Source organism: Podarcis raffonei, chromosome 6, assembly GCF_027172205.1.
Source record: "Podarcis raffonei isolate rPodRaf1 chromosome 6, rPodRaf1.pri, whole genome shotgun sequence".
Lineage (NCBI taxonomy): Eukaryota > Metazoa > Chordata > Lepidosauria > Squamata > Lacertidae > Podarcis > Podarcis raffonei.
In genome coordinates, this window is record NC_070607.1 from 25,181,277 (window position 1) to 26,334,709 (window position 1,153,433).

Genomic DNA, 1,153,433 nt, shown 5'->3' on the forward strand with positions numbered 1-1,153,433 from the left:
TATGCTGACATGGCTTGGACAGCTGAGTTGTTTATGCCATTTAACTAAGGAAGGAAGACAGGATTTTTCTGGACTTCCTTCCCTAGGCGCTTCTACCTATGAAGTTGTTCTGAACAGATTTCAAATCCTATGCCCTTGTTTCCATTCCTATACAGTTTGGATGTGGAAACATGCTTAGGCTAGGCAACTGGAGGCGTATCTAGGTCCTTTGCACCCTTGGCAAAGAGCCGTATCGGCGTACCCCCTCTGAAAAAAAGTCATGTTACCACAATAACTACATGAGAAATTATTACATTTTGCGCAACCAGAGTACAGTGGTACCTCAGGTTAAGTACTTACCATATTTTTTGCTCTATAAGATGCACCAGACCACAAGACGCACCTAGTTTTTGGAGGAGGAAAACAAGAAAAAAAATATTCTGAATCTCAGAAGCCAGAACAGCAAGAGGGATTGCTGCGCAGTGAAAGCAGCAATCCCTCTTGCTGTTCTGGCTTCTGTGATAGCTGCGCAGCCTGCATTCACTCCATAAGACGCACACACATTTCCCCTTACCTTTTAGGAGGGAAAAAGTGTGTCTTATAGAGCAAAAAATACAGTAATTCGTTCCGGAGGTCCATACTTAACCTGAAACTGTTCTTAACCTGAAGTACCACTTTAGCTAATGGGGCCTCCTGCTGCTGCCGCGCTGCCAAAGCACCATTTCTGTTCTTATCCTGAAGCAAAGTTCTTAACCCGAGGTAATATTTCTGGGTTAGCAGAGTCTGTAACCTGAAGCGTATGTAACCCGAAGCGTATTGTGATGGGATGGTGAGCTGCTTGTGCGTAAAATCCTAGTCCCTCAGAGTTTGGCTAAGTCCACAAACCTCTGTCTGTGACGGAGCTCCTTAAGCATGGCTCCATCAGTCGCTCGTTGAATCGGACAGTGGGCGTTTACGGAACTTCTTCCAGCATAAAAGCTCCTTAACGGAAACGCGTCTTCTGGACTCTCGGCGTGACAGTTTCCGGCGAGGAGTGGGTGTCCCTATAGGAGGTCCTGAAACCTCCCCACTGTTCTCGCTTGAAGTGTCTCTGAGCCCTCCCTCCGACTCACTTTCCCTTGTAACTCCACTTCTCCCCCTGCTGGTTCCCTCCCCAGCTGAATGGTCTCTCTCACCCTCCGTGAGCCCTTTCACCTCCTGCGTCTCAGATGGCAGTTCCCTGACATCCACCTCCCCTCCAGGGCCCCCTTCACCCCCTTCCCTCCCCTCCTCTGCGGGAGGCGAGGGAGCAAAACCCCTGAAGGAACCTCCCTCATCTTCCGAAGTTTCGAACACTTCCCTCCACCTGTTGCTGTTTCCGGTTTCCAAGTACTCCTCCTCATCGGAGTCTGTTCCTTCCTCCAACTCCGATTCCCTGAATCCTTCCAGTTCCTCCTCATCGTCGGTGGTGCCAAAGTACTCCCTCCGGAACCTCGCTACTGGCTGAGGTTTCCTGGGGAACCTTTGGTGGAACGTTTCGACCAAGATCTCGTCACGGACCTCCTCTGCCGTCACCCAGGTGTTTTCCGACTCCGGTTCCCCTTCCCACGCGACCAAATACTCCACCTGATTACCCTTCCACCTGGAGTCGATGATTTCCGCCACATGGTTGCTGCTTTCCCTTTCTTCTATGGCTGGCCCCCATGTGGATACCCCTTCACCTTCCCCCCTATATGGTGACAGTAATGACCTGTGGAATACTGGGTGCAGTTTCATGTGGTTCGGTAACCGGAGTCTGAAAGCCACTGGGTTGACCTGTTGGATGTCCTCAAATGGTCCCAATCTTTTGGGTCTCAATTTCTTGCAACCCCCCTTGAACGGCAACCCTTGGGTTGATAGCCAGACCTGACTCCCCACCCTAATGGTTTCACCTTCCCTTCTGCTCTTGTCTGCCTGCCTCTTATATTCTTCTTTGGCCCTTTCTAAGTTGAGTTGGAGTTGACGATGGATCGCTTCCATTTCTTCTACAAAATGTTCAGCGGCCGGGACACTCCATCTCTCCCCTCCTCCCCCTGGAAATGCCCTGGGGTGGCACCCATAATTAGCCAAAAAGGGGCTCATCCCGGTGGACACATTCTCTGCATTATTGTAAGCAAATTCCGCTAGCGCCAACTTTTCGACCCAATCGTTCTCTCTGTCATTGACATAACACCTCAGGTATTGTTGGAGGATACCGTTTGCCCTCTCCGCCTGCCCATTGGTCTCAGGGTGCCTGGCAGTCGAAAAGTTGACCTCTACGTGCAACAAGCTCATAAGTTTCCTCCAGAATCTGGACGTGAACTGTTTCCCTCTGTCGGAGACCACCCTCAAGGGGGCGCCATGCAGCCTAAAAATATGTTCTACAAACAATTTCGCTGTCTCTTCCGCCGTGACTGCATGTGAGCAAGCTACAAAGTGACCCATCTTAGTTAACAGGTCTACTACGACTAGTATGGCGGTTTTCCCCTGGGATTTGGGCAGATCAGTCATAAAATCTATCGATACCGCCTCCCACGGTTGTTCTGGTGTGGGTAACGGTTCTAATAACCCCGCTGGCGCCCACCTTTCTCCTTTGGCTCTCTGGCATTGGTCACACCTTCTCACATACTCCCGTACATCCTCCCTCACCCTGGGCCACCAAAACTCCCTGGTCACCAACCACATGGTCTTGTGTTGCCCAAAATGCCCCGCTGTGGGATTGTCGTGCAGCTGTTTGAGTACTCTCCCCCTCAATTCCCCTTCGGGTATATATAGTGCCCCTTTGTAATACAATGCCCCGTTTCTTTCTTCAAAACCTCCGGGGTCCTCTCCCTCTCTCCTTAAACCTCTGAGCTTATCCTGGGCGTATTCATCATTTACCGTTCCCTCTACCAGTTCTCTTTGCCCCACCCAGGCCGCCCCACACACCCAGTGGTCCTCTGGGATAATATGTCTCTCTTCAGGCGCTCCCTCCCCCTCCAAATATTCAGGTTTGCGTGAGAGAGCGTCCGCTCTGATGTTTTCTGGACCTGGCACATAGCAGATTTCAAAATGGAATTTGGAGAACTCCTGGGCCCACCTCACTTGTCGTTGGTTGAGCACTCGTGCCGTTCTCCAATACTCCAAATTCTTGTGGTCCGTACACACTTGCACCTTATGCTGTGCGCCAATTAGTAAATGTCTCCATCTCCGGAACGCTTCGTGAATGGCGAGTAGTTCTCGGTCATATACGGTGTAGTTCCTCTCGGATTTGTTCAGCTTACGCGAAAAGAAGGCACACGGTCTCCATTCCGACTTATTGCTCCCCGGCTGAAGCAGCACCGCCCCCACCGCCCGGTCTGAGGCATCAGTTTCCACTCTCATGGGTTTTTGTAAATCCACATGCAGGAGCTGTTCTTCCGAAGCGAATGCCCTTTTCAATTCCTCAAATGCTTGCTCCGCCTCCGCCGTCCAAACGAATTTCTTCTTGCTGCTTAGACAGTCCGTGATGGGAGCCGTTAAGTGGGCAAAGTTCTTGATGAATTTACGGTAAAAGTTCCCAAACCCTAAGAACCTTTGCACATCCTTTTTCGTTTTCGGTGTCTTCCATTCCAGCACCACCTGGACCTTGCCTGGATCCATGGCTAATCCCTTGTCTGATAAGCGGTACCCCAGGAATTCCACCTCCTTGGTGTGAAACTGACACTTCTCCAATTTCACCCACAGCTGGTTTGCTTGCAGCTGGCTCAGCACTTCCCTGACATCCTTTACATGCTGCTCCTCATTCTCTGAATATATCAGCACGTCATCGAGGAAGGCCACGCAATTCTTGTAGAGCAAAGGTCCCAGGACATGGTTCATGAGCGATTGAAAACAGGCGGAGCCTGATTGCAATCCGAATGGCATAACTAAATATTCAAAAGCCCCCAAAGGGGTGAACATGGTGGTTTTCCATTCATCCCCTTTCCTTATTCGTATCAGGTTGTATGCCCCTCTCAGGTCCAGTTTCGTGAATATCTTTCCCTTCCTCACCCTGGTCAAAATGTCATCAATCCTGGGCATGGGGAAAGTCACTGGTTCTGACACGGCATTTAGCCGCCGGTAGTCCACTACAAGCCTGGGTTTATCCGTGTTTTTTTTGTCCACAAAAAACACTGGGCTCCCCCCCACCGCTCTGGACTCTCTGATGAAGCCCCTCTTCAGGTTTTTATCAATAAACTCCCTTAACTCCTGCATTTCCCTGTCTGACATGGCGTACAGCTTGCCCACGGGGAGCTGGGCCCCAGGGACCAGGTTAATCTGGCAGTCAAAGTCTCTATGCGGTGGTAGTTTATCTGCTTCCCTTTCGCTGAAGACCTTGCTCAGGTCAGCGTATTGTTTGGGCACCTTCCCTTTGTCCGCCACTTCCGTCCCTGCTAGAAAGGCTTTTGCCCCTTCTGGCACCTTTCCTTCTCTGCAGTGTTCCAGGCAATGTGCTGATCCAAAGGAGACCACTCTCTGATGCCAGCCCACTAGCGGGTCATGCAACGCTAGCCAGCTCATTCCCAAAATGACGGGAGCCCCTCCCAGGGTGGCCACATTGAACGCTATCCTTTCGGTGTGCCTGGCCACCCTCATAACCATTGGGACGGTCTGTAGGCTAACTTCTCCTCCCACCAGCTCCCTCCCATCGATCGTGGTCACCTGCAGGGGATTGCTTAAAGGGAGTATCTGTATCTGGTGTTCAGCTGCAAACTCCTTACTCATGAAATTACAGGAGCTGCCTGAGTCCAACAGCGCCTTTGTCTTTAGTGGGTATCCGTTTGCCAGCTCTAGCAACACCTCTATTACTAGGGCTGGTCTTGGAGGTTCCGGAGTGGGCACTTTTACTGCTCCTTGGCCTGGCTGCAGTGCCCTGACGGTGGCAGTCAGGCGTTGGCTTTTACTGGCTCCTGGACCCCCTCCTCCTTCCCCCCAACAGCTCCCGCCATCCCTTGCCATTCCTTTCTTTGCGGGCAGACTCTGGCAAAGTGACCTGGCTGCTGGCAGAGATAACATTTCTTGGCGCTCTTTCCCTCCTTCTTCCTCCCTTCACTGGGATTTGAAACTGCGCGCGCGCGCGCTGTTCCAACTTCCATCGGCTCTCCTGGCGGGAAACTTGGCTCTGGAATCTCTGGAATGCGGAAATCCCTCCAACGCTCTCCTTTCCCCTCCCGCTTCTCCAAGGCTCTTGCCTCCTGGCGCGCTCCAATGGTCAGCGCTGATTTGGTCAGCTGGTCCATAGACTCCGCCCTGGGCGCCTGGGAAAGTTCGTCTTTCACCTCCGAAGAAAGCCCCTCTTCAAAGAGCATTTGAATGGGTTCCGCCGATAGGTCCCACCCCAATTTATGTATCAACATTGTAAACTCAGTCCAGTACTCACGAACCGATCGGCTACCCTGTTTGCAAGCCATCAATTGTCTGCGCACCAGTCCCTGTTCAATCTCGCTGGAAAACATCAAATCCATGGCGCGAAAAAACTTCCTCGTGTCCTTCAGCATTTCACTATTCCCTGCCATCAGGGGTCTAACCCAGTCTCTCGCCCCCCCCCCTTCGAGATGGCCAATCACAAACGCCACTCGCGATGCCTCGTCGGGAAAGTCGTTAAACTGCAGTTCGAGAGCATACTGCATCTCTGTCCTAAAGGCTTGGTAGTTCCTGGGGTCCCCCCCAAACTTCTGCACCAATCCTGGCATCTTTCTTGCTAGTGTAGCGCCTTTTGCCTTTTCTGCATCCTGCGCCCTCCTTTCCTCTAGCCTCGCCGTTTGCAGTGCTAGCTGGACTTCCAACACCCTGTACCTTTCTTCCAGGCTTGGACCCTCTCCAGCTCCTCCTGCTCCCCCGGCTCCGGCTGGGTTGCTCATGATGCCTCTCTGCACAAGCTGCTTTCAGGGACTGTCCGATTGCTGTGATGGGATGGTGAGCTGCTTGTGCGTAAAATCCTAGTCCCTCAGAGTTTGGCTAAGTCCACAAACCTCTGTCTGTGACGGAGCTCCTTAAGCATGGCTCCATCAGTCGCTCGTTGAATCGGACAGTGGGCGTTTACGGAACTTCTTCCAGCATAAAAGCTCCTTAACGGAAACGCGTCTTCTGGACTCTCGGCGTGACAGTTTCCGGCGAGGAGTGGGTGTCCCTACAGGAGGTCCTGAAATCTCCCCGCTGCTCCCGCTTGAAGTGTCTCTGAGCCCTCCCTCCGACTCACTTTCCCTTGGAACTCCTCCTCCTCTCCCCCTGCTGGTTCCTTCCCCAGCTGAATGGTCTCTCTCACCCTCCGTGAGCCCTTTCACCTCCTGCGTGTCAGATGGCAGTTCCCTGATACGTATGTAACCCAAGGTACCACTGTAACTTGAAATGTCCGGCGTGATGCAAAGGCAAAGAGGAAAGGCGAAAAGAAATTGCCTGCCTTTGTGCCATGGTGCGAGAAGGACGGGAAGCTTCTCTGGTGTTTGATCTTGCCGTGATAGCATCGTTGCATCAGTACATTTTGCTCTGCGCATTGAATCAATGCCTGGATGCGCTTGTGCGCATTGGTAACCAAAACAAGGACCTGAACTGCATCTGTCTTCATATTTAATGTACACCTCTTCCTCAACAAGAGCTGGGCTCCCAGATTAGGCTGGATTGGGGAAGAACAAAACATCCCAAAAGGCAGGGTTGTTCTATCTCCTGTCACAACTGCAGAGGAAGCAATTCTTTCTATAATGGCAGAATTTTCTGGCAGATCATAATAGAAAAGCCAAATTAGGGCCAGCTTGTCCTTCATGCTGTAAATGGGCAGCGAAAGAGAGAGAAATGTTCACAGTACATAATATACTCCATAGTTTCCAGACCTCTGAGCCATGCAGAGCTGCCCACCCCTTCCATACCCTCCAACAAACCACTGATCGAAAACTTGTTTTTGAGTCCCGGACTCTTGCAGGAGCCGGGTGATTTGCACAAGAGCATGAGACCAAGAAACAAGCATCTTTTGGTCTGGCACAAACCAGCTGGCTCACACCAGAACAGGGCATTCTGGGATCTAACCAGAAGCCAGGATGGCTTCTGTAACTCCAGGACATCATGCTGAAATCGGGACAGTTGAGGGGTCTGCCCTTCCCTATAGAGGGTGGCCAGAGGTGGGAGGCCAGCGTGGTGTGTGATCTAGAAAGGAAGTCCTACAAGAGCTGGGAATTTTTAGCTTGGAGAATACAAGATTAAGGGAAAGCGTGCCAGCTGTTTTCAAACATCTGAAGGGCTACTATGCAGAAGACAAAGCAGACTTGTTCTCTTTTGTCCCATGGAGAGGGATTACAGCTGATGGGTAGATACTACAGATGGGGTGGAAGATCTTGGAGAAACATCAGGAGAAGCTACCTAATACTAAGAATGTGTGACAGGGGCATTGACTGCTTTGGAGCCACATCCACACCACACATTAAAGCACATTTTTAAAACTTTAACAGTCATGGGTTCCCTGCAAAGAATCTTGGGAGCAGTAGTTTATCCCTCACAAAGCTATGATTCCCAGCACCCTGTTCTCAGGAATCTTGGGTGTGGGGATTTCAATGTGCTTTAAATGTCTGGGTGTATGTGGTTGTGACTGAGATGGTGGGATCTCCTTCACTGAAGGTGTTTTAGCAGAGACTAGACAACCATAGGTCACAGATGCTGAAGTTCCAACGTCCCACATGCGGTTGGGCTAGACACTCTCCAAACCACCTCCCCAGCTAATTCTAAATTCTTTGGTGTACTTCCTTACTCTCCTTGTTTTGGCACTCTCCAAATGGCATGCTGCATATCGATTTCCTGGCTGTCTTATGGTCTACTTATACAGCAAATGCAGAATATCTTCTTTTCTTTTTTCTTTTTAAAGCACGCACACAGGCAAATGGTACTTCAACCTTCTCCAAAAAATATATTTTTTAATTAAGAGACTATCATCATGACATTTTAGAACCGTAAAAGCTGCATTTAGGGGGCAACATGAGGTTTGCCTTTAGATATGTATCTCTACAGGAAATCTTCTTAACTCATTTTCTCCTTCACCCTCCATGTGTTTCTCCACTGGAGTTAAAAACACACTGTACAACCCATTTCCTCTGTAACTGCGTTTTCCTTTGCTTCTGTGGTTTTAGTTCTTGGCTAGTGAATTGACAAGATGTTCACTCAGTTTTCATATACGTGCACTTCATTACAACTTTAAACTTCTAGAGAACAAAGTACCTAGCAATGCTGTCCTCCCTCTCTCATTCTTTGAAACTTCCGCTTCATAGGTATCCAATATAACCAAAGTGATATCGTCCAGCAAATGTTTAAATGAGCAGAACCTACCATCTAAACATTTTGAGGTGACGCCTTGACCCTGTATACCTGAAGAAGCGCCTCAACCTCTGATGTCGAAGCCCAGACACTGAGGTCCAGCTCTGAGGGCCTTCTGGTCATTTCCTCACTATGAGATGTGAAGCTACAAGGAACCAGGCAGAGGGCCTTTTCAGTAGTGGTGCCTGCCCTGTGTGAATGCCCTCTCATCAGATGTCAAGGAGATGAATAACACTATAACCTTTAGAAGACATCTGAAGACAGCCCTTTAATGTTTGAATATTTTATTATGTTTTTAGATGTGTTGGAAGCTGCCCAGAGTGGCTGCAGCAACCTTGTCAGGTGGGCGGCATATAAATAATTAAATTATTATTATTATTATTATTCATAGAAAACACAGGAAATAACTAATAACTTCATGGTCTTCCTGTACAGTGAACTGCACTGCTTTACTGTATAGACATTTGCTTCTTCCTTTTTCTCTGCAGTTATGTGGCATAGCATTTTTTTTTAATTCCCTCATACCAAACCCCTGGCTTAGAAACAGCCCACCCATTGGATAACTGAGCCATTTGTCATGTATGTTAATCAACTATAACAAAAGTATCAACATGTTACTGTAAGTATTTGGGCAGAGGCATTCCAAGTAGAAATTACCAACCTATATATTATTTGTCTGTTTCAGGGATGGGGAATCTGTGGCGCTCTGGAAATTGTCAGACTCCAGTCCCCGTGACAGATGGTCAGGGACAATGGGACTTGTACTGCAACAACCTCTGAAGGCCACAGGTTCTCCATCCTAGGCCTAGCAAATGAAACTAGCCAGTATTGGGTCTGAAAAGCCAGTAATTTCAAGCTTCTGCCATTAATGTTTAAATAATACATTGACAAGCCTATTTATCCACAAGTCTTCCATTCTGAGAGTGACCTAAAAATAAATGTGACAAGTCTAGTGTGCAGCCCTACTTAGACAGATGCTGAAGTGACTGACATGTCCGTGAGTTATTTATTTAAAACCCACAAAACTACATGGCCTTCCATTTTTATCTAACTTCTGCTCGTCAGCATTGGCTTTTCCCCTCCTTTGATGGCACAATTCCTTAGCAACAGTCTGAAATATGGATAGCTAATGAGAGAATTGTTTCCTTGCTGAGCTCCATTCATGTATTCCCCTCACATCTAATTCTCTCTTTTCTCAAAACTAGTTTGAACACTCTGATGAGAAGCAGAGGAGGCAGGAAAGGAAGGCAGCACTCCCCAAATTTCTAAACCTGAACTTAGCACTTCATAAACCTGAGGTACCAGACGGGCTGCCCTCCAGACATGGTTGAAATACGACTCCCATCAGTCCTAGCTATCATGGCCAAAGGCCAGGGATGATGGGAACTGCAGTCCACCAATATCTGTAGGACATCTTACTACCCATAAATTCTGGGCCATCTTGTCTCCAGCTGTACCGGAATAGTACTTCTAAGTGTAGCTCAATTTGCAAACATTTTGAATAATTCTTTTTATGTAAATGACAGAGAATCAAAATCCCATCTTCTCTTCTCTTCCTCCTTCTTCCCTTCTTTGACTTTTTCCTCTCTCTTCTTTTTCTTGCTGTATATAAAAAAAAACTTTAATAAAGATAAGTATGCAAAAAATAAAATAAATGTAGCTCAATTTAACAAAACAACAACCAAAAACCCTTACACATTAATACAGGGGTGGGAGACATCTTACAGTCTGCAGATGAGATTCTGGGTTGCCCTATCCCCTGGTGGGCCATTCTGATAGGTGGGCAAGGCTGCCCAACTGTCAATCACCTGATGTCAGCATGATGTCAGGTGACCCACTCTTTCCTCTGAATTCAAACCACACTGCAAAGGGCAATCCAAGTGGATTGGTGCTGACCTCAGGTCCTGCTTTCAGCTGAGGAAGCTGTGCGATAGAGTTCTCCACTGGGATCAGCCTATCAGGTGGTTGGTGCTGACTTTAAGCTCTGATTTTCACAGAGTTCAGCCGCACTGCAGAGTTCCCAATAGCACAGTTGATTCCAGTGGGATCCCAGTAATTTAACAGCTGTAATTTCCTGGCATTTTGGAGCTCAAGTAAACATGGAAAGCCCTTAATGTGATGTGTTAAACCAGAAGGTTGTTTGTTAATTGTATCTGATTACTTTTTGAGAAGCCTGCAACCCTCTCATCAGGCAGACTTGAAACTGAAAGTTACAAAGGGAGAAATAGCTCATCAATAAGAAATCACACACCATTTAGAAGAGGAAGAAGTCACATCCCGCTAATCCTATATCTATTGAGAGCATAACTGTCAACCGTCCCTTATTTGGCAGGAAACTCCCTTATCCCAGCACCATTTCCCGCTGCTGTCCCAGATTGATGATGTCTCTTAAATTTTCCGGGTTTCAAAGGAAGCAGCTCCTCTCCCTCCCTCCCTGCCGTCCAGGGAGGAGGGAGGCTCCAACAGTGTTGCTTGGCTACGTTGGTCACCCAATAAGGAGTAAGAACGACTGAGGGGGGTGGAGCTTGCATGCCTTGTGCCGATCAAATCAGCCGCATTGCCTGGGGACTCGCCTTTGCTCAGCGCTTCCCAGCAGAGAGGTGACGGTGGTTTTCCTTGCTGCATCCCCTTTGCCGGGTTGCTGCGCTGTGGGAACCACCGCTTGAGGCTTCGTTTGGCTGCTGGTTGACTAAAATCCCTTATTTTGGCTGCTGATCCCTTATTTTCGAGACTGCTGGTCCCTTATTTTCAAATCTGTAAGTTGACAGCTATGATTGAGTGTCAAATTTATTGGGTGAAGTAAGTTTAGAAACAAGGGTTGCCAACTATTTTCCTAACTAGGCTGCTGTGTTCACTGGGGGGTCATGCTGGTTGCCATGTCCTACAAACACCCTGGATAATTTCTGTACATTGTGCAGTTGTTAAAGGCTCAGGAACAGGCCCACCTTGGGGTTTTCAGGTCAATTGGCAAGTCTAGTTGTCAGGGCTGCCCTAGGTCCCAGCTCACAAAGGACCAACGCTGCTTCGTTGTTAAGTATAGAAGTCTTTATTGAAGTTCAGTTTCACTTCCAGAGCCGCAGCGCGCAGCCCCACGTCTAAAGTGTCAGACCACTGATGCTCCGTCTGAGTCTCCTCCCCCCTGACACCAATTTAAGATCCTAGCCTTGCTCCACCTTCTCCGCTGCTCCTTCCTCCTCTGGGTCCGCCTGCCCGCCGGGGTTCCGCCCTTTCTAGCCTCTTCTCCCGCTGATTCCCCTGAGCCTTCTCCCTCCCTCCGGCGGGCTTTAGGAGCTGGTTCCCCATCCGGGTCTCCTGCTGTTCCGCGCGCCTGCACATTTGAACTTGGCGCGCGCGCCCAGCCAGCAGCTTTCCTCCTGACCGTCTCACTGCTGCTGCCACTGCTTCCCCCTTCGGGGGGGCTAGCTGCAACTGACCTCCCTTCCGTTCCCCCACTCTCCGATGGAGGCGTGGTCAGCCCTGACTCCCTCTCTGGAGGAGACGCTGGCCCTGACACATGTGACTCCTCCCCCCCACTATGCTCTGGTGGGGAAACTGGTCCCGATCCTCCACTGCTGCTTTGGGGTTCCCCTCTGGCTCCTTGTTTCTGGTGCGTCCCCCCTGGGACCCCCCTTGCCCTGACCATCGGCGCCCCCTTCTGGGAATCTTCTGATTCGCTGGAGAAGCTCATGGAATCTCTCGGGCCACTGTCATACTCCCCTACGCTGCCCTCAGATTCTTCCCCTTCGCTCTCCCAATCCTCTCTCCCCAGTGCTCCTGCTCCTGATTCCCTGACACTAGTATTTAAAGGCTTCAACAGGAAATTCATCAGTCTCCCTTTCCCCCCTAAAGGCTCTCCTATGCCTTCAGAAACTTACCATCAGAAATCATGACACTGTGTGCCTCAGAGATTTTTTCCGCTTCCCTCTATGCCTCTCAAATTATTTCTACTCATCTCCTGTGATTTCTTCTCCTTGCCACCTTTCACACCTAACGTCTGATCTCTTGACTTAACTGAACTGTACAAGGTTGACACCAAGTCTCCAAGCATCTTGCCCAGCAATAACAAACTTTTGTTGTTTCAGAGGCTAAGATTGGCCAGAAGCCATTGCCTAGCAACAGCAACATAAACCAATGTTAGTCAATGGACTTGCTTATTCTGCTGTGGCTAGGCAATGGTTTCTGCCCAATCTTTTCATAAAAATGACAAATATGTCATAAAATTCATGGGTAAAGAGCACATGCTAGACTTTCCCCGTAACCTAAAACAACCTGTTTCCCAAAAAAGTAACACCAAAAAAAAATTTGTTGAAAAACTACTCCAGCATCCATAGAAGAAAAACATACAATGTCAACATGCCATCAAACATTTATTCAAAACAAGCCATTTCTTTTTCTTTCTAGCCCAAATTAAGCAAATCTTACTGCCATTCTCAATCTGTAAGTCCTAGAAGATACTACCCCCTGGTTTCTCATCATAAAGGCAGAATGTGATTTTAAAATGGCTGTGGTGTGTGTGTGTGTGTGTGTGTGTGTGTGTGTGTGTATCTATCATCTATCTATATGATACACACACCACTTTCCCCCCATTCCTTTTAAGTCCCCCATACCAGCTCAGGGTTGGCACCTGAGTGCCTGGTTTAAAGCCATTTCAGTTGAGTCTTTGAGAGATGTACGATTCCTCTGTCCAGACATTTGCAATTAAGGCAAAGTTGCCGCTGCAAACTGTTGACTCATTATATGATGAAGCTGGGCAAATAAGAAAGGTGTAGAGGGTGCATACATTTAATAATCAGGAGATATTGACTTTTGCTGAAGGTCAGGATCACAGTTTATTAACCCAATAGGTAAATATTGACTGAAACTTTAGACAGCTCTTGCCCACCCTGCTTATCCCCCCCTTCTTTTAGCCTAGAGGACTCGGGACTTGCTAAATAATTCTGTCTGCTACTTAGTAAGTTGTAGGATTCATTGTTTTACTTGCAGAGAGTTCGTATTGCTCTCTTGGGGAGTGGAGAAAGTTGCAATGTATTTTAAGAAGGTACTTAAAATCATGCTAATTATTTTCGATCAGTTCTGCTCTTCTCAAGCAGATTCCTTTTGCTGAACTGGGTTTTCATATATCCTTTTCTAGTGACCATCGTCCACATTGCTTTCTAATTTTCCCTGTTCTCCTTTGGATGTTTGGTGGAGCCCATTCATTTCTACCACCTTTACTCTAATGTCCATAGAGAGAGGTTGTTTACCCTTTTAAAATACTTGGTTAGTTTCCCCATCCCTTTTGCCATCAAATTCTTTGCAAATCTCATTCCTTGTACATAGTTTACAAATAAAAGTTACAGCACATTTCCACAGCAGTGCTAAATCACTCCTCCTGACCTGATAAAAAATACAACTTTTCACCCAGTAGACCTGACATGACCTGTAAGTGTGCAATATGACAAAACTCTAAATAATATGCAACTAGTATAGATTGTGAGAATTGCAGAGTTTTGTTTTATTTTTATTTTCTCTACAGGGTACAAGGCTGTAAGGCTATGTTTCTCTGTCTGCAGGCTGGGTACCAGAAGGGGGCCTCAGCATCTCCCAAGCATAAGTTCTTGGACCAGAAACAGCTCCATACATATGTCATACATGTGCAGAAGTGGAATCTGGTAAAGGAGTGAATCTGTCACTCCTTAGAATCCATCACCATTGAAAGGGAGGAAAGGAAAGGGAACCAAACAGAGTGACCGTTAGAGTCTGAGGGAAAGAAGAGAAAGAACTGAAAGGAGGGAGGCGAAAGGAATGGATGGCCTGAGGTGAAAGAAAAGCCTATGTCCAGCTTCTCTTTGAAGACCTCCATCAAGACGGAGCCCACCATCTTTCCTCTTGGTAATTGGGCTCTGTTGTTCAACTGCTCTTACTGGCAAGAAGTCTATGTACACACTATACCTTTAATGCATATTCAAAGCACATTTCGCCCCTCAAAGAATTCTGGGCACTGTAGTATGTTAACGCTTGCTGGGAATTGTAACTGTGAGGAGTGAATTTCAGGGGGCCATAATTCTTTGAGGGAAAGAATGCACTTTGAATGGATGTAGCAGCATAGAACATGTCTTTGCCACCTGCTGTGTGACAGACATTCGGATATTGGAAAAGTGTGACCATGCTCCTCCTCAGATGTCTCTTCTCCAGGCTAGGTATGGCAAGTTCCTTCAACTGTTCCTCAAAGAAGATTGCTTTTTTTACATACCCCTGACCATTTTCATTGCTCTCCTCTGAACACATTCCAGTTTTTCTATAACCTTCTCAATGTGTGGTACCTGGAACTGGAAACACTTGAGATGAGGTCTGACTAGTCTTCAGTCAGTGGCCCTGCAATAGACTTGGAAACTAAGATTCTATTAAGGCATCAAATTAACATTAGCCTTTTTTGCAGCCACATCACGCCCAGGGGTGCCAACTTGACTAAAATATTGTGGAGGCCAAAGCCCCCACGGCCTCTAGGAGTTAGTTCCTGCAGTTTATGACTGGCTGCAATCCTGAGATGGTTTTTCCGTGATATACTACTGCCATGCCAGGTATCTGTCCACCTCCTCCATTTTATACATGTACATTGGGATTTCCTCCATAAGGCATCCCTTTATGCCAGTCCTCTTTCTATGATTTTTTTGGGGCCCAAGAAGGATTTGGTGGTCTGAAAGAGAGATGATAATCTCATGCTTGTATATTTTCGACAAGTAAATAGGTGTGCATTAACAAATGGCTGTCCCCAACCCCAACAAGGAATCCTTATTTGCTTCCAAACAAATACCCACCCAATTCTACAGGTCTGGGATGATCACGGGGAATGTACAATCCTAATATTCATCTGCATTTGCATTGGTGATGCGGTGGCGTCAGGGCTGAGCTATCTGAGGCGAGCCAGGAACTGGGAAGCAAGAGTAAACCAAAAACAATGGATCGACCAGGAGAAAGGCCCAAGTCAGGACTGACAAATATCCAAGGATACAGAGCTCAGGAAGATCTTGAGCAAGGCTCAACTGGAAAAATAATCCCTTTTGTACTCCTTCCCACCAAGAAGGAGCCAATGCAGGGGCGGAGGAAGGGGTGTGTGGTGGGGGCAGACCGCCTCAGGTGTCTTTGCTGAGGGGGGTGACATCTGGCAGTCGCAGGCGGGCGGTGCGCCAAATGTCCGCCATTTGTGGCTCGCTCTGCCCCCGTGGGCGGCTCGCTCCACCCCTGGCTGCAGGGCCGCACACCATTCTGTGCACCCAAGCAGCTATCCCACACCTGGGAGGGCACGCTTCGCACCCCACCCCCCTCGGGAGCGCGCCCACCCTGGGAGCATGGGCAATGCTCCGCCGCTGAGCCAGTGGTCAGCCCGGGTGGACAGAATCAGTCAGAAGAAGCTGCCAATTGCAGTTCAGTCGTTCATCATGCATGGCAGCTGCAAACAGATCTAGCAGCGGAAACCTGCTTATATGCATTAGTTTCTCTTCCTGGCTCACACAACAACCCTCACATCTATTTCACATTCTTGTAGGACATTTCCTAATGGTTTTTTAAATTAATGGGGCAAATATATTCCCCAAATGCTTTCTTGGGGTGTTGCATTATATCTCTTGAGCTCTCACACACAAACATTCACACACACGTACAAACTGCAGCCAATATCATTTAATTTGAATTTAGATTCTGCCCTAAACAAAGAGTTATGTGGCCTGCATTTTTTAACTTTTTTTTACTGCCATATCATGATTTACTAACTCCATTTTGGGGGTTAAAGGGAGCATGACCTTGCTCCGTATTAATATTTAAAGATTACCTTGTGCATGAAATCAGATGCTGACACAAGTCTCACAGGACTGGTGAGCTTTCTAATCTTTTGAAAGAAGCGGTGCCACATTGCAAATATGTCTTGCAAAATATTCAAGCTACAGGATATAACAAAATGTTAAGCCAGCAGGAAGCATGTCGTGAAAATTTCAATCTGTACAAGCAGTTTGGCAATAATCTATTTTTAAGTGAATTGCAATACCATGAAGGACATTGCTTAACATCGTAGCAAAGGCCAACAGCTTAATCTGAGAGACTGCAGCAAGGAGAATAATTCTCCTAGTCAGTCATAAATGCATTTAGTGCCCTTTTCAATGTAATAAACAGAATCGACTCTTTTGAAAAGGGGAAAAGGGGGCGGGGTGGAAATCATCCCAAATTTTACATACAGTTTGTGCAACAATTTTGCACTTTGGGGCTGGGGGGAATCAACCTTGAAATGTTTTGAAATTACAGCTAGTCACCCTGAAGCAATAACTGGTGACAATGTTTATATAGATTACAAACACACACATATACCCACATACAATTTTTGTGTGTATAAGAACTAGCGAGAATAAGGAAGGGAAATCTCCATCTCCTTTCAACTTTTCTCAGTAGTCAAAATGTCCTCTTCAAAGTTCCCCTTTGTCATGCACATCTCAAGGAACTATTGTAAAATCAAGGGATAGGCAGCCTGTGCTTTCTTTCCAGACCTTGTTGGAATCCAACTCACCTCAGCACCTGCCAGTATGACCAATGACTAGGGCTGATGGTCATTGTTATTGGTGTCTGTCTCAAGATACAATGGAGTGTGCCTCTGGGGATAAAGTCAAATCACTGCACCAGCAGCACCAAAGTGACCTCTCTGGGGCACAAGCCTGGGCAATGTGTATAGACATCCTAGGCTGTCCAGACAATTACCTTCCCCCCTCTCAGCCTCACTGATGTGGTCCAAAGGAAAGCAGAGCAATACGTTTGGCACCAGCTTGGCTGCAGGAGTTGACGGAAGGAGGCATACAAGACGCCATCCAACCATTTTAGGGATGCCAGGTTTGTGTAGGGTTTACACCTTAGCCTTTTCTTCTCCCAGAGATATCCCACAAGACAGCAGGAGTTTAGGATCCAAGTTTTCTAACCTTCCCAGGTTGACAAGCCCCATTTGCCCCTCTCTTCCCTCTACAGCATGTGCAGAAGCCACCTTCTTGGCTGTTGGACCCACAATTGGCTTTGTCCTCTCATACCACTGGAACCTGTCTTTGCATGCAGGGGGAGTTCCTACCTCACTGAGGGTTTGAGACTCATCAGCTAGTGTCACCTGGTTAGCTGGCCAGTCGAAGTGGTTTCCCTGGGTTTGACCGCTGAGTGCAGGGTGAGGACTAAAGGTGGACAAACTACCTCAGAAGGAGCACGACTTGTCCCTCACCAGTGTTACTACCGCTCCCCTAATAACCCACACTTTCCAATGGTCATTGTAGTCCTACAACATTTGGAGGGTCACAAGTTGCCCTCCTTGACAGGGTGTGGAATGAGATATGACCAGAGAGCAAATGTTAGCATCCTGGAAAAAAATCAGCTGTAACCAATGAAAGCAACAAAACTGGTGGTGGTGGTGGTGAAGACAATGACGACAACGATATATGTGTGTGTGCGAGAGAAGGAGAGAAATGTGTGTGTGTGTGTGTGTGTAGGCTCTACACTTTTTCATACATTCTAGGCCTTTTTGTAGTGTAAACGGCCTCGGTCCAGTATACCTGAAGGAGCATCTCCACCTCCATCGTTTTGCCCGGCCACTGAGGTCCAGCGCCAAGGGCCTTCTAGTGGTTCCCTCGCTGTGAGAAGCCAAGTTACAGGGAACCAGGCAGAGGGCCTTCTCGGTAGTGGCGTCCGCCCTGTGGAACGCCCTCCCACCAGATGTCAAAGAGAAAAATAACTAACAAACTTTTAGAAGACATCTAAAGGCAGCCCTGTTTAGGGAAGCTTTTAATGTTTAATAGGTTATTGTATTTTAGTGTTTTGTTGGAAGCCGCCCAGAGTGGCTGGGGAAACCCAGCCAGATGGGCAGGGTATAAATAATATATTATTATTATTATTATTATTATTATTATTATTATTATTATTATTATTAACCATACCTTGGATGCTCAGATATTATTGGACTACAACCCCCATCATCCCTAGCTAGCAGGACCAGTGGTCAGGAATGATGGAAGTTGCAGTCCAGTAACACCTGGGGGACCTGAGGCTGAGAAAGTACTGGTGTAGACCAACAAATATTCTTCCCACATTAATCAAAATATGTCAGTGCATTTCTACAGCTTCTCTCCAAAGCACATGTTGGTTTGCTGAGAACTCTCAAGGTCAATTTGATCCCTTTTAATCTCATCCTAGAAAAACCAGCTGATACAGAATATCGCTGGTGCCCAAGTGTTGATGGGCACCATGATTTTATTTTACTTCATTTATTTGACAACATTTATATACAACTTGATTGTGAGAAAACCTCCCAGCGGTTCACAAAATTATAAAATAAAACATTAAAATTCTCAATTAGCAGCAGGTGTTTAAAAACATTCAGAGATTAATATCAACAATAAGCTAAATACAGAAAATCACACACACACACACACACACACACACACACACACACACACACCATGCAGCTTCTACATGTCTGGAAACAAAACAAACAAAACAAAAATGTATTGTAACAGGCACTAAAAAGAACACAGTGAAGATAGGTGCTTGGTTTCAATAGGAAGGGATTATATTACAGTGGTACCTCAGGTTACATACGCTTCAGGTTACAGACTCCGCTAACCCAGAAATAGTACCTCGGGTTAAGAACTTTGCTTCAGGATGAGAACAGAAATCGTGCTCCGGCGGCGCGGCAGCAGCAGGAGGCCCCATTAGCTAAAGTGGTGCTTCAGGTTAAGAACAGTTTCAGGTTAAGAACGGACCTCTGGAACGAATTAAGTACTTAACCCGAGGTACCACTGTATACCAATTTTTTAACAACTGTATTTGGTTACCGGTTTGTTTCTGTCCTTAGTTCAAGGGGTTATCCTAAATGATGTTTGGCGTTATCCTAAATGGCTCTTAATTATCTCAAAGAGTACCTTCTCTCACATTCCCCCCCTTGCTTTGCCCACTGAAAACTGAAGTTGCCCCTATTTTTTATGCTGATTGTTTGTTTTAATTTTAAAAGTGGCTGGTGAAACAGATTAAAGAACCATTCAAATATCTTTAAAAGACCAATGCTCCAGATACTTTGGAGCGCATCTCTCGTCACCCTTGCCCATTGGCTAGGGCTGATGAGAGCTGTCATTCAAAACAACTGGTTGTGGAAGGCTGGAGTAGACGATGCTGAGCCAGGGGTCTGACCTGGTATAAGGAAGCACACCCTATGCTCCTAACCACACGGCTGCAAACTGCATAGGAACCTAGAAAGCACCCTTATAGCAGATCACAGTATGCATCCATCTAGGCCAGAAACGCAACAGCCCTCCAGCATCTCAGGCAGAGGTTTTTTTTCTATGGCTGCTATCAAATACTTTTAAGTGGAGATGTCAGAATGGAAGTTGGGACCTTCTGCATTCAATGCATGGGCAGTGCACTCTGGGACTTCCCTGCCTCTTGGTCCAGCGGTTCTTGCAACCAATCCTGCATGTATTTTATACCACATTGGCTCTTAGGATGAGGCCGCCAGTGCGGCATGAGTCTCAGATAACACAGAGCTATTTAGTGAAAGGAACTCACGTAGCCGAAACATTTTGCAATATCATACAATATTCATATTTTGGAGAGTTCTGATAATATAAATGGAATTGAACTACGTGATAAGGTTTCTGGTCTGCTGGATTCACTTCCTGATGTCTTTTCTCCTATTCATATTTCTAAACTTTTTTGGGGGGGGGGAGAAATCCCATTAAATTCTCTTTAAATACCCTTATTGCTGGTTTGATGCTCTCAACCAAGAGTGATCACAATTTGTTAAGATAAATATATACTAGATCATGAATGATTCATGAATCAGGCTTGGAAAATAAAGGATAACATCTTTTTATATATATGAAAGGAAAGTGAGCCTCTTTTCCATAGTGAAATTATTTCGCTGGGGAGGAGAATGAATGCTATTTCGGATGCTTAGGACACCTGATGTACCGTTCTAGATGAATTCAGATCATTTAGGAAAATGCTACAAGGTACTTTAGCTTATGACTCTCATCTGTTAACGCACGGCTGTTTAAAGTAATAAAAAGCTAATTACAGAGTGGAAGGATTTTGGTAACTAAATTAACGTAGATTTATCCCTCTAAACAAAAGCCCTTGCTTGAATATTACTATTGGATTGTGTTTCCTTGCTGATGTAAATGTGTATGGGTGACACCACTAGATGGCAGCCTTGGGTACAATCTTCCAACTAGCGACCCCCCCCCAACTTAGTGTGTAGCAAATGCTCATATTTTGCAAATATAAGTTTATTTGGGGCATGCTTGTTTCTGAATAAATATTGGGGACCGTGTGTACTGTCAGCTCTGCATTTTTAGCTTTACTTGGGGACAATTTTTTGTTCTGACAGTGCTTTTCATGAAAACAAATTGGGAAACAGATATGGAGCTAGACTGAAATTCCCTTCAAGAATCTTCAAGATGTGTGGGCCATTCTGTTCTTTGATTATGATAGAGGTGCGAAAATATACTTTTGAAATCCTCCAAGGCAACTCACTAAATATATGATAGGAATCAGCAACTGGTAGCCTCAGGGTCAAAACTGTACATCTGCAGACACACATCTTCCCTCATTCATTCATTTATAAAAATGTTTCTATACTGCCATCTCATGTAAAATATCAAGGCCTCTCATGTAAAATATTATTTAAAATGACTGGCTAGTCAAGAACATTTTAACAGCAACACAATCTTGCCTGCATAAAAAAGTTTTCAGGACACACCTGGAAGTCAATAGTGAGGACCATCTCTCTGCGGGAAGTGGTTTCCACAGCATGGGAATGGTGACATTGTATATATTAGGGATGAGGGAATAAATCTGATTGAGGTCATATTGATTAGTGAACCTAAAGTAATTTGCACTTTCTGAAATGATGTGGGAGCTGAATCAACAGGCTTCCTTCAAAATTCACACGTCTCTGAATTTTTCAGTGTGGTTCTCCTGCAAAGAATTGTAGACAAAATTGTATATAACGAGATGAAGTAGGCAAATAAATAAATAAAGGCATGTACTGGCAGAAATAACACACAAAAATTGCATTGCAAAAATGTGTGTGTTGGGCAAAAATATAGACAAACGTGCCTTTTAAAAAGAAAATCTCATTAAAATGCTTATGAATTTTCATGAGGACGTTTTAAAAAAACAAAATCAAAATTGCAAATATTTGGTTTGGGTCTTACCCTCCAGAGCAGGAGAAAACAAGCTTGCTCCATCTTCCATGTGGCTGCCCTTTAGATATTTGAAAATGGCTACCGTATCTCCTCTCAGTCTCCTTTTTTCCAGGCTAAACATACCCAACTCCCTCAATGTTCTCTTTGTGTGAGATTCATTGAAGGTGTTAAGACTTACCTTCCATGCTGGCCTAATGGCAGGTTGGAATGGGTCGTTCTTCCTTCAGGGCAATCAATTTTAGTACAGAACTACATTTCCTTGGACCCAGTTAAAACAGTTAGCCCACTGTACTTTGGTTCTCAGAGCTTTGCTTGTGTAAACAGGGTATACCGAGTCCAGTGTGGACAGTAGCTGAGGTTGACTTGCATATAAAGCTCAAAATCGCTTGGGACCCAAATATCTCAAAGGGGACTTTCCCCAGTATCAACCATCTTGAACCCAATGAATGGCAAATGAGGCCTTGTTGAAAGTGCTGCCAGTGGGGCTGCTCTCTGACTGGTCTTTTGTTTAGTGGCTGTTCCCCATTTGTTGAATGACCCCCATGGTGATATGCCCATTTCCCTGCTTACCAATGTTACCCAGGCATGTGGTGTCTGAAAGCGACTGTTCCTGACAACCCCAAAACCACTGGTTGAGTGAATGCTTTAAAGCTGTTTTTTTAGTACCTGCTTTTAGAATGCTTTTCAAAAGATTTTAGTATTGCTGTGTTGGCTAGCCCTGGGTTCCTTCGGGAAGAAGGGTTGGGATATAAGTTGAATAAATTATAATAAAGATAATAAAGATAATACAAAGTAATACATGAATTCCGTGGTACTTCCTCACGCAAATCAGTGGCACTTAATGAAAGGACTGGAGCCTCAGCTCTCAGTGCAATGTTGGACAAAGGACAACATCCCTCTGAAAGGTAACTTCTGGGAAAACCAAACATGATAACCAATGTCACAATATTAAGTATATCATAAAATATACAGAAGCTGTTGATCTTGCTGTTTGATCCATCAAGACAGGCAATTTGAACATAATCTGCAAATTAAATTCAAAGCAAGCTCCATGCTTCTGAACTTTAGGCATATATATATATATATAAATTCACAGAGCCAGAAAATAAATAAATCTTGATCTCATGGTTAAACTGTGAGAACCATGGGAAAAAAGCATTTTCAAATGAGATCTACTAGGGTGTCTCCTAGGACTGAGGTTTTAAACCAAAGTTGCATCAATTACTGGCTGTTTGTTAGGGCAGCTCCTTGCTGAGTAAAGGTCTCTGGGCTTTCATCGAAACCTCCCTCCCTTCCTGTTTGTTCTTTAGACAGAGCGAGGCAAACACCTCCTCCCAGCACCAAAAGAATGCAAATGCATCGTATATTTTATTTTTCTTTCTTCAGAAATTCATACAAATATTTAAAAGGTAGCAGATGATACTTTCATAGAGATGCACGTCCTCAGAGTTAGGGAAATACTTCCTTTGATGCTTTGCAAATGAATCTTTTTTTTAAAAAAAAAAAGAAACCTAGAAAAAGCAAGGTTAGGAGAAAGCCTCAAGAAGTAGAAAATTCCACAATAATTTTACAAGGAAAACGAAACTCGTTAACACATGGCGTGCTATTTTCTTCAGAAGTGAAGGCCCCATGGGACTATGGTCCTTACTACTTAATCACTACAGTAATTAGACATGATGTGGGTGAGTATTTAATTGAACAGTGGGCCATTTCAGATGTTAAAGCACTTTGGCATAACATTTCATTTCCTTTTCCTCATGTTCAGGGGATGATTAAATGCATACTAACTTTGGTAGGGAAAAGGGAGAACTTGGCCTGTTAAGCTATTAATTGGTATTAAAAACTCTATTTGTTTGCACTGATTGTGGAAGAGAGTAACAGAATTGTTTAGTAAACAAATTAATAGAATATCTTATGCAAATCAGGTTATGTGTAAATGCACCAAGAACCCCAAGAAATCTCATTAATATATAAAGCATGGTGTCTTAACATACTGTGCCAAAAAAAATTATTCTGTGTCCCCCCCCCCCACCATTCTGATCCCTTAATGAGAAGACATTGCATTCAGGGAACAGAGAATTTCCCCGAATTTCTCATAGGTAGAGTGTGGGGCTGAGGGAATCCACCAGTTCTATATGGTCTGCGAAGAACCTCAGCAATTTTCAAGCGGTCCATGGATAGGAGGGAGGTTTGGGAACAACTGATTCAGGATATATTATTTGTGAGTGTGTTGAAACAGTGATGCAATCAATGGGTCTTGTGAATTTTCGTACACCCTGTTGGAAAAAGAAACTTTAGAGCAGCATCTTTTATGCACATAATCTCAGAAAATGTTGCCTTTCATATGAGACAGGAAGGAATGCCAAGAAGTTTTGAGCTAGAAAACGGAATCTTCTTTTTTGATTGTCTTTTCCCCAAGGTTCATTTTCTCGAACAATACAACGTTAGCATCCCACAAGTGGCTTAGAAAAGACCCCAGAGAATTAAATATGCTAGTATCGTTTGGCCACCCGGAATCAAATATCATGGACGGTATGAAATGACTTATCATAAGCTCGGAGCACACAATGGGGATCTTTGTGTTATTATTTGTTTAAGCCCCTGCTGCCCTTTTGCACTTTTGATGGTAATCTGTGTTTTTCAAAACATCAATTCAAAATGACATTTTTTGAATGTTGCTGTTGTGAATAGCTTTTGATGAATAGAGGGTTCCTTTGAAAGGTTACATGTGGGCAGCAAAGCGAGGGCACAGCTGAACTGGATCTTCCCTCCCCCACTTTTTTTTTGACCTTATAAAGGTGACTATGACACCTTTTTCTGTATATTGTTTATACTGAAGGCAATGACTTACCAAATAAAAATTCCGCATAATGGTAAAAACAAAAATGTTCCATTTCTAGCCATGAATCCAGTTCTCCTTTCTTGCATTGAAACAACACTTTGAATCATAGAATTGTAGAGTTGGAAGCAATCCTGAGGGTCATCTACAAGAACCCTGTGAAATGCAGGAATCTCAATTTCATTAAAAATAGGGCACATCCACACTGTGCAGTCAACACACATTTAATTACATGGCTTCCCAAAAGGAATCCTGGGAATTTAAGGGTTCTGGGAATTGTTACTCTGTGAAGAATAAACTACTGTTCCCAGGATTCTTTGAGGGAAGTCATGTGCTTTAAACACGCTTCAGATATGCTTTAAATCTGCTGTGGATGTGACCTTAGAGTCCCTGGCCCATTTCAGAGGCTCAAAAATAATTTTTAAAAGTAAAGGTATGCATGTTGGTTTAGAAGAAGAAGAAGAAGAAGAAGAAGAAGAAGAAGAAGAAGAAGAAGAAGAAGAAGAAACACAGTTGTTTTGCAATCCTGGAACCAGCCCAAATGTCTCAAAAGTGTGACTAGTTCTCCAGAATACTTCCTCAAGCAAGGTGTCACATGTGGAGGACAAAAAAGAAGAAAAGAAAAGAAAAGCAAAAAAGTATTTTAAAATAGCTTGAGGTTCTACAGGGGTGGACTTTGGTAATATGGTGCCTGAGCAAGGACAGAATCTGCCCCCTCCCCTAAATATATATCTTTTAATTTCACAATACACTCCCCATTTGCGCGGGGGTTAGGTTCTGAACCACCGCGTGCATACACCAAAATCTTGTAAAATGAGGTGTCGCCTGTATCAGCTCAGTTAATAGGCAGGGAAGAACTTTTCCCACCTGTCAGCTGAGAGAGAGCCACGTTGTCCCTCCATGTGGGAGAGCCAGATGGACGGCTTGGCTCTCACACAGCTGATGGGAAGGGAAGTGCTCATCAACAAAGAGACGGAAGTTTTGAAGGCGCGTTTCATATATTTATTTCATATTTTATTATCCTACCTTTTCTTCCAGCTGTGAAAAAATAATCTCTGTAGAAATTGGAGTTTGCTCCTTAATCTTAGGGGTAACATTAGCAGCGGTCCAATCAGGCTGCAGTTGGTTCTCTTATCACACAGCTTTATTACCTCAACCTCTGGAGAGCCTAATTACTTAAGTATTTCTTGAATAAATTTAAGAAGCGGTCACAGTCCATTTATTGAAGAAAATCTATTACCTCTGGTATAAAAATGTTTTGCCAGCAGTTTGGATAGTAATAATAGTTGTCTGAGGGTGCTCCTATTACAAAATGGTCAGGTAACTGCCTACTGCCCCCAACCCCCAAAATGGATTCACTCTTTGGAAAACCTGTGTGGTTGCAAAACAAACAAGCAAACCAGTTTCCATTTGGTGATTGCTGGCTACAAAGGGTAAGGATGGATAGATAAGTCATAAAGATAAGTCATAGAGCAGCCTTCTCCTGTGAGCCTGGCTTTGCGGTTTGGATAACATATGTACAGTGTTCTTTAAACAGAGCTTTTTTTTTGTTTTCCAAGTGGCATGTATGCATTCTGTAGATATTCATCCAGTTTCGTCTTTGAATTTTTTGAAATAAAAAAGTAAGACCTGGTGAAAAAGGCAGGGTAAAAAATGATGTGCTGCTGAGGATTCATTTATTCTGATCTCACAATGCTCTGTTTCTAAATTACTATTTCTATCCGATGATTAAAAATCACGGCATTTTCTCATTTGAAATGTGTGGCCTTCTCTTTCTCTCTCCCTCCCCCCCCATCTAATTCCACCTACACTGACTCACCCACGCGAAAGTAAAGCAGTGCTGGCACTGGGCATGTACACAGAAAGCAAGAAATAAGTGCATGACAGCTATCCTCAACTTGCATTGGGACTTTTAAAACCACATTGCAGGAATATAGGCATCCGTTTCCATTCCAACCAGTGTTCGGCACTGTTTCTATTCCACTGCAACTCAGCTACCTTATCTGGCTCACTGTCCACAGTAGTGAAATTTTACTTATTATTGTTGTTATTATTTTGCATTTGTATTTCTCGAGACACAACAGAGCACACCTTCAGGGGCGAAGTCAAACTGCTGCATTAGCAGCAACAAAGTGACCTCCTCAGAGTGCAAGCCTGGGCAGCATGTAGGAAGGTTCTGGGCTCCCCAGACTACAAGCCCACCCCACTCAGCCCCACTGATGTGGTCCAAAGGAAAGCAGAGCAACACGTTTGGCATCAGCTTGGCTGCAGGAGTTGCCAGAAGGAGGTGCATAAGATGTCCCCAACCATCTTAGGGACTTCAGATCTAGCCTTTTCTTGTCATTAAGATATCCTGCCAGGAAGCGGAACTTTGGGATCAGAGTTTCCCTTCTCCTAGATGGGCTATCTCCCCAAGATGACAAGCCTCATCTGCCCCTCATTTCCCTCTACAACACATGCAGAAACCACCCTCTTGACCATTGGATCCATTATTGGTCTATTTCACTCAATCCTCTGGAGCCTGCCTTCACATGCAGGGGAAGTCCCTAGCCCACTGAAGGTTTGAGACCCATTGGTTACCTTCACCTGGTTTAGCCGGCCAGCCGAAGCCATTCCCAGGGTATGGCTGCTGTTGTATGTTGAGAGCTTCTAGGAGCCACAGGTGAGAGCTGAGTGTCGGGAGAGGATTAAAAGTGGACAAACGACACCGTAAGGTGTATGAACTGTCCACCACCAGAGGTACTACCTTTCTCTTAAAACCACATACGTTATTTCACACCATTTCAATGCAAATAAAACACAATGCAAATTGGAAGGGGGAAATATGGCAACATCATATTTCATAATATTTCAGTTTGCAAACTGAAAACAACAGCCACAGCTGTTGATTTCCACTGGGGACATGGGAAAATTATGCAAACATTTTCTCCTTTCGTTTCCACTGGAGTCCTCCAACAACCCTACTCAAGTTACATATTTGTGACATATGCAAGAATTTCAACATGTTTCCAGTTTCATGGATGGTTTTCTTTTGCCACAGAGTTTATCCTTTTTAAAAGGCATATATTACTGAGCACGCTGTACCGTGCTTTTCTAAAGTGCGATAAAATCTCACGAGATATGACCAGCAAAACGTAACTCCGTACTTTATGCCTGTTGTAACTGACTGAAGGACACTCTGCCACACAAACACATGCAAAATGAGGTTCATGTATACATTTGCCAAAGTGTAATTTGGATATATCAGGTCCATTTGATGAAAAGGCTGCAATAGGTGCTCTTCCTGAAAACCTCCATAAAATAGGGGCAACAGCAAAAAGAGTTTTTCAAGATAAGCAGCTCCTTCCACCCACAGAGGACTTTTGATCCAGCTTTCCAGGTGGAAGGGGAGAAGAGGCAATCTTTGCTGTCTTTCCCCTCCCTTGAAGCCCACCACAAACTGTTCCAGAGGACACCCAACCCTCCAGAGCAGATGTCTGAGAAGAAGCAAGGAAATGTAGATGGAGTGAAACTGTTGGTGGGAGCAAAGTCTGGATCCAAGCCATAGTATTATCTATTAGTTCCTATAATGACCCCCAAGGCAGCATACAATGGAGATCATCCCATTTTATCTTCACCCCAACCCTGTTAGGTTGTTAACAGTGAATGGCCCACTAGACTGCCTTCCCAGCTCAAGAATTTCCTGGAGGAAACTGTTGGGATACTGCCAGGGAGATAAAGTCCATCTGAGCCCCCAAGCTCGGTGCCGGACGATCCATCAACCTCCCGTAGTCAGGCAATATCAGCAATTCAGCGACACTAAGCCTCAGGCTAAGTGCACACTCTGACAGCAGAATTCACACAGCAAGAAGTTGCACAAGCATGAGAGCAGGACATGCATATTTACAGTTTTATTCAGCGTTGGTCAGAACAAAGAAGGCATGACCGTCTGCTCCGACTGCTCAGGCAAAACAGCCGAAAACGAAACGAACTTACAACATAAACATCCTGTGAGACAGGAACTTACGCAGGCTGTTATACAAACATCCTGCTCCCTTTTAAGGTGGAACGGAAATATCCTAACAGAAACCTACAATCTTGATACATTTCAACCCAGCTTCTGGCTTGGTTTTAGAAATGGTTGTTCTATTGCACAGCCTATAGCAGTGATATAGCATTTGATAGCTGGCATACACATTGTCAAATACTAAAACAGCTGGCAATGGTAGTACCTGATTTTACTGATAAATGACACATATTTAATATTTGACAGTTGTCAGCTTATGAGATTTCATACTTGACGCCTGCCAAAATCAAAACTATCAAGAGATGTTAATAAGGCATTCACGCTCACATTTTGAAGAGAAAGTTGCACACTCAGAATCTGAACTTGAATTCCAATGGAGAAATGCTGCATTTTCCATTTTAATGGAGCAACTAGACATGTTAATGGATATTTGCAACAACAAAAAATTGTTTCAGCTCTAATCTTAGTAGATAATGGAGTGGCTTTATGCTTGTGGTATTTGACAGGTTCGCTCACTGTTTCTCAAGAAGAAGAAGGCTAGCAGCATGATGGATCAAAAGCGTTTTTCACCATAAATGGTCCCCCAACCTCATCAAATCTCTTTGAATTGCTGGGGAGTGACAGAGGTGATCTTTTCTATATCCATTACCCACTCAGTATAATACAGCAGGATATGTCATTTGTGTTTCCAGTGCTATCAATAATAAGAGTCTCTTTAGATTCTATATTTGCTTGTTGGCATTTCCTTAGATGCCCATGTTCAAGGAAAGCTACAACTGAAATAGATGTCACGTAATGCTATTAGCATACTATTCTCATGCTGAGCTTTTCTCAGGACTCCTGATTTTGAACCAATGTGGTTGTATTTTGTGGGCAATGCGTCTCAGCATCAGTTGACAAAAAACCTAATTTCCTGATGAAGAATTACATCTGCAGATAAACCCATCAAGATCACAGGCATCAGTGTACTAGAATAAATCATCTATCGTGTTTGGCAGTGTATTTTTTTGCAATGCTGGTTGTGTAATTCAGTGAAGTCCCCTTATGTCACAGGAGGACAACCTCTTAACTGCCTCTGGTCAAGCCTTTGATCCAAAGGGTTCTGGCCACTTGCTGGTTTTAAAAAGAGGCAAACAGAAGAATGCAAGGAAGGAAGTACCTGCAACTTATCATATCACATCTGTAGGAAACTGGTTAGCATACGGGTGCGCTTATATCATGGAGCAACGTTTATAGCATGGAGTAGGAAAACCACATGCATTTAAAGCAGTTCACCTACAAAAGCCATGTGAAGAAACTTAAGATAATAGAAGAAAGTGTAAAGGTTCTGGGCAGGCCAACCCAACCCCATCTCCCTTATGTTGGGATAAGGGGTGGGTGTTCTTCCACCAATGCGGCCACCAATGAAAACCTCTGAAATGAAGCTACCGTATTTTTCGCACCATAGGACGCACTTTTCCCCCTCCAAAAATGAAGGGGAAATGTGTGTGCGTCCTATGGTGCGAATGCAGGCTTTCGCTGAAGCCTGGAGAGTGAGAGGGGTCGGTGCGCACAGACCCCCCACGCTCTCCAGGCTTCGCACACCTCTCTGCAAGCAGCGGGAGCCCAGCGCTGGGCTCCCGCTGCTTGCGGAGAGTTGCCTGCATGCTCAGGCCTGCGCGCGCTGAGCTCAGCGCGCCCAGGCTTCGCGGACCTCTCCGCAAACAGCGGGAGCGGTCCCGCTGCTTGCGGAGAGTTGCCAGCATGCCGAAGCCTGCGCGCGCTGAGCTCAGCGCGCCCAGGCTTCGCGGATCTCTCCGCAAGCAGCGGGAGCGCTCCCGCTGCTTGCGGAGACTTGCCTGCATGCCGAAGCCTGCGCGCGCTGAGCTCAGCGCGCCCAGGCTTCGCGGACCTCTCCGCAAACAGCGGGAGCGGTCCCGCTGCTTGCGGAGAGTTGCCAGCATGCCGAAGCCTGCGCGCGCTGAGCTCAGCGCGCCCAGGCTTCGCGGATCTCTCCGCAAGCAGCGGGAGCGCTCCCGCTGCTTGCGGAGACTTGCTTGCATGCCGAAGCCTGCGCGCGCTGAGATCAGCGCGCCCAGGCTTCGCGGACCTCTCCGCAAGCAGTGGGAGCGCTCCCACGGCTTGCAGAGAGCTGCCTGTTTGGGGGCTGGGGTCGGGGGAAGCTTCCCCCGCCCCAGCCCCGCGCCTGGGGGGGAAATAATTTTTCCCCTTTATTTCCCCCCCAAAAAACTGGGTGCGCCCTATGGTCCGGTGCGCCCTATGGTGCGAAAAATACGGTATCTTCATGAAATACAGTGCATAGTTAGGAACTGTACGTTCCACACTTTTTTATGAATTGGGGCTGAAGAGGGCTAAAAACTGACTGCAAAAAGCTCAATGAGGTATTGAAATGGTTTTTGGGAGCTGCAGAATGGACCAAAATCTGCAAAATTTGTACCTAGAGAGTGTGGGTGATGCTCCACCCTTATAACGTTTTGAAGTTTTAATGTACTTTTAATGTACTTCTGCTGGACGCCTCCCAGAGTGGCTGGGGAAGCCTAGACAGATGGGCAGGGTAAAAATAATAAATTATGATTATGATTCTTGAATTCAATATGAGGCAAGCTCAAGATGAACTGCCGAAAGGAGGGGAGAACATTCTTCACCATCTTCAGCGCTGCCATTTTGTTTTCCTAGAATGCCTGCAATGGTGGCTCATTCTAGGGCATTCAAGAAGAGCGGTAACAGTTGCCACAAAAATGGTGACAGATGGTAGGGTTGGTGGCCTTATTTTTTGGTGGTCACTATTCCTCCGCTCGCTGAGAATGTTCTGGAACAAGGTCTGTGACCTTCTGGGGAAATAAAATGGCAGCCACCACTACAGACAGTGACAATATTTTTTTAAAAAAACCAAACAATAACATAACAACACCAATCCGAGCAACAAAAGCAAATGTGATTAAATAATGGACACTGAGACGAAAGTGTCCCCCCCCCACCAGCAACCCTATAAAAGGCCAGAAAGGGGAAGGAATGGGAAGAGCTATTCAGATGTAAAAAGCTGAAGTTCAGGTACCACACACTCTTATTTTGTGGGTACTACTACTAACCTCCCTACTTACTAGGAAGGAGAGGGCTGGGTGAGGCAGTGGGGAGGTTAACATGGTGGAAATGAAAGAATCAAAGAATTGTGGAGATACAAGGGATCCCGACGGTCATCTGGTCCAACCTCCTGCAATGAAGGAATCTCAGCTAAAGCATCCATGACAGATGGTCATCCAACCTCTGCTTGAAAACCTCCAAGGAAGGAGAGCCCACAGCCTCCCGAGCGAGACTGTTCCACTGGCAAACAGCTCTTAATGTCAGAAAGTTCTTTCTGATGTTTAGTCAGAATCTCCTTTCTTGTAACTTGAAGCCTAGGGTTAATTCCTACCCCCGCCCCCCGTGCAGGAGAAAACAAGCTTGTTCCCTCTTCCATGTGACAGTCCTTGACATATTCGAAGGTGGCTATCTGATCTTCTCTCAGTTCCAATGAACTAGCAGGAACACCAGCTTGGCTCCACAAGTGCATTTGCATCACACTAACCTCCCCACCACCTTGCCCTTCTGCTGCCCGTAAACTCTAGTGACTCAGCTGCCAGGAGGTCAGGCGGGCACCACCACCTCACCACGCCCCTGGTTTAGCCCTTATGCCGGTGCAGACCCACCTCTGCTGCTGCTCCCTCCATCACCAAGTATTTCTCCCCCTCAGTAATCACAGGCCCCTCTCCCACATTACCTCAGACACAACTCAGTATCGATACCTGTAGTGCTTTCACAAATACACCCACAGGCACTGTCACTGCACCTCAAATTGACTCAGGCCGCCTCATTCGACTGAACTCTCTGTCACGGTGCAAATGTGACTTCGTCGGAGCCCATGCTATGGATGTGAAAAAGCCATTTCTTTTTAGTGCCCATTATTTGCTAGCTTCTAATCATTGCCCTGTTGACAGGCGCTAGCTGTGCTTCTTCATAATCTGAACATAAATAGCCTGGCAGACAAGCTATTGGGATAATTTATGCAATTCTTGACTGGGTTCTGGAGTTATGTCGGCTAAGTTGGTGTGTGAGGGCTTTGCTTTTTTCCGCTTCCATCTTCACCCCTTTACCACGGCGCATTTACCATTAACATTAGTCACCTGCCTGCCCCACTGCCCCCTCCTTGCCAAAAAGGAATGGAATCTTTGGTTCCATTTTGAAATTTCATAGCAGCAAAAAAACCCCCAAACAAACCACCAACCACTTTCCATTTCCAAAGCACTTACAAGTCATAAAGGTACTGTGTGCAGTTAAAGTCAAATAATAATAATATCCCTTCTGTACAACCAATGGCTGCCTTCAGCATTATTGTTTCTCCCCCTCCCCTTTCCCCCCTTTCCAGATCCATAACTGTCTTTAAAATCACTGTTCCCTCCAGCACCAGAGAGGCTGTAAAGATTTCAGGGACAGCCTTTACTGTCTATCACTGCTTCCTATTTTGTTGTCACTGGCAATTTCAGTTCATTTCATTCCAACGTTTGTGTCGTTCCTGCTTCCACCCTCAGTTTTCGGAGGTGTGGAGAACTTCTAAGCTAGGCTTCCTTCATATCAGGCCTCCCCTGCAAAATAAATGAAGGGAGGGTAAAACAGGACAGGAGTGAGCTTACTGGCTTTCTTCAAGCCTGTCCAAGACATTTTGTTATCTGAGGCAGTGCAGGAAATTGTTTTCTCACATGCCAAGGGTAGGGAACCTCAGGCCTTTGGGTTCAAAAGTGCCCCTCTAGGCCTCTTTATAATGCCAATATTTTATTTTTTACATAGGCCTCCTAAGTGCTGTTTTTCTAGAAAAAGAGGTGCTGGAACTCACTATGAATGTCTCCCTTGTTCTTTCATAACGGCAATGGTGCCCACATTGAGTTCTGGTGAGTTCTGACTGAAAAAAAGCCCTGGTTCACCGCCTCTCCATTTTATCCTCACAACCAGGGTTGGTTTGTTTTTCAGGAGGAACTCACAGGATCTCAGTTCCAGCATGTCTCAGGTGGGCATCATTGCATGGTGGTGAAGGCCCTGATGCAGTTGCCGCTGTGGCACCCAAGTGTGCGCATGCCATGCTGTCATGACGTCATGAAGTGACAGTATGCGGTGCGCACCAACATTGGGCATCCACAGTGTGGGGTCCAAATTGGCGCCCCGCTCTGCCCAATCGTATTATGTGGAGAGGACTAGTCCTTCCACTAGGCAGGCGATAGGTACCGCCTCCTTCAGGCAGTAGCTTTTGGGATACAATTAAAAGTAACGAACTATCATTTCTCCACCCCCACCCCCAAAAAACGTTAACCTGAATTTTCTTCCCCAAGCAACAAAATGTCTCTGGAAGAGAATACTAACTTGACTGATGTGAGAGACGAGTGGATATGCTGGTGTATTTATATGCCTTTCTATGACAAGTCAGAGACAAGCAAATCAGTCTCTTAAGCTTAAGCCAAGAAATAGTATTCTCTATGAAATTGAATATCAATATACGTATCAAGGCTATGAGATTAGACCACTGAAGAAGCCTGGAAAACTACCTTGGGAGTGTGCTACCTGCAGGCCCCAGTAAAAGGGCCCCATCGGGGGCAAACAGCGGTCTCTTGATTACTTGGACTGCCAGGGGGAAACAGGTGCAAAACGCCAGTACCCTGTCTACAACTTCATTAACATCAATCTACAACTTCACTAGCATCTCTCCGTTTTGTGGACAACACTGAACTTACCTTTTGTTGGTATCTTCATGAACTTACCTAAAAAGATAAAGAAAACAAAAGACTTGAAAAATCCATTGAAATCAGACATTATACTGTAAGTTCATCTTAGGTTGGGTAGTTCGCAAGTCTCTGTGGCTTTGCAGAAGGTTTTGTATTTTTCTCAGAAGATTGATAAAGAATGTATAATCATTTTGGTAATTATTGTGTGTATAAAAAGGTAAAGGTGCCCCTGCCCGTACGGGCCAGTCTTGACAGACTCTAGGGTTGTGTGCCCATCTCACTCAAGAGGCCGGGGGCCAGCGCTGTCCGCAGACACTTCCGGGTCACGTGGCCAGTGTGACATTGCTGCTCTGGCGAGCCAGAGCCGCACACGGAAACGCCGTTTACCTTCCCGCTAGTAAGCGGTCCCTATTTATCTACTTGCACCCGGGAGTGCTTTCAAACTGCTAGGTTGGCAGGCGCTGGGACCGAACAATGGGAGCGCACCCCGCTGCGGGGATTTGAACCGCCGACCTTTCGATCGGCAAGCCCTAGGCGCTGAGGCTTTTACCCACAGCGCCACCCACGTCCCTTATTGTGTGTATATTAGTCGCCAATGTGTTGCATGAGTCGCACTACTGGCCCATGTATATGGCAGCCAGCCCTCACATGGTTGCTTACATTATCTGCCATGTGGCCTTCTGCACTGTGAGTGGGCCATAATGGTGGCAGTACTTTGGAGAGCTACTGCTAACCCTGACCAGGGTCCTGTCCTAGCAGGGCAGAGTCATTTGTTTTGTTTGTGTTGAAAGCTGTTGATTGGCCTGTCCCTCATTTGCCATGTCCTCAAAGGTCAAGCAAAGCGAAAGCATTTTCGCCCCTTCTCAGAGACACCCCCAAAAGATGATAACAGCAGCAGCCAGAATCTTGTGCGTGCAGAAGTGGAAAGAAGAGAAAACACTAACAGAAGACAAATGGATTTTATAGCTAATGGACTATGTGGAGCAGGAGAAACTAACAGCAAAAATAAGAGATCAACATAACAGACTAACTATGGAAGAATGGCAGCCCTTTTTGGGATATCTGAAAAAATATCATAATCCGATGAAATCACGAGCAGGATTTGAAATAGGAGAAGCAGTAGAAAATTGATAATATACGAAATAGAAGTATATGTATTAGGTGAAATGTTTATAACAATGCAGTGCGTTAATGGGATGGAATTAAGAACAGCATGGAGGGAAAGATGGGAAGTCAAAGTTTAAAGAGAAATGTACAACCAATGTGGAATCTGGAATTTATATGTAAAGATTTAAAAATTAATAAAATTTTGACCAAAAATAAATAAATCATTTTTTGCCCCTCCTAAAGGCAAAAGGCACTCCTGCCATTTTAAGAATGCTGGTGCTTAAGCAATGGCTGGCAGTGAGACAAAGTTCAGTCGCTTTCCGATGGTTTTCTTACTTTTCCCCATAAGGATTTGAACTTTAAATAGGAATCGCTAACACAACCAATCTTGTGTTTTACACCTCCGTTCCTGCACCAGTTAAATCAGTGTGCAGCAGCAGCAACAGCTCGTATCCTGCTGGGACTCCAACCCAGTCCTTAACTTCTGTTTCCGTGGCTGTAAAGCACATCTTTCTCCTGGCTGTAAGTACGCTGGATCAAACAGGCTTCTTCCTTCTCTCTCCCCTGATGCCCTCCTGCCTGATTTCTCTACATTCCTAGGAAAGGTGCCATAACACTTTAAAATTCTTAACTTGCAATTCTCTGGCTCAAAGCAATATAATGGCCCTGGAGTGGACTTTCTAAATCTCTCCTTTCTCTCTGAGGCCTTGTGGATCCGGTTGTCTCACCTGAGCACTGGCCTGGTTTCTTGCAAATTAGAAGCTGGCGTTGGGGGATGGAGTGGGTTGGAGGTTTTGCTCATACTCTACAAGGTTTCTTGTCTTCTGGCACTTTATCCTTACTTGTGTTCATTATAGCATTTTTTCTCCTCACAGCTCCGTAAAAAGGGTCTCAGGAGGCCCTTGTCAATGTCGGCTTGCAGGTAATGTTTTCTTGCTTAATTTTTGACTCTCCCAACACTAGGCCTTGTAAACAGCACGGCCAAAATCCGACTCAAATTTAAGCACGTGTAAGTTCCATTAGTGTGTAAAATAAATGCACAAAAAAGAACAAACATTACTTATTCAAGGATTATATGCTTGGAATGTACTCACTTGTTTTAGTAGGAGTGACCTGCCCCTGACATCACATTTGGGGCTAGCCCCATCCTCCAATGTACACGTGTTGAGGATGGATGATGGAGTAGGGCTTGCTTGTGCACATAATTGTGGGGGTGGGGCCAATAGCACAGTCCCACTCCTGTGGCTACATGTGAGTGACTTGCGCACATGTAACACATAAAAGCAGCTGTTCTAGAGTGTTGATACTGATGTATCCTGTTTAACAGAAGGCCATAACTCAGTGGTAGAGAATCTCTTTTAGATGCAGAAGGTCACAAGTTCAATGTGAGGTTTCGCTGTCTGAATCCCTTGGCTGCCACTGGCAGTCAGGGTGGACAACTGTGGTAAATGAACCAATGATCTGACTCAACAGAAGGTAGATTCAGATGCTCCTCAATGCTTCTTGTCAGAATCTCCAAATTTTCCAAGGTATTGTTGAAGGTGTGGCATGACTAAAGCATTATTACAAGTCACACTCCTCCTATTATCACAAAATACTTTCATTGTGCTGAAGCAACAGCAGCAGCAAACCCACAAGGCTTAGAGCAGAACAAAAGGTAGGAGAGTGTCCAGAAAGAGGAATGCTGTCATGCCAACAATGATTCACTTAAAAATCATTGTTTTTAACCTTTTCTTTTTCAAATTTGTACTCTACCATTTGTACACAAATTTGCACTCTACCATTCTGCCACTCAATGTGATTTGCAACAACACAAATCTTCTTAAACACACATATCTTTACTGTCAAAATAGTTAACAAAGATAAAATAGCATATAAATAGAAGTAGATCAGCCTGACAAAGCCCCCACAAAACCCCTCAGGGTATATCTAAACATCATAAGCATGTAGATTTTCTGAGGTAACAGTTGCCACTTTCCACAGTATGAGTGCCATCCCACGAAAGGCCCTTCTCTTATGACTTTCCACCTTTTTTCTACAGTCCAAAGTACTTGTTGCAAGGTCTCATCTGAACACATGGTGTAAAAAATACAGAACTGAATGCGATCCCAAAGGGACCAGGGCAAAAACGGAACTCACATATAAAATGTATATAAAACACTTTTTCTTTACCAATCTAGCTGAGTCCCTAGACTTTTTCTTGACTCTAGGGTAAGAATGCCAAAATCATTATGCCAAACAACAGTATTCTGAAGTGTTTATGAAGCTAACATGCAATTGTATTTCAATAATTACATGTTAGAATAATTATATATAAAAGAGCCATGGCCCTGTAACTCGAGATACACTTATTTGATGTGGCCTCTGTGCTGAACAAACTGCCCATCTCTGCTTTTGTGCCATACTAATTGTTATGTTCCAGATTAGATTCAGACATCTCTTTATTTCAAACTAGCAGTAGTGCTCTACTTTACTTCATTTTCCTCGTTAATTTAAAACAGATGCCGGGGGTGGGTGCAGCCTCTGAGCCCTGGCACAAATTGTGCCCATTGTAAACTACTCTGACTGTGCTTCTCCATCAAGCTCTAATAAAAGAAGAGTATATTAACATTTCAATCTTGTCATATAGGTAACGTTTTGGAAATTTCCTTTCGAAACAGGGGCTGGTGCATTTTCAACCCTCGTACAGGCCTTGACCCGTTTGCCAATAAAGTCAAAGGAATGGCTTTGGTTTTGCTTTAATATGTAATAGATCAGATCACTGGGGAGTCTGCAGAATGTGACAGATGCAAGATTTGAATTAAAAGGGGGCAAAATACTAATACAAAATGGATTGCCTTAATATCAGATGCTTGCAGGCACTTAGCTCATTTCCATGCTGTCACAGCTTCTGAAAATTCTGTAGCATCCCCCAGGTGACCTGAACTCAGATAAGGGCATCTACACAAGAGTAGGAAATGTCTGTGTATTGAATTGCGAAGTACAGACAGTCCTCATAATCTTGAATTAATGGAGTGGACCCTGATCATGTAAATGAATAGCACTACGCATATCAGACCATATGGCTGTAGATATCTTGGTCCAGTGCTTTGCTGGCTAATGATTCTAAGAAAGTCATTCTGCTGCATGAATAAGTTTGGGGTTGGGGTGGAGAAAATAACTTGGCTCTCTGGATTATGCAAGGACCACAGATGAAACATAGTTGATTTGTGTTAGTGGGAGAGTTTAAATTGTTTGTCAACTTTCTTTCTTTTTTAGAAAAATGCATTCAATTCATCAAAATATTTAAAACATAGGATTTTCATGTTGTATACCTGATCTTCATGAAAATCAGCAAGACCCCCTTGGGCTTAAATGCCTTGTGGTGGATATAGAGAGGAACGCCAGGCCGCATGCCAATAGCCACTTGCCTGGGAGATACAGCGTATCTCAGACAATCCCAGCCTGTCTATGCTTAATTTGTTTTTATTTGGAGAACAAAATGTTCTGTTTTTAACAAAGAAAGAAAGAAAGAAAGAAGAAAAGAAAAGAAAAGAAAAGAGGTGCCATTACTCACAATAAAAGTACTGTGGGTGACGGTTCAAAATGGCGCCATAGACAGCAAAGAAGAGAGGGGAAAGTACTCCAGGCCATCACAAAAAAAGCTCTGGTGGGAATAAATAAAGTGTTTAGGCTCTCCTTACTTGCAAAGCATCATAGGAATAGTTACCTTTTACTCACATTGAATTAAAACAAATATTGGAGGCCTGCGCATCTGCTATCCATTTAGCAATCCACAAAACTTTGCAAAATACCCTTTAATGACAGGCCGTAATGCGGTCTTATAAATATTGAAAAAGGGCAGCTTGAATTCTTCATGGCAGACACACTGAAGATACGCAAATCCAATACTTCCACAGATTCAAATATGCTTGCATCTTGTCCGAAATGTTCCTGCTAATTTGTCTTGGTTCGACTCCCCTCCCCTCCCAACTTTTGCCACAAATTGCTTCTGTCAGGAACCCTAGCGGATACGTTGCTGTTAAAATGTTCTCCTGAAACATCAAACACCCGCTGAGAAAATTATCTCAAAAGGTTAACACAGTAAGGCTTAAACATAAAATGCCAGTGCCACTCTCACATTCCCCCACCTTAAAAAATAAATAAATTACCCACAGACTGGTAGAGATGGCTATCAGAGTTTTAACTGTAGGCCATTCCCAAACATCAGGAATGCTTTGCTCAATGCATACAGCCTGATGTCTACACTGGCAGTGCCGTAAGAGCTTGTACAAACCCAGCGAAATATTCAGGCTTGTCTCTCTTTCCAAATCGTCCTCCTTGAACTCTCCAAGAGAACCGAGCAATTTAAATCATTGGACAACTGCAAGGGTGGGAAATGGAGGGCAGGAAGAATTAATAACATGCTAAATCTCAGCCTGAGAATAGCCACCAGGGTCTGATGTCAGCCGTTTCTGTTTTGGAGTATGCAATGATATTTGGCAAGGAATGATGATTTACAAAGAAAATGGGGAGGCCCATCTGCTCTCCTGCGATGCGACGTAACAGCAGAGGCTGAGATGGCCTCTGATGCATTGGGTCACTGGCTGCTTGATATTACTGCTGCTAGGACGACTATTTAACATTTATTGCTCCTTCGCATTGGGGGGTAATATTTCAGTTAGGCCATATAAAATATAATTTTAAATCATTATTATGTCTCTATCCCTGATGGCAGGGCACAGGTGGAAACCATTAAGTGATAAACTATGACCGGTCACTGTTGTATGTTGATGGCAATACAGCAGAGCACTGCTTCCAAAGAAACACTCTCAAGGAACGGCTCGTTTCTTCTGATTCACTGGCGCGTTGAGATAGCACCAGCCCTTGCAGTGAGGCAGCTCAGTTGCGCTGTGAAGGGCAGGACTACAGACTGTCTTGTTACATATGAGAGGAAGGAGCAGTGGTGTGCAGTCAGTGGGCTAAGGGGACTAGCCTAGTCACCTAAATGTTCTCAGTAAATTAAAGGTAAAGGGACCCCTGACCATTAGGTCCAGTTGTGACCGACTTTGGGGTTGCAGCGCTCATCTAGCTTTATTGGCCGAGGGAGCCGGAGTACAGCTTCCGGGTCATGTGGCCAGCATGACTAAGCCGCTTCTGGAGAACCAGAGCAGCACACGGAAACGCCGTTTACCTTCCCGCCAGAGTGGTACCTATTTATCTACTTGCAATATGACGTGCTTTCGAACTGCTAGGTTGGCAGGAGCAGGGACCGAGCAACGGGAGCTCACCTGTCGCGGGGATTCGAACCACCAACCTTCCGATCGGCAAGCCCAAGGCTTAGTGGTTTATACCACATCGCCACCTGGGTCCTCCTTTCCAAAACCCAGGATTCTTCTGCTAGCCCCTACCTGCCCCAAATCGCCCTTGCAAGCTGGTGCTTCTGGCCCTAACTACTCCCCTATGAAAAATTTCACCGCACACCACTGGGAAGGGGTAAAACCCTGCTGTGCTAGCGGGAGTCTTTTTGCTAGCTTCCACTTAGTTGAATCCAGCCCTAAATATTCACATACTACCTTTCCTACAATCTACCAAGAGAAGGTTGTTTATTCTCGTTCAAGCTTTACCTTAATCTTAACTTCTTGTTCCCCTTGTGTATCTATTCCAAATACAGTGGTACCTAGGGTTACATACGCTTCAGGTTACATATGCTTCAGGTTACAGACTCCGCTAACCCAGAAATATTACCTTGGGTTAAGAACTTTGCTTCAGGATGGGAACAGAAATTGTGCTCCGGCGGAGCAGCAGCAGCAGGGGGCCCCATTAGCTAACATTAGCTTCAGGTTAAGAACAGACATCCAGAATTGAAAGCTTTCGCAGATGATTTGGTCCTAACTTTACAGGAGCCGGAATCTAGTATGAAAAGAGCTTTGGAATTGATTAAAGAATTTGGTCATGTGGCGGGATTTAGATTAAACAGGGTAAAAACTAAAGTATTAGAGAAGAATTTAACTCCAATGGAAAAGGATAGGTTTCAGAATGAAACAGGTTTAACGGTGGTTAAGAAAGTGAAATACCTAGGGATTAATATGACGGCGAAAAATTTGAACTTATTTAAAGAGAACTATGAGAAATGTTGGTCAGAAGTTAAAAAAGACTTAGAAATTTGGTCTAACTTGAAGCTTTCCTTGTTGGGTCGAATCGCAGCTATAAAAATGAATGTATTGCCAAAAATGTTATTTTTGTTTCAATCCTTGCAAATTCTGGACAAGATGGACTGTTTCAAGAAGTGGCAGAGAGACATCTCTAGATTTGTCTGGCAGGGCAAGAAACCTAGAATAAAGTTTAAAATTTTAACTGATGTAAAAGAAAGAGGTGGATTTGCCCTGCCAGACCTTAAACTGTATTATGAATCAGCAGCATTCTGCTGGTTGAAAGACTGGCTGCTTCTTGAGAACACAGACATTTTGGATTTGGAAGGTTTTAACAATGTTTTTGGGTGGCATGCATATCTGTGGTACGACAAGGTTAAAGCTCATAAGGCATTTAAAAACCATATTGTCAGGAAATCTCTGTTTAACGTCTGGATAAGATATAAAGATTTGCTAGAAAGTAAAACCCCAAGGTGGTTGTCACCTATGGAAGCTAAGGCTCAGAAAAAGCTCAATATGGAGGCCAAATGGCCAAAATATTGGGAAATTCTGGAACAAGAAGGGGACAGATTGAAACTGCAGAGTTTTGAAAAATTAAAAGACAAAGTGCGAGATTGGCTTCATTATTATCAAATAAGAGAGGCCTATAATTTGGACAAAAAAATTGGCTTCCAGGTGGAGAAATCAAAATTGGAAACAGAACTATTAGAACCAAAAACTAAGATTTTGTCAAAAATGTATAACTTGCTGTTGAAATGGAACACGCAGGATGAAACGGTTAAATCAGCAATGATTAAATGGGCGCAGGACTTAGGTCATAACATTATGTTTGCTGACTGGGAGCAGTTGTGGACCACCGGTATGAAGTTTACGGCATGTATTGCCTTAAAGGAGAATATTATGAAAATGATTTATAGGTGGTACATGACCCCAGTCAAGCTTGCAAAAATTTATCACCTGCCTGACAACAAGTGTTGGAAATGTAAAGAAGCTGAGGGAACATTCTTTCACCTTTGGTGGACATGCCCAAGGGTCAAGGCTTACTGGGAGATGATATATAATGAACTCAAGAAGGTATTTAAAAGTACCTTTCCTAAGAAACCAGAGGCCTTTCTTTTGGGCATAGTTGGCCAATGGGTGCCAAAGAAAGATAGAACATTTTTTATGTATGCAACAACAGCAGCAAGAATACTTCTCGCCAAGTACTGGAAGACACAAGATTTACCCACCGTGGAGGAATGGCAGACGCAAGTGATCGACTACATGGAGATGGCTGAAATGACTGGCAGAATCCGCGATCAGGGAGAAGATTTGATTGAACAGGACTGGAAAAAGTTTAAGGACTATCTACAGAAATATTGTAAAATCTTGGAGTGTTAATATGTTGTGGGAAGTGAAGGTAACAGGGTTTGTGTGACTTGGTTAAGAATATTAAAAAGGATAGGGGGTTATGAACAGAACATTATTATGTCATAGTATATAAGAGGAGATATGGGTTAAAAAAAAAGGACATAATAATTAGAAGAATGTAAGATTAAGTATGGTTTAAATAAGGTTTTGAATTTGCTGAATTGGATTGGAATAAAGAGGAACACAAAAAAGGGGGATGTGAGGAGGTCAAGACAGAGGGGTATGGAACTTTGGAAATTAAAGAAAAAGGGTTTTTCATTTTTCTTTTCTTTTTTCTATTTCTTTTTTATTTTTTGCTATACATTTTTGTTTTTATACTGTTTTTGTTTTTATATGAATCTTATTTATGGAAAAGATACATTTTGAAATGATGAATCTTTTGTTCTGTAAAACCTTAATAAAAATTTATTTAAAAAAAAAAAAGAACAGACATCCAGAATGAATTAAGTTCTAAACCGAGGTACCACTGTATTATGAATTGCAAAGGGCATGATCCTGCCAACGTTAAGTGCATCTGAGTCGTTGGCTTTGTGGAATTAAGCACTTCAGCAAGTTTTTTAGATCCTGATCAGCGAGTGGGGCTTAATTTCCCCCCACTAAACTCAGTGGCACTCCAAAGTGCTTTACTTTGCCTGGGTCATGTCTAACAGCAACAAAGAATATTAATTACAATAATTGCTATCTATCCAGAGCTTACAGTGCTTAGCTGCTGTACATGGAAATATTTTTATTATTATTAATTCAATTTCTATCTTGCCCTTCCTCCAAGCACCTTGGGATGGCATCAGCGGTGCCAGCTCCAGGGAGCGTGCCCTTTTGGCCCTCCCCATATATTTTGGGGGTCAGGGCCAGGCTCCCCAATATTCCAGAATTACAGACACGAAGCGTGCAGCTGACCATGGTGTGGTTTCAGTGGCCGGCTTCTCCTCATCCTCCTGCTGGCACATCTGGGTGACATACATGATTTCTCCCTCCCTCCCACAACAACCTTCTCACAACAACCCTAGGAAGCAGGAAGTTAGACTGAGGAAGAGAATGACTGGCCCAAGTCACAAAGTGAAGTTCATGTCCAAATGGGGACTTGAATCTGGATCTCCTCAATCAGTTTCCCCAACTTAAAGCAGTAGTCCCAGCTTCTGATGTGATCCCGGAATGTCCTACTTTTCCTTAGGATGTGCCCCAAACCATTTCCAGACCCTCCTGTTTTCCAGGGACAGTCCCAGATTTACAAAAGCTGACCAGGTTTCTGATTTGACCCTGGAATGTCCCACTTTTCCTTAGGACATCCCTATTTTCTTCGGAGGAATGTTGGAGGGGATGGAGTTACGAGACCCCTGAACCAAGGAGAGAAGTAACTAGACAACCTTTAGAAGACATCTGAAAACAGCTGTCTATAGGGAATTTTTAAAATGCTTTATTATGTTCTTATATTTGTTGGAAGCCGCCCAGAGTGGGTGGGAGAACCCAGTAAGATGGGGTGTAGTAATAATAATAATAATAATAATAATAATAATAATAATAATAATAATTTATACCCCACCCATCTGGCAGGGTTTCCCCCGGCAGAATATTAAAAACATGATAAAAATATCATACATTAAAAACTTCCCTAAGCAGGGTTGCCTTCAGATGTCTTCTAAAAGCCAGATACAGTGGTACCTTCGGTTAAGAACTTAATTCGTTCTGGAGGTCCGTTCTTAACCTGAAACTGTTCTTAACCTGAGGTACCACTTTAGCTAATGGGGCCTCCCGCTGCTGCCGTGCGATTTCTATTCTCATCCTGAAGCAAAGTTCTTAACCTGAGGTACTATTTCTGGGTTAGTGGAGTCTGTAACCTGAAGTGTCTGTAACTTGCAGCGTCTGTAACCCAAGGTACCACTGTAGTTGTTTATTTCTTTGACACCTGATGGGAGGGCATTCCACAGGGTGGGCGCCACTACCGAGAAGGCCCTCTGCCTGGTTATTATTATATAATTATAATAACTGAATAGGACATACATCAGAGAAATGTTGGAGGGTATGCTATCACCTGAGGGAAGTAAGGGATCACAAAGGAAGTCTGTGACATATATATATATCCCAAGATTTTTGAATTATTTAGTGCATGATGTTGGTGATTTTTTGTTAGGAAAACCAGGCGCTGTATAAGCTGTCTCCAACAAGGTGAAGAATCCAGGTCCCTTGAATGGCAATGAAGAAAAAGAGAGACAAGGTGGAAACACTTTGGGACTGAATTGTGACACTCATCTGTTCTTTAATCTTTCATAAGGCATTGACTCTTCTATAACCTTTCTTGAAACAGCACACCAAGTCACGGTACTATACACCTCTGCTGTCACTTCCTGAGACACATATTGCAATGTTTATCTTTTTATCCATATGCCCTATGAGTTTCCGTGTGAGTCCTTTCATAGATGGCTGTTCTTCACAGCTGGCTTTATTCTCTTTGACACTGTGTTGCACTGACGCAGCACTGTGATAGCTGCAAAATATGTTTCAGATGACACGTTTGACTTTGGTGACATGACAAGGAAAATAATTTAAAGCTTCCTCTGTTTGAACGGAATGCTTAACAGGTCACCACTAGCTTACCAGGTGGCATTGGGGCCCTTTATATGTCCAGCTGTCCTTTGTCAACAACCAATTGTCACTGTTTTTTTGTGTTGAATGTATGCTATATGGTAATTTATGGACCGAATAGGTATCTAAAGCCATTTGCACATGCAGAATGTAGGCACCTTATATCTAGAAATGAGCAAACCAGTGATATTTTAGGGAGCAGGCTAGCAGGCGGGGCCCATGACTTACACCACAGGAGCCTACACAACACAAAACACTGTTGCTGTATGTAGGTTTTTACTTTATTTGTTTTTCATCTTATATTTTGGAAATGTACAGCCAGTTTTTTTCCTTTATATTTTTTTGGCGGCCCCTAAGAGAGTGGGGCCCTAAGCTATAGCTTGTTTAGCTTATACGTAAATCTGGCACTGAATTGCACCCAAAGCTACTACCACCCCCGCCTGTCCCCAGGATGGTATCACCCACTTTGGAAAACATGGATATAGCCCACCGGTATATTCAGGAATAGGGGGCTGCCTTTTAAAAACATCTCTAAATTGCCAACTAGGCTCTTTTCCGATCCAAACAGTTGCACTTGTCTGACACTTGAAGTCTCAATTGTGAAGAGAGAGAGAGAGAGAGAGAGAGAGAGAGAGAGAGTCCCCCAGAAGTAAGCATTTACGCGGTGGGATTCTCTCACAGCAATGCTAGATGACTAGTTTTAAAGGTCAGGGTGATTAAAGCATATTAAATAATTCATTACCCTGAAACACACTCAGAAAATGAAGAGACTGTTCACGTGCTGGAATAAGAGTCTGAAACAGTTTTGGGGAGCAATCGTGCATTTGCAGATGGTGCCTGGCCTCACATCCAACAGAGGCCAGAGCAGTTTTTTTTAAAAAAAAAATATATATAAAATCTCAGAGCCAGGAAAGGCATTGATTTCAGGTACCAAGCTCCTCAGTCCTGAAGTGCCTCCTCTTCTCGGCCGAGCTTTCCACCTTATGACAGCTGCAGAGAGAGAGAGGCGCCCAAATGAGAGATGTGCTGAGTGAGAGGTGATTTGAAAGGAGGCCAGGTGCAAAGAGGCATCCAGCATAGCAGCTCGTACAACTCACAGCCAAAAGGAGCAGCTGCATCCCCAAGGAGCAGCAGAACTCTGTGGCTGAGAGTTGTGCTTGAAATAGCCCTGGTAATAGCCCCTGCAGGAGGAACAAGCCAATTTTTTTTGTATAAAGCTGTAGTGATGCACTTCCAGTCCAGGTGGCCAAAATGTCTGGAGATGCTTAGGTAAAGCTTGGCCCTCGCGTAGCTTCTATCAGTGCCTAATGAGCAACAACAGTTCTGGTAAGAGTGGCTGCTATCAGTGGACATACAGTCCATGGTTTAGTGGTGAAAGCACCACGAAACCATGGGCAGTATGTTCATGCAGTGTCTCGGATCACCTCAGCATTGGCCACAAAACTGCATTTGTTCCGAAGGGTTTGTGTCCCAGGCGGAACGTGTGTTTCTCAGCGGCTTATGTGACCAGGCTGTTAATATCTCCAAAATGAATATCTATCTACTCAACACCCACAAGCAGAAACAGGATTATATTTTTATTTTCAAATTGCCACATAGATTATGGTGAGAAGTCTCCAAAGATTATCTGCTGAATGCCAGCTTTTAATGAATCACATTTGTCTTTCTTGATTAAGTCCATTATTACCCCCTTTAGTCTTTCACCAACCTATTAGCTGGATTTTTCACTTCACAGTTTGGAAGAAGAATTAGCCAATGAGGCAGGCACTTATCATCAGTCGGTTTATGTAATGCAGTTTACAGTTTATGAATTCAAGAAATTGTAGTTTCATATAAGAAAATTAATAACAATGTAATATCTAAATTGTAGCAGTACTGTTCAGTCCAGGCAAAGCAGCCTGCATGGAGTTTATAAAGTTTTCTTTGTTTTATCATAATTTAGGAGCAACATCCCCTAGAGAAGAGCATCTATTTTGAAACTTTCGGGAATTTTTGTCAATGAATCTTCAAGCGCCAGTTGGAGGTTTATTATTATTATTATTATTATTATTATTATTATTATGCAATTTAATAAATATATAAGCAGTAACTATACTATAGTCCAATGAAAATATGTAGAAATAATGTTGCCATAAGCTTAAGAAGTGTGGGTAATGTTGATGGTTTAACAAAGGATAAAAGGAGAATTCCCTAGGTGCCTTAATCTAGATGGGGGACAAGCATTCTCCCATAAGAGAGCCCCAGCAGGGATTTAAAATAACAAAATATGTGAAGTAAAGTATGGGAATGTAGGCTGTTAGACCTTTAAAATATGCCCCTTTAAGTCACTTCCAAAGCTTTCTTCCCTTTTAGCATAGAAAAGTCCACACCATTTGGTAAATTAAAAATGGTTTTTACTTACAAGCTCTTCATAGGTCAGATTCATGTGTTTTTTCCAAACAGCAGTCAGAAAACACAGGCAACAAAGCTTGGTTCCAAAATTTGGTAAAGAAACCAAAGACATCATTGTACACAGGTTGTACATTGATAATAAAGGTATTATTATAGAAACACAAAGATGGCTTGCAAGCCTTGCACGACACCTGAGCCTGGAGCAACCAGGTCCAGACCTCCATTACACATTGAATTCACATGGCAGACTAAGAGTTTCCAAAGTATTTCTATAGAAAGACAAATGTGGCTTTGCATAAGCCACACAGCCATCTGGGCCAGCAGCCCAGGCATCCTTCCTGGTTGGTTACATGTTAGAAAAGGAAAAGAAAGCAGGAAAGGGGGGGGGGAGAAACTTGACTTCCACCTTCCAAGGTGAGGGGGGTGACCTAACTAAGTCTAGGAAAGCAGCTTACTCTGTGGTCTTAACCATTTCATGCATTAACTAGAGCTAGGCATTCTGGTTCTATTTGTTGCACCCTTGTACAAGGCTGTCCTAATTAATGTCCTCTATGTTTATAACTGAAGGGACGCAGATGGCGCTGTGGGTTAAACCACAGAGCCTAGGACTTGCCGATCAGAAGGTTGGCGGTTCGAATCCCTGTGATGGGGTGAGCTCCCGTTGCTCAGTCCCAGCTCCTGCCAACCTAGCAGTTCGAAAGCACGTCAAGTGCAAGTAGATAAATAGGTACCGCTCCAGCGGTAAACAGGTAAACAGCGTTTCCGTGCACTGCTCTGGTTCTCCAGAAGCGGCTTAGTCATGCTGCCCACATGACATGGAAGCTGTACGCTGGCTCCCTCGGCCAATAAAGCAAGATGAGCGCCGCAACCCCAGAGTCGGTCACGACTGGACCTAATGGTCAGGGGTCCCTTTACCTTTACCTATGTTTATAACTGGGGACAACACTAAACTACCAAGTCCCATCAGTGTAAGGATTTCTACTTGCACAATGGGATTTCCCCTCTCCTCCCCCTGTGCTCACTCCATACTCACCCACCTGCTCCAGAAGGTTGAGGGCACCCCAGAACAGATTTGGGAGATGCATGGCAAGATGAGAGGGGGAGAGCATTCCATTGCACATGTAGAAATCCTTGTCACAGAATGTTACATTGGATATAACCTTGAATCTTAAGAAACACCAAGGCCGGATTTAAAGAAATCAGCAAACACATCCAGTTGATTGACACACAACTAATTCACACTTTGTGTGTGAGGCAACTGTATCTTGATTAAATGTGTGAATTTAACCAGATTTGCTAAATAAAATAAGACTCAAGAGTCAAATTACACATTCAGAAATATCACGTACTATATTTCAGAATGTAGCTGAAACTCCCAATGGGAAAGTAATATCTCCGGGAGCAGGGTTCAAACTTGGGTTGTTTTTTTTTGTATAATATGTTGGCTTTTTTTTACATGCAGCTCAATTTGTTTGGGTTTGTTTCTTAAAAGGAGGCACTCATGCATGTGTATTGCTCCATCTATATTTCGAAGCCGTACAGTCTTTGTATGACTAAATGTCTTTGACCACTAGTATCTCAAACACTAGATGCTTGCAGATGAACCCCACCACACAAACACACATTTTCTAATTGTATGTGTGAGGAAAAGGGTCATGACCACTAGCCCTGCCCTATTGGCCATGCTCCCATGGTGTGGGAGAAGCCATGATACTTTTTAAAGTGTGGTGAATGTATAGCACAGATGGAGCCTGTGTTAGCCAGAGATTGTTGTATACATGAAAATCACGGGGCTTCCCCATAGTGAGGAAGAGTCCTGCATTTACACAACAATCTCTCGCTAACACAGGCCCATTCCACAATACAGTGGTAACTCGGGTTACATACGCTTCAGGTTACAGACTCCGCTAACCCAGAAATAGTACCTCGGGTTAAGAACTTTGCTTCAGGATGAGAACAGAAATTGTGCTCCGGTGGTGCGGCGGCAGCAGGAGGCCCCATTAGCTATAATAATAATAATAATAATAATAATAATAATTTATTATTTATACCCCGCCCATCTGGCTGGGCCTCCCCAGCCACTCTGGGCGGCTTCCATAAAAACCAAAAATACAGTAAAATATCACACGTTAAAAACTTCCCTGAACAGGGCTGCCTTAAGATGTCTTCTGAATGTCAGGTAGTTGTTTATCTCTTTGACATCTGCTGGAAGGGCGTTCCACAGGGCGGGCGCCACTACCGAGAAGGCCCTCTGCCTGGTTCCCTGTAGCTTTGCTTCTCGCAATGAGGGAACCGCCAGAAGGCCCTCGGCACTGGACCTCAGCGTCCGGGCAGAATGATGGGGGTGGAGACGCTCCTTCAGGTATACTGGACCGAGGCCGTTTAGGGCTTTAAAGGTCAGCACCAACACTTTGAATTGTGCTCGGAAACGTACTGGGAGCCAATGTAGGTCTTTCAAGACCGGTGTTATATGGTCTCGGCGGCCGCCCCCAGTCACCAGTCTAGCTGCCGCATTCTGGATTAGTTGTAGTTTCCGAGTCACCTTCAAAGGTAGCCCCACGTAGAGCGCATTGCAGTAGTCCAAGCGGGAGATAACCAGAGCATGCACCACTCTGGCGAGACAGTCCGCAGGCAGATAGGGTCTCAGCCTACGTACCAGATGGAGCTGGTAAACAGCTGCCCTGGACACAGATTTGACCTGTGCCTCCATGGACAGCTGTGAGTCCAAAATGATTCCCAGGCTGCGCACCTGGTCCTTCAGGGGCACAGTTACCCCATTCAGGACCAGGGAATCCTCCACACCTAAAGTGGTGCTTCAGGTTAAGAACAGTTTCAGGTTAAGAATGGACCTCCGGAACGAATTAAGTACTTAACCTGAGGTACCACTGTATACATTCAAAGCACTTTAAACAGTGTCATGGTTTCTCCCAAAGCATTCTGGGAAGTGTAATTTATCATGAGCCCTGAGGGTTGTAAGAAAACCCCTATTTGCCTCACTGAGCTACACTTTCCAAAGTTCACTGGGATGAAGGATTGACTGTTAAACCACTCTGAGAAGTGTAGTTCTGTGAGGGGAATAAGGTTCTCCTAACAACTCACCACTCTTGACAAACTACAGTCCCCATAATTCTTTGTGGGAATCCACGATTGCTTAAATTGGTATGATACTGCTTTAAATGTATAACGCAGATGGGAGCATAGAACGCATGGCCGCTAGGGTGCATGGCTGGGGTGTGGTCCCACTTCCCCACACATGCACATTTGATGTCATGTTGCCAGTGCCCTACTTACTTAAGTAATGGAACTACCTTTAAAAGAAAGATAAATTGTTGACCTGAATTAAAAGTGTGTGTGGGAAAACTATCTTAGGTTATACCAAATCTTTTACTTACTGGATTCCAAATAAGAGCACATGTACACAGTCACCTCAGAGCATATAAGCCATTTAATGATTACAGCTTCACTCAAAAATCCCTGGGTATTTTAACGTTATGGGAGTGATGAGAAGCACCAACACTACAGTGGTCACTGCCTCTGTGCTTTCCCCTCAAGCTGGTTAGGGTCTGCGTAAAGGTTTGACCCATGTGGTTTGTCTGACAGTATGTTTAGTACGTTCCACAAGCGATGTCCTTCCCAAGAGGTTGGTCATCTCTTGCATAGCAGGTTAAAAACACTGCCAGAGGAATCACAGGGAGAAAAGCTTTTACTCAGAGACAAACTGGTATGGCAACATCTAAAAATCTATAGGAAGGAATGTAGGAAGCTGCCATAACTCATATCAGACTGCTTGGTTCATATCATGTAGCACTGTGCCCTCCCCTCCAAAAAATTATCCTGCATTTCCCCCTACCATTCTACATCAATTTATGAGAAACTAAACTGCATTTGGATCGTTAAAGGGGCTAGAGATGTTTGGTGAAATTCTCATGGATGGGATGGAGAAACATAAAGAACCAAAACTGATTTGTCCACCCCTAATTGAAAAGAAACCTGTCCATTTCTGTTTGTCTTTGTTTCATATTTTTACTGTCTTAAGTTCGTTCTCCACTTTTCCACAGCTGATTGTTAGTATGGGTTTCTCCTCATAGAAGCACTTTTGTGTGCAATTTTGCTTAATGCAAAACATTTTTGCAAAGCGATTTCCCCCAATGTTCTGAAATTTTGTATGTTATTTTCACTAAAATATGCATTTTATGGTTACTTGGTATGTGCATTTCTGAATACGTTGCTTGGCTGGAGAAGTGCACTGCAAAATTCAAAGAAGTTTAAGTTTTGAAGGGCGGCTGTGTTTCAGTTCATGTATTGTTTCAGAAACTGCAGATTAGGTAGGTTTGCCTTATGTGAACTGAGAATAACTCTCTGGAGTTTCAGATGGGACTTTTCCCTAGCACTGTAGATGTTGAGGGTTCAACCTGATGCCATTTGTGTGGGAATGTTCAGGGGTGCAGGAGAGGATATATTGACTAATTATATCCTTATCCAACTTGTGCTAACAAGTTCCCAAAATATCAGCAGAGTTTATAGACATTCCCCTTTAAGTTCGCAACGGTAACGTTTGCACAGGTTCGCTAGAACCTCTATAATAATTACTCTGGTAATTTCCCCTTTTGTTCCCTCTTAAAATACAAGACACAACACAGTCTTCATAAAAGTATAAAAGAGTTTACTCACGTTCTGTTCACAATATGATCCCAGAAGGCACACAGGCTTAAAAAGGTAAAATACATTTAGAATCTATCTTGTAGCAAGATAGTCCTTATCTCCTCTCTTGGCTGGGAGCCAAGAGAGCATCCTTAGATGTTTCCTCATCGAAGGAAGATGGCAGAGAGAGAGAGATGGCTGCCTGCCCTGTGCTTTTGTCATTTACCTGCACAGGTGAGGCCACACCCACCTCTGGTCACATGCAGAGGAAGTCCGTCCCCAGGAAGTTTACCTGCTTGCTAGACAGACATCCCTCCCCATGTTCTAACATGTACACTCTAGGAATGTTGTCATTGACTGCTCCTGTGTTTACATCCCACATACCCCTTCTCAGGCAATACAACATATACAAAACATAAACAACTTTATTCAACCACCCAGAGTCCCAGCTTGACACGTAGATTCTGGAAACTCTCTCTTGGTAGGGGTTTCGTCAGGATGTCAGCAGTCATCTCTTGGGTGCTGCAGTAGGATAGCTCCACAAGTCCATCCTGGATCATCTGGCGTATGTAGTGGTATTTAACCCCAATGTGTTTTGTTCTGGCCAGGAACTTCTCACTCTGCGTCAGCTTCAGGCAACTTTGATTGTCCTCCAGCAAGCTGACAGGCCCTTTCCTCACCAACCCAAAGTCCTTTATGAGTTGATCAAGCCAGGCGATCTCTCTGCAGGCTTCTGTTGCTGCAACGTATTCTGATTCTGTGGAAGATAATGCTACACAGCTCTGTTTATAACTGCCCCATGCGACAGGTCCATCCCCAAACATGAAAACATGACCACTTGTTGATTTATAGTCAGCATTATCCCCAGCCCAATCCGCATCAGTATACCCAACCAACTTAGGGTCTCTGACGGCTGGTAACCTTAATTTACAATTCATGGTACCCTTCAAATATCGCACCACCCTCTTTACACCTGCCCAATCATGCTCAGTGGGAGAATTCACTTTTCTGCTAAGAATCCCCACGGCATTAGCTAAGTCAGGTCTACATGTGGTAACTAAATACAAAAGTTTACCAATCGCCGACCTGTAGTCATTGTTGTCTGGCAACTGCTTCGAATCCTGCTGATTCTTCAGGAAGTCAGTAGCCATCGGTGTAGCAACTGGATGTGCGTCTTGCATCTGCATGTGCTCAATTAGCTCATGGATCTTCTGTCTTTGGCTGAGAAGAAATGATCCGTCCTCTTCTCTTTCCACCTGGATCCCGAGGTAGTACTGGACATCTCCTAGCTCCTTGACCTCCACCTCTTTGCTAAGGTGCTTTACTATCTGTGTATAGTCTTTCTCACTTGCTGTGGCAATAATCAGGTCATCAACAAAAGCTAAGATATATGAGAATTGTCCATTATTTGACTTACTGTACAAGCACTTGTCAGCGTCGCCTTGCTTGTACCCAAGTTGCGTCAGCATTTTATGCAACTTCTGGTTCCAGGCTCTGGCAGCCTGTTTAAGTCCATAAAGTCCTTTCTGGAGTTTGCACACTAAATGTGCCCCATGTGGTTTTACAAAACCTTTGGGCTGTTTCATGTAAATTTCTTCAGAAATCTGCCCATGTAGAAAAGCGGTAGCAATGTCAATGTGTTTCACCCTCATTTTCTTGGAGGCTGCAATGCTTAAAAGCATTCTTACGCTGCTGTACCTCACCGTTGGTGCAAAAACTTCATCATAATCTTCACCAAAACGCTGTGAAAATCCCTGTGCTACAAGTCTAGCTTTGTAGCGCTGCACTTCTCCTTCTGACCCCTTCTTAACCTTGAAAACCCATTTACTGCCAATGGCCTTCTTACCGGGAGGCAGCTCAGTGAGTGTCCAGGTCTTGTTCTGATGCAGTGCATCCATCTCCTCCTGCGCGGCCTTCCTCCAGAGACTGGCTTCTACAGCTGGCATGTCCTGTATCTCTTCCCAAGTGGAAGGTTCCTGTGGAAACGCCGACCCTGCAAAGTAGGATAACCGTGATGGTGGGACACCTTTGTTGGTTCTGGATGAGATCCTGACCTCTGGTTGTGTGACCGCATCAGCTTCCTCATCCTCCTCCAACGCAGGCATGTCCCCATCTGAGTCCTCATCTTCGTCTCTGGTGCCGCCAGGGTTCTGGTCCTCTGCGTCTTCTGGTGCGTCGCCTGTAGGGGGCGCTGTAACACTCGAAGGCAGATTATTACTTTGTGGGGTATCAAAAGGGAAATATACAAACTCTTGAGTCCTTTCTGACTCATCTGAAGAATCCACAACAGTGTTCTTAGTGTCTACTTTTCCATATTCATCAAAATAAACCGCATGGTATGCATTTGTCTTACCAGTTTGTAAGTCCATAATTCTGTATCCTTTGCCTCCAGAGGCATATCCCACCAGGATACCTGCTTTTGCCCTGGAGTCAAGCTTGTGTCTGTGTTCCTTGGGCACGTGGAAGTAGCACGGACTTCCAAACACACGTATGTGCGACAGATTGGGAGCTTTCCCATGCGAAAGTTCAAATGGTGTGCGCTCTGCACCTTTAGTTGGCAGTCTATTCTGCAAATAGACCGATGTGTATACTCCTTCGGCCCACAGCTTCTGTGGCAAACATGCATCCTTTAGCATGCACCTTGTCATGTCCATAATGGATCTAAACTTTCTCTCAGCTATGGCATTCTGCTGTGGTGTGTAAGGAATTGTGGTTGCGTGTGCAATTCCTTCCTTGGCCAGGAGAGCCTGCATTTCATTTGAGCAGTACTCACCTCCATTGTCGCTCATTAACACAGCTGGAGCTCTTTGGAATTTGTTCTTGACCATGGCAATGTATTCCTGGAGCTTGTCCACTGTCTCACTCTTCTCTTTGAGGAAATATACAACACAAAATCTTGAAAAGTCATCCAGAAATATTAAAATATATCTATTCTTTCCCAGTGAGGGAACATTCATGGGTCCACATATGTCAGTGTGCACTATGTCAAGCACTTTGTTGCTTCTTTGTTCTGCACAACGTGGAAATGAAGGTTTTACAGCCTTCTCAGTAATACAGCTTATGAGCTTTGTTGCTCTGCTTTACCTGCAAACCTCTTACAAGATCTCTTTTCTGTAGATCCAGAATGACATTGGTGTCTCTGTGTCCAAGCCTTCTGTGCCATAGGTCCAGATCTGCCTCATCCTTCTGGCTAGAATGTGCCACTTTTGCAGACTGGTTCTCTGAAAGATCAAGCTCATATACACCATTTATTAGCTTTGCTTGAGCAAACACTTTGCCATTTCTAGTCACTTTACATTCTCCATTTCCAAATGTGATCTGGAAACCTTTCTTGTCCAAAGTGGACACACTGATTAAATTGCAGCTCAGCTCTGGAACATACAAAACTCTAGAGATTGTGTTCTCAATGCATTCATTGTTTATATTGCATTTCAGACTCATGGAACCTGCACCTTTTGCTTTAACAATGTTCCCATCTGCAATTTCAATTTCAGATCCTTCTTCATCATTTATTTCATTAAAATAGTCCTTTTTATGACAAAAATGGGAGGATGCACCTGAATCCAAAATCCATTTATTACGTTTATTTACACGATTCTGGACAGCTAAATTCCTTTCTTGCAGTAGCCATGTGCATTCACATTTCCCCTTCTTTTCCCCTTTTGGCTGAAAGGGGTGGGGTTTCTTTGCTTTAGGAGCCCTGCAGTTCTTTGCAATGTGTCCTTCTTTGTTACAATTGAAACAAATCACTTTCTTAGGCATCTCTTTGGACTTTGTAAATTGCCTAGATGCATAACTACTGTCCTTGCTTCTAGCATTTCTCACTGGAGATTCAGCTCTATCTCTGCATTCTTCTTTTAAATAACCAATCAAGTCTTTAAAAGTCAGACCTTGTCTATGTTCCATCAAACTTACAAATGCGCTAAAGCGTGGTCCAAGTGATGATAACAAAAATGCTATCTTTGTATCTTCATCAAAAGCTTTGGGAGTCAAATCAATTCTTTGAATAATCTCAGTAAACTTGTTGATGTGCTCTGTGAATTCCTCTTTTGAATTCATCCTCAATCTGGTTAATTTACACACCAAGTTTCTGAAGCAGTTTATGCTAGATTCTTCATACACTCGCTCAATATCTCTTAAGATTTGAGATGCATCATCTGTACTATTTATTAATGATAGCTGCTCATCACGAAGTCCACTCAAAATTATGTGTCTAGCTTCGCTGTTCATGCGTTTCCAAGCACTTATCTTGGCTAAATCCTCCTCAGACGATCCCGTAGGCTGAGGCTCTAAAGCTTCCAAAATGTGCTTATAATCTAAACATGCTATCAAGCGCTGCTTCCAGTGTATGAAATTGTATTCATTCAGCACAGGCATTCCTAGCTTTGCATCACTATCAAAAGCTGCTCTAGCCATCTTAAAATCCAAAATTTGAAAATTCTTCAAAATTTCAAAATTTCTCAAAATTTTAAAATGTTAAAATCAAAATCTCAAAAATCTAAAATATAAAAACAATTCTTCACTGCCTTGGGTCACTGTGAACTCTGAGGGAAGGGGGGGGTTGCTTAATCCCCACTGCACAATGGAACAAAGGACCATGTGCTTACCAGGAAGTTAACTCAGAAAAATACTACTCAACTTAAAATCACAATCCAACGCAATCCTTCAAAAATACGCAAAAATATGCAATACTGGGCCCCCATAACCCTTTGTGGGAATGTTCAGGGGTGCAGGAGAGGATATATTGACTAATTATATCCTTATCCAACTTGTGCTAACAAGTTCCCAAAATATCAGCAGAGTTTATAGACATTCCCCTTTAAGTTCGCAACGGTAACGTTTGCACAGGTTCGCTAGAACCTCTATAATAATTACTCTGGTAATTTCCCCTTTTGTTCCCTCTTAAAATACAAGACACAACACAGTCTTCATAAAAGTATAAAAGAGTTTACTCACGTTCTGTTCACAATATGATCCCAGAAGGCACACAGGCTTAAAAAGGTAAAATACATTTAGAATCTATCTTGTAGCAAGATAGTCCTTATCTCCTCTCTTGGCTGGGAGCCAAGAGAGCATCCTTAGATGTTTCCTCATCGAAGGAAGATGGCAGAGAGAGAGAGATGGCTGCCTGCCCTGTGCTTTTGTCATTTACCTGCACAGGTGAGGCCACACCCACCTCTGGTCACATGCAGAGGAAGTCCGTCCCCAGGAAGTTTACCTGCTTGCTAGACAGACATCCCTCCCCATGTTCTAACATGTACACTCTAGGAATGTTGTCATTGACTGCTCCTGTGTTTACATCCCACAATTTGCACACAGAGCATGTCCTCTACCACTGATCTGCAGCCTTTCCCCAAGAAAGGGCCTGTGTAAAAAAATGTTTTGGAAAGGTAAAACTTCTTCGCAGTGCTCCAGTTCTGACAGTTCATTCATTGGGAGCCATGAAAGTTAAATGGGCTTCAAATTGGGTTTTATTTTCTAGTGGAGACATGCTATGATTCTTAGATACGGTGTGCCGCTTTCAGAATTTCTCTCAAAAACAGAGTTTTCTCATTTGGCCTAGCTTTAAAGCTTGGGGGCGAATGGCTACTTTGCTGTATTGCTTTCTGTCATATTGCAGGGTGCGTGTGCTTTAAGCATGTTTTAGAGAGGACCAACCATCCCTCCCACACTATATATACAACACAAGGATATCAGAGCAGCTACTGCTGTGAATAAAAGTCTAAGTTAGTGGCAATCATTGTTGCAGCTCAGGAGAGCCCCTCTAGCACAGGAGGGCATCATAGAGAGCCTGGAGTTAATCAAGAAATGATAGCAAGACATGTTTCCATCATGTATCATGTGACTTGATCCTGTGGCACCATGGCACCATGCATTCATACATGCTAAAAGTGTGATGTACATGAAGTGTTCCCTACTTCATCAGTCACCATATCAAGTCCTCTGCACATCTGGGCTTGAGAAGAAGGATCTCTTTCACCCTACACTTTTAAAGAATTGGTGACTAAGCTGCTTTCAGTTTTGGGTGCAATACACGATGCGCAACCTCCGTACAGACCCTAGAAAACTCAGACGGTCCTCAAAATTTCCAGACTGATTCTGAGAATGCTATTCAGTATACAGAGTAGTTTGAGTAGTTCATCATCCCATGTGGGATAAATTGTATAGGCATTTTATTGAGATGATTTGTTTTAAACTCAGCTTCTTCTCTTTCTTTCTCTTTTTTAAAATCTGGTGGAAATTCTGTGACCTATAATCCTGCAAATGGTCATTTTGACACTCATAAAGAATTGCTGGTTATTTCAGGTTAATTCATCTCTTAAAAGCAGAAAAGCTTTGAAAATGATGTGGCTTCCCTGTTATTATAGCCACTGTATACGCACACCCCCTTCCCCTTTTAGTTTCAGCCGGAGACGTGCGCTTTGTGTGACCTCTGCAGCTTCTACTAGATACTCAAAAAGCATGACCAAGGTTAAGGGCAGGCAACAGTTATTAAAATACATTGTCAAGTACCATTGAAAACTCTAGCATAGATGCATCCTTGACCTTAACTACCATCTACCTTCATGCCTTCCCATGCTAGTATTAGCATTCCTTTCTGATTCTGTAAGCCCAGAACAGCTACCTTGTGATCATCACCCTCCGTTGTTGATAAGACAACGAGGAATGCAGATGTATGTGGCTCGTGGTGCCATTTTTGTTGTCCATGGCAATTGCTGCAGAAAGACAGAAACTCAAGCGGGAAAGATTTATCAGTCCAATTGCACTGTGGGGAAAATTGTAGGGTGGGGACTCCCTCAGATGTCATCTCTGATTCCCTGTAATTTCCCACTGGTGTCCACATCAGCCTTCCCTCATGTGATAAAAACTACAACAGAAATAATGAGAAAAGGAATCTGCAAGACTGTGATTGAATTAATGATATGGGCTACATCTTTGAGATTACATTTATTTGTTTACTTGGTTTATATACAGTTAAAACACAATGTCATAAAGTAACAACCTGCTGCCTAAAAGTTTCCGTGAGAGAGAGAAAACACACACCCTAGATGACTAAAAACACACACCCCAAAACACCATTGTTTTTCAAAATAGTAAAATCAAATATATTTTAAAAGCCCAGGAGAATTTGTTTAAAGAACAACTGAACCAATACAGTGGTACCTCTGGATGCGAACGGGATCCATTCCAGAGCCCCGTTCACATCCTGAAGTGAACGCAATGCACGCCTGCGAGTGCGCAGGTCGAGATTCGCCACATCTGCGCATGCGTGTGACGTCATTTTGAGTGTCTGTGTGTACACGAACAGCGAAACCCGGAAGTAACATACTCTGTTACTTCCAGGTCGCTGCGGAGCATAACCTGAAAACGCTCAACCTGAAGCACATTTAACCCGAGGTATGACTGTAATGACTTTAGAGAAGACAGCAGCTAGTAGCCATGATCCCTATGTTCTACCTTCCATGCCAGAGATAGTATGGAAGTCGCAGGTGGGCAGAGTGCTGTTGTGCATCTCCCACAAGCATCTGGGAGGCCACTATGACAACAGGATGCTGGACTAAATGGGCCATTGGCCTGATCCAGCAGGGTCTTATGTTAAGGTGCCAGGCGAGTCTCTCTGGGGAAGGCAACCATCTTTGAGAAGGCCCTCTTCCACATCACTTCACATGCAGGAGGCATCCAGAGCAGGACCTCTGAGGAAGAGCTGTCTAAATTCTTGTAAAACAACACTTTCCTCTCAGTGTCCGTATGTGTCAGGGACTGGGCAGAGGAATGGTGGAGACTGCCTCCCCAGCCTGGCTCTTCCAGAGAAGAAGACAATTCAGAATTACAACAAGGGTTTAAGGGAAGTCACAGCTCAGAGGAAGTTGAGGGGGGAAGTTGGGAAATAATGGGAGAGGAGGAGGAGGCAGAGCTGGAGCAGCTGGCTGACATGTCATCACTAGAAAGCATTCCAGACCCACCATCTCCCAGAACCCGGCAAGCCTTAAAAGTAGGGGAGCAAAGAGCTCGGAGACAGGAGTGTGTGCTGTTGACGAATGAGGTAGTGGGACGAAAGCAGGGTTGAGGTTTACTCGGGGCAATGCCGTTATTGCAAGAGGCTGCATTCTCAAACCTCTCTCTGTAAATATTGACTAAAAAGCAGGTGGTAAGAACTTTTCCTTTTCTTATCCGTTCCTGGCAACCTGCCGTGGGGGTTGGTTCCTCTGCTGCCTGACAGTATGTAGTCCAGAAAGAGAAGAGGTTCAAACCCTGTCATGTCCTGCCTGAAGAGACTCCTGCCTCATACCCCTGCAAGCCTCTTCCAGTCACTGAGCTAGATGGACTCAGTCTTAGACAGCAGCTTCCAATGTTGATGATGAGACCTCTTCCTTTGCCCCTGAGAGTGATCTCAGGGTGGTTTCTGAGACTGGGAAGGGCATCACCTTCTGCACAGATGAGGCTGTGTGAGACATGATGCTGTTGTTGGTGTGCAGTCAGAAGCACTCTGTATCCATGTCAAACCCGGTGTTATGAACCCCTTGGGCAGATCCATGCAGAGTTCAATTTCCTATAGAGTTGAGAAGATGTTTGTTGAGTGCAATGGTAGGTCTTTACTGGCCCACCAGTCAGTAGTAGAAGTATTCCTCGTCCAATAAAGTCTACTGTCAAATTGTATTCAGTGGGAGCTGGCAAAAGCCATGCTGACTAAGGCTTGAGGACATGGACAAGGTGCTTTTGATGGCCTGTCCCACTATTTGCCCCCTTGACCAGGGGTCAGCAAACTTTTTCAGCAGGGGGCCGGTCCACTGTCCCTCAGACCTTGTGGGGGGCCGGAAAAAAAATATATGAATGAATTCCTATGCCCCACAAATAACCCAGAGATGCATTTTAAATAAAAGCACACATTCTACTCATGTAAAAACACGCTGAGTCCCGGACTGTCCGCGGGCCAGTTTTAGAAGGCAATTGGGCCAGATCCAGCCCCTGGGCCTTAGTTTGTCTACTCATGGTCTTGACCATTGCCTATTCTGGCTTCTTTGTGTAAGTTTGGAGGAGGCCTAGGAGTTGGTGAACACACCCTTGTATGAGGGGACAGTTCAAATAAGGTGACTGTTTATGTCAAACTATGGAAATATGGGATTCAGATGGGAGGGGATGGAGGGGGGGGTTTCCGTCCTCTTTGAGGCCTGCATAAAAAGCCTAGACTACAAAATAGGGTGAAAATGATTCAGAATGACTCTGACTTCTCTGAGGCTAGTAGGTCCCAACCTCTACGTCTCTTGCACCCCTCCCAGCATGAACCAGACCCCATTCTGCCCTCTCTGCCTGGATGGGGATGAGGGACTCAATATTTATATCAGCAGTAGAATCACAAGCTCAAAGGCCTCCAAGTCTCCTCCTGCTAGAAGAGGTCCTCAAGGAGTGCAAGGATGTTTAGAGATCAGGCCCATCTGCATCTAGGAGTGCATTTTCCTGGATTAACTGCTAATCAAACCAAGAGAAAGGACTGACTGCCAATCTCTTGCAAGAGAGCTGAGAGATATTCTAGCTGTTACAACAGGGGCTTGACTGCTCTGAGTATACTGGTGTGTTGAGTTTAGTGTTTTAACAGAAAGTGGCACATTTGTGAAGATGTAAATGACATTTAATGCACTGAAGTAACTATTTGATTTGTAGTTTCCAGCATTCCCAGCTACGCAGCGGAAAGCCTCTAGGAACTTTGCACTTTCTGATTTTCTCTCCCTCTCCCTCCAACGTCCCAAGCAATTATCCCTCTTCAGTGCCAGTTAATTTGTGAATAGAATATCAATAATTTATACGAGTATTAACGACGCTGATCATACCGGGGCAGAAAAGAAACATGATGCTTGACTTCTCTCTCCAATCCATAAAAAAGAGGCAATTAATTTTGGGTTTCTCCTCTCAAATCTGAAGAAAACATATTACATCTCGAAGTATATTTAGTAAGTGTTCTCCTCTTTAAAGTGGAATAATTCATCACTGTCTCTAAAATGAGGTTTATTCGAATGGAAATAACATGGTTTTTAAATAAAATATTTCATTGCCAGCTCCTGGTCTCCATATCATTACCTGCATTTTTTTTTTTAAAGAGAGAGAAAAAAAGTGCCCCTCACTTCTTCTTTCGAGAGTATCTTTAAAAATACATTTCTTCTGATGTTGATCCTTCTAACTCTGGCCCTTCCTGCCATCTCGTTTCCGAATCACTCCACCATGTAATTGTATATTACTGAGATAAGTTGTGACTTGTTCTGACTTTAGTATATTTCTATTTCTATTTAATTAAATGGGGTTTAGCACAGTGCTGAGAGGGGAGCCCAACTGCAAGGAGCAATGCTGGATGGCGGGTTTATTCTCTTTATCTTCCTCCACTTGAACCGTCCTCCCATAGCATCGCAGCCATATAAATAACCTACGTGGTACTCGAATCAGGTTTGCTCTGGGCTTGAGATTGGAAAGTCTTTAGGTCAGGAAGGCAGAAGTATAATATGAATCAAGGTGACAGGAATGGCTTTTGAATAATTTTGTTAATCAGGCACCTTCAGCAGCTCCAGTCTCGTAACTTGTTTACCAGACAAGCCTCGACTAAATCTATGCATTTTTTTTAATTGCTAGGCGAGCTTTATTGAACCGAGCCTTAATTAGGGCAGCTGTGATTGTCTTGCATAATTAACTGGGCTTCATTTATAATTATTTTCTGATAGTTGAAATTGTTTCCCGCATGTAGTGACACACAGTACTAATGGCATGGCTGCAACCCCTTTGATTTCTGTTTATTAAGTAAAGATGTGGATTGGACAGATGTAAAGGAGGACATTGCTCTTGCTGAAAGGAGCCGCTTGCCACATGGGTCCTAGAAAAGCCAAGGTAAAGGTAAAGGACCCCTGGATGGTTAAGTCCAGTCTAAGGCGACTATGGGGTTGTGGCGCTCATTTTGCTTTCAGACAGAGGGAGCTGGCATTTGTCCACAGACAGCTTTCCAGGTCATGTGGCCAGCATGACTAAACTGCTTCTGCCACAACAGAACACTGTGATGGAAACCAGAGTGCACGGAAACGCCATTTTCCTTCCCGCCACAGCAGTACCTATTTATCTACTTGCACTGGCGTGCTTTCAAACTGCTAGGTTGGCAGGGGCTAGGACAGACCAACGGGAGCTCACCCCGTCATGGGGATTCGAACTGCCAACCTTCTGATTGGCAAGCCCAAGAGGCTCAGTGGTTTAGACCACAGCGCCAACTGCGTCCCTATAGAAAAATGGTGTTTTCATGTGCTCTGGCTTATGTCATAGTGTTCGGTTGCGCCAGAAGCGGTTTAGTCATGCTAGCCACATGACCCAGGAAGCTGTCTGTGGACAAACACCAGCTCTCTTGGCCTGAAAGCGAGATTAGTGCCACAACCCCATAGTCGCCTTTGACTGGACAGGGGTCCTTTACCTTTCCCTAGAAAAGCCAAACGTGCCAATGGAACGTGGGTAATAAATATCATAAATGACTTTTTTTTTTTCAAAAACAGAAGAAGAAAAACTGTGTTTTCTGACATTTCTCTTCTGTACAACTGCTAAGGGTGCAGGAATCCTGTCACCTTTTGCCTCTGTCCTCTCAAAGTAATAATTTCCAGCCTTCGTTTTCATTAGGATAAAGGTGGATCTTTTAAGAAATGGTTTTGTTTTGTGGGTTACCTGTGCAAAGGGGTATCCTGAGTGGAATGAGGTTGCAGGGGTGTGACTCTGGTCCTGCTCGTGACAACTTGTGACTTCTCCTAACACCACCACTCTCCATCCATATGTTAGCACAGGTGGCTGAGGCAGGGAATTCTCTACATGTAACAGTGGTGTAGCATGGGAGAGGGCCCAGAGGGGTGGCGCAAAATTCTGAGAGGGACGCAAGCAGGCACAACACTTGAGCACTCTGCCCTTGAGCTGGCCAAGCCAGGAGGCGGCGGAGCTGCCGAGCCAAGAAACATGTGCAGCCATCACTAGCAGCAGTGCTGGCAGTCACTGCCTCATGGGCTCTGTGTGTGCCCCCGCACTGGCACACGCCTCAACCCCAGCTGCCTTGTTCACTGGGTGGATGCAACACTTTCCCTGCCCCGGGCACCAGCAACCCATGCTATGCCACTGGCATGTAGATCTCTCTGCAGATAGGCTTGCCTGGATTGTGGAACCCTGAACTTGCAGGGTGCCAGGACCTGCCTCATATGCCCATGCTGAAGCATTGTTGTTGTCTAGTTGTTTAGCATGTGGCCCTCAGAGCGTTGCCCAGAAGGGAATGTGGCCCTTGAGTGGAAAAAGTCCCCCACCCCTGCCTTAGAATGCTGAGTTAACAGCCCCCTGTAGCTGTGCATTACTGGATGTCAAGGACTAGCTAGGTGAGGAGGAGCGGTGGAAACCGCCTGACCAAGAAGAAGAAGAAGAGTTTGGATTTGATATCCCGCTTTGTTGTTGTTTAGTCGTGTCCGACTCTTCATGACCCCATGGACCAGAGCACGCCAGGCACTCCTGTCTTCCACTGCCTCCCGCAGTTTGGTCAAACTCATGCTGGTAGCTTCAAGAACACTGTCCAACCATCTCGTCCTCTGTTGTCCCCTTCTCCTTGTGCCCTCCATCTTTCCCAGCATCAGGGTCTTTTCCAGGGAGTCTTCTCTTCTCATGAGGTGGCCAAAGTATTGGAGCCTCAGCTTCAGGATCTGTCCTTCCAGTGAGCACTCAGGGCTGATTTCCTTAAGAATGGATAGGTTCGATCTTCTTGCAGTCCATGGGAGTCTCCTCCAGCACCATAATTCAAAAGCATCAATTCTTTGGCGATCAGCCTTCTTTATGGTCCAGCTCTCACTTGGTTCACGGTCCACATACTGCTTAAGCCTGCCTTGTAGAATTTTAAGCATAACCTTGCTAGCGTGTGAAATGAGTGCAATTGTGCGGTAGTTGGAGCATTCTTTGGGATTGGGATGTAGACTGATCTCCTCCAATCCTCTGGCCACTGCTGAGTTTTCCAAACTCACTGGCATATTGAGTGTAGCACCTTAACAGCATCATCTTTTAAAATTTAAAATATTTCAGCTGGAATACCATCACTTCCACTGGCCTTGCTATTTGCTGTGCTTTCTAAGGCCCATTTGACTTCACTCTCCAGGATGTCTGGCTCAAGGTCAGCAACCACACTACCTGGGGTGTACAAGACATCCATACCTTTCTGGTATAATTCCTCTGTGTATTCTTGCCACCTCTTCTTGATGTCTTCTGCTTCTGTTAGGTCCTTACCACTTTTGTCCTTTATTATGGTAATCTTTGTACGAAATGTACCTTTCATATCTCCAATTTTCTTGAACAGATCTCTGGTTTTTCCCATTCTATTGTTTTCCTCTATTTCTTTGCATTGCTCGTTTAAGAAGGCCTCCTTGTTTGGACTGATGCAATAGAGGGAAGTGGGAGCTATGGATTGTCACCAGGGTGTGTCTTCCTCCTCTTAATATATCATTTCTTAAGCACCTAAATAACAAGAATCTGCATTTGCTATATATTTTGGAAAGTTGCTTATCTGTTTGCTATGCATCTGGGCTTCCTATTTCAGCCTTGCATATTTGGTTGGTACCCATGCCAGTGCGTCCCACCAGTGCAGGGATATACTCTTGCTCAATGGAATTCTCCCTCCCCCTTCTCTCAGTGTGCACCTCATGCTCACCTGCAATCTGCTGTGGAGGGTGGTGGGGGTGATCCCTGGACATATTTAGGGGGCACACAGGGGAAGGAGAGGGTGGAAGTTTCTTTGCGCAAGCGTAAATGCATCTGCTGATGGGAAAAGTTGTATGGCACTACATTGAATACAACCCATAGTTCCAAAAACATATAGCTTTGGGGGGGCAGGATGAAGGAAGAATTACGTATAATGCTGTTTTCATGAAATGTATCCTGCAAGAGTTCTGTCTCTTGGGGGGAAATTGCATTGTGCCGTTTTAGCAATTACTGCAAGTGTTTCTTAACTACAACCCCTGGGGCTTATGATTTTGCTTTTGTCAGCTATTCCTTTTTTGGTGGTGGTGGTGGCAGTGTGTGTGTGTTTCTCTCTCTGTGTGTGTGTGTGTGTGTGTGTGTGAAACTTGCTCATTTTTACCTGATTATTCAGAATCATTTGTGCAGCCTGGGATCCCACAAATACAAAGCAAAATATATTTTTAGGAAAAGATTAACTCAGCAACAGTGAGATCTGAAAAAAAAATGCTGTATTCAGAAAGTAACCCTTTCCCCACAGCTATAATGTCGTTCTGAAACGAAATGTTCACTTTTGTCTTGATTTGAGATTACCAAAAGATTTAATTTATTTTAATCATTATTTAAGTGACTTGAATTTTCCTTAAATGCTAGTCAATAAGAAGATTAAAACATAAATGGCAGTAAATGTGCTCTAAATATCAGGCTTGCTGAAATATTTCCAAGGCCCTGGATCCTCTTAACCATAATCTCCTTTTGAAAACAGGAAAAAAATGTCATCCATATGAGCATCTCATGAATTTAAGCTCTGATTAGGCAAGGAATTATGTACAGTAGCTTTAGAAATCTGATAATTAAAAAGGAAACACAAGATCCTTTTAGTTGTGACATTTAAAAGCCTAATAATGCTAAAGAAAGGTTTTCAGCATTTCAGGACCCCACTTTGGGAACTGCACTAGGCAGTTTATTTGAATTATAGGTGCTTTAAACACCAGTTTAATAATTCTGTTACTTGAAAGCAATAACTGGGTTGACATTACTTGGATTTCAAGCCTTGCTCACCTTTCCTAGTGAAAGGGAAAACAAAGACGATTAACAACAAATAACTAGTGTTTTTTGACCACTTTCCAAAGCTGGAGATTGGAGTTGGTTGATTTAATTTGTACGGTACCCTGTGACACAGCCATGCCCATTTTACAGATGAAAAGAGAAGGTGTGTAGACGAGGTCAATAATTCAGAGTGCTATCCTAGTTTCCCAGACATTCATGGAGAGTGGATTTGAAGGGCCTTTCTATACAAAGCAGAGAAACCTTCCCCTCCTTCCTGCTTCCACTGATAAGCCACAGCAGTTGTTGCCTCCTCCTCCTTCGTTGTATCTCACCTTTTACATATGACACATTTACTATTTACTACTACTACTACTACAGCTCACCCTCCATTCCATAGCATCAGAGGTTGGTAGTCAACAGTCTAATAAAACACATTATAAATACAGCAAGAGCAGTGAACAAAAGCACAACATCAAATACCGAAAGGCAGTAGCAGCAGCTTACTGTGCTTTCTCTCAAAACATGTTTAAGAAATGTATTTTGTGATCTGCTTAAACTGTTGAGAACTATGCCACAAGACTGAGAGCACAAAAAAACGATGGGATGCTAATATCTGGTCTACACCCAGATCAAATTCCTCAAACAGTCCTTGAGCCCAAGTCATCTTTCTGCCAAGAGCAGCTAGCATACATGGTAGCACAGCAATAAGCAAGTTGCTGGGTTTTCTGTGCAAATTGCAGAATGGTTTCTACTCTAGACAAGAGGTAGGGAACCTGTAGCAACATGTTTGGGGGGGAGAACAAATCTGATAATTTCTGGTAATTTCATTGTTCAGTTCTCCACATTTCCGCATCAGTTTGCATTTTTTGTCAAAAAGTAGTCCTCGTGAAAATTCACCAACCTTTTAGCGTGAATTTATCCTAACATTCAGTTTTTGTATGCAATTTTGCCTAACATGCATGTTTTGCTATATAACATAATGTATGTATTTGTATGCTGGTTTGGCTAATATATGCATTTAATGACACCCTCATCTATATGTTTTTGTACACATTACGTGGCTGGAGGACTGCATTGCATAATTCAGAGAAATGTGATTGTCAAAGGACAGCAATTCTTCACTCCATGCATTGTCTTGGAAAGTGTGAATTAGGTGGCTTTGTTAAGTATACTTGGTTTAATTCACACTGAAATGAAAATGCATGTGCATTATCGAAGGTTTAATATCTAGACTAGGCTAGATTAGACACATAAACACTCACAGCCATACACAGCCTTCTTAGATCACAACATCAGCTCACATTGGCTTGTGACCATGCCAGATTTTCTTTTTGGCTTTGCTGATGTAATGCTGCAATGCACAGAAAGAGACAGCAGGTGGTGACTATCATATGTCCTAGCTAGGGTCAGAGGATAAATTCAACCCAGTTCACAATTAAAGACAAACTTTCCTAGTTTGTGCTTTCTGAAACAACACGAGAGCTGAAACACAAGCATCCATTCAAAATTCTCACTTCTCCCAATTTTGCAATGCAGTTCTCCAGCCACGCGATGTGTGCAAAAAAATGCATATACTATGGCATGGGTAGGCAAACTAAGGCCCAGGGGCCGGATCTGGCCCAATTGCCTTCTAAATCTGGCCTGCGGATGATCCGGGAATTAGCGTGTTTTTACATGAGTAGAATGTGTGCTTTTATTTAAAATGCATCTTTGGGTTATTTGTGGGGCATAGGAATTCGTTCATTCCCCCCCCCCCAATATATAGTCTGGCCCCCCACAAGGGAGGGACAGTGGACCGGCCCCCTGCTGAAAATGTTTGCTGATCCCTGTACTATGGGGTATGTGTGCATATAAATGTGCATATTGGTGGAAATAACACAAAGGCCTCAGGATGACAGAGTTAGTTCTTTCAGGACACCAAGGCCTGTGAATCCAGATCATGTGTACATGTGAGATTTATCCCTCTGTCACTAGACATTTACTGAGATTCCACAAAGTTCTGTGTGGTCCAAGAACACTGCTTATGCAAGGATTCAAATCTGCATTTGGATCCAAAGGATGTGGGGATTACAGTCCCTTTCCCCTACTCCCACAACTGACACACTTATTTCCATACCCAGTTTCCACAACTGTATCAGCTAGTTTCTCCTGCCCCCATGCACAGCACATGTGATTCTGGCAGTGATAACCGTGACAGAAACAGAACAATGGTGCAAAGGTTTGATCAGCAGGAGCATTGGGGACAATCAAACTCTCCAAATCTTCATGAACACGTTTGGGGAGATAGACTGCAGACAAATCCAATGCCCTAATAAAAATAGCTATTTAAACTTCATGCTGCTGGGGCCAGGTGCTGGCAAACTTCCCTTCTAATTTAAGATTTGGATTCAGGCATCTGGAGAGCATCCCGCTGACATACACACAGAGCAACCAACCTGGCATGTCATTTCCTTTTACATTTATTTGGATCAGTGGATTCCAAACTTTTTTCCTTGGGGGAACCCTTTCCTCATCAACTTGTCTGACTTGGTCTGCCCAGCTAGTCAGCTTTGGAATGTGCTGCAAAGCATTCTGGGATACTTTCTAGGGTCCATATGGAGCATTAGCCAGGCCCATTGGGGTTTGCTGTTGCCCTTCATCAGAGATGGCTGATCTGTAGCTCTATGGAAATTGCTGGGCTACATACAGCTCCTATCATCCAGACCCTGACCATTAGCCATGCCAGCTGGGCCTGATGGGGGTTGGGGTCCAACAACAACAACCAAAGGCCCAAAGGTTAACAACTCCTGCCCTATATGTGGTGTAGTGGTTAAGAGCGGTGGACTCGTAATCTGGTGAACTGGGTTTGATTCCCCGCTCCTCCACATGCAGCTGCTGGGTGACCTTGGGCTAGTCACACTTCTCTGAAGTCTCTCAGACTCACTCACCTCACAGAGTGTTTGATGTGAGGGAGGAAGGGAAAGGAGATTGTTAGCCGCTTTGAGACTCCTTCGGGTAGTGATAAAGCGGGATATCAAATCCAAACTCCTCCTCCTCCTCCTCCTCCTCCTCCTCCTCCTCCTCTTCTTCTTCTATATGTGTTCCTTAGACTGCATCAAATACTCCCCTCTAGCTACACACAGCAGTTGACAACCAGCAGTGGTGCACAAGCTGTCTTTCAGGTAAGCTTGTCTGTCATTATCGATCTTCTTATCAAGGAACCCCTCATAAGCTCCCAAGGAAGCCCAAGGTTCCCTGGAGTATGAATTGAAAACTACTGATTTAGATTGCAGGTAATCCAGGACGCCCAACCTGGTTTAACATCAATATCTCTTTTCACCTCCCCTTTTCTGCTCCAACATGATTCATCTCTAGTCGTAAGCGACAAGTAATTGCTTAGTACAAGTGAATCCTCATAAATATTGATTGTGAAATGTCCTGTAATGTGCAATGAAACTAGTGAGAAACATTAAAAGAAACATGTTTACCAAAGAATCTTTAAAGGCAGGAAGGTGTGTGTGTGAGGGGGAAACTAATTCCAGAAGGAAGTCACACGTGTCAACTCTTTTCTCCAGTTGGCTAAGTAACAGCAAGGCTGTTTCCTAACTAAACAGTCTCATTAACATAAGCATAACTACAGGGTAAATTTTCAAGCTCATTCCACGGAATTCATGGAAGGGGAGGGAATATTCTTTTAATATGCACAAGTCATGCAGACAATGATATGAAGCTAATTCGTTTCATCATATTATCACCGTATCACATTAGCTTAAAAGAAATAATAATGCAACATGGAAAATGTTTGCATATTAGTGGAAACTCTCATTGTACCCTATTAGCACCATATCATATTAGTATTGCATTAGGCGATTATGCTTCAGTGCTAAAATGATGAAATCCCCACTGCGAAAACTGATATTGAATTCTTGTAATGTTTTAGAACCATTTTTAGCTCCACACATAAATAATTCATGGTAGAAGATCTAATGAATTGATGAGAGAGAGAGAGAGAGAGAGAGAGAGAGAGAGAGAGAGAGAGAGAGGAACCATCCCTTGACATTATGAGAATATTTATGAATGTAAAGTCATGAAAAATGATTTTAAAAAAAAAATGGAGACCAAAATATCTGGCTTATTGCCATAGCCTGCTTACATACCCTGAGCAGAAAACTGAGGGAGGCACCCATGTTTCCGTGTGAACCTGCCGAATTGATTGAAAGAAATGACTGTCTATGGGCTGGCAGAGTCTTGACATCTTGCCTGGAGCAAGCATAGAATCATAGAGCCGGGTGTCAAAGGTCATCTAAGCTGACAGCCACCATCACCTCTGCCAACAAGAATTTCCAGGACTGCAAACAATTGCCCCAGAAACACTAATATATGAAATGAAGCCATTTTCACAATTTCTCTAGGCAACCAGGAGCTGGAATACATAACCAGGAGAATCGCATGGTGTGGCTTTCAGACCACAAGTGAAAAGATCACAGTCTTTTTAAAGAGAGAGAAAAAAATCCTGCATGTTGAAAACTAGCTCACCAAGAACAAAGGTTTCACCCCTGGTGCAATAGTTAACATTGCTTTAAACATGGGGACAGTGGGCAGGGGGATTGAGCAGTTTAGAAGTACCCCTTTATACCCAGGTGAAGATGGTTGAAGCTATCTTAGCCCATGAGCAGATCAAGAGATAAGACTTGATAGAGATAGGTTTGAGTCTGGGGTGGTAGTTTCATCCCAGTATTTCTGGAGCTGTGTTGTCATTCTTTCCAGGGCAGGGGGCTATTTCCAGTATAGTTGCAGGTGTATGAGCAAAAAACCATCAAAATGTTGGTGTAGCATTAAAAATACACAAATGCCAGAGCTGATAATGTCTGCAGGTAATATCTGTTGACCAGCATTAGCTGTTGGGCGTTGTTTGTTAGGAGAGCCCTGTTCCTCTCTCAGAGGTACAATTCACAAAATTTCCTGAGAAGAGGGGATTGATTCCCAAATCACTCCAGACTTTTTTTTCTTTATTTGCTCTGGGTAAGGAATAGGGGTGTCCTAACAGCTGGCTTATGGAGAAAGCTAGAGAGTTCCAGAAAAAAAAATCTACTTCTGCTTCATTGACTATGCAAAAGCCTTTGTGTCGACCACAGCAAACTATGGCAAGTTCTTAAAGAAATGGGAGTGCCTGATCACCTCATCTGTTCTCTGAGAAATCTCTATGTGGGACAAGAAGCTACAGTTAGAACTGGATATGGTTCAAAATGGGGAAAGGAGTACGGCAAGGCTGTATATTGTCCCCCTGCTTATTTAATTTATATGCAGAATTCATCATGCGAAAGGCTGGGCTGGATGAATCCCTAGCCGGAATTAAGATTGCCGGAAGAAATATCAACAACTGCAGATATGCAGATGACACATCATTGATGTCAGAAAGTGAGGAGGAATTAAAGAACCTTTTAATGAGGGTGAAAGAGGAGAGCGCAAAATATGGTCTGAAGCTCAACATCAAAAAAATGAAGATCATGGCCACTGGTCCCATCACCTCCTGGCAAAGCGAAGGGGAAGAAATGGAGGCTGTGAGAGATTTTACTTTCTTGAGGTCCATGATCACTGCAGATGGTGACAGCAGCCACGAAATTAAAAGATACCTGCTTCTTGGGAGAAAAGCAATGACAAACCTAGACAGCATCTTAAAAAGCAGAGACATCACTTTGCCAACAAAGGTCCGTATAGTTAAAGCCATGGTTTTCCCAGTAGTGATGTATGGAAGTGAGAGCTAGACCATAAAGAAGGCTGATTGCTGCAGAATTGATGCTTTTGAATTATGGTGCTGGAGGAGACTCTTGAGAGTCCCATGGACTGCAAGAAGATCAAACCTATCCATTCTTAAGGAAATCAGCCCTGAGTGCTCACTGGAAGGACAGATCGTGAAGCTGAGGCTCCAATACTTTGGCCACCTCATGAGAAGAGAAGACTCCCTGGAAAAGACCCTGATGCTGGGAAAGATTGGGGGCACAAGGAGAAGGGGACAGCAGAGGACGAGATGGTTGGACAGTGTTCTTGAAGCTATGAACAAGAGTTTGAGCAAACTGCAGGAGGCAGTGGAAGACATGAGTGCCTGGCGTGCTCTGGTCCATGGGGTCACGAAGAGTCGGACATGACTAAATGACTAAACAACAACAAGAACAACTTTTTGCATCCTTAACTAGGGTTGCCATATTTCAAAAAGTGAAAATACAGATAATTGTTGAGCTTTTTTTGTAGGCTGCTTGTTGTAAAACAACAACAACAACCCTGAAAGTGGTTTATATAAACTTGCTAAGAGAAAAATATACCCTTGAGGAAAGTGAGGCACTGAGGCAGGGATGTCGCTGGGTGAGTAAGCCTGCTTCTGCCTAACCGTGTCCCAGAGCATTTTGCATCACTGCCTTGCACATACCTCGCAACATTGCTCCGATGGAAATAGTGACATCCTATTCCATAATAATAATTTTACTATTTATACCCTGCCCATTTGAGCGGGTTGCCCCAGTCACTCTGGGAGGCTTCCTACATATATAAAAACATAATAAAACACAAAACATTTTTAAAAACTTCCCTGCCTTCAGATGGCTCAGGGTTCAAATGACTCCATACTCTCTAACATTCCTCCAATGAAAATAGGGATATCCTACCATACCCTCCAACATTTCTCTGATGAAAATAGGGTTGACTGATGAAGATAGGGTTGTCCTAAACAGGACATTATGGGATTAAATCAGAAACTGGGACAGCTTCTGTAAATCTGGGACTGTCACCGGAAAATAGGGACACTTGGTTGGGTGGGGAGAAAACATCCATCTCTGGACTATGTATATTTTAGCTGCTGTCTCCAGGTCAAGGGAAAACTCCATGTTCAGGTAAGCTGAGTTGTTATTCAAAGCAATCTGCTGATTTCCTAATGCCTCTGATGGCAAAATATCTCTCACATTATTTTAAAAAGAACTTAAGCATGCCTTCCAATCTGTGGATCACACCCATGTACCAGAAGAAGAATTGGGCCAAGCTCTTTCAGAGAACTAAACAGCCTTTGGATACAATGGCAATAGGCTTCTGCATCTTTCTACAAAATGTAGGTGGGTGAACTACTTTGTGATCAGATTCACTGAGTTCAGCTCTTCTTCATTACAAGCATGAATGCACCCACCAAGTTTACACTGAAGAGCAAGAAAGCTTATGGAAAACATTTGCCCTTATATTCTTTACACAGCATGCTGGAATTTTTGTAGCAAATCTCTATAAAGGCTAATGGCTACCTGACTGTGCACAACTGTGAATATTCAAGGTAAAAACAAAAATGCTCTTGGAGTGATAGGGGTTCTTTTCACCCGCGTCCCTAGTGATATGACCACTGCATGCTAATTCGATTATGAGCACATATATATTTTCATGGAATTGATGTGATGTTTTCTATTCAGAATTCAATGGGCAAAGATAAGGAAGTACTTCCTAGTTCAAAGGCCTTGGGCTTGATTCAGAGTTGGCCTGTGATTATGGCAAATATATACAGCCATATTTAGGACTGGAGCCATAAGAAGCTGATCCTAGCACCCCAAAATCATGATGTGGTGCCTAGGAATTTGAAATATTTTCCCTGCCATATGATAAAGTTGCCAGGTTCAGGACATCTCTCTCTCTTGAGACTCTCCTAGACCACATCTGCATGATTCATTCAGGGACTATCACACCACCTTAAACAGCCATGGCTTCTCCCAGGAACCTTGGCAAATACAATTTGTGGTTGAGTTGGCTATGGAGATTGCCTGCATCATTTTGCAAGCAATGCAGTGGTGGCGGCAGCACTCCAAGGGCAGGCAGGCAGGAAGTACTCCATCACTGGCTGTATAGTGGACAAGAAGTAGCAGGAAGTAAAACTAGGACTGCCATACACCTGGATTTTCCTGGACATTATTGGGATTTCAAAGGTGGATTTGACGTCCAGGGGAAATTTCTGAAAGGTGGTGCTTTGTCCCGGATCTTAGGCAAGTCAATCAAAAATCATGTTTTTTTACTTTTTGAAATATGGCAACCCTAAGTTAAACAGCAGTCAAGCAAGCAGCTGGCAGACCACAAAGGTGACATTCTCATTGGTGTCAGATGAAAGGTGCAACCTGTCACCTCCTGAGCTCACCCTGGCTCATCATTGGGCTGACTCTGGACAGGAAGTGGGCTGGTCCACTTTTCCGAAAGATACGCTCACATACATTGCACAGCTTGCCACTGTATATTTAAATTACCACCACTACAAATAAGTTTAAGTAACATGATCACTGCAGATGGTAACAGCAGTCGTGAAATTAAAAGATGCCTGCTTCTTGGGAGAAAAGCAATGACAAACCTAGACAGCATCTTAAAAAGCAGAGACATCACTTTACCAACAAAGGTCCGTATAGTTAAAGCCATGGTTTTCCCAGTAGTGATGTATGGAAGTGAGAGCTGGACCATAAAGAAGGCTGATTGCTGCAGAATTGATGCTTTTGAATTATGGTGCTGGAGGAGACTCTTGAGAGTCCCATGGACTGCATGAAGATCAAACATCTCCATTCTTAAGGAAATCACTGGAAGGACAGATCCTGAAGCTGAGGCTCCAATACTTTGGCCACCTTATGAGAAGAGAAGACTCCCTGGAAAAGACCCTGATGTTGGGAAAGATGGAGGGCACAAGGAGAAGGGGGCGACAGAGGACGAGATGGTTGGATAGTGTTCTTGAACCTACCAGCATGAGTTTGACCATGCTGCAGGAGGCAGGAGTGCCTGGTGTGCTCTGGTCCATGGGGTCACGAAGAGTCGGACACGACTAAACGACTAAACGACTAAACAACAACCTGGCTAATGCTCAGGGATAGTCTTCTGTATTTGGGAAGAGATATAACAGAGAAAATGGCCTATGGAAAAAAGGGAAGGCAATATTTCACCCCCTCTAATCACATTTTTTTTGGACCCTATTTTTAATTTTTTGTTCCCCTCGCCCTGTGCTCTTTGTATGGGAGATATTACCACAGCTGCTGCAACAGATGCTATTCTGGCCCTGCACAGCTTTCATGTTTCATCTCCAAAACCTTGAAATTTTTACAATATTCATTTTGCAGTTGAATCTGAAAGTAAAATGCAACCGCAATTGCCAAGGAAAAAGAAAGCACAGCTTTCTCCAAGGAATCAGAAGGGCATAATCCCCTCAAGCTGAGAAAAGCGCCTCGTATTCTAACAAATGCTGGCTGCATGGATGATGTGCCTGGATTCCCCCCACTGAAAATATGGAACAGAAAAGCTCAAATATTTGACTTCGCTCTGCATCCTTCTTGCTAATGGGGAGGCATGTGATGAGTGCCATCCACCCCCAAAACTATATTCTTGGCTTGCTTGAGGAGTTGTCAGCTGTCCAGTGCCATCAATCTAAGTAAGGTTAATTATGGTGATCTTCAGGACATTGCCAGTGGTGGGAGATTTTGTATTCCTAAAACCCACAGTTGGAGATGTCTTTCAGATGTTGTTGGATTCTAGTTCCCATCAGCCACAGCCAGCATGTTCAATGGTCAGGGATAATGGGAATTGCAGTCCAGCAGCATTTGGACTCCCCAAGTTAGGGAAGGCTGCAAAAGACTTTTTTTAATAATAATAATAAAAAGGCCTGGGCATATCCACACTACAGACTTAACCTGGTTCAGTGGTCATTTCCTATGGAATTCTTGGAACTGTTGTTCTGTGAGGAGCTTAGACTATCTAATGAGCCTCAGGGATAGCTCAGCTGATAAGAGCATGAGATTATTAATCTCAGGGTCTTGGGCTTGACCTCCCTGTTGGGCAAAAGATTCCTGCATTGCAAGTGGTTGGACTAGATGACCCTCGTGGTCCCTTCCAACTCTACAATTCAAAGCTTCAAAAGGGTTCTTAATGTCTCAGCCTATTGCTAGTCCCAGGAACTTTTTGTTTTGTTTTGTTTCTTTGCCTTAGGAGAGAACCTGTGAAAATTAAAGAGGTATAACTCTTTTTAGGATTTTGCAGTGAAGATAGACCCTTTGAAACAGTACTCAATTTGCCCGAGGTGCCAACATTCATTCTTTGTGTCTTGTGTGGCTTATGGTCAAATTCGTTCTGCATTACTTTAGGCTGAATTCCAGAATATCTGAAGTCCCCTAGAGGCACGATCAGTGCTGCTTCAATAGGCAGGTATGTTCTGATGTGATGCTGCAGAAGGATGCCAAAATAAAATCAATGCTGTATCAGGTCCTATCATAAGCCTAGACGTTAGGAATAGTGAGTCGGTTATATCCTCACTGCAAATACATGGATTCCTTTTTATCTGACATTGGGTTGCAAAGCTCTCGCTTTCTGAGCTGCTGTCAGGTTGATCAAATGTGAACAAAAGCCACGTTTGAATTTTTCTACCACCTCTTCTACATATTCCTCCATGTGTAAGTGAGATGCATGGGAATGGGGCAATACCTCCTTGCCTTCTTGTCTGTCCGGAAGCTAGCATAGATTTAGTTATTATCCATCCACATAGTGCCAGGGTGGGGAACCTGATGTCTAGGGGGCAAATGGAGCCCCTTCTCTGTCTCATTCCATCTCATTTCAATTTTAATTTGCATGCCACCCTTCTTATGTTACTATACACAAGGCAGTTTACAAGCTGAAGAAACAAGATAGGCAGCAAAGACCACACACCTAATAATCTGATCAAATACAAAAAAGTCACAATAACTGAAGCAATATTCAACAATCCATCAGAAAAGAATAGGAAACAGTAAAATTAAATATCAGCAAATAATAATTACACAGTTTACACTTATCAATTACGATAAAGAATTATGAAACTCTAACCAATAGTCTGGTCCTTATGACTTGCCCCAGGCCACCCACCCACTTGCCAGGCCACATCCTCACCATCTTTACCTTGCGTATTTTTGCCTGACTGGAACGTGTGCTTGAATTCTGACAAATAACTCTTTCTTCCCTGGGTGGAGTACAGAGAGAAGCAGGTGGAGCAACTGGAAAGATGGGCAAAGGTAAATTTTAGTTCCGTTGCTCCGCCCACTTTTGCCTCTAGCCCCGCCCACCACCTCCATGTGTCCCCCATAAGGTTGCTCCCAAGGAAATGTGGTCCTTGTGCTCTGATTCCTCAGCTGTGATGTAGTGGCAATGGGAGGGGGAATTTACAAAAGGCCAAATGGAGAAATAACACCTCTGAATACCTTTTCTCCTGGTTGGCATGAGCTGGCAGGGGTGAGAAAGTGGTGGTTTCTTCATTGTGGAATTTTCCCCTTCCACCACCTGAGGATCACTCAGCTGCTCTTACCTGGATTACTAATCCAACCTGATTTCACAGAATCCCAGAACTGCAGAGTTAGTCGTAAGGGACCCAGGCGCTCATCTAGTCCAACCATTGCAGGAATCACCACTAAAGCATCCATGACAGATGGCCGTCCAACAGCTGCTTGAAAACCTCCAGGGATGGAGAGCCCACCACCTACAAATGCATTGCCTATTTACTGTGGAAGAACTTTGAAAAGCAGTCTTGCCAAACTAAACTTTGTCAACTGGCCAAAGGGTGTCCAGAAAGCTTTTAAAGGCAATAACAATGCGATGCAATGATGAAACACACCACAAAAAAAACTGAATTATGTTCCCTGGCACGGTAGCAACAATGTGGATGTATGCATTCAGAAGTGCTGTTCTTTATTCATTCATTTTGACAGGAGTGCCTGAAAGAAAGATAATTGTTCAGAGTTTGGATGAATGTGTCCTCCGCAAAGACAATGAATTTTCTACTCATGAGCTATTTCTACAGCCTTCTGCCATTAACCCATCTTCACTGAAATGGAAGGGAAGAGTGCCATTTCTGAGCAGAAATTCCAAAATGTGCTGATTGGCGAACTTCCCTGTCGCCTTCTAACTAGATGGCACAGCAGGCCTTTGGCAAATTCCTTCTGCCAAAGAGTCAGTGACAAATGAAGCTCCTGGTATGTGTTATGGAGACACAGTAGGCAGCGAGTCTCATTTGGACAAACTTCAGCTTTAGGAAACTTTTTCCAAAGTGGAAAACTTTGGCCAAGGCTGCTTGGCTACTATGGAAGCTGGAGGAGAGGAAATGATCATTTTCTTCAATATAATAATAATAATAATAATAATAATAATAATAATAATAATAATAATTGCATCAGTGGTGTGGGACTAGGTTTTTTTAAAAAAGTTTTTAAACATTATTTTTGTGTTCTTTAAAAAAATGCTTCACTTTGCCATCTCTGTATGAGCCTGCAGATGACCTGTTTATTCAATACGCATCCTGATGTGATTGCAAATAGCTTATGCAGCGGTTAGACAATGTCTGCTCTTCATTGACTGTTCATTCTGATTTGCATATGGGGTGGTTATACGACAGCGAGCATTTGTTTGTAGGATGCTTACATGGTTCCCTGTTAAATGTGGGTGGTGCTGTGGTGTAAACCACTGAGCCTCTTGGGCTTGCTGATCGGAAGGTCGGCGGTTCGAATCCCCGTGACGGAGTGAGCTCCTGTTGTTCTGTCCCAGCTCCTGCCAACCTAGCAAATTGAAAGCACGCCTGTGCAAGTAGATAAATAGGTACCGCTGCAGCGGGAAGGTAAATGGCGTTCCTGTGTGCTCTGACTTCCATCACGGTGTTCTGTTGTGCCAGAAGCAGTTAAGTCATGCTGGCTACATGACCCGGAAAGCTGTCTGTGGACAAATGCCAGCTCCTTTGGCCTGAAAGCGAGATGAGCACCGCAACCCCATAGTTGCGACGCTATGGGATTGCGGTGCTCATCTTGCTTTCAGGCCAAGGACTCCTTTGCCTTTTTAAAAATTGTTTGTTCATCCCACACTTTGCAATGCATTCCCCCGTCACTTTCCAACGACAAAATGGCAGATTTGTTGTGCTAGGGCATGGGTAGGCAAACTAAGGCCTGGGGGCCAGATCTGGCCCAATCACCTTCTAAATACGGCCTGCGGATGGTCCGGGAATCAGTGTGTTTTTATATGAGTGAAATGTGTCCTTTTATTTAAAATGCATCTCTGGGTTATTTGTGGGGCAAATATAGTCCGGTCCCCCACAAGGTCTGAGGGACAGTGGACCGGCCCCCTGCTGAAAAAGTTTGCTGACCCCTGTGCTAGGGTGACAGCCCTCATTGCACAGATCCAAAGTTCCAGGACGCACTTGAATCCCTCTCACAAAATGATAGCAGTCTAGAGGCACCCTGTGAGTGGAGACACTGAAAACACAACAGAACTCAGTGGTACCCTATCCCTACTCCACTAGCGCATGAGGGCTGACATCATGGAGGGACATCAGTGAGTACTTGCCAAGGCTGACACTCCAGGAGGGGGTCTACCACCAACCACCAGAGACCCCAGGCTGTGATGCTCCTCTCTTTGCTGTTGCTGCCTTTTCACCAACTCCCTCCAAGCAGCGATGGAGAAAAGGGAAGGTGTAGCAACCCCCCCCTCTCCTTATATGTTCCTTCTGGCTGTGCGGGTTGGGTCCAAAGTGGAAAGAGGCAGACATATGGGCAGCAAATAACAGCAGCAAGGAGGAGGTGGATAAACACCCAAGGTCTTCCCCAAATTCTGGGGCTGGCCTCAGGGGCCGATCGACTGTGAAACTAATGAATCTTATATTTCAGGGCACTTATTCTCGGAGGGGCCCCAGAAAAAAACTTTAGTCCACATTGTGTGTGGTTTTTTTAAAAAAATGGTCCAGTAGACCCAAATTGAGTTGCATGACTCAAATTGATTGATTTTTGTTGTATATATTTCATCAATCCCAAAATGTGAGAGTCAGTAGCACAGATGTTGTAGAGATGGAGTGTTGTGGTGAGATGGCTGTTCTGCTGGGGCTGTTCTGCCCCTTCTTAACAGAGGTTAAGACCCTGGAAGAATAACAATGAATTCACAAAAGCGCTTAAGTGGATACCAGAAACGAAAACTCACAGAAAAATTGTGTTGATCTGTCGTGTAACAACCCCATGGAAGAAGGCAACAGTGGTTATCCAGACCTTGTTTCCCCCAGACAGTACAAGCTTCAGGGCCCCCAAAATGTAGGTCTATCACTGGCTGGCCATGCACACACCGGGAGGCCCTTCTCACTTCCCTACACCCATCCCTTCCAGAAGGAACTCACCTTCCTAATACCCCGGCTTGCAAGTAACTTGAGCCCAAAGGCTTGCATGAGTGAGGCTCCACATTCCTATCCCCAGATGGGAATCCATATACTCAGTTACTGGGCGTGTGTTCTTATATTGAAACTGTATCTGCTCATAGCCATCTGGTTGGCCACTGTGGGAACAGGATACAGCCTCTGCCAGCCCATTGAGTTCCTGTTCTACACTTTCCCTTTGCTGGACTCTGGCTCAAATGCGACTCTGGCCCAGCCCTCTCTGCCTCACCCCTTCCCTTCTTCCAGAGTTATAAAGAACTCTGAAGACTTGCTCCCAGCAAACTATCTCCCAGCCATTTGCCCCCAGACAGCCCTGCTGACCAAGGACCTGATCCCAGGGGGCAGTGGGGTGGTGGTGCCAGGCACTCCCTCACGCTGTGCTATTATTTCAGAGTCTCCGTATTTGTTCTGCTCCCCTATCCCCAGCTTCCTTTTCTAAACACGAAGGCAAGAGCGGCAGAAGTCGCAGACTTTTTTCTAAGCTGGGCTAGCTCAGAAATCTATAATTCATTACCATAGTTAAAAACAGACCGAGGAAATAACTGGAACAGTTTTAAGGAAACATAACTGTCAATATGGCAGGACCCCAGTCATATAGATTCTGCCATAATTGCCGCTGCAGACATGGCATTAGATGAGTATCATTTTGTCAATTAACCTTTTTTCCGTTTCATAGTTTATTATACCCCCGAAGAATCCATTTGTAATGACCTTACTTTACATGATGCCCACCACTTTAAACAATTTACTACCTGCTCCTTTTACCCTTTGCACATATTCAGTTACACTTTCTCTGTGTAATGCATAACCTTATGGCTTGCAGTGAAAGCAACTCTTTTTTAAAATTTATGGAGTGTTTCCTTTAACTAAATACTATGTTGGTGGTAAACTCTTTGTAACACTTTTTATCGGGCTAGCTAAGCATGCAAATATATCTTAGGAGTTCCTCTTAGTTTATCATCCTTTAAAGCGTTGGTTCCATTATTGAAAATGCTTTCTTTTCTGCCTAATTAGTAATAGAAAACATGCTTCTTTCTTGATATTTATCTCCTAGAAAGGATGATAAAATATTAACCCAATTAAAACTTATTGTGATAATCCAGCTGAGAACACAACTGCAAATCTCTTACCAATTGACCTTTCAATTTGAAATACATTTAAAACTGAAGGCTTGGTATAACCAAAATGTAAGTTCCATTGATCTTAGTGGGAGAGCTTTTAAGCATCTGTGTAACTCTTCTATTGAAACAAATAGGAGCTAAAAGCTCCTTTCCTTGACTGAATAACATTTTGGCTCTTTATTCTAAAATATTTTTTTAAAAGCTGTTGTTCATCTGCAATCGACAAAAAAAAACAACAAAAAACCAGAAAAGAATATTTTTGTGGCCTTGCCGCCTTTGAAGCAGCCAACAATTTATGCAAACAACTTACCCTCAAAGTTCTGACAATGTGGAGGGCAAGGACTTGTACGGGGAATAGTTAACAAATAGAAAGAAAGGATATATTTTAATTTCAAGGTTCACTGGAAAAATAACATGGGAGGGAATCAATGTTTGCCAAACAGAAGGACAAACTCAGATGGGAAATAAAAAATGTATTTACAAGATTCAAAGACAGTCTGATAAGTGATGGCAAGCTGAAAAGAAAATGTTAAAGCAAAGTGTTTTTTTCAGGTTTGCATCCAGATTTCGCTGGAAAACTATTATTATTCAAGGATGATGCAACAATACCCCAGCCCCTTAGAATTCGGTTTCTAGCCCTACAAGGGCCTATTGGGAAATCCTCGCACCCTTTAAGGTATGAATAAAAATGCAACAGATCTAAAGTTTCTGCACACCAATGCATCTGCTTCTGTTCTGCTTAATCCCTTCTCCAACTTTCTTTTGTCTCCTTCCTCCCTTCCATTCTCATATTCTGGTTCATCTTGCAGTACAATTAAGGAAGCATACAAAAATAAACATTGACTCGCGCAAACAATTCACATGACCTCCGGGCACCCAATTTGCCTGTCTTAAACCCCTGAAATACTTTGGCTCTTTTGCGCGGGGTCAGCTCACCATCTGCAAACACCACCAGGCACACCAGACATTTCAGAAATGACTTTTATGATTAAGTGCACAAGGCTGTGTGTTGCAGCAGCAGCTGCTCCCTGCCAGGTCTTTGAGCCTCACACCCTAAGTGCCTGCAGGCAAGCCCAACCACTGATTGATTGCCCCATGTGGTACCTGAAGTGGGGACAGGGTAGCAAATTAGAGAGCTTGCCGGGAAGAAAAAAGATTTCTTTTCTCCCTCCCTGTGCCTTGTGCCCCAGCCTCCCTGCCTGTCTGGTGTTCTCAGGAAGCTGGCATTTGGTGGGGTGCAAAATATATAAAAACTGTACTGTACATATTGCTTTAAATGGAAATCTGGCTTATCTTTTAGCAATGCTGTTGAAGTTTCTGGCGTTGTTGTTCTGCAGTTCAGACATCTGCCAGGTGGGGGCAGGAGTGGAGCTGGACAACGTAGTCTCGCCAACACAGGCTATGTAGCAAAGCATCGGTCCTCATTCGATACTGGTGATTCCAGAGGGTGGTATTTTTTTTTTTTTGTCTTGCTTTTTCTCTCTCTCTTAAAGCAAGTTAGACAAGCAGAATCAACTGATTTATTTCTCTTTCCCCTTCCTCCCACCTCCCCTCTCCCCATTCCCCATTTGTTCGCTAAGTTGTTAACCACAAACAGAGAGAAAAGATGAAAAATCCAGCAGCTTTGATAATAAGATGAAAATGTCTCTCAATGCCAAGGCTTTCACGCGACCACATCGATAACAGCTTAAAGCTTCCCTCTTTGGACAGAGAAAATCACAGCCATTGAGGGAGCCTAACCAATGAATCCTTGGGGAGAGATTTTCTCTTTATGACATTCTCCTTCCTGATCAGCTGCTCCTGGTAAGTAGAGCCTGTGGAGAAAGCGAAAGCCTCACCTATCTGTAATAACTAGCAAACAGAAGCCAAGCTGACATTCTGCACTATGACAGCAACTGCTAACTTTGGACAGCTTTCACATTTAGTCCTTTGGCTGAATGCGGGTTTTCTAAAAGTCTGTTTACCTAATTGCACATTTTTTCCTCAGTCCAGATTCGGATGGAAGTTAGATGGAGAAGAGGGAGGGGGTGGCGCTGTGGGTTAAACCACAGAGTCTAGGGCTTGCCAATCAGAAGGTCAGTGGTTCAAATCCCCGTGACGGGGTGAGCTCCCGTTGCTCGGTCCCTGCTCCTGCCAAACTTGCAGTTCGAAAGCACGTCAAAGTGCAAGTAGATCAATAGGTACTGCTCCGGTGGGAAGGTAAACGGCATTTCCGTGCGCTGCTCTGGTTCGCCAGAAGCGGCTTAGTCATGCCGGCCACATGACCCAGAAGCTGTACGCTGGCTCACTCGGCCAATAAAGCGAGATGAGCGCCGCAACCCCAGAGTCAGTCACGACTGGACCTAATGGTCAGGGGTCCATTTACCTTTAGATGGAGAAGAAAGATGATGATACTTTCAGGTTCTCATGCATCTTACCACACAAGCCCAGCCCCTCCAAGTGTCCCTATTTTCCAGGGATGGTCCTGGATTTACAAAAGCCATCCCAGTTTCTGATTTGATCCCAGAATGTTCCGCTTTTACTTAGGACGCCCCTATTTTCATTAAAAAAATCTTAGAGGATATAGAGTTATGTGACCTGTAACCTGATGCATCTGTAACCTGAAGCGTCTGTAACCCGAGGTACCACTATATTATTATTATTATTATTATTATTATTATTATTATTATTGAATAAGACATCCCTATTTTCATTGGGAAAAGTGCTGGAGGGTGTGCAAGCCTTCTCCTTCCTTATGAGAGCAGTTCCCCCCGACTTGGAGCTTTATAGACATTTTGGACTACAACTCCCATCAACTCCCAGTCAACCTAGCCAGTGACTAGAGATTACAGAAATTGTACTCCAAAGCATGTGGAGGGTACCAGGTTGAGGACGACTGTACTAGGGAGTAATTGGAAGCTGAAATGCTGACTACCTGATAGAGATGGCTAAATATGTCAAGTTCAATCCCCCACCCCCGCAAGTTCTCACTTTTCCAATTTTAAATTCAATTATCTACATTTTCACATCACATTCATCTGCATTTTAGTGTGAATTGTGCCTCAGACCATCTTGGCTGCGAGTTCTGGAGGACCTGCTTACCATTTTGCAGGCCTTTACTCCCTTGGCCTGACTGAGTCCAGCTACAAAAGCTGTGGCTGCTGAACGGAAGCTTGGGCTGGGCTTTTGTTTAGGGCAGTGATTGTTGCTGTTATTGACATAAATTTGTTGCATGTTGATTTGGATCTTCTTATGATTTATGTGGAAACTGTTTAATTTGGTTGTTTACTTTTTGAAGCTTTATTTATTGTTTATGAGTACTTTTGTTATGTTTGTAATTTATGTTTTTATAATTTAACCCCCTTGAGCATGGTTTTAACTGCAGAGAGGTGGCATACAGATAAAATGATGAGATGAAATAGCCAAAATTGCTTGCAAAAATGTGTATAAGAAATACATTTTTCCTAATATGAATTGTTGTAGATTATATTCACTAATACGCATTTACTTCGTTGGTGAACTGAACTGCAAAATTCAGCAAAGTGTGGATTTCAAGTGATAGTGGTGTTTCAGTTCTTGTATTGTTGCAGAAAGTATGAATTAGGTAAGTTTGCCTTTAAATGTGAACTAAACTGAACATACATCCATACTGACAGGGACTTTCTTGAGGGTTTCAGAGACTGATTCAAACCCCTCATGAAAATGGGTGGCCTAATGGACTTAAGAAGCCATAATAGTAATTTATTATTTATACCCTGCCTATCTGGCTAGATTTCCCCAGCCACTCTGGACGGCTCCCAACAGAATTAAAAGCACAATAAAACATCAAACATTAAAAACTTCCCTAAATAGGACTGCCTTCAGTTGTCTTCTAAAAGTCTGGTAGTTGTTTTTCTCTTTGACATCTGATGGGAGTGCCTTCCACAGGGTGGGCACCACTACCGAGAAGGCCCTCTGGCTGGTTCCCTGTAACCTCACTTCTCGCAGTGAGAGAACCGCCAGAAGGCCCTCAGAGCTGGACCTCAGTGTGCAGGGAGAACGATGGGGGTGGCGATGCTCCTTCAGGTATACTGGGCTGAGGCCGTTTAGGGCTTTAAAGGTCAGCACCAACACTTTGAATTCTGCTCGGAAACGTACTGGGAGCCAATGTAGGTCTTTCAGGAGCGGTGTTATATGATCTCGGTGGCCACTCCCATAAACATATTGTGTTGGATATTTCATACCAAATCTCCCAGGGTCCCTTGTTAAATATATAAAAGTTTAATGGTTTGAATGCTTTGTATTTAAAACACTATGCAGAGAGATTTGCATTAGACAAAGGAGAGGGTTCACTTGGACAAATACGGCAAGGAGAGGCTGAAAATTTCCATTTCAGTGTGAAGCCTGGAAACCCGAGCAGTGTATCATCCATAGGAAGAGGAAACCTGAAATCTCAGCACCGAGACCCAACTTAGCATGGTTTGTCAATGATTGAGAGCAGCAGTGATAAGGTGTGAAGCTCCACAATGATGAACAAGCTTAGGATCTCTCTCTGGGACCAGAGAGAGGAAAGTTTATTGAACTGTATTAAGGACTAAAAAGAAGACAGAACCACATTACAAGATCATTAAATAGCAATGTGTTATTTCATAACTTGCCATGTTTAACTGTAACTATTCAAGGCTGTTTTAGTAAAGCTTTGAAACTCATTCTTTGTGGTGGACGGCAAATTCTTTCCCACTTTACACACGGTCCAGATCAGGCATTTCATTGTAGCAACATTCCTGATAGCTGGCAGTGACAAAGGTAGCCCTGGAAGTGAAATACTGAATCTCTGAATTTCCCTGCATTGGATTTTACCACTTCCTGGCTATAGAATGTGGATTGTTTTTAGCTCAAACTATGACTTAAACATATGATTACTACATTTAGCCAAAAGACCCAACTCTCCAAAGCTAGCAATTGCCGCTCACTGTGATAAAAGTTGCCACCCATAGCAATGTTCTCATGTGGCTGTGAGCAAGTCAATTACGGGAGGGAGGTAGCTAATCACTGGCCCTGTAGATGTTGCTGGGCAACAACCTCCAACTCCCATCATCCCTGACCAATGGCATGCTGGCTGGGGCACATGGGAAAGTTGAAAACTAATAATATCAGAAGGGCCATCAGTTTACTACCCTTGCTTTAAAGGTGGTGCCCTGATGGTGCCCTGCACTGGCAGTGTTTGTTGGCACAATGGCAACACCAATAATAGGTTAACAAGGTGGGACTGGGTAGGAGTGTTTTGGGTAGTTGCCACTACAGGCTGCAGAGATCTCCCCTTTCTCCCACCAACTTGACACTGGTTTTTACTTATTGAGGTGAGCAGTCACAACTGAACTGATCTGGCTTTCCCTTCCACTGGCCATTATAGGCTGCATCAGTGCAGCATGGGAAACATGAAGCACAAATTACACGCATGCCTAAGGAAGCAGGAAAAATGTACACCCTTTGTGCTACATGGGGTTCCATTTTGTTTTCCGGGACCCAAGCCACGATTTAAATCCAGCTTTGCACAATTAAATCTTGATGTCGTACTTGCATACGACTGCATGAGACAAAACTTTGTTTACAGTTCAAGTGGTTTGTTTACAGTTCAAGTGGTTTCACGATTGCACGAGACAGTTTCAGGTTGGTGTGATCCTGCCAGTGGTTCAAGTGAGTGTGGTTTCAACATATAATTTCTGCAGAATTATGCCAAGGGAGCTGCTTCCTCAGCTCTCTGAACAATTTCTGAATGCTTCAGCCTCATCAAGGCCAATTGAAAGAAAGATGAATGAGAACATAGGGAGCTATTGATGCGCACCAATAAGGCATCTGGGATTCAAACTGGAATCTGAGAGACGTAAACCAATATGTCATCAGCTGGATCTGCGTTATAATTTTTATCAAGGTTACGTAGTCACTCTATCTACCGATGACATGTCCAGTGCCAACGAAACTTCAAAGATGGATCTCCTCTTATGTTAGAAATAAAGCACAAAAGCAATCTGTGGTCTAATTCGTATAATTCTTTGATCGTGGTGACATGGACCACCAAGCACTGCATGAAGGTTTTACCGCACAGTCTCTTTGTAAGGCAAACCATAAATAACTCAAAACTGGTTCCACGATTCAGCCTTATAAGACAGAAATGGAGGGAGATGGAGGTAGGGAGAGGCACTGATCTCAGTCTCCAACCAACTGAAGAAGTAGAGTTGGCAGAGCTGTACTCACACTCAAAGGCCACAATGCAGTAAGGAAGCAGACCTTGTAAGCCTCAGATGAAATACAGAACGAAGGGATCAGCCTTTGATGGGGAGAGATAAAGTCAATAACTCCACTCAGATCCACACAGCAGCACTCACCTTTGACATTTCGGCTCGCTCTACGTGAGTGACGTGCCATTGATATCAACAGGAGTCCCTGGCACATATTGGGAAGGAAAGAATATCAGAGGCAAGTACTACTGAGAAAGATTTCCCCTAGCTCTGTAAAGGAAAAAGACTTCAGTATCAGGCTTGTGTTGGATTGCTGCATTGTAAACAGTAAAGAGGATTGTGATTGGTGTGTGTGTGTGTGTGTGTGTGTGTGTTGTTGTTGCTTTTTTTAAAAAAAACCTTTTCACAGTAACCCTCTTAAAAATTAATGACTGAACTTTCATAGATTCTTTACAAGTGTGAGACACCTTAGAAAGAAAATGTAGAGCTGCCATCCTATTGCCCTGATGGTTTTTTTTTACCTCTTCGGGAAGCATTTGCCCCAGAATTGCTGCCAGTGTAATAATCCAAATGTGGGGGCAACATCCACTTGCATTCCTCACCAACTTTACAAGTTTTGGAGCTTATTCTTAAAGTTCCTGGAGCAGCATTGTTGGCACTGCCTCATGGCTCCATAACACACCACTCAGCTGACTTTGCATACAGGAAATGGCATGAGATTGGGTGATCATTGCTCTCTCAAGTATTTGAACAATTTGCATTTTAAGTGTTGGGAGCAATCAATTTTTTTAAGCAGCAGAAATGCAGTTTTTGCTCTACTTTAAAAAAAAAACCCTGGTATTTAAATATATTGGTCCAGATTCTACTAGCCCATTCCTCTAGCAGAAGCCATCTCCATGTGTTGCCTTTTAAGCTAGATCTACTATTTCCTGTGCTCATACATTGGCAAATCATTAGGAATGCTTCAATATCTTATTTCAGAGTGACTTAAGTTGCGTTTTCATTGAGGTTGCTTTGTACGTAAGAGAATTTGTACACCATTATCTTGAAACCAAAGCACGTTGTGTTTCTAATTGTTTAGCTTCAGAGCATTCAGAAAAAATTTGTCTCTTCATGTGTGCTTGCTCCAGAGAGACCTAGGAGCCAATCCTCAATGGCTGACTTATCTCCTTGGCTCCAATCAGCACAAAGGGCCAGAAGCCTTCTTAGTGGCCAAAAAGATCCTCTTTCATGCTGATTGGTTGGCTCTAGAATGCTAGAGGCAGGACTCCTGCTGCAGAAATAGTATGGGGTGTTCAACCTCTCATGACCGCAGACCGCTATACCTCTGAGCCTGACAAGATGTATGACAGTGTGAAGTACTTTTTAGCCAAATAGTTTGCAGTTAGTTTGCACTGATTTGCTCTTATGGGATTTTTGCTTGAATAAATAGTAGGTTTGTGGCCCAGTTCAAATGTTACTGTAGAGGTGCTAGCTGCCACTTGAATAGGCTCCCCATTTGATGAAGGGATAACCTCAAACTCAGTGATAGAAGACAAAGTAGATATATTTGAAATATTGATTATATACAGCTTCTGAAAAATGGTAATGGGGAATTCCTGGATGTAGTATGCATGATTCTCCTCATCTGAAAAGTTTGATTAATGCACACCTAATCTTTCTTTCCTGCTAATAGACTGTAAAGTGTTCCCTGGGAAAGAAATGAATTATCAGACCAGTAGTACAAGTGGTTTTAAAGAAGTCCATTTATAATGCTGCATCTTCAGCAAGTAATTCTTGACCTAGAAAACTGTTTCACTAAAAATGACTAATTTTGCCAATTTGATATTTTTGCTTTGGATGTGATTTTACACTAGCAGGCTAATCTATTCTACAGTGTGCTTACCAATGGGAGAACAGAAGAGTCAAATGAACAACAGCATCAACCTTCCCTCCCTTTCTTTTTTCTTTGCTTTTTTGCAAACTAATGCCTAGATTATATTTTTCCTGTTTGTTTTTTTAAAAAATCAAGTGGAATCAAGCCATTTCAGGTTGGGAACTCCAAAACCTCTAAAGGTTTGGGCTTGAAATTGCACATTGCACTAGAGAAGCAAAATTTGGTCCTTTTTAATTGCAGCTTTTGCCTCCATGCTTATGTTCCAGAGGGTAAGAAACAATTTCCATTGTGCAGTAGAAGTTTATGTGTTTTTATCTGGTGGTAAGTATCACTGTATTCAGTGTCAGCTACTCCTCAGATAAATATGCAAAATATTACAGCCCTGTTAGGGAGGGTGGGCTTCAACTTAAAAAGGTAAAGGGTCCCCTGACCATCTGGTCCAGTCGTGGCCGACTCTGGGTTTGCGGCGCTCATCTCGCTTTAGTGGCCGAGGGAGCCGGTGTACAGCTTCCAGGTCATGTGGCCAGCATGACTAAGCCGCTTCTGGCGAACCAGAACAGGGCACGGAAACGGCGTTTACCTTCCCGCTGGAGCGGTACCTATTTATCTACTTGCACTTTGACATGCTTTCGAACTGCTAGGTGGGCAGGAGCAGGGGCCGAGCAACAGGAGCTCACCCCGTCGCGGGGATTCGAACTGCTGACCTTCTGATCGGCAGGTCCTGGGCTCTTTGGTTTAACCCACAGCGCCACCCGCATCCCAGGGGCTTCAACTTAGGGTTGCCATATTTCAAAAAGTGACAATCCAGGCTCAAAAGTTGTTGAGCTTTTCAGTGATTTCCACCCGGACACTGTTTACAAGGGCCGAATACTGGACGTATGGCAGCGCTACTTTAGCTGAATTATGTGAACCAAAATACAATCGCACTTCTCCAACTAAAACATATGTACAAAAATGCATATATTACAGAGGAATATGCACAAAAGCCCAAATATTAGTGAGAATAACATAGAAAATGCATCAGAGAAGGGAAATTCCTGGCAAAAAAATGTGTATTATAAAATTGTGTTTATTAGGACTTAAATGCTGACTAATTTCCATGATGCTTTTGAATTATGGTGCTGGAGGAGACTCTTGAGAGTCCCATGGACTGCAAGAAGATCAAACCTCTCCATTCTTAAGGAAATCAGCCCTGAGTGCTCACTGGAAGGACAGATCCTGAAGCTGAGGCTCCAAGACTTTGGTCACCTCATGAGAAGAGAAGACTCCCTGGAAAAGACCCTGATGTTGGGAAAGATGGAGGGCACGAGGAGAAGGGGACGACAGAGGACGAGATGGTTGGACAGTGTTCTCTAAGCTACCAGCATGAGTTTGACCAAACTGTGGGAGGCAGTGGAAGACAGGAGTGCCTTGCGTGCTCTGGTCCATGGGGTCACGAAGAGTCAGACATGACTAAATGACTAAACAACAACAACAATTTCCATGAGGATATTGCTAAAATTAAAATTGCAAATTGAAGCAGAAATGTGGAGAACGGAAATTGACAGATTTGTCCATTCCTGGTAATGGGACAACCCAAGATCCCATAAAAGCTCTTCTGGGTAAGGCTGAGTTGCTGATCTGAGCCTTGAAGAGACCTGCTCTTGTTCTCTGCAGAGTATCTTTTCTGGCACAGGAGCTGGATCTGTGCAACTAATTAACAAGATTAGATGGTACCCTGTGCGGATTTCTTTGACTAATCAATCAGAGTTCAAAAGATGAAAATGTGTCTCTGGACTCTGTTAAAGTGCATTGATTTTAAGTTTGTGTGAGGTGTGTCAATCCCTTTTTCATGAATGTTTTTTTTTTTTTTGTGGCGGGGCAATAGTCTTATGAAAATGCACCAGTTAAATTAGAGATATTTCCCCTTCCTCAGGAGCATGCAGGATCTGAAAGGGCAAAATCCTTCCCCTACATTTATGCCATCTCCTCAGGCAAAATTGAGGGCCCTGTGTACTAATGCTGCTTGATGTTTAAATAGCACTTTTGAGTCTTCAAAGTGTTCCACATGTTCTCTTGGCAATCTGCTGTGGAAGGTAAGCTGATATTATTGTCCCATATGTAAGATAAGAGCATAAGAAAAACCCTGTTGCAACAGAGCAAAGGTTCTATATAGTCCTGCCTTCTCTTTCCCACAGAACCCACCAGATTCTTCTGGAAAGACTACAAGCCGGTCTTGAAGTCAATAGAGCTCTCCTCCTGTTATTCAGAGAAAAAGGTTCCGTAGAGGAATTATGGCTTATTGCTATTGAGAGACTCCATTAATTTCTCTAGTTTCAGCTACGTGCCATCACACCTTGTAGCAGTGACTTCTGTAAACAAATACTGTGTGCTTTCTTTTCCTTATCCAGACTCTTCTGCCATCCAATTTTGTTCATGATAGCTTGCATACTTAAAAGACTCATAAGCTGGTTCATCAAAGGCATGGGTGATTCTGAAATCCAGCCGAACTCAAATCTGCAATGAATCTTGAGCTGGTGACCTAAGATAGGTGAACTGTCAGTCTGGGCACCACAAGCGACCTGTCATTTATATAGGTTTGGGGGCAAGTGGGGCTGCCTGCTCTCCTGAGACACTGGGATATTTACACAGGTGCAACATAGATCTCAGCGATGAAGCATGCCAACCCCACTCACACCTGCCTTGATGGCAGTGAACTTGCTGAAGTGACCTTACCTATATGGTTCAGTCTAGGGCTGCCATATTTCAAAAGTGAAAATCCGGACACAAACGTTGTTGGATTCCAGATGTATTGTAGCCATAGCTTTCAACTTTTCCCTTTTCTTGTGAGTAATCCTATTCAGAATAAGGGAATTTCCCTTGAAAAAAGGGAAATGTTGACAGCTATGATGGTAGCCCTAGTTCAGTCACAAACCTGCAAATCTTCTGTTGCAACATCTGTGAGTGCTCTCTCAGTTCCAATTTGTATCAGTAATAATAATAATTTATTTATTTATTTATTTTTGCCGCCCATTGGGCTGGGTTACCCAACCCACCCTGGGCGACTTCCAACAAGTCAAAACAAAATATGACATAAAACATTATAGAAATACCCTATACAGAGCTGCCTTCTTGTATAGTTAACGTATCTCCTTGACATCTCATGGGAGGGTATTCCACAGAGTGGAGCACCACTACTGAGAAGGCCCTCTGCCTGGTTTCCTGTAACCTCACTTCTTGTAGTGAGGGAACTGCCAGAAGGCCCTCGGAGATGGACCTCAGTGCCAGGGTGAACGATGGGGGTGGAGACACTCCTTCAGGTATACTGGGATGAGGGCATTTAGGGCTTTAAAGGTCAGCAATGACACTTTGTAGATCCTTTAAGGCTGGTGTCACCAGTCTGGCAGCTGTGTTCGGGATTAGTTTCTGAGTCAGTTTCAAAGGTAGCCCTACGTGCTAATGAGAATTATTATTAATGTCTATTTGTCATGCAAGAGGGCAGATTTTCAGTTCTCTCTCCACCAGCTCCCCTTACTACCAAAACCTGCCCCCCTCAACATGGCAATTAGGCTTTAAAGCAACTTCTATTGGCAATTGTCTCTTCTGACTATTTACAGAATTAAGAAGGATATTGACAAGCTGGAATGTGTGCAGAGGATGGCGACCAAGATGATCAACGGTCTGGAAACCAAGCCTTATGAGGAACGGTTGAGGGAGCTGGCTATGCTTAGCCTGGATAAGAGGAGATTGAGAGGAGATATGATAGCCATCTTCAAATATCTGAAGGGTTGTCACATGGAAGATGGAGCAAGCTTGTTTTCTCCTGCTCCAGAGGGTACGACCCGAACCAATGGATTCAAGTTACAAGAAGGAAAGAAGATTCCAACCAAACATCAGGAACTAACTCCCTCAGAAGGGGATGGACTCTCCTTCATTGGAGGTTTTTAAGTGAAGGTTGGATGGCTATCTGCCATGGATGCTTTAGTTGAAATTCCTGCATTGTTTGGGGTTAGACTAGATGACTCTGCAGGTCCCTTCCAGCTTTACAGTTCTATGATTCTATGTGGGGGAGATGGAGGCCTAACATCACAATTTCACTTCCCCCACCAGATGCACTAAATAGGCAACGACTGATTGTGGGAACACGGCTTTTCAGAGTCAATGAAAGAGAGTATGAGAAATATTGATGGGCTCTCAGTAAGGTTATGAAGGCTGCCATTTCCTTCTCAGTATAAATGTGCCAGCTGTTGAGAATCTTTTTCACTTGGACCAGAGAACGGCATGTGCCCAATGGGGAACTCAAGGCCATCTCTTTATACTGTGCTTTCTACTAACAAGTTTCGCGCAGCGTGTTTCCATCTGCCTGCATATGCTAGGAATGCTTGTTGTTGTCGTCGTTTTTAGGTTTCTTCATAGCTTTCAAGCTTTGCAGTTTCCCTAAAATTTCCCATATGGCTGATCATCACTGTCTTACAAACTCGAGCTGACAATTGGTATATCTACAGTATTTAGCAAGCACTAGCATGGCTTATTGCTGCAGATTGGAATGCTTACAAATAAGTGACCTTTGGCAGGGTTGTTAAACGTTGCCTTCTATCGTCCATAACTCAGTTGTAATGCACATGCCTGGCATGCAAAAAGTCCCAGCTTCAAGCCCTGGCATCTCCAGGCAGTGTCAAGAAAGATTCCGATGTAAAATCCTGGAGAGACAATGCCAGTCAATACAAACTAATCCTCAGCTAGGAGGGATGGTGTTCTCACTTCGTGTAAGGAAGCTTCCCCCAAACTCTGGGGAGTGTAGCCTGTTAAGGGAGCTGAGAATTGTTAGGAGATGTGATTCCCCTCACAAAGCTATGATTTTCAGAGTGGTTTAACAACCAATCCCTGCAGCTCTGTAAGGGGAATAGAGATCTCCCCTCAGCACCCTTAAAAATAACACCGTTCCCTTCTTGGTGGAGAAGCACTTTAAACTTATGGGGTGCAATTTTAAGCGTGCTAGCCTAGAAGTCAGTCTCTTCTACTATGTGGAAGCCAGCACCAGAATTGACAGCAAACAACAAAATGGCATCTCATGGACTCATGCATTCAAACACACACACTGTGGTCTAAACCACTGAGCCTCTTGGGCTTGCTGGTCAGAAGGTCAGTGGTTCGAATCCCCACAATGGAATGAGCTCCTGTTGCTCTGCCCCAGCTTCTGGCAACCTAGCAGTTCAAAAGCACACTAGTGCAAGTAGATAAATAGGTACTGCTGTGGCAGGAAGGTAAAAGGCGTTTCCGTGCACTCTGTTTTCCGTCACAGTGTCCCATTGCTCCAGAAGCGGTTTAGTCATGCTGGCCACATGACCCAGAAAGCTGTCTGTGGACAAAAGCCGGCTCACGCGGCCTGAAAGTGAAATGAGCACCGCAACCCCATAGTCGCCTTTGACTGGACTTAACCGTCCAGGGGGCCTTTACCTTTTTTTTTTTTACCTTTGCAGGCATCAGTGCCACCACTATCTTAAAACCTGCAAGTGTCCCTATTTTCCGGGGACAGTGCCAGATTTGCAGAAGCAGTCCTGGATTCTGATTTGATCCAGGAATGTCCCACTTTTCCTTAGGACGTCCCTATTTTCATCAGAGAAATGTTGGAGGGTATGGAGTTATGTGACCCCTGAGCAAGGAGACAAATAACTATACAAACACAGAGGTTTTTTTTTAAAAAAAATTAAATGTTTTATTAAGTTTTTATATATATTGGAAGCCATACAGAGTGGCTGGGGCAACCCAATCAGATGGGAGGAGGAATAATAATAATAATAATAATAATAATAATAATAATAATAATGGAATAGGGTGTCCCTAATTTCATTGGAGAAATGTTGGAAGGTATGCACCTGTATGCTGTCTGCCATTAACACCCCCACAATACCCTGGCACAGTGTCACTCCAGGGCACTGGGCAAAGGTTGAAACAATGACTTTCTACCTGTCCACAGCTGCTACTTGGCAGTAGGAGTGTGGATAAGGAGGGCCCTGTTCAAGTGATGATATGCCCTCCCAGCACATTGAGCCATTCGCAGTCACAAAACCACACTGGGCATTGCCACTGGTTTTGGCCGCATTGAAAGAGGCAGTTTTTGCCACCACTGTCAAATTGTCCTCACATGTAACACTCTTACCCCCACCCCCCGGAGTGGATGGATGGCTGCTATTCATTTTTATATAAGAGACAGTAGAGACTTTAGTTTGAGGCTTAGCATCTGAGGTAACTGTAGCTGTGGATTTATCTCACTACATGGTGAATCGCTCTATTTATGAGGTGGTAAAGCAATTGTTTGGAACAGCTTCTCTTTTTTCATTGTTCACCAATCAAAACAGTTGAATTAGGAAATTGAACGTGTCTCAGCAAAGAGAAATCAGCTAATACATGGAAATGCGGGCCTCTGCATGCATTTTCCTGCAATGCGCACATGTCAAAAAGAAGCACGTGTGGGGTTGTTTTTAATGATGGAAGTTTGTTCGGATGAAAGAACTTTTTTAATTTTGTTTTTTCTCAACCGATAAACTGAGAGTGCAATCTTTTACATGTCCACCCAGAAGCAAGTGCCACTGATGTGAATGGGACATACTCCCAAGTAAGTGGGCATGAGATTGCAACCTCACTTACTGCACAAATCAGAGGTTGCCAATGTGGCACCCACTTGTGCCAGTGTGCCCACCATTATGATGCCCATGAAAAGTATCAGGAAATCTCCCCTCAAAAATCCACAATGCATGTTTGCTCTTCCTGCTCATTGCAGCCTCTCCTACCTTGAAGCAATTATGCCATACCTCTACGGCAGCCATTTTGTGTGTTAAGCCACACACCTGGAACTGGCACCCACAGGCACTTTTCTCAAAATTCCTCATGTTCCCATTGGCCCAAGAAGTTTGGCAATCCTAACTTAGGAGACCTCACTGGAGTGCAGCTTAACTTGCTTTCTACCCCTTTGTCCAATTTTGGGGGGAAATGTTTTCCATCTCTCCCAACAAAGGAGCTGTTTACAGCTTATACACCAAAACTGTCTCTACCTCTCTCTCTAAACAACACCCAAAATTTGTCTTGCCAAAATGATAGGCTGTAGCACTTTGTACATTTGGAATTGATTGCGGTTCATTGAGGGACAGCCAGGAATCTTGACTTTCGTCTCATCTTGTAAAGGAGTCAAATGGTTTTTGATTGCCTGGCCATATCTCCTAAACCCCTTTTTAGTTCTTGCTGCCAATGAAGCTGGAGAGATCTCTAACAAAAAAAAAAGCACCAAACAAAGGGTTCTGTGCGCAGAGCTTGAGTGCCATTGCACATGTCTTGATTTTGCTGCCTAGACATATATTTAGCCTGTGTAGGGAGCAGTAAATCAGTGGGGTGGTGCGTGGTCACCTGACTTCCCAATGCAGAGTGTTGCTGCTGGTTGCGAAGTGGGTGAGGCGCAAGTGGTTCTGTGGAGATGCAGTGGCAAAGCCAATATCCCCCAGAATTCCCCCTCCCCCCCACACATTTCCTTTCCTCTTTTCAGTAACCAGGAGCAACACTCAGTGTTGGGAAGCCAGGTGAGCAATGCCACCACACCTATGCCTCCCTGCTATTGGTAGGGTGAAAATGCCATCATTTAACAGTTTCAAATTTACAGTGGTACCTCGGTTTTCGAACGCAACCTGTTCTGGAAGACTATTCAAATTCTGAAACGTTTGAAAACCAAAGCAGTTGCTTCCAGAAGCATTTACTTATGGAAAACTCAATACCGAAGCCACATAGCATATTCGACTTCTGAAAAGCATTCAAAAACCGAAGCACTTACTTCTGGGTTTTTGGCGTTTGAAAACCAAAACGTTCGACTTCTGAGATGTTCGAAAACTGAGGTACCACTGTATTTTTATTAAAATAAGCTCGGATTTCATTGTACTAGGTCATATAACTAAAACCCCAGGTTCGGTAGATTTTATTACAATTTTTCATAGTGGAGATTTTTTCTGGTCCTTGCCAAGGCCAATGGCTAGTCAAGTTGTTCCTTGGTTGTCTCCCTTTATCCCGGGGTGAGGAGCCTGGTGATTCCCAATTTGCAAGCCCAAACAAATTCAAGTATATGCAAAGCTGAAATGGACTGTGAATCATTTGACGATGAGCTTGACTGGCAAGTAAACAGGCCCCTGTAAGAGACAGAAGTCCACCTGAACATGGCAGCAAGATATTACGTTCACAAAGCTCCAAGACTTGTTTTCGATCCAGCTTTTTATTTAGTGGAGAATGAGAGCATCTCTGTGGCCTTTCTGGACAATCTTTTAACTAGCTGACAGCTGCTTGGAAGCCCTGATGAAATACCTCTGCTTTGACTCTCCTGTGGCACCGCACACTTTGATCAGGAAACTGACAAGGAATGTTTTGCCTCAGGCTTTCTCACTAGCATCCCTCATGTTCTGCTGTAAAGCTATTATTGTTTGTAATACCTGTTAAATATGGTGATAGTGAAGCACTTGGCAGTGGCCGCTTCAGGAAACAAACAGTAACTGGAGATCAGAAGCTCGTCCAGTCTCTTTCTCTCCTTTCCTTCTCTCTCTCTCTCTCTCTCTCTCTCTCTCTCTCTCTCTCACACACACACACACACGACACACAAACACACACACCATGCCCCCTCAAAAATCTGCACCCTGGGCCACGGCCCTTCTGGCATACCCAACGCTACACCCCTGTTCTGATGGAGGTTTGAAAGGATACAAAAAGGGAGAGAGCCTTCTCCCCACTGATGGGGGGCTCTCCCCAGTAAGGTCCACCAGGCATCATCATCCACATCCTTTTGGCACCAGGTAAAAACATATCTCTTCTCTTAGGCTTTTGATGGATGAGGATGTTTTTGCTGTTTGCTGATGGGGTCTTTTTGCTGCTGGATTTGTTTTATAGCTTTTATTGGATCGTTTTTATAAGCCAAAGTCAGATTGATATACAGTGGTATCTCGGGTTACATACGCTTCAGGTCACACACTCCGCTAACCCAGAAATAGTGCTTCAGTTTAAGAACTTTGCTTCAGGATGAGAACAGAAATCGGGCTCTGGCGGTATGGCTGCAGCAGGAGGCCCCATTAGCTAAAGTGGTGCTTCAGGTTAAGAACGGACCTCCGGAATGAATTAAGTTCTTAACCTGAGATACCACTGTACATCTAACATCAAATAAGTGGAAATGATCGTAGCCTCCAATAGCCATAATCCTCCATAAATGTGTCTAAGTTGGTGACCCGTCGCTACATCCTGTGGCAGGAAATCCTGTTGTTCCCTTCTAAGAACCTGGTGCTCACCTACCATCACAGCATACAATAATGACGATGCCACGGCCCACCTAGGAAGCAATTCCTGTCCGCATCACTCTTTCACTTGACCTTAGGCCTGAAGTGCATCATATCCCCTTCAGTTCAACGGGTAGCACTGACTCAGTGCTGACCAAAGTCAAGGTTGCTGATGAGGTCAGAGAAGCGAAAGCACGGAAGGGTGAATCGGCTCATTACAGCGCTCCATTCCGCCTGACCTATCCTGGCAAAGGCACAGCTATTCGATAAAGGCATGCGCCGAGGGCCGTGGTATATGAATGCCAGTCCTTACGTTTAGATTTCAAGTTTCTGAGCAGGTCAGTTTCAACCAAATTGCCTTTGTAAATATAAAAGTGCCCTGAGTGTAGCAAACTCCAAGACGTTCCGGCCTTGCTATCAAAGGGGCAGAGCCGCCTCGTCAGTGGCTTTCCGTGTTACAGAGGAAATCATCTGTGAGATGTATTGAAGCTTTGCCGAGTCGCTTCCCTGACGATGACCTGACTGTGGTGGTTATTCTCGGGAAGGCCCTACTTGAAGGCTTTATTGTGCTGTAGTATTTCAGCCCAGGAAACAGAGCAAATATTGGCATGAAATACCGTTTGCTGTTGCTGCCGGTACTTCGGAACACACCAGCCAAGAGCATAAAGTCATAAAATAAAGATGTATGCTTTAATTTCCAACCGGTATCTTGGTAGTCTATAAAACTGAAATACTGTACCATTATTAGCCCTTTCTTTACATCATTATTGTATCGAGCATTCCCTGCATGCTAGATTTTTCAAAATGGGCAGGGGAGTGAAAATGGCAACAACTCTATTCCTATTAGAAAGGTCAGAGTAAGAGAGATGTTCAGGCAGCCACACCAGCTATGTAGGCAACAGACCATTTTTTAAAAAATACAAATAATTCACTTGGTTTTGCAATTCTTTGGGGAATCGGTTAAACCAGGATGGGGAACCAGTGGTCATCCATATGTGTTGCTAAATTGGTCAGCCCTGACCACTGACCATGGTACCTAGGGCTGATAGGGATTGGAATCCAACAACATCTAGAAGGTCACAGTTTCCCCATCCCTGATTTAAATGCACACAGAGAGAGTTATTAGTTATCCACTGAGTTTCATGAGACTGTGTCGTACTATGTGTACAATATGAATGCATAGTTTTCTTTTGGGGTTCTTGGCCAATCAAGCCTTGGACCTGAAACTGAGTGTCACTTGCAAATTTGGGACCAGCCAATAGGGAAGTGTCAATAAGCATGTGATTAATTAATAAAGAGAAATGTGGATGGAAAAAGATAACAATCCGATAAAGCTGAGGTGTTCCTTAAAAGTTGCCACATCTGGGTACCTATCAGTGTGTGTTTTCATCAGACGATAAGGACATGCGCACATTTGAAGAGAGAATGGGTGAAAGACATCTCAGTGGGGGCACACTTGCAATTTCCTAAAAGTGACAAATCCAGCTTCCTCTGCCCTTTATTCTGGAGGCAGGTTTGATTCATAGATATCTAGTATATCACAATGTATCACAAATATACATAATGGCCATAAGTCATCAGAAAATAATTGAAATAAGAGAACTTAAGCATGCTTACCTTTCCAATGGATTGTGGTAAATGCCTCTCTATCTATCTATCTCTATCTATCTAATCTATCTATCGCTATCTATCTATCATCTAGCTATCTAGCTATCATCATCTATCTATCTAGTGCTTTTTTCAATAAAAATGTTTAGGGGTACTCTCATTTTCCTACTCATATTGAAATACTGTCCCTCAATGAGGCCAAACTTAGATTCACAAAATGCTTAGGGGGATGCGTACCCCTGTGTACCCCCAGAAAAAAGCAGTCTGTCTGTCTGTCTGTCTCTCTTCTATCATCTATCTATCTATCATCTATCTATCATCTATCTATCATCTATCTATCTATCTATCTATCATCTATCTATCATCTATCTATCATCTATCTATCTATCTATCTATCTATCTATCATCTATCTATCATCAACTATCTAATCTACCATCTATCTAAATATCTATCTATTCATGCTATAAATAATTGATCACAGCCAACTTGTCAAAGGAAGCAATGGTGTGGAATTCAGTTGGAATGGGGTGAACAAAAATGGGTGATGGAACCCTTGTGTGTCTGCATGGTAGGGAATATGACCCTCTAGTTCATTTGAGTAAGACTATATTTTGGTCTGAAACAAGGAAGAAAAAAAGTAGATGCAAGGGTACATCAGCATAATGAAAACAGATAGTAAAGGTGTGCATGCACACATATGCACAGCCCCACTTGAGCCTTATTCTAATGGGTAATTTATCATCTAAATGCATTCATTCAGGGAAGGGGGAATTACACTCAGTTATCAGCAAAATAAATGGAGTCGGCTGAGATTACTTATTCATGCAATTGTGTTCCAGACTATGGGAATGAAGCAGATGAGAGATCTTCAAGGAATACTCACCATGTTCTTGATGCTCATGTTTATCATATTTCTTAGGGGTAGTAGTCTTAGCAAACCAAAGAAAATCATATAAATACTGACCAGGCAAACAGTGCTGTGTTTGTATCTGCCACTGCAAGCTAATTATATGGTGAGGAATTAATAAGATGGAAAGTGGTCGTGTTTACTCTCTGGCAATGTTATCAAGTGCACATCCTTAAGCTAGAAAGGTCAGTGCATTCAGCTAATGAAATGCCGAGTATTAGAGCAAGGCGTATTTCTCTACCTCTCTGGGTAAAGACACCTGGGCCTGAACTCGCTCACTTACTAAACAGAGGGACTGAAATTGCTAGAGAGAAAGCTGGATGTGGGTACTGCAATCTGTGCTGGCATCTGTCTGTCTCAGGAGACAACGGAGGAGTGAGCCTTTGGGGATGAGGTCGAGCTGTTGGAAGGTTGCAGTGCCTGTTGTGGCTGTAGAGATCGATGCGGGACAGACATGTTTTGTTGCAGCTGAGGCAGATGACGGCATCCAGTTGTGCTGCTGCAGATGCACCATGGTGTTTCTTATCTCTGAGCTCCTCCCAGCCGTCATTTCTCCTCTGGCTATGGATACAAGACCTGACTGTCTCCAGGCACTGCGGTCATCTGCAATGGATTCTCAGACAGTGGGGTTAATGTTGCCAGTCTTCATCTCATGTTTGCAGAGATCTTTGGAACACAGAGTTGGCTTGACAATGGGCCTGGTGCCTGGTCACCACAGAGCACATCCTTGGGGATCCTGCCATCTTCCATTCTGTGGACATGGCCAAGCCAGCGTAGACGTCGCTGAGACAGGAGTGTGAGCCTGCTAGGAATGTGGGCTTGGAAGAGCACATCTCTGTTTGAAATTCTGTCCTGCCATATGATATCCAAAATCCTTCTGGTTCAGTGGCTGTGGAAGGTGTTGAGGCATCACTCCTGATGGTTGTAAGTTGCCCACAACTAAATTCCATAAAGCAGCGTGCTCAACTCGCAAGCCTGGTATACCTCATCTTGAAATTGGATGTTAGCATCGCATTCTCCCATACTTTTTTGGAGAGGCGAGTCATTGCCGTAGCTGCCTTGCCAATACAGTGGTACCTCGGGTTAAGTACTTAATTTGTTCCGGAGGTCCATTCTTAACCTGAAACTGTTCTTAACCTGAAGCACCACTTTAGCTAACGGGGCCCCCTACTGCTGCCGCACTGCCAGAGCACGATTTCTGTTCTCATCCTGAAGCAAAGTTCTTAACCTGAGGTACTATTTCTGGGTTAGCAGAGTCTGTAACCCGAGGTACCACTGTGCATTTGTCCAGCTCAGCATCGCTGGAGAGATTGCTGTTTATGGTGGAACCCAGGTAGACAAAATTGTCTACCACCTCAAGTGTGTGGTCACCAATGTTGTCTTCGTAAGACGAAAAGGAACAAAAACAGCAAATAGTGATAATATCCACTGGTTTGTTTACCCATTCTGGACAAGGCAATTTCTGCTCTCATTTCTGTTTTCTCCAGAATTCTCCAACATCCTCAATTCAGGCATTAGATTCCTATCTACCATGTCATGTGGAGCTCATCTTACATAGAGATCTGAGAACTGGACTTTGTAGCTTTCACATGGCAATCCTGAGCAGGTCTGCTAAGAAGTATGGAATTCAATGCGACTTACTCTTAGAAAATTGGGAAGAACTTTGCAACCTATCTCTCATTCATTTTCCATAACAGATCACCATATTTGAGGGTGAGAAGGAAATTGTATCCATGTCAGAATGGTTTGTGGTCCTTCTTGAACTTTTTGCATGAGTTTCTTTGTTCCCCTTTGTCTTCCATTAACTGGTGGCTGACTTGTTTCAGTCATCTGGAGCGATTTGGTCTACTGGCATTGTTACATTGTGTTGCTCTACTATATTTTCTTAGAAACAGGACCGATTGACTCCGCTGAATACATTGGTGTCAATTAGGGTGGAAAAAGCTGATCATTTTTGTTCTCAGGGTTTGCCATTTTTTCCAAACTTAAATTCAGTTCTCCAGATTTCTGCTGCAATTTGTGTCTGTGTGTGTTTTAAAAAATACTCACGAAAATTCAACAGCATTTTGCGGAGAATTTCTCTTCATGAACACATTTTTATAGGCAGTTGTGACTAACGTACACATTTTTGCAAACAATTTCTCCCAATATAATGCATTTTGTATGTTATTTTCACTAATATGTTCACATTGATGCACACGTTTACCTAGTATATTCTTTTCTGAGAAATCTGTATGTTTGGAGAACTGCATCACAAAATTCAGATAAATGCAAATTTTTAAGGATGACTGCATTTTGGTTCTCACATTGCTTAGGCAAGTATGAATCGGAAAAAATTGCCATTAAATGTGAATTGAATCAGATTTCTCCCCCATCTCTAGCATCAATTGAAACCACTCTCAACTGAAGGCTGGCAACTGGGATTTCATCTTGAAGCTGCTTAAATTCAAGTAGGCTATTTTATTTGGTTGTAAGTCAGATCTGTATATAAGGGAATTAATAAAACCAACATTCTCCTTCCACAGATACCTCCTTGCACAAGCTGCTGTGAGCGTCTCATAATCAGGCTTTGTACAATGTTGCTTTGTACCTTGTTATTGATTAAATAAATAGATCAGGGATCATCCAAGCACACAACTTTAAATGAATCCAAACATCTGCCCTTGAAAATATTTGAATGTTAGACTTTTGTTTGGAAGATTGTCATGAGCAGTAACAAATGCAAAGCAGGGCTTTCAAAATGACTTTTGTTAGAGGCATATTCTTGAACTATTCATCTGTGCTAAATGCATTTTGCTCGAATTGTATGTCATGTTGCCAGAAAAGAGTTGTTTCCATGCCAACTCATTTGCAGCATGGGAAAGAGGAGCGGGGGGTGGGGGGGAGAGGGAGAGGAAAGTGGGGTGGACGGAATCAAAGCCACTAACATCTGGAAGATGTCAGTACTGATAGAAGCCACTTGCCATGAAAGGCAAAAGACTGCAGGAGGCTTTGCCAAATAAATGTTATGTAGAGGGTAGCACACTGTAAACTCACTGCTCAACAGTGAATCATTATTCCATTTTTGGCAATATGTTGGATCTAACCCTTGCGCCAAAGATAGGTTTGCTATTAAAGGAATATAAATACCATCCATAATTCTCATGTGCATGTTCTCTCTCTCCCTCTCTGACAAAGATCTAAGTGGCATATTTTTACACTATTATTCTTACCATAGCCACCCCATGTAAAGCAAAGTGAACTAGTGAAAGAACTGCTCTCTGCTTCCCAGACTATTTCTTTCCATTCTCAGTACTGCTGGGTCTCCCTTTTATAAAGACCCAATTTATCAGTAAGATTTGTGAGTGCTGAGTGTCTGAAACTATGGATTTGGTCTTTGTGTCCACTCCATTCTCTCCTGCACCCACCCGCAGAAATTCTTTCCTCCTCCTCCTCCTCCTCCTCCTTCTCCCTTTTCCTTTCCTTGTTTTGCCCTCAGATAGAAATGAGATTGTTTGGTTATTACTTAAGCATTATGAAATGCCCATGGCCAGAGCGGTGGTACTTGAAAACTTCACATACCTAGACATATTTAATTTTGAGACTGTCTGGGAGCTGCTGTTAGGCCAACAGCAAGCGGAAGAAGCAGCAATTTTTGCTTCATGGTGCTGGGACATTTCTAATTTTCTTAACTACGGGCTTACAGCTTCATTTAATTTATATTTGTAGAGGCACAGTTATTGCTAACTGAAATGTTCTGCAGTAGAAGCGGTGGATGCAATACTCCTGTCGTCAGTGGAGGAAAAAAATCCCATTGGTTTTAATGGATTATGCCGTTTCTGTGGTTCTTTTTCTCTCTTATTATACACTAGTAGCAAATACTCAATTTATTTGGAGGCTTGGTTCAGGTTCCAAAGCACCTTGCATTACAGGCCCATGTTTCCTCATGTTTTAAACCCTTCCCAAACAGCCACCTCATGGCCTCAATAAACCAGAAGGGTTCAACCATTTTCCAGGGAAGCGGGGTTTCCCTAGAGCCCTCTCAGGGGTTCCTCGGTAAGGACAGGCAAGTTTCGTGAAAGGGAATTTGATTACTTTCCTAATGGGTAGCAGAAGATCAGGCGAGGCAGAATAAGGCCTTTCAATCACACCTGGCTTTAGTGCTGCATAACACACCTGGATAAAGCTTCACCCATCAGCTGCAGAAACAAGACAAATACAGTGGTACCTCGCGTTAAGAACTTAATTCGTTCTGGAGGTCCGTTCTTAACCTGAAACTGTTCTTAACCTGAGGTATCACTTTAGCTAATGGGGCCTCCCGCTGCCACGCGATTTCTGTTCTCATCCTGAAGCAAAGTTCTTAACCCGAGGTACTATTTCTGGGTTAGCAGAGTCTGTAACCTGAAGTGTCTGTAACCCGAGGTACCACTGTACAGGAGTCCTAAAGATGAAAAAAACCACACAACAACATTAGCACACCATGTGAGCCTACCTACAAAACATTGTCCAGTGTTAAGGGAGCATAGCACAGTTCGTTTGCAGATCAGAGAGAGTTAGCTGTTTTATTAAGGAACCAGAAAAGAAAAACATTCACAGACTCCTGAAATATACTCCACTATAGCAAGCATGTTGATCATACTGTCTTGTACCTCCCACACCACTCCGTTCCCTCGGTGTCAGGCCCCTTGGTGAGCCCCAAGGGACCCTCTCTGTTTCTGCCTGGTTCTCTGCTCTGTTATGTGCTTTAAACACTGTTTTCGGGGACTGGGAAGAGCTGGCAGGCTGTCAGCAGAAACAGGCTGTCTCAGGACTCTATGGTGAAGCTGCTGACTCCTGTTTGTTTGCCCCTTTTCCTCATTCTCCAAGCTCTGAGTCTCTCATACCTCCCAGCTCTTCCCCTCCTCCGGGGTGTGTCCGGTTTCCCACCACCAGGAGCCCGGATCCAAGTCCTCTTCCTCTGCACTTTCCCAGCATGGTGTAGTGGTTAAGAGTGCTAGACTCGTAATCTGGTGAACTGGGTTCGCTTCCCCACTCCTCCACATGCAGCCCCACTCACCTCACAGAGTGTTTGTTGTGGAGGAGGAAGGGAAAGGACATTGTTAGCCGCTTTTAGACTCCTTAGGGTAGTGATAAAGTGGGAAGAATTGATGCTTTGGAATTATGGTGCTGGAGGAGACTCTTGAGAGTCCCATGGACTGCAAGAAGATCAAACCTATCCATTCTGAAGGAAATCAGCCCTGAGTGCTCACTGGAAGGACAGATCCTGAAGCTGAGGCTCCAGTACTTTGGCCACCTCATGAGAAGAGAAGACTCCCTGGAAAAGACCCTGATGTTGGGAAAGATGGAGGGCACAAGGAGAAGGGGACAACAGAGGACGAGATGGTTGGACAGTGTTCTTGAAGCTACCAGCATGAGTTTGACCAAACTGCGGGAGGCAGTGGAAGACAGGAGTGCCTGGCGTGCTCTGGTCCATGGGGTCATGAAGAGTCGGACATGACTAAACAACAACAAAGCGGGATATCAAATCCAAACTCTTCTTCTTCTTCTTCTTCTTGGTCAGGCGGTTTCCACCGCTCCTCCTCACCTAGCTAGTCCTTGACATCCAGTAATGCACAGCTACAGGGGGCTGTTAACTCAGCATTCTAAGGCAGGGGTGGGGGACTTTTTCCACTCAAGGGCCACATTCCCTTCTGGGCAATGCTCTGAGGGCCACATGCCAGGGGTGAGGGGTGGAGGCAGAGACAGAAGGGTGTGAAGAGTGAATTGTAAATGTCACCTTTGGACAATAGGCTAGTTCACACACACACACACACACACACACACACACACACACACCATCTCTATCATCAAGGACACATTCCAGCCAGGCAAAAACCCCAAACCCTAGGATCTGAAGGAAGGCTAATGAGGGGTGTGTGCTGGGGAGAGTTTCAAGGGCCTGTTTGAACGGCCACATTTGGCCCTCACACCTGAGGTCCCCCACCCCTGTCCTTGTGTGCGTTTGGGGCAGCGGCAATAGGGAAGGCAGTTTATCACTTCTTCTCCTTTACATGACTATGTCTCTTTACATCTGCAGGTGTAGTTGTTGTCTTGCCTTGGTCATAGATTAGATGGGAGCCAGCAAATGTCTTTACAGTAGTTTTTTTTTTAGTTATTTTAGCTCCTTCTTCCTTCCTTCCTTCCTTCCTTCCTTCCTTCCTTCCTTCCTTCTTTTACCATCATTCTGAGGGGGGATAGGTAATGTAAGAGCTATTGTTCTCACATCCTACACGTTTAATATTTTCAATCTGTTGGTGCACCACTTTGGGAGATTCTTGTTAAAAAGCTGGGGACCCCCCACCCCACACACATAGGGATTATCAGAGGCCAGTGGATTTCAAATTTCCCACTTTCAGGGAACCCTCGCTATGCCTTCTTGTTTCTTGCTGAAGATTCTGGATACAAAGCATGCTCTGCCATTTTTGTTTATTTATTTTATTAAATTCTATACTGTACCACCCTTCATCTGAGGACCACAGGGCCATTTACAGTATTAAAAAAACACAGTGATACATAACATAACGACAGACAAAACAATACCCCTCCACACATACACACATTTTAAAAGGCCATAGATTGCTTAAGGGGTGCAACTCTATCAAAGAAACACACACACACACACACACACAGGCACAGAGTTATTCAGGACTGTTAAAATTAGTATATTAAGTTTTCAATACCTTTGATTTCAAGGGGGAAAGAAAACATCTCAATCATGTAAGCGGAGTGTTGCCGAGTTGTGCCTTGAAATATTTTTAAGTGTTACAATAAAAAACCATTTCCAAGTCAACATTTGAAACCATTTGAATGTAATTTTAAACCACACTGTGGTTGTAATTTTATATACACTTACCTGGGAACACGCTTCAATGGAAACAACGAGACACACTTGTATAGGAGTATGCTGTAACTGCACTTCATTGATTTTTGCCTTTCTCCTAATCAAATATTTCAGTTCAATTAATTTTGGCTATTTGGTGGGGCAGGGGAGCAATTTCAGATGATTCAACCAAGTTTTCCTCACTGTATTTTTTCCTGACTCTTTTCCACATCTGTCCTAGAGAAGTGGGGAACTTCTAAGCCCTCCAGATGATGTTGGATTTGCGAATCCCACCCTCTCTGGCCATTGGCTGAGGCTGATGGGAGTTTGGAGTCATCAACATCTGGGGGGCCCAAAGGTTCCCACCGCTAATCTATCCTTTCCTCCATTTCCCCAGACCCCTTTGGTGGTGGTTGTTGTTGTTATTATTATTATGCCAGTTATTTTCATTGATTTTCCATAATTTTAAACAAATTGTCACCAAATTTATACAAATTAATAAAAAATTTAAAAGATGACTTCCCACCCACCCCAGATGCTGCCTCTATTTTCCTCCCTCCTTTGCTGTTACCAGTACAATAACTTTTCCAGATATCATTTCAAAATGCAGTCCTCCCGCAAATTTGAAGATTTGTCCTAAGACAAAACATCTCAAGAAAGTGAAGGCAATGGAATTAAAGGTTTGTTTACAACGGTATTAGCTTATTTTATTTATATTTTACTATAATACTGTCCTCGATCAGAGACATGTTGCATTTGATAAGCCTAACCAAAAGAAAACAGCTATTGGTGGGATGGAAGAGAAACTACACATCTAGGTAAACTATTCAAACTGATATGTTTATGCTATACTTAAATACCAAACTTTTCTCAGTAAAATAAAATCAGTGTTTTGCATCTAAGGTGTTGCCAAAGTGAGTCAATAGATAAAGTGATGGTAAGGGGGGGCGGGAGAAACCCCACAAGTAATCTGTCCTTAAACAAACGGAATATTTATTGATGCCAAATCATGTTCCTATTGTCAGAGAGGCTTGATCACAATGCCAAATAGTATTGTTCGGCAGGGATACAAAAAGCACCAGCTTTGCTTCTGTTATGTAAAATAGGCATTATATAATTATGATGCCTCGTCTTCTTACAAAGTCTCTAAATCAACAGTAAATGCTCTGCACTCTCTAGCTGTAAATAGGAACATATTGGCTTTGATTTCTCCAGAACGTTACATAATTGCTTTGATCTTTATCGTGAATTACTCTTCAGCTGAGTTTCATGGCCTGTGTTGTCAGTTTAAAATTTAGGGGTTGGGGAAGAGGTATTATAGACCAAAATGAGAAGAGACAAGGGTTTTGTTTTGTGCCGGAACAGCTGCTCTGAATACCAAGGCGTCCGTGAAAGAGATTAGGGCTCTTCACTTGAGACAAGAGATGGCTGAGTGGAAGACATGGTAGAGGTATATAAAATCATTAATGGCTTGCAAGATGTGCTTAGGAAACACCTGTTTACCCTTTCGCAGTACTCAAAAACACACACACACATAGGAGCACCTGATGATTTCCCCTAGCAACAGGTACTTTTAAAAAAGCAGCATGTACACAGTGCAAACTTTATCTGTAAATGCTCCCTGCCAGAGGTTATAATAATGGTCAGTCACAGAATTAAAATCGCTACAGTCTTTATGCGGCAATTCTGTTTGCCATGGTTATCCCGCATTTCTCTCTCCTTCTTCTCACCATTTGCTCCATAAAGGCCCTCTGAAGCAGCAAGAGAGGTGCTGGGGGCCAGGGCATCTAGAAAAATGTGTGTGTGTTTGTGTGTGTGTGTGTGAGTGAGTGTGAGTGAGTGAGTGAGGCTGGTGAAAATAATCTCCCTCTCCATTTGTTGAAGTCTCCGCTATATCAAAAGCAAAATTCAAAACACCCTTCCATTCAAAAAAGGACCTCTTTGAATCCAAGCCTGGGGTTACCAATTGGCACCCATGCACCCATTTCCCCTTCCTCAGCCCAAAATTAGGCTTGAAATAAGATTATGTTGAAGACAGCAAACTGTGGTCCATCTGCACTATACATTTAAAGCAGTATCATACCACTTGTAACAGCCATGGCGTCCCCAAAGAATCTTGGAAACTCGAGTTTGTTAAAGGTGCCGAGAGATGTTAAAAGGTAAAGGTAAAGGGACTCCTGACAGTTAAGTCGAGTCACGAATGACTCTGGGGTCGCGGCGCTCATCTCGCTTTACTGGCTGAGAGAGCAGGTGTTTGTCCGTGGACAGCTTCCGGGTCACGAGGCCAGCATGACTAAACCGCTTCTGGTGAACCAGAGCAGCACACGGAAATGCCGTTTACCATCCCGCTGGAGCGGTACCTATTTATCTACTTGCACTTTTGAACTGCTAGGTTGGCAGGAGCAGGGACCAAGCAAGGGGAGCTCACCCTGTCGCAGGGATTCAAACTGCTGACCTTCTGGTCGGCAAGCCCTAGGCTCTGTGGTTTGGACCTAGGAGACTCCAATTCCCCTCACAGAGCTACAGTTCTGAGTGGTTTAACAGCCAATCCCTCTTCTCTGGGAATGCAGAAGGAGCCAAGCAATTATTAACTGGGAAAGGGTTCCACAACTGCAGAGCCACCAGCAAGGAGGCCCTGCTATGTGTGTGCACCAACATGGTTTATTTCACTGGCAGACTCACAAGCAGAACTTCTGGTATAGATCTTAAATTACAAGCAGGGTCATATGGGTACAGGTAGTCCTTTAGGTAACTTCCTTCTCACTCCACTGAAGTCTTAATTCAGCACTGTTGCTGCGCCTTAGAGGAGATCATTTCTTTGCATTGTTTTTATGCATGCCTGTTTTGTCATAGCTTGGTCCCTGTGACATTATCTTATGGCTGAAGGCATATGGGTAGTCTGTGCTTTGATGAGAGTTTATGGTGTTGATGTGACCAAGGTAGGAAAAAGGAAACACAGGAATCGTGACCATTTTACACCGTAAAAATGTTTAATTTTGTGGTATGATCAGCGATGGACATGAGATTCATTTTAGATTTCAGCCTTAAAAAGACCCTACATGCACACTCCTTTGCAAAATTTAGCTGGGTCATCATGAACCATATATGAGGCCATTAACGCTAAGAAGAAATCTACTGTCAAGATATTGCAATAAAGGACTAAATTGAAAGTAGAATAGGAGAGTCTTATTGCTACACTGTGCCAATTATATTACCACATTGTTTCTTTGCTACAAGACTGATAAGAATCTACAAGCGCCCAGAGCCCAGGGGACTTGAACATGTCTGGTGAAAATTGGAAATCAATAGGACTCTATAATCGCAAGCAAACTGCATCATTTTCACTGGGGTGAAAGATGACAGGCATTATCACATTGCCAGAGACATCGTTACACAAAAGTGAAAGCCTTCTTTACTCCTCTGGAGTAATCCATCAGGATGGTGCAGAAGAAGCACTTGGCTTTCTTCTTAAAAGAGGCATTTAAACAGATGGTCCTTCTGGAGAACAAAAATAGGAAACAAACGTATTATTAGCCTTTTGATATATTTTTTCTTTAAGAAGATGGATGAGTTGCGCATTTAAGAAAATGATTATTCTTTGGAACATGGCTCTTGCTGACTGAGCAAATACTGGCTAGCACCTTCGCCTGATCATCTCTCTTGAAGCAAAGTCTGGGTGGAGAGATCATTTGACTCACAATGTCCAGATGTGGGTTGGGTGTAACTTAAACAAGGGCAGTCAGATCTGATTGTTAGATTTGCTTTCAGTTATACAGTGGTTTTCATTCTAGGTTTTGGGAAGCCCTGGATTCCTTAGAAGCTCCTCAGAGGTTTCTCCATTAGATCAGGAATGGCAGAGAAACTTCAGCTGAGAGGGGACCCCTTTGAAGTCTAGTTTCAAAGGTGCTTAGAGCACCCATCAGCTGATCAGCACTAAGAGGAGCCAGCATGGTGTAGTGGTTAAGAGAGGTGGACTTGTAATCTGATTTTATTAAGGAACCAAAAAAAGAAAACATACACAGACTCCTGAAATATACTCCACTATAGCAAGCTTGTTGCTCAGACTGTCTTGTACCTCCCACTCCACTCCATTCACTCGGTGTCAGGCACTCTGGTGAGCCCCAACCCAAGGGACCCTCTCTGCCTCTGCCTGGCTCTGTTATGTGCATCAAACACTATTTTTGGGGACTGGGAAGAGCTGGCAGGCTGCCAGCAGAAACAGGCTGTCTGGGGGCTCTGTGGTGAAGCTGCTGACTCCTGCTTATTTGCCCCTTTTCCTCATTCTCCAAGCTCTGAGTCTCTAGTACCTCCCAGCTCTTCCCCTCCTCTGGGGTGTGTCCGGTTTCCCGCCACTAGGAGCCCAGATGCAAGTCCCCTTCCTCTGCGCTTTCCCAGCATGGTGTAGTGGTTAAGAGCGATAGACTCGTAATCTGGTGAACCGGGTTCACTTCCCCGCTCCTCCACATGCAGCTGCTGGGTGACCTTGAGCTAGTCACACTTCTCTGAAGTCTCTCAGTCTCACTCACCTCACAGAGTGTTTATTGTGGGGGAGGAAGGGAAAGGAGATTGTTAGCCGCTTTGAGACTCCTTAGGGTAGTGATAAAGCAGGATATCGAATCCAAACTACTATTCTTCTTCTTCTTCTTCTTCTTTGAAGGTGATTTGTCAGCTGATTTGGCACAGACAGTGTACTTTCACAGGAGCCTTGCTCTCAGCACTTGGTGGGTGCTGAGGGGTAGCCTCTTTGGTGCTGCCAAATGACATCATGATGACATCTAGCGACTTGTCAAAGTTGGCCCTTGAAGTGGTGAGGGGGGTAAGGAGCCAAGCCAGAACCAGTTCCCCACCCCTACTCCCTTCACAGAAAAACAATTCCCAGAGTTCCCTGTGAAGAAGAGGGATTGATCACTCTGGAAATTGTAGCTCTGGGAGAAGAACAGAGGTCTCCTAAGAACTCTCATCACCCTTAACAAACTACAGTTGCAAGGAGGCTTGCGGGGGGGGGGAGGGGAGGGAAGCCATAACTGTTTAAATCTGCTGTTGTTAATTGATTTTGTATACGACCCTTCATCCACAGATCTCAGGGTGGTTCGCAATATAAAATTACAATTTCAAAAACACAAAACATACAAAAAAACCAAGAACAACAAACCAATAACCCCCCTCCCACAGCACATTTAAAAGGGCATTGGGTGTCAATCAGAACAAAGGTCTACTTGAGGAGGAACTTTTTTGCGTAGCGCTTGAAGGTATATAATGAAGGTGCCAGCTGAACCTCCCTGGGAAGAGAGTTCCACAAATGTGAACCCACTGCAGAAAAGGCCTGTTTTTGTGCTGCCACCCTCCAGACCCCTTGAAGAGGATGCACACAAAGAAGGGACTCAGAAGGGGATCTCAGAGACTGGGGAGGTTCATATGGAGAGAGGCGATCCTTGAGATATTGGGGTCCTCAGCAGTTTAAAGCTTTGAGGGTCAAAACCAGCACTTTTAATTGGGCCCGGAAACTAATTGGCAGCCAATGGTATCATAAAGTGATATCATAGTGCTTTTAAAATATGATGTGACTGTGGTCTGAATACTCTTTGGCGAAATCAACAGCGCACCGTCCTTCACATTTTACACATTATCAAAATAATGAGGGTACAGTATAGAAAGCAGAAGGACCTGTTTGTAAGCTGATGGTTGTGCTATTCAATTGAGTTTCAGGGGATTATTTCAGCATTATTCTAGGTGACATTACGAAGATTAACAGAACATGCAGTTTTATTATTATTATGTCACTCTTCCTACAAAGCAATGAAAAGAAACATTAAAAACAAGTATTAACACACACACCCCATCAACGTTAATAATAACAACAACAACAACAACAACAACAACAACAATAATAATAATTTATTTGTACCCCACCCATCTGGCTGGGTTTCCCCAGCAACTCCTGGTGGCTTCCAGCAAAGATTAAAAATACATTAAAATGTCACACATTAAAAACTTCCCTAAACGTTTATTAAATTGCAGATGGAGACAAAGGAGTGGTGGTCCACCCTTTCTTCATACATCTTTCTCTCTGTGCCAGAGAGAACTATTTATTCATGCAACCCTTGCCTTCAGGGTTTCTATGTCATGAAGAGCCAGGAAAAATATAATCAATAACTAGCTACCCAAAATGCCTTGCTATATCGAGAAGACTGGGTATCTTCATTTCTTACCAACTCATCCCAACATTTTATTTTATTTTTTGCTGCATCAAGGAAACCTGAAAGCAGGCTTTAGCCCTGCCGTTAGAACAGTGTCTCGCTCATTGATTAGAGACTTGCTAATGTCAGCATGCTTTTTTTATAACCCTGTAGCAATTCTGCAGTATTTACACAATGAGGAGGATTAGGGTATGGGGAAACTGCTGGTAGCTGTCTCAGAAAATCAGACATCACATGAGCAAAATGTGCAAAGGGTTCTCCTGCATACATATCAGCAAAATGTAGGTGGCTCGTATTAATGGGGAAATGTTCGGCTAAATATTTTGGGGAGGAGGGTGTGCTGGTTCTGCTCTGGTCCACAGAAATCCCACCTCATGAAGGAAGAGATGATGCGACTCCCTGCATGCAAAATCTTAGCACCCCCCCCCCCCAGTACTCACTTCTCATTACAACTTACCTGAATAATGAAAAGAACAAAGAGTCTTGTGGTGTCTTGAAGTCTAATGCATTAGTTACTGCTGTAGCTCTATGGTAGAACATCTGCGTTGCACACATAATGTCCCAGTTTCAAACTCTGGCATTTCTAGTTAGGGAATGTTTTCCAATCTGGAATCTTGGAGAGCTGCTGACAGTCAGTGTAGACACTATTGAGCTAGATGAACCAATGGTCTCACTCAATATGAGGTAGCTTCCTATGTTGATATATTCCTATTTACTGTGGTGTAAGCTTCTGTGTAAGCTTCCGTACATCACCTTGCCAACAAAGGTCCGTATAGTTAAAGCTATGGTTTTCCCAATAGTGATGTACGGAAGTGAGAGCTGGACCATAAAGAAGGCTGATCGCCGAAGAATTGATGCTTTTGAATTATGGTGCTGGAGGAGACTCTTGAGAGTCCCATGGACTGCAAGAAGATCAAACCTATCCATTCTTAAGGAAATCAGTCCTGAGTGCTCACTGGAAGGACAGATCCTGAAGCTGAGGCTCCAATACTTTGGCCACCTCATGAGAAGAGAAAACTCCCTGGGAAAGACCCTGATGTTGGGAAAGATGGAGGGCACAAGGAGAAGGGGAAGACAGAGGATGAGATGGTTGGATAGTGTTCTCGAAGCTACCAGCATGAGTTTGACTAAACTGCAGGAAGCAGTGGAAGACAGGAGTGCCTGGCGTGCTCTGGTCCATGGGGTCACAAAGAGTCGGACATGACTAAACGGCTAAACAACAACAACAACAAGCTTCTGTGGATTAGTGCCCCACTTCACTGGATGTACGATGTGGATTCTAGCCCACAAAAGCTTATGCCATATTTATTCTGTTCCTCTTTACTGTGGCTCTTGGTTATTTTTGCTGCCATAAACAACCTTGGCTCTCTCTATGAAAACTGAACAATGAAATGCCCAGTTTAGAGGTGTTTGTTCTGTAATTGTTGTTGTTGTTGTTGTTGTTGTTGTTGTTGTTGTTGTTGTTATATTTTAAATCACTTTAATCTGACATCACTACCTGCACCAGTGAGAAGGAACTTCTGACTTGTGGGCCAAATTAGGTGTGCCAAAATTCCGAATTTAGCCTGTGAAATCTACCTTATGATAAAAGGTGGGATATCATTTTTTAAAAAATCCTCCGAGTCAGTATGCCACTCTAAATTTCTGGATTGGAACTGCTGCACATTTAAGGACCAAGTTGTTAGGGTGCATGGAGAAGAGATCCACATACATATATGAAAAAGGTAGCAGTAAAAAATAATGAAGAATGATGCAACTTGAGATCTGATCCAAATTCTGTCCTCTCTCTTTCTCTCTCTTTCTTGCAGATTTGCCTTAAGTGCAAGTCAAACAAGAGTTTTAACACCTTCATCACCTATAGAGAATCAGGATAATAGGAATGTAATGATGGTGAGGGCAAATTTTGATGGGGGTGGTGGTGCAAAACAGAATGCTACCCTTTCTGATATCCAACCATCTGGAGGATTGAAAAACATAAAAATGGATGCATCAGGGGTGGGTTAGAGAGTGCTGAGCATTCTGATCTGGAAAGATGATTGACACATTCCTTTTACTGATGTTACTCCCATATCGAATCATAATATTATACGTTTGTCAAGTGATATAAACGGCACCAGAACCTAGTTGCAATGCCTGTCCCTCTGCCTTTGATATCCCGCTGGTGATGTTAAGCATTAGCAATATAGCAGCAGGAATTGTAGTATTAGTCATTCTATAAGCAAAGCTTACTAGGATGTTATTCATCCTATCAGTTCTTGTCATATTTGAGATTTAGAAATGAATGTGTTTCATTTTCATTGCAAGTACTCTACCATTTAACAGCCCTTTTACTTCCTGCAGAATATTAGGGCAGCATCTTGCCAAATAAGAATCTTCTGAGTGTGCCATGCTTTTCCTAATTTCTTTATCGTGGAGCAAAGTAATAAATGACCTCCAATTTGTGGGATCTATTAAAATAAATAAAACCTAGAGGTATCTCCCCCAGTCAATTGCCACCCAGATTATAAAATTCTATTCTTAAGGGAGGTTAAGTGTTTATCCAGCAGTGCACACATATCCCAGCTCCCTTATTAATTTGGCACTCAGCTTAGCAACAGCACAAAATCTTTCCATATAGCTGCAGTGCCCACAAAGTGTTTGAGAGAGAAAATTGTGCCATACTAATCTTGTTAGGCTTTCTGATGCCATTGACAAAGAAGTATTGACAATACCTTTCCCCCCCCCAGTAGTTTCAGTCATATTTATAAGGGAGACTATGAACTACCACATAGCCTTTGCCCTAACGCTGATGGCAACCAACTCTGTTTTCCATTCCACCAGGTGCAAGCCTCCTGAAACTGAATCAAGGAAAAACTAAGGTAATGATGATCAGCCACAGGTCACGTTTATGAAATTCATGTGTGTGCATGCTCTCCTTGGGTCAGATAAAAGCATACCCTGTACCAAGAGGAAGACCCGATTGCTTCATTCATTTGGTAATCAAATCTGACCAGGAAGACCCTTGTTTACTTTGAAAGTGACCTAAAGGGGTAGCTTCAAAGAGGAAACAGATCACGGGGAAGGGGAAGAAAAAGGAAAACTGCTTTTAGTGATCAAAAGATTAATTACTTTGGAGTGGATGGTTAGTACAAACTAAATGAGAAGCCACTAAAGCAGCTGAACGGAAACCCAAAGAGATGTTTGCTTTGAACTAAAAGTGGAGTAGATATTTTAAAAATGGATGCTATTCTACTGAGTCAATCTGAGAGTGGTCTCTTTCAGAATTGGATGGTAGGATTAATGGCCTTTTTAGCTGGTAGCCATCTAAGTATCCCCAAGGAAACAGATGTTCAAAAATTATGGAGCACTGAGGTCTGCCTTTATACTCTGTTGGAGAAACTAGGAACACTTGCCCAGTGATGTAAATATTTCTTGAAGAAGGCTTGTGAAAATGTAGTCTATAGTTTAATACACTAACAGGCAATCCCAGAGATGCTTTCTTGGTAGTTAATCCTACTGAGTTTAGTGGGGCTCGCTCCCAGGTAAGTGGGTACTGTCACACTTACATTCCCATAAGCCAGTGGGACACACTTCCATCCTCCATTGAGACAAGCAAGAGGCATTATTAGAGATCAAGGACTTATTCCTGTCAGGCAAAAATACTCAAGGAGGGTGGAAAATGGGGGTGGTGAGGCTGTGGTGCTGAGGGAGAGAGGGTATGGAGAGATGTGCCACCTGGGGAGAGTCCCAATGGTCAGAAAGGGAGGAATACATTTGGACCTCAGGCCTGAGGTTGCCTGCTTCTGTCACGCCACATCTCCAGATACAAGTGAATGGGGACATGCAATAGATCCATAATGGCTGGCTGTGCAGAATGGCATGGCCAGCCCTACCATTTGATAGAGTGAGGCAGGTGCTTTGAGCAATTGATTTCTTCTTATTATTATTTTTGTAATGAAAGAACCCCAAATTTTTACTTTTCAATATATTATTGTATTTTTATTCCCGATGAGAGGGTGGGGTGTTCTGTCCCAAGTGACAAAATAAATGGTTGGCATTGAGGACTATATACGCTTTGACCAGCTTAGAGGTAGCCAGATGTCTTGGATTGAGCTAGCAGAATGAAGGCAAATATAGTGGTTGCCTGGAACATTTTTGTCATATTTGGGTCTCTGACAGATCAATTCTATGTGTGCTTACATAGATGTAAAACCCCACTGTGCTCAATGAGGCTCTCTCTCCCTCTCATCTTGCAGCCTTGATACAGGAGACCAGGGTCAATGCAATTCTCCTTAAGGCAGAAGAGTTAAATTAGATTATTATTGCATTTCTCTCTGAGCTTCGACTTTGTAATAAAATGCTAAGATTTTATTTTAAAACAAAGTTTTGTAAAATAGTGACTTAGTAGGAGGTATCAAGCAAATCCACCGAGGTAGATTAGAGGCGAACAGATAAGAAAGCATTTACTGGGTTATTTGGAGAATATAGCCAATTTTGTAGGAAATGAAAACTAACAGGTTCTCATTTAAACATTAGGGATAAAAGTGCTATTATGAAAAATAATAATCTAAAATGTTTTAGAGACCACCAGGGAACCTTTTGCTATTCTCTCATTTAAGAAAGTAAGAAGAATTTTGCTGGATCGCACTAATGTCCCACCGACTCCAGCATTCTTTTCTTATAGTGGCCAACCAGGTGTCTATGGGGAGCTCAGAAGGAGGAAATGAGTGCAACAGCACTGTCCCCATTTGTGATTCCAAGCAATTGGTAGGCAGATTCATTCAGCTTCCAGGAGTGTACATGTTGTACACAGATGCACCTGAGTGTAGGTCATCCTGCCGTGAGCGTCGCTCCAGCTCACCTTTTGTCAAGGTTCTGTCAAGGCCCTGCGAAAGCTATTCCTCCCCCAGTTGCAGCAAGAGCAGAGAAAACAAGGTACAGTGGTACCTCGGGTTACAGACGCTTCAGGTTACAGACTCCGCTAACCCAGAAATAGTACCTCGTGTTAAGAACTTTGCTTCAGGATGAGAACAGAAATCGCATGGCGGCAGTGGGAGGCCCTATTAGCTAAAGTGGTACCTCAGGTTAAGAACAGTTTCAGGTTAAGAACGGACCTCCAGAACGAATTAAGTTCTTAACCTGAGGTACCACTCTAGAGCCCTTTTCAAATGAGATTTATTCAATCCCAATAACGAGAGGCAAAAGAACGCAACCAGCCTCAACAATGGCCTTGTTCCAAACTGGGCTCCTCCTCCCTCCTCCATAACAGCAGCATCTTCCCTTATGGTGGCCACTCATGGTCAAATGTCTTTGAGCCGTTTGTTCCTGTACTCCACGTTCTGGGAGAAGAGGGATCAGAAATACTTTCCAGTGACGTGTCATCTGGCTGCCCTGCCGCAGTCCCCCCCCCCTCTTCTCACACTTCCCAACTTTTCTGTTCTTCTCTCTCTGAGCTGTGACTTCCCTCAACCCTCTGCTGTAAACCAAAGCTGTCTCCCTCTTCTGCTGCAGCGTCAGAAGAAGGGTGGGGAGGTGATCTTGTCCTCTTGAGTCTGATCCCTGACACCTTTGTTTGGTTGGAAAATGACTCTGCTTTCTTAGGTGGCTCTTTCTGGCCAGATAGTCAAAGGAACTTTTTCCGGCTGGGAAGGCTGGAGGCCTTTCCATTCTAAGAAGAGATATTTTAGATGAGCGAATGCAATACCTTCTCTCCCCTTAGGAATGGAGCTCCAGGAACAGGGTGAGACAAAGCAATGAAGACGCCAGGAGGCAGGAACTGTACACAGCGTGCACTGATGGAGATTTACTGTTTCTCTGGAGCCAGCCACCTAAAGGGACAGGCGATTGTCATCACTAGGGCAGCCGCAGGGGCTTTGGTTGCTAATTATAAGCCAAGCTGGGATAGCTCAGTTGGTAGAACATGAGACTCTTAATCTCAGGATTGTGGGTTCAAGTCCCATGTTGGGCAAAAAATTCCTGGATTGCAAGGGAGGGTTGGACTAGATGACGCCCGCGACCCCTACAATTCTATGACTCTGGCTCAGATATTGTTTTTTGCTGCTTCTCCACACTTGAGCAAGCTTTGGGATTTGCGGGGGCAGGGGGGGTTGGAAGAGGATCTCTTTGTTTCAAACATCCAACATGCTTATCATGATAAATCTTTGACAGCCTCCATTAAAAAGCCTCCATGCACTGGCAGAGGAAGGGGGTGCGGGGGGGGTGTGGTCCACCCCAGGTGTCATCCCTGAGGGGGGATGACATTGCTGCGCCACACCCCCCCACGCTCGCTGCGCGGTTAGGGATGCTCGCCGAGCGGGCGGCTAGTCCCACCCCCGCGCCACTCTGGGTGCTGGTGCAGGAAGCTCCGCCTCTGCCTCCATGATTGACATAAAGGCCAGCCAATTGAACCTGAGCACAGCTGGGAAGGGAGAGGAGTGATGGCTGCATCATTGTCACCAGGGACAGCGAATCAACGCTCTGCACAGCCAGCATCTATTGGACTTCGATTCGGCTGCTCTTGACTTCGATTCATTTAAAAAGAGATAAATGTGAATTTATGCCAGGCACACTTCTCAGGATATGCACATCTGTACACAGCCTAAAAAGGAATTCGTCTACCACGGTCTTCTAAAGCTGTCCTGGCCTCTAAGGGATAAAGACAGCTTGTCTGTAGTGTGGTTTTGATGCTAAATCCAAAACTGTTTCTCTCCTTGTGTCTAAATTTAGTAATGAGGATATAATGGAGCAGTTTCCAAGCTTCTGTCTTCTTTATGCTGTAGGAAACTGCAGCTTAAAATTGTGTCAAATACTCAATATTAATTTGTCTAATCAAATAGATTTTCCGCTTCAAGGAATGTGGATCAGAGCCAACGTTGCTCTGAACATATGATAGCTCTAGACATCTATATTTCATTCCAGTTAGTTTGAGATATGTCTAAATCCTCACCATTTCTGAAGCTCAGTATTATTTCCTTTATGCTCTGTTGATGTATTTACCGATGAGCCAATGCCCCAGAGTTGCGTATGTTTACTCAGAGGTAAATACCACTGAGTTCAATGGGGCTTATTCCCCAGTAAGTGCACATGGGGGAATTGAAGCTATACAGGGGAATCTATACCTGGAAATCTGGCAGCCTGCTTTCCTTCATTACTCAGAGGACAAGGAAGCTGCTAGCAATCCAATGCAGAGGGATTTATTTATTTTATTTAAAAATTAATCTTACCATTAATACTTCCGTCTAATGTTCAACCAAACTCCACCTTCCTGTAATGTAGGCTCATTAGATGTAGTCCTAATGGACCAAAAAGCTGAGAGCAGTTAAGGAATTAGACAGGGCAGGAACACTTACTTCTGGGGATTTCAGCTTAAAAAAATATATGGAAGTAAATCTAAAAAAGTAACCACCACTGATTTCGCTGGAGTTGGCTCCCTTAAGAGTTCAGCTGGATCCACTCCTGTAGAATTTGCCAGACAGCTTGTAATTTTGTTTTAAATGTAGGGGAGAAAGAACAATGTGATAGTTATATTATTTTCTAATAAAATGTTTGTATCACTATTACTATTATTATAATGTTGTGGTGGTGGTAGTGATGAGCACTACTCTTGTTGGAGAGGTGGATCATAAATAAACTGACTCTCTTAGGCTCAAGAAGAAAAACCCAGAGTAGCAGATCTTTTTCCTTCTTGTTTAGCATGGTGCTGATAAAACCAAGGTCGCAGGTTCAGTCCCCATATGGGACAGCTATATATTCCTGCTTTGCAGGTGGTTAGACTAGATTATCCGCAGGGTCCCTTCCAACTCTACAATTCTGCCTTCCTTCCTTCCTTCCTTCCTTCCGCTATGACGTATTTATTATGTGCCAAGAACTCCATCACAGTTTACTCCACACATCTGTAGGAGAGCAGAGTCTCACCTGCATATACTACGAGGTAGAGACTTCACATATTAATTCACAAAACCCCATGCAACATTAGCTTAGAAAGGAAGAAGGGAGAATTTAGGACACTGGTTCTTTGTGTCACAGCTTCCAAAAGAGAAGAAATAATAAAACAAAATCAAAAGTCCCAGCACAATCTATAGGCTGTGCTGCTGGCTTTACCAAATTCCCTAAGGGCAGTGGCATATCATGGGAGGAACACAGGGGTGGTTGCCCCAGATGCAAATTTTGTTAGGGGTGCAAAATTTCAGCACCTGGTGCTGTCTCAGTACAACTTTGCGCTTCTGTCACTAGGCTCTGTTGAAAATAGCTTCTCCATGCGAACCAGGAAGTGACCTCTCCAGACAACAGAATGACTCTTCTTTTCTTAACTTTGCTGCTGTGATCTCCTGAGTGACACGGATGCCTTAGGCAGTTGAATGTGCATGTGTACATTTCCCTCCCATGTGGTCCGGGGAATTGGCAACCCACTGTACGTCACTGCTTAAGGGTACCTCTCTTCCCTCAGAAAGGAATAGTGCAGAGAGTGGCAACTCTTGAACTTGCTGGTGACGGAGAAGGGGAACCGACTTGCAGCCAGACTTCCGGGTTATCTGTTGTTGGGGAGGAGGGCTGAATTTGCGTAGCCTTGCGCCATCCTGCATGCCAAGATCATACAGTGGTGATTCGGCCATTGTGTGTGGGGTAGCAAAGTCACTTAAAGAGCTGGGAGTCCAGAGAGAAAAGTCTTCATTACTGAGCACTGCTCTGGGCATGGATGGCTGCAAGAATGGACCACATGTTGTGTTTAAAACTTCAGAGCTGTTGCAGGTTACACATGATGTATTCTAGAAATTTATTTAAAACAGCAACAGCAGCAACAACAACAAAAATAAACCTCATTTTAAGAATAGAGGCTTTTAGATATACTACTCCAAATTGTGATCACAGGCCTGCTTCAGAGAAATGTGGGGTGGTGTTTACCTCTTGAAAAGCAAGCTTCCCTCTCACCATCCATTTCTCTCTGCTCCAAGAAAACAGCCCCATGCTTCTTAACCTAATGACTTTCCGATATTCTCTCCCAATACCATGGGATAAAAACTGCCCCTCCCTTATTTTATCTGCTTCCTCTCCAGCCAAGAGTCATTACAGCTCTATATTTAAAGTGACGCTCTTTTTTTTTTTTTCCAGGAAAGGGGATAATTATGTAAAAGCAAAAAGTGATGCTTTTCTGTTAAAATATCAGCAGAAGGCTGCTTTGCACATCCAAATAGGCTATGACCTGGAGAGTTATGAAAACTGTATGTCCTACTCTGAAATTAAGTGCCCTCTTTCTGAAGGCATCCTCTATTCAAAAGGCTGCCTGGCCCAAGTTGGGTTCAAGGATAAAGAACCAGAGGGAGGGGAGGGGCCTTGGTCAGGTGAGCTGTGTACCCACACAGAAAACTTGTTCAGGTGCTAACTGCTGAAGCTGCCCATCAGCACCACCTGGACCAGCAGTCTGAGCAGGTACAGAGCCCACCTGGTCATAGTCTTCCCTTCTACGGTAAGATGTATGGTATTTCTGTACAAACTATAGTAATTATTTGAGCCTGTTGTTGGCATCCATCTGTCTCGAGAGACAATGGAGTGTGCTTCTGGGGGTGAAGACAAATCGCTGTGTTAGTGGCACCGAGTGACCTCCCTGGGGCACAAGCCTGGATGGTGCGTATGGAGGTCCTGGGCTGCCCAGACAACAAGACCCTCTTCTCAGCCTCGCTGATGTAGTCCAAAGGAAAATGAGTAATGTGTTTGGCACCAGCTTGGCTGCAGGAGTTGCTAGAAGGAGGCTGATAAGTCACCATCCAACCATCTTAGGGACTCCACTCTGGATTTCTGGAGAGTTTGCTCCTTAGTATTTTCTTCTCCTGATTACGTGTCAGAGGTACTTCTCCTAACACACCATACATCCCTATTTGCACCAACACATATGAATTAACATATGAATATTTTATGCAAATTTCTGTCCAAGTTTTGACAACGCATGTCCTCTTTGGTACAAGTGCCCTAGAACTGAAACTGCAATCCTATGCCGCTTTACCTGGGAGTAAGTCCCACTGAACTCAATGAGACTTATTTTCCATGTGATAGGTTTGTACTGCCATTCACTCACAAGCTTGTCTCTCCTCCTCCCAAGTTCAGGCAATCTATACAAGACAAAAACTTGCTCATTTATTAGTAACTGGTCTTTGACCATTTCTTTAATGCAAGCCTCCTACTTTCCTTGGCAAGCTGATTTGCATAATGTGTTATTACGTCTAAATGCAAAACTAAATGTCTCCATGTGGTCTTTAAATGACAAGTGCTTGTCAGCTTCATGCAATATTCAAAAGTAATGGATCCAAATCACAACAGCTCGAACAAAGAAGTTTAAAAAAACTTGTTGTGTATCCTTCCTTGACAAATTTACACTTTGGTATGGAATTGTCAATTAGAGTTTTCATGTGTTAAACATTTCAGTTCAACTGTGAACGAATTTAGTGTAGCTTTTATTCTGCCGTGCTTTGAGAAATTACTATTCACACAACAGGTTTTCGTCCCCCCTCTTCCTCTCAAACAATTGCTGCTCGGGGAATAATCTTCAGATGACCTTGGCGAGATATACTCAAGAACTTCAGCATTAATTATTCTGGGAAACACAAATGCCTCGTGACAATGGTTCCAAGTGCTGTGGGGGGGAAAAAACCTGTTACCAAGTTTCCATTTTAAATAGTGATTGACTTGAAATCTCCAACATTGGCATGCTGTCTTGGGTTATTCCTTGGAAAGTTCAGGACAGCTTTCACGGAAATCTTGTTTTTGGGTGTTCACATACGATCATGAAATGAATATGTTTGTGTGTTGAGCCTCAGAATACGCAAGCTGAGAATTCTCTTAGGCTCCATCTGATGTTTTTGGTTACACTGCAAATTGTAAATTGTGCCACTGTTAAGGCAGAGGATTTCTGGCTGAGCTTTGGACATTTCCATTTTCCGGTCTTGTGAAGGAATTAGGATGAGGCCCAGTGGCCTTGTCCCCTGCCTCTATGCAGTCAAATATCCTGTTTTTAGTACAGAGCTTTTCTGCATATACCCAGACATTTACGGGCTCTTGTGTATGTGATCCACACCCCTCATTTTTCCAGGTGTATGTGCGACACTGTGCAAAACGGGATGCCTAAGTTGCGGTGGTCGGGGGCAGAGATAGAGGTGCAACTCTAAGCCCTTCTCAACTACCCACTGTAGCCTCATCAACAAAGGTCAAACCACTCTAAGTAACCAAGCATTGATCTAAAGTATTCCTTGGGTTGTACAAAGGCCTGTGAATGTGAATGTACCAGGACCTGTGAATGTACCAGGACCTCCGTCACACTTGAACACACAACTGAGGATCAGAGAATTGCAGAGTTGGAAGTGACCCCAAGGATCATTCAGTCCAACCCCTTGCAATGCAGGAATATGCAAGCAGCCCATATGGTGGTGTCATCAGCACCATGCTGTCGCCAACTGAGCTAATTGCCACAGCTTCAATGCTGAACTAGATGCAACAAGGCTCTGTCTAGCAGGGCTGCTGCTATGTTATTGAGACACACCTTTGTGCATACACAGAAAAGCTTTTACCATTCTTAACATTTGTCTTCCCAACCAATTTCCTTGGCAGATTCAGCTGATAGGCGATAGTGGTAAGTTTCATAGTTGAGCAACAATTTGAACCTTTTTGGGCACAGAATTCATTGGTCCTCATTGACTCATAAAGATGTCTGAGCATTCCTTGTCCTCATTTTCTTTTACAGTGGTACCTCGGGTTAAGTACTTAATTCGTTCCGGAGGTCTGTTCTTAACCTGAAGCACCACTTTAGCTAATGGGGCCTCCTGCTGCCACCACGCCGCTGGAGCATGATTTCTGTTCTCATCCTGAAGCAAAGTTCTTAACCCAAGGTACTATTTCTGGGTTAGCGGAGTCTGTAACCTGAAGCGTATGTAATCTGAAGCGTATGTAACCCGAGGTAACACTGTACTTTCTTTTTTTAAAAGCATCCAATTCCAAATCAGTCTGAGAGCAGGTAAGATGCTCTCTGAACATCTTCTTCGTTGGTGATCACTCGTAGCCAGGTAAGATTGTCTTCCATAAACATGGTTTGAAAAGTGAGTCAGTAAGTGATTGTGGAGGCCAGTTCTGGATCCACAGTGGGGACATAGGTTTCTGGGTGGACGTTGATCACGGTGAGGGTTTGCCAAGCGTGCCTTCCTCTTAGCACATTTCTCCCTTGCGTCCTGAGTTTGAGCATCTTCAAAGCCCATGACACCTTTGGTAAAGGCTGTTCTCCAATTGGAGCACTCGCAGGCCAGTGTTTCCTAGTTATCGGCGTTTATACTACATTTTTAAAGATTTGGCCTAAGAGAGTCTTTGAACCTCTTTTGTTGACCACCAGCATTACACTTTCCATTTTTAAGTTCGGAATAGAGTAGTTGCTTTGGAAGACAATAATCAGGCATTTGCACAACGTGACCAGTCCAACAAAGTTGATGTTGAAGAATCATTGTTGAAGAACATACAGGGTTTCAAAGACAGTGTGAAGCCTCTGCACAGAAATGCCTCCCCACACAAGGACTTCCCCTTCCCCTATGGTGGTGGCACCAGCAAACATAGCCCCACTCTCCCCCTTCACGTGATTTTTTGGGTGGGAGGGGGGCAGAAAATGACTTGTGAAGGCTTCTGTTTCTGAACAAGAGGGGCAGTACAATTCATGTAGCTGTGGCTAACTCTAAAATTATCTTTGGTGAAATGATATTAGAGGCTGAAGACTTTATCTATCATAATGGCAAGCAAATTTTGTGCTCCAAGTGGCTGTTAAATAGCCTCATAGGCTGCCGTGTATTGAAATAAGGTACATTCCAGTTGCTTCTGTTTTTGTATATTCCTGAGTATTGGTGTTTTCTCTGTCTCTCTCTCTCTCTATTTCTTGCTGTTGCTATTTGTTAAGAAGACTTATAGTCTAGATATGCGTACAGTGATTTATACATGCAGCTCTCCATGTATCAAAATGAGAACAAACCCCCCGTTGGGTGAAAACAGTAGAAATGAAGAAAAGCTTCCCGGTGCAGCTTTTAGTAATCTGCCCTCGTCGAAAGAATAGATTTAATTATCTAACGAGATGGCAATCATTTCTGATCTTAGTGCAAAAGAAAAGCGTCTGGCAATGTGCTTTTTTTAAAAAAAATATTTGAACGAAAACAAAAACAACCCACTGCTATTAATTTTTGCTTTTATTCTCCTGCAGACAAAAAAAAATTTTTTTTTAAAGGAAATATGAGAGTCCCTTATGGGTCTGGAGGCAACCGTATTCGAGAGACTAATCACGCCTGTGGAAGTCTCAATGAAGGATTCTGCGTCCAGGGAATGCACATTGCATTTTTTCGGCTGCTGAGAAAGTCCAGTTGCGTTATAAGGCAGTTGGACCCTCCAGCCAACTTCAAGGGGGGCAATTAGGACACATTTTTGAGTGAGTCGCACACTGTGATCAAGCTGATAGGAGGGACTCAGCATCAGCCCTCGCCTTGAAAGGGGGACTGATTACCATTTGTGCTCTGCATTTTAGTAATCAGAAATCATTATACAAAAATACCAGGACACATCTCTTATAGCTGAGCTAAATTGGCAGCATAAAAAAAAAATCAACTTGTAAAAAATAATAATAATACTGCACGGCAAGTATTTAGCACGCCCACAGCCTGATCCTAAACATAGTGATATCTGCCATGGAAATGGTGCAATGCTCCTGAAACACCAACACGCTGTTTTAAACATTGCCCTGGCAACAGAGGTGGGTCACCTCAGATCTGGATGTGGACCTCCAGGCCTTTCTATATGGCCCCTGGGAGCCTTCTCAAGACTCACCCCTTTTCCTAGGCCATATCCCTCACCCACACCCTCTGTGAGCGCCTTTGCCCGGTTGGAATGTGTCACTGAGCAATGAAATTATGCCTATTTCTTGCCCAGTTGAAGGATGAAAGCATGTTTGCATTTTGTGTATAGAACCGCCAGACTTCTGTGTGGTTGAAATGTAGCCTAGGCTAGAAAAAGAATTATATGAAAATGATGTACCCGTGGTATTTGACTCCTACAAAGTTGGCAAAAATGTATAGGACAAGTACAAATATCCACTGGAAATGTGAAGAAAAAGAAGGTACCTTTTGCGTGTTAAGATCCCCAGGAGCTTCCCAATAAATAAAGACACAATTGACAGGGAATTTAGTTTTAGGTTATTGGCATAATTTTGGCACAACTTTATTGATTACAGATAGTGAGTGGTTTGTTTAGGCATTGGTTCCTGACTAGCTGCACCTGACCTCAGCAGGGCAGCCCTGACGACTGGGCCCCATCATATCACCTTGAACCAATGTCTAACTGCCAAACCTTACAAAGTTGTGATGATTTGCTATGCGGCAGGCGAAACCCAAGTGGCACCAGCCAATCCGCCAAATAGGAAAATTCCTACCCCAACAGCAGACGACCCACAACAGCATATCAAGGGCATAGCAAGACCCTAAATATAGGGAGGGTGGGCAGGTGATCCGGTGCACAAAGTGAAAGAGAAAGCTCTACACAACGTGCAGTGGTATATAAAGATCCCTTGGTTAATACACAAAATTCCCCATTTGCCAGATGTGCCCAGCAACCGAGAGACCACCAATTGGGTTGTTGTGGCTATCCAGTCGCTCCCACCCACACAAACAGTGAGGTCAGCCCTGATGATCTCACCCTCTGTGAGGAGGATTTGGTTTATCATATGTGGTAGACCTGTAAGGTGGAAAAAGCTTTCTGGGAGATGATATACAATGAAATGAGAAAAAAATGTTTAAAATAACTTTTGTTTTAAAAAAACCCAGAAGCTTTTTTATTAGGAATTGCAGGTACCGACATCCCGAAGGACCAGAAAAGACTTTATGTATGGAACAACAGCTGCCCAGATGCTACTAGCCAAGAGATGGAAAGAAGACAAAGTCCCTATCAGAGAAGAATGGCAAACCAAGTTGATGGACTATGCCGAAACGGCAAAGCTGACTGGAAAACTCAGGAATCAAGAGGACAAAAACTTTACAAAAGAATGGGGGAAAAATTATAAGTTATTTAAGAGACCACTGTAAGCAGATGAAAATATTGGCAGGATTTTGATTTCACTTTTAGTGTAACAATTACCATGGAAAATATGGATTGATATAATACATAGAGTTTGGAAGAAAACACAGTTTTAATTGTTTAAAATGGGATTCCAGGGAGGGGGTGGGGGGAGCCCCAAGATTCGGAGGAATCTCTGTATATGGATATGAATTTGAATTTTTAAAATAATTTTGTACTGCAAAATGATTTCAAAAAGAAAAGAAAAGAAATGCAGCCTAGGCTACATTTAAAGCCCATACGAATTTAAACACACCTGCCTTTGCCTAGAGAATCCTGGGAAGTGTAATCTGTTAAAGGGGTTGAGAGTTGTTTGGAAACTGCTATTCCCCTCAGAGACATCACCTTGCCAACAAAGGTCTGTATAGTCAAAGCTATGGTTTTCCCAGTAGTGATGTATGGAAGTGAGGGCTGGACCATAAAAGAAGCCTGATCGCTGAAGAATTGATGCTTTTGAATTATGGTGCTGGAGGAGACTCTTGAGAGTCCCATGGACTGCAAGAAGATCAAACCTCTCCATTCTGAAGGAAATCAGCCCTGAGTGCTCACTGGAAGGACAGATCCTGAAGCTGAGGCTCCAGTACTTTGGCCACCTCATGAGAAGAGAAGACTCCCTGGAAAAGACCCTGATGTTGGGAAAGATGGAGGGCACAAGGAGAAGGGGACGACAGAGGACGAGATGGTTGGATAGTGTTCTCGAAGCTACCAGCATGAGTTTGACCAAACTGCGGGAGGCAGTGGAAGACAGGAGTGCCTGGCGTGCTCTGGTCCATGGGGTCACGAAGAGTCGGACACAACTAAACGGCTAAACAACACAACAACAAATTCCCTTCAGAGGGCTACAATTCCAAATCAATCCATCTTTCTGAGGGGAATGATGGCCTCCTGATGACTCTCATCACCCTTGGCAAACTACAGCTCCCAGAATTCTTTGGGAGAAGTGATGACTGCTTAAAAGGGTATCATACTACTTTAAAAATATGGCATGAATGTGGCCATAGTTCTAACTGCAGACAGAGGTGTGTATAGTTGTATATATGTCTGTGTCTGTATTACTTACGCAGTGTAACCTTTTTCCTACTAGGGTTTGAGTCAACCATAAAATATTATATTCAAAATATACACCGTCTAGTCCATGACACTTTATTTTTTGTTAATATCAATTCATTTCTAAGAAAACAAGACAACTTTATTTCACTTTTTTTTAAAGCTCTTCCAGAAACAAGTTAACAGGTGTGAAACTCCATGTTAGAGTTACTGAATTACCATTGATCAGAATATAGAAAAACATCTTCTGGAGGACTCATATGGTTCTCCCCGCACCCACCCCTCTTCCTATAAAGTACTAAAGTGACGCTTTTTGACATATTTCGACACCTGGCTCTTCAGATGATTTGCATCAATTATGTTATGGTTATAATGTTGGTTAAGTCCTCCTGTTTGCCATTGAAATTGGAATGCCTCCTTTATACAAACATACACACAGCGAAAGCTCATGTGCTCCACTTACCTTTGTAGGCAGTCCAATCGCCATTTTCCTCTGAAGCAATGTCAGTGAAGTCAATGGAACAACAGCAGTGGATGTCAGACAGCATCCAGAGGACCATGAGGGGAAGAAAAAGCAATTCCTTCTGCAGAACCATCTGCAAATTAGAAACCAGCAGCCTCCTCAGTTTGAAAAAATACGAGGTGCTCCTTTGAGGAGCCACTTCAAACACTGAAACCATTTGAGTGGAGTGGGTTTTCCTGTTTGACCCACTGCTTAAAGGGATTGGTATTCTGTTTGGGTTGACTGGTGTGGAAGGATCTTCTTTGGGGTCAGAATTGGAGGGTGGAAGCTAAGCCCTAACACCGCCCCAAGATTACCCATGGTCAAGTAGCTCTCAGCCCCCATTCTCCAGTTTTGCCTCTGCAACTTGTTCATGTGGGGCCAGGAACAAGCACCTTCGATATTGGAGTGGTTTTTTTTTTGTTGTTGTTGTTGTTTTGCTGAAGATAGAAGTGACTTTTGGCCTCAACTCTCATATTTTGCCCCAGGACAGCTTTTCCCCACCCTCATAGTGTTGGCAGAAGCACTTGAATAATGCAGTTGAGTCCAGAGAGAAATTATTGGTAAATGTTTACTGAACAAAAGGAAGAAAATAGTGTACAGCTTTAGCAGAAGGAAGTAGAAAGGCATGCCAGTGTATCAGTCAAAAACACCAGTTCCATATCACAACAGGCAGTGTACATTAGAAAACAAGACAGAAACACTAGCCTTATAACCAGGAAAACTAACATAATAATGTGTGTGTGTATGTTACCCAACTTGGCAAATTTATATTTCAAAAATATACTAGATTATTAATGTCTGTGACAATGCTCAGATTAAGAACAGAATGTAAGCTGTGGTTCTAAATATGTTTGCCAAACTATAACTCCCATAATCTCTGGCCATGCTGTCTGGGGCTGGTGGGAGTTCAGCAACATCTGGGGGCACCCCTGCCTTAGAGCATGATATACATTCTTGGTGGGAGAGTGTACCCCAAACTTCTTGCTGGTACACACTGAGGAAAAAATCAGCACTGAGTGGGCTGACTAACCTTTCATTACTCTATTCTCAGTGGCGAACGCCTCATGGGATGCTGAGGGTTTCTCTGAAAACCATGTGAAAATCCCCATTAGATTTCTTTTTGACGTTGCTCTCCTATGAAAAATATTTTACCGAGGGGTCTTTGATAAAGAAAATTACAGGGTTTGCTGTTTGTGTTGTGTAGGAACTCCAAAACGTGTGTGTCTGCATATAGATATACAGACACATATGTGCATATGCTGTACTGAACAAGTGCAATTTGAAATAAATGAATTGGGCTTTATTTTTTAATAAGGTAAGACATGCAATTATGTGATACCTAATTTCTGTGCATAATTAACATGATTGTATGTGCAGATCAAGTAATTATGCATGCAAATAATCGCAATTAACTGTTTTATGGGTAATTATTCAATTATTCAATTTCCACACACAATCACAGTAATTGAGTGCACAAATTAAGAATGCAATTGTGTGTACCAAGTTCAGTGCACACTTGTGTGCTTAATAATCAAGCTCTCATAGGGGATTCCCCCCCCCCGAATTTGCCTACTTGACATGGGAATTCTAAGGATACGTCCTATTATAGTTTGCTACCGGTAATCTCTCGTCTATAGTTTATGTTGTAAGACTGCAGTAAGTGGTTATAATTTTTCTTCCCAGATTTCTTTTGGTTTTGCTAATGTTTCCCCTGAATACTGTGAATGCAAATGATCCCTCAGCTGAGGGAAGCCTGATTTACACATTCAAGTAATCTCCAAAGTTGTCCAAAGGGAGAATGACATGCTGAAGTTCCTCCTGTTATCTCAGGTGCATTCTTGTTAGGTTTGCCTCCTTGCACGCACACGAGCTTTCTCTAAATATCTGGATTGCGTCAAAAGCATTGATTTAAAGCTGATGGCAGCCACACGAAATCATGGTCAATTACATCACATGACAGCTGCATGCCAAGTTCCCGACCCTCCCCCCCAGGTAGAAATAATGACACATGACACAATTATTAAGGTTAATGGGCTAAAAAAAGGCCACAACCTTATTGGTTACAGGTGATGAACAGTATTGGCTTAGGCATTGGTCCTAACCGACTATATCTGACTCCAGCCCGTCCGCTTGAAGTCCAGGAAGGGTTAACCACCAGTAGGGGGAGTCCTGCTGATGCACATCAACTAGGAGCTCCCCTGGGGTCACCAATAGAGGGCGTGCCTTAGGCCCTAACCTCCCTAGGCTTCGGAAAAGGGCCACGCCCCCCGGAATCCTTTAACGGACTACCCTTCAAAATGCGGGGCAGGTGATCACGCTACCTCCCCTTTTTCCATCTACAGTGGTACCTCGGGTTAAGTACTTAATTCGTTCCAGAGGTCCGTTTTTAACCTGAAACTGTTCTTAACCTGAAACACCACTTTAGCTAATGGGGCCTCCTGCTGCTGCCGCACTGCCAGAGCACGATTTCTGTTCTCATCCTGAAGCAAAGTTCTTAACCTGAAGCACTATTTCTGGGTTAGCGGAGTCTGTAACCTGAAGCGTATGTAACCTGAAGCGTATGTAACCTGAGGTACCACTGTACAGAACCATTCCAATGCCTAACCGCCAATACCCAGCAAGTTGTTCCGATTTGCTACGAGGTAGGCGAAAACCAAGTGGCTGGTGCCAGTTGCCAAGTGGAAAAATTCCTACCAGGCCCCTCAATGGCGACCAACCAAGGTCCATAGCAAGGTCAGAGAAAGCAAACCTTAGAGGGCGGAAGGGTGGGAAAATGGGGGTAGCTGGCAGGGGCACAAAGAGGGAGATCCCTGGCTGCGTCCTGCCTTTAAGGGGCAGGCCACACCCCCAGGGCAACCCGATTGGCTGGCCAGGGGGTGGTGTAGCCGGGAATCTCCCAATCAGGCAGGGGGTGGCCTCCCACCCCCTGGGCACGTGGAGGGGCCCTGAAGCCCACAACCCCATCTCCTCCCTAGGGCGGAAGTGGCTGTATCCTTTCATTGTGACCTGTTTGTGGGAAAAGGAATCACCACAGGCCAAGGCCTGAGTGTTGTATATAAAATGGTCTATTGGATGGCTTTCAGACAAGCCTTGGTTCCTTTTTCCTAATGCTGCCTTAACCTGATAATGCCTGTTTCACCTGATCACACAATGTAAAATGCAATTCTGTTGGAATCTAGTAGAAGCTTCGCACTCATTTCTGTGTTAAGTGCTTTCAGGAAAAAAAATATTTTTGCAACCTCGTTAACCTGAAAAACATTGGAGTTTTGCATTGTAATTTCCCCGCCATCGTCACGTGACAAAATTTGGGGTGCTGTTCTGGCGAACTGTTCTTTCCTGCCATTTCCATGGGTGAACAGAGGCACAAATGCACATAAAGGGTGAAGATATGTCCAACGACATCCACTGTTGCGTCACCCTGGTATGAATGCAATTTAGCACAACATGGCTGTGTATCCATCAAAAAGACACAGTAACAAAACAGGGAAGGCAGTGTGAAAGGAATGTTAGAAACCAGAACAGAAGTGCTAGAATTCTAACCAGGAAAACTAACACAATAACCTCCATGCCTGAATTCACCCAATGTCTTGTTATATCATAGGTGGGGAGCTTTTTTTAAGCCCAGCCACCGTATTCCCTAGTAGGCAAACTCAAAAGCGCCACATTCCAGTGATCAGTGGGGCAAGATACAAAACTCAGAGATTTCTACACACACAAACACCCCTCTCTCTTCATCCTCCATCCAGGGAGGGATTCAAACAGTTCGAGGACACATTGCAGTCAGGCAAAAGCACTTGAGGAGGCCACAGTCAAAGCGAAACACATTTAGGAGCCAATGGGATTTGAAATCGGCCATTTCCTGTATATACGCCGACATTTTTCTCTCTCCCTTGGAAACAAGCCAATCTTTAAGTCCCTCATCTAGGCCCCACTAGTTTTTATTCACAGTATATACACCCACGTCCACCCAAACTGGAATTAAAACCTCTAGAAAAGGATAATTTTGAAATATCCATAAATGAGCATAATTGGAACGACTTTCCACCCAGTAATATGGGCATGGAATTTGAAGCGGAGGGACAAATCACCAATTAGCAACAATAAAAACGTTGGATGCTGTTGTGTGTCCTTCCCACCCCCACTTTTGCTGATTTCACAAAGCTTGTAGCTGCCTTGTAGATAGGGTTCCCATTTTATTGTTCTGTGAGGTTTATGCTTTACCCCTCCCCTGTGTGATTTCAATATTTCTTTACCCTTATTTTTGTGTTTCTAAAGAAAATCCTGATTTCCTTTCACTTCTCCTCGTCTCTCCAGGGCACGTCTGCTTAACAGCTTATCATGCATGCAAAGAAAATCCGGATGCATTGACAAAACCCACATTTCCCTCAGGTTAAAGATGCCCTCTGCTATAATAAAAAAAGGATCAACCTGGTGATCATATCTGACCTAGTGCCCCACCTCTTTCTTATTGCGACAGATTCAGTCAGACAAGTTGTTCCTCAAGACAGACAAGACATGACCTTGTGGAGACTCGGGAGAATTCAGGACAAGCTGGAATTCTAAGTAATTTATCTGCTGTTAACAATATTACTTCAAATGTCCTAGAAATCTCTTCCTAGAAGAAAGGACTTTCCACAAATAGTAGTGATATTAATCTCAGAGACACACAAAAAATCAAAGATGGTGGGGAAATCAGAAATGATGACAAAGTAGAGAGACCTGAACTCATCTTTGAAGGGGAACACGTGCAACACAAGCCTATGCAGGTTTACTCTGAAGCAAATTTTGCTGTGCTCAATGAGACTTACTTCCAGGTAAGTGTGCATCGGATTGCAGTCTTGATCTTCTTTGTCCATATATGAGAATGTGTTCGTGTGGCTAGTAAAAGGCTGAGGTCTTTCATTCCCAGATAAACTTTACAGTAATACTAGTATGGTTTGTCTACAGAGTTGAAGATAATAATGTTTATTGTCTTCCTTTACCAAGTGGAGAGGGAGAGTTTAACAGGGATATGGGAGGTGCATGCAGACTGCAGGTTTTCTATAATGGTCTTGCACATTTGCCACATAGCGAGGGAATGCAAACAGTGTTCCATTGCGCACTTTGGGGCTCTCCAAGCCCACAGATACTGTCTGTGGTGGGCTAGGTGCTCCTGATTTGTTTGCAGACAACTAATGCAGAGCTTAGACAATATCATGTCTTTACTGATCACTCCTTCTGATCTGTAAAATTCTGACAGTCTGGAGGTGACATAGAAGGCCATGGTATTTTGTCAAGTTGGTTGGATGTTTTAGAAGTCTGTTTAAAAATCTGTTTACTCGGGCCTTTTCTGATGTTTATCCTGGTTGGTTGCTGATTCTGTTCTTTTTAACTGAGGAAGATTCCTTTTTTGTGTTTAAATAATGTATCTATTGTTTTTATGTTGTTTTAAAAAACTTTTTATTATACTTCCAAACGGCTTAGAGATTTCTCTGTCTGCGTTTCGAATCCCCATCATGGGGTGAGCTCCCGTTGCTCTGTCCCTGCTCCTGCCAACCTAGCAGTTCGAAAGCACACCAAAAAGTGCAAGTAGATAAATAGGTACCGCTCTGGCAGGAAGATAAACGGCATTTCCATGCGCTGCTTTGGTTTCGCCAAAAGGGGCTTAGTCATGCTGGCCACATGACCCAGAAAAACTTTCTGCGGACAAACGTCAGTTCCCTCGGCGAGTAAAGCGAGATGAGCGCCGCGGGCCCAGAGTCGTTCACGACTGGACTTAACTGTCAGGGGTCCTTTACCTTTTTTTTTTTTTAAAAAAAAGGCCAAAGTGATATTTGCATTATCCCAAGGACCTTGCCAGCTGAATTTCAACAAGAAGGCTGTAGATAAAAGGAGTAAGTTGGAGAGTCAAGAACAAGAAACGATTCCTTAAACAGATACAGTTACAGCTGGGGATAGGGTCTAAGAGGATAAGCCATAGCTTTCACAGGAAAAAGCCTGTTTTGAGGACAGAGAGATATGACATTGGGCAGATGTCCTGAGAGAGCATTCTAGGCATAAAGGAGTGGGAAAGGATAATAGGTGCTGTCTTTTAAGGGAGTTTGGTGGCTGAAGGTGGTAGAGTTTGGAAGCAGAAAGTCATATCCACAATAATCTGGTATCTGAAGAAGTGTGCATGCACACGAAAGCTCATACCAATAACAAACTTAGTTGGTCTCTAAGGTGCTACTGGAAGGAATTTTTAAAATTTTATATCCACAATAAATTAGAGCAGAAGTTCTGGTGAGTCCATGGGAAGCTTTGGAGATGCTGTGTGAATAATGTGTGAACCTCCTTCACACCTTATTCACCCACTGGTGCATCAGCTGGGCCCAGATGAGGAGCATGCATAAGTTCTTGTTCTCTTCTTCCATAAAGGTTTTTCCAGGCCTTGTGCTACCAGGCACCACCCTTTGTCTGTGGGCTGTCGCCAGAAGTTCCTATGCAATGTGTGAGGCAGGTGTGGAGAATCTTTGGCTCGCCAAATGTTACTAAAATACATAGCCCATCAGCTCCCGCAAGCATGGCCAATGACCAAGGATGATGGGAGTTGGGTTTCAGCAACATCTTGGGGTGGGCAAAGGTTACCCACACCTGATATGAGGGATCTAACAGTGGTAGTTTAATGTCTATAATTTGTACAGCTAAATAATTTGCTAGTTATGTTCCTTTGACTCTATAGAAAAGGCCTAATAGGAAAATGAAGACAGGAGTCCCTTCTACTTATTTGAGACATGAGAAAACTGAAACGTTACTAATTGCACATTTCAAGCCTTTTTTTATGTCGTTCCTTTGATTGGAACATTATACCATGAGTTATAATAGGGCAGGAGCACTTGGCGTGTTTTGTATCCGCTTTTTCTTTCTCTTTGCAGGAATTCATTGAGCACGCTGTTTTGAAGGAAAGGCCTTTTTGTGTGTATTTTTAACAGCCAGTTGATGATGACTTGCTTTCCGTCACATGAAAGGCTTTGCTCGTAGATTTGATAATGAGAAGCAAGGATTTCTCTTTTAGTGATCAGGGGGTGGGCGTGGTGCAGCCCTGTATATGCCCACTCCGAAACAAGTCTTGCTGAATTCAGTGGGACTTTGTTGTTGTTTAGCCGTTTAGTCGTGTCCGACTCTTCGTGACCCCATGGACCAGAGCACGCCAGGCACTTCTGTCTTCCACTGCCTCCTATGCAATATTTTTCTTTACAGCATTGGACTTTCCTTTCGCTTCCAGGCATATCCGCAACTGAGCGACCTTTCAGCTTTGGCCCAGCTGCTTCATCAGCTCTGAATCTACTTGTACTTGTCCTCCACTCTTCCTCAGTAGCATGTTGGATGCCTTCTGGCCTGAGGTGCTCATCTTCCAGCGTCATAACTTTTATATGCCTGTTGTCTTTGTCCATGGAGTTTTCTTGGCAGGGATGTGGCTTGCCAGTTCCTCCTCCAGGTGGATCACATTTGGTCAAAACTCTCCACTATGACCTGTCCATCTTGGGTGCCCTGCTCGGCATAGTTCATGGCTTCTCTGAGTTATTCAAGCCCCTTTGCCACGGCAAGGCAGTGACCCATGAAAGGGTCAGTGGGACTTACTCCCTGGTAAGTCCCTGGTGGTGACAAAGCTTTTTCTGCCCAAGGGCCACATTCCCTCATGAGAAATCTTCCAATAGCCACATGCCAGTGGGAAAGAAGGAGTGGGTAGAACCATGGGTTCTTGTGTCTGCACAGTGGCTGAAATGTAGTATTTGGGCTTGCGGTTTACCCACTGCAGGGTTAGATGATTGTAGCCTTCCTTTGTTAACTGCACAGACCAAAGGGCACATTTGGCAGAATTACAAATAAAATGCAAACATAATTTCATGTTCAAATGCCAAGTTGGAAACAATAATGTTATATAGAAGAGGGAGAATTTCCAAATAACAATATGTAGCATTTTAATAAGTTGTTGTTGTTGGCATCTGTGTGTCTCGAGAGACAATGGAGTGTGCCTCCGGGGGTGAAGTCAGACTGCTGCATTAGCAACACCGAAGTGACCTCCCTGGAGTGCAAGCCTGGGCAGTGTGTATGGAGGTCCTGGGCTGCCCAGATGACAAGACCCCATCCCAACCCTTAGCCGCACTGATGTGGTCCAAAGGAAAGCGAGCGATATGTTTGGCACCAGCCTGGCTGCAGGAGTTACAAGGCACCATCCAACCACCTTAGGGACTCCACTCCGGGGATGTGTAGGGTTTACACAAGAGAGCCAGTATGGTGTAGTGGTTAAGAGCGGTAGACTCGTAATCTGGTGAACCGGGTTCCCTTCCCCACTCCTCCACATGCAGCTGCTGAGTGACCTTGGGCTAGTCACATTTCTCTGAAGTCCCTCACAGAGTGTTTGTTGTGGGGGAGGAAGGGAAAGGAGATTGTTAGCCGCTTTGAGACTCCTTTGGGTAGTGATAAAGCGGGATATCAAATCCAAACTCTTCTCTTCTTCTACTCCTTAGCCTTTTCTTCTCCTGAAGGTATTCCACAAGGCACTGGAGGTTTCGGATCTGAGTTTTCCTTCTCCTAAATGGGCTACCTTCCTGAGTTGATGAGCCCTCATTTCCTTCTACGGCAGGTGCAGAAGCTTCCTTCTTGACTGTTGGACCCACGGTTGGTCTCGCCCACTCAATCCATCAAAACCTGTTTTCTCATTCAGGGGAAATCCCTAACTCACTGAGGGTTCAAGACCCATCGGCCACCTTCACCTGGTTTAGCTGGCCAGTCAAAGTTGTTGCCAGAGTATGGCCACTGTCACATGATTTGCAACAGGGCAAAGATATGATTTGAACCAGGGACTTCTAAGTTTTCAAATGGTCATTAGTCACATTGCTGTAGCTCTCCTAAAGAGCCATAGTTTATGTAAAGGAGGCACAGTCAGAACACACTTTCCCAACTTCGGCTCTAACTCTCTTCTGTGTTATTTTCTGTCACTGGTTAAAAGTTGAACAGAGCCAAATACTAGCTCTCGGTCATCCGTGTAAAAGCATATTAAAGGCATATCTCAGATAAAATAACAGAGTCACTGTAGCGCCTTTTCAGATCTCTTGGTTTTTTTCCAGTCTAAAGTACATTAGCAATGAATAACATTCTGCTAGGGATGTCTGGCAAGCAATATAATTAGATTATTGGCATGTCACAGTATGAACCAGGAGCACGTCAATCTGTTTGATAGTATAGTAGATACTTTAGGAAAGTTCCCCATTTGGCTCAGGAAACTTGTTATTTTCTTCAGATGATGCAGCTGTAGTGAATGAAAAAAGAAAGGCATTTCAATCTTCTTTTGGCTCAGAGCACTTTATACAGGTGCAAATTGTGCTTGCTCTCTCTCTCTCTCTCTCTGCCTAATGTTTACAGTGAGTGACTGTTAGCTACCTGTATAAATGTATCTGGCAATGGGAGTGGAGAAATGATCACAGCTCCTTCTGCCCCCTCCACCCCATTCTCTCTCTCTCTCTCTCTCTCTCTCTCTCTCACACACACACACACACACACAGTACCTTGAAGCGTGCAAATGAAAGGCAGCATTTTGCAGAGGCAGAGGAATGTGGCTGAAAGACCAAGAGAAAGTTTGGATGCACAGAGGCTGAGTCCTAAGTGAAATGAAGCTGTAAGCAGGGGACAACCTTTGGTGAGGCATCAAGGTCAATGTGTGTGGGCTTTTTGTGTAGTAGCTCTACACCAATGGGATGACCTCCTCTCTGCAGTGTGCCTTGCCTAGTGAAAGGGGAGAAATTTGATTTAATATTAATTAATATATTGCTAAATCATAATCATATTTTTTAAAGATAAGACACAAGACATTCTGTAAACACACCCACTCCTTCACACAAAAATACATTAGATAGAATAAACTAAACCACAATGAAAATTAGAAGCCTAAGGTCTTTATAATGTCCTTCATTTAGGCCTGGGGACAGAAATACAATTCCAATATCTAGGGGTGGAAGGTGGGGGAGAAACATTTTCTTAACATTTTTATTGTAGCCACCTTCTTTTGAAAGTCAAATAAGTAAAAGAAAGTTGGTTGGGAAAGATGGAGGGCACCAGGAGAAGGGGACGACAGAGGACAAGATGGTTGGACAGTGTTCTCAAAGCTACCAGCATGAGTTTGACCAAACTGCGGGAGGCAGTGGGAGACAGGAGTGCCTGGCGTGCTCTGGTCCATGGGATCACGAAGAGTCGGACACGACTAAACGACTAAACAACAAGGATATTTTAAAAAATAAGTAATGCAATCAATGGTCACTTCCTAGATCTCTATTTGCTTTATATCAATGCGAACTAGACCATGCTTTATGTATTTCTGGGCTATAAACATTGCATAAAAAAGTAAAGGGACCCCTGACCATTTGGTCCAGTCGTGACCGACTCTGGGGTTATGGCTTTCATCTCGCTTTATTAGCCGAGGGAGCCGGCGTACAGCTTCTGGGTCATGTGGCTAGCATGACTAAGCTGCTTCTGGCAAACCAGAGCAGCGCACGGAAATGCCTTTTACCTTCCCACCAGAGTGGTACCTATTTATCTACTTGCACTTTGACATGCTTTCGAACTGCTAGGTTGGCAGGAGCAGGGACAGAGCAACGGGAGCTCACCCCGTCGCGGGGATTCGAACCGCCGACCTTCTGATCGGCAAGTCCTAGGCTCTGTGGTTTAATCCACAGCACCACCCTTCCCATTATTGCATAGTTCAGGATTAATCAATTGAATAATTATTTCATCCAAGGAATGGAGAAGAAAGTTAACTTCTCCCAATTTCAGTCTGGATGCTATATAAGTAACATGAACCAGATCTACATATGTGTGCTTTTGGGTGGGAAGGAGCTGTTAATTCTCAGCTATGCACACACTTCTAGAATACAACTTCCTTGTGTGATGGAGACATATAAAAAGCTCTGCAGAGGCTTGGTCCAGAGTACTTAAGCTAATGCCTGATCCCACTTGGATCTCTTCAAAGCAATATGGCCTTCAAATACCTCAAACCACTGATGCTTATGAAGTGGCTTCAAGGCACAGAGACTTTCCATAGTTTCACACCGCAATGGTATTCCCTGCTAGAGAAGCCAGATTTCCTCTCTAATGTTCTTCTGGAGACTGGCAAAAAAGGTATTTGTTTGGAAAGAGCATTTTTGAATGAGCAAGATGCTGTTTTAATGCTTGGATTATTCAGTTTTGTTCCCTGTTTTCATTGGAGCGGCTATTATTTGAGGCTTTAGAATGTGACGAATTCCTCCTACCAGCAGGCAGACAGCGCTGATAGACCTTGATCAAGAAAACAACATCATAAATGGGATTTCCAGAATGACCCAGTTGCTAGATTCTGTGGCAATGCTTGTGGGTACCATTCCTATAATAGAGGGAGCAGGGGAATAACTTATATTGTTGCTCCTTCACTCAGAGTTGACAGGGTTAAAAGCTGTATGGATGTTTGGAAAGCATGAAGCCAATGCGATGCGACCTCCATTGTTCAGCATCCTCTGGCCCGAAAGCAGCTAAGTTTTCCATGTGCTTAGTATTCATAGGCAGCATTTTCACACCCCAGTGGACACTTGTACTGTGATTTCAGAGCAGTCATGGCACTTGGAAGCTGCTTTGCAGACAAAAAGAAAGGGAGTACAGACTTCTTGCACAGTCAGGATTCCAGCTACAAATCTATTCAGATCTAGCTTCCTGTGACATGCTGGTACTTGACAATGGCACAGCTCACCTACCTTCCAGGTGAAGCAGTTACTATGGCAGAGTATGCATTTCCCCCCCTGAATAATAGGGAAAGACATCCAGAGACTGCATCATGGAACTATCATGCCATGTCGCATTTGACCATGACAGCCCATCGGTCTCTACAGAAGGCTTGAATAGGGTTCAGTTGGGACTTGATTGCCTGGTTTCGGTCAGCAGTGCATTTAGGCAACAGATATCCAATCTCAGGGAGCCAAACCAAGAGAGCAGGAAGTGGTCAACCTATTCAGGACCTGGGAGAGCTCCTGAATCGTTTGGACAGCAGCCTGAGCAAAACTGAGTATTTAAATAGCAAAACAAATCTGGTGGGTGCTCAGACTGGTTTCAGGATTCAATGTTTTTTAAAGCAGGCCCTGGTTTGAACCTTAGATACCTCCCCTCCACAACCTGGTATGCTTGTCTGCTCAGAAATTACAGGAGGTGAAAAAGATTGGGCAGGTAGGGAAGCTGTGGCTTCTGGTTCTTTGCTTAAGGTGCTTGAATCCATGCCCTCAATGATAAAATCCTGTAGCAAGTCTTCTTCCTATGAGTGGGCTTCAAAGTGTTCTCTTTTTCAGCTGGTCCTTGGGAAAGTTTGGGGCCTGCAGGATCCCTGAACTAAATTGTTGATGACTCACAGTTATACTGGGACGCGGGTGACACTGTGGGTTAAACCGCAGAGCCTAGGACTTGCCGATCAGAAGATCAGCGGTTCAAATCCTCACGACGGGGTGAGCTCCCGTTGCTCAGTCCCTGCTCCTGCCAACCTAGCAGTTCGAAAGCACGTCAAAGTGCAAGTAAATAAATAGGTACCGCTCTGGCGGGAAGGTAAATGGTGTTTCTGTGCGCTGCTCTGGTTCTCCAGAAGTGGCTTAGTCATGCTAGCCACATGACCCAGAAGCTGTACGCTAGCTCCCTCGGCCAATAAAGCAAGATGAGCGCCGCAATCCCAGAGTTGTTCACGACTGGACCTAATGGTCAGGGGTCCCTTTACCTTTGCCTTACACAGTTATACTAGTACTCTCTGGCTTAGAATATCAGCTTTTCCCAATCTGATATTCTCTGGCTGTTTCGGACTACAATACCCATCATCCCTAACCATTGACCATGCCATCTGTGGCTGATTGTTGTAGTCCAAAATATATGAAAGGCACCAGGTTAGGGAAAAGCTGTTGTAAGGCCAGGGTGGCTAACCTGTGATCCTCCAGATGTCGTTGGAGGATAACTCTTTCCACCTGCATGTTCAATGGTCAGGGATGATGGGAGTTGTAGTCCAGCAACATCAGGCTAGCCACCCCTGATCAAAGGTGTCTGGAGACTGGGATGTGATAGACAATGGAAAGGATCCCTCCCCCTTGTAAAAATGTAAGCATGTCATCACACAGCTCCCACTGGAGGATTTGTAGTGCGAATCACCACAATCCTGGATTTGCATGAAGTCAGGGTGGGAAACAGGAGGCAAAGGTTACACGATGTGCAGGTGGAAGAAGATGCAGGAAGTCACCATGTAGATGGTGCACAAAATGCGAGAGAGGAGGCATGAAAATGGGTACAAAGCCTGGCTGCAGAATAGAAGAGATAGGTGGCTTCAGAAATGGGTTGGGAAGGTGAAAAGCAAGCTTGGGGTGGGGGACACTCTAGGAGGTCAATGTGGGGAGATTGTGGTGGGGTTGGAGTCAGCAGTGGTATAGCCCCAAGTTGGAAATATGTGGGGAAAGCTAATGCCTCTGTTGGTTCACCCTGAAGTACAAAGCATCAGCTATATTGCCAGTGTACATTTGTGCAAACAGGCAGAGATCTAATAAGTTCAAACGTATTTTGTTTAGCTGCTGATACGGATACGCTCACCATTGTGACAGGTAGCCTTAGACTTCATTTCGCGCCTTATATGTATCGTTATTTGTATCCTATGGGGTAAATCAGACGTGTTACCAGTCTCCGTGAGATCGATGGAAATTTCTGATGTGTCTGCCGCCACACTCGAGCGCAAAGCACTGGAGGGCATCTCACATGCCGAGAAAGGTCAGAGCAAGACTACATCAGTCTCTGAACCTAAAATATTCTGAACTCTTCGCTACCCATTAAGAAGAATGAAGAAAAGCTGTGATTTGATGTACACCATCCAAAAGAACTGCTTGAGGCAGGAAAAAAAGTTACTGCTACTCATTGGGCGGAAACTAGGTCTCTTTAAAAGATAGGAGTGTGAAACTGCTTTTAAAGGAAGATCCTCTCTCTCAGTAATTCCTTGTCAGGGCTTTGCAGGGATCTCTCCTGAAAGTAATCAGCTGGAAGAGCCACAGGCAAGAAGACAGTCTAGGTCAGGCAGACATCAAGGGTGCAGAATGGTCAATCGAGAGGCATAGGTAAGTTATACAGCCAAGTCTGGCAGATGGTCTGGATCCTGAAGCTGAGAGTCCATGAGAAGAAAAAGTAAAGCAAGGCACAGGAGCCTCAAAAGCAGCTACTCCCTCTTATACGCTGAGGTCCTGCTCGTGGGCTTTCCCCTGGTTGCCCACTGTGAGAACAAGATGATGGGCTAGAGAGGCCTCTGGCTTGGCCCAGCAGATCTTCCCATGTGTTGTTAAGTTGCTTGGACTGAAGAACCAAGCAATGGCGCTACTAGGTTGGCCACCCAGGCCCTGATTGGCTCCCCAGGTCACCTAGTACACAAGCTGTGGTACCCATCTCATGTCTGGGCATTATCTGGGCGGCATTTAGAAGAGTAAATAATAGTTCCATCTGCTCTAGAGCTGCTCTGGTGGTGCAGAAGGTCACCATTCTTTGGTCTCTGTTGCCAGATCATCTGATGTGAGTCTACTGGCACCTTAAATTCCCAAACAGCATCAAAAGAACTACATTAAGTCTCCTGTAACTCCAAAGCAAACATCCAGAGAGAAGGCTGTGTGTGTCAGAATACTTTGTTCTGGACTCAACTCCCTCTAACTGGAGGCTGTTCCCTCTGTATGTAATCATATTGTTCAATCTTTGCAATGGGCATGATGGGTGTAAAAATCATTAATTTCCCATCACTCCCGGTGCAACAGAATTAACTGCCTTCAAAGTACACTTGTGACTGGGCCAGGGCCAGCAATCTGAAGTGATTCAGAATCCAGGAACCACGGAAAAGCCAGGAGGCAGGAATGAAGGACAAACTAGGAAGCAGGAGCAAGGAGCAAACCAGAAGTCACAAAGGATATTGGGCCACACCAGAGCTCAGGCAGACCATGTAGTTCAAACAAAGCTCAATTGGAGCAGGAAGTACTTTATGCTACTTCCTGCTCAGAAGTATCCAGTGGCGAGGGTCTAAGAAGACTGTGGAGTTCATGGGGCAGATGCCTACAGATCCAGCAGCTTCTGACAGACTACTCTCATATTTGCTTCCTTCTAATCAAGAGCCACACCCAGGAACTTATGCCAAAAAAATAAGTGTGAGTAGCTACTCTAAGAACAGGTGATTTTTCTGCATATGCACCCTAAAGGGGGAACCCTTTCGGAAGTAAAGGATTTGTCCATTTTTAGATTGTAAGAAGAATCCTGTGCCTTAGTTATCAGATGTTTGGGAAGCTAGATCAAAGCTTTGCCACCTGTCTCTGTTGATTGTATAACCCAGTCTTACCCAAAGTGGTGCCCTCTAGATGTTATTCCAGCAGAATAACTTTCTGACAGTAAGAGTTGCTTGACAGTGGAACGGTCTCCGTCAGAAGGTGGTGGACTTTCCTTCCTTGGAGGTTTTTAAACAGAGGTTGGATGGCCATTTGTCATGGATGCTTTAGTTGAAATTCCTGCATTGCAGAAGGTTGCACTAGATGACCCTTGGGGTCCCTTCCACCTCTACCATTCTATGATTCTATCATTCCTGTCATTCTTGCCAGCTGGGGCTGATGGGAGTTGTAGTCCAAGGCATCTGGAAGGGGTACCAGGTTGAACAAGGCTAGTATAAACTGACCATGCCTGCTCTACAGATAGCTTTGGTGAGGCGTACCTCGTCCCCTTCTGCTCTCTGCTTGTGACAGCTTGTGGTCTCGAGTATCAATCTGTAGTGGACCGAAGTGCAAAAGATCCTGCCTTGCCTCCAGTCAAGGGATCGGAACGGATGACCTTCTCATTCTTCCCAGTCCTATAATTCTAGATTAAGTAATTAAGCATAAGGCTCGACATGGATAATTAATACAAAATGTTCATCAGCCTAGTGGCTCTGGGAAGTAATAATTTACATCTGTAAATTAATCAGTTAATTAATTGGTTAAAAGCAAGAGGGATAATTGATTAAAAATCTTTAATCAGCTGGCAGCCATACTTACAAGGTGAGCTGCAAAGCTAACACCCCGGTATTCCGCACACATACTCGGAACCAAGTTCTATTGATTTCAGTGGAATTATGCTCCCAGCGAGCATGCTTAAGATCAAATTTTGAATTTATAATCTCTGGTGAAATGAGTTCATGACTTATAGAAGCATTACATTGTTTCACTATTGCTATTCAGCTCATCGTTTAGGGAAGCGCATTGGAGAGTCGGCCCACACTATCCTTATCTCTGTGACATAATCTCTAACTAAATACTTGCATTGGTTTGCCATCCCAGTAAACTGTTTCCAATACATTAATGCCATTATCTTGTTAACTCTGACAAATCCTAACCTTGTTATAAATGTGTCATTAGATGAAGAATTATTATAGAATCAGCAAACATAATGAAAGGAAAGCAAGGAGTGCAGATGTGTGTGGGGTGGGGTGGGGAGAATTGCTCCTGAAATTGTTGCAGTGTTTGTAGTTTTGTAATTCATTGATACATTACCATGGCCTCCGAATGTGGGTTTGAAGGATCTGAGCGTTGTGAATCGTGCCAGAATCCATATGTGAAATTGATCTGCAGGCATGGTGAGTATCTGCAGCGATAAAAGAACAAATCCAAAATATGAACCTGGCTTTCTCCTAATTCAGGCATAGGCAAACTCGGCCCTCCAGATGTTTTGAGACTACAACTCCCATCATCCCTAGCTAACAGGACCAGTGGTCAGGGATGATGGGAATTGTAGTCTCAAACCATCTGGAGGGCCAAGTTCGCCTATGCTGTCCTAATTGATATCCCTTCATCCCTTGCTTTCCAAACCATAAGCGGGCTAGCGAGAGCAACAGTGTTTTGCAAACTGGATCATAAATGTCTCATACTACGCACATTTCTTCAACAAAAATTTTGCCATCTGCATGCTTATTTCTTGGGCCTGATTTACCCATTTGCCAGAATGAGGTAGTAGACTGTGCCACATTAGTTTGAAGGGATATACATCACCTTTGGAACGCCGTCTCTCATTTTTGCAGCGAAATGTAGCTCAGTTGGTTAGAGCGTGGTGCCGATAATGCCAAGGTTGCAGATTTGATCCCCATAAGGGACAGTCGCATATTCCTGCATCGCACGGGGTTGGACTAGATGATCCTCAGGGGTCCCTTCCAATTCTATAATTCTACAAAAGCTCCCTGGAAGTTTGAAACACACAAACCCAACACAGGAGAAAGGTGCTGGCTCAGACAGTACTCTTGCTTCTACTTGGGTGGAAGTGTGGGCTTTTGTTTTTGTTTTGTTTTCCTTTTAATTAAATAGGGAAGCGTTTAAAACTGTAGCAAACAAAGTGATGCCCTCATGCAGCCAGAAGTAATATGGTTCATTTTACCCAGTGCTTAAAAAAAATAAATGTTTAGGGATACTCTCATTTTCCTGCTCCTATTGAGATACTGCCCCTCAATGAGGCTAAACTTAGATTCGCAAAATGTTATGGGGTATGCGTACCCCTGCATCCTGCCAGAAAAAAGCACTGATCTTACCACCTCAGGGCTCTATCACACTATATTTTTAAAGCGGATTCTTTCCCTCAAAGAATTCTGGGCACTGCAGTTTACCCCTCACAGAGCCCAGAATTCTTTGAGGAAAAGAACGTTCTGTAAATGTGCTCTAAAGGTATGTAAGTGTATACACAGCCTCACTGCTAAATGTGGGAAGGGGAAAGCAAAGCAGGGCCAGCTGGCCCTCCCACCATTGCACCCCTGCTTGCCCCACTCGTCCTTCAGTGGGATTCTAGATTTTGCCAGGACAGGGGGCTCAGGAAACCCATTCCAAGGATTATATGCAACAAGAGGTCTAGGAAGGTTGTCAGTTGTTCTCACGATTATAATTTGCATTTGTTGTGTTGCAGCCCCAGGTTCTAAAATTAATAATTCTAGAAAAACAGTGGTTTTCTTGGCTTTGATGTGTTGCTAACTATGACACAGTCTAACATACTGAAGTGTGCTTTCCTAGAACCACTTGTCTCAGCGGGGCATTCCACAGGTATTTATGTTCCTTTAAGGGGACCAATGAACTTACTCCAACAGTTTATCATACAAGCTACGCTTCCCAAGAGCAGATCTGCTATACCAAAATATATGAACGTCTCCAGATGTATTCGGCTTATTGCCGATTCATTGGTGCACTATTGCTCCATCTGTCTACTTAAAAGGTTTTTATGAAGAGGAATGAATTAACTGTCCCTACAGGGAAAACTCATTGGGCACTGTGAGCGCAATGCTGATGCCAGAGGAAGACCAGAAGGGGAACACCTTCAGTCAAAGGACAAAGTGAAGGGGGCATATCTAAATTGATGCTGAGGTGAATGTAAGGTCCGTGAAGCGATACAGACACAGAGTGGCTTTGCTGCTCTTAATGTTGAGGATGAGATGGCTAACAGAAGACTAAACTGATTGAGATGGCTGAGGAAATAACTGGAGGTTATTAGACTGGAGAGGCTATCAGGCACAAAACTGCTTGGACCTTTGCTTTCTAGGCACAAGACAACCGCAAGTCTGGATGTACCCTTGTTTCATTGCAAATACGTGGTGTCTTCTTCTTCTTCTTCTTCTTCTTCTTCTTCTTCTTCTTCTTCTTCTTCTTCTTCTTCTTCTTCTACCCTAAGCAGAAAGGGGGCATTCATGTTTGATTCCTCTTGGTTTTGTGACTCCCTTTTTACAGGGGTCATTGTCAGGGACTGGGCAGGGGAGGAATGGTGGAGACCGGCTCCCCATCCTGAGCCTTCCATGCAGGAGGAAGAGGAAGACAGTATAGATTTACAACAGGGCTTTGAGGGAGGTCACAGCTCAGAGGCAGATGAGGGAGAAAGCTGGGAAATCATGGGACAGCCAGAACAACACCCAGCTGATGCGTTGTCATTAGAAAGCATTCCAGACCCTCCATCTCCCAGAACCCGGTGAGCCTTAAAAGTAGGAGAGCAAAGAGCTCAAAGACAAAGGGCACTTAGTGGCACCCATAGAAGAGATGATGACGACGAAGTGGGAGAGACGGGGCATGGGGTGGAGATTCACTTGGGACAACACCATTATCAAAGAGGCTGGGTTCTATAGCCTGTCTCTGTAAAGATTGAAATAAAAAAGGACTGTAGGAAACTTTCCCTTGTCTTTATACTTTCCTGGGCAACCAGCCAGGAGCCGTTGACAACATCCTGACAGTCATGGAGAGCAACCTAGGATATAGGATTTTATCCTCATGGTGGACCAAGCATATATACCAAACTCTCCTCTGCTAGCTGCCAGGAACCATTGCAAGAGTGTAGGGACTGTCTAAAATCCCGGAAGGCTCTCATTGGCTCTCCTCCTAAGTTCTGAACATGCCCCTTCCCTTGGAAGATTTGTAAGTCACCCCTGAGAGGCTGCATGACCCCAATCAAGCATGACTGGTTTGCTGGATCAGACCAAATATCCATTTAGACTAGGGGTGAAGCCCCTATGATGCTCCAGATATTCCTGGACTACAAATTCCATCACTCCTGACCATTGGCTATACTGATGGTGCTGATTGGAAGTGGGAGTCCAGTGGTATCTGGAGGGCCAGAGGTTCCCCAACCCTGACCTAGGCTGGCACCTTGTTGGCATCCAGGTGCTTCAGATCATTAAGTCCAACAACTCAACCATATTTGTCCCTAGCACCTGGTAATTCAAGGCATAAGTTTTGCAGGTGTAGTTTAGGGATCCGAACAGTTTAGAAGTGCAGCAGCGGAAAAACAGAATTATGCTGGTCATTTCAGAGTCCCCGTCCTAACCTCCTTAAAATGATGTATGTGAGGTATTTTGGGCACGTGAGGAAAGTGTGCCTCGGAAATAATTAAAGAAGACGGGACCGTTGAAATATTTTATTAAAAGTCCTTGGAATGTTAGAGCAGTGCATTCATTCCTCTGCCCAATTCCATTGCTATTGTGGAATTCATTCTATTAGCTGGAATATATTGTTCAATCTAGTGGAGCTCGGCTGGTACAAATGCATTTGGGATGGCAGCCAATGTTTCCCAGCCTAAACATGTTGCTTATCTACTAGGCAATCGTTTGGCTCTGTTGATTACAAACCTTTTTAAATCTCAATCTTCTCCTGCAAGGGGAAAACAGAAGCAAAGGCTGCCTTTTCTAGGCTGACAATGCTGTCATTTCCTCCATGAGGAATGTTGAATAGTAAGAACTTTGAGATTCCCTCCCCCCCCCCCAGCTTTGAAAGTTTGTACATCACTGAAGGGATTTCACCTTCAAAGATCCTCATTCCAGAGGGAATCCCCTTTTGAGGATTTTCACTCTGCAGAGGAAACAGTCTCATTGCCTTTGATTATTTCCTTCTTCAGACACAGTCACATTGCTTGGGTATCCTCTTTGAAGTTGAGTTTCTTCTCTCTCTCTCTCTTTTTACACCTTAAAGGATTTCCCCTTTGAATACGTTCACATTGCTGAGAGGTGATCGTTCCTTCACTGACATTGATCGTCTTTGATGATTTGCAGAACGTGGAAGAGATTCTAAAAACCAGCATTGTGATAATAATTGCACTGTGGTTAAATGGGAGTGCTGTGGGCTTAGCCACTATTCATACTGAGAAGGATAACAGTGACACTTTAAAATATAGCCCTCTTTGTCCGAATTTGGTTATAACTCATTAGCATGGCACGTCCTTTTCACATATGGGACACCATCTCCAGAAATTACAATTAGGAGCTGCCTGAGAACAGGCCAGATAATATTAGCTATTACATTTTTATTCCGCTCTTATGCCAAGAAAGCAAGGTGTCATACAAGTCATCATCCCATTTTAACTTTGCAGCAGGCAGAGGCAGAATGTTCCAAAACAGAGGCTGTGTTCACAGATCTCAGCAAACCAGGGTTTCTGGGTTATTGTGGTCAGAATCTGTAAGTCAACAGTGAATTGTGTTTAAGGCCAGCTAGTGTTTGTGGCTTGCTGAGAAAGAAGCCACGATCTCAGATTCAGATGGAGTAGGGAGCCAAAACTTCTGGGTTTGTTATCACAGTTACACCAGGGAAGTATGAGCTGCTTGTTCACAGTAAGTCACGATAAGCCCAAAAAATCTGGCTTATTGTTGCATGCAGATGCATCCGCTGTGACTTTCCCAAGGTTAAGGCATTTGAACCAAGGTGTTTCTTCTTTCCATGACACAACACTGGCTCTAATGATGGGTGAACACACGTTGATCTGATGTGGAATGCCTGCAGCTTATATGAATTATTTTCCAAAAACACTTTTAAACATCACTTTATTCTACATGCGGAGAGTCATCCTCATTTGCATGTAGCACTAAGCCAAAACATGGCTTTGAACATTGTACCAGCTCCCAGGGCGGAGACTGTACCTGCTTTGATCCTCTCTGGTCCTTTTAGTTTGGTGCTGTGCACCAGCTAAGTTGGAGTTTGGCTTTGCATGTCATCCAAATGTTGGGTTGTGGTTAAATTCTCTCCTCTTTAACGATGATTGGTAGAAGAAACTATGGTTACAGATCTAGGTTGAAGAGGTGAGAGCTTAACCACAGTCCCATGTTCAGATAACATTTGAAGGCAAACCATGGCTTAGTTACTGCATTGCCCTAAACTCAAAGGAGCAGCGACAAATCTCTTCTCTAGGAGCCAAAACATGTGTGTGCTCATCACCACCATCATCACTCCACCTTTTTCCCTGACAGGGATCCAAGGCAACTTACAGATAAAATAAGAACAGCTAAAGGCAAGACAGCTAAAGAACAGCTAAAGAACAAACATTAAAAAAATAAAATAGACATTAATTGAAATAAAAGTGTGTGTGTGTGTGTGTGTGTGTGTGTGAGAGAGAGAGAGAGAGAGAGAGAGAGAGAGAGAGATCTGTTAAAAACATACAGATAATTCCAATAAAAACAGCATGACACTTTCATTAAAAACAACCAGTTTCCAAAAGCCTGTTGCTGTAAGAAAGGCTTCACCTATTGGCGGAAGGACAATAAAGAGAGAGCCAGTCTATTTAGGGAGGGAGTTCCAAAGTTGTCTGGGAGCAGCCACCAAGAAGGCCCTCTCCCGCATCCCTACCAAGTGTGCCGGTGAGGAGGGTTGGACCGAGAGAAGGGCATCTCCCATTCCAACAAGGCTGACTCTCTTTGTGGATGGCATTGTATTATTAGATACATTGCTGATATGGTGTAAAGCTAGGGGTGGGGGGCATGGCCAGTCAGGTGTGTGTGTGAGAGTGAGAGAGAGAGAGGTTAGCCATTCCTGTAGCTGTTATAGCCCGCAAACATTTTATATAGGGAAATCACAGGCTCATAGACAGAACTTCCTTTCCTTGGTCACTAAAATGGAAGATGCATCTCTACAAAGACAAAGGGTTTGTATTTGTGGTATCCCCTCTACTGAGGTTCAATAGGGGAAGTACAATCAGGCAGCTTCATAGTATCCTTGTAATTTGGATTGGAGGTGATCCTCCATTCAGCCTACATGGTCCAGTCAACTCATACTGTATGCCATGGCAGTTTTCTATCCTGGCGATGTAACACAGAAGGCTGACCAAAGGGAACAGTTGGGTCTTATTGATAGCATTTTTGGAACTCTGCTGGCTTGCTAGCCACTTCAGATGGTAGGAAGGCTGGAGACTGGGAATTCTCCAAAATAGTTGTTTTTCTCTGAAAGCTTCTGCCATTTCCCCAGGGGCGCTGCAAACGGAGCCAGCATTTGTACATGGGCTTTGAGATCTCCAGATGAAATGGATTCCTCAATTGTTTGGCTTCGGAACAGTCACAAAGCATCCCACCACTGGCTCCTTCTTTAAGGGGGGGGTTGTGCTCAGTGGCATTCTGTCCAGCCATCTGCTTCTCTGAGAACACCTCTGAGAATTTTGGTCGTGAACAAAAGTAACACAGACATATAGGCTGTCACCGAGAGCTTTTTATGTGTGAGACAAAGAAAAACCAATCTAGGGGACTGAGAAATGAGAATTTGAATTTAAGCATCTGTACTGGGAAGGGAAGGCAGAAAACAATGTCCTGGGGCTCCTTTCACACTGCAGAGGATTGGATTGTTTCCCAGTTCTATTTTTTTAAAATAATAATATTTGAAACCAGTGGGAAGGAAATAGCCCTTGATGGCAAGGGAATGGATGTCTTCACCCACCCTCCAGAAGCCTGAGAAGGTGGAAGGTGAACAGTTAAATGTTACATGCTTTGACCTGTAGATAGACAAGGGCAGGCGGCCTATTGTCCCAGAGAATGGCTTGTTTTTATTTCAGGGAAATAAACCATAACCTGCTTAGAAAGAAAATGCCAGAGGATAGCCTATAGGACTTGTTTTGACATTTCAGATCCCTTGCACTAACAAGAGAGCTTCTGATCTGAACGTTGAAAGAAGAAGACCTTTATGGAGGCTTTCACCTGTAACGTCTCCTTTAAGCAGCAGCACAGCTGGGTCCAGTAAGGCAAGTCAAAACCAAAGCTGACTTTTGGAAATGGTTAATTTACAGCATGGGTAGGCAAACTAAGGCCCAGGGGTTGGATCCGGCCCAATCACCTTCTAAATCCGGCCCGTGGATGGTCTGGGAATCAGCGTGTTTTTACATGAGTAGAATGTGTCCTTTTATTTAAAATGCATCTCTGGGTTATTTGCGGGGCCTGCCTGGTGTTTTTACATGAGTAGAATGCATGCTTTTATTTAAACTGCATCTCTGGGTTATTTGTGGGGCACAGGAATTCATTATTTTATTTTTCAAAATATAGTCTGGCCCCCACAAGGTCTGAGGGACAATGGACAGGACCCCTGCTGAAAAAGTTTGCTGACCCCTGATTTACTGGGCCACCAAATCAAATAAATAAAAAAGACCTGTTTAATGGAGCAAACCATCTAGCTTGTCAATTGTGCAAATTGACTACTGGGACAAAACTGATAAAACCCCTACTTGTGTGGAGATGATGAGTACTGAGCAATGAGGTTTAAAGGAGAGATTGATGAACACACACTTCCAGAAATTCTTACTCCATATGTTTTCTCGGTTGTAGCTTAATGGTTGTTCAGACTTAGCAATGTGATGTGCATTAACTCCTTAAATGCAGGCCAATAATCATCATTGATCTTCACATCCAACTCCTTTATTCAGAGACTGCATGTTTCATATGGGTCTTGAACCATTAAGTGAAGGAATGTAGAATTTACCATGGTTTGAAAGGCACATCTTAATTTCTATAAATTATTTACTAAAGTAGGACATATGTGCATACTTTACAAATGGCATGAGAGAAAATACTTGCTTGTGGTTGTGGATATTCCTGGAGGAGGTGGGTCATGGTTTCCTTAAGAGTTCCCTTTTCTTTACCATATCCAATACTTAGCTTCTACCCATTCCATTTTCCACTGCGGATATGACATGAATTTATTCTCCGGTAAGCTCAGTATCTTGCAGCAGACTTATCTGTGCGCAACCCTTTCCTGTACTCACAACATGTCGGCTTTGCGTACAAGATCTTTAGGTATATAGCGGAGCTGAAAAGGTCCCCCTCTCCTGGTATGCAAGCTCTGGGAGCTTGTGGGGAGATAAGCTAGAGGCAAAGAAATTCAGTAGGTTTCACACGGAACACGCAGCATCCCATCAGTATTTCATCCCTGTCTCTGGTATTGAGCAAAGAGAACAGACTGAGTTTACTTTTTATCTGCACCTTTGAATTGGACTGTCTTCTCTTTCCATACCACATCCAGAATGACAGAAGCAGAAAATTGTACCAGAGAACTGGCAAAGTCTGAAGATATGTAGTATTTTTATATCACTTACGACATGTGGTTGTCTATAGAGGGCTGAAGAGTCCTTTCCTCTTGGATGAAGAAAAAGGAAAGTGTGAGTGTTTCAGAAAATCAAATATTTCTAGTAGGTGACATCCATTTTGTAGCTGTTAACATGAAAGATCCCATTAGACCTCATCTAATTTGAACATGTTTAAACCAGCACATTTAACTCAACTTTGCTAATGACTCTGTCTTTAATGTGTTTCCCTGAACCTGAACAAATTACGTGATACATTTAAAATGCAAATATGCCCACTTAAGAATTAGGGCTATGATCCACAAATCACTAACTTTCTAAAAGCCCAGTTCTAACCACATTTATACAAAAGTCCCACTGTGTTTACTCCAGGGTAAGTTTGCAAGTGATTGTAGCCTAATCATCTTTATTGTGGTCAGTGAGAGCCAGTGTGGTGTAGTGATGTAGTGGTGAAGAGCGGTAGTCTCGTAATCTGGGGAACTGGGTTCGCGTCTCCACTCCTCCACATGCAGCTGCTGGGTGACCTTGGGCCAGTCACACTTCTTTGAAGTCTCTCAGCCCCACTCACCTCACAGAGTGTTTGTTGTGGTGGAGGAAGGGAAAGGGGAATGTTAGCCGCTTTGAGACTCCTGAAGGGGAGTGAAAGGCGGGATATCAAATCCAAACTCTTCTTCTTCTTCTTCTTCAGTGGGGCTACTCCAGAGTAAGTGATATGAAATTCCAAACTGTGGCAGGCTGATCTTATGCATGCATGTTTAGATTAATTTTATTATGCTCAATGGAGCTTACTAACAAATGTGTGTGCAGGATCACACTATTATGGTATACTGTGAAAAAGCAAGCAAAACTTTCAAAATCTTTGTGGACCCTACAGATACTCATACTTTCAGTTATCCCACTTCTTTACAATGTTCTAGATATTTACTCTGTTTCTTACATACCTTGATGTTGGCTGAGATACAGACTACATTGTGTAAAATCTGTTATTGTTTCAGATAATATGTTATGAAATACTATAGAGTTTCTGCTTGTGCTTAGGATAGCTTTTAATGCATAAATGGACTATGATCCACAATCCAGTTAAACCACAGTATTTTGTAAGGCACATTATATGTGTAGACTGGGCTAAACATGACAAGTTGCAATTATATCATGCATAATGGCACAACTACTTTCACTGTCATCAGGAGGACATCATATGATCATATACACCTACGACATAAAAACAAATTACATTCCATCTTTATCACCACACAACCTGTTGCATGGAGGCAAAGTGCTGTCCTCGCATTATGGAGGGTGGTGCCCTCCACATGGTGGACACTCGTCATCTCTATTGTCCATACTGGTTGAGACTGGTGGGAACTGCTGAGACTGGTGGGAACTGCAATCCAATGACTTCTGTAGAGCACCTCACAGGCAACTCCTGTATTATGGGGTGATTATATCTTCTGAAGCTTTCTTCTCCAAAGACCGCCTCACTTTACGATTTACACTTGGTTATGGACAGTGCTTTGTTTCCAAAACAAAAGATACTCTGGGCGATTACCCTGAGCGCAAATTTTCTTCACGGCCAGGTGGTCCTTGAGGTATGCTGGACCTGATTTGTTAAGGCCTTGTAAATGAATACAATAACCTTGAAACTTAGAGCTTACAACTTCTGAAGGAGATGCACTTATCCCTTCCACTGTTAGTACACATCAAGGAACTATGGTTGTGATTTGCTGATAGGAGCGATGTGTGACTGTACAGACTCAAAGCTGATTCAAGTGGGAGAGGAGGCTGTTAAGGAATGAGTTAATTTTCCATAAGTTAGTGCAAAAGATTCCCCCCCCCCCCCCAGGATGCAGTTGCAGAGCACTCCTGACTGTCTTATCCCTGTTGTTGTGCTGACTGGCCTGTATCATAAGCTCCAATCACAGCATTCTGGTTGTGGAGAGTAGTGGGAACATGTGGAGGAGGATTGTTGGAGAACTGGGAAGACTGAAGTTGTAGGACTTTGGCAACTATGGACTTGCTGGGAACTTTAAGCAAGGACTCTGATAGCTGAAAACCCTCTCTGGGCTCAGAGACAGAAGCATTCTTGCAGCAACTGTATATAGAATGTGTATGGTGTGTTTCATGTTTACTGAGTAAAACTCTGCTACACTTTGTCTGCTGTGGGAAGTTTAATCGCTTTGCTGAACTCCTGACTGCGCAGTCACCCAGCAGGTTATTGGGAACAAACATCCAACAGAGACATTGTGCATATATTCTTGTATCCTTGGAAATTTGCAGGTGTTCACATTTCGCAGAGCCCAGAGATTCTGAATATTTCTTTGCTCATTTCTTATTTAGTCATCTAACAGAGAACTGAAGACTCCAAAGGCTAGAGGAAAGCTGTTTTGAAACGAGTGAACAGTGAAACAAGTTTTTTGAACTGTGTTCTGTTTCCAAGGATATGTTTTGAGGGGCTGTCCTTATTTTGGAACCTCTGTTGGAATGCTACCAGACTTTGTTGGCCTTGTTGACATGCTTGAGTTTCTGATGAGATTAAGGCTGCATTTGGATTTTGAGTTTATTGTGTTAGTTTTACTTGTTATAATGCAAGTGTTTCTGTCCCAATTTCTAATGTTTCTTTTACACTGTATTACCTGCTGTGTTATGGAACTGTGGATTTTTGATCAATATTATTTCCATGCTGCCCTAGATTTCATTCACACCAGTAGACATGGTGTGACACAAAAAACAAACAGCCTTGGATGTGTTGCTGTTCCCCAACCCATTCCGGGCATGCATATTTCTGTTCCCTTGTGATTCACTATGCAGTATGCCCAATTTCTTTGTTGCGGGAGCAAAACTCATGTAATGTTATGGGTTTCCAGGGCTGCAAATGGACTCCCCCCGCCCGCTCCCTGTAAACAATATGGGAATTAGCACTAAACTTCCACTCAGGTTCTAGCTGTGGATTTTATGTTGTGCGGGAGATCAAATAAAATGTGGAAATGTCAGAAAGCTGAATATAGTGCACTCTGAACACAGGCATAGTAACCATGTGACCCCCCAAGTTATTTGTGCCGGCCGTGGGGGTAGCAAGAAGGGTTTAAAAATATGTAACCAGAGGATGAGACACACACATATGTCAAGTACACTGAAGGCCTGCCTGCTTGAATATTATTATTGGGAGTAAGAGAAAGGTAATTAGTTAATTAATTATATTTGTATGGGCTGTGGATTTACTTTTTTTGCCTTTCTGGTCCACCCTGTTTTGTTAATATACAAAGGAATATATATTTATAATAAAAAGGCTGAAGCTAAGGAAGAACGACCCCTGTTCTTATTTGTCAAAGCAAGGCGCTGCCACGGAGCCAGTCTGTTTGAGGGACGTTCTTGTCCCTGGGAAATTTGAGGCTTGCAGCATCACTACTGCTTTCCATGTTTTATCACTCAAGTAGGAACTCTTTGATATCTGGCACATGCAGTCTTGGAGTTGCATTCCTGTGTTATGGGGACTAACAGATGTGCAACGTAAATGGACCCTGTGAGCCCTTATGGTTGCAAAGATATTTATGCAGCAAGGCTGAAAGGAAAAATACTCAACATCATCTACTCAGTGCTCTGAATTTCTCCTTGCCCTTTCTACACCAATCTCATCTGGATACCTGTTCAGAAATATAGGCTGCCTATATTAATTTATACGTTTAAATCAGGACCAAAGGAGTATTTTTTTATTGTTCATGTCAGCTGATGATGTTCCTGGCTTTTGTTTTACTGCTATATTTGCAAAAACAAAATTTAAGTGAAAATGGGGACGTCGTGTGCACAGTCTCAACCTGTAACTTCGGTGGTAATCTTGCCACCCATTCCTTTTTAATAATAATAATAATTATTATTATTATTATTATTATTATTATTATTATTATTATTATTATTTCCCATTCCTAACTTGTCTTTCTGGAAGTAAACCTCACTAATGTCAATTCTGTATCTATTCACACACTGAGGCAAAATCAACAGAAAAGTTAGGGAAAAATTAGTTCTTGAAGTAGGCAAAAGGGGGGGGGGAAAGGCCCAGTGTATTTCCCTCAGGTCAAAGTCAGACAATTTATGGAGTCTGTCCCCGTGCAAATAATCATTTTTAACAAAGAAATGCATATCAATATGCACAGAGATGAAACTCCAGGGTGCAGGGATCCTAAATAATTTCCTTCGGAAATTGTGCCTCAAAAAACCCCCCCAGGTTTCCCTCCCCCCTTTTAACTCGTGCTTCAAAGCCCAACATAGGGAAAGAAAGACAAATCCCGCTCTTTTTCTTTTTGTGTGTGTGCGCGCGTCCCATTTCTCTCGCCATCTCCCCCCACCCCACTCCGTTTGCCTTCTGAGGGCAAGAAATATGCATCTACAAAAGCCCTCAGCCGCGCGGACTGCGCATGCCCGAGGCCTCTCGCGCATGCCCACTGAGAACAAAGGAGTTCCGCGGGTCTGATGGGGAGAGCGGAGCCTGCTGGATAGAGCGCTCGGCAACCTTCGGCGGTTTCCGTTGGGGCCCGGCCGCCATTTTCTCGCTCCCCTCGCTCTCTCGCTGCTCGCTACCTGCGCGGCTCCCTGCCCTGGTCGCCAGCGCTTTGTCCTGTTCGGCGATGGACGGGTGAGTGAGGGAAGGAGTGAGGGACGGACGCCGCCACTGCCGCCGCCACCGGGAGAAAGAGAGGGAGGAGAGAGTTGCCGCCGCCGCCGCCGCCTCTCCCGCCTCCCTTCTCCCCCTTTTCCGAGGGGGGCAGGCAGCGCATCCCTTATGTGTCAGGGGCGCTTCCCGAGCTCCTTCCTTCCCGCCTGCCGGGCTCGGGGCGTGAGGAAAGCCTCGGGGTCCCGGGAGGAGGGGAGAAGAGGGGCGTGTGTGGGTGTTTTCCTCTCCCCGGGGGGAGGCGCCTGGCCAGGCGGCTGTCACTGCCCCGGGTGAGGGGCGGTGGTTGGGGGGCCGGTCTTGCTTTTTGACAGAGGCCTGGGCCTCTGGAATGAGGCAACCCCGCTGGGATGCTGGGCTAGACAAGGCCCCTGTGGGGAGAGGCCCCCCTTCTTTCCCCTGTCACCTCCCCGCGACCCGTGGCATCCCCGCGTTCACACGTTACTGGCCCCTTTCCCCGTGGGGAACGCCCTTTTCTTCCCTTCCCTTGTCTCCTCCCTTGTCCCGTCCCTCCCGAGCTCACCCCTCCCCATTGTTTCATTTGGGTTAGGGTGACAGAGGAGCAGCAGCAGCGATGCCCCCCATTTGGGGCAAAGGAAGCAGGAGGAAGGAGGCTCTTTTGTTTCCATTGGGGCCTTGTGTGTGTACATGCCACCTCTTTTCTCCCAACCTCCCAAGGTGGGGGAAAAAGATGCCTTTGTGTTAGCTGGAGACAAGGCAGACCAAGCCGAAGGAAAGGAAGGCAGGGATTGCAGGCGTCAGCCATATGGAAACAAGGCAAAGGGCCTCCCTCCATTGGTGGTGAGGAGCTTGGGTGGGCAGCTTGCGGACGTATCACAGGCAAGGCCCTCTTTTTATTGGAAGCTGGGAAGTCCCGCTTTCAGGGCCCTGCTCAGTGACAGCGTAAATAGAGGGCTGATTTTTTTTTTTTACTGCCTTCGCCAGACTTGAATCTGCTTTTGAAATGAAGCTGGCCAGCTCTTGTGTACATGATAAAATGGTTGCACTGGCTTTTGTTATATATATAAAAGAAATAAGATAACGACATGATGGTTGGCGATCGTAACAGGAGCATGACGAGCCCTGCTAAGACTTGGGAAAGTTAGTCAACTTCCGTGGCCCAGGCTTGCATGTAACTCAAAACCAAGCCAGTGGATGGACAGCGGGGGAGATTATTATACACACAAGTTGTATACTCTTGAGCAGCTATTTGCTACATCCACATTCAGTGCCAGGTTCTAGTTCTAGGCTTTATGAAGTTTCTTGCCTTGCCTTGCTAAAATCCATTTGCTGAATTGCTTGTGCAACTCTTTGTTGACATTAAGGACATAAGAAGAGTCCTGTTAGATTAGGCCAAAGGCCTATCTAGTCCAGCATCCTTTTCTCACATTGGCCAACCAGATGCCTGCAACATGAGGGCAGTACTCCTATTTCACTCTTGTTCCCCAGCAACTATTATTCAGAGGTGTGCTGCCTCAAATTCTGGCGGTAGCATATACAGTCATACCTTGGGTTGAAGTAGCTTCGGGATGAATATTTTCGGGTTGCGCTCTGTGGCAACCCGGAAGTAACGGAGCGCGTTATTCCCGGGTTTCGCCACTTGCGCAGGTGCTCAAAATGACCATGCGCATGCGTGGAAGCAGCGAATCGCGACCTGCAGACGCGGGTTGCGTTCGCTTTAGGATGCGAACGCGGCTCCTGAACAGATCCCGTTCGCATCCAGAGGTACCACTGTAGTCATTATGTAGCCATGATAGCCTTTCCCCCCCATTAACTTTTCTAATACCTTTCCGAAGTAATCATCACATTTCATAGTAGCATAGTGTTAACTATGTACTGTGTAAAGAAGTACAGTGGTACCTTGGTTCTCGAACGACTTAGTTGTCGAATAAATCGGCTCCCAAACACTGCAAACCCAGAAGTAAGTAACCCGGTTTGCGGACGTTTTTCGGAAGCCGAATGTCTGGTGCAGCTTCCAGTTGAGTGCAGGAAGCTCCTGCAGCTAATCAGAAGCCACACCTTGGTTTTCGAACGGTTTCGGGAGTCGAATGGACTCCTGGGACGAATTAAGTTCGAGAACCAAGGTACCACTGTTTATCCTGATTTCCCCACCATTCAGCTTCAGTGACTCCAGACTCTAGTTTTGAGACATGGAAAATAACTTCCTCTACATCTAGTTTTATAAGCCTGGTCTGTTGGGCTTGATTAGATCTGCCTAGGTCGGATTTGCTCTCTTGTATGTGGTTTTACAGTTGTAAAGAAAACATGAACAAAAGTTATTCTTTATCTTCTTTGGCTCCCATTATCACCAATCCAAGTTTGGTTGTATGTGTGGCACCAAGGTAGTTCTTGCCGCCTTGTTACTTCAGTATGTCATGAGTAAGTCTAAATTATTACAAGTAAGCATTTTAATGCCAATATATTTAAAATATATTGAATGTTTGGTTTCAAAGAGAATTCCTTTCTTATTAAAAAAGAGAAATAAAAGTGAATTCCCCCTTTTTAAAATTTCTTTTCTTTTTCAGCATTGTCACTGATGTTGCAGTTGGTGTGAAGGTAGGTTATGAATTTAATAAATAATCCCAAATTTGGTATGAAATGTTAATTTGTAATGTTGACTATTTGTCCCAGTCACTTTCGGTCAGAGGTGCCAGAAGCTATTTCTGCTTCTAGTACACTGTATGTGGATTGAATCCTCAGCCCCACCCACAAAAGAGGGACCAATCTGCAAATAACTTGAGTATGTTAATTTATATTTATAGATACAAATTTAGAAATAATTACTGTAACTTAAATAGAAATTGAATATATTTTGCCATAGTGGGGAAAACTTTAACCATGTCAGGTGACTTTGTAACCCTATGTGAATTTGATTGTTTGGTAAGTATAAGGCCGTGATGGGAAACTTCTTCTTTCTATAAAGGGTCATTGACCCACCCAAAAAAATCATTTTGGGAGCCATACACAAATACAATGACTGACTGATAGAATGTCAACAGATAGAGCTTTTCCCATAATTGTATTCCATCCCAGAAAGGGCTTAACCAGTTGGATTTCTGCCTGCCATGCAGCTTTTAAGAGCACAAGAACACAGCTCTCCTCCAATAACAATCCTAAAGTATCCAAAGAATACACGTTTCATGAGTCCGAAACTGGCTATATTTTTGCAGGTCTTTTGTTCAATTTATCTCAGTCTGGCAGCATTCTGTCCAAGGCCAGGCAGGATATTTCAAATGTGGGTATCAAAAGAGATTTAAGATTTACAGCAACATAGGTTCAATTTCCTGTGCTTGGATAATTCAATATGTGCAGAGCAAACTGTAAGGGTCGGTGGGGGACATAACTGAAAGTGGATGAACTGCCTCTTTCCATGCCCGGCCACACCTGTGGTCTTTTTTTTCCTTTTCCTTTTTCTGCTAGTTGTGTAATTTGTCCCATGTTCCAGGTGTGTGTCTGGGGAATGGAGGAGATGTGGATCCACAGCCTCTTCTGGAATGCTTTCTTTCTGCACTTTCCAGTGTTCATGCTCTGTCAGAACAGAACTGGCTGCGTACCTTTCCTTTCCCTTACCTTATACTGGAGGCCTAGGAAATCACATCTCCCTCTCCAAGGGCAGACCTTTCTGCCCTCATAGTGAAAAATCTGATGACTCCCTGGGCCCTTTTGTGGCTGCATTGCAGGATTGGTATAACCCATGCTCTCACAATAACAGTCCACTGCCCTCTCCTTCAGTATATGTGTGTATATACTGGTGATGATATATCCTTTGCAGGGTAATTGTTGTAGGGACTGTGTGACTTAAGTGGAACTAGAATTGGAGAGTTTTAAATATATTTAATGCAGAGTTCATAAAATAGGACTGAAAGGATCTAGATTCTAGCTATATTATGAACATTGCAAAGGTCTAGGATTCTAATCACTGACCCAAAGGTAGCCATAATGTTCTCAGTTTCTAGACTGCAGACTGGAAGTACAGTCATACCTCACGTTATGTCTGCTTCATGTTACGTTCTTTCATGTTGTGACCCGGAAGTACCGGAAAGGGTTACTTCCGGGTTTCGTGGCTCACGCATGTGCAGAAGCGCAAAATGACGTCACCCGCATGCGCAGAAGTGGCGAATTGCAACCCGCATGTGCGCAGATGCGCCGCTGCAGGTTGCACTCTTTTCATGTTGCGAACAGGCCTCTGGAACGGATACCGTTCGCAACCAGAGGTACCACTATATGTTGTAGATTGTGCATTCATGTCTCCTTTCTTTTGTGGCTTGCTTTTACTGTGGTATTACATTACATGTGTGATTCTGATATTGCCAAATTGTGGTTTAACATTACATGCATGAGCAGACACTTCCAAGTCACCCTCCTGCTTCCCTTCATGTGTCATGATTTCTTTACTTAATCCTGGGTTCTGTATTCTCCACAAACTGCAGTTTACCATTTAATCCAAACCCAAGCTATGGTTTGAGCAACCAAGGACCAAACCATGGTAATTGGTATTGTGTGCCTTCTTCTACATGGAGTATTAAATGATGTGAGCTAACCTTATGTATGAAATAGTAATTATGTAGCATTAGTGTTAAACCGGGTGGCTCTTGTATGCAAGCTTTGAAGTGGGTTTGCAAACCCTGCTTATGAAGGATTCTGGTTAATGTTAATTATGTATTTGCACCAATGTAACTGTAATGTTACGTCATAGCAAAAGCAGGCCATGAAATGGAAAGGGGAATTAACATGGAAGATGGGAACATGTAATCTCAAAGAATTCTCACAGGGATAAAAAACATGCTTGCACTGGACCTGCAGTAAGAATCTTCAAAACTGTCTGATCGGAGAACAGATTATACTAGGAGAACAGGTAGTAATAACCTTGAATTTTGAGGTATTTGAGATCCTGGTTTATTTTGGGTAGTCTTGATTAAAAACACTACTGCTCTGAAACACGGAACCTGTAAAATTGTAAATTCAGATTAACATGGGGTAAAGGCTAGGTGCTTTGTACTTTACACTCATATACCGTACTACATCAGTGCTTGAAAAACAGTGGTGGTAAGAGAAAGAATTAAGCAACAATGTACCTCTGAGCATACATTCAGTCTAGGAATTTGTTTTCAGTATCAGAATTGCTTTTGAAATCCTTTCACATGCAAATCACTCTTATTTTCCCTAGCTTCCTTTGTTCTTAAATATTTGATAGCCAGACACCCTTTAGATCCACTGTAAATTATTCATCTACCAGTGGATCCTGAGACGTCTGCTACCCCATACCTGACTTAGATAAAGCTTGCTATGGTACAGTGCTGTGCTTATAAAATCAATATGCCTTTCTTTTGGGAGCATGTGAACATATTTGGACCAGTAACTGGAGTAGAATCTCTCATAGCTAAGCATATATACTTTGAAAATGGAATTGAATTCTGGGAGCACCCATCTTATATTCTTCAACACAACTGCCTCTAAGAAGAATATAAACTGTCATTCTTCCAGATGGCATTTTGCCTTTTGCAGAGTTGAACTGACAGTTTTGAGGAGATAGTTTAATTTGTCAAAAGCATCATTGGTGATGTCAGCACAGTTCTGGTCAAAGGACTGTCTGGCTTGCTGCCTTCCTTCTTCAGCAGAAAAAGCATGTCATTAACTGCGCCTCTTAACTGGAAATGACTTAAAATAAAGTAATACATATTAACTAATAACTTATAAGAATACAATGGTAGTGGGAAGCAAAACATTTCCTGGCATGCTTTGTAGTTGACCAGCTGACTGACATCAGAAAACCAATTAATTGAATGGAGCTCTGTTGTTAAATGGCTTTTCATAAAGTGAAAATTGGGCAGTGCAGGTTAAAAATCTGTCTGGCTTTATGGATTCATTGGGCGCACACATCTTTCTGAAATGATCACAGTTTTCTTCCTCAAGGCAAGTCATAGAGTTTAATTTGTATGAACTCTTCTAACTAGAGCTATAGACAAAATTTTATAGGCCCTAAATGAGTTGTGCGAATATTCTAGAACATTTCCATAAGCATGAGTCTAGGATGTACTTTTTGTGTACCTAACAACCTAATCTTGCTGTTCCTCCTTGGAACATGTTTAAAACGGCTAGAGCTGGATATGAGTCTGGGCAACGAAGTCTTAGAGGAGGGACTGTATGGGCTGGGGGGAAAGCTGGCCTTTGTTAGACTGATTTTGGTTTAGGGGTTTCCATCTGGCAACTTATTGGCTATGGTGATGATTCCATTTTTTGCCTGCAAAAAGCACAAGAAATTGCTGGTTTACAGTTCTTCTTTACAAAATGTATATTGCCTATTCCAGTTATCAGTATAGGAATTGCTGTTTGAATAGTAGTTGATTATAGGTTTTGCTGATTTATGTGGTCCTTGCTATAATGGGACAGGTATATTTGTACAAATATACAGTGCTTCACCATATATTCTATTGCAGTTATTTCTGTTAGTGAAACTAGGCTATTAGTTTTGTAAATCCATATTTGACTTGTAGACTGAATCACTTTTTGTTTGAAACCACCTACGCAGATTTGTTTGGAAATATTTGGAACACACAACCCACTTGATTAAAAAAAAAAATATTTTTGAGGCATGGGAGATAATGACAAGAACTTTATTCCAAGGAAGATCAAAATCTGTACTGTGAAAGTGTATGAAAATATGTTTCAGGTCCAGGTTTCCATTCAAAAAAACAACTTATCTAAATTCTTGGAACTCTATAATCATAGTATCTTTTTTGTTAGGCAATGCAATGTTGTATGTAGCCTACAGAAAGCATTAGGAGGGCAGCTTAAATGAATAAGAATTGATTTACTTACAATTGTCTGTAACAAGATACAACCTATTTTATAAATGATTTTTTTCATATCTATATGATCACTGCCTGTGAGCATTATAGAGCAGGTTAACAAAAAACCATCACTTTTCCTTCCTAGTTAATGGCTCCGGAGGCAAAGTAATATACAAAAATTACTTTAACCTTCAAAGTTATTTGACTACTCTCATGCCTTTCATAAGAACTTAAGAACCTTGCTGGATCTGACCAAGGGCCCATCAAGTCCAACCTTCTGTTCTCAAAGCTGCCAATCAGAGACCAATGGGAAGCAGAAAATAAACAGGAGAACACTCTGCCCACTTACGTCCCCTCCTCCATAAATTAATTTGCCTAATCTTTTAAAGCTGTCCAAATTGACGGCCATCATAATGTCTTATGGTAGTGAATTCCATAGTTTAATTATGTGCTGTGTGAAAAATTACTTCCTTTTGTGTGTCCTGAATCTTCCAACATTTAGCATAATTGGATGACCCTGAGTTCTAGTATTTATGTGAGATGGACAAAAACGTCTCTTTATCCACTTTTTCCACACCATGCACTTTTCCACACTATGTCCTCTGTTTGCTTCCTTTTTTTCTAAAACTAAAAAAACTGCTGTAACTTTTTCTCATAGAGTAGTTGCTCCATCCCTGGAGCCATGATAGTCTGTTGCTGTTAAAAAAGTAAGAACAAAGACTCTTGTGGGACCTTAAGCCATAATAAACTTGTTAGTCTTTAAAGTCCAATGATACTCTTTTGTTTTTTTAAAATAATTTTTGTTACCTTTTTCTGCACCTTTTCCTGTTTTCCTTTTTGAGGTGTGGCAAACAAAACTGGACACAGTATTCCCAGCATGATTGCACCACAGATTTTTTTTAACGCCTTCTGTATTTCTGCAATGTTCTTTAATCGTGTAGAAATGCCCTAGCTAACATGTTACTATTCTTATTCTTATTCCAAAGTTAATGGCTTAATGAGGTGATAAGGTTTTGAATACTTGGGAATTCAAAGTTTTTCTTCTTCTTGCTATTCAAAAACCTAAATGCCTGTGTTATGCTTTCCTAGTAATTAAAGAGATTAAAGGGTGAGTCATCACTTGACCTACTATGATAGGCTCAGAGAATTGGAGAGAATTTATGGCCCTGTTTCAGCTATGTGGACAGATGGCATAAAAAAAAAATCTCTCTACTGTGGCAAATCTAGAACAGATATTTTCTCTGTAGGCCTAGGAGACAAGAATGTCCTGCTAAAATACTACATATTTGTGGGTGCAAGGATAAGATTAATATTTGTAGAATTAGATCTTTGACTGTACCCAGCGTATTGTTGGCACTAGTTAACTACCTAACCAACTTTATTAATATATTATGGTGCTTAAGGAAGGGAATACAATTTAAATTTCCTCTCTTTTGGGGATAAATTTCAAGATATGGAGGCGTTTAGAGGCATACAGCCTAAATTCAGCCTGTCTGTTCAATTCCATGCCTCTCCTGACTCATTTATGCTGATCAAAGAGAGGGTTGACCAGCTGGATTCAGGGAGTGATTAATATCTCTTTGTGAGAAGAAATAGTTGCAGTCATTTTGAAGGAGGTGGGTTTGAGGCCATTTCCAAAGGAACACTTTCTAGACACCAAATATAGTCATGATTGTTGTTCAAATAAAACATTCCCTGTACTGGAAAGGTTGTCTATGGCTAGAGGGTGGTGACTGTAAAATTCAGGCATAGTTTTAATGATGATGAAATAGATTGACTTCAGTATAGCTTCTGGCTTGTCATCAGAACTAAAACTGCATTGGTTGTTATTTTATATGAACTTTATTAGGAGAAGGAAAAGTGAAGTGTGATCCTGCTAATATGTCTGGATCTCTCAGCAGTTCTTGATACCATCAAACATAGTATACCGCTGGAGGGGCTACCTAGTTTTGGAACTGGAGGGGCCATGATTCAATAGTTTGCTTCCTGCTTAGAGAGACAGTTCCAGAAGGTGGTGCTGGGGGGTATTGCTCTGACCCATTGCTTCAGTATTCTGGAGTCCATTAGCACTTCCTTTTGTGCCTTATGCTCTATATAATTTTGGGTAAGGGATTATCACCAGGCTCTTTCTTCATTTTATCAATGCATGTGAGATGACACGGGCATACTGAAGAGAGTAGTGGTTTGCATGAAATTTAACAACCTAAACTCCGTTCAGACAAGATCGAGGTGCTGTTGGTAGGTGGCTGGTATGACCGCTAATGCGGTGTTCAATCTCATTTGGGATTGTGCTCCCCCATGTGGTGCCCTCCAGATGGTTTGGACTAAAACTCCTGTCATTCCTAACTATGAACCATGCTGGCTAGGGCTTTATGGAAATGGGTGGTGAACCTGTGATCTGAGGATCAATCTTGGCTTTCATATTTGGCCTGTGGACCCCCCCCCCCCAATTATTGTGTGGTGATTAACCTCCCTTTCAAGAGATCAAGCAGGTAGTGGCTGCTGAGCTCTAGGGCATTCCTGAGTGATCCTGATCTTCTAGATGTACTTTACTCTGACCTCTGCTTCATTTTTGAGACAGTTTGGTGGATGATTAATGCCAGGGGAAAGCATCCTTGTTGATTTTCCATAACCTCAGAGTCACATTAGATACCATTATCAATTACATACTTTTGGATTGCTTGTCCTGGAGGAGTTTCCCGCTCAGTTCTGAGTTATACCAGAATCTATCCACCAAGAAGGAACTGAAAGTGATGGTGGGATACTGTAGCTCAGTATCATGGCATTTACTCTATGGTGTCTTTCATGGTTTTGTTTTGTGCTTTGCACTGTTCAACACATTCATGAAACTACTGGTAGAATTCATTTTGATTGATACCAAGCTCTCTCTCATTTCTTTTCATTAAATCCAGATGTAGGCATAGGTGTCCTGAATAGGTGCATAGCATGCTCATTAGTAAACTGACAAGACAAGAGAGAAGTGTCATTAGCTGATAATGGCATATCTTTCCATGGGAGCAATATTGAACCTGTTCTGAATTGGGTTGGCTTCTTGAAGGATCAGCTTCACACTTTGATGTTATTTTACATTCAGCGTTGCTGCTGGATGCATAGGTGACATCCATAATGTGCAGTGCCTTCAACCAACTTCAGTTGTATTTGGTGTACTTAGGCTTCCTTTTGAAAACAATTTGGAAATTCAGCTGATGCGAAATGTGAAAGTGGGGCTGACTACTGAGAACATACGCCAGTCACAAAAACATCACTAGCTATCACTTTACTTTGGGGCTCATTTCTAAGTGATAGTATCCACTTGGGAGGCTTTGTGAATAAGTTAATTTAAATTATTATTGAAATGAGCAAGAAGAAAAGTTGACTTAAATCATTGATTTGAATTAAGATTTTCATTGATATCTTCTTCATATATTTCCTAAACAGGGCTCCAAGAAAATAAATATCCAGGCAATTTTGTTGATTCATAATTTCCTGCAATGAGAACATAATCTGTGACTGCTTGTAACATATTTATATTAATTGCCCTTTGAAGTGAATTAGTTTTCTTTTTACATAGAAACAGACTTTAATTCGATGTTCTTGTCTGAAAGTAGTGCTAAATAATGGTTTAGAGCTACATTCCGACTTTAGCCTTAGTTTTAATTATGGTTCATTGGTCCAAGATCAGTTTGTAAACCACCTTTTGAAATTTACTTGTTTGGACAAACTATAGTTAAAGTTAACAATAGTTTGTGTTGGTTTTGATATATTGGCAAATCCTGGTTGGTAGAAAATGGAAGTAAATGCTTCTAGTCACCATTTGCAGCTATGCCAGAGATGGGGAAGTCGAACTGTAGGAGTCTAAGGCTTGTTTATGTAGCCCCAATCATAGTTTAATGTTGTGGCTGAACACAGCCATTATATTTGAAAAGGATTATATATGCATTTTTAAGATAAGTATATAATTTACATTTTTGTATTAAGTTTATATTTCATTTTCATCCTGCTTATTAAAAAATCAATTAATTGAAATTTAAAGCAAAAATCAGATTTAAATAAAATATCAATAAAAAAGTCTACTGTGATTGCAACATGAGGAAGCAGCAAAAGTATATACTTTGCCACATTTCATATGCATTGCAAGAAATTGATCTTAGTTTACAAATTTAAGGGTAACTTGACCCTTTATGAAATATATCTTTGGGATATTTCTTGTTATCTTTCCAGTGTGTCTGAAAAGTTCATTTTGAAACTGGAAAAGACCAAAAAGCAGATGGGACCTAAATAGCTATATTAGAAATCATAGCAAAATAATAATAATAATCAGGTTCCTTTACAAATATCATTTTGATTGTATATAGATATTATTTTTTTCATGACTGTTGCAAGCTAAGGATGCTAACTGAAGCTGATGCACTCTTAGTTTTTAAAAACATTTTAATCTTTCCATAGGCTGTTGAGTAACTCTTGCTATCTTTACAAGTTATGTGCAGTTTGCAGTGAAGAAATTGTCTGGATTGGTTGAACAATTGTATGTTAATAATTTTAGTTTCTTTTGACTGGCCACCTGAAAAGAGTGGTGGAGGAAATCTGATAAGTCTTCGTTCACACATCACCTTAAACCATAGTTTCAAACAAACTGTGATTTAATGTGAAGAAGCTCTATGCTGTTGCATGATGCTCAAAAGTTCCTGAGGTTCTCATTTCCCATGCCTGAACCTGAATTTGTGCTTTGTTTCCCTCACCAAAAAAACCACAAGCAGTGAGAAGTTGGTTACTGCTTCTGGTTTGTTTAGGGGAAAACAAACTAGGAGTCTTAATTTGGATGACAAGCCAGGCTCTGGTTTGTTTTTGTCTATGTCATGGCAAGAGGAGAGGAGGAGTACTCAGGAATATTTGAGTTGTTTGCACTAGTGTGCTTCTCGTTCACATTAAGCAATAGTTTGTTTTAAACTTTTGTTTGATGTGAATCAGGCCTCTAGGTTTCCTAGATACTCATTTTTTTTAAAAAAAAGATATTTCAAACTTACATGCTTAATATTAGTGTTTGCATTTTTAAATGGCAAAGTGCTTACTGTTTCTTTCTTTTTAGAGAGGATCTGACGAGCTTCTTTCAGGCAGTGTACTCAATAGTCCGAACTCTAACATGAGCAGCATAGTAGTTACTGGTAAGTGATGCTTTTTGAAAGGAGACTTTTTTCATTGTAGCATCAAAATGTATCCATGTTGCAGAAGAAGTATGGACATCTGGACAAACAATGTTTATTATGCCTTCTTAGGATCTGAGCACTGAAGTTTTTAAATATCAAATGCCTAATACAATACTTGTAAAAAAAAAATAAAATTCTAATGCATGGGATTCGGAGTTGCCCAGAGCAGAACTACACCAGCTGGACTTTCACGTGGGCAGAATGGTATGGGGGGGGGTGAAGCAATCTTCACCAGTTCCTTCTGTGGCTCCCTATACCTTTCCCCCTAAAAATTTGTTCTGGAGGGTTGGGGAACCCTCTGTAATACTGTGGGGAGGAGGCATAAAGGACTGCAGGGGAAAGGGAGAATCACTGGACATTACCTCCCCCATCTTCCACCAAGGAGCCTCCATTGGATCTTGGTCCCTTCTTTAAATGATAGGAGCTCTTATTCAGGTCTGAGTCCAAGCCTGCATAACTTTAAAAAAGGGGATTCTCACAGTTTATTTTTGGAGAGGGACCTTCCGTCAGGCAAGGAAAGACTCATGCAGGCATTTGCACTTTCTGCCTGTCTGCACTGTGTCATCCAGCCAGGATCTGTTTTTATATCCTGTGTTTCATTTATGTCAGGAGTGCCCAAACATTTTTCAAAAATGGCCAGATTTGATGAAGTGAACACACGTGAGGGCCGACCAAAGTTGTTGAGCTTTTATAAAGGATTTTACCCCAGGAGCTGGATTAAATCGCCCGGCAGGCTGGATTAGGCCCCCGAAACGGATTTTGGACATGCCTGATTTATGTTGAAACCTCTCACCCATCCGTATTTTTTTCAGACAGGTTTGTTTGCTTTAGGAAGTCAGAGCAACACATGTCCTTTGTACCAGGTCTCCTATTCCTCTTTGCAGGTTACCTCTCCATCCCTAGGTGAAACACCATTTCAAATAACGAAGTGTTATAAAGTTTGCTCTGGTAAAAGAATGGCTATATCCTATTAGTTTGGGTGGCTTTTTGAACTACTGATAGTACTACTAATGTCCATAACTATTATACCTGGATGTAGCAGGAGAGGAGGGGGAAAATACAAGCCCCCTCCAGCAATCAGGCCAGGATCAACTGTCATATGTCTCCTTCCCTCCAAGGACTCTGTTTTGTAGTCATTATATAGCTATTAGTAACTGACACTTGAATCTGCATATTTTCACTGACACTCCTCATCCTGCCTTCCCTTAGTGCAGGGAAGGGACTCCCGCTCACATCAGTTGCAGGCAGCATGGACAGTAGTCAGGAGTAATGAAAGTTGTAGTCCAGCAACAGTTGGAGGGCCACAAGTTCCCCACACCTGCTTTAGTTTCATATGTTTCAGCTTGTAAGATCTGTTCTAATCATTGTAAAATGCTTAAGAATGTATTAAGTCAGGGGTAGGCAACCTGTGGGACAGGTGCGGCCCAATCGTCATCTAAATGCGGCCCGTGGACGGTCCGGGAATCAGCATGTTTTTACATGAGTAGAATGTGTCCTTTTATTTAAAATGCATCTCTGGGTTATTTTTGGGGCTCGCCTGGTGTTTTTACATGAGTAGAATGTGTGCTTTTATTTAAAATGCATCTCCGGGTTATTTGTGGGGCATAGGAATTCGTTCATTTCCCCCAAAAAATATAGTCCGTCCCACCACGTGGTCTGAGGGACAGTGGACTGGCCCACGGCTGAAAAAGGTTGCTGACCCCTGTATTAAGTGCATAATAGAACTTATTGTGAATAGTTACCCTTGAATACTGGTGTCAACTTTGCAGATAGGTCTGAAGGGGGTACCTGCCAGAGTGGCTGGGATGGGTATGTATGTATGTATGTATGTATGTATGTATGTATATATGTACGTATAAATAAATAATTATTATTATTATTTCTTCATGAGCCTTTGTCTCCCAATACTATGAGGGAAAGAGAAATTCCCATGCTCAAGCCTTCATGATACAGTTGTACAATGTCATAGAAATTGAGTGTTGAATTATTTCTCTTCTGTCACCTTAACTAGCCAGTAGATACTGTAGATTCCGGCGTATTAGGCAACTGAGCGTATAAGACGACCCCCCCCCCCCAAATTGGCAGTCTTATACGCTTCGCTGGGCAGTAACAGTGGGTGGTGGGCTCTGTGCCGGGAGGAAGCCGCCCACTGCTGTTGCTGCGGCAGCTTTGGCAGGTTCCAAAGCAGCGGTGGGCTCAGACGAAGCCATACCTGGTGTATAAGACGACCCTCGACTTTTTAACCTCTTTTCCGGGGTTAAAAAGTCGTCTTATATGCAGGAATCTATGGTAATTAATGTGTTCTTTTTATGCTGGAGTTTTAACTGTCCATCAGATTTGGGTTTGTCAGATTTTATTGTATTTTATTTATTTATTTATTTAGCCACTCTGGGAGGTATGGCTGAAGAGTGGGTAATAGATGTTTTGAAATCGTATATAAATATATTAAAATAGAATTACCGTATTTTTCGCACCATAGGACGCACTTTTCCCCTCCTAAAAAGCAAGGGAAAATGTGTGTGCGTCCTATGGAGCGAATGCAGGCTTTCGCTGAAGCCTGGAGAGCGAGAGGGGTCGGTGCGCACCTACCCCTCTCGCTCTCCAGGCTTCAGGAAGCTATCCGCTATCCGTGGGAGACCCAGCTCTCCCACGGCTAGCGGAGTGCTGCATTAATCCCGAAGCTTGGGGTGTGCGGAGCTCAGCGCGCCCCAAGCTTCTGGGTGCCGGCAAGGTCTCCGCTAGCCGTGTCTAGGCTGCGGATAGTAGCCTGCTTCCCGGAGTGTCGGGCGCCCTGAAAGCAGAGCGCCCAGCGCTGCGGGAACACATCCGCAGCCTGCTTCCCGGAGCGTCGGGCGCCCTGAAAGCAGAGCGCCCGGCGCTTCGGGAACACATCCGCAACCTAGGCAGCCCTGCGGGAGGTCCCACAGGGCTGTCTAGGCTGCGGATAGCAGCCTGCTTCCTGGAGCGTCGGGCGCCCTGAAAGCAGAGCGCCCGGCGCTTCGGGAACACATCCACAGCGTGGGGAGCCTTGCAGGAGTTCCCTGCAGGGCTCCCCACGCTGCGGATAGCAGCCTGCCGCCCGGCGCGAGGGGCGCCCTGAAGCAGAGCACCCCTCGCGCCGGGCAGACATCCGCAGCGTGCGGAGCCCTGCAGGAGAATTTTTCCCCCCTTTATTCCCCCCCCCCCAAAAAAAACTAGGTGCGTCCTATGGGACGGAGCGTCCTATGGTGCGAAAAATACGGTAGAGTGGGAGAGCCATGTAGCTATATCCCTGCATCAGTGGAGACTTGTGCAGTAGCCTGGAGGCAATTTTTAATTGCTAGGTAAGTTGCTAATTATAAACTTGAGTTATGTAAATGTTAATTATGGAGCACTGTAAACACATTTCTTGTTTATAAGATTCTAAGCAGGGATCAAAATTAATGATGTAGCAATATATTTAAAATTACCTTTACCTTAAGTATTGAAATTAGTTCCAAGTTGAAATGGAAGGGCAAGGGAAATAATTTTGGTAATATTTTCATGAACCCCTCGACGAGCTGTTCCTTGGGTGACTTTTTTGGGATGAAGTGAGGGGTAAAAGGGTATAAAAACGTGTTTGTTGTGAGAGGGAAGTATTTCTTCAGTCTATCAAGATAGGAAGCAAACTTTTTGCTGAAAATGTAGATTGCCTTGGGAGCTGGGAAGTTCTTTGCCCCTCTTCATGGACATCCAAACTGAAGTCAAAATACTGCTTCATTTGCTCTCAGTAACATATCCTATCACCTTTGGCTTTATCACATTCAGCACTTGATTCCTATTTTTTGGTGAAGAAGAGTTATTTTTTCCCCAAATGATGTAGCAGCAGTGTAATATCTCTACAACATAATAATAATAAAAGGCAGAAGGTCTGGAGAATATTTTGCATCTTTCAAAGGTTATTGACATTAAAATCTGTTAGTATTTAGTGCAGCACTAATTGGAAAGAAGAGTCCTGTGTTAATGCCCAAAAGAGTAGCTCACTCACTTGATACATATATATATAGAGAGAGAGAGAGCGCGCGCGCGCACACATTTCCTTACATGTCAGATGTTACTCTGGAGGAGACCTTCCCCCAGCCCCAAAAGGGGCCTAAAATGAACCCCCACCCCTTTGCATTCATGCTTGATATTTTGGTCACATATGCCAGGCTACTATTTTCTTGGACTTGTGGCGTGATTTTAGGAAGTTTCTTGTAACAAAAATAAAAATAAATGCTAGTTCTTAAACCTCCTGTTGGCACATAGCCATCTTAAAAATTATACCAGGCTTTGTTTACAGTGATTTAAAGATTTTACCACTAGGTAAGCATTTAGTTTCTGCTCTTAAATCAGGAATATCCACCATGATGCACTCTAATGCTGTTGGTATACAGCAATGTTATTTAAAACACAGTTAACCCAGTTAGTTTTGGCAATGGTCAGATATGATGGGAGTTGTAGTCTAGCAACATTTGGAGGTACCATGTTGGCTATCACCGGCTTAAACGGTCATATATGAAGTATAATGAAAGTATGGGGTTTAATGTGGTTGACTTGCTTCTAGTATATTTGTGATCTTGAAAGTTGCTGTTCCTGTTTGGATGAGAAACAATATTGACACTTCCAATATTGGACTTTGTTACATGTGATATGAGTTTAAATATTTGCACATTCAGATTCCTTAAATGGAAAGAAAAGTTTCCTGCATTTCTCTAAAGATCCTCAGCATCATGAATAAGTTAAGATCCTAGACTTACTTAGAACAGACTCTCTATATGGTCCTACTTTTGATTTTCTAATAAGGCAGAGATTTGTTTAACCTTTTGTAAAAGTGAGAGTGAAAATGTTATCAAGAAATTCCACACTAATACAGAAGTCTTTCTGCTGTGCACCGTGAGGCCTACTGCAGTCTTGTAACCCCTGAAGCAACACTGGATTCACCCTTTGCCATGAGAGGTCTGGTGTCTGATAAGGTAACAGTTGCTCTGCAGGTTTTCCCAGTGCCCTTTGCTGATGATGCCAGGGATCACCACATGCTAAATGGAGCCACTCATTTTATTAGCAAGCTAAAATTCTCTCCTAAGCAGCTCACCACAGGAACTCTGGTAACTTTCAAGCAATAAACGATTGATGAAGGAAGGTTGCTTCATCAGTGGAGGCGGGTGTTAAAACATGCACCAGAGCCAAGAAAATGAACAGCAAGGACTCTAATGGCGGTGGCCTGCAATGTGAGATTCTTGCCTGAAAGCACCATAGACCACACCAGCTGCGCGTATAACCCTGTTGCTCTGTTGGAAGGGATGAAAAGAGGATAACAGGAGCAAATTTCCATACTTCCACACCTCATTGGAGAATAGAAGGAGATCTTGAGCAGGAAATAGGAAGCATTGTAGCAAAGACAAAAGTAGAAAGAGTATCAGAGTAGAAGATGACAACCGGAGTTGCGAAGAAACCGCAAGAAAGACCGCCTATTAGGAGCAGGAGAATCAGAAGACAGTTTGAACAATAGAGCTAAGAAATAACTTTCAGTATTAATTCAACAAGAACAGCTCTGAACATCTTGTTGGATAGCTACAGAAAGATATTCTTGGTTAGAAGGAAGACTCTTCAGTGCTTCAAGAACAAAGGTGACCGTCATAGCCTGCAGAAAAGGGAAGAGAAGTGTTGTGGTGGTGGTTGAAGACTCCCTACTGAGAGGTACAGAGTGGCTTGTGAATGTACCAGACCTGTTAACTTGTGACATAAGCTGCCTTCCCATTGTGTGAATTCAGGAAGTGATGGACAGGTTTGCCAGACTTACCAAAACTGCTGATTATTCCTTCTTGCACACCAAGTGAGATCAAACAGTACTGCCTAGAACAACTATGACTATCATATGTATGTATGAAGCTCTGCAGATGAAAGTGAAGGATTTTGGAGCTTAAGTAGTGGTCATGCCATTTCTACTTATAAAATGTGGAGGGCTATGAAGAGAGAGAATAATACTTCCAAGTTATTAGAGTTGATGGGAGAAGTTCTGTTTCTGGGACTGGTGCAGGCTTCCTTAAGAAGGACTTCTGGAAGGAGATGGGCTGCAAATTACTAGGACTGGAAAAAAGTGTCTGGCAAAAGAAAAAATATGAACCTGATCAAGAGCTTTGAACTAAATTCTGTAGCAGTTGGAAATAGGTAAGTTCAAAAGGTAAGCACTGAAGATAGGGATCTGTGTGCTGTAGGAGAACAGGGAATTGTGTGGCTGACTAGCAAACTCTAAAATCTCAGGAGAGAGATAGGAGCAGAATTTTCAAGGCTTTCAGTGACTACACTAATATGCAGCATATTGAAAATAAATGAGTTTGAACTCCAAATACAGGAAGATAAATACAATTTACTGGGTATAACAGACTTGGTGGGAAAACTCCTGTGATTTGAATGTAATAATTGAAGGTTACAAATTGTTCAAAAAAGAATAGGTGCAACAGAAAGAGACTAGCATTATATGTCAAAGATGCTCATATCTGCACAGAATTCATGAGAGTGAACATGGTAGCCTTGTGGATATACCATCTGGGTCAAAAGAAATGGAGGAAAAAAATAAAATTGTGGTTGGAGTTTTCCATGGACAGTCAAACAAATGTGGTGATGTAAATTATCATTTCCTGAAACAATTTACAGGTGTTTCATGGAAGCAGATTTAGTAGTATAAGAGGGTATTTCAACTGATGTCTTCTGACTGATACCATGGAAGATACTAGAACAGAGAAGAAGGGAATCAGTTTGAAAGTGCTTAGTAGAACCCAGCATTTGTCAAGAATAAATCTTGTTAGACTAATCTTATCACTCTTTAAAATCAGGTTAATGGATGGTGGGAATGCTGTGGGTGTAATCTATCTTGATTTCAGCAAAGTGTCTGACAGAGTACCCCTTGATAATTTTGTTAAATGTGGCTTAAATGTGGGCTAGGTACTAGTATTGTCGGAAGGATTCACAGCTGGTTTGAAAACCATAGTTAGTGCTCATCAGTGGCTCCTCATCAAACTGGAGGGAGGTTTTGAGGGGGTTTCTTCTGTAGGGCTTTGTCCTACCCACTTTCAACATTTTTCATCAGTCAATGACTTAGATGAAGGGGTAGAAATAATTCTTACAATATTTGTGGATGACACAGTTGCTAATTAGATAAAAAGTATGATTGTGTATATTATTTATAAAATTGAATAAAAATGTACAAGGAATTAAAATGTGATATAGGACAATCATTACTGTTTTTCCATCAAGAATGCAGCTTTCTAATCTTTTAAGAAGAAGCTAAACATAGCTTAAAATGTGTGTCATTGCAAAAGCCAATTCTAACTAAATAGGTCAGAAAACTGTATAGATTTCAAGTTACATTCTTCAATTCTTCTTTAGCAAGTGAATACTCTTCAATTATCACTCCAATTTGCAAGGTGGTTTCTTTATCTTTATAGTCCAGTTATTGAATGACCTTACCACTTACTACATTGATGAGTATAGAGTTCAACTGAAGTAAAAGTTTACCAATGCTGATACATGGCTGTTTTTAACATACTAAATTAGCATTTCATAAATATAATTTTGGGAATCATTGAGTAGTAGCTTTATGATAAATAATTTTTTATTTCTTTTACAAATCATTGTAACCCTGAAGTACAGAGTTTGGCTTTCCATATCTCCCTGGTATTTGAATTGTTAGAGGAAAATCAAGTAAACTGAGTTGTACATAGTATACTGTCCAGTAAGGTCAGCCTCTTGCAATATACAGAAGCCACCCATGACAGCAAAGTTTTCAGAAAGGCTGTGCTGAACTAGATTACTTTATGAGTGAAAGGAAGCAGGACTGTGGAAGAATTAAATCATGCCCATATCTGCTTCCATCAATGTGCAACAACTTTGGTTATTTATGACTATATGCATTTCAAATGTTGCATTGGCAGGCAAAACAAACAAACAAAAACTCAAAAAACATTTTTTGAGTGAACAGGACCTTTTGCAGGCACAGTATCTCTTTTTAAGTTGGGCTTCTGTTCCTCCTGCATGTGCTCTTGTACAAGCTGTAGCAGTTTATGGATCAGCAACTTGGTCTTGTGTGTCTGTCTTTCTCCTTGGGTTTCAGCTCTTATCTGAATTGCAGTTTCTCAGTATTTAGCTTTGCCAAGTTGAAGCCTATATTTCTCAGTTAGTTCAGGTTTGCTCATTGTTAGTTGTGCCTGCATTCTTCCTAATCTTTGGTAGATTTCAACTAGTAGGATGTCCTGTTTACTCACTGTTGATGAGAATTTAGTAATCTTGCTGCGACCAACAGGGTAGCAATGGAGGAATTTCCAGTTAAACACTCCAGCGCAATTAACCTCCTTATATGTGATTATTGAGTTTTCCCTGCCTTGGGTAACTCTCCTGAGCGACCACTCCCTCCACCCCAACTATGGACTTTTGGAACTAAAACAAATACGGCTCAATAAAGTTTTCTACGTCTGCTTTGGTCTTTAAAGCAGTGTATAGGAATTAGATATGCCCAAATAGCAAAAAGAAAACAATAAAACTGGTTGAACTTTTCTTCTTAAAATATAGGTTGACTGAGTGCATGCTTATACCAAAACAGCAAGCATAAAATTCTAGCAAGCTCATGAGCAGAGGTGGAAAAGAAAGCTGATAAATGCTCATTCGTCCTTACAGTTTGTATGCACCTCCTGAGTGTTTTTTTTATTTCATAAAATTTATTTACTGCTTGACAAAAAAACCCCTCAAAGCAGTTTACAAAAAGAGTAAAACAATAAAATAGTAAAACAATTAAAAGTTTCAAAAAATTAGATCCAGCAATAAACTAAAAATACATCAGTAGGGTGTTTTCAGCAGCTTTCATTTAACAGAATGAAAGCCTCTGGCCTATCTATCTAATTTATTTATTTATTTATTTATTTAATATGTATACTGCCCTTCATCCATAGATCTCAAGGTGGTTCACAAAAACTAAGATAGGAGGCAAAATGTGCATGTGCTATTCTAACCCATTTGTTTTGTGTCAAACGTTATACCCATATTGCTAGGAGGTAAGTATGAGAGGATACTGAAAGAGGATAGTGTCTTACGTTTCCGAGCACAATTCAAAGTGTTGGTGCTGACCTTTAAAGCCCTAAACAGCCTCGGTCCAGTATACCTGAAGGAGCATCTCCACCTCCATTGTTCTGCCCGGACACTGAGGTCAAGTGCTGAGGGCCTTCTGGCGGTTCCCTCACTGCGAAAAGTGAGGTTACAGGGAACTAGGCAGAGGCCATTCTCGGTAGTGGCACCCGCCCTGTGGAACGCCCTCCCACCAGATGTCAAAGAGAAAAACAACTACCAGACTTTTAGAAGACAGCCCTGTTTAGGGAAGCTTTTAATGTTTGAAGGACTATTGTATTTTAATATTCTGTTGGAAGCTGCCCAGAGTGGCTGGGGAAACCCAGCCATATGGGCGGGGTATAAATTTATTATTATTATTATTATTATTATTATTATTATTATTATTATTACTATTACTATTACTATTATTATTATTATTACACCCCTGGTGTGTAGTCCAGTGTTATCCACGTACAATTATCATTTTCTAAGAAAATGCAGTTGAAGTAGGGTCTGTAATGTTTATTATAGCACCTGTGCTGGAGAAGGGGGAGGCACGAAGTGGGTCATTGATAGTTTTCCATCCATGGGGAATATATGGTAGAGTTCTGAGTGTGTAGACTGGTGGAATCACAAAACCAGCATGAAGGGGGAGTGTTAACCACCCATCCACTAATGCTGCTTGCTTAAGTTACCAGCTTTGCTGCCGCCTTGTCTGTAGAAAAACCTGAAACCACCACATGTAGTTTTAGCCTCTCTTTTTTTATATAGTGCCCTAAAAGGCTGCAGTCACAGTGGAAGTGAGGAACAGGTTTAAGGATTTAGATTTGCTGGACAGAGTGTCTGAAGAACTATGGGTGGAGGCTCTCAACATTATACAGGAGGCAGCAACTAAAATCATCCCAATGAAAAAGAAATGCAAGAAAGCAAAGTGGCTGTCCAACGAGGCCTTACAAATAGCGGGGGAGAGAAGGCAAGCAAAATGCGAGGGAGATAGTGAAAGATACAGGAAATTGAATGCAGATTTCCAAAGAATAGCAAGGAGAGACAAGAAGGCCTTCTTAAACAAGCAATGCAAAGAAATAGAGGAAAACAATAGAATGGGAAGAACCAGAGATCTGTTCAAGAAAATAAGAAATATGAAAGGAACATTTCGTACAAAGATTACCATAATAAAGGACAAAAGTGGTGAGGACCTAACAGAAGCAGAAGACATCAAGAAGAGGTGGCAAGAATACACAGAGGAATTATACCAGAAAGATATGGATGACTCGTACACCCCACGTAGTGTGGTTGCTGACCTTGAGCCAGACATCCTGGAGAGTGAAGTCAAATGGGCCTTAGAAAGCACAGCAAATAGCAAGGCCAGTGGAAGTGATGGTATTCCAGCTGAACTATTTAAAATTTTAAAAGATGATGCTATTAAGGTGCTACACTCAATATGCCAGCAAGTTTGGAAAACTCAGCAGTGGCCAGAGGATTGGAGAAGATCAGTCTACATCCCAATCCCAAAGAAGGGCAGTGCCAAAGAATGCTCCAACTACCGCACAATTGCACTCATTTCACACGGTAGCAAGGTTATGCTTAAAATTCTACAAGGAAGGCTCAAGCAGTATGTGGACCGAGAACTCCCAGAAGTGCAAGCTGGATTTAGAAGAGGCAGAGGAACCAGAGACCAAATTGCAAACATGCGCTGGATTATGGAGAAAGCTAGAGAGTTCCAGAAAGACATCTACTTCTGCTTCATTGACTATGCAAAAGCCTTTGACTGTGTCGACCACAGCAAACTTAAAGAAATGGGAGTGCCTGATCACCTCATCTGTCTCCTGAGAAATCTCTATGTGGGACAAGAAGCTACAGTTAGAACTGGATATGGAACAACTGATTGGTTCAAAATTGGGAAAGGAGTACGACAAGGCTGTATATTGTCTCCCTGTTTAACTTATATGCAGAATTCATCATGCGAAAGGCTGGGCTGGATGAATCCGAAGCCAGAATTAAGATTGCCGGAAGAAATATCAACAACCTCAGATATGCAGATGACACAACCTTGATGGCAGAAAGTGAGGAGGAATTAAAGATCCTCCTCACAAAAAAGGCTGCAGTGGAAGTTACTGCTATTTTAGTGATTGGTTCTGTTTACAACTCTCTCTTTTTCTATTTTATTAACTGGCAATCATTCTATGTTTACAGTTAAACTAGTTACATGGAAGCAAATTCAGTGCCCAATGCAAGTCCTGCTTAGATTGGCTCTGCTTAGGCGCTCCCAAGTGTTCTTCCAATTGTTTCTTTGCAACAGGGCTTGCATCTGGCCCTGTTTAAATTCAACATGGTATGCAAAGCCTGCTGCTTTCAAGCGGACTCAGAATCCCCCGACACCTTATGACGTAAGGCGATTGACAGAGCCACCCACCTGTTAGTAGACAAGTGGCCACTTTTTGATCTGGCGTGCCTGTTAAAAAGTGGTTCCCCACCCTTGCTCTTAGGAGAAAGAAAAGGCTAATTGTATAAGCAGCAACCTTTTTGAGTGGCATTCACAATATGAATATGCTCCTCTTTGCATTTGTGTTGGGCTAACTTGGGGTAGGAAGAGGTGAGAGAGAAACTGCAGTTTAGTGTAGATCACTAGGACTGCAGTCCTATGCACACTTGCCTTATGAATAAAAAAATTATATGATTGTGCTGTAACTATTGTCACAAGTACATTCCTTCAAAGGAAGTATTTTTTGCAATTCATCATTTCTATGTATGTGTTGGAAATGCGATCAAATGCTTATCTAATGCAGTCACTGGTAGGTAGAGTTGGAGATATACTGCCTGTGATCCAGAAGGTAGCACATAGCTATCATGGCTAGTAGCTACTAACAGCCTTATCTTCCATGAATTTATCTAATCCCCCTTTGAGTGCTTCAGGTAATTAATTGTAATGAGTGATCAAATTTAAAACCTGATAATAGCCATGCTGCTAGATTTTGTAGGACAGTATTATTGCATTCTTCGCTTCGATTTTAATACATTATTTCTATAAATGTAGGAAATAAGAGAACATTTACATTGTTAACTATTCTCTACATTATGATAACCATTCTGTTTCACCGGTGCATTCTTCGTTGTTTCTAATCTAATTGCCTTTTTCTCAATTGCCAGTTCTACCCCCCTCCACAAGTAATTGATTTCACCTTCTAGTAGCTATTAATATCTGCTTTTTTCTCTGTGCTAATTGTGATCACATCCCTTGCTCACAACATAAATCAACCATCTCATGTTGAGTAGCACATTACGATAGCAGCCTGAATTTTGAATAGTATTTTTAGTATCATTTAAGGATTCTTAAACTTTTGGCATACTGTTCTATCTAACAGAAAACAAAAGATGGAATTATGCATTATGTCTGTTTGGAAAGAAATAGGGTCTTCACAGTGGTTGTCCATGTGGTTTGACTACTTAGGATGAATTAACACATTTTTTCTGAAACATCTGAGAGCTAAAGCACTTTGTTTTCAAACCTCAATTAAAATTGAACTTAGATATCACACTCAAAGCCCAGGCAAGTTTCCTGGTTTAATGAGAATTGTCTGCCCTCATAACTCCTTTTTGTGTGGTTCCTGACTGGAAAAAGGCCAAGCCACACCAGTAACATATAAAGACCCCATGAGCTACTTTCAAGGATAGGTAATTATCTGTGATTGCACTGGGGTGATGCAGATCCCACCATAACTGTGATGGAGCAGGACTACTTACCCCACGGAGCAGTGAAGGTTAATTCAAAGAAAACCAAGACTAGAGCAGTCAGCCATGCAGAAATACAGTGAGGAGGCTCCTTTCTTGCTGAATTATTGCCTTTTGGGCTCACCAGTGCTTTTATTTATTTTTTAAGGTGTACTACCAGTTATCCCATGTCACATTAGCATTTTCTAGCACATAGTTTAGGATAACCTGAAATGGTTATCAGTTATTGTACAGTTATCATTGCTTCTCAGTGCTTCAGGCAATTCATTATGTAATGGTTGCAGGAAAAATCCATGGTAAGTTGATTCGCCAAATATTGCAGGGCTTTGTGAGGAAGCACATTAGCAGCTGCATTTTACTTCAGTTAATCTTTTTAAAATGTTGGTTGAAAGAAAAAAAAATACTCATTTCACATACTGATTTGGAAACTGTATGCATGCACAAATTGTATTTTTCTTGATGAGTTTATAATAAATAGGGTAGCTTTCAGATCTGAAATGAATTATAAAAAAATGTCTTTCAGCCAATGGTAACGACAACAAGAAATTCAAAGGTGAAGATAAAATGGATGGGGCTCCTTCTCGTGTTCTTCATATCAGGAAATTACCAGGGGAAGTGACAGAAACAGAAGTTATTGCTTTAGGCTTACCTTTTGGTAAGGTAACCAACATTCTCATGCTGAAAGGAAAGAACCAGGTACTTTCTAATTTTGTCTTACTATTTTAGTATAGAAAACATCTACCCACCAATCAGTCTAAATACTCTGTCTGCCTTAAGTTTAGGCCATATCCCAGCAACGGAGCCTACTCTACTAGCCAGGCTTGGAGAAATATTTCAAGTTAATAAGTGCAGAATTCAGTGTTCATGGACACACACACACACACGCCATCTACAAGAGTGAGATAAAAGGTCAGATTTTAAGCATCAGTACCCATTGGTTGGACATTTGCTTTTATTCACTTGATCCTATCTTCTGCTGTTGTGTTGCAGTACATAGGTTTGGGTCCTAAGCACAATTCAGTTAAAGGTAACTACATCTAGCTCATGCTGATTTCAGTGGGAGAGAATTATGCACATTCTAATCTCCCCTTGAAATTGATTATGGTGGTAGATTTCAAATTGGTGGACTCAAATGTGTCTCCTCCCCCTGCCCCCAAGTTTCATTTTTCAAGCTGTGCACAGGCCCATACTGGCCTACCAAGAAAGGGCTTGTTTTTGTATGACCATGCCCCTCACTACCAGTTTCACCTTTCCCAAGCCTTCTCTTGTTAGAGTGGGGGACTACCAATACAGTGGTCTTCTGGCACTGGGAGCTACTTTTCCCATGTTTTGTGGCATCAATAGATGTTTCTGCAGTTATAGTAATGAACAGGCCTTAAGTTTAAGTTCTCTGCTACTGTCACCACCTTATGAGCATCAATTCAGAGAGGGACAACAGCAGTGGCCTGTGCTGTGGCTCAATCATATCCCTATTTGATTGAGCCCAATCCATATTGAGCTCAATGAAACTCATCATGAAGAGCCTAACTGATGCTACACTCCCCGATGTGAGAGCTGCCTGTTTGCTGAGAATTCTGAAGACTCTGAGTTCTGATGGAGATATAAGCTAACACTCTTAAGAAGTCTTTTTTTCTGTTTCATATCCCTGTAACTCATTCATTTTCTCTGCTCCTGCCAACTTTAAAGGAAGGCAATCATTAAGGGGCAGATAAGTAAATACCAGTTCTTCCTTGCCCTGCCTCCATTTTCTTGTACCTAAATAGTAGGAGGGAGAGCAGCACTTCAAATTCTCAGCAATCAGAGCCAAGCTGCCCTTTTGCTTAGCATATCAGGTTCTTAAATATGGCTTGATGGTTGCTTTTCTTCCTAATACTGGTTAATGCAGTGTCTCTTCAGTTATCATCCTATACTTCTGTTTTTTGTTTTTTTAGAAAAGTGTGTCTTTCACTGTGTTTTGTGAAAACAATTATGTTTTGGTGTCTGAAAACTAATCTTATCTAAAAATATTTCATTTGAAGAAACCTAATTTTTTCAGACTATAAATTCTGATAGCACTTTACCAAATCTGATATAAAAAGATTATAGTTCTGCTATGATAATAAAGACTTAAGAAGATGAAAACCTTTGAGGAGCTTCTCCTGCCTCCTTAACACAGCCTAATTCTAAACATTCAGAAATAAGTCTCACTTAGGCTGTAATCCAACCCTGCAAGATTCTGCCTATGGAGTGGCACCAGTGTCGCAATGCCAGTGTGGAGCTCCCTGTTCTGCCTGCCAAACATGTGGGTGGAAGTGCAGGAAGTGGGAGGGACTGAACCAGCTCAAGACTGCTATACCCAAGCTGGCCCCACTGCCATCCCTTGACACCATCAACCTTGATCTAGCCTTGAGTGCTGGTGTGGTGGCTTTCCTATCCACTCCCACCTTCCACCCTGGCCAGCGTGACCAAGGGGCTGTGGATGTGGCGGTGGCTGTCATGCCTTGCAACTGGGCTTTGGATTGTCATGTTACACTCATAGAGTTTACTCCTTCTAGAAGGGACTGCTATTTGTTCAAAGGGCTAAACTTGGAGAATGAGGATGAGACAACTATCCATCTTGTTTTGCTACTTAATCGAAAAGTACATACGTGAGTTTGCAGGAAACAATAGACTCTGGAACTATGAGATGTGATGTATCTTGTTGAGCAAGATTATTGAGGGTGTTCTTGAGCAAGCCTGAGGAATGCTTTCTGCTGGATAGTGTTTTTACATAGTTAGAGGATGCAATGAAAGCACACTTAACTCTTTAACCAGCCTGAAGACTCATTTTAGGCAAATAGAATAGTCCTTCATATTCTTTCCCCAAATTATACCCAATATTAGTACATGATCCAAAGGAATCACCATAATAGCTTCTGCAAAGGCCACTAAAATCTCTCTCTCAAAATTTGTGCAGATTAGCTAAGGAAGGCGATTCTTTTCCCTTCCCGACTCACCAAATGTTTGAACTGATGGCCAGATTTAAACCTCCCCATCCAGCCCAGCACTGTATCTTCTTTTCTTTTTTTGCAGTCAAAATCAGCATGGTCTTGGGATGCCCAAAAACTGTTTTGGGGGGCCTGGATCAGGTCCCCAGACCAGGAGTCAGCCCCTCCCTGCTATAAGCCATTTCTGACAGGCACATTATAAACTCCTGACTTCTTGGTCAGGAGTTCCAACAGCCAAGTCAGGAGATCATGCAGGCCTTTTAATAACCTGTGGTAAAGGGATATTAATCCAGATCCATTCTCCTACAGTATTGGATGCTGTCTGTTGAAAATATCCTTTGCCCAATTCCCTCCAGTAAACAGACACAGTTTACTGGACGTTTTTATATGAAGGATTTTAAATAGTCATCTACCAATTTGAAACCTGTGGAAAAAAAAATACTTTCTATTGGGTCGGGGGAAGGTAATTGGCCGCCATGTCTTTCAACATATTGCTGGATCCTGCATATTTCTCGCAGAAATTGGGATAGTGGAGCAGTGTTCCCTTTCATTTAGGATCAGGTTCGGCAAACTTCAAATAGCCACAGTGATCTGCTGATGGTTGTGACAAGTCACTTGCTTTTTAAGGTTATGGAGCTTGGAGCGCTGCTGCTTGTTCAGACCACTTCAGCCAGGCAGGTACTGGTCCTCCTGTCATCTGTGTTTTGGAGAGGAGAACCCACATAAAAGTGCTTTTATTTCTGAAAATTGCTCTTGGGATTCCCCTCTGCCATTTTTTTTTTAACTGTTTGCCATGTTTTGGTTGTCAACAACCCATGGATAAGAGCAAGTCGACAACCTTAACTGTCAGATTGTAAATATCTCCAAGTTTGCTTCAAGTGGGTATGTCTGAAAAAATTGTACATGCTCATTTCCATAAACAGACATCAGAGCGGTGGCTGCTTTTGCCCTCGAGGGAACCTGTAGCATTTTGTGGACAGTTGGGGCACATTCTGACCTAGTCCTTGCTTAGTAAGATCTATAGATCTGTAATGTGTAATGGATTCTGAATGATTTTGGTAAGTGTTTTAAATGTCTCATCATGAAAGAGCCTGGCAAATTCAGAAATAGAATATAGTTATGTATGCTGCAAATACTACAAAACAATTTTTAATATTTTTATAGGCTTTTTTGGAATTGGCAACAGAAGAAGCTGCGATCACTATGGTCAATTATTACTCTGCTGTGACACCTCACCTTCGTAATCAGCCCATTTATATCCAGTATTCAAACCATAAAGAGTTAAAGACCGACAATACACTGAATCAGGTAACTTGTCCATTCTCAAGATTATAGTTGTTAATGTTGTATTGATTCCCTGTGTGTGAACACCCCATCATCAGTCCCCCCACCATTCTGATTAACGTAGGAGATTTGCATTTGGTATTATTTTATGGTAAAGGCAAATAGTGCAAATGCCTAATAGTGTTAAACAGTTAAATTCCCTAAATATTTTTCCCCCAAGTCATCTTAGACATTAATTTTGGCTCAAGAGCTAGAGTTCACCTATAAAAGGAACTTGTTTCCTTCTTATGTGGATAATGTGCAGTCTTATTTCCAGTATGTTTAAATAATCCATTTAAATTTCATAGCACTGGTAACCTCACCTTATTTGATCTACTTTTCCTATAATGCAGTCACTGCAAAATATATTCATATTCACTCCAGGAAATAACTGAGAATATAGTCATTTGATCTTAAAGACGTTAAAACCTATTCTTTCAGATCAAGACTGTATTCTTACTGGAGCAGGGAAACTACTGCTCCTACAGGTGCTAACTTTAAAGATCTTTTTAAGCATTTGATGTTCCCATTTCCTATGAAAGATGTTAAAGCTGCACTGACCCATGCTATGTCAAATGGTAATATCTTCATGTTCGTTTCTTGTGGTTTTTCCCTTGATCATACTAACAGTGCTATAACAAGCAACACTTTTTAGGACTCTTTCTGTTCTAGTCTTCTCTTCGTTAAGCCTTGCCTAGAGACTGGGCATGTCTCATTTGAAATACAATTGTCCAATCAACTTTTTAGCCAGTTTCCCATAGGTGTTAAAAACTTGCTTGTTACCTGTGGTGGTAATCCTTAGAAAGTGTGTGTTTTCTGGTAAGACCTGTTGGCAATAAGCCTTCATGAGCTGTTAGAGTTACAAAATAATTTTACGTAACAGGGGCAGGGCAAACTGTCTTCTTGATGGTTGCTGAATTCTGTTCTGATAACATCCGGTTGAATGACACTTTTAAGTGTGGCAGCCAGAGAATGTGCTGCAATTTGAAGAGCTTACTTATTCCATAATAGGAGGCCAACACAATTTTTAGAAGTGCTGCATCCTGCCCTGTACTCGTTGGACATTGCCTTTATGGGCTAGCACTGTGAACTAGTACAGATGTCATTGTTTATCCGAAAGTGTTACTGTGTCATCAGCTCTCCTTTCCTTGTACAGTGGACCCTCCAGATACGAAGTAAATTCGTTCTGGGGGTCCATCCGCAACCCGAAAAATCTGTAGGCAGAGGCGCCGCTTCTGCATACGCGCGCGGCACGATTGAGCGCTTCTGTGCACGCACGAAGAAACCCGGAAGTTACGTATCCAGAGCGGTACATAACTAGAGGGTCCACTGTACTTTAACAAACTGCACTTTTTGGTATATTTTGGTTCCCTCCTCACATCGGATTCCCATTCATAGCCCTGTAGTCACCATTGTAGTAGCTGATATAACCCAATCATATTGAACTAAAGAAATGTTTGCATATTAGTAGACAGAAGAAGGAACTCATATTATTGTTACTGTATCAAACTTGACTCTCAATCATATAAGATGTAAAGAGTGTCCGTGTAGATTGTAATGGGTTTTTAAACATTGAGAAAGAGTGAATGGCAATGCTAAGTGAGAGTTCCGGAAGATTCCGTTCAGTCCAAAGCACATTTACTGGGAAGTAAGACTTACCTATTGATATCCAGCTATCTTGCTTTTAATGAAATGTGGCATAATGCCAAGCACAGCTTTTTCAGTACAATTTTATAATATTGCCGGAGGGGGGGCGGGGATCTCCTATTGACTTCTTAAACATAAATCCATTTTGCTACCACAAAGGTTTTGTGTAAGTATTAGGAAAACAATATTCATAAAATAAAGTTTTTAAGACATAAACAAAAAGGTTATGTCCCATTGATTTCAGTGGTAACAAGACACCATTTTATTTACATTCTGCCCACTAGATCATAAAACATGTATATTTTATTGTTGGTGTTCTTATTGTTAAACCACTTTGGGGTGTTTTATGGGAAGTAAAATATGAAATAAGAGTGCCATTCCTTTCTGGCATATTTTATTTAAAATTATTTATGCTGGTGTGTGTAAATATGCACGTGTGTTGTTTTAGCTGTGACAAATAATAATAATGAGAATATTTATATACATTTTTGTAGCATCTCTATAATGATACATTCAGGTAAAATGGATCTATGCTTTATTTAAGAAAAAAACCAGTATTGACAAAAGTATGGACAATTTTTTAAATGGTGACCGCATTCTGATTATCATATTTCAGCTTAAGAAGAAAAAAACTGAGATACGAACAAGCCTTTTGGCATTTGCATGCAGCCCCTTCATGCGAGTGAGCAAACCAGGAAATCTTTCATTAACTGTAGTTTCCCTTTTTGGCCAAACCATTAAACTTTGGTTAACAGTAGCAGAACAACTAGACAATGAAGGTAAGAGTGGATGGAGTGTTGGGATAGGTCCTGGTAAACCAGGAGTCAAATCCCCACTCAGTCATATGAAATCCACTGGGTGACCTTAGACAACTGACACACACACTCTCTCTCTCAACCTAGCCTACTTCACAGGGTTATAAAATGGAGAGAGAAGAGAAGCACATGTGCCACATTGGGTTTCTTATTGGAAAAGTGGGATATAATCGTAATAATAAATTTTAGAATAAATGGTTTGAAGTTGGACTTCAATCCTGGTTTTGCTGATGTTAACCATAGTTTCCTGATTTGTCTGAAAAGGGAAACTTTAGTTAATGTGAGATATCCTGGTTTGTCTGCTCCTGCTGTGAAGGGCTGTATGCATGGACAGAAGTTTCATTCAGATCTTAACTTACTAATTTTGCCATTAACTACTTTTAGATTCATTATTTAAGAAAGTACTTTACACACCTTTCTGATTTTGTGTGTGCGCATGCTCCCTGTTTGAGTGAGTAAGCACTTAGAACCAGCATAGTTACCAGATGCAGAATGGATAGTTCTCTGGATTTTCTGGGCTGTATTCAAGATTCTCTATTCATTAGCTCTAGGGCTCTTTGAAGTTTTAGGGCTGCACTACAATAGAATCCAATGCAACAGTTGCACTAGCGGAAACTTGAGCAGTCTATTTCCCCAAAATTTACTAGCAGTATGCTTATGCATTCTCTTAAACAGCTACGTTCCAATGACGCAAAACATTTTGCTACAGGAACAAGTACACTGCTAAGTGACTAACTTAGTGCTACATTGGATACAACTCTTGGATAAACATTTGTCAGACCTTGCTTCAAAAAACTATAAAAAAACCCCTAAAGTCAACATCTGAGTGACCCCCAAATCAAGATCAACCACTCAAGGCCCCATTACCTTGAGACACTGACTTTCCCACAGCTGCATAGGACTAAGATTCCAACAGATGTATTTAGAGGGGAGATACCTGGAACTCCACATGGAACACAGGTGCATTTATGGATGCAGTCAGGTTGAGCATGCTGTGCATTACCATCTGCTTTCCCCCTTATATTCAATGTCAGGAGATTTTTAAAAATCACCTGTTCTTGACTGCTTCTCAGTCCGATCACCACAGGAGGTGACAATTGAGCTCCTAGTTCAGGGGTTAGCAAAGTTTTTGTGGCTTGGGCTGGTTCACGGTCCCGCAGACACCGCGGTGGGCCGGAGTGTGCATGCACGCATGCGCAAACGCTATTTCTGGCACTCCTTCTGGCGCGGAGGAGGCGTGCGCAGCTTCCCATTAGCTGCAGGAGCTTCCTGCAGCCAATGGGAAGCCAGCCAGCATCGTGGAAGACAGTCTCCGCTCTGCTCCGCACCGGTTTAGCACGGCACATGGGAGCCAATTGAGCGGGTGGTGGGCGTCCCCGAGCGGGCAGCGGGGGTCCATGGGCTGGTTAAATGACCACCATTGGCTGCTTGTGGCCCAAGGGCCTTAGGTTGCCAATCCCTGTCCTAGTTGATAAATATCTCCAGATTACATATCTGGTACCATGTTCACTCTGGCAGCTAAGAAGCTCCGTTCTAGATACGTTAATGCTTCCTAATTTTAAAACCTCATGCTGTAAATCTTTATGTTTTACCTTTTATAGGTCATGTTATGTGATTTCAGCATTGTTCTTAGCCTCTGCTGTACATTGTAAAGGTCTTTGGATATATACAATAAATTGATTGACTTTAAAAGTGTAAGTTCACTCCACTGTGTCAGTGGGAGTTCTGTCACTGTGCTGAGTATAAAGTTGATATGCAGAAACGGTAAAACTTGCATAAATGTGAAATGAATTTATATGTACATTTATTGGGTTGGTAGATAACAGTGTACTTTTCACTGAGACCTTAGATACAGTGTTCAGGCTGCCTTCAGTTGGCAAACTGCCAAGAAACAGCTAGCCAAGTACAGTTCTAAAGAGGTGATTGTGTGTGTCCCGTGAGCTTTTTGTCAGTTGATGTGTAAGACCATTGCTCTTATGTCAGATATTGGAATCAGAAAGGTCTTAGTGGACTTTCCAAACTCATTGGTTTAAAAATCAGTGAGCTGTTGAATTATCAGAGAGTAGCTTTTGCTTGGTTAAATGGTTTTGGTTGAAGAGAATTAACGTGCAGACACACCACTTTAAGATTGTGTTCAGAGTTTGGAGAAGCAGCAGCTGGAGCAGGGCTGAGAGGCAAATGGTCCTGGTGACATCAGGGAGAAAGAATTCAGGACACCAGGGCTGAAACCACAGAAGGCTGAAGCTGAAGAAGTGACTAGAGGGAAGACTTAAGGTTAAATCCTCTGCAAAGCCCAGTACTATGTACCTAGTGCATAGTACTTTGAAATAACGGTAACATTTGAAAGTAAATATCAAACAAAATGTTTCACACCTAACTTGCAAAAATCATATAATCTGATAATATAAACAGATTGTTATAAATATTGACTTTCAGTGTTAAAACTTCTGGGCTGTTCATCACATAGCCTAAACCTAGTTATTCTGGGCTAACAGGTGAATCTTTAAAACTAAAGGGGAGTTAAAAGAAATAAAAACGTATACCTTCAATATATAAGCTGCAAATGGCAAGGATCCTGTACAAGATCTTTACCTTGTGCAGATAAAGGCAGGATCGTACACTTAGAGATAATATATAAAAAGTAACAAGGCATCACAGTGGATTACACCTGCATGACTCAGTACATGGATTATGCTGTCCATCCAGTCATCATTAGGCTGACTGGACACATATTTGATGCATATGTAGATTTTCATTGCCATCCAGGGTCATTTATTGTTGCATAGAACTAGGTTTGCATGACTAGAGCTGAACTGGGAATAGAACTTTTAATCACCTTTAATAAGCATTGTCAAAATACTTCGGGATGCCTCATGGGAGGTGATTCATAAAAGAAGAAAACAATAGTACCTAATATTTATTTATTGTGGGTAAAACCTCAGCGCCTAGGACTTGCCGATCGTCAGGTCGGCGGTTCGAATCCCCGCGGCGGGGTGCGCTCCCGCTGCTCGGTCCCAGCGCCTGCCAACCTAGCAGTTCGAAAGCACCCCCAGGTGCAAGTAGATAAATAGGGACCGCTTACTAGCGGGAAGGTAAACGGCGTTTCCGTGTGCTGCGCTGGCTCGCCAGATGCAGCTTGTCATGCTGGCCACGTGACCCGGAAGTGTCTTTGGAAAGCACTGACCCCCGGCCTCTTAAGCGAGATGGGCGCGCAACCCCAGAGTCGGACATGACTGGCCCGTACGGGCAGGGGTACCTTTACCTTTTACATACATACATACATACATACATACATACATACAAACAAACTAATTGCACACTGATTAACTACAATAGTCTCTTAAGTGGTTTCTGAGGATCCAATACAAAAAGGAAAAAATCCATTAAAATTATAAAATCGGTTAAAATGCCTTCTGAAATAATAATATAATAGACTTCAGTAGGCACCACAGAGGTGGTCCAGGAGGAAACCGTGGTAATAATAATATTAAATAGTATTATTTATAATAATATTTATTATTATATTATATTATATTATATTATATTATATTATATTATTCTTATAATAATAATAATATTAAATATTATTATTTCATCCATTACGGCAAACAAGGCTGATTCAGTCCTACAACTGCACCGGATCCCAGATGGAAACAAATCCAACTATTCATGTCCCTCAGGAATTCCTGTAAGTGCTTGGCCTCCAGCCTCTCCACTGCCTTACCTGAGAAAGGGATATTTGCAACCAGGTAATAGTTGTAAACCATAGGATCCAAGGTGGGATTTTTCAGGAGTGGGTGTGCCACTGCCTGTTTATGGGCGGCAGGTGCCACTCCATCACATAAAAATGTAATTCACCATGCCCTGCTCCCATTCGGTCAGCCCCTCTTGACTGGATTTCACTAACCAGGGTGATAGAATTTGTAATCCATCAACATTTTTGAACTCAAAGCTGAAGAACACTTGGTTAAGCTGACCTTTATTTTTGACTGACTCCAGTTAAGTTTTATAGTACAAAGAATTGTCAAGTTAACCTAAAACGCTAACTGCAAAAGGGGGGAGGGATCCTTTTTGTTAAAACCAAGAGATACATTATCCAGAAGTGTTCTCCTGTGAGAAAATAGATTATTCAGAATACAGAAGCTTGGATTCCTTTGCACTCTTATGTTCTCAGGCAGTCTTCTTATTTACTTCTTCCTGTTCAACAGCAAGCAGTAGTACTTTCTTTGCTGGAGGTTTCCTTCCAATCTTTGGAACTGGTTGGACTGAAGAGGAAAGGTGGGGAATAATGGGTCTCGGGCCCATCAATGAAAAAGAAAGTAAAAACATGGCTAAGCTTACATTCCTGTGCATCTAGAATATACCCCAATCTTCTAGAGCTTGCTTGTGGCCAACTTCTGCACCTTATTTCAACAAAATGTACAGTATTTTGTTGCTGAAATACCTATTCCATCTCTGGCTTCTCTTCAGCTGATGAGAGTACTGTTGTTTCTGATGCTTAGAAGTGATAGGTAAGTCCTGCAATAGCACAGATTTCTCCCCTTCCATCTTGATTTCATTTCAGAAAAATATACATCTGCTATGCATTAACAAATTTAGTCTAAGTTATTACACTCTGATACACTATCAACATCCAGTTTAATGTAGATAAAGAGTGTCAAGATGTGGTGCATGAAAGTATTCATACTATCATATGGAGAGCAAAAATAAAAGCTAAAATATTTTTAGAAATTCCATTCTGTCATTGAATTCTTTAAAAGGTACATTGAAGCAACTACGGAATATACTAATCTTTAAATCTAATTCACATATTCTCATTTTGAATGCTTTCCCTTCTCTTTTATTGTAGCGAGCTCAAGCTGTTCTACAAGCAGTGACTGCAGTACAGACAACAAATACTCCCATAAGTGGAACCACAGTTAGCGAGAGTGCAGTAACGCCAGCTCAGAGTCCTGTCCTTAGAATAATTATTGATAACATGTATTATCCTGTAACTCTTGATGTTCTCCACCAAGTAAGTCTTTCTTTTTACGGGGATTTTTTGAGCAGAGAACCAAGCAAATGTGTCAGTAAACATGGTCATTGAGTAAACAAAACAACTTCAGTTTGTGTAATGGAACTTACCTTCCCTCTCCTCCTTCTGTGTCCCTGCATTTCCCCCCAAACCTGCTCTGGGGAATTCTTCCAACCTTCTGCAGCATATTTGAAAGAGGGGGAGAGGGAAGGGGAGGTTCTACTGCACAATTCAACCCACAGAAAGTGGCCAGGAAATACACTGTCAGGATACACTGTAGAGTGTTTGTTTTGCCCCCCAGATGTGGAAGGGGGTGTAAACTTTTTGTAAGAATTCAGCAGAACTGTATGGTCCAAGATTCATGAATGTTTTCAGAAATGCACATTTCCATGAGTTTCATATTCCTGAGACTTCCTGAATTTGCCACACCGTTGCAATGAAACTGCTACAGAACAGCATTGCAAAATACAATGTGTTGGGTTGGGTGTATTTCTGAGTGCAGATATTGTATGTTGACAATTGACTGCTCTTAGTGAATTGTGTACCTACATGTGCCTTCTGGTGCAATTAGAGCTGAATCAGGGCTGCAGACTGGCCTTGTGACATCTTCATGTAGCCAGAAAACAATGGGCCGAATGTCTTTGACATTTATCATGGTAACTGCACAAAGGGCTCAGTCTGATGGTACTTGATCCTGAAGCTTGACTACAGTTAGGCAGGGGTGGAGCTGATCAGTTCCTTAGGTGGGAAACAAGTTGGAGCATCATGTAAGAGCAGGCTACAAATAGAATGTGTTCATTATGTGATCCCTGATTGGTTGGTATTATGTCATAAAGGAGAGAGAAGTCCTGTTAAACTTTTTTTGTAAGTGGAAAATGGGAGACCTCAAAAATGTTTGAAGGTGAAAATTCCATTCAGCTCCACTTGTAAATGCCTGACATTCACCTATTTGCTAGAATGAGCACAGTGGAAAAAATAGGACTTTTGGGTGCTGGCTGACTGCCCATTGAAGAGCTCTGACATGAGCTCTTCATGTGTCTCCTGGCAGTGTTTATTTTTGTTGCTATACTTGGATATGTCATTCTTTTGGCAGGTGTATACACATAGGTACAGGTGGAGGGATTGGGAAAGCTGTGGCTGGATGGAAATAAAATGCCAACAAACAAACCCCAGTTCTGAAACTACTGCATTAAAAGCTCTAATGTACAATTTGCTTGGTGGCACCGGCAAAGTTAACAAGAATGACGGGTTGGTTTGACTGGTTTGCTTGCCTCCTATGATATCAACTTCAAGCTGTGTCATCACAGTGCTGTATTTTATTGTTCAAGTTTTGCATTTGGGTCTTTACGCTGGCTGTTGCTTAAGGTTATTGTGGTTTTAACGTTACCCACCCAAAAAAGAGAATAAAAGTGTATGATGCCTAGATTGTTTCATTCATTTATCACAAATTGAATGAATGAGTAAATGTACCTAACTAATTACCCAAGGGAATGCAACCCTCAGTAGGAAAATAAATAAATAAATCTTACCCTGCTCTAAATTCATGTGTGTATATACCTGCCAAGTGAGCATAATGCTTCCTGCATCTGATGAAGTATCCTCTAGTCCAAAAAGTATTCATTTTTTTAATGTGCCCCAAGACTCTTTGCTGCAACAGACCATTGCAGCTGCCCCTCTGAAACTAACCAGATACATTGATGTGAACATCTTAGTGGTTTGTGTGGGTGTGTTTTGTTTTGTGACTTGTAAAGTTGAGTACCTGTGTACTTTTGATTGTTTTTCACAGATATTCTCTAAATTTGGTGCAGTTTTGAAAATAATTACATTCACAAAAAATAATCAATTTCAAGCACTGTTACAGTATGGTGATCCAGTAAATGCCCAACAAGCAAAGCTAGTAAGTATATTTAATTCTGTTTAGCCTTTATTAATTACGTATAGTTGGCAGTACTTGTTTTGCCAAAATGTATTTGTGTGGACAAAATAAGTAACTTTTGAGATTATAAATGAACATCAGGATCTTACTGCCTGTAAGTAAACATTCTGTTCCTAAATCAACAGTACATCACTGTTTCACCCAAAAATAACCTGGGACCAAAATGAATATGTTATGCTTTTCAAATTATTAAGTTTCTCTTAACTGTTTTCTTAAGGCTTTGAGAAATAAACTAATGGAAAGTATTGACAGAGGTCCTTTTTAAGAAAATGCTGTGGCAGGGAACTTCATATCTAATATTTCTACCTAATGCTTAACTGCTTGGAGTTGGTATATTGATTTAGGTTGAGCACCTGAATTTTGTTTATGTGCTACATTTAGAAAATAATCTAAATTGGGCTGGAGATCCTACAGCCTGCTTTCTAATCTTAGCCAGCATTTATAAACATTAAACAATCTAAACATTCCTTGAATTGATAAGTAAAGCTACGAAGCAGAAATGTGAAGAGATAATTTACAATGCAATCATTTGTGTGTCTATTCTAAAGCAAGTCCCACTGAATTCTATTGGATTTGCTCCCAAGAAAATATGTATAGGATTACAGACCTTAGACATCTAAATATACTGTTAAGATGCTTTTTAAAGCGGTTCATGATGTGCCTCTGGGTGATAAAATATCCAACATTCTGAAGGGTCAGTTTAAAAACCTACTATTGCAGAAGAGAAGCTAAATGAAATTTTCAGTTTTTTACCATAAAGGTTAATGGTAAAATTACTTTGCAGATGGTGCTCTTTATAGGGAATCGGAATGTGGCCTTCAAAGAAATTGAAGGCTCAATAAGGAAGTTTAAAGAGCAATTTGAGAAAATCAAGCACCTAGATGAAGTAGCATTTCCTAAGGAGTCTGATGAAAATAGCCTTGTCAACATCACTGTTGGCTATGAAGTGCCTATGATGTTCAGACTTGCTATTCAGGTTGAAAAAGTGAATTCTGGCATAAAATGATTCTCTTTATTTCACATTGGCTCACGTTGGGTTATTTCTCTATCAGACTGTTGTTATTGTAGCTGAAGCATCTGAAGTTGCCATTGCCTTAAAATTTCTGCTTTTGCAAAACACACCGAGTTATAAATAAGCTCTTCTATGCATACCATCATGGTGGATAAACATTGGCTTTTAAGATCAAGCGTGCAAGTAATTTGTATATACATATAAGATCAGATGTCTCCATCAAAAATAACCAGCAATACATTAAAATCTGGATTTAACAGAAACATGTGTTAGTTTACTCCTACTTTTAATCTGCTCAATTAATTGGAAACTCTTCCTTAATCAAAAAGTTTTAAAGTGATCAGTTTGATTAATCGGCTATATGTTGCAGCACAGCTTATTGCCAATTAATTCTGAAAGAAAGGCCTTGATTAGTTCTCTTCACAAGAATATTGTCAAACTGACAAGTGTTGCAACATTGTTGTGTGTTACTTTGTTTTCAGATAAACACATTCCTCGATCTAGTCACTCTGTTCTCGGTTTCAATGTGCCTGGAGGACAGTGCCATTTCATTTTTTTAGTACACCTGCTGTCCATATACTTTGACATTGCTTGGTGTTTCTTGACTGAGGTGGTGATAAGATACTGTTGAAGACGGGAGAGAGATGAGAGAGAAATTTGAGAAGAGGTGTGAGACAGGGAAAAGCGTTATCACCACAGCTATTCATAGTGTCAGAGCTTGTGTTCCATAGGTTGGATTGGTTTCCTTGAGGTCTCAAAACAGATGGCAAATGTTTGCATCATCTAAGAGATGCTAATTATGTGCGTGCATGCTGTGAGATGCTTTTATGGATGCTCATTTAGAGCCACTTGTGAGCTCAAGTTTTTCTTGTTTCCTCATTTTTGAAGTTGGAAAGGAACTTCTATATTTATTTTTACAATTTAATAGGGAACATGACAACATAACATATATTTTATGCTTTTGTGCCTGTATGGTATCTGTTCGAGCTTATTTTGGGGGCATGTTTTTTCATACTTATAATATACATTATATTGAAGCCTTGCAGGAGTTAGATATGAAAAGATGATCAGTTTCTGTCCTTAAAACTACTGTCATCCAGCTGTGCCATTGGGTGTTTCACTCACCTGGAAGGCTTGCATTGATACCCCATTTCATTTCATCTGAGGGAAGGAATAGGTCTATCTGTAGTAGCTATGTTCACCTCTGTTTCAGTGGAAAGTATGATCACTGAAGTTTAGATTTGAGGAAGGAAATACCTGTTTTGAACTTTGTAACTGACACCAGTTGCTGGAAGCTGCAGGAGGGGAGAGTGTTCTTGTGCTCGGGGCCTGCTTACATGTTTTCCATAGGCATCAGGTTGGCCGCTGTGAGCCCAAACCTGATCCCGGGCCATGCACATCAGAGCCCAAACCAAGCCCGGGGCACCCAGGCCAGAACCCAGGCCTAGGCTGCCTGTGCCAGAGCCCGAACCCAAGCCCAGGCCAGCTGCATCCAGGCTGCCCGCACCCAAGTCCAAACCCAGGCCACCCTTGCCAGAACGCAAGCCCAAACCGCCCGCATCAGAACCCAAACCTAAGTCCAGGCTTCCCACGCCAGAGACTGAACCTGAGCCCGGGCCACCTGAGTCCCTGTGCATTCACCGTCCATGTATAAGACAACCCTCAAATTTTTACTAATTATTTTTAGCAAAAACCATTGTCTTATACACAGAAAAATACGGTAATTCTAGTTCCAGTGGTTTTAGTAAAATTTCTAGAATAGCTAGGCTAACCAGTCTGTAATTTCCTGGCTCTCTTTTTACCTTACATCCCCGCTTTTTGTAAAATAAAAAATAATACAAAGTTAAACCAGCTGTATCAGCATTATCTAGCTGATAATGTCCAACTACTATTGAATATAATATTTGATAGTTTCCAGTTCCATATATGCGGTGGTGCATTTTAAACATTTTCATATTAATTTCAGTGGATGTATGGGTATATATGTTTAAACCTCAACTGTAACATCTGTCATGTGAACTTCATTAATATTTTCCTATTTTTCTAGGCGTTAGATGGTCAGAATATTTATAATGCCTGTTGTACCTTACGGATTGATTTTTCCAAATTGGTCAACTTGAATGTAAAGTATAATAATGATAAAAGTAGGGATTATACTCGCCCTGACCTTCCCTCTGGTGATGGCCAACCAGCTTTGGATCCTGCTATTGCTGCTGCCTTTGCAAAGGAGACCTCTCTTCTAGGTATGATTTTGTTTCTTTCTCCATTCTCATTATTTACAATGTCTTCTAAGATAGTATCTGCAGATTGTATTAACTTTTTATCCATGCAATCATTAATGAGAATACTGAATAAAGTAGACCCTGAGCTCTGAAGAATAGGTCTGTTGATTATTACTTTCAATAAACTTTTCTTCCCTTTCAACAAATTCTGTTCACATTAGCTGATTCCTCACTCCTTTTTAACCTGCATCCCTCCCAGTCTTTTAGTTTGAGTACCTGCTACTGAAGCTAACAGGGCTTCTTTTATTCCATTTCTTTACTACGTATGTTTTATATTCATTGGGTACCCCCCAGAACCTATAAAATGAATCTTAATACATGTGCTATTTCATGTAAGGCCTTTTCTAGTATTATTGGATGGGGATTGCTTGGCCCCACATAGTTGAGAGCAAGAGCACCTGGCTTTTCCTCAATCTCAGATGCATTAACTCCTATATCGCTACGGTTCCTCTTTTATGAAAACTGAAGCAATGTGGTCTTCTCATCACAGAACTGATGAAACCTTACTGCTTCAGACATGACTTTAAACCTTCTCTGTGTATAGCATTTGCTCTACCGTTAAGTTATGGCCACTCTCATGTCATTTACTGCCAGGTTTACAGTCTCTATATATGTATTACAGTGAAGCTCAGTGGCATATCAAGGCATTTTTAATAAGTTTGAAAATGTAATTCTTATGTTTACTTCTTTCCATATGTTCTTGCTGCAGAGTTGAGAATTATTTCTCATTTTCCTTTTGCTTACCTCTCTGTGGTGTAAGCAGTGGGGTGGGGGCAACCTTGTTGCTGAAATCATATTACTCTTTCCCTTCATTGGGGCAACACATTGTATTGTCGAAAGACAATTAAATTTACTTTTTGCTTTGTGCTGATGAATATTGCTTCAAGGGGAAATGCACTGAACTGTGAGTATGGCTATAGGTGATTATGCATGCAATTTGATTCTGTTTATTTTGTTTATCAGCCAGGCCCCATTAAATATAGAAGCAAGAATGTTCTCTTGAGAAATACTTAGGTGCACATGAGCTAGTGATTTTCCTGACCGTGTGAAGTTTAGATACAATCCCTCATTTTAAGAAACCCCCAACAATTTTGGGACTCTGGTGTCCATGTCTGCTATCTCCTGATGTAACATAATATTCAGAACTAGTGCAGTGCTATTCATACTTCCTCTTAACTTTCATTCTTTAATGCATCTGAGGTATATACAATCTGGTCCTATTTCTGGGTCTTTCTGAGTGTCCAGGATTAAAAGGTTGAAGTTTAATGAATATCATTGGCCCAGATGTATACGTATGATGTGTTTCCTCATACAATTTTTTCTTCTACAAAAGGATAAATGCTTATTAAAAAGGATGGCCAATTTACAAATAGAAAAACTCACTTTCAATCTATTAGGAGAAGTGCTTGATTTCTATTGATGATATAAAATTTGTACTCTATTAAAGAAAATTGGATGAGGAGAAATGCCAGAAGTTCACTATGTCTATTTGTGTATCTTAAGAGCAATAACATGATGGTGGTGACTTAATTTAACCCAGGGGATGGGTTGGGAATTAAAAGTTCGCAAATTTAAAACTGAAGATTCATTTGAGTCATTTCTGTCTGCATTTGGATACTTTCACCAGAATTCACTCCTGTATTTTCTGTGAATAAGCCAATTGCTGTCAGGCTTCTCTGTGAGTCCTTATGCTACAAGTAATACCTAGTTGTAAGAAAGAATTAGCGTTGAATTGGCTTTAGTAAATTTATTCAACATGGTTAAAAACAATGGATATCAGCATGTAGCAAATCAATACATAAAACAACAACAGCATCCACAAAAAACCCAACTTTATCAGCAAACCAAAGAGGCACAATTTAAAAAATAATAATAAATTGCTTACTAACATAAAGCCTTGGTACACCTGGATCATATTTCATTAGATACATGGGAGAAAAGGGAAGCCATAACCTGGTGCCTGTGAGAAAAGGAAAGTGTTGGCGCTAGACCAGTGTGGCTGGAAAGATGCTGTCATGATAGTAGTTGCAAAATGTGTGTGCTTCCTCTGATGCTGTGGAGGTAGCATGCCTCTGAATACCAGTTGTTAGGAACACCAGTAGACAGTGTGTTGTTGCACTTCCATTCTGCTTGTGAACTTCACATAAGGATCTAGTTGGCCACTGGGAGCAGTAGGGTTCTTCTTAAGTTTTTATGTTTGAATTTTAAAGAATGAATTCATAACGCGAGAAATGTGGTTCAGAAAGTTTTGCCTACGTATAGCTTCCTTAAGGAAATACTATGTGTAAAAGGAGTGGAGGCTGTGCCTATATCTTGTGTAATGTTTATATGTGTTTGCTCTTCTCCGGCAAACATTTAGTAGAAATGGGAGGAAAAACAAAAACATTTTAAGCAATAAAATTAGGAGTATGGCAGAGAGTTGAAAAAGAGTAACTTTTAGAGGGTAGATAATTTTCAATAAAACTATAAGACTTTTTTTAGCACCCTTTCATACAATCATAGTGGCTGAAAAGGGATTTTTTTTTAAATGACTTTAAAATGAAAAGGGTAATAGTGCTAAAGGCTGAGATCATTATCACCTTTGAGTGAGTTTTTTGGGGGGAAATGCTTTGTATTCACTCACTACAGAACAGCAGAGTGCTTAAAGAGGAAGATTAAGAGTAATTTAAAGCAGTCTTCCAAAAAAAGCACCACCCTTTAAATTACCCCCTTTAAACATCCTCACAAGTCACAGTAGCTTCCAGGATCTCCCAGCCACAATGAAGGTGGTAATATTCTTCCAAACTACACCTTGAGCTAGGAGAGCTCTTGGTAAGGGAGAACTGGGTGAATCATTGGGTGAAGCTGACTGTACTCCGCTTTCTTGTGAGTTGATGGAGCAGAGGAATGACAACAGCTGCAACTGGGTTTTTTTAAGCTAGAAATGGTCTGTTCTCGGAACAAGCACACATTCTTTATATGGAAGCTTTAATGTTCCAGGTTTTGTTTTGGTTTTTTTTTTTGCAAAAAGCTTGTTTTGTTAATTTTTAAAACATCCTTAGGCGAGGTGAGTGCTGTAGATGGCATTGTACACCTAGTAGCTCTTTAGCAGCTACAGCGCCGCTACAGGGTGTTCTCCCATTAATCCCCAAAGGTTTCAGCTTATACTACATGCACATTTTTCAATTAATCTCTGCAGCATTGAATAATTATTTATTTAGACTGTATTGAACAACCAGCTCTTATAAGACCTTAGGTACACGTGACTTCTACATCCGGCACAGGTGGCTTGTGAATAAAGGATTCTGGGAAAGGTGTGTCAAGGTGTTACTTGTTGCTCCTATCTACAGCATTTTCTTTTAGAAGTTGTGGTTTCTGTGTTAAGAGGAGTGACTGTCTAGACTTCAGATTTGGTGCTTTGTGGCTCTGGGCCTTTTCTCTAACTGTATATCGTTGCAAGAAGTTGTGATGATTTCAGTGGTAGGAGGAATGATGTTCCTCACAGGATTTAGACTCAAGATTTAGACCCATCAGAAGTCAAGGAGATAAAGAACTACACAGCTTTTAGAAGACATTTGCTGAAGGCAGCCCTATATTGGGTAGTTTTTAATGTTTGATGTTTTATTTTGTTTTTCTATGCGCTGGAAGCTGTCCAGAGTGGCTGGGGAAACCCAGCCGGGTGCGCAGGGTATCAATAATAAATTTATTATTATTACTATTATTTGATGGTTTTTGGCTATAAGCCTCCCTCACCATCTGTAGATATTTGCAAAATATCAAAGGAGCAGGTCAGATGTATTTCTCTTGTCTTTGTTTTCTTATAGTTAAAGACATGTTGGAGGCACGCCTTATTGAGTAGCTGAACTTGAAAGTGCTTGACCCATTTATTTAGTGTGACTTGTTTTCATGTGCCATTGAAGCTGCCATAGATTTCTGATGGGTAAATTAAGCACAAACACCTTCAGTGAGCTATTTCTTACAGGATAGTGTTTGTGTTAACTGAAATGGTAAGCTAAGGACTGATAGGGAGGAAATGCAAGGTTCTGTGTCGCGTGCTAGTGAAGTAGTAACGAGGTTTTCGCTCTCAGGATTCTTTGGAACATTGGTTTGTCATCAAGAAGCGGAATTCCACATAGGTCAACCTACAAATGGATAGATCTGGACAAAGGCGCAAAACCAACACAACACTTCTAAATTAGATTATATTGGAACGACTTGTGTGTGTTTCGTAAAATATGCTTTATTTTAAAATTAGGGCTTCCTGTTGCAGCTGTTCCAGGAGCGCTGAGTCCATTGGGGATTCCAAATGCTGCTGCTGCTGCTGCCGCGGCAGCTGCCGGCCGTGTGGGTATGCCTGGAGTTTCAGCTGGTGGCAACACAGTCCTCCTGGTTAGCAATTTAAATGAAGAGGTCAGTGAACCTACTTGTTCACCCTTCTTTTTTTCCCTTTACCATGCTTCATTTTGTAAACTGCTTAAGTGCTTCTTTATCTTGAGCTTGCTTTTACTTTTTTTATTTATTAAGATCTGTGGCTCCCCTCCCCATGCTACTCAAGGTTGTTTTACAACTAGATTCCAATAAATTGTTTCTGTTATAGTTAAATACTTCTGTTTTCCTAGGTAGCCAGCATCTTTTAAAATACCCTTTGCTATTCGGCTACCTATTTTTCCTAAGAAAAATATGGTAAATATTGCATGTTCTGGATGCCTTTTAGTTTATTTTTCCAAGTACCTATGTGTTCCATTTTGTAAATTGGTTCTTAAGAAAACTGCTGTTCTGTTTTGCCTGAGCTAATTATTTGCTTGTTCATTTCATGCTTACATGTCATTGCATTTTTGTAGTATTAATTTGTGAACAGCTCTAACACATTTTTCTTTGAAGGTTCTCCCAAAGATCTTGCTGCAGCACTCTTCAATCTCTCTTAGTAATTTTATCTTTCCTTCACAGTTTTTATTCATCTTTTCTCCTAAAAACAACAACAACACTTTACTTCAATACTTCTTTAACTCTGAAATCGAAGAGGTTTTCTTTAGTTTTGCATTTTATCATCTTGTACCTTTACTTTGACTTGCTGTGAAAGCTGGTATGAAATGTGGGATAGTTTGTATCCGTTTGTCTCCTTTGAATATGTGTTTCATTTTTTTTATTGGCCTCTTTTTAAATATGAGCCATTATGCTTTTCTCATTTTTGTCATTTACACTCTTGCACATTAAAATGCTTGGATCAGAGTGCCATTTTGAAAAACTCCTGCCTGCATTTCATAACCAGCCATGCTTATGCAGTTAAAGTTTAGAGTTGGGCTTGTTTTTGTTTTAAGTTTCTATTGCATGGATTTTTCTTTTCTTTTCACATTCAGATGAGACGTAATTTACTGTTTGATATGGATGTACTTTACCCATATTTTGTCTTGGGTGACTACATTTTACTCAGTTTTCTTGTACAATACATAAACCAACCATTTTCTGACCAAATTCCTGCATTTCCTATGTACTGACCTATATTTTATTTTTTTTTGTTCCCCACTTCCTTATTTTTCTTCTGCATTGCTGTTTCCCTTCCCCATTTCATCCTTCTCCCTTTGTTCTCACCTACCCTTTCCCTGTCTCTTCCCAAATTCCCACGCCCTTCCCTGTCTTCTCCTCTGCCTACCTTGTCTACACCCCCTGTCTCCATTCCCCTATGTTCATGCTTCTGTGCTTGAACAAAATGTTCCTCGGACCAACTTGCCCCAATTAACCGCCTTGAACCATGATCCATGACCACCTCACCATTCTGCGGGAACCACCCTTCGTTATGGATGATCTGTTCATCTCCGCTCTTCCTCGACTCTTCTCTCTTCTTGTCTTATGCTGCTTGCTCTTCTCTCCTTCTAAAGATGGTTACGCCCCAAAGTCTGTTTACCCTCTTCGGTATGTTATCGTTAGCACTATACTTTTATTATTGATTTAATTATTTGTTTCACCTTAATTCTTATTTGTAGCTAGCACTTTGGCTTTAAAGTTGAATAGTAAATCTTTTGCTATTTTTCTTTTGCTGTTTTTAAAGCTCTCCATAGATGCAATTTTTTCTTTTAATGCATGCTTTTTTATTTTGCATGATCTTTAATTTAATATCATTCACATAGCTTTGAGGGTTTATCAAAAAAATGTCTTCTTTTTCAAAATTCACCTATTCAAAATCTTGTTCTTCTTTATTCATTTGTGTGAATGTTGGGAGAAGTGAGAGACATGTTCCGAATGTTTCATTGATATGTCAAAATGTGCTATTCAGCTATCCTTAAAAACGTTGTTTCTTTTGGATTTACTTCTCTGGTTCTAAAAAGGTGTTTATGGGGATGTGCAGCGTGTGAAGATTTTATACAATAAGAAAGACAGTGCTCTTATACAGATGGCTGATGGAAACCAATCACAGCTCGGTGAGATTAGTGGGTTTTTCTCTCTCTTATTTGCCACTTAAACGTTAGTTTTCAGTGTCCTTCAAGCCATGTTTAAATTTCAGCGTTTGCTTCTAATCTTTCTAAAATCTGAGATTGTGTAGGAAGAATGTTTTTTCCCTCAGATCACAACTTCTTACACTGCTTTGGAAATCTGATCCTGAAGTTCCCCTTGCTTTTGAGTGGCTTGCTAGGCCAGAGAGTTCCTTGTTATTAACACAAGCTTCTTTTGTGAATACCATGTTTGGGATTCAAAGAGCCCTGTGTACACATAAAATGCTTGCTTGCTTGCTTGCACATGTGGAAGGTTGAAGCTTTCTCCCTTCCTTGTATATCTCCCTAGTCACATCAAATATAACTGCATCTTAAGGCATAGCTTTTGGGAAGGGGGGGGCGGGTGTGAGAGTCTTGAAAAACCTGGTGCATGTGGAGCTCAATGTGTATGGCCTTTTGGATACTTGCGCATAAACTTAACATATGTCTGAAGAAAATAAAGCCCTATTGAAATCATAATTTGTATTAATTCAATGACCATAATAATGACTTACTAGAGTCTGGCAATGTATGAAAAAGTAATTTATTTATTGCTTTGCTGGGCACATTTGCAATATAAGCACAGCTTTTAGATTAGCTGTCAGTTAGATTTAGACTGAAAGATTTCCAGATAGCAATAATAGCTAAATTTGTCAATTTATCGAAAGAAAATTGCCATCAAATGCTCCACCCCAAACACTGAACAGATTAGAAATTACAACACTGAATTCAATAGAAGAAACGCTGAAATGAATAATTGGTTTTGTTTTCCAGCCATGAGCCATCTGAACGGACAGAAAATGTATGGAAAGATTATTCGCGTGACTCTTTCCAAACACCAGACAGTTCAGCTACCTCGAGAAGGGCTTGATGACCAAGGACTGACTAAAGACTTTGGCAATTCACCTCTTCATCGCTTCAAGAAGCCTGGGTCAAAAAACTTTCAGAATATTTTCCCTCCATCTGCAACTCTTCATTTATCCAATATCCCGTAAGTGTGGGGAACACGGCTGAAAGATTCATACAAGATCCAAACGTTAGCTTCTAATCGTCTCTCTCTTCTCCCCTTTGTCCCCCTTTTTGTTTAGACCATCAGTATCTGAAGATGACCTACGCATGCTGTTTGCCAATACTGGGGGAACTGTGAAAGCATTTAAATTTTTTCAGTAAGCATGTTTTCTTTGAAACTTCATTTAAAACGAGAGAACAGCTGCCTTTGGTAAGAACAAGGTTTATGTTACAATTTTCTAGTGCTGTTTTGGTATCTAATTTTATTGCTTTGTTCCAGAAGAGATCACAAGATGGCTCTCCTTCAGATGTCAACAGTAGAAGAAGCTATCCAGGCTTTGATTGATCTGCATAATTACAATCTTGGAGAAAATCATCATCTGAGAGTTTCTTTTTCCAAATCAACCATTTGAAGTGCGAGATCAAAATAATAAGGTTGTATCACGTTGTTTAGTGTTGTCATCTATGACTGTTCGGGAAAGCGGGGACCAGAGATGGACATCTGTTTTTCATGCTGTTACCATTCCTTGATTGTTTATGTATAAATGAAAACAAAAAAAGGATTTACAAGGAAGAAGCAGTGGTATTATCTGCTGGTTTTGCATATGTTTATGAAAGGATTTTGTTTAAAAAGGGATTCTGAGGAAATCCCATAGTTTTTCAACTTAGTTAACATACGTGCCTTAAAAAAGGAAAACCTAGAGTTGCTAGAATTGCATTTACTAGTTTAAAAAATTGGTTGTCTGGGGCACATTGTTACATGGGAATTAATGGGTGCAATCCAGTAAACATTAGGTTTGCCTACATCCCATTGAAATCTATTGATTTTTAAAGCATTGATTTCAGAGGGACATCGCTGCACCTAACTTTTGCAGGATTATGCCAAATGTGTATTAGGCAGGAGTGTGTAAAAAGGGTTAAGCTTTGTTTCTCCTGCTTGGAATTTATTGGCTTTCATGAATCTTTTTTTTTTAATGAAATATGTTGCGTTACTTTAAGAGAGATGCAGCACATTTGACTTGTGCTTCTCTCTTGTCTGTTTCTTTTTTAATTAAGTAAAATGGCCTTGTGTATTCCAGATTTAGTTTGGTCAAGGATATAGGCATAAGTCAGAGTTAACAAGATGCAGAGAAATAATTTCTTTTAAAGACAGGATGATTATTTTGTTTGGGGTTTGTTAGTTAGTTTGTTTTACCCCTCGGGCTTTGAGCCTCTGTGGGGAAAGCATTGTTAAGTCTTAACCTTTTTTGTACACACACTCTGGGGGCGTATCATATAAATGTTGGCACTAAGTAATGTCTTGTTTGTGGCTGAATATTTTTTGTAGATGTTTTTTGAAGTTGACATGACTTATGTGCATTTAAATATATATTGCCATTTTTAGTTAGTAATTACAATTTGAAATATGGTTGTGGATTTCTGAGCATGTGCAGACCGGTCTAGCTAGTTCAGGAGTTGGTGCATGTATTTCAAGGATGAAGAAAGTGTATTGCAAACTTTTGCAGGAAGATTAATAATTTTTGTGGCAGTTTTCTTTATAAAACAAAAACAAAACTGACAACCAGGTGGGACCAAAGTTTATGTGCCTTTAGTCTTAATTTACCTTGCATTGTAATATTCAGTTTTAATAAATCTCTTCAAAATATTTTGTATCTAGAAATGGATCTGACTTTACTATAAACATGACTCAGAATCTACAGGAAAAATTAATTAATTTGAAAGCAGTTCCTCTGTCAGTCCGAACTGTTGTCTTGATTCTGTTCAAATGACCAATACTTTTTGCAATTGATGTACTTAGTTCCAAGAGTCATAGATTCTGTTATCTATGTAGAAAAAGGTCATGTATATTTTCTATTAGTTGAGTTTTTACATCTTTAGAAATGTAATATTTCAGTATAGTTTGAAAGCGGCACAATTAAAAATTAATTTTCTAACAAAGTTGGGAGGTTTGATGGTTGTTTAATTTCTTCTTATGTGTACGCTGCTTGCCTCTGTAGCATGCTCAATAAACACTTCTGTAGCTCTGTATTCACCTCTTCTGTCTTTCTCTGCTGCCTTTTCTCTCTTTTCTTCTTTGTTTTCCACTTCCACTGTGCTTCTGAATTCATGTTTATTCTCTGCCAGGGTGGGAAAAGCATAATAATCTGATTTTTATAATTGTCTGGATTTATACAATATGAAAATCAAATGCTACGGAAAATGTAGCATCTCTTAAAGTGTATATATTTCACCAATTTAAGATTGTAAATGCTTTGTTGAAGCACATATGAAAATCGATATTAAACATTTCCCACCCTGTTATATAACCTACAGCTTTAAAGACATAATTTTTATTGTAGCTTGTAAGTTCTATCTTTTCTGTTTTTTAAATAGATTTATGCACTAATTGACCTTTCAGGTTTGCCATGCTTTTGCTGCAGTTTCATCTTCCATTTTCTGTGTCTGCTAAACAAATTTCCACTAATCATAAGATAACCTTCATGGGCTCAAAGCAAAATAGCCAACTTGCTCATACAGAAATTTAGCAATGGCTGTGTTCAAGATACAAAGAAGGGGTGGGAGGGGGATGGAAGGAAATGGTTGCGGGGACACGTCATCAACACCATGCTCTAAACCGTGCTGAAAAGATTAGTCTGACTTTTTCAGGAAAAAAAACTGGCATCAAATACAGACTTAACTTCTTATATGTTCAAACTATAAATGCCACTACACATTTCTTCCATTTACTGTAACTTCAGCTGAACAGTTTAGTAATTCCAGTTTGAACTTCATGTTCTTTAGGATAACATCACCCGTGTTTAAAACACACACATCAATGATGGTTGCTGATTGATTTCAGTAGGGTCTACCTTGGACTAGTCTGCTGATTTTCAGCCATCATCTGTATATTGGTCACAATATGTTGATAATTTGGACCTTGTTATCTTAATTCCATGTACTTTGTTAATGGGTCATGTTTCATTATAGTGAAAACAACACAGCGCAGACTCATTACATTTAATTGCTGCTTACTTGCGTGACAACATTAACACGTTGTAGGTTCTGGTCCTGCTTGATCTCAGAGTACACAGATTAGGAGACAGGTAGGCCAAGTATTCTACCAATAGTGAAGAGAACCCTCCCTTGCAGTAACAAAAAGTGTGTGTGTAACCTCAATCCTCACATCTAAATACATGTGTGTTAAGTTGTGTGCTTGTGTTGTTTTAGACATTTTATTCCTCCTGATCTTTGGAAAATCTCTAGGCAGCTTACAATACAAAAACGGACATTATAGTGCAAGAAGCAGAGTACAAAAGATGTTCACTACCATGCAATGCAGCTTCCACACACTATTATGCCAGAGATGAGTATAGCTGCTTTAGGAAAAAAGCTAAAAGTCGCACTAGATAGGAATGAATCTTTGCACCCACATAAAGGGCATCTTAACTTTACAGCATATGATTTGCTGGTGAACCCATTACATTTACTCTGCAATATTTTTGTCATACAAGTCACTCAGAAGTGTGAAACTTGAAACATACCTTGCCAGATCTGGAGAGATGGACTTGAGGATTGAAAAGAAGAGGATTTTGGCTTCCTTCAACATGTCTTTTTTATTCCTGATTCTTCAGGAACAAAATGTCTTATGTTAGAATTTTTTTCCATTAAGTTCAACATTAAGCTTTCTTGATATTTAAGAACAAGGTTGGCTAGAACAGTACATTTTTTGTTTTCCAGGAAAGCTGGGATTTTGAGAATTTTTGCAAACCCACAATGACTTGTAGAAAAATATCTCAGTGGCTACAATTTACTAATCCTTGCTTTAAAGCAGGAGTTATAAGCTGACAGTGTTTTTTAAAATTTTTAGTTGTTGACATTGAGTGACTCATCTCTTCATTTTGTTCATTATGGGTCTGTTAAAAGTTCACAAAATTAATAAGCAATTGGTACGATGCCTTTGTCAGGTGACATGCAAATGATGTGAATGTCATTTGCAAAGCCAGGTGAGCTTTTTAAAAATGTAAATAACTTCAGATACCATGGGTTTAGTTGATGAAGAGCAAATGTACCGTTGAATGATTTATTAGAATCATTTTTCCTGATTAGTAATTGCATCAAATTTTTCATTTTGGAGTTGCACATTATTCGGAGGGTGTTTTTCTGTGCAACAGCAACATATTTCTGAACATCTATCAAATTTCTAATAAGCACTTGAACATTATTAGTCATATCTGGCATTTACTAGAATTCGTTATTGGATCTCTTTTTGTATAGAATTGGAAGCCTGGATTCAGGTTCATGCATACAAATCCATACAATGAGTTCTTCCACATTGAATTAAGCATTGGGCAGTGTTTAGAGTTTGGATCATTCACTTGACATTGATGTCAGGGAGAAACTCCATCTCTGCTAACATTGGGTTCCATATATGTCAATCTGTCTTTGGAACCCTACCAATGTATCTGTGCCAAAACAGACATTACAGAGAACATTTATTCTTGCTGAGTCACCTCTACCTACAAGATCTAGATTAACTTTTCCTTTATCCTGATGTCATTATGATGTGTATGTCTCTGACATCATATATATGACACCTTCCTCCAAAACTCCTAAAGACAACCACCAACAGCTTCATATAGATGTTAAATGGCATTGCTGGAAGAATAGTTCCCTGTGGAACCCATTAGAAGAAATCCCAGGCGGCAGATGAGCCCTCACTCATTTCTCCTTTCTGAACATGGGCCTGAACAATGGAGCCATTATAATATGCTGCCTTTGATACCAGTCCAACTGAGCTAGTGCAGGAAGATAACCATGGTCAATGGTATCAAAAACTGCTGAGAGATTGAACAGAAGTAGCAGGGTTGCACTACTCTTGTCTCACATGATAACAGTCATCCATCAGGGCAACCATCAGATTGTCATAATCAGCCTCTTCCAGGAATATCTGTAGCTGCTCCACAACCACCTTCTCCACCACCTTTGCCAAGAAAGGGGCATTCAAGACTGGGTCCAGTTATTAGAGCAAATTACACTCCACTGGGCCAAGTGTGGGATTTTTAAGGGTAGACTAATTCCTCTTTTTGGGACGCGGGTGGCGCTGTGGGTAAAACCTCAGTGCCTAGGACTTGCCGATCGTCAGGTTGGCGGTTCAAATCCCCGCGGCGGAGTGCGCTCCCGTTGCTCGATCCCAGCGCCTGCCAACCTAGCAGTTCGAAAGCACCCCCGGGTGCAAGTAGATAAATAGGGACCACTTACTAGCGGGAAGGTAAACGGCGTTCCGTGTGCTGCGCTGGCTCGCCAGATCCAGCTTGTCACGCTGGCCACGTGACCTGGAAGTGTCTGCGGACAGTGCTGGCTCCCGGCCTATAGAGTGAGATGAGCACACAACCCTAGAGTCTGGCAAGACTGGCCCGTACGGGCAGGGGTACCTTTACCTTTTAATTCCTCTTTTAGGGATATAGGTGGCGCTATGGGTTAAACCACTGAGCCTAGGGCTTGCCAATCAGAAGGTCGGCTGTTTGAATCCCTGCGATGGGGTGAGCTCCCGTTGCTTGGTCCCTGCTCCTGCCAACCTAGCAGTTCAAAAGCACGTCAAAGTGCAAGTAGATAAATAGGTACCGCTCCGGCAGGAAGGTAAACGGCGTTTCTGTGCTTCTCTGGTTTGCCAGAAGCTGCTTCGTCATGCTGGCCACATGACCCGGAAGCTGTACGCCGGCTCCCTCGGCCAATAAAGCGAAATGACCGCCGCAACCCCAGAGTCGGTCACGACTCTGGTCCTGGGTCCCTTTACCTTTACCTAGTTCCTCTTTAAGGGCCGCATGCAACCCTATATCACACAAAGATAGGTTTACCGCACCTGTGGACCCATTTTGTCACCCCGCTCTTGGCTAGCTTTAAAAAGGCAGGATGGACAAGGCTCTGATGGGCAGGTGGTCGTTTCTGCATCATGGTTTGTGTAGAAATAGATATTGTCAAGATATCAGATTGCAGAGGAGCTTAAAGTAGATGCAAGGGGAAGCTTAGTTCTGCCATTTTTGGTGATTCCACTCTGTTCGTAGTGAGTTCTGCCCTCTGGTACGCTTTTGAAATACAAGGTTTAAGGCAGGGATAGGGCACCCTAGGTTCAAGAGCAAAACGCAGTCCTCCAGGCCCCTCTGTCCGACTCTCAGGACTTTGCCCAGCTGCATTGTATCCTTGAGTTCTGATAATGCTTTCTTGCATGCTGGGAGAAAGATAGGGTTGGAGGCGAGCAGGAAGAAGGCCTACTGCACAAAGATCACTCTCCACTTTACCTCTATTCCGACACATTAACGGCATGTGGTCCTTGGAAGGTTGGCTCAAAGGGCTGAAGAAGATTCCCCATCTCTAGTTTAAGGGGAAAGATTGAGGCACTCATTGTTCATAACTTACCCAACCAAAATCCTAAACTTGATGTACATCCCAGTAAAAAGCTCGTTGAAGAATCTCCCTCTGGCAGGGGAATTGTTAAAGGTAAGCAACTGTTTACTTGCTGTATATAGCTTTTTCAATGAAATGTCAGATCATCTTCTAGATCCTTCCAAAATTTTACAGTCAATTGGAAGTTTTTCAATTATTAGAAGCAATAGGCAAAAGGAATAAGCACCCAGAATGAAGAAATATTTTAGTACGTGGCCTAGATCTGGTTCATCTCTTGCGCCTTGGGTAAAACACTCGGGTGTCACCTTACTGCTTTAATGAAATCTTGCAGCTCTCATATAGTGAGAAAATAATAAGGTAAGCAAGTTTATTCCCCTCACTGGAAATTAGATATTTCAGGCATGAGACTTAGTAGTAGATATTCAGCCTCAGGGAAATGTCTGGTATAAAAGTATAGATTTTTAACATTAAGTGGGGAACAAGGAATAGATACCCAAGATACTTTTATAGTAAGCAAACAAGACTAAACAGCTGTCTGCTTTTAATCTGGATGCCTTGAATCCATTTGTGCTGTATTATGCAGCCAACTATTGTCTGTACAATTATGCTAAGTTGTATCATGCACATTGTGTGTGTGTGTGTGTGTGTGTGTGTGTGTGTGTGTTTAAGATGCATACTTTGCACACTGGTGTTTCTTGTTTTTAAGAGCGAAAACAGTGTCGATAATGGACTGTCCGCTTTGGGGAGTTAAAATGTTGCACTTGGATCTGAAGACAACTGCAGAAAGATTCCTTCTATTTTCCAATTTTCTGGTTTGAGTTCCACTGCTTGTATAGTCAAAAGGCACCACAAATGCACAAGAGGGATGTATTAGCAGGGGTGGGGGAGCCCCAAGCTTTGTAATAACAACAACAAAAACTTTTCTGGGGGGAACCCTAAAGGAGGAGATCTCCTGAGCTATGTCCTTTTTCACAAGCATTTGTTCTATATCCATAACGCTTAATAGGTAAAGGTAAAGGGACCCCTGACCATTAGGTCCAGTCGTGGCCGACTCTGGGGTTGCGCCGCTCATCCCGCTTTATTGGTTGAGGGAGCCGGCGTACAGCTTCCGGGTCGTGGCCAGCATGACTAAGCCGCTTCTGGCGAACCAGAGCAACACACGGAAACACCGTTTACCTTCCCGCCAGAGCGGTACTTATTTATCTACTTGCACTTTGATGTGCTTTCGAACTGCTAGGTGGGCAGGAGCAGGGACCGAGCAACGGGAGCTCACCCCGTCGCGGGGATTCAAACCGCCGACCTTCTGATCGGCAAGCCCTAGGCTCTGTGGTTTAACCCACAGCGCCACCCGCATCCCTTTATAACACTTTGTAACGAGGTGGTGAGACTGCTAAATGTTTCACCTGCTAAAATATCAAATACAGATTTCTTATTTTTACTTAGAAAAACGTGTTAACTATAAGTAAACCTATTACGAACTTGGATCCTAGTGTCATGTTATTTACAGGGTATTTCTTGATGGTACCAAATCCTGAGTCACGAGCAGATTGTGTTGTCACCTCAATTCACATTGTGAGCATCTCTGTGTATGTGTGCATACTGTAAGCTGTTTTGCAATACTGTGAATCATGCATTTCTTGACTCTGGAGAATTGGCTCATATATTTTATCCTGACAAGAGAATAGTCTCTTCCAGCTACCTAGGGCTCTATATGCTTACCAGGAAGTGCGTTCCACTGAACTTAGTAGAACTTAGCTCATTCTTCTGCCCTTTCCACTTTCCATAGAATTGGAAGGGACTACAAGGATCATCTAGTTCAACCCCCTGCAATGCAGGAATCTTTTGTCCAATGTGGGGCTCAAACCCATGATGCTGAGATTAAGAGTCACACCCTATTGACTGAGCTACTCCGGTTATGCTATCCAAGCACATAGAATAATAAAATTGTAGAGTTGGAAGGGATCCCAAGGGTCATGTAGTCCAACCCTCTGCAGTCCCGGAATCATCTTCAAGCTTCTTTTTTATATTTAAAAAAACACCACCAGAAACAAAAAACATGCTTTTTGCCCCAGGATAGCATAGCAAAACAGTACAAGTTATTTTTTCTTTGAGTACAAAATTCCTATTAGAGCTACAAATGTGAATATCCTGAAAGCATCAGTGTTGTTTTTGTAGTTAATAATTTGCTGGGATTGCCAGGAGCCGTTTGGAGGGACTAATAATCTCTAAATGCACTGTGACTACCAAATTGCAGCCCAAAGAGAAGTTGTGGTCTTTTAGCAGCACTGGAAGTAAATACAGCCACTTCCACTAGGTCTATTCATTCAAGCTGCCTGCTTTTCTTTCCTCCTTCCTTCCTTCCTTCCTTCCTTCCTTCCTTCCTTCCTTTCTTTCTTTCACTATTTGGGACAAGGGGGAAATAAGACAAGGGATGAGCCAAATCATGCCCCCCCACATTTTCCTGTGGAAGGTGATTGGTGCTCTGCAGGTTGCTATGGCCTGGCAAACCCTAGCTGCATTCCAGTACTTCTTTTGCATACGCCTCATAAACTGCAGCACCTAAAAGCAACTGTGTAGCCTGGAGAGGAGGGAAATAATGCACCTTCAAAGGCAGCTAATTAACACTCCTGGAGGAAAACACACTTATCGCAGCGTTCAAAAGCAGCGAGCACGTATGAATAGTGAACTTATTAACCTGTGGAGAGGGCACAGTGGCCAGAACAGAATACAATTAGTGTCCCTGTAGCTATAAACACGATTCAACCAGCATGACTAGAAAACACCAGGGCGATTGCATAAATGCAGAAGGGGAAGCTATAATCCAGGAATCTCTTAAAAGGAGAAATATGCTCTGAAGTCAGTAACGGGCACACCTACCCGTTTTAGCGATGTTTGGGGCGGACGACTCTCATTTTGCAAATTTTATCGTATTTGTTAGTTGCCTGACACAGGGCGGTCTTTAGGTGACATGCAATTGAGGTTTAAAACTTCACATTTCATCAAATGCCTGGGTGTCAATATTGGCACCAGACAGTCCTCACATTCCACAGACAAGGGGACCACAACAAAACAAACCCTCTCCCTAGTTGTCATTCTCCGAGCCTCCCTTGGCGTGGCCATATGGTTTCAGATGGAGCTCATAAGGCCTGGCTATGTTCTTGTTGGGAGAGATGGTTAGACTACTTAGAATCATAAAATTGTAGAGTTGGAAGGGACCACAAGGGTCATCTTTTGCCCAATGAGAGGCTTGAACCCCCAAACCTGAGATTAAGAGCCTCATGCTCTACCGACTAATGCCTATCAGCACTTTGGCCACTGACAGAGGAAAGCCCAGATGAACCCTCAAGCTCCAAGTCTGGTCCTTCAGGGAGAGTCTGACCCTGTCTGGAACAGCCAACTCCACTCCTATGAACATGGAAGATAGGGCTAAATCTTGCCTAGAAATCACCCCCTGTCTCAAGGTCCGATCCCCTGTTTTAAAGAAAAAGCATGAGATTCAGGCCTTTCTAGACCAAGGATGAACATGTGGCTCTCCAGATGTTGGACTTCAAATACCTTCCGCTCCAGCCAGTATGCAGTGGCCAAGGATTTGGGGAGTCCAGCAACATCTGAAAGAGCAGCAGATTCCCCATCCCTGTTGTAGACTGTACCATGTGTCCCCAGATGTTGTTAGGCTACAACTCCATCATATGCCCACTGGTCCTGCTAACTAGGAATGATGGCAGTTGTACTCTTAACAACAGGCTTCCTCAAACTCAGCCCTCCAGATGTTTTTGGCCTACAACTCCCATGATCCCTAGCTAGCAGGACCAGTGGTCAGGGATGATGGGAATTGTAGTCTCAAAACATCTGGAGGGCTGAGTTTGAGGAAGCCTGCTTAACAACATATGGGGGGCTCAAGGTCATGAAACACTGCTCTAGAACGTTGGGCTGTTAATAAAGAGAGGCCCTAGCCCAGATTTCGCTTCCAAGTGCTGGCTTTTTTCTATGCAAGAAAAGAACATTCAAAAGACCACCATTTGTGTTCTGTAGCATCAGAAGCCCCCAGGCCACGTTGGGGGTTTTTTCCTGATTAGTTGTCTACAATGACTCCTACTGAATCCAACCAATGGTCTGTCTGATCTAATGTGGTTGGTGCTGACTAGTTTTGGCTTTTCATATCTTAGGGTTTCCCAACTCTGTTCTATTTTATCCTTTAGCTGGAGATGCTGAGATTTTGATTAGGAGGCCTTCTACAAAAAGCATGTGGGTTAGCACTGAGCTGTGCACTCCTGTTTTCTTGAATGTTTGTATGTTTCAAGCCTGAGCGCTGGCATGAACAGCTGACTATGGTGCTAAGCTGCTCTAAATCCCGATCTTGACAGCTGGTTCCAGTGTTAAAACTCAGAAAGCTCTGAACCGGACACATCTATCACTTTTTTGTTTTTGTTTTAAGCAACTTGTTCCATTTGCAGTATCATCACATGTGAAGCCACTCCAAAAAACCCCAACAAAACTATAAACAAGGACATGTAGGCTCGTGCTTCCTGTTCCTCTATATATTCTATTTCATGAAAAATAAAACATTTGCATCACGCTTTGGACAAATTACCCCAACAGTGTTTGCTTGCCAAAAAGGAGATCCGTGAAAATTCAAATTTGGGTGTAATAAAGATGGGCAGGAGACTGGATGTACAGTCGTACCTCCGTTTACGTAACCCTCTGGTTACATAAACCGGGGTGTGCATGTGGCAAGCCTGGAAGAATTTTACTGGGCTTCTGCCCCGTGTGCATGCGCAGAAGTCGTCTGCACATGCGCAGAAGCAGTGCACAGGTTGTGGAAACCTCAGGATCTGACCGGACCTCCGGAACGGATCCTGTCCGCAACTGGCGGTACCACTATATTTGCACAAAACGTTGCATATTCTGCCTTGGTTCTCAGTTAAAGAGTTAAAACTGTATTTGGGCAGTACATATTCAGGTTCTTCACAAAACACAATCCAGAAAACTAGATGTTCTAGTATAGCTTTCTTCCTGTTTTTGGTATGCTTCAATCTTATGAGTCCCTTTCCATCCTTCTGAATTGATGCTGCCACAGAATAGTTACCTCAAGTTCAACCAATTTGTCCCTGGCTATTTGGAGGAGCACAATATGAGTAGATTCCCCACCCCTCCACCCCCATTTTAGCAAGCAGATTTACACAGTCAGAAGCAACACTTAAGATGCAGTAGGTACTTGCCGCTGACATCAGAAAATGTCAAGTTCATCAGGCATGTTAAAGAGAAGAAAGACTATTTTAAGCCTTAAAAAATTAAATCGGATCCTACTTATTTCATAGCAGCAGTACACAGATTTGATTTTTGCTGTTGATTTGCAAAGAACAAGCAAGTAGCGTTTTCACCAAGCAAGCAAAATGTAGGGTCTATTCCATGGATGGAGGAGAAAGAGGAGGGAGAGGATCCTAGTGAGGGGTGTAGCCAGGACTGGGGCACACTGGGGCAAGCTGGGGGTGGGGAAGGAGAGGTTGGATGGGGGTCAGGAACCAGAGCAGCAGGACCCATCACCAGAGCCAGAGGGCCCCCTGTTTCCATGAACATGGTGGCCTCTGAGGCATAAGGAGCAGCAGGAGGGACGCTCTAGGAATCAGAGGCAGGCAAGGCCCACAGCCCAGCTCTCTAGCTGGCCAGGTGAGACTCACTAGCTCTGGAAGGAGGGAAGAAGGTTTGGAACAGGTGATTTTCACATGCCTCATCAAGCCCAGATGCTGCAATCAGCATGGAAATTCCAAAAGGAAGCAGAGCTGAGGTGCTGTGTCTTCTCAGCTGCCCATACTTTTAGGCCTTGGCTTGGATGCTCCATGATTTCTGTGGGACTGTGCTTTGGTTTGGACACTGGACACCAGGATTGACCCTCGCCTGGGGTCTCAACATACTGATTTGCTGTCAGGTAGGCCAAGGGTTCAGGAGAACTTGCTTGTTTCCTTCACTATGTTGCCACCCAGTAAACATTTGAATGGAACCAGTTCACAATATGCCAGTTAAGTGTACTGAGCATTAGAAATTGCTTGTTTTGTTTTTAAAGCAGCTAATGTAATTCTAATGGGAGTGATGAAACTTGAAAGGAACAATGGGCAAGGGTTTGAATAAACATGTGGTTGATGGTGTTAATTGTCATAATATTGGTCATCTCTGATTCACCAGGCAATGATCTACAAAAGGTATTTTTAATGATGTGGTTGTAGTGGAACATTCTGAATAAGAATAGCTCTGTTCCACACCGGTTGAAGATAACTTCAGCTTGGACTGTGGAGAAGAACAATTAGATCTAGGTCAGGAGTCAGCAAACTTTTTCAGCAGGGGGCCGGTCCACTGTCCCTCAGACCTTGCTGAGGGCCGGACTATTTTTTTTTTTTTTGGGGGGGGGGAGGTGAACAAATTTCTATACTCCACAAATAACCCAGAGATGTGCTTTAAATAAAAGCACACATTCTACTCGAGCAGAAACACCAGGCAGACCCCACAAATAACCCAGAGACGCATTTTAAATAAAAGCACACATTCTACTCATGTAGAAACACGCTGATTCTCGGACCTTCCACGAGCCAGATTTAGAAGGTGATTGGGCCAGATCTGGCCCCAGGGCCTTAGTATGCCTACCCATGATCTAGGTCAAAGAGCTAGTTCCCACCCACCAAAATACTGCATAGACCCAAAAGTGAGAGAGCCTCAGGCTCAGGAGACCAAATGCAACCCTCCAGGAATCTCTGCCTGACCCTTAAGACTTTCTCCAGGCTTCAACCCTTCACTGCCCCCACTTTATGACCTCCTTGGATGTTTCTGCCTGACTGGAAAATGTCCTTAAACTGATCATGCCTTTTGCTTGCCTGGGTGAAAGATAGGGAGGGGTGTGTGACTGTGTGTAGAAACCAGCCTACAGTATACAGTCGTACCTCAGCTCCCAAACACCTTGGGAGTCAAACATTGTGGCTACCCAACGATCAGAAACCAGAACTGAGTGTTCCGGTTTTCAAACGTTCTTTTGGAAGTCGAATGTTCGGCGGGCCTTCCATGGCTTCCGATTGGCTGCACTTTGGTTTTTGAACATTTTGGAAGTCGAACGGACTTCCCGAACGGATTCTGTTCGATTTCTGAAGTACGACTGTAAAGGTAAATTATACATTGGTTGCTCCACTCAGTGTAGCTGAAGGAGCGTCTCCACCCCCATCGCTCAGCCCAGACACTAAGGTCCAGCTCCGAGGGCCTTTTGGCAGTTCCCTCACTGCGAGAAGTGAGGTTACAGGGAACCAGGCAGAAAACCTTCTTGGTAGTGGCGCCCGCTTTGTGGAACCCCCTCCCATCAGATGTCAAGGAAATAAACAACTATCTGACTTTTAGAAGACATCTGAAAGCGGCCCTGTTTAGGGAAGTTTTTAATGTTTGATATTTTATCGTGTTTTTAATATTCTGGTGGGAGACGCCCAGAATGGGTGGGGAAACACAGCCAGATGGGTGGGGTATAAATAATTATAATTAGTAGTAGTAATAGTATTTCTCAGGCTCTGCCTGCCACTGCCACGTGGCCCCTGGGAGGTTTCTCCGAAGGCAATGTGGCCCTTGGGATGAGAAGGGTTCCCCTCACCCTGCTCTAGACGTTCAGCAAGAGTGAAGCACTAAGAGCCAGGCCAAACCCACAGCAAAGTTAGCAACTGAGTTTTCTCCCTATAGATAAGGGTTTGTTTTCCCACTAGGTTGGAGCAGGAAGTATCTCTGTGCATTTGGAAGGGAGCAACCTCCCTCCCTCCCAGCTCTGTCCTCATGTTTTGTCATATCCGTATTTCTGCCTTTGGTGCTGATGCGCTCTTCATTCCCACTTCTGTTTGTTCCCACCGCTGCTGTCATCCTGCGCTATTTCAGCCATACACTATTCCAGGCTTTTTAATCTATCTTCTGTAGTTCATTTTCCTTTCATTAATAAAACAATGACCTCTGCAAATAAAAATCAAATCAGTGTGAAAGTCTCATTTGATCAGGGTTACTGTTAATGGTTACTTAGAAAATGAGTTCTTATTTCAAGTGCCTGATTAATGGATCTAAGAATTAATCAATTACAGATTCCTGATTACTTTTGCCAGAGAGTTAATAGGCCATTGATTACCTTGGGTTGGGTGTCTGAGTGCACACGGATCAGAACAGTACATGGACTCCTTGCTTCCCATGTCCCACCCTCCCCGACAACCACCACAGGAATAAAAGTGGTGCCTCTCAGCTTATGGGAATCTTCCAGTGTGCTCTAAAGTCTTTGCTGCCTTGCCGTCTCAATCAACCAATAATAATGACAACAACAATAATAATTTTATTATTTGTACCCTGCCCATCTGACTGGGTTGTCCCAGCCACTCTGGGTATCTTCCAGCATATATAAAGACATAATAAAACACTAAACATTGAAAAATTCCTTATACAGGGCTGCCTTCAGAGGTCTTCTAAAGGTTGTGTAGTTACTTGGCATTTGATGGGAAGGGCATTCCACAGACTGGGCGCCACTACCGAGAAGGCCCTCTGCCTGGTTCCCTGTAACCTCACTTCTTGAAGTGAGGGAACCGCCAGAAAGGCCCTCGGTGCTAGAGTTCAGTGTCTAGGCTGAACAATGGGGGTGGAGACAGGGCTGAGGCTGTGTAGGGTTGATTGACCAAGTCCTGTTCCATTCTTTGCAGAAATGACCCAAGCCATTTTGCCGCCTGAGGCAAAGGACAAGATCTTGTATTTCCCGCTCTGTGCACAAAATTTGACTAGACCCCAGGTTGACTCTTCCTTCAGCACTGGTGATGGAACAAAGTCTTCCACTGCGCCCCAGGGCAGCAAGCTAGCTTAGGGGCTGCAGGGCAAAAGGCACACATTTCTAGCCACTTCCCACCCCTCAGAATTTGCCACCTGATACAGCTGCTTCACATTGCCTCATGCAAGCGCTGGCCCTGTTTCTTTGACTTGTTTTTAGCATTTATGTGAAATACTTAAGGATGCAGCCATTAAACCATCAAAGCATAGCCCTATTTAATTGGCGGGAAAGTCCATTAATTAGGTGCTCAATTGCTTACTTTGGAGGTTATTTTGGGTGTGTGAGAAATGTATGTTTCAACTCTTGACCGCCCTTCATCTGAGAAGACGGTATGTGACTATATAAAAAAATCTTGCCAAAAAATTAAAAAATCACAATATTTAAACTTCATAAAACATACATTATATGGCAATCCTCTTTGGAACTCTCAAGTGTTATGTGCAATATTCACCTAATGCTCCTAATATTATGTGAAATATTCACCTAATGCTCCTATTCACCTAATATTCACCTAGTCCGTCTATGCAAAGATTTTTGCTTGCACAATGGAACTACCCCATCATCTCCACACACATTGAGGCTAGCCAGCGACCTGGGATTATGGGAGTTGTAGTTCAGCAATGTCTGGAGAGAACCACAGGTTAGCTACCTCTGAAACGTATATGCCTAATTATCTCTCCAAGAAGAGAATACCAGCCTGTTTAATGTCCTTGGAGCACGTGGCTGTACTACTCTATTTCCTTCAGCGGCAGAGTAGTTTTCTAGAGCTGAGAAAACTGCAAGATTGGGAGATACGCACTTTGTTTGGTGCCAGCAACCTCATAATCATTTAATATGGTTGCCAGCCACAGTATTTACAGACTGCAGCTGTTTGGAACGATTGAGCTAATCAAGGAGCATTAAAATGTGGTTGGTTTCTCCCCTTTCCCCCCTCCCACCACCCTCTTCAGCCTACCAGCTTGTATATGATGACAACAAAATAGTTGTAGCATCCCTTTGAAGCTGACATTTCAGCTACGCAGTCATTTCCATGTAGGAAACTGCCCGTATCCTATATGCATGCCATCACATCTGATCAACATACAAGTATAACGTTCATTGGTTGTACAGGTGATGGGGAAGTCTTGGTTTTATTTAGATTTTGGGTGTGTTTCTTTTAACTTTGACTTTAATGGGCAATTTCAATATATAGTTTGTAGTCTTCATAAAGACACCTAGAGGTTTTATTTACAACTGAGCGGTATAGGAATTCTGTTAAATAAGTCCTGATTGGCAGTGATGAAGTAGACTTTGGCTACGAAATGTATGTGCTGTATATTCATCACATGATAATGTGTACATTAGATGCATTTCCTTTGTGGAAATGTTATCCATACAGAAATTTCATCCCTGATCAAAGTAGCTGCAAAAACGTATTTTTCCGTTTGCAATATATGTCCTTTGTGAAAGTGAATGTGGTATATAGATGCTTTAAGGGAGATTTTGAAGTTATTCTATTGCACATGGGAAGTTATTCTATTCCACATGGTGTTTGGGAAAAGCAAAAACTAGAGCAGAGAGGGAGAAGATTCTGTGTCACCAAGAAAATGACTAGAGTTACAAGCCAAACACTAGTTTGGGGTAAGACCCATTCAATACAATAGGGACTTTTCAGCAGACAAGGTGAGGATTGTGCTGTTATTTATCAGTTAAGTGAGGTCAGCCATTAGGCTGTTGGAATGTCAGCAGATGCACACCCTCTGCAGATGAAATTTCAACAGGGGCAGAGGAAGGAGTGTGTGGTGGAGCAGGCCGCCCTGGGTGTCACCACTGGGGGGGGTTGACAAAATGCCAGGCGGCATTCACTGCAGGGCCTGCAGCATGCCCAAGCCACGTATCTCTCCTGAGAGTGACGCAGTGGCTTGGGCACCCACAGGCTCCGCACTGCCCCAAATGGTCTGCCCGCAGCCTCCCCCTCAGCTGTAGGGTGGAGGAGTGGGAGGAGGCAGGCATACTCCTCAGAGGCCCTGTGGAGTGCCCTGCCTCGGCTCGCCCTGCCCCCGCGGGTGGGTGGCCCCACCCCTGGGTGCAGAGCACTTGCGCCACCCCAGGCGCCCAATCGGCTTGCTCCGCCGCTGAATTTCAAGAATGAAGCCTAACAACGATTGCTTAATGTGTTTCTTTCTACATGGTTTTTTTCCCATCTCTCTGTCCTTCCCTCTCTCTCTCTTCCCCCAAATAATTGTTCCCTTGAAATGTTTACCCAGTGCCATTGCCACAAATCTGCTTGAGTACACACCAGTCTTGGTCCCTATCCCTTTCTCAAGCCCCCTGATCTGTGGTAAATGTCTGAGAACCTCCAGAAGGAAGATGCACCTCTGTGTCTGGTGCATGTGGCCACTCGATGAACTCTGTACAGTGATACCTCGCAAGACGAAATTAATTCGTTCTGCGAGTTTTTTCGTCTTGCGAATTTTTCGTCTTGCGAAGCATGGATTCCCTGGGTATTAACGGTTTTAAGAAAAAGGAAACAAACTTGCAAGACGTTTTCGTCTTGCGAAGCAAGCCCATAGGGAAATTCGTCTTGCGAAGCAACTCAAAAAACGAAAAACTCTTTCGTCTTGCGAGTTTTTCGTTTTACGAGGCATTCGTCTTGCGAGGTACCACTGTACGTTCTCAGAGTCTTCGAACAGCAACGTAATCGGCAGAATCACAGAGAGTATCTCTTCACCGACTGCATGTTGGGAATGGATTAAGTGTTTCAGCACAGTTATTATATACCTCAATGTACAAAAGTAAGTTCTCAAGAAAAGGGCTTCTAGTTTGTTTGCTGGCTGTTAAATTATATATCTATATATGCATCTAGGTCCATTTCAGCATTTGACACCTTCACCTGTAATTTGGCTCCACCAGCAGAGGCTGAAGATAAAACCTCTTATGAGAAGCTACCATATATAGCAACTGTCTAAACCAGGGATGGGTGCCCTATGGCTTGCCAACTCCAACTCCCCTCAGCCCCAGCCAGGAGGAACAATGGTCAGGGGATGATGGGAGTTGTAGTTCAACACCTGGAGGACCACAGTTTCTCCATCCCTGGCTAAACCTTTTGCACTTGCCATCGCACACACATTGCAGCCTTGGGTTCATTTGCATCTGAGTGCTAATATTTTCATGTAGCAAGATGTGCTTCCACTTAACTTACTCTTGAAGATTTTAGATGGCTTCTTGTCCTCTCCTGGTTGTTTTATCAGGGAGTTGATAATTGAAACTCTCGGAGAAGAAGAGAGCAATTTCTGCTCAAGGCAAGCAATTGGAGGGAGCGGGGCGAAGCCTATAGTTATTTGGTTACAATTTTAAACAAGTGCTTCATATAATATCTGAGGTATACTTCTGTTCAGGTCCAGCAGGCTTCACTAAATCAACTTCCCGCTCCGTTCAGTTAATGTTTTCCTCCACCCCCTGTGTCTGAGGAGACTACAAGGCGGGAGGTTTGGAGAATAAAAACACAGAAGGTAAGATTAAAGAACCTGTCGAAAATTACCAGAGCCTATTTTAATAACCCGCTCTGATTGCTGTGCACAAGAAGTTGGGAGGCAGGAGGTTTAATCTCAATGCAGGTGCCTTTGCAATTATAATCGGAATTGAGCAGAAATACTGGTCAATACAGCCTGCGCTCCTGAGGGTAGGGAGAGGACAGTAAGTGGAATTAAGTCTTGGGACTTTAGGGAAGGAAACATAAAAAATAAACCTAAGTGGTTATGATTCAGAGATGATAATTACAAAGAATATGTGAGATTCTGGTTGTGTATGCACACACGTACACATATGCACACACAAGCATAGTCGGCAATAAATTAATAAAGACTAGATTATCCAGGGCAGCTGCAGAGCAGAAATGTTGGTTTCTCATTAATGTTTAGTGAGTTTTGATTGAAGAGAAAAGAAAAGCTTCCAGCTTTACCTTTAGGAACGAAATGTGTTCTCCTTTTCCTCCAATTTAGGGTTAAATTGGTGTGGTGTGTAAGGCGGGGGGAGGAAGTTCCATTAATTTTAGGCAGGCTAAGGGTTGTGGAAACATATAGGGTGTTAATTGAAAATACCAGCCTCCAGGCTGCCTTCTCCTTAATCTCTCAGGCTAAAACCTTGCTCTGTTTTCTACTCTCCCTCCCTCCCTTTCCTTCGGCCATTTTGTCGCATAATGCCCGTCGAGCGTGTGTGTTGTTGCGGTTTTTAATTAAGTGTGGGCTGGAGAATGGCTGAGGCAGTGCTGTATAGAATTTAGCTTGAGGAATCTTTTGAAGGCCTCCCCGCATCTACCTGTGCCTTTTCTGCACCTTTGTCAGGATAAAATGTGGATAGTTTGGGTTCAGCAGTGCAAGCCTACGAAAAACCTTCAGCTCCATAAAGTGAGATTCCAAGGGAATCCCCAAAGACATATAAATAAACCTCAGATAGCATGTAAATTTTCTGGAGAGGGGGGGAGGAATGCCACATAGTTCCCCGTTTTTTTTAATTCCACCAACTTCAGACTTGCCACCCCCTTCCCATTGTGATTTACTGTTTCTTAAGTCACAGGAGAGAAATGAGAGATTCTGTAGCTGAAGACAAGCTTTTAAAGCATTGCGCCTTGAGCCGACAGTATGTTGACATTAATAAAATACTTAGGTATCTAAGGAGAGTGCCTAGGTTTGAATATTCCATCTCTGAGCTCTTGCAGTGGAACAATTTGGTTCGAAATATTACTTTCCCTGGCTTGCTGCAGACCAAGTGTGTAATCATGGTTAATCCAAGCTACATCTTGTTGCCTTAACCCTGATTAAGACTCACAAGCAGGCTGCATACAAGCTATATATTTAAAGGACATCAGTTCCCAAAGAATCCTGGGAATTGCCATGGAGCTACAGTTGCCAGCACCCTTAACAATCTACAATTCCCACAATTCTTTGCGGGGAGTAACAGTGAAAGGCTTCCTTGAGGAACAAGTAAGCAGATTAGGCAGGGTGGCCAGTTTCAAGGAGGCTTGTGTCTGTCTAACTTTGCTAGTACAGTGGTACCTCAGGTTAAGAACTTAATTCGTTCTGGAGGTCCGTTCTTAACCTGAAACTGTTCTTAACCTGAGGTACCACTTTAGCTAATGGGGCCTCCCACTGCCGCCACACTGCCACTGTGCAATTTCTGTTCTCATCCTGAAGCAAAGTTCTTAACCTGAGGTAATATTTCTGGGTTAGCGGAGTCTGTAACCTGAAGCGTCTGTAACCCGAGGTACCACTGTATTAAAGTTACAGATGCATTACTATTCTCTCTGCCCTTTTAGTGCATGTTTTACCCCACAGGTGGGGAACCTGTTTCGGTCAGGGACTACAGTAGTTCTTGGTTATCCTTCGGAGGGTCATCTTCAAAGATCTGAAGGGCTGTCACATGGAAGATGGAGCGAGCGTGTTTACTCCTGCTCTGGAGGGTGGGACATGAACCGATGGCTTTGAGTTGCAAGAAAGGAGACTCTGACTTAACACCTGGGGAAACTTTCTGACAGTAAGAGCTGTTCAGCAGTGGAGCAGACTCCCACGAGAGGTGGTGGACTCTCATTCCTTGGAGGTTTTTAAACAGAGGCCATCTGTCATGGATGCTTTAGCTGAGATTCCTGCACTCAACAGAGGGTTGGATTAGATGACTCTTGGGACAGGGGGTCCCTTCCAACTCTATCATTCTATATGCCTGTGGTGGGTGTGTCCAAGATAAAAGTGGGTGTGGCCACACACACCACATAAACCCCCCATGCACCCCTACATCTGCACTTCCCATACACTCCCACATTGCTCCCACATTTGTACACCACACACACAAACATTCCCCTACACAGAGCCACCCACTCTCTTCCTCCCAACATTTAGACTCAGAGAAGATGTCACAGGCTGGATTGAAAGTCCCCGTTCCTACCCTGGTTTACATGAAATGAGTCCACCTGTTGGAGTCCACCTGCACCTCTTAAATCCTCTTCATCTGGAGACTCCTTTTTTCCCCTTAGATTTGGATGGGTCATGTCTGTGATTTTTAGATGTTCTTACCTGCCCCACTACACTGAAAGCTGTTGATTGGCTTATTTACTTGACTCTTCTGGGCTATTTCTCTAGGAACCTGTGATACAACTTGTGAGCTAAAGTTTCCTGTCAACTATTTCCATCCTTCATGGGGCACCTGTGCCTTTAAGAGCTGGGCAGCTTTTTAATAGATGGAGCATTCCCTCACTGCATTTCTTTGCGGAGCATATGTTCACCTGTTCCATTTCGGCCTGTTGTACAGGAGCTAACAGCAAACCTTTCTACCTGGACATCTGTAGGAGGGTTTCCACGACTGTTGTTTCATCAGAGAAAACAAGAACAACACATATTTGGATAAAAACCCAAAATATGTCAAATCCTTAAAAATAACTACTACAATCCTAAAACTTCTTATTTTGGGTGTAAATCTTATTGAACAATTGGAACTGTTTGAATACGTTGAGGGAAAAGTTTTGATTTAATGAAATACAGAGAGGTTTTCTGAGTCAGGGCTTGACTCCTCAGTATCTGCTATGCCCCTCCCTCATTCTGTTTTCTGACTCACTTCAATTAGAAATGTCACAGAAGTTCTTTTTATCTGTTTAATTAAATGTGCATCCTGCCCTTCCTCCCAAGGGAGCCCAGGGTGACAAACAAGAAGTGATAAAACAATTTTTAAAACCTCAAACTATTCCAATACAGATGCAGACTGATCATTCCCAAGCTGTGTAGGGCTTTGTACACCAAAAACCTATTTGCAAATTGACAGCCATTGCAATTCTTCAGACTGTGGAGTCATTAGGGGTTGGGGTTTGGTAGTAGGCCCATTTCATAGGTGCAAAGGCTGAAAGTGTGGCTGTGCAGGTCTGGGCAGTACACAGTATATAGACTGAGTGTGCACCCTAAAACAGGTGTGGAGGGGTATTTTTCAGCCCAGGGGTCCCATTCCTTTCTAGTCAAATTTCTGGGAGCCAAAGGTGGGCAGAGTCAGAGGTGAAAGTTGGGTGGCGCAATGTGAATCTTCCCTTTGAACAGTAGGCTAGCACACACACACACACACACAGAGAGAGAGAGAGAGAGAGAGAGAGAGAGAGAGAGAGAGACCCTTCCCTGACCTCCATTCAGACATAAAAGATACATTATCAGAACTCAATGACATCTTCCAGCCAGGCAAAAATACTCAGAGACAGTGCAGAGCGGGTTTGGGTCAGGAAGGTGTGCAGCCTAGGGAAGAGTATTGAGGGGCAGATAAAGAGGCCTGCAGGACTGAATTTCGACCTGAGGTACACCTGGCCACCCCCTTAAATAGGCTAGGTGTGGGCTGGTTGCAAGGCCAAGCCCCTGCCTCCAACTGGCTGAGCAGGCATTGCCCGCCCTTACCTGAGGGCCCGATGCACCTGGAGGTACCTGCCATCACCTCTCCCCACCGTGCCAGAAGATAGTGGCCTTCCTGGACCCACTGCAGTCGTGCCACCTGGCAACAGCTGCCCACATGGAATCCCAGTGGAGTGGATAATCCCTGCTCCTTTCCTGTCCCAGAACGTTGCCTCTCCAAGTCCTCCATCCCATGTGAGGGATCTTTGGTAGGCAAGCTGACGGCTTTGCCTGCAGGAAGAAAGTATAATTCCAGTGAAATGGAATGTATACTGCTCTGTCTTTTGCATGGACCTTAAATGTTGACCAGCTAGATTTGACTGGTCAGAATTTTATGCAGCCACCCTAGAATTTAGATATTGGTGGAAGCAACCTTCTCTCTTCCCTTGTAGTTTTTGCAGAATAATAGCAGCATTTGGTTTTTGTGATATGATAGAGCGTGCAATTTAAAAAACAAAAAAGGCTGCTTTTTGTATTTTTATACCACCAAGAGCTGAAAAACCCATTTACATTACAATGAACATTTAGTACGTTTGCGTTATTTCCCCCGATCCAGGATATAGCATTTGAGATCGGCAAAGCAATATACCAGTATTAGGCAGAGGCCTCTTCTGATGTAATGGCGGGTGCTGCCATTACATAAGATGGCTTTTAGAGATTGATGAGTAGATATTTCTGGAGGGCGGGGAATGCATTGGAATTCATTATCCGTGCACATTTCTGCAGGCAGTTCCAGATAGCACAAGCTTTTGCCTAGGAAAGTTAGACAAGTATAATGAAAGTTGAACACATAGGTACTTAAGAGGTTGTTTCCTAAAGTCATCCTGAGTGGGATAGAACTGATGCTAAAATTACCTTGGAACAAACCCCATTTCCTGTTGCCAAAGCAATCTTTAAAAGGCGGGGATATTTTTGCAAACAGTTTTCCAAATGTGTGCTAATGTGTCTTTTGGATGGGTAATTTATCACAACTGTAGTGCTTTTATATCCTTTACACTGCAGTGCTGTACAAATGCCCATTACGTACCCAGGTGTGCATATTATACTATGCCTAAAGTTTGAATAAACTCATTAAGTTTTCCTAAGGTACAGGAGATGATCATTAAAAATCTTGCTTCAGACAGCTGACAACTTAATATTTTTTACAGCATTCATAAAGTTATCTGTTCAGTCACAGTGGGACCAATCCTGATCATGGGAATTGCGGGTACAAAACAGCTACAGACTGTGGTCCAAAATGTATGCAAAATAAGACGCTTAGAAGGCTATTAATATTCAGACATGAGTAGTGTAATTATCCAGCCTTATTCACATCTAGACTGTACCTCTTTAGCTTAAAATTAGCATCAATCGTTTGGAATTCTTAAACATGCTATTAAGGAATTAACATATTATTAGGGAAATAAAGTTATGTTGTTCCAAGTTTACTCTTGGCATAAAGATGCAAAGACACACAGTGTTCCTAACAAAAAGGAAGTGAATGCAGAGTTTGGTGAATGTATGGCTTGTGTACATGCCTGGCCTAATAAAAAAAAACAGGATTATTCCAGACGAAGTGATATGCCAGGAATAAACCAGGGATGGGAAACCTGTAGTCTATTAGTAGCAGTAGTGGTGGCAGCAGCAGCACTCGTTCTTTATCTCCTTGACATCTGATGGGCAGGCGTTCCACAGGGAGGGCGCCACTGCCACAAAGGCCTGTCTCCCTGTAATTTCACTTCTTGCCATGAAGGAACTGCCAGAAGGCCCTCAGAGCTGGACCTCAATGTCTGGGCTGGAGGTGGAGACACTCCTCCAGGTATACATGGCCGAGGCCATTTAGGGCTTTAAAGGTTAGTACCAGCACTCTGAATTTTGCTTGGAAATGGCCCAGGAGCCAGTGTAGGTCTTTCAGAACCAGTGCTATTCTAGGCCCTTGTTGAGACTCCACCCACATCAGTCGCACCCAGTATGGTTAATGGGAATAACATTATATCAGGGATGCTGGGAATTATAGTCCAATGGTAGCCAGAGGTCCTCAGGTTCCCCATCCCTGCTCAAAACCCTGACAGAGGACTGCAGAGGACATATGCAAGGGAAGAGATCACCTTTCTCCTCTACAGAGTTTATCTCTATAGAGTTTAGTCCAGGGTAGCCAACATGGCATCTCCCAGATGTTTGGGACAACAACTCCCATCAGTCCCACGCAGAATGGCCAATGGTCAAGGGTGCTGGGTGCCCCAAACCTGTGGAGGGCACCGCATTGGCAACCCTGGGTTTGTCCATAACCAGCCTATTTATAACCCAACTTTTCATAGCAGGATTAAAGTGGTTACCCCTCCTCAGTGCACTTTTCTCAAAGCTAAGCATGCTCAGTCATCCACCCACCCACCCTGCTACATTGACACCAGTAATTTGATGTGGTCATCTTGCACCTTAATTTTAAGGTGGTGCTGGGGAAGAAAGCAACAAGTGCTATGCTTGTTTGTTTATCTGCTACACTTCTCTGGTCAGTACGTGCTGGTCAGTAAATCACACACTTCAAAGTTGGAGCTGACTCTTTATTATCAAAAACACAATCTCTGCAGACTTGGCTGAGTGTCAGGCCTAATGAGCAGAGCAGCTCATTCCCTGTGGGTCATACTCCATGAAATCAGTCCCCACAGCTGTCTATGTCCCCTCCCCTCCAGGGCTTTCCCCAAGCAATCGGAGACTGTGTCTGCATGTAGCCAATCTTTCCTCTGCCCTTTTCATGCCTCTTCTGGTTCTGGGAGACAAGGGAGGAGGGCAGCTAGTTGCAGCAGGAGGGGGAGATTCCTGTGGCTCTTCATCAGCCTGACTCCTCTGACTCACCACCCTCTTGAATTCTTTCTGCCACAGACTCTCCCAGCTCACTAAGCCCTATTACCCAATATTATTACCCTAAATTCCATATATGTACTTCACCAAAAATCAGGGGACTGATTCACACACACCCAATTGCAGGCATATCTCTCATGCATGTACAATCAATCAGGGAGCCAGGATGGTGTGAAGAAGCTCCCCAATAAATAAACTAGATTCTAAATGGAAATGGTTGAGCATATCTTCATCTCTACTGGAAGTAAACACCATTTGCAAACCCGTTCCACTTTTAGAAAATAACAGAACCGCCTGTCTTGCTTTTAAGAAATTAATAATAAAAAGGCACAGCCCTAAGTGTGCCCAGCAACAATATTGTTTTGTGGTGGAGTGTGCTGCATTTCTAATAGAAAGATAATTCTTTTTTAAAAAAAATCCCTTCAAAATTAGACTTCAGAGCAACATCCTAAACATGCCCATTGTGAGAGCACGTCTGATGATGTCCCTGCACTGACTGGCTTATCTCCTACCTGCAGAGCTCTGTGCATTGAGAGGCAGCAATAAATATTTCTTTTACACCATACTCTGCTGAAATGTAATCCATTTGGAAGGGACAGGTGGGTATTCCACACACACACACACACACCCTGCAATGGTTCTTCCACTGCAATCTTTTTGGAGAACGGGGCAATCGAAACTATAGGCACCATTCTGCTCTAATATTCTAGTAAATGGAAGTTGAATCCTTCAGTTTCCGTAAGCAATGAGCACCTCCCACAACGCTCCAAAGTCTGCAAGGAGCTAGTACAGATTCTAGTATACTGCTCTTGCACCATTACCTGTACCATACAAAAAGGTAAAGCTAAAGGAACCCTGGATGGTTAAGTCCAGTCAAAGATGACTATGGGGTTGCGGCGCACATCTCGCTTTCAGGCCGAGGGAGCCAGCATTTGTCCACGGACAGCTTTCTGAGTCCTGTGGTCAGCATGACTAAACCGCTTCTGGTGCAATGGAACACTTTGATGGAAACCAGAGTGCACAGAAACGATGTCTACCTTCCCGTCGCAGTGGTACCTATTTATCTACTTGCATTAGAGTGCTTTCGAACTGCTAGGTTGGCAGGAGCTGGGACAGAGCAATGGGAGCTCACTCTGTTGCTGGGATTCGAACCGCCAATCTTCTAATCGGCAAACCCAAGAGGCTCAGTGGTTTAGACCATAGCGCCACCTGTACAACAGTGTATGCTAAATCAGATTTTCTTGCTGAAGGCCACAAAGACTTTCCCAGAGATCTTCCTTATCCACCAAATCTCAACATTTCTGATATACTATGGATGTCCATGCACAATTTACCCAGAAGTCTGTGGCCGCTGCACAATTTTGCAGAAAAGGATATTGTGACTATGTCAGGCCACAGGAAGCCACAATTCATTCACCTTGACTCAGGCAAGTTCCAGTGAACCAGCTTCTAGTGAGCCAGTGATGGCGTCATCTTAGAATATTTTGGAAGCTCAAGGCCACCACATTATTACAGGCTGTAGTCTAATGAAGGTCCATCTGCATCTCTCCATTCTGGCATTCAAATTCAGCAGGTTCCTTTCCCCACTGCCCACGTCAGAGGAAGAGGTTCTGTGCTTTGCCCTCTCTTAGTGGTCTGCCATCTAAATGCGGAATTGGTTTCATTACCTGGTCTGACTACTGAAGAGGGTGACTCAGGCAGGGATGATATTCTGTGCTTCCTGCAATTTTTCTTCCATGCATATAGCCGGGTTGTTAAAAGGCTATTTTTAGCAGGCACTGGAGTACAGTGAAGTTCCTTTTTGAATAAAGACAGAGTACGAAGCGGAAGGTGAGGAGCACAATGGATCTTGCCCCGGAGGGTATAGTACTTTAATCACATTTATATCTTCATCTGAAGAAAGTGCCTGAGAATTATTTGCCTCCTGCAAGCAGATGTGATGTAGTGAAAGGGTTCGAAATCCAAAAACACAGAAAACATGAAGATACCAATATTCTGTGTTACATAACAGTGTGTGTGTGTGTGTAACATATAAAACAGAAGTATTAAGCTAAAATGATAAAAACCATACTGTCATAGATCTAGGATGTCAGACTCTGTTAGTGAATGGTAGAAACAAATACATGGTAGCATTTAGATAATACTTGGGATATGAATAATAGAATTGGTAGGTACCCCAAGGGTCATCTAGTCTAACCCCTTGCAGTGCAGCAATCTCAACTAAAGCATCCATGACAGATAGCCATCCAACCTTTGCTTAAAAACCTCCAAGGAAAGAGAGTCCATAATCTCCCAAGGGAGGCCGTTCCACTGTCAAAACAGCTCATGCCATCATAAAGTTCTTCCTGATGTTCAGACGCAATCTCCTTTCTTGCAACTTGAAGCCACTGGTTTGAGTTCTACCTTCCAGAACAGAAGAAAACATGCTGGCTCCATCTTCCATGTGACAACCCTTGGAATATTTGAAGATGGCTATCACATCTCCTCTCAGTCTTCTCTTTTCCATGCTTAACATACCCAGCTGCTTCAGCCATTCCTCATAAGGCTGGGTTTCCAGACCCTTAATCATCTTGGTTGCCCTCCTCTGCACAAATACAAGCTACAGAAATGGGTCAGACAAGAAATTCCTGGATTGGCTTATGCAAAGCAGTCTGGCTAAGCTAAGTGCAGAGCCATAGTGAAACAATAGGGAGCCAGGTGCTGGGCCATTTATGACCACTAGAAAGATCCCTTCCGCCTGCCCCAGGAGTGGACAAAGAAAGGAGATTTGGGAGGTTGCCAAGGTGACACGGAGTCACAGAAAAATCTGTCCTTTTTGAAATCTAAAGGTGTTCTGAGAACAAGATAGAGGAAGGAAGCAGAACCATTTTGACACTGGCTGGAGGTGGCTGCACCAAGAGACTGGTAGCCATGACTGACCGACCGCTGCTTCGAACCCAAGGTTGCTGAAACTATGAGAGTGGCAATGAGAGACATTCTTGGAGTTTAACTGGTGACTGGGAGTGGCCGCTGAGACCATATAACACCCATCCTGAAAGACCTGCATTGGCTCCCAGTGCGTTTCCGAGCACAATTCAAAGTGTTGGTGCTGAAGGAGCATCTCCATCCCCATCGTTCAGCCCGGACACTGAGGTCCAGCGCTGAGGGCCTTCTGGCGGTTTCCTCACTGTGAGAAGTGAGGTTGCAGGGAACCAGGCAGAGGGCCTTCTTAGTAGTGGCATCCACCTTGTGGAACGCCTTCCCATCAGATGTCAAGGAAATAAACAACTATCGGACTTTTAGAAGACATCTGAAGGCAGCCCTCTTTAGGGAAGTTTTTAATGTTTAATGTTTTATTGTGTTTTTAATATTCTGTTGGGAGCTGCCCAGAGTGGCTGGGGAAAAACCCAGCCAGATGGGTGTGGTATAAACAAATTAATAATAATAATAATAATAATAATAATAATAATAATAATAATAATACTGTTCCGCACTTCCTCCAATGAAGACTCCAGGTGTAAATATGCATAAAAGAAACCATATTTCTTAAATACGCTAGCCTCTGCTGTCCCTCAATTTTCCTAATTTAAACACAATTTCTGGAACCCTGTGGAATCTTGCTGCCACTTGGCAGAGTTTGGGGGTGACATGCAACCTTACTATATTTTCCCCCTCTGGATGATAGCAAAGCCAAGTTGACACACGCACACACACACATCCATAGCTGATGCATCAAGCTGCATTTGGAATGCTTCCTCCGTTCCCTTTTCTTCTAATCTAGTGCCCTTTCTTCCTTATCCAAAATAAGCCTCTGAAAGTTCAGGTTATATTCAACTTCCCTGTTGCTTTGGCAGGTGAACGGAAAGCTGAGCGGACTGATCACACACTTCCCATCTGTCAGCTTTGTCGCTGCTGGTAGGTGCTTAAAGGAAGCAGCACTCATTTTCTCAGGTGCTACGTTTAGACAATTCGCACAATAAGCAGAAGTCTGTTTACAAAAAAGGAAGGTGGTATGTTACGAAGTGTGTGTTTACAAGAATCCGTCTCTGGGCTTGCTGAAGGTGGTGGCGTGGCTGTCCTGGAATGTCCATCTTTTCTTTAGGATGTACCTATTTTCACGGGAGAAATGTTGGAGGGTATGGAGTTATGTGACCCCCCCCAAACAATCTGAAGGCAGCTCTGTATATGCAAGCTTTTTTAATGTTTAATGTTTTATTAAGTTTTTATATACCATACTTTTTCGTCTATAAGACACCCCTATGTATAAGACACCCCCTATTTGGGGGGACTCAAATTTAAGAAAATGGGGGGAGATGGCACAGGGTAGTTAAGCTTTTTTTAGGGGGGGATTGCTGTAGCGTCAGCCAATCATCACCACCCATTGACGCAGCAACCAATCAAACACCCACCCTATTCATTAACCATGTATAAGACGACCCCCACTTTTTAGCATGATTTTTTATGAGAAAAACATAGTCTTATACACGGAAAAGTACGGTATGTTGGAAGGTGCCCAGAGTGGCTGGGATAGTCCAGTCAGGTGGATGGGGTATAAATAGTAAAATAATTAATGTAGGGTTGCCATACACCCGGAATTTCCCAGACATATACAGAATACTGTAGTCGGCGACTGTGTCTGGGTGGAAATTGGCAAAATGTCCAGGGAAATCCAGATGTATGGCAGCCCATGTAAGCAGTGTAACTTTGGACAAGTTCTGTCTGGATTTTTCACTGTTTGAAATTCCTAATTTATGACATAGGATGTCCCTATTCTCATCGGAGAAATGTTGGAGGGTATGAGATGCTCTAACACTGAGCTACAGCCCTACCTTTAAGGGAGTATGTCCAAGTATACTGAATGCCAGAAGTCACAATCCCATTTCGGTTACTGTTCATTGAACAAATCATTTTCGAGTGGGGCTGGGAATGCTCCGCAGTCCACTTGAACAAATAAAGTCATTTATGCCCAAACTCCCCCCCACCCATTAAGGCAGTGAAATACAGCAAAGAGTTTACTGCTGTTGGCCCTCTTGAACTTGCTAAGAGGGTGGTCTCAAGCACTTTTGTCTAAAGGTGTCTAAAAGTCGCTTAGTGGCCGCCTGGAACTTTTGACAGAGGCCTCTGAGAAACCATTTCAGCAGCTTATGGTGGCTTAAGAGCTTAATTCATCACTGTAGGCTGTCTCAGCACTTTGCTGGTAGGGGGCAATTTTTTATTTATTTGCTGACCATTGTTGCTTTTCTCCCCACTTACAATGAGCTTGTTGCTGTTGGAGTCAGCTTTTATATTAACTGACGGAAAGCAGCCAAATGCACGTCCGCCTGAAAAAGTTCAGGGAGGGCTTGGGAGGATGAACTGAGATGATCCTAGTTTAAGAGAGATGGAGGTGGGTGGCGCTTCTGTGGTTGCACAAATGTTAGCATTTGTCCTTGTCATTTATCGCTTGCTTAGCCTAGTGTCGTCAGTGAAACAGGCGAGGAGAAAGCATGCAAGAGGTAGGTCCCAACAGGGAACTATGTACCCTGTCCCTAAGGTAAAGGTAAAGGGACCCCTGACCATTAGGTCCAGTCATGGACGACTCTGGGGTTGCAGCGCTCATCTCGCTTTATTGGCCGAGGGAGCTGGCGTACAGCTTCCGGGTCATGTGGCCAGCATGACTAAGCCACTTCTGGCGAACCAGAGCAGTGCACGGAAACACTGTTTACCTTCCCGCTGGAGCAGTACCTATTTATCTACTTGCACTTTGACATGCTTTCGAACTGCTAGGTTGGCAGGAGCAGGAACCGAGCAACGGGAGCTCACCCTATCGCGGGATTTGAACTGCCGACCTTCTGATCGGCAAGTCCTAGGCTCTGTGGTTTAACCCACAGAGCCACCCGCGTCCCTACCCTGTCCCTACAAGGAGCTTAAATCTACACTTACACTAGAAGAACGAGAAGACTACAAAGAGGTAGAATGGAAAGGAAGAGAGGTAAAGGTAACAATGAGTAAAAAAAAAGCCAATGCATTCAGAGGTGTAGGAAGGTCAGGTGGTATCCGGTGTGGAAAATTTATTGTCACCCCACCCCCCACATTGATTTTTTTTTAAATTTTGCCTGCAAAAATAGTTTTATGTTATTTCATATTTTCTTACAAAGGAATGTGGATTATGGGCCTCTGATAACAAGGAGGCTACTGTGGACAGATACTTAAATCTACAGGATGGGTTGTGTTTTGGCTGCACTGAATTGAAATTTCAGCCTTCACGACATATGAAAACGGCCAAGTAAACAGTTATTTTCGTGGAGGAGGGTCAAGATATTAACTGATATGCATGAAATTTCAGATATAGCTATATAATCCCTAGTGTAGTAAGATAAGACCTTTGGAGCAGGCATTTTTTTAAAAAAAGTTTTTTATGAACTGCCCTAGTAGGGCAGCAATTGTTCCTTTTTGACACACACCCCTCCATGATGGAACCCGGGGCAACCCGCCCCCCCGGCCCCTGAATGCATTTATATTGTAGGGCAGGGTCAGGAACCCCTTTTCACACTGACAGCTGCATTCCCTTCCAAACCCTCCAAGTGCCCCTATTTTCCAGGGACACTCCCGGATGTACAGAAGCCATCCCAATTTCTGATTTGATCTCTGAATGTCCTGCTTTTCCTTAGGACATCTCTATTTTCATCAGAGAAATGTTGGAGGGTATGGAGTTAGGTGACCCCTGAGCCAAGGAGATAAGTAACTAGACAACCATGTAGAAGACATCTGAAGGCAGCCCTGTATAGGGAAGTTTTTTTTAATGTTGAATGTTTTATTACGTTTTTATATATATTGGAAGCTACCCAGAGTGTCTGGGGCAACCCGGTCAGATGGGTGGGGTGTAAATAATAAAATGGTGATTATTATGATTATTATTTTTATTGAATGGGGCATCCCTATTTTCATCAGAGAAATGTTGGATGGTATGCCCTTCTGGTCAACTCTCAGAAGGGCATCCTGCTTTTGCTTTTGCTAATCTTTTGTTTCGTTTTTTGATGTCCTCGACTTCGGTTTAATGAGGGTATGCATATGAAGGTGATGGAAGACTGGTGAAAGACCCTGTGTGAGAGGCAGGGAAGGGAAGATCTGCCAAGGTGGGAGAAGAGAGGGAAGCCCCCATGTGAGGGCCTGGGGGGCGGGGTCCACTCCCTTCTGCGTGAGACAAGGGTAAGATAATGGTGGATAGGTCCAACATATATAAATTTTGCCTCTGTACATTAAGCTCATTTCTAGACACATGCTCACACCGCTCTCTGTCATCCATCCTGTAAGGGTGTATGTAGATATGAGGAGAGGATATATTTATTAGATATTATCCTTCCTTCTGACGTTTGTGAGTTCAGCAGAGTGCATCCCTTTGCAACTCCCACCCTCAGTACGTTCCCTGAAGGCAAGGGGGGTGTTGTCTGAATACACTTGAGTGTATATGTCTGCGTGTTGCTTATAGCCAAGCTCTCCCATAATCTGTCAAGGGAGAGTTTTGCTATTTGAAACAGCCATTGTGGTTTATCCGTGGAGAGCCATCTCTCTTCTTTGAGTGTGAACATTAATGGAAGGAAGCTGGGAGTGGGGGGTGGGGGAGAGTAAGAAGTTTACATGGCACTTACTGCCGAAATGAATTTTGTGAGCTGAGACTTAATCAAAGGAGGGAGGCGAACTGAAAAATTGCATCTTCGCTACATTAGCTAATACAAAACAAGAGTTTCGGGGCAGTAAAAACAGGGCTCTGTCTTATTACCACACAGCACCATGATGTCAACCCTAGAAAGGGTTCTACTGAACATTCCATCACCTGGAGAATGCAGAGGTGTGCCTTTGGTTGATGAAGAGCTCACAGATTCTTCAATATCTTCGTTATGTCCATTTCCTCCTTCACAATCTCTCACATCCTCCCTCCATTCTTACTGTTACACACTCATTCCTACTAACATGCAGTACTCATGTACTTGTGCCATTCACACAGGACCCTCACCCATGTGTTAACAGTGACTGAACATTTGGATGGGGTGGGGCCTAGTCCTCTGATGAAGCCCTTCCCACACACAGTACACTTGAGGCGCAGTGGTACATTCCGAAGTGCAGGTACTCTTTGTGACAGTCCCCACAGCCACACCCTCACACAACAATTCTGATTTATTTATTTTTTTACCAATGCAGACAAGGTGGCTTCAATATTAAGCCAGCTCTCCCCTGCCCCACACGCCCAGTCCTATTTAGCTTAACCGCCTGATCGAGAGCTTGATAATTTGTGACATTTTGGCTGTTCCTGAGAAAGGGGCTTTGCACTCCAGCCTCTTGCGAAATAAAAGAGGTTCTTTAACCCCTTTCATGCATGCAATTCCCCTCTTCCTGGCTGATCTGGCGAGTTCCTCTCTGGGGGAAAAAATTGGCATGCCAGGTCCTGGGACACTCTTTCGCCATCTCCCATTGCCTTTGGCTTTTGGGCAGGGGTCCCTGAGGTGCCGCTTAGGCTTAGCATGCACACTTGTGAACCATGGAAAGGGGCTGTGGTGTGTGCATGCCAGGTTCACATAACAAAGGAGAAGAATTTCTTCCAATTCTTTGCTGTATTACCACAGTTTGCAGCTGTAAGCGGGCCTAGGACATGAGGTATACGTGTGTACTCCTTCCTTGTTACATAAACCCACTCTTTTGATTTAGTTAATCTGGGTAATTGTTTTTGCAAATCTTCTAATTTTGTTATATTTAATAACTCTAACAATTTCACCACTCTGTTTGGCTGTCGAGTCTCTTTTATGGGTGTGCTGGCAATATTCATTTACAGGCTGTGCAATGTTCTGTCTGCTGATTTGTTTCATTTCAGCTTGCTGTTAAATGCACAAAACAGCCTAGCCATGCCATTCCCCCCACTCCAGACAACCCAACTCAGTCCCTTAGTCATAAGCCATCATAGATGAGTAGGCACCTTTATTTCCACAGGCCATAATCTATTGGATAGATGCTTACTGTATATACTGGCTAGTGGAGCATTAATGTATTCCAGTGTAAGTGTGTGTGTTTAGCACACTGCACTGACTTGAACTGCAAGCAACTGAAAGGCCCATTAAAATTAATTTAAAATCAATGTAACCACTTGTCAAGCTTAAATATTTCCACCTTTCATTTTTCCCCTCTTAGGCACCTAGTAAATAATTCTCGGCTGTGAAATAAGTAAGTAAAATGGTCTACTTTGCGACTCCCTCATGACCTGTATTTTCCCCTAACCTGGCCTTTGTGCTCTCCTGAACACTCTGCTTAAAAACCTTGTTCTTGCATTCTTTTTTTAACCTAGTGCAAATTATTTGAAAGGTTTTTCTTGTCCTCCAAAGCATTTGAAGCTTTCAGCATAAATTTGATGGAAGTCATCAATTCCTCTCCCTTTTGCTGGCAAAACAGAGAAGTCAGAGGCAGATTGGTCCATCATGTATCTGATCTGATTTGGGATTTGGGGTAGTGTTCAAAATTAACTCTCAGAAAACTGGTCTTTTGATCTCCACGTCGGCTTTTGTCAATTTGCAAATGGCTAAATATTAGCTTCACAATTAGAGGACCACAGTGGAGTCAGATCCTACACCATGGGGCATAGCTGTCAACTTTCCCCCTTTTTTAAGGGAAATCCTATTTGGAATAAGGGAATTTCCCTTTAAAAAGGGAAAACGTTGACAGCTATGCCACGGGGGCACCCCTGTTATGGGCCATGGCTCTGCAGTACAACATCTGCTTTGTACACAGAAGTCCCTGGTTTAATTCCCAGCATCTCTGGGTAGGACTGGGATACCCTGTGGTCTGAAATCCTGGAGGGCCACTCAGACAATCCTGAGCGAGATGGAACCAATAAGCCGACATAGAATCATAGAATTGTAGAGTTGGAAGGAGCCCTGAGGGCCATCTTGTTCCAACCCCCACAATTCAGGAGTCTCAGATAAAGCATCCATGACAGATGACCACCCAACCTCTGCTTAAAAGCCTCCAGTGAAGGAGAGTCCATCACCTCCCAAGGGAGACTGCTCCACTCAGAAGTACATAGCTTCCTATGTTCCTAGGAATAGCCTTCCCAGGGAGTCCAGCACTGATCTGTTTGATACTTGACCACCGATTTAAAACCTACCCATTTGCCCAGGCCAAACATAAATATCTATATTAGTTGTTGCTATTGTAAGAGTTCATTTGGTTGCACAATATGTTTCTAGGATTGCTTACAGGTTATTTTTAGGCGGCGGGGTGTTTGTTTGTTTTTTGCTAGTTTTTCTGTTAGTTTTTTTGGTGGGGGTTGTGTTATATTTGCATTTCCATTTTAATTGTTGTAGCTCACACTGATATTGTAATATGAAGGGTGGGACAAATATATGCTAAATAATAAATACGGTGATTTAAAACATGGGGAATTCTTAAATCAACCATTCAATCTAACATACTTTAGAACGGCAAAATGGTGTTTTAAAGGGAACAGGCCCAAGTCGTGATATTTGATCATCACTATAGAACCTTAATCAATTTTTATTATGATACCATACAAACCTTATTATCTACAAACCTTGTAGTTAGAGCCCAAACTTTGGATTAATGAGGGATGCTTCTTTTATTGCTGTTATTTAAATCAGTAATGCATTTTTAAACATTCATTATATGTAATGTTAATAACTAATAACAGAAATGAAGGAGAATAATTATAACTAAAAATACAACAAAAAATAAATCCATAAAATAATTACCATTGCTCTGGCTGGTATATACAGTCAGGAAGAGGTTTCTTATAACATTAATTATTGCAATCTAGTGACTGTACAGAATTACAGAATATCTGGGCTCCCTTTTCCAATCTCGAATTCAGGAACAACATAGAAGAAGTAAGAGCTGAGCAGGAGGAGGGGGGGCATATTTTGTGTATTAGCTGAACAGTAAGTCATATTTCTAAGTCACAGCAAACGTCATTTTTGACAATAAAATTTAGGGCAATATTTTGTAGTCTAAGCACTCCTGTGCTACTTCTGGTATAATTTGCCTCACCATCTTCAACTTGCAGTACTTTATGTAATGTCCAAAAAGTTATCCCTCCCACAAAAAAACCCCCTCAAAAAAAACTTGAGACAGAACATACAGCAGTTCAAACTTGAAGATGAGGATCTGAACTTTCTTGAGTGCAATAATTACTTTCCCAATGTATCCCACATCCTGTAATGCATTTTGAAAAACAAATGTTTGACGACCCAGACATTAAAAATTTACAGCATTTTCGAGGTTCCTCAAAGAGTCATTAACTTTTTAACTTGTGTTTGGACACAGTTCCTTTTCTTTCATTTCTTATCTCCAAGTGACCTCCTATAGGTTAACTGTCTCCATGTGTAATTTTTGCACGAGACAATCCTCCCCAAGCTTACTGTCATCTTTACATAGCAAGCTGAACGATCAATTGGTTATACACTATATATCTGACAGTGGTGTTTGTTTGAGAACTTATACTATAATCCAGGGCAGGCACCATTTTTTTCTGATGAGGGTTACATTCTCTCCATGGCAGTGTGCCACTGGTGGGTGGCATCGGAGTCAGTCATGGGCAGAGACAGAGACTGAAAAGTGTTTTGAGTTAACTAATCCAGAGTGAAGTCTGCCTTGCTTCTGTTTCAAAACAAATTCAATACCTTGCTATGCAAATACAGTTATCACAATACATAAAGCACAACAAGCTAAATAATAATAACTGTAAACATTATATTGGACTGCTGATCTATAAGCAAAAAACATTTGTGTACTATATTTTTCAGTAACGATACAGTAGATATCTTATTCACTATTATTTCGCCTTGGATGCCAAATATTGCATTACCATGCATTTATTTATATTATATTGTGGTAGAGGAAATTGCTTTGCAAAAATGTGTATGCCAAGCAAAACTGCACACACCAAAAGTGAACATTAGAATAAATTTGCACTAAAATACTGATGAATTTTCAGGAGATCACCCAAAAGTGTGTGTGTGGGGGGAGAGAAATCACAAAACTGGTGTGAAAGTATGGTGAACCAAACTTCAGAATGGAAAAAGGAGAAACCGAGAGAAACCAAAATGGACAGATTTGCCTTTCCCTACTCAGAGGTAAGCCCCACTGGGTTTGTCCTGGTTACTTTCAAATACAGATATAGAGGATTTCCCCCACCATCACTATAATAGACTAATTCAGCTCCTGTTCTGGAAAGTGAACAATGGTAATTCCCCACCCACTCCTGGCTTTAGTGTGTTACACACACACAGCAGAAGCCTACCAATTTGTTCTCAGAAAACCACCTTTTCCTCAAGCCATACAACCAGGGTAAAAAGAAAGAAAGAAAAATCAGTGTGCTTTTTATCAAATACAATACTGCCCCTTTAGATTGTTCAGAAACTGCATACAAAGAAGAAACCTATTAAAAAGCCTGGAGTCATAAGAAGGAAGTGTGCAGGAAGAAAGGCATTCTGATGGGATGAAAGAATGGTGCCTTTTCAGGAGGTGTTGGGAGCTGCAGGAAATGAGGTTGAGGCTGCAGGTTCCCCACCTGTGCTATGACAGCGGACCTGAAATACATTGGCATTTGGTTCAGGACATAAGAGGGGCGGAGAGCGCTCCTTTATTCTTAAGGGGTTTGGGAAGTCAAGCTACTATGACAGCCATTAGCTTAGATGGGTTCAAAATTCATGAAGGGTAGGTCTATTAAGAGAAGTTAGCCAAGAGAGCAAAATGCCCGCTCCTAAATTTACATCATTTATGAACGAGTTAAGAAGCACAGGTCCCATGACTGACCTTGGGGGACTTACCTTCCTACATCTCTCAATTCAGAGAACTGTCCATCCAGCCCTACTCTCTGCTTCCTACTACTTAATCTATTCCTGGTCCACGATAGGTCCTCTCCTGTTATTCCCTGCCTGCTAAGCTTACTCAGGAATCTTTGGTGAGGGACCTTGTTGAAAGCTTTCTGAAAGTCCAAGTTCACGAGGGACCCACCCCATACCCTGGCTTAATGTGGATTGTGAACATCTTGTGCCTTATTTAACCACCACCTATCCATGTGGTGTCCTTCAACTACCGTTGTCCCATACTTTCTTCTCCCTAAAACTGGCAATTTGCTATACTTTGAAAACTGGAGTAGGAGAGATAGGTTTTTCAGGTGGGGTTAGGCATTCCTTACTGTCTGCTTGCAGAGCTTTTATTTTTGCAAGAGTTTGTGTTCCTTTTTGTTCTCTTCAGGTGGACAAGACTTCCATTTTTTTGAATGACGCATTCTTGCCTCTAATAGTTTCTTTGACCTGCTGAATAACCACACTGCTATCCTCTTGGCCCTCATAGTAGCGTTCACACTCTGCTTGAACTTCTAATACTGTGTTTTTTAAAAACTCCCAAGCATTTCAGAGTGACTTTGACTCTCTTGACTTTTCCTTTCAACTTCCTTTTTACCAATCTCCTCATTTTGGGGAACTTTCCTCTTTTTTAAAAAAATAAAATCAAATGGTCCTGTGTTAGATTTTCTTGATAATTGGCCATTTATGTGTATATCGAATTTAACGGCACTGTGGTAACTGTTCCCAGTTGGCTCGACAACACTTACATCTCGCACCACATCCTGGGCGCTATTCAAGAAGCCATGCCAATCCCCATGACAAAGTCAGAAATCTGTAGTTTGGCACTACTTCATTCGGACCAACCAAAATGTCACAAAATAGCAAGCTTTCAAGTTATGGGCAACATAGAAACATAGAGTTGGAAGCGACAACAAGGATAATCTAGTCCTGGGTTTCCCAAACTTGGGCCTCCAGCTGTTTTTGAACTACAACTCCCATCATCCCTAGCTAACAGGGCCAGTGGACAGGGATGATGGGAACTGTAGTCCAAAATAGCTGGAGGCCCAAGTTTGGGAAACCCCGATCTTGTCCAACCCCCTGCAATGAAGGAATATTTCACCCAATGTGGGACTTGAACCCACAGCTCTGAGATTAAGAGTCTTGTGCTCTCCTGACAGAGCTACATGCTCAGGACAACATACAAAGAAAGGTCCCACTTAATTTTTTCACTCATCTGTTTATCATGAAAGCACAACCTTGGTGGGTAACCCCCCCTCCATTCAAAGGAGGATGGCATTTTAATAAACTATATTTTAAAAAGGCACTACTTAAAACTAAAATGACAGGTGTGGTATTTATTGGGTGCTTCTATTATTTTCACAATTGTCTCTATTTTTAAAATACTACACACATAGTGCAAAGAGTTTAGCAGTTGCCTGGGAAAAATAATAATTGAAGTCTGTCTGCCATCCGTTTAGAATTAGCTCCTCCGGTTTGTTCGGTTCATGGATAAATGGAGCTAGCAAATCTTATCCATTCAGGTCATGGAGATGAGGAAATAGCCTGACTGATGTGAGGAAACGGGGGCTTATATTCTGATGGGCTTTAAACTGAAATAGCACAATTTGAAGTCAATTAAGGCACACAGCTTCTCTGCTGTATAATAGAAAGGAAGTCATTTTAATAAAATTAACGCTGGAAAAAGAGAGGAGAGGATTATGGCAAGGGCTCTGCAGTGGAGTTCAACAATGACAGGAAGCTGTACTGCTAAGGGGAGCAAGACTGCCGAAAGGATAGACATCAGGCACGTTCCCAGCTTGACTTCTGGGACACATATATGGTACAGATTAAAAGTAGGCCGGAATCAGCTTGACTGTCATTGTTGCTCCACAAAGGAACCCTGGCTTTATCGTTGAATACGCCTCCTCAATCTGTCATTAAGTCAAGATGCTTCTCTCTGTGGAGTAGTGTGAAAGCCCAGTTCTTCTTCTAAGAGTGTGGAATGTAAGCAGGACTCATCTACACCAGCATCCTGTTCTCACAGTAGCCAACTAGTATAGTTATTTAATTCACTGAAGTTGTAAGTGCTTGCATGCATTACTATGTGTTTTAATTTTTACTGGTTGGTGACTGAATGCTAGGGAGTTCTCTAGTAGTTCTCATGTGATTGGCTAATGTTGGCTCACATAGGAGGTATCTCATGAAGGAGAGACTCCATTTTATGTGAAGCAAGATGACTGTGTTTTAGAATCCACTGTGAACACTGCTAATTTCAATAGAGTATTGGAGTCCTTCCTCTCTACTTGAAAGAAAGAGAGCAAGACTGCAAGACTGCAGAAAAAGGTAAAAGTGGAAATCTCTCCTAGGAGCTGCAAGGCATGGCCTAATTGAGATACAGAAAGCTCTGGAAAAAGAGGAAAATACAGTTGATTGGAAGTTAGAAGAAGAGACTGTAAACCCATGCTTGGAGAAACATGTGACTGCAAATATCATGTTTTGATTCATCTATAAGTTTCTGCAAGTAAAGTTTTTGAATTTTAAAATGTGGACATTGGTTTAATTTCCAAAGAAGGGTGTCAGTCATGTATATGATTTGAGCTTCTTGGTTGCGATTTTGCTACCCTTACCTCAACAACTAGATGCTGGCAGGAAGCCCACAAGCCGAACCTGAATGCAACAGCACTCTCCGTACCTGAACTTCACAGCAACTGGTGTTCAGAAGCACACTGCCTCTTGACAATGGAGATCAAATGGGTTTGCATTAACCAGAGAAGACCTTCAGGTCAGAGGCTACGGCTTTCAAGCAAATGTGAGCCCTGACACCTCTCAGTTAAACACTAATGGGAGTGTATGAGTGAAGGCGAGATTGTGATCAGAATGAGGCAGTGAAAACAAGTTCTTTCCTGACATTGGTACATGTAGGTCTTGGCCCCCACCCTGCAAGCTATTTGGCTTCCAAGTTTTGCAAAACATCTTGCTCTCTGGCAATTAGTTGCTTGCAGCCTGGAGCCTCAAGATTCACATTTTAAGCCTGAAAATTAAATAGACCTATAGTCCAGTCCATTCTGTCAGTGACAATTTTGAGAGCTGAAAAACAGAACATGATTAAAGAATAGTCGTCCTCACCGAGATAATATTTAGTTGCATATCCTGATCTATGGATCTGTGAATTAGGACATCAAATATACAACACTGGTAGAAAAAAAACTTCTGATCTGACCTACATGATGAAAAGCTTTGGTTAGTAAAGTAGCACTCAATCCATTACAAGAAAGGGGTTGCTCAACATAAAGGAGATGGTTAATTAAGGTTTCATTTTTTAAAATATTACATATTGATTTACAGATGTTCAAGCAGCAGGCATAAAGCTCTGTTGTGGGAATAGCAGCCATTGAAATATATATATAGGGAGAAAATTCTCTACGTAGAATTTAGTATTTACTTTTAATTAAAAATGTATGAAAGAAGGGTTAAAAATATTATGAAGTCTTTCAAATGGGAAGTTGGTTCCACCCTCTGAGGCCCCTTCAAATGGAAACGGATACATTTTCGAGAAGCTTTATATTGCCTTTTGGTTTATTGAAGTGTCAAAGGGTTTATGAGCTCTTCAGCTCAAGTTCTGATTGTTTTACCCAACTGCTGTCACTTCTTATCACTATTGAAGGCAGGGATCGAAGGGATCTCATCCCAGGAGAGAGATAGAAGCTCCCAAAAATGCAGAGTGGCTCCGTGTATGCCACAAGCTTTGCTCACTCCAGGCCTAAAAGTGGATGCCAGTGGTTGGGAAACAAGGTTAAAACTTCTCAAGTCACATGTGTAACAATGGTCTGTTTTCTTGGTTACGTGTGGTTACAGAAGTCGGGTGTCTCTGCCAGGTGGCAGCAAGAGTCCATGGGGTTCCATGCACTCAACCAGGGTCAGTGTTCCTTTGGGGAAATGAGGCATGGTAGAGACTGTAGGAGCTTTCAGAAATGTGGATGGCCATCTGTCATGGATGCAGTGGTTGAGATTCCTGCATTGAAGGGGGACTGGCCTGGATGACCCTTGGGGTCCCTTCCAACTCTACAGTTCTTTGATTCTATGATCCCGGTGATCAGGATGATTGTTTTTGGTCGTGAGCTCTCGTGGGAGCCAGCTGACTCACGTGAGAGCAACAAAAAATGGGTGTCTTTTGGTCTGCCGCTATGGCGTGAGCCAGCTAACTTGCACCAGAGTGCCAGACAATAAAATAAAATAAAATAGGGACACTCCAGGATCTAATCAGAAGCTGGGATGTCTTCTGTAATTCAGAGATGTCTCACTCAAATTGGGACGGTTGAGGGGTATGTTACGAGAGATGTAAGGGATTGAACCTGGGATGTTCTGCAGGCAATTATGGTGCCAAATGATGGAACCATGGGTGGCTCTGACCACTTGTCCAAGCTTGCCAACAGGGGTACGGGGAGATGAAGATCTAGCCTGCTAGGCAAAATTCCCCCCCGCCCCTGACCTAGAGTGATTGCTGCTCTCATGCCAAAAAAAATTAACCTCCCCCATTTAAAGTTCTGTAGTGCTTTAAATTCAATTTGTCTGTAGCCTTTTTACTGCATTTTAAATAATAATGTATATATTTTAAAAAGTTACGTGGCTGAACTACATAATACTGTCTAAAGGAGACAGTATTTCAGTTTGCAAATATATATTTGAGATTATAAAAACATGCACCCCGGCAGCCATTTTGCTGTTTTAAATTGTATAATTTAATTTGCCATGTAGCCTGTGTTTGTTTACCAGAGGATTTCTCCCACCCCCACCCCAGAAAACACACCACTACGTACCCTACAAATTCTCACAGTCCATTTTGCTTTGCTGATTTCCCCAAGTATATACAATTTGCAGCACATACAATTCGCAATTGACTGTTTAAGGTTGATCTGATCCATTTCGGAACGTTCTGCAGGATATGCAGAATCACTTTATGCAAGGTGGGGGGAATGCGGCCTTTCTCACCGTCGTATCAGTTTATTAGGTTTTCAGAAACGTATTCGCTTTGCTATCAACAACAGTAAGTAGGAGAGAGGGAAGGGAAATGACAGAAAATCCATTTGACAGAGTAAATGGGCTCTCTCTACATGCATGTATATGAGCGAGAGTGTATATAGGGAAAGTAACCTTAGGAGTGCAAATAGAAGAGGTACCTTTTAGCATTAGAATGGCAAATCATAAAGATGATGTGCGCCGGAGACTTTATTATTTCATATCCAAAGCAAATAGAAAATTGACTTAAGCTTGAGAATCCGGTGACTTTGGATCTGAATGCAAAATTTAGTTGTAGCTACACGGTAAGTAAAAAATAATTCAAAGGGCAAGGCACTCATGTGACCCAGGCGAAGAGGATGCTTTGTAGAGAGAGAGAAAGGCAGAGGATGAAGTCAATATTTAAATCTTGAACGCCTGCGGTTATAAAGGGAAATTGTTTCAGCTTGGAAGTACTGCAAGCCCCATAAAGACGAGGCATTCAGAACAGTTGATTCAAAAAGATCATAATACAGTGGTACCTTGGTTTAAGAACAGCTTAGTTTATGAACAACTTGGATTAAAAATGCTGCAAACCCGGAAGTAGGTGTTTTGGTTTGTGAACTTTGCCTTGGAAGCAGAAGATGTTCCGCTTCCTGTTGAGTATGTTCTGTTTGTAAACTGAGTCCCCCCGCTGCTATCGGAAAGCATGCCTTGGTTTAAGAACGCTTTGGTTTAGGAACGGACTTCCGGAACGGATTAAGTTCGTAAACCAAGGTACCACTCTATACAAAAATGTATATTACGGCCATAGTATTATGGGCTTACTAGTGAAGGTCGATCATTTCCAAGGCTGTCGACTATCACTTTGTTGGCTTTGCCATGAACAGGGAAGGAAGGAAAGGGTGGTCTTATGCGTTTTCCTTCCAGCAGGCTAATACATCAAATATGCAGCCAACAAGACCACCTCTCTTTCAGACCAGTACAGTGGTACCTTGGTTCTCAAACTTAATCCGTTCCGGAAGTCTGTTTCAAAACCAAAGTGTTCCAAAACCAAGGTGTGCTTTCCCATAGAAAGTAATGCAAAACGGATGAATCCATTCCAGACTTTAAAAAACAACCCCTAAAACAGCAATTTAACAGGAATTTTACTATCTAACAAGACCATTGATCCATAAAATGAAAGCAATAATCAATGTACTGTACAGTGGTACCTCGGGTTAAGTACTTAATTCGTTCCGGAGGTCCGTTCTTAACCTGAAACTGTTCTTAACCTGAAGCACCACTTTAGCTAATGGGGCCTCCTGCTGCTGCCGCGCCGCTGGAGCACGATATCTGTTTGCATCCTGAAGCGAAGTTCTTAACCTTAGGTAATATTTCTGGGTTAGCGGAGTCTGTAACCTGAATCGTATGTAACCCGAGGTACCACTGTACTATAAAATAAATAAGACAGTATTGTAGATGATTTAAAAAAAAAAAAATTCTTACCTGCACTGATGGTAGTCATTGTTTGAATTGGGGGCTTTTATCCATTTCTGCAGACACACAATCAATCAATCAGTAGCTGAACTGGGTTCCACACAGTCACAAAAACAAATTAACCAAAAATGCCTCAAAAACAAAAAGGCAAAATAAATAGCAAAAATAAAACAATACCTGGCAGCCACATCAGATGTTCAGCTTCCAAAAAATGTTTGAAAATCGGAACACTTCCGGGTTTTCGGCATTTGGGAACAAGGCGTTTGAATACCAAGGTACCACTGTAAATGTTCCTGACCTAAATACATTTTAGAGAGATCAGAAATGTACCAGCTGACCCACTGTTACCTATTGTTGAGAGGAGGCTTCCTTGGCTGGTGTGCTATGGCTGGTTTCTCTCTTTTGAGTTGGGTAATGATGCGCAGGCGGAGAACCCTCCAATTACCTGCTCATGCCTCACAGCTGACTTGAGTCCTGACATTAGAGTACTAGCCAACCCTTAAGGCAGCGGTTCTCAACCTGTGGGTCTCCAGATGTTGTTGGACTACAACTCCCATCATCCCTAGCTAGTAAGGCCAGAGCTCAGGGACGATGGGACTTGCAGTCCAACAACATCTGGAGACCCACAGGTTGAGAACCGCTGCCTTAAGGGATTTATCGGGAAATGAGCAACCCATTTTCATTGGGTTGCTTCTAGCTTAAACCATGTCTGGGAGGTTTTCACTGGGCACAGCGGCAACTTGTGGCAGCCTTTGGGAAATAAAAATGGTGGGGTAAACTGTCCCAGAGGTATGTTGACTCACTCTGTTTTGGGACATGGTAGCGGAATTCCAAGAGGTAGGCCCTCACTAATTTCACTCCATTCCCCCCATCTAGGAACACAGGAAACTTCCTTATACTGAGTCCCACCATTGGTCCAACCAGCTGAGTACTGTCAACACTAATTGGCAGAGACCCTCCTTCCCAACCGTACTTGGAGACGCTGAGGGGTCGAACCTTGGAACTTTAGCATGCAATGTGTGTGCTCTATCTCTGAACTGTGGCCCATTCCCCAGCTTCTTTGGCTGGAAGCTCAGCTATACAGAATTGCGTCTGCAATAATTTGTGTGCCATGAACTGCTGTCGTGCTGCCACAGGGACCTGTTTTCTAGCTTCACTATGGAAATGGTCCGGACTATTCACTCTTAATTGGGATGTATTTTAAGTGGAATAAAACAGAATAAGAAAACAGTAATGACGGGAGAGGCAATCAATGTTCGGGTCAGTGGGAAGCGGGTGATGCCCACTGCTTCTGATGTGGACTCGTTGCACCAGCCTTCAGAAGAATGTATTTGTCTGTGTAAACACAAAGCAGCCCCCCCAAAAAATATTGGTACGTGGGGAAGTTTCTTTGGCTATGAAAACGTTAGATTCTCGCCGACCGAGCCTTGGCCGATAATGAAGTGTTCTGGGATGAACCTGCATCCCATACTGACATTTTTGGAATGCTAAGTTTTGCATTTTGATGGTAATGCATTCTGAAAAGAGGGCAACACGGCTCATTTAATAATGTATACATCATTTACAGTTTGGAGAGTTAGCCAGCTTCGGGGTGATGAGACCTTTCTCAGCCAAATGGTTATCAATGTGGAGTTGTAACATTTTTAAACGGGGTAAAAAAAACCCCTACACACACCCACACCCACAACCCAACTGAATGATACACTCAAAATGATCCATGAAGAGGAAAGAGTATGTATTGCAGCATGGGAGAATATTTGTGCATTATTTAACAGCAATAATGTTTGAATTCATACATTATGCAAATATCTTTATAATCAGGGAGAATGAAAGAACTTGGACCGCTCTGGCCTCTTTAGATCTGTCATTAGTGACTTATTTGTGCATAACATTTAGTCTGACAAAACTGCCGCAGCCTGTCAGTTGAGAAGAAAGGTTATCATCAGAACTTAATGGTCCCGCTAGAAAGAAAAGGTGACAAATCACAGGCTGTTACCTTGAGGCTGTCTTCTGCAAACATATTGGCAACAAGTGTTAAGGAGAGCTGGTGGTTCTGAGGCCCAATCCAGTTTTGAAACGTTGAGGTTTCCTTTTGGGGGCTTCCGATACTTGCATGTACCAGCTGCAGAAAATGTGTCTGAAAACGGGAGCTTGCCATAATAGGCTCCTATTAAAGTATCAGCAAACCTGTTCTGCAGCAGTCAAAGCAATCAGTCACTCTCCCAGTAAAACCACGAACATTCACCTCTTGTCTCCTTCCAGAAATAACCCATTCTTTCCCATCTAAAAACATACCCATTCAGATCTTCAGTGTATTTTTTCTTAGTGTGCTATACAGTGGTACCTCGGGTTAAGAACTTAATTCGTTCCGGAGGTCCGTTCTTAACCTGAAACTGTTCTTAACCTGAAGCACCACTTTAGCTAATGGGGCCTCCTGCTTCTGCTGCGCTGTCGGAGCACGATTTCTGTTCTCATCCTGAAGCAAAGTTCTTAACCCGAGGTACTATTTCTGGGTTAGCGGAGTCTGTAACCTGAAGCGTATGTAACCTGAAGCGTATGTAACACGAGGTACCACTGTATAGTGTTGTGATTATTTGGCAGGGGGGCAACAGGCTGTATGTCTGAATCCTTTCTAATTCCTGAATCATAAAGTAGTAGAGTTGAAAGGGACCACGAGGGTTATCTAGTCCAACCCCCTGCAAAGTAGGAATCTTTTGCCCAGTGTGGGGCTTGAACCAACGACCCTGAGATTAAGAGTCTCATGCTCTACCGACTGAGCTATTCCAACAGGGATTCAGTTGCTAGAATAGCCAGCCCAGGTTCCTGGTGAGGTAATAGCCTAAGTATGGGTTGTTAAGGGAGCAAAGGAATGGGCTCTGTGCCAGAGGACAATTGGGTGGGGACTCCACTAGCTGGTAATTAGAAAGACAAAAGCCCAAGCTGAGGTGTTTGTGGACTAGCATCTAGAAGCAGGAGGAAGCAGACTGCAATTATTTTCCTCCCAGAAAAGTTTTTCTCTTTACTTTCCGCTGATTTGGCTGTGTCATTTTGTCTTCCCACATCTATAAGGTAAAGGTAAAGGGACCCCTGACCATTAGGTCCAGTCGTGGCTGACTCTGGGGTTGCGGCGCTCATCTTACTTTATTGGCTGAGGCAGCCGCCGTACAGTTTCCGGGTCATATGGCCAGCATGACCAAGCCACTTCTGGCGAACCAGAGCAGCGCACGGAAACGCCGTTTACCTTCCCGCTGGAGTGATACCCATTTATCTACTTGCACTTTGATGTGCTTTCGAACTGCTAGGTTGGCAGGAGCTGGGACCAAGCAACAGGAGCTCACCCCGTTGCAGGGATTCAAACCGCCAACCTTCTGATCGGCAAGCCCTAGGCTCTGTGGTTTAACCCACAGCGCCACCCCCATGTCCCAGTAAATCCCACTGTGTCCAATAGTGCTTATTTCCTAGTAAGTGTGTTTAGGACAGGGGTCAGCACCACTGTCCCTCAGACCTTGTGGGGGGCCCGACTATATTTTGAAGGGGAAAAAATGAATGAATTCCTATGCCCCACAAATAACCCAGAGATGCAGTTTAAATAAAAGCATGCATTCTGCTCATGTAAAACACCAGACAGGCCCCACAAATAACGCAGAGATGCATTTTAAATAAAAGGACACATTCGACTCATGTAAAAATACGCTGATTCCCGGACCGTCCGCAGGCCGGATTTAGAAGGCGATTGGCCCAGATCCGGGCCCCGGGCCTTAGTTTGCCTACCCATGGTTTAGGATGTGGGCTTATTCACTTTATAAGGCTATCCACGGAAAGAGAACTCACTAGGTGAATATTTTTTTACCCTTTTTAAAGTCTGCAACTCTTATAAATACTTACCCAGGAGTGAGCCCCATTGAACTCAGTGGGACTTACTGGTACTTCTGAGTAAACATGCTAATAATAAGTTTGCCAAAATGAAAGCAAAGAAGTCATTCAAGTAGTATTAAATGAGTCATTAATTATTGTAATAGGGGAATTTTGTTTGAATTATGCTAATGTTCGATAATTTCTGCTCTTAATTTTAGTAGATGTAAATAATGTTTATTTGATACTATGTTGATGCTTAATTCCTCGAGACGGGCAAGATATTCATTCTGCATTCCATTAAAGGAGGTTGGATAAGGCAGATACATTCATTAATAACCACAAATGCTGATTCACCAGATGGGCAAACTATTCACGTAACTAATGAATCATCGTTGCATTAAATACTACAAATTGAACTATATAAAAATATATATTGTGTTGATATTCCATCAAGAGGATCTGCCAACCTTTTCTGACCTCAGGGCACATTTCAAATTTCGGGAGAGCGCTCGGAGCGCCACTCACAACATATTTGCTGGGGAGGGTTGTGTGTATATTGCATAACACAAAATGGCTGCCATGGAGAGCATGGCAAAACAAAAAACTAGAAAGACAGTCAGTCCCAACGACATTATATTTATCAGGGGAAGTCAGCCACATCCTGCTAGCTCTAATTGTCCTTCCTCTTCCTTTCCAGTGAATCTTTTTAAACAACGTTCGGAAGTTTAAATTGGTAAATCTGCTCACCCACAAACAGGACTTATTTCTGAATACATGTCTATTCAGTAGGGACCCCCATGGCAACCTAAGGGCCTGTTTATACTATCAAGTAGCAATTGATTTTCTGGGCTGCACTACTTAAATTCAGCAGTATGTATGTATGTATGTATGTATGTATGTATATATCCCTGCACACAGAAAACAAGCATGTCAAGGGAGAAATGCTCAGCCTTGCTTTCTTCTTGATACACACCATTTCTAAATGCAGGCAGATTTCCCCCTTTTCTTTCTAGTGGGGTTTTGTGCTTTGGAGGGGGGATATTCTACTTTGCCCACAGCCCAGTGCCATTTTGTTACTACTAGTGCAAATCTCTGAAAAGTCACAGGCCTCGTTTCCTGTTAGCCATCTCTCTTCTGAATTCTTACCATGTCAGTCGTTGCTCTAGAGCGGTGATGGCCAAACTTAGCCCTCCAGCTGTTTTGGGACTACAATTCCCATGATCTCTGACCACTGGTCCTGTTAACTAGGGATGATGGGAACTGTAGTCCCAAAACAGCTGGAGGGTCAAGTTTGGCCATCACTGCTCTAGAGGAATGTCAGACCTTTGTTGAGCTACAATGCCCATCTTCCCTGGCCATTGGTCATGCTGGCAAGGGTCAGTGAGCATTGGAGCCTCACAACACATGGGGTCCCAGGAACCTACATCTGCTTTGGATGTCATCATAATGATACACAACTTTTACAGAGAGAGAGAGAGAGAGAGAGAGAGAGAGAGAGAGAGAGAGAGAGAGAGACGCAGACCTTATTGAACACTTTGTATGAAATGACATCTCTGTGGCATCTTATAAACATGCAGTGATGTTTCTTCTGGGAGTCCGTAACTAATTTGGAGCCTGATGAAATAGATATTTCAAACATTTTTAATGTGCTTCAGCTTCGACTGAAGTGTGTTTGGGATTATTTCATCAGATTTCCTGTTGTATAACTGGTTTAGTGGTATGGCGGCTCTGAACTCACTGCCAGTTCCTTTGGGATTTAATAAGCAAGACTCTTTTTCTTTAACAGAGCTTTGTGTGTTGTGTAAACACTGTTGTCTCCAACACAGCAATGCAGAGTTGCAATCCTTCCAAGTGCCCCTATATTCCAGGGATAGTCCCTGGTTTACAGAAGCCATCCTGGTTTATGATTTGATCCCAGAATGCCCTGCTTTTCCTCAGGACATCCCTATTTTTCTCAGAGAAATGTTGGAGGGTGTGGAATTATTTGACTCCTGAGCCGAGGAGATAAGTAACTACAGTCATACGTCATGTTATGTCCGCTTCATGTTACGTTCTTTCAGGTTACGTCCTGCGGCGACCGGAAAGGGTTACTTCCAGGTTTCGTAGACATGCAATATGATGTCACGTGCATGCACAGAAGTGGTGAATCGCAATCAGATGCGCTGCTGTGGGTTGCATTCTTTTCATGTTGCAAACGGGCTTCCAGAATGGATCCTGTTCGCAACCAGATGTACCACTGTATATAATCTTTGGAAGACATCTGAAGGCAGCCCTGCATAGGGAAGTTTTTTTTTTAATTTATATATATATATATATATATATATATATATATATATATATATATATGTTGGAAGCTTCCCAGAATAGCTGGGGCATCCCAGCCAGATTGGTGGGGTTTAATTAATAAATTTCTTTTTATTATTATTACTACTACTACTACTACTATTGAATAGGAGGTCCCTATTTTCACCAGAGAAATGTTAAAGGGTATGGAGTTGCTAGCTGTTAATAGATTCTTTAAAAGATATTCTTTAAAAATGCCTTTTAAAAAGAAAATAGCTCTGAATATAGTTGCCATAATAAATGCACATATTTGATGATATTCTTTTCTTATCTGATAAGCAAGAAAAGGTCAGCCTGACGTTAAATTGGCTACTGAGCGAAGGATCAGAGTGTAAATGGAATCTTGAAAGTTGGTAAGCAGGAGTGTGATAGTGTAAATAATGTATTAATTATTGACAGCCGTGGGACAGGAAATCCCTCTCCTGTCCCAACAGCTTTGTTTTTTCTTTGACTGACAGCGTTTAAGGTGTGTTAATTAAAGGGGCCTCCCCCACTCTGAATGGGTATGTTCCTGCAAAGATTTAAGGGTGTTTAAGCCCACTGATGTGGTCCCAAAAGAACGCAGAACAATATGTTTGGCTGCAGGAGTTGGCAGAAGGAGGAATACAAGGCACCATCCAACCATCTTAGGAACTCCATTCCAAATTTGTGTAGGGTTTGCTCCTTAGCCTTTTCTTCTCCCAAAGATATGCCACAAGGCAGCAGAGGTTTAGGATCACTTTTCCTTCTGCTAGATGGGCTACCTTCCCAGGTTGACAAGCCCCATCTGCCCCTCACTTCCCCCTACAGCATGTACAGGAAATTGCCTCCTTGACCATTGGATCCACTATTGTTCTCGTCCTAGAGCAGGCATAGGCAAAATCTGGCCCTCCAGATGTTTGGGACTACAATTCCCATCATCTCTGACCACTGCTCCTGTTAGCTAGGGATGATGGGAATTGTAGTCCCAAACAACTGGAGGGCCAGAGTTTGCCTATGCCTGTCCTAGAGACTGTCTTTGCTTGCAGGGAAAATCCCTAACTCACAGAGGGTTTGAGACCCACTGGCTACTCTCACTTGGTTTAGCCAGCCAGTCGAAGCCATTCCCAGGGTGTGGCTGCTATCGCATGCTGACAGCTTCTAGGAGCCACAGGTGAGAGTTGAGTTCAGGATGGGGACCAAAGGTGGACAAACTACCCCAGAAGGAGCATGATGTGTACCCCCTCCCCTAACACCCAATGCACCTATATGGGACCACAGTGAGACTGACTTAGCTTGGGTCAGGGTGGAGAACCATGGCATTAGGTGACCCATTTTCCCTTTGTGATAGGTGCTGACTTCAGACCCAGTGGGGATGCACTTTAGATCTCTCAGTGGGAAACAACCCAGGGCCATTGTGTTAGAATTCCTGCTCCATGATTGCAGTCATGGGATTGTTGTCTTTCACATGACGGTGTATGTTTTGCCTCCACAGAGTCGGAAGTGTCGGAGACAGGATGTTTGTGTTACTGTGTTCTGTGAAGTGGGACTATTGTCCTTTGTTCTTCCTCTTTGCTGTCTGATGCTAGAGAGAGAGGGAGCCATGTTGCAGTGCTCCGTGTGTGTTTATATGTAAATAATGTTGATTAGCCGAAATGCTGCGTTGCTGAGTTCTGTTAGGCAAGCTGCGAAGGCGCTGCGATCCCTAAGAGTGACCGTGCCTGTTGGCATTGATCGCTGTGATGTTTGGGCAGAAGAAAGCTTTTGAAACTCCTGAACGAAAGACCAGAAGGGAGAGAACATGCCAGTCAGGCATGTGTCTCTGCCAGGGTCCTACTCGAGTGTAGGATGAGCTCCTGACACATTGATCCCATGTGTCTACTTGCCCCATGCCTGATGTTTCTTGGGTCGGTATGGTTTTGGAGAAACAGCCTTGTGGGCCAAGTTGATAACTAGGCTAAGCCTAATTGTGCCCATAAGCCAGACACTCCCCATCCTTGCTATATATTCTCAAGGAAGGACTGGCCTGGGCCACTGTGTCTCATCAGCAGAGAATTCTGCACCTTGAAAAAGGAATGCCTTATCTCTTCGCCTTTCATAAATTGAACCTAATCCAAATTAATGTACATGCAAGATTTAGGCTCATTGCTGCTATTGCTTAATGAGATGCATGTGAAGGATCTTATTAACCTGGACACCCAATTCTCTCATGCTCTGTGATGTAGAATATCTTCATACAGACTAAACGGTGCTGCTTTTAATGGGGCTAATAACAATGCATATAGCTGCTACATCATGAAAGTAAACACCCATTGAACTCAGTGCCTCAAGGATAGGTATTTGTCAATGCACCCAGAACTGGGAAATTAATTGCCAGTGTTTTTCTTCCATTATGAAACAAAACAAAAATGGATTTTTGTTTTTTTCATTTTAAAGTGTGAATAACTGACTGGAGCAGAGAGGAATCTGTCAGAGGTGGGTGGCAAGGGGTTGGGGGCCAGTACACAGGAACCAGAGCAGAGGCCTAGGGAGAAGCAGGAGGGGTGCTCTAGGAGGCTGAGGCAGGCAAGGCCCCATAGCCCAGCTCCCTAGCTGGCCAGGAGGGGCTCACTAGCTCTGGGAGGAGGGGTGTGATTCCTCAGCTGGAGCAGACTGAGAACAGGTGAGGGTCACTTGCCTCATCAAGCCCTGGTGCTGCAATCAGCAGGCAAAACAGCAAAGGGAAGCAAAGCTAAAGGGCTGTGTTTGCTCAACTGCCCACATCGACAGACTTTGATTTGGCTGTTCCTGGACTGTGCTTCAGGTTTGACTCTGCACTGTATCCTGACTGCTGGATTTCAGAGCTGGCTACTTGGATTGACCCTGGACTGCATTTCCTCACCTTTGGACTTCGCTTGTGTGGATTGGACCCACCCCCTACCGAATTTGAATTTTGGACTTGACTTGCTGCAAGGTAGGCCAGGGGTTCAGGACAGATGTGTTTATTTTGCATTGCTTGAAAACCTATCTTTCATTGGGTTTTCTGCCATTTTTAAAGCTACTTTTAGCTACTTTATGGTATATTTGTAAATTGCCTTGAAATGCATGCAAAAGGTGACTCTTTAATAACGATGATAACAATAATTAATATACCTGTGTTTGGTGCCCACTGATATTCATTTATTTCTGTTTTGTTATGTGGCGTGCGCCTCTTTTTGGTTGAATGAAACCATCCTATTGCAAACAAATTAACCCTTATGTGATATATGCTTGGAAGGCCTTCACCTCCTGATATTGCTGTATTATCCCTCTCATCACCCTGACCACTGTCCATGCTGTCTGGGGCTCTTAGGGGCTGAAGTCCCAATTATGGCTAGAGGGCACCAGACTGATGAAGACTTTACTTGCATTGTAGTGATGATTCAGGATGGGGGTAGGATCAGAACCTAGGGAGCATTGGATCATTCATCGTGGTTGATTTTTGGTGTACTATTTACTAGATGCTCAGTTTTGGATTTGGCTAATCCAGTCCAAAACCTGTTATTTGCAATTGCCAATGCTTTTAGTGGAAGGTTTGACTTCTGGTCACTAGAAATCCACTGCTATTTGCAGAACCTGTGCATCAAAAACATTTTTTTTTTTTTACCAAATGCCATTGTGGCTGGATATATTAATTTCTCTGCCTTTACTTCCTAATATAACTTTGTCAGAACGAGGCTTCCTGCACTCTTAAGCCAGTCGCCATGGCAACTGCATTGTTCACCTGCGATCGGCAGGCACAAGCTGTTGGAACCTGAGAGCTAGCCAGGATGAGTCACGCTTCTCCCCCATTGATGGTGGAACAGGTGTGCTTCCTATGCATCTTCAGAATGTGCGGGAGCCTATAGCATAAGGGGAATGCCCTTTGCTTACGTGAAGTATGGCAATAGCATGTTGATGGTGCCTTGGCTTCTCTACAAATGCATGATTCTCAAAATATAAGGGGAACTGAAGGCACTGAGGAAGTTGCAAGCGAGAGAGGTGGAATTGTGTTTGTGTGGAGAAGGTGGATGGAGAGTAGTTGTTTTCCCTCTGTTATAACACTAGAACCTTGGGTCATGCAATGAAGCTGAATTTTGGGAGACAAGAGGGCAGGCAAAAAGAAGCATTTCTTTGCACAGCCCATGGTACAGCAGATGTACTGCTGGCCACCAACATAGGTGGTTTTGAGAGAGAATTGGGAAAATTCATGGGGGGGAAAGCTACCAGTCAAGATGGTTGTTGCCCTGCCTCTACTGTTTAAGGCCTTTAAGGATTGAAACACCTGTTGCTGAGGATCACAAGTGGGAAAGTGCTGTTTTGCTCATGTCCTCCTTCTGTGTGTCTGTTATGTACTAAGCTTGGATCCTAGAACAATAGGCAAGTAGGATCCTAGAATGCAACAACTGATTGGCTTGCAGGAAAAGACCCATCAGGCTCCAGGGGGAATTTAATCAGCCTATTAGGCTGGTAGGATTGTAGAATGCAACAACTGATTGGCCTGCAGGAAAAGACCAATCAGGCTCCAGGAGGGAAGCCGAATCAGCCAATCAGATGGGACTCATTGTGTAAATAATGTATATAAAAGCCTGAGTCTGGGGGGCAATTCAATCATTGTTTTGCAAGTTGCAATAAAGAGCATGAAATCAGTACAGGACTCCGAGTATATTTCAGTGTCCCAAACAGGCATCTGGTTAGTCACTATGAGAACAGGATACTGGACTGGACGTGCTTTTGCCCTCATCCAGCTGGGTTCTTTGTATGTTCTTATGTAAACTGTCTCTTGATCGCTTTCCATGAATCCCTGCTTTTGTGATCGGCTCAGCACAGACTTTTTGCATTTGCTTAACAGAATAGCTGCTGGAGAAAGGATGGGTTAACCTCGGGCTCGGAGGTCAAATGTGGAAGCCCATTCAGGAATGCCATTATGTGCCCTCGACCAGGGACACAACTTGCCTTGCAAAATTACCAGATCTCTGGTGCTTTTCATGTCCAAGTTCTGAAATCTATTGACTGGATTACAGCCGTTGCTTTGAGCTGGGCCACATTCTCACAATTCATTGAAAGCGGTAGTTTGTTCTGGCTGCTGAGAGTAGTTAGGAGACCCCTCTTCCTCTCACAGGGCTACAATTTCCAGAGTTCCCTGTGAAAAGGGATTGATTGATAAATTACCCACCCCTAAAATAAACCCAATTCTGTGTGTGCGAATAACCTCCCTGCTACAACATTTAATTACAATTTTAATGGCGAGCTGGACACAACACTAAACCCCCGGGCCACCCAAATGGAATTCAGACCTTTGTGTATCCCTTGGCTTGTAATGAAATACAACTCGCCAATAAGAAACAAATGCTCACGTTTGGCAAAAATGTGAAATTTATTTCCCGGAGCCGTTATTGAGATTATTACACAGGGACATGCCCCTACGCTGCTAAAAGCAGAAGAGTGACAGCTATCTACCTGCACTGGATATTTCTAGGTGCAAAAACTGCTTTTAACTGAATGCAAACTTCAAAGTGGAATGTTTCTGCTAGCACTAAAATGATAATTAGTGCTAGCAAAATATGAATGGGTCCCCCACACCTATATTATGCTGGTTAGCTTCCTTGCCGTTATGTTGCTGCCTTTGCTCTTACAAACTCCCCCCTCCCTGTGCTTAGCTTGACATTGTGAATTCTTGACTACAGGTCAAGCAAAGAGGAGAGACAGAATGATCTATGATGGAAAGATGTTCAAAACTGATTGCTACAGGTTGCTCTGAAAATGTAGCACGCTGTCCTTGACATGAAATACTTTCCCCCTCCTTGCTTTTATTATAGTTCTCATTTCAGTGTCACTGTTTACACTTCTGATGCAAGCCTTCACCTCCACGTTCATTCAGGGAGTGGAGAGGCAAAGCCCTTTTCTTTTGTATTATTTTAATAAAGGAAAAGCGGGAGCTGGGTGACTCATCCGAAAAGCTGCCGTCGAGTGAGCTCCCTGGCTGTGTAGATAACTTTGGCTGAAAAGGAAAGCTGGAATATTAGTGGTTAAAAGAGTGGGAAGAGAACCCCAATATCTAGCCTCTCCCTCTCCCTGCCTACCACTCTTTGTGTCAAGGTGGTCTATGGAAGTTGTCCCATTAACGTCAATGTCAGCGCTTTCGATTCCAAGGACATTTATTTGCAAGCCAGTTCTACTGAAGTCAAGAACATGAGTGGGGTGTGAATGTGCCCATAAACAAGCTAATGGTGTGAAGTGTTGCAAAACCTCCCACCAGAATTTTGCAGCCAGAAAAGACTAGCCCGTATTATGATGGAGATTGGTCGTAGCTCCATGATACCTTTCTATGCCCAGTTTCAATCCCTGGCATTTCCCTTAGCTGGGCTGAGGCTAGTGTTAGTTTCTGTTTGCCACTGAGCAGCTGCTTAGAGTCACAAGGCTCTGTTTACATTCCAGAGTCAGTCCAGGCTGTTGGAAGTCTCACAGGAATGGGAGACGGATGTGACATCACTCGTTTCCTGCTCCTTTGTTGTTTGGTTGCTCTCTGCTCTCATAGAGAGAGGATGTATTTTCCTTAGCTGTCTGCGTAGCTTAGTAATAAAGCATAGCATGTAGCCATAAATCTCATCACTTCTATGTGCTATTTTGGATTCTCTGCTGAATGGGATGTGCCTGAGGCCTTATCAGAGGCTCAGGTCAATCACATTGGAGGGTGATTCCGGAAGATAAGCTTTATCAGCTTGGCCGAGTGGAGATCCCGACAGCTAGTGCCTCAGGCAGTGGAAGCCCACGAGGCAGCAGCACCACAGGTGCAGGTGAATTAGGCTGAGATCTCACCCCAAATTGGCACTCATGCTGGCACCGCTTCTCCAGCAGCAGCAGAGATGGCAGGGCAAGTGGCAGACAGGGGTGAAAACTTGAATAAAATATTGAGGGGGCTCAGGTGAGCCCCACCCCCACATCACAAGACATGGTGCATGCAGACCATTTGAATGCCATCAACTTTGGGGGGTCCTGCCCTCTCAAATATTTTATTGGGGGGAGTGAAGGGACCTTGGCCCCTAGGAGTTGTCTGGCACTTTCTGTTTCACCTCAAATTGCAAACAGGGACAAGCTGCCTCTGTCTCTAGGTAGGGCTGGGAATGTCCCCTGCCTGAAACCCAGTGTAAACAATACTGAGTCAGATGGACCCCTAAGTATAAAACAACTTCCTGTGCTGTTTTAAGGTTTCTCCTGTCCCATAAGGTCCTTTAATCCCCACACCCAGCGCTGTATTTTTAACAGCACACATGTATGGTGGTCAACAAAAGAGGTTTGAAGACAGTCTCAAGGCAAATCTAAAAAAATGTAGTATAAACACCGACAATTGGGAAACACTGGCCTGCGAGCGCTCCAATTGGAGAACAGCCTTTACTGAAGGTGTCATGGGCTTTGAAGACATTCAAACTCAGGACGCAAGGGAGAAACGTGCTAAGAGGAAGGCACACTTGGCAAATCCACACCATGAACAACTCCCACCAATGTCCCCACTGTGGAAGGACGTGTGGATCCAGAATTGGCCTCCACAGTCACTTATGGACTCATTGTTAAAACCGTGTTTATGGAAGACAATCTTACTCGGCTTTGAGTGATCTCCAAAGAAGAAAGAAGATGTATGTGCCTTTATTTTCCTCAATCCAGAGCTCCTGCAGAGTCCCTGCACAAGTATGCTGCACCAGTCACTTTCCTGAGAGCCAGTGTGCTGTAGCGGTTAGAGTGCTGGGATCAGGGAGATCCAGGGAGAACCAGGTTCAAATTCCTCCCTCCCCCAAAGATGGCTTTGCATATCTTCTGGAAAACCTGGGGTTCCTCTGAGCCTGCTGATACCTCCCACTTGTGTGTGTGGACATCGCAGTTGGGCTGCCAAGGGATCCACACTCGGAGAATGAATGTGCCACTGGTATATATAGGATGAGCAGCTGCAGCAGAAAGTTCAATGTCAACTTCCACCCCACATATGCATCTATCTAGCTTTCTAGGACTGTGGCCAATGGGGCTTCTGCCAGCGTGGTTTCCAGCAGTAAAGGAGATTATTGCAATCCATTCAATTCATTTTTTATTTTTTTTGCAAGGTGAGGGGAATCTAGGGAGTATCTTCAGTTAGCGAACTATTTCATATTGCCATGTAGCTGGCAATGCAGATCTTCGCCGTTTCCCTATTAAAACGAACCGGAGCTCCGGCAAAGTGAAATTCCAGCTTGTTGATCCTGTCAAACCTGCTTTGCTTTGCAGGAAAGATGAGCCCTGATAAGAGCAGGTGAACTTGTTCATCCGAAAGTCAGCTTTAAAATTAAAACCGGGTGAGTGGCGGCAACATATTCTTCCTGACCCCATGCCAGGCAAAAGAGAAGGGAAGGAAGGAAATCTCCGCTGCCTTCAATGGCTGTAATGAAAGCTGAATTGTTCCCCCACTCTTTGAATGCCCTAAAATAATTTCTTGGTTAATTTTATGCCTCTTATTTTGACTGTGAAAGCAAGCCATCCCTCCCACCCCTCCGTCATACCATTAATAGGGTCAGTCTGTGTGCTGCTGGTGGTTACTATGCCTTCAGTTGTGTGGAATCCTAACAACCATTATAATTTGTTTCTAAACAGATCAAGAGCTATTTACCAGCTCAATGTTTTGTGCACAGCTGGGTGCCTGGCAAATGTCCAATACCCATTAACATTTAAAAAATTAGTCCCATAATGCATCTTTTCTATGGCTTGAGGAGTATACACACTGACACATGTTGGGAACCAATTAGACTTGCACCACCATTATGCTGGCTGCATTCAATGTCTCTGTAAATGAGGGCTAATTTAGTTGCCAGAATGGTCTATCTTGAAGGCACACAAATGACCTTCGGCTTCCAGGGGGCTAAGAGAACACACAAGGGGGGGCAAGAATGCTCATTTCCTCCCCCCAATTCCTCTTTGGAAGCAGAAGCGTGGGTGCACTTGGTGGGCTGATCACTGCACATTAGCCAGAAGCCCATCAAATGTTGGAAATGTCTGCTGTGGTCATAAAGAGGGGCTGTCAGTGAGTAGATCAGTCAGCCCTGCCTTCCTAGTGGATTGCCCAACTTTTCTTTCCCTTGGCCCCCTGATTCCTTTCTCTGGTCTGCAATGTTGCCACCAGTCTGTTTCGATGGACAATGGGGTACGCCTCTGGGTATGAAATCAAACTGCTGGAGAACCACAGCACCTGCTGTGGCTGCAGAAACTGGTAACTGGCAATTAGCAGCATCAAAGAAAACTCTCTAGGGCACAGACCTAGACAGTGCATGGAGGTCCTGGGCGGCCCAGATGACAAGACCGCCTGTCGGCCTTGCTGATGAGGTCCAAAGTAAAGCAGAGCCAGTGCCAGATTTACGTATAAGCTAAACAAGCTATAGCTTAGGGCCCCACTGTCTTGGGGGCCCCCAAAAAAATTAAAGGAAAAACAACCTCAATGTACATTTCCAAAATATAAGATAAAAAAACAAATAAAATAAAACCTACATACCTATTAGGTCCATAAATTACCATATAGCATATATTCAACACAAAAAACAGCGGCAATTTATTGTTGACAAAGGACAGCTGGACATATAAAGGGCCCCATTACCTTCAGTAGCTGAGGGCCTCATCAAACCTAAATCCGGCCCTGAGCAGAGCAATACATTTGGTACCAGCTTGGCAGCAGGAATTGCCGGAAGGAGGTGTGCAAAGCGCCATCCAAACGTCATAGAGACTCCACTCCAGATTTTAGTATGGTTTACTCCTGAGCCTTTAATTCTCCAGACGATGTCCCGCAAGGCAGCAGGTACAGATTTTATCTTGGGGTTTACTCCTAAAGCTTTTCTCACGAATGAGTTTAGTCTCAAGGGAGCGGAGGTTTAGGATCAGTGTTTTTCTCCTCCTAGATGGGCTACCTTCCCAGACAGAGGGGCCACATCTGCCCCTCTGTCTGCATACATGCCATACATTGTAAGCACATGGCTTCATCTTGAGGTAAAATTAAAAAGCAAAATAAACCCTGCAAGTCTTTGTGGGCTTCTTCTGAAGTCAATAGTTTGTTTAGAGAATAATATTTTGAAGAATAAGAAGAGGTAATTTAAGCATGTTAACAGAGAAATGTATCCCTTCTGCTTAATTGGTTAGTCTCCTACTAAGAAATAGCTCCTCAGAGGTCAGTTATTCTTCAGGGATCTCTTGAACAAAAAGAAAAAAAAAATTGTCTTGATTTTCTCATGAATGTGGAACTTGTGACACAGTGTGTACTGAGAAAATGAAAACAAAAAACCCCTCAAAGATAATCATTCTTTTTTAAAATCACTCCTGATATGTACTGTGATGAGTTCCCTCTAATTGCAACTTTATTTATTTATTTAGAAACCCTGCTACAATCCAATATCATCAGCCTCACAAAGGATCTCTAAGCCCTACAATATTTGGGATTTGAAAATGCAAACAAGAAAAATCTCATGAAAGAAAAGCAAACCGTGGTATTTCTCAGGTGCCCAGAACCCTGAAAGAAACACTATTTGATCTGGTGGGGAAAGACATTGAGTGTTTGAGTTCAAACAAAACTACCACACACTAAATATGTGGGAAACGCCATGAAAATGTCACTTGTGAGTGAATACTACATGAACAGATGCCTGTGTTCTTGGTACATCCCATGCAGTTTGGTGGGAGGAGATATTTTGGGTGGCTGAGGAAAATTGTGCATCTTTTGCTAGGTTATTTGTGTGTGTGTTTTAAATAAAAGGAATTGTGGCAGGAGGGACCGTAAACACTAGTCAGACTTGGAGGCTTGGTGCAGAAGATCAGGATCCCTGTCAGCTGTCTGTGGTGCAGCAAGCCTAAGAGTGTTGCTCTCATTTTTTTGTATTTTGATTGTTACTCACCCTGGGATCTAATGATAGACAGGAGGGTGTTGTTGGAGAATATTGTCATTGTTAAGTGATATACAACATTAGTCGTACTCAAAGTTGAACTATTGAAACCCATAGGCTTCAAATTGTGTTTTATGTTACACACCAAAATCAGACTTTTTGCAGTAATGAAAGCGACGGGAAAGTGTTCTGGGGAGTGTGGAATAACAATTGTTTGCGGGAACTTCATATAACCTCCCCACAAACAAATAAGGATGAATGATTGATAGCAGCTCCTCTGGAAGCAACTTGTAAGCTGAGGGTTTTTCCTCTTTTCCCCCCATCTGAGGGAAAGCTGTAGTAACTTTAAAATGCTATGCCCTCTTTTGCTACGCCCTGAGGAGGCCTGAGAGACTTCTCCCCTTCCTGGCTGTGGGGCAGTAGCAATGGGGTGCCCTCTTGCACAGAAGACAGTTCTGTGAAATCTTACATGAAATTTCAGGTGGGGAGAGCTAAACATACACCTGCGCCTGAGACTCCTCCGCTGTGAAACTCTCTGGCAAGTTGGGTATTTTCATGGATCTACATGGTTCTGCTCCTGGTCTTCCACATAACCTGTGGAAACAGGGCCAAATTGTAATGTAAAGGAGGATGGATGGGATGCTTGAGTAAGAGAAGGAAATATGAATGTAGTCCATGTAAGAAAAGGTGGTAGTCATGCAGTGCTCTGCAGCCTTGCCTCTTCATTTAAATAATCTGGATAATAAAAAAATGTGAGCTATGAGCAAGTCCTGTTCTGGGACTGAACACTGTGGGTTACCGGCCAGGCAAGTAGGCAATAGAGATGGTGTGTGTGTTTGAACGAAGGCCTATATTTTCCAGAAAGCAACATTTGCTCCAACACCAGATTCTGTATGAAAAACTGCAGATAATTATTTGGGACAAGGAAGCAAGTGTACATATATCTTGGAAGCCAAGGGGAATGGTGGTTAGCCAAGGGATTCAGACTCCTGTTGGGCAATGTTGGCTGCTGGAGTTGGGAACCTGGAAGCCACACATTTGAAATGTCATCAGTGGTTTAAGAATATCACATTATGTCCACAAGCAGATTGCATATTCTTCAGCAATATCGTTTTTTTGGCTTTCAAACAATGCCTGGTTTTCAGACATCCAAAAACGCTTGATTGCATGGCTTACTTTCAGAAATGGCACGTTGAGGAGAATGAGTTAATCAAACGGCACAAGGGGAAACTTGAAATTCTCATCATGCAAACATTCAGGCGGCTTGGTGAGAGAAGGCAGTGATGCTGAAGTACAATGGCCGTACGCCAACGATTCTTATGTGGAGCAGTGGGCTGAATGCTTGAAGCAGCACGCAAGGCTCGTGTGGAGAGCCAGTGTGGTGTAGTGGTTAAGAGTGGTAGACCTGTAATCTGGTGAACCGGGTTCGCTTCCCCGCTCCTCCACATGCAGCTGCTGGGCAACCTTGGGCTAGTCACACTTCTCTGAAGTCTCTCAGTCTCACTCACCTCACAGAGTGTTTGTTGTGGGTGAGGAAGGGAAAGGAGAATGTTAGCCGCTTTGAGACTCCTTAGGGTAGTGATAAAATGGGATATCAAATCCAAACTCTCTTTCTCACTCTCTCTTTGCCCCACAACAAGAGACTCAGCACTTTCTGTTCTAACTGGGCTGGACATTTGTTAGGCCCTGAATCAAGGTGTTGGCTGTGGGGCCCCCACCTTAATGTGCAGGGCCTGTCTAGGCATTGGAAACATTGCTTAAGTGTTAGTAGTAGTACTAATAATTATAATTTATTATTTATATGCCACCCATCTGACTGGGTTGCCCCAGCCACTCTGTGTGACTTCCCCAAAATTAGCCACATTAAACACAGTAAAATATCAACCATTAAAAACTTCTCTATACAGTGGTACCTCGGGTTAAGTACTTAATTCGTTCCGGAGGTCCGTTCTTAACCTGAAACTGTACTTAACCTGAAGCACCACTTTAGCTAATGGGGCCTCCTGCTGCCGCCATGCCGCTGGAGCACGATTTCTGTTCTCATCCTGAAGCAAAGTTCTTAACCTGAAGCACTATTTCTGGGTTAGTGGAGTGTGTAACCTGAAGCGTATGTAACCTGAAGCGTATGTAACCCAAGGTACCACTGTACAGGGTTGCCTTCAGATGTCTTCTAAAAGTCAGGCAGTTGTTCCTTTGACATCTGGTGGGAGGGCGTTCCACCGGGCAGGTGCCACTACTGAGAAGGCCCTCTGCCTGGTTCCCTGTAACCTCACTTCTCAGAGTGAGGGAACCGCCAGAAGGCCCTCGGAGCTGGACCTCAGTGTCCCGACTGAACAATGAGGGTGGAGATGCTCCTTCAGGTCTATAGTGTATTTTTAATGGATATGAAACACACACATTATTGAAATCATCTCAACAATGAAAATGGCATGGAGAGATAAATACTATGGTTATATTTATCATCCCAGTATTGAATAGATAGGTCCCATGCTTCATGAAGCTTTTCTACTAATTGGCAGCCCCTTGTCAATAAGTATCCAATAATCTTTTTGAACTGCTGAACTGGGGCCCTCGCATATATGACCTTCTAATGAAAGAAAGCAAAATGATAGCAGTGGCCATTTATACCAGAGGTAATTGCTATCATTTTCTTCTTCTATGAGAAAGTCATATGTGTTAGGGCCTCAGTCCAGCTCAAATTAGTTATGACTAATGGCACAATACTGTGCATGTTTACACAGAAGCAAATTCCATTATTTACAGTGATGCTGCCTCCCAGATAAGTATCCCCAGGGTTGTAGCCTAGATAGCAGTTAGATTTAAGTCTGCTGTGATTAATCATAGAATTGTAGAGTGGGGAGGGACCCCAAGGGTCATCTAGTCCAACCCCTGCAATGCAGGAATCTCAACCACAGCATCCAATGACAAGTGGCCATCCAACCTCTGCTTATAAACCTCCAAGGAAGGAGAGTCCACAACCTCTCGTGGGAGTCTGTTCCACTGCCTAGTTTCACTGGGACTTTGTCATGATGTCTAGCCATAGATGGAGTAGGGTTTTGAGTTTAACTCGCTTTCCAGGCAGCAGGCGTAGCCACCCTAGCAGAACAAAGCAAGCCAATTTTAATTTTCACCACTAGATCTCCTAATAGAAATGTTCCTGGATCCATGATTTCATGATTCCACTTGAATACATGCACTCCAGTTCACCATGTGTAAAATAGCACTTACTTTTTTTTTTTAAGGTTGTTCATTTGAAATGCAACAGCCAACATCACATCAATAGTTATATACGAAAGCTTGGGAGTCCCAGACTGCCTTACTGATTTTGAGGCTATCAAGATTGTTTGAGTTGGTCCCAGTGAAGTAGAATGGTGACATTTGGTGTATCTCTATAGTCAAAAAAGCACTTGTGTCTAGTATTCTAGGCAGTTTATGAATAGCAACAAGACCTTTGCCTTCTTGAATGACTATTCAGTGTTTTTAAATCATAAGAAACTCTCATGGGGTCTAGGCTGACTGCTGCTTTGATGTGGGGAGTTGGGCAGAGTTGTATAGATAAAACATTTGATAGTGCTGTAATAGGGTATAACTTGTGAACCTTTAATTGGGATTCAAAGTGTCGGGATCAAGCCAAAAGTCAGAGCCTCCAGCTTAGCTCTTAGTCCAGAGGAATTTGGCCACCCTCCAGGTGCCCGGCTTGATTCCTTATGACCTCCCCTGCCAGCGACTCCCGGCAAGATCAAAGGAGGTCTCCAATCGGCGATTCTCCTCAACGTGAAGGAGAACACACCACTCATCCTCCCCCACCTCCATTCCCAGGGGGGGGGGAAAGAGACAGACAGAAATATATTTACATGCCTTTATTTCTGTCTTTCAGCAGTACAGAGAAAACATGTCTGCACACTCTGCTTCCCACTGCAGAGAGAGAATAAACTCCTCCCATGTACTTCCAGTACAGGGTCATGTGCTGCTCTGAGGTAACATCCGGCTCTCAGAGCACTTTACAAACAGTCCCTGGTTCCCACGGGACAATCCAATAACATTCACATCCTGTTTACCATTCCAGCCACCTGGTGCTTGCTTCTGCATTGCTCCTTTTTCGTAACATCCTCCCCCAAAAGAATCAATGCGTGTTGCAGCAAGCAAAGCATGATCCAGAGAAGAAAACAAACAGTTGTTATACACATAACACTCCCCTGTTGTTTCAGTTCCACCCTTGGAACTCCCCGCCACTGGTTTCCCCAGTGTACCTCTCTGGTTGTCTGGTTTCCAAGGAATGAGTGCATCTGCATTACCTTGGCTAGCAACTCTCTGTTGTGTCTTTGTCTCTGACTTAGACACAGCTCCAACCTGTCCTCGGTTGTTTACAACAGCAACACATGCAACAGCTAAGTTAGCAAACTCCTTTGAGTACCTCTTGGGTGGTTGACCCTTTGTAACTCTCTCAGACCTACGTATGAGGTGCTGATCCTCTCTGCTCACTGGTCCAGTCTCAGGACTCTTTGGAGAACTAGTTCCAATGGTAAACAGTGGTTCATCCTTCAGTGGGAAAAGTGTGTACTATCACTCTCTCCTGTTCAGGAGCACTCTCTAGAAATTTTGTGAGAATCACCTGACCAGATTCAGACAAAATTACTCTGTAGAGACCCTTTTCATACCCCACAAAAATGCCTCTGGCATTCTTTACTCCACCTGGAGCTTCTGTTCTCACATGAGACCCAAAAACCTTGAAATGGGCAACAGAAGGTTTTCTGTGAAACAGTTTCTCAAAAGGAGAACTTCCCAACTCTTTTGAAACCTTTCTCACTTTCGTATAACAGTACGACATTAGAGACTCAGCCCAGTACTCATGTGGCAGATGTGAACTTAGCAATTGCGCTTCCATCCCCTTTTGCAATTCTCTGTTCACCCGTACACAGACACCCCTGTTCCACGCTTCCGCTGAAACAGCAATCTTGTGTCTGATCCCCTTCTTCTGCAGGAACCTTTGGAAATCCTGTAAAAGAAAAATCTGCTTCTCATCTGTGAATAGACAATCAATGTTAGCATCATGCATACTCTTAACTTTGTCACAAAACTCCTGAAACCTCTCCAAGGCTTCCTTTGGCTTTCTCAACACATAAACCCAGACATAGTTAGAGAAATGATCCACACACACAAGATAATATCTTGCATTGCCTCTAGATGGTTCTAGAGGACCAATCACATCAGCATACACCCGCTGAAATGCCCTGTTGACCCCGGTCTTCTTCTTGCTCACACCTGCAAGAGAAACTAGGTTAGACACAGATGAATTACATTCCATGTAATCACTTTGTGCAAAAGTCAACAAATATAGTCCATCCTTCTCCTTGGCCGAAAGAAATAACTCTCCATCTTTGTAGATCTTGCAGCTCTCAGCATCGTAGGACAGTTTCAGTCCTTTCTTTGCAATCTGCGAAACACTCAGCAGATTGAACTTCAACTCAGGAACCAAGTAAACATTGTTTATTGTCAAGTCCAGACTCTTAAGATAGACAGTCCCCACGCCGGCCGCTTCTAGCTCCTGACCGTTGGCCTGTGTCACAGCGAAGCTTTGCTTCTTAAACGTTGAAAAGAGTCCTTTGTGTGGGGACATATGGACGGTCGCTGCGGTGTCGATAATAAACGCGTTCCCAACGTCTGGCGTGGTTCCTTTCGCCATCATAGCTTTTGCAGGTTTCACCGAAGTCTTGGTGTAACCTTTGCCTGACGCCTCAGGCTTTGCTGAGCGGCCCTTCGCTCCTTTTGGCTGACGTGGCTTCTTACAGTTCCGCTGAAGATGCCCAGCCTGTCCACAATTGTAGCATCGGACAGCGTTCAAAGCTAGAGCTTTTTCTCCAGTAGCTTCATCTGCGGGGGAATTAGAACTCCGTTCCTCCCTCCCCCGGTCCTTTACTTCCAGTGCAGCAAGTCTGTCCTGTTCATTCAGAACTACGGCACACACCCTCTCCGCGGTCAAATCCTGAGCCGGGAGGGAACCAAGCTGACTGGCAACGGTTTTGTAAGTCCGATTTAAGCTGTTGATCATCATGAAGCAAAACACTTCCTCCTGCAGACGGAAATTGCGTTCCACCATCTGCTGGCGCAGATATTTCATCTCCGTCAGGTGCGCTTGAACATCTCCATCAGGCGCAAGCCTCAGGTTGGTCAGCTTCTCAAAATACAGCAACGCTGAAGAACCAGCATCCCTCTGATGTGTTCTTCTCAGCATATCCCAAATTTCCCGTGCATATTCCAAACCCTGAATATGCACCAATTGGTCATCTGACACACACAGAATTATAGCCGTCCTGGCTTTCAGATTCTGTGACTCCCAACCTCGGGTTGGTGCTGCTGGGATGGGGTTCTCAATCACGTCAAAGACCCTCTGATTCTGCAGCAGGGCCTTCATCTTTATAGACCAAGATGAATAATTGTCATTAGTGAGGGGAGGGGGATAGGGCAAACCTCCCGCCTTCTTGGAATCCATGCTGAATCCAAGGGTCAGTTTTGCAGTCAATCTCAAGCCAGCTTTCACTTTTCAAGCCAGTAAACTCCAAAAGTTCTCTGTTTACTGCTTCACTGGCAGGCAAGCCTTTGGGCTGTTTTTTCAAAACCCTTGCACAGCTGCGCAGATACACTTTCGATTTCCCAGGCTCTTTTTAGGCCACTCAGTAACTGGCAGACGTTGCCTAGCAACCTGCTCAGGACGGAACTCCTTATCTAAACCACAGGAATTCCTGGTATGCAAGCTTGCTCTTTCAGAGCTGTTGTTTTTTCAAACGCAGCTTGTGAACCAGAAAATAAATCTTTCTGCGTTCATTCTTCTCTAGCCCGAAATGCAGCATACCTTTTTTGGGGCTCCGTTGCCTTGAAACACACTCTTCTCGGTGTCCAGCTGTCTGTTTCAGCTTCTGGCTGCAGGCAGACGCTTTTCTTTATCTCCTTAGGTGCAGAGGATGGCAACGATTCATCGACCTCTCACCTCTCATGCAGATTCTCATAGATCAGATAACCATCGGTTTGCTACCAGTTGTCGGGATCAAGCCAAAAGTCAGAGCCTCCAGCTTAGCTCTTAGTCCAGAGGAATTTGGCCACCCTCCAGGTGCCCGGCTTGATTCCTTATGACCTCCCCTGCCAGCGACTCCCGGCAAGATCAAAGGAGGTCTCCAATCGGCGATTCTCCTCAACGTGAAGGAGAACACACCACTCATCCTCCCCCACCTCCATTCCCAGGGGGGGGGGGGAAAGAGACAGACAGAAATATATTTACATGCCTTTATTTCTGTCTTTCAGCAGTACAGAGAAAACATGTCTGCACACTCTGCTTCCCACTGCAGAGAGAGAATAAACTCCTCCCATGTACTTCCAGTACAGGGTCATGTGCTGCTCTGAGGTAACATCCGGCTCTCAGAGCACTTTACAAACAGTCCCTGGTTCCCACGGGACAATCCAATAACATTCACATCCTGTTTACCATTCCAGCCACCTGGTGCTTGCTTCTGCATTGCTCCTTTTTCGTAACACAAAGTTCAGTACCAATAAATCACGCTGATTTTAATGGGAAAGTTAAGCATGCACTCTCTCTCCTGTAGTAGAAACTGACAAAACTTAAAGATGTTTCCATTTAGCTGGATTGCTGTCTCTGTAAACCTCAACTTTCAGAATCTCAGAGCATGAGTTTCCTTCCATGAAATGCGACGGTGGTGGAAGACAATATTTATTTTAAAAATGCATTCCACTTCAAAATAATCATCACAGAACTTTTAGGAACAGAATAATCAGTGTTGTAGTTGTTTGCTGTAGACTGTTTCCGCCTCCCCCTGGAAAACCAAAGAAGTGTATTACTTTTTAAAGTGCATTTTTTTAGTGTTTATTTTTGGCTTGGACTTCCATTCACACTACCGTAGTACCTCTGGTTGCGAATGGGATCTGTTCTGGAGCCCCGTTCGCAACATGAGCAGAACGCAACGTGAGCGGGTCACGATTCGCTGCTTCTGCGCATGCGCGTGATGTCATTTTGAGCGTCTGCGCATGCGCGAGCGGTGAAACCCGGAAGTAACCCTTTCCGGTACTTCTGGGTCGCTGCGGGACGCAACCTGAAAAGATTTAACCTGAAGCAAACGTAACGAGAGGTATGACTGTACTTGTAGCCTTGGAATTTGGATAGATTTTCCTTAACTGTTGCAACTCAAAAGATAATCCTATATGCCCTGTAGTTCTGAGCCAACTGGGAACATACTAAGTTCAGTGAACCTCAGATGCAAAAGGGAAAAGGTTTAGGAGGACAAAGCAATTGAAATCCGCCTGGGTAACCTTATCATGAGGCAGCTTGCCTCTCTGCCTATGTGTCCCATTCAAAGAGCAGGCACAATAGCAAGAACTCATATGGAATTTGTAAAGTTCACTGCATTTCTGATTCTGGTCAACTGTTGCTTGCTTGCAGCCAATTGCGCTATGCCACTGTGATTAAATTAGCACTTGAAAGGCTCTTTCTTAAATTCCCGGCTGATCAGAGGGTTGGGACCCGCAGTTCCTGTAATCTTTTAAGAGGCCTGTGCTAGCAACTGCAGAGTGAACCAAGATCTCTTATGTCATGTTCAACGTATGGGGATTCTTTGTAGTTCCTTGGTATCATCATTGTGTGAGGTGCTTGATGGACAGCGTGTTAACTACATGAAAGCTGACCCGTGCATAATGCACAGTAAAGAACCAGAGTTCAGCACTGTCATTGTGGGGGTTTTATTTTTTATTTTTTAAAAAAAACCAAGTTCAGAGACACCACATCTGCCATTTTCACACAGGGCAAGGCTGCCCCAGAACTTTGCTCACAAATTGTTCAGCAGATGTGCCTTGCTGAATGTTAGAGGTGAATAACAACAGAGGGGTGGCTGGGCGGGGAAGGTGAACCTTTTCCACTGACAGTAAGGAAACAAGAAACGGTAGAAGGTTGACCAGACTTTTAAAACAGCACAGTGACGCAGGTCAAGAGAGTCTGGTTGCCAATGCATTCCTTGCATCTAGCCTTTTCATAAGTATTGAAGCATGGAAGAAACCTCCAGTGAATTTCCCCTCAATACAGTGGTACCTCAGGTTACAGACGCTTCAGGTTACTTACTATGCTAACCCAGAAATAGTACCTCGGGTTAAGAACTTTGCTTCAGGATGAGACCAGAAATCGTGTGGCGGCAGCAGGAGGCCCCATTAGCTAAAGTGGTACCTCAGGTTAAGAACAGTTTCAGGTTAAGAACGGACCTCTAGAATGAATTAAGTTCTTAACCCGAGGTAAAAAGATAAAAGGTAAAGGGACCCCTGACCATTAGGTCCAGTTGCGGATGACTCTGGGGTTGCGGCGCTCATCTCGCTTTATTGGCCGAGGAAGCCGGTGTACAGCTTCCGGCTCATGTGGCCAGCATGACTACGCCGCTTCTGGCGAACCAGAGCAGCGCACGGAAACGCCATTTACCTTCCCACCGGAGCGGTACCTATTTATCTACTTGCACTTTGACGGGCTTTCGAATTGCTACGTTGGCAGGAGCAGGGACCGAGCAACTGGAGCTCACCCCGTCGCGGGGATTTGAACTGCCGACCTTCTGATAGGTATAGTTTTCTTTCTTTCTTCCTTCCTTCCTTCCTTCCTTCCTTCCTTCCTTCCTTCCTTCCTTTCTTTCTTTCTTTGACATTTCTATTTGATCTCATTGGAACCTCTGATTAGTCTTACAATTCCATTTCAGATGAAACTGATTCCAAAGAGTGTGTGAGTGATCTCGGTGGAGTTGCGGATCTGTTGAAATGTTCTTCGGAAGTTAATACCATTGTGCTCAACACGTGTTATCTGCCTGTCATGTTACAGTCCTGTAGCCACATATCTAGGAATTAGCCCCATTGAACTTAATGGGGCTGACTTCTGAATTGACATGTAAAGGATTGCACTGTGGGTTTAGGATTGTAACCAAAGGCAGGCTCGGAAATAGCTCCTTGCTTTGTGGTGGACTGACAGATATACAGGGAGTATGGCTAAGCTTTAGTTAATTTGGGTCATGAAGTTTTTCACCCTTTGACCAGACAACATCAAGGATTGCATATAGTTCTTTTCCTCCAGGCTGCAGAGCTTCCATATGCAGTGTCTGTTGTCAGAAGCTCAGAGGCTACCTTGTTCTCCTACACCACCAACACAGGCGTCACAGATTGCCCTTGTACATAATTGTAATAGGCTGCATCCTCCTTGAAGACCCTGTGGATATTTAGTGTCTGTAGATATATGTTTAGTGGCCATAATCCAACCAAGAGTTAAGTGAAATCAATAAGCATCCTTCAGAATGGCAAGCATTAAATAGTATCTTAAGGAACAAAGTGCTGAGATGATGAATTGGTGGTGGGGTGATTTTCAATGGATGGCACTAAGTTAAGGAACACTTTGTTTACATGTTGTGCTCTTTGGAGGTTACGTGTTGAGGTATGATGTAGTTGTAGTACAAAATGAAAAATATTTTTGTAAGAACAAGTGGGCAGTGTAGACTGTGTTCTTTTCAGGGTTTCAACCACTCTATTAAATTATCTCCTCCTGCCCCCTCTCCCTCTAGCCAGTCAACATTCTGCGCTCATTGAGCATGCTCTGGCTTCCTTGAGGTCTTCCTTCCTTCCTTCCTTCCTTCCTTCCTTCCTTCCTTCCTTCCTTCCTTCCTTCCTTTTTTGCATTTCTGCAAACCTTGAGGCTCCCCTGAGCATGCTGAAACTTCTCCTTTTTGCACAAATGGTCTTGTTCTGCTTACATGATGGCAGAACACTTGGAAATTTGAGATTGCTATTGGTATATTTTTTTCAAAAAAGCCCCCACCAGTGTGGATTTTCACTGTGAAAAATGGATTATATTGAGCTTTTGGTACTATGTAAATGTATGTAAATTAAATATAAAAGAGTGATCAGTGGGAAGCATCCTTCTTTAATTGATTGACAATCTGGTACCCTCAAAATGTTGTTGGATTCCAATTCCCATCAGCCCCAGCCTGCATGGCCCATGGTCAGGAGACCTGTAGTCCAACATCTGGAGAAACTGATCTACACACAGAGAAAGAGAAGGAGTTTCCACATCCTTTTCTCTCTTTGTCCAATTTACTTAAAAATAAATAAATATATCAACTGAACTTCATGCTCAGACTGTACTGAAGTCCTGCTTCTGCATTTATTAACATTTTAAAGAGTGTTATTAAAACAGCCCTGAAGAGAATAATCATAAAAGCATGTTTGGGAAGGATACGGGGATGGGGTGATGTGAGGGAAGAATTAAGATTGGCAGCATTTGTATTTGTACCCAGCATTGCCACCTCTTCTGCTTCATCCAATTACTGAGCTGTTTAGCTCTTCGCATGGGCCATGTTTATTCCTTCCCTGTCCTCAGATATGAGCCTCATTAAGGCAAAATCTGACAAGTTCACACTCTGCCAAATGAGAACTCTGGAGTTGTTGCTCTATTTGGATACAGCATCAGGTCGTGGACTTTCAGTCAGATTTGAGAAGATGAACTGGCATAAAAATAATCTCTTAATGGTTCCCCTCTTCATATACTTGGAGAATTTAGGAAAATCAAGTGGGGGGGGGTTGCACATAAAGATTCCCAGGCTCCAGAGAGTCTAGCAACACAATGGGGAGGGGGGAGACGGAAATCCTCCATGTCAATCTGCCACAAAAGTATTTCAGTGACCTGGCAGTAAATTGCTACAGCAATTTTGTGACAAGTGTGGGAATGGATGCGCGAATGATTTGCTCTATATTCTTCACATTTCTGACATGCCGAAATGTCATGAGTAGCAAACAGCACTAATACACTCTTTTGATAGTCAAAGATTCCATTGTTCTACCTCTGGTGTGCTTCGTTCTCCAGGAACGTCGAGGAAAGTGGTACGCACAGCTTTCTGCTAAACCCTCAAAATGCTCAGCTATAGGGAGAGAGAGCTCACGTCTGGGTTCCCTTCCATCTCTTCACATCACCACCAGTTAGCGTCCCCCCTGTACTTAACCCCTATTCCCTTCACAGAGATACTATTTGTCAATCTCTCTTCCTATGGAACTCTGGGAACTGTAGCCCTGAGAGAGGAATAGGGGTCTCCTAACAACCCCCAGCACACTTAACAAACTACACTTTCCAGGGGTGGGGGGCGGAATCCATGACTGTCTGATGTGGTATGATCCTGCTTTAAATGTATAGTGCAGATGGGGCCTTTATCTGCTCTGCTATAGTTCTGTATTACATTTTATACTAATGGTGGGGTAGGAGAGCTGAAAAATATGTCAATATATCTCACATCTGGCAACCAATGCGCCCCTTTGGTTTCTGATAGTACATGGGTTGACGAGTCTAAAAAAAGCCCGAGTCACAAATTTCCACGCCCCTCTAGAAGCTATGGTGGCTCATTTACCAGGAGTAATGTAGTTAGTGTATACTCGATTCTGGCCAAACTAAGCCTCCTAGGAGGCTCTAGGAAAACAAATGAAACTGGATCCATGGAGGATGAGGCTGTCTGCTGATGGGGGGCACGTGAGGAAATGGTGCTGTTGCAACAGGCATCTGGTTGGTGTCGGGAGCCAGAGTCAAGTGTAGGACAGCAATAAAAACACAGTGTAGGTGACGCTAACTCTTTATTCAAAGCAACCAAAACAGCCCAGGCCTAGTGATCCCAGGAACTCTTCCCAGTAGGTCTTGCCCCAATGAAGCAGCTGCGAGGACTGAAGGTGCCCTCTTCCCATAGCTGCCTAAGTCCCCTCCTCTCTGGGATCCCCCCCCCAGCAGTTGTATTCTGTGTCTGGGCACAACCAATCTCTATTTGCCCTTTTCATTTCTCTGTGTTCCAGGAGACCAGCGGGGAGGGGAGCTGTTTGCAGCAGGAGGGGGAGACCCCTTGGATTCTTCAGCCTCTTACTTCATTGCTGCCTCTTGGCCCCCTCCGCCTCCAGCCTCCACTTCTGCTTCTGAGTCCGCACTGCTCTCTGCCCAAGCCTCTTCCTGTTCACTAAATCCTGTTGCCCCTTCAGTTTCCGACACTACCTCCTCCCAGTCTGCTCGCTCTGACCACTCATCATTGTCCCACCACTAATCCCTGGCTTCTGAGACTTCTTCCCTTGGGGGTTCCCTAGCTGGTGCCTCCCACCACTTCTCTGCATTCAGCCAGTCCATAATAGTTGGCCACCGTGAGGAGAAGATGATTGCTGACATAAGCCTTTGGCCTGATCCAGCAAAGCTCTTTCTATGTTCTTCTGAAAGTTTAGTGCAGTCACATATATCAACTTGTTTAATACAGCAGGTGTATTTGAACCATGCTGATTTTGCATCTGTGCATCTCTACAAGCTCCTTTCCACATTAATTATAGTGATAATAGCATAATGTCCTCTTCAGCGCTGTTACTGCTGTTCCTTTCTCTTCCTGGTCCACATCAGAGCCTTTGTAACGTGTACCAAAAAGAGAGAGAAAACAACACAGTGTCATCTCTGGGTTCCATCAGCATGCCTTAGCTGTATGGATGCTTTTGACTAGACAACTTATTAAAGGTCTCGGCAGAAGGCTGCTACTTCTATTTGTACTTCACATGCTTACCAATGCTGCGCACATTTATCTCTCCTAAACCTGTTCAGACATGACACAGAAAGTAAATGCTCTCTTTCATGTCACCAGGGATGGATGTCATCCCTTGAAACGTCTGCATTTTCAAGCAATGAATTCTGCATTACTGACACACAATAAAACTCCCACTCTGTTAAGGCTCAGTCACGTTGCTTGTCAACTCTCGAGCTCAAATTGAGCAGAAGCACCTACAGCTGGACAACTGACAATTCCCTTGAATTTGGTAGGGGAAAAAAAATCTCTTCTATTGATCTTAAAAGGGAGAAAGTGACAAGGTGTGAATTATTCCAACAGGAATGATCCAGGAGATAAAGCAAGCTGGCCTGTTGGACTTTAAGGAGATCTTAAATATTGGGATGGGTGAATTTGTCAATTCTGGTTTCTCTTAGTTTCTAAATTTTCCAGTCATACTGTGTAACTTGCCCCTTAAAGATAAATAATGTGGATCTCTGATTCCGCTAGAGACGGATGTGATATATTACACAACTTGGTTCTGAGCCTTGGTTTGTAGTGAATTAATCTGACATAGAGTCCGACTACATGTTACACCCACCCCTTGACAAGTGAGTTGCATTGTAGAGTCGAGCTCTGCCCATTGAGACTTCTGAAGCATTTCAGGCGGTGGACAGAGGGTTGTTGATGGTAAACACAGACAAGTAGGAGATGCTACTTTCCCCTTCCATTATTAATCTCGGCCTTTTCTTTCTGCTAAATGGCTAATTCCACCTCCCCTCTACATCTAAGAAAAATTACCCACAAGCAGAGAGAAATCAGGTCTATATAGTATGTAAACACACATACACACACATACATTTGTGGCATAAATTCACCTTGTGCATCAAGCTGTGATGAAACTTCAAGCCATTTTGTCATCTGACCAAATCATAAAAGCTGTCACAGCCTGTGCATATGGGTTCTACCCTCGGTCTGCTCAGCCTTAACGTTTTGCAGAGCTGAAGATGGATTCACAAGACCTTAGTCAGCTGAAATTCCCATTGAGTGTCTGATCTCATAGAGCCACTGCCTTGCATGCCAGCGGTACCTGTCAATTGAAGGCAAAGCTTACATGCGACAATCACAATGTGAACTGCTCATGTGAATCCAGCCTTGGCAAAATATCCTACGCACTTTCCTCCCTACTGATGCTGCCTCTTTGCTTGTGAGTGTCCAGCATTTTACAAACTGGCAGCGTGTGCAGAATATCGTGCAGCGAGGACTGAAACAATTCCAAGTCGTCATGTTTTCTCCTCCCCCTCTTTCTTTCTCCCCCCCCCACTTTCTTCTTGTTAATTTTGACAGCCACTCCCATTATATTCGCTTTGAAAGGTATGTGAGTTGGCAGGATGCCAGACTCCAGTGTCAAACGTACAAGGAATGTTGCGGGCTCCTTAGATAGCACAGCCAAAAATAAAATAAAATTTAAAAATATCTTGTGCTTTTGCTACCCATTTCCCACTCTTTGCTCCCACCATTTCCCCTTTCTACGAAGAGAAGGGATCCAGAAATTCGTTGCTAATTAAAATGTCGCAGTTACAGTTCTTCATAATGCTAGCTCTGATATTTATACAGAGTCCCCCTATTTAGCTTCAACAGCTAATAAGCAAAGATAGAGTGTAGCTGTCAGCGCACACACAGAAAGTCATAAGAAACTTCATTGAGCTTGCTTTAAAATGCTATGCACCCCGGTATCTCTCTTATAACCATGCTTGCTGGGTCTTCACCAAATGTCCCGATGCATAAACTGGGTTTATTCGCCATTTCTCCATCAATTATTGAGGCATTGTTGGTAATTATGTGGAGATTCTGTAATTCCTTGGCGAACTAGAAAAGGATAGCGGACCAAACCCAAGTGGTTTCAGCTGTGGACAAAAAAAGAGAGTTCCGTAGAGGTCTCCAGATGTTGCTGGACTACAATTCCCATCTCCCTTGAACATTGGTCAAGTTACCTGAGGCTGATGGGAATTGGAGTCCAACAACACCTGAAGGGCCTCAGGTTAGCCATCCCTGCTTAGAGAATATATGCCTAAAACCTTCCTGAATCTTGAATGTAGTGTTTCAGTAGAACAGCACCTGCTCTGGAGAGTGTGTGAATATGGGAAAGCACTGTTTCAGGTGGGTGGCAATGAGAAGCAAGGCTTTCTCTGTGGTGGCCCCCTTCCTGTGAAGCAAACCAAAACAACAACAACCACCAGTCAGCCAACCGTTCTCTAGCCTCTGGGCCATATTTGACCCATTGATACCTCTCTCTTGTGTGTGGATGGTGCAGGTTTGACAGCGTAAGGCTAATGGAAAACAATATAATATCCATGTTTTATTTTTTTCCCCCTTGGAAAAACACACACACCAAACAAATAAGGTTTTTGTGTTAATAAATTTCTGCCATGGACATCCTGAGGAGTAAGAGGGGGAAAGTAGGCAAAGCTAGATCATGTTGGGTCCCCCCCCCCCGTATTTTATACTTTTTGCTTTCTGCTAGTGAAATAGAATATAGGCTTCACTAGACTTTTCTTCAGCCATATCAGCTGCCTTTAACTCCCTAGGAGAAAAATCATCCACCTTATCTAAAATAGCTGGTCGATGATACAAGCCATTTTTAAACGCTGGGAGTCTCTCCCCCTGCCCCCGCCTCCATGTCTCAGGTAAAGTTTACAATTCGGTAAATAATGTGGGAGGGTTTCAACCTGGGCTTTCTGACAAGGGCAGAGGCGTATGGATTTATCCAGACCTTTAAAGCTGCCAATAAGAACATTTAGAGTTTATCACAGAAAACCGTAGTCTCATGAAAAGGGATTAGATAAGGGCATAATGCTAGGAGCCAAAGTCGAGTTTCAGATTCTGACAGGCCCCTCTTGTGTAAGATCACCCCATGCTTAAGATGCGGGGGGAAACCAAGCATCCTTGAACAGCCATTCTAACTGGGATGAGGGTCAGGTCAGGAAAGAGTGATGAAAGCCAGAACATACAAGGATGGCTGAGTCTTGTCAGTGTGAGCCACAGGCATGGCAGACAGTGCCTCACTGAAGAATTGGATCATGAATGGTGGGTATGTATATGTATGTGTGTGTATATATATATACACACACACACACACACACTGTCTTTCCCTCTGATTGGCCTTTTCTGGAGCACTTGGCGCTTTGGCTACTGCTGAAGGGACTGCATACTTTGCAACATTTCTTCGATGAAAATAGGGATATCCTATTTAATAATAAGGGACGTGGGTGGTGCTGTGGTTTAAACCACAGAGCCTAGGACTTGCTGATCAGAAGGTTGGCTGTTGGAATCCCCACGACGGGGTGAGCTCCCATTGCTCAGTCCCTGCTCCTGCCAACCTAGCAGTTTGAAAGCACATCAAAGTGCAAGTAGATTAATAGGTACTGCTCCAGCGGGAAGGTAAATGGTGTTTCCGTGCGCTGCTCTGGTTCACCAGAAGCGGCTTAGTCATGCTGGCCACATGACCCGGAAGCTGTATGCCGGCTCCCTTGGCCAATAAAGCAGGATGAGCGCCGCAACCCCAGAGTCAGTCACGACTGGACCTAATGGTCAGGGGTCCCTTTACCTTTACCTATTTAATAATAGTAGTAGTAGTAGTAGTAGTAGTAATAATAATATATTTATACCCCACCCATCTGAATGGGTTGCCCCAGCCGCTCTGGGAGACTTTCAATATATATAAAGACATTAAAAAATTAAACATTAAAGTAACTATAAATCTGAAGGCAGCCCCATATAGATAAGTTACCTCCTTGGCTTGGGGGGTTGCATAACTGACTGTAGTCTTAGCTACGGTGAGGTGGCCGCCTCAGGCAGCATATGCTAGTAGGAATCCCAGCCCCCTGATTGTTTGCCACTATTTAAGTATGATTCAACTGCCACTGAAGTCAGCTTCTGTCTGTGGAAATTGAAGGGTGCCATCTTGATCTTTGCCTCAGGCAGCAAAATGTCTTGGGCCGGCCTTGCTCTCAGTGACTTGGTAGGAGGCCACTGGAAACACCATGAAACACATTTTACATTTATTTTTAAAGAAAGGACAAGAGGATATAAATGAAATAAAAATTGCCTTTTGAATGTGTGGTTATAGAGGGGCAGAGGCCTTTCCAGCAACAGAAGCAGCTGTTTCCTCTTCTCCAAACCGCTCCAGAGACAAACCTAGACAGCATCTTAAAAAGCAGAGACGTCACCTTGCCAGCAAAGGTCCGTATAGTCAAAGCTATGGTTTCCCCAGTAGTGATGTATGGAAGTGAGAGCTGGACCATAAAGAAGGCTGATCGCCAAAGAATGGATGCTTTTGAATTATGGTGCTGGAGGAGACTCTTGAGAGTCCCATGGACTGCAAGAAGAACAAACCTATCCATTCTTAAGGAAATCCGCCTTGAATGTTCACTGGAAGGGCAGACCCTGAAGCTGAGGCTCCAATACTTTGGCCACCTCATGAGAAGAGAAGGGGACGACAGAGGACGAGATGGTTGGACAGTGTTCTCAAAGCTACGAACATGAGTTTGACCAAACTGCGGGAGGCAGTGGAAGACAGGAGTGCCTGGTGTGCTCTGGTCCATGGGGTCACGAAGAGTCGGACACGACTAAACGACAGGCTGCTCACCAGAATGAACTCTGCTGCCAATAGGCCAAGTAATGGGTCATAAATGGGATACCAAAGGTGGTAGCTATTTGTCCCCATTCATTGCTCATTACATTTGCTTCAGAATGAGGGACAATGGACCCCAACAAGCACATTTGGCTTACATGTTAAAAATGCATTCTAAAATAAATGCACACCTCTGAAACCCTCATTAACCCATTCCTACATGTATCCTAGGGACGGCATGTCACTCTACTAGTGCAAAACTTTTAGATATTCCACCACTTGGGGCTTCAGGATGTTGTTTTCAGGGAGCATTGCTGCATAATTCAGCTGAATGGCAGTGTGCGAATGGCATTATTTATAAACCGTGCATTTAAAACCCTCTAGTTCTTGAGTAACAATGATGTAAATTAGGAATCTAGGTTTTTTCCCCTTAATGCTGTCTCCTCTCACAAAATCAGCAGACAGAAATTCTAGCATTGCTCTCCAGTCAATAAGCAGCATGGGAGTTGGCTAGGAAGCATTTTGCAGTTTTTCCCGAGCTCTGCTGGAAAGACCAAATCTATATCTCAGGTAAGAATCAAAGGCAATCCCATGAGTCGGAGGAATGTTCTGTCTGCTACAGAAATCTTTGCTTGTCTTATTAAATAGTTTTACAAACACTTTCTACACTGGGGGAAACCATTTCTCACAGCACCTGAATTTTCCCAATTAAAAATGCGAAAGTTGAGTGCTTTGACAACTGCGCAAAACGAAGCATAGAGTCCAATGTGTGTATCCATCCCTGATACTTGAGGTGGGGTTTACCAATAAATATTGCAATAGAGCCTAGTCTTGTGAATGGACAGAATACATTAGGGCTGCCATACATCTGAAATTTTCTGGACATATCAGCAGCTAAATCAATTTGGTGAATTTGCAAAAAAAGCTCAGCAACTTTGTCCCAAAACTTTTGTGGCTGGGTTTTCACTGTTTGAATATGGCAACCCTAGAAGACATGGTATGCATGGATAGAGTCACTCTCTCCAAAAGAACCAGTTTTGAAGCTTGAAATCCCTTGCCGTGATCTGTGGGCCATAGGCTGATAGGCCAGGCACCCATTCATAGAAGACTGTGATCTGTCGCTTGTCATTCATGATTAGGTTACCCTGCATAGGACTTCCTATGAAGGTGGTCTGCCACTGCAGATTGCTGCTGCCTGATCTTTTGTGGCTTTCCACCTATCTTAACACACCCGCATCAGTTTGCTTCTGGCCTAATTCATGAATCCTGATTATTTAGGGAACTCATAGCCCTTTGCATTTGATCTCCTAATGAGGCCTTGCTGAAACGTCCATGTTGTGTAGAGGCTATGTTGACCTCCATTAGAAGCAGAGGGAGTAGATCCAGTTATTTGGACTTAAGTCCCATAGAAAATAACTCGACAAGTTAGCCACAACTTTTCTGAAGTCCAATTGATTTGAGTGGGAATGGAGTTCAAACTGTCTTAAGCTGGGTCTAAATGGGAGTAAAGCTCACCACTGAGCTAGATGGCCTGATTCAGTATACGGCAGGTTAGCTTGGATCCAACCCAATATATTTTCTGGTGAGGCCCAGGTGCTTAGAATGCATTCATTGGGAGGGTCACACCTTATTTCGCAGGCAAATTAAGACTCTTTGTGCCTTTGGGAAAATAATCAAATTTACAGTCTCTGCTGTTTTATGATGATTCCCTCCCACCATTGATTTTGTTAGTGTTGATTTTAAATGTCTACACCACTTTGATCATGTTACTGGATAACAGTTGGATCCACCACAAAGTCCCTCTCTCCATAAGCTAGAATTGGTCAGGTGGCATGAACAATTCTGGTAGGCCTCAAGTACTTGTGTTGATACTAAAGCTGTTTCCGTAACACCACACTCGGCCTTCTTTGCATTTTCCTATGTCCCTAGAGATGCTCACACAATGTGATGTTGTGGGATAATTAAGCTAAGCAAGAACTTTGGGCAGGCTGTGATGGGTACCTGTTTTCCGAAAGAGCAGGAGATGGAAACCTTCAGAAGTCAAAGGTCTCCAGCTGTGATGCTAATGAAGTAGACTGGGGTTGATTCACTGGAAGGCATATTGGGAAGAAACACAATGTGCGTCAATGGCAACTGCCGAGTCATCTGGCTGAGTCATCTCCATATACAAACAACATGGAAAGGATTGCATCTGAAGTGGAAGCAATTCTTTCAAGTGGGCATTACTGATGTATTCGACCATGCGGAGCTAATTTTGGAGCCGGGACCAAGGAAACCTTTGAGAAAGTGGACAGCGTGTCCATGATCCTTAGGACCTGATTCTGCAGCCACTGAGAATGGGAGCTATAAGCTGAGGATTCTCTGGTTCCAAGCTTGCTTTGGCCATAAACTATCCTAACAAGGAGTTTCTTGAGCTGCTCCTTCCTTCTCCATTCACAAGATCGACAATAACATAGCCTTCCAAGTTGGATAAAGCATGTTGCATGATCTAAAAAGTGGGATGCATAGCTGTCAACCTTCCCTTTTTGGGCGGGAAATTCCCTTATTCCAATGCCGTTTCCTGCTGCTTCCCGCTACTATCCCAGATTGTTAGATATCCCATAGACTGTCCCCAGGACAGGTGAGGCTGCTGGTCCCTTATTTTTGAGGCTGCTGATCCCTTATTTTCAAATCTGAAAGTTGACAGCTATGGTGGGATGTGCAGCATAATTTTCCATTTGCTTTCCAGAGTTTTCTGTTCCTCCAAAAGTCATTCAGCATATGGCCATCCTCAGATCTCGTTATGGGTTGGCTTGTTTTTCTTACATTTCTATCACACCTTTTTTCCAAGGAGTTCGATGTGGTGCATGATTTCCCCCTCTCTCAATTTTGTCTTCACAACAACCCTGTGAGATCAGATAGGCTGAGAGACGGTGACTGGCTCAAGGTCACCCAGCAAGCTTCATGCCTGAGGGTGGATTTGAACCCTGGTTCAGCACTTGAACCACTAAGCCATGCTGGCCTACTATCACCCAGAGGGCCTTACAATAGGCAATCCCTTTCCCTCATACAACCCATCTGTCACCATGATGGGCATTTTCCTGGGGGTGGGGGAAAGAATCTCCCATGAACTTAATGAAGCTTCTCTGACATAAGTCTTTTGAGGATAGCAGTCCTTCCAATTATATGAAAAGCATTCACAGCTGTGAGTAATTTTTTTTCTAATGAGACATCACCGAGATAATATAATATTTAGACATTGCATAAAGTGCTGCTTCATAGGACTTCTGACAACTACACATCTCTCCACAAATAACACACTACCATTTCAGCATCTCCTAGACATCTCTGTATATCTTTTGCCCTCAATGTTGTGGACTGTTTGAAAAATATATATGGAATTCATTTGAGAGTCCTGTCCTGGAGGTATGGTAAATCTTCTAAGGCGTGAATTAGAAAGAAGAGGGAAGGAATTAATCAACAATTAATATATGGATGGCATGTCCAGTAAACAAGATTTTCTATAATGAGATTAGCCTCAGACAGGATAAACCACTTGATGAGTTCATAGAGGTCTGAGACAATCCTGAAATGATGGTGGAAAGAGGGGGGGGGAGTGTTGGGATAAATAGCAAAAACAAGACTCCTAAGCTGCAGTTCACTCACCTGGCAATAAGCCTCATCCGATTCAGTTGGTCTTACTTCTGAGTAAATATGCTTTGGATCACCCTATAATTTTTTAAATAATAGTTTTTATTAAGGTTTTTGTGTTACAAAAAAAAATGCATAAACAGGGAGTGGTACATCTATTGTCTCCATTTTCAATTCATAGGCTGTTTCACAGTTCATTTACATTTGGGGAGAGACACTTTTGTCACAGACATCTTGCACTTGGGGGACAGGAGACATCACTGAGCACCCTGCAGCCCCCCCCTTTTGTCCAGGTTTCAATGAAACCACAGAGGGAGACAGGAGGTCTCCCCCACGGGGCTTTTCCAGATCAGGAACCACAGGCAGCCAGGGAGGCTGCAGCATGCTGGAGGCCAATCCTCACTGGCAGGGGCACTGAATATAGGGGGTGGAGAGAGCTTCAGTCCCCTCAATATTTTGTGACAGGGGGCTTAGGCTCCCCCCAATATTGAGGGGGCTGCCACCCCCCGCTGCCCCCCCCCACTGCTGGGTGGGACACATAAAGGCAAGCATCACACTCTGTGCACCCTATCCCTCACGGGCCGCAGCCTCTCTCTGCTACTCAAGTTAGGTTGGACCTGGGGATGGAGCAGTCATAGTGGGGCACCTTGTGTGCCACAGCCTCTCTCTGCCCCTGGGTCAAGCTTGACCCAGGGATGGAGTTTCCATGGCTGGCAGCCTGTCTCTGCTGCAATGGAGCTGTGTGTGGGGTAGCCAGCCCAGTTGAGGAGAGGGGCAGTAGCTCTTTACCACCAACTCCCCACTCCAAGAAAGCTTCCTTGGCAGCTTCCTCGCATGCCAGAGCCAGGCTTTAATGGGAGCCTGTTTCTTTGGGGGGGGGTGGCGCCTGGTTGTGCCTCTTCCAGAACATGTGCCAGGCGGATGGCGGGTGGAATGGGCCTGGCCAGGTTGAGGGGGCATTATGAGTGTGACGTCATGCACACGTGATTGTTAGGATATTGATGTTCCGTTCCCCCCTAAGAGGAACAGATATGTGGATTGTTGTCTGTCACATGTCTGTTTACATTCCAGCACAGCTTGCTGGGAACTTCCGTTTGTGTATTGCTTTTGCTTAGTGCTTCTTGCTCTTAGACATGAAGGAGAGCAGACATGTTTTTCTTTGTCTTGATCTATGCTGAATAAACTGCTTGTAAATATGCTTTACATATGCCTCTGTCCGCCCTCCCATCGTGAAGAGATTGTTATCCCTGCTGGCTAGCGTGCTCCAGCTTCTGAAGAGTTCTGAAGCTCTGCGTCACTGTTTGATGCTGTCCCGAGGACCAGAGTTTGCCCGACTACCGGCCGGTGGGCTGGAGCCAGCTGGGGGCCTGCCAAATGCCCCCGTTCCCTTGGACACATCACAACAGTGATGCGTGCTGGGCACAACTTGGGAGCCCCTGCTCACTGCGGAGAAAAATCACACATGCACTACCCCGGCACGTACCAAAATGCAAAAGAAATTCTCAAGTGCCCCCAAAATGAGACATTAAAATGGACGCCCTTTCGCAGGGGACAAAAATGCTGGAGAAACTGGAAGGCGGGTTTGGGCCCAGCACCTGTCGCAGCAACTATCTGGGTCACTTGTGACGCTGTCTGCTCGCATTAGTCACCTGCACGGATATCTCAAGGCCGACTCATAACATACGAATTGTCCCTCTGACACAGACCTTCAGATTTCTGCAACCATAAAGCAACATCTGAAGCAGAGAGAGGCTTAGAGCTATTTGCTTCCCCCACACTCCCGAAATCCAGTCCTCCTGATCTCTCACTTCAGCGCTTGGCTCGTCGGTTAGTTCAGCGTCTCCAAATGCCATCATGTCAAAAAGGGACCATTCACCCGTAACTAATTAGCATGGCAATTTGGCATTCGCTCCTCACATTACATCTCGCATTGTACGCACCATTATCCCTGTGAATCCAGCTGGCACAGGAAGTTTCAGTTTTAACTTTATGAAGGAATGCATTTTGTCTCCGAAGGCATCATCCGTAAGTCCCCTAGTTAAGTTCCTGTCTTGGGAATGGCGCCGCCGTCTCGCAGAGAGAAGGGCCTATTCCCGGAACATCCTCGTCACAGCAATACATCCAGCATATTTATTGCATTGTTTGTGTTTGTGTGTGTGTGTGTGCATGCGCAAAAAGAAGACAATTTGATGGTTGCATTTCATGCCTACTAAATAAAGGCCAGGCGACAGAGTGAATCAATGCTCTGGAATGTCAAACGAACAAACAGTGCTTGATTTAAATTTGTGGCTACACTGCTTAAGTGCTGTAATGATAGAGAGCTGAGCTACACAACTCATTAACCCATTTGTAAATAGAAGACTCTTATTGGGCTTGTGTGGAATCATAATGAAAAGCGGGGAAATGCTCTCTGATATGGTAAAGAGAGACTTCTTTGCTAATGCAATCCTCTGTGGAAACATAAATTCTGATTCCACAACAAACTGATTAATGAACTATGGCAAACATCTCCATATTACTGTGTAAACCCCCATTCTTCTGCCCAGCTTTGGCTGAAAAAGAAATGCATACGAAAGAAGCCTATTTTCTCTGCTGACAATGCCTCTGCTTGTTCAGTCTACATTGTGTTGGTACTTCAGGCTGCACCTTGTTGCTCTCTGCTGTCCACCTTTTTTGCACTTTGGAGGACACCATTCAGTAGCATGGTGTCATAACTCCATTACCCTCCCTTTTAACCCCTAATCTATACCAAGGGTAGTCAATGTATTGCCCTCCTGCGGTCATTGAGCTACAACCCCCATTATTCCAAACTATAGGCCACAGGATTTATTTTTTTTACTATATCCCCCATTATCCTTAACCAAGGGTCTAACCTGGAGCTCATGAGAACTGGTTTCCAACACCTGGAGGGCAGCATATTGACTATCCCTGATCTATGCCGAAGGACCACTTTAATGTTTTTTGATCTGGATGTATTTATCACACTTGTTTCTTGCCTTTCCTCGAGAAGCTTTGGGTAGCATAGATTGGATTGGCTCACTTTATCATCACACCCAACCTGTGAAGTGGGTTAGGGGAGAAATAGCTGCTAGCTGATCTCCCTGGTCCCAGTGCAATGCTCTGTTCATTACAACGGGTTTGTAAGATCTAACTGTTAGCAAAGTCACTTGGAGTCCAGAGAGAAAATAAATCTTATTAATATTTTACTGAGGAAACTGAACCAAAACACAGTATAATTTGAGGAGAAATAAACAGAGATCCTTTCTCTTTCTTACCTTAGGTTTTGTACATAGCAAGGAGACATTCAACCAAACATACAAAGAAAAGCTCCCTCAAGACTACACACCCAATCAGGACATGTGTTACCTCAAAACTAAGTCCCATTGAGTGAGGCTGACTCCCTTATTGTTAACCATTTCCACACACCCCCTTGGTCAGCTGATTTACTGACAGCAGAATTGACTCTTAAGTTACAAGCTTAATGATCCTTCCTGCTGTGACTAGACCCCCAAGGTTTACCAATAAGAGCCAGATGCGAAACAGTGGCTCAGCCAGGTATATACACTAAGAATTGAGGAAAGAATTTGTGCACATGTTCAGTCCAGAATCAAGCTCACATTTCCCCCCCCCCACAAAAATGCTGACCTCCTGGTCTCACCCCAACCTCCACCATGTACTTCTTTCAGCAACCCAATTTGGGTATAGGAGAAGATAATCTGTTCCAGTACTTCCAGTACTTATTTGTTGCTATAGCTAGAAAATTGGAGGTCAGATCCCCCAGATATCTTACTAGTAGATCCCAATTTACCTTCTGCCCAGAATGACATTTCCCAGCAAGCCCTGCTATGAACATTTTCTCTGGCCTGGAGAAAGGAAGCTACCATCCTTATGAGAAAGAGGGTGGAATGAGAGAGAAAGAGAGAGGAGAAACAGCCTGAAAGCAGGTCTGCAAAGGCTACTAAAGCACAAGTTGGAGTGGAAGACATTTATTAACAGACTGAAAACCAAGGTAGCTCTGTGACTGTACACAAACCAAGTGTGTCAGAAAAGCTCTGGAAGAGAAAGGCCTAATACATTCCTGAACTTGGCAAGGCCTACCAGGACCGTCTGTATCATGAGGGAGAGTGAAATGCCAGCCTCAGGCAGTTGGATTTTGGTGTCATGAAAGGGCAGCACATTTTTAACCTGCTTGATTTATTATTACTGTATTTTTACTCCCAGGGAGAGAGGCGCTTGAGGAATTTTCTGCCTCAGGTGCCAAAATGAGTTGAGCAGCTTATACACCTTGACTTGGAGGGGACATTTGCTGTTCAACCTCAGACAGCAAAATGTCTTGGGCTGGAAGAGGCATGACTTCAAGCTGCCAGTTAATCACCGCCTGTATATGTGGATGTCAGGAAACAGAAGATATTTACCAGTCACTTTGAGATGTTCTATTTATACACTGCGGAGAGCTGCTGTTGTCTTGGCCCCTAGTTTATAGATTCCACTACTGCTAGGGGTGACTTGAACAAAAGCTGCAATTTCCAGAGAAATCAAAATGTGGGTGCCACTCAGGGCCATCTTAAGCATATCCGGTGCCATGGTGCAAATATCCCTCCAGCCCCCCCCCCCCCCGATTCTCAGAGTTGTTGATCTTTTTCCAAGCCTCTGTGGGGATTGCTCTCCTCCTGCGGAGGCTTGGGAGGCAACCTGCATGCCCGCCAGCCATATGGTTGATGGGGCACAGCTGGCAGGCGTGCAGGGAAAGGGGAGGCCACTGGCAAAGCCGCGCAGCTCCTCCACTTGCTGGGGCACCCCTGAGAGGCCAGCGCCCTGGCGCAACGCGCCAGTAAGCCCAATAGGAAAGACGGCTCTGGCGTCACTCACAATATTGCATTGTGGCACAGAAACTTAGGGTGGTATTCAACTAAGTTTTACCTGGAGCAGGCCCTACAAAGGTGGTTCAACTAATTTCAGTCTACTCTGAGTAACATTGAGCTGGATGCTACTCCGAGAAAAAAACTTTCCTAAAACAAACGCCATCTTCTACATCCAGTGTTTCTGATAGCACAAAGTCTTGAGGAGCTGTAGTTGAGTTATAAGTAGCATTCTGCCTCCATGGCTGGAGCCAGTATGTCTTCTCCACACCAGCTGCTGAGGACAGTGCTGTTGTGGTCATGTCCTGCCCATGAACAATCTGTAGGCCTGTGGTTGACCACTGTCAGAACAGAATACTAAGCTAGATGGGCCTTCAGTTGATCCAGCAAGGCTGTTCTTATGTTCATATACAGTGGTACCTCGAGTTAAGAAGTTAATTTGTTCTGGAGGTCCGTTCTTAACCTGAAGCTGTTCTTAACCTGAAGCACCACTTAGCTAATGCTGCTGCTGCACAATTTCTGTTCTCATCCTGAAGCAAAGTTCTTAACCTGAGGTAATATTTCTAGGTTATCGGCGTCTGTAACCTGAAGCGTATGTAACCCGAGGTACTACTGTACAATAAACTTCCACGGCAGCTCACCATCCTTAATCTGATGATAGGACTTATACACTTGGAGTGGGTATTCAGCTTTATTTTAACATGTTCTAGATCACTGGTCTTGAACTAATGGGTTGTGGTGGATCGCAACAGGAGTACTTCCACCTTGCAAATATATGGTAACAGATTAAGAAATGGCATACCATCCAACATTTCTCTGATGAAAATAGGGACACACTATTATTATTATTATTATTATTATTATTACCCTCCAACATTTCTCTGCTGAAAATAGGGACATCCTAAGGAAAAGTGGGACATTCCAGGATCAAATCAGAAACCAGGGTGCCTTCTGTACATCCAGGACTGTCCCTGGAAAATATGGACACTTGGAAGGTCTGAAAAGGGTCCTGGAACTGAAAACGTTGACAATAGCTGTTCTAGATTGTATGTTTGTAATTGTTGTTTAGTCGTTTAGTCATGTCCGACTCTTCATGACCCCATGGACCATAGCACGCCAGGCACTTCTGTCTTCCACTGCCTTCCACAGTTTGGTCAAACTCATGCTGGTAGCTTTGAGAACACTATCCAACCATCTTGTCCTCTATCGTCCCCTTCTCCTTGTGCCCTTTCCCAGATCCTTTCCCAACATCAGGGTCTTTTCCAGGGAGTCTTCTCTTCTCATGAGGTGGCCAAAGTATTGGAGCCTCAGCTTCACGATCTGTCCTTCCAGTGAGCACTCAGGGCTGATTTCCTTCAGAATGGATAGGTTTGTTCTTCTTGCAGTCCATGCGACTCTCAAGAGTCTCCTCCAGCACCATAATTCAAAAGCATCCATTCTTCAGCGATCAGCCTTCTTTATGGTCCAGCTCTCACTTCCATACATCACTACTGGGGAAACCATAGCTTTGACTATACGGACCTTTGTTGGCAAGGTGGTGTCTCTGCTTTTTAAGATGCTGTCTAGGTTTGTCATTGCTTTTCTCCCAAGAAGCAGGCGTCTCTTAATTTCATGGCTGCTGTCACCATCTACAGTGATCATGGAGCACAAGAAAGTAAAATTTCTCACTGCCTCCATTTCTTCCCCTTCTATTTGCCAGGAGGTGATGGGACCAGTGGCCATGATCTTCATTTTTTTGATGCTGAGCTTCAGACCATATTTTGCGCTCTCCTCTTTCACCCTCAATAAAAGGTTCTTTAATTCCTCCTCACTTTCTGCCACTTTCTGCTTGTAATTACCTATGGCTAATTTTATGCTGTGAACTGCCCTGGCATTGTCCGATGAAGGGTGGTATACAAATTTAATCAATAAAATAAATCAATGGAATGTGTGCATTTATTCTCAAAATACTGCTCTTCTCCTCCAAACTGAAAGCAAGGGGCTAGATTATATCTTGCAAATCTCTGCTTTCTTCTGCTCACCAAAGAGTTGTTTGAGTGTCAGAGTATCTACGTAACTGGGGTTGTGTATATTTGGACCAGGGCCATATCACGTAGTTAAACCAGAAGTTTGGGTGCTGAATGTATTTAGCAGAGGCTGTCTGTTTTCCTAGCTTTTGTATGCGCTGTTTTTGGTGTGGCTTTCAGATCAACATGCCACGCATGTTCCAGCCCCTGCATGGAAGAAACAAAATGTCTCTGTCACTTTGTGTTGTTTGACTTTGCAAATGTAATTAGGCAACTACCTGATGTTGGTACATCGGGGCACCTCATGGAGTTTTTAATAGCGCTAAGTTATGAGTCGCTGTAGCATGGAGCTGAGTTGTAATTGTCACACTTTACTTTTGGCAGTGTATTAACTCCCGCCAGATTTCTAACTCCCAGAATGTATGTGATTGCCAAGTTAGGCCATCTGTAAACACTAACACTTGGTGAACTAACCAAATACACAGTTTGACTATATATTTTTTCCAGGACACGAATAGAGATTATCTCTAGGGATGCAAAAGAGAGAGAGCATAATCCAGCCAGACTTAAATCTCATTGATTTTAACAACAAAAACTTAAAACACCTAATTAGCTCTTCCACCAAACTCATTGTTACTCGGAGACTGCAAGTCTGTGCATTTTCACTCAGAAGCAAGTTGCTGTGAATTGAATGGGTCTTATTCCTCATTGCAACCTTAGACTGCAATCCTGAGCACATTTATCTAGGAATAGAGATAGACCAAACTGTTAATTTGGGTTTCTCTCAGTCCCCGCCTCTATTAAATTCAGTTCTAGACATTTCCATATCTGATCGAGTTTTTTTAAAGCCCTCATGAACATTTAAGTGTGAATTTCTCCTAAAATACACTATATTGCCTGATGCACTTTTTTTTTGGAAAACAATTTCGCATACGATAATGCTTTTTAATGCGGTATTTTCATCAACCTATGCATTTTTATGCACACTTTGCCCTTGTATATGTATTGCGTGGCGAATTCCCGCCTCCCACCAGTAGAAATAAAGACACAAGACACCGTTATTTAGGTTAATGGGCTAAAATTGGCCACAACTTTATTGGTTACGGGTGATGAGCGGTATTGGCTTAGGCATTGGTCCAAATCGACTTATCCAGCTTCAGTCTGTCTGCCTGAAGGCCTGGAAGAGTTAACACCAGCAGGGGGATCCCCAATCAAATTCCCCAGCTGATCGGCGGCAAAGAGGACGCTCCTCTGCCACGCTTGCCTTAAATGCGGCAAGCCACACCCCCTGAGCCAGCCGATTGGCTGGCCAGGGGGATGATGCGGCAGAGGATTCCCCTGATCGTGTGGGGCTGGGAGCCAGCCTGCATGCGAGTGTTGGGGGCGTGAAGCCCGCAACACCACCTCCTCCCAAGATTGGAAATGGCTTTTTGGCACACGTTACTTGGCTAGAGAACTGCATTGTTTTGTAAAATGAGAATTGGGCAGGTTTACCTTCATGCCTACCTGGGCGTGGTCTCGGTTGTAGGTAGTGGATCTTCTTTTGGATAACTATGCTTATAAATCAATACTATGGATCAGTCTCAGAGGTTAACCTGTGAGGTAAATCTACATGAACCTTTTCTTCAAACCAGGCACTTTTGGAATATTTTGGAAGAATTGGTTACAAACCTGTAGGAAATAAGCTGAATAAACAGGCATACTTTTTGTGGCACAATCCTGTACATGTCTACTCAAAAGTAAGTCCTATTGAGTTCAGTGGCACTGACTCCTGAGTAAATGGGCACAGGGTTGCAGCCACAATCTATTGTGTCTGTACGATGATGGCATCCTCAGCTATGCAATCCGTGTTCCAGTGTTACTGTTTCATTTACTGAGAAATGCCCACTATTTTCCCCACACACTGTGTGGGAGTGGCCACACACTGTGTGGGAGTGCCAGGAGTACTATATTTCTCTGTTGTAAAGATGATGATCAGTGGCTGATAATGTCCATCTTGAGACTGTAGCTGTTTGCAAGAATAATGTATGTCAAGCAAACCGTTCACATTAAATAGGCACACTTCTGGAGTTTCAAACAGCGAAGGATTATTACGTACCCAACACTTCCTATGTGTGCATTAACCACACTCAGTGTGGGGGCATGGAGTTCATAAACTATGTAAGACAACATGTGCACCTGTGTGTGTTAAGCAAAAATCACAGAATTGATTGAACGTGCAAGTACATTTCAGTGAAAAATGTATGCTGTGTGCAGAAACATGGGAGCAGTAGACAAACACAGTTTAGAATATATGTCAAATGAGAGATCATCTGTGTGATCAACACATCTAGACAACATATCAAATGAAAATAAAGATATACAAAAAAAGACAGTAAAGGGTATGTGTGAGGGTAGCCTTCCTGTTGTTTGCTTCTGGGTAAAAGAGAGAGAGAGAGAGAGATGGGGCAGGGTGATAAAACAAATTGTGTCTATATGTGGAAGGGAAGAGAAGGAGAACATATATGTTGCTCTTTATTAATAGTGTTACCGGGGGAAAAAAGTCCAGTAGATTCTCATGCACTTACACAATTGCATTTTGCACAGCAACAAATCACAATGTCACATTTTCCCTGGCATAAAATATTGCACCTTGAATATTTCAGAAATGCAACAGACGTGCTGCTGCAATGAACAAATGGGTTATCATTTCAGCATCGTCAACTAACACTAGCCTTTCTTTATAACCAAAGAGTACAACTAGCAGATCCAAAGGCAGTTCATCACCTGTTATGGTTTGGATTTATTCTTTTAGACCAAAACGATCTTATCTCCAGGCAAGACCAGAATATGTGGAGTGAATCAGGATTACAGAAAGCACATCTTCAAGAGGTGTTCTTTGCACCATATGGTGAAGTCTCTTAGGTGTTTTGTAAAAACAAAAAAACAAAGCTTTCATGCACTGAACATGGTAATTCAAATGTTGGTGACATCCCATCAAGGTAATTAAAAACTTCAGTGAGAAGTCACCAGTTTGATTGGCACATTCGATGAAGAAACTTGCTCAGCTGCATTGCGGAAGAAGGACCATTTGCCCCATAAAGTCTTCTCTTACTTGCCGAGTGATCCAAAGTCCCCTTAGACCAGGCGGGATGTGTGTCTGTGTGTGTGTTGAACAGAGGTTTCCTTCCACTCAACACGACTGGCAGAGCTGCCTACCACTGGTTGTTGAGCAGCAGGCAGATCTCTCGAGATTTCTTGGAAACCCTTAAGCATTGTGTTCCAGGAGTGGGGCAGAGCTGGCCAGGGATCTCGTAGATTTGCTGCCTCTGCAAAGTGGTTGGACCAATAGCACAACCCAGGAGACAACTCCATGAAACAGATATGCTTTAGTCCAAAAGCCTACAGGAAACCCTTTAACGATTGAGCCAGTTCCCAAACGGAGTCAAGGAGAACCACAACCAATGAGAAATGAATGCCTATTTATTGGGGCTGGGTGGAGTGGGAATTGTGTGAAATAATATTGTTTCTGGAAGTGGCCTCGTTCGCTCTGTTGTGTTGTTCCTTGTGACTTGAGAGGTGTCTTCTCATTTGTCTCTGGGCTCTCAAGCAACATTTTTAATTACAAAGAAGAGACGAATTGGTGAGACCCGTTATTGCTTGTTCTTGGCAAAGTGTACACAGCTTCAGTGAATTGCTATTGGGAGCAACAGGAGGGAGCGACGAAGGATTTCAACCTGGGAAGCACGGAAGGATTAAGTGTAGGAAACAGCGGGAATAAATGTTAGGAGAAAAGGACTGACACAGGCTTGCATTTTCTTGGTTGGAAAACAAGTGCACAAGAGGAACGTGGCCTTCAAAGAACTATTTGATGGGGGAGGGTCAGGTTTTAATTTGGGGGGCTGTAATGACTGACATGGTACAGCATTATTCATGGCGTGTGACTGCTTGTGGTGGTGATTGGTGGAAAAGAAAACAGTCTGCCTACATACTACCTCTGCAGCAAATGGCTTTTGTTTATTTCAGGGACTGAAGTTGGGCTGTTCACCTAGTAAAGGGAGCTTTTTTTGGAGTTGATTAATGTGCCTTTCCACCAATTAGGTTGTGATCCAAAGGGGGTTCAGCCACCAAATCCTAAGCTCTGCCAGGCTCTTGCCAGCAGGGGAGATTCCTGTGGGTTTTCCCACCTGCCTGCAAGAATTTCCCTTCCACTGCAAATGACAGAAGAAGCGCAAGAAAGGGCTTGGCAACACCTCTATTGTCCCACTGCTTTCCCCCAGGGAAACTGCAGTTTACTTCTGAATCAGACCAAAGAGCAAGCAGGTTTCCCACAGAATGCTGCTTGGTAAAGAATCGCCTGTCTCATGATAAAAAAAATGACTTGTCTTGTCATGATATGATATGATATGATATGATATGATATGATATGATATGACCTGCCCTGTTATGACATGACCCGACCTGACCTGTCATGACCTGACATTATCATGACATGTCATGTCCTGTCCCGACATGATCTCTCCCCAGAACCTGGCACCAGTCTCACTTGTCAGGCACATTTCCTATTTCCCCAGCTCTGTTGGTGCTTCTGGGATGCAAAACAAAAACACAACAGAGGGCTGGTCAGTAGCACCTTAGAGACCAACTAAGTTTGTTCTTGGTATAAGCTTTTGTGTGCATGCACACTTCTTCAGCTAACTGGTATCTGAAGAAGTGTGCATGCACACAAAAGTTTATACCAAAAACAAACAGTTGGTCTTTAAGGTGCTACTGGACATTTTATTTATTTTTTTATATATAATCGACAACGTCCTAGAGTGGCAAAAACAGGAATGAGGGCAAAACTCTTTAAACCACTCTGACTTGTCCTGAGATGGGGTCTCCGCTGCCCTCCCTCACAGCTGATAGGCTGGGCAGTCAGTTCCTGCAGTGGTGCTGGAGGGGGGAAAGGGGACATTCCTAGATCCAATCGGATGCTGGGATGAGCTCTTGTGCATTTGTGATGTCACAGGAAATTCAGGGCACTTGGAGGGCGTGCAAAAAAACAGCCTACACATGTGAACCTGTCTACGCAATAAACAGCACGATTCTAAACACACTTCCTAAAAAGTAATTTCATTGAGCTCAATGCACTGTATGGGACTTCCCTCTGTGTAAACATGGTCCAGCTTGCACTGCAGGTTACTTATAGAAACTTCATTAACAAGGGATGGATCCTTTCTTTTGTGTAGCAGCAGCTCAAGTGCCATTTGTGAACTACAGTAATACCTCTGTGAACGTCCGCCTTGTCTAGCGTCCATTCTGGGGAACGTCCACGGCAAACCTGGAAGTACTGGAACGGATTACTTCCGGGTTTGCCACTCGCACATGCGCAGAAGCGCAAACCACTCCACACACGTGTGCAGACACAGCACTTTGCCCTGCATCCTTTTTGGCTAGTGGCTGGGGCTCTGGAACAGATTCCGGCCGCAAAACGAGGTACGACTGTATTTGTCAGTACAATTTTTTAATCCTGGAAACTGAAAACATTTTGGCGGTTTCATTTGTGCCCCATGAAAACGGTTCTGTTCCCCTCAAGGGACAGTCTTTAGGATGTTGTTGTGACCAGCCTGCAAGGCAGACAGAATGGTATTTATTTTGTTTATCGTGATCATTCATTCTTCCACATACAAATAAGGAGAGTGTAAAATCCAGAGCGCTTTTCCGCTGTGGCAAACAAGTTAGTTTTTAATGCCCCTCATTTCTCGCTGTAAGATTTCGATTCCCCACCCCACCAGATAACCAGGATAAAGTTAGAGCTACGAATTAGAACAGCTTCTCTTGGGGTTTAGTGACTTTACAACATCTAGCCTATCATAACCTACAGTTTCCTCCTTGCCTCAGTTAGTGAAAGACAGCTCTGGAGCAGAGAGGCATCAGGTATTCAAACATTTATGTAACACTGGAGATAAAATGTCACTAGCAATATAAACAGTTGACTTGCAGCCCACGCCATAAATCCTTGGGCACACAAGAAAGGAGTCAGCCGGCATCGGGATTCCTGACATCTTCTGGTAACTGTACTTTCTCCAGATAGCCGCTAAGCCGGGCAGGAGCTTATTTCATGCATTAAATTACTAGCGGCCGAGACAATTAGAAAATCCAAATAATTAGTAAGATATCACATGTCTGCCATGTTATTGTAAACCGGCAAAAGCTCTTCCAAAGTGCCATGTTCCCCGGATTTAAGGAAACGCTGCCCTCTTGTGCAGGAAAATGAAGCAACCACAATATTTCCCACCCTTTTCTTTGCCAAATAGCCCACTTCCTAACAGCAAGCACAACACAGGGACTCAGCCCTGAAAACCCATTCACAAGGGGAGCAGGGGAGGCGGAGGAAATCTCTTCCCTTCTCTGTATCCCAGGGAGAAGGTTGTATGCACAGGCGTAATATTGCTGAACTTTGCAAGCAGTCTAGGAATTTCGTATCTTTTTTAGTGTGTCTCAACGCTCAGATCCAAATTACATGGGGGAACTGGTCTCTTTCCTGCCTTTGTATTACTGGGTCCATAATAACCTGGTGATGTAATGCTGGGTATAAATGCAAATAGGGAAAAGGCTGTTGCTCAGTGGTAAAAATCATCAGGTTCAATCCCTGGTGTTCGCAGGTAGGAGAAGTCTCCTGCCTAAAACCCTGGTGAGGTACTATTAATCAATGTAGACAACACTGAGCTAGATAGACCAATGGCCTGATTCGCTATAAGGTGGCCTTGCGTGTGCCACTAATGAAAAAAGGGGTTTGATTTTAGCAGTTAAGCAGAATGAATTCTGTCCACTCTCATTACATGAGAAGTTGATGACCTCAGAGTCATGCTTATGTTCCCAGACGTCACGTCTGTGTCACCGTTCTTGCTGTCTGTCTTTCTCTTAGAACCATCCTTCAGGCAGTAAAGCGCCAAGCAACGATTAAAGATTTGCTGCAGTCGCGAAGTCTGGCTGGACGGAGTGCCCCCAACAGTTCAACGCCTCCACTGAACTGTTTAACAAACACGGCACATCGGTAAGTGGCAGAAATGAAATCCGGTCCCTCTGTTGTGCAGAGCGAGGATGCAAAGCAGATAACAACTCACAAACCTCCAGGATCGCTGTAGAGGCTGGAGTGAGCGGGGCTGTTGCTCTTTGTTTAGGCAGCCATAAAAATCCTTTACAGCTTCATCTCTGTGGGAAAATGGAACAGGGACAGAGGGTGATGAAACTTCTTTCCAAATTCATGTTTAGGCTGCAATCCTGTAGCCCATGAATAAGCTGCATTGAATTTAACAAGGCTTCCATCTGAGATCACATCTTTTCATTTGTTGTTGTTGTTTAGTCGTTTAGTCGTGTCCGACTCTTCGTGACCCCATGGACCAGAGCACGCCAGGCACTCCAGTCTTCCACTGCCTCCTGCAGTTTGGTCAAACTCATGCTGGTAGCTTCGAGAACGCTGTCCAACCATCTCGTCCTCTGTCGTTCCCTTCTCCTTGTGCCCTCCATCTTTCCCAACATCAGGGTCCTTTCTTAACTGCAATACCATCGGATGTGGCCATATGACAGCCATTGATGCAGTTTAAACCAAGACACCCACTGCCCTGAAATAAAGTCCTCATTGCAGCAGGCCAGGATGTTGTTGTGCTGTTTAGAACATTGATGGGGAACCTGTGGACCTCCAAATGATATTGGAATCCAGTTCCCGTCAGTCCCAGCCAGCATGACCAACAGGCATGGCTTTCGAGAGTATTAGTTCAACATCACTGGGAGGGCCACAAGCTCCATACCCCTGATTGAGAAACAGGGACAGTCCAATACATTATGCTGCCTGAGGCAAAGGTGACAATCCCTCTCAATTCTATGTCTAGCGGCCAGTGGGCTGGTAGCTGAATCTTCCTTCAGCACTGGTGATGGGATAGCATCCTCCACCATACCAGAGGACCTCAGGAGATACCATATGGCAACAAAGAAGAATGGCTGGGTGCTCAAGAGGAATGGCCAGAGACTGTTCCTGTTTCCCCTGAGCATCTGCTGCCTGAAATGGTTGCCTGCCTCTGCCAAATGGTAGGGCCGGCCTTGTTTAGAAGAAAGTAAGTGGGGAGTTGGCCAATATTTATAACATTATGCAGTGTGTAGAGAAAGCACACAGAGAGACATAAGACTAAAATGAAGCTGGTTCAGGACAAATGGAAGTGCATCTTCATAAGAAAGCTATGTAATTCAGTACTTGAAGGGCCAGTTATGGTCGGCAACTTAGACGGCTTTACAAGGAGATTAGGCAAAAAATGGAGGACAAGTTTCTAATCGCTCTTAGTCATGTTGGCTTTGTACTACCCTCCAGGTTCAGAGGCATGAACCTACCAAATTTGCCCATTCTGAAACAATAGAAGAACTGAAACACAGCATTTCTTCAAAATGCCCACTCCTCTGAATTTTGCAATGCAGTTCTTCCATGAAGTAATGCATAAATTAGTGCATATTCTTCTGTAAAGTGTCCATAAAACATGAATATACTTGTGAAAATAACATATACAATGCATTATTTTAGGGGAAATTGCCTTGGGGGGATGTGCATTTGGGGCAAAATTGCATACAGACATCCCTATTGGGGGGGGGGGATCACAAACTGATGTGGAAATGTAGAGAGCTGAATTTAAGATTGGAAAACGAAGAAACTGAGAGAAGCCAAAATTAACAGATTCACCCCACCCTAGAGAGGACCCTTATGCTCAGCTTTGGCCTCCCCAAGATCTGGTTGGCCATTGTGGGAAACAGGACGCTGAAGTAAATCATCATTTTGTCTGATCCATCAGAGCTCTTATTATGTTTCTAACTAGAATTTTGGGGGTCCGACACCCTGGGTGAAAATCAGGGAGGTGGCTAGTCAGATATTTGTTGGGATGGGAGTGAGTTACTTACAGCAGTGTCAGGAGCAAGCTAGCAATAAATCACACTGTGCATGTTGGAGTCCCGTCCCCCTCCCCCCCAAGCAATCAGAGACTGTGCCTGTGTGGCTGTCTCTGCTTCTCCCGCTTCATGCCTCTTCTGATACTGGGAGACCAGTGGGAAGGGAGCTTGCCACAGCAGGCAGGGGAGACACCTGTGACTTCACCATCCTGACTTAGCTCTGCTTCTTGGCCTCCCTCCTCCCACCCTCCTGCTTCAGCTTCTGCCTCTGATTCTGGAGTTCTCTCTGCCACAGACTGTTCCAGCTCACTAGGTCCTGTTACCTCCTGAGCTTTGAAGACCTCCTCTTCCCAGTCTTCTCCCTCTTCCACTCATCGTTATGCCAACACCACTCCCTGGGCTCTGGGCCTTCTTCCCTTGGTGGTTCCCCTGCTGGTTCCTCCCACCATTCCTCTGCATCCAACCAGTAGATGACAGGCATGTGTCACAACAGAAGAGGTTAAGAACACCATGCACAGTGTTGCAGTCTTTGTGGAGCAGTCATTTGGAATTGTTTATGGGGCAGTTGTATGTCAATAAGCATTCATTCTGCAGTTGATCTCACACGTTTCAACTTGGTTCCTCTTCACTTTCCAAAACCTACTATTTGTTTATTTTTTTACATGAGCATTTGTTGTGCTATGGAAATAGAGCACTTTAATTCCCTTTAATAGCATAAATGCAAAGTTCTGTCTTGCTAAATGCTGAGGTATGGCCCTTGCCTCCTTCTTTTATGGGCTGGTATTAACTGGACCCAGAAGAAGAGGCAAGCAGATAGGCAACAGCAACAATGGCAAGGTGATGATGGGTGAAATTTTATTAAAAATTTTTTTGGGAGGAGGAGGGCAAACGAGCTTGAATTCTGGGGGAAGAGTTCCTCTTCACTCACTTGTTTAATATCCAAAACAGCTGCTAGGCTTGTGTCATCTCTAATGCTCACAAACCTCTCACACAGAAGGCTGTTGATTTTCTAACTATTACTATTTCCATTTTTACAAAATCTGAAAAGGGAGGCAGTTGCTACGAACAAAGCCCTTGTCTTGCCAAACGTGGAATGGAGGTTGAGACGAAACAAGTGATTTTCTTTTTTTTCTTGTTCCTTTATGAGGTTGTTAAATGACTGTATCCTCACTTTCAGTGGTCATTTGTTCTGTAGTCTACTTGCCTTCTCATGGGGACACTTAACAGAAGGCAGCCAATGAAGGCAAAATGAAATGTAATGATAAAATACACTCTCACTTAAAAAAAAAAAATCCTTCAGAAGCATTGAGATAATAACTTGGGCATGGGGGAAATCCCCCAGAATTCAAGCTTGTTAAATATTTTGAAATCTGAGTGGGGGGGATTAACTGGGAGGACAAAGAAGTTTAGAATGCGGTTTATTCCATTATGTTAATGAAATGGTTAATTCTATTGCCATAGCAACAAAGAACAGCCATGATAAAAAGCTAAAGGTCTCCACACAAATGCCTGATACAAGGTCTCTCTAGTTCTAAAGCTGATTTTTAGTAGCTACAATAGAAGTGATATGTGTTTTCAATATCGTCTTAAGCTTCCATATCAAAACCCTCTCGCTTAATCCAATAAATAGACTGGTAGCATAAAGTGGCATATATGTTTGCACGTTTAAAACCTGACAAAAGAGGTTTAACGCTACACAATCTTAGCCGAGGATCTCAAGCGAAGATACGGAGGGCAGGAGGGGGATCATAGACAAGAGTAAAACTGAAAATAAAATATTGTAAGTGGGGATAGCTGTCAGACACACAATACTATATTAAATGCCCAGAAAGAGAACCAAGAGAGGGAGAATGAAATTTAAAACTGAGGATGCAGACTATTGCTCCTTTAGTCCCTTCTTCTTGCTTGGTTGTCTTGAAAAAGCTGTAACAGGGCTTCAGGCAGGATGGATGGAAGCAAGATGATGGAAAAGGGCAGCAGGGCACATCAGGTGAGCTGGATTTAGAGACTGAGACCTGGTTCAAAGTATAAGTATAAACAGCTGGGAGGTGTTGGGCACCATCTTAAGAGTCATATTCTTTCTCATTCTGTCCAACTAGAAAATACTGAGAGGGTATGCTAGGATAACTATGCTAGGGCTGAATTAACAACCACAACAACCACAATAACCACCTCACCCTGGCAAATCATTACTTTGGCTGCATTGCAAAATTTGGAGAAGGGCAAAATTTGAAGGGAGGTTATGTGTTTCAGTTCACACCTCATTTCAGAAACTCAAATTAGGTAAGTTTGCCTTTAAATGTGAATTCAATCAGATTTCTCCCCCGCTTCCCTACTAACAACCTTGACTTACTACCATATGTAAACACTGTCTACAGCTGTTTATTTCGAAAGAGAAAGCCAAAAACAAGCCTCTTGGGTTCAAAGAAGATTTCTAAGGACAGGTTTCAAAAACATCACGCATCACTAGCAATTAAAAATATAGTGCCAACTAAAAGGTGAGCATGTGTAAGTCAGGGAGCAGTGCCATATTTATCTGAATTTGTGAATTTTTTTTTTTAAAAAAAGAATAATCTGAGAGGTGCAAAAACCCTCTGAAGCCAAGTACGAGCAAGAGTTTTGACAAAATAATAAATTAAGAGAAGATTTAGATTGTCTGACTGCCAAGATATAGCTAGACAGGGAGATAATTCTGCCAATTTTAGGGCTTGGTTGAGCCCAATTAGTTTTTCTTCTCTCAAAAAGTTAGAGAGTTAAGAGAGTGCTACTAATACATAAATCCTAGTAATTAGTATCTGATTCCCATGCATTCATCATTTTGATTTTATGCTGTTTGGTTTTTTTATACTATCCCCAAGGAAACCTGGCTAGCTGTGAAACCTGTGACCTCTTTAGCAACGTAGCATCACCCTGTCACCGCCATGGATATGAATACATATTACAATTCACAGAGGAGATGAAGCTACAGTACTATCCAATTCTTGGTAAGACAGTCTTGATATGCCATCTGTCCAATTGCATTACAGAAAGTTACCATGAAATGTTTAGGATTGGACCCAGATAACTTACTTTATTTCAGGATTTTGCTGTATTTTTTACTTTATGTATTTTACTTTATTTACAGCAATCCTATGCACTCTAAGAGTGCAATCCAAACCCAAGATCTGTCAGGATTGAGTGAGTTTGGAACAGGCAGATCTTGTGAGGGTTATTCCAGTGTAAGTTCCACATTCTGGCCATGAATGTGCCAGCGTAACACCTTCAACCTGGCTGAGTTTGACCATGCTGGCTAAGCCGCAGCTCAGCAGAGGAACTTAAGCTGGAGGAATTTATACCATCTTAAGTTCCCCAAAGGTGGAGCAAGCAGAGACTTGCATGTATTCCAAGTCAGTCACATGATCTGGCAACCCAGTGGGACTCATGCCAGCTAAACTCTATTTTAAAGACTTGTTTTCTATCTCCAAGGTTCGGGCTGGGTCAGCTGGCAAGTCTCCAGTTCCTGAATCAAGCTTGGAATATGGGTAGGTCACACTGGCTTAACTTAAAATACCAGTTTCCTATGCTTCATATTGCACTGTAATTTGGAAATAAGGCCAATTGAACTCAGTGAGATGTTCATTTGCCTAGGCATGCACCGGATTGCAGCATATACTGCCTTTAGGGTGCTGGGCAGCTAAAATAATCCCACCCTGAAAAACATATTCAGCATGTTGATATACTCTTAGAAAGCATTAGTCGAAGTCATCTGTAGAAGTCATGGTCCTTTTGTTCAGCCAACTTCTGTGAACAAAAGGGAAGAAGCCAGTTGACTTTTCCCCACCAAAACTTGAGTGAAGAAACAAAGTGAAGAAATCCTCAAAAATAAGTTGTTTTCTGAATATAATATAATATAATATAATATAATATAATATAATATAATATTTCTACCCTGCCCATCTGGCTGGGTTTCCCCAGCTACTCTGGGTAGCTTTCAACAGAACATTAAAAACAGAATAAAACTTCAAACATTAAAAACTTCCCTAAACAGGGCTGCCTTCAGATGTCTTCTAAAAGTTGGATAGTTGTTTATTTTCTTAACATCTGGTGGGAGGGCGTTCCACAGGGCAGGTGCCACTACTGAGAAGGCCTTCTGCCTGGTTCCCTGTAACTTGGCTTCTCGCAGTGAGGGAACCGCCAGAAGGCCCTTGGAGCTGGACCTCAGTGTCCGGGCAGAACGATGGGGGTGGAGACACTCATTCAGGTATACTGGGCCGAGGCTGTTTAGGGCTTTAAAGGTCAGCACCAACACTCTGACTTGTGCTCGGAAACGTACTGGGAGACAATATAGGTCTTTCAGGACCGGTGTTATATGGTCTCGGCAGCCACTCCCAGTCACCAGTCTAGCTGCTGCATTCTGAATTAGTTGCAGTTTCACCTTCAAAGGTAGCCCCACGTAGAGCGCATTGCAGTAGTTCAAGCGGGAGATAACCAGAGCATGCACCACTCTGGTGAGACAGTCCGCAGGCAGGTAGGGTCTCAGCCGGCGTACCAGGTGGAGTTGGTAGACAGCTGCCCGGGACACACAATTGACCTGCGCCTCCATGGACAGCTGAGAGTCCAAAATGACTCCCAGGCTGCACACCTGCTCCTTCAGGGGCACAGTTGTCCAATTCAAGACCAGGGAGTCCCCCACCCCCGCTCACCCTGTCCCCACAAAACAAAATAATTGAGAATCTCTTAGGAAATCACAACACACCTAAAACAGCATTATCTCACAAGTAAGCAGACAAATGCTGAAATCTGTATGCATAATGACATATTTAGAATTATATCTCTTGCAACCCTGGCAATTTTTGCATTGCATGTCACTGTGCTTCAGGAAAGCTGTAGTGACCAACGCCAGCTAGCTTCTTCTTTCAACATTAAGGATGCCAGTTGTGAATTAAGAACTCTCGACGTTGTGGCAAAGATGTTCTTGTAATACGGTGAACAATTATAGCACCTCAGAACAAGATAACACTACACAGCAGGTGGTCTGTTTAATGGTGCCTCTTGAGGTCCTCAGGGGAAGTTGCAAGACAGAAAGAGTATTTTGATACGACTTGGAAACATACCCACAATTTTCCTTCTTCTTTTTTGGCCTCTATTTTTATTGATGACATAAGTGAGGAGATGCAACTTGTTATAAAATAGTCTTACTATAGAATCTGTTTGTCAAGAAGATCTCTGAGAGAGATCAAGAGATTGTACACAAACTCCTAAGGTATGCATTCTTCTAGAACGTTCCCAAAGGAAGCTGAAAACATTTCATCTGAATTTAAGTACAAGATGTGAGTGTGAGACTCAGAAGCTCCTCAGGGCTTTGCAGTTGGGCCAAGTTTATTTCCATTTAGGTGTGTAGAGATGCTCAGAATAATTACAGAACACAAACCAGGAGACAGTTTAGTAGCTAAGCCTTTAAAAACAGTGTTTACTAATGTGGGTGGAACTGCCCCCTGGGTGGGCATTGGGATTATGTAGTGGGGCACAAGGAGGCAAGCAGGCAGTGGAGGTGCCAATGACTATCAGACTCCGAAAAGCTGGTATCACTAGAACAAGTTCATCAGCTTTGTTGAATTAATTAAACTAAATAGTTTTACTTGGATTTTGAATAAATGTGCAGTGAATTGTTCTTGTTTTGAAATTTACTGTGTTATTGCGAGCCCAGTCGCATAGCTGCCCACTCCCAGGTCAGTGTCTACGTGTAATATATGATTACTAACTAAGGCAAAGAATCTGGATTAAAAATGATCACAACTTTATTGATTACAGGTGTAGGTGGAATTTTGGTTCAGGCATTCCATTCCAGCCTCTTGCTGGAAGGCCAGAAGACCTGCAGAGTCGTGCTAGGATTATGGCCTCCCCAAGACTCTGATCCACTGAGTTGGCCACCCCAAGACCGCAGAGCGTGAGAGGAAGGGGTAAGCATCCATTATCTTACTTAGTGGGTTGGGCAAAGAACTGTTCTAAACAATGCTTTCTATAGGACAGGGGAAATCAATTTATGGAACCACCCAGAAAAGTTTGGGTGCTTTAAAACTTGACTGACAAAAGGACACACTCAAGACAAACAGTGAAACTTTATCTGCAATACTGTTGGGTTTTCTAGAAACCAGGTGGTCCAAGCCCCATAGGTTCAAGACCGTTTAAAAATATATATCAAGAGTTTGTGTTATTTAAAATGTGTTTTTTTTATGGGTTCTATTGAAAAGAATAGAAAGGAAGAAAACCCAACAAATGTTTCCAGTGACATGCCTCCCCCCCCCAGATATCAAAATGCCATTTTTGTGTCTGCATCTTTACTTTTATGAAACTGTTCTGCTGTTTTTATGTTGTGTTTTTGTATACCGCTTATAGATTTTCAAATACTAAGTTGTTTACAAATACTTAAAGACAAATAGCTCCGCGAGAAGCATGGAAGTAGGTGCAGTGCAACTTAGCCAAGCCAAGCCAAGCTAAGAATCGATTTAGTCTGTGAAAATACCACATTAATCTGCTTTGTCTTTGATTTGCTTACCTGCTTGGATGTTATTCAGGGTCTGACATTAATTAAAAGCTATGAAAAGATCCCTGACACATAGCCACAGAAAACACATCATCTGTGAGAGTTAGTAGGTACTTTTAACATGCCTGTGTTCACTTTAGGATTGCTACCTTTTAAGTGTCAACAGGGCATGTGCATCTGGTCATGTTGGATTATTAAATATGGAGGGGGAATCTCTCTCCCTAGCAACATTATAGCTAAGTGTCATCAGGTTGATGGAGAATACATAGTATCTACATTGCCTGATAGAGTGAATTAATCAATATGTCCTCTATCAAAATGGTGAACACATCATCTTTGATTTGTTAATGCTGTAAAAATTACCGTTGTCTGCTGGGATTTTATTTCTTACGAAAAATGAACAATCTGCATGGGTTATTTCATTTATTTGCACATTTAAATCCTGGTTGTTGTTGTTTTGCTGCATGCAGGGAGGTCCCCACCCCTGAAAAAATAAAAAGAATTGCTTCTCTATATCCCCAAAATTGTGGAGGGTTGTTAATTAATTTCAACAATAGTATGGTCAGTAAAATGTTAGTTGAATACCACCCTACGAATAGTGATGAAATAGAAACTGCAATTTTCCCCGCAAAAGCCATTTAGAAAGACGCATACAAACCAGGTTGCACAATGTTCTTTAATTCTGATTTATTAACCTTGTAAAAAGTACAGAAATCTGAACATAAGGATTATTTAATAAGCACGATCGAAATTTTGTATTTTTAAGCTGATGGCAGAGAGTATAAAGAAATGAAGAGATCCATTGTTAGCTACTTTAAATATCAAACAGCATGTGGCTTTCTTTGGGATACAGCAGCTAGTGCATGAACACCCTAACTGAAAATGAGGAATAAGTTGTAACTGACTAGGCTTGGGCAATATATTGCCTAGGACCGGCATGCCAGCTTCACTCAGTGGTATCACTGGTGAAACCACCACCGCTCTTGAGTCCCCATGCCTCCAGCACCCAGAGGGAAAAACAAGCTGCAGGCAGAGAGGGACGCAGGAGTGGAGGCGGTTTCACCAGAGATACACCCCGAGTGAGACCAGCCTTGCACTCTGCCCTCCAAGTGTTGCAGATGAAGAAACAAGCTGCATTGGCGAGGCGCGATACAGCTTGGCCGAGGAGTGCGCTGCTGCCCTTGCCTCAGCCAAGCAGTTTTACGGATCCCCGACCCGCCGCCAGCTTGCATGACCTAGCGATAGGGTGGGAGCTCTGCTAAAGTGCCCCCCTCCCCAGCAGAGAGAGCCCCGATTGTGTTCCTGCTTGCTTGTTGGGGTGGGATTGTGGCTGCTCAGCGGGCTCCAGTGTGGTGTAGTGGTTAAGAGCGGTGGACTTGTAATCTGGTGAACCAGGTTCACATTCCCGCTCCTCCACACGCAGCTGCTGGGTGACCTTGGGCTAGTCACACTTCTTTGAAGTCTCTCAGCCTCACTCACCTCACAGAGTGTTTGTTGTGGGGGACGAAGGGAAAGGAGAATGTTAGCCGCTTTGAGACTCCTTAGGGTAGTGATAAAGTGGGATATCAAATTCAAACTCTTCTCCAGGCAGGTGTAGCTTTGCTTAGTTGCATCTTTTCCTCCTGGGTAGAACAACCACCGCAGGAGGAAAGAGGCAATGCTCCTGGAGCCTCACAGGCACTGTGCACTTGGCTACTGCTGCCTGGTCTGTCTTTGGGGAGTGGGGGGGGGGCAAGGAAGCTTGCTCAGTTGGTGGCAGAAGCCTTTTTGCTCCCCAGTTGAGCAGCAGGCTGGGTCCAGCTGTATTAGCCCAGGAGCCGCTGGGGTGAAAGCGGTGGCAGTTTCACCCCAAGCCAATACAGATTCTTTCAACATCGCGGTTTATTGCCAAACCATGATGTTCGGCTGGTGATACGCCACAATATTGAAAACCCAACATCGCCCAGCCCCTGTTACTGACATGCTAATTTAGAATAGTGGGAAATCTCTGTCTCTCCCTCCCTTACTGTAGTTCTACTGTAAACAAACACACAGCCAATTTAGGTTGAAAACTCTGAGGTAAATAGTTGTCAGCATATTACCGCCATATGTCGCAAAGACACGGGTTCTATTTCTGAGAAGCAAATACTCAAAAATAAAACACATGCCTTTGCAACATATGGCGGTAATATGCTGACAACTATTTACCTCAGAGTTTTCAACCTAAATTGGTTGTGTGTTTGTTTGCAGTGAAATACACGGCTAATAAACATTTCTCATGTAATTAAAAAGTTATTCACTTCCTGGCATGGCGCTTACTTACCGCACAGTTGCAGAACGTGAGTGTAACTTCATTTATATGCATTTCCCAAGCCATACTGCACAAGAGAGATATAGAATTGCTATACTGTGCCTATAACTTTTCACTCACAAAACTCTGCCCATGTGGAATGGATGCCACAAGCTTCTACTCTGGCCTGCGTCCCATGGGTGACTTCCACATGGATGGGTTAGGCCATTGTCCTGGATGCACAAGAACCCTCGAGGTACAGGGAATATCTGGGCCCCATTCTGTATATTCAGCACAGAGGCTGTATTGGTCTGGGGTGAGGAGAAGATGGCCCAGCAGAAACCTGTGGGCCATCCATGCATGAAATGGACACCTGTAGGGCTGGAAAACATTCACGTATGTGACATTTTCACTTAGCGTATCTGCCCAACTGCTCTGCGTCGCACAGGTTGTTCCTGCTAAAACTGGCACCACTCTCTTTTGTTTGGCAAGAGTTGCAGAGAGCCTCTCTATATGGGCGAAAAAAGGAATTGCCGCCTTGCACTGCAAAAATAATCTCATCTTCCAAAGAGTGCACGGATGCAACAGAAAGACGCCATAAATCAGATTCTTGAGCTAACGCTTGCATTTGAAATAATATAGCTAATAGACATGCTCTGGAGATTCATTAACAGAAACAAAGAAATCATGCAAGCTACTGAAAAAAGCACTGAATGGTGAAGAGTGCATTGTATTTGCAAATTTAGTTTTTAATGCCTAGTCAAAAGCAGAATTTAGGGAGAATTAAGGTAATACAGTGCCATATGCTGCAGCCGTTGAAACTGATTAATAGTTCAGAAATACCCATTTAAACCTCTTTTTACATCCTCCTGTAAAACACACACACACATTGAATCTGCATTGCTTTGTTTGTGTGTTTTGCAGTTAATTACATCTTCTAAAAAACAGTTTTAAAAGGAAATGAAATGTGTAATTACCAAATGTTTCCCTGGTAACAAAGTTGGTTTGCGTGTCGGGGTTTAGCTGATTTGGTGGGAGCGGGGAGAGACCCCTCTCCTAATTTTGTGGGGGGTTATGAGGAAGAAATCACCAAAGCCACCATAGCGTCCAAGAATTTGCAGAAAGAAAAAGAAAAAGTAAAGTTCTGCTTCTGGGGGGTGGGGGTGGGAAAGACAAGGATAGCTAACATTTGATAAACTAGCCACTGCTGGTCTGAAGGCTAAATAAAAAATAAAAAATTTAAATTGGAAAATGCAGCTGACATTATAGCAGTCTCCCATCATTAGGTGCCCCCCCCCCCCCGCAATTCTTTTTTAACATAGTTGTTGTTGCTGGTACTAATTAGATAGCAAATCAATAGAATCAAGTAAATGTAAGGTTCGCTTTAACTGCTGGTCTGATCACCTCAGCACACTGGGTTCACAGCTAAGGGCAGGCCTCTCTTTGGTTCATAAGGTGTTGTCCTGGAAACCATTCGGATGCAGTCAATAATAGGGCAGACACTGAGACACAGAGTGCAGCCTGTACAACTGTCAGTAACAGTGGGCAGGTGGGTTTCTGGATCAAATTGTATAGCCTGCAAGCAGAAATAAACAGCACTGATGTCACTCACAGAAAAGGTCAAAAACAACCCCATTTTTAGCATCCACATTTCCTGTAGTTGAGGTGCTTGGAGACATCTTTGTCTGGTTCCGCACTGCAGCTATAGTAACAGTTTCAACCATTAAGAAAATGCATTTTGAAAAATTATGAACACAGTAGCCCTGCTAGAAATCAACACACACACCATTTTTAGTTAAAAACCGAGTCGAGCCTTCGAGCCTCAGGACACGTCGTGTCCATGATATTTAAGTTCCATGAAGATATTTTTGTTTTCTGTGAAATCAATCTTTCAGAGCACAATGATTTACTGGTGTTATTATTGCAGAAAGCTAAACAGCTCAGTTCTGCGTGGCTTCTGCAGAAATATTTCCACAAATGTTAATATTAATAACAGTGGTACTATAGTAATAATAATAAGCTACATAAAGTCATTGAAAACAGCAGCAACTCTTGGTTTTGCCAGAAGGTGTACATAAATTCATCAGCGAGCTGCAGCCAATGAATTTTCCTTGAATGATACACATCTTTTAAAAACGCATTTTGGAACGCTTGAAAAATCTTCAGTGTGTATCTGAAATGCCCCATTTCCTTATTCTGCTTCTGCAGAGCCTGAGACAGCACCCTTCAGAGAATAAACTCTGAAGGCGGCTTACTGATTTACACTAGGGGTGGATCTACACACAGGGAAAAAAACACACTATAAATAACTCAGAAATTAAATCCTTTTAAGAAAAAAAATGTTATGTAAATTGCATAGAAAAGTTTTCTGCTCTACTGCACCATCAGGCATTGCATGTTTATTTAAAATGCTGTGGGGTTTTTTTACTAACGTTGTCAATGTGTGTTGGCTCCATTTCTGAAGAACAGGCTAGACACTTGCCACACTTCATGTGTGACTGCTTTGATTTTCCTTAGGAGGATCTTGGGTGGAGGCCACCTTCTCTAGTGGTCCATTTTCTTTGTTTGTTCCAGATAAAAGAGCTTTTGCCTGACTGGGATGCGTCCTCAAATTGTGTAATGCCTCCATTACTGAGGTAAGAGTCACCCCTGTTGCTCTGCACACCTAGGCTCATGGCTCCATCTCCCCAGGCAATGCTGCCCCAGGATTAGGGAGCATGGACCTCTGTCCCTAATGTAAAGACTTCTACTCCCCATATGGCTGAGCTTCCTGGCAGCTTGGCAAACCACACACAACACAGTGGACCTCTCAAAGGGCTGGGCACTCCTTGCATTGTTTGCAAACACAAACCTGAATCAAACACACCTGATCCACACACCTGAATCAAAGGAGAAGCAGCCAACGAGGCAGCAGCTCCTATGATGCAAAATTGAATACTTAAAAGAGACCAGAAAGGCTACAGGTTTTGGCAAGCAGACCTAGCACAGCGCTGTTCATCAGGGAATCACCATCAGGGCTTCCCAACTAGCCGCGCCAGATCAATTATTAGAGTGCAAGGACTGTTGGTCAGGGTTAGTGGGACTTTTTCAGTCGGCGACTGCAACACTCTGCTTAGAAATTAACCACAGCCCAGGCACAACCAAATGCTACCCACTGCATGCACTAATATGCTTTATTTATAGCACCTTGCATTACTTTGCCCCCTTTGAAATGCATGGGTTAATCACATTCTTTTTCTTGTTGTTGCCGCTGCTTCATTTCAGAGCAAGTTCCTTTGGCACAAAGAGGCCACTATTCCATTGTTAAAAACAAAACACCAGAAACATTATTGCTGCTGCAAGTGAACTAAATTATTTTGCACTGTCACTGTAACATATTATAGTACATTTTTATTAGACTATGATGGTCTTTGATAACAGCGCTCTGTAAGACAAACTCAGCACTGGTGGCTCTCTTATCTTCCGTTTCCATAGTTTTCAACTATGTGAAGCTGGGTTTTAAACTTCATGTTTACTTGCATTAACCCTTTTCTGGGGGAAAAATATCTCTGCGGACCCAGACAGGCTGTTCTGCTCCAGGCCCTGATTTTGCAGCAACCTCAGAATATATATATATATATATATATATATATATATATATATATATATATGTAAAATGAACTTTACAAATGGTTTGCTTGCTGCTTGCAGCTACTGCGGAGAACATGTGCTTTGCCAGCTCACCTTAAGCAGACATACAAATCTGATCTGACCGGTGGAGCTGAGGGGGAAGCAATGTACCAGCAAAGACTGCAAGTCGGCAGTGGAGGCGGGGCTGGCTGAGAGGGGTAAACGTTGGGAAAAGATACACCAAAAAAATAAAAATAAATGTATCACTGCTTCCGGCAGGCAGACTCTGTGGGGGAGGTCATTTACAGGATTATCTAGCTAGAGCAAGGGTTGCCAAACATTTTGGGCCTATGGGCACATTTGGGATTTGAAGAGAGTGCCGCAGGCACAGCATCTCTGCTCACTTCTCTCCCTGCGCTCCTGGGTCATGCTCTCGGTGTTGAGCAGGCACAGAGAAAGTGCGTAAACATACACACATGCACCTGCAGAGTTTCTCTGCTTTTCCATGAGGTCTGGGTAAAAAGCCAGATCTGGCGGAATTAAAACAACTGCATGATTTCCTCGCAAAGTCAGCCTCAAATTAAAGCGTACAGTGGTAGACTGCAGAGTAAAAACCAATGAGACAGCACAAAGCTCCTGTTCTCCAGTCCAGTGCTAGCTCCGCATGTTGCGCACAGCTAGTAGTTGCAGATATGAAAGCCCATCTCTATCGAAAGATGCAGAAGGCCAGTATGCACACTGCAATGTGGACACATAATTGTAGGAGTTGTGTATGTTCATATCCTCAGTGGATCACGATGCTGGTGTGAACGAGGGCTCACTACCACCACACTGCCTTGCCTTCCCAGCAACAACTTACTTCCTTAGTTTCAAGATATTTGCTATTTAAAAATTTAAGATATTAACTGATGCAAAGGAAAGAGGCGGATTTGCCCTGCCAGACTTTAAACTTTACTATGAATCAGCAGCATTCTGCTGGCTAAAAGATTGGCTGCTTCTTGAGAACACAGACATTTTGGACTTAGAAGGTTTTAACAACGTTTTTGGTTGGCATGCATATTTGTGGTACGACAAGGTTAAAGCACATAAAGCATTTAAAAACCATATTGTCAGGAAAGCATTGTTTAATGTTTGGATAAGATACAAAGATTTACTGGAAAATAAAACCCCAAGGTGGTTGTCACCAATGGAAGCGAAGGCTCAGAAAAAGCTCAATATGGAGGCCAAATGGCCGAAATATTGGGAAATTTTGGAACAGGAGGGAGATAGACTAAAACTGCAGAGCTTTGAGAAACTAAAAAACAAAGTGCGAGATTGGCTACATTATTATCAGATAATGGAGGCATATAATTTGGACAAGAAAATCGGCTTCCAGGTGGAAAAATCAAAATTAGAAACAGAACTGTTAGAACCCAAAACTAAGATTTTGTCAAAGATGTATAACTTGCTGTTGAAATGGAATACTCAGGATGAAATGGTGAAATCTGCTATGATTAAATGGGCCCAAGATGTTGGACATAACATTATGTTTGCTGACTGGGAACAGTTGTGGACCACAGGTATGAAATTCACGGCATGCAATGCCTTAAGAGAGAATATTATGAAAATGATATACAGGTGGTACATGACCCCAGTCAAGCTTGCAAAAATATATCATTTGCCCGACAATAAATGTTGGAAATGTAAAGAAACTGAAGGTACATTCTTTCACCTTTGGTGGACGTGCCCAAGAATTAAGGCTTTCTGGGAAATGATCTACAATGAAATGAAAAAGGTATTTAAATATACCTTCCTGAAGAAACCAGAGGCCTTTCTTCTGGGCATTGTCGGCCAATTGGTGCCAAAGAAGGACAGAACGTTTTTTATGTATGCTACAACAGCAGCAAGAATACTTATTGCAAAGTATTGGAAGACACAAGATCTACCCACTTTGGAAGAATGGCAGATGAAGGTGATGGACTATATGGGATTGGCAGAAATGACTGGCAGAATCCGAGACCAGGGAGAAAAGTTGGTGGAAGAAGATTGGAAGAAATTTAAAGATTATCTACAGAAATATTGTAAAATTAATGAGTGTTAGAATGATGTTGGATTGAAATTAAGTGGTTTCCAGCTGTAATGCTTTAAGAGATATGGGGGAAAAAAGGATTATAAATAGGTAATAATATAATGGTAAGGATTTGCTGAACTAACAATTTGGGGTGGAATACAAAAAAGGGAGGTATGAGGAGGTCCGGGAAACAAGTTAAAAGAAAATAAGTAATTGAAAATGTATGTGTGTTTTTCTTTTCTTAAAAAGTTTCTTTATTCTGTATTTCTGTTATTCTGTTTTTTCTTATATTATTTTATTGTAATATTATAAAAAATCTTAATAAATATCTTGTAAAAAAGAAAAGAAAAAGATATTTGCTATTTAATCTATACTATGTGCCTTACCGAAGCTGAAGACTTCCTTGCTCTGATATAGATACTGAGGCTGTCACTGAATCAGCTGAAACCTATTGGAGTTTTACATAATTTGTTTAGACTCTGGCGTGTACACCGTCAAAAGGGACGCATGGCCCCATTGCAAGCACAATTCTTATAACCCCAGTGTGGATCTTCCGCAGTTTTCTGCAGCCTGCAATATTGGGAGGAAAATGGCAGCTCCACTCTGGATGCTGTGCAGCAGGAAAATAAACGGGGAGAACTGAAGGCGTGTGCTCTGTGCATCCCAAGTCTCTATGAAACCCACTTTATTGACAACCCCTGCAAATGGATCGGACACGGTTCATGCAGTCTATACCTGAGAGTGCACCAGTGTTAATTTCCAGTATCTTGTAAATCTCCTTTTCCCACATGCCCATCAACAGACAGTAGATCCCTTCTGCCTCAGCAGCGAAAAAGATAACTCACAGTGCCCTTTTGCTAATTACAGCTGTACTCTTACCTGGTAGCCAGAATCATTACAGGTCATGTAGCATTTGCCACAGTTGATACACATTTCCTCATCAATCAGAGCCAGAACTTGCTCCGTATTACTGAGCTCTCCATATGTTCCAATATACCGCAGTGCTTTTCCAATTACATCCTAGGTTGGGGAGGTGGGAGGTGGGGAGGGGGAGGAAGAGAAGAAAAGCATTATTGAAACACTTTGGAGATATCCAAGGTTGTTTTATGGCCAAAGCAAAGCACTTGACAGCATGTTTCTGAAGGATGTTGTTTTGCAGGCACTACGGCAATGCTGGGAATGATGGGACGAGTCAAAAGCACTTCATGCTTGCTACACTGCAAAATGTGGATAACAGGTATTGATGGATAAGCAGCTCAAGCATTGGCAGAGTTAAAAATAGCCAGGCCACACAAGGACCCTGCCTTTCAGATCTGCATGCATCAGAGGTAGCATTTAATTAAATCATCCTCAGTGACCATTGTTTAGCGCAACAGGAAGCAACGGGAGAAGTGACATGACACGCACAGCCTGCCTATAGCATCCATGGCTGCTGTTCATTAGCACACCTCGGAGTACTCATTACGAGAGAAGAAAAGGAGGCCATTAAACAACAGGGAACAAAGGACAGCGCCATTGGAAAGAACATGCAAATGGCCTGGCGACCCAAACACACGTTATTGCAGTCATCATTAGTTTTCAGTCAATTGAGCCGATCGTGCCGTGCTGTAGTTTCGTTACCCAAATCTTGTTTGGATGAAATTTTGCCAGGGGAGATTTACAGAGATGGCGTGCTAGCCCTCTGTAAGGGTCACACAACTTTGCAATAGGACGGGGCAGCCAACGTGCTGCCTACGGGATGTCATTGGACTCCGACTCCCAACAAATGCCAGCCAGCATGGCCAATGGGCAGAGATGATGGGAGTTACAGTCCTGCAACATCTAGAGGCACCAGGATGGCTAGTCCTGTAATAGAGGTTCAGGTGGCCTCTTGCAAGCTTGCAAAAGTGGGACCTGTTTGTTGATTTAATTTCACAACATTTATATACCTCTAATAAAACCTCTAAGCGGTCAACAAAACAAAATGAGTAGCACAACGTAGGAGAAGCAATAGGGCAGAGCCAAACATGGCAGCAGCGTGGCTTCAAAGGCTGGCAGCTCCCATTTGCAGAGTATGCAGAAGACATCAGTTAGTTCTCTTTTCCCCTCCTATAAAAACTACGCAAAACACTCTCTGTTTAAAGTTTTTAAAATATACAACTTTTACTTAGTGTGCTTCCACTTGCAGATTAAAATCTACAATGCAGGTGGATGTTTCTTAAATTGATAAAAGCTTCCTACATGAATTAAACTGTTACAGACTAACTCTGAGGCAGACAGCACACAACACAACACATGCGCTGCTCTAACTGTGAAGACTGTACAACTAACTGCCATAACTGCCTCGGAGTGCATGACATCACAGAGTTCTACAGCTCTTGCAATTAAACTCTTTACATATGCATTTTGGATGCTAGCACCCCACAAATAATACCGAAGGAGCACAACAGGCAACCAATACTGTTAAGATAAGAAAAAATGGCTACAAGTGCTTGTCGGTTTCCAGTGGGATTTATTCCCCACCCACACTGGGAACATCAATTCAGCATGCTGCATCCTGAACTGTTTTTGTGAGTCCCTTTTTTCGAAAGTGCTTTGCTAGAACACACAAAAGAAGAAAAAGGGAAATCGTTCCACTGAGTGTGAACAGTCAAAACAGATCTATTATGGAAATAAGAGTTGAGCTGGGTGCAAGTTTGGCAAAGTTGGGCTGGATGAGGATCCTGGGTGCAGGATCTTTGGCAAAGTGCCTCCTAATGAGATCCCTCTGAAATAGGAGCACCAGTTAATTTCCCCACTATGTACTGTAGAGAGAAGTGAGGGGCAGATGGAGCTTGTCTCTAGATGGGAAGGTAGCCCATCTAGGAGAAGAAAGAAAACTCTGATCCTAAACCTCCACTGTCTTGTGGGACATCTCTGGGAGAAGAAAGGGCTAAGGAGTAAACTCTATACAAATCCAGAGTGGAGTCCCTAAGATGGTTGGATGCTGTCTTGTATGCCTCCTTCCAGCAACTCCTGCAGCCAAGCTGGTGCCAAACACATTGCTCTGCTTCCATTGGACCACATCGACGAGGCCAAGAGGGAGGTCACTTTGGTGCCGCTAACACAGAAGTTTGACTTTACCCCCAGAGAGATACTCCATTGCCTCTCAAGACAGACAGATGTTAACAAGCACTGCTCTCTACACTGGACTCCACCAATTTTAATTGTCCATTATGTTTCAGAGCAATGCTACATTGGGAGCGCTGGGAGAAACTTGAATGGCAGTTCTCAGATGCAACTATTCAATGCAAATAAAACAAAATAAAAAAATGTTTAAATGTGGTTTTTGGGGGGGTTGGTGTTACCACACTAGACAGAGCCCTGGCAGCTGTCTGAAGATGGCATGTGATGATGTTGGCCTGGCAGCATGGGCACTTGAGTTGTGCCTCGCATTTTCTCGTCACATGATCTGAAATCAATGCAGATTATCCTGGCAGAGAAATGCAATGAACAGGAAGCACAAATCACCTAAGTTTCGTGTTTCCTTCACGTATCATTGTGTCCAGAACATTGCTTGGTCACAGTTCTCTGGATTGTGGCTTATGTGAGGAACAAACTCCATTTGTCTGAAATTGCATGTTTCTGTTTTTGTTTTATACAGAACAACCCAGCATCTACTCAGTCAGGAATTTGAGTGTTGCAAAAAATAAGTAAGCCCCTTTCTGTTTGTTCCGCAAACAAAACTACTTATAGATCAACAAATACACTTTAGTAGATTGATGGACCTAGCATTTTGTTTTTATTGCTCTCTAGTCTGTTCTAATGACTCAGTAAGGAGATAGGCATGCTTAAATCTAATGGAAATCTATGACACTTAATATGTGCTTAACAGAGCAATCCTGTATTGGGAAAGGAGAAGTCCAGTGGCTCAGATATTGCCACTTCCTAAGCTCTGCTGTTTCATCGCGGCCATTTCTTTTAGCCTTGTTTTCTTTTCTCTTTACCAGTAGGAGATAATTTCTTTGCCAGATCCAGAACTGGTGCAGTTTATAGCTATGTGTGTGTGTAGGGGGTGTCTAGTAAATAAGGGGGCTTAGGATCTTACAGATACGTGGCTGCCCTGACACCCAAATCACATAACCTCTACTGTTGATGGACATTACACCTGTGATGCTTTCTGCAGGTGTACCAGCAGAATTAAGTACCACCCCAGTGGCAAACCAGCATTCAAATGCCCTGCTAGGCTGTCCTTTGGACTGCTCCATAAACCTTGCTGATTTCATTAGGGGTAGTGCACTTAAGTAGGGTGTAGGAGGAATCCACTGAAAATGATCAGGTGGAATTCCTTCTATCAGCCCATTTGACATGCATCATGTCACAGAATCTTGTTATGCATGCTTTTCACCTTAGTTTCCTACAATAAGACCCGCTGAATTAATGGAGCTTACTCCCAGATATGTGGGTTTAGAATTGCATCCTCAATCCATTCCCTATTGTGAATGCTATTCCTTTTTTGTTATCTGTAGACTTTATCTGTACGCCTCAGTTCAAGACCGAGCCTCTTCAGGAGAACTATCTGGATTTGACCATTTATTTTTCTCTGTCCATCGATCCATCCGCTAAATCTGTATTTTAAGATTGTCCTCGATCCACTGCCAGCAAAATCTTAGGTGCTTTCCTTCCTTCCAACTTGAAGTTTTGTTGACTTATAACTCATTCTTTACTCAGTGTCCTCTGTGCTGTGAATTTATTCACAGCTCACTGGCACAAATAAGAATATAAAGCTGTCAAATGTAAAATCATGTTTACAGTGAACATTTTCATAAATTAGCTGGAGCCTTTGTTTCAGCACACACACACATGACCATTTTCCGAACAAAGTACAGATTTATGAAACAAAATGCTGTAATCAAAAAGGACTTGTATAGGGCTATGTTTGCTCACCCTTTTGGTGGGGTGGGGTTGCGGGACAACAGAGGCTCCTCTAAGGCCCTGATGAGGGAATCGTGGCATCAATGCCCTGTCTGGATAGGTGGTGTAAGCTATATTGTGCCTATGGTGGTCGCTGTATTATGGGACCGGGTAGGCATTTGTTCACCAGGCAAATTGGCTCCAGCCCAGCCTACTTCATAGCCATCGTTGTGGTCCCTTCGGGGGTCACCCTATTTGATTTAAGACTAAGGAGACCCCGCCTGGATTGACCTACGTGTCATTTCTGGTGGGTGGGCCAGAAGTATTTTGATTGCCCCATGCCAAGCCAAACCTCTTTCATCTGTATTCAATAACATTGTGGCCTGTTTCGATCCAAACCAGTCTTAGTGGTCTTTTATGTATCTGGGGGGTGGGGTGGGGACTGGGGAGCACGATGCCTGGGCCTGCAATTACCATTAATCTGTGCGAAAGAGAAATTGATACAATCTAGGACACAGCCAAAGTTCAACAGGGAGTTAAGATGGGATGACAAATTTATACTGAACAATGAAATCAAGCTAGTGAAATAGACTGCAGTCCTAACCCCATTTACCTGAGAGTAAGCTTCACTAAATTCAATGGGGTGTACGTCTAAGTAGACATTGGTTAGAATTGCTTTGTGTAGGCCACTGGCCACTGCATTAACTTTGCCTTTATAGGTGTCGCAAGACAATTTGCTATTTTTGTTGCCAGACACTAACAGATTTGTAAATCTCTGTTGATGACTGTGATATGTGTGTCTATTGAGCATTACAATGTACATGAAAATAATGTACAGCAAATGATGAAATGGAAGAAAGACTTGTGGAAAATAAACTAATTGGAGGACAGAAAATACTAGATGAAAGTGTGAATGACTATCAGAACAGACTGAGGCACACTTGCACATCCCTACACTTAAGGTCCTTTTTGGATGGTGGTCATGGATTACCATGGTATTAGGTTACTCTACTTTTTAAAAATTGTGGCAGAATTTGGAGGAGGAGGAAATAAAGGCATGGCTGGGCTAAGAACCTAAGAGATCAGCCTGGGGTGGACATGGTGGGATATGCACCCTTCCCCCTTTCAGTCCTCCCCTTTACAGTGGTACCTCGGGTTAAGAACTTAATTCGTTCCGGAGGTCCATTCTTAACCTGAAACTGTTCTTAACCTGCAGCACCACTTTAGCTAATGGGGCCTCCTGCTTCTGCTGCGCTGTCGGAGCACGATTTCTGTTCTAATCCTGAAGCAAAGTTATTAACCCGAGGTACTATTTCTGGGTTAGCGGAGTCTGTAACCTGAAGCGTATGTAACCTGAAGCGTATGTAACCTGAGGTACCACTGTATTACTATTGCATAGTAATTAGCTAAGCCAATTTTGGGAAAGATTGGCACAAATGTAGCTGCCCCCTGTCCCCCATCATTCCGGTTATGCCTCAGTCTCGATAGGAGGCAAGTTCTGTGGGTTTTGTGCTGGGGGTTCTTCTTCCATGTATAGTTTCATGAGAACCTCATTAAACTGTGCATCATTTAATTGCAAATGGCTTGCATCAGTACCGTTTTGTTAAGTCGAGAACGGGGGCATTACTTGTGTGGCAAAACAAGTTATGCAGCTACAGATAATAAGCGCAGAAGATGCTTTGCAGGTGCAACGCTTTACGGCCTCTGAAACCACCTTAAGAGCTTTCTCCTTGGGCTAGCTCCGGCATTCCTGGAACAAAATCATCTACCCATCAAGATTAATTTGGTGAGTTCTCTCCCCACCTCCCAATGTGAAGCAGAGATTTGCTCCCGAAGAGAGAGATGCTTCAAAATGGCACTGTGGGCTTTATCTTGGTTTCCTTTCCTCTAGATCGCATTTGTTCAGTTTACAAGCATAATGATGTTTTTGTTAACTGCCAGCTCCGTATGAGGGCACGCCAGTTCTTCTGATAGTCAAGCTGTGTTCTTTCTGACTGGTGCATTATCTCCAGTAATGAGGATTGCACCGGCCAAATCCTGCCCTTAATTAGACCTCTGCTATCCTGTTGCTACCTAATTCTGCCCTTGGTGACACCTGTGCAGCTCATCCTTGTCAGTGGGGCTACCAGGTGTGTGAACAGAACTGGAGCCAGCTGACGATTTGGTTGCTAATGACCTAACTCCACAGTCAAAAAACAATTAGCTGCTGGGAAAACAGAAGCAGGGAGAAAAGGAGGGTTTAAAGTGATTTTTAATTTGACAGTGCTCCGTGGATTCAGTGGGAAACAAATTGGACTCAGAAGAGGGAAACCAGGACTTGTGTCCCAGGATGCTGCGTTGGGCAAGAACCACATATCAGCCCGAGATTGAGAGTAAGGGTAACGGCAAGGCTCACAGCCACCATTCCCTTCAGTATAACTTAACTGGGTCCTGAAGTCCTGCCATTCTGCATTACGGCTCTGCTCAGTGTCATTGCCTGTCATTTACAAGTCAGCTCCTCCACAGGGTGCCACTGTGAGCCTCCATTTTCTCCCAGCAATGATGTAGCATCATTAGAAGTGAGGCATTGTGTAAGGGGAGGGGGGAGCAGCCATTTGAGGAGCGATCCTATGCACAAGAATCTGGCATAAAGCAAGCTGATCTAGGTTATGCTAGCGTAAAGTTACACCAGATCCAAACCCTGTTCAGCAGCTCGGTTGCTGCTACTGCTGCTGCTCTGCCAAAGCCTGGTAGAGCAAGCCTTTTAAATAGTGTGACTTAACTGAGCAAGCTTAGGATCCAGCCCCAGTCTTCCCAATCTGGTCCTGCCCCAGCCACACTGAAATGACTCTTTTAGAGGGGCTTACACCAGCCTCAGCTCCGTCAGCTTGGGCTGAACTGGCAGGACGAGCAAGTTATGATGGCATATCTTCAGCTGAGCTGGGGCTGGGGAGCCAGGAGTCAGTCGGCTGAGCTAGAGATCCTCTGCATCCTCAGCTGCTCATCCTGGCTGATCACACCATAGGATTGCTCCCCCTCCATTTGCTGAGAGCAGAATGAGAGCAGAGACTCCTTACGGGGTCCTCACCACAAGATCACATTCACCCAGTGCTATACCAGCCACACTGGCTCCCGATGGAGTACAGGATCAGGTTTAAGGTGCTGGTTTTAACCTTTAAAGCCCTATACAGCCTAGGACTCTCGTACCTACGGGACCGCTTCTCCTGGTATGTCCTACGGAGGACCTTACGGTCTTCAAACAAAAACATCTTGGAGGTCCCAGGCCACAGAGAGGTTAGGCTGGCCTCAACCAGAGCCAGGGTTTTTTTGGCTGTGGCCCCAATCTGGTGGAATGCTCTGTCACAAGAGACTAGGGCTCTGCAGGACCTGACATCTTTCAGCAGGGCCTGCAAGACAGAGCTGTTCTACCAGGCCTTTGGCCAAGGCACAGTCTAACCTCCTCCTTTGGTAATCCTCACAGAACTCTAGTCCAATGGTTGCCATTAATTTGATTTTGAATTGATTTTAAAATGAATTGATTTTAGAATGCTGTGTTACTTTTATTGTTGTTAGCCGCTCTGAGCCCGGCTTTGGCTGGGGAGGGTGGGATATAAATAAAAATTTATTATTATTATTTATTATTATTATTACTGCTTGTGGTGACAGTGAAGCTACAGCTTCTTCTTTTTTTAGAAAAAAGACTACTTGTCTAGAAAGCACCCCTGAAATTTTTCCTCACTCTCGCCATTGCCCCCAAACACACCCCACTTTTGCAGTCTGTGAATGGGGATGCAAAATTTCCAGCTTAGTTCTAAACTGTGCTGTAAACAAGGCTACACAGTTGACAGTTTACCAACAACTGAAGCGGGACTATGTGAAGGCAAATGCAACAGGGGGCGAAAAAGCTGTAGGGAAGAAGGTGTACTTTTTAATAAAAAATATTAACATTTTAAATTGATTGCTACAAGAACAACCTCCATCGTGGTGATGCGGTTTACCAGCGAGGTTATTGTCTTGTTTTGCGATATTGTAAAATACAGCGAACCCTAGAGACCAGGGCATAAATTAAGAGGAATTCTTTTATCCAAGGCCCCAACACAATGCTTGTATTATGTCTCCCAGAAGACATACTCAAGGGGAGCACACATGTGCCTGAAAAGTCGCATTGTTCATTTTAAAATGAAAAGAGCTATTTTGGTGTACAGCACAATATCTTGGAAAATGAAAGATTTGCAGATTAGATATGTCAAGCAGTTATTAATCAACAGCAATGGAGAAATGCGCGGGGGGGGGAGGGGAGGGAGGAAAATTAGACAAAAACAGAGGGGAGGGAATAAATGTCTGATGGGAGGGAAGATGGATGGGAGCTAAGTTGCCAAAATGGAGGAAAAGGAGGTGTATTTCCTCTGAGGAATAACATCCTACTCGGTGGAAAGGCCAAGGAATTTCAGTCATCTGAGAGAACATGGAGATGCAGAAAAGCTTCAGTGATAAAGTTGTAAGAAAATAGCCAAAACAAAGTGGTTACATTAGATCCTACCAATCATATTCGATTAAGCCATTTATATGCACGTGCGGTCCTGTTCATTGCACTAGTCTTCAGTTGGTGTGGATTTAATGAGTCCAGGATATAATTAGGAAAAGGAAATTAAAAACAGAAGGAATCTAATAAGCTATTCCAACTGTGTTTGGGGGAAACTTGGAGCTCAGGGTTAGCACTACCATTAGGCAGAATGAGCTGCAATGCATTCTACAGCATTGTTGTGGCGCCGTCAGCAGGGGCACTACCCTTAAACCACACTACCCTAAAACCGCCTCTGCTAGACTTATAAAGGCCACATCATACTGTGCTCACTAAGATGAAGAAAGTCGGGTCAAAGGCTTTAACGAACAAACAGGATAATCTTCACAGAGAAGCCAGTAGTGGAAAGGAGCTATGAGGTAAAAACAATCGTATTGCAGCTGGAATGGCAATATTATTAAACAGGTAACACTGGCCCTAAAGAGAAGGGGGAAATGAAGTGATGAGAAAAGCTCACAAGATCTAGTAAGAAAAAGGGGAAATAAATGAGAAATATGGGGAGGGAAGAGTATTCGGAGGGTATATACAGATAAAAGGAGCTTAAGAAAATAAGAAGCCACAAGTATCCTCTGGATGTCATGAGGAAATCAGATACTAAGAAAATAATATGACACTCGCTGACGAAGAACACCCCAACGGAGAGAGCTTATTGCTGGCTAAAGTGTTTATTGTACACGGATTGCGAACTGAGATGAGTTGGGGGAGGCACTCAGGGGCTGCTTACGCTCAGCTGGGAATATCATCAATGTTCTGTGTGTTCTAGTGCTAGTTACACAAAGTGTTGCCTAGTATCAATTTCCTAGTCAGGAAAATACCTTGAGTGAAAGTGGTGTGGTGACTTAACACGTTAAGCTGACAGGTGATGACAGGGATGAGGAGAAAACAATGGAGGTTTGGGGAGATCAAGGGCCGGGGCAGTCCCAAACTCAAATCAACCTTGCCCAGGTGCTAAGGAATGGATTTAAACCTGCTAATACATTCCAGTTCTGCAGCCTCTCATTAAAGACTGGGCCATTGTACTGAAGCTAGGACATAGCTGTCAACTTTTTCCTTTTCTTGCGAGGAATCCTATTTGGAATAAGGGAATTTCCCTTAAAAAAAGGGAAACGTTGACAGCTATGAGCTAGGAATGGGTGAATTAGTCTTTGAGTTTGTGCCACCTTTGCATGTGCTCCTCAGTCCCATGTCTGCATTTATAAGAGACTTTATTTGTTTAAAAGTGTGAAAATTCATATTTAAGTATTTTTAAAAGTATTTCCCTTCAGAAAACATCTCTACAGTAAATATATTTTATCTCCGATTGATTGATTGATTGATTGATTGATTGATTGATTGAATGCACTAAGAACTGTACAGTGGTACCTCAGGTTACATACGCTTCAGGTTACAGACTCCACTAACCCAGAAATAGTGCTTCAGGTTAAGAACTTTGCTTCAGGATGAGAACAGAAATCGTGCTCTGGCGGCACAGCGGCAGCGGGAGGCCCCATTAGCTAAAGAGCTTCAGGTTAAGAACAGTTTCAGGTTAAGTACGGACCTCCGGAACGAATTAAGTACTTAACCCGAGGTACCGCTGTATTGGAATATTCAGGAAGTGCAAAAGGCAGTGGATAACTACTTTCCAGTCTGCAAATTAGCCGGGGAGGTCTCAAACAGGATGCTGTGCAGCAGAATTTGAAATTTGAATTTGCAAGAATTCCTAACTGAAGCATGTTACTTTTAAAAAATGCATTTTTCTTTTTGCACTTGGCAATTTCAGTTACTAGTCCAGTGAAGTAGGCTGTTGCCAACATATATAATGTCAAAGTGTCTAAGGTCCCACCTGCATTCAAAGCAGTATCACACCACTTCAAACACTCATAGCTTCTCCCAGAGAAGTTTTTTAAGGGTACAGAGAGTTGCTAGGAGACCCCTATTCCCCCTGCAGAGATTCAGTTCTGAGTGGTATTTTTTTATTATTTTTTTACCTGCTGTTCTAGGGTTCATATGGATTTGTTCTAGGATTTTGTCTTGGTCATTATATGATAGTAATTGCAATATCTGATAATAAGTCATATTGAGGTTCCAAAAAGCAGGATACAAGCATTTTATTTTATTAAATATTATTCTTTGCCTATCTTATTTTCCCCCCTTTTCATCATTTCAGGGCCTAGATCAGTATCAGTGCCCTGTTCAGATTGTGGTATATATATTTTATATATTTCTACTACATTCTCTCCTTTCCTACCGAAATGCCTGATATATTTCTGGTCTCTCCACCCCCAAACACTGCCTGCCCTTTCACACCTCTCCAGTATTTGTTCTTGTTTCATCTGCCATGGCAAAGTTAGCCCTCATTGAAACTGCAGGTGTTCTTTTCTCTGACAATTACATCAATATTTTTCCCGAAAATAAAAAAAACCCTAGTAAAACCCCTAAGGTGAGAAAAGTCTTTGAAAGCTTCAAGCCTCTTTCAAAACAAACAAACAACGATATTTGCTGGGTGTTTCCATGTACACAGAGAGAAGGCTTGCAGTCGGAACAATATCAGAATAGAGCTGTTTGAACTATCAGTATGATGTAAGTCAAGGGTAAACTAGTGTGGTGCCTTTCAGATGATGAGGTTGGATTCCAGCTGCCATCAACCCCTTCTGTCATGCTGGCTGGGGCTTATGGGAGTTGTAGTCTGACAACATCTGGAGGGTACATTCCCTTAATGCAATGGTTCTCAACCTGTGGGTCCCCAGATGTTGTTGGACTACAACTCCCATCATCCCTGAGCTCTGCCCTTGCTAGCTAGGGATGATGGGAGTTGTAGTCCAACAACATCTGGGGACCCACAGGTTGAGAAACACTGCCAAAATGTAAGCCATGGGAAAGAGAAGGAGTCCAGACATTCATGAGACTATAACACCACTCACACTCATTTCCCCCTCGTAGGATTAACAGCTGCAGAAGCCAGGAGGGAGGACCAGTCCCAACAGTATCTCTAGCAGCCTCACCTCCATCATTCACACATGGAGGTACGTCTGCAGAGGAGAACCCTGTTGAGTACTCAAAGGCTCCCACTGTGATTGTGAACCTTGGTCATGCCTTATTCCCCCGCCCCACCTACAACTGTTAATCACATATGGGCAGTGCTTCCCCCCCAAAAAATATAGGTGCTGGAACTTGCCATGAAGTCACCGGACGACTTGGGGCAGCCCTGAACAGATGCCAGTTTGACAACAACTGTGTTCACTGCCTGCAGAAGGTGCTAAAACTACTGCAAGCTGTCTCCCTAGCTGGTTTGGGGGTTGCCCCTGGTTCTGGAGCAGGCCAAATAAATGTGCCCCAGCCTCCCTCATTCTCTTAGATTCAGGCGGATGGCTAGGGCAACTCAGAAGGGCTGGAAAACTTAAAGCCCACCACCAGTACATGGGAGATGGACTGAAGAAAATGAAATATGAATTGACCACGCCCCATAGCTTGACCAATCATGGCTAGGAGCAGCCAGGAGCTAGGTGGAGTCATAGATCTAAAAAACAAAAGAACACTTTGGCCAGCTTCCATTTTGACTTAAAATGTTTGTTCTGGGCTTCTAAGAAGTATGTAAAGGCAAGAAGCAGGCAGGGGGAGCATCAGTCCAGAGTACCTGGTGCACTCTGGCTGAAAAATGCATTGCATATGAGTGAAATATCTGATTGGGGCTTGGGTACCCTCAAAATTGAGAGCATACAGCTTGCAGTTAGCTGTGTTGTTCACAAGTCCCTTCCCATCAATGTATTCAGCATGAAAAAGGCTGGCCCCACTTTTGCCTATGACACTCACCTGCTACTTCAGAATATGGGATGCTTACTAACAGACATGAATCTGGATCCTGTATGTATCACCAAACTACCCCAAGGTGATCTCTCTCATCCCAGAATAATCTGGTCTTTTGTATCATCTTGACAGACGAAAAGCAGAAGGCACATAAGGTAAAACGGTGTACAGTGGTACCTCGGGTTACAAACACTTTGGGTTACAGACTCCACTAACCTGGAAGTAGTACCTCGGGTTAAGAACTTTACCTCAGGATGAGAACAGAAATTGCACGTCGGCCATTTAAATCAGGCTGGGAAACCTGTGGCTCTTCAGATATTACTGCACTACAGTTCCCATCATCCCTGACTACTGGACATGCTAGCTGAAGCTAAGGAGAGTTGGACATCTGCAGGTTCCCCTGTCCTTATTTAACACACACATACATTCTCTTTTTCTAAAAATAAACACCCTCACATAAGGCTGGCGTTGCATCTCCTAAAGGCTTGTAGGATTTAGTTTTCTTCCGTCCCTGTTCCCGTGCATATGACAACCACAAACCACCCCAAACTCACACCACTGAACCACGACACTTTGTACAAGAGGCCCACATTCTGTGATGCTACTTACTTTCACAGCTGGGATGGGCTTTTTAGGAACAAGATGTTTTCTCTCAAGCTGGGAAACCAGGGTGCTCTGTTCCATCATGTTCACTTTGGACTCAGCTATTATCTTCTTGCGCTGCTCAAGGTAGGGGCCAAAACTAGGAAGTTTCTAAAAGAAATAGAAAGTATGCCATTACTGTTGTATAGAAAACAGTGGCCCCAGTGAGAGCGAATGACTTCATCCCACATTTGACAGACATGATCAATGATTTGAATGCCGAATCTATCTTTCTTGCCCTTCTCCCATGCTTCGGGAGGCTATCCACCTTCTTCATTTTAAAATTGCCACATGCATATTTATCCAATTAAAACATATATTCATCAATCTATGAAAACTTGTTTAAAAAAGATTTTTTTTAAATAGTAAAAATTGTGCTAGGTTGTGTGTGCATTTATATCCTTTTGGTTCTTAGCCAGTTAGCCACAATTCCCCCAAGAAAATTTTTGATAGGAGTTTTAGTAGCATCACTAGTTATGATGCAAAACAAATAAACCAATCAACCACGGATAAAGACTGCAATGTATGGACAACAACGAAAATTGGAAAGTTTGGTAGTGGGATAATCTGTCCCTCAGTTACTGCATTTCTTTGGGGTATGTATCACTAGGGTCCTGCTATATAAAAATACACATCACTCATTGAAATAAATGAAATTCACTCTATGTTTATTATTATGGTGCAGGGAATATTATGCACTAAAGATTCATAGAACTTGGGTGAGAAACCTCCATTTGCTTAATGCTTTACATCAGTTTCCCCTTACAGCTAATGGATTTGCTAGCTAACTTTATAAAGCATGCTCTGAGATTATTTTGACATGGCGCTTAAAGGGATATTGGATCGGTTACTATAATGGCAGCCAGTTCCAAGCAAACTCTGGAAAGTGCTAATTTTATTCATTTCACTATTTGACCTCATTGAGCTTCTTAATCTTTAGCCTCTGGGCTTCTTTCATATAATGCAGCAAAGGGAAAGAATACTAAGCTCCAAAATACTCCACTTCCAGCCAGAAACCTATAAACGCCGGCTCCAATTTCTAAGCACGCCAGTACCTACAGATAATGACTCTACACCACCAATCCATTAAAGTTCCTTGCAACCCATGAAGGTCATTGTGATCTTCCACCTAAGGAGGAGGACCATAACTCACGACACAGCATCTGCTTTGCATGTAGAAGGCCTCAGGCTCAATCTCTGGTGTCTCCAGGTAGAGTTACCAGCAGCTAAGAAAGTGTAGCATAGGCAGGGCAATGTGCTATGCAATGGTACCCCATCACATACTTCAGGAGCCCTGAATACCTGAAGAAGCGTCTCCACCCCCACTGTTCAGCCCAGACGCTAAGATCCAGCTCCAAAGGCCTTCTGGTGGTTCCCTCACTGTGCGAAGTGAGGTTACAGGGAAGCAGGCAGAGGGCCTTCTTGGTGTCATGCCCACCCTGTGGAACGCCCTCCCGTCAGATGTCAAGGAAATAAACAACTATCTGACTTTTAGAAGACATCTGAATAATGTTTGATGTTTTATTTGCTGGAAGTCATCCAGGGTGGCTGGGGCAACCCAGTCAGATGAGCATCATCATCATCATCATCATCATCATAGAATATGTGTGCAGGGGGAACAGGTGTGGGCACTGTTCCAATGTCCCAGAGCAGATTTAAGGGCATGCAAGAAGCATGCAGTTAGAGGAAAAGGCAAGGAAATATCATGGCACTAGTGGAACTGTTTAGTTGGTTACTGCCCTCTGTTCACATTACATTCATTTCCATCAAAACAACCATATGGTGAGATCGCCACCTGAAGATCATTTAATCCCACTTTAAAATGAAAAATTCTTTATGATCAGCCATATATTCCACACCCCATATTGCCCCCATCTGAGAAGTCACCCCAAAGGAAATGTATCTGGGATATCTATCTCTCTGCCAACATCCCTGATCCTATTTGACAGGAGAACTGTTTGTTGAGCTGTACGTTTTGCCCACATAAGGTCTGCATTCTTGAACCTGTGACTTTCTTTGAGGAAGACTATTGTACATCTTTAAGGGTTGGGAAGAGAAATGGGACGAGTTGTATCCTGATGGAGCTGTCCTTTCAGTACTTCATCTGAGCTCTTCTTCGGATTGCAAGAGGAAGGGAAAGAAACACATATTGTCCTTCACTTGAAGCAACAATGTGTCTTGGGGTGGCCTTGAAGATGACCCAGTGCTGGATCCTGATGATGGGGTTTGAATAGAACTGGCAGGCTGACCCTGATATAGACAGTACAGATCAGAATAATTTGTAGGATGGCAAAGTATCCCAGTGTGAAATGTGGCAGAACTCCCTGTCCCTTTGGTTTCAGTGCGGGGCTTTTCTCTTGCCTCCCTTTTTTATCCAAAAGTAAATCTCTGGCACTCAGCTTCCAAAAGCAACCTTGTAACTGATGAAGTGTACAAATCTCCTGCAACCATGTGATTTTTGTTTCAGTATTTCTCCAGGGATTCATCATTGATGAATTTGTTCTCACTGGATAAGCTAAATCCTACTCATTTAAAGATAACAGTATCTACCAGTAGAACTGTTTCTATCTAGATATAAAAAGCATTAGACTGCCAATAGAGAACTGACAACATAATGAATCAACAATGAAACCTTAAGCCAGCAAAGCTTTAAGGTGAATAAGCCTGTTTCGATTATAATTTATTCACAGATCAATCTAAAGCCAATTGAGCATATTATGAACTAGAAAAGAGGCTGCTTTCCTAAGAGAAGCAGGCGCCTGATATCTTCATTTTCAAATTACTGTATCTTTTTTTTAATGGAAGAAACACTGGCCATGTTTGAGGAAGGTAATATGACCAGTTCATACTAATTCTCTCAGATAATAATACTAGTAATTCATTACTTAATGATGAATACATGTACCTTATCCTGACTAGATATTTGCAAAACTAATGCACTTGCAGGTATTTAGTAACCTGGCTAAACATTTCCTCTGCTTCCAAGATTACAGGACTTTAGAGTGTCTCACTAGCCCTTTTAGTAATCACGTGATTACGACTACATAAAGGTAAGAGGAGGGCTGTCCTCACTGACCTTGCCATGGTATTTTCCCTGGCTCTGCCCCTAAACCCAGTCCATTCATTGGAGGGGAAGTCTTAAGCGGGAGCCTACTCCACACATGCAGGCTCCCCACTCGGTTTAGAAACCTGATTGTGCATGGTTCAAAATTCCATAAGGAGCCTATATGTGTGCAATGGATTCTCCATTTCACACTTCCCCTGTCCCACAGTGGTGTGGGTAGCAATGATGCAAGGACAGGGTCCACAAACAGAGCCCACTCTTTCCCTCTCATGACGTTAATCAAATATGGAGTGAGCATCAGTACAGCACTTAGTCAAGTCTCAGATATATTTAAGATTAAAATTCAAAGCAGCAGCCAGCTTTTAAGAATATGGGTTTTGTCAGGGCTTTCTTTCAGCTGGAACTTGCCAGAACTCAGTTGCCTTTCTATGAGAGCAAGGGAGGTGTTTGTGGTGAGTTCTGGCACCTCTTTTTCTAGAAAAATAGCACTGAGTTTTGTAACGATTTGGGGAGGAATTCAACACCATGTTCTTCTGATCTTTCTGTCATGACAATCATTTCTGCTTGCCAGACAAAATGTTTCCCCTCTGCTCCCCTTATATGCTGTTCTCCTAACCCTCCAGAGCAGATCTGGAGAGGTGCAGGGAGCATGGGAAGAGGAAAGAGGAAAGAGGCAAAGTCCCATTTAACTAGTGGGAGCCCTAGCACTGTCTTTCACTTGTATTGTAGCTTAGCTGAATCCAAATCCATTTTTTTCCAGACCTCATAATAACTGCCTTAATGTTATTTTTGTGGGACGCGGGTGGCGCTGTGGGTTAAAACACAGAGCCTAGGACTTGCTGATCAGAAGGTCGGTGGTTCGAATCCCCGCGATGGACGGGGTGAGCTCCTGTTGCTCGGTCCCTGCTCCTGCCCACCTAGCAGTTCGAAAGCATGTCAAAGTGCAAGTAGATAAATAGGTACCGCTCCGGCGGGAAGGTAAACGACGTTTCCGTGTGCTGCTCTGGTTCGCCAGAAGTGGCTTAGTCATGCTGGCCACATGACCCGGAAGCTGTATGCCGGCTCCCTCGGCCAATAAAGCGAGATGAGCGCCGCAACCCCAGAGTCAGCCACTACAGGACCTAATGGTCAGGGGTCCCTTTACCTTTAATGTTATTTTTAATGTAATGCAATTCATTAAATTTGTATACAGGCAACCCTCATTTTGTGTGGGGGTTCCATGCCGGACTCCTGCACACATAAGCCCACTCTACCCTCCCCCATTCTGCTCCTTTCCATGATGTCTTTATGATATTTTGCGGCCGCTTCCAGGTTCGGCGCGTCATTCGGATGCGCCTAAATTGGGAGTTGCCTGTACTGCCTTTCATCCATAGATCTCTGGGCACTTCACAGCACAGAAATAGTCACATCATCATTATATGATTTTATGAAATACATGTCTTTTGCACACTTGGTTAGAACAAAGACTCATTTCATTATTTAAAACACCAGCAGTGGATTTACCAAGACTTAATTTGAACAGTTCAATGCATGGATCACTTATAAGGTTTTTCCTTCTGTGTTCTGTATGAAGCAGAAGTGATAAACCTGTGATACTCATGATTTGTTGGACTCAAATTCCCAGCAGCCCCGGCCAGCATGACCAATGCCTGGCAACACTTGGAGCACTACTTTTTCTCCACCGCTGTTATAAAAAGCAATTCCTAGGCAAAAATAGGAGGGCTCTGTGCAAGTGAAGCAGCCATAAGCAGTTTGACTGAACATCAGTGTTTGTGTGTTGTATTTTGATAGCAGCGCATCTGTGGGGATTCCAAAGGAAGTAAGAAGAATATTGACAAGATTAATGAAGTATCATGGGAAGGGGGAGACGTTCCTCACACATCTAATCCTCTTGTAGCTAAACAACAGGGAGTGTAGCCTTAATTCCCCTTGAGAAATTTTGCTCATCTTTTTTTAAAAAATACTTTCTGCCTTCAACATTCCATGAACGTTTTGCTTGAACAGGGACCACCCAAATCTACCTCAAAGTTTTGGCTTGGATAACATCACTCTCTGCAACATCACATCATTTGCTCATCTGTTAAAGGCAACACCATTCCTTCTTGCTTAGACTTCACTCAATGATCTTGATCTGATTTATTTGTCAGCTTTGAAACAAGAAGATCTGACAGATTATTCTTTGCTAGAGCACAACAACATTTCATGTTCTAAAAGACCAACTGGTCTGGTCTTCTGGCTATGTAATATTCATCACACACACAAAAAGGGGAGTTAAACACCATACTGTGTGTTTAACCAAATGCTTGATTAGCAAGGATGCCAAAATGAATGATATACCTCTGTTGTGGGAAGTAGGGAGTGTTGGCTTGGGGGGGGGACACACAATGAAGATTTCAACAGATTACTGTGCTACTTGGTGAACATCTGGCAGACTGTCACTTAATAGACAATAACATCTTCTCTAAACAAAAGAGACTTGAATCCATCAGGGATTCCTTCAGTACCTTATGTGCTTTACTTAGGCTATAATCCTACACACACTTGCTTGGGAGTAAATACCATGGAAACCAGCAGGGCTTACTCCTGAGTAAGACATGCCTACACTTCCACTGCACAACATCTGCTTTGTGCTCTTTCCATAGATTATCATATTCATGACACTTTGAAGTGAAAACCGTTTTACTGTCTCACTCTACCCAAAGCATGAAAAAGAAATTAAAAACACTGGCAAGTTCTTTGCTTTCAGTTTTTTGGGCATGTATGAGGAAGGCCTCCCTGGCCATTTTGGGGAAAGAAATTCTGACAGCTTAGCGGACTAAAGCTGTAACAAAGACGACAGCAGACTGCCTATTAAGAAACACCACAAAGCAACAAAATGTAACTGCTTTCCCCTCACCTTAATAAATATGGTGGGGGACTCTATGCTTCTGTACTAGCAAAGTGTGTGCAGATAACACTGTGGATCATTCTTGGGGTGTTTCCACAAGCAAGCTTACCATTTTGTTTTGCATACTGTACATTAAGCCAAATGAAAAAGTGGCACTGCATATAAAACATACAACTGAGAAATGGCCACTGTCCATTTTCTTTTTCACATTTAACAGAGTCCAGAAACTGTTGGCAAGTCGTATTTCCAAAGAGGACACACCTGATGTGATCTGCCCGGAACCATGTGGAGATCAGAGCATGAGAATCTATGCACTGCTGGAGTCCCGCTCTCTTACAAAATGGCACACAAGGTGGTCTGAGGGTTATCTGTCAGTCTTCTCTAAAAAGCGATTCCTGCCACCTAGGAGCAGCTAGCTAGTGCAAATGGGTCTTGCTGCTACACACTATAAAACCAGTGTAGGAAGTTCTGCTGGGAGAGATGTGCATTGATGACACATGCTCTCAGGTTCTTTTTACACATTTTACTTACTTTGCAGACTCCAAGGGGGAAACCGAGCACAAAAGACATTAAATGCACCCAAAATATATATGTGACAGGATGTAATTAAGACCCGTTGCTCCCAGCAAGACTTGCTACACCGATTTTTGGCGGCTGAATTTACTTTTTAAAAGCAACAAAAATGACAGCACAGCAGCCCTCAGAGCACCTCAGAATTGCTCACAAGCCCACCCACCTTTTTATTATTTTTGTGTGTCAAATTTTTTTGGGGGGAAGTAGCTTTTCAAGGATACGATCATTAAAAACCCAGCATGGAAATGAGATGGAAGAAACTTTAGCCTGACACAGATTTTTGTCCTTGAGTCAATCTCTACTTTTCACATGCTGCAAACATGTGCACAATGATGGGTGGCGTGGGAAGGGTGGGGACTTTGTCTGAACCCCCTCCGATAAGGGCAGTTTTCTGAGGCAGATTACCTGGCCAAGGAAGCCTTGAATTTATTCAGGCTGGCATCGCTCACAGCAACTCTCCTTCTAGCTAATACAGACAGATAAATCAAGGACACTGCTCCCCCCTCCCCAATTCTATGTCTGTTTCCTAAAACCTTCACCAGCCACTCAAAGCCCTACCTTCTAGCTGCCTCAAGCTGTTTTCTTTGGCAAGGAAAAGCCTGTTGCCTACACAGCACGAGTTAATTTATTGAAGGGTTTACCATTCCCTTTGGTTCTGATCCCAAGTTATAAAGAAAATAATTCAGTTTTGTGAAGTGTCCTTCATGCTCGGTGCTCACCAAAACCCCTTTATATTACAACAATGATTTAAATTCTTGTAAAGGAAAAAGACAAAACAGCACTGCTGGCCAACTTACGGAATCGTGAAAACAATTAATTTTGCCCAGCAATAAAAGTTCCACCTCCAAACAAAATATCAAAGCAAATGGAAGTAGAACTACAACTTTCGTTTTACTGTAGTTTGCCTTCTGCCAATGAGCTGGAATGAGCTGTCCCATTCAGATTCTGAAAAGTGTATTTTTCCCCCCTATACCGCTTTATATTTTTAATAAAAATCTCAATTTTAAATCTCAAATAAATAAATCAATAAAACAACAGCTGGGCGATGTTCCTCCAGCCTCATGAGGAGCCTCTTCAGTAGGGCTGGTGAATCTGGGCCCAGCCCCCTAGACCAGGTGGAAAGGGAAAGGGTCTTGCAGGGAGTGGCCTTCACACTCACAGCTGGGTGAGGAGCCTTTTAAGCAAAGCTTCACCAGAGACAGTTTTAGCTTCTTGGGTTCTTCAAGCCTCGAGAAGCAGAGTGCCCTACAGGGTCCTACTGAAATGAAACTAGATGGGGCCAACCTAGGGAAGCTTCCCCAAGTGAGCATCCCCAAGTTGTCCTGTATCACTGGTCTTTGGCTATAAGGCACAAGTGGAATAGCAGCTGATGCTCCACACTACCAGGGGAATAGGAACATGGAAAACAGTCTTCTACTGAGTCAGACCATTGGTCCTTCTAGCTTGGTATTGTCTATGATGACTGGTGGTGGCTCTCCAGGGGTTTCCTTCAGCCCTAACCTGGAGATGCTTGGGAGTGAACCTGGGACCTCCTTCATGCAAAGCAGACACCCCACAACTAAGCCATGACCTTTCCTATTGTGAGTAGCTGACATTGAAAGGGGTGTGTGATTCTGACTAGGATTGTGGCTGTGGCATAAGAATAAAGCTGCTCTTCCCTCATGCCATGCCTCCAATCCAGCTCAGCCCTCTCCCACTACATTTTCTCAAGTGATCTGATAAGAATCTCATGGGGGAAACAGGAGAGAATGATAGCTGCTAGAGATCTATATCTCTAGCACAGTTGGCCAATTAATGCACTGACATTTTGGGGCTGGGGCTATGAAGGACTATCCCTTCGGTCTCTACATCATTAAGAAGCCTAGCTTAGGTTTTGAAAAGCACGACTTAGGAACTGTGAGGATTCTGTAGGTTGACATTTTCTTGAAATTTACACTTTAATGTAAAAAATAAAACAAAATCAGAATCTAATCTCAAATCTAGGCATTTCAGATCTAGAAAACAAAAGCACTCCTTCTGGCCTGGCCTAATAAATGTCTACTTAGGATATTGTCTTCTACTGAGGTCACTGAAAGGCTCTTTGGTACACAAAAATGCCAAGCATTTCTCATAATGGTTTACTCATCTCTCTTTTATATTAGTTTATTAGTGTACAAGTGACAGTTCCTGGTACTCGAAGCAGCTTTTTTAAAGATTAAAAAAATGTGATAATACAATGCTTAGATGCTCTGAGACACATGCTTTATATCTTGAACTACCCTAAAGGGAAAATATCAACTTCTAGCAAGCACTGGTGATTTAGCACAGTGTGCAATTGAGGTATGTGCATACTTTGTGTAAGCACACAGATTATATATGGGTATGGAAAAGCCAAAGGAAGATTCAGTTGCAATTTTGTTTCTCTCCCATGTTGAATTCTTTTGTTTCGTTTTTTCAAAAAAAGGAGATGGAAATAGCATGTGCCTTGCATATATTAGGTTCTGAGCTGCATTGTAAATAGGAAATCTCTCTGATAAATCTAGAGGTAAACTCCCCCTTCTGCTGGATCACATAACTCTCCTTGTGTTATACTAATAGATTACATAAATGCAAACCATTGCTAATAATTCCTAAATAAACCTTCTTCCACTTCAGATTCACTGTAATCCATCTCTTATGTCAGATGAACTGTGGTACTTATCCTCCTTACTGCAAAGGCTATAATGCGGCTCCTTATTCATCTCTCATACACAGTAATCCCTCCACCTCAACTTTGCAGATTTCTAATTTAAATGTAAAATATTCATGGCAGACAAAGGAGCCCTAGTCTAAACAACAGCTCTTATAGCTAATACAAAGGATTCTGACATTGTCTTTACCTAATCTTTTTAATAAAATAAAAAACCCACAGGCTACATAGTGATTTTATTCATCACAATGATTATCTGCATTTTCTGCAGAAATACAAGCTTTAATAACAGCAATTAGGAATAATCTTGAAGCTACTATAAAGGTAAAACATTCTTCCAGATATTTTTTTTTAAAGTCTTGTTGTTTTATTCTGCAAGACCATATGCTGCCTTGAATACTACTTCTTCTTTTATTATTCCATGATATTAAAATGTATGGCATTCACAGCCACAATGTGGGGCATTGGCCACTGTTTTATGGCTTTAGAGGAGGATTAGACAAATTAATGGAGAAAAGGGCTATCATATGCTTAAGTCAACCAAACCTTCCTGTTCCGAGGCAAGAAGCCTTTGAATTCCAGTTACTGGAAGGCAACTGGGATGGGGTGCTTCCTCCATAGCCTGCTTGTGGATTTTTGGAAGCATCTAGCTGGTTACTGTTGAAAACAGAAAGATGGACTAGATGCACCTTTGATCTCATCCAACAGGGGTATATTTTATGCATCCAAATTTGGGATGAGGAACCTGAAACCCACCCAGACATTGTTGGATTCAAACTCCCACCAGCCCCAGCCACCACACCCAGTGGTCAGAGTTGTGGTTGAACAACATTTGGAGCACCACAGGTACCCTATACAGATGATACACAATTGTTTTGTTGTTGTTTAGTCGTGTCTGACTCTTCGTGACCCCATGGACCAGAGCACGCCAGGCACTCCTGTTTTCCACTGCCTCCCACAGTTTGGCCATAAAATTTTACAGTGGTGCCACATGGGAATGGAATCATTCCCCGCCCCCAACATTCTGAAACTGAGTAATTTAAATTTGTTTGTAAGAATAGGGCACATGCATTATCCCACTTTTATGGGACTACTGAAGAGCTCATTGCAAATCAGAAAAATGCATCCCTCTGCAGCAATTTACAAGGAATAAGAGGAGCGTAACTCTATATTCAAAGAGCAAATGGATAGGGTTATGGTTGAGCAGGGACCTGAGCTAATTCATCGCTGACTTCAGCCTTCCCAACTGCAGAGGATTATGATTTATTACAGTAGCTAATGAAAATATATTTATTGTTTTTGATTTATTTTAACAACCCTAAATCCATGAAGCAAGTAACGTTACTAAACAAGTAACACGCACCAAGGAAGTGTCATAGGGGAGAACAATACTATCTCTTGGGTGTGCAAAGCCAAAGCTCTTTCGGGTCAAAAATCAACATCTAGAACTGAGCCCAGAAATAAACTCAGGAACAGAGGTCTAAAGTCCTCTGGTGGCCCATCCATTTAAGGAAACACATACTATATATATATATATATTCTGAATATAGCAGCTTTTGCTAAACGATTCATTCATTCATTCAGCTTCAATGTAAGATGGAGGGGAGTCAGGGTTTGTTAGGACGAATTATTTATAGTTGATACGAAATGCTGTTGTACAGGGACAGTAGTAGTAGCAGATAGGGGTTTTTGAATGTTTTATGTAGTTTTTATGTAGTTTTATGTAGTTTTTATGTAGTTTTATGTAGTTTTTCAATTTCATTGTTCTGCATGGGACAATGACAATAAAGATATATCGTATCGTCATTTTATTCATATCCCACTTTTCTCCAAGGAACTCAAGTGGCATACATAGCCCCCTTCCCCCCAATTTTGTCCCCACAACAACTCTGTGAAGTAGGATAGGTTTGGAGAGAGTGACTGGCCCCAGGTCATCCTGTGAGTTTAGTGGTTGCATGGGGATTTGAACCCAGGTCTCTGCATTTCTAGTCCAACACTCCAAAAACTACGCCACAGTGACTCTATTGAACTGTGGTATCTGATTCTGAGTCGATTGTTCTTTGCCAACCAGCCTTTCCTTTTTAAAATAAAATAAAATAAAATTAGAGTCAGCATGGATGCAGTTACTCAGAAGGCTACAATACTGAGACCCAGCTCCTTCTGCAGTACCATATAGCTGAATTGAATACGCAAAGCAAAGGGAGAGAAGAAAGCAGTACGAGTGGGATCACGTAGCCTTTCCAGTTGAGTCATGAATGATAACCACACTGCTTCTGTGTAATCACCCAGTGTCAGTAGTTTAGATGGACACACCTGGGAATTTTAACCTAACACCATATTGCGAGGAATTCCAGTTAACAGGAACAAGTAATTAATCTGGGTAATTAATCTGGGACGACCCAACCAGCTTTTGCTCGCAGTTCACGCTGTGCTTGCTAAGTCTCTAGAACTTTCATTAAGTTTTAAATATTTTAGATGCACATCTAGAGACAACTCCAAATCATTAAAATATGATAAATCATCACAGCATTATAAATCATTATAAAGATTATACAAATCCATGTCATGAATACAATAATAATGGTCCTGGCACCTAAATGAGACTAAAATGTTCCTTCCCTGTAGCAATAGTGAAATGTCAAGGCCTAGCTTTCAACGTGATAAAACGATACTATATAATACGTAGGACAGATAGATAAAAGAAAGATGCATTATAATAAAGTTTCTTTATTTCCTCAAATAATGAAATGTCTCCCTTATCTAACAATCACTAACTATAACCATCACGGTTTTCCCAAGGAAAAATGAGCTTACGCTATTCATGCATTTTCAAAGAGCTTACGCTATTCATGCATGTCGTGGGCAGTGAACTCCAGGGAGAAAGGGCATGGATCTGGCAGTGGCAATGGCAGCAATGGTGTTGGCAGTGAAGCCAGCAGCACCAGCCATTTAAGTTCTTCCCCCAACAAATGCACACCTACCAGCACAGTTGCAGGCAGGAGCAACTTGCCTGCAATTTGGCAGATTTTTTACCCAGGGAAACTTCTCTCACGCCTGCTATTTAGATATCAGTTGTACACAAAACACATGGGTTGGAATTCAACACAGCACAAAGCAGACTGTTCCACCCATGCAAGTATTTCTGCTTGCCCAACGGGACACACACACACCCCCTTTTCAAGCTACCACTAGTGGAGATGTAAGGGCTGCGTTTGAGGGGAAACCACTGGAGCTATCCTTCTGAAAAATTAGCAAGATTGGCGACAACAGAAGGGGCAATGGCTGCAAATTTCATCCACTTCTGCCCCTAAGTTAGAGACAATTCCTTAAGCTAATATTCCCTATCAATAAACTCTACATGTATTCGCCTGTGATTTGGCAGGCTTAATCCACTCTAAGAGAGGTTAGCCTGCCTGAAAATGCCATTTGCTTCTGCTAAAAGGGGGAAACATTATAGTCATTTTTTATTCCCCATAATAGTGAATGTAGAAAAGCAAAGTTCAATTCTTTCTGAAATGAATTTGGACCCTGAGGCAATTGCATAGCCTCCAAGTGCTTCAAACTGAATCTTCTGTTCTGAAGCACTGAACCCAGATCCAAACTGAACCCCTACTATGAACATTTTCCCAATGAGTAAAACCAATACATGGCCAGATATTGGACTATGTAAAAAGTTACAGGCTGATTGTATGAGATTTTTTAAAAAAAAAAATCAGTTGAAAAGTTTTATGTCACTTACTCTCAAATTTTGCCAAAATTTTAATCCTGTGAGTTGCTACTATGATTTCAACTCCTATATTTAGAACTAAGCATCTATTCGGATGAATCCTAGAGCAGTGTCTTTGAATTTAACTGCAAATTAGCATAGACTAGCCCACCTGTCTATCTTCACCTGGAGAGAAAATGAGATTTTTGCTACAGTGGAAGCTCTGCTTAAAATGACCGTCTCATCTTCATCTTGACTGCACTCAAATAGCTTCCAAATAATATATTTCAGATGAGCGATTGCAGAGATCCTGCAGTGCTTGTATATTCAGAAACAGAATGCTTCATAGCAAGTATTCATTGAAAATGCAGGAAATGTATTTTTTTATTTTATGTCTGGACTTAATTTTTCTTTCTGAAGTGATGAATTATACTTAAAAATGCTCATTAAAAACCAAGGAATCCCCATTGGTCCACAAGGGGAAAAGCAAATCCAAATCCACAGTCAAGCTATCCCTACAATTAGAACCAGAAAACTTGTCATAATACCAAGGAAGCTTTTGAGTTTTCTGGAAACCTTCGTCAGGGGGGCTGTTACACAAAGAAGTGAGTACTGTGGGGAATATGGAAAGATAAGGAACTGCACAAAACATTTGCTTTATGTTTTAGCTATAAGGTTCGCAAAAGGCAGGGCTGGAACATTTGTGTCCCTCCAAATGTTGTTGGACTCCAATTCCCATCAGCCTCAGTGAGCATGGCCAATGGTCAGTGTGGCGTTTGCCTCCTAGGTGGGTCATAAGGAAAGGGTTAAAATGAGTGTGATGTGATTGGCCCGTGGAAACAGTGGAGGAGTTAGGGTTAGAGGGGGAGTTGTGTGAAAGTCAGTTGAGAGTTCGGAGCTGAAGAAGGAAGAGGGAGGTTAAGTCTGTGGGTTGGTCGAGTTGTGAGGTGAGGGAGTGCGAGGAATTGTTAGGTGGAGTCAGATAGATAGTTGGAATAATCAGTTTGAAGTTGTTAGGAACGCATAGAACAGTTACGGATCTAGCTTTAAGAAACTGCTAAGAAAAATTAACTGAAACCACAAGCTTGTTCAGGCCTATAAATAAACTTGATTATTTGTTAATGATACCAACTGACTGGACTCCGTGTGTACCCATAAGGAGAAACGGGTTGGTGGCAGCGAAAAAAGCAATCACAGTGGCGGCACAGGGTCAATAGACCGTCAAACGTCCGGGGGCCCTGTGTAATCGCCGCAGTCAGGAATGATGGGAGTGGTAGTCCAACAGCAGTCCATGGGCCCCAGGCTCCTCATCCCTGGCATAGGTTTTGGCTATAAGTCACTTGTGTGTTTCTGGGTAAGTTCTGGACTTTGCGTTTCAAAAAATGGGGGTGGATCAGCACCATGAGATCTGCAGCAGCTAGCAGAGACTAATCTAATTAAGTCTGCAGTGTTCATCTTGAGACTGAACATAAATGCAGACCTTATGCCTACAATATTAAACAATTTTGGGGTTCTTTTTTACGCCCCCTCCCTATTCTCCCTACCTGTATTTCATAATAGACAACCTGACAAATATAATTCTGGTTGTTTCTGATACAAGTGTTGCCTAACTTCTAAATTTCTGAAAGGTTTCACTTAACATCTCTTTTTATAGGTCACACTCTTGATTGGACAGTGGTTTTTATGTTTAATTATGGTCCTGCATCATCACTGTATTTGTCACAGGGTTTTTGTTTTCTCAGGTTCATTTCATTTTGCAGCCCTTAATAAAACATTTGCAGACTGGGGCCATGAAAGCTTTCAGTTGACATATAATTCCTGAGAGTTTGCCCTGCATCTCAAACAGTGCTTGGGAAGTTCTAGTTTATCCTCTCCAAAAGGAAGTACCGTATTTTTCGCCCTATAAGACGCACCAGACCACAAGACGCACCTAGTTTTTGGAGGAGGAAAACAAGAAAAAAAAATTCTGAATCTCAGAAGCCAGAACAGCAAGAGGGTTCACTACGCAGTGAAAGCAGCAATCCCTCTTGCTGTTCTGGCTTCTGTGATAGCTGCGCAGCCTGCATTCGCTCCATAAGACGCACACACATTTCCCCTTACTTTTTAGGAGAGAAAAAGTGAGTCTTATAGAGCAAAAATACGGTAGTTCAAGATCAAGTTCACCCTTTCACAAAATGAACCAGTTCATTTCAAGTACACCCAATTTCCTCTGCAAAACAAAGTCAGCATTCAGAAGGTTAGAATTTAAATTTGTGCAAGTCACACAGCTGTTAAAGGCAGAAGGCAACATTCACTGTTTTCTTACACCTGCCCTTCTAACTGTAAGCCAGTGATGGCCAAACTTGGCCCTCCAACTGTTTTGGGACTACAATTCCCATCATCCCTGACCACTAGGATGATGGGAGTTGTTGTCCCAAAACAGCTGGAGGGCCAAGTTTGGCCATCACTGCTGTAAGCCATTCTTGTTGGATGAGAGTGAATCTCATCAGCAGGGAAGATAAGGAAATGCCTCACATTCTTTCCTTTAGATTTATTAGCAACCATGATTAAGCAACAAAGAATTCTTAGCAACATCAACACCTCTCTAACTGCCTAATAAGACCAAAAATGTTGCCTCCATGTTTTGCTTACTAACTTTGTTTATGGATGTCTGATTAAATTATTCTTTTTTAATGAAACTTCTAATTTCTTGGGGGGGGGGAGTGTAGTTGGGTGAAGGAATGAAGCTGAAGCTGAACTAGCAATTAGTCAAAATTCTAACCCAAAATGAACTTAGTTCACCCAGCAACGTTAAAACAACTTTCAGGTGTCATTCAGAGATTTTTGAACTAGACCAGTGAATGTTGTTCAGCTGAACTAATTCATTTCAAGCACTGATTTCAACCAACCTCACCTCAGGGTTGCTATGAGGTCAACAAGGGAAACATCTAATAGAAAGATAGGTAGCCTTTCTACCAAAACTCTGTCATACTTATGAGAGAGCCAGTCACACAGATTTGACACTAAATCCTAGCTAGTGCTTGTAGGCTGTGTTGTTGAGCCATAGAAAAAGCATGGCCTAAGGCAGGCACTCCCGAACTCGGCTCTCCCCATGCTTTGGGACTACAACTCCCACCATCCCTAGCTAACAGGACCAGTGGTCAGGGATGATGGGAATTGTAGTCCCAAAACATCTGGAGGACTGAGTTTGGGGGTGCCTGGCCTAAGGCATCAGAAATGTTGTCTGCAGGGGTAAGAAGTGGTGGAACAAGGTCACCTCATCTCCAAATTTGGAACCATGTAGCTGGGTGAACTAAGGGTAGACATTTAGCAAGAAAGTTGGACTTGCAAATTTCAGGAATATAATCAAGCTTGCATTGAGGACAACGCTTAGAAACAATCACGCTAAAACACTTTTTCTTTTTTTATACAAGAGAAACAATGGCCAAACTCTTTGTCATAAATTTAACTGGGGCCAGATGAACTTTCCTCAGGCTTTGGATCTGGTTCACAGGCCACCATTTGACCTTCTCTGATTTAAACACAGGAATAATTTTCCTTAGATATTTCAACTGGATCTGCTGGTCTTGTCTAAATCTCCTATTCTAATTGGCCTGAACACTTTGCCATTGTACCTCATACCAACTTCCTAACAGAAGGTGGTAAATAAGAGAAATAATAAATCCTTCATTATAAATGCAGACTGAGCAGAGCTAAAAGGAAAATCAATGTTGCAATTTTAATTTACCACTTCATTGTGTAAATTTATATGCAAGCCTTGTGCAATAAAGTTTTCTCTGGCATATTAACCAATTCTTGCCAAACAGAAATGCTGCATTTTCATTTTGCATTCTTTTCTACACCGAATAAAGGGCCCCGTTTTTTCTTAACTTTGTCCAAAAAGCATAGGCTTCAAACAAGACAAACTAAACATATTGTCACTGGTTTATCTGAGAGCTATCAATTCTACGAGCCATTGTGGTAAGGACATTATTTAAACAAGAGTCCATCAAATGCAGAACATCACAGCTGATGTTTTATTGCTTCCATAAAAGCCATCTTGGCTTGAGTATACAAGGACCAGCACAAACACAAACTCCAACACAGCTGCATAGCCAAACCTACTTAAAAATGTATTGTTTTTGACAAAGGGCAACTAAGCCAGTTTTGAACATCATCTTCTGAAATGTCACTTCCAGAGAACTAGTCCAGAACATATGGCAAATAGCCAAATCTTAAGAGCTTGCAGCTTTCAAGCTGTGTATGGGAAAACCTTGGAGTTCCTTGGAAGCTTATGAAGGACTCCTCAATGTGAATATCAGAAATGGCATACATGGTTACCCAACAGACAGGCTGCCTACCCACATGGGGTGGTTGTTATATACTCAAGCCAGAATGCAGCATTCATCAAGCTTTCTGGATCTGTTAGCTGAAACTATGTGAGCCTGTAGATCATTTTAAACCAGAAATGTTATGTCTGGACCAAGTTCCCATTAAACAATACAGGAATAAATACTTTAATTTATATAAATTGAAAAGGAATAAAATTGAACATGTATTACAAGAAGAAAATGTGGACATTATATGTTTACAAGAAACTCATGTAGCAAGAAAACATAGAGGAGTATTGACAAATACAGTCATACCTCTTGATATGCCTGCTTCATATTACGTTCGTTCAGGATACGTCCTGCAGCGACCCGGAAGTACCGGAAAGGGTTACTTCCGGGTTTTGCCACTCGCACATGCACAGATGTGCAAAATGACGTCACACGCATGCACAGAAGTGGCGAATCATGACCCACAGACGCGGGTTGCACTCTGCTCATGTTGCAAACAGGGCTCCGGAACGGATCCCATTCACAACCAGAGGTACCACTGTAAAAGATTAGGGATGGACTTTATAACATCAGATAAGACAAAAAACAACAACGAGGTGTGGTAATTTATGTAAAAGACAACTACAACCCCAAACAGCTATTTAAAGATGAGGACGGAAGAATAATAGCTATAGAGATAACATTGCAAGGTGAACAAATTGTGATAATGAGAATCTACACACCAAATGATAAAAAGTTGGAATTTTATAAAGAATTGGAAGGAATTTTTTTTTATTTTATGGATAAAAAAATAATTTTAATGAGTGACTTAAATGGGGTAGTCTCATTAGAAATGGATAGGACAATAAGAAAAACGGATTCAAAAGAAGGTAGATTACTTCTGACTTTCTTCAATTTGGTGGAGAATTTAAAATTGATTGATGTTTGGCAATTTAGACACCCATTATTTGGAGCCAAATCAGTCTGCCGGAAGAATCAACTCGATATGGATATCAAATTAGTTAACACTGAGAATAAAAAGAACTGAAATACAATCAAAGACTTTATTAGAGTTAAAAGGAGAAGAAAACTCCACATTGAGGTGGAGGCTAAATGAAAGTCTTCAAGGTAACCAAATAACTATGCAAAAAGCTCAAAAAATTCTGAAGGATTATTTTGAACTGAACTGAATTTGGATAAAGGGACAGATCTAAATATATTATGGGATACAAGCAAGGCGGTAATGAGAGGTTTTTTTATTCAGCAAAGTGCACATCAAAAAAGAATTTGTGAAGGTAAAAAAAGACGAAATTATGGATGAACTGATAAAAAATGAAAAAGTTGATTAAGAAACCTGCAAAGGACTCAATAAAACAAAATATAAAAATGTTACAGGCACAATTCTCAATGTTAGCGAACCAAGAAATTGAATGGAAAATTAAAAGGTTGAGACAAAGAAATTTTGAATTTGCAAACTAACCAGGGAAATTGCTTCCCGTTTGTGGAATGCTGTTCCCAGGCAAGCTATGATTAGGTGCTAAGCAAAAACATTCCTCTGTAACCAGGCCTTTGGCTGATTAAACAATCTATGGCCTTTTGAACATGTTTGTGGGAGAGGGTTTATGGGTTGTTTTTGTTATTATCATTATTATAAGTATTCAGTGTTTTCTGTATTTTTAAGCTATAACCCACCTGGTTATCTTCAGATGAAGGGTGATATATATATATATAAATGATGATGATGATGATGATGATGATGATGTATTCGGAAGAGGCAATAACTGTTCTCGGGGTTGCTCAGGTATAAATCCAATGTAGAGATGGGGTTGCTTGTATCAATGGGCTTAACCATGCCTTTCTCTGTGTTGGATTTAAACCCCAAATTATTACACACAATGCTTCCTCATAGCTTTATTAGTGTACATGTTGTGTGTGTGTGTGTGTGTACACTAATTCCAGTATTTCTGAAACTTGGATATAAGCACAAAAAAAGGTTCTGTGCCTAATGTTTTAATTCTGTTCAATATTCATATTCACACACACACAGAGTCAAATAAAGAAAACTTTACCCTATTTTTTTTCCTGTGGCACCTGGTGTTTGCTGAAGAGGAAATAAGTTTATGGGCTGAGATGATGAGAAAATGTGAAGTACTCTTGCAGGACTGAGCTGGGAGCGTTGACGATAGTCGTGGGTTAAGACTGTTATGCATCAGTTGCTTACAACCCAAATTGTTTCGCTGCCAGTTCATTACTGAATGACAGCACAGAAGCAACAAGAATGCGACTGTAATCATGATATTACAGACTCGCTCATCATGCTCTCAAGATGAACACCTCTGTCTTCTCAAAGTATTTATAGAGCCTCCATACATGATGAAGCTGAAATGTTCCTGCAGTCAAAATGGTTGGGTGATGAGCAAGACCTTCCGCCTGAGACCCAGGAGAGGCACTGCCAATCAGAGTGGACATTATGGGGCTGGATGGACAAATAGACTGGCCTAGCACCCTACGTTCCATGTCTGCATATTAAATTTAAGTTAAATTGAATAATTAACCATGAATTCATTGTTGTTGAATATAAATATTCAGCATACCACCAAGTCATAGAGTGGAATTCAGTGCTACACTAAGATGAATATTTCATCGGTAGAAGCACTGCACCTAGCCAGATAGAATGATCCCTCATCTCCTCCCCCTGGGATTTCCTGGCATGCACACGCAGCCAATTTTGGGGTGAATGCAGTGGGTGGAGAGGAGGAAAAACCCCATTGTGCAAGCAGAAGTCCTTCCACAGGGCTTCCACTCACATGGCTCATTAGTTGGACACAACCCTTTGAGCAGGATTCACCTAAGTATTACTCAATTAGCTTCAATTGGGAAAATAGCTTCTACCAAAGGCATCATGGACTTTGAAGAAGGATAAAAGTGAGAAATGAGCTAAGAGGAAGGCACATTCAGCAAATCTTCACCGTGATCAACTCCTGCCTGGAAACCTATGTCCCCACATTGGAAGGAGATGTGGCTCCAGAATTGGCCTCCACAGTCACTTACAAACACACCGTTAAGGCCGTGTTCATGGAAGACAATCTTACTTGGCTACGAGTGATTGCCAAAGAAGATGATGACTCAGCAGAAGACCTACATTGAAACTTGACTTCTGTATCCAGGTAGGGCTAGTAGAGAATCCAGCCTGAAATCCTGGATAAAATACTGAGCTAGATAGAAGAATTGTGTGAGTCACTATAAGGCAGTGTCCTACGTTTTGTCTCTTACAGCCCTTCGGATATTTATTTATCTGGTCATTTAATATATAAAAAAAATAATGGCCTGCCCTTTGTCTGTAAATCTCAGGATAGGTTGCAACAGTAATTACTGAAATCAGTTTACAACCATCACCCCATGTTCAACAGCTATCTGAAGACAGCTATCTTCCCTGAATCTTCTGTTCTCCAGGCTAAACATGCACCAGGGGATTGAAGGAAAACTAAAAGTCTTGCCTGTGGACCCAGCTGGTTGGCATGTGGGTCCATCAGAGGTGGTGACGGGATGAGTCAGCATTCTGGGGCCTTGGCATCCATCCTGGAATGTCAGGTGCCGACTCTGGGATTGTGCTTTTCATGCCGGACGGATATTGCAATCACACACACAAAGTGCAAGTTGCACCGATTTCCTAAAGGACATGCTTCTCAGTATGAGTGCTTAGATCTGAAGAACGGAGAAAAGGTCAAGGAATATGTACAACAACCTTAAGCTATTATTTAGTATCGTGATTTATCATCCCTTGTTTAGGGGTGAGATGACGATGTTTGTCACCACCGAGTCTTTTCATATAGTGAGAGACTGGCTTTAAAAAATAAATAAATCCGTTTCTCAGTTTCTACAGCAGCCCTCCATGCTTTCGGCAGGCTACTCATCTTTATTAAAGTTGAAAGCTTGCTCTGCATGTTTATCCACTTATCTTTAAAAAATAAGAAACCTGCAAATATTTTTGAGAAGACTTGCAGAGCCGCTCCAGGGATCAGAGTGGGTAATGGGGCTGGTGACATTATAGCATTGGCCAATAAATGACCTCCACAAATTTATCTTCCCCATTCTATATCCTGCCTGCTAAACTGTTTTGTGTTAAGCGCTTGCATAGGAGCTGAAGAAATGCATGTGTTTACAGAACAGCGAAACGGCCTCCATCGGTCAAAAAATTGCACATTTGTACACACCCTTATTGAACCTCTCAGGAAGTCTGTGAAGGAAGTTAGTAATTTCTTACTACCCTGTGAAGTCACACAATCAGCTTTATGGGTACACAGGAGACCTGGTGGGCCTGTTATATCCAATCCAATAAAACTATTCACTGTTACGCCAACCCCATTAAATAAAATTAAATGAATGTTCAAATAATGAACGAATAACTAAATAATAAAAGACCAATAGATTCTTCAAATTAATATTGGCATCTATCTACTCATTAAATATATTATTTCATCAAAATTAATTCCAGGGTGGTTTACAACAAGAACAAATTATATAATATACATGTGCCTGTATACACTAACAATGTGATTTTTTGCCTAACATACACATATTTACAAAGCAATTTTATCTAGTATGCTGCTTTTTTTTGTATGGTATTTTACTAATGAATGCATTTTTAGGCACATGTCCCCCTACCATTTATGGATTTTTGTACACATAACTGGGCTGAAGAACCGCATTTCAAATTTCCGAGGACTGAGAATGTCAAAGGATGGCTCTGTTTCAGTTCTTGTATTGCTTTGGAACGTGCAAATTAGTTAGGTTCCCCTTTAAATGAGAACTGATTTAATTTTTTTCCTCATCCCACTTTGCGACCCTCCGGATGTTGTTGGATTCCAATTAGCCGAAGCTAGCGCAGCCAATGCAGGATCGGGGGTGATGGGAGCTGTATTCCACAAACATCTGGAAGGCTACAATTTAGCCACTCCTTGCTTAAGTTACAACTGTGGTTGTTTTAGTTTTGTTCGAATGTCTGCTTTTGGTTTTAAAGCGTATTCTTTACTCCCCCCCCCCAAACAGTGCTCTTCTTTTGTTACCTGCCATGATGCAGCACACACAGACACTCCATTACATCTGCATAATTGGATTGTTAGAAATCAGCACCTTATATACTGGATTCCTAAAGTAACACTAAATTTCGCTGAAGTAAAATACCGCTTGCTATTTACACACTGTGAAACTATGTACCATTGGTAGGGGGATCTTACCATTGGTAGGGGGCAGGTTGTGGGAAATGATATATGTAAGAATGAAGATGCAAGGCATGGCTTATAGTCACCGAGTTCCACAATGAATTACATGAAAATCTCTAACGAATATGACAATCAAAATCTCAGATGCAAAGCACAGCGTATCACAGAGCTTTCTTCATTAAAAATGGTCTACCGCTGATCTGAATAAAGGGCAAATAAGGTCAGCAGGGATGAGGCATAATTATTTTAAGCGTTAGTTTTCAAAATACAGAAGTGCAGTGAGAATGAGTAAGATTCCAAGAAATTAATAGGATGCTTCCCAGAATGTTTTTGGCTACTGCACTGCTGTAACATGTCCCTGAGTTGTTGATTAGGCAGAGGCTGAAATCCTACACTTACTGGAGCGGAAGGGCTACTGTTAATGTTAATTATATTTTTTTTAGTAAACTGGGCAATGCAAGAAGTTAGCCCCTTCAAAAAGGCAACCTAAATTTTGCAGCCTGGATGTGCCTGAACTGGCCACTCACAAGCCTGCAGGAGTTTCTTCAGCTCCATGTATAAGAACTGGAGTACAGGATGCACCAGGTTAACTGCCTGTGAGGGAATGGGAATATGTGGTCAATGTGCACATCTATTTTGGTGGAAGACAGTGGCATAGCATGGGTTGGAGGGCTGCGTGGAGGGAGGGAAAGGGAAACAGTATGCATGTGCATTCAACTGCCTAACTGTGTCCATATCACCCAGGAGATCCCATCTGTGGAGATAAGAAAAGAGGAGTCATTCTGTTTTCTGGAGAGGTCACTTCCTGGGTTGCATGGAAAAGCTGCTTTCATCAGAGCCCAGCAACAGAAGCATGCAACTGTATTGAGGCAGCACTGAGTGTTGAAATTTTGTGCACCTAACCATTTTGCTCCTGGGGCAAACGCACCTGTGCCACCCCTCCCCCATGCTACACCACTGTTGGAAGATGCCTGCTAATTGACGTATGCATGTACCAGACAGCAAATCATTGTTGTGAGGAATAAAGATTGGACATGCACAATCAAAAGAAATATTAGATAGTGCATGACAAGAAAGTTAACTTCTTGTCACAGCTCTCATAGATAATTAAAATGTTCAATTGTGTAATGGTTTAAATTAATTGACTTCTGATCGACTAAAAAGGTCACCTGAAAACAGCAGATGGCAAACTTCACCTTCTAAGAACACTTAGGAAAACCCATCTTCTAAGATGGTGTCTGCTGAAATAAACATGCTGAACTTAAAAGAAAGATGCAGCATCTTTGGCCTTCAAGATGTTGCTGAACTGCAACTCTCATCATCCCTGACCATAGTAGACCATGGCAGGTGGCAGAAAGATGGGAGTCAGAGTCCAAAATCTGAAGGGCGACAGATTCCTGATCCCTGATGTAAAAAAATATTTTTTTTGTTTTTTGTTTGCTTCAGAACTACTGCTTTACTTATATGCAAATGCAAATTAATTAATTAATGAATCAACTAAAACCCACATGAGTAATGACTAAGATGGTGACACAGCCTTGATTAAAATCATTCTTTCTAAACAAGTAGATTAAAACCATTCTTTCTAAACAAGAACTTCTGTTTCCCAGTCTGTTCTGAACTCCTTTCTGCTTAATAACTAGTTGACAACAGAGTGAGCCATAAATGAACACAATGGATGCAGCTATTTTTTGCAGATTTGTCACAATGGAAAAGAAAAACTCTGCATCTATTGTGTTTCATAGTTATTGGTGCTTTCCCCCCTCCTTCAGTGATTTTCCAATTGAGGACTGCCTGCCCAAGAACTCCTCTATATGACCTGTTTATTGAGCATTCATACAAATTTGCTTGCACAAAGCTTATGCAGAGGTTATATGGTGTCTGTGGTTTATTGAGCATTTGTTCCAATTTATTTGTGGGGATGTTATATGACAAATAACATCCATCCTGATTTTTTTATGTAGAGGTTTTCAGTTTTCCCATCTGTCTATTGGGTTTAGTGCATTTCCCATCCTTTTCCTACCTAATCATATAAAATCAGTATTTTTAAAAAGTGGATTTGTTGCAACATAACACGTTAATCCACTTTAATTATGCAAACTTAACTTCCTGGTGCGTGACTGAATTCCTCCCATAAACGGTCTGGAGACAACCCTAAATTACCAATGAAATAAGAATGCTAGTCAAAGTAAGAGTGAATATATACTGTAACATACATTAAAGTAGCACTTCTAAGAAATGTTACTAAATAAAAGGAGGAAAAAAATTAAGCAACTAGACCCTAGTTGCAATTTGGCCATTATCTTAGTGTTTAGTTAGCCTCCATCCCTAAAATGAAAGTAAAAAAATGGTTCATTTCAAAATGGTGTTTGTTGTACGGGAAACAAAATGAAATGGTACTAAGTACTTTCCATATTACAAGTGCAGTTAAACAATTCTAGAATAAGTGATTGCAATGCATTTATGCAATGGACAATTTTGAATATGCATTTCACTATTGCAATTCTACAGTGCTTTAGACATAACAAAAGTTGAGGTGTGGGGAGAGAGAAAGATACGGAAAGCTTGCTCTGAATTTAAAGAACTGCCCTTCTCTGCCATTGAAGAAAATTCTTCCACCAGCCAATTCCGGCTGACTGCTATGATGAATGCTTTATCACTAAGATCCAGGCTCCCTTTAAAACAGTGATTATTATTCTTGTCATGACCCCTCCGGTCATCAAATCATAGGGTCTTTTGTCATGAAACAACTGTCCAATAAGGAATAATCTAGGGAAAAGCCTGTAGCATAATATCTTCTACCTCTTTATAGTCACAGTAGGAGTTGGAAAAATCTACTCCTTCAAGTTATTGCTTGCTTAAACCCTTTTTTTTGGAGGGGAATATATCTTTAATTATGTGACATAAGAAACTGGGCTTTTCAAGTTCCAGAGCAGTTGGAAAAGAACAGTTTCCATTTCAAAACAACCTGAAAGTACTCTCAGGGTTCAGCAAAGGCTAAGATCTACACACATACTAATAGTCTGGCATATTTCCCAAATAAGCATGGCAAGAACCTGCCCCAGTGGGACAGGTGGAGAAATTTAACCTCATTTGAATTTTGCACTGTTTGGATCAAATCGAGAGCAGATCCTACTCAGGAACTACACTGCAGTTGCCTACAGAAAACTTGTTTACAGTAGGTTCTCAGATGGCCTCACCCAAGATATAATGCTATTATGATATGATATGATATTGCTATTGTGTGTTGTTGTTTATATCTACCTATCTACCAAATCTATTTATATAATAAAAATTATCACTACTTAAATACATATATAGTTGTGCTGCAACATTCAGAATTGTTGTTTTAATGACATGCTATGCATTTTGTGTTTTTATACTGTAAACTGCCCCTTGGTCTTTAGATGAAGGGCAGTATATAAATTTAATAATGATATTTATATTAGCCACTACTTCTACTTTAATTTACTACAGAAGTAATAAAAGGTGACTTATTGCTTTTGACTTTCTTGAGCTCTATTCACTTAGAAGAAAGCTCCATTATGGCCAGAGCCCCATAACCTAGTTATACCTGCAACCCAGAGCATCACGCGTGCAAGGGCCTCCCATTTTCTGCCACCAAATACTCCACTAGTACATGGCTCCTTCTATTATATGTGCCGAGAATTTTCCCATCTCACAGACTATGAAGCTACATGGCTCTGTCATACTTTCATGTTCAATTATATATAAAACATCCCACCAGCTTTTCAGGCTGTAGTTGGCTTACAATAATGCACAGAACACCATACAATGCTAAGAAATCAATTAAAAACCACACCATAAAAAACACCCCACATTAAACAGCAGCAATAAAAATCTATAGGATCATATTATCATAGAATGGTAGAGTTGGAAGGTACTCCGAGGGTCATCTAGTCCAACCCCCTAAAACACAGGAAACTCAACTAAAGCATCCATGACAGATGGTCGTTCAGCCTCTGCTTAAAAACCTTCCAAAAAGGAGAGTCCGCCACTTCCCGAGGGAGACTGTTCTACTGTCAAACAGCTCTTAGTGTCAAAAAGCTCTTCCTGATATTTAGTCAAAATCTCCTTTCTTGTAACTTGAAGCCATTAACTTTTTTTTTTTACTGGTGCATCACATTGCTGACTCACGTTAAATTTGTGGTCTACTAAGATTCCTAGATCAAAAAATGACTGTTCTATGGTGCCTGGCCAAGCAAAAGCATCTTAAATGTTTCTACTTGGATGTTCCAGAGGTGGGGGCTGCCACCAAGGATGCCCTGCTCGCCCTAATTGTGGTGCCAGGCCATTGCTCTGTAAATTATAATGCAAAACTGACGGACCATTAAAAAGTAAGGAGTTACAGTTTCAGAGGCTCAGTAAGAGCCAGTGTGGTGTAGTGGTTCAGAGTGGTGGACTTGTAATCTGGTGAACTGGGTTCGTGTCTCCGCTCCTCCACATGCAGCTGCTGGGCGACCTTGGACTAGTCACACTTCTCTGAAGTCTCTCAGCCTCACTCACCTCACAGAGTGTTTGTTGTGGGGGAGGAAGGGAAAGGAGATTGTTAGCTGCTTTGAGACTCCTTAGGGTAGTGATAAAGCGGAATATCAAATCCAAACTCCTCCTCCTCTTCTTCTTCCTCCTCCTCCTCATCATCACATGCCTATATTTTGCTAGACACTGTACTCCTCACCCCCCAAAAACCCATACACAACATTCCTGGCTTGTGATCTAAAAGACAACTCAAAAGAAAAAAATGTGGAAAGGGGGAGAATGGGAAAGCCAGCAACTTCAGGCACAAATTCTTCAAAAAGTTATAGAAGTATTAAATGGCCAGGTGTAATGGCCGCAGAGGAGAGGCGAGGCCAAATGGCAATTGACTCAAGCCAAGCTGAAGAGGCAAGCCCCACTTTCCCAGCCCTCTCTCCATGTGGCTGGGTTTCAGCATCAGCTAGGTGAGTTTCAGCATCAGCTAGGTGACCAGGTGGCTACTAATAGATGAAGGTGAGGAGGAGCCAAATAGCAGATGGTCCCAGCTGAGCAAAACAAAAGTAAATCACAAAGAATCAAGTTCTGGAAGCAGGCAGTCTTGCCTGACGAATGCTGACCACAAAGGCAGAAAAACAGGACATCAACTCAGAGCAGCACAAGATTGTATGGCGCAGTCTTACAGGACAATAGAAGTAGAGTCAGATCAATGGCCCACCTGGCTTAGTACTGTCTACACTAACCAGCTCTCTGGGGTTTTAGACAGGGAGCCTCACCCAGCCCTACCAGGAGATGCTGGGGACTGAAGCTGGGACCTTCTGCTTGCAAAGCAGTTGCCCTACCACTGACCTATGGGCCTCCCAAATATGTTATGATAACGTGTGAGCGGGTAAAGAGCTTTGGTCGTGACTGGCAGCACCCCTGCCACAATAAAGGTGAGTATTAAAAAGGTAAAGGTAATGGACCCCTGACAGTTAAGTCCAGTCGCAGATGACTCTGAGGTTGCGGCGTTCATCTCGCTTTACTGGCGGAGGGAGCCAGTGCTTGCCCACAGACAGTTTTTCCGGGTCATGTGGCCAGCATGACTAAGCCGCTTCTGGCGAAACCAGAGCAGTGCACGGAAACGCTGTTTACCTTCCCGCCGGAGCGGTACCTATTTATCTACTTGCCTTGGTGTGCTTTCGAACTGCTAGGTTGGCAGGAGAAGGAACCAAGCAACGGGAGCTCACCCCGTCGCGGGGATTTGAACCCCCAACCTTCCGATTGGCAAGCCCTGGGCTCACAGCACCACCCACATTCAAGGTGAGTATTAGGAGGAGTTAAAGCTCACATTATGAGCTTGTTGTTTCAGGAACTTTCTTAGCACTTCAGCGTCAAGGGTTATGCAAAGAAATGAATCAATAAATAATTAATTAATAGAAAAGGGCCACAAATAGGCTGATTTAACCCCAGAATTTTTCCACATGACCATACACAACATGACCCAGCATTTATCACCATGAACGTAGTTTCTGGAGGGAAAGCAGAGCAAGCCTATCTACCTGCATCTGTGATTGTGCAGAGACATTTGGTAGCAAATGACTTCAATGAATGCAAACACAAAAATTGGGATCTGAAGGCTTGCCGCGACAAGTCATTTGTTTCCCCGTCGCTTGCCTTGCTGCTGCTCTTCCTGACGACGCAAAAACCCAAGGCTCTTTCCTTGCAACATCCCATCTATTAATCTAACCCTAAGCCATGAAAAATATGTGTGTGGGGGGGGATGTATCAAGTGAAGCCACACTTAGTGCAAAGGGGTTGATGGAACATACAGAGATGTTATGTATGGCAAGAGGTAGAAGGGGGTAAGGGTTCGTCGTTAATAGGAAAAGATGTCAAAAAAATTGAAACATAATAATAGTGCAATTTATCCTTGCTAAACGTACTGCAGTGCACTGTAATTAAATATGAAAACCTAAATTTATCTCTGTGTTCGGCTGTCATTAATTTAACAGGGAATGCACATGTTGTAATCTAATGGCTGATTCCACCAGTTCCCCTCCCAACGCGCAGCATATTAAAATGTATATTAGCCTCAAGGTGCATAAACACAAAATAATAGGGCAAAGGTTTTGGTGTGTGGAGTAGGGGAGAAAAAAATCCATGCTCAAAGGCCGTCAAGTAGCTGGTGATGCAAGGGAGCCACTCACTTAGCCTCATTAAGCCAAAGCTCTCTTTTGCTTGTCTTTTGTTCTGCATGACAGCAGCCTCTTTGTTGTATAATAATTCATTCCAAGTTCGTTCCAAGCTACCGAAACTGGTGAACTGTGGCCATTTTAATGAGAAGTATTGGTGCTATGCATAATCTGGGAGCCACGTGGACCAGGCAATCACAGAGCACTGCAGCCAGCAAAATGAGAGACTGTCGAAATCACAAATTTGTCAAGTTGTTTTTGGACAGGGGTATTATAATAAGCACTAAAATATGCATCCTATTACTTTGCATCTGCCAGTCAAAGATCACTGTAATGAATGCATGCTGTAGGGTATGACCAGGCCGTTGTTGTAAGTAAAACAAACTGGAGAGTACAAAAAAGAATTATGTATTTTTGGCAGGGCTTGACTTATTTTTAAATCCTTTTGCATCAGGAGCTGGATTTTTCTGGCACCGTGTCCAACGCCAGCAGTGAACACACTAAAACTGCCAAAGCTAAAGAGTTAACTGGAATACATTGCTGTTGATCTCTCTCTCTCTTTCTTTCTCTCACTCTCTCTAATGGCTGTGTTTACTAGCTGAAAAAGACAAAATCTTAAAACACAGCACTCCCAGCAAACGTAACATACAGCTCACAAAGGCACACACAGATTAAATCATTTTAAAACTCACCTCGCAATCATTTTAGCATCCTTTGTTTAAAAGTTGCTACTGAAAATAGCTTGGCACTTTGCAAAAAGGACATTTTATAACAACCCACAATCTCACGAAGGAGTCCTAGATAGGGACAGTGCGTGCGCGTGCACACACACACACACACACACACACAGTGCATACAGCACCTCCTCCTCACCCCCAGACTGGTACGGGCACAAGCTTTAGGATCGCGAATGAATAACATGCATAATCTTCACTGATATCGGTCTCATGTGAGTGTTCATCCCTGGGCACAAACTCACTATATTCAGATTCCATTTGACACAATCAAGGATGGGCAACTTGGACAGAGGCGCATGCTAATGGGCGTGTTCACACGTGACATTCCTGGGGGGGGGGCTTGAAGACCTTCTAAGTGTCCCTATTGTCCTGGATTTACAGAACCATCCCGGTTTTTTATTTGATCCTGGAATGTCCCCCTTTTCCTTAGGATGTTCCTATTTTCATTGGAGAAATCTTGGAGGGTGTGGTAGGAAATTCTTATTTTCATCAGAGAAATGTTGGAGGCTATGGAGCTATGCGACCTTCAGAAGACATCTGAAGGCAGCCCTGTATAAGTTGTTTAATGCTCATTATGTCTTTATATATGTTGGAAGCTGCCCAGAGTGGTTAGGGCAGATGGGCGAGGTCAGATAGGCGAGGTATTAATTATTATTATTAATTATTATTATTATTATTATTATTATTATTATTACTACTACTGAATAGGACTAGCATATTTTCATCAGAGAAATGTTGGAAGGTATGGGCTTGTGAGGGCAGAGACTCGTTTCCTGCTGTCCGCTATACACCAGAGGGCTCAGTGGACTGGGCTGCCAAAAAGAAAAGGAACGCTAGGCATGTCTGCACCTTTGTGGTGAGATTCAAAACTGCTGCATGCTGTTCAGATTCTTACCACTTTGTTTATAATTGGTGAGATTTCTCCTCGCTGCCCCGATCGCATGTCCTGCCTTAACGCTGCAATAACGAGGGGGTAGTATTTTCATTCTATAAAATGGCAAGCTGCCTTCTTTACACAAGCACAAATCTGCTATGCGTAGTATATATCTATAACAAAGTTATGTAATTATATAACTTACTAATCTATGTAGCTGTTTCTAATATATGTATACGTTTCTAATTTAAAAACAAACAATAAATTGAATGATAAATAGGTGGTCTGCCTCAGTTTATGTGTATATGATGCATATGATTTACACGTAGAAAACACACTGACCCAGTGAAGCACTGATTTTTTTAAAAAAACACAATAGCCATTGGGGTGGGCAACTGGGCAGGTCGAAGAAGGTCTTTAACCCTTTTCTTGTCTGTGCGTCTTCCTCTCAAAAATGGCCTCTCCCCAAACTGGTTTTCCTACTGCGGGACTGCAGGTGCATGCTTACTGAATGTGAACCTCAAATTCCACAGTGGGAGCAGCAGTAGCTGCATGGGGAAAATTTTGTGAGGAACGACACTAGAGGGTGGTGGAAATAGTAAGGCACTTCCTGTATCTCTTCCATTCAAAACACAGGCCTCCCAACGCTGCGTCTCCTCCTCAGGACAGGGCTTGGCTGCATGTAACACGCTGCTTGCCTCGCAAGAGGGTTTTTCTGCAGCGCAGCCTGTATCGGCTCAGAATCAATAATGGAGCCGGAATGCATATCTCAGAGGTAAAAGTAAACAATGGAACCGAGCTAGCCCTTTAACACAGAGTGATGGGAATGTTCTCCTCCGGGAGTCAAAAAGCAGCTCATGGATTTTTCAGTTCTGCTGAAAATTTTATCAACTCCTGTATTCCAATGCCTACAGCACATTTTGTTTGGTGGCCAAAAGGCGCTGGGGTTTTTTGTGTTTGTTTTGTGTTACAAAAAACTGACTGATTTAAAAAGGCCAGAATGGAATTGAATCTGTTCTGGTTTCCTAATTTTTTTAAAAAAGCAGTGCTTTTTTTCCTGGGGATACACAGGGGGACGCATACCCCTAAACATTTTGTGAATCTAACTTTGGCCTCATTGAGGGGCAGTATTTCAATATGTGAAGGAAAATGAGAGTACCCCTAAACCATTTTTTTAAAAAGAAAAAAAGTACTGTTTAACAGTACTGGATTTCCTATCTTGTGCAGCAAAATAGTTTGGTGTCATACACAATAATCTTAAACTGATGCTACACCCTTAATAATTTTGTATCGGCTTGTTATCTCTCTCTCTCTCTCTCTCTCTCTCTCTCTCTCTCTCTCTCTCTCTCTGTGTGTGTGTGTGTGTGTGTGTGTCTGTGTGTGTTTGCAAATGTGGTGGAGGGGAGAGAACAAGCTTTATTTACATGTTTGTAAACTGGTGGCACCTGAATAGGTAGATGAACTGACTTAAAGGCTGTTATAGACTAGAACATTTTTGTTACCACCAGCAGACACAAGTACGTTTTTCAAACATAATTGCAGAAAGTCTGCAGAGAGCGATCAAGTAAGCAACCAATGAAAGACTCTTGGAAGAGACAGACAGCAGCAGATAGTGACTACTTATCGATCCAATTCTACTATGGGGAATATGATGTGAAAACACACACACGTTTTAGCAGACTATTTTTTACACTATCCTCAATGTCCCCTGGAACATTAGTTTGAAGGCAAAAGCATCCTTACACTGATATTAATCAGCTAATGCTGTTTTATATCCAAAGTTTTTATTTCTGTTCCACAGTACAGTTTGTCAGGTTGCAAGGGAATACCAAATGAATCATTGAAATTAATGAAAAACAATGTGTCACGTTTGCTGCGCTGGGTTTTCACATGAGAAGTTAGATCCCCTTTCTTCCCCCCACCAAAGGTTTTCCACAATTCACTCTACTATATTACAAACCTTTCCCTCCAAACTAATACTTGCTGGATTCCGATACAAACAATTGCTGAAGCTTAAAACATTGCATGGACACATTATTAACAATGCAAAAGAATCATCAAACCCACAACAAAAAATAAGCTGCTATTATTACCAATTAAAAAATAATAATAATCACCACCAGCTAACAGAAAAGTTAAGTAGAAGCAATTCACAGCAGGACGTCTGACAGCACCTAAAACAGCACAAGGCGTATGAGAGCTTTTATTAAACTCTTTAATACACTTAAATTCTAACTAACCTATGATGAAAAAGTGATACAGAGAAAGAACCTCTGTCAGCAACAAGAACAATGAAGCAAATTCAATAAACGCAAGTTACAAACTGCACTGATGGAGACAACAGTTGATATTTGTGCTATTGCTGCCTTTGACTTGAGTGAGGTAGGATAGGCAAGAGCTAACATAGTGTGTACAGGAGTCTGCTACACAAGGCATTGTCGTTCTCCACTCCAGCCCCCCACAACCCCCCCCAAAAACTGCTCTGGAAGGGGGGGGAGAACTCTCCAGAACAGATTCTTTCTTTTGAGGGGGGAAGTACGGAGTCTGGAGAGAAGAAACACAAAGTCCTGTTGCACAAGCAGTGTTCCTTTTGTGCAAGCAAGAAAATGTAATTGAGTCTCATCCTATATCTTTGATTGACAGCACAGTTCTGTCCTTGAAAATTTCTGCTCAGAGTTTAGCACTATTTAGTCCAGTGGCGCTTATTCCCAAGTAAGTTTGTATAAAATTTAAGGGTTGGACCTATCTTTTTAGCAGGGCTGTGTGAGATTCTTCAAGGTTCTTCAGAACTTCCCCTCTCCTTCCCCTGAGTCAAGCTTTTTGGCATGCTTCTAGAAAGCAACATTCAAAATCCCATCTACATCTTCTCCATATCCAAAATATCTAATCTACAGTGGTACCTTGGTTTACAAACTTAATCCGTTCCAGAAGTCTGTTCTTAAACCAAGGCATGCTTTCCCATAGCAGTGAGGGACTCAATTTACAAATGGAACACACTCAACAGGAAGCGAAACATGTTCTGCTTCCAAGGCAAAGTTCACAAACCAAAACACCTAATTCTGGGTTTGCAGCTTTCTTAATCCAAGTTGTTCATAAACGAAGCTGTTCTTAAACCAAGATACCACTGTATACCATTAGCTAGACATGCAATAGGGTAGTTGTCCACATGGAGGAAACAAAACTCACTATTTCATTTAGAAACTTCAAAGTAAAAAAGAATAATCTCCAAATGGTATACAAGTAAAATTATACATAAAACCTGATCAAAATCTATAAACTATTTAAAAACAGACTTAAGAGCTGCTACATTTTTTCTTTTAAAAATTCATACCTTGCCATTTTGTTTTATTTTTAAATTGTGGTGCATCCCTTTGAAAATGGCAACATCATTATGAAAATCATACAGTGTTCTGACCACTTTAGTCATTTGGAAGTAGATCCCTTGACTGAGATAATTCCCTTTTATACATAGTTATAACTAATTTGTCAAGTTTTTGAATCACGGGTTACACAGCTGTGGGGTTGAGCAGTCTGTCAATATTTTTGTTCAGATTCTCCTAGTAAATGACCTACGTTGCTGGGTCACATTAACAGGGAAGGGAAATTTGGATAACATCTGCTAAATGTTTACGGTGGCTGGGAGCAGGCAAAGCATTCCAAATTCATTGGGTGTTCTCCAGGCACAGTTAAGCAAATCATTGGCACTTAGCTGTGCCCTTCAATAGAATATAGGGAGTGGATTACACCCTTTTCATTTCTTTCCAATTTATAGGCTGCTGCGCTAAAAATGGCTTCCAAAACGAACAGGACTTTCGATTAAACATGCTGAAGATCAGGCTGCAAATGACAGGACATGGGTGGGAATAATTTACTTACTTTACTCGTTAAATTTATATCCCCCCTCACCCTTCCTCTCAAATGAAGGGTTTCAGAGAGCATTCCTGAGGTAGAAGGCAAGCTTCCAGTTCCTGCATGGGCCACATTGCCACTTGATGCAGGATTCTGTTCAATAATTTTAGATGACACCCAGATGCAAGTTTTGCCACTTATCTCCTTCGTCAGCCTTCTCACCCCAGAAAATGAACGTGATGCCTTATCTGCATCCAGAAATGGATGTTGGAAAAGAAGACTAGAGGATGAAATGAATGGTTTTGTGTTTTGGGTCTCAGACCCCATTTGCATTTAGGTTTTTATTGGGGGGGGGGAGTGAGTCACTTGTATCTCAGCATCACTTTGCCATCTATGAAATGGGTGTTTTGTGGCTGGTTACTCCCACATTGGCAGCCATTTTGTGAATGAGCATGACCCCTCATCCAGGCATAGCTGTCAACCTTCCCCTTTTTTGCGGGAAATTCCCTTATTCCAGGGCCATTTCCTGCTGCTTCCCGCTGCTATCCCAGATTGTTAGATATCCCGTAGACTGTCCCCGGTACAGGTGAGGCTGCTGATCCCTTATTATTGAGGTTTCCCTGGACAAGTGAGGCTGCTGATCCCTTATTTTCAAGGCTGCTGATTCCTTCTTTTCAAATCTGAAAGTTGACAACTATGCATCCAGGGCACTCATTTTGTAACGGCACCCAAGGCGCACTCTCAAAATTCCAACTGTATTCATCCATGCCCCCCCCCCAAAAAAGCTGGAGGATGTCACAACCCCACCCCACCCCACAGAATAAATTTCGGAGGTGTGCTGGGAGTCTGCATTGGGGAGGGGAAATCAGCAAAAATTCCTTTTCTGCCTGCATTAGCAGACACCACTGCTTCAGCAACAGTGCAGGGAGACAGCTTGGATTCAGCCTGAAAACAAATATATAATAGAGTATTGGACTAAATTGTTATTTTCAGTAATTTAGCCTGGGGAGAGCGGACACAGGGGTTTTTGTTTTTGTTTTTAAAAATCTGCTAAATAATTTAATGCTTGCATCCAATGTTCTTTAAAACAAGATTAGTCCCTTTGATTTTCCATTCATGTTAGATTTCCAACATAGCCATGTAAGCTAAAAAAAGAAGAAGTTAAAGGACTCCTGGATTGTTAGGTCCAGTCAAAGGTGACTATGGGGTGTGGCATTCATCTTGCTTTCAGGCCAAGGGAGCAGGCATTTGCATTTGTCCACAGACAGCTTTCTGGGTCATGTGGCCAGCATGACTAACCCGCTTCTGGCGCAATGAAACACCGTGACAGAAGCCAGAGCGCATGGAAATGTTGTTCCCACCACAGCGGTACCTATTTATCTACTTGCCACTGGTGTGCTTTCAAATTGCTAGGTTGGCAGAAGCTGGGAAAGTACAATGGGAGCTCACTACCATCAAGCAGATTCGAACCGCCGACCTTCTGATCAGCAAGCCCAAGAGGTGCAGTGTTTTAGATCACAGCACCATCCACATCCTTTCTAGCCAGCTCAGCTACCTTGGATATGACAGTATTCCCTCTTCCCTCGCCCACTTAAATCTTTTCCATGGCATCAGCCTTTGGGTTAAGATTCATTTATATTACTAAATGTTTAAGAAGCTTTTTGCACCATACCTTTATATAGAATTATTTCTTTATATAGTGACAAGCTGAGAAAACTATGAATTGCAGTCCCTCTTCTCATTCAAAACACTGAAAAGTGGGGGGAGATGGGAGGGGGAGATTCTCCCACAAGTGCTATTTTGCAAAATGAAAATGCAAAGATACAACAAAAGATGAAAGTCATTGTGTTTCTGGATGGCCCTGTGTTAGGCAGATGTGAACAAGCCTTGTGATACTATGAAAACAAGTGTCTGGGGAGGGGGCTGCTAAGCGGGGTGGGGTGGCAAAGAGACCCTGAGCAGAAGAGAGTTAGTACATAACCTCAGGCACCTGAGTTTAACCACTGAGCTTTAGAAGTTGAAACAACAACCCCCAAAAATGTTTAATTATTATTCTTAAAAAAAAAAAAGACCTAGAAAGACTGTACTCTCCAGGGCTTAGTGATAGGATTGTCTCTACAATCGAAAGGTAATGTTATAATTTTCAGAGCTTCACAGAGAACAAAGAAACCTTCCCCCCTCCCACTAACACCTTCCTGAAAAGAACTCCAGTCTCCAGCAATGATAAGCAGAGATTTGGAGGTATCTGACACTCCAAATCCTATTCTTTTGTAAATCTTTGCTTTATACAACATTTTCAACCATGTTATATTAGATTTTTCGAAGGATAATCAATAGGCATGATGTATAACTGAAAGCACTCTTCAAAGTGAATCTCTTCCAGAAGCCAGAAACAAAAGCCTAGTGCTTTCTTTCTTTCTCTCTCTTTTTCTCTCTCTCCTCCTCCTCCTGCTGCAAATCTAGCCTGAGCAGTGGGGGGAGGCAAAAGCCGCCGGGGAGCAAATTAAAAAGCCGGTTTTGACCACGGCTCTCCTTGTTGAAAGCAAAAGTCACCCTGAGCTGGCTGTAACTTATTCCAGCTGGCAACAGTCCCTGAGGAATCCTGTTGCAAATTGGGAATGCTTAAGCGTGGCAGCAACGTGGAGAGAATTCCGACATGGCTACAGTGGCGTGAGCTTTCTGGGTTTCCTCTGCACCAACCAGATCAGCTGGAAAGGGAGGTGGAGCTCCTCCAGGGAACGGGTCTCAATGTTCAAGACTGTGACCCAAACTCTAAATCTGTTTTAATTGGTGTGACATTTTCCAAAAAATAAAATAAAATTAATTGTTGTATTTGCTAATGGGAAATTATAAGGAAATAAAGGTTTGCCCTGATACAGCCTGAATGAGCCCCACATACATCAGGACTGGCTTAGTTCAAGGTATTGCAGATGACCTACAAAGCTGGAATTGGCCCGACTCCAGCAATATCTGGAGACTTGGCTGCCTCTGTAGGGACGCGGGTGGGGCTGTGGGTAAAACCTCAGTGCCTAGGACTTGCCGATCGCATGGTCGGCGGTTCGAATCCCTGCGGCGGGGTGAGCTCCCGTCTTTCGGTCCCAGCTCCTGCCCACCTAGCAGTTCGAAAGCACCCCTAAGTGCAAGTAGATAAATGTCGTTGTTGTTTGTTGTTTAGTCGTTTAGTCGTGTCCGACTCTTCGTGACCCCATGGACCAGAGCACGGCAGGCACTTCTGTCTTCCACTGCCTCCCGCAGTTTGATCAAACTCATGCTGGTAGCTTCAAGAACACCATCCAACCATCTCATCCTCTGTCGTCCCCTTCTCCTTGTGCCCTCCATCTTTCCCAACATCAGGGTCTTTTCCAGGGAGTCTTCTCTTCTCATGAGGTGGCCAAAGTAGATAAATAGGTAGCACTGTATAGCGGGAAGGTAAACGGCGTTTCCGTGTGCTGCGCTGGTGCCGGCTCGCCAGAGCAGCTTTGTCACGCTGTCCATGTGACCCAGAAGTGTCTCCGGACAGTGCTGGCCCCCGGCCTCTTAAGTGAGATGGTCGCACAACCCTAGAGTCGGACAGGACTGGCCCGTACGGGCAGGGGTACCTTTACCTTTTACCTGGCTGCCTCTACTCTCACATGCCTTTAAGACCCATCGGCAGTCCCATGAACAGACTAGGTGCCAGTGGGGATCCCTTCTATCTTGACAATTCCATGGTTCCATGAAACCCCACATTACCAAGCTGTAAGGTCTCGATGGGATTTGATAATAGTGTGTTCCCATACCTGCACACCATATAATGATGATGCTTAATGGATCAGCTCAACAACTGCTTCTCTGGCATGTTTTTTTAAAGGGGAGAAAAACTGAAGTTGGCCAAGTGGGAGGTTAGGAATGTGGCACAGCTTGGATTGCGAGACCAAAACTTACTAATTAAATACTTGGGGTTTTTTTTCCCTTCTCCACCCCAGACAGTAGCATAGTGGCAAGCTTCATACTATATTGAAAGGTGGCATAAAAATCTTGTAAATAAATAACGAATTAACAAGCCTCGGAGCCCAGTACCCAGCATAGGCAAGCATCTGAGAGTGAGTGGTCTAATGTAACATACCTTTCCCACCAGGTCAGCGATTTTGGGCACAGGTTTTCCCTTCTGATGCCTTATAGTTGGTGGGCTCTGTCCATCCCAGTCTTGAAATTCTTCTATGCTTTGCAGATAAAGCAGAGCTCTCAGCCCAGTGCAGTAATCCTCAATCACGGTAAAATCTTGATTCTGTATTGCACTGCAAACCTACAATAGAAGATGCAAACTTTGTTACTATGGAAATGTGTATCTATTGATGTTAGAGGCAGAAGGTACAGAACTCATGAATGAAGATGACTGACCTTTAGTACCCAAGTCTTCTTGAGGCACTTATTGATCATGGATTGTTATACTTGCTGTAGGGTTTCAGGTAAATTGCTAGCCATGAGTAGGCTCAAACAGGACAAAGTAATCAGTTGTTCTTTACTCTTTTTTTGTTTTAGTAATATGGATTTGGCAACCAATCCATTGGTCCAGTTCTATTTGTCAGTAAGCGTTCATTGAATATTCAGAATTTTTAGCCCATATTATTTGTTGTTGTTTAGTCGTTTAGTCGTGTCCGACTCTTTGTGACCCCATGGACCAGAGCACGCCAGGCACTTCTACCCATATTACTGACACACAATAACGCAAGTACTTGGATGTATTTACTGATAAGCAAGCTGCAGCAAAATAACTGGAACTTGCCCCTTGTACGTTTTATTAGTGTGTGGCATAATAATTCTTTTCCTGAACAAAATAACTTGAAAGCTTGCCATTTCCAGTTACTTTCCTACCTGCTTGTTCCAAACTTTAATTGGAAATGAGCCTTGAAGAACCCCCGAAAGAAGAATTCAATATTATAATATACCTCCCTGGCTTCCATTTGCATTAATGACAAAGAACTGCATTATTGAGTGCTGTGCTGAAATGTGTTCTCCATTTTTTTCAAAAATCTTCTTCCCCTATGAAAGAAGCTTCAGTTTTTCTGCCTCTTTGTCAGAGTGCTCTAGAAAGTCTTCAGAACTTCTGGTGTTTTTTAAAGATTTGGAGGGTGCGGAGTTAAGCTTAACTTTATTTTTGTGACAGTGGCCATGGATGGTATGTCTGTGTATTTCTTTCCATTAGACATTACTCTAGAACAGCCTTTCTCCACACTGGGTCCCCCACACTGAAACTCCCACCATCCCTAACTAGCAGGACCAGTTGTCAGGTATGATGGGAGTTGCAGTCCAACAACATCTGGGGACCCAAGGTGGAGAAAGGCTGCTCTAGAACTTTGCAGCCTCCCTGGCTGCCTGCACTCTCTGATCTGGAAAAGCCACATGGAAGGAGTTGCTTCCTGGTGGCTCCTTCTGAACTTTCATTAAAGCATGGGAAGTCAGAGAGGCTGGCTTCTGAGCACCTGAGACCAATGTGCTCACTGGTTTTGCTTTTAAAGAAAGGGTGTCCTTTTAGCTGCTTTTTTAAAAAAAGAAAAATCTGCACTGATTTGTTTGCAAGTAAAAAGAAACAAGGAACAGTGTTACACACACACACACACTAGGCAGCCTCCCCAACTTCTCATGTTTGTAGTAAAACCAAGCTGTGGACATGAGTTTTTCAGGAAACAAAGGCATCCAGGAGGACTGCAGAGTGCAGAGAAATGGTGAGTAGTCTGAATGAAAAGAAAAACACTCCAGGCCACTTTAAAAGGTAAAGCAAGCACACACATTAAAATGGCACATTCCCCCCCCCCCATGTCCGCTTTGATCTTTTTTGAAAATAACTTCTTTTCTGATTAATAGACTGAGAATAGTAAAATAAAAATGCAGGAGGAATTTTCAGCACAGTGCTAGTATTATTCCAAAGCACTCTTGCACATTTGGACATAATATGAAATGCCCAGCTATTCCAAAGACACAGACATACACACCACCCGACCACCTAAAATTAACTTGCGCAACTTTGTAGCTGCTACTGATGAAATCCTAGGTAACATCATCAAAGCTTTTTGGGTGCCACTTGCTATATCTTACAAGCTACTGTTCATGGGGCAGGGTGGAGGGGACGGGGGAAGAGTATACTTTGAAATACTGTACACTACAGCTGCTCAGGAAGAAACAAGGAACAAGTATAAAATATGCACAAGAACATTTCCTATGCAGCCCATTTACATTACACAAAATCTGTTTCTCTGGAGGAACAGTGTGAGCATTAATTAGGTCTGTTATACCTTCCATAGATTTAAGCTTTATCTTTCTCTCTCTCTCTCCCCCCCGCCTCTCTCTCCTTCTCAGAACAATTATAGAGAACATCATTATAATTTCCTCCACAGGTTATTTAACTGTAAAACTCAACCAATGCTTTATTTAAATTTCTTTGTTCACTAAGGGCTTCTAATTTTTAAATATATGAGTAATATTTTTTTTCCTGGATGCTGGGGAAAAAAGAAAGGGGGCATTGAAAATGCAGGTAAAAGATATGCTGGCTTATATAATTCAAACACGCCAGATTCCCATGCTGAAACATTATGGTATTTTGACAGTTTGTATGCAGTTGAAATACGCAGGGGCACAACTATTCTAATTTTATACACAATGTGATTTTTAATGTGTGGTTTTTTACCTTATTTTAATGGCACCAATTGAAATAGTATCAGGATGCACTGCCTTCATAGAAATAGGGAGGCCAGCCAATCAAATTCCCAGCTGTGTATCAAAGCATGTATCACGACTGATCCAGGCTGGCTGAGATCTCACAATGGACGAGAAAGCAAGGCAGGGTGCTGCGACAATTATGTATTAGGAAATGCAAAAACCAATCGGTAGGGTACTGCATGATCTGGGATAGCTCTTATGGCACAGTAGGAATTCATCCAACAGATTATATACAGTGGTACCTCAGGTTACATACGCTTCAGGTTACAGACTCCGCTAACCCAGAAATAGTGCTTCAGGATGAGAACAGAAATCGTGCTCCGGCAGCATGGCAACAGCAGGAGGCCCCATTAGCTAAAGTGGTGCTTCAGGTTAAGAACAGCTTCAGGTTAAGTACGGACCTCCGGAACGAATTAAGTACTTAACCTGAGGTACCACTGTGTGTGTGTGTGTGTATATATATATATATATATATATATATATATATATATATATATATATATATATATTTCTACCTCCACCAACAAGGCATTAAAGATTGTGGGCAGTTTTGGATGGTTGCTGTTTTGATTAGGAGTCCTCCCCCCAACCCCCCCTGTATTGCTACACCCATGATCTTTATCAGAGAGACAGCTCGTTAGTCAAGGTTGGCCCGAGACATTTTGCTGCCCAAGATGCTACAGAAAATGTTGCCTATCCCCATCCCACGTCAAGGTGCATAGGACCCAAAGGTGGTCAAGTTATTTCGGCACCCGAGGCAGGAAATCCCACAAGAGCTGCTCCCTGAGAGTAAAAATACATGGATAATAATAACTGTCCTTTCGTGACACCCCAAATCAGCCACATCTTTCTCACTCTGCCTAATCATAGGGCTGACTGAGTGAGCTTAACCTACCACTTAAACCTGTAGATGGCACCTGTAGATTTACCTGTCATGAAATGAAGGGAAGAGAAAGAATGAGCTTTTCTGTGCCCCTCTCTCATTCTCTCCCTTTTCTGCTGGGCCCTTCATTCAAGGCAATGTCCAAAATCCCTTATTGATGTGCTTTACTTCTGCACATTCCCCATTTATTAGCCACATCACCTACTGCATGCGAAAGAGCATGTTTGCCTGTGCTTATGTACATCCATCAGCTAACATTATAAATATTTGTTCCCACTTGTTGTATCTGTACAACACCAAAAACAGCGATATCGCTGTGTACTGCATTTAGCAAAAAAAAAAACCAACGTTAACAGACAATCAGCGGAGATCAAAGTGAGTTTCCAAGTAGTTTCCTGGCAATTGAGACAGCAGCCTCTTTCATCTGTGCTGTTACGGTGGCAGTGTATTCTTTGGAGATCACAAATGTTTCACTCGACTATCATTTCCCCCCTTTGTCAAAGTGATAAAATTCTAGCATTTACCAGAATGCCACCTTGCTTCCCCCAAAAGGTGGAGGCTCGGTTCAGCTTTGCTACTGAACTGCAGAAGATTGCCAAGTAAAAGAGCTTTCCAAATGCCATCCTATTAGGAAGCCAGCCTTTCACCTTGGTGTTTCTAATATTCTCACCGTATCGATGGGATAAGCAACAAAAACTGTACTCAAGGTACCTTAGGAAGGTCCTGCAGTGGATAGGTTATTTTGATTATATTATGCTTAATTTGGCTGACTTTAAAATGTTACTCAGTGGTAATACACGAAAGGTAAGTAAAACGTTATGCATGCAGTCCATTAAGCACACTTGCCACATTATTTCCTTGCATTTTATATTGGCAATGAGAGACACAAAATAAATCAACCTATGACTTCAGGGTTATAAAAGTGCCAAGGTAAGCCGGATTTGTTTCTTTTTGCAAAGTCTGATCGAGACCATTTCCCTTTTTGCTCACTTGGGTAATATTTTTGGAACTATAGAAAATGGCATGAAAGCACATCACGCAAGTGTCATCAAAACTTCAGTCGATGCTGATGTGTCTAATACAAATGAACACTTTGGGTGGTGAAAAAGTGCATATCATGAGAGGGATTTACCTAACACACGCGGTCAGTGGAAGTCTCGAACAAGGACTTAACATTAATAATAGTTTTATTTTTTGTACCGCACCCATCTGACTGGGTGGCCCCTACCACTCTGGACAGCTTCCAGCATATATAAAAACATAACAAAACATTAAACATTAAATCCTTCCCAATACATGGCTTCCTTCAGATGTCTTTTAAAGGTTGTGTAGTTCTTTCTCTCCTTGACATCTACTGGGAGGGCATTCCACAAGGTGGCTGCTATTATTGAAGACCCTCTGCCTGGTTCCCTGTAACCTCACTTCTTGCAGTGAGGGGACCGCCAGAAGGCCCTCGGAGCTGGATGTTCTGCTTGCACAATGGGGCATTCCCCTCTCTTATCCCCCTGCACACCCCAAAATTGGCTCTAGGGCAGTAGAGAGAAACCCCAGAACAGTGCAAGGTGAGGAGAGGGGGGTTGTTCTACCTAATAATCAGAAATGCTCGCGCTATTGGAGGGATCTGCTTAGTGCAACACTGCATTCTAATCCATGCACAGATGGAATGTTCAGAACAGCACAATGTTGAATTCCACCCAAGATTTTACAACATGCTATGCATATTATAATGTACTTTCTTGAGACTGTCCTAGCACACTGCTGTGGAGAATAGAATTCCATAGCAGATGGAATCTCTGCTCCCGAATAACTTGCCAAATAGGGTGAGGTCCATTTGCTGGAATCTACCATACATCTCGCCCATTTCTTGAACTCCTTGTGATTCAGCTACAAGCAACATTAGGTCTTTGGAGAAGCTTCTGGGCACCAACACAGCCAAATGGCATCAAACAGGTTCTTCAAAAGCCTACCAAGAACCCTGCCTTCCAGTGAAGGATCTCAGAACCTGGTGCTTTCTAAAAAAATATAATTTTTTAATACACTAGGATTGAAGTAAATCTAACATTTTCAGAATTAGAGTGTTGGCCATCTCTATAATCAAATGCAGGGCCAAAAATGTGTTTCAGGACCCCCTTATTTATCTTTGATTGTATATTTTTACAGTGTTAGTGATGCTTTTGTAACCTGCAACAGATCAGGCTGAGTAATTCGTTAGTGAATCCTGACTGCCAGTTGGAAACCAATGATCTGATAAACACAGTCTATGGGAGTAAGGGTGAGGATACAGTGGGCGGGATCTAGAGTTCCTTTGAGTAGAAATCTACTCATAGGGCGTTCCTGTTGAAGGAAGGGGAGGGGAGTGATTTTTGCCACTTCCTCCTTCCCTTTGGAGTTCCTGTGCTCCCTGAAAGCTGCTCCAGAGGCATGGAAAGTGCCCTGGAAGCTGCAGATAGGACAAAAAGTGTGGATTGAAATAACTATTACATTCATATAAATTATACGTAAAATATAGGTTTGCTAAATTCTTCTGGTTGTGAGGACTGATTCACATACACAGGTTCACTACCAGAAGTCTCCACATTTGCTGGCTTATCACTTGGCTCTCAGTGAATTTTGTTGGGGTGGGTGCAGAGTGCCCATTCAACTCACCAGTGGAGCGTGCCAATGGAACAGAAAACCCCCAGACAGCTCTTGGTAGGGTCAGTTCCCTTACTGACAGTAAAATGCAGTCCCCCATCTTAGCAGTTACATACAGTTGTAGTATAGGGTCCTTCCAGAAGCATACAGTCTCCTTGCAGTGTTCCAACACAGACTAGGTTCTGATCAAGAAGCCTTGATTCACACAAGTGCATTTATACTTTAGATTGTACTGCATCACTCTCACATGCTCGCTGAATCACTCTCATGTGCTTAACTAGCTGCAGGTGCAGGACAAGCACACCCAAAATTAACTAGCACACTTAACCCTTTCTTCTCCTTTTTCTTTGCATGCATAAACCCTTGTACATCATCAGATTTCCTGAGAGCTAAGCTGATAGGGCAAATAAAAAATAAATAAACACCCTTGTCTCCATTTAGAAGTACTGGTGCTAGCTTTGGATGATACAGACATTCTGAGGGAACTGAGAATACTTTATTATTGTATTCATTTATTCATAAAATTTATATACTGCTTGGTTGTTGTTGTTTTTTTAAAACCCCCCCTCAAAGAATAACAAAAAGAATTACCCAATGAAATTATCAGTAAAAACAATTCAAAACCTTCAAAAAAAGTTATAGTCAACAATAAGCTAAAAAATAAGGTTAAAACACAAGTCAACATTCTACTTGTCTGGATATGCTTGCCTAAACAAAAATGTTTTTAGCAGGAGTCAAAGAGACTACAGAGAAGGATACATACCTGACACAGCACATCAGGAAGAAGCTTGCCTCTCTCTCCACCCCCACCCCCCGCTAATTTCGCGTGCACTTATATAAGAGCAGCATTCAAAATTGTACAGTGGTACCTTGGTTCTCAAACAAATCCATTCCAGAAGTCCATTCCAAAACCAAAGCATTCCAAACCCATAGAAAGTAATGCAAAATGGATTAATCCGTTCTAGACTTTTAAAAACAACCCCCAAAAGAGCAATTTAACATGAATTTTACTATCTAACGAGACCATTGATTCATAAAATGAAAGCAATACACAATGTGCTGCAGTCACACAATCAGTAGCTGAACTGGGTTCCACACAGTCACAAAAACAAAACAAAAAAGGCAAAAAAATGCAAAATAAATAGTGAAAACAGACAAACCTTAGTGTAACACTCAAAACAGAAGTGTGGCACTCAAATCGGAACCGTAACACTCAAAATGGAGCACGTTTGGCTTCCAGAAAAAGTTTGCAAACCGGAACACTTACTTCCGGGTTTGCAGTGTTTGGGTTCCAAGTTGTTTGAGTACCAAGGCGTTTGAGAACCAAGGTAGCACTGTAATTTCTAACTTGCCAATTATAATGGTTCTGTCCATATTATGCTCTGCCGCTCGAGTCTGCCAAATGCACAAGATGGCCCAGAGCCTAAGATTGCTGTCAAAAATCCAAGACCATCCTTGAACATCAACAGACCCATGTATCAGCAAATGGTCTTAAAACATTTAGACCAAAAAACCTGAGGTAGAGAAATGTAAAGGGCGGGACGAGCTAGAATGCAAAGAATTTCTGTATTTTTGGCTGAATTCAGGATGGACTGTCCTTGGTCCACGGAGACGGCATTGTGGGCAGACAGAAATCTGTAATGAACAATATCATTACAGCAGGAGCCTGTTGTTCCCTTGAGGCACGTTCCCATGGGGCCATATTTTTGTAAACTGCAAGTCTATCAAAACCAGCCAGCAAAACAATTTTTCTGTCTTGGGACCTCAATTTAGTCCTGGAGTGATTAACCTCTCATCCTTTTGAGCTTCTTCCTTCAATACTGCTATATTTTCTTTCCGTTAAAATTGCTTTCGGGCTCCATCAGCTTGGCTATAAGAATTTGTGAACTCAATTTGGTGTCCACGAAAGAAACTTATTTGTGATCTATGAAAGGAGAAAAGTTCTCTGACCCCTAGAGTCCTACAGGAATAAAGTAGAAAACCCACTTTCACACCACCCAAGAGACTGTTTTCGACTTCTTGTCTTTCTACCCAGATAATAACTTTCAAGAAGAAGGAGTAAAATGGAGGCTCTTGGAACGTTTTTACAAAAATCTCAGTTTCTACAATATTTCTCTTTCTTCCTTTCATCCTTTCTGCTTCTGAGAGATCACTTCTGGGCAAGGTAGCCCATGTGCTATTTCACAGAAGGTCAATTTTGGAAAAGATGTTCATGGGCCATTCTATAAGATGGTGCATTAGTTCCTCCTTGGAAGAGAAGACCTCAAACGTAATTGAAAATTGGGCACAGTCAACCTTCAGTGATATATCCAAACTGTGGTTATACCTACGCAAATAAGGGCTGTGCTGTGAAGTTTGAAAACTATTGCACTCGCACCAACAGATTTTCCCCCCAATACAGAAGAGAATTAATGGTTTTTCTCCTATTACTTTCTCTTGTGGAAGCAGCATTGAAGAACAATGAACACATGGTATTTTGCAAGGGAACTAGAGGATGCTAAGACTTCCAAATAAGCAACAGTTTCAAATATTATTTATTTGTTATTATTTTTAGGGACTTAAGCCTGCTGAAAAGCAGCAGCAGCAGCATTCATGACATGTTTCTGAAGCCACTTTTTCATTCAGTGGACATCAGAGGTCACCCATGGAAAAGAAAGAAAGGCACATCGCTAGGAATGTGCATTATATCACATGTCTGATATCCTGCCCGAAAGGAGAAATGCATTCATCCAGCTAAGAAGCTAAACATGCAAAGGTTTCTAAAGCAAAAACAGGCCAGGTTTCATATTCTAGAGCTGCTGCTATATAAAATGTCCACACGGTTGAAATAAACCCCTTCATTCTATTCCCTTTCCGGTTACAGCTGCTAGAAATAATGACTGCAGAATCCTTTTCAACAAAAGGTCATTTATGTCAATGGACAGCACATAGAGGATCAGATCACCTGCGGTAATTGCAAATTAATGCTCTACTGCTAATGCATTAACTACACACTATTGATCTACAATTGAATCATACGGGCTGCTGTGAAGTGATTTTTTACTTTAATATTTTTTGTGCTTTTATGGAGTTTTCCATAATGCATTTTCTCTTTCAACTGGAGTTTTCTATAATTGTCTCCATTTTTAATTTCCTACAGTGAGATGACTTCTAAAAATGCATGTCTCTGCCTCAAAAGCTTTTTTTATATAAAAAAATATATAAATATATTTTTAAAAATCTACCAAAGGGAAAGATGTGACTCAGTAGAACACATACGCGAGAAAAAAGAGATATGCGAAAAGGGATGAAAGTCTTATTTGTCAAATCAAAGATTTAGGGGAAAGAACTCACTTTTTAAAAAAGCAAAACATATGTTGAACTGGAATGCTACACTTTGTTAAAAATAACTAAATCTAAGGATTAATTTGCCTCTCATCAAAGAAATATCAAGCATCTGGAGTGATGTATATACCAGGAACTGACTTTTTCTTAACACTGTTACCTTTGGGCTTTTTTTCATATGTACGCAGCAAAGGAAATGATGGCTTTAATGTGTTTAAGCAATAACTATCCCCACAAAAACTCCATATCCCACTAATTAGAAAAATACCTAAGAATTTATAATGCTCAGAAAGAGTCAGAGGTTGGGTTTTGTCTCACACTCCACCTACATCACCAAAGCAAATTCTTTCCTTAATTAAAAATGTTCAATTCAGCTGTTGAATGTGCTTAAATTAACTGTACTGGCATTTGTTCAGATGCTGATCTCCTGGTTATGTAAAAAAAAAAAAAAGAAGAAGAAGAAGAAAGGGAGTGGTGAGAACCCTAAAAGAAAACCTTGGTTACGTTACGGAGGGTGAAACAGGTCCCATAAAAATCCAAGCCAGGTGTCTCTGTTTTCCACAAGACACACTATAATGAATCATACTGTGCTGTATTCGCTTAGGTTTTTAGTCACTTTGAACTTTAAATTTTCACTCAATAACTTCTTATTTAAGGCCACATACAGAACCATTTTAGGGGTGCATGCACACACACACACACACACACACACACACACACACACACACACCAAAGCTGACCTGCTGCCAACCTGACCTGACCCAGATCTGGGTCCCAAATCAACTCAGGGCCCATATCTGATGTTTAATTAGGAATTTAAACCCTAAGTAAACATGCAGCCGGGAACAGAAGAGAAGGAGGAAGAGGCGGCATTGTGTTTACCTCCTCCCCTCCCAACTCAGTGTTTAATTAGGGTTTAAAACCCCTAATTAAACATATGGTCAGGAAGAAGAAGCAATAGAGTGGCTGGAGGCAGACAGAGAGGGATAAGTCAGCAGGGATATCAGGGTGGGGTGGAAGCGGCAGTGGAGCCAATCCAACACTCCGGCCACCACACCCACACCACACAGAGCTTCCTCCTGCCTCCCCCTTTCGATAAGTGTGTGGCATTGGAAAGCCAGGTAAGCAACGCTTCTCCTCCCACGCTGCCCCCTCAGTCACTGCAAGGCAACCTTGCCCTGCCAAACACTACTGCACATGTTTACTTGAAAGCAAGTCCCAGAGAATGAAGGGGGTTTAATTTCTAGTAAGAATGCATGTCTGTGTCCACCCCTCACCCCAGAGCTACTGCCAGGGCCGTCTTAAGTATATCTGGCGCAGTGGTGCAAAGATTCCTCCGGCGCTCCCCCCCCCACTGTTTCCCAGAGTTGCCGACCTTTTTACGGCACTGCCAGCAGCTTTGCGGGGCTGGAGGAGGTGGGCAGCGGGTGCAGGGTGGCTCCTCTGGTGGGGAAGAGGCAGAGGCTCCGGGCGCGGCGCTGCTTCAGTGAGGCGGGCGAGGGCAGCGAGCTGATGCCGGGAGGTGCCGTGTCCAGCCTTCGCCTCTTCCCTGGCACCCTCCAGAACTTGGCGCCCTGGTGCCCCGCACCCCTTGCCTCTATTTCAGGGGTCGGCAAACCTTTTCAGCAGGGGGCCAGTCCACTGTCCCTCAGACCTTGTGGGGGGCCAGACTATAGTTTGAAAAAAAAATAAGAACGAATTCCTATGCCCCACAAATAACCCAGAGATGCATTTTAAATAAAAGCACACATTCTACTCATGTAAAAGCACCAGGCAGGTCCCACAAATAACCCAGAGATGCATTTTAAATAAAAGGACACATTCTACTCATGTAAAAACATGCTGATTCCCAGACTGTGGGCCGGATTTAGAAGGCGATTGGGCCGCATCCGGCCCATGGGCCTTAGGTTGCCTACCCATGCTCTATGTTCAAGATGCCCCTGGCTACCGCCCTCCTTTTTCATAGCCCCAGGCTGATCTAGGGTCATCTCATTCTGATCCGCCCAAAGACTGGAACCACCCAAATTTGTTTCAGAATTCAGACCTCGGCTGAATCTGGTGCTTAGCTCTAGTGTTTTTGCTTTGAAAAGAAGGAAACTGGCTTTTAGTACAGCAGGTGGAACCAGTTCAATGGACGGGTAAAACAGGAATGTATTTGGAAACCTCTTGCATGCACAAGCTTAAATTTGTTTGTAGAGAAGAAAGCATGGGCACTGTGTTGAGGAAACAAACAATGGAAGGATCTGGGCTCTTCAAAAGGTTTTGATAGGGCAAATTGTTTGATAAAGATCGATAAAGCTGAAGTCCAGCTAAACTTGTACTTTTTAAATTGTTGCAATCCACCTGGGATGTTATGGTGAAGGGTGAGTAAGAAATCAAATAAATACATAATATATATATATAAGCACTTGCTTTAACCTACTGGCACCATGGGAGAACTAAGCACCAGTTTAACTCTCTTCCCTTTCCTTCACCTCGAAAACAATTTGGCAGTGTAATCTCTGAGCCGCGCCATGCCCCCGGGTAGCCAACCAACCAGGTGGAGGCTTGGCAAGTCCTTGAATCACAATTGCTTTTCCCCACCCTCAACAGAAAGGTGTTGGAGTTCAAGCACAACCGGGAGTAACACCATGTGATAAAGCTGGGCCTTGTCCACCAGTTCCCAGCTCTCTGGAAACTGGTGGTTGTGGTTAACCAATGGCAACAAGGACACCTTTCTATGAAGAGTAGGATTCTTTCCAATAATGGGAGAGACTCTGTTGCAGTGGCAGCCTCTGCTGGATGGGAGAGTCAATTTTCACTGATCGCCCCATTCCCCTGTGCCCCCCACCCAGTGAACTGCCCTGAAACCTGCGGGTATAGGGTGGTATATTATTATTATTATTATTATTATTATTATTATTATTATTGACATGGGTTGGGTTCATTGCTGCTGGTTACTACCAAGCGGGAGAGGTGCAAGGCAGCAGGGAGCTCAGCATGGTGTGGGCACAGTGGTAGGGCCCATTCAACCCTCCTGCCACTGGGTCTGTACCAGGCCAAACTCCTGGTGCCTTCTCCCTCCTGCTCTTGGTAACTGGCAGGATCACACTTCCACTTATCACACTGCTATCTGCTACTGTCCCCCACACTAATTCAGAGGGTCCCTCAACCCTCAAGAAGAACATTCCATGGGTCACAGGCAGCTACAGTGAGAGGGAAGAATTGGTGACAATAATTTCCTCAATCCACTCATGGTTACTCTGGAACCAACCCATCGCATGCACTTCTTTGTGTCTCCATAGTTAATATTTTTAAATGTATCGTTAGAGACAAGGTTGGATTTTGTTTTTTTAAAAAGAGTAACATTGAACCTATTCACTTTTGCCTAACTATACATTAGTAAACTAATCAAGTCATCAATTTTTTAATGTCAAATCAAAGTCCTTAAGCAAGTTGAGTACAAATGGAAGGAGCATTGCAATATATTTCAGCTAATATAACATTTTAATGGAAATCTTCAGAGGCCTGGTGACAAATTGTAGGAAGTTATATACTCCTTTGGTTGAGGTTCAGTTCTAATTAGCAGTCATAAATGAAATCAATGGAATATTCCCCTGCTGATCATACTTTTCTGCAGACATAAATGCTGCTTTAGATTCAGGAAGGCAAAACGAGAAAAAGAAAGGCTCAAAACTGAAGTCTCGGAAATTAGCTATTTTTATTTAGACAGTCCCGTGGCATATAACTACAAGACTCTCTAAATAAAGCAAATGTAAGTTTCTCTACAGCTATAAAATAATATTAATATCAGCAAAATTAAAGAGTCTGAGACATGGAGAAGGGACACCTAGGTTCTAATCTTCTTCTCTGAGCCTGGTCTTGGCTGGGGAGGGTGGGGTATAAATCAAATTATTATTATTATTATTATTATTATTATTATTATTATTATTATTATTATTACTACTATTATTATTATCAGACTCTATTCAGTTATTATCACTCAACCTAATCCAGCACTTGAATTATGGAGGGAAGACAGAGGTCCCCTAATTATATCCTTAAAACACTCCCTAGTTTCACCCAATTTTAGGCAAATTGGCTCTTCCTAGAAAGGGACCATCACAAAATGTATGGAACTGAGTCTCCTACACACCTGAGCGCTGATCATATGTACCTCACAGGGTAGTTAGGAGAGAACTGTGCAATAAAATGCACACCATCCACAACTTTCTTAGAGGAACAGTGTGAGACAAATCTGATAAATCAGTCAGTATGTGTGCACAATAAATTAATTACCAACACACCCAAAGTTGAAATGCAATGGCTCTCAATTTACCTGCCCATCCTATATGTAACTTGAAATTTGCCATGACTGTAGGCAGCAAGAAGAATTTTAAGCCCACCAAAACTTAGAACATACCGAGTAGTGGGATTGAAATACTTTTCTAAAATGGCAGCTTGGCAAATATTCAGGATGTGGTCCCGAACACTGGAAGAAACATCTGTCCCAGCAGCCTGACCGAGCAATAGTTTATACTACCCAAAGTTCAAAACTGAACCCAGTGGAGGTTTCTCTATTAGGGCAAAGAATAAAATGACTTTACAACACAGTATTATTTTCAACAGCAAACCTTCAGGTGCTCATTCATTGCACAGACATACCATTGCCATTCCTGGTATGAGTAACATCCTAAAGTAACAAGTTGATCAAACGGTGTTGCCATGGGAGGTACATGGAAATCCAACTAGAGAAAAGGTGGTTATTGTGGCCCCTGCAGATCTTGCTGGACTATATCTCCCAACATTCCATTGGCTCTGCTGGCATTCACACATTAATTTTCATAACAATTCCCAGAAAAAGGAGATAAGGGTAAAAAGATATATTTGGCCTTATCATGGGCACGTCCCTCCTCCCACTTTAAAGCCAAATCTCAGATTTTTTTAATTGTAAAACATACCACTGATTTTTGTTATTTTTAAGCTATCAGAATAAAAGTAATACCTGCAAAACAGAAGCACCGCTCTGAAGAAATTGCAAGCCACTCTCAGCTGAGTCAATGCCTCCTGTTGCCAGGACTGGAAACCCTAGAAGAGCACGAGCTATTGCAGAAACTGCTCGAAGGGCAATGGGTCTTATGGCATTTCCTGTACAGAGAAAGAGTGAGTGTGCATTAGTGAGGCAGCAGGCAAGGAGGGTCACAGACTCTCAACTCCCCTCTTTCCCCTTTTCTCCAACCAGTCGCAGGCTTCATTTCCTATCCTGCTGCTTTTCCATGCTTGGAACCACCTCTTCATCTGTTATTTGTCCAGCCAGGAGAAGAGAAGACTCCCTGGAAAAGACCCTGATGTTGGGAAAGATGGAGGGCACAAGGAGAAGGGGACGACAGAGGACGAGATGGTTGGACAGTGTTCTCGAAACTACCAGCATGAGTCTGACCAAACTGCGGGAGGCAGTGGAAGACAGGAGTGCCTGGCGTGCTCTGGTCCATGGGGTCACGAAGAGTCGGACACGACTAAATGACTAAACAACAACAACAACAACAGAATACACAATGACCACTTGGCAGAGGATCTTTCAGCCAACAAGTTTGTGGGCTGCCAGCTTTGCCATGCATTGTGAGTAAGCAACGGCCCACTAAGGTGTCTGAAGTATTTAGGGAATATTGCACTACCATTTTTCATTTTCATTATTATTATTTTTTAAAAAAACAGGGATCTGTTTGCTGATATGGTTTTTCAATGGAACACAGAAAAATCTGTTGCGTTGTCAATTTTTGAGAGGTGTTTCTTTTGTGCTTATTGCCTCCAGCGAAATGTCACCTCCTTCTATCAGCCCACCATTTTTACAGTCGACACTGTGGTCTTTACAAACAGGATGTCTGACAAGCCTCTCCCATCAATGCTAGTTGCTACTGAATCAGCATCCAAATACTCAGACAAGCTGTCTGTATTGACATCTGCTCCTGATTCAGCATACGAATTATCCTCTAGGGTTGTGCCACCTTCAGCTGCTTCAGCACAGATTCCTCTTCATTATTCACCTACGCTGGCATTTCCTCCATTCTCAACGATGAACCTGCACACGCCCCCCCATCAACAACTGCTCCAGAACCAATATTCAAGCTAGCCCTGCAAGAACCCCATTAACAACACATGTCTTCAAGGGGCAGAGAACCATCAGCGACAAAGAATTGCTGGATTCCACCCTCTCCCTTTGCATAGGTATGAAGGTGCAGCAAAATTATCCTTCAGACAGGCAGAATAGTGATTGAAGGCAACAAGGGGGAAAGATATGAAGTTTAATTAGGCCCCTGACTCCAAACTGCAAAGGTGGTGAAAGGTGTGCGGATGTGTATGTTTGAGCAGAGGTGGGGATTTCTGTAAGAAGACCTAAAAGAGCGTAAGTAAAGATCATAGCAAAACAGAAGATCACAGAGGGAAAAGCGAGAGGGCAAAGAACTCCCATTGGTCATTAATGGATGGCTTGATATTTGCAGTTAGCTTAGCAAAATCAATCTTAAGGAGACTGGGAGGAACACAAAGAGTCTTCCTAAAGTCATACCGGTGGCATGTGCTCTCTCAACACTGCAAAACCTAGTCTTTTGTGTATTGACTACGAACGCCACATTATGTGCTATTGGGTGCGGGGAGGTTGTAGGTGTTTAATAATTTGTGTTTTAAAATTGGTTCACGGTTGTTTTTCATATTTGGTGCTTTTGGCATATTTCATATGGTGCTTTTGGCATATGCTTAAAACTCAAGCACTCCTGGGCCATTAATGGTGAATATTGGACCAGCACAGATCACCATCTACAGTGGATATTGTTAACATAAAATATTGTTAATCATGCTTAGTGTATACTCACTGAAATCCATCAGACTTAAGTGACTAATGACCCACTTGTCCCCTTGATTTCTTTGGATCAACTCTAAGCTGCAATGCTAACCCTCACCCCATGCCACAGGACTTGGCAAGGACAACACTGCACCCAGAGTGGAAGGGCGGGGTGATTTGGCCTGATCCCTGTGCCAGGGATCGGGCCCATATCAGGCCTGATGTTGTCTCCTAACAGCAGTAATATCCCGGGCCAGCATATACACACCCCTTCCTGCCCTCAGAACACACATTTTGGGGGTTTTCTGCTGGAGGGGGTGTCAGCAACAGGCCTCCCACACACATGCACAGTGGCTGGTGGCTTGCCTCTGCTCAACCCAACCCTCCCAAAATTTGGTGTAAGGGTGTGGTTTAATTGCTCTGTCTGTCTGGATCCAATTCACTGTTGGTTGTGGCATGTCTGGGTGATGCCTTTCACTGGTAGAACGATAATTACCCTGACAAATAACTCTTACACACACACACACACACACACACACACACACACACACACACACACGGCTTGTCTTTTTCCTTCACTGCTAGTTCCAAAGCCCACCTGGATCTTTTGTCCTATCAACAGAAACAAAAGATACACCGCAAGCTTGGGGGCAGACCCTTCCTGCAATATCTATCGTACCGTGTTCCTGGCATAAAAATGAAATTGGATCATAATTCTCAGTAGAGCACTGCATACAGCAAAGCAAAATTTAGCTTTAATTTATTTATGTTACAGTAATTACAGCATGGATCTTCCTTGCAAAATTAAATTTAAGATTCACTCAGCACTGTATTAAACATGAACTAAGAATAAACTAAGAAGCTAACATAATATTAAACATACAATTTATTTTTAGCGAACTGAGGGTAATTTTGGATACTGTGCTGTTATTAAAGGGAAAAAAAACAAGTGACATGTATTAGTACATGTTGTGTTTTACATATATACGGGGCTTTTTTTCAGCCGGAACTCGCTGGAACTAGTTCCGGCATCTCTCAGGTGGGCACCATTGCCATTCCAAGAGAATGAGAGAGGTGTTCATGGTGAGGTCCAGCACCTCTTTTTCCAGAAAAATAGCACTGCATGTATAGCTGATGTGTGTTCCATGGGGAAAGCGCCTTATGCTGAGCCAGACTATGATTCTAGCTCAGTATTGGGCCCATCCCTTGCCCTGTTGCCTCGTTCTCCCTAAAGATTGAACATGGGGCATTCTGTATGCAGAGCTGATGTTCTATCACTGAGCTCTTTATACATTATACCAGTATTTCCACATCTACATTAGCTCCCAATTGTCTTTTATGCACAATTTTATTAAGTCAGTGCAATATATTGATATATTGTCCCAAACCGGTTTGAAGTCCATATTGTGATATCAGTTTCATAGTTTTTGACCTGGCAGTAAATTGCAAATCATGATTGTATGCTTGTGTGCGATGCAAAAATCACAGTGTGGGGAACACCGTGAAGCCAGCCAATGCTTCTGCATAGCTCCATCGTTCTTTCAGACATTGTGATATATCGATATATCGCGATGTTTAGCTGGTGATATATCGCAATGTTGAAAAGCGGATATCGCCCAGCCCTAGTGCTGATTACATTTAAACCTAGGTCTAAACTGCTTAGTCCCTACATACATTAGAAGGATCCGCTGCTAGTTTAGCTGAGTTCTACACCGATATGGGGGTAGAGCAGTGTTGAGCAGAAGCCCTAGGCCACCCCCTCAGCAAAATTAACCTCCTGATAAGTCCCATTGCCGCAGATGTTGCCCATTAACATGGCCCCCAGAAATGGCAATGAGGAAGGGCTCAGCCACACTTCTGTTTTCCCTACCGTTTACCCCCTGGAAAACCTGTGGTTTAGTGCTGAATCGGAACAAACAACAATGAGGTTTTCTACAGATTTGTTCCAATTTAGTGCTGAAGAGCGGGTTTTCTGGGGCAAGTCGCGGGCAAAGGCAAAAACCACTCAGCTTGTGACAATTGGAAATGTAGATAAGCCCAAACTCTTGCCTTACAATAACCTCTTTAGACAGTTTCAGCTGCAGTGTGCTTTAATTCAAAGGTGTCAGCTTTATGACACCACCTGTGTCCTGGTTCCAACAGAGAGGTATGTAGGGCTGCCAAAACACACACACAAAACACAGTTCTTCACAGTTATAATACCCTCCTCACATTTTCCCGAGAGTCTAACCCAACCTAATTTACTCTGCTTTCAGAAGTTAACATTTTGGAGGCAGGAGTGTTAGCGGCCTTTTAATAGTACTATAATCTAATTATTTTACTTTAATGTGTGGGTTAAGTCAGTACCTAGATGGGATGTGTTCCATAGGAGCCACCTCCTAAGGGATGAGGTCCCTTCAGCCCCTGCAATAAAATATTTGAGGAGGCTGCATGCCCAGAGTTGATGGGCACAGTCATCCAGATGGTGTGTGCGCGCCACATCTTGTGATAGATTATGCAGGGCGGGGCTGACCTGCCCCTTCCCCAATATTTTATTCAAGTTGTTGTTGTTGTTTAGTCGTTTAGTCGTGTCCGACTCTTCGTGACCCCATGGACCAGAGCACGCCAGGCACTCCTGTCTTCCACTGCCTCCCGCAGTTTGATCAAACTCATGCTGGTAGCTTCAAGAACACCATCCAACCATCTCGTCCTCTGCCGTCCCCTTCTCCTTGTGCCCCCAAATCTTTCCCAGCATCAGGGTCTTTTCCAGGGAGTCTTCTCTTCTCATGAGGTAGCCAAAGTATTGGAGCCTCAGCTTCAGGATCTGTCCTTCCAGTGAGCACTCAGGGCTGATTTCCTTAAGAATGGATAGGTTTGATCTTCTTGCAGCCCATGGGACTCTCAAGAGTCTCCTCCAGCACCATAATTCAAAAGCATCAATTCTTCAGCGATCAGCCTTCTTTATGGTCCAGCTCTCACTTCCATACATCACTGCTGGGAAAACAGCACTACTGGGAAACATCACTAGTTTATTCAAGTGGGCACCCCTGATGTGTTCTAACTCAAAATAAACAAGCTCCTACCTAGAGAGAAGGCGCCCACTATTAAGATGTGATTTTGGTGGAAACACCTTCGAACTAAGCTTGCTTAGGATTGTGTCCAACTAGCTATGCTGTTGAGCATGCAGCACACTGTTGGTTTCCTACTATTACAGTTAATAAAATTGCTGAATATGACAACAAGTGGTTTTTGTTAAGCAAACAACCACCTAAGAGTAAATATCAGCACTCAAAATGGCAGAACGGGAATTAATCTGGAAACATTTGCGATTCACTTATTGTAAACACGTTAGCGTAAATACTAATTAAACTAGACATTTCAAGGATTAGGGCAAACAAGCAAATAAAGCAAACGGAGAAGTCTAACCTTCCCTGGCAGAGAAACTCCATAAACTTGCAGTTTGCAACGTGACATTTGGGAAGTACTTGACGCAGACAGATGCAAATATAATAAACAAGACATCTGCATCCACCTCCTTATTTGGGATAACAAATTCAATATTGTTTTTGCTCCCTTCCACCTGTAGGTGGCCTTCAAAAGCTGCACTTATCACATAACTCATTAGCAGGGTTTTCAATACTGTCATATCCAGATAATTAGCAATTTATTTAAATAACCAATTTCTGTGGAAATAATTGCCATGGAATGCCCTGAACCTTCTTTTTATAAACTATAATAAAAGTGTTAAGATAATCCCTGACATTTGCAAATGCCATTAGTTCACCTTTCCTTTTGATAGTGCTATGGCTTTATGTTTAAACAATTACCCGATAACGCAGCAGCTTAATGAAACAGCGCAGCAAGCACATCTTTCAAAATGGCCAATGAATGCATTTAAATGCAGAAGAAACCAGTATACATACAAGTTTGTAGAATATATATATATATATATATATATATATATATATATATATATGAGAAACTACAGTTACATTGTAGAAAGAAATTCAGTGTTGCAGCATCACACTTAATCTCTTATTTAAGAAAAAAAAATCAGAATACTGCATTAACTATAAAAATATGAAAATCTCTAATGTCTTTGGAATCTTCATGGGGATTACTTAAGCTACCTCACAATCCTGATCTACACTACAAACTCATATTGGTTTTATATCAATTTAGCTGCCATGGCTATTCCTCCACTTGCCCTGAAAATTGTAACCTGATAGGATGTGGAGATAAGTTCGTCCCCTCAAAGAACTACAACTTCTCAGTCCCCTGCGAAATCACTATTAAACCACTTTAAGTGGCACCTGTAGTCTGGGGTAACCCCTCAGAGTCAATAGGAGCAACATGGTTTTCTTTTCTTTTTCAGAAGTGTTTGTTGATGGTAAATCTGACCATCATTTTTCTTGAGTCACATCAAGAAACTACACAAAGAAGTGTGGTTCTTCTGCCATTTGTAGAGCAGTAATCAGATTTATTCTTTAGGGTGATAGATATAGCCTACAGTAATTTATAACCTTTAGGAGCATCTCCAAACACATCATTCAACCCAGACATTGAGATCTAGCTCTGAGGGTTTTCTGGTGGTACCCTCGCCACGAGAAATGAAGTTTCAAGGAACCAGACAGAGGGCCTTCTTGGTAGTGGCGCCCACCCTGTGGAATGCCCTCCCATCAGATGTCAAGGAGATAAATAACTATACAACTTTGTATCTGAAGACAGCCTTGTATAGGGAAGTTTATAATGTGTGATTTTTTAAATGTTTTTCTATGTGTTGGAAGCTGCCCAGAGTGGCTGGGGCCACCCAGTCAGATGGGTGGGGTACAAATAATAAAATTATTATTAATATTATGTCCTTGTTCAAGACTTCCACTGACAGGGTGTGTTAGTTAAATCCCAGCCATGATATGCACTTTTTCACCACCCAAAGTGTTCATTTGTATTAGGCAGATAAGTATCTGCAGAGTGCCTGGGGCAACCCAGCCAGATGAGTGGGGCACATAGAAGAAGAAGAAGGAGGAGGAGGAGGAGGAGGAGGTGCTGGTGCTGGAAAAAGAGGTGCTGGAACTCACCATGAACTCCTCCCACTTTCTCTTAGAATGGCAATAGCACCCACCTGAGAGATGCTGGAACTGAGTTCCAGTGAGTGATCCCTAATAATAATAATAATAATAATAATAATAATAATAATAATAATACCACAGAATAAAATTGCTACATCAGTATGAAGAACTGGCTACCTGTACTTTCAGCTTACACTGTGAGGTGGTTTGCCAAATACCCATAAGCACTCAGAGCTTTGGGGTGGTGTGCAAGGGTTTCTATCTGCACAATTGTGCCAGCGTGGTGTAGTGGTTAAGAGCGGTGGACTTGTAATCTGGTGAACTGGGTTCGCTTCCACGCTCCTTCACATGCAGCTGCTAGTCACACTTGGGCCAGTCACACTTCTTTGAAGTCTCTCAGCCCCACTCACCTCACAGAGTGTTTGTTGTGGGGGAGGAAGGGAAAGGAGAATGTTAGCCGCTTTGAGACTCCTGAAGGGGAGTAAAAAGTGGGATATCAGGTCCAAACTCTTTCCCCCATCCTCCCTCCATAAATGGCTCTGGGGAAGGTTGGGACAACCCCCTGTGGGGAGAGGGAATCATTCCGTCTAGCCGCTGAAATACTGCAAATACTCCATCATCAGCTAGTTTGTTACTGCAGCAAGCTGGCCGGCTTCCCCACTGCAACTGGAAGCTACCAATTTCCCACTCATGCCACCCCCCACTCTGTCCATTGAAGCAACTTTGGGGCATTCAAGTGGTGAGGTGGGGATGGGGCAGATATTGCTTCCCTCCCACTTCCACTGGTAGAAGCCTCCATTGGATCTATTCTCCTTCTGTCAGCACAAGGGTCACAACTGGATACAACCCAGGATTTGGGTATAAGATTAGCATTGTATATACCTTTTTTTTTTTTTTAAAAAAAAGATTTTTAGTACAGGGCTTCTCTTAATTTTCTTTGAAAAAACTAAGGCTTAGTAAACCGAGTGATCTTGAAACTTCTGGAAGACATAAATTCAAACACATTAGCACACGGCATGCTTGGTGTTTTACCTCAGGATACACGAGCAGAAACGCTCCTTTGTATTCAGGAGCAGTGCGCTAAGGGCTCGGCACATAACTTGTCTCATTGACTTGTGAAAGCCAGACGACTGTGGTGCTTAACATTCCTCATGGGGATGTTGGGAGAGTAATATGAAATGAGTGTATTTTAATTAAGGCTGCCAACTGATGAGAAAGGATTTTAACTGATTGCCGTTTTAACTAATTCATTGATTAAACGGAGATAAAATATGCATATAATCAGAGCTTCGATATAGGTGCCTTGTAGAAATATTAAAAGGGTATATGAGGTAGCTAACAATATAATAAACAAACACTACCACTCATTGTTAGGACAGGCCTTCCCTGTTTTTCCCTGTTGCTGCCTGAACTTTTCCATCACTGATTCAAATCTAGCCTCACCAATAATCAACTAAAGCTTGAGTAGATTACACCTACCAGCCCTAATATTCAAGTGATCTGGGGTGCAGTGGGGGGGGGATATAAATAAATAAACAAACAAACTGTAGCAAACCGCTTTCTGCAGGGCCCCTCATTGCAAGAAGTGAGGTTATAGGGAACCAGGCAGAGAGCCTTCTTGGTAGTGACGCCCACCTTGTGAAACACCCTCCCATCAGATGCCAACGAAATAAACATCTATCTGACTTTTATAAGATGACTTTTAGAAGCCCTGTATAGCTAAATTTTGAATGTTTAAGGTTTTTTTTTTTGTGTGCTTTAATATTTTTCTGGAAGCTGCCCAGAGAAGGTTTTATCCAATGAAGTTTGTGCAAGTGGTTCCAACTTGCACAATGGAACTTCCCCTTCCTCTCCTCCCTCCTTACACCCCTCAAATATGTTGCCTCAGGGAGAGGAGGGGGAGGAGAGAGAGGAGAAGTTCTGCTGCACAAGCTGAAATCCTTGAGCAAATAAGACATTTTAGTTATATACAGTTACCCTTTGATTTACTGGCTGCACTAGGTGGACCACTCTGGGGAGAAGAAGACATTCCATAGCCAAACTGCCATCACTATAAAGATCCTTTCAGTCATACCCACTCACTGTACCTCACATGTGGGCAGCCTCAAAGAGGGATCTCAAATGAAGATCTCAGGGTCCAGATAGAATGTGTGGGAACTGATGAGCCTTCAAATACTGTGTCAAAACCAGTGAAGACTCTGCAGCCCTAAGAGTACTATTTGGCCAAGAACACCAAAAAAGATCAGTATGGAGAGATTCCTTGCATGCCACCCCTTCCATTTCTACCTCTGTGAGTACAGTGGTACCTCAGGTTACATACGCTTCAGGTTACAGACTCCAGCTAACCCAGAAATAGTGCTTCAGGTTAAGAACTTTGCTTCAGGATAAGAATAGAAATCGTGCTCTGGCGGTGCAGCGGCAGCAGGAGGCCCCATTAGCTAAAGTGGTGTTTCAGGTTAAGAACAGTTTCAGGTTAAGAACGAATCTCCGGAACAAATTAAGTACTTAACCCGAGGTACCACTGTATCTCACAAAAGGCTGCCCGTTCCCCATAAGTAAATAAATAAAACTAGAGCTGGTACAGTTTGAACCAATAAAACTGAGTTGGCAGGAGATTCAAGACAGACAAAAAGGAACAACTTTTTCATGGAAGATGTACTTGCATGTGGAAAATTCACCGCTTCAAAATGCGATGATGGCTGCCGGCTTGGGTGACTTGAAAAGGCAATTAGACAATGGAGGAGCAGAACTATCATTGGCTATTTCTTATGATGTCTGTATAGAAGCTCCAGATTCAGAGAGGGTATTCCTGGGGAGAAACAGCCAGTGATTTCTGGAGTCATCTGGTTGGCTCTTGGGCTTGGGTCTGATCTCACAGGACTCTTATTTTATTATTCATTCCCAAAATCCTTATGCCGCTGTTCAGTTAAAGGTTTCCAGGAGAGTGGGAAACCACAAGGTTAAAACACAGCACCAAAAACATAAAGACTTTTAATCACACCACCAATGGAAAGGCAAGATAAAAACAGTCTCAGCATAAAATAAAAATCAGATTTCAAGCACTTATATTATTAAACTTTGCTGGGATGTGGAATAGGTGGGACATTCATGAGGCATAGTATAAGATGGCCCTTAAATCCTACAGATGCTCATTTTCCAAAGTAACTCCTCATATATTATAAACTCTTTATATGGTATATTACAAATTATTTGTCTATACCTCCAACAGAATAAAGACATGTTCCACTGCTGTCACCATTGACAGATAAAATACCACCATCATTTGGTAGTGGAATGGGGATACAATGCAACGAAAGTTGTTCAGGGAGGGTAGACAGGGAGATATCATGATTTCAACCCTTTAACTTTCTTCTGCGGTGATTAGTTCCAGAAATATGAGGTATCATCATTTCTGTGAAGGCATTCTGGCTTATAAGATTGGTCCTTAGGAGCTGGCAACGTATAATAGATATCTTTTATTCCTAAACATCAATCAGTTTCAAGAAAGGCGCTTGCTTGCAGAATGGTAATAACAGGAATATTCAGCTAATAACTACCACAAGCATTAAACCACTAGATGACAGATGCCGAGTCTGCTTGTGCAACAAGAACACTTTTTGTAATTATGTCTTCATAACCATTTCCAAACATTTCTTTCTGCTATTGTTTCTATAGCTTTGAACCGAAACCCCACACTGTTTTTTTAAAATGAAAATATTCACAGAAGTCAATGAAGCTTCTGTTTTTAATGCACCGCTTCTTTTTTATTTAATTGCTTTTTAATTTGCAGCATTTTTTTAAATGAAAGACAAATGCTTTATTTTAAAAAACAACAACAAGGGAAGGCAAGGAACCTAAAATAAATGAGGGGCAGGATGTGCCAAACAATTCATGCCCACACTATGTATGAGACTGTATTTAGGAAGCTAATATTATGGAGCTCTGGAACTATTGCTTTCTTCTGTGTCTTTACTCAGAAGTAAAAAGTAAAGGTAAAGGGACCCCTGACCATTAGTTCCAGTCGTGGCCGACTCTGGGGTTGCGGTGCTCATCTCGCTTTATTGGCTGAGGGAGCTGGCATACAGCTTCTGGGTCATGTGGCCAGCATGACTAAGCCGCTTTTGGTGAACCAGAGCAGCACACAGAAACGCCGTTTACCTTCCCGCCAGGGCGATACCTATTCATCTACTTGCACTTTGGCATGCTTTCGAACTGCTAGGTTGGCAGGAGCAGGGACCGAGCAACGGGAGCTCATCCCGTTGCGGGGATTCAAACCACTGACCTTCTGATCGGCAAGCCCTAGGCTCTGTGGTTCAACCCACAGCGCAACCTGCATCCCTGTTTACTCAGAGGTACGTCAGAGTAAATTCAATCAGAGTTACACCCTACTGCTTCCTGGATCCTAAAGTGGGCTACCACAAACAATGCAGCACAACTTTAATTTTTCCACCTATTACTATACTCAAGAGTAATTCAGATTTCTAGAAACGTATTTGTCATCAACATTTTGGGGGCCAATGGGCCCATATGGAGAGAAAAAAAATGGTGTGGGCAGCGCGCGCGCACACACACACACACTGCAAACTATTTTATCAACTACCCTATTTTCAGGGTGGAGAGAGGCCCCTGTGGGTACTATGGAAGGCCACTGGGGTTGCATGTGTGCCCACTGGTGCCATGTTGGCAATCCTTGCTGTACTGTAGCATAATGAGCCTAGTGTAGCAGTTAAAGGTAAAGGGTAAAGGGACCCCTGACCATTAGGTTGCGGCGCTCATCTTGCTTTATTGGGACCCCTGACTCTGGGGTTGCGGCACTCATCTCGCTTTATTGGCTGAGGGAGCCGGCGTACAGCTTCCGGGTCATGTGGCCAGCAGGACTAAGCCGCTTCTGGCGAACCAGAGCAGCGCATGGAAACGCCATTTACCTTCCCGCTAGAGCGGTACCTATTTATCTACTTGCACTTTGACGTGCTTTCGAACTGCTAGGTTGGCAGGAGCTGGGGCCGAACAATGGGAGCTCACCCTGTCGCAGGGATTCAAACCGCCAACCTTCTGATAGGCAAGTCCTCGGCTCTGTGGTTTAACCCACAGCGCCACCTGCATCCCTTAGAGTAGCAGTTAAGGATGACCAAAAGAGAAGAGTTATATCATCAATGGACAAAGGGGGGAAATTGCATTAAATGTGCATATGGTGATTGACATACAAATTCAGAAATAATTCCTAGAATTTAAAGAGAAATACAATTCAATATCTCACTATAGTGGGGAAGACCCCCCAGGTGACCTGTGTGCCTGCTCAGTTGCTGGTCAGGTGTTGGCCACTCCTGTGGGCCCTGTGCTGTGATGCTGAAAATCCAGAAAGGATTTTCGAGCCCTGCAGAACCCTAAAATGTACCCCCTTTTAAGCAATAAATAAATAAATAAATAAATAAATAAATAAATAAATAAATGGACATGCCCACTTTGATATGCAGCCCCCAAAGGGTTGACTGTTAGTTGCTGTGCCCACTAGGCACCCCTGCTCTAAATGTAATGGGGTGAAGGAGAAAGTCTGGGCCTCGTGCGTGCATTCCCCCATGTGTCATTGGCTATATACATGCATACACCTGCCATAACAGTGTCATCCATCCATCTGTCCATCTATCTGTTCTTTGGGCTGAAAATATAAAGCACGCATGAGTTGGCCATACATGATGTATATGCTCACAGGAAGGAGAACAGGCATGCTCACTCTTCTGGGTCTATTAGGCAGGGAGCCTGCATGCATCAGCTATTCAAATATTACCATCACGACTTGGCTGGTCAATTAGAGGGGATGCCACGGTTTATCGGATTGCCCCAGTAAGTAAGCTACTGCCTCACACGGACTGACTGTGTATTACTCACACAGACTGGTAAATATAGTATCTTTTTTTTTCAGAGGGAGGCAGTTTCCCAGCTAGTTTAATTAGCCTAATATACATACTCCCAGTATGCTGGCTTCAGGTTTTGCAGGTCATATTTTGGTTCAGAGTTTTTGCATTGATGAAAGTTAAACAGGATTAGCGGCAGTGCTTGATTTATTCAGAAGCAACACAAAGAGATGCAAGAGAATCCCAACGTGCTGCCGTATCAGATCATTTTAATTGTTATCTAACAAGGGCATCTCAGAGGGTGAGGAGGGTCCTTAATTTTCGTACACAGCGAGTTCCCCAGCCTGCATGAAAGGGAAAGATGGTAATCATACAAAAGTGTGCCTAACTGCGCTCAGCGGATTTCTTCTTTGGAGCAATGCTGGCTGATCAAAACTGAGTTGAATTAACTCTGTTCCATGCACCCACAAAGAACATGCCTGTTTGATCTGAAAACATTTAGCATCAGACCCAACCAATCTTTGTAAGTAACATGCCCCTTTCATCGGAAAATATCAAAGTGTTTTAACAAAAAAAGAGAGAGGTATTACACAGAATCACATCTCACAGGGGGCACAGATGCAGGAAAATCAATACCTTGCACAAATGCAGAGAGGTCTCACCTTAAATATCATCCATACAGGTGAGCACCTCTTGAAATAAAAGGAACTGAGATCTGAAAACATACATGTGTACTACAAGGTAAGAAAGAAGTATAACTCAAGGCATTAGAGAGGATAGAGTGTTGTCCATTCCCCCTTTCCCCATTGTCATGAGTGTGCAACCTCTCTCCCATTGCTAATATCACTAGGCTGCCCAAATGCTACAAGTGAAAACATTCTTCTCAACTGCCTTGAACATTCTGCTTCCACTGATATCCCATATTTCCTTCAGGATAACATACAAGGCATGAAGCCCGTTACTAATCCCACATTGATCTGGTCTTCACCTGTTTGCATGCTTCACGTATTAGGCCCGAGGGTTTACTTTATTTACGTAATTTATAACCTGCTCCTTCAACACAAACGTCTGTTTCCAGGGTGGTTAGCAAGGTAGTTAAGAAACAACAGAAGTGCAATAAAAACATAGATAATAAAGCAACGCATTCCATCACGAGACGAGCTAAAGCAGCAACCATCCATTCAAGTAGACAGTAAACTCAAAACGTTCTCAGCTTAAAATACAGTGGTACCTTGCTTCTCAAAAGCCTTGGTTCCTCAACACCAAAAACCTGGAAGTGTTCCAGTTTTCGAACGTTTTTTGGGAGCCAAACATCTGATGCAGCTGTCAGCTATTGTTTCCGGGGCGCCTGCACGAATCAGAAGCTGTGCCTTGGTTTTTGAACATTTCGGAAGTCAAACGGAACGGATTAAGTTTGGTGCTTTTGTTTTTGCTATTTATTTTGTGTTTTTCAATTAATCTGTTTTTGTAAGTGTGTGGAACCCAGTTCAGCTGCTGATTGACTGTGTGACTGCAGAAATGGATAAAAGCCCCCCATTCAAACAATGACTATCAGTGCAGGTAAGAAAAAATAATAATTTTCATTTTTATCATCTACAATACTGTCTTATTTATTTTATAGTACAGTACATTGATTATTGATTTCATTTTACGGGTCAATGGTCTCGTTAGATAATAAAAATAATGTTAAATTGCTGCTTTAGGGGTTGTTTTTAAAAGTCGGATTAATCCATTTTGCATTACTTTTTGGGAAAGCGTGCCTTGGTTTTAGAACGCTTTGGTTTTGGAATGGAGTTCCAAAATGGATTAAGTTTGAGAACCAAGGTACCACTGTACTAACACTGGTGGCTCTTAAAAGATTGGAAAAACAGAAAAGAAAAGAAAGAAAGAATTTGCCTGATGTCTGCATGAGAATAACCAGAATACCGCATGGCCTTCTCTGGGGAAGGCTTTCTAAAGGTGAGGAGCAGTCACCAAAAGGGCTCTCTCTTCAGTGTCACCACCCACATCATTTGAGATGGAGGAGGGCATCCAGAAAAAGGGCTCAGATGACAATCTCAGCCTGATGTGGGATGAGAATGTGGTCCAACAGGTACTGGGGTTCTAAGCCATGGAGGGCTATCAAGCTTAAGACGAATATTTTGAACCCAGCTGAGAAGCTTATAGGGAGCCAGATGAGCTATTTGAAGAGAGGAGAGGTATGATATCTTTGCCTGGTCTCTGTTACCAGTGTAGCTGTTGCGTTCTGGGCTAGCTGACGCTAGGAGGGGCCAAAAGAGAAGAAGGTGTGGTTCATGCGCACTAAAGAATGTGTGTGTGTTGTGTGGCCTGGCGCAGTCCAGGTCTCTTCCATTTAAGTCCTGGAAATGTTCTATGTACTTAAATCCCATCCTTAGAATACGCAACCCCCAAGCCAAAGGGGCCTGCAACTATACAATACAACCTTTAGAAGAAATCTGAAGTCAGCCTTGCATAGGGTGTTTTTACATATGTTTTTACATATGTTGGAAGCTGCCCAGAGTGGCTGGAGCAACCCAGTCAGATGGGCAGGGTATAATAATAATAATAATAATAATAATAATACGACATCCCTATTTTCAGTGGAGAAATGTTGGAGGGTATGGAATAGATAGAAATAGAACAGAATATAAAGGATATCTGCCCTTTCCTTTCTTTTTTAAGGAAGGAAGTCTTTGCTGTTAATTTTATCAATTACTGTATTTCTTTTCTCAGGGATTTGGTATAGCTAGAGCAATGAATCCGAAGTTAGATTCTGAGCATCTGGTGTTAGTATAGAGCAGAGAGAGAGAGAGATTTTAAATAATATTTTTTTTAATGTGTTCTGTGAACTGTCTTAAGGGAATTGAGAAGCGGGGAAGAAAGAGATTTCTACAGGTTGATATAAATATACCAAACAGGAAAATGAAATGTGGGCAACTTTCATGTTATACAAGCAGCTATGAAGAAAAAGAATCTTTTTTTAATCTGCAAGATACAGAATATTAAAAAGAGCAATAATGATAATATTCAAAATTCAACTGGACAGCATCACCTATAATGCCAAAACAAATGGAGTAGAATAATAGTTTTCAGACTCGGGTTACTGTGTCAATGCAGAGACTTGAGCTGTGTTAATTCAACAAGCTTGATCCTGCTTGCCAGAGCATGCTTGTCAATATTTAGCACCCAGGGAGCATGTCACGAGTCTTTACAAAAACTCGCTTATAGACAAAACACAGGAGAGGCTGCTGTGATCCTTTTTCTAACATTGAGATTAAACTGTTGAAATTTGTTTTGAGCCTTTTAAAGAAGAGGTGTGTGTGTGTGTGTGTGTGTGTGTGTGTGTCCACACACGCATTCCTATATACCATTGGCAACTGAAAAGTGATAAAGTGCGTTATGCAATTGAAAACGCTCTTTGTATGAGTGTATTAGATACTTTTTACCTTTTTACCTTTATTAAATACTAGGCACTTTACATCTTTGTGGTGTTTCTTTTGCATCAAATGCCGAAATCAACCTTCCATCCTTCTGCTTTGCTGTGATATTGAAAACTCAGCAAAGTTCATACCAGATGCTTTGGGCAGCCCTTTGATAAAGCAACTGCTGCAGAGACGAATTCACTTACATTTCCAAAATGTTCCCCCAAAATTATAAGGAGGAACACACTTCCAAACCATCCGTTTGCTTATATCACCTGAGACTATTTGCTTTGTGAGTTGTGCCTGCTCTCTGACTGCAGTATACACTTTCAGGGTGGTACAGAAAGCCCTTTTGTTAGGTCTGCCATTCTGAATAATACCCCCAAGCCTGAATTTTCGACTTCCTTTGCTCACCGAAACTTCATGCATACTCAAAAGGAGAGCAAATGGTTTCCTTGTTCGCTGTCCTTCAACTCACAGGCACCCATTGTAGTCTATTTTCTATTCAGATCTTCTGAGCGTGTCTCAGAGATTCACCCCTTCTAAAGGACCGTATGAGTCATGCATGCTCTTTGGCTTTATTGCTGCTGGCACTCCTGTATATATTATGGAATTTGGGTCTTGACACCAACCTTGTAATATTTCTGGTTGACCTCAATGCAGTAAGAGCTCTTTGCCAACCACATTTTCAGCATGTGCATACATGCTCACAGTTCTCAAGTAGCTATGCCCCTCCACCCACCTTTATTCCATTCTCCTCGCTTTATCAATCTGGAAGTGAATAGATCTACTTGCAGGCAGGTGTTTACTTGACAGTTTGTTTGCTTCTAGAGCCATGACAGTAGATCAGTTACATACTTATGATACAAAGGAAGCAATTGTGTCTTGGTGCAAGTGACAACAATGGAATTACAGCAAGTAATTTTACAGGCAAAACCTTCGAAAGCACCAGGACCTGATGGTCTTTCAAGCAATACACTATAATAAGTTGCAGGATTATCTTATACAACCCTTAAAGGACATTATGAATATGGTTTTAAATACAGGCGAGCTGCCAGAATCATGGAAGAATGCTTACATAACTTTGGTTCCTAAACAAGACATGTTAAATTGATTGCAAAACTAATGAAATGTATAAACTTGAAAAGTATAAATTTAAAAACTAAAAAAATGAAATAGTGTCTTGGTGCACAGAACACCATGCCTACCAGAACAACATCACATATAATCATTTCTGTTCTGCATTCCAAAGAAGAACATGATTTATAGCAATCTGCTTGCCTGTTCCACCTTCTCATTCATGAACTCCCTTGACAACTGGGCATTTGTGCCCACTGATGGACCCTCTTACGGCTTTCAGTATGAAACTCAGCAATAATGGTTTCAAAGTATCAGAAGTATTACATGGGAAAGCCTAGAGCAAAATGTTCCACTGCTTTAATTATTATTATTTATTAAATTTCAATATCACCTTTCATCCAAAGATCCAGTTCATAGCATAACAATGCAAAATGAAAACACAAAATAAAATGAAAACAAAGCAAGACACTAAACCTCCCCACAGTATTTTTTATTTTGCAATATAATTATTCAACAATACATAGCATAATAACAAACTGAAACAACCCCCCCCCCACACACCTGACACTAATGCTATTACAATGACCACACTATTAGATTCATGTTTGAAAGGTTCAAAAGGGTGGGTGGAAGAGCTGACCTTATAGGAGCAGGAAATCATGGGACAAGGGAAATAAAAAGCCCTATAGATGCCCTAACAGAAATCCCTAACACAGATATGGCTGCCTATCAGACGAAATTTATCTGACTCATTATTACTGCTCTAGCATAAAAGATGTACTATTGGATTATTGGGATGCAGTCTATGTGGGGCCGTCATTGAAAGGAGATTGGTAATTCCAGCTAGTCCACAAGGTTGGTGGACCAGAAGTCACAGAAGCTAGTGATTTCCTTATTACATCAACTCTACCAACTTCCAGGTCACTTCTGGGCCCAATTCAAGGTACTGGTTAGGGTAACCTAACCAGCTTGGAACCTGCCCATCTATTAAGCTCTGCAGGAGAGGCTCTCCTCCACATTCCATCAACATTTGATGCACGTTGAGCAGAGATGGATGTGAGAGCCTCCTCAACTGGGGAAGGGTTGTAGCTCAGTGGCACACCATTTGCTTTCCATGCAGACAATCCCAGGTTCAATCCTCCGAACCTCCAGGCAAGCTTGGAAATGTCATCAGTCTCAATCCCTGAAGAGCAGCTGTCATTGTAGAGGATACTGTAGTAGATCGTTTGACTCTGTATAAAGCTTTTTTTGTTTTGTTTTGTTCCACCATGTGTCCAGGCTCTAGATTGAACTCCCTGCCTCGACGTATCCCATCTAGCTGTTTCTCGCTCAGTTTTTCCTCAATACACCAATAGTTTTTTGGTTTGCTTACTAGGTTTTGGTTTGCTATATTGATTTCTTGGCCGTGTTATACTGTTTGTGGTTCAGGTAGGTAGCTGTGTTGGTCTGACACAGTTGAAATAAATTTTAAAAATTAAAAAAAATGTCCAGTAGCACCTTAGAGAGCAACTAAGTTTGTTCTGGGTATAAGCTTTCGTGTGCATGCATCTTCACATGATCTGAAGAAGTGTGCATGCACACAAAAGCTTATACCCAGAACAAACTTAGTTGCTCTCTAAGGTGCTACTGGACAATTTTTTATTTTATTTATTTATTTTGACTGTTTGTGGTATTTGACTTTAACTGGCTGCTGTGTTATTGTTTTTTTTAAAAAAACTTTTTACATATTTTTAATTGATTATGATGTATTCTATTTTTTGTGTCATTGTAGCTTGTCATAAGTCACTCTGGGTATCTAATAAGGAAAAGTGGGATATCAATTCTTACCATTTTTTTTAAAAAAAACATGTGCATGCATAATACTCAGCAAACACACCACGTTAATTAATGCAGCCTACTGTGTTTGGAAATGTGAAAGCAAACATGTGTTTGAATCCCTGCATGTGGCAAATTTGGAGCCGGGAAATGGCAGGCAGGAAAGATCTCAGGTACCACCTACACTTCACTTTTCTTGCTCTCAGCCAGTGCTTTGCAAAGGCACTTTCCATTGAAAGAGACAAAAGAAAGGCCATCATGCTACCGGTACATATGTGGGCATGATATGTGTATGTTGGCCTCAGCTAAGTAAAAAAATGTATGGGTCATACCCAGTGCTGCAGACTTGTGTGTGTGTACCTGTGTTTCCTCTCTTGTTTCCTCACTGCACCCTTGTGTCTGCTCCACAGGGTTGAGGGACTCATCAGGGAAGAAGCAGGGGAAGGAGACGAAACAGAAGTCCCACAGTGCCACTGGAACTAGACGCGCAGAGCATCAGATACAACTCTATGTCCACTGCACAGTGCACTTTGCTTAAAAACAAAACAAAAAAATCCCTATTTTACAAGGATTAGAGATAGCAAGTGCTGACTCCAAGGCTCTGGAACAAGATGCTTTGGCTCTTAGCCTAAAAGCAGCACTGGGCATTTCTGTCTGATACTTGGGAGATACAAGGCAACTCACAGATAAATTTTGTGAAGAATCTCATTCCAGTCATGCCTTCCTTTCCTAATTTCCCTTTTCACTGTTTTGTCTTCTTTTCCTTTTTCCTTGGGGAGCAGGGTGATTGATAGCCTAATCCAACGACTGTATTACAGCTGCCTCAAGTTGGACTCTTTTCCTTATCATTAGCAGTTAGCCTATGGTTAAATTCACAGCTCACTGCTTGGTACAACCCCTGAGATTTAAGGTTCTGGCCTTTTAGAAAATATTTAACATAAAATTGAAATCTTGACATACTCAGAACTCAGTTCGCAGCAAGGATTCCTTAATTAATCCAATGTACTGTGCCATTGTTCTATGTAATACTGTGCCACAGTGAACAACTATCCAGGCTCCAAAAGAAGTATAGCACTAAATTAAACAGACTCTGGCAGAATCTACATCCTAAGGTGTATTTCCCCCCCTTCCTGAACAAAGTAGATGATTTTGAATATTTAAATTCACTCTCAAGAAATGTTACCAGGGGTGGGAGGTGAGGGGGAGGAAGGATCCCAAATCCCATTCCCTTCTGACTGCAATTCTATTCCCAATTACTTAGGAGTAAGTGCTCTTGAACTTAATGGGGTGTAGGGATGTATAGGGATGCATTGTGATTTAGTTAACATATGAAAAGCCGGGTGGGGGGTGGTTTGAATAAAAAAAATATACACACTAAAGAGAGATGCTGGGCAGCCAATAATGGAACTGTGTGAGCCAGTGAGTCCTCAGTTCAAATTAAGCTGCAGACATGAACTCACCAGCTTGCCTAAGGTGAAATGCTATTCTCAGCTGAAACACCCCATCTGCAATGTGCTGAGAAGAATACTGGCCCACCTTGCAAGGCTATTGCAAAATTTAATCAAGCTTTGAACCCCTGAAACACACCAAAAACGCTAAGTATTATTATTATTATTATTATTATTATTATTATTATTCATGAGCTTAAAAGTCTCTGAGAGAATGGTCTGCTGCTGTTCGTTGTGAAAATTAAGGCTAGAAATTCCAGGTATGCCCAGTGGCGGAGGAAGAGGAGTGCGGGAGGAGCGCACCACTCCCGGCAGCGTGATCCCAGGGTGCCATCGCAGCTGCTCCTGCCCCGCCCCGCCCGCGCTGGGTGCCCTGCCCCCACAGTGGTGCACCCCGACCCCAAGACACATGCCCCGCCCCTGGGATGCACGCCCCACCCCTTAAAACAATGTCCATTCATTCTTCCCTAAAAATCTACTTAAGACTGCACATGTGTTGACAAAGGCTGCATGAAACACGTGACTTTGTGGTTGTGTGGGAAGAGTTGCAACTTTTAAGGCTTCTTGTTGATTTAAAAGAAGTGCTGATTGTGAGAAGATTCAGATTACATCCCTCGCCTTTTGAAAAACAGCAACGGAAGGGGACATAGCCCCTGGTCCGTGCTCCATAAACCTTTGCCCTGGTTCTTAAGTCAGTCGATGAGCTGCGAGCTTCTATGGAAATGGCAGCTGAGTCCCAGCTGAAAAATTATGCATCTCATAAGCTGATATTCTGCTGAAATGTCAAGCTATGGCAGGCCTGTACCTCAAACTCAGCACTTGGCATTTTCCCTCTGTCTGCTTTGTTGCCATGAAGCAAACATGAACAGTGGGGATTAGTGTAGGGCAGGTAGCAGGCAAGCTCACTGTCAAAAATCTATTATTAGGACTCTGATCTCTTTCTGCACAGACCACTGACGGCCGTGCGTTGGAGGGGGTGGGGTGGGGAAGCGAGACGGCATGCAGTACTGCCCTAATGGAATAAAGAGAATTCTTTGTAAGTCTGTGTACATAATGCATGCAAATGAGCCGCTCTAATGGGCGAGCTACACTTAACAGAAATAATAGCCCCAAATTAAAATCGTATCCGATTTGTGTTGCAGCCCTGCTCTCCGAGTAGGCTTTTCGTAGCCCCCCGCTCTCCAAAGCAGGCTCTAACGTGCTCTCGCCTATTCTGTCTGATTCTCTCTCCAGGTGCAATTTACCTCCCACTAAAATAAATGGTAAAAGTCCAATTGATTTTAACCGTGCTGAATTGCACCCTCTGCTCTCAGCGCGCATGCATATCACATACATTTCCTGCCTCACGATGGCTGGATTTCGATTCGTGTCTAATGACTAGAGCTGACATCACGTAATCAATAAACAACTTGTGACTTAGAAAACAGAAAGCTCCTTGCTCCCCTCCCCCCCCCGCCGCTTTCCAGCCAGGTCTCCACCAAGTGATGTGTCAAAGAATAATAATAATAATAGCAACAAAAAGCTGGTATTCCTTCAGCCTCTTTGCTCTTCAAATTAACGTTATCTGTTTCTAAGAGATTTAACATATATGGGTCCTATTGATAACAACATTTATTTCACTGTGTGTTTCGACGTAACAAACGATCTTCTTGGTACTTTCCTGTCAGGGTTTTCTCAGATGGTTTAATTACATTATTTGAAAGACAGACAGATTTTTAATATTGTTTTAAAGATTCATTTCCCCTGTTCAAATGAAAACCATGGCAGGAATGTTTTGTGTGTGGCCTCTTAAGGTGAGAGGCCAGATTGTGGGTGTTCTGTGTAAGAGTTAGTTGATGGTTTCTGGTTTTATGTGTTTTTTATTACATACCGAAACTATTGTAAACCACTTGGATATTTTTATGATATGGCAGTATATAAATATTTTTATGCATAAATAAATAAAATATCCCCAGACCCTTCAAACACAGAAATTAGTAGGGAATGGCAAATTTAGCATCCAGAAAGATAAAAGAGGCAAAAACACAATTAGGAATACTTTTGGTTAGGACCTGAATGGGAACATACCTAATTTGCCCAGTAATTTCTGGAGGACCACAGGTTCGCCATCTTTGAGCTAGATAATAATGAGTCATAAGCAACACTTTTTTCTAGAAAAATAGGTGCTGTTACTCAGCGCAAACACCTTCCTCTTTCTCAATGGCGCCCACCTGAGAGGTGCCAGACGTGAGTTCTGGCGAGTTCTGGCTGGAAAAAAAAAAGCTCAGATCATAACTGATTTGCCAAAGTGGGATGTTTTCATGGTGAATGATTTTGGTTTTCTAAGGGCCTCATGTAGGATAATGTGCTGATGTTCTGTAAGGGTATGAATGGAATTTTCATATATTTTTTGTTATACAAATATGTTTTCTGACACTTAATGTAAATTGTCTTTTTGAAAAGTTGGTGCAAGGTGTAATTTCTGTATTAATTTTACATTCCTCCCAGCTAAAGAAAACAGCTTTTTGATAGTCAACAACTCTGTGGCAGTCAGTTCTTTCCCATTCTGCTCAAAACAAAAGATCTTCTCTCATTATATGTAGACAATGTGATTTTAATATCATATCCATTAATTAAAGGCAGCTACTATAGACTCTGTTATTAAAAGCAGGCAATTGTTAACCTTTTTTTTTTAACCATTCTGGTCCCTAAAGGCAAAAAACAACAATGTGGCTGGTTGCATGAGACAGGGCCTTTTTAATTGTGGCTCCCCTTCACAGGAATGCTCTACCCAGAGTATTGCTGCTGTTGCCAACCTCACAGGATGAAGACCTTTTTAGTTGCTCAGCCCAGTTAGATCTTCACCCTTACATTTATGATTTGAAAATTAATTGTCACCTTTTCATGTTCTATTTTCTTGTTCTGCTTTCATAACCTCCATTGTTTTCACCTATCGTTAGCCATTCTGAGAGATTTCCAGCTAAACTTGAGTGAAGCACACACTTAGCTTCTGTATTGTTCTTCCAGATATTAAAATGAAGATTGGATGGTGCTAGCATCTCTGAACTCACCCACAGGAGTAGCAGATTCTGATGTAAATCTTTATTCCCCCCTTGTTCCTGAGGTAGATCTTCACTCGCCCCTTCTTCCCTGACAAGGAAGGGGCACCATTTTGTGGTTCGCCTCAGGTGCCAAAATGTTTTGTGCTGGCACTGTCGCTTGGGGTCCCAGGCCTGAGATCCCCCATCTTAAAATATGATAATTTAATTTTGACTAAACTTTGGCTGCAGATACTCACTTTACTAGACTAAATTGCAACCCAGGGGTGAGGAAAAGCCACCTAGGTTTGGTCATATAGTAATCCATTTATTTCAAGTCTGTCAGTATAGAGGGAACTGCTACATAATTTAAACAATCTATTGAAAAAAAGAAAAAATGGAGTTGCTATCTGGCACTAAAATCCAAGTGAACTGAAGCAGAGAGTTAATGGCAAATATGTCAACCCCAGCATTACACAGAGTGAACAATAACTGTGATCTTTTAAGAAACAACAACAAAAATGTTACTACTACTAGTAGTAGTATCTGAGTACTCAGGTATTCCTGACAAATTTAACTTTTGCAAATTCCAATATGAAATGAACAGACCACTATCTCTCAGGCCAATGTGTGGAGCAGAACTTTATCCTTCAGATTTTTACTCCCCTCACCCCCCAAAATGATGAATTTTTCTGCTCAAAACAATGCATTAAAATGCAATTTTAAATGTATGAGAAAATATACATTTAGAAATGCATGTTTTGAGAAGGAAGAACAGGATATTGATGTTGGTCAGGAACATAGATTTAGTTAGGATTATTTCATATTTTACACTTTCTTGCTCATGGAAAGTGCCCAGTCAACTCCAATAAGGGAATGTGTTTTCACAAAAAGGTGAAAACTGCTCAAAATCTAGGTTTTAGGTGGGTCACACAAGGTCACACTGACTCATAAATCCTCAGATGTCTGACTAACCTTATCCTCTGGGTGCCAGCATGGACAATCCCCTATTTGTTATGTACTGCGGATGTGTTATATACTATGAGTGCAAATCATGATTTTTATATAAATAATATGAACAAGGCTGTACTATATTATTCCTTAAGGAGAGAGAGAGCCCTCTTCCTATTGTGCAATATGGCTACCTGCCCTGAATTCTTAATAAAGGGTGGACAAAATTCAAATAAATAATTTGCATTATTTATAGATTTTCTTTGCTGCCATTCATTCTGAAAAATGGGCTTTTCTCCCCCCCCTTTTTTAAAAATAAATAAATAAAGATCAACAGCCAGTAATGCGAACTATATTACTCTTACAAATCTATAATTTAGAGCTAATCCTATTAGAATAATTTATTTCAGTAATACAAAAATAGCATGGCAGCTTGCAAACAGCAGGCTGCCCACCTATAGAACAAATTGTAACCACAATTGCACAGCACAGAAATAACCACAGCCAGACAGTTTGAACTATAAATCCTTTTAAGTGGAAAGCTTCCAAATAAAAAGTGCCTGTGTTCTGCTTTGCACTCACAGGGCAATCCACGGGACAAATGCTGTTGGGTTTATATTTTAAAACACACAGGCAGTCATGACGGATGGAGACTCGTGGCATTTTGCATAGGGAACATGCAAAATTCTCTGGGTGTGAGGGACTGGGGAGAGGAAGAATGGTGGAGACCGCCTCCCCAGCCTGATGCTTTTGGAGAAGAAGACGACAGTTCAGAATTACAACAGGGGTTTGAGGGAGGTCACAGCTCAGAGGAAGATGAGGGGGAAAGGTGGGAAATAATGGGAAAGGAGGAGGAGGAGGCAGAGCTGGCTGGCTGACATATTAGCACTAGAAAGCATTCCAGACCCACCATCTCCCAGAACCTGGCGAGCCTTAAAAATAGGAGAGCAAAGGACTCAGAAGCAAAGGGCCCTCAGTGCCACCCGTAGAAGAGATGACAAATGAGGAAGTGGGAGAGAAGGGGAGTGGAGATTTACTGGGGACAACGGCATTATTACAAGAGACTGCATTCCCAAGCCTCTCTCTGTAAATATTGAATAAAAAGTAGATGGTGGGGACTTCTCCTTGTCTTATCCGTTCCTGGCAACCTGCCGTGGGGGTTGGTTCCTCTGCAGCCTGACACTGGGGCATTTCCAAGACGGATCTTCTCATACATAATAATAATAATAATAATAATAATAATAATAATAATAATAATTTTTATTTATACCCTGCCCTCCCCAGCCAAGACTGGGCTCAGGGCAGCTAACACCAAATATAAAAACAATTGATTGAAATACAGCTTAATAAACAAGATTAAAATACAACAGAAAAACATTAAAATGCAGCCTCAATTCAGTGGAAACTCAAATCAAAAACTTTTTGGGGAGATGAAAACGTCAAGTTTTCACCAAGGCTAACTATCCAGACTGGTCCTACATGGGCCAGAAAAAAGCCAGGGAAGTCCCCAAAAAGGAGTTCCAACACAGAAGGAGAAAGGAAAGAAGAAAGAAAGAGGGGAGGGAATCAAATTGATTCCAAGCCAAAGGCCAGGCGGAACAACTCTGACTGATACTCCAATTCCTGGGATCACCTAGGTCCAGCAAACTCATGCTCAGAGGCGCAGTCTTGCGCCCAACATTGAGAGGACCCAGCGCCGCACACTCCTGTGATGTCTCGTATGCAACGCATGTAAATCGTCGGAAGGAGGCTGAGCCCAGATCAAGGCACCGTGTGGCTTCAATGACTGGCGGCTCCTCCTCTCTCACGCTCAGGAAGAGCCAGCCACTGATGTTCCACCATGCTCAGCCTCCTCCGCCCTCTCAACAAATATTGAGGGAGCTGAAGACTCCTTCACCGCAGCTGTGATCATGCCTGAGCAGGCCTCAGTGACAGTGGCTTAAAAAAATTCACAGGTCTGCAAACAACCCATGGGGTACCTCGATATTCCCTGGGGAGGAACCCAATGGGCTCTGGCCAGAACTTAAAGAGTCCTGCATTAGCCAGGTATCAGAAGACTGGTGAGTGAAGAAAGCACTTTCAGAACAACCGCCTGCTCCATCAGAAACACAACTTTTGAACAGATTTCTCCTTGGGTGGAAATCTGCAGCACTGCTAGTGTTGTTTGTTTCTCACCACTCAAGATGCAGTGCCAAAGGGAGTGAGCCTGACATGAGCCACTCTGCACCTTCCTCCTCCTCCTCCTCAGGCTTATATATACCGCAGCAAACTGGCTCTTTGGCACAAGAAGAGGAGTGCGTATACACATACCAAGCAACAATCTTGCCTTCCTTTTTTCCCAAGTTACTCCTGCACTGAGTCAGAGACTGGGGTTATAGGAGGAAATAATCAAGGTGAGATGGATGCCCTAGCTTGCCATCGTACAGATGGGCCATCAGTCTGTGATCTACTTGTGCATACAACAGCAGGCAGGGAGTCTCACTAAGCTCATGGACACAGCAACCCTTGCAGAAGTCTAAAATGTTCTCTCTGTCTATCCATGTGAGCAGGTGCTTGGGGGACAGCCAGCAGAACTCACAGGAGCAAGAAACATGAAGTATTAACAAGTTCTACTAGGCAACGTGTATTAGTGTCTCTTGTCGAAGATAGCACACACATTTTCATTCACAGGTATCCTAAGGGGTGAAGTTCCTTCTGGCTCTCATACTGCAAAAGCCAGACCCTAGTGAAAACTGAAGCCCTGGGCAACACAAAGAGCCGGAGCTAATAAAAGCCAGAAGGCTTATACCTCCTTGCAGCAACACTTCAGAATAGGCAAAGCATGCTTGTTTGTTTTTGGCATTTAGCTATTGCACTTTCGGCACAAGGGCTCTCAGAGCAGCTTAAATAATCAGTATTAAAGCAGTCCCTGCTCTCAGCATAGCAATCTAAATGACATGACACACAAGGAAAAAGGAATGGGAGGGAGGAGGGGAAAGCAAGCACAAGCTCTTAAAGTTACAGGTGAATAACTGTTTGGCTCTCTTTGGAATTAGTTTACCCCTAACCTAAATTTTGATGTTTTTTAATGAAGTTAATAAAAATCTAGGATAACTTATTGGTCAGCTATCAACTTTTTCCTGAAAGCTACCATGCTTAAGAGCTGAATGAATGAGCTGACCCCTGCTTATCACTCTCCCATTCAGTGGTGTGTGGTCAGTGGACTGGGGGGGTCTAGGCTAGTCCCCTACAGGGGCAAAGGAAGGAGAACTGCCCCCCTGATACGGGATGTCGGGGGCGGGGCAAACCACCCGGCGTGCATGTGTGTGCACTTCTACATACCACACATGTGCATGTCGCTATGTACCGCGTATGCATGTGTGCTCAGTGGCGTAGCGTGGGGGTGCAGAGGGGGCCGGCCGCACCGGGCGCAACATCTGGGGGGCGCGCTCGCACTGGCAGCTCTCTGCCCCTACTAAAATCCACGGGTTAGGGGGCGCAAATTACTTGCCTTGCCCCGGGTGCTGACAACCCACGCTACGCCACTGTGTGTGCTGTATAGACAGTGGCGGGATACTCTGCTCATGACTGCAGCAGCAGCAGCAGCAGCAGGATCACACCGTCGTCTGTAAGGTGCTTGAGCGTCCGTAAGGCAGCGAAGGGTGCAGCTACGAGCAGAGGATCCTTCGCATATGGCTGCGGTGGAGCAATGGTGGCGGCTCGCGCCGCTGCGCCTGGGAAGGTGAGTCCCCTGTGGGGTGCCTTCTTGTCACCCCCTCAGATATGGCACCCAGGGCAGACTGCCACCCTGCCCCCTTCCTCCATCACTGGTCCCCTAAATGTTCACCTGGCACCTCCTTCCCAAAGCCCGGGAAGCTTCTGCTGGCTTAGGGAGGGAAGATCGATTCTCACGCACATGACATCAGGACGTCAAGATGTCATGAACGTGACGTCCCCCTGCCCATCGCCTTCGCAAGCTGTTGCCTCTGGCCCTAAACGTTCCCCTACGAAAAATTTCACCACACTGCTCCCATTGAGAACAATGGGACTTGAACCGCTTAAGCTTGGTTGCCCTGCTTAATCTCGCTCTCCCACTCTCCTCCCCTGAAAATGCTGGACATTTAAAGCCTCTTTAAGTTTAGCTTCGAAAATCTCTCACCCTTTTTCCACAGACCAGGAGGGTTCCAGTTGCGAGTGATATTCCCTTGCTCCCCAAAGAGGTGAATTTCCAACCATGAAAGCAGAGCTTTACTATGGAAATGGGGACAGGCTTGGAAAAGCGCAAGGAGTCCAGGTACTGCTGTAATCTGTACTATACACAGACTTAAAAATTTGTGCTGTGGAGGACACGCTTTTCATCATGCAGCAATTTTATAGTTTTATTGGTCTGACATTGCCATGAAGGAATTCAGAAATGGCAGCTTAAAATGAAAGAAAGGGAGGGGGGAATACCACCGAACGGCGTTACTTATATAAAATACTACTGCAATAGTTCTTTTATTAATTTTTAATGTGCAGCACCCTCTGTGACCTCTTTTATTCTTTCGCTGTCAACATGGCAGACTGGGAAAAAATTGAAGCGGGATAATAAAGCCTAGGAAGTCCTTAACCCCCAAGAGAATGCACGTGGGTTTCCTCTTCCTCTCCTGTCCGTCTGTCTGCGTCTCAGTCTCTTTGCGCACACTTGACGCACACAGAGATTAAACTGAATGGCTCTATTTTTGCCTCAAGCTAATGCCTTTCTTTACATTTCTATATTTACTTTAAATACTGCCTATTAAGCACAAAAGTGTATTTATCTGTGCAAGGCTATGGACCAATTTACTGCAGTAAACGATTTCCATACATTTATAAGTCAATTAAAACACACACACACACGACACACACACACGACACACTCAGCAAGATAATCGCCACAGGACAGCCTTCCTGTTTTTGACACACAATAGAACTACATGAAAGAAAGCTGTTTCCTTTTGTCTGTCCGGCCTGATTCAGCTGCATTTTGCTTGAACAGTGGGGCACCATTATGCGATGAATATTTACCACTGTTTATATCTCCAAGGAGACTAATCTCCATACCACTACAGTCCAGAAGCTCACGGCATTTTCTCGGCAGGACCAGGTTCATGTTGTCACAGCAACTGAGGGCACGGGGTCAAACAGATTAATCCATCAGTGAAAATAAAGCATGGCACGGGTGCACCACAACTCCCCCCACGCCTCCGACAGAGGGTTTAAAATCATGTTTTGTGCAGGCACCCACTGTAGTGTGTGTGTGTGTGTGTGTGTGTGTGTGTGTGTGTGTCACAAAGGAGTGAAGCAGAGAAAACATTAAATTGGGGAGTGTGGTTTCACATCCCTGGGGGAGCCACTTATGGAAACATGGCGGGAAGGTGGATTTTGAGAGGGAGACAGATGCCAAGTGCAGCACATAAAGAATTCCCACGATGCATTGGGAATGCTTGTATTTTCCTCTCGTGGTGCCCTTTGATTAGCCTCTGTCTAACATGTGGCCTGACAACTGTGACAGAATGAAAAATTCCAGGAAAACTGTGGGTCACGAGAGAAAAGAGATTTCCCCCTTCCTCGGGGTTGACCCTATCACTGCCTTTCGTTGCAGTGTTTCACCATTAAGGAAAGGGCAGCCCAAGAGTGTTCACACTCAATCTGCTCCATCTGTCATGACTATTAGGGAACACACTGGCCTGCAAAGAAGCATGGAGAACAGAGCAGGCACAATGCCCCTAGCCGTGCTGCAAGTACCGCCTGATCTTTCGCTGGCCCCAGAGGAGGCGTTTTCGTCGGGAAAGGGCAACACTTACCTGACACTCCGCCGTAGGTAGTCCTCTTCCCCAGCCCGACAGCTGGCCAAGGTGTGCCATCTGCTCTCAGTCCCATCAGCCCTGACACGGTGTTGGTGGCTGTAACACCATCTGCGCCACCTGAGGACAAATTTAGGGACAGACTTAATAAGCTGGAAAAGAGATGCTGGAAGTTATCCCACAGCGGTAGCGCAAGAAGACCATAAAGCCAAGTCAGCCTTTCTTTCTAGCCATAATCCACCCTTAACCAATTCGTTGTCCTCATATCATATTTTTTTTTAAATTACAAATTTAGAGTGCATTTCAAATACAGTGATACCTCTGGTTGTGAACGGGATCCGTTCCGGAGGCCCGTTCGCAACATGAAAAGCCCACAACCTGAAGTGCCATATCTAAGCAGGTGCGCGGTGCGATTTGGCACTTGTGCACATGCACGAAGCGTGATTTAGCGCTTCTGCGCATGTGCGAGCAGCAGAACCAGGAAGTAACCCTTTCCGGTACTTCAGGGTCAACGCAGGATGCAACCTGAAAAAACGTAACATGGAGCAAACGTAACATGAGGTATGACTGTATCCCAAGGATGTCACACAGAGTAATCTTTACAGCAGCTACTCTTGTCATGGAGCAGGGATGGCTTGCAGCTCCTGGCTAGCGGCTGTGGTCAGAGAAGGGCTGTGGCTCACTGGTAGACCATATGCAATGCAGAAAGTCCCAGGTCCATCCCCCAGCTTCTCTGGGTAGGACTGGGAAATAGCTCTGCCTGAAATTCTGGAGAGCTGCCCTCAGTCAGTGGAGAACTATTGAGCTAGATGGACCAAGGGTCTGACAAGGAAGGTTCATATATTCCTATGTCAAGCACACACTTGATAACAAACCCATGTTTATTTTGATGTAATGCTGGAAATAGTCCAGAGGGATGCAGCCGGGGAACTCTCTGTGCTCTGGCCTTCTCAAGTGGCCTTTCAGAGGCTGCACTATTGTCCGACTCCAATATAAATCAAGCCCCACCCCCCATGGAGAGATACCTACAAGGGGAATACATGTGAATTTTGTAAAATCTTTCTATGAGCAAATGATGAGTGCTTATGAAGAGTTGCAATAGGATTAACCAAAATAGCATGGTTTTACCTAATTGTTTTGACTGGCCATTCACACAAGGGCTTAACCTTTGACCACAGTTTACACATAGACAATCTGATGCATTTAAAGATATTTCATGTTTTCTGGATTCTATGCTTGAAATTGACTGCATGGCTGAATCTTCATCCAATCAAATGTTAGCCCCTACCCCCAGTGGCCAATTGCATAGGAGATGGAGGGAGGCATGCTGGGTGAGTGTTGAGGAAAGCTGTCCCACACCTCACCCTATGTAGAACAACTTACAATTATATTCTCCATCCACAAACACAATGATACTATCCTGGCCCTGGCTAAGTTCCTCTTGGAAGTAATAAGAAACAGAAACCTACACGCTCTTGATAAAACATAGCGACTTCACTGGAACCCTTTCCCTGTATTTCTGTTTTATTTTCCTTTTGACGATGTTTTTGTGGGTCTTTGGACTGAAATAAAGAATGTGTGTATATCCTCCATGCTGTCCCTTTGTTTAAGCAGGATAACGAAACCAATAAGAGCTAGCCTATTTAAGGACATAATATATTGTCTAAGAAACAATCTGATTATCATTTGCATCAAACAAGCAACAATTTACAATTTTGTATTTCCCTTGAATAAAACAACCATAAGCAAAGCAATCTGGATTTGTTTGGGGGTGGGTTTTTTTCCATGTCTCTCAAAAGGTTTAGTACATCAGCTTCTGTTCATGGGTTATATGCTAGCTGGATCTTCATGAAGTGGAGGAATGGAGTACCCTGTCTCTTAGCTGCTCCATGCCGGCATCTAGACTATGTGATTCTCCGCCCTCCCCCCTTTTAAGGAGAGAAAATAATTCTATGAGCCAGGAATACACATGATCAGGTATTAGCATGGGGTGTTTGGTTTATATGTGAGGGCATCTGCATGGCAGAGGAAAGCAGGTCCAGAATCAGGGATTGACATGATTAGACACCTGCTGAAGCCCACATCCCACTGAGGGCTCCACTATTGAGGTCCCCCTTCCAGATCGCCTTCTCTTCTTCCTCACCATCACCACCAGCTCTCCCCTTCTGGTCCAAATGGAGTAAAGCAAATGAACAGTGGTGGAAAATAAGGAGGAGGAGTTGCCACAACTCTTTGTTTGTACTCTGCCTGGCAAATGAGAGTAGGCGGCAGGAAGGGTGAGGAGGAGGAGCAGCATCTAGTGGCACAGGCAGTCAACCTGGTGCCCTCAAGATATTTTGGACTACAACTCTCACCAGCCCCAGCTAGCATGGCCAAATAGTCAGCAAAGCTGTGGGTTTAGGGAGTTGGAGAAAGTTGCACTAAGGGATTGAGACTTGCACAGAGAATAGGATGGACTGAGGGTGTATTGCCCCCCTCCCACCTCAACCCCCCCCCCAAAAAAAGACAGCCCCGGAGAAGAAAAGATGACACGGCCTCCTTCACCAGGTGAAGGCCCAGATAATGTATGAACCAGTGGCATCCCTTCACATAAGTTTCTCAGTGACATAAAAGGGCGGAAATGAAAATGGCAAATGTCTTGTGTCTCTTAGTAGATTTCTCTTGCTACAACGCCACTTACATGTCCTGATTAATCAAGCTGTGAGCTTATATGACAGGGAGATGCCAAAACATCTGAGCTTGTTACCTTCTTGGGAAGCCCTCGCAATGCTCACAATATCCGTGACATTTGGGGTCAGCTTGGCAAAGAAAGGAATCCGAACAGCTTGCCTCACCCAGCGACAGATGTTGCGCACCAGCTCTGGATCCTGTTCAAATAGGTCAGATAAATACAGTGCATAATTAAAAGTAATGTGATCAAAACTTTCCAACAATCTGCTGCACTGTGGCTTGCTGAAATGATACTTAAATGCTCTGCTTTGCCTCATTATCTTAAGCTGTATCTGCATTCCTTCTTCCCAGTCCAAGGCAGCAGGAAAAGAATGCCTGCCATATATCTGATACCTAAAAATAAAACTTAGGAGGTAGTCCCGTAGGTACGAGGGTCCTAGGCCGTATGACCGGATTTCATTTTATTAAAATGGCGTAATAAGTCGAGCAGCTTTAATTTAACCATATAAGATTGTATGTACGTAGGATTTAGCTGTTCCGCACTGAGGAATTATGATGAGCTGCACATATATCATAGAAAGGTTAAATGCCACAAATAGGAAGAGAACGTCTTTACCATGGCTGCACCATGGGTGAGCAATTCCACAGCAATGCACAAGGTTCCAAGCAGAATTAAACCTTAAGCACAGGCAAAAACATCTCATACCAAACTGAAACAAAAAGTCAAAGGCATTTCGCCTACTCAGACTATTTATATTTTGATTATTCTGTAGCCCAGAGCTAGCCAACTGATAGACCCTTGGTGGAGTTTGGACCCAAACATGACTATATCTATTTTTATCCGCCCTCCATGGGAGTTGCCATTTTTATTTGAAATGTTTCCCCACTTGAAATATACTCAGAGTTGAGTGTGGATTTCATGCTCTTTATTCAGCTCATAGTAGTGAGGAGGAATGGAAGTTCCCCCAAAATGTCTGCTTTATATACATTATTTACACAATGGGTCCCACGTGATTGGCTAATTCTGAGATTCTCCTGTAGGCCAATCAGGTTGTAGATTCACTCCCCCCTGGAGTTGGATTGGGTGGCTCCTGCGGACCAATCAGACTGCCGCATTCTGGATCCTATTGTTCTAGGACCAATCAAACTGCTGCAATTTGGATCCTATTCAACTCAGTACATAACACCACTGTTGCAATTTTAAGAAAACAAAGAAAAGTAACCAAGATGTATGAAATTCCACACTTGTGATTACACTTCAAAATTTTGTATGAAGCTGTATGCAACCTGTACATCTAACTTCTGTAGGGCAGGGATCAGGGATCTGTGGCTCTCTAGGGGATGTTGGACTTTAGCTCTCATTAGCCTGGCAAATGGACAGGGACAGTGGGAGTTGCAGTCCAATAGCATCTGCAGGGCGATAGGTTCCCCATTCCTGCTGTATGTAATGCTATTCCTAAGTACAGGTGATTTTGAACAGTGAGCCCCCTACTACTAACCAGAGCAGAACACGGAAATGCCGTTTACCTTCCCGCTGAAGCGGTACCTATTTATCTACTTGCACTTTGACGTGCTTTTGAACTGCTAGGTTGGCAGGGGCATGGACCGAGCAATGGGAGCTCAACCCATTGCTGGGATTCGAACCGCCGACCTTCTGATCAGCAAGTCCAAGGCTCTGTGGTTTAACCCACAGCGCCACCCGCGTCCTACCAGGGCCTAAATCCTGCCCTGGGCCTGCCACACAAGGCACTGCGTGGCTACAAGCTGCCACCTTGAATTTCCCACAATGCAGCATCCTGCGGCACTGTGAGAAGTCTAAAATTGTAGTCACCTGCCACTACCACTAGTGAAGTACATTTCTGCCCAGCCCCAACATAGAAGGGGTCCCATGAAGGGCACTTTCTTGCTGGGCTGTGAAAGCTCAGGCTACTCCTGTTTATTATGTAATTTGCCCAGCGGTCAGTTTGTGAGGGGGGGTGGGAAGACACCTCAGACCCAAGGACCCCGGTCTGGAGCATACAGTGGTCCTAGAGAACTATCCCGGAGGTAATCAAGGCCATTTGAGCCACAGGAGTCTCCAATAAACTAAACAACATGAGTTGACAAAGACGTATTAAGCCATCCCCCCCATACCTCCCTCCCGTAAATAGCTCCTAAGCACAGTTATTTTGGAGAGGTCAAATGGTTTTTCTGAACACTCATCTCCTCTGAAGAATGGTTCAGGATGACAAAAAGCTAAATGGGGAAGAAGAAAAAAATCAACTCGCTCTCTTTAAAGCTAGAAATAGAAATCTTCAAGCACTTACTGCCCTCGTGGGACAGCCATCTTTTAGAGGACAATCAGCTATCTGTTCTATTGATAATGGCTCTATAGTAGTAATGCTCTTTGATTCCAGAGCATGGAACAGTCTTTCACTTTATTACTCTGTAATAAGTTTCTCCCTCTTGTGACAGCTACCGATAATGCCTTTTGATACATTATGTTAAAATTGGCAACACCGATTTCGTGACTAATATGATCTTAATGAGTTAAAAAGTTCTGAGGAGAATGATAAATAATTTATCCCAAAACAAACCGTACGAGCGCGCCAGTCGTGTGTCAGCTAGATCATTTCCTATAATTATTTACATGTATTCCTTCCATGCTCTTTGCTGAAGTTAATTAAATTTGTCATAAAGAAAGAGGCCTGTGATGAAAGGGCGTATCATCACAAAAAAAACAGCTGATAACCAGATTTAGATATAGGTTGAATTTGCACACTAAGCCAAACCATGGCTTACTTAGTGTGAATGCGGAGGCTCTCAGGGCAGAGATTGCAGCCATTTTACTCCTTCTAGGTCTGTTTAGCTCAGTGTGGAGTGGCAGTCGAGTCAAGGTTTGGGTTGGTGTGTCTTCTGTTCATGCTTAAGCACTTTGCTCCTTAACCTTGGCTTTGGTGTCACACCGCCCTGAGCTAAAGGACGAGGGAAGAAAAAAATAGGTGTGAGCTCTTCTCTGGGATCCAGCAAGTTTGTGTAGTCTTGGTAAGCCGTACTTTTGGCTTGGCGTGCTGTGCAAACCTGGCCACTGCGATCCTAATCTGATAAAACCATCATTTGTCAGACCAAGAAAGACGTTTGTATTGAACAGATGTAACATTTTAAGTGCGGTGGAAATAGCTCAAATGAGCATATCTGTTTTCAGGGTAGTCAACGTATGTCAAACCACTTCCATCACATTTAAATGTTATGTCTGCGTCTTCAGCCTGAGGTAAGCATCACTATATTTAAACCACTGCTGGCTGACTTACAGTGCAGAGCGTTATCTTAAAATATTCTGATAATGGAGCATCCATAAATAATAATGTGTTCCATTGCTTGTCCTTACATGTGTCTTGGGTTATTGCTCAGCAATGCACCCTCCTCTTTATTGAATTAAGAGATTTCTTTGCTAAGGTTTCAATGGAGAACAGGAGAGCTGTGCTTTTGATTCTTGAGAACAGCCTGTGTGGTACCATTGTGAAGAGACACTGAAGACAGAGTAGTGTGGTAGATACAGGGGGGACGGTAGAGTGCTCGGCTTGCATTGTAGTAGTAGTAGTAGTAATATAATAATAATAATAATAATAATAATAATAATAATAATAATAATAATAATTATTTATGCATAACCCACCCAGCTGGCTGGGTTTTCCCAGCCACTCTGGGCGGCTTCCAATAGAATTAATGATGATGATGATGATGATGATGATAATAATAATAATAATAATAATAATAATAATAATAATAAAAAATTTTATTTATATTCCACCCTCCCCAGCCAAAGCCGGGCTCAGAGTGGCTAACAGTAAAATGATAAAACATTCTAAAATCATTGGTGATGATAATTGATGATGATGATGATGATGATGATGATAATGATAATGATAATGATAATGATAATAATAATAATAATAATAATAATAATGCAGTGATAAAACATCAGACATTAAAAACTTCCCTAAACAGGGCTGACCTTACAGCAGCCTTCCTCAACCTGTGGGTCCCCAGATGTTGTTGAACTGCAACTCCCATCACCCCTAGCTAGCAAGGCCAGAGCTCAGGAATGATGGGAGTTGTAGTCCAACAACATCTGGGGACCCACAGGTTGAGAAAGGCTGCCTTACAGGATTATTTTGAGGACAAAATGGGCCCAATCCTATAATAATATACTGGAGTTCTTGGAGGAACAGCGGGATAACAATAACAACAACAATAATTCAAGAGCATGGCTATCCATAGGGGCTCGTTTTCTATTTTACCCATTTCACAACAAAATGCTTGCTATGTGCAGTTATAATTCCCAGGAAATTTCTGGAAAAGGAAAGCGAGTGCTTCCCGCTTAGGAATAACAGTGGATATGAGCAGAGCTTAAAGAGGAGGATGTGTTATGCTTTTGATCCGCAGCTCCCGTTTAGCAAAACTTCAGGGGTATTTCCCTCCCCCCCCTCCGTTGTGTTTTGAATGCTTTAATAATTAATCGTAGGCATTCAAAGACACATGCCTTGTGCATCGACAGGGCCTAAGGTGTATTTACATGAACGGCGCCCCTCCCAGACTTAGGTCTGCACATTTCCAGCTAATAAAAATGGTGATCTCCCCTGCACATGCAGCTTTCATGAAATATTCATGAGAGCTGCACCGGCGTTTCGAAAGCAGCTGCATCCTTGCGACTTCCATTGCTCGCTTATGAATATCCTGATGGGACCCACTTTAGAAGAGAGGGAAGCTCCAGAAGGTACAAATCATACAGGCTTTCGTGATAATTTTCTCCAGCTTAGGCATTTTAACAATAATGGGGAGAATATCTGTATTATAAGCAAAGCAGCATGTGCCGTGCAAACATTATCTTTCTCTCTCTCTCCCGTCATCCTAACACACGGAAGCTTTGCGAAACAGAATCTGGAAGATGCAATATTGTTTATTTCCACCTGCCTAAAAGTGTCAGTGGTCTACCTGTTCAAAGGAGTCAGTGGTTCAAAGCTTTTATTATTATTATTTAAAGGATGTATTCCTAGGCCTCTTTGAAATTGCCAAAGTAGGTCTTTGCATTCAGGCATCCGTGTCCTAGAGACAGAGATGAATTAATTTGTCCATTTCAGCTTCTCTCAGTTTTTTCATTTCTCCAATTTTAAGTTGAGTTTTCCACATTTCCCATTCAGTTTGTGAATTTTATTTAAAGACTTCTTGAAAATACAACAGGATTGTAGCGTGAATTTCTTTTTTTATATCAATGTTCATATGCTATTTTGCCTTTCATACACATTTTTTGCAAGGCATTTTCCCACAACATAATGCATTTCTGCATATTATTTTCAATAACATATGCATTTTTATACACATTACTTGGCTGGATAACTGCATCGCAAAATACAGAGATGTACAAATTTCAAAGGGCAGCTGTGCTTTCTTTTTCCGTATGGTTTCGGAAAGTCCAAATTAGGTAGGTCCACCTTTAAATGTGAATCCAATCAAAATTCTCTCCCTATAAATGTGAAATCAATTAATTTTTTTCTCCCATCTCCACATGGTCGTTGAATTGCTGAAGTCGAAACAGAGTTAACATCACTGTAGCAGCATGAAGAAAGTTGCTCTACAGAAATAATACCTTGTACAAAGACAGAGTAAAGAATTTGCTGCCACTTTTTCTCACAACAAATGTTATCTACGCTACACTGATTTTTTTCTCATTCATATTCAGTTCCTTAGCAAGTGTCTCAAATTAGCCCTCGCACCTGAGATAGCAGATTTTCATCAGCTTGCAAAAATGTCAGTGATGACAGAAAATGGATGAAAATTGATTTGCTTTATCAAATACTGATTTATTTTATTTCTCTACTGCACAGGTTGCTGTTTAATGTAGCTAGGACTTTGTGGAGATTCCAGGTAACAACAACAACAACAACAACAACAACAACAACAACAATAATAATAATGCCAGAGTGAGTGGATGAATAGAGAGATACAGCTGAAAAAGTGTGCAGAGAATCTGCTCCTGTATACTTGTTGGAGAGCCTGGTTTACAGACCATAGCTCCCCAAGAGAGCATGCATCCTTCAGACATAATCCGCCCCCCCCCAAAAAAAATAGGGCGTTTATCAGGTCTGTACCAAGGCAACCATGGCTACCTGCTAACCATTGTTCATCATTCAAAGGCAGCAGTTTCCTTTGCTAAGAAAAAATCCCCATTAAGCACAACTAAACAATTCATAAGCACCAGCATTAGCCACAGTTAAGACTAATGGTGATTTCCCATAAACCAGAACTTGAAAACTGTAGCTAGAAGTGGATGTCCGATCTTTCATTAGCCCTCAGTAAACAATGAACATAAGTTAATGATATACTGTGCTTATAAGAGCATGGAAGCTACATCTTGATGTCACATTTACATGCCACAAAGGCACATGTGTGACTGAGCCTACCTACTCTGCTGTCCCCTATGGTCTGATTGCATTGGGTAGCTACATGAGACAGAGCCTTCTTAGGAGCAGCACCTAGATTGTGGAACTTTCACCTGGCTTCATCATTGCTGGTGTTCAACTGGCACATTAAGACCTCACAGAACACTTGGGACTGGAGGAACCAATTTCTGCTTCATGTCCTTATTCAACTTCTTGTTTTTAGATGGGTGGTCACAGGGCGAAAAGGGAGAAGACTAGGAGGAGGGGCTGTCAAAAACTGAAGAGGTAACACGGATTTGTGAGAAGGGAGAACCTGTGGCAGAGAGAAGCCCAGAAGCAGGAGCGTGGGGCGAGGGAGGCCCAGAGGCAGAGATGAGTCAGGCCGATGAAGAAGCAAGGATTTCTTCCCCTCATGCTGCAACAAACTCCTCTCCTCCCTTGTCTCACAGGACCAGGTGAGGCATGAAGCAGAACACACCAAGGCAGGCATGCCAGCATAGTCTCAGATTACTTGTGAAAAACCCTAGAGAAGAGGAGACTTAGGCAGCTGCGGGCAGGCAGTGACCTTCAGTCTCCACAACTGCATCATAGGCACAAGACCTACCAAGGAAGAGTTGCTGTGATCATTAGGCCTGAGCAGACTTTGTTTCCTTCACTTACTCTGTGTGATTTATTGCTGGCTGGCTGGCTTGCTGGCTCCTTGACAGGTCACATTTGGGCCCCAGACCTGAAGTCTGCCACCCCCCACTGCAGGGGCTAGAATGTCATCCTCTAACCAGGGAAGCCAGGATTGCTGTATTTTTCCATGTATAAGACGCCCCCATGTATAAGACGCCCCCTATTAGGGGGGGGGACTAAATTTAAAGAAAATGAGGGGAGATGGTCCAAAGTTGTTGAGTTTTTTTAGGGGGTTGGCAAAGTGGGCAGCTGCTCCCCCAAGCTACTGTGACAGGAAGCTCCCTAGCACTCATACCTCCTCCAGCTGCATGGGGGGGGGAGTTGCGCACCCCAGCTGCCGGTGTACAGTCCGTCCATCCCCCACTATCCATGTATAGGACGACCCCAGTTTTTTGACATGGTTTTTGAGTCAAAAAACCTTGTCTAATACACGGGAAACTACAGTAAAATCCTACCTCAAATCATGAAGTGATGACCTTGGGCCAGTCTCCATCTCTCACAGAACAGGTGTGAGGGTAAAATGGGAGGAGAGAACCTTTAACAATGCAATGAAAGCAAAATAAATAAGAAACAAATGCTTCCCTACAAGCAGGACCCTTTGTGTGGGTCTTTCCCAAGCAAGCTGCTTCGCAACCGAAGAGATGGTAGTAATCAGATGGGAACAATGCACTCAAGTCACCTCTGCCCACCTTGCCATGTTATTCATACACACAGCCTTGCATTGTGGGAATCACACTAATCAGAATTGGCTCTGACACTGCTAGGAGGATGTCTGATGTCTGATGAGGGTCTGAGCTGAATTGAAACAGGTTACAGTTTTACTAAAAGGGCTGCCCATCTGGAGTTTTACTGAGTTATCTAAGATGGTTTATATTCCTTAGTGTAAATCTCTGTGAAGTCAAGGCTTTAACATACAAAGACTGGTATTATGAAGACTGAAGATAGGAATGTAGCCTATAAAAGACCGTACCTTGGGGCACTCAAATTAAATTAAACAATGATCTTCTTTCTGCACAGAATACCTGCGTGACTAGTAGTGTAATACAAATCTCTCCTTTATCCAAAACTCAACGTTATGAGAGAGCCTTAGGCCTGTACTGCTGCTATAATATATAAAAATAAAAAGTTGAGGAAGCTTATGTGGAAGTTTTTTTTAACTGCTTGGTATGCAAAACTTATTAGCTGCAAAAAAGGGGGGGAAACAGATGGGCATTTGCATTTGCAAAATCAACAAATGCAAACCACCCCAAAATGGCTTTACTTAATCAGGTTAAAGGATCTTAATGTTTGGGGTTGAACAACAAACAAACAACACTATAATAATTACAGCATAATTTATGCCTTGCCATATTGAAAATATATCTTGCTTTGGTTATCTCTCTCTCTCTTTTTTTTCTTTCTAATGACTGTTTATTGTAATCATAATTTTAAATTTGTAACATAGTTCCAGTCCAGGGAAATAAGTGGATGACCCTGAGGGCCAGGAGAGATTTACTGTAGCACAGAAATCTGCTAATCTGGCTTCCAGTACCCCTATTACTTTAGCTTCCTGTACCAAAATGCATTTAGCTTATGGATGCTGTTATATTCTGCTAATCAGTTCAGAAGCAACTGGCAGCAGCAGAACCACTGTGGATTAGGCTACACGATTCTCAGAGAAGGAATCAGATGTTCAGCCCTTGTTTCCTCTCTCCCCTCCTATATCATCTTCATCTATTTAATGTAGTGCGTATTATTAGTAGCATTAGTATTATTCCACTGCCAGAGACCATAAAATGGTCTCATGGTGACTTACAGAGAAAATCTAAAACAAGGACAAGAAACACACTTATAGTACAATTAAAACACATAAACCAAATAAATGTGATCCCACATTCATCCCCCCTAAAAAACAATTGTTCACTAACTCCACACTCTATCAGTGATTCCCATTCCCCCCCACTCTGGGCCACACTTTCACAATAAAAAGTTGCTCGCCCCAAACCACATTTTTTATTGATCAGAAATACATTTGTGGGGGAAAACAACTCCCACCAGTGCTTGATTTATAACATAGAACACAAATACTTTATAATATGATCGTAGGACACCCAGAAAGTATAAAACAATGCAGCTATGTAAGAACATGGATCATTCCCAAAATAGAATTAGAAATGAACCTCTTACATATGTACCTTAAGAATGTAAACAAACTCAGTGAGAGATGTGAACTTGCTTTTGCTGGGTTATTTCATTTATATTAGGTTTAATGTGAGACAAACTAACTCTCATCTCCTCATCAACACAAAGAAGCCTTTGTCTTTTCTGATCTTTCATATTTGCGAGAGTTGAAGATCCCTGTATATGACAATATGTTGTGGAGATACTGTTTCTGGTTGTGTATATGTGTACGCTTCACAGACTCGTGTGTAAACCAATTGACAGAGTATAATCAAATGATGCAACCAGACCTATATCCCAAGGATAAAACTCCAGAGCATCCATTGTAAGACCACTGCTTTATAAGACACAACTTGCATCTAAGGAAACATCCCACCCCAGCCCCCGTTAACTTCCAACAAATGCCCCACAGAATTACACTATGTAGTTCTGGAAATAATGTTGATCTGACTGAAAAACATTCCATAGTTACTAGTTTTTGGAGGTTAACTGCATATTGAGTCTTTGAAAAACGTATTAATGTTTTATGGTTTTAGCAACAGGTGCGTTTCAGATTTATTGCACCTGTTCTGGAAAAGTTAAGCTGTTTTTTCAGTTAACATGTCTTGTGTGGATGACACTGGGAAAAGGAAGTGTTGCTAGCTCTTGCATCAAATGGTAAAACCAAGAAATGGGGCCACTGTGCATTTAAAAAGATATCTAATCAGAACTTTTTAGAAATTTATCAGCACAACATTTGAAAGACATGCCTCTTCAAACAACTCTGCAGCCACTCCAACCAGGAAAAGCTGAGAACCAAGCATGGAAAGTCAAGTAATATACAGGCCCTCCGAAACTTTTGAAAATAAGAGAAAAGCATAACTCTAATTGACCCCCCAAAGACATAGTTCTCTTAAACTACAGATAAGATGGAATAATAATAATAATAATGATAATAATAATAATAGGTCTTGATTGAACCACTTCACACTATCAACAGGAGCTCACATGACTGAAATTTAGGCTGCACTATGTAGTTTCCAAGTCACTGGAAATAATAGTTCCACTTTACTCTGCACTGCTCAAATGGGGAACAGTGTCCAGTTCTTGGCACCATCATTTAGGGAGGACATAGAAAATTGGAACGGGTTCAGAGAATGGAAATGAATATTATCAGCAGTATGGAAAATAAGTCCTACTAAAAAGTTGAAGGAAATAGGTTTATTAACCTCCAGAAGAGAAGACTGAGGCAAGGAGTTGAGAGAAGTAGAGAAGGGAACAAAGACCTGTTCTCCGCTGTCTCAGATGGCAGCACTGGATTTAATGGGCTTAAATTACAGGATAGTACATTTCAGCTGAATATCGGGGGGGGGGGCGCTCTGGACTCTACAGCTCTGTGATTCTGAACAGTTTGACAACATCCAGGATTTTAACTGAGGAGGCTGCACCAGCTACCAATTTGTTTTGGGGCTCAATTCAAAGTGCTGGTTTCAATTTATACAGCCTTATGTGGCTCAGGATCTCAGTACCTCAAGACCTGCTTCTCCCCACATCAACTAGCCTGGTCTCTTTGATCATCATCTGAGGCCCTTCTTCATATGTGCCCTCTATAGGAGGTTTAGAGAAGGGCCTTTCCAGTGGTGGCCCCTTACTTGTGGAATGCTCTCCCCAGGAAGGCATGGCTGGCACCATCTTTATCTATTTTCAGGTGCCACAAAGACTTTCCTCTTTACACAGGTTTTGACCTTTTAATCTGAAGAGTCACACTGTGGATTCTTTCAGTGGTGTAGGATCAGTAAGTCCTGAATTGTTTTATATCTTTAGCTGTGTTCTTAGATTTTTATTGGGTATTCTTAACTGGTTTCTTTTTTAAAAAAATAATTTTTATTAACCGACCAATCAAATCAAATCACATCACATAAATTCCGAATTACAAAGCTGAATTTTAAATTTTTTGTTGGGGGGACCCATATTTCAAGTTCCGAAGGGGATTCCAATCATCTTCTTGCTGCTGCGTTAATATCCACAAATCTGTCCAAATAATGTTCATAATTCTATCCAGTCCTATCTTGCTGTTCCCACATCTCATCTTATTCGTATATTTTTCTTTTTTTCTTTATGATCTCTTCTGATAATCTCCTTAAGCTGGTAAACACCAGTTATAATCCTGTGTGGATTTTTCCATTCGTCCAATCACCATATCAAGATGGTTTCCATATATCATCACTTCCATAAATAAAAGCACTCTTTCCATCATTAATCTTCGCAAATCTGTCGCCTTCTTTAGTCTTCTGAGGAGGCTCGCCCACAATATGAAAACAGATCCATTCCCCCTCCCAGACATAAGTCTTTCGACAGAACTTGCCAAAATGGCGATGCTATTTTTTACTGCGTCATCCCAAAGCTCTTATACTTCCCACAATCTCCTTAAAACATGCTTTTGGTTAGAAAATTATCTCCACACAGTCTTAAATCATCAGCTTAGGTCATTTAAGCGGCATTTCTGACTTGTGGGGGGGGGATTCTTGGTTAATCACATAGAGAAAAGAAAGGAAAGTTCCCCACCCATCCAGTCTCGTTGCCGACATACCGAGCCTTGGTGTGTCTTCTCATGATATATTCCTGTTTATCCGACCCGTCTTCTTTCTCAGAGATCTTTTCAGTTAGCAGTCTTTACTCCCCATTCTTCCTTGAAATATGTGCATTGGCTTCCTCCTAATTGTTTCTTTTGAAGTTGCTGCAGCTAGAGGTGCGAATCAGAGACAGCGTCCAGGAGCACCAAAGTCCACACAAGGGCTTTCTGCCTAGTGCCCCCACCCCCTCAAATTCGGGGGTGGTATAGGGCACAGCAGGCAAGGGCAGTCCCCCCCCACTCACTTGGGGGGGCAGGAGGCTGCTTACTCCCATCACAGCCTCTTAATTACCTCGTGTGGGTCGGAGAGATGTTATTGTCGGCAATCTTCCAATGCGCCCCTAGCGCCCCCCTATTCTTAACTGGTTTCAATGTACGTCACTTGGGGTCCCTATGTGAGAAAAGCAGCTAACAGATATAAGAAATAAACTATGCAAAATACAAGAGCATCATCAAGAGCATCAGCCAAATTCATGAAGAATAAACTCCAAAAATGGTTATTAGTCATAGCAGGTGGGGCCCTGTGACAAAATGTTGCGGCGAGGTGTGTTTCCTGCTCAGGATACTCCATTCCATTCGCTTTCGGTCTTGGGTATCCCATCCCCAACAGTCAGTTGCATTCAACGGCCACTGACCATGCTCAGTCCTAACTGGGTTATTTGGGTTTCCCCCCACTCTTTAGGGCAGGCATCCCCAAACTCGGCCCTCCAGCTGTTTTGGGACTACAACTCCCATCATCCCTAGCTAACAGGACCAGTGGTCAGGGATGATGGGAATTGTAGTCCCAAAACAGCTGGAGGGCCGAGTTTGGGGTGCCTGCTTTTAGGGATTGAAAATAAATAAATATCTTTTGAAAACCTTGGATTTCCCCAAGACTTTGGAAAGTTCTTTCTTGCGTGAATGTGTGCTTATTTGGATACAGCACTCTGAATATCAGAAACAGGAGAAGTGATAGCTAGTATGGAATCTTCATCTTCAGAATCATAGTATCATAGAACAGTAGAGCTGGGCAGGAATCTTTTGTCCAATGTGGGGCTTGAACCCACAAATAGCATGCCAGCGCATATCTGTTTTTTTGGGGGGGGTCTGGGGAAATAGCAGGAGATGGTTACTGCCTTCATGCGCTGCTGGTGGGCTCTGATAGCTACTGCAGGAAATGGGAGTCTGGCTAGATAGGACTTGTTGTGGTTTGGCAGGGCTGTGTTCTTAGAAGCTGGACCTAACAATAGCTTTGAAAATTGTTAATCTGCCTCTCTTGGTAGCTTAATTGCTGTTGCTAATACTGCTACTACCACATTTGTTTATCTCCAGCTCTTCCACTGGAAGTACCTAGGGCAACCCATAAAGCCTCGTAATATAATCAATAGAACTGCCAAAAAAGCTTGCAATTTCTAAAAGCAGCTAACAAATTAACATATAACACAACAACCTAAAAACAAACACATAATGGATATTAATATTAGTATCAAAGCTCCCATCTCTTGTTAGTAGTACAGGATCAGGCATGTGATAAGTACTCTGTTGTTTGTTTCCACCAAACTGCAAGCAATGCCAAAAAAGGGGGAAAAGCAAAAGGCTTCGTTTTCAATTATTGCAGATCAATGCTTTCTAAGTGCCTTTCCACTATCCGAGTTCCACCTCTTAGATTATTCTTTGCCTTGTTCATGATGATACTCCAAGAACATAATCGCTTCCCACTCCTCCTGTGGGATGTCCAAAATTACCTTCAGAAAATTGAATCTGCCTTAATCCTACCCGAAATTTCACAGTACCTAATTACAGAATTGCAATCAATCATTAAAGCAAAAGAGACACCATTTGTGAATTTCACAGCTAATCTTATTGCAGACTCATGTCCTAGCAAGGGGCTTTTTAGTCTATGTGCTTGTCCCATTTCAAACTTAATTAAAGCTAACAATTTGCTTAAAGCCTGTCAAATTAAGGGGGGAAATTTCCCAGGGTAGGAAGAAAAATAACTCTTGGCTTAGGGTTCTGCAGAATGTATTTCCTTACTTCTCAGAAAACTTGACAGTAAAAACTCAGATGCCATCATCTACCATTGACAGCTGTCAGAAGAGACAGAAAAGGGGAGCTTCTAATGCCACAGTAATCATTTCCATAGATAAGTGTACAGTCACTTGCACAAGGCTGCTCCTGGAGACACTCAGAATTCACTCCTATTATTTGGTTAGCTTATTTCACCCTTTATACCCTGTGCCTTCCTCTTTTGCAAATGCACAAGGGTTCCTGAAGAGGTCACCTTTCGTACATTAGAACACATGAATGGCAGAACACACCAGTCTCCCATATAGGGCTTCTCTAGATAACCTATGTATTCATCATCCATCCCAATTTGCTTGCACTAAGCTTACATGGGGGTTAGATTACTTCATTCTGATTTGTTTACAGAGTGCTAAAGAATGCGGGTGGTGCTGTGGTCTAAACCACAGAGCCTAGGGCTTGCCGATCAGAAGGTCGGAGGTTCGAATCCCCGCGATGGAGTGAGCTCCCGTTGCTCGGTCCCACCTCCTGCCAACCTAGCAGTTCGAAAGCATGTCAAAGTGCAAGTAGATAAATAGGTACTGCTCTGGCAGTAAGATAAACGGCGTTTCTGTGCGCTGCTCTGGTTTGCCAGAAGCAGCTTAGTCATGCTGGCCGCATGACCCGGAAAATCTGTCTGCGGACAAACGTCGACTCCCTCAGCTGGTAAAGCAAGATGAGTGCCGCAACCTCAGAGTCTTCAGCGACTGGACCTAACGGTCAGGGGTCCCTTTACCTTTACCTAAAGGATGAATATTCTTCCTGCATTTTTCCTAATTTGTTTGTAGGGTCTTCTCCTTGGTAATGCATCCACCCACCCCATACTTTTCAGTGCATGTCCCCACCACTTTCCTAATCACGAAAGTCATTAGAAAAAAAGTGGATCTATTTCATTTGGGCAGCAGTTTGTTTCAATCCCTTTTATTGCTCCAGTGCCTCCTGCAAAGGGGTGCCTGTCTGGAGACACCCATAGTTCATAAGTGCATTTCTGACAGTGACCAAGCATGTGCACCAGGGTAGTAGGGATGTGCCCAAATGGCTGCCTCCAATTTGCCTGTGTTTTCATAGATGGCTGAACTGGGGTTATCTGTTCAGTTCTGTTTTAGGAATCAAAATCCAACCCTCAAAATGATCCTTGAAATTGCTTCAGGACAAAGGGAATGCTTGCAATTCTAGAGTAAGGGGGAAGAACCTTCAGTGTGCCCTCGCCTTTCCTCTTAGGCCTTTTTCTTTCAAAAACTTGCTAAAGCTGCTGTCACACTGGAAAATATAAATGGTAGAAGCAGCAGAGCCCACTGCTACTACCACAGTGCCAAATCTGCTGGATTGTGAATAGTATTCAGCTAAGTTTACTCAGAATAGACACACTGAAATTAATGGACCACAGTCTTGTAGCTGTGAATTCCAAAAGTTACCTGTGGGCTGGAAAGAAAAAAAAACATCCTTTCAACTCTATAAGTCTCTGATTCTGTGACACAGTTGCCTGTGTTGTAGTAGTAGTAGTAGTAATAATAATAATAATAATAATAATAATAATAATAATAATAATATCCCACCCATCTGGCTGGGTTTCCCCAGTTACTCTGGGCAGCTTCCAACAAAAGATTAAAAATATATTAAAACATCAGTCATTAAAAACTTCCCTAAACAGGGCTGCCTTCAGATGTCTTCTAAACATCAGATAGTTGTTCTTCTCTTTGACATCTGGTGGGAGGGTGTTCCACAGGGCGGGCGCCACTACCGAGAAGGCCCTCTGCCTGGTTCCCTGTAACCTCACTTCTCGCAGTGAGGGAACCGCCAGAAGGCCTTTGGAACCGGATCTCAGGGTCCAGGTTGAATGATGGGGGTGGAGACACTCCTTCAGGTATACAGGACCGAGACCATTTAGGGCTTTAAAGGTCAGCACCGACACTTTGAATTGTGCTCAGAAACATGTGTTTGTCAAGGGAGTTGCTACAGTTAATAACACACACACAAAAACCCTGCAACAGTAGGATAAAAACAAACCAGAACGGCACAGAATAACATGATATAACAAAAGTGCCTCACTGAAATATGCAGGCAATTAAAAGCTCCTAAAGAGGATGAAGGTTACTTCTTACCCTAGTGCTATTAGTAGAGATTTCATTTACTTCACATTGCAATGGGAAATTGATTTGTGCGCTCTGAAACCGGAACAACCATCCCAAAAAAATGCACACCTCTCTGAATTTTGTGATATATTTCTCCAAACCCCCCCCCAATGGGAGCCAATGTAGGTCTTTTCAATGAGTGCGTCTTTTCAATGAGTGGGAATTGGTGTGTGAGCTGCTCCCAGCTCGGTTAAGGCATGCCAACAACTGGTCTGCAGTTAGGCTAGAGACTTCTTAGCCTGAGTTGGGAAGCAACACTTTTTTAAAAAAAGAGGCTTTATTGTTTTCATTCCTTTTCTGACAACCTATTCCAGTTTAAAAGCACAAGCTTCATTCCCAATGTGAAATGCAAGGGCTTTTGGCTGCACTTAAGTAAAGCTGTAAGCAGAGTGTCATGACTTGCACAGGTGTTCTGCAGATCACTCACTCCAAGTTCCACTCGGCGGTGCCTTAATGGAGACAGATTCTCCCTTTTTCCAATCATACTGACTGTTCCTGGACAGAATCAAGTTACTCTGAATTAGGTCTGGGCTTTCTGTCATGGCTGAACTGAGACGTCACAGCTCAAATCATTGCCTGAGCTATGAGAAATAGTGGCAGCTAGCTGAGAAAAGACTTGAGCGCTCGGCTGTGACCAAGTGGGTGTTCCCAAACCTCTCCTCACAATTGGGAGCTTCGTAAACCATTTTTCGTCAGAGAACTCCAGCTTAAAATCCAGTGTAGTAGCATGAGGCATAGGTACTGGATAGCATGAACAGAGTAAACGAGGCTCATTTTGAAAATAAAAACAAAAACAATCACTTATTCACACTCTTGTTTTTTGTTATATGTCTGGAAACTCAAAGTATGGTGTGGGCAATTACAGTAGGTCGGTCACAGTGTCTTTTTTTTTTTTTAAAAAAAGCTTCCAATTGGCCCGATTCTTGGGCGAGTACTGTATTTTTCTGTGTATAAGACTAGGTTACTTTCTTAAAATATTGTGCTAAAAACTTGGGGTCGTCTTATACACGGATAGTGGAGAGGTGGTGGCTGCTGTGGCATTTTTGCTAGTGATTGATGGGTGCTGCAAGGTCCACTGGCTATTGGCTGCTGCGGCAATTGGTGCTTCCATTTGGTGAGCGTGCAGCTGATTGTTTGCTTCGCCGATGTGCGTGTGATTGCAGGTGAGCGATTTTTGGCACTCCCCCCCAAAAGCTCAACAAGTCTGGGCAATCTCCCCCCATTTTCTTTATCTGGAGTCCCAAAAAAGAGGGGGCATCTTATACATGGGGGCATCTTATACACGGAAAAATACAGTACTTATGTGCTACTTAATGTTTTAGGTAGGGTTGCCATATTTCAAATAGTTAAAAATCCGGACAGAAAAGTTGTTGCACTACATTTTTGAGCTCTTTTTATGGAAAATCGGCAAAAATGACACTGCCGACATGGGTTGCCACACTTCCAGATTTTCCCGTTTTTCCGATTTTCGGCCAGACACTGCTGCCATCTGCAGTATTCCGCATATGTCTGGGAAATTCCGGACATATGTTGTTGTTGTTGTTTAGTCGTGTCCGACTCTTCGTGACCCCATGGACCAGAGCACGCCAGGCACTCCTGTCTTCCACTGCCTCCCGCAGGTTGGTCAAAGTCATGCTGGTAGCTTCGAGAACACTGTCCAACCATCTCATCCTCTTTCACCCCCTTCTCCTTGTGCCCTCTATCTTTCCCAATATCAGGGTCTTTTCCAGGGAGTCTTCTCTTCTCATGAGGTGGCCAAAGTATTGGAGCCTCAGCTTCAGGATCTGTCCTACACTGAGCACTCAGGGCTGATTTCCTTAAGAATATGGCAACCCTGTTTTAGGGTGACCTGGGGAGCTATGACTGAAAGGAAGATAGGCTGGAAATACCACAGACTTTTGAGGGGGCGGGAAAGGAAGGTAGTAAGAAGCAAGAGTCACCAGCTATGACTCTTGTCATGTTTGTTACTGAGGACAATAGCCAACCCATCTTGTTTGACATGCTACTCAGAATTGATCTGGCAAGGGGAACCACGCCAATGACATTCATTCACTCATTCATTCAATCTTTCTCTAAAGCACTTTCTGAAAGTTGGCTGGCCTCCTGTCAACTATAGCTTCCACAATGCATTAGTTTAGGATATGCCTGAACTCAGCTTGTCTGCCAGACATATCTGCACATTAAACTCCATTGTCCAGAATAACCACACATGAGTTGCAGCACAAAACAGAAAATGAGACAATTTCCCCCTACTAATTATACCAGTAGGTACAAATTTGAAGTACAGTGTTGCATTCAACTACGTGTTACTCAGAGCAAAACCCACTGAAATATATGAATCTTATACAGCAATGCATGTTGACTTCAATAGGCCTACTCTGAGTAGAACTAGCACTGAATACCACCCATAGGAATTTTGCCTTGAGTTGTGAATGGTGATGGGAAAGTTGCCAGGTCCAAGTAGGGATGGACCAATGTGTCAATTTCAATTTCTCTCAGTTTCTCATTTTTCCAGTCTTAAGTTCGGTTCTCCAAATTTCCACGTCAATTTAGGATATATTTTTTTTAAAAAAGTCCTCATGAAAATTCATCAGCATTTAATTGCATTTCCCCTGATACACTAGTTTGCATGCAATTTTATCTAATATACACTTTAAAAAAAGCAATTCTCCCTAATACAATGCATTTTTGTAAGTTAATTTGACCAATCTATATACTTCTCTGCACAATTTGTCCCAGTTTATGTATTTTGCACACATTATGAAAATTGCATTATTGGGAGAAGCACGAATTTTGAAGGATGGCTCTGCTTCTGTTCTTGAATTATTTTTGGAGGTGCAAATTAAATAGGCTCACCTTCAGATGCAAACTAAATTGAATTATTCCTTCATCTCTAGTGGCAACTACAGTCCTGTCTTTAAAGGTTTCTGAGAGAACTTTGCAACAATTCCCTTTTCCAGCTCAAATGAAGGCTTCCCCGCCTTCAAAGTCTGAATTCATCAAAATGCGTTCTTTAGTGACCATGTTACATGAAATAAAATATCCCGTAATGATGAAATAACTCAGGCTACTGTAACAAGACATAAGGCATGGCATGCAAAAGTGCTCTTAAAAACCATGGCATACCAGTTAAAACTGGAGCAAGAGCCATTTACACTATTGATTTCTCTGTGACATTAAGGGTCCAAATTCAATCATTATTCTCTTTGGTTGTCAAAGGTTAATAACAGCTGAATTTTGGACCGAAGAATCAACTCAAACATTGCCAGGTAAAAACAGTAAATTGTTTCCATCTGAAGCAAAGTCAATACGCGACTCTTTTCTTCTTTTTCTTTCAAGTGACAGCTTTTTGTGAAGGCCTGGGGAGAAGAGTAAGAGGAGGAAATGCCGTCCTCCTTTCAAGCCCACTGGTTCTTCACTAACCAGTTCCTCCACTAACCTACTCATCTTCAGTCAATTCTGCCAAATATTTGATCACTCTCCCACAGAAAAGGTCCGTTCTCTCTATTTTCCATATAGAAAATAGTTTCATGGGGAAAGAAAGTGGCTTTCATATTGCTCCTCAAATTCAGTTCCCCAGAATTTCCATTTAAAATGTGTTAGGTAGAAGTAGGGTTGAGCAAATGTGTCAATTTTAGTTTCTCTCAGATTCTCATTTTTCCAGTCTCAGGTCGATTCCTCCACATTTCCATGACAGTCTTCTTTTCTTTTCTTTTCTTTTCTTTTCTTTTCTTTTCTTTTCTGAAGGCCTCATGGAAATTCATCAGCGTTTTATTTTGAATGTCTCTTAATATATACATTTGAATGCAATTTTGCCTAATATACGTCTTCGTGAAAAGCAATCTGCTATCACACAAGGCATTTTTTGTATGCTATTTCCATGAGCGTATGCATCTTAACACACATTTACCCCTATTCTTGAACATGTTACTTGGCTGAAGACCCCATTACAAAATTTGGATAAGTGCACATTTCGACGGATGCCTGTATTTCAGTTCACACATTGCTTTTATATGTGTTGGAAGCCTCCCAGAGTGGCTGGGGCAGCACAGCCAGATAAACAACAATAATTAATTAAAGTGTGAACTGAATTGAACTTCTCCATCTCTAGGTAGACAGATGCTTGCTATTCCCTCAGTTCCCAACATGTTCACAGCAGCATTTCCTGGGTCTCAGTCCCTGCAGTGGCAATTCCAACCATCCCTCCTCACATCGAACAGTTCGCAGAAAGGGTGAGGTCAGGGCCAGGGATCCGGGGAAAGACAGTGGGTAGAATTGACTGAAGTGAGTGTGAGACCACAACAACTTTGGGTCGCAGAACCAAAGCTCCCTTCCTTCTCCTTCCCTCATGCATCCTCCAGATCGACTCCGAATGGTTGGGGAAGGAGCCCTCAGAGCAAATTGTGAGAGTGCAAGGACAGAAAGGAGAGGGGACGTTTTCTTGTGTGAGTGGAAGTCATTACACTCATGCAATGCCTTCAAAGGATACAATGCACTGACAGACTGAGGACGACTGCGGTTGCTCTAAGGTCTAATTCAAAGTGGAACCAAAGAAGCAGATGTATAAAGTCCAGTTTCACCCTTCCCTGCCACATCACACATCACTAAATATCTGCACGATTGAATTAAAATTGTTCCATGCAAGCATCTTATTTATGCCACTGAAAAACGCAAAAGAATTAGCTGTAGAGTGCCCTTTTAAACTGATAGCCAATGGGGGGAAAAATAGACTTTCCTGACTCTTACAGGGCAAAACATTTTATCCTGACCATTTCTATAGGAGTAAAATAGTATTTCTTCTATCACTGTACAAAAAGGTGGTAGGTGGTATGATTAAACAATATTTCAACTCTTTAGTTCATGCAGAGGTTACCTGCCAGAGGGCATAAAGGTTTGATTAGGTTTATGTCGGACATGAGAAATTTCAAAGGAAAACCATACACCTTTTCTAATATATGAGTGCTGCACCTACAAATGACTTCTTTTCATGTGGCCAGGTATGGCAAGCATTTAGTCCCTTTCTGATTACTAACAGGAAGAAAAGAATAGGAATCACGGGAAAATAATAATAACAGTCTTTCATACAATCAAGGGGGTGCATTAAAGAGCATAAAGATTATGTACTGGCTAGATCTTTCATTTTTATTTGGTTCTGGAGCAGAATAGATTGTTGATGGTATTTGATCTGAGCCCTGATCAAAAATAAAATGGAAAATGATTTTAAAGCCTTGAAACTGCTCGGTTTGGTAATGTCAACAGTCCATCTAGCCAAGCTCACTGTATCTAAGAACACCTCCTCCTGCGTTTAAGGAACCTACGAGGTGTAACAAATTCCTTTAGAGCAGTGATGGCCAAACTTGGCCCTCCAGCTGTTTTGGGACTACAGTTCCCATCATCCCTGACTACTGGTCCTGTTAGCTAGGAATGATGGGAGTTGTAGTCCAAAAACTGCTGGAGGGCCAAGTTTGGCCATCACTGCTTTAGAGAAAGGGACACATTCAGGCAAGCTAATGGCATCAATCCAATGTCTGTGTACTAAAGCAGAGATAGCGAACCTGTGGACTCCAACTCCCATGAGCTCCAGCCAACACAGTCAATGGTCAGGAATGATGGGAGCTGTAGTCCAAGCGCAGATTCCAACAGGACCACAGATCCCCCATTGCTGTACTGTAACCTTGTGCTGAGGCTACACTGATGTTGGTGCATGTGAGAACATAATAACACAATAAGAGTTCTCCTGGATCAGAACAAACATCGATCTTCTTCCAAGTTGGTCTCCCGTCCCCCTTCTCCTTGTGGTCACTCCTCAGTATCCAGCCGTTCCCTGACTTCTGTACCTTTCCCATCTCTATAACAACCATTTTGGGGTGTTCCAACCAGGAACCATACACAATGTCCCAAGGGTGTTTACACCATGGATTTTATACTGGCATTACGCTATTGGCAGTTTTCATTTCTTTCTTTTCAATTTCTAAGAATCCTTAACACGGAATTCATTGTTTTCACAGCTACTGCAAACTGGGCTGAAGTTTCCATTAAGCTATTTACCGTGGCTCAAAGACATATTTACTGGTCAGTTAATGCAAATTCAGACATGCATGGGAGTATATAGTGTGAGAGAATTGGGGAGAATTGGGGACAAAGGAACATAGGAAGTAGGCTTTATATTAAGTCAAACCATTTATACCTCTAACTCAGTATTGTCTACACCAGTGATGGCCAAACTTGGCCATCCAGTGGTTTTTGGGCTACAACTCCCATCATCCCTAGCTAACAGGACCAGTGGTTAGGGATGATAGGAATTGTAGTCCCAAAACAGCTGGAGGGCCAAGTTTGGCCGACAGTGGTCTACACTGACTGACAGTGGCTTGCTGGGGTTTCAGACATCTATCTTTCCGAGATCTACCTTGAGATTGTAAGGGTTGGACATGAGACCTTTTGCATGCAAGTATATGCTCTATCTCTGAATTACAAGCTTTCCTTTAACAGGTTCAAATCCCTGCTGAGGCACAAAGGAAACTGGGTGATCATCTCTGACCTAATTTTTATGAGGGGAAAGGGGAATGAGCCATGTGCACCACCCAAAACGTCTGGAGGGCGTGATAAAAATGGAACAAATAAATATACATCATTGAACCGAAGGTAATAATTTAACCATATTATTAAATTAAACAAATTAATACATTGAAGAAATAAATATAAACAATTGAATCTCTGCAGGAGGAGGATCATTGGTTTGTTTTTCTTTTCCTTTTGTTTTATTCATGTTGTCAATTTGTATTTTTTATGTTGTGACATGCCCTGTGATTTTTGGATGAACATCAGCATACAAATTAAATAAATAATACAAGGAGTTATTAATAAGGTTACCTTATTATTAAATGTTATGGTCCACTTTAAAAACACTCACTGTTTCTGGATTCTACAGTGATATTGGGAGAAAAAAGCTTCACAATGGTTTGTACTTTCAAAGTCTGCCTTCAGGCTGAATGACAGTAAATGCAGCAGATATGTTTGTTCCAGATACCCTGAGGTTAGCTATGGTGAATGCAGGCTTGAAACTGTGACCGGTTTTGTGTAGAGGGATGGAAAGGCCTGTCCATTTCTGACCTGTGTCAGGTTCAAGAGAGGAGATTACAAGAAAGCAAATTCTCACTGAACATCAGGAAATCTTTATTGTTATTTATTGGAATTTGACTTAAGAACAAGGAATGCAGAGGAGGAGGGGTGGATTTTTTTAAAAAAAATGTAGGAATAAAACATATTTGGAAAGCAGCCAGCAGCAAAAGGAAGACATGGAACCAAATGAGTTATTGGTATATTCCAGTAACAGTAGTAATTTTGTCCTTGCTAGAAAGCAACAGCAGGAGAGGAGATTAAAGAAAGCAACAGGGAGAAATGGAAAACAGATACCCAGAAGGCAAAGGGAAAGAAAAGCAGTTAAAGCACACAGAACTCAATAAAGAATTAGGGGGAAATTATATATGACCTAGTAAAATACGATAAACAAATAAGGAAAAAAAATGCTAACGAGAAATGGCAACAAATCTGAAAGAAAAGTAAAAGGTAAAGGGCTGAGTTGTGCTTGGTTCAATCTCGTTGCTTGTCAATCCAACTTGAATTAACCAATGATTGCTGGATGGGTGAACAGTTTCAATCAATCAAGAAAAAAATATATCAATCAATCAATCAAAATATTTGATGTTTGAGCCAGAGGTCATAATGAGATCAAGTAGACAAAAAGCTTAACTCAACTGTGGGCAGACACGGTTCAAAATAAAGTAGAAGGAATTGTCACAAACTGTTGCAATTTAATCTGCAATGGAAATACATCTTTATAAGCCTCGTGCACTGCAAACAAAAATTGATAACTGCTTCTTTAAGATTCAGAAGGGTCTCATGTCTCTTGCTTACTAGCTAGGCTCGTGTCCCTCTGAAATGTATTCCCCAGATCTGCTAGTGGAATTTTCCAAGTGAGATACTAGAGTAGGGCCTATTACTAAATGACTGGGCCCAAGACAAAGGTCACTGAAACATCACAGGTATTTAGCCTTGCCTTGCGGCTGCGATGCTTAAAGTCAGCTGGTCAATTTTATTTTTAACCCTTGACCTCATCTAGCCATAACAAATTCTTTCGAGGAACCATCAATCTTCAGTCCTTGCTAGGTTGTAATTATAGTTCCATCCAACATGGGATAAAGTGAGAGTCTGGATTTCTCCCATAGGGGGAACATTATTTCATTGGAAGGTACTGATATTTTCCCCAAGAATGAAAATTAGGGTCGTATATAGAGCATTAGTATATATACCTTAGTGCCACACTAGTGAATCAAACTATACACCGCACTATTCCTGAGACACTGAAAAGCAAAGCTGTGTGCGGTGCTCACAGAGAAGAAAAAGAAAGTCTGCAAGAAATCCAGTTTTATATGTGTGTCTGTGTTGCATATGGTGCATTTGAGTTCTTGTATAATGCACAAGTGGGAATGGGTGAAAATCGAGAAGCAGCAAGTTTGGATTAATTTTGTCATGCAAATTTTGTCATAAGATTCAAATCTCATTCAATGTTGGAGGCAGATAAGCGTTTGACCTTCAAACAAACTTCTAATTTTGCAGCGTATTGGGGGGTGGCGGGAGGGGGAGAAAAGGGACACAGATGGCCAGATGGATACTTTCTGATATAGGATGGAATGGCACACACACGCTATTCCACACACACACTCTCTCTCAAGGTTTTGTGTTTCTAGTCAAGGTAAATCCTGAAGGGGTTTTTCATCAAGATAGAAATTCAAGCTTTCCCCCCTCCCCCACCCATTTCTTTCTTTTGCATAAGCCGTTTCCAACCTGTGCCAGCAGGAATAATGTATGCAAGTACTGGAAGCCTCTTGAATGTGTAGTCAGTGGGGAACAGCCTGGCTACATGCGTTTTTACATATCTTCGAGCTACAGCGGAATCAAAGAGCCAACCGCTGAATTTCAGAGCCCAAGGCTATCCTGTGGATTTATAAGACCCCTTGAAGGAATCAGATCCATAAGCCAATAATATGCCAACATTATTATTATAAAAACATATATGTATATAACAGTAGTGGGTTTTGCTTCCCATATAAAGTGGATTTTTTAAAATTTTAATATTTTATACTCTTCTATTATCTTTTAAACAAGTTACTCATTTAAAAGTTATTTCACTGGCTCGGAGCATCGCATTATGGAAATCCAGTCGGTGTTAACTTACAATTTTCATCCTGAAGAATGCTGTGCACCCCAAAACACTTCCTGATTGTTTTTATTTGAATTCCTAAAGCGGTACATCCCATAAGCTTGGAACAACTTGCATTTCAGGTCCACTCTTCCTTGGTATAAACACACGTGTCACTTTCCTTTCCAACCTTCCCTTTTCCTGGCCCTTCCTTAAACAAGCAGGCATCTCCTTCTGAGGGGATGAATACCGTGACATTTCAGACAGATAGGTGCAGGGATTTTTGTGTGCAAGGAGAGTCTTCGAAGTTTTTAAGGGAGGGAAGAGATGCACACATACACATCGAGGATAAGCATACAACACAGAAGTAGCCCTAGCAAGTAATCTGCAAAATTTCAGGAGGATTGGTGCAGGGGCTTTTGTGCAATACTAGCTTCTAATATTGTGTGTGGGAGATGGCTACTTTGTTTTCTGCTCAGTTGGTTTCAGCTGGTAAGTCCCTTCTACATGTCTTCCAAAAGCACTGCGATTGGATGTGAAAAAGAGAGCTATGGTAAGATTATCTTCTGATTTGAAGCTATAGCCATCCATCACAAAATAAAAGCTCCACCTCTCGCTCCCTCCTGTCACATGGAGAGCTTCTGGAAATACGACAATGAAAGCTTCTAAAGATTTCCCCTAAATAATTGTTGTCCCTTTTCCAGGACTAAGGCCCGAGCAGGCTACGTTATGTAAGGTTTTAATTGGTGTTCTCATGTGTGGGGCGGTGGTGGCAATACTGATTTCTATCATTGTAATTTTATGGTTGTAAGGTGCATTTGAAAAGCTTTGTCTGGAAAAGCAGCACAGAAAAAATTTAAAACAACAGCAACAACCATCAGTCTGTTCTCTTAGACCTCTGAAGTGCTGATGTGGTCCAGAGGCTTTAGAAGAAGTCTGATTCATGCCCCTTGGGACACAATGTCACCTCAGAAGATCCTCAGATTTTTTCCAAGAGCTGTCCAATTTGACTCTCGGTTCAAGATTGATCAAAACAGAATGCACACCCCTAAAGAATACATGTAAATCTGAAAGAGTTCCTGAAGTGACTGACATGTTTAGCCATTTATAAACAATCTCCTTTACTAATATGAACATGTTCATGGAGAGCTCACACAATACATCAACATACTTTGTGAGTTTTTGTCCCCTAAAATGACATGGTGACAGTGTACCATGACACTGGAAAGTTGTCAGCAATACAGTCCAATACAATCCAAACAATACAAAATAAGAGGAGTGAGGCAACCTGTAAGTCACTGCCAAATAAACAGAAGGGCAGATACAGTCAAATGCTGGATCCCGAATGCTGAAAACCCAGAAGTAAATGCTCCGGTTTTTGAACGTTTTTCGGAAGCCGAATGTCCAACGCGGCTTCCACTTGAGTGCAGGAAGCTCCTGCAACCAATCGGAAGCTGTGCCTTGGTTGTCAAACATTTCAGAAGCCAAACGAGCTTCCAGGATGGATTACGTTCAACAACCGAGGTTTGACTGTAATTAATTCAATGTAAAGGATCCATGAAACAGTCAAGTCTCAGCAGGATGCCAATAAGGAGTCAGACCAGTTGGGCTTCCCGGATGAATCTGGGTGCTACAATTGAAAAGGCCCTGTCCTGCGCCCCCCACCAATTGGATTCTCAGCGGCCAAGGAATGTGGAGCAAGGCCTCAGGCACTGATAGTAGTGGATTGGAGTTTACAAGTGCAGGATTGGACCAGCAGGCATTCAGTTAACAGAATGACAAGCCTACCAGTTCAGAAGGAGCCTTATGTTGTCTCCTCGCCCAGCTTCTAATAGCCATAAAATGCCACGGCTGTAGCTAACCTTCTGTAAAACGCCTCTGAGCTCAAAATCGCTTGTACTGCATTTCCCCAGAGATGCTGGTCAACATTAAGAATGTATAAAGTACAATTCTCTCGGAGCATTTTGGCAACTATTTGTTATGATATTGCTTCCTGTCAAGCGCATAATGCAATTTTGTCTTCCATAAAAATAAACGCGCTCTCTGTGTGTGTGTGTGAAATCTCAGGCTCTTGTCATTTCCCACATTTCTGTCACTAAATATTTAAACAAGGGGAGGCCAGAGAATCCCAAGCTAGCAATCGGCTTCATGTAGTTTACCCCCCTAAGGTTAGACTACGAATGAAATGGTGCTGCATCATAGAGGAGACTTAAAAGAGATAGCCATTAAAAGCCTTACCTGCCCACAGGCTAGGCCCATGCCTCTCTCTCCCATGCCATGCGGACAGGATAAATTTAACTCCAGGGCATCCGCTCCAGAAGCCTGTATGACACACAAGAAAGAAAATATCAAATATTAACTGCCAAAATGGTACACCACTTCAGTGAAGGTAATTTCCCAAATGACAACCTGATGTGTAGATCTGTAACTCATGCCACATGTAATATCCCCACCCCCCACAGCCCATCAATATTTACTTTTCGTTTATGACTAATTCAGTGCAAAATGTAATTTGAAGAAACAAAACACAACAAACTTTTAAAGGGGTTACATTGCAAAAAAAAACCTATAATCTGACACAGAGAACTTTCGTTAACCTCTCTTTCCCCCTTCCAAAAATACCTCTGGAATCATGGCAGTTCTACTAATTGTACTGAATAATCGTATGAGTAATATGCTGAATAATGATAGAAGTCCGGACTGTATCACTTCATAATGCAGGTGAAAGGCCAGAAGTGTATGAAATGGTTGAACATTTCTTCCAAGTAAAATATATAGGGAACAGATGCAACAGAGAATAGTCTGTATTAAACCCTTCTCTCTGACAGACTTGTATTCTACATAGCCAGAATTTCTCACAATGGGTATTTTGTTAATTGTTTCAGATAACAGCTTATGGCTGGGGGTCTCCAAACACGGATAAATCCACTGCATTTGTTTGATGTTGGTTTGCTTGTAAAATAGAAACAATCTTAGAGGACGTTATTAATTCTGGAAACACATTAGGGTTCTGCAGAGAATGGACTTATTGGAGGATATAAACATACATGATACATATACCAGAAACTGTTACATAAAATCCAAGCTGGGAGGGGGCTGTGTCTAAAGACTATGCTAAAATCTAACCAAATGCAATTTGAGCTTTTCCACTGCAAGCCCCCTCTTTGGGCTTAAATTGCCCCAGTCTTCCCTTGGGGGTCCATTCCTCACCGTTTATTATCAGGAGCACAGAGCTCCCAATCCTGGAAATATGCAGATGAGTTGCACGGTGCAGTGAAGTATGAGCAAAACAACATGTCAAGAAGGTTTGCGGATCCGACGGCAGTGTGAAAGAGGGATTGCTACTCATGGCTTGTTCATGCATTCCTCCGGAGATCAGCTATACCATTAGGTAGAGTGGGGCAGCCACCTAAGGCAGCAGGTGCTAGGGAGTATGAAGTGGGGCAAGGTGTTTGAAGGCAGATCTGTGAGTTCCAAGTGGCCTGGTCTGTGCATCCTTAGAGAAGCATCTCACCAGGTGAGATGGAAGCAGCTCCTATCCTAGTTTCCCAGCAGGTAAGGCAGGAAGATCAGTGCAGTGCAGATGCACCAGCAGGAAGGCTGGATTGGCTCTGACAGTGCATTTGCTGCTGTGGCAACAATGACCCACTGGCCAGGAAGCTATCTCCACCTCACCAGTCACTGCTACACCATTAGCTAGCCTGTGGTCCTTGGCTTTCAACGGAGAACAGAATCCAGTTGCCAGCACTGAAGTTAAGATTCATCTGCATCCGGTTGACTTTTGTAAATGGAATTTTGGGGTTGGGTACCTTGTCCTTTGACTTGGATAGCAAAATGTTTTGGGCCAACCTTGCTCACCTTTGCCACTGGTGAATATACATACATATATATAAATGCTATGGTTTTCCCAGTAGTGATGTATGGAAGTGAGAGCTGGACCATAAAGAAGGCTGATCACCGAAGAATTGATGCTTTTGAATTATGGTGCTGGAGGAGACTCTTGAGAGTCCCATGGGCTGCAAGAAGATCAAACCTATCCATTCTGAAGGAAATCAGCCCTGTGTGCTCACTGGAAGGACAGATCGTGAAGCTGAGGCTCCAATACTTTGGCTACCTCATGAGAAGAGAAGACTCTCTGGAAAAGACCCTGATGTTGGGAAAGATTGAGGGCATTAGGAGAAAGGGACGGCAGACGATGAGATGGTTGGACAGTGTTCTCGAAGCTACCAGCATGAGTTTGACCAAACTGCGGGAGGCAGTGGAAGACAGAAGTGCCTGGCGTGCTCTGGTCCATGGGGTCACGAAGAGTCGGACACGACTAAATGACTAAACAACAACAACAACAAAAATATATATATATTTGCATTGTTTTAAAAATACCCCTGATAAATCTGTTTGACAAAGGAGTCGCAGTGGGATAAAATGAAGCATGAATGATGTGCACCCGTGCATCAGAGAAATCAAAAGATCCCTGCACTGGTTTCTGGATTTGCACACTGAGAAAGGTTTCATGGAACTAATCTCCCTTCCAAGATCTGGTGGTGGTAGCAAATTTTCCTCTATGTGTTTAGTTCTTGAGCTCCCTCACCCCTCCACCAGTATGCACAAGTGCATCACATGAATGGGGAGAAAGCAGATATGGTTGGCAATAAAATCTCATGATCACTTGAGGAAATCTCAGCAGCTGCAAGTCATAAGGATTGTGGCTGCTAATGAAACCTGCTATCCCTTTTCACAAAATGTGTTTTGTCCAAGGAAGGTGCTGAATTCAAAGTATATTGTTTGAATTGATCCTTAATCCCATTTAGGGTTCGTGGGCCAGGCTTCGAGGTAGGCCTCATCACAGAATAAATAATTATAATTGAGCTGCCCAATATTTGACTGTCTATCTAAAGGTTAGCAAAAGTCATTTAAGCCAAGGATCTGATGGCAAACACTCTTGCTGTTGATTCCAAAGTGAAGTCAAGAAAAGCGCACTGAGAATATGGGAGCAAGCAAGAGAGAAAGAAGTCGGCTAAACTTCTTTAAAGGTCACATTTAATTGTGAGACAGGAAATAGGTCTTATATTATCTGAACACTTTCCCAATTGTTGTGAATTATGAAGGAACAGCAGGTCTACTGTTAAAAGACTTGGGCCACGAAAATCTTTATTCAAGTCTCAAGTAAGAGAGAAACCTGGTGATTTCCAGAGAATTAAGGTGTGGACTTCAGGAAATCTGTGCTCGAAATGAAATATGTTATCTTCGCCATTCAAGACACCATTAAAACAGGTCTAGCCCACCTAAGTAAATGCTCCTGCTCAGATGCTTATAACTCCACACAAAGAAGAAGGGCAAAAGCAAAAATCTACCCCTTTGTCCCAAATTAAAAGCCCCAGGACATTATGTGGAGAATGTTGGTTCCTCAAGGCTGCATTTTAGAGGCTGCTTTGAAGTCAGGCAGCAACAAATGTGAAATGAAAGCGCAACAGAATTGTCTTGAGTTCAGGCTTGAACCTTCAGAACACAATTAGAATATCTTATCACCTGAGCCACAGACGGCATGGCCTCCTCAGGCTATTAGTCTCCTCAGGAAACTGCATCTGTGTGCCATAATAGATGTAACTTTAACTGCAGGCAAGCATGGAACTGTAGTTTTTAAAATCCCAATAGTTGCTGCAGGAGTGTGTGTGAACAGGAATGAGAAATGTGCACAGAAGATGCAGCAACATCTTCCATAGTGCTTCACGAGGGGAATCTTAACGTACACATGCAGCAGAATTTATTCCTAGGCGAAGGGAAGGAGCATGTGAGAAGGGGTGGAATCTGGTTGTACTTAAATGGCCAGGGCTGTTCCAGTCACAAAACAACCACCCCAGACCAAAAAATTCTGAAGTATATCTCTTAATTGAATTCAGAAACAAAGGATCAACCCATGCAATGGAGGCTCCTGCAAACCTTTAGGGTGCTTTTTTAAAAAAAAAGAAAGAAAGAAAAAGTGCCAGAGGTCACCATGAACTTCTCCCTTCTTCTCTTAGAATGGCAGCTGAGGGGTGCTGGAACTGAGTTCCAGCTGGAAAAAAGCCCTGAGCTTTAGAACCTGTTTAGAATAAATGGTTTTATGTAACTTGCTGTAATGGGAATTGGGGGTTGCTCGTGCGTAAGTTGCCGCCACTCTCGGCGAGGTTGCCTGGATAAACCTTTCCCTGGCTGGACAGTCCTGATTCCGCGTCTGTCTCAGTCACTGGCAGAATCCGTCAGTGGGCGTTTCCTGAACTTCTTCCAACATAAAAGTTCCTTGACGGATAGTCTCCGCCTTGCCTCCCTGTGCGGAAGTCTTCTGCGCAGGGTGGATGTGGGCAGCGGAGGACCCGTGCTCTCCCCACTGGTCTCTGGCAAAGAGTCCTGGAGCCATCTCTCCGAAGCCCGCCTCTGCCCGCCTTTCTCCCTGGTGTAACGCTGATTTCCTTCCCCAGCCGATGAGTCCCCTCTCTCCCTGCTGGGCCCTTCTCCGGCATCGCTTGGGAGCCCTTCCTCCACTCCTGGCTGCGATGGCAGTTCCCTGACACTTGCTTTTAATGGTTTTTAATTTGGTGTTTTAAATGAATATTTTAGACTGCCTACTGTAAACCACTTAAGAGGACTTTTGTCCTAGGAAGCGGTATATAAATTTTGTAATACACCCTTGAAATCTACTCCTTTTTAATTACTGAAGGTGCAGGGACACCATTTTCTGTTGTAGCTGTCGCCCTTATTAGTAGATACTGATCTCAATACAAGGCAAACTCAATACAAGACAAAGCAACTGTGGATTTGGTGAATGGTTCTGCAGCAGTTCTAGCCTTATCAGAGTCAGCGGTATTGCGATAGAGTAAGTGGTTTAAGAGTCAAAGCGGGGAGAGGGGGATAGCTTCAGTCAGTATTACACATACTTTCTGATTTAGCAAAGCAGGAAAAACCAATCTTCGTGTGCTTTAAAATTATTACTTAGGCAAGGTTAAAATCTGGTTTGCATTTTGTTGTTTCTGAGCGACAGGAGTGACTTTTGCCTGCTGTGTGGCCATGGTTCAGAAACTCTAAAGAGACCTATCAGAAGAAATGCTATCCATCATTTTCCTCAAGCGTTCCCCTTCCTGTTGAGCTTCACAACCTATGCATGTGGGCTTGTTGTTATTTTTGTTATTTACTTCCATGACAGGTTGACCTTTAGTGTACATGGCTGGCCTCCTATGGAGACCTGACTGCATCTCCTCTAGGGCTTATGCACCTTGGAAGGTCACAAGTATTTGGCAGGGAGAGGGTTGTTTTCTTTCTTCTATTTTTTAAAAAGATGTTTCTCATGTAGGCCATAACCTGTGGGGCAATGTTGAGAATTTGCAAAATAAGAATGGTTTTATCAGTTCTAGAAAAACAATAACCGAGAAGTAATAATTGAGAAGGGAAAAACCTGTCACGCTTAAAAAAAAAATATTAAGACCAAATGAAGAAGAAGAGGAGGAGTTTGGATTTGATATCCTACTTTATCACTACCCTAAGGAGTCTCAAAGCGGCTAAGAATCTCCTTTCCCTTTCCTCCCCCACAACAAACACTCTGTGAGGTGAGTGGGGCTGAGAGAGTTCAGAGAAGTGTGACTAGCCCAAGGTCACCCAGCAGCTGCATGTGGAGGAGCGGGGAATCGAACCCCGTTCACCAGATTACGAGTCCACTGCTCTTAACCACTACACCACACTGGCTCCTTACGAGTCCACTGCTCGTATGGAATGATATACATGACCAGTTAAAAACTGCTGAAGCAGAATTTCACAAAGTATACTCTCCATTCATTTCAGAAGAAGAGGAACTTGAACAGCAGGGATGAGGACCGAGGGCCCTCCAGATGTTGGACTACAATTCCCGTCGTTCTGACCATGGTGGCTGGGGTTGATGGAGATCAGAGTTCAACCACAACTGGGTTCCTAATCCCTGTTGCACAATACCAACATTTATGGATGTAAACAGTGGAGACCTTTTTAGATTTAATAAGGAAAGATGGGAAAATGAGATTTAGCAGTGCATCCCAGGCACTCAATCGGAAGCCGTGGAAGCCGCGTTGGACGTTCGAATTCCAAAAAACGTTCGAAAACCGGAACACTCACTTCCAGGTTTGCGGCATTCAGGAGCCAAAACGTTTGAGTCGCAAGGCGTTCGAGAACCAAGGTGTATTTGTTCTGAGCACTTTCCTATTTATATCTCCTAATTACTACAATAGGGACGCGGGTGGCGCTGTGGGTAAAAGCCTCAGTGCCTAGGACTTGCCGATTGAAAGGTCGGCGGTTCGAATCCCCGCGGCGGGGTGCGCTCCCGTTGCTCGGTCCCAGCGCCTGCCAACCTAGCAGTTTGAAAGCACCCTTGGGTGCAAGTAGATAAATAGGGACCGCTTACTGGCGGAAAGGTAAACGGCGTTTCCGTGTGCTGCGCTGGGTTGCCAGATGCAGCTTTGTCACACTGGCCACGTGACCCGGAAGTGTCTCCGGACAGCGCTGGCCCCCGGCCTCTTAAGTGAGATGGGCGCACAACCCTAGAGTCGGACACGACTGGCCCGTACGGGCAGGGGTACCTTTACCTTTACCTAATCACTACAATAACTTTATCAATATAAAAAATTATAATATTTTTACAACTACTTTGATCAAATTTGAATTTTCATGGGAGTATATATATATGATCGATATGCAAAAATAGTAAGAGGCAGAAAATTAAACCGTAGAAAAAACACATTTTAAATGCTTTGGTGACTAAGAATGTCTTGATCTGACATCTAAAAGCTTGCATCATAAGTGCTAGGCATACCTTCCCAAAGAGGGCATTCCAGTCAAGGTGCTACCACTGAAAAGGCCCTCTCCTTTGTAGTTACATAGCACACTTCCTATAAGGAAGGTACTTGGAACAGGGTCTCAGCAGAATATCTTCAGGCAAGAGTAGACTGGTGTGGGAAGACACAACACACTGCCTCAGGTATTTGGGTCCCATGCCATTCAAGGCTTTAAAGGTTAAGCAACTGCACCTTGAATTCAGCAAACTATTTAAAAATGAATCTAGTTTTGAAGCAATGAGACATGCACCCTTTGCATTTGCCCTGACCCAGCTAGGGCCCTTTCATGTGTGGGGGTGAAATTATTCCTCCAAGTGAATGTTGCACGTGTAATTTCATAGCCGAATCCACTAACCAGGGCTGTGAATGCTTTACTCTGGTAATATATTCCTAATGCAGATTATCAGCTGTTTAGGATGGGGAGTGGGACAACTGCTCAATTCTTCACTGGAGCTGTGATGAAGAAAACAATCATTTCGTAAAACTGTTATCGTTTTGACGATTCCATTTTCTTTTGAGCCTATAGCCTAGCTAAACTGAAAGGGCCTTTTCTTGCCTGCTAGTTGTTTTCAGGTACTGCATATAGCAAATGTTCCTTTTGCAACACCGAAAAAATATAAACTATTAGACTCAATGGTGGCCATTGTATGCAGGAAAAGAGAATTGGCTAGGAATGGCAATAGTGGTTAATCTTGAATTGTTTTGTAGACAGATGAAAGACGGTATTGGGAGGCAGTTAATGCATACGAAAATTAGTCAAAGCCTTCATAAAGAAATATATTGAAAAAATGATTATATGTAATTACATGATATTATGACGAAGCCTGATCTGAAGAGCTACATGGTTTTGATTGGTTCAGGATGGTGACATTGGATTGCAACTGTTAAGATCGCTGCGATCCTTTGATTGGTAAAATGAAACGGCGTGTGTAATCTAGAAGTGTATAAGAAACATTGCTTTGGATTATGCTCTTAGCAGCCTCCTCCTCATTTTCGAGGCCGACCCTATCCAATTAAGGGCCATCATTTTACTTGCAGCCTGCATCCTTTTATTTTGGGTTTCTGGGAGGGATAACGCCAGTCTAGGAACACCTTTTAAATTTCTCCAACAGCTGCACACTTGTAGATTTGGATTAGGTCCTAATATTTCACTTTATTTCTCCAAGGACCTGCAGTTTCATTACTGTGCGAGATTAAAACGGTACACTCAGCAGAATCAAACGGCAACATTTTTCCTGTCCCGTATCATTTGACACTGCAGATGGCAGAGTCCGTATTTTGATGCTCCTCTGTGGTTTGCTTGTTTTTTAATCGTACCTACTCATGGGGGGGGGGGGAGAACATCAAGGGGAAGACTAAGCCTGAGTCCTCCGCCACACACGAGCTTTTGATGTACAGGAAAGCTCCCTCCATGCTCCCCATCGATGTATTCAAGTGTGCAAACCCCACCTGTAGTCTGCAGTGAAACAGTCCAGGGGAAAAAAATTACCACTTGAATATCTAGAGTTCTGGGAAAGAGTAGACAGATTTGCAGCATCATTTATAATTTCAGCGCACACATTGATGCACGCAATGCATCTTTCAGCCTATATATTACTGCCTTAATAAAGTATTTCTTGCATAACCTTGATAAACCTTGCTTTAAAGAGAGAGAGAGAGAGAGCTAAAATTCCAGGTGCTTGACCAAGATGTTTTCATTTGTACAAGTAGGTATTTATTTTATAGGAAAACCAACAAACTGCCATTATGTACAATAGCTTTTGTGCCACCGCCACTTTTTCCCCTCCCTTTTGCAAATCTGTCTTAGAAGCAGAACAGCATTAAATGAGCCTTTTATACTTTAAATATTCAAGAGTTTTATATTCAAAATTTCTTCTGGTGCTGTCAAACTAGAGTGCCTGAAGGCAAGGTAAGATCAAGTTAGGTTCTCAAAGGTAGAATTAAATTTTATCAGGGCATCCATCATAATATGCGGGTTGCTTAAAATGCAAATAAAAAGTGTAGAGATTCAAAGGCTAAAGAATTTTCAGGTAGAATGCAAAGTCCAGGGGACCGCTTCTATGCAACAGAGTCATTTAATTTACATTTCTATCATTTTAATGAAAACACAGAAGAAACAAGCAATAATGGATATGTCTTAAGCTCTCGGTTTTTTGGTTGGAATTTCCTTTCTTTCGCAATCTCTCTCATGGAATAAAAAAATAAAAAGGGTAAGAGAGAGGAAGGGGAGGAGAGGGAATAGGATGAGAAAGCATATTAAGAGGCCATTACCTCAGCCACTTTGGAAAGTTCAGTCCAATCGTCTTTATTATAGCTGCACATGATACTGGCGATGACAATCTGAAAAGATAAGTATTGGTTTATACAATGCTGTATTCCTGAATAATTCCTTCTGCATATATTGCAATGTTTCTGCTTCTAACCCTCTTCTGATCCTATTTTATTGTTATAACTGCAATACAGCAGTCTTTGGGATTTATTTATTTTTAAAAACTCATTGTGATAAAAGCCAATGAATGTTGGGCATGAATGGGATTGGGAGGCACTGTGGGGCAAGTAACAATCTTCCAGCACAACCAACCTGAAATCAGATGGCTGTTTAACACCCCCTCCCCAACAATTCCTCAACTCTTTGGCCTTTTTCATTGGAATTCTGTTAGATGTAAACGTGCCAAATTCAATATATTAACAGCTATCTTAAAAAAAAACACCTTAAATTTGGCAGCACCTATATCAGGAATGTTGGAGACAAGCAAATAAATAAGATAAAACTAACAGAAAATAAAATTGAATTTTTGCAAGCAAGCTGGAGACAGGGAAATTCATATGAGAATTTTCTCCCCAATACAGTGGAGTATTCCTCCTTAGAAATCATCTCCATATAAGAAAATAATGTAATGTGCAAAGAGTCTCTAAATATGCACACACACACACAGGTTTGCAAAAGTTAACATTAGGGAGATACAAAGGAAATTGATGGCAACTCAAAAACCCAGCAACTTCATCTCTATACGTGCAAATTTGCAGAGTCAGACAAGCAGTTACCAACAGGAACTGGCATTTCGAATGGGTCACATTCTTATCTTGTATACATCCGGTCTCTGCACAGAAATGCGACAGATTTCAACCACTCCTTGCACGGTCCCACTGATTACAACTCCCCCCCCCCCCATATGGGTATATATATGAACTCACGCTCACATATCAATATATTTAGGGGTAGATGACACAATCAACTCTCCAAGTGTCAAGCTCAGGAGGCACCTGCCCCAAAATGTCCCTCAACTATCCACTCTGTCAACTATTGAGCAGCTGGAAGCAATTTGCACAAGCAATTCATCTTCACTTTGTAAAGCTGGCGGTACTGACATGCTGTAGGTGGCCAATACTGTGGTAACTTATTTAAAATTATTCTTTGTATGGGCTTTAACAAATGGCATGCACAATAGCGACTGCAGTCAGATGCATCCATGCAAATTTATCACCTTACGTGGCAGGGATGAATCATGCATGCACAATGTGTATTCAAAACAATGGCACAGGCTACAATTCAATCAAAAATAAGGTGTTAAAAATTAAATGGCTGGAGGGAGGGTGCCATTGATGTTCCTTACCTTGGGCATCTTTGGTTTGGGGCCAGCCTATTATATGCAAGAACTGTTATCCTCAGTTGATAGGTATCTGAATATGATACATTCACGCACATATATACTTATCAGCTAAGGATAACAGCTCACACAAAGAGCAAAGTGATGTGCCTACAATTATGCCACAATAAAATCCTTAATCTTCACAGTGTCATGGGACTCTGTTCTTGCTACAACATGCATATCTTCTGCCGCTGCACCCCCAATATTTGTCTCAAATTGAGTGAGGCACAATAACTAATAAATCTGTCATCTACTATAGTTTATTTGCTGGAAGAAACTGTGATGGTGCCAGACTATGTTATTATCTGAAAGCGACAAAAGGCGGTATCTTCTGCAGCTTCATTGTGTGTATATGAGGGAGATGCAGATTTCCGTTTTATAGCAAAATTATCTCAAACATTAGGCTTAAACTTTCCATGTGGAGATAATTGTGACTGACAGTGCTGTCCAAAACCCCTTCTTTCAAAGGAAGGTAGGCGGTGGCGGGTTGTGGGGAGAGATGCTTAATTGGATTACTGACATGTGTTCAGTTAAGAGAGTGTCCTAATTTTCAAATAACTTTATTCTTAATGTACTATCTGTTAACTGTCCTATTTTTTACAGACACCCAAAAAAGCTTCTAGTCTAGGCCCAATTCAAAGGAGTGCTAAAAGGTAAAGGTAAAGGACCCCTGACAGTTATGTCCAGTCACAGACGACTCTGGGGTTGCGGTGCTCATCTCGCTTTACAGGCCGAGGGAGCCGGCGTTTGTCCATAGACAGTTTTTCCGAATCATGTGGCCAGCATGACTAAGCCACTTCTGACGCAACGGAACACCAAAACCATAGCAGCACATGGAAACACCATTTACCTTCCTGCTGGAGTGGTACCTATTTATCTGCTTGCACTTTTTGGCGTGCTTTCGAACTGTTAGGTTGGCAGTCTGGGTGCTAAAAACCTTTAAAACAGCCTTCACTTAGCTCATGCTTTGCTGAAGTTTTGGTCTATCCAATCCTATCAGCCCTGGCTGAGGCTGATAGGAGTTGTAGTCCAAGCCATCTGGAGAACACCAGGTTGGCAAAGCCTGATGTAAAGCCTTAAATGAATTGTGGCCAAGTTACCGGAAGAAATCCCCCCTCCCTTCTGTTCATAACTGTCCAGAGATCTTCATTGGAGACTTTTATCCAGGTTCTTGCATTAAAGAATCTGGCTGCATGATGGCCCTGCAAAGGAGGGGTCTCACCACCCTATATTTCTTGCTAATGAGACCATCACACAACTTAAAGGAAATGGCAGGGGGACGGGACAGGACAAGCTAAGGCTAATCAGTGGCTTTTAAAAAAATGCACTGTGGCCCAGTCACAGCACCCTAAACCCCTTTGCAAAGGTAGTAGCTATGTTGTAAAGGAACAAACTTGACAAAGCTTGATCTGGGATAAAAAATGGCCACAACTTTATTGATTACAGATGAAAGTGGACTTTGGCTCATGCATTGGCTACTGGAGGGCTGAAATTTAGAACAGGGTTCTGCCAAGGATTGTGGCCTCCCCAAGACGCTAATCTACCAAGGTAGCCACACTCAGGCTACTTCCATCTAGATCCCTCTAATAGGGTACCCTGAGTTCACATTTGCTTTAGGTTGGGGGTGATGCATCACTTCACGCAAACCTAGATGACTAAAATTCCACACCCAAAGAGTTGTGACATTTTGCTATGAGGAAAGCAAAACCACCCAATGGGCCCAATCTGTTTGCAAAAATTCCTTACCGGCTCCGAATATGGCAACCATTGGGAAACCATAGCAAAGACAAATGCAGCATGCACAGGAAGAAAAACATGGTTAAGACAAAATTAACTCAAAACAGTATGAAAAGGAAGGGGGGAAGGAGGGTTTGCTCTGCAGCCAATTGAGTTACAAACACTAGACACAGTCAGCTTTTCTCCTCAGTCGGCAGACAAGAAATGCTCAGGTCCAATAACCAGACTCTGCCTTATTGGCTTACCATGTTTCTGCATCATTTTGTGCCTTCTTTAAAAAAACAAAAGTCAAAAATAATTGTCAGCATTTTAGAATGTAGCTCTTCTAATATTCACATTTTTTTGCAAATAATTTTTCTGTAATATAATACATAAATATATACATCATTTATGCACACTTCCCCTAATATATGCACTTTTGTACACTTTTGGGGGGTGTGTGGAGATATATATCACGAAATTCAGAGAGGTGTGGATTTTTTTAGATGGTTGTTCCAGTTTCAGAACACACGAATCAAGTTCCCATTGCAATGTGAAGTAAATGAAATCTCTACTAGTAGCACAAGGGTAGGAAGTAACCTTCACCCTCTTTAGGAGCTTTTAATTGCCTGCATATTTCAGTGAGGCACTTTTGTTATATCATGTTATCCTGTGCCATTTTGGTTTCCTTTTATTCTACTGTTGCAGGGTTTTTGTGTGTGTTATCAACTGTAGCAACGCCCTTGACAAACACATATTGGAAAGGCAGATTAAAAACAATAACAAAACAATCCACACGGTCCACATAGGTCCTGTGCACAGAAATGCACAGTGCATCCTGAGATTGGACTGTGCAGAAGTGCTCATCATACAACTCAGCCTACAGGTGAACTGGTGGTCCCAGGATAGAATGATGAAAAAAGGTATACTTCCTCCCCTCTCACACACATCTACAGGCTAAGCAGAGTTGCACAGGAGGTGGATTTGGACCAAATGGTTAAATCTATTTGCCCTACAAGAGAAAGGCAGCTCACCATTAGATCTGACCAGGGAATTTGTCTTGCTTAAGGCTTTCATAGGTACCTTGTAGCATTTCAATCCCAGAACTGAACCATCTGCACAGTGCAGACAAGCAGGAACTACTGAGAGATTTTTTCCCTTTTTCTGTATCTCTCATTTGGGCATTCAGTCAGATGTGTATAGTGCTGAGCACATTGCAATGCACACAGGTGTTCCCTTCACTTGGCTATGGCCTGTGGACACATGGTGCGATCACCTGACTGAAGTAAAGCAGGTCTGAATACAGATGGAAGCCCTATGCATGATGCATTGAATTCCCTGATATTAATGTATTAATATCCACCTTCATCTCTGAGAGAGGGATCCAGTGACTCCTCTCCTCTTGGCATACTTGGGTGCCAAGGGGTTGCAGAGTGCGATTACCACATCTTTGTATGGGAGTCCAGAGTTGGAGTGAGCTGCACCAGAAGTTGTGCTGCCATGGGCAGTGTGCTTATGATGTCAGCCAAGGCACTTTTTGGAAACATTAGATTTGTGGGGACAAAAATCGACGGGTTGGGTGGTTGGGTTAAAACAGGCACACTAAGCAAAACAGGCCTGCCTTGAAAAAATAATAATGTAGATATGCAAAACATGTTACTAGCATCTGCTATCCATGTACAAAAAGTTAACCTTTCTTGGTTTTTTGGTTTTGCTAACCACCACAAATGTTTCCTTGATTAAACATGATCAATCACTGCTGCGTGCTGCATTTTATTCAACCTTGAAAAACACACAAGAGGAACAAAATGTCAATTATGCAAACAATATCCTTTTATAATGCTGCATTTTTTATGTGAAGGCCCTTCTAGAGTTGGAGAACAGATGGAATGTTATTTCGTAACTATTTAGTAGTCGGCAAAGCCTCCTTTCCAAAACAGTGGGCTTGCAGTTCCCAATATCAGAGATAGAAACATGCTTAAATTTGCACGGGGCTAAGTAAAAAAAATTGGGACAGGGTGGCGCTGTGGGTAAAACCTCAGCGCCTAGGACTTGCCGATTGCATGGTCGGCGGTTCGAATCCCTGTGGCGGGGTGCGCTCCCGTCGTTTGGTCCCAGCACCTGCCAACCTAGCAGTTCGAAAGCATGTCAAGTGCAAGTAGATAAATAGGGACCGCTTACCAGCGGGAAGGTAAACGGCATTCCGTGTGCTGCGCTGGCTCACCAGATGCAGCTTGTCACGCTGGCCACGTGACCCAGAAGTGTCTCCGGACAGCGCTGGCTCCCGGCCTATAGAGTGAGATGAGCGCACAACCCTAGAGTCTGTCAAGACTGGCCCGTACGGGCAGGAGTACCTTTACCTTTACCTTAAGTAAAAAAAGGGTCCTTCAGAATTTGCCACCCCATTTACGGCGGTGAATATTGCGGGCAGGGGCATTCCAGTGGTTTGGGGAGAGAGGAGGCAAATTTCATCAAAGTCTTTTGGTAAGGAAGGTGTGTGCATCCCATTCTGAGCTAGTCTGTGGAGTGACCTCTTTGGAGCAAGAGACTGTGGCCCCACAGAGTGCCCCATGGCAACAAAAGACCTTGAGGAACCTACCATAGTCCAAAGCAGCCTGAAGTGTTCCATCTCAAGGATGCCTTACCCAGACCCACCTCCAACCCTTCCTGCCATGAAGATGATTTTCGTATCATCAATGGTTTTCTGTGAAATCTGAAAAAGCTGAGTTTCAAAAAACGTGGAAGTGATACAGGAGGCGCAATGCTTTGAATATTCTTAACTAAGATAACTAATTTTAAAGTGTGGGTTCATCTGGTATCACTTTCAAAATCAATGATATATGTATGATGAAAATAGTGTCTTCTACTGGAAACAAACTATTTCAAAACTGGCCTCTCATTTCACGTTTGTATGTTCATGTGACATCAGCAGTGATGGAAAAGAAACCCTATACAGTACTTTCAATCTATTATGCATCTAGGGTGTTCATAACAGTAGAAGCTATTCATTTCCTTTCTAAGAGACTTATTTACAAGCCACTGTCTATTCTTATATGAAAAGCGCTTATACCAAAAGATCAGTTTTTCTCATGATATTATGTGTGGGGGGGGGGGACTGGCAGGACGTGTTCAAGTGTACTTTTCTTCTCTTTTCCCTTTTGATAAATGCATTTTGCTATATTTCTAATGGAGCATATTTTAAAGCTTTTTTCTGGTCAGTTCAGACAACACTCTCCATTAACTTCTCCATAGGCACAGTGAAGGAGCCAGACTGCACTTTTCTGCTCTGTCCACCAGGCATACGTGCCCTACCGAAACATCAATGCTTATGGGGTGACATCTGAAAAGGGTGGGGAATCTCTCTCTCTCTCTCTCTCTCTCTCTCTCTCTCTCTGTGTGTGTGTGTGTGTTATATAAGCCCAAATTGCGTGGTTGATTTGCCCACTCCTCCCAAAAGTAGAAATCAATGAGATAAATAACTGTACAACTTTTAGAAGACACCTGAAGGCAGCCCTGTATAGGGAAGTTTTTAATGATTGATGTTTTAGTATGCTTTTATATTTGTCGGAAGCTGTCTAGAGTGGCTGGGGCAACCCAGTCAGATGGGCGGGTATTATTATTATTATTATTAATTACATGACTCACATTCACAGTGCAAAACCATCTTTAATGATACAGGGCTTTGAGGGTCAAAACCAGCACTGTTAATTGAAACTACAGTCATCTGTAACAGTCAGGTTACAGATACTTCCGGTTGCGTGATTTCGGGTTGTGCACCGCCCCAAACCCGGAAGTACCGGAATGGGTTACTTCCGGGTTTCAGTGCTTGCACATGCACAGAAGCATTAAATCACGCTTTGCGCAGGCACAGAAGTGCTGAACTGCGACCCGTGCGTGCGCAGATGCAGTGCTGCGGGTTGCGGACACTGCGGATTGCGAACGTGCTTCCCGCATGGATCACGTTCGCAACCCAAGTGTCCACTGTATCTGGCAGTCAGGCTGGAACTAGTGTTATGTATCATCACACTTTCCTATGACTTTCTGCACTAGCTGAAGTTTTCCAGCAGTCTTCAAAGGCAGTCCCATTTACAGTGCTGTGCGGTAATCCAGCCAGAGGCTACTAGAGCATAGGCAACTGAAGCAAAGATGTCTCTGTCCAGATATTTATGAAACACATTCAGGGGGTCATGGAAGTAACCATATTTGGGTGTGTGTGTGCATGCATCTCTGAGAACTTCAGAGTATATTGGGTCATCTTCGCTGCTACTGGGTAAGTATAATAAAGTGATCCAGGGAAGGGGGCAATGGAGAAGACGGATTGCTAACGCAAAGACCTCAGACTCTGCTGAGGCCTCAGATGCTGCCCACTGAAGTCTTGCATGGAAACCTCAGTGAACTTTTCAAGACCAGCCACCAGAAAGGACTTGGAATGTTTTAAATAGACGGGTGCTGTACAAGAGCACCACTTTCAAATGAATGGAAGCTCCACAAGAGCACTGCATGCAGGCCGTCTGCAGCTCTGATTCACTTTCGTATTTTATAGACTGAAACCATTTCGATGGATACAGCTACTAAATCTTGCACTGCCCATAATCTCGTCTCTGGATAGCGCATATTATGAAGAGCATTCTCTATGGGATATTTATTTGAGAACATTTCCACGCTTTGTCCCGGCCCACCAAAATAACAATAAAATGAGATAAATGAGATAGTAATAGGAGACATGCAAAATGTTCTCTATTGTGCAAACCAAAACTTTGGGAAAAAGAGAAAGCTTTTCAATAAAGCACGGCTCGGGTGCGTGTGAAACAATAAGATGAATGCTTGGCATTAGATTACAGCATCCTAAGCTACGCTTACAATTACTGTATAATAATGAAGGCATTAGTAATTGTTGTTCTCCGAAAGACACTACCAAGATACATCCCCGCAGTTCTTGCATGTTATTTTACAACTCCCTCAGAGCTCAGAAAGAAAGACAAACTGCTGACTGATATTGTCCTCCTTTTCATTAGGTGTGTGCCTTTGCATTATAAATGCTGAAATGCTGGTTTGCTTCCCAGCCCCCCCCAAAAAAACTTCCATTGAAATACTTGCTTTGAATATAATTCACTAGTAACGAATCTTTACAAAGAACTCTAAAATGAATTTTTTAAAACAACAACAACACGAAAGCCAAAAGTGCCCAGAGGAATTAGAGGGGCATTATATTCTTTTACGGGACACGGGTAGCTCTGTGAGTTATACCACAGAACCTAGGACTTGCTGATCAGAAGGTCGGTGGTTCGAATCCCCGCGACGGGATGAGCTCCCGTTGCTCAGGCCCAGCTCCTGCCAACCTAGCAGTTCAAAAGCACGTCTAAAGTGCAAGTAGATAAATACGTACCGCTCCGGCAGGAAAGTAAACGGTGTTTCTGTGTGCTGCTCTGGTTTGCCAGAAGCAGCTTAGTCATGCTGGCCACATGACCCCAAAGCTGTACCCTGGCTCCCTAGGCCAATAAAGCGAGATGAGCGCCGCAACCCCAGAGTTAGCCACGACTGGACCTAATGGTCAGGGGTCCCGTTACCTTTTTATATTCTTTTACATTTCCTGCTCGAAATGTGGTGCATTTGTGTTAAATCTTTGAGCTACATCCTTCCTTTTAATTTGGCTGGACAAACCATGGAATATTGCTTCCATCGGCATACCCAGTACAACTGTAACATTCGCTAGAACCCCATCTTTTCTCCTTAAGTTTCAAGTCCTTGGTGTTTACAAAGGAAAGGGTTAAAAATGAATGGCTTCTCTGTTTATGGCTCTGAGACATGCAAGCCAGCCTGGTAGCATGTAGATAGCTGCTGTGGATGGGTCAGTACAGATTTACCTTCTCTCTCTGCTGGTACCCATTAATAGATGGGATGAAGCATAGTTAAAAAGGGAAGTCTATATGCCTCCTTTATTGTACGGGCAGATTTTGGTCCAATACAAGGAACGCTGCATCTGATAATTTACTTTACTAATCATCATCTAGTCCATGTAAACAAGCTGTTTTAACATTTGCACATGTGAGAAAGCTCATTTATCATATGGAATAATTTTAGCTTGCTACAATCGTGGACCATGAGTGCTATCCGTAGATGTTTGGACATAATAGAAAGAGTCAAGCTCTTTGAAATGGGGGCAAGAGAGATGTTGGAACTCCCTCCCTTGCAAGTATGGCTGCCTTGTGGACCTTTTAAAAAAACCATATTGTGTTTTTCCCTTGGAATTTTGATTCGTCACTGGATTGAAATAAAAAAATAAGCTTCTTATTAAAACCCTCTTACAGCTTCAAATCCCATGCAATAAGAGAGTTAACCGTTGTAAACCCTGTCATGTCTGTGAGAAGCAGAGGAATTATCTTGTTATCAATTTAATAATGGAGCATTGAAGTAAATGATGCCATCCACTGACACCAGTAACGCTGCGCTCCCCTGGGAAATTCAAGTCTGTAGAAACTGTCAATCTAGATGGATATGGACATACTAAACAATGTACCTCCAAGTCCATAAATCTATTCTTTCGATGCCGCCTTGCTGAAAAAGATTCTGCATAGAGATAGACACAAGTAATGCAGGATGTCTTGACATTACTGTCCTGCAAGCCTCCTCTCTCTCTCTCTCTCTCTCTCTCTCTCTCGGGAGGGGGAATTAAAAATAAATAAATAGACCCAGAGTGGGGCCAGTAAGCAATTTAACCACTTCTTTCCTTCTTTTGTTTTGATCCACAACCTGCATTTAAGACTTGCTGCTACTGCAGTGGGGGAGATCGCACACATGCAAACCTTTTAATAATTGAATGTGAGTGGTATATTCTCTTGTAACAAATTACTCATCTGTTTATGCCTAGAAGCCTTCTTGGCTTTCCTCCCCCCCTCCCTCTTTCCCTTTTCTTTTGGCTGCTTGCTCATCTGTCGCGTTGTGGCACTGTCCGCTGCCCGACCATATTGAGATGCAGCGGATCTTTTGCTGCCGCCGCTGTTTGTTTTTAATAAAGCAAATATCCTTCCGGCAGGCAAATAATCTCGGATAGCAGCAGCCCTCAATGCAAGCATGTTGGCGTTTGTTCACAGTGGGGCAGAGAACACAGAATGGGAATGGCAAACAACAAAGGCTAAATCAGGGACGTTTCATCTGAGCGCAGGAAATGGGGAGCATGCGACCAGCGTTGCATTACAGTAACCTTCCTTGGGCTGCGTCTCAGGGATGGCCAGCACGAGCCTCTGTGCACATGCAAAGCAGAGAAGATCAAGTGGTGCCAATTTTAATCTAGCAACAAGGTAAGGCATTGAGCTGCTAAGAAGACAGCAGCATTGAACATTCCTAGTGGAAGTACTGGAAACCAATGGCAACTATAGCAAAGGGGTTTTGTAGCACCTCAAAAGACTGGCAGCTTTATTGCAGCATAAGTGTTCGTGGACATGAGTCCTGCTTCATCAGAGGCATGGATTGTTATCCTAAGTCACAGAGTTGGGGAAAGGGGACTGAGAGCAGTGATGTCGTAGGGAAATGACTCGCAGAAAGTGCCAAAAGACAGAGATGCAAAGTTTAACGGGGGCCCTTCCGAAAGCAGTGCTGGCATGGTAGCACAAACACCCTGGCACTGGGGAACCAATTAACATGTGAGATACAAAAATCCATTATCTAAGCCACAGGTGCTAGAACTTCTTAATGCTGTAAATTGCAATTCTGTGGGTTCACACCGGAGTCCACCTTCAAACCTATTTATTCAAGAATAGCCAGATTAAGGTCAGTTCTGCGAGGTTGAAATGTTTCTTTGCTAGGCTCTGTACCATGACAACTATTGCAGCAATTTCCAGAGGGGGCAGCTGTGTCAAGTCTGTTGCTGCAAAACACGCGCAGTGTCTTGTGATACTTTGAAGACTAACAAATATATTATACCATAAGCTTTCATGGACTACAGTCCACCACCATAAATTTATTACTTTATATATATATATATATATATATATATATATATATATATGTATGTATATATATATATATATATATATATATATATATATATATATATATATATAAAAGCCACAAGATTGCTGTTTTTACAGTAACAATGCCACACTTCCCCCTCCCATTTCTCCTCTTTCTTTGTTACTATTTCCATACCCTGCCCTTCCTCTTAAGGTTTATTTTTTTATCTTCTCTCCTGTTCAAATCTGCACGCTTGCTGTAAATTTGCCTTAATTTGCCTTCAGCCCATCAAAGCTACTCTTCATTAAAGCCTTCATTTCCTGCCTTGTCCATTTACTGCTGGCTGCAGGCTTGGTTTTCCATTTATGATCAAAATGAACACATCTTTATTTGGGATGTTTTTGGCAACTCCTTGAGATGTTTGCTACATTCTGCTCAATTCCTGACTGCAAGCTTTTGATGCGAGGGCCATGCCATTTCCGAATATAGAACCCAAGGCTTGTAATTGCGGCTAATTACTTCACAAACACTTTGTTCCCGTGAAGATGTACATCGCTGGCTTGCTAAATCACAGTTTATCAGGTAGGAGGAGTCTGGGCCTTTGGACCATCCCTTTTGACTCCTCCCTTGAGAAGTGTGTTCACATGGCTTTCTTTCCGCCAGAAATCGCCAGAACTCAGTTTCTGCACCTCTCAGCTGGGTGCTGCTGTCATTATAAGAGAACAAGAGATGTGCTCATGGTGAGTTCTGGCACCTCTTTTCCTAGAAAAATAGCACTGAGTATTTGTGTCGTCTGTTTGAGGTACTCTCATAGGATATTCATCCTTTGGAAGGACCTTTATTGTGGGGCTTCCATTCCATTCCAAGTTTGGTTAAAAAAATAAAATACCCGAAGAAGGGAGACTAGGGACCTTGAATGGTTAGCACTTGGGTACCAAACTGAGCAGAAAAACAACACTTGGCCACAGTCTTCCTCACTGAGTGAAATGTATTGTGGACCCATCAGCACTATACATTTAAAACAGTATCATACTCCTTTGAACAGGGGATTCTGGTTTGTTTAGGGTGCTGAGAGCTGTTAGGAGGCCTCTTTTCCCCTCACAGAGATTGGCTCTTAACCCACTCAGAGAACTTTATCTCTGTGAGGGGAGAATGTGTCTCCAACAACTCTCAGCACCCTTAACAAACTACAGTTCCCATGGTTCTTTGGGGGAAGCCATGACATTAAAGTGGTATTTAAATGTGTAGCACAGGTGGGGGCCTGTATTTCATTCTACATGCGTGTAGAGTGGTACCTCGGGTTAAGAACTGAATTCGTCCGGGAGGTCCGTTCTTAACCTGAAACTGTCCTTAACCTGAAGCACCACTTTAGCTAATGGGGCCTCCCGCTACCTCTGTGCCGCCGCCGCACAATTTCTGTTCTCATCCTGAAGCAAAGTTCTTAACCCGAGGTACTATTTCAGGGTTAGCGGAGTCTGTAACCTGAAGTGCCTGTAACCTGAAGCATCTGTAACCCGAGGTACTACTGTATTTATTTCTAAATTTCCACAAATCTCTCTGTCCCTAAAAATACAAGTCCTTGTTTCACTGCAAAATCCCATCATTTCTCTGTTGCAGAAAGAGGTTTGGGGCAGCATTAACTTGCTATTCAGAATGTTGCTTGCTGTGCTCTAACATGGCATCCAATTGCCTCCAGCAACTCTCATGAGATTGGGAGAACTGGCACATGGATATGTTTCCATAGACAAATTCAAGCACGATCTACAGTTTAGCCTCAATGCTCCCTGCTCTGCTAATGAGATTGCAGGAAAATCCCAGCCCCTTGTGTATACAAGTATAACCTCCCCATGCCCCATGTTGAGTCCCCATTTGAATCAGAGAACTGGTGCTTAATGTGCATTAACTAACCAGCATGATGCAGCGGTGAAGGGATGAAACAAGGAGGGGGCATGCAGATCCAATGCTTGTTCATAGCTTGATAAACTATGGTTGAGCAAGCTGAGAGCAGGCCCTCCAAGCAGACCTTCCAGAGACAGTCCCAGATTTACAGTTGTTGTCCAGGTTTCTGATTTGACCCTGGAATGTCCCAATTTTCCTTAGAATATCCCTATTTTCATTGGAGAAATGTTGGAGGGTATGGAGTCATCTGACCCTAAGGCCATCTGAAGGCAGCCATGTATAGAGAAGTGTTTTAATGTTTAATGTTTTATTATATTTTAATATATGTTGGAAGCCTCCCAGAGTGGCTGGGGTAACCCAGTCAGATGGGTGGGGTACAAATAGTAAATTAATTAGTTAGTTAGTTTGAAGAAATGTTGGAGGGCATGTGAGACGCATCCAAACTGACTCTTCCTCTTGCTCTTTCAGATCATTGCTGTCGAGGGCCAAAAGTCTGAGAGAAATAAGTACTGGCGATGAGGAAGCGGTATCATCACATGATGCAAGAGCAAAAGAGCAAAAACAAGAAAACCACAACGATGCTCACTCAGAAGGTAATGTGGAATGAATGATTCTTACCATTTGCAGCTCAGCCATCCCCACTCAGCCAAGCATGGAAAATTCTGAATGGCTTCAGAATAGCCGGCCACCCCACTTTGCCAACCCTAGCAGGAACAGCATACTTTTAAGATATTGCTTCGGTATCGGGGGAACAGGAGAGGCCAAGGAACAATCAGAAGAGCTAATGGAAAGTGGTTATGTCTAGTTTTACAATATTTCAAACACCTAAACTATAACCTGCAGCAAAAACTTAACAACAGGGTGCTGACACCTTATTGATTCTTGAGACCACACACTGAAAAACAAGGTAGGCAAGAAGGCAAAGAAATCTCCAGGGTTTTCCCCTTTCACTACACATTTCCTCCCCAGTATTTTTATCTGAAAATGAGGCGCAAACATCCAGAGCAACAGATGCATGCACAATAGCAAAGAAGCAGAAACAATGCTTTTACCATTCTTTTACCATTTAAACAAGAGACGGGGAACCTGTGGCTCTGCAGATGCTGGTGAATTCCAGCTCCCATCATCATCCTATGCTGCCTCCCATCACTGTAAGCCAAGCATAGGAAAACTCGGCTCTCCAGATGTTTTGGGACTACAACTCCCATGATCCTTAGCTAGCAGGACCAGTGGTCAGGGATGATGGGAGTTGTAGTCCCAAAACATCTGGAGGGCCAAGTTTTCCTATGCCTGCTGTAAGCTGATGGCATCCCCTGTTAAGTATCTTCACAGATGGGACACCTGCCCCAAAATTGCCCAGGCGCACCTGGAAAATGAATTCTTACCAGACACATTGCTGCTTCGGAGCTATTTGTTTTTGCTACGTAGGAGAGCTACGTAGGAGAGCTGAAAATAATGCCAATCTATTTCATATCTGGCAATCAAGGGGCCCCTTTCATTTCAGATAGCACATGGGTAGATGAGTCTAAAAGCCTGGGACACAAATTTTCACGGCCTTCTAGCAGCTATCGTGGCTCATTTACCAGAAGTAATGTACTTAGCGTTTACTCTGGAAGTGTATACTCGATTCTGACCAAACTAGGCCTCCTAGAACAAAATATACATCAGGAGGTTTCTACAAAATAGGCACTCCCCCCTCCACCTTCACACAATTTGAAATGATGTATTAGACTACCAGCCCACAAAGGGAAAAATAGCACTCAGGAAAAGTATAGAAGCTTGTATTTCTGGCATCCTTCTACATATTTGAAAATAGCACATACACACACTCTCCTTGGCCCAAACTGATAGCTCGGCACAACAAAGGGCTCTTAACAGCTGGGCTTTGCAGCTGAAGGTGGATATCCCCATCTGCTCCCTTCCCCAAATATTCAGTGCTTAAACTGAGCCAGCATTTGCTCAATACGAGAAGCTGCCTTCAGTGCCAGGTCTCAGCTCTGAACATATGAAGACTAAAGCAAAGGAACACCAGGCATGTGCAAACTTTTTTTCCAGTTCAGTAGCCTTGATCAGCCTACATATTACCCCCCTAAAAAACAAAACTAAACAAAAACCCAAGTGAAAAACACAAAGGAAAAGAACCACCTTTGGAAAAGAGATGTGTGCTGCTATTACCCTTCTGTGAAGAAGCTGAAAGCAAAAAGAAGATCCAAATTTCTATTTTTTGCCCAGACCTGTTACCCATAAAGAGCCATTCCCAGCAAACTTTGCAGCCAACTATGTACATTAATCTTTTTCTGCCAGGCAGTGCCTGGTAAGTTCCAACATCTGTGAAGTACTGAAGGGCCTCTAAACACGTGCAAAATACCTTTGGTCAAAAATATACCACTCAAATTAACCTGAACACGTTAAGGAGCAGGGAGAACATGGGAATTCCTAGAATAAACTGCAGGCATCCAGAGCAAACAGGGACGCGGGTGGCGCTGTGGGTAAAACCTCAGTGCTTAGGACTTGCCGATCGCATGGTCGGCGGTTCGAATCCCCGCGGCGGGGTGAGCTCCCTTCTTTCGGTCCCAGCTCCTGCCCACCTAGCAGTTCGAAAGCACCCCTAAGTGCAAGTAGATAAATAGGTACCGCTTTATAGCGGGAAGGTAAACAGCGTTTCCGTGTGCTGCGCTGGTGCTGGCTCGCCAGAGCAGCTTCATCACGCTGGCCACGTGACCCGGAAGTGTCTCCGGACAGCGCTGGCCCCCGGCCTCTTAAGTGAGATGGGCGCACAACCCTAGAGTCGGACACGACTGGCCAGTATGGGCAGGGGTACCTTTACCTTTACCTTTATCCAGAGCAAAGCAGATATCCAGATTTCACTTCTTTTTCTCCCTCATCAACAAACAGAATGCAGTTTGTTGTATGCTAAGATTGTGTTTTAAGAAGTTTGTCATGAGCAGGACCCACTAGTTGAGGGAGAACAAATAGGCAGAAAGAAATATGGCAAGAATGTGACTGGATTTTATGAATACAGTGGTACCTCGGGTTACATACACTTCAGGTTACATACGCTTCAGGTTACACACTCCGCTAACCCAGAAATAGTGCTTCAGGTTAAGAACTTTGCTTCAGGATGAGAACAGAAATCGCACGACGACGGCACGGCAGCAGCGGGAGGCCCCATTAGCTAAAGTGGTGCTTCAGGTTAAGAACAGTTTCAGGTTAAGAACGGACCTCCGGTACTTAACCCAAGGTACCACTGTAAAGGTTAAGGGTCTCCTTAAGAAACACTAGTATCTATTTCTCATGGATAAGGGAGTAGATACAAACCAGCTCATACATTAATTAATAGTGAATGAGCAAACTAAACATAACTCGTACATATAACTTCATTATACACTAAATGCAACCAGTACTTTTTTACCTGCCCAATCTTCCCTCAGGTTCCTGTTTCCCAGCCCACTGCTTTTTCTGCAGTCCACCTTCAGACATATTATCCCCTGGTCATTGTCTCCTCTGCTCAGGACACAGTTTGTCCCACAAAACTGCTCCTTCCCCTAGAAAATGCAAGGATTAAATCCCAGCCATTCTGACAACTTTCCCTTTCCTCACTGAAGCTGAACGACAAACATTCTGAGCAATGAGAAAGCGCGTTTACATTCCGTGCTACCCTGCCGTCTCAGCTAATCAGCATCCAGAGGGTTCACTTCCATGTGTGATACAATATTGATGTCTTTTCCTATTCTATCTTGTAAGTTCTGTCTCTGTTGTCTTAGGAGACCCCCACATGCCATTATCTCATGAGCATTACTAGTCCCGTGTTACTTCCGAATTCCATCTTTTGTCAAATAGTCAACAGATGGGCCTGTCATAGAACTGCTTTAAAAAAAACACCATCAGCTACGGTGCATATCAGCATCGATTTCTGTCCTCAAGAAACCAGTATTGTGATTTCAAAGCTAAAATGGACAGCTACTGGATTAATGGATTCCTGCAGCTCATAGTCAAAATGGCCAAATGAGAGTAGCAGCTCTTTCAATATGATTTTTATGAGAGGGTAAAGAATTGCAGAGAATAAAGCTACAGAAAACTAGGGCTGAATGATTGAAGATGATTGTGTATGCCCTCTGCATACCGCAGCATGCCAAAAACTTATTCCCCCTTCCTACAGCCTATATTTTTGGCAAGAATCAGGAAGAATGGTTCCGTATTGGGTGTGAAATTTGGGATTAAAAAGCAGCAATGATGGAAACAAATGTTTTGGAATGGGGGACTGAATATGAATGCAAATCCCTTAAAAAGAAAGACCCAGCATATCATAAGCTAAGCAGTGTGACAGCCTTTTCCAAGTAAACTTATCTTTGTGAAATGGAGGAAAACTGGGGTAAGGAGGAGCTAACTGACAACAGCAGGGATTTCGCAGGCCTTTTTGTTCCACAAGACAGTGGCACAATGGGTCACGGTATCTGGCTGCTAACCAGAAGGTTTGAGCCCACCCAGGGATGGCTGTGGGAAAGATTCCTGCATTGCAGGGGGTTGGACTAGATGGCCTTTACGGTCCCTTCCAAATCTAGAATTCTATGAATGGATACTTCCCTTCCCATGCATCCCTCTAGCTTTTGGGATGAAGTTTTCAAGGTGTCTGCTGTCACCAGTGGCGTAGCGTGGGGGATGCAGGGGGGGCCGGCCGCACCGGGCGCAACATCTGGGGGTTAGGGTTAGGGGGCGCAAATCCACGGGTTAGGGGGCGCAAATCCACGGGTTAGGGGGCGCAAATTATTTGCCTTGCCCCGGGTGCTGACAACCCACGCTACGCCACTGGCTGTCACCCATTTCAACTTTTCTTATTTATTTATTTATTGGTTTTCACATATTCCATTACAGTACAAATGTACCAAAGCCAACACCATTTCCTCCCCATCCCCCCATACATTTACATTTATGTTTCCTCAATCCATCATATTATTCTTTTCTCCCTCCACCCCTACTCAATTTCCTCCACATTATACAATTTATAATAATCTTTGCATTCTACAGTCTTCTCAAGTCATCTATATATTCTTTCCTTACTAATTTTTCTTCCATCCAGTACTTCACATTTTAATCTAGGCATATTCGACTTTTCTTGTACTGAGTACAGTGGTACCTCAGGTTACAGATGCTTCAGGTTACAGACTCCGCTAACCCAGAAATAGTGCTTCAGGTTAAGAACTTTGCTTCAGGATGAGAACAGAAATCGTGCTCCGGTGGCGTGGCGGCAGCAGGAGGCCCCATTAGCTAAAGTGGTGCTTCAGGTTAAGAACAGTTTCAGGTTAAGAACGGACCTCCAGAACGAATTAAGTACTTAACCTGAGGTACCACTGTATCTGTAATGCTTCTCTGGAGAAGGCATGTGACAGGCATGATGCAAAACCATGGAGATGAATGTCTCATCCCTTCAATAAATGTCCTTTTGGACTCAATGGAATGGCATCTGGCAAACTGTAAAATCCTTATTGCGCTGTTGAACTTATGCTGGGAAAATGGAATTGTGCAGTTGGGCTCCAGGGCTGGAGAAGGGCAAAGATGGCTTATGGCCAACTCCTCGGCTTCACCCATTCTTCCTGGTTACAACTGTGCCCAACTGTTTCCTCGTGGTATTGTGGAATATTCTGAGGCCAATATTTATATACTGCAGGTATACTTAAATTCACTGGCTCCAAAGCTCCACAGGCATGATCCCAGAGCTGGAGCTGAAAAGGAGAAGGGGCCAGGGGCACCTTCTATCCTAGTCAGCATGAACCAGCAAGGTTTCAGGATACAGCGATAAATCCGCCACATCGCTCCACCCTAACATCTCATTAGGATCGGTCTGTTAGCTGCATTCCTACACTCATTGATTTGGAAGTAAGTCTCACTGAATGAAATGGAGCATGCCTTGGAGTAAAAACACACAGGGTTGTGCTCAGTATCCTATCTCACTGTTCCATTGAGAAGAATGTGTGTCTATAGTTTTATATTTTTTATTTATCCATGTGTACCCCATCCTCAGCCAAAAAAGGTCCTAGAGCAGCTTACATTCAATCAAAACAAGACAGTTCTTAACCACAGGCTTACAATACAACGACAACAACCCCCCACACAAGGGGGAAAGGACAGTCACAGAAGAAGAAAATAAAAACCAAAACTCAGGCACTAGTTTCTAAACAACTGTTCCTATAATGACCAGCTGGTATAGTTCAGGGGCAGGAGGTGCCTGATGGAGCTGTAGTTCCAGTAAAAAGGATGAAATGTTGTCCAGCCCAGACAATGAGGTATCCAGCTCTGAGGACCTTCTGGTGGTTCCCTCACGGTGAGACGTGAAGCTACGGGGAACCAGATAGAGGGCCTTTTTGGTAGTGGCGCTTGTCCTGTGGAACACCCTCCCATTAGATGTCAAACTGATAAACAACTATTTGACTTTTAAAAGACATCTGAAGGCAACCCTGTTCAGGAAAGTTTTTAATGGTTGATGTGTTATTGTGTTTTTAATATTTTGTTGGGAGCTGCCCAGAGAGGCTGGGGCAACCCAGTCAGATGGGTGGCATATGATTATGATTATTATTCCTGCTTCCTATTACCCCCCCCATCCATTGAGGCATCCTGATGGAATGGCTCCTCTGGGGAGGGGAGGGGAGGCCTGATGGGGCTGGCCTGTCACAGCAGAGCCAGTGTGGTGCAGTGGTTAAGAGCTGTAGCCTCGTAATCTGGGGAACTGGGTTCGCTTCCCCGCTCCTCCACATGCAGCTGCTGGGTGACCTTGGGCTAGTCACACTTCTTTGAAGTCTCTCAGCCCCACTCACCTCACAGAGTTTTTGTTGTGGGGGAGGAAGGGAAAGGAGAATGTTAGCCACATTGAGACTCCTTCGGGTAGTGATAAAGCGGGATATCAAATCCAAATTCTTCTCTGCTTCTCAGATCTCCCAGTGCTGGAATGCAAAATTCAAGCAAGGTTCTGCAATAGGATGGAAATGTATTTTTGCACATGAATGTTCATGTGTGTGAGCGTGTCTGTGCACACACAGAGCACTTTTAACAATGAAATTGTGCATCCTATTTCAGGAGGAAAGGAATGCCGAGCTACAGAATGGCTCACATTTTAAGCCATGCTCCGTATTCATGCAAAGAGCTCTTCTCCCGTTCCTTCATAGAGGAGCTTTCAGCACTGGCATTAGCTGAATTGTCAAGATCAGGTGCTGTGAGTACTAAAGCTGTCTTTCGCCATTAAGGGTTTGTTTTTCCCAGTAATCAAGAGAAGCTCTCAGCTCATTTTCCGGAAGAGGCCTGGCAGATTATTTCAGAAACAGCTTTAATTTTCTCCTACTTTACACCTTGGGGCAACGTCTTCAAGATGTGCTTATCATCCTCATAAAATTGTGAAATGCGTTCCTTCTTAATAGGACCAATGTCTTGCGCTCTAAGCAAAGGATGTTTCTTACTGAAGATACAAATCTCCAATGTGCGTTACTGTTTTGTACCATTGACTATCGCATTTTTCATAAAAAGCTATTTCAGCGACACAAAGGCATGGGGTTGAGAGAAAGACGGCCATTCTGCACAACTGAAGGCAAATCCACAGAACACTTGGGAAGTGGAGCCCTTTTGCACAAGCCCTTGACATAATTCCCTCCCTGGCTTAGAAAAAAATACAATGTGTATCCTATATGCATTTCTGCCCAGGGTGTGCGTAATGTTGCACTTCCTGTGATCTCAAATCGCAGTGTTTCATGCCAATAAATTGTAATGCAACTTCCTGCTAATGAATCACAGCCAGTCAATAAGGCAGAGTGGCTCATTCAGGAGTGCAAACTGATACTTTACAGGTGTAGTTTGTGGCCTGCTTTTTAAAAGAGAGAGAGAAACACAACTCCAGACATTCATCTACACATTTGCTTAGACACTCTCGTCATTTCAAGATAGTGCATACTTCCTTTCCAGCTTCAAGGTTCTTCGCTCGAGAACCTAAACATCTCATATAAAATGAACACCTGTGATTCCATCAGACTGGACAGGATATTATAGTTTGGCTATGAAAATATAGCTCAATAAAGTGTTGATTTTAGATATCAGTCCCAGTTATAAAGAGTTTGGAAGACAAAAGGGTTTTTGACAGACACCATAAATATATATTTTTCATAGTAGCACTGTAATTACATATATGTGCGCTCTCTCTCTCTCTCTCTCTCTCACACACACACACACACACACACACACTACATATATACACACACAGGTTCCTGAAAAGGAATATTTACATGACAAGATGCATCTACATTATCTACATTATACCACTTTCTCTGGGGAAAGTCACAACAGTGAATTGTAGGAACTGTAATTAGGCAAATTTTTAGTAATTCCAGTAGTTCCTAATTCTCTCACAGAGCTCACTGGAGAAAGGTGATATTAAACTTAGCCTGTAGGTCTAGGTTGTCAATAGGATAGTTACAATTACCATGCCAACCCCCCCCCCCACTCACCAGCGTATTAATTGGATTGTTGCAATGTGCTTTGTGTGGGGCAACCCTTAACAGTGGTCCAGAAGCTACAGCCAGTGCAGAATGTGCTCTATATATCTGTGTGCTGAAAGAGCTATGCCAGCTACCAATACACTACCACTCAAGCCTAAGGTCTTGCTTTTGGTTTATAGAGCCCTGAGCAACTTGGGACCAGATCGCCTCCTGCCACTTCAGTCCTCGCAAGAGACTTTCTTAGTGGTGCCATAGGTTCCCAAAGTTTGTCTTATGGCCACTAATGCCAGAGCCTTTTAGTGTGGTGACATCTGCCCTTCGGACTACAGTATTGGCATTTAGGTGCCTACTTAAAGGTCCCCTTTTCACCCAGGCTTTCCCTGAGGGGTAAGCCAACCGTCTTGATGCATCCATCACAAATCAGTACATCAGATTAACACATTTTGCATTTGTTTTATGAATGTAATGTTACTGTATCATTAGATACATTGGAAGGACAAAAATATGGCCTCTTTCGATCAATGGATAGACGACACAACAGCCCTTGCAACCCATTAATGGATCGCTTTCAGACGAAGATTATGTATGGGCAAATTTAATGATATTTGGAACATATTTACTGAAGCCATCGTGACCCATGAATCAATGGACATTTGAGGGAAACAGTAAGTTTATCCATTTACATACATGTTATGTAGTTCTGCAATCTTAATTATAATTTACTGTCGTATTATTGTTTTTTCCTCAACCTTTTAAAATGTTTTATGTATTCTTTCTCTTTCCCCCCTCTTTTTGCTTTTAGCTCATTGTACTATTCATAATAAAATTATTTTTGAAAAATGAATATGTTACTGTTGATTTTACATTGTTCACCACAGTCTTTTTGCCTTTAGATCGGTGATATATGCAAATAAGTAAATCCACTTGGTGGCTATTATAGACAGACATGTATTGCTAGACTAAGACTCCCTTCATGTACACCTTAGGATGGTATAGAAGTAGTCACAATGGCAACCCACAGCTCAAATTATGTGTGATCTAAGTCTACAATCCTGTACCAGTCTTTATCCCGTCTATTTATTTATTTTTAATAATGTTTAGCGCTTGTGGTATGTTTTTTAGTTTGCTTAGCAAGTCATTATTTACTGACAATAAATATATTTCCTGAACCAATGGTGAAAGGATTTAATTGTCAGTCAAACATCACTAATATACTTTACTCAAGAGTTCTGTTTGGCTAAGGAAATCCCTGTTTCCAGGACAGCTTAATTTATCAAATGTTCCATTAAAATGCCACGACATGCACTGTCAAATACTGAATAAGGGTCACTAAGTGCTTATGTACACTCAGGGAAACTTGTCACTCACTTTCAATGATATTTTTTTAAAGCTGTATGCATTGTGGATGTCTTTATTAATAGTCAATCTTCTAAAGCCCTTTCTTGTGCTCCATTCATTACAATGACGGTCTGGCAGACACCGGCACATCAAAATTGATTGACTGACATTATGAGCCAATTCACTGACTGCTTACATTTGTGCAATCCTACTGAAGGTGACAGAACTACACCAAAGGAAGGGGGTACTGCATCCACCCACCGCCCTTGCTCTAGCTGATGATTTCACCTGAAAGTCGAAAGTGTTGTGCTTTGTTCAATGGCTGCCCTGGTGGTGAGCAAACTCTGCTCATGCTTAACTATATGCCTCAGCCCAGTATACCTGAAGGAGCGTCTCCACCTCCATTGTTCAGCTCCAACACTGAGATCCAGCTCTGAGGGCCTTCTGGCGGTTGCCTCACTGAGAGAAGTGAGGTTACAGGGAAGCAAGCAGAGGGCCTTCTCGGTAGTGGAGCCTTCCCTGTGGAATGCCCTCACGTCAAATGTCAAGGAAATAAACAACTATCTGACTTTTAGAAGGCATCAGAAGGCAGCCAGGTTCAGGCAAGTTTTTAATGTTTGATGTTTTGTTGCATTATTTGTTGTTGTTGTTGTTGTTGTTATGTTGGGAAACCCAGCCAGATCAGCATGGTATAAATAAATCATTATTATTTTTAACTAGGCCTTGAGATTTTCAGCTGCCTCCTGTTCAGTTGTGATGTCTCTCTATGTATGGAATACAGTGGTACCTCGGGTTAAGAACTTAATTCGTTCCGAAGGCCCATTCTTAACCTGAAACTGTTCTTAACCCGAGGTACCACTTTAGCTAATGGGGCCTCCCACTGCTGCCGTGCCGCCGCCGTACTCATCCTGTTCTCATCCTGAAGCAAAGTTCTTAACCTGAGGTACTATTTCTGGGTTAGCGGAGTCTGTAACCTGAAGCATCTGTAACCCGAGGTACCACAGTACATGTTCAATGCAAGGCCATATTTCCTATGCTGCATGCTCTGAAGAACCAAATAATATCATTCTTGAGTATCTTAGGAGAAGATAAAAGGAACTAGACTCCAGACAGTCACCACAGTGAACATCCTGACTTACTCTTTCTCTCGTTCTCCCTTAGATTCTGACAAATTTTCGTGAGGTTTTTTTTCTCCCTAAATGTTAATTGTGGCTGAAATGTGGAGGACTGAATTTAAAATTGGAATCAGAAACTGAAAGAAACTGAAATTGACAGATGCATCCATTCCCTAGGGGAGAGGTTCTCTGAAATCACATCAAACAGCTGTTACCTCACACTTCCCAGTGCATTTCCTATCACTTTCCTTATCCACTAAAATGGCTCTTTAAAGGTGTGAGCTTGTTGTACCAAGTCCACTTTAATTGTGCAACCTGCATTTGCTGGTGTGTAACTGAATCCCATCTGAAAATTAGCAACAGCCCCTTGCAAATTATATTGTTCAGCTCAACTCCCGTCAGGGCCATGTGAATCATAAGAGTTAATGCAGCTAAATTTTGGATAATCTGAATACAATTCCTTTTGTACCAAACATCAATTCAAAGCACTGTCAACTGCTTTGATAGTGACAAAGGCTTAATTCTTAGCATGATGATTTTTGAACCTACTGTTTAAACTGCCTCTATTACAATGCAAAGGCAATTATATATCAAATTTCCTTCTGTTTTTAATATTTACCATAACACAATAATTTACTTTACTGTAATTACTAGTTGATATTCTTTTGTACACTCATCTCTGCTTTTTCTCTCATTTGAGCAGAGGATGCCATTCACTTGCTCATTAAGTTCATTTAGGAAAGGGAAAAAAAACACCTTTCTGAGTATTGTCTAAGTAAATAAATAAATAATAAAAACAATGCACACCCTATCGAGTATTATGTGTTTTTTCAGGGATATGAACAAAAAACTTCCTAAAAGCCCTAATTACACAGAGCATTTTATTATAAGCACCAAGAGATTTCTACTCAGGCTGCAAAAATCTATCCTCATTTAGCGATAAATTTACCGTTACAATAAGGATAGTTTGTAACTGAATGCATGGCTACATTCAACTACATTACATGCATTACTGTTTGCTGTTGTACAAACAATGTATTTGCACACAGAACTGGAGAAGAAAATAGTTTTTTAAGCAAGCAGTCCATGGCATAAACACATTTCTTTTGTCCTATTTTAGCCTCTAGTTAAACAAGTTTGGCAGGTTCCTGAACCACAAAACCCTGCAGAACCTGTTTACCAGATGTGAAAACAGGATGAATATATGCACCATGAGCACCTGTCTCTCGGACTAGACCTCCACTCCTCTTCTCCAGCCCCTATGGGAACTTCCTTTGCATCAAAGCTCAACTTACTTTGTCAGGGAAGTCCATCTTCAGCTCAGAGACACTTTTACACCAGTAGGCCGCCGTTTTCTCACTGATGAGCTCAATGTTCAGGAAAGAGCCTTGGCCTGGACCATAGATGGGGCCTGAGGTAACGCCACGTATTATTCTCGGAGAAACGTTTGTTACAATGTCCTATTAACACAATGAGAAGGAAAAAAAATAAGTTAAACAACAAGAAGATACCAAACACAGTAGTGCAGAAAAAAATGGTTCTGGAGAAAATGTAGAAATGTCCTGATAGAGGATAGTCTGCCACATATATCTGAACAGATGCCTGCTAATCTTACAGCGAAAATGCAGCTATGGCATTACTGTTTTGCCAGGTGCTGTGCAATGTATAAGAGGAATCTGACACACACAAGGAAGACAGCAGAGAAGGGGCAGGGGAGGAATGGAATCTGGGTAAAAGGAGTGATACAGAAAGCAGTTGGCCTAGGAGGCCATGGATGGTGTTAAAGACACAGACAGACTGAGCTGCCACTTTGAGGCTGGTTTCAACCATATCTGGGATGTGGCTATTTCAGAGCAACTAACTGAGCTTAGAGGTGTTGCAATAGGTATTGTAAAGACTTTTGATGTAACAACCTGGTCCCCTTTCTTTTCATGGGGAAGTAGATAGCAAATTTCTCCCATCAATTTCACAAACGTGTTTGTGGAAAGCCTACATTGACCGTTAATGTTTTAATAATATGTGAAATGATGCTATCAGCTCAATGCTCTGTTGTTGTTGTTGTTGTTATTGTTGTGCAGAGATTTATTAAATTTAGTAATAATAATAATACACAGGGAGAGGCAATTCCCACCTATCCTTTGAGTGTCTGAAGATAGGGACACAGACAACGCTGTCTATTGGCCATACATTCCCAAAAGTTGCAAAGCTAGATGTGTGCCTGGAACCACACCAATGTGTTAACACAATGAGAAGTGAAATACCTTATATAGAACTGAGAGAGAGAGAGCGTAAATGAATGAACCTCCAGGCAAACTTGAGCATTTTCATTTCAGTAAACAAACATTCTTTTATTTATTTATTTTTAAATAATATTTATTACTTTTAAAGATTACAAAAAAGGAAAAGAAAAGAAGACAGGAGAAAAAAAACAAAAGCGAAAAAAACAATACAATACAATATATAAACAATACAAAACACAACCTAAACACATTAAACTAAACACATTAAACTAAACTAAACAAAATCCTAACCCTAACCCTAAATAAAACAAAACAAAAGCAATTTAAAAACATACATCACACCTTTTCCATACTCTATCTTTCTTTCCCTTGTTCCCTTGACCTCCTCTCACCTCCCTTTTTGTATTCCACTTCTATTAATTGTTTCGGCAAATCCTTTCCATCTTTCTCTATTTTCTATCATATTATAAACATCTCAACATATTTTTAACCTTATTTTCCATTAAGACTAAAATACTTATATATGCTTAACTCCTTATAACATTTCTGCTAAGGCCATAAAATTTCATTCCACCATTTTTCTATCACTCATTAATTTTACAGTATTTCTATATATAAACTTTAAATTTTCCAGTCTTCTTCCACCATCTCCTCTCCCTGGTTTCAAATTCTGCCAGTCCTTTCTGTCAATTCCATATAGTCCATCAACCTGGAGATCTTATGTCCGAGGCTCTTAACTCTTTTCCAGGTCCCTTCTGCAGGTCTTCTTCATATTCTTTAATGCTAAAGAGCAGATCTCGGGAAGACTCCAACCTAACAATACTTTTATTCCTTCTGGACAGGTCAGCCAAATTTCCATAGTTGAAGCTAAGATCCATAAAGTGTTTCAGGACATGTTTCAAGATTCCTCCAAATTCAAAGGCCCCCAGAACTTCAATCTCCTCCAGACCCAAGTCCATGTCCCAGAAGTCAGTTAATCCCTGCATAGAGGGATCTTTCCAACTTTCCTTCTTCAGTCCAGGCCGGGATCCGATCCTCAGAATCTTTTTCTAGATTCGATCATAAAAGGCCTCAACTTGTAGTCCTCAATTTTCTTCTGTAAGACTGAGGATCCCGCTTGTATTACTTTAGGTTCAACAACAACAGCTTTCTCCTTCTCCTCCACAATTTGTCCTGCCAAAGTGGATTCCTGTACCAAGTCCTGAATTATTTCTATGTTGGTGCTCACTTTTTGTCTCATATTAGTCACTTTTTGTCCCAAGTTGTCAATTTTAAAAGCCATGTCATCCGTCTTCTTATGAAGCTGTTCCAGCGAATAGCTTATCTTGCATAATACAGTCACTATGGCTTCTCCTGTCAACATTTTTAGTCCAAGGTCAATCTCTGGTTCTCACAATTTCTTATCTTGCAGCTGGAGATTCCCCAGTTACACTCCTGTAACAGTTTCAAAAGCTCCCTCTAAAGGGAAACAGTCTCCACTTGTATCAATCCTTTCAAACACAACTCAAGCCATAAAAGATAGTTTCAATTTTCAGTTATTTTTCCTCCTTTTTAAACGCAGAAGAGGACAATGGAAACAGTATCATTCTCTTATTTAGCTAACTGTCAAATACTTTCTGTTCACAGTCAATGAACTCTCCCAAAACGTCACTCTTTCTGGCAGCCCTTTTCCAGGTTCAGAGCAATGGTAATTAAATTTTTCACTCTCTCCTGCAGGCTCGCTAGGTCCAAAATTTCCCCCCTCTTCTCCTGCTTCCAAGGGGGGTTTTGTAATTTTAACCGATGGAAATTTAATCATTTGCCAAAGGCTTTCCAAGACTTTAGCTTGTAACATCTTTGCTTCAATCTATTTACAAAAGAGGAAGGCGGACTTCCTGTTTAAGACCTTCCCATTTTGGTGCCAAATTAAGGTATTTAAGGATCCAATTTTCCGTTCTACTCACGGGTAGTTGTTTAAAGTCGAATTGTCCACAGGAAAAAGTCAGCGCTCTCCGGCAACAGCAATGCGGCTTCACTCCGTGAAAGAGGCAGTCAATTCGCAGCACCGCGCCACTCACCCCACGTCGCTCCGGATCCCCAAAACAGGGTTTCCCCGCGAGTAGGGGAGGCGCAAAAGGTGCCAGCCGAATCCCAGGTTCACAAGCTTCTCCCGCTTGTGATTTCAATGGGTCTCCGCCTTTGCCGTGGCGGTCAGACCCTGCTTTCCACGGAGCAAGTTCCTCCCGATCGGAGGAGCTCCACCATTGCCGGAGGCGCCAACCTGGAAGTCCAACAAACATTATTTTATTTCAGCGAGTCTAACCCTAGCCAGAGAGCTCAGCAATCACTAGGCACTCAGAGTGAATGATATGGACAATATTAAGAGTCCAATATTATAATATGCTATAATCAAACCACTTCAGATCAAAACCATAAAGTTATAAAGAAATCTTCATCCTGTGGAGGAAAGCAAAATTAAGCTTCTTTTTCATTTTTTTCCTCCCTACCTAGATATGTGTGTGTGTGTGTGTGTGTTTTTAAGACACTTAAATCAGAAAAAAAATGCTGTATGTAAAGTTCTTTTGGCAATTTATAATAAAAAATGATTTTTTTGGGTAAAGGCCATTTAGTTAAGGATTTCATAGAATTATTTGGTTAAGTACCCCTACTCACCATCTTGTCACTTCTGGAGAGATAACATGAACCCCCATTAGTATATAGCAATTAAGGTCAATTTACATATTTTAATTAAGATCCATCCCATATAAAACAATTAGGGTAATAGGCATACTAACTGATTTCATAACATTTGGACGTTTTTCCAACTAGATAGACAGGAAACCTTAATTAGCATTAATTAGTGCTGATCTGCATATGTTTGATAAGGCATACCCTCACCACAAATGATTATTTATTCCTGAATCTGCCAAATGCTACCGTTGCAGAGGATAAAGGGACTTGCTTCATATTGTATGTAAATGTCTAGTGATTTCTATTTGTTTTTCTGTTTGGGCTATTTATTATAAAATAAATGGCGAGAAATGGTGTGAATGTACAAATATGTACATTCACATATAGAGAAAGCATGCCAATTAATGTGCAGTGGTTAATCAGCACTGCTGACATTTCAGTGGTAACTGGGGAAAGGATAATAGCAGTTAGAACTTTTCCTGTCGTATATTCTCCTTACATCCCAAGGCACTGCATGTCAATAAAGTTTTCAGTTAATTTTCCAGCAGCCTCTGAAGATGTGGGCATTATGATACACAAAGAAATGCAGTCCTGTTGTCAGCTTTATTAATTTTCATTAATGATCTACCTACGCTACCTTTCCCTTTCCCTTAGTTTCTTTCAGCAGTTATACTCACAAAGTGTCTTGTTATTTCATCAAAATCAAGTGGGCGGTGGGATTCTCCAGTGCTTCTGATCATTTTGTTTGACATTAAATATCACAGACAACTTCTTTTCAAAAAACCAAACAAACCCAACCCTTAAATATTTAGGTATAATCTCTGAAATATATATGGCTTTTGATCCTCTTTAATTTGTTTCTAACCTGTAGGGTTGATAATGTTGCAGCATTCCTCCTTGTAAACCGCCATAAATTTTGTTGATCGATTTTTGTCTTTTCTTTCTTGTAACCGAGGATCTGTTTTCTCTCTTATTTTAATTGTGGATTGTGATCTCCTTGGGCTATGAGCAATGAAGCTTGTGTAGTTTTACATACTGTATAGATATTTTAAGATCACAGTGATGGGAATAAACCTATGGATCACCTCGTACAGTTCCATCCCCAAGGGAAGGATAGATTGGCTATGTAAAGCTATCACATAGCCAATTCACACTCAGGACAATGCGTTGCGCTTACACAAAATAAGTGTGAGGTTCCACCATTTGCCATAATGCTTTAAACAGCCATGGATTCCCCCAGAGAAGCCTGGGAACTGCAGTTGGCTATGGCTGCTGAGAGTTGCCAGGAGACCCCTGTTCCCCTCACAGAGCCACAGTTCTCACAGCGGTTTAATGATCCATCTTTCTTCCTGAAGAACTCCAGCTCTGTGAGGGGAACAGGGGTCTCTCAGTAACTCTTAACAACCGTAACAAACTGCAGTGCTGCTACTGCTCCACTCATGCGAACTAAAAATTCCCCATCCCACCTCATGCAACTGCTAAGCCCCCCTTTCACCTTCCCAACCCCATTTCTGAAGCCACTTATCCCATTTATTTTGCAACCCTGGTGTGCGCCTGTTTTCCCATTCAACCGCATGTCCATGTTTCCTCCTCCCCAGTGCTAAACAAGCTATAGCTTTGAGCCCCACTCTCTTGAGGGCCTCCAAAAAATTTAAAGGAAAAAACACCTGGATGTACATTTCCAAAATGTAAGATAAAAAATAAATAAAATAAAACCTACATACAGCAACAGTGTTTTGTGTTGTGTAGGCTCCTATGATGTAAGTAACGGGCCACGCCTGCTAGCCTGCTCCCTAAAATATCACTGGTTTGCTGATTTCTATATATAGGGTGCCTACTTTCTGCATGGACTGGTCATGCAAATGGCTTTAGATACCTATTCGGTGCATAAATTACCATAAAGCATATATTCAACACTCCCTCCTTTTCTGCAACTCCTCTTGCAAACAGACCACTCCCATTGTGACCTCCTTGTCCCAAACACTGCAGCTACTAAGCCTCCTCTACACTTTACAGTGGTACCTCGGGTTACATACGCTTCAGATTACAGACTCCGCTAACCCAGAAATAGTACCTCGGGTTAAGAACTATGCTTCAGGATGAGAACAGAAATCGTGCTCTGGTGGCACGGCAGCAGCAGGAGGCCCCATTAGCTAACAGTTTCAGGCTAAGAACAGACCTCCGGAACGAATTTAGTACTTAACCCGAGGTACCACTGTACACTGAAATATGAATCTGCCTTCTATTACCCTGCAGCCCCTATCGTACCCCATTTCACCTCCACTCCCTATTTCTCCTTCCTACTCCCAGCTTTCCCCCACCCCTTCTTGTACAAAACCCATTTCCATGCCTCCTCCTACCTCCTAGGGGGAGGGTGGAGCTGTGGGTAAAAGCCTAGGGCTTGCCGATCGAAAGGTCGGCGGTTCGAATCCCCGTGGCGGGGTGCGCTCCCGTTGCTCGGTCCCAGCGCCTGCCAACCTAGCAGTTTGAAAGCACCCCCGGGTGCAAGTAGATAAATAGGGACCGCTTACTGGTGGGAAGGTAAACGGCGTTTCCGTGTGCTGCGCTGGCTTGCCAGATGCAGCTTTGTCACGCTGGCCACGTGACCCGGAAGTGTCTCCGGACAGCGCTGGCCCCCGGCCTCTTGAGTGAGATGGGCGCACAACCCTAGAGTCTGGCAAGACTGGCCCATACGGGCAGGGGTACCTTTACCTTTAATGCAATTTTGATGGAACTGAATGTTTGGATGATTTTTTTAAAAAACAGATTTATTCTTTAAAATATATAAATTGCCACATTATGAATGTGTATTTTAACTATTGGGATGCTCCAGACAAGTTGTTCATAGTCTTATTGAACTGCATTTTTTGTCAGATGGCTATAAACCACCTCGAACATATAAGGAAAGGTGTAAGTAATATTGACATGGGAGGAAACCAGACCATCCAGTGTCCTATTTTCCAGGGATAGTCCCAGATTTACACAAGCCATCCTGGTTTCTGATTTGATCCCAGAATATCCTGCTTTTCCTTATGACGTCCCTATTTTCATTCGAGAAATGTTGGAGGATATGGAGTTACGCAACCCCCGAGACAAGGAGATAAGTAACTTTACAACCTTTAGAAGACATCTGAAGGCAGCCTTGCATTGTTGTTGTTGTTGTTTAGTCGTTTAGTCGTGTCCGACTCTTCGTGACCCCATGGACCAGAGCACGCCAGGCACCTCTGTCCTTCACTACCTCCCGCAGTTTGGTCAGACTCATGTTTGTGGCTTCGAGAACACTATCCAACCATCTCATCCTCTGTCGCCCCCTTCTCCTTGTGCCCTCCATCTTTCCCAGCATCAGTGTCTTCTCCAGGGAGTCTTCTCTTCTCATGAGGTGGCCAAAGTACTGGAGCCTCAGCTTCACGATCTGTCCTTCCAGTGAGCACTCAGGGCTGATTTCATTAAGAATGGATGCGTTTGATCTTCTTGCAGTCCATGGGACTCTCAAGAGTCTTCTCCAGCACCATAATTCAAAAGCATCAATTCTTCGGCGATCAGCCTTCTTTATGGTCCAGCTCTCACTTCCATACATCACTACTGGGAAAACCATGGCTTTAACTATACGGACCTTTGTTGGCAAGGTGACATCTCTACTTCTCAAGATGCTGTCTAGGCCTGTCATTGCCCTTCTCCCAAGAAGCAGGCGTCTTTTAATTTCGTGGCTGCTGTCACCATCTGCAGTGATCATGGAGCCCAAGAAAGTAAAATCTCTCACTGCCTCCATTTCTTCCCCTTCTATTTGCCAGGAGGTGATGGGACCAGTGGCCATGATCTTCGTTTTTTTGATGTTGAGCCTCAGACCATATTTTGCGCTCTCCTCTTTCACCCTCATTAAAAGGTTCTTTAATTCCTCCTCACTTTCTGCCATCAAGGTTGTGTCATCTGCATATCTGAGGTTGTTGATATTTCTTCCGGCAATCTTAATTCCAGCTTGGGATTCATCCAGCCCAGCCTTTCGCATGATGTATTCTGCGTATAAATTAAATAAGCAGGGAGACAAAATACAGCCTTGTCGTACGCCTTTCCCAATTTTGAACTAATCAGTTGTTCCATATCCAGTTCTAACTGTAGCTTCTTGTCCCACATAGAGATTTCTCAGGAGACAGATGAGGTGATCAGGCACTCCCATTTCTTTAAGAACTTGCCATAGTTTGCTGTGGTCGACACAGTCAAAGGCTTTTGCATAGTCAATGAAGCAGAAGTAGATGTCTTTCTGGAACTCTCTAGCTTTCTCCATAATCCAGCGCATGTTTGCAATTTGGTCTCTGGTTCCTCTGCCTCTTCTAAATCCAGCTTGCACTTCGGGGAGTTGTCGATCCACATACTGTTTGAGCCTTCCTTGTAGAATTTTAAGCATAACCTTGCTAGCGTGTGAAATGAGTGCAATTGTGCGGTAGTTGGAGCATTCTTTGGCACTGCCCTTCTTTGGGATTGGGATGTAGACTGATCTTCTCCAATCTTCTGGCCACTGCTGAGTTTTCCAAATTTGCTGGCATATTGAGTGTAGCACCTTAACAGCATCATCTTTTAAAATTTTAAATAGTTCAGCTGGAATACCATCACTTCCACTGGCCTTGTTATTTGCAGTGCTTTCTAAGGCCCATTTGACTTCACTTTCCAGGATGTCTGGCTCAAGGTCAGCAGCCACACTACCTGGGGTGTACGAGACATCCATAACTTTCTGGTATAATTCCTCTGTGTATTCTTGCCACCTCTTCTTGATGTCTTCTGCTTCTGTTAGGTCCTTACCACTTTTGTCCTTTATTATGGTAATCTTTGTACGAAATGTTCCTTTCATATCTCCAATTTTCTTGAACAGATCTCTGGTTCTTCCCATTCTGTTGTTTTCCTCTATTTGTTTGCATTGCTCGTTTAAGAAGGCCTTCTTGTCTCTCCTTGCTATTCTTTGGAAATCTGCATTCAATTTCCTGTATCTTTCACTATCTCCCTCGCATTTTGCTTGCCTTCTCTCCTCCGCTATTTGTAAGGCCTCGTTGGACAGCCACTTTGCTTTCTTGCATTTCCTTTTCATTGGGATGGTTTTCGTTGCTGCCTCCTGTACAATGTTACGAGCCTCCATCCATAGTTCTTCAGGCACTCTGTCCACCAAATCTAAATCCTTAAACCTGTTCGTCACTTCCACTGTGTATTCATAAGGGATTTGACTTAGATTGTATCTTACCGGCCCAGTGGTTTTTCCTACTTTCTTCAGTTTAAGCTTGAATTTTGCTATAAGAAGCTGATGATCTGAGCCACAGTCAGCTCCAGGTCTTGTTTTTGCTGACTGTATAGAGCTTCTCCACCTTTGGCTGCAGAGAATATAATCAATCTGATTTCGATGCTGCCCATCTGGTGATGTCCATGTGTAGAGTCGTCTCTTGTGTTGTTGGAAAAGCGTGTTTGTGATGACCAGCTTGTTCTCTTGACAGAACTCTATTAGCCTTTGCCCTGCTTCGTTTTGATCTCCAAGGCCAAACTTGCCAGTTGTTCCTTTTATCTCTTGATTCCCTACTTTAGCATTCCAATCCCCTATAATGAGAAGAACATCCTTCTTTGGTGTCACTTCTATAAGGTCTTGTAAGTCTTCATAGAATTGGTCTATTTCAGTTTCTTCAGCACCAGTGGTTGGTGCATAAACTTGGATTACTGTGATGTTAAAAGGTCTGCCTTGGATTCGTATCGAGATCATTCTATCATTTTTGAGATTGCATCCCAGTACAGCTTTCGCCACTCTTTTGTTGACTATGAGGGCCACTCCATTTCTTTTACGGGTTTCTTGCCCACAGTAGTAGATGTGATGGTCATCCGAACTGAATTCGCCCATTCCCGTCCATTTTAGTTCACTGATGCCCAGGATGTCAATATTTATTCTTGCCATCTCATTTTTGACCACCTCCAACTTACCCAGGTTCATGGTTCTTACATTCCAGGTTCCTATGCAATATTTTTCTTTACAGCATTGGACTTTCCTTTCGCTTCCAGGCATATCCGCAACTGAGCGTCCTTTCGGCTTTGGCCCAGCCGCTTCATCAGCTCTGGATCTACTTGTACTTGCCCTCCGCTCTTCCCCAGTAGCATGTTGGACGCCTTCCGACCTGAGGGGCTCATCTTCCAGCGTCATAACTTTTATATGCCTGTTGTCTTTGTCCATGGAGTTTTCTTGGCAAGGATACTGGAGTGGCTTGCCGGTTCCTCCTCCAGGTGGATCACGTTTGGTCAAAACTCTCCACTATGACCTGTTCATCTTGTGTGCCCTGCTCGGCGTAGTTCATAGCTTCTCTGAGTTCTTCAACTCAGAAGCTATGAACTACGCCCCTTCATGGATCACTGCCTTGCCGTGGCGAAGGGGCTTGAAGAACTCAGAGAAGCCTTGCATAGGGAAGTTTTTAATGTTCACATTTTTATTATGTTTTTATATGCGTTGGAAGCTGTCCAGAGTGGCTGGGGCAACTTCAATCAGATGGGTGGGGTATAAATAATTAAAAATATTTTAGAATAGGATGTCCCTATTTTCATCAGAGAAATATTGAAGGATATAGGAAACTGGGTTGATGGCAATTGCGAAAAACAAATTAGGATTTCCACAGGTGAAATAAATAAATTAATAATAATAATAATAATAATAATAATAATAATAATAATAATAATTTATTTATACCCTGCCCTCCCTGGCCAGAGCCAGGCTCAGGGCGGCTAACACCAGTAAAATTACAGTAAAAACATAATAGGAGAAAAACCAGCAATTTAAAACACAGGTTAAAATGCAATTTAAAATGCAGCCTCATTTTAAAAGTAGCCCATAGATCAAAACCATAAGGGGAGGAAAACATAAGGGTCAGACAGAGTCCAAACCAGGCGGAACAGCTCTGTCTTGCAGGCCCTGCGGAAAGATGTCAAGTCCTGCAGGGCCCTAGTCTCTTGTGACAGAGCGCTCCACCAAGTCGGGGCCAGTACTGAAAAGGCTCTGGCTCTAGTTGAGACCAATCTAACCACCTTGCGACCTGGGACCTCCAAAATGTTGTCATTTGTGGTCCTTGTGGTCCTCCGCGGGGCATACCAGGAGAGGAGGTCCCATAGGTACATAGGTCCTAGGCCGCATTCCATGGGTGCCCTGCATTCCATTCAATGCTCCCCCACTGCAGTTCAATGAATTATTGAGGAATTACCATACATGCCAACCGGCTGTAAACCCCAGCCACCCACACCCCACTTTCAAACCTCATCTATTCCCCACTTCAGCCAGAGAAACATGGCCTATGTATCAGACTCCTATGCAAGTTCTTCCTCTGGTGAGGAAGCTGCCATCACAGCCACACTAATCCAGGGAGCTGGAGAGGAGCCTAATCAGAGGAGCAGGAGATGGCAGCAACACCTTCAACTGCAGGTTGAAACACTGGGGACTTTCAGATGCCAGAACGTCTCCACCCCATCATTCTACCTGGACACTGAGGTCCAGCGCCAAGGGCCTTCTGGCGGTTCCCTCACTGCAAGAAGCCAAGTTACAGGGAACCAGGCAGAGGGCCTTCTCGGTAGTAGCGCCCGCCCTGTGGAACGCCCTTCCACCAGATGTCAAAGAGATAAACAACTACCAGACTTTTAGAAGACATCTGAAGCCAGCCCTGTTTAGGGAAGCTTTTAATGTTTGATGCATTACTGTATTATTATTATTATTTTCAAGTGGGATTCAACCATATACAGTGGTACCTCAGGTTAAGTACTTAATTCATTACGGAGGTCTGTACTTAACCTGAAACAGTTCTTAACCTGAAGCACCACTTTAGCTAATGGGGCCTCCTGCTGCTGCCGCGCCGCTGGAGCACAATTTCTGTTCTCTTTTTTTAAAAAATAATTTTTATTAACAGGCCAATCACATCACATTATTCAAATCACATTGGTTCCGAATTATACAGCCAAATTTTAATTTTTTGAGGGTACCCATATATCAAGCTCCGCACGAGTCCAAAATTCCGGATAAGTCCAGACATCACTCATTTTATTGCATTAATTAATCTGTTCTATCCAGTTCAATCTGGATAGTCCTTTATTACTTTCTTTCTCATCTTGTTGTAGTCATATATTCCTTTCTTTGCGATCTCTGATGATTCTCACAAGCAGACTGAAAACTGGCGTCTCTGTGTGGGTTTTGTACTCTTCAAAAGCTAAATCAGTCCAGGACAGGCTCTGTTTAACGCTTCCATAAACAAGATTAATCTTCGGTCTGTCCTTTATTTTTCCAGGCTAGCCAAATAAATCAAATAGGTCAGAGGGTTCTGTCAGGTCAAACTTTCAATTCCGACACTCCTTCTCTTTCTAACATTCCTGATTCTCCTCCCCCGTCCTTCTTTCTCCGGCAAGCCTGTCTTGGCGAGACGCCATTTTTTAACTGCGTCATAAAAATTTTCCACTTTCTCACCGTTCAAATCTTCTCTCCTGTTGTAATCCATCCCCACACAGTTCTTAAAATCCTGCTTATGATTCTTAAAAAACGCGACGATCTTGTTTCTTCCTGGGGTGGAGGGTTATTTTATCACATCATATAAAGGGGGGGGGGAGGGTTTTTCCTCCACCCCCCCTTGGTTCCAAACATACAGTCTCTTAGTGGTGACACATCAAAAGATTTACTTATCCATCCGTCGCTCCCGGTCACAGAGATCCATTACTCAGCAGCCTTATCATCGAGCTTTACTTGATATATGTGCTTCAGCTTCATTTCCAATCATATGTTTCCAATTATAATTCCGAGCTGAAGCAACCAGCACGCGCTAATTGGAATCGGCGCCAGGAAGAGCTGACTTCACCGAGGGCTCGTGCCAAGTGTTCGGCACCCCCATCTCTCAGATCAGGGGGTGCATTATGAACACCGCTGGCAAGACAGGGTCCCCCCACCTCCTGGGGGGAAGGGAAGGCTGCCTACTTCCCATAGCAGCCCCTGAATTACCTCGTATGGGTCAGAGAGATGTTATTGTCGGCCATCTTCCAACGCACCACCTGGTGTCTCCCGCACAATTTCTGTTCTCATCCTGAAGCAAAGTTCTTAACCTGAAGCACTATTTCTGGGTTAGCGGAGTCTGTAACCTGAAGCGTATGTAACCTGAAGCGTATGTAACCCGAAGTACCACTGTACTGGAGAATTCAAATGCCACAAATATAATTGGTTGAGAGCTCTGCCGCAACAAACCCACCTCCCCCAAAACATCGACTTTTTGTGATAGGGAAACTGAGGGGGGAAAGTCCAGGAAAGCGTGGGATGACATTCGCTTTGATGCAGCAACATCTAACCTGCCTACAAACAAATCAGAATAGCCAACACTGTCTAATTGGGATGAACATTCAATAAGCAGGTCATCTGGAAGTCCTCCCCCAACAACCATCCACACAGGTTAATTGAAGCGATTCAGAGCCTACCAAGTCTTCAGCAAAACTCATCACATCTTGCCTGGAAAGGAGCTTTGCAGTGTTTGGACTCTCAGAAGCAAAAGAGACTAGGACAAATGCCAGCCTGGAAGCACATCGCTTTTTAGGCCCCGTTTTCCACAATTATATACAAGTGAAAATGTTTTTACAAAGTAAATAAATAAATCATACATATGCTTTTGGTGAATCACATACACACATACTGGTAACAAATAAGGTAAGAATTCACTGCACTCTAATATAAATGAATTAGACTAAATCATCTTAAACTTATTTTGCACTGGTTCAGGTACGGGGAAAACAGCTGCTTTGCATTACAAATGTCTGCAGACAAATGAAGGTCTTCAACATGGATAATTTTACAAAGAACTAATTTTGTTACATCTTTCCTAAATTGCAATCTACTCTTGAGGGCCTCCTTAAATATTGTTACTTTTCCAAATGGATTGTGGAAAATGGAACTGAATAAATTGAAACACAAAATATATTTAATGGCACAAGTTAGAGGGCTGCACTGTTAATGCTCACATTTCCCCCTCCTTAATTGTTGCTTCAGGGTCCTTTCCCAGTTTGAGACAATTTTTGGTACCACTGCATTTGAAATTTCTTTCTCTCTTATTTACTCACTATGACATGGTGTCTGATTTACGGGGCTCCAAAGGATTTTGTTTGTGGTTGTTCAGTGACATCATGGCATCATGTGTCAAATCAATCACATCACTTTGTCTGCTATGTGGTACCTGATTTTGTTTTCAGAGTCACATGACCCTATCTGTCAACAGTTGCAAATGGAGTAGAAGTGGAAACTATTGCCTTAAAGAATTCAGATAAATTGTAACCCAACAAGTTAGCCAACAAAGAAATGCTACAACCCTAAATATCTATATATAGATATATAACCTTTCTTCATCATTTATCTTACTGCAGATTTAATGTCTTTAATGGCCAACTACATTCAAAATGCACTTTGTATCACAGTGTGTATGGTTCCTGTAAACCTTCTGCATACTTAAAATCAAACATGCAAGAGCAAAAGTGAGCCAGGACACACATGCAAAACAAACGTGTCAAAATGACAGTATTGACTTCTGTAAAGAATCAATCTTTTTCTCTCACTCTCTCTTACACACACACACACACACAGAGAGAGAGAGAGAGAGAGAGAGAGAGAGCATTTATTGCATTGACCAGCCCAATCCTATCTGTTTGCAGACAAGCTATTTAAGCATAAAACCTCATTCTTCTCCAGATTACAATATCTGGCTGCACACCTGAATTTATCTGAGTCCAAAGGCACTCTGGACCACATCAGTGAGGCCGAGGGGGGGGGGGGTCTTGTCACCTGAGTAGCCCAGGACCTCAATACACACTGCCCAGGCTTGCTTGTGCCCTGGGGAGGTCACTTGGATGCTGCTAATGCAGCAGTTTGACTTTGTCTCTGAAGGTGTGCTCCATTGTCTCTTGAGACAAACGGATGCCAACAACAACAACAAAAAGGTGTATTGGCACAAGGAACAAATTTCGTGTTTCCTTGGATCCTGGCCACAGATTCCAGTTGCCACAGAGACTACCGGTATACACTTTGGCATATTGGGTCATATCCAGAGACAGAGACGGCAAAACTCCACTCTCTCAACCGGGTTTTCCACGCTCCTCCTGCCTGCACCCATTGAAGGTCACTCCTGAGGGTCAAGAGACCTTAGGGAATGGGGAGGGGGGAGCTGTAGAAGTACAGGAAAACTGAGATAAATAAGTGGGGCTCCCTTGAGCCAGCGTACAGTACTTTTCTGCTCACACTAGGTATTTATTGGACCCAAGCCAATATGAGCACATTCAATGCCCTCTTCAGATCCACCATGTGTGTCTAAGTCAGTTTCATATATTCTGTTAAGCTCTCAGGTAAATTGTCAGTTTAAATTGCAACTCAGCTAGGATGGCACAGATATAGCAAACATCCAGATGAACCAAACTAGAATTAAGGATCTCGCATTTCTGTTCAAGGAGAGACTGGGAGGAGGAGGAGGAGGAGTTTGGATTTGATATCCCGCCTTTCACTCCCTTTAAGGAGTCTCAAAGCGGCTAACATTCTCCTTTCCCTTCCTCCCCCACAACAAACACTCTGTGAGGTGAGTGGGGCTGAGAGACTTCAGAGAAGTGTGACTAGCCCAAGGTCACCCAGCAGCTGCATGTGGAGGAGCGGAGACGCGAACCCGGTTCTCCAGATTACAAGACTACCGCTCTTAACCACTACACCACACTGGCTCTTTTATCACTGACTGTGATAAAAGTTCACAGAAGTCACCAGTGAATAAAAAAACTAAGGGAAATGAAGTCAGAAACCTGAAATAAACTAGCTATCCCCTTAGAACTAGAGTATCCCCTTAGATGATGAAGAAGAAGATACAAAATCCAGGAAACCTACAACCAACTTGGTGGCTGTCACTGCTTTCATGTAGAAAGTGCACCTCTACAATGGGGAGGAACGTTAATGAGACAGAATTAAATGCTTAAGGCAGATCTTTTGTTAACTTTGGAATATGAAATTGTTGTATTTAGTGAACTGTGTGACCTTTGTCAGTTTCCCTTCATTACAGATGATGTAAAGGTTTAAACAAAGTGATCACATTATGTCTTTTTCAGAAGTTAATTTATATGACCTTTCCTCATCTGGAGTGCTTTTTAGGTGCTTTGAAGTAAGTTCCAGAGTGTAACAGTGGTTACTTCTTACTAAATGTCAGCACTGGAAGGAAGACAGTCACAATGGCCTTATTGTGAACAATTCCACAGGGATGTCTTACGAAACTATTCTGGGGGGGGGGGGTGACTTTCATGTCTCCGTAAAACATAATTGTAGGTAAAGTTTGAACAGGCACTCAGTTGTAGCGTGCAAGAACAGACTTCATGTTCTTAACAGAATACATTACTGAATTTGTGATCGAAATCCACAATCCACATATGCTTTATTTATTTGGAGCACTGGGTTAGATCCAAATTGAAGTCATTTGCACTTTATTCCATTTATCAATGGGGTTTCTGTTAAGTCACGACTCCCTTTGCACATTTATTTCAAAGGGACTTGTGTGCAACTGACTTCCTGGTGATCCAGTCATGGTGTGACTCACACCTACTTTCCTGTGTTTGTCTGCAACTTGTGCAGTGGGAAACCACTTGATTAAAAAGCTCAAGTCATCCTTAGCTGTGATGGGAGCCTCCTTGAATAGAAGATTCTCCACTGCAGAATAACAACAACAACAACAACAACAACAACAACAACAACAACAACATATTATTTATACCCCACCTATCTGGCTGGGTTTCCCCAGCCACTCTGGGCGGCTTCCAACCAAATATTAAAAACAATACAGCATCAGACATTAAAAACTTCCCTAAACAGGGCCACCTTCAGTTGTTTTTAAAAAGTAAAATAGTTGTTTATTGCCTTGACATCTGCTGGGAGGGCGTTCCACAGGGCAAGCGCCACTACTGAGAAGGCCCTCTGCCTGGTTCCCTGTAACCGCACTTCTCGCAGCGAGGGAACCGCCAGAAGGCTCTCAGCGCTGGACTTCAGTGTCCAGCCTGGATGATGGGGGTGGAGACGCTCCTTCAGGTATATAGGACCGAGGCCATTTAGGGCTTTAAAGGTCAGCACCAACACTTTGAATTGTGCTCAGAAATGTACTGGGAGCCAATAAAGATCTTTCAGGACCGGTGTTATATGGTCTCAGCGGCCACTCCCAGTCACCAGTCTAGCTGCCGCATTCTGGATTAGTTGCAGTTTCCGAGTTACCTTCAAAGGTAGCCCCACGTAGAGCGCATTGCAGTAGTCCAAACGGGAGATAACTAGAGTATGCACCACGCTGGCAAGACAGTCTGTGGGCAGGTAGGCTTAAAGGCTCCCTTGCATACCCCGAGAAGCAGGGCTGGCCCAAGACATTTTACTGCAAAAGACAAGGTGGTACTATAATTGGGATACTCTATACAGTTCTGGTCAACTCATCTCTAAAGGATATTGATTGAGTTGGAAAAGCTTCAGAAAAAGGCAACCAAAATGATTGAGGGGATAGAGACAACTCCCCCAAGAGGAAAGGTTGAAGTATTTAACAGGATCATGGAATTGTAGAGTTGGAAGGGACCACAAGCCCAGGGTTTCCCAAACTTGGCTTCCCTGTCATTTTTGGATGATGATTCCCATCATTCCTGACCACTGGTCCAGCTAGCTAGGGGTGATGGGAGTTGTAGTCCACAAACAGGTGGTGTTCCAAGTTTTGGAAACCCTGATCTAGTCCGAACCCCCTGCAATGAGGGGATCTCAGCTAAAGCATCCACGACAGACGGCCACCTTAAAAACATCCAAGAGAGCCTGCAACCTCCCAAGGGAGACTTTTTCAGTTTAGAGCAAAGGCAAGCAAGAAGTGACAGGACAGAAATTATAAAACAAAAGCATGCCATTGAGGAAGTGGGTTCACTAGAGCTTGTGGACATCCAATGAAGCAGAACGTTGGAAAATTCGGCACAGATAAAAGAAAGGATGTCTAGCTCATGATTAAACTATGGAACTTGCTCCCACAAATAATAATAATAATAATTATTATTATTATTATTATTATTATTATTATTATTATTATTATCATTATTATTACTTCCCCAGCCACTCTGGGTGGCTTCCAACAAAGATTAAAAATACATTAAAATGTCACACATTAAAAATTTCCCTGAACAGGGCTGCCTTCAGATGTCTTCTAAATGTCAGATAGTTGTTTATCTCTTTGACATCTGACGTGAGGGCGTTCCAATAGGGCTGGCGCCACTACCGAGAAGGCCCTCTGCCTGGTTCCCTGTAGCTTTGCTTCTTGCAATGAGGGAACTGCCAGAAGGCCCTCGGCACTGGACCTCAGCGTCCGGGCAGAACGATGGAGGTGGAGACGCTCCTTCAGGTATACTGGACTGAGGCCGTTTAGGGCTTTAAAAGTCAACACCAACACTTTGAATTGTGCTCGGAAACGTACTGGGAGCCAATGTAGGTCTTTCAAGATCGGTGTTATGTGGTCTCGGTGGCTGCTCCCAGTCACCAGTCTAGCTGCCGCTTGGCTGGTTTTAAAAGAGGATTGCAGAGGTCCGTAGTGGATAAGGCTACTAGCCATGGTGGCTATATTCTGCCTCCATGGTCAGGGGCAGTGATACTTCTTGGTGCCAGTTTCTGGAAACCACACAAGGGTAGAGTGCTTTTGTGCTAAGGTGTTGCTTGAATGTTTCCCATAGGCATCTGGGTGGTCTTTGTGCGAACAGGATGCTGGACTAGATGGACCACTGGCCTGATCCAGCAACCTGGATGTGGCAATGCAGAGAGTGTAAGACAGAAGTAAGTCATTATGAGACACAGGATATTGTGGGTATAAAAGGCAAAATAGATAGATGGTCATGCAAATTTCAAATCCTCTGTGCCTTTCATAAAGATGACCCTCTTTCTGCCCAGTCAGGGAGAAGCGCAGCTAAAGAAAGCACTTAATCAATATTTCAGTATCATCCCAGGATTGCTCACGTATACTTGTGAGAGAAACTAAATCCACCACTCTGTGGGGAATGGTACAACTGTTCATTTAGCTTGGATAATTTGCTTGTTCCTTCAGTGGGTGTCCCTAGAGCTTGTGTCATAATTAAAAAGGAAGTCCCAGTATCTGAATAAAATAATGTTAGGCTTTTATTCATTGTTGTTTTCATGTTACAAAACAAACTTTAATAGAAATGTGGCTTCCCCAACTCAGCACACATAAAGGAGCCTTAATCTAACAGAACAAACTCATACAAGTCAGAAGTAGTAGCAAATTCTCTTTATCCCTCTTGTGTGAGGTAACCATATGGAAACATGCCGACCTGTTTTGCATGTTGCATTAAACCATAGTTAAACAATGTCCTTTGTTCCTCCCCTACTTCTCCTGATGCCATATTGCTGGAAATTAAGTCATGGTCTGTCTTGGCATTATTATGAACCCAGACTCATGGTTTACTTCAGGCATAGGCAACCTCGGCCCTCCAGATGTTTTGGGACTACAATTCCCATCATCCCTGACCACTGATCCTGTTAGCTAGGGATCATGGGAGTTGTAGTCCCAAAACATCTAGAGGGCCGAGGTTGCCTGTGCCTGGTTTATTTCTTTTCAATAATCCACCAGGTTTGTTTCTGACTTACTGTCAGTGGTTTGTTTGGAGAGATGAACCACAAACCCTCATTTGGACACAACGCTAAGCCAAACCATGGTTTAACTCCCAGCAGCATAGCAGAAGCAGTGGAGAAATGATGTGATCACATACTGCACGTTCAATCTTTAAACCATGCCTGGGCTTGCACAGAATATTTCCAGAAGCCACAGCACAGGCTCCTGTCTCTATGTGGTTAGAGGACGAAGCAAGGGGAGCCAGAAGAGTGATGGTGACATTAGAAAGCAGTGATGGGGTTGGGGGGAAATTTGCAAACAGGGAAAATGCACAGAACCATATGCAGCTAGGAGGAGAAATCAGGAGATGGGAGGAAAGGGGGAGACTACAAAAGCAGAAATTACAATAGAGGAGGGTGGAGGAGAGGTGAAAAAACAAGTAAGGGAGGAGAGAGCAGGGCAATCTGGCTCCTTTTTTTTTTTTTTTGACCACCCTGAATATTCTTTTTAAAATGAAAATTAAATTTTAAATTCCTTTCCTCCCCCGCAGCCAACTGATTTTTTCTTGACTGAGATGGCACGTTTAGGTTTGCAGAGAATGATAATTTTGTGGTGGACCATTAGCCAATTTACTAACTTTGTATTAAGATGCCACCAGGCTCCTTATTTTTGCTGCAAAAGACTAAGTGGGCAACCTTTCTGGAAACTCATTAACTTTGAAAAGTAATACAGAGGGAAGATAATTGATTTGTAAATATCAGTTGATGGCTGAAATATCCATTATCTACTGTGTGCCAAGTTAAAAGATAATATACATTTAAAAATAGATGTATTTCCACATAAGCGGACAACAAAATGGAACACAGGCTTAATTAATAATAATAATAATAATAATAATAATAATAATAATAATAATTTTATTTATACCCCACCCTCCCCTGCCAGAGCCGGCATCAGGGCAGCTAACACCAGTAAAATTACAGTAAAAACATAATAGGGAAAAAAACCCACCAATTTAAAATACAGGTTAAAATGCAATTTAAAATGCAGCCTCAATTTAAAAGTAGCCCATAGCTCAAAACCATAAGAGGAGGGAAACATAAGGGTCAGACTGAGTCCAAACCAAAGGCCAGGCAGAACAGCTCTGCCTTGCAGGCCCTGCGGAAAGATGTCAAGTCCCGCAGGGCCCTAGTCTCTTGCGACAAGAGTGTTCCACCAAGTCAGGGCCAGTACTGAAAAGGCTCTGGCCCTAGTTGAGACCAATCTAACCACCTTGCGACCTGGGACCTCCAAAATGTTGTCATTTGTGGACCTTAAGGTCCTCCGCGGGGGATACCAGGAGAGGCGGTCCCATAGGTATGTGCAAAATAAAACAACTGCAGCACTGTGAGTAAATATTGGAAGAGACTGAGATGTTCATGCATCACTCCTCAGGAAGGATCATGCCAGAAACCAAGAAAGAAGCCTTGGAATGACTCCTGCCTTCAGATCCTGGTGAGTCATTGCCAGTCAAAGTAGACAAGAGGTTAGATACATCAGATCAATCGTCTTTGTATAAGACAGTCACCCATGCACTGTTTACTCTAATAAAAACACAGCAAGCAAGTAAACCTCAAAGCAAATTTAGAGTAAACACGAAACCTCAAGAAAAATGTTTTTCTTTTTTCCCCAAGTATTGTGTTGATATTTTAAATAAAACAGCTACTCTTGCTTCTAATGCTTTTTAAAAAGTTCAGCATCTCGATTGCTTCCAGAAGCATTTAATACAAATAAACACTGGGGAAAATAAAAAAAATTGAAACTCTTGTGCATTTCTGACATCTGTATTTGACAGCATTTTTCCAGACCTTTAGAATGCTTCTTCTGCCATTACAAAAACATTATTTTAAGAAGCTATTATGTCCTACACCACTTAGCCTTGACAAACAATTACGACATATCACATTCAACAGAATACAAAAAGTAATCTGTATGACAAGGTTAAAATTAGACTTTGAACAATAGGTGCTTTGCAGAGCAATTCCAAACTCTGTGCTGCTTTATGAAATTTTCCACTGAGGGGGGAAATATGGGGGAAGGGAGGGGGAGAGAAAGAAAAGTGAAGGGCATCTGTCATGGGAGGCTTAGAGGACACACCATCCTGGAAGTTAGATGAAAACTTTGTTGTCTCTCTCCAGTAAGGATGAAAGAGGCACCAGAAACTCCTGGCTCCACTCAAGTATAGCTAGTAACGAAACCTTATACGACCATCCACACAGCACCTGAAAAACCGACTGAGAACATTTGTGCAGCCAAATATTTCATTATATTCATGACAATATTTTCGAACTGTATGAATAATACAATTAAACTCCCATAATCCAGGACCATTGGCTATGCTGGCTGCGACTGAGGGTAGATGTAGCACAAAATATCAGCTGGGGGCACCGGGTTGGGTAAGGCTGGTCTAGAGCTGTTGTGGAACAGAACTTTGCTTGGAGAATTTAGTGCAACTAGTACAATCAATTAGTACAGTGCAACTAGTACACTAAAAAGCAGAGACATCACCTTGATGACAAAGGTCCGTATAGTTAAAGCTGTGGTTTTCCCAGTAGTGATATATGGAAGTGAGAGCTGGACCATAAAGAAGGCTGATCGCTGAAGAATTGATGCTTTTGAATTATGGTGCTGGAGGAGACTCTTGAGAGTCCCATGGACTGCAAGAAGATCAAACCTATCCATTCTGAAGGAAATCTGCCCTGAGTGCTCACTGGAAGGACAGATCCTGAAGCTGAGGCTCCAATACTTTGGCCACCTCATGAGAAGAGAAGACTCCCTGGAAAAGATCCTGATGTCGCGAAAGATGGAGGGCACAAGGAGAAGGGGACAACAGAGGACGAGATGGTTGGACAGTGTTCTCGAAGCTACGAACATGAGTTTGACCAAACTGTGGGAGGCGGTGGAAGACAGGCGTGCCTGTCTGGTCCATGGAGTCATGAAGAGTCGGACACGACTAAACGACTAAACAACAACAACAACAAGTACAATCATCAAGTGCATGGATGTCATAAAGTCTGATGCAATCTTCACTGCCTCATCCCTTTGGTGGTGCTACTTTGGGGATGGAACGAGGGTGTAGGCCAGCCCCCTTGTGTTAATGGAGATGGGGTTTTAACTTGCGTGAGTGTTGTTTTATTTGGAAGGTGGAGTTGTTTGAAATTGTTGTTAAATGTTGTATGTTAATTTAGATTTTTGTATTTGTGGGCTGGAGGATTGTTTATGGGCTTTGGTTGGGGAATGTATTATTTATTAGTATGTCTTTTGATTATATTTGGTTATTTTTATTATGTTCTGACTATTTTTATTATGTATTTTGTGCTTTGTACATTATAACTTTGTGCTGTGAACTGCCCTGAAACCTATGGCAAAGGGACGCGGGTGGTGCTGTGGTCTAAACCGCCGAGCCTCTTGGGCTTGCTGATCGGAAGGTTGGCGGTTCGAATTCCTGCGACAGGAATCGCAGGAATGAGTTCTCTTGCTCTGTCCCGGCTCCTGCCAACCTAGCACTTCGAAAGCATGCCAGTCCTGCTGTGGTGGGAAGGTAAACGGTGTTTCCGTGTGCTCTGGTTTCCATCATGGTGTTCTGCTGCACCAGAAGCGGTTTAGTCATTCTGGCCACATGACCTGGAAAGCTGTCTGTGAACAAACTCCGGCTCCCTCGGCCTGAAAGTGAGATGAGCGCTGCAACCCCACAGTCACCTTAGACTGGACTTAACCATCCAGGGATCCTTTACCTTTACCTTTTTTAAACCTTTACTACTACTACTACTACTACTACTACTACTACTACTACTACTACTAATTTCCATCAGAGCTGCACTTTGCTTGTGCAGACTCAGACCAGTAGTCCATCTGTCACAGGATTGCCTACCCTGGCTGGAAATGACTCTCCATGGTTTCAGGAAGGAGACCTTCCTAGCTTTACCTGGAGATGACAGAGAATAAAGCAGCATAGCCTTTACAGTGGTACCTCGGGTTATATACACTTCAGGTTACATACACTTCAGGTTACAGACTCCGCTAACCCAGAAATAGTACCTTGGGTTAAGAATTTTGCTTCAGGATGAGAACAGAAATCGTGCTCCAGCGGCGCGGCAGCAGTGGGAGGCCCTATTAGCTAAAGTGGTGCTTCAGGTTAAGAACAGTTTCAGCTTAAGTACGGACCTCTGGAACGAATTAAGTACTTAACCCGAGGTACCACTGTATTTGTCCAATGAAAATAGGGACATTCGATTCTACATCAGGAAGCTTCTGCTTTTGATCTCGCCACACATTTATATGTCATACACACAACTACATTGGTCACATTGAGCCAATTACAACACCTTCAACAGATAAATGGAATGAAATAAAATTTTAGCCGTAAGCTGCCTTGAGTCCCTGCCAGCAAAAAAAGGTGGGCTATAATAACGATAATGATAATATCATTATCTGTGAGAATATCATTATCTGTGAGAATGATCAGGAACATAATAGACAGTAAGTCCTCAGTGGGACTTCGTTCTGAGTGAAAATGCTTAGGATTGCAGTGTAAGACTGCAAGTCTTTACCCAGTTACCTGGGAGTAAGCCCCATTGAATACAGTGGGACTTACTCCTCAGTAGACAGTGTAAGGCTCCATTTACTATAAAGGAATAAACATTTCATGTGTTTCCTAAAAAATGGCTGGCTGCTGAAGCATTGCAATTGAAGAATTTAAAGTGGATTGGTGACATTTCCCTTCAAAATCATAGGAAGGGCTTTGTATGCCTGCTTCAACATTTCCTTCATTTGGTGCAGGAATTGTATCTTCAGTATAAACAGCATACACACATACACACACATACACACCACTTTTAATTGTTCTCAAAGACGTGGAGGGGAGGAAAAAGGAAAAGTGGGACATTCTGGGGTCAAATCAGAAACCAAGACAGCTTCTGTCATTCCAGGACTGTCCCTGGAAAATAGGGACACTTGGAGGGTATGCAAATATATTTCCTTTCATAGACTTCCTGGCTGCTAGCTGAGTGTGCAGGGCATGCTTGATTACCAAAGAGGGCCACCAACCAGTTTATCCATATCTGAATTCGTCTTTTAGCTTTACATTGCTGAATCATTTTAGAGAGAGCCAGAATGGCTAGTGAGCTCTTGCTTACATTTCGTCAAAAGCTTTGCTTCTGTTATTTATTTGCAAAGCCAATACAACTGACCGTGGCCTGCTGTCAGGGCTGGTTTTCCACAGATGAGATAAGAAGCAAGCAACTATTCAGACAGGCAGTGCACAAGGGCTGAACACTATAAGAGCTGCTCATCTGAGAATGAAGAGACAGAGCAGAGCTAGCGGGTGGATCAGATGTAAGAGTTATAGGATCAGCTGGAACCCTACTGGGTGCTTGTATCACCTGATGCCTAATGAGTCAAGGCAGTGCTCACAACTAGGGGGAGGCTGCCAGATGTAAGGACTGCAAGAAAATAAGAGAATGGAGCAAGAAACAATGGGAAGAGCAGAAGCTAAAGCGAAGGTTTGATCCATCCAAAGAAGAAGAAAATTCAAAGTTTCCACAGCCCAAAATGCAGTGGTTTGGGGTCATTGTTTTCACCACTTATTGGATTATCTCTGAATCAGGGAAATTCAAATTCGAGTGGGGGGGGGAGTGAGGAATGTATGCTGTGGACATCATGTGGACCATGCTGAATTAACAAGAAAACAAGCAGCTTTGTATCCCAGATTATGCTCTGGTGTGGACAAGATCTGTACGGTGATTTGGGGTTGAAGGGAGGCACAGAGTTTGTGCTGGAGTTTCCTGGTATGTTCCCTCCCCCCAGTTCTTAATGTGATAAAATATAAAGATACACAAAAGTATTTATTCCTGAAGCCAAGATATAATTATTTGCTTTGACTTTATCGCCGAGGTGGTTCATAACTTCAGCATCGATGTTGCATGGTTTCAGTTTAGTACAATGGCAATTGTTATGGCCTGGAGAATAATAAATGGTATGATCTGGAATTTGGCGCCATTTTAAAGCCGCCAATGTTTTACCACCCAGGAAGGTGGTTTCTACAAAGTGTGTCTTATGACGTACAGTGGTACCTCTGGTTACATATGCTTCAGGTTACATACGCTTCAGGGTACAGATTCCACTAACCCAGAAATAGTGCTTCAGGTTAAGAACTTTGTTTCAGGATGAGAACAGAAATCATGCTCTGGCGGCGCAGTGGCAGCAGGAGGCCCCATTAGCTAAAGTGGTACTTCAGGTTAAGAACAGTTTCAGGTTAAGAACGGACCTCAGGAACGAATTAAGTACTTAACCTGAGGTACCACTGTAATAAATAGTCCACATCACCCCCTTTTCAGAGATTTGGAAAGGAGCTAAACCCCAACAACTTTGGTCAGATTGGATACTCTGAAATCACATACACACTTCCTCAACAAATACAGGTTGTATCATCTGCATATCTTATGACATAATTATTAAACTCTAAAAGGAGTGGGGGGTGTTTTGTGTTTTTTGGCAAGGGGGACGTAGAGATGCCACCTACTAAACACCCCAGCAGCCACTGATAAGACTGGTAATTTTGGAAATGCCACAACTTTTGTAGGAAGCCTAGATATCCAAACTTTCCGTACCTTATGACAATAGTCCAAAAAGAAGTGAAGAAAAACAACAACAGCCAATGCCACCTGCACAATCCCAGTCTTACCATCATAGCTACTGGCTACCATTTCAACTAGGATCAAAGCCATGATGAAGACAAAGGTTGAATCTGGCTGGTTATCTCTACAAATGAAGATATAAACCAGAAATAATGCCCAAATCTATTGTGAGGCATTGGCAACATTGGCATGTGTAATGCCATGCTTTAAATCTACATAAAGTTAAACTGCACTGAAATCCCAGCCATTTCCACGGGTCTCATGCAAGCATAACTAAGCAGGATTTGCAACCTTAGCTGCCTGCCAGGATGTCCATTTGCAGAAAACAAGGTAGGAGGAACTAATTACAGAGAATTCATTATGCCTTTGATTTACAATAACATTAAACAGAAAACTATTTGAAATATGGATTTGACTCACTTGACAGGGGTTAAATCATTCTTATAGAAAGTTTAGCTTGGAAGGGGGGGAAAAGAAACAAGAAAGCCCAGCCAAAAAAACAAACAAAAAGCCTGCTAATATGAATGGCCTGTGTTTCATATTACTGCTTAAGCTCAGACAGACAAATTGCAGGAAGCCAATTATTACTGATAGCAAACGTCAGGCAGGGAAAATGCAGAACTTTGAAAAACAACCTGAGAGACATCGACAGTGTTATGTATTCACATTAAAACAAGGTGCTATAACACTAATGACTGCTCTTGAAATCCTCTGACAACTCCTCAATCTCAATCAGTTACCAACTGTGGCCTTTCTACCACCACTAAATGTTTATTGTGCTTGTGGCATTAAGGGAAGACTCCTGCACAACCAGTGCAATCAGTCCTCATTCGGATTGGTTTAATAGTGCTTTAACAATAAGAGAAAGATGAGCTGTTTTGATGCGCTCTCTCTCTCTCTCTCTCTCTCTCTCTCTCTCTCTCTCTCTCTGTCACTGTTCTGGAGCAGAAATCTATAGTCGTCTTTTGAAGAACCACACACAGCTAGTTCTCTACCCATGTCCAAAGGAGCTTGCTTGCATCCTAAAAACAATAGCATCTGGAAACAAGAGAAAAGAGAGATGGAGGGAAAAGGCGTAAAAGTAAACTCGAGGACCAATTCCTAAACAGTAGTTCTTACACTGACCAGGTGACACAGAAACAGATCAGCGGTGGGAGGTGGACTGATGGAACTAGACTTTTGGCAAAGCTAATGGAACGTGTCCTGCTTCTCATCTCTCCCACTGGTGGAATGGTGAGGTTTGAACTGTGGACTTTGCAGCTGCCAGAGCAATCCTCCTTGGCACCTGACTGGAGAGCGGGAGGAATTGGTTTGATGGAGGTGTATTCCTCCCATCCCTGCCAACCTCCACTGGCCTCCTGCTTACAGAGTGAAACTGGAGTTGACCACGCTGGCAGAGAGCTGCCCTTTCCCCCGGCCAAACATGTGAGTGGAAGTGCCACTGGTGCACAGGTGCCGAGCTGCCCTCAAGATTGGGGGGTGGTGCAGTGCGTGGCACATCTGTGTATGACATCATGTGATGTCATATACGTCTTCCAAGGCCATGTGGGCCTAGCAGAAGTGTTGGGAGATGCTGCAAAGGCTGGTGCAACCTTACTAGACAGTCCAGCCTCCTCTGCCTCCTCAATGTTTGGGTGGGTGAGCCCCCTGATAAGGAATATTGAGGGGGCTGACAAAACCTCCACCACTAGAGTTGGTGTTCCTGCACTGGTGTGATCCCCACTGGCAGTTCCCGGAAATGGGGCTTTCCAGGGGAGAGGAGTCCTGCTTGCTCCCCACCTGGCTGCCAGGCACAACAGCCTTGCAGATATGGCCATAGTCCTACTGCTGCACAAAGACTGCTGAGTCTGGGTAGTTCCCTAAGGATCACTAAGATGCAGAAGCTCAGAAAGTGTAAGCACAGGAAGAAAGACTGTGAGCTGCAGCACTATATGAAGGAGAGAGAAAGCGTTAAAACAATACCAGGCCCACACATACATTCAAAGATCACGGCTGCGATGCTTGCCAATTAAGCATCAACATTCACACTTGCGCACAATCAAAGAGGCAACTCTTTGCTTAAGGCAGAATTTACCCACACACTAGTAAAGCCCTTAACAACAATGGACACCTGTTCAAGACTCACTTATTGCCTAATTAAATATTAACATGTCTTGATCCAATCTGTGGCATAATTTTAATTACTGTTGTCTCTTAGGATAGCCACATAATCAATGTATTTAGAGCTGTTCCTAGAGGCTATTTTGTAATTCAAATTGTGATCCATCATTACAATATTTTCCTCCGGATTGCTGTTAGAGAAACCAGCCCCATTAAACTCTCCTAAGGGGAGGGAGCGGGGATTAAAATAGCCCAGTTTCTTTTTAAACAAAGTGAAAACTTATTTGAGACCTAAATGGAACCAACTATTGAAACCAATTTGCAAGCAGCTGCTTCTGTTAACATTGTAGCTTTTCCTAGATTAATCTTCGGCATGGCCAACCCACAATGCACCTATTAGTATTTAATACATGGAAACACTGCACCATGTTTATGTTTTGATTGCGCCGGCTTTCAAAAAGCAAGCCTCACAGTGCACATCTATGCAGAAGCAAGTCCTACTTAAAAAAATTAATTATCTTTTATTGAGGTTTTTTAAAAAAATAATAATGGGAAACTACGGCAGACGAAAGCACCATAGTGAAATGCAGACTCTTAAATGCAGTCATCTACCAAGGGTAATGCAAGTACGCATTTCAATCATGCTTTAGATTGCAAAATTAGATTCATGCTAATTCTTCATTTCCCTGATTTTATAAATGCACCTTAGTATCCAAGACCTAGGACAAAAAACACCTGGAGATTTCAAAAAGAAATAAAAGAAGAAAACAACCAAGTGCTAGGACTATTTTTTCATGATCCACAAACATGCATACACTGGAGGAAGAGAATGGCCGTGCTCTCTGTTACTTGTGTGATCAATAAGATCCAAATAGCTGCAAAAGGATCATGATTGCACTGCCCCCACAATATCACGAATCTCTGTGTTTTTACTATCTAGTTAGCTGTTCAAAACTTACATGCTGCTTAACTACAGTTAACTCTAAGCAGATAACAAGGCATAGCTCAGTTGGTAGAACATGAGACTCACAATCTTAGGGATGTGAGTTCAAGCCCCATGTTGGACAAAAAGATTACTGCATTGCATGGGGTTCGATCAGATGACACTTGTGGTCCCTTATGTCTATGATTCTATGATTTAGACATAATATAAGGAAGCAAAAATCATTTAAAATCATAAAATCAAAAATTCAGCAGGTGCTAGGAGTTCAGCAGGGAGAGGGCATTCCATAAAATTTGGCCCACAATCCTAAGCACATAGCTCTTGGTGGATCCAAGCTGTGCATACGAAAAAACTAACAGTGACTCCCCTAAAGATTTCTGTGATAGAACAGGGATATAAGGGATTAGGCAGTCCTTAATGTTTCCTAGGCCCAGTGGAACTACGGTTCATTCACATTTTGGAGGGCCACACTATGCAAAGATTGCGCACCATTAGCAGATGAAAAACTGCCATCAGCATGAAGTTCAGATCCAGGCAACATAATACATTAAATGATTCCTTTAATGTGTCTGACTGCTGCTGCTGTTTTAAAAAAGCAGCGACATCCTCGTCCCCCTATATGAATCAAGACCACTGCACAGAGGGAGAGGGAGTTAAGCTTTCCCCTCCACACAATGGTTCTGGTGAAACTTCCCAATCCCCACCAAAGCTGCTGTACATTCCAAGAGCAAAACTGAAACATAAAAAATATACTCTAGTTTGGTCCTTATTCTGGTTGGTACTATGCTCTGAGCAAGAAAACACAGCCTCACTCTGATTTCATATCAACACAAATCAGGAGCATAATGACATCTTAGTAACAACAAAAAGGCAGAAGAAAGGTCACTTTATGTAGAGAGGATTCTAGATGGAGACACCTTGTGCCAGTGGTTCTCAAAGGGTGTGTTATGCCACTCTGGTGTGGCAGGAGAGGATGGCAAGTGTGGCAGAAAGATGCAATGGCAAACAATGGAACATTTAAACATTTCACTGTAGTATAGTATGTCATCGGTATCAGAAAATAGAAAGACTTCTTTGTGTTGATTAGGAGATGAATTTGTTTGTCTCAAATTAGACCTAATATAAATGAAATTACCCAGCAAAAGCAAGGTCACATATCTCATTGAGTTTGTTTACATACTTAAGGTGCAGATGTAAGAGGCTCCTTTATAATTATATTTTGGGAATGATTCGTGTTCTTATGTAGCTGTATTGTTTTATACTTTCTGGATGTCTTATAATCATATTATAAAGTAGATCTTATAAATCAAGCACTGCTAGGAGTTGTTTCTTTTCATTTTCCAATGTATTTCTTATCAATAAAAAAAAATGGTGTGGTACAAGCAAATTTTTATTCTGCAAGTGTGGCCCAAAGAAAAAGGTTTGAGAACCACTGCCTTATGTAAATATTAATAAGGTTCACTGGTATAAACTCCTACAGAGATAAAATCTGGCTCTGATTACAGGGCTGCTATAAAGCAAAATGACCCTTTTTCATTATTTCAGGATAACAACATACAAAACACAAAAGCTTCTGTTCCCATTACAGGGACATATCAGCACATGTGGTGCAAGTGTCCATAAATGAATTTTTTTAAAGAAAATTGTATTTACAGAATTTTATTTAATTACAAGGCAGATAATTCCAGTGAGTCCAGGACTGAACTCTACTTAATTTGTATAGCCAAGATATGTTGCAAAATAAAAATAAAGAATTAATAAAACTTATTAGCTGCTACATGAACCACCATTGCCGGGACATAGAAATCACTATAATGACTATGGATCAATAGTATAATGCAATTTGGCATACAGCATTATTTTGCAAACTGACACAAATTCAAAAGTAGTAAGTGTGATTTTATTGATTATGCGAAGAATGAGCCATATGGCTATACAGAACCCTGTGGTTCATATATTCAGAAATGTTTATCTGAGCATATATTGTTGTTTTACTTTTATTCTCAGTTTATGCAACTGTTGCATGCCTTGTGTCTATAGAAAGACAGATATAGATATATAGTTTCTGTTCACTGTAATCATGTTTGGGCACATTTGCTCTAGCACTGTCAATGTTTCCTTCACAGAATTGTGTCAAGTTAATGTATGACAGCAAGGTGCATGACTTTGTAGTAATTCTTGCAATCAAGATGAGTCTAAAAATGGTTGCCAATATAGCAATAATGGTCAGAGTCCCACACATGAGTATACAAGTATACTTTTTATGGATGGCACCAATATAGTTCCCTGGAAAACATTAGCTGCTCCTGCTGTACATATGAATTGGTATATCTTTTTCCTTCCTCTGCAATTTTAGACACACTCACATTTAAGTAAGCTCCACAGATTGGACCCATCTAAGGAATACCAATCAGGACCGAGATATTAGTCAGACAAACAAAAATTGCTTCCTCGCACAACACACAAAAATTGCCAAATGGTGCTGCTGGGTGATATTTTCAAACCAGAGCCTTACTGTGTATATGGCTGGAAAATTGACAAAACTGTGCAGGAAATAAACCATGGAAATGTCAATTTTACCTAATTCAATCATTGATGCTAATCCAGCACTTCTAAAGTGTGTAAGAGATTCAAACCATTTGAAGTCAATACTTGCCTTTACTGGGATCTTTATTATAGATTTTGATCATGGCTTGCAGCCTTATCTACTTGAAAATCCATGAAATAAACCAAATGTTTTCCCTTAAACTCTGGTAATAGCAATGCGCCGGGTACAAGCTACAAGAGTCCTTCTCCACCATGTACGCTTCCCTTTTAAACATTTTAAGAGCTGTGGGTGAACTATACAAATGAACACAGTGAATATACTTATTGTATACCAGAATTCAAAAGTAAGTCATTTGCTTGCTTATATAGATTTACCCGCTGCCTTTGACTCCATTAATCGTACCAGATTGTGGGAGAAACTCCTAAACGCCAATATAGAACATAGACTCCTCCCGTTGATCTGAGAATTGTGCAGGGTGGGCCTAAATGGCTGCTTGTCTCAATTTTTCAAGTCAACTAGTGCTGTAAAACAATGCTGCATTTTAGCCCTCTCGCTTTTCAACTTCTACATCAACGATATAGTTCTACATTTAGTCCAAGCTCATTTCCCCTCTCTGGTATTTAGAAACAGGAAGGTGTCCTGCCTGCTGTATGTGGACAATATAGTCCTTCTTTCTCTTTCGTGTGACACGGGTGGGGCTGTGGGTTAAACCATAGAGCCTAGGACTTGCCGATCAGAAGGTCGGTGGTTTGAATCCCCGCGACGGGGTGAGCTCCCATTCCTCAGTCCCTGCTCCTGCCAACCTGACGTTCGAAAGCACGTCAAAGTAATAATAATAATAATAAAATTTATTTATATCCCGCCCTCCCCAGCCGAAGCCGGGCTCAGGGCGGCTAACAACAATCAAATAATCAAACAATCAAATAATCCAACATTCTAAAAATATTTCATTATAAAAATTAATTAAAATCAAGTTGATGGCAACCATTAAGCAAAATTCTGTGCAGGTTGCCAGAGGAGGGAGTCAGGCTGTGCCTGACAAGTACAAGTAGATAAATAGGTACTGCTCTGGCGGGAAGGTAAACGGCGTTTCCATGCGCTGCTCTGGTTCGCCAGAAGCGGCTTAGTCATGCTGGCCACATGACCCAGAAGCTGTACACCGGCTCCCTCGGCCAATAAAGCGAGATGAGCGCCGCAACCCCAGAGTCGGCCACAACTGGACCTAATGGTCAGGGGTCCCTTTACCTTTACTTTACCTTCTCTTTCCTGTCTGGACCTTAAAAACCTCCTGGAGGCTCTCAATTCATATTGTAAGAAAGACCACCTCCAAATCAAAAACCATGGTCTTTGGAAAACGTAGCCCCCAATATTAATGGACCCTTGAGCACCATGAGCTAGAGCAAACCCGTGTTTTCAAATATCTCAGAATGCTTTTTAGAGAAACATAGACTTGGAAGTGGCACATCAAGGTAGTAAAAACCGGAGCACAGAGAGAGATTGGGCCTCTGGTGAAGTTTTACTTCACTAAGGGTTGGAAACAGTTTGAGCCCACGCTAAAAATATTTGGCAGTAAACTGATCCCTCCAATGCTTCATGGAGTTGAAAGCTGGGGCGAGAATGAGAGTGCTATTAAAGGGTTAGAAATGGTGCAAATCCAATTTCTCAAGAGATTGTTTTCTTTAGCCAAGGGAACAGCAGCTGCACTCCAACGCATGGAAGCTGGGTGGCCAACGTTGATTGGCTGATTGCACCAGATTTAATTACCTGAAAAGACTGTCCTCCATTCCTTGTGAGCGCTTGCCAATCCTGTGCTATGCGGAATTGGAGAACAGCCAATGGTGGAAATCTAACACCCAATGTTATTTGAACTCATATTATTTCCATAAACTAGAGGAGATTATATCCACAGACAAATGCCAATTAAGGAATTGGTGCCACTGGACAGAATCACCATGTGATCTGCAAGCGATCAAAACCTCTCAATGCTCTCCTTGGTTCCCCCTTCTAAAAATGGTACATTTTAGACCTGTTGAATCTCCTGCCAGGCTCACTTAGATCTGCTTTTACTGAGCTGTGTTTCCAAGCTATGCCCTCTGCCATCCTAGACGGATGATATAACAGAGTACCGTACGAAGACAGACTCTGTATATGTGGGCAACCGCAGGTGGAAGACATCTTGCACTATTTACTATATTGCTAACTATACATTGGACCCAGGAGCAGATTTCTCATCTTACTGTCCATACAGGAAAGATTTCTCTCCCCGCCAGAGAAGGTCCTATGGCTTCTTAACGATGTAAATGCTTCAGTGACTCATAAAGTCGCCCTTTTTGCTTTGGCGGCCAAAAAAATCAGAAAGACAACCCAGGACAATATATCAGTGAACTGTAAGGGAGACGCAGAGATCTAAATAGATACCATTATTTGTGGCATGACACCCCTTTTGCTTGTATTTGTTTTGGATTCAGATTTGTCAAGGCCAATGGCTAGCACAATAAAGTTATTTGGATTGGATGGGCTATACAGATTTATTTACTTATGAACTCATGAGGAATTACCTGAAGGGGCAAGCAATATTTGCTTCAAATACGACTAAACGACTAAACAACAACAACAACAAAACTGAAAGTAATTTCCAGTACACTTTGCATATACTTCATGGAGGATATAATTTGTCTCTCCATCAATGAAGTACATACTGCCTTGGAATGAAACAATGATCAGGGCCGGGTTAGGCAGAAGTCCACCCAAGAGAAGACTCTACCTTTCTGCTGTAAAGCAAGCACTGCAACTGCAATAAATAACCATGCAGGGATGGGTGGGAGGGTGGAGTGTAACAATACCCACAACAAGGGCAAAGCTACACACTAGAGACCTGCCCATTATAATTCCCATGGGAAACTGAAGTTACACTAGAGCCAAGGCCAAATGCATCAACTGTGGTTTCTATGTGCTCTTCAAATATCCACAATCTCATGTCTCGGCCACTCTATTCTGCCTTGGTCAGACCACACCTGGAATACTTTCTGGGCACCACAAGTTAAGGAGGACATTGACAAGCTGGAATGTGTACAGAGGAGGTTGCCCAAGATGATCAAGTGTATGGAAACTAAGCCTTATGACAAAAGGTTGATGGAATTGGGGATGTTTAGCCTGGAAAAGAGGAGACCGAGAGGAGAGATGATAGTCATCTTCAAATATCTGAAGGGCTGTCACATGGAAGATGGAGCAAGCTTGTTTTCTCCTGCTCTGGAGGGTAGGACTCAAACCAATGACTTCAGATTACCAGAAAGGATGTTCCAACTAAACTTCAGAAGAACTTTGTGATGGTAAGAGTTGTTCAACATTGGAACGGTCTCCCTTGGGAGGTTTGGGTGGCTCCTTCCTTGGAGGTTTTCAAGCAGAGGTTGGGTGGCCATCTGTCACTGATTCTTTAGCTGAGATTCCTGCAATGCAGGGGGTTGGACTAGATGACCCTTGGGGTCTAAGACCCTATCAGGTTTCCTGGATACATGAACAAGGATGCTGTGAAGATGCATGTATGCAACAACAGGCTGTCTGTGTACCATTGAAAAACACCAGCGTTCTGTCAGAGTTGCACCTAGCAGAGACTTCTGTTTCAGAGTGTTGCCTGAACATTCTGTCTTCATTATGCTCAAGTGGCACTGATAGACATTTATGTTTATACAATATACTCTTCCTGCAAAAATACAACAGGCAAACAAACTATGCCCCGGACTTTAAAAAAAAAAAGGAAAAGGGAAAGTATTATGGCACCATTGTTTCCATTTATCTCCTGCATGGAAGCCCTTCAAGTTTCTAATCAAATTCCAGTTGAGTACAAGTGCATATATTTCCCTGACAACTATGTATATGCAATATATCTAACTTGCAAATGATACAGTTAGTAAGCTTCTCCTTGGGCGGTTTAGCTGTCCCACAAGCATGCTAGGATTGTAATCAGCCAGCTTCTTTATTCCTTTAGCGAGCCTGCCGTATTGCTGTGTTTTGTTGCCTTCATTTCAAACTTACTTTAAGTCCAAATTACAATGCCATGATATACCTCTGGGGAGGAAGGGGGGGGAAAGGAGGAGAGCTGTGAGTCAACTTGAACAAAGAGACATCGAGCTAGGACGAGCTTCAGCCTTCACTGCTGGACACAGAGGAGCATGTTGTGGGAGAGGCGACGCTTTATTACGGTTGCACTATGGCCTTCCTTCCCATCTTCATGCACCCCACATTCCAAACTCCAATTAACTTCCGTGTGCATTTCAGTCCTGAAGTGATTGCAAGCCCCCTCGTATGGCAATGCAATTTCTCCTTAAGTAGCTCCTTTCCTCAAGTAGATGCATGCTGAGAATAGCAAACTACCTGCACACTGGATGTTCCGCCAACACTCCGCTCCTTGTCATAATATTTCCTGTACAAATAAGAGTGCCTCTGGCTGTGGCAAGATGCTGTACTATGGCTTGCTTGCCTTCATCCACCACACTGGCTCCACAATGGAACAACATAATTTGTTCATGAGCATATGCATGCCATTTTTTAAAATTATTATGAGAAAACCTTCCTAAGCCAACCAGCTCCTATCATTCCACAGCACCACTGTTTTATATATCACCTTGAACTGGCTCAAGGATTCTTCTGTTATTCATAATGAGCCTCCCCCCACCTGCCCAAAGCTAAGGCAAAAACCATTTAAGCATCCTGAAGGGTTATCTGAGAGCAATATTTGGCACTATAAACATGCGGTGAGAAAGGAAGCACAGGTAATGTTCAGAACAAAATAAGCAAAGGAAGTCCAGGTGAGAGGTGGGAGGGCACATCTTTCTCTGTAGGGGATGAAACTTAAGATTTAGTGATGAGGGAGAATCTTGTAGTTTCTTTTTCTGTTTCTTCTTTTTAGTTTTCTTTTTCTCTTTATTTTCTGTAGATTAGTTTGTTTCTTTTATTATATTGTGAAAAATTCAGTAAAAAGTTACAGGAAAAAAACAACTAGGCAAAGGAGTGATCTGTGCTCTGAGGTATCTGAAATCTAAACTCAGATAAGCAGAGTGTAAAAGTGGGGAGGGGGGAGAATTTGAAGGTGGCAAGAGGCAAGTGTAGCTTGCGTGTCAAGACCCCGTAGCCACCCCCTCACTGGGAAATAACACACACAAGGACACGGATATTAGGTTTATGTTATTGGGCAAATTTGGCCACAACTTTATTGAATTACAGAATGTGAGCGCTATTGGCTTAGAGATTGATTGGACCTGACTATATCTGACTCCTGCCCGATGCGCAGGAAGTCTGGTAAGGGTAAACCACTGGAAGGGGGAGCCCTGTCTATGCATACCAACGCCAGCTCCCCCTGGTGTTCTCGTCGGGGTCATGTCATGGCCCTAGTCCCCGGGCTTCGGACAAGATCAACACCTCTGGATTCCTTTAATGGAATACTCTTAAGCTTGGAGGGGCAGGTGATGACCACACCTCCCCTCCCCCATCACAAGGTCAAACAGTGCCTAACCGCAGCCCTAACAAAGTTGTGACGATTGCTACGAGGTAGGCAAAAACCAAATGGCCAGTGCCAATTTGCCAAGTGGAAAAATTCCTACCAGGCCCCTTAACGGCGACCAACCAAGGTCCATAGCAAGGCCAGTGCCTAAAACCTGCAAAATAGGGAGGGAGGGCAGGTGATTGAGGAAGCGATTCAAAGAGGAAGCCCTCCGGCTCACGCCTCGGCTTAAAGGGACCCGGCCATGCCCCTCCGGACAGCGGATTAGCTGGCCAGACTTTGACATGGCCGGGATCCCCTGGGCAGCGGAGAGTGGGGTGGCCACACGGTCCACCGCAACTCATCCCCACTGGGAAGTGGAGTGGATTTATTGTGAATATGCAGGAAGCTCCTGCAGAGAGGTGTGTTTTCATTTTTCTAGACTTGTTATCATTTATATTATATGCAGTGTTGTTTTTTCTTCAGGGGGTACACAAGGGTACACAGTGCTGGCACCTCTCTCTTTTTTGGTTAAAAAGTGTGACGCTGTAAAAACCTCATGATGAGAACAAGCACCTATTTTTCTAGAAGAAGAAGAAACACCCCCCCCCCCACTGATATGTCCAAAGTCTAGAATGTATTACTGATGTCTTTGGGGTCATTTTCATGTTTTGCTTTGCTTCAAATGCAACAGAATGTGAGATGGATACTTTGTGAGATGGGTACTTTCAATGTGTGGGAAGGAGGAAGATGCTGGAGGTTATGATGGATGTTGTTTGTGTGCAAGGATGGTGGGTTGTGCAGAAGGAGAAGGAGGCATGGACATGAGGTCAAGCAGAGCTGCAGAACAGAAGGGAAGTGGCTTCAGAAATGGAATGGGGATGGGATGCTGAAAAGAGAGCTTAGTAGTTGCATGGGGTGAGAAGGGGAAACCCTAGAAGGACAATCTCTCTCTATATTTTTTAAGCCATTTAATTTTGCAGGCTATTTACTTAACCTTTATAAGTACCTTTATAAGTCCACAATACATTGCTATGAATATTGTCATTGCAAATCCCAGACCATTAAACTTTTGCTCCTGGGAAGGAATAGAATATTCCCAACAATCCACCAAACACTGGGAAGAACTCACATGAAGATTATTTGAAATGTACAACCTTTTCAGTAAAGAATTAGCTGTGAACTGTTCTCTCCCTCGGAAATCACCTAGAAATCCTGCTTGAAATACAGTTTCAATATGGGGGGAAAAAATCAATAATTTAAAACCACAGGTTGAAATTTTTACAGCTTCCTCTGAAAACTGTCATGTTTTAAGATGAAAGTGCTAATCGTACAAATGGGGCAAGATGTAGCCAAAAAAGATGCATGGAAGCATAGATTTGCTAGACGTGCTGGCACGATCTCAACCTCTTTCCCCTCCCTTGACTCCTTACTCATTTATGACAAAACAACTTATAAAACCCCCCATTTTTCATTCTAGAATTTCTAAGGCGTGCATCATTCCTTTGGTCAATAATATTTTCTCTATGAGAAGTTAAATAGATCAAGACATTTACAGTAAACATGAATACAGAATGTGGGCAATGCATTTTTAAAGTTGTATTATTAAGTTCCCTTCTTTCTGGCATAGCCTTCAATGTCAACACCTTAAATAATGCCTGGAATACTTTTCAGATATATAATAAATTCTGTAAGCATTTGGTTGTATCCAAAGAAGTGACTTGTTCTGTCAGCGTAAGGACTCCTAGAGGAGGAGCCAGTGTGGTGTAGTGGTTAAGAGCGGTAGTCTCATAATCTGGGGAACCGGGTTCGCGTCTCTGCTCCTCCACATGCAGCTGCTGGGTGACCTTGGGCCAGTCACACTTCTTTGAAGTCTCTCAGCCCCACTCACCTCACAGAGTGTTTGCTGTGGGGGAGGAAGGGAAAGGAGAATGTTAGCCACTTTGAGACTCCTTAAAGGGGAGTGAAAGGCGGGATATCAAATCCAAACTCCTCCTCCTCCTCTTCTTCTTCTTCTTCTTCTTCTTCTTCTTCTTCTTCTTCTTCTTCTCAGGGGAGCTTTCTCCCCTCTTCTCCCCCCACATGCTTCCTATATCTGTTTTGGGTTTCTTCCCAACCCTTCAGAGCAGATTTGGGGAGGATGCAATGCATGCAAATGGGTAGCAGGGAAGGAAGAAGAGAAGAGAGAGTGAGTTTTGGATTTGATATCCCACTTTATCACTACCCGAAGGAGTCTCAAAGTGGCTAAAATTCTCCTTTCTCTTCCTCCCCCACAACAAACACTCTGTGAGGTGAGTGGGGCTGAGAGACTTCAGAGAAGTGTGACTAGCCCAAGGTCACCCAGCAGCTGCATGTGGAGGAGCGGAGACGCGAACCCGGTTCCCCAGATTACGAATCTACCGCTCTTAACCACTACACCACACTGGCTCAGTTTCACTGTGCAAGAACAAATAGTCCTGTTAGCTAGGGATGATGGGAGTTGTAGTCCCAAACATCTGGAGGGCCGGAGTTTGACTATGCCTGCAATAACAGAACAAATGCATTTGATATGGCCCATAATAAATAAAGTTTCCCAATGGCTGCAGCCTATATTTTTATTTATTTATTAATATTTATGTGTTTATCAATCTACAATGTCCAATTCTGACCATGGGATCTTGACCAATGTCAACTACCTTGAGCCATGAAACAAACCAGAGGGGTGGTATTGTACAAACACCCAAACAAGTAAAACAACAGTAAAACCACAATACAAACAAAAATAATACCCAATGATCTGTTAAAACAAATTTTGAAGAATCAGATCCAGCAACATGCAGCTAAAATAAAATAAAATCAGCAAAAAGTTCACGGCAGAAAGTCAAAGCAAAAGAGAACCAGATTGCTGGTACTTGACATCAAAAAGATCACAGAGCTGCCTTTAAACTTACTACCAGAGGAAAGTGGGAAAGAGTTGAGAAGCATCTGTTGTGGGAGACTTCACCCCTTGTGGGGGATGAAAGTCCTATGCCCTCAAACAAGGACATGAGGAAAGAAGTTGATAAGGACACTGTCTAGACACTGGAGAGTAACTCAGATTGTCAAGGTTTAAAAAGAAAGAAAAGAAAAGAAAGAAAGAAAGAAAGAAAGAAAGAAAGAAAGAAAGAAAGAAAGAAAGAAAAAAAATACGGTACCTTTTTCAACTTAACCATTTCACCCTGCCATTTCAAAGACACTAGTGATGTGCAGTACAGTTTTCTATTTTTGCATTTATATGCATTATATTTGCTAAATCAGAATTTATTAATCTAGCTCATTAATAAAGCTATTTGAAAATAAGCAGTATTCTAAACATTAATTGCCATATATAATAGTATCTTACCATTACTCTTCTTCCTTTTGTAATTTCTCTTGAAAATTTGATTACACAGCTAGATGGAGAGTCAGTCAGATAGAATTACCCATCATTGGAGAAAACTACCTGTTGTTGCTTTGGCTGCATCATTGCTCAAGTAACCCCCCCGAGAACAGGTGGTGGGTTACTCCGAGGACAGGTAACCCTAACTCTTACACAGCCTAAAAGTAAGCAGTAAGAGTAAAAAGGATCATCAATTTTAATTGAGGAAAGAAAGGGGAGAGAGAGAGAGAGAGAGAGAGAGAGAGAGAGAGAGAGAGAGAACACAATAGACTTATAAATGCTTGAGAAATTCAACCTCTGGAATTTCAGTGTGACTGATCAACATCTCCTGGACTAATGTGCAAATTGAAAGCTAAGTTTCCCAATGGCTTTCAAACATCCCAGGTGTTCTGTCAGAATCCTTGGCTCAGATGTCTTCTTCTTTGGCGATCACTCGTAGCAGAGTTAGATTGTCTTCCATGAACACGGTCTTAACAGAGAGTCCATAAGTGACTGTGGAGGCCAATTCTGGATCCACACATCCTTCCACAGTGGGGACATAGGTTTCTGGGCAGGAGCTGATCATGGTGAGGGTTTGCCAAGTGTGCCTTCCTCTTAGCACATTTCTCCCTTGCGTCCTGAGTTCAAGTGTCTTCAAAGCTCATGACACCTTTGGTAAAGGCTGTTCTCCAATTGGAGCACTCGCAGGCCAGTGTTTCCCAGTTGTCGGTGTTTCAACAAATGTAATATGTTCTAAACATATAATTTTGAGAGAAACCATGCTTAAAATCTATACCTATATGGGGGGGAAATGTTGATAACTTTTGTTTTAGAATGTGATTAGTGCAGATATGGAACAGGCTGGATTGGCGGGTGAACAAGTATGAAAGTCACATGGACCAGGTATAGGACTGATGCATTCAGCTCTAGGGAATCTGCAAACTAAGGACAGATGCATGAGAACCAACATGTGGGTTAGGAATGAGGTGCCTGCCTGGTTTTGAAAGAGAACGTAGATATTGTGGGAAGATCAGAAACCTCATAGCTTGGGAGAAAGTGCAGAGAAGGAGGGTTTAGCTCCACCCTCCTGCCACTCATGCTTAGTTTTAATTACACACACACACACACACACAGCTCAACCCGAGTGGGCCTTCTTAGTGGTGGTGCACCAGAGAAATTTACATACCTTATTATCCTTTCAGTGCCAGGCAAAACCTTTTTATTTATTTTATTTTATCTCCCCAAGCTTTTCAGACACAATCTTAGCTTACGATATTATTTGTACTTAAATGTAATTGCTTTATTCTTTTCATAAACCACCCGGGGGATATATTTCAAGGGGAGCATCAAAATACTTAAAATAAATTTAACAACCAAAGAGAATGTATAGAAGTGATTCTTTTATGCAGGTAGGAGAAAGGTCAAGAGAGGCACTGCTGTGGGAGGACTAAACCTGATCACTACCCTGGTTGACCCAACACAAGATATTCAAAAGAAGGCTGCTTTGGTCTATACCAGGGTTTCCCAAATTCGGGTATCCTGCTGTTTTTGGACTACAATTCCCATCACCCCTGACCACTGGTCTTGCTAGCTAGGGATGATGGGAGTTGTAGTCCAAAAACAGCTGGAGACCCAAGTTTGGGAAACCCTGGTCTACACAGTCCCATCCTGGGACCTGATTCTCAGTCACTCTAAAGCATGACAAAACACTGGTTTTATTTTTATTTATCTTTTCAAGTCAAAGCCTTACACCAGTTCTCCATTATTTTTCAAAAACAAGGATTAAAAAATATATACCACAAACAATGGAAGCTTAAGCCTTAATTTTTTCCAAGATCCCAGCAGCTACATTCCCCTGCCCCTGGAATGCACAGAACCATGGCACCCTAACAATTCCACCAGTGTTCGCATGACAAGACTTATTTCCAATGCCTCCTTATTCTGTCATCTACTGGCAGTGTGCTCTCCAGTCATGTTTCCTGCCAGTCTTTACCAGTTTGCCAATTATACAAGCTGCTTCCTAGACATCAGACAAAAATTCCACAAGACTGCTGTGCAAGCGCACCCTAATTAACCATCAGCTTAATTAGACAATTTACTGTGTAATTAGCAGGCAATTAGTCAACACCTCTCAGATCTTATTGACTGCTGTGACAGCCTTCTCTACTCTGCACATTCCAATACACAACCACCACTATGTCTCTAGCACTCTCTAATCCCTGTACTACACAATTCTGGGCAAAGAGCAAGGAATGATATAACACAGCAAGTGTGTGTGTGTGTGTGTGTGTGTATAAAAATCAATGTGTGGTCTGTCGGCATATTGAACTTTTTTCTGGCCGGCCTAAATTGTTTGGTGCTATTTGAGCAGCTGCTGAAAGAAGCGGCTGAACGTCTGATCTGCTTAGATCATGGGTGCTCATTCTGTACCCCAGCTCAAGCAAGCCGAAGACAAATCCATATCCTGAACTAGGAAATCAATTCCCCCTCTCCACCCCACAACCAGAATAAATAACAGGAACAAAAAAAATAAAAATAAAATCTGCCTTATACCAAGTCAGTCCATTGGCCCATATTGGTCTGAGGCAGTTTGGCATATAAGCTGCATATAAATTAATTAATAATAATAGTGGTAGTTGAGGTGACACCCTCAGGATATTGCTGTATTTCATCTGTCTGAGGCAGTGTGGTTAATGGCCATGAATGGTGGGGATCGTGGGTCAACAACAGTATCTGGAAGGCCGGCCAGGCCCAAAGCATTTTGGCACCTGAGGCAAATGACAAAATTGTGACACCCCTCCCTGTTGGCGTGTGAGTGCCAAGTCTTGGGGTTTCTTTTATTTGTCTCGACAGAGTTACTCAGAAAGTCTTCCTGCATCTTCACAGCAGCAGCAGCAGTCCGGCCCTCTCTTGGTGAATTCCAGTGACAGGAATAACCACTTCACCCACCCAATTCTTCTCTAAAGTCCTTATTATTTACATTACAAGTTGAGTAGCACTACTGGTCTACATATAATCAAACCTTGGTTCCTGAACAGCTTCGTTTTGGAACATTCCGGCTCCCGAACACTGAAAACCCAGAAGTAAATGCTACGGTTTTTGAACGTTTTTCGGAAGCCGAATGTCTGACGTGGCTTCCGCTTGAGTGCAGGAAGCTCTTGCAGCCAATTGGAAGCCGCACTTTGGTTGTTGACCTTTAAAGCCCTAAATGGCCTCGGTCCAGTATATCTGAAGGAGCATCTCCACCCCCATCATTCTACCTGGACACTGAGGTCCAGCGCTGAGGGACTTCTGGCGGTTCCCTCACTGCGAGAAGTCAAGTTACAGGGAACCAGGTAGAGGGCCTTCCCAGTAGTGGCACCTGCCCTGTGGAACGCCCTCCCACCAGATGTCAAAGAGAACAACAACTACCAGACTTTTAGAAGACATCTGAAGGCAGCCCTGTTTAGGGAAGCTTTTAATGTTTGATGTATTACAGTATTTTAATATATTTTTTTTGGAAGCTGCCCAGAGTGGCTGGGGAAGCCCAGCCAGATGGGCGGGGTATAAATAATAAAATATAATAATAATAATAATAATAATAATAATAATAATAATAATAATAATATATTATTATTATTATTATTATTATTATTATTATTATTATTCGGAAGCCTAATGGGCTTCCGGAATGGATTATGTTCGTCAACTGAGGTTTGACTGTATAAGAAATGGAACTATATACAGATCTCTGCTTCCTTCAGGCATCCGGTCAGACAGACAGGCTCACAGAATTTAACATATTCTGGCAGCCGCACTGACCGACATTATCTGCCTCACACTCAACTGCATCTTTCCAGACATGCCCTGATGAAGACACCTGTTGCTGGGGAGAATTCTTGTTCCTATGCAGATGTTTTAGGCGTGCTCAAGGATGTGCTTCAAGGCTCGTTTCAAGGTTATTTTGGCAATAAACCAACACTCCCCACCAGGGAAGAAGAGATAAATGAAGATCCATATCAGGAACAAGGAGCAGGTGGGGGCAAAGACTGACATTGGGATCTGCTGCCCCTGAAGACCCTTCTACCTGAGGTGGTCACCTCATCTCACCACATGGGTGGGCCATCCCTGTTGGAGGGCCCAGGGCTGTCTTAGGGTGCAAAGATCCACCTGGCGCCCCCCTCCCCCAGGCTGCCCAGTCCCAGGCATGCAGGAGGGCCGAGTCGGCCAGCCACCTCAGCGTCTCACTGGCTCGGTCGCTCCCGAACTCGCAGCACAGAGCTGCCCGCATCAGAAGAGCCCGCTGCGCCGCTCTAACCGATGGGCGGGCTCTTCCCCGGACTCAACTCTCGGGCCCCGGACTCTCAGCCTGGCGCCCCTGAGAACCCGCCGTCTGGGTGCCCCCCACCCCTAGAGCCTATGAGTAAGATGGCCCTGGGAGGGCCATCACTTTGGTCTACACCGACTGGCCTTCACCATCCTGGGTTTCATACAGGAGTCTTTCCAAGCTCACTTGCCGATGCTGGAATCGAACCAGGCACCTTCTGCACACAAAGCATGTGTGCTGGTTATAGATATGTCTAAGCATATTTTCATTAAGATTGAAAGAATCGCACCGGTCTGCAATACTTCCACATCTGCTCATTCATACCATTCCTACATTAATCTGCCACTTAAACAAATACGCGTGGAAACGTGTATTTAAATGTGTGCTTCATTTTCTTTCACATTTCAAACTCCTTTCAAAATACACATTTTTTAAAGAACTGTAGTTTCATACGTCTTTTTTTGAGACAAAAGCTGCCTCAGAAAATTATGGAAGTGCATTTTCATGCAATTTTGCTTAATGTTTCTCTTCCATAAACGATTCTGTATTTTAGAATGTTTTTAGGGAGCGGGAAGGGAGCAAGGACTAAATGAAATTGGGGGGGGGGGGAGGGAGATCACTAAAATATTTCTAGACTTTTGTTCATCACTGAGAAACCTGATGGCATATTTTTAAAGATTCATTCTTAGCCCAACATTTTTTGTTTTATTCAAAATCCTATATCTGAAACCTGCTCAAATAAATATCAGCTTATCCAAATGAATGGCAATACAGAATCACGATACAGCACAGATGGATACAGTAAATGAAAAATCTTAACCCATTTTTAATTGAAAATGCTGTATTTGAAACTTGCTCAAATAAATACCAGCCTATCCAAATGATACGTAATACACAATAGAGAAATAGTCCATGAAAGGAGTTATTCACAAACAGAGATCACTTACGAACAGCCTGAGTAATAATGAAGCAGCAGAGTTGCAACCCCTCCTATTGCACAATGGAAGAGACGGCTGGAGTTGTCAAAACCTTTTCTCTGGGATATTAAACATACTTTGTAGGTAGCTACTTTTACGGATATGTGATTTGCACATTTCTCTCCCATCAACTCAAATATAGTTAGATTTGCAAGCTACAAACCTTCCTTTGCTGACAACTGGATGTGTTCGCATTTCCACACAATATTGGTTAAATACAGGTTGTTGTAAATCTGGAATGGAGATTAATGAGGCAAATTGCTTAGAACAGCAAATATTAATCCGCTACCAGAAGCTCTGCAAAAGTGTTCTTAGAAGCCTAGAATGTTATCCTCTTGTCGTTTTATTGCAGACTCACCAAATTCACCATATTGAGACTTATAATTGATATTCTAAGATATATTGAGTTGTATTCAACTAACTTTTACACAGAGTAGGCATATTGGAATTAATAAACCTACATTAATCAAGGCTATTTATTTCAATGGGCCTACTCTGAGGAACTGTTACTTTAATACAACCTTTTATTTATCTTCCCCCCTCTTCTAATTTGGACTTATTCTACAGCTAACTTTGAACCTGTTCTGGTCAATTTCATTTCTACTTAGATGGGTCAGCATAGTAGGCTTCTGGTGTATGCATGAGGGCGGGGGAGAACTGGAATCCAATAATGATAGCATAAATATATCAGTTAAAGCAACATATATTTATTTTTGTTGCAATCCTGAACTTAAATGACAAGAGATGCTTCCTACCTTTGCTTTAAAAAGTATATGCTCAATAAAATTGTATCATAAATGAATTTATGTGATCTCTCAAAGCTTTATTGGATTGCTGTAACCCTTTTTTACAATTAAGTTTCCCATTTTGCATTTAATAGATATGCACAGTTAGTTAGGAAAAATGCGGGCAAATGCCATAAGAATAGGTAATAAAACTTCACAGAACTTCAGTAAAGTCCAATCACTAATTATAGCAGCAGGAAGGCCTAAAAAGAGTGCGAACGATCTCTCGTCTCTCTTTCTCTATATCACACACACATTGTAGAGAAATGTTCTGGTTCAGCCTGTTCCCTGTTATGTGGGAAACTTTTGGGTTAAAGGATCTAAATGTCACACACACACACCCCAATCTTGTGGATAGCAGTGGTGGTCAACTTTGACAAGGAAGACCTGAACTCAACCATGAATGTATGTTGTATATGGAGTTCAACTTTCTCTCCCTCCCTCATTCTAGCTAGCTTGACTCATAGGGTTGTTATGAGGATAAAATAAAGTGTCTGGGTGGGAGATATAACCACGTCAACCCCGAGTTCGTTGGAAGAAGAGTAGGATACAAATGTAACAGGGAGCAGCAACCGTTTATAAGGGCACTTGAAAATACTGAAATAGCAACTGCTTCAAATGTATGGACAAATATGCAGCAAACATAGCTCCGTTTCAAATGCTGAATTCCTCTTTCAAAAGCAGTAAATGCAGAAGGCTGAAATGCTCAAACTCTTCTCCCTGGCAGAGTCCAAAATTACGTGGATGCAAGCACTCAAGAATAGATTGTTTGAAACTCATTGATACACAGTGTGAAGAATTTGCAAAACAAGATAGAATTAATCAGCATTGTAAAACAAAAACAAACAAAAACCCAAGGGCAGTTTGATTCAACAACATTAAGCTTTTGTAGGGTGGGCAGGTGAGACACCCCCTCCTATGTTACCCCTCATTGCAATTCTCTCAGTTTATATCCACCTCTCAAATTGAGGGGGGAAGTGGAGCATTTATTTGTAAAACAATAAATAATTCAAGTCACAGGGCGAAAAGCTCAGTGTGCTAAGAAATCTTGCAAAATGCTTGCTGTTTCCTTCCCCCACTCTCTCCCTAGGATCAGTGTTAATAAAAAAATAGTCTTTGATGTTATTTATTGGAAAGGCAAACAGTTGTCGTCATCGTTGTCTTTTTTTTTCATTTGACATTAACAATCTGATCATTTGTCTCTCCAAAGAAAGCCTACGTAGCTTTCATATGGTCTACACAATAAAGCATCAAATATTTCTGTTTACTGAGATATCAGCTGGCATTTCACTGCAAGTCAATGGTGCGTCTTGGCTGCAGCACACTATACACTTCAATCTGGCATCTACAAATGTCAAGAGTATATATGGAAATCAAAAGCAGGTTCTAAATTCTGTCTTCCTTTTTTTTTAAGGGAAACAAAGTTCACCTAAATATATTTCATGCAAGCAAATAAAAATAAAAAAGTTAAAATAAAAATATCATTGCAATATTCGGCTGTCAGTCTAGAAGAATAACAAGGGAAACACTGTCAGTAGGACAGGATAATAAAATTTCAAGCAGATGTTCATGCTAAGTCTCTAATTCTCATGCAACTCCCTTGGCAAGCATATACTTATTTTATCACATGCAAGCGAAGCAAATTGCACTTCATCATCACAACTGAATTGTGAAATATTAATATTTCATATTCCAACAAAACTCCCACAGAACAAACTTTGTTATGTTAAAAGCACCAAGAGTTCTGCATTTTAATATCATTTTAAGTCATTTTCGGAGGGGGGGCAGGCAGTCTTGCAACCCGAAATTGTAACTAGGATATTGCAAATTACTGGGCTGCGATATCAGAGAAAGAAAATATGCTTTTTATGCTGTGAGTTCAATTCAACAAAAAATACTGACATAAGTGAGGACAATGCAAGTCATTGTGCTTCAGTGCAGGCACTTATAATTATGAGGAGAGGCATGGGCCTCCCATATCCGTCCCTATGGAAACACCACCGGTTGCAGTATGAAATAGAATGTCTAATGTTATGGAGGAATGCCATTTCGTTGCACAATTAGTAAATTCATACAGGCAACGGCTCTAATTGGCAAGCAACGTCTGCAGTTACCACTATGCCATCTTCCTCGTTACAAGTTGCTGTGAATCATGTTCAGTGTGTGCACACATTCACACTGTAATAGCTTGGTGATTTATTTTTTCCAAATTGTTGCATCTTTCTTCAGATTTAATCGGAATCTAATCAGAAATCTCTTTTCGAAACCGTTGGTAAATATTGTAGCAGGCAGAGGTGATGTTCGGGTGCAACACTAAACCATGGTTTAGGTTTAACACACACACACCCCACCAAAAAAACCAGTTTCAGTGAGTCCCAGGCACACACACTCCCTCCTTATTTCTCCTCCAGCACTGCCAGGAATATATTTGAAGAGTCCATCTCTAATCAACCACAGTTTTGTGTGTTGTATGAGCCATAAACTGTGGCTAATTTTATAGTCTAATTACAAATTACAACTAATAGGCAGCCTAGCATTACATTTGTAATTTTAATATTGCTCAAAAAAAAAAGCATGAGAGGCCTGGATTGGGACCACAGCATGCCGGAAAACTCACACATACACAGCTGTTACCAATAAGTGTCTGTTTTTAAATCTATGTATGCCAGTGATGGCGAAACTTGGCCCTCCAGCTGCTTTGGGACTACAAATCCCATCATCCCTAGCTAACAGGACCAGTGGTCAGGGATGATGGGAATTGTAGTCTCAAAACAGCTGGAGGGCCAAGTTTGGCCATCACTGATTTATGCTAATGGAAGCATTTTTGCTATCGCTAACTGTTGCCCAGGGGTGGGGCGAGGCGGGATGGGGGAAGGATTGAGTGTTCCCTTGTACAGTAGTCCCAGATCCCTGCTTCACTTACTTTGGGGTAAGGAAAAACACAAAGGTGCTGTAGGCTGCACACTAAACCAAATGTGCAATTTGACATTTGACTATGGTAAACCGAAATAAGGCAACTTTAGAAGCTACAGTTTAATGCTGCCTTGTTTCAACAATTTATTACAAGCATTAAACAGTGCGTTTAGATTGAGGCAACACAAAAAACTTTGGAAGGGACCCCAAGGGCCATTTAGTCTACCTCCTTGCAAGGCAGGATTCTCAACTAAAGCATCCATGACAGATGACCATCCAATGTCTGCTTAAAAACCTCCAAGGTCTGGGTCCTACCCTCCAGAGCAGGAGAAAACAAGCTTGTTCCTTCTTCCACAGGACTGCCCTCGATATATTTGCAGGAGGCTCTTAATCTCCTCTTTTCCAGGCTAAACATGCCGAGACTATAAAATGTAAGTGAAAACTTCTGAACTGCTCCTTCATGCCACACAGAAGAAAGGTTGGGATTCTGCAAGATACACCCACACCATATATTTAAAGGATGCAACTTCCCCCAGAGAATCCTGGGATCTGTAGTTTGTTAAAGGTGTTTGGAATGGTAACTCTATGGAGGGGTGAACTACAGGTCTCGGGATTTTTTGGAGTAAGTCAAAATTCTTAAAGGGATATGAATGTGCTTTAAATGTATGGTGTAGATGTGGAGCAAGACTTCCTGAGCAACACTTCCTTGTAACACTAAACTATGGTTTAGCATTAATCAGCCACTTAAAAAAAATACTAGAGATTTCAGATGAAGTGGCTCCACATGTTTATTTCTGCTGGTGAGCCTTAATAAAGGCAACAGCTTCCACGTTATTGAAAGCGACAGCATCACAAATCAATGCATGTCACCAGCAGAGTAAAGACAGATGTATCTGATTAATCAGAATTACATTTTTAACAACCAAGGAAACAGCTAAAATCAAAGCAAATATTTCAGCCATGCCTGCTGTGTTTTATTCTTGCTCCTCTATGCCAACTGTACACAGTGAGGCAGCTACAACTCTAAATCTAGAATTTTTAAAATCTATAAAAGTTCTCCTACACACACTTTTTATTAACTTTAGCAGACAAACAGAGTTTTGAAAAAGACAAGTGAAAAAATTGAAATATAAATTTCGGTCAAGACTCATATGTCTGCGATGTAGATTCCAATAAGAAATAAAACAAAACCATTTATCAGCGACATTGATTATCTGTTGAGGTCTGGTTCTCCTACGAATTGCATCAGTTATTTTGTCTCTTTCTGCCACATCAAGACATTTTAATAAACATTCCTAGACTGAAGTTCTCCACCCCCTCGCGAAATCGAGCCTAAACACATTTAACAGAAATCAATGAATGCATTATCAGAGATCTTAAAATGTTAGGTTTGCACCCCTCCCCCAATTATGCTGAATGATATAATCAAAGTATTTCAACCCAACTTATAATGTGCCATTTACAAAACTTCATCTAATATTTGTCCCCAATCATTCCATGCGGTTTGGCATCCTCATTCACAGAAGGGGAGCGTGGAGAGTCACATATTTCCAGCATTAAAAACCTGACAATAGGAAACATCTGATTAAGCCTAGTAAAGGTAAAGGGACCCCTGACCATTAGGTCTAGTCATGACCGACTCTGGGGTTGCGGCGCTCATCTCGCTTTATTGGCCGAGGGAGCCGGCGTACAGCTTCCGGGTCATGTGGCCAGCATGACTAAGCCACTTGTGGCGAACCAGAGCAGCACACGGAAACGCCGTTTACCTTCCCGCTGGAGTGGTACCTATTTATCCAATTGTACTTTGACGTGCTTTCGAACTGGTAGGTTGGCAGGAGCAGGGACAAAGCAACGGGGGCTCACCCCGTTGCAGGGATTCGAACCGCTGACCTTCTGATCGGCAAGTCCTAGGCTCTGTGGTTTAACCCACAGCACCACCTGCATCCCTTCTGATTAAGCCTACCTGGCATTAAATACCAGGGGAGGTCAAATGTTGTATTGTATGTCATGCAACCAAAGTCTTAGGTCCCACCTTCCCTATAACTTTAAAACAGTGTTATACCATTTGAAATAGCCATAGCTTCCCCAGAAGAATTATGGAAACAGTCATTTGTTAAAGGTGCTGAGTTGTTAGGAGACCCAAGTGCTCACTGTGGTAAAATATGAGGTGCTGGTACTCTTAGTGATAAGGGTGTTGTGGGTGCTAGCACAAAATGGCTGCTACAGGAAGCAAAATAAAAAATAAAAAGGTGAAGGCACTCTGCATCAGTGGTAACTGCCACAAAAAAAGCCCTGGAGACCCCTATTCCTTTCATATAGCTACAATTTTCAGAGCTCCTTAGGAACAGGGGTCGATTGTTAAACCACTCTGAAAATTGTAGCTATATGAAAGGAATAGGGGTCTCCTAGCAACGCTCAACACCCTTAAACTACCATTCCCAGGATTCTTTGGCCATAACTGTTTAAACAGTTAAAACACTGCTTTGCATTTATAGTGGAGATGGGGCCTTGCACATACAACCTTCTGGAGTTGCAAACCTTGTTCCATTTTTGCTCTGAAATTGTAGTTCCAACTCTGTCCTTGGTGGACAGTGGAGAAATCTGCAGTCCTCATGGAAAGGAAGTAAGAAAAGCAGGGCCAGACAAGGGGCACCCAATTGCCAGCAGTCCATAGAGTGAAGTAGGACGAACAGTGCTGGGAGCAGCCACTGCAATCAAATAAGAACTTGTATTTGGAAAAGGTGATTATGCTGTCCCCAGGGCAACACTATTTGCAACTTGCAATGGGTAGAGACAGTCCTAATGCAATAGTTTTTAATTATTTTATGCAAGCTACTTTGGGGGTCCTTTCCAGAAGGAAATACAGCATAAAATCAGATAGAGGCAGGAAGAGAGATAACCTATAGTGAATTAAGACAACTAATTGATAATCGCGTTCCTGTGTTTTCTACCCAAACTATCAGAAGCTTTCTAAGGTTTCAGGTAGAGGTCTTTAATAGGTATCTCAGACCTATCTGCACTATACATTTAAAGCAGCATAGTACCACTTCAAACTGGGAGCTACAGTTTATTAAGGGTGCTCAGAGTTCTTAGAAGATCCCAATCCCTCTCATGGGGCTACAATTCCCAAAGTTCCCTGGGAAGAAGAATTGATTGTTAAACCACTCTGAGAACTGCCACACTGTGAGGGGAACAGGAGTCTCCTAAGAACTCTCAGTTCCCTAAAACTACATTTCCCAGGATTCCTTGGAGAGGAGACATGGCTACTTAAAGTGGCATGTATAGTGCAGATGAGGGCTTACTAGATATTGTTTTAACTTGAGAGGCCAAGGACTGAAACTGGGAGCTTCTTAAGACTACACCTTAAAGACTAACAAATTCAGTATGGCATAAGCTTTCATAGACCAGAGCCCACTTCAGCAGTTGTAGGAAATGTAACCCTAAATTGGAAGGCGTATATACATACACGATGCGATGTTTGTTGTCCTGAACCCTCGGCCTACCTGGTGGAAAGTCCCACTGGCCTATACAGTAGGACAAGTCCAAAGCTCAGCAGTCGGGAAACACAATCTAGGGTCAATCCACACAAGCCAAGTCCAGAGTCCAAAGTCCAATGGTCAGAAAATGCAGTCCAGTGTCAATCCATGTAAACCAAGTCCAAAATCCAACAGTCAAGAAACACAGATCAGAGTCAAATCCAAAGCACAGTCCCATAGACTTCCTGGAGCACCCAAGACAAGATCCATCAGCATGGGCAGTTGAGCAGACACAGCACCACAGCTCTGCTCCCATTTTTTCCTCTTGAGTCTTGATTGTAGCACCTGGGCTTGATGAGGCAGGTGGCCCTCACCTGTCCTGAGCCTAATACAGCTGAGGAATCACACACCTCCTCCCAGAGCTAATGAGTCCCACCTGGCCAGGTAGTAAACTGGGCTGTGGGGCCTTGCTTGCCTCAGCCTCTCTGACCCTACCTCCTCTTGCTCCCTATGCCTCAGAACCTGCCTTGATCAAGGAGACAGGAGCCCCTCTGACTCTGGTGATGGATCCTACTCTTCTGGTCCATGTAAACTGACCCCCATCCCCTCGCCGTCCTCTGTCATCCCGTGTGTACTTTCCACAACCCCAACCTCTCTTTTCCCATCATCGGTTTGCCCCGGTGGGTCCTACTTGTGACTGCACCCCTCGCCAGGATCTTCTTCCTCCTCCCTGTTGTCCTGCCAGTTCATGACATGTGTGCGTGGTGGTAAGAGGAGTGAGGTCAAAGGAACAGAAAAGGCAATATGCAATTCAGGAAAAAAATCCTCAGGTTGCAAACACATGCGAATGACAACAAGCACTCAGTTTTAGATAATTAGCTAACATTGAATCTCTCTCATGCCAACTTTTTTTAAAAAATTCACACACATCAAGAATATACACACTTCCAGGAAGCTTATATTCATTCTTAGATGTTAATTTAATAGGAATTCCATTTCAACTGGTGGTGCACGCAGTACTGAAATATTAACCACAGTCTGCAATGTATCCTTTTTCCAGTTCCAATTAGATATGGACTAAAGGGATTTTACGTTTTTTTCCCAGGCAATTCCACAGACATGGAGCTAAATGAAGTGGTTTTGTAGGACAAACTGTATTAAATTGGTACAGCCAAGGTCTACTCTATTCTATCTAATCTCCCAATCTCTTCTCCCTTTAATATGCAACATGGTATCATTGCATGGCCATTAAAAAACGTATTTCAGACATATGAATGCTGACTATTAATTCTATGGCAAGGAAATAAAGGTGGAGATGGGTTTCTGGGTCTAGGCCAGGTGGAAAACACATATACACTGCAATTTCCTTCCCCCTTCATCTCAAATGACAACCTCACGTAAACATCAAGTACCCCTTTGTCAGATCTGCCAGTCATCTTCATGGATTTTGGACTCGTCTATACTGGTAAAGAAAAAACGATTTATATGTGTTGTATGGAAGGGATGCGGGTGGCGCTGTAGGTTAAACCACAGAGCCTAGGACTTGCCGATCAGAAGGTCAGCGGTTCGAATCCCTGCGACGGGGTAAGCTCCCGTTGCTTGGTCCCTGCTCCTGCCAACTTAGCAGTTCGAAACAACGTCAAAGTGCAAGTAGATAAATAGGTACTGCTCCGGAGGGAAGGTAAACGGCGTTTCCATATGCTGCTCTGGTTTCGCCAGAAGCGGTTTAGTCATGCTGGCCCCTTGACCTGGAAGCTGTACGCTGGCTCCCTCAGCCAATAAAGTGAGATGAGCGCCACAACCCCAGACTGGACCTAATGGACCCCAGTCATGACTGGACCTAATGGTCAGGGGTCCCTTTACCTTTACCTTTATGTGTTGTATATGTGATATAACAGTGTGCCACCAGATGGTGATGTAGAGCCTCATTTTTCTCTGCCTGTTTTCCCTGTTTAAATTTACAATGCTTTAAATTGAAACACTTCTCCGATGTGTCTAGATCCAGCCTTGGTGTGTATGATGTGTGTGCTGTGAGAGGAATAGTGTATCTGAGACTAGGGAAAGGTGAAACAATCGGTCTTGGTTTCTCCTTTTTCCAGTCCCAATTTCAACGCAACACATTTCATTTCTGCTTGCCTTTTTAAAAAAATGCCCTCATGAAAATTAATCAGCATTTTAGTGTCATTTCTCTAAATATACACATTCTTGTATGCAGTTTTGTCAAATATGCATTTTTTGCAAGCAAATTTGCCCAGTACAACACATTTTTGCATGCCAGTTTCACACACACACCTTTCCTGATGCATGAATTTTGTACACATTTTGTGGTTGGTGAATTGCACAGCAATATTTGCAGAAGTTGTTTCGGTTTGCTTATTGGTTCAGGAGTTGAAAATGAAGCTAGGTTTCCATTAAAACATGAACAAGACTGAATTCAAGACTCATGAAACATATAAAGTGTAGCAAAGCATTTCCTTTCCGGGTACTACTTGGCTTTTGCTTTCAGTGTACCGTTAACCGAAGAGGCAATGCTATATATTTCCCCCCACTGTAGCCATTTCCATGGGTGAAAATAAGCCAGGGACACCACAATCTCAAACTCCTCCTGACCCAAGTTTTTGTGTCCCTGAGAATTAATGAGAACCGATTCAGTCCCCTGAGTTCTGTTATTGTGACTCTATAGTGTGGAGGAATGCAAATATCCTTCATTATAACAGTAAGGGTAGGTATGGAGTCGGGGGGGGGGACAACGCCCAGGGAAGACTTTTCTCCACAACACAAATAGCAGGTTTCTGTTTCTGTGTGCACAACACAGGGTAACAGAAGGACCTTTTTTAATCTACACCCTATATTTCAGAACCATCACATGGAAATACATTAGCTAATTTTTACTTGTTGTACAGAAACACGCCTTCTAAGTCCCGTTAATGTGATTTTCTGCAGCTTACCAATAAGAGAGCCTTGGGGAAGGAGAGGAAAAGCAAATGTGTACTAGAACCGTCCGTGAGTGGCAGGGATGAGTCTGCGTGACACGAGGCAAAGAGGTGTCAGCAGAAGCCATGGAGACAACGATGGGGAGACTGGAGAAAACCAGAGCTGGATTTGGGGCACATGATGGTTCACAAGTACAGTCGGTAGGTCAGTGGCTTTGCAAATGTGCAGTAAAGCAGGAGACACAGTAACAGCGGCAGCTATTACAGCACCTTAATTAAAGGAAGTGGCTGCTTCAGTGATCCAGAATTAATTTTGGCTAGACAACAATTATAACACAGCCTTCTGGGTGACTCCATCCTTGGTTAGACACATATGCAGCTCTGACCTGTAGACACAGACTTTGACCTGACTGAGCATTGAAAGAAAGCGAAAAAGCAACCCTATGTTTTGAAGGTGAAGGGAACAGAAGGAAAGTGCATTTTGATTTCAAAGGGCACCACCTTATCTCCTCCTCCTACAACTCAACCCTCTCTAGAAACATGATTGCTTTTAGGCTACCAGAGAAGGACAGACAAATGACAACCAAAAATGAGAGCAGAACTGTGTTGTGGATGAGTTTGGTAGCGCCTGTTAGAAGGGAACAATTTGACATAGGAATGGAGCAAAAATTCAGTTTCATTAACATCTGAATGTGACTCTCCTTAATTTGTGCTCCTCAAAACTATATGAAGCAGTATGAGAACCAACAATGGATATATTGTACAAAATTGCATGCAAACATGAGTATATAGGGAGGAATGAATGTTAAAATGGATTCTTAAGATGGTTTTTAATGAGAGTGTTTTTAAAAGAAAATTGCACGTTTCTCAGGGTTCAATGGCACAGCAAGTACAAGGAATGACCCTATGACTGCGAACTACTGACAACAGTGTGATCACCTTTCAATCACAGCCTTTCATAGAAAAAACTACAATACCAGAGCCATTTGTTTGTGAAGGTTCAATTCACATCCCACTTGCATGGAATAAAGAGAGAGAAGTCAATTACAGATCATTCAAATTATGCCACAAATTTGAAATTAAATCTCTGAAATTTTAAAATCTCAAAAGACAAAATGGGGGGGGGAACCCTCACACTTTTCAGACATTAAATATCGACATCAAAATCTACTGTTTTTAATTTCCAGCTTGCAGCTGAGCTGGTCACTCAGATGACACGTGGGTAACAGTTTTAAAAGTATGCACAATCAAAACATCTGTCATTCAAAACAATCTAAGCGGCTTCCAGACAAGTGGAGGATGTGATTTTTTAATATATATATATAAAGTTTGGAGTGAAAATATAGCTTAGTCCAACAACCCCCTACTTGCTTAATTTGGCCACCAGAGGCCAGTCCATTCAAAAATATATATGGATAACTTTCCTTCTATATATTCTATACTGAATGGTATAGTAGAACTACTATTTAGAACTATGGGATAATGAACTCCTCAGTGTTCTTGGCACCTGAGCCTATCATATAAATTGCATCCCTGGGGCTGCTTTTGGGGATTCCAGTGCGACACAAAGAAACATACCATTTCTGGAATATTTGTACATGCAGGTCCCACCATGCACTCCTAGGACACTGTTCGTTAGACAAGCGTTCGCATAATGAGCTGATGATTTCCATTATTTCCTATGGGAACCTTTCTCATCCATGCTTTCGCCCGCCATGCTTTCTGCCTGAAACTGCTGCAGCCAATCAGCAAAAGCCAAATAAAGGAAAAACTGTCCAATCTCTCCTGTTCTCCAATTTGTCTGATATCACTCCCTCTCCCCATGGTTTCTGTGGAGACGGCGGCCACCAAGCAGCAACACACAAACGACACACGGCATTACAAAATTATTTCAAATGTGGTGGTTAGGGTGGGTTGGGAACCAGCTTTCATTACCTTGTCCAGAGAAAAGGTTTTGGTCAGTGCAAATCCCCATCCGGCTTCAAAAGCTCTGCGAATCATTGGCGAACTTGTGGTGGGAGTCGCACTGGCGAGGCCAAAGGGGTTTGGGAACCGGAGTCCAGCAACTTCTATGCTGATGTCTACTGAATCCACAGGCGTGTAGAAAAGAGGAAGCTGGGGTACAGTAGAAACAGCAATACCGTATAAAGACTGTGGAAAGAAAACAATGACAGCACAGAAGTTGGCTTATTCATCATCATCATCATCACCACCATCACCATCATCTATTATTTATATCATGCCCATCTGGCTGGGTTTCCCCAACCACTCTGGGAGGCTCCCAACAGAACATTGAAACCAAAATAAAACCTCCCCTAAACTTCCCTAAACAGGGCTGCCTTAGGATGTCTTCTAAAAGTCAGATAGTTGTTTATTTCCTTGACATCTGGTGGGAGGGCGTTCCAGAGGGCGGGCGCCACTACCAAGAAGGCTGGTTCCCTGTAACCTCACATCTGCCTGGTTCCCTGTAACCTCACATCTGCCAGGAGGCTCTCAGAGCTGGACCTCAGTGTCCAGGAAGAACAATGGGGGTGGAGATGCTCCTTCAGGTATACTGGACCGAGGCCGTTTAGGGCTTTAAAGGTGAGCACCAACACTTTGAATTGTGCTCGGAAACGTACTGGGAGCCAATGTTATTTCACCTCCATTTCACCATCCCATCTTCCGAGAAACTAAAGTTAGTGCAATGTGGGGGTGCTCTTACATTAGTCTCAGAGTAACCCTATGAGAGAGAGTTGTCTAGCTGAGTGTAGTGAAAGATAAAACTGTCAATTTTCACTCATATACATATTTTTGCAACACAGTTTTGCTTAATATATACATACAAACAATGTTCTTTAATATAACACATTTCCGTATGTTATTTTTTTACATATATATATGCTTTTATGAACAATTTATCCCAGCATAAGCATTTTTGTACATGTTACTTGGCCAGAGAACTGCACTGCTACATTCAGAGACACACAAAATCCAAATGGGCTTTACTTTGTGTATTGTTTTAGAAAGTGTGAGTTCACCTTTAAATGTGAACTGAATGTAAATTCTAGCTGAGACACAGTGCCTGCCACTTGACAACTTTCCTTAATCAGAATGAAGGGAATCACTCACATATTTATGTGTTCATAATGTCAATAAATACACTGCAGACAATCCAGTCAAGTTATGAAAACAATGAAATGTAAGAGCCCAACAAGTTCGGTCACCTACCCTCCAATATTTCTCCAATGAAAATAGGGATGTCAATAATAATAATAATAATAATAATAATAATAATAATAATAATAATTTATACCCCACACATCTGACTGGGTTGTCCCCAGCCACTCTGTGTGGCTTCCAACATATATAAAAAACATAATTAAAACATTAAACATTCAAAACTTATACAGGGCTGCCCTCAGATGTCTTCTAAAGGTTGTGTAGTTACTTCTCTCCTTAGTTTGGGGGTTATCTAACTTCATACCTTCCACCATTTCTCTGGTGAAAATAGGGACCTCTTACCATGCCCTCTGATATTTCTCTGATAAAAATAGGGATGTCCTAAGGAAATGTGAGGGACGTGGGTGGCGCTGTGGGTAAAACCTCAGTGCCTAGGGCTTGCCGATCGCATGGTCGCGGTTCGAATCCCCGCGGCGGGGTGAGCTCTCATCTTTTGGTCCCAGCTAAGGAAAAGTGAGACATTTGGGGATCAAATCAGAAACTGGGGTGGCTTCTGTAAATCCGGGCCTCTCCCTGGAAAATTTGGACACTTGGAGGGTCTGTAGTCATTAACTACGATGAGAGTCCAAGCCTGAACTTGTCTGCCACTTTAAGAGGTTGGAGACACTGATTCCGTAGAACAATGGGCATTAAGCTCACTGCTATCCTCCTCATCTTTTCCTGATTGAGGAAGAAGATGATTTGTTGCAAGCTGTGAGAAACCTCTTATATGCTCCTCACACATGAAGTGGGTGTGGGAGGGGGTGAGGAAGTATGTGAGGAAGCACTGTGCATGCGACAACAAACCATAGCTTGGCATTACCGTATTTTTCGCCCTATAGGACACACTTTTTCCCCTCCAAAAATGAAGGGGAAATCTGGGTGCGTCCTATGGGGCGAATGCAGGCTTTCGCTGAAGCTTGGAGAGCGAGAGGGGTCGGTGCGCACCAACCCCACTCGCTCTCCAGGCTTCAGGAAGACATCCGCAGCCTAGGCAGCCCTGCGGGAGTTCCCGCAGGGCTGCCTAGGCTGCGGATAGTAGCCTGTTTCCCGGAGCGTCGGGCACCCTGAAAGCAGAGCGCCCAGCGCTTCGGGAACACATCCGCATCCTAGGCAGCTCTGCGGGAGGTCCTGCAGGGATGTTTAGGCTGCGGATAGCAGCCTGCTTCCCGGAGTGTCGGGCGCTCTGGGAACACATTCGCAGCCTAGGCAGCCCTGCGGGAGGTCCCGCAGGGATGTCTAGGCTGCGGATAGCAGCCTGCTTCCCGGAGCGTCGGGCGCCCTGAAAAAACTAGGTGCGTCCTATGGGACGGAGCGTCCTATGGGACGAAAAATACGGTAAGTCTGAACATCTCAGAGTATTGCGAAAGAATGATCCCAATCAACATTTGATGATCTCCTTCCACCGCCCCACAATAGAAAGTGTCCTTTCATACTGCATCACGGTGTGGTACGCTGGTTTGACATCAACTGATAGGAAGTGCCTACAGAGGGTGGTGAATACAGCACAAGATATTATGGGCTGTCCCGTGAATCCATTGGATGAAATAGCGGAAGATTGTTGCCTCAGGAGAGTGAGGAAAATTCTCAGGGATGATTCACACCCTGCCCGGCACTTTCTTGACCTCCTGCCCTCGGGCAGAAGATATAGAAGCATGATTAGTCGCACCAACAGGGTAAAGAACAGCTTCTATTCATGGGCTGTTAGGCTGCTGAATGAAAAGATAACAACAGGGCAACTGACTTTCGGGTTTGGTGGGTGTGCGTCAGTAAACGAGGGGAATTAAGACTAAGAGAGCTGAGTAGGGGGTGCTCATGTAATCTCACTGTATACAAGTTGTACAAGTATTTCAATTTTTCAACAGATCTCTGAGACAGCTTGCAAACCGTGCTTTACCCCAGACCACAGTTTCTTGCCTTCCACAGCAGCAGGCAGAAAAGGCAGGCAAACAGTATTTATCTAACAAAAACTGTCTGCTTCTTAACTGTAAATAACACCCCAGACCCTCCAAGTGCTTTTGTTTTCCATGGACACTCCCGGATTTACAGAAGCTGCCCTAGTTTCTGATTTGATCCCAGAATGTCCCGCTTTTCCTTAGGACGTCCCCACTTAGGCCAATTTTCTGCATAACATATGGAACGTTAAAAAGCCAGAGCCTTCTCCTGCAGACTGAAACGGTACAGTCCATTCTACTACTTCACAATTCTATTCTTGAGACCCTGCTAACATGCCTGGGAGAGCTAGTTTAAGACAGCTAGTCCCTGTTTGCTCCCCTATCTACATCTTGCTCATTGTTCTCCCAAGGACACTACATGGTGTGATGAGTTAATGCACTCGCCTCCTACATCTCTCTAAAAATGAAACACTCCATCGACATCCTTTTTTAAATTCGTCGGTACCTTCCAGCTTTTGTAAGAAAATTCCTCTACATCTCCCCACCTTACTGACCTGCTCTCCATTTCAATCTTACCCCTCCCCCCAAAAAAAATAAGATTTCTATTCTTCCTCCCTTGTATTTCCACTGCCTTCCCCTCGTCTATTATTTATTATTTAATTCTGTAATTGCATTATTTACAGTCAGTCAGGGATGCATTTTGTATGAAAGTCACTATTCAAATTAAAATTGTATCGTACTGCAGTACATTATGCCCTGGCTCTGGATTCTTCAAGCGACTCAACAGCGTTTTCTAAAGAGATGCACTTATTCACCTTACAGAAACACAATAAGGAAACTTAAGGATGTGAATTAATACCAATTTCTCTTCCCCCATCCCACCTCCCAAATAACTTGTACTCAAATTATCTCTGAAATGTTTGAATGTTGCATTGAGGCAAAGCTACATAAAAGATAAACTCCTGGCAAACCAAATGTAAAAGCTCAAATATTATTCTTTTACTGAGAAAGAAAGAAGATTTTTTATGCAGCATTAGACCAAGGAAGTGCTCTTAAAGCTATACTGAAGTGAATGGAAGCTTCTGTGAATCGTCAATGAATCCGGCCCCTCTGTTATTAAGTGCCCAAGTGCCTTTCATCTTAACAGGGATACAGTACAGGCAGGAGGAACTGAGAAGAGGAGGGAAATGGAACTAGGACTTAATTTATTCACTTCCTGTTTGTGAACTCCACAAAAGATATAATGCTAAGGAAAGGAAAAGAAGGGATATTGCAAATGCAGTTCCTTATTATCACAGCTCACCCAAATGGGGATGATGCCTACAGTGTGAACAGAAATAACTGGGATCAAGAACAAATTAGTTCATAGGCACCAGGGCCTAAGTGAGGGCACCAGAAGCTGCATAATACACAAGGAGGGAAGAGGAAAAGAAAGGAAGTGACGAAGTGTCAAGTCACAGCCAGGGAGAAGGACAAAAGGGAAGAGATAGAGTCAAAGGTATCCTCAGGCTTCCGTTAAGAGCAGGCAATGCTGTTTATTCGGGAGGTGTATTATCTCTGCCTGTACCCTGAATAATCAGGTGAATCGGGGTATGCTGGGTCATAATCTCACATCCCCAAGCTCCAAAGTCGCTCTGTTGCCTCCAGTTTTCAAAAACGTTCCACACACAACTTTTGCCTTTCTTTTCTAAGGTGGAATCTACACACATATAAAATGTGAAAATCCTTTTTTTAAAAAAAACACGTTTTGAAAAATACATGGAATTCGGCATAGCTCACTCTCGCCATCTAGTGTCACATTTGTATATTGCACTATACATCACATTTAAAACGATTTATATGCAGCTGTATAGCTGAGTCCTAAGTAACAAAACCATTCCTAGTGGGGAAATGGCTAGAACTTGAGAGCAGAGGGGGTGAAAAGGGGGAAGAAATCTTTCCATTTGACAGACAGGTCTAGCTCTTCTTGATGACAGTAAATTTCTCCCCACAGCGCCACCCGAGGAACAGCTTTAAATCAGTGCCAAAATGTGCATGTATTTATGGCTGGTCACTTCTAAAGCGTTGGTCTTAGCTTTTACTGAGATGCTATACTGCACGGATGGAGAACTTACGGCCTTGCAGTTGGGAGATGGACTCCAACTCACATCAGCCCCAGCTAGCAACATCTGGAGGGCACTTCCTTACACACAAATTGTTGGTAGCAGTTTTCAGTAATAGCCTATAGCTTCTATACTGTGCATAGAGAAATCACCCAAATGACACATCATTAACTAATGTGAAATTGGCAGGCTGGACGGGTCGCCATCTCGTGTATTCAAGAGCATGCCAATCTGCTTCGCAAATATATTTTTAATTTCAAGATGGAGAGGCTACAATGGTGAGAACAATGCAGAGGAATGTCCTCATGTTGATGAGAAAGGCAGAGAGAGCGCTATGCTAGCCCTGAAAATAAAGCAACAACCCAGGGATGCCTTGACCTGCCTCTAAATTACAACTGTCCCCAAATAATGCCCCAAATCCAACAACTAAAATTGCATGTGGTCCCAGTACTGCCAAAGCAATGGCCAAATTATAGTAATTGCTGCCACAGCAACCAGATTTTACTGAGACCGCACACCCAAATAAATGCCTCATGGCTACCCATTCATCTAGCAGCTGGAAAGATGACACTTGACATTTGGAAACTTTCCTGTGAAGATTGCTGCAAGGCTTTTCCCATTAGCTTCATGGTGAGATAGTAAGGTCGAATAAGCTCCCTCAAAACCTGCAAAGGGTAACAGAAATAACTCTAACATTAAGCCTGCTTGATCTAAAATTCCAATTGACAAGCTACGAATTGTCAGATTTCCTCCAATGCCTTTAGTTATATTCCGGGGAAACGTGTGTTTTATTGTGCGAATCCGTGCCCAACAAGGCATACGTGGAAGAAAAAGCGACGCACTTAGAAATCAAAGGGCCGCTACTCAGCGGCATTTGCCATTGTGAGCATCATAAAGGGCGACGGGGAAGATGCCTAGAAAAAGCTCTGAAGGCAAATGATACAGTTCCATGACTGAAGCTGAGGTCAGGATTTGTAATCTGAATGGGAGATTTCCTGGGCACTCTGAGCTCCCCAGAGGAAGGATGGAGTGTTAATGTATTGTAGAAGAGCTTATATATGCAGAGAAAAAGGACAAGAAAGGTGTGCTTTCTTGGCGTGCTGCTTAATTAATTTCAGCGTGCTGTTTAATTTGGGTGTGTTGTGTCCTGCATCTGCAGCTGGTTCAGCATGTGAGAATGAGTCAGCAAGCATGCGAGAACAACTCAGCACAATCTACAATACAAATGCTGCTGTGTTTAAGGCAAGTTTGCTCTTGGCCCCTGTCCTTGGCCAGAGCATAGTCTGTATACTGTAAGGAGACTGTATCTGAAGGAGGTGAGGACAGGTGACCCCACCTAGGCCCAAAGTCAACCCCCCCAATAATCACCCCAGGCCTCAAAACTGTCCAAAATTCCGTTTGTCTTCTAAAAATCCACAGCTAAAGCTTTCCTCTGCTTTTCTCACAAGATGCTGTGCATAGGCAAAAATGTTACTTTTATCAGTAGGAGAGAGCTTCAAAAAGGCTAATGAATAGGCTCTGTTCAAAGCAAGCCTGAGAACTGACTCTTATCTCATTCAGTTGCAACATCTTGGACATGCTGAACCACAAGGCTCCTCGACCCCCTTGGCTTCTCACCCCCCCTTTCCAAAAACAGGAGCTTTCTGTTCATGCTCAGGAACCTCAACATGGGGCAGGACTCCTGAAGAGGAGGAGAAAGGGGAGGGAACTGGAAGGGGAATATATGCTCTGTGCAAATGACTGTGAACCTGTGCTTGTTTTGTGAATCTATCACACTTGCTCCTTCTACCAGTTCATGGATGGTAGAAAAAAAGCTTTTTCTCCAAAACTATTCCTTGAGTGTCTGTTGATTCCCATTTTCCCTTTCCCGGGCACAATATTTTTTTCCCACCCGAGGGCAAAGCCTCATAAGGCTACATTTCTACAACTGTATGTAACTGAAACTGCATTATCCTGTCAGTAAAGGAACTGACCCTTCCGAGAACTGCTTGGTGTTTCTCTGTTCTTTTGGCACATCCCGCTGGCATTAGAATGGGCACTCTGTACATGGGGATGGTATATAAACTGAGGAAGAATGCCTGATGAACACGTACTATGCAACAATATCCAAATGGCTCTTCAGTGCATGTCTGTGCAAGTCTTGTTTTTATGACATTCACTAGGACACACGACAGAAACAACTGCCAAGTACAGTGTGAATCAGCCCACAGTTGTCTATTATTCTATGTGCTAGCAAAGAATATAAGCACCATTTTGTCCTTATTCCAATGCACATATGGGCATCCTCTGAAATGCCAGGAACATCCATGCTGGAGAGGGCTCCACATCCACATCACTGTGTGTGTGAATGCATGTGCATGCCAAAATCCCCCAACAATTCTAGACAATTGGGCAGTGCCTGGTCATACAAAGCCCATGGCTCTCAATGGAGTCCCTTGGAATTTGGGGCTAAGCAGCAGTTTACTAGTAGCACCTTGGTATACATACATGTGTCTGGAGGCAGGGGAGCTTAAACCTATGAAGAACCACAAGATGTGCTGCCAATCAGATGAACACAACACAGATGAACACCCCAAAGCCATGCCATCATGGATATCAGTGCTACAAAAACCCTCAGACATATCAACAAGGTAATATTCACACCAAAGTTACAAGATCGTCTGATAATACAGATCATCTCCATATGGGAGAGAATACTATAGCAAAGGGATAGCCAACAGGAGAGAATAGTGGCTTGCAGAATGCCACTTTACTGTGCTTGTGATTAAGATGAGAGATGTACTAGACACTTCAGCCAGGGCTGTTGGTCTGGACACCAGCTGAAGAAGGAGCAAGCAGGTCAAGCAGGTACTGTATATATGGAGAGGGAATCAGAGCTGAGACTGAAATTGACCATGAAAAGTTTGTTTGGACTTAGGAACCAGCCAGGTAGAGGAAGCCTCTTGGCCCCATGAATGCTCTTGAGTTCCTAGTTGCAATTTTAGCCTTTGACTGTCTCCAGTGAAAGTACAGAAGTGGTGGAGAACAACAGCTCCTTCTTCCAGGAAGCTGGTCACCGTAGCATAGAGAATGATATAGTAAAGGTAAAGGGACCCCTGACCATTAGGTCCAGTTGTGGCCGACTCTGGGGTTGCGGCACTCATTTCGCTTTATTGGCCGGGTCATGTGGCCAGCATGACTAAGCCACTTCTGGCGAACCAGAGCAGTGCACGGAAATGCCGTTTACCTTCCGCCGGAGCGGTTCCTATTTATCTACTTGCACTTTGACGTGCTTTCGAACTGCTAGGTTGGCAGGAGCAGGGACCGAGCAACAGGAGCTCACCCCGTCGCGGGGATTTGAACCACCGACCTTCTGATTGGCAAGTCCTAGGCTCTGTGGTTTAACCCACAGCGCCACCCGCGTCCCTAGGGAATGACATACTTGGATCCCTGGTTTGTGATGTTGGAACCTTACTACTTCCTGGCTCTGAGTTGCTGCACTGCACTAACAACTCAGCAACTACATGCACATGAGCACCTGCCTGCCATTGCACTCTTTTCCCCGATAAATGCTCTACTGCAAAACCTGCACATTGCAATGACTGGAAGATGTCCCTTTTTCCCCAATACCTGCAAAAAAATGACACACCAAACACCTAACTACTCCCTGCCCCCCTTTAATAATAATAATAATAATAATAATAATAATAATAATAATAATAATAGTTTCTATAATTTGGACTGCGACTCAGTAGAAATCTATTGGCATCTCACTTTATAGAACGTGGAATATTCGGAGACTTTCTTCCAAAAGCTACAATTTGAGGCAAATTCCACCATTTATATAACAATGTGCCTATGTTAACAGAAAAGAGCCGGCAGCATTTATAGCACTTATTTCCCTCTCCCTTAAAAAACAACAATAAAAAACCCTTTCCTTTAAAGTCCCTGGGTTGAAGTACTGCAGAGGCTCTTATAAAGATTTTTTTTTTCCTTGCAAAAAAAATCTTACCCACAGACTGACATACAGCCAATTGGGTCTAATTCAGCGTAAGCATTTTGCCTCAAAGCACTCAGTTCAATCCCCACAGAAATGCATGGAGCCGGAGCCAGTGAAGAAATTTAAAGATCATGATCTAGATGCTGCAAATTACCTTGTGAGTGATAACCAAGTCGGTATCATCCTAAACATTTTAACAAAATAACACTGCTGGCTTCTTGCTGCAACCTCAGATCCAGCTCCGTATACAGTACTAGCGTTGAATATAAATGGGATTCCTTCTTTCCTGACTCCCTTTGCTCTCCATCCCACAGTTTTAACTATGCAGAATTAGTAAGTCCCAGTTTATTCCAGAGGCCACAATTTTGCTGGGTTGCCATTTGGCTCAAATAAAATGTAATTCTCTCTCTTGAGAATTTAGGAACACTAAGTATTCAGGTTAAGGGGGTAAAAAAACCCTGGAAGGAATAGTTTCCCCACCCTGAATAACCATTTCTGAATCACAGCACCACCATTTGGTCTATGACAAAGGCTTGATGGAGCCAGGAAAACAGGGAAACTGTCCCCCCGAAAAGTGCTTCCAATAGTTCACAGGAAGCATCACATTGCATTTCCTTATTTGAACCCTACTTGCTTTAGCTGCAGCAGATTAACATGGCTCTCCTCTGAAAATAACAAAGAAATCCTCAGTAAATGAGAGATGTGGTACCCGTGGACCTCCACGTTGTCCAGGTTGGCATAGCCAGTGATGAGGGATGATGCGAGTTGTAGTCCAACCAACACCTGGAGGGCCACAGCCTCCCCCTCACTGCTTTAAATATTCTTTTCTACCACTCCCTGAAAGCGATTCCCATGCATCGTTGTAGAATGGGCACATAAAAAATGAATGTGCTGCCACAATGCGTGTGTATGTACTGCTTCATCACATCCCACATAAATTCTCTTGACTGACACCAAAGTGTGGTTTTCATTCTGTTTCAAATGACTCTGGAAAACAAATCTCTAACAAAAAGGAGTATCTGAACTTTTCTATTACAGTAATGGGCGTTTGGGAAGGAAATGGTTGTACGCATTCCCCTCACCCCTCAGAGCGCCAGTTTTTAGGTTAGAAGGGGAGGGAAGTGATAGCATGTGCCATTGCATTAACCTAAAAGACAAGGTCTGCTTCCAAACAAAGCAGAACCACAAATCTTATGGAAAATACAGCACGTTTGGCTACATGAACCAGCTATGTAGTTTTAGGAGCCATGGCAAGTAAACAATCATTCAGCACAGAAACAAATATAATTGGTGAAAGGCTAGGGAGTGGTGTTCTTTATGCTAAATCAATCCACATACGGTGGTACCTTGGTTCTCAAACGTCTTGGTACGCAAACAACTTGGAACCCAAACACTGTAAAGTAAGTGTTCCGGTTTGCGAACTGTTTTCGAAAGTCGAACGTGCTCTGTTTTAAGTGTTAAGCTTCTGATTGGAGTGCTACACTTCCGTTTTGAGTGCTATACTACCGTTTTGAGTGTTACACTGAGGTGTGTCTGTTTTTGCTATTTATTTTGTGTTTCTGTGGGTTTTTTGTTTTGTTTTTGTGACTGTGTGGAACTCAGTTCAGCTACTGATTGACTGATTGCGTGACTGCAGTACATTGTTTATTGCTTTCATTTTATCGATCAATGGTCTCGTTAGATAGTAAAAGTCATGTTATATTGCTGTTTTAGGGGTTGTTTTTAAAAGTCTGGAACGGATTAATCTATTTTGCTTTAATGGGAAAGCGTGCCTTGGTTTTGGAATGCTTTGGTTTTGGAACGGACTTCTGGAACGGATTAAGTTTGAGAACCAAGGTACCACTGCATATGAAAATGCCTCAGATTTCTCGAACAAATGCCTGTAGTTCTATAAAGTGACCCACCTCATATATTGACAACCATCATTGAGAACCATCACTCCAGTTACTTATCAACTGGAGATCTGCTTAACACGAGTAGCCAACCTCTTTTGGCCTGTTGGCACACCTGGAAGTTTGAAATGTGCCAGGAGTGGCAGAAACAAAATGACTGCCATGGGGATGTGACATAACGGAAATAGTTTACACATCTGCACGAGCGGGAAAAAGAGACAGTGGCACAAAATGGTTTGTGGACACATGCCCCACCAGCTCCCCATGAATGGAAAAAAGCCACTAACATCAGCCATTCTCATATTTGCTCATAGAGAGAAGCTATTTGCACCGCTTCTCTGTTCACAACAGAAGAGAGACTGAGCCAGTGCAAACAGGAACGGATCAGGTACAGCAAACAAACACTCTTTCATGCAATGTGAATTTCTGAGGGGGTATTTACTGAAACCTTTTGTGGGCACCAGAGGAGGCCACATTGCCACCTATGGTACCTTGCTAGCAGCCCCTGGATGGCACAAACTTATCCAATTAATAATGGAGACAATGGTCAACTAATAATTGGCTGGAAACACTGCTATTGCGAGCTGACAGTTTAAATAATTTTCCTGGTCTGGAATTTATTTTATTTTTGAGGCAAAACTACCGACAAATTATTATGCAGGTGGGTCTTAATGTTGAGTACAAAAGAGCAGGAAATGTTTCCACACTAATCAACAGCATTTTGTTTTTGTTTTAAACCAAGCCCTCTCCCCACTAGCATTCAGTATTTGAACAAGGATATTTTCCAGCTTGAATAGTTAAAAATGAAATTTTCGGTACCACATTTCAGTTCCAAGTTGTTAGGAAAAGCAAGGCCACTGTATTTCCTTCTTCCTTTTTCATTAATGATATCTTTTTTTGAAAGGATATTCCATGTTCTACAAACTGCATCTTATGAATGGTTTACAAAACGGCCTATGCAAGACAGCCAAAGAACCATGCATGCCTCTCCGTATCCAGTCAGAGAATTTGTTCCTTCGCCTATTTGAGCATATTCCTTACACACATTTTCCTCTCTTTCCCCCCGCTTGTATAAATTTCTGTCCACAAGCAAGGGCTCTCTTGCCTTCCTCCTGCGGGTCTCTTGTGTGACTGCCAAATTTATCTGACAGGTAGGCAGCTTGCTTTGTGCAGGTGCTCTTGTTTTGTATGTGTATATGCATTTTAGAAAGTGATGGTGTGATCACACCCTGTACATAATAATTTCTGCCCCAGGTGACAACACTAAAAGTATTTTTTTTAAAAACAAAACAAAAACAAAACAAAAACTTCCACGCTGTTCAAAACACTGAGATCCTTTAATATTTATAAGCTATTTCCCCATCCAATTACTTGAGTAAAGTGTATTATGCAGTGTATTATGCATTAAGTTGCATCCCCTTTGGGTACAAAAAAGAATTGTTAACCAATGAGAATTACTTAGTTTTTTTTGTAAAGCACACCAATCAAACCAAGCAACCAAACAACCCCTAAACAATAATCCAGGCCCTCTCTTATTTTCCAGTTTCTATAGCTAATTTGGGGTGGAGAACCTATATCCCTCCATATGTTGTTGGACTCCATTAGAGGATAAAAAGACTCTTGATAGATTGGAAGGCTTATCTGCTGTTTTCACAGTGTTCAAGCACTGATTTCACCAGTGCTTTTTTCGGGGGGGGGGGGACCAGGGACATAGCTGTCAACTTACAGATTTGAAAATAAGGGACCAGGAGCCTTGAAAATAAGGGATCAGCAGCCAAAATAAAGGATCAACAATTACTTTGATAAAATACATATTTTGTTGCGTGCAAATGGCTTTAGATACCTATTAGGTCCATAAATTACCATATAGCATATATTCAACACAAAAAAACCCAGCAATAATTTGTTGTTGACAAAGGACAGCTGGACATAGAAAGGGCCCCATTACCTTCAGTAGCTTATTTAAGGGACATCATCAATAAGGGACAGCAGCGGGACATGGCGCTGGGATAAGGGACTGTCCTGCCAAATAAGGGGCACTTGACAGCTATGGACAGGGACAGGGATGCAAAGGTACGCACACCCCTAAACATTTTGCGAATCTTTGTACTTTTGTCCATTTACTGTATTTATTTTCCCTGGTTTGAACTATAAAATGATGATTTTCTTGAGTCAAAATGAGAGTACCCCTAAACATTTTTTAAAGAAAAAAAGCACTGGTTTTCACAGTGGTCAATCAGATACCTTTGAGGAGCCCAAAGGCAGAATGGGAAGAGAATATCACTCATAACCCTTAGCAATTGGTATTCGGTTCCCTATGGTGCTGGACATAATACGGCCATCATGACTAGTAGTCATTGATATCCTTATCCTCCATGAATTGATCTAATCCCCTTCCAGCTCAGTAGGTAGAGCAAGAGGCTTGCAATATCAGGGTTGTGAGTTTGAGCCCCATGCTGGGCAAAAAAAATTCCTGCATTGCAGGGGGTTGGACTAGATGACCCTCAGGGTCTCTTCCAACTCTACAAATCTATGATTCTAAAACTGTCCAAGTAGATGGCCACCACCCAATTCTGTGTGAGCAAATTCGATACTTTAGGAATACGCTGATTGAAGATGTTCTTCCATTCTGGCGGTTCCCTCATTGCGAGAAGTGAGGTTACAGGGAACCAGGCAGAGGGCCTTCTTGGTAGTGGTGCCCGCCCTGTGGCACGCCCTCCCATCAGATGTCAAGGAAATAAGCAGCTATCTTATCTTTAAAAGACATCTGACGGCAGCCCTGTTTAGGGAAGTTTTATATATTTAATGCTGTATTGTTTTTAACACTCGATTGGCAGCCACCCAGCATGGGTGGGGAAACTCAGCAAGATGGGTGGGGTATAAATATTATTATTATTATTATTATTATTATTATTATTATTATTATTATTATTTGTATGTTCTGAATGTCTCACCACCCAGCTTCACTGGATGATGCCTGGTTCTAGTATTATGCAAGACGGAGAAACAATTTTCCTCATCCATAACCACCAATGTCCCTGACCATTGGCCATGTTGGTTAGGATCTATGGGAGTCACAGTCAAACAGGATCTGAAGGGCACAAGTTCCCCATCCCTGATCTAACCCTTTCCATAAATTACTCTGTTGTCAGTAACTTATGATCATAGAATCCCACCACATCTGAACTGTTCTTTGCTTATTTGATAGCCTGGTAAGTTTGGGAAAGAGCAGGGAATACGCTCCAAGCCTGGATAGCTCAGTTGGTTAGGGAGTGGTGCTGATAATGCCAAGGTTTGATCCCTTTTTGTGATGACTGCATATTACTACATTGCAGAGGGTTGGACTAGATGATCCTCAGAGACCTTTCCAACTCTACAATTCCATGATTCTGCACACCTGACAGGAGAAATCAAGGTAAAGTCAAAGGAGAATCCCCTGAAACTCACCTGTAAGTATTTGTGCATGAACCAGGAAGCTTGCTTTCCATCATTCACTGATTCCACTGTAGTGTTGGCGAGTCCACTAACGTCACCTCCTGCAAAAATCCCTGGTTCGCTCGTTTGCATGGTCTCTTGATCAATTTCAGGGAGACCCCATCTGTTGAACTTGAGAGGATGCAGGGCTTCTTTTACTGTTTTGTAAGGAAAGAGGTGGTGGGAGGGAAACAGAAGAAAGTAGGTGACACAGGTATCTACTGTAAGTTTTGAAAAACTGCTTGTCTGTACACTTGTATTTTTGGATACCTCTTAAAAGATAAATTTTGCATGTTAGCGCCTAAAACCAAGAGGAACAGGTTTTTGTCTGTTTTGGAATACCACTGAATGCTGTTTCAAAACAAAATGGCAGATTGGACCTTTCAAAACTGCAGCAATTTAGACACCACTTAAGATACCATAACCAAACTTGGGACAATGTTTCCTAAGGTCAAAGATCAGTTGTCTTGTCTTTATTTGGATACTGTTGGGTGCTCTTTTGAAACACAATGGTGTACTCAATCTTTCAGAGATTTGGACACATCTTAGGATACTGTAATGGCTTTAGTGGTTGCTTGTGCGTAAGTTACCGCCGCTCTGGGCTAGGTTGCCTGGTTAAACCGTTTCTGTCTGGACAGCCATCCACTCCGTGGCTGTTCAGTCGCTAGCAGAATCCGTCAGTGGGCGTTTCTTGAACCTCTTCCAGCAAAGAAGTTCTTTGACGCCAAGTCACCGCCTACTTTCCCTGCGCGGAAGTCTTCTGCGCAGGGTGGGTGTGGGCAGCGGAGGACCTGTGCTCTCCTCGCTGGTCTCCTGCGAAGAGTCCTGGAGCCTCTTCTCTGCTTCCCCCATCGGCCCCTGCTTGGCCCCTCTCCAGCATCGCTGTGGAGCCTCGCCTCCTCCTCTAGTTCCGATGGCAGTTCCCTGACAGATACCATAACCAAATTTGTCATGATGGCTCCTGAGACAGAGGAAGTTTCCTGTTAAGTACCATTGGATGCCATTTTGACTCAATATGGTGGCCCTGACATTTCAAAAACGCACTCATTGTCAACGTGGGCTGCTGTTGAAGTCTTAGAATTACCAAGCAAGCTGGATGCTCCTACTATTAACCAACACTTAAAATGTTGCATATTATTAGGTAACTGAAGGACTGTAACACTTCAGACTGCCCATGAGGGGAATCACATAACGGAATGCTCTTTAGCACAAAACCATTCTCTGCATGTATCTCATGAGCATCTCAGAGAAACAACAAGGCCAGAACCTTTCTCACTGAGAATGATGATGATGATTATTATTATTATTTTGAGGAACTCTCAATATTACGAGCCACTACCTTCAATCTGAAAAAGCACAGTCCAAAATCAGGTTTAAATCCTTACCTGCTTTTTGGGGAAACTAGGACTCTCTGGTTGTTTGATGACTATCGTCTCACTTTAAGGTAATCGAAACAGTATGTTGATGTGAGTGGAGTAGTAGGCACTAGCGGACAACATGGTGGGGCTGTGCTGCTCACCTGACCTCCCTCCAGCTTACTCGCTGCTTCATACCAGAAGGAGGAGAGGGGAGAAATAAGGCAACAGTAAGGCCAGTACAGTGCAAACACGCTGGTAGAACCAATCTAGCACTCCTTCTGGTGCATTTGGAGCATGCTGACCTAGCTGCTGCCTCTCCTCTTCTTGGTATGTATCAGTGACTCAGTTGCCGGGAGGTCAGGTGAATGGCACTGCCACGTCACACCATCAGCTGCTGGTAAAAGAGTCTTAGACTGGAAAGTCTGGCTTCATATCCCCATTCCTCTATAAAACTCCCTTGGTGACTTTGCATCAGTCATGAACCCTCAGCCTCAACCTCATAGGGTTTCTATGGGGATAATATGTGGGGTGAAATGTAGATTGCCTTGTATTCTTCGGAGAAACAACAGGGCAGATGTGTAATAAACAACGAAACAATGCATTTATATTTTTTGATGTATCGTTCATTATGGTTTGATGCAAGATGTCTTGGAAAGGTTTTGCCCTGAAAACCGGCAAACAATGAAACAAACAATAGCTATGATAAATTAAACCAGGAAACAATTAGGCAAATAAATAAAACAGCAAAAAAGAACGGAAGATTGTTCTCTTGCTCATGGCAAAAAGTAATTTTAACTTCAAAATAATGTCATTTATTCTGCTATAGTTTAAAATTCAGAACAATCTGTCATTTAAAAAGCACTAGCTCCTTAATTTTAGCTGCATATGGAAGTACATTTGAGTATTATTTTAGCACATATTGATGCCCTGCATCAAATGAATGACGTTTATGTAGGTATTACTCTATTATGGTACCCATGTTCTCCCCCCCCCCCCCCGCCTCCAAGTGACAGGGTGGGAGGCGGGTTTTTTTAGCATCCCTTGGGGACATACCACACACAGATGCAGATTGCTAAGGTCAATTAAACTGATGTAGCTGTGCTGTCATATATGTAAAAGAGAATCCTGCTAGTATATTTCTCAGTTGTCATAGACAGTGTCAAAGATGTGTTCTGTTTCTACAAGAGATGAGCAGAGGCAGCTGTGTTTTGCCTTGGGAAACTCTCTGTAAAGTCAAAACTATCATTATAGGAAGGGATCAGATTTCCATAATTTCCCATTCTCCATTTCCATGTCAATGAGTTAAATAATGGGATCGAGGGTAACCATGTGTCAAGGGCTTGTTAGTGGGACAGATCATGTAAGGGGGGGAATGGACTTCCATGATGGATTTGAAGGAGGAAAAGCAACTGAGGCTGTAGTAGACATAGGGCTGACCCACAGAAGTTATATGGAGGTGCACAGTCAAGGCTTTCTTTCAAACATTTTCTGCAGCTGCTCCAGAAGCGGAAGAGTTAAGCCTCTTCAATCTTTACAAGTGGCTAGATTCTTCAGCCTCAGAGATGCTATGGCAAATAAAGTCTATTTGGGTCATGGTCACCACTGTGACTGAAAACACCAAGAGGAGAATCTGTGGGGTGGCAGTGGGTGGGGGAAAGCAAAGCAAATTGGATTTAGACCCTCACACAGGCACTATCTCAAAATGCACGGGAAGGAAGTAATAATTAAGTCCAATATCTCATTTTTTGATACAGTCAACAAAACACTATTATGACAAATTAATATGACTACCACATAGGGGCTGCTAATACTGATAATGCCAAGCACGAAATGTTTTGAAACCCTGAATGCTAAGATAAAGCACTGATGGCTTAGACAAAAATACCAGGAAAAGAAACTGTTTTGCATGTTTCAGCAGCTAATTTTAAAACTGGAAATACTGTGTCACTTTCAGGATCAGAAGTGATTAGTCTCCTTTAAAGTCCCACCACTTGCAGAAAACTAAACTGAACGGAAGCAAACAAAGCATGCATTTGGTTAAGTCTGCTAAAATAATTTACAAAGTCCCAAGACTAGATTTCTTTTCTCCAGGTATCTGACTTCCAAGCAGCTGAGTTGGTTTAATATTTCTACGGATAAAATAAAGAGGACCTAACATTCCAGGCTATATTTCTCGAAACCTTAATAGGCACTTCATAGTTCTTGGAGAACGGTAGTTTCGCAACTATAGTAAACAGGAAAAATTGGCTAATTAGACTATGGTTTAGGATGGTTAGGATGCTGGACTTGGGTTCAAATCCTCTCACAGCCCTGAAGCTCATTGGGTGTCCTTGGGCAGTCACAGCCTAACAGGGTTGTTGTGATCATAAAACGGGGAGGGAAAGTTGAACCTTGAGCATTACTACCTTGAGCTCTTTGGAGAAGAAGTTAGGATATAAATGCAATAAATATTGACCACTACTCTGAATCCAGACACTTGATGTTCCTGTGTGGTTCATCTCGCACAGTCTCACCCCTCCCAGGTTACTGTGGTATTAGTGGGGAATGGAGAAAAGTAGCTCTGATACCACTATCAGGAAACAGGACCCTGTTTTCACTATCAAGAAACATTCTATTCCACTGCAGGGACAACTTATATTCTTCCAGCAGCACTTGAAAGGCTGCCGGTACTGCGAGTGAAACAATAGCTAAGCAATCTGAACAGATCATTCAAACTGGATGAGAGCACGCCAAAGTTACCAAAAGATAGCATCACAAATGCAGAAACCAAAATAATTTTGTAGACTACAATATAGTTCAAGCTGCTGCGTTCATTGAGCAAATAGACACAAATAGGAAAGCATCAAGCAATTATACACCACTTGACGTGGGGGGGGGACACGACTACGAGTAATATTAAGATATATCGAAAAGCTGGAAAATATTTTAATTAGCAAAACAAATCAAATGGAAAAGATTCCTCAAATAAAGCTTTAAAAGTGACACAGTGTGTGCTTGACTGCCATTACTAATTAGGTATCCATGTAATGTGTGTTCAATTTGGGCTTATTTAAATAGCAGAAATGCTCATTAGCTGCAGTATTTCTGTGAAGCCTCAGTAAACAGTTTAATGGTATTTTATGTTTAACCAATTTCATAAGTTCCTGTAATTTTGGCGTTTGCAGCTCATTAATGTTATTTTTGATATACATCTTGCAGACTTCTTTCACCGAAAACTGGCAGTATTCCCTTGACTGCACTTGGGATATATAGTGACTTCTGCTTAAACCAGAAACGTAAAGAAGATGGCAATAACTTTATGATAGAGCCAGTTTGGCTCTTGTGTTGTTAAGGCAAAAAAACCACACACAAAAAAACACCCTTAAAAGGTTCAACAGAAAGTGACACAGGAGAACATTGCTTTGGAGCCTAAATTGACTGGCTTTCTTAGGGAACTGAAGCAGATAGAAAAGCATATTTCTGAGCTCTTCCTGTAATGTATTGTACAGTTTGCACCGCCATTTTGATACATCATAAACCAAGTAAGCTAGATTCAGCTAGGTGATTTTAGACCCTGGTAAGGATGAGTGAATAGAACAATTTCCGTATCTCTCATTATTTTCAAGTCTTACGGTCAGTTCTCCATATTTCCACAGCACCCTTCGCTTCTTCTTTTCTAAGCTCTCATAAAAATTTATCAGCTTTTTAGTGCACCAGCACAGAGTGATGATATAGGTGGCCTGCTAAGGATGTGGGCCTTCCTCCATTTTCTTTGGGACTTCCTCACCCCCAGACAATCAACCTCAGGCACAACCTGGCCTCTGCTGCTCTTGGAGCCAATGAGATGCCTCTTGTGGCACATTAAAAGGTAAAGGTAAAGGTACCCCTGCCCGTATGGGCCAGTCTTGACAGACTCTGGGGTTGTGCGCCCATCTCACTTAAGAGGCCAGGGGCCAGCGCTGTCCGGAGACACTTCCGGGTCACGTGGCCAGCGTGACGAAGCTGCTCTGGCGAGCCAGCACAGCACACAGAAATGCCGTTTACCTTCCCGCCAGTAAGCGGTCCCTATTTATCTACTTGCACCCGGGGGTGTTTCGAACTGCTAGGTTGGCAGGTGCTGGGACCGAGTAGCGGGATCGCACCCCGCCACGGGGATTCGAACCGCCGACCTTTCGATCGGCAAGCCCTAGGCGCTGAGGCTTTTACCCACAGCGCCACCCGCGTCCCTCTGTGGCACATTAAGGATGTACAAACTCTTTCCTCGGCTAAACTGATACATTTCTCTAGCCCTATTGAAATTATTTTGTCTTCTCCTGAGAAAAACCCTCAAGTGGAACGTACTGTACTTCAAATTTCACCTCATGTCTTATTGGGACGGCAACTTTAGAAGAACATGGATCTTTATTGCTTCAATTTTATTTAAAACAGGCAGGATGTGGTAGTGGAGGAAATTTCCATATTCCTCTACCTAAAGAGCTTGTATGCATCATTAACATTTCTTTAATTCTAAAACTGAGACCAAAGCAGCCAGGGTCCACTCATTTCCAGTGCTATTTTTCTAGAAAAAGAGGTGCCAGAACTCACCTTGAACACCTCCCTTGTTCTCTTAAAAAAGAAAGCACATTATTTTATTATTCAAGAAATGAACATGATTTTTTTCAGCCAGAGATTACCAGAACTCAGTTATGGCACCTCTCAATGGCACCCACCTGAGAGGTGCCAGAACTGAGTTCTGGTGAGCTCTGGCTGAAAGAAAAAATCCTGATCATCTCTTGATTAATAAAATAACTTGCTTTCCTTTTTAAAAAAAAAATATGGGAGGGGAAATAGCTATAGGCCTCTACCTAGAAAACTTGTGTGCATTATTTTTTTCTTTATTTCTAAAATTGTGACTGCAATAGTCAAGGTCCACTATTCATCCAATATATATTCTTGCTTATTTAGGTATGACATAGTTCTCTTAAGGTGTGTACTTCTGCATTCTAAAAAAAACATTATATACATATGTACATATCTATATTCCTCTCTATTCTGTTCTTTACAGCAGCTAATGTGGAAATAAAACACATTATTCCGGGCTCAGGTCTGCTGCCAAACTTAAGATTATCAATGGCCTCTTAGTAAGAGCATATGTGATATCAACTCCTAGTGAAACCTGGCAAATAATGATAAGCAGAAACTCTGAGCATAGCTATTCACAAGGGAGGAAAGCCTATTCTTGTGCAGGTATTGGGGAAATGGGAAATAATAATAATTACAGAAAGATCACGTTGTGCTTCACAGCAACTGTCTGAGGCAACACGAAGCGGTGCTTAAAATAGCCTCCTAAAGTAACCCGGCTTTTTGTCCCCTGTAAAAATAATCCCATTGAAAATTATGCACTTTCTGTGTTATTTGTAATGGGTGTGCCACGCGAACAAGGCTTTTTTCATGTGATCATTCTTTTACTGAGTTGTTTCACTGAGTTGTTTCAAAGGCATGATAGCAATGCACATATGCAGCAACATATAATGGTGACAATAAACTTTGTGAATTGTATAGCGGAATGTTTCCCTTCTGGAAAGGCAGCCTTGTTACAGGATGCCTCTTCAACAAGGCTATAATGACTTTAATTGTGACGTTTAGCTTAATTTTTTTTTAGTTGTTGCTTTGTTAATAGTGCCTCATAGATTGCAATTGCTTCTCTCCTGATTTGTTAATGATTCTATATGGCTTATGCCGTATTTGTGATGTTCTATTATGTCCTATCCTGTTTTTGTTATTTATTGTTTGTAAGCCGCAGTGTTTCCCAAACTTGGGTCTCCAGCTGTTTTTGGACTACAGCTCCCATCATCCCTAGCTACCAAGATGAGTGGTCAGGGATGATGGGAACTGTAGTCTGAAAAAAACAGCATGAGACCCAAGTTTAGGAAACACTGATAATAATATTTTTTATTATTTGTACCCTGGCCATCTGGCTGAGTTGCTCCAACCATTCTGGGCGGCTTCCGGCATATATCCAAAAACATAATAAAACATTAAACGTTAAAATGGATGAAAAGCAGCATAGAAATATAATCAATCAATCAGTGGCAAACGTTTTCAACAGTGGGGAGTGGCTTCCACATGGTGGCAGGGCATAGGCTATACATGGAAAAGGTCCCAGGGTTCATCTGTGTGGCATCTTCATGAAGGGGTGGGAAATATGCTTCCCTGCAACCCTGGAGAGAGCTGTTGCCAGTCAGTGTGCACAATATTGAGATGGACCAATGGACTGACAGCATTATGGGTGTGCATTTCTTGGTACAGAAAGTATTGATTTGATATGTAAAGATCTTTCCTATTCTAATTAATTCAAGAGGGTTTGGGAAGTGTCTCTGTGTGATACAAGCTGGAAGTTTCAAGTTGACAAGTAAGTTTCTATTTCTGCCTAGAAACAAGCAGAGGTTGCTGATATTTGGGTTATTCAGAGAAGCTGCACAGCTGGTTTAAACTGGTTCTGTTATCTCTTTCACCCAAGGTCATTCTGACTATAATAATAGGCCAGAAGGAGCCTGAGTTTCACTTTCTCTCTCTCTCTCTCTTTCCTTCTGGTGTGTTGTTCTGTACATAGTATGCTTAGTATTAAGGTTTTAGTCCTATTGCAAGTTCTTTTAAGTTTAAGTCAGGCATCCCCACACTCGGCCCTTCAGATGTTTTGGGACTACAACTCCCATCATCCCTAGCTAACAGAACCAGTGGCAGGGATGATGGCAGTTGCAGTCCCAAAACATCTGGAGGGCCGAGTTTCGGGATGCCTGGTTTAAGTCTGCTGCAACTGGATTTCTTACGGACTGTCTTAATCCTGAATGTATTGAATTTGTGACCATTATGCTCATTTGCCTTCAGTAGTAGTAAAGCTCTGCTGGATGAAACACAATTGCCTCTGGTCTATTTCTGGGGAATCCTAAAATGTGTCTTAAGTTTATTTATTTTTTACTCTGCTAACAATATGTTGGAATCTATCTCTGGATCAATATTGAGCAGAATTCATGACAAGCATAAGAAAGCTTCCTGCACTGTATAAATGGCAACTCTGACTATAGCCAAGAACAGCCCTTTCAGGAGAAAATGGAGTCCCTGTGGCAACAACAGGAAATTGAAGTGCAGAGAACAAAGGAGGACAACTTTTTGCAGCCGAGAAACAAATATGGGGAAGGGTGGCAGACTATTTGTACTGCGAGTTTTATTGCGGCTCTTTTGCCTTTTTTTCTTTTTCTCCAAAGCAACCTTAAATAATTCATTCCTTAAAAGCTACTAACAAATAAATATTTATCATCACCCTCATCATCTACCACAAATACATTCCTTGTGGAGGCTGCGGAGACCAGGCTGAAAAGAGACCTAGCGCAGGGAAACAACAAAACATAATCATGTTTCACAACTATGAGGGGCAAATAGTTTTCGGAGTGCCCTTTTGAAAAGGTTGGGGGCACAGGGGGAATTTTTCTCAGGATTCCCCCTGTCTCAGGTGTTAATATCCCCCAGAAACATAAATGTCTCTAGTTATTTCTAAATCACACGAAATAATCACAGTAAGTCATCTTAAGATAAATTCTTGTCATTATATTTTAAATTTAACCTTGGATATATCCAAGAGCTGAAATTTACTATAAATCTTCCAGCCACACTGGGACTGAAGCAAGGGTGGCTAATCTATAGCCTGTAGACCATCTATAGGTCCTCCAGGTGATTTATGATGCTCCTGCAAGCCTCCAATAATTTGGCAGCCATGTAGGCAACATTTAAATACACAGAGAGAATGAAAGATCAGATATAGATAAATATATTGATTTAGACACTGGGCAGGAGGTGGTGGGATGAATGTCTGCTGAATGTATGGGTGTGACTGTGGATGTGTGAGAGATCGTGACATGCCAATATGTGGCCCTTGGAATCATGGCCAACCCTCAATGTGGCCTTCAAGCTGAAAAAGTTGGTACTTCCCTCGACCAAAGTTAGAAATCTCACCCCTGAATGCTTCCAATAATGAAAACTTCAAGATTCTCTGCCACATCTGAAGTACAGCAGAACATCCTATGCCAAATGACTAATACTGTACACTGGGAATGGATGAAGATGAAGTACAGCCCAGTACCCTCTAGTGGCCATGCCCTGGGCATAGAGCAGCCTTTCCGAACCTTGGGTCCCCAGATGTTGTTGCACTACAACTCCCATCATCCCTGGCTAGCAGGGGTTATAGTCCAATGACATCAAAGGACCCAAGGCTGGCATAGAGGCCTCAAAATTTGGGGGTACCAAGTAGCAGGGATTCAGGGACCCTAGTTTTCTTTTGATGGAACATCACAAGGCTCAGTTCTGCTCAGAAGACCATAATCCTGTTGACCACTCTGATACCACCATTGTCTCTTCTCTTCCAATCTACATTTCTCTATTGATTAATGCTTGTCAAAAAATCAACATGACCCTCCGCAACAACTAGCCATATGAGAAAATTGGGATTTAATCAGGTTGCTGGATAACATTAGTTGCTGAGTTCACCACAGGACTACAGTAAAAGAGGATAAGCAGACTAAGACCACTAAACTGATTGATATTACAGCTGGACGAGACTATAGACACTACTGGCATCATTTGGCAAATCTATATTCAGCTTCTTATTTAATAGGTCAGCTTTTCAAATATGTTCTCATAAGATCCAATTAAAGCTAACTTCAGCAATGAGGACTTCATTAGTGATTCAACGGTTGCTCATTTCTTTTCTCTTCGGGGCATAAGCAACCGATAAATCAAATTCCCTATAAAAAGTTTTGGCAGGGTGGGGTTGGGGATGATAGAAAACCATAAGAAATATCAGAAGAGCCCAAGTAAATGACACCAAAGGCTCATCTAGCCCAGCACTAAGGGCGTACATTCCCTTTTTCCAATGAACAAAGAACTGGATTAAATTAGGCCCATTCAGTTCAATGTTCATGCATACGAAGAATACACAGAGGAACAAATTGGTACACATGGATCACCCCCATTCACAGAATCATAGAATCATTGATGTCCATTCATGTGCGAGTGGGGAGGAAATGGATGATGGTGATAGCAGACCTCTCCTCTCTGGGTGTTCCTGCCAGCTGCCATTTTTATATGTCCAAACAGGTTTACACGCCTTCATGAATAACTTTACTTCAATGCAAGTTTTCCCATTCCATCTCTTGGTTAAAGGGCCCAATCTCGACATCTCCCTTGCTGGATCAATGTATCCCCCAAAGGGTTGCTCACAGCAGTCCTATAATAGCTAAGAGACTTACTGCAGCTGCAACAAAATTCTAAGCAACAGTTACTTTCACGAAGGGGCAATGGCCATGCAAAACAAAGATGGAGCCTTCATCCTCAAAGAACACACTTCCCCCGTGTTTGGGTGCATCTTCCACAGTGTGGTTCCTTTTCCCGGCCTCAAGGGTTCTAGATCACACAGGGAACCTACATGACTAGAAAAGCTTCCCCACAAGCCCTTTGCATGAGCAATGACTGAATAAGGCTATAATGTATATAGATTGGCATGCATTCTAAAGCAGCATGATGAGATGGGCATAGGCATTCACTTTTAAAATGGAAAAGGGCAGCAGTGGCTTAGGCATAGGGCACCTGCTTTGCATGCAGAAGGTCACAGGTTCAAACCCTGGCATCTCTAGTTAGAGCTTCTGCCAGCCAATGTAAGCCAGGGTTTCCCAAACTTGGGTATCCAGCTGTTTTTGGACTACAGTTCCCATCATCGCTGACCACTGGTCCTGCTAGCTAGGGATGATGGGAGCTAGAGATGGGAGCTGGAGACCCAAGTTTGATGAAGAGCATTCTGAGCTATATGGAAGAATGGCGTAACTCAGCATAAGGCCACTTCCTATACACAATTAAAAATTGACCTCCCTAACTTGTTCCTTCCTACCTAAGTTTCCTGCAGAGTTGTTAGGGAACAGAAAAGAGATTTAGTGATCTACGTTTTCTACAGAGGAGCACGAATGCAAGTTACGAAAGGAACAAATAAGAAAATGAATGTGCTCTTTTTAAAGAATTAAACTGAGGCAGGGAACAATATTTCAAATCAAATTTCACCCTCCATTCTATTGTAGCCATTTGAAATGTGCACATTCCAGTCATCAAAGCGTTTGTTCTTAGGAATTTAGTACATCCTGGGAGAAAACCCAACCAAAAGTAAGTCCCACTGATTTCAATGTGACAATTCTGCATATGCTTGAATCAGTGGGATTTAAATGTGCATAACTGCGACTGGATCATGCCCCTTGTAACTGAGAAATACCTTTAGGGTCACTTAGGACTGAACCAAAGGCACTGATCACCACATCGGCTTTCAGGCGGACAATCTGATCCTGGTCCTCATTCCAGTTTCCGTCTTCATCTTGCTCTGTCCGAACAAATTCCATAGCAACAATCTTCCCTCCTTTCACTACAACCTTCCGAGGGGAAAGGAAGGGGAGAAATTCACATTTTTCTTCTTTTGCAAGATCTACCTGGAAGGGGAAAAATAACATAGTTGCTATTGATTTTTTTTAAAGGTGAATTTGTATGTTGAAAGCTATCTTGAGAGAGTCTGACCCTAAAAGAAAAGTCTACAAATATTCTATATAAATAGATAACGCTTGTGCTACTTTCTAACCCTGCAATCCTATTGCAGGCCTCCCAGGAGTGCTGAGTATTTGAATCTCCCTCTTTGAGGATAGTGAGAAAGGTCTACCATCAGAGGTAGAAATCTGGTATCTCAAGCCTCTCCACGAGGCTGTGGAAAGATCCACAGCCAGTTATTGTGATACTGAAGATGGCACAGGAGAGGTATGCCAGGGGGTTCCGGGAGGGTCTGTAGGTCCACAGGATTTACAACCCTCTCTATCCCAACCCTCTCTTCCAAAAGAGGGAATAAACTACAGCGTTGGCATAGCCTATTTCCTTTCCATTGTTTCCAAGGGGGGAGGAATGTTAAATGAAACATAAACTGGCAAAGTAAAACAGGAACGCAATAAAACCACTCCATCTTCACTTTCCACTCTGCTGAGCTGGTGGGACATTGGAGTAGAGTGAGTCATCCACCTCCAGCTCTCCTCCTCTTTGGCCCCCTTGGATTGCAGTCTACACACTGGGCTGCAATCTATTATTGTGGCTCGTTCTGTAGATTCCAGTGTCAGCAGGTTGAGATATGCATCCGAACAGGACAATGGTAATATTCTCAATACACATCAACCTCTCTCCCCCCAATCAGAAGATCAAACTGTCTTTTTAACCATCTTTTCTACCACCCACTACTTCTGGAATTGCATTACTTTTAATTAGCAGCATCTGTTAGGAGACCTCTTGGATTTGAAGTCAGAAATGGAATCGGCTTCATCTTTGTGAAAGGCTCTTACAGTAGGCTTCATTATCATTCCAATATGAGAGGAGACCACACAATCTGTTCTGGGAATAGCAGTTAGACCTACACACATTCCGTTGTCAGCTACTTGCTGTGGTGCCCAATTATCAAATCCACAAATGTTTTAAATGAATTAAAATGTGTAAGGCAAGGCTGTCGCTGTAAAATATTCCTCAAGTCTGGGATTCATCCAGTCTCTTTTTGCATTTAAATTATCATTTATGATTATTTTTATTTCCATTCATTTGACACATACTGAATCTACACAAAGCAACATCTTCCATGACCAATAGTCACAATTCTTTCTACTCCCATTGGTCAGATGTCTTTTCTTAAATGTCAATGATTTCAGCTGAAGAATGAATTCAAAGCAGCAAAGCCCAATTTAGTGAGAGCAGCAAACCTGCACTCTCTGTTTTCCCCCAAGCTCCTTTCTCCCAAAATTCTACTATTGCTATGTGCACCACTCCTCATTAAAGTGCAAGAAGAAGAAGAAGAAGAAGAAGAGTTTGGATTTGATATCCCGCCTTTCACTCCCTTTTAAGGAGTCTCAAAGCGGCTAACATTCTCCTTTTCCTTCCTCCCCCACAACAAACACTCTGTGAGGTGAGTGGGGCTGAGAGACTTCAAAGAAGTGTGACTGGCACAAGGTCACCCAGCAGCTGCATGTGGAGGAGCGGAGACGCGAACCCGGTTCCCCAGATAACGAGACTACCGCTCTTAACCACTACACCATACTGGAAGCCAACACGTGAAGGTTTAGTACAGGTATGGGGAGCCTGTGGCTTTCTGGGTGTTGCTGAACTACAACTCCCATCAGCCCCAGAAAGCCTGGCCAACAGCCACAGATGATGAGAGATGTAGTTCAGCAGCATCTGGAGGGCCCAAGGTTCTCAACACTTGGTTTAGTAAACCAGAAATGGGTGCCTCCGCAGATATACACACTACCTCCACATATCTGCAAGAAACATGGCAGATGGAATCACTGGCAGATAGCAGTCTATTGCACACACACACACACAGGACTTCAGAACTTAGAAAAAGAGGAGATGGATGGCATATCAGGCAATACTGACAGTATGCATTAATACTGTTACTTGTTTTGATTATTTTTATTATGTATTTTGGGATGCGGGTGGCGCTGTGGCTTAAACCACAGAGCCTAGGATTTGCCGAAGAGAAGGTCGGCGGTTCGAATCCCCGTGACGGGGTGAGCTCCCATTGCTCGGTCCCTGCTCCTGCCCACCCAGCAGTTCAAAAGCACGTCGAAGTGCAAGTAGATAAATAGGGACCGCTCCAGCGGGAAGGTAAACAGCACTTCCGTGTGCTGCTCTGGTTTCGCCAGAAGCGGCTTAGTCATGCTGGCCACATGACCCGGAAGCTGTCTGCGGACAAACGCCGGCTCCCTCGGCCTATAGAGCGAGATGAGCGCGCAACCCCAGAGTCGGTCACAACTGGACCTAATGGTCAGGGGTCCCTTTACCTTTATTATGTATTTTATTATGTATTTTGTGCTTTGTATATTGTCTAGGTGTTGTGAACCACCCAGAGACCTACAGGTATAGGGCAATATACAAATTTAATCAATCAATCAATCATCATCATCATGCCTCTTTCTCTCTGTTAATCTACAAAAATGGGAGGTTGCGACTGTGAGGTCACAGCAAAAGGACAACAGTAGAGCAGCTACAGTCTGGGTAACAACCATGACAGGACAAGCACCCCTCCCAAATTCCAGCTAGAGAATGTACCCTCTTGGAGTGAGATCCCACACAGAGAACTTGATCCCAACATGCCTATCAAACAGAGCAGATGTGCATTGTACATTCACAACACAATGCCACCAGTACGTAACTATGACCTCATAATAGCTGGTCCTGAAAAAGAGAAGCAGAGGCTACAGACATTTGTAACAATGACAGGACCCTTGAGGATGAGACCTGCCACAGAAACCAGGGCTTGAATTCAAAGGAGTGCTAAGTAACTCCTTGAACAAGTAAAACAAAATCTGCTTGTGCAAGGAGACTTCCTACTCTCCTCTCCCAGTGTGCCACCATATTTCGCTGTGATCGTGGCAGCAAACCACCCAGAGACTGCTGAATATCTTTCCCACTCCCTGCCAGTGCTATTTTTCTAGGTGGAAAAAGGTGCCAGAACTCACCATGACCTCCCTCATTCTCTTAGAATAGCAATGATGCTTACCTGAGAGGTGCCAGAACCCACCTGAGAGGTGCTGGAACTAAGTTCCTGTGAGTTCCCCCTGAAAAAAGCCCTGCCCCCTTCTATCACCGTGATATTATGTCAAAATGTAGTGCTATTCTGAGACTGGGATGAGTGCTGCCATTGTTACAAAACAGGAGACAGAACTAAAAGGCAAAAGAGGTATGCCAGTTTCACTGCCCTGCTTTTGCCCACCAAAATTTAGACTCCCGGAATGCTTCTGCAAACCTCCTGAAATGTCACCCAAATGACCTCCATTATTTACTTCAGGGGTCAGCAAACTTTTTCAGCAGGGGGCCAGTCCACTGTCCCTTAGACCTTGGGGGGGGCCGGACTATATTTTTTTGTGGGGGGAATGAACGAATTCCTATGCCCCACAAATAGCCCAGAGATGCATTTTAAATAAAAGCATACATTCTACTCATGTGAAAAAAACCAGGCAGGCCCCACAAATAACTCAGAGATGCATTTCAAATAAAAGGACACATTCTACTCATGTAAAAACACGCTGATTCCCAGACTGTCTGCAGGCCGGATTTAGAAGGCGATTGGGCCAGATTCGGCCCCTGAGCCTTTGCCTACCCATGATTTACTTCTTGCTTCAATAACACCCACCATTTTGAGTGAATCTATTCTTCGTGAATTTAAGAATATAACTTCTACCAGATGCTTGACTTGCTAATTTGGTCAAAGATGTTTTCACATTAAGGCAGGAGTTGAAATTATTCCAAAAACTGGGCATCTCTTGAAAGGATTATGCAAAATGGATATGAAATTTAAAGAAGAGCTTAACTCTTTTTCTCAGAGCGAAACCTTTAGGGTTCATTGTGTTCTATTTGTGTTCACTAAAGTTGATAAGATTACTAACTTTTATGGTTAAAAAAAAATGTGGCAGGATTTAGAAAAGCTGTCCCGGTTTCTGATTTGATCCTGGAATTTTCCTTTTTTCTTAGGATGTCCCTATTCTCATCAAAGAAATGTTGGAGGGTATGCAGTTCAGCAACCACTGAACCAAGGAGATAATTACCTTTAGAAGACATCTGATGGCAGCCCTGTATAGGAAAGTTCTTTTTTAAATGTTTAATGTTTTATTGTGTTTTTATACATGTTGGGTCAGATGGGTGGGGTGTGTTGTTGTTAATATTGAATAGGGCATTTCTATTATCATGGGAGAAATGTTGGAAGGTATGGCATAGTCCATGGTCAAAAGTGATGGTGGCTGTGGTTCAACAATATATAGAAGGCCACTGGTTTGCTACCTCTGTTTTAGGGAGGAAAAAAATCTGCAAACAATATTTACACCTCAGCAAAAAACAACAACAGTTCATACATAAGAACCAGGGAACTACCATCAGAGTTGTGCTAAGAATAAATTAGTGTATTTATTACATTTGTTCAAAAATAATCTCTCTAAATTATTACTCTCTGACAAAAAAACTCCAGAACATAAATTATGTAGCATGAAAAATTACTCTCTGTTCTAGATGATTCCCCACTAGTCACCTTGTGCAACCGTTAGGTCTACATCTGTCCCTGAAGAGAGGGGGCTATTTCCGCATATATTTTGTAACTGGGGCATATCTGATGTCTCATTAGTGTGAATTATGCAATAATCCGTGGTATGCGGCACATAAATTACAACAAAGCAAGCCCAACACATTGCGATAATTAAAGCTGAAATAAAAAGCTTTCATAATAAAATAAATGATTAAGATGCCAATCAGAAGCTTAATATGTGTGTGGCGTATGCATGCTGGCTACTGAAACTCTGATCTGAGTTCCAAATTAAGTTGTGCCTCAAAACATTGGTAACCTTTTTTTTTTTTTTAAAGCACATGAATTCAACACACAGACTTTCTTTCTGAGGATCTCTCCCACATGTAAATAAAATTCCTGGCCTGCCTCCCATCAAATTGGCAAAAATGTATAGAACAAGCAGTAAAACCTGTTGGAAATGCAAAGAAAAGGATGGCAACTTCTATCACATGTGGTGGTCATGTAATAAAGGAGTTTGGGGAAGCGGTTTATAATGAGTTAAAAAAGATGTTTAAGTATAGTTTTCCCAAAAAGCCAGAAGAATTCTTGCTAGGTTTGGTGGAAGAAGATATTAAGAAGATAGATCAAAGACTATATCTGCATGCAACAACAGCAGCTAGAGTTTTGATAGCTCAAAAGTGGAAGCAACAGGAGATGCCGACGATAGGAGAATGGCAGATAATGTTGGTTGAATATGCTGAGATGGCTAAATTGAAACACAGAATTCGCAATCAGGAGGAGACAAAGTACCAAAAAGAATGGAGTAAATTTATGATTTATATAAGTGAGAACTGTACAAATTTGAAAACGTTGGCAGGACTGAAGTAAATCTTATGTCATGATGTAATGTTTAATTAAAGAAACTGTGAATTATAGAATGGAATAGGAAAACTGGTGGAAGGGAAGTCAACGGCTCTATGGAGCATAAAGTAGGACATATGTAACAAGATTTGATGTTTTGTTGGTGGGTGTTGGTTGGTGATCTTAAATTTCAATAAAAATATTTTTTTAAAAAAAAATTCCTGACCTGCTCTTCATAGACATCTAAAAGTTGTTCATTTTTATGGTGGCCAGTTGGACAAGGCCTGTAAATATCACACACAGTTTGGAGTGGCTCTACATGTACATTTCCTCTATCAGAAGGTCAATATTTAGAGTCATGTCACAAAGGTGAACTGGCTCATGAAAATAGCCACATGTGAACTGGAGTGATGGGCCAATGAAACTCAAGCAGACCTTGCTTTGGGGACTTGCCAACCTGGGTGAATTCATTGCTGGGAGGCTCTCATCACCTCAGATGATTTCCTCTGCAAAGTATTTTTTTTTAAAAAATAACAACATTCCCACTTTGTGGTAAGTAATCATTTGAATGCCACCTAGAATGGAGTATGGTAATCTGTACAGTGCACCTGGATAGTTATAATTTATATATTTGGAAAACTGAAGTAACCACCCAGAATTCTCATTCTCTCTCTCTCTCTCTCTCTCTCTCTCTCTCTCTCTCTCTGTGTGTGTGTGTGTGTAATTTCCCCCCCAGTCTCAACAGGAATTACAAAAGTATTACCAAGTGCTAAACTGCATGTCTATAAATGGGAACGTTCAAATGTCATCGTATATTTTTTAAAAATAACAGTAGCAGACCCTCCAACTGTCCCTATTTTCCAGAGAGAGTCCCAGATTTACAGAAGCCATTGTGGCTTCTGGTTTGATCCCAGAAAGTCCTGCTTTTCCTTAGGACGACCCTAGTTTCCTCAGCGAAACGTTGGAGGGTATGGAGCTATGCAACCCCCGAGTCAATGAGATAACTAACTCTACAGCCTTTTGAAGACACCCAAAGGCAGCTCTGTATAGGGAAGTTGTTTAATGTTTCATCATGTTTTTATATATGTCAGATGCAGCCCAGATGGGTGGGGTATAAATAATAAAATTGTTGTGGTTGTGGTTGTTATGGAATAGGACGTCCCTATTTCATTGGAGAAACGGAGGGTATGCAATAGAGATCATAGGAACGTAGGAAGATGCTTTATACTGATTCAGATAATTGGTCTATATAGCTCAGTACTGTCTACACTGGCAGGCAGCAGCTTTCCAGTACTATCTCCTAGCTCTTACTTGGAAATGCTGAGAACTGAACCTGGGACCTTTTGCATAGAAAGCCTGAGGCACAGAGCAACCCATACATAGAGCCAGGCCTGTGCAGAGTGCAAGGTGCAGCCTGATACACTTGCCCCAGGCTTTGGAAGGCTAATCTGGCCAGGGAGCCCCCTCAGGGGCCTGGTGGACTTGCGTTGTCATGCCAAGATGCCCCATGCCTCTTAGCTGACTGGGAATTCCTGCCCCAGGCCTCAGACAAGCTCTGCACAGGCTTGCGTAGAGCCCACGTGTCTTGTTTTAAAAGTCTGACATTCAACTGTTGGCATCTCTGGTTAAAGGACATGTAGTAGGAGGGGTGTCAGTTAGAAGAAGAGGAGGAGGAGGAGGAGGAGTTTGGATTTGATATCCCACTTTATCACTACCCGAAGGAGTCTCAAAGTGGCTAACAATCTCCTCTCCCTTCCTCCCCAACAACAAACACTCTGTGAGGTCAGTGAGGCTGAGAGACTTCAGAGAAGTGTGACTAGCCCAAGGTCACCCAGCAGCTGCATGTGGAGGAGCGGGGAATCGAACCCGGTTCACCAGATTAGGAGTCAACTGCTCTTAGCCACTACATCACACTGGCTCTCAAGACTAGGCTAGATGGTCTGAGTCAGTATAAACTTAGGAACATCATATAGTTCCTAAGAAGACCACAGTAAACACCTCATAGCAATATTTTATTTCAAGTGGCTGGCACAGTGTTATGAGACGGCAAAAACCATCAGGTGTGAGACAGGTTTATTATATCTCAATGTCTTCCTGAGGGGAAATATTTCCACACTTGTATAATTTTAAATTACATGAAGGTTTTCTTGCGATAGAAAACTCTCCTCACAGTTGACAGAAAGATGCTGTGAATAAAGAACCCGTCTTGCACACACTTGTTTTTGTATTTCAGGGCCAACTCTAAAGGGCTTGAGGCTGGGCATGTGCCAGGACTCCAAGAGGCCATGAGGAGTCCACCAGGTCAACAGCGCTATGGTCAAAAGGAGGCACAAGAGACACATTAATTGACACACTCTCAGGGCTGGCGCCAAAGGTTGGCATGTCTGACGAAAGCCTGATGGACCTCCTTCTCCTCTTCAGCATGTTCACCCACCTCTCACCCTGGGCCAGATAACAGTGGTGGTGAGAAGGAGGAGGAAATGTCATGACTCTCTTCCAAGCAAGCAGGTAGAATAATAAGAGCAGCAAGCAATTACTGATATGGAGGTACAGGGTAGATGCACTGACAGAGGGCCCATGGAGGATGTCTAATAATAATAATAATAATAATAATAATAATAATAATAATAATTAATACCCCGCCAATCTGGCTGAGTTTCCCCAACACTCTGGGCGGCTCCCAATCAAATGTTAAAAACAGTACAGCATTAAATATTAAAAACTTCCCTGAACAGGGCTGCCTTCAGATGTCTTCTAAAGATAGGATAGCTGCTTATTTTCTTCACATCTGAAGGGAGGGTGTTCCACAGGGTGGGCGCCACTACCAAGATGGTCCTCTGTCTGGTTCCCTGTAACCTCACTTCTCGCAATGAGGGAACCGCCAGAAGGCCCTCGGCGCTGGATCTCATTGTCCGGGCTGAACGATGGGGGTGGAGACGCTCCTTCAGGTATACAGGACTGAGGACCGAGGTCAGCACCAACACTTTGAATCCTGCAAAAACCTGGAGCTGACCCTCCATGCACTGCCTTTTCCCGGTTAAAGGAGGCTCACTGAAGGACACCCAAATTTATGCAGCTGGAACTCATTTTCACAAGTGGTATGTGATGTTCTCCCAGATGCACCAGATATCAATGTAATGTAATGTAATGTTTATTTTTACAATCAGAGGGTAGACTTAGTATTTATTTTGTTGTCCTATTCTATGCTGGCTGCCTCACACACAAACACCCACCTGCACGCTGTCTCTGGCTGAGGTTCTAGCCTCCTCCATTAACCTCCCAGAGGGGTCTTCCCTCCCAAACATAACAGTACATAACAAACTTCTTAAAGGGGTAGCACCACATGGGAGAAGCTGTCTCTGGGCTTGTCTACGCTTCTGCTTGCCCCATGCCTAGAAAGCATGGGTCTGAGTGGTTTTCTGCTTGACCTGAGCTTTCTAGACATGGGTCCGAATGATTTTCCCATTGCTCTGCTCCTTTCTCAGGGAAAACTAGCTCTTTAGCTCTAAATCTAAGCAAACGTGAATCTGGAGAAAACCTGAATTGCTTCGACTGAGCACTAAAGAGCGATTTTTCCCAGGGGAAAGTAGCGGGACAAAAGGAAGTGTGGATAAGTCCTCTGTAGCTACAGTGCAACACACTATTTGTGACTATTTGTACCTTTTGCTCAGACTTTCTTTTATATATTTGTTTCCAAACAAAAGCAGTAGGGAGCAAATGATAGGCAGGGAGTAGGGGAAGAACTATCTCGTCCTTTGCTTGCTAGCCACCATGTTGCTCAAAATTTTTCCTTTCCAATGCTATTTTTTTCTGTCCTGCCATGGGCGTGGAGGGGAGGGGTATAGACCTCAGTACCTTATCCCCTTGGATGAAGGAAATTAAATTGTTGGGGGGGTCAAATTTTGAGTGTAACAAATGCCCTATTGGGAAATGGCTGCTCCCCTCACCCCCAATTCTCTGATCAACCCCCAAGCCGGCTGGCCCCTATTGCCCATGTTTTAATGTTAAGGGAAAACGGCAATAACCCCCACCCCCCAAACCAGTGTTGCATACCTTAATGTATTTCCTATTAGTACTTCTGGTGTTTCAATTTTGGGAAAACTTACCTCCTCAGGAACAGCCCGTATATTGGTAAATCCTTTCCTGAACACCACAAATACGCGACGAGCTCCACAGCGCAAAGCTGACGTTGCACAGTCAAAAGCAGTGTCGCCCGCTCCAAGAACAATCACTGCTCCCTGTATTGATGGCAATGGAGAGCGACAGGCGCACATTCCTGAATGATGAAAGGAAAACCCCATTTTCAAGGAGGGGAAGAGAGAAAAAAAAAACCCAGAAAGCTATTTCTGCATGACAGCTCAAACGGCACTTATACTCGAAGCAATGTAAAATTGCATCTTGCAGTTTCCGAGCATGGAGAGTCACTATCAAATTATTCTGCTTCATTGAAAGACAGTTTTATTCCCATTTTTAAGATATGCTCATACATGTAATTTCATAGTCAGTATCCTTTAGCAGCACTGCCTTCCTGTCTTGGCAGGAAATAAAGTACAATGCATTTCTTCTTTAAAAATAAAAATAAAGGGGAGACTGTAAGGCCTTGTCAGATTGAGTGAAACTGATTTAAGATCCTGGTATTCAAAAAATTAAACCTTTGACTCATTCTTATCGGCATCACTATTTCTTGAGAAAGAGAGAGGGAAATCTTGTTACCAGAAATTCTGTCTGTCACCCGATCTAATGTGACTTAGAGTCCCACTTACTCAAGCCCTTGTCCAAAGAAGGCTCCACAATTGTGGAGGTAGACTACAAATGGCAGAAACTGAGGTTATAAAAAGGGAAACAGCTCCAACCACTCTTACTTTGCGAATCATGTCCACTGAAACAAGATGCACATGGGAATAATATTTGTGCTTGATATCCAGGGCTCCTGGCTCTGGTTCAATCTACCTAGAGCCTGTTGTCACCACCATATTTATGTATGTGCATATATCAGGTGTGGGGAATCTTTGGCCCTCCAGCTGTTTCTGGATTACAAGCCCCATCATGGCTTTGGCCATGCCTGCCATATTTGTTTCCTACTTGTTTTGTTTCTTAAAATAATTATGAGGAGAAATATGAAAGTCTGTACAGTGTCAATAAGTCACTGTCTGGTAAGGTACAGAATACTGAGAAAGGCTTAAAAACAACAACCCTTAAAAGACACAAAATCCATACAATGTGTTGCACTTTAAAAGCAGGCAGAATGCAGCTAACCACTGATTAAACAAATTACTGTAATTTTTAAAATGATACCATAAATAGAATAAACCTGTAATCTGAAGGGGCCTGTGATAGTTTCATTCAAAAGACTATGTTTTTTAAAGCATATCACCAGTGGTCTATAATTCTTACGTTTGTGCTGCGGTAGTTGTGAATTTTCACAGCAAGGGTGGAGAACCACAAGTATCAATTTCTTCCAAGAACAAAAAAAAAGTTAAACACAGGCCTTTGGAAACTTAAAAAAACCCCACCACACGCACATGGAAACCTTCAGCATAGCATAGTACATAACCATTTATTTTTCCATATGGAGACAGAATTGAATTTTATCAGGACTGGTCATATTTTCACCAGTTTTATTTCAGGCAACTAAAGTACTACAGCAGTTTGGGAGTCCATTGAACTATTTCCTGAACCTATCCCCATGCTAAGGATATTCCTTCTGATTGTTTTTTCTGTTTATTTCCTCAATATGCTGTTCTTTTATTGGGTCTTCTTCCTGGCCATAGTCACTTGAACAAGCCTAGCAAATCAGGGATCACATTAGAAATATACATAGCTAACAAGATTTTGAAATGTGCTGATGTCACTGAGGGCAAATGAAGCTGCTTAATGGATCCACTGCCCCTAACCACAATTATTTTATTTATTTAACAAAATTTATATACTGTTTGAATGTCAAGCAAATACCCACCACAACCTCTAACTGGTTTACAACAGTAAAATCAATCAATCAATCAATCAATCAATAAAATATTGATGAAACAGGTATTGAAATCAACATTAGCTAAAATGGGTGACCATGTTCGCTTTTCAATATAATGTCTGAAAAAGGGACACATTTGTAAGCTGCTGGAAATGTCAGTGAGATGTTTCGTCCTCTTTGGCTAATGCCTAGATTCCATTCAACTCATGTATTTACACAAACCCAAATTCTTCCCACAATACTGTACTTAAGACAAAGGGTTTTGACACAGAGGTGAGCCAAGCGCCAATTATAAATAATTGTGAATTACCTTTGATGCAGAGATTGGAAACGCTGAAGTGAAAAGTTTAGGCCCAAAGCACCACACATTCCTGGCCAAAGCTGCCACAGGTATGGTAAGTTGTCAGGTCTACTTATGGAACGGGCAACTTAGTTGTGTTATGGTTCTCATGTGGCGTTACCACCAAATGTAAGTAGTTCTTAGCAACTTCCACAAGGAGAAGTACACTGCTTCAATAAGTATTAATATTCACACAGGATTGAATAATTCAGCCTTGCCGAATGTCACAGGTTCATAGACTCTACCTCCCGAAGACTGTAGACAGATTTCAAAAATGTTCATCATCTTATCCTATGAGGTGACGGGGGGGGGTTCTCTCTTTAACCACAAAAAGCCTTGTCATCACTTTAAGCGGTACCATGGTTGCTCTGTGAATGTTGCTGGGCAGAACACGCCCAGGAACCAGGCTACTTCAGGAAGTAGAGTCATTTCCTACCTTGGGTTATTATTGCAGCTGGTGGTAGAGAGACCAATGGGAGACTCCACCTCAAAATAAATAAATAAATCACTGGGAGCAACTCTGTCATGGCCCCGTGTCATTTCCATTGGGCTTTTCTTTCATAATGAGGAATGCTACAGACCTAATTGCAGCTCTATCATTGCAATTGCTGGAGCAATGACAAAGCTATTTTTCCTAGCAAAATGAAGACTGCATCCCTCTGCTGATTTGCATTTATCATGGTAATCCACACAACTGAAAAATAAATGAGACCCCCCCCCCCCAATATAAAGGTGTCCAGAAATATTCCTCTTCCACCACCACTTTCATGGAAAACTATTGTTTCTTTTTTCTTTTCCCCCAGGAAACTGTAATGTCCCCTAGTTTGGGCATAACACATAACCACAGCTAGTTAAAAATCCTCTTTGCACAGGGGGAGAAAAAGGGAGGGAATGTGACAGAGCCCTAAGGCTCATGCACATAACACTAAATCATAATTGCGTGCTCTTCTATGAATGACTTTTCATTCTAAGCTGCTGGAAAATCAACACTATGGCCTGTGTTTAAAGACTTCTTCTGGACACACAGCTCCATTTTTCTTCAGAGCCGGAGAGTCCCACAACGTGGGACTTGCTAAAGAGGCTTGCTAAAGGAAACTCAAGAATGCGCACAAAAATGGCATCTCTGGCTCACTGAATGCCACCCTATGGGCAAGGGCAAAACTCTATGCTCAGTAGTGTGAATGACTTGCGTTGTTCCCTGCATACCAGTTTATATTGTTTTATAAAAGCCATGCTCTGTGTGCCTTCTATATGGAACATTACAACATATATGTCCCCTTCCTGGTTCAGGGTGGAGGACAGAATGCAAGGTTTCCTTTTATTGAAGACTTTTTATTAGTAAGATTCTGAGTAACTATAGATCCTGATACTTCATATTTTGTTTTTGTATTAAGCATATCGAAATGTGAGTATATAAATGTTTTGCATAAATATCTTGAGAACATATCTTTACAGCTACCTGGTTTACTTGCCATAGCCACCAATGGCAGGAAGTCTTTAGATGTGTAAAATCCTTGATCCATTCCCAGACCTTGAAATACAGCTTCTCTCTTTGGTTCTGGTAGACCTGAAAAGTAGAAACGGTATGTGAGTATGTCAAGTATTCATAAGAAAGGAAAATATCTTCATCCTATCAACCATTAAATTAGAAGAACCTATAGAACTTTGCTGACAACCAAAAATGACAATTCATGATCATTATATTTTGTGCACAGTAACTTTTTACTCAACAAAGGCGTATTCATGATCAAAATCATTTATATAATGTTTTCAAGTGGTCAAAGCGTTTCTCATCTATCATACACAGTAGTTCTAACTATCACGCAATGTCAGTGAATATTCTTATCCTCTGTATTGCAGGTGGGGAAACGGAATCAAAGAGTAAAGTGTTGTTTGGCCTGAGCTCACCTAGTGAGTCCATAGCCAAATAAAGACCTGAAGTTGGGGGTAATCCAACCCCCCCTCACCAGAGCAGATTTAGAGGGGCAAAGGGGGAGAGAAGAAGATGAGGAAGTTACATTATGCAGACAGAAATCTTTGCACTAATGGGATGACTTTGTTGGATACAACCCAATTAAACCATTTTTATATTTGTATGATTTGCATAAGGGCTTGACAAAAGAGCTCTTCATGTTGATTACACATATTTCAGCACTAACAACTCTCTACATGATTAGGGCTCATCTCTATATCCCCCCCCCCAAAAAAAAAGATCCTGTACACATTCAGAAAGATCTACTGGGTACCTCTACTAAGGGAGGAAGGGCAGCTGCCATCAGGAAATATATCTCTGTTGAGCGTTCTGGCAGCTTTTCTTTCTTACTGTAATAAATACTGATAAGCTGCTACCCGACAAGGATTTGTTCAGCCACTTGAATGGACAACTGTAACAAATATTTTACCAGTCACCACAGTGTCGACACATTGTCTTTTCGGACCTTAAAAGCCCCTCACTTGAACTTCATGTGAAAGAATACACCAAGTGCCATTTTACTGCCCTGAGACCTCAGTCAAGACAAGAAAATGTCTGAAGACAGGAAAATAAAACATTTCTCTACAACTGGAGCAGGGAGACATTATGAGTGCAAAAAAACTAAAAAACCCGACACTTAGGAAAAGAAAATCCAGAGATATACCTTCAAGGATGAAGGACCCTGGAAGACCACATCCTTGGGTGTCTGCCATACTCACTGCCAAGAGTCATTCAATGCTCCATCAAACATAGAACATGCAAGATACCCACAATGCCCCCACACAATTGAATGCCCATAAATTTCCAAGGAAGCAAGCGCAATATCTATTTCCCTTGAAAACAGAGGTGTCAGAGCAAAAACTGGTGTGTGTGTTGCATTTAAGAGGAGGAACTCTTGGACCAAACTCAACATCCCAGATGCGGGTGGCACTGTGGTCTAAACCACTCAGCCTCTTGGGCTTGTCAATCAGAAGTATGGTGGTTCGAATCCCAGTGACAGAGTGAGCTCCCATTGCTCTGTCCCAGCTTCTGCCAACCTAGCAGTTCAAAAGCACGTCAGTGCAAGTAGATAAATAGATACCACTGCAGTGGGAAGGTAAACAGCATTTCAGTGTGCTCTGGTTTCCGTCATGGTGTCCCGTTGCGCCAGAAGCGGTTTAGTCATGCTGGCCACATGACCCGGAAAGCTATCTGTGGATGAACGCCGGCTCCCTTGCCCTGAAAGCGAGATGTGTGCTGCAACCCCATAGTTGCCTTTGACTGGACTTAACCGTCCAGGGGTCCTTGACCTTGACCTTTTTATATATCTATATCCCAGACTAAACCATTCCACCCTTCCTCAAAGAGAGCAAGACAGATAATGTAATGTGACTTCAGAAGGAAAGTTGATGTGTTCATAACACAGGGCATAATTACATATTTTCAGTTGCATCTATTATACCACAAGTGCAAGGATGTCTCCTCACTGCAGCCCTGTGTGTACTGCTTTCCTGGAACTGAGCTGAAATCCCTTGAAGTTTTCCCATTGACTTGTATTGAGAGAAGGCTTTGGTACTTCAGCCCCTGAAGGCATTTGAGGCAATGCAAATAGATAGGACCCTGTTCTTTACTACACAATACAGGGGTTGCTATTCCCCTCATTTACTACCCTGACTACTGCTGAATCAACCTCCTGTGTACCTCTCTTTCCTCCTAAATATGAAAGGGGTGTTCTTTCTGGAGCTTGCTGTTCCTTAGTGAGTACGTGGAGACTGTCTCACTCTCACATGCCTCCTCCTCCCCGGAAGGAGCTGGTTTGGATGGTGGGAAGATGAGACAAGCCTGGTGTGGGGAGGGCATGGGCAGGGAATCAAGAGGTACTTTCCTCTTCCCGTTGCTAGTCTCCATTTCTCATTCTCCCTAATGAAGGCCCCCACAGCCCATTGGGCCCCTCAGTGAGATCATCCCCTTCCCATTCTGCATTTCACCAAGGCTCGTGCACAACTCAAAAAGCCACTCCTAAGTTTGGGACGTGAGGCAGAGAGTTGCAATGGGAGCCTGCTCATGCTAGTTCTGAATCATGGGAAGAGCCCCGGCAGATCCAACAGGCTTCTCCATTGCAGACTTTCCCCACAACACTGTTAGAATATTCCATTCCACCTTAAGTACAGGTGTGATTGTTGTGTGTCATATGCCTGTCTACACTCCAGCACAGCTTGCTGGGAACTTCCGTTTGTGTATAGCTTTTGCTTATGCTGCTTGCTTGGACGTGAAAGGGAGAAGACATGTTTTTCCCTTCGTCCTGATATACGCTGAATAAACTGCTGTAAATATGCTTTCCACAGCGTCTCCCTGCCACTTCTGTTGTGCGTTTACTCTGCTGAGTTGCGTGCCCAGCTTCTGAAGCTTCTGAAGCTCTGGGTCACAGATTCATGCTGCCCCAAGGACTGGAGTTTGACCGGCACATTGGCCGGTGGGCTGGAGCCAGCTGGGGGGCCTGCCAATTGCTCCTGTTCCCTTGGAAGCATCGCAACAAACACATGGTGGGAAAGGGGATGAGGTGACAGCGGAGAGGGCCCTCCAACATCTGCCCTCCTGTCAACCGTTCCCTCCTTTTTTTTGACAAACAGCGTCAATAGGTGAAGGCACATCTCGCAAAAGAGCTCCTCAGAAGATGCAATCTGAGGTAACACTATCTCTCCAGCCTCTTGCTTTTGTGTGTGTTTTGTGAGCGTCACAAAAGCAGAGGTGCATCTAACTAAAGCCTTGTTAACGCAGAGTATTAGTAAGCCCTGGGGGGGAAGCAATTCTAGAGGGGAAGAAGGCTTATTAATAAATTAGGAAGAAAATAAAAATGATGGTTTTTAAATGGCAAAGCTATTAAGCAGTTCTTTTAAATCAGTTTTTAACAAGGAAAAATAAGCAGAAGTAACTACGGTACAATTAAGAAAGTAATGGCCCAGATCCTGAGTTGCAGTTAAGAGTTCTTCAGCGCAGCTTCTGGGAAGGGCTGGCTAGGTGGATTTCAGTTCATCTTGCAGCCGTCTGGGAAGTGGAGGGCTCCTTCTCCCAGTCTCTATAATCATTGCTGGTGACAGGGAACTCACCTGACAAGTTGCTAAGACTTTCACCTATACACGCAACCACTGTTGACAGCGGCACCTCTAGCACAAGACGAATGCAAAACACTCTGCTGAGGGAAGCTCTGCCTCACAAAGACAGGGCTAAGATAGACAGACACATTTATAGACTGATGGTGCTGGGCTGGGAGTGGGCTCGTGCGTTGAATTTAAACTATATATATATATATATATATATATATATATATATATATATGAAGAATAAGTTTATTTTCAAATAAAATTGAAAATGCAGGTAACAAAAAGAAAAAAACCGGTAAAATCAGCACTTAAAAGTAAGGCAAAGACACTGATTAAGAGGGTAGTAAATGAGTACATAAATAAAAGATTAAATTGGCTGGTTACCATCTTTAGTATAGCCTGTAGGCTAGTTCAGAGTAAAGATTGCTAACTATCGACTATGAAGCTGCAACCTAGTCAGAAATAATACACGCCTCTGTAGTTGATTGGATCATGGTCAGAACACCAAGGAGCTTCCACACAGGAGATAATGGAAAACAAGGTGCTATGACAACTTTTTAAACCATTTTCATCTCCCACAGTGAGCTCACTTCTGCAGCCTTTTTCTTTTTTGGACAGATTAATTTGAAGAGAGCAAAGCTGTCAGCAGTCAGGTTTGATCTGTAAGTACCTGTACTACACCTGTCTCTTTTTTCCTCTCTCTCTCAAATGCACACATTCACCTGTAGTGTATTTTATAACTATTTTTGATTTGTGAGTCCTTTTTTTCTTAAAGGCGAGGAATGAATGGTGAAGCATTCATATTTCTTTCTTTTTTTCAAAAAGAAAAAAGTTGGACATGCCGGCCTATAGGAGGAAACCACACTGACAGCTAGGCCAATGTTCAATTTTCTGGTCTGTAGAGCCATGGTGGAACTTACAAATCCAGGACTTTATTCTCCTGTGTGTGAACATTCTCCGCTGTGTGTGAATACAGTGGACGCTCGGGTTGTGAACATGATCCCTGTGGGAGGCACGCTCACAACCTGCAGCGTTCGCAACCCGCAGCGCAGGTGCTGTGCTGCGGGTTGCGATTCAGCACTTCTGCGCATGCACAAAGCATGATTTAGTGCTTCTGCGCATGCGTGAGCGCCAGAACCCGGAGGTATCCCGTTCCAGTACTTCCGGGTTCGGCGTGGTGCACAACCCGAAAACGCGCAACCTGAAGCGTCTGTAACCCGAGGTATGACTGTGTGTGCATACTGACTTCTGGTTAAAGTGTTGCTTTTGTCTTAACAGACCCTGTAGATCTTACTCCATGTGCACTGTAAAGGTTTAAAGCTTTAGATGTTATACTTCCTAGGGAATTAGGAGCACCTATTCATGAAAAATTATTTGCGTAGGAGAATAAAGTTCTAAATTTCATAATGCAGAAAGGACCAGTTCAGGTATAACAGGACTATTGGACAAAGTACAGCTTGTTTGAGGGCGAACAAACGATGAGCTTATTTCCCTGGGTGTTTTGATGGCTTCAGGTTGGCAATCTATGAAGATTACACAGAATCACAAAATTGCAGAGTTGGAAGAGACCTCGAGGATCATCTAGTTCAACCTCCTGAAATGCAAGAATATGAAGCCATCCCATATAGGATTGAACCTGCAACCTTGGCATCATCAGCACCATGCTCTAACAGGCAGTTTAAGAATTTGTAAAATAAAGTATTAAAACTCAGTACACAGCAGCACTAACATGCTACTCGCTGAAGACTTGCAGTCCAGAATATTCTTGGGTCTCAGAGAATTGAAGCTATTGGAAATGAAACCAGGGAAGAATTTGGCTGTGTTTGTGTATAGCAACATCATCAACAGAGTGTGCTGCTACTTACATGTGTGCCTTTTCATTTTGTGGGCAATCGAGCAAAGCGATATTTGTGACCCTGTCATCTGAAAGCAGTATTTGGGAACGTTTTCTCAGTTACCATTTCAATACGCCACCTCTCTGGCACTAAAGGGCACAGAGAACTTTGTTAAACAAAGATCTAGTAATGGACAGATGGGAGAGTGAGATCAAGATTATCGGATAGAGAGCCAATAGTCACACTGGAGAGACACTCTTTGGTAATGAACAGCCACCCAGCAGAAACACACTTCGGAGAGAGATCAAATATTGATATATCACCCAGCAGCCACCCAGGAGAGAAACAATTTGGAGTAAAAACACAACACACACACACACACACACACACACACACACACACACTACATGGGGAAGAACGTAACTGAGAACAAACATAGAGACACACAATCTGTATAAAAGCCACCAGCAATAAGAGATACAGGGAGAATAACATCTGAAATAGATAAATGATTTGGAAGTAACATGCACCCAGGACAGATGCCATTTAAACAGATGTTGGACACCCCCACTTCTATGATGAATGCAGTAAATGCCCAGGAATCACACATACACCACTCTCAAATTTAGCTGCTGCAAGGCCTATTAAACATTTCTGCTACCCAGGTTGTTTTACAATCACCACAACCCAACAAAATAATCCTTTCTAGCATTTATATTCTACAAGCACATATATTTAAAAGGTGGATAGGTCAAACCCTGTTCCAGCATCATAAAACCTGAACATCCCAATTATTATAAAATCAAAATGATTTGTTCCAACCATCCAAAGGCTGACACAGTGAACCTGCAATGCTATAAAGCTTGCCAAACTTTTCAAAACTCCAAGAAGAAAGGGCTGTGATACAGCAGTGAAAAAATGTCTCCTTGAACTAGGGATGGTTGAGGAATTAGATTTCTGTGAATTCTGATGCAAACAGAATAAGTGGACCAGAAATCCTTCTGACGTCACACTTCTCAGAATGGGAGGGGTGGACAAAAATATCAACGCAACACTAATTAAAATCTCTTAAGTTGTACTACAACTAGGGATGGGGGAGAAAGTCAGCCCAGTTTGCATTTAAAGGTAAAACCTACCAAGTCCACACTTTCTGTAACAATATGTTAACTGCAGCACAGCCATCCTTTGAAATTTGCACTCCTTTGAATTTTGCAATGCAATTCCCAAGACAAGTCACACACAAAAAATTGCATGTGCTGTGCATAGAAACACAGATATCATTGAAAACAACATGAAAAATGCATTGTATTAGGGAAAACTGATTTGCAAAAAATGTGTACATGGGGACAAATTTCTACAAATGGCAGGCAAATTTTGATGAGGACTTTGGTTTTTCTAAAAACACACACAAACTGATGTAGAAATGGGGGGATCTGAACATAGAAGAAGACTGAAAAAATAAGAAACCAAGAGAAACCAAAACTGACAGATTCACCCATCCCTAATTACAACACATATTTGGTATACACTGATTTTTTTCCTGGCTGGAGCCATTCCCCAAGAAGAAATGGCTGTCACCAGTTAAGTTGCTGAAGTCTGTCAGCAGGAGAGAGTGAGTGGCAGAGTCCTCTATTTATCCCTGTTTGTGTGTGAAGTCCTTGTGTATGTATTTGTTTGTGTTTGTGGTCCTTGTGTGGAAGAGAGGAATGACCAAATTCTCACAGTTATCTTAAACTGGATATCTACAAATGATCGTTTACTTTCCCCATATGCTTTCGGTTGGGTTAGAAAGAATGGCATTTGCTGGGCTGCATGTAACAGGAACAAGGCTGAGAGACTGGAGCAAGACTGGAGAAGGCAAATTTTGGGGCTAATGCCTGTACCATCATGAGGCAGGCAACACACACACAGTACATCTGCAATGGAAAGGAAGCAGTGAATCCCACACTTCTGAATAAACAGGACTTTGCAAAACAGATCTGTTTAAAACAAATGAACAAACTATTTAGAACTGACAAGCATTGCATACGAAGGGAACTCTCCCAACTGTGATATTCTGACAATGTGTGCAGTTGTTTTGCTGACTGCCGCTAAAAAAACAAAGTTTGCAAGAAATTAGCAAAGGGAGCTAGAAGTATGAGGAGGTCCAGTCACAGCAGACCAAGGACTGTTAAACATTCAAAGGATCATGTTTTGCAACTTCAGCTATACAAAAGGCTGACTATCAGAATTAAGAGTTTAGAATGTTGAAGTCTACAGTATACAGTGGTACCTCGGGTTAAGAACTTCATTCGTTCTGGAGGTCCATTCTTAACCTGAAACTGTTCTTAACCTGAGGTACCACTTTAGCTAATGGGGCCTCCCGCTGCTGCTGTTGCACCGCCGCCGTGCGATTTCTGTTCTCATCCTGAAGCAAAGTTCTTAACCCAAGGTACTATTTCTGGGTTAGCGGAGTCTGCAACCTGAAGCGTCTGTAACCCGAGGTACCACTGTATCTCAATAAATATTGGCATGCTGGTGCAAGACCCACCTTCAGCTCCCTGCCAGCCTCCAAAGGAAAGCAACTATGGTGCTCCACTGAACTGAAATTTCAGCCTTCATGACATAGGAAAATGGCCAAGTAAACAGCTATTTTCATGGAGGAGGGTCAAAATATTAACTGATAGGCATGAAATTTCATATATAGCTATATACTCCCTACTATAGTAAGATAAGACCTTTGGAGCAGGCATTTTTTTTTAAAAAAGTTTTTTATGAACTGCCCTAATATGGCAGCAATTGTTCCTTGATAATTTGTCACCCCCCTCCATGATGGCACCTGGGGCGGACCGCCCCCCTTCCTACGCCCCTGCTCTGGGGTTGCGGCGCTCATATACTTTACAGGCCAAGGGAGCTGGCGTTTGTCCACAGACAGTTTTTCCGGGTCATGTGGCCAGCATGACTAAACCACTTCTGGTGCAATGGGAGACCAAAACCAGAGCAGCACATGGAAACGCCAATTTCCTTCCTGCTGGAGCAGTACCTATTTATCTACTTGTACTTTGGGGGGGGCGTGCTTTCGAACTGCTAGGTTGGCAGAAGCTGGGACCAAGGAACGGCAGCTTACCCTGTTGTGGAAATTCAAACCACTGACCTTCTGATCGACAAGCCCAAGAGGCTCAGTGGTTTAGACCACAGCGCCACGCACGCCCCACCTTATACACACTTACTTGGGAGTAAACTTAATGGAGATAATTTTTGAGTAGACATGTATAGGGCTGCATTATTTCTATCTTAGTCACTCTTTCACACCCAATTATTTATTCTCTACTCAAAGGCCATCTCCTCATACTGTAAGATTCATTCAATAACTCTTATAGAGAGTTGATGGAGGAGAAGCCTAGAAGTAACTTGTCCAGGACCCAGTTATACAAAATTCAAGAAATGTACATATCTGGATGGAATACACTGGCCAGATTATATGAAGAGAAAAAACAATTCTCCATTTCTCCCTAACCCCAGGCGAACTCTAGCACAAACACAGACATTTTTTTTTAATCTACAGGGGGGGGATCCCTTTAAGTTATCCATTGTACACAAAGTTCTTTCAATGGCTCCTTGCATTTCCATTTCAGAGATAGCATGACGATTGTTAACATTCATAGGTTTGCAAAAACAGAGATGTCTTGTACTTTGAGTACACTGAAAGTAAACATCAAACGTACATAAAAGTACATATTCTAAATTCAGTCTGCATAAGCATCACATAATGTTCTAGGAAACTCTGATCTCTTCAACAAGCCCATTTAGAAACAAAGATGGTAATTACGTACAAAAACTATTATGTACAAAAACTAAGAAAGGGAGTACTAGAAGTTTCAAACACTACTTCCTTGAGAGAAGTATTAGTCCAAGATAATCAAACCATTTTAAAACAATCTCAAGTTGGATTTTCATCCTATATATTAAAACCACTTATACATAAAACCACAAGGTGACATATAACAAGAGAACATTTACCATTTATACTATTAACAGTCTTGCATTTGGCGGCTTCAATAAAACAGTGATTTAGTTCAGAGCCGCTCTAGATAGAGCCTGTCACCTTGTGCTATAATAACAGCTATAGAATACTAAAACACATACTGCAATTGTATATTCCTCATCATACGAATATGTTCTTAACAGGATTCCCACCACTGCTACCCCGGGAGGGGGGGGGGAAGACTTACATTCCTAAGGAAATGTGTAGACTTCACATTACATTGTAGACATTTTGCAATTTTAACATAAAATATTTATTCATGCTGGAAGACACAGCCTCATCCCGCTCATTCATTAAATATATTTATTTGAGAACAAATCTTTTTGATTGAATACTTTGTAAGGAAAAGCCCTAGGACTCGCAATGTCACCACTCGGCAAGCTATGGAAGGCTGATGTCAGTGACAGATCGCGTGGGCCACTGGATGTGACAGCTCATGCCTGCAGGATGTCCTCTGATGGGAAGTGCATGAAAAAGAATTACAGGTAAAGTTTGCTTTAAGTGCCGAAAAAATGAATATTTATGCGCCTCTTTCGCAAATGGGAATATTTCATAGGGAAGATGCACGCTGTCTGTTGCTGGAAGAATTTCGCGAAAAGGAGAGCATGACAATCAAGCCAAACAAGGAAAGAGAGGCGGAGGGAGAAAACACACCAGCTCTTGGCTATTAAAATTCATTCCAATTAGAAGAAAATGAAAACAGAAAGGCAGCGACATCTCTAACTAGATACTTGGTATAGCGTTATGAAGGTTTGATTTTTGGAGATGAAAAGAACCGAAGGCTTCATAGGTAATAGCAGGTGACCAGTATCTCTCAAGGTCAGGCTGACAGCAGTTGGCATACTAGCAAGGTCTGTCTGTTGTTGTTTTTTAAGAAAAGAAGCCCTCCCTTTGCTGCAAACCCTTCCCTTTTCTATGCTGGCAGTTTGGTGACTTCCCATTGCGAAGTTCAATCAAATATGGATGCTCCCCTCTTTTTTCCCTGGTGTTTGGATTTGTGGGGGTAGGGGCTGTTTTTGTTGGTTTGTTATGTATGTTGATGGAGATAAGTGTTTTAATTACTTCTTTAATGTCTGGGCTTTTGTATTTTCTCCTCTCTCCCTCTTTATTTCCTGCTGTTGAGATTAATGCCTCATCTCCACAGCAGGTGCCACTTTGATTATTATTTTTTCCTCTTTTTCTTTGGAAGACTGACTGGGCAGATTTATTTTGTAACGTAACTGCTTCTTTTTATGCGCTCTCTCTCTCTGTGTGTGTTTGAACACACACACACAAATAATACATACATATATGTATACATACACACTTATTTGGATATATCCAAAGCTAATCATACTTAAGAGTAGCCCCACTGAAAACAATGGATTTAACTCACTTGATTTTGATGGGTCTACTTTGAGTGGTAAGTAAGTGGTGTTTTCATTTTTTTGTTTAAATTAAATCCTAAATCATGATTCTCCAGCGAAGCCCACCACTTCGTAGTAAGAAAAATAAAATCATGGTGGATAAAATCATGGGTCAATGACTCACAAGTTAGTGTTTCCTTCAAGGGAGAATAGAAGGTGCCATTCCCAACATTACTTCGTTACTGTGCATGCTTAAAATGAGGGATGGAGAAACCCTGTGACCATTCAGATGTTGTTAGACTACAAAAGTTATCAACTCCAACCACCATTGCCAATGGGCAGGGATTATGGGAGCAACATCTGGAGGGCCACAAGTTTTCCACAAGTGGTTTATAAAAAAACAGAACTTCAAAATAATGAAGTGTTTCAAAGAATAGTTGGAAGAAGTAGAGGACAAATGAAAGGCTTTCTTCTTCCACAAGTGCCTTTTGGGGCCTATACAAAAAGGGAAAACAAATCATCTGGCAATCACCAAAAACCATCTGCATGTATTTACACATTACAACATCTACGGTGGAACTTTCTCATTCCTTCCCCACAACCAGGAACTACTGCAAACGACATGTAAGCTTGAGGAGGAAATACCAATTTGTGGTGAGGGCACAGAGCTAGCACACTGCCTCCACCTGCTCAGTCCAGGCCTTCCCAAGTTGTGCAGGGAAGTTCTACCCTGTTCACTTCAATGTCAGTAGACGCAGGAGAGGGTTGCTCACTGTGGGGAGGGTTGTGTGGTGTGCCAGGCTGTCTGCTGCAAGCTCATCTCTCCCCTCTCCCTCCTGGTAAGCAGCAGTAACACACCTGTTGGGAAGCTAGTATCATGACACTACACCACCACCAAACAGCTTCTGAGTAGAAGCATCCGTGTGACTGGAAGCTCTGCATCAGATCTTCCCTTCACCACATGGGAAGGTCTGGTACTGAATGGCTGGGAAGGAAGATATTTCTCTATTATGACGACAGCTTTTTAAAACTGCTGGTGAGAAACCTGTGTCCCTCCAGATGCACACACCAGTCACCTCCTAAATCCGGCCCATGGACAGTCCGGGAATCAGGGTGTTTTTACATGAGTAGAATGTGTGCTTTTATTTAAAATGCACCTCTGGGTTATTTGTGGGGCATAGGAATTCATTCATATATATTTTTTTCAAAATATAGTCCAGCCCCCACAAGGTCTGGCACAGTGGACCGACCCCCTGCTGAAAAAGTTTACTGATCCCTGTCCTATTCCATAATGATGATGATGGTGGTGATTTTATTTATACCCTACCCATTAAACATTTTAAAACTTCCCTACACAGGCCTGCCTTCTAAAGGTTGTATAACTCCATATCTTCTAAATAACTCTGTATCTTCTAACATTTCTCCAATGAAATGAGATGCTAAGGAAAAGTGGGACATTCCAGGATCAAATCAGAAACTGGGATGGCCTCTGTAAATCCGAGATGTCCCTGGAAAATAAGGACACCTGGAGCACCTGCAGATGTTGCTAAACTACAAATTCCATCTTCTCTGATCATTGGCCATACTGTCTGGTCTGATGGGTGTTGTGTGTCCAATAACACGTGGAAAGACACAAATTTCCCACTGGTGTGCATGGGGATGTTAGGGGTGAGACCAGTGCATGTGGCCTCATGCCTCCTACATGCAAAGTTACCTGTTTGGCAATAATGCCTCAGTTAAGTGTATGGGATTTCAAAGGGTTTACTCTGAGTATGACTTAGTTAGATATTACCCAGTGCTGAATAATCAAATATTTGTCAGACAAACAGAAATGATCTATACTAATACGTTGGCCTATAGGAATATATCATTTATGTACTGTTACAGAGTGGTCTTAACTTTGTGGAAATTCTATTCTATTAACATTTTGTATTTTCAGGTCATTGTATTATTGTTGTTGTTTCATCACCTGCTTTTTAACTGACTGAACAATTATTTATTTAGGTTTTTTAAAAATAATAATAATAATAATAATAATAATAATAATAATAATAATAATAAAATAAACATCTATATATTTATTTTAAATTAATTTCCAAATGATCAAAATATCAATATAAATGCTTGGGGGAGAATATGAAGGGAAAGTGCAAAATAAATTTAAAAAACAAAATCAACCATTTCCATTGTTTTTCTAGAAACACCTTTAATCTATCTAGTGGGTGGAAAATGTTCTTTTGCATATCCAGTTGCAGTAACAAACCAGAATCAAAAGAGCCTCAAAAAATGAATGTGTGCCTTTAACTTTTATCACCCTCACCCTCTTAAAATTTGCCCTCACTGATTACAACTTGCATCCAACTTAATTAATTGATTGATTGGTGAAGGCAGATGTTTAATCAACTAAATATTATGTAATTGGCTGACGGCCCTAGTGAAAAACGTTGTATCAGAAAGGCAAACTCTATGCTAATTATGCAGAACACATTTCTGAACAGGAGCAGGAAGGAATCTCGACTCTCTTTCGCACAATTTTCCTGGAGGGAGACCATTTGGTTTCCCATCACATTTTAAATGTTAGAATCCCTTTATGCAGGAGGGGGGAGTTTCTGTGAAAACGAATGATGATTATTCATAACTAAGGGACATCAGAGCAGAAAGCCCAAAAGCAGAAGGCATGAAAGGAAAAGGACTTGGACAATGACGTACTTGTATGCAAGGGTATTCATGAGATGGAAACCAGGAAGAGATAGCCACCACAAGGGCATGAATCACATGACCTGCTTTTGCAGGTTAAAAATCAGCATGTTTTGCCACTGTTACAAGGTTTGTAGTGTTGAAACAGACCGACGGGCATTTCAAAACATACAGTATATATGGTATCTCACCAACACAATACACAAAACAACAGAAACAACAGACTCACTGTGCAAGTACAGCAAGTCAGAGCCAATCTACAATTGGCCCAGCATACCTGAAGGAGCATCTCCACCCCCATCGTTCAGCCCGGACACTGAAGTCCAGATCTGAGGGCCTTCTGGCGGTTCCCTCACTGTGAGAAGTAAGGTTACAGGGAACCAGGCAGAGGGCCTTCTCGGTAGTGGCACCCACCCTGTGGAACGCTCTCCCATCAGATGTCAAGAAAATAAACAACTATGTGACTTGTTTGGGGAAGTTTTTAATGTTTGATGTCTTATCATGTTTTTAATATTCTGGTGGGAGCCACCCAGAATGGGCATGATAAATTTATTATTATTATTTATTATTATTATTATTTACACATTACAGAAACCATTCCCCAACCTAGATGGAGGAACTGATGGGAGTTGAACAACATGTGGTGGGCACTAGCTTGGGAATGGCTGATTTAGAGAACAGTGATGATTTCTGCCTTTTTACTGGATCTGCACATTTATAATCTAATAAACTGTAGGGGATAGTTTGTGAAAGAACCCTTCAAAATCCCTTGAAAGTACTGAAGCAATTTGGACCATTGGCTGAGCATTGAGCATCGAGGTAGTCAGCACTGATAAGCAAAAACACTTAAGGAAAGCCAGTCAGCAAGTTACAGCTCTTTAAGAAAGCTCTGTTCTGTGTGACTCATTTTTAACTTTAAATAGCAACTGTGTGTTGTGTGTCTTGTGAGAGAAAAAGAGATCAGGTCTGGGACTGTGGTACGTACAGACATGTGTTAATCCTTTTCTCCTGTGCAACAATCCCAATTAATATTCTCCACCCTGGAAGTATTTGGTCTTAGAAAAGATTCCATTTTTTATCTGCTTGCTTAAGAGCCCTGGTGCCTGGCTCTTCAGGACCACCATCTGATCAAGGGACAAAACAGTATCTTCTTAATAGAATATAGGTAGAGGTAAAGGGACCCCTGACCATTAGGTCCAGTTGTGACCGACTCTGGGGTTGCGGCGCTCATCTCGCTTTACTGGCCGAGGGAGCCGGCATAAAGCTTCCGGGTCATGTGGCCAGCATGACTAAGCCACTTCTGAAGAACCAGAGTAGCGCACAGAAACGCCGTTTACCTTCCTGCCGGAGTGGTACCTATTTATCTACTTGCACTTTGACGTGCTTTCGAACTGCTAGGTTGGCAGGAGGATGGACTGAGCAATGGGAGCTCACCCCGTCGCAGGGATTCGAACCTGTGACCTTCTGATCGGCAAGTCCTAGGCTATGTGGTTTAACCCACAGCACCACCCGGTCCCTCTCTTAATAGAATATAAGGAGAGGCAAATATCATTAAACACAGGGTTGGTTTCATTTAACACAATGTCTGCGCAATATACAGTGTTGTTTGTTTTATCTGCTCATCTACTAAATTTGCTCATCCATGATGGTGTACATAAGATTTATTATCCAATTTTATTCTATCTTCACAACAGCCCTGTGAAGTAAGTTGGGCGGAAACACTGCAACTTGCTCAATTCATGTCTGTACGAAGGATTAGAAGTCCTACATTATATCCATTGGAAATTTTTGCTAACTATTCCCCAATGTTCCTGCGACTTTAATAGCCAAATGACAAGCAGGTAAAGCTTTTCCAAGTATACAGATGCAAAGTCTGCTTGTCATGTAAGCTACTACAAGAGGCCTGACAGTAACAGAAAGCTAACACAGCTTCATACCTTGCCATGTTGGCACTTTGCTACTTTCTCTACGTTCTGTTCTGCCAAGGCTGAAAAAGCTGAAACGGTTAGCCATGAATCATGATTTGCTGGGCTTAAGAGTCCTGCACGTATCTGTAGAATAAGTGAAGAAACAGCTGCTGGAAAAGGGAGGAGGGGGATAAAGTGGAAGATTGCTCCCGACCTCCCTCCCTCTCTGTCATCCTGGCTACAAATCTGAAAAGGTCACAAGGGAAAATGAGTTTAGCGATCTCAGCCTGGGGCCAAAGCCAGCCTTTATAGAGCATGTGAAATTTCAGCGAAGGCAATGAAGTAGGACCGTTCTCACGCCAAGGCTAAATTTCCACTACTAGGAAACAGGTCACTTCACACAATTGGGCCCAAATGGCCAATGTTTGGCAGCATCCCAGCACTGGCAAAGCAAGGTACTGCATTTACATCGACATGTTACAGCTATCTACTCTTCTTCTGTGATGCAATATCTGGAAATATTTGGCTACCATGTTAATCAATACCATCAACAGTCCCCAAAGCACAAGGACTCTTGTCAATTATTGTTTGTTTGACGTGCGTGATCACGCTAGAGGGCCACCGAGTGACCATTCTTCCTCACATTGTTTAGGGACTGGATCACTGGCCAAATGACAGGGACATGCTCCGTTCCAAGCCTTTCAGAGCTAATGCTGAGTCAAAGGAATGGAAGGTATCTGCAGGTCTATTCAGATGTTCCTGACAGAGCAGAAACTGTAGTTCAATAGGAATCCCAGGTGTGTGAACACCTGCCTCCAACAGGAAGGGACTGAATTGATTTGAACGTGATCGTTGTTGTTGTGTGTTTTTTTGGGGGGGTTGAATGCCTGAAGGACAAGTTGAGCAAGACTTGGCCCCACCCACTACCTGTGCAATGTGTGATTAGTCTGAAGGCGACTGTCTTCCCTGTGCACATAGTTTCCAACATGGAGGTGGGAACCCCAGCCTATCAGAGCACACATTAGCTGAAGAATGTGCTCTGCAAAGTTATTAGCACAGCATGGATATGTTGCCAAATATTGGGAGAAAGGAAAGGTATGAGAACAGACTGGCACCATGTTTGGAGGGAATAACCCACCACATACCAATTGCTGGGGATGCGCTTGCTTTCTTCGTGGGCTTCCTGATGGCAAGCTGTTGGTCACTGCAAGAAGCTGGGTACTGAACTATGCTGTACATTCGTAAAGCAAAGCCATTTCCGACCTGGGAGGAGAGGGGGTTGCGGGCAGAAATCCCTCCCACATCACACACGCGGGGGCTGGCCCTTGCCCCCGCGTGATCAGGGAATCCCCGGGCGTGTCGGCGACCCGGCCCGCCAATCAGCGGACCGGGGCGGCGTGGCCTAGCCTATTTAAGGCCAGGCACGCCCGGGGACCGCCCTCTTTGCCCCATTCCAGCCGAGCGGTTTTCCCATCCCACCCACCCTTTAGGTTTAGCTAGGTTTGACCTTGCTATGGACTTCGGTTGGTCACCGCAAGGGGCCTGGTAGGAATTTTTCCAATTTGGCGCACTTCGAGCCTTTTGGTTTTTTCGCCTACCTCGTAGCAAACGTCACATCTTTTTCGGTATTGGCGGTTAGGCATTGGCAGGGGTCAATTGTTATGCAAATGAAGGGGGGAAGGAAGCCATCACCTTCCCCAAAAGGAAAGGGTAGTCCGGTAGAGGACTCCGGGGGGCGTTGCCTTGTCCGAAACCTAGGGAGGTAAGGGCCTCCGGCACGCCCCAGAGCGGTGACACCCGTGGGGTCCTAGTTGGCGTACTTCAGCAGGACTCCCACGGCTTGTGGATAACCCTTCCCGGTCCCCATGCCGGGTAGTCGATAGGAGCCAATGCCTAAGGCCAATACCTTCCAATTCTGTAATCAATAAAGTTGTGGCCTTTTTTATGCCCATTAACCTTAAATACTGTGTCCAGTGTCATCATTTCGCATGGCGGAGGGGACTTGCCATGCAAATGAAATCAATCTTTTAAAATACTTGAAAACAGCAGGCATAATCCATCTTTAGTTCAGTCACTAACCATGCGCCAAAAGATGCAGAAGCCAATTCACATAGAAGCATGCATCTAGCTAGTGCAATAGGGCCTAGATGAGTTGTCCATGCTGGTGGAAATCAAAGAAAAAGCAGAGGAACTCTAGTGCTCCAAGGCTAGAGTAATTCCATGTTCACCTTCTCTGGAATAGGACCCATTGGTTTTAGTGTGATTTACTTCTAAGTAAACACACATTGGACTGTTCTACAGGTTAATGACATTCATCAGAAACAAGAGGTACAAAACTGCTTTGGTTCTAAGCCAAAGGGCACAGCAAAATGGGAATTTCTATAGGGAAAATATCTAGCTGCATGTAGAGTAAGAACAACATAGTGCGCTTTTCTAAACAAAACCCTTAAAACAAGATCAATTCCCCATATAGTCAGATGTGGTGGGAGGAAAGTTAGATCAATGCAAAGTGGCACTGAGAGGCAAAGTGGATATTCATTCAATGCTAGCAAATCCTAATGAAATTATAAATGGCCAGGTCACTTGTATTATATGGTACTACCATCCCTCACTGGTGTAAATCAATGAGATCAAATAGAGCTTTACCAAATCACATCAGCAGATGGTTCAGCTGAAGGCATACAATATTGTCTTAATCTATTAAGTAATTAACATTTATAATGCACCAAATGTAAAACTAAATTGCATCCCATTTCACATTTGTTGTTATATAATATTCATAATATTCAATAAGGAGACGGAAAATCACCAAGAAATTAATTTTATACCCTAAGAACATCTCATTTGAGTTACAGCTTGTCTACCTCTATCATAGAAAAGAAGATTCTCTAGCTTCCACTAGATGTTTTAGAAATTAGCAACCTCTTAAAGTCAGACTTGATCATTGATTTTAATCTTTTTTTGACTGACCTGATGAATATTCATTAATTTGTTAAATTTAAATAAATTTGCATATGTTGCATTGGTGCCTTTTTGAGACTGTTTCTGTGATAGGACAGGAATATAAGGGATTAAAGGTAAAGGTAAAGGGACCCCTGACCATTAGGTCTAGTCGTGACCGACTCTGGGGTTACGGCGCTCATCTCGCTTTATTGGCCGAGGGAGCTGGTATACAGCTTCTGGGTCATGTGGCCAGCATGACTAAGCCGCTTCTGGCGAAGCAGAGCAGCGCACGGAAATGCCGTTTACCTTCCCGCCGGAGCGGTACCTATTTATCTACTTGCACAAAAGCCACTCTTTCGTTGACTATGAGGGCCACTCCATTTCTTTTACAGGTTTCTTACTGTGGGCAAGAAACCCGTAAAAGAAATGGAGTGGCCCTCATAGTCAACAAAAGAGTGGCGAAAGCTGTACTGGGATGCAATCTCAAAAATGATAGAATGATCTCGATACGAATCCAAGGCAGACCTTTTAACATCACAGTAATCCAAGTTTATGCACCAACTACTGAAGAAACTGAAATTGACCAATTCTATGAAGACTTACAACACCTTATAGAAGTGACACCAAAGAAGGATGTTCTTCTCATTATAGGGGATTGGAATGCTAAAGTAGGGAATCAAGAGATAAAAGGAACAACTGGCAAGTTTGGCCTTGGAGATCAAAACGAAGCAGGGCAAAGGCTAATAGAGTTCTGTCAAGAGAACAAGCTGGTCGTCACAAACACACTTTTCCAACAACACAAGAGACGACTCTACACATGGACATCACCAGATGGGCAACATCAAAATCAGATTGATTATATTTTCTGCAGCCAAAGATGGAGAAGCTCTATACAGTCAGCAAAAACAAGACCTGGAGCTAACTGTGGCTCAGATCATCAGCTTCTTATAGCAAAATTCAAGCTTAAACTGAAGAAAGTAGGAAAAACCTCTGGGCCGGTAAGATACAATCTAAACCAAATCCCTTATGAATACACAGTGGAAGTGAGGAACAGGTTTAAGGATTTAGATTTGCTGGACAGAGTGCCTGAAGAACTATGGGTGGAGGCTCGCAACATTATACAGGAGGCAGCAACTAAAACCATCCCAATGAAAAAGAAATGCAAGAAAGCAAAGTGGCTGTCCAACGAGGCCTTACAAATAGCGGGGGAGAGAAGGCAAGCAAAATGTGATGGAGATAGTGAAAGATACAGGAAATTGAATGCAGATTTCCAAAGAATAGCAAGGAGAGACAAGAAGGCCTTCTTAAACGAGCAATGCAAAGAAATAGAGGAAAACAACAGAATGGGAAGAACCAGAGATCTGTTCAAGAAAATCGGAAATATGAAAGGAACATTTTGTACAAAGATTACCATAATAAAGGACAAAAGTGGTAAGGACCTAACAGAAGCAGAAGACATCAAGAAGAGGTGGCAAGAATACACAGAGGAATTATACCAGAAAGATATGGATGTCTCGTACACCCCAGGTAGTGTGGTTGCTGACCTTGAGCCAGACATCCTGGAGAGTGAAGTCAAATGGGCCTTAGAAAGCACTGCAAATAACAAGGCCAGTGGAAGTGATGGTATTCCAGCTGAACTATTTAAAATTGTAAAAGATGATGCTGTTAAGGTGCTACACTCAATATGCCAGCAAGTTTGGAAAACTCAGCAGTGGCCAGAGGATTGGAGAAGATCAGTCTACATCCCAATCCCAAAGAAGGGCAGTGCCAAAGAATGCTCCAACTACCGCACAATTGCACTCATTTCACACGGTAGCAAGGTTATGCTTAAAATTCTACAAGGAAGGCTCAAGCAGTATGTGGACCGAGAACTCCCAGAAGTGCAAGCTGGATTTCGAAGAGGCAGAGGGACCAGAGACCAAATTGCAAACATGAGCTGGATTATGGAGAAAGCTAGAGAGTTCCAGAAAGACATCTACTTCTGCTTCATTGACTATGCAAAAGCCTTTGACTGTGTCGACCACAGCAAACTATGGCAAGTTCTTAAAGAAATGGGAGTGCCTGATCACCTCATCTGTCTCCTAAGAAATCTCTATGTGGGATAAGAAGCTACAGTTAGAACTGGATATGGAACAACTGATTGGTTCAAAATTGGGAAAGGAGTACGACAAGGCTGTATATTGTCTCCCTGCTTATTTAACTTACATGCAGAATTCATCATGTGAAAGGCTAGGCTGGATGAATCCGAAGCCGGAATTAAGATAGCCGGAAGAAATATCAAGAACCTCAGATATGCAGATGACACAACCTTGATGGCAGAAAGTGAGGAGGAATTAAAGAACCTTTTATTGAGGGTGAAAGAGGAGAGCGCAAAATATGGTCTGAAGTTCAACATCAAAAAAACGAAGATAATGGCCACTGGTCCCATCACCTCCTGGCAAATAGAAGGGGAAGAAATGGAGGCAGTAAGAGATTTTACTTTCTTGGGCTCCATGATCACTGCAGATGGTGACAGCAGTCACAAAATTAAAAGACGCCTGCTCCTTGGGTGAAAGGCGATGGCAAACCTAGACAACATCTTAAAAAGCAGAGACATCACCTTGCCAACAAAGGTCCGTATAGTAAAAGCTATGGTTTTCCCAGTAGTGATGTATGGAAGTGAGAGCTGGACCATAAAGAAGGCTGATCGCCAAAGAATTGATGCTTTTGAATTATGGTGCTGGAGGAGACTCTTGAGAGTCCCATGGACTGCAAGAAGATCAAATGTATCCATTCTTAAGGAAATCAGCCCTGAGTGCTCACTGGAAGGACGGATCGTGAAGCTGAGGCTCCAATACTTTGGCCACCTCATGAGAAGAGAAGATTCCCTGGAAAAGACCCTGATGTTGGGAAAGATGGAGGGCACAAGGAGAAGGGGACGACAGAGGATGAGATGGTTGGATGGTGTTCTTGAAGCTACCAGCATGAGTTTGATCAAACTGCGGGAAGACAGAAGTGCCTGGCGTGCTCTGGTCCATGGGGTCACGAAGAGTCGGACACGACTAAACGACTAAACAACAACAAAAACACTTTGACGTGCTTTCGAACTGCTAGGTTGGCAGGAGCAGGGACCGAGCAACGGGAGCTCACCCCGTCGTGGGGATTCGAACCGCCAACCTTCTGATCAGCAAGTCCCAGGCTCTGTGGATTAACCCACAGCGCCACCCGCGTCCCAACATTTTGCATTACATTGATAAAATAACTTTTAAAAAGTAAGTATGCTCTTCAATCTGAGCCTCGCACACTTAGCCCACTCCATTTTGATTATCTCATCATTACTTTACACCATGCTTAAAAGGGAGCGAGAGTTGTGCCTATGACAATATTACAAAGTCCTAGTAAAAGGTGTGGAAACCCAATCAGTTGGCTGTAATCAGCGATTACATATTCTCCAGCCCTCCCTTAACCACCTTTTCATGTGCCCAGGGTGGTTAAAAAGTACTAAACAGGGTGAAGAGTCCGTCCCATCGAGCATTTCATGCTTCAGTCTAAATGACGCTACTGAAAACTATTCTGGTAGTTCGTCTCTCTTTGGAATTCCATAATGCAGCATATAAGGTGGTCTTGTGTGTACAGACCTTGAATCAACTTAAAGGGGTTTCCAAAAGCCATGCATCATGGTGGTGACGGATTATCTCTACCCAGTCATATTGTTGGGGTGGCAGGAAGTGAATCTACACTAGCCCACCTGGAGGGCATCTCTAGGTAGAGATGCGGGAAAGACTCCTTCCAGAAACCCTAGAGAGGTAGTGCTAGTCAGTATACACAACACTGAGTAAGATGGACCAGTGGCCTGACTCAGTATAACACAGCTTCCTATGTTTGGATGAACTATCAGCAAATTACTGGGCCAATACTGGGCAGATTATCAGGAAGGTCGCCTCAATACCTATTGGGAGATAAAATCACATGGGTGGCATTGATAGTGGTGAAATTTCTATCCCTGGTGGTGAGAATTAGAAGGCAATAAATCACATGAAGCTGGAAGGATTGCTTTCAGGGTCTTACATAGGGTTAGTTGTTATTTTGTACAGAACTGAGCAGCTGTTAATATGCAGCATGTTTTTGCATTTGTCCTGTCTTGAAGATTTTGGTGCATTGTCTGGTTTATTTTTGGTCATGTTTCTGACGTGTTGACCATAAGCTGAAGATGAGTTTTGCAGGATCTGCGACTGGCTTCCGTCTGTTGAGACAGCAGGCTGGGTCAGGGTGGGTTGAAAAGGTTCATGTGGTGTTAAGTCTATTTCCGCTGCACTCTCGCAATGACTCCTCAATCTGCACATTTTTAAAGGCACAAATTGGAGTGAAGATTTCATCCCGTACAGCCAAAGGCATGTAGCAGTTAAAAGTTACTAGGATTCAGGAGAGGCAGGTTCAGATCCCCAAGCACCCACGAAGCCCAGTGAATGAAATGGGCCAGTCATTGTCTCTAAGCCTAAACTACACCACAGGGTTGCTGTGAGGATGGCATGGGAGGAGAAGGATACATGTCAGCTTAGGCTACTTGGGGGAAAGATAGGATAGAAATGTAATAAATGTTTCTTTCAAATCAAATGGCCATTAGAGAAATAACTCTGGAATTCCCACTGCTCAAGAGTGCACAACAATACCACAATGAGAATCCTCAGGGATACGTGAAACCAACGTAAAACTTTTTCAATGTACTCAAAAATATGTGGCATGTCTCTAGTTTAGTTCAGCATACAGAGGGAACAAGAGTGTACAACTCTTCCCAACTCTGCTGTGTCCCTTGTTTTTATCTATACAAAACGGTTGTTGAAATGCAGTTCAATGATCTCAGGAGACCATTAGGAGATAATTAAAGATAAGTGCAAGTGGCAAGACCCTTCACCTCATCCTTGAATTCTAGGAGGCAATGGGTTGTACCCAATGTTAATCTGACTCAGAATAAGCCTACGGAAATTAATGAACTATTTACGTCCAGAAGACTGCAGTGCCTGGAGACAGACAGTCAGGTTGTGTTTCCATGGCAGTGACCAGAGGAGGAGTGACCGGTGAGAAGAGTGACCGGTGGGAGGAGTGCAGAGAGGAAACAATGCCAAGATGCGGTTGCATGAGCACAACTGGACACCTTCATCAGCCGCAACAAAACTGGTCTCTTCCATATTGGTCTCTACAGCCACAGCAGGGGCTGTAACCTTCCAGGAGTTTGATTAACCAGACTGGAAGCTGGATAATAGAAAACGTCAAGGATAGTCAAAGTCCTGCCTTCCAGATTTGGAAGATAACGCCCATCTGGCCTACCTAGCATGGTCAATGATCAGGGGTGATTGGAGCTGTACTCTTCAGCATTTGGATGGCAACAAAGTTGGCCACCCTTGGACTAGACAGAGCTTTGGTCTGATCTAGCTGGGGTCTAGTTATGTTCTTAGCAAGAAATCATCATAAATAATTTTGTGTCTGCAAGCCTAAGAGATTAGGAAGTGTGTGTGCGCGCGCATGCGTGATTATGTGTAGTAATGTATCTGGAGAGCTCTGATAAGGAGAATGGTGTAGCTCCCCTTTCATTATACCAGAAGACAGCTGGAAGGTGAACCTAAAAAACAACAACAATAAACAAATGACTAGACTGCTTACATGACTCATATGGGCACAGGATCCTGGGATGCAGAACCATCTCTTGCCCAGGAGCACTTAAGTTTATCATGCCCACAAGCCATGCTTATTGGCAGAAACTTTCATTTTTGGAATACTTTTCTCTACCTTGGTGGGGGCGGGGGGGGGGACTTTGCAAAACTCTAGCTTGCTTTAATCCTGCAGAGTATTTACATCTACTTGAACGAACAAGAAAAGAAAAAAGGGAAAGGAAAACACTAAAGGCTGTTCAACATTTTTTCCCCACATATTGTTCCACCTACGCCACACTGCTCAAATCGCTTTAGGTAAACCATCTCTAACATACATTAAAAATGATGCCCTGTGAAAAGGATTTTAAGCAATGTTCATTTGTCTAGAAGCAGTGGATGTGGGACTGAAAACCCATCATCAGTTCGTTTTGACAAAAAGGTAATAATTAAAGTCTTTTAACTCCCCTCCTCCTCCTCCTCCTGCACATCATTTGACCTATGATAAAACAGCCTATCAGATTTCCATTCATTATTTCTACCTGAAGGGCTTTGCCAGCTCACACATATATAAATCTCCATTTGTCAGCTTTAAACTATACCTGTCCCGCCCGCTACGAGGGCTCATTGCTCTTGTCCCTTAAAAAATTGCCAAATGCCGTCAAGTGACATAACCTGCCTTCAGCCTCCAATGACCCTTGCAATCAATAATATTTGTAACCTGTAAGTGCAGAGTTAAGTAGAACAGAAGCGATGCACCGTCCTCGTTAACCACATTGAGCTGTGATACTGCAACCGGCTCCCCTGTGCCTCCCGTGATCAATTTTAATCTCTGGCCCAGGAATAAAAGAACGCAGGCTCCTGCTTCTGAATTCATCTCAAAAGGATGCTATAGATTTGTGTGTCTGCAGAGGGAATGAAATATTTAATTCAACCAGGGGCTGAAGGAAAGAATGCATCTAAACTATCATTCCTTCTCATTACCCTTGGTAATATTTAAGCCTTCAGTTGACAGTATTAAACACAGGGAGGGGAAAATACACAGCGACAGGTTAAGAGCAGACCTCTCTCTCGTTCTTTCTTACATTCCAGAGGCTCACAGTTGCTCATTATAGCATTCGTGATTAGTATAACTGTCATCACAGCAGGGTGCGTTTTTGTATCATAAACACTGGCTATACAGAAAGCACAAACTGGCAGCTAATGCACGTTGCAAAAATTGGATTCACGGCACACTGTAAGGAAATTGTTTTTAAAAAATATATAAAAGCCATTGAGGAGCCAAGTTAATATATCTGATTTTTAGAATTTTTTAAGATGTTTGCGTTCCCTTTGTGCACATACACTGCACACCTGAAAGTCTCCTTTTCACACGCACTTATATTTCTGTGGACTACTTAGCACAATATGCAGAGGAAAATCCAGGCTCTCTATCAAGTATGTACTCAACAGGGAGCTACAGCCAATCGCAGCATGGCAACTGTACACACAGAAAACCTCTGAGATGTAAACGTGGAAACTCAATGTAGGAACCAGCACAAAAAGGAAAGAAAGGGCTGGGCGAATCGGGGTGGGGATGGGGTGGGGAATACCTGTCTGCACTTTTCAGACAAAAACATATATGTGGCTCTTACCAGGATAAATAATCAGTGAAGACTGGAAATGTAATGAATGTGCACATTTACCAGCAAATCTTAAGATATTACAAGAATCAACAAGAATAAATGTTTGCATCATGACTTGTCTCTTGACATACACACTTTTAGCATGGGAAACGTCTTGTTCAAAATAATGGTGGAAATGAGGTTATGTGAATGTAATTGTTTACATGTAAATGTAAAAAACCAAACCCTGGCCTACCCATTGCTAGTATTGCTACATTTTGGTAACCGTATATATAGCAGTAATGCTGCCATTGTGACTAACCTTGAGTCAGCCTTCAACCAACTAGAGGGTCTCAGATAGGGATGGATGAAACTATCACTCTCTCTGTTTCAATTTTTTACAGTCTTAAATTCAGTTATCCACATTTCTGCAGTAATTTATGGTGGCATTCTAGTGGAAATTTCTCCTAAGAAATACAATTTTTTGCAAGCAATTTTACCTAATATAATGCATGTTCGTATGTCATTTTCACTAATATATGCATTTTAGGTGCACTTTCCTCTAATTGCTTTATTAATATTATGTTGGTACATTTTGGGTAGGATTCACCTAAGCCCTGTTAGCAGAAGGTCTATGGAAAGATTTCTACTTGTACAATGGGGCTCTTTTCTGTCTTCCCCAGAAGCCTCCCAGAGTCCCTGTAATTGGCTGGAGGAAGGGCTTCAGGAAAACCCCCAAACCATGCACAGGGGGAGGAGAGGGGAATTCTTCTTCTTGCAAGCTGCATCGCTTGCACAGGTGGAACGTTCATAATGTGTGCTGTTTAATTCCACGCATTTTTTGGTTGCAGAACTGCATCGCAAAACTTGGAGAAGTGTGAGTGTCGTGGACTTTGGTGGATGCAGAGGTGTGGTGGGAGCAACCAGCTGTGAAACACCCAAGGGAAGAGGGCAGGGGATTGGTGGTGGCATGGCGATGAGTGGTCAGAGGGAGATGTGGGAGCAGTCTGGGAGGAAGACGTGGTGGAAACTAAAGAGGTAACGGGGTTTAGTGAGCAGGGAGAGACTGGAGCAGAGAGCAGTCCGGAATCAGAACTAGAGGCTAGAGAGCTGGAGGCTGTGTGTGTGTCAAGAGGCAAAAGGGAGACAGGCTCCAGGGAGTCTCCTTCTGCTGCTGGAACAGCTGTCCATGGAGGCGCAGGTCAGTTCTGTGCCCAGGGCAGCTGTCTACCAGCTCCATCTGGTACACAGGCTGAGACCCAACCTGCCCGTGAACTGTCTCGCCAGAGTGGTGCATGCTCTAGTTATCTCCAGCTTGGACTACTGCAATGTGCTCTATATGGGGCTACCTTTGAAGGCGACCTGGAAACTACAACTAATCCAGAAAGCAGCAGCTAGACTGATGACCGGGAGCGGCCGCCAAGACCATATAACACCGGTCCTGAAAGACCTACATTGGCTCCCAGGATGTTTCCAAGCACAATTCAAAGTGTTGGTGCTGACCTTTAAGGCCCTAAACAGCCTTGGCCCAGTATACCTGAAGGAGTGTCTCCACCCCCATCGTTCAGCTGTGACACTGAGGTCCAGCTCCAAGGGCCTTCTGGCAGTTCCCTCATTGCAAGAAGGAAGTTACAGGGAACCAGACAGAGGGCCTTCTTGGCAGGGGCACCCACCCTGTGGAAGGCCCTCCCATCAGATGTCAAGGAAACAACTACCTGACTTCTAGAAGACATCTGAAGGCAGCCCTGTTTAGAGAAGTTTTAAATGTTTGATCTTTTACCGTGTTTTTAATGTTCTGTTGGGAGCCACCAAGAGTGGCTGGGGAAACCCAGCCAGATGGGTGGGGTATAAATAATAAATTATTATTATTATTATTATAACAAGATCCCCTCCTCCCGGTCTCTCAGAACATGAAGAGGAATAAAGAGGGCAGAACAAAGAGAAGAAAGGCAAAGGAAGAGTTTGGATTTGATATCCCACTTTATCACTACCCGAAGGAGTCTCAAAGCAGCTAACATTCTCCTTTCCCTTCCTCCCCCACAACAAATACTCTGTGAGGTGGGTGAGGCTGAGAGACTTCAGAGAAGTGTGACTGGCCCAGGTCACCCAGCAGCTGCATGTGGAGGAGCGGGGAAGTGAACCCGGTTCACCAGATTATGAGTCTACCGCTCTTAACCACTACACCACACTGGCTCAGTTTGCTGGGGAAGGAATTTTAGAAAGCAGTGGGAAGGCAGCGACCTTCAGTCCTTGAAACTGCTTCACTGGGGCAAGACCTACTGGGAATAGTTGTGGTGACCACTGGGTCTAAGCTGTTTTGATTTCCCTCAATAAAGAGTTAACTTCATGGACACCTGGTGTTTTATTCCTAACCTGAGCCTGACTCCAGCTCTTGATAGTGACTTTCAAAAGATAGCTATGTTTTTGGTTTGTATATCAGTTCAAGAAGTGTGAACTAAGTAGTTTCTCATTAAAATTCAAGCAAACGTGAATCTCTTCGCCACGCTCCTGTGAGCTGCAATGTAAAACTTTAACAAACGACAGATCTATATATTATTTCTTGCATTGCTCCTTTGAGACATAAATGCAAGCTGGTTATCTTGAAAAATAAATAAAATGCCTGCAGAAGGCCACAATCCTCAGCGCTCTTTGGCTGCTCTCCTCGGCACAGAGATACAACCGAGGTGATTAAAGAACGGGAGAAAAAGTGAGAGTTGCACCCTTCAGCCATAACGTTACGGAAGATGCCTCATATGAACTGAGGTCATCACATCACAAGTTGCCTTTTCACTGGTGCTCACTGAAAAGGGCCTCAGGAAAACTCGCTGTCTTGGCCATATTCATGCAATCCCCATGACAACCATAACATGTAACTGGTGTCCATCTCTCAGCTTCATTTTCTCTACTGCATAACTAAGATAATAATATTGAGTTGTTGCAAGGATTAGTGAGATCAGCATATGTGAAGCTCTCTGAACACTTAAATGTCAAAATATTATTATAAGAAAAGTTGGTTATTTCCCCAAATTTCAAAGCAAGTTTATAATAGAATCAATTGCTCTGGTCTGTCAAGTGGCAATGAGCACAGAATAGAGAATGGCCATTTCCACCAAGTAACTCACTTTCCTGGATTAATCGAGCAATTGATTAATTAATTGGTTAAGTGATTAATCTAGAATCTAGATTGATTGATTGATCTAGAATCTAAAAAGACTGTCTTCTTGTGCATTTGACACAACTAGGTTTATGCTGAGAGCAAAGAATCTTAGATGCAAATTTTGAGTACCAAGATGAGCACACATGTGTTCCTGCTCATAATCAAAGAGCAAACTCTCTCAATGGTTTCATGGGCAAGTGATAATAACATCTGTTTTGTGTACTTTTGGTTCAGAACCAAACTGGGCCTATAAACATACAATCTCATAATTTGAAATTAGCAACTGGTTTTGTACCCAGAATGAAAGTGCTGCGCTGACACAGCTGTCGGTTCCAGCAGTACCGATAGCTCTGACTGAGTAAATTGCTCCAACAAAGGCTAGAGGTGGACTGATGTCTTATGAGTCACTGTCTCCAGTCCTGCCCTCTCAAGCTCTGCCCCTTGCTCAAAAAAATGGTGACTCTTTTAAAGGACAAAATGTCTGCCATACGCACTGTACTTTTGGACAGGCACGGAAGTGCAGGAGGGACTTGGGTTCATTGCTCACTGGGAGCCTGGGTCTGGTTTGGTGGGCACATTGTTAGAAACTGGTCAAGTTCTTCCTGGGGTGACACAGCAGCCTTCAACTCAGCCAGTTCATGCTCATCTTCTGACTCTGAGCTTGAGGTTGGGCTCACAACTGCTGTTAAATTCCAAGGCTCGTGCTAATGGGAAGGTAACTGAGGAATTTCAAAGGAAAACAACAAGTTTCAATAAAACTAATTAATGCATGCGGTTTTTATGTATAGGCACATCCAGGGTTGTTGTTTTTCATCCGGAATTTACTGGAATTCAGTTCCGGCATCTCTCAGATAGGCGCCATTGCAATTGTAAGAGAACAAGGGGCGCTCATGGTGAGTTCCAGCACCTCTTTTTCTAGAAAAATAGCACTGGACACGTGTCTACCTGGAAGCCACAGGAAAGATGCCTGCAGGTTGTTAAACCAAATGCTGTTTGTGCCATCTGCCCCACAGAGTCCTTGCTGGGAGTTTGGGACTGATGAAGAACCTCATGTATACAATGGACAATGTTGATAAGGCCTGGGAGTACAAAATGACACTGACATCCTGCTAAGGAAAAACCATGCAAAACATTTTGAAGAAACATCTGGGGAGATGCAAACAATGGTTTGATAAATCTAGTGGAACATCAGAGAGGTGGGGAAAGGACAACATTCTAGATCATTGGTTCAACGTTCCTCCTGAACTTACAATGGCTGGAAGGGAAAGACTAGAAATTTGTCAGAAGCTAAGAAGTGCACAAGGGAGCAAAGGTACCAGAACTATCACTACCAATGGGATTATGCCAGTGAGTTTAAATGCTGCACACCTGCCTCCTGCTCAGGAGTATTTTTGCTTCCCTTAGTTTGGACCCCTTAAGGCAGGTTTGCTACATGTTTTTTACATTCAGTATCTGAGCTCAAGATGGGACGCGGGTGGCGCTGTGGTAGAAGCCTCAGCGCCTAGGGCTTGCCGATCGAAAGGTCGGCGGTTCGAATCCCCGTGGTGGGGTGCGCTCCCACTGCTCGGTCCCAGCGCCTGCCAACCTAGCAGTTCGAAAGCACCCCCGGGTGCAAGTAGATAAATAGGGACCGCTTACTGGCGGGAAGGTAAACGGCGTTTCCATGTGCGGCTCTGGCTCGCCAGATGCAGCGATGTCACGCTGGCCACGTGACCCGGAAGTGTCTCCGGACAGCGCTGGCCCCCGGCCTCTTGAGTGAGATGGGCGCACAACCCCAGAGTCTGTCAAGACTGGCCCGTACGGGCAGGGGTACCTTTACCTTTACCTTTATCTGAGCTCAAGAGGTGCCCATCTCAATGGAGATCTACATGGCAACCAAAAAACAAGAAGCATCTAATCAATAAATAGAAAATCAAGTTACATGCTCCCAATAGGTCCCTCTTAACTAGGATTTCTCGGTGAAATGTTCATGCCTGTCTACAGCTGGTGCTGTTGCTTTTAATCCTTTCACACCAGTGGGTCCAACATGCCTGCCATTAGCGTTAATGTAAAACGAATGAGCATTTTACACCAAGATCGGCCAGCGCTTTTCCTCAGGAAAAAGGGGTTAACACCAGAGTAAGCTTTAGCAATGTAAATTATTTCCCCCATGCGGCTGCAGAATCACACAAGTTATTCATTTAAAAATTATTAGCATATAAAAACATTATTATCTCTGCAGTTAATGTACACTTCGCTGACAACCTTTTGGACCATTACAATTAAAGGAAGGCAGCATCCCCTTAATGAAGTTACAAAACATATTGTTTATTAAAGAGCAAATTATATCTTTAATTAACTTTAAATATTATAATCCAATGAAAAATTCTCTCATAAACTAAAAGGCCTTTCAAGTGCTCAAGGCTGGAGCCAACGGTATAATTTAAGAAGATGATTTTGAGTTGCCGTGGTTGTCTCTAAAATCTAAAAATATTTTGCTTTAGTTTTTCTGCCAACAGTTTTAGCTTTTTACATGGATTTGCCACTGCTACTAAAAGTGGATTTTTATTTATTGAATTTGTATACCGCCCAATACCCAGAGGTCTCAGGGCAGTTCGCAGAATATTACCGTTGTTGTTGTTGTTGTTGTTGTTGTTGTTGTTGTTGCTGTTGTTGTTGTTGTTGTTGTTGTTAATCCACAGAGGATCAGCCAGAATTCAGATTTTTTTTTATTGGTTCCTGGGGGGGGGGTGAGGTCAGTTTTACTAGAATGAGGAGATCTTGGGTCAACTCTTAATTATTTTGCACTGATCCTCCTTTGAGCAAAGATAAAAGTGCAGAATACTACAGTGGTACCTCGGGTTACATATGCTTCAGGTTACATACGCTTCAGGTTACACACTCCGCTAACCCAGAAATATTACCTCGGATTAAGAACTTTGCTTCAGGATGAGAACAGAAATCATGCTCCCGCGGCGTGTCTGGCAGAGGGAGGCCCCATTGGCTAAAGTGGTGCTTCAGGTTAAGAACAGTTTCAGGTTAAGAACGGACCTCATGAATGAATTAAGTACTTAACCCGAGGTACCACTGTATTAGTATTTAGCAGTTACAAGCTACACGCCATGGAAGTCAGTGGCAAAATATGCATTGATTTAAATGAAATGGGCAAAATTACAACTAATCATCTTCATAAAGGGTAGCGAAGCAGAACTAAGCAAATGTAATAGTTGAAACATATTTTTAGTAACCCGGCAATGCCAGATACGAAAAAGGCACCACTCAGTTCCTGGAAACGTAATGTGAAAATAAGTTGTACCGATGTCAAGCATCACAATGTACCACTTGGAAACAGTGAAGAGCTCATTAGGAGTGTCCAAATCTCTCTTGCTGAATAGGTACTACATATATAGACAGTAGCAAAATGGCCATCCCTTTGGGTGGCGGCATATAATGGGGGTCATTATAGTATCTGTATACTCTGCACACAGGGTTGAATCCAACTAAGTCATTACACTTACAAGTGATTGCTGATCCATGGCCACTTGATGTACCTTTGGGGAGAATTAATTCGCTGATGAAGCCTTATCATTGAAACAGTTCATTATCCTGGAAAAACTGTATTGTTTGCTGCTGTGCTTGGAGCGCCCTATTGCTAGATTTGGGGTGCAGGCAGAGGTTGCCTTGTGGAAGCAAAAGTAGTTCTTTGACTGCAATAACTTAGTAAGATACAATCTGTATGTACATTGCATTCTGTGGGAGCCTTCACAATGGAAACCGCACCGTTAGTTTCTTCAAGTTGCAACCATTCACTTATATGGGGTCATATGCAGATGACACAACCTTGATGGCAGAAAGTGAGGAGGAATTAAAGAACCTTTTAATGAGGGTGAAAGAGGAGAGTGCAAAATATGCTTTGAAGCTCAACATCAAAAAAACGAAGATCATGGCCACTGGTCCCATCACCTCCTGGCAAACAGAAGGGGAAGAAATGGAAGCAGTGAGAGATTTTACTTTCTTGGGCTCCATGATCACTGCAGATGGTGACAGCAGCCACGAAATTAAAAGACGCCTGCTTCTTTTCTTGGGAGAAAAGCAATGACAAACCTAGACAGTATCTTAAAAAGCAGAGACATCACCTTGCCAACAAAGGTCCGTATAGTTAAAGCTATGGTTTTCCCAGTAGTAATGTATGGAAGTGAGAGCTGGACCATAAAGAAGGCTGATCGCTGAAGAATTGATGCTTTTGAATTATGGTGCTGGAGGAGACTCTTGAGAGTCCCATGGACTGCAAGAAGATCAAACCTATCTATTCTTTAGGAAATCAACCCTGAGTGCTCACTGGAAGGACAGATCCTGAAGCTAAGGCTCCAATACTTGGGCCACTCCTTGGGAAAGACCCTGATGTTGGGAAAGATGGAGGGCACAAGGAGAAGGGGACGACAGAGGACGAGATGGTTGGACAGTGTTCTCAAAGCTACCAGCATGAGTTTGACTAAACTGCGGGAGGCAGTGGAAGACAGAAGTGCCTGGCGTGCTCTGGTCCATGGGGTCACAAAGAGTTGGACACGACTAAACAACTAAACAACAACAACAACAAAAGTCGTGTATTCAGTGGCACATCTTTCGAGGTAGCGCAGCTTCTCCCCAGTAGACCGTGCTCTGAAAGGAGCAGACTTTTTACTCCCCTGCAAAGGTTTGAGGGCTGCAGCCCATGCATTTTGCTCCTTAGAACTGAAGGGAGCTACTCAGGGTGTGGTTGTCGACAAAGAGACACAACTGAGTAAATAGAAGCTCATTCTTGAAAGCGTGGCCACGATACCCGATTCTACCAAACTTATAGCCAAGGAACAAAAGATTTAGGCAGCTAACCTTGTTAATCTTCCTCTCTCTCTCTCTTTTAACAAGTTTTGACATTGCTAGTTAATCATCAGGGTCTTATTTTATTATTTTTTAAAAGCGAGCCATGACAAGGGATTGAGCTGCATAAATTGGTTCACAACCACAGTCCACAGAAGGCCCGAGACTGTGAAAGCAAAACAAATTTTCTGCATAGTTGCAGTAACTGAGGAATGCATATGCAGATGAAAAAAAATTAAAAATGCTTGCTTCTCAGAAGAGGATTGTTGAGTAATTGATGAAATGCTTTTTAGAGCAGGAAATCAGCGGTTTTCTCTTGACATTAAAGCAAAAATCATTTCATGCCTATAGAGATTGACACAATGGCATTGGATTTAAACAAACACTTTTTTTTACATTGTGGGCAAAGCTTTTTCTGCAAAAAAAGCAATTGCTTATTTTTAAAAGCATGCACGGCATGGATAAAATCTGTATGATGTGCTCAAATTATTCTGCAAACTACATTTGTCATGGGAAAAAAATTCAAAAACACAGGGAAACAGCACGAATCCCATTTTAATTACTTTCTTAACCAAGATAGTTTGAACAAGTTCCGAACAAATTTAAGAGGCTGAACCCAGACTAAGTTGCTGGTATTTGGATTCCATTGAAACAAATGAGACAAGTTAGCCATGACTGGTTTTCAGTGGGAACCAAGTGTGACTACCTCATCCTAAATCTAATCCAACCACTTAAGCTTTCTTAATTCTCACTAAAACAAAGTTGGATTTAAACATGCTATGACACTATCCCATGGTCCAGTTATTCTCAAATGGCTTCCGTCTATCACCTCCCACCAACTCTTGAAAGAGCTAAGCTTCTCAAAGAATGCTGGGCTACTCATTCTCTTCCTTAAAATGATCCATGACTAATGGAGCGCCAAGTCCAAAAAAACAGGAGTTTGCTGTAAAAAACCTATTAACCAGCAGGCAAATCTGGATCACCTTTCGGGCATGGGACAACTAATGAAAACCTCTCAGTTAGAAATGCAAAGAAAGCGAACACCAAAACAAAGTAAGTAGGTTCTTGCCAGAATATGTAGGTGATTTCGTACATGAAGTTTTTAGGTTTGGCAGTGGCCACTTCTCCATAGGGACTTGGCATCACCTTTCCTTCCATTCAAAGAAGGCCAACTTGCTTTGAAGTGGCTGAATCCTAAACCCATTTCCAGTGTGCTGTAGCCACAGCATCATCATGCAGCCATTAACAGACTACCAAACCATGGCAATGGCAGGAAACAGATTCGACTTCCTCCCACATCTGAAGTTCATGGAGGGATGAGAATCTAAAGAAGCTTCAGGGTTCGCCCTCTTTGTATCTCACCCACTTAGATTTGGCATTACACCAGTGCTCTGAAGTGAAATCTCTTCCTCCATCCCACTGTCCTCTGAAAATGTCACAGGTGAACTACAAGGCAACACCTCTTCCAGTCGTTCCATCTGCCAAGCACTACAGCTTGCAGGGTAATAATAATAATAATAATAATAATAATAATAATAATAATAATAATAATTTATTTATTTATACCCCACCCTACCTGGCCAGAGCTGGGCTCAGGGTGGCTAACACCAGTAAAATTACAATTAAAACATAATGGGATGGGGAATTTAAAATACGAGTTAAAATACAATTTAAAATGCAGCCTCATTTTAATAGTAGCCCATAGATCAAAACCATAAGGGGAGGGAAACATAAGGGTCAGACTGAGTCCAAACCAAAGGCCATGCGGAACAGCTCTGTCTTGCAGGCCCTGCTGAAAGATGTCAAGTCCCACAGGGCCCTAGTCTCTTGTGACAGAGCATTCCACCAAGTCGGGGCCAGTACTGAAAAGGCCCTGGCCCTAGTTGAGACCAATCTAACCACCTTGCTACTTGGGACCTCCAAAGTGTTGTCATTTGTGGACCTTAAGGTCCCCCACTGGGCATACCAAGAGAGACGGTCCCGTAGGTACGGGCAGAGTGATCCCCTCTCTTATCTCACCACATGCTGCTCTCCTGACCAGGGACAGAGGAAGGGGGGGCGGTGGGGGCGGACCGCCCTGGGTGTCACCACTGAGGGGGTGACAAAATGCCAGGCAGCACTCATCGCGGGGCCTGCAACGCACCCGAGCCATGCATCTCTCCTGGGAGTGACGTGGTGGCTTGGGTGCCCTCAGCTGTGGGGAGGTTGAGTGGGAGGAGGCAGGCAGACTCCTCAGAGGCCCTGTGGAGCATCCTGCCCCAGCTTGCCCTGCCCCCATGGCCGGCTGGCCCTGCCTCTGGGCGCAGGGCATGCACACTGCCCCAGGCACCCGATTGGCTTGCTCTGCCGCTGCTCCTGACCCCCCAGAATCATTTTCAGCAGGGGGCATGAGGGGGAAGCGAGGCGGGAAGCCCAATTGCGCACAGAGAAGTCCTTGCACAAGGCTTCCATTGACAGGTTGGTTAGGTGAATCCCGCCCCACATCTCTAAACCTGCTCTTTCAACTCTCTGGAAAATCACAATGACTCTCCATTGTGGTGGACACACTGTGCTCAGCTGACAATGGTTAGATCCTGCCTATCATAGCCACAGGTGAAGCAATAACCTCTGGAAGATGCTGGACAGGGAAAGCAAAAGCCCCTTTGGTGACCGTTACGTCGATGGGCAAATGCTGGATTAAGAACTGACCTTTCAAATGCATAGATTTACATATCAAATGTTGATTTATTTTAATGCCAGCTGCTATTGCACATATTCCTGAAAATGCACAAGCCATTTGTGGAGGTTGACAGCTATGGAGCAAAATCATCAAATAAATCAAATTTTAGCATAGTGGAATAAATAAATGCTCAAAGGCAAGAAAGCAATGTATTTCTAAATGCAATCTTTACAAGATAAAAAGAGATTACTGTTGGGGCTCCATAGGCAGAGGTTGGGGACTACGGCTATTTACTTATTTATTCATTCAATTATTTACACAAACAGCTTGGATCGCTGTGTTGAAACCAAGATGCCTAAGAATGCAGATGTTACAAAACCGAGAGGCACATTAATTAATAATGAAATAAGCAGTTTACACATCCCACCGATTATTTAACTGGGTAGATTAACAAATCACAGAAGTAGATAAGTAGACAACGAGGTTTCGTGAAAGGAGGAAAAAATGCCAGGGAGGAAGAATTAAAATTGTGCCATAAATTAAACGCTGTTGTAATATGGTAATAAAGAGAATATATGGAGCAACCTTTAATGAGATGTGTAGCTGAAAATTCCAGAAAAAAACCACAAATCTTTTGATCCTGCTAAGTCATATGCAATGAATGTAATGCCCAAGGACTCAGAAGGTGCCCAGACTTCCCATTGCCATAATCAGCTCCAGGAATGTACAAGGCAATTCATTTTTTAATAGCTGGAGAGCCTCACTTCCATACTCCAATAATTTCAGGCAAGCGAGAAACACTGGTGGAATCTACACACGTATTAAAAAGCGGTCTGAAAATGCTTGTTGTGGTTTTTTTTAAAAAAATACATTGAATTTTCCATAATGCTCACCATCGCCATCTAGTGTCACATTTTATATTGCTCTTAAAACACCCTTAAAACCTTTTATTTGCAGCTGTACAGCTGAGTCCATTATGAGAGGTCAAGGACACATGGCAAAGCCAGGCAAAAGCATTCAAGGGAGGTACGAAAGAAGGCTGGTGAGGAGTGCAGCTAGGCAGGAGGTGAAGTATGGGGGGGCGGGATCCTGAGGCCTAGACAGAGAAGTCTGAAGGGCCGGATTTGGGCCCCAAGTCTGAGGTTTAGCACCCCCTTTTTGATGTAACGTGCAGCACCAGCCAAAGAATTGAAGGCACCACATAGGATGGGCTAGATACCTACAGTAAGACCAGAAGCTATATTCAGGATGATGGCAAAGCATATAACTGGGATGGTCATAAAAATACTAAAGGTCAGCCTATCATTTAAAATGAAATATATTCTACAAGGCGGAAAGCTTTGTATACAATGATTAGCAAAGGAAATGAGCAATCTAAATAAATTAGAAGGAAAGTTCATTTTCCAAAAATCAAGATGGTTAAAAAAATCCCCCAAAGACCCCCACCCCACACACTCAATCTGATTATCTGAAATAACCTTTGGATCAAATTTCTTATTTGGGATGAAACAAAGAAAATCATTTTCAAGGGACACGAGAGTAGACTCAGAGACCCTGCAAGACTGCAGAAACCAGATAGGGTGTTATAGGGTTTACTTTTTACCGGGTACATTATTGCAATCTTTTTGTATAGTAAAATAATAATTAACAACCACCACTACCCTGGAAATTAAGACCCAATTTGTACACAAATATAGCCATAGGATGGTGCTGTTAAAAATAAAATAAAATCCAGGCCTGCCACTCGACTACAATCAAGGGAAGAGTGCTTAACCACAAGCCTGTGTACCTCTTCTCCGGTAAGAATAACTAATATGAGAGGGAGTGAAATGAAAAGAGCTGGCAATGCATTCCTCCCCCCCTCCCAGCATATCAAGCAGGTTTTCATAAGGAAGCAGTGGTCATCAATCACTACCTCATTACCAACCTGTCATCTGGGCTTAGGCTAAATGTATTCTGGCTTGCTGCCATACTAAATGTTCAATGAAACATCCTTAAGGCTCTCTACAAGTTCAGCTGAAGTCGCACATGCTATACATCAAAGAGGAACATTAGCGTTATCATAGCTTAATAAATAGTGCCATTCCGGCAACATAATCCTGTGTTCTAGAGCTATCTCCCATTCCCTGGTATTATGCAGTTTAAGTAAACAATCTGGCTGTCCTGCGTGATGTTTACTTAATGATAAATGCATGTAATGATAATTAGTCATTCTGGGACATATGCACTTCCATTCCCTGTTGAAATTTATATATAGATATATATGAAATTTCAGCAGGGAAGGGAAGTGCAAACAAACACACACACACACACACACCTTAATCACTGATTGCCTTAACAAAGGGTTCTGTGAAACCAACATAGAATTAGGGATGGAACACAGTTTCAAAACGTTTCCGCTGAATAAAATTAATAGTCCACAAATGATTATGAAGTGCCCAGAAAATCTCTTCTGTTTTTCCAATAGACCAGTTAACCAACTGCCTAATGCATTAAATGAAAATAAAAGGGTGTACATTAAGTCCTTGTTAGCAAGTAATGTACTCCATTTTAGTTTCATTTTGGACACCTACGCCTTATGAAGGAGTTTTGAAGAGTTCCAAAGTATGCAACGCTTTTAGGCACATTTCAAATCCAATAAAAGGTATCACCAATTTACAAAACACTTTGAAGAGAATGATAACATAGGCTAAAATATTCAATTGCTAAGGAATTGCTATTCACTATTCTGTTTTGTATTTCTCCCTACTGGGAGATGCCAATAAGAAGGTATGGTCCACATAATTGCTGGTATTTTTAACAATAGGTCTTGTTTACAAGCAAAATTCAACCTTAGAACATCAATGGTTTAAGATCAGAGTATGTAAAAGATAGTCTGCCACATGAACATAGAAACCAGAGGAGGCTCTGCTCTGTATTCTGCCACTGATGGAAGTATAACCAATGGCAACCAATAGGAAGGCCTTTTCCAGTAATGGTTCCAAGACTATGGAACTTCCCAAAGTCTGTCTCTGTCTCTATCCCCTCTCCCCCTAGCCTAGAATCTATTTACCTATGATCTGTTTACCTAACTGCCTTCCCCTATATCATCCTGCTCAAACCCTGAGGCCATCAAGTGATGTTATCTTAGTGTGACGGCACCTTCAGTGTCCCGACTTCCACTTGCAGAAAAAGGGGCCTGGGCTTGATTAATATGAAGGCTGTATTCAAAAAACCACTACATGGCTTAAACCAGGAGACCAAGTGGGCGATTGAAAGCAAGGCAGAAATTGAGATGTTGTCTCAACTCCTATTACACCCCCTTCTACCCTCCTTTTGGAGAGTGGGACAGGCACAATCGTTCCCAAATTTCAGGCCCTGAGTGATGGGACTGGACAAGCAAGATGTTTTCCTGCTTTCTGGCAAGGAGGAAAAGAGAACCTTCCTCAAGTTCACACATTGCTCCAGGTATTTCCCTGGCTTAGCAAGGTGTCAAGTTCTGGTTCCTGCCTAAACACTAAACTGAGTGAACCTCCAAGATCCTCTCTGAAGGGATGCTGACCCTGTTGTCCATCCAACTCCTCCTGCCCCAAACTTAACTTGAAATGATTAAATTGTGAAAGGTTGGGATGTGCTTTTTGGCCATTTCCCTTTAGCTTCTGGATTATCATGCAACTGAGATCTGTGTCTCACACTAGACATAAGAGGGGTGCTGTCCATGAAGCAAGTGCTTAAAACATTCTTAGAATTACACCAGTCTAAGATCAGTTAGGAAAGGAAAGGCAGCATTGAAAACTATTTGAGACATCTGAAATTTACTGATTTGGTGCATATCTTAGAATTTATCTTTCTATGTATCTAACTATCTTGGGTCTGTGCTACGTATTTGTAAGGCAATTTACATGAGAATAAGAGGGTTCAGCTCAGCTGTTCGTGACCAGTGGGCCTGAGGAGTGCTACCGCCCTACTTGCAAGAACCCCCTAACTGGTTGTAGCATACAAGACTGAGGACATAGAGGGCTTAGAAATGTACATATGTTTTTTGTGTTGATGTGCATGCATACAAGGATCAAGGAGCCTGATTTCATTAGGATGGCTGATTTCTCCTAGACACAAGAGCTTTATTATCAAAATGGCAAGTGCAACGCAATGTCTTCCTAATGCTCACCATCAGCCAAGCAATTTAAACCTTGTTCCCAGTACCCTGTACTGTAGCTGCTAGGTCACATTACATAGCTCACATGAATGCAAAAGTAAGAACCACCCTAGATTGGAAATATCTGCAAACACCCACCCAACAAGTGCCAAAAGAAGCATCAAGGAGTCCTACCCGCTACCCATTTTTTTTGAAATTTCCATATAACAAAAGTGACTTACTAACAAATATTGGGGGTGGCAGGGTTTGCAATATGTAGACAGTATTTTAGACTGCTTCAGTCATCAGAAATAAAATCAGCCCTGGCCAGCAAGCCCACACAATGTGTTTTCTTATATCTTCTCTTGCTGTGGGAGTGAGTGAGAAAACCATTTGCCATCCTGCAAGAATATATTTACCAGTTCTCTCTCTCTGAAGGGTTTAACAGCAGCTGCTGCTCCCAGCATTTCAGGGTGAAACAGAGAAGCGGGTTCTGTTCACTCTAAAAACATTACCATCAGAAACTGCAATAGCCTTTAACTTGTGTGAAGCGTAACCTGGTGAACAGGCAATTCTTTATTTCAGATTTATTTGTTTAAGTGTTTCATAACATGAACAATAACAACTTACACTACTGGCCTGAGAAGAAGTCCTTTAAGAAGAGTTATTTAAAGCCTTGATCAATGCGATGTAATGTTCACCCCCTCCCAGTTTTCTTATTATGGTCATAATCTTCCCATGACCTCTTTACAGATGAATGATGGTATGAAATCCATTTCTTTACATTCTCTTATGAGAGGCAAAGAAGCTGAAAGAAAGAAAAAGCTTTGATCCTAAGGCAAGGTACAGCGCTGGTGGAATATTACAGGTCTCAAAGACCCTAAACCAAGACGCTGACATGTAGACATCTGCTAATATATGCTTGCCAAGATACTGAGTTGCCTGCTAAGTGATAACATTTAGTCCCCCCAGAATAGAGGCAACAGATGCATAAGGATCTCCCCCAGCTAGTCTTTGCTTCCAGCACCTTCAACATGTTTCTTCAATTATACATTACAGGAGTGACTGCACAGCAGTATACCCATAAACTCTAACTACCTAATTCTTCTCTTTCCAAAATTTACAAGGGTCAAGATACTGCTGAAGCCCATAGGACATTAGTGTGCAGCTGTTCTTCCATATGTTCTCTAGGTTTACATCTGTTACAGAGATAATCCCAAAGCATGGTAGTTGGCATGACATGACACTAACATATCTGATGAGCTTGGGGGGTTGGAAGTCACTTCTCTTTCCTATTTAGGGTTCCGGGACACTTTTGGAAGGTAATCACAGTTTCCTGCTAGAGCGTAACTATGCGCAACATCTGTGATAAAAGAAATCAAATGCTTTTATTGGAGGGGGGTTTAAGACATTTTCTCAATTACAAAGGGCAACAGATAAAACACCTTTTTGCTGTTGTAGGAGAAAACAAGAAAAATAATGTAAAAGCAGACAAAACAGAAGCCAATCTGACCAAAGCTGTTAATTGAGAAAAATAAAAAAAGCCTCCATTCAGCATACTCATAATCTTGCTTTCCTTATTTATTTACAAAAAACATTGCACACTCCAATTTCATTAAAGAAATTACAACAATCACTGCCATACAATTAAAAAAAAATCCCATAAAAGTTAAAACCAGGGATAATGCACTAATAATTGACAGAAAGATGTTTTCTTAATTGCCTGCCTAAGCTTGGCAGCCTAGAAAAGTTTTCAGGAGACATTTAAAGGTTAAAAACAGCAGGTGTTTCCTGAATCTCTATTGGAAGAACGTTCCCTAGTACTTGCCCAATGTCACTAAAAGCTCAATTTTGTGTCCATATCAGAAGAATTTCATTAACATGGGGGATTAGCAACTAAACTCCTGTAGATGATCTCGGTGATTGAGTTGGGATACAAGGATTCAGATCCCTAAGGTAACATGGGCCTATCTTGTTCAGAGCTTTGTAAATTAATACAAGGACTTTGAACCTGAGTTGGAAGCCGATGGGTTGTCAGTGCAGATGTTTTAAGAATGGTGTTATGTATTGCTAGCCATGTAACCCCATCAGCAGTCTGGCCACTGGATTCATTCTATACCAGCTGGAGCTTCCAGACTAGGCCCTCAAAGATGAGGGTAACAAACTTCTGACATTTGTGTTTTCCTTGAGTCCAGATTTGTACAGGGTAAATAAAGACCAGGCTTCCACTTGTAAATTAATGTTGCAGTGGAGCATCCAGACAACCATGATCTGGGTGAGTCTGCTTTTATGGAACAGGCTAGAGCAGGCAGGGCCAAACTTGGCCCTCCAGCTGTTTGGGGACTACAATTCCTATCATCCCTGACCACTGGTCCTGTTAGCTAGGGATGGTGGGAGTTGTAGTCCCAAAACAGCTGGAGGGCCATGCTTGGGCATGCCTGGGCTAGAGGGATAGGAAGAATATATGATATTGTGTACAGATCTTCAAGGGCATAGCCGGGGGGGGGGTGTAGCTGCCCTCCCATGATCAAGTAAATCAATAGAAATACTTAATGAACAGACCAATCACGTTGGCTCTGAATCCCCTAACAAAAGTCCTGGTTAGGCCCATGAAGATCTCCCCTTGGGATGCAACAGTCTTGGAGTGCTACAACATGATGACAAGACACAGGCCTGATTTGATTTTATAAATTATATGTAGAAAGCCAGTTACTCTCCCCCCCCCCCAAATGGTTAATGTGACTGATATTTGTGCCTGCATGAATTTTACTTCCAGGTAAATAAAAATGTTGGGAATCTTGGGTGGAGGGACTAAACTCCAACTAGAAGAAGAAGAAGAAGAAGAAGAAGAAGAAGAAGAAGAAGAAGAAGAAGAAGAAGAAGAAGAAGCAGCAGCAGCAGCAGCAGCAGCAACAAAAGAACTCAGGTAAGTAAATTAAAATCCATTAAGACAACAACTTCCCTAAATGCCCATAGTCCTACTTCATATTTTTGAAAATTTAATATAAACTTCCAGATTCATATTTAGACAAATCCATCCCACTATGAAGCCTGATGAAAGTATATACAAGATCCCTTATATTTTGATCAACATCAATGTTTAGGGTATTTCTGATGGTGGATCATAATTGTGTAAGGTTTTTTTTCTTTATTAGCCAGATAAAATGTCTGCAATTCATGTACATCATCCTCTAAGCCAGAGAGAGCCAATATGGTGGCAGATGGGCCATTACTTCCATGATTCCTGACCATTGGCCATGCCGACTGCTTCAAGTCCAACAACATCTGTCTACCCCTGCTCTAAGTATCTGACCAGAATATTTCCAATGCGCTCGAGAAACTAGAAATTTAAATTAAATATTCCACCAACAGCTACAAAAACTGAAGTCTGATGAAGTATTGCAATTCCTTGCTTTGAACAGAACGGCAACAATATTGACATGCACCATGGAACAAATTCACCCCAACCCACAATTTTGCATTACTATCACGCCTCAAAAAATTAAGCATTCTTACAGCGTGCACAGACTTGCAGAAAAGCACCTAAAGCAATCTCATCAATCACAGTCATAGAGTAGAAATCCTGTGTTTAGGTAGCTTTAAGATCACAAATTCCATGATGCAGTGCAACTAGGAGTGAAAACCATACATTAAAACTTCTGGGGCTCTTGATTTCAAATAATATATTAACGAAGCATACACGAGCAACTCGGTGAAAGCTTGAGTCAGCTGAAAGATTCCATAGGTTTTCTGGGCAAATTTATTCCACAGGTTCAGGAAAGGAGAACCAAAATTAGAACCCTTTCTGCAGGTTTTGCACTTTAAATTAGTAAAGTGCTTGCTCCTGTTTTATTTAGTGATGCTGCCAAGATTCAAAAATAACAGGCATAAAATATTATCATTCTCAGCACACAGTTCCTGACTGTATTGCAAATTAAGCTCCCTTGCTCTGCAATTCTTACTCTGCTCATTTAAATCGTGTTATATTATGAGAGTAAATACGGTACCAATATGCAAATACAGTCGGGGGAGAAAACCCTGTTCTATCACTTATATAATTAAGGAACAGGTCCTGATCTCTCAGCAAGAAAATAAAAATATATCCAAAAGCAAGGTTAAAACCCTGTGCCACATGAAATCTGAAGTCGTCTTCATTTTTAGAATATAGAATCAAATTATTATTATTTTTTTAAAAAGGGAGAGAAGCCTGTCACAGCTTTGGATGTTGCAACTGAAACATGAACCTGTGCTTCCTTTCCCCATGACTCTTCTAGGTCTTGTCCAATGTCATCAGGTGTATATATTTTGCACCTGTATCAAGATAATCTGCATTTCCCACAAGAATCCAGGTAGGGAGTGGAGCCTAGTATCTATGCGCCATCGCCTCTCTCATCTACTCTTGTTGAGTAGACAGCTGTCCTCAGTTGACTTTGCAGAAATGGAGGAAAAGGTCATCAGCCCAGATACCAGATGGAGAAGAAAGATGTTCCTTACAAGAGAAGGGCAGATAGGATGGGTTTAGGCAGCAGCAGGGATTATGTTATAAATTATCATCATGATAAAGGTTGCAGAAGAGTCGGGGTTTGTAGGGTGCAGCATTTTTTCCTGGTGTTCATGAAGTTAATCAGTGCAGTTTACATTTTCGTTTTGAAATAAGAAGGCAGTTCTCTCATCACTATTTTTTTCTTTTCCTTCTTTTGCCCGATATGTGTCATTTCAATAGCTGAACACAATAAAAACATGAACATTTAAGGAAAGTTACAGCACATTAAGTTTAACCCTCATTTCTGTCTTGGATGATAGATGCAAGAATTCCAACTGAGTTGATTTTATGAACCAGTTAAATGATTTGTATTCAGAACCACATTAAAAAATCCCCATGACAAAGTGCACTTGAACGAAAATACCCTGCTTGTGACACATCCTTTGCAAGTAATGTGTTTTCATTTTTCACATGTTGCATCTCATTTATTTTATTCAGGCACACATAGTTAAATCTGCAAGATACGGCAAGCTCCCAATACCCTTGAAATAATAAATCATTTCTTACAGATGTTTTCACCCACTGCAAAGCTGCCTCTCATTAATCAAACATTATCAGTTACTATCAATGCCCAGTCCTAAACAGGGAAGGCACTTCATTCTCAGTTCTGACTTTTATTCACTGGCTAGCCCCGCGACCTTTCTTTATTACTGGATACTCATTTGAAACATGGAATCCCTTAATGTGTGCTGCATTTTGGTGGGTTTTCTTTAACCACACAAGTGTTTTATAAGGGTGTAATTCTTATGTTTTATGCTACAATTAAATTCACACACATAATCTTAGTTGGAGCTCTAAGTCACAGCAGAAATGCATAAATATTATGTTCAGGCCTCCTTAGGTAGGCCATTCTTTAACGAAATTGCAAATCCATAAACAAAGCAACTCAAAGATATATTGTTTTGTTTCAAAGTGTGAAATAGTTCTCCGAGCAGAAGCTAGGCAATATAAATCTTTCCTTTTTTCATTTTGGATAAATTATTAAAACTTCATTTCAGAAAATAGTATGGTACACATGATAGAGTCTTATCAAGACAGTTCTTTGGAGAACACAGAAATGTATGTGAACAAAGGGCTATCAGATACAGCATTTTTTTTTTTAAGAGTAACAGTAGACAGAAATTATTTGAGTATTGGAAACTGTCCCCTGAATAGGAAATAGTTCTTCTAGTAATAGGTTGTTTTGATCTTTCCTCATAATGCTTCATATTCTACCACACAAGGAGTCAAGCTGGATAATGAGCAAAACCCCTCTTTGTTCTGAAGAATTATGTAACTGAAAAGCTCAATTTTTCGTACCCACCCTTTTTTTTTTTTTTGGCTTGCGGGTTTTGGGAACAAATATTTTTAATATTAAAATTTTATGTTTATGGGATCTACTGGGTTGCACAATGGCTGTAATACAAGCCTACTTGCATGTTGCTACAAGCGGTCCCCACATGAGACACGCATCGCCGTTGGCATCAAAAGGACAGGATGAGCATCATGTTTGGGGACACAAAAGCAAGGCACAGATATTTTGTAAACCTTGAAGACAGCCATGTCCCCTCACCCCATACAATTCCCCCTGGGAGCAGCTGAACAACATCAAGATCTGTCTCTTCCAGGGGACATCCTCTATGTGTATTCAAGGTGTTCAGTTGCTACAAGACCCCTTGCCAGCCATTGAGGGCAGCCTGAATAAACAGTTTTAAAGTTTAAAAAAAGCAGAAAGACATGAGGAGAAGGCCACAGGCAATGGGGAAGGGCTGGTTTGGGTAACAAAGAGACCTGACCTTCAGTCTTCCCTCTCCTTTTGCCTCAACCAGTCCTTGGCTTCATGGGATTGACAGAAATGAGCACAGCCTCCTAGCTTCAGTAATGGCAACACATTTGTATACCATCTGTTACTACTACAGACATCAGAATATTTGCCCCTGATCAAACACCTTATATTTCCCCTTTTTAATGCAACAAGAAATCCTTAATATTTTTTACAGAAGCAAAGAGTCCATGACCAACGAGACCCTGCTGTTATTATTTGGTATACAAGAAATAAAACAAAAAAAGTTATTATTTAATTTATATCAAAAATATCCAACTTTTGACTTAGGCCAAAAATTGTTTAATAAACAGTGGCTTTGAAGACTAATCGACCACATCTTTTTGACCATTAAATTGTTATCACTGATTTCCCCCCATTAAACTCTAATCAGGAAAAGGCCATTAATTAGGAAGGTCTTTGAACAAGTACAGTATTGAGCCACTGAAACTTATTTATAATTTTCCATTATGGCCTATGTTACAGTTCTTCCTCTGGCATAGACACATTGCCTAAAATCAATTTAAATTACAGAAAGGAGGAGTATGTCTGGCAATACCTAGGAAATTAGAATGCCAACTGTTCAAATGTTATGTATCAATTTAATGCCACTCAGTATACATGTGGAAACGAATAGACAATAGACAATGAAGTCCTTTTAATAGAAACCGCTGCCAAGGACAACAGACTCTGAAAATATTTTCTCTTGTGATGTAGCCAGCCATTTTATTATTAGGTGAATATGTGGTTTTATTATCTGGCATGCATATTCTTTTCCTTCCAGTTTTCTAACAGTTCCCTCCCTTAAATCTTCCTGTGAAGTGTACAGATATTGTACATACAACACAAAACCCATCTAGTAAGGGTGCAGACGTTCCCGTAAAACTCCCTAGAAATTATGGCACATATTACACAAGACAGCTCAGGCATGGCTTACAAGAGCCTTTCTATTCAAGTACTGGGCCAGAAAGTCAACTGTTCCAAATTACAGGATGAATTTATGGTGCAGTAATGTAGATCAATGTCATCCGCACAAAGAACTATTTATGATGGATTTGTCCAACATGGCACAACAAAACACATAAAATGCATCACCTATCGCCATCAGGGAAAAAATAGCTTTATGTGCATGTTATTCTTGCTCCTAAACCATTCTCCAGATAATTTATATTGCCATAAAGTACACTCAAAAAGGAATGTTTAATTAAGTGACTAACATCATGATCCTAAACACATTATGTGGCAATAAGTCCCATTGATTTTAGCAAAACAATCTTTCATGTAATGTGTTTAGGATCACTGTGTAAAGTGTCCATTCTTCATGGCTTTCCTTCTCCACATTGACCCAAGAAATAAATAGCCTTGACAAGAGAAAGAAAAGCAATGTTGTTTTCTTTTTTGGATCTGAAGCTAGGAAGCAAATAATGGTGCATAGCAGCTTCTGAAAGCTTGTTCTATAACAGCGTGGAAGTGTTGGCTAAGTAATGCCCTTAAAAAAAGTGATATTGGGGTTTTAAAATTATGCCTATAAAAACAGTGTTTCCTCCTTTTAGCCTTCGCTTATAGGCACAAAGGAAAATAACAAGGAACTCGTGCATTGTTGAAAATAAAAATAAAAATCCTGTTGCATCATGAAACCTAGTAGTTATCTAGTGCAAGCAAAGACAGAATTGAAACTAAGCAAAATGTGATCTTCCTTTGCTGCCTTTAAATGTTCCCTAAAATACTTGAGCCTAAAGCCATGTCTGTGCCAATCCTTGTCCCACTGTACTTTTTTTTACTCCAAAGTGCAATAGAATGTTTTCTTTAAGACTTCTTAGATTCTGAGAATATTCCCCTTTATTAAGCTGACTCAAAGGTAAAGGTAAAGGGACCCCTGACCGTTAGGTCCAGTTGTGACTGACTCTGGGGTTGCAGCGTTAATCTCACTATATTGGCCGAGGGAGCCGGCGTACACCTTCCAGGTCATGTGGCCAGCATGACTAAGCCGCTTCTGGTGAACCAGAGCAGCGCACGGAAACGCCGTTTACTGCTAGGTGGGCAGGAGCAGGGACTAAGCAACGGGAGCTCACCCCATTGCGGGGATTCAAACTGCTGACCTTCTGATCGGCAAGTCCTAGGCTCTGTGGTTTAACTCACAGTGCTACCCATGTCCCTAAGCTGACTTAGGGCCATCATCCATTGCTAATGCTCAACAACAACGACCAGACTTTTAGAAGACATCTGAAGGCAGTCCTGTTTAGGGAAGCTTTTAATGTTTGACGGACAACTGTATTTTAATATTTTGTTGGAAGCCACCTAGAGTGGCTGGGGAAACCCAGCCAAATGGGCGGAGTAAAAATAATACATGATGATGATGATGATGATGATGTCACCCTTCTCTTCAATTGTGTTCATTGTTGTTTTTCTTCCCCTTGAATGAGTCACATCGATGATCCCAGCCGACTGGAGATCACATAGTGAATGGAATTACATCAAAGGATGATTATGCCAATCAGATTTGGCATATAAAGTCCTAAAGTCCACCAAGAATGCAGTGAAGCTTCCTGTTAAATGATGGTCACACACTCAATGGGATGGCACCATAGCCAATCAGATTTGCCTACAAGATGTCAACACAGCCAATGAAGAGAAATGGCAGATGAATAGGTGATTCTCCCCCCCCCCAAGCATTGGCAAAATATCACTGGAAGAAAGAGATGCCAAAAGAGTATTGGCTCAGCCCTAGTTAAGACATCCAAGAAAAGGAAAATCGAAGGGACAAATGGTTCGAGCACGTTGGGGCACCAAGTCAAGACTAGCTGTGCTGGCTACTGAAATAATTAACCTCAATTGGTTTAAATTAAGTCTGACATGAGCTTGGCCCTTCTACAACAGGATTACTAGACAAGCGGGATAAGCTATAGCAAACTGTTTTCCTAGAGGAGTTCCCACACAACCCTTTGACACATTCCTAAAATCTCCTTCATATATTTGAGATTTCTTTTAATGTGTCAAAACAGCTACACCCCTTACTGGGCAGGCAATAAGAACAACTTATAGGGGGGGATATGATTGTAGGAAAACATCAGAAGGTTTTCTATTGGGAATAGTACCAGGAAGTCTAAAGGAAGAAGACAAGACATTATATTTATATGCAACAGTAGCCGCAAGGCTATTGATTGCGAAAAATTGGAAAAGTGGTATTATACTGACAAAAACAGAGTGGCTTGCCAAATTATTGGAGTACTACAATATATCCAAAACAATGGGAGAAATTGGAAGGATCTCAAAAGAGAAGATAGACAAGGACTGGAAGGTGTTTAAAGGATACTTGCAAAATCATATTGAAAAATCAGAACACCTATTAGAATAAACAAGTTCCTTTATAAATACTGAAATACTAAATACAAACAAACAAACAAATTTCTTTCCAGTAGCACCTTAAAGACCAACTAAGTTAGTTCTTGGTATGAGCTTTCGTGTGCATGCACACTTCTTCAGATACACTTGAAACAGAAGTTGCCAGATCCCTCTATATAGTGAGAGGGTGGGGAGGGGTATTACTCAGAAGGGTGGTGGGAATGGGTGATAGGCAGATAGCTGTGATGAGCCTGTTGACGACTCTTAACGACTGCAATAGGTCTTACAGGAAAAAGCAAGGGGTGAGGTGAGAAGGTGAAAAATAGCTTTGTCATTTATAATGAGATAAGAATCCAATGTCTTTGTTCAGACCAGGTCTCTCCATGGTTTTAAGTTTGGTAATGAGTTGCAATTCAGCAGCTTCTCTTTCCAGTCTATTTCTGAAATTCCTTTGTAGTAAAACAGCTGTTTTACTACAAAGGAATTTCAGAAATAGACTGGAAAGAGAAGCTGCTGAATTGCAACTCATTACCAAACTTAAAACCATGGAGAGACCTGGTCTGAACAAAGACATTGGATTCTTATCTCATTATAAATGACAAAGCTATTTTTCACCTTCTCACCTCACCCCTTGCTTTTTCCTGTAAGACCTATTGCAGTCGTTAAGAGTCGTCAACAGGCTCATCACAGCTATCTGCCTATCACCCATTCCCACCACCCTTCTGAGTAATACCCCTCCCCACCCTCTCACTATATAGAGGGATCTGGCAACTTCTGTTTCAAGTGTATCTGAAGAAGTGTGCATGCACACGAAAGCTCATACCAAGAACTAACTTAGTTGGTCTTTAAGGTGCTACTGGAAAGAAATTTGTTTGTTTGTTTGTTTTGAGTATGGCAGACCAACACGGCTACCTTTCTGTAACTGAAATACTAAATAAGATGGATAACAATGTGTAACAGAAAAAGAAGTAGAAAATTGGTTTAAAAGTGTGTGAAAGAAAGTAACAGAAGTGGAAAGAAATTGCAATTGAGTAGATTGGAAGTCTAACACAAGGATGGGGTGAGGGGTGAGGGATGGTGGTGGGAAACAGAAAGTATCCTCCCCCATTTTTTTTTTCAGTAGAGTTTCAGAATCCAGGAGCTGAGCTCACTACCTTGCCTCAGGGGGGAGGTAAAATGGAGGGGATAAATAAGCATGCATTTCAGGAGCCATTATTTAAATTTTGTATTTTGTCACGGCTCATATGAAATAAGGTAGTATTAACATTAAAATAAAATTGTCTGGAAGCAGGAAACTGTGGCTCAGTGGTAGAGCATCCTAAGCTGTACCAGGTCAAATGAACTGAACTCCATGGCACATTCAGACCCCAAAGTAGAAACTCTCTTTGCAGCAATACATTTGGAGTGGGCCTGTTTGGGCCTTTTGGCTTGGGGACCAAGTGGATGGAGTAGCTTAGGGATCGTCTTGCTAGACCCAAGTCAGATTTTGAGAATGCTCATGATGGCAAATGGTTGTAACATTTAGATATAGCATAATAAAGGAATGACTGTGCTCCCCCCGCCCCCATTACACAGCCGTAAGATTATCCGCTGCTTTGTGTGAAATTTTATACACATTATTTAAGAGAAGAATTGTCATTTATTTTAGAATGCCAACATTATTGACATTTCAGTGGGTGGTTCCAGTGCTTATTGGGGTCTGTCAGAAACTAACATCACCAGGGTGAGCATCTACTACTGGAAGGAAACTCGGTTGATAGCAGAGATTGGACAAAAGTTGCTACTCCTTCTTATCCTAGGTGTGAGAAACTTCATTGACCTATGAATGTGACGGAACTCCTAAGATGAAACATCTCCATGATTTGCCACACACACACATAAAAAACAGAAATCACAATTCCTTCTGCAAAGATATCCCAGAACTTGCCACATTAAGAGTTTTGTTGTCTAGTCCCAATTCAAGACAACACTTCTCCTTTCTGCTGGTACACTGCATGCACTTTACAGACAGAAATGAAACAAACAATTATGTTAATGGACAGTCTTCCATCCAGACAGAATCACTGTCATCTTTCAAAATGCTCCAGATCAAAGACTTTCACCTGCATCCTCATTGTTTAGCTTGATCATGGGGCTTTGCCTTCTCTCCCCTGGCCTCCAAAGAGGCCCAGTTCAGAAGCAATGCTAAAATATAGATTAGTGCTACAGGCATGACCTACAACCAACCAAACCCAAACCTGCCTCCCCTCTAGTTAGTTAAGCAAACTAACTTCACAGCGCACATAATCCATGTTTTGAAGTTGGCTTGCTCAGATATTGGCCAATGTTCTTTTTTAAAAAAATTGCAATCTATTTTTAAAGAGTTTTTAGTAGATTTTATCCATATAACCCAAATAACAAAACAGAACTTCGTGAAACGGCAATATCTGACTGGTATGTAGCACAAAGTAGCTTTGAAACTGAAATGAAATGCTGTAGAGGTCCTTCTGCTAACTGCATGGGAGAAGGGAAGGGAAGGGGTGCATGTACAGTGGTACCTCAGGTGAAGTATTTAATTTGTTCCAGAGGTCCGTTCTTAACCCGTAACTCTTCTTAACCTGAAGCACCACTTTATTTAATGGGGCCTCCTGCTGCTGCTGCGCTGCCAGAGCACAATTTCTGTTCTCATCCTGAAGCAAAGTTCTTAACCCAAAGTACTATTTCTGGGTTAGCGGAGTCTGTAACCTGAAGCGTATGTAACCTGAAGCGTATGTAACCCGAGGTACTACTGCAGTAGAAAGAAGTTTCCCTGTTTATTATTATACTTCATACACATAGCATGAAACAATGTTTCAGACCACAACTCCCATCATCCCTGACCACTGCCCATGCTGTTTGAGGCTGATGAGAGTTGGAGTCCTACACATCCAGAGAGCACCAGTTATAGAAGACTGGTTTAGTGTTAAGTCTGAACCAGCTCAACATCTCACTGTTGGAACTTTTAGCAGACAGATCCAGTCACATGTACGCTTCAAACCAGATTCTTCATGCTTATTAAAAAAAAAAAAATGGGGGGGAGGGAGTCTAGGGTTAAAATGCTACCAAAACAAAAGCTTTGTTGTTGCTTTAAAAGAAAATGCTTTAGTGCAATCTATTGAATAATCAGTTTGGCAGGAAAATAAAGCAAGATTGCCATGAAAAGAGCACAGACACACAGTGGCCCCCCATTCTGCATGCTCCTCATATTATTGCTCAGAGATCTCTCTCTTCCTGGAGAACCTCAACTAGTGCCCCCTGCAGAATGTAGCCATCGCTTCCTCTTTCTTTCTCGATCTTATTTATTTATTTATTTATTTAGCAGAAAATGTAACCATATTGGGCAGAGAAGATGTGAAAAATGCTTCAGATGATCCTACCCTCCCACTCTCCTTATGGGAGGTGAGAAACTCAGTGGGGAGGTTTAGAAGGGATGGTGGAGGCTGGAATGTACAGTAATAATGAGACGACAAAATTGGCATGAGAAATTATGTGTGTATATGTATTCCTAAAATACTTGTGCTGGCCTCTGGTCAAAAAAAGAAAAAGAAGAAGAAGTCCATATGCAGAAAATATCTTCCAAATTTAGTTTATTAATCAGGAGCAAGAGGCACAATTTCTTTCTGCATCACAAGCAAAATGAACATCTGTTCACTTTTTGTCACATAGGTTTTTAATGCATGTGGGTGGGTGTGAACAGAGCCCTTGATATGTAATATTCTTCCCATCTGCACACCAGGTGGCACTGCATAGTTAATCAGAAGATAATAATTGGCACTAGGTGATTACTTACTTTTTAGGGATAAGGGAATAAATCAATCTTGCGACATAAAAAAAATAAAATAAAGTGCACCAATGCTCAGACTTTTAATTTCTCTTTTGCTGCCCAATTTGGTAACGATCAATGAGATTATCTGATGACACTATTGTTTCCAATGGTATGTTAATTAGCGCTGAACAAATGCAATTACAGAGAGGATCTTTCCATGAATGGTTTGATTTGCTCTTTCCGATATAGTTCTGTAACCTTCAGCTACGGAAAATTATATAGCATTTGAGCAGGAGGGAAGGGGGAGAATGTTGTCTGTGCATTCATTTAAAAAGGGCTACCTAGGACACAATAGGATTCACTGCCACACAAGACCTCTAGGCAGCTAAGAAAGGAGTAACAGGTGCTATAGCAACATCACAGCTATATACAGAGGGAAGAAATAATGGGCCCGACAATGCCAGCCGAACCCCCATGAAAGCATCTCACAATTTAGAGTTGCAAAAAGCTGCCCGATAACTGCATTCACCCCCTGCAAATGTAACCATTCCTACAAAGACTTAAGCTGTGAATGACTCGAGCAACGAGAATTCCAGCACTTCTCTAGGCAAAAGGAGCTCCTGAAACTCACTTAGAATATTCATCAGCCTGGCTTCCTTTATTGCCCTTAGCCCCTTTCCAGCTCTGCTCCATGCTTCCTCTTCGGTGGCCTTTTGCAATAGTCAAGTGCTGCAGGAATGCGGCTCTGATAAAAACCGCTAGCACAGAATGGTTGCGGTCCTGCAAGTTCTACAGAACAAGAGAAATGGAAGGAGTTAACAGTCTCTTTGCGGAAACACAGTTTTGACTGCATTATCCCAAGAGGAACTGCTACCTCATTGCTCCCCTCAGACCTCCAGGTAACCGAATTTAAATGAATGGTATTAACTTCTTCCTACTCCGGCTGACATAGATTAATTCTGAAGTGTTAACACCCACAGTTACCCTTGTTTTGCATAAAGACGGGAGAGCCATTTGGTTCATATTTTAATGCAAATGTAACCTGAGTTGCGGGGACTCGGCTGGCACTGTGGGTTAAACCACAGAACCTAGGACTTGCTGATCAGAAGGTCACGATTTGAATCCCCACGACGAGGTGAGCTCCCGTTGCTTGGTCCCTGCTCCTGCCAACCTAGCAGTACGAAAGCACATCAAAGTGCAAGTAGATAAATAGGTACCACTCCGGTGGGAAGGTAAACGGCATTTCCGTGCACTGCTCTGGTTTGCCAGAAGCGGATTAGTCATGCTGGCCACATGACCTGGAAGCTCCCTTGGCCAGTAAAGCGAGATGAGTGCCGCAACCCCAGAGTCGGCCACGACTGGACCTAATGGTCAGGGGTCCCTTTACCCTTTACCTAACCTGAGTTGCACTTGTGGAAACAAAATGGGAACTGAAACACAGGTGTCCTTTGAAATTTGAACCTCCATTTTGAGGTGAAGTTCCCTGAGTGAAAAATGTGTAGAAAACATGTATACTCTCTACACACTTATGCCCTACACATGAGTAGCACATGGATAGGGCTTATGGTGACCCACAAAAGAAGATAATTCATGAAAACAACTGCAAAGCCATTTTTTTTTAAAAAAAGTGATCAGCCAGGATCTCCATGAAATGCCCATCTAGTTGTTGTTATTGTGGATATAAGTATTGTGTCTGTCATCTAATCAGCTGCAAAGCTGGCCTGTGGTCTTCTGTGAAAGAAATACATAGCTATGGTGGTACAGCTCAGAATGGCCTGCCCCCATCAGTATCTCATTTCCCTGCAAAGCTGAACAATTAAGGGAGAGTCCTGGTCAATCTAGAAATGCTCAAGGGAAAGCTTTGATGTTTAAGCAGAATAAAAGTTTCTGGGAAGTTTAATTGCCCAATTAGTGGAGTGTGTGTGTGTGTATGTACGTGTGAGTTTGTGTGTTTAAAAAACAGGAAAATATTTCTGCTTTTAAGTAAAGGAAATCATCCCAATGTAGTTCAATGCCAATGTCTCCCACAATCAATCATTTTGAAATATAGATACACTGGGCTTCAGGCAGCACAATGGTCCTTCTGTGTCTGAAGAACGAAGGAAGGAAGGAGGGAAGGAAGGAAAACCAACTGGAATTCAAAATTAATTATAGAAATGAAGGAGCTAGCTGTAATTGATTATTTCTGGGGTATGTGAGGAGTGATGTTATTTTAACTAGGTTCTGCGCCTCCCATGGCATTTATTATCACTGATTGTTGTATTTCACTCATACACACACACACACACACACACACAAACCCTACCTTATTGATTAATTTCTAAAGTTTGTGGCATTTTCCTTTAATAACTGATAATGAAAGTGACGGCAATTACACACAAGACACATGTAGCTAAGAGTGAATGCCTACAAATGTCGTTTTGAAATCAGGGTCTCCAAGCCATATATTTTAGGTTCCAGCATTTGCTTGTTTAAAAACACCAATTAGGTGCAATTAATCATAACAGAAGCTTTTAGGCTAACAAAGATTAAAAGCAGGTGATTCCTTAAAGCAGGTAGTGCCAGGGCACATTGTATAGTTGTTACCTGGTGACAGCTACAAAAATTTCCTGTAGTGGCTTTATCTGCACAGAAAGCCACTACAAGCAGCAAACAATTGAGGATTTTGTTCAGTTCTTAATAGTGGGATGAATAAAGTTTCCCACTAGCAGTGCTTTTTTCAGGGGATATTGTTAAAAAGTGTGGTGCTTACTGCAACAATATCATGTTGAGTACAGACACCTCTCTCTCTTTTGGTTAAAAAATGTGACAGTTACTATACCAACTTCATGGCACCTGTTTTTCCAGAGAGAGAATAAGGACTGCCCACTACACACTATTGGATGTGAATGTCTCACCACATAGAGCAATGCCCATTATATGAGATGAGGGTTGGTGGGAATTCTGACCTTCTGACAACTGAAACACCCTCAACACAATGGAAAACAAGTTTGCAAAAGGAAAAAGCAGTTGTGATCTCCAGCCGGTAGAAAAATCAGCTCCCTGTGTTTGGGATCTCATTTGCCTGGACCATGGTGACATCAACAACCAACACAACCATCACCTCTATTTCACTCTCCAGTGTAAATGAATATAAGAAAAAATGTAACCCAATGAAAGAAAGCAGCTGCAGATTTGAGGATAGGGTCCAAATGGAATGAGAGAGAGGGAGAAAGCAGGGGAAAGGTAAATGAAAACACTGGGAAGAGAAAACCAGGCTTACCCACCCACACAGCTGCAGTTAAATTTCCATACATTGTCAATTTCCAGCACTCTGTGGTCAACCACTTTCATGTCCAAGGGCATGAAAACTACCCTGGAGCAAATGGCTGTTCACAGCAAATCATTCTCTGGTCATCTTAACATATCCTTTATGTCAATAATAACCTAAGCATTCACTGTAGACCAATCGTCCAATGGTCACATGCTAGTAGCAAGTGTGTTCAAAGCAAAAGGGGATGTTTGTGGCTATCCCACAAATTCCCTTACACAAGCACACATATATAGAATACAGGAAGCTCTCTCACACAGAGTCTGCATATATTGTCTGCCTCTCTTGCTCACTCCTCACACACACATCCCTCACACGCACTAAAATGATGAAAATCATGCACTCACTTCTTTCCCTGCTTCCAGATTTCCAGAATTTTTTTTTACCATGGTAGTGGTACATACAGGACAGAATCGTTTGCAGCTCACATGTCATAATCCTGGCCTTTCCCTTATCGCATCTGCAAGCTCGTTCTCACCCCAAGAGGGATTTTGGTTTTGAAAATAATCCTTCTAGCACCACTGGCCACCCTTATGCTGGCCCACTCCAGAACAGGCTTTTAGTGGGACACTTCAGTAAGAAGGAATGGCAGGATTGTCCCAAGTCTCTTGTTCTGGATCTGGAACTGCAACACAATCGGTGCTGAAGGGGGCATTTACTTTCAACCAGCAACCATGCTGCAAGACATCTGGGGTTGGTTTGGAACCTGAAATGTTTGGTGGGATACATTAGGCTGGGCTGTATGGCACTGCAGTTGGAAAGAATTCCGGTTTAAGCATCTTCTTACAGTACACCAATTCTTTGCTTCAAATTGCATCCTTCCAGTGCCAAGATATATGGAATAGGGGACGAGGCAAGTGCTCTGCAATGGCACTGGAATATAAACAACTAAGCTACACATTGCTCCTCAAAATTGGTACAATTCACCACCTCTACACTGCCAAGATACACCCTTTCTTGTTGCCTTTCAACTCTATGAAACTGGTGGGTTGTCTTCAAAACTTGCTGTGATATTTTTCATTACCAGCACCATCATCAATCACACTAGTACTAGGAAACACATGCGTAGTGGCTGTACCAATCACACTGGCAGCAACTGGAGTAAGCAACAAAGAGGCATGGACAAACTCACAATAGGATTCCTCTAGCAATAAAGCTCACATGTTTCATAATGCAACAAAGGACTAGGACAACAACCTTGCTGGCCACAGGCATTCCATCCTCCCCATGTGGATTTGAGACCATGTAAAAGTGAAGGTGCATGGAACAGAAGTTGTAAGCACGAAACATTTATAGCATAGCACAACACTACAACGGCTCACTTAATGCAACTGTTAAAGTATCAACCTTTGTTTCCCATTTCCTGACTTTTTGGAGGTTGAGTCACCTTAATTCTGGTCTCAGACCTTTGGTTTGTTTGGATTTATTTATTTTTTTAGAATAATTGGATAAGTATATTTTGTTGCTGCAGGAACCTGTCCACAATGCACTTTCATACCTAACTGGACAGAAGTCCTCATTAATGCCAACTATGGGGGGCAGGAATTGATGCCGGGGAAATTCAAACTGGGAAATTCATCAGTTCAATCCATTATTCTCACCACAGTCACCCCATTTTCACTAGTGAAAACAACTGCTGTTTTGCAAATGTAAAAGAATGGCAGCTACTCAAGGCAGTCTTAAATGCAGGCTATGATCATGGAATGGATTCATCATAAAGGCAACGTGAGTGAGAACAGCTATAGCTCAGAGAGAAACCACCTGTTTTGCATGTATAAAATTCGGGTAGTGGAACCGGGGAAAGAACTTCTTCCTGAATCTCCGGAGAGTTGCTGTCATTCAGAGGAGACAATAATAGGAGAAGTGGGTTCAATGGTTTGACAGAGTATAAGGCAACTTCTTATGTACATTCCACTATGAGATCAGTATTAACACAGCAGGTCAAAAGGAAAGGAGCTCTTGATTTCTCTCTTCCCCTCGCAGACATTATTTCTTGTCTGTACACCTCACAAAATCCCAGCTGTGCCTAGCCGAGTAATCTCAGAACAGAGGAAAGATTGCTGATAGTTTAGCCTAGCTCTCGGTTACAGAGACAACCAAAGCTCTTTATGTATTCCCACCTAACTTCTGGGATTTCCCCCCTCCCTGAGCAAAGGGTGGGATGAAGAATGAAGGGTACATGGTTTGTCAGATGGATTAAATCAAGAGGGACGGTAACCTGGCACATTGCCTCATGTACAATTATCAAGAAATATGACCCCATGGAAATTCCTACGCGTGGAAGGTCTCAAACAATGAGAGGATTTAGGATTATATAAATCACAATGGCCTGTAGTATAATCACATGAGAGAACAAACCTGGAAAGCTTATTATACTGAATACCCAGATGGAGAACAACAGTTGTTGCTGTACTAAGAATTACCACTCTTGTAATCAATAACAAGGAAAAAAGAACAGTTGGGCAACTTGTTTCTTATTATGTTCACTTAGGCAACGTCTAGATCAATAAAGAGCATTAAGTCTCATACCACTCTTGGCTCTGCATACTCAATTTGCTGAGCGTATGCTGGGGAGGGATTTGGTTGTACATTCACAATTTTTTAGCAGATAAACATGCATTCCACTTGGAAAGCCATTGTTTAAATGCCGGGCAATTTTTGTGTAGCATATCGAGACAGCCAAAAAAAAGGGGTCTTGGTGAAGTATGCTAAATATATATTTTTAAGAAAATGTAAAGCATAACCAGAGAGGTTATTGCTTATTGCCCCTAAGGTTGACATCTAGGCCACCTTCAAGGAAAAGAAGCAATTTTGGAGTATAGAAAATGTGTGTCTGTGATGTTGCCCATATACCTCAACATCTGCTAAGATCAGAGGAACTTCAATATTTATGCTTTCTTTCTATTTCTTCCTCAGTCTGCTCACTGCATGTATTCAAAGTGCTGGTTTTGACTTATAAAGCCTTAACCGGCTCAGGACCACAATACTTCAAGGACTGCCTCTTTTCGTATGAAACTACCCAGACCCTGAAATCATAATCTGAGGCCCTTCTTCATGTGCCTCCTCCTCAAGAGGTTCAGAGGGTGGCAACACAAGAAGGGGCCTTCTCTGAAGGGCCCCCTGTCTGTGGAATGCTCTCCCCAGGGAAGTTCACCTGGCTCCTTCGTTATACACCTTTAGTCGCTGGGCAAAAACATTCCTTTTTAACCAGGCCTTTGGTTCACATCCTATGCCCTGTTAAAATGTGTTGTTGTTTTTTGGTGGTGGTGGTGGGGCTATTGGGTTGTTGTTTTTATTTTTATTTTGTGGTTTTATAACTTGATTTTATTCTGTGAACCGCCCTGAGACCCCTGGGTATAGGGCGGTATAATAATAATAATAATAATAATAATAATAATAATAATAATAATAATAGCTAACCAAACAGGAAGATCCAACAGCTATTTGAATGATAGTGAAAGATAACCACATGTAAGATAACCATGGATCTCTTGATCTGGGCATTGCTTTCTATGTATGGTGAATATTGGAAGTGAATGAACCTGAGGATGATTCCAAATGGGGAAACCAAGCCAGATGGGTGGGGTATAAATAATAAAATCATCATCATCACCATCATCATCAAATCTCAATGTACGTAGACAAGTGAGTCATTAACGTCAAAACAGCCCTGCTCTCTCTTTCTAGGTAGTCAATTAATGATGCTTTTGTCATGATGGTTTTGGGAGATTCCTTCTACCTTGTCTTAATGACAGGTGCATGGAATTTGCAGGAGATACAATGCAGGGACATAATGTATCCCCATGACATATTATAACTTTTGCACAGTTATAACCCTATGAGTTCCAGTTCCAGTTTCAATTCAACAAATTTGCACAGAACGTGCATAAAAACAGCATACTTTGTTTTTAAATGATGCATACAAGTGTTATAGCTAGCATCGCCGCAGAAGTTATTCCTGTGCAGGGAAAATGCCTCTTTCAGATAATACCTGAGATCTGCATTCATAAGCACAATATTAAGAATAATGGATGGGATCCATTGGGTGCCTTTGCATTCGTGGAAAGGCTTTTGATCCAGCAGACACTTTCACTAATAGAAAAAAAAAGGGAAGGCATTTTTGCAGATTCACCCTTGCCCCTGAAGCTCCTCATATCTTCTTCCACCCTGTTCAGGAGGGTCCCTCAAGTCTTTGGAGCAGGTTGTGGGAACTGAAAGGAATTGGCAAAAACTGCCTTCCCTGTTCTTCCACAAGTAGAGATATCCACTAGATCAGGCACAGGCAAACTTGGCCCTCCAGATGTTTTGGAACTACAACTCCCACCATCCCTAGCTAACAGGACCAGTGGTCAGGGATGGTGGGAGTTGTAATAATAATAATAATAATAATAATAATAATAATAATAATAATAATAATTTTTTTATTTATACCCCACTCTCTCCAGCCAAAACATCTGGAGGGCTGAGTTTGCTTATGCCTGCACTAGATCAAAGGCTTTAACATGGGTGCAAATGTAATAATTGGGTTAGACCCTTAAAAAAATACTGCCAAATCACCTTTAGCCTGTTGAATCCAACTAACTAGTTTACCAAATGCTTAATCTCTGCTTTCTCTATCTGCAGACAGAGCTAAAGTCTTGAACCAGAAGCTTGAAAAGCACATGGGCAGGCAGAACAGAGCCCACAAAAATAATAGTGTACAGCCCTTAAAATTACAATTATTGTGGTTTTTAAATTATGTATACTACTATCGACTCACTCACCGTAGTAAACATTAAGGGAAGGGCTACCGAAAAAAACAGTATGTTCCCTGTGTGTGTGTGTGTGTGTGTGTGTGTGTTTTTAAAGATAATGTTGATCCTGCAATCTGTTGACATTAATTTAGCATAAATAAGTCCCCTAAGGATTTTGTTACTTAATGATCATATTGAGATCTTGACTAAATTAGTGACATCTATTAAATAAAGTGCTCCTTAGGAATGTGATAATTGTACTAGAACATATTGATTCAGGTTTTATTAACTCTGTCCCTAATATAACACAGCAGCCATTGCCAAAGCTAACACCGTTTCATACTTCCACAGCCCCAGAGAAATATTTCATGTAGGTAATCGGCATAATTATATATTGGGGAAAGTGGTCGGTACCAGAGAAGGTTGCATTAAAACTAGTTAGAGGATGGCGAAAGCTCCTCACATGCTAACGGTACCACTTCGTGAGATTAGTGTTTAAAGGTCTCTTGCTGAGACACAGGAACACGGCCCGTTTATTACAGCATTAATCATACATACAAGGCTTCCAGTAAAACCAAGTTCAAAGGAAGAATGATGAATCCCTACCAATTCCAATAAAGATTGCTTTGTAATCATCTTCCTTCAAGGCACTGAGCGTCAATCCTTCTGCCGAAAGCCCTCTGCCGCAAATTATCTGAAAGATAATATTAGGAAGCTCATCATCACTTTATCAGTCACTTTTAAGCTCAAGACATTCAGAAGCTTTGTCCCGGTCATTCAATCAATCATTTTAAGAAAATATAAAATTCCACTAAAGGCCAAAGGACTTTTCTTTTAATGTTGTTGACCCTAGACTTATATCTGAGCCAAGACTGCGAACATATAGCAGAAACTGATTAAATACTTTTGCTGGTTCTTTATGCCCACTTCTAAATGCGATTCAAAGTGCTGGTGCTTACCTGAGTGGTGTGTGAAGAAACCTACCCACTTTCTATGGTGGGCAGTGTTGCAGCTAAGCTGCAGGCCACGCCAGTGATCTGATGATTGGCAGGGCCAGATCACCCAGCTGCTGGCAACTGTCCAATGCCAGCAGGTTTCGGGCAGGCGTTCCCTGCGGGGTGGTCCCAACTGGCCAATAGGCATTACTATTATTATTATTATTATTATTATTATTATTATTATTATTATTATTATTACCACGCCCATCTGCTGGGTTTCCCCAGCCACTCTGGGCAGCTCCCAATAGAATATTAAAAACAAAATAAAAGATCAAACATTACAAGCTTCCCTAAACAGAGCTGCCTTCAGATGTCTTCTAAAAGTCCGATAGTTGTTTATTTCCTTGACATCTGATGGGAGGGTGTTCCACAGGGCCAAGCGATAAACAACTACCTGACATTCAGAAGACATCTGAAGGCAGCCCTGTTCAGGGAAGTTTTTAATATGTGACATTTTAGTGTATTTTTCATCTTTGTTGGAAGCCGCCCAGAGTGGCTGGGGAAACCCAGCCAGATGGGCGGGGTACAAATAATAAATTATTGTTATTGTTATTATTATTGTTATTATTATTGTTGTTGTTGTTTTGTTGTTGTTGTTGTTGTTGTTGTTGTTGTTGTTGTTGTTGTTGTTATTACCACCAAGAAGGCCCTCTGCCTGCTTCCCTGTAGCTTCACTTATTACAGTGATGGAACTACCAGAAGGCCCTTGGAGCTGGACCTCAGTGTCCTGGCTGAACAATGGGGGTGGAGACGCTCCTTCAGGTATACTGGGCTGAGGCCGTTGAGGGCTTTAAAGGTTAGCACCAACACTTTGAATTGTGCTCGGAAACGTATTGGGAGCCACTTGGGCTCACTCTCAGGAGGGAATAAATTGTGGCCTGCCCCAGCTCTCCTCCTCAGCCTTTATTGGACACCTTTGCTCCTGTATCAACTGGCCTAGGTACTGAGGTAACTTTGAAGACCCTCCTTCAGGTGCCGCTGGCATCTGAGGTTAGGCAAGCAGCATCAAGAGTGCCGTGCCCCATTTATGACATCCTCACAAAAGCTGCCCTGGTACCAACCTTAGTATTGTGCTTTTTTTAATGTAGTATTTTACCACTTAGTCTCAAAAATAAAAGGACCGCCAGTAATCAGAGCATGAGGTCTTGCTGAACTTGGAGTCGCTCCGTGCCCTTATACTGCTTCCTCCTCTGGTCATGCCTTTCTAAACTACATGCAACTTGTTCCACTTGTTAATGTCCATTACTGTCATGGTTCTCTTAAGCAATGTTTGAAGTTGCTTACTGGAACATGGTGAGAAAGGGCATAAAGAAAAGTCAGCACCGAGTTGGACTTTAGGATTTAGAAGGAAGCATCTGTAATAAGAATGGAATGCACGGGTAAAATACGGAATTTGCTATCACGAGATGGCCACCGATTTTGACGGCTTTAAAAGTGGATTAGACAAAATGGTGGAGGAGATGGCTAACAGCTACTATTCATGAGGACTATATGGCACTTCTAGGGACAGAGGCAGCAGGAGAGGAAAGTGCCCCTATGTCCTGCTTGTGGACTATCTATGAGTATCTACTTGGGCACTGGAGAAAACAAGAGGCTGGACTAAATGACAGGCCTTTAGCCTGATCACACAGAGCTCTCGTTATATTCTTAGGAAAAGGTGTGGGTTGTTTTGATTAGCAAATATTTGTATTTGAGGGAGAATGTGTAATGATTTTACTGACACACCTACTGCATACAGAAATTCTAAGAAGACCCTGGACCTCCAACCAGAAGGATATCTCCTCCTGCCAGTGACTCTGTGTCTTACAACCTGGTTTGCTTTTGTGAAAAAATATTTTAAGAAACAGGTTAAAAATAAAGAAAAGCTTTATTCCCATCCAAGCTGGGGACAGCACCACAAGCACATACATATACTGCATGTGTTGAGCTGTCCGCAACATTGAAGTGAATGGAAGATCTTTACTAATATGGAAGCTGAAGGTATATATCCAAGACCCTTAATTCTTGGTTGAGTACATATTAAAAAATCATCTTTCCCCCTCTGTTCGTTTAAAAGACGTGGTATAACTCATAATTATGAAATGATAACCAAAGCACAGTTGCAATCCTCCTCAAAGAGATACTTTATATTCACTGGGAACAAAACATAAATCATTCTAATTTATCATACAATGATGTGGATTACACACACACACTTGGGGTGGTGGGATTTAGTATTCTTTAGGCCTAGTCCTGTAACTTTCAAAAACCCAAATTATTCTTAGAAAAAGAATTACATGCATAAATAACTTCCAGTGCTCAAGACAATATTGCATTCTTCATCTGAGAGCACCGCAATTACTCTGATTTTGCCGAGGAAAGAGTTCTGTGTGGTGGATATGCAAAGAACTGAAAGAGATCTCTCCATCATACTCATTAAGGACCACGATAATATCAGGGAAAATGAAAGGCTTTGGAAGTATTGCATCTTAATAGAGTGCCAGCATATACTTAATAGTTTTATTATCCTGATATTAGCTCCGTGCAAATGATCACATACGTACATGGACAACATTAAGTATGATAATCAATTTAAAAATATATACTACAAAACACAAATAGGCGAGTCTTTTCAAGGAAGTTTAACAATCATGCAGGGTTTCCCCCCAAAAAATGTATTATTAATGCTCCACTTAGTTACTGTAAGAGACAGGTCTCCCCGCCAAGATATCTGTACACATTGTAAGAAAATGGAAAGTGTCACGGATTAATGTTTTTTAACTAATATTTAACTTGCATAAAAGGAGGAAGAGGGGGCTAGAAACAGCAACACCACGACGTGATTAAAGAAATCAAATCCTTCCAATAGCTACACTGAACCCCTAAAGCAATTTAGGTATTTGTTTCTTACAGACAATTAATCACATGCAGGCAAGCCAGATGAGAACTATTGATTGCCCTTTTCCAAACTAGTGGCATTCAGACAGCAGACAGACAAATGCCCTGAGCAAGAGAAAGCATCTTCCACCCTCTGCCTGGTGTAGCTTTTAATTGTTCTTCACTAATGTGCATGACATTTTGCTGTTAATCTTTGGCAGAGCTCGGCTCCCTTTTTTTCCTGCGAGCTATACCAAAGCAGTTTATATTTTTCATTACCTTCACTCCGAGGTCTTTCATAAGCTCAGTTTCGAAATGTACTACATCATATGGCAGCCGGAACTGGGGGATTTCAGATGTACTAGAGAGAACAAATAGAATAGAGCTGATGAAACATTTCCCAGCTGTTTTACAAAAGAGAAGGCATCCTGGAATATTAAACATTTAAACACACAAGCACAGAGAGACAGACAGGGCACACTTAAAGCGGCTAAACACAAAGTAGGACGTGCATCTTAAAACTTGCAAAAGCACAGCTAATCTAATGAACAGACAGCAGATACCCATGTTGGCACCTGTGGTATAAACTCAAGAAAAATATTTCAACCCATGTAAAAAAATAAGGCATGTTGAAAAATTATATGGCATGCTATTAAAAAAAGCCACTTACAATAACACACATTATAGGAAAATGAAGTTTATATTTATCTTTTACCTAAAAGCAAAATATGCCCATTTAAACAAAAAATATTATACAAAGACTTGCTAAAATTGAATATGTAAGGAGAAAAGGGTAACCACAAATCTCCAGTCTGGCACAGAGATCAGGTTCAGATTGGGTCTGATGCAAGTCACTAACAGTTGTATATTTCTGAATATAAAGACCTCAGCAATATTCAAAGGGTAAGGACTGAAGTTTACCGTAATGCTCCTGGATAGATTGGAAATGTTATCTAGTCTCCCCCCCCCCAATACATTTGTTAAGAAGTAACTGGCACATCAGTTTCACCCAACCTGGGCTCAAGATTGCAAACAGTTCCTTGTCCTCCCCTTTACCTTCTTTCCTGTTTCCATAATACACACAGGTCGCACTTTCCAAATGCTCACTAGGCAAAATTTCACTTATCCAAACATAGAGGATTATACAGAAACCACACTAAACACACAGCTGATTCAGATATCTAAACAGCTTGGCCACTTGCTTGTTTGTGCTTTGCTGGTCGATGGCAGCCAATTTCCAGAAGAAACCACAGAGAAAATGCGGGTGGGCGAGAGAAAGATCAGCCAAATCAAAAGATCAGGAGAGCTCGAACATACAAGTTTTTCTTTTGTCTCTCTTCTGCTTTTTGGCTGCAGTCATTTTAGGAAAACCATGGTGGGAGTGGAGAGAGTGATCATGGATTAGAAATGTTCCCATAGGAAATAATGGGAAACATTGGCTCATTATGGGAACAATCACCTAACAAACGATTTCCTGGGATCACATTTTGTTCAGAAAGTGTGACCTGCAGGTATCTGTGTTAACAAAATATTCCCCTTCCTTCACCAGCAGTTATTCACAAGCCCCCAAAACAAAAACAGAGATGAACATACCCAGGTAAAAAAGGTAAAGGTAAAGGACCCCTGGACAGTTAAGTCCATTCAAAGGAGACTATGGGGTTGCAGTGCTCATCTCACTTCCAGGCCGAGGGAGCTGGCGTTTGTCCGCAGACAGCTTTCCGGGTCATGTGGCCAGCATGACTAAACTACTTCTGGTGCAACAGAACATCGTGACGGAAACCGGAGCACACGGAAATGCCGTTTACCTTTCCGCCGCAGCGGTACCTATTTATCTACTTGCACTGGTGTGCTTTTAAACTGCTAGGTTGGCAGGAGCTGGAACAGAACAATGGGAGCTCCGTCACGGGGATTTGAACTGCCGACCTTCTGATCGGCAAGCCCAAGAGGCTCAGTGGTTTAGACCACAGCGCCACCCATGTCCAGGTATCCCTCTTCTAGACCAAGCCAATACATGCCAGCTTGTATCCCTCAGTTCAGCTCTTGTGTCCCTCCATAGTTCTCTCCTGGTTTCTTCTTTCTGCAGCAAAGACTCTCCTCCCTGCAAGAGAGGGGAGTGGTTGTGGCCGGGAGCCGGACTCCGCCTCAAGCAGGGGGCGTTTGCCCCCTGCCTCCCACTCACCTGGTTGGCACCCACGCCCTCGGTCAGGCACCCAACCAGGTGCCTTCAAGGGGGCGTGTACAGCAGCCTGAATTGCTGCGGTGCCAGCCTCCAGCCCTCACTTTTGTCATCCCATCGCGAGTCACCCACCCTCCACTCCCTTAGAGCAGGGTTTCCAGTTTTCTTTTGGCCTTGCTATGGACCTTAGGTTGGTTGCCCTGGTTGTCCGGGGGGCCTGGTAGGAATTTTTCCATTTGGCATTAGGCTTTTTGGTTTTTTCGCCTACCTCGTAGCAACCGTCACAACTTTCGTGGTATTGGTGGGTAGGTTAGGCATTGGAATAATGTGTTGTGGTGTTGAAGGGCTAGGTGTGGCCATCGCCTGCGCCTTCAATTTTTGGGTATTCTGTTAAAGGAATCCGGCGGTCGTGTATTCTGTCCGATGCCTGCTTGGCGGGAGGCCATGGCACGACCCTCGGTGACATCAGGGGAGAGCCTATAGTTGGATTAGCATCAACAGGCTCCACCTACTGGTGAATAAACCCCCTTTGTTTGTTTGTTTTTTAGACTCACCCCTCTCCGAGTGGGTGGAGTCAGCTGACGTAATCCAATGCCTAAGCCAATACCTTTTCACTTGCTGTAATCAATAAAGTTGTGGCCTTTTCTTGCCCATTAACCTTATATCACGTGTCCTTGTGTTTCATTCCACTGCGCGGGGTTCGGGTCCTCGAACCACAACCAATAGTGCTATTTAGAACTTGCTAGTAGTATTTCAGATCTGCTTTAGTCTTTTTCCCTCTCTTGTAGTCTCTTTTAACTCCAGCCCTTCAACTTGCTGACTCCACAAATGCTAGTTTCTAGCTTGATTTATATACTGAATTTTCACTCCCCCTCCAAAACCTTTCGCCAATCAACAAGGTGACTATTCTCCTTTTAAAGCTTCTGATTCTCCTTAACTGCTAGGTTCTTAGCATGAACCTTGGATCCGCTTGTGAATGACAAGCCCATTGTACAAAACACTCTCTTACACTTTTAACCTCCCTGTAAACTTTTGACCTTCCTGTGCATGGGAGCCTTTAAAGCAAGCAAGCAACCATTTAACAATCCAAGTCTTTCAACCAAAAACCAAACACAAAATGGCTGAAAGTTTTATCCCCTCACAGGCAGCATTATGGTAAAATGTACTGTAGATTGCTTAAGCTTACTACCTTGAATATGTGGCATCAAACTATTGAGGAAATTGCTAAGAAGTGTAAGAGGGTCCCTGCTGTGCAACTACCCAACATTCTATGGCCCTTCCTAATAATTTATTGTCCACTTTTATGCTTTTAAGCTTTATGTTCATGCTGTTCCTTTCCTTGAGGCTTTTAACTTCGTAAATTGCCTAGAAATCTATAGCTATACAGTTGTACCCTGGAAGTTGAACGGAATCTGTTCCAGAAGTCCGTTTGACTTCCAAAATGTTCAGAAACCAAAGCGTGGCTTCCAATTAGCTTCAGGAAGCTCCTGCAGCCAATCGGAAGCCGCAGAAGCCTCATCAGATGTTCAAGTTCCAAAGAACTTTCACAAACCAGAACACTCACTTCCGGATTTGTGGCGTTCGGGAGCCAAAACATCCGAGTACCAAGATGTTCGGGATCCAAGATACGACTGTATGGTAGAAATCTATAGCTATATGACGGTGTAAGAACGCACATGAAATTAATTTATTAAAATGAACGGTCTGATTCTGTTTTCAGTGTTGCTACTAAGCAAAGGCTAAAAAAGTTAGAAGTGAAAGACTGAACATCAAATTCCCTCCCCAAATGCTATCCGTATTTGGCTTCAGTTCTTCAACGTACTAAATAAAAGTATATTGTTTACAATAAAAAGATGAAGTGGGGCATTTTAGCGGGTGAGGAGATTTGATACTTTGAATGTATATTTTGCAGAAAACCATGTCCCCCCCCCAAAAAAAAAACTTCAAATTGTTGTAGTTGAATGATGAAAACATGGTGTTCAGAATGCTTTATTTCCAAATTTAATTATACTTTATATAATTCATTTAATTCCAAATTTAATTTAAATCTACCTTAAGCCACCAACATAGCCTTCCTTTTCAAATATGGTGATGTTCAAGTAGCCCAATCGAGCCAGAAAGGTGGCACAGCTGATGCTTGCAGGCCCTGCTCCAAGAAGAGCTATCCTGGCATGGTAGGCTTCCGGCATTTCTTCTGGTGGTGGCAAGGATGGGCTTCTACTCTGAGGAATATTCATTGCTCTGAATACCTGAAAAGGAAATGCATTAAAGTAGTTAATGAGTACAGAAGACAACACCCCTCTCCTCAAGCCCCAACAGTTAACTTGTTTGAAAAATGTCCATTTGTAGAGTTTGTCATCACATGTGAAAATGGCAATTCTCATAATATTCTTTATTGGTTTTCATTAGCACACTCCATATATACATATTATATTGCATTTCACATTTACACCTGCTCCCAAAAGCTGACTTCCCTCCTTCCCTCTTCTGGCCTTTTATATCACATCTAACTTTTTCGTATTGTCTTCATCCATTTTGCATATTATTGTTCTTCTTTCGTATTTGTCAATAGAGTGTCTATAGTCAAATAAATCATCCTATATATACAATTCTTATTGTCTGTCTATATTCATTTACAACTACCATTGGTTACATTAATCACATTGTACATTTTACTTTTTGTTATTTTCTTTATCCAGAAATTTTCTTTGTATTTCACATTATGTTTATTTCAGTTCTACTGGTTTCACTATTTCACCTTATCCTTCCTATGTATGACATAAATTTTCCCAATTCTTTTTGAAATGTTTCATCGCACCTGTTGTCGAATTTTCCCCGTTAATCTAGCTATTTCTGCATATTCCATTACCTTCTGTCACCATTCTTCTACTGTTGGTACTTGCTGTTGTTTCCAAACCAGGTTTGGAAAATGGCAATTCTCAGTGTTAAGTATCAAGGAAGCTCATCGCACAGTGAACACTAAAGTTGCAAACTATCCTTAGGGAATGTATTCCAATGACTGCCAATTACAGACAACTGCTGCCAGGGACTGGCAGGACACTGATGTTTGTGCACCAGGAGAAAGGGGCCTGGAGTCTGACTCGTGAGAGGGGGTCACTGATCTGTGGGCGACTGTTCCAGCCAGGAGTCAGAAGCTGGAGAAGCTTCAGAGCTGGAGGGTGGAGCACAAGATGGATAAGAAGAAGAGGCAGGTCAGGCAAGTGAAGGGCTCGATACTATGCCACCCTCTCCTGAACTACTGTCCCCAGAACCAGGAGGGGATTGAAATGGGAGGAACAGAGGAAGTTGCCACGCAGGCGCAGTCTTTGGTTCCAGGTGCCCAACCTGTCAGGGGAAGATACATAAACTGGTGGAAGGGGAATGATCACCTGTTGCTGCAACTGCTCCATAGACCACAGACCTGGGATTAGCTGCCTAGACACTAGATTGGTGTGCACAGGTATCCAGAGCTGTAGAAGCGATTGTGTTATCTTTGACAATAAAGAATTAACTATCTGTGTGTGCATTCCTTTGGCGGGGAAGCATCCTTGACAGCTGCAGAGAGTTTGAGATTTACTTGCCAGCTGCCTCACTTTTATCTGTTGGATTGCATGATGGAAGATTTGGGGGGAGCAGGGCGGTCAAAAGCAATGATAGCTGGGGCAAGCTATGATACTTACTTACCTCAAACATAGAAAAGCCCCGGGAGCAGATAATATTTCTCCTGAGCTTCTCAAAGCCAATATTGACTGGTGGGCCCCAGTCCTTGCCACCCTTTTCACCAGCATAGATCAAACAGCAATAATACCAGAGGACTGGGGATTGGCAATCATCGTTCCCATATTCAAGAAAGGCTGTAAACTTGATCCAGCCAATTACAGACCAATCAGTCTCTTAAGCATCATTAGCAAACTTTATGCAACTCACTTACGTGAAAAGTTTGCGGACTGGCTGGAACAGGAGCACATCCTAAAGGAAGCCCAGGCTGGTTTCAGGGCACATAGATCAACTCTAGACCAAGGACTGGTATTGCAACATCTAGTGGAGAAATACACCTCAAAGAAAGGAGGCTCTCTCTATGTAGCCTTCATAGATTTCAAATCAGCTTTCGATTCGATACCCCGGCATAGACTTTGGGAAAAATTAAATGCCACAAACATCGATAGACGTCTTTTGCTTCTTATCCGTAGACTACATGAAAATACTCGGATCCGTGTTAGATGTGATCGTTATGGGAACCTATCAAAGGAAATCCAAAGTTTCCATGGTGTCAAGCAAGGCTGTGTTCTTGCCCCCATTCTATTCAACTTTTATATAAACTCCTTAGTCGGAAAGATGGAGGAAGCAAGTACTCATTCCCCAAACCTAAACAATATACCAATACCAGTCCTTTTGTACGCAGATGATGCGGCACTTATTTCCTTCTCTTGTGTGGGTCTAAGAAAACTTCTACGAGCTCTTACAGAGTATTGCGAAGCTGAACACCTAATAATAAATTATACTAAATCAAAAATTATGGTGTTCCCCAAGAGAAAACTCCGACATAAATGGAAAATTAATAACCAACCTATTGAGCAAGTAACATCTTTTAGATATCTTGGAATAATTTTTGATGAGAAGGGATCTTGGTGCCATCAGATTAAGAATTCCATTGTCAATGCGCAAAGATCTTTTAGAGCTATCATAAGATTCTTTTACAGAAAAGGAGGTCAATATGTTCCTGCCGCCTCCCAGGTCTTTGTTGCAAAAATACTTCCACAACTGATGTATGGCACCCAGATATTTAATTGTCAAAAACTCAAGTCCCTGGAATCTGTACAAACTAAATTTTACCGCTCCCTACTAGGGTTACCTACCTGTGTCTCCAACACTGCCATTAGGCTGGAGGTAGGTCAACTCCCTATTAATGCCAGGATATGGATCCTGAAGATTCACTTCTGGCTAAAACTCATATTTTTCCCAGTGGGAGTGGCTCCATTGACTTTATTAGACCCGTTCCAGTCTAAATGGAGATTGTCGCTTTATGAAAAATTGAAGGGCCTGGGGCTTTCCCCACAAGAACTTATAGCCGCAGGTTTTGAAAAGGCTAAAATGATGGTGAGCCAGCGAATAGGAGATGTAGAGCTTCAGGACCATATGAGCAAGATAGATAAATATCCAGCTATCCAAGATTATGAAAAAGGGTTTAATTTAACCCCATATTTGCTGGATCTACAAATCGCAAAATATAGGCGGGCGTTTACCCTTACCAGATTTGATGTACTGCCATCTGCCTTACTAAAGGGCAGATACGAGGGCACACCCTATGCCGAACGAGTTTGCCCATGTGGTCTGAAGGAGGTGGAAACGGCTTCACATGTGTTGTTACACTGCGACCTTTACGGGGATATCAGGTCACTGTTTATCTCTCCTATCGTCCAGAAATTTCCAGGTCGATCTGAATCCCAGCGGCTGAAAATCCTACTAGGAGATAAAAACCCAGAAGTAACACTGAAAGTGGCCAAGTTTTCTGCGGCCGCGATCAAGCGGAGGGCATTAGTTGTAAAAAAGTAAAAGATCTGACTCTTGGACAAGCCCCCCCCCCCCCTTTTTTTTTTTTTTCTTTTTAAGTCTACACATATATGGTAGTGCATATATGAGTATATATGTGCGTGTGTGTGGGTGTGTGTGCATATGTGCATTGTTTTTATGTATAATTTTACAACTTTTAATTGACACCATCATTCCCTCGTAAACTACTGTTGTCTTTATGTTGGTTTTTTTTCTTCTGGTCTATGACCGTAATAAACTTATTCATTCATTCATACTTACAACCTAAAACAGGTTTCATGGAAGTGAATTCTACTTGTTTAGAATGTGCTTCTAATCAATTGTGCTTACAATTCCAGGCCAGGTGAATAAATAATATAGAGCTCATAACAGAACCAAATAGATATCACAGTTATTAGATTCCACACACGCCCAGCCCCAAAAGCCCAGGACCAGAAGCATTTATTTGACAGAAGTAGACCAAACCAAGAGTCTAGTCAATTGTAATTTTAAATGAAGAAAAGTTGAGCATGACTGCAATGTAGTGGTTGAGAAATCATGCAGCCATGCAAGAAATTCTAAAAATTCAAGGTTGAGTGCTTTGCTTTTAATTTTGCCTTCTCGTGCATATGGCTCTCAATAACAGTACAATATAGGGTTTAAAAATAAAAGACCTATGCTGACCATCTATGATGCTCAGTCTCCACGCTGTGAAGAAGTGTGGGGTGCTCTTTCATAATTATTTATAAATGATTTTAACAGTACAGACCCTATAAACAGATACACATTTTCACTATCTTCTAAATCAGTATTCTCCAAAGTGGTGCCTGCCCCCCCCCCCAATGTTTCAGAGTATAATTCTGTTCAGTCCCAGCTATCATGGTTAATAGTCAGAGATGATGGGAGTTGAGATCTTCAACATCTGAAGGTCATCAGATTAGGAAGGCCTATTGGAAACGTGCAGCCTTATAGAAAGGAACGTGATTCCTACCATTTACACAGCAATGCACTCCAGGTGGAACTGCGCTTGGGCCTGGTCTGAAAGAACCAGCTAGGGCAGCAGATAGACAACAGAATGCTAAAACATCTGCACAGGCTATCCATATACTACCAGGTCAGGTTCAAGGATCTTGCATGCCTTTTTAAGACTCATGGGACAATTTAAAAAATGCCAGGCAAATGCCAGAAATACAAGATGCTAATCGGCAAAAACAATTTGTGTTTGTGGCACCTTGATGCTGACCATTTGCACTTATCTACCTGCAAAGCCAGCGTGATGTCTTGTTTTGTGCTGCGTTACTGGCACAGCCAGTCAATAAGTCTCCCACCCTATGCACTTAATCTGCTGGCACAGTATGTTTTCAATTGGGCTGTAAATCTTGCAATGCACAAAAAGGCAAGGACCACAAACCATTTAAAGTGCCACATGGAAGACAAAGGGATTAACCCAGCTTAATTGCTTTATAACAGCACAGTTTAAGCACTTAGGCAGGCATCCTACCCGAATGCTTAGGGAAGGCTGCACAAATATTTGAGGCAGAAGCACAATAGGCACTTTGAACTACCGAGGGCAGGAGACAATTCCCTAATTGCTTACATATGCCTTCCCTGTCATTGCTCCCATACTTTTGCTAAGAAGCAAACCTGGAGGTGAACCTAAAAAATGAAGAGCACACTACAAAATAGCTTCTTGGAAGTAAATATTACAACCCAGTGGTTGCCAAACTTAGCACATCCATAGAAGCCTTTCTTCAAGTCCACTAAGGAACCCTTGCCTGTGAAGACCTGTTGGGACTCAATGTCACCCTGCATGGACCAGGACACATTCAACACTTCTCCACACATACCCACTGCAGTGAATGATGGGTAAAAGGTAAAGGGACCCCTGACCATTAGGTCCACTCATGGACAACTCTGGGGTTGTGCTGATCATCTTGCTTTACTGGCCGAGGGAGCTGGTGTACAGCTTCAGGGTCATGTGGCCAGCATGACTAAGCTGCTTCTAGCAAACCAGAGCAGTGCACGGAAACACCGTTTACCTTCCCGCCGGAGCGGTACCTATTTATCTACTTGCACTTTGATGTGCTTTCGAACTGCTAGGTTGGCAGAAGCAGGGACTGAGCAACGGGAGCTCACCCCGTCGCGGGGATTCGACTGCCGACCTTCCGACCAGCAAGCCCTAGACTCTGTGGTTTAGACCACAGCGCCTCTCGTGTTGGTGCCCAAATTGTCAATCAGGGAGGCCTCTTCACATCACAATCTCAGTGAGAAACCTCATACAGTGGTACCTCGGGTTACATACGCTTCAGGTTACAGACTCCGCTAACCCAGAAATAGTACCTCAGGTTAAGAACTTTGCTTCAGGATGAGAACAGAAATCACACAGCGGTGACGCGGCAGCAGCAGCGGGAGGCCCCATTAGCTAAAGTGGTGCTTCAGGTTAAGAACAGTTTCAGGTTAAGAACGGACCTCCAGAATGAATTAAGTACTTAACCCGAGGTACCACTGTATATCTTTCCATGGAGCCCTAGGGATGCAGATTGAAAGCCATCGCTGCTGCTCAAAATGTTTCACATTATTCTCTCTCAAGGAGATCTGGGATGGAGTTCATTTCATTTATGTTTTATTTTCATCCCACCTTCTTCTCTAAACTCATGGTTCTCCCCTTCTTCATTTAATCCCCACACCAACCCTGTGAGATAGGTTAGGCTGAGAGGCAGTGACTGGCCCAAGTCCACCCTGTGAGCTTCATGGCTGAGTAGCAATTTAAACCCTGGTCTCCCAGGTCTCAGCCCAACAATCTAACCACTACATCATACTGGCTTCCATGACAGACCTTTCCCCCTAATGGAATTAAAGGTCTTCCTGCTTTGTTCAGATGTCCATCAGAGTCATGGACTATGGGAAAGTGTGCTTGACTAGATAGCCCAGAAATGTTCCTACATGAACTATTCTGTCTGCAGGCTGCTTTTCTTTAGAGGCTTGTGGAATAAGTTTCAGTTGCCCCTGAAAAAGAAGAGTAATTGTATTCAAAATATTTGGGGGCTCTGATACTTCAGCTTCTTTCTGAAAAGTTAGCTCACAACACTTTGAGGTCCACCTCTTGATTTTCGCCTGTCCTTTTGCTGCTGCTCAGCCTCTCCTTCTGACATGCATTTGTCAGTGCAGTTTATGGCTACAGTAGAAGCCGAACATGTTAATTCTGATAGATTTCGTCTGCTGAAGATAACAAGAAATTATTCAATCTTGCATGCTTGGAATGCAAGTGGAATATTACCCCCAAAATGCATTATGAATATGACAGATTATTGTTCCTTATCATTTCTATAATATATGAAATAGTCATTAAAAACCACTGCCAAACTTGAGGGGGGGGGGACCTAAAGTTTGCAACATTTATGAGCATGATCTGGGTATAAAATGAGTGTATATATTCTAAGTATATATTTGTGTGCGTACATATTTCAATAAATTTAAAATTATGCAGAACTACCACATTGCTCAACTGTATTAGAACCCTTGATACCAATAGATCACTTTAAATAAACTTAAAATGCTGTGATGAAAACCATTCAGAGCTATTCATCCTATGCCAGTTTTAATATCAATCATTGTGCCAGCACACAGCATTTTTAATAGATTTCTAAAGATTTTTGAAGAAGAATGGTGGATATTTAGCAAAATCTATCAAGGCATAATTCTTCCCTATTAATCAAAGCATTAAGGCTAAAAGGAGACACAAATCAAGGTTTAACAGATATTGCTCACATTTGGTTTTAAAAACAGTAATAATTCAGTATTATATCACTCACACATTTGACAAGAGTTTAATCTATTTCTTTTACGCGAGCCGCAAATGTGTGTATTTTTAAAGAAGAAAAAGCAAACTGGAATGGTTCTCTTTCTGTGGCAAGCCAAAAACATCCACTATTAGTAAAGGATCAGACATTCACTGTGCTCAACAAAACTTGCAAGCACATTCTTTCAATAGTCCTCCTGGCCTCTCCTTGGGAAGTCCAAAGCCAGTTGCCTGTCACAAAGAGGTGGTCAAAAAGATGACTGCTCCAACAGGAAACTAAATATCTCATTTGCCAGCTTTCCTTGCAGGAAGAGTTGCAGGTAAGCTACAGGTAGAGTGTAGCAATGGGCTATTTATTCAAAGGAACGCCTGCCCATAGAACACCATGCAGGAAGAGAAAACTGCATTATCTAAAGCTGAAGAACTGAGGTGAATGAACTCGTAATGGGTTCGGCCCAGTTTATTCTACCATCTGGGGCAAAAGGAACCGTGATTCAAATCTTTTTCCATTAAGTATTTTTAAGAAGAGCATGTTACATTCATTTTTAGAGTGTACTTCAGGTATGAATAGCTATAGAGCAAAGTTCAAATGATTAGCTGCCAAAATCTTAGCCAATTTTTTAATGTATATCTCTATTTTAAGGTGCACCATTTTTGTAACTGGAGCAGTGGCGGACTTTGAGGTCTCAAATTTCAGCAGCGTCCTCTGCAACATGAAAATTTGGCGCCCCCTGCTTCTCACCTTCCATTCTACATCATAGTTGCAGTGCCCCCCCCCCGTGACACCCCTGAGACTCTACGCCCAGTGTGACTGAACCAGTCATGCTCCCCTAAATTCACCTCTTACTGGAGGGGTAGGTGGGCAGAGCTACTACACTTGTGCCCACTCTCTCACACTTCACGTGGGATCAGAACAGGGCTACACTGCAATTCAAACTTTAGACCATGGCTGAATATAAAGGATGATTTGCCAAGTGGCAATGGAGCTGCCCAGTAAGTCAAGGTGAACAGACCAATCTTTAGTGATTATTTATTTATTGTTTCACACTGACACCCTGCCCTTGTTCGCCAAGCGGGGAGGGTAGGGTGTCTTACAACAATGAAATCACATAAAGCTGTTCAAAACAAGTTTCTAATATGCTGGCAACCTCATACCTGGCGTTGCTCAAAAATCCCAAGAAACCAATAAGACCAGTGCAGTTTTGAAAGATTCCATCCACCATATTGATTCAAAATGGCACGCAACTGTATGCAAGCACAGGCAGAAAACATGCTCCCAATATCTCAGGAATCATCATGCAAAATTGGGTTACGATATCTTCAGAGGTGTCCCAATTCATAGCAAGCAAGCAAGCAACTTTCCAAATTAGCCTGAAAAGATAGAGTCAATATGGCAGGGAAGGGGGAATCTCCAAAACTAGTGTGAGGCTGAGCAAGTGTTCCAATGGTCCAGTGGATAAAGCTTGTGTAGTTTGTATAGCTGCTTTCCTCCTGCCCTTCAAGTTGCCCATGAAAAGACCATCTGGCTAATAACTGGGCCTCTAGTAGGTGCAATAATGTGATGGGAGCTAAGTTCAGCTTGCTTAGTATGGCTCCAACTCTATTTTTTAAATGTGAGTCACTGGGGCAGGGGGCATGTATAGGGCTAAAAGACTGGATGAAAACAATAAATAATAAATTCCTATTTGGCAACGTGTCTGTGCAGCGATTGTCCTATATCATACAGCTGTGCTTCATGGGTGGCAATCTGCATCCCAAGGGCCACACACTGCCTTTGGTCCCCACACAGGTTGAGGGAGCATGGAGCACAGAATGAGACCAAGAAAGGCAAAAAATGGGCTGGGTGGAGTGGAGCTGACATGGATGGAGAGATGGAAGGAAGATTGGGAAGGGAACTCTCTGTAAGCAATCAGTTCTCTGGTAAGAGAAGGGCCACAGCTTAGTGGTAGAGCATGCGAGGAGCCCAATGACAGGCAGATCTGGAGCCAATGAAAGGCGACCTTTGAGGGTGACTTGGAAACTACAACTAATCCAGAATGCGGCAGCTAGACTGGTGACTGGGAGCAGCCGCTGGGACCACATAACACCGGTCCTGAAAGACATACATTGGCTCCCAGGACGTTTCTGAGCACAAGTCAAAGTGTTGGTGCTGACCTTTAAAGCCCTAAATGGTTTCGGCCCCGTAAACCTCCACCCACATTGTTCAGCCATGACACTGAAATGCAGGTCTGAGCACCTTCTGGCAGTTCCCTCATTGTGAGAAGTGAAGCTACAAGGCAGAGGGCCTTTTCGGCCCTCCCATCAGATGTCAAACAGACCAACAGTTATGTGATTCTGAAAAGACATATGAAGGCAGCCTTGCTCTGGGACATTTTTTAGTGCTTGATGTTGCATTGTGTTGGGAGCTGCCCAGCGTGGCTGGGGTGACCCAGTCAGATGGGAATAATAATAATAATAATAATAATAATAATAATAATAATAATACGCAGCAGTTAATTATTGTTCTTGCCCCCATGAGGCACCCCCTGAACTTGTTGTAAATAAGAGGACAGTCAGATGGGGACTGGCTGAGGGCAGAGAGGGGCTGGTGGAGCAATGCCTCATTTGCCGTAACGGACCGGCCTCCACTGCTAGGCAAAGGGGAGAGGGAAGGAAGGAGGTGGCAGAAGGAGAGACAATTTTGCTCCTGACCTACCAATGGCACAAGGCAGAGAGAGCCTGCTCTTTCACACACAAAACAAATGTTCCCCAACCCTGCTTTATAACCAAAAGTATTTATGGATTACATCTAACTCTTTGTACATTCTTTTACTCAACACAAAGAAGTGGGCGGAGAACTACTACATTTGACTTAGTCTGGTTGCCAACAAGATGTGGAATCAAATCTCATTATTAAACAATCAAACAAAAAAAATCTGAACTCTACACATCTTCACTTACCTCTGTAGCAAATTGCTGCAGTCCGCCAATATTAATTGGTCCCTCCTCGGTGGCATATAAATTGCATCCACCCACGCAGAGGTCTGAAGTTGGACACACCATCCCGCACGTCAGCCCAAGCGGGTTGTCAGAAAAGATCATTCTGGCAGCTCCGTAGTAGTTCTGCACAAGTAGGAAAACAGCAGCAGCATGTTAGAAGGAATGTGGAAGCTTAGAGACTAAGCTTTCAGCATTTCATCTGAACAATGTGTGTAGCATTACCCACACAAAATGTAGCCACATGTTACTCTGACATACAAGTTTTAAATCCATTTTCAATCATGTCAACCTTATTTTGAAGACTGAAATGTTGTGATTAGTTTAGGCAGATTTTAAGTCCTCCCCGTAGCAAAATGGTCTCGCTATAAGAATAATGTTGTAGCTGCAAAACCTTCCTGTAATGGCACCCTCTGTTCCTAAATCAATTACATACAAGGGGAGAGGGAATCCCACAAGATAATGTAATTTCCTTCCCAATTTCCTTCTCATTCCACAGAATCCACATCAAGACAATTCCTATCTTTCATTATTACTTGAAAGACACTTATAAAACCCACCACTGATCCTCAGCAAAATAAGCTGGTTAATACATGCAAGGTTGATGCAGCAAAAAAGTTTCTATGATTTTATAATTCTATGATTTATCTGTACCAGTTGTTTCCTCAATATGTGTCCAAGGGCAGGCAAGGAACAGCTTGCAGTGCCCTCAATAAGGTCAATACTCCGGGAAAAGCCCCTGACAACACATTCCTGCTGCTTGAAATGGCAACCCAAGGCATCTACTCAGAATTAATGGGGTCATGTTGTGCAGTGGTTACAGTACTGAAGAAGAGTCACATTACATTACAAGCACTTAAGTAGATTACAGTATGATCACATCTTACACACATTTAACTTGTGTGATCTCAACTATACACAGTTGTAGGTCAGCTAGTTGAAATCCTGTATGTTAAATGCAGAGGGTCTGTCCACACCAAGTCTGGATTGCTCGCATGACATCATGTGGGAACTCAAACACCAAGTGAGATCTTGCCTTGGAAACCAAGGCTCTCTAATCATGCCAGGTCTGGGAAGCGCCTGCAACATATTGCAGGAACTCGAACGACCCTATGAGATCTCACGGGAGCATCCTGGGACTTTTGGAAACAGTACACCAGTACCTGAAGCCTCAAGATGATTGCAGGCGGTTTGGTTCTAAGGATTTGAGTATAAGCATTTTTGCATATATGCAGAACCCTTGGAACCAACCGCCATGTAAGACACAATCCTACTGTACATCCCCCAAAGAGTCCTAGGAACGTAGTTTGCTAAGGGCGCTGGGAATTTTAGTTCTCTGATGGGTACAGTGTGGTTCTTAGCATTCCGGGGATGGGGTGGGGGCAGAAGCAATGTGCTTTACATGTACGGTGTAGATGGGAAAGGGACGCGGATGGTGCTGTGGTCTAAACCACTGAGCCTCTTGGGCTTGCCGATCAGAAGGTTGGCGGTTCAAATCCCCACGATGGAGTGAGCTTCCATTGCTCTGTCCCAGCTCATGCCACCTAGCAGTTCGAAAGCACACCAGTGCAAGTAGATAAATACCTTCCCACTTCATCGGGAAGGTAAACAGTGTTTCTGTGCGCTCTGGTTTCCGTCACGGTGTCCTGTTGTGCCAGAAGCGGTTTAGTCATGCTGGCCAAATGACTCAGAAAGCTGTCTGTGGACAAACGCTGGCTCTCTTGGCCTGAAGGGAAGTCCAGTTGCCTTTGCCTGGACTTAACCGTCCAGGAGTCCTTTACATTTTTACCTTTTTTACAGTGGTACCTGTTACAGTGGTACCTCGGGTTAAGAACTTAATTTGTTCTGGAGGTCTGTTCTTAACCTCAAGCTGTTCTTAACCTGAGGTACCACTTTAGCTAATTGGTCCTCCCACTGCGCCGCCACCGCACGATTTCTGTTCTCATCCTGAAGCAAATTCTTAACCCGAGGTAGTATTTCTGGGTTAGCGGAGTCTGTAACCTGAAGCGTCTGTAACCTGATGCGTCTGTAACCCAAGGTACCATTGTAGATGGGACCTAGACCTGGGGAAAACTCGGTTCAAATCTTAACTCAGTCAAGAGGTTCCTCATGGGCCAGTCATACTGTCTCAGCCCTACCTATGTCACAGGATTAGTGTGAGCGTAAAATGAGGACAAAACATGTACCCAACCTTGAGCTCACTGTTGGAAATCTGGGGCTTTAATGTGGTAGTAACAATGAGAATCCCTTCTGTTTTAAAAGTGGGTTGCAGCACCTTCTCAAGAACATAAGAAGAGCCCATCTTAACCACCTGAGGATCTTCAGGTTTACTGCACTGCATCTAACAATGGACAGCCATGGAAGCCCACAAGCAAAGCAAGATGGTAACTGCCCTTCTCCTAGCAACTGACACTCAGAGCACATTACCCCGAACCATAATTTCCTACGGGTTGCCAGACACCAAAAAGGTGTGTAGGAGACAAAGGCAGAGCTCTCCTGCTCTTTCTTCCACCAGCTTGTTCCAGCTTGCCACCAGGGGAATACCAGTCAGAGAGGAGGGCATCAGTGGGCTGCTGACATGAGGAATGAATAGAGGAAATATTTTAGCTTCAACTAGCTACCTCATTATGAAGAACCGTTATATCGCTCCATACAAATTAAAAGGCGGCAGGGCAGAGGGAGCTAGGAAAACATTTCACCTACACAAACTTTGTTTATTGCCAATTCTGTCTTCCTAGCACCAAGCAATGCATTTCCATAGAAAATCCGCAGGTAATTTGGAAATCTGCCATGTTGCAAATGTGCTCACTTTATTTGCTGCTTTATTAGTTGTTTGGCTCCAGGTAGCCTCAGACAGTTTCATGCAGCCTCAAGGACTCTGTTAATTTGAGTCTGAATGAAAAAGAAACATGGACTACGTGTAGGAGTAAATGTGTTTTTAAAAATAACATAAATGGGACATCTTGCAAAAAAATAAAAAAGTGATTTCACAGGACTGGGCAAGATGAGAAGAGGTGCTTTGGCGTGAAAATATTAAAAATGTCACTATGATGACAGATATTGCGAGGATGCAAGCTGCACATAGAAAACGCACAGCCCCAACAGAAGCGTTTTGGATGAACAGATTACAGAATGTGCCTTTGTGGATTTCAATAAGCCTGCCTAAAAGTATGAAATGATATTCCAAATGGCTGCAATGGCAGAATCAGATACTGGTGGATTTCAGTGGCAGCTGTATTCGCAACTGGACAACTACAGGAAAAGAGGAAAGTGCCAGATATACACACAGGTTGCATTATCCATGTGTCTATGCATCACTTAAACATGTCATGTGATCATCTTGCCCATCAGACATCAGAGAGCAAACTGGCAGCAGACATTATTTAAGCAGCTTTTCATTAAAGATTATTGGGAAAATCTAATTTTAAACAAGTAAATAAATAGGTTGCACTCTAGGCTTTGGGATTCACAGTCTATAAGGTAAAAGTTAAGTCTAGTCAAAGGTAACTGTGGGATTGCAGCGCTCATCTCACTTTCAGGCTGAGGGAGCAGGCGTTTGTCCACAGACAGCTTTCTGAGTCATGTGGCCAGCATGACTAAACTGCTTCTGGCGCAATGAGACAGGGTGACAAAAACCAGAGCGCACGGAAACGCCGTTTACCTTCCTGCCACAGTGATACCTATTTATCTACTTGCACTGGCATGCTTTCGAACTGCTAGGTTGGCAGGAGCTGGGACAGAGCAACGGGAGCTCACTCCATCGTGGGGATTCAAACCACCGACCTTCTGATCTGCAAGTCCAAGAGGCTCCGTGGTTTAGACTACAGCATCACCCGCCACTGTCTATAACAGAAATGGGCACGCTGCTGTTCAGATGTTGCTGCACTCTGACTCCCATCATCCTTGACCATTGGCAATGTTGGCTGGGGCTGATGGGAGTTGGAGTCCAGCAATAGCTGGAGGGCCACAAGTTCCCCATTGCTTTATTGGGTTTTTTTATCCCCATTGTTGCTGCTCTATGAGCACAACAGTGACAGCCAAGTGGCTAAGGGAAAATGAAGAAGTCTTATGTCACCCTTCCTGCGGACTGCTTCGCATTAGCATTCTAGTCAATCTAGCTGGTAACCGGAAAGCTACACACTGTCATTTTAAAGGGAATAATGCATGAAAGTATAGCTTAATTTATTTGTCAAAATTCTAAAGCCTTTTAGCACATGATGGAAGTTGAAATATCAAACCAGATGTCTTTTACACTGAGGCTGAAATTCTAAAAAGGTATTTATTTACAACTGCCAAATCAGTATATGCAAATCACTATCCATTTTAATTTATTAACTAAATGTTCTTCATGGAAATCAAATTGCAACCAATTCAACAGGTGGCTATTTGTTTTCCCACCCTGTGCTTTCCTCTAAAACACAATTAATTATATAATGGTTAAAAGACAAATTTTCACATACTAATATACTTGTGTGGCATCTTCATTAGAATACTTCCATTATGTAAATTCAAATGTTGATTGTTTTCCTCTGTTACTGGATTATTATTGTGATTAAATTTATGCCAAGATGCATTATTCATTGGATTTAAAGCCATTATGTACATTTTATATGGACTGTTACAACTACAGTGAGATATGCATTGTGGACTTCCACGCTATTAGAGACTAACACAGTAACACAACAAATGTATTAAAGGGAACAGCCACAATCCAACATCCCTAATTTTGCATTTGATTGTAGTTGATGCATTTTGCAGTTCACTTTCAAATTATTTCAGAGCTCATAAATGCACCAAAACTTTAATTAAATGGGCAAATGTGAATAATTACCAATTAAACAATTTACTTAGTGGTTATGCTGATTTCAATAGCCATGAAAGCTCCCACAAGCACTTTCACCATTGTGTCCAAAATGATGGCATGAACCACTTTCAGAAGAACTGAAAGATAAATTCAGGGCACTTACACCTTCCTTGTCCTACATAATTAGACAGATGGGCACCATATGAAACTTGTCACTGTTACTATCCTGTCTGAAAGAGTCATGTAACATAAAATGGAAAAAAAAATATTGGGAACATAAAGAACCCAGAAATAAGGAAGAATCTCAATTAGAGGCTAATGGAGATTAATAGACTAATTAGAGAACTCTAATAGAGAGCTCCAGATAAACATGATTTTCTCCCATAAACAATTCAGAGGGAAGTGTTGGCAAACCGATGCCTACTTAATTTACCAACAATATGACTGGTTATAGCCTGTGTTAATTATGATACTGGCTGCAGTGATGATGGTACTGGGAGCAGCCACAGAAAGTCAGTGATCTGAGTGCCTGGTTTCTGCTTAAAACCTTGGGATACAATTCTACAAGTCCATTGGTAAGTCACCCTGATGGTCAGTTGGACTAACAATGATGGTTATCATGCAGAATTGTAAAACACTTTGTATATAAACAATCCGATAAAAATAATAATCAAAAGGTGATTTTCTATTAATTTCTAGGCAGCTGTAAGCAAGTTACTGACATCTAAAGGCAGCATTCAGTACTGGGAAGAAATGCTGCTTCATCTCTTGAGTTAGATTAAGCCCTGCCGGGATAAAAAATATTTTCTTCTCTGAGCTGTTCCTTATTAGTTTTTCCAACCATGTGGCAATACAATACAATACAATACAATACAATACAATACAATACAATACAATACAATAAGTATAAGTTGAAGGGCAGTTTTTGTTGAAGCAAAGGTGTATGTTCTGGATGCAAAAACCACAATTAATTGGTAGTTGTTGTAGCATGGAGCTCATAAATGTTTATATTCACTATATATCACCTAAATGGCCTCAGCCCAGTATATCTGAAGGAGCATCTCCACACCCATCAATCAGCCTGGACACTGAGGTCCAGCACCGGGGGCCTTCTGGCTCACTGTGAGAAGCGAAGTTACAGAGAACCAGGCAGAGGGCCTTCTCGGTAGTGGCACCTGCTCTGTGGAACGCCCTCCCATCAGATGTCAAGGAAATAAACAACTATCTGACTTTTAGCCCTCTTTAGGGAAGCTTTTAATATTTGATGAACTGTTGTATTTTAATATTTTGCTGCAAGCCACCAAGAGTGGCTGGGGAAACCCAGCCAGATGGGTGGGGTATAAATAATTTATTGTTATTATTATTGTTGTTTTGATATGAGCTCATTGGCTTGTTTTGATGTTATCCTTACAGTATGTGTGGTCTGCAGGTGCTGTCCACTGAGTCCAGAGAGGGGAACTCTCTCAAAGATTTGGGTATTTGCCACCTATGCCTTTATAGTCCACCTTCTTTGAAAGTCTACGGAAAGTCTCTTTCAAGATCTGGTGGCCCTTGGGAAGAAATTCTGCACTAGTGTTTAAGGGAACATGACCCTAGATTTTAAGTTTTTAGCCTTCTCCCCTCCCCATTCCCTATGAGTGGCTTGTCGGCATTTCTAGCCTTCTCTACAATGATGGTCACCTTTGGTCTGCCTCAGATTGTTTCCACTCTGCTCTCTATTTAGAGCACACTGTGAATAAAGATTGCCTTGTGGGACTAGGCCAAAAGTAATATACTCCAAAATTCGGTTGCCGATAGCAGACAAGAGAGATGCCCTGGGAAGCCTACAAGCAGGGTGTTACAGTGACAGCCTTCTCCTGTTTGCTCCCAGCATCTGGCAATCAAAGGTTTCATATCTGAACATGGGGATCCCATTTAGTTGTCATTGCTAATAGCTGGTGATAAACCTGCCGATGACCCTACACTTCCATTGAATTGCAGTGGGCAAATATCTACACACTTGCACAGACTTTCTGAAATGAGGTAAATGGAAGCTGGACAATCATCTAACCCCTTCTAGCACAGATTTCACAAGCCGCTTAGTGTTAGCACATAGGCTGCCTGAAAAGAATGGTGCTTGACATTTGCCTCATTTACACTTGGTCACTAAAACAGAGACTACTGGATATTGCCACAAGGATATGGCCTTTGTTAAATGTTTAACTGGGTCAGTCACATACCTTGCTTGTTAAATCAGCACATTTCCTAAAGGTATGTTATAAAACGGTAGGCCTTTTTCTTAAGAAAAGCAGAGAGATCTGGGTTTGTTTGTTTTTTAAAAAAATATCTTACAGTTTGTTGAAGAATTAAAAAATATAGAATGCTAAGGAGCTGTAGGCTAAGTTCCCACTTCCTTGACAGGGCGAGGGGCTACTGTATTTTAACTTCTCTATACACCCCTAAGAGTATTAAACCACTACAAACAAGCCTGTTTCTCACTAAGGGACAGCCCAACAGTTAATAAGACAGCATTTCCCTTACACTGACATATCTCGAGTACATTGCTAATGGCTATTTTAGAGGTGAGGCAACATTTGTTAAGCACAAAAGAGGTGAAATCCTTCCCACCTTATCAGTGGTTGAACTGTTAGTACTGGTACAAGTTCTTGAGGAGGTTTAATGCAAATCAACTTCCTGTAGCTTGAAATATTTTTGTTTGATTGTTTATGCTTCAGTCTGTGTTAGAATTAACACTATTGCCCATCTTTCTCTGAGTGAGGCATTACAATAGTGTCAACCAATATGTAATAGGTGTGTAAGCAATGCTTTGGCTAGTAAATGACACCACATACAACCATCCCTCCAATCAATGAATTATGGAAGAATTCCTCATCTTCCCATGATTCCACTCCATCCATGATTCCATTCTCTGTCACACATCTATTTCTCTCCCCCCCCCATCTTGTGTCACCCATCTCTCACTCTCAGCCTCTTTCACAGATGGATACAAGCATCATACAATATTATTTATATAACTCAGGGGTGGTGAGTCTATGGCCTGTGGGCCTAAACCAAGAAAACCGGGTTAAAAATACATTAAACTTTCATTCTGGTAGAGATAGAATGGAATGGAATGGGCTGAGTCTCTCAGCCTTTTGGGGAAATAATCGTTGAAAGTTTGTGTCTGACAATGTTTGTTCCTGGCATTTCGCCAAGCTTGGAGACATCCAGTCCAGGATAATATTTTCCTATTTTTTCCTGATCAAAAAGCCAGAAGAAATAAGAACTTCCCAGCATTCACAGTGTTATACATATTCTAAAACTCAAGAGGAGCTTAGAAACGAGATTTAGTTTAGGTTGTTCATTTCCCTCCTCTCTCATGTCAGAACTTAGTAAATTTGCAAAATTCAAGCGAGGAGGCAATGTAGCATTCGGATGAGGGCTGGGCATGGCATGGAGCGATTTTTGAATGGAGCTTTCCCACCCCCATATGCCAACCAGTATTCTTCACCCATGCTTCATATCATTATCCCCCTGCTACAGGGATGATTAAGGTTACTCAGAGACTTAATGGCTGAGGTAAGATTCGATATGAACCCTTCTAACTAATTTTTAAAAAACATTATGACACCAGTTAGGGATGGGTAAACCTGACAATTTCAGTTTCTTTTGGATTTTAAGTTTTAAGTCTTATATTTGGTTTATCCCATTTCCACATCAGTGCATAAACTTCTTTTTTTTAAAAAAAGCCTGCATAAAAATCTGTAAGCATTTCGGTTGCATCTTATATGCAAGCAATTTCCCTAAATACAATGCAATTTTTTTATGAATATAAGAATTTCAATGCACAATTTCCCCATGTGCAACTTTGGGTTGGAGAACTGCATTGCAAAATTCAGAGAGATGTGAATTTTGATAGCCATGTTTCGGTTTACATGTTGGTTGGAGAAATACGAATTAGGTAGGTTGGCATTAAAATTCAAACTGAACAGTTTTCTCCCCCATCCCTCATGCCAGTCTCTATAAATGTTACAAGTCAAATCAAAATTCACCAAGGAAGCTTTGCAACTTATAGCATTTTACAAACTTTCACAGACCACCCTAACTCGAATCCCTTTGACTTGGGTTTCCTTTTTACTGCTGAATAAACTGGAGCTCCCCATTCTGTGCAAGACCAGACAACAAAGCCACATTCCTCACAAATGAAACCAAATGATTTACTGCAGACACTACAGCCTTTCCCAAGCATGCTGTGATCTCCAACTAATAAGATTTAACTGAACATGAAGAAGGAAGCAAGACTCCATGGCTGCATCAGGAAGATAGGTTCCAAAATGAATTATGATTATTCAGGGAAGTCTGACGTTTACCATTATTCATCAATAAAAATGGGTTTGGAACCAGAATGCTTTGTAAATGTTTTTAATTAAATAGATGCCTGCTCATGCTTTGTTTACAAAATGCCTTCTCCTGGGCAATTCCACAGGAAGGCATGCATCTAAGTGGATAGGATGTTTTGTGGTTTCCTTTATCAAAATGTCAATAAGTACTGCATTGGTAACCAAGAGAACAGAAGCCAGCCTTAAACAGACATCAATAATTGGTAGCAGACAGAGGTGGATCTTCACATGTATCACTTGGAAGCATTACATAATATGCATGTAAATGAGAATGTTTTTACTAGAGAAAACCTATTAAAACATGTAGGATCAATACTGCTAGACCAGAAGAAATTGCGTTTTCTATCAGGAAATGCTCGTTCCATTTAGACTGTCCTCCAATTCTGGCATCCATTATTTATATTCCACACTGAAACTTCCTGATATTGTAACTTTCTCAAATGCACAGTGACTGTAAGTCTGCATTCTGCATAATTAGAATGGAACTAATGGCTCACAACTGGTAGCAAAATCCTAAACAGCCTCGGCATGGAAATAAATCCCGCTGATTTTTACTGAAACCTACACCAAAAAAGTATGTCGTGAATCGCCCTGCAATCTTCAGATGGAATTTTAAAGTAATAATAACCCAAGTTCATTTTCTGCTGCAAGGAAGTGAGGAAATCTAAAATAGAGACCAATTGAAATGGTAGAATTTGGACAGCTAGCCTTGTGTTAAAATAGTTCTAGTAGATCTATTTATTGTCATGGTCAGTGGCTAGTACAATAAAGTTATTTGGATTAGATTTGGATTGCTGTGTACATAGTGCTATACTAGGATATATAGAAATAGCCTTGCTAATATAGAAAAAAGAACAGAAAGGAAGTTGTGTAACAGCTTCCAGATCAATTTTTAGTACCTAAATTAAAGTTCCCTAAAACTGAAATTCTACAAGAATCCAAAGGCTCCAATGAATACTTGCAAACTATACACAGAGCTTTTTTGTGGGAGGAGAAAGAGAATTTTCCCCACAGAGGATACCAGAAGCAACAGGCAACCTCTGGAGACTTACGCAGGCATTCAGCTAAATGCATGATGGTACAAACATTCAGTCCCTAATAAGAATAATCTAAATAATAATAATTTATTATTTATTCCACCTATCTGGCTGGGTTTCCCCAGCCGCTCTGGGTGGCTTCCAACAAAATATTAAAATACAGCGGTCTGTTAAACATTAAAAGCTTCCCTAAAATTAAGAGCTTCCCTAATGTCCCCATTCCAGTCACTCCACCCCCCAAACTTTCCCTATTGAAAAGCAAGGTCTGAAAGGTTCAGCTAATTCAGCTGCTTAGCACAATGCCTTCCGAAATTGTACATATTCTCCCCTGAAAAAACACACGGGGAAGCTTTCTGGTTCACATCACAGTTGGCGTTTGATACGGCGAGGCCTGACAAATTCAGGATGACGGAGCATGAAGCGCAACGTCGTGCCTGATATGGGATTATGATTATATCTCCAGTGGTTATCAGTAAGGATCCAAGCAACTCTGAAGCTGATTCCATGAGCTCAACTGGGGCTGCTTGGTGTTTTGTTTGTTGCTAACAGAAGGTCCCCAAGCCACAAATGTGGAGGGTTTCTTATTTACCAAAGTTTCATAATGTTTAATTATGATAAATTCAAAGTTAAGGGAATTTTATTAAGTGTTACAAATTGAATGAACAATAAGCAAACAAAAGGAGAGATTACATAGTCAAAATAATGCACCATAAGCAGCATTTACACAGTCATAATCTCAATGGCTGTTGTTTTTTATTCCTAGAGTGTGTGTCCAGAACGTCGCAGAGGTTGTAACAGTATAAGAACACAACTTTTTTTCATATGGGGGGGGAGTTGCTATGCTGTATAGAAATACAGTGGCACCTTGGTTTAAGAACAGCTTAGTTTATGAAGAACTTGGACTAAGAACGCTGCAAACCCGGAATGAGGTGTTTTGGTTTGTGAACTTTGCCTTGGAAGCAGAACATGTTCCGCTTCCTCTTGAGTGTAAATTGAGTCCCCCGCTGCTATGGGAAAGCATGTCTTGGTTTAAGAACGCTTTGGTTTCAGAATGGATTTCTGGAACAGATTAGGTTTGTAAACCAAGGTACTACTGTAATCAAGTTTGGCCAAATTTCTTGACATCCTTCATTCATGAGTCATTTCCCCCCAACAAGGCCACATCCCATACATGGGTGTATCATTTCTCAAAAGAGCCACTATCAGAGAGTTTCAAAATGTGGGCAATTTCTATGTAAGCTGCAACCATCCAGAAAACAACTGACTCTTCATTGTGCTCATCAGCAAGTAATATTAGCAGCATTAGAGAGAAACAAGTCCTTCTGGGGGTGTTAATGCTGTGAGCCCCTCCACTGTAGGTTCAGGTTGTGTATATGTGTAAATAAACCATAAAAAACACCACAGTTCCCACTGTCCTTTATTCCAAGGAAACTGAACCCTGAATAAATGCCTGGAACCAGTGGCCTAGCATGGGGGGGGGGATAACCCCAGGCACACTTTTTTTGAGTGGATGCAACGAGGCGCCCCCACAACAGGTTCCCACGTCAAGGGAAGCCACAGCCGGGTCAGGCCTGACTCAGGGGCAGAAGTGGCAGGCTCTGGTGTGTAAATGCACCTACTCCAGGCTGCAATAGGAGTCACTGTGCCCTTGCCCAGAACCCCTAGAATCTTGACTGCTCAGAGGTTGGAGTGGTATGCAACAATGTTGTGGGCTGCGATGAAAGTTAGTAAATTCAATTGGTTTAAATAAGTACTCTGTCTCTGCCTTACTTGTATATAACCCTCCCTTCCTTCTACACATCTACTCAGAAGTAAACATCACTCAGTTTAATGGAGCTTACTTCCAGGTAAGTGGGTACAGTCATACCTTGGTTCTCAAATGCCTTGGTCCACAAACACCTTGGTTTCCAAACACTGAAAACCAAAAAGTAAGTGTTCTTGTGAATGTTTTTTAGAAGCCGAACGTCCGATACGGTTGTCAGCTATTGTTTCCGGGGCACCTGTGCCAATCAGAAGCTGCACCTTGCTTTTCGAACAGTTCGGAAGTCAAACAGACTTCCGAAATGGATTAAGTTTGGTGCTTTTGTTTTTGTTATTTATTTTGCGTTTTTGTTTTTGAGGTTCCTTTGTTTTTGTGACTGTGTGTAACCCAGTTCAGCAACTGATTGATTGATTGATTGATTGAGTGACTACGGAAATGGATAAAAGCCCCCCATCGAAACAATGACTATAGTGCAGGTAAGAATTTTTTTAAAAAATTTTTTATCATCGACAATACTGTCTTATTTATTTTATAGTAGAGTACATTGATTATTGCTTTCATTTTATGAATCAATGGTCTTGTTAGATAGTAAAATTCATGTTAAATTGCTGTTTTAGGGGTTGTTTTTAAAAGTCTGGAACCAATTAATCCGTTTTGAATTACTTTCTATGGGAAAACATGCCTTGGTTTTGGAATGCTTTGGTTTTAGAACAGACTTCTGGGACGGATTAAGTTTGAGAACCAAGGTACAGTGGTACCTCAGGTTAAGAACTTAATTTGTTCTGGAGGTCTGTTCTTAACCTGAAACTGTTCTTAACCTGAGGTACCACTTTAGCTAATGGGGCCTCCTGCTGCTGCCGCCGCACGATTTCTGTTCTCATCCTGAAGCAAAGTTCTTAACCCAAGGTACTATTTCTGGGTTAGTGGAGTCTGTAACCTGAAGCGTCTGTAACCCGAGGTACCACTATACCACTGTATTATATTATGGCCTAACCAAATAACCACTTCCTTCAGCACAAGGGTTTACACTTGTGCAATGGAAATTTCTCCTCCTGCTGCTAAATCTCTCCTGGGGTTTTCCCCAACGCTCTGTGACAGAATGGTGGAGGATGCAGGGTGCACACAGGGAGTGGAAATCTTTGCACTGGTGCAACAAGATGTTTGAATACCACCCACTGCATTGTCCAACTCCCATTAAACTAGAAGTCATGGCTTTCTAAATCGGAAATGAAAAGTGCTGAGCTTTGAACTGTCGTAAGGTTTTAAAAACTATTATTTTCAAATTCCAGTAATGCAGGCTACAGACTAAATTGGAAGAGGGGGAGTGGAACAAATGCAAACCTTGACAGGGTATCAATATCCCTCTTATTTTGCCATTGATCGTTACATCGCACCATTTGACTTGCGTCACCAAAACAACCCTGTAGTTTTACACCGCTAACGAAAAAAAGAACCCCATAAGTTGGTGCTTATACTGTCACTTTAGTCTTTGTCATCGAGAATGCAAGATATTCTTTCATCGAAATGGTGTCATCGAGACAGTCTATTCTACATAATTACACTATGGCAACCGAAACCAGCTGTCAGCCATCTCAGTACATTAAGTACTGATAGATATCTTAAGAAAAGTCAATGTTTCAAATACATCAAGAACATCCTTACTTTTCATCTGAATGCTTTTGTACTTAGCGACCTGGAAAAATATCAAGATGCACATAAAATACTGAATAAAATTCAACTTTCAAAAACCCAGCACCCCAGCAATCCTTCAAGAAAGGTTAATTAAAATGCAGATTTCTATGTAATTATAACTCAGTGCATACTAGCAGCTTTAGTTTCCTTTTTAAAAATAATAATAATAATAATCAGTTTCTCGTATTAATGATTCCCTGTATCATTTTGCTTCTGAACTCTGGCAGATGATTTTTGGCAACAATTTGCAGTGGCATGTAGGTGACATCTATCCTGTATCGAAAATTAAAGACACTATCTTGAAGCCCCACTTATTAAAATTAAATGTAGCAGTTTTAAATGGCATGCATGAGCGCGCATGGCTTGTGCAAATGAGTACAGACTTTCACACACAGTCTCCAATTTGCATGCACAATTTGAGCTGTCATTTTGAGAACAGGCCCTCTTGCGTCTAACGTCTGTGTTTCATTACATTTTAAATCTTAAATGAAAGAATTAAACACAAAACAGAGGAAAAGGGGAGAGAGGAGAGAAGAAAGCAGAAGTAATAAATAATTTGAGGGAGAGGGAGAGAGGGAGTAAGAAAGGGGGGGGGGGAGAAAGATGGAGGATGAAAGAGGAACAGTAGACCAGAGGAATGGAAAGCAGGTAAATAAGGGAATGAATTTGAGGGGGCAAGGGGAGTAGAAGGGAAGGAATAAGACATTTGGAAAGAGAAAAGGTTAAAATACTAGATCAATCAGAATATTAAAGGGGTTATTAGGAATAACTAAAACGACGCAAAATAATGAGCAAGCTTTCAAGTTATCCATAAGACTTCTTTATGCTGGATACAAAGCAAAAAAGCAAAAATAAAGAGGAAAGGAGAGGAGAAGATGGGTATAATGCCAGAGCCCCACACTGCACAGTTTGTAAGCCTTAGGGTGGTGTGCAGGTGTGAGGCAGACGTAATCTGCAATCCTATACACATTCATCTGAGAGTAAGCTGCACTGAAACCAATGAGACTCACAGAACAATTCAAGCCCTGGTTGAGGAGCAAGGATCCCTCAGCTGCAACTGTGCCTAAGCCACTCTTGTTGGCCAAGTACAGAAAGTAGAGGGCAGGCCAAGCATTGTACCAACCTGGACCTGGAACAACAATCTGGTCCAGCTCAGCCTCTGTGCTGCAATGAAACAGCAGTGGGTCTGACTCAGGATCCAAAGGATCCCTAAGACAGCTCAATCAATCAATCTAAGGGGGCAAAGGAGGAGGGAAAATGTGCTTCCTTCTGAAGAGTGACTTTCGTTGTGGGCTCGCAGCCTGCTGCAGGGAACTGGCAGTGAGCGCAGGGGCAATTACATCTCCCTGACTTCCTTTCCCTGCCCTTTCTGTTTCCTTTATACTTCCTCACTCTCTCCACTTGGTTTTCTCACACACGATACACCCCTCAGGCAGTGCTGTGCAATGATTATTATTATTTTGTAGCAGAACAGTTAGGACTAGAGGTGCCAGCTTGCAAGGCTGATTGAGAGAAGTCCCGACATCACACATGTGAGCATCACACCTCCATCCCTAAGCCGGGCAGAAGCGTCCTGAGCTCTGGGAAGGAGGTGCCATTATCCAGCCCGGAAACTGGGGTCCAGCGCCGAGGGCCTTCTGGCGGTTCCCTCGCTGTGAGAAGTGAGGTTACAGGGAACCAGGCAGAGGGTCTTCTCAGTAGTGGCACCTGCCCTGCGGAATGCCCTCCTAGCAGATGTCAAGGCAACAAACAACTATTTTACTTTTAAAAGACAACTGAAGGCAGCCCTGTTTAGGGAAGTTTTTAATGTCTGATGCTGCATTGTTTTTAATATTCAGTTGGAAGCCGCCCAGAGTGACTGGGGAAACCCAGCCAGATGGGCGGGGTATAAATAAAAAATTATTATTATTAAATTATAATAAAGCCCTGCTGCCTCCTTTCGGAAGCCGAGTGGGCTTTATAGAAGAAGAAGAGGAGGAGTTTGGATTTGATATCCCGCTTTATCACTACCTGAAGGAGTCTCAAAGCGGCTAACATTCTCCTTTCCCTTCCTCCCCCACAACAAACACTCTGTGAGGTGAGTGAGGCTGAGAGACTTCAGAGAAGTGTGACTGGCCCAAGGTCACCCAGCAGCTGCATGTGGAGGAGCGGAGACGTGAACCCGGTTCCCCAGATTACGAGTCTATTGCTCTTAACCACTACACCACACTGGTCTCCTAAAGGGTCCAAGAGGTGGCAACAGGACTCTTGGACCCTTTAGGGGACTAGCCTAGTTCCCATAGTCCATTGACTACATGCCACTGACCTCAGGATATCTGGGCTACAGCACATGAAGGATGGGCCCCACTGACATGACTGGGAAATAAACCAGAGAACGGCACCCATATTCTCACTCGGTTCCTTCCGCTCTTACGCTGAGCAAACATTTGCTTTTTAACACGGCTTGTCTCCAGTGAAAGCATGAATAAATTATGATACCTTCAAGCTTCTCAGCAAAATCATTTCTTTACACGTCTGATCTTCTGTAGCAGGCTATGTAGTGACAAAATGCATGCTTGTTGCTTCTCCCTCCCTCTCCCAAACAAGCATTCACAGTACGGGGAACCTCAAAGTTGTCTGTCACCTATGGAGCGAACGCAACAGAAATAGGCTGTTTGCACATTATGGCGAATCTTGACTAGAAAGGACACGGCAGAATAGTGTGCATGCTTTAGAAAGCAGGGCTGTGTAATCCCATTGTATGAGATGTAACGAAAGGAAGTTCTGGCCTAGGCTTTGCAGAAATGTGGAAACCTAGCACAGTGTCGCCAAAGCCAGTGACATCCTTTTCCTCAAGGAGGCTCAAGGCTCATTGCGCCTGGCAATTCAATTACCCTCTCAACCCAAAAAGGCGCCCCCCCAACCCCTTTCTTGCCAAGTTGAGGTCTACAGGCAATGAAATGTAGAAGAGACCACATTGTGCAAGACCTGCAAATATCTGAAATGCCCCAGGCTTGAGAGAACAAGAATCCCTGACCTTTTATGATTGCTACAGTAGTTTCCCAACAAAACACACAATATACAATAAAGCCCCTTAAATACCTGACAAAAGAATGCATTTGCTAGACTCCACCGTCCAAAGAACTTGCAATAATGAAAGCTCCTTCAATGAAAACCTGAGAGTCGCACAGCTTCCTGGTTAGTGAGAGAGCATGGACAGAAAGAGATGGTATGTAGCAGGAATCTGAGTATTGCCTTCTCTGTCTCCGATATACACCTTTGGACAATGCATTCAGGGCTCGATTAAGCCATACTGAGGCCCTTAACTACATCAATTTTAAGAGGCCCGTAGCAGAACACAGAGACACAAGAAAATGTGCAGTATTCTAAAAGAAAGGACTATGAAAATAGAAATAGCTAACTTGTATATCTGCATATATGCCAGGATCTAGGCAAGATGCAACTAAAAACTATCAAATGGAAACATATATATTTTTTGCAAACTCTATGTGCATATGAAATACTTTAAACAAAAATATCTTATGATTTCCTACTTGGCATATGTGAAGAGAGATTCATTGTCTTTTTTAGAGTGTTTCCCTTGCTTCCTTTCTTTTCTAAACCAATGAGTGACACTTGAAATTGAGTTTAAAAGGTTGTATTTAGAGCCCCCTCGTAATCTGAAGCAATAAACTTTATCATAGTTCACATGTAAATTCGCTCTGACTTCACATACTTAAAAGTCCTATTCATACATGAGCAAAGGCACTGACTCCTAGGGGCCGAGACAGTTTCAAGCCCCCTAATATACTTTTTGAAGGGGCTGGGCCCTCTCAATATTCAGACGACGTTGTGTATCTGATGTCAGGACATCATGCAACATTGCATTGCGCACACCCCTGATCCTCTGGAGCAGCTGGCGCCTCTGTGCATGAGCCACATGGAGGGCTAATACCACTGGGCTTTGGCGCCTCCTGACGTGAGAACTAATTGTGGTCCCATATTAGACCTTTCCGGGACACGGGTGGCGCTGTGGGTTAAACCACAGAGCCTAGGACTTGCCGATCAGAAGGTCGGCAGTTCAAATCCCCACAAGGGTGAGCTCCTGTTGCTCGGTCCCTGCTCCTGCCAACCTAGCAGTTCGAAAGCATGTCAAAGTGCAAGTAGGTAAATAGTTACCGCTCCGGCGGGAAGGAAAACGGCGTTTCCGTGCGCTGCTCTGGTTCACCAGAAGCGGCTTAGTCATGCTGGCCACATGACCCGGAAGCTGTACGCCGGCTCCCTTGGCCAATAAAGCGAGATGAGTGCCGCAACCCCAGAGTTGGTCACAACTGGACCTAATGATCAGGGGCCGCTTAACATTTTTATTAGACCATTCTAAGTTACAAGGCTGCCAGAATGGCAGCAGAAACTCATCACCAATGCACATGCTTATTAGAGAAAAGACTAAATGATTCAAGGTTTCTGAAGATCACCCTCTAGACTAGGGGTAGTCAACCTTTTTATACCCACCACCCACTAATGCATCTTTCTTGACCGTAAAATTTCCTTACCGCCCACCAGTGCTCGAGGGAAGGTGGATTCAGCTTGTGATGCCATAGAACCCCCTACCGCCCACCTAGAATTCTGAAACGGCCACTAGTGGGCGGTAGGGACCAGGTAGACAACCCCTGCTCTAGACAGCTAATGCTAGACAAATAATACTGATTATTATTAAGGGAAGAGGAACGAGTGCAGAAATCCAATACTCAGTTCCAGTCTGACCCACCGTAAAATTCAAAAGCAGAAAGTATTTGCCTGAAAAGGTTCAGGTTTGGTTTTTTATTTGCAACACACACACACACACACACACACACACACACACACACCTGCCCCACAGTCAAGGCTGAAACTGAGTGCCTTTCAACGTTTTCTTTTGTTAGTTCCATTCCATCCTATTAACTGAAGTAGGTGCTACTTATTAGCACTCTCATAACTAGGTTTTGCCATTAAACAAGAAAAAAAAGTTTTAGTTGAAGGAATCTTTTGGAACAAAACAAAAACAAAAAAACTACATTGCCACTGTCCTCATAAAAGCCCCTGCACTTCAAGGTTTAGTCCAAGGTGCTTTTTTAAAAAAATCTCTCTCAAGTAAACTAAAAACGAAACTAGAAAAAAATCTCGGCTCTCTTCCTCCAGCACATCATTCTGGCGTGGGTTCCACAAACCATTTAGCTTATTTTACATTAGCGGAGCTCTCTGAGGATAAGACATTATCTTCTTAAGAGAAATAAAATAAAATAAAGCTGAAGAAGCCTAGTAAACTTCTGTAGTGAATCTTATACCACAAACCACTTATTTGTTGTTTTTTATAAAAAAAATTAATTAATAGTATCAATTAAGAAGGTCCACCCAAAGCCAACAGTTTTATGCAAAGAAAAAGATATATAATTACTTGAAAAGGCAGACTGAACACATACACTGGCTATACACTTATTGCACAATATCTCCACAGGAAAGTAGCAAGAATAATTATGCAATTAAGAAAAGACTGCTAAATTTTATAATAGCTGCTTCTAAACATTATTTCATTAAGCTACATACAAAGATAAGGGCTGTAATTCAATCATACAAAAAGAAATGCAGCCACGGCAGGTTTTGGCTTTCATTTTCTTGGTGAACCAGCCTCTTCCTCCTTTTTCTTCTTCTTACCTTGTTTGCAATACTTGTGATAAATGACTTGATGTCTAGATTAGTGGGGCAGCTCTTCTGACAGGGGGCATCTGCACACTTTAAGCACCTGGGGAAGAAAGCAAATGAGTTAAAGCGACTTACAGCACAGAACGCTGCCAACAGCATACATTCCCCCCCCCCTTGTACCTGACAGAAGCTAATCAATCTAAAAATTAATAACGCTTCACCGTTTGGGCAACAACTAAAAAATGTTCCTGGGAGAAGTGCCATTATTCCCATGCCACAGACAGGCAAACCAAGGCAACCACCAGCAGATCACTCAGGCCACCAAAGTCAGAAGGAAGCCACTCATAAAAGACAACTCTTTTGCGAGTAAGTGTGTCGTGCTTAGAATTGTGCGACAACATAGTCTTCTTCTCCAGAGCTTTTATTTCTAAGGGCAAAAGGAATAGGAGCTGTTCCCTGAATCAGTAGCTATTACATCCTCTCTCTAACTCCCTTCACAGTCTTCTGATGTTCCTTCTGAGGTTATAGGCAAATGTAATGCTCAGTGCTCAAATAATATGCTGAATGACAAATAATGAATTAAATTCTAGCTTTCCTACTGAGCAGGTTTTCACAAATATTCATGTATTTATTATCCTACATCCAACAGGACGAATCAATGACCGACAAAGATTTAAAAAGCTGAAGGAATGACTAAAATCAGATCATTTAGGCCGGGGTCAGCCATAACACTGAACTACGTGACTGAGCCTTGCGTTCATGCACTTCTTCATTTCCTTCACTGGTATGGCCATAAGAAGCACTTCCTTCCATTTTCAGCTAACCATGGTTTACCATTGTGTCTAAGCCAGGACTGTGGTTAATTTTAACTGTGGTTTGTTCAAACAAGTCAGCTTCAACATTGTGGCCTATTGAGATAAACCAGATTCAAAACCAACCAGAGTTCTGGTTTGAATGAAACTATAAACAAAGTGAGTTCAAAATGGAAGCAGATGCCTCTGATCTCCTTACAACCAGGCTGAAGGAAGCGAGGGGGGTGGGTTTGTGCACTTGATTTAGCAAAAACCAACCAGGTCATGAGTAGGCAAACTAAGGCCCGGGGGCCAGATCCAGCCCAATCGCCTTCTAAATCCGGCCCACAGATGGTCCGGAAATCAGCATCTTTTTACATGAGTACAATGTGTGCTTTTATTTAAAATACATCTCTGGGTTATTTGTGGGGCATAGGAATTTGTTCATCCTTTTCCCCCCAAAATATAGTCCGGCCCCCCACAAGGTCTGAGGGACAGTGGACCAGCCACCTGCTGAAAAAGTTTACTGACCCCTGTACTAGGTAAAGTACTTAGTGTGTGTGGACTACAGTGGTACCTCGGGTTACATACGCTTCGAGTTACATACGCTTCAGGTTACAGACTCCGCTAACCCAGAAATATTACCTCGGGTTAAGAACTTTGCTTCAGGATGAGAACAGAAACCGTGCAGTGGCAGCACAGCGGCAGCAGGAGGCCCCATTAGCTAAAGTGGTGCTTCAGGTTAAGAACAGTTTCAGGTTAAGAACAGACCTCCAGAACGAATTAAGTTCTTAACCCGAGGTACCACTGTAATTCATGAGAGCAATTAAGCACAAGAACTGCAAGCAAGTGGTGTCAAAGGGAAATAGGAAAGTGAAAAGGATGTAACTCCCTTGCCCCATCAGCTCAAAGATTTCCACATGTACAATGGGATTGCCCCCTTTTCCCTTCCCCATGCATGTCCTAGACACTCCCCAAATCTTCCCCAGAGAGTTGGTGGAACCCCTAGAACAGATTTAGGGGGCACATGGGTGTGTGTGTGTGGAGGAGATAAGGTCCCATTGTGCAAGTGGAAATTCTTGTGCTTATGGAACAGTTACTTAGCGCTACGTTGGTTACAAGCCAAAGACTGGAGATAGTTTTCAGGCATGTTCAGCTCCAGGGCCAAACTTTGACAGAGGCATCACAGCTAGTTTGCAGTTGACATATTGCTTTCTTCTGCCCACTGCTGACTCTCAGCCAAACAGGTTTGAGAAAAACTATAACACCTGAATGCAGAAATGATCATAGCATGAGTATGTACACCACAGGCAACGATTCCTTTATGCCATCTTCATCATTCTAGAAACATTTCACCAGCCTCCAGGAAGGCCACGGACAGGGCCCTATAAGATCCTGCATGCTTAATCCAAAGCCAAATGATATCTTAAATGGGAAGAAACCACATTATTCTGGATAGCAAAACAGGAGCAGTAATACCGCCCTACCTTGCCTGTTACAAGAATTGTAGCACTAATGTAGGTAAAGCACTCTGAGTACTTGACATGCATGATATAAAACCTTAAGGATTATTGCTGTTTCTACAGTGCATCATCCCATTTCAATGCCTCACACTTATGGTGAGCCCTGCAATTTCTGGCAAGCAGAATATTGTATTATGTTGAAACAATAAACCTGTGGTTGGTATGAGATAGTAAGTTTGGACCACATGTGGGAGGAAGTGTTTAGTCCATACAAGGTGGTTTTGGGGTTTTTTATTTGACAATGTTAGACCAACAATAAGAAGAGACAGCTTCAGAGCACATTTCAGCAAGTCTAGAGCAACCACAGTGTTCAAAGGAAGGAAAGGCTTAGATGTAGGTCTAAGCTTTAAATAAAATACACATAAATTCAATTTTAGAGACGCTACGTATGAGAAAATATTATTTGTGTGGGCTCTGGTTTTGAAGATCTCCTAGGAAAGCAGATTTTAAATAAACTATAACCTGTTTTAAATATGACACCTTGGGGGATGGTGCTCCACAAACACCATAACTGGCAATGAGTCTCACCCGTCTAACTTTAAACCTGCAAAGAGAACATCTGAAAGAACTGCCTAGGAAGCCATCTTAGCAATAGATGATTGCGTAGCATCGTTATGCATCTTCCGTCAATAATATATATTTATTTGCATTATTATTACTGGAGTGATAATAACAATAACAGTAACTGTCTCGCAAGTAACAGCTGTTGAAAATGTCAGATGCTAATGAGGCAGAGCAATGTGAGCCTGAATTTGTGGCACTGGGTGGGGAAAGTGGGGAGAGAGTGCTGTGAATATGCCAGTATAGACAGACGCTTATAACAACACCATCTTCCAATTCTCAGAGCACTCTGCAGACTAAAGTGCATCAGGCTGCCATTAATCCCACTTATCACTCTGACAGCTCAGTAATTACACCACTGCTATAGCCCAGGTACTGCAGTTGTAATAAAATATCAACCGCTGTGCAGGATGCATGCTGGTGAGATGTTTTATTAAACTTGGGGGGGTTTGATCATCAAGTGACATTAGGGTTGACCTATTTTTTTCTATTTGACAATAAATTATCCTTTGACCATGCCATAATACATATTACAGAGTGCATTTACTGTACCAAAACAGAAAAAGGTACCACATTCCGAAGAACCAGACAAATGGCATAAAACAAGACAGTAGAAAGGCATGCCTGAATGACATGGCTCCATACTTAAGGGGAAGACACAATTACTGTAAACCACAATTCAGTGCAAGTTGCCACATGCACACGTGTGTGTGTGTGCACGCGCGTATGTGTGCACACGTCACTCTTCACTTTCTTTGTAAGAGGTCCCCTTCTACATAGTTATGCACTTGAACTAAATAACATTTTTAGAGCAATTAAGAAGCCATTAATCAGGGTGGAGGTGCTGTTCCTACCCAAAGTAAAAAACACACAGTACACAAAGACAGCCAGAAAAAAACAGACAAGCACTTCTCCTTTCACCGTACCTATTAAAAAGCAGAGACATCACCTTGCCAACAAAGGTCGTTATAGTTAAAGCTATGGTTTTCCCAGTAGTGATGTATGGAAGTGAGAGCTGGACCATAAAGAAGGTTGATCGCTGAAGAATTGATGCCTTTGAATTATAGTGCTGGAGGAGACTCTTGAGAGTCCCATGGACTGCAAGAAGATCAAATCTAACCATTCTGAAGGAAATCAGCCCTGAGTGCTCACTGGAAGGACAGATCCTGAAGCTGAGGCTCCAATACTTTGGCCACATCATGAGAAGAGAAGACTCTCTGGAAAAGACCCTGATGTTGGGAAAGATGGAGGGCACAAGGAGAAGGGGACGACAGAGGACGAGATGGTTGGATAGTGTTCTCGAAGCTACGAACATGAGTTTGACCAAACTGTGGGAGGCGGTGGAAGACAGGAGTGCCTGTCTGGTCCATGGGGTCACGAAGAGTCGGACACGACTAAACAACTAAACAACAACAACAACAATAATAGTAGTAACAATTCAAAAAGAATACATAAAGTAACTATCACTTTGCAGTCCAAAGATCAGCAGCTACAATCTGCCTAATGGCAGGGCCTGCCCTTATACTTTTTAGTTAATTTAAATAATGATAAAATTGAAAATATACTTTTATCTTACTGGGGGAGTAGGGAGAAACTACCTGCAGCTTTGTAAGAACACAGCTATGTCAACATCATGCACCAGGCATGTGTAAGCAATCTTTGGATGGAACAATAATTTACTTCAGAGAGTCAGAGTGATGAAAAATGCTGAGCTTCTTCCAATAAAAATAGTCCTGTGGCCTCTCTTCTGTAATAGATGAATTACTAGCAACAATGTTCTGTTTAGCTCTGTTCTATGAGAAAGTAACAGGGGTGCTGAAGCCTAGTTTTAGCCTTCTAAATGAGACAATAGCTGCATTCAGACAGCACTTTGTTCCTTTTTCCAGACAGTTCCCTATCTGACTTATTTTATTTTATTTTTATTTTTTGCATTTTATACAATTTTACACAACATCTTAAAAGCACTCTGGAAAAGTAGTGCAATCTAGTGGAAGCTTAGCAGTCATTTCCATGTTAAAGTTCCAGGGGGAAAATCCCATTAACCTGAAAAATCACAGGAGTTTACTGCCGTAATTTTGCCATAGGTTTCATAGTTTGGTAAAGGTAAAGGACCCCCAGACAGTTAACGATAAAGGGTCCCCTGACCATTAGGTCCAGTTGCGGACGACTCTGGGGTTGCAGTGCTCATCTCGCTTTATCGGCCGAGGGAGCCGGTGTACAGCTTCCAGGTCATGTGGCCAGCATGACTAAGCCGCTTCTGGCGAGCCAGAGTAGCACACGGAAATGCCATTTACCTTCCCGCCAGAGCGGTACCTATTTATATACTTGCACTTTGAAGTGCTTTCAAACTGCTAGGTGGGCAGGAGCAGGGAATGAGCAACAGGAGCTCACCCCGTCACGGGGATTCGAACGGTCGACCTTCTGATCGGCAACCCCTAGGCTCAGTGGTATAACCCACAGCGCCACCCGCGTCCCCCCTGGACAGTTAAGCCCAGTCAAATTTGACTATGGGGTGTGGTGCTCATCTCTGCTTTCAGGCCAAGGGATCCGACATCTGTCTGCAGCCAGCTTTTCCAGCTGATGTGGCCAGCATGACTAAACCACTTCTGGCACAATGCAACACCGCGACAGAAGCCAGAGTACATAGAAACACTGTCTACTTTCCCGCTGTAGCGGTACCAATTTATCTACTTGCACTGGTGTACTTTCGAACTGCTAGGATGGCAGGAGCTGGGACAAAGCAATGGGAGCTTCCCCAGGCATGTGGACTCAAACTCCCGACCTTATAATCTTACCATCGGCAAGCCCCAAGAGGCTCAGTCGTTTAGACCACAGCGCCATCCGCTTCCTTCGTAGTTCATAGTTCACACCACTGCTGCCCACATGACAGAACTGGGGCATCCATATTCCAACACAGAGATCTTTCTCAGCATTTTCATGGGTGAATCATGGAGAAAAAGACATGTACATGCACATAAAAGGGGGCGGAGGACAACATGTCCAACAACGTCCGCTGTTGTTTCACACCACGCTCACCAGTGTGAATGAAAGTTGCAGGAGTATGGCAGTCGATCACTCAACAAGCCACAGTTGCATAATGCAGCTGGCAATGCACCGTAACCAGAATGTTAGAAACTGGGACCAAAGTGCTAGCATTATAACCAGGAAAATGGATTCCTCACTCCTGTATGCACCTGGTGATGAACAGGCATGAACGGGGTAATTTCTAAAAGCAAAAAATGTGTGCAGAAAGAGGTTTCCACTTGAAACCTCTGCTCCTCTCACCCCTAGTTACAAATGGCTACTGGGAGAGGGAGAGATCTGCCTCTAAGATCTGCACATGTATTTGCTCCAGTTCCACATACATCCTGCAGATCAATGCTCAGTGATATCAGTTCTGATCACGTAGGAGGGCACCAAAGGGAATGGGAGATCCATCTTCTGCTTCTATTATTCTGCAAGTAATAGCAGCCACAGATAACATTGCATCAGATACCCCTTTCTACCAGCCCCCTCCATCCTTGTTTGCTAACTTTATAAAACTACAGTGGTACCTCAGGTTACATATGCCTCAGGTTACAGATTCCTCTAACCCAGAAATAGTACCTCGGGTTAAGAACTTTGCTTCAGGATAAGAACAGAAATCGTGCTCCGACGGTGCAGCAGCAGCGGCAGGCCCCATTAGCTAAAGTGGTGCTTCAGGTTAAGAACAGTTTCAGGTTAAGAACGAATCTCCGGAACAAATTAAGTACTTAACCCGAGGTACCACTGTATATTTAAGGATTAAGATGGCTGGGGAAACCAGAAGTAACACACCTACCTATTTTCACAAAACTTGTTTTGAGTAAAGATACCCCACTCCCACTATATGCTTAATGCTTAGTGCTCTTTTGAAAGGGGAAACAGGTAGGGCCTCAAGGTGTGCTTCAAGCAAGATGTCAGGGTTTGCTTGCTTTACCCCTCAGCTTGCCTACCGCTACCTGGCCCTCTCTTCTCTCACCTTTGCACATTCTCTAGATACCTTCTCTGTGGCTGCCATGGAAAAGGCCGAGGGCATCTCAGCTAGAGATGGCACATCATTCAACTAGAGGCAAAATTCAGCATCAATTTGAACTTATCTCTCTAAGTGAGATATCTGAGGAATTTCAAGCAAATTTCAGGTGTCAAAAGAGTTTTGATCAGACTAGCAAAATGCCTCAAAGTCGCTTCACACAGAGAGACACACACAAAAAGAGATCTCAGCTCTTCTGCCCAATGAAGTCACCAGCCCCTGCCTTACAAGCTGTTTCAGAAGCTGCCATTTTTGCCCACTTGTGGGCTCTGACCCTGGGAGAAGACAGCAAGAAGGTAAGAGTGGTCCCCACGTCACTTCTTGTCTGCCTCCTTCAATCAGTAGTGAGGTTGCAGAAGGCAAGGCTGCTAGCCAAAACCATGTGTGATGACTATACTTACTGTGCATCCACATGGCTCTCTATATAGCAACACAGGTAGGTCAGTAACTTGTAACGAAGAGCATTTCACAATAAGAGCACACATGGGCTTGTAAACCCGCACAAAACATTGCCAAACAAATGATCTTTTCTTGCGACAAAATCAAAATAAGTATGAGACAATACTACTTTTGGAAAGGGGTAGAGCAAACGCAAGACTGTGTTTGCTGACCTTTAAAACCCTAAACGGCCTCGGTCCAGTATACCTGAAGGAGCGTCTCCACCTTCATCGTTCTGCACGGACACTGAGGTCCAGCGCCAAGGGCCTTCTGGCAGTTCCCTCGCTGTGAGAAGCCAAGTTACAGGGAACCAGGCAGAGGGCCTTCTCGGTAGTGGCGCCCGTCCTGTGGAACGCCCTCCCACCAGATGTCAAAGAGATTAACAACTACCAAACTTTTAGAAGACATCTGAAGGCAGCCCTGTTTAGGGAAGCTTTTAATGTTTAATAGGTTGTTGTATTTTAGTGTTTTGTTGGAGGCCGCCCAGAGTGGCTGGGGAAGACCAGCCAGATGGGCGGGGTATAAATAATAAATTATTATTATATTACCTATAGTATCTCAAATAGCCAGAATTATGTAGCCTCTTTTTCATATACATGATCACAAAATATATCCCCACCAATACTATTTCATCAGTGAAACACAATGTTTTTGTCCTTGTCTATTAGGAAACGGATCTGCATGTGCAAACTTTCTACATGCCATGAAATGCCACTAGTGTTAAGAAGCAAGGCCGGCAATAAGGGGCAAATATGAACTTCTTGCAGATTTAATAGTAAGTCCAACATATTTTCAACTGCACAAAACTGTTCATTGGTAGGAAGTGGAATCCAAAGGGACAGAAGCATTAAGGAGAAACAGTGACCATGTAACTCTCAGCTCCCTTTATACTTTTTGAACAACATGAAGTTACACCAGGAAACATGGCAATGCACTGAGAATATTTTCCTGTATTTTCTGTGTTTGTCCTGAGACCATAGTATGATTTATTTATTTATTGGATGTGGTACAGTTGTGTTGTTCTTTGCTGGCCTTGAGGAAGAAACGTACAGCACCTGTATTCAAGTCAGCTTTTCCATGTGAAGCAGCTTCTCTGCTTTTCTTTTTTATTGTGAAGATCTTTTTAGTATTGGGATTTTGAGGGCTTACTTGTGATTGCTTTGTTAACTGCCTCAAGCATTCTGAGAACTGCCATTTAATTAATTTATTTTTTAAATTATTCATTGACATTTTATTTCCAGTGGAAGTATATTGTCCACGGAACAAGCTATGGAAACGACCCACAAGTCAGTTATTGGCTACAGGAGACCAGCTGGATAGGGGAGACCAGAAGCTCACTTGAGACAATACTGCCATCCCATAGCCTACAGGAAAATAGTGGGCTCCAGATCATTGTCAAATGTGATTTCTGGCTTCAGCAGCCATTTCATTCACCTAAATTGGAATATTTCCAAAACCAGAAACACTGGCAAACTTGCAAGAAGCCATATTGACTCAAGAACGACATTGAGGCATACTTGTCTAAAGCATCTTATATTCTCAAACTGTCCCCAAACGTTATTACTTCTTTTAGTTGTGATATCTAAAGCAGTCTCCTGATACATGCTTTCCCTTATTGATAACTGACCCTTCAACACTGCAAGTGTGATTAAAAAAACAGCAAAGACCAGGGAATAAGAGGTTCAGCAAGGGCAACGTTAGTGGAAAGGCTATCTGCACAGAGAGCTCAGGTATTTTGCTTTCTTTCTCAACACCCAGATATCCTATCCAAGACTCCTGGAAAGCCACACTTTCAAGGAGCAGAAGGTTGGTCACATATACACCAGCCCCAAAAGAGGAAATGTATCACCGAAAAGGAGGACAAAGGCTAGTCAGATTTGCATAAACTTTGCATATGCTAATCAACAGCCACAGGAACCCATTTAGCAGTGATAACTGTAATTTAAACAGAAATACAAGGCAGCTGTCCACAGTGTGGGAGATGAGGACCAAGTGGTCAGTGTGCCTGCCCCTTCAAGGCATCCACTCTGTCTTCTTATGCTTTATAATCTTTAGAACTGGCCTTGGAACAAAGCTAGCTTTGAACGGAGAACTTCCCGCTGTAATGTAGGACATGTTGGCCACCCATTCACTTCCTTGAACTTCCTTTGCATTTATCTGTCATCTGTTCATCTGCCCTTTGCAAATACGACATGCGTGTGGTCAAAGCACTCCCTTTTTTCTTCAGCAGGCTACCCCCTCCCCCATGTTTTATCCTCAGTTTTCTGGCTCTGAAGATGTATCTTCCCCGAGGTATCGCTGCTTTCTATCCTAATATTTGTGTGCGCTAGAGCTAGAAATCGATGGAGATGGAGAGAACCTGCTGCTAAGAAGGTAACCTACGGCGTTGCCATAAAAACAATGAATAAATGCAGGGATGTTCAATGAGAATACCTTTTCACCTGCTGTCTAGAGACTCAAAGCCAGGGATCCTTTGGAGGGAAAAGTTCCTGAGGAGAGAGCAGTCAAAGAAAACCCTGAAGCAAATGCACTGATTCTAGCCAGTTCTATCAAGGGTATGTAGTTCTGCCGGTCTCCTCTCTCTACTGAACCCACATATCAATGGAATGAAGAAGAAAAAACCCAGTAATCTTCTCTTTTCCTCCTAATACAATTATCTACAATGTGGTAAGAAATACCACAATTCTTCCTTTTATAGGTTCGGCTTCCAAAATACAGTTTGCACTGTTCGTACGATGTATGTTCCTAATAACAGGACATTATCAAAACGTTTTATCTTTTATTTTATTTAGGTCTCAAATGTTTCGTGGGTCACTTGCTGGGAAGTTGGGTAGAAAACTTTCAAACAGAATACGTTTAATTTATTCATCAAATTATTTTCAAACATTTCTTGAGCATTCGCTTGAATTACCCACCTACCTATACAATGTCATTTTGTTTCGGCTGCATCTAGAGTTTCAACATTGCAAAATAAGTGGTACCATGAATCACTAGAAGCACCTCTAACGTGCCATGGAAGTCATTTGGTCCCTCGCAAATCACACTTGCAAACAGGTACATGACATTATTACTGAAAATAGTTAGCACTAATGAAGGAATGGGGATGGGGACAGACTGACCAACCAGTAGCTTTCAATAACAGAAGCACGTTTTATAACATTTGTTTCAACATATTTTGGACACTAGCTTGTATGCTCCCAAACCCAACTCTTGTACACAATGTGGCTGAGGGAGAACAAGGAGAGAGGGCAAAATGATCTAGCACTAGCAGATAATTGTGACCCATAAAATTCTATAGGGGCCAGAGATATGACCTGATGAAGTCTGTACTGCTAGTGCAAGGATGTCTCCTTGACTGTTGTGGCTTCACTTTCCTCCATTAAAGAGGCAAAGTGGATAGATAACAGTGTTTTCTCCCTCTCTCATAATGCTAGAATTCAGGGCCATCCAGCGAATGGCACTCTATGTCACATAGAGGAGGGAGAAAGGTTGTTTTCTGCTGCTCCAGAGAAGCGGACATGGAGCAATGGATCCAAACTACAAGAAAGAAGATTCCACCTAAACATTAGGAAGAACTTCCTGACAGTAGGAGCTGTTTGACAGTGGAATTTGCTGCCAAGGAGTGTGGTGGGGTCTCCTTCTTTGGAGGTCTTTAAGCAGAGGCTTGACAACCATATGTCAGGAGTGCTCTGATGGTGTTTCCTGCTTGGCAGGGGGTTGGACTCGATGGCCCTTGTGGTCTCTTCCAACTCTATGATTCTATGCTGGAGGACTCAGGACAGGCAAAAGAAAAAACTTCTTCCCTCAGTTCGTCACACCCACAAGGTGTAGAAAATTGGACAAATTCATGGTCTTCAGAGACATACTGCATGTCACTGGGAATCACAAGTGGAGAGAGTGAGGTTGAGCTCAGATCTTCCTAGCAGGTTTCCCACTGTCTCACTGTTGGCCACTGTGAGACCAGAGCACTGGAGGAGATGGGCCTTTGGCCTGACCCAGCAGGATCTTCTTAAATTCTTATGATGTGTGGACTGAATTCCTACCAGACGCTCGTCAGGTCACCAGTTCAAGACCAGCTGTGTGTGCAAGACATAACAACTTGTGAAGAAAAATCTAGCTGGGGAGGGGGAAGAATTTATCGAGATTGTTGTCACAAGTTGCTGTGAAAGCCACTGGTTTAGATGGGCTTTTAAAGTGGATTATTTATGTATTATCAATGTAGCATATATATCCTGCATTTCTTCTGTAAAAAATAGTGCTCAAGGCAGTGATTAAAAACCAACCAACTAATGAAATTATTATAAACTATTAAAACAGTTGAACAATTTGAAAGCCCCCCCCCAAAAGACAGTATAACAGATAATTAAAGCATCAGCATGAAAAATAAATAAATGCAAAGGTTAATAATAATAAAAACCCTCTTAAACAAAACTGTCTCATTAAGGAGAGGAAGTCAAACTCATGAATGCTAAGTCTATCAACCGCTATTAATCCTAATGGCTTTATGGAACCTCATGGTGGTTGCAGCATGTGCCTGGCAGTTTGGGTACCAGTTGTGGGTAAGCAGCAATAGCAATTCCCCTTGTTTTCTGCCTGGGGGGGTTGCCAAAGGTATCTGGTGGTAGGAAGCAGAATGTTGAACTTGACAGACCCTTGAAATGAGCAGGATCCATCTTACGTTCTTACTAGCAGAAAGTACCCACCTTTACCCAGGAATTCTAAGATTTGAAATGGCGCTCAGCATTCAAACTTAGACAAAGACTGCCTCTTCCACCTCATTAACTGCCATGCTGAGCTGGGTGTTGATCCAAACTGAAACAGGATGAAACCACCCTTCCCAACTGGGCAATGATATCTTCAGAGACAGCTAAATTGGCACAGGTTGGAACCATCATGCCACCAAAAGTGGTGGTGATATCTTCAGAGGTGTCCAAACTGACGCAGTTGGGACCCATCACACCAAATTGGGCAAAGTTATAACAAAGCCACATTTCAGTCCACCATCTTGATTTAAAATGGCACTCAGGATCCAAATTTAGACAAAGACCTCTGCTCCCTGTCCCACCCCAGAACCCCAGTGCCAAGTTTGGTGATACTATCTCAAGAGGCATCCAAATATACAGAGGACAGACAGACAAATTTCCAAAATAGATAGCAGATGAGAGGCCAAAGCTGGACCATTCTCTCTATTGACAGTCAGAGTTCATATTTTGATAGGTGAATTGTAGGATCAACAGTAACCAATAAAATACATAGCTACATTTCTGAGAGGCTAAATTAAACCACTAATCAAACACTGTTGTTCAGGAAGCAGCTGTACCTTACCAAACTTGGTGCTATAGATATTTGACCTAACAATGCATAGATAAAAACATACAATATCTACATGGAACATTATTATGCCCTGTAATCTGGACTGGACTCATAAACCTGCCAGTTGGATTCAAGTGAATCAAATTAAATGTGATTACCCAAACAGCAATGTTAAATGTGTATGCATTATAATGGGTAAATCAGTAAACATGATCGTGAAAATGAACATGACCTCGGATAATCCAATTATTTTACACAAGCAGAACAGTTGGTCAGTTCAGCCATGCATAATCAGGTAGTATAATTCACAGATCTGGATAGTCACATTATACTGTCATAGCCCCAGTACTTATTTTATTTTAAAGAAAGTGTGTAAATGTTACCAGAGTTTTTGGTGATAATATGAATCTGGAACCATAGTCAGGAACAGGCATGGAAAAAACAACACAGCAATTTTAGCATTACCAGAATATTAAACAAGTTTACTTAGAAGAAATTCACTGAAAAGGGGAAAAATATTTTGACATATGCATGTTAAGGTTTGGATTAACTGTGCAAAAAGTGACCATCGGTAAATTTTTGTATTGCAAGAAGAGAAGTACTATGGCAAATTAGGGATGGATGAATCAAACTATTTCTAGCCTGCATCACTTCTGCATGTATTAACTCATGCAGAACTGGCAATGTTACAAGTTCCACACATGTGGATACCTGTTCTGCACTTGTAAGAAATCAGTGTTTAGTGTGCCGGCACCTATACGTTGGAACTCCCTGTGTACTGACCTCACCCAAGTGCATTTGCTGTATTGTTTTCAGCTTCTATTTAAAACATGTCTGTTTTTGCAAGCCTATTCAGACGTGTATAAGTTACACATGCCTTGTCTCTCTTCAGCTACTGGTGGTGTTAATCATCTTTTGAATGGGTGACGCTGTGGTCTAACCCACAGAGTCTAGGGCTTGCCAATCAGAAGGTCAGTGGTTTGAATCCCCGTGACGGGGTGAGCTCCCGTTGCTTGGTCCCTGCTCCTGCCCACCTAGCAGTTCAAAAGCATGTCAAGTGCAAGTAGATAAATAGGTACTGCTCTGGTGGGAAGGTAAACAGTGTTTCCGTGCACTGCTCTGGTTAGCCAGAAGCGGCTTAGTCATGCTAGCCACATGACCCGGAAGCTGCCTGCGGACAAACACTGGCTCCCTTGGCCTATAGAGTGAGATGAGCGCCGCAACCCCAGAGTCATCTGCAACTGGATCTAATGGTCAGGGGTACCCTTTACCTTTTATCTACTGTACTTGCTTTTAACTGTTTCATAAAAAATGTTAAATGTTTTAATTTGTACTTTTTATATTTTGAGCTAAGAACTGTGTCAAAACTTTAAATATCCACTGGATAGGTAAGTTCCAATGTCCGTATTAAATACAGGTCTTCTTATCAGACTCCACAAATAAAGAATTCCTTACACATCCCTATTCCAAATAAAAGTGGTCGAATTTGTCTAGGTCGGGCATAGGCAAACTCGGCACTCCAGATGTTTTCGGACTGCAACTCCCATCATCCCTGACCACTGCTCCTGTTAGTAAGGGATGATGGGAGTTGTAGTCCCAAAACATCTGGAGGGCAGAGCTTGCCTATGCCTTGTCTAGGTCATACTCAGAGTGGTCTTAGCTAGTCATGCTTACCTTATTTAGCAGAATCAAAGAGGGAAATATTTTCCTGGGCTGTACTACTTTATTCTGCAGGTGGAGGTTGCCTGTTTGAATGATCTCCCTTGAAAAACAACTTTTTCAGAATATGGAAAATGAGCATGTTAGGAAGAAGGGCTTAGCCTTGTCTCCTCTGCACTATGCTAATATTCACTTTATCAATTGGTTATGCCGATGCACACAATGCATCAGATTTAATGCTGGTGGACAAGTCATGCACCTCTGTGGTCTTGATACAAGAAGTCAACTTTTGGACCACATGTATCCAGTAAATATACAGCAAGATGGTGAGAAACAGTAAACACGATGTGTATAATTTATGTTTGCTAAACTCACAAACTTAATCTACCATCTTGCAACATAATATCAGTAGTAGGTTGAGATCATTTTTGGTAGTGTTTGGCCTTGCAAAACTATGTGGAAGGTCCTGTTCTGGGTTTTCCATCCCATTTATTCTAACCGCACACAGTAGTTCAGTCACATGTAGCAGACATGGTCTGAAGGGCACATGAAGCAGGCCAAGATATTGGGAAATTTTGGAAAGGGAAGGGGACAAACTGAGATTGCAGAGTTTCGAGAAACTAAAAGGGAAGGTGAGAGATTGGTTGCATTATCACCAAATAAATGAAGTATTTAAATTGGACAGTAAAATTGGTTTCCAGGTGGAAAAATCAAAATTGGAGACTGAATTGTTAGAATCCAGTACTAAGAATTTGTCAAAAATGTATAATCTTCTGCTGAAATGGAATACACAAGATGAAACGGTTAAATCAGCTATGATTAAATGGGCTCAGGACATTGGTCATAATATTTTGTTTGCTGATTGGGAAAAGTTGTGGACCACCGGGATGAAATTTACGGCATGTAATGCCCTAAGAGAGAATATTATGAAAATGATCTATAGGTGGTACATAACCCCAGTCAAGCTTGCAAAGATTTACCATTTGCCTGACAATAAATGTTGGAAATGTAAGGAAAAGGAAGGCACATTCTTTCACCTCTGGTGGACGTGCCCGAAGATTAAGGCATTCTGGGAAATGATCTATAATGAACTGAAAAAGGTATTTAAATATACTTTCCCCAAGAAACCAGAGGCCTTTCTCTTGGGTATTGTCGGCCAGGGGGTGTCAAAGATAGACATAACTTTCTTTATGTACGCCACAACAGCAGCTAGAATACTCATTGCGAAGTACTGGAAGACGCAAGATTTACCCACACTGGAAGAATGGTAGATGAAGGTGATGGACTACATGGGCTTGGCAGAAATGACGAGCAGAATCCGAAACCAGGGAAAAGAAGCGGCGGAAGAAGAATGGAAAAAGTTCAAGGACTATTTAAAGAAATATTACAAAATCAATGACAGTTAGAATGATGTTGGACTAAAGTAAATGGTTACTATCAGTAATGGTTAAGACAAGGAGAATAAAGATGATTAGCTTAAATTTACAGTAAAATAAGGGAAGATTTGCTGAACAATTGATTAGAATTTGGAATACAGAAACGGGAGGCATGAGGAAGTCGAAGAAGAAAGGTTTAAGAAATTAGGACATGAAATGGTACTTGTTTTTTGTTTTGTTTTTTGTCTATTGTTTGTTTATGTATGTTTTGTATGTATGAATATAAAAATTGCTTAATAAAAATATTATAAAAAAAAAAAAATGAAGGGCACATGAAGCAGTTCCTTGCTGAAGGTAAGAAAGGTTACTCAGTGCCTGGGTAGGAAACCTCCTGAGAATTCTCCATATACCTCGAGTTCCGTGATGGAAGAAAAGCAGGATACAAATGTACTATAACCAAGGAAACAAATATACAGTGGTACCTCAGGTTACATACGCTTCAGGTTACAGACTCCGCTAACCCAAAAATAGTGCTTCAGGTTAAGAACTTTGCTTCAGGATGAGAACAGAAATCGTGCTCCGGTGGTACAGCGGTGGCAGGAGGCCCCATTAGCTAAAGTGGTGTTTCAGGTTAAGAACAGTTTCAGGTTAAGAACGGACCTCCAGAATGAATTAAGTACTTAACCCGAGGTACCAGTGTACACCTTAGACAAACTGTGATCATCATCAACAACAATTTATTATATTATAAAAAAATTATTATATGCCACCCATCTGACTGGGTTGCCCTAGCCACTCTGAGCAGCTTCCAGCAAATACAGAAGCATAATAAAACATCAAACATTCAGAGCTGCCTTCAGATGTCTTTTAAAAGTTGTATAGTTATTTTTCTCCTTGACATCTGATGTCATTCTACAGGGTGGGCACAACTACCAAGAAGGCCCTTTGCCTGGTTCCCTGTAACCTCACTTCTAGCAGTGAGGGAACTGCCAGAAGGCCCTCGGAGCTGGACCTCAGTGTCTGGGCTGAATGATGGGGGTGGAGACGCTCCTTCAGGTATGCAGGGCCAAAGCTGTTGACAGCTTTAAAGGTCAGCACCAACACTTGTGCTTAGAAGCGTACTGAGAGCCAATGTAGATCCTTTAAGACCGGTGTTATATGAGCCTGGCAGCTGCTCCCAGTCACAAGTCTGGCAGCCGCGTTCTGGATTAGTTGTAGTTTCTGAGTCACCTTCAAAGGTAGCCCCACATAGAGAGCATTGCAGTAGTCGAAGTGGGAGATAACCAGAGCATGTACCACTCTGGCGAAACAGCACACAGGTAGCCAGGGTCTCAGCTGAATGCCTGCAGATGTGAATGTTATGTCTATGCATTTCGCAGACTTACGTACATAACACATCTTCCCCCCGAGGTAATACACACAGTAAATTCTTTTTCAACAGCTGCCAAGGCAAAGTCCCTATTGTTACCTGCAATATTACGGCAGCCAAACCTAGCAGTTGTGGTTCTGAAGCATGCCAAAGCTAACAGCCGTTTTAAAAGCATCACATAGGTGTTCACCATAGAAGTGGCCACCTCCACACAGGAGACAGCTGTTACATGATGTTCAATATCCTTTTAATCCTCTATAGACCTTAGACAGAATGGGTTGACAGAACTGACAGCTTTTATTATAGCTTTCCTAGTACACAATAATCTTCTTTCACCTGGCCTATTCTCCCAGTAGTGTTATAAGACTTTTGACTTATATCGAGGCATCATTCATAGCCTGCTTAGGAGAGGAGAAATTATTTTTGTGTGCTGCGACCCATATGCTGTGTAAATTATCTTTTCAAAATTTGGAACACCTGTTGTCGGGTTATCTTAATACCAGGGAAATTCCTGAAGGACTCAGCTCTGGAGGTGGAAGGGGGGGGAGCAGAGGGAGAGAAAGAGAGAGAGACCTCTTCCGCAAACCATTCCTGCACTAAGGAGAGCCTGCATCTTTTATAACCTATTTACCAAGATATACTGTTCTTCACCATGCGCCAAACAGCAATAACCCATTTCCAGTCTTTCGCATTTCCAGAAGGTATTATTTAGTACTCACATTTAGTCTATCTACTACCCCAGTGAGCTACGATAAAGCTCACGGTAGCACAAATGCAAAACAATAATATGGTCTCATTGTTTAAAAATCCAGAAAGGGCTGATTTCATTATGGCAGTACCATTATTATTACCTGACCACTCCTTCAACCCATGTATCTTGTTACTATATCAGGGAAATGCACACCAAATAGAATTACTCAGTACTTTCTGCAAGAGAAGGGTGGGGAAAACCTGATAGGCATGTCATAATAGTTTATAAAAGCAGAGACTGAAATATAGAATTTTATTGAAATACAGTGGTACCTTGGTTCTCAAATGCCTTGGTACTCAAATGCCTTAGTTCCCAAACGCCGAAAACCTAGAAGTAAGTGTTCTGGTTTTTTGAATGTTTTTCAGAAGCTGAACATCCGATGCGGCTGTTGGCTATTGTTTCCGTGGCACCTGTGCCAATCAGAAGTTGAGCCTTGGTTTTTCAACATTTTGGAAGTCAAACGGACTTCCAGAATGGATTAAGTTTGGCGCTTTTGTTTTTGCTATTTATTTTGTGTTTTTGTTTTGAGGCTTCTTTGGTTAATCTGTTTTTGGGACTGTGTGGAACCCAGTTCAGCTACTGATTAATTGATTGTGTGACAATGACTATCATCAGTGGAGGTAAGAAAAAAATAATAATTTTATTTTTTATCATTTGCAATATTGATTTATTTTATAGTACAGTACATTGATTACTGCTTTCATTTTATGGATCAATGGTCTCGTTAGATAGTAAAATTCATGTTAAATTGCTGTTTTAGGGGTTGTTTTTAAAAGTCTGGAACCGATTAATCCATTTTGCATTACTTTCTATGGGAAACACGCCTTGGTTTTGGAATGCTTTGGTTTTAGAACAGACTTCTGGAACGGATTAAGTTTGAGAACCAAGGTACAGTGGTACCTCGGGTTAAGAACTTAATTTGTTCTGGAGGTCCGTTTCTATGGGAAAGCACACCTTGGTTTTGGAACGCTTTGGTTTTGGAACGGACTTCCAGAGCAGATTAAGTTTGAGAACCAAGGTACCACTGTATAACACTTTGTTTGTAATCTCACTAAAGATGCTCACTAAAAAAATTAAAAAATGGAAAATAAAAAATAAATAAATAAGTGAGCCAATGTGCAACTTTATGTTGTATACCATGTCTGATGTGTTCTCAGAAACCTTCAGACCCCAATACAAACAAAAGAGGGTTCATTAGTATCACCTTCCCCTGGAAAATCACATCTTTTTATGGGATCAATAAGGTCTAAAAACCAGAAATGTGTTAACATTCAGCATTTGCTATCCCTAAAGTACCATGACTCATTCAAAACCTTCTAACAACTCACCGATGTACCAACATTGCTTTAAATCTGATTTGCTATATAGTCCCCCCGCCTCCCCCCAGCTCCAGGAGAGAGATTGGGAGAGGAAGGATTGCAGAACGGGACGTAGCAGCAAGATAAATGAATGGCTGTCTGCTTTATATTCAGGTGTAGGGTAGTCCATAGGGAAATCACCAATCCTCGCCGGAATCAGACAGATTTCTTTCAGCAATTGATTTGGCCATGGAGCAAATTGCCATAGGAAATCATATTAATTCCACAATCTGATCATATTCAAGGTATACTGCAAAACTGCCATTTCTGATTTCCCCTCAAAACCAGCTTGATAATCCAAACTTTCAAAAACGCAAGGAGTGAAAATAACAGGTGTGGCTTGTGGGTATTCATGTGCATGTGTGTGTGTCTAAATCAATACTTTCAGAGGTACCTTGAAGTTGCATAATGAACACCACAGAAAACAAATCAGTCCTTATGGTCTATGGAAGACCATGAGAATCCCCCAGCCTGTGATCTAACCACACAAAATTGAAAACCTTGCTTTATTCTAAAGGGCTCCACACCTGACTATCTGAACCCCAAAGACTGCAATACATGCATGCCCTATTTCATATAAATTCTTCTGCAGAACAAAACTGATGTTCATTATTTCAATACCTCGCAGTTTTGTAGGGTTCTTGCAAAAAAAGAGTCCTGTACAAAAGCTAAGCAAAGCTGAAACAGAACAACTATCACCAGCAGATAGCCTCCTGTAGGAAATGCACACATCAAATAAGAAACTTTAAGTAAACTGTCTACTTGCCAAAAACTTAACTTTAATTAAAGGGTGCTGAAAATGGTCAGCGAGCCGCCTGTCTTAAACCTTCATGCTCATCTCTGCAATGATCATATAAAAAGATCTCAAACATTCCTGTAATGGTTCTAGGGGTTGCTCGTGTGTAAATCGGCGCCACTCCTGGCTGGGTTACCTGGGTGAACTCTTTCTGTCCGGACAGCCACTTACCTGTGGCTGTCTCAATCGCTGGCAGAATCCATCAGTGGGCATTTCTTGAACTTCTTCCAGCAAAGAAGCTCTTTGACGCCTAGTCGCCGCCTACTCTCCCTGCGCGGAAGCCTTCTGCGCAGGGAGGGTGTGGGCAGCGGAGGACCCGTGCTCTCCCCGCTGGTCTCCGGCGAGGAGTCATGGAGCCACCTCGCCGATTCCCCCATCTGCCCCCCTTCTCCACTGGTGCTACGCTGAATTCCTTCCCCAGAAGATGGGCTTCTATCCCTCCCAGGACGCTCTCCGGAATCCCTCTGGAGCCCTCCCTCTCCCTCTGGCTCCGATGGCAGTTCCCTGACAATTCCTCATACGGCTAAAGGTTTAATTCGTATTACCCAGAATAAAGGTAAAGGTAAAGGGACCCCTGACCATTAGGTCCAGTAGTGGCCGACTCTGAGGTTGCGGAGCTCATCTCGCTTTATTGGCCGAGGGAGCCGGCATACAGCTTCTGGGTCATGTGGCCAGCATGACTAAGCCGCTTCTGGTGAACCAGAGCAGCACACAGAAATGCCGTTTACCTATTTATCTACTTGCACTTGGATGTGCTTTCGAACTGCTAGGTTGGCAGAAGCAGGGACTGAGCAACGGGAGCTCACCCTGTTGTGGGGATTCGAACCGCCGACCTTCTGATAGGCAAGTCCTAGGCTCTGTGGTTTAACCCACAGCGCCACCCACATCCCATTACCCAGAATAGGAAGTGATTTAAGCCAGTTACACTTTCGTAGAGACATATAAACATACAGTCCATTTTGGGCCTGCTAAAACTTTCAACTGCAGCAGCAAGCCCCATTTTGCTTTACATCACATATATTCAGATGTATGATTGTTGGTGCCACAACCAAAATTCAAAGTCTCTTTCTTGTTCTGTATTGGAGATGTCAAAAGGAATTCTGCTCTACAAAATTTAAGCAAGCTTTGGAAAAGAAGGGAAGAGAGCAAACCGAAACCTCGGCTTCTGGGCAAATCCTGAATTCATTGTTTTAACGATGCATGTGTCCTTTTATGCTCTCCTCCTAAATCACTCTGAAACCTCAACGATCATGTGCAATTGTGAAACATATCTAGAATTTATTGAAGCTATATATTTTTACCTGCTCATAGTCTGTTTGCATCACTGGTTACCTCAGGTTTTATTACTCTGGCTCTAAATGCGTATCCAGAGCTACAAGCTCAAACATCCAAAAATGTTCCCTGTCAAGGCATTTGACAAGGTGCCCCATGATATTCTTGTAAAGAAGCTGGTAAAATGCGGTCTTGACTATGCTACCACTCAGTGGATTTGTAACTGACTGACTGACCGAACCCAAAGGGTGCTCATCAATGGTTCCTCTTCATCCTGGAGAAGAGTGACTAGTGGGGTGCGATAGGGTTCTGTCTTGGGCCCGGTCTTATTCAACATCTTTATCAACGTCTTGGATGATGGAATCAAGGGCATCCTGATCAAATTTGCAGATGACACCAAACTGGGAGGGGTGGCTAACACCCCAGAGGAAAGGATCACACTTCAAAACGACCTTGACAGATTAGAGAACTGGGCCAAAACAAACAAGATGAATTTTAACAGGGAGAAATGTAAAGTATTGCACTTGGGCAAAAAAAATGAGAGGCACAAATACAAGATGGGTGACACCTGGCTTGAGAGCAGTACATGTGAAAAGGATCTAGGAGTCTTGGTTGACCACAAACAAAATAAAAATTAGCAGGCACCAAATTGAAAGGCGCAGCAGGCTCAGTAATAATAATTCTTACTATTTTATACTGATGCAGCTAAATTATTTACAGTTTATTGAATTTATAACCTGTTCTTCCTCCCCAAAGTAGCCCTGGGTGGTAAGTTGCAGGACTGAGCCTGAAGAGCCACAAACAACCCAGTTTTAAATTCATTTGACCTGGAACTAGAAGATGTTAAACCGTCTGAACACTAGATTTGTATAATCACTCGCTTAAGAAATGAGAGGTAGTGCCATATATTCTTCCATTTGTTTTGAAAGGGAGGATCATGTTACGTACGGTACAAAACAGACACCATATGAAAATGTGTGAAACAACTACTCATTAACTGTGTCTAAATACAAAACAAAATATGTACACCTTTTTCCTTCCTGGATTCCCCCCTCATTTTCTTCTTACACCTGGGGTCTCTCTTTTTTGGTGTGTGTGTGGGGGAGAATACATCTCTTTTACAATATTATGAAAATCAGAAATAGATGGCATTTCCTTGCATGCTATGACATTTGTGTTGGTGTTAAAGGGGATTAGTCTAGATTTGCTTTTTGTCCTGAAAGAAGAAAATTATTCAAAAAGCCAAGATTGAAAAGGCTTTCTCATACACACACACACACACACACACACACAGAGAGAGAGAGAGAGAGAGAGAGAGAGAGAGACTGCAGGGGTCAGCACAGAGCAGATGAGGAAAGCTGTAAACGCCTACACAAATCAGACTTTATAATCTGTGAACGTTTCATTTTAACCCATAAATTCAACATGGCAAGGCAGCAACAAGTTGCTTCTCTAGCATCTGAGCGACTTTATGCCTCAGATCACAAAGCTTTGTGCCACTGCCGCTTGTGGCCAATTAGAATGCAAATATTTAGCAGGAGAAACAGTACAGTGAGATTTTTTGACACACCATGAAATGTGACACAGCACCCCGTCTTCCCAGTACAGAACCCCTCGGGCATTCAGACGTCTAATACACTGATGATTGTTGTGGCAGTGGCATGGCTGGTAGGGGGGAGTCATCAAGCAATGTAGAATGAGAGGCAGTAGATTTTCCTGATCCCCCATGTCAAAATTAAAATTGACTGAAGCTTGTTTAAGGCCAGAAAGAACTGAGAAGCCTTGTTGTCAGGGCAGCAAAATCCCACAGCCCCTAAAAAGAGTGCTTCTTTGCACATGCGTGTTCCAACAATTAGATACTGCTGCTTAACGTCTGAATGGACCCTGGCCAAAAAAGAAAAGAAAAAAAGATTGCATTCTGAGTAGCTGAAAAAAGAAACTATCCATTCACACATGCACGTTACAACATGGTCGGGAAGCAGGCTTGACGACTCAGCGTATGGTCTGAAGACGCATAGTTCAGCAAGCTGGTTGAAGCAAACTTGAGCCTGGCCAATGCGTGGATGTGAGTCTTTTTCAATTAAGAGAAGCGGGGTTATTTATTGAGGGCAGTGTCCAATACACTTGTCCCATTGGCATGGGGATTTATGCTTGCACAACAAAACTTTCCCCCATCTCCTTCCCCCTGTGTGCCTCTGACACTTTCCCCAAATCTGCTCTTTCCTCCACCGCCTGCAACTGCTCAGATGGCTACGTACATATGTTTGCCTTGATATTATTTAATTTATTAAATTTCTACCCCCCCCTCTTTCTTCTCAAAGGAGATCAGAGTGGCTCAGAGGGGTCACTGGGATCAAGTTTTAGGGAGAACACACTATACTGTTTTGCATGGAGTACTGGGAGCCAAATGCGGGCATCAGCAAACCGCAGCTCATCAGTATATCTTAAAATGTATGAAACCGACTTTCTAAGGGCAGTGGAGACAATCTAAAAAGAATATTACAAAGTTCCTTTTAGAGGAAGAAGAGTTTGGATTTGATACCCCTCTTTATCACTACCCGAAGGAGTCTCAAAGTGGCTAACATTCTCCTTTCCTTTCCTCCCCCACAACAAACACTCTGTGAGGTGAGTGGGGCTGAGAGACTTCAGAGAAGTGTGACTAGCCCAAGGTCACCCAACATCTGCATGTGGAGGAGCGGAGACACGAACCCGGTTCCCCGGATTACGAGTCTACCGCTCTTAAACCACTACACCACACTGGCTCTCCAATGTATTTTAAATAAAATGTATTTTAATATAATGTATTTTAATTTCAATTTCATTGTTCTGCATGGGACAATGACAATAAATATATCGTATATCGTAAATAAAATACATTGGTCTTGGTCTTGCGCTGCCCTTCAGTTCACAGTAGGGCCTGGAATCCAGTGGAGTCTCCTACTGGCATGTTTGAGAGTGACGGGGGAAAAATAAAATCATTATTATTTATTTTATTTCTATACCGCCCTGTACCTGAAGGTCTCAGGGCAGTTCACATAAAGGATCACATACATAAAATCAAAATACAAACAACAACCCAATAAAAAACCCCTAAAAAGAGCCAGCACTTTTTAGGGTATAGGGTATAAGATGTAGATCAAGTCAGGCAAAGGCTTGGTTAAAAAGGAACGTTTTTGCCTGGTGCCTAAAGGTGTATAGTGGGGGAGAGCATTCCATAGACGGGGAGCCACTGCAGAGAAGGCCCATTCTCATGTTGCCACCGTCCGGACCTCTTGAGGAGGAGGCACATGAAGGAGGGCCTCAGAAGTTGATCTCAGGGTCAAATGGAAAGTTCATATGGAAAGAGGCAGTCCTTGAGGTATTGTAATTCCTCCCTTTCCTGCTGCCTTCAGCACCACTTGCGTGTCGAGGTCCCCAGGGCCACCCCAATAACTCACACATCACACCAAAATTTTTGTTTAAGGTTTTTGGCATAATTTTGGCCACAACTTTATTAAAATACAAATATGTGAGTGGTTGCTTAGGCATTGGTTGTGAGTAGCTGCCCCCACCGTGGGGGACAGTCTGACTTTCCACACGCCTAGGAAAGTCAGAAAAGGGGAATACACTTGGGGCTAGCGATGGAGCAGGGAACCTGCCCTCAGCCCACCCAAAATGCAGCCAGGAGCTCTTGCAGTGGCCCGAGCCCCCTTGACAGGGTGGACAAGCAATAGTTAGCCCCCGATTCCTTTAACGGAATCCCTTGCAGCAGCAGCATTAGAGGGGCCAATCCATGCCCCTCAACCAAGCAAACCATAAACCAATGCCTAACCGCAACCTTACAAGTTGTGACGATTTGCTACACAGTAGGCAAAAACCAAATGGCCCCAGCCAATCAGCCAGATGGACAAAATTCCTACCGGGCCCCTGCCCCAAGAGCAGACGACCCCATGACAGGCATAGCAAGGTCAAGCGAACCACCCTAATTCTAGGGGGGGGGGAATCTGATGCATGGGCGAAAAGAGGAAGCCTGAGCCTTGCGCAAGGAGTTTTAGCATTTCTGGCTGTCAATCAACAAATGGCAACATTAACTTCTTCCCAACAACAAGGGAAGCCCAATCACATTAGTGGCCAACGGTCAATTAGCCCGCCCCACAACTTTGGAGTGTCCTGGCGGCCCCCACCGCAACACGTGCTCTCCATGAAGGAGAACACGCTTTCCCATGCAGTTCAGAAGGTCCCACTGTCGCGAATTCTTCACGGCGCTTTTGCAAAAATGAGTTCTAGGTTCTTCAGTGCAGTATATTTATTGTGAGCTATATATACAAATGTTTTTTTAAAATGAATATTTATTAGCATTTTCTATAATGAAACAAAAACAAAAGTAAACAAAAAAATAACAAACATACAAAAATACAAAACTTAAAAACAATTAAAAACACATAAAATTTCAATTGCTTATTTCTTTTAACTTGTTTCTCAGACTTCCTCACACCTTCCCTTCTTGTATTCCAATTCAAATTATTAACTCAGCAAATCTTATTACTTATTTCTCAACTTTAACTTAATAATTTAATTTAACATATTATTATTTTGCTTTTTCTCTTTCATCCATTTCCTCAATTTATTTTTGCTAACCTTATTTTCATTTAATTTAGTTCATTTTAAAAAACCAATTTTGCCTTATCCAAACTTAAACATCAATACTTATACATCAATACTCATTCTTAAAACATTTTTTCTAAAGTCGACCCAAATTCCCTTCCACGAATTTCCCAATTTTCATACAAATAACAGAACAAAATAAAAACAGAACAAATTATAATTATGTACCCTTTGGATTCCCAAACTCCACCCCCCCTTTCCCGGTTTCAGTCCCCAACAAATGTCCATCAGTCTTAATCTACTATCAGCCTGGAGATCTCACATCCAAGGTGCTTAGCTCTCTCTCAATTCCTCTCTGCCGGTTTTTTTTTTATAGTCCTTAATATTAAACACCAAATCTCGGAGAAGCTCTGGCCCAACAGGATCCATGTTTCTTCCAGCCAGACCTCCATACTTAAAAGTGGAGCCCGAATCTTGTTTCTTACTCCTTTCAAGTCCAAATGTCCCCAAAGCTCCAACTTCCACCTTAAGCAAATTCGTAATCCTTAGGTCTTCAGATCTCCACATAAGGAGATCTCCCCATTTTTCAATCTCAGGCCAGATTTTCCACATCAAGTTTTTATTTTCCTTTGTTGCCATCATGTCAGGCCTCAAGCTCTCCTTTGTCATCTGCAAAATTACAGCTCCTCCTTCCTTTTCTTCAGGGACAACATATTTCTCTTCTCCAAATTCTCAAAGCTCTCAAGTTTCTCTTTTTGTCCAGTTGAATAGATTTTCTGATTCAAATCCTTATCAAATTCAATGATGTTGTTTACTGTTAAGTCCAGAGTTGTAACATTTGTAGCCAAAACATCAATTTGGCCTTGTAACTTTCCCAAGAGAACAAATACTCTGTCCAATTCAGCCTGAATTTTCCCTCCTCCAGCCATTCTTGTAATGTCCCAGAACCCCCTCTAGAGGGATTTTGGTCCCTTGATATTCCTTCCAGTTCAAATCCAAAAATCAAGTTAGTTTGTATCAGCTCTTCCTTGTTTTCAACAAATTGTAACAAAATTGTAACAAATATAACCAGCAGAAGCAACAGAAACAAAGTTCTCTTTTTCCATCTTGACAGCTAATTTGACAGCTGTCAAACTCTTCAGTACCTCATCAACAGGCTCTCTCGCGGAGCACTCCCGGGTCCGGGGGGTGGCACTTCAGCTCCCAAAATTAGCTCTTTATCCTCCAGTAAGATTTCTTATACTGCCAAACCGTGAAATTAAAGTCTTTTACCAAAAAGGGGGGGGAAAGGGTTCTCTCGACCTTAGTTAGCAGGTCCTTGCTTTAAATTATTTACAAGGAGGGGAGGCGGACTTCCTGTTTACGCCTTCCCCGATCGTGCCTAATTCATAGAAATTTTCTTTACAATTCCAATTTCCATACTACTCACGGGTTGTTACTTTAAAGTCCAATTGCTCACAAGAAGAAGTCAGCGCTCTCCGACAACGGCAGTGCGGCTTCACTCCGCAGGAGAAGCAGTCGACTCTCAGCACCGCGCCGCTCACCCCGTCCCCGTTCCGAAGCCTTTAAAAAGGCTCCTTCGCAGCTCGGGGGGGGCGCAAATGGTGCCCGCCGAGTCACCACGCTCACAGGCTTCACCGCCTGTGATTTTTGAGGGTCCCTGCGTCGCCGCAGCGGCAAGACCCGATCCTGCGGAGCCGATTCCCTCCGGAGCTCAGAGAGAATCCGCCATTAGTCGATCGCGCTAACCCGGAAGTCCTACAAATATCTACAGGCTATAATACATGAGCAGTTCGTACAGTCAAACAGAGTACCTGGCTGCACCTTAAGGCAAATAGGAAGACCTTTCTCTCTCTCTCTCTCTCTCTCTCTCTCTCTCTATCTATCTCTGACCACACTCTTCTACACCACATCCTTACTGCTGGACAGGTTTCCCTTTTAAACCGATGACAGCCAATCAACTGACAGCACATTACTGCTGAGTAATTCTGACCCAGCACTTTCATAGAAAGTATTGCAGGCTGATTGCATCAGCTAGCAAACTCAAGCCTCCAGACTTACTATTTCACACAGCATTCTGAGAATCCTGACACCCACCCCCAAGACCTTACTCCCTTATAGACATCTGGTTGGCCACTGTGAGAATAGGATGCTGGACAAGATGGGCCCCTGCCCTAATCCAGCAAGCTCTTCCTATTTTCTTTCATTAAGATTCTACGAATAACGTTCCTCTCATGGGCACTCAGGATCCAAGCCATTAAACATGATAAGAACTCAGACTAAAACAGACACAAGAATGCAAAATACCTGCAGTGGAATAATTTCAGGATCCAAACATTGTAATACTAAACAACTGACAATTGATTAAAGTTTGCATTATATCTGAATTTCATGAGGACACACAAGAGGAGAAAAAGAGACAAACGGAGCTGAACAAGTGATTCACTTGCAGCTGGAAGTGAGGCCTTGAAAAATTGTCTCAGGGTCACCCAAATGATTTCAGCATCTCTCGCCAATGGCCCTACATTCACATTGAAATACAATTGGTTTTGTGAAACGCAGCGCTTTTATCATTACCAAATAGTTGAAAAGCATAGCAAAAAAGTTCTCCCCTGCTATTTTTTTAATAACTAGCATATTATAGTTATTTCTCTTGACCTATATAAAACCTTTTAAGAGAACTTTTGAAAACTTCTTCATCAGTAAGAAGCTTTTTAAATCTTAATTATTAAGTTATGCTTATTCATTTGTAGAATTTATATAATACCTGTAAAGGGAATTGGGGTTGCTTGTGCGTAAAGGGTGCTGCAGCTCTAGACAGCGTTGCCTGGATAAACCTTTCCCTGGCTGGACAGCCCTTTCTCCATGACTGTCTCAGTCACTGGCAGAATCCGTCAGTGGGCGTTTTCTGAACTTCTTCCAACATAAAAATTCCTTCACTCCAAGTCTCCGCCTAGCCTCTCTGCGCGGAAGTCTCCTGCGCAGAGTGGGCGTGCCCAACGGAGGTCCTGGGCTCTCCCCGCTGCTCTCTGTGGAAGAGTCTTGGAGCCCTCCCTCCGCAGCCTCCTCTTTCTTCCTGGTGTCCCTCCTATTTCCTTCCTCCAAGGAAGCTCTCTCTCTCTCCCTGCTGGTTCCTTCTCCTGCATCGTCAGGGAGCCTTACCTCCACCCTAGGCTCCGATGGCAGTTCCCTGACAATACCCTTCACCAGAAAACAATCACAGACCTGAACACATTTAAATACACAACAGCTGGAAGAGTATTGATTTAAAATTCAGTCCCAGCAAAACAGGCAATCCACATATATAGGTCTATAAACATAAATACTCAAGAATGCTTGGCAGAAGAGGAAGGTTTTCAGCTGATACCAGCAAAATGGATACTCTTAGGACAGGGTTACCAGACGTCCCCGTTTCCTGGGGTCAGTCCCCGGATTTGCGAATAAGTCCCCGGACAAATTCCATCCCTGGAATGTGCCCGGATTTCATCTAATGTCCCTGGGAAATGCAGCAGTGGCAGTCTCAGCAGCGGAGCAGTTGGCTCTTGCTGGCTTCAGGAGCTGCTCGGAAGTCCCCATAACTTTCAGTTTGACAGGTAGTCCTATTAGATCTACAGATCTCTTTTCATAAACCCTATGTTGCTTGCTCCTTCTAATCTATCCAATATATAAACAGAATCTTTAAGGAACTTTTTGGTACAAATAGATGATCACAGGATTTGTAAAGGATTTTTCTTTTTAAGACTTTCCTTTGCACGTGCTGGTAACCAGAAAATATTTGTGTATTATTAATCTACTACAGCCAGAATATTCTGAATGTGGCAATTTATAAAAGAGAATGATTAGTTTCACACGGTGCCCAAAATGTTAGTCACCAGATGTAGGTACCAGATGCATCTTTCTCACATTGCTGGCCATTCCTTACATGCTTCCATCAATAAAATCAACTCATCATGTGATGGCGGGTTTTGAGGGCTTTCTCCAAATGCTTTAGCAAAGGCATCAGATCACTGCAAAAAAAGGAACCTAAACAATGAATGCATACATAAAGATAGGGTGCCTATAAACTGATGTCATAAACAGCATCTCCTAAACCAGGATGGCACCACTTGCAAACCACTAAATCCCTCAAGTTCACCAGGCTATCAGGGTAAGAGATGCGGGTGGTGCTGTGGTCTAAACCACTGAGCCTCCTGGGCTTGCCGATCAGAAGGTCGGCGGTTCGAATCTCTGTGACGGGGTGAACTCCATTTGCTCTGTCCCAGCTCCTGCCAACCTCACAGTTCGAAAGCACACCAGTTCTAATAGAAAAAAACCGGAAACCAGAGCACACGGGAACACTGTTTACCTTCCTGCCACTCACGCTCTGGTTTCCGTCACAGTGTTCCGTTGCGCCAGAAGCGGTTTAGTCATGCTAGCCACATGACCCGGAAAGCTGTCTGTGGACAAATGCCGGCTCCCTCGGCCTGAAAGCGAGATGAGCGCTGCAACCCCATAGCTGCCTTGATTGGACTTAACCGTCCAGGGGTACTTTTATCAGGGTGCAGAGAAAATGATTTGTTTTTGCTGTCCAGAACTGTAAAAACCAGCACTTTCACACTGGTCATTTGGCTTGGTACATTAAACAAGCCTGCTCCAAACAAAGGATTCTGCCCAGAATGCATCCTGGTTTAGTCAAGACCGGATTACTAGACTTGCTGCCAATGGCTTAAAATCAGCATCACCTTAAGTGAAACTGCTTGTGGGACGACCACCCACCTGGAGGGAGGCTTTTTTTTTTCTTGGCTCCCCCTGCAGACCCTCCTGCCCCCTTAAAAAGCTGCTCTGGAGGGTGAGAGGTGCAAATTAACCAATGGAAAACATTTGAATAAACTTGCATTCGAGTACAAACAGTTCTAAAGCAGAAGGAAATGTACTTTCTTTGTACATGATGTATGCAACTGTAGAAGACGGCATACTTTTCCAGGACAAAATACTTATTTGAAAGACTCTTCTTCCAATCTGCAGTTTCTGAAAATATTTGGACTGAAATGTTGTCTTAAAAAACAAGCAAAATAATAAATAAATACATATGCCTGCTGCCCAATCGATCATGGCACCTTTTTAGTCAACCCATTAAGAAAGCAAATAAACAAAATAAATTAATAGGACTCGAGAAATCTGTTAAAACATTCCACCTTTGTGAAATATATTTGCTTAGAAGTTTAAATGATGCACAGAAACTTCCAGCTAGGGGCTGTGAATACCCAAACCTGAGAAGATCACTTTAAACAGGACCCATGGTCAACAGTCTCCATGCAGATAGTCATTTTGTGTGCAGACTGGGGATTTGTGGAAAAGAAATTATGTAGAGTGCTCAACTTGGATTCTATGATTCTATGAGGCAATGACCTATATTTTTGCTTACGCTGCTCTGCAAAACTCTGTGTATACTGGTGGCGGTATGGGAACTATGTCCCTCCAATGTCCTGAGACATAGATTCTCAAAGGGCCAAGCCCCCGCTGTGTGCGAATGTGATAAGGTGACGCCGGAGTCGCTCCAGCACATTATGTTCTTTTGCCCCTTGTTCAATGTGCCACGGGCAAATTTGTTGGGATCAATCATTCAGAAACTAGAGGGTACCCCACCAAAATTCCACCTTGCCCAAATCTTGCAGGACAAGGATACCCACACGACCCTGAAGGTGGCTAGGTTCCTGGTCGCTGTCCTTTCCCAAAAGCGACGCCAAGGAGCACTACAAGCTAATTAAGGCGTAGTATGCCTTTCCATCTTATAGTGTTTTATTGTTATAGTGGTGTTTTAGTGGTTTTTCCCTACGGCGCAGGCTGTCACTTGTGTGTTGTTTTTACCTGTATGGGCCTATGGCCGTAATAAATGAAAAAAAAAACTCTGTGTATACTGGTGGCGGTATGGGAACTATTATTACTAGTAATAATAATCAATAACATCATGAAGGGCCCATCAAGGGAAAGGATTAGAAATGAGAAATAGTAACAGTCCAAATATATAAAATATGCTTTGCAAAATTTTGTGCTTCTTAAAAAAAGAACTGTTCCCTCTTTAAAAAAAAATATTTAATTATCTGGAATCATAGAAATCATAGAATCGTGAAGTTGGAAGAGACCCTGAGGATCATCTCATCCAACCCCCTGCAATGCAGGAAGGAATATGCAGCTGTCCCATATGGGGATCGAACCTGCAACCTTGCCGTTATCAGCACCATGCTCTAACCAACTGAGCTACCCAGGCTGATACAGTTGAAGGGTAGGAACAGAAGAGGGGATTGTCAGCAAACTGGGGAAATTATTACAGAACAGTGGGAAGGCTAAAATGCTTTGAAATGGAAGGCAGCGAATTGGGAGACAAAAGAAAAACAGATATTTCCATTTTCTTTTAAAACTCAAGAGGAGTAAGAAGCCGTAACGCAGATAAGCCAAGCATCATGCATGCAAGATAACAAGCCGTTTGGGTTAATTACTGTTTTGTTGCAAGTCTACCCAAATTTTAATCAACGGAACTCTATTCTTACACAGATTGCAAAGAGGGGACATCTGTAGAAGTTAGTGCCATTTTTAACTCCTCGGGCACTGCAACACCTGGGAAAGCCACGGGAAAGAAATCATGGATTCTTTCGGAAATTACTGCGGCATCTGTCAACTCAGAAGGAGGTATACAATACTGACTTGCACGGCAACAGGCATTATGCCGCAGCAAGCATCGTACAAAATGCTCAGCTCTTCCTCTCAGGCACGCTTCACCAAAACTCTGGAGGAAATCCATGCAAGTGAGCATGAGTTTAGCTTGAGGTGGGGGGGAACAAGCCATGCTCTTGTGGATACGACAAGTTTTCCATCAGGCCCAGCATTCAAAACACTGGGTGGGCTGGAAAGCACCCAAGTCATGCATCATTCGGGCAAAGTTGCTTCCTGCTGGTGTCCAGCATCTGGAGATCAGAGGCAATACTAACCCAGCTCACTTTTTGGCAGTCATGACTATAATCCTGTTTAAAAGCTATTTAGGCCAATGCCCATCACTTTTTTCAAAAATAAATGAGCGTGTAAGAGTGTGATTGTAAGGGCACACACAAATGCCTACCTTGACCTGGTCCCTGGTGCAACTGCTGGGGAAACTTCAAAGCAGATTATATGTGGCTTGTTCAGAGCATCTCTGTGGCACTCAAGCAGGAGAATGGGCAGGCAAGCAAACCCTACCTCACCAAATCTCTATGGGCCAGGCTTAAGAGGCTGGTGAAGCACTTCTGGCCATCCTAGAGGCTACTATAGCAGAAAACAATCTGGTCTTTCCACACATATGTGCATATGATTATGAGGGCTGGTCAGGGCCATCCCTACCCTGAGGCAGCTGCCTCACAGAACAGATTTGGGGTGTCATGAAAGGGCAGCAAATCTGTAGTTACTTAATTTATGAGTGTCAAATTTTAATGCCGGGGGGAGGACAGGTGTTTGTGAGTTTTTCCTGTCTCAGGTACCAAAACTGACTACTGTGTACTTTGGGCAGGAGACACCCTTTGTTGTTCCCTCCCCAAGGCAACAAAATATTCAGGGATCTCTCTAGTGCTTGTGGAAACAATTTATTATAATGTATTTATTCCTTGTTAAATGCCTACTGCCAGTGCTTTTTTTCCTAAAAAAATGTTTGTGGGTACTCTTATTCTCCTACTCATATTGAAATACTGCCCCTCAATGAGGCCAAACTTAGATTCACAAAATGTTTAGGGGTATGCGTACCCCTGTGTACCCCCAGAAAAAAAGCACTGCTTACTGCTATAAATGTCTCAAGGCAACCTACAGCACAGTACAAAATACAGTCAATATGACCTATAAACAAGTCTTGCTGCCTCATCATTAAAACAATCAGTACAGATTCTTTAAACAACAACAACAAAGCAGGAAGGCAACCCCAGGAAAAGACACACAATCAGAACCAAATCAGAACCCCACAGCGAAGGCTCTGCAGCGTCAAGTAGGAGCAGAACTACTGCAAAGAATTACCCCTTCCCAGTCCTGACAGCCACAGATGCCATGGTGGGTGATATCCAGAGCCACTGGGAAATTAAAAATTCTTTCTGGGATCTGAATAACAAAGACACAAGAGTAGGCTAAAACAATGAAGAGTTTTGCAGCACCTTAACTCATTTATTAGAGTATGAGCATTGGTAGGAAAAAGGCCTTCACTAGATGCACAAAGTGACAAATGAAGATGAAGAATATTTATAGCTACACAAGCCCCAGAAAAGGATAGCTATGCAAAGTGGAATCGGAAAAAAGATACCACACATGATTTAAACAACTGAATTAAAAGAGAATCAGTCACTAAGACGGTTTGATGCTGAGAATCAAGCGGGCATTTGTTTCTGTTTTGTCTCTGCTACAGATATTCAGACTTATCTGTGCAACCATGAAGTCATCAGACTTACTAAACAAAGGAAATTCTGGTCTGAGTGCCCGTAGGCATCGTTCTACACACCTCCTCTGAGCCACTTCTCCATTTTAACACATATTAACTTCCTCCTCCATGCCATTTATTTTTCCCCCTATCACAACTCCTTCCCCCAGCAGATGCTCTGTCATTGCGGCCTCCACTTCAGCTCCAGGAAGCTGCATCACAGTACCTTTGGCTATGTACACACAATACACTTAAAACATCTTCTTCCATACCAAGAAACAACCCTGGGAACCCTAGTTTGCCCCTCACAGAGCTACAATTCCCAGCACCTTTATCAAACTACCAAGTTTTTTGGGGGGGCTTTTTGGATTGCATTATGTGCAAACAGCCTCCAGGGATGGGTGCAATTGGCTTCTTGAAATTATCCAGCACAGGGTAGGGGGAAATTGGAGTGGGGGACATATCAGCCCTGTACACCTGGCCTACATACTTCAAGTCCAAAGTTCAACAGTCAGGGAACATGATTCGGGGTCAAACCCAAAGCACAGTCCCACAGAGGTCCAGGAGCATCCACGCCAAGGTCCATCAACATGAACTGTTGAGCAGACAACGCACCTCAGCTCTGCTTCCCTTTTGTACTTTGCATGTGGATTGCAGCATCTGGGCTTGACGTGGCCCTCACCTGTTCCTAGCCTACTCCCGCTGAGGAATCACACACCTCCTCCCCGAGCTAACAAGCCATACCTGGGCTGTGGGCCCTTGCCCGCCTCAGTCTCCCAGAGCGTACCTCCTGCTACTCCCTATGCCTCAGAGCCCACCTTGTTCATGGAGATAGGGACTCCCTGGCTCTGATAATGGGTCCTGCTATTCTGGTCCCTGCACACTGAAACACACACCCATCCCCTCGCTGTCCTCTGCCATCCTGTATGTACTTTACACAACCCCAACCTCTCCTTCCCCACCCCCAGTTTGCCCTGGTGGGTCCCAGCTGTGGCTGCACCCCTTCCCGAGATCCTCTTCCTCCCCGCCCCCACTGTCCTGCCAGTTCACGGCAACCTCCAGGAAATGGAGATATACTTCAACTGTTTTGCAATGGGTGGAGTCATGACATTAGCAGTAGCACAGCAGCTGTGTTGGCCGCCATTTTGCATCCTCCACTGAGAGTCAGACTCTAGACCTCGTGTCATTCTAAGGCATTTTCAGAGGGAGGAGTGAACAGAAATGGCCACCAAGGAGAAAAGAGAAATGGAAAATTTGGAGACAATTCTGCAAAGTCACTTTGTTCTTCTAGGGACTGTCGAAAAATCTCAGAAATTGTTTCTTCTGAGAAGCACTGGCTCTGGTCAAATTCTCTATCTTGCATTTTAGTCCCCTCCCTCCCTGCTTTCTAAGAACTGTTCAGAGGCTGTAAGATCACCCTCTGGTGGTCAGAAAAGAGAAAAATGGAGAGCTGAGAGTGTCAGAGATTGAGACAGAATTTTAGGATTTCCCTTGCAGCGCAGAGATTAATATCACATGATTTATTTTTTAAAAAAGAGTAGTTTGTGGGTTCTTTTTCCTAGAGGTTTCCCCATGTATATTCCCTTAGCTGACACTCAATTTCATTGGATGCCAACAAATTTCTAGCATTAGGAGAAAGGGATAAAAGTTTTCCCTGCTTTCTCCATGTCATGCATAATTCTATAAACGTCTATCATGTCATCTCTTACTGGCATTTTCTCTAAACTAAAAAGTCCCAGATACTGCAACCCAGTGCTTTTATTATTTTTTAGAAAAAGAAGGTGCCAGTGCTCCTCATGAAGCTGATACAGTAAGTGCCACACTTCTAACATTGGGGGGGGGGGGGTAAGGTGCCAGTACTGCATACCCATAAGTATCCCCAGAAAAAAGCACCACTGCAACCTTTCTCTGCATAAGAGTCACTCCGTTCCTTTGATCTATATCATCCTTTTTGAGGTAAGATGACCAGAGAGCTATACACAGCATTCCAAACGCAGCTGCAACACAGATTTGTAGAATGGCATTATGATACTGGCAGTTCTATTTTCAATTCCTTTCCTAATGATCCCTAGCATGGATTTTGCCTTTTTCATGCCCTCCACACAGAAATAAAAGATTCCAGGAAACTCCACAGTCATACAACCAGTGCTTTTTTTCCTGGGGGGACCCATACCCCTAAACATTTTGTGAATCTAACGGGAGAAGAATAACACAGTGAAATCGTCAGTTCCATTGCTGGCTCCGATGGCAGCCTCATTTCCTATCACAGTGTTTCCTGAGCCTCAGGTGGAAGCGAGCGTTTAATGTGTGAAGTAGGAGTTGGAATCAAGCACAGTGATTGGTCAGTTTCGTTGTTACCACCTCCGATGGTGGCTTCCTTTCCTTTCCCAGTGTTTCCTGAGCCTCAGACGGAAGCGAGCGTGTAATATGAGGTAATGCATGCTCTTTGTACTTTTGTCCATTTACTGTATTTATTTTTTTCTTGAGTCAAAATAAGAGTACAGTGGTACCTCGGGCTAAGAACTTAATTTGTTCTGGAGGTCCGTTCTTAACCTGAAACTGTTCTTAACCTGAGGTACCACTTTAGCTAATGGGGCCTCCTGCTGCTTCCGCACCGCTGGAGCACAATTTCTGTTCTCATCCTGAAGCAAAGTTCTTAACCCAAGGTACTATTTCTGGGTTAGCCGAGTCTGTAACCTGAAGCGTCTGTAACCCGAGGTACCACTGTGCCCCTAAACATTTTTTTTAGGGGGGGAAAAGAGCATAGCATACAACCCAATGTCAGCTAAGTACAGCAGGTCTGTCCTTTAAAAAAGCAAACAAGCAAACAAACCTGCCATCCAAACTAAACATTGTCCACCAACAATATAAATGACATAAGAGGCCTGCTGGATCAGGCCAATGGCCCATCCAGCCCAGGATCCTGTTCTCACAGTGGCCAATCAGATGCCTATGGGAAGCCTGTGAACTGGACCTGAGTGCCAAAGCCCTCACCCCACTTGCTATATTTTATTTCATTTCACTTTTAATTTATATACCACCTTTCTGTATCACTACGTACAAGATGGTTTACAAGCTAAAGAAACAGCAAAGATCACACACACACCTTAGAACAATCTGTTCAAATACAAAAAAGTCATAATAAAAACATAACTTTATTTCAAACAAAGCAACATCCCTTCGAATATAATGGTACGCAATGAAATTAAATACCAGCAAACAATAATTAAACAGAAATTGCAAAGAAATAATTATCCAGGATATGGCATTCAGGGGCACACTGCCTCCAGTGCTCCAGGTACAACATAGCATTCATTGCTAGCATTCATCAATAGCTTTATCCTCCATTAATATCCCCAAGGCACTGGCCATTTTGAAGGAAATAATTCCATAGCTTAACTATGTGCTCCATGAAGAAATACTTTTATTTTTGCCTCTCCTGGATCTCTCATCCTTTGACTTTATTGGATGGCTCTGGGTTCTAGCTAGAAAAGATGGGAAGAAAACCTCTCTCCCCACTTCCTCCAATTTCTATAGGGGCCTTCTGAGGATCTGATAAACCCTCCTGCCTTTGTCGCCTGCCTGCAAAAATGGGGGAGTTAAAACATCCAGCAAGTCACAACACAGAGCTAGTGTACTGATGCATTTGGCCTTTTAGATCACAAGTTGTACTGTTTAACTTTATGGAACTATGGGTGGGAGAGAGAGAGAGAGAGAGAGAGAGAGAGAGAGAGAGAGAGAGAGAGAGAGAGATTTCCTAGTGTTGCAGTCAAAGATAACAGAAGTAGACACTGTCGCCCACATATAATGCAAATCTGATACTAGGCTGGCTTGACTGCATTTTTAAAAAGCTGAGGGGGGGGTGTTGTGTGTGTGTGTGTGTGTGTGTGTGTGTGTGTGTTAAGAGCACTGATTATCACAGAGGCTTTTTCTAGAGTACTGATTATCCCCAAGATCCCCATGACCCGTTGCTGGCAGTACAACCCTTGAAAAAATTAGAAGGAGCCAGAAAACAGATGCAATTATATTTTCATTTCATGAAACATGAAAAAATGGTACAAAATAAAACACACACTGCATCGCAACGCATTCATAACAACTGAGGCTACAGTATCTTGTAACAGTTAATGAAGCGGTCTGCTTGGAACATGCAGATGGAAAAACGGACTCCCATTTTTATTGCAGAAATGGAGTTGGGCTGCTTCTATCACTTGAACTATAACACAGTATCAGCATCTTTCCCAGCCCCCTCCTCCTTGATTCCCTGAGGTTACTGTAAAACAACCCAACATTAACAGATGAAGAGTTCAATATATATGTTAAATATTATTTGCTTACTAAACATCCTTGTCCACGTTGATTTCTAAGGATACGGCAAACATTTTCTAATCACACTGTTTGAAAAGAGAGAGAAAGCAGAGCTGTGCTGTGCCGTGTGCCAAGAGCTTCCATTGTACCAAGAGGGAAGAAAGCTAAAGAAGCTTTTAAAATAAAATATCCGTCCACTAGAAAAAAAATGTCACTATTTACATGCGGAATGTCAACTGGGACAAACAGTAATAGCTAACCTTCAGTGGATTATCCTAGTCTTTTCAGAGAAATGAATGGCTGCCTTATTCATGTAAATTAACACACATGTAAAATTGCCCCTTGGTTATTACTAGAACTGAGCCACAGAAACAGAGTGTGGCAACTTGTACATGGGGGGGGGGGAATGACCAGGATCGTACAGAAATGCCGCAGTCACAAATCCTGCCTCTGGCCGCACACTGTTAGGAATTCAGGAAACACCCTTATAACAAGTCAGACCATTGGTCCATTTAGCCCAGTCTTGTCTACACTGAATGGTAGCACTCCACTTAGCTCCTACCCCCCTTGCCCTACAAACCAGAGTCTTTCCCAGAGCTAACTGGAAATGCTGGGGCTCAAACTTCAACTTTTTTTTTTTTTTTTTTTTTTGCAAAGCATGCGCTTGACAGATTGGTGCATGAGAATAGGGAATTTTGGCCTTTGCAGGAGTGATAGGCATCCCCACAAGGCTGGTGGCTCTCCTGGATTTTCAAAATGCCCTGGAAAGTTGCCAGTCAATCTAATTGACCATCCTGTCAAAGTGCCAGTCAGTCTCTGGAATAAGGAGTTGACTTAGGCACAAACCCTCTTCCACAGGCTAGAGTCCATGCTCCAGAGAGCTGGCTCACGAAGCATCAGAGACAATATAGGTTAACAATGGAAGAAAACGCAGGACAAAATTCTACCAAAGGCTAGAATCCATTTGTAGGCCTATACTCTAGCAGTGATAGAAGCAAAGAGACGTCATTTCTCTACCACGGTTGTGTCTGTTCAGCACCACCCAGCACAATGTTTACTAGAAATAATCCTGTTAAGGTAAAGGTAAAGGGACCCCTGACCATTAGGTCCATTTGCAGACGACTCTGGGGTTGCGGTGCTCATCTCGCTTTATTGGCCGAGGGAGCCGGCGTACCGCTTCTGGGTCATGTGGCCAGCATGCCTAAGCCGCTTCTGGCAAACCAGAGCAGCACACAGAAATGCCGTTTACCTTCCCGCCGGAGTGGTACCTATTTATCTACTTGCACTTTGACGTGCTTTCAAACTGCTAGGTTGGAAGGAGCAGGGACCGAGCAACAGAAGCTCACCCCGTTGCGGGGATTCAAAGCACTGACCTTCTGATTGGCAAGTCCTAGGCTCTGTGGTTTAACCCACAGCGCCACCCGCGTCTCTCTCAATCCTGTTAAAACCTGGTTATATGACTGCTCCCGGCAGACTGCTCCCGGCAGACTGGAGGAGGGCAAATGTTGTCCCTATTTTCAAAAAGGGGAAAAGAGAGGACCCAAATAATTACCGCCCAGTCAGTCTGACATCAATACCAGGGAAGATTCTGGAGCAGATCATTAAGCAAACAGTCTGTGAGCACCTGGAAAGGAATGCTGTGATCACCAATAGTCAGCATGGATTTCTGAAAAATAAGTCATGTCAGACTAACCTGATCTCGTTTTTTGACAGAATTACAAGCCTGGTAGATGAAGGGAACGCAGTGGATGTAGCCTACCTTGATTTCAGCAAGGCATTTGACAAGGTGCCCCATGATATTCTTGTAAAGAAGCTGGTAAAATGCGGTCTTGACTATGCTACCACTCAGTGGATTTGTAACTGGCTGACTGACCGAACCCAAAGGGTGCTCATCAATGGTTCCTCTTCATCCTGGAGAAGAGTGACTAGTGGGGTGCCACAGGGTTCTGTCTTGGGCCCGGTCTTATTCAACATCTTTATCAACGACTTGGATGATGGACTCAAGGGCATCCTGATCAAATTTGCAGATGACACCAAACTGGGAGGGGTGGCTAACACCCCAGAGGACAGGAACACACTTCAAAACGACCTTGACAGATTAGAGAACTGGGCCAAAACAAACAAGATGAATTTTAACAGGGAGAAATGTAAAGTATTGCACTTGGGCAAAAAAAATGAGAGGCACAAATACAAGATGGGTGACACCTGGCTTGAGAGCACTACATGTGAAAAGGATCTAGGAGTCTTGGTTGACCACAAACTTGACATGAGCCAACAGTGTGACGCGGCAGCTAAAAAAGCCAATGCAATTCTGGGCTGCATCAATAGGAGTATAGCATCTAGATCAAGGGAAGTAATAGTGCCACTGTATTCTGCTCTGGTCAGACCTCACCTGGAGTACTGTGTCCAGTTCTGGGCACCACAGTTCAAGAAGGACATTGACAAACTGGAACGTGTCCAGAGGAGGGCAACCAAAATGGTCAAAGGCCTGGAAACGATGCCTTATGAGGAACGGCTAAGGGAGCTGGGCATGTTTAGCCTGGAGAAGAGGAGGTTAAGGGGTGATATGATAGCCATGTTCAAATATATAAAAGGATGTCACATAGAGGAGGGAGAAAGGTTGTTTTCTGCTGCTCCAGAGAAGCGGACACGGAGCAATGGATACAAACTACAAGAAAGAAGATTCCACCTAAACATTAGGAAGAACTTCCTGACAGTAAGAGCTGTTCGACAGTGGAATTTGCTGCCAAGGAGTGTGGTGGAGTCTCCTTCTTTGGAGGTCTTTAAGCAGAGGCTTGACAACCATATGTCAGGAGTGCTCTGATGGTGTTTCCTGCTTGGCAGGGGGTTGGACTCGATGGCCCTTGTGGTCTCTTCCAACTCTATGATTCTATGATTCTATGATTCTATGATTCTATGACATACTCATTCATACTCAATATACCATGTGGAGTGCCACCCCAGTGAATGAGGAACTCTGCAGTCGACCTCCTCCCATTGGCTTGGAGGTCTTTCCATTGATGACAGCAAAAAATGTCCTTCAAAAACTGCACTGGGTAACACGTCTGCTTCATCCTTTTGCCCATCCTGACTGGCTCCTGCCAGCAGAGAATAGATGGACAGAAACATCAATTAGTTCAGTGGACATGAAGGCATTCTCTTTTATTTGTCCCCATGTTAGTTTCAGTTTGTTGGTTAGCTTTTCTAGTAAGAGGGGATGCGGGTGGCGCTGTGGTCTAAACCACTGAGCCTCTTTGGCTTGCCGATCAGAAGGTTGGTGTTTCAAATCTGTACGACAGCGGTGATCTCCCATTGCTCTGCCCCAGCTCCAGCCAACCTAGCAGTTCGAAAGCACATCAGTGCAAGCAGATAAGTAGGTACCATTGTGGCAGGAAGGTAAACAGTGTTTCCATGCGCTCTGGCTTCCATCACAGTGTCCCGTTGCGCCAGAAGTGGTTTAGTCATGTTGGACACATGACCCGGAAACCTATCTGTACAAACGCTGGCTCCATTGGCCTGAAAGCCAGTCCAGTCAAAGGCACTTTCAGGCCAATGGAGCCAGCGTTTGTACAGATAGGTTTCCGGGTCATGTGGCCAACATGACTAAACCACTTCTGGACTTAACCATCCAGGGGTCTTTTACCTTACCTCTAGTAAGACTGTTTCCCATACAGTTTGGTACCAGTGGTCCATATTCACGTCTTTCAGGTCCCCTCCAATATGGCTCTCCTTCATTACATACACAGCCCAAGAAGATAACGAGAACCCACCGATAACAGACCGATAACAACAACCCCCCATGCAAACAAAACTCATTGTGGTCAACTGAAGGCAACCAACCATGCCCTAGCCGCCCCCAACTTCTCTCCATGCCAATGAAAACTAATAAGAAGAAAAAGAACCTACCCACGTGACAATGACACAAAAACCTTCCACTTACACTATATAAAAGAATGAAAGTTTACTACCCCTCTCTTCTCCCCCAATCTTATACTGCATACATCAAAGTCTCACATCGAATATAACTGATCTGTAAGAAGGACTTTATAATCGGAAAACAGAGATGATGTATGTACTTTTGTAACCCAAGAAAATATTTAATAAAAACGTTTTTTTTAAAAAAACAGTCCAGTGGACATTAGCCAGATGATTAGCAGCCAGATAATTAGTCAGAGTTAACCAATGGGGACACAAAATATCTGTGCAATGAAGCTCTGGGGTCTTAATTTTCAAAGCCTAAATAGCCTAGGCTCCATTTGTCTCACAAGCCCCTTCATAGCACTGAGGTAATTTTTAGGAGCTCTTCTCCATATGTATTCTTTGTCATTGTCAGTCTGTTCTCTGACCATGTGCAAAGTGTTCTCTGCAGCAGCATCCGCACTTGTGGAACTCCTTCCGCCGAGTTGGTCTCATTTCAGCAGGCCTTCAGAGGGTTAGTCTTTGATGCTCAAGCAAGCCAGAGTAGGTTTGTACGTTCTCTGAAATCTGACAGTCAAAGGATTATCCTATATCTAAAATGCATAACATATATATTTTATATGGTCAGGGGCCATGGCTGCTTTGTTGTTTTTAAAATGTTTCATTCCTGTACTTCAGATGATAGTAGCTTATTGTTTGTAATGTCAGTCGCCTTGAGGGTCTATGCAGCCATGTTAGCAGGGTATACATTTTAAAAATGGACAGGGAGGAGATCGGTTTGCAACATGCCACAGGAAACTGCTGGTTCTTTTCCCTTTGAAGTAAGCAAGTAAGTAAATAAATAAATAAATAAATAAATAAATGATCCCCCCTGTGCAGCCCCAAGTCTCACCTAAATTGGTGCTTGGGGTCCGAGCCTTTCAGTTTGGCCTAGGATAAGGCATTTTGGGTTAACCATAAAGCCTGTGCAATCTGGCCAATTGTTTATTACACGCTTGGTTACATCTTGTTTCATATTCTGCATTGAGTCTCCAGTATTGATTGAGCCCGTTGGGCTCACTACACTATAAATACATTATAAATGAATGGAACACAACAAAGGAAAGAACAAGAAGAATACAGGATATTTGATGTATTAGGTAGCTATACATGCACAGCATCTACTTTGCCTAAATTTTAGCAAGTGTGTGTGTGTGTGTGTGTGTGTGTGTGTGTGTACACACACACACACACACACACACACAAACGTTTTGTGTTTATTTTGAGGACGACAACCCTTTCTTTTCAAGCAGTCTTACAGGAGGAAAAAAAATTCAAAACTCTCAATTTCAATAATATATTTCCCCCTGTTGAACAGATAGATAGCATTAAAAAGCACTTTTAACAGAGGAAAAGGTCAAAATGGACATTTCCAAGGATACAAGTTAGATACTGTATGCAGCAGACATATCTATATCTATTTAGTATGATATGAAGCACTTTTAGACATTGTTTTGGTGTGATGTGCGGTACATTATTCATTTTGAAGGGATGCTTAGAGTGGTATTTTACAAATGGAAGAAAATAACTACTTTCACATACATTTGTGATTCAAAGCCTTCATTTAAGCAATGACACCCATCCATCAACACTATCCCAATGCTGCATGCGCCTTTTATTTAATAGAACTTCTTTATCATAGTTCTTTATATAGAATAAGAAAACCTACATATGCAATGCAGTTGTAGCACATCAGAAATTCACAAGCATTTTTAATACATCCCTACAGGAGCAACCGGAATGAGATGAATGACCTTTCTTCAGAGGCCAACGTAACCTGACTGCAATGATGGGTGCCCACTTTGCCCTTTAAATCTTAGGGCAACATGTCTCAACACAATAATTTTTTTTTAAAAAAAGCTATTTAGTGTATTGGCTTCCATATAAATGATTTGCTCAAAGAGCATATTTAAATTCTGGTGCATTTATCATAGAATTTTCCTTATTGATTTTTTAAAAAATAAATAAGATAAATTGTTCCATTTTGCTAATTGCTCTGCTTTATCTATTTCTGCCAGACTTAAAAGACAGGATCCAGTGAAACAATTGTGCTAGTATTGGTACGGCAGGACAGCTGATTCCCGCAAGCACTTAGACCTGAGCATGCAACAGATTCAGGTCTGAATGGGGGGAGCACTCAGTAACTTACAATTACAGTGTGAGCAATAGAAGAACTAAGGGGAGGGAAAGGTCTCCTCTCAGACACAGCCACACATCTTGAGGACACTTTGTACTTCAAAGCAGGTTCAGCAATAGCAGTCAGTAAGGTGGTCAAGCAAGAGGATGCACAGATGGAACAGCTTGGAATTCTTTGTCGATATAGGCTTCATGAGCAGGCTGTATCTGCTGCCATTCCAAAGCAGCACTGGGAAGCCTACATACTGTATTTTTCGCTCTGTAAGATGCACCAGACCACAAGACGCACCTAGTTTTTGGAGGAGGAAAACAAGAAAAAAAATATTCTGAATCTCAGAAGCCAGAACAGCAAGAGGGATCGCTGCGCAATGAAAGCAGCAATCCCTCTTGCTGTTCTGGCTTCTGGGATAGCTGCGCAGCCTGCATTCGCTCCATAAGACACACACACATTTCCCCTTACTTTTTAGGAGGGGAAAAGTGAGTCTTATAGAGCAAAAAATATGGTAATTTTATTTGTATGCTGCCTTTCCACAGTTCAAACCATGCTCAAGGCAGCTGACAACATGAAAAACATACATAACCGCAACGTAACAAAAGTAGTCATAAAAAATAAATAAAACATCCAAAAATACACAACCAAACTGAAGAATTTCCACTTAAATCACAAGATCTAAAATACAGATTCAAAAAACAACAACAGCAACAAATCCCCCCACAACAAAATACCCCAAACAACACCTTGCCCAAGAGTTTGTTCAGCAGCCTCAGCTTTTGTAGTTGGAGTCAGTCAGGGCCCCGCCCTCCCAGGCCAGGTGGGAAAATGACTGCAAGGCAGGGATCAGGTCTTCCAGGGCTCAATGCCCAAAGGATATTTGGCTTTCTGAGCATCTCAGCTCTCATTTAAGGAGAAGCAAATTTCTAGCTCTCCTGGATGAGAAGGAACACTTGCTCAAATTTCAGAAGTGTAGCTAAGTAATATTTCCAGTGCTTGGGGTGTGTTTTAATGGCCAAAACAGCTTCTTCCTTGTTACCAAAAATTATGCACATCTATTCCATTCATGCAGATTACAGAATTCTGGCTTTCTTACTACAGTTGTACCTCGGAAGTCAAATGGAAGCCCCATCGGACATTCGGCTTCCAAAAATAGTTCGCAAACCGGAACACTCACTTCCAGGTTTGTGGCGTTCAGGAGCCAAAACGTTCGAGAACTAAGCTGTTCGAAAACCAAGCTGTGACTGTACAATATTTGGCAAAGCATAAAATTTCACACAACCCCATCTCAAGGTATCATAATTTCAATTCTGAGTATGTAAGGTCCAATTAGCCATTGAAATGCATGTCTCTTAGAGTTGGATTTGATATCCCGCTTTATCACTACCCTGAGGAGTCTCAAAGCGGCTAACATTCTCCTTTCCCTTCCTCCCCCACAACAAACACTCTGTGAGGTGAGTGGGGCTGAGAGACTTCAAAGAAGTGTGACTGGCCCAAGGTCACCCAGCAGCTGCATGTGGAGGAGCGGGGAATCGAACCCGGTTCACCAGATTAGGAGTCCACCGCTCTTAACCACTACACCACACTGGCTCTCTCTTGGTTATAGAATTTGGATTGGAGGTTCTTTTTTTGGGGGGGTCATCTCCCCCACACAAAATTCTCCAGATTATGACCTTGGCAAGCCCAAACTGAAATGTCCACTTCAATCCATAATAATAAATTGCATATATATGATCTCTGAAAACACAGGCTCTTGAATAACCTATGACCATGGTTAGGATGGAAAATACCGAATTTCTCTCCCAGCCATGGAAGTGTCTTTTTAAATTTTGTGTGTGTGTGAGAGAGAGTGTGTGTGTGTGTGTGTGTGTGTGTGTGTGTGTGTGTGTGTGAGAGAGAGAGAGAGAGAGAGAGAGAGAGAGAGGCACAGATATAAAACATGCTTAGTCTGATCTGAATTGCTGTAGTGCTCTTGTTAAAAACCGCCATCTGTCAGAGATTATCCTATTTTACACGAAGGAACATGCATTAATTATTAATCCTATTCCTCGTAGAAATGTACTCACACAAGATCAGGACTATTCTCGGCGTGAAAGCACCATTAGTGGTCTTAGCAGGTGGTCTCGGGATGGAACTTAGAAGGGATCCCTAGAGTGCTCTCAGCAGATGAGCTCTTTCAGGGTCAGCCCACCAGCCATGTGGCAGGAGCTCTAAACTGTAGACGGCATGCAGGAAACAAATGTTGAATGAATTCCTTTCTCTACCCACAGTAGACCAATTCCTTTGGCAGCCAAGAAAACCTCGGGAAGGCCACCGTTTTTTTAAAGGCAAAGTGCTAGGGCCTCAGTTCAGCAGAGCATCTGAACACATGAGTAATCCTACTGATAGCTTGGACAGGTCATTTTTTATTGGCTAGCCCAGAAATTCCTTTTCAGTTTGTATAACATTTGAAACGCTATTAGTTTTATTATTCATTAAATTTATATACTGCCCTTTATCAAGGTATCCTATGACGGTTCACAGAATAAAATACAGAATAAAACACAAGTAAATATTCAAACCAGAACAACAAAACCCTTCCCCTCTTCCCACAGATATGTTTAAAATACTGTAGGATATTAAACAGCCAAAGGCCTGGTTGAAGAAGAACACTGCAAAAGTGCTGTGGGCACACCTGGAAAATACCTGTGGAGGTGTGGCCAATCCCAAAACAGCTTCTGCAGGGGGAACATAAAGGTAAAGGGACCCCTGACCATTAGGTCCAGTTGTGACTAACTCTGGGGTTGCAGCACTCATCTCGCTTTATTGGCCGAGGGAGCCGGTGTACAGCTTCCGGGTCATGTGGCCAGCATGACTAAGCCGCTTCTGGTGAACCAGAACAGCGCACAGAAACACTGTTTACCTTCCTGCCGGAGCGGTACCTATTTATCTACTTGCACTTTGACGTGCAAGGACTTTCGAACTGCAAGTCCTAGGCTCTGTGGTTTAACCCACAGCACCACCTGCATCCCAGGGGGAACATAGGCAGTCGCAAAATGTTGGGAGATTCCACTATAAGAAAAACATGAAAAGAGACAGGACCTTGAAATGGTGATGATATTGGGTGCTGTAATAATGTTTCCAGGCTACGTAAGATGAACCATGTTGGATGAGACCAAAGTGCTCTCCCCATTTATGATTTCCAGCAACTGGTATTCAGAGATCTTCTGCCTCTGACAGGGGAGCTAGAGCACAGCAGCAAGGCTAGTAGCCATTCATGGTTTTAATCTCCATGAATTTGTCTAATCCTCTTTTAAAGACATCTCAACCTGCTTTTTTTTTTGGGGGGGGACGAGTTTCATCAATCAAGCAGATTCCAAAAATTGCCATGACTTGAATCAGATGTATTTATTTATAAGTTTTAGATGTTTCTAAGCTGTCTTTTAAGGCCACAGCCTCCTCAAATTGTTGTAAATACACGATTTAATCAAAAACAAGCGCTGAAACATACCATTCATTTCGCAATAAAACATACCATTCACAATAAATCACAACAAAACGGCCAGTTTAAATGTGCTCAATACAATAAAATTCAGTAAGCACACACACAAAAAACTCCGCCCCAAAAAACAGCAACCCACACAATAAAACTATTTGATTAAAAGCCACAGAAAACAGATTGAGTTTTAAGAACTTTCCTTAAAAACCTGAACTGAAGGAGCCAGCTGCATATCCTTTGGGAAGGAATTCCATAGGGTGGAAGCCATCACTGAGATTGTAAAATTAAGTCATTTTGAAGGCCCACAATACTCAGCCTGACACAGTCGCAATGGTTTCCTTTGCCCCTGCAGATTCTCCCCCAAATAAACTTCTCAGCATTTAACCATCAATGCACTCATTTCCCCTCTTGTCCCCAGCCTCACTAGCTCTCTCCCACACCCAACTCACCTCAGGCTCTGTCACTCTGTTCTTTTGGACAACCTCTCCAACCTGTTCTTTTGGGTCCTCCTATTCTTTGCTGAGATCTTGATTCTTCATCTTCCCCCCTTTCCCCTGCTAGGTATTATCCCTTCTCTGGTTCCCATCCTTTCTTCCATCTCTTCCTTCCACAGTCACCCCCAGTTGTCCCTGCAGTGCGAGTTGGCCACATTACCTGTTAAGTATAATTGGTTTAGTTGATGCTGAAACGGAAAATGGCTAAATGTGTATTGCTAACATTGGGGTTTTCCACAGTAGTTTTCTTAGTTGACTCTGAACACTTGTCGAGTTGAAAATTAAATAATTGTTGTTTTCTGCTACATAACAGGTGAGTAATCTTAGATCCTCCTCCTTTGGCAATCCTCACAGAACTCTAGCCCAATGGTTGCCATTAATCTGATTTGAATTGATTTTATAATGAAATGATTTTAGAATGTTGTATCATTTTAATGTTCCAGTTACAGATAGGTAGCCGTGTTGGTCTGCCATAGTCAAAACAAACAAAATTTTCCTTCCAGTAGCACCTTAAAGACCAACTAAGTTAGTTCTTGGTATGAGCTTTCGTGTGCATGCACACTTCTTCAGATACTTCTTCAGGTATCTGAAGAAGTGTGCATGCACACGAAAGCTCATACCAAGAACTAACTTAGTTGGTCTTTAAGGTGCTACTGGAAGGAATTTTTTTTTTCATTTTAATGTTGTTAGCCGCTCTGAGCCCGGCTTCGGCTGGGGAGGGCGGGATATAAATAATTATTATTATTATTATTATTATTATTATTATTATTATTATTATCATCATCATCATCATCATCATCATGTGACAAAGGTATTTGGTTGCAACTCTCCATTCTGAAGGGAGTTGCCTCTCATTCTTTGTTCTCTTCATGGAAAAGGTAAATGAAACTCTCTAGGAAAGCAGATCCAGGCAAAATGGATGCTGTTTGTATTATTTCATGATTTATAAAATGCTGCTCCTGTGCTGGACAGCAGAAGATATTGTACGGACATTTTTGGATGTATCATTTGATGATTCTGTTTCGTTTTGAAGAGTTCTGCAAGTAAACGTTTGAATAATATTTTCATGGGTCTGAGGAATCATTTCTTCCAAAAGGACTCAGTTTTCTTGCATCCAGTCTCTTCAGACTATGCACTATTAATATCTGCAATATCCCTTGCTTCTCTCTGTCTTGTTCTGGTCTTGCAGAGCCCTTGCAGTACAGTACCTTCCAGATCTGGATGATTGGCAGCCACATACCATTGCCAATGGTAGTGGCCAGAATCCACTGCCAGTCCCTACCAACACCAGAAGCATCAGAGACCCTCACAAATGCCATGTCACAACTTCCGCAGGTGACACTGCAAATGGAAGACCCACAGTCTAGAGAAAGGGCTTGTCACGAGACCAAGTTAGATCTGTATGAGGTGGCACAGGTCAAAGCAGGAACCTCGGAAGCACTTCAAGTATCCAGACATCAAAATAACGCTGCAGACATAAGACTACAATGTGTTTGGCAACTAAAGGTGCTGTTTATTTGTAGCAAAACATTAAGTTATTTGTTGTTCTGCCTCTCAATATATATTGAATCATGTCGCTGGGTTTAGAAGCCATTTTATCTTATTGCTTGACAAATGTCTGATAATTTGAATCAGGCTGTCAAACTGCATTTACTTGTGCTTTTAAAGATATATTGAGTTGTATCATGATGTCTAGAATGGTTATGTCATTGGAAACTTTTTTGTAAATACAGAAATTACATACTGTGTAAAATTTAGTATTTACAGTTTGTTTGGTGGCCAGACTTTTTATAATCTGGGAAGGCAGGGAAAGCACCTGAGTGGGGAGAGAGGGAGAGGGAGAGGTCCACTGAGACTGACAGGTCAAGTTTATAATCTTGTAAGCATTCTCAAGTTTACCTGGAAAGCAAGACAAGTTTAGTTTTCTCCTCTATCCATTTTAAATGTGCCTAACACAACAGCCCTGGGACCTATTTGTCTGCAATTTGACAGATTTCTTACCCCGAAGTACCTCTCTCATGTCTACAACTTTCAGGTCAATTGCCGACAAAACATGTGGGGAAATTAAGTTAATCATTTTTGTACTCTCCTCAAAACTATAATGCAGTAAAACTATGACAGCTATCCTTCTGAAGCCAAGGCTCCAATACTTTGGCCACTTCATGAGAAGACAAGACTCCCTGGAAAAGACCCTGATGTTGGGAAAGATGGAGGGCACAAGGAGAAGGGGACGACAGAGGACAAGATGTTTGGACAGTGTTCTCGAAGCTACCAGCATGAGTTTGACCAAACTGTGGGAGGCAGTGGAAGACAAGAGTGCCTGGCGTGCTCTGGTCCATGGGGTCACGAAGATTCGGATACCACTAAACGACTAAACAACAACAACAACATCCTTCTGAAACTGAAAAGATTCATGCCACCAGAAGGGTGACATTGACCACAGATTGCATAAAATTATGCATAAAAATAAAGTGTTAACCCCCCCCCCTTTTCTAAAGACTTCAAAAGAAAAGTCTCTGGAGCCACCTGTTTCCAACCAGGAAGGCACTCTGGATGGATCAATTTGCCTGCAAATTTCACAAACTTCTGTCAAAAGAGGGGAAATTACGGCCATTTTTTTTATTTTTGGAGAGTGAATGGAGGAGGAAACAAGAAGGGCTTTGAGTTAAAATGGGGAGCCTTCAGAGCCCCTTGGACTGAAGCAGACGGTTTTCTGAAGCATCTAATCAGCAGTCAGGTGAACTTTGAGGCCAGTGCAAATCCCTTAAAATGCATAATCAAATAAAATCATGAACTACAGTTTGAGTTTTGTGAACAGTCCAGGGATGATCTTCCTCAAATACTGCTCATGATAATTTCTTGTTTATATTGGAAAAACTCAAGGTTGAAAAGCAAGCAACTTCAATACAAAGAGATGCATGTGAAGTAATAAATAAAAATATCCTCCCCACCCCAAGGAGACATAATACCAATTTTGCACTTTCCTTTTTGACATTTGATCTGGAGAAATTGTATTATAGGAGGCAGGCAGGGTGGTAAGTTGGAATAGTGTGTGTAACAACGCTATTTTATTTTTTTCTGTCCCCTCACCCTCTCTTTTTCTCAGTTTTTTAGGATGGTGTGTCCATTTACTCTTTTGCCCCATTTTCTTGCTTCACTTTAAGCAGTGACCTCAAACATACAAGGATTTTTACAATTTATTCATTTCGGAAAACAAACCAGATCTGTCCTTTGAGAACAGGTGTTCATAAACTTTTGAAAGTGGAGTCTGTATTTCCATAGCAAAAGGAATTTTTTCCTAGCCAGTTTTGAGATGATATTTGTGTCTGCCTCCTACATTTCCTGTTGGCAAGTTGGCTAAATCCAGCAGCACCCTTGTTGTTTAACCAGTGATAGTGGAAAACAGCCACACTTTCACATTCATTTATTTCTATCTATAAGATAAAAAAACGACCTGTCCCCCCCCCAAAAAAGGCGCCCCCTTCTTTAAAAGAAGGGTTGCAAAGAAACCCCAACAACAACCACTTATTACATCTTCCAACTTTATGGATTATATTTAGTCCTTCTGGCTGGCATATGAATATGGATGTGTACTGACTAGGAAGCTACGTTTGTAGGCTACGAACTGGTACCCACAGTCCTGTGATGCCTCCATCACTTAAAGTACCCTTGAGTACAAATGCTGGCAAAGGAAACCATCCTCTTTTTGCAATTGCACAGTGATGAACAAATGGAGAAGCTCAACATCTCTCCTGCAGGGAGATGCATGCGCTCTAAATATGGGGAAAGCTCAAGCATTGTCCCTCAGAGAAGATACTTGTGCACTGTAGAGCAGGTGCTTACTTCTTAGACTCCACATGACTTGGGATACAGTCACCTTAATCAGCTCCACTTTTTTGTGGGGACGGGTGGCGGTCAGGCCTCCTGGCCACTACCCTCAGCGTGGGGGTGGGGGAGACCCTGGCCACGCCACATAGCCAGCTGGTCAATCAGGTCGCTTCTAGGGCGTGGCTGGGGCCGATTTAAGCTGCAGCGTGACTCTGAGGCTGTTAGAATTCCTGCTCCATGAATGAAGTCATGGGATTTTTGTCTATCACATGACGGTATATGTTTTGACTCCACAGAGTGGGAAGTGATGGAGACAGGATGTTTGTGTTACTGTGTTCCGTGAAGTGGGACTATTGTCCTTTGTTCATTTTTCTCTTTGCTGTCTGATGCTAGAAAGAGAGGGAGCCATGTTGCACTGCTCCGTGTGTAATATGTATGTAATATGTAATATGTAAATAAAGTAGATTAGCCAAAATGCTGAGTTGTTGAGGTCTGTTACGCAAGCTGCGAAGACTCTGCGGATCCCTAAGTGTGCCAGTGTCAGTTGGCATCAGTTGCTGTGATGTTTGGACTGAAGAAACCTTTGGAAGCTCCTGAATGATTGACCAGGAGGGAGGGAATGTGCCAGTTGTGCATGTGTCTCTGCCAGGGTCCTACTCGAGTGTAGGCTGAGCTCCTGACAGGAGACCCCTGGCCACGCCACGTAGCCAGGCAGCCAATCAGGTCGCTTTGGGGGCATGGGCAGGGCCGATTTAAGTTGCAGCATGAATCTGAGGCTTCCCTTTCAGCCTCGCGCTGCGGACCTGCAGACCTCCCACCCTTTTTTCAGGTTTCGCCATTGGCCTTGCTATGGTCGTCGTTGAGGGGCCTGGTAGGATTTTTCCACTTGGCAAATTGGCACCAACCACTCGGTTTTCGCCTACATCATAGCAATTGTCACAACTTTGTAAGGTTTGGTGGTTAGGCATTGGAATAGTGAGGGGGGGAGGGAAGGAAACATGGCTTGGGATACAGTTACCTTAAGGGCTTCCTTTTCATATGGCTCCCCCCCTTGTCAAGTCCTTATGCCTTCCAAAACAAGAAATAGTGATTAAGGAGCAACCTGTTTTGGGAATAATTGTCACAGGGAGGCTATCTGGTGCCGAATTTGTGATCGATTCAGTGCCAGCCGTTTTTTAATTCCCCTCAGGCCTTTAAAAATAATAATCAATTAACATTCTTCTAACTTGCCTTTTACCTGTCTGTCTCCCTTGCTTGCTTGTTCAACTCTTTTACCATATTATTAAAATATTTGCCGTCACCTGCTCTTGGAATATTGCCAAATGGGAAAATAAAACTTTAATCAATGCAACAGAAATTCACAGCAGAAGTGCAGAAGCAGCACGACTCACTCTCACACACATCCTGTTAATGCCACTTCCTGCATGATCCAAAGGAATTCTCAGTGGATCGTGTGAAATCTGCAGAGAAAACCCAACGTAAGATGCTCACATTGCAGCAGTGAACAGAAACCTGGACCGATGAAACATTTCTACATGAAAGGTAGCACAGCAGGATACCATGGAATGGTCCACGTTACTAAAACTAAGATGGGGAAAAGGTCAAAGCCGTGTGGCAAAGCATCACTGCTAGGGGCCCCTAGTGGGTCATAAGAAGAGCTGGTCTGCTTTGAAAAAAATGAAGCCATCTTATTGGATACATCTACAAACCTGCCCCTGCTCCTCAGGGCGTAATACCCCAGGCAGCAGTGACAAAATACAAGCATTAGCATAATCCTAAAGGAAGGAATAAAGGGCATCAGGGTCTTTCAATGCAAGTTAGAGAATTAGAGCTTGGAATGCCCAAAAAGCATTGCTATTGCCCAGAAAGCCCCAACCCATTCTTGAGCCCTGCTAGGATCACAGCACTGGGCAAAGCAGTGGGAGGAATGTCAGGAGGCATTATTAAGCAGTTATTCCCCAGCTGCAAAAAGGGTGCTGGCCCAATTTTCTAAGGAAATGCATCTATTTCATCTCTCTCACACACACAAGTTTCACTCAGGCAGCTGTCAAAGGGCATTGCCCTGCCAAAAGCAAACTGAATGACTGTGGATTATGTTTTGGAACAACACTCCAAAGCTGGCCGGATAATGGTGTAGGTCTTCTTCAGCCAATGACGAAATCACGGGAGACTAATGGGTTGGAATATGTTGGGTAGGTATGAGCTACACCAGAACCATGTCCCATAGGGAAAGCTAAGGTTCAGGTGGTGTTCAATTGCTTGTTTCAAAGTGTTATTGTGCTGGTTTGAAGGTCTGATGGTGGGGGAAGATAATATATTGCGGAGGGTTGTATCCAACTAAGCTTATTCTGACTTGACCCATTGAAATTAATGAGTTTTAGTCATGTCTATTAATTTCAGTGGGTCTACTCTGAGTAGGACTAGCACTGAATACAACCTTCTAACAAGTGTCAGGTATTGAAAGTTTGGAAAAGACTTTGATCAGATCACTGCAGATCTTGATGCAGTCAACATTGCTCCAGCTTTGAAAGGAAACACACACCAAATACTGTAAGAATTAAATGAACAACAACAATCGTAACAGTAGATGTGAGCATTATGTTCATTGTCGTTCTGTAGACCCCACAATTTTGCATTTCTGGTAAACCTTCTATAACCAATAAGCTACTCTCATAAAACGACAGAAAGCAGCACGAGAGCGCCTTTTAATAATAACTGTTCACGACCTCTTTTCTTCTGATTATTTGAATATTTCTCTGCAAGGAGACACCGTAAGAATGCCTTTTGTTCTTGCCAGCATGCTACCTCTGGAAATAACCCAAGAACAGCAGTGCCTTGGATTTTCTGCTAATTTCAAGCTTCTAATTTGATGCTTTCAGATTCAAATATCACGAAGAGCAGATTTTCATTCCACAATTATTTTATGGCTACATTAATTTTTTTTTTAATTTCAATCTTTTGTTTACATTTGGAGAGAAATCTGAAGTACGGCAAGAGGGAGAGAGGAGAGAGGAGAGAAACAAAGCACATCCCAACACCTACAAGGATGGCATGCTTTTATTTGTGAAGTTGCCTCCAAAGTCATATAATTACACTGTAACTCCGTGGGAACAATGGTAATTTCACAGCAGTTCATGTTGCTGTTATCACCCTACATCCTGATAACTATGAAATTAATTTGTGGCATCACTGTATGTGTCAGCCATAAGCTGTTCCCTAGGTAACATTATGCAACCACAGAAAAGGAATTTGGTGCAGCAGAATCAACTGCAGTAGACCATGCATAAAGGGAGCATTGCCAGGCATGAACACGCAGCAATGATCTGGCTATCAGTGAAGCTCAGGGCCACAGTTTCACGTTTTCCAACACTTCACAGCCAAAAGTTGGGGGGACAACTGCAACGCCCAAACTCCTATCAAGGATCACTTCCCAACCCCAACCCCCACGGACACACATGCTATTGAAGGTTCTTCTTGGGATGTGGGCAAAGGACTTCCAGGAGGAGGTTCACTGTAAGATTGGTGCTGCCCATGCACACAAGGGTTGTTTTTCTGCATCATCCACATGATGTCATCAAAATGACATCCTGTACTACCTCTTTTTTTCAAGTGGTGCATCTTCTTCTTCTTTTCAATTTTTTTTTTGATTTTCCAAATTTATAAACAAACAAACATAAATCCTAACTATAATTGTTCCACTATTATTAACATTGTTAGGTGACTTCCTCGAATCCCCCTGGCTGAGTTTCAATGTATATCATTGTAACAGTTTTCCAAACTAATTTCTCATAAAATTTACTTAGTCAATTAACATCTTTCTTTCTTTTCATATTAACTTTAGACATATCATCCTATAACATCACATATTTACCTTATTTTTCGCCCTATAGGACGCACCGGCCCATAGGATGCACCTAGTTTTTTGGGGGGGAAATCAAGGAAATTTTTTTTATTTCCCCCCCAGGTTTGCGCAGCCATCCCCAAGCGAGAAGAGGGAGACGGAGTGCTCCGTCTCCCTCTTCTGCCTTCAGGGACAGCCTCTCTAGCCTCCGTGGGGCAGCGGCTTGCCAGCCACCAGCCTCCAGATCAGGTCGGGGAATAGTGGGGTGGCGGCGCTCCGCCACCCCGCTATTCCGCGAGCTTGTGGGGCTGGCGGGGGGGAGAAGCTAGCTTGCTTCTCCCCCCCCCGCCAGCCTCCAGATCAGGTCAGGGAATAGCGGGGTGGCAGCGCTCCGCCTCCCCACTATTCCGTGAGCTTGTGGGGCTGGTGGGGCGGAGAAGCAAGCTTGCTTCTCCCCCCCACCAGCCTCTAGATCAGGTCGGGGAATAGCGGGGTGGCAGCGCTCCGCCTCCCCTCTATTCCGCGAGCTTGTGGGGCTGGCCGGGGGGAGAAGCAAGCTTGCTTCTCCCCCCCCCCCCCCGCCAGCCTCCAGACCAGGTCGGGGAATAGCGGGGTGGCGGCGCTGTGCCCCCCGCTGTCCCCCGAGCTTTTGGGCTGCAGGCTGCTGCCCGCAAGCCTTGCGAGCCCGCGGGACCTTCCGCCGGGCTTGCAAGGCTTGCGGATAGCTTCCTGAAGCCTGGAGAGCGAGAGGGGTCGGTGCGCACCGACCCCTCTCGCTCTCCAGGCTTCAGCGAAAGCCTGCATTCGCCCCATAGGACGCACACACATTTCCCCTTCATTTTTGGAGGGGAAAAGGTGCGTCCTATAGGGCGAAAAATACAGTAAATCCTAGGCCTATCTGATACTCACAAGTAATTCTATTTAAGATATCTTAACATATTTAGCTAAGTAGTCTTTGAATTTCTTCCATTCCTCTTGGTACTCCTCCTCCTTCTGGTCACGGACTCTTCCGGTCAGGTCAGCTAGCTCCCAAAAGTCCATCATCTTCATCTGCCATTCCTCCACTGTTGGTACTTCTTGTAATTTCCAATTTTTGGCCAACAAAATCCTAGCAGCAGTTGTGGCATACATAAACAATCTAACATCTTTTTTGGGCAATTCCAAACCTATTATTCCAAGAAGAAAGGCCTCTGGTTTCTTCTTCTTCTTCTTCTTTGGCAATAACTCATAGCCAAATAAGTTTGTCTTAATACAATAGCTTTGTAAACAAGCATTTGGGTTTCCCTGTGAATGTCCCGGTCCTCAAACACTCTGCACTTCAATCAGGAGAAAGCCTCATTCGCAGAGCTCAGGCAGTGCTAAATTTCAGCATCAGTATCGGCCCTTGTGGAAAGATAACTGCCCAGTTAGGGGAAGTGATCGACATTTTCCAATGTTACACCATTGAGTTGGATTTGTGAAGCTGCAGAGGGGTTGTTTTGTACTTGTTGGTGTAGCACTTTGGTTTTTTGGATGTTGAGAGATAGGCCAAGCTTGTCGTAAGCTTCTGCAAAGATATTTAGGATGGTTTGGAGGTCATCCTCTGAGCGTGCACACACTACGTTGTCATTGGCATACTGAAGCTCTGTGACGGAAGTTATGGTAACCTTACTCTTTGCTTTCAGCCTGCTCAGATTAAAGAGCTTTCCATCTTTTCGACAAACCAGTAGCTTATTCAGGGTAGCATATTCATGGTACCCCATTAGGGGGGGGTCTCAATGGAAGTCTCTGTCCAGAAGCTAAGCATAGGGCAAATGGGTCATAGATCTTCCAGGAGCTGCCTTAGGACAGCCATCTCAGTAGATGAGTGTATTGAGGAAGCCATAATCCTGGGCACAGTCCTGAAAATGTTTCGGCCCACAGGCAGGAGAATGGGATAGCTATACACCCAATGCCTGAGACAAAATTCCACCTGCATCTGTAATCAATAAAGTTGTGGCCATTTTTAATCCAGGCTGTTGTCTGTTTGAGTTTATTTTATCACACCCCAGTTTAGTCACAGCCTAGGGGAGGATGGCAATGCAAAAGGGACCGCAATTGTCTTACTTATATTTATTAAAGTTATCTTTCATTCTTTCTCCAATAATTGGTGAATGATTTTCATAGACGATCCCCCCAAAATTTCCCCATTCAGGCAGAAACTGGTCTGAAACCTAGTAGTCTTTAACTCAGTCCTAAGTCATTTTCAGAGTACATAGCAAAAAGGGGGGGGGACCTTGCCGCAACATTTTGGTTCAGATTTATATTGCATTGCCAGATGCAAGCTTGTGGATAAAAGAACTATTATTCATATCATGTTAGAAGGGGTATTTTATTCTTTTTTAATATAGAGCCTGCTTTCCTCTGATCTGTAGAACCAGACTGCTAAAGCTACATTTGGGAGCATTAGAAACTAGGATTACACTCTATTCTTTTATTTTGCCAGTGTCTTCCAGGAAGCGGGGAAAGCAACTGCTGCATTTGTTATACATACAGATTCAGCGGCTTTGCTGGGGATTTTGCTGGTGAGTAAAAGCAACATCTCAATGTCAGCGGCAGCGCTAGTCATCAAAGCAATCCAAGGTGTTGAACAGCCACTGTGATCCACTATATCCAGGGATGAACAAGTTTTGTCATTCGCTGGTTCTGATCTTTATCTCCGACTGATCTGCCTTTTGTGATTGTTACCACAAGGCATAGCCCTAAGACCCCTGACAATGTTCAAATAAAGCCTTTTTTTTCCAAATTCAAAAACAAAGCTTTCACTCAGTTTTAATAGCGGGTGTGAGGTCTTTCGCCGACTTGTGCTAGTTCAATCCAGAAACACATTCTCCATTAAGAACAGGCTTGTGCCACAAGCCAAACTTCACCACTGCTCCCAAGGAAACTGAGAGGGCCCTATTTAATTTTATTATGACACCTGTGAGGACTTCTAAACATTTTCTCAAGCACCCACTTCTAGTTATGATTTAGTGTGTGTTTTTTAATTTAGGGATGCTGAACCTGTAGCCCTCCAGACATTGGTAGATTGCAAAAGAATCGCCCTTCTGGATCATGCCTATGCAAAGCTAGCAAGTAAAAGAAGCACAACATCACTCTTGTGCTATCCAGAAACTAGCGTTCAGACACACAGTGCTTCCAATACAGGACATAATCATCACCAGGCATGGCCAAACTTGGCCCTCCAGATGTTTTGGGACTACAATTCCCATCATCCCTGACCACTGCTCCTTTTAGCTAGGGATGATGGGAGTTGTAGTCCCAAAACATCTGGAGGGCCAAGTTTGGCCATGCCTGGTCATCACAATATATTCTCCATTAATTTTGCTAAACCCCTATTAAAATCATCAAAGTTGTTGCTGCTCCCAGTGAGAGCAAATTCCATAGTTTGAACTTCACACCATGTGAACTACCTGCTTTTGCCTATCCTGAATCTTCTAATATTCAGCTTCACAGGATTGTCAGGGACTGGCTGGATGAGGAAGAGTGGTGGAAGCCACCTGATCAAGAGCCCCCCAGGGAAAGCACAAAGGGACTTGGATCCTGGTGGTGGGAAACTGGCCACACCCCAGAGGAGGAGAAGTGCTGAGAACTGCTGGAGACTGGGAGCTTGGAGGAGGATGAAGAGGAAGAAACAGGAAGGTACCCAAGAACAGGGAAGAGACGGGAATCTGACTTGGCAGCTCCATCTAAGAGCCACCTTGACAGCTTCTCTGCTGACAGCCTGCAAAGCGTGTTCTCCTTCATGGAGAACACGGGTTGCGGTGGGGTTAACCAGACACCTCCTGTTGCTGGGCAAGTTGGTTTGGTTGGTCCAAAGTGTGATTGGACTCCTCAGGTTGCTGGGGAGAGTTTGATGTTGCCAATTTTGGATTGACAGCCTGGGGTGAATATATTCCCTGCGCGCAGCGTTGAGCTTCCTCTTTTCGCTGCATACATCGGATTACCTGCCCACCCTCCATAATTTTAGGGCGTTTGTTGCGTTTGACCTTGCTATGCCTGTCATGGGGGTCGTCTGCTTTTAGGGCAGGGGCCTGGTAGGAATTTTGTCCATTTGGCTGATTGGCTGGTGCCATTTGGTTTTTGCCTACTGTGTAGCAAATCGTCACAACTTGTAAGGTTGCGGTTAGGCATTGGTTTTAGAAAAAATTGGTTGGTGGAGGGGTATGGATTGGCTGTGCCTGCCCCTCCCAATGCTGTTGCTGCAAGGGTATTCCATTAAAGGAATCTAGGGGCTCACCATGCTTTTGTCCGCACCCCTGTAAAGGGGGATAGGGCCACGCAAGAGCCCCTGGGAGCATTTGGGGAGAGGTGAGGGTCTGGTACCCAGCTCCATCTACTCCCCATGAAATGTTTTCCCTTACTGATTTTGCAGGCTTGCGGATATCAGTTCTGTCCCTGGGCAGGGACAGATAGTCGTAACCAATGCCTAAGCAACCACTCACATTGTTTGTATTTAAATAAAGTTGTGACCAAAATTATGCCAAAAACCTTAAGCAAAAATTATGGTGTGAAGTTTGAATTTATTTAGGGGTAGCTTGGGGACCTCGACACGCAAGCCCTCCCCCCACTCCCAGAACAAGGCATTTATTGCATGTTTCCGAGCAGAAAGCCAGACAGAAACACAGAGGATCCCTTGGAGTTCACCATAGATAGAGGGAGGGTCCTGACTCAGAGGGATAAGGGAGCGGAGGGGACGTTACTGCTTCATCTAGACAGGAGCCACCCTTAAAAGTATCCATGTGTTCTCTTTCTGCTTCCTTAGTAAAGAAATTAACTCTAAGTTAGCCAGCAGTTCACTTTCTTTCTCTGATCTGCGAATGACCTGTTCTCCTTGTTGGCTCCCTGTCACTGGATATCACAAAGTCCTTAGCATGATCTTTCCACCTTTACAATACTCTTTCTGAAGTGCAGCAACAAAAACTGCACATAGTGCTCCATGTGCAATTCCCCCAAATATTTGTATAATGGTGTTAGGATTTTGCCAGCTTTATTGCCTAATGATCCCTAGCATGTAGCTCAACAAATTTGGAGATCATCCCTAATTCCAAGTTGTTTATGAAGAAGTTAAAAAGCACAAGTCCCAACACCAAACCTTAAAGGACCCCCTCTTCTCACATCTTTCCATTCTGAGAACTTTCCATTAATTCCTACTCTCTTCTTCCTGTTTTTTAACCAACTATCAATTCATATGTGTACTTCACCTCTGATCCCATGACTAGTCAGTGGTCTTTGGTGATGAGCTTTATTGACAGTTTTTGAAAATCTAAGCTCCGTCTACTGAATCACCCCATCCATATGCTTGTTTACATGCTAAAAAAAAAAAAAAGAATCAGTTAGACAGGAGGACATCAGTATAGAAGCCTTGCCGCTTGGTCTCCAGCAATATTAGTTTTTCTTGTTTGGAATTCTATGTTTGATAATTCTATCTTTAATAAGGTAGCCAGGTCGCACCTCTCATTCAGCTCTCCAGGAGCTGGGTCTCTTGAGTCATAACCATTTCTTGTAAAGGGGCCGCATACCACATATTTAGTTGATTATGCATACAATAAAAGGTCAGTCCCACACCTACCAAAATTATAAAGACACCCTAACACCCTAACTTTCTGCAAACAAGGCAGAAAAATGGAAGCATTTTCCATGATGAAGGAAACCTTCCAAAAATCGGGACAGGTTTCACATTAATCCCCCTCTCTAAACTTGGATTCCTTCCGTAATACTTTCTTCAAGTAACTATTCAAAAGCCAACCAGAACTAAAACTTGCTTCTCAGAAACACCAGCACTGCCAGTGACAAGTAACCTCCTTGATGTCGAGCCAAAGCTGCTGGAGCCCAGCCAGCAGCCAAAGGAAGCCTCAAGCGGTGGTTCCCACAGCGCAGCAACCCGGCAAAGGGGATGCAGCAAGGAAAAGCACCGTCACCTCTCCGCTGGGAAGTGCTGAGCAAAGGCGAGTCCCCAGGCAACGTGGCCAATTTGATCGGCACAAGGCATGCAAGCTCCACCCCCCCAGTCGTTCTTAGACTCCTTATTGGGTGAGCAACACAGGCAAGCAACACAGTTGGAGCCTCCCTCCTCCCTGGCTGGCAGGGAGGGAGGGAGAGGAGCTGCTTCCTTTGAAACCCGGGAAATTTAAGGGACGTCATCAATAAGGGACAGCAGCGGGACATGGCGCTGGGATAAGGGACTTTCCCGCCAAATAAGGGACAGTTGACAGCTATGCTTGGTGCCCAAACTTGCAGCTTAGCCAGATTCTGAGGAAATTTAGGAATGTTTTGAAATGCTAATTCGTATATTTAAAGGTAGAAGTTTCTAATTCTCCATTAGAAGCCTAACCAGCTTGGTAACTCCATTTTGGAGAGCTACAAATGATACCATCACACTACTGCTACCACTTTGCCTACTGAGGTTCCTGAGTTGTTAATTAGGGACGGATGAATCCTTCAGTTTCTCATTTTCCCAATCATAAGCTCAGTTCATCATGTTTCTGTATCACTTTGCACTTTCATTTTTTTAAAAGCCCTCACATTTTAGTGTACATTTCTTCAAATGTCAGAATACAGTTATGTAGGCATTTTTGCAAGCAATTTCCCCAGTGCAATTCATTTTTTGTGTCATTTTCATTAATATGTTGATTCTTTTGTGCGGTTTCCCCTAATAGATGCAATTTTGCACACATTTTTGGCTTGAATAATTGCATTGCAAAATTTGAAGAAGTGCAAGTTTTGAAGAGCAGCTGCATTGTGGTTCGCACATTGTTTTGGGAGTTACAAATTAACCGGGTTCGCACTACAATGCAAGCTACACAAATTGAATTCCTGCCCCTTCCCTAAGCTTTTATCCAGCAAAGGTGGTTGATCTCAAGATGCTTGAGGATACCTAACTGAGCTGAATTGCAGCTTCAGACTAAAAGTGTCCTTGTCATTGCAACCTTGAGGTCACAGATGGAATGTCCATCTCAATGACCACTCCAGCATGTTCTGTGCCTGTAAGGAGCACGTTAGGAGGCCAAGACCCAAACATTAAGAGTGGGGACTTCTATTTTCTTACCAACTATCTTTATATTTTACTGCCATGAATTCTTTTATTCTAATTGACTCTCTTCCTTCCCATCCCCGTCATACTCCTTTTATCCTTGATATAAGACAATTCCAGCCAGCCTTATGCTAAGAGCATGAAATCGCAAGATCATCGCAGTAACTCAGTGTTACAAAGAAGTGCCATTCCTGTTGTGCTGTCCAATTACAAAATAGTAAAGCAGGGATAGTGCACAGCAATGATGTTTTTTTCTATTTGTTTCGGTAAGTTTAGCACAGCAGGAAATGTGGCATTCTCCCTAGATAATGTGTCAAAACCGCAGTTAGAATTTAAGTGCAAATGGAAGTTATCTTAAAGGCTTCATATGTAGGCTAATAACCCCGGTTGCTTAAATGAGATAATTATACCTTACATAATATATTTCACTTCAAGGATTTGGTATCTTCATTTTAATAAAATAATAATTTGCTCTTGGGGGGTGGGGGAGTGCAAATAGCCCTTTTATGTGAAGGCCCTGTAACACTAACGTGCCAGTATATGCTCAGAATTATTATTTTATATAGCTTTCAAAATTTTGGAACCATTCCCCCCAGCACCTTCAAGATATTTTAGTGAAAACAGGCTTCAACTTTGACTCAAATGATTGAATGGGTAGGTGCTGAAAATCCATCAGCTTGACAGCATTTGCTGTCAATATTTAGAAACGCCACTACAAAGTTAACCATGGAAGACATTAATGGTCTATCTGTGCCCAGGAAAGCCATGTGCAATCAGATTTCACCAAAAGAAACAAACTCCATCCAAATATCATGCCAAGAATGCTCACATTACATATTCAAAATAAATTACTGAAATTTACACAGAGATTTTGCATAATGCTGCCCTATTTGCATAACTTTATCCTCCAATCAATCTCAGATTTTTTTTAATTATATGGCAAGCATTACATCCTACCTTTCAGCTACAAAAAAGAAAAAAAGGTCAAGGCATCTAATAACAGTTAAAATAATAAAAAGAGCAGATGACAATTCATTAACAAACACCATTTAATCAATGGGAAGGCTCATTTGAAAGGAAGCAGTCCATCAGATGAGCTTTGAAACCCTAAATAGTTCAGAGCCAGACTATCACCAGCACTTTGAACTGGGTGCTACTGCAGCTATTTCAACAACAAAGTCACAGCTAGCATATTCTGGACCAGTTGCAGTTGCTGGACACTCAACACAGGCAGCCCCACACAGAGCACATGGCAGTAGTCCAGACATGATATAATCAAGGCTTGTAACACCATGGTCACTTCTGTATTTTCCAAGAAAGGGTCAATGGGTAATTAATGGGCACTGCAATTGTTCAAGAGGAGAAGCATGACTGAAACGGCACAAAAACAACAATTTTTAACATATTATAGATATGGCCTGTATTTGTTTGAACACTGTTCAACGTTCCATGCATCTGATAAGGAAGCAAAAGCCATATTACAGACAATTTTGTTGCACATAGTATCACAAGAGGAAGTGCTCAGGTCATCTGAAGCTGACTAGACCTGGCCATGATACTAACCAATTTTCTTGTGAATCAGTTTTCTGCCCACTTAAGTTGTCTTGAGGGTGCAGAGTAGCCATGTTGGCTACCCCTAGTATAACACAATACAGACAGTATTTGCTTTTGGGTAGTTCCCATCATCCTTGACCAATGGTAATGTTGGCTAGGGTGGATGGGATCTGGAGTCCAACAGCATCTAGAGAGCCACAAATTTCCCGTCCCTAATCTAATAGACAGGGATGCGGGTGGCTCTGTGGTCTAAACCACAGAGCCTAGGGCTTGCTGATTAGAAGGTTGGCGGTTCAAATCCCCATGATGGGGTGAGCTCCCGTTGCTCGGTCCCTGCTCCTGCCAACCTAGCAGTTCGAAAGCACGTCAAGGTGCAAGTAGATAAATAGGTATCACTCTGGCGGGAAGGTAAACAGCATTTCTGTGCGCTACTCTGGTTCACCAGAAGCAGCTTAGTCATGCTGGCCACATGACCCGGAAAAACTGTCTGCGGACAAACGCAGGCTCCATCGGCCTGTAAAGCGTGATGAGCACCGCAACCCCAGAGTTGGACCTAACGGTCAGGGTCCCTTTACCTTTAATCTAATAGACACCCATAACAATTCTACCGAAACATGTTCTGTTATCAACTAATTGAATAAATACTTCTGTCTTAAATGTCATTGCTAGTATGGAACCCAAGCTCTTGGAAAAGAAATTATTTTTGTATGAAAGCAATATACCTAAACACAAACTAAACCTTTTAAAAGAACTATTTTTTTTAAAAAAAATCCTCTAATTGTCTATATACAGCAGTGCTTGCATTTTTCCATATAATTTGGCACTTCTTGTCAGTCTTGCTCAGGAGAATCTATACAGGATAAGTTGTTTTCTGGGGGTGGGGAAAGAAATCTACTTTTAACAAGGGGCTAAAATGTGGAATTAAGAGATTAATTTTCAATATCTGACTTTAAAAAAATTGCTCTTAGCTAATCCTAGCAAAATTAAAATGTTGATTTCAATAAAGGTTTCTTTAGCACAGAACATTTCTTATAAACAATCTGTTTTAGATTTTCTCAAGTAGCCAAAAGTCAAGGAAACAGAATTTTAATGGCACGGTGTTGACAAAGAGCGAACTACTTCACGTATCTTAGAACACAATAGGAAATATAGTTTAAGTTCTTAAATCACAGGAAAATCACTATGAAGTTACATGCCTAAGATTTAATAAATATAGCGGAGTGCTTTCAACAATCTGCAAGCAAAAACATTCTTAAATAAGATAAAGTAAGTAACATTAGGACTGGTAGCAGTACGTGCTCCATCCGTGCTAGAGAATTTACATAGGCATTGTTGTGGAGCCAAGTGCCAGTGCCCAGGTGCAAGGAGGCTACAAAAGCCGTAAGACACCCAGGAGAAGGGTGATGTAATCAGTAGTGGCTGAAAGAGTGGAGCAGTGTGGGACAGCACTGGGTACCTGGCTTCCTAACATAGAAGTCACTTCCAGCAACCAAGAGGGAGAGGGGCAAGGCAGTAGAGATGGAGTGGTGGTGCCTATCTGATGTTCTCTGACGTTCTCACTGCTGTGTTCCCACTGCACTGGCTTCCCTGCCATCTAATCTCTCACGCTTTTGGTTTGAAAGAGAAATGAAAAGGCAAAATTGCCTATACAGTGGTACCTCGGGTTAAGAACTTACCGTATTTTCGCTCTATAAGACGCACCAGACCACAAGATGCACCTAGTTTTTGGAGGAGGAAAACAAGAAAAAAAATATACTGAATCTCAGAAGCCAGAACAGCAAGAGGGATTGCTGTGCAGTGAAAGCTGTTCTGGCTTCTGGGATAGCTGCGCAGCCTGCATTCACTCAATAAGATGCACACACATTTCCCCTTACTTTTTAGGAGGGAAGAAGTGAGTCTTATAGAGCAAAAAATATGGTAATTTGTTCTGGAGGTCTGTTCTTAACCTGAAACTGTTCTTAACCTGAGGTACCACTTTAGCTAATTGGGCCTCTCACTGCTGCCACATCAATTTCTGTTCTCATCCTGAAGCAAAGTTCTTAACCTGAGGTACTATTTCTAGGTTAGCGGAGTCTGTAACCTGAAGCGTCTGTAACCCGAGGTAGCACTGTAAGCCACTGGAGGTGGTGGGGAATCATTAATGTATTTTGTGGATTAATACAGCTCCCTAACACAGTAACAACAACTGAGGGCTATTGTACATGATGAACAACTCAACAAGCCATCCCTGACCTGGGCCACTTCACACGAAAGATGTGCTTTTTCAGAAGTGATTTCTAGCAATGGGGGATCAGGCAATAAAATGTAACTGCAGTCCCAGCCAGTCTAGAGCACACTGGCAAAGTTGAAGCTCTGGGCAAGGATGGAGATCCTGTAGCCTACCAGATATTGTTGGACCACAACTGCTCCCATCCTTAATCATTGGTCATGTTTCCAGAGCTGATGGGAGATGGAGTGCAGTAACAACTGGAGGGTCATAGGTTCTCCATTCCTGCTTTACGGGTTATTGTTCCTTTAATTAAAAGCTTCCTCCCTGAAGGTTCTCCTCTTTTTATCGCTGCTTCTTCTTCACCAGAACTGGGGTATTAGTGGTGACTGCCTCATAGCAAACCATCTTCTATTCCATGCAGTGGGGAAGGGGAGGTATTAATGAATGACTTCTTTTAATCATGTTTTTTCTTTAAGAGAAACAAAAGAATCTACTAGATCCCTTCACAACCCCAACTCGTTTGCACAGGGAACAAAAGATGGGTAATTCAAGGCAGTTCATCACTAATCCTCTTAACTTTTCTGAACTTCAATAAAATAGAAGTCACAGAACCTGGAAGTAGGAATCTACTAATTTATATTGCTGGGGACATTGATTACAGAAGGAATTTGGTCAAGGGAAAAGTTAGCATTTGATGATGCAGCATTGTAGCATCTAAAACTACCATTTTAAATTCCCACTTCGAATTGATAATGGAAAGAAAATGGAATTGCAGCACTAAAGGTTCCTAATGTGGAAGCAACCTCTGATGTGGTTAAAAAGTCTTTGCAAGTGGACTTGAGCCCCTAAGAAAAAGCTTGCCAACCAGTTCTAATATACAGTGGTACCTCGGGATGCAAACAGGATCCATTCCGGAGTCAAGACACAATGGCACATCTGCGTGTGCGCGGGTCGCATTTTGTCGCTTCCGTGCATGCGCATGACATCATTTTGAGCGTCTGCGCATGCGCGAGTGGCAACACCCGGAAGTAACGTGCTCCGTTACTTCCGGGTTGCCGCGGAGCGCAACTCGAACGCGCTCAACCCGAAGCACATTCAACTCGAGGTACAACTGTACAAAGATTTTTTTTTTCTAAAAAGAAAAATTAAAGGGGGGAAACACGCAACTGGTGCTCTGACATTCCATCCATATTTTGTAAGAAATCCATTCGGCATGCTAAGGATTTGCAAGCAAGAAAGTAAGATTTTTTTACAGGTTTTCCAAAATTTGGCATTTCATCCACCTCAAACTATGCCTTGAATTTCATTACTAATTACTACAATATCAGTGGTGGCAATTATAATAATATCATTGGAGAACAAGCAGGCTGCTTTTGCTTGCAGCACAAAATAGCAGCCCTGCGAGTAACATAAAGCATTGCTGCACTATATAAAGCAACATGATTAGCAGGTGTAACTTGCAATTAAACTTTACAGGCTCGCACACACATAAAAAAGCCTAAGTGTTATAAATATATTTCTTAATATAACGGAGATTTACCCCCCCCCCGTGTTTTGTTTTGAAGAGTCCAGTACAATATAGCAGCTGAGGTGTGTGTGTTTGCTTGTTTGTTTGGAACAAAACAAGTCTGTTAAAAGAAATGTCTGCAAGTTGAGACACTTCAATGGGCATTTCCACAGAATTCAATAGAAGTTTATAACTGCCAGTTCTGACCATGTATAATGTGTAACCTTAGGTCAGTTAAAATTAAAGAATTTTGGTTTATTTGAGACAGGTGATTGAAGGAATGTTCAAGGGAAATCACAATCTCTCCACACTCCCCTATTCCCCCTTCACTACAGTATTCTCTAAGGAGGAATGCCTGCTCTCCGATTTATCTCTGCAGCTCACAGAGTAAATTAAAATTCCCAACTGGAAAAAAATGAGAAATTACAGATGAAATCTTGGACAATATAAAGTACAGAACCGCCTAAGCCTATACAATCTTATAAGCCCATATGAAGTTGAGAAAACAACTCAACATAAACATTCTGTGTCAACGGTGGCATAAAGGAGACTACTTCATCAAATATCAATCTTGCAATCAAGCTCAAAACAAGACTTTTATGGGCGTCCTGATTTATACTTTAAATATATTTAAGGCAGTGCAATCACTTTTCTAAAGCCCTGGAGATAACCACCATTGTGGAATACTGTGACAAGATATTCCCTTTGAGTTATTCTGCAACTAGAAACCATATGGCTCTCTATTTCAAAGCTACACTGATCGTTTGGGGAGTGTTTGCAAAATCAGATCAAAAAAACAAAACACACGAGCACACTGAAGCAATATGTTATTGGACTACAACTCTGATCATACCTGGCCATAGACTAAACTGGCTGGGGGGATGGGATTAGTGGTCCAACTCCATCTGGGGAAATTAGGTTGAAGAACATTGCTCTAGCACGTGTGTGCTATAACTAGCAACTAAAACATCAGATAAAGCCAGCTCTAAAATCTATTGCAGCTATATTAGTAATCAAAGTAAACATTTTAACACTTCAAGACTGCAGCTGTCTCTGTGGTACCCTCTCTACTTTCCCATCTATACAAAACCTGTGATGTGGCTGGCTATCCACCTCCAGTCCACAGAGCAGCTTTGGTTTAAGAAAAGAAATTCTGTGCACACCAGAATTTTGGCACTTCTCATTTTTTTCCCTTCTTCTCCTTAAAAAGCAGTTGCACAAACTTATGTCTTTTAACACTAGGCTCATCACAGGCACGTTGACTAGATATGGTAATGCACATCCTTGTTTTCCTGCAAATAACCAATGCAGTACTACCGGACATTTTCATTACAGTATACATGCACTGGCCTCTGTCCCCCCACCGCTACCCTTACTGCTTAGCTTCTGTAATGGTTTATTCCAGGGTGAAGAAACCTGCTTTAGGATGCACCATAAGGGAGTGAGAATACGAAAGTAGGAACTGATATCTGAATGGTAAAGTGATACAGTGGTACCTCAGGTTAAGAACTTAATTCGTTCTGGAGGTCCGTTCTTAACCTGAAACCGTTCTTAACCTGAGGTGCCACTTTAGCTAATGGAGCCTCCCGCTGCTGCTGCACTGCTGCCACATTTTTGTTCTCATCCTGAAGCAAAGTTCTTAACCCGAGGTACTATTTCTGGGTTAGCAGAGTCTGTAACCTGAAGTGTCTGTAACCCAAGGTACCACGGTACTTTAAAGCTGGGATAGGGGGGAAAATTGGGTTCCACTTCACACTTAAAAACGTAACAAGCAATTTAAGTAATCTGTAGATACAGCTACTGGAAGCAACTTCAGTGACCGTGGCAGCTGAAACACAGAGATGGTGGCTATACCCGGACATAACAAGTCATGGCCCAGTTCACAAGTAATGCTAAGCTAAATAATGTCCTAGCTTGAATGCATTAAATTATGGCATCTTTCCAAATTCTCCTGCTGCTGGGCTAAGTTTGGCTTAGTGGTACATTCAAAACTAAGCTCAAGGTTTTTCTCCCCTGACAAACTGGGAGTGGTAAGACAATAACAAACCTTGACTACAACTTGTGGTTTGTCTGGAATGAGACAAACCACAAACCCAGGTTCAAATGTACCATTAGAGCCAAATTATGGCTTAGCTTCAGGTAGCATGGTAGCAGGACCACCAGGAGAGGAAGAAAGTGGATGGGGTTTCTGTTATGAATACCCACATGCTCAGATAGCCATGGTTTGGCTTAGCATTATGTACAATCTGGACCCATGTTTGGGGAGAAGAGAAGTGGGGAAGAGGATAAGCATGCAGAGGCAGAGAAAGAATTATGGGTGGAGGAGTGTCATAATTCTGCTATCCTCTGGATACCCTGGAAAATTCACCAGACCAAACCTGCTGTAACCTGGAATCTGTGCAATGAAGCAAACTGAGTGCTGAATAGGACACAACTGTAAGCAGCCTGAGGAAACTCCATCAACCAAAAGCAAGTCTATGGTGAGAGACCTGGGAGATGTCAAGAGGGTTCCAGGAACTCTCTTCTTCATTGTGAGATTCTGGAGTTGATCTATGAGTTTATCTGGACCCCGGGTGGAACCAGAATACCTGAGTGGAGTCCTGCATGAGAGCCAGGAGGCTAAGATGTGTAATGACTACTAATTATTTTATAATATTAGTTGCTGCTGTTGTTTGAGCTTTCTGTCCAATGCCTAGAGACATTTCCTACATATTAAGCTATATAGAAATGGTCTAAGGAGCTAAATAAATGTGTTGTACTCTCCATGTGAGTGGAAACCATCAGAGCACACAAAATGGGAAAAGATCTTGGATGGGTGTATCAGCTTTTCATTCACAAAATAGTTTCAGTGGCCATAGTATTTGTACTGGTGTATTTGCCAGACATCCTTGCAATGCTCGCTTAAGATCCCCATCACCTTTAATATGTCCCATCCCATGTCCTGGGACCTGAGTGAATAAGCAGAGCTGTACGAACTCCTGCGATCATAAAAGTGGAAAATCAAGAAAAGCACTTTCTCTCTTTGAATGGAGGAGGTCATTCATTTTCACATACAGTAGTATAATCCCATTAAAGTCTAATAGAAAAGAAATTACATGGGCTGCTATATCCTGAAAATTAAATACAAATTAGGAGCAAAAAAACCACAAACGCATAAAGAAAGAAAGAAATCGCTGTACAATTTCCTTAATACTTGCACAATTTGGATGAACAATCTTCATTCATTCACACAGTTTAGTATAAATATAAAACAAGGCACCCCCTTAAGCATTTTTAGTAACAAATTAAACATTTGCATTTTTTAGTGTGCAGAGAGGCTTAGCATTCGCGCAGCTTCAAAACCAAAGTACAGCCTCAAGGGAAGCCTCTCCGCTGACAAATTAATACCTTAGAGAATAGAGCTGAATGGTGGCAATGAACTCATTTGTTCCCCCAATAATGAAGAATGACTCTTTCTTTACCACATCTGTGACTGTTGCCATGGTGACCCAGACTTACCTCATTGCTTCTCGAAGTGCTCCTCGCTCACCAAGAGTCGTGTGCTTGATGTCATCAAAATTATTTTCCAGCTTTTCACAGTTCTGCAACAACAATAATAAAAAAAACCAGGAGAATCCACATTAAAAAAGCGGAATTTCCAAGTTGGGTGAAGCCCTCATTCTAGTTAGATAAATTGCCCACATTCACTCTCAGTGCAAACATAGCTGATTATATTGATTACATATTCACACAAATTACTCATTTTTGCTTTTAATTGCATAGGAGTAATTAAAAATGACACTGTGAACTCAGCAACAAAGTACGAAAGAAGCTTATGATATGGTTGCCATGGCAATTCTCTTATCAACATTCCATAATGTGAGAGATAAAATTTCCTCCTATCGGTTTTGTTCCCACAACCCAAGCAAGAAGAACAAATGTGTATTATCTTTTTTGTGTGTGTCATTTTCCAATGAAAGAGGTGCCATCAGATAGGCCCAATAAAGATGCATATGTTTATTGCATGCGAAGGAAATGCCTTAAATATAACGATAACGAATCATGTTTTGTACTGATTCAGCGGGAGCAAGTGTCCAGGAAAACCAAAAACTCTAAATTCCAAAAGTTATTACAGAGCACCTGATTTGCTGAAACTGCCACCAACTAACTTTATTTCATTTAAACATACACACACACTTGAAAGCAAGATGCAATAAATTCAATATCTGATGAGTGAAGAGAAAGCTCTGTAAGGCCCTGTCTGGACAGTACCTCTAAAGCAGTATCACACCAGTTTAAACAGTTTAAGCAAGGCTCCCCCCCCCAAGAATCCCAGGAGCTGTGGTTTGTCAATGGTGCTGAGACCGTTTCCCTCACAGAGCTACAATTCCCAAAGTTCCCTGGAAAGAGGAATTTATTATTAAACCACTCTGAGAACTGGAACTCCTTGAGGAGAATAAGGGTCTCCTTTTGGGATGAGATCCTAGAGTTTGACATTACAGAGCAACACTGCTCCCCATCCCAAAACATAATCAGACTCTCAGGTATGAGCAGAAAATCAATGTTTAATGATTTCAGGTACACTGTAGAATTATTGCAGAAACAGAGAACAGCTATAACCTCTTCATAAACAAGCAAACATGATCTCCCCTAATCAGAATATGTATGTGTAATGGCTTTAGGGGTTGCTTGTGCGTAAATAGCCGCCGCTCTGGGCTAGGTTGGCTGGTTAAACCATTTCTCGCTGGACAGCCATCCACTCCGTGGCTGTTCAGTCGCTGGCAGAATCCGTCAGTGGGCGTTTCTTAAACCTTTTTCAACATAAAAGTTGTTTGACGCCCAGTCTCCTCCTACTCTCCCTGCGCGGAAGTCTTCTGCGCAGGGAGGGCATGGGTAGCGGAGGACCTGTGCTCTCCCCGCTGGTGTCCAGTGAAGAGTCCCGGAGCCTGCTCTCTGCTTCTCCCATTGGCCCCCCTCTATCCCTGGTGTAGCGCTGATTTTCTTCCCCAACAGGAGACTTGCCTCTCTCCCTGCTTGGCCCCTCTCCAGCATCGTTGTGGGGCCTCGCCTCCTCCTCTAGTTCCGATGGCAGTTCCCTGACAGTATGTATGGTATATTTGCAATATGGATCTTCATAATAATCCCCAGAAAATTTCCAATCTCCTCCCTTCAGTATTAAAACTGTGGCATTTTATACCATATCATATCACATATCATATGATAGCTATCTACACACATACACACAGATATAGAGAGAGAGTGTGTGTATATATACACACACACACTGTATATATACCAGTATATATATCAGTAAACGAGGAGAATTAAGACTAAAAGAGCTTATCTTTTATTTCTTATTTATTTATTATTAAATATTAAATATTTAATTAAATTTTAAAAAATTAAATATTATTTATTTATTTATCTAATCTCACTGTATACAAGTTGTACAAGTGACAATAAAGTATTTCAATACACACACACACACACAAAACACACACAAACATATACATATGATAAATTGGTATGCTTTGCAGCCCTATAAAGTTTCCATAAGTGTAAACTATGAGTGACATCTAAAATGAGTCTTGAAATGAATAGGTGACATCCTAGACATGTAAAAGAAAAGCAAACTACTGCATGGGTTGCAAGTTTCAACAAGGCCTCATTCTCAAGACGGCTTCTTGGAGCAACATGGAGAGAAAGGTCATTTGGAAGGTTCGGAGTTAGACATGTCACAGTTCTAAGGCGCTTGAAAATCCTTCCTGTGGCCACCATTCATGACCCCCGTCAAACTTAGGAGCCCGATTGCACTCAACGGATTCAGTGTGAGAGAAGCATTTGCCCCTATGGGATCGGGACTGTCTACATGGTTTTTTCAGGCAGCGAAACTGAACAGGCCATCCCTGTCAGCTCCTCACCAGTTTAATGAGTTGACGTTTTATGCTGCGAAATAGCAAAATCTTTGAAGAAGGGGTGGCACCTTAAGTCCAGCAACCTTATTATTCCTATCCCTTTTTTTTACTAATGGAAGGCAATGACAGCACCTTACAAAATGAAGAACATCTAAGCAGAAGCACATCAATAATAATCCGAGCTAGAAAACCAAGCATTGAAACAGCCCAGATTGTTAAAATGGAAAACAAAACAAAAAACCAATGCAGCTTGTTAATGCAGTCAACAGTAATCTCAAAGCTAGGAGCCACAATTATATTTTCAAAGCAAATTAAAACAAAAGGGTCTTTGCAAGCCTGGCCCTACCATTTAGTTAATTTGGGATATCATGGAAGGGCAGAAAATTGCTCCATGGTTTATTATCTTTGCATTCTTACTGCCAAGAAGGCAGAGAGAGACACGTGATATTGTGTCCCATTTTTTGCAAAAATAGTTCGGCCAGCTGTGGGCACCATACATCTTCACCTCAGCAGGGAAAAGGGTGCCATTTATTCCTCTATCGCAGGCAGCAAAATTTCTCAAGCGAGCTCTCGTCTTCAGTCATTACCTACAACCAACCAACAAAGGAGTGAGGTGGCAGATTTCAACTGTCAAGGAGTTCCACAGCCTCCATGCTGCCCCTGAAAATATCCTGTCTGAACAAAGGTGCTATTTACATTTTGGAAACACACAAGTTTATTTAAGCTTATTGATTAAAACAACAACAGAATTTAACAACAGCAAAAGATCTGAAAGTGGTTGATAGCTCTGAAACATTTCTCCACAAATTTTAGTACAGCAACCCAGAACCATCCATAAGGCTTCTTCCCATTTCTATTCCTTTACTTGCGTTTTATGATTCTTTATAATATTTAGACGCATGGTACAATCTGTGTGCTAAATGTGTTCTGCCTAGAAGAGGATGGTACACACGTATTTACATAATGTCGCCCATTCTGCCAATCCTGCAGCCATTTCCTAATGATGCCCTGTCTTTGGCTATTGTGAAATTATGACAGATAGCTCGGTTCTTTAAAAGACAAACATGAATGAAAAATAATTACCCAAGCCCCTTTATATCACTTTATTAAAAAGGCCTTATCAACTTGCCCAGCTAACGTCAAAATTAGCTTGTTATAACTTTTGAGATAATGCTACAGACATTTTAATATACACTATTAAACATCATGCTACTCTACTGACACTGCTAAGACATAATTACCAAATCAGCAAAGGATATTTGAAGCAAGGCTGTGTTAGGAGTTCTTTTCTTTCATCTCTTTTTCAAGGAATCTGCAAGGCCATTTTTAAAAAAATAAATCACACATTAGTTCTGTCCTCTGTTTAGTCTCATATGTTTTCTGTTCCTCATCAGCAATATATTATTCACCTTTGTAAAGGCTGCAGGAAGACTACTCCTGTGCCTTTACTCTTTGCAACCAGAAGATAGAGTTGGTTCCATTTGACAATATTTAGTGTTTTTTATATTGATGAACAACTATGCTGCATTTGTGCACAAAGTAATAATATAAAATGCAAAAAAAAGCAGCCTGCTGCCTTATTGAATTCTCAAACATACTGGAGAAAAAACCTTCCTGAGAGAGTTGACGCAAGAAACAGTTTTCATAACTGTAGTGACAAGTTATTCCAAGGACTATTTTGTAAAGAATAACATCAACAACAAAACCCTCTGCAGTCTTCTACCCTAAGGCATAATAGCACCAATGGTAAAAAGAAGCAGGAGGAGGCATCTCTAAATCAAACTAAACACTCAGTCTGAAATTGTTTCATTGGGGCAAAAAGTTGCAAAAGACTGGTGACATTTAAGGCAACTGCAACAGCCACAAACCGCTGCAGATACTGAACACCAGAGTCATTTCAGAAGGTTGCAAATCTGACAGCTCATGTAAGGAGGAATAAACATGGCCTGACTCCATCCTTCTCTATGGATCAAAAAAAGCAAGCATCCTACATGTTGTCACAACTGTCCCCATAATTTGTTGACCACCACTGTCCAAATGCATTCATTTGAGGTAAAAACGCCATAATGCACAGGAAAAGTCTATCCCACTCTTCTGGTTTCCTGTTCCACAAACCTTCTTATGTAGCTCCATCCAGTTCCAACATGTGCAGTGGTAAACAGGGAGGATATTTACACACACACTGCCCAAGCTGCACTATCCTTACTCACTTAAAATTAAAAGTTTCTAACATGAATGGGAACTATATTGTGCAGGTGTCAGAAGGGACCGGGGCAGGTGCTATCTCAGTTCTCTACTGTGTGTACATAACTCTGCATGTACTAGATTCAGATAGGTAGCCGTGTTGGTCTGACACAGTCAAAATAATTTTTTTTTAAAAGTCCAGTAGCACCCATATGTCCTGTATATAGGATTCTGATACTGTACACAGCTGGCTAAGTCCTCTCCTCTCCAGAGTTTTTCCTAAGCAAACTGAGACTGTGCCTGCGTGAAGCTAACTTCTCCTCTGCCTCTTCATGCCACTCCTGGTTCTGGGAGACTAGGGAGAGGGGCGTTTGTCACAGCAGGATGAGGAGACACCTGTGCTTCTTCACCAGCTGGACTCATCTCTGCCTCTTGGCCTCCCTCTTTTCCTGCTCCAGCTTCTGCCTCTGATTCTGGACTTCTGATTTCTGCCACAGATTCCTCCTGCTCACTAAGCCCTGTTACCTCTTCAGCTTCAGACACCTCCTCCCAGTCTTCTCCTTCTGACCACTCAACATTGTCCCACCACCAATCCCCACGCTCTCAGCCTTCTTCCCTTGGGAGTTCCCCAGTTGGTTCCTCCCACCATTCCTTTGCGATCAACCAGTCTGTGACGTGATGCCAATCCACAGGTAGGTTACTGGGGAAAGAGTGGGGTGTTTCAACAGCAAGCCACACATTCATCATCATGCCTAACTTGGCCCTATGACACTTCCAAGACAAGGAGATAAAAAGTAATTAATTCCCAGTTTTTAACAGCAATTAAAGTAGAAAATGAAAACACAGGCGGAGGGGGACATTTTGGTGGCTTTCTGCCAAGTTATTTCCTGCGGGTCTCGATAAGGTCTAAAAGTTTCAACTGTGGTGGAATAATTATACGGTATTTATATCTTATCTCTCTTAACAGTTCTGTAATGCTGTATGATACCAAACCACACAACTCCGAGGTTTATGATAGCAAAGCAAATACAACAGAGAAACAATTACAAAGTAAACGTTGGGGGTGTCAGAGAGAAAAGTCACTAAAAGTTGTGGTCTGTTTGCCTATTTGAAACACCTTTGAAAAAGCCTGCAAACACCCCATTTCCAGCCCCACCCCTTTCTGTGACATTTTCAGGTCACTTCCAGGTTCGGCGCAATGCACATGGGCACGGTTGAGCATGTTCACAGTTGCACACATATTAAATGTGTGTACAGTCATACCTCATGTTACATTTGCTTCAGGTTGCGCGTTTTCAGGTTGCGTCCCCCAGCGACCCGGAAGTACCAGAAAGGGTTATTTCCAGGTTTTGCCGCTTGCGCATGCGCAGATGCATAAAATGACGTCATGCGCATGCGCAGAAGCGGCGAACTGTGACCCGCAGGCGCGGGTTGCATTCTGCTCATGTTGCAAACGGGCCTCCGGAACTGATCCCATTCGCAACCAGAGGTGCCACTGTAACTGGTAAGTGGAGGGTTGCCCTATAAGACGGCTCTTTAAGTTCACCACAATTTGATGAAGTTTTTAAAAGCCAAAATGCAAAAGCTTGAGCTACGGTGCTGGTGACAATGGCCCCCATAGATCAGCGATCACTTAGAGAGAAATCTGCCTAAGGACAAAAGAACACCCAGAACCCAGTTTGGATTCCACTAAATCTGTAACTAAGGAAAGCAACAGAATTAATCGCCAGCCTTGCTCGTATAAAGGGATACCACATTTTCGTTTACCTCTGCTCCCTCCCCACCCTGCAAAAAGCCTTGTGAATTCCAGCCAGTGCAAGAGAGTGACTCAGCTAATGACCGGCCATTTTTCAAAGAGAGCCATTATCATTTCTTGTTTGTCTCTCCACATACTCCTGTGTAATCCAAGATCTTAAAAACACAAGGCACAGTTCTAAGCTCATTAACCCTGCAGGAGCTTCTTACATTACCATCTTAACTGCAGATGAAGTATTAACACCATCTCACATTACCCTTTACACACACAGAGAGAGAAACACAAACACACACTTTCTCGTTTCATGGCACGGGGGGGGGGGGGAGTTGCGCTGCACATTGCAGCTGCTCCAGTCATCCATCAGTATTGTCCGTCCTTCCCTAAAAGCCAATGTTGAGTGTGGAAAACAGCCACAACTGCTGCATGGGCTCCAAGACTTCTGGCATTGCCTTTCCAGTTCTTCAAAGGTAATGTGATAAAAGGGCCTGAGTAATATTTTGACCCACTGACATCCAGATTGGGGGTGCATTCTTTTACACGCTGGAAGCTTGGTGCTGATTAGTTCTAATGAAATAAGGACTAGCCGTGATGGCTATGTGCCAGAGGCTCTAGCTTGTGAAAGCGATGGGGGGGGGGAAGCAACGTTGAGTGCATGATGTCAGGAGGAGCCAAACAGGGTGACCATGCGACTTAATTGTCGGCAGCACCTCCTCTTTGCTGCTTCGCCCCTCCTTCCCCTCTGTGGCAGGAAGAAGAGGAGGAGGAGGAGGAGCCGGTCACTGGAGGCACATTGCGCTCGGCTCCACTCTTTGGCTCCATACTTTGGAGACATAGCAGGGGCCTAAAAGGTAAAGGTAAAGGGACCCCCGACCATTAGGTCCAGTCGTAACCAACTCTGGGGTTGCGGTGCTCATCCGCTTTATTGGCCGAGGGAGCCGGCGTACAGCTTCCGGGTCATGTGGCCAGCTTCTGGCGAACCAGAGCAGTGCACGGAAACGCCGTTTACCTTCCTGCTGGAGGGGTACCTATTTATCTACTTGCACTTTGACATGCTTTTGAACTGCTAGGTTGGCAGGAGCAGGGACTGAGCAACAGGAACTCATCCCATCGTGGGGATTCGAACCACCGACCTTCTGATTGGCAAGTCCTAGGCTTTGTGGTTTAACTCACAGTGCCACTCGCGTCCCATAGTCATAGCAGGGGCCTATCCCTACCCTAAAAATAAAGGGGAGCCCAAAAAGGCTCAGCCCCTAGGAGCCGGCACCCCTGCTGTGTGCACAGAGGCAATATGCCTGCCTTTACTCATTGCTGCTGGGTGAGAAGGCTGCTGTGTTCCCTTAAACTAAAATTTCCCATGGGCATCTGGTTGGCCAATGTGAGAACAGGACTAGATGAATCATTGGCCTGATTCTGCAGGCTCTTCTAATGTTTAGGGAACGTGGTTCGGCATAATGACAACATTATTTCACTAGTTGTATGAAGTTTTGGTGTAATGAACCAATATGGCGCTGTGATGTTAAAACTGCAGGACAACTTTTTAACAACAAGCACCCTGATCTAGCAATAGTAGGACAAACTCTTCACACATTTCAGCTTTGGTTGTTTCACACATTCCTCTTTTGTTCGTGTAACCAGAAAGAAGTCCTTTCTCCTCATCCCTCAGTGAGAAACAAGCACTCACAATATACGTGTGCATTATTTCAGGAACTAGTGCCTGGTATCATGGGTTGTCTCCAACTAAGTGTTCCAGAAACCAAACTGATTAATAGGCCCCAGTCATGCTGTTAATTTCAATGGGTTTACTTTGAGTAGGACTAGAACTGAATACCATCCAATGGCACTTTCACTACCTTTGGTAGGTTGATTTCAGTTGACATGTTAGTCCTTCTCTCTCTACCCTTTACAGCAGCAGGTTGGCACAATGACAACAAAAGGTGTTCTGTCAAGTTAACACAAGCCATTTTAATTCCCCAACAATTCCTCCAAGGCCCAATGTAGCATTACACTGGAGTTATATTGTACAAGCGTCCTGCAAGCAGTGTTGGTTGGGGGGTTTAGAATGGAAGTTGCAAGCACAGGCACCTGGGCTTTAGCCCAGAGCAACAAAAAACCAGAAATGAAAGGACCATCAGCATTGGATGCTAATGGCAGCATAGCTGCCACTTTGAGACTGTGGCAGATTCAATCCTGGGCCACCCCAGAGGTTCAGGTAACTGGGAAATGTCTAATAGTGTTGACCTCTGAAACCAGGCCTCCATTATTCATATACCACAGTTCTAACAAGCTGCTCAGAGTTTTGTCAAAAATAGAACACAAAATGTTAATCACACACCAAAATCAATCTCTCTCTCTCTCTCTCTCTCTCTCTCTCTCTCTCTCTCTCTCTCACACACACACACACACACACACACACACACACACTTTTTGATAAAGGTAGCTTTCATTAGAAAACACATCATTCTGGGAGCAAATACTGTGCTAAGCAGAGGTTTTTATTTACTAGTGTTATTTAGTCATAAGCCTTCAAAGTATGGAGATCAGATTTCTGGGAAGGTTTCCTGGGTGCTTCATAAATTATTTCAGCAAACAAGGATAAACAGAGGAATTTACATCAGGGCCCTCAGCGGGGGGTGATGGCTTTCTTGGTGGCCTGCTGAGACCAGTGTGTAAGATGCTTTGTGTACAAAGTCATTTACATCTGCTCTGACTTTGACTCCACATTGGTGGCACCAACTGATGCATTCTGGGCATCTGTCTCTCTCCTGTTGCGATGGGTCTTTTTTCGACTTGGGCCGCCTGGGGAGATGGGCAGGCTTCTGAAGCCTGAAGCTGGCTACATGTCCATTCTGGCTAATTAAGGCTGCTGGAGATGGACTGGCCCAGTGCATGAAGATTGTGATTAATTCTTCCCTAAGGGTGGGTGATATACCCAGGGGCGTATGAAGTGGGGAGGCAGAGGGGGCAGGCCATCCCAGGTGCCACTCAAGGGGGTGACAAGATGGCCCCTGCCTCCCCCCAGCTGTAGAGTGGCCAAGGGCTCATGCGGCAGCCCAAAGAGAGTGTGCATGTGCGGCATCCCATAGGGACTGAGCATGTGCTGCATCCCGTATGGTTGCTGTGCATGAGCACTCCGTACGGGCTGCCACACATGAGCAGTCCGTATGGGAATGCCCTGCACCGGGCGCCAGAGAGGGTTCCTCCGCCACTGGATATACCATCATCTAGCTGACAAACCAAACTTAAAGGACCACCTCTTCCACGCAGTGTACATGCCCCTCCTGGTGAAAGAAAGTCCTTTTTGCGTTTGGCATCTTTCTGAGGTATGGCTGGTGGGACAGAATGAGAAGCCGCTTGCTTTTGTGATGTTCAGAAGGAGGGAAATTCATTTGTCCTTTTTTGCTGGCATTTCACCATCGACTGAAAACCTTAACTCTTCCAAAGAGCTCTAGATGTATCTGCTTTTCAATTAAATTTGTCCTTTTGACTACTGTATTCTCCACATGATTCTCACCAGCTGCCTTTTTGTATATATTTTAATTATAAATTTGATTACTGCTGTATTTTCTTTTTTTATTTTTATATATTAATCTTATGTATGCCACCTTAAGCGCTTTCATTTTAGAAATGAAAAAGTGGGGTCTAAATCTTTAAATAAATAAAATAATCTGAATACATCTTCAAGCCGTTTACATCAATTAATTTAGTTCTAATTCAGAACCTAATTAACGGCACCAGTGTGATGGGCATTCAGTTTCTGGGCTTAACTGCAAGTAAACATGTAGATCTAAAACCATTTGCTGTACAGTATGCAAAAAGCTATCTGAAAACAAGAAATAATCGCCAACATTCTTGAGCACACAGAGCATCTGCTTTTAAGCAATTCCCAGTTTCCTGGGGAAGTAAATGTGGTTTGACCCACGTATGGGCATCATCTCAGAAATAAAATCTATTCTGCATGTTTAGGGATAGCTGCTGTGCTCCACTGGCTTGGAATGCATTCACTTCTAGTGACATACATATATTTGTGCTATAATTGTAATTCCCTCCCCCCCAGTCTTTTTTGCTCACATTTCTCCATGCATGCCCCCGTTCCAGGATCAAAGTTCACAGATAGGAACAAACATGTGCTGTGTTTTGTGCTTCATTCTACTGTGGCTCCTTAATTTTGCAATATTATCTCTTTGGATAAGTATCTTTTTTCCATCTTGAGAAACTCATATTGCGATGGTTTGCAGCTTTATTTCTAGTTGTAAAATCTGACATTTATTATTATTTTAGATAGGTTCCCTGCCACTTATTGAAGGTACCTGTTTTCTTATTCCTTTAATCTCTGCTGCCACCAAATATCTAAATACTGTATTCCTTTATTCACCTATTTGCACTCAGTAGCATGGTCTAGGCTATGTTTAGTTTGGGTTCAGATCTAACACAAAACCATGGGTTGGCATAATGGGTATGAGCCACAACCAGTCTTGGATTCACACTCCCTTGTATTCACAGAGCCAGTGTGGTGTAGTGGTTAAGAGCAGTGGAGTCGTAATCTGGGGAACCGGGTTCGTGTCGCCGCTCCTCCACATGCAGCTGCTGGGTGACCTTGGGCTAGTCACACTTCTCTGAAGTCTCTCAGCTTCACTCACCTCACAGAGTGTTTGTTGTGGGGGAGGAAGGGAAAGGAGAATGTTAGCCACTTTGAGACTCCTTAAAGGGAGTGAAAGGTGGGGTATCAAATCCAAACTCTTCTCTTCTTCTTTTCCTTTGTGCATGAGAAGACTGAAAATTTCCACTCTGGGTTTTGAATAAACCATGTTTCCTATTATGCCTTCTCTTGAAACTGGTTTTTTTCTCAGTTTGGTTCTAACAAACTCCCCCAACCTTCATTGTTTCTTTTGGGATGGGATAAAACTGGATTAATCTTTGGGAGTAAGCAAAACCTAAGAACTGTTGGGAGCAGGGCAGCAGGGTTTACAAAAAATATTTGACTTCCTACCCTGATATACAAAGGTGAAGATATCTGTATATCGCAATTTTAAGCTGGTTATATATCAATGTTGAAAACCAGATATTGCCAGAGGGGTTTTCCAGCCAGAACTTGCCGGAATTCAGTTCCGGCACCTCTCAGGTGGATGCCATTGTCACTCTAAGAGAACAAGGGAGGTGTTCATGGTGAGTTCTGGCAACTTTTTTTCTAGAAAAATAGAACTGGCTATCGTTCAGCCCTAGTAGTTCCAGTTTCACATTATCTGGTACCCAATGTTTGCCTGAGACCCAGTAGAGATGTTGCCAGGCATACTCAGAGAGTTCTGGGCTAGGTGGACTAATACAGTGGTACCTCGGGTTACATACGCTTCAGGTTACATACGCTTCAGGTTACAGACTCTGCTAACCCAGAAATAGTGCTTCAGGTTAAGAACTTTGCTTCAGGATGAGAAGAGAAATCGTGCTCTAGCGGTGCAGCAGCAGGAGGAGGCCCCATTAGCTAAAGTGGTGCTTCAGGTTATGAACAGTTTCAGGTTAAGTACGGACCTCCGGAACAAATTAAGTACTTAACCCGAGGTACCACTGTAGTCTGATTTGAGATAAGGCAGCATCCTATTTTTAAAGCCACACAAATGAGATGCATGAAGCAGCAGTGAAGAATGCTAATTTTATGCAGTGGTACCTCGGGTTAAGAACTTAATTCATTCTGGAGGTCCATTCATAACCTGAAACTATTCTTAACCTTAAGCACCACTTTAGCTAATGGGGCCTCCTGCTGCCATCGCACTGATATTGCACGATTTCTGTTCTTATCCTGAAGCAAAGTTCTTAACCTGAGGTACTATTTCTGGGTTAGCGGAGTCTGTAACCTGAAGCGCCTGTAACCTGAAGCGTCTGTAACCCGGAGTACCACTGCACAGTGCCACCCAACATAGGCTTCTTCAGTTCTAACTTTTAGAAGAACAGAGGACCTAGAACTTTCATTCTGAACACCTAATTTGAATTTCAAGAAGGTGCCATCTGTCTCAGCGATGCAACACCCTAAGCCGTTCAAGTTTAGAATATGCTTGTGAAAATGTAAGCTTTACAAAGCCATCCTTTTAAAATCTCACTTGTACTCCAAAAGACAATTGTCGCCTTCCAAATAGGATTTATAATTCAACAAGGAGTGTGCTCTTTTTTCCTCTTTATTGATTTGCTTATTGATATTTAGAATGTTAGACATGATAATCACTTGTTATTTTGAGAAGTCTTTGGATTATTTAATCAGCAGAAAACTTTAGAAACAACTGTCTAGTGCTTTATAAACCCACAGCAAAATTATAACAGAAATTTAAAACTGTAATATATTGCTGCAAGGATGATTATTAAGGGAAAACACAGCTGACATTTTCTGATTTATGCACACAATCAGAGATGGAGTCCAAGGACTGTGACATAATTATCTTCATGCTAACCATTTTTGTAAATCTCTCGACAGAATTTTAGCTAATTTTAAAATGCCTTCTGAAGATTAGCTCTTAAAATTGTTGGGGAAAATAACACAACTTATTAGCAAGGGTATAATTGTAAACCTTCCAAATACTCATTGTGAATATCATTTAGACAGTAACTCCTGCTTCAGCAGCTGGTAGAAAAGACTCCAGTTTATGGAATCTTGAAACAACAGAGTGGAATCTAATTAAAGAGGATTACATGCCAAAGAAAAATTATTAAAAAACCAACAACAACCAGACTAATAGACCATTGTTATGAATTTAAAAGCCCCTTCCAGCTTCTTTTTCCCCATGCAAACCTTTGTAACCATAACAAGGGAAGTGTTATTCCCTATAAAATTTGAACTTCCGTTGACTTCTTATTCTCTTCAGATTCTAGAAAGTCTTCCTCTAATGAAAATGGGACACAATCAGGCATACAAAGGCCTCTCACCAGACATCACTGCTGCTTGCCTTGCCTTCTTGGCTGCAGAGCTGTTCCCCACTACCTGCACAGGGTGCCTTCGTACAGTAACAAACCAACACAGGACTCAGGGTGGCCCTGCATCTTACTTTAGAGAGGACCATCATCTGTCTGGTCCAAGTCCAGTTTAAAAATAAGGAACCTTAGGAAAGGAGATAGGGGTCTTGGAGTTGCCCATCCACTGTTAGCACCAGGACAGAAGTCTGAGGAGGCATCCATGTGTCAAGGAACTGTCAACAAACCACAGGGCAGGCACACACACGGAAGGCACGGAAGGCAATTAGCTCTAGTCCATCTTAATCCAGCTGAGACATTGCTTAAACTGACCACTGGCTATGCCTTTCCTCCTCTAGCCCTTCACTCTAGATCCCTCCCAAGTAGATGAAGGCTACATTGAGGGGCGGGCTCCTCCTCTGGGCCTGTCTGGCCCATTGCTCAGCAACATGCAGGACTTTTCCTTGAGTGGGATGCCAGGGTGGGAGGAGGGCCAGTAGGACTGGGACTATCCTGCTGCTGTGTAGCAGGGCCAACATCTGCCTCCTCTCTGTATCTGTGACTCTAACCCTATCCTGGAAGGCCCTCCTTCTCCTGACCCCCCTTGAATGCTCAAACCCCCTGCTAGCTTGTCCCTTCTACAGACTGCTCTTCAGCGTCCCACCACCAGGATCCGGGATCTAAGCTGTCATTTTCTGTGCCCTCCTTGGGGGGCACTTGGGCAGGTGGATCCCACCACTCTTCCTCATCCAGCCAGTCCCTGACACCAGGTCACCTGATCACCATCTTCCCCACTATGAAGAGATGTATTTTGTTTCTATTCGGATTTTGCCTATACATCAGTAGATGCCACTTTAAGCAAAACTTTGTCCTCTTTTTGGGTGGTGCATAAGTGGTGACCCTGATAGGTGGTCTCTTCCCCATATGTGCTCTCCCCCACATTACCAGGGTAATAGCTGGAACCTTGTGGTCATGGCCAATTGAGCACATTTAGTTGGAAGAGAGGGTGGGAACTGCGAGGGCATGACCCTGAAGCAATAGATGAAGAGCTGTTGGAAAGGAAATGGCTTTAAATCATACGACTATCATTTAGTTCAGGCAGGCCTGCACCATTTATAATCCTTCAGGCCAAAGCCATGTCTGGCCACACACCAAGGTCTCAGTAGAATTCCAGTTCACTTGCCTTCTTGGGAATGCAAAAGCAGAGAGGTTGCCAGATAGCAGGCAGGAGGTCACAATTCTTGACACTCGGGCTTTGTGAGTCATGAGGTGTTTGGATCAGCATTAAAAGTTGTGCATTGTATTCATGCGTAGAGCTTCTCCCCACCACCCATAAATGTGTTTTATTAATTTATCAATGGGGTTGTACAGTAGGAAAAAGGGGAAACAATAAAGTACAATCAAGCAGATACTGAACTCATAGTGAATTAACCATGCACTAGCCCTCATGTGGACAACAAGGCACCTTCCATGTTATGCACTACAAATCCCATCAGCCCCAAACAGCAGAGTTAATAGCCAGGGGTGATGGAAAATTTAGACAGCAGCATATGAAGGACTCTACATATCTTACTTTGTGGTGCCTCATAAACCCATGTGGCACCTGTGTGAATCATCAACAGTCAGACAACACAGTTGACTTAACTGTGCATTCCACACACATTTTGAAGACAACAAAATACCATAGAATGACATGTTTGCAGAACTAGATGTATTAAATTTTTATCTACTAGATTCGATAACCCCCTTCAGGCACCATGGACCAGAAGAGTGAGCTTCACCCTTGCCTTTAATAGGGTTGCCATATATCCAGAATTTCCTTGACATATCCAGATTATTGCAGCCTCAAGCAGTGTCTGGGTGGAAATTGTCTAAATATCCAGGAAAATTGTTTTTGCCAATTTCCCAAAGAAATAACTGAAAAATGCCCAATTTAAAAAATTTAAAAAGCTCAACCACTTTGCCAAAAAAAAACTCAACCGCTTTTCTGTCTCTACCTTTATGCTCCCAATGGTAATCACTGTCCACATTCTGGGGCTGAAGATCTGAAGAGTAGGGTGTACTATATACATGGCACCCCAGTGTGATTTAGAACCCTGTACTATCAGGATTTAGAATTGCACAGCAAGCTCGCATGGTCAGATCTGGACCCCAAATGTGTGAATGACAGTGAAGCCAGACTTTTGGGGATGCAATGGAGGAGACTGAAGTTAGCAAGTGCTACGCCACTCTCCCTTTCACAGAATGAGAACTGTTTGAAGGTTTGAATGCCCAAATAGGACAAATGTCCGATTACAATGCCCTAGAGAACACTGTTCTTAATAGAAACATTGTATTCCTATTCTATCCCTTTGAACTTGATCCCACTGCTCCTCTCAAACTTGTCTATACCACAGGATTCTAGACCTCACAAATGAAAACAAACTACTTAGAGGAATTAAAGAGAGAGAGAGAGAGAGAGAGAGAGAGAGACAGACAGACAGACAGACAGACATATTTTTCCTTCTTCTAAAAACACATGAATTTCTTCTAGCTTGAGACAGGCAACATTAAGCTCAAGGCAATTTACATAACATCATTATTCATAATATATGAGTATGTTTTTACAATAATCTTTGCCTTTCATTATATATTCATTTTTGATGAACAAGCTGCTGTAGCTTTTGAGGAGTCAAGAATCTATCTATGTAAAATATTTTTTAAAAAAAAACTTCTACTCCATGCAATACTGATTTTTTTCAATAGGATATTTACCATGCCTTTAACTAATACATAATAATATTATGCCAAACTGATATGCAAACATTTTTGTGTTTAGCTTCTGAGGGGGTCAAAAAGTACCTGAGGAAAAACCCTACCTTAATTGTTTTTCAAAAAAATTCTTGTTCATGTCTCTTCACAGCCCAAATTTGTTCCTAGCTTGGTGATATTTTTAAGGCTTGGTCTCTCCCCCTCCCCCCCCCCTTACATCATCTTCGGGAATCACATAATGTAAAGTATGTAGGTCTTGAGAAGCTGCAACGTGTACAGAGGAGGGTGACCAAGATGATCAAGGGTCTGGAAACCACATCTTATGAGGAACGCTTGAGGGAGTTGGGTATGTTTAAGCCTGGAGAAAAGGATACTGAGAGGAGATAAGATAGCCATCTTCAAATATCTAAACAGCTGATACATGGAAGATATAGGAAGTTTCTTTTGAGGGTAGGACTCAAACCAATGGCTTCAAGTTGCAAGAAAGTAGATTCCAACGAAACATCAGAAAGAATTTTCTGACAGTAAGAGCTGTTCAACAGTGGAACAGACTCCAAGGAATCCTTCCTTGGAGATTTTTAATCAGAGATGGGATGGCCATGCCTCATGTATGTTTTAATTGAGATTCTGGCATTGCAAGGCATTGGACTAGATGATCCCTTCCACCTCTACAAGTCACAATTCTATGTGAAGCCACTGGGAATAATAGGAGTTTTGAGGGTCTATTCTCTGTTATATATGAATCAGGAGAGGTTGTGACCATTGTGAACCAGAGTTTGGATGCAGTGGTGCACAGGATGAGGGCTAACAGACGGAGACGGAATCCTGTTAAGATGAAGGCACAGCAGGTTAGTGAATCTCAGGTGTGATAGTTCGGGAATTTGCCACTTCTACATGGGGACACACCTCTCTCTTCCAAGGCAATAGGTATGTTTTTAGGGGTGCTCCTAGACCCATCTTTGTCACTGGAGACCCAGGTAACTTTCACAATGAGGAGTGACTATTATTATATTAGTACGACAACTGTGTCCTTGTCTGTACAGGAATAGCTTGACTGCCATGAGTAACCTTGCTACTGAAATACAGCAACGTGCTTTATGTGGGAATTCCTTTGAGACTGGTTTGGAAGCTGCAGCTGGTATGCAAGACTGCTGCCAGGTTGTGCTGGGGCACATTCAAGGCCTTGTTATTAAGACACAAAGCCCTGAACACCTCAGGACCATGTTATGTACCTGACAGACTCCTTGCCTGTCATAGTCTTCTTGCTGATCAACAATGTGCAGAGCTCAATGGAGTGGGAAGCCAGCCAACCAGAAGAGTTTCTGAGATGTACTTGCCTGGAGGCAGTGTCAGTGTACAAATTCAGGTCCAGTTCTAGGATCGGGCAAACAGCAATCCACATGGTCAGACAGTCCAGGGGTCCAGGAATCTGATGACCATGGGGTCAAGACGAGCAGGAAGCAGCAAGGTCAGGCCAGAGACTGCAAGCACTATTACCAGCATCTGACTTCTGCTAGAAGCTCTGCTTAAGAAGGCTGAAGCCAGCTGGTTCTCATCAGTCCCTTCTCCTTTGAGTCCTTGAAAGCTGATCAGATGCAGGTGGAGTCACTCTGCCTTCTCCTCCTTCAGGCTGCTGTTCAGCAGGTGAAGCTGACTCCTGGCCCATGACACTGCCCTTGTGCAAATTCGATAATCTCAGGAAATGTTACTTGGTACAAGACACCCTGGAGAATATCACAGGGCAGCGAAATCCAAAATGGTCATTTTCTCCTGCACTCAGTGTTAGGCTATGGGTGCAACAACAGAATGTATAGGCATGCTTTTTTAATAACAAGCATACAAAGCTGAAAATGAATAAACTGCAGTTAAAATATTAAGTTCATTTTTCACATGGTCTAGTCCTTCCCCTGCCCACCCCCCTAATATTCTTAAGAGGGCCTCTTCTCCGGTCTTCAGAGTAGCTGGAAGTGGGGAGGCAGAAAAAGGTCCTCCTTTCCTTCCACTCTGAAGTCTTAATCTGAAGCTCAGAAATTGCTTGCGCTAATGAAATTCCCTGTCACAAAATGCGCCTAGAACAATGGGAATTTCGAACACTGCCCACACAGCTCTTCTCCCTACCTTACATGAAGCATCATCCATCAGTTGATTATCGCCCAGGCTTTCCTTCCACGATAAGAGTGGGCCCTGTTATTACTGAGTTTTTGTTTTTATAACTTTGTTTTAGCAAGGTCTCTTCTTCTATCCAGAGAGCCAGTGTGGTGTAGTGGTTAAGAGTGGTAGTCTCGTAATCTGGTGAACCAGGTTCGCTTCCCCGCTCCTCCACATGCAGCTGCTGGGTGACCTTGGGCTAGTCACACTTCTCTGAAGTCTCTCAGCCCCACTCACCTCACAGAGTGTTTGTTGTGGGGGAGGAAGGGAAAGGAGAATGTTAGCCGCTTTGAGACTCCTTCGGGTAGTGATAAAGCAGGATATCAAATCCAAACTCTTCTTCTTCTACTACTATCAGACTACTGGGTCCAGTTACCCCAGTATTGTCTGCACTGACTGATGGCAGCCCTCCAGAGTGTCAGGCATGGTCTTTCCCTGACCTAGAGAGTTTGGGGCTTTAACCTAGAACCTTCAGTATGAAAAAAGATGTTCTAGCACTCAGCTGTGGCCCCTCCCTTTTACTCTTTTTAAAGACTGCTTTATCTCTTTTTATGAAATTGCTTTATTGTTTTTGTGAGGAATTTTTGTTCAGAGGTTTTCAAATACTGAGTGGTTTAGAAAAGCTTTCAAATGAATAAATACAGCACAATGCAATGCAACAGAATACAGAAAGGCAGGACATTGAATTTTCAGCTGAGATCCAGAAGCCGGATTCTTGATTCCATGTGGATTTCCTATTCAATTTTTAACATTTTCTCCCCTCATTCAGCTATAGAAGACATTTCCAAAAGCAGCCCCGCGGAAGAAAACATTTATGTTTCAATCAGCCCCATAGCCTCACAGCTTTTTGTTGAGCAATTCCGTCCTTTTGTCCACGGGCACGTTTCGAATTATATATTCTTCAGTAGCATTAATGCAAAATGCAAAGAATCTTATTTCTGTTCAAACTCAGCTGACAGCAGAGAGAAAAGAGGGAACAGAATGCGGTCCAGCTGGGACCACCACAACAGATAATATTGATATAGTGAAGATGAGACAGACAAGGCTGAAAGGAGCAGTGGGACCAAGCTCAAAACATAACAAATAGAGTGCAAGAGAGCCAGGAGTTTGTATTGAGGGAAGGGAGAGTAAAACAGCGCTGATGTGTCAAGACAGCACAGCACAGTGGGAGCAATGTATTACAGAAAGGTGGAGTGTTGGAGATTCTGTTACAGGCTCCAGTTTTCAGTGTGCGTGGCTGTATCATGGGGATGGGCAAAGACATGCGCTTCTGATAAATCCCATGCTTTCAAGTAACACCACCCGCGTGAATGGATTTATTCATTTGTTGCAGCTTATTTTTATTTTTTCAAATCAGCTTCATGCTAGCTGATGTTCTCTTTGTAATTATCTTGGGGAGAAATGTTTTAGCAGTCAACACAAGACCTGGATGCAAGGAAACAAAAGGCACTCGTCATCCAGCAAGTCAAGTCACATCTTATTGCATTAGCCAATGATCATATCCAAAGCCATAATTCAGAATCATTAAGCTGAACTTCTGGGCTTTCCCTCCTCTAATACAGCCCCAGGCTGGTGTCTCCAGATGTTTTTGAACTACAACTCCCATCATCTGTGACCACTGGTGATGCTGACTAGTACTGATGGGAGTTGTTGCACAACGCATCAGGAGGGCACCGGGTTGCGCAAGTGTGCTCTACCTTTGCACATCCACTCATCAAATAATTCCACAGCAGTTGACACATGCATACTCTCTCCTCACACTCACACAAAAAAAAGACAGCTTTTTTTTTTTGTACTTCTCAAGATCCACCAGTTATGCCTCATTTCCCGCAGGTTAAAACCTACCCATTCATTACTTGACTCTATTAAAGGCTCATTTGAGCCATTGATGAAGTTGTACTTTGGAGCAGGGCACTTGAAGACAATGCATCAGTGCCAGACTAATATGACACAGTAGAGGAATATTTAATAATGGCTAGGAACCAAACGGGGCCTCTTCATACGTGCAAACACTTTCGTACACACAAGGGACTGTGTAGATTTACCCCTTTCATAAACAGCTCATTTTGCATAATGATGACATGCTGTTCTGGAAGGCACCCAGATAAAGGAGATAAGAAGCTGCCTTACATGGAATTAAAAACACACTAAACCAGCCATCTGAGTCTCTTGGATACTGATTGGCAGTGGCTCCCCAGGGTTTCCTACTGGGGTTCTTTACAGCCCTATGTGGAGATGCCAGGAATTGAAGCAGACCTTTTGCATGCAAAGAATGTGACATTTGGGGACAGCATTTCAGAAAGACAAAGGAATATATATAGTATATGGCCGTGTGTGTGCATCATACCAAAAAGTGTCATTTACTGTGTAGGAACATGGAATAAGGTCTTCTCAGTAAACGTGTCTCAACTGTGGGACTCCCTTTCCCTTGAAGCATGGAGGGTTGCATCATTGATGGTCTTCAGTCATCAACAACAACATCCAGATGTTCAACAACCTTGGGGTGGTCATAGGTACCCCAACTCATGTAATAGATCATCTGACACACCTTGCTTGCTCTGCAAAGCCCCGGGATATCCTACTCCTGAAATAATTTTAGCAGATCCTCACCAACCATTTTTTTAAAATTGTGTATTAGCTAGGAATTAAATATGGACCCCTGAACGGTGGCGAAGAATTCAATCTCTAACAATATTTAAGTCCAAATTTAAAATCTAGATGCAAAAACTTATTTTTTATGAAACTTTATCTCTCATGTGCATTATTTGTATGTTTTATACATTCCAGGGGAAGCCAGGTGTTGAAATCCAGCATTCACATTTTGAAAACTAATACAGATGGCAACCATTTTAGGTGCATCCAACTGACACGTGATTGCCGACACATTGGTCCTTTTGGACCTGGAACAGGGCAGGATGCAGTGGCGGAGCTACATGCTCCAGCATGGGAGGGAGGAGAGCAAGCGTGTACAGGGCTGGTGCATGTCCCGGGCGCGTGGTGCACCACCCGCAAGGGTGTGGCATGCCACCCGAAGGGGTGGGGCGCCCAGCGTGGGCGGGGGGCAGCCTGTTGGGATATGAGTACTTCGCAGCTGCAAACTAGCAGCTCGATGTTTACATCACATGGTGGAGCTGACTGTGAGACAGGAAACTCCAGTGAATTCACAGGGATTTGTTCTTTGTGTAATATGAGACCTTCCTGTTGATTTTGTGAAGGAAGTCTTTTGCAGTTGCTCGGAGAGAAGTCTGAGTGAACGGACATGTTTTGTACAGTTGTAAAGTCAGAAATAAACCGTAGATGAAACAGACTTTCTGACTTTCTTCTTTCTCCTGCTGGTATGCAAGGAGGAAGGGGGTGTGCATCTTCCACGCAGGGAGATGTCGCCTATCAAGATCTTCCTGGACTGCGGGGAAGCCAGCCAGGGTAGATCACCGGCAAACAAGCCCCGGGAGCCGGGGAGAGTTGCCAGCCTCTCCAGAGGGGGCAAGTTTTCCAACACAGCCATGATGGCGTGCTGCCAGGATCATGCTGCCAGGGGCGGTGCGCTCCCCCCGCACACCTCTTCCTCCACCAGTGGCAGGACAGGGGTGGAACGGAGAAGGGGGCGGAACAGGGTAGAGCACAGTGAAACCTGCTCCACCAACACATGCAGGGGCCAGGAATGGAAGCCCCACACGAAATGGTTGCCGCTTGTGCTTAATATTCCTTTAAATAATTTCAAAATAAATTCTTCATTTAAACCGTTGTTTTTTTAAAAAAATCATTCTTTTTCTGTTAGAACAGAAACATGAGAACTCAAATATTACTTTGCACTGCTCCTTCTACCCAGTGCAAGGACAGTTCTGATATCATCATAAAAACAATTTTAAAAATCCCTTATAAGGACAGTCAATAGTACAAAAACTAGGGCTGTGCAAAACATTTTGCTATATTGTAATTTTCAGATCATAAACAGTGCTTTGGAAGAACGTAAAATATTTATGGAGAAGACCATTGGCTGTGATTTTCACATTACAGTCAAATCTCGGTTGTCGAATGTAATCCGTTCCGGAAGACCATTTGGCTTCCGATATGTTCAACCACCAAGGCGGGGCTTCCGATTGGTTGCAGGAGCTTCCTGCACTCAAGCAGAAGCCATGTCGGACGTTCAGCTTCCGAAAAATGTTGAAAAATTGGAGCATTTACTTCCAGGTTTCGGGAGCCAAACATTCCAAAATGGAGGCATTCAGGAGCCGAGGTTTGACTGTATCTCCAGGGCCAGATTTAGGTTGATGAGGCCCTATGCTACTGAAGGTAATGGGGTCCTTTTTATGTCCAGTTGTCCTTTGTCAACAACAAATTGCCACTGTTTTTTGTGTTGAATATATGCTATTGGTAATTTATGGACCTAGTAGATATCTAAAGCCATTTGCACATAACATTTAAAGGGAGGAAGGGAGGAATGCATCTAAGCCCTCCTAGAAGGAAAGTTCTGGGGCAAAACATTCTAAACGATATCTGTGAAATGATATGTCGTGTGGTGTGGCCAGCATGTACAGTATATTTTCCCTCGGAATGCTCTGTGTTGCTATTAGACAGCATCTCTCTCTCTCTCTCTCTCTCTCTCTCTCTCTCTCTCTCTGTGTGTGTGTGTGTGTGTGTGTGTCCCCGAAATCAATGTGGTGTGATCTTGTGATCTCCACAGTCTGGACCAGCAGAGCATAACTGCATTCCTATGGTAAGCATAAGGTTATTGGAGATGGCTGCCTCTCTAACGTTGTGTTATGCTGCTCTCCCCCGGCAGCCATTTTGTGTTATGCCGTGCCCCACCATCCAAATCAGCTATTTTGTGACTGGCACCTCCACCAGCACTCTCTCAAAATTCAGAATGTACCCCCTGGTCCACAAAGGTAGTTGACCCCTGCTACCCTCTGATCAGTTTTCCCTGTATACTGCCATTTCAGGACCATTTTCCTTTGCTATTTATTTATTTTAAGTATTGTTCATACTGCCCTTGAATTACATTCTCTTTGTCTACTGCATGTGAGTTATCCCAACCAATGACAGATCACAAAATTAATGGGATCATATGAGATGTGGCTATGCTTAGACATCACTATGGAAATCAAAGTTACAATATTTTTCGCTCTATAGGACGCACCGGACCACAAGATGCACCTAGTTTTTAGAGGGGGAAATCAAGAAAAAATATATTATTTTCCTCTTTAGCCTTGCACAGCTTCTCCAGCCAGGGGAGGCTGTGCAAGGCTAAAGAGGAAGCCAAGGCAGCGAGCGGGATGGATCTCTACTGGCTGGAGAGGCTGCGCACGGCTATGGCAATTCCCCCACCTCCTGCAAAAGGAGCGCACGGCTCTTGCGGGCTTTTCTACAAAGAGTCCCTTCTCCCTCCTGGGGAAAAGCCCGCAATAGCCGCGCGAAGCTTGTGTGCGGGTCTTGGGGGCTTTTTCTGCCTGCCTCCCCCCTGCATTCGCTCCATAGGACGCACAGACTTTCCCCCGTAGTTTTTAAGAGGGAAAAATTGTGTCCTATGGAGCGAAAAATACGGTAATTCAGTAATATCAGTGCTTCCATCCTGAAAAACTGAACCCTTTCAAAGCAAGCACACCCACAAAATTCCCAAATAATGGGTTCTTGGTTGGGTGGGAGGTATGCTGCCAAAGAATGTCCCCAAAAACAATCAGTACTTTTAGCGCAGCCCTAGTTGTAACACCAGTAAACAAACACTTTTAAATTCAATTCTCACTATCCCAACGCACAATCCAGAGCTAGTTGTTATTTTAGGGAACTGGAGACACGTGGAGCAGAAAACCAGCTGTATCAAAACAACATTCCTCCAGGTGAAGTGTGAATATATTTATCATGTCCCAAGCCAAATACAAAATGAGAAAGACCATTTCCAAAGGGATTACACCATGCAATAAGCGTCATTGGCAATCTACTGCCAGAGTCTGAGGCATGAGCTGGAACTATCAGAAAATATGTTTTCCCAGATGGATGATGCCGTCCAGCTGAAAAGACTCTCCTTTGCCCTAAAAATAAAAAAGAACCCTGGTTTGCCAAGTACTGGTGACCCTTTTTCCTCTCTCACTCTCATTTCATTGCCTTCTTCCAACTGGAGAAAAAAGCAAAAAACTAAGCTCCCACATCAATTCCACAAGAAACTACAGCTTGGGAGCTTCATTCCAGAATTTTACCACCGGTATGGTTGCAAGTGTGAAAGAGAGGGAGAAGGGGGAATGTGGCTTATTTCAGTTACTATTTATGAATCAGTTTCAGCTTTGAATTTTATGCCATTGGTACCAGCAAACCCAATGTCTGCCGAACTGTGCACAAGATTCCAGGGATCTCAGTCCTTATCCAGGGTGTGTGTTTCCTTTGGGAATGAGGAACGATGGTGACTGTAGTGACTTTATGAATGATAGTTTATTTACACACACACACACACACCTGAGAGGCAGATGGGGATCATCAACCTGGGAAGGTAGCCCATCCAGGAGAAGGAAAATTCTTATCTTAAACCTCTGTTGCCTTGTGAGATATCTTTGGGAGAAGAAAAGGCTGAGGAGTAAACCCTACAACAAATTCAGAATGGAGTCGCTAAGACAGTTCCGTGGTGCCTTGTAGGCTGTCAGGAGTGCATGCAGGAGCCGGGCCCTGTGACCAGTAGGGCTTCGCAGGACTGGGGCCTTCCTAAGTTTCTTCTGGAGAGGCAAGGCACGGCTGTATACTGCTTCTGCTTTTGATTTGATTGACCAATTTAGTGTGGACGCGGGTGGCGCTGAGGGTTAATCCACAGAGCCTAGGACTTGCCAATCAGAAGGTCGGCGGTTCAAATCCCCATGACGGGGTGAGCTCCCATTGCTCGGTCCCAGCTCCTGCCAACCTAACAGTTCGAAAGCACGTCAAAGTGCAAGTAGATAAATAGGTACCGCTCCGGCGGGAAGGTAAATGGCATTTCTGTGTGCTGCTCTGGTTCGCCAGAAGCAGCTTTGTCATGCTGACCACATGACCCGGAGGCTGTCTGTGGACAAACGCCGGCTCCCTCGGCCTATAGAACGAGATGAGCGCGCAACCCCAGAGTCGGTCACGACTGGACCTAATGGTCAGGGGTCCCTTCACCTTTACCTTATGAACCCTAAACTGTGGTTAAGCTTAACTATAGTTAGGGAAAATAAGCCAGCTTCAAAAACCATGGCTTGAAGTTGACTTGTTTCCGCTAACTTCAATTAAGATTAATCAAAATATTGAAGCAAAGGCTTCTCAGCTGTACTGGAGGGAGAATGGGAATATATGAGTCCTGAGGGAAGCTAGTTTAATTCTCAAATTACTAGAGTATGGTTTTGCTTCCAGATGTTTTGGACCAAAACTCAGCAAACATGGTAAACGGCCAGGGATGATGGGATTTATAGTCTAATAACATCTGGAAGGTTCCAAGTTGGGGAAGGCCGATTTAAGGTTATGTCTGAACCAGTCCTCCGGTTAACTAAAATCCCTTTGCTTCTTTGCTTTCTGCAATATGTTATAACACTTTACCCTAATCCTTTCTTTAATTTATTCCTGCAACTTTGAGATATCTCCTCCTCCCCCTCCTGGCTTCTAGCCAACCAGCTCCAAGCAGGACATTCTCAAAACTATGATCCATGGTAATACAGTGTTGCCTAGCAATACATTTTCCTACGCCTAGTCTTCAGCTTTTGTAGTAAGGTTTTTCAGAGTCAGCTACAAAAAACCCCCACAAGCCATACACATGATTCTGCTACCTTCCTGGCAAATGGTACATGAAATCAAAACTTACAGATTCTGAATAACAATCATCAAAAGGTAAGCTTCTCCACACTGCTAGAATGAACCAAAACCACTTGGGAGCTAGAGAGCATCTCCTTTCTTCCCTTTCCCCAGGAAGCTGCTACAACAAAGTTGTGTGAATAAAATTCTGTTTATTTTGCTATTCAGGCTTTCTTTTTTTTTTTTTTTAAAGGCCTCAAACACTACTATTCCTAACTGGATTTATCTAAATTTTTATCGTCAACTGTGAATTCAAACCAAGCGTATTAGTCGTTTGAGCTTTAATCTAAGCAGAGTCAATAAACACTTTCAACTATGCATACAACCCGGAAAAATAACAAACAACTTAGAAAGTATAGCAGATAATCAAAAGAATTTAGTTTGTTCTCGGAGCTTTTGAACCAAATCCTTAGAGAGTATGAGAACTTGCAATTCCCATCGACTTCAGATGCAACATAAGTGGAAGCTGAACCAGCATGCAGAGTAAAATTCCCCCATCTGAAAATACAAGGCTTATTTGCTTAGAAGAACAGTTGTGTCGGCAGCATTTTGCAAACACTGCCAGCTAAGCATCTTTAGCATCATGTGATTCCCAATCACTGCTAGAGCACATTAATTTGTCCGATTTGGGGGCACAGCTTTCTTCAGACAGTGATCCTCTAGATTTGGGCGAAGATCTCTGACTTCAAGTGATCAGTAAGTGCTGAAAAGTAGTTCTTGTATTTGAGGTAAATAATACGTATGAACATTATTTTTCAAACACACAATCACTTAAATACTTTTTTGTGCAGTTTCCACAATGTTAAGTCAACCCGTAATGGACTTTGAAATATTGCAGGGGGGGGGAGTGTAGCTTAGAACAGACATCAGTTCAAAGAGTCCAATGCCAAAGTCCTTCCTTTTGATGCCCCTTGACAAATTACACCAATTATTGGCTGAATAGTTGTGATTGAAAAGATCAATGATTCATAGAACTAGCATTCTACCTACATATCTCTAATTGCTATTGAACTAAGGTAGTGATTAGAGAGAGATCTGTCTGACATTGTATGTGGGGCTTTTTAAAAGCACACATGGTGCCGAAGAGCACCTAATAAATACTGTCAAAAAAAAAAAGATAATCTGAACCCACCAGGAATATCCACAAGTCTAAAAAGCTTACACTTGATCCCTGTATGAAGGGTGATATATAAATTTAATAAATACATAACCTAGCATGTTGAAAGAAGGATAAAGCAATAAGAATTTTTCGTGACATGCTAGTGTTGTAGGTGGAGGGATTTTCTGATTTTTGTTGGAGAACATTCAAACATGAGACTTTCCCCCCTCCACATATTCCAGAGTAATTCCCACTCCCCAATTCTTGCCTCCCCCCAAACCCTAATACTCTTGTTGATTCAGATGTGGTAGACCAGCATATGCTCTAGTTATATATATACTGATGGCTCAGTCAATCACTATGCATTTCACAGGGTCTTGATGGAAATTCTCAAATCTTTCAAAACTGATTCTAGGATACTCATTGTAACAAGGTTTGAAAATGTCTGGGAAAGCATCAGGCACAATTTAATTAGGTTTCTGAGACAGATGGACCTCTAACATCTGCATGACTACAAAAATCATTCTATAGCCCTTCTGATCAGGACGTTCTTGCAACAAAGCACTGGGCAGGGTGGGGCAGAGAATCAAAATTAACAATGGGATTTAAGACCATAACAAGTAACCAACAGCATCTTTGGTGGGAGGAGAAAGGGGGTGTTATCAGAGAATTTAAAAAAGTTTATAATAGAAACCCAAGCAGACAAGGAGCATAATTTAAACCGATTTTCTATGTGGTTTCCACTTGCAATAGCATTTTTCACAATAAAGTTAATTTAAGAGCATCTCCTTAATCTTCTTTCATTCGGAAGCTTAACTCAGCAAGACACAAAATGATGGCTGCATTTAGACATAATGTTCTTCATCCTCCCAAACATGGTCTGGAGGGACTAGGAATGTGTGACAAGTGCAAGCACTCCCCTCCTTCCTTTCTGGAATAATAGATCACATCCTTTCCCCCCCCCCAAACCACACCATTGTGTGTTGTACCATTCAGACCAGCCAACCGTGGTCTGAGCAAGCCTTCCAGATCAGGAAGATCTGACTTGGAGGATCCAGCATGCCGAGATTCAGGCAGTGAGCGTTCCCACGTTGTGTGTGAAACAGCTGTGGTACTTACCGGGCAGCTTTTATCTGCATTCCTTTTCCAGTGCTTTTTCTCATGTTTCTTTGCTGCAGTTGAATTCAAAGATGCGTGAGTTTGTCTTCGAGGGTTTAGTGCTAGGATATTCTGTGGATAGAGAAAACGAGGCTTTGATTTTTGGGAAATGTGAAAGGTTCAGGCAGGGAAACAGTTAAGAAAGAAAATTTAACAAACCTACTAAATCACAACACTCTAGGTTTGTGTGTGTGTGTATGAAACTTATCTGTATAAAATAGACTTTAACACATTCAGTAACAATTAAAGGTGCCTAGTCTTCCCTCTTAAAAGCTCTATGAATTTGGAATAGAGTTAGAAATAAGAGTTACATTGGTTTGCTTTAGTAAACTTAGGTAAAGGTAAAGGTACCCCTGACCATTAGGTCCAGTTGCGGATGACTCTGGGGTTGCAGCACTCATCTCGCTTTACAGGCTGAGGGAGCCGGCCTTTGTCCGCAGTTTTTCTGGGTCATGTGGCCAGCATGACTAAGCCGCTTCTGGCGAAAACAGAGCAGCGCATGGAAATGCCATTTACCTTCCCGTCGAAGTGGTACCTATTTATCTACTTGCACTTTGACGTGCTTTCAAACTGCTAGGTGGGCAGGAGCAGGGACTGAGCAACTGCCGACCTTCTGATCGGCAAGCCCTAGTCTCTATGGTTTAACCCACAGCGCCACCCACATCCCATTTAATAAACTTAGTTCTCCCATTAATCTGTAAGAATTTTCATTTTAAAACTTCTCTCAATCTAAATTCCATATACATACACCATATTTATTTGCTCTAGATTGCTGTGAATAATACACCCTCTGTTTTCAAAACCAGATGATTTTGCAGCACTGTGCTATAGATTCATTTCCCACACCCCGGGAGCAGCCTTCTCCTATGTAAATGAACAGATGCTATCCTATGGATGTCTACATAGAAATCAGCCCCACATAGGTCAATGAGATTAACTCTGAAGTAAGGGTGTATACAATTGCAATTGCTCCTCTTCAAAGCACCCCTGCACAGGGGCAAAGTAATCATGGTAGTCTACTGCAGAAAGCTAAAAAAACAGAACCCTGTTCACTTTTGTTGGCCTTCAAGGTGGTGCAGGTCTTATGTTTCTAAAGCAACTTGGCATTCAGGGGGGAAAAATAAACAGAGCACTGTGCAAATGACATTCAAAACTTATACCCCAAGCCATGAAATTCTAATGTAAATTGGAGCTGCATGGCTTGCTCCTATGCCATTGGTAGCTACATATGACTAGCCATAGACTGTTATTCAGCCAAGGCTCTCAGAAGCGACTCACCCAGTAGGGCAAAGCCATAATGTGAGCTTCCTAGCAACAACCTTGCTGGGACATGCCAGGGGAGAGGTCAGGGATGTGTGCAGGAGCATCCCATCGGCTCTGTCATTGATTCCACACAACTCTGACCCTCCCGATGTGCTTCCCAGTTGGTGAACCTGCCCGTGGAACGAATCTGTCAAATGGGGTGCCAAAACTGAAAAGGTCCTGTCAACCGTCACCACCTTCATTCACCCCAAAGGCAGTGGGACTTTAAGCAGGTCCCCAGATGCTGATCTTAATACCTAAGCAAGCTTATGCAGGAGGGAATGGTACCCTGTTCGCAGGCTGCTTAAGAGCTCTATATGTCACACTCAGAACTTCAGATTTTGCTCAGAGATGAACTGGAAGTCAACATATCTGTCTCAAAACCAATAAGATGTGTTTCATATTCCCAGACGCAATAAGTGTATCATGCAACCATAAGACAGTCCCATGTACGACACACTGCATTATTCTAAATGTAATGTTACCAATGTATGGGTAATTGTGTCCAGGCTATCACACTCACACACGCAAAAGTGAATAGCCAGATTTTGATCAAATGATGTTAAAAAAGTAATGAGGTATCAGAAGAATTGACTTTGTAGAACAGAGAGAAATGTCAACTACAAAAGCTACTATTTTACTGAAGAACAGCAGAGAATCCCTCCAGAGTTTTGCAAATCATTGTTGCAGGTTACATGAAGGCCCCTTCTCTCCACAGTAGTTTAAAATATTAATCCTGGCTACCATGTCATGTCCAGCTTTTGTTTCTTGGTCAAAAGACCAAGACATTCTGCAAATCTTCAATGGCATTCTTTCTTTCATAAGTGCTGCAGAAGTCCTGATCTGGAAAGTGAGAAGAAATTTTAAAAAAACTAACTCCAACAATTCAGGTAAGGTGTGGTGGTGATAGAGTGGTTTGCATCATTTTACACTGAAAATTGGGGGTGGGGGGAAGAGACACATTTCTGAATACTTGGGCAAGCCATTATATGGAAGAGCATTCAGAAAGTGGCGCCACCACTACCCCATACACACCCATAACCTGAAATGGTACAATCCACTCTGCCGTTATAGGATTCCACCACCTCATACCTGGTCACATGGTCTGTGATAAAAATGAGTTTTCACAGTATATGGAAATGGACATGACATAAGAAGAGCCAGTGCTTATTCGGAGCAGGGTGGATATAAATAAATTATTTTTAAAAATAAATTAAAAAATCATATTTTTATTTAAATAGATTTTTAAAATAAAATGCTTTTGGAGGAAACATCTTTCTAAAGATAGTTTTCTATTTAAGTTACATTATAGTCCAAAGGCTACTCATCAGGGAATAAGGATTTGTTTTAAGTTTTTTCAGGAGTGCTAAAACTCAAAGTTTTTTTTAAATTGTTTAACTTAAATAAATTGTTTAAATTGTTATTAAGGAAATGCTTATTTTTCACCTTCCAATAAAGTACAGCAGAAAAGTTGTCCAAATGTAAACTTATGAAACCTCACAATAATTCCATAATTATCTGTTTATGTATTTCTAATAGTATAAACAAATCAGTAATTTTGGATATAACTGTAAAAACTACTCTGAAAATTTATTATTCCAAAAGCAAAATCTTCATCTGGTTGTAAATATTAAGATTATATGAATGAGTCTTTCTGTTAAAAACAAAAACTGATTTAAATCAAGTCTTACTAACTAGTGATTTAAATCGTGATTTAAATCAATTTGATTTAAATCAAATCCACCCTGATTCGGAGATTTAAAATTCAGTATGGGTGCAAAAAACCCAACAACAACAACTTTCAAAATCATTCCATCCAGTTGTTTCTTCTAGTGAAGCTCCAGAACCAAAAGCAACTCCTGCCTGGAGGAGAAGAAAAGCCCGGAGAGAAACCGTATTGGGAACAAGCACATGGGATGTTCGACGCTTCAGTTCCCCCCTCCTATGTGGGTAACGCTGCGCTTTAAATTGTCTCAGCTCCACTTCACACAAGTTCAGCACAATATGAGTTATGTCGCGCCACTGTAACGCCTCATTTGGTCCTAAGCCACGGAGATGAAATCCCTCATATGAACTAGAAGTGCAATTTTGGTTAAAAAAAACACACAAAATATTCCAGGCCCAGGCAGGCCCTCTAAAGAACCCAGATGTGTGGCCAGCTGCTAAAGTACGCAGGAGGAGTCTAGGGGCTGGTCTTACAGCCTATTTTTATGGAAGTTAAAATGCATAGGCTTCTATCTTTTATAAATGTTTAATACAGCACTGCTAAACAGACGACATGCTAGAAATCTCTCCGCAGCCTTTGAACTGAATAATATATTCTTAATATCATACCATAACAGATGTAATCCATTGGGCATGACACCATATGGTTTAAAAAGAAAACTCTTGGAAGAAACCCTGGCGTTTGCTACTCTTGGAATTCTGTATCAGCTAGGATGGCTCTGAGGGTAACAGTTGCTGAAATCCAGCAAGAGTTCACAGTACAGCGTATTCCAGCAATAACGTTGCAAAAAGTGTTTGGCACACAATAATACTACCAGCATCCATTAGAGATTAGAGGCTTTAATTCTTTATTTATCGTGATTTATATTTTTGTTTATGGGGGGAGGGACAACACACCCAGGGGAAAACACTCTTATGAAATATTTTCTTTCAGAACGAGTAAAATGCTTTTAAACTTCTCTTTTTTAATGCAAGACTCTGAAGAGCGTTAGATAATGGTAACTATGACATGCAAAGCACTCAAATCCAAGACGCATTTCTCCACCACCTGCCATCTTTGTGAGAGGTGCGTACAGCAGGGATTTCCATAGTCAAAAATGGCACTGTCCTTTCATAAGAAGTTACAGGTAGGTAGCTGCGTTGGTCTGCAGTAGTCGAAACAAAATAAATAAAATAAAATAAAATAAATTCCTTCTAGTAGCACCTTAAAAAGGGACCCCTGACCATTAGGTCCAGTCATGACTGATTCTGAGGTTGCGGCGCTCATCTTGCTTTATTGGCCGAGGGAGCCGGCGTACAGCTTCCGGGTCATGTGGCCAGCATGACTAAGTCGCTTCTGGCGAACCAGAACAGCGCACGGAAACACCATTTACCTTCCCGCCGGAGCGGTACCTATTTATCTACTTGCACTTTGACGTGCTTTCGAACTGCTAGGTTGGCAGGAGCAGGGACCAAGCAATGGGAGCTCACCCCGTCGCGGGGATTCGAGCCGCCGACCTTCTGATCGGCAAGTCCTAGGCTCTGTGGTTTAACCCACAGCACCACCCGCGTCCCTATCCCAGTAGCACCTTAGAGACCAACTAAGTTAGTTATTGGTATGAGCTTTCGTGCGCATGAACACTTTTTCTGATAGACATCTGAAGGCAGCCCTGTTTAGGGAAGTTTTGAATGGCTGATGTTTTAATGTATTTTTAATCTTTTGTTGGAAGCTGCCCAGAGTGGCTAGGGAAACCCAGCCAGATGAGTGGGGTATAAATTATTATTATTAATTATTATTATTATTATACCGAGGTATCAGTGAAGTGGGTGAATGCCAAGGTTTACCGAAGTATTAATATTTTTTAAAGAAATGTTCAGGGGGCACACCCTAAAACACCCCAACAGGGACTGAGCATGCTCTATAGTCACAGAACACTGATGGCTGGTCAATAAAATGGGGACGGGGAGTGAGGGTAATGGAATAGGCTGGCAGCAGTCATGGAAGATGTACATGGGTGGAGTCAAGGACAGCCACACATATGACCTCCCTATCCAGTTATAGCACAATACTGATTGAGGACCTGTGGACTTCACCTAGGCTTCTGATTGCTGCAAAAACAGAAGGTTGGTCTAAGTGACTCTGACAGAAAACATGGGGGCCAAAAATATGGCTTGCATGCTTTTATTCTGAAAAAGGTCTACCTCACTGAAAGAATAAATTTCCCATGTGAAAATTTAAACCCATAAAAATTTAGTTCGGGTGTAAACTTGTGGATCCATGTGAGCTGCGTACTATTTCAGGAGCACCTCAGCGTCAGAAATATTTCACATTCTCGTCTTCAAGAACCCGAGTGATTTGCATTTCTCAAACACACACCCCCTAGCATAAAAAAAAAGCCTTGGACTGATATAGGTCTCTATTGCAATCTCAATCTCTCTCATCTTTCTACTAATGTGTCGTGAAAAAGAAAAAAACTCCCCTAAAATTCTGCCTCCCTTCTATTATTATAAGCTTTATGATAGCTTTAAAGTTTCAGATTGATCCTCTCTATATTGTAAAATGTTTTGTATGCTTTTGCGTGTGTCATCACAAGCGATAGCCTTGCGGAGCAGAATTCCATTAAGTCACACAAGATGTTACAAAAAATACTATCTTGACATTGTGACACATTTTATGTAAAGCAGCGCCAATTAAAACTTTTGAGAAGTCAAACGAAAAACCTGGAAAAGTCTCCCTGGCAAAAGATGATAGCTTTCTCCAGTCACCCTAAGCATCTGACTCTGGAATCAGCAGAGTTTCATCTCTCATAAATTTATCATTCTACAACCTGACTTGTTCTAGGTGCCTTTCAAGAGAAAATGATGGTTAATTAAAGAGGGGGGAAATTGAAGGCCGTTATATACAACCAAGGAAACTGCTCAGGTGCAATGTAGGAGAAGATGCCCCAGAATGTGCAATGAAATCCTTTACATGTCTACTCAGAAGTAAGTCCTAATCAGTTCAATAGGATTTACTCCCATGTAAGTGGGTGTGGAATTGCATCCTATGGCGCTCTCTCTCTCTCTCTCTCTCTCTCTCTCTCTCGTCTTCTTCAAGAAGCAACACAGGACCTGATAGTGGGCAGCAGTTGCAAAATTCAATCTTCTGATTTTAAGAAGTACCACAACATTCTAGCCCTCATGCTTGCAAAGGTATGCTGGAAGCATGTTAGGCAATGCCTGACAAAATCTCAGAAGCCAGAGGACTTTCTTTATGAAATATTTAGTGTTCAGAAGACAAGGCAGGTGTGGCCTTCTCCAACAAAAGAATACACACAGACACACACACAGAGAGAGAGAGAGAGAGAGAGAGAGAGAGAGAGAGAAATCCTTGACTTGCATATTTATACAGGTTAAATGGCCCACATTTTAGGGCACACACACATCCAAATCTGACTTACTTTGGCACAGTAGACACACTCCTGCAACCTTGCATAATGGTTATTTTTAAAGGGCCAAGTTCACGTTGCTCAGTTCCTTCATCAATCATAACATAAAAAGAGCTCTGCTGGCTCAGACCAAAGGCCTACCTCAGAGGTCTTCAACCTTTTTGAGTCCAAGGCACCTTTGACCAACTCCATTCTTTCTGCGGCACCCTGTGGGGCTTGGGAGCCCAGTTATGTCACCCCCTGCTAGCAGTCTCTCACTCTGTTTCCAACATGCTCCCTTGTGGAGCCTCCTCTCCTCGGGAATTTTCTGGGCAGCTGCTGCTGCTGCTGCTGCCCCTAGTCTCTGAGCTGCGTCCCCTGCCCCAAAGAGAGGTGCCTCCTCACATTGCCCTACAGAGGCCTGGGACTTGTCTGTCCATTCCCAACAGCAAGGGCTGGCAGACTGGTTGGCAGGCAGGCCTCTCTCACTCTGAGGCTGCCTCAGCTCCTGGCAACCAGCACCCCCTGGCCAACCCCAGAGGCACCATTATCTTGTGCAGCTTGTAGCCAGGGCTGCTGCAACCAACAGCTCTGCAAGTCTTTGGGAGGCAGAGACATGAGAGGGCATCAGAGGCAAGAGGGAAGGAGGGACTGAGGCCAGTGTTGCCCACGGCACCCCTGACCCTCATTCAAGGCACTCCAGGGTGCCACGACACACTGGTTGAAAACAACAAGCCTACCTAGTCCAGCATCATGTTTGCCAGAATGGCCAACCAGATGTCTCTAGGAAGCCTGCAAACACCCCTTTGGGAAGCCCACACACAGGCAACAGCCCTCTCTCACTGTTGTTACCTGCCAGTTGGCATTCAGAGGCATGGTGCCTCTGATCCTGGAAGCTGGGGGGCAAAGGCGAACCCTGAAATTAGATAAATCTATGTAAATCATAGCCATTTCCATGATTGTGGCCATGAGCTTGCTGCATGTACACCTTAGCCTCTGTCCACACACCCCTCCATAATAATAATAATAATAATGTTATTATAGTGGCACCTCTGGTTACGAACTTAATACGTTCTGGAGGTCCGTTCTTAACCTGAAACTGTTCTTAACCTGAGGTACCACTTTAGCTAATGGGGCCTTCCGCTTCCGCCACGCCACCGCCACGCGATTTCTGTTCTCATCCTGAGGTAAAGTTCTTAATCTGAGGTACTACTTCCAGGTTAGCGGAGTCTGTAACCCAAAGTGTTTGTAACCTGAGGTGTTTGTAACCCGAGGTACCACTGTATTTGTACTCTACCAATCTGACAGGGTTACCCCAGCCACTCTGGGTGGCTTCCAGCATATACAAAAACATAATTAAACGTTAAACATTAAAAACTTCCCTAAAAACTTCAGATGTCTTCTAAAGGCTGTATAGTTACTTATCTCCTTGACATCTGATGGGAGGGTGTACTGCACAGGGGTGGGCACTACTACTGAGAAGGCCCTGTACTTGCCTGTGAATAATAATGTGGAGGAATCTAGCCACCATCTTTAGACATTTCTTAAAATGTATCCAGTAAACACATGGGGGGGGGCGGAGTGGGAATGAGAAGGCTAGCTCTGCCCCTGGCTTAGTTCTAGTGAATGAAAACACACACACACACACATCTAATTTAGGCTACAAAATAAATCCACCCATAGAAAAAACAGCCCTCTGATCAAACTATAATTGATTAGATGGGCTTTGGAATGTATGCTGAGGGGAGCTTAAAATTATCTATTTACCATTTTTTATAAACCACTCGCTACTTTATCCTTCACAGCAAGCCATGTTCGGTGTATTACAAAGTACATCTGTTTCCCAAGCGAGAACAATTGGAATATGTTTCCACCCCCCTCCCAAAAAGTAATGGGCAGATTAGAACAATTAAGCTAAGTATCTTAAGAGTTTTGATCCACAGTGAGAAATAAGCATCTGCAGATTTTCCCAAGACATCTGTTTTATTTGAGCTTGAAATTAATCTTCTGATCAGGTAACAATCATTTGAACATCACCATTAAGATGTAAGCTTATGAATGTTTGGCAAGTCAAATTGGCAAGTCAGATGGAACATAATGCAGGATCTGCACAGCTCAGGTATAGCATACGATTGCATCTTATGCGGTGGTTCGGTTCCAAGGGTTCTGGAAATACAGGGAAATTGTGCATACCCTAACCCTCAGAGCCACCCCACAGTAAGTGGATGAGAAGGAGAAAGACAGAACACCCAATACCCACATACCTTGCCCAACAAGCAAACAAGGTGGATTATTAAAAAGGCCTATCCAGATTGCAAGTCTTAACACGGCATTATATTTTATACCCTTGGACTTTGTTTCAGAAAAAAGCAGAGCAGACAGGACACAGGGGGCAGAGAGAAAATGCAATGATCCTAGTCTGTTTATTTTGTGCAGGACATCTGGGAAGCCATGCAACTCCATTAAGCAAAGTGAAAGAATTGGGCACATAAACTGTCATGGCCTTTGGCTAGTACAATAAAGTGATTGATTGATTGACTCAGCACATTTGATTTTTTGAGTGAGTGCCATGGGTACTACCCTCTCTGATCATTTCCCCACTCCCAAGAGAAAGTACACACACTTTGCCTTCCCAAGAGATCTGGGTAAAACTAAAGACATTACACTGAGCCTTGAAAAGCACATAATGCTGAAAGAGGAAGTGGGAAAGTGAAATATACTCAGAGTCGAGAGTGGATTTCATGCTCTTTATTCAGCTCATAGTGGTGAGGAGGAATGAAAGTTCCCCCAAAGTATCTGCTTTATATGCATTATTTACACAATGGGCTGCACGCGATTGGCTAATTCCAGAATTCCCCTGTAGGCCAATCAGGTTGTGGATTAACTTCCATCTGGAGCTGGATTGGGTGGCTCCTGCAGACCAATCATACTGTGGCATTGTTTTAGGACCAATCAGACTGCTGCATTCTGATTCCTATTGTTCTAGGACCAATCAGACTGCTGCATTCTGAATCCTATTGTTCTAGGACCAGTCAGACTGCTGCATTTTGGATCCTATTCAACTCAGTACATAACAGAAAGTGTCATTCTTCTAACTTCCTCTTTTAGCTCTATGTACTGAAGGAAAATGTAACCGCCCTCAGCACCTCAGAACCAAGGAAGCAGTGACTAGGGAGGCTCTGGGGCTTCATGAATGCTAGGTTTAAAGGTTGGCTACCTTCTTCCCACTTGAAAAGCACACTGAACTGAAAGAGGAAGCTGGAAACTTGATACTGTTTCCCATTTCCTCTTTCAACTCCATGTGCTTTCAAGGCTCAGATTGATTCTGCTAGATCTACCTTGATCCCTTGGGAAATGATGTGTGCATTTCCACTCTTTCTCTCTTTCTGTCCTGGAGGGGATGCTAATCCAATGGAGAGAAGTGACCAAAGGTAATGGTGACCGCAGCACTCACTCGAAAATCCAAACATGACCACAGGTCTAAAAAGGTTGGCCATTTCTGCATGGAATCTGATGCAAAAGTAACTACCAACGATGCCTCCTGGAACTACCGAGTCAACCTGTGCACCCTTGTCTCCCCAATCAAGCAAATATATGTGACTACAAAGCACAACATCACCTTGAAAGTAGCTTACTAAATTTGAAGGCGCAAAGTACTTAAAACAAGACCTAAACCCACCGAGCTCTTTGGTTTGACACTGAACTGATAAAATCTGGCAGTGCACCATAGCTCATTATAAATAATTGGTTTTATAAAGTGTATCTGATTTATGGAACAGCACATTAAAAATGGTGGGGGTGGGAATCAAGTAGGGTTAATAGAACAAATTTTGCTCAGGAAAGCATGAACAGGAGTTCTCAGTGGCCGGCTCAGTGGATGAACTCCACATCCTACATTCAAAAATGCAATTTAACTTCTTTACCAAAAGAAAGCAGCTTGAACACATTGTAATTTATTCCCAGTATACTGCTAAATGATAACTAATACCATTACTAATCCATTATCCACAAAATATTTATTTTCAGTTAATTTCATTAAGCATTTCAATGCATCTTAATATTATGCTCGCTTGATAGAGACAAGTTGCTCACACTTACAAATTCTAATCCACTTCGCAAGGAGCCATTCATCTTGAAGACACCATTCTGCCTGGCCCAATCCAGTCTGATTATGCATAGTTTTACAAATGAATCGTAGTGCCAAAAGTAGAGTGAGGAGATGCCTTTGCCTCCTAGCCAGTGTAATTCAAGCTGGCACTAGCCATTTGGCAGAAACCATGGGATTCCCAGTTCTATGCTTGTGTGTCTGAAGCTTAGACTGGGAGGAGTCACCAGCAAATATGAGGTAGTGAGTGAGAGGCATGGAATTCACTTTGGAGGCAAAGATGGCATTGATATTCCTCTTTGCTTAATGCCTTGAGTCTACCGAAGAAGAAGAAGAAGAAGAGGAGGAGGAGGAGGAGGAGGAGGAGGAGGAGGAGGAGTTTGGATTTGATATCCCGCTTTATCACTACCCTAAGGAGTCTCAAAGCAGCTAACATTCTCCTTTCCCTTCCTCCCCCACAACAAACACTCTGTAAGGTGAGTGAGGCTGAGAGACTTCAGGGAAGTGTGACTAGCCCAAGGTCACCCAGCAGCTGCATGTGGAGGAGCGGGGAAGCGAACCCGGTTCACCAGATTACGAGTCTACCGCTCTTAACCACTACACCACACTGGCTTCTCAAGGTACCTAAACATTAACAATCTTCTCATGGCAGTCCTGTTGAAACTAAACCACTTCAGACAATGTGTATCTGAATACTCCTCTTTAAAAACCCCACTCTCTGAATGAATGCAACACAGCAAGGAGAAATGGAAGAATCCACTTCCCCTAGAATGCTAATAATTAGGAATATATATGTGTGGAAGCATTCAAACACACCATTCCCCATCCACAGGTTGAAGTAGACCATGGAATTGCTCTAAAATTGTAGACGGGCATGCAAGTGGCAGCAAAGACTGAAAGAAAGAGCAGAACAAAATTTTGAAAGTTAAACATATCCACACACCAAGGTTGAGAAGAGTAAGGGGAAGCTAAGACTTTTCCAAAATATTACAAGTCATAAACATTCACTCTTAAGTAAATTATTGGTCTAATTGTAGGTGTAATTACCCATCAAATGTGAAAGGTTTGGGCTATGCACTCTGCTTCACTGAACATTTATCTTATTTTTGTGCTCCATGAATCTGGATGGGAAGTTTGATCATATGGAGGCAGAATTAATTAATTTTCTCTTTGACTGACTTGATAGCTGACCTCACGATTACCGATCTGGGACAGAGAAATAACTTTCAACCAAAATATTGGTGAGTGAGTCTTCTCTAACTAATTAGGCTGTAACCACCTTCAGCAGAGCCCCTGCTATCTGATTCTGAACATCTGAATTGAATGCACAGAACTAGCCAGGTATTTTTTGGAGATCCCCCTGGTCTAGGAATGCAAGCATGTTTTGCCACATAAACCAACCTGCCTTGGAAGCCTGTAAGAAAATTTATAATAGAATCTACAACATCTGGAAGCAAGGATTTCATTGTTATAAGGGTTAACATTTCCATACACAGCCAGGATTGCATACAAAGCCCAAAAGATAACATTGTAGTTCAGATTTTTGCACCATTTGAAAACATTGATTCCACAATGTAATAGGGGGAAATCTGCTAGCCAGTTGACTGGGACTGTCTGATCTGTGAAGGTGTATAAGGAAAAGCTGGTGAAGTGATGGCCTCTCCAAGGAAGTTGGCTGGACTAAGTGGCAATTCACTTTCTTCATCTCACCTTAACAACAAAAATGTGATAGAACCGAAGTTGTGTAAATGTAATTTAACATGTCTCTCCTCAATGCCAAATATTACTGATCCCATTTTGGGCAAGTCTTAAATACATCCTTCACTAATTCTAGTTCTCTATTGCCAAAGTCTAAATCCTATGACACCCCACCCCCAAAAAATGTAGGCAATGGGAACATTAGGAAGTGGGCATGTGTTTTGCTTCTTGATTAGGATACCTGAATGTAAATGTTCCAATAGTCAGAGTTACATCTCATTCAAAGCAAATAAGGAGAAATTGCAACTCAAGTTCGGTGTAATACAAAAACAAATGCACTACTCCAGTGAGTAAAAGTACAGGAATGGGACCTTCACTTGGGATACATATTCATTTGGTAGACAAACTTTGTATACAAAGAAGATATAGTGCATTCTGTTCAGTTGTTGTTGGAGAATCTGCAAACTTTTTAAGATCAGCCTCCCACATACACACACTGCCTAAACAACAAAGAATTGTTTTAAACACTCCAGGGCCAAATGAGGATTATCCTGCCTATGCATTTGATTTTCTTTTTTAAAGTACATAATATTTCAGCAGGGTTGGAATCGATAAAATCAATATGTACTACTTTCCTTTGGGCTACATCCTAGAAGCTCAACCTGCCTAATATCCAAACTGCCGGGAGATTAAAGGTCCTGTCCTGGAAAAGGTTATGAATGTTTATTCAAACCCAAAATGGGCTCAGATGGCCATGCATCAGCCAGCAGAAAGTTAATGATCTACAGATTCCAATCACAGGATGAGTTAGAACTGAAGTTACTTCTGCTTTTAAGTTTAATCAGCAAGTTATTTTTTTTGCCAACCAGTGTAGCTTTTTAGAAGGGAGTTTTTATTTTAAGACTAACACTCTGAGCCCCATAAAGTGACACATCAGCATACTGCTGCTGCGCCGCCAGACAAGTGCAAACTGGCTTTATGTTGGCATTCCATACCAATCTGTCATGTCTGGCCATCAGCCTGAATCATCTTTATGATGCCAGCAGCATGCACCATCGCAAGTTCATATATGTATACAATTACACAGAGGTGTCACAGAAATGGTGGAAGACCCAGTCTGCAGGCTTCTCAGTCTCAAGAGCCAGCTTGTAGGTGACATCCTGTGCGAGAGATAGAATGCGAGGGTGTTTCCAGGTAACTGGAAGCAACACTCTGGAAGTCCTATTTTTTGCTGTGGCATCATTTAGTTGATCCAGTAGTTCTGGTCAAGAAACCATCCCTGCCCGCTTTGGATTCTGCCCCAAACTTGTTTCATTTGCCCAGCTGCTTGCTATGCCCAACTTGCATGATTTAAGATAAATACGATAAAGAAAACGAGTAACTTTTCACCATAGCCTAGAACTATGAGTAGGGTTGCATGTACACAGTACAATGAAAGCACATTATTTCCCCCAAAGGATCACAGAAGCTGTAGTTTGTCACGGGTGCTGCGAATTGTAGCTATGTGAGGGGTAAAATATAGTTCCCAGGATTCTTTGGGGGAAATAAGGCACTTTAAATGTACGGTGTGTATGCGCCCATAATGTGATTCTATTCCGCACTGCAGTTCATATGCAGCACCCTCTGCCAAGACCATAGTATGGTTTGGCTTGTAGTTTATGGATCTAGGAAGCAGGCAGTTGTGTAAGCAGGAGTGCCATTTTGACTATGTCATTCATTTGATCAAAGGCATCTAGAAACTGCTTGGTATTTTTAAAATGTCATAGTCAAGTCCACCATGGGCCCTACTGTCCAGGAATGCCAGAATCAGCCACATCTAAGCTATTAGTGATACCCAGAATGCAAATTAGCTAAGCATGCCTTGTAAATGCATGGCTCTTAATGAGTGTGAAGGACTTGCTGACCAGGCCCCCTTTTGGTCTGTGAGTGCTACATTCAAGCTCAGCTTTTATATCATTTATTCATTCTTTCCAGTCTCATAGAGTTCCAACAGCCTTTGACAGTCAAAGGCAACGAGGATTGGGGGTAAGGAGTGAAGAGAAAGGTAGATATCTAATGGCTCCCTTTCTCCCTTACCAGTATAAAGAACATGGATGTGCAATGTAAACAGATTGGCTTATTTATTTTTTGCTGTTCCCCGCATATAGGCAAGGAACTTCCGACAATTTAAGCATGGCCAAGCAGAAAAAGTAATGTGTCTTTGGCACAACTGAAATGTGTTCATTTTAGATGCATTTGAGTTGGCAGAAGAGGGCACAACTAACACGGCCAGAGCAAGGAGCTTATTATGCACCCACTAAACCTTTCCCACAGGAGGTGGTTATTGCAATCAAACCTCATCAACTTGGCAATGAGGGTACCAAGCTCCCCTTGCAAGGTTAGAAATCCATGGCTTCTCATTGGTCCAAAAACTCACCCTCCCCACTCTCTGAACCGGTAAAAAAGGTCACCAGAGAAGAGAGCCAGTTTTAACTCCATTCTAATATATAACAGACCCGGAGGCAAGTTAAGCACGTTAAGTCAGGGCAATGCTGGGCATTTTACATTCTGTTATTTAATGTCTATTGCTGTAGAACTTGAACTCATTTTCTTCCCTTTTATGTATCCTCACCCCTTGGATCTCATTAAAGCTTGTTAAACTTCCTTTAGTTTAACTGGCTTCTCTGTACTTAAGCTCATTCTCCCCAGAAGCAGGGTGGCTGGCATGCCAAAGCCAGTAGGTGAGAGCAGTGGCGTAGCATGGGTTGTCAGCACCTGGGGCAAGGCAAGTAATTTGCGCCCCCTAACCCTAACCCTAACCCCCAGATGTTGTGCCCGGTGTGGCCGGCCCCCCCTGCACCTCCCACGCTATGCCACTGGGTGAGAGGCAGACACCTCTGTCAGATAACAGGTAAAGGTGGAACAGGATGGTGGTAGCAGCAGGACTCTTCAGGGCACTGCATCTAAGAGGGAGGATTCTAAGAGCTGGCACTGGAGAGGGCCACTAACACACACACAGCTTGAAAAGCAGAGCAGACAAATTAATGTAGCATCCATCTCTTATTGACTACCAGTCATGATGGCTATAAGGAATCTAGATTTTCAGAGACAATAATAACAGCAGCAACAATTCAATTTATAGGTCATTTGACAGTCTCCAAACAACTTGCAAAATTAAAAAAAAAAAGAATGGCATGAAATCAGGAAAAAGAATGATGCATTACAATAAAAGCAATGCATTAACCTGCAAACCAAACCAAACAAAATGGCAGCAAAAAACATGCCACCAGAAGGCAGCAAAATTATCCTAAACTATCAAATGCCTTGGAGAAGAGGCAGGTTTTTACTTGGGGTTAAAAGGATGTTAATGATGGTACCAGGCGGACCTCAAAGGAAGGATCATTCCACAACTGAAACGACCCTCTCTCTTGTTGCAACCCCCTGAAACTTCTCAGAGCAGGAACCCAGGGAAAGGCCCCAAATGAAGACAGAAGGGTCTAGATAGGCACTCCAAAATATATTGGGGACCTGAACTTTAAAGGTCACAAACAAAACTTTGAATTCTAGTTCCAGTTGCTGGGGAGCGACTGCAGAAAATACCTGATGCCTTCAAGCCTTGTTTGCATGTTTCCCAGAGGCATCTGTTTGCTGGCTTTGGGAAGCAGGATAGATACTGGACTAGTAGATAGACCTATACTCTGATCTAGGAAGACTCTTTCACAGTTCTTATTCATACACATAGAACACTTTGAGATTGTGAATGCTCTCCCCTTGTTAACTGAATATAAGGCAACAATGCTAATACCATGGGACGCAGGTGGCACTGTGGGTTAAACCACAGAGCCTAGGACTTGCCGATCAGAAGGTCGGCGGTTCGAATCCCCGCGACGGGGTGAGCTCCCATTGCTCGGTCCCTGCTCCTGCCAACCTAGCAGTTCGAAAGCACGTCAAAGTGCAAGTAGATAAATAGGTACCACTGCGACGGGAACGTAAACGGCATTTCTGTGCGCTGCTCTGGTTTGCCAGAAGCGGCTTAGTCATGGTGGCCACATGACACAGAAGCTGTATGCCGGCTCCCTAGGCCAATAAAGCGAGATGAGCACCGCAACCCCAGAGTCGGTCACGACTGGACCTAATGGTCAGGGGTCCCTTTACCTTTACGCTAATACCATGTGCCACAAAAAATGTTGTTATTATTTCTGAAGGCAGCCCTATTCAGAGAAGTTAATTACGGTTAATGTTGTGTCCTTAATATTTTGTTGGAAGCTGCCAAGAGTGGCTGGGGCAACCCAGCCAGATGGGCAACATATAAATAATAAAATTGTTGTTGTTTTTATTTAAATTTGTATACAGCCCTTCATCCAAATATCACTGGGAAGTTCACAACATGAAAATACAGATGGAAAAGACAAACTACATCAAAAAACAGGAACAAAACAAACCAATAATCCCACTCCCTTAAACACAATGAAAAGGCCATAGAACATCAGCCAAAGGCCTGGTTACAGAGAAACATTTTCACTTGGGGCCTAAAGATGTGCAATGAAGGTGTCAAGTGAGCCATTCTGGGGAGAGCATTCCACCAATGGAGAGCCACTGCAGAAAAGGCCCGTTTTCATGCTGCCATTCTCTGGACCTCTCATGGAGCCAAAGATCTCACCTATAAAGATATCTGCCCATTGTATCTCTCTGCCAGAGGTAACAATGCTGGGCTTGCCTTCTAATCAAGTGGCATGTCCAGATCAGGGATTCATGAAGACATAAAGAGGCAAATGACTCTCAGGACAGAAAAGTAATCCTTTTCAGGCTGGAACATAGAACGTGCCTCCAATTTTAAATTCAGTAACACTGATACAGAAGTACAGTCATACCTTTGATCTCAAATGCCTTGGTTCCCAAACAAATAAGCTCCCGAACGATTGAAACCTGGAAGTGAGTATTCTTGTTTTCAAACCATTTTTGCAAGCTGAACGTCTGGCACGGCTTCCGCAGCTTCCGATTGGCTGCAGGACGCTCCTGCAGCCAATCAGAAGCTGCACCTTGGTTTTCTAACAGTTCCGGGACTCGAAGAGACTCTCAAAATGCATTCTGTTCAAGAACCAAGGTACTACTGTATATATATTTGGGGACACCAGGCATGTGGAGTAGAACTGTTGTGGACAGTTGTGACTAAAACAAAGCAATCCTCCTGTTAGACTGGGAATATCCCCTCACTCATCCAGTTTAGGATATTCCACCAATCTTTGACAGAGTTTCTTTTCTTTCTTCAAAGTAAGCGGCGCACGTCTATGTCAAGAAAAGCATTAATAATAAAGAAAATAGTAACACAATAACATGCTACTGAGAGAAACAGAAACAACCTCATGAGGCAAGAACGACAGTTGGCCTCTCTAACAGAACTTAATTGAACATGCAAAGGGAGGGGCCGATTCCGGAGCACAACACAAAAGCCCCACCCACCAGATGCCAGACACTCTACTAATCCAATTAGTCCCCGGTGTTTTTCTTACAAGAACAGACATTGCTGCTTCCCTTAGTGCTGATATAAATCCCACAACCATTTAAATAAGTGAAGTAAGAAAGGGAAACGAAACACACAAATATGCCTACTCAGAGATATTTGTTAACGATTACATTATAAGAATACTGAACAAATCACAAGAGAGAAAACTGCTGCGGAGGAAAGGAAAATAAAAATGGTCCCGATCAATGGGACAAAAGCAGAAGCTGCATCCAATTTATTTTTTTATTTTTTTTACTTTCAGTTGATCTTCATTTTCTTCTCTTTCCAGGTCCATAAGACGGCAATCTTTAAATTCTTTGGCGTCAAGTTGTATGACAGCTCAGAACACATTCTGCTCAAAATGTCATAAGCACCATAGATCAGCGATGAAGCATAGAGCCTGCCTCTGGGGAACAAAAAGGTAATTCCCTTGTTTTTCCAATATTCAGCAATTACAGGCTATAAACCTTATGAATACAAATGAGGGCTGACTGTGTGCATGAGAGAGAGAGAAAAATTAGCTACATGATGGTGGGGTTTGCATAACAGTTTTATTAGCATAAATTGAGGGCTATTGGATTATAAATAGGACGTCTTAAACAAATGCATTAAAAAAAAAACTTTCATACAAGATCCTGCAGAGGGAAATGAACACTTTTTTGAAATGTATTTAAATGTTCATTTATTCATTTAAATTGACATTTCTGAAGCAGCTAACCTTTCTAAAGCAGGGCTGTCAATGCAGCCAGAATGCCTTACATCGTACATCTTCTATCAGGTAGCAGCATCCTGACCTAAGACGGATAGCATCATCAACATTTGGGTGGTTGTTAAAGTTTTCTTAAGAGGTGAAAAATGTAGGGGAAAAGCAAGAAGAGGAAAATAAACAGAACGTTAAATACATAGATTAAACAAATGAAATGTGGGTTCCATGTTGCAGGATGGGGCATAAATGTAGAATGGGGGAATCTGTCAATTTCAGTTTCTATTAAATTTCTGCATCAGGTGTGTGTGTGTGTGTGTGTGTGTGTGTATCTGGAGCAATGTGCACTAAAACGCTGGTGGATTTTTGTGCCGCTTTATATAAATCCATCAGTATGTCATTTTCACACACACACCAATTTACATATATTTCTATATATCCACTTTGTTGTTGTTGTTGGGGCACTGGAACACAAAATTCAAAGAGTGAATTTCAAAGGACAACTGGGTTTTTGGTTTGCGCACTGTTTCAGAAAGCATGAGTTAAGTGGGTACATAATAAAATGCAAACCAGACAAAATTTGACCCCCACCCCTTTTTTTCTGGTCTGAAGAAGGTGAAGATATAACACCGTTAGCTTTCACTGCCATTCTAAAAACAGCAGCAGCGCCACTGAAATTAGCACCACTACTATAGTAAGCAACTGTGATAACAGATGGAACAGACATAAAATTTACACCACTTATACATCAGCGTTCTCCAACTGTGAGACAAGTCTTCAAAATGAGGTGTAGGCAATTACTAGGGAAAGCATGGAGTTTTTCCATAGCCCCTCTGAGCCCAATTATTGCAAACTGACCAGAAGCAACCCTTATTCTATGTTCTCCTCACCACTTTGAAACCTAGAACTTCAACCAAAGATGGCAGTCTCACCTAACTCCTTCAGGTGAGCAATGACATCCTACTGCTATATTTGAGCAAACCCAAAATGATTGGGTTACTAAACTGCATTCTGGATTATTTTGCCCTTCCATTGTTTCCTTTTGAATGGTCACTTGCTTTCTCCTGCTGCTGTTCAGGCTTACCTCTTATTCTCCTTGCAAACCTATCCAACAGACACCAGAAACTGAAAGCTGAAAATTAATATAGCTAACCATTGCCTCACATTAATAACTGGTTAAAATCAAGTGTTTGACCACATCTCCTGCCCAGAAAGAAATAGCTTATGCACCTTTTCCCAAACAAAATCACAGGATTTCGCTCCAGGGCAGCATTCCATGAACATTGTAAACACCATTCCACATTTTAAGTAGACACTGGAATGCCATACTTTACACACACACACACACACACAAAATTCAAAAACCCTTCATACTTTAGCTGCCTTTTAAGGAAAAATAGACCAAAAATAGAATTTCCAAAAAGAATTCAGTTACATGGTAGAAAGTAATAATTTCACTAATTAGCAACAATTCAGCACTCACCCATCTCTTGGCCTATTCCTTTTGCATTAAAAACCATCCAAGCCTATTTACAAATATGATCTAGAAAACTGACTAGTTTTTCCTTTCAATAATTGGGGGTGGTTTACATTTGAAAGAGCTTGATTCCCCTCCTCGCTTATTTTACAGGTGGATAATCCACTAATCTAGTCAAAGGTTTCTATTTATTACATTACTTATGGTAATACTTAGAATCAAAATAATGTTCTTTCTTAAGTATTCCCAGCATATGATATCCATTATCTGTAGATGAAGTCTAATTGTGTGTAGTAATCCTATGAGTTTGACTGGCGTTATTTACAGATTAGTGGCTGCATAGAGGACACTGACAAGAAAGGCATGTCTAATGACACTCACCCAATGAGCTTATGGCTGGGTTGTCCTTTGAACCACAGACATCCCTCTTCTCTGCTGATTATCTTTACCACTGCCTCCTCTCCATTAACATCTATGAGCAGCACTTTCTGTTGATCACAGCATTTGACCACTCATGGCCATGTGGTACGTGGGATTTAAGACAATTTAAAAGCATGCATGGTGGTGGAGGAGACTCTTGAGAGTCCCATGGATTTCAAGAAGATCAAACCTATCCATTCTTAAGGAAATCAGCCCTGAGTGCTCAGATCCTGAAGATGGGGCTCCAATACTTTGGCCACCTCGTGAGAAGAGAAGACTCCTTGGAAAAGACCCTGGATGTTGGGAAAGATTGAGGGCCCAAGGAGAAGGGGACAACAGAGGACGAGATGGTTGGACAGTGTTCTCGAAGCTACAAACATGAGTTTGACCAAGCTGCGGGAGGCAGTGGAAGACAGGAATGCCTGGCGTGCTCTGGTCCATGGGGTCACGAAGAGTCGGATACAACTAAATGACTAAACAACAAAAAAGCATGCATGAGGGTGGAGCCAAGCTTAGACACCCCTGCTCTCCAGTGACCACAAGGAAACGGTCTCTATGGGACTTCCAAAATTTGTGCAGGGCTAGCTCACATAACCTCACAGCCGCCCTAACATGCTTTTAATGCTTGAGGGGAATCACCTGACCCCCTAGTGGAACATTATATCAATGCACAGAATTACCCATTCAGAAGAGCTGCTTACCTCATCCCTTTGGTTGCCTGCTTACACTGAACATATCAAAGCTGAAGTGTGGCATCTTGCTACAAAATCACTTCCAGCCCTAGTCTGAGCAGCCAGAATGGGTTGCAACCAGGCACAGAAGGGCAGAAAGTTGACAGCAACGGGCACCGGAGAAAACGCACAGCTTCTCACAGCCAGCACAATCATCTACTCCTTTCCTCTTATTAATCAGACAGTACTATTAATTTTGTAACAGGTAGTCACACTGCAGCTGCAAAAGAACAGCACAATATTTTCAGCAGTCTTGCAGGCTTTTAAATATTTCCTGCCCCCCTCAGGAGCATGGCATAATTTATTTTAAACATATACATCGCTGCTTTCTCAAAAATAATAAAACAATATCAATAATAAAGCAGCTTGCCTTTCCAAGATCTCTGAAGCTGTGTCAAGCAAAACAGCTTTTTTAGAACTGATGAGCTCCACAACGAATTACGCACCACTTTTTTGCCAACATAAAACTGGCATCCAGAGCTATGCTCAAGAGCTACTGCTCAAAAAGGGGGGGGGGGAACCACTTTGTCCTAGCTACCAGTGCAAAACTTGAAGAAACCTGCTCCTCATTTAACCGCACAGCAACCATGCACCCATAACCATACTTTGCAATACAAAGATCCAATAGTTACTTCTTCCAAGTCCTTGCTAGCCAAAAATGAGTGGAGCTCATCAGTTCTAATGCAATAAATGGTCACGCTTACTTTTTCCAGGCAGTCACTGGCCATGTAGTTTGCTATTTCTGACAGCAGCAGCAGTAGCTGCCAAGAGCAAGGAGTGCTCTAGAGCCCTGGGACATTCAAGATTTCATAGTTGTATGACATCATGGGTGCCTGTTAACATCCCATAAGCACCCATCTAATAGGGGCAACAAATATATGACAATTATGACAACCCTTCCAATCAGGGTGGATAAAAATCAATGATTAAAAAATGATAGTTAAAAAATAGGTTTTTAAATTTAAAACAGATTTTTAAAATAAAATGCTTTTGGAGGAAACATATTTCTAAAGATAGTTTTCTATTTAAGTTACATTATAGTCCAAATGCTATTCGTCAGGAAGTAAGGATTTGTCTCAAGTTTTTCATGTGTGCTAAAACTCAAAGTTTTCTTTTAAAAAAACCACATCAGTTAAAAACATGATATAATGTTATTGTTTTAGTTAAATAAATTGTTTAAATTGTTATTAAGGAAATGATTATTTTTCTCCTTTCAATAAAGTACAGCAGAAAAGTTGTCCAAATATAAACGGTTAATTTATTAAACCTCACAATAATTTCCTAATTATCTGTTCATGTATTTCTAATAGTATATCCAAATCAGTAATTTTTGATTTAACTATAAAAACTACTCTGAAAATTTATTATTCCAAAAACGAAACCTTCATCTGGTTGTAAATATTAAGATTATACCAGCAAGAATGAGTCTTTCTGTAAAAAAATGATTTAAATCAAGTCTTACTGGCTAGTGATTTAATTTGTGATTTAAATTGATTCGATTTAAATCAAATCCACCCCGCTTCCAATTTTAAAATTTGGAGTAAACACAAGGAGAAGAAATAGACAAACTTTGGCAAATTTTTTTCCCCAAGAGCTTACGGGAAAAAATAGCAAGGTAGCATTTGCACTAGTTCAATGTAAGCATGTATTTGCAACTAGGTGGCTTAGTTGTGATACTTCAGCATCCATGAGAAGGCAATGCATTTCTGGGTGCTAGACAAGAAGATGCAGAAGAGTTCCTGCCTCTGCATTGCTTCCAAAGCCAGGCGAAAATAATTCACTCACTCACATTGTCAAACTATTCTTGTGAGTTTTGAAAAGGCGGCACTGGAAAGGCTTAAAAACGGCGAGGAGGAGATACAGAATTGTGATGGTGCGTCAGGGTATATACTGAGCATATATCATTATTCACATTGCCTAACACAGACTGGGAAGGAGCCTGAACGTTTTTCTGGACTCCAGCAGGCACGCCTGCAGTTACAGGAAAAAGATAATTATCCTGGACCTGCATAATCCAGACTAGGATCCATTTATCCCTGCTCCCAATGTAGTGAGTCCCCCCGTGAAGCCTTGGCAGCCCTCAGCTCATTGAAACAGCCTTCAACGTACCTCCAACCACCTGGCCAGTACAGTCAAAGCCTGAGGCAGCTCCATGTGATTTTTGCTTTCCTCTGCCTACTTTCTCTTACTAACTGATAGATGCAGTGCCTGAGGCAGCTTCAGTTCTTCTTCTGAAGTCTACCTCCTCCCTGCATCAGAGCCGCAGGTCCTAAGCCTGCCTCCAACAGCCCTTTCCCTTTAATGTTGAGATCCATGATAAGCCAGAGTTAAAATAAAATTCTAGACAATCCTATTATAGTTGCAAGTATCTCAAGGGGGGAAGGGACAAGTGCAAATTACAAGTCTCCTGACCAGCAAGAAAGCCTTTCTTAACCTTTCTATGAAGAGAGGCTCATTGTGTTTTAATTGTTGCAACCCGTTCTCGGACCTCAGGGTGAAGGGTGGAAAAATTACAGTGGTACCTCAGGTTACAGACGCTTCAGGTTACAGATCCCGCTAACCCAGAAATAGTACCTCGGGTTAAGAACTTTACCTCAGGATGAGAACAGAAATCACACGGTGGTGATTAGCTAAAGTGGTACCTCAGGTTAAGAACAGTTTCAGGTTAAGAACGGACCTCCAGAATGAATTAAGTTCTTAACCTGAGGTACCACTGTATTATTATTAATGCTTTTAACCATGGTGGCCGGAACATGGCCCCAGTTCTGTGTGGAATTACCTCAGCTGACATAGAGACATAGAAGAGTTCGCTCGCTGGTTTCAACCCAAAACAGCAAAAAATGAAAGCTGGGCGATGGGCAATTTTATTTGCTCAGCATGTGAGGATGGCTTTTAAAGCCAAACAATTTCTCTCCTTTTTTTATTTCTCTCCCCCCAGCCCGCTTCAGTCACATATTTTCTCCTCTCTCTCTCTCTGATTTTTTGCCAAGTCAAATGCTTGCCAAAACCTGCACTGGGCTGAACAAGAATGCTTAACGTGGCTTAGTCCTGTAATAAAAAGGAATTAAACTGTATGCTAATAAAGGGGAGGGAGGTTGCTAGGCAACTGCGAACGGGGAGGGGGGTAGAGAAAGCTGCTTTTGTTTTGAACTCTGCCACTGCTGAAGGGTTAAACAAACAAAAACCTGCTCATTTTCTCCCTGATGCTTTAAGTAAAGATGCGGAAATGTTCTACGGTGAAACACAGGATGGCTAGGCCCCAAGAACAAGGTCCTATTTACATAAAATACCATCCCCAAGGGTGATCAACAAACATGGAGGCTATTTGAATGTCACGGTGGTGGTAAAACATGTTTGACTCTCAGCCTATTCAGATGCCACGGCCTCCACAGGGAGGCTGCCAGAAGTGACATGGAAAAAGCGTAACATCTGAAAACTGCATGCCGCATGGACACCCCATGGTCTCAGGGGGTCCCATGTCTACAGGAGTAACCATCAACCATTCAGGGTCCTGCTCTCCACACGCTAAGCCAGTTTCAATCTTGGACCACATCTGTCTGCACTATACATTTAAAGCACTCTAATGCTACTTACAGTGGTACCTCTGGTTATGTACTTAATTCGTTCTGGAGGTCCGTTCTTAACCTGAAACTGTTCTTAACCTGAAGCACCACTTTAGCTAATGGGGCCTTCCGCTGCTGCTGCACTGCCGCTGTGTAACCCGAGGTACCACTGTACTTATATGGGTGGCGCTGTGGTCTAAACCACTGAGCCTCTTGGGCTTGCCGATCAGAAGGTTGGCAGTTCAAATCCCTGTGATGGGGTGAGCTCCCGTTGCTCGGTCCCAGCTCCTGCCAACCTAGCAGTTCGAAAGCACGCCCCCCCAAAAAAAGTTCAAGTAGGTAAATAGGTACCGCTCCGGCAGGAGCGTAAACGGCGTTTCTGTGCGCTGCTCTGGTTTCTGTGTTCTGTTGCGCCAGAAGCGGCTTAGTCATGCTGGCCACATGACCCAGAAAAACTGTCTGCAGACAAGTGCCGGCTCCCTCGGCCTGTAAAGCGAGATGAGCAGTGCAACCCCAGAGTCGTCTGCGACTGGACTTAACTGTCAGGGGTCCTTTACCTTTTTTTTTTAATGCTATTTTAAACTTCATGGCTTGCCGCCTGGGAACTGTAATTTGTTAAGGGTGCCGAGAGTTGTTAGGAGACCCCTCAACAGAGCTACAGTTCCCAAGGAAGAAGGACTGGCTGTTAAAACCACTCAAGGAAACGTAACTCTGTGAGGGGAATGGGGTCTCCAAACAACTCCCAGCACCCTTAACGGTTCTTAAGGGGAAGCCATGTCTGATAAAGCAGTAAGATAAGGCAGCTCCCGCCCACAGGCTTACATCTAGAAGACATGGCATAAGTGGAAGAAAAAAGAAATATTGGACACTATTTCTTGGTTTGAAAATCTTGCAGTGACCAGATTTCAAATTGCTGGTCTTTCAGAAGCCTTGCTCACATGGATATAAATTAATGCGTGGCAAAATTTGCCTTAGAATGCAGGGAAATTTTATATTGTATTCAGGCCACCTCTAATTACATGGTCAGTTCTTTGAAGATAGCAGTTGTGGGGTGGGGAGAAGAGAGAAGAATGTCTTAAGTCAGAAACGAGAGCTGCAGAGGAAAATGTGATATGCCATGTGGCTTTCTAATCAAGTAACATTTTAATTTTGTCTCCACCCATTAAGTGTTTCTATGGCAAGCAATTCTTAAGGATGAAACACCATACTCAGAAAAACACACATAAAACAGGAAATTTGACTTCCTTGGTGATCATTCATATGACCCTTATGATGCATGACTAATTCATACATATGAAGAAATCCACATCTCTTCATTGCAGTACAAACTAAAGTCTCCTTTCAGTTTCAAAAGAGCATCACAAGCTACAGCTGCAAAAAAATGTAAATTTAAGGGTATAAGAGGTCAGATTTCTGTTGCTTGTTTAAATTAAAATCAAAGTTTCCTTATATTAATTGTGATTGTGTAGTCATTCGATTTATCACACACTGCATTTTCCACAAATACAGTGGTTGCAATCCTATACCCACTTACCAGGGAGTAGGTCCAATTGAAAACAACAGGACTTAATTATGAGTAGACATATATTGGATTGTCCTGATAGTACTGAAAGCAATTCACATAAAATCATGTGACAACAATCTAAATACAATAGCAGCACAAATTATTTAGCTATTAAAAAAATGCATTACACCACTGACAATCCAAGTGTTTGTCAAAAGTTTAAGCGTAAAACATACCTATATAGCCTATTGAATAGGTCAATTAACAGTATCTAATTTCAATAAGATCATTAAGCAATCCACTCAGCAATTAACAACAGCTAACTCAAATAAAAACTAGAGGGGTGGAATGTACAACTAAGAAAATTTAACTATTTTTAGCACCACACTTCAGCCAACCCACAAGCACAGCAAAGATAGAAGGCAACCAGAAACCACACTTTTAGTCTGCACACACACACACACACACACAATCAATCAATCACGATCTCACCTCTGGCCCCCAAAGAAAAATGCATTTACAGGATTGTAGAGTTGGAAGGCACCTAAGGATCATCTTGTACAACCCTCTGTAATGCAAGAATCAAAACCCTGATCTTCCAGGTGCCACCCCTAGACAAGAGCTCCAGAAGGGCCTTCTACATTGCCTTCCTGGCTGAGCCCCTTCAGCACCCACTTGGTGGGGTAGCAGCAGAACCTCTTTGCACCCTTCCACCATTTGGTGGAGCCTTTCCCAATTTGGCATCACGGGTCAAACCCGCACTGATCTGGGTGGTTCTGAAGGGATTGTTGCCCTATATGGCATGGCAAGTTACAACTGTGCCAATGTGTATGCCTCTCAAGATGTCATTGCCTAACTTGGCACAAGAGTTCCTGACCTAGGATGAAGCAGTCTCTTTCTGTGCTTGGATGCCATACTCCATTTTGAATCAAGATGGCCGACCAAGATGGCATGACAGTTAAAAATAAGGTTTTCCAAGCTGGAAGAGGCAGTTTTCATTTACAATCAGATGCCATTGGAAGCAATGAGCCAGGCATCAGTGTGTGTGTGTGTGTGTGTGTGTGTGTGTGTGTGTCGTGTGTGTGTGTGTGTGTCGTGTGTGTGTGTGTGTGTGTGTGTTCCCAAACTCACAAATTACACTACGCATTAAAAAAACCTACAATATTATTTTAGTTTCTTCAAGTTCCTAAGCAGTGCCAGGGACTCTCTGCTAATCTGAACTGGAATTAGCCAAAATAATGTCATTTGTTTCCCCGTACCAGATGCTCAATTCTTGCTATGGCTGCTGTCCATTGTGCTGTAAATCCATCCCTAAACTATTCTCTCAACTTTCAGGATGCTACGTGCAACCTTACATGTGAATAATCTTAACTGCAAAGTAACTTCATTCCCCCCCAAACTGCTTTTATGGCCCACTTTATTTTCTTACCTTATTCATCCATAACAATCCTACAAAAGACAGCCTCTGATATTCACATTTTGCAGGTTAGGAAACAAAACTTGAGAAGAGGCTAAGAGTCTTCCAGCAAGCAAACCTATGGAAGCTTAGCTCTGGATCCCGTTTTATTGCACTTCGCTTCCAGTTCACAGAGGAAAATTTGAGTTAACAGTTTTATGACAGCTCTATGCATATGCCATACAGATATTCTTTTAATTTTCATTCATCGCATTTGCATTCTGCCCTTCTTTCAAGGTAGCAGACAAAAGAGATATTCCAAGTGCCATGAAATAAAGGCAGAAACAGATTTGTTTTGTTCTTGGGAGCCCTTCCACTGCAAAGGGAACATCTGGAGTTGGCAACCAAGCCGAGGTCTCTGAGTGGAGGAACAATAGGCTTCATCAGGAACCTAGTGCTTATCAAAGTGCTCTTTAAAATAGTAATAAAAAAAAGCTTGCTACAAACAGACCCTATGTTGTTAGCCAGGAAAGATTGCCTTACAATGAAGGAGAAGGCTCCCACAGGGTCATCCTGGATCAAGGACTTAATGAAAATGTGTCACTGTGGAGGACAGGAGAAAAATTGCCAAAAAGTTGAAGCAATCTGGAGGATCTTTTCCAAACTACCTTGGGAATGACACATAATCCATATATCTGGCCAAACCAGAGTCAGACACATAAATTTAATATAAAAAAGGCAAGGAGCAGCAACAGATAAAAGCTGGCAATGTAACAAACTCACCCATCATACTTTAACATCAAACAAATGAAGTCATAGACAAAAGGATGTGCATACTAAATATACAAGGAAGAAGAAAAGCCATGCAAGCTGAAATTTGCTGTTTCTAAAAACTTAATAATAGGTCTTTTTGAGCTTAAAAAAACAACAACCACAAACATATTAAAGACATCTACCCAACAGAGCTATTTTCTGCAGTTACCATGTCAAAGCACAATGAAAGGTTGTTTGGTTTTAATCATTTAAAGTTTTCAATACATTTCTAAAGGTTGATGCCTGCTGCATTTGTTCAGCAGTTCAGGAAAGACTAGAACACCCAAACTGAGATGAACAGAAATGTGGGGATAGGAGTAACCTATATGAAAAATGGTGGTCAATGAAACATTTTAAATAGAAATTCTAGGTTTCTTATTGTTTTTCATACATTTTTTTAAGAAAGAGGAAATACTAAAACTATCTATCTATGATAGCTCTTTCAAGAAGCTGTGACAACTTTAAAAATAATCAACGAATTAATTCTGTTTGGGGTTCCATTTCTTGTTTTTGTTTTTTAAAAAAAGAAAAGCTGTCAAGGCAGACAATTTTATTAATGGACTTTTAATATGTTCCTTTTCTTCCATGGGAAACTTAAGAATCTGGTCAAAATGTTATTTTAAAGAGTCATACTCCATAAATTATGAAATGAGCCTTATTAAATAAACCAGGGCAGAGGTAAACAACTAGAAGCACAGAACTAAGGCTGCAATCTTGGAACTGACCTAAAAGCAAGTCCTATTGAGCTCAGTGGGGCTTACTTCTGAGAGATGCGGGTGGCACTGTGGTCTAAACACTGAGCCTCTTGGGTGTGCCAATCGGAAGGTCGGCGGTTCAAATCCCCGCAACGGGGTGAGCTCCCGTTGCTCTGTCCCAGCTTCTGCCAACCTAGCAGTTCAAAAGCACGCGAGTGCAAGTAGATAAATAGGTACTGCTGCGGTGGGAAGGTAAATGGCATTTTCCGTGCACTCTGGTTTCCATCACGGTGTTTTGTTATGCCAGAAGTGGTTTAGTTATGCTGGCCACATGACCTGGAAAGCTGTCTGCGGACAGTCTGCCGGCTCCCTTGACCTGAAAGCGAGAAAAGCGCCACAAATCCATACTGGAGTTGCCTTTGACTGGACTCAACCATTGAGGGGTCCTTTACCTTTTACCTTTGAGTAAATGTGTGTAGGATAGCATGGTTAAATGTGTAATCCATGGGTCACTGACCTAGGCAAGACACACGTTAGTGGCTTAAAACGCAGCAAGGTCATTTCCCCCTGCTGCATTTCAAGTCATATTTGCACCTTCCTATACACACCAGTTTTGAATTGTGGTATTGGAGGAGACTCTTGAGAGTCCCATGGACTGCAAGAAGATTAAACCTATCCATTCTGAAGGAAATCAGCCCTGAGTGCTCACTGGAAGGACAGATCATGAAGCTGAGGCTCCAATACTTTGGCCACCTCAGGAGAAGAGAAGACTCCCTGGGAAAGACCCTGATGTTGGGAAAGATGGAGGGCCCAAGGAGAAGGGGACGACAGAGGACGAGATGGTTGGACAGTGTTCTTGAAGCTACCAGCATGAGTTTGACCAAACTGCGGGAGGCAGTGGAAGACAGGAGTGCCTGGTGTGCTCTGGTTCATGGGGTCACGAAGAGTCAGACACGACTAAACGACTAAACAGCAACATACACACCAGTGATGGGGTGGGGATGCCTTTACCTGATCTGTGTCACCCGTTTGGTTTCCCTCGCCCCTACAAACCCCCCCCCCCGAACTCAGTGAAACTTATCTGCACATACACCATGGCTGTCTCAAATGTACACACTTCACCTTAACTGCAATTTATGTTTTCAAATCAGATTGAAGCTGGTTTGAGGGAAAACACATTGAATCAGCAGGACCTCAAGAAGCTATGGGACAGAACTGGCTAACCTCATGTGGACACAGCTTCAGGGACCGGTGGTGGATTCACGCGGGAGCCAGAGCAAACGGTGATGTGTACACAGCCGCAAGAGGATTTGCCGTTTAAGTCACTACTTTGAGAGCCTTAATTGTCTGCTCTAACACAGAGATCCTTCAACCAAATAGTCACAGGTCAAAGAACATGAGCTTTGGAAAGCACTCATTAAACAAATGTGTACCATGTGACTCCGGCTCATCTTGTATTAGGCCCAAATTCCAGAACATGTTTGAAAAGACTCAATTATGGATAGGGGTGGGCGATATTTGGTTTTCAACACTGTGATAGATCACCAGCTAAACATCGCAATAAAGCGACACATATCACAAAGTTTGAAATAAGGACGGAGCTATGTAGAGGCATTGGCTGGCTTCATGGTTTTTCCCACATTGTGATCTTTGCATAGCACACACAGAGACATCATGATTTGCAATATATTGCTAGGTCAAAATTTATGAAACCAATATCATGATATGGACTTCAAACCGATTTTGGATGATATATCAATATACCGCCCAGCCCTAATTGTGGGTGGATCCTAGAAAAAGAAAGAGAAAAATGCAGGGGACAAAGGAAACTGTCCCACCAATCCACAAAGTCACTGGTCAGTACTAGCTGGTCAACTGAATTAAGCTGATTAGATCAGAGTGGGCACCCCTTTTCTCTCTCTCCCAAAGGCCCTATTCCCTCAGGAATACGTGCAGGTCTGCTCAGAAATCACCACCACTAGATTAAATGGGGTTACTCTCAAATCAATACACAAAGATGTTGTGGTTTTTTAAAAGAACAGACCAATATGGCTAGTGCCCTAAGAAGCAAAAGAAAATAATTACTTTAGTGTGCTATACACACAGATTACCAATAAACTGGGATTTTCCAAACTTCCCAGGCTCACTTTGTTTAGTAAAGAAAACACCTTTGGAATCTGCCAAGCTTACCTGATATTGTATTTGCAGTTGGCACCATTCATTGTTACTAATGAGGTTATGGAATGGAAAAATTCCATGGAAAAATAAAAGCACCGGAAAATTTGCCACTTTGGGAAACTTGACACGCCACATTACAGCACATAGCAGAACTGAATGGTTCTAAAGCAGCTACCAGGGGTGATTCCCCACTTCGCTGGAGGTATAAAACAAGGAGGAATGTTTAAGAAAAACCATTTTTCTCAAAAGAAATACCAGCCCTTTCAATTGTTCTGAAACTACACAGGAAGCAGAGAGAGGGGAACACTTTCAAAAGCCAGTAAGAATAAGGAGGAAGCAGCAGGAGGACAACAAGAACTCAGTTGGGATAGAAGAATGAAGGCAGCTTCAGGGGTCTTTGGGGCAATTAAATGAAAGTTGAGGGCCACTTGCAGCTCCTGGTACACAGGTTTCCCACGTGGGGATTAGGTACTACCAAAGTTTTGGAACCCTACGCATTTTCATTAGTAATTAAATCTCACTGAAGAAAATTGGAACTGTGTTGGCATCCCTCTGTCTCAAGAGACAATGGGTGCACCTCCAGGGCTGAAGTCAAACTGCTGAGTTAACTGCACTTGAAGTGACCTCCCTAGATGGTGTGCATGGAGGTCCCAGGCTGCCCAGATGACAAGACTCCTCTCTTGGCCTCCCTGATGTGGCCCAAAGGAAAGCAGAGCAATACACTTGGCACCAGCTTGGATGCAGGAGTCACCGGAAGGAGTCGTACAAAGGTGCCATCCAACCATCTTAGGGACTCTACTCTGGATTTTGGTCAGGTTTACTCCTTAGCCTTTTCTCCTCCCGAAGGTGTTCTGCAAGGCAGCGGACTTGCTTTCAGATAAAATGCTCAAAGCAAAGTGGATGTGACAACATGCAGTACTGAGTCCACAGTCATCTCCCTATAAGGTAGGGGGAAGAAGGCCAATTTAAAGTGCAGCGCACATGGGTTGGGTGGGTGTGATAGAGGAGCGGGGAATCACTGGCACACTGGCCTGATTTGGCCCACATGGCAACTTTGGCCAAGCTGTGCCCATCCACCCCACACCAGATGCCAGTAAAGGGGAGGCTTGGATGAAAGCGTATTTGTAGGTACCACTGATCAGTTATGCCTGCAAAGCCCCTTACACAGTGTGCCCCTTGCTGACTGTCAATGGTTTTAAGTTTTGTAAGTCTGTGCATACGGTATTTCCCAGCCCCTAGAACAACACTTTCCTAGCAGCTTTGCAAACATCCTTTGGAAAGAAAGAAAAAATGCAGCATTTGTAAAAGCAGCATTTTTTATTTTATTTTTACTTTACAGAGAAAGCAAGTTTGCATTCAAAACAATTGTGGGATCAGTCGCTAACAATATCTCCAACAGCACACTCCCACCAAAGGGCAGGACAAAAGCACTTCCTAGCCCAATGGCAATGAAAGGGAGTTACACATTACCATAGTCATAAACCTCAGGGGTGTTAAGGGCACTTAATTATGAACAGATTACCAACTCAAGTAACCACAATCCTGGGTCCCTGAAAAGATATGTCTCAGAGTAAAAAAGTAAAATAAAATTCTGTGTTCTGACTTCACTTAGGTAGCGACCTTAAATACTTCCTTCAAACAGAACTAAACTATCACCAGCATCAATAGAGTTTGCTCCTACATGTTTAGGATTGCAATATTTCACGCATGTGCAAAGATCCATTGACGCCCCTTGAACAGAAAGCCACACACACCAAAAAGCCATTAGTGGTTAAATATTAATTCTGGGTATGATCTAAAGGAAGATGTCACCATCTGTTATTGAGTGATAACTTTCAACGAAGGAATTCTTTAAAAAAAAAAGTGACTCGAAAGGCAAAAGTTAAACTGTCCACTTCGTTTCTGATCTTCTGGCACGCTGACCAGACATCTGCCCTACTACAATCAAGTATTTTATAGCCACAGTTAATGCTTGTGGGGGTGTTGTCTTTTTAAAGCGATACAGTGAAAGCTGTGTGTCAAAAATGGGGAAATGCTAGAAGATTGCTAAGATTAAAAGATCACAGCACTCTAATCGTATCACCAGCTGTGAGCCTAATGAACTAAATTTAAGACAGCCATTATCTCCAGAGGGTAAAAAAAATGGCCATTGCTCATCTTCATGTGCTAATTAATTTAGATGTATGCTTATTTACAGCTGTCCACTGCCGAGCATTGAAGCTGTCCTTCAAGACTGTTCAACGGGCACAGAACATGACAAAAACATTTTGATGAGGCTGACTTGTAACCAGAGTCCGTGCTGACTTGTTATAGCCTTCAGGGGTTGATCTGTAAAAGCTCTGCACCTCATAACAGGAGATATCGTTTCCGAGCACAATTCAAAGTGCTGGTGCTTACCTTTAAAGCCCTAAATGGCCTCGGTCCAGTATACCTGAAGGAGTGTCTCCACCTCCATCATTCTGCCCAGACACTGAGGTCCAGCGCCGAGGGCCTTCTGGCGGTTCCCTTACTGTGAGAAGCAAAGCTACAGGGAACCAGGCAGAGGGCCTTCTTGGTAGTGGCACCTGCCCTGTGGAATGCGCTCCCACCAGATGTCAAAGAGAAAAATAACTACCAAACTTCTAGAAGACATCTGAAGGCAGCCCTGTTTAGGGAAGTTTTTAATGTTTGAAGTTTTATTGTGTTTTTAATATTCTGTTGGAAACCGCCCAGAGTGACTGGGGAGGTCTGGCCAGATGGGCAGGATATATGTAATTGAAATTTTTTATTATTATTATTATTATTATTATTATTATTATTATTATTATTATCATCATTATTATATTTCTAAGAAACCAGTTCCTCTCCTATGCCCACTCAAAATATCCACCATGGACCAATACCATCCCCCTGAACCATGTGTCATTTTAGCCTTGCCAATGAGAAGTCCACAAAAATTAGTTATGCTACACACAATATTATTAAGCTGGGACATCTCAGGAGCCTGAAATAAAGGAAACAACACTTCCTCAAGTTTGGAGGAAGTTCTCTGCCTGAACACCTGGTGGGTACAAGTCTGTGCAGAAATCACCTCCTACAATTACGTAATTCTGTCTTAAGATTCAAAACCCAAACTTAAGCATTCAGAAGCGCGGCATATTCTGCTATTAGGATTCAACAATGTGTGGATAGCTGTGAGGCTTAACAGCTTTTATTTTCAAACTGCATATCTTTAGGGTGTTGTTGCTGTTTTTATACTCTGCTTGTAAGCTTCCCACACAAATCTCACTGGTCCCAGGGGTGGAGATGCTAGACCAGTGTGACATTTTGCTTTCTTGCTCTGTCCTAAATTTTCCAGTAACTTACCTAAGCAAAGTCCTGTTGACACAGGCCAATCTTGATGAATAAAATGATAGGCTGAGGACAAGAGACATGTGGTCAACCCATTTTTACTCCTAGCCAGCCGAGAACACTAGCAAAGCCTGCAATCTTAATCGCACATAGTAAAGGTAAATGGATCCCTGACCATTAGGTCCAGTCGTGACCGACTCTGGGGTTGCGTGGTTCATCTCGCTTTATTGGCTGAGGGAGCCAGCGTACAGCTTCCGGTTCATGTGGCCAGCAGGACTAAGCCGCTTCTGGCGAACCAGAGCAGTGCACGGAAATGCCATTTACTTTCCCGCCGGAGCGGTACCTATTCATCTACTTGCATTTTGATGTGCTTTCAAACTGCTAGGTTGGCAGGAGCAGGGACCGAGCAACGGGAGCTCACCCCGTCGCGGGGATTCAAACTGCTGACCTTCTGATCGGCAAGCTCTAGGCTCTGTGGTTTAACCCACAGCGCCACCCGTAAAGAGCACTGAACTGAGTGGGGCTTATTTCCAAGAAGATACACAAATGATTGCATTGTAAAATCCATACCCTGAGTAGCACAGGAAGTGCAGAAGGCATCTCACCCCCAGCAACTACCACCTCAGGATTCCAAAGTAAGGAGAGACTTTGTGCTGGTCATCAGCCAATGACTTTTTCCACCTGCCTTGCCCCACCCTCCAGGCCTAGGAGCCCTTCCCAAACCATTACTTGGAGAACAGCAGAAGCAGCTGGGAAGAGAGGAGTTCGGGGATATTTTTTAAGAAATATGTTATAAGTTGTGTGTCCTTGTTTCCCAATTTGATCCTTTTATGTGGCTTTGTATGTTTGGGATTTTTATGCATTGTGACTTGCTGTTATTTTTATTGAGCAGTAATTCTTTATTGTAATTGACAAGTGTAAACTGTTTATTATTTGCTGATATTTAATTTTACTGTTTACTATTATATTCTAATGGATTGTTGAATATTGCTTTATTTCCTACAGGTTGTCAATTTTAAAGTTATTGTGACTTTGTTGTCTTGGATCAGATTGTTATTACGTGTGTGATCTTTGTTGTCTATTTTGTTGTTTCTTCAGCTTATAAACCACCTTGTGTATAGTAATATAGAAACGTGGTACAGTCATACCTCGGTTCTCGAATGCCCTGGAACTTGTTCGTTGCGACTCCCGAACGACTGAAAACTGGAAGGGAGTGTTCTGGTTTTCAAACGTTCTTTTGGAAGGTGAACATCTGACGGGGCTTCCGCGTCTTCTGATTGGTTGCGGGAGCTTCCTGCAGCCAATCAGAAGCCGTGCTTTGGAAGTCGAACATTTCGAAAGTCAAACGGATTCCGTTTGACTTCTGAGGTACGACTGTATACAAATTAGAAGTGAAATGAAACGAAAGTGTCTATGGTAAGCCAGACATGTTGGAAGTGTAGGTGGGAGCCTCAAATTTGGCGAAGGAAAAGATATGGATATCAGCAGTCCTTGGCACTTCCTCAATTGAAGGAGGTATACACAAAAGTTTAAGAACTTAATGGGCAATTTGAGTTCACTAGGGCAGGAGATAGCAATTTCAGAAGCAACTTTTAACTCCTGACACACCACTGTAGAAGATCCAGTTTTAAGAATGGGGGGAAAAACCCTATGTCCTGGGGTGGCTCATGGCTGCTTCACATTTTATATCAGGGTTGGGAGCTTTTGTCCCTACAAATGTTATTGGGTTACAACCCTAATTATGAGAGGTGGTGAGAGTTGGAATCCAACATCATCTAGAGGTCCAAAGGTTCCTCATCCCTACTTTATATAATGACCAGACTGGCTGCAGCCACATAATGCAGCAAGTATTGAAGTCAAAAGCATGGTTCTAGATATGCGGCAGACACATACACTAGGGACCACAGGCAATCTAGGTTCTTCAGAACAAATCCCCAAGGATTTCAGACGGACTGTGCCTGTCACGTTTATGACAGGAAGCACCAATGCAACTAATTGTTGCAAACAGCAGTCCTTAGCCCTTGCATAACAAAGCAAGAATGGAGAAATTCTACTGCGCAACAGTATGATTTTCACAATACATCACCAATGAGGAATCAAAAACTAGAGGGGAAAGGACTCAGGAGGTTGGCATCTCTAGAGATGTTTTGTTGGCCTTTTAAAATAAACATGGAAATAAATGATTAATCCCCTGCTCTGGGATAGTCTGAAAGGAACTTTTCATGTGACAATCATCCCAGGGAACATTCCAGACCTTCCCCTTCAATGTTCTGTATTTAGTCTGTGAGAGTTAAAAGCTTTACTAATTCAAGATGGATGACATGAGTCTCACTTCTCAAATGCAGTGTTCCCAGCACGTATCACACATTCCACCTATAAAGAGATTGGAAGCACCCTTGGGTGACATGCTAGACACTGCCCACTTGGGGCTTTGGCTGCAGGCACCAGTGGTATGCTATTTCCCCAACTACTTGACTTAAAAAAAAAATAATTCTGCCCCTGTGTTATGGGAAACTGGCACACCCAGCACTTACTCCTGAGCAGACTGATTTAGGGGAGAAGCAGCCAGGAAGAGAGTGACAGATTCTGTCTTATACAATTCCATACAGTATTAATCCACTTAATGGGAATGTTGATTGCAGTTGAAATATACTCAGAGTCGCGAAGTGATTTCATGCTATTTATTCAGCTCATAGTGGTGAGGAGGAATGAATGAAAGTCCCCTCAAAGTATCTGCTTTATATACATTATTTACACAATGGGCTGCACATGATTGGCTAATTCCGGAATTCTACTGTAAGCCAATCAGGTTGTGGATTCACTTCTATCTGGAGCATGATTGGGTAGTTCCTGCCAACCAATCATACTGCTGCATTGTTCTAGGACCAATCAGACTGCTGCATTCTGAATCCTATTGTTCTAGGACCAATCAGACTGCTGCCTTTTGGATCCTATTGTTCTAGGACCAATCAGACTGCTGCAGTTTGGATCCTATTCAACTCAGTACATAACAGCAGTACTCTGGATTCAGCTCTTGGGGTCCCTTAAAAGGGCAGCCAGTTGCCAATTTAGGCCTCAGTCTAAACTGGAATAAGTCCCATTGAACAACATGTGACTTGTGTCACTTCCAGATGACCTGTTAACTGAGCATTCACCCGATTTGTTTGCATGAGGTTTACAGGCAGGTTAGATGACCACAACAATTTATTTGTGGGTGAACTGTAAGTTTCTTTGGGCCCTGGGTGACAACCAAGGTGGATATGTGAAGCCTTGTATGAGAGCCAGGAGGCTGAAAGGGGAGGTGTATCGAAAAGGGTGTATATTGCTTATTTTGGAAATTTGAATTGATGTAACATTTTTATGTGCAACTATGTGTTTTTGTATATTTGTTATATGTTGTTCAGTTGCTTGTTTACTTTAGTTTTTTTGTACCACACACACACACACACACACACACACACCACAGTACAGTGGTACCTTGGGTTACATACGCTTCAGGTTACCTACGCTTCAGGTTACAGACTCCACTAACCCAGAAATAGTACCTCAGGTTAAGAACTTTGCTTCAGGATGAGAACAGAAATCCAGTACTCCGGCGGCGCGGCGGCAGCAGGAGGCCCCATTAGCTAAAGTGGTGCTTCAGGTTAAGAACAGTTTCAGGTTAAGAACGGACCTCGGGAATGAATTAAGTACTTAACCTGAGGTACCACTGTATAGAAATGGTTTAAATAAGTAAATAAAACTGAGCATTTGTTCCGATTTGTTTTGGAAAGGCTGGACAATACTACCTCAAGCAATTGTTATCCCACTCTTTCAATTGCATGTTGCCATCACTTTTTTCATCGAAAAATTCTGATTTTTAAGGGGTAGCAGGAAGCAGAGGTTTTTTTTATTCAAGAGCATCAAATCAGCTGTCGTTGCACAACCAGGCCTTTGGCTGATTAATATTCTACAGCCTTTTAATATGCCCCTGTGGGAAAGGAGGGTATTGGTTCACTGTTTTAATTTACTTGTGTTTCTATATAATATTTTATTCTGTGAACCACCCAGAGATTTTGAAGGGCAGTATATAAGAGATTAAATAAAAACAAATAAAATTTGCCAGTATGTGATTGACTCTCATCCCGAAACAGCAACACTCCAGAAACACCCTTACTTTTTTTTTTTTTTTTTAAGGATGCTTACTGCACTGCTGGTGAAATTTTATTTAGAAATATATTGAGAAATAGGTAGATGGGACAGAAGAGCACTATTTGGATTTGCTGACATAAGCATCAAAAGATTCTCCGGAATCTCTTCATTTTGACCTCCAGATGAGGCTATATGTATCCAGAAGAGGATGAGAAACCAGAAAATATTGGTCTGCCAAAGACTATCCTGTGCAGTCACAGGTGGCTAGACAGCGATAGGCAAGAAATACAGGCCAAATTACATTGCTTGAACCACTCAGCTTGGAGAACGGAGGTTTCCTTCCCTTGGGAAAAGCAGGAGTGACAAACCCGTGGGTCTCCCAGAGTTGTTGAACTGCAGCTCCCATCAGCCTCGGCCAGCATGGCCAATGGCAAAGGATGATGGGATTTGTAGTTCAGCAACATTTGGCGGAGGGGAAAAAGGGACACAGGCTAGTCACTCCCTTCTGCAGCCATACCTGTCCACCTTTGGCAAAGGTTCCTTGGCATAGGGGATAGTCAGAGCTTAATCTCCATCATTACGCACACGCCCCCCTCCCCCGCGCGCACACATGTGGAATGGCTTCAGTGTGTTTACAAGCGGGGAGCCCCTGTCGCTCTTGATAACCAGCCACGGGGGGGGGGCACTCTGGACATGCCCAGAGGCCCACATATCCCTCGAGCGCACAAGTCAAGCCTGCGGCCACCAAGGACTCCGGACACCTTGCAATGCTTGGCGACTGCAGCAGAGGCTCCTTGGGGGGTCCCAAGTTTCTTCTTCCCGGTTTCCAGACGCCACAGGGCTCCTGGCGCGCCCTCCTCTGCCGCCCCCCTGCACGAGGACACGGCCGTACCTCTATGTCCACGGGGTCCCGGCTCAGCCAACGTGCCATACTTGCGCCAGCCGCGTCCGCCCTTTCGCCGCCGCCTTCCAGGAATCGTCCAGCTGGCGAAGCGAAAGCGCGACGCGGACCCAGCCCGCCCAGCAACGCCCCCAGTGGGCGGGCGCGGCGGAGACCTTCCTCGGCGCTGCCCCTTCGGCTCCGCAGCTGCCTCCTGGCTCCAGCCAATTGGCCTTTTCTGCTGAGCTTGCAGGGAGGAAAACATTCAGACATGGTCTTGCTTTAAAGAAGGGGGGGGGGATATTGATTACTTAATTGCGTAACCGTGTGCAGCTTGCAACAATGTAGGCAACATACGCAAAAGGAAAGGGAAAACGAAATACTGTAACTAAAATCTAAGTTTTGTAAACTGGTGAGAGAGAGCGATGCAAAAGTTACAGTCGCAGGATATCTGACACTAGCATGTAGCATTTAGACCGGCGAACACAGATATGTAAGAATTTGAGCATTTCAGTGATTTGGCTGTGCACATTTTCGTTGACGCCTTTTAATTCAAACATTGCTTTTCTAGGATTTTCTGGTGAGGGCGCAGGGCAGGATTAAACCCTGTGGAGGCCCCTAGGCAGTTGAAATCTTGGGGGGCCCCTCACAAATTATCTCCTAATAGTTTTTGTAATTTTCTTTCAAGATGGAATCAATATTATTTTGATCTGTTGTCGGGCAAAAGAAGAATGGATACAACAACTTAGTAAATATGCAGAAATGGTGAAACTTACTGGAAAAATAAGAAATCAAGATAACAAATGTTTTATAAAAGAATGGAAATGGTTTACTGAATATTTACAAGTAAGTTGTAAACAGATAAGAACATTGGCAGGGTTATTGTAGTAACTTGCAGTTTTATAAGAGTATATATTTAAAGTAGATGAGTAAATTAAGTTAATTTGGATATGCAGAAAATATTAAAAATAAATTTAAGAAACCACAGAAAGAGGGGGAAGGAAGTCAAGTTTTGAAATGTTAAAATGATTATAAATTTAATGAAATGTATAAAATTGAAAATCATAAAAAGAACTGTATTAAATTTGTTGAAAATTATTAAATAAAAAAAATCGTAGAACTGAAAAGGACTACGAGGGTCGCCTAGTTCAACCTCCTTGTGGTCGCTTCAAACTCTACGATTCTCAGTTCTGGTGCCTCATCTCACTTGATGGTGATGCTGGGGCTGAAAGTTATTATGGGGAATGTGGAAGACTAAACAGGAACACAACTTCCTTGCAAGTCAAGTACGGTAATTGTTTTGATTGTATTACCTTTAACTTTAACCTGCTAATGCCACTTCTTCTTAAAATTAAATTTTAAAGCTGTGTGTGTGTGGCTAATTTGTTTAGTTTGTTTGTTGCTCCTCAGCTACTGCGTGTAACACTAACACGCCTTAAACCAGTGTTTGCCAACCTTTGGTCTCCAGCTGTTTTCAGACTTTTTGTATAGTCGTGTCCGACTCTTCGTGACCCCATGGACCAGAGCATGCCAGGCACTCCTGTCTTCCACTGCCTCCCGCAGTTTTGGTCAAACTCATGCTGGTAGCTTCGAGAACACTGTCCAACCATGTCGTCCTCTGTCGTCCCCTTCTCCTTGTGCCCTCCATCTTTCCCAACATCAGGGTCTTTTCCAGGGAGTCTTCTCTTCTCATGAGGTGGCCAAAGTATTGGAGCCTCAGCTTCACGATCTGTCCTTCCAGTGAACACTCAGGGCTAATTTCCTTAAGAATGGATAGGTTTGATCTTCTTGCAGTCCATGGGGCTCTCAAGAGTCTCCTCCAGCACCAGAATTCAAAAGCATCAATTCTTCGGCGATCAGCCTTCTTTATGGTCCAGCTCTCACTTCCATACATTACTACTGGGAAAACCATAGCTTTAACTATACGGACCTTTGTTGGCAAGGTGATGTCTCTGCTTTTTTTTTTTTTAAGGTGATGTCTCTGCTTTCCCCCTGGACTACAGCTCCCCATCATCCCTGACCACTGGTCTTGCTGGCTACGGGTGATGGGAATTGTAGTCCAAACACAGCTGGAGACCCAAGGTTGAGAAACACTGCCTTCAATCATGCTTGCTATGGATGATGGGAGTTGTAGTCCAAAACAACTGGACAGTGCTAGGTGGGCTGCCCCTGGTTTGTGCTGTTATACCACCGAAGAGCAACAGTGAAGAACCACAGAACAAACTTGCTTCCTGCCTGCCTGCAAGGATTCTCTCACATTTCCCAGGATGATGGCAAAACCTTCAGTTAGGGAGCACCTACTGATCTGCGATAAAAATGTTGGTGGAGGCAAGCTGGCTGAGAATATTACAGTTAAAATTCACTAGCTCTGATTCAAGTTGCAAAAAAATAAAAATAAAAATAAAGTAAAAGGGTTAGATAGGAAATGGCTGAACATACCAGCACTTTTAATGGGCAATTTGAGAATGGCTGTCAAATTAAATTTGTGCCCTGAGCATCACTTGCTGTTGTAAATATGATTGTGCATCAAAACTGATGGCATTATCACTCAACCAGCTCTCACAGTATCACAGATGCTTGTTTTTTTGCAAACAAGGTTGTAAGCCAAGTGGAAGGCACACAGACACAAAATCCTTCTTTGGCTGTGTTCTTGATATATGGAAAATAAGAAGGAAAGGAAACATTCCATTCCATTTGCCTGCTTATGGGAACTCTTGACGTCTCTATTGCTGTCAGATCTGCAGATGGAGGAAGGAGTTGGCAGAGATTCCTCCTCTTATCCAAATGGAGGACCAACTTAGGATCCAAGCCTCTGCATGTGGGCCTCCTCTCCTACTGAATGGAGATGGTATTTGGATGACCAGCTGAGGCAATGGGGGTCATCACAACTTCCAAAATTGTAGGGTGCATGATGTAAGCTGCCGAAAGCGAAGAATACTTACTGAAAATTTCTGGCTGCAGCTGATCAAGACTGTCTTGTACTGTGAAGACGACAGTTAAATTTGATCTGGACATCTATTTTTGTTTCTGCAAAGCACAACAATATGTTATTGACAGAAGTGCCAGCAACCAGAATCGTATTCAATTATTTGAAGTTACATTGTTTACAAGTTACATCCAAGGAAAGGGGAAGTTATGAGCATGAAGATTGTTTGCTTCGGAAGGTGGTCTTTAATGAGGTATAATTAAATATATTCATTCATTCATTCATATTATTTGTATGCCGCTTCCCCACAAAATCGTGTTCAAAGTGGCTTACAACTAAGAAAGCATTTCAAACAAACTCTGCAAAACAATTTCACAATAGCATAGCAAAATAACACCATAGTAACAATTTTGTAATGGCGTAGCAAAACAAAAATACAACGTAGAAAGACCCACATTTCCATACCGTACGTATGACAAGATTACTTGAACAGCATGCAGCGCCAATAGCAAAAATAAAAAGGGTGATTTGCATTTTCACCTTAGTCCTAGAAACACCCGCACCAAGAAGTGGCTCACAGTTCCCTGTCCGGCAGCAGCTTCTTGTAAAGCTTCCAAGGGCATAGGATGGAGTATCTGGAAATATAATAATAATAATAATAATAATAATAATAATAATAATAATGTAGCCACTAATTATTATTTTTTTGTTCTAATCAAGTGACTCAGAGAAAACTCCCCCCCCCCGCACACTTCTTACTAGCTTTCTTACTAAATCATTTGCTCTGGACATCTTGTAAACACACACCCCCAAAAGAAAATTGGCATGATATGTCACTTCCAGTATGATTATGTCACCAGAACTTCAAACTCTTTTCCAGACAGGCAGCCACATTAGGCTTCTGCAGCAAAAATAACCAAGGGTCTTGTGGCATATCACACATTTATTATGGCATAAGCTTTCACGGGCTAGAGTCCACTTCATCATTAACATAAAAAATGTAACATTAAATAATGGATTGCGACTTGCAACTGAACATTCACAGAAGAAATATAAATCTTTTATTGTGCGCGAATCCGACTGACTCATGATGGTTTGTCGAAGTCAATTGTTGTTTGTAAATGTCCTCTTCTGCCCATTTTCTTTTTTCGGCTTTGTAACATCATACTGTAATGCACAATTTTTGTAGCACTTAGCTTTCCTTTGAATATTCCTTCCCCCCTCCTCCCATTCCGCTGTGGCCTTTGTAAAAGTTCTGCAAATCAATGCTGGTTGGTAGTGCATCAATATTTTTGAATTCTCTGAGATGGTTGGGCAAGATCACATACCCTGTTTGATGTAATATCTCATTAGTGTTTTACAGGGCTGCCAAAACCACTGACATTTGGATTTTGACACAGGATGTGCAAAGACCAAGATGTAGGTATAGACTGTGTGTTGCTATTTAGCCCCAGACTGGATTTTTGAGTGAGTTTAAAGTGTTTGGGTATCATCAGCATTAGTCCCTTCCATTGGGGGTGGGGGGGTACATTATTAGATCGAACAGCTGAAAGAGAAACAATAGAAACAAAATTCCAATAATACAAATAAATAAATAAATATGTATTTAAAAGCTCAGCATTATTCAAACGCATTTTAATGCTCTGAAGTCCATTTCTTAATCTCCAGAACTACAGAGACAACAATATACACCCCTGTTTTTATGCTGAGGAAAAGTTGAACTATAAAGCACATAAAAAGAAGAAGAAGCTGTCTTATTGGAATCTGCGCACTTCCAAAGATGGCTCCACATTTGAAACTGACCATCAAAATAACATGGACAATTTTGCAAAAGCTGGCATTCACAGCTTGTTTTCTTTTTAACAACCCAACAAATTGATTTGCTGGGGACTTTGTACTGTTACGTGCACAGGGCTCAAGGCCATGTGCTCCCTTCTCTCCCCCCCCCCCTTCCTCTGGCACAGGGATGGAGAAAGCAGGAGCATTTGCTTCTCCTCCTGTGTCAAAACAGGGAACTCTTGTTAGTGATATTATTTAGTCTTGTGGCAACCACGGGTGGTAGCATGCGGCTGTGGTGCTTACCCAAACTCCCAACAGTGCAGTCCCTGCTGTTTACTGGGAAGGAGAGGGAGAGGGGGCAAGGCAGCAGGGGTGTTGGTGCTGTAGCTGCCAGTGAGTCAGCACCGCACCAACCTCTGCACTGCCTTGCCCTTCTGACTCTCATTCCCTGTAGGCAGCAGAAACTCCATTGACCGGAGGTCAGGTTAGTGTAGCCACTGAACGCCACTGTCCACTACCGTGTTGTGCTTTACTGAAAGGAGCCAGCATCGTTAACCTGTTGCAATGTACGGAAGCTCCACATGAAGCACTCCGGAGTCAAGCTGCATTTTCAGTAGGGCTTTATTCCAGCTGCAGTCTTGTGTTATCATAAAGCAGTCTTCTTACAGTATATCCAGGAATCCGCATACACAGGTGGGATTACATACAGGGGAGAAGCCAGCGTGGGGAAGTCAACCATACCTCTTTATAAAGGTAAAGGGATCCCTGATCATTAGGTCTAGTCGTGACCGACTCTGGGGTTGCAGCACTCATCTTGCTTTATTGGCCAAGGGAGCCGGCGTACAGCTTCCGGGTCATGTGGCCAACATGACTAAGCCACTTCTGGCAAACCAGAGCAGCGCACGGAAATGCCATTTACCTTCCCACCGGAGCGGTACCTATTTATCTACTTGCACTTTGACGTGCTTTCTAACTGCTAGGTTGGCAGGAGCTGGGACTGAGCAACGGGAGCTCACCCCGTCACAGGGATTCGAACCGCCGACCTTCTGATCGGCAAGTCCTAGGCTCTGTGGTTTACCCCACAGCACCACCCGCATCCCTATACCTCTTTATACTGGTTGGCTATAAACCAATTAGGCAACACCTCATGTCTCATGATGCTGACTCATCACATGATACTGAGTCAGTATTTCCATGTCACACAGAGTGTTAACTCCTTGATGCCCACAACACTTCTACATAACCATGGTTTGAAGATGGTTTGTCTCAGTGAACCATAGTGAACATTATGGCTCCTTGCAGAGGCACCAACTTGAGCAGAAGATTGGGTGTGTGTGCCAATGATGCACACATGATGTGTGTGTGATGCTGGGAGGAGCTGGGGTGGAGCCAAACACAGCAGGGACATGGCTTCAATGGCTGGCAGCTCCTCTTCCTCCTGTCGCTGCCACCAGCCCAAGACGGCTTCCCTCTCCTTCTCCTCCATGGCAGCAGGTGGAGAAGCCACTAGCCACTGAAGCTGCGCTGTACTGTGATCAGATCTGTGATTGGCCTTCTCTGTCATGGGTTTTCCTCAACATTGGGGGTGGGGGTGCCCCTCTAATGTTATATTGGAGGAGCCAAAGGAGATCTGGGCCCCTTCAAGTTGGCACCTATGACTCCTCGGCAGAAGAGTAGGGTCCCTCTAAATAAAATAATTTTATCTATTTGACTTGTAGCAATGCAATTTCAGCTTCACATTTTCCTCTGTATTTTTAAGATTGACTGGTTTGTTTTAGAATTTGGCTATACAGTTGCACCAGCTAAATTTCTGTCTTCTGTGCTAAAGGCACAGAATCTCTGTCATATGGGGGGGGGCGGGAGTCGCCTGCCTTAAATCCATTAGGTACTGCTATTCCTACGCACAATGCAGTGGGTGGCTTTTAAATGTAATCATGACTTCTTCCCTCGCTAGAGTACCCTGAAGAGGAGGAAAGAAAACCCTGATTATTACTACAGCAGAGCTTTCCCCCTCTACAATTCCTCACCTTAAGTGAATCACACTAAGCAGCCACTTTGTGAAACTGAGAAGCGTCCAAATGCATTTTAAAGTTATAATGACTGTTTAGTGACTCCACTAATTTATTCTAGCCATCTGGGGCAAAATCGACGAATGCATCTCTTCTAAAAATGCTTCCTAATGTTTTGATGTACTGGTACAGACCATAAATGTACTTCTTAAAAAGAAGAAGTAGAGGGAGCCCATATATTTTCAGGCTAAATTCATCATGAGAAAATAATTATCATTAATATTTTTTTTAATTTTTTAAAAAATCACTCACAATGTATTTTCCAGTTTAAGACTTCAATTCCTATGTAGCTTAACTCCTTTCTTGGGTGTAAGTCCTATTCACCATATTAGAACTTACTTCTGAGTAAACATGCATAAAACAGGCTCTACTTACAGCAAATAAATAATGGAAATTAACAAAACTGAAAAGCATTTTCAGTATTTTCAACATTTTTTTTTTTAAAAAAATAAGTTTTATATCCAGTGGCTGGATAGAGAAGTAAGATTGGGTGGGTTATGCTAAGGATCGATCTAGACAGCTTGTGGGTGTGTACAGCAGCATATCAGTGATACATTAATAGCACATTTGAATCAGATTTATTATGGACCATCCATACACCATCCTACTTCATCAGTTGTTCTGCAGTGCTTCCCCAGTGTTTCCATATTATTGCATTCACACTTTAAATCTACCCATTTTATTGACTATGTTCCTAACATCTCCACTCCCCTACTTCCCTGCCCTGGGTGCAAATAAACCATGTTATGGCACCAAGCTGTCATGCTTTCATTTATATACCTTTAAAGTTTTATATACCTAGGCTGTGACTGCTGTGCTAAGTCATGCTCATCTGCAGAAAATGCCAGTATCTGGCATTATTGGAAAAAAAGGTGGCAGTGGCTACATCACAAAGAACTGGACAAATATCATTCGCTTTCCAAGATGCTCTCCTGCTAAAGCACATTAAAAGCTGGAATAAGCAAAGAACCAGAGGATTCACAGAAGAAAAGGATAGAGGACATACACTGATTGCAGTATAACACCATTTTTTGTGTGGGCACAAATGGTATTGCAAGTCTAACCACCCTGATAGCATCACAAGCACAAATCATGATGAATGCATGCCTAGAGGGAGGCTGAGTATATTTCAGAAAGGAACCATTTTTCACTTGTTGCAAACTATCTTGGATAACAGATGTTTTACCACCATGCTAAAACATCAAAGCACCACAGTTGCTCCATATTACTGGGATCTGCTGTGCTAGATGGGAGCTGTAGGATTAGGTAAAGGTAAAGGACCATGGATAGTTAAGTCCAGTCAAACTTGACTATGGGGTGCGGCGCTCATCTCGCTTCAGGCCGAAGGAGCCAGCATTTGTCCACATAAAGCTTTCCGGGCCACGTGGCCAGCATGACCAAACTGCTTCTGGTGCAACGAGACACCATGATGAGTTTCAGAGTGCACGGAAATGCTATTTACCTTCGCGCTGCAGTGGTAGCTATTTATCTTCTTGCATTGATGTGCTTTTGGACTGCTAGGTTGGCAGAAGCTGGTGGCAGGAGCTCACCCCGTCACGTGGATTCAAACCACCAACCTTCCAATCGGCAAGCCCAAGAGGCTCAGTGATTATGAATAGTTGAGTGGAACACTGGTGGGTCAATAATGGATGCACTGTTCTCACGTTTACTAAACAGATTTCATGTTTTCTTGGGTGGAGGGGAGATACATTCCTAAAAGAAGCAGCGTGCGTTTAATAACCAAGTTTAGTTAAGTGCTAGTAAGGTAAAGTAAAGGTAAAGGTACCCCTGCCCGTACGGGCCAGTCTTGACAGACTCTAGGGTTGTGCGCCCATCTCACTCAAGAGGCCGGGGGCCAGCACTGTCCGGAGACACTTCCGGGTCACATGGCCAGCGTGACATCGCTGTTCTGGCGAGCCAGAGCCACACACGGAACGCTAGTAAGCGGTCCCTATTTATCTACTTGCACCCGGGGGTGCTTTCGAACTGCTAGGTTGGCAGGCGCTGGGACCGAACAATGGGAGCGCACCCCGCCACGGGGATTCAAACCGCTGACCTTTCAATCGGCAAGCCCTAGGCGCTGAGGCTTTTACCCACAGCGCCACCCGCATCCCAAGTGCTAGTAACAAGCCTAAAAATTCTATAAGTAAGCTTAAGAATGCGTAAGCTAAATAATAACACAGTTCTCTCCTCTTTACGCCCCAGCCTTCATTTCCCAAACTCTGTTGTCTCCCTTGTGTCTATTTTTAGATTGTACAGGGAAGGGACTTCCCTTGTCATTATTTGGGAAACACCATCTAAAGGAATGGCACTATGTAGACAATGCTAAATACTAGGATGGTCGGGCGCAAAAGAGGTGAGAGCTCCTGTGCCTTTCAACAGTGTTGTAGGAGAGCTGTGCCTGCTGAAATTCCCTCTTTTCCACCATGGTTTAAAAGTGCAGGTGCCCTCTCCTCTAATACCCAGTAGTGACTGGTGCCCATTGCAACTGGTAGGGCAGAAGGCAGGGAGTCCAAGCAGTGGGTCGAGTCAGAGCCAACTAATGCTGGTTTTGCCCCTATCCTCCTCCTCCTCTGCTTACCCCTACAATGGGCAACACAGAGACTAAATAGAAAAGGGAAGGTGACAGCCAGTTCCATTCACCTGGACTGGTTGGAAGTCAGCAGGCAGGCTGGCAGTGTTGGCTGAAGGAGCTGTGCCCCATTTGCCCTAATGGTCTAGCCTCTGCTGCGAATACCAACAATGTTCCTAAAGACACTCTGTTTCTACCAGTCTGCAAATTAGACTTCCACACATGCAAGTCCACCTGGGAGCTTGCAGGACAGGAAGAGGCCTTGTGGAGTGCATGAATCAAGTCATTTGCTTAAGGAATCTGAAGGCTGGCTTCTAAATCAGAGTCTGGCATTAAATTATCTTCTTGTGGATAACTCTTAAATGCTATTCCTCAGCCTGGGCCTCAGGCAGGCTTGGGGACGAGCCCAATATCTTTGTAGCCATGTGCAGAATTATGGGCCTAGGAGTCTCCGATAATGTTAACTCGTCCTACGAAGCTTTGTGAGCAGGTTTGCCTTTTGATTCAAAACTGAAGTCAAAGTTTAGAGAGATGAGCCGCTATCCCTAGAGTTCTTATAACAAGCCTGCGACCCCCTTTTCTGACTAAGCACTGGCTTGATGTGCACACTGGTCCCTGGAGTATTATACATCTGCTCGCAATGACCTTCTGCCAGAAGCTGGAATGGTTTCTCGATTTTAGGTGATGCAATTTATAAGCGATATTAATCTTTTACTTGTGTCAAACCTTATGGAATGAAATTGCAATGAATGGAATGAAATTCAATAGTACAAAGAGTAAGGTCATGCATCTGGGACTAATAAATGCTTTTGTTATCTGCTGGAAGAGTGGAAAAGATACCAGAGTTCTTGGGCAGTTGGGAGACAGCGAGCCATCAACATGATCCTTCAGCAGTGAGAGCAAATGCTATTCAATATATGAAAAGGGGCATTTTTTATTTTATTTTTTGCAGGAATACAGAAATGGAGAGATTGGGGAGGCCCTATTTGGAACAATACTTCAATTCCCCCACACTCCACCAGTGCTGGATTTGTGTATAGGCTAAGTAGGCTGAAGCCTAGGGCCTCTAAATCTAAGGGGCCTCGCCAGCCTGCCCACTCCCCAGCGGGCAGTCTCCCCTCTCCCAAAATTGCACACTCAAGACTTCATGCAATAGCAGGGCAATTCATGCACAGCAACTATGAGACTCAGGGCTAGCCAGTGGGGCCCAATTTGAAGAAGTGGTGCCCAACTTTAGTTTTGTTTTTGTAGGGTCCAACTTCGCAGCCAAAATCTGCAAAATCTTATAGATATTAATAAAATCCATCTAGATTGCCCTGCTGCGGGGGGCCACCTTAGGAGGGGCCTGCAGGGCCCAATTTGCCAAATTGCTCCAATTGCCTTAAGGTCAGCCCTGATGAGACTGTGCAGGGGATGGACTGACAAGCCCTGCACCTTCTAGGTTCCTGGTGTCACTATTCAGAGTACAGACTCAAGGACATTTTATGGAAATAAATGGGGCACTTACTGGAAATCAGTTTTGTCACATCTCAACCCCTCCCCCATCCCCGGGACGATGAGCCCAGCCTCCTTTTATTCACAGTCGCGTAAGCACTTCACTACAGAGCATGGCCAAAAACCTGTACATTTTTGGCCATGAAATGCACTGAAATACACACCTAATATGTAGCAATGGAGATTTATGTTACTGCTTTATGAATGAACACTGTGTTTTATTAGTGGACTCTGTATTTTTGGAATTACCCAAGAGCCACAAATAGGGAGCTATAGAATCTGACAGCTAACCAATTGGGTACTACCAAACAGCGATCCCTATTGCTGAAAGCAGGTAACCAGCAGGAAACGCTTCAGCTCAGCCTTTGCACTGTTAACCAAAATTATATTATCAACATATACAATCAGAAAAGTTGTTTTCCTTCATTTGCAAGTAATCGTACAAAACCAAGTGGTGCTAATAAAGAAAAGTCCCAGGTTGGCAACAGAAAGCAAGCTAAAAATGCTTTTGCAGTTCATCAGAACTATCCAGCAATATCAAATTATGGGAAAACTGGTGCTATTAACAGTAACCCTTCTATTTGCTTAATTGATTTGGCAACTTTCATGCACATGATGTCTGATGCTAATACCCCCTCAAAGAGTTAAATGATAACTCATCAGAGGCCGCTACAGATGCAAATGGAAACAAAATATATGTGAAAGGAAGAGGAGCAGGTTTGCTCAAGTTTGTTGCAGGTAGAAATACTGTTTGTAATGAAGTGAGAGCAGTAGTTGCTTGAATTAACAAATAAGAAAGTTTTGAGAATTTACATGCTAGATTAAAATTGATTAATTCATTAAGAAGGGGATTGTAAGAAAAACACTGGGGCCTAATTTGAATAATAGAGTGCCTGGTATCTGGTGGGCAATCTCCTCCTCTATTTCCAAACTGTGACTGCAGACCAAATCAAATGTCAGGAGAGCTATGAGATTCAGGTGAGGGTCATATGTCTTGCCAATCCAAGCGGGTATATAACAGGAAGACCGGCCTGCCCAGGCCTCATATGAAGGTATTTTTATCTTCAACACTTGAAGAATATAAGAAGTGCCTGCTGGATGAGGCCAATGGTCCACCAAGTCCAGCATCCTGTTTTCACAGTAGCCAACCAGACGGGCTCCAGAAGCCTGTAAACAGGACCTGAGCTCAACAGCACTCTCCCCATAATGTCCAGCAACTGGTATTCTGTGGTGTTAGTGCCTCTGATAGTAGAGTCAATTTAGCCATCATGACTAGCAGCCATCGATAGCCTTATTCTCCATGAATTTATTTAAGCACATATTGCTATTTTTTTAACTGTATGCATTGGGCATTTTGTATTTATAAACTGGCTTTTCAATGCGATGTTTTACATGTCTACTCAGAGGCAAACCCCACTGAGTTCAGTGGGATTAAATCACAAAGAAAAGTTAATCCTACAGTCCCATGCACACTTAACTGGGATTAAGTTTCATTGATTGCAACTGGGTTTTACGTCTGAACAGATATGCAGAAGATTGTGCTCTATGTCTTTCATGCATACAGAATTTAGCATTATTTCAAATATCAAATTGAGTTATTTACAACTTGCTATACATAATAAAGTGGTTTAATGCTACCCTGAACAAATTTGAGGGAGAGCAACCTTTACACCAACCATTTGCCCCTAATTTACATGGGCTAAATGAACAAACAAACAAATAAAAACAAACGTGGATGCCAAAGTGATGGAAACAAATTTAGACTGATGCTTCCTGGGTTACATACCCTCCAACGTTTCTCCAATGAAAATAGGGACATCCTAAGGAAAAGCAGGACATTCTGGGATCACATCAGAAACGGGGATGGTTTCTGTAAGTCTGGGCCTGTTCCTGGAAAATAGGGGCACTTGGAGGGTCTGGGAAGGCATGAGGTGAAGAAAACCAAGTAATTCTGACAGACTGGTCCTGCTTATATTTTAGACATAAAATTTCTCACCTGGGTAACAAAAGTAGACCTCCCAGAGCAATAGACCAATCAGCTGTTTGTGTGAGTCAGTTCAGCAACACTGGAGTTTGGTGGCCATACTTCCTCCAGGTAATAATGGCTATTAACATTTTAATTGAAAAACAATCAGGAAAGAGAAGGAGACAGGGAATACACAGAATCCCTCCCCAGGAGCCTTTGGCTCTAGGCAGCACACCAATTAACTGGCTAGGAAATTGGATAAGATAGAGGAACAGGAACAATGAGGTGGTACATTCAGATTGATTAAAGAGTGAGTGACTTGGAGGCTGGCTGACAGGCCTTCCTGTCTCCCAAAATGGAGTTTTGTACTTTTAAAACTGGCATCAATCACATCAACCTCGGGCCAGTCACACAACTTTCCTTGGTGAAGGTGAGGAATACAATCCAAGTGAGCAAAAAGTCTGGTTAGTTTCAAAGATACCTTAAACTGGTGTGGGTGGGTGATCGAAAGAGAGAGATTAATTCCCAAAGAGGTTCTCATTTTGGAATTATTTAATCATTCTGCATAGTGGGAATGCAGACCCTCCCGGTGTCCCTATTTTCCAGGGACAATCTCAGATTTACAGACACTGTCCTGGTTTCTGATTTGATCCTGGAATGTTCTGCTTTTCCTTGGAGGGTATGGAGTTATGTGACCCCCGAGTCAATGAGAGAGGTAACTATACAACCCTTAGAAGACACCTGAAGGCAGCCATGTTGAGGAAAGTTTTTAAATGTTTAACATTTTATTCTGTTTTTATATATGGTGGAAACCAACCAAAGTGGCTGAGGCAACCCCGTCAGATGGATGGGGTATGAATTAATAACAAAAATAAAAATTCTTATTGAATAAGACACCCCTACTGTGGGTTAAACCACAGAGCCTAGGACTTGCCGATCAGAAGGTTGGTGGTTTGAATCCCTGTGACGGGGTGAGCTCCCGTTGTTCGGTCCCAGCTCCTGCCAGCCTAGCAGTTCGAAAGCATGTCAAGTGCAAGTAGATAAATAGGTACCGCTCTGGCGGGAAGGTAAATGGCATTTCTGTGCACTGCTCTGGTTTGCCAGAAGTGGCTTAGTCCTCCTGGCCACATGACCCAGAAGCTGTACGCCGGCTCCCTCAGGCAATAAAGCGAGATGAGCGCCACAACCCCAGAGTCGGTCACGACTGGACCTAATGGTCAGGGGTCCCTTTACCTTTATTTTCATAAGAGAAATGTTGGAGGGTATGGGAATGCTTATTTCCTCTTTAGAAGCAAAGCTTCGCTTCACTTTATTTTTGTTTTACTCACCGCCACTCTCCCTGCTACATTTCCTTTTTGCTGCACTTAGTTTATCAGGATGCTGTGTCAATGCAGGTAAAAATCATCAACATTAAGTAAGTGCTTGGTAAGTGGATTGAAATATATTATTCCCTCTCCGAATACTAGAACTTGGTGTGATTTAATGCGATTGGTAGCAAATTCAGGACAGAGAAGAGGGAGAGCTGCTTTGCACAATCCATAATTAACGTATCAAATTCACTATTCCGAGATGCGGCGAAGGGCATTAGCTTAACACAGAATTTGGCATTCCTTAGATCTGATCCAGCAGAGCTAATCTGATGAGCTTTATCCTGGTGTTGGGCACAGAGGGATTTTGCAACCTGCGATTATGTCAATTGCATATTCTCTAAAGAGGTTGACCTCCGCTGAATCTACCACATTTGTAGGTAATCTCCTCTTGGTGCACAGCTCCCTCCAACACGTGTCATAGGTCTCGCTGAATGTGCTTTAATTTATGGAGCATTTTAAATGCCACACACTCCTAACCCTGAAATGAAGTTCTCGTCTATGGCTACAAACAGAAGCTGTTCGGAATGAGGATGATCAAATATTGTGCCAGGTTGCTTCCATCGGGTCCTTGAGCAAGTCTGTCTTCCTAACCTGACATATAATTCAGCTTGTTATTGAATGAGGTGCAGAGCACACAGGCCTGAAGAACAGACGCTAACCTCTTGGATCGTCTGGCTAAAAGATAAATCAACCATTTGAGCTACTCACCTTCCAATTAACAAGATGTTGGAGATGAACATATTGCCAGCACTCTGAAGATGGATTCAGAAAGGCTGTGCTGAAGTTTTTTGTTGTTGTTTTTTAAAAAAAGTAAAGTTGTTGCTCACAGTTATATAAACGGACAATATATAATGCATTGATTTTCTTTATAGAAGACAACAGGATCTCATAAAACTGAAGGATAAGCAAGGCAATTTCCCCCAGTTCCTCTCCACTATTGTTCTGACATTCCAATAGCCCTTGGAGTTCCACTCCATGTTGGCAAATCTGGATTTTGGAAGGCTGAAAACATCCTCTGAGCATGCAGATGACACTGATGATACCATAAAACCCCCCCAGTGTTTTTGAAGTTTTTTTAAAAATAACAACAATGTGTTTTTACAGGCATATAGTTGTGCTTATCTTGCAGGATGAAAAACAACAACAGCTAACAGTATTAAAAATATAAATGTAAAAATAGTCTCTGGCATTTTTTTTTAAAGTCCACATTGTAGAAGTACACAATTAAAAACAATAGGTGTCAGAGACTGTGCTGAGGAGGGCTGCACTGAGGAGGAATGGTGGGAGCCACCCCCTCCCCCTGATCCTGAATCTTCCCAGGAACAGGAGGAGAGCATAGATTTGGAACAGTGGTTTGCAGAGGGGCCTAGTTCAGATGGCAGAAGCTGGGAAATACTGGATGGGGAACAGCTAGCAGAAGAAACAATAGAAGAGAGAGAGTTAACAGATTCACAGTCTCTGGATAGTATCCACACACACACCCTTCTCCAAAGTCATGGAGAGCTCAGAAAGTGTCAGGACAGAAAGCACAGAGGTTACAAGCTCAGATTACAAAATGTAGGAGTGACGTAGTTTAATAGGGATGGAGGGGGGGAGTGAGCCTTAATTGGGAGCACTGCCATTCTAGGGAGACGTGTTCTTTGTTCTCTCACTGTGATTATTAAAGATTCTAACTGGTAAGACGTTCCTTTAGTTTGATATTCTTATCTACTGCCACGGAGGGGGGGGGGAGCCTGACAATAGGCTGTCTACAACTAAGTACTACTCAGAGCAGAGCCACTGAAATGAATAGACCTAAGTTCACATCATGTCCATTCATTTCAATGGGTCTACTCTGAGTATGACTAACATTGGAGACAACGCAATAAAACAGGTCATATTTCCATTCATTTATCATTATCATTCTGCAATATTCCAGAAACAGATATCTGAAAGAACCCTAGGATACATTTTCTTGCACCCAGTAAAGTGGAACGACAGAGGGATCTCACAGGTGTGGGGATTCCATAGGCAACGCTGCAAAAGAAGTCAGTAAAAAGAAGAGTGGTTGATAAAAGGGGATCAACAAGAAGAGTGCTTGGGCTGAAGCATTTGCTATCAAAATCCATGAATGAAATTATGGTTTTCCACTCGGCCAATGAAATTTATTTTCTGGGAAATAGGTGTTTGTGCAAATTTTGGCCCCAATCCAGCATATGCAGTCTGATAACTGGCAACAGCATCAAGAAGCTGTTTTTGGGTGAGAGATATGCAGCCTTCTGTTCCTTCTCCTGAACAGATGATCCAACATTATCATAGACTTTCTTGTGTAAAGAGAATATAATACATTTCTCATCATCCCCTTTGCACAAATAGTTCCTAATCCAGACAGGAATGTTTGATCAGAAGCTATGTGATAATGCTAAGAGCAGATCCTCCAAGTGCCCCTATTTTCCAGGGACAGTCCCTGATTTAGAGAAGCCATCCCGGTTTCTGATTTGATCCCAGAATGTCCTGCTTTTCCTTAGAACTTCCCTATTTACATCAGAGAAATGTTGGAGGGTATGGAGTTATGCAACCCCCAAGACAAGGAGTTAAGTAACCAAACAACCTTTAGAAGACATCTGAAGGCAGCCTTGTATGGGGAATTTTTTTAATGCTTAATGTTTTATTATGTTTTTAGATATGTTGGAAGCTGCCCAGAGCGGCTGTGGCAACCCAGTCAGATGGGTGGAGTATAAATAATAAAATTCTTATGATTATGATGATAGAATAGGACATCCCTATTTTCATTGGAGAAATGTTGGGGGGCAGGGATTCCCAGTCCCTGATGCAGCTCAAACCAGTTTGGCTTGCAAGCGCCAACCACTGTGCTGAACATCCACATTTTTTTAAACAGAAAAGCAATAAGAAATGCTAAAATAGAGAAGTAATAAGATGAGCTATAAATAATCTGTTTTGTGTTGCTTTGCATGCTATGACATATACTCTTATCCCTCATTAAAATTGTTTATTAGATGTTTGCTGACAGTGGATATTGATATTTACATACACTGCAGGAAAAATACTACCTTGGTTGTTTAGTTCCACATGTTTTGTGAAAGTGCTCTGCTCAGTTACGCCAAGGGGAACCCAGATCACAGGCTGATTTAGGCAAGGGGTCTTAAGTCATGAAACAGATTTCTGCATTGCAAGGGACTGGGCTAAATGACCCTTAAGGTCCCTTCCAACTCTACAATTCTGGGATTCTGTTATTTTCTTTTCCATGCCTCATGCTTGTTTCAGGATTTCAGAAAGGCCGTCAACACTCGAGCCTGTTGTCCTGGCTGAGGTTTCCATATTTCAAAAAGTAAAATTCCTGACACCCGCAAAAATATTTTTAGGAGGACCCCAAAATTGTTGAGCTTTTTTTTAGAAAAAAGTTATTAAGCTTTGGGGGGGGGGGAATCGTCGCCAAAAAATATTGATTTTAAGCTTTTTTGGAGCTGTTTCCGCTGCTTTTTCCATCACATTTCCATACATTCAGGTTTCCCCTGAAATTTTGCCAATTAGAAAACCAGGACATGTCAGGAATTGCCCTTGAATTGAGGTTATGAGTGAATTTCTCGGGAGTGTGCGGGACTTACTTCCAAATGAGGTCAAAGGATTGAAGCACAAGGTTGCAGTATGCATGGTCACCTTTTAAATTCATAGGGCCTTAACTTCTAGGTTATTGTGGATAGTATCAGGCTACATGATGATGCTGATGCTGATGATTTTATTTTATAATTTATACCCCGCCTATCTGGTTGGGTTTCCCCAGCCATGCTGGGCAGCTTACAGCATATATAAAACATAGTAAAATATCAAATATTAAAAACTTCCCGATACTTGGCTTCCTTTAGATGTCTTATAGAAGTCATGTGTTCTTTATCTCCTTTACCTCTGAAGCGAGGGTGTTCCGCAGGGAGGGTGCCACTACCGAGAAGGCCCTCTGCCAGGTTCCCTGTAACTTCACTTCTCTCAAGGAAGGAACCGCCAGAAGGCCCTCAGAGGAGAACCCCAGGAGCATCTATCAGAAGCCATTTTATCCAGTGTTGCTGAGGGAAACATGAGAAAGCAACATACTGTTACCAATAATAATAGTTAATACTATTAGACAGTTATTGTTGCTATATATAATTACTATAAGACATGATATTATTACAAATACTAATACTAACAAATTTCAGTGCGTATTTTAAGCACATCCAATGCTGCGCTGGATTGTGGCCAGTGCAAATCTTTTATAGTGCTATCCTATGCATCATTCTCCTCTAAATCCTATACACTCCCAGGTATGTATATAGGATTGAGTACTCTGGGGTACTATCTCAAACCAGTGTGACTGCTTTTGCCTAAGTTACTTACAGTAAACCCTGGTGTATGCCTAAAAATATTTAATCACTTTTATTTTATTTATTTATTTATCTATTTATAATTAGAATAAGCCTATGGATTATGATTTTTAATTCTGAAATCAATCATATATTAATTTAACAGTTATTTTTACTATCAGCCAACTGTAAAATTTTATATTTTACTACTATGATAACATAATGAACCATTAATTTCCGATTTGAAAACCTGTATACTGGTGAATTTGTAATTCCCTCTTGCACATGGATGAAGGGATTTTTTTTCCAAAGCATGTCTAATACCGCAGAAGATCTGTCTTAGTGTTTGATGATAATTAGCTACAAAATTAGCCAGCTAGAAATGTTATTTATCAAAACACCACTGAGTCCTGGAAAGATTGAGAAACTCTCCAATGGAGTGTTTGCAAACATGGACAACTCTGTTGTATGAGGTTTGAATGACAAAGTATTGATTAAAAGTCTCTCTCAATTACATCCCCCCCCCCCAGTTTGAAAAAGGGAAAGCAAAAGACGCTTATGCTATTTGTGTGACCATTTAGAAGCAGATTCCCTTTGCAAGCAGACGTTGCCTCTGATGCAGTTTGCTAATAAGAAAGTGCTGAAATTGGAAATTTTTATTAATATTATTCATTCACATTCATAGTGCTTTTAAGACTCAGGGGCTCTAATCCAACACAAAACACTCAAACCAGGCAAACATAATGGTGTCTAGACTCAACCCATAGGGATGACCCACTGTTCAGAGAGGAGGAGCAGGTTGCCCCAAATCCAAACTTCTATCAGATGCAGCTTGTGTGATGGGGCAGAGCTGCTAGCCTAGATTCCTGGCAGGTGAGTTGCAGCAAGGTGGCAGAACCAATCCAAGATGCCTGCAAGTGCATTTGCACCACGCTGACCTCCAGGTTGACTTCCCCTCTCCCTCTCAATAAGTAACAGCAACCCTTTGTTAGTGATTTATAAAGGTGCAGCTAGACTGGTGACTGGGGGCGGCCACCGAGACCACATAACACCGGTCTTGAAAGACCTACATTGGCTCCCAGTATGTTTCTGAGCACAATTCAAAGTTTTGCTGTTGACCTTTAAAGCCCTAAACGGCCTCGGCCCTGTATACCTGAAGGAGCGTCTCCACCCCCATCGTTCTGCCTAGACGCTGAGGTCCAATGCCGAGGGCCTTCTGGCGGTTCCCTCATTGCGAGAAGCAAAGCTACAGGGAACCAGGCAGAGGGCCTTCTCAGTAGTGGCGCCCGCCCTGCGGAACGCCCTCCCATCAAAAGTCAAAGCGATAAACAACTACCTGACATTCAGAAGACATCTTAAGGCAGCCCTGTTCAGGGAAGTTTTTAATGTGTGATATTTTAGTGTATTTTTGGTCTCTGTGGAAACCACCCAGAGTGGCTGGGGAAACCCAGCCAGATGGGTGGAGTACAAATAAATTATTATTATTATTATTATTATTATTATTATTATTATTATTATTATTATACAGGGCCAGATTTAGGTTTGATGAGGCCCTAAGCTACTGAAGGTAATGGGGCCCTTTATATGTCCAGCTGCCCTTTTTTTTTTTGCCTTGAATATATGCTATATTGTAATTTATAGACCTAATAGGTATCTAAAGCCATTTGCACATGCTGCCATGCAACCAGTCCATGCAGAATGTAGGCACCCTATATATAGGAAATGAGCAAACCAGTGATATTTCAGGGAGCAGGCTAGCAGGCGGGGTCCATTACTTACATCATAGGAGCCTACACAACACAAAACACTGTTGTTGTATGTAGGTTTTATTTTATATGTTTTTTATCTTATATTATGGAAATGTACATCCAGGTTTTTTTCTCCTTTAATTATTTTTTTGGGTCCCCCAAGAGAGTGGGGCCCTAAGATAAAGCTTGGTCAGCTTATACGTAAATCTAGTACTGTGCTTAAATATTTAAGAGATACATTTTTCTTTAAAAACCCCACATTTATTTGGATGGAGTTACAGGCGAACACATAGCAAAGTCATGCTGAATGGAAATGGATTGATTGGCTGTCCAATCACCTTTGGACTCTCCCCAGGCCACTCCCCCTTCCTAGACACACTTTCTACCAGTGCTGCCTCACACACTCCTTGAGAGTTTTTGCATGGCTGGAATGTGCCCTTGAGCTCTGATAACGCCTCTTGCTTGCCAGGACAGAGGTGAAAGAGGGGTGTATAGAAACGGGACTCCTGTAGAGACATACAATTTGCATCAATTACTCTGCCCACTTTTGCCCTCTGGCTTCATAGACTGGGATCGAGACAGTAGCACGCAGAGACCTTTCCTCTTGTGCCATTATCTTAACAAAACCCACCCTCTTGCCAAAGCTGTTCTTTGTCCTGGGATGGACATTGCCATTTGACACCTTCTCTCCTGGACCAGATGAAGGGGAGGGGATGTGATGGCCTGGCATTCAGACTCAGAGGCTGAAGCTGAGGGATCCCAGCCTGCACAGGAGTCCCTGCCTCCAGAACCAGCTGAGCCGGGGCTGGGGCCTGAGCCTGAAGGGGCCTCATCTGTGCTGGATCCTCAGGTGCAGGCACCAGCTGAGTCTGCTCTGGCCCCTTAGGTGATGGAGGATCCATTGCCTGCAGGTGTTCCACTCTCAGCCCCGTCAGGGGAAGAGGAGGTTGCCTCTGGGTCCGGTAACCCTCCAGCCTCTCCTGAGCTGCAGAGGCTCAGGGCAGAGAGGCAGAGGGAACTAAGTTCCTGCAGGAGGAGTGCTCGCCTCCAGGCCAGGAGAGGCGAGTCACATGTGGACCGGGGCCACCCTATGCCTCGGGGCAGATAAAAGCCAGTCAGCCCCAGTCCCAGGTTGTGGGAGCAACATTGTTGGTAGCTTGTTCCTGCCTGCACCCTGTCCTGCTCTTCTGCCAGAGTTCCTGACCCCACCCGACTCCCCGCCTTGGACCCAGCTACAGCTTTGACGGACAGCCTCCATACTGCACCATCGACCTCGGACTGGACTCGGACCTCGCCTCTTGGTTAGCCCCTGGGACCAGCACAGTGGATTTTTGACAGGGACATGGGCACAGGGCTGGGGAGCTGTGCCACAGTCCCAGTCTAGATTGGGGGCCCTAATTACACCAGATATGTTAAATATCTTCATACTTTTCCTGTGGATGGTACTGTATGGCTAAGTCCCATCAGCATAAGGAGTTCCACTTGCACAATGGCAATTCCCTCTCCTCCCCTCAGCTGCTCCCCAAATCAAGTAAATATATAAAAATACTTAACTAACTGAGCAATTGCACCACAGATAATTCGGTTCTGCCCCCCCAACATAAAGCCTACCCCCCCCCCCCCCGTCCTCCCCAGATCTGCTCCAGGAGTAGGGTTGCCCTATTTCTGGACACAAAAGTTGTTGAGCTTTTTTGGGGACGTATGGCAACCCTATCCAGGAAGCAATTACACAATGAATGCAAAGTCTAACATTTGTAGGTATGAACAACCTTTTTGTGTTCCAGAATCTTTTGTCTTTTTTCAGTCCTTTCCCCTTGTACCATTGTCTTAACAAAAGCCACCCATTTTCCCAATGCTGTTGTTTGTCCTGGGATTTGTAGTTCACGATTCAGAAACTTCTGTGCATGCCTGTTCTTCCTTTGTGCAGAAGATTTTTTAATTTTATTTTTACATTTGCAGTAGAAGCAGCAGTTCTATACAGACCTCTTCATAATAATATTAATTCCTCCCATCAGAACATCGCACAGTATTCATTTGCTTGACTTTGCCTCTTGATTTTGGACCAGAGCCGGTATTCCTCCTCCCGCCCCAGTTGCTGAAAACTTTCATGGAAAACTGACTTTTCCCACATGAGCTCGTTCATGCATCAAGATCTTCTGAGTCATTGCTTGGAAACGTGTCAAATCAAGATCTACTAAGTGCTGAGCCTCTGCAAAGATGTTTGAGGGCGAGTTCCAAACATGCTGAGTCACCGTCTTCAAAAATCCTAAGCACGTTTCTGCAAAAAAGAATACATTCTGAATCAAACAATTCTGAATCACTAAGTCATTCCAAATTAAGTCACACTGTGTAAAAGTACCAAGCTGTATACATTTATTATATGTAACATCAGTATCCGTGCAAAAGATGAGCTGTTATTCTAAGAAGGTTCTGAATCATGATCTGCAAATGTGCTAAGCCTGTGCAAATAAGTCTGTCAGCAACATCCAAATCATCTTTGGGACGTGTGTCAAATCATGCTATGATTTCTGAGTTCCAAAATGCTGAGTTACTGTCAGAAGGTGCTACCCGGCTCTTAAGTAACATATACAACGTGTTCAGCATACTATGTTGAGAGTCATATCAAAATATGACTCAGGAAAAGTGTTGAACTAAATTCAGACCCTCCAAGTGTCCCTGTATTCCAGAGACAGTCCTGGATTTACAGAAGTCATCTGATTTGATCTTGGAATGTCCTGCTTTTTCCTTAGACATCCCTATTTTCATTGGAGAAATATTGGAGGATATGGAATTATGCGACCCCCGAGCCATCTGAAGGCAGTCCTGTATAGGAAAGGTTTGGTTTTTTAAAAACTAAATTAGGGTTTTATTATGTTTTTGTATGTATTTGAAGCCACTCAGAGTGGCTGGGGCAACCCAGTCAGATGGGTAGGGTATAAATGATAACATTATTTTAATTATTATTATGGAATAGGGCATGCTTATTTTCACTGCAGAAATGTTGGTGGGTATACTAAATCTGAGGCCTGCTTTGAGCTTGAGACTGTCCTGTTCCCCCTCCCTGTCCCTCTGGTTGACCCTGATCCAAAATATAGATACACAAACCAGCCTGCCTATCTGTGAAGAGATCCACACATGCATCCAACAAAAGTACAGTACTAAGAAGGGCTGCCTGATTTCTTTTTGAAACATTCTGTGGTGATTGCAAGATGTACTGCTTCTACAATGGATACTGGTTGTGGAATGGCCTTATTAAATAAAAACATAGGTACCTCGTTGGTGAGGCAGGGGCACTCTGCATGTGCTTATGCTATTTATTTCTGAGGCACATAATTCCTACTCACATCTCGCCTGCTCAGGTCTGTGGAAAGGAGGCTGTAGCTCATGAGGTGTTGGTGGTGCTAATTTTTAAACCTTCTAGAGTCACAATTTGACTGGGTAGAATGTTGCCTGCACATTTCCCTCTCAGGAAGCCAATTGCTAGAAGTCTCCTTGTCTTTATATCTTTTTTTAAAATCCTCCTCTCTGTCACTGACACATTGTGTGGTGTTGGGTACACTGCTTTAATATCCTTTCTGTCAAAGTGGCAGCCAACTAGCCATGGCTTGCAAGAGAAATGAAACAGTAGCCAAGCAGCACTTTAGAGGCATGCAGATGTACTATTCCATAAGGTGAAGCACGTAGCGCTGTGGTCTAAACCACTGAGCCTCTTGGGCTTGCTGATCAGAAGGTCGGCGGTTCGAATCCCTGCGACGGGCGTCAGCTCTTGTTGCTCTGTTCCAGCTTCTGCCAACCTAGCAGTTTGAAAGCACGCCAGTGCTACCACCAATTATTCGAGACATCTAAAATGGATAAACAAAAGGGTTTTTCCATTGAGACCTCTAGATTTGAATCTGACTTGGTGAATTCCCAAAAAGGAGATATTACCTTTTAGGCATTCTAACACGAAGAGACATAGCACACGGATCACCCTGTCGGACTCTGCTGACTGTTTCACAATGATCCTTACCATGGCCTGGTTGTCTGGCCACAAAAACACCCTGGTGTCTCTGAGATGGCGCCCCCAGATGCGGAGTGCTACTAGGATTGGAAAAAACTTGAGAAATGTTAAATCGCATGTAATGCCTTCTGCATGCCATGATGCCGGCCAGGGTTGGGCACACCAATGGCCCTTGAAGTATACGCCAAAGTGACCAGAGGCGTCTGAGTGCATCTGCAATTTGTCCCTTGGCTGCAGCCAATTTTGCCAGAATGACACCCCGTTTTAACCTTCCAGGAAGGTCTTCGGGTAAATAACCATGAAGTAGTGGGAAAATAAACTGGAATTTTACAGTTTGTTACTCTTTGAGAGAGAATTTACTTAAAATGCAATATCAATGGTATCTAACACCCTGGAAACTTTCTAAGATGTACAAAAGCGCCTCAAGTAATTGTTGGAGGTGTAAAGAAAAGCCAGGTACTCTATTCCACATGTGGTGGCAGTGTAAAGAAATTAAGGTCTTTTGGGAGGACATCCATATAGAATTGGAAAAAATGCTTAAAATATCCTTTAACAGAAAACCAGAAGCTTTCCTTTTGGGAATCACAGATTTGGATATTCCCCAAAAGGTAAGAGAGATCTTTTTATATGCCATGGTCGCAGCAAGAGTTCTCATTGCGGCAAATTGGAAGAGTGACAAAGTTCCGTCAACATTGGAATGGTTTCAAAAATTGGCTGAATATGCGGAACTTGATAGTATGTCAGAAAAAATAAAACACAAACCAAAACAGGTATTTATTTCAAAATGGGAAGTCTTTAAAATCTATTTGAAAAATAGTAATGGTAGTTTAAGGTCATTTGCAGCATTCAAATAATTTCAGTAGTAGTTTTCAAGAATGATGTAAAATCTAAGAATGGATTAAAGATTATTAAATTATAATAAAACTTGTGTAATGGCAGTGAACAAATAAAATTCTTTTTGTTGTTATTTTGTGGTGATGGATATTTGTTTTCTTTTTCTGTATGGTGTGTTAAAGTGAATGATAACAATAAAAAAAATTAAAAACAAAAAGAAAGCATGCCAGTGCAAGTAGATAAATAGGTACCACTGTGGCGGGAAGATAAACGGCGTTTCCATGCGCTCTGGTTTCTGTCACAGTGTTCCGTTGTGGCAGAAGCGGTTTAGTTATGCTGGCCACATGACCCGGAAAGCTTTCTGTGGACAAATGCCGGCTCCCTTGGCCTAAAAGTGAGATGAGTGCTGCAAACCCATAGTCGCCTTTGACTGGACTTAACCATCCAGGGGTCCTTTACCTTTATCTTTACCTAGTTCTGCTCCACGCATGGGTTCAGTACAGGTGACTTGGACAGCTCTGTTCCAGAATGTGGAGTGAACAAAATACTCCAGGATAATAAATAATGAGCTGATCTCCATGAGCTAAGTGTTACATGCAGCCCAGTGCTTGTTCTTCGGGGGGGAATTTCTTGTGCAGTATTTTAGAGTAAACATTTATTTTGACTTTTCTTTAGAAAGTGAAGTGGAAAGTCATTCCAATAAGTACAGTAGATTACAGATCTGTCTGCACACAATGCAGATCAAAAGAGAGTTTTAATCGTTACAACTCGTTTTAATTACTACTTGACACACTGTCTCTATTGTCCTTCCTCAAGTCCCTCTTTTGAATGGAATATTAAAGACGAGCCACAAATGAAAATATGCGCAGCCGACAAAGGAAATGGCTTTGAACTCCTTGCAGAGGTTTATTGTCCACATTTTCTTTATGAATATTTATTTGCCATAACGAAAGCAATTCATTGAAGAGAAAACATGACGACTTGTTAACGGAGCATTTGCATACACTAATGGTTAAAAGCAAGGAAGGTGGTGGTGGGAAATAAATGTAATGGGTTTTCATCATGCTAATTCTACTTTTTTGTTCCTATTTACTGTAGCTAATTCCAGACGTCAGACATGTAAAGGAAGGAAGCTGAGCCTGGCTCAGAGAATCAAATAAAGCTATAAAAGGACAACTGATCTGCTTCTCTGTATATGTTGAGGGTGAGATTACTGTTTTAACCCTTGTATTGTTCTGCTTTAGGTCATATGCACAACACACATTTAAAGCACATTTAAAAACATATGGTTCCCCCTCCAATGGTAGTTTGCCCCTCACAGACCTATAATTCTCAGCACCCATCACAAACTACAGTTCCCAGATTCTTTGAGGAAAGCCATGCACTTTAAATGGCTTTAAATGGATGGTGTGCATGTTGACCTTAGATTCACCCTACCTATATGCTTGCTCTTAAAAAGTAGAGACATCACCTTGCCAACAAAGGTCCGTATAGTAAAAGCTATGGTTTTCCCAGTAGTGATGTATGGAAGTGAGAGCTGGACCATAAAGAAGGCTGATCGCCAAAGAATTGATGCTTTTGAATTATGGTGCTGGAGGAGACTCTTGAGAGTCCCATGGACTGCAAGAAGATCAAACCTCTCCATTCTGAAGGAAATCAGCCCTGAGTGCTCACTGGAAGGACAGATCCTGAAGCTGAGACTCCAGTACTTTGGCCACCTCATGAGAAGAGAAGACTCCCTGGAAAAGACCCTGATGTTGGGAAAGATGGAGGGCACAAGGAGAAGGGGACGACAGAGGATGAGATGGTTGGATAGTGTTCTTGAAGCTACCAGCATGAGTTTGACCATGCTGCAGGAGGCAGGAGTGCCTGGTGTGCTCTGGTCCATGGGGTCACGAAGAGTCGGACACGACTAAACGACTAAACAACAACAACAACAACAACATATGCTTGCTGAAGGCCTGTGCTGGTTCTTAAATTCCTATTTCACAGAATTACGAAGGGATCTTTGAGATCTTTTGATCTATTATGTTTCTGTTCTTCCCAAAAGCTAAAGGGTGGTGCATTCATAGTTCTCCCCATGGCCATGCCATCCTCACAACAATACCCTGCAAAGTGGTTGGGCTGCTTCTGCCGTAAGTGTGTACATCGGCTGGCAACGGTGCCATCCCATATCAAAGATGTACATCTTCTCAGTAGTGGCTTCCTTCCTGTGGAACACCCTCCCTTCAGATGTCAAGGAGATACAGAACTACATAACTTTTAGAAGACATCTGAAGGCAGCCCTGGATCGGGAAGTTTTTAATGTTTGGTGTTTTATTATGTTTCAATATATGCTGTAAGCCGTATGCTGTATGGGTGGGGTATTATTATTATTATTATTATTATTATTATTATTATTATTAATCTTCATTTCCATTGAATGTAGATTTTCAAGGGCACTCAGCATCTTCCAAGGATGTGTCATGGGCCCAGAGTCTGCTTTCTCTTGTTTATCAACACGGGGAGGGAGCGGGGATGAAATGATTCATAGGATCTGATTCACTGCCCAAAACGTAAGATTTCACTGTAATGGGATACATTATAAAAAGCTATTATCAAGAGAACTGAAACATAGCTATAAAATGCCTTTGCAGTACCCTTACACTGTCACTAATGTAAGTTGACATATTTGTATTCATTATCCTATTTCTCCCCCCCTTTTCATATATTTCAAATCCTTTATTTTCAGCTAAAAATAGTGTTAGGTTGGCAGTGAAAAACTTCCTTCTTGTGGCTAATTCAATTAAGGCGGCCATTACATTTGCATAAAAGGCTATAGGAAGCCAGGGCAGACTTTGAGGCACTGACATAATATGGCCTTGATGGGAGCATGTGCTGCGTTCTGGCTGTAGCCAGCAGCAGACCTACATAAATGTGCATTGTAGTGTTCAGCTTCTGAAGTGACGAAGACCTGAATTAACTGTTTGATTGTTGCTCTAATGATGAGGTGTTTGTAGAAGAATGGAAACCCTTGTCGGATGACTTAAGTAGATACTTTAATTCTTGGTCCAATACGAGATGGATTTGTATCACGAGCAAGAGAAGAACAACAATATGTTATTTTCAGGTTTATATTTTAGACTTTGTGCAGTGCCGGATTTATGTATAGGCTAAGTAGGCTGAAGCTTAGGGTCTCTAAATCTAGGGGGCCTCACCAGCCTGCTTGCTCCCCAGTGCCGCAGTCTCCCCTCTCCCAAAATGGTAAACCCAAGACTTCATGCAAGGACAGGGCAACTCAGGCCCAGCAACTATGAGACTCAGGGCTAGCCAGTAGGGTCCAATTTGAAGCAGTGGGGCTCGTTGAATTTTTTTTGTAGGGTCCCGGTTCATAGCCAAAGTCTGCAAAATCTTATAGATATAAATAAAATCCATCTAGATTGCCCTGGTGGGGGGGGGGCCTTAGGAGTGGCCCGCAGGGCCCAAATTGCTCCAATTGCCTTAAGGTCAGCCCTGATGAGACTGTGCAGGGGATGGACTTACAAGCCCTGCACCTTCTAGGTTCCTGGTGTCACTATCAGAGTACAGACTCAAGGACTTGTTATGGAAATAAACAGGGCACTTATTGGAAATCAGTTTTGTCACCTCTCCCCCCCCCCAAACCATGGGGTGATTTGCCCAGCCACCTTTTATTCACAGTCGCATAAGCATGGCCAAAAACCTGTACGTTCAACCTCTGAAATACACACCCAATATGTAGCAATGTAGATTTATGTTACTGCTTTATGAATGAATACTGTATTTTATTAATGGACTCTGTATTTTTGGAATTACCTAAGAGCCACCAATAGGGAGCTCTAGAATCTGACAGCTAACCAATTGGGTACTACCAACCAGCGACCCCTATTGCTGAAAGCAGGTAACCAGTAGGAAACACTTCAGCTCAGCCTTTGCACTGTTGACTGAACACCCCCTGCTGTGCAGATAATGGAGAAAGCTCATAAATTGTATCCCTTCTGGTGTCCTGGCCAACTCTATTATGCTGGTGTAAACCCTGGTGCACCAGGAGCCCAGAATAGTTGCAAATAAAATTCACTCATACGTCAGTGACTGATAAGACTTGTCAACCAGTTCTTCCGATGTCTTCCTAAATTATAAAGCTTCAAAATACAGGCCAAAAAAGAGCAGGTCTGGGAAGAGCAAGCCATACAATGGGCACCACCAGTGAAAAGGCCCTGCTCTGGTAGCTCCTGCCCTGTCATTTGATAGGGTGCCCACTTGCCCTCTTTCTTGACATGGAATGCTCTCTATTGGAGTCTCCAGGTCCAATATAAAGACTATAAAAAGGAAGAGCAGGGACCTTGAAGTTCCCAACAGCTGCTAAAAAAGCAAGCAAGCACACAGGTCACCTTTGTCACAGGACGCCTATGTCCTGGCCAGGCCTGCACCCAATCTTATTTTTGTACAATCTTGTTTCTTCTCAGTAACCAAAATTATATCATCAACATATACAAGCAGAAAAGTTTTCCTTCATTTGCAAGGAATCGTACAAAACAAAGTGGTACTAATAAAGAAAAGTTCCAGGGTGGCAACAGAAAGCAAACTAAATATGCATTTGCAGTTCATCAGAACTATCCAGCAATATCAAATTATGGGAAAACTGGTGCTATTAACAGTAACCCTTCTAGTTGGTTAATTGATTTGGCAACTTCCATGCACATGATGTCTGATGCTAATTCCCCCCAAAGAGTTAAATGATAACTCATCAGAGGCAGCTACAGTTGCAAATGGACACAAAATATCTGTGAAAGGAAGAGAAGCAGGTTTGCTCAAGTTTGTTGCAGGTAGAAATACAGTTTGTAATGAAGTGAGAGCAGTAGTTGCTCGAATTAACAAATAAGAAAGTTTTGAGAATTTACATGCTAGATTAAAATTGATTAATTCATTAAGAATGGATTGTAAGAAAAACACTGGGGCCTAATTTGAATAATAGAGTGCCTGGTATCTGGTGGGCAATCTCCTGCTTTATTTCCACACTGTGGCTGTAGACCAAATCACCCGTCAGGAGAGCTATGAGATTCAGGTGAGGGTCCAGGCCTTGAAAGTGACAAACTTAGACAAACAAATTTTGATGAAGTTTGGGATGATTTTGCTATCAGGAAGGCTAGAGAAAAAACATTTTAGCCTTACTGTATTTGCATGGGTAAGATGTAAGTCTGGAAAAGCTGTTAAACTGCATTGTTTTTCGAGAATCAAGCATTTTAGGATGTTATATTATGAACATTGGGAGCTGCCTACTGAGTTAGACCATGTATACTATCTTGCTTGATACTGTCTACATTGAAAGGCTTTATAGGGTTTCAGATAGGACATTCCCAGCCATAGTGGAATGCCCTCCCATCAGATGTCAAGGAAATAAACAACTATCGGACTTATAGAAGACATCTGAAGGCAGCCCTGTTTAGGGAAGTTTTTAATGTTTGAAGTTTTCTCCTGTTGAGGAAAATCTGAAGTTGGGGGCATTGCCATTCAAATAGTGTGTGTGTTATGTCATGTGATCGAATATGTGGGATGTGGCTCCCCCCGCCCCATATTTTATTCAAGTTGACATCCCTGAATTGCCATTAGGAAGAGGAGCTGAAAAGCCCAGCAACTCCATGTGCAGCACATTAAATATAATCTCCCATGCGCTGGTGTACGGAGCATGGATAGCATCGTTATCCAGGCGCCACTAGACATTTAGATATGTAGGCACATTATATAATTTCCCTTCTGAGAGTAAGGCTACTGTCATAGACAGAAAGGTGTTATTTTAAAGGAACAGTGCTGTTGTGGCAAGTCACAGTATATGTATTCATGAAGTTATTTGCCAAGGCTTGAAAGGTCTGGCGACCAATCAAACTCATCCTTCTATGCAGCCCATTTTGAGATGCTCCTTATACAATGACTGCCAGTTACAATTTCATTAGCACTACATTGTTGCCATGGCAATGTGATACCAACTCAATTGATGGGCTTTTCATCATGGGCTTATTACGGAATTTCTTTTTCCATCAAAGACACATTATAGGAAAGCTGCCAACAGACCCTATAATCTAAACTTTAACAAGGATTTCTTTTGCACTATGAGGTGGAATATCTTCTTTGTGAAATCCAGACTGGGCTCTAGACACAAAGAGCGGAGAATTGTGATGTGACACACATGTCAAGGTCTAACTTGGGAATCCAGGAGAGTTGTAGACTTTTGAGCCTGGCAGCGATGTACTCTGCTGCCTTATACCCGAAGCATGCGATGATCATATGTTCTGGTGTCACATTTTCTGAGAGAATATTATAGTTTAGGGCACTTCCTTTGTAATTCAGTTTTACAGAGGATCTTCTGTGCAAGCTAATGTCACTAACCTTCACAGTGTTTTCTATCATTTCCCATTGGAAATTAAACCAGAATCCCGTTGAGACTGATGGCTCAAGTCTTCTCTGCAATTCTAGTTGCTATTGTTCTTTGAGATTGTGAAGAATGTAGTTAGTGAACCACAAGAAACCTGTATGGCATTTCCATGATCACCACATGCTCTCGGTAATCACATTTTTTAAAAGCTTGTAGTCCTCATGGTAGCAGGAAAAATGCACCAGCATTTATTTCATTTAACAGGATTCATATACCACTGAATCATCAAAAACTCTAAGCAGCAGACATAAAATATAAAATATAAATCCAATCTTAAATACCACTTGACCTTAAAAAGTGAAAATATAAACAAAATCAGCCTTCAAAACTATAAAATAAGATTGCATATTAAAATATATGTCAAATTGCATTTGGAAATAATTGTCATTTTTATAGGAAAAAGCAAAGGTCCTGGCTTCCTTTGTCTCCTCAGCCTGGTCCTCGGACACTTGTCGGCATAAAAGAGTCCCGAGAAGAGTCCTTGGCAGATTATTTTCTGCTTTTATTCTTAAAAGTCTTTATCTGCAAAATGAGTGACCAACTGTACACACATCTCATTCCCTCTCCAAACACTAACATTGACCACTCTATATATAAAGGTAGAGTCATAAAGGTAAAGGTACCCCTGCCCGTACGGGCCAGTCTTGCCAGACTCTAGGGTTGTGTGCTCATCTCACTCTATAGGCCGGGAGCCAGCGCTGTCCACAGACACTTCCAGGTCACGTGGCCAGGTAGAGTCATACCTCGGGTTAAATATGCTTCGAGTTGAGCATTTTTGGGTTGCACTCTGTGGCAACCTGGAAGTAACGGAACACGTTACTTCCGGGTTTCGCCGCTCACGTATGCACAGCCGCTCAAAATGACGTCACACGCATGCACCGAAGCGGCAAATCATGACCCGCACATGAGCAGATGCGCAGACACGGGGTGCATTCGCTTCAGGATGTGAACGGGGCTCCGGAACGGATCCCGTTCACATCCAGAGGTACCACTGTACAATTAGGTGAAAGGTTGCATGAGTCTTTGTAGGACACTGACTCATGCTGACTTAGTTCTTTTAGCATTAAAGAAACAGCGGCCAGTTTTTTAGCTTGCCTTGTTTCCTGGAAGATTTATTTATTTCTGTTGAAGTTCCCAGCTTTTTCAAACCAGCCATGCGCTTTTTGAAGGTAGATGTTGACTAGATGTCTAAGCTAATATATTCAGCCTGAGCCTATGCATACTTACTTGGAATTGAGTCTCACTGCATTCAGAGGGGCTTGATTTCTGCTAAGTGTACAATTGATAAAAGCCCTAGGGTGTTTCAGTCCCTGAACTGCAAATGTACCTGAAAAATTAAAAGCTAGGCCTATTTATTTGTGCTACCGTTGTTACTTGTTCCATGGTGGCCCATTGGGATGGCAAAGTGGATTGATGCGGCTCTGCCAACTGTATCACAGTAAAATCATGTACAGCCTAAGTATGGTTGGTGAATCTCTGTGTATGTGTGTGCAGTAGGGAAATTCATGCTCCGGCACCAGGGGGTGGAGAGCAGGCGGGGGAGGGGCTGGCATGCGTCCTGGGGGGTTGGTGTGCGTCCTGGGGGCATGGCGCCCAGTCGGGGGGGGCAGCCACGATGGCACCCCGCCGGGATCGCGCTGTCGGGGGCGGCGCGCTCCCCCCACATGCCTCTTCCTCCACCACTGTGTGTGTGAGAGGGGCAGGGTGTGTGGTGCTAGTATGGTACAAAGATTCAGCAATTAAAAGCTGCATTCGCCCTCATCCCCAGGATCTTTCAATATATTTGTGCGGAGATATTTACAACCTTTAAGAATGCCTGGATTGTGATCTCAGTTAACTCGACCATTATCTCAAACGGAACCTAAGAATTGCTTTTCCTTTTAATCCCACACAGGAAATTAAATCACACAGTTAGCATAACAGAAGATAGGCCAATATCTCCAAGTAGTTGTGTTTATGTAAATGTCATGCAAAATACGTTCATTATGCTAAAACGAAATATGAAAATCCTCCAGCGTAATTTGTTCCTCCAGAATTCTTCTGTGGTGAAGTGCTTGTAAGAAATAAGTAGGGGTTCTCCACCAATTGATGTTTTCAGTTGATCAGGCTTGTATCTTTCAGCTGATTACCAAAACCTCAAGATAGGTACTTCTTGATGAGACTGACTGAAGTTTGAGATAACTTGGAAATTAATAAAGCTACCATTCAATTGTTTGAAGGAAAAGCTGTCTTTCTGAGTTTCCTTGTGCACCAGAAGCAAAACAGCCTCCCAAAATAAACAACCTCATCCTTAGTTCTCAGGCTTACCATTCAAAATTTGTTTACCGTGATTCAAATTGTCCCCTCTTGGGCTGTAGGTTGTTTTATTGCATTGGTTTTAATCTGCCGAACAGCTGTTGTTGGTTGTAGGGTCTCCAGATCAGGAGCACCACAGACCCTGAGATTTCAAAGGCAAAACCTGAGATCTAGGAGCAGCGCAGTGATGTCACAGAGGGTGGGCCAAGGGGAAATCACAGAAAGAGAACCTCTTTCCTCTCAGCAACCATGTCCTTTTGTGACATCACTGGTGGTTTGCAGCCAATGGCAACAACTGCCGAGGCAGCAACACAGCCTCTCCAGGCCTAACATTGTGGGGCACCTCAGCACTGATTTATTTGTTTATTATTTATTGATAACCTGCCTGCCCTTCGATTGTAGAGATATGAGGAAGCAGGACACCACAAACCTCATTTTAAATTTTCTTGAAAACTTTAATTGTTTTACTAATAATCTAGCTGTTTTAATCTTTTTTGTAAGCCGCTCTGAGGTTTTCCACAACCAAGATAGCTCAGTTGTTTAGAGTATGGTGCTGATAACACCAAGGTTGCAGGTTTGATCCCCATATGGGATAGCTGCATATTCTTGTATTGCGGGGGGTTGGACTAGATGATCCTCAGGGTCCCTTCCAACTCTATGATTCTATAAGAGGCATATGAATTTTATTACATAAAAAATAAATAGATACATTTACAAACACAAGCATATGCCAACTGACATCCATGAAGTACAGTGGACGCTCGGGTTGCAAACGTGATCCATGCAGGAGGCACGTTCGCAACCTGAAGCACTGCATCTGCGCACATGCGGGTTGTGATTTGGCGTTTCTGCACATGCGCAAAGTGCGATTTAGCACTTCTGCGCATGCACGAGCACCAACACTTGGAAGTAACCTGTTCCGGTACTTCTGGGTTTGGCGTGGTGAGGAACCCGAAAATGCGCAACCCGAAACATCTGTAACCCAAGGTATGACTGTATACCAATTGACACATTCACTCTCCATTTATTCATATTCTACCCACAAATATCCACTGGCTTCTGTTGATGGAAGGTGAATTTCAACCAGCTTATATCTGCAAGTGCCAGCTTGCTTCAGCCTTGCAGCACCCACTGGTCTTTGAATGCAAACTCCACTGGCTTCCACCCACCAACATCTGCCAGCTTCTGCTAGGTCCAACACTAGACATCAACCAGATTCCAGCCACAGATACCAGAGAACAACAACTACCAGACTTTTAGAAGACATCTGAAGGCAGCCCTGTTTAGGGAAGCTTTTAATGTTTGATGCATTACTGAATTTTAATATTTTGTTGGAACCCGCCCAGAGTGACTGGGGAAGCCCAGCCAGATGGGCGGGGTATAAATAATAAATTATTAGTAGTAGTATTAGCTTTCAAGCCACGATCCCACTCAGCAAGAGAACTTGCCTTATTAGTGCTCCACAGCATCTCACAGCTAGAGGGTCACTTCTGTCCATCTGCCAATCCCCCTCCTGCAGGTGGAAGAAGACTGGGCAAGGCTGAATGTCACAGCTGTTGCCTGCTGCGTTATTTTGGAGAAGATAAAAAGGGGCACCTTGATATCTGCTCAGCTGCCTTATGCTTTTGTGATATCACAGGTCATCCGTAGCCAATAGTAACGGCTTGGGAAGCCTCGAAATTATGGGTGTGCGTCAGCAGCAATAAATGCTTGTTTACGATTAAATGTATTTATTATAATAGCCCACTCTTCATTTGCACTGGTACCAGGGGACCACACAAAAAAGCTACTCTCAGGGACCTTTTGCAGCACAACGGTCACATTCCCTTGCAGGGAACCTGCCAGTGTTGGGCAGGGCCAAAGGCAAAGGGAAAAGGAGCAACAGGGGAACATGCCTCCTCCACCAGTTTATGTACCTTCCTCTAACGCGGCCAGAGACTATGCCTGTGCAGAAACGTCCTCTGCTCCTCCCTTTTTAGTCCCCTCCTGGTTCTGGAGGACAGTGGGGCAGGAGAGGATGGGGAAGCAGCTGGGCCCTTCTCTTGCCTCACCTGCCTCTGACTCCTCTTCTTCCAACCAACCATGTGCTCCACCCCTCAGCTCAGAAGCTTCCCTTACCTTTGATTTTTGCCTCCTGGCTGGTACAAGTCCCCACAAACCACTGCCCCCCTCTCTTGATTCAGACTCCAGCCCCCTTTCCCAACTGTTAAATGGCAAAAAATGTAATAAGCTAGCCATTTTTGAAAAAAGGATACTCCTGTAAGTAGAAATCGTAAGACTTCGGTGACCAGGAAGCAAACTATTTGTGGACTGAAATGTCCTTAGAAATTTGAAGAGAAAGAGGTAGTCTGTTTTTCTTATTTATTGAAAGCAACGGATTATGAAAGCCTACATGGAACTGTATTCTGCCAAAAAAAAAACCGCCCAAACATTAAAAAAAAGCAGCAGCAGCAAAGTCTACATACCACATCCAGAGATGTGGAAATGCTGTTTACATGGGGCTTGCCTGGAAGAAACAATTAATTTGGATATTCAGGAGGTTCAGATAATTGATATTCAATTAACAAAGGTTCTACTGGAGCAGGGGATTATTATTATTTCCTGACTGTTGAGTAAATATTCACATTTTCCTGCTGCGCTCCACTCTACTGGGCTTGTTACATCGGCGCAGCCTCCAAAAACGGCTTAGGGAATGTCTCACCAGATTTGAACTATCAATTTTTTATTAAGAAACCTGAAGGAAAGAGTTTATAATAATCCCAATTTAACTTTTTCTATTAAGATTGCATTGATTTTTACTTTATCCATTTAATATTTTAATAAAAGCTGGAAATAAGCTGTCAATATGGATTTGATTTCATATACATATCTGATAAAAGAGTTCTGAGCTGCTGTCATTGAAACAGGGATATAAAAACTGCTAGCTCCTACAATAAACATGTTTGGCTTATGACAGAAGCTGTGCAAGGATGGTGCTGGAGTTTAAAGTTGCAGAACATCTCAGCAGGTGAGGCGACCCACCCAGTCCAAGGCCAACATGTTGTTTCCTGTCTGCAATGGGTTTGATCCAGACTTAGCCTTCCACAGATGGAAAGCTGCTCTTCTCAGGTGGCAACTGCACTCATCTGGGCAACACAGTCGCTAACGTACCCATTTCCACTGCATGTGCAAATCTGCCTCCGCTTCCTAGAATCATAGAATCATAGAATCATAGAATCATAGAGTTGGAAGAGACCACAAGGGCCATCGAGACCAACCCCCTGCCAAGCAGGAAACACCATCAGAGCACTCCTGACATATGGTTGTCAAGCCTCTGCTTAAAGACCTCCAAAGAAGGAGACTCCACCACACTCCTTGGCAGCAAATTCCACTGTCGAACAGCTCTTACTGTCAGGAAGTTCTTCCTAATGTTTAGGTGGAATCTTCTTTCTTGTAGTTTGGATCCATTGCTCCGTGTCCGCTTCTCTGGAGCAGCAGAAAACAACCTTTCTCCCTCCTCTATGTGACATCCTTTTATATATTTGAACATGGCTATCATATCACCCCTTAACCTCCTCTTCTCCAGGCTAAACATGCCCAACTCCCTTAGCCGTTCCTCATAAGGCATCGTTTCCAGGCCTTTGACCATTTTGGTTGCCCTCCTCTGGACACGTTCCAGTTTGTCAATGTCCTTCTTGAACTGTGGTGCCCAGAACTGGACACAGTACTCCAGGTGAGGTCTGACCAGAGCAGAATACAGTGGCACTATTACTTCCCTTGATCTAGATGCTATACTCCTATTGATGCAGCCCAGAATTGCATTGGCTTTTTTAGCTGCCGCGTCACACTGTTGGCGCTCAGGTTTGCGTGCTGTTTGCTCCATTCGGTCTATGACATTTGGATGATCATCTTCATCAATTGATAGACTCCTACCTTCAGGAGCACTGTCTCCCTCCCCCACATTAGTCAGTTTAAAGCCCTCCTGATGAGGTTTCTGAGATTTTTTGCAAAAACATTCCTACCAACCGTTGTGAGGTGCAGCCCATCGCTTGCCAGAAGTCCATCTTCAAGAAACTGCATTCCGTGATCTAAGAATCCAAACCGTTCCTGTTTACACCATTTGCGAAGCCAGTTGTTCACTTCCACTATTTTTCCCTCTCTCCCTGGGCCACGTCGTTCAACTGGGAGGACAGATGAGATGACAATTTGTGCATTTAATTGCTTCAATTTCCTGCCCAGAGCCTCGTAATCTCTTTTGATCTTCTGGAGGCTATTGCTTGCAGTGTCATTGGTTCCCACATGAACCAAGAGGAAGGGGTATTCCTCCTGCTCCCCATACTTGAATTCCCAAACAGCAGTGCAAGAATACAATAGAGCTTGCAGTTTTGGAGGTGTGATTTGAGCTGAGCAAAGTTTGGCCATCAGGAATGGCCAGTGATGCAGAGCTGGCCAGCTTGGAGCATGAGAACCAGAGCTACACATAAGGAGCACGTAAAAAGATCTGCCCACAGAGAACCCAAACGTTACGTGAGCCGGCCCTTATTTTGTCCTTCTTAAAGGAAGTGGGGTGAGTCTGTGGGAACAGAAGGTTGCTTTAATTGCTCTGTATCTGCTGTACCTGTGGTTTATTTATTTATTTACTTGTTTTATTGCAGGAACGTTTTTAATTAAAGCGAGGGGCGGGGGGAGGGAGATTCTGAGCTTTCATATTCAAAACAGAAGAATGTAAGGAAAAGCCATGGTGAATCATATCAAAGGGCCATCTCGCCCATCAGCCTGCTTTCAAAGTGGCCAGTTGGGTGCTTCTGAAAAGGCTATATCATCTGAAGACAAAAGCAAGTCTCTGTACTTTTGCTGCAAGGCCAACACACACACACACACACACACACACAGAGAGAGAGAGAGAGAGAGAGAGAGAGAGAGAGAGAGAGGAGGGAGGGAGGGAGGGAGGGAGATCCACACTTCTGTTTTGCTGCCTTATGCTCCACAGGTTTTTCCTTTTTTCTCCCTTTTTATTGAGCCTGACCTAGGGTGGGCTGCAGCCGTCCCACAGTAGCTCACAAATTCTGCTTTCTGAATAGAAACAGCCAAGTAATAACTGCCGGTTATTGACGTCTGACATGTTTTTGAACTACTCTGCAGCAGATGACCTGGGCAACTTGCTATTAGCTTTGTACTTAATAACCCTCAAAGCTGATAGAAAGGCACACTGTGAATGAATCAGAATTACCATATAAATGATAGCGAATGAGCTCAGCAATGCGCAGGGGCCCCGAGTATAAACTTCTCTCATCATTTCCTGTGACACATGCATTCAGCATGTGCTCCCGGGCTCCACATGCTGATGCTCTGTGAAGTTACTGCATCCCATTGCACTCGGATTAAATCACTGCTTCGTCGCGATACTTTCCAGCTCTGGTAGGTCACGGTGGCTTTTGTACATTGTGCCGTCATAAATCTCAATCCAGTCTGACGGCACCCCTTATTTGCTTTTGCTTTTCGCTGATGTCATCCTGTCACTCTTATTTATCTGGGTTGTGATATTGTCTGGCTCCATGTATTCCAAGTCTGTCCTGTGACCCAGCTGCATATTTCTAATCATTCTAAACTATTATGGAGACGCAACAGTAAATAACTAGCATATGTCTAAGTGGCAGACATGACGGAATTGCAGTTGCTGCATAAGTAACTCCAGAAACAGTTGTGAGATTTCTCCAGAGGTGGCTCTGTATATGTGCATGCGCACACTTCTCTTTGGGTCTGTCTACATGTGCACGAACTGCCCACTTGCAGGTTTTTCTAATTGTTTGACAGTATGTGTGATGGCCTGGGAATCTGATTCAGAAGCTGGGCCGGCTTCAGGGCCGGCTGAGCTGGGGCAGGGGCTTGAGTCTGAAGGGCCTGCACCTGTGCCGGATCCTCAGGAGCAGACACCAGATGCATCCACTCTGGCTCCAGAGGTGATTGAGGATCCATTGCCTACAGGTGTGCCTCTCCCAGCCCTATCAGGGGAAGGTGACGCTGCCCCTGGGTTCAGTAACCCTCCAGCCTCTCCGGAGCTGCAGAGGCTCAGGGCAGAGAGGTGGAGGGAACTCGGTTCTCTCAGGAGGGAGTGCTCGCCTTAAGGCCAGGAGAGGCGGGTCACCTGTGGGCTGGGACCACCCCTGGCCTCAGAGGAGATAAAGGCCAGTCAGCCCAGTCCCAGGTTGCGGGAGCAACGACGTTGGAAACCTGTTTCTGCCAGCACCCAGACCTGTTCTTCCAGAGTTCCCGACCACGCCCGGCTTCTTGCTTTGGACCCCGCTTCCCCCTTGGTGGACAGTCTCCAGACCCTCGGCCCAGGACCGGACTTTGACCATGCCTCACGGTAACCCCCCCGGGACCAGCACAGTATGGCTACATAGTTCACGGGTTTCCATCTGCTTGAGAAATATTTTCAAGAGGTTTGAGAAACAGAAATACTTCATACTCTGATCTTTCTAATAGTCTGTAGCTGTGGAACCCTTATTGCCACCCACCATTGACTCAGGCTGCCCCATGGTCTCTGTCAGGAGCTCAGTCTACACTTGAGAGTAGGACCCTGGTAGAGACATATGCCCTACTGGCATGTTTTCTCCCTCCTGGTCGTTCAGGAGCTTCAAAAGCTTTATTCAACCCAAACACCACAGCAGCTGATGCCAACAGACATCGGCACACTTAGGGGTCTGCAGAGTTTGCGCAGCTTGCGTAACAGACCTCAGCAACTCAGCATTTTATTTATTTATTTATCTACTTTATTTACATATAAACACACAAGGAGCAGTGCAACATGGCTCCCTCTCTCTCCAGCATCAGACAGCAAAGAGAAAAAGAACAAAGGACAATAGTCCCACTTCACGGAACACAGTAACACAAACATCCTGTCTCCGTCGCTTCCCACTCTGTGGAGTCAAAACATACACCGTCGTTTGAAAGACAAAAATCCCATGACTGCAATCATGGAGCAGGAATTCTAACAGTCTCTCTCTCTCTCCGCCCCCCCCCCCCGATTCAACTTCTACCTCTGATTCTCAACTTATCTCTGACACAGACTCTCCCAGCCCACTAAGCTCTATTACTTCTTCAGCCTTTGGAGAACAGCCTTTACCAAAGGTGTCATGGGCTTTGAAGATGCCCGAACTCAGGATGAAAGGGGGAGAAACATGCTAAGAGGAAGGCACACTTGGCAAACCCTCGCTTTTATCACCGTGATCAACTTCCCCCTGGAAACCTATGTCCCCACTGTGGAAGGATGTGTGGATCCAGAATTGGCCTCCACAGTCACTTACGGACTCACTGTTAAAACCGTGTTTATCGAAGACAATCTTACTCGGCTACGAGTGATTGCCAAAGAAAGAATGAAGAAGACTTCTTCAGCTTCTGACACCTCCTCCTCCCAGTCTTCTCCTTCTTCTCCCTCTGATGACTCATTGTTGTCCCACCACCAATCCCTTGGCTCTGATCCTTCTTCCCTTGGGGGTTCCCCAGCTGGTTCCTCCCACCATTCTTCTGCGTTCAGCTAGTCCACGACACCCACCTACTCTATACATGAAATCATTGTAGCCATCAGGTGTGGGACAAATGAAAACATGACAATAAGGGACCACACCTTGATTGATCCTTGGCAATGGGGGGGGGGGCTCAGTGATGACACCAATCAAATGATTGGCAGTTACAGTGAGCCCCGTTGAATTCCTTTTGCAGAAACAGTTGAATGTTTCCTGGTGTTGCCCTTCCATTCTGATAACGTTGCTATTTGAAAGCCAACATTATTCTAATGCCCAACTTGCTTGGATGGAAAGAAAAAATTCCCTTACTTTCCCTATATCTTCCATTGGCTTAATCATTGCTCTTGTAACTTTAAATGATGTATTGATTCTGAAGGAATTTTGGGACCATTTAAACAAAGGTTACTGAAGCACAGAAGATTTTTCTGCAGAACGTAGGTGTTTCTCGCTTTTATTACAGTGATCTCGGTTTTGTCTCTTAAATGCATGAAATCAAGCATATTTGTTTTGCTCTGGGATGAAGCAATTGCTTCCCACCCCCTGATTTTCTCTTAAATATACATATTTGCAGAGAGAAGTGGCTGTCCATAAAGGATGTCCTATGCTTTAAGGTGTTTTGCGGTCCTGTCCCTTGGCCCCTGGGCAACAGGAAGCTGAGCACAGATTGGCAACTGATTTGGATGGAGTACTGGAGAGTCGGTGCAGGCATGGAGTTAACTGCAGAGTCAGAGCCAAGAAGTCAATCCAATGTGGTTCTGAAGCATGGGTGGAGGCAGGCATGGGTGGAGGCAGGCAGTATACAGCTAAACAAATAGATGTGGAGAGTGGAGAAGGAGGGAGGGAAGAAGGTAAGCAGGGAGACAGGGCAGCCTGCCAGGTGAGGGACACCTGGAGCAAGATTACAGAGCCATGCAGACAAGACAACAGCCTGCCTGTTGAAAAGATCCAGATCTCATCAAGAAGCATTTACATCTACAGTGGTACCTCGGGTTAAGAACTTAATTTGTTCCGGAGGTCTGTTCTTAACCTGAAACTGTTCTTAACCTGAGGTACCACTTTAGCTAATGGGGCCTCCTGCTGCCACCACGCTGCAGCCGCGTGATTTCTGTTCTCATCTTGAAGCAAAGTTCTTAACTCAAGGTACTACTTCTGGGTTAGCAGAGTCTGTAACCTGAAGCGTCTGTAATCCGACGTACCACTGTACTGGTTTATGCTGATGTTAGAGATGGCTCAGAGTAAATTTAAGACATCCACAGATGCTTGTAATACCATCAGACACGGCGAAGGAAACATATTGCCAAGGCTACACTTCTGAATAAGACCCCTTACCATTTGAATTCAGTTTTCCCTGGAATATGCATTGCCAAAAGCTTGGAGTACAATGGCTGCTCAATATGTTGGTGTTTCCTAGCTTTGCGCTTTTGTGGTGTGTCTTGATTGAGTTCTACCTTCTTACTGTGCTTGGCTTAAATCTGGCACCATGCAACACAGTTCTGCACTTGTGTGTGTGAAGGAGCAAAAGAACTAGGCTGTGTAACAAAGTGCTTTCTTTTGATCTCTCAAGCTTTTTTGGGGAGGGGAGAGGGGAAGTCTGTTGTTCATGCATTAAGCATGGCAATTAAGACATTTTAATTATTCTGCTTTTAGCATATTTTTAAGAAACATGATCTGAATAAATGAAAACATTTAAGTAGCTACCTAGTTTGCTCTTTTTTCTTTTTTAAAAAATTATGGTTCAAGCTGGGAAGATTTTGAGGTAAGAATGAGAAACCTGTATTTATTTATTTTTAATGAAAATTGCTTTATCATGCCTTTCTTTGTACAGTCCAAGGCAGCTAACACAAGTGTCAGGGAACTGACATCGGAGCCAGAGGTGGAGGCAAGGCTCCCAAGCGATGCTGGAGAAGGGCCCAGCAGGGAGAGAGGGAGCTCATCGGCTGGGGAAGGAAATCAGCGTAACACCAGGGATAAAGGGGGGCAGATGGGGGAATCGGCGAGGGGGCTCCAGGACTCCTCGCCGGAGACCAGCGGGGAGAGCACGGGTCCTCCGCTACCCACACCCACCCTGCACAGAAGACTTCCACGCAGGGAAAGTAGGCGTAGACTTGGCGTCAAAGAACTTCTTTGCTGAAAGAAGTTCAAGAAACGCCCACTGACGGATTCTGCTAGCGACTGAAACAGCCACGAAGTGAAGGGCTGTCCAGCCAGAAAAAGGTTTAACCAGGCAACCTAGCCAGGAGTGGCGGCAACTTACGCACGAGCAACAAGAATAATAACATACAAAAAAATAATCAGTGAACATCTCTTTTTTTGGATTTTCAGAAGGGGGCAGATATCCCTCCTGAGTGTTTCTTGACTTGGGGCATTTCTTGTGAGTTGTAAGTTGGGGGAAACTGCTATTGAATTTGATTCCTGGATTTCTCTGGTTTGGTCCTTGTGTTACCCACAACTCCTAGGATGGATGAATGAGCTATTCAACTCAGTTTGGATTTAAAGGTGAATTTACCTAACTTGCTTTTTCCTAAACAAGACATGAACTGAAACACAGCCATCCTTCAAAGTTCACACTTGAACATTCTCACCCACTCAGAGATGTCATAATGACCGCACCCCGCATAAAACGGGGGCGCCCTTTGCGTGGACGCGCGCAGCCCCTGGATCTGCAGCGGCTCCATCAACACAGGCTTGGCTTTGCCTTCCCTCAGGTGGGATACCTGGAGGTCTCTGCCTACCTCAGTCATTTGCCCAATCCCACCTGGGGGAAGCGTTGCCAAGGAGACCAGTCCAGGTAGGGGAGGGATTACCTGCCCACACAATAGAGGGAGGATCTTACCTGGGAATCCTCACTTGGCTCCAGAGCTTCTCCCACCCTACCCACCCTCAGTTAAGTCTTATTTTGCAGGTTAACTTTTCTTCACAGTTATGCGGGCGCTGCTACGTCAAGGTCGCTGTTAAAGGGCTGGAAAGGAATTCCCCTGCATTGGTGATACCAGGGTTCCCCATTAAAGGGGTTTCTGAAGGGAGGCTTTGACCGGCTGGGGAAGGGGGAGGGATAACGCCCAATGCCTGAGCCAAGGTCTACCTACATCTGAAATATAATAAAGTTGTGGCCAATTTAATCCCATAGTACGTTGTCTTGAGTCGTTATTCCACATGATGGGGGGGGGCACCCGGGATCTGGGGGACTCCTCCCTGTCCACGTAAATGAATGTGATGTCATCTTATGGGATGACATCACCAAATAAAATCACAACCAAATGTAGAAAAGTGGGAGAGGGGGAAACTCAGGGTTATTTAAGCATATATATATACCAGAGAGAGAGAGAGAGAGAGAGAGAGAGAGAGAGGTGAAAAGAATATAAGGTTTCAGCATTGGCAAAAATTATATTAAAAAAATAGTTTTGGCTCAGCCACTGGACATATGAATTCTTTTTATTACTTATAAGGTCATATATTTCACTTTATTTTCCAGTGGATAGTCGTCTCACCAAAAAGCATATTATTCTAATGTGTAAAGAAGACAGGCATATTTTGCTGGAACATCAATAGGGCTGGCTCTCTTCTTTCTCAATTATGAATCCTTGGAAGATCTTGACCTTCTGGGAATGCCTACAGTTGCGGCAACGGCCTCTGCTCCTTTCATTAACACCGACACATTTGTATTCTCTGACCATCAAGCTGCTCTTCATTTGCATGCCTGCCAAGCAGTACAAATTCTGTCGACTGTAATTAAAAAATAATACAAGAGATGCAACGTATTAGAAATAACATTTTGTGGTTCTGCAGTACCTTTTGGCTCAGAGAATTGAGATCCATAGTAACTCCATTATGGACCAAGAATTTGATTACTCTTGGTCTTATCAAAGATGTAATCATCAACATGAGAATGCTGTGCTTTGCATAGGTTACTTTTCATGGCTAGCTGCAGGACTGGTCCTCATGAAAAACCAACAGCCATGGCCCTGATATTCTGGCAGCGGGAACCACGCTTCTTCCTCTTTGAGCCACTGCAACAGGTTGCCAGTAGGAGGTTGGCTGTAATGCCACCACTCCTGGAGGCCAAAGGGCGGTATTGCAGTTACCTGCCAAAAAAGAATCAGGTGACATACAGAGCCAACATAATTCTGCCTGGTTCTATGACACCGCTGTGGCATGTCTCCTAATTCTGTGCCATTATCAATGCTCACATATTTCAAGTTTAGTTAGCGCAAAGTGGAAATATTCCACAAACTACTCACTGTCTCTTTCGATAGGTACAGCTCCCTTCACCTGAATTTTGTACAAAGTTGAAATGCTATCTTTAAACTTCTCGCTGTCGCAATTTGTAATTTCACCTTCATTTCTTTAGCAACGGGTTTTAAACATATGACGTGGAACACAGGCAGGAATGCCGAGTGAGTGGAATTCTGCTTACATAGTGGGACTTTGCATTCCTCTACTTTCCCCACCTGCCCCCCAAATTGGGGGGTCCTCTGAAGCTGATTTTGGGCGTGCGTCAGTCAGAACAGTCACATTGGTTACGATCCTGGGTGTCCATGGATAAAGGTAAGATGGGGGTTCTGTACCTTTGGTTTCTTGGCATAAGAGGAAATATTGACAGGAGCAGCTTCTGAAATTCTTTCTTCTGCCCTCCTCATTCTTTTTTCCTTTTGTGCTGTGCCTTTTAGATTATACGCCTAAGGGAAGGCATGCACAGCCTGCATGTTGTTGATGTTATACGAGCCAGCCTGGGAGTGTTTTTAGGATGCAAATAAACCATGAAACAAAATAATATGACAAGTAGGCTTACAATTCACAGTCACAAGAACTACCTGCAATATTAGCTGTGACAAGAAGTAGTGCTTGACCAGAATAAGCAAGGGGGTAACAATTAGAAGCCAGACATGTTTTTCAGACTGAAATTTACAGAGTGTCTCAGGCAAGTGACTCAGAAGAATGGACTATGCCCATCATTTTATAACACCAGTTGCCAACTGTCCCACTACTGTCAAAGGTGCAGGATGGAGCCATGGTCTTCTGCTGCCACATCTAGTCTTCCTACACATAGAGTTCTCTGCTCTGACGCAGCTGCAGCAACATCCCTAGCAAGGCAATCATGTTGTCACATTATGCAACACTTACAATTCATTTCAAATATTAAGCACAGCAGTTTGAATGAATATAGCCAGTGAGTGGAATATGTTTAGAAAAGCATGGCAACAGCCTACCCCAGCTCCTAGGCTTGAAGCAAAATCAACCTCAAAATTTGCCTTCCCTATTCAGTCATTTTTTTTGCAAACACAAGAGAATTTTGATTCTGTTCTTCTCTGCACCATTTCCTCCTCCTCCTCCTCACCCCATGCTCCACCAATCTCCCTCATTTACCTACCACACTCAAGTTGAATCCTATTGGCTATGGGGGCTTAATGTGATTTTATGGATAATATTGACAAGAGATAAAGAGCTAACACCTTGTTTGCTTGTGGACAAAATCAGGTTACCTAATGAAGAAGGAAAATGGAAACAAGAAGCCGTAGCAGTCAATGAAACAAAAAGATGCTAAAGAGCATTAAAAAAACCAAACAAACATGATGCTTTGTTTAGGTGAATATCTGATCGGTTGTGTCAAGTGTGCTAATTTTAAGTGCATGCCCAAATTGGAGAAGATTTGGCCTTGCTCCAGCAAGTTCAACATAGGATGGTATCCACCCAACTTCTACTCAAAGTCAGTGGTGTAGCGTGGGTTGCCAGCACCTGTGGCTCCATGGAATGGGTAGGTGGGAGGGAAACAGACAGACTATGCATGCACATTTAACTGCCTAACAGTGTTTGCATCACCTTGGAGATCACAGCTGCAGAGGTAAGAAAAGAAGAGTGGTTCTGTTGTCTGGAGAAGTCACTTCCTAGTTCGCATGACGAAGCCATTTTCAATGGAGCCTAGTGACGGAAGCGCATAGCTGTATTGAGGCTGTACTGGGTGTTGAAATTTTGCGCCCCTAACAATTTTGCACTCAAAAGGGTGAAAGGCTTCTGGGAAATGATATATAAGGAACTGAAAAAGATGCTGAGATATACATTTGTTAAAAAACCAGAGGCCTTCCTACTAGGATTGGTAGGTAATGAAATTAATAGAAAAGACTGTAAACTTTTCCAATACGCTGTAACAGCAGCAAGAATACTTCTGGCGCAAAGATGGAAGCAGGAAGAAATTCCAACAGTGGAAGAATGGAGAATGAAACTGACTGAATACGCAGAATTGGATAAACTGACTGGGAAGATTTGATATCAGAAAGACCAAAAGTTTATCGAGGACTGGGGGAGATTTACAGAATATCTGAAAAGCATATGTGATGCACAGACAACGCTTGTTGGTTTTGAAGAGTCTCTGTGAAAAATTAAGAAATATTGTAAGAAAGAAAGTAGGAGAAAGGAAGAGGAATGGTTAAAGGCAATAATAAGTTCAGAAATGCATTAACAATAGAAATTTTAACAAAAGATTGGCAAAGAAACTGAGGGAAGTAAAAATTGATGAATGTGTGAGTAAATATGAGTTGATTGTATAAAAATGTTTGGAAAATGAATAATAATAATTTTTTAAAAAAACAATTTTGCACTCAGGGAAACTGCCCCTGTAGCCCATCTCTCCCCGCCCCCCCGCTAAGCCACTGCTCAGAGCAGACCCATTAAAATGCATAAGCTTAAGGCTGCAAACTTAACTCCAGTTACCTGGGAATAAGCCCTGCTGAATTTAATAGAATTTGCTTCTGAGCAGACAGGGTTAGAATTGCACTCTTAGATTAGTCATGCCTATTAACATCAGTGGCTCAGCTCTGAGAAGGACCAGTATTAAAGACAACCTGTAAAATACTGAACCAGACCATTGGTTAATCTAGCTCAGCATTGTCTATGCCAGGGGTGGCCATCTCCCAAGAGACTGTGATCTACTCACAGAGTTAAAGACTGGCAGTGATCTACCCCCTTTTGGGGGGTACAGGTCAAAGTTGTTCAGCTTTTTTTAAGGAAGGAAATCCCTGTTTTGGGGGGTTCAGGTTAAAGTTGTTGAGCTTTTTTCTAGGTCTATGCTGTCAGGCAATAACTCTCCAGTGTTTCAAATAGGACTTTCCCCCAGTCCTACCTAGAGCCACCAGAGATTGAAGCAGGGACCTGCTGTGTTGCTCTGCCATTGACTTTTATCCTTTCACTATCCCATCCCATCTCTCTTTCTGTACCCCAAGCTTGACTTGAGGCTGTTGCCATGGTAATCTGGTGTGCTCCCAACACAATAGGGCCAATCTGTCCCTCCGGCTGCACCAACCATAACGCTCTGGCTATGTTCATGATGCTGGTTTGACGCCACATGTCCCAAGATTATGCTGCTGCACTTACTGACTTTTTTATTTTGTTGCTCAAATGTTGATTCCAAACCCCACTCAAAACAGGCTCGCAGCATGAAAGCATGAACGCAACACAAAACCATGCCCACCATAAAATTTACAATAAACCAAATTCCAGAAAGCATCAATCATGGAGGCAATGAAAAGAACAGAGCGGTTCGGTCGACATTGTGCTCCATCCTGATGCTTATTTACTGCTGTATAACTCAGAGGGCCAGACCTTAACTCCCTTACCTGACGGTATTTTATGCCGTCCCTAGTGCCTGACTGTAAAGGCCTAGGGCTTGTGAGGCTGCAGTGGTGCAGAATCTCAGGCTTATCTCTACGGGAGGTCCTTACACAATAGGAAATGTTAATACAGTTCTGCAGTGAATAGTAAATCTGTCATTCTCCTATGAATGGCAAATCTGCTGTTGAGCGAAGCAGGCAGATTAGTAGAATATTGCTTTGTGGAGATCACTGGGTGTAGACCATATAAGGCAACTCCCCCCTCCTCTTCAAACGGCACCTTTGTGTGTGTCAAAACATTTAATGCAAAAGGCTTAAGTAAATACAGTGAATTCACACAGTTTCATATAGCAGTCCCGGGTTTGGTCAGCTGGAGAATGGATCACCCATTGCTACAAATTATGCCGGCATCAATGTTAACAAAAGAAGCTATAGGTTGGCACAACCCTCTCATTCTTTGTGCCAGTATTACATTGGTCTGGGGTGGAGGAACCCTGGTATGGAGACATTTATTAATCTGAAAGTTTGAACCAGTTTTGAATGGCTGGGTTCTGCTTTAATTTAATAATTAACCAAGACAATCAATACTTATCCCATGTTTGAGAATTAGGGTGGCTGAAAAAGTCTGGGGCCATTATCTTCTCTCCAGGAAAGCCAAAAGACATAGGAATGTACAAACTCATAGCATACTAGAGTTGGAAGGGACCTCAGTGGACATCTAGTCCAACCCTCTGCAATCAATATGTGTCTAGAGGAACCAATGAGATATCAGAAAAGCATAGGGAAATAGAATACCGAGCTATACAGGAGTAGAAGCATTTTCACTCTATTTAACATTGTTCCTAGAATTTAGGTAGCAGCTTCAGATTAGGCTGGCTTCTTCAGTAAACTTGCCATCTGTTCCTTGTTTCAGTGAAAGATTTCTCATCTTTTATCAATGTCCAATCTTTCCCAATAAAAATGCAATACTAACCTGGCCTGCTCCCAGGCTTGCTGCCAAGTTTGTTGGAATTTCCACCCTAGGTGATACAAGAGCTCTGTCCCTGGCGGCTGATCTATGATGACGGTTTCACGCATGCAAGCCATTACTCAATAATGGCAGCCATAGTAGGTGTGGCTTTCAGGTCAAGAGGTGTGGCTTCTACACAGGCTTGAGCTCTCTCCCTCTCCATTGGCAGACTGCCAGTGCTGCCATGTGCTAATTTGAAAAAAAAGGAAAGAACTGCAAACCAATTCTGGAAATCGGCAAATGCATACAGACCACAAACCCTAATGCCGCCACCTTTGAAAATGATTTTGCGGCAATGGCTCCAGTGATGTTAAAACTGCCATTTCGAATACAAGGCTCATGAATAAAGAATAAGCTACAACTTCTTGATCCATTAACATTTTTATGAAGCACTCTGAGTGGGTGGAAGCTACGTAGAACAGCAGGATCAAAGGGCTTTGAAAACGTGGCCACATGGAGATGGATTCTCTTTTCCTCTGTAGAAGTGCTGAGTTGTCAGAGGATAGCTTCAAAACTCCTCTGCCCTAAAGAAATCTGTTAGGCTGTTAGGATCTACTGACATCTCTACATTTCCAATCTCCATGTAAGGGGCCCATTCGCATTGCAATGGCAGTCTAAACATTGTGGCATGCCCATGCTATTCTGCTTCCAGAGAAGGTACAGCAAATGGCACAGCCCACACGACCCATTCAAGATATAGGCCCCCCAATGCTGCTAACATTTATTTCGGCACCTAAGGCAGAAAACCCCATAAGGGCCTCCCCGTCTCGTTAGCAGTGGTAGATTAAACAATCATAAATCAAATAACCAACAATTTGCTGCAGTTTTATGATACCCCAAACCTGCTGCCTGAGGCACTTTGCCTAATGGTAGGACTGGCACTGATGCTTCACCCACTGCCTGGATAATGTGAGGAGGACAGGGATAGGTGGGAGGAGCCTACTCAGTTGTGCTGGTGTGGACAGAAGAGTAGCATGGGCTCCTTCCTTGTGGGCTGGGTTTTGAAAGTGCTATCTTATTGTTTGAGAAGAGGCCCCGAATATGCAGAGAAGTACAGTGGTACCTATGGTTACAAACTTAATTCTTTCCGGAGGTCCATTCTTAACCTGAAACAATTCTTAACTAGAGGTACCACTTTAGCTAATGGGGCCTCCCGCTGCTGCTGTGCCACCGTGCAATTTCTGTTCTCATCCTGAAGCAAAGTTCTTAACCTGAGGTACTACTTCCAGGTTAGCGGAGTCAGTAACCCGAGGTGTTTGTAACCCAAGGTACCACTGTATAACCTTCAATTTTCTTTCTTTTCTTTTCTTTTTTTAAAAAATCATTTTAGGGTAAGAAAGTTAACGCACGATTATTGATTGCATCACTTTAAAGAGCATGTATTATACTACACAAACAATACAAACTCTGATGAATAATTAATTGTTAATAATAAAGCATTACCACATTTAATCCATTCCAAGCTGATTTTCCATCCTGTAAGCTGTTGTCCCAAATGAGGTCTCTCTCTCTCCCACTAATTTTGCAACATGCTCATCCACCTAACCCTGCATATATTGGAACAGATATACTCACTAATCGTCCTCCTGAGTTTCCCCCAGAACTTCCCCCTCATCTGCTTCCCCCATCTCTTCACAGTTCTCAAAGGTTTTGTTCTGCAGCTCTGTAAGGCCTTATCCACGAGCCATCATTTGAGAGTCCCCTAATGTCCTAATCGGAAAGGTTAAAATATCATTAATATTCCGTCTTGAACTTTGAAGAGCCATGACATTCAGACTAAGGCTACCTTTTGCATGGTTAATTTGGGCAATTGTGCTTGAATGTTGAGGACAGTTCCCAGCAAATGAAATGGGTCTAGAAATATAGCGTAATGAGACAGAAGAGAGACAGCACGAACCACAAACTGTTTAAGCCATGCAGCTGAAGGTTCTGTTCACAATGCTTAAGTGGCGTTCTGATGGGTTGGGAAGATGGATGAGGCCACGTGATAGTTTTGCCAGAAGCCTAGCTTGCAATCCAAAAAACATTTACCTTGCTCAGCTTACTTTTAATTATGTGACTCATTTATGGAATGTGGTACCACAAGAGGAGTTGTGCAGCAGCTCAGATGGCTTTGAAAAAAAAGACCAGACTTTCCTGTGAGGGAAGCCATAACAGGCTGTTGCAGTGAAAACCATGTGGCACCCTAAGAAGTAATAGATTTATTGTGGCATGCACAATAAACCTGGAAGGCTGGGTGTTGTGGATTCCTTGGACAGCCTTTTGTGAGCCATTGGCCCAGTTTGAACATCACAGCAAACCATAGTTATTGGTTTACCCTGAATGCATCTAAGGGGGTTCTTTTGCTTCTCTCTGCTTGTGTCAAAACCAACGATCATGGTTTTGTTTCTGTCCAACAAACTGCAACATCTTCTAAGCCAAATGACAAGTGAGTTTCACTGTGGAAGCAAACCATGATCTCTGTTTCAGATGTAATGCTAAGCCAAGGATCATGATATGTTTCTTTACAGTGTCAGCAACGAGGAGCGAAACACACCAAAAGGGCACAATCCTGGTAAACCATTAACTTTGGTTTTCTGCCATGTGTGAACAAGGTCATTATCACTCAGCCTTCATTAAAATGGAGGAAAAGTAACATTCTAAATGTCCTTGGTGTGATGATGAATGATCTAAAAGTTTGTAAGAAGCTCCTCAAATCAAAAGTGCTTCATAACAGATTAATAATGCACGATGCTTGCTGTATTCCGAGTGATGGCACCTCAACCACTTCCATCAGGGTTGCTATTATATTTTTAATTGATTTCTAGCAGCTCAATCTGACTCCTTCATTCAAAACACACATTTATTTATTTATTGCAACTGACTGTCTTCCTACATATCTCTGTAGATGTTTACAATGCAATGGAATTTGTCCATTGATTGACGTGTGCCGATAGCACATAAGTTCCTTGGTGTTAGAAACCAGGGTGTAGTGCTTAGCATTTTACATTGGGCCTCACGGTGACAGGAGGCATGTAATATTCTCTCCGGGATATGTAAGTGCCCATCTCCTGGATAAATAATTTAAGAAATTGTTGGGAAATCATACCCATTATTAGGATCTGTGCTCAACAAGTGCCATTTTCTCTGAATTGTATTTGTATTTTGATAGGTATTGATTTTAGGAGTAGAAGCGATGAATAATACATTTCATCTTCCTCCAGTGCTCATAACAATAAGCTGAAAGAAATAATGGAAGAAGGGTTTTCTTTTAATGGAACACTCCTTTTGAAGACCACAGGCTGTCTTCTCCTAAGTAAAGGGTGGAATGGGAGAAAACAGCAAGAAGGCTAAAAGAAAACTGAAGTCCAAAGCAACCAGGAAGTGTGTGAAGCTCAAGTCATGGAGATCTAGGCTTCTGCTGTGCTGTGGACAAGGAGGGTATCCCCAAGCCATGCTATTTTTCTAGAAAAAGAGGTGCCGGAACTCACCATGAAAGCCTCCCTTGTTCTTCTATAATGGCAATGGTGCCCACCTGAGAGGTGCCAGAACTGAGTTCTGGTGAGTTCTGGCTGAAAAAAGTCCTGTCCCTAAGCACACTTCACCTCTGATCTTTTTGCCGCTGCACTGAAAAGTCAACATGATGCTCCTACTGATTTTTATTATTATTACAATGCTGTCTGTTATTATGCTTTTAATTATTTTATTATTATGTTTTTTGTTCTTGATACTCTATAATGCGTTCTTAACGTTTTGTACTGCCCTGGGATCTTTTGATAAAGGGTGGTATATAAATGAAACCATCAATCAATCAATCAATCAATCAATCTCTGGAGCTCATTTTTTAAACTGACTCATAGAGGTAGAAGTTGGTGGTAGCATGATGGTGCTCTCCTCTAGAATCTTCTGGGACTGCCTGGTCATCAGGAGCCCAGGAAGCATCTGCTCTCTAGCTGATGGATAATGGGAAGAGGGGAAAAACTGTTAGTTGAGTATAAGGAATGATATGTGAATTAGGGATAAATGTGTAATATCAAGCAGCAGTGGGGGAAAGCGGAGATGTATCTAGGACAAAGAGCAGGAAGTCAACTTTTTGGAAAAATTGTATTAAATTTGATATAATTTGGCATTGATTTGTTTTGGTTTTTTTTGAAAACTAATAAATATAATTTGGCAAAAAAAGAGCACCTGTGCTCTAGAAGGAACTGCCAATTCTCATCCCTGACAATGAGTATTATTTGGAGTGGTTGCCAAGACAAGTTTCTTTGTGGCCACTTCTCAGAGGATGATTTCTCAGGTCAACATGGTTATTGCCCTTCAGGAAATTCTCATGTATCATCCCCACTGAAATGAATGGAAACAGTCCAAGAGCACACAACCTCTTGTTCATTTCAATATGATGCACACAAAAGAAACTCCATGAGGATTGCATCCCTTCTTAGCTCTTATAGTCAGATATTTTTCAGTCCAAGGCACACAGTCTCTGGTGGGCAACCTTCTGAGGTCCCCATCTCCTTTGTGGGTGGAGCAGCACATGTGACTCTTCTGACCTTTGAACTGTAGACTATATGCCAGCTTGCGAAAACCTAGAGGTTTCTACACACAAAGCTCTCCATCTAGGCAAGCAAGAATTCACAGACACATTCCAGGCAGGCAAAAGAACGAGAAGAGGGTGTGGACCAGGTCTAATGAGGGCTGTGACCAGGGGAGGAGAAGTGGCCTGAGGAGAGTCCTGAGGATCAGACAGAGAGTCCTGGAGACTTCATTTGCCCCTGGATCTGTCAGGCATCAGGGAATCCAATCTCCCCATGGCAGGTTGCCAGGAGCGGATAAGACAAGGAAAAGTTCTTACCACCTGCTTTTTATTCAATATTTGCAGAGAGAGGCTTGAGAATGCAGCCTCTCAGAATAATGGCATTGCCCCAAATGGCATCTCCACCCCCCTTTTCTCCCACTACCTCATTCGTCAACGGCACAACCCCCACCCCTTATGGCTGCCGCTTAGGGCCACCTGTCTCCGAGCTCTTTGCTCTCCTACTTTTAAGGCTCACTGGGTTCTGGGAGATGGTGGGTCTGGAATGCTTTCTAGTGATAATGTGTCAGCCAGCTGCTCCGGCTCTGCCTCCTCCTCCTCTCCCATTTTTTCCCAACTTTGCCCCTCATCTATCTCTGAGCTGTGACCTTCCGCAAACCACTGCTGTAAATCTATACTGTCTTCCTCTCCTCTGGAAGATTCAGGAGGAAGGGGAGGTGGTCTCCACCATTCCTCCTCTGTCCAGTTCCTGACAGGATCTGAGGTTCTCCTTCTCTATTATAGAGTCTTTTTTCAACGAACAAAAAGGTAACTTTCAAAAAAAATGGCAATCATAAATATATTCCTGGTGGCTGAACAGGGTGGTTATTGAACGGTTCCAATCCCCCCCCCCACATGAGAATACAGGTGCCCTCTGCATACAACAGAAACTCAGAAAAATATCGAGCGTGAGCATAAACGTGTTTGTGTGAAATTTTTGTGAACAGGAGATGAAAAAGAGGCAAGAGCACCACTGAGCTGAAGAGCAATTTGGAATTCAGACAAATGTTTGCAAACACCGCGTTGCAGCGTCCAGCCAGCTGTAGCTATTATGAAACACACCAGATAGTGATTTTTGAAGGAAGGTACATAAAGCTTTATTTCTCCCCCCAATATGCTGTCTTCGATTAGAAGGGGAAATGAGATTCAACATTGTGCCATACCACAAATCACAGACATCAAATTCAGCACCAAAGAGAAAGAGATCTAGGTTTCTGGCTAACTTGACCATCTCTCAGGCAAAAGAGACAGTGTAGAAATCAATCGATCTATCTAGCATCTATGTTTCTATCACCTTTCTTTCTTTCTTTTTTCTTTCTTTCTTTCTCCAGGCTTTCAACATCATAAATCCTCACCACACACCAAATCAAGATACACAGACCCAGCCAGAACAAGAGATTTAAAACTGGCTGTATATCAATGGTACACCCAGCCAAAACACCAAATGAGTTAAGAGGTTCCATTTTTAAAAGGGAGCAATGTCTTAAGGAATCATCTGGCTTGAGAGCCAGTTCTTTTCATCATCTGTGCCTCAGATATATTGGAACTCATCTATTAGAGCCTTTCTGTTTTGCTGCTTCGAACAGACAGCAGTCATGGCCCATTTAAAATACAATGGCTGCTTAGGCACTTCCGATTATCGTTTGAGGATGCATCTTTTCTCCCTGTCTACATTTCAGAAAGGCTTGGCCAGGAATCAGGACACTGAATCATGGAACTGGGAGTTTTTGCAGCATGAAGGATAAACTGATGCATTCTAGTCCTTGAGTTTCTTCTCTCTAAATGCAGCAGGGTGGGCTCCTTTTAGTGTGGCCAAGGATGAGGCTTGCTGTGCGTTAAGGAACTGGCTCAGGGCATGATTTAAGCACCTGTGGTCTTTCTGAGAGCAGGGGGAAAGCATCCAAAGTCACACACTCTTTGCGGGTCCCCAGCTGAGGCACACCACCCACCCCGGCTAGCCAAGTTAAGGCACGGAAAGGCACCATGGCACATCTCCAGAGCCTACTTACAGCCAGTGCTTTGGATTTATGACAGAGCACTGTGGGTTAAACCACAGAGCCTAGGACTTGCCGATCAGAAGGTCGGCAGTTCGAATCCCCGCAACAGAGTGAGCTCCCATTGCTCGGTCCCTGCTCCTGCCAACCTAGCAGTTTGAAAGCACGTCAAAGTGCAAGTAGATAAATAGGTACTGCTCCTGCAGGAAGGTAAATGGCATTTCCGTGCGCTGCTCTGGTTCGCCAGAAGTGGCTTAGTCATGCTGGCCACATGACCCGGAAGCTGTATGCCGGTTCCCTCAGCCAATAAAGCGATATGAGTGCCACAACCCTAGAGTTGGTCACAACTGGACCTAATGGTCAGGGGTCCCTTTACCTTTACCTTTATGCACAAAGAGTTTAAAACACCAGGGGGCACCAGGTTGCAGCTGGGGATGCCTTGGATGATGGCTCCCCTGCCCCCAGCTACACACCCTGGAGCAGTGTGTCCACTGCCACAAATGAAAGCAATAGGTTAGCTTTAGGGGCACAGGTAAAGCTGTATGGCATCCACAGCTAGCCACTTTTCTATCCTTTCCTCTAGCATCCACCATCTGAAGCGGCCACCTCACTCTGCCTAATGGGATGGCTGGCCCTGAGCTTGGCCATTAAAAAAGGACATTGATGGAAAATAAAGTGTTAATAAATGCACTTTAAGGCCTTTATGGAACCTCCATTTTAATTCCACTTCCAGCTAATTGGGAGAGGGAGAAGGGCCTCAGCAGGACTAAAGGGCTCTACTTTTGAAGGAACCCAAATGCAGAGCAGTAAAATTGGAGTGTCACCACAATTCTGTAGTAGTTTATGTGTGGTTTTTTCCACCCAAAAGGCTCCACATTGGATCCCTGGCAAGTCTGGTTTAAATGACCCTATATTTCTGGCTTGGGAAATACTCTTGCCAGAGCTGCCTGCCCTGGAATATTATGACAGAGTCTTATGCTCAAATAAAAAGAGACCCCTCATTGCTTTGAAACCTGAAACTAACAATGGCTGCTGGTGGGGAAATGGGTGGTTGTCTTACATACTCAATATGCATCGTCTAAACAAAATAAAAATGGATTTTCTTCTGGGGTTTTTTGGGTTTAAAGTTTGTTCCAAAATAAGCAGACAATAAGGTTTTGCTCTCCTTGCATTCAGTAAGAGGACAGCACTGGAATTATAAGTGACTATATTTTTATACAGGAATGCACCATGAATTTCAAATATTTTAAATGTGCCTTGTTGACCAGTCTTGCCACCTCCACCTTCTGCTGTATAAATGTTTGATGTGTTTTTGTTCAATAAGTGCATGTGCTTTCCCCTTGAAGCACTGAATCAGTTCTCCCCCCCCCCCGCTGCACATCACCCTGGGAAAGTCTCATTGTGCAGCTGAAAAAAAGAAGGGGGGGAATAACAAAGAAGGAGAGGATATATTTCACCGTGAAATATTTGCTTTATAGTATAATAGAGGTTTCTGCAGCATCTGAATGCTGCATATTTTCTGCAGAGCATGCCCGAGCTATTGACAAACCATTGGTTTTATACGTCCCAAGATGCATGAATTATTACTGCCGTTCACCATTTTATACTTCTAGTTCCATAGCCTATAGCAACGCTTTCCTGTTAGCTGTTGGAGACTATAGGGGACCTCTGGCAATGGTGGTTATTGATCAAGCAGTGTTCAGTGTTTGCTTGCCAAGTAATGAAAAGATGAGCTAATTCTCCAAAACATCATAAAACCCTCCAGTTACTGTGATTGTGATTTCTTGCCTTCTTAGCAATGCCAGGTGGGAAGACAGAGCTGGCAAACTGTCCATGAAGCCAACCCTCCGCATGTGGAATAAAACTGGCACCTGAATTCTGAGATTGATGTTGTATTATAGATGCAAAGTACACTATGCAGAAATGAAAACAGGCTACGCATTATTAACAAACATGTTGCCCAAAGGAAAGTTATTAATAAGTGATACATGGAGAAGGGAAACGAAAGCCTGAGTGTGTAATCCGCTAAGCACTGCCTCCGGGTAGCCTTCATTTATTTTCCTATAGTTGTGTGGAAGTGAACAGTGGATGCATGGTGGATTGGTCCCAAAGCAGTCACCATGTTGATTAATTTTTGTGATGATCCTATACTCAGTCTTCTTAAGAGCAAAAAAAGAGAGAGAACACAATATTTTTTAAAATCTTTTTTTATTTCGGCAAAGAGATTCTAATGGCAGGAAAAAGCACGATAAACGGATGCATCCTTTTATGAGCCTAGGAAATGAAATTTTGTTTCATTTTCATTTGGATCACTTTGCCAAGAGACAATAAGAGTGCAGGGATTGTGCTTTTAATGTAGAAAGCTGGAAGCATTAAAATGATGCCACTAATTAGTGCTTAAGAGCTCCGGCATGGATGCATTCTCTGTTCACATAATACTTAAAGGCCTCGTCCAAAGACAACTAGAAAATCAATGAAGAGACTCCCATTGGGACTTTGATTTAGCTCTTCCAAGGACTACACCCAGGAGAATGTTTGCAAGCATAGCTCTTGTTTTGTAGGAATTATCATTTGCTTCATCCTATTGTTTTTCTCCCTTTGGCTTTTGTTCCCCATGCCAACCCAGTTTTCTTCCCCATTCCTGCTTCTCAGATAGGTCTTTGGGAGTGTGTACAGTAGAAATCCTGCATCTAGATTCCTGATTTGGAATTGCCCCAAAGTGACTGCTTACAAAACAAAATAAGAATCCCCAAAGGGTCTCTCAATCCTATCTTTTTTAAAAAATAAAAATGATACTTGCTGCAGAAAAGCTAGTGAAAATGTATCTCCATGTCCCAATCCTGTGGCTTGCTGGAGATGCAGTCGCGGTTATTTTCATGATCCCAGTCCAAACATGGAGTTGAAGGCTGCAAAGGCACCAGCTAAGGAGCTAGAGCTGGTTCAGGACTCTGAATCAGCTGCTGGGGATCAGGGCACCATTGCAATTGAGGGACAGGGGAACTTCCTACACCACCAGGGCCTCTGAGGCCAGAGCCTGGAGCCACACAGGTGCCTTCCCTTTAGCCTATAGAGCCAGACGGATTCACACATATCTCACATAAATTGTCCAGAAGTACAGGAAATGCACCAGGAAGAAAGTTCTGCAACAGAGGAGGGGAGGTTGTCTTCAGGCCAAGGGGTTGGCTGTTTAAGGCTCTCCACAAGTAGATGGAGCATGGAGCCAGTTTGATGACAGAGGCTTATAGGGCCTCAGTCTGCTGTAGCCAATTGCTCACTTGGAGCTATCCTTGGTCCTGAAACTTCTTTCCAGCCATGACCTGGTGACTTGCCCCTTTTTCTATGGGATCCATCACTGGACCAGAACTTCACAGTTATGCACACACAGTGCTCTTCTGCCTTCAAGGGCTTCCACTTTCACAACATCTGAGGGAGAGGTTCTGTTCATGAACCTGTTGGCTTATGTCAGGGGTTGAGGAAGTGCTTTAAGTCTGAGGGTGGCATTTCCTCACGGGTGATCTTTCATGAGCCACATGCTGGTGGTGATCAGAGCAACAGGTGTTACCCTGACCTTAATACAGTAAAAGTCAGAGATTTTCGCATACACCTCTCACACATTTCTCTATTTGCCATCAAGTCAAGCAAGAGGTGTTATCACAGGACACCTTCCAGCCAGGCCAAAGTACTTGAGGAAGGCGTGGATTGTGGCTATTGAAAGCTGTAGCCTAGGGACTGAGGTGCGTGGACTGGGAATGGGTGTGGACTGCGAAGAGTCCTGATAGCCAAATTCAGTCCCCAAGCTTGAGGTTTCTCACTCTTGGCTCATGTGGAACCAGCTCAACCCATTGATGTGAATGGGGAAACCAGCCACACACACACACACACACACACAGGCTCTGGGTTCCATCCAGGATCTGAAGTGTACAGCAGATGTGAGCTGATCTAAGACCATATAGACAGAGCAGAGCTGAAACAAAAGTCTCAAGCCTCATGCATCCTGTACATTTAGAACAACAGTACTGTATGTTTCCTGCAAGTATACTATGCTTTTCCACAGTTCTGTTACTTACGGGATCATCCCACTTTGAGCTTGCTGTTAAGGGTATACCGTGTGGTTATTACTGGATATCATTTGCTGTAACTATGTGTTTGGAACTCACTTATGGACCCTATGGCCCTCCAGATGTTGCACTGTATTGCCTATGCTGGCTGGTGCAGATGGAAGTTGGAGCTCGACAGCACCTGGTTCCTCACTCCTGACCTAGATCCAGCAAGGGATATTTACATGCATCTGTAGATGCAGATGTGCCTTTAGATGAGCTTCTGGGTTGGATCCGATTGGATTTGTAGGTGCATTCCCAACAGCGGCCACTTGTTACATGCAGCAGAGCTTGAGAATGGCTGGGCCAGGGAGATCATGCCTGCAACTGCCACCAGTGAAATAAAGCACCTGTGCACGTAACAGCCTGTGCAAAACACAGCACAGCATTCTTTTAAATCTATACTTCCAAAGGACAGATGTGTCCAAAGCCTACTCTTTTCTCCTTCCATCTGCAGGATTCAGAGAATTAGCAACATCTGTTTCTCAGTCTATAGCTGTGGCAATGACATCTTCTGTTACAGCAGCCTACAGCAGCCACAGACGTGTGGAGTCCAGAGAAAATGAGATAGTGTAACGTAGCTATACTTCCTGTTCCTCTTTGAATGCCACTACAGGGTAGTATAGGGACAAAGGAAGTTGCCTTATTCTGAGTCAGAGTATTGGTTGTCTACAGTGACAGGCAACAGCTGTCTAGGATTTCAGACAAGGATCTCTCCACCCCCACCTTGAGGTGCAAGTGATTGAACAAAGTAGATATTCTACTATTGGGTTGTGGCCCTACCCGCTTTCCAGACCGTTTAAGCAGGAGCAAGTAACTCCTGTAATATGCCTGTCATTGGTTCCCACTCAACCAGTCATGTGCTGAAAGTACTAATCAATCTGCCTTGCAGTGAAGAACGCTTGGTAGATGAAAGGCTGTGTAGTGGGGGGGGGGGAGGGGAATGGCAGGGAAGACCTTGGAATGGCATGCATAAGAGGGATAGTGAGAAGGAAAGTCCCCCCTTTTATGACTGTGGACATAATTTTGTTTGTCTGCTCTCAAAATAACCTCCAACAACTTCAGGTATTGTCAACTGCAATGTGGCGCAGTAAATATTTGCTTCTGTATATTGCAGTTAATTTTTTTTAAGAAAAACCCCCAACCCATTTGATCTACTGTTTCATTCTGGAACACTCATAAAGGCAGGTTAATATTTCATAGATTTATAAGGCCAGGTCCTCAGCTGGAGAAACTGGCATGGGACCATTGATACCCGCAGAGCTATCATGGCTGATTTGTACCAGCTGAGGACCTGTTATGCTGAGATGTGTGTGTGTGTGTGTGTGTGTGTGTGTGCTTCTGGTTTATTTATTTATTGCCTTAAAGAAGCTATTTGTGCTTGACTTTCAGAAGACAAATATCCTGGCCATGAGCAATGTTGACAGTGTGGAACTGTGTCACCTCTGGTAGAGGCTGGGAAAGCAATTGTTGACTAGTTACAATACCAGGAGCTATTTCCATCTGTCCCCATCCTCGTAACATTTCTTGCAAGGCTGCACCCAATTCCCCTTCATGTTGTAACATAGCAGGGACAACAGCATCCCTATTCAGACTGCGTTCTGATTCCCCGCTTAAACTGTGACATCTCAAGGCTAGGCAAGAATCAGGAGCCTACGGAGACGTATGCTAGATTTCAATATCAAAGCAGAGATTTGGGGCTTTCATTATTTTCATGAGTTGCTATTGCGACATTATTGAAATATTGCCATTGCATTACAAAGGAAATATTTATTGAATATTATTATGTGCCACTGTTATTTGCTTATTCGCTGGCTGCTTTGAACACAACGTCCCTTGTGGAAAGGCAGCAAATAAAGTCTCATCTGATCTGATCAGCTCCTGGACTGCAGTGCTGCAAAGGGAGAAATAAATGTTTCATACTTTCTTTTAGGAAAGGGCCACAGTTCAGAGCGAGAGCATCTGCTTTGAATGCAGAAGGTCACAAGTTCAATGCCTGGCATCTGCAGGGAGGGCTAGGAATGTCCAGTCTCAAACCCTGGAGATCCCCTGCTGCTCAGTGTAGACAATACTGAGGGAAAGGGACCAATGGTATGACTGGAAACCAAGGGTCTGGAAACCAAACCTTAAAAGGAGCGCCTGAAAGAGCTGGGTGTGGTTAGCCTGGAAATGAGGAGACTGAGAGGAGATATGATAGCCTTATTCAACTATCTCAAGGGCTTTCACATGGAAGAGGGGACAAGCTTGTTTTCTCCTGCTTCAAGTTAAAAGAAAGGAAATTCCGACTAAACATATGGAAAAACTTTCTGACAGTAGGAGCTGTTCAACAGTGGAATGGTCTCCCTCAGGAGGTTGTGGGCTCTCCTTCCTTGGAGGTTTTTAAGCAGAGGTTGGATGGCCATCTGTCACGGATGCTTTAGCTGAGATTCCTGCATTACAGGAGGCTGGACTACATGGCCATTGGGGGTTCTCTCCCAATTCTACAATTCTATGATTCTCTGTGCTGAGTGGAGAGGTATCTTTATATTAGCCTGAGTGCAGCACCTGTGTTCTTAATTTTGATGTAGTGCTTAGAAATCTTAGTCATCTTCAACATCCTTATCATCAGCTTTAGGAAGTTTATACTAGAAGAGACTATTAGTCCATCTAGTCTAGTTTGGTCTTCTCTAACTGGCAACAGCTCACTTGCTACTTGGTCCTTGCTGTGGGAATTGAAGCTCAAACCTCCTGCATGCTCCAACATATGAACTATGGGCTCATCTCTATTGCTTTTACACTTGGTCCTCAGATTTTTGAGTTCAGAGTAATGGCATAAATATTATGCCTTTGATAAACAACTAGATACAGAAAAAGCTTTTGATAATCTTTCCTGGATTTTTGGGGGGGAAACTACTGGATTGAATGATAGTGTGAGAGAAATTTGTGAGGTGAATAAATACAAAGTAATTTGCAAGTATAATAGTAAATGGGGTGTTAACATAAAAATGTATTATCAAAAATTAATGGCACAGGTACAGTGTGATCCCTGGTCATGCTGAAATCAATAGGATTGTGCAGTTAGAAAAGGCTAAGACAGCAACTCCTAGCAGTAAGGCATTGCAATGACCTTTCCTCTCGGTTTTTCTTTTAGGTAGTTTTTGATTCCTTCTTCCAACAGGGGACATACCTTGAGTGTTTGGACATGATGAGGCCTGTGAGAAAGCAGTGTGATGCTGAGTGGTAGAAGTTAGGTTGCAACAACTTAAGCCAGGGCTTGTCGCTACGGTTGGTGAACTGACAAGCCTTGTGGTCTCAGCTTCCCTTGAGAAAAAGCATTCCTCCAGACCTGACATCTTCAGTCAACGTCAGGCAGCTGTGGACGCGATTATCAGTACCTTGATCCTTGCTTTCCACTTCAGAGACAGAAAGCTATCATTCCCTCCTCAAGAGCTTTGAAGTGCTCCACTGCTCCCTGTTAAGGGCATCTCTCCCCAACTTCCATCCTGGTGCCCTGTTGCTCTGAAGTATAATACTCTGGACGAAGATGAAGGCAAACAAATTCTCTCCTTGGGCAGTGATGCCTGACATGATACCCTAATGGTGTCTGAGCTCTAGATGTCTATTTATTTCCTTGCCAGCTCTCTTGGAAGCACCAGGTTGTCAGTTTATGCTCTCTGTCAGAGATTTCTCTTTGGAAGCTAAGCAAACTGAAAGCTGGTTCTAGTGAAATGTTATTTTGTTGATTCCTCCCCACTTAACTTTAAAATGAAAATGAAAATCTATCTTTTGAGATGGAAAATCCATATACAGTTCCATGGTAAAGTGCATGTAATGGTACTTACTGGGAGAGCAATGAGTTAATAATTGTAGGAGGAGCCATCCAGAGGCAACATGGGAAGAAGAACGCCATGATGTTGTTTGTGCTATGAATATGACAGGTGACTTGTTAGAGGCTCTAGGCCTCAATTGTGTTTTATATTAATATAAATGCTAGGCAGAGCAATACTACCCCCCAAACCACAGTGCTGGAAGGGGCTTGGATGGGGTGAGGTGTCCCCTCAAGTGAGCTTTGCTGGTGGGGGAGCTTCACTGTCATCAGAGAAGCTTCAGGTGCAATGGGTGCCCCATTGTGCCCGTCCAAATGTTGGGTACACAGAGTTTACTGCAGGTGCCATTATTGTCAGTAGTAGCCCCATAAAAGGGCATTTCAGGGTCTGTGCTGTGCTAACCATGCTGCCATCATTTGAGGGAAAGTGGCCTGATCCAGTCTATTTACAGTGCCAGCCTGGAAACTGGTGCCACCCTGTCCCTTACCTTCCGTTAGGGCTGGGTGATGGATGCACTGCTGGCTGTGCCATTCTTTCATATTCTGCCACACTGCTGTTCAGAATTGTGCCCTACGTCGTAAGCACCAGTGTCTGTTCTTGTTGGAAGCCTGATGGCAGATCTGACTTTCCGCCAGAGCTGTTTCCAACTGTGTTGCACACCATGAACATGTTTGCCTACACGAGTGATACAGGTAAGAACAATGGTCAGGCTTCATTTCATCTGAGTCCTATGGAATAATGGAAACCTCACCCCTTTCAGCTCAAAGGCAAATGGCAGCATCCCTGAGATGGAGGAACCACAAGGTCCAACGCACCAAGGAGCTTATATCGGAACAGGCATTGTTATGGAGGAAAGAGACGCTGCATTGAATAATCTCATGATTGAATGAAATTACATGAGTAAGCAGCCTCCTCTTGCAATTACTTACATTGCCACACCTGCGACCCCCTTCTTCTGCTTTCCACCACACAAGTACAGGAGATATATTGCATAATGAGAACCTTAAATGTTGCATTTTACTGGAGTGGAAGGAACTTATCAGGGCATATGACAATGAAAATAAACTTGGAAGAAATGGGAACAACCATTTATAGATCAGGTGTGGACAACCAAGGGCCCTCAGCCTAAGGGGTCAGTCCAGACTTCTGACAGGAGTATTTGTTACTCCTCAAGCAACCTGGCAGAAAGAAAGAAAGGCCAGAAATGGAGAAATGGAAAAGGGGGTGGCAGAATGAGAGAGAGAGAGAGAGAGAGAGAGAGAGAGAGAGAGAGAGAGAGAGAGATGGGCTGGCCCCTCCCCAGCCTGTCTGTCTGTGTCTCTCTCGCTACCACCCTTTCTCTACCCCAGGCTGCACTCCTCATTGGCCATACTCTGCACCCTCAAGTGCTTCTGGAAGGCTGGAATGTGTCTCTGAACTCTCATAAGGCCTTTTGCTTCCTGGATGGACAAGAGAGAGGGTGTTGGGTGTGTGGAAATTAGCATTTCTGTAGAATTTACATTTGTTGCTCCAACTAGTGCTATTTTCCCAGCAAAAGAGGTGCCGGAACTCACCATGGACACCTCCCTCGTTCTCATAGAATAAGTGGCAGCCACCTAAGAGGTTTTGAAACCCACCTGAAAGGTGCCAGAACTGATTTCCTGCAAGTTCTGACTGAAAGCCCTGGCTCCACCCATTTTTGCTTCTCCCCACTCCCACCGCTGATAAGTGACCCCTGGAACATTGCCCTTGGGCTCAAAAGTTTTCTGGCCCCTGTTACAGAGGCACTGCTGCTTTTGCCGCAAATTTATCTGCTCATTTTTCCTTTCCCCTTTGTAATTGTGGTGGCTGGTTTCAATTTGCGATGTTGCATCCCACCCTAGCATTGCTTTACAATGAAAGGCAGGTTAGAAATCGTTGCTTTTCTTTCTTTCTTTTATTAATAGAAATATATACAGCATACAAAGCACATTCAATATATCAGGAAAACACAGAAAAACAACCAGCCATGTATCACAGTAATAGGTTAGAAACATTTTCAGTAAATTAAAAAATAAAATAAAACTGTCCTGGTTGAATTCTGCCCTTTGCTTGCTTCTAGACTGATGTCTCAACAAATGTGTTTTTTTTGAAGAAGAGAAAAGTATTTCTAATTGGTTGTAATTCAGAGATGCACACAGCCTGGAATTTGGATGTTAAAGGGTTGCATGCAGATTGCATTCCTATCTGGTTTTCGCTAGCGTGAGGCTGAGTGGAATCAACACACAGCATGTCTTAGTAGCTCCTAATTCTAATGCTTCATTTAAAGCATCCCACTTCTGTAGAGTGACAAAATACATTTCAAAATAGGTTTTTAAAAAATCCATTATGAAAGATTAAAATATTCCATTGTTATAGTGAAAGCATCCCAAACTGTTAAAAGCCTATTGTCAGATGTAATTTGAAAGCAGGAACACTCTCTCCACCCTCCCCACATGAGATGAAAATTAATTCAACTTTCTATACGTAACACTGCATATAAACAGCAGTTTAGCCTGATGCACATTTTTGGAACTCGTGTTTTTAAAAATTCATGACAACAGGGATTCTAAAGATCCAGAGATCTTAACAATGAAGCAAAAGTAAGGTGAGTACCACTTCGGGTGTACAAAGATCTTTATTCAGTGCAACTATTTACAATATTGAAATGCCAGTGTAAGGAAGCAAAAGCTGGTTGCAGCTTCTTTAGCTGCTGGTATAGATTGTAAAAGCAAAAGGTTTGCAATAATCACATTTAGTATTGACAATATTTGGAATAATTGCTCAGGATACGATGTGTTTTGTTCTCAATACAGCCCTGCTAGGGAGACAGAGGCAGGGACTGGTCCAAGGAAGGTTCATGACTGCGTGGGTTTGCACCGAGGTGTCCCAATCTGATTCACAATCCAGTGTGCTGCAATGGTCATCTGTCAATAGTTGACTGCGCACATTTCACGACATATTAAAACAGAGAGAGCATAGGCTGAGCATTGCCCCCCAGAGAACACAATTCTGACTTTCCACTTGCTGAATCAAACTCCTCCTCCCTCCCCCCGCTTCTTGTCTATCTGCTCCTCTGCCTCTGCACCAGGCTCCTCCATTTCTCATCATCGTTCCCTCTGCTTCCTATTATTTCTGCCTTAAATCAATTTGTGTTAAACAATCACCATTGCCCATGACAACTCCACTTTATTTCTGTCTCTCTTCTGCTCATTTGGAAGCAGACTTTGTGGTGCCATCCTAACAAATGAGAGTTATTTAAAGAGTGGCCCAGTTCCCCCTTTTAAAAAAAAAAACAACAACAACAACACCATGATGCTTTGATCCTGCAGCCCGATAATCCAACCAGCCTGCCCATCCCCCAGTCACAGTAAAGTATGACTAGCATAGCTAGTTCACATAGCCTAGCAGAGTGTGATGTAAACAAACCAGAGATGCTGGTGAAACATCATGCAATAGGAGGGCAGATGGGGCTGGGTCTACTACTAGATAAACTGAAGGGTGCTTTGAGAGTGGCTGGGCAGGAGACACATACATCTGATCCCTTGGGCAGAATCCACCAGGAAGTTAAGCTTAAGTGTCATTGCAATGTCCTGTCTGGGGCTGCCATCTAAAACATCTAGAGGACCCTTAGTTGAGGAACTCTCCTTGGTTGGTAGCAGCTCCCTGGAGTCTTGGGCTCTCTCAAAAGCTCCACCATCTCATCCCTGACCTTAAAACAAAACTGGAGACTCCAGAAACCAAATCTGGGATTTTGTGTGTGCGAAGCATGTGTTCTTCTATTCTGCTGCGACCCTTCCCACAGTTCCTGGTTGGTTGTGTTTGCCACATCGCTTATTGGCAAAGTGGGAGTCATTTCCCTTTGTCTTCATCAGGAACCACCCAAAATCCTGAGCCAGCTCGAAACCTGGCCAGGGTGCCCTTTGTTCTATGCTGCTTAAACGGAATAGAGGGTGTAACCTGGTGCAGAACAAAAGCACCAGCTTGTGAGGCTCTGATCCTGTGGACAGGATGCAAGTCAAATAAGCACCTGCCCAATCAGAGCTGAACAAACTCACTTTGCATGGCATCTTTGGACCTGATTGTCGTCATGCTCTTACAGTGGTGTAGCCGAATATATACTTCTTCTAGGGAGCAAGTCTGAATGCACAATTTTGAGCCAGTGCAGAATTTTGGATTTGTCACAAATGTTTAAAGCAAATTTCTAGCCCTTATGGATTCAGAGATAAAGCTGAAAACATCTGGGTTGATCTCTCACAAGCCAGCATCAGGTATAGAACTTGAGGTCCCTTCCAACTCTATGATTCTATGATTCTACTACTCAAGGCGTTCCAGTGCTTTGTGTGAATGAATGAATAAATCAATTTATTTCGGTCAGACACTGGCCAGAACAAGTGCCTCGTGTTTCTTCCAGGAGCTAATGGAAACATGCTAAAACATAGGAAAACACAGATGTTCACAAATGCACTTACTTTTTCTAATTAATTTTCATTGCAGAATTTTGTTTTTCTCCGTGCAGAAATCAGGTAGGGAGGGTTGCAAGTTTGCGTGTTTTCCTTCCTATTCATCACATGTCAGTGCAATGTCTCTCAGGATCAAGGCATCAAAGTCCGAAACACAGGTTAGTTCTCCATTTTTGCATCCTTCTGTTCTCACCAGGGGGGGAAAATCACCTCTTGTCTTTCCCAACCCCCCATCTCATCTTACAGCTCCTGCTCTCCATCATCCCCTTTCAGCCCCACCTGAGGTTATTGCCCTATAATGGGCTCACCAGAATAGTCTTCATAAGCTCCTAGTTGTGGACATCTCTGCAAACTGGCTCCAAGTGTGGAACTTCAGAGCCCTGAATGAACTGACTGATGAACGCTAGATTGGTTTGAAAATTCCCTTGATGATTTAGAAGTGGTGAAGGTGGTGTGTTTACTGGGGCCTTCTCCCATTGTGGAACTTGTGCTGTTGGCTTCAGAAGATCAGGGAGGCATCCTATTGGCTGCAAGAAAACACAGGCTAAAGATTTGTGCAACGCATGCATTTATTTGTTTGTTATTCACCCCACATCTGGCATTCAGTTTAGAAAAGCTAAGTCAATAAGTTCTTTAGATATGATCTTAAATCTTGTCTTTTTCAACTCAGGTCTACTCATATTGATCTGGTGTTTCTTGCATTACCCACCACCCCCTTCTCAATAGCAGGGAAAGCTTTCTTTTTCATTTTTTCTCCCCCTTTATTAGCTTACTACGTACTAAACTTTGCTTAGTCTTCAGCTAGATAGTGATGAATGCCACAGTATTATTAGTTTCGCCATTTATGCCTGTATTTGGGGGGGAAAGAAAAAAAGAATGAGAGCATAGGAAGAGGGGAGGGAATATCTGAAAATGCGCTGGGAATAAAACCCAGAAACTGCCAGCTTTTGTAGAGATGTATATTGATTTCATCACACTGTATGTGGAATTCAGGTATTGGGATCAAAATATGATTTTGTTAAAAGGAAAAGAAAAGCACCTCTTTAAAAAAGCCAAGCAAACTGCAGAGAGAGAGAGAGAGAGAGAGAGAGAGAGAGAGAGAGAGAGAAGTATAATCACCCCTGGCTGTTGTAGGGCTGATAAACATCCATAGAGCACATCACCACATGTGATTTCAAAAAGTCCAAATGCCTTCATCTTCTGCACTGGCTTTTTAAAGAGGAAGCTGATAAACAAGAAGGTGTGTAGCAAGTTCTTCGGGAATCAGCCTGAAGATAAGTAAAGAGATTCTGATTTCCCCAGCTTGAATCACAGAAAAATAATGTGTTGGTCACGCTACTTCTAAAAGGACAACACACACTTTTTGGATATCTGCCCAAATACACACAATATCTAGACAAAAAGCAAACTGTGTGTGTGTTACAGTGAATGCCCAGCATTTGGTTAATGTCAATGTTCAAAGCTAAATGTTGATAACATCTGGTGGGTTTTCTGAATACCTGGGCACACCAGCATATTTCCTCACTTTTCAGACACCCTCAAGCAGGGGGAGCACATCCCGTTTCACCACCTGAGGCAAAACTGGAACATGTTGCCACCCCTGCTTAATGCTGCCCTGCCACCAACACTGTGCCCATCTTACCTGTGTTGAGTGGTGGCACCTGAGAAGCACCCACAGCGGCAGTGACTTCCGGTGAGATCTGATGAGATCTCACCAAAGTCTCATAAGAGCTCATGCGCTCCATGAGACCAAGGTGGAAAATGGTGCCACCGCTGAAGGAGGAGATAGTGGGATGGGCGGTGGAGGTGAGGTGGATGCCACCTCTTGGGCTTCTGCCACTCAAGGCAGATGCCTCACCCTGCCTCATCAGTGGGCCAGACCTGTCTTCAAGTGAATATGGTTAATTCCTATTTAGGCAACACTCACTGTTGATGCTGATAATCACCTAAACCTGGATGGGGGAACCTGTGGCCCTCCTGAATTTGTTGGACTAGAACTCCCATCATCCCCGACTCTTGGCCATGCTGGCTGGGGCTGATGGGAATTGGTGTCCAAGAAAATACGGAGGGCCACTGAGTCATCACACCTGACCCAAACCATGGTTTAGTTGAGAGGTAGACATCATGGTACTCTCCAGATGCTACAGCTCCCATCTCTTGTAACCGTTGGCCATACTGGCTGGCGCTGAACATCTGCAGGTCACCACATTGCCCAGCCCTGGTTTAGTTATCAGGTTCAAGTCATGGTGAGTTTCAGGCTCGTGTGATCCCAACTCAGTTCCTGGAGTGGAACAGAACTCAGTCCTCCCTTAGGGGGTGGGACAATTATTCAAAGCAGGAGTGGGGCTGGAAATTGTGAACACCACTGCCTTTATTAAAGCAGCCCCCATTCAAAGCTCCCATTTTTGAGAGCCACCAGCCATTTATCAAAGGCTCAGTGAAAACTGGTTTTACAGCCTGCCTGGAATAGAAAAAAGGTGTTATTGTGAAAGACCCAGCAAGCCACAGTCTAGGGTTGGTAAGCTGCTTTTGCCTTGGCAGGCCATGAGTCCTAGAGACCTGTGGGTTAAGCCCACCCAATAGCACAAAAGAGAGGAACTTGCTAAATGCCCTTACATTATTCCTTTGTACTGACAGATTGCCCCCACCTGCAAATGGCAGTCCAACATTGTAGAGTTCCTCTTTCCTAGACATGAAAATCCACCTAGAAGGTTACGGCAGCTTTCCACATTTTATCACCTCCGTAATACTGTGTAACATTATTTATCTGTCGATTTAATGCAAGTTCAGTGATCTTTAGAGATTAACATTGAGAAGCGTGATATTAAAAAATACCCAGAGGCTTTCAGAAAGCTATTCGGAGCACAGAATTGCAGCCTCTCTTTTTCCCCCCTGTCCAGTTCCTTTGTCTGGGAAGTGGCGTGGATGGCATTAATAAATCAAAAATTTGTTTTCAGATTCGTATCAAGGGCTGTGAAATAGGGATGAAATTTATAATACCCTTCTATTCCATAATTGTTTCTATACATGAGAGAAATGTGGAATCCTCACCACAACCACATCGCCTGCACCCTGTCTGCTCAGGGCAGCTTCCTTTTGATCCTTTAGTGTTTGGTAGCATCACTGGAGATCATGGATCTAGTTCATTTAGAAGAGACTTGCATGCAATGCAAGCCCTGCATCCTGATCACAACACTCTCTCACTCCACTTACTACCCTCTGGCAGTGACATAGCATGGGTTGCCAGTGCCCGGGGCCACACGGGAGGCAGAAGTGGGAAGAAGGGAAATGAACGGAGTACACATGTACATTGAACTGCCTAATGGCGTCTGCACCACCCAGGAGGTCGCAGACGCAGAGATAGGAAGAGTCATTCTGTTGACTGGAGACGGCACTTCCTGGTTAGCATAGAGAAGCCATTTCAAGAAAATTGCTTGCAAAAATGTGTGCACATTTTCATGAGGACTTTTAAAAATAAAAACATCACAAACTGATGTGAAATTAGGACAGCTGAAAAGATTGGAAAAGCAAGAAAATGAAATGGACAATTCCCTAATTTCTAATATATAATTAATCAAAAAAGCACAACTGTTTAATGACTACGCTTCAATCTAAATGAATAACATAAACCAGATTGAGAAGAGGCTATAGCAACATGAAATAGGAGTGGGTGGGTGTCTGATGAGTGGGATTAGGACAGTGAACGTCGATGCTATAGTAGGGGTTAAACAAAAGCACAATGCTGTCACTAGTAAAATCTGTGGAAATGCGTTAAAGACATGTGCAATTTCTTTTTTCATTTTTCTATATAGCCAGTCTCTTAACATGATTTGAGTTATGCACTCATAAAATATGTGTTATATAAAAACTCCACAACAAAAGTCAGTGGAATACAAATCTTAAAATATATAGAAAAGCTATTTAGCAGTCAAGAAGAAAATGCCTTCTTATTCTTGCTGATTCTCCCCCCCCCCCGCCCAGTGCATCATTTAAGAAGATCATAATTATATATATTTTTAATCTCACCATACTTCAACTGGTTGCAGCCTGAGTGCCCCCCTGGAATTAAATCTTTTACATTAAAAAAAGAAAAGCAATCTCACATTAGAGCTGTCAATCCCACTGTGATATTAAGATATATTTAAAGAGATTCATTTTCATGGTGCTGCATGCTAAGCTTCCCTTGCTGTCCCCTAATTCTTCACAAGGTGTGACAGCCTTGTGTTTCGGTGGTGCTTGGCAAGCTGCACTTGAATTGCGTTTCTCGTTTGCTCAAATCTATCACGGTTTTCTCTGTGCAATGTGGAAGGAGCCATGTGAGCTGGCCAAGAGGAACAGAGGCAGAGGACAAATCTGTGTGAAGAACAGCAGGCTGCACCTCTTCTCTGCCACCGCCACATCAATCTGTGTTTGCCTTAGACAATTGCCGATGGGAACTGGACTGGCTGAATGAGCCAGAGGGCCGAGGCAGGGAATCATCTTTTTGAGAAGTGATTTATGAATATTGAGTAAATGCAATTGTGACAGCCATTTCCCCACTTCTTGTGCAATAATACTTAGATGGACCGACTCTTCAAAGTTAGTGGGGAGGTATCAATAAAAAAATCAAGGAATACAGTCAACTGCATAAAGTGAAAGGTACTGAATCAAAGACACTTTGATCACTATTCTTCTGTTTTCCTGGCGTCTTGATGAGCCTCGCCTTCTTACTTTTAAGATCACTACGACATGCGCTGCTAAGAAGGTATTTTTTTAATCTTCAGTGCATTAAGGACATAAGAAAAGCCTCTTGGATCAGGTGCCCACCTAGCATACCCTCCAACATTTCTCCAATGAAAATAGGAACATCCTTTCCAACATCCTGCTCTCCCAATGGCCAACCAGATGGCTACAGGATGTGCAAGAAAAGGACCTGAGCATGACAGCACTCTCTCCACTAGTGATTTCCAGCTATTGGCATCCATAGGCATGATGATGATGATGATGATGATGATGATGATGATGATGATGATGTTAATTTATTTATTTATACCCCACCCATCTGGCTTGGTTTCCCCAGCCACTCTGGGCAGCTCCCACCAGAATATTAAAAACATGATAAAAGATCAAACATTAAAAACTTCCCTAAACAGGGCTGTTTTCAGATGTCTTCTAAAAGTCTGATAGTTGTTTATTTCCTTGACATTTGATGGGAGTGCATTCCACAGGGCAGGCGCCACTACTGAGAAGGTCCTCTGCCTGGTTCCTTGTGACCTCACTTCTTGCAGTGAGGGAACCGCCAGAAGGCCCTCCGAGCTCGACCTCAGTGTCTGGGCTGAATGATGGGGGTGGAGACCCTCCTTCAGGTATACAGTGGTACCTCGGGTTAAGAACTTAATTTGTTCTGGAGGTCCTTCTTAACCTGAAACTGTTCTTCACCTGAGGTACCACTTTAACTAGTGGGGCCTCCCGCTGCCACTGTGCTGCCACCGTGCAATTTCTGTTCTCATCCTGAAGCAAAGTTCTTAACCTGAGGTACTATTTCTGGGTTAGCAGAATCTGTAACCTGAAGCGTATGTAACCTGAAGCATCTGTAACCCAAGGTACCACTGTACTGGGCCGAGGCTGTTTAGGGCTTTAAAAGTCAGCACCAACACCTTGAATTGTGCTTGGAAATGTACTAGGAGCCAATGTAGGTCTTTCAGGACCGGTGTTATATGGTCTCAGTGGCCACTCCATAGTGACTCTGATAGAAGAGGAAGAAGATAGCAGTTGTGGGCAGGAGCCATTGATAACCATAAATTTGTCCAGGCCATTTTTTCAGCTGGAACTCAATGGAACACAATTCCGGCACCTCTCAAATGGGTGCCATAGCAATTATAAGAGAACAAGCGAGGCGTTCCTGGTGAGTTCCGGCACCTCTTTTTCTAGGGGGGAAAAAGCACTGAATTTGTCCAATGCTCTTTCGAAGCCATCCAAGTTGGTGGCCATCACTTCTTGTGGGAGCAAATTCCATAGTCTTAACTATGTGCTGTGTGAAGAAGGATTTTCTTTCGTCTTAAGTCTTCCAACACTCAGCTTCAAAGGATGTCTACAAGTTCTAGTGTTATGAGGGTGCGAGAGAACATTTTCTCTATTCAGTTTGCCTGCACCATGCATGAGTTTCTACACCTGTTACAACTGCAACAAAGAAACCAGTAATATAATGGTGAAATGTATACATTGATCAAGGCATTAAAAAGTGGCGCTTGTGAGTCCTTATGGTTGCAAAGAGACTTGTGCTTCAAGGTTGGAAAGGTGAAGACCCACCATCCATTCCTCAGTGGTCCTTCCACAGTTGAACATCTATCTTAATAGTCAACAATCTCATTTGGATACCAATTTGGGAGTATAGTAATGTCTATGTTTAAAGTAAGATTGGTGGATTATTCTTATTGTTCATGGGAAATGACGTTGTCTCTTCTTTTCTGCTATATTTGCAATTAAAAATTAGAAGAAAAGCACAGAGTTAAACAAAGCCTTATAGGATGCTTGGTAGTAGTCTAACCCTCTGTCTGAGGTGGGAAATCCAGAGCTAATTCCAACAGATATCTATTCTGCTTCTGCTTCAGGACATCCAGCAAGGGAGAACACAGCACAAATGAGGGTGAGTGATTCTATGCCGGACCTACGTCCAGAGGATTCGTCTAATGTCCAGACCTGGAAGGGTAGGCATGCATGGGAGCCAAAATGGAGGAAGAGGAATTGTGTGTGTGGCTGAAAAGCAACAGCTATGAACAAACCCACCATAATATTATTTATCATCACCACCAGTGCTTGGCTTATAATTTACAGGCCCAGATTCTTTGGGGAACATGAACAACCTGAGATGTTCCATATCTATTCAAAATTATGCTGCCCAGCTCTCTCCCATCAGATCTCTCTGATGTCCAGATCAGCTAATGATTAAATTCAGCCTCACAACCACAACATTTCATATATGCCAGGGGTCCTGCCTTTGATAGCTTCATTTTCTGAGTGCAGCAGCCTTAGTCTGTGAAGCATTTAGGCCTTCACTCTGTTAGCTGCAAAGGTGTGAAAGTCTTAGGCAGCTTGTCAAGGATGCTTTAATTCGGGGGTGGGGGCCTTTTGATGTGGTTGGACTCCAACTCCCATCAGCCCCAGCCAGCATGGGAATGAAGGGAGTTGTAGTCCAACAACCTCTGGAAGGTCACAGGTTCCTGCTTTAATCGAGGCCCTTTTCTCCCTTTTACTAGGCTCTTCCATTCTGAAAGTAGAAATTTAAAATGCTTTGGTTTGCGACAACTATATTTGTCTATATGCTGTGCCAGAATGATCATTGCTCAGCAGTATAGATTTCCAGCATCTTAGCATTGGTTTTGTGTGTGTGTGGCAGTGGGATGGTGTTATAACAAGGCAACATCTGGGTAACTTTGTATTGTTAACAAGGACCAGCTCACCCTTGTAGCTTGCCCGCCTCTGAGCAATGAATCCACCATTCATTAATTATAATCTCAACAAATGCAGATAAAATTTAAGAAGGGGTGGCATATGAGGGTCTAGCTCACTCCTCATATCATGACTCAGAACAGACTTCACTGATTTATTTTATAAACTCTCTTGGGCATGGCTGTTCCAATAAGAAAGATGGAAACCACATCAAAGAAGGAGTAGATGCAGCTAATTAAAATAAAAAACCACCTTTAGACACAATCCAGGTAAGTTAAGTGTTTTTAAGTCCCAACAATTTCAGTAGGAAAGATTTAAATACAATGGTACCTTGGGTTACATACGCTTCAGGTTACATACGCTTCAGGTTACAGACTCTGCTAACCCAGAAATAGTGCTTCAGGTTAAGAACTTTGCTTCAGGATAAGAACAGAAATTGTGCTCCGGCAGCGCGGCAGCAGCAGGAGGCCCCATTAGCTAAAGTGGTGCTTCAGGTTAAGAACAGTTTCAGGTTAAGAACGGACCTCTGGAACGAATTAAGTACTTAACCCGAGGTACCACTGTATGTGCTTGACCCATGGAAATAAAACAGACCAAGTCCAGCATGAGAGCACCATCTAGTCAGATTTGTTTATTAAAAATGTCAATCATAATTCAGAAATGTGTCCACTGCAGTGCCCCATCTTTTTCATGTGAGGCCCACACAACATTCTGTGACCATTTTGTTTTAATTTTACTTAATCAAAGTGAAGGTTTTTTTTCAAAAAATACTTTTTGGGAAGCTGTCCACTGCTATTTTGCAGAAGTGCGCGTCTAGCCAGATTTTAAAATAAGCAGACAGTGGTGAGGCTATATTGTCTGCAAGCTTTAATATTTTAGATGCGATACAACACAACCCATTACATGCAGATGGAATATGATGCCACTGTCACTAGGAAATCAATTAGAGAAGTATTGTGCAATGGCTAAAAATGCTCTAGCATCAAAAGGTCCAAAATTGCATGAGAATGACTTCTTGATTTTAGCCTGATCCTAAATAAGCTCATTTAGCAAGAATGTCCAGTGAACCCAATCAAACTCACTTCCTAGCAAGGCAACTTAGGCTTGCTATCGCTGTCTTCTCAGTATTGTAGCACAGCAGAATGCCTCTTTAACAGCACTGGGTTGACAAGTTCATGAATTTTTACTAGTTTTTCTGTACTTACAGTGTGTGTGTGTGTGTGCGTGTGCTCAAAAGACATGTTGATGCTCACTTGTGTATATTGGCAAATCCAGACAGATTTGGGCAATGTCTGAAAACTCTTTACATCATGAATATTCACTGGTATATAAAGAGGTCAAACACAAATCAATTTTCTGATATATATAAAAATGGGATTGTCAGTATTCACAAAAATGCCAACAGCCAATAGTCACTGTCCTATTTCAGACAATCATAGTAACATAAGGGTAGCCAGAGGACCCAAATCCAGCTCTGAAGAGCAGGGCCAGATATGCTGTGGCTAGACCACAGTTCCCATCATTCCAGAAGACTGGTCATTCCTGTCATTCCAGAAGACTGGTCATGGTGGCTGGAGCTGAAAGAAACTGGAGTCCAACAACAATGGAAAGGCCATAGGTTCTTCATACTGCTTTAAAGGCTTCCCATCTTGTTGATGTTAGGCATGGGATTACAGTACATTTCTGGGCCTAATCTACAGTGCTAGTTTTAACCTATGAAACCTTCCATGGCTCTGGACCCCAGTTCCTTATGGAACACATATTTCCATATCAGCCTTCAGGGAGCCTGAGCTCATCATTGGAAGACCTCCTTCAAAGTGCCATCATAGAGAGTCTTTTCTGTGGTGGCCCCCTGTCTATGGAACACTCTCCCCAAGGAAACTCACCTGGCACCTACATTTTCATCCTTTTTGCACCTGCTGAAGACTTTCCTCCCTCTCCCAGACATTTGATTGCTGTACTTTTTCTGCTGCTTTGGAGAGAACTTTTTCATTGGCTATTTTAACTGGTCAGTTTTTCTGGGGATTATATTGATGTTGTTGTGGGAGAAATACATTTTTTTAAAAAGAAAACTTGGTGGTATAATGCATTGTCACTTTTTGGGGGTGTTTTAAAAATGTTATGCACTTATTGTATTCATTTCTTATATTTTCATAATAAGTTGTCTGGGGTTTCTTCTGTATAAGGTGATGAATGGTAATCAAGATCTACTTTCTGCACCACCTTTTTATGAATGCAGGCTAAGGCCACATTGTAACCAGGAAGGAAATGTAAAAGAAATGCATATCTTTAATATTGCAATATCAATATTTTGCCCAAGAGGGGTCAAAATCCAGAATCTATAATGAATAAACAATTCCTGTTCAATCACAAAAATGTGTCATATCGTTATTCTGTTCTCACAACTGAAGAGTCTCAGTCTAAATGTGAACACAGATCTCAATGGCCACTGATGGCTATTATTCAGAATTGATGAACTGAGGCTTTCAAGTGAAGCAGGAAGCAAAATGCAGTGTGAGATGTACCTCTCAATCACAGATCTCCTTCCATCATTGCCTCCTGCAAGTCACTGCATCAAATGTTCCTGCTAAGGTGATCTCCTGCTTTTGCTGGGTTTATGATCAGAGGTCTCATTTTGGGTCCTGCCACAATACCCTTTTCGACGACCTATGTTGATAGCAGTGGTGGTGAGGCATTTTTTCAGCGCACACAGCAACTGCATTCGAGTTGCAGGAGCAAAATTGCATGACTTGTGGCCCACAAAGCCAAACAAAGCCTAGCAGCTATGTGCAGTCATACCTTGTGTTGCGTCCGCTTCATGTTGCGTCTTTTCACGTTACGTCCCGCAGCAACCCGGAAGTACCAGAACAGGTTACTTCCGGGTTTCGCTGCTTGCGCCTGTGCAGAAGTGCCAAATCGCACCGTGCGCCTGCGCAGACGCACTTTGAGTTGCAGGCATTTCACGTTACGGGTGGGCCTCCAGAACGGATCCCATCCATAACACGAGGTACCACTGTACTGGAGTCCACCAGGAGCTCAACAAACTGCCTGTCATTTCCCCCAAACTAGTTGTGTAGAACGCTAAAAATGAGAGAGGTTGTTAAGCAGGCCATGATATATGGCAAACAATTCATCCTCAGAATCTACTGGATGGCTCACAAGCCTGGCTGTGCACAGGTTACTATCATAAAGGCAACTGCCTGCCAAAATCCCAATTTGGCTGAGAGCTCATCAATATGTCACAGTCTCCATCCCTTTGCAGCATGTTCTTCTCTTCTGACTGGCTTCCCTTCTCTACAGATTCCAAACTGACCTTCAGTCGCAAGATGCTCCTGATGTGAGGTTCTACCAATCATACTGTCACTTTTATTTTTACATTGGAATGTAAGAAGCTGGCAGGAGTCTTCCCTCATTTTACCTGGCGATAGTCTTACCTGGGATCAAACATGAGACCTTATGCATGCAAAGCATTGGCTCTACCCATGAGGTTACAGCCCTTGTAATTTTCATTTGTCATTTCTATGTCCTGTCTTTCATCACAAGAGATATTGATGCCTCCCTTTCTTCTCAGGGCTTATGGTCCTGTGATGTGCTTAGAACACAGCAGCAATGGACAAAATATATCATAACATGTACGCCAGAGCCCAGCTGAGCCACTTGTGACTCTCCCAAGTTTTGGAACAGAGGAACGCAGGAAGCATTTGAGCACAGAAAGTCAAACTCTTGGCCAAAGTAGCTCAGTGTTGTCTAACTGGTAGCATCTCTCCAGAGTTTCAGACAGGGGATATTCGCAACCTTTTGCATGCCAAGCAGGTGCTCTGCTATTGAACTACACACAGCCTTCTCCAAAAAGCAAGCTGAAGGTACCAGCTTTGGCTTCTCTTAGCATTGTAAAAGGGAAACCCATACCTGGGGATGAACAACTCTGTCAGTTTCAGTTTCACTCAGTTTCTCATATTTCCAATCTTAAAATTGGTTCACCACATTTCTGCACCGCTTTGAATTTGTTTTAAAAATCCTCACAAAAATTGACCGGCATGTTAGCACCTATTTCTCCTAATACACACATTTTAAAGCTACTAGTAACACATTTGTGCTCATTTCCCCCTAATATGTGCATTTTTTGCTGCACAACCTTTGGACAGAGAACTGTTTTGCAGCTTTCAGAGAAGTGCAGATCTTGACGGATAGCTGGAATTTGGTCTGTGTGCTACATTAGAAAGTGCAAATTAACAATGCTCCTGTTAAAATGCAAACTGAATCGAATTTATTCCCCCTTCCTAGTCACACTTGATGCAACCTGGTCTTCTGTTGCACTTTTAAAGGCAATGCCAGCTCAATGCTAATCTGAAGGGGAACTCAAATGGCACTTCCCTGATGAGGAAACAGGAAACAGGAAACACTGTAAACAGTTCTGCTTCACCATTGAGACTTCAATTCCTGCCATCACCTCTCTGTTTCCTCACACAGTGCTTCCAGAAGCAGGTTGTGCCACTGAGAGCCAGTGTGGTGTAGTGGTTAAGAGCGGTAGTCTCGTAATCTGGGGAACCGGGTTCGTGTCTCCGCTCCTCCACATGCAGCTGCTGGGTGACCTTGGGCTAGTCACACTTCTCTGAAGTCTCTCAGCCTCACTCACCTCACAGAGTGTTTGTTGTGGGGGAGGAAGGGAAAGGAGATTGTTAGCCGCTTTGAGACTCCTTAGGGTAGTGATAAAGCGGGATATCAAATCCAAACTCCTCCTCTTCTTCTTCTTCTTCTTCTTCTTCTTCTTCTTCTTCTTCTTCTTCTTCTTCGCTGTATGGCAATGCCAAATCTGCTTAAACTCCCAGAGGCTAAATTTCTCACAGGAAGGACTACATTAGTCATTCCAGCTCAGTATTGTCTGCACTGACCACTAGATGTTCTCCAGGGTTTTCAGGCAAGAGGCCTTCCAAGCGCTGTCTGGAGATACCAGGAATTCTGGAACCTTCCACATGCAAAGCAGCAGCGGTGGTCAGCAGCAGAGCAATGCTTACCTGAGCTCCCACCACCGGTGTTGCTACAGATTACCAGGGAGGAGAAGAGGAGGGGCGAGGCAATGGGGAGGTTGGCATGGTGCAAACCCTCTGGAGGAGCCAATCCAGTGCTCCCAGTGGTGCTTTTACACCATGCTGACTCCCCACCCTGGTAATCTGCAGTGATGCTGGTGATGGGTAAGCAGTGCCGCACCACCACTGCTGAGAAGCTCTGGGCTATGGTCACTGAGCCCTCCATGTTTCGTGCTATGGAGGAAGAGATGCGCTTGTGGGATTTCCTTGCCTCATCTTTCAAAATGACTTGCGCCTTGATGGGAATGTGAGGGATGTCATTTGTTGCTCTGCTTCAGGAAGCAAAGCAGTGGCCTCACCATTGAGCCATGACCCTTCCCCTACCGCTGAAGGCAAAGAAGAAAGTCTTTGTTCATTAGGCAAACGTTAATATTTCTATTTACAACTGGAAATGCTCCAAGTGATTCTTTTCCTTTTCCTTTTTCATTGTCATGAATTTTGAATGTTATCAGAAAGGTACTCTGAATTAGGAAGTCACTGCTCAAATCCCAGGGAAAGCGATGGACGCCAATAAACGATTTTAGCATGTTGTAGGTTTCTTTTGTTCCCGTCGCACAAACGCCCATCTACCGAGGTTTGTGCTTTTGCCTTTAATGAAATGATTAGCCCCATCAGGCTGGTGACCTGCTACAATTAAAAAAATGATGGGATTCTGTTCCCCACCCCCCAAATTCAAATTCCCACCTCTTATGAAACAGAAGCACTTCATCTTCAAATGTTAACATGTCATACTAATGATAAATCTTTTCTGCTCCGGGGGGGGGGGGTTGAAAGAACACTTCACTTCTTTCACATCAGTTACTAGCTGGAATATTGGAAGCTTGAATTATATTTTCGCAACATGATTTTGAGGGCCACTTCATGCATTACGTTTGATGACATGGAGATGATTAATCTCAGAGCTGGACAAGGAGCCTGCTTTGGGGCTAACTAAATGCTAAGCATAAATGTGTGCAAGAGAAACTCCTTTTTTCTTTTCAGGAAAATCACCCTAGGGAGGGGGGGGATTTTGAGTGGAGAAATGGCAAAGGAGGTACTTAACCCATTCCACACCCGTACTTTCTCTACGTCATTGTCAGGAATGATTGGTGGGTGCTAGAAGAGATAAGAGTCCAGGCCTGCAGCCAGTTTTATAGGTTTTATTTGGTCCATTCTTCTATTTACACTCAGAGCACTCAGAGCACATCTGGCTCATTGGAATCAGATGCAGCAACTGGTTGCTGCTTTCATTTTCCCCAGCATAACCACTTCCGGCGCCCTCCCCTTTTCCTTCCTCTGTTACGTGAAGAGCTAAGCCCCAGAAATTGCTCCCCTCTCTCTGATTCATTGCTTTCTGACAATCCTTCGTCGTCCTCCTCCCCTGATGAGGTACCACTACTAATGATCAGAGGCTTATCTCTGTATTTTCCCAGCATTTCCCCCTTCTCACCCCCCAGTTCCCTGACAGTCATGCTTCTCCCTTCATGGATCAAAATGTACGTTGAATCATTTGGGACAGAGAAATTGTGGGCAGGGAGAGGATTAAGAACTCCCTTTCCCTCCCCATACTACTTTCCCACTTTGAGCCACCACTTCTCCAAGTTGTAGAAAGGCCAGAGAAGAATGGTGTCAGGGTTGTGTGTAACGTGTCATTTGCCCCTCTGAAATGGAGGAAAACAGCATTGCTTGTGGCTTTCTCAATCAATGAAAATAAATTGGGAAACCTTGAGTGGCTTCCTGCTGCATGCACTTCCATTGTCATTCATAGATTTCAAGATACAGGGAAGCAAGGCAACTGATTAAACTAAGTTGCCTTAAAAAGAGAGAGAGTATTTGTTAAATAGGCATGTTTCACAACACATCTGTCTGTCTCTGTCCATTTCATAGAATCATGGAATCATAGAGTTGGAAGAGACCACAAGGGCCATCGAGTCCAACCCCCTGCCAAGCAGGAAACACCATCAGAGCACTCCTGACATATGGTTGTCAAGCCTCTGCTTAAAGACCTCCAAAGAAGGAGACTCCACCACACTCCTTGGCAGCAAATTCCACTGTTGAACAGCTCTTACTGTCAGGAAGTTCTTCCTAATGTTTAGGTGGAATCTTCTTTCCTGCAGTTTGGATCCATTGCTCCGTGTCCGCTTCTCTGGAGCAGCAGAAAACAACCTTTCTCCCTCCTCTATGTGACATCCTTTTATATATTTGAACATGGCTATCATATCACCCCTTAACCTCCTCTTCTCCAGGCTAAACATGCCCAGCTCCCTTAGCCGTTCCTCATAAGGCATTGTTTCCAGGCCTTTGACCATTTTGGTTGCCCTCCTCTGGACACGTTCCAGTTTGTCAGTGTCCTTCTTGAACTGTGGTGCCCAGAACTGGACACAGTACTCCAGGTGAGGTCTGACCAGAGCAGAATACAGTGGCACTATTACTTCCCTTGATCTAGATGCTATACTCCTATTTGCCTTCTCCCAGGACCCACTTTGCCAACACAGACAGGGAAAGGTTGTATCTGAAAAGGGAAAGAGACTGCAAGGTAATTCAGCATATTTGGGGAATCAGTAACCTTTGAGGAAAGTCCTCAAACACTGTCTTGGATATCAGTGCATTTGTGAGATCAGTACTCATCACACCAATTGGCTTGCAAAAAACCCAAACAAACACGTTCTAGATAACAGGTATGGGGGAGAAAATTCTGTTCAGTTTGCAGATTAAGGCAAACCTTCCTAATCTGCGCTTTTTGGAACAATGCAGGAACTAGCAGGCAGTTGCCATTCAAAGCTTGCACTTCTCCACATGTTGAGGTGCAATTGTCTAACAAAAAAGTGTACAACAACGCGTATTATATATATAAACCTCTATATATAGTGCATATATAGAAACCTACGTATGTGTGTGTGTGTGTGGCAAAATTGCATGTGTTAGGAGAAATGCACACTAAATGCTGATGTACTTCCACAAGGACTTGTTTGTTTCCTTTAATTGCAAACCAGTGCAGAAATGTGGTGAATTGAACTGAAGATTGGAAAAAAGAGGAAGCAAAATAATGGTCAGATTCGTGCCTCCTTGGTAGATGAGGCATTAAATGAAATGAAAGTGAGGCTACCATGGGATGGAGTGGGTAGCTAAGAGAGAAAAATGTGGAGAAATTGGGGGCATACATTTGTCCATATCCTGAACTACAGTTCATATTTATAGCCACTTTTTCATAAACATTCCCGCCACTTGATGGGAAAATTGTAACCAGTCTGACTTGCCCTCGGTTGTGCCAGGTGGTCCTTTCTTACGACTGATGAAGTCCTAATTTTATTACAGTGGTACCTCAGGTTAAGAACTTAATTTGTTCTGGAGGTCCATTCTTAACCTGAAACTGTTCTTAACCTGAAGTACCACTTTAGCTAATGGGGCCTCCCATTGCCACTGCGCCGTCAGAGCACGATTTCTGTTCTCATCCTGAAGCAAAGTTCTTAACCCGAGGTAATATTTCTGGGTTAGCGGAGTCTGTAACCTGAAGCGTCTGTAACCTGAAGCGTCTGTAACCCGAGGTACCACTGTACAAGTTTCCCACTCCACATTTGAGTCTGCGCTCTCTAGCTCTGGAGTCACCTCAATACTACTTTTCAACAGGAACTTTTACTATTCATGATCGTAGTAGGTTGAATCCAGCAATGAACTTCTGAACTCTCACTTAAATCAACAGTGGCTGAGAATAATAGACCTAGGTGAGGACTGCAAGTTATTTAACCAAAGCCCTTGCACCAATAGTGTACTATGGTGAATGGGATTATAACAGCCTTCTGTATTTTGTTAGTTATTAAATACTGATAGGGAGTGGCATTTCTTTTTTCCAGGCAGAGGCCCTGAAAGTCAGGTAGAAGTTCCACCGTTGCAGCTTCCAAAAGGGTGTCTATTTGATTTCTGCCTGTCATTGAGCTATTCAAAGCAGCGTGCATGCACACAAAAGCTCATACCAGTAACAAACTTAGTTGGTCTCTAAGGTGCTACTGGAAGGATTTTTTTTTATTATTTTGTTTCAACCTCTGGAAAGGTAAAAGATGGCAAAAGCCCTAGATGTAAACAACTGTTGCCCTCTTAATCCTTTGCAGCCTTCGTTGCACCGTGGCAGCATTCAAAACCACTTAAATCCCATCGAATTTGTATTCAGCCCAGACCCTTTAAACATCCCTATATTCCAGGAACATCCCAGATTTAGAGAAAATGTCCCAGTTTCTGATTTGATCCCAGAATGTCCCACTTTTCCTTAGGATGTCCCTTTTTTCATTGGAGAAATGTTGGAGGGTATGGAGTTATCTGACTCCAGAACTGTCTGAAGGCAATCCTGTATAGGGAAGATTTTTTATGTTTAATGTTTCATTACGTTTTTATATGTGTTGGAAGCCGTCCAGAGTAGCTGGGCAACCCAGTAAGATGTGTGGGGTATAAATAGTAAAACTATCATTATAGAATGGGATGTCCCCATTTTCATCGGAGAAATGTTGGAGGATATGCCTTAATGGCCTTGGCCCAGTATACCTGAAGGAGCGTCTCCACCCCCCACCATTCAGCCTGGATGCTGAGGTCCAGCACCGAGGGCCTTCTGGCGGTTCCCTCATTGCAAGAAGCAAAACTACAGGGAACCAGACAGAGGGCCTTCTCGGTAGTGGTACCCGCCCTGTGGAACGCCCTCTTATCAGATGTCAAAGAGATAAACAACTACCTGACATTCAGAAGACATCTGAAGGCAGCCCTGTTCAGGGAAGTTTTTAATGTGTGACATTTTAGTGTATTTTTGGTCTTTGTTGGAAACTGCCCAGACTGGCTGGGGAAACCCAGCCAGATGGGCAAGGTACAAATAATAAATTATTATTATTATTATTATTATTATTATTATTATTATTATTATTATTATTCAGTGCTTCCCAAATAATGGAGTCAATAAGGTGAGCTGTGGGCAAATCATGGAGTCACTGAAAGAAAACTAAAGTCAACAGACAGCAGCAGCAAATGAGATAAAGCAGCAGCACTACCCTGTGAAAAAGCTCCAATTAAGGTGCCTGGGACAACTAAACAGATTTTAATGACTTGCCTGGTGCTAAGCAATGAGGTGGCCTGATGGGCTTCCTTCAGGAACGTAGCTCATAACGCTACGGATAAAGCTCTGCCCCTAGCGTCACTACATCTTTCTTCTCCAAGAGAAGCTAAAACCTCTCAGGGGTCCACCCTAAAAACGGTGATGCGAGGAGCGGCTCTTACAGCTTGACACAAACGATAATGTTTCATAAAACAACAGGGCTGTTTTCCTAAGCACGGCACACTTAATTGGACATGGAATCCATATTTCCTTTTTTTAGGGCTCCTGAAGGGTCTCCCATGCCTTGGGCCAGAACTTGGGGCTCGTTGCCATGGAAACGTGTGAGATCATATCACCCTGCGGCAAAGGTTTCGTGTTTCAGCTGCACTTTATTAGGTATTGCTTACAGGGGAAGAAAAACCTGCACCATAACAGCATCGTCACGGCACACGTGGTTTATTTGTTTGTTTCTTTGTTTTAACTGGAGTCTAGAGGTGGGGAACTTCTGGTCTGTGAGCTGAATGGGGCCCTCAGGACCAGTAGCAGGCCTACATTTTGGGGGTCCTCAAGCTTGAACTGTTATGGGGCTCCTTCGCAAGCAGCAACGAGGTCTGGGTAACCACTGTTATCTTCTTCAGTGGGGTTGTTCCACGCAGTGCTATCTTTCTAGAAAAAGTGGTCTGGAACTAAACATGAACACCTTCCTCAATCGCTTAGAAGAGCAATGAAACCCATCTGAGAGGTGCCAGAACAGAGTTCCGGCAAGTTCTAGCTGAGAAAAAAGCCCTGGTTCCACGACAGATCACCACACGTTTACAACTTATGTGCTACTGATTATAACTTTGAGATTGTTGAAATACATACAACAACAAAAAAATAATCAATTTGTGTTGCGCAACCCAAATTGGGTCTACTAGACCCCAAAAAATTAAGCAATGTGGACTATAGTCACTTCTGGGGCCCCTCTGGGATTAGGGGCATGGAAGCTTCAACTTTATTAGTTTCATAGTAGATTTGTCCCTACAGGACTCTTCCCCAAACCATGCCCCTCAAGTTCCCTTCCCCATGTCATCCTTGAGTATTTTGACCTAGCTGGAGTGTTTTTTTGAGCTCAGATGATGCCTCTCTCACCTGCCTGGATAGACGATGGAGAGAGATGCACATGTGGAAATGTGAGCCTACTGTACAAAGGTTACCTATGTCTCTCTGTCCAGTATTGCTTCTTGCCCCACCCATCACTTCCATGCGGCCCCCAGAAGGGTTGCCCACAAAGGAATGAGGCCCTTGAAGTTGACAAATGTTCCCCACCCCTGAAGAGGGTCACAACCTCCCCGAATTCAGTTCTGATCTTTTCTGCTCATTTTAGAATAGAGCAGATACAAAATAAATATTGGACAACATTTGAGAAGTTCTGTTTGCACCGCCAGATGATGGGAATCCAGGCAGAATTTGCTCCCATTTTCCAGGATAGCTCACCCTGCCACTTTGGGAACCTGTAACAAAACAAAGGTGTCTTTCCCAGCACAAGTGTTGGCCTGTTGTTGTTGCAGAAGAAGGAGCTCTATACAACTCAGCTATATAACAACAGAAAGCTATACTAATCATTTCACTCTCTCTCTTTTCCCCCAGCAGTAATTTTAATTTAAGGCACTAGAGGAGATGCAATTTGGTACGATTTAAGAGCTGCATTTGTATCATTATTTCCACTCTCCTGAATCATTACTATTTCAGTAACAGCTTGGACGGAAGCCACAATCTGAGCAACTCTACCAAAACCCTCCTTATCGCCATGTGCGCACCCAGCCCCATCACTCATTCTACCACTGTGGGCACAATTGGTTAAATCCGTAAATAAGCTATTGATATACATCTTGGGGCTTGTACTAAAATCAACAGAGATACTTCAGATATAGCCAAACATAATTAAGGCGGCACTCCTCAGCATGCTTACTAAGACACAAGTCCTAGTGAATTCAGTAGGGCTTACTGCCAAGTTAATCATGTTTAGAAAGGGACTCTGCATCTGTTTGGCACCAGGAAAAAACATTTTTATTTTCAGGGGCATTTGGACAGTATCAATGATCCAACTTTTAGTGGCTGTTTCTGGTGTTTGTTATAGGTAAAAGGTAAAGGTAAAGGACCCCTGGACGGTTAAGTCCAGTCAAAGGCAACTATGGGGTTACAGAGCTCATCTCATTTTTCAGGCTGAGGGAGCCGGCACTTGTAGCCAGCATGACTAAACTGCTTCTGGTGCATGGAGGACCGTGACAAGTGCCAGAATGCACGGAAACACCGTTTACCTTCCCACCGCAGCGGTACCTATTTATCTACTTGCACTGGTATGCTTTCGAACTGCTAGGTTGGCAGGAACTGGGACAGAGCAGCGGGAGCGCACCCCATCGTGCGGATCCAAGCCGCTGACCTTCTGATCAGCAAGCATTGGGTGTGTGGTAGATGTTCTGTGCTTTAGGTGATTTGGGATGTATTTGCCTTGAATTTGGTGGGGATGTTTTATTATGTCGTTTTGTATATTACTTTTCTTGTAAATTGCTTTGGGATGTGTGAAGCAAGAAATAAAGTCAATATACTAAACCAACTTTAACACTGAAATCCTATGCATGTTCACCTGGGAAAAGCCCCATCTAGAAATATCTCACTGAGTTCCAGTGGAAGGGCCATATCAGTGATCAGTGGTAGATAACAGGTTTTGCATGTAGAAAGTCCCAGATTCCTTTATATGTATAATAGGGAGAGGGGTTCCAAAGAAGATGACTAAATTATTTATATATGTGACAACAGCAGCTAGAATATTATATGCACAGAAATGGGGGGAAAATTAGAAGGTTCCAACAAAGGAGGGGCGGCTTTTGAAAGTAATGGACTGGGGGAAAATGGCAAAGCTGACAGCGAAATTAAGAGATCAAAATGATAAACTTTTTGTAGAAAAATGGAGGTTTTTCGTGGACTGTTTGAAAAAGCACTACAGCAAAATGAAATCACAAGCAGGATATGGATAAAAGCAGAAGAAGAAAAATGACAAAGTAATTGCAATAGAGAAACTTTTTGTAATAAATAAAGATATAATGCAGTAGAAAAGCTTTGAGTAAAAATATTATGGAGGGAAGGGTGGGAAGTCAATGTGTGAAATAATGTAATTTTTTTATTTGACAGTTATTGTGAAAATATTTGAAAAACTCAATAAAATGGTGTGTGTGTGTGTGTGTGTGTGTGTATGTAAATGAGAAAGTCTCAGGTCTAATTCCTGTCATCTCCAGAGTATCTCCAATACTGAGCTAGGTGGACCAAATGGTCTAACTTTGTGTTGGGTACTGAGCTATGACTCTCTGCCAAATTGCTCGTTATTTAATCTATTTTTATTGTACCTTTATTGTTATGGAGGAATAGAGGTGCATGTGGGATTTGCTTACCTGAGCTACTAAAATAACTTGTCTTGCCTTTTACCATGCCTATTAATGCACCTGAACTGGAAGGTTCTTTGCCTCAGGAAGCAAAATTTCTTGGGCCACCAATGTTTTACCCAGTTGCATCAGCCTCTGCTGAAGGGGCACACATGTACCCTTGGAGCTCAGGATAAAACAAAACCCTGTAGAGATTGCAGCGTGCATGGGACCAATAGCAACACAATAAGCGTCCGACATCAAAAGCCAATTCTAAAGCACGGTTGTGCTTTAGAGAACCTATGGTGTTACAGTATATAAATTGCCCACTCTGGTCAGTGACCGAAATAAGTTGATTCATTCATAAATCGCTGGCATAAATTTAAAGAACTATCGGAATGTCCTAAGGAATTTTTTTTTTAATTCAGTAGCAAGAAATGCAGCCAGTCACTTATTGGATTGTTAGCAAGGTCAGGTATATGGGAGCAGAAGGATCTGCAGGAGAATGACACCTATGTCCCACAAGCCTTGTGGATTAAACATTGTGGCAATTTGGGACCTGGAATGGGGCCAATTATGCTCAGTTGCTGAGAATATTAATAAAGTGCAGGAACGAAGGACAACAAAAGAGTACAGCAATTGGATGAAATATGCTGGGCACTCTAGAACACATTTTAGAGCAGGACAGCAAACATGGTGGCCTTCAAGTGTTGCTTTACAACAACTGCCATCATCCTTGACCATGTTGGCTGAGGCTGATAAGACCTGTTGTTCAACAAGAGCTGTGGGGCTCAGAGCAACAGCCTTGTGGCAGCACTGAAAGGTTCAGTCTTTACAGAGGCATTCCAGGTAGAGAGGACCTTTATTTTCCTTTGCAGGGCCTTTTTTCCAGGTGGAACTTGTTAGAACTTAGTTCTGGCACCTCCCAGGTGGGCGCCATTGCTGTTCTAAGAGAACAAGGAAGGCATACGAGGAACCATACGAGGATAGAAAATGCCCCTGTGGCTTTGGGCAACTGGAAACAACAGAACATGTCTTTTTTTCACTGCCAAGACTACACAGATATATGAGCTAGGTTCATCTTACCTAAACTACAAAAATCCCCAGGTCGCACAGAACAACTTTATACCTCCCGGCTACTTCCAAATGAAAACCCAGATTTTACACACTCAGTTGCTAGATTTTGCGCTGTCATGATGGATATTCATCGAAGGAAGTTTTGCGCCACAAACTAGGCCCAAAATGTAAGACCTGTGCTCCTTCACACTCCCTCCCTTATAGTTGCTTTTAACCGTTTTGTCCTTGTTTCTGTCTTTTTAAGTATGTATGATATAATCACATTTTAGTTACTAGTTTTTATCCCTTACCTCTTTTAAGTCTTATGTGTTCAGTTTATCAGTATGTTTTATCTTATGCTGGTCTGTGACCCAAATAAAGTTTGATACTGATACAGGAAGGCGTTCATTGTGAGTTCTGGCACCTCTTTTGCAATCCCCCCTTTCCAAATTTTGTGATACAGTTATTGGCTCAACCCCCCCACCCCCCCCAAAAATACTAAAATGCATATTTTAGGATAATATACATTTAGAAATGTGTGCAGAGATGATAGATAGATAGATGACAGATAGATAGATGATAGATAGATAGATGATAGATATAGATAGATAGATAGATAGATAGATAGATAGATAGATAGATGATAGATAGATAGATAGATAGATGATAGATAGATAGATAGATAGATAGATAGATAGATGATAGATGATAGATAGCTATAGATGATAGATGATAGATGATAGATAGATAGATAGATAGATAGATAGATAGATGATAGATAGATAGATAGATAGATAGATAGATATAGATATGCAGTGCTTTTTTCCTAAAAAAAATGTTTAGGGGTACTCTCATTTTCCTACTCATATTGAAATACTGCCCCTCAATGAGGCCAAACTTAGATTCGCAAAATGTTTAGGGGGATGCATACCCCTGTGTCTCCCTAGGGGGAAAAACGATGGATGGATGGATAGATGATAGAAAGATAGATAGATAGAGATAGATAGATGGTAGATGATAGATAGATAGATAGATAGATAGATAGATAGATGATAGATAGATAGATAGATAGATAGATAGATAGATAGAGATAGATGATAGATGATAGATAGATAGATAGATAGATAGATAGATAGATGATAGATAGATAGATAGATAGATGATAGATGATAGATGATAGATGATAGATGATAGATGATAGATGATAGATGATAGATGATAGATAGATAGATAGATAGATAGATAGACGATAGATAGATAGATAGATAGATAGATGATAGATGATAGATGATAGATAGATAGATAGATAGATAGATAGATAGATAGATAGATAGATAGATAGATATAGATGATAGATAGATGGATGATAGATAGATAGATAAAATCCAGTTGCAACTATGCTTTTATATATGGATTCTCTTACATACTTTAAAAAGGGGGGGGGGAGAGCCACAGCTTAATGCCTAAATGGAACTTCTAGAGAAGAACATGCAAAACTGAGTCCGGCTGTAAACAGACTGATCTGTCTCTTCATCATCCCAAGGTATAAGGTGCATCCCCACATATGTCAGCGGCCATTTTGTGATTGGCACCCACGGCACTGTCTCACTAGCTGCCCATTGTTCCTTCGGCCTTGGGCCCCATTTGCAATGAGGGGACGACGACACTGAGACTGCAGAAGCAATGCATTTCATTATATTGCCAACTGCTTCTTTTACTTTCTTTTCGGTGTCCGCTGCTGCCGTTTTACTGTTGTTGGCTTATTTGTTCTGAGGCATTGCATTTTTGTTTGGGTTTTCCTGCGTGTTGATTTTAATGTTGCCTTGGAAGTTGAGCCGAGGGAGCAGGATGGGGCAGGGATGTTTTTATATCAATTGATCAATCTGATAATAACTGGTGCTTTAAAAGGGGACGTTGTGATTTATGCACACTTGTGCCCATCGTAACAGATGTGATAAAATACGAATTTGTCCTCGGGTTTCTGAACCTGGGCCCAAACCATTTCCTAAAATGGCACCCTTTGTGGCGCAGTGCCAGCAAATTGTCAAAATCTGATTATTTATCTGTGGGGTCTACCTGGGCTGATTCAGATAGGACTGTATTCCACGGTGACAGATGAAACGCTCTTAGGAGCCAAGCAGTTTTGCACCATCCCTGGGCTGATTTTCTCCTTCCCCTGAATAAGTCTTGGAATAGGATTGTATATGGAGGTAAGAAAGGGTGATGTTCCCCTGGTTATTGATCAGCATAATAGCCTGCCAGAGAGATACAGCGGCAGCTGATTTGAGCTGTGTGCCACACAGCAGTTGCGCTGCTGGGCCCGAATGAAAGAGATGAAAAGATGGCTTTAAAGCTCTCTTGGCCCCCGACCCAATTTGCTGTTACAGAACAGGACAATCTGTAAGGGAGAAGAAGGAGAGAGAGAGAGAAACCCACTAGCTCTTGAGGTTCTTTATTGCCTGTGCTTGGCATGTTCTGTAATGCTGGCTACACCATTGCGGCTGCAATTTACTATTTAACTGGGAAGGAATCCAACCAAGGGGATACCAGCTGGAGAGCAGCATTTATATCAATATTGGAAGCCAGTGATATCCCTGAAGGACCCCAGGGGCTCACTGTCCATTTCGGAGCAGGCAGAGCCATGCCAGGGACGAAAGAATTTTGCTGCAATTGTTAGAGGGGGTTTTTGGGAGGAAGGGGGTGGTAATTGCAGCAGCAGTTCTGGTGGCAGTCCAGACACAGAGAGCTAAATTGACACAGCTCCAGAGCTGGGATAATATCCCTGAGTAGAAAATTGGGCTTGCTCTACTCGGGAGGACAAACCCTGAGATGAACGATCACAATGTGATCCAACCAGAGTCCAAAGCGGAGGAAAAATGTGTTCTTATTCTAGCCGCCTGGTCAGAAGAGGCAGCTTTCATGCCAGCGGTGCAAACACACAGAGGGGTAACTGAAGCAGCGTCCTTTGCTGTACAAATGATTTTATAAGTCCTTGTTTCTCAATTTGATCCTTCTACGTGGTTTTGCAGGGTTTATGGAATTTTATGCATTCTGACTTGCCATTATTTTTATTGATTATGGTTTAGTTATTCTTTGTTGTAACTGAAAAGTGTAAACCGTTTAATTATTATTTGCTGATATTTAATGTCACTGTTTCAGAGGACGAGATGGTTGGACAGTGTTCTCGAAGCTACCAGCATGAGGCAGTGGAAGACAGGAGTGCCTGGCATGCTCTGGTCCATGGGATCACGAAGAGTCGGACACGACTAAATGACTAAACAACAACAACAACAACAACAATTTCACTGTTTACTCTTATATTCCAATTGATTGCTGACTATTGCTTTATTTGATATAAGTTGCTCTTTTAAAAGTATAAGAATTTAGGGAAGAGGCATCACTTAATTGGCGTGACCAAGAACTTTTGATACAGATCCAATGGGTACCTGATGCAGATTGGTACATATTTAAGGTTTATAGGATGGTCCCATGCATCAAGGCTGGGGAACCTACCACAATTCAGAGGTCACACACTCACAAACACAAACTTCGGGAGGTTGTGGGCTCTCCTTCCTTGGAGGTTTTTAAGCAGAGGTTGGATGATCATCTGCCGTGGATGCTTGAGTTGACATTCCTGAATTGCAGGGGGTTGGACTAGATGACCCTTGGGGTCCCTTCCAACTCTACAATCTTATGACTGTACACACAAAAGAAAAAAGGAAAGGGGGAAATCCACATTCCAGAGGAAGCCCTGGCAATGACAAATGTGCCTGATGAAGACAGTAACTTGACCCCAGGCCATACAGGTGAGTAGGCGATTCTTCCGAGGCCCAGGTGATTAATGATCAGGGTCTAAGGCCTAATTGACCTGCTTGCTGGTGTTCATGAAAATTAAACTCCATGGCAATAATGTTAAGTTCTGGCAGAAACGAAACAAAGCAAAAACATTTGAACATCAAACCAAGCTCAGATAGGGATGTAGAGTGAAAGGAGAATTGCGTGCCTACCTACTAGGCTCATTTTATTCTGATTTGCCAGCTGGTTGGCTTTATATACACAGGCGATCCAACAAAGGACAAATGGGCTTCTATTAAAGTGGATGATGGAAGCAGGATCTGCTCTGTTTCCTTCTGCCTGGGCTATGCTTTCCTATGCCAGTCATCGGCTAAATGGACTCTTATCTTATCCCTCCCCACAAATGCAGTAGGAATATAATGTGGTAGCTAGAGAATTGGGTGTGGCTTCAGTCCAGAGTCCCAGCTCAGCCACAAAGCTTACTGGATGGCCTTGGGCAAGTCATCATCTCTCAGCATAATCTACCTCAGAGAGATATTATAAGGATCACATTATTTCTGTTTCTGCACATGATGGTTAATTGCTATAAACCCCTTACAAAGCTCCACGGGCAATTCAGGTTCTTTGTTATTGGGAACAGACAGGCAAGGCATGCTCAGTGTGCTCCCTTAACCTGGAAGAAGAAGGGCACAGGATCTCAGAATCCTCTCCATCTGTTCTCTGATGTCTGACTTACTAAGGTGCCCCGTGCGAATGGCAAATGACTGACATTGCCACCCTTCATTTTAAAGCAAAATAAAATGGCCTTAGCAATGACAGCAAAACCAGCCAGGCTGTTTTTCTTCTGCTCAACTGACAATCCTGGTACATTTCAAACTTGAGGCCGAAAGAAGTGAGATCTGCAACAAAATGTTGCAGTGCATCCTCACCGCCACAGAGAAATGCTCTTGTTCAAGGTTTTAGGCAGCTAGGTCCACCTCCAGGATATCATAGCAGTCGGGGGTCAAGCAGGGTAGTTCAATTTCCACACCCTCCATAACTTCCCCACCTTGGATGTGTGACTTAAAAGACCATAGCTCCTGGAAGTCAAGGAGCATGCTCAGTTCTCATTAGGGTGTTTTGGCTTTTCAAAATCACCTTTTTATTGTTGTTTTACACCTCTGCATAACATGGGATTTACCCCAACAACCAGGTATCTCCCTTTCATTTCTCAGTGGCACCATTTTGGCTTCACTCTTGTTGAGAGATTGAGCCACTTGTTTCCGAAACCAACCTTTTGCTTCCTTTTATAATTATTAAATGCATCTATACATGATTGACATCATCTCATCCTGCACACCCACATCAACAACACAAGTTCTTGGGCACTGACCTGCACATCATACTCAATAGCATCTTTTGATAGCCTGATTACTTAAGAAGATAAGAATTGCTTTGCTGAATCAGGGCAATGGTCCAGCATCCTGTTCTCACAGTGGCCACCTAGATGTCTGTGGGAAGCCCACAGGTTTCCTCATATAATATGACAAGTGGGATCTGCAGCAAAATTTTGCAGCCTATACTGATTTCCTGGGGGGGGGGGATGCTTCTGTTCAGCCAGCCATGCCCTAATATTCAATGACTACTCAGCATGTTCATGTTAGGAAATAGTTCCATTCCACCTTAAAAGGGTCAGGCATGATTGTTGTGTATCACATGCCTGTTTACTTCCAGCTTCTTGCTGGGAACTTCCGTTTGTATATAGCTTTTGTATTCTGGCTGTTTTCCTGGACACGGAGGCAAGCAGTCATGTTTTCCTTTGTTCTGATCTACGTTGAATAGAGCTGTAAATATGCTCTCCTGTCTGCATCCTTTCGTTGTGGAGACTCTACTGAAAGGGTGTGCATGAGTCTCAGAATGTCTCTGAGGCTCGTGGCGCTAATTGAACTGATGCTGTTCCACGGGAGACCGGTGATCATCCAGAGACGACTGGGGGCCTGCCTGATGCCTCCGTCTCCCTGGCAGTATCCCAACAGTTCAGTCCTCATTGGGATCTTTTGAATTTTTTTGCCCTGACCAACATTTTTGTACTTCCACAGTTGTCAGGATCCCCCTGAGCATGCTGATATTTTTCTCTTGATCCTCAATGCTCCCACCCACTTCGACTCCAGTCCTGTTGAAATTCACCACCTGAATTTACTGTTAGAGGAAATGCAGCCACAGGGCATTGGTGAACACTACAGCACCAAATACATTATGCCCAGATTTGTCTATATGTTTATTAGCCTGGACTCAATGCAACCATCTACTTGGCATGAACTGGGGAGGGTTATAGGGGCTGACTGTAGACTACCTTTTAATAAGTAATTTAAAAAGTTGGCAACATTTGGTTTACAACAAGCAACAAAGAGCTTTAGACCCAGGGTGTGTGTGTGTGTTTTAAATGATGTCAATTAGTTCTAACAGCCTTATGGGCTTGAAAAACATTTAGCTACAGCTAAAGGGGACTATTGTTTTCATCATGCCACGCTGACCTGGGGATACAACAAAGGACACATGCACTAGGAATTAGATATCTAAAGGCCTGTGCAGATGTTCTATTGGAGAATAAAATATCAGAGGGCAGGTAAGCCCTGCCCCGTCTAATCGATCACATGTTGTGATGCATGCACACCATTTGAATGGCAATGCCCATCAACTTTGGGGGGCAGCCGCCCAAAATATTTTATTGGGGGTGCGAAGCCCCCTCAGCCCCTAGGAGTTGGCTCCTATGATTGGAGCAGACTGAATGTTCATGGAATGAGTGGGATCATACCTGCTGGCTTTGCTCCTACCTTTTTCGCACATACAGCAGGCAGTTGAAAGGGGCTTACATGCATTACAAACTATGACTAGGCGCTATGTGTACGATCAATGATAATGCTTTTTGCAAGGCTCTGATCCCATTGGCAAGAGCTTATGTGTATGTAACGTACGGGGTGCTTGCTCAGGGATGACGTCCGCACCCAGAATTCTGTGGGCTCACTAGTGCTTGCGCTTGAAGTTTGCTCTCCCAATCTTTCCCCATACTGGTTGTCTGAAATTTACCAAATGGGAGCACCGAGAGTCAGGGCAGTATTCAACGAACACGTCCTGTCAGCACAAGGATCTTCTTGTGCCATGGGACCTCCTCTTCCCTGCCGCCACCTTGTGTGCCTGGGCCCATCCCCAAATCTGCTCCAGATGGTTGGGAGAACCCCTAGAACAGATGTAGAAGGTTGGCAGAAGGAGGAGAGAAGGGGAATGTTCTGTTGGGCAAGCAGAAATCCTTGTGCTGATGGAACATTCACATAGTACTACACTGGATGCAGGAAGTTGTCATCTAGATGTTTCCAAAGGCCTGGAATAACACTAGGTCAGAGCCTGGTAGAAACATCAGAATGGGTGTCTTCTGCTGGTGTTTGCTGGAAACCGTAGCAATGTTTCTTTCTGCCTGCTCTTGCCTGTTGTGCTGCTGCAGGTGCCATGAGAACCAAGGACACAATATTTTATTGAGTTAGACTATTGGTCCCTCCCTCAGTATTGCCTACGCTGAGCTGGCAGCAACTCCTCAGGGTTTCAGACAAGTGACCCTCTGATCCCCACCTGGAGATGCTGAGATGCTGGGGATTGAATCTGGGAGCTTCTGCATGCAAAGCACATGCTCTATCACTGATGCTCTATGATGGCCTCATCTATAAGGCTATTATTATTATTATTCCCCACCTATCTGACTGGGTTACCACAGCCACTCTGGGTGGCTTCCAACGTATATAAAAACACAAGAAAACATTACACATTAAAAAGTTTTCCTATACAGGGCTGCCTTCAGATGTCTTCTAAAGGTTACATAGTTACTCATTTTCTTGACATCTGATAGGATGGTGTACCACAGGGTGGGCGCCACTACCTAGAAGGCCCTCTGCCTGGTTCCCTGTAACTTCACTTCTCGCAGTGAGGGAACTGCCAGAAGACCCTTGGAGCTGGACCTCAGTGTCCAGGCTGGACGATGGGGGTGGAGACACTCCTTCAGCTTTTTGCTGTTTGGGTAGCTTTGTCATTGCTTTAAAATATCCCTTAACTGGCACTGCCCTTCATCAAAGGGTTTCAGGGAGGTGTGAGAAAGAAGTATGAATAAAACAAATTTGCACAACATACCAACACAATTTAAACCCACTAAAAACATGCAACCTAATGAATTGTGTAAAAATAAAATAAAATAACCTCAGGAAGAGCACGATTCCAAAAACCATCTGAAATCTGGGCAGAAGCAAGGCCTTCACATCTGTCTCCTTAGGAAGGGTGTTTCAAAGGCAGGGCAATACCACCGAAAGGCAGGGCAGTACCACCTTTCATGGTGGAAAGCATAAGTACATGTACTTGGCACAGAAGGCCATCAGTGTGGATAGCTCAGTTGGTTAGAGAGTGGTGCTGATAATGACAAGGTTGGGGGTTCGATCCCTGTATGGGACAGCTACCTATTCCTGCATTGCAGGGGGTTGGACTAGATGATCCTCAGGGTCTCTTCCAAGTCTACAGTTCTATGATTCTATAATGCAGGGGGCTGAGGAAGCTTAGGATAGTCCTTGGTGGCCTTTCTGCCAGCAGCAGCCTACTGAAAGGCCCCCAAACCAGTTTAGAGCTGGTGGAGCAATTAAAAAAGAAGGTGGTAATCAACTAAATTTTACTCAGAGTAGACTCACTGAAAGTAGTGGACCTAATTTGTCATGTCCATAAAATACAAGAGGTCTGCTCTTCATAAAGCTTAGCTGAATAACACCACAGAAATGCCCCCACATCTTCTAACCTTGTAGTGTTCTGCACATGGCCTTTCATTCAGATTAGTCTGCAAATTATTCTGAAGAAGTTGGGGGCAGAGCTGGCTGTTGTGCTTTCAAGCACACCCTCTACTTAGCACAGTCCCTAAGGATGTAGAATAGCTGAGAATCAAAGGATGGGGTTCAATTGGGGGGGGCAGATACAAGCCTGGCAGGACTTATGCACCTGTACTAGTAGTGTAGAAGACCAGCAGGTGTGGTTTGTCCAGCAAGGTGCACCTGCTGACCTCCCCTTTGCTACACACCTTCCACAGATGCAGGAGCCCTTACGTACTTTTGCACATGTTTGAGAACCAAAGGCCATTTGCAACATTTGCCTGTGGGCTGCAAACACACCAGCTAACTTTCTCTCGCCTAAGCCTGGGACAACTGCAGCTATTTCCAAACAGTAATTGGTTTATTGTATGATGTTGTGGTGGAAATTGGACGAGGCTAGCTCGCGGCTGTCGATGTTCGCACATCAGAACATGCCTTTTCCTGTTGCTGACATTTTCCCTGAGCTCGCCAATCGACTGAACTGTACTTGCATGGAAAGCGAATTGCAGAACAGATTCGTCAATTGCTCGGGCTGCAATTGCACTTACTTCTGAGTCGACTTGGTTGAAACTGCATATAAATCTGTGTTTATTAGGATTAAAATGCCGACAAGTATGTTGTTGTTGTTTTTTAAAGCGAATTGCTGCAGAAATGTGGAGAACTGGATTGAAGATTTGAAAAATGACAAAGTTAAGGTTACCAGAATTGACAGATTCATCTATGGTTACCTATGCATGATTGCCAATGGAAATGTTAATTTAGTTTATAGTCAGGACCTCAGGCTGGATCCATGTAACTGAAACACATTCTTTCTCTGTTTACCTGCTGGCCTCCACTTCCTTTCCCTTCTTCTGTGTTTCCCCCCAGTGTTGAATTTTAGGCTGGAAGCTCCTTGGGGCAGGGACCTGTCCTCTTAGGATGCAAAGCCCCATGCTTTATGAATGGACGGTACCTCTAAACACATAATATAACTCAGTTGATGTTTGTATGGGGAAAGTCATGGTGTCACTGCCTTCAGTTTTACACTCAATAGGCTCCACATTTTAATGGCCCTACATTGAAGTCTTTCGGCTTTACTGTGAAGCTGTTGTTTTCTCTTTAATCCCATTCTTCTTGAAAGCATGATCAAAGTTCCACCCTTTGCTTGGTATCGAACACAGATATGTGCATTTGTTTGTTTGTTCTTCTGCTTGTGGGTTTTTTCCCTTGTTTATTCCAATGCTGGATTTTATTTTATTTTTAGTGATGTTTTGCTCTGATGTTGTCTCTGGCTATTTCATTTGAGGCTCTTTTTCTTCTCAGTTTCTGTTTGATTCTACTGCTTCTGGGCTTTCACAGCATATTTCTAACCATCTCTACTCAGAAGGAAGTTCTACTGAATTCAATCAAGCTTACTCCCAGGCTAGTAGGGTTATGATTACAGCCTAATTTGTGATACCATACATTTTTTGATACCCTCCCCCAATCATTATCCATCTTGGACATTTTTTGAAAAGGTGGGGTGCAAATGTTTTACATATTATTTAGATCATTACCAGCAACCCCTCAAAGGCTCTGAGTGGCATGCAGTGCAATCTTAGGCAGGTTTATTTGCCTAACTCTAGGAGAAGTCACATCTTTAGAATATTTCCATCTTTGAAAAATGAAAGATTTTTGTGTGTTTTTCCTACCCTTTCCATTTTTGCCTTCATGACGGAAAAAGAAAAAGGGCAAGTTACAGAATTTCTTGCTGGGGGAGTGCAGCCTTCCAGGAATGTATTTTTTTTCTTTGGGTTAGAGAGTAGAGGATATGTTTTATTGTATTTTTGATATTTTGTTGGGAGCCACCCAGAGCCGCTGGGGCAACCCAATCAGATGGGTGGCTTATTATTATTATTATTATTATTATTATTATTATTATTCCTCTCGACTTTGCAGCCATGTGGAATATATGTTTCTGTATATGTGTATATGGGTGGTCTGATGAACTGCCTTCTTGTGACTGAATAAATACACATACATGTCGTGTGTGTGTGTGTGTGTGTGTGAATAAATGCATGCATTTGTGAGTGTGTGTGTGTGTATATGAATAAATGCATGCATTTGTGAGTGAGTGTGTATGTGTGTGTGTATATGAATAAATGCATGCATTTGTGAGTGTGTGTGTGTGCGCACCTGCTTTGAGCAACTGTCTTCCTGTGAATGAATAAAACTGCAGCTGGCATCCTTGGATGCAGCAAAATCAATGAAGAATCCTGTGGCACCTTAAAGACTAACTAATGTTACTATGCCATGAACCTTTCTGAAGGTTTAATCACATGCAATCCACTGGATCTGATGAAGTGGCCTCTAATCCACAAAATCTTTCTGCCATAATACAATGATGCTTTTAAGGTGCCACAATATGATTTTCCAGTTTTGCTGCTACAAACTAGCTTGACTGCCCTCCTCAGAAGGTGTTTGTAGCAAGGCTGCAGCATCCGCTTCTGGGAAAAAAAAAACATTTGCCAGGTAAAACAGTGGCTCAGTGGCATATGCTGGCAAGGCAAAGCAAAGTTGCACTAATTCCCTTCCTTTGTTTTTCTCTCCTCTCAGGGGGTCAACTGTTCCAACAATTCAGACCACCAGCCTAGCAAGTGGAGATTTAGAAACTTACTAACTAATTACAGTGTTTACAATCCACAACCTGTTTGCTGGCACCGTCAAGCAAACCACAGCCTCCTGAGTGCACCAAAAGACACTTGCTGGCAGGAGTTTGTGAAGGTTCCAGGCTGGTTACATTAATTACTGTTAACTTAATTTTTATGCATCAGGCAGAAGCTTTTAACTGGCTGTTTGAGAGGATTAAAATCAGCCATTTGTAAATGTTAAAGACACAGTGTCCTTGGTTAGGCAATCTGTACAACAGGATTTCGAGCAGGAAATTTGGTTGTAAGTTTTCACTTACTGCCAATTTTTTTTTGGGAGGGGGATGAATGCGGATGGAAGGCATACAATTCCTGCCAAGAATGTTAATATCTTTTGTCTTCCCCCTGCAATAAAAGTACTAGCTCTAAAAAGATGTCTTGTTCAACAGTATCAATTTTAAAGGATGGCCCCACTAGTAACAGCGTGGTTCAATAGGTATTGCACTATGATACCCTATGTAGATAACACATATAGCCTTTACAACCCAAGCCAAAGAAAAACACGACAAATATTGGGTTAAGCATTGGTGGGTTATCCAGGAGCAGCCATGTTCTCTAGTCTTGGAGGACATTCATCCATTTCCCACACTCATATCTAGTCCCTGAAAGTTTATTATGATATGCCTTCCTGGACAGCAGGTTTATAACAAGATGGCAGAATTTGGGTTTTTTTTAAAAAGAGGAAGAGTGATACTGACTGAGTAGCAGACATTGTATGATTTGTGTAGAGATAAGTCAGTATCTGGGTGTTGTTTGTATGTGTTAGTGGAAAGAGTACTGTATTTTGTGAGACAGGGTGTGCCTTCGCAAGACAAAGGCTGAAGCTGGACAGGATCCCTGACTCTAAAGATGCTTCAAAATGTTTTTGATTTGTTAGGATTTGATTGTTCTGTGGCACTGCATTGCATTGTAGTTTCTCACTTTCATTGCTGGTTCTATGTACATACTGTATTGGAGATTTTGTAAACCACTTAGAGACCATCTTGAGTATTAAGCGATGTATCAACAGTAAGAGTAGCTCTTTACAGCTGTGGAATACACTTCTCCATATGTAATCTCCAGCAATCTTAGACTGTGGACTTAATGGTGTTATGGGCTCTGCTGTAGATGGTAATGTGTGTTACTTTGCCAACTTCAAAATGTGGCAAACCAGAAATGGCAGACACTCTATATGCTGAAACAGAACAATGCCTGCTAGAACATCTGGGATCTATCACGATATCCCCTATTGTGTTTGGGGAGCCTCTTTCTGCTACATTGCTCAAAATTCCTGTCCTACCATCACCATTTAAATGGTGTTTCTGTGCGCTGCTCTGGTTTCAGTGTTCTGTTGTGCCAGAAGTGGCTTAGTCATGCTGGCCACATGACCCGGAAAAACTGTCTGCGGACAAACGCCAGCTCCCTCGGCCTGTAAAGCAAGATGAGCACTGCAACCCCAGAGTCATCTGTGACTGGACTTAACTGTCAGGGGTCCTTTACGTTTTACCATCACCATTAGGAACACATTCAGCCTTGGTGAGGACAATTATATTGTTGGGCTTTATGGCCGTTCTGCACAGAGTTTGGAAGCCTCTTCCAAATGCCAGGCTCTGGAAAATGCAGAGGAACAACATCACTTTCCATTCCAAGATACACTGAGGCCTAGTCATGCCAGCTTCACAGCCTGTAGTTTGTTCTCCCATGCAATATCTTCTATAATAACCTTCCACGCATCTGCAGATCTAGCTGTCTGTCTGCACCCACTGTCTCCTTTTAACCTGATGCTGTTGGGAAGTCATGAGGGTGTAGAAAACCATAGACTGGGTTAGAGAGGGACTTGCAATTCCTCAACCCTCCCTGTTAAGTATATTGGGAGGTATCACAGATTTTCCTTGCTTTAGGGAGTTGGGCTTTTGTAGCATCAGTATTATTACACCAGTCCTTACTGGTGCTGGGTTAGGTGGTATGAGATCATCAGCTGGGGATGGAGACCAGGGAAGCAATTCACATCCTGAGAGATCCTCTTGAAAGACAGATTGGCAGTGCCCCTTTGTCACTGCACAGAGTACATCAGATGGCAATAGAATAAAATTTGCATGAAATTTACTGTGAGCAACATTCTCTTTCGTCTCTTTGATTAAAATGTGATTGGGTCTGTCAGAGGCCACAGAAAGGTGCTTTGCGGAAAACCACACCTTCTCTCATTGAACCTCCTCAACACGCAGTGCGTGAACTCCAGAATGCAGCTTCTTTTCAAAACAATGGAAATCAAGGTGCTTTCATAAGACACACAGAATGCTTTTTGAAAACGTTAGCGTGTCTGCAGAGATGTCACTGATGTCTGCAATTATGCACACAAGAAACATTTCAGCTAGCTATCTAAATTAAGCACACACTTACAAGCCCCACCTTCCGCTGCCCCACTCCTGCACACCCTATTGGAGGTTGGAAGAGGCCAGTCTACCACAGATGTGCCACTTCTCTCAAGTAGTGCTAACATGCTTTCTAAAGGCTGCAATCCTATATGTGCTTGCCTGGGAGTAAGCCCCACTCAGTGGGATTGCACAATCTGCACATTCTAAGGAGATGTGCATAGAATTGCACCAAAAGGGGGCATTTCACATGCACACATGATGTCCACCAGATAATTCATACTACACTCTGATGAAGGGTGTCCCATACTAGATATGGCAATAACAGCAGTATTCATTGGCAGTGAAGAGTCTTTGTAGCCTATGCTATGTTCTACATCCACTGTCAAAGCCAGTGAGCCTCTGAATCCCATTTTCCAGAAATTGCATGTGAGGCGAGTGCTGTTGCACTCAGATCCTGTTTGCAGACTTCTCCATGGGCATCTGGTTGGCCACTGGGAGAAAAGGATGCCGGACTAGATGGGCCTTTGACCTATTTAGCAGGGTTCATATTCTTGCTTCCCAGGGAGAGGGGGAAATTGGACAAATTTCTGATACATTTCTCTCTCTCTTCTCTCTCTCTCTTTCTCTTTATCTTTCTCTCTCTCTCTCTCTCTCTCCTGGAGAATTTCAGTGCCTTCTCCATTCCATGAGTATATTTAGCAAAATGGGCTCCACAATTTCCCACCTAATAGGGTTCAACTGCTGATTTCATTCTTAATATTGTTTAATGTTATTTTAATGTTGTTGTAGAAAGAAATGCACCTGCCTACCTCCTTCCAGCTCTCCTCTCTTGGCCCATTCCTCTCTCTTCATCTACCGATATGACTTAACAGAGCTCCTTTCAACATTAAGTGAGCTACTGTTTCTTTGCTTATACTTTCATTTATGAGGAGTGCAACGTATTTCCAAAACATGCAAGACTGCACATTCGGCCTGAGAATAAATCCCACACAATGGAACATCCTTCAGAGTCAACCTGCACATGACTGGGCTGAGAGAGAGAAAGAGAGAAAGAGAGAAAGAGAGAAAGAGAGAAAGAGAGAGAGAGGGGTTTTGTATATGTCGGAATGCATTAACTGGGACGCTACTGCAGCTTGCTAGGGCAGACTTTACTATAGTGTGTGAGCTCCAATACAGGGGTTGGTGTGTGTGTGTGGCAAGATATGTTCCTGGCCTCCCAGCCGCTATCTGGAAATTCAAGCAGCCCTTGAAAACACTGACGTGGCCATCGCTGCCATAAAGAATTTATGACCACACGCCTTTCAACTGCAGGCTTACACCTGACTGAAGAAAATGTTGCCTAGGTGGACTTTAATCTACACATCACTTGTTGGGTAAGGATGGGCTGCTGGGTCAGAAAGACATGAAAGAGCATTTCCCACCTGCACATTGTGTCAGAATGCTACACTCCACAAAGGGCTTTTCAGTTTCCAAGCACAGATCTTGGTTGCTTGTCACTGTTGCCTATAATTTCTGCAAATAAGGGATGGGGAACTCATGGCTGCTCAGATGTTGCTGTGATTCCAGCTCCCATTAGCCCCAGCCAACATGGCCAGTGATAATGGGAGCCATTGTACAACAACATTGGGAGGGCCACAGTTTCCTCTGCTTTAATGGACAGTTCTCTCTTCCTTGTACCAGACTCTGCTGGTCTAAAGAGTATAGATTTAAAACGTTGTGTTTGCCTAATTTATCCTCCCCGTGAGTTCTCTGTCAAATCCCCACAGAGAAGAATCAATGCTTTCCACAAGCAGAGTGGAATCTGCTGCCCAGTAAAGGAACCATGTTATCACTTCCCCCTCTAGAGAACACCACAGCAGTCAATCCACTCACTAGTGGATGAACGTGGGTGCAGGGGGAGCGGTCTGCCCCAGGTGCCATTCGGGGGGGTGCCATCGTGGCTGCCCCCATCCCCACCCCCAGGATGCTTGGTGCTCTGCGTACCCCTGGGACACCCGGCGCTCGGCGCACATGCCCCCTGGGACACACGCACACCACACCCCCAGATGTACACAGCTCCCGGTGCTGGAGCATATAGCTCCGCCACTGAATCCACTTCAGGAGTAAGGAACCTGTAGCCACATTGGACTAAAGCTTCCACCATCCCTGGATATTAGCCATGCTGCCTGCAGGGGCAGATTTAGGGCTGTGCAAGTGATGCACATGCACTGGGTGCTGAGCCGAGAGGGTGCCATCTCAAAGCCCATTAAGCTTTGGGAAGGAAGCGTGAGGGCTCTGACAGAATCCTAGAGTCCTCCCACCTCTTCCTCAAAGCCTAGTTAATGCTTTCCCAGTTCTGGGAAGGAGGTGGTGTTACCAGTGTGTACCTGGACTCACATGTGCACAGGCAGCACTCGTGTATGTTCATATACACACTGCTGAGAGGTTTAAAGATCTTTTGCTGGAGTTCTGATGTGTGCTCGTCATGGATGTGTGTTAACCTTGTAACAGTGGGAAGTCTCTAGGACCCTCCAGACTCCTTCCCAAGGTTGGGTGCCTCCTTAGTCACCTTTGGGAAGGCAATGCAAGATCTGTGGGTATGTGTGAGCCAATTTTTAGTCTCAAACAGGGTGCCATAGTTCCCAAGTTTGCCACTGCTGTCTGGGGCTGATGGAAGTTGGAGTTGAGCAACGTCTAGAGACCCACAGGTCCCCTATCCCTGATCTAGTTCCTGCAAAAGGGCACAACCCACTCAGAAATCAGACCCACAAAACACTCAAAATGTCTGGGAACCACACAAAAGCATAGCTATTTTCTTTCCTCATGAGCTGCTCCTTTGTGGACCGCCCCCACTTGCGACAAATTACAATTGACAAGAAATGCATGTTGATAGCTGAAACTGGATTTAAGCTCTGTTTACGGTAAATGGAAAAAGACTGTTTGGGTTGTGGCCAAAACTCAAGGATTATGGCTGATTATTGGCAGAAGAGCAGAAGAAACTGGCACGAATATTTATATATCTGCACTGTCTCACACTTGCTGATTGCTCCTGGTCTCCTATTCCAGAGGAAGTTGATGAATCAAAATCACTTTTAATTAAGAGAGAGAACAAAGACCATGGGCATCTGTTCTCCTCTAGGCCATCTATCGCTTGTCCCCAGCCCCGCCCTCCTTTGGAATGCAGCTGCACCTGAGGCCTGGCCAACCTTCCAGCAACCCATCCATAAATGGAAAGCAAAGAGACTACTGGCAGATGGGCTAACAGCCCATGTAAGACCTCCCTAGCGAGTTGCCCTCCATTAAGTAAAGTGATTTGGGGTGTTACGATAATGTTTGGGTGGAGGATGTTGGGAGAAATTTCTGGCACAGAGCTTAAAATATTTTGGCCAGTCTTGGGTTTCTGTTCACCTTGATTTAGGTGAAGGTGTTCCACCTGAGGTAGCCAGAAACCTTGGGCTGGCCCTCTGCATCACTGTGGCTCAAAGCGGCCATATTTTCTCTTGTCTCTTGCCTTATTCTTCTTTGACCCTTGTCCAGCCAATACGGTTTTGTGTCCCACTGTTTCTGCTTGCTTCCTCTTTCTTATCCCATTGTGCCATCTCTATGTTGGATTTTGCTCAGGGAAGCCAGATTCTCCTTTTTTCTTCCTTTATCACCAATTCACACTCGAAAAGGTTGCATTGCTTTATTCATCACAAATCCCACCTTTCTTCCCAGTCCAGGACAGTGCACCTAGAGTAATTGTTAATCTCATTGGATCTTCACAACAGTGTAAGCTAGGTTCAGTTGGGCATGTCAAAGGCCTTTTCATTGACTTTCAAAAAGGATTGCTGGGTTAGTTTGGCTAGAATATCACCTATAGCAAGAATTGAGAACCTGTAGCCCTTTAGGTATTGTTGGATTCCCAAGTCCCATCAGCCCCAGCCAGCATAGCCATTGGTCAGGGATGCTGGGAATTGTAGTCCATCAACATCTGAAGGACCAAAGGGCCCCCAACCTTAATACAGAGGAACCTCGGGTTACAGACGCTTCAGGTTACAGATGCTTCAGGTTACAGACTCCGCTAACCCAGAAATAGTACCTCAGGTTAAGAACTTTGCTTCGGGATGAGAACAGAAATCGCACAGTGGCAGCATGGCAGCAGCGAGAGGCTCCATTAGCTAAAGTGGTACCTCAGGTTAAGAACAGTTTCAGTTTAAGAACGGACCTCCAGAATGAATTAAGTTCTTAACCTGAGGTACCACTGTATACAGCTTGAAGCCATGTCATTTGGTTTCAGATAATGCACAGTCAAACCAGGAAATATCCTGAGGATGAATGTCGGGGGGGACGACAACACTGCTGCATTTGCCCATTTGGAAAGACTTTGCTTTAATGTGATTTTCTTATCTGGCATATGCCAAATTACAGGAATTTAAGTCTAAATGTGGAACTGCATTGCCAGAGAGCGGCCTGTTTTCCCCTGTCCATTTAAGCAGCATTAGAAGGGCTTGACCAAAGCTTATATTCAGCTGGGAGGCCTTTGTGGCTGAGATGACAATCAGGCCTGTTCCAATGCTAATGTCACCGCCAATTAAATTAAGTAACCACTAAAGTAAGGCTGAGATGTAGGGGATGAAGCCAGAGCCCCTCGCACAAGCTGTAGTGTTGGCGCCTTTCTGTTTTATGTAACGTGGGTGCTACGGACAGCAAGCACTTAGCAACTCATGGCTATACGATAATCGGAAAAATACAGATCTGAAACCTCTAGCTGCGGATCCACATACCCACATTCTTAAAGCTAAGTGCTTAATGCCAGGTTAGATCAGGGCTTGCCTGTGAAAGCGCTGATGAGTCAGGGCGGATGTGAATCATCCATTTTGACCAGCTGCTCTGGCAACAACTGTAAATGGTAGGTGAGACACAGTATGGTTTGGCTGTGCTAAAAAGTGCCCTCCAATCCTTCAAAAATATTTATGTGCAGACAGATCCTGTCATTCAGTGGATCCGTGCACAGTTTCAACCATTTCTTACGGGCGCAGGAGTTCTGAAACGGGCTCTCCTATAAATATTGATGGAGATAAGACATTTGTGTGTCTGTATTCCCATCCCTTGCTTCTTTTCTTTCTCTCGGTTGACACCTATAAGAGAAACCTGTGCACCTTGAAGTAAATCAGCCCAGTTCTCTGGTCCCAAACTTATATGCCAATTGGAAGACAGTAATCAATTAGCTGGTGCACTTTCCCCAATTTTTGTGATTCAGTTTCAGTTTTAAAAAGAGTGTACAAAAATAAAATATTGTGGTTTGGGGGAATGCACTGGAAAGCATTCCTAGTGTGAAAATGCTAATAGATGTAAATAAAATGAAGAATGTTAATTAAATGCATATAAACAGTGTATGATTTGAATGTGAATTTACATGCGCTAAAAAAAACCTTCAACGAAAAGAAAACAGGGCAGAAGGGCTCTATGACTGAGTGCACAGAAGACTGACATGAAATGGAAGCAGCCTGGTCTGTCCACACCTAGCCTGAATATACAACATGGCTATAGTTTGCAAGCAAAGCCAACAAACTAAATTATCCAAGATTCCAAAAGTGATGTTTGACATTATTACAGCTTTAATTATTACTATCACTGCTATCACTAGTAGTAGAATTTTACAAATGCTATAGCTTAGTCCCATCTGCCTCCCTTATAAGAAATAATACAAAGAGTCTAAAAAGATACCTCTTTATAAGCAGTGTGCTTGTTACCAGCAAATCTCTAATTGTACAGTTCTTGGCAAGAAGCATTTTTTAAGGAAGGGAAAGATTTCATCATGGTAGGAGAAAAACTGCTTCCCTTTCCCCTCCCTTCGCAGTATCAAAATTTAGAATGTAAGCTCTGCAATGCACCATGTGGGCTATATATATCCTCCTCCTCCTTATCATCAACATCATCATCTGGATTTGTTAATATGACACTACTTGGAATACCCCCTTCCTGCATTTCTCTTCCCAGAAATGCTTTCATTAAATCCCTTCATTTTTCCGTGGGAACACCAGACAAGGGGGAACAGGAGTAAATATGGGACAAAGCACATTTCCAGAGTGACAGCCAAGGAGGTGACACTTGTCAGATTTCAGGAAGAGAAACAACAATATATTTCATATTAACTCCCTCATCTTATGTCGCTTCCAGATAACCCATTTATTGAGCATTCATTCAGATTTGTTTACACAAAGTTTGCAGGGAGGTTAGATGATGCTGGTTGTTTATTGAGCTGATTTGTTTGTGGGGAGGTTATACAATGTTGCACCGAAAAAGGGCTGTTCCACACTTTCCAGTGTACTTTTAACATCACTTTCCTATTGGAAAAGAGCCCATTTTGGGGAGGGGAAGGCAATTTTTTGTGCAAGAGTGCTGAATCAACTTTAATTCTGCAACCCGAATTTGACAGCATATACCTGAATTTCACACCAAAATAGTGACAGTCTGGAAGCAACCCTGAACATATTGGGTGATATTCAACTAAGTTTTACTCACACTGAAATGAACATAACAAAATTAGGTCCATTAATTCCATTGGGGCTAAGTAAAACTTAGTCAAATAACACTCATTTTCTCTGAAGTAAACCCTACTGATTTCAACCAAGTTGATTTTTAAGTAAATAGCCTGATTGAAGCCTGATTTTAATTTCCCAGCTAAATTTGTATGTGAAAAGTCCACTTCCTTCAAGTAAATGACAGGGGTTAAAAAACGTGGCTGATACATTGAGAGCTATATGTCTGGGTTGCTTGCCCCTTCTGGGCCATCTAAGCTGTTTTCTTTTGTTTTCTCCCACCCTCTCTCCCTTACACCACCTTACCTTGTGTGTGTGCGTGTATGCAAATGTTTATGAGCATCTTAAAAAGTGCAGGGGTTTAGGAGGGTGATGGAAACCCAGCCACTGCTGTGTTTGCTTATTGACAGCTCCATTGTTCCAGACGCAAAGAACCATTTACTAACCACAGGATGTGCTTCTAACAGAGAAAGTCTGAAGGAAACAGATGAGATAACGGCAACAAGCACATGAGGGGTGTCTGAAAAGGAATGTATGCGACGATAATGCTCTGCGGTCCCCGTGAGCTGGTGGTGCTTTCAAACTGTGTGACTCTGGTGTGGTGAACTACGCTGAATGATAAGGTTGTTGCAGCTACATTCTCTGACAGGCTGGATCTTGCTTTGCAAGCATGCACATCGCCAAGGGAAGCTTGGGAGGACACATCATGCATGGAAGATCTTGCTTCAGGTGAACTAGCTGTAAGGCACGCAGAAGTCATAATATGGCCTGGGTTGCCAGTAGTACATGTGAAAAGCATCTAGCACAAGCTTAACATGAGTCAACAGTATGATGCAGCAGCAAAAAAAAAGCTAATGTTATTCGTGGCTGCATCGACAGAAGTATAGTGCCCAGATCAAGGGAAATAATAGTCCCACTCTATCCTGCCTGGGGAAGACCACACCTGGAATACTATGTCCAGTTCTGGGTTACACAATTTAAGAAGGATATTGACAAGCTGGAACATGTGCAGAAGAGGGCTACCAAGATGTTCAAGGGTCTGGAAACTAAGCCTTATAAGGAACTGTGAGGGAGTTGGATATGTTTAGCCTGGAAAAGAGGAAACTGAGAGGAGATATGATAACCACCTTCAAATATCTAAAGGGCTGTCACGTAGAAGATGGAACTAGCTTGTTTTCCCCTGCTCTGGAGGGTAGGACTCGAATCAATGGCTTCAAGTTACAAGGAAGGAGATCCTGTCTAAACATCAGGAGGAGCTTTCACACAGCAAGGCCTGTTCGACAGGAAAACATATTCCCATGAGAGTTGGTGTACTCTCATCTCTTGGAGGTTTTTAAGCAGAGGTTGGATGACCACCTGTCATGTATGATCAAGCTGAGATTCCTGCTACCATTGTAGGGGATTGGACTAGATGGCTCTTGGGATCCTTTCCAGCCCTACAATTCTATGATTCTATAGCATATGAACAACTGCTCACTTAGGACTCAGCTATACAGCTGCAAATAAAACCTTTTAAATGTGTTGCAAAGTGCAATATATAAACGTGACATGCAAGATTCAATGTATTTTTTCAAAACGTTTTTTTAAAAGCATTTCCATGGCATTTATTTATATGTGTGTAGATTCCACCTGAGTATCGTTCCCTTCACTTGATATTGAATGCTGCTGCCAGGATAGACCATAGCTTCCCAGTTTTATGTTGGCTGCATTGACTGTCAGTTTGCTTCCAGGCTCAGTTCAAGGTGCTGGCTTTAGGCTTTTATAACCTGAAATGTCCTGGACCAGACTCTCTCAAGAATCCATTTAGATGAGGCTGCTTGGGAGTGTCCTTCAACCTCCAATGCCTTCCTTCTTGTCCTCTTGCTGACAGAATTATTAAGGTGGGCATTAAGTTTGGGGCCTGCCTGATCTGCTTTTTTATTGTTTGTATGTTAAATCACTTTTTCTTCTACTTGTTCACTTCTTTAAAGCCATCTTGAGTTAGTTGATACCTAGAAAGGCAGGATATGCATTGTGTGACACATTAATTACGATTGTACGCTTCATGTGTGCAGGAAGGCCTGTCTGTTGTTGCAAGGACTTCTGGGAGGTTTAATGAATTTATGTCCACACATTGAGACACATGGCACAAATGCAGACATTGTGGGATCACTGGGGAATAGGGAGAAGCAGACCTTCGAGTGTCAAGGATGAAGCTAGAGCTGTGTTCAAATGGCCCCTCAAAATTCTCTTCCCTATTTGCTGACAGAGAAATTTCACCAAATTTATTTGGGAATTTGTTGGGAAATTTTTCAGGAGTGGGCCTCACCTTTAATATAGCCTCATGTCCCACCTCACAATCGAGCCACCATTTTGCATCCTCCACAATTCCCTGAAACTAGCATCCTTCCTAAGCCATTTTGAGGGGAAACAACAACTGCCACAAAATTGAAAACTAAATGATGGAAAATCTTCAGGGAAGAATATGAAAAGTGGCCATCATTTTCTAGGGGGTGAGACAAAGAAACATCTCAGACATATTCTCAGAAATGTTTTCTGAGGCATTTTGGCCCGAAGGACAAGTTTTGCCCTCAGTGCAACTGTGTCCCCCAGTACAACAGCTTACTTTTATCCAGTAAATGGCCACCACAAAAGAAAAACAAAGGGAGTGCCTATAATACAACACTGAGGTGAGGGCTAAACTGCCTCAAGCCCCAGGTGAGACCAGTACACAAGTACAGACTTAGCCTTTACCTCAGTTGCGTGTCCCAGATAGCAGACACATTAATTTTCTTCCCCAAAACGTAATGGCAGCAACTGAGAATAAATGTGTTTCTATAACCTCAGACCAATTTCTGGTTGTTGTTGTTTTACTCGTGCTAGTTTCCTCAGTGCTAGTTTCCTCAGTGCTATTTTTATGGTAAAATTGGTGCTGGAATTCCCATGACCACCTCTTTCATTCTCTGAGAATGGCAATGGTGCCCACCTGAGAGGTGCCAGAACTGAGTTCCAGCTAGTTCCGGCTCAGAAAAAAAAGTCCTGGTTCCCATATTTTTAAAACATTACATTTTTTATCTTGCCTTTCCTCCAAGGAGCTCAGGGTTGTGTCCAAGATTCTTCCTTACACCATGTTATCCTCATCACAATCATGTGAAGTAGGCCAAGCTAAGAGAGAGTCACTGGCCCAAGAGCACCCAGTGAGTGACATGATCCAGTGGGGATTTGAACCTGAGTAATAATAATAATGTTATTATTATAGTAATTTATTATTTATACCCCGCCCATCTGGCTGGGTTTCCCCAACCACTCTGGGCAGCTCCCAACAGAATATTGAAACATGATTAAACATCAAACATTAAAAAATTCCCTAAATAGGGCTGCCTTCAGATGTCTTCTAAAATCAGATATTTGTTTATTTCCTTGACATCTGATGGGAGGGCGTTCCACAGGGTGGGTGCCACTACTGAGAAGGCCCTCTGTCTGGTTCCCTGTAACCTCACTTCTCACAGTCAGGGAATCGCCAGAAGGCCCTCAGAGCTGGATCTCAGGGTCTGGGCTGAATGATGGGGGTGGAGACGCTCCTTCAAGTATACTGGGCCGAGGCCGTTTAGGGCTTTAAAGGTCAGCACCAACACTTTGAATTGTGCTCAGAAATGTACTGGGAGCCATTGTCGGTCTTTCAGGACCAGTGTTATATTGTCTCGGTGGCCACTCCCAGTGTCCCCATACTTAGTCAGATACACTAACCACTAAACCACACTGCCTATATTTCATGCTACTAAAGATTTATGCTGATGGGGGATCATATTCTGAGACCGACACATGCATCCATCCACGAATTCAAGAGCCGTTCCTTTTGTGCAAAGGCTAATTTAAGAGTGGCATCAAGTAGCAAAGAAAGCCCTAGAGATTCTCATATCAGTTGGAATGCATTTGCATAGGAAGAAAAGAAAAGAAAACTCTGGAAAGGCTACATCGGTTGAGCTGCAGTTAAGCGGGTAGGTGGGTGGAAGCCATATGGCTCATATTCCTCTGGCGACTCTCCTTCCTCCTTCACATGCCCAGATTTGAAGGTGCTAAGTTTCACTTCTCACATTTGGTATCACACATACTTTAATTCGGAAGGGACTCGTCCAATTTAGAATCTATCCAGCGGAGTCATTCCAGCCTCCTCATTTACCAGAAGTGTGTTTTATAGAGGATGGAAGAAAAAGCAAGGGAACACATGGGCAAGCAGCGCAACTCCCTAGAATGAAGGCACTTGGACGAAGCCCACGGCCAGCTGTCAGAACAAGGCCCGTTTCAGTGGGTCTATTCTCAGTAAAACTTAGCTGAATAAAGTGGTACCTCGGGTTACAGACACTTCAGGTCACAGACTCCGCTAACCCAGAAATAGTACCTCAGGTTAAGAACTTTGCTTCAGGATGAGAAGAGAAATCGTGTGGCGGCAGTGGGAGGCCCCATTAGCTAAAGTGGTACCTCAGGTTAAGAACAGTTTCAGGTTAAGAACGGACCTCCAGAACAAATTAAGTTCTTAACCCGAGGTACCACTGTACCACCCAATGTAAGACATCTTGCGCAATTTTGCTAGCCATTCAGACTTTTGTCTTGCGATCCGCCTTTCTGTTTTTGTTCAAGAAGGAGACATGAGAGCCGCTGAGGCCCAGATTCTCAATCAGTTCTGCACCCCAAACTGCATGCTGAGGTTTGACTGTGCTCTTTACAGAATCATGGCACAAACACAGTTCTGGCTAAACTTGACTCAGATCCTATTATTAGGGCATCATAACAAAGTCATGCACAGCCAGTAACCCAAACTAACATTGGACTTGGCTATGGTACAGCAGTGGTAAACTTGGAAGAAGATCAAATTGCTACTGTTCTACAGGTTAGGTACAAAGCCAAACCAGTTATTTCTTCTTTTGTGGTGAATATTTATTTCATTTTATTTACTCCCCTTTTTCCTTCCTTCACAAATTCGAATCACACACCCCGCTAGGACAATTTGCATCCTATGGTTGACTATTCAGGAGTAAGTTCCATTGAGTATAATTCAATACCCACTTTGGAAGCACCATTGAACTCAATAGGATTTACTCTTGTGTAAACAGGTACAGGCTTGCACTCTTAAATGCTTGGAAAGACGTGTCAGCAAAGCCTCTAAATTTAATTTGTGTACAGTAGCAATTTTTTCCCCTGCGACTACCTGTTCTGTACACCAGGAGCCAAACTGCAAAAGAATATTCCCTTTCTCTTCTTCCTCCCTGCCAGCTCATTCATAGATTAGTTGATTTTCTCTCTGTAGATCATAAGAGTCATTGCAAAACTGGCGAAAGGTTTTTTAATATTCTTCACCAGCAGAGATCTCTTTGAACACTGCAATCGATTTTCCTCCTCTTGCTGCGTTAAAGTTTAGCCTCTTCCCCATCCCTCCCTGCCTGTGTTTTCGTAGTCGACTAGTAAAGGGCTCATCACTCACATTCTTTGCAAGCATCAGAAACCACATTATGTTTAACAAATAGCAGTTATTGCTTTCAAATTAGAGGTGCCCCCCCTTAAATAAATATGGTTTTGACTTTTGAACTCGAGCTTCAGATATTTATTTTTCATGCCCCCAAATTGCAATTATTACATTAAAATGAGAACTGCATGAAAGAGAATGTCATCTTTAAGGAAAGAACAGAGACCGCCACCCACCCATAGAAGGTGCTGCAATTTCTATAGGTTGATGGCTCTAAATTCACAAGATTTTTGGATTTAACGAGAGGGGGGACCCCGCATTGTAGAAACACAGCAAATTTATATAGAAAAGCCTGCAAAAAAAACTACCGAACGTTGCCGAAACCACTACAACAGGGAAGGACCCTGAGAATCATCTAGCCCAAACCACTGCAATGCAGGAATATGCAGCTGTCCCATATGGGGATCAAACCTGCAACCTTGGCATTATTAGCACCACGCTCTAACCAACTGAGCTATATTACAGGATTGTTAATACAGTTGTTTTCTATTGTTCCCTTTTTCTTGTGCTCCATTGAGTCCTATTGACTTGGATAAAAAAACAACAACATTTGAATATGAATATTTCTAACACCCATCGCTGTTCTCTGCCCTCAGTTCATTTAGAAATGCCATTCAATGGTAGTGTTCTGGGGCTACCTAATTCTTCAAAGAATGCTATTACATTACAGTTGGGATTTTTTTTAAGTTATCCTCACTAATATAGTTGAAAAAGAAGGATCCCGTGATCTTTGGACCTTTTCATCAAGCTCCATATTATATTGCTATTTCCAGTTAATAGTGGGTAATTGCAAACTACACTCTCTAATAAGATGGGGGAAACAGCCCTAAATGAAAGCAAATTAGAATAAAGTATTTATTGTCTGTTGCGGCTTATTAAACACGATGCCAGAAATTTACCTGCGCAGTAATCCACACAGCCAGTGTCATGTCTAAACAGAATCACAGCACTTAGCTGTAGAGTGTTAGCCCATCTGTGGGAACACATCAGTGTGCTAACTGCACAAAGGAATCTGGTTGTGTTAATGTGGCATGTATAGTGGGTGGTCAGGTTTAGAGTTGCCATGGGCTGCAGGGATCCCATGTGGAAAGTTAAAACACCCACAGTGTTTTAACTGCAAATAAAAAAGTAGCACAATTTTTGAGATTTTAGTTTATTGAGTGGGTAATCTCAGCTCCTGCCAACCTAGCAGTTCGAAAGCACGTCAAAGTGCAAGTAGCTAAATAGGTACCGCTCCAGCGGAAAGGTAAACGGCATTTGCGTGCACTGCTCTGGTTCGCCAGAAGCGGCTTCGTCATCCTGGCCACATGACCCAGAAGCTGTCTGAAGACAAACGCCGGCTCCCTCGGCCCATAGAGCGAGATGAGCGCCGCAACCCCAGAGTCGGTCACGACTGGACATAATGGTCAGGGGTACGTTTACCTTTACCTTTAATCTTTGATTTTATTGTACACTGCTTTGGTAGCTTTCAGATATGGACCCGTTTATAATGCTTCAAATAAATTAAACAACAAAACAACAGCAATATGCCCAGGAGCTACATTTAAAGCAGGCTTCACCTTTCTCTTAGCATGAATTGGCATAGACACAATATTATTATTATTATTATTATTATTATTATTATTATTAGCAAAAAATTATGGTGTCCAAGAACAGTGTTATCTGAGCAGCTTATAACGATAAAAATAATATGCTTCCACTACTACTGTTACTTGGAGCTGGACCTTTTAGTGTGGCTGCCCCTGTTTTGTGGAATAGCATTCTTGTCAGGTGCACACTGTCAGCACTTTCCAGAAATAATTCAAGTCGTTTTTGTCCTGACACACTTTCCCAGCAGGAACCGCCCTAAGATCTTTGGATGAAGGGTGGTATATAAATTTAAGAAATAACTAGTAAACATAGCTGGGTCTTTGCCATGAGTGTCTATTTTGCATGGTTTTAATTTTATTTGTTTTTGTGTTTTTTTAGTTGCCTTTGTTCTCATTCAGCTTGAGACGGTGATATTGAAGGCAATCAATATATCAATAATAATAATGATGATAATAATAATAATGCCTAGAGAGGGAAATTTAAGAGAACACTAATTCTAGAGAGACTATTTCAATTATTTTAGTTTTTCAAATAGATGGCGTTCCCATTCGCCATCTATTGAATTTTTCCTAATGGAGACGAATGGGTGACTTGGCAGGAGACTGTGACAGAAATTAGGTGGGTTTCTAAAGTCTGGTCAGCCAAACCAGACTGGTTCCATCTTGTCTACAGCCCCAAAGCCCCATTTGCAAGTAGCCTGTTAGTTACTATGTTTGTTTAAATTACTTTGTGTAAAAGGGTTTGAAAGCAGAAGCTTCAAATCCTCCCACTGGCCCATTTCTGCATGTTGCTACCTGATGATACCTCAGCCTTTCAGACAACCTACCCAATTCCTGTCTGCTTACCCTGAGGGATACAAAGCATTCCTATAGATTTCCTTAACCCTACTTAGGCTGCAATACTGTGCCCACATACCTGTGAGTAAGCCTCATTGAAATCAAAGGCACTTACACTGGAGTAGCTGTTTATAGGATGACACTGTTAATTCAAAATGGCTGCTATTGATTTTTAAAGATGGCTGCCTCCTTTGCTGCTTACTGGGGGCCGCCATTTTCATGGTGAGCAGTTGACTATCTACGTGCTTTTACAGAGTGGGCAGATTGTTGCTAATTTTATTTGAGAGATCGAGTGTTAAACAACCCTCCAAAGAAAAGGTAGTTAATAAAGCAGCCTTGTAAGGAGGAGGAGATGACACAGTATGTCATTCCACACAACTCTATTTTTTAATCCTAAAATACTAGGAAAACATGTTTCACCTCTCAATCTTTCAAACTATAAGAATGTCTTGCAATGAAGCAAGCATGCTTTATTTGAAGGTTCAAAAGGCATCTCCTGCTATTGTGGGGGTACATGTGAGTGGAAATCAAAGATTAACACTGCAGTCTTACAGATGTCTAATCAGAGATAAGCCCCATGAGTTCAGTGGGACTAAGTCTCAAGTCAGCTTGCTGGAGAATCAGTGAAATAACTCAAAGAAGCAAAGGGCTGTGGTGATTTCACGAAGGTTTTCCTTAAATTACAATACATTCCGCATCGATTTCCTGAAGTTTTGCTCAAATCACTGTTTCTCCTGAATCCTGGCAGCACATCTTTCATTTATCTCATACATGAAAGCCTTTCAAGCTTCTAACCACATTCTAATCAAATACAGCCACATATATTAATTTCTGAGTATGATTCGGTTACACTTGCATGTCCAGACTTGCTCAATAGTTAAGGATCTTCTTCATTTTCTTTTTTACATTTTTTCCCAACTTAATTTCTAAATGAAAATTTTGTGGGTTTTGATTTTGGTTTGGTTTTTCTAAGAAACACCCAACAATACCTCTGGCATGGTGTGCCTTTATTGTATCACACTGTAAGGCATATTTTTATATATATATAAACTCATTGGGCTGTTCTATGTACCAAATAAAAAATTTAAAAAATAGGAAGCTATACTTGGCAGATTTTCAGCCACTTCAAATCCTACAAGCTCAACGCATCTGCATTTCTATGTCATTGTATGCAGTTTCTGATAAGGTGTCTGGTCTAATCCAAAGTTCGGCAGTCATTACCTTTAGCAAGCCCACTTCCTCGCCATTCAAAATCATAACCAGCTGGAAAGAAATCGATGCTCTGAATGAACCTCAAAACTTCGATCAAACTGAACTTTCTGGTCAAAGCACCCACTAGACTTAATTGGAGAAGCATAATATGTCAGGCGAATAGCACAGCCCATTTTCCTGAGTCAAACTGAAGAGCCAATATTTATCTTTTGTTGCAGAGCAGTATGCAGGAGTTCTAAACAGAAATGAAGAAATCACAGAATAAAATTAAAAGATCAATGCCAATCGATTTTGGCATCCCCTACCTTCCTACAAATAAAATGCTTTAAAAATGAAGCAAAACGCCGTCTTCCCAATTTGATAAGCATTATTCCTTAAAACAAGGAGGGTCAGCTGGTGCCATAGACCAGATCCAGCCCTCAAGTCAATTTTATCCACTGATCCTGCTAAATTTAATTGAAATGTGCTAAGTTCGGCTCATATGTGACAGGGGAGAAAGGAATCTTACATATTTCTGTTTCTACCTCATCCATATTCTGCACAGAATATGTCACCAATTTGCTTCTGGGGGGATCTATCAAGGGAATGAATTTAATTTTCACCCACCCCCTGAAAAACCTCAAAACATCCCAATTCATGTACTGTGAAGTAGCAATAGGGAGAGAGCTTTGATTCAATTCACAATCAAAAGAGAATCTGCCTAATTCTCATTTTCTGAAACAATATGCAAACTGAGTCACATCCCTCCTTCAAAATTAGTATTTTTGCAATGCAGTTTTCCAGCAACATAATGCTTACAAAGGTGCATATAGTGGGGTAAAGTGTGCCCCTAAATGCATACATTGATGAAAATAACATATAAAATGCCCTAGGTTCAGGGGAAATATTTTGCATACAAAAATGTGTATATTAGGAGAAGTTCACCCTAAGATGCTGATGAATTTTCATGGGAACTTTTTTTTAAAAAGACCTAAAACTGATGGAGAAATATGAAGAACTGAAGACTCGGAAATGAGAAACAGAGAGAAAATGAAACTGACAGATTTGCCCATTCTTAGCGTAAAGCCCTTATTGTGGATAATTCCAGCTTCATTATGGAGCTTGACCATCTACAAAGATTTGATATTTACAGTCTATGGAGAAGAGAGAGTAGCTCCTAAAAATACAGAAGCTGTCTTTCTATGTTCTTCAGCTTACTGCGACAATTGTTGATTCTACTGACTCTCTCACACAAACACCAGTTCTAATTCCATTAGAAGGCAACCACCCTGTCAATCTGACAAAAGGAACCCACTTCGGCAAAGAGAGCTACATGGGACAAAGTGGTGAATCCATTTCTGCAGTGGAGATCCCACCACCCTTTAAAAAAACAAAACCCACCCAACTGAGTAATCTTTGTTTCCAGTTTCTAAATGATGTACTTTGTAAATGATACCTAGAAGCATCCATGTCTGCCATGGGAAACCTGCCTAAATCTCAAAAGAAAAGTTACTTAAACCTCTTCGCAAGCAATCCCCCACTTATGAGTTGCAGACACCCCTCCCAGTTTAACAATGGGTAAGAGGATTCACTGGAAAGCTCATGGGCTGGGAGGATTGCCTCCCCTGTGGTTTGCCCACATGCTCACTTACCCTTCACTGGTTTGGAGAATGCCTATCACAGCTTTCTCTCCTTGATCAATCAAAATTATGCATGAAAAGTAGACCAGGAAATGTCACCAATGTGTTTCGATCAACTGCCGTGTAGTCCGCCTCCTGGTTTGAGAACCAAGGGCCTATAATGGTGATGACAAGCGGTGTTTCGTTTTTGCTTATGCACTGGAAACGCCAGACTTTATGTATACATTTTAATTTGGATGATTGGCAAGGGCAATGGGAATCAAGGTTCTCTTGATACCTCTCTCTCTGATCTCCTATCTCCCCAATATCGTATTAGCCCCCACCTCCAAATACATATGACTTCTGTACTTTCCATTTGCACTATGAATTGATTTGCATGTAACACGATGCCACAATATGACATAATGTAAATGTATGAGTATGAGGATTCCCAGAGAAGAAATCATGGCTGCTGTGCTTCTCCCTGAGTCTGAGTCCTCCTGTGCTGATGTGAACGAAGCCATGGTTTCTCTTAGTGCATCGTCCTAACCCAAGCTCATGGTTTGTCTCCTATAGAGCTATAAATGCAAGGGCAAACCTTGGTCACAGAGTGAGACAAACTATGGCAATGTGTTCAGACACATTGGTTTAACTGACGGCAGCACAGCAGAAGTAAGACCAGAGGAGAAGCAAAGTGGCTGTGATCTCTCCAGGAACCCAAACACTCACGTTACCTGTGAACTAGTTCAATCTCTGCATAAAGGTAAAGGGTAAAGGGACCCCTGACCATTAGGTCCAGTTGTAGCCGAATCTGGGGTTGCGGCACTCATCTCGCTTTATTGGCCGAGGGAGCCAGCGCACAGCTTCCGGGTCATGCAGCCAGCATGACTAAGCTGCTTCTGGCAAACCAGAGCAGTGCACGGAAACGCCGTTTACCTTCCCACTGGAGTGGTACCTATTTATCTACTTGCCCTTTGATGTGCTTTCGAACTGCTAGGTTGGCAGGAGCAGGGTACCGAGCAACGGGAGCTCACCCCATCGTGGGGATTTGAACTGCCGACCTTCTGATTGGCAAGTCCTAGGCTCTGTGGTTTAACCCACAGCGCCACCCGCGTCCCAAATATCCACTGGTAATTTTAAGCATCGTAGGAATGAACAGTATATTGGAGGCGAGAGTTGGGCAAGGTTTTATATGTCAGTCAAACCACCCTTCCCCCATTTACTAACACATATTTAATTCTAATCTCCCCAAAAATGGTCCAGGAGAAAGATTTTAAACTCAGCTAAAGCCATAATGCAACTGTGAAGCGAGAAGAAAACCCTTTTACAAAATCCAGCATGCTTTTTAAGACAACAAAGGAAATTTAGTGCTTGGGTATTTTCTAAGGTTAAGAGCAAAGAGAATAAAATCCTTCTTAGCCTCACTGCGCATATCATAAGGAATCAATTGGCCAAAAGGATTTTTCCCCCTCCATAAATAACAAGAACAAAAGATAGAGAAGCGCTCCTCCAATCCCTTTGTGGGCTCTCATTGACTACTATTGCTGTGGACAAAACAGTGTGTAACAGCCAACACCTGAATAAAACAGCAGGTGCTAAACTGTATAATTTTAGATTTAAAGAAAGCTTGTTCCACATTGCAGCTAAGGACATCATACTGCTGCTACATGTGCTTAGTATAATTCTGTGATCATTCATTTTCCTTTAAAATATAATTAGGCTACATTACCATTTTAGATTCCAAAATATGATGCATTATTTGAAACACTGGCTAGTTACAGTGCGCTTATCTGCTGACATTCAACTTTTCTTTTTTCTTTTTTTAAGCCCTCTTCCTCTAATGTAATGTCAGTAATGCATTTTTGAAATACAGATTTTCCACCAAGGAACTATCTTGATAAAAAAAGGAAAGAGAAAGGAAGATGTGGTCCTTATAAAGACATTACTCTCTGTTAATGTAAAATGAGTCACTGAAATTCTACATTTTCTATGCAAACATTCATACATGATGCAATGCTGTGCTCTCCATCTGTGGATTTTATGGACAGACTGTCCATTTAAATTCCATTTGGCTCTATACATTATTGTATTTCCCACTAGAAAAGTCCATTTCCCTCGTCAAATGGCAATATAGATTTCCCCCCCCCTACTTCTATGGGCTTGATTTGGCCTCAACAGGGTGAACAAATTCTGTGAATATTATTTTTTAAATCTTGCTAAAAGGATGGCTAAATTTACCAAAGGAGATCATGAATCAGCATCTTTTCAATACTCAGAGGAAACACAGTTACAGGATTTCAACAGTTACGCCAGATCAACTCTTAACTAGTGTATGTTGCATTTTCTTTTTAGACAGAGAGAAATAAATTAATACAGAGTGGAGTGGCGGTGGGGAGGGTGGCAAATAAACATTTGCTGCCAATTAGTTTTGGAGCAGATACAGAAGATGGAAATGGTTTTGTACAGTCTGCCTGAGAGAGATTCACTGTGAAATAATTCTCTCCCCCTTTTTCAAAGCTCAATATGAACCTGGTTTCTCTCTCTCTAATGGCACAAAATATCAGAAATAGCCGAGTCATTTTGATCTCATGGAAAGATATTGTACCGGGGGGGGGGGTCTCCAAAATTAGATATCTCTCTTTTATAGGACTCTTGCTCTTTTCCTCCATGTTTCTTAGCTGATTGACTGTACTAATTTTTTTCCAAATAGTGTGTGTGTGTGTGTGTGTGTGTAATATACAGGTTTTCGTGGGGAGAAAATCTACCTACTAGATTGCGCTCACTTTTCAGCAGCCGGGAGCATTGTTCCCATTGGAAATCTGACTTCCCCACTTTAAAGCCATCCTACAGATCCTCCCACTCCAATACTCTCTAAGAATGAGCAAGCTGCAGTTAAACTAGCAGCAAAATTTATGATTAACTCATTGATGCATTTTATTTTATTTTATGCTCATTAGAACTTGGTGATATAGATGTAGCCTTATGGAGTTTCTTTAAACCACTATCTGCACCCCACCCTCGCTGCATTTATGGTTTTCTGTACCCACCCACAGTGTCTCCTTTAATTGGAGACTTTTAACAACTCAATTCCTGATCCTGGAAGCAAATTTCTTGCTTAGTTCTCAGCGACTATGAGCTTTCTCCCTTTTATTGGACTTCATATGCACAATCATATTAGGTCCCTATGACCTTAGCAGCAACTGTTAGGCACTCAAAAGTGTCCTGCTCTCTTAATTACCTTTCTCCCTTGCTGACATTTATGCCTGAAATCCTCCAAACACCAACATGGTGGGGCCTCCACTCTCTTTTCCTACAGACACTTCCCCAAAACTCTTCTCTTCAGAGAAGTCTTCAGTTTAAACCCTTAAACCCCACCTCCCAAGTGGAAGCAAACCTAGCAGCATTTGCACATCATCATGTGGACAGCATCATTATATAGTTTAAAACACTATGTGGCACTCGGCTTTGTTGTATCTTGGTGGAGTCCGGAGTTTTGTGTTGCTATTATGTCTAGCTGTCTGAGTGCCGTGCAGTTTCATGCTTTAAAGTTTTAAACCCACAGATTTTCAATGAAAGGAAGAAAATTGTAGAGTTCTCTGCCCTAGGAACCAACAGCTTTAATAATCCGACAGTGTCGCCTAAATCAAAAGCAAGATCTGGTTGCTTCCACTGAGCTTGAAAGCTTTACAAGGGGAAGGAATTGTGCCGGTACATTCATTCCTTTATGCCAGCCTTTCTCAACCTGTAGGTCCCCAGATGTTGTTGAACTACAACTCCCATCACCCCTAGCTAGCAAGGCCAGAGCTCAGGGATGATGGGAGTTGTAGTCCAACAACATCTGGGAACCCACAGGTTGAGAACCACTGCTTTATGCCATGGGGTAAGAAGCCAATGATGTTTATGAATTCTTAACCTTCGCTGAAGAGGTCCATACACACAATGGTGAGTATGGTCTGGCCAAGATGAATGCTCATCTGACCCCCAAAAGGAATGTGTTTTGAGATGTGTCCTACTTTAAGGTGACAGTCTTCTACTTGAAGGTCTGTTGGGAGGAGTCCTCTTTTCGGAAAGCTGTCTGATCCAAATCTAGTTTAAAGATAAAGAATCCTAAGAGGGGAGAGCAAGGGCCATTAAGGAGCCCCTCAACTGACAGTCCTTGGACATCATATATATATTATTAGCATATGCCAATTGTTAGGCAGATCTGTGTTCCCTCTTTTGATGGTGCATCTCCTCTCTTTCGGCAATACCTATGCAACCATCCTAACCAAAGAGCTTAGTAGGCAGGAGAAACTACTGAGTTGTTTGTTAGGGCTGTGCATGAATTATGAACAGGGTGAATTCTGTGAGCTGGCTGATGAAAAGAGATTTGTACTTGGAATTCTTCAGAGTCCTTTCTGAAAGAGTGGAAGCCCTTCACAAAGTCATAGAGAATAAGAGAAAGCAAGGCAGTCTGAGTTGATCAAAGCCCAGACCAGGGAACACAGAAAACTTGTGAGCGACTGGGAAGAGGTAACTAACCTCCGCTCCACAAAACACCAGAAACCATCATAGCAGCCATTTTGAAAAGGATAGTCCTGACAGAAGCCACAGAGAAGGAAGCCTTTAAAAAGAAGTCCATACATTTTTAAAGCATCCTGCAGCAAAAAGTCCTACCCTTTCAGACTGCATGCAGAAGATGTAGAAAGACTCATCGATTAGAAGGCTTTGTCTGGCTCAAGGAGCACACTGCAGTGCCGTAGTTCAGTGGTACAGCATCACTTTTGCAGCTAGAAGGTCTCAGGTTCAATCCTCAGCATCTCTAAGTAACATCTCTCTGTCTGAAACCATGAATCGCCACAGCCAATCACTGTAGGCAAAACTGTACTAGATGGACCATTGGTTTGAGCTGCTTTAAGGCAGCTTCCTAAGTTTCTTGCAGGTGATATTCAAAGCAGACATTTTGCTATCATGTGTCATATCCAGATTGCCCCAAAAGCAAAACAACAGAGGCAGACAACAATTTAGGCACCACATTTTATGAAGACATTGTCCCTCCTTAGAGAATAAAGTTAACTATTAATTTCAAAGTCGGCTCAGGAGCAGTTTTTGTTCACTGTATATGTGCTACAAGCTCCTAAGCTGGATAATAACATCAGTTATGGAGAAGTTCCAAGACTGAAGTTTGGAGAAGAAGTTTGGAGACAATGGTCTACTACAGTGGTTTTCAACCAGTGTGCCGTGACACCCTGGGGTGCCTTGAATGATGGTCAAGGGTGCTGTCGGCAACACTGGCCTCTGACCCTCTTTCCTTCCCTCCCTTCTCTGATGCCCTCTCAGGTCTCTGCTTCCCAAAGGCTTGAATGGCTGTTTGTTGCAGGTGAATGGTGCCTCTGGGGCTGGCCAGGGGGTGCTTCCCAGGCACTGCAAGGAGGCACCTCTTTTTGGGGTGGCAGTGGCTCAGAGACCAGGGGCAGCAGCAGTGGCTTTGCAGGGGACTCCCAAGAGAGGGGAGAGGAGAGGAGGCTGAGGGAACACTCCACAAGAGAGGGTGTTTGAAAAGGGGTGAGGGGCTGCCGGCTCTGCAGGTAAGGGGTGACATAACTGGGCTCCTTTGCCCTCCAGGAGTGCCGCAGAAAGAATGTAGTTGGTCAAGGGAGCCGTGGACCCAAAATGGTTGAAAACCTCTGGTCTACTAAGAGGTAATCCTGCAGAAAAGCAACCCACGGCATCCCCATTTCCTTATTCCATAAGGTGTGTGGAGGTGGGAAGGATGAACAAACATGACATCATTAAAGAAATTACCAACTTTACATCATTTACCAATGGTTCCAGACATCAAGAAATGAGGGGAATGTAAATCTGTGTAGATCTTTTAAAAAGTAATGAAGTTGTAGTGGGGGGGGGAGCACTTCCAACCGGTCTTTTCTCAAAAGTGGTAAGATTTTCCAAATCTTTTCCTTTGACAAACCAGAGTGCTAAATTGACTATGTTTATCACACCCTCTGGGAGACTTTGCTTTCAATGCCTGCCATTTGGAATCAAAAGTGCTTCAAGATTCTTTCAAAGGAAGATGACAGAACTCCTCAGAGACGTAAAAGGAGTCATTGTCTTCTTGACTGACATCTTAATTCATGGCACACCAGTGAGAAGCATGACAAAATGTTGACCATTGGCTTGAAAAGGATCCATGAATCTGGACTCAAGGTAAATGAGAAGCATGTTATTCATAAAGATGAAATAGAGTATTTAGAACACTTCCCATGCAGGATGGGACAAAAGCAAACCCAGAGAAGGGTTCATAGCAGACATCCTACCATAAAACCTCACAATTCAAGTAGATGCTTACAAGTTAGGTGAACGTGTGGTGCCCACCTCTTTATCAACATCTGAAAATAGGCTTAATCAGATACAAGTAGCCATTGATGTAGTTTCAGACCTTCAAGAAGTCTCACATGACATCAGATCAGGATAGGCTTCTCAGTGTTTCAGAGATTACTAGAAACTGTGCTGACTATGGACAACTGAGTGAACTGACAGGCCTAACAACAAAAAGGAACTGTATTGTTACACCATAAATTATCAGGAAAGAAATAACAGACCATCTAGGTCTAATCAAATGCTACAAGTAAGCCAAGTAGACAGTCTGGTGGTCTGGTGATAGAAATGACACAACAAGGAAAATCTTATCCTGTGAATACTGCAGAAGAATTAGGTCAGCACCATGGGAAGAACCATTATCACAATATCCTTATCCAATAGACTTTGGAAAAGGCTAGTGGCTGACCTGTATGGATTGAGAGATTGACACAATTGTCATGGACCACAGTTTTATATGTCCAGAGATGCTTCCTGTGCCTGATATTACCTGTCACAGCAATGTTGCACAACTGTTCACATGATGCATGTGACCAACACTGCAGTCCAGTCTGCCATACAGAATCCTAGTCGTTCCAGACATCTTACACCTTTAATCATATTACCACTATCCCCTGCTACTGTCAAGCAAATGGTGAGGCAGAGAGAACAGTACAGACTGCAAATCAAATCTCTAGACAATCACCCGTATATTGCAGTTTTAAGGTGCAGGTCAGCACCACTGGTGGCTACTGGATAAAACACAGAAGAATTGTCAATAAGGAGAAAAATCTGACCACCAATTTCAGCCACAGAGAAGGATCTGGGGACTGTCACAACTTCATTTTTCTAATTTAGGAGTGGTTATGAATGAGAACAACCACATTTAGAGTCAGGAGGAAGAGTCTTTGTCAAATCTGATGGCAAACTCCGGCTACTGTACATAGAACAAATGAAACACCCTGTTTCATGCGCCCACATGTGGAATGCTTAAAAGAGTCTGACATTTTCCTATTCCCGAAAAGGTGCAGTTGCCAAATGCCCAAGAAGTACCTGAAACCCCAAATTAATCTACTGAGATGCTGCCTGAGCCATCTTTTAGGACTAACAGCAGTGCTACTACTCAGATCATTGCTCAGTCCAGCCAAGATATTCAGAAACTTCCAGAATTTAGAGATGAGTGGCTGAATTACCAGATATTTCAGTGGTGCTGATTTATTGTATTGTTTATTTAAACAAGAGGTTGGGGAAGGTGGTGGATAGTGTCATTATACAGCTTAATCACTAGGTGGCTCTGGACTTAGATATAGTTGGGTGGAGTCAGGTGTTTCCTGTTACTTTTATGTTCTTGTTTAAGACAAACAGAAGTTCTTAACCAGCTTTCTGACTGGTGTTCTCCCTGAGCCTTCCAAGAACATTATCCTGAGCTATCCGTACTCTGTACTCTGTCTTGCAGGTCATCTGAGACAAGTATTTTTCATACGTTACTCTGTAAAGTGCAGTTTCCCATAATTTCTTCTACTGCAATAATATGGCTAGCTGATTTTGAACATGGGACAAACTCATAGTCATTTCACACATACCAAAGGAGCAAACTTGGGTTTGCTGGTGAGTACTGTATACATTTTTTGCGGGACGCGGGTGGCGCTGTGGGTAAAACCTCAGTGCCTAGAACTTGCCGATTGCATGGTTGGTGGTTCGAATCCCCGCAGCGGGGTGAGCTCCCGTCTTTCGGTCCCAGCTCCTGCCCACCTAGCAGTTCGAAAGCACCCTTAAGTGCAAGTAGATAAATAGGTACCGCTTTATAGCGGGAAGGTAAACAGCGTTTTCGTGTGCTGCGCTGGTGCTGGCTCACCAGAGCAGCTTCGTCACGCTGGCCACGTGACCCGGAAGTGTCTCCGGACAGTGCTGGCCCCCGGCCTCTTAAGTGAGATGGGCGTACAACCCTAGAGTCGGACACGACTGGCCCGTACGGGCAGGGGTACCTTTACCTTTACCTTTACTGTATACATTTAGCAAGGGAGATGTAGCCAATGTTGGCTCCCCACTGAACATACCTGTCTGATACACCCTTTTATTGAACTCAGGCTTAACATTTTAATCTTAAGTATACATCTAAAAATAAATTACCTGTGCAGAGACATTTCTTTGAAAAGCCTGGGAAGCATCACAACAACTAAAGGCTTACATATATGGAAAAGCTTTGCTGGGAACATATGGAATGCATGCTGAATTCAGAAATGCGTGGTGATCAAAATATAGCAGTCCTTCCATAATTGAGTTTCAAATATATCCTGGTAGTTAGCAACAGCTCTCAGTGTCTCTAATTCCAGGCTATTCTGAATATTGTGTTTACAATTCTAGTTCTCAAGGATTCTTTGAACAGTTCTTATCTGTATTCAAAGCTAGCAGTACTGAAGGATGGTTAAATAATGAAACAATTACTTCACAGACTTGCGGATACACGCATTCTTTGTACTAAGATTGATCTTGTTGGTACTTATGCATTTAAATATTTGAATTTGTTTTGGTGGACATACGAGGGTCAATATATAAATTAAAAGAGCACATTGGTGTCATTCTAATATTTCGCTTGGTTTTACAATGTAGAACCTAATCTTAGACATACTGACTCGGAAACAAGTCCCACTAAATTTAGTGGAGTTTACTCTCAAAAAAATGTGCACTGATTTGCAGGCACCATGTTATGATAAAGGACATGCATGCAGCCTTTAAAAATGCAAAGGTGCGGATTGATGTGTGCTCATTTAAAGTTTCTTTGCTATTTTTTTTCTTGCAGCACAGTAAACAATGCAAATGTGCAAGGAGTTGGTTTCTATTCCTTTTTTTCTAAATAAAAGCTTTGCCAGCATCAGGAACCTGAGAAGTTTATTACAGCAATGATTTTGATACAAAATCTGCACATGAACATTTGGTGCAAACTAAAATCCCTTTCGAAATCAATGGGAAGTGTTGTTGGATGTAGAAGGGAAGCTGGATTGGCCCCCAAGGAAAACACGGCTTCTGTGCCAAAGCTGTATTGCTAAGCTGCATATACAAGCTGTTGTTTATGACAAATCTGCACTCAACGTGTGTAGGCTATTGAATACCGATTATGGTCTGATCTTGCAGCCTTTGCTGAGGTCAGTGAGAACTGTGCCTAAATCAAGACCGCAAAAACAGAAGTTAAGTGTAAAGAGCCAGGACCAATATGTTCTTTAATATATTTCCTAAATATGGTTCTTTTTAAAAATTGTACTCCCATAGCTGTCCACCACTGATAAAGGTAAAGGGACCCCTGACCATTAGGTCCAGTCGTAACCCACTCTGGGGTTGCGGCGCTCATCTCGCTTTATTGGCCGAGGGAGCCGGCATACAGCTTCTGTGTCATGTGGCCAGCATGACTAAGCCACATCTGGCGAACCAGAGCAGCGCACGGAAACGCCATTTTACCTTCCCTCCAGAGCGGTACCTATTTATCTACTTGCACTTTGACATGTTTTCGAACTGCTAAGTTGGCAGGAGCAGGGACCGATCAACGGGAGCTCGCCCCGTCGCGGGGATTCAAACCGCTGACCTTCTGATCGGCAAGTCCTAGGCTCTGTGGTTTAACCCACAACACCACTCCACCACTGATAGAGGGTGGCTAAACCAACAAAATTTGACTTAAGATTGTTTTATCCCGTTGACACTAGTGGGGCTAGCACACCTTAAAGGCAAGTACTTTAGGTTTCATTTTGAACTGCCAATCATACTGAAGAGTAGAGGAAAAACTTTAAGGCCAGAACACGTAGGTGGAGCCCAGGTATGTGTCCCTCCAGATGTTGATGAACTTCAACTCCCATCAGCCCCATCAAGAATGTCCTGTGGCTAGGGATGATGGGATTTGCAGTTCAGCAACATCTGTAAGGCCAAGCATCCCTCCCACATAATGTGGCCTGTCCTGTTATGAGAAGACCTAGCCGGAACATTTTCTTTTCTTGGATTATACAGAGACCAATTTATCCCTGGAAATTCTTCCTGCACAATGGCTTCCTTTATGGCCATGCAGTTTAAACAGGATTGCCAAGACTTAAACACCTGAAACTTTAGAGAAAGAGTAATGTGAAGCCTTCTTGAGGGGAGAATCATATATTGTGTGTATGTGAGGTCAGGGCACACACAATGTTTAGACAGAACTGCTTAGCGCTGGCAGGAACTAAGGCTTCAGCAATGAGTAGCATATGTACTTAGCGGATATTAGATAAGGAAGGCCATAATTCTATGTAAGCATTTTCTGCAATCGTGCAAATGTGCATCATTAGAGTGAAGTGACTATAACCACACTGGTGTTTAAAGCTATTCATGTATGTAGGTTGTGTCTATGTGATACGCATACACACATATTTGGGGAGGGGGTGAAATTCCATGCAACTAATTAAACACGTTGTACTTTTCCGTCAACCATTGATTTACACCATATTTTTTATTGACCCATAAATATATATTTGATAGTACTTATTTAAAGTGCAATGTGATGCTATGCATGCTTACTCAAAAGTAAACCCATTGTGTTCAATTGGGCTTACGCCCAAGACAGTAAACATAAGATTTCAGTTTAAGGTTGCCATTCTACACTCACTTACCTGGGAGTAAGCCCCACTGAACTCACTGGATCTAAGCAGGCAAGTATAGGGTCGCATGGCTAGAGATATGCTTATCAAAGCATCAAAAAATGCATGTGGTAACAAAAGAGGACACATAAATCAGTGGAATGATTTTTTAAAACTGTTCAGTTTTAGTTAAATGCCCAGACTTGTGTGAAATCTTGGCTTTTGATTTTATTTTTTAAAAAATGAGTAGTTATAACGAAAATTTCAGGCATAAGAGTAATTATGATGATGTAATACTTTGCCATGTTTAAATATAGCAACCAAAACTATAGATTGCTTAAAAGGAAAGGTGTATTCTTCTGGCTATATAGTCAATTTTATTTTTCTGTGAAACAAATATATATACATTAGGGTTTTTATAGGGAAATGCTGTACTGGGAAGAAACAATCCTTTATTTTATCACTATCTTAAACAAGTTGCAAAATTGGGGCCTCATTCACTAATCATGACGTCTTTCAATTCATTTTACTCTAAACCCCTTGATTTCTATGGGACCATTCCTGCTAAAATGATCTAAGAATGCTTCCACTGTATCTGACCATTCTGAATTACAGTGGTACCTAGGGTTACATACACTTCAGGTTACATATGCTTCAGGTTACATATGCTTCAGGTTACAGACTCCGCTAACCCAGAAATCGTGCTTCAGGTTAAGAACTTTGCTTCAGGATGAGAACAGAAATCGTGCGGCGGTGGCACAGCAGCAGTGGGAGGCCCCATTAGCTAAATTGGTGCTTCAGGTTAAGAACAGTTTCAGGTTAAGAACGGACCTCCAGGACAAATTAAGTACGTAACCAGAGGTACCACTGTATTTTCTGTTGGAGAAGCCCACGAACCAATGGGCAAGATTCACTGAGTAGACCTGGAACTCAGCTATGAACCAATCGTCCATACCTTACTTTACAGGTTTGTTTCAGTAGAATAAGTACTCCATCTAGCATCCTAAGCTGTTTGATAGACAGAGGTGTACTTAGGGTCCCTTGTGCCCTTGGCAAGGAGATGTATCGGTGCCCCACAGCCCCTTGCAGGGGGGAAAAATCACTTTTCTGCAATAACCACATTAGAAATTACTACATTTTACTTGACCCAAGTAATCAAATTGTCCCCAGTGCGAACGAGGTGAGGAGGAAGAACGCATTTGCACAGATTTGTGCTGCAATGTGAAAAGGACGGGAAGCTTCTCCTGTGTTTGATATTGCCGCAACAACAGTGGTGTGTTGCGACACAAATATATGTCACACACTCCTTAGTCTGATAGGTGATTTTTTTGTATGTGTGCCCTACCCCAGAGCCTGAACCCATTGGAGGGGGGGGTTTCGAACACCTAGGCACGCGTCTGAAGAGAAAATATTGATCAAGCTTACGGAATATTTGTTCCTTCAAATGTTGTAGGACTTAAGACTCTCATCATCGGCCATGCTGGGAGGGGATAATGGGAGTTGGAGAACCAGCAACATATGGAGGTTCATTACCCTTGACATAAATGGAAGACATGGTGGTGGTGATGGAGAGATGCATACTGAGCTTTCAGGCTCAGGACAACTAAATGCTATTATTATTATTATTATTATTATTATTATTATTATTATTATTATTCTGCCCATCTGACTGGGTTGCCGCAGCCACACAGGGCAGCTCCCAACAGAATATTAAAAACACAATAAAACATCAAACATTAAAAACTTTCCTACACAGGGCTGCCTTCAGATGTCTTCTAAAGGTTGTATAGTTACTGCTGCTGCTACTACTAATACTAACAACAACAACAACAACAACAACAACAATTTTATTATTTATATCCTGCCCATCTGGCTGGGTTTCTCCAGCCACTCTGGGCAGCTTACAGCATATCTAAAAACATAGTAAAAACATCAAGCATTAAAAACCTCCCGATACAGGGCTGCCTTCAGATGTCTTCTAAAAGATGTGCAATTCTTTATCTCCTTGACATCTGAAGGGAGGGTGTTGTGCAGGGAAGGCACCACTACCAAGAAGGCCCTCTGCCTAGTTTCCTGTAACCTCACTTCTCGCAGTGAGGCCCTCGTAGCTGGATCTCAGTGTCTAGGCTGAACGATGGGGGTGCAGACGCCCCTTCAGGTATACCGGGCCGAGGCCATTTAGGGTTCTCAAGGTTAGCACCAACACTTGTTGAACACTTTCAACATGATAAATTGGGGAAGCAATTTGTGCCCAGCTCAGAGTACGTGGCATCCTCAGTAGGACAGGATTTTTCACTTTGCAGTGTGTGGAGCTTGCTGCTCTTGCAGGTTTTATTAAATGTCTGTTTGCTTGATAGAGTGCTCTGGCATGGGACTCCCTGGCTTCCCTTGTTCTCCAATATTATTACTTGGTTGATAACAGGCTGCTCTCTAGAGGTGGGTAGGTACAGGCAAGTAGATTTCCACACAAATGTGTGTGTTTGTTTCTATTTAGCCACAGAAGCTCCAGCCTCGATTCGGGGAGGTAGAGAAGTTTGCCTGCAGCCTTGTGGAAGATGCTGGGACACAGCTTCCTATGGGATATACCAGCCCCTTCTTTGAACGCTTAAAGGTAAAGGGACCCCTGACCATTAGGTCCAGTCGTGACCAACTCTGGAGTTGCGGCGCTCATCTCGCTTTATTGGCCGAGGGAGCCAGTGTACAGCTTCTGGGTCATGTGGCCAGCATGACTAAGCCGCTTCTGGCGAACCAGAGCAGCACATGGAAACGCCGTTTACCTTCCTGCCCGAGTGGTAACTATTTATCTACTTGCACTTTGACATGCTTTCAAACTGCTAGGTTGGCAGGAGCTGGGACCAAACAACGGGAGCTCACCCCGTTGCGGGAATTCAAACCACCGACCTTCTGTGGTCCTAGGCTCTGTGGTTTAACCCACAGCGCCCCCCGCGTCCCTCTTTGAACGCTTAGTTTCCATTAATCATAGGAGTGAAGTAAATATCTCCCCAATGCAGATCATAGGGTACACATGCCCTTACTAATCCCTGCTTCCAATGTTCTGGCCCATACAAATATTCGCTTAAATGTCTGCCCTGCATCTAACATTTATTTTTATTTTTTAAGAATTAGAGTTACATAATTAACTTTTAGTGCAACCCATTAGACTACTTGTGTTTCGGTTTTTGCTGTTTCACAGTGTGGTGTCCCTCCTCTAGGCTCTTAACTCCCACCTCATTAAACACACACACACCATGCTGGGCTCTGGGCATGAGCAAATGCAATACTGACCTTTAAAGCCCTAAACAGCCTCAGCCCTATATACCTGAATGAGCATCTCCACCGCCATCGTTCAGCCCACACACTGAGGTCCAGCTCCGAGGGCCTTCTAGTGGTTCCCTCACTGGGAGATGTGAAGCTACAGGGAACCAGACACAGAACCTTCTCGGTAGTGGCGCCCGCCCTGTGGAACACCCTCCCATCAGATGTCAAGGAAATAAACAACTATCTGATTTTTAGAAGACATCTGAAGGCAGCTCTGTATAGGGAAGTTTTTAATGTATGATGTTTTGTTGTGTTTTTAATATTCTGTTGGGAGCTGCTGAGAGTGGCTGAGGCAACCCAGTCAGATGGACAGCATATAAATAATAAATAATAAATTATTATTATTACTACTACTACTACTAGACAAGGGCACTGAGGGGAGTCAGTTCCTCACTCACCTATCAGCAGCTGACTTACGCCTCTTTCTAACCTGCCTTACAGGGTTGTTGTGAGGAACAATGAGATATTATAAATCAGAAATGCCTTTCATACCCTTGCAGGGGGTGGGGGTGGAAATGATTACAAAGGCTTTTCAGGCTCCTTGTATTTCTAGGATTCTAGGAACTTTGCTGTTTCCTTAAAATTGTATCTGGATGCCAGATCCCAGAAGCAGCTAGGCCATTTGCTAAGGGTATATATTATACAAGGCCACTGGGAATGTAATTCTAGCTGCTTTTGCACCATCTAGCATTTGTCAACATTATATATTTCTGAAGAAGGCCATATACATCGGCTATTATTAGCCCCACAATGCAGCAATCTCTAAAATGCTAGATGAAGGGAGAAAGAAACCCATGGTCATCAAAATGTTAATTTAGACGACAACAAAAGAGCACAAAGAGTACAGGCATTAAAAATGCATCAGCCCCTATCATTAAGACTATATATATATATATATATATATATATATATATATATATATATTCACTCCACCAGCTAATCATATTAAACAAGGAAACCATAGAAATACAAGTTTAAATAGATGTTTACCTAACTTATATACTAATGGCTGAAACACTTCAACCCCACAAGATACACAGCGACACCATAAAGCAAATAATTATTGTATATTCCGTCTCATTTTTGTGTTGAACTTGATACCCAGGTAGTGTTTTTGACACCAGAAAGAGGATGTGTACAGAGGCTTGTAATACAAATAAGAATCTTTCAGATCCTGACTCATTTTCTCTTCAGCCTCCCATTTGCTATGTTGTTCTCCTACTGACTGAGGATTTTAGGCTGCTACCTGTACTTAGCTAACAGGCAGTGCCATGGAACTTAAAGCCTGCAAACCTAACCCCATTTACCAGGGGGCAAACTACACTGAATTCCGCAGGATTTACTTCTGAGTAAACATACATAGGATTGCACTATAGGACACTGATCTGGGTTAACATTGCCAACGAGCTTCTTAAACCGTAAAAGAAAGCTTTGATTTTTTAAATATATATCTTAGAGTTTTAAATGATTCTGACAAGAATAACATTAAAATGAATAAGAGTTAAATGCAAAAAGGCTGACACAATCATAATAGGATTCATAAAGGAAAGATAAATTTATCTTCAAAAATATACAAGCAATGTTTCCTTTTCTATCACATTATTTCTGATGGGGGAGAAGAGGGAAGAGGAAAAATCATGTTCAGGAACATCGTTAGGTTGTTAAAAATGTATTTTAGGGAAGAAGACAGATCTGGCTACAGAAACCTGGGGAGAAATGAAATTCTTCGGGTAAAGAATCTCTTTGAAATGATGATGGAAGAGGCTAACGTGGCTACTACTGGGTCCCCCTCTCCAAAAAATGAAATGCAATTTGGCCCACCCTTCATTAGGTATGCATTGAGTGTAGCGAAAGCTTGCACCCTATTTTATGAAATTTTGGTTGTTCTACTAAAGGTTTTGTCCTAACCTAATTTGGACTGGAATTATTTCATGTCGTTTATGTGAGCTATAACTGCAGCCACAAGAAGCCACTGCTGGGCTCTCTTATGCCAGCACTGACCTTTCTCTCCTTGGGTGCACTTGAAAAATACCCTTTACTCTGCCCTTTAGTTTATTTCTATTTGCCTCGAATATTGCTCTGTATTCTTATGCATGCTCGTTGGTTTCAATATTGCATTGTTTATGTTGTCCGAATCATTCCAACCACGCCTTTGTAAACTGCCTTGGAATCGCTTGGTGAAGCACGTTTAAGAGACATTTAAATCAAACGAATAACCAGCTCCCTTTAGTAGTATAAAAGTGCGCCGCTGACATACATGTGGAACAAAAGTCCAAAAGAGATGCTCCGCTTTCATGCTAGAATGAGGGACGTCTCTTGCAGAGCTTAAGGGGAGAGGTGGGTACTGTGTCCCAATACGAGGCCCTGCCAACAGGGCTACAAATTCTCCATCTCAGCATCCACCATTGCCTGGCTACTGGGCTGTTCAGGGTGTGGTCTACATTCCCTCTTCCCACATAATATATGTGCTAATCCTTCCTGCTCAAAGAACTCCAGCTGGAGAAAGTGAATTAAACGGAACACGAAAATTTGATTTGGAGAATAAGCACATCTGGCTTTCAGACTGAGATAACTAAGTGCTTACGGCAACAGTCTAACAAAGCAGAATCTCCGACTGTATTTTATATACATTACTTTGTATGTCGGTTTATCACAACGCTGAATGAGTTCAGTGCTTTCCAGCTGTAGCCAAGCCTAAGTGCAGGTCTAAGTGCATCTGCTCAGATTTCTCCCTTGCTCGTGTTTTGCTTGTTTTTTTGTCTCTGCCTCTCTTCTCCTTCCTTTCTCATTAATGTCTCCACCACTGTCAGGATTTAGATTGGAAACATCTTGAGCGCAGGGACCTTGATATAACAGTTGTAATATATAAATAATGCCACCGGCAGTAGTAACAACAGCAGCAGCAATAATAATAATAATCTTATTTGTTGGTGTTCTTTTGTTTGTTTGTCTGTCTGTCTGTTAGTCACCTCATGATTCTCTGCAACTGAAGTGAGGTATATATATTTTAAATCAACAATTCCTAAATAAACTACCAAAGGCCCATCTAGTCCAGCATTCTGTCTTTGACAGCAGCAAGCCGCTGGAAGGCTCACAAACTGGTTATGATGGCAATAGCGTTCGCCTCTTGTTTGCTCCACTGTGCCCCATCAGTTAGCCAGAGGTAGACTGCTTTTGGCTCTGGAGGTTCCATTCTCAGTGGGACTTTACACACATCTTCCCCGAGATATCCCTCCATAATCTGCTCTTATGCTAAAATGAACTCTTATGATAAACATTGGCTCTGCACTTTGCAAACATGATCTTGTTTCTCTGCCCACTTTCCTCTGCACAATTATCTCCATGCAGGAATAACATCATTGTGAAGTGGCCCTTAGCTATGATGACTAACAGTCATATCCATGAATTTGTCTAATCCTCTTAAGAAGCCATCTATACTAATGGCCATGACTTAATTATGACCGGAAATCTTTGGGGATAGGAAAAAATAGGAGAAAGACACACCCAACACCTTCTTTTTCCAGAGTCACTACATTGCTTTTTAAGTATGTACCCTACATAGCTGCCCAGCGTGAACAGTTGAAAGCTTTCCCCCATCTGAATTTGGAAACTCTAACATCCTTCCTCGCTCCTCACCTGCCACCCTAATAAAGGATAACTCTGGGCTTCTGGACTGACAAATGGAAAATAACGAATTGTTGCTCCAAGGCTGCCTAATTTACTGTGTTCCACAAGGCGACCATGCCTTCTTTTTAAAAAAATAAAAATCTCTCTGTGTGTGTTTTTGTGCAGGCTTTTGAATTGTAAGCCACCAAAACGCAATCGTCAGGTTTTTTCGGTGTGACACTCAAGTTTGTTGCTGCTGCTTTTACGCCCATTGCTTGGTGTGAATCGCCTAGCAGACATTTCAATTGCGCTTTTTGAATACGTTGCCACTGCGTGGACCTGGGGGTTAATAAGCAGGATGTCGTTCAATCAATCAAGATGTAAGATCAATATAGGGGAGAAGAGGAAAGGGGAACACACGAGCGCACACACACGATTTGGGAAGAGCCGCCCTATCGAGGAAGGCGTCTCTAAGCAATAGGAGGGACTCTCGCCAAATGGGGCACCACTGGAAAGAGAAAGGCACTGGAGGCCTTGCCCCGCCCACGCTCCCCTCTCCAACTCCACCCTTGTTGCTGGAATGTTCGGCAGCTCCAACATTCGGCAGGGAAATTGGAAATTTCGAGTACTCTCACTTTTCTGATTCTTGTACGCGCTTTGAATTTCACCTAACCATTTCTTGGATTAACTCCGTTACGCCTTTGACCCCTTTCGTCATGTGGGCAGGATTTTTAAAGGGCTTTTGTGAATTATTATTATTTTTAATTAGAGAAGAACAAAGATCTCCTAAATCCTACCAACCTCTTTAATTTCGCCCCCGCACTGTAAAAAACAAATCATGCTGTTGAAAGCAATGCTGGTGCTTTTTTCTTTTGCGCACCCCATCCAGAAATTTCCTTCTCCTTTTCCTGTTCTAATGCGGCACAGCCGAATGGAAACTTGGGTGTGGCCAGGAATGGGGAAGAAGAATGCTGTTAAGATGGAAGCAATTCTTCCCCATCACTCACGATTTCAAAACCCGGGTGTTTCCTCCCTGACTCCTGACAAAAGGAATGTGTATTCTTCGGGGCAGGGATTTGTTTTGCTTTGCTAATATTGACCCTTAAGGGGCCGTCTACACACTCATGGAACCATCACTATCTCCCAACAACCCACTCATATGGACCACTGACCAGAGGAATCGACGACTTAGGAGAAGGGCCTTGGCTTAGCCTCCGCCACACACAGATCAGCGAGTTCAAAAACCCACCAATCATTTCTCCAAGCGGAGGGGGTGCCAACAATAAACAGCGGCTGCCCTCCCATGCCCCCACAAGGATCAGGTGGGCAAATAAAGAAGAGAGGAGTGAATTAAGCAATTATACAACAGATTTTTAAAAAAGTGCAGAAGGAATCCTAGCAGCTTTCGCTGCAAGAAACGATGAGAAAGGAGGCCCATACTAGCAGTAGTAACTAAAACGTTTGGACAGAGACATCCTTTTGTGAAGTTTATCCTGGTCGTTTCTCACTGATCGACCTTTTAGCCCATCCCCGTCCTCTCTCTTTGCTCACACACAAACACACATCTAAGGCACCACGTATCTAACGACGGGCCACCATCAACGTCCCGGGCTGTAATCCTAAAACCACGGCTACTCAAAGTCCTGTTTAATTCAGTGGGGTTTACTCCCTGGCAAACCGGGTTAGGATTGCAGCCGAATGAGTGCTCAGGATGCTCTCAGACTCTGGTGTATTTGGGCTGCAAAAGCCAAACCCGGCTAGGCTAGTCTTCTAGAATGGGGTCAGTCGTCCGTTGAATCCCAAGGGTCAGAGGAGGAGGAGGAGGGGCGTTCTTGCTGTCGCCTGGTTTTATTACATATCCCCCTCCCCCACCACCAATGGGGTTTGCTTTGGACAAGGCAGCCTTCGGGCAGTAGTAACAACTGACTGCGAAAGAAGGGCAATTTACCCAGGCGGTAGAGAGAGACGGGCTACTTGGAACCGGGGAGGAAAGGAAGAGCGCAGCAAGAGCTCTAGTGTGGCTCGGAAAGAACTTAGACGAAGAGTCCCTTCGACAGCGTTGCTCTACTCCACTTGGTTGTCCCACAATGAGAGGACAACCAGCAAATTATGGATCGGATGTGGGAAGCAAGCAAGGGACAGGATTGAACCCAGAGGTGAATGTGCCACTTAAGCCTCTCCACACTGGCACAACCACCATACTACGTAGTATGTTTTCTATTGCCAGACCACGAGTTAAATTTAATAGCTGCTGGGGCGAAGAATTGCGGACAAAGGGATCTGGAACAAATAAACAACCCCCACTTTCTCAACCACACCAGGGCATATTCCTATTGCTCTGGACTAATTACTCCCTCTCCCAAATTGGACTCCCCCGAATTATTTATGGGGGAATCGTCATCCCCACAAGATAAGTTACGTCAAAAGAGAGGGAGACCAAACGGACATCACTAGGGACTGGATTGTATTTTGACCATAGAACTGAAAGGAGAGCAGGCACTCTTTCTTCAAGTCTGTATCTCTGTCTGGTTAGATAATCACGTTCCTCTCCCGCGTAATAAGAGAAGCGAGTCCAGAGCTGTGATTTAAAATGGTAGTCGCTAGTGGAGGGTGGGTGGGTGGTAAAATGCTAACTCAGGGTGTGGTAGCTCGTCCCAGACTCTGCTTCCTTTTTTTCCTGCAGGAAAGCGATGGACCCAGATCCTCCTCTTTTACAATAGGGGAGGCCACATGCCCTACTTTGGGAAAATTTCTCTCTACTGCCTCGGCCTTGGGTGCAAAGTAATAATAATAATTGTAATTATTATATAGAGAGAGATATACACCCCGCCTTAGGCCTGCGGGAAGCGGCTCCCTATTGCATCAGTCGGGCACTCATTAGGGTCACCGCAACCTTCCTACAGAACCACGGCGTGGGAAGTCCAAAAGAATCTCTGCCCCGGCCTGTCTACACAGAGGCACTGCGGGAGGACTTCTCGATCAAAATGCCGCAATGTTGCGCACCCTACTATCCTAAATAAACTGAAACTCCGGATTGTGCGCGCGTGAAGTGTATAAAAATGACACTATATATATAATTGCTATTGTGGAAAGCTTGGGTCTTCTTCATCCCTGTTCCGTGGAGCTGACCAAGGTAGCTAGTAGCAAGGATTGAAGCAACTCTCTAAGGCTGCAGTTTTATACACATACAGAACTCAGTGAGATACGCAATCGGATCCTATGCCGGTTTTAAAGGGCTCTTTCGAGTCTAGGATCTCGGCCAGACTTCCAAGAAAACAGTTCAAAGATCGAGCTGTAATCCCATGCATTAGGATCGCTAGAGACTAAGGCTGTCCCTCTGTGCACAGTTGGCTGCCAGTTGGCCTGCTGAATAAGGTCGGATTTGCTTCTCAGTAAACACGCGTTAAAGCCAATGGGGTTGACATCCGAGTCAACGTGTTTAGGACCGCATCGCAAGAGACAAGAGAGAAGGAACGGGTGACACTCCTACCCCACCTCCCTGGAGCGAGAAACCAAGCGTCCAGGGCTAAACCGAATTAAACCTGTCGCTACTCCCTCAGGTTTTGTTTTGTTCCCACCGAGCACGCAGCCCTTGTCCAAAAACGCAATAGAACCGGGCCAGGCAAAAGCGGGAAGCAAAGCTGGATACCAATGTACAAATTGTATTTGAACACCCAATCCGCTAGTCCTCCTTGAGATTTACTCCCAACTCCACCTTTGGGCAAACACACAAAGCCACTTCTTTCCATCCTGACAAACCACCGCCGCCATAACCCCAACCTCACCACCCCTTCCTTGCATCCATACGTGCCCCGGCTCCACCCTCCCAATGGCTTAAGGCGGATCAGAATCCCCACTTGCGCGTCTGGCACCCGGGCGGACCAATTCCACTCCGGTTGGGAGTGGATCAGAAGTAACAAAGTGGGGGAGTCAATAATCCGCATTAAGCAAGAGGACGTCCGGAGCCCGAGCGCAGACTCCAGGACTCCACAGACGCCCCCCTCCCTCCCTGCCTCCCATCTCCGCAGTATCCGAGTGGGAAGCTGCAGTGAGGCAACCCCGCCCCGGTTGAAGGGGTGGAGAGGTCTGGTGCAGCCGGAGATTGCGAGGTAAGAGAAAAGGGAAGTACGAGAGCAAAATGAAATAATGATTATTATTTAAATATATATGTTTAAAAAATGATGCGCTACCTTGGCAACTAGAGCCGTTTAAGGAGCCAACCGGGGTGGGTGGTCGCTGCCCACCCGCCTGCCGCGAGTACTCTCCTCGACTACGCGTATTCTTAAGCAATAACAACGTAATCCGTATTATCCACCCAAGAATACCCGTCACCGAAGAGAGTCAGAAAGCCGGTGGTGGTGCTGGCGCCGGTGGTGGAGGAGGCGAAGAGGAGGCTGGAACTGCACGCACCGCGACAATAAATCCACAACTGTACGTCCGGTGGCCCAGAGGAACGGGAGGAGGAGCAGGAGGAGAATCCAAGAGAGAGTCGCCCAGCGAGCGATGATCCCAAATCCACGCAGGGCTGCTGGACTCCGGGGCCCTGGCAAGGCAAAGGAGAAGAGGCAGCCATGAAGGACTGGAGCGAGGGCAACTCCCGAGAGCAATTGGCAGCAGGGCAGATGCCCAGGTCCAAAGGCGCAGGCAGGCAGGCGAGGGCCACAGGCACACACACACACACGCATGCACCTCGTAAGCATGCGGCCACTTCAAGACACGAGCCTTGCCACGCCATGTTCAGATGCGTGGCCCCTCGGAGGAGGCAGCCCTATTCCCACGCGACGCGTGGACGGGGCTGATCCGGGTCCCTCTGGGCGCTGCACAGCCCCCGTCCACGAATGCCCCAGACGTGCTTGGATACCCCGTCAGCAAACATAAATAACCGAGCTGACAATCCAGCCTGCTTGCGTGTCACACAACACACACACACATGTTCATATCAAACCCCACAGACCGTCTATCCGCATAAAAGACGTAGGCGCGCGTTACAGACGCATCAGCTGCATGCAAAGACTGTGCACCCAGGAAGCCGGCCGCATGCACCTCTCCAAAGCACCGTTATACGCATTCACCGCTCCGTCTATCCATCCATCCATCCATCCCTGCATGCATTCATTGCTCCGTCCGCCCAGCGTTACCTGGCCAGCTTCCAGCTTCTTCTTCTGGGCTTGTCTGCCATCCTTTCCCCTCTCTCGAGTTCTCCCTGGGGTTGCGCTGAACGGCTCTTCATGGCAGCCGATGCGATTTCTGGAGAAGAGACGCACAGTTAAGCACACAAGTCTTACCGAGCTGTTTGCTTAGACTAGCAAGGTGAGAAAGAGCGCATGGGTGGAAATCTGATCAAGAAAACCGCGCACGCCCGGGAGAATTTCAGCGAGGCGCTTGGAGAGGTCCCGGCTCGCGGGGGAAAATAAACAAAAAACATACTCTCTCCGCCGTTGCCAGCTGCTAGAAGGCGCCCCCGGAGCTGTCAGAGAGAAGCAAGTGCCTCTCCGCTCCAGGCCTCTCGCATGCTGTATAACCTAAGGCTAAAAGTCCCTTCCGAGCGCAGTAATATAAGATAAAATAGAAACCATCCGTTTTCCTTCCCCGCGTGCCCCTAAAGAGCTGGGTCTCAGTGGCGAGGGCTTGACGTTTTCTTAAAGCAGCGTTTTTGAGATCGCCTGATAAACGCGTGATAGCACATCCTAGGGATACTCTCTACGCCTTACGGTCTGGCCAGCATGTCTCCAAAGTGAAAGCGCTTAACCGAGTTCCCCTGTCTCTCCCCTTCTCACTCCGTCCCTATGTACATTTGTACGGATCCATTCACATTTCTTTTTTACAAAAAAAAGTTTTCTCATCCTGCAATGCTGGTATTGTCAGACACAACGTGTGAATGAACACTCTACAATCAAGAGCCAGAGTGGGGGCGGTAAAGGAGGTCTTTGTTTGTCGAACCTGCAGCGGTTGCCCCTGAGGATAAGGGTTTAGGATTCGGTTTCCTCTAAAGGAGCAAACAGAATAAAATTAAAATATTTTTTTTAAAATCCCAGCGCACAGTAAGTTTGGGATGGTTTTGTTCCGCCTTGGCTGCAAAATACAAAGAAGCGCCGCTAGAAGACTGGGTGTGGGTGGGTGCCGCACTCTTCCTCGCACCAAGACTCATTGTAAGGCATCTGTCTAGCTAGAGAGCTCTGTAACTGACCAGCTTGTATATCAGATTGCAAGTGACATTCACACAAGATGTTTGCGTTTATTCTTGCCAGATTTCCTCCTTCAGGACCAGCTCCTGCTTTAATACCAGATCATTACAAAGACCTAGAAAGAATAACTGCTTCTTTTTTTTAAAAAAAATAATGTATATAGACACCCACCAACACCAACAACATCCCAAACTACTTACACGATACAGATAATAATTTCAATCATGAAAAAATAATGACACATGCAATTTCCACGCATTCTCTTCAGTTTTCAGCTACGTTTCTCACCCTCCTGAAGGCAGAAGGCTGAGGCTGCACTACGAGAATAACAGCTATAAAAGAAACACCACCAGCAGCACACACAGAGATTCCTTTCCCTCCGCTGTGCACAATTGAAGATTGACACACTACAGAGAGCTCGGGCAGGGGAGGAAAAGAGACGGGGGCAGTCTGTCCTCCTACTGAACTCTCAGCCAGAAAAGCCGCTTGAGGAAAGTCAACACGCCACCAGTTAGAGGCACCTCATCCTTCTCGCCTTAATTCCGAAAACAACGTGTCCGAGAATCCCCTCGTGCCAAAAACTCGTGGTAGGGGAAAGGCTGAGGGTTGATAGTCAAACTTTTCCAATAGTAGCATTAATATTATTACCCCAAAACACAGAAGCCCGCATAATAAAATGCACTTGGGCGATTTTCCTCCCCGGGTTGAGAAATCAGCCCCAACTCACCACCCCCACCCCGGAGTATCAAGCGCCCATTTCCAAACTTGCTCCATCAGTCGCGCCCGTTGACCGCTTCAATGCAGTGATTACTGTGCACGGCCCTCCTTGCTGGATAGCACCTACCAAAATGGTCGAAGGCAGTTCAGCACCGGGGCTAGTGGACAGCTCCGTCCTTGGGGAATCCCTCGCCGCTGCACCAGCGAGAGAGCTCTGATGAGCCCTAAGCCAACAAACAGCGGTCCCTCCTTCAGGCAGGGCACGGGGACTTAACGAGAACACCATTTCCTACCAGATCGCTTGCCTCTGGGCGCATATTCCATTCAAACCTCCTTAAACTGTCGGCTCCATCGCCACCCCACCCCTCAACGCTCTCTCTCTCACACACACAGAGACATACACAAACACGCCATGCCACACCACAAACCCCAGTGCCATCTCTGGCGCTTTGTTGCTCCTTCGATACCTTTTGCAGCTTCTGGAGCCCGGAGCGACGCTCAGCATCAGCATTAACTACCTTTGTTCATGGAAAGCCATGTTGATTAGAATCTTCCTCCCTCCCTACCGTAATAACTGGAGGGATTGAGCCCTCCCAAAGCCACCGATCAGAATAAGAGGCAAGGAAGGCTCCGCTTAAAATGTCAAATATTTCTCTGTGTTGATTTGGGGTGGGTGGGAGGGTGAGGGGCTAGGAAGAGATGAGCAAGCCATTGCCAGCAATTGAGAATAAAGCTTTAGAGCAGTTCAGGGATTGCCAAGAAGAAGACAAACGCCGCCAATATAAGCCAGGGATGCGATGACTTATATGAACTGTGGACCAGGCAGAATAAGGTGCAAGTGCACGCAGGGGGTTAATCAGAGAAATATTTATCTTGATTAAAGCGCTGCCTCCTTTTCCAGAGCCGAGAGAGTCACTCCTCGCCACTTCCTCCCCATGCAACTCCCAGAAATCCACCTCTATTGAAGCGCTTACCCTTTAAATCCTGGTTTCGAGCCGAACTCCAACTGTGTGTAAAACCCAGGGAGGCATCTGATGAGCTAGGGAAAGAAGCTCTGGGCAGCGGAAAGCTGCCCCCCCTCCCCGCTCCGCACTCTCGCCTTCCCTCCTGGTGCCGGATTATAGTGTTAACAAGCCCTGGGAAAGGGACCTCAGCGCCTCTGGCTGGCTTTGTGTGCTCCGCTGCCTTCCCACCTCACGGATGCTGGTGTTCTCCAAGTCCCCGACGATCGCCTTTCAGATGCTGCGAGCTTCCAGAAAAGAAGTGATGGTGGGGGTGGGAGGGAGGAGGGAGGGAGGGAGAGAGAGAGAGAGAGAGAGAGAGAGAGAGAGAGAGAGAAGAGGAGGGAGAAGGAGAGAGAGAGAGAAAATCGCCTAATGCAATCAAATCGATCTGATCTACACCATCTGTCGCCTGCCACTACACACAAACGTTAAAATAAGGAAAAACGGGAGTCACTGACAGCTCAGGAAAGGCTGGTCTTGCCGAGTTCATTTTGAGCAGAGCTTAACTGGGGATGGCCAAGCACATACAGCAGCCACCGAAGCTTCTGTTAAGCCATCAAGCACCAGATCCCAAGCATGCTAATGGTGGATTAATTGAGGAAGATCTGACGTGCAGGCTTCATACAGCTCATATTCATGACTTCCTATTGGGAAAGGACCGATGCTGGGTGGTATGATGGTAAACGTGCAGTCCTAAAGGGGGGGGAGGGGGGAGCTGCTGAGAAAAATGGCTCTGTGTTCCCAGCCTTTCCCTCTGATAACAAACATGTGTCGAGCAGAACCGTTTAGCAGGGTGGTGTGTGTGTGTGTGTGTGTGTTTATGCATGCTCTTGAACCAGAACTAGCAAACCCCGCACTTTGCATTGTAAGAATAGATATGTATATCAATTCTTTAGGGACTGTAACGGTCTCGAACGTATGGTTGTTACAGGGTCTTGCTCCTTTCGAAGAAGTTAGGCGCCCTTCTTTTCATGGTGTGTGTGTGTGTTTAATCTATACCATCTCACTTGCGCTCAAAGCACACCCAGATAATGTCTCTTAAAATCTCAGCGCTGCTAATTTCATCAGGATTGACGCAAAGTCGCTTTCTTGCCAGCAAACCCCGGGACCTTTCCCCCCACTCAACCTCCCAGTGGGAATTATTTTTGAGAAAGACATTTCCGATCACTGAAATTTGGACATGGACTGATTAAATATGGGTTTCCCACCCGTTCTTCCTAAGGCTCAGACAGGGGAGGGAGGGGGAGACCCGTGTGTGTGTGTGTGTGTGTGTGTGTGTGTGTTTAGAACAGCATTTACTCAGTCTGGCACCACCAAATTTCCTTGCAGCTTCCAGTCCGTTTGGGCTAGTTGTTAAAATATATAAAGGATGCAGAAAAAGTTGGAAGGAATACACACTGTTTCCTCTCCTCTATTCTAATGAATGCGCCTTAATGGGGTGGGAGCAGGTTACACTAGAGCAGCTCAAAAAACAAGTGAGCCAAAAGAGTCCTTTTAAAAACAAATAAGCAAACAAACAAACACGGAGCGCGAATATTATTTTCGTGTGAACGCGTTTTTTTAAAAAGCGGACGGCAGAAGGGAGTTGAGTATGATATGCAAATCAGCGTGTCGCTGTCCACATACCTGGTGCTGAAACGGAAAGGTGAACCGCTCTAAAAGCGGAGACAATAGCCAGATAGGAAGCAAACAGCAAATTTATTACCAGGAATTGGGACGTGGTTCACTGCTTGCTTTGGAAGGGGGAGGGAGTGGAGACGGGAGGGGGGGGTGTCCCGTCCCTATATAAAGCCCACACGTTTCTCTTGCCAATGGCTGAAGCAATTAAGATTCTTGTCAGTTCCCACTCCTCCCTATTTGATTAGCAGAGAACTAAAAAAAAGGAGGGGGGGTGCATCTAAATGACCGACTTTAAATATTCCAGTAAACAATTAACCGTTTAGGATAATTCTAGAGTTAACTGGACCTGTCTCTTGAAAGTTTGGGTTAATCTCTTTAGAACAAACCTAACGGTTATGAATTAGATTAGCCTTGGAAAACGTAGCCTAAAGACAAACACACCCACCCATCTTTTGTTTCAATATCCATTAATTAAGCACCACTGCCTACCTACGCAGCAGTCCTGGGTCACAGCCACGTGTCTGAGCCTAATCTCCCCAGCTGCCTTTGTTATCATCCGTGTCCAACGATTGCCCTCTGCAGGTCAGCCTTCGAGTCCTCCCAGGCAAGGCTATTGCAAAAAATAAAAAATGAAGAAATGAAGAAAGAAAGAAAGAAAGAAAGAAAGAAAGAAAGAAAGAAAGAAAGAAGTATGGCAGACGAATTGGTCGCTCGTTTTAGAGGCAGGTAGGGAACTTTACAAGCATTCCCGGAGGCTTAGCATTAGGACACTAAATGTTTATTTAGCACTTTATGTATGCGCACGCATATGTGTGTGTGTGTGTGTGGCCGCGCTTAGCATATTACACCCCCCCAACACACTCACGCTCGCTTATGATCTGAAGTTCTGTTCTTTCTGTTCTACTCCGCTAGTTGGGGAGTTTTGTGCTAACAATTTTCAGCTCTGCTATGTGCTGGAGTAGACCCCATCCTACTGTCCACAACTCACCCCAAATTGAAACCCGGCCAGAAACCTAACCCGCAGAAAATCTCTGGGCTCCAATTGGGTGTTTAAACACAGCAAGGAATTCAGTTTCCCCTTAATCACAAACGTATTAGGGGGGAGTTTTAAGGTAGACTAGTCATCTGGGGACTCACGGTTGTAAGTCCTGGAGAACGAGAATCCCTTGGCCAGTCAGAAAGGCGACTCAGACTACACCTTTCTACTTGGAAGTTGCACAGGAAAGATTGCTTAGTGCAGCTTAGATTCCTCTGAATGCACGCTAGCTCCCTCTCCCCCACCCAACGCCTTTCCCCCCTCCCCCTTTTATTGCACACATGACTAAAGGGGGAAACATTTTCTGCCTTTTCAGTATCATGAAGATTCTGAATGGAGATCCCGGCCCTTGTTAGTGACTGTAAAAAAAAAAAGAAAGAAAGAAAACTCCCCAAACCAGAGGTAGCTATTATTCTGGATGAATTATTCCACTGATAAAACGTGTGTTCGGTTGTGTAGATGTGCTTGTAGACTGGACTGGAAGGGTTGGGCTTTAGAGGAAAACCGATCCAATGGAGAAAGAGAGAAAGAGAGAGAGAGAAAAAAAAACAGCCCAGTTAATTGCCTCTTGATAAGGATCGTTTTATATTTCTGTAAAGAGGATTGTAACTTTTGATTCTCTGTCAGGTATGATTCCCGCAGTGATAGTTGGCCGCACTTCATACAGCGCAAGCGAAGAGTCAATCAATAATATGCAAAATGCCCTATTAGGAGATACTAAGGCAGACTAATTATTAATCGCTCGCTTAAAGGTAATTGAAGAGCGTTTGATTTGTCCTGTTTAAAAAGCATTAAAGGGGAAAAATCGGAGTCGTAGGCGTAAGATGGGGCGAGGAGTTGATCTGTTTTGCCTTGGTGACTTGCATACATTTCCACGTGTGCAGTTGAGGAATCAAATATTTCTCAACAAGGTAAAGGGATGGGAAAGCAAGAAATGTCCATGCAAACCTCCCACCCACCCTTCTAAAAACAATAATGTTGTCACTGGGGTCTGGGGGATGAGGACTGCACGCCACTCCTCCTTCGGGAGAATATCGCTACGTGAAATTCTTGTTTAAATTATTATTAAGGGACAATCCCAGCTCAGTGACGTCACCTGACTTTGCACTGGGTGCCTCAACTCAAAAGTAAGGAAATGGTGTTGCACCGAAGGGGGTGAGGTAGCAGCTGTCATTCCAGGGCCGCAAAGGAGGGCGAAGAGGAGTTGATGCTTTGATAGCCCAGCTCGCCTCTCCACGCCCCGCCCTCCTAGGCAAAGGACAGAGTTGAAGATTTGCAATGCGAGTTGCTCTTTGCCCTTTAGAGCAATCTGGACGAGCTTCCTCAGATGAGCATATGGAGTGGCTGACTATGACCACTGGGTGGTAAAGCTATCCACGTCGGGGGGCGGGAGGCTAGCCATACAATGCAAATCTGACTCAATGCAGCTCTTTCTTTGGCTGGAGGCAACCAGCGACGTCTCCTTCTTCCCTTCTCTGGTGGTGATTTCCTTTCCATCTTTCAAACCATCGTGGTGACAGCAGGATAAGCCAGGTGGTGTGCCATTCAGAAGCATCAGTGATACTCCCAGGCTGTTTGGGAGCTGAGGGTCCATCCATATTATAGCATACAGCAGATTCCCTCTGGAACTAGGCTTGCTAGCACCCGACAATGCTTTTCTGATAGTTCTGATGTCATGGGGTGTGCCTTAAATCAGAGATTGCCTACGTTGTACCTCCAAGTACTGTTGAACTACAACTCCCATCATCCCTGACCATGGGCCACCTTGGCTAGGGCACTGTGGTCCAAAGGCACATGGACGGCACTCTGCTGTCTACCCTTGCCTAAATCAGAAGTGGGAGGCGTTTGGCCCTCCATATGTTCATGAACTCCCTTCATCCCTGGTTATAGGCCTTGCTTTCTGAGGCTGATGGGAGCTGTAGATCATCTGGAGCGCCGAAGGTTCTCTACACCTGCCTTAACTCAAAGGAGAGTAACTCCGATGTAGCAGAAAGAACACGGGGGACAGGGAGGATTTCCGTTTGAGATGGCGGAGTACATACTGCGTCCCCTTCTCAAGCCTCTCTCGGGCACACCCGTTCTGTACTTTCAGAGGAGGGCAGACTTAGGCTTGTCAGATCTTAGATATTCACTAGAACCCCATGATCTTACCAACCAGAGCCAGGTCTTTTAGAATTCAAAAACAGGGAGGGTGCCTCTGAGCACATTCCGAGCCCAGGAAATTGCTCTCAGTACCAGAACTGAACTGGGATCACCGTTCTTTTGCACAAAATTATATGCCTGCCCTGGCTAGCTTTCTTCATTTCAGCAGCCTTATGTAGGTAGGAGAAGCCATTTTGTTGATATTGCTAATAAAAGGGAATCAGAAGCCCTTGGCGATCCACTGCAGGTCCCCAAGAGATCCCGACCAACCTACCCCTGCTTTAGAAACCCTTTGAGGAGGGAAGAGGGAACCGGTGACTTCTCCGGGTGTTGAAAAGTGCAGGACTGTAGATTAACCCAGTGTTTCCCAAACTTGGGTCTCCAGCTGCTTTTGGACTACAACTCCCACCATCCCTATCTAGCAGGACCAGAGGTCAGGGATGATGGGAATTGTAGTCCCCAAACTGCTGACAACCCAAGTTTGGGAAACACTGGATTAACCGGACCCGAAATAGCCTTTTCTCAGATGCACCTGGGAGTTAATTAACTACCTTCTGTGTGTAGCGAATGAAAATAACACGCGCTCTGTGCATGTTCAGGAGCCTCCTCTCCCACATCACAACATTCCACCAGGCATATGCTGCGGATGCTGAACCCTCAACGAAACGGGAGGCTTTAAACGAAGCCAAGGAGGAAGGAATAGCAAGGAACGAGAAGGCAGGCCGCAATGTTGGCAGGCAAGGAGTGGAAAAGCGAAGTCCGGATCCAGCGATGGGAACACCATCAGCCCTCGTGGTGATCTCGAGCCCAGCGTGCTCAGAGGGGGGAAAGCCCAACCGCCTAGAGATGCCGATTGATGGGCGGAGCCGCAAGCGCCTCATTGTCAGGCAACTCACGGAGCAGCTAAAGGGCAGCGCTCAAAGGCCAGCGAGCAGCACATCCCTCCAGTGGCAACGGGCGGGCCAACTCCGAGGCAGAGAGGGCGGGGGGAGGCTTCCAGGCAGGAGGCAAAAGCACGGGACGTGGCTAGCAGCGCTGAAGAGGAGACAGAAGGAGATTTTCAGATCTACTGCCTGGATGCTGATCATCCTCGACCTCGAGGCTCTGTCAGCTTCCTTTGATCTCTCGTCCTCGCCTTTCTCCCTCTCCATCCCGTACATGCACGCGCACGAGTTCACCCTACGGCTGCCAGACGTTCCTTCTTTTAGAGGGGAACCCACTTCTGCTTCCGAGAACAACTTCTTCTACTCAGAAAGTTGACGACGGTGGTGGTGCTGCCAAATTTTCACACGGTGGCTACTACCGCTCCCGGACAAGCCATCTCTGGGATAGCTCAGTCGGCAGAGCATGAGACTCTTAATATCAGGGCGTTGACTAAATGATCCTCGTGGTCCCTTCTATGATTCTTTGATGCTACGGTCAGCCTTCCGTGAGCTCAGTCGTCCATGCCCCTGCCCTTTTGACCATTTGCTTCTCTTTTCCCGTTTTGATGAACGAGGGCAAGGTTAGACAATGTTCACAGCTGGGCAGCATTGACCAGAATTCGGCATTGGAAGGGATACCGTCTAGAAAGCCTCTTTTGAACTAGGCCAGAATAATTCAGTGGGCAACCAAGTCACACCCAACCCCATAATCGTATCTGGGAGACACACTTGATCAGGGGTAGTAGGTAACCTAAGGCCCGGGGGCCGGATGCGGCCCAACTGCCTTCTCAATCCAGCTGGCGGACGATCCAGGAATCAGCGTGTATTTACATGAGTAGAATGTGTCCTTAAAATGCATCTCTGGGTTATTTGTGGGGCCTGCCTGGTGTTTTTACAAGAGTAGGATGTGTGCTTTTATTTATTTTATTTTATTTTATTTGTGGGGCATAGGAATTTGTTCATTTCCCCCCTTCAAAATATAGTCCAGCCCCCCACAAGGTCTGAGGGACAGTGGACCAGCCCTCTGCTGAAAAAGTCTGCTGACCCCTGCACTTGATCCTGGACACGGCTTGCTTTCTGACGTGTAAACGTTTGGCCATTCCAAATGCATGATTTTATTATATTGAACAGACTCTGGATCCTGCAAAATTGTGAACCATACCTCTTACACAGTTTGCCAGAGAGGTCCTTGTTTTGTATCTCTGTGTGCTTTAAATGATGCTCTTGCAAGCCCTATCATAATATCAGCTGCAGCCAATCCATTAGGGCAAATAGGCAAGCCTGGCACAAGACATTTTGGCACCTGAGGTGAACCACAAAATGGCATCCCCCTCCCTGCCAGGGAAGGAGGAGGAAAATAGAGGTCAACTTCAGGGACAAAGGGGGAAGAAAGGTCTACATCAAGATCCACTGCCCCTGTGGATCCTGCCACCTGAGGCAGTTGTCCCACTTTGTCTCATGGGTGGGCCGGCCCTGCAAATAGGCCACCATCCTACCAACCTCAGCCAGCTCCACCCAACTGCCTTCTTATATTCAGTCCATACACAAGAAGAGCCTGCTGGATCAGGCCAATGGTCCAGCATCATGTTCTCACAGTGGCCAACCTGTAGAAAAGCAGCAAGCAGAATTTGGGCACACGAGCCTTCTCAGCTCCAGTGGTTTCCAGCAACTGGTGTTCAGAAGCATTGCTGCCTCCAACTGTGGCAGTGTGAACAGGTATTTTCTTTTCTCTGTCCCCAGTCTTTCAAGACTGAGCAGTCCAAGGTGTTGGTAGGATGAGAGCCAATTCCTTGGCCTGAGGTCCCTTTAGCTCTCCCAGTAAAATATTCGAGGCGCCCCCCATGAGTTAATGGGCATTGTCATTCAAAAGGTGTGTGCATGCTGCATCTTGTGATTGATTATGATGGGCTGGGCTTACAAGAACCCCCTGATATTTTATTCAAGTAGGCACCTGCAGTTAGTAGCCTTGAGTATCAGCTTAGTCTCAGTGTTGGCACTGCAGAAGTCAGCAGGGAGAAGGAGGGTGGCCAAACTAAGACTCCTGGGCTCTGCCTGTCATTGGCTCTGCATACACTTCCTATCAGGGTCTTCGCTTTCCTCCTCTCCAGTTCCAATGCACACCTGTCATACAGCAGTCTGCATAACAGGGCACAATGACACATGACCCATGTTTGAATCTCTTCCTGGTCTATGCAGGTGGCAGTAGAGGTGTGGCCTGTTTCAACTCAGGCCCACGCTGGTACCCGATTACCAAGTAGGCAGAGTAGCCACCAACCCAGGGGTGCCAACTTGAATAAAATATTAGAGGGAGTGGGCCAGGTAAGCCTTGTCCTGCAGAATCGATCACATAACATGGTGCACAGACACCATTCAAATGGCAATGCCCATTAATTTTGGGGGGCCCTGGGCCCCTCAAATATTTTATTTGGGGAGGCCAAAGACCCCTCGGTCCCTGGGAGTTGGCTCCTATTCACCAGTCTATGGGCCCTACGCCTTTTATGGGCCCCCATGACAACGGGTAAAAAAAAGAGAAAATTTGATCTTGAAAGAAAATTGCAATCAAGCTTTCTTAGTTCAATGTTATACCACTAGAGATTTCGACTGCCTACGGATCTCCACAGGGTTTAATCCGGCACTGGCGCAAGCCTCGCCTTCTCCTTTTTGACCCGCGTGGGGCTCATCAAACTCCCGCCTGCATCTGCACACACTTCCAGCGGATCGTTAATTTCCTTTGTGCGCTGGTTTCCAGCAGAGAAAGCTACTGATTTACGTAGCACGGGTGACTACGATCGCACGCACGCATACAGGTGTGTTGTTGCTGTTTTTTCGGTGAACCGGCAGCGTTTGGGTCTCTGAAGGAGCGCTTCTCGTGGAGAGAGCGATGACACGTGTACATCCCCAAAGGACGCCTGACTCGTATCTTTTTGCCAAGCAGAGCATAAGCATGCCCAAGTAATGGCAAGCTCCTTTGAAAGCGGGGACTTCCCTTCCTTCCCTGTGGACTACCTTGCAAGCGGGACTGGGTGGCTGGTCTCCCTTCCTAGCCGGTTCAAGCGACGCACCCATCCCGCCTGCTTCGAGTCCAAACGGAACTCTGTTCGGCAGAGCGAAGGAGCCCCCTGCTGGCCAGACGGTGTTAGGCACGCAGAGGCGAAGCTTGCTTACAAAGAGCCTGGGCGGGTCCGCAGAGTGAATGGAGCCGAGGCAGTCTGGGCTGTGAGATGCTGGACAGAAACCCATAGAGCTCGTTCAGGGCGTCAGCCGCCGGCTCCCCCCTTCCCCCGCCTTCTGAAGCCTTGAAGGAAACACTGAATTAACAGCAGGACGGTTGTGGGCAGAAATCCTAGATTTTCGTTGTTTGTGGCCTTAGATGAGCGTTTTTAGGATTCACCAGCCTCATACTTCGGGGTACGTGGGGGTACAGGTAGCAATGCATCCCTCGTACATCTATTTTTATTTTTTTAAAATCCTCTTGAGAAATAAGTGATATTGCAGATCTCTCCCCCCCCCCCACACTTTTGAATAGGTAAGTTTGTTTGTTTTCCTTAGAGAAGCAGCATGAAGTTCATATTTTCCATATGCTGCAATAGTTCTTATGTTGGACACATCTTTTTTTTTTTTGTTTCTGTTGTTAATGGGAAAGAGCTTTACTTATTTGTTTATTTCTACTGATTTATGGGAAGTCTGTGAAGTCTTTGGCTTTGGTGTTAACCTTTAGGGCTGCAAACCTATCCCCTTATCCCTGGCCCATTGAATTCAATGGAAGTTCTTTCCAGGTATATGTAGTCAGGCTTCCAGCCTAAGACAGAGTACACAAAATTTGTTTAAAGCACATTACTTTCCCCAAAGAATCATGGGAATTGTAGTTTCCTGGAGTCTCCGGGGAAAGTAATGTGCTTTAAATGTGCCTGAAATGTATGGTGTGCAGCCATGGAGCTACAGCCCCCAGCCTTTGCCTTCTGTTTTCTCTGGTTTGGGCTTCTTGGACTTGAATTTAGCTTAGATCCATCCCTATGACTTTTGCTCATGTGACTAAACAGAATCTCACCTTGTTTAAACTTTGTGTGTTAACCAGGAATTCCAAACCGTTGTGGTCTGAGTGTCACAGTAGCCTTTCTCCTGAGATAGGAAAACATGCAGTGTGTGGTCCAGAGTGTGAGATGTGAGCAGTGAACTCTTCAGTTCAAATGTTAACATAGCCAAAAACTCCCTTGGCGGCCTTAGGCAAAAAAGCCCCCACTATGTCTCCTTCCCTTCCTAGCTGCAAAATGAGTATAATAATACCTGCACCCTTTGTTATATTAAGGTAAGGATTACAGGGATAATGTGTGAGAGAAGCACCGGACATTTTTTAAAGCTCTGTGTATTGCAGCCTTATAAATTTACCCACTCTCCTGCTAGCTAAGAGTTGCACAGGGACGCGGGTGGCACTGTGGGTAAAACCTCAGCGCCTAGGACTTGCCAATCGCATGGTCGGTGGTTTGAATCCCCGTGGCGGGGTGCGCTCCCGTCGTTCGGTCCCAGCGCCTGCCAATCTAGCAGTTCGAAAGCACCCCCGGGTGCAAGTAGATAAATAGGGACCGCTTACCAGCGGGAAGGTAAACGGCGTTCCGTGTGCTGCGCTGGCTTGCCAGATGCAGCTTGTCACGCTGGCCACGTGACCCGGAAGTGTCTGCGGACAGCGCTGGCTCCCGGCCTATAGAGTGAGATGAGCGCACAACCCTAGAGTCTGTCAAGATTGGCCCGTACGGGCAGGGGTATCTTTACCTTTACCTTTAAGAGTTGCACTGCGTTTTCGCACTGGCCATTATGGCTAGCCATACTGGCCAACTAGTCATGTCCATCGTGGAAATAGAAGATTTTAGGCTAAAGGGGAAATTGACACCTGCTAAGCAGGCAGGCAGAGGAGGAATGATCACTCAGTTTCCTCAGCGCCACCACCGCTGGTCAGTCAGTAGTATGGTATCCATTCCTGCCAACCTCTCCCCCACCCTTTTCATGCCTCTTCTGGTTCTGGAAAACCCTGGAGGAGGGCCACAACAGGAGAGAGAAGACACCTGTGACTCTTAACCAGTCTGCCTCATCTCTACCTCTTGGCTTCCCTCTTCCCATTCTCGTGCTTCAGCTTCTCCCACTGATTCTGGACTTCTTTCTGACACAGACTCTCCCAGCTCATGAAGCCCCGTTACCTCTTCAGCTTCCGACACCTCCTCTTCCTTGTCTTCTCCCCCTGTCCACTCATCATCATCCCACCACCACTCCCCAGGCTCTGAGCTTTCTTCCCTTGATGGTTCCTCCCACCATTCCCTTGTGTTCCACCAGTCCAGGACACCAAGGCTGCCCAGAAAAGAATGTGGCCATCTCACTGAATTTCTCCTCTCAACCCTATTTTAGCACCTCAGGACTTCTCCATCTAATTATACCAGGCCTTGTTTACCTTCCAACCTCTCTTGTAGCCTAGAATCACAACCTCAGTCCCCTGGCCTGCTAGTCTCTCTCTCTCTCTCTCTCTCTCTCTCTCTCTCTCACACACACACACACACACACACACACAGCTCCTCCTCCTGACCCCAGATGTTATGTGTGGCTGATTATCACCAATAAGTGTTGGGAAACATTTGACTCTCATCAATGGAAAGTCTTTCCACTGTCAGCTGCTGTCAGCTCAGCTGTGACTGAGCTGAAGTACACAATAGGACGGTGGAGGGGGGGGGGAGGTCAGACATGCTGTCCCAAGAGGTTGATATGATCAAATCCTTTTAGCGAAACAAGCATTTGCTTCAGCACATTTGATAGTACTGTGTTTGACAGCCTTCTCTTCCTTGCAGACAAGTGGTTTGAATAAACACTGACCAACAGCTACCGTGAGCTTTTTGATTTTCTTTGGGGGGGGTAGGTGAAGAGATGAGTGGATCTCTGTCCATGACACAGCATTACACTGGCGTGGTCTCAACTCTCTCCCTCTGCCAAGCACCATAATGGAATGGCTGATCCCACAACACAATGTTAGTTCAGTTGTGCTTAGGCCCTGTTTAATCTGTCTGGTGCTAGGCAGTCATATTTTGTCTGGGTAATTTCATCTCTGTGAAATTTTTATTCTCCACTTGTGAGATCTGCTGTTGGATGGTTTCTTCTCATGTGATCAGTGTTGCATAAATTGCCCCAGATGTGTTATACATTGCTGCAAATTGGTGCCGTCACCAATTAATAGCAGTGGACTTGTAATCTGGTGAACCGGGTTCACATCCCCGCTCCTCCACATGCAGCTGCTGGGTGACCTTGGGCTAGTCACACTTCTCTGAAGTCTCTCAGCCTCACTCACCTCACAGAGTGTTTGTTGTGGAGGAGGAAGGGAAAGGAGAATGTTAGCCGCTTTGAGACTCCTTAGGGTAGTGATAAAGTGGAATATCAAATCCAAACTCCTCCTCCTCCTCTTTTTCCTTCTCTGTGGTGGCACCCTTCTTGTGGAAACCCGTACTTGGTCACACCCAGAAGGGAGGTGGCTCTCACAGGTATGACAGGAAGTCCTCTCTGTTGGAGCCACATTCCTCTGTGTGGCCATTCTAGCAAACAGGAAATGTTGGACTTAACTGCTCTGTGTATATATCCCACACTAGTCCAGCATCCCGTTCTCACAGTGGCCAGCCAGATGCCTGCAGAAGCCTGGGCTCAGGAGCATGCTCTCCTCCTGCAGCTTCCAGCAACTGGTATTCAGAAGGATATTGCTTTTGACTGTGGATGACGGGCTGACGCATGCCAAATGAGGAAGCCTGGCAAGCCAAATTAGGCCTATGGGTTGGCCGCTCTAGTAGAAAGAATCTTCTGTCTGATACAGAGTGATAAGGGAGAGCAGAAAGGGTCTTGAATTTGTCCATCCATCCACAGTGAGCACCTGGGCCAGGCAACCATACAGGTTGCCTGCGCACAGCCTCCCCCCACTATGCTGATCTACCTTGCATATGCCTTTCTATTTAATTATAGTACTTATTGCTCCATTTGGTTCTGTTCCATACCAATTGACACGTGCAAACCTGTTGTTTTCTTTTGGTAAATGTATTTCTACTTGTTTAGGAAGTGCATTATTGGTCAACCAAATCCATGGACTCTGACGATCTCGAACAGCTGTCATTTATTCTCCAGCACTAAATGACTTTACCCCGTAGGTGTGCCTTGCGAAGTGTTAACTCCCCCAGCAGTGTGGACGATGCAGAAGTACTTTACGATGGAATAAGCTGCTGTTTGATAGTGTGGGTGCGAATTGCCCTGGCACTTAGAAATCCGTACCAAAAGAGATGTTTTGGTATATGCATTTTAATTCTGGACCAGAGCCTCCATCAGTAAGTAAGTGCATCCTGCTTGATCCCCTTTAAAAACCGTGTTCTTGGTGATAAAAGCAAAACATGTAGAACATCAGAGGCAAACATGCTGTAATTGAATTCTAGAAAGCAAGCGTTCCTCTTGGCTAGTATTCCTACAGGCCTCTTCAAAATATGGAAATATATTGGTGTGTCCTGGAAAAGGCAAAGAAGAAAAAAACCTTCCTAAAAAAAAAAAAACCCCACACAAAATCCAGCAGTTTTGGACACTTAGTTGACATATGTCTCATTATCTTACACCAGAAATGTGACAATGAGTGACAGGAGTCCGCCGAGAGATTTAAAGTGATGATAAAGGCGGCAAGGCTTCCCAGAAACACCGAGTCTAGTTCTTAATAGCTACATGCTTCTTTACATGCATCCTAATAATTTGACATTTATAATTCACTGTGCTGTTGAATTCCTTATCGTTTTCTTACTGTCAGCTTCTTCACATTTGGAAATAAATGTCCTTCCTAATTATTACGTGTAGTTGAACTCCTAACATTCTTTTTTTAATCTACCTTGTATTATTCCCCCCTCCATCCCATGAACAAAATGGGAACTAGGAAACTATTAATGCTCAGTGCCCTTTCATTAAAATTTAAACTCACACTGGTCTTAAATGTCATGCTAAAAAAAAAAGTAACACAGCTTATAGCTCATTAATGTTTGTTAGTAAAGCAGGGCACATGCCACCGATTTAAAAATCATGCTTTCCTTTATTATGGACTGAAAGCAAGTTTCCATGACCCATTTTTCCTCTCATCCAAAGAGACTGTTGTGTGCCGCTCTTGATGTAATCATCGTCCTTGCTAACCACCTCCTTCTGTGCTGCTGACTCTCAAACTTTGGGATTGTTGAAATATATACAGCAAAAATTCAAGTCATGTGATTCAAATTGGGTCTACTAGACCCAATTTTTTAAAGCAATGTGGACTAAAGTCACTTGTGGGGCTCCTCCAGGATTAGGGGACCTGAAGCATAAGCTTCATTCATTTCATAATAGATCCATCCCTGGTTGGAAGTGACTTCAAAGGACCTCTAGTTTAACCCCTGAAAACCAATGCTACAACATCCCTGATAAGTGACCATCCAGTTTGTGATCAGAAGGTGCAAGAGACCAACAAAACTGCTGAAGTTTAAGCAGGTCTAGGTCTGGTCAGGGTCCGGATGGGTAACCACCTGAGAACTACATGCACACAGTTTTTGGTTCCGTGATGGAGGAAAGGTCAATGCAAATACAGAAATCAAATAAATAAATCCAACTTCTCCAGCCAAGGTGGTTCCACCTCATTCTAAGGCAGACCATACATGTCCCTTCTATGAGTAGGAATTGGGGAGAATTCAGTTCAGTTCACATTTTAATGCAAGCCTATTTAATTTGCTTCCCTGAAAAGACATGTGAAGTAAGATGCAGTTATCTTTAAACATGCATACAGAAATGGAGATACAGTGGTACCTCTGGTTACATATGCTTCAGGTTACAGACTCCGCTAACCCAGAAATAGTGCTTCAGGTTAAGAACTTTGCTTCAGGATGAGAACAGAAATTGTGCTCTGGCGGCGCAGCAGCAGCAAGAGGCCCCATTAGCTAAAGTGGTGCTTCAGGTTAAGAACAGTTTCAGGTTAAGTACGGACCTCCAGAACGAATTAAGTACTTAACTTGAGGTACCACTGTATATGTAACATGAATAGATCTGTGGAAAAGGACATACTGAAACATATTATAATTAGGTGAGATTGCTTGCAGAATGTGTACACTGAGCAAGAATTGCATACAAAAATTCCAACGTTGGGAGAAAGCACACTAAAGTGGTGACGAATTTCCACGAGGACTTAAAAGCAACTTTGTAGATCGATACAGAAATGTGGCAAGCCAACCTTAAGAATGGGAAAGAGAGGAGCCTGTCTATGAGGCCTGCCATATGGCTAACATGTACCGTAAATAATGCCAAGAGAACATTATTATCCATGGTTTTCAATTATAGCTGCCAAATCTTGTCATTTTTTTTAAAAAAACACCCCACCCCAAACATCAAATAATAGTTGCTTTGTGCCTTTTTCTCCTTGCTTATATTGAACAGTGCCAAAATTTCCAGCCCAAACTGGGAATGCTTCTTAGTCTGCTACATTTATCTCCAGGCATGATTTATATGTTCTATTTTCTCCAGATCAGTGACGGGGATGCATTCTTGAGGAGTAAAAATAAATATGAGACAACTACACCCCATTAAACATTTTTTATCTGCTTGTAGAATTGGGAAGCAGGTAATTCTTAGTGTCACACTTCTCAGAAGGTTTTCTTTAAAACACACACACACACATCCAAAACAACTTCAAATCACTTCAATGTATTCCATGGCACTGCCAGCTAAATTTCATGAATTATGAAATGCTGCCTCAGACCTGTATAGTGAGTTCTTTTTCTTGACATGGGGTTGGAATAGCTAGATCAGGGATAGGAAACATATTTCAGGCTGATGGCTGCATTCCATTCCGGGGGACCTTTTGTGGGGCACATGTTGGTCGTGACTGGGGCCAGAGGTGAAAGTGGGCAGAGGAATGATGGAGAATATTATCTTTGTAGTTTCTACACCTACACACCACTATTTATCCTCCATCCAGACAAGCGAGAAGCACTATCAGAGTTCAAGGACATATTTCTGCAATGCAAAAACACTTAAAGAGAAGGGGTGTGCCCTTGGTAGAGTCTCAAAGCCCAGACAAGAAGGGCCTCTTGGCAAAGTAGCTAAATTGCAGCTCAGAAGCCAAACCATGTGCAATACAGACTTTTTTCTTGAAATTAAAACAATGTCCAAACACTCGTTAAAATATTCAAAAGCTTTTACTTGCAGAACATATAGCTAAAGAAGAATATATGCAAAGTATTTACATTCACGTGTTTATCCAAGCATGGGCTTTAGTTTTTCTTCATTGAGGATTACAGCTTCTTCCTTAAGCCTTCAAACTGTGTCTTTCTCTCTTTCTAGTCCTTGCACTCAGACTTCTGTATTTTATCCAGATAGGCCATGCAGTTTCTTCTGAGAGGTCTCCACATTCTCCATCCAGCAGACTTCTACTTACTGCTTCTTTGGGAGAACATCAACTTCTGTACTTCTTTCTGTCACATACATTCACACAGAAACATTAGCACTCCACTCCTCTATTGCGTTGATCTAACACTGCCTTATCTTCAGTGTTCACAGAGATGCAGCCATTACAGTCAAGTCACTCACACACAGAACAAAATGAAGAATGTAATAAGACACCTCCCATGTTAACCAAACACACAAGAGTTACTGGGGAACATCCCAGAATTAAACACACACAATGCATTCAAGCATTCCCAATTTCAGTAAATTAAATCGCTATACTTAAAAGAGCCTGGAACCGCATTTGGTTCCCAGGTACGATATTCCCCATCGCTGAGTTAGATGATAGTGATTTTGTGCTCATACATAGTTGAAGCTAAATCTGCTGGAGTATCCCTTGGGTGTGGTATTTAGCTTAGCAGAGGATATGGCTAATTGGACAGGCTACTGTGTAAGCCTGTATCAGGCTGCAACCCTCAACACACTTCCTTAGCAGTCCCATTTTGCTCAATGGCACTGCCTTCTTTTTGGATATTGCCTCACAGAGTTGAGCATGCAGACCATCTCCTCTCGCTTGAGTTCTCTGGATTGCACAGGCTGGCCCTTTGCTTTTTAAGCATAATGTTTGCAGCCTGGAATAAAATTTGCAATTAAATTTTACTCTTTGCAGTTACAATGGGCGAAACACTGCAGATGCCAACAGCTGGGGACTGCCAATGTTGAGACGTATTCAATTTCCATATAATGGGTAGAAACAACCTCCATTATTGCAGCAATCTGTTGCCTTTCCTATTAAGGTTCCAAACTTCAATTCTTCCAAATGAGACGGTGATGCTAACCTCTACACAATTTCTGCTGTCTCCAGAATGCGACTGCTTGGTAAAAAGGATTTTTCAGATACTGAAATTACAAAGATATTGTCAGTTAAGAGATCTAACCATGATGAAGAAAATGATTGAGAGTTACTATAATACTTGTGTGCCGGAGATATATATATATATGTTTCAGATAGAACCTTTAAAGATTAAAGTAGACGGGAAATGGGCTTAGGCAGGGCTATTACAGAAGATCATGGAAGAGGATTGTAAATATACATATAGATCTACTTGATTATTATGCCCTTGAATCTGAGGGGAGAGGTACTAATAACACAGTGGAATATTTATGCATGAGCTAGACAACAGTAGTGAGAAACCTATGGCATTCCAGATGCACATGAACTCCAACTCCCATCAGCCCTAGTCAACATGGCCAGGGGTTGGGGTTTGCTGTTCTGAACCTGTGCATCTTCTGATCAAGTTCTGATCATAACTCAAACTTGGTCCATTGTGGCTCAGCCCAATCTGGTGGCTTGTGAAAATAACATGATTGCTTTTGATCCTCTTGACATTGTTGCACGTATGGCTATTGTTGCTTACTTAACGGCTACTGTTGTTTACTGTACTGCTACTGTTATTCATTGCACATCATCAAGTAGCTATTTGCAAGCCCTCTGGGGATCACCTGTCTTGTGGTACCACAGTAATTTTGTGGTGTCCCTTTCCTCTTCCCACATTCTTTAGTAATGAATATTCCAGAGCTTGCATTAAGTTTTGATAATTGGAAAATTACTTAGAATCCCTAGTCAGGGATGATGGGAGTTGTAGTCCAACAACATCCCCACACTTGCTTTGCAGCATAGTTGACTGACTCTCAAAAAGTTATTAGCAGAATTACAGAGTCAAGTGAAATAACATTTGATTCCTAAAATGCAGATAAAACTGAAGTTAGAAGGTAGGGCTAAGTTGAAGCGACTAACAATTATTATGCACATTTTTGGAAGTGCTGAAAAACACTCTTTTTGGCAAAAACACTTGGAAACATGTTCATGCATTCAATTACTCTGCTCTCGCACTTATTTTCAGTTAACTTCACATGTTGTGAGTAGCATGTCTGCATAGCCAGTTCTGATTGGCTATGTATTATTGTGACATCATTCCAGTCATTTCATAATCCCTTTTTTCACTAGTAAAGGTAAAGGGACCCCTGACCCTTCACTAGGATCACCCATTTAACTAATCTAAAAGCATTGTTGTTTCTCTCAGTTATATTGATTTGTCCACATCATCATGCATGCAGCCAGGTGTTGGGGTATGTGTTTATCTTCACCCATTAACCATGCTCTCTCTCTCTCTCTCTCTCTCTCTCTCTCTCTCTCTGTGTGTGTGTGTGTGGATGAAGCTTCAGCAAAGTGGTTAAGCTCACCAACACAAAACAGTGTTGTTTTAAGCAGAGCTGTTTTACTTAGCACACACAAGACATGCTATATTTGCACACTATATATAGGTTAGGTAAAGGGACTCCTGACCATTAGGTCCACTCACGGACGACTCTGGGGTTGCGGTGCTCATCTCGCTTTATTGGCCGAGGGAGCTGGCGTACAGCTTCCGGGTCATGTGGCCAGATGACTAAGCTGCTTCTGGTGAACCAGAGCAGCACACGGAAACACTGTTTACCTTCCCACCAGAGCGGTACCTATTTATCTACTTGTACTTTGACATGTTTTCGAACTGCTAGGTTGGCAGGAGCAGGGACCGAGCAATGGGAGCTCACCCTGTCGTGGGGATTCGAACCGCCGACCTTCTGATTGGCAAGCCCAAGGCTCTGTGGTTTAGACCACAGCGCCACCCGCGTCCCAGTATATACAGGTTACATGAAGGCTTTTCTCCCTCTGCTCCCTGAGGAATTTGTGTACTTACTGAACAAAATCCACCCACAAGTTCTAAATCAACTCGTACATAGTCCTGCAGTGGGTTCTGAATTCTTCTGGCATCAGTCCCATTGAGCTCAATGAGAATTTTTTCCAATGTAGTATGCAGACAATGCAATCTCTGTGTTTAGCACAGGAAAGCAGTGTTTCATATGGTTCACTTAAGACTTACCATGTAGTTAAAAGTGTGTGTGTGTGTGTGTGTGTGTGTAGAAGGTTTGCCTCCATACTCTACCACAACAGCACCCCTGACAGGAACATGAAAAGAGGATCTAGAAGTCACACTTGCTTCCACTACCAAAGTTTCCTTGTGGTGCATGAAAGCATCATCAGAGAACACTTTGTCCTAGCATGTAACAAGATTATCTGCCTTACACAGGCAATATACCATATTTTTCCATGTATAACACGCCCCCGTGTATAAGACGACCCCTATTTTTGGGGACTCCAAATTAAGGAAATGGGAGGGGGGAGATTGCTCAGAGTTGTTGAGCTTTTGGGGGGGAATTGCCGACAACCGCTCACCCACCTGACCAGCGCTGCCAATCACACTCCTCACTGAAGCCACCAATCAGCTGCCCGCTCGCCACCAGCTGCCACCAATCACACGCCCAGTTGCTGCAGCAACAGCCAATCGCCAGCAGGCCTTGCCACAGCCACCAATCACCCACCCAATCTCCGCTGACAATCTCCTGCTCGCAGCTGCCACCAATCGCCCGTCCCATCACTGCACTATCCGTGTATAAGATGACTCCCAATTTTTAGCATTTTTTTATAATAAAAAAAATCGTCTTATACACAGAAAAACACTGTAGTGCTTTGTAGGACTGGGATGAATAGGTAAAGGATTAGATGTAGGTTTAGTCCTTGGCAATGAGCTAAGGAAGATTATCTATGCGACTACTTATTTAGGAATTTATATCCCACCCACCTAAAGCACACACATTACTCAGGGTACCTTACAATGATTAAAGTCACCAATTCACAATAAAATATCAATAAGCAAATCAAGCAATGTAAGATAAATCAGTCAGGCTCATCAGATAAATATAAGAATAAATAGATAAAATGTTATCTATCTGGTTATGCAAAGCCTGCCAGAATCATACGAATAAAGTATTTATCAACCCATGGACTGAGCAAGAGAGGAAGCCAACCTGAGGCAAGGAATGTCACATTGTGGGTGTGGCCACTGAGAAAGCCCAGGCTTCCATCTTGGGTGGACAGAGGGAAATACCTGTCCATCCAATCTTGGGGAGCAGGCAGGCTGCTATGGGAGGAGGAGGAGGAGGTATGTAAGGTCTAATCACAGGCACTTTTAATTGTACCAATTAAACAAACTGGGTACCAATGCTGTTGCTGCTGGATACGTGTAGCATGGTCCTATGTGTGAGCATCCACAAACATACTTGTTTCCAAATTCCGAACCACCTGAAGTTTCTGAAGAGTCTTTAAAGGTAGTCATATGTAGAGCACATTGCAACAATGTATTACAAAGATAAGGCACATGTTGCCATGGCCAATTCTGGTCTTCTCAGGATTGGGTGCAATTGGCACACCAGCCGTACCTGAGCCAAGGCACTCCTGACTACAGCCACCATCTCATCATTCAGTGGAAAAGCAAATCCAGGAGCCTGAGTCTTCAAGATGAGTACTACCCCAATACAAAACAGGTTGCTTGTCTATTCCAGAGTCCACCTTCCATCTACTAGAAGCTTTGTCTGAATTCAGCCTCCTGAGAATTTCAGAGCATCAGCATATTTCCTGGTAATAAATAAAAACAAGGAATAGAGCTGAATGTTGTGTGCATGCTGGTGACAATGCCACCCAAATTTCTGGATGACGTCTCCCAGAAGTTTCATGCAGATATTAAATAAAATGGAGGTTGTAACTGATCCCTCAGAGACACCATCCACTAGTGGTCAAAATGTCAAACAGGAGGCACCTAGTGTTACCTTCTGAAACTACCACCCAAGGATAGGAGAACGTTCATGGTTTTACCCTAACTCCATCCTTGCCTGGTAAACCAGAGAGGCACCATGGTCAAATGCCATTGAGAGCTCCAGGATAACCAATACCGCTGGCTAGATTCAACTGTAGCTCATCTCCTAAGAAGACTAAAGCTGCCTCAGATCTAGACAATGCGGGGAAAGATTTAAGGCAAGAGCTTATGTCCAAGATACGCAGGCAATTAGGATCTGAGAATAGAACAAGGGTACTTCAGAAGAGAGTCAAAGTATCACCTGGAAAGAAACAGGACTCCATTCCTCTGCAGCCAAATACAAGCCAAGGGTGTGACCACATTATATGAGCTAGTGCATGTTATACTGCTGGTTTTGATCCTCAATTAAACAGTACATCATTGTTGTTTATTAGTTACTTATTTTGAACAGAGATTACTCTGTGAGTCTCTGTAATTGAAAAGATTGTGGGCATTTGAACTGAGTGTTATCATGGCCCCCACTTAATTCCCCCCTCCACTTTTCACTGTTGCATTTGAAAGCCTGCCCGTGTGCAAGAAAGGAGATCATGCGATTTCTGTCTCCAGTTTGTACCTATTCTTTTTTACATCTAAGGTGGGCCAACTTTCCTACCCATGTTTTATGAAGAAGTTCAGAAAAGGAGAAACAAAATAATCAAAGGGATGGAGTGATTCCCCTGTGAAGTAAGGTTGCAGGGTTTGGGATTTTTTTTTTTTTTTTAGTTTAATGAAAATGCAAGTTAAAGGTGACATGATGGAAGTTTATAAAATGATGCATGCCCTGAAGAAAGTCAATAGAAGCTTTTCTCCAGCCCATGAAGTTGGATGTTGGAAGATTCAGGATGGATAAAACAAAGCACCATATTTTTGCTCTATAAGACGCACCAGACCATAAGACGCACCTAGTTTTTGGAGGAGGAAAACAAGAAAAAAAATATTCTGAATCTCAGAAGCACAGCGATTCCTCTTACTGTTCTGGCTTCTGGGATAGCTGCGCAGCCTGCATTCGCTCCATAAGACGCACACACATTTCCCCCTACTTTTTAGGAGGGAAAAAGTGAGTCTTTTAGAGCAAAAAATACGGTACTTTTAAATGCAATTCATAGTGAATCTATGGGACTCATTCTCATAGGAGTTAGTGATGGCCACCAAACTGGATGGCTTTAAAAGAAGATCAGACAAATTCATGGAGGAGAGGGCTATTATCCTAGCTGTGATAATAATAATAATAATAATAATAATAATAATAATAATAATAATAATACATTTTATTTATATCCTATACTCTTCCTCCCTCCACAGATTGGGGCAGCAATGCTTCTGAATACCAGCTGCTGGAAATCACAGGAGGGGAGAATCCTGCTCCCTGGTTTCCCACAGGCATCTGGTTGGCCACTGTGAGAACAGAGAACATCTAGCTGGGCTAGATGGGCCATTGGCTCATATGTTCTTATGTCAGGGCCCCCTATAACTTTCATGGTTGTGCAGATGAGGGAATTTTGCAAGAGCTGGATTCCTTTGGAATCATGGAATCATGGAATCATAGAGTTGGAAGAGACCACAAGGGCCATCGAGCCCAACCCCCTGCCAAGCAGGTAACACCATCAGAGCACTCCTGACATATGGTTGTCAAGCCTTTGCTTAAAGACCTCCAAAGAAGGAGACTCCACCACACTCCTTGGCAGCAAATTCCACTGTCGAACAGCTCTTACTGTCAGGAAGTTCTTCCTAATGTTTAGGTGGAATCTTCTTTCTTGTAGTTTGGATCCATTGCTCCGTGTCCGCTTCTCTGGAGCAGCAGAAAACACCTGGAGCACTGCAACGTAATAAACTTCCTCTGTGACACGACTGATAAAAACGCTGGACGTCGCCGTTGAAAAGATGAGCCCCGAGCTGTCCCTTGCACCCAGTTGAACACGAGAACGTTTGCTTGCAGAAGTCTTTCCATCTGCCATTTCCATCACTGAGATATGGAAATTATCTATGTGACATGTAGACAAATATGTAAATTATTCAAAGCCTTTCAGCTAATTATGCCCCGTCTATGTTGCCTTAGGTTTTTCTGCCCCTGTTTGCAATCAGACAAAACTATCAGATTATTGCATTGTTCCACAGCAGGGTTTAAACACACACACACACATTTCTCAAAAGTACTTTTCACTTTCTCCCCCACAAATAAAAAAAATGAAAAAGAAATCAATAGTAAAGAGGAGTCGATGGACAAGAGAAAGAAAGAGAGGGAGGGAGGGAGAGGGAGGGAGGGAGAGAGAATGCATTCTACATTAAATTAGTGTGATGGAAAATGAATAAAAAATGATCACACCAGATATTCTTCCTTGAAAATTATTAAAATTCATAGCTCAGAGGTGTGAATGCTTCTTTAAGAAAGGTACTTATGTTATCCCCAAAATAGCACCAGCACCATGTGATGGTTTCAGTTGCTATGGTTACTACACATTTGTTATTTAATAGCAAAGAAAATAGATGCACAAAACATGCTAATTATAACTGGTACAATTCCCCCCCCCCAAATGTTTGAGATGAATATGCATACATGTTTTATGCATAAGGGACAGGAATGTCCTTCTCTGAGAATTCTGTATTTTCGGTGGTGGTGGGGAGAGTATTTTAGTACCTGCCTGGGAAATACTTATGTGGTTATTTCAACCCAGAGTATAAAGAGACGGGGAAATTGTAAGACAAGCGCATTTTGTATGAAGTACAGTCGATTCCCCTTCCTATAGCATGGGGATGAGAGCATGAGAATCGAAATGGTTTCCTAATCTATTCAGTTCTGTTTATTACTGAGTGTTCTGAGAAAAGAAAAGCTGAACACATATACATGGATGCTCAAATCCTGTTGCAGAGAGCAAGCGAGTCAAGGCTTTATTGCAATTATTTTGGCCAAGTGCAATTTCATGGGCGTGCAGCTGTGGGTAATGGCTGGAGCTGTCCATTGAGGCCTCCAGTCCGATTATTTGTAGCACTGCCAGTCTTGGGGGTTTTGCATCCCCTGTGTTAAAATAACCACATAAACAAATCCTGCCTCCCCCTTCACACTTCCCTGCACAAGTGATTGGTGATTTTAGTATTAATGTGATGGATAGTATCAGAAGGCATCTGATGTAGCTACCTGGCTGAAGCTAAGCAGGTGTTGGTGTGGTTAGTTCCTGGGTGGGAACCCAGTATATGTTAGATTTTTCCATATTTCAAACAGGGAAAATCCAGACAGAAAAATTGTTGAGCTTTTTGGGCCAAATTGCAAAAAACAAACAAACCGTTTTTGAGCTATTTTTATGGGGAAACGACAAAAATGGCACTGCTGACATGGGGCAACCCTAAATTACCTTGAGTTCCATCATCGAAAGAAAGGCTTGGCTAAAATTGTGACCCTCTAGAAGTTGTAGGAGTCCTGTTCCTGTAATCTTGGACCATTGGTCATGCTGGCTGGGACTGATAGGGGTTGGCGTTCAACAGCAGGTTCAGAAGTTCCCCATCTATACATGAAGAAATCTGTAAATGAATAAAGCAGTGTATTATAGCATTCTTATTCCCCCTCCTCAGAAAAAGGGCGCAGAACTGATATGAGAATTTTGATGTCAAATGTTTTCCAAGTCGTCTTTCAATGCTCAAAGATTTCCTGAATAGTATTCAAATATTTTTAAGCTGCATTTGGATTTAATATACATATATTTGGTAGCTGATATTTGCTAGGGGGCATGTACTTCTGTTTAGGACTTGATGGCATTTGATAGCTGGAATATTTCCTGTTGCACAACATAGGAAATAAGACACTGTCACGAAACTGCTCCACTGAAGGGATTTGACCACATCCTTTAACATGGGCCCTGAAAGCTGGTGTTAAAGTCTTCTGAGAGCTTTATTGCAAAAGTAATTAGCTCCCACCAGATCTCTAACCAACTGTTTCTCCAAGAGAAATGTCTTGGAGAGATAGTGGGTATTTAGTATTGGGCAGTGCTTCACAGCTGAGGCATTTATGAGATTTCATATTTTATGAAAAACAATCAGGAGATGCCAAGAATAAAGCATTCTAATTCTGAGGTTGTATTTTGATTCAAAATCTGAATTTTCACATTTTATGTTTAAGGGGTGTCTTTTTCTTCAGTGATCACTTGTAGCCAGGAATAAAGCATTCTAATTCTGAGGTTGTATTTTGATTCAAAATCTGAATTTTCACATTTTATGTTTAAGGGGTGTCTTTTTCTTCAGTGATCACTTGTAGCCAAGAATAAAGCATTCTAATTCTGAGGTTGTATTTTGATTCAAAATCTGAATTTTCACATTTTATGTTTAAGGGGTGTCTTTTTCTTCAGTGATCACTTGTAGCCAAGTAAGATTGTCTTTCATGAATATGGTCTTATCGGTGTGTCTGTTGGTGATTGGAGGCCAATTCTGGATCCACACATCCTTCCATATTGGGGACATAGGTTTCTGGGTGGGAGTTGATCATGGTGAGGGTTTGCCAAATGTGCCTTCCTCTTAGCACATTTCTCCCTTTTGTCCTGAGTTAGAGCGTCTTCAAAGTTCATGACACCTTGGGTAAAGGCTGTTCTCCAATTGGATCGCTCTCAGGTCAGTGTTTCCCAATTGTCAGTGTTTATACTACATTTTTAAAGATTTGCCTTGAGAGAGTCTTTAAACCTCCTTTGCTGAGCACCAGCATTACGCTTTCCATTTTTAAGTTCGGAATAGAGGAGTTGCTTTGGAAGATGATAATTAGGCATCTGAACAACATGGCCAGTCCACCGATGCTGATGTTGAAGAACACATAGCAAATGCTGACCTGCTTCAGCTCTAGAAAGGTGAATGGGGATAGTTTCTAAACATAAAATGAAGAATTATGTCATATATGTACACACCAATTTTTGAATGATTGGTTTTAGCGTTTTGAGAGACATAGTCAATTATACCCAGAGATGAAAAATGTCAAAGCAATGGCTTTTCTTTACTTGATCAGCTATGTGGATCGCCAATTAAATAAGCATTGTAAGTAAATGCTAGCCTGGTAATCACACATGACTTGGAATTGCATGCTGGTCAGAGAGGTTGGAGCAATCTATTCCTCCTCTGCAAGAAACCAGTCCAGAGGGAGGAAGGCTTCTCTACACCCTTTGTAGAAATGCCAGCCCCTACCATCAAGAAACTTTTGGGGGGCTTATTTATGAGACTGCATTAAATAATGCAAATTAGCTTATTAATTATTTCTGCAATGCAAGAAAGATAAAAAAGCAACTCCTCAAATAAGTGGTTATAACATCCTTAGGAATGTGTAGTGGCACTCTAATACCATACAATTAGCTGTGACTGGTGCATTTTTACTCTGAACCATAGAGTTGTGTGTGCTCAGATATGCACACCAATCCTTTCTCGTCTAGGGCTAGAACTCTCAACTCTGTATGCTGCACCATGGTGGTGACCCATAGAATTGCGGTCTGGAGCATCTCTCTACTGGTCACTGGAACCTCCTGCAAAGGATGGGCTATAAAATATACTTTGTCTCGCAACAATTTCCTTCCTAGCTATGGTGTATTTCAGTGTGCTCTTTGGCTTTGATTCCTGGTTTCATCCTTCACCTGACTCTCTAGCATAATTCCTGGCTCTCCCCAGACTGCTAATTATGATGTATACCTGTATACAGCCTGTGTCCAATATTTAAAAAATATACTTTAGGAAATCCACATTGCATTCATTTAATCTGGGTGCTCACAAATGTGCAGAATCTTGAATGCAATTAGAGTGGCCAGATTCTAAAACTTACAGAATAGCAAAAAAACAAAAACCCCACACCACACATTATGCCAACTTTTCAGGGATGTTATCACACCATAGCTGCAGCTATGGACATGAGTGGCGATTTTTTTAAGGGTTGAAATGCCAGACTGCTGCCTCTGAACATCTGGATTCCTAGTCTGTGCAGTCGTTTTAAGAACAACAAATTAGCTGTGCAGCACTCATCTGCTAAGAAAATGGTCAATTATTTAAGACTTTAGATGAGCTGATGTTAGGAGCAAATCTGTCTAGCAGTTTTCAGACCTGTTATCCTGTGTGGGAGTGCGTACGATGCTTTCACAGTCGATGTGCGAACATCGGAGCCACATTTTTGCTTATTGCTCTGCTGCACACTTTACATGGTTGCTTCTCGGAGGGATTATTACAATCCCAGCCCTCACCCAATGAAGGGATGGAATCATTGGACCTGACAAGTTTTACAGAAGCCTGTGTGATGGCACTAGGACAGAATGTGTACTTATTCACTCACTGGCGCCTGACATGGGTTCCAGGCTCTGTCACATGCACACCAAGCTGCCTAGGAGTCACTTCTCACTTTCCTGTACAACTGTGGTAAGTGTGTGGGAACAAATATCACAACCACACAACCACTGAACCCCCTTCCTGAGGTCACAGCTCATAAGGTTAAAGCCCATTGTGGGTTCCTGTCCTGATACACCTCCAGGAATTTCATTGCAGCTGCAGTTGCAGATATCATTAATTCTTCGATTGCTAGGACTCTCATATACCGGTAATTCTGACAAAAACAGAAACGGGAGCAGAAATTGCCAACAATCCCTTATTCATCCCATATGCACAGAATGGAAATCAATCCGGGGAATAAAATTGGCATTTGCTCTTCTTGTTGCTTTCAGTCTGCAAATGATATGTAATTGATTAGATTTCCTTCCCCCTTTGCACTGAATTTCCTTTGCATTGAAATGAATGGGGTGAAATAATATAATGTCCATGCAACTCATGTCATTTGCGTACTTGTCCATGTCGATTAGTAAGTTACATAATTTCAGCACAGTGGACAGCAAGATGAATAACATAGCTTTTGGTGGATGATGAATTGTAGCAGAACGGACAAATACAGAGTAAATAACAGAGGAATGGGAAAAGATGCCTTGGGAGATCTCTGTCAACTGCAGTCCAGCTCTGGAGTAGTCAGTGTGACTTCAGTTTGGCTATTTCAGAAATAGGTGGCATTGACTATTGGGTTCCTGAGAAGGCAGTGATGGATGTGGCTGGAGGGTAGTCGCATCACAACCAGGCAATCATGGATGCATGTAGCAAAGCCCAAATTCCTATAAAGGCAGTTGCTTTGTGAGACTCTCCAGGGGGACTTATGAGTGCACGAGTATGCTGGACTTCCAAATGGCTGCAGTGAGGAACATAAACCCTTCAGTCCGTCTCTCATTTCTTTCAGTCACACCAGTTTCCATCCAAAGTACATGGCAGTCAGTTGCTGTATTTCAGATGTTCCAGCATGTCAGTGATATTGACTGAAAAGCCTTCTGCACAGCCTGCTGTCGGACTGATTGATACCAGCTATAACAATATCAAATGTTATGGCATCATAATTCCATTTGAAGCAAGAGGCAATCTTTGATCTTTTACTATCAAGAGATTACAATATATCCTTTGATAAATAATACCCTTCCACTGGTGTTGTAGATAGTGCAGTTGTTAACCATTGAACAGCTACAATATTAATTGTAACAGCAACAGCACACATACACACACACACACAGAGAGAGAGAGAGAGAGAGAGAGAGAGAGAGAGAGAGAGAGAAATTGGAAGGTGTAACTTTTTAAGAACAGAGAATGCAACTGAGGTGCTTTTAAAATGCTTTTAGATAGCTTTTAATATGTTTTCATTTCACTTTTAAGTTGCATTATTCTAACATTTTGATGATTGCTGCCCTGGCCACAGTACAGGTTGGAAATGTATAGGAAAATGTTGGGAGATTCATGTTTGGGCATGTTATATCTAATGGGGTAGAATGAACAAGTTTGACTATAGAGACATATCTTGGCAATTTTAGCTGTGATGAGCTCCCATCAGGGCTGTGGTCAGAGGTGAGCATCCATGAGCATCTGCCAAGACCCACACTGCCAGCCTGGGGGGGGGCACTGATGCTGCTCCCTGCTGCCACTGCTCATTCACAAAGGAAGGAGGAGGATCTCTCTGCTTGCTTTGCTCTCTCCCTTTCGATGGCCATGTAGATTGGGCTCAAAGGCTCAAAGCTTATGGTAACAGCTGGGAGAAGGATCTAAGTCCACTCAGGGCTTCTTGCCCATGGGCCTCTCGAAACCTGGAGATATCTCTGGCTCCCAGGAAATACGTTTATATTTCTGAAGTCTGTAAAATATTTTAAACCAGAGCTGGAGAACCTGCAGCCCTCTAGAAGTTCTAGAACTACAACTCCCATCATCCCTCATCACTGGTTAGCTAGCCTGACCAGCCACAAATTGGTAGAATGAGTTTTCAGTGTGTTCAATCCGGTCCATGCATCTACAAATGTACTCTTCCATAGCAGACTCACCACTGGGCCCATGTACATCTGTATGCCTTCCCCTGCAGTGCCCTCATTGGCATGATAAGGCATTTTAATCAGACAATTAAATAGAAGCATCATTGGGGAAACCATAAATTACTAATTTTGAAATTGCGTGGCAAAAAAATAATTCTCTATTTAGCCAACAAACTTTTCTTTACCAATGAATTAGCTCTCTTGCAAAGTGGGATTGGCTGAGATCATCCTAATCCTCTGTTACTTTACACTGGCATTAAATGCCTGAGCAGATTGTCTATAAATAATTACTAATATCTCTTCCAGCCCAGGAGTCAGTGTTGTTTGGCTCGATTGCCCAGGCATGTTTACACTATGGCTAACCTTCGTTAAGAAGAGAGACAGAGAGAGAGAGAGAGAGAGAGAGAGAGAGAGAGAGAGAGAGAAATACACATGGCAATTTGAAACAACATCATAATTTAGATTAACTGAAGCGTCCTATGCTGTGAGCTCCTTTTCCATTATATAAGTAGTAACCATCTGTGAAAAGCATAGAGGTGGGAATCTTTTTGAAGGTTATGTCAGTCATTGAGAAAACTCCTCCACTATAGTTAACGGGCTGGTGATTCACATACCAGCTATTTCTGTTTATTTTTCATTCATTCCATACTCTCTCTCTCTCTGTATGTGTGTGTTTGTTTAAGTGAGTGAGTAAGAGAGAGAAAGTGTTTCCCCATACTCTTGAAATTACTCTTTCATGTTACATATATCAAGCAGGACAATGACAGGTTAGTATCCTGCCTTTGAAAATAAAATAAAATCTGTTGTTACGAGTAGCAAGTTTACCATGACCATCTCACAATGCTTGCTGCCTCCACAAATCGGTTGCTGGGATCAGTAAACTGAATAGGCTAATCTGTCAGCTTCAAATGAAGATGCTGCAATATCGGCGGAGCAGGAATGGTGGGGGAGCACAAACCTGGGACTTTCTTTTTCTTTTCCCAGAACAGAAGCAATGACATAATGTGCTGGAGTACCAGAGTAATTGATGGACCCTCCTGGCATCAGCCAGTGAACGAGGTGAAAATGAGGCTTTTAAGTCTTGCTATTATTTGAGACATGTTAGTTCTCTGAAAGCCAGGGAATGAGGAAAAAGAATTATTATTATTTTTTGAATGGTAACACTTCTTTGTAAGATTGTTTGCATTTCTAATGAAAAGGGAACACGTTGCATTTCAACCTTTTTTGAAGTTGTGCTAAACCTTTGTTCCATTTACAAAGTGAACTATATGCAGTCATGTGTAAGCCCCACTAAGTTCAATGGAGCTTACCCCCAGACGACTATGCATAGGTCTCCCCACAACTAAATTCCAGTATACTAACCCTGACACCACCTTTCACAAGCACACTATGCTATGACTTATCGTAATCAGTTGGGTATTCTGCAATATGCTGCTGCTCTTTGGGTACGTGTATATTATTCATATATAATAGTTATTGTCCCCCCTTTTTTTTGCTTCTTGGTAATGGGGGAGGCGGGGAAAAGGCAGAACTAATTAAATAAAAAATGTTCCTAAAATTCTGTCCTTATGGAACTTGGTTTCCCTTATTCTTACAGGGGTATTGATAACAGTGGCATATTCTGCTTTTGTTTTAAACGGTTCTTAAAATGGTTGGTAACTTCCTAGATTTTCTCTTAAGCTGATACAGAGGCCCAATTAGTGAGAAGTTTCACAGTGTAGAATATATATATATATATATAGATAGATAGATAGAGAGAGAGAGAGAGAGAGAGAGTAAGATTACTCTTCATAACCTTTTAATAGGGTGTCTGAATATGGGCTCCGTTGAATTTATTTTCCTTGGCAGTTCTGCTTTTCATGGCCAGCTGGTCTCACATTCTTTTTCTTAAAAAAACTAGCCTTTCTGTATGAAATGCACTGTGGCTGATTCCATGTGGAGGCACTTAAGATTTTTGGCAATTAAGGCTGCCCCACTATGCCCTCTTAATTAGGGGTCAGGGCTGGTTGAAGATACTTAACTCATGGGTGGTGCTGCAAATACTGCTTCCTTCCAGTGTCAAGGGGGATGATATCACTGATCATGCACAAATAGCCTTTAAACTCAATGGATCTTACCTCTGAGGAGAGTTGGGGAGGAATTCAACTCAATTTGCATTGAAAGGTGAACCTGCTTAATTCTCGCTTTCCAAAGCAATAAGCAAAGCGGAACAGAACCATCCTTCAAAATTCGTACTTCTCTGAGTTTTGCAATGAAGTTCTTCAGCCCACTAAATACAAAAATGTATTTACTAGGGAAAGTGTGCCTAGAAATGCATATATTAATTAAAACAACATACCAAAAATGCATTATAGTTGAAAAAAAATGTGCACATTAGCGATGTTATTGTGGGGTTTTGTTTTGTTTTAGAAAAAAGGTGCTGCTGCTCACCATGAGGTTGTTACAGTAAGGCAAGGCTTCTGCCAACCTAGCAGTTCGAAAGCATACCAGTGCAAGTAGATAAATAGGTACCACTGCGGCGGGAAGGTAAACGGTGTTTCCGTGTGCTCCGGTTTCTGTCCCGATGTTCCGTTGCACCAGAAGCGGTCTAGTCATGCTGGCCACATGACCCGGAAATCTGTCTGCGGACAAACGCCAACTCACTCGGCCTGAAAGCGAGATGTGTGCCACACCCCATAGTTGCCTTTGACTGGAATTAACTGTCCAGGGATCCTTTACCTTTACCTGGGCAGACATGGATAAGATAGCCCTGTAAACAGCTTTGGATCAGTCTACCTAAAGAACTGTTTCCTCTCATGACATTATCCTATACGTATCCACTCAGAAGCAAGTTCCACAGAGTTTAAGAAAGCTCTCTCCCAGGTAAGCAGGTAGATAGAAAGCATGTCTCCTGATGTGCTGAGAAGAGTCTTCTCTATGCCTTATTGATAGCTAAGGTGCAGCAAGTGAGGATGCAGGAGAGAACCTATTTGAAGCTGTGCTTCAGGTGTGCATCTTGTGACCTAGAGAGGCTCATCTATTCTGGGCTCCTTTCAGACCATCCTTTGCTGTCTTGCAAAGACTTTCCCTTACCAGCAGATTTTTGGCCTACTGAGCTGAAGCTATTTTTTCTGGTCCTTTGGAAGGATATATTTGATCCACTTGGACTGGTGCCATATACTGTGTTAGTAATTTATTGTGCGGCGGCGGGGGGGGGGGAGCCTTTAAGACACACATGTAAAGTAAATTGAGAGACATTTCTTCAAATCCAAACCTATCTGTCTGTTGGAACTGCCAGTGACATAACTTGTTCCCATCTGACCTGACGTTCATAGCCACAAGATCAGTAAATGTATTCTGTATTAGAACTCCTTTGGGTTGACTATCAGATACAATTAATATTTCAAAACCTGCTGGATCTTGTAATGAGCTACGAATATGTAATAATTTATTTACAATATCCTTACTTGAACTTACCAAGACAAGGGATAGCTGTGTGTGATCTAGAGTTTGTTTAATTTATTGGTATACTTTTAAAAGCCATCCTGTCAACATATTCTTAAGATCAATTAAACTGTGTTTTTCTCATAGAGTCATTTCCACAAATAAATATTTTTATGGCACTAAAATGCAGCGAATGGCGACAGCTTCAGACTCAGTTTCCTTTTAAATTTTCTCCATATTAAATGAATATTGTTGGGGACTAATCTTCTGCTTATTATTTAGAGATCTTTCCAATCACTTTTCCTTGGGGGGTGAATTGTTTTCCTTATCTGCTGCATTCCTGCCTTTTAACTTGACATTTATTTTATTTGTTGAAATTAAAAAGGTAAAGGGACACCTGGCCATTAGGTCCAGTCATGGCCGACTCTGGGGTTGCGGCGCTCATCTCGCTTTATTGGCTGAGGGAGCCGGCGTACAGCTTCCAGGTCATGTGGCCAGCATGACTAAGCCGCTTCTGGCGAACCAGAGCAGCACACAGAAAGGCCGTTTACCTTCCCGCTGGAGAGGTACCTATTTATCTACTTGGCACTTTGACGTGCTTTTGAACTGCTAGGTTGGCAGGAGCAGGGAATGAGCAACGGGAGCTCACCCCGTCCAATAACTAATTTGTTGATATTAGGTATTGGTTATATTTATATCCTGCCTTTCTCCCACCCTTCCCCAGTTTATCTTTTCAACAACCCTGCCGGATAGATTAGGAGGAGAGGTACTGGCCCAAAGTTCCCCAGTCAGCTTCATGGCAGAGTAGGGAGCATATGGTGTCCTCAGTCCCAGTCTGAAACTCTTACTTACTACACCACACTGATTTTCTCAAATATTTTGCCTATTCTTAATGCTGTAAATCTACTTGAGCATTTCTTTTCATATAGAAAGAAACTGTATACTTTTTTAATAATAATAATAATAATAATAATAATAATAATAATAATAATAATAATAGTTTTATCCTGATAATTCTAAAGTCTTCTCAAATGTATTGATTTGTCACTCTGACCTTTCTAGTGGTTGTCTGCATCTCCTGAGTACAGAGCCCCAAAAGTCGTAGAATCATAGAATTGCAGAATTGGAAGGGTCTTCTCGCTACCTGTGGAAGTCTGAGGAGCTTTGAAGCTTTCATTTTATTTGTTGTTAAAGCAGGGCACCACAGGGTTTCTTCTTCAGCCTTAAACTAAACTTTTAACAACAGCGAAACATTTTGCATAGCCTCATACAAAGCCTAGAGAAACATAGAGACATAAGAAAGCACAGAGCTATAAGTGACAGAAACAAGAGAGTGACGGAGACACACAAAGCTTTATGGGGACCCTTATTCAACTGGAGGGGGGGTATTGAGATTGCACTTTGTGGGTGAAAGCACCCTGAACCACCTTGTTATTTGCTCCCACGCAGGGCTGCTGCTGACCCCTGCTGCTTATTATTTAGCCTTTGTGGACTATGCATTTAGAAACAGTTGCCCACCATCTCTCTTCAGCATTGTATTCATGAACCCATTTGATTACACTGAAGAGAAGCACAGGAAAGAAGAATGAATTGTTAACCAAGCAAGCTCTCTGTGACTCATCAATGATAAGCTCATTACTTCAATTATTAGGGTGCGGATAGACAATACAGATGCTAAAACCTCAGCTAGCTGAAACAAACTAGCCAATTTTTAGTGTGGGATTAGAAAAAAATAACCAGGCATGCATGTGTGTGAGTGTGCAGGCAAATGCACAATGCTAGGGATCAAACGTGGGACCTCTTGCATGCAAACAGATGCTGTATCACTGAGCTATGGCCACTCTATAATGTCTCTGGAAAACTAGACTAGAGACAAAGGGCATAAACTTGAGATCACAGCTACTATTTTCAGGAAGTTCTTTCATCTCTACAGTAGAAGGTGACCTTTGTTTCTGTCTCCAACTTCTGGTGGTCTGGCAGCTACAGTTTTGTTAATCTTAGCTCTTGGGCATGATAGAACCTTCTGATGATGCATGATAATAGTTCTCTCTTTCTGGAGACAGCTGGTTTGGAGAAGCTCCTCCTCCTTCTCCCCCTCATAGCAATCAGCCTCCTTTTCCCACCACACTTCTGTTCAATCCTATTGGCAGTTGGGACACAATGCGATTTTATGGGTAACATTGCCATGAAATAAAGAGATAACACCATATCTGCTTGTGGACTAAATCAGGTTGGTCACTGTACCTAATGAAGAAGGAAAATGGTAGCAAGAAGCAGCAGTAGTCAGGGAAACAAAAGTATGCAGAGCAACATTAAAAAAAAAAAGGTTGTTCAAGTGACTATTTGATTGGCTGTGTCAAATGTGCTAATTTTAAGTGCATGCAAAAAATGAATTCGGCACTGCTCTAGTGAGCTCTACATAGGAGCAAACAGCTCAGGACCACAATACCTCAAGGACCGCCTCTTTCCATATGAACCTACCCGGACCCTGAGATCATCTTCTGAGGCCCTTTTTCATGTGCCTCCTCCTCAAGAGGTCCATAGAATCATAGAATCATAGAGTTGGAAGAGACCACAAGGGCCATCGAGTCCAACCCCCTGCCAAGCAGGAAACACCATCAGAGCACTCCTGACATATGGTTGTCAAGCCTCTGCTTAAAGACCTCCAAAGAAGGAGACTCCACCACACTCCTTGGCAGCAAATTCCACTGTCGAACAGCTCTTACTGTTAGGAAGTTCTTCCTAATGTTTAGGTGGAATCTTCTTTCTTGTAGTTTGGATCCATTGCTCCGTGTCCGCTTCTCTGGAGCAGCAGAAAACAACCTTTCTCCCTCCTCTATGTGACATCCTTTTATATATTTGAACATGGCTATCATATCACCCCTTAACCTCCTCTTCTCCAGGCTAAACATGCCCAGCTCCCTTAGCCGTTCCTCATAAGGCATCGTTTCCAGGCCTTTGACCATTTTGGTTGCCCTCCTCTGGACACGTTCCAGTTTGTCAGTGTCCTTCTTGAACTGTGGTGCCCAGAACTGGACACAGTACTCCAGGTGAGGTCTGACCAGAGCAGAATACAGTGGCACTATTACTTCCCTTGATCTAGATGCTATACTCCTATTGATGCAGCCCAGAATTGCATTGGCTTTTTTAGCTGCCGCGTCCAGAGGGTGGCAACATGACCAACAGGCCTTCTCTGCAGTGGTTCCCCATCTGTGGAATGCTCTCCCCTGGGAAGTTCGCCTGGTGCCTTCATTATACACCTTTAGGCGCTAGGCAAAAACGTTCCTTTTTAACCAGGCCTTGGGTTGATCTGATTTACATCCTATGCCCTTTTTATGTGTTTTTTTTTTGGGGGGTGCTATTGGGTTGTTGTTTTTATTTTTATTATGTATTTTGTGGTTTCATATCTTGATTTTATTCTGTGGACCTCCCTGAGACCCCCAGGTATAGGGCGGTATTTAAATTCAATAAACAACAACAACAACGTAAAACAATGCCTGAAAGCAAGATGAGCGCCGCACCCCATAGTTGCCTTTGACTGGACTTAACCATCCAGGGGTCCTTTACCTTTACATAGGAATGGAAGGTTGTTGCTCAAAGTAGACCCATTAAAATAAATGATCCTCAGGCTGCAATCCTAGCTCCACTTACCTTGGAGTAAGCCCTACTGAATTCAATAGAATTTCTGACCAGACATGATTAGGATTGTTCTATAAGCCAGTTGCGCCTGTTGATGAATAGGACTAGTACTGGACACAACCCATCAAACATTGCCTTATATTGAGTCAGACTATTGATCCATCTAGCTCAGCATTGTCTACACAGGCAAGCAATGACTCTCCGGGGTTTCTTCTCCTTCTCTCTCTAAAGCCTATCAGATTAGTTTCACCCAGTGAATTCCAGCCTTAAAGCAGAACTAAATTCTAAATGCAACATACAAGCCACAACATCTGCAGGATCAATATAAACCAGAAATGATAAAGGCAGATCTCATTTTATTTTAATTTTTTAAAAGGCTTACAGCCAATGACTGCTCTCTTTTTGTGTGCAGTCTAGTACCAGGATTAGAAAGCATCCTTTGCAATAATCTTCTTGGAATCTGGTCTGTTGACAAACAACATTAATAAGCCACAAGGCAGTTTGTCCAAATGAAAACGTGTAAGAATCTGCAACAACGGCAGACATTCTACTTGCACAATGTTAGAAAACATGGAATTAAGAGGGATTTAAATATCTCACTGCTGCTATCTGATTACCCTTGTGAGATTTTAAGGACTGGGAATCGGCTCTCATTCAGACACATAGTAGTTGACTGACATGATGTGTCGTGGATATATTGTAGCTACTGCCATGTGTTTGTGTATAACTAGAGTTTATTTGAATGGAAGAGATCAAGGCCCAAATCCAGCAGATAGTTAAGCGATGCTCATTGGTTTCAATGGGCTTAAGCATGCCTAACTCTGTTGGATTTAGGTCAAATAATTTGCACCAGAGAGAAGAGGATTCATTTGAAAGGGCGACTGTCAACTATCTTATTGAAGCCTAATCAATATGCTCTAATCTGTTGAGTGATGAGTTCTGCATTTCGAGAAGGAACAATTCGGGTTTTGATTTGCATTTACATTTTCTTATTAGTATGATTTATCTTCCACTTATTAATCTTCTTGTTGGTATTAATCTGTTTTGTAAGTAATGCGTGGTGTGCCCTTTAAAACATCCTCCCAGCTAATCTGTAAGGAGATCCCACATGGCCGTCAGCCATCTAACAGTGCAACTTTGGGCATGTCTGTTCAGAAGGAAGTTGCATTGTAAGCTGCCATGCTCATCTGAGAGAGCATGGGGCTCCTATTGTGAAGTTTGTGAGTTTGAGCACCACATTGGGCACAGCACTGTTTGGAAAGGGCCAAAGTTCAGCAGTAGAGCATATGCAATGCATGCAGAAAGTCCTTAGTACAATCTTCAGCAGGTAGGGCTAGGAGAGACCCTGGTGTGGAATACTGGAGAGCTGTTGACAATTCACTGTCAACAGAACTGAGCTAGCAGAACCAATAGTTTGACCTCTACAAGGCAGCTTCCTGTGCTCCTGTGTAAGCCTTTTTGGGTGCTTTGGGGGAGGGGGCGCACTGCGCATTTGGCTCCTCATGCCACCCTGCCAGCCCTGAGCCACTTTGTGAAACTGGGAGAGTCATCAGAGCAGAACAGGATTGGGAAACCTTTGACCTGCCAGATATTTCTGAACAACAACTGTCATCATCCCCGACTATTGGCCATTTAGTGGGGAAGGAGAGCTGAAAAAACTTCGTATCTGGCAACCAAAGTCCATCCCCCTTCATGATATATATCTTCACTCACCTCTTCTTCCTTGGTGAGGAGCGATGGCACCACTCTGTGGTTTGTCTCAGGTGCCAAAATGTATTGGGCCAGCCCAGCACAACACACAGATATATACACGTACGTACATGCATACATATATAAATATACACACAGTATACCAGTAGGGGGGGATTTTTTTTAAAATGCCGCTTCACGTGGACTAGAGACAGGGTACAAATATGTTTAAAATGAAGACATGAAAACTACTACTCTGCCTTTCAAAAGATGTTAATAAAAACTCCTACTGATGTTGGAAAAGCAGGGGTGTTGTCAAAGAATGGGTACCATTGTCCACCCTCCATTTCTCAGTGTAAGCCACACAATGACATCCTTGCGTTGTTCATTAAACCCCCACCAAAAGTTGCTGAGGTTTTTTTTGTTTTTTTAGGAAACCACCAGAACTGTTGAGCTTTTGAAGCTGTTTTGTCCGTCAGCATGTTGCCATACATCCAGGTTTCCCCTGACATTTTACCAGTTCGGCAAAATCCCCCCCAATGCCATTTTTGCACCTGAAAACCAGGACATGTCAGGAATTTTCCTGACGTATGGCAAGCCTACTTAAACCAGTGTGCCATATGGTGATGCTGAGGACATCACGAATTGGCTCACCTGTATAAAAAATAACCCTGCAACCCTACAATGGGAAAATCTGGCCAATTGATTCTATCTTATAGTGTCTCTATCAAATGGAGCAGAACATGCTTTTCTAATTGGGACGTTTCTGGTTATCACTTCGACAAACATCATTTTCTTCTTATTGTCCAAGGGAGATTGATAGTCCAATGGGAGAGCAGAGAGTATGGAGAGCTGACTTCCCATGGGTCCATTATGCCTTCATATCGATTCACCGAGCAATGGACGACACATCATAGATATTTCCCTGATGGAGTCAATCAGCAATTTTGCTTAAATAATCAATGCTTTGTGTTTTGTTTGGAGCAATCAGGCATCTACTTTTGGGTGCACTGAGCAGGCTGGGAGGAAAGCAAACGGAGAGCAATAGCTTCTCACGTGTCTATCGGTGATTAACCGTCCCCAGAGACACAATCATGTTGAAGATGTAATGTGTAACAGATTCTCCTCCTCTCCTCTGTTAGTCATCCACAATACAGTGGGGGTAGCGGTAGTGGAAACTAGGAATGAATGTTTGTCTCCAATGAAAAATAAAGGGAGAAAGCTGAAGCTACTTCTTAGACCGGATCAGAGTACAAAAATCAGCAGGGAGAGAGGAAGCATATATCAGTGAGGGATAGTTTCTCTTCCACCGTTTGGTTTGAATGTTCATAGCTAAGCCTACACCTCTTCACTGGCAGTAGATGCATACTCTCCAACATTTCTCCGATGAAAATAGAGACATCCTACCATACTTTCCAACATTTCTCCGATGAAAATAGAGACATCCTACCATACTTTCCAACATTTCTCCGATAAAAATAGGGGCATCCTACCATACTTTCCAACATTTCTCCGATGAAAATAGAGACATCCTACCATACTTTCCAACATTTCTCCGATGAAAATAGAGACATCCTACCATACTTTCCAACATTTCTCCGATGAAAATAGGGGCATCCTAAGGGAAACTGGGACATTCCAGGATCAAATCAGAAACCGGGTCAGCTTCTGTAAATCCGGGACTGTCCCTGGAAAATAGGGACACTTGGAGGGACTGTAGAGGCATCTTCCAGATTGGAGAGATGGCAACATTCTAACTAGGCCTAGAAATATTTAATACGTTAGGCAACTCACATTTTCTTTTCACTCTGCTGTTCATTTTAAACACTTGGAGCCACTCGCAGGATGCTTTGAAACTGACTCCTAAGGTTTAGGCTTTGTGCTGGCACATGCAAAAAAAGAGGACTTTTTTCTTACCTAATGTTTCTGTGGAAGTAAGCATTGGGCAGGGGTTTTTTAAATGCAAATTGTATATGGAAGATTGCTATGAGGATTAAGCGGCATCTGACTCAGCGGTAGGGATGGGAGAGGAATTCAATCCAGTTTCGCTATTAAAGGTGAACCTATGCCATTCATGCTTTCAGAAACAATATGCAAAGTGAAGATCAGACATCCTCTGAAAGTCACACCTCTTTGAATTTTGCAATGCAGTTCTCCTGATAGGGAATGTGTACAAAAAAAGCATAGACTAGGATAAAGTGTGTATAAAAATGCATATCTTGGTGGAAAGAGCACACACAAATGCCGTATATTAGGGAAAATACACTTTGCAAAAATGTGCGCATTAGACATAATTTCATAAACACGTCCTATTGGGAGAACTTCACACTAAAATGCTGATGATTTTTCTGAGGACTTTGCCAGCTGATGTGGAAATGTGGGGAACTGAAAAATAAGAAACAGAGGGAAACTGAAATTAACAGATTTGTCCATTGCTACTCAGCACATCTACAAATGCTACTCCAACAATTTAGCAGTGATTTATTTGCTTCCAGTAGCATTCCACCACCCACGACACACATGAAGCAGGATGCATTTTGCATTGCACTTAAACAGAAGGTCTTACAATCCCCCCCTTAAAAAAAAAAAACCCTGACAGCTGTCCTAAATGGAATTGCCATTGGAAATAAGACTGCATCCTGGTGCAGTTTAACATGGAGGTGTGAATGGGAGTCCTATACAACTGAGCACACTTTCTTCTACAAAGTATTCGGTGTAGACCCATTCTGAAATAATTGCTACCCAAAGGGAATTCCAATTCTTTTTTCTTTTCTTTTCTTTTCTTTTCTTTCTTTTTTATTATTTTCATTAAACATTACAAACATCAAACACAACAAACAATCACAAACTATTTCCGTTACAAGCTTGTACAAATCAAAGCCCAGTGCTGTAACAAGGGAAGTGTCCACCCATGTAATGTTGTGAGTGCTCTTCTTACATGCATATGGAAATTCATCTTATTGCAAGGATCCTGTGCCACACGTAGCACCCCATTTTAAGTGGGGCCCCACATGGCCTCTCCACATAGGGGTTTGAGCAATCGGGAGATATGGAGTATATGTCCCTTATTTATGAAGAAGAACATAAACCAAACCTCAGATTTATCCCCTGCAGAGTTCTATTACACAGTTTGTGGTTAACTGCAGTTTCTGTTCTCTTGCTTCTAGCACACTGTGGTCTTGATGATGAGGACTGCAAACCCAAATGCATGATTGCCTAATACAAACTTCTTGATTTTGCTGCCTAAGGTGGCAGAAATCAAGATGTTGTCAAGTACCGGTATATGGGCAGGCTACCATATACATGTGCCCCCATCATGGTGGGCCTCGTTGATACTGTTTGTTTTAGTACTAAAAATTGTGGGTTGTATGCAACTAAGCTTTACTTATAGCAGACCCAATGAAATTAATAGGCCTAAATTAGCCATGTCCATTAATTTCAAAGAGCCTATTTTGAGTAGGACATACATTGGATACATTCCTTTGTGTGTAACTGGAAACATGCTTAAAAGCCTACCTTGCCCTAAATTAACAGATTAATAACATTTACTATTTGGTCCTGTGCATCTCCAGCAAAGATGTGTATATTCAGGCCGTAAGTTCCTTCTCAAACTAGTATTTGTTTTTTTAAAAAAGATAGTTTGCAGAATAACATAACCTCAATGGTTTGTGCGTGTCTCGCACAGTTTTGGAGGACACGGTAGAAATGCCTGAATAATGAGATGAACAAAGCATTTTAATTTTTTCTCCTTCTGTTTTCCTCCTCACAGATATCTCTAGGTTCAGTTCGAAGGAGATGGTTATCTTTTCCCCTTCAAAGTCCTTGTTTCCGAGTATTCAGAATGTTCTCCTTATCTCAGCCTGCCATTAAAGTCCCTGTGCCATGGTATTGTTAGAGATGGCTCCCTTGGGTCAACTGTGGGTGAATCACCATCTATGGCGTCATCCTTTTCTAAGCAAAAGAATAATTTACCCTTGTAATCAACAACCTGTTTACAGAGTTCTTCTGTTTGGCTTCGAATTTAAATGTATCTTTGTTCCATATTTTTATGCCGTTAGGCTACGCTCTTCAAATCTTTTGTCCTTGAAGCCAATGGGACTATTTGATGGCAAGTAGAGTAATGATAGCTCGCCCCCTCTCCGCTTCCATTGCAGTAACTGTTGAGTTGCACACTACTTGAAAGAAGAAATGATATGAAACAAAGTTGGTGACATGGTCCTGTGAGCCGTTGACTCCAAGCCCAGCACGGACAAGCTCATTGGGTCAATTTGTGTATAATTTTCTTTAGGTAGAAGGGTCACTGTGAGATGGCATAGGAAGCCACCTTATACTGAGCCAGGCCATTGGTCCATCTAGCTCAGTCTATACTGACTGGTGGTGGCACTCTTGGATTTCAGAGGGAATGTCTTTCCTACTCTGGGGATTCTTGGGATTGAACTAGGGAGTGTCTACATTCAGAGCATGAGCTCTTCGGCTTAGCTATTGCCCATCCCCTAACCTCCCTCAATATTCATACAGCAAAATAATCTTGTGATAGAATGGCTGAATGTTGCATAACATTCGCAACAAGTCAGAAAGAAGCTAAGTTAGATGCCTTCTCTCTGACACATTAATTTTGCCAGGTCTGGCTCTAGGTTCTGGGGTCCCTTGATCATCCTCCCCTGGGGCAACACCCCTTAACAATAACTCAGATATTGGCTGATATGGCAACCCCATCTTGTAAATAATAAAAAACTATGAAATTTTGGTTGTTTTTAAAAATTGTTGGGGTAAATTTGCCTACTTTGTATAACTCAGCTACAAAGGATTCCTTCTGGTTTACTGTGTAAATGATGGGGAGATTATATGGATAATGTCAGAACTTGGGATCTTCTACACAGCGTACAGGCCACTGACAAATAACCTCTCTTTTCCCGTTCTCTGAGAAACTTCAGACAACGGCAACAAAGCACAAAATGGTGCTTGCAACCTACCAGCTGAAACCTATGCTAAACACGGAACCTTTGATGGCATGTGTTTGGAATGATAAACCAATACATATTTCTTTAGCTGATGTTGATATTATTGACAGGGTGTCACCCCTGTGGAGAAAGGGAAGCTATCTTATTCCACAAAGCTGAGTAGCATATTGTAATTTAACAAAGTGCCAAAATATCACTCATATTAAGATTGTAGGATGCTCATTCCTGAAGCGTTTGCACTCAGCTTGGGCTGTTGAAACGGAATATGTTCTGGCTCACATGCTATTATTAACGCCTCAGTAAAGCATACCTTACGTAACTTACATTCATTCCATTTCAGTGTAAAGAAAATGTCAAAACAATGGTTTTAAAAAGTCATCGATTGCATATCATTAAAAAGAAAAGGTGATGTGAATGAGTACCAATCATGTTCACTCAACTGATTTCCCTTCCTGACCACAGAAGAACAGATGAACTTCATTTTCCATCAGAATTCTCTGACATCCCAAGTTGGTGAAAGGAAGCATAGTTGTGAGTGCACTTCACAACTGCGTGTCCCTGCATGTCAGGGACTGGCTGGGTGATGAGGAGTGGTGGGAGGCACCAGTTGGGGAACCCCCTAGGGAAGCCTCAGAGGAGAAAGGCTCAGAGCCAGGGGAGTGCTGGTGAGACACTGAGGACACGTCAGAGGGGGAAGGAGAGGAGGAATGGTTGGATGCTGAAGAGGCAACAGGCTTTAGCAAGCAAGAAGAGCCAGGTGCAGAAAGCGTTTCAGACTCAGAAGATGAAGCAGAAGTATCCCAGGATTTTGCCATTCCTGCTGTACTTAAGCACCTCTCCCCTCTTGTCTCTAAGGTCACAGGGAGCTGTTCTGCTGTAGCAGAGCAAAGAGCACAGATTCTCTCCCGGCATAGTTTAGATCTGCTTGGGAAACATCCAGCTGAGGAGGAGGAGACTTAGGGGAAAGTAGAGGGTGGAGACCTTCAGTCCTGGCAACTGTTTCATAGAGGCCAGTCCTGTCTGGAGGCATTTCTGCCTTATATTCAGTTTCCTTGAATAAAGAGTTAACTTTTCTGCTTGTCTCTGCGTCTTGAGTGCTGACCTGTATCTGAACCAGCCCTGACATAGTAGTGGCACTGTTGCTGGGGACATGAACATGACTGGGCAATGCTAATAGGGAGAAGTTCTAAAACACATGCTTCCTAGGGTGTGTAACTGCAGGGAAGGGCTTTTTGATGGCTTCTGTGTGAGGGCTATAAAATATGTGCTGAAGGCTGGTATCAAATGCCAGTGATAAGGCTGCACTGGATGAGATTTAGAGGTATTGGAAATAATGAACCACAAGTTTCCGCTGGTACTGCTACATAGGCTGAGATGGCCACCTACACAGCACAGGAAAGAGGGCAGTGGTTTGCATAACATTTGCATATGCTAATTTATATGTATATGTGCCATGCATCTCACCATAGTGGCCAGTTGCACTGCATTTTCACTCAGTCTGCTGTTCAAGTGCTCGCTTCAACTTCAACCCCCACCCGCATGTTTCCTTCCGATAGGTCTTAATCTTTAAACTGGACCTCAGCATCACAGCCCTTCTAAATTAGGGAAGCTTGAGGAAGTTGATCTTTTGAAATTTGGATACCAGCTGATCTGAACCACACACATGAAAGTGGCGATCGGAGCAGAGTTATCCTTCAGATTTTGCGCTTTGCTGTGTGTTGCAACACAATCTTCAGTTCACAAACTGTGCTAAAATGCTTTTTTAAAAAAATACATTGTTGTGGTTAAATAAGACCTGCATTTGTGAGAATATGCATTAAAAAAATATGACTCTAAATATATATTTCAATACATTGCAAATGCTTTGTCATTTTCAATTACAGACAAATGTGAATAGACTGACGAGTGAACACTGATGAATGAACAAGTCAGCCTAGACCAGAGATACACAGCTGAACCTGTCCCTTCCTGGAGAACTGCCCTCCATAAAGTAAGACCCGCAGCCACCTTAGAGCTACCCTGTAATCACAGCCAGGGCTGGGTTTAGGTCTGATGAGGTCCTAAGCTACTGAAGATAATGGGGCCCTTTAGATGTCCAGATGTCCTTTGTCAACAACAAATTGTTGCTGTTTTTGTGTGTTGAATATATGCTATATGGTAATTTATGGACCTAATAGGTATCTAAAGCCATTTGCACATAACAAAATATGTATTTTATCAAAGTCATTGTTGAACTGAAATACAATTATGAAGAAGTCTATTAATAGTGAAATACAATTAAGAAGAAGTATATTGGGGGGGGGCAAGAGAGTGGAGCCCTAAGCCAAGTTACAGGGAACCAGGCAGAGGGCCTTCTTGGTAGTGGCACCCGCCCTGTGGAACGCCCTCCCACCAGATGTCAAAGAGAACAACAACTACCAGACTTTTAGAAGACATCTGAAGGCTGCCCTGTTTAGGGAAGCTTTTAATGTTTGATGCATTGCTGTATTTTAATATTTTGTTGGAAGCTGCCCAGAGTGGCTGGGGAAGCCCAGCCAGATGGGCGGGGTATAGGACTTCCGGGTTGGCGCCATTGTTTAATGGCGGATTCCCTCCGAGCTCCGGAGGGAATCGGCTCCGTAGCGTCTGGGTCTGGCCGCTGCGGCGAAGCGGGGACCCTTAAAATCACAGGCGCGGATGCCTGTGAACACAGAGACTCGGTGGGCACCATTTGCGCCCCCCCAATCCGCGCCGGAGCCTTTTTAGAGGCTTCGGAACGGAGGCAGGGTGAGGCGTGGTGCTGAGAGTACTCCCTCGCCTACGGAGTGAAGCCGCAAGCCATGGACAGAGAGCGCCAACTTCTTCCAAGACCGACTGGACTCTAAAATATAAACCCGTGAGTAATACGGAGATTGGAACGTTAAAAAACTTAATTCTGGATTTGGAACGAGCGGGAAGGGGCTAAAAAGGAAGTCACCCCCCCCTCTTTGTAAACAATTTAAAGCAAAGGACTGGGCAACTAAGGTCGAGAGAACCTGTTTTTTAGTGAAAAGATCTTGATTTCACGGTTTTGACACTATAAGGATTTACTGGAGGATAAAAAGAATTTGGGGACTGAAATTTCACCCCCCCCCCGAGACCCGGGAACGTCCTAAGAGAAAGTCTGTTGCATGGAAGATTTTGACAGCTGTCAAGAGAGCTGCGAGTCAGCTAGTTGCCAGCTGGAAAAAGAGAACATTGTTTCTGCTGTTTTTGTTGTTTTATTTGAAAATAACGAGGGCTGATACAAATTAACTGGACTTTTGGTTTTGAGCTGAAAGGAATATTAAGGAACTAAAATCCCCCTAGAGGGGTAATAGGGATACTACATTACAAAAATGGCTGGAGTACGTAAATTTCAAGCAGAACTGGATAGAACACTCGCTCTCTTGGGAAACTTGAAAGATGAATACAATGTTATGTCTACAAAGATATCACTACTACACTGGACAGTGAACAATAGTTTTGAGCCTGATAAGGACTTGAAACAGGAAGCCTACTTAACTGAACAAGTAAATGAAACTGAAAGTGCAGAAATGATGGAGCAAGGTGCTGTCTTTGAAGAAAATGAAGGAGAAGCAGGAGATGTGCAGGAGTTAAAGGAGAGTTACAATATGAGGCCTGACATGATGATAAAAAAGGACAATAAAAATTGGATGTGGAAAGCCTGGTCTGAATGGGAGATTATAAATCTGCGGAAGGTGAAAGCTGGAGCCTTGGGGACATCTGGATCTGTAAGAAATTTGAAACAAGAGTTGGAGCCCCCCATAGGCTTTGCGTTCAAGTATGGAAGACTGGCTGGAAGCAACAAGGATTCTGCTGGGCCGGAGCCCCTCCGAGACTTGGGGTTTAGCATTAAGGACCATCAAAGAGACCGGCAGAAAGGAACTGAGAGAGATAAAAGGGCCTCGGACGTGAGGTCTCCAGGCTAAATAAATAACATAAAGACTGATGGACATTGGTTGGGGACTGGAACCGGGAAAAAGGGCGGGTGGAGGTTGGGAATCCAAAGGGTACATAAGGATAATTTGTTTTTCTTTTCATTTTTAATTTGTGGTAAGGAAATTGGGTAAATCGTGGAAGGGAAATTTTGGTCGACTTTAGGAAAAAGGTTTAAGAATAATTAATGAGGTATAAGTATTGATGTGTGTTTTTTAATAAGGTAAAATTGGTTTCTTCTTTTTTAAATTAATTGAAAATAAGATTGTAAAAAATAAATGGAGGAAATGGAAAAAAGAAGCAAAGTAAAATAATGGTATGTTAGAATAAATGTATAAATTAAGGTAAAGAAATAAGTTAAGGACTTGCTGAACTGATAATTTGAATTGGAATACAAGAAGGGGAGGTGTGAGGAGGTCTGAGAAATAAGGTTAAGAACAATAAGTATGAATAATTTTATGTGTTTCTTTTCTATTTTTTCTTTCTTTGTTGTTTAATTTTGTTATGTATTTTTGTATCTTTCTTTTGTTTTGTTTATTTTTTGTTCTTGTTTAATTCTTGAAAATGCTAATAAATATTTAATAAAAAAAAACAGATGGGCGGGGTATAAATAAATTATTATTATTATTATTATTACTATTATTATTATTATTATTATTATTATTATTATTATTATTATTGCTTGTTTAGCTTATATGTAAATCCGGCACTAACCACAGCCTTTAGATTAAAGTCATCTGTCACACCTGTGCAATCTTTGAGCACCCCAAAATGGATGGATGTAAAAATGGAAAATGCACAGTGTTATCAAAGAGGAAACCCGTGTGCCTTGTGCGTTGAGGGTGCATTGGAACGGAGCCACAGTGAGTCTGGCTTCTGATCCTTCCTGCTTCCCTAGCGAACTCCTCCTCTCTCTGTCTGGCTGCCACAAGACCTCGGGCTGACAAAACTTTGTAATCACTGCGATGGATAAGGAAGCAAATATTTGCAGGAGGAGTGCTCTGAATGGGATTGCAGGTGACAAGATTGAAGTAGTTAAAAAAAAAACCAGCAGAGAAACTGAGATTACAGTTGCAGAGAGATGCTAGATAAGAGTCTGGCTAAGAGCTTTGGCAGACTCTGGACAGAAAGAAGAGCTTGGATCTTGGGGGGAAAGCAATAGAGGTTTGAACTTCATAATGAATGAAAAGCAAACAGCCAATTTTCCATGCCAGGAAGAATCCTAGTAAGTACAGCAATAAAATTAGAAAACATTCCCACCCCCACCCCCCCGCCACTCTTATGTAGGTGCTGTAGTTTTCTGGGTGCTGGTATATTTATTTGAGTCCACAAAACATCAACAATAAAGAACAATTTTTTAAAAATCCCTGCGTGAAAATATTAAAAAGAATTTTATATATGAGAATTAAAGGCAACATCATATATAAAAACAATTAAAAACAACATCATATGCAAACAAACAAACAAACCAATTTCTTTCTTATTTTTGAAATAATTTTTATTTGAGTTTACAAGTATTAAGATATAACAATCCAACTATACACATCCACAGTTAAAGATTTCTCCAAACCTCTGGACTTCCACCTTCCCTTTCATGGGTTCTATTGTTAACCTTTTCTACTGCATATTTTTCAATAGTCCATATTTTATATCACTCCATTGTCTCCATAATACTTGCTACATTAGAAGTGTTATTGCAATCCTGCCAATGTTTTTTATCTGCTTACATAAACAAAGCAATTTCAAATCCAACAAACCCAAATATAGATTGGGATAAAGGTCTCCAGTAAAAAGGCTTGAGGGAAAAAGAAGGTTTTCAATATGTGTTGAAAGGCAATATAGATAGTGCCTCAATGTGTATGTCATTATGAATAAATGAAATTGATAACGTGCTTGGGAATCTATGTGGTATAGCACACAGAGATGCCTGAAGCCCAGCACAAAGCTATACTAGGGGTGCCAACTTGAATAAAATATTGGGGTGGGAGGGGTGGGCAGGTAATCCCTGTACCATTTGAATGGCAATGTCCATCAACTGGGAGGGGGGCAGCCCCCTCAAATATTTTATTGGGGCCAAAGACCCCTCAGCCCCTAGTAGTTGGCTCCTAATTTTATTTATTATTTTTTAAATTTCTGTACCACTTTATATTTTTAATAAAAATCTCAAAGCGGTTTACAGCATATTAAATCAATAAAACAATAGCTGGGCGATGTTCCTCTGGCCTCATGAGGAGCCTCTTTAGTAGGGCTGGTGAGTGTGGGCCTCGCCCCCTAGGCCAGGTGGAAAGGGCCTTGCGGGGAGCGGCCTTCACGCCTCACAGCTGGGCGATGTACAGTGTAGTCTCTTCAGAAATAAAACAGACTCATTTTGGAACGAAAATGGTCTAGACCCCTTTGATTGATACAAAACTTTTCTTGCAGTACAGTGGTACCTCAGGTTAAGTACTTAATTCGTTCTGGAGGTCTGTTCTTAACCTGAAACTGTTCTTAACTTGAGGTACCACTTTAGCTAATGGGGCCTCCTGCTGCCACTGCGCCGCCGGAGCACGATTTCTATTCTCATCCTGAAGCAAAGTTCTTAACCCGAGGTACTATTTCTGGGTTAGCGGAGTCTGTAACCTGAAGCGTATGTAACCTGAAGCATATGTAACCCAAGGTACCACTGTACTTTCTTTAAAACAGAACAGCAACATCAAAGACACATCCAAATGATTCCATAAAACATATGCTTATCCAAGCATAGATTCAGCATCTTCAGGGTGGTGGTCCTTCAAGGTGGAAAGCAACCCCATCTAAGGTTGGTTGTTAACCTCCATCCAGAGCTGCTATCCTTAACCACAGTGCCTCCATCTTTTCTGGATTATGTTTTGGCTCACCCAGACCATAACCACCTCCAGGTGTCAGTTCAGAACTTCAACAGCCTCCTTGGAGAAGGTGAGAAAGAGCTGTAGGGTTGAATGTCATCCCCCTACTGATGACATTTCTGTCATAAATCTCTGGATGACCTCCCCCAGTGGCTTCAAGCTAAAAGCATGGCAGACAGGGTAGAACCCAGAGGCACCCCAGAGGCAAGTGTCTAAGGCATGGATCAGCAAACTAAGGCCAGGGGGGCAGATCTGGCCCAATTGCCTTCTGGATCCAGCCTGCAGATGGTTCAGGAATCACCGTGTGGATTGGCGTAGGGATAATGATCGTTCAGGCGGCGCCATTTCCCCCCTCCCTCACACACACCGCAGCAGTGCCTCCTCCCTCTCTCCTCCTGGCTTCTCCCTGCCCTGCCTAGAGGAGGAAAGGGGCTGGGCTTTGTTGAGCCGCAGTTGGCTGAGCACCATTTTAAGCAGCCCCTCTCCGGAGCCAGCCCTTTTGCACCGCTCATCATCCCGCTCATCGTCTGGGGCTCGTCTGCTGCTGTGGAGAAGGGAGGAGAGAGATGTGGGGGGGGGGTGTTTTCTTCAAAATATAGTCCAGCCCCCCACAAGGTCCGAGGGACATTGGACCAGCTCCCTGTGGGAAAAGTTTGTTGACCCCTGGTCTAAGGGCTGGAACAGAAGTCCTCCTTCTGAGACAGATTCTCCGGAAAAGACTGGTGCAACCACAACACCTTGCCTTCTATTGCTACGTGTTGATGTTGCACCCATCATTGTTTCTCCAAAAACACAGCACTGAAAAAGTTAAAAAATAATAATGCCTTTATTGCTGTTGCTTTAGCAGGGGTTGCTCAGTGGCACCACAACAAATGAGAACGTTCCTTCCACGCTGTTGCTAAGTAAGAATTAAATTAGTGTTTAACAAAGCACTGCAAAATTTCTCATATGGTGTTGTTAACTCAAAATTAATCAAGGACACAAGGCAGGTCATAACACAGTTCATATAGCTAGCAACCAAAAAAAGAGGAGGGGGAGTAGGAAAGAGGGCACCCTAACATTTAATGAAGGAGCGCAAAATTTATCAGATGACATTTGGAGACTAACAATTAACTGAGTGCCACAAAATGGTTTGTAACGTGGGCCATAGAGCTAGCTAATGGCATGCTGGGCTGGGCTGGGGGGGGGGATTGAGAATTATTTGCAAGGAGGCATTTTTTGCAATGCTTGTAGAACAGACTCTGTTATTGATCAAGTATCTTTCATTCACAGGAGTGGTATCACGAGAAAGAGCAAAGCCATGCTGCACCGCTACACAGCTGCAGAGCAGGCCAGATTAGGCCTACAGGGCCAGCAATATATCACCACTCTGGTAGAAACTACGACTGTGGAAAGTGCACTGCAATCTAGCCTGCAGGGGAACTCAAGAGACTTCATGCCTCTTCCACAGAAGTATGGAAGGCATAGGAAGCAGCCTTATATTTATTATTATTTATTGAAGTTGGACCATTGGGCCATTTACTTAAGCATCGTCTCTGCTGATTGCTGCTGCTCTCCAGGGTTTCAGGCAGTAGCTATCTAAGGTTTCAGACGGGTCTCTCCCAGGGTTGCACCTGGGACCGTCTGTATGCAAAATAATAATAATAATAATAATAATAATAATAATAATAATAATAATAATACTTTGCATACCACCCTATATCTGCAGGTCTCAAGGCGGTTCACAAGATAAAATCACAATATTAAAACATAAAATACATAATGAATATAAAAACCAAGAACAACTCAATAATCCCCCCATCTCCAACACATTTTAAAAGGGACATTGGCTGTGAATCATCCAAAGGCCTGATTTTTGCCTGACGCCTAAAGGTCTATAATGAAGGCAGCAGCTGAACCTCTGGGGAGGGCATTCTACAAACGGGGAGCCACTGCAGAAAAGGCTCATTCTCGTGTTGCCACCCTCCAGACCTCTTGTGGAGGAGGCACATGAGGAAGGGCCTCAGATGATGATCTCAGCAGCCCCTCCAAGTGTCCCTATTTTCCAGGGACGTTCCTGATTTAGTAACGCCATGCCATGATTTGATCCCAGAATGTCCCGTGTTTCCTTAGGACACCCCTATTTTCATTGGAGAAATGTTGGAGGGCATGGAGTTATCCGACCGCCGAGCCGCCTGAAGGCAATCCTGTATGGGGATTTTACATTGGTACCTCAGGTTACATACGCTTCAGGTTATAGACTCCGCTAACCCAGAAATAGTGCTTCAGGTTAAGAACTTTGCTTCAGGATGAGAACAGAAATCGTGCTCTGGCGGTGCAGCGGCATCAGGAGGCCCCATTAGCTAAAGTGGTGCTTCAGGTTAAGAGCAGTTTCAGGTTAAGAACGGACCTCCGGAACGAATTAAGTACTTAACCCGAGGTACCACTGTATTATGTTTTTTATATATATCTTGGAAGCTGCCCAGAGTGGTTGGGGCAACCCAGTAAGATGTGTGGGGTACAAATAGTAAAATTATCACTATGGAAAGGGACATCCCTATTTTCATCAGAGAAATGTTGGAGGGTATGTCTCAGGCTCCAAGTAGGTTCATAGGGAGAGAGGTGGTCCTTGAGGTATTGCGGTCCTAAGCAATACTCCATCACTGAGTTATGGCCCTAGCAGTAGAAGGGAGGTAGCCTCCCAGTGTATCAGCTAACATGGGAAACTGATAACAGCAGAAAGGGGATAGTAAGCTAAGCATCAAGCGAGAAAGCCCACTCTTATTCTCAAGTTAGTAAATATATTTGTTACAGACAGTGACTCAGATCCAGAAAAAATCCACTTCCAATGCAACTTGCAGCCCAGGGGAAGGTTTCTCTAATGTAAGCTTACAAGTCTGGTTGCAAGCGCTGAACAAAATGCACTTGTGGGTAAGTGAAAACATGCTCAGCACTCGAAGAGAGGGTTTGTGGCTCCGTGGCTTCTATAGTTTCTAGCATCATGAGGAAAGTTGCAAAGTTCAGAAGGTTTGTGTGATGCTGAGCGATGTACGTGTCAAACAATTAGTCTAAGATATAGAGCAAAATAATGCATAATACCCGTGAAAAATGTTATATTTAGGCAGAATGTAGATTGATGCCACCGAAAGCTCTTTAGGGTGTGGAATAATGAAGACAAATATTTGATGGATGCATTTTCTACTCTTATTTACATAACGTGGATTCAATATACTTACAATATATTTGCATCAGAAACATATCTATATATTCAGCCAATGGGAAAGAATAACAGGGTTTTACCAACATGCTTATACATTAATAATATTACTTGGCAATCTGATGTTTCAAGACCCAGGGTGAACTACTTATTAAAAACCCATATACAGCTATCTGTCTTTATCTTTCTTTTCTGTGTGGGTCATAATGGCTCTGATTGTTTTCAAAATTACATTTGGACAGGATATGACTGTTACATGAGAACTCTCCAACCAATATCATTTCCCTCACTCGTAAAATACATTATACTGCTGGGTGCACTGAGCCAAATCATTAATGAAGGAAGATTTAACCTAACCTTTGTGCTTCTGACCAGTCATTATTATAGCAAACTAACATTTTAGAAAATGTTTTTAAGAAGTGAAACTGACATGATTATGAATATTGATATTAAGTTCACTTAATTTTTCAGCTGTCTCCTGGCATTTGTGTTCTTAATGGTTTGGCTTTTATAGGCAGTGAGGTTTCTGAGTACCAAAAAGAGAGAGAGAGAGAGAAATGCTTCCAATTCAAAATGGTTCTGTAAACTCACACAGCACTAACAGATTGATTTTATAAGATCAATTTGTTTTTAAAAATATTCTTTGTTTTTGTTTTTTTAAAAAACCTGACTCATAAAAAGAAGGTATAATACATGGAATTGTTTCCGCTTTGTAAGCTGATGTTCACAATGCTTTCAGGAAATATGGAGGAGATCCTTCTCTTCCAAGCACGACAGATCCCTGTTGAAGATTCACAAGGGAGAGACCTAAGCTCTGGGAGACCCTTTGACTGCCAGGGTCTTAATGACTGATGTTTTAAAACTTTCAGACATCATGGATGTTTAATATGCATAAAATTTCATATTTAAGTGCATCAACGTTTGGGGAAAAAAAGAAACTTATGTAAAGGTTTGCATTTGCAAGGAAAGATTTGCACAAGAGGTTTCACTCTGGCAAATGCGGCAGAAAAGGTCAGATGTTTCCACTCCAATCTTTAGGCTAACCGATGACTCATCCCAGAAACTCAAGCTCCTGATCTCTCACAGCAAGAAGGTGAAACCTGAGAACACAGAGTCTTTGTCAGGGATGGATCCCACAGCCAGTAGAAGCTCAACTGTGATGATGAACAAGCAAGTTGCTTAGCATCTCTCTCTCTGTGACCAGAGAGTAGAAAGTTTTTGGACTGAATTAAGGACTTGAAAGAAGACAAACGACATTGCTTACTTTTTAAGAGTAACGTGTTTCTTTGTATTTTTGTAACGTTTATTTGTAACTATTTTGAGACTTTCCAGTAAAGCTTTGAAACCCATTCTTGTGGTAAAGAGCGAATTCATTTCTAATCTGCACATGGTTCAGATCAGGTTCAGATGCAGTGACCTGCCTGCAATTTAAAGAAGGGGGAAGGGGCTATGACTTAGTGGCAGAGCATGTACTTTGTATTGTGTTCAACCCCTAGCATCCCCAGGTAGGGCTCAGAAAGACTTCTGCATGAGATTCAGCAGTGCAGCAATACCAAGATAGATGGACCAATGGATATTACATGGTGACATGATTTATGAAGTTGGTTGGTGACTCTATCGGCTTCTGTTCCTGACTGAGTTGGGATTTGAATCCAGGTCTCTCAGATCCAAATCTGAAGGATTGCTCCTAAATCTGAGGCTTTGTAGTTAACATCCCTCAAGGTTAGGCTTCCATTTTAGAAAGAGGATCTTGAAACTAGAACAAAATGCATATAATTTCCAATAGGTACCACTAATTCACATGCTCAGTGTGGCGCCATTAAGCTAAACACAACCTAAATGCAGCTAAATCCTCTTTTCTGAAATGCTATTTCCAAGAGAGAAATCCAGAAGATCAGGGTTCCCTTCTTGCTATGCACTTGCTGTCCTTTACATCTGCCAATCACCATAGCTGGAAATATCAAAACCAGATTTTTAGAGCCGAGTCAAATATTTGCAATGAGCTTTGAATTCAAGAAATGTCATTCATTCACAGTGCAAACTGAACTGGAAAATTGCCTTTCAATTATCATACAGCACCCTAGAAGCTTACCAGAGAGGCCTTTGTCACTCCGCTATGAGTGAATTCACTATTTGATATGTGTGAATTCACAACTCGTTGGGCAAGAGGTACCATGGAAGTTTATGAGTCTCCCTCTGGGTGACTGCAATTTTGCAAGGATGGCAGAAGGGCAATTGTTTCACTTGTATACTAGCTTCTGATTCCAAAAACAACAGTCTCTTGGGGGATACCAGGAGGGCAGAGCCCAGGGCAAAACTTGGCAAGCCAACCATGGAGCCTGGGATAATTTAGTGTATGAATAGCCAACATGGTGCCTGACATGCTCTTGGATCACAACTCTCACCATCTTTTCCATTGGCCATTCTGGCTGTGACTGATGAGATCCGTAGTCCAACAACAGCTGAAAGGCACCACATTGACCACCCCTGATCTAGTGGGGCCGGGGTGGCATTAGAATAGAAACCAGTGAGCCAGAGGGGGAGATAGACATTGTGCATCAGCAGAAGACATGATGAGCTTGAGATTATTCATCTTTAGCAGCAACGTTTAATTGGCTTCTTTTCTCTCTTCTCTCTTTTTGCACTGATGGGAAAAAACCCCAAAGCTGCAATGAGTTTGAGCTTCTGTGTTAACACTGCAAAACAAAAAAATTCTGAAGAAACAAACAAGCAAACAAGTCAGGCAAGTCAGCAGAATGTAGACTGATTGACTATCCTAATGGTTCCCGCAGACAAAGCAAAGACTATCAGCTGTTTTAGAGCGAGGCATGAAATGTTCCACCACAGGGAGCTACTTCTTAATTGAGATTTCCCCGCCACTTTCTGGTCATTCTGAAAACCAGGAGCCACCAGCCTTTGTCCTGCATTCCAGAGTCCCACAAACCCTTCCCTTTCTTTAGAGGAGGTAGGGAGTTTTGGCATGTCAGTCGTCATGAAGTGGGCATTGCATAACTCATTTATATAACTTGTAGCTGGTTTCCTGGATGCCGCAGACGTGTTAACAAAGTGCCGGCTTCTATTTTTTGCTTCGGCACAAATACATTCCTTGATTCGAGTAGACAAGAAACCAGCTGAAGTAGTCTGATCACACATCGTCGTAGGTATGTTAAAGTAATGTCGACAGCTTGTTTTCTTGCTAACCTGCTTCAATTTTGGAGTGTTAGAACTGCAAAACTATCTGTGTAGATACATGATTTATAGCAGAGGAGCTGTGGGACCAGTGTTGCTCAAATTTCTCATAGCTGAGTTACGTCTCCTGCCCTGCCAGGGTGCTGTCACACTTCCATCTTCCCTTGGTGTTGATATTGTTCAGCCATGCATTTCTCACTGAAAATACAAACTACTGTATGTTCCTCCTGAGCAACTGCATTCTTTTGTTTTCTATTCATGAAGGGGGAAATAATATTGTGGAGTGTGCACATTTATGAGTGCTTTACCCCTCAAGTGGAGTGTGTGTGTGTGTGTTTCAAAGAAATATAAAACCCCAGTGATGTTGCAGGTATTGTAAACAAGCGGCCCATGGGGGTCATTTAACCAGCCCATGGACCCCTGCTGCCCACTAGGTTGACTCCCGTGCACCGCACTAAACCGGCACAGAGCAGAGAGGGGACCTCCTTCCACGATGTTGGTCAGCTTCCCATTGGCTGCAGGAAGCTCGTGCAGCCAATGGGAAGCTGCGCACGCCTGCTCCGCACCAGAAGGAGTGCCGGAAATAGCATTTGTGCATGCGTGTGTGTGTGTGTGTGTGTGCGCGCACTCTGGCCCACCGCAGCATCTGCGGGACCATGAACCAGCCCAAGCCACAAAAACTTTGCCAACTCCTGCTCTAGTGCTATTGTTTTCCCTGGGGTGGAAGACTGGTGACCTCAACTTCATTCTCTATTTCCACGGCTGCTTTCTTCGCTTTCTGCTTTCATAGACACTATGCAATCTAGATACTATGCAATCAGAACAGGGTTAGAACTAGGATACCATTAGCAAAAACACTTGTTGCTGTTGGAAGCATCCTGAAGTAAACTTGGAAGTACAACTGACTTTCAAATCTGTAAATGGCACGAGGATGGGTAAGGCTAGTGTGGCCCATTTCGCCAACTCAGAATGTTATGTCCTCCTTCCCTTGTGAAGTTAATTCCATCAAAGGAGTTGCAGAGGGACGCAATGTTCCTCTGCATTATGTTCCCTCTGCATTGCATTGCAGGGGGTTGGACTGAATAACACTTGGGATCACTTCCAACATTCTATGGGTTTTTATTTATTTTGAAGCAGCCTGGAAGTTTAAAAAAGAAAGGAAGAAAACAGCCAGAAGAGGACTAGGCTCTCTCTTATGTGCTAGTGTTTTGCTCAGGAGGGATTTCTTCACCTGGGTGTATTCCACTTCTGATCTGAGGAGCTACAGTCAGCTCGACCATGCAGGATGCTCACTCTTCTGCCTGCTTAGTAAAGGGACCCCTGACCATTAGGTTCAGTCGTGACCAACTCTGGGGTTGCGGCGCTCATCTCACTTTATTGGCCGAGGGAGCCGGCGTACAGCTGAGTCATGTGGCCAGCATGACTAAGCCGCTTCTGGCGAACCAGAGCAGCGCACGGAAATGCCATTTACCTTCCCGCCAGAGCGGTACCTATTTATCTACTTGCACTTTGATGTGCCTTCAAACTGCTAGGTTGGCAGGAGCTGGGACCGAGCAACGGGAGCTCACTCCGTCACAGGGATTCGAACTGCTGACCTTCTGATTGGCAAGTCCTAGGCTCTGTGGTTTAACCCACAGCGCCACCCGCATCCCTCTACCTGCTTAGGCCAGGCCTAAATGCTTAGCCTTTGGGTGGAGAGAAATCCAGCGATGTATTGGAATGCAGGTACAAACTCCTCTTCCTCTTTTTAGTCTTCTATTTCTGTTAGGTGGTCTGAGCGGTCCCTTTCCTTCCCTAAAACGGATGTTCGCTTCACTTTGTGCAAGATTCATAATCAAATAGGCATTATCTGACCTTTCAAGAGATTGTTTCTGGAAACCTAGAGCAGTGGGAGATGCTGTTGCCCCTAGATGAAGAGGCATTGTAAGTAATGCAGTAAACGTGTTCCCTTGTTTAAATAGGAATCTGCTCAGAATTAATAAATACAACTCTCTGGCTTGCACAGCGAAGGCACTCAAAATGGAACCTGGCTGCTGCCTTTTCCAAGCGCTCGCCTTAACGTGTGCAGCGCAGAAAGTGGGAAAGCTCAGAAATCTTTTCATTTGAACTCTTTCCAATTGCATTCAGCAGGATACTGGGAGACCACTTTCATGTGTTAATTATTTCTGCCCTGATTGCCTGGCAACACATAGCAGCGGAGAGGCAAGATCACACTTTGCTGTTTGTTAAAGCTTCCAGTGGAACAGCAGAAAGAAGCTGGAGTGCAGAAGCCTCACCTGGAGAAAAAGAGCATATAAAGACAAGGGAAGAGAAAAGCGGTTCTATGTTTAGAGCAATTAAAAAAAGAAAGAAAACCCGTGCAATGGTACCACATGTTCAAGCCCCAGTCGGAACTATTTTTTTATATAATAATCTGCATCACCAATTTCAACAGCATGGAATTAGGTTCTCTGTTATGCAGTTAACAGAAGGACAATCATGCCGCTATTGGTGAGATGCTGATGTCTGCTGGGGGAGTCTTTACTGCCTCATCGTCACTTGCCTCCACCCGTCCCCAGTTTATGAAGCATGCAGCAGGCAGAAATTCACTAGGTGCATCTTTTCTTTTTTTGTGCATCTCCGTGCTATGTCCAGTGAATTTCCACCTGTCACACATGCAGCTGGACATAACACAGAGCACTGTTGGTAACGAAATGGCATCACCTCTCCAAGAATCTGTTTTGAGGCTGTGGTCTAAACCACAGAGCCTAGGGCTTGCCGATCAGAAGGTCGGCGGTTCGAATCCCTGCGATGGGCTGAGCTCCCGTTGTTTGGTCCCAGCTCCTGCCAAACTAGCAGTTCAAAAGCATGCCAAAGTGCAAGTAGATAAATAGGTACAGCTCCAGCGGGAAGGTAAACAGCGTTTCCATGCGCTGCTCTGGTTCGCAGAAGCGGCTTAGTCATGCTGGCCACATGACCCGGAAGCTGTATGCTGACTCCCTCGGCCAATAAAGAGAGATGAGCGCCGCAACCCCAGAGTTGGCCACAACTGGACCTAATGGTAAGGGGCCTCTTTACCTTTACACGTGCAGAAGGTTTCTTTGTGTTTCTTTGCCAACTTTTTAGCTCTCCCCTGTAGTTCTGCATTTAACACCAGCTTGCTGTGCATGCTGGTGTGGACTTCATTTGGCACATCTTAGCTGCTCTTCAAGGCACAAAAGTATTTTTTCTGGGTTAGTTGGAAACTTTATATCAAAATCAGGGATGGGGAACACGTGGCCTTCCAATGACTCAAACTCCCATCAGTGTCAGCCAGTGGGAAGATGGGAACTGTAGTCTTTTAACATCTGGAGGACTGCAGGTTCCTCATCCCTGATCTCTGCAAAATGGTTTTCTATATACAAGGATGCTGCTTTTTTGTTCTAAGAGAATAAAAGATGGCACAGAATCATTAAGGTGTAGTTCATTTTTAACTAATATCTGTTAGCATGAAAGATACTGAGTCTCCTTACATGGATTACACAGATAGTGAACTTTTAAGACTGCAACGCCAGGGATATTTTTGTCAGGGATAATAAGTCCCACTGAGCTGATTCTTGGTAAAAGTGCTTCTGATAGGATTGCACGAGAGTGGTGGACTTAAATGCTTTTGGAGCGGGGACACTTACATATCATGTTCATTTGCAACAGAGCCCAAGGCAGCAAACTTTTTATTGCTACAAGAAGCCTGTGTGCTGCCTTGAACTCTGTGACATGGACCACGAGGGTCATCTAGTCCAATGCCTTGGAGTGCAGAAATCTTCCTCCCAATGGGGCTCAAACTCACAACCCAGAGGTTAAGAGTCTCATGCTCTACCGACTGAGCTATTCCACTGGGGAGAACAGAAGTAGACTAATAGAATTACAGAGTTAGAAGGGACCCTGAGGACGATCTAGTCCAACCGCCTACCATGTAGGAATATGCAGCTGTCCCTTCTGGGAATGGAATCTGTGACTTTGGCACTATTAGCACCATGCTATAAGTGCCCCCCCCCAAAAAAAAATCAGCTTCAAGGCACCATCACTAGTTTTCCTCTGGCAAAAGTTTGGAGGCCTTTGCTTTAATTTTTAGGTGAACCACCACAAATTCCCAAGCCAAACCTGACAAGCTGTGTTTAATCTTAACTATTTTTTTGTTTTGTTTTGTTAAAAACAACAACAAAGCAACATCAAACCATAGTTTAAGAAGCTGGATTGTTTTATTGGTTAGTCATATTTAAGATGGACCACAGTTAGAATTCTGATGTAATGCTAAACTGTGGTTAGCCCCAAACGGAAGCTTCTGATATCTTTGTGGCTCCACCAGAGTAGGAAAGATAAGAAGTGCATGTAATGGCTTTAACATCCAACGTGAATCGGGACAATGTCTCATCCTCTGAAATATGGGATAGTGATAGTGATTGACCTTACAGGGTTGTTGTAAGGAATACCATGGCAGCACGTGCAAAATGCTTTGAACACTTGAAATGCGCCATATAAATGCTAAGTAGTACTGTATATTTATAACTCCTAATTGGAATGAGGGCAACAGAGGGGAAGAGCCGACCACGGCAATCAGTTTGCTCAACTTCTGCGCCTTCATCTCCTTCTCCTCCCCCAATCCATCTCACTGAAGCCTGGATTAATACAAATTGAATTTGGAATTAATCACAGAATTGTAATTGCAAGAACTCCTAAGAAAGCATCAAGCAATCACTTCTTCTTTTTTTGTACAAGCTGTCATCTGATGTTATGAAGAGTCTGTTGAGTGGCCTTTTTGTCTATTTTACCACTGAGCAAAATAATAAATAAATAAATAAATAAATAAATAAATAAATAATAAATATAAAGCAAGCAAGCAAGCCAGCAAGCCATTTTTTTTAAATCAAGTGCCTTTAAAAAAGTGAATACACCCACACACTGCAGATTGTCTTTGTGATTCGACACTTGGTAGCTGTTCAGGTAAAATCCACTTCCTCCCCTCCCCACCCTCCTCTACTTTCAGCATCCTGTATATTAGGTTGTGTATGGAAGACACAGCAAAATATATATTTTTTAAAAAACAACAACCACAGTATGGTTTTTAGAGCATTCACTAAGTATCTGTAGGAGTTAGTACAAAAGGAATAATCTTCTAATAAAGGCGAAAAGTTGGGAAATTTTCCTTCTGATCTCAACATCACTCTAAGTAACACACATCAGTGCACACATTTTAATGCTGTTCATCTTTATTGTTTAGAAAGCCAACACTGACAACAACAATCCTCACCCAACTGTCACATATCATCTGTAATGACAGGGTAGCTTCTGTTCTAAATTCACTTTCATAAAGCCCTTCATTTTAATATTCCAATTCCCTGCACTTCACCTTAAAATAGTACCAGCTATAAGCATTCTCTACCAACAGCAATGTGCCTTTACAATAGAATACTGACTTGAATTCATTTGCTTTTCTAATGACACACTCTCTCTTCCCTCATCCAGATCTTCCACTCAGTAATTTCCCCCCAAATACATGCTTTTGTATTTGACTCCCTAGAAGAGAATCAAACTATCTAATTTAAAAAAAAATAAAAATGTCTGTTTGAAATATTCGGGCTTTAGCCTGTTGTTCATGAAAGATCCATGGACTGGTTTGAGTTACTAGTAGTTTCCCCCAACATGGCAGCCCCCAAACATTGATGGTCTCCAACTCCCGTCAGCTCCATCCAGCAGGGTTGATGGGAGATGGAGTCCAATGGTGTACACAATGATTCTCTCTTTATTTATTTGATATATTAGGTTTATGTCCCACTTTTCTGCTGAGACTGTCTCCAAAAGGGACTGGCAACAGTTAGAATCCATAATGAAGGTCTGTGGAAGTAGCAACTGGGAGCTAACTCTGAAGTATATTTTACACAAATGAAGCATCATTGCCTGTACTGCTTTTAAATATACATACACAAGCACCTATCTGTGATTCTGTTTGGCACGGTAAGCAGCCATTTTTTTATTTAATTTTTTTTTAAAAAAATCTATACGAAACACCAGAGAAACTTGATCTCGGTTGCATTACAGTAGGGTCAACAACACAAAGGATATGCCCCACTTTTCAGAGAGCAGAACGACAGTGTAGAAAACCATCATGACCTCAGGATATTGTAAAAAGAAATGGAGAAGCATTCAAGTATTAGTGAGTGTCAGGGCTTTAATATCCTGGATAAAACTAATATGCCCTGTAGGGGGAAAAATGTGTGCTGATGCTGAAGAGAAGTGGGGAAAAGAATCATTTCTGTAGTCAGACACTGGGAAAGCTGTCCAAGAATATTTCATGTGCGAAAACAGAACTCCAGCTTTGGTGTTAAAAATAATGAAATCTAGGGTGTTAAGTACCACATGCGTTGTGGGATATGTTAGAACTGCCCAAGGCGGTTTTAATTTTATTTTCCCAATTGTTCAAGCTGCCTTTTTTTTTTAACCTGAAAGATTTAAGTGGTTCAAAAGAGAACAAAAGCTAAGGGGTGTGTGTGACAGAAGTACTGCATTTAACACTCCAATAATAACATTCTGAAGGAGGGCTTGCATGCTGAGAACTAATTCCCCCCACAAAAAAGTCCAACCTATTTTGATGTGTATGAGACATGCCTATGAACAGGGAATGCAGCATTCAATGCAACAGATACAAAATTCTGTAGCCAGGCTATGTAAATCTTGAGACCAATAAATGTTTTCTCAGACCCAGCACCAGCTTTTGCAGTAATCGGGTACTAGGAAAGCACCATGGATCTCAACAGGGCTGGGATCTGTGCTGTCTACCCTATGGTGGGCATCATGAGTGGACCCCTCTGGTGGTGCCAGCACACCCCCTGTGACAACCAACAACTGCACAGCTTCCATGAAATGAAATGGTGACTGCCATTTCCCACCATGCAGTGTTGCAGAGCACTCTGGACAATCGTGGGTAATTTATTTTGGAATAAATAAATAAATAAATGACGGCTCTCGTAGGAAGTGTGCCAGCAATGCCATGCGAGCTTAATTTTTGGAGGGAGGTGATGGGATGGCCCTGTGCCAACATTGCAAATTTAGCCTGACTGGGCCAGGGGGGTAGTGGTGGTGGACCTGATTGGCATAGCATTAATTTTCTATTCAAGTTGTTCCTTTTGGTTCAACACTTTGCTGAGAGAGAGGGCTGGGACTCGATACATATTATGGACGGCATACTGAGAAAAATATGACTAGTACTCAGGGACAGACCACAGCTAAATTATGCATTTTGTGTTTTTATTCCTGTGATCCGCCCTGTGATTTTCGAATGAAGGGCAGTATACAAATTTAAATACATACATACATTTTTGTTGTTGTTATTTGGTCATTTAGTCGTGTCTGACTCTTCGTGACCCCATGGACCAGAGCACGCCAGGCACTCCTGTCTTCCACTGCCTCCCGCAGTTTGGTCAAGCTCATGCTGGTAGCTTCGAGAACACTATCCAACCATCTCGTCCTCAATCGTCCCCTTCTCCTTGTGCCCTCCATCTTTCCCAACATCAGGGTCTTTTCCAGGGAGTCTTCTCTTCTCACGAGGTGGCCAAATCTCTCACTGCCTCCATTTCTTCCCCTTCTATTTGCCAGGAGGTGATGGGCCCAGTGGTCATGATCTTCGTTTTTTTGATGCTGAGCTTCAGACCATATTTTGCGCTCTCCTCTTTCACCCTCATTAAAAGGTTCTTTAATTCCTCCTCACTTTCTGCCATCAAGGTTGTGTCATCTGCATTTCTGAGGTTGTTGATATTTCTTCCGGCAATCTTAATTCTGGCTAGGACATACATACATACATACATACATACATACATACATACATACATTTTAGAGATGGGACAGAGTATGCATGCACATTCAACTGCCTAAGGTGTTCATATCACCCAGGAGATTGCAGCTGCAGGGATAAGAAAAGAAGAGTTGTTCTGTTGTCTATAGAGGTCATTTCCTCGTTTGCATGGAGACACTCTTTTCAATGCAGCCCAATGACAGAAGTGAACAGCCGTATTGAGGCAGCACCAGGCATTGAAATTTTGCACCCCTAACAATTTTGCTCCCCGGCAACCGTGCCTATGTCCCTCGCCCCCACCACCCCACTAGGCTACTGGACACCCTAAGCAGCCTCTGCCAATACCTGGCTGCGTGGACAAATAACCCATTATTGGCGGAGCCTTATTGTTTCTCATCACTGGCTATTAGAGGCAACAAGATCAATGCTAACTTCAAATAAAATAGCTCCAAATAAATGGAAACAACAACCACTTTCAAGCATTTAGCAGAACACCTTACATTCTCCTTTGAAAACTCTGGTTGTGGGAATCTGTGGTAGCTAACAGATTTGGATGTTTTCTAGGCATCCTGACTAATTCTATGAAGAATATATCGGCAGAAAAGTCCTGCTGAAATAGAACAAATATGTGTAAGGGCACTGGTGTGGTAGGATGCCAAATGCAGCACCCTTCCTACTGTTTCTCAGGTGAAATTAGAACTGACCTGAAAAAACAACCACCTCCCATGTTATTTACTTCCCTGGTGGTGGCATTGAAACGTCTATGTGAATATAAAGGGAAGTGGCATCTTCCAAGATGTTTTAATTAGTTTGGGCTCAGTCATTAGATGCACAAGCTTGGTTTGATTTATTGCTCTTGGATAATAACTTGTGAACTGTCATTACTCTGTGCTGCTGAGAAGTTTATGAAACAAGCACCGGAAGGTACTTCATGAATTACAAGTTTGCTCTCTCTCTCTCACAAAAAAAAACAAAAAAACTTTCCTACAACCCAGGCCACAGATTCTTTCAACTTACAGAGCATATGTTGGACCCTTCACAAGTAAAAAAGGACCCCTGGATGGTTAAGTCTAGTCAAAGGCGATTATGGGGTTACGGCACTCATCTTACCTTCAGGCTGAGGTAGCCGGTGTTTGTCCACAGACAGCTTTTCGTGTCATGTGGCCAGCATGACTAAACTGCGTCTGGTGCAATGGGACATTGTGGTGGAAATCAGAGTGCATGGAAACACCGTTTAGCTTCCAGCTGCAGCATTACCTATTTATTTATTTACTTGCACTAGTGTGCTTTCAAACTACTAGGTTGGCAGGAGATGGGACAGAGCACCGGGAGCTCACTCCGTCACAAGGATTTGAACCACTGACCTTCTGACTGGCCAGCTGAAGAGGCTCAGTGGTTTAGACCATAGCACCACCTTTTACCTTTGCAAGTACAGGGCCTCCACTCACCAAGAAGCAGATCTCCCCAGTCTTTCATTCTACATTCAATAAGCAACCTCAGGTGGGAGGATTACGGAGAACCAGTTTGCACTGGGGTTCCAACAATTAGGGTTTATGCCAAGACCTAGAACTTGGGGGAGTATTCCAATGAAACTGACTGGTTGCAGATTCAGGGCAGACAAAAGGAAGTACTTTGTAGAACTGTTTTATGGAATTGGCTGACATTGGTTTTAGATGTCATCCAAATGGAATTGGACACATTCATGGATAACGTGCTATTTGCTGCTTCCAGGATCAGAGCCACTATGCTTCTGCCCATCTTAAAAGCCATCACAGGACAACAACAGTAGGAGAGGTCTATTGTAGCTAGGTTGCTACAGTGGAAAACAGAAGGCTTGACTTGATTGGCCTTTGATCAGATCTACCAGGGCTCAGAGCAGCCAGCTTCTCCAGAGGGTTGGGAGCTTTACTGAATGAACCTGGGTTCTATGAAGGAGAGAAACTGCCTTTTTCTTCACACCATGCATACATTTGTAAACCTCTATCATGCCTCTCCTTGATTGCTTGGAGATAAGAACTTTTTTGCAGAGTTAAGGGCCTTTTGCCCCAGTATGCATCGCTTTATGCTTTCCTATATTGAACCAAACTTTACTGCCCATACATCCAATCTGGTGATATCCTTTTGGAGCTCCTCACAATTCCTTTCTGTTTCTATCCCTCTGAACAATTTGGTGTCATCAGCAGATTGGGCCACTTCACTTCTCAGCTCTCACTCCAGGTCATTCATGAACAAGTTAAAAGGCATTGGTCCCTAAACAAATCATCGGGGAACCCCACTTCTTATATCCCTCCACTGTCCATTTAGTCCTGCTTCCTGTTCTTTAATCAGTTACTGACCCATAAGAGGATCTCTCCTCTTATCCCATTACTGCCTGCTATGCTTACTCAGGAGTCTTCAGTGAAAGCATTTTGTAAGTCCAAGTCAATTGGAACAGCTCTTTATCACCCATTTAGAAACTTTGTTTTGGGTATCTAAGAATGTGAGGTGGTACTACCTACAACCAAATTGGCTCTTGTATCAGTGATTAAGAACATGCAAAAAGTATAAAAGAAAGTTAAGACCAGAAATCTCCCAATTACCACCTGTATTAAGGTGCAATAGGTTTCTTAGGGGAAATCAGCTGTTTGATTTTGCAAATTGGGAAATTTGAAATTTCGGGACTTAGTAAACAGTAAAAAGTAAAGGTAAAGGACCCCTGGATGGTTAAGTCCAGTCAGAGGCGACTGTGGGGTTGTGGTGCTCATCTCGCCTTCAGGACCTCCATAACGAATTATGTTCTTAACCCGAGGTAGCACTGTATTATAAATGTGTTATTAGATAAATCTCTTCCTGTATTCTCTCAGCAGAGGTTTTCAATTAACTGTTTACGGTAGCCTTTTAGTTTACCAGCAGCAAGGTTAATGTCAACTATTCCAGTTTATTGTAGCTCACTGTGTTTTAGAACTTTCTGAAGCAGTTTGCAGAAATAGTCAAAGTAGCAGATGCCAGTTACTTGAGGAAGAACGTCCATAAATTGCTTTAGAATATCTAAGATTGCTCCTAAAGAAGTGACTTCAGTAACCAAATGCTTTGAACTACAATGAATTTTAATAGAAAGAATTTGGTGGGGTTTTTTGTTTGTTTTCTGCATTCAATTTCAGACATCTGAAATGCCAATTCAGACCAGGTTCAGACATCCAGGTAGAATAATCTGTTCCATCTGAATTATTTTCCTGAATTGGGCTGTGATGGAAAGAGAAGTTCATACTAACTTAAGATGGTCTGAATGTGTATTTTGGACATCTGAAACAGCCATCTTCCTTTGGCGGATTTGATTAGAAACCATTTTGCAGTATTTTTGGTTTTGTTTTGTTTCCACAGTTCCCATACAAAGAACTTCAGAGCTCAGACGTGCCAAGTATTAACAGGCTGCATTGCCTTCTGATTTAAAGTTCCTCAATCAGATTGATCAGAACAGATGCCACATTCGTTTTTCCTGCGTAAACAAGATTTAGTTTTATATTAGCATCTTCGATGCAGCTTAACTGGCAGTATGTTATTTCACTGGCTTAACATCTTGCTTCTCTGTTACTCATAACTACGCTCAGACTGTCAAGAAAGTAGTGAAATTAAATTATCAATCAAAATGATGAAATCTGAGAGGCATAATAGAAACTTGGATGCACACGGCAACTGACAGAAACCTGAGAACATCCCTCGCTGCCATTTCCCTCCTGGATAGATTCTAAGAGACACACACGTGGGCAACTCTTATCCTAGGGGGCCACACTGCAGGCCTTCCATGTGACCTGTCCTGCCCCTACGTTCTCCATACACTGGCCAATTTTGCTGCCTCTCCATGTGCAGACTCTCATTCCTCCAGCCCACCAAACAGCTACAGTGGTACCTCAGGTTAAGTACTTAATTCGTTCCGGAAGTCCATTCTTAACCTGAAACTGTCCTTAACCTGAAGCACCACTTTAGCTAATGGGACCTCCTGCTGCCGCCGCGCCGCCAGAGCACAATTTCTTTTCTCATCCTGAAGCAAAGTTCTTAACCTGAAGCACTATTTCTGGGTTAGCGGAGTCTGTAACCTGAAGCGTATGTAACCTGAAGCGTATGTAACCTGAAGCGTATGTAACCTGAAGCGTATGTAACCCGAGGTACCACTGTATTTGATTTCCTGGAAGAGAGCGATTGCAATGGGGGAGAGGCACATTAAAAAGATAATGATGAAGTCAGCGCAGAAAGATTTGTTCAAAAGGTAAAAGAAAAGACTTCCCTTAAAAACAAAATCAGTGAGTGTACCAATCTCAGGGTTTCAGTAGTCAGCCTCCCTGGCGTCAATTAATGTTTGGGGGAAGATGTCATATGATAACTTTTTCAGTGCAGGCAGCCAGGGAGGCTGCAGAATGCTGGAGAAACACACACCATTGAAGGGTGGTTCTTTGGGGCAAATGTGCCACCAACTTCAGTCTCTCTTATTCAGCTCCTACCTGCCTGCCTACTTATTGCATCCAGTTCCAATGATGCTGCTGCCTGTCAGCTTCCTCCTTTTCAATCTTGTTTGACTCAGCAGGGAGGCGGATGGGGACAAAACTAGAATAAGTTGGTTCTGCCTGTCAGTGGCTCTAGCTCCACCTACTGTTGGTCTTCCTGCCTTCCATCCTAGCAGTTCCAATGGGCACCCAGGCACCAGCAGCACACATACACACCTCACCCAGTGCCACCCCATAATGATAAAGGAAGCCTTTTGATAATTCTGGAATGCCATTTATTTCCTTGTGAATTTTAATGCAGGAGAATTTTTCAGCATAACACTCACTGAAGCCAGCGGTTTACATTTTGCCCAAGGTTGGATATTTCATTGTTTTGTAAATATGATTCTATTCTTTTGTTTTTAATGTTAACCCTGTACACCAGAAAGGTGGTATAAAGGTAAAGGTACCCCTGCCCGTACGGGCCAGTCGTGTCCGACTCTGGGGTTGTGCGCCCATCTCACTTAAGAGGCCGGGGGCCAGCGCTGTCCGCAGACACTTCCGGGTCACGTGGCCAGCGTGACAAGCTACATCTGGCGAGCCAGCGCAGCACACAGAAATGCCATTTACCTTCCCGCTAGTAAGTGCTCCCTATTTATCTACTTGCACCCGGGGGTGCTTTCAAACTGCTAGGTTGGCAGGCACTGGGACCGAGCAACGGGAGCGCACCCCGCCGCGGGGATTCGAACCGCGGACCTGACGATCGGCAAGTCCTAGGCGCTGAGGTTTTACCCACATAGAAGATGATAAATATTTTCATCCTATGCACATTTTCACACCTATAAGTCCTACTGCATACAATTGGACTTGCTTCCTAAAGAGTGAGTTTACGATCACCGTGCTAACATATAAGCACACTTTTTGCACCATCATGAAACACTGCCAGTAAGGCAGGGAGCGAGCCACCTGTTTAGCTCAATGACTGCCACAGAAATTTGCATAGTTCATCTGCATCCGATTGACTTTATTTGCATGCCATTTTCAGAAACATGGCAGATGCCGCTCTACATTTCTTAGGTGTTCTACAGTCTTCTCAGGGCAGAACGATGGGCAGGATAACTCTGCACAACTTGCATCCTTATCGGGGGATTTTGAATCGCACATCTGCAATGTTATGGAGGGAGAGCATCTCCCCTCCCTGCCACTTCACTTGCAGGGAGGAATACAGATACCCACCTACTCTACGCATGAAGACCCCTCTAACCATGATGGGGAACCCAATGCAATCACAAGGAAGCCTATATGCATACAACAGGCTGCCTTTTATGTGCAGGACTCTTGAAGTGGAATGGGGGTGATCGTGATTATGGGGCAACAGGGAATAGGATGGCAGGGGTGAAGTCAGCGGCCATGACCAATACAATTGTAATTACGTGATTTTGAACCCCCAAATAGGACTTAAAATGGATTTGCATCCCAAACCAGCAGCATTTCAGCATAAAACATCCATCCATTTTAGCAGACAACTTCAAGCATAAAAATAAAATTAACTACAAAATATCTGGCGTATGACCAACAATCCTTACTGTTTGCATGTTGACAGAGTTGAGAAGCGAGTGGGGGATCTTTTGTGAACTCTTTCAGCCTGTGAGTCTTCTTGACAAAGGCAGGCATCTCTCATTCTTTCTCCCCACTGTATGGATGAAACGTAAATAGCATTTTTCATGGTGCATTTTGAACTGCAAGCTGGATTTTTCACCTATTTGGAGTTACATGGCATTGGTTCTGGTTCCTTGATTTGCTGAGCTTACCCCAGGTGGTCTGGAGATTAAGCACAAGCCAATTTTTATCATCTTCCCTGCAGTTAAGCTGCTCTGTAAAAAGTCTGCCAGCTTGCACTGGTTTCTTTTCTTTTCTTTCATATTTTCTTGTACTGAAGTCGAACCAACTTCAGAAAGGATCGTTTGACAACGTTGCACACATTTCATATTGGTCCACGTCCACACACAAACCCTTCTGGTTTAGCTGCCTCTCTGGATGGTTTCTGGAGCATGCCTGTCCCAAGCCAAATCATTTCCACTTGCATCGCACACAGAGAAAGAGTGGAGCAGGGCTGGTTGGGGATATGGGAGGAATGCATTGGCCATTTCCTTTAATGCCATGGAGCTGGAGACCTTTGAAGAAGAAGAAGAGGAGGAGGAGGAGGAGGAGGAGGAGGAGGAGTTTGGATTTGATATCCCGTTTTATCACTACCCGAAGGAGTCTCAAAGCGGCTAACATTCTCCTTTCCCTTCCTCCCCCATAACAAACACTGTGAGGTGAGTGGGGCTGAGAAGCTTCAGAGAAGTGTGACTAGCCCAAGGTCACCCAGCAGCTGCATGTGGAGGAGCGCAGACGCGAAGATACCTAGGTTTCAATCTCTCTCTCTCTCTCTCTCTCTCTCTCTCTCTCTCTCTCTCTCTCCAGGGTGAGTCTTTTAAAAGAGGCCTCTTTTAAAGGACTTATCCTGTGTATATATCTATGTATGTATAATTTTTATTAAATTTTATGTTTTACAATTTAAAGTACTCATTTTTACATCCTTATGATATCAATGACTTCCCTTCTTCTCTTTCCATGGTTCATTTTACATATCGTAAATCCCTGCATATTTTACAAAAACTATACTATTCAGTATCCCATTATTACATCCATCAAAACTTATTTACACTGTTGAATTCATCTTAATGCTGCCAGCATTTTCAGTGTACACAGTTATTTCCCACATATTCAATAAACATTTTCCAATATTCTCTTAATGTATGTTCTTTCTGTTCTCTTATTCTATGTGTTAAGTCTGCAAGCTGCACATATTCTGTCACCTTAAGCTGTCATTCTTCTTTGGTTGAGACCTCACTCATTTTCCATTTTGGGGCTAACAAAACACAGGCCACAGTAGTGGCATACATAATAGCCTTTTTTGACATCTGGGAATTTCCGTCTGAATTATCCCCAGTAAAAAGTACTCTGGTTTTTTTGGGAAAGTACTTTTCAACATCCCCCCCCCCAATTCATTCTGGATCATTTCCCAGTATGATCATTTCTTTTACCCTTTTACAAGTCCACCACATATGAAAGAATGTATCTTCTACCTCTTTGCTTCTCCAGCATTTATCTGATTCAGTCTTATACATCTTAGCAAGCCTACTCGGAGTTAAATACCATCTGTAGATCATTTTCAAGTAGTTCAAGTAAGTTTCAATCATTCTAATTTCCTTTTCCAGAACACATCCTGCAAACTTGGATTGGTAGACCTTGGATAGGTAGAGCAGAGAACAGACCATTATTCTGCGGCTCTAGTGCAAGGTTATTCCATAAAAGCTGTGATCTCTGAAACAAGTAGAAACCTCCTTGAATTTCACCCAATAAGTAATTAGATGCATTTTCATTATCCATAGAGGAGGCATACATATTTCAAGATTCCATAAGGAGCTTAAAAAGAAAGAAAGAAAGAAAGAAAGAAAGAAAGAAAGAAAGAAAGAAAAGAAAAGAAGAAGAAGAAGAAGAAGAAGAAGAAGAAGAAGAAGAAGAAGCAGCAGCAGCAGCAGCAGCAGAGAGTAGGTGTCTGATAGGCAACCTGAACTGGACATGTGGATTTATCCATAAATGCAGACGAAACCTTTCATCTGCCAGTCAAAGAGGAGGTTCATCACTCATTGCTTTCTTTAGAGAGGTGTTTAAAAATCCCTAAGCATGTGGCACAGAGCAAGCTCTGCGTGCTGTGAGAAATGTGATTGGGGGGGGGCTGATAATGGTATTTAGATCCTTGTACACCTGCATTTCAAACTCAGCCAAGGCTGGCAGTGAAAATGTGGGAGGAGGCATCATCTGGTGGCTTTTGTGCAGTCAACTGGATGCCCCATTTTTGTTTTCGGGTGTCCACATCTGAAAAGATATCCCTACACTTGATTTACTTGCTGGGATTCTCTGCCACAGCCAAAGACTCATTGAGCACAAATGCTGAACTAATCTTCTTCCAGAGACACCAGCCCTATTATTTGGCAGAGCTATTTGCCAACTGGCATTCAAGTGAGCAGGGAGCTGAACTTTGGGGAAATAAACAGAAGGCTTATCACTTTACATTCTCCTCACTGAACTTATTGAGCAGCTGTAGCTTTCATTCTGATGTGTGCCGGTGGCTTACGAGGAGGGGTGTGCTTCTCAAAAGCTCACATCGCTTCTCCACATGGGTCATTTCACAGGCTACGGCCTCGAAGGAAACAAGGTGCACTTAAAATATGTGTGACAGGCACACTTTTACAAAGCATGGTGAACCCGCGACCCAGTTCTGGCTGAAGGATGATGGGAACCCTTGAGAAAGATGGCGTAATGCAAAGGGGATGGATAAAGCATGACAGTGGCAACACCAGAAAAAAAGAGAGTTCAGAAAGTGCTTTTTCTGGGCAGCCAGCTTTGCCTCACATATTCGGTTCCTAAGGGGGAAACAGTGGTATATATATATCATGTGAAAAATTCCATACTAGTAGAGCAATCCAAAACTTCATTAGCCCAGAGGTGGGTTGGATTATGTAGCGTCTTTCTACCTCTTGGCCACCTGCCAGCTGTAACCAGAACTTTTGAGAGGCTGAGTGAGACTGATATGGTCCAGGATCCTTGATGGGTACAATCGTTGCACCAGCTGTAGGCTAGTGCAACAATCTTCCTGCCGCCCCCTTCCACCCCAATGACTATGCATGGAAGAGCTGCAGATGCAGCAGTGTACTGCCATTCTATAAAGCCTCACCAGGCAGTCTAGATACAGTATATTTTATTGAAAGCAGGTGCTTTTCATATCAATGGAATTAATTTTGGAGTTTCAATTTTGTTTTATTCTGTCTCTGCTAGGGAAAGTTTTATGTTGTCATTATTTTATTAATTTTTGTTTTCCTTTTTGAATTTTGAACTTTCAAATAGTGTATTATTATTATTATTATTATTATGTGTGTAAATCAGCTAGATAATTTTACTGATGGAGCAGACACATAAATGTAATGAAATAATAATGATATCTGAGATTCCAGTCTTATTTTAATTTCTAGCAAGTGATTCAATTACAATGTATATTTGAAATTCTCTTCCACCTCAATTGCATCTCCTGAAAAAAGTATGCAAACTGGAACACACCTAGCCTTCAAAATTTGCATTTCTCTGAAATTTGTCATGCAGTTCTCCAACCAACCAACCAACCAACCAACCCCCCAAATGCACATAATTGCATTGTATTAAGGAAAATGTATTAAGGAAAATGTATATAATAGGTAAAATTCCAAATAAAAGCATCTATATTAGGAGAAATGTGTACAAAAAGGCTGACACATTTTCATGAGGTGAGGGGGTTTTTTTGTAATATAAAAATGCAGAGTGATATGGAAATGTGGCAACCAAACTTAATATTGGAAAAATGATAAATGGAGGAATCCTGAAACTGAAAGATACATCCATCCCTATCTCAAGTGTGTAACATGGTGGCTGAGAGATCAGCAATTAGTGCAAGCCCAGCCAAGATGGAGAATATTTGCAACATTTCTTACTATCATTAAATAATTTGGAGCCAGAAATCTTCATAAATCTACTGGTAATCCCTCTGACCCCTACCAATAGATCTCAATCTATCTTCTGCTCATCATGATTTATCAACTCTGTTTCCTTGTGAAACTTACAGCTTCCTTTTCTTTACAAATTTATGGCAAGAGGGGGCAGAACGAGGCAGATATCTGGGCAGTCAATTCCAGGTGTAAGATGGTATCATCCATCTCCATAAATACAACAGGTGGCCTGTGAACTCAGGCTCAACTTACCTCTTTCCAGACAGATGCATGGAGTGGGTGGCATGGTGTGGGTGGATGTGTTTACCTGACCTCCTGGTAGGTGAGTTGCTGATGCTTACTGGGAGGCAAGAGCACTGGATCCTGGGGGCCGAGGCAATGTGACCCCCTGACCTTTTTTGATGGGGCTGGCCACCCTCAATGTTCAGAGGGGCCCCCGTGCAACATCCTGACACTGTGCGCATGGCATCAGGATGTTGTGTCCGGCCTCCTCGATCCTCCAGAGAAGGTAGCGCCTCTACTGGTATGGAGAGAGAGGTGATGGGAAGGGTAGTGTTGTGTGGGAGACTAGGTTAGTTGGCTAGTGTGGTTGCACTGTGCTGAACTCGCCACCAGATCTCCCCTCCTCCTCTCCCACTGAGTAAACAGCAGTGACTCATCTGCTGGAAGGTCAAGTAAACACCTGCATCCCACCATGCCATCTCCTGCTGCAAAGAGGGTGGGATTTTTCCTTCAGCCTTCCTTTCCACATTTATTTTAGATTCTGCTCTGGCATGAGAATGGGGTTGTCAGCAGCAACAGAGCCTGCTGATCAGGTGCCTGGGGTGGCGCGCATGCCCTGCGCCCAGGGGTGGGGCCAGCCGCCTGTTGGCAAAACCTATTTGGTGTTTCGCAACTTTCCGACTAGTTGCAGGACCTTAGCCAGACCTAGCAGAGTAAATGCAGAATCCACGGAAGCAATTGGCGACTTGGCTGCAGACAGGATAGATGAAGCAGGAACCAGGAACTTGTAGTTAGGTGTTCATTATATACAGTGGACTATTTACAGGAACAGAACACGGATCTTTTGCTAGCTCTCTCTGACACGACTCACAACTCCTACACCGACACACTAAACCACTCAACTGAACCACTCAACTCCTGAACTAACAGTTAGTAGGTCATTAATTATCACTCCCTTGAGAGAGCTTGACCAATCAGGGAGCAGTCTCCATGTCTCTGTTATCTCCAGGCAGACTTACTCCTTCAGATTGCCTTCTGGCTGTCTGCCAAACCTTAACTGACTCTGTGTGAGTAGCTGCACATACACAGTTTCCCAACAGTGAGGTGGAGCAAGCCAGGGCAGAACGCTCCATGGGGCCTCCAAAGAGTCTGCCTGCCTCCTCCACTCAGCCGCCCTACAGCTGGGGGGGGGGAGGCGGCAGGCCAACCATTTGGGGCAGCATGGAGGCTGCGGGTACCCAAGCCACTGCATCACTCCCGGGAGAGAAGCATGGCTCAGGCATGCTGCAGGCCCTGCGGTGAGTGCCGCCCGGCATTTTGTCACCCCCCTCAGTGGTGATACCTGGGGTGAACCACCCCCACCGCACCACCCCTGGTTGTCAGTGCCTCCCCTGTCAAAGGCAATATGCCTCTGAGTCCTAGTTGCTGGGAATATCAGGTGTGAGCGAGTGCTGTTGCACTCACGTTTTGCATGGTGGCTTCCCACAGGCATCTAGTTGATCACTGTGAGAACAGAGTTCTGGACTAGATGGGTCACGGGTCTGATCCATTATCTTCCTATGACCATTGAGCAAGCACTTTCCACTCTTAAGCTATCTGAAGGCCTAGGCAGATGGTTGTCTCACCAGTTTTTACAAGAGAACATCACAGCCGTAACAGTGTTGTGTTAGTAACAATTAATACCCATTGTGCAGTGCACAACCCAGTGTCCTTTTGGCACCAACAAATAAGCTGAAAGAGATGGTGTACGGTTGAGGGTAAAGGATTGCTTCTTTCCCCGCAAAGTGGGTTGTACATATGAGTGATACAAGAATTTTGAGCCACATCCACTCTAATTATGACTATAAAACTAAAGTGTGTAATAGCACATAAAACAACTCATTGACTTCCGAGAATTATTCCAGGTTCCTAGGAAGGATTATTAAGATGCTATTAACATATCCTTAGCGGCTCGATATTTTCTACTGCTGATTAATGCATTAGCACATTTTTAAAAAATAAAATAAAAATACATGTTGACCTCCCAAGTTTACTGGCCCAACCCTTGAAAGCACATAGACCACAACTGAATGATAAACTGAGTGTTGGTTGGCCTCTTCTTCAGTGCCAAGAAAGAGGAGAGGCTTCGTGAAGAAAGAGGACTGACAAAGGGACATACAATTTTGCATAGGCTGATTTAAAACATTATTACAATTTAAATGGGACTATACATCTCACCTTCATGGGGAAGGCAGAGACTAGGCTTACTTGGTCTGCTGCTCAAGTGCTAACTGTCAATGCGTAACTTCAAGGCTGTCACTCTCCTTTCGTAGGGTTTCCTTATCTTTAAACTGGAGTGGCAGTCCTTCAGTTACAGAACACCTTCAGATAGAGGACTGTCCTCTGTAAAGTAGGACATAGGGAAATCCTAGTCATTTTCTACTTTAATTTGGGGTTTGTTTTTAAACCTCTAAGTTTCAATTAATTGTAACCAAGGAGGTGGGTCAGAATACAGCATATCAGAAACCTTAAGCTTCTATTCTTCTATTTAAAAATACATTTGACAATACATTTTATATTTTGGTGGTCAATGGATGGGGCTTCTGCATCTCTTTTCAGCTTCTCCCAGTAGAATTGGAATAAATGCAAACTAGCAAAAAAAAATGCAGAACATTTTAATTTGCACATGTACACATCCCACAAAAATCCAGGTTTTTCTTAGTCCCCAATCTGGACAAACTGTGCACTGAATTTTTATTTTATATTTAATTGTTTATTTTGTTTGATACGGCAAAATACCTTCAGTCCTGTGCTTCGGGCACCCTGCCAGTCTGAGACTTATTTCAATAAGAATCAGCAGTTCCGAGATCATAACTCTTCTCCTATAACCATTAATTTATTTGGGTTGATTTCCATGCTAACATGCAAACTACTTAGAATTTATCAAAGGAAGATGCAACCCCAGATGGATCCAATTATGCACTTGATTTTTTTTTTTTTTTTAAAGAAATGTCTTTGTGTATTCTAGTAATGGTTGCCGCATGGATCTATTGTCACAAGAGAACAGAATGAGGGTGGCAAGCCACTTTTCCATCAGCCTTATTTCACTCAAGCAAATCTCTCCTTGTTTTGGCCCCACAGTTCACTTTACCTGCAGCTTCACCAATGTCACCCAACCCTTGCTTCACCCCTGCACGAACATAGCCCCCTTGTGTAACTATAGAATATTGAATTTGGACCTGGGTTCAAAACTCTGCTGAGGCATGAGATGATGCTAATGACGTTGTTGATGATGAAGAATGTACTACAGTTACACTTCACCTTTCCACCTTGTTCCCTTTCTTTTTGGTGACCATTTTGCTTCTAGCCTATAAGTTCTCCTGATGTATTCAAAATGGTACTCTTCCAGAAAGACAGTACAGTGGTACCTCAGGTTACATACGCTTCAGGTTACAGACTCCGCTAACCCAGAAATAGTGCTTCAGGTTAAGAACTTTGCTTCAGGATGAGAATAGAAATCATGCTCCGGTGGTGCGGCGGCAGCAGGAGGCCCCATTAGCTAAAGAGGTGCTTCAGGTTAAGAACAGTTTCAGGTTAAGAACGGGCCTCCATAATGAATTAAGTACTTAACCCTGGTATGTCCCACAGAGTACTTAACTCCTGGTATGTCCCACAGAGAAATTTACGGTCTGCAAATAAAAACATCCTGAAGATCCCAGGCCACAGAGAGGTTAGGCTGGCCTCAACTAGAGCCAGGGCTTTCTCGGCCGTGGCTCCAATCTGGTGGAACGCTCTGTCACAAGAGACTAGGGCCCTGTGGGACCTGACATCTTTCCGCAGGGCCTGAAAGACAGAGCTGTTCCACCAGGCCTTTGGTCAGGGCACAGCCTGACCCCCTCCTCTGGCAATCTGCACAGAATTTTGCTTAATGGTTGCCATCAATTTGATTTTAATTAATTTTATAATGAATGTTTTTAGAATGTTGGATTATTTTGATTGTTGTTAGCCGCCCTGAGCCCAGCTTCGGCTGGGGAGGGCGGGATATAAATAAAATTTATTATTATTATTATTATTATTATTATTATTATTATTATTATTATTATTAACCCGAGGTACCACTGTATTCCTTTTTGGGAGGAGTATGCCCTTTTATTGGTAGACCCAGAGAAGATCTTTGTATCTCTAAACAGGTGTGCTTTTATTAATAGGATTTTTAACCATTCTTTATCCGTTAAGAAAGCAACCATTCCACGATCATAGTGTCAAATATAATCACACTCCTTTACATGGCCTTTGAATAAAAATGTTGCATGATTGCACCCCCTTAAAAAAAAAGTTGTAAACTGCATGATCTACGTTGCGCTTAGCACTTTCAGAATCTTTACAGCCGGACTTGTTTTCCCGCCCTCTTTTACTCAATTTCACCTAGGGATGCTCAGCAAAGTCTTTTCACTGGCTAAGGGCTGATTCACATGGTCATCTGTTACCGTCTGACATGAACATGACTTGCCCATTTCAGTGAATTATGATGGGCTGAATCTGTCCAATGGAACGATACATGACACGTCCAGCTAATGAATCACCACTGCTCAGTTCAACCCACTCTTTTGAAGATATATTCAGGGCACTGGCAGGTCATGATCTGGGCATGCATTGCATCATTCATAAGATTCCCACCACATGCCCCAAATCACTGTGTTAAAATGGTTGTATAATTCCTCCCTCCATATGATTTTCAAGTGTCATACTCTGATTTATCAGTCATCATGCAAATGGAACATGAGAGGAAGAAGCATTTTTCATTTCACTACTTCATCCAGGTTGTTTCTTGGAGAGGGAATCTTATGTTTAATTAGCATTGAAAGAACATCAACTCAATAGGAAAAATGGCTATAGATCAGGCATCCCCAAACTCGGCCGTCCAGCTGTTTGGGGACTACAACTCCCATCATCCCTAGCTAACAGGACCAGTGGTCAGGGATGATGGGAACTGCAGTCCCAAGACAGCTGGAGGGCCAAGTTTGGGATCATACAAAGGAATCAGCGGAAATTGACTTGAAACAGTTCACAAGTCACTCAACACTTAGCAGGGCTAAGACATTTACCCTGGGCTTTTAAGTGCTGTTACCAGCTTTTAAAATACCTTATCTCTTAACTTCCTCTCACTAACTGTGCTAAAAATAAAGTTCCCTTAGAATTATACTGTCTGCAACTTTCTACTAAGGGTAAGTTCACACGTAGTTAAGCACATTGTAATTGCAGCTGTCATGTGTTAGCCTGTCTACTTCCATCAGTCATCACATGATGGGTCATGAAAGGCAATTGGCTTTTATCACCCTCAGCAATTATCAAAGAGCAGCAGCTAAAGTGGAAAGTGATAAAACTCATTCAGTCGGCTATCACCAATTCCACAATGTCTCTCTCTTCAACAGAACTAAAATGGGGAGGGGCGGTATCAGAAGAGGAAAAGACTAGTATCCCTTCCCCCCTGAGCTTGTATGACAACTACTCCACCCAAAGTTAAGATTTAAATTGGTGGCATGACAAGACAGGCAGAATCTGTTGCACTCTTGATATTGTTGTAGTTTAGTCATTTAGTTGTGTCCAACTCTTTGTGACCCCATGGACCAGAGCACGCCAGGCACTCCTGTCTTCCACTGCCTCCCACAGTTTGGTCAAACTCATACTCTTGACAGACTCCAATTCCCATCATCCATTGCCATTGATCATGCTGGCTAGGGCTAATGGGAGTTGGAATCCAACAACTGTTTCCCAGAATGCTTTAGGCTATAGGCATGGTGGTGAAGCTGTGGGGCCCAGAAGCAAATGTGTCCCCCAAGTATGATAAAGTTCATGTCCACAGACTGATGTTACTGATGAGCATAAGGATCAAGGAATCCAACTGCATCATGGCATATGGAGAACCTGTCAAGAGCAGAAGGCAGCATCAACGAAAGGATGGTGATCGGTGGGATCTGAGGTAATAATATTTTCAAGATTAGATTGTGGGAAGGAACACAGTAATGATAACTGTGGAAAGAAAGTGGTTGTAGTTGTTGGGAAAGACGTTAAGAGATATGGTTTCAGGTGGAACTGACTCTTATTGGTCATATCAAAGTGCTGGAATACAACTTTGTGGATTTTATATTTGGGGATTATTCTAATAATTTGAACCAGCTGGCACATTCACTCGTCATGTAATTTCACCACAGTCTTTTACTCACTGTTCTTGCACAGTGAGCATTTTTCTAAGTGTCCTTCTAAGCAAAGAAATCTCAAATGTGCCTTGTCCTGGAAAAAAGCTACCTTTTGATGGTTCTTCAGGTCATAGTAAACCCCAGATCTCTCAATCCAAGGAGAGACATTGTGAAGAAATGATTGCCACCTGAAAATAGCCAGAAAAATAATGGGGGTAGGGGGTAGGGAGCCAATATTGTGATGTGTAAGCATATTATGTCAAAACACGAAGTAGAAAATCAGGCCTGAAGAGTTGCCCTTCTGCCATGTTTGTGTATTAAGTGTATTTTGTGAGCATAATACATTTTAAAGGCATTAGAGGCAAGGCAAGAAGATATTACAAGCTGATAATTAAAAACAGCCTTTTCTTCTCTGCTGCTTTGTTCAGGAGGAGAGAGAAAACCTCAGCATCAAAAATCGATTGCTATGAAACAAATCACAATTATTTACACATGTCTGGTTGCAGCTACCAATTTAAAGCAGCCAATTATACCCAACATGCAAATGCATCACTTCAGAAAATGACTGTGTCCCTAGAGCTGTCCACTTACTCATATACTTCCTCTCCCCATCACCCCATCGTCCAGAATGTCCAATAGCTTTTTCAAGAGCCAGTGGGATTGGTGGTATATATTTTGCTTCCCTTCTGAAATTTCTGAAAGAACGGGTCTCATTAGGCACAAAATTGGCAGTTTCAGACATGCAACACTAACTTGTCTTTTTGTTTAAAAAGTAGCTCCCAAAGTCTAACAACAATACTTTCAAAATATTCTCCCAATTAAATAATTTTGTAAGAGGAGTAGAAAGCCTGTGCTCTATATTAATCTCCATTCAGGAGAGGCATTCGAAAATGAACACAATTCTAGGCTGTATTTTTAGCATACAAAAAAAGAAGAAGAAAGAAAAATACTTGGTTTCCCACATCACATTGCAGAAAGGCCTTTGTGCACCATCAGTTTATTGTGCTATAAATGTGCACTTTGTTTTTCATTTGTTGTATGCAGTCAGCTTGTCTGCTTTTAAGGCCCCACTGCTGAGGCAGAGGAACCACATTTTCCTAGCACACAGAAGGCAATCTGGGGAACTGTGTGATATGTACCTCCCAAATAACATTGTGCTTGCATGTACAATGCATGCAGAACGTGAGCCTCATGAGTTCTCTTATGTGAATTGGGATCATAGAATCATAGGATTGTTGAGCTGGAAGGAACCACGAGAGTTATCCAGTCCAAACCCCCTGAAATGCAGAAATCTTTTACCCAACATGTGGCTCAAACCTACGACCCTGAGATTGAGTCTCATGCTCTGTCAACAGAGCTATGACTGGCATAATTGTTTAATCTTCACAATCTATCCCATACCTGCAGAATTTTGTTATTTATTTATTTTTAAAAAGCATCACTTTTTTAAAAAAAAAAGACTGCATGATCAGTCACTGTAGAACTCTAGTATGGGATCACACCTATCATCTATCTATCTATCTATCATCTATCTATCTATCTATCTATCTATATCTATCTATCTATCATCTATCTATCTATCTATCTATCTATCATCTATCTATCATCTATCTATCTATCTATCTATCTATCTATCATCTATCTATCTATCAGCTATCTATCTATCTATCTATCTATCTATCTATCATCTATCTATCATCTATCTATCTATCTATCTATCTATATCATCTATCTATCTATCTATCTATCATCTATCATCTATCTATCATCTATCTATATCTATCTATCTATCATCTATCTATATCTATCTATCTATCTATCATCTATCTATCTATCTATCATCTATCTCTCTATCTATCCATTGATATTTTTCTAGAAAAAGAGGTGCCAGAGCTCACCATGAACTTCTCTCTTGTTCTCTCACAATGGCAATGGCATCCACCTGAAAAACCCCTATTATCTATCTATCATCTATCATCTATCTATCTATCATCTATCTATCTATCTATCTATCTATCTATCTATCTATCTATCTATCTATCATCTATCTATCCATCCATCTATCATCTATATCTATCCAGTGCTTTTTTTCTGGTAGGATGCAAGGGTACCCATACCCCTAAACATTTTGTGAATCTAACGGAAGTAATCTTCTCTAGCATGGTGAACCATCAGTTCCGTTGCTACCCCTGATGGCAGCCTCATTTCCTGTCATGGTGTTTCCTGACTCTCAGACAGAAGCGAGCTGTCAGCTGTGTAATATGAGGTAATGCATGTTCTTTGTACTTTTGTCCATTTACTGTATTTATTTTCCCCGATTTGAACTATAAAATGGTGATTTTCTTGTCTCAAAATGAGAGTACCCCTAAACATTTTTTTAAAGGAAAAAAAGCACTGTATCTATCTATCCATCGAGCTAGCTTTCATTCAGGTGGTAAATGCCATTTAGGAGTTTAAAGAGGTGGGGGCGCCAAATTTTGGTGTTGCACAGGGTGCTGCTGAAATTTGAGATCCCAAAGTCCACCACTGCTCCCGGCCTGACCAACACCAGGGACATCAGTCTAGACCCCAACAACCACCTAAGAGGAAAAAGCTGGAATGAAGAAAGCCTTTGCAAGCTCTCCTACCTAATGTGAACTGGAAATCCTGAAAGTGTTTTCCAAGAACCACATAAGTTTTGAGATGATAGACATGCGTTTTTTATTGTTGAAGAAGAGATAAGGCTTTGAGCATAACTCTCTTTTTTTGTTCTTTTTGTACTGAAACCCACCAAAGCAGAGGGAAATTTAAATTTTTACTAATTCATTGGAAAAAAGGGATAAAGGCAAGGACAAAGGAGCTTTGATGCAGAGAATAAACCATGATTTAATTCAGATGATGGACTGCCAGTATGGTTCTGAAAAGAATCAGTATAGCAGGAGAAAAGATGAACTCAGAAGCACAACCCCCAAAAGGCATAAGGCACATTCTAGGGAAAGTTAGATCTTCTTAACAGCAACTGATTTCAATGGGACCTGGGTGTGTACCTACTTTCTTCTGTTTTCCCAGTTCTAAATAAATACAAATTTAGAGCAAGCATTCTCAAAATGTTGTCAAGGTGGCCCTCTATGAATGAATAACTCTGTTATTTGATTCTCCTTGCACATCTAACTAAATAGAGCTAAGAGTGAAGTCATTAATCATATTTAATGAGGAATCACATGGGGTCCTTCACATGTGGAGATTATTCAGATTCACAATATGCATGATTGACATGTATGCTATCAAGTCAAATGCTGGCGTAGCTGGCACTCTTACCCATGTTCCAGTTGGGCTGTCTGATTTTTAATAGTTTCATGTGTATATCTGACTATTCATCCCCATTAAACATGTTTTGCAAACTTGCTCTAGGGGGCCAGTGCATGATAGCATGATGATATCACAGGTATTGGCCAATCAGTGCTGCCCATCTGCTGCATACTTTTGGAATGGACTCTGGAGAAGAAATTTATGCTTCCGTTTAACACAACAAGGGTGCTTCTAACTCAGCTTTCATTTATATACAAATATTGTAATCTCAAATATATCATTTTAAGATTGAGGGTTTGAGATAGCAAAGGATGACCTGAGCCAGGACACCTTCCTTCCTTCCTTCCTTCCTTCCTTCCTTCCTTAATTTAGGACAGCAGCTCAAGTTGTAAGGCACATCAATTCTCAAGGAAACTACAACTAAAAAGCTAGGATAAATAGCCTCCTTACCTACAGACCTCTAGGGTCTTAGGACTGGTCTTGTTAGTTCTGCTGCCCTCAGAGGTTTGGGGGAGTGACCAAGAGGATAGCTATCATACAGTATGGATGACAATAAGACGGAAACAAGAGAGCTGAATTTGGTCTCTGTAATCTAGGAGCATTTGTGGGTTGCTTGATGCTGCTCACTAAAACTCCAGTGTGGAAGCAACAATCTCTGCAGAGTGCAAGGAAAAACAAATGCTGTCATTCTTGGTGCCCAGAGTATGGAAACCCCCTTCCTCAGAGAGACTTGCCTAATGTCTCCATTATGATCCCTTCAAGGCCACTTGCAAACAAATGCCCTTTTAATTTCCGCAGGCTAATTTCCGCCTTAAACATTTTGAGTACTTTATAGATGTGCTGTACTAATATTCTTCTTTGCTGCTAATTGTTTTCATGGTGCATTTTTTAATTTTACGGTTTAATTTGTACTTGTGAACCACCCAGAGAACTTTTGCTATTGGGTAATTTAAAAACCACCGAAAACAAACTGGCCTTCCTGATATTTCCAATCAGCCCCAGTAAGCACAGCCAATGTGCAGAGATGATAGAAGTTGACATTTGGCAACATTTGAGGGGCCAAAGGTTCCTCACACCTACTTTAGCATGTGCGCCAGCTGTTTGCTATGTCAGCTGGAAGGGAAGTACTTAATGTGCAACCAGTTGCCTCCTTCTAGTTCTTACACCTTTGTTGTAGGCTATATTATGTCCCTGTTGACAGCTGCTAAACTAGGGATGGAGAACAGATGTTGTTGGACTCCAACTCCCATCCGTCCCAGCCAGCATAGCCAATGGTCTGGGATGATGGAAGTTCTGCTCCAACAATTCTGGAGGGTCACAGGTTCCCCTATTTTAAACAGGCAACTCTCTGTGACAGTAATGGACCCATTACCAAGTGTGGACCCTTAAGGCAGCCAATTTTTTTTTTGCAAGCATTTGTTGCAGGTTCCATTTGTCATTCCTAGAATCCAAACAGTGTGCTGCTCTTGCCCCTTCTCCCAGCTAGGAAGTTATTAGATCAGCAATATCAAATATGCTTGATTTCCACCTTTTTGTTATTTATTCCAAGCTTCTTAGATTTATAAGATTTTAATGACATTGTGAATACAGAATTGCATCTCCTGTCATTATCTCTCTGATTTTATAAACAAGCAAAGCTATACAGCCACCTCAGCATGTTAACCCACCTGGGATATTGAGAGATCTCAAGCTTTAACTGTACAGGAATCTGTTCCTCCGGGGGGTAGGGTTGGTTAGGGAATTTACCAATAGTTCCTTTTCCGTATAATATCTGTAAAAGATAAATAAACATGAAATTGGAAGCAAATGTTCTTTAAAAAATGTTTTTTGAAGCTTTGCTTAATGTTTAAATGGGTTTGAAGGCAGAATTCTTTCTAATTGTCCTAATTAGCATCTCAATTGCTGTGCAATGGCCTCCAACGCTGAACTTGAGCTACATTAACTCATAGTATTTCCAGGATACAATTCTGTTTCTGAAACTGAGTTTACAATGCACTTTGCCAGAGAAGAATGGGGACATTAAGCAGCGTCCAAGCAAAGAGAAGGGGAGGGAGGGAGGGAGAGAGGGAGAGAGAGAGAGAGAGAGAGAGAGAGAGAGAGAGAGAGACTATACTGAGCTGCCTTGAAAGGCTGTGAAACTTCCCTGGATGCAACCCCAAGAGATCCATCAAGTCCCAAAAGCCATTTTGCGAACACATTATTTAATTCACTAAGGAATCAAGAAACACATTTTGTCAGGCCAAGACCAAAAAATAAAAAATAATTTTAAAAAAATCATTATTTCCCCTTTTATTTTATTTTTTTACATTTCCCTGGGGCAAATGTTCATAGTTGTGAGAAAGAACTGCTGTTATTTTCCCCCTTTGTTTTCATTCTGAGCAGAAGTACTTTCCCTCCTAAGTTGTGAATGTGCCATTCCTGAGATGTTAGATGTTGCTAAAAATAAACTTTGCGTAAAGGTTGCACCATGCGATGTTTTGCATGTTAACTCAGAAGTATGTCCCATTAAGATTGGATTGCTGTAATGGGCTCTACATGGGGCTGCCTTTGTCTACAAACCTCAACTGGTACAGAATGAGGCAGCAGAGTTCTGGAAGGGCTGAGGAGATCAGAACACATCACTTAAATTTTTCACCAACTGCAGTGGTTACTTGTTTGGTTTCCAGGCTCAATTCACAGTGCTGGCTTTGACCTTTACAAACCTTTAAGTCTGAGGCCAAGGTACCTTTGGAATTGCATTCCCCCATATGAACCTGCCAGGAACTTGATTCCACTACAGATGACTTTCTCTCTGTTCCTTTCCTGTCTGAAGCAATCAGTGGACATGAAGGGGGGGGGGCGTTCTCAGTTGTGACACCCAGATAGCAGAACAGCTTACCTAGGGATCTACACTTAGAAACATAGAATTGTAGAGTTGGAAGGAATCCTGAGGATGATCTAGTCTAATGCAGGGACATTCCACTGTCACGTATTGTGATCGAACCTGAAACCTTGGTGTTTTCAGCACCACACTCTAACCAACTGAGCTATCCAGGCATTCTTGCCCCCTAACTGCCTGCCTCTTTCCTAGTTGTGTCTCTTTGATGTTTTAATAGCTGCTTTGTATTTTACTATTTGTGATTGTTGTCTTTGCCGTGAACTGCTGTGAACTGCTTTAGCATAGCAAAGTAAGAATCAAATCATGGGATGGATCAGGGGCGCTGACTTGCCCCCTAAACTGAGGGGGCCTGGCCACAAGACGTGTCACCATATGCCACATGCGGAGGGCGATCTTCGCCCTCGCTCGTCCCAGCCACCATCCAATTTGAGGGGGGGCTCAGCCCCCTGCCCACCAATATTGAGGGAGCTGAAGCCCCTTCTGCCCCCTATAGTTGCACCCCTGGCATGGATCCAGAAGGTTGAGAGGGCAGACGCTCTGGTTTATGTTCTGGCAGCATGATGTCACAAAGCCAATAAGATGTGGCTATGTGATGAAGACCATTCAGAGAAAGAGCAAGGCGCATTGCCCTCACTCTGAATGGTTGGCAGGAGCTCAACCATTGTTTTCTATTGCCATGGGAAGGAGGGCTGTACCACAGCTTCAAACAGGAATGCAAATTGTTCCTGCCAGCATGCTGCAGTGGCAGGTCTTTCAATCGCCTTCCTGCACAATACATTTACGTGTTACTAGCTGCCCCTGCACTATGGACAAATGCTTTCACTCAGTTTTGAACCCCCCAGGAAAAACGGCTGAATAGGGAGAGCACTTCTTGCAGCAGGCAAGCATTCACAGAAAGTGATCACGCTTTCCCCCTAGTCCGGTGGTCTGAATAGTCGAAGGCTGCTTCATGTATTCTGCCCTTTTATCAATTAATTTAAGACTGAGTCATTCATTCCCCCTGCACAGAAAATCTTATCAACATTATTAAAAGAATCAATGCATCCATTTCCCCCCTCATCTCTCCAGGGTTTTTTTCTTTTTCTTTTTTCAAATCCATTTTGCAATAAGAATGATCTCTCTGCTTGACCTAATATGTGTCTGGCTCATGAAAACTCCAAATTGCCATTCACCCCCCCTTCCTATAAAATCCTTTCTCCTTCCTCCCTCCATCATGCCAATACTTTAGGCAAGAAGATTCCACTGTGCTGAACAGAAGCAGTGGCCTCTGTGAGCCTTGTTTTAACTAAGGAACAATGAAACTCAGCCAAGTGTACTACCAGAAAAATGAAAATGTAAAAATTGTGGTCATTGGAGTTTTTCATGAGGAAAACTCACAGAGGGAGAGGGAGTAGCCCAGAACTGAAACTGTAGTAGTGGAAGAGGAACTGGACTGCTAAGGCAAGAATCTGGAGATCGAGGACTTCATGTAGGATAACACAGGGGCAGGCGGTTATGAGGCTTGCAGGATCATTTATATATTCAGAGAAAGAGAGTGCAAGGGCATGCACAAACTCAGATTCCTCCCTTGGGACCAGGTGCAAAACAGTGGCTAGGCTCTTGGGGTGTGGGGGCAGACATAGGTTCAATTAGTCAAGTTTCAATTTTTGTCCATTTCCCAAATTTACGTTCAGTTCTCCAGCTCTCCACAGCAATTTGTGAATTTGTTAAACTCCTCATGGAAATTTGTCAGTGAGGATATTTCCATGCAGGCCTGGGAGGAAGATAAAGAGAGGGAAATTACTTGCTTTTTTCAAGCTCAGTGGTTCTTATTTTAAAATGTAATTTAATTTTATTTCTTAAATTGGTTGCTTTATCTTGTCCAAGGCAGCCCAAAGTTACGACAACCAACCAACCAAATAAACAAAAACAAAACCCCCCTCAAAGATGTATTAAAACCGGGGTGGCGGGGAGAAATAAGTTTTTAAAAAATCTTACCCACTTCTAAAAGGCCACAGGTAGTTAAAGGCCAAAGGCCTGGTTATAAAGGAAAGTCTTTGCTTGGTGCCTAAAGATATACATTCAGTTGCCCCAGTAACTGGCAGCTCCTCTTCAGTCTATTCTCATAGAATTGTAGAGTTTGAAGGAATCCAGAGGGTGATCTAGTGCAATGCCTTGCAATGAGGGAATCATAACTGAAGAATCACTGACAGATGGCCACCCAACTTGACAACTATCACATCACTTTCACATCAAAAAGGTCCATTCTGTCTGCTTTCCATATGGAAGATACTTTTGTAGGGAAAGAAGGTAGCTTTTATATTACTCCTCAAATTCAGTTCCCCAGAATTTTCATTTAAAGTATATTAGGCAGTAGGTGGGATGGGAAAATCTATCCATTTTGTTTTCTCTTTGTTTTTCACCCCCCCCCCAATCTTAAATTCATATCTCCACATTTCCACAACAGCTAAACATCCTCATGGAAATTTATCAGATTTTTAGGGTGAATTTATTGAAACGTACACAGGTTTGTATGCATTTTTTCCTAATATGCATATTTTTGCAAAGCAATTTCTCCTGCATTTTTTATGGAGTGGGGCATTTAAATGGAAGCCTGCTGGCAGCACTGCTGGTGGTAATTGAAATTCCCCCTCAGTGTAGCATTGCGGGGTCGACTAAGGGGCAGAGAGGCACAATCTGGAATACCAGAAACTGATGCCCACCATTCAATTCAGCAGGGCCTCATTCACAGTAATTGGGCTTTGGAGTCCAGCTAAACTAGTCTCCAAGCATCCCAAAGAGATTCCAGTGGTGGTGCAAATCTGCTTGGAAAGTACCCTCTGCCAATGTGTTTTCTTCGAAGCCCAACAGTCTGACAGTGCGCTTGGTTTCAAGTGAGAAAAGAAAACAGATCCAAACTATGTGAAAGAACTCGATGTTGAAATATACATTTATAAAGAAACCAGAAGCATTTCTATTGGGCATTGTGGGGAGTGATATAAATAGAAAGGAATGTAAGCTCTTCTTATATGCAATAACAGCAGCAAGAATATTATTGGCCCAAATATGGAAGCAAGAAGAGTTACCGTCGACTGAAGAATGGAAGATGAAGTCAATGGACTATGCAGAATTAGATAAACTAACAGGAAGGATTCGAAACCGGTGAGACCAGAAATTCACAGAAGACTGGAGTAAATTTACAGACTATTTGAAAAGTAATTGTGAAGTACAGATGACGTTTGTAGGGTTGCAAGAAGTTTTGTGAGGAATATTATTAGAAGTATTGTAAAAATGGACAAGGGGGAGGATGATTTGTTAAGAGATGTAAAGGCAATGTAATGGGAATTGGGGGTTGCTCGTGCGTAAGTTGCCGCCACTCTCGGGGAGGTTGCCTGGATAAACCTTTCCCTGGCTGGACAGTCCTGATTCTGCGTCTGTCTCAGTCACTGGCAGAATCCATCAGTGGGCGTTTCCTGAACTTCTTCCAACATAAAAGTTCCTTGACGGATAGTCTCCGCCTAGCCTCCCTGCGCGGAAGTCTTCTGCGCAGGGTGGGTGTGGGCAGCGGAGGACCCGTGCTCTCTCCGCTGGTCTCTGGCGAAGAGTCCTGGAGCCATCTCTCCGAAGCCCGCCTCTGCCCGCCTTTCTCCCTGGTGTAACGCTGATTTCCTTCCCCGGTCGCTGAGTCCCCTCTTTTCTTGCTAGGACCTTCTCCGGCATCGCTTGGGAGCCCTTCCTCCACTCCTGACTGCGATGGCAGTTCCCTGACAGGCAATATAGAGTTAAGAAATGCATATGAAGTGGTTAAAATGGTGGATCATCAGAGGTGCTGATGGAAGTCCAAAAAGATTGTATAAGTGATAGGTTTTGTGGTACATTTTACAATTTATATGTTAAAATTAATAAAAAAATATTAGATAAAAAAGAAAGAACTTGATGTCAGGGAGAGTGTCACTACTATGTGCATGAAGTAAAGGAGATAATTGCATCAAATCAAGTTCTCGAGTGTGACTTTTCCCTTTTGCGCGGAGAATGGACTGATTTGTTCTTCCCAATCAATGGAAATTTCTTGTGGTTTCCAGAAGAGATTGCTCTGTGTGCTCCATTACTCCCTGATATCGGTTTGCCATGTTCAGCAACAAGAGGGAGGGTTAAACTCATCTTATCCGGAGTCCACAGTTTATGAAAAGATAATGAAGCTCATAGGAAATGAGGTGCTGCAAGCATTTTGTTGAAGTGATACAGTTCTCTGTCAGCATGGATTCGTCTTCAAATATGTTTCATACTGATCTGGGGACTATTTTATGCTGTGTTGATCCACCTGAGAATAATGGAAAGTTGCTATTCTGTGTGTTTGTGCACACACACATTTGACTAAATATGTTGTCTACTTGAGACCACGATAAGGAGGAGAAAGTACATGAGTGTTGTTGTTTTATTGTTTAGTTATTTGTTTATTTACTACATGCAAGGTTTCTTGGTTTCTAGGCCCAACAGATCAGGCAAAATTTCATTGTACAACAAGGGTATCTGGTCTGATGGGAACCACTTGAGCTAAAGTGTACCTTTGCAAGGGATGAGTGAATCAGTACATTCAGGTTTTTCTCAGTTTCTCATTTTCCCAATCTTCAGTTCAGTTCTCCACCTTGGTTTGCATTTTTTTTAACAAAATAAAATAAAAAAATCCTCCCAGTAGCACCTTAGAGACCAACTAAGTTTGTTATTGGTATGAGCTTTTGTGTGTATACACACTTCTTCAGATACCATTTAGAGAGTTTTTTTGTTTTTCTGTTTTTTCAATAACTCCAGTTGAGAGTGGTAAATGGTTTGTTTTTCCTTGTGGAACTCTTGTCAAGCTGGGTGATTCCTCATAAAGTTGTCCAGTACAGAGAGTTCCTCCTTTATTAGCTTCTCTTTAGAGTACAGAACACCGATCAGATGTTTGAGCAGCTTCTTGGAGAAAGTGCGGCGTAGTTTCCTTGCATATTCAGTAGGATAAGTGGATTGTAGAGGATTCTTAATTTAAAGACACTTAGGTATAATGTCCAGGTTCTTGCATTTAGTCAGAAAGAAGATGTCAGTCTGTACCTGTGCAAGTTTCTTAGTGAGGTTGATGGACTTCCATTTCATGCAGCTCAAAGTGGTGCCTCCCATAGTTCTAGTCACAGGTAGGTAGCCGTGTTGGTCTGACGCAGTCGAAACAAAATTTAAAAATTCCTTCCAGGAGCAGCTTGTTGTTGTTGTTGTTTAGTCGTGTCCGACTCTTCGTGACCCCATGGACCAGAGCACGCCAGGCACTCCTGTCTTCCTCTGCCTCCCGCAGTTTGGTCAAACTCATGCTGGTAGCTTCAAGAACACTGTCCAACCATCTCATCCTCTGTCGTCCCCTTCTCCTTGTGCCCTTCATCTTTCCCACCATCAGGGTCTTTTCCAGGGAGTCTTCTCTTCTCATGAGGTGACCAAAGTATTGGAGTCTCAGCTTCAGGATCTGTCCTTCCAGTGAGCAGGAGCACCTTAGAGACCAACTAAGTTTGTTACTGGCATGAACTTTCGTGTGCATGCACACTTCTTCAGATACTTCAGATATTATTATTTTTTAAGTCCTCATGAAAATTCACCAGCATTTCAGTGTGAATTTTTCCTGATGCACCCATTTTTGTGTGCAGCTTTGCGCAATATTTGTAATTTTGCAAAGCAATTTCCACTTAACATACAACTTTTTGTATTCAACACAGATCTTTGAAGGATACCTTTGTTTCAGTTCACATATTGGTTTTTTTTTTTTTTTGGAAAGGAATGAATTAGAGAGCTTCACTTTCAAACGGGAACTTCCATCCTTAAACTCAGCTGGTTTGTATTTTTGTCTTGGCTAATGGTTTTTTCACGAATAAATGTGACTGTCGGTTAAGAAAATTGTGACATTTCTGTACTGTGCTACCACCTTGGTTGGTTGGTTAACTGCCCCAAAGGCAGTAAAAAAGTATTTATAAATAAATGAATGCCTACCACGATGCTCTCTGACAAGATCTGCTTTGCCTATCATCTTTCACCCATCATCCCTCCCCACACCCTGCACTCAGCCTGGTTTCTGCTAGGTCTGGTTGTCTTGTAATTTGCCAATACTAAATCAGCTTGCATTCTTGCACAATGTTTAAGAAATTCGTGTTTGCCAATAAAGAGTTTAATTTCCTCCTGTATTGATTCATTAGGTTTCTAAGTACTTCAATAATAAAACTCAAAATGCTTGAAACTTCCATCAAGCGCCTGAATTCAAAGTACATGTCTTGTATGCATACTAAGTCATTCTCTTCTCTTCTTAGAGGTTGGCTCTGTGGCATTTGCTGAAAGAATGTAGAATCCCATAGCAAAGATTCAAAATAGGGAAGGTCAAAAATACCATAGGATCGATAAATAGAAAAAATAAAATTTGCTTTCATAGAGCCTTTTATCTTCTAACAATTCATTTGCTGGTCCCAAATGGATGCAGCCAGCATATGATTCGATCTGTAGGTGTTTTTTAATCTTTGAAAGTGACTCCCAGATACCTAAACCTCTTGTTCTTCTACCTATTTTTCCCGTTTCAGCTGCATTTTGCTAGCTGTAGAGGTCTTGTAATTTGCCAATACTATATCAGCTGGCATTCTTGCTCAAGGTTTAAAAAATGTGTGTTTATCTATTTCTGTCGTTGTGTGCCACCAAATGTACATGGCACCTTAAATGGTTACATAGGCAAGTCCTTGTTCCCAGAGTTTATAGTCTGAAACATCCAGTGGGGAAGGTCAGAGGGATATATGAAAGAATGCAGACCAAAATAGACAGTGCGGTGTAGTGGTTAGAGTGTTGAAGTAAGACCTGGGAGACCAGGGTTCAAATCAATACAGTGGTACCTCGGGTTACAGACGCTTCAGATTACAGACTCCGCTAACCCAGAAATAGTACCTCAGGTTAAGAACTTTGCTTCAGGATGAGAACAGAAATCGTGCAGATGCGGAGTGGCAGCAGTGGGAGGCCCCATTAGCTAAAGTGGTGCTTCAGATTAAGAACAGTTTCAGGTTAAGAACAGACCTCCAGGACGGATTAAGTTCTTAACCCGAGGCACCACTGTACTCACCCATTAAGCTCACTCAGGGACCTGAGGCCAGTCACTGTCTCTCAACCTAACCTACCTCACAAGGTTGTTGGGAGGATAAAATGGGGAGGAGGATAACCACGCATGCCACCTTTAGCTCCTCAAAAGAAAATGTGGTATATAAATGTAATAAAGTAATAGATCACTTTTATGACAATTTGCTGCCTTCATATGGCATGCTAAACATATGGCATGCTAAACTCAGCAGAACTGAGCCACAGGGAGCCTCCATCTTTTTCTCTTCAGATGTTCTATGCTTTACCTTAAGGACCTTCTCTTCAAGCTGGAGGCAGTGGCATAGGAAGGGGGGTGTGGGCCGCCCCGGGTGTCATCACTGAGGGGGGTGACAAAATGGCAAAAATCGGGGGGGGGGGTTAAAAAAATTGGGCTCACAAAACTTTTTAGTTCAGTCAACAAAAGCAACGCAACGTGGCTGGCGCTGGGCACCACACTCCGAGGGCTGGCACTTACTGCAGGGCCTGCAGCATGACCAAGCCACACGTCTCTCCTGGGAGTGACGTGGTGGCTTTAGAGCCTGCAGGCTCCGCGCTGCCTGAAACGGCAGCGTGGGGCTTGCCTCTGCCCACCGCCCCTCCCTCAGCCGTCCTACAGTTGAGGGGGAGGCAGTGGAGAGGCTTTGCACAGTGCGCCCTGCCCTGACTCGCCCCGCCCCCATAGGTGGCTCGCTCCACCCCCAGGTGCAGGGTGCGTGTGACGCCCCGGACACCCGAGCAGCTAGTTATGCCATTGGCTGGAGGTCATGGTTTATGACAGCAGCAAGCCAGCAGTAAATCACACTGAGCAAGTTTATTAGCAAACTCTTCCTTAGCGAAACAGGATCTGCACAAAAGTGTCAGACCTAATGATCGCAGCAACTATCTCCAGTAGGTCTAGGCCCCATGAAGCAGTTGCTGAGACTGAAGGACTCCCTGCTCCCCCTCCAGGGCTTTCCCCAAGCAATCTGAGACTGCTCCTGCAGGGAGCTAACTTCACCTCCACTCTCTTCATGCTTCTCCTGGTTCTGGGAGACCAAAGGGGAGGGGAGCTTGTCACAGCAGGATTGGGAGACACCCATACTTCTTCACAAACCACACTAATCTCTGCCTCTTGGCCCCCCCTCCTCTCCTGCTTCAGCTTCTGCCTCTGGTTCTGGACTTCTCTCTACCACAGACTCCCCCTGCTCACTAAGCCCTCTTACCTCTTCAGCTTCTGACACTTCCTCCCAGTCTTCTCCCTCTTCTCCCTCTGACCACTCATCGTCATTCTACCCAGTGCTTTTCTTCTAGAAAAAGGTGCCAGTACTGCGTATCCTTGAGTCCCCCTGAAAAAAAACCCACTTATCCTGTCAGGAGTTCAGCCTACACTCGAGTAGGACCCTGGCAGAGACACATGCCTGACTGGCACGTTCCCTCCCTCCTGGTCGATCGTTCAGGAGCTTCAAAAGCTTTCTTCAGCCCGAACATCACAGCGACCGATGCCAACAGACACCGGCACACTTATGGATCCACAGAGTGTTCGCAGTTTGCGTAACAGACCTCAGCAACTCAGCATTTGGGCTAATCCACTTTATTTACATATAAACACTAACGGAGCACTGTAACATGGCTCCCTCTCTCTCCTGCATCAGACAGCAAAGAGAAAAAGAACAAAGGACAATAGTCCCACTTCACGGAACACAGTAACACAAACATCCTGTCTCCGTCACTTCCCACTCTGTGGAGTCAAAACCTATACCGTCATGTGAAAAACAGCAATCCTATGACTGCAATCATGGAGCAGGAATTCTAACAGATCCCACCAATCCCTAGCAATGAGCCTTTTCCCCTTGGGGGTTCCCCAGCTGGCTCCTCCCACCATTCCTCTGTGTCCAACTAGTCCATGGCAGTTTATTGCTAGGCAAGTCAGCTTTGTAACTCATGCTTGTTTGGAAGCTGAGCATAGTTGGTGATTAATCGCAACCCTCAGTTCAGGTGCAGCAATAAGGGAGAGTCACAAGAAACGCTTTCAAAGTCCTCCTCCCAACTGAATGGGAAGAGGAGAGGGAGAAGGGAAGTTGTGAGCCAGAAGCTCAGACTTGCTCATGGCCATTGTGCTAAGCCGCGGTTTAGTGTGGCATGGGAGCGTGACCGATGCCACGCTTATGGAGGTGTAAAATTATTTTTATACCAAAGGAAAGATAACTTAGCCCAAAATCTCCCCATAAATATGCCCCTATTGTTTGTTTGTTTTTCTCTCTTTCAGAGCCTCCAGCAGTATCAAAACAAGCAGGCCAGAGTAAAGCTGGGTGATTTTCTTGGCATGAGCTCATGCCTTGCTATTCCTAATCTTTTTGTTTCCATTGCTGTCAAAAAAGCAGAGATGCAGAAAGGGTGAATTCCAGCTGGAAAAGTCAGTTTTCATTGCTAAAGCAAGAATTATCCCTCAGGGTCAAGGATTGTCTGAATCAATAACACACTCATTTCACCGGTCTCATGTAAATGGTGAGTCAGTTCAACTAATCCAGCAGTACATCATCTGACAAAATAATAATAATGCTGTATTAAATACCACCACCTTGTCTGTTTTTAAGAACTGATTAGTATGAAATTAATGGCTCTTGCTTTGCTATTGTGCCTGTAAAGCAATTTTTAAGGCATTTTTATGTAGTGCCACTTATCAAGTACTTTTTGATACCCACATATTTACTTTCAAGAAGCATTTGGAAAATATTAATGAGAATTGCTGCTTATACAGAAATTTTTAAGCCACTTATTCCACTTCCAATTAAGAAATGCATTTCAAAGGCGGAGAAAACTGATTAAAAAAACCCTGCCACACAGCGACTGCACAACACAAAATCATTTATCTCTAAGAGAATCCTACATTTAAAAATAGGCATCGCTTACCATGCAGATAGCAGTAAATAAAATGTGAGATTTTTCTTGTCTATGCACCAGGACGCTTGAAGAATTAGATGCTGGTACATTCCTTTTTCCAATACAAAGTGTCCTGATCTGCATTTCCTGGACTAACGTGCAGATTAGAATTTACTTTTGCACTTCTTGAATATTACTAGAAATAATAATAATAATAATAATAATAATAATAATAATAATAATAATAATAATAGATTAATGCCAAAATGGGACAGGACAGACTTATGGTTAAATACATACAAAAGTGGAGTGCACTAGGAAGACACAATTAGCTGAAAACACAATTTTGTTTTGTAGCTTCTTGAAATTCATCCTAAATGCAGGAGATGACTGAAGTTATATTCCCAATGCGTTCCTGCACCCTCCACTCATGCTGGTCTAAGAATCGTAGCAGCATAGAATTGTTGAGTTGGAAGGGACTCAGATGTTATCTAGTCCAACCCCTTGCAATGCAGGAATCTCAAAACATGGTCCCCCATCCAATTTGAAACCATTTGCTTTGTAAATGTGCTAGCAGTTTTGTTGCTGCACCAGAAGATTGAAGAGACTTGCTTATGATACCTCAGCAGTAGCAGAAGTATCCCAGAAGATCATTCGTAGTCGTTCTGCCGCCCTCAGATGTGTGGAGTGTCTGGGAGAGTTGTGGAATTCCTTCCCCACAGTGACACACATGACACTTTCACTACAGAGCTTTTGTCAAATGCTAAAAATGCACCTCTTTTACCCTGGGCATGGGCCCTTGAAGTCTGTGTTCTCAGCACCCACCCTATTTCTGTGACTGTTATTTGGTTTATTTGTTTTCAATTCTGGATTTTAAATGATTGGCGCTTGCCTTGGGACCTGATGGTGAAGGGTGGGCCATAAATGATGATGATAAAAATAATAGAATATAAACCCCAAGTGAAAAACCTCAGCGATGCAGTCTTTATATATGGCTGATCTCCAGATTAGGCTAGCATGCAATTACAAGTAGCATTTCTGGGACTAAATGCTGATCTCAAATAAGGAAAAGGTGGGGTTTTGTAGTATTTCTACAGCGAAGGGCTGCAATTGTTTATTCACTTAATATATTTATACCCCACATTCTCCCAAGTTGGGATTCAAGGTGGCTTACAACATTTAAAAACAGCATTATAAAATGCAAGGTAATAAAAACAAATTAGTTAAACAACCAAAATTAAAACACAATCATACCTCGGAAGTTGAACGGAATCCGTTCTGGAAGTCCATTTGACTTCCAAAACGTTTGGAAACCAAAGCACGGCTTCTGATTGGCTTCAGGAGCTTCCTGCAGCCAATCAGAAGCTGTGGAAGCCCCATTGGATGTTTGGCTTCCAAAAATTGTTCGAAAACTGGAACACTCGCTTCTGGGTTTGTGGCGTTCGGGAGCCAAAACGTCCGAGTACCAAAGCGTTCAAGATCCAAGGTGCAGTTGTACATTGAAACACATTTAAAACCAGCACTTAAAAGCAGTTTGCCCTGACAGCAGCCCAGTTACCAGCTTCCTCTGCAGTTTGCTTTCCAAAAGCCTGCCTTCGAGAAGGACCATAGCTCAGGGTTATTGTTCCTGCCCTGGATGCGGAAGATCCCAGGTTCAACCCCAGCATCACCAGGGACAAGGTAGAAAAACTCTTGCCTGAAGGTCCAGAGACCTGGTGCCAGTTAGTGGCAACAAGCCTGAACTAGATGAGCCAATGGCCTGGCTCAGGATGAAGCAGCTTACCATGTTTTCTAAAGACAAGCTCACCGCAGAGCCAATGAAAACCCTGGCAATTCAAGCGACAAAGGCATCAAACAATGCAGCTGAGATCAGAGGCCTACTGAGACTAATTAGCTGCATCTCAAGGCCCAGAGACAGTATTCATCCCATATTTACACAGAGCCACTGTGGTACTGAGCTAAGCTGGGAATGAGACAAGAAAGGGCGGAGAATAGGAAAGCAGACCTAGAATCATGGAACCACAAAATTGTAGAGTTGGAAGGGACCCGCAGAGTCATCTTGCTCAACCCCCTGCAATGCAGGAATCTCAACTAAAACATCAATGACAGATGGTCAGCCAACGTCTGCTTAAAAACATCCAAGGAAGGAGAGTCCACAAGCTCCTGAGTGGGTTGCTTCCACTGTCAAAAAGCTCTTACCATCAGAAAGTTCTTCCTGAAGTCAGAATCTCCTTTCTGGTAACTTGAATCCGTTGACTCGTGTCCTATCCTCCAGAGCAGGAGAAAACAAGCTTGCTCCATCTTCCATGTGATAGCTCTTTAGATCAGGCATAGGCAAACTTGGCTCTCCAGATGTTTTGGGACTACAACTCCCATCATCCCTGACCACTGGTCCTGTTAGCAAGGGATGATGGGAGTTGTAGTCCCAAAACATCTGGAGGGCAGAGTTTGCCTATGCCTGCTTTAGATAGCTGTAGGTGGCTTTCATATCTCCTCTCCATCTCCTCTTTTCCAGACTAAACATACCCAACTCCCTGAACTGTTCTTCATAAGACTTGGTTTCCAGACCTTTGATCATCTTGGCTGCCCTCCCTCTGCACATGTTCCAGCTTGTCAACATCCTTCTTAAATTGTGGCTCCCAGAAGGCAATAGTAGTTCAAACTGGAATAATTGTGGTTTCGATGATATCTTTGGTTCCCCTCCAGGTCTGTGCTTTTATATGTGTAAGATGGTATTCTTTAGTGGAAGGAACTGCTGAAGTGGTCAAACCAGTCTCTTTGTTTAATTAATGGCCCAGACAAGCCTGCTAAACATCCTTTCCCCACTACTAAAGAGTTGGCCAAGTTGTCATAGAAACAACTAGCTAGTAATGTTTCCAGAAGGAGGGGTCTGGCTTCCCCCCTCACACTTCCTTGACTGCAGGCCACTTCATCCTAGGCACAGGAGAACAACAGGCACGGGGCTTGTCTCATATGGAGATGGTGGCTGGGAAGACACCGAGATTTGACTTGTTCTTTTATGCAGAAACTAAAGCTATTACTTTGGCGACTCCCTCCAAGAAACCTAATAGGGATGCAAGATCTGTTGGAGTGCTAAATGCTGCCAATCCTTCCATTTTATTCTCAGGTTATGAGGTAAAGCGACCCCTGACTGTTAGGTCCAGTCGTGGCCGACTCTGGGGTTGCAAGCTCATCTCGCTTTGCTGGCCGAGGGAGCCAGCCTACAGCTTCTGGGTCATGTGGCCAGCATGACTAAGCCGCTTCTGGCGAACCAGAGCAACGCACAGAAACACCGTTTACCTTCCTGCTGGAGTGATACCTATTTATCTACTTGCACTTTGACATGCTTTTAAACTGCTAGGTTGGCAGGAGCTGGGACCGAGCAATGGGAGCTCACCCTGTCGCGGGAATTTGAAGTGCCGACCTTCTGATCGGCAAGCCCTAGGCTCTGTGGTTTAGACCACAGTGCCACCCGTGTCCTATGCTCCGGTTGTATATGTGTGTAAATAAACCACATATCAAAAAGGCACCACAGTCTCCAGTGATTTTCATTCCAGGGAAACCAAACCTAAGTAAGTGATGGAACCCTGAAGTCTCTCACCACTTGGAGATTCATAACAATGTGCAACCACAGTGGAAAGCTCTGACAGCTATGTGGGATGTGAATACTTCCATGTACATGCAAATTTATCTCAGTCAGAGCTAGGGATTAGAGAGCAATCTGATTCATTTCACATTTAAAGGCAAATCTATCTAATTCCAAAACAATATGCCAACCACAACATAACCATCTTTCAAAATTTGCATTCCTCTAGTTTCTACAATAGTTTTCCAGACCAATAATGTGCACAAAAATGCATGTGCCATAGTAAAGTGTGCATAAAATGCATCTGTTAGTGACAATAAAATGTCAAAATGCATTATACTAAAATATAAATATTGAGGAAAATATAAAGCTGAGGGGAAATATGCTTTGCAAAATGCATACATTTGGCAAAATTGCATGTAAAAATGTGTACATTCAGAGCAATTTGCACTAAAATGCGGATTGGTTTCATGGGAAAAGAAATTTGCAAACTGATGTGGAAATGTGGAGAACTCACCTTAAGGTTGGGAAAATGAGAAACCAAGAGACACTGAAATGGACAGATTCCCTGAGCCGTCATCAGAGTTCTAGAAATGAGCCTATCAATAATCCATAATCCATCAGTGACAATTCCGAGACTTGGTACTCTAATTCTATGCCTCCACCATGAAGGGCAAATTAGGGAAAGACAATGAAACCGACTGTCTGTCCAGGCAGCCAAATGACACAGGGCTATTTGGCTATTTCCAATCTTGTACAGTTGAAGCATTTGTCAATTTCCTTGCTCCTCATAATGCCAAATGCTACCCTTCAGTGGTGTCAAATAACAAAGGACATAACCTGAGAGAAAACAATTGTCTTTATAATCATAGAACAGATGACAGGGAGCAACTGAGAGTGAATCGTTCCACTCCATAGTGCAATGCACCTGCTGTGTGTACAAGACAAGGTGCCAGTCTAAATGTTAAAGTCCTCATGGAGATCCGCGTTCCTATAGCAAGTTTCCAACACATGCAGCTCCAGCTGTAGTATGGTTTGGAATAGTTTGCTGTGATTTGGTTTTAACGGCAAGTGCCTGCTGGGAAACACCATTGATATGGATGGGGGGACAGAAATCTTACTGTGACTTGGCCCAACATACACAGTGCATTGATCTGCATTATATGGCAGGATGAGAACCTAAGAAGAACTCTGCTGGATCGCACAAAAAACGGATCTAGTTTGCATCCTGTTCTCACAGGGACCAGCCAGATGTGGCGCATGCAAGCAGGACCTGAGTGAACAGCACTCCCCCCCCCCCAGCAACTGGTAGACAGAGACACGCTGCTTCTGAAAGTGGAGATATGATGTAGCCATGATGGCTAGTAATCATTAATTGCCTTAACGTCCATGAGGATGGAAAACATACCTTAGGGGTGCCGATCTCCATGATGGCAGTGTGGGAATGTTCAGGGAGGCAGGAGAGGATATATTGTTTATTAATATCCTTCCTAACTTGGGACACGGATGGTACTGTGGTACAGAGCCTAGGGCTTGCCGATCAGAAGGTTGGTGGTTCGAATCCGCCAAACGGGGTGAGATCATGCAGTGAGAAGCATGCAGTGCAAGTAGATAAATAGGTACCGCTCCGGTGCGAAGGTAAACGGTGTTTCCGTGCACTGCTCTGGTTTGCCAGAAGCGGCTTAGTCATGCTGGCCACATGACCCGGAAGCTGTACGCTGGCTCCCTCGGCCAGTAAAGCGAGATGAGCACCGCAACCCCAGAGTCGTCCGCACTGGACCTAACGCTCAAGGGTCCCTTTACCTTTACCTAACTTGCACTAGCAAGTTCTATAACTTAGCAGTGTTTTAACATTCCCCTTTAAACGCACAGTGGGTAGCTGGTTGCAAGCGTGTTTAAGCTTTTCGATATAGATTCTTGGGAAGATCCCTTATTTCCCTCTTAAAAGAATGAACACACCACAATTTTATTTAAGATATATAAAAGTAGTTTATTCACATTCAACATCAGTTCACAGATGGATCCTTGAAGGCAGACTTAGTTACAGATATATATACATGTGAGTCTATCCCATCCCATATGGAGATAGTCTCTTTGTCCTCTGTTGGCTGAGCCAACAGAGTATCTCTGGCTAAAAAGCTGTTGGTCCAATGACGAGGTCCAAAAAGAGAAAGGTGCCTGCATGCCTAGACCTTATGTTACCTGCACAGGTAAGGTCACGTCCACCTCTAGTCACATGCAAGAGGAAGGATGCTCCAGCCCAGGAGGAAACAGGATGTTTTCCACTGGCTGGAAAAAATATCCCTTTTCATGCCCACTCTAGGCAAACAAGGAATGTTGTTCTTGACTGCTACTTGTGTTTCACATCCTACAGGCAGGGCCATCTAGATGGGTTCAAATGCAGTTTTGTCACCATAGAACTCCACTCATCAAACCTGCTATTCTCATCCCCTGCCAATTGACATTAGGCGGCTGGATTTGAAAACAAACAAACCCAGAGCTCCCCAGTTCCTTCAAATTAGAAGAACAAGATATTTTGCCTGGTTGGTGTTGCCCCATCACAGGGCCTTCTCAGTGGTGACTCCTCATTTGTGAGATGCCCTTCTTAGTGAGGTGTATCTCTCTTCCTCATTATTTGGTTTCAGGAGGAACTTTAAAACATTCTTCTTCACCCAGGGATTTAAATGGCTAAAATATACTGTTGAAACCTAGAAACTTTTGAAGGTATGTGATTGTTTTGAAATGTTCTTAAATAATTTTTTTTAGAAAAAATTAATCATCTTGTTTTAAAGTTCTGGTGTTTGTCACCCTGGCCTCCTTTGGGAGGAAGAGTTCTGTAGAAATTGAATAAATAAATAAATATGCTAAAATCATTCACTTGTGTGAGTAGTCCAGCACAAATCAGTGAGATTACTTACAACAAAGGAACCCCAGGATTGTAGGAAACCCCCCCCCCAATTCATTTAAACAAACAGTGCTTCACCAGGCGAGTTTATCAACTGTGACTTCAATACTTAATTAGTTATTTTTCTGTACATTTTGATTGAGCCTCCTATTCATGGCGATGTTGCTCTACAATTACTTCGAAACAGAAAGGTGAATTTAGATAACATTAAACTGTGTCTAGACTTGAAGTCCTAATGTAGTAAATTATATGCTAGTGTCAGAGTAAGTCAGGGAATCAATAGTCTTTTACAAACACATTCCTAGTTTGGCCTTCAGCAGACAATATGCCGCATTTACACATTTTTAATAGAAAAATGAGCAGTGGAAATAAAGAGAGAGAATAATTATCTTACCCAGCTACAAGATTCTGCCTCCTCCCCCCATGCCTCAGGATGCTAAATAAATATAAGAAAAGGATGGCTAATTCTCTTGAGAGTGATTATGCTGTTGTTATATCCAGAGGGGTATTGTTGTTGTAAAAAAAGAAAAGAAAAAAGAACTGTCCATCATGTGCACTGTTGTTGTTGTTGTTGTTGTTGTTTTGCAGCTCATCATCCTACAATGACAAAAAGCTAGATGGTGTAGTGGTTAGAATTCTGAACTAGGACCTCAGAGACCACGGGTCAAATCCCCACTAATTCACCAAGCTCAATGGATGACCACATGCAAGTCACAGCCTCTCTGAGCCTAACCTACCTCACAAGGTTGTGGTAAGGATAAAATGAGGAAGAGGAGAAGAATCATGATCTCTTTGGAGGAGAGATGGGATGTAAAAGCAACCACTAAATGCTGGGGTTAGAGAGTGTAGTGCAGGGAGAAGAACTGGACATAGGATTTGACCTTGGTGGTCCTTGGTGGTCACCATTGCTTCATGCATCAGGGTGATAGTCCTATTCAGGTATGGAGTGGCCAGCAGAATTGCCTAGGCAGAGCTGTGCCTGTGTCCCCCAGCTGGCTTGAGATCAGCTCAGTCTGAAGGTTTGCCACTTCAGTGCATAGAGGTCTTCTTCCCCCAGCAATAGGAACCTGATCCATCAAGGTTTCCTCTCTAAATGATGGAAGCCCTTTATGTGCTGACCATCAAGCAATGGCTTTTTCCACCTGCCTTGCCCCACTTTCCAGCCCTAGGACCCTCTCCCAGACCATGACTTTAGGAAGAGTAGAAGCATCTGGGAAGACAGGAGTTCAGGGATATAATAATAATAACAATAATAGCAATAATTATTATTTTATAAGTTGTGTTTCTTTGCTTTTGAATTTGTATTGTGTTGTTTTATGCACTGTGACTTGCTGTTATTTTTTATCGATTATAGTATATAGTCTTATTGCAGAGTGAGTTATTTGATTATTTGCTGATATTTAATGTTATTGTGTGCTATTATATTCTAATGGATTATTGAATATTACTTTATATAAGTTCTTTATTTTAAATTTATGTTTTCATCATGGCATTTTCGTATTGGATCAGATTGTTATAAGGCGTGCGATCTTTGCTGTTTCTTCAGCTTGTAAACCGGCTTGTGTATGGTAATATAGAAAAGCGGTATACAGATTAAAAATGAAATGAAATGTGTAAAAGTTGAGCGCTCTCCAACAGAGCCAATTACGCATTGGGCTGGGGTGTGTGTGACCAGAGTACATATCTCTGTCAGGGATGGGACACGTCCCTGCCAACCCCTTCGTGTATTTGGGAGCCATGGGTACCAAGCACCCAAACAGGGCTAATGCATACACCCAAAATATCTAGCTAATCTCAAAGGTGCTTTATTTTCTACTTCACATGCTCTAGGATGGGGTCGTGACCATGACAGATACACAACACCTGCCTTTGTGGATTAATTTGCAAATGCAGGAAGAATGCTTTCTGCTTTGATGTGCATCTTTTAGCGGGGCATGGATGGCTGAAAAAATTCTTCTCTTCCCCGCAGTGTATCTCAAAGCATCCTCTGAGCATCCTCTGTAAGATGGCGTTGACTTGTGTCTCCTTTCCTATGATAATATCACTCAAATTGGGTTTAATAGGTGCAATTACTTTGAAAGGCAGAGTGTTACCTTTTGACACTGGGGGATAAATGTGAAGACAAATAGATTGCTGGTTTGTTCTGTACTTATCCTTGGGAGCCTAGGGCCTATCAGCGCCAGAGAATTTTGCACTGAGGAATAGGTAACACTGAAAAGTGACTGTCAGACTGATGGAGCCATGGTGCTGAAGGTGTAACACAGAGGAAAGATTAGAATCTTACAAGAAGCAAGGACTGGGATTCAAAAAGCGTGGCATTCCAGGGGAGGATATTCTCTGTGGTAGCCCCTTAGCTGTGAAATTCCCTCCCCACAGAGGTGTGAGGTGTGAATGGCACCTTTAATGTATAGCTTTCATCATAGGCTGAATACCTACCTCTTTGCTTTGGCCTTTGACACCTGATAGAGAGATATCTCTTTGATAGAGAGATAGAGCTATGGAACCACTCAGTTCATCTGGTTGTAAATTGTTTTAACTTCTTTAAATTTTGCATTTTTCCATTGTTGTAACCTACTGATACGGAAGGGGGGGCATGTCTTCTTCACCTTCTTCTTCGCTACAATATATCCATTTATTCCCAATTGTCAATGTCAAAGGGGACTAAAATCTATAAAATCCATAGAAAATCAACGGCCAATTTGCTCAATTTCTCTAGGGCTCCATGACACCTCCCCTGTCCTCCATAATCCCTCAAGTAAAGTGTCCAGACCCTAATCCTGTCAAATCACTCTGCCAAGCCTTTGCTCCGGGCAATGCCAGGTGGCAGACTATGCATACATGGACCATTGTCTTCCCATCACCGGCACTCAGGAAGCGCTTATCTGCGCATATCTCCAGCTCTACATATTCCCCCCTCCCTCCTCCATATGTTAATCCGGTGTAACCCAACCTCTCCTTAATGTATTCATGATGTAATCTATGTAACCCAACCTTTCCTTAATATATTCATGATGTAACTGGGATGTATTTTGCACTGTATTCTGGGACATGGAGGGAGTTTCAAAAGTTCATGTCACCCCTTTCTCGCTGTTCAATCTCGTCTTGAACCTGTTGCGCAATAAACTTGGATCTTCTGCAGTTTGCTCCTGTCTCCGGCTGAGCTCATTTTCTTCCTCAGGGACCCGCGGACTTACTTAGTCCGACGAGCTGGGTGGCAGAGTAGCCCCGCACCCAGATTTTAGCCGTAACACTACCCTGGGAGGTGGAATAAAAAATCTAAATAATAGCATAGATAAATACAGTGGTACCTCGGGTTAAGAACTTAATTTGTTCTGGAGGTCTGTTCTTAACCTGAAACTATTCTTAACCTGAGGTACCACTTTAGCTAATGGGGTCTCCCTCTGCTGCAGCGCCACCTCCACACAATTTCTGTTCTCATCCTGAAGCAAAGTTCTTAACCTGAGGTACTATTTCTGGGTTAGCGGAGTCTGTAACCTGAAGCATCTGTAACCCGAGGTACCACTGTACTGTAAATGCCAATGAATAAACAAAGGCCTTCATTATTTTTTTCAAGAAATGACAAAAGCTAAAGAGCATGATAAAGCGAATGGCACAGATGATCTAAAATCTCAAGTGACTGGTCAAAGAGCAAGGTCTTCATCTGCCGCAGAAATGTGGGGAGGTCACTCCAGAGTCAGGGTACCATCACAGAAAAGTCCCTGTCCTCTGTGAAAGCAGAATGTACTTAATACTGAAGAAACTACTTGGAGCAGGTCCTCTACAGAGGATCTCAAGACATGAGCAGCCTCGTATGGGAAGACATGCATAGGATGGTGTGGAGGGTTTTTTGGCGCTACATACTTTTCTGGTGCAACTCCTTGTGCGTAGTGGATTGCCGCTCTTGAAAGTCCCCCAACCTTCAGGACATTCCCAAAGCTCCTATGCACATCCCAAAGTATTGCTCTTTTTAAGGAAAAAATACAGAAAGGAAACAGCAGCAGCAACAAACATTCTGCATTACTGTATCATGCCACATGTTAACTTAAGTTAATATTGCTCTATTTCCAAGCAGTGGGTTGTTTTACCAAAATAAATAAATAAAATTGCAACCTTATGGAGAACCGCCCCTGCATAATTTACCGTTCTGTCCAGATTCCTTGGCAGCAGAAGACAGAAAAACATCCATTACCAAGCAGATGAATGCCCAAAATAACATCAAATAATGTTCAGGTTCAAACTTGACTAACACTGTGTGAAACCTGGAAAAGAGATGAAAATCAGGTGGATATTCTTTGATCAGCAGGAGGTTGCATGGTATTTGCAAAATCACCACGAAGGACCTCCTTTCCTTTCCTTCCTTCCTTTTAAAAATAAAACCCTCTTCCTCACTTTTATAGATCTGCAACAACCAAATGGCTGCACCTGCTATTGGATCTCTGCAATCTGTGTACCTGAGGCAATGAGGCCAAATTGTCTGAGATGGAAATAGCTGTGATTCTGAATGAGGTTTACCACTGTGTTATAAAATGATTCTGTTTTAATATAACAGGTTTTAAAGATTGAGAAATGCAGAAACTGCTTGGCAGTTAACCATAGAATGTTTTCCCCTCTTCCTCTCTCCTCCTCCCACAGCTAGAACAATGGTAGGTATGGATAGAGTTGTTTGTTTGTTGTATTGCAGTGAGAAACCACCCAATTGGCACTCCTTTTCCTAAATAATTCCCATGGTGTTTTGTTAAACACCCATCTTGTACCAAAGAAGTCTGTTTTTGAAGGATGTGATTCTTTCAGTGTCCTGAAAGGGAGTTGTTTGCCTTCCTTTTGAACTGTGAAAGTAAAAAAAAAACCTCACCACTTTCTGCTTGTACATTTTAAAATATACTATTTGGAGAAGGACATTTTTGAGAGGAAGGCAGTTACACAGAAGGCACCCTTGGGAAAAAGCCCTGCCTGTGTGAAAATCCTGCATCAATGGTGGAAACTTTCTCTCACCGGTTTGTGAGTTGGAGGAAACAGAAACTGGGAACACCAGTGGTTGTTGTTTCCTGTCCCTGTGAGAATACCAAACACAACAGGAAACGCAGCAATTCCAGTCATCCCCACCCCAGCACTGTGCGGGAGGGATGCTGCCATTTTCATTTACCCTTCAGCTCTAAAGTGCAGGCTCACATCTATCACCCAATCTGGAAAAGCCAGAGTTCAGTGGTGGGGCCAGAACAGATACAGTGGTACCTCGGGTTAAGAACTTAATTTGTTTCGGAGGTCCGTTTTTAACCTGAGGTACCACTTTAGCTAATGGGGCCTCCCGCTGCCGCCACCCCGCTGGTGCGCAATTTCTGTTCTCACCCTGAGGTAAAGTTCTTAACCCGAGGTACTATTTCTGGGTTAGCAGAGTCTGTAACCTGAAGCGCCTGTAACCTGAAGCATCTGTAACCCGAGGTACCACTGTATAGGGGAGCCCAACTGGTTCGGTCACACTGGGAACGGGGTCTCAGGGGCATGAGAGATGGAGGGATGCTGAATTTGGCCCTACACAGGATGCAGTTGAAATTTGAGACCCTAAGATCAACCATTGTTGGAGCTTGCATGCAGAACATCCCATCTCCAGGTAGGGTTTGGAAATGATGACAAGCCACTGCCAATTGATGTATACCATACTGGGCCAGATGGGCCAAAATTCTGACTCACTGTAAAACATATTCCTATGTTCCTAGTCTAAGCGCTGTGGTGTTCAGTTTTGTATCTCCCGACCACTGTCTAAACAGCAGGGAGAAGGATTTTACCTCTTGATCTCAGCACTGAGCACCAAAGCACTGAGATTGGGATAGACAATAATTTTTACAGATTGCTTGCTAAAGAGCAGCTGGAGTGCTTTATCTCTTGGTGTCCACACTGAGATGGAGAGAGAAAGCTGGTGGGACACTTCCTGAAGTTTGCTGAGCCAAATTTGTCCTCTGTCCTAAGGTATGCTGCTGCAACATTTGAAGGATCACAACTTGCAGGAGAACTTCAGAATGGTGAATGATTTGCCTATTGCAGCAAATAAAATGCTAGCAGCATGCTGGATATAATCAAGAACCACTTTAATATTTCCCTGTTACAAATGAGTTTGAATTGTGGCATTTCTAACAGAACCACACGTATTATAAGAAATTTAAAGGAGAACATTCACCAGATGCGGTGATTGAAAAGTGGACTTCATTACTGGAATATGACATATCAAGATAATAATCAACCATATATGCTATTGCTGCTAAATTATATATATTTATATAATAGTTGCCTCTATAATAGGAGACTCTTGAGAGTCCCATGGACTGCAAGAAGATCAAACGTATCCATTCTGAAGGAAATCAGCCCTGAGTGCTCACTCAAAGGACAGATCATGAAGCTGAGGCTCCAATACTTTGGCCACCTCATGAGAAGAGAAGACTCCCTGGAAAAGATGTTGGGAAAGATGGAGGGCACAAGGAGAAGGGGACAACAGAGGACGAGATGGTTGGACAGTGTTCTCGAAGCTACAAACATGAGCCTGACCAAACTGCGGGAGGCAGTGGAAGACAGAAGTGCCTGGCGTGCTCTGGTCCATGGGGTCATGAAGAGTCGGACACGACTAAATGACTAAACAACAACAACAACAACAACAACAACAACAACAATAGTTGCCTCAGCATTGCTTAGGAATCCTAAGAAACAAACAAACAAAATCAGTGCATCTTTTGAAAGGTTCAGTTTGTGTCGCAATCGCATCCTATTGTATTCAAATGCAGATGCAAACATGCTCCTTGATCTCAGAAACTATCATGAAAAATTTAGTTATCGCATCTTAAGAGATGTTCAGATACATAGCACACAAACAAACAGAAACCTTTCAAAAATATAAAGTAATTATATGCAATATAATTAAAGTATTTGATTTAAAGATAGGATGAGTTATATGAGAGTGGCTGGGGAAGCCCAGCCAGATGGGAAGGGTATAAGTAATAAATGATCATTATTATTATTGTTTTATATTTGTATTTGAAGAAGAAGAAGAAGAGGAAGAGGAGGACAAAATTATTTGCAAAGCTTCAGCAAATGGTCATTAACAGTATGGGTCTCTACGAGCAAGTGCAGTGCTGATCAATGGATGGACAGACTTGTTTTCAGCTCAGTGTTTTCATTTTGAAGTCAAAGCAGGGATTTGCTTCCAGAGCTGTATTATCATTTCAAAATAGGATGCTTCTGCTGTCATTCTCCCATTATTAAAAGCATGCATCTTCATACAACTGTGTGTGTGAAACTATGGGAAGAGATGAATTTAGTAGATGAGCAGTTGACTGAGGGTAGGTTAAAAGCTTTTAGAGGACAACTGTGTGTTGCTTTCTGTATTCTGCTGGGTGTCATTAAGGAGCACTGCGAGCTATGGAGGCATTTGAAATTTAGCATTGTGCTGCAGTCTGCCAGCTGCTATTTGAAGGGTGGACAGAAAGACATAAAACCGAACACCTCTTCCTTATATGAGGAACATTCCCTGCTTGATTCCATTCAAAAGATTCCATCATCCCTGTCTGCTTGGTCACCAAGGATCAATCTGCCCCGTTAGATAGGTACATTGAGAAAATGGATTTAATACATCTGGCATGTGGATTAAGATTTCTACCATCCTTTACCAGCCAGCAGGTTCATAAATGAGCCCTCACTTACCATGTCAAAGCAAAGCTGCCCACACGCCTGAGTGTTAGTCATGATGGCTATATGTTGTTGTTGTTTAGTCGTGTCCGACTCTTCGTGACCCCATGGACCAGAGCACGCCAGGCAGTCCTGTCTTCCACTGCCTCCCGCAGTTTGGTCAAACTCATGCTGGTAACTTCAAGAACACTGTCCAACCATCTCGTCCTCTGTCGTCCCCTTCTCCTTGTGCCCTCCATCTTTCCCAACATCAGGGTCTTTTCCAGGGAGTCTTCTCTTCTCATGAGGTGGCCAAAGTATTGGAGTCTCAGCTTCAGGATCTGTCCTTCCAGTGAGCACTCAGGGCTTATTTCCTTAAGAATGGATAGGTTTGATCTTCTTGCAGTCCATGGGACTCTCAAGAGTCTCCTCCAGCACCATAATTCAAAAGCATCAATTCTTCGGCGATCAGCCTTCTTTATGGTCCAGCTCTCACTTCCATACATCACTACTGGGAAAACCATAGCTTTAAATTACCTGTCATAAAGGTAATAATTGGGGAGTGGGTGGCGCTGTGGTCTAAACCACTGAGCCTCTTGGGCTTACTGATTGGAAGGTCAGCGGTTCGAATCCATGCGATGGGGTGAGTTCCCATTGCTCTGTCCCAGCTTCTGCCACCTAGCAGTTTGAAAACACACCAGTGCAAGTAGATAAATAGGTACTGTGGGAAGGTAAATGGCGTTTCCATGAGCTCCGGCTTCCATCCCAGTGTTCCATTGCACCAGACTGGTTTAGTCATGCTGGCCACATGACCCGGAAAGCTGTCTGTGGACAAATGCTGTCTCCCTCAGCCTGAAGAGAGATGAGAGCTGCACCCCATAGTCGCCTTTGACTGGACTTAACCATCCAGGGGTCCTTTACCCTTTACCTATATTACCTATAAGTGTAAGAGGTGGAATTCTTCTGAATATGAGTTGCCCCATGAGTGGGACATGTTCCCATCTTCTGCTTCAGATCATAAGAAGAGCCCTGCTAGATCTGGCCAATGGTGCATCTAGTTCAACATGCTGTTCTCACAGTGGCCAACCAGATGCCTGTGAGATACCCTCAAGCAAGACTCAAGCACAAGAGCACTCTCCCCTCCTATGGTTTGTAGCAGCTGGTATTCTGACATTTTACTGCCTTCAATCATGGGGGCAAAACATAAACATCATGGCTAGCAGCCATTGATAGACTTATCCTCCATGAATTTGTCTAATCATCTTTTAAGAACATCTAAGTTGGTGGCCACCATTGTCTCCTGTGGGAGTTGGTTCCATAGTTTAACTATGTGCTGTTTGAAGAAGTTTTTGGTTTTTTTAATCCATCCTGGTAAAATGTGGGCTAGACAATATTACCGTTAGGTGGATTTGTAGCTGATGGACTGACAGAACCAGTGCTCATCAATGGCTCATCATCATCCTGGAAAACAGTGGTAAGTGGGCCTTTCCTGGGCCCAGTGTTGTTCAAGTTCTTTTGGTAATCCTCACAAAACTCTACCCCAATGGTTGCCATTAATTTGATTTTGAATTTATTTTAGAATGAATTTATTTTAGAATGCTGTATTACTTTTACTGCTGTTAGCCGCTAGCCGCTCTGTGCTCGGCTTCGGCTGGGGAGGACGGGATATAAATAAAATTATTTTTTAATTATTATTATTATTTGTTATTGTTGTTTAGTCGTTTAGTCGTGTCCAACTCTTCGTGACCCCATCGACCAGAGCACGCCAGGCACTCCTGTCTTCCACCGCCTCCCGCAATTCATTCCAGTGATTCCAACCTAAGATTGCTAACCCTTCCCTGCAACAAACGCAGACTTAAACATGAGTGGTAGCTCCTATTTTAAGATTTGGAGCTTGGTTTTAGAATCAAACAAACTTCTTCTTCTTCTTTTTAAAATGGCTTTCGGTATCTCCCTAGCTGCTTCCCCTGTGTTTGTCATGCTCCAAACTCAATCTCCTTGACTCATCCAGTTCTTTCACACCCGAAATTCTTCCAGACTTAGGGTGACTTTTTCAAGATCAGTATCAGCTTCTTCTTTTTTTATCTTACATTTATCCAAGATAATAAATAATAGAAAACTTAAAAACATAATAAAAATAGCAATATAGATACAACACTCTTTAATCAAATTTGGGTGGTATTCCGCTTTTTATTAAAGTGTTGTACTGGTGGTGGCCTTTGGCTAAGTAATAAAGATCTGGATTTGTTCTCATGCTTTCATTTGTGGGGGGGGGGGATACTCCCCTTTAGCAATTATGACTGTGAACAGGGTGGTTAATAGGAGTAGAGGTTAAGTTACTGATGCTATTTATGAAGGAACACATGCAGTGTAAGTAAGCCAAGGATTTTGAACTTTAAAATAATAATCATTTTTATTCATTTCTTATGCCAACAATGTTTACCATGCAGTTTGGGTTTGGGCTTCATGACAGAAATATAGCCATTTTTTTGTCAGCTATGAAGAAACCCTTGATTTTCCGTTCAGTTCTCTAAAACCCCACTTAGAAATGTGGTGATCCTTTTGGCAATTGAGTTGGCTGTTGGTGGAACAACGGTACGTATGAATTAAAAACAACAACAGCTTCTTTGCAATCCAAATAGCACTATTTAATAGATAGTTTTCCTGGCTGGGGGTTAAATCCATTTGATTCAGCTGCTGACTGTTCTGGGCAAATGGGGATGAGTTTCCTCTCCATGTGACCTGAGGTGTGGGCTTGGAGCCAATGAGAATCGCTGCATTTGCATGCGAGGGCTCCAGGCCATATAAGGAAGGGATAGGCAGAGAGTGGCGAGCGAAAGCTTTTTGCCATTCAACTCTAATTTACTTTATAAATTATTAAATCACCCCCCTGTGCATTTCCATCTTTGATAGTCTTGTGGTATGAGGAGCAAGTCAATGGCTAAGCTAATTGCAATAAGCAGAAGTGGTATTTAAGGCACTGGACACTTTCAACCGCAAAGTAGTTCCAATTAGCGTTTGTAAGTGATGTGACAGCAGTTTGCAGAGTACCAAAATAGTCCCTCATTTGTCAAGCCGGTCTGAAGCTTATGGCAGCTTTCTGATCATCTCCCCAGCCACGGGACCTGAAAGCACCTTCAAAAAGCTTTCTCTCATTGATCTTGAGTCAGATGCCGACTGAAAGGCAGACGGTTTTGCCAGAAAGAAGATAGATAGGTGCTGCACCAGCATAAGAAATGTCACTTGCTTAATGAAAAAGGGGTACCTGTTTGCAACGTGTGTGTGTGTGTCTATGGATACTCACCCACACAAGAAATTCAGAGAAGCCAAATAGATGTGCTACTCTGAACTCTCATGCAGGAGTTGGGTGCTGCAATGACATACACCAGGGGTAGGGAACCTTTGTCAGCCCAAGGGCCACATTTCATAGAATCATAGAATTGAAGATTTGGAAAGGGACCCCAAGGTTCATCTAATCCAACCCCCTGCAGTGCAGGAATCTCAGCAGCTGGTCCCTCACCCAATTTGAAACCATCACAAATGTGTGAGCAGAGTTATTGCCTTCTGGGAAAATTTCTGGGGGCCAGAGTGATGGACGAAAATTGTAGACTGCCCATGGGGTGTGTGGCACAAGGGTGGTGAGAGGTGTGGCCTGGGGAGACTCCCAATGGGTGATGGGATGGGACTGAAGAGTTGCATTTGACCCCCCCCCGGCCTGAGTTTTGCACCCCTAACGTGCACTTATCTGGGAGTACGTTCTATTGAGCACAGTGGGACTAACTTCAAAGTTTGTATAAGTACAGTGGTACCTCGGGTTACAGATGCTTCAGGTTACAGACTCCGCTAACCCAGAAATAGTACCTCGGGTTAATAACTTTGCTTCAGGATGAGAACAGAAATCGTGCTCCGGCGGCGCGGCAGTAGCGGGAGGCCCCATTAGCTAAAGTGGTGCTTCAGGTTAAGAACAGTTTCAGATTAAGAATGTACCTCCAGAATGCATTAAGTTCTTAACCAGAGGTACCACTGTAGGACTGCACTGTAAAGCGCTTCACTGAGGCCAAGCTGGCCCCGTGAAGTCATAGTTTGTGGAACACATCCGGAAGGCTGGATTCCCCTAATGAGTCCCACTAGCTGAACCTCATGCAGGGTCTTCTGCTAGTGCAATGGTGTCGTTAAACTTTTACTCAATTGCATTCAATGGGGATAAATCAGAGCCTCACTGGAATCAAAGGAAGCCTTCCAACTTATTTTGATTAATTTATGGCACTTCCCTCTATGAGTCATGCTTGCACCATGATATACTGTAATTTAAAGAATGCACCAAGGGGTGGCACAATATAAATGCCACATTCCATGTATATTCTAGTGAATCTCCATTAGGTTGCAGTTTGGAAACCCTTAAATCATCATCGCTACTACCACCACCATGATGTTATTCCAAATTAAGAGGACTGCAGTCATATAATTGGCAAGACTCCCCAAGTGGGTCTAAGATGGACAACCAGTCTCTCCAATGCCCTGAAGCTAACAGAACAATCCCAACTATAGAAAACCAGTGTAACTTGGCCTGGCATAAGCCCTACTCCCAACTTTGTTTAGGAGGAATTTAATTTGCAACACCTTAAGGAAATCAGCCCTGAGTGCTCACTGGAAGGACAGATCCTGAAGCTGAGACTCCAATACTTTGGCCACCTCATGAGAAGAGAAGACTCCCTGGAAAAGACCCTGATGTTGGGAAAGATGGAGGGCACAAGGAGAAGGGAATGACAGAGGACGAGATGGTTGGATAGTGTTCTTGAAGCTACCAGCATGAGTTTGACTAAACTGCGGTAGGCAGTGGAAGACAGAAGTGCCTGGCGTGCTCTGGTCCATGGGGTCACAAAGAGTCGGACACGACTAAACGACTAAACAAGAAAAAACAATTTGCAACACCCTTTTTGCCAAATAAGTTCTGTCAAGTTGCTAACTCATGTAACAAAGCAAGAAGGGGTTTGGAATAGGTGTAGGTCTCTCCTTGCCCCATCCCACAATCCCCTTGGAATGCCCCTTATTGGTGTAAATTAAGCCATCTTGTTGGTTGGATTTATACCAGCATATTTCTAGTTTATCCGGGGTGAGGGATTTACACTGTGGTAGCCCTGGCTCAGCCAGGAAAGCCCACAATCTATTGGATCTAAATGCTCTCATCCCAGTGGATCTTGGATTGCACTGCAAGTGACTTAAAAAGGGTTTAAACAAAGTGGATCGAAGGGTGGAAGTACTAGAGATTTGTGCTTCTTCTTCCCACACATATTTAAAATTTGATAGCTGGATTTACAGTTCCACTACTAAATATTCTACTAGATCAACTCATGGGGTGCCCAGTAGATGCGTTGGACTACATCAGCCCCTATCAGCATGGCCAGTGATCACAGATGAAGGAAACTGGAGTCTAGTAGCATCTAAAAAGCCACACATTTCTGCAGTATGGAGTAAAGGAAAGCAAACTAGTTGTGTGCCTGCCATTTCAGCAACTGTGTGTTTAACTATCGTATCTAGTTTAGCCCTGATGGCAATTCAAGGTACTTGCTATGACTGAGTCACTAAAATAATCTGGATTTCCCAGGCTATCTAAAAGATAATTTCTGATCCAATACATTTTGCTGCCTGAAGCAGAGCAGCATATGGAACCCACCCTCCTCCAAATCAACATGCAACTCAAGGCCACCAAGGCAGAAGCACCTCTTCCTTTCCCAGCAGTAAATGAATGAGAAGGAGGAGGAGGCTGATTATTATACATGATTTGCTGCCCTTTCATGACACATCAAATCAGCCACCTGAAACAGCTCTGTCTCTCTCGCTACCTAATGGTAGGGCTGGCTCTGTCTGGAAACCACAATCATAAGAAAAAATCCACAGATGGATTACAATATGCCCTGCAATATTGTCTGGAAGATTGACCTCTTTTTTTTGGTAGGGATCTGGGAACAGGCCCTTCTCATTATTCTGGCAGTGTAAAGAGACCTAGAACAGAGTGTTGCAAGCTTACCTTCAGTTTGAATCGTCTCCACACTGTCAGAATGGTGTAAATGAGGCTTGAATACAAATGGGAGCCAAATCCTCAGTGTTACAGAGTTGACTGTTTCCTCTGCAGGTTGTGGATTTTTCTTTTTCTGTAAATACTTTACTTGGATTTTTGACCTCCTAACATTCATGCAGTAATATAATGTAAATAGCACCGGCTAGTGCTGAATATTCTCTGCCATCTCTTCAAACGAACAAAGATCATAAGAACATGCAGAGGGTTTCTGAAGCTCTATGTCTTGCGCCGCAGGGAATTGGCAAGAAATCAGGTCAGAAATGTGAGTCAGATGTAATACTGAGTATGCGCTAATAGGCTAAAGCAAGAATGAGACTTATCTTATTACTTCTTACATGTCAAATTAGTGTGGTGGTAAAGAGGGTTATATTCTATGGATGTTATCCCAGTTGAATTATTCTGGTGCTTTTGCATGAGGAATCGCCTTGACTTTCTCCCTCGTCTGTAAGGATGTGGGCCGCAAGATTGTCTGGCTGAGCTCTTAAGCTATAATGCCACTTAATATGTACAGAGGTAGCAATGCTTGCATAGGCAAGTGGGAAACACATTAAGTGCAGGGGAAAATATTTAGCAATCAGAGACAGATTCCCTGCATGCTGTGGCATCTTCCACCCAAATGGTTCTCACTATTAGCACAAGACAAAAAGTAACATCTCATGGCTATGCACAATAGATTTTCTGAATTGTAGCTATGGGGATATATTATATTGAACACAAAAAATATGTTTTAAAAAACAAAACAAAAAGTCTTTGTAATGGCTGACTTTGAAGTTTGCGTGGTTTTTATCAGCAGGCTGTTTCTTCTTTGAACGTATACGGAAGACTTTCTATGCAAATGACATACGAAATTGGTGAAATGCCTGTAGCTACAAGACTAGTAGAAAATTACCTAAAATTATGGACGTAAAGGTGTAGGCAGTAAAGATGGGGATACTATGGTAATAACTAAATTAATATCCTTTATAAGAACATCCTGTAGAAGAACGAAGGGCAATGATCTAAAATAGGTGTGCCCTGCCTGGGCTCACAAAGAGACCCTCTGACCCCATTTCTCTTGCATCATTCCCCTGGCCTCAGGAGCAGGCCAGGCAGCAGACTGGCCATGATGTGCTACATCATCAGGTGTCTGATGCATGCTTCTGAATATTGCCAGTAGGGTGAGGGCTGTTGCAATCATGCCCTGTTTGCAGGCTTCCCAGAGGCACCTGGCTGGCCACTGTGTGCATAAGGATGTTGGATTAGATAGACCTTTGGTCTGATCCAGCAAGGCTGGCCCAATGAGAACTCAGGGTCACTGCCAGATTGCTCTACCCCTGAGGGTCTACTCAAGAGGAAGAGCCCCCTTGGGAGGAGGGAGAATATCCATCTACAGGCAATGGCTCAGCAGAGGATTAGGTAGAGGAGGAACTGAGAGTGACTCTATAAATCTCTCAATCTCTGCTGTATCTTTGCCGTGTTAAAGGTCCCTTTTGAGCTCATTAATCTCTAGCTCTTCCTGGCTGAGCTCTAAATCTTCCTAATTCAGCTCCTGCTACTGCTCAATGTCTGGCTCTAGTTTTCACTCCAAGTGCTGGCCACAGACACTAGCCATTCTTTGCTTTCATGTGAATTCAGGGTACCAGTTCAGTGGCTGAGGTCCATTAGGATGAAGCAGAGGGTATCTGAAGTCCAGATCCATCATCTCTGCTGAAAATATGCCTGGAGAATTGCCACTGCGTAAAGAAAGGCTCTACCAGCTAAGCTGTTCTGCTATGGATGTCCTTCCCATGGACCTCTGAAAATAAAGTGGCAACAAGGAGAAGAGCACTGCTACTTCAGAGCCAGCCTCTCCCTTTTCAAAAAGCTGCCCACAACATCTCAGAAATGTATGCCAGGACAGCAGCTAGCATAAATAATTCCACTCCCATTAACTCCAATGGGTGGAAACAAGGGCATCACTTGAGTTGAAGATGGCCTGTGTACTGAACAGTTATCGCTGGTGGAGGAAAGCCAGAGCTCTGGGTTCCAGATCCCCTTCCATAGGGTTGCATTGCCTAGAATAGTATTTCTAAATTGTCAATTATTTTTTGTATATACATCTCAGGTTTGTGTAGGCACCCTCTGGCCTGGTTCACTCAAAATGCTAAGACATGGTTGTGGTTTGTGTATGAAACCTACCTAATAGCTTTAGCTATGCTTGCTTCAGGGAAGGGGCACAGCTCATTAGTGGTACATCTGCTTGGCACACAGAAGGTCCCAGGTTCAGTCCGTGGCATCTCTGAGTGGGGCTGGGATTGTCCACAGTTTGAAACCCTGGAGAGCCACTGCCAGTCTGTGAAGACAACACTGAACTAGCTGGACCAAAGATCTGAATCACTCTAAGGGATCTTCCTATGTACTACTAACAAACCACGATATGAAGCTATGGTTTGTTGTTGGTTACAAAAATTGGCTTAACTATAGACTGATGTTACATATGAAGAAGCATCCTTGCGTGTCGAGACCCCGAGACCACCCCCTCATTGATGAATAACACACAAGGACAAGGGTATTAGGTTAATGTTATTGGGCAAATTTAGGCCACAACTTTATTGGTTACAGAATGTGAGCGGTATTGGCTTAGGCATTGGAATTGACCCGACTATATCTGACTCCTGCCCGTCACGCAAGGAGTCTAGTCAGGGTCCACCACCGGCAGGGGGAGCCCCATCGATGCAAACCAACTCGAGCTCCCCCTAGGTTCCAGACGGGGTCGTGGCATGGCCCTAGCCCAGCCCCGGACTTCGGACAAGATCCACACCCCTGGATTCCTTTAATGGAATACCCTTTAGTTTGGAGGGGCAGGTGGTGGCCACACCCCCCCATCCCCATCATAAGGTCAACCAATGCCTAACCGCCAAACCTTACAAAGTAGTGATGATTGCTACAAGGTAGGCGAAAACCAAATGGCCCAAGCCAATTTGCCAAGAGGAAACATTCCTACCAGGCCCCTCAATGGCGACCAACCGAGGTCCATAGCAAGGCCAAAATCGAAACCTGAAAATAGGGAGGGAGGGTGGGAGATTGAGGAAGTGAGCCAAGAGGAAGCTCTCCAGATCGTGCCTCAGTTTAAATGGGGCCTGGCCGCGTCCCCCCAGCCAGTGGATTGGCTGGCAGGTGAATGACGTGGCTGGGAACCTTTGGGAGATGAGGGACTTCGTCCCCCACCCCCAGAGAGGAGTGGGTGGCCACGTGGTCCACTGCAACTTCTCCCCACTGAGAAGTGGAGCAGATTTCCTCAACTGTGCTTAGTTTGGCTAATCCAGATACTCACCAAGTTACAAGCATATGAGGCAAGAGTAGCTGGAAAACCAAAGAAACTTTGTAGAAACAAGTCATGGTTTGCTTGATCCTCTGTTGGACAACTCATGGATGAATTGTGGTTTGTTAATGCTATGTGCAAACCACCACCCCTTTTTGTTTGTATTCCTGCTGTTAGTTTTTTTTATAGTTACTTTGATTGTTTTAAAATAAAAAATAAAAATCATTCAGTCTAAAGAACACTTTCAACCAGGCTGTCTCTGCTTCATTGATATAAGTAAGAACTTGGAAGCTGTGAAGATTATTCCCTCTGAAGGATGGCTTTCGGCAGATTTATTCTTGTTTAAAAGAATATCTATAAAGTAAGATTAGCCTTACTAGGTACAGTAGGGAGACTCCACAGAAGTTGGAACACGCAGGTCCTGGGCCATCAAAAATCCTTCTTAGAATAAAAGGTAACAAAACACAGAACATAAAACAATGTCTCCTGGTTTGATGTGGTCTCATAGGGCCATATCTATTCTGCAGAACTGAAACTGATCTAACACTTATTTCTTTTCTTCTGTGGGGGAGGGCAGAGATCTCTGACAGAGAATTATCAGCACTTCACGAAAATGCAATTCCCAGAATCCTTTATGGGGAGGTTGAGGTACTGCAATTGAAAATAATGCAGGTGTGTGGATTCCAAGAATGGAAGGGAACAATGCCATTTAGTGTGTTGTCTGCTGAAAATTGTCTAGCATAACCAGTCTACCACATATCCATCTATGCAGTCATCTAGATCACAGTGTTCTACCTGCACAGAGCAGTTCCCTTTGGAGCAAATAGCCACATTCTAAAGATAAAGGCATACCAAGTTTCTTTTCACACATTCAAACCACACTGGGACCTGCAATTAAATTAATATTTACACATATAACTTCTTTACATAATTCAGATCATGTGAAATCATTTGGTTTGTGTTCTCATTGCACACTGATAAATTTCAGTGCTTGATAACTTGGGGAAGGAATCCCATGGAGCTTTGCTTGTGCCCCTACCCAAAATGCTTGGTCATTCTATGCTCAATTTGTTCTTCCAGGAGATTGCAAACTCCTACCCAAATATGCCTGTCTTAAAAGAGCCTCATGAACTGAGCTGAAGTTAGTGCCTCTTTGTCAGCTAGGGCATGCATTTTGGTGAAACTGCACCCAATACTCACTTGTACCACTTGCTAGATTTTTTCAGATTGAGACTATACATCATACTAGAGCTTAATTTGAGCCACACTCACCAGATCGGAACTGGCTTTCAGCACTAAAACTCAGCTCTAAGAAGAATTAATGGAGAAGATAGAGTGCTGTCACTCCTGGATATCAGCAGCATGCCCCCCAACACATTTGGGAGTTAGCTTTCTGGGTACAAGGGCCTGAATTGAGCTGCGGAAACCTCTCTTTTCAAAAATTAATCACTGGCTTCAGTGGATGGTGGCTCTGTGATTGGTTTCTTCTCTAAGCTGACTGAAGTGAGCTAAGAAAGGCAGAACCATTGGATACTGAATGGAACCAAACTGAAGCGAGCAGCCAGTGGTAGTGACTAAGCAGAGATCCGGGCTAGAACAAGTGGAAGGCTGGCAAGAACAGCGAAAGGAAGTCAGCCTGCAGGACCATGGACAGCTCCTAGGCAATTGACTTATTCCAGGAATCTCTACAGAGCAGAACTGAACCCTGTACAAGGAACAGGACGGGTTAAAAATGTGCATTTCTCCTTGTTGTTCCATGGCTTCAGTCTGTCCTCTCGTTATTCCTGAATTCTGGCTTTAACTGGAAGGGAAGGACAGTTTTTAAAATTTATTCTGAATCAGAATATGTGGTGGTATGTGGAACAAGTGCTCATTGATAATACAATGCAAAAAAAGCTATATCACTATGCTTATGCTTATTATTATAATTAATTAATTAATTAATTAATTAATAAATATACTGCCCTATACTCACAGGTCTCACCATACAGCTGTATGTCCAATTGCATCGGGATTGTTTTTGGGGGGGGGTGTTGGGTAGAACCCCTTTTCTTCAATGCACTCAAGTGCACATGCACACTGGTCAATTGCCATGTACACATTGTATCCTGAGCTACCTCACAGGAATGGAATGGTTCCTCTTCCATTTTTGACAGGTCAAGGCAAGGTGCTGTAGCATTCTATTATTCTTTATGATTGCCCTGGAAATACAGATGGAGGAAGGCAAGAATAAACTGAAAGGTACTGTGATGGCCTGGGAATCTGATTCAGAAGCTGAAACTGAGGAGTCCCAGCCTGCACAGGAGTCTCCGCCTCCAGGGCTGGCTGAGCCGGGGCAGGGGATTGAATCTGAAGGGGCTGCACCTGTGCTGGGTCTTCAGGAGCAGACACCAGATGTATCCACTCTGGCTCCAGAGATGATTGAGGACCCATTGCCTGCAGGTGCGCCTCTCCCAGCCCTGTCAGGGGAAGGTGAAGCTGCCCCTGGGTCCAGTAACCCTCCAGCCTCTCCTGAGCTGCAGAGGCTCAGGGCAGAGAGGCGGAGGGAACTAAGTTCTCTCAGGAGGAGTGCTCGCCTTAAGGCCAGGAGAGGCGGGTCACCTGTGGGCCGGGACCGCCGCTGGCCTCAGAGGAGATAAAGGCCAGTCAGCCCAGTCCCAGGTTGTGGGAGCAACGTCGTTGGAAACCTGTTTCTGCCAGCACCCAGACCTCTTCTTCCGGAGTTCCTGGCCACCCCCGGCTTCTTGCTTTGGACCCCGCTTCACCCTTGATGGACAGTCTCCAGACCCTCGACCCAGGCCCGGACTCTGACCATGCCTCTCGGTAACCCCCCCCCCCCCAGGTCCAGCACAGGTACATCAAACAAAGCATACACAGTTCAAAATCATGTGGATCTGCCATCATGTTCCATCTTCTCTTGAAGGGCTCGTTGGGTTTTTGGCCAAGGAGAAAGAGGTGAAAACATGGTCTTTGACAGCTGGTATGGTGGCTCCTTGAATGGTTTGTACTACCTATTTGAATGGCTAGGGCCAGTGTGGTGTAGTGGTTAAGAGCAGTAGACTTGTAATCTGGTGAACTGGGTTCGCGTCCCCGCTCCTCCACATGCAGCTGCTGGTGACCTTGGGCTAGTCACACTTCTCTGATGTCTCTCAGCCTCACTCACCTCACAGAGTGTTTGTTGTGGGGGAGGAAGGGAAAGGAGATTGTTAGCCACTTTGAGACTCCCTAGGGTAGTGATAAAGTGGGATATCAAATCCAAACTCCTCCTCCTCCTCCTCCTCCTCTTCTTCTTCTTCTTCTTCTTCTTCTTCTCCACCACCACCACCACCACCCCAGGACTCTGTCTTCTGCTTACCTCCAAGTAGGGCTTATCTAACCCCTCATTTTCCAACTCAATTTCTAGGTCACTAGTAAGAATCAAAGATGCCACATCACGTTCTTCCATGTTACTGTCTGGGAGCATAGTAGTTACCCTTTTCAATCTGCAGATCATGCAGTGCCTACAAACCCCAAATACTGGGAGTCTCAGGACTGGGGACTAAATGCAACCCCTCCAGGCATCCTGTCCCTGGCCTTGGGACTCTCCCCATGCCACAGCCCTCCTCACCCCACCCAACACCTCCCACTCTCCACACACCCATCACTGGCTCTGCTTTTCACCCTCCTTCAGTGCTTTTGCTTGGCTGGAATGTCTCCTGGGACTGGGGTAATGTTTCTTCCTTGCCCGGATGGAGGATAGAGAGGAGTATGCGAGCGCATGCAGAAACTAGCCAACTGTACAAATATTTTATTCAACAATAAAGGCAATAAGGAAGTCATCCTTCCTTTTTTAAAAAAGTCACTGCTCCCAGTTTCTTGTACTGAAGGGAATGTTGTCCTCAAGCTGAAAGCAGTGCCATACCCCCTGCTATAAACAATGTGTGGCAAAAACAACAACAACAAACCCACACATGTTGGAGAAGCTGAGTTAGAAAACGGAGCTTTTGGAAATGTCAATGAAATGAGACTCCTGCCTTTTTGCCTCCTTTTCCGCTGTTTATTTGTAACTCCCATAACATTTGTTTAAAACCTTTTCCATTCCCTGCTTTACAGCATCTGTCCACATGCATCCTGCCATCATTGGCTCCTCTTTCATTACCACCTCAGGATTTTCAGGGCTCCCTCTCTTCCCATTGGATGCTTTTATTGACTTTTGCTCTCTGATCTTTTGTTGTTGTTTATTCTCTCTCTTCCCCCCTCCCTCCCTCCGCCCGCACCTTCTCCTTGTGAGTCTTGGTATCCTTTTATCACCTAATGCCCCCTGCTTTCATTCTCTCTTTTTCTCCCTCGCTAAACAATGTTTCTCCAATTTCTTTTGTAGCTATACCGCTGTTATGAATATTAATGGCCTCCTGTAAGGGCTATTATTTGTGGCAGAAAAGACTGCCCTTTGATCTGTGGCTTTTTCTTCAGTGTGTTAGTATGTCTGCAGCTACAGTAGGAGTCCCTTTTATCTTTCCATAAGTCTCCTTTTCTCATTTCCATCTTTCCTTTTTATGCTGTGGGATATATATATATATATATATATATATATATATATATATATATATATATATAATATTCTTTATTAGGCAATCCTCCTAAGCCTGGCACTCATACAGTGATTTCTACCCTTTGCCTGGGCTGTTTCTGTGGATTCCCTAAAGGCAAGAAACTATTCAGGTACTGGAGGTAGTGTGTAATTTGTTTTGTACTGGAGAATTCCTGCCATGCCTATATGTATTTAGACCACAGGCAAACCAATAAAGTTGTCATAGAAACAAAGCATTTCATGAATAAATCAATCCGTAACAAACTTGTAAACTTCAGAGGGACCACTGTGCTTTAACGCCATATCTTTTATATACATAAACTAATCATGTTTTATAATGAACAATATGCAGTATTGCACATCTCCATTTGTTTTGTCCTGTTGGGCACCTTATAAATATGCTCCTGACATTTTTATTTTATTTTATTTTGGTATGCAGTAGATGTATCCATCAAGTGGAAGAATGAAATCAAAAGCTGGTATGATAATGCAGCGGCGGCAAGATTTGCCAGTCTTTCATTCTTGGTCCTTTTTTTTTCCAGAGTGGGGGGAGGATGCCAAAGTTGTCGGAAAGTCTAGAAATGGGAATTGGCAGCATCCTGTGGCTTTTTGATGGTGTTGAAGATTTTGTCAAGTGCCTGGGTTGTTAGGGAAATTTGCAGAGATAATAGAAACAGGAAAGGAGACGTGCAGACCGCATTAGAAAAGAGAATTAAATGCTACTGGATGGAATTTAGAGTCAGAAAATCGATTGGCTCACATTCTGCCTTCCCTTCTGCTTTTGCTAGTTCACTTGTGTACAGCTGGTATGAGGTGCAATTGCCTGAAGCATAAAGGATTGCCAGATTATATGCTTCCACAAGTAAATTCACACATTATTTTGGGCTGCTTTCTGTTCCCTCTCCCTTACTCCCCCCACACCTGAGCAAGCAATGTAAGATATGATTAACTTTCATGACTTCCAGAGAACTTTTTGGATCCTTCCTGACAGCAGAAGCTGCTGCAGGTGAAATTTCTGGGTTGCTGGCTCATGCAATGCATGGCTGATGTGGGTAGTCCACTTTAAAAAGACCCTGTTTGCACTATACATTGAAAGCACTATTTCAGGGCTTTTTTTCAGCCAGAACGTGCTGGAACTCAGTTCTGGCATCTGAGGTGGGCGCCACTGTCATTATAAGAAAATAAGGGAGGCATTCATGGTGAGTTCTGGCACCTTTTATTCTAGAAGAATAGAACTATCATACCACATTAAAAACAGTCTTGGCTTCTCCCAAAGAATCCTTGGAACTGTAAGGATGTTCAGACTTGTTAGGTGACCCATGGTTTCCTCACAGAGCTACGATTTCCAGAGTGGTCTGACAATCAGTCCTAGCTCAGGGAATGCTAGGGATTTTGTAGCTCTGTGAGCAGAACAGGGATCTTCACACCCTTAATAAACTACATTTCCCAGGATTCTTTGGGGGAAGTCATGATGGTTTAAAGTAGCATAATGCTGCTTTGAATGTAGAGAGCAGGTGAAGCTGGAACCCTGGAGTGAAACATTTTGAACAAAACATCTCAGATTCACTGTCTTTATGTTATTTTTAGCTTAGCCCATGACCAAACTGACTTTGGGAGGAATTCAACACCATTCTATTATGATCTGCTTGCCAGATGGATGTTGTGTGTTTGTTTGTTTGTGTGTGTGTGTGTGTGTGTGTTGATGATATGCAATGTCCAGACTCTTTATATTTAAAAAAACCCCTTTACTTTCATAAACATGTAACTGAGAAGAATATATTTACACTCTCATGCTTATTTACTTTGTTCCTTATAGAAAGCTCCTGCACAGGTTTCTCCCTATTAATGTTTTGGGATCTTCCTCTGTCTGTTTCGCTTCAGACAGATCACACCAATGCACACTGAACTCTCTCAGCAGCCATTCTCCCTCCCTCCCTCACACACACACACACACACACAGAGAGAGAGAGAGAGAGAGAGAGAGAGAAGACAGAAAACAGTTAAAAACAACAGTTACTTGAATAACAATCACAACAGAATGGGATGTCTCTTTCATGTGACTCACAGTAAGCCAATCACATGAAAGCTACTGCCAAAGGGAAAAGCCCATGTTAAGAGTATGCAGTAATTTAACCTAAGTAAACATTTCCATTTCAGAAAATTAAACTATTATCCTTAACAATGGAACCATCTTCCCTCTCCTCTCCCCATGGGCTGTTCTGGGAGTTCCCACAGGGAAAAAACAACCTCAAGCCAATTTGTGAGGCATGAGAGGAGGAAGAGTGAAGTCCTGTTGCACTAGAAGGACTTATTCTGCTAGCTTCTGCTATTGCAACTGTTTCATTGAATCTGGCCACTTGAATCTGGGACATTGTGGAGGCGCCATTCCTCAGTTCATGGTCAACAATGACAACCTACCTGCCATGAAGCTCACATAGCAGATCAACTCCCCCTGGCAATACCCCAACATTTCACAGTGGGGGGGGGGGAGTCCCACAATGAGTTTCACTTTAAATTCACTTTAAATCGAAATCTTCTCCCCCATCTATGTGAGATAACGCTCCCCTCAATTTTCTCTTTTGGACTCTCTCGCCCTCTCTTTTTTTAATGATTTCTCCTGCTGCTTGTCAAAAAGCATTAAAGCTAACATGTGCTGTTGGGAACGTAAGCCTTTTCCACTAGTAGCATTTTCTTCTCCTTCATAATTAACAGTGGCTTGCTGACAAACCTCCCTAGAGCAAAATGGGCACATTATCTAAAAGGGAGGACACATGTTAGGAGTTTCCACACGGGAAGGCCAAGTAAGAAGCATGATTAACGCAGTGCCAGCCTAGCCATGTCTACTCAGAAGAACCACTGTGTTCCATGGAATGCATTCGCAGGTGAGTAGATATAGGATTGTAGTCAGGCATAAAATGTACATTATACTCCGCTGTGTGTTAATTTCCCACCCCCCAAAAAAAATATTTAAAAAGGAAACAAACCAAAAAGCATCCTCAGGAATAAGAATGAACAGTTCTGACAGTCTGGGTTTCTTAAGCTTGGTTCCACACATTTCTGCATCTGTTAAAATTTCTCATACAAAAATACAATACGAATTGCTGGGGAATTGTGTATATTAGGCAAAATTGAATACAAAAAAATGCATTTAATGGGATAAATGCACCCTCAAATGCTGATGATTTATTTTTTTTTGTTACCTTCACTATCATACAGCTCTACACAGACTTCTCCCTAATATATACACATTTTCTACACATTTTTTTGGTTGGAGAACTGCATTGCAAAATTCAGGGCAGCGTGAATTTTGAAGGAGAGTCTTGTTTTGGTTCACATATTGCTTCAGAATGTGGAAACTGAACTGAATTTCTCCTCTCTTTGTGCCCAGAAAGTGACCATTCTAACTGGAGGACATGCAGGAGGGGGTTGCTTAACACGTTCCCTTCTGCCATTTTCCTGCTCAAAGTCATACCCACTTCCCTTCGGGACATGGTCCCACCAACCCCAGCCAATCCCCACCCACAGGCCATCTTTGTTACAACCAATCAAGAGGTCTGTCTGTCATTGGCTCCCCACTACCACAGAGCCTAGGACTTGCCGATCAGAAGGTCGGCGGTTTGAATCCCCGCGACGGGGTGAGCTCCCGTTGCTCAGTCCCTGCTCCTGCCAACCTAGCAGTTTGAAAGCATGTCAGAGTGCAAGTAGATAAATAGGTACCGCTCCAGTGGGAAGGTAAACGGCGTTTCCGTGCGCTGCTCTGGTTTGCCAGAAGCGGCTTAGTCATGCTGGCCACATGACCTGGAAGCTGTACGCCAGCTCCCTCGGCCAATAAAGCGAGATGAGCACTGCAACCCCAGAGTCAGCTACGACTGGACCTAATGGTCAGGGGTCCCTTTACCTTTTTACCAGTGCCAAGGGGCAGGAGCCACTACTGGTACCCATATGCTTCTCCCTGCAATATTTCATGGAGCTACATGAGGGCTCACCCCATGAAGGTGCTTTTGGTTTATTTTTATTTTATTCCCTTAAAAAAAAACACAAGCCAGGGGAAAAGATACATGCGACTCCCCTTCACTTGTCATTCCTGCCTCAGAGGCCGACATTAAGGGATGAAAGGTGGAATTACGGTAAATATAAAACTGTTCAAACTTTAAATGGAACACGCCAGACTTGAGGCAGCCTCTCAAAGTGCTAACATTTTGCCATTAATTATTAATAGAACCTGGCAGCTCATTTTAAAGTTTCGCTCTAATGACAAGATTCCTTAGGAGATAAATACCACACTAGGCTTCTGAATCTTTAAGGCATCCTTGTATTTTCCGGGCCTTGATCTGCAAACACTTTTTTTTTAATGTAATATAAAAAAATTGCTATCACTATATATATATATATATATATATATATATATATATATATATATATGGTCACCGCATAGGAACACCTCTTTACTTTTTCTAGAATTTGAAAGATACGTATTGTTTCCTCATTCCGGGATTGAAGAGAGGCAGAATTTCAGGTAGGGTTAATGTTGTTCAGCTGACTAGTATAGCAGGAGCAAGCTCTTTCCACAAGTAGCAACAACAGGGTTGTTGTTTTTTAAATCCCAACAAGCAATTTTATTATAAGGGCTGATGCCTGAAAAACAAAACCTTGGTTAGGACTCCACATCCTGGGAGCTGCTAAGCCAGATCTGCAAATCTGCAGAGACATAGGATGGAAGCCCACCAAGACCTCAAGGAGTGTCAGGCCTAATGAGCACAGCAACTCATCTCTTGTTGGTCTTGCCCCCATGAAGCAATTGCTGAAGGTCTCTGCTTCCCCACAGCTGCCTGAGTTCTCTCTACTCTAGGGTTTTTTTCCAAGCAATCAGAGACTACGCCTGTGTGCCGCCAACCTCTCCTCACCCTCTTCATGCCTTTCCTGGTTCTGGGAGACCAGTGGGGAGGGGAGCTTGTTGCAGCTGGAGCGGGAGACACACGTGACTCTTCACCAGCCTGACTCATCTTTGTCTCTTGGCCTCTCTCCTCCCACCCTCTTGCTCCAGCCTCCGCCTCTGATTCTGAACTTCTCTCTGCCACAGACTCTCCCAGCTCACAAAGCCCTGCTACCTCCTCAGCTTCCGACACCTCCTCTTCCCAGTCTCTTCCCTCTTCTCCCTCTGGCCACTCAATGTTGTCCCATCACCATTCCTTGAGAGCTCTGGGCCCTTGGTGATTCCCCAGCTGGTTCCTCCCACCGTTCCTCTGCACCCAACAAATTGATGACATCTAGAGAGTGTTCTGGGAAGGTGAAATGTCTTCACACTGAAAGGATATTACATATGAGATATGTGTACGTGCACATCTATGATGTGTATACTATAGACATTATAGCCACATATGCACATAAACAGAAAAAGCAAACAAGACCAGTCAGCGCAGACTAACTTTATAGGCTAGGCTATTTTTTTGTGCTCCTTTGGAAAGGCTACCTTACACTTAGTTCATGTGTGTGTGTGTGTGTGCCTGAGCTCACATCACTTCTATCTATGTGGCTGTGATGCTTATATAAAAGATAGGAAATTTGTATGCGGGAGGGCTCCTTTCCTCAGCAGGGATGTACCTTGCCTTGCAAGAGCACAGAGCTAGAATGCAGCTGGATTCATTAGTGCTGTATAGTAGGAACAATATTTTTTTTCCTAGGGTTAAAATTAGAGAAGGTTGAAAATATTTTCCACTAGAAATGTATCTAAAGTATTGCCATAGGGATAAAAGAACTCAAAACAATCCTCATATCAGCTGCTCTGAGAGAGGTTTACGGAGCAAGCCTTCACATGGCTGCTTGGGAGTAAGTCCCATCAACTTAAATGGAACAATTGAAGCAATCCTATATCCACTTATCTGGGACCAAACCCCACTGAACCCAGTGGAACTTGGATGCGCTTGTATCACATTGCATGATTAACTGTTTGCTTGCAATTACATGCTGCCCTTCAGTATTTCAGCTCTCAAGGTGTCTTAATCGTAAGAGATAAATTTTTAGATTTAAAAATCTAAAAATGATAAGTGTAATGGAGCAACAGGCACTTTAAGAGCAAATGAGCAACAGAGTAATAAAATCAGAAGGAATATGACCCCAAAATGACAGCAGAGTAAGTACCAGGTGATTTTCTGTGAGTAAGGTAAAGGTAAAGGCACCCCTGACCATTAGATCCAGTCGTGGCCGACTCTAGGGTTGCAGCGCTCATCTCACTTTATTGGCCAAGGGAGCCGGCGTACAGCTTCCAGGTCATGTGGCTAGCATGACTAAGCCGCTTCTGGCAAACCAGAGCAGCGCACGGAAACACCGTTTACCTTCCCGCCAGAGTGGTACCTATTTATCTACTTGCACTTTGACGTGCTTTTGAACTGCTGGGTTGGCAGGAGCAGGGACCGAGCAACGGGAGCTCACCCCGTCGCGGGGATTAGAACCGCCGACCTTCTGATCGGCAAGTCCTAGGCTCTGTGGTTTAACCCACAGTGCCACCTGTGTCCCTCCCAAAGGTGGGGGAGGGCTGTCTCCAGTAGTGACCTGTCTTAACTCAGAAGGCAAAAGAAATTGGACCAAGAAATTGGTCTCCTATGATTATTTTGGTATAGAAACAGGTTCGCTGAGAAGTCTATCGTTGTAGTTTTGATTCTTAAATGTTAACACCCCAGTAATAAGTACTGTAATCTACATTATCTAAATGTTGAGCATGTCGTAAGAAACAATGGTTGCATTCAACCGTAGTCATACTCAGAGTAGACCTCCTCCTGAAATTCATGGCTATGACTGACCTTGGGACATTAATATAAATGGGTCTGTTCTCAATAGAATGTAGTTGGATGCAACCCAGTCTGCATAAGATACACCAGAACAAGATGTCAAGATGTATCTATGTGAAATAGTCTTAGGTGGTTCCTGCAAGTGAGCCCAACCAAGCATGGCAGGGGCAATTAAAACCCTCTTCCTGTTGGTTTGCCAACCTTTAGATTTGGGAGCAAATGTGTATCCAGACTTAAGAAACTCCCTGCCCCATGGTTTTGCCTTGCCTTTTAAGGGCCAAGGGAGACCCATATCTGACAAAATCCCACTCAGAGGAGACCCGTTGAATTCAATCAAATTAATCATTTCATACTTATGTGCACTGATGTCATTGAATCATCGAATTGTAGAGTTGGAAGGGACCCCAAGGGTCATCTAGTCCCTGCAATGCAGAAATCACAACTAAAGCATTCATAGAATTATAGAATTGTAGAGTTGGAACTCCAGTGAGCATCAAGTCCAATGCCCCACAATGCAGGAACCTCAGCTAAAGCATCCATGACAGATGGCCATCCAACCTCTGCTTAAAAACCTCCAAGGAAAGAGAGTCCACAACCTCCCAAGGGAGACCATTCCACTGTCAAACAGTTCCTATCGTCCGAAAGTTTTTCCTGATGTTTAATCATAATCTCTTGCAACTTGAAACCATTGCTTTGAGTCCTACCACCCAGAGCAGGAGAAAACAAGCTTGTTCCCTCTTCCATGCGACAGCCCTTGAGATATTTGAAGATGGCTATCATATCTCCTCTCAGTCTCCTCTTTCCCAGGCTAAACATACTAATAATTCATAACTAATCTTCTTCCCTGAGAATGACTTAGCTGGATATCTTCTGCTGGATGTTTTTAGTTTATCTCGTATAGTAAAACTAGTCCTTGCAGTGGATTGGTTTGCAAGAGGCTGCATTTATTCCACTTCATTCACTACAAATGGAGTGGCTGAAGGTTGGGTTTCCTACCCAAATCCCCTTTTATTTTAAAAGTGCTAGTTATGTGACATGTGCAAAAGAAGGATTATTGACTGACAGGTATGAATGCTGCCCCCAACACCCTCACAGTCATTTTATATAATGGGATCATTTTGGTGCATTTACTGTGGCAGCATAGTCTATTGAAATTAAATACCCCCCAAATATGACGTTTCAGCTGCTGTGCTACTTGGCGAGCTGCCTAGAACACAGGAGAGATTCTGGGTGAATGTACAGATAACCATTTACCAAGTGGTCATTTGCCACAGCAATGCATAAAATCACTTAGTCATAAGCCAGTCATTTGTTAAATGGCCAAAAGAAAATTTTATCACGTTGGTAGATGATCAGAAAGCTCAGAGCAGCAGGGAAGTGGTAAGGGGATCTCCAGGCACTGGGATAGTGATACCTGTAAATTAATGTTTTTTTTTTATTTCACATTTATATCCTGACTTTTCCCAAGGAATGCGACGTAGTACTTGGGGTTTTCTCCCCTTCCTCACAGTTTTTCCACACAATGACACTGTAAGGTAGGTCAGTCTGAATGTGTGTGAGAGAGAGAAAGGGGGGGGGGGAGATAGAGAGATTGCCACAAGGTCTCCCAGCATAGCTGAGGGTGGTGGGTTGAACCTGGGTTTCTCCAGTTGTAGCCTGACACTCTAATAACCAGAGTTAACTCTTCCCTCCCCAGCTGTGACTCCTCCTTAACACCCCTCCATTGAAACTTGAAAAAGCCCTTCTAATGGCTTTAGAAGGAACGTAAGTAAGAGCATTTTAACCACGGGGGGAGCAACAAGGAAGGTAGGCAACATATCAGATGGGGAGGCCCAATGCGCTGGTAGTTCCCCCTGCCATTCACAAAGATCTTCACACACACTATGCTGGATCTCTGCCCAATGGCAATATGGACGCAGGTGGCGCCGTGGTTTAAACCACTGAGCCTCTTGGGCTTGCTGATTGCAAGGTTGGTGGTTCGAATCCCCATGACTGGGTGAGCTCCCATTGCTTTGTCCCAGCTCCTGCCAACCTAGTAGTTCCAAAGCACACTAGTGCAAGTAAATAAATAGGTACTGCTGCAGCGGGAAGCTAAACGGTGTTTCACCCCATCACCCCATTTAGCTTAACATTATGTACAACGCTGACTGGCAGTGAATTTTCCGTGAATTTTGGACAGGGGTCTCTCCTGCCTGGTGCCAAGGATTGAACCTGGGACCTTTTGCATCCAAGGCATGTTCCCTGCCACTGCTCTGCAAAGGCATGCACTCTACCATAGCTACTCTTGGACAAGATACCCATTCAATTTGTCCAAGGTTACATTTTCCCTTCTTCATTTGCCCTGCAGAAACCAGCAAAAGAAATGTCTGAGAACAGGACTGTTTTCAGACTTTCAAGCAACTCCCCCCCCCCGCAACACCACCACCAAGAAAAGAAACAGGAGCTATGTGCATTCCATTCAGCTGTTGCAGAGCTGAAATGAATTTGCTCACCATAATGCTCCTTTCAAAAGCTGGAAATCATTATGTCAAATATCCTCTGGATCTTCTCTGAGTGCCCAGGGTTCCTGCCAGCCAGCCGTATCTTCCTGTAAGCAGCTCAGCCTAACTCAAGCATGGCTTTCCAATCCTCCTTGGCACAGCTTTCTTTTCCAGATGACACACAGTAACCCATGGCTACTGAATAATCCTCATGGGCCTCTTGAGGGTGGGGGAGCATTTTGCCCCCTTTACACTTCCTTCTCCTCCCCTCCTTTTGCAAACTTCTGGGTTCCCTTGACCATTCTGATTCTCAGTGGCTCTGTATTTTCTCTATTTGTATCCTCACCAGTATTGGACAGTGGGCTACCATCGCTCATCTGATGTCTGGTTGGTCATGTCACTGTTGCTGACCAGCCAAGTAGAGTAGGATAAGTAAGGCAGCAGCAAGGTCAGCACTGTGCTAATGCACTGGCAGAGCCAAACTGCACCATGAACAACTCCACTGCACTCTCTCATCCTCTACTGCCTGAAAAACAGCAGCAATATTACCAACCAGAGCTTGGCTGAGTGGTGGAGGCCCACTCCACTGTCTGCTTCTGGTCACTACTCTCCACCCCAAGTTTGTTGTTAGAGGAGGGGTAATAACAACTGTGTTTAGAATCTGACAGAATCTGACAGTGTGTTTGAGGCCACAGATCTTGATGTCAGCAAGGGTGAATATGACATAGGCAGCAGTCTCTGGCCCTTCTACTGCTTCGCTTCTAATCTAGCCACTTCTTGTGCTAATAGCAAATCAAAGGGGCAGTTGTTTAATATTTGGCAACAACAACAAAAGCCACCTTTCCCTCCTTAAATTGTTGAAGCAAGAGTAGTGAAAACGCAGCTAAGAAGCTCAAATCATATATGTGACTGACATCTTTGGAAATTAAACCAGTGTCCAGACTTTAACATTCAAAAACTTTACTTGCAGAAACTTATAGTTTTGGATGAACTAAAACATAATATTTGCAGCCACGTGCTTTTCCAAGCATGGGTTTACAATCACTTCTAACTTCCAAACAACTGTATTTTTCTCTCCAGAGCTCAGCACTCAGCTTTCTGTATCTCAGTTAGGCCATGCCTTGAAGCTCCTAGGAGAGATTTCCGCTTTCACCTTCTCCTGCAGCTTTTCTCTCAATCTTTCAAGCAGAGAAGAAGTACTCCATCACTCTATTCAACTTAGCAGTGTTCACTGTGGATTCTAAAACACAGCCATCTTCCTTCACATAAAATGGAGTATCTCCTTCACGAGATACCTCCCATGTGACCAACATTAGCCAATCACATGAGAACGACAAGAGAACTATCTAGAATTCAGTTACCAACCAATCAAATTCAAACACATAGTAATGCATACAAGCATTTACAGTTTCAGTGAATTAAATTACTATACTTAACATAGATAAGGCTGATGAAACATTTGGAGTGACCAGGGGTAGACTTCTATGTTAACTTAGTTCAGTTCTGGTACCAAAACCAAATTCCTCAGCTCAGAATGCGCCCAGAAGCACACTGCTCTTCAATCCTAACTGGAAGTCTTTTGTTCCCAGCAATGCTTGGTAAATCTTGAGTTTCCAGTAAAAAGAAAAGTTGATCTGAAAAGCACAAAGTATGCTCCCACCTTGTCCTGGATAGCATTAGGTTAAGTCATGCATTCAGAGAAGGCCTGGGTGGGACTCTTGTTCAGCCAGAGCCCTGTCAGCCTTGTAATAATCCTCCCTTGCCTCATTTTACCTACAAAATGTCTCCTCATTCACAGTGAGAATCTGTAGACACCGGCTCCAATAGGCTTTAAGGTATAATGCTTGTCAGAGTTCTTTCTTTATATATATATCAGGTACTTATGCCATCTTAATCTGTGGCACTGCTCCGAGTCCCCCGGATTATTACATTTTTTATCCGGTACTGTCAGCGAGATAAGCAAGCTACCTACTTAGAATTGTCTTTATTATGTGCTGCCGATATGCTTTTCTAATCCATTTCCCACATCTCAGGCAGTACAGTGAAGCTGGCAGGGCTTGCAAAAGGGCTGCAGGAGGCTTTTGAGTGGTCAGCTTTGGGCTCGAGCCAGTTTCGTCTCATTAAACCTGTTTTCTGTTTATCGTCCTGCCCTTTTAATGGCAATCTGCTCCTCTCCTTTTATAGTCCAGTAATGCTAAGGCTGTCTCCATTGTAAGTAGCCCCTGATCAATAGTTGCTCCATCCCTGGCCCCTATATATATATATATATATATATATATATATATATATATATATTGAGGAGGTCATGAAGAAGAAATTAAGAAGATTGTGGGGGCTGGAAGAGGAAGCTTGGTTTCACATGTCACATCTTTTCCAAAGAGAACCATCTGCCTATTTCACATTAGCAATCCTGTCCTTATTGAGCAGTAATTTGAATGGATTTCAATTTAGGTTCACATCCATGGAAGTCTGTTGATTTACACCCATGTAAGCATGTTTTTTTATATGCCTGTTTTGAATTATGGTGCTGGAGGAGACTCTTGAGAGTCCCATGGACTGCAAGAAGATCAAACCTCTCCATTCTTAAGGAAATCAGCCCTGAGTGCTCACTGGAAGGACAGATCGTGAAGCTGAGGCTCCAATACTTTGGCCACCTCATGAGAAGAGAAGACTCCCTGGAAAAGACCCTGATGTTAGGAAAGATGGAGGGCACAAGGAGAAGGGGACGACAGAGGACGAGATGGTTGGACAGTGTTCTTGAAGCTACCAGCATGAGTTTGACCAAACTGCGGGAGGCAGTTGAAGACAGGAGTGCCTGGCATGCTCTGGCCCATGGGGTCACGAAGAGTCGGACACGACTTAACGACTAAACAACAAAGCATGTTTTAGGCTAGTGTCTTTAATTCATTTTAGAATTCAAAATCCTAGAGTCTGTTTTTTAAATGAGTTGTAGTCTGGGGTGGTGTCATAAATGTTTATTGGTTTTCGAGCAATTTAACAAATTGAATTCAATTTCAACACAATATTCCCCTAAGATTTGGACTTCCCATACTTACTTCCATGATGTTTCTATTCAAATCATTCATCTATTGCCATAAATGTAATATTTATCTAAAACATATATCCCACATTATGTTCCTATATCTAGCGTTGCCATGTTTCAGAAAGTAGAAAACCAGGAGCTTTTTTAAACAGAACCAGAAAGTTGTTGAGCTTTTTTTGTTTTACAAAAACACCAGAAATGCCATTTTTCATTTGACTTGCCTAAGATCCAGGACAAAGCACCACCTTTTGGAAATTCTGCCCAGATGTCAATTCCACCTTTGAAATCCCAGCAATGTTCAGGAAAATCTGATTGTATGGCTGCCCTACCTTTCTCATTCTCATTCCTTTGCTTATATTTCCAGTACTGCCTGCAATTTCATAATATTTTCTCAGATAAAACTATAATATTTTCTCAGATAATTCTCCTACAAGCGTTTCTTCTTTTCAGTCTCATGTTTTTGCCGTCATTTCCACCATCTCCATATAAAAAATGAATTGCAGTCTGTAAGTTTAAAAAATAAATAAATTGAGAAGAATACTGGAATGCCTTCTTGATTGGTCTTCTGGAAATAGGTCTTGTGAAGGTGGAAAGATCCAGCAGAAGAACATTTCCCCAGCAGTATTGGAAGCTGCCTCAAGACTTTTCTGTACTAGGTGTCTTAACAAATGAAATTGATGATGACGACGACAACAAATATTACATAGAACAAATACCTTACAGAGTTGTCCATGTGAATGCACCCTCTGTTTTAAAGAAAATGAGTTGTGTGGCGAGTTCCCGCCTACCCCCAAGGAAATAAAGTCACAGGACACAAGAATTCAGGTTAATGGGTCAAATTAGGCCACAACTTTATTGATTACAAGAATTGAGCGGTATTGGCTTAGGCATTGGTCCTAACTACTAACCGGCTATAAGGCCGGAAGGGTTGAACACCAGTGGGAGGAGTTCTGCTGAGGCACGTCAACTAGGACCTCCCCCCGGCGTCACCGTGTGGGGGCGTGTTGTGGGCCCACACCTCCCTAGGCTTAGGACAAGGCAACACCCCCCGGAATCCTTTACTGGACTACCCAGCTGCAGCGAGGGAAAGAGGAGAAGCCCCGGCTGCAGGGGAATTAAATAGCAAAGGCCCCGCCCCTGGAGCCTGCCGATTGGCTGGCCCGAGGTATGATGCGGCCGGGGATTCCCTTTAGTATCGCTGGGGCTGGAGCCAGCCCCTGAGAGTGTGGGGAGGGGCGTGAAGCCCGCAACCCCACCTCCTCGTCATCGCGGAAGTGGCTCTATAAAAATGGAGATGAATTTCAAGTGGGATTTAATTTCTGCATTGCAGGGGCCTGGATTAGATGATGCTTTGGGTCCTTCACACCTCTACAATTCTATGAATTGTCCACCCTGAATCCCTGAAGAGTTGCTGGCAGTCAGTGTGGACCACACTGAGCTAGATGGACCAATGGTCTGACTTGAGATAAGGCAATTTCCTGTGGTTCTGCAATGAGTGCAAAGCAAGTGAAGGAAGCTGCCCTGTCTCCTTGCTCTATGTGCTCAGGAAATGGAGCTAAATAGACAGCAGCTGCAAAGAGCAGGAGAAGTGGAGCCAGGAGGCACCAGGGGTTGACACTGGATCCCTTGAAAGGATGTGGGTCTTGGCATGTGCCCAAGGATGCCAGCTCTGGTTTGAGTCTTCCCACTGAGACAGAAGAGACTTCAGATCAAAACATCACAGAAGATGAACCCTCCACACTCTTAAGAGGCCATCTCTTTGCTTTCAAATGTTTGGCTGCTACTTCCATTACTGGAAGCATCATCTACTGCATTGAGATAGCAATTGTGATATATATTTTTGACCTCTTTAGTAAAAAAAAAAACCCAACAGCTTCATTTCTACAACCCTTTGCTGGCTTGTTGTGTTTGATCAGCTTCCTTTAATTGTTTGCTCACCGAAGGTCAGAAATCTTGAGTGAATGAGATTTTCTTGATTGGAATCTGAGCTACAAAGCTATTTCTTCTGAGAATTTAAGAAATTGTCAGTGAATACTTTGTTGTGATCGGGGCAGACCGAGAATACCTGAGCATCTTCACCAGAGCTGCTAGATATTACTACAATGTATGCTTTATTCTGTTCCTGTCTCTTAATTCTATGGATAAAAGATGGCTCAGGTTAACAGTTATGCTAAATAGGAAATAGTGGCCGCTGCAAGGTCACCCTGTGACCAATTAGAGATTTGAACCTGGGTCTGTCCTAGTCTAACCACTCTGTTGTTGTTGTTGTTGTTGTTGTTGTTGTTGTTGTTGTTGTTGTTGTTGTTACCCACCCTTCACCATGAGGCTCCAAGGTGGGCTAGAACATTGTAAAATGCAACAAAGCCATTTAAAGTCATGACTAGAGTACATCCTAAAACTACATATCTCAGAGTGTCAAAAACCAGGGTTTAGAGGTGTGTCTTCATATACCCTCCAACAACTTTCTGATGAAAAGTAGTAGTAGTAATTACCCCACCCATCTGACAGGTTTCCCCAGCCACTCTGAACAGCTTCCAACATATATAAAAACATAACAGAACATTAAACATTATAGGTTGTATAGTTACTTATCTCCTTTGCTTGGGGGCTGAATAACTGAACACCCTCCAACGTTTCTCTGATGGAAATAGGGACATCCTAAGGAAAAGTGGGGCATTCCAGGATCAAATCAGAAACCGGGACGGCTTCTCTAAATCAGGGACTGCCCCTGGAAAATAGGGACACTTGGAGGGTCTGCGTTCGAGGCAAGCATTACAAGTGTCTCCACCCCTGTCATTCAGCCAGAATATTGCGATCCGGCACCGAGGGCCTTCTGGTGATTCCCTTCTGTAAATTCAGGTCTGTCCCTGGAAATATGGGGACACTTGGAGGGTCTGTCTTGAGCGTATGGTGAAAGCAGGATAATGAAGGTGCCAGAGACACCCTTGGGGGGAGGGGCAAATTCGACTGTTCCAGAGAATGCTCTTTCACAGGCCACCACCACCCCAGAGCTTCTGAGCAACGGCTGATAGTAACACCAGAGAGGGTCTGTAAGGAGGGAGTCTGTCTGTCTGTCTGTCTGTCTGTCTGTCTGTCTGTCTGGTATTTGAGGCCCAAGCAGTTTAGGGCTTCAAACACTAACATGAGCACCTTGAATTGGGCTTGGAAACAAACTTGTAACTAACGGAACAATTTAGAGTAGTACTCTAGGAGTCTGTGATTATACCCAACCACCTATGTGTTTCGAGGCTTCGTCTGCCTATCGGTCCTTCTAAATACTTGCTATTTTGTTGAGAAGTTTGAGCATTAAAAGCAGCCATAGCAATACAGAAAAAGCTCTCACTTCAAGTTGTGGGAGAACATCCACCTGGGGGTTATTTTAAACTCGTACAATTGGCTCTCTGTTTGGTGTGCAGGCCAGTAAACAACACATCCCATCAGAATTTGAATGACTAAAGATAAATTTCACATCGCTAACCTTTCCCGCTGCGCTCCTAACCTTGCAGAATGGCTAGGAATGGAAAAAATATCTGGTGGTTGTGCATAACAAAAGGAGTCAGCAAACTCTTTCCCCTTGAAAGAGTAATAACAGTCCCTTTCTGGCAAGGCAGGGAGGTAAAAAAAAAAAGGAATCTGTGAAGTGCTTTTCACACTATGCAGACGTCACAATGAGCACTTTGTACATTTTATTCCTTAACAATAGAGTTCAATAAGCAACAAGAGCACATGGATTCCCAACAAATTGGTATTCTTAACTCTCTTTCTGTCTCCCTTTTCCTTGGCCCCTACCCCATCATCGCTCTCTCACCCATGCATACACAAAACTTACAAGTAGTTCACTCTCTCCATTGCCATGCTACAGAAACCTCACCCGGTCATTGTTCTACATTCGTCTAGATAGAATCAACAACACAAATGTGCATTTTAATTAGAGATGGAGGAGAAATTCAGTTTTGTGGGCATTTTGATAAGAAACTACCAGATTCTCACTTCTCGAACCAATATGCCAACCAAAACACTAGCCTCCAAAATTCACACTTCTCTGAATTTTGTGATGCAGTTCTCCAGATGTTGTTGTTACTGCTGCTGTTGTTAATTACCTATCCTTCACCCTAAGGTCCCAAGGTGGTTTATAACAATTAAAACACAACATTAATATTAAAACACAATATAGGCATACATTGGGACAAATATGCATAGAAAAATATTTAGTGGTACCTCGGGTTACAGACGCTTCAAGTTAGACGCTTCAGGTTACAGACTCCGCTTACCCAGAAATAGTACCTCGGGTTAAGAACTTTGCTTCAGGATGAGAACAGAAATCGAGTGGCGGTGGTGCAGCAGCAGCGGGAGCCCCCATTAGCTAAAGTGGTACCTCAGGTTAAGAACAGTTTCAGGTTAAGAACGGACCTCCAGAACGAATTAAGTACTTAACCCGAGGTACCACTGTATTACTGAAACTGGGGCTAGATCTATACACATCAAAAAAACATTTTGGTCAAACGCATTGTAAACTTCATAAAAGGAAATCACGTTGGCGAAAGAAGGGACTCCACAGCGCCATCTGGTGCCACAGTGTTACAATGCATATAAAGCACTTTTTCTTTATGAATGTAGCTGAGTCCTAAGGTAAGGTAAAGGTAAAGGGACCCCTGACCATTAGGTCCAGTCGTGGCTGACTCTGGGGTTGCGGCGCTCATCTTGCTTTATTGGCCGAGGGAGCTGGCGTACAGCTTCTGGGTCATGTGGCCAGCATGACTAAGCCGCTTCTGGCAAACCAGAGCAGTGCACAGAAATGCCGTTTACCTTCCCGCCAGAGCGGTACCTATTTATCTACTTGCACTTTGACATGCTTTCGAACTGCTAGGTGGGCAGGAGCAGGGACCGAGCAACGGGAGCTCACCCCGTTGCGGGGATTCGAACCGCCGACCTTCTGTTCGGCAAGTCCTAGGCTCTGTGGTTTAACCCACAGTGCCACCCATGTCCCGAGTCCTAAGGTACATGAATGCATTGCATTAGGGGGAAATGCTTGCAAAAATGTGTATATCCATCAAAACAATGTACAGGTTGAGCCCTTTCAAACATTGCGGCAGGAAGGAAGGTGAGTTTCCACGAGGGGGTCACTTTCCATTGGCATTTTTATGGCAAATATAGCATGCGTCCTGGTCACTTTCTGTGCCTGGAATAACTTTGTCATTTCAGTCCCGCACCAATGCAGTTTTTAGTCTGCTCTGATCGCAACCACCAACAAAGGCTAATAGTGGGGAAGATTAATAACCTTAAAAGGGTTTATTGTGTCACTTATTGTGGATCACTCTGACACTGCATAATGCAGCCAGACTTTATCGTATAGCTTCATTGTGAGACACCCTGATTCACTTCCACAATGCCAAAGAGCTTAGCTGTATGCAGCTCTTATAGAGGGATCTTCCTGAAGCAGCTCTGGGATGGGGCTTCGCAGATCATTAAAGATGACTGACAGGTTTATTTCAAATAAGCCACAGAAGAGAGGGATTTCTCTCGACAAAATCTTAAGGCTCCTCATGCAGTATTCAAATGTCTTAATGTCAGAACTGCAGAAATACTCCACAGAGCTAGGGAGCCTGAGCGTACACAGAGATATTACATACAACTTGAAAAGGGTCTAGATTGCCCCGCATTCCTACTGCAGTTTTGTTAAGACACCGAACGTATTTTCAATGGGCTGGTAATAAGAAAGTTTAACATTGGCTTTAAGAAAAAGGCTTCTTTTTGCCCCATCTTTGCAGACTCACATGGGAGAAAGAAGTGGAAGGAATCATTGATAGTTTAACAGACTTACAAGATAGTCTTGCTACTGTATTTTCAGGATCTTTTATTGTAGCCAAATTCCATTACATATTCCATTCTTCTTAATACAGTATTTTTTCCATCCTCACACCCCAACTAATAAAAAAAGTTGAAGTGTCTAATGATGATCCTTATAATATAATAGCCATTCCCTCTAATGACAAGGTCAGGTGATTGCGTGCCACTGAATTTTACCAATGGGTGTTACCAATTCTGATATGTATGATCAATATTGTTTTGTAGCATTTTATCAATGTGGTAAAGGAAGAGCAGAGAAAGACAGGAAGGAACTACAGAGTCTGACAATGGCAATAAACTGTGCTTGCAGAGAGCTCTGTGCAATATTCAAACAGAAGTCTGGATAGTGCCTAATGTATTGGGGCCATTTTGGGAATCCAAAACATCAGAAGAATTGCAGAAGCATTATTATTGCAAATTCCTTCCTGTCTTCCCTTCTATCATAACTCCTCCCATTGGGTACCTCATTTAGGACCACTCTACCATTAGGCAGACTGAGGCAATTGCCTCAGGCTGCATATACTGGAAAGGTAATTGGCAGCTCATCCACCTATTCTTCCTGAATCTTCTGGCCTTTCTCCTGTGATGATGGTGACTACTTCTGTCACATGCTTGTCGCCCTGTAAACTATCCAGCTGCCCTCAGGAGCACTGGAGGATGGCATCTCATTGGCAGATCAAAGTCAGATTCAGCTCCCAGTCTGAATCTTAGCTTTTGGATATGGCCTAGGGGTGGGAGTTACTAACTTCTCCTTTGCCTCAAGGAGCAAAATGCATTGAGCCGGCCCTGACATTGTCTCCTTGGGTTACTGCCAGTCAGGTCCTCCTTTCAGGCTTCCCATAGGCAACTGGTTAGCCACTGTGAGTGCAGGATACTGAACTACATGTAGGTCTTTGGCCTACATTGGCTCCCAGTACATTTCCGAGCACAATTCAAAGTGTTGGTGCTGACCTTTAAAGCCCTAAACGGCCTCGGTCCAGTATACCTGAAGGAGCGTCTCCACCCCCATCATTCTGCCCGGACGCTGAGGTCCAGCGCTGAGGGCCTTCTGGCGATTCCCTCATTGCGAGAAGCAAAGCTACAGGGAACCAGGCAGAGGGCCTTCTCGGTAGTGGCGCCCGCCCTGTGGAACGCCCTTCCAGCAGATGTCAAAGCGATAAACAACTACCTGACATTCAGAAGACATCTTAAGGCAGCCCTGTTCAGGGAAGTTTTTAACGTGTGATATTTTACTGTATTTTTGGTTTTTATGGAAGCCACCCAGAGTGGCTGGGGAGGCCCAGCCAGATGGGCGGGGTATAAATAATAAATTATTATTATTATTATTTGGCTTGATCCACCAGGCTGTTCTGAGGCTCAGCATGTGAACAAAAACTAGGCAGCCCCTCAACCATGCAGTCCCCACTTTCTCATGAAGATTTCACTCGTTTCAAAATATCAAAGCTTTGGCATTCTTTCCTGATCTTGAATAGAAATTTCTAAGCCAGAGCAAACTGCTTCTCCGCTCCCCACCCCACCTCCCTTTCTGGGGGGGGGGGGACGACTGTTCTGTGTTAACTTTTGCCAATTCTTCTGTTTGTGCAATTGGAGCATTTTGACACATAAGTCTGCCTTAGTGTGAGCAAGGAAAATTGGAAGTCTACCACCTAGGAAATATTTCATTTTTTAATAAAAAAAATCCTGTAATATGTCATATAGATTTCATGCAATATGTATCTTGGCTTGTGTCATTTTTGACACTATTTACAGCCCAACCCACCACCCAATTAAACTCCAATTCAAAGATTTAAGTTCATTGATTTCTGTTCTCTTCGACTGGACTAAATCAACATTATATTCAAGTGCAACTATTTTTAGCTCATTCCAGAGAGGTAGTTATGACAGTCAGTTGCAGGAAAAGCAACAAAGGGTGTTATAGCACCTTGTGGCACCTCCAGACTGAGGGGTTTGCTTCGGTTTTTTGCAAGTGTATTTTGCAAAAAGAGGGGCACAGAAACAAGAAAAACCTGCCATATCAGTATATAAAAAGTTATAGGATTTCAGCAAGAAATCACTGGACAGGCAGTGTGTATTATGTCTACTCTGAAACTTTTGCAGGCATGAAACAAATACGTTGTTGTTGTTGTTGTTGTTATGTGTAACCATTCTGCTCCCATCATGTGTGCAAATCATTATGCATGCACACACAAAAAGAAGTCGTTTAGGGGGGCTACCAGTTTATTATGGCACAAGCATATGGGTGGGAGGGTTGACAGACATATACTTACAACTCAGGTTAACATCTCCTGATCTGCTGAAATGGACTGTAGCCCCTGAAAGCATATGCCATAATAAATCTCTTAGTCTCATTTGCTGTTCTTTTTGGCTTCGTTAGTAATTAGGTCAGTATCTAGGTACTGGCTATTTAAAAAAGTAGTTGCTTAACTACTTTAAAGTAGCTGCAAAGGTAATTCCTGGTACAGTGGTACCTCGGTTTAAGAACTTAATTCGTTCCGGAGGTCCATTCTTAACCTGAAACTGTTCTTAACCTGAAGCACCACTTTAGCTAATGGGGCCTCCTGCTGCCGCCGCGCTGCCGGAGCACAATTTCTGTTCTCATCCTGAAGCAAAGTTCTTAACCCGAAGTACTATTTCTGGGTTAGTGGAGTCTGTAACCTGAAGCATCTGTAACCTGAGGTACCACTGTACTTTTAACTAAAATGCAGTTGATGCATTTATCATTACTTTGCAGGTAGAAAGTGGTAGCTGTTTTTAAATTACTTTTAAAGTAGTCTGTGGCCCTCAGCGCCAGCGGTCTCAGCAGTCGGCTGGGAATTAGAAAACTCGGGTTCAAATTTTGCTTCTGTTACAGACTCTTAAGTCATCTGCAGGGCAAGTCATTGTTTCCCAGCCTCCATTCCTCATCTGCGAAATGAAAATAATTGTGTCTCTTATCTAACAAGGGTGTCGCACAGGCAAGCAACAACAACAAAAGCCTCTTTAGTTTGGAGAAAGGGTGAGTAAGAGGCAGCATGATAGACATTTGTAAGGCATAGAGAAAGTCAATAGAGAATTTTTCTTCTAACTCTTTTATAACAATAGAACTTGTGACCCTCCAATGAAGCTCAAAAGCGTACTCAAACTATGGCACACTCCCCCAGGAGGCAGGGATGGCCAACTTGGATGGCTAATAATAATAATAATAATAATAATAATAATAATAATAATAATAATAATTTATTATTTATACCCCGCCCATCTGGCTGGGCTTCCCCAGCCACTCTGGGCAGCTTCCCAAAAAATATTAAAATACTGTAATACATCAAACATTAAAAGCTTCCCTAAACAGGGCTGCCTTCGGATGTCTTCTAAAAGTCTGGTAGTTGTTGTTCTCTTTGACATCTGGTGGGAGGGCGTTCCACAGGGCAGGCGCCACTACTGAGAAGGCCCTCTGCCTGGTTCCCTGTAACTTAGCTTCTCGCAGTGAGGGAACCACCAGAAGGCCCTTGGAAATGGACTTCAGTGTCCGGGCAGAACGATGGGGGTGGAGATGCTCCTTCAGATGTACTGGACCGAGGCCGTTTAGGGCTTTAAAGGTCAGCACCAACACTTTGTTGTTGTTTTTTTTCTTCTTTTTTTTATAATATTTTTATTCAAAAAGTTTTCCATATAAACATAACATACATAAACATACATAAACATACAAAAACAGAAACAAAAACAAAACAAAAAACATGTACCATTTCATATCCTAATTTCTTATACCTTCCTTCCCCGACTTCCTCATGCCTCCCTTTTCTGTATTCCAAATTCTTATCAATTACTCAGCAAATCTTCCCTTATTTTAATTTAAGTTTAAACTAACCTTCCTTGTTCTCCTTGTCTTAACCATTACTAATAGTAACCATTTACTTTCAGTCCATCATCATTCTAACTTTCATTAACTTTGTGATATTTCTTTAAATAATCCTTGAATTTTTTCCATTCTTCTTGCGCTGTTTCTCTTCCCTGGTTTCGGATTCTGCTCGTCATTTCTGCCAAGCCCATGTAGCACCAACACTTTGAATTGTGCTCAGAAACGTACTGGGAGCCAATGTAGGCTTTCAAAGAAGATCAGAGAAATTCATGGAGGAGAGGGCTACCAAGGGCTCCTAGCTGTGATGGCTATACTTTCCCTCCACAGATTGGGGCAGCAATGCTTCTGAATATCAGTTGCTGGAAACCAGAGGACAGGAGAGGGCTCTTGCGATCGAATCCTGCTTACTGGTTTCCCACAGGTATCTGGTTGGCCATTGTGAGAACAGGATGCTGAACCAGGTGGGCCTTTGGCCTGATCCAGCAGGCTATTCTTACATTCTTCATTGACTCACTACAAACATTTACACCTTGCCTTTCCTCAGAAAAAGGCTAGAGGCGAATAACAACAGAATCATGCCACACCACGCGATGCGTTATTGTTTGTTACAGAATCTGCTTCGCCTCCAAAGTTCTTTATAAGCTACTCACCGTGTCATCATTTTCCTCGCAGAGCAATTGAAGCAGTCTCCGTTTGGCAGCCGGAATGGAAACGCGTCCCGATACTTGGATGGCAACCGCACTCCTATTTTTGGTTCGACTTAGCTCTCTCAACTAGCCACTTTTAGATGTTGCAGGTGGCTGTTTCTCGCTGTAGGGGAGGGGGGTTCATCTGGATCCAGGAACCTTTGGAATTTGGAATGCTTTTGCTCGAGTGGGGGATGGGAAGGAGAGAGAGAGAGAGAGAGAGAGAGAGAGAGAGAGAGAGGAGTTAGCAGCAATTTACAGGTGCGCTTGGCAAGGTGAGCCCAGCGCCCACCATACCATGTTGTTCAGCAGATCGCTTCAGCCCCCCACTGCTGTTTTTATACGCCATCTCCCCCCACTCGCTTTTTAAAAGGAAAGATACTTATATGTGAGTGTGAAGCAATAACTAGGAGACTGTGAAAGCAGGGAAGTTATTAAGTGGCTGTGAAGTGAGGCTATAAACACCGCCAGAGATGCAGGCGGCTGAGTGGTGCAGAGTGCCGGCAATAGATTGTTAATGGGATGGAGGCCTCTTCTTGCATCTTCCCCGCAAATGACCCACAATGGCACAAGAAAGAGATTAGCAGGCTAGTCTAGCCTGGAGCATACAGCTAAAACACGGCACTCAGGTGTTCCTCTAGGGAGGAAAGGAGCGAGTGTCAGCACAGCGCTCTGTGATGTAGAACTCATGTGGGAAAATGCCCCCTTCCTCCTCCTCTCCTCCCCCCACCTCCTTTTAAAGTAATTATTTTACATACAGGGAATGTTCTTTTGTTTCCTCTTAGGAGGTAAGTGCTGTGATAATATGGAGGGAACCTTGCTGGGTAGCGAGAGAATGACAATCAATCAGGACCTGTTACAAAGCCTTTCCCTAGCCCCCCTTCTTCTCCCTCCCCCCACAGCAGGATAAATTAGTAACCTTGCTGGCTTCAGCTTTCTTGCTAGCAACATGTATAGAAAGAGCTCAATTGCCCCGTTCAACATACGTACCAAAATATGAGTCCAGACAGCCAATTCAGGAACACAATTTGACGCGCGGTCAGGAGCAAGGATGCTTAATTGTGAAGCGTTTAAGCCTGGGATGGGTGGGCCAGTGGTTAATTCACAAAATAATATTCACTCCCGCCCAACGGATATAGCCGCAGTTCCTTGCCTTCTGCAAATGTGTGCTTGCAGAGTTGGCCCCACCATTAGGGAGAATGTGGTGGCAGCTTATTTGAGATGTCATGAAAGGGCAGCAAATTGTTAGTTTCCCAGTGTATTATTACTGTATTTTTACTGCTGGAGAGAGGTCCTTGTGGGATTTTCTGCCTCAGCTGCCAAAAATAACTTGACTGGCCTGGGGTACTCTGTGAGTGTCCCTATTTTCCAGGGAAAGTCCTGGATTTATAGAAGCCATCCTGGTATTTGTATTGATCCCAGAATGTCCCACTTTTCCTTAAGACATCCCTATTTTCATCAGAGAAATGTTGGAAGGTATGGAGTTAAGTAACCTCTAAGCCATGGAGATAAGTAACTATGCAACCTTTAGAAGACATCTGAAGGCAGGTCTGTACAGGCAAGTTTTTAAATGCTTTGTGTTTTTATATATATGGTGGAAGCTACCCAGAATGACTTGGAGAACCCAGTCAGATGGGTGGGGTATAATTATTATTATTATTATTATTATTATTACTACTACTACTACTACTAGTAGTAGTAGTACTAGTACTACTATTATTATTGAATAGGATGTCCCTTTTTATCAGAGAAATTTTGGAGGGTATGGGTACTGTGTCAGATAATAATACCATCTGGTATTCCACCCTCCCTATTGCCCCATCAAGAATGGAGCCATCCTTTCAGGGATCTCTCCCATGGCTGTCCCCAACATCTCCAGTTGAAACCCTTCCCTTAAAACCCGGGAGAGCCACTGCCAATCAGTGTGGACAATGCTGGCTAGAAGGACCAATCATCTGTCTCAGTATAAGGCAGATCCTTGCATTTCCATATCTCCATGTCTGTGACTCAGCCGTACTGCAGAACACATCAAGAATCACAATGCATCCCCATGCCCTCTCTCAGGAAGTTATTGCTACCCACACATTGCAGAAAGAAGTGAGATCAATGCTGCCCACGACCTCTCTGCTCCAACAGACACAGAATGATGGATGCATTCAACACAGCGACTTAATCTTCCAAAGCATATTTTCAGATCCTGTCATGGTAGTCTGTGATCTGCCTCAGTACACAGTGTAGGAATTACAGTAATAAGGCACAAACAGGACCTTGGAAGGAAGAGAGAAGGGGTCTTTTTCCAAACTCCTTTCCTCTTGTTGTTTCTGTTTTAGCCTTTTTCTGCTAACTGCCCCATTTTGAAGCAATGTCATTTAATGACTTCTGAACTGTGTTCAAGTAGAACCCTGTTACGGCAATTAGTGCACACATTTGGCACTCTTTTCAAGCAGACCGAATACTAAAGCCTCTGGCAGTGATCCTTCAGTTTCTAAGAAGCCTCTCTCTTTTTGCCATTACAGTCGTACCTTGGAAGTTTGAAAATAATCCATTCCAGAAGTCCGTTCGACTTCCAAAACATTCAAAAACCAAATCGTGGCTTCTGATTGGCTGCAGGAAGCTTCTGCAGCCAATCAGAAGACATGGAAGCCCCGTCAGATGTTTGGGTTCCCAAATAACGTTCACAAACCGCAACAATGACTTCCAGGTTTGCAGCGTGCGGGAGCCAAAACATCTGAGTTCCAGGGCATTTGGGATCCAAGGTACAAGCGTTAGCGCCTACTTTCCCTCTTAAGTTGTGAACGATCCTTTCTTTTGACTCCTGCCATTATGTCTATAACCCCTCAAGGGTAATTTTTTTAAAAAAAATTATTACATTTGTACCCTGCCTTTTCGTCCAAGTAGCTCAAGGTAGTGTACTCTTTAGCCCGGTATTTGGCTAATTGACACCAGATGTCCTTTTAAAATGTGTTGCGGAAGACGGGGGGTTATTGGGTTGTTCTTGTTCTTGTTTTTATTATGTATTTTGTGTTTTCATATTGTGATTATATGTTGTGAACCGCCCAGAGACCTATGGATACTGGGCGGTATACAAATTTAATAAATAATTTAATAAATAATAAAATCATAATAATGGTATGAAATAATAATAATGGTAATAATAATAATAATAATAATAATAATAATAATAATAATAATAATGGTTCTCACCTCCTCCTGTTATCGTCACAAAGGTCCTGTGAGCACAGGTTAGGCTGAGAGATAGTGACTGGCCCTAGGCCACCTAGTGAGCTTCGTGAGTGGAGATTTGAACCCTGGTCTCCCAGATCCTCAACCAACAATCTAACCACTACTCCACATTGCCTCTTCTGAAGGGATGTCACTCAGTTGATGTGGGCGGCTGATCCCAGATGTACAGTGAAACTAATGTGAGCTTAAGTTATTTTTAATAAAATAAATTGTTATCATCACTAAAGCTCTAATCTGGACCTTCAATCCCTCCGTTTTAAATATTTGAAGGGTAAAATGATAGAAAGTGAAAAGCCACCTACTTTTCTGTCATCTAAGATGCTTGGAGGGAAGCAGCCCTTTCGAAATCCTTTGCTATGAAACCATTTCTGAAGCAATATAACGAAATGGACTGGAACAGCTATAGGGGTGGGGAATTGGATTTGGTTCATGTTTAAGGGCAAACCTACCTAATTCCTAAAACAGGATCTGAACCAAAACACATCCATCCTTCGAAATTCACCCTTCTCTGAATTTTGCAAGGCAGTTCGCCAATCAAATAATGCGTGCAAATATGCATATACTAGGGTAAAATGTGTGTATCAGTGAATATGTTCATGAAAAGAGTGTATATAAAAATGCATTATATATGTGGAGAATTTGCTTTGCAAAAAAAAGTGTGTATTAGGCATTTAAAAGCTATGCAGTTGAGGAGTTCGCAATAAAATGCTGTTGAATTTTCATGAAGACTTTAAAAAGTATAATTGGGAAGCAGACTTAGGAAATGGAACCTGCGACTGGGAAACTGAGAGAGTGCCAAAGTGACTGATTCACTGATCTGAACTTATCATCTGTTCCATTCAAGGATACCAGAGCTTAGAGTATCAGCCTAGGACCTGGGAATCCACACTCATCCATGAAACTCATTGGGTGACCCTGAACCAGGGTTTTAGCTTAACTTACCTTGCAAGAGGGGAGAAGCATGTATTTTATTTTTACTGCTACAGAGGTAGAATGTGTCAGCATCCGGGGGATCATCTCCATCCAGCCCTCACGCTGCGAAGATCCCTCGACCTCTGGTGCAACATAAATCAAGTCTGCTGACATGGGTACACTTTACTTAGCAGAGCAAACTGCGCAATGAAAGAGGCTTGAGGCTTGTGGAGACATACTAACAAACTACGGATTTATTAAACATAAATCAGGACACAAAAAAACCATGTAGTCTCTCCTTGCCGTCTCTTCCGAGAGAGAGAGAAAAGCAAAAACAAAAGCAACACAGCGGAAGTTCCGCTTACGCCAGCAAAACTGAGCTGGAATGTAAACAGACATGTGGCATGTAACAGTCCCATGTCTGTAACTAAAGGTGGAATGGAAAATCCCAACAACATGGTCCTTTTATGATTTTATGCATCGACCACTCACATGCCACTCACATGCCAAGATAATTTGGTTTTTTGGAAGGGTGGAGACCAGTTTTCTGCTCTGCCTTACACAGAAAACCATCTCCATGAACTGCTGCCAATCTGAGTTGGATTTTAGCTGATAAAGGGCAGCATATTGTATTTATGATTAGCATTGATTACATGCCTGCACAATCCTTTATGTGTCTACTCAGAAGTAAGTGCTACTGACTTGAATGGATGTAAGTAGATGTAAGACCAGCATGAATTAAAGGTCATTGTTCCAGATAGAATAGCCACAGTTGACTAGTGTGATAGTCACACCTCTTGCAGGAGGAAAGAATTGTAGTGGCTCCTTGGCATTAATCAGGGCCAATCAGCACCCTGAAGCACTCTGGGAAATGTTGTCCAAGGAGGAAGAAGAAGAAGAAAAAGACCACTCATTTAAACCAAGAGCAACCATTTCCAGCACAAGCATTTGTGTTTTTTGTTTGTTTGTTTTCCAGAAAGGACATAGGACTTTCACTGAAAAAGAATTTATACATTCCAGCCTCTTCAAAAAGATGATTTTCATATCAAAAATCTAATACTATAAAAATTTGGCACATACCTTTTTATAAACCTGTTTCTCCTGCAGCTTAAAATATTGCCTATCTTCCTGTACTTGTAAGTCTTTTTTATATTAAAAAATATTTCTATGATATATCATCCTTTTCACCTTGACTTTTAACAGTATTTGTTCCTATGCCATTTTGGCAAAGCTACAATTCTGGACATTGATTAGAAGCTAAATTTCCCACTGAGATCCATAGGGAAGCTGGCATCGTTAGGGGATAGAATTCCAATATAATCTGAATTCTTCTTTCGCAATTTAAGGGATAATTCCTCTCCCCACTGTTGCCATTCTGAATATTAACCTTATTTTTATATGCAATGGCATAATAGTATCGTCATGCATGAAATCTGCAGCGTACTGTTAGGGCAGGAAACATCAGATCATTATGTCAGTCTTGGTCATTGCTAATTGAATTATAGTTTCTCGGTGCTTTACATTTCAATTTGCTTCCCTGAGTTGACAGCAGTTCAGAGGCAGGCTGGAGAACTGTGTCAACAATGCCAAAACTGCAAATGTCTTCAAGAGATCATAAATGAGCCATCAGATGGGGACATATTGCTCCATATTAGACTAAATGAAGTGGCACTAGTACCCTTTGACAAACATGTGGAAAGATGGGGTAGAGGAAGCTAGAAGTAAGCTTTCCAGAAGAGATGGGGAACCTCAAGCTTAGGGGGCAAAATTAGCCCCCTCTGCCTGGCTCTTGGGATTCTTCCCAAGGCCACAGCCCTCATTTGACCGCTTGACTTAGCTAACAGAGAGCACCAACTTAGACTTGACTTAGCTAACAGAGAGCACAACACCAAATTTAGACATTAATAACATTGACTGTGACTATTATTGTTGCTACTACATTTTTACATTTCACAGTTTTCTGGGCCACAAATTAATACTGCCTTAGCTATCTTTACCTCTTTTCAAGGAACTCCAGAAAAATTTGGTTTGGAAGCGAGTTCTAAGCTTCTCTAACAAAATCTCCACAGAACCTTACAACAAAGTGACCATGCCCACATTTCCATGGAGACAGCCACGATAATTAAATCTGTTTAAAGCCTGTTTAAGTTTTAGTCTGCATGCTCCCTTATTTAGTGCCAACAGCGTTCTTGGCAGTTTCCCATTAGCTTCAGTGAAAGCAGGGAATTTGGCAACGGAAAGGAAATTGATAGAACCAGATACACTAAATACACCTAATATTACACTGTTTAACTTTGAAAATTCTGCATAATACATAAAAAAATGCAGATATTTATATCACAGTTGCAACTCAACCGTTATTCAGGCATTCATCTTCTCACAATTTCCGCAAAGTGTGTCGTAGGTGGAATAAATTGGCCACTGTATTACACCGGAAGGCATTCCGAGATCTCTAGCAAAACAAACATTCAATCAAAAATGTCATGATTTCAGAAGCCACTGACTTTGCTGGTAATCCTGGTGTTCGAAAGGCAGCTCTTCAATATATTTATTGCCCTGACAGTTCATAGAGCTCATAATCCAAAGATTTCTTCCTGCACTTTTCATTAGAATATCAACACCTCAAGTTTTCAGAGGCAATGTATTAAGCAGCGGCGGAAGGTGGGAGAGAGTACAGGGCGGCGATAAAAGACAACTGAAAACCCATGAAGCAATCCTGGTGGTTTGGACCAAAAGTGCAGCGGAAGGGCCTAATGCCAATTGCTAAAGTAAGAAATGATCGACGTATTCAGGAGTTTATGAGGTTAAAGATAAGGAAGTCTATATTCACATTCATGGAATGAAAAAGCAATAGCAGGTTCTTTGGGAAGGGCATTCATGACAGAACATGTGTGACCATTATTGTTAGCACGTAAAAAGGTAAAGGTAAAGGACCCCTGGATGGTTAAGTGCAGGCAAAGGTGACTATGGGGCTGTGACGCTCATCTGGCATTTGTCCGCAGACAGCTTTTCGGGGTCATGTGGCCAGCATAACTAAACTGCTTCTGGTGCAATGGAACACCTTAATGAAACCCAGAGCGCACGGAAACGCAGTTTACCTTCCCGCCTCAGCGGTACCTATTTATCTACTTGCACTGGCATGCTTTCGAACTGCTAGGTTGGCAGGAGCTGGGACGTAACAACGGGAGCTCAGTCTGTTGTGAGGATTCGAACTGTCGACCTTCTGATTGGCAAGCCCAAGAGGCTCCGTGGTTTAGACCATAGCACCACCTGCATCTTCTTGTTAGTACATGAGGCAGGATAACAATGGGTAGAGGAAGAACCATGGACTCCTTGGGGGAAAGGTGAGATGTAGGGCATTTTTTTCGCAGTTCCAGCCCCTCTCAGGTGGGCACCATTGTCATTATAAGAGGACAAGGGAGGCATTCAAGGTGAGTTCCGGCACTTCTTTTTCTTAAAAAAAAAAAATTGCTCTGGTGGGATGTCAATGTCATTATAAATAATCAACTGTGAAAATGATGGGTGCATCTGGATCAGAATCCAGAGAATTAGTTCTGTGATCCCCCCCATCATTTCATCAGAAGCATCTGGTATTGTCCATAGTCAAAAGGACTGACTCATGCTGAGTCTCTGGCTGGGCGCTTTGTTTTGTGTTTAAACAGACTGTCAACAACAATAAAAAGGTGAACAGTTTGTCTGAATCATCCACCACAAGCACAAGCTTCTATTTAGCTTGCCACTCATCAACCGGTGAGGTGACATTTGGAAGGTGTGTCACGGTGACCCAGCGCAGGTTGCCATTTGTGGCTGATCTCATGTGCAGAGTGAGGACAGCCTAGTAACCAAATACTCATGCACGTTTACATGTGTGTGCTTTTGTACTGCAAAACCTGCAGCAATTTCATTTCTTAAAAACCATCCTTTAATTCACAAAGCACTAAAAAAGAAAAAGAAAACCAAATCACATAGACGCTCACATGCAATTATGAATGAAGAATGTTGCAGCTGAACATTTTGCAAAGGCTCGGTTCTTCTACATCGCTTTAGAATAACATCCACTTGAGCAAAGCCTATCTTTTTCTCTCTCTCTTTAGCATGAAATATATACACTTTTTCACACACACACACCCTGATTGGAGATTAAAGGTGTTTGCATGCAAAGCATGTGCTCTTCTGCTGAGCTGGGGTCCTTCCTCAAGATATATATAGCTGGAGCTGCAGATAAAATATGTTGTTTGTAACACCTTGTGGCATGGAAGAGCATATAGACCTCTGTGGGTTCACTCCCATCACAGAAAGTAACAGCAGATTTGTTACATGAACAAAGATAGTGCTGTTCTTACCTGAAAACCCTGGGATGAAAATCAATGCAGATGAAACAATTCAGATCTTGCCTATACATTGAGAAATATTCAGACTTGCATATTGAGTGGCTAGACACCAGGTGCCTAGGAGTATAGGAAGCAGGCTTATACTAAGTCAGTCAGTTAGTCATAAGGAGAGCCTATTACTTCGGGCCTATGGCCCATCTAGTCCAGAATCCTGTTCTCACAGGTGCCATTCAAGTGCCTGTCGGAAACCCGCAAGCAGGACTTCCTCCTCCTCCAGTTTCTAACAACCGGCATTCAGAAGCATTACTGCTTCCAGCCTTGGAGGCAGAGCATAGTCAAGCTGACTAGCAGCCATTGATAGCCTTTTCTTCCATGAATTTGCCATCCAAGTCGATGGGAAGCACAGCCTCCTGTGGAAGTGAGTTCCATAGTTTAACTATGCAGAAATGCTTCCTTTTCTCTGTTCTGAATTTTCTGGCTCTTAGCTTTGTTGAATGTCCAGGGATTCTGGTGTTATACTAGATTACCCTTGGGGCAGTGGCATGCAGTGAAATTTTTCATAGGAGACACCAGCTTGTGAGGGTGATTTTGTTGGATGTGAAACACAAGAGCAGTTAAGTACAACATTCCTAGAGTGAATATGTTTATACATGGGGAGGAATGTTTGTCCACCCAGCAGGTAAACCTCCTGTTTCCTTCTGGGCTGGGACAGATTTCCTCTACATGTGACTAGAGGTGGGCGTGGTCTCAGCTGTGCAGGTAACAACAAAAGCACAGGGCAGCCATCTCTCTCTCTTTGACTACATGCATCGAAGAAGCAACATCTGCTTAGCCAAAAATGTGCCAAGAGATGACAAAGGGACAATCTCCTTATGAGATAGTTTCCAGGTGTATGTTACTTTTCTAAGCTAAGTCTGCCTTCTGGGATCCGATTGTGAACAGAATGTGAATAAACTCTTTTTTATACTGTGTTGTGTCTTATCTTTTATAAGGGAGTAAGGGGGAAATACCAGGACTTTTATTATAGAGGCTTTAGTGAGCCTGAGCAAGCGTATCTGCTGTGAGTTTAAAAAGGGGAATGTTACTCTGCTAAAATTGTGAACTTGTTAACACAAGTTGGAAAGGCTATAATCAAACAATATATCCTCTCCTGCATCCCTGAACAATCCCACAGATTTTTTTTTTTTTGGGGGGGTTGCATGTGTGATGTCCCAACGTCCTCATGTCATGCACATGAGCATCAAACCTCCCTCCCTTAGCTAAGCAGAAGCTTCCCGGGCTATGAGAGGGAGGCACCAGCCTCTATGGGACACAGGTGGCACTGTGGTCTAAACCACTGAGCCTCTTGGGCCTGCCGATCAGAAGGTTGGCAGTTCAATTCCCCGCAATGGGGTGAGCCCCCATTGCTCTGTCCACCTCCTGCCAACCTAGCAGTTTGAAAGCATGCCAGTGCAAGTAGATAAATAAGTACTACTGCGACAGGAAAGTAAATGGCATTTCCGTGCGCTCTGGTTTCTGTCACAGTGTTGCGTTGCACCAGACGCGGTTTAGTCATGCTGGCCACATGACCTGGAAAGCTGTCTGTGGACAAATGCCAGCTCCCTCGGCCTGAAAGCGAGACGAGCGCCACAACCCCAGTTGCCTTTGACTGGACTTAACCATCCAGGGGTCCTTTACCTTTTTTACCAGGCCTCTGACAGGATCCTAGAGCCCTCCTGCCTCCTTCCCAAAGCCTGCAGGCTTTCGGAAGATGACAGGAGGGCTCTTTGACCTGTCAGAGCATCATGCCTCCCTCCGTAAGCTAGGCAGAAGTTTCCTGGGCTTTGGGAAAGAGGTGCCAAGGGAACATTTAGGGGACTAGCCTAGACCCCCTAGTCCTTTAACCACACACCATTGCCTTGGGATCCCTTTAGGGTTGTCACCTTTGTTCTGGCAAAAGGCAGGACAGGACGGGGAGGTTTGAGGGCAATTTTTCCACCTGGTGCTGAAATGACTTCAAAGCAATCCAATACAATCTACTGCAGCCTAACAGGATGGCCTCTCTGGAATGTGTCACACAAATTTGTAAGCCTGTCTGTGCTTTCCTACACAGAGCTTAAATACATGACCTTTCACACACATGCAGTACTATACAGCAATGCATGCAGGCCAGGGCAAATAAATAAATACATGGGGGGGGGCATATCCTGATGATGGGATGAGCTTTGCTCCACATATTAAATTCCCCAAAGAGAGATGCTGAGGACGGATTCTGTGTCCTTTTGCATGGAAAGCATGTGTTTTATTGCCGAGCACTTCCTAGATTATGGTGATTGATGCAGCCTGGTGAAAATGCAGATTTTGGGGGGAAAGAAATCCATTAGAATGCATTAGTGGGAGACGGAAAGAGGTGTCATTTTCCCTGCCTGCCCCTCCTCCAAGCAGCCGGTCACAAGCTCCTTTCCCCATGCACATTCCGCTTTAATGCTATATTTGTCACACAGATTCTTCCTACTTGCCCATCTGGCATGTAGATACTGTTTCCAAATTTGTTGTCCTTTACATTCCAAAAGCCTATTTGACTTGAGATGTTTCCATAAAGAGGCAGAAAGCCCTGCCAGAGTTTGATATACAGAACCAACATCCCGTCTGTGTAGCATGCTGTTTTCCAATCAGGAAAAGCAACACCGACCTGCGATGATTGCCGTTGCTGTTCTGCTCTCCTGACTAGGTGCACCCTAGTTACCTATACGGGCACCTGTAACGCAGCTGCACAGCCAGAACACAAAGTTCTGTGGCTAATTGTAGGCTTCGGATAATGAAATCCATCTCACCGGTTCTAAAATGGAAGGAGGCCGTTTAGAATGGCTACCCCCGATGCTTGTGGGGCATATGCTCCTGACCTCCTGCACAAAATAGGCTGTGATGGAACTTCACCCGCTGATTCCTGCACATAGCCCATCATCAAGAAGCGATTGAATTAGAGCATACCTTTTAGCACAGCATCCCAGCTCCATCTGCTCCCTTTGTAATCTATACTTGGAGCGTATCATGTGTCATGGCAACACAGTTAATGGGCTTAGTCATCTCCTATGGAGTAACCTACACTAGGTGATAGATGGGAAATCCCGTAAGCTTGACTTTGTTGAATTCCCAGCAGTTACTAGGGAGGCAGCACATGGTGCACTCCTACTATGGCCTTAGGTAGTAGCTTTGACGCACTCTGTGAGACCACGGATATTTTTGCCCTTTCTGCAGTGCAGAACCTGGAGTTTCTGGTTAACCCTACCGAACTACAACAGAACTCACCGCCATGATTTCCACCAGTCCTGTAACCCAGCCTTTGGCACCCTGGTGGCCTCCAAATGTCTGGGACCGCAACTCCATGTTGGTTGGGATGATGGGAGTTGTAGTCTAAAACTTATGGAGGCCACTTGGTTGCCAAAGGCTGCACTGACCACATCCTCATAGTTGAGACCACAAGTTTGTGCCCTTACCTTCCATTGTCTGCAGAGCCCGGTGTTTACCAGTTCAGCTGGACGCTCATCCAGGAAAGGTTCAGGAAACAGGCGTCAAAATGATCCAAGGAATGGAGCCATTTCCATAGGAGGGAAGGTTGTGACATTTGGGGCTTTTTTAGTTTAGAGAAAATGTAAGACGTGACATAATGGAAGAAAACAAAGTGACTCATTGTACAGAGAAAGCAGATAGAGGTCTCTCATAACACTGAAACACATGGACATCCAAGGAAGATGAATGTTGCCATTTGAGCAACCCTTTCTTCAGAGGCTTGCTACTGAGGTGGTGGTGGGATGGAGGAAGGGCAGAAGGTCTCCCATTCCCCACTCACCCACCTCCCCACCAACACCTGTCGTGCCACTAGTGGTTTGTGGGGCTCTGTGAGTGGTGTGGTGTTGCTCTCCTGCCTTCTGAACACTGAGTGTCACTGCCGTTTGTGAGAGGGAAAGAATCAAGGAGTCCAGGACCCCTGGATAGTTAAGTCCAGTCAAAGGCGACTATGGGATTGCGGCGCTCATCTCGCTTTCAGGTCAAGGGAGCTGGCGTTTGTCCACAGACAGCTTTCCAGATCATCTGGCCAGCATGGCTAAACTGCTTCTGGCACAATGGAACACCTTGATGGAAGCTGGAGCACACAGAAAATCCGTTTACCTTCCCGCCGCAGTGGTACCTATTTATCTACTTGTACTGCTGTGCTTTCGAACTGCAAGGTTGGCAGGAGGTAGGACAGAGCAACGGGAGCTTATTCTGTTGCTGGGATTCGAACCGCTGACCTTCTGATTGGCAAGCCCAAGAGGCTCAGTGGTTTAGACCACAGCACCACCCGCGTCCCTGTCATGGCACAGAAACTGAGCCTTATCTCCCCATGCCTCACCACTCCCCCTCTCCGTCTCAAGAACCTGCAGTGATACTTGGTGTATGGAAGGCAGGAGAGCTGCCCCACCCCTCCCGCAACACCCCATCAAATGCTAGTGTGTTGTGTTGCTATGTTGTGAGCCAGAGATCAACATGATGGCAATTGCTGTGAACTACTGACTGGTGTGAGAAGGAAGGGTGAGTGAGCAACCTTTACTTCTTTTCTAGCTTAGATGGAAACTGAAGCCAAATCAGAATCCTGGGGCTCGTACTGCCTTTCATTTGCATACCCTCCAATTTTTCTCTGATGAAAATAGGGACGTCCAATATTAATAAGAATAAGAATAAGAGTACCCCACTCATCAGACTGGGTTGCCCCAGCCACTTATTATATGAAAACATAATAAAACATTAAACATTTTAAAACTTCGCTATACAGTGGTACCTCGGGTTAAGTACTTAATTCGTTCCGGAGGTCCGTACTTAACCTGAAACTGTTCTTAAGCTGAAGCACCACTTTAGCTAATGGGGCCTCCTGCTGCTGCCACGCCCACAGAGCACAATTTCTGTTCTCATCCTGAAGCAAAGTTCTTAACCTGAAGCACTATTTCTGGGTTAGCGGAGTCTGTAACCTGAAGCGTATGTAACCTGAAGCGTATGTAACCTGAGGTACCACTCTACAGGGCTGCTTTCACATGGCTTGGGGGTCAGATTACTCCATACCCACCAACATTTCTCCAATGAAAATAGGGGTGTCCAATGGAAAAGCGGGGCACTCCAGGGTCAAATCAGAAACCGGGACAGCTTCTGTAAATCAGGGACTGTCCCTGGAAAATAAGGACACTTGGAGGGTCTGCATTCGAGGCAAGCATTACAAGCATTATCCCCACTTGAAGTAATGTCTCCACTCCTGTTGTTCAGCCCAAACACTGAGGTGCAGCTCCAAGGACCTTCTGGTGGTTCCCTCACCATGAGAAATGGGGTTTCAGGAACCAGGCAGAGGGCTTTCTCAATAGTGGTGCCCACCCTGTGGAACACCCTCCCATCAGATGTCAAGGAGATAAAAACACAATGTTTAGAAGACATCTGAAGGCAGCCCTGTATCAGGAAGTTTTAAATGTTTGATGCCAATTATGTTTTTATATGTGTTGGAAGCCACCCAGAGTGGCTGGGGAAACCCAGCCAGATGGGCGGGGTACAAATAATAAATTATTATTATTATTATAATTATTATTAAGTTTTCTGAGGGTTACACATCCATGCCAGTAACACGAATATTGATACCCTAGCTATCAATGAACAAAAGCAGCAAATGAAGAAGTCTTAGGATAAATTGGGGGGGTGGGGAGGACCCATAATGATATCCACAATTAAGAAGGCTAGATTTCAACCTCTCTGCTATCTCAGTAAACGTTGAGCATGTATGGAGCGATCTCTGTTCACCCAGGAGTGATGGGTGCCAAAGATGTCAAGTGCTGATTGAGTAATCTAGGAAATTGCTATAGAACAAGCCTGCCTGCACAACTCGTGACCCATTGAGCCAAACGCAGCCCACCAGCCGTGTGTCTTTTCCTTTCCCTGCCTGCCAAAACAGGGGGATGTGAAACACCTGGCATGTTATTATACACGGGCGGTAGGCTAAATTAGGCTTGGTGGATCACCGGCCTGCTATAGAAAACACACGTAAATGATGCTATGCCATCTGTGCTCTTCTCCACACCTCCACCCCAAATTAACTTACTCTAGAGTAGTGCTGTTGGATTCCAAATTGAGTAAGGCCTTTGGAAGGCACGCAGGTAATTGCTAAAAAAAAAAGGGAAGCCTGAGACAATGACGTGAACTTCTGCCGGTTATAATACAGGGCATGCCTCAAAATGGGTAGGTAGCTGTAGAGCATTTGCCATCTTTTATCCCTTGAGTCCATCTTGTAATAGCACCGGTATCCATGTGCAACAGATATTGTTGTGCACTGAGCTGGAAGATAATAAATAGGTCTGAGATTATGATTTACAGAAGGGTGTTTGGAACTCCTTGAACCAGTAGGGAGAGAAAATGGTGCCGGTACAAGCTGTCAACCTCACAATTGTTTGCTTCCCACCTCTCTCCAGAGGGCAATTTCTCCCAAGATGTAGCTTGTTCCATGTCTCATCATCTGGAAATACTCAAATCGGTGGAACCGTGGTTAATTACCAAAATGGCTGATCCACACATTCTTAGCTGTCAGATTCCTCTCCCCCTTTATTGCTGTTTTTTTCTCTTCCCCTCCTTCTCTAAGCAATGAAATAACTCAAATTAATGCACACAGCAGACTGAATACTTTCATGATTATTTCCAGTTGTTTTAAAGGATGGCTTATTGAAAATGCATTGCTTTCTGCATGTGCATGCATGTGTGCTTCGGGGGCGGGGAGGGTTATGTTTCTCCAAAACAATCTGAATGAATTCATATTTAACATGAAAGAGATAGAGAGAAAGCACGTAGTTAAGGTATATACAAATTCTGGAGCTAAGGTTGCGCTCCTGTACACAGTTACTTTGGAGTAAAACTCATTGGAGAGCTTACCTTTGACTAGACCTGTACAGGAGTGTGCTCAAATGCCTACCTGTACTCAAACTCTCTAAGAGAATAACTATTCTGCACTATCAAGACTTCTCTGAAGCCACTTACTGCTAAGTAACCATGGGGGGGGGGGGAGGTAAAGGACCTTTGGACGGTTAAGTCCAGTCAAACTTGACTATGGGGTTGCAGGGCTCATCTTGCTTCAGGCCAAGGGAGCCGGCTTTTGTCTGCAAACAGCTTTCGGGTCCATGTGGCCAGCATGACTAAACCGCTTCTGGTGCAACAGGACGCTGTGACGGAAGCCAGAGCGCATGGAAATGCCTTTTACCTTTCCGCCACAGTGGGGATTTACCTACTCGCACTGGTGTGCTTTCAAACTGCTAGGTTGGCATTAACTATAGACAAAGATGTGGCACACAATTCTGTCCACAGTGAGTTGTGCATTTTAACTGCTGTCACCACCTATGGAACTCTGGCAGGGGATCACAGTTTCTGCAAGTGAGTTTGCATTGCTAGAGGGGCCTGCAGAGCACTGAGAGTTATTAGAATACCCCTAGTCCATGATCACTGCAGATGGTGACAGCAGCCACAAAATTAAAAGACACCTGCTTCTTGAGAGAAAAGCAATGACAAACCTAGACAGCATCTTAAAAATCAGAGACATCACCTTGCCAACAAAGGTCCGTATAGTTAAAGCTATGGTTTTCCCAGTAGTGATGTATGGAAGTGAGAGCTGGACCATAAAGAAGGCTGATCGCTGCAGAATTGATGCTTTTGAATTACGGTGCTGGAGGAGACTCTTGAGAGTCCCATGGACTGCAAGAAGATCAAACCTATCTGTAAAGGGAATTGGGGTTGCTCGTGCGTAAGTTGCCGCTACTCTAGGCAAGGTTGCCTGGTTGAACCTTTCCCTGGCTGCACAGCCCTTACTCCGCGGCTGTGTCAGTCACTGGCAGAATCCGTCAGTGGGCGTTTCCTGAACTTCTTCCAGCATAAAAGTTCTTTGACGCCAAGTCTCCGCCTAGCCTCCCTGCGCGGAAGTCTTCTGCGCAGGGTGGGCGTGGCCAGCGGAGGACCTGTGCTCTCCCCGCTGGTCTCTGTGGAAGAGTCCTGGAGCCATCTCTCCGAAGCCCTCCCCTGCTCCCCTTTCTTCCTGGTGTCACGCTGATTTCCTTCCTCAGTAGCTGAGTTCCCTCTATCCCTGCTGGGCCCTTCTCCGGCATCGCTGGGGAGCCTTACCTCCACTCCTGGCTCCGATGGCAGTTCCCTGACACTATCCATTCTTAAGGAAATCAGCCCTGAGTGCTCACTGGAAGGACAGATCGTGAAGCTGAGGCCCCAATACTTTGGCCACCTCATGAGGTGAGAAGACTCCCTGGAAAAGACCCTGATGTTGGGAAAGATGGAGGGCACAAGGAGAAGGGGACGACAGAGGACGAGATGGTTGGATAGTGTTCTCGAAGCTACCAGCATGAGTTTGACCAAACTGCGGGAGGCAGTGGAAGACAGGAGTGCTTGGCGTGCTCTGGTCCATGGGGTCACGAAGAGTCGGACACGACTAAACGACTGAACAACAACAACAAAAGTCCCCTCACACATAGGTGAAAGGGAACTGTCATAGTTCTGCTGTCCCACCTATCCCAAAGGCCTTGTACATTCAGTATCACAGACACATGTCACCTGAGCCAGCTGTCTGAAGTAGTCCATTGGTCCACCTAGAGTAGTGAGGGGAACAGAAGTCTCCTAACAACTCTTAGCAGCAGCTAACTACACTTCCCAGGATTCTTTGGGGGAAAGACATGACGGTTACCATAAATATATGGTGTAGATGGGACCTGAGTCCTTCTGCCTGAGAGTTCCCCTTCCATCATGTCAAGGAGACAAAGTTGGGTGGGCCTTCCCAGACTATTTAACGGCCCACCATTTTTCTTCTCTTGCATTTCCTCTTGGAATATTTCACTTGTGTTTTAAAAAAAATAAAAATAAAGGAAACTTCCACTGAGTTGAAAGAATGATTACCCAGTTTTATGAATGGCTCGTGCTTTATAAATGATGCATGACATTTGCTTCTTCTAACCTCCTTCCCCTTCCCCTTCATGCCATGTCAATAGTTAGATTTTAAGCCTTCAGGCAGGGACTTGTCCTTTTTCTCTTCTCTGTGCAGCACTTAGTTTATTTTAAGCACCATAGAAATAAAGAATAACAGCAATCATCATCATCTCTAGGTCAAGAATTGGGTCAGGCCCTAAACAAAGATAATAGCAGACACTGGGGTGGCCTCTCCCATATTACCTCTGATTAGCCATTTGAATCCTGATATCTGCTGGGAGGGAGGGAGGAAATGGCATACAAATGTATTTCCCTTTTAGCATGGGGAGATTGAAACGTACGCTTTAAAAAGCCTGGGCTTGCATCAGTAATGAAAGCTGAAATTCTGTAAGGAAGGCATTCTCCTGCTGCAGAAGTTCACCCAAGGGGAGATGTGACAGTTCTAAAACTAGTTCCCAAAGAGTCATGATAGACTGGTGTCTCTAGATTACTGCTCGCCATCTGTGCAAATGCTTGTAGCATTTCATATGGGTGCTTGACATTTACCTTGAACGTGGCATAGTGTGTGGGTGCTGCTATGGAAAGCTTCTTTGTGTACAGTATGTTGCCAGGCCCATTTCTGCCTGCCCAGTTTCTTCCAAGCCTTCCGCAAAATGGAAGAAAGGAACGGGGAAATCGAATAGCAGACCCTGCAACATTTCACGGGTGAAAATGGGGTTGTGCTTGTTGTAATGCTTTCACAGTTCTTGCATAGAATTAAAGAATCATAGAACGGTACAGTTGGAAGGGACTCTGAGGATCATTTTGTCCAGCCCCCTGCAATGCAGGAATATACAGCTGGAACACTGTACAGTGGTACCTCGGGTTACATACGCTTCAGGTTACAGACTCTGCTAAACCGGAAATAGTACCTCAGGTTCAGAACTTTGCTTCAGGATAAGAACAGAAATCATGCTCTGGCGGTGCGGCGGCAGCAGGAGGCCCCATTAGCTAAAGTGGTACCTCAGGTTAAGAACAGTTTCAGGTTAAGAACGGACCTCTGGAACGAATTAAGTACTTAACCCGAGGTACCACTGTATAAAGGAACACTGCTTTAGCTACACATGCAGAGAGAGAGAGAGAGAGAGAGAGAGAGAGAGAGAGAGAGAGAGGGAGAGAGAGAGAGAGAGAGAGAGAGAGAGCTTTTGAAGGTGCTTCACCACTTTTTGTATGCTGCATTCTGAAGACCTGAAGTCCTCTGGGAACTCTGAAGGGTCTCCAGGCTCCAAAACATTCTGCAGCTCCTCCCTTGACTGCTGCCCTTTTGCCCCTTGTTCTGGCGGTCTGGTCTCCTGCTTCTGGCCCTCTTCTTCCTCCTTTGCTGGCAGCTGCCTCCCAGTACCCTGTGGTACCTCGGGTTAAGAACTTAATTCGTTCCGGAGGTCCGTACTTAACCTGAAACTGTTTTTAACCTGAAGCACCACTGTAGCTAATGGGGCCTCCTGCTGCCACCACGCCGCCAGAGCACGATTTCTGTTCTCATCCTGACGTAAAGTTCTTAACCCAGGCTACTATTTCTGGGTTAGCGGAGTCTGTAACCTGAAGCGTATGTAACCTGAAGCGTCTGTAACCCGAGGTACCACTGTAAATCACTGTCCTTTTTCCCCGGTTCATCCTCCTCCCTCCCTGTCTCCTCTGCCCACACATCCCCCCACTCCTCAGACTCCTGTCAGTCCCTGACCTCCACCAGCAGAGGGACGACAGCATTACTGCACCCTGTTCTGCTCACCTGATTGGTGGACAGGTAGAAGTACCAGCAACAGGATCCCCAGTAATGGTAGTCCATAGAAAATCCCCAAGTTGGGTGTTCTGATGGAGGATCTGAGTTGGCCTAGGAGCCACTGGATTCTGAGCTGGTCCCACTGCAATCACTTGACATCACTGGGCCCAACCTGGACTGATTATTCCAGATTGGCACCACAATTTACCTCTACCTGCTCCCCTTTCATTCCAGCTGGTGTGATTTGATGGTGCTGTGGGTTGTGATTGTAGCTTTGCCACTCCACCATGTTGCCACAACTGTCTTGGCAGGGTTTGAGATTGTCTTGTTAGCCCTTTACCAATTTTAACTGAGATTTCAAAGCATGAAAGTTACAAATCAAAGCTAAATTAGCATGTGATTCATTATAGAAGCAATAGTTACCGACCTCGGAATATTGTTTGTTATGACAAAATAAGGCCCTTATGAGTTTCTGTTAGTTTTAACGTTTAATGAGGATGAAAGAAAAATAATGAAATTAAATGAGAAGATGAAATTAACACTTTAAAAAGGCTATTAAGGGCTTAAACCTAAATTAACATTTCTATAAATATTCCTATCAATGTTACACAGGCAATTAGCAAATAGCAATTAAGATAAAGAAGATGCATCTAAAGAAGTTTCCAGCTGAATGTAAAGATCCATATAGATTCTTATTAAATCAGCCAAACTACAGCTACAGCTGTTGGGTCCTGCATGCAACGTAATCATGCTTGTCTAGGTTTTCCCCCACCCCACCCTGCTCAACTGACAATTTCGTCAATCCATATTTAAAAACGAAGCCCAGAGTACATGTGACTTTAAACACCTAATGCCAAGCGTCACATATAAATTTAAAAACTCTAAATAGCAGGCATGGATAGACCTAACCAGGATTGGAACCAAAGCGCATGGAAAGGGTAGTTTCTTTCTGCATTCCTACCACACCCAATGCTGGATTTACGTATAAGCTAAACAAACACTAGTTTAGCGTCCCACTCTCTTAAAGGTAAAGGTAAAGGGACCCCTGACCATTAAGTCCAGTCGTGGCCGACTCTGGGGTTGCGGCGCTCATCTTGCTTTATTGGCCGAGGGAGCCGGCGTACAGCTTCCAGGTCATGTGGCCAGCATGACTAAGCTGCTTCAGAGCAGCACACAGAAACGCCGTTTACCTTCCCGCCGGAGCGGGTACCTATTTAACTACTTGCACTTTGACGTGCTTTCGAACTGCTAGGTTGGCAGGAGCAGGGACCGAGCAATGGGAGCTCACCCCATCGCAGGGATTCGAACCGCTGACCTTCTGATTGGCAAGTCCTAGGCTCTGTGGTTTAACCCACAGTGCCACTCTCTTAGGGGTCCCTAAAAAATGTAAAGGGGAAAAAATTACAATTACTTTGATAAAATACATATTTTGTTATGTGCAAATGGCCTTAGATACCCCATAAATTACCATATAACATATATTCAACACAAAAAAGTGACAATTTGTTGTTGACAAAGGACAGCTGGACATATAAAGGGCCCCATTGCCTTCAGTAGCTTAGGGCCTCATCAAACCTAAATCCAGCCCTGACCACACCCCACAGTCTCAATGAAAATAGTCCCCCTACAGAATTTTCTCTTACCCTGGGAGGGAAATTCCATTGATACTAAAAGCAACTTGAATGGAGATTTTCACCAGGACTGTGGTGGCATTTAATGTCCCATACACATGCATGTGCACACACAAACACACTGTAGCCCTAATGCTGAATATTATTATTATTAATAATTTATTATTTATACCCCACCCATCTGCTGGGTTTCCCCAGTCACTCTGGGCAGCTTCCAACAGAATATTAAAAATGTGATAAAACATCAAACATTAAAAATTTCCCTTCAGATATCTTCTAAAAGTCAGATAGTTGTTTATTTCCTTGACATCTGATGGGAGGGCGTTCCACAGGGCGGACACCACTACCAAGAAGGCCCTCTGCCTGGTTCCCTGTAACCTCACTTCTTGCAGGGAGGGAACCGTCAGAAGGCCCTTGGAGCTGGACCTCGGCTGGACAATGGGGATGTAGATGCTCCTTCAAGTATACTGGGCCGAGGCCATTTAGGGCTTTAAAGGTCAGCACCAACACTTTGAATTGTGCTCGGAAACGTACTGGGAGCCAATGTAGGTCTTTCAGGACCGGTGTTATATGGTCTCGGCAGCCACTCCCAGTCACCAGTCTAGCTGCCACATTGGGTTCTCCAGCCCCTACTGTTTGGCATTTTAAAAAGATCTACAGAGCTTGAAGTGATGCATTTAACATCACATGTAGTTGGGCCTTGGAGCTTAGAATTTAAGATAATAAGCCATCCCTGTTACCCAATATATGCCATATTTGTGTAGATCTGCAAGACCACTTGAAGTTGGCAATGTAAATTATCCACCTGCTTTGGGGAAGGGCTGCTCAGGAACACAGCACATGATTTGCCTGAGAAAGGTCCCACATTCCATTCCTGGCATCTCACGTCAGACCTACATCAGAAATCCTGGAGAACTACTGCCAGTCAACATAGACAATACTGAACTAAATGGACCAATGGGTCTAGCTCAGCATAAGACAGCTTCCTATGTATCCTGGATGTGAGACATGTATCCTGGGTCTGTTCACCAAACCCACGTTCACAATCTACATTTAAAGCAGTTTCATGCCATGAAAGTCATGGGCTTTCACCGAAGAATCCTGGGAGCTGGAGTTGGTTAAGGGTGCTGCAAGTTGCTAGGAGCAGGGCTTTTTTTTTCAGGCAGAACTTGCCAAAACTGAGTTCTGGCACCTCTCAGGTGGGTTCTGGAGCCTCTCAGGTGGGTGCCATTGCCATTCTAAGAGAAACAAATAGGTGTTCATGGTGAGTTCCAGCACTTCTTTTTCTAGAAAAAATAGCACTGGCTAGGAGACCTCTATTCCTATCACAGAGCTACAATTCCAAGAGTTTGCAGAGGGATTGATTGGGAAACCACTCACTCTGTGAGGGGCAGTGCTTTTTTCTGGGGGGGGGGAACGCAAGGGGACACATACCCCCTAAATATTTTGTGACTCTAACGGGAGAAGAAACTAATTTTTTTTTTAGTTTCTTCTCTAGCATGGTAAATTGTCAGTTCTGTTGCTACCCCCAATGGCGGCCTCATTTCCTGTCATGGTGTTTCCTGAGTCTCAGACAGAAGCGAGCATTTAATGTGTGAAGAAGGAGTTGGAATCTAGCACGGTGATTGGTCAGTTTCGTTGTTACCACCTCCGATGGTGACTTCATTTCCTTTCCCAGTGTTTCCTGAGTCTCAGACAGAAGCCAGTGTTTAATGTGTGAAGCAGTGTGGAAGTTGCTGTCAGCTGTCAGCTGTGTTATATGAGGTAATGCATGTTCTTTGTACTTTTGTCCATTTACTGTATTTATTTTTCTTGATTTGAACTATAAAATGGTGGTTTTCTTGAGTCAAAATGAGAGTACCCCTAAACATTTTTTTAAAAAAGAAAAAAGCACTGGTGAGGGGAATAGGGGTCTCCTAACAATTCTCAGCAAACTACAGCTCTCAGAAATCTTTGGGGGAAGCCATGACAGTTTGAAGTGGTATTATCATTTAATTGTATGGTGTGGCTCCAGTGTATGGATAGTATCAGCTTCAGAACCACATTTTAACCAACATGTTACTAAAACAGCTTTGTGAGCTTAGATGCGCCAATACCAAAAGCTCACATGTCCAGCAGGAGCGGCTGACGTGACTTACATTTCATTTCTAAATGTGAATAATCTCAGCTATGTATGACCTCCATTTTATCTCTCCACCCTTCCATTTTGAGCAAAGCGAGTGATGGAGTATCGCTGTTCTAAACAAACGCACCAAGCTGGCGGATATCGCTGCCAGAAGGAGCCCTGCCAGTGGTTGAATTGTTGTCACCGATGGCACCACTGTTTACACTGGTTTGGAATTGAAATGCTGAAAAATAGATCTCGCCAAACACAAGCACAGTTGAACTCTATTAATCATGCAAAAGAAAGAAAAGTTTAATTAATGGCATATTTTTCCAAAAGCAACGTTTCATTACGGTTTTTGTTGGGAAGACAGCGGCATGCACTGGAAACACTCGTTCTAATTAATCCTGCAAGTGGGGGCATTTGGGGTGAGGTCAGAGAATAATAGGCAAATGTGTGAATCAGCAGGATACGGTGGCAGGGAGAGTGATCATTTGAATAAAAGCAGTTGTGTTATTTTTTTTTCCTTGGACTGTGGGCTGTTCAATGTTCTGGATGAATATAACACAATCAGTCTGTTCTCTGGTGTATATCCACTTCCTGCTGACTAAGAGCAACCTGCATCTTCTACCATTTATTAAAATGAAGTATTCACACTGGAAAATGCCAGGGTGCTTTCGTCGTCGCCGTTTCCCAGGGATGACCAGCTCACTGGCAATATTGACATCATTAAAAGTGCTTTAAAGAAAGGAGCAAGCCAGCCAAAAAGCAATCTCTGTGTCAGGTGCTGTGTGTTGCATACCCAGCACACATTTCCCTTATTTGCAACAGGGCTGGAGGTCACGGTGCCCTACCAGCGTCACCAGGAAGGCTTTCGGAGACAGAGAGGTGTGTTCTGTCCTGAGCCGCAGCCCTCCCTGCTGTCACTTCAGTACCACCCTGTGGCGATCACACAGGGTCCCCGGATGTTTGACGGTCTATTGATCCCTGTGTCACCACTGTGATTGCTTCCCCACTGCCACCAACCCGTTTCTCTCAGGTACACACGGAGTCCAGACTGTTGTTAACATTAAACCAAATAAACAAGTTTATTTTATAAGCATTAACAAGTTTATGGTTTCAGATAATTTTTCTTGTCAGTTTCTTAATCTTTGTTGCTTCACCGGCCTATCCCTTCCTAATAACTTCTAACTGATTATCCCAACTGTCGATCTGACTCCTCTTAACAGATTCTCTCACTCTCTCACATCAAACTATCCCAGCCCACAGACTTATCCTCCCTCTCTCCTCTCTAACACCCGACTGACTCCTTAACAACACTAACTCTAACTCTAACTCCTCCCCTTGGGTTCCCACTTGCCAATCACTTCACACTCATTTAACCCTTTCCTTATGACCCAGCATGATGTCACCTCGGAGGGCAAACGCCACACACCCTTCCCTCCTTCAGCCACATCTGCTTTCCTTCTTTTCCTGATGCCTTTCAGCAATGTCCCTTTAAAATACTAAAAACATGCTGTACTTTGACCTCACTGCTGAGTCACTCTTCCATCCCCTCACACGCCTGAAATTAAGAGACAACTTGCAGAAATATGTCAACAGATCGTGCTGATTTTGTACGCTGCTTGATCTTCTAAAGCAAGGGATGGAGAACTCGTGCTTCTCCAACTGTCATTGGACTACAGCCCTCACCATCCCTGGCCACTGGTCATGCTGGCTAAGGTTTATGAGAGCTGGAGCGCAGCAACATCTAAATGGCAACAGATTTCTCAGCCCTGCCTAAGGAGAAGTATATAAGAACACGAGTCCAACATTTAATTTTAACTAACCAGCCAGATGCTTCTAGGAAGCATACAAGCAGGGCATGGAGGCAAAAAAAACCCCTCGTGTTCCTTTTTTTTGTCTGTGGCATCTGGCTCTTAGATATATGCTACCTCTGAAAATCTGATCTGGATGTCATAGGCGATGTAAGCCTCTGAGCTTGGACAGCATGACCGCCTTTGCAGTTATGCTAACTACACACCCAACTGTTCTCATACAGCCTTTAATTTCCATGCATCCGAAGGAATGCGGGTGAGGAGAATTGAACTGGCTGGCATGGTGGTGGTCAGACTTAAAGATTGCTGTCCGTGGTGCTACTAATGTTCTTGTCTGCTTTCCTATGTCTTAGGGTAGAAGAAGAAGAAGAGTTTGGATTTGATATCCTGCTTTATCACTACCCGAAGGAGTCTCAAAGCAGCTAACAATCTCCTTTCCCTTCCTTCCCCACAACAAACACTCTGTGAGGTGAGCGGGGCTGAGAGACTTCAAAGAAGCATGACTAGCCCAAGGTCACCCAGCAGCTGCATGTGGAGAAGTGGAGACATGAACCCGGTTCACCAGATTACGAGACTAACACTCTTAACCACTACACCACACTGGCTAGCCAGTTTTGCGTTTCCAAAGAAGAAGGAATGTATTATCCAAAAAAGACATCAACTTGCCTAGAATTTACATGTGGTGATTTATCTACATAAATGCAATTGTAGACAATATTACTATAATTTAAACAGAAACACTAGACATCTCTCCAGAGTGGGGAAGGCTGTGACTAGGTGAGCTGTGGCCCTTGCTCTTCCCTCTTATTGTTCTTTGTCATTAAGAAGGACTTTCAAGTAGAGAAGTGTCCTCTGCAAAGGAGGTGTGGCCATTCTTCTCTTTAGAGCCAAGGCCTCAGCAAGACATAAAATAGCCCCAGCTCTCTGCAAATATGCTATGTGGAAGTTGAACTACGCTCTGCCTGATGCTGGTAGGTAGCTGGTGCTAGATAAACTGCTGCTCTGTGGCCCCCCTGAAATCTGTTGAGCAGTCTTGACTGTTTTCTTAACCTCCTAGCAATGGTGGGTACAAGCGCCAAACCTCATAGTACCGGTATGTCTTGGACCTGAAGGCTTGACGAAAAGTGTGCACAGTGGAACATGGGTGTTTGATGAATTCAGGTTTGGTAAGTTCCAAAGTGAACTGAGCAGATCTGCACCTCCCAGACTAATATGTGCATCAGAATGTCATTCTCCTTCAGCTGTTCCCTTTTCCCAAACTTGCAGTCAAGGTGGGGTTTTTTGCCGTAATTCACCAGAACTCGGTTCTGGCACCTCTCAAGTGGGCACCATTGCCAATGTAAGGAACAAGGTTGAGTTCTGGCACCTCTTTTTCTAGCAAAATAACACTGCTTGCAATACAGTTCTCTCTTCGCATCATGTTCCAAAATGTGTTTAATGTGCATATTTTCAGATGAAATCAGTTTAGAAATGCGATGATATAAACTTATTTAAATAAGCATTTTGTGGTCATAGTATTGAGCCCATTTTCTTCATGGGGCTTTTTTTTTTAAAAAAAATGGCAGATTATTGCTAAAATGGAATGAAGTTACAAATACACAAATGCAAAATTGACATGGACCAGAACTAGATTTATCCACCCTCACCCCAAAAAAATTCCTATCATGGATGCTTTTAATCCTTCAATCAAGCTTCCCTAGAGGCATTTCAATTTTTTCAGTCTTCGGGAGCCAGTGTGGTGTAGTGGTTAAGAGCAGTGGACTCGTAATCTGGGGAACCAGGTTCGCATCTCCGCTCCTCCACATGCAGCTGCTGGGTGACCTTGGGCTAGTCACACTTCTCTGAAGTCTCTCAGCCTCACTCACTCACAGAGTGTTTGTTGTGGGGGAGGAAGGGAAAGGAGAATGTTAGCCGCTTTGAGACTCCTTAGGGAAGTGATAACATGGGATACCAAATCCAAACTACTACTACTACTACTACTACTACTACTCTTCTTCTTCTTCTTCTTCTTCTTCTTCTTCTTCTTCTTCTTCTTCTTCTAGTGAAAGAATCTGTAGAAAACATACCTAGTCATCTCTCCAGACCTTTCTGACTTACTGCAGAATCAGTATGTTTGCTTCCAGTCAAACAGCCTTCAGGGAGGGAAAGTGTCAGACACATTTTGAATTTTGACTTCTGTGCTTTGTCCAGTTTGACAATTTCAAATCTATATCCTTTCGGCATGGGCCTGTCTCCTCACAATGAGAATGTGGCACTGCACTTTTATACTCCAGTGTCTGGACCACTGCTTACAAAACATAATTAAAACCAGAGAATTTGGTTTTATCTGTGATTTCTCCCCCTACTTGTTCACAGGGCAGTGGTCCAGAAACCACAGGTGGTGTGCTGCCAGTCGTATAATGTCTTGGTGCAAAGCATTTGTGGCTATTTGTTGCTAAGACAAAAGTCGCTAGTCCTCCTGAGGAGAGAGGGGTGGTGCTTCTTTTGAAACGGATGGTATGTACTGCAGCGCATTCAGCTTGGTCTGAATGTCCCACTGCTAACAACCTCACAGTAGTTGTCTGATAGCCTTTCGACACCAGCCTTTGTGAAAATGGGGAACAGCTATCAAGCTGCCATTGTAAGGGTATTGAGAAATGAATGCAATGCTGCCAGGCTGTGTGAGTTACAGTCAATTGGAATGAAGCTTATAATTATTAAGGGCGCCTATTAAAATGTGCAGACTAAAAAGTGCCCCCAAATTGCTCTTTATTTCATTATGGAGTCCTAGATATTTCTAAAAAAAAGTTTAGTGAGTACTCACCCCCGCCACCCTCAATCACACCTGAATTTAAGCATTCTGAATTCACATGTGGGAGGGCAGTTCTACTTGTAGAAACACAAAATTAAGCTGCAATGGACATTATTATTATGATTACATTTATAGCCCATCTTTTCATTAATGCCATTCAAGGAAGCTAGGAGGCTAGGAAAAACGCAATGATCAGCCATAATCACTGAAAGCATATAAATTATGTTAAAAAATAGTTGTAACAGCTGAGGGCGTATAAACTACGTTAAAAAAAAAGTTAATGGCATCTCTCACTATACCAAACTGTGTCAGAAAGAAAACTCCATCCAAAACTTTAAATAAAAAAGAATTAAAACTCTCTGGCTTAGGTCAAAATATCACAGAATCGTAGAATCTTAGAATTGGAAGGGACACCAAGGGTCATCTAGTCCAACCCCTTGCAATGCAGGAATCTCAGCTGAAGCATCCATGACAGGTAGCCATCCAACCTCTGTTTAAAAACTTCCAAGGAAGGAGACTCCACAACCTCCCGGTGGAGATCATCCCACTGTCGAACAGCTCTTACTGTCAGAAAGTTTTTTCGTATGTTTAGTCAGAATCTCATTTCTTTCAACTTCAAACCATTGGTTCAAGTCCTGCCTTCCAGAGCAGGAGAAAACAAGCATGCTCCCTCTTCCATGTGGCAGCCCTTAAGATATTTGAAGATGGCTATCATATCTCCTCTCAGTCTCCTTTTTTCCAGGCTAAACATACCAAGCTCCTTCAAGTGCTCCCCATAAGGCTTAGTTTCCAGACCCTTGATCATCTTGGTTGCCCTCCTCTGCACATGCTCCAGCTTGTCAACATCCTTCTTAAACTGTGGTGCCCAGAATTAGACACAGTATTCCAAGCGTAGTCTAACTAAGGCAGAATGGAGTGGTACTGTTACTTCCCTTGATCTGGACACTATACTTTCATTGATGCAGCCTAGAAAAGCATTAGGGTTTTTTTGCTGCTGCATCACACTGTTGACTCACGTTAAGCTTGTGGTCCACCAAGACCCCTAGATCCTTTTCACATGTACTGCTAGTAAGCCATGTATTTGTGCAGGTTATTACAATAATCCTGCCAATGTTCTTATCTGTTTACGGTTTATTTGTAAATATTCAATAAACCATTTCCATTCTTTTACAAAAAGTTTGTTATCTTGATTTCTTATTTATCCGGTAAATTCCACCATTTCTGCATATTCCATAAGTTTTTATATCCATTCTTCTTTGGCTGGGACTTCTTCTTCTTTCCATTTTTGGGCAAGTAACCTTCTTGCTGCTGTAGTCACATATATGGATAAATTTCTATAGAGTTTGGGTAGTTCTGTCCCTATAATTACCAAAAGGAAAGCTTCTGGGTTGTTGTTGTTTTACAAACATTATTTTTGGGTGTTCAGACCCAGAAATACCCCCCCCCCAAAATAAATTCACACTTGACTCAAATTTTGGTTTGGTTTTTGGCATAATTTAGGCCACAACTTTATTGATTACCGAAAGTGAATGGTTGCATAGGCTCTGGTTTGACTAACTCCCTGCCATGCAGGTAGCACTGACTCAGGGTTCCAGCATAGGTCAGTCAAAGGTGAACACCTGGATAAGCAGAAAGCCAGGAACAGGCTATCTCCACCACCCAAATGTCCCCCTGGAGTCAGGCACGGGCACAACCCCCTCTTAGGGGTTGACCAAACCATCGAGTCCCTGGATTCCTTTAACGGAATACCCTTCACATAGGGATGGTGAGAGCATTCTCCCATCCCTATCACCTGAACCAAAGCCTATCCGCAACCTTATGATTTGCTATGCGGCAAGCGAAACCCAAATGCCAACAGCCAATCAGCCAAGTGGGGAAAATTCCTGCCATGAACCTGTCCCAATGACAGAAGACACACGATGACATAGCAAGGTCAAGCGCAAGCCCTAAATATAGGGAGAGGTGGGCGGGTGTTCCGAATGCACGCACTGAAAGAGGAAGCTCTGGGTCACGTGCATGGGCATAAATAGGTCCCTCGAACCATTTGGACTGCGTCCCATTGGCCAAATTGCTCCCAGCTTCTAGGGACCTACCAATAGGGTGTTGTGGCTGACCAGTCACACCCATCCACAACTCAGGGTGTCGGTTTTCCAGGTCTCACCGCAATATGTGCCCTCTTTAAGGGAGGACCCGATTAAACATCTTTTCCAATTCATTATATATAATTTCCCAGTAAGCTTTAACCTTACTACAAGACCACCACAGTCCTTCTGGTCTTAGAAGTCAACCTTTTAAAGATACAAGCTTACAGAGAGATCCACTAGCACTTCACCATGCTAGCTCACCATGCTATATTATCACCACATAGCATGTAACCTTCAGCTTCGCCACTGATACCTTCCACTGAACTCATTGTGAGCATCTCACATGCTTGCCAACTGCTGCTGAATTCAGCCTTGGCTTTATACCCCCCACTGCATGTACGCACATTCCTAAGAGAAAGGGAAGGTGAAGGAGTCATGCTTCCGGCATTTGGCCTTTGACTGTTTCCAGCCACCCACTAGCAGCTGGGGCTTTCTCTAAACAGAACCCAGACATAGGGAGTGGGCTGCCAAGTGCCTAAGCACTTAGCACAATTTCACCTCTTTTTCCAAATTACACCAACAGTAAATATGGATGTGGTTCTCCATGGAGAAAGCAAATAGCAGCTGGTGGCAGGGTTGCCATGTGTCCTCTTTTTCAGCGGTAAAATTTTTGTCCAGGTGGATATTTAAAATTTGCCAAAATGTCTCTGGCTATATTTTCTGGATGAGACATAGACATGTTTGAAGACTTGCTTTCCTCTTCTCTTTTACTGCCTCCCTCAGCAATATATCACAGCTTCTATAGCCTACATATAATACGGGTATTTGAAATGTGAGTCATCATAGCGTCCTCTTTTTTGCTCTTCAAAATATAGCAGCTCTACTGGTGGGGGGCAGTTTAGATCTGGAAAACAGCACTTTGCCCAGGACCATGGCCCTAGTAGTATGTGAGTGCTACCTAGGGAGGGAAGTAATGAGAGAATGGATATGTTTCTATCATCATCATCATCATCATTCATATGCAACTTTGATAGAGGGTTACATACCGCTAGCTATTTTTGCTCTCACCTTTCTCTGTCAAAATAACTAGTCAACTGCAATATTTTGTACTGATCCTTTAATATTCAAAGTTACCCTGCGTTCCTTTGACCTTAATCTCTGTAGAAACTGATATGGGCAGCATAGTTCATTTTTTTATTGCTTTGCGTATATAGAAACCCATATGGAGAATAGCAAATTTCAATAGCACGTTGAGGCTGAATTCTAATGTCCTGTTATTTCCAAAAGCTCCAGAAAGAAACGTAAACTAGACTGTGCCAATTCCACTTGACCTTTTGAAGATAGTCTTATTGTCTTCAGAGGGGCCTGGGAAGTGTATAAAGATTCACTTGTAGAATAATTTTGTGGGGGGGGGAAAGCGTAGTAAAGTTTCATTTAAGCAATTGAGAGTGCTGGATGGTGTTTTTTTCAAAGGCACCTGAGATGAAAACCCCAAATTAAAAGGATCAATGGCCAATGTATACTGGTGGCAAATTGGTTTTGCTATCCTCCAGCTCTGGCTGGCTTTTTGAACCCGAGAAAGGTCCGGGCTGCATTTAAATTCCATTGCATTTCAATCCACCTTCACGAAAAACATTCGCACTGATGCAGGGGAAAGAATCACTGAGGGTCAGAAGGAGGCAGAGCATAGCACAAAAGTGAGTGGGTGAGAGAGAGAATATATAAATAAAAGGGCTTTCAGTCTAAAAGCTCTGCTACTAGCAGGCATCAGATGCATTCCACATGTAGGCAAGACAACAAAGGAAGCACGAGAAAGGGATGACGTTCGGGTAAGGAAGGAATGAGTGAGCACAAAGCCTGCCAGCCTCTTCTTCATGTGTGGTGGCTCATGAATTCAGAATTGCGGGGGGCGCAGGGGGAGGGAATTGCAGGTGTAATTTTTGCCATACATCTCATTCTTCAGAAATGTGTGAGCATTGCATCATCTTCAGTAATAATGCTCGCCTGCTTTCCATTCTGCCCCTCTTGGCTGCTGTAATATACGCGAAAAAGCATGAAAAGTCTTAGACAGTGTTAGAAGAATGTGTAATATTTCACTGGGAAAATACATCTCTCCCCACCCCACGCCTGCCCTGCAAATTCCCCTTTCTCTTTGGCTAAGACGGACATAGAATTGCTTTCCCCTGCCTTTGGGGCTGCTTCCGCCATCCGTCCAATCCCAACATTCATCTCAGGCCTATTTGCTTAGCCAACTACACAAGTGGCAACAAGGAAAGGAGGAGAAGCTATCATGCCTGGTAGAGAGAGCGATGGGACTGCATGACCCACCCTACTGGGTCACTTGAGAGACCAGCTACTATTGGCCCCCTCTATCCCTCATTGGTCATCTAGTATTGTATGTAGCTGCAGCAGAGAAATGGGTCAGCAGGTCTTGTTCTATCCTTGAGACTCTCTGCAGGCTACGTCCTTCATAGGCCCTGCCTTGCACCCTTGTTGAGTGCTTTTGCCTGCCTGGAATTTGCCCTCGAACTGTGATAATGCCTGTTGCTTGCCTAGATGGAGAGGTGTGTGTGTGTCCATACCCTCTAACATTTCTCTGATTAAAATAGGGGCATCCTATTCCATACCCACCAATATTTCTCCATGGAAAACAGAGACACCAACCTCCAACATTTCTCCAAGGAAAATAAGGATGTCCTAAGAAAAAGCAGGACACTCTGGGATCAAATCAGAAACTGAAGTGGTTTCTGTAAATCTGGGACTGTCCCTGGAAAATAGGGACATTGGAGGATATGTGAAAGTATGTAGAAACTAGCTTACTGTACAAACTAGCCTGCTGATTCTTCAACATCAACTTTGTTGGACTGGTCATGTTGTGTGGATGCCTGATTATCATCTTTCAAAGCAACTACTCTATTCCGAACTTAAAAATGGTAAGCGTAATGCTGGTGGTCAACAAAAGAGGTTCAAAGACTCTCTCAAGGCAAATCTTAAAAAAATGTAGTATAAACACCACCAACTGGGAAACACTGGCCTGCGAGGGCTCCAACTGGAAAACAGCCTTTACCAAAGGTGTCATGGGCTTTGAAGACGCTCGAACTCAGGACGAAAGGGAGAAACGCACTAAGAGGAAGGCATGCTTAGCAAACCCTCACTGTGATCAATTCCCACCCAGAAACCTATGTCCCCACTGTGGAAGGATGTGTGGATCCAGAATTAGCCTCCACAATCACTTTTAAAACCGTCTTTATGGAAGGCAATCTTACTCAGCTATGAGTGATCGCCAGAGAAGAAGAAGAAGACTGTACAAAGGTAAAATTTGCATTCACTGTTCTGTGCACTTTTGCCTTTGTCCCCACTGACCAAAGTCAGTGACATGTGGTCCTTGGAAGGTTGCCCAGATGGAAATACGGTCCTTAGTCTCAAAAATGTTGCCCATATAAATTCCTTCTGTTTTGTGGTCATCTCACTACTGGTGAAATAATGGAGGGCATGTTGCTGTCTATGCCCCTCGGAGTTATCTGTGTGGGCAAGGGAGTGGTTCCTAGTCCCATATGATGTGGCTTCTCCACTTTCTTTCCTCTTGCTTCACACATGTTGTTCCTGATGGTTTGGATCCCTGCCTGCCCACTCTTTGCTTCATCATAACGTCAAACAAAATAGTATTCTCTTTTGCGCAGTTTGCAGCCTTGATCTTTGCAGCTTCAGAATTATCCATTAAATGAATGTGGGCGAACCGGCATTACACAGTGCATTGTTGTGAGCACTGTCTTGCTTTCCCAGGAAAGACATCAGCTAACTCAGAAGAACTGGAGCTGTTTACGTTGATTTCGACATTGCTTTTCCTCAGTAAACTGTGCTCCACGAAGTTCATGAGAAGCACTAAGGTCATGTCTACAGCATATATAATGCATAATGATGTCTCAGTCATTATTGCCTTTCAGAATGATAGTGATGAAGTGTTCCTGTATATCTAGGCATTTGGCAACTGAAGAAATGGCAACCTTAAGATCACTGGATAGATAATGCTTTTAATGGTATTTTTTAAAAAATAAAAAAGAATGTTTTTAACTAAAATGTTTTTAACTAAAACTCTTTTTAAAGAATGGTTTAACTGTTTCAGAATGTTTTTGTTTTAAAAATGTGGGGTATAAATTAAAGAAATAATAAAAAACAAATACATTTAAAGCACTCTTATACCACCTTAAAAGCCATAGTTCCCCCATCCCCAAATAATTCTGTGATCTGTGGTTTGTTAAGAGTGCTGGAAGTTTTTAGAAGAGGCCACATTGGATGGAGAACTGCCCTGTAAAGTTCAGAGAAATGTGGATTTTGTAGGGCGGCTGCATTTCAGTTTGCGTATTGTTTCAGAAACTGTCAATTTAGGTAGGGTTCACCTTTGAGTATGAACTGAATCGAATTTCTTCTTCCCCATCCCTATTGCCATGACAGAAGTTGGCCACCAGAGGTTAATTTGCTGAGGACCTCTCCACAAACCTGGAATTGGTCTTGAAGGTTAGACTACATGAAATCTAAAAGGGCAAGCTGCCAAACACAAATGAGGGAATAAAATTCAATGCCGTAATTGAGATGCTAATATTGTTCCTTGGTTTTGTCAAATAAATAGGTGAACTATGCCATCATAGGACAGGACAGGATAGAATAAGGGCTCTAGTGCCCTGAACAGCCCCTTGCTTTTCCTCCAGAAAGGGAATACATTTATGTAAAATAAGATGCATTCATGGAAATGGCTGGATTTGCATAATTTATATGGGTTGCAGAATTCAACATTATTCCATCCATTTCACTTCCCTGAAGCAGAAACATGAGTGATTCACTATTATTACTTTTAGTGCAGAGTACAAATATCCATGCATGTATCAAAGATTCCCTGTAAAATTATAGGAGGAGGCCAAGATGATAGACAAAAGCAGCCCTGTGATGAAAATATGGGTGACTTTTTCACAGAACGTGTCTTTTGGCAAAAATGACTTGCTTTTGCTCTCTGCAGATTTATTTAATTAGACCAATAACAAGGTGATTAGACTTTATAAGCTTTGCAGGGTGGGGGGGAGTATCCTATCCTCTTTCACTGAAAAGAAAGACTCCAAAATCTACATTATTCACAGTTGATTAGACTAAGAAAAGCATTTCTCAGACATTTCTCAGTGCGACATATTGTGAACTCTATTTTATTGCCAGACTCCAAATGGCAATTAACAGTCTTAAGCTGCATATAAAACCCAATATGAACCACATTTACAAGAGCATTGTGTGTGAATCAAATTATGCTATCTTGAGTTTGAAGAACTTAGAAATAATTGCCAATAAGTATTCATGTATAGGACCAACTTTCTGAAACAAGTTATTGTAATTACTACTAGTGTCAGGAGTACGTGTGGCTGATTTTATGAGATCTGATGCATTTAGAGAAGCAGTTGATGGTTTACTTTGGTAGGAGAGAGAGTGCTTAATTACTCTGCTTTGTATTCAGTTTTTTGAATAACTGTATAATATGTGCACTTGTGTGCATGTATTTGTGTGTGTGTGCATATACATCTCTCTCTCTCTCTCTCTCTCTCTCTCTCTCTGTGTGTGTGTGTGTGTGTGTGTGTGTGTGTGTGTGTGTGTTCCAAAGTCAGGTTTTTCATATTTTTACCCCTTACAGATGGCGTATCAAATGGTGTGGGATAAAATAAAATGGCTGGGATCCAAAATAAAAAATGCAACTAAGGAATGCACTGGAAGACAGGGAGAAAATACTTTTCATTTGGTTTTTTATCAGTCAATTTATGTGAATGTTTTTCTTGAATGTTGCCTTGCACTCTTGACTACAAACTCAGTTCAGTGCTACAAAGTTATCTGACTATTTTGACCATCAGTTGTCCTGGAGAGTCCCTGTCCCTGACCATCAGGGCCCTGAAGAGTGTACAGTATTGTGGAGGCAGGGGACCAGGGGAGTGACCCAGAAGAGGGGACCAGTGATTTATGGGGTATGACGCCACCTGCATGGCAGGAGCTAGGGGAGGAGGAAAAGTCAGGACGGTCCAAGGAGGAGGATGTGGTGGAGGAATAAGGGACAGGTCAGGAGAGGGACAGGTCTGAACTATCATATGCGTGTGTCTTTCTTCATCTAGGATGGGCCATGACATCAGTTTGTGTAAGAGTGTGTTGGAAAAGTGTATTTCTCTCTATAGAATAAAGCTGTAACAATGGCATTGTGCATCCCCTATTGGAAGATTCAGAGTGCCTTGTAACAACCCCAGATTTGCATGAAGTCAGGATGGGGTAGGGAAGCAAAAGGTAGAGGCAGCTATAAAGGTAGAATGAATATTTGAGAGCTCCACGTCCTTTATCTCTCACACATGAGGCAGTTAAGGAGTGGAAGTGTTATGTACTGAGTTGAATAGGATCCAAAATGCAGCAGTCTGATTGGTCCTAGAACAATAGGATTCAGAATGCAGCAGTCTGATTGATCCATAGGAACCA

At 43.0% G+C, this 1,153,433-nt stretch overlaps 2 protein-coding genes and 3 long non-coding RNA genes across 12 annotated transcripts; 2 read left to right on the plus strand and 3 right to left on the minus strand.

Moving 5' to 3' along the window:
- The first annotated feature begins 161,190 nt into the window (after nucleotides 1-161,190).
- On the plus strand, nucleotides 161,191-212,615 carry PTBP2 (polypyrimidine tract binding protein 2). Of its 6 annotated transcripts, none has more exons than XM_053391706.1 (14): nucleotides 161,191-161,372; nucleotides 163,934-163,964; nucleotides 173,286-173,361; nucleotides 186,752-186,924; nucleotides 190,359-190,502; nucleotides 197,829-197,993; nucleotides 199,780-199,890; nucleotides 202,989-203,184; nucleotides 207,458-207,612; nucleotides 209,079-209,112; nucleotides 209,526-209,618; nucleotides 210,444-210,660; nucleotides 210,758-210,835; nucleotides 210,958-212,615. In XM_053391706.1, the coding sequence occupies exons 1-14, from the start codon at nucleotides 161,365-161,367 to the stop codon at nucleotides 211,088-211,090; spliced, it is 1,614 nt and encodes a 537-aa protein (XP_053247681.1). In that variant the 5' UTR covers nucleotides 161,191-161,364; the 3' UTR covers nucleotides 211,091-212,615. The 6 variants fall into 6 exon arrangements, with proteins under 6 accessions (XP_053247681.1, XP_053247683.1, XP_053247686.1 ...); XM_053391708.1 differs by having other exon boundaries at nucleotides 207,473-207,612; XM_053391707.1 differs by having other exon boundaries at nucleotides 161,192-161,372; nucleotides 210,961-212,615.
- A 51,459-nt stretch (nucleotides 212,616-264,074) lies between these two features.
- Nucleotides 264,075-315,886, plus strand: LOC128415473 (uncharacterized). Its single transcript, XR_008330975.1, has 6 exons — nucleotides 264,075-264,494; nucleotides 308,007-308,135; nucleotides 312,109-312,292; nucleotides 312,868-312,993; nucleotides 313,475-313,530; nucleotides 315,800-315,886. It is a non-coding gene; the product is annotated as an uncharacterized LOC128415473 (long non-coding RNA).
- A 3,643-nt stretch (nucleotides 315,887-319,529) lies between these two features.
- DPYD (dihydropyrimidine dehydrogenase) lies at nucleotides 319,530-822,770 on the minus strand. 3 transcript variants are annotated; one of them, XM_053391712.1, is made up of 23 exons: nucleotides 822,517-822,769; nucleotides 782,947-783,057; nucleotides 754,779-754,861; nucleotides 682,692-682,779; nucleotides 663,312-663,473; nucleotides 653,096-653,292; nucleotides 649,147-649,228; nucleotides 645,620-645,707; nucleotides 583,162-583,269; nucleotides 579,501-579,670; nucleotides 569,734-569,944; nucleotides 558,082-558,266; nucleotides 543,501-543,716; nucleotides 485,833-485,997; nucleotides 460,667-460,735; nucleotides 451,803-451,886; nucleotides 424,402-424,522; nucleotides 421,656-421,775; nucleotides 391,386-391,528; nucleotides 376,970-377,149; nucleotides 338,286-338,429; nucleotides 325,340-325,480; nucleotides 319,530-320,377 (listed from the first exon to the last, which is right to left on the minus strand). In XM_053391712.1, exons 1-23 carry the CDS (start codon nucleotides 822,553-822,555, stop codon nucleotides 320,207-320,209), a joined length of 3,078 nt encoding a protein of 1,025 aa, XP_053247687.1. In that variant the 5' UTR covers nucleotides 822,556-822,769; the 3' UTR covers nucleotides 319,530-320,206. The 3 variants fall into 3 exon arrangements, with proteins under 3 accessions (XP_053247687.1, XP_053247689.1, XP_053247688.1); XM_053391714.1 differs by lacking the exon at nucleotides 822,517-822,769 and adding an exon at nucleotides 804,719-804,793; XM_053391713.1 differs by lacking the exon at nucleotides 543,501-543,716 and having other exon boundaries at nucleotides 822,517-822,770.
- A 44,471-nt stretch (nucleotides 822,771-867,241) lies between these two features.
- On the minus strand, nucleotides 867,242-868,973 carry LOC128415477 (uncharacterized). Its single transcript, XR_008330977.1, has 2 exons — nucleotides 868,389-868,973; nucleotides 867,242-867,546 (listed from the first exon to the last, which is right to left on the minus strand). It is a non-coding gene; the product is annotated as an uncharacterized LOC128415477 (long non-coding RNA).
- A 19,805-nt stretch (nucleotides 868,974-888,778) lies between these two features.
- LOC128415476 (uncharacterized) lies at nucleotides 888,779-966,541 on the minus strand. The gene is made up of 2 exons (XR_008330976.1): nucleotides 966,329-966,541; nucleotides 888,779-891,869 (listed from the first exon to the last, which is right to left on the minus strand). It is a non-coding gene; the product is annotated as an uncharacterized LOC128415476 (long non-coding RNA).
- Between the last annotated feature and the right edge of the window lie 186,892 nt (nucleotides 966,542-1,153,433).

Coding starts and splice junctions, on each gene's coding strand:
- PTBP2 (XM_053391710.1), top strand. CDS start 162,175: ATGGAAACAAGGCAAAGGGCCTCCCTCCATTGGTG. Junction 190,503..197,828: donor CCGACAATACACTGAATCAG/GTAACTTGTCCA, acceptor CTTTTATTGTAG/CGAGCTCAAGCTGTTCTACA. Junction 209,113..209,525: donor AAGTCTGTTTACCCTCTTCG/GTATGTTATCGT, acceptor GGTTCTAAAAAG/GTGTTTATGGGGATGTGCAG.
- DPYD (XM_053391712.1), bottom strand. CDS start 822,555: ATGGCACGTTGGCTGAGCCGGGACCCCGTGGACATAGAG. Junction 663,474..682,691: donor TCACAAGTATTGCAAACAAG/GTAAGAAGAAGA, acceptor CTACTTGTGCAG/AACTACTACGGAGCTGCCAG. Junction 320,378..325,339: donor GTAATGATTCTGGCTACCAG/GTAAGAGTACAG, acceptor TTCTGCTTGCAG/GCTATACAATTTGATCCAGA.